This window comes from Desmodus rotundus, chromosome 6, assembly GCF_022682495.2.
Source record: "Desmodus rotundus isolate HL8 chromosome 6, HLdesRot8A.1, whole genome shotgun sequence".
Taxonomy (NCBI): Eukaryota; Metazoa; Chordata; class Mammalia; order Chiroptera; family Phyllostomidae; genus Desmodus; species Desmodus rotundus.
Genome location: NC_071392.1, coordinates 82,400,598 through 83,446,813, shown reverse-complemented (window position 1 = coordinate 83,446,813; position 1,046,216 = coordinate 82,400,598). Strand labels below are relative to the sequence as shown.

At 44.7% G+C, this 1,046,216-nt stretch overlaps 14 protein-coding genes, 2 long non-coding RNA genes and 2 other non-coding genes across 47 annotated transcripts; 8 read left to right on the top strand and 10 right to left on the bottom strand.

Moving 5' to 3' along the window:
- Positions 1–28,610: 28,610 nt before the first annotated feature.
- LOC123479195 (uncharacterized) lies at positions 28,611–46,540 on the bottom strand. The gene is made up of 3 exons (XR_008427093.1): positions 45,988–46,540; positions 38,868–39,110; positions 28,611–28,736 (listed from the first exon to the last, which is right to left on the bottom strand). It is a non-coding gene; the product is annotated as an uncharacterized lncRNA (long non-coding RNA).
- Positions 45,186–214,327, top strand: HIPK2 (homeodomain interacting protein kinase 2). 4 transcript variants are annotated; one of them, XM_053926491.2, is made up of 15 exons: positions 45,186–45,597; positions 100,508–101,591; positions 164,508–164,631; positions 164,925–165,044; positions 167,066–167,152; positions 168,916–169,100; positions 174,004–174,166; positions 177,547–177,673; positions 178,608–178,729; positions 181,494–181,636; positions 184,324–184,503; positions 187,125–187,406; positions 198,032–198,276; positions 201,912–202,072; positions 203,067–214,327. In XM_053926491.2, the coding sequence occupies exons 1-15, from the start codon at positions 45,579–45,581 to the stop codon at positions 203,526–203,528; spliced, it is 3,504 nt and encodes a 1,167-aa protein (XP_053782466.1). In that variant the 5' UTR covers positions 45,186–45,578; the 3' UTR covers positions 203,529–214,327. The 4 variants fall into 4 exon arrangements, with proteins under 4 accessions (XP_053782466.1, XP_053782464.1, XP_053782467.1 ...); XM_053926489.2 differs by having other exon boundaries at positions 177,466–177,673; XM_053926492.2 differs by having other exon boundaries at positions 181,497–181,636; positions 203,067–203,543.
- Positions 214,328–219,742: 5,415 nt separating this feature from the next.
- CLEC2L (C-type lectin domain family 2 member L) lies at positions 219,743–236,880 on the bottom strand. Its single transcript, XM_024555087.4, has 6 exons — positions 236,434–236,880; positions 229,052–229,126; positions 226,540–226,706; positions 225,600–225,700; positions 223,799–223,911; positions 219,743–221,061 (listed from the first exon to the last, which is right to left on the bottom strand). Exons 1-5 carry the CDS (start codon positions 236,630–236,632, stop codon positions 223,800–223,802), a joined length of 654 nt encoding a protein of 217 aa, XP_024410855.2. The 5' UTR covers positions 236,633–236,880; the 3' UTR covers positions 219,743–221,061; position 223,799.
- Positions 236,881–250,019: 13,139 nt separating this feature from the next.
- Positions 250,020–255,392, bottom strand: LOC123479203 (uncharacterized). Its single transcript, XR_006654742.2, has 3 exons — positions 254,760–255,392; positions 254,437–254,625; positions 250,020–252,695 (listed from the first exon to the last, which is right to left on the bottom strand). It is a non-coding gene; the product is annotated as an uncharacterized lncRNA (long non-coding RNA).
- Positions 255,393–256,155: 763 nt separating this feature from the next.
- Positions 256,156–265,902, top strand: KLRG2 (killer cell lectin like receptor G2). The gene is made up of 5 exons (XM_053926720.2): positions 256,156–257,281; positions 259,232–259,333; positions 259,582–259,727; positions 264,912–265,015; positions 265,482–265,902. The coding sequence occupies exons 1-5, from the start codon at positions 256,498–256,500 to the stop codon at positions 265,600–265,602; spliced, it is 1,257 nt and encodes a 418-aa protein (XP_053782695.1). The 5' UTR covers positions 256,156–256,497; the 3' UTR covers positions 265,603–265,902.
- Positions 265,903–272,814: 6,912 nt separating this feature from the next.
- Positions 272,815–338,950, bottom strand: LUC7L2 (LUC7 like 2, pre-mRNA splicing factor). 8 transcript variants are annotated; one of them, XM_024555029.3, is made up of 12 exons: positions 338,487–338,821; positions 335,481–335,564; positions 325,045–325,115; positions 323,108–323,202; positions 304,150–304,248; positions 299,356–299,466; positions 296,294–296,437; positions 285,708–285,884; positions 284,569–284,660; positions 282,367–282,396; positions 278,050–278,241; positions 272,815–274,130 (listed from the first exon to the last, which is right to left on the bottom strand). In XM_024555029.3, the coding sequence occupies exons 2-12, from the start codon at positions 335,516–335,518 to the stop codon at positions 273,953–273,955; spliced, it is 1,227 nt and encodes a 408-aa protein (XP_024410797.1). In that variant the 5' UTR covers positions 335,519–335,564; positions 338,487–338,821; the 3' UTR covers positions 272,815–273,952. The 8 variants fall into 8 exon arrangements, with proteins under 8 accessions (XP_024410797.1, XP_024410801.1, XP_024410798.1 ...); XM_024555033.3 differs by lacking the exons at positions 335,481–335,564; positions 338,487–338,821 and adding an exon at positions 335,288–335,458; XM_024555030.3 differs by lacking the exons at positions 325,045–325,115; positions 335,481–335,564 and having other exon boundaries at positions 338,487–338,950.
- LOC112299956 (U6 spliceosomal RNA) lies at positions 303,325–303,426 on the top strand. The gene has a single exon (XR_002974333.1). It is a non-coding gene; the product is annotated as a U6 spliceosomal RNA (small nuclear RNA).
- A 6,530-nt stretch (positions 338,951–345,480) lies between the features above and the next one.
- FMC1 (formation of mitochondrial complex V assembly factor 1 homolog) lies at positions 345,481–739,702 on the bottom strand. Its single transcript, XM_024555037.4, has 3 exons — positions 739,699–739,702; positions 348,776–348,953; positions 345,481–345,775 (listed from the first exon to the last, which is right to left on the bottom strand). The coding sequence occupies exons 2-3, from the start codon at positions 348,911–348,913 to the stop codon at positions 345,572–345,574; spliced, it is 342 nt and encodes a 113-aa protein (XP_024410805.1). The 5' UTR covers positions 348,914–348,953; positions 739,699–739,702; the 3' UTR covers positions 345,481–345,571.
- TRNAR-CCU (transfer RNA arginine (anticodon CCU)) lies at positions 349,493–349,565 on the bottom strand. The gene has a single exon. It is a non-coding gene; the product is annotated as a tRNA-Arg (tRNA).
- On the bottom strand, positions 354,083–439,498 carry UBN2 (ubinuclein 2). Of its 6 annotated transcripts, XR_008427039.2 has the most exons (19): positions 438,724–439,496; positions 434,195–434,287; positions 421,917–422,018; positions 417,362–417,499; positions 416,587–416,690; positions 414,476–414,965; positions 402,521–402,591; positions 398,687–398,816; positions 395,341–395,459; positions 394,641–394,754; positions 393,913–394,056; positions 393,114–393,164; positions 391,107–391,149; positions 385,871–387,421; positions 379,238–379,469; positions 378,719–378,808; positions 375,700–375,876; positions 370,261–370,315; positions 365,574–368,215 (listed from the first exon to the last, which is right to left on the bottom strand). XR_008427039.2 is itself a non-coding variant. In XM_053925922.2 (17 exons), exons 1-17 carry the CDS (start codon positions 439,198–439,200, stop codon positions 375,827–375,829), a joined length of 3,999 nt encoding a protein of 1,332 aa, XP_053781897.1. In that variant the 5' UTR covers positions 439,201–439,496; the 3' UTR covers positions 371,163–375,826. The 6 variants fall into 6 exon arrangements, 5 of the variants coding, with proteins under 5 accessions (XP_053781900.1, XP_053781898.1, XP_053781899.1 ...); XM_053925922.2 differs by lacking the exons at positions 365,574–368,215; positions 370,261–370,315 and having other exon boundaries at positions 371,163–375,876; XM_053925926.2 differs by lacking the exons at positions 365,574–368,215; positions 370,261–370,315 and having other exon boundaries at positions 371,163–375,876; positions 437,827–438,851.
- IFT56 (intraflagellar transport 56) lies at positions 451,819–492,739 on the bottom strand. Of its 2 annotated transcripts, XM_024555028.3 has the most exons (18): positions 492,626–492,739; positions 492,039–492,176; positions 489,455–489,547; positions 487,541–487,655; positions 486,019–486,068; positions 484,980–485,125; positions 483,911–484,082; positions 473,470–473,544; positions 469,023–469,125; positions 467,236–467,291; positions 466,073–466,126; positions 464,717–464,780; positions 462,981–463,069; positions 462,690–462,773; positions 461,590–461,659; positions 460,152–460,258; positions 455,370–455,503; positions 451,819–454,025 (listed from the first exon to the last, which is right to left on the bottom strand). In XM_024555028.3, the coding sequence occupies exons 1-18, from the start codon at positions 492,626–492,628 to the stop codon at positions 453,914–453,916; spliced, it is 1,665 nt and encodes a 554-aa protein (XP_024410796.1). In that variant the 5' UTR covers positions 492,629–492,739; the 3' UTR covers positions 451,819–453,913. The 2 variants fall into 2 exon arrangements, with proteins under 2 accessions (XP_024410796.1, XP_045047113.1); XM_045191178.3 differs by lacking the exons at positions 492,039–492,176; positions 492,626–492,739 and adding an exon at positions 491,946–492,016.
- ZC3HAV1 (zinc finger CCCH-type containing, antiviral 1) lies at positions 507,494–562,301 on the top strand. Its single transcript, XM_024555027.4, has 13 exons — positions 507,494–508,348; positions 524,644–524,779; positions 529,228–529,477; positions 533,479–534,537; positions 534,978–535,064; positions 539,687–539,810; positions 541,733–541,904; positions 544,743–544,863; positions 547,945–548,047; positions 552,959–553,049; positions 553,785–553,915; positions 554,281–554,414; positions 561,763–562,301. The coding sequence occupies exons 1-13, from the start codon at positions 508,041–508,043 to the stop codon at positions 562,029–562,031; spliced, it is 2,985 nt and encodes a 994-aa protein (XP_024410795.2). The 5' UTR covers positions 507,494–508,040; the 3' UTR covers positions 562,032–562,301.
- Positions 570,417–578,731, top strand: ZC3HAV1L (ZC3HAV1 like). Its single transcript, XM_053927111.1, has 4 exons — positions 570,417–570,813; positions 571,733–571,868; positions 573,020–573,278; positions 574,615–578,731. The coding sequence occupies exons 1-4, from the start codon at positions 570,446–570,448 to the stop codon at positions 574,743–574,745; spliced, it is 894 nt and encodes a 297-aa protein (XP_053783086.1). The 5' UTR covers positions 570,417–570,445; the 3' UTR covers positions 574,746–578,731.
- KIAA1549 (KIAA1549 ortholog) lies at positions 585,649–719,476 on the top strand. The gene is made up of 22 exons (XM_053927387.1): positions 585,649–585,705; positions 592,737–592,897; positions 592,992–593,824; positions 641,340–644,042; positions 646,716–646,804; positions 647,658–647,835; positions 649,162–649,292; positions 651,500–651,683; positions 653,020–653,079; positions 654,534–654,682; positions 662,430–662,607; positions 665,724–665,908; positions 675,677–675,873; positions 677,474–677,562; positions 683,293–683,498; positions 686,232–686,455; positions 687,468–687,621; positions 692,220–692,537; positions 698,450–698,496; positions 703,832–703,989; positions 709,584–709,729; positions 713,727–719,476. Exons 1-22 carry the CDS (start codon positions 585,649–585,651, stop codon positions 713,979–713,981), a joined length of 6,702 nt encoding a protein of 2,233 aa, XP_053783362.1. The 3' UTR covers positions 713,982–719,476.
- TMEM213 (transmembrane protein 213) lies at positions 736,537–741,268 on the bottom strand. 2 transcript variants are annotated; one of them, XM_024555025.4, is made up of 3 exons: positions 741,135–741,268; positions 737,843–737,914; positions 736,537–737,055 (listed from the first exon to the last, which is right to left on the bottom strand). In XM_024555025.4, exons 1-3 carry the CDS (start codon positions 741,244–741,246, stop codon positions 736,886–736,888), a joined length of 354 nt encoding a protein of 117 aa, XP_024410793.1. In that variant the 5' UTR covers positions 741,247–741,268; the 3' UTR covers positions 736,537–736,885. The 2 variants fall into 2 exon arrangements, with proteins under 2 accessions (XP_024410793.1, XP_024410794.1); XM_024555026.4 differs by having other exon boundaries at positions 737,843–737,911; positions 741,135–741,258.
- Positions 741,196–805,606, top strand: ATP6V0A4 (ATPase H+ transporting V0 subunit a4). 4 transcript variants are annotated; one of them, XM_053926184.1, is made up of 25 exons: positions 741,207–741,334; positions 743,832–744,076; positions 754,393–754,458; positions 756,124–756,209; positions 756,408–756,568; positions 757,849–757,982; positions 759,024–759,102; positions 759,374–759,468; positions 766,209–766,334; positions 766,791–766,885; positions 768,092–768,218; positions 770,777–770,859; positions 771,618–771,711; positions 774,315–774,527; positions 777,777–777,927; positions 778,822–778,961; positions 780,934–781,091; positions 784,415–784,508; positions 788,378–788,496; positions 790,991–791,207; positions 794,567–794,668; positions 797,856–797,960; positions 801,857–801,974; positions 802,133–802,304; positions 803,295–805,606. In XM_053926184.1, the coding sequence occupies exons 2-25, from the start codon at positions 743,888–743,890 to the stop codon at positions 803,383–803,385; spliced, it is 3,015 nt and encodes a 1,004-aa protein (XP_053782159.1). In that variant the 5' UTR covers positions 741,207–741,334; positions 743,832–743,887; the 3' UTR covers positions 803,386–805,606. The 4 variants fall into 4 exon arrangements, with proteins under 4 accessions (XP_053782160.1, XP_045047056.1, XP_053782159.1 ...); XM_053926185.1 differs by lacking the exon at positions 743,832–744,076 and having other exon boundaries at positions 741,196–741,334; positions 756,356–756,568; XM_045191121.2 differs by lacking the exon at positions 743,832–744,076 and having other exon boundaries at positions 741,196–741,334; positions 756,335–756,568.
- A 2,120-nt stretch (positions 805,607–807,726) lies between these two features.
- Positions 807,727–860,621, top strand: SVOPL (SVOP like). 9 transcript variants are annotated; one of them, XM_053927022.2, is made up of 18 exons: positions 807,729–807,887; positions 809,009–809,107; positions 809,687–809,763; positions 811,735–811,850; positions 812,533–812,624; positions 817,041–817,139; positions 826,111–826,182; positions 829,302–829,426; positions 832,512–832,575; positions 834,843–834,968; positions 835,990–836,118; positions 838,901–838,974; positions 841,738–841,997; positions 842,661–842,772; positions 843,480–843,561; positions 845,656–845,745; positions 857,315–857,428; positions 859,317–860,621. In XM_053927022.2, the coding sequence occupies exons 4-18, from the start codon at positions 811,769–811,771 to the stop codon at positions 859,326–859,328; spliced, it is 1,533 nt and encodes a 510-aa protein (XP_053782997.1). In that variant the 5' UTR covers positions 807,729–807,887; positions 809,009–809,107; positions 809,687–809,763; positions 811,735–811,768; the 3' UTR covers positions 859,329–860,621. The 9 variants fall into 9 exon arrangements, with proteins under 9 accessions (XP_053783003.1, XP_053782997.1, XP_053782995.1 ...); XM_053927023.2 differs by lacking the exon at positions 807,729–807,887 and adding an exon at positions 807,949–808,241; XM_053927020.2 differs by lacking the exon at positions 809,009–809,107.
- Positions 860,622–874,575: 13,954 nt separating this feature from the next.
- TRIM24 (tripartite motif containing 24) lies at positions 874,576–977,019 on the bottom strand. Of its 2 annotated transcripts, none has more exons than XM_053927019.1 (19): positions 976,309–977,019; positions 936,858–936,976; positions 927,457–927,604; positions 922,335–922,467; positions 917,648–917,764; positions 914,740–914,854; positions 911,433–911,579; positions 902,970–903,087; positions 900,253–900,419; positions 895,543–895,716; positions 889,658–889,831; positions 886,970–887,105; positions 885,426–885,498; positions 884,201–884,369; positions 882,665–882,993; positions 881,799–881,931; positions 880,659–880,733; positions 879,182–879,331; positions 874,576–878,396 (listed from the first exon to the last, which is right to left on the bottom strand). In XM_053927019.1, exons 1-19 carry the CDS (start codon positions 976,670–976,672, stop codon positions 878,187–878,189), a joined length of 3,051 nt encoding a protein of 1,016 aa, XP_053782994.1. In that variant the 5' UTR covers positions 976,673–977,019; the 3' UTR covers positions 874,576–878,186. The 2 variants fall into 2 exon arrangements, with proteins under 2 accessions (XP_053782994.1, XP_053782993.1); XM_053927018.2 differs by having other exon boundaries at positions 900,151–900,419; positions 976,309–976,958.
- Between the last annotated feature and the right edge of the window lie 69,197 nt (positions 977,020–1,046,216).

Sequence of the window (1,046,216 nt, the reverse complement as noted above, 5' to 3'; positions counted from 1 at the left end):
CAAGGGGCATGTGGAACATTATGCTGTGGAGTGTGGAGGAAGCAAGTTCATGGCCATGGGCTTCAGCATTGGAAAGACTTTTGATATTATTGTGAGCAGGGTATGTGTTAGAAAATAAAATTTTTCTTTTAAGATCCAAAGGTGAAATGAAAGTGAGAAATGCTGGTTAAACACCCAGAAGCAAGTTACTTACTACAGAAAGGCCTCTCAGACACTTGAACCTGCTAACATGCCCTGTGAAGCAACAAGCGTGGGATGCCAAAAGCAGCATTTCCCCCGTGCATGTGACCACCCAGTCCCTCTTAAAAACAACAACACCAAAAAAAGCCCTTACCTGAGGATATGTTTATTGATTTTAGAGAGAGAGAAAGGAGGTGGAGGGGTTGGGGGAGAGAGAGAGAAACATTGATGTGAGAGAGAAATATCGTTTGGTTGCCTCCCGCATGCATCCTGACTGGGGATGGAACCTGCAACCTAGGTATGTGCCCTGACCAGGGATCGGACCGGCAACCTTTTAGTGTACTGGATGGCACTCCAGCCAACTGAGCCACCCAGCCAGGGTGACCACAGAGCCCCTCTGAAGGGATATTTATCAACACATCCCAGATGCAGTGTTCTTAGGAATGCGCTTTGACAAATGTTGACCAAGCACATGCCTTATTTACAGAGGAGGAAACAGAAACCCAGAAAGGAAGTGCCTGGTACAAAGTCTCTTAGCTGCCTAGTGAAGAATCCAGTGTCATCTCTCTTTCCAGTTTCTGCATCTAGAATATGCCCCTCACGTCACCCTGTGGACATTCACCCAGACACACACCTGGCACAGCTGCTGCCCCGTCCATGGGGACAGCTCAGAATGTTGGCGGCCAGCTCAGAGGGGTTGCTAGTTCCCCTGCAGACACTGCGCTCGCTCCCTCATTCCTCTGACTGGTAGTTTTGGTGCCCTTCCTGTGTGATTTGTGGCGAGATGATTGCACCCTTTCTATGCTTTCCTCAGAGCATAGATAATCCTCGGAGAACTGTGGGCCGCAAATTAACTGAGATGGAGTGGAAGGATCAGGTATGAGAAATATCAAGGATTTTCATCAGGAAAGTAACATGATTAAGGACGTATTACAATTTTTCCTTGACTGGTGTGGCTCAGTGAATTGAGTCCAGCCTGTGAACTAAAGGGTTGCTGGTTCAATTCCCAGTCAACGCACATGCCTGGGTTGTGGGCCAGGTCCCCAGTAGGGGGCGTGTGACACACATTGATGTTTCTCTCCCTCTGTCTCCCTCCCTTCCCCTCTGTCTAAAAATAAAGAAATAAAATATTTAAAACATCGTTTTAAAAAAGGATGTATTATGATTTTGATACCTGTGATGCAAGGCAGGGACACTCCGGCCAGGGTATTTTCAGGATGAAGGGCAGACCATTACAATGATATTTACCATAATTAAACACTAGGCCTTTATTCTCTGGAATATTTTCTTTTAAATAATATGTCTATTAAAAACAATCAGCCTGACTTGTATGGCTCAGTGGATTGAGAACCGGCCTGAGAACCGAAAGGTCGCTGGTTTGATTCCCAGTCAGAGCACATGCCTGTGTTACAGGCCAGGTCTCTGGTTGGGGGCGTGCAAGAGGCAACCGATCCGTGTATCTCTCACACACTGCTGTTTCTCTCCTCCCCTTCCCCTCTCTCTGAAAATAAATAAATAAAATATTTTTAAAAAGTAAAGTAAAAACGACTGTACAGAATTGTATAAAACATACCTATTTCTATGCATATATAAACATGGGTATATTTTTTGTTTTTATGGAAACAAAATCATATCCATGCCATTCTGCAAATGGCCTTTTCCACTCACTGTGACATGCCTGTCTTTCTGCACTCATATCTAGAGATATAAATACATCTTTGGCTACTTGGGATTCTACCATATGGGTGTATTGTAATTAGCCTGCCCTTTGTTGAATGGCATAGGAGTTGCTTCCAAGTTTTCCCAGCTACCAAGGAGGCTGCCGTGAACATCCTTGTACATATCCCTGTGGCCTTGTGTGAGGATATCCCAAGTGACATTCATAGAAGTGGCATTGCTGGACCCAAAGACATGCACTTCACAGGTGCTGGGAGGTGCCACCCTCTGCACAGGCAGCCTTGCTACTTCCTGCTCGAGCTGGGTGCCATTACCCCACTTGGTTGGACACCCCCACATCGTTCTTCCCCTCTGCTGCAATCTACTTTGAGTTTATCTTTTTTTTCTGCCACCCCCAGGCAAACACCTCCCTGAGAGTTGGGTCAACTGTTTTGACTTCAGTCTTGTGTTTCTCTGGAAAGCTTTCACTCCATAAATTCTGTGGTATTTCCTCCACGTTCCCCGTGTTTCAAATCTGCCCATGCAGCTGTCTAAGCGGTGCCTTCCTCCTCTTCTGAAGGTTCCCAGCTGGCCATGCTAAGCCTCATGTATCCGATGAGGTTGGAGGCGCCGGCAGGACCCCAAATAAAAGGACAACGGGGCACCGTGAAACCCGGAGAACGTTTACATAGAACCTCATCGCAGCCTCCGAGCCAGCCTGGGAGGAGGTGAATGGGACTCAGTTCCAAGGGGAAGAAACTACAGCTCAGTGATGTTACAAGACTGACTGAAATCATACAATTAATACACTCCAGAGGCCAGACTGAGGCCCCTGTATTCTGGCTTTAAACCCTGTGTTTCTGGGTTTATAAAGTCACTTCTTGGCCCTGGCTGGTGTGGCTCAGTGGATTGAGTGCCGGCCAGTAAACCAAAGGGTTGCTGGTTAGATTCCCAGTCAGGGCACCTGCCTGGGTTTTGGGCCAGGTCCCCAGTAGGGAGCGTGTGAGAAGCAACCACACATTGATGTCTCTCTTCCTCTCTTTCTCCCTCCCTTCCTGTCTAAAAATAAATTTAAAAAATCTTTTTAAAAATGTACTATTAAAAAAAATAAAATTCCTTCTTGGTTTAAATATCCATAGTTCACCAAGCTAGCCCCCAGCTGGGATGTGGTATGTTCCTGTGTTTACCCTGGGTGCAGGGTTGCTGATGATTGACAGAGCAGAGGGAGAGAGGGTGTGTGTCTGTGGGTGGCTTCATCTCCTTGCAGAAGATACTAGCGCCCTTTTGGGAAGGCGGAAAACCTCAGCTGACCCCAGTCCCCTCAAAACCATCCAGTGTCTTATGGACTCTGTGTCCCATTTCTGAGAACATGGGGTCAGCTGATGGGGCCTCATCCGTTCCTTCATCCCTTCAGTCAGCAAACATTTGTGGGACAATTACTAAGCATCAGGCATGGAATCCCAATGTGTAAGGTCTGGACCTCACCACCAAAGGGCTCAGCTTCCAGGAGAGGGAAGCAGACGGGTACACAACTAGGTGCCATCAGTGTTGGAGGCACTGCGACAGAAGTACCTACAGGCAGGACACAGAGGGGGCAAAAATAGGAGGAAGGATCCTGGTGAAAGGTTTGAGCCAGCGATATGGAGCCCAGACCGGACAGGTGACTGCACCCAGCAGCTGAGGGTGGACAGATGTGCTGGGCAGAGGGGGCGGCACCTCTAGCATTTGCTCAAAGGCATTGGAAGCTTGGGGCGAGGGGGGAGGGCAGGGAGATGCCCAGGCACCAGGTCACATAAGGCACTGCGGGCCATGCCAAGGAGTTTACACTTTATTCCAAGATCAGTGGGAAGCCAGAGTGGGACCTAAACCTGAGCGACAGCAGACTCGGCTAGCTTTTACAAGTTCCCTCCAGGAGGCAGACTGGATGGGTTCTACCTGAGATGCGGACACTGGTGAAGAGACCACTGGTCATCTAGGTAGGGGAGGCGGTCTGAATACAGCAGTAGACCTAGACGTGGGGAAGGGCGCACTGGGCTCTGAGATTACTGGGCAGGCAGAATCAACAGTAGTTGGTCCCTGATGGGGTGTGGTGGTGGAGGAGAGGAGGTCGTTCAGGATAACTCCTCGATTTCTGGCTCCACTGACTGGGCCCATGTGGTGCCATCCACAACAATGGGGACCTGGGAGGAGGAACAAGGAGGGGAAATTACTGTGGTGTCAGCAGTGAGGCCCACTGAGTGTGAGGCCCCTGGCGGCCACTGAGGTCAAGGTGCTCGTGAGGTGGCCAGATCTGGAGAGGTTGGGAGAGACGTCTGAAGCAGAGCTGGAGTTTTGAGAGCCCTCTGCCTGTGGATGGGCAGAAGCCGTGAGGACAGAGCTGGCCACAGAGAACAGGTGGAGGCTGAGACGTGGGCCCCGGAACAACATCAGCAAGAGCAGCCTTGTGGGGATAAAAAAAAGAAGACCCTGGAAAGATGGAGGAGTGACAACCAGAGAAAGAGGAAAGGGACCCTATTTCGGTCCCTCTATTAAGTGGGGTAGCTTTTTTTTTTTCCAAAAGAGCTGGGTTTGAATCCAGCCGCTTCAGCTCTCAAGCTAGAGGGTCTTGAGGTGCTATTTAACTTCTCCAAGCCTCAGTTTCTCATCTGTGAAGTGGGGCTAAGTGTACCTGCTTCACAGGCCTGTTGGGGGGTGGGCATGAGGTGCCTGTGTGGCATGCTTGGCAGAGCCCTGACCCATAGTGAAGACTTGTGTGTGTGGTCTGTGATTCTTGTCACCAACACCACCAGAGGACACTTGTAAGAAGCAGGAAGTGGCCAAGGGTGGTGGATGTTACAGAAAGGCCAAAGGAGGTGGTCACCAAAGCATTTTAGGGTTTGGCAGGTAGGTCATTACTGCCACCCCCAGAATGGTTTTGGTGAAGTGGGGGGTGTGGAGAGACAGAATGAGAGAAAAGGAGGTTTGGGAAGGACTGATTACCTTCTCCGCCCATCTCTTTGGCCCCGTGTCTCTGCCACGGGGGAGGACGCAGACTGGGCCAGGTAGGGGAGCATCTCCAGGTGCCCCTATCTGTGGGGTCCACATAAAGTGAGAACGTCTCCTGTTAGGAGACCTGTGGGAGACAGCAGCCATCTGTGTGTTCCCCCCTCCCCGGTGATAATGCAGAATTGTCTCTTCAAGGTTGCTATGGAGACGTGGATGGGTTTGTAAACAGTTTTAAGGTCTGTGTCAAATCTTGGTTTTGTATTGGTAGTAAGGGCAGGGACCATATTTTATATATCACCGTGCAGCCGCACCGCCTGTCACGCTGCGGTCGTGTGTGCTCGCTTGGCTTCAATGAACACCCACAGGCTGATCACTCCCAAATCTCTCCTCCTCAGCCCAGTTCTCAGTCCTGAGTTTCCGGCTAACATGTCCAGTTGCCCACTGTAACTCTTCTCACAGAATTTCCACAGGTGCTGCAGACTTGAAATGTCATCACTGCAGCCTCCTTTCTCCAGTAACCTCCTGCCCTCACCCCACGTTCCCCATCTCAGTCAAGGGTACCTCCTTCCACTCAGCTCCCACGTCAGAAACTTGGGCTCATCCTTGACTCCCCCTTCTCTCCCAGCCCTCCGCCTCCACATCCAGTTAATCACCAAGCCCTGTTGGCTCTGCCTACTAAGTCTCTGTCATTCTGGCCACTTCCACCTTTAGCCATTCACTCTGTCATTCATTCCACTTTGTTTCACTGACTGCATGAATGTGTTGGCATTTAGTCGGGGTTAGACACTGTTCTGGGTGATGGGAATACAACGGGGCAGGGCAGCAGACAAGCCAGATTTCTGACCTCATGGAATCTGACCGCATCTAGAGAAGGATCCACCCAAATCGCAGCTCTAGCTCACCAGATTGCAACCGTCTCCCAGCAGCCTCCCTGCCTCTCATTCATGCATCGACACTGATTTGCTGAGTTTGTGCTGGGTGCCTGGCACCGCGCTGTGTGTGCCTGAAGAACGGAGAGAAGGCCAGTGTGGCTGGGAGGCATCGAGCAAGGGGAAATGTAAATCTGGATGATGTAGGAGGATAGGTGGGGTCAGAACGCTGAAGACCTGGTGGGTCATGTGAAAAAGGTACTGTTTCCTCCCAGAATAAAAGGGAAGCCATTGAAGGGAGGGCTTTCAGCAGGGGTGTGACGTGATATACCTAGGCCGACTCTTTTCCACCTGGTTTCATTATTAAAATGAGCATGGAGCTTATTAGATGACGGTCTGACATGTGGACTTCGGCAGCGTCCAGGTGCCCCGATCACACAGTGGGGCTCTGGAGTGGCGCTACCGTTCAGTGCCGTGTTTCGTCGGAAGGCGGGGACAGCTTGTCGAGCATGGACTTCTCCTGACGTTACCATCAGACAGTGGCCTGTCCTATTTCCTTCACATTGCAACCCCTCGATCGATTGATGTCACCCACAATCTCAGCTTGTCAGATGTTAGCACTTCCTAAATTGTCATCGAGTCTCTCCTGGCACTCCTCGTGGCTGAGTGCGGCTGCACGTTGACGATGAGGCGCAGTGCTGCTGTGAACATGGCGAGTCAGCAGATGGCTTGACTGCCTCGAGGCAAATCTTGGAGCTTCCAGGCAGGCTAGTGCCTGGAACAGCATTTCTCACTTCCTAGTCACGGGGTGGGGGGAAGAGATTGTGGAGACCGACTGCCTGCCCAGAAAGCAGAATCCAGAAGCCACAGAGCTTGGCAGCAGACTGCAGTGGTATTCCAGGCAAGTCAGCACCCCGCAGTCCCGACGCAGAGTGAAGAGGGCACTGTGACAAATGCGTGGAGCCCGATATGGGGGATCCCCAAAGCAGAAGCTAGTCAGAAGTTTTCGCAGCAGGTGTCTTCAAGGAGCAGGTAGGAGGATCTCAGCCCCCAAAATAGCAATATAGAAATAAGAATTGAGTCCTGGGGGCAGGGGTTGGGGAGAGCAGATAGAATAAGGCTTGTAGCAAGGAGCCTCCAATCTCAAGGGCTTGATGCTATAGAAGTCTATTTCCCACTCACCTAACAGTCCAAACGTGGGTGTTCTGTGGGCAGCTTACCTGGCAGTGATTTGGGAACACAGGTTCCTTCAGTCTTGTGACCACCCCGCCCTCCGCCATCTACTACCCCTCGGATGCCTCTGCTGGGTCATTGGCAACCAGTTGGCCAATGCGGGGTGGGGGGAGGGTGGGAATGAATACATATGTATATTCATCAGGGAAAAGTCCAGCCATTGTTACTGTAATGAGAACAGTTTATACAACATCCATGTACCCTGGCAGCCAAGGAGAGTGGACTGGAATGCTCATGCATGAACAATGACGACTTCACTGTACTAGTCAGTGGGGGCGGTAGATACCATTGAGTGAGCGTGCGCACCGTGTGGCCATCGCATTCAAAATCACCGAGCGAGTAGAACAATGAACCTGCATCAACTTTTGTGTTAGGCTTGAATGTTCCTCCATGGAAACTATTGCGATGATTCAGAAGGCTTTGGGGGACAATGCAATGAGTGGAGGGCAAATAAAAATGTGGCGTGAATGCTTCAAAGATGGTCGAGCATCTGTTGAAAGTGAGCCACGTTCTGGAAGGCCTGCAACAAGCAGAGCACTTGAGAATGTCGAACGTGTACAGGCTGCAATCAGCGAAGATCAGTGACTGACATCACGAGAAGTAGAAGCTGATCTGGGGATTCCAAATATGACTGTGTCCAACATTTTGACACAGGATCTTGGCAGGAAACATGTGACAAAATTTGTTCCATGGCTTCTGCTACCAGAGCCAAAGGGACATTGTGCTGCAGTCGAGAGAACTGTGTGAGGTCCCAAAGTGCCTACTTTGAAGGGGACTGAGGTGTCATTGTCCTGTGTACAATGTCTCTTGTATGTTCTTCAATTAATGTCTCTTCATAATATATGGCTGGATACTTCCTGGACAGACCTCATCATGTAGTGTGTTTGTGTGTGTGTAAGGTTTTTACAGGTCAGACCTGGAATTGGTGCTAAACATGCCCAACCTCCTTTCCTTGGCCACACCTACCTGCAAGGTCCTAGCTCCCTCCCCATCTGCACTGGCCTGTATGCTGAGGCCCCAGACTGCCTATAACTGGGCCCACCTGAGTTAGGGCAGGCTGTGTGCCAACCTATCCCTCTCCAAGCAGGCCAGGCTCCTGCTTGTGCATTCTCAGCACTCAGACTGGATGTCACCTCCAAGGAAGACTCCCGGACCTCCTGTGATGATGAATCGTACATCTGTGTCCTGCTGTAGAACCCAGGCTTTCTCTATTGAAGTTGCGTGATCGATTGTATGTTTACACTCTGGATGTGAACTCCTTGAGAACAGAAACTGTATCTGATTCAACAGTGTATCCCCAGTGACTAGGAGAAAGCCTACCTGTCACTCAGTAGGTGTTTAGGAAATGTTTGTTGAATGAATAAATGCAGTTCTGCCTGTGTTTCAGGTAGCAGCCACCAGGTGGCAATAGTGCTCTTTGGGTTATGAAGGTAGGTGTTAATGCACTTTCTGGGAGAACACCTGAAATAAACTGAGGTTTGTTCCCACAGTCCAAGCACTTGGTTAATCTTCTATGAAATATGTCAGCTAATTAAAGTAATCACAGAATCATTTCTCAAGTTAGACTGTCTAAGAAAAATATAACAAGTACAATACTGTAAAGAAGGGAGAGGTAGAGAGAAAGCACGCTTGAGTCCTCGAGTCCTTGGTACTGCTCCCCACGGGACCTCAGTATGGTGCTATTTGTCTCAAAGGCCCAAGAATGTCCACTCAGATGCCTGAGCATTCGCTGTTTGTGAAGCTGTCCCAGCCTGACACCCCTGCGGAGGCCTGCACCTGTTCCGGGTTCACTGGCTCCAATTTCACTTGCTTATCTTATCAGGGTTCTGCCAGCACACCAGTGTGGCTGCAGCAGAGGGTTCATAAACAAGGCTGGTGAGAGATAAGGTTGGAGTGGCTGGGAGAGGCCAGCAGGAGGAAGCCCTGGACACCAGGCCTAGGAGTGCGGACTTTACCCCCATGCAGCAGAGCAGCAGGGATAGAGGCTCGAGGCGCACACACGTGTCTGCATGTGTGGGCAGGCGGGTGGGCCTGCGTGTGTGTGCACGAGTGAAAGGCCGTGGGATGGGGAGGGAGGGACATGTGCTACATGGTGCCGGGACGGACGTGTGATGGGGACTGAGGGGGATACTGAGGCAACTGAGGCAAGGGAGACCCGCTGGGGGATCTCTGCAGTAATCCAGGAAGTAGGGCGGAGGCCTGAGACCAGTGGAGGACAGGGATGGTGGACATCTGGTGGCTTCAGCAGATGTTCTGAAGGTAAATCAACTCCTCTGGTTGGAAGCTCCCTCTGATTGGAAGCAGAGGGAGAGGGGAGAGCCTACAAAGCAGCCCCACCTTTTGCTTAATCCTGACTCTGTGCAAATTAGAGAAAGACATGTCTTTCCCAGGGACTTGGCTTCTACAAAGCCCATAGGTGGAGAGTGCCCCGGGAGTTATTCCGTACCCGCCCTGCTCCAAAGCAGCCCAGAGAGGAAGACTCCAGGTCCCAGCCCGGAGGAGGGAGATTGGGGTGGTGCGGGGCGGGGGGGGGGGGGACCCCTGAGAGGAGTGGGGAAGATGCCCTGACGACTGGTTTTAGGAGAAGCGGCATCCTGAGTTTCATGCGTCTCTAACACCGCGGTTCTCAGACTGCAGCGGGCATCAGACACACGTGGGGGATTGCTAGTAAAGCACAGATTGCCAGGCCCCACTGTCAGAGTTTCTGAGCTGGGAGCTCTGACCTGGGGCCGAAGAGTCTTCAGTTCTACCAAACTCCCCATTGCGGCCGAAGCTGCTGGTTTGGGACCCTGCTTGGAGAACAGTGCTTTGTGCCCCCAGCTGTGCATTCGAAGTGTGGTGGGAGATTTTTTTTTTTTTACATGCTGAAGTCAGAGCCCTTCCCAGACTGTCTGGACCAGAATCCAGGGGAAAGAACCCAGAACGACACCTTCTGCAGGGTTTCCCCTCCACCTACGCGTCAGAGTCAGAGCAGCTCAGGCCTCCTCCGGTCTGAAGTCGCTGCTGTGGGTGAGCGGCAGACCATCGGCACATTCTCTGGCTTCCGTTTATGACTTTTCGCCATTCTGCCCCCAACACCCTCCCTTTCCCCCCAAACAGGCCTCAGCTTCCCCTTTTTCTCCGAGAGGTGTACCAAATAGGCCAGAATCGCCCCGTCCTCCCTCGGGATCAGTGTGAATGAACTATGTCCCATTGGGTTCTTTCACCATAAGCACTTGACACTTTTCTTTTTCTGGCTCTTATTCCAGAAGTTTCTATTCTGCATTTCCTGTGGACAGGTCATGCTGCTTACCACAGACCTGCTCACCTGCTGAGAAGGGCTACCCCTCCCCCACCTCCCTTCTCCAAGGTGACCTCCTCTGACCTCAGCCCTGGTCCTGCCCCTGCACTTCACTTTGGCACCCAACTATTTGGGGCCAACGTGTCTCATCTCCCGATAGGGTTATCTGAGCTTCTGCAAGAACTAGAAGTGAGTCCTTTCTCACAATATGGCAGGGAAAACATGAGGTAACAGCAGGTGTGTGTGGGATAGAAGTAAATATGAGTCTGAAATTCCCCATAATTACATAGTGGAGAGGTGTTGCCAAGGTAAATTAATAAGAAGACAGTTGGGTGATGTTTACCAACAAAATCAGCTCAGGGTGTGTTATTCCCCGCTTTTTCTTTCTCAAATGAACCTTGAATTGGAAGACAGTTGCCCCCACCCCCTTACCCGTGGCTTTGCTTACTACACTTTCAGGGACCTGTGGTCAAGCACAGTCCAAAAATAATAAATGGAGAATTCCAGAAGTAAACAATTCATAAGTTTTAAACTGCATACTGTTCTGAGCAGTGTGATGAAATCTCGTGCTGCTCTGTGCCACCTGGGACGTGAATCGTCCCTTTGTCCGGCGTCGCCACGCTTTATACGCTCTCTGCCCATTAGTCACTTTGTGGTCACCTCAGTTATCAGATCAGCTGTTGAAGTATCACTGGGCCTTTGTGCAAGTCACCCTGATTTCGCTTAATAATGGCCCCAAAGTTCAAGTTTTGCGGTGCTGGCAATTTGCACATGCCCAAGAGAAGCCGCCAAGTGCTTCCTGTGAGTGAACAGGTGGGTATACATCAGAAAAAAGCATAGCATATACAGGGTTCAGTACTATGCACGGTTTCAAGCATCCACTGGGAGTCTTGAAATGTATCCCCCATGAGCCGAGTGAGACCACAGTCATACATCTCCAAATGGCAACGTCTTCCTGGAGCTGACCACATTATTCTGTTTGGTTGGGCTATCTAGAAAATGGGAAAATTGCCAATGGAAGGCTTGGGAGCTACATCGGGGCTCCTTTGCCCACTGGCTGCTTTGCTAAACACCTCCCTGTCTGTCTGTCTATCTCTCTCTTCTACGTGTGTCTTGTCTTTCCATCTGTTCTGCTCCCTGGGCTACTCTCACAGCACTGGAACAAGAAGGCCAGGGCGTTGTCTCCAGCTCACAGTCTCAGTGGCTGCCTTACAGCTGCATCCTGACATCAAAACCCCTGGGAGGCAAAACTGAGATCCGAATCACATGCATTGTCTGCACCACATAGGCACCTCCCCTTCTCCCAGTGAGTTTTGTGAACTGGCCAAGCCCACTTGGGTTTGAGATGGGACTGAGGCTCGCAGCTGGGTGAGCATGGATGCAAGATGAGCTCTCGGCCCAGGGAGATCGCCACTCAGCGACGCCAGGCTCCAGTCAAGAGGACAGAATGCAGGGTCTGGTGAGGACTCCGGGTCAGTGCCAAGAATCACTGTCTTTGGAAAATCAAGCAGAGACTCCAAGTACCTAGTCTGGCTGTCTACTTTCCTAGTATCCCTGGCACCTCGTCCAGTGGTCTCTGGTTGAATTCCTCCAGGCCCAGTGAGCTCACTTCCTCGTGAAGCAGCCCTTCTCCTGTTGCCCAGCCCAAAGCCAGCATCAGATTTTCCTAAGGCTATATTTTCCCACTAATACTGGGATTCCCACATCTGTCCTTTCATCTGATAGTGACAGTCACCCTGTGATTTAGGCAGGGCCATAGAGCACCCACTTGACCAAGCAGTTCCACACAGGCTCGGCCAGGTTCAGCGAGCCTTGGCAAAGACAAAACTAGGACTCCAGCCGCTCAAGTCCTGGCCCAATAGCGTTTTTATCACACAGCTTTGCTGTTGTGTTGGGAGCAGTTTAGTGTCCAGCTTTCTGAATCCGAAATGCACCAACCAGCTCACCTTCCCAACACACCTGAATGAGAAGGTGAGGGTTGGAACCGTGTGCTCCAGACTTGAAGAACAAAGCATTGCCCAGCTCGTGGGCCGAATCCAGGGGGACGTAAGGCGAGGGTCAAAGGGAAACCTGCCCTTCACAATGCCAGGTGGAGACATGGAGTCAGAGGCTACTTCTTTCTACTTAGAGGATTCTTCTGTTGTGAAGGGATGATACATCCCCACGTTGTGGTGCTTCATCCAAGATAGCCAGGAAGCCAAGGGGGTGCTGGTGGAGAGCAGGTCGAAGCCACATGAACAGTCCAAAAGAAACACCCATCCTAAGGGGACCAGATAGAGACACGGAAACCAGATCCAGCCAACAGATGGGCACCCAAGACCTCACTTGTGAGGGGTACAGAAGACACAGGAGCTGGACCTTCCCATCTTGCTTCTCCTCATTCATCCTGGCTGGCTGGGAGACTAGGTCCCAAGTGTCCTAAGTCTGATTTATACCTGCTTTTGGCAGAAAAAGGTATGCATTCTATGTCACTGAACCTAGTATTGGTTAGCATTGAACACAGTTTTAAAGAAGATCTAGAAAATCCATAGTCTTAAGTTCTAGGGTTTCTGACACAGGTAAGGTGACTTCAACTACATAATTAGGGAAAAAGAAAATCCCATAATTAGGGATTTGTTTCCTGGGATTCAGGAAACACATCCAGGGTCTGAGGATAGTCCCTAAGTCTTCAATGGGTGTCACTTTTCAAAAGAAGCAGGATTGTGAAGTAACTAAACATTCAGACAAACCTAAGGAACAGTGGACTTATTCTTTCATCTCAAAGACGTTTCAGGAAGCCATAAGCAGTCCAGTGGGCGATAAAGTTTCCTCGGCCCCGTCACCAGAAGCATGTCTCCTTGGCCAGTGGGAGGCCAGCCCTCCTGGGGTGGTAAGGAGTGACTTACACACGAGGGAAATGAGACTTCCCTTCCAAGCGGGGAGTTAAACACATGCCGAAGGACATCACTGGCCCAGCGCTGGAAGGTCTCCGGGACACAGCATGTTGTGGACTGGATGCGAAAGGTCTTGCCCAGGATGTCGTTCTTCATTCGTTGTCTTTGAACAAAATGGCCCATCCTCGGAAGATTAACTGAGTGGCCTGTCAGATTCTTTGCAGACGTTCTAAACACTGTGGGTGTGACAGAGTGACTGTCCATGTCCCATGGGAAGCTGACCCGGTGCCACTGTTCGTCAGGCAGGAACGCTGGAGCTCTCCATCCTTTCCCTGCCAAGTGGGGATGGGATGTGGATATGTGACACATTCCACCTCCACTCCTTGCTTTCACGGCCCCCCTGCCCGCCTGAAACCAGTCTCTAAGGAGAGTGCCATCCACAAAATGAAATAGAAGGCAAACGGCGTGTTTTTACACATATACATGGAGAAAGCAAAGGAAATTTACTTCCATACATTTGCCTGAATGTTCTAAAATTTAGAATGAACATGTATTATTATTATTTTTTAATCCTCAGCTGAAGAGATATTTATTGATTTTAGACATAGTGGAAGTAGGAGTGAGAGAGAGAAATATCAGTGTGAGAGAGAAACATCAGTCGGTTGCCTCCCATACACACCACACACCCCAACTGGGGGTCGAACCCGAGACTTTTTGGTGTACAGGACAATGCTCCAACCAACAGAGCCACCCAGCCAGGGCTGTATTACTTTTGTAAGAGGGAAAAAAGTTCTGGAAAAACTTTAGATTTGAGCTGCAGTCATCTGATATGACAATAAATGTGCATGGTGTTTGTTCCCTCCATCTCAGCCTCTGTGAGAAGCTCAGCTCAGGGATGCGGGGTCCATATCACCTCCCTCCACTTGTGCACATTTACTCGGTAGGATTTCATGCTTGGCCATAAAGTGTAGAACATTTCAACGTAATTATCTTTGCTCTGGAAAGAGCTTCCATCTAGCCTCTTATGGCCAGCTGGAAAAAAGAGAGCTCTTTTAATATTCCTATACACTGCTGCTTTTCAAGGATGGTGATAAGAAATAAACATAAGACATTGAATTTCCCCCTGTGGAAGACTGTTCTATGGCCTGAATTCCAGTTGTGCCAAGGCCAGCACTTGAGAGCCTTGACTTTGGACGCTAGAAGCCATCGAGCCCCAGATTTATGACCGTTCCCATGTCGCAACCACCTGCACCAGGCACGTCCCTGAAATTTATGAAATGCAATTGCTCTAAAGCGTACAGGCCAGGAAGAGCAAGGCTGAAATATTCCACCTGGCCAGAGACGCTGTCGTGTGTAGATTAATTTAAGGCTTTGCTGGTGTTAATCAGGGTATTTCTCATCCACGATAGAGTACTTTCCGTGCTATCCGAAGTATTATAAAGCAGTCATATCCTGTTTGAAATGCTCAGAAAGTAGCCCTCGCCAAAGGTTATTTGCTGTTTCCATCTTTAGGGCTAATTACTCCTGTGGCTCTTGTCTGAGAGAAAAGTTCTCCTTTTTATTTCTTTCCTTTCACAATTAGTTATCAAGTCTGTAGACCATGTCTAGATTTTTCTTCCAGAAGTAAGTTCCACAGTGTCCCATTCCAAGAGCCACAGTCATGCCATCAAGTCATTTCCAGTCCAGAATCATCAAGAACAGACAGATCCAATCTCCTAAGATGTTAATCTTTTCAAAGACAGGCAAAGAGAGCACGCTCTCTCTGGTCTGTCCTCTCCAAGGAGGGTAATTTGGCTTTCAGAGGAAGGGTGAAGCATGGTTCTCTTTTGAAACATCAACCGGGAACAGCTCACCACTCACTCAAAGCACACCTTTGCTCGTGAGTCTTAGGCTCTTGGGAAACACCTGTCCACCACAGATATGACCTGTCATCCCATGTGACAAAGAGCCAGTGTGTGCCCCCACATAGGCAAGAAATAATGTTTCCCTGTAAGAGGGGATTTTAAGAATCCTCAATGCCTTTCTGGCTGAATCTAGTCGAAAAGTAAATTCTTTCAAATTCTACTTACCTTGGTCTTTTGATTTTGCTTTTCAGACTGGTATGTGTACGTAGATAAAACCTTACAGACACCGAACTTTTCTTTAGGGAGGCAGTAAAATCGCATAGTTTTCAGAATTATGTAATTCCCATGAGCAGTGGGCCCAGGCTAACAGGCATAGTTTGGGTATGTGCAATTGTGTTGGTTTTCACTCTGTTGTGATTGGCTTTTGAATATTTATTTGTGAAATATATGTCTTGCTGAGATTGAAATCTGTTCTGGAGAGGTGACTACTGATTTTGCTCTTGCTTAATGGAATTGCTGAATCTTCTTGGAAAACACAAAGATTCAGTGATATGTCCCAGTGAAGATAAACGATGCACTCTAGTGATATATAAAATAACAATTCTAGAGAATTCACCGCTGCCCCGCCTCAGGGAGGGCGGAGCTAAGGTCTGCGTACCTGTGGTAAGGTAGGTGACTCAAGACGGCAGCCTTTGGGGTTAATTGGCCTCAGCACTATGAGTGACTCTAAAAACCCTGAGAAACTAGAGTCTAGGTTATTAAAACAACAAGCATTCAGTTGAAAAACTGGAAAGAATACTATCCGTACTGTCAGTATATTTACAGATTCTTGTCCCTGTGATCCATCCCATGGCTAATGCGGAACCAGTTGTGGAATAGATGGTCAGTCGCTGTTTCGCTCAGGTCAGGTAGCACTTCCTGGTGGGCTGTTCTGGTTCTCTGTCCGTCAAAGTGATGATTTAGAATGTTGTTTTTCATTCAGTAAAAAAAGACTAGGTCTGAGCACAGAGGGCTGAAGGATGTCAAAGGTACAGTTGCTTTAAATGATCGCTTTCCCATCAGTGGTGAATTTGCATCTTACAGACTGTTAGCGTGAGATGTGATGGCCATGGGGATGGGGACCCCATGTCTGGGGACTTGTTGGGAGAGCATACTTCCTCCAATGTATGTGAGTAAAGTATACATACTTAGAAGTGCTCTTGTCTGCTTGGTCAGTTGCTCCAATCAACAAGCACTGTTTTCATCCAGACCTGGCCCTTCCCAGAGTGAATGGGAAGGGAGATGGAGGAGGAAAGGATGAGGCCGACAGGAACGGCATCTTCGATTCTTTAAACAATTCCCCGAGTGTCGACTACATTCCGGGCACTGCGCTGGGATTATGAAGACAAATGAGACACAGCCTCTGCCCTCAAGAAGCTCCTGGAATAGGAGAGAGACAGGAGCGTAAATGGACCGTTGCAATGTGGGGAGAGCAATGATGGAGACAGAGAGAAGCACATTGCCCACGTGAGCAGCTCTGGCTCTTAAAGGAAGAACGAGATGTGACCAGATGCTGCTGGAGAGGAGGGACTTTTGGGAAAGAGCTCAGGGGTGCCCTGGAGCTGGTTGTTAAATTGGGTCATTACTAAAAATTAAATTATTTAAGTTTACTAGTAAATAAATTACATTTAAAAACATAACAAATACTAGAAATGTATCACTCCTGAATTATTTTACTATTATCTATACCCTCAAGGATTTTCCTAGGTCTAATGTATCTGCATGTAGGAAATACCGTCTTAACAGTAGATACCGCCGTCTCCTCCCAGCTCCGTGTTCAATGATAGCACGTTAGTATGAAATCGGCCGTGGTGGGAGTGTGTACACCGGGAAAGTCACAAATGCTATGGCTCAGGGATTACTTCCTCCCCGGAAGGCCATTTGCCAGCAGCCAGGGACAAGGCCACACAAGGTGAAGGCAGGGAACTCCAAGCTGTGCAGCAGGGTGGGAACAGGGCGGCAGGGAGCGAAGACAGATAACCCATCTCACTTGACCGTTCAGACCATATTCAGGAGCCGGAGATAGAGGTTTTGAAAGACTTTGGGAGGGGGTTACTCTTGCAGAACTGGGGAGCACCCCTTAGCTAAAGGGGAGTTGAACTAGAGAGGAGTCAAGGATGACTGGCGGGCTAGACACACTCACCCACCATGCAGGAGGCACATTCCATGAGAAGTGGTAGCTGGTGCCACATTCGACACGCTCAGTTTGTGGTGTCTGGTCTATGAGGCCCAGCTGACCATTTATGGAAGCCTCAGAGGCATCTGAGCTGGGACCCCGGACTGGACACAATCGACAATGTGTGTGCAGATGGAAAAGGAGCCCAGGAAGAGGCTAATTCAGTAAACCTCCGATGAGAATGAAGCATAATGCAAGACAAAGGAGAAGAGGCAGGAGAGAGAGAGAAAAAAAAAAGGGAGGAGAAGAGAGATCTAGAAAGAGAAGCAGCACACAGGGGTTCAACCCCCACTCCCCAGAAACCACTGAACAGACCAAAACAAAATTTAATAAAAATAAGTGGAAATCCTGCTCCTTGGCAGAGAAGTACAAAAACCTGCCACATAATTGTCAAACAACTCTAGGGGTATGTTCTAGACGTTGAGGTAAGAGGGAACCAAAATGAGAAGGGAGGCCGCAGTGAGACTCACCAGCAAATGTGTGAGTCAGAGGATGGAAGTGGCCACACAGACCCTTGGGTTCTGCAGCTGGTGATGGTGGCAAGAGGCCCCTGGAGAAGCAAGCACCCTTCCATTCCCATGCTGGGTAGTATTTGCATCTCAGACCCAGGGAGGAGGCATGGCCACCCCAAAAGCAAGCCCTCAGGCAACTGGGCTCCTCCCAGACATGGCAGGGATACTCCCTAAACTTAGCTGAGATAGCTGATTTGGCAATTTCAACTGACACTGTTGGAAGAGGTCTTCAGGAGGATGTGTCCCATCCTGGTCCCATAGCTCAGTCGGTTAGAACATCGTCCTGATACGCCAAGGTTGTGGATTTAATCCCCAGTCAGGGCACATATAAGAATCAACCAATGAATGCATCAGTGGATGGAACAACAAACTGATGCTTCTCTCTCTCTCTCTCTCTCTCAAAATCAATATTAAAAAAAGAGGATGTGACCACTGGTTGGCACAAGAGCAGAATCAAAGCACCTGGGGGCTCCCCTCATCCCTGCCCTTAGAATGTCTGTTCTGCTGGCCGTTCACACAGTGGAGATGTTTTCAAGGATGCAGCCTTGACATATAAGGTGCTGTTGAGACCATTAGGACTGAATACATGGCTGAACCTCATTAATGCCTCTAGATAAGTTGAAGTTCTGTGGGAGGAGGGCGGGATCAACTTGTCCTGCGGAGCCCAAAACAAGCCTCGTGTGTTACGTTCCTAAACAAACAAGCCTCGTGTGTTACGTTCCTGGCCTCCTACCTATCTGCCTCTGTCTCTCCCTGCCCTCTGTGTGGGGGGGCAGGTTGTGAACCAATGGGCATAGGGAAGAAACAGGCATAAGTGCAGAAAGTCTGCAGAAGCGAGGCAATCTGAAGTAGAAGTTAAGAATGTGGATTCCTGAGCTGACCGTTTGGGTTTGAATCCTGGTCCCACTAATTATTTGCTTGGATAATTGGATAATTTACTTAACTGAGCCTCAGTCTCTTCATCTATAAAATGGGGATAATGCTAAACTATGCCTCATGGAGTTATTGTGAGGACTAAGTAAAGGAATACATGTAACATGTTTAGAACAGGCCTGCTATCTAGGTGGGCCAGTTCTGATTCTGATTCTGATTCTGATTCTCTGGTAGGACATCCCACAGCCCCGGCCTCCTTTCCACACTGATCAGTCAGGCTGTGGGAACATTGGCCTGGCCTTAGTCAACGCACCAATTTAAGATTTTAAAAGATGATGGTAATAGATTTCGGGTAAACCATGAAAAATCTATTCTCATTAATTTTTAGTGACTGCATAGTCAAGGTAGATCTCTTCTGCCTTCCAAAATAAATTAAGAGGAAATAAAAAATAAATGTGACCTATGTCATAATTCTGTAACATGAATGAGGACCCACAAAGCACTCAAGAAATGTTAAAACTGCATACTTTTAAAAAAATTACTATAGGAAACAGAAGTGCATTTTAAACCACATTTAAACTACAGTTGATGGAGGGAAAAATAAAAATCACAATCTGCATGAAATAAAAGGTACAAGCGACATGAGAGAACATTGCGAGATGGGGGTTATCAGAGTTAAGAAAATAATAAAAGAAAACATTTAATGGCTTGGCGGAATTTTAAATTAACTTAGCATAATCAATGGTTAGATATGATACAGAAGAAAATTCGGTCAGTGAAAAGAAAGGCGAGCTTGTGGGTTTTATTCCATAAGACGGAGGAAGAGGACCAACAGATCGAAATGACCGAGGTCTATAGATGTAGATTATGGACAATGGAAATCCAGTTTTGAATGAGAAGGGGGAGAAAAGGACCAGGAGAAATATTCTTCTGCTAATAATAATATAATAAAATAAAGATATTAGAAAAGAAAACCTTAAGTGGAAGCAAGACCTGTATTCATAAATCAAAGCTCATGACATGTCAGGCAAAATTAATTAAAAAAGGACAAAACTTAGACATACTCTGTCGATACCGTTGATGCTTTTTTTTTTTTAATCCTCCCCTGAGGACATTTTTGTTCATTGCTTTCAGAAAGAGAGGAAGGAATACAGGAAAACATTTTTTTTGAGAGAGAAACATCAATTGGTTGCCTCCCCTATGTGCCTGGACCGAGGATTAGACCCACAACCCAGGTATGTGCCCTGACCAGGAATCGAACCTGCAGCCTTTTGGTTACGGGATGATGCTCCAACCAGCTGAGCCACAGGGGCCAGGGTGATACTGTTGACTCTTCAGGGGAAATTCCACAATAATGTAAAAGGACCACTACAAGGAAAACATCATTTTATTTAAAGTTATGGGAAATGTACTGTGGCCTTGATTAGGAGGTATTCCATTGCAGAGATAATGACTTCCCTCAAACTGACTGAACTAACTAAAGTTAATATAATCCCAAGTAGAATCCCAGTGGGATTATTTTAGAAACTTCCTAAAAACCGTTTCTGAAATTAATCTGGAATAATAGAAACATTTGAGAGGACGGAGTTGAATACCCGGAAGGAATAAGTGGGAGTGAGGAAATACCGTCAGGGACAAACTATTCCAGTGGCAGATTGGTGTAGGAAGGGGCAGAGAGGTGGGACTCAGTCCTGTGAGACTTTCTGTAAGTAAAAGAAAAGGTTAAACAGTCGAGAAAAGACTAAAAGTTTCGGGCAGTCAGGGTGCTTTTTGGAGGGCAGTAGATAGAAGGGGGACTATTCCATCTGGAATCATCAAGCAACATAATAATCAATAATAAAATATAATGGAATCATTAATACTAACATAACTAGTAAAATAGTAATTATACTGGCTTTCATACAGTGAACACTTATGCTGAAGCTGGAGAAGTGATGGTCAGCATGTGGGTCCAGGCACTCTTGGAACTTAGAGCCAGGTGGGCAGGCAGACAAAACACAAGTACGTGAGCAGAGTGATTGCAAGTGGTGATTGACAAGGCTGGGAGGAAATAACCACGGTGATAGAATAATGGCCGGAAGTTGCAATGACAGTCCTTAATCAGGGAGGTCCAGAAGGTCTTCCCTAAAGACGTGCTATTGGAGCCAAGACCCCCGAGGTGAGAAGGAGGCTGTTCAAGAGGTACCAAGGAAGGTGGCCAGGCCATGTGGTGGGGAGAGGGCCTGGGGATGGGGGGGAGCAGGGAGGAAGTCAGGCAGGACCTTGGAGGCGACAGCAAGGATTTTGGATATTTATCCTATGAGCAATGAGAAGCCGCTAGAAGGAGGGCATGACCTGATTTGGGTTTTTAAAGATTACGTCTCAGGCCACTGATTGGAGAATGGATGGGGAGTCAAAGAGGACTGCAGTGAAGAGTGAGGAGGTTGTTGCAGGAGTCTCGACAAGAGGTGGCGTTGACCTGAACGCAGGTGGTACCCACAGCGATAAAAAGACAGAGCTGGGCAATGGCTCTGAGTGGGCCCTGCAGGACTTGCTGGTGGACGGTTGAAGAGAGAGGGAGGAGGGTGCACGATCCACAAGTTTCTGGCTTGGAACCTAGTTGTGGGGGCTCCCCACTGGAGAAGGGTATGTGCCTAGAGGGTGACAGGAAATTTGCAGATGACAAGTCAAGCGGGACAGGTATGGCTGGCTGCCAGGGAACCCTCCTAGGCTCTGAGACTTGTCAAATGAAAGTGATGGTAAGGAAGTTGTTGTAGAAGGTGATAGAAGGAATGGAGGCAGAGGCCAGTAAATGAGGACCTGGGCTTCATTCAGGGCCATGAGAATGGCAAGGAGACCGAGGGATTTTGCAGAAAAATCTGGCAGCCCATGGAGATAAAGAAGAGAGAATCAAAGGTGAAATAGGAGATGAATCGTGCCAACGTCTGAGAGCGGGGCAGGTGTGGGGATGAGGCTATTTCTGAAATGTTTTAAAATGACGACAGGGATCCCAGACAATAACCATAGTCACAGAATTGGAACCAGACTGGATGCTGGGTGGGCCCCATCCTAGGTAACAGAGTGACTCCTTCTTTCACATTGGGATTCACAATCTTCCAAAACTTAGAATACAGCAACACACGCTTAACATTCGAACTGCATTCACTAGTCAAACCCCGCTCAATCTAATTAATCTTCCTTTGGAGATTCAGAAGTTTCCTTCAGGCTCTCGGTCACCATTAGGAACAGAAATGATCATTGGTGCAAAACCACCCCATCTGAATCAGAACTACCATGGTTGGGGTCCTTGATACATGCAATGTCCAAAGCCCCGGATCTCCTGGCTACAAAGGTTTCTATTCTCACACTTTTGGAAATTTCCACAGATTTTTTTCAGTGTTAGCACAACTAACATTTCCTCTTCTGCCTTTGCTTTCCCCACAGAACTTAGAAGCCATATGGCAGGCAGCTAATAATGTGCTTTGCAGAACAATATACCTGGCTTCCCCTGGAGCACAGTGAAAACTTGGCTCCGCCCACTGGGTCTCCCTGTTCTCTCCCTCCTCTGCCTCCCCCATCCATTGGCTTCCATTTCTTGTCTTCCTCCCCTTCAATGCCTTCTTCTCTCCCTGCTTCACCGACTTCTTCCTTTCCCTCCTGGCTGTCTCCGTGTGCCTGCTTCATCTGTCTTCTCCCCCGTGGAGCTCATAGATTCAAAACAGCGCTTGCTTGAATCTCACCGTCTCAGCAATGACTGCCCTCCCTGACTTCTGTCTGTCAAAGAAAAAAAATTCTTGTCCTCTAAGCTTGCGACTGCCTGGATTCCAGATAACTGAGATTTATTGTGTGCACGCAACGGCGATCCCCAGGCTCTGCACTTGGAATGCATATCGTGAGTACTCCGAGGAGGAGGATTGAAGCATGCCGTCTCTTTGTTTTATCTGGAAAGCGTTATTTTTATAATGACTGAAGAAGAAAATGAATGGGATCAAATGAATTCATCCCGTGTCCAGATCCGTGGTTGAGGTCCAAGGACTTGCTGCGAGGGTGGCAGGACCCTGTGGAGGAGGCTGGAACACTGGAGGGGCACAGGGGAATTCAGAGCAACCCACGTGCTGTCTGGAAGCCTGGGTTTGCTGAGCCTTTTCTTAACTCTTCTCTGTGCCCTCCTGCCCTCCCGCCCTCAAAGCCAAAGAAGAAGGTGAAGAGTTGATGAGCGTCAGGAGATCTGTTTGAGACGGGGAAGGTTAGAAAAATGGGGAGAGGGGGCCTTCCTTTTCCCCTTCTCATCACGAAGCACTTTCTACCCAACCAGCTGCATCACTACAGCTTAATGGATTTGTTAAAATGGACAAAATGCCAGGACTTTGGAATGGCTCCCTCCATCAGTTCAGCCTTTTTAATAACCAACCAAACAAGATGATATTATGTAAGGGTCAGTGTGGGACAAAGGGCTAATACTATGGCCAAAATCCTTGCCTGACCTGGGAATGATCAACTCAGGCGTAAGCTCTGGGAGAAGCCACCTGGGTCAGTTACCCCCAACTATGCTCTTTCAACGTGGAGAACTGAACACTGAATTGAGGGCCCTGTCACTCACTGAATTGATTTTCTGGGGCCCAAAGTGTTCATTCTGTTCCAGGTAGATATGGCTTTTTGTCAAAGCTTCTGTAAAGAATAAAAAGATAGATCCAGAAGAACGAACTGTTTTAAATGATGACAGTGCCTTTGTGGGCCTCGCTAATGTGTGAGACTCACTAATTATACTCCAGAGGATTTTTTCATGTTCAAACTCTTGTCTTAACTGTTGAGTCTTCATGGACATGAGGACTGGCCTGAGTCTATATCCTGTGGGAATATCTTACGAATTGAGTTATTTCCTTTAAAAATCCTGGATATTGTGTCGATGTGATGTCGGGCAACACGCTGAGTCCCACACCACAGATACGAAACCTTTGAAAGGCTGAGATACACGCGTTGTGTATGGAGTTCACATCCTTTCTCCCAACAGTCTTTACAGGCTACAGTCAAAATCCAAAACCGTTCTCTTTTTTTAATGAGTAGACTTTGCTTTTTTTAGAGGAGTTTTAGATTTACAGAAAAATGAGCAGAAAATACAGAGTCCCCATACACCCCTTCCCACCCCACCCCTCCAGTTTCCTTGGTTAATATCATCTTACCTTGATGTGGTACCTTTGTCCCAAGTGATGGGCCAATATCAATACTTCATTATTAACTGCAGTCCACAGTTGACAGTAGGGTCCACTCTTTGTATTGTACATTCTATGGGTTTTGACAAGTGTGTAATGACGTGTCCACCATTACAGTATCAAACAGAATAGTCTCACCACCTTAAAAATCCCCTGTGCCCCACCAGTTCAGAACTCCCTCCCCTCAGGTCCCCGGAAGTCACTTATGGGTTTAACGTCTCCATCATCTTGCCTATTGCAGAGTCTTATGTTGTTGGGGTCACACAGCCTGCAGCCTTTTCAGACTGGCTCCTTTCATCCAGTAGCGTGCATTTATGATTCCTCCGTGACTTTCTGTGGCTTCATAGCTCATTTGCTTGTACCACCTTCCATTGTGTGGATGTACCACAGTCTGTTTACCCATTAGATTTGTTTTTTAAATAACTAGCCACCTCCCCTCCATGTGCTCGACATTCTACCCAGTTCTGTGAGGGCTACCTGCCCCCAGCAAATTCTAAAATAGCTAATTTTCAGGGCTAGTCTAATAAGGAAAGGAAGACATATATTAAACAAAATAAAATGCAAGTACATCTTAAAGCATTGATGTATACAGTTGGCACAAAGGAAATGTGATCTAGAAAAGTAGTATTTTCAGAGGAACATGAATCTCTTAAACTTAGATGCATATTTGTTGTGCATATGTGTCCAGGGTCCAGGCCATCCATCAGGTTCTCCAAGGGTTGTACTCTCCCTGCTTCCAATGTTACGAACCACTGCAGAGATGAGGCGGGCACAAGTAAGCGTCAGTTGTATTTTTAGCTGGGAAAGAGCTGATAAAGGCTATGGGGCTTGACCTGAAGACTGAGGGGGGCTCGTAGGACCTGGTCAGGTGCAGCAGGGGGCATACAGCTGAGTAGAGATATGAATTCTGGGGGTGGGGGGCTATGAAATAGGGAGGAAGAATAGGCTTACTTTGAATTAGGAAAGGGGTGAAAAATGAGGTTGGCTAAGAAACTGAAGTCCTTCCAAGTCAAGGAGATCTTTCATTTGGGATTACAACCTACAAAGTAGTCTTGTTTCCCCCAGGTAGAAGGCGTCTCATGCCAACTGTTAGTTGGCATGTGCACACACGTGTGTGCACACACACACACAAGATAGGCAGAAATCATACTGTTTCTTGGTTTAAGTAAATACAGCCTCCTGGTTCTCTTTGCCACTTCTGTGCGGAGAAATCCCCCCACAAAGGAGATTCAGATTAGCCAGTCAAAATGAAACGGTGAACCTGATCGGAAGAGAAGAACGGTCAGATGGGAAGGAAGGAGGGATGAGCACCTTCTGCTGAGTCACGTTGGGCTTAGCACGTGGCCCTGACAAGTGTTGCTTGTCTTCCCCTCTGCAGCCTGGTGAGCAAACGCTCACAAACTGTGAAGCACTTGGTAAATGTTCCCATTGTCACGCTGCCCCATCCCATGTGAAATATGTTGCCTTTCTTCTCTGCTTCTCTAAATCAAATCTCTTCCTAAATGTCTGGCTCAACATTTAAGCTTTCCTTGACTATTTCTGCACACTGTGATCTTTCCATTCCCTAAAAGTCAATAGAATTTATAATAAGAATCTGTCATTTGGCCAGTATCACATACTGCCCTTATATTTTTTGTTCTCCCCCGCCCCCCAGATCTCTGTTTTGTCTTTTATTACAAGATCATGAGACAAAGGTGTTCACTGAGGTATGCCATGGACTAAAGCAGTGTCTGGCACATAGTAGGTATTCAATAAATACTTGCAAAATGTACTCATGACTCATAGAATTCCTGCAGGGATGTTTTATGCTATTTTTCTTCTTCAAAACATCTTAGAGTATGTCACTCACATAAAAGATAAACCATTCAGTTACATATCTAGCAACTGGCGATCTGATCTGAACATCATGCCTATTTAGCCATGCACCAGACAGGCTGCAGACAAACAATCCAATGACCCTTCTTCGTGTTGGTCAGATAATGTTGCACCAAGTTGTCGTATCGCTCTTCTTTTCACTTATTATTTTGCCTGTTTCTTATACATGATCTCTTATCTGGGCCTCAAACAATACAAATGATGCTTACAGCTCAAAAAGCTCATCCTCCAAGACATCTGTCTTGGAGGACAGGAGCGAAAGCAATCCTTCTCTCCTCCCCCATTGTTCCCTTGCAGCAGAGTTAACTTAGAAACCAAGGCCCTTGTTAAGAGCAAACTCAGGCTCCTGTGTCTGTCTCGGTAGACAAGGCATCTGATTCCTTTCTCTGCCCTGCATCCCCGGTGACTGAGTGGGACCGGCTGACCACTCCCCCAACGTGGCTTTGGAATTCCTGAAGAATACCTCTATGTCTACCTCTGTTGTGCTTGTTTGTTTGTTCATTTTTATTGCCAATCAGCTACACACAGATGCTGGGCCAAGTTCTAGAGTAAATCTGACCTAAAGGTCAGGGTCTTCCACCTCTGGGTCCTGCAGAGAGAATATAGACAGGAGAGCAGCTGAAGATACAGTCCCGGAACAAGCCAGCAAACACATCATGGGACAGGCTGGTTGACTTTCAGCCTCATACGGACTGTGCCTCTGAAGAACCTTGTGGAGTCGGGGGCGGGGGTTCAGGCCTCAGTCTTGTGATTTGGGTAACTCTGTCTTTTCAGTTTACCCAAGAGCTGCCAGGATCTGGTGTGTTGACCCATCCTAACCAAACCACAGACTGGCTTTGTTTTTTCCCCAAATCAGAATGCCAGTGTGTTCATTTAGAGTGAGAGACATCTGTTCTTCTAAGACCCAAATATTTATGTTTAGGGCACTTACCTTCTGATATATGTGAAACTGATAAATTACATTTCCGATAAAGAGACAGCTTGCTAAACAGGAATCAGAGTCTTGGGGTGCACCACGCAGCGAACAGCAGAGCCTGAGGCACTCACACGCCCTGTCCTGCTTTGGAAAACATCTTCCCAGGGAAAAGAGCGTTACGTCGGAGACACATGGATGCATTCCTCCCCTTCGCTTCTTTTTTTCTAAATTTCATGAGGATTACCGCCCATTTACATGCATCATTATAAATGCTTCTTTGCTTCAATATTTTAAAATCATACTTACAATGCTCTTAATTCCCAAATATACAATCATTGCAAGAAATGAAAAAACACTGTAAAGATGTGTAAAAAGAGTGAATTATCTCACGTTTCTGCCATGGTCTCCATTCCCAGCCCTTGTAGTAACAGATACAGAGAGACAGGGTGGGCAGCCTTCTGCACCGAGGCCCAGTTGAGGGATTTTCGAGTTTCTTTTACAAATACGGGATTACCCAATGCACCTTACTCTGAAACTTACTCTTCTTGCTTAATGCATCAGGGTCACTCCCCGCAGGTCAGGGGATAGCATTCAAATTCATTATCGTTGACAGCTGCCTCATACCCCATGCTGGGGCGCATGTAGCCGACATCCTCCTCAGATCCATTCCAGTCTCTGGCCACTAACAACGATAACGAAGGAAACGTTCCCGTGCCTACTTGTTAGATACTGCCATTTCCCCGAAGTGGGTCAATTCCTTTTTAACAGAAATGGTAGTTCCAGTTCTATACGCTGTGTTTCATGAATTACAGTCAATTTCGTTGACTATTTCTTAATGACACAGAGATAACAACTTCATTTTTATCAGAAAACATGTACCTACTACTCACATAAAGGGACGGTTAAACCCACGGGGTGTGGATTCTCATACAACCTCAGCCACACTGGGATAACGTCCCTGATTTAAGCTTTCTGCCCTTTTCATTGCGTTTGAGAATGTTCGAGCTGGCCTAGCCCAGTGGGCACTTAATAAATGTTCGTCGGGTGTTCAGTACGGGAAGGTCCTCTGGTCCAAGTTGCTCATTTCACAGAGGGGGTAATGGAAGCCCAGAAGCACAGTCAGGATGCGAGAGGGGGAAGAGCCCGGGCGGTCTACTCTGCCAAGAGGTTTGGATGCGTGGAGCAGGGAGGCGGGGACTCGGGGAGGGACGGCGGGAGCTACCACGCGAGGAGGCTGCCCACACAGAAAAGGGAGATGCGAGAAGACTCCCAAAGTTTGCGTGTGCGTTAAGAAGGTAATTCTTCTTTGAAGATTTCTTGAATGGCTGCAGCTGGGCTTCAACTTCAGTTTATTTTCATTCTTGAGGCTGAACCTACATGTCTTTGAATGTGACTCAGTTCAGGAACGGGACCATTGGCGGTCCAGCTTTGCGCAGCCGTGGCAGGAATTGTGTGGCCCTCACTAACGCTTGTCTTCTTCCTCTTGGATGCCCAGAGAGACCCATTTCTCAGCTGCCCTCGGGTTCAGACATAGCCATGTGACTGAGTTGTTCCCGTTGGAGTGTGGACGGGAGACAGGGACACTAATTCCCTCCTCCTGTCTGCCAGCTGGAAGCAAGAGACTCCGAGGTCCCCCACACAGGTGGGGGGAGCCTGGGTCCCTGAATCGCTGCATGGAAGGCCACCTGCTGAACACCCGCTCTGGGCTGTTGCAAGAGTGAGAAATCAACATCCATGGTGTTAGGACACTGGTAGCTTTTACCTGTCACAACAGCGGAGTTACTTCCTGCAGGCAATGGCATCTACCGTATTAGTGCTTTTGTTTTTTTTAAATGAATATTCAGATATAAAATCCAGAACCTGCACCAGTGAATAATATAGTCAACATTACACATTCTCTTAATATCCATGAATTCACACAAATTTATTACAAAGTCCTGAACCACTGACCTTATCCACAAGAACGAGCGCATCAGAGCAAGAAAAAAAAAAACAAAAACGCCTGACATTAAGCTTCTTCCTTACTACCGTGGAATTTCATTCGGTTTGTTCACAGTGCCAACCTGACTTCTTTCCTCCACGAGTTTAAGAAATCATTTTTTTTTTCCGAGCGCTTTTTCTCCACTGTCCTTGCGTAAGCGCTCATGCTACATAACTTTTGTCCTCCTGACAGGAGTGGAGACTTCTGAAATAATTATTTCAGTTCTTCTTGCTTTCAAGTTAGGATGAAGAATAACTAGAGAACAGTCGGGGAAAGAAAGGAGGATTAAAGGAAATTAGCAGGATTCGGATTGTTCTGAGTTTTCAAAGATCATCACAATGCCGTTCGTAGTAGTAGTGATAGTGGAGGAGCTTGAGTGTTTCATTTAAACTGGAAGCCAGAGGATCCTCAGAGTCCACACTTGCATTTAAAACTAAAGCCACATTGACTTTATAGCTAAGGCAAATTATTTTGTAAGCCTAGGACCTTGGCACAGCCATTTGGGATAGAATGACTGCCACTTGGTCACAGGTACGTGAGATAAAAGGAAATTATTGTAGAGCGAAGTGTATGCTTCACGGTGAGGAGGGAACAATGGAACATATAAACATCACTGGCATTTCATCCGCGGCCCTAGCTTACCATGTTGCTCAGACGCAAAGCAGCAGTTAGGGCTCAGTGTGGGTTGATGGGGGAGTTGACCTAGAATTACATGTACAGACCTAAAAATACTCTAGAAAAAATACATACTTCACAATACAGTGAGTTGAAACCATAGTAAAAACGTCATCAACTCCTACGCCCTGGGTCAAACATTTCACTAATAAAGAGATGAAACATACTAAAAGTATAGGTGTTTCTACAATGTCTCAAATTATTATAAGCAGACAAAAAGGCAACTGGTTGTACTCACAGTTTCGAGTACCAGGAACAGGATTTATTCTTATATTATCATGTATTTGTTATTGTATTATTTCCCAGAAGAGAAGCAGTAAGCCTACTTTTGCCCCGCCCTGTACGCGTGTCTGGTTGCACGCTAAACCAGGTTGAAAGGACAGACCAACATATCAAGGTCAGGCATTCAGCAAATGGGTGGGTGTCATACATACCCAACTGGAGAGAGGAGTGATATCTTTTCTTCTTCTTTTGAAAGGGATTATATCTTGCTTTTGAGAACAATTTATAAGGTGGGTGCTTACTCAAAACCTTATACTTTTGTTTTCCCATCCTTCCTTCCACTCTCTACCAACTTGAGCTCCTGCTGAAAAAACATGCAGTGCTTCTCCATCGCTTATAGAAATACCTCTACTTGGCCCAAAAGGCTCTCCCCACCCAGGCCATCTAACTGCCTAAACACATTTTGTATTCACTATTATCAGGACCTAACACTTGTCCCCTCTTGGGGCAGGGAAATTCCATTCAGTGCACCACGATCATCCCTTCATTCTTGGCCCTAAGCCCTTCCTCCTCACCTGCCCTCTTCCCTCCACGTGTCCACCCCTATGCTACTCTGGATTCGAAGGCCTACACGTAGGTCTGGCTCCCAGCACCCAAAGGCAGGACGGCCTCATGGGTACAGGTCACAGGGCTGTGTGCTCGGCCTGATGCTCTGCTGTTACTCACTTGAAACTCTTAATAATTTCAGAGCAAGAGGCCCCACAGTTTCATTCTGCACTGAGCTCCACACATTATGTTACCAGACCCGTGGGTGGGAACCATTTGTGTGGGCAACTCCAATATAGGGCCTTAAGGTTTTCATTTGATTAAAATGGAGACAAAGCTTTCACGTAACTAGAGCACTTTATATGTACAAAGCAATTCTATGCACATCACCTTCTCTAAACCACGCAGCACACCTGTGGAGTGAGTGTGCTGTGTGCTGAATTCCAGCACTCGGTGTAGGTCTTGAGGCATTTCTGAACCCTTTTAAAGCTTTTTCTGGTTTTCCTTCTAATTTTTGGTCCTATTTTCCAGCGCCTCTTGCTCAGTAATGATCATAATAAAAGTTCAGAGTAGCCTAATTATTCACCACAATGACGTGGCTAAAGTCCCCCTGTATCAGTTTCCTTGAGTCACTGTAGCTGAGCACCACCAACTGTGTTGCTTGGACACCAGAAATGTATCACCTCACAGTTCTGGAGGCTGGAAGTCAGAAATCAAGGTGTCTGCAAGGCCACGCTCCCTCCAAAACTTGTAGGGAATCCTTTCTTTCCTCTTTCTAGTTTCTGTGGTTTGCTGGCATTCCTTGGCTTGTAGGTGCATCACTCCAATTCCATCTTCACCTGGCTTTCTCTGGGTCTCTGTCTTCCACAACCATCTTCTTATAAGAATACCAGTAGTATTGAATTAGCCCTGCCCCCACTCCACAGACTTGATCTTAAGTTAACTAATTATATCTGCAATGGCCCAGTTCCCAAATAAGGTCACATGCTGAGTACTGGGGGTTAGGACTTCAACATATAATAATATGCAGGAGGACACAATAATACTTCCCCTGCCCTCCACACTCTGCACCATTAAGTCCTCCAGATTCCAGCTCTGAAATGTCTCGGGAAACCAGTCATTTCTCCTGTGGCCATCGCCAGAGCCCGGATCTCCCTCATCCTTTGCCTCCTAATCTTGGGGCCTTCTGATCCAGTCCCACTCTGCAGCCAATAAGGGCTTTCAAAACCTCCATCCGATCTTGTCACTCCCTAACTCCCCATTATCTCTGAACAATTCTAACTCTTTTTTTTAAAGAGTTTTATTTATTTTTAGACAGAGGGGAAGAGAGGGAGAAAATATCGATGCGAGAGAGAAACTTCAATTGGTTGCCTCCTATATGCACCCCAACTGGGGGGACCAAACCCACAACCCAGGCATGTGCCCTGACTGGGAATCGAACCAGCGACTCTTCACTTCGTGGGATGATGCCCAACCAACTGAGCCACACCACTCAGGGCTTGACATCTTTGATGGGGTTTCTGAGGCCTTGTGTAACTCGGCCCCCTTAGCCCTGTGACCTGTCTCCACCCCACCCTCCTCATCACTCTTTCTCTTGCTAGCCTCCTATCCATCCCTCACGCTCCAGAAGACTGGACACCCCACCCCCACCCCGTTCAGGGCCATGATCTTGTGTTCTCCACACCTCCACGCTGCCTTTCTCCCTGACGTGGTTTGGCTTACACATCACTTCCTTCAGGATGTCCCCCATCCCACATGCTCCTGGTTCTGAGCAAAATTAGCACCAAGAGGGCACCCACAGCACTTTCTTCTCCTCTGTCTCCCCAAGAGAACCCTGAAATCACAGAGTCCTGAAATTTGTGAAGCCCTGCCCCTTCCTTTAGCCCCACGAGGAAGGTGAGAGTTGAAGTCAATCCATACAGTGACATGCTGGGGTGCCTGGGAGAGGGAAATAATGTCTGGGTGGAATAAAGAGAGATTTCATAGTTCCTGCCATGCACTACGAACTCCAATTCCCCTTGGTGGTGTTCCAGAAATGCAAAAAACTCAATGGAATTTATTTGAAATTACTTGGAGCTAATGGGCTGCTCTTGACGGTAGCAGTCAAATTTCATGGGGCTCAGGATTTCGAGTTACCTTCCTATAGCACTTGCCCTTGGTCCCTCAGAACACCTGTCACACCATATTCTTGTGCGTTTACTCGTCTCTCTCTGCAGAGTAGAACAAGGACCAAGCGCAGCACCAGACACACAGCCCTCTAATGAGTGACCAAATGATGTGAAAGAAACTGAGTCACAGAGAGGTAAGACATTTGCCCATAGGCCGAGGACAACTATGACGAAGAGGCAGACATTGAACTTGGGTTGGCTTAAAGACCATGTGCTTAGCCATTGCGCCGTGGTGATGAGCTCTAGGAGCCCCACGTGTGGGTCTGTCTTGCCCCAAGTGTATTGTCTGTACATACAGACTTGTTGAATGAGAGAGAAATGGAAAAGAGGTGATTTTTTTTTTAAAAAGGGAGAGAGGGATTGTAAAGGAAAAGAAAGAGGATGGAAAACAGAGAAGACGGGGGAAATGGAAATAAGGGAAGTCAAGAAGACTTCTCGCCACTCTGCCTGGACTTGGATGCTGGTGGCTTTCGTTCTCATTCATGCGCCCAGTATTTATGGAGCCTCCCATTCTAGACACTAGGGACACGGCAGTGAGCACAAGAAACAAAGACTCCCGACTTTGCAGAGCTTACGTTTTAATAAGGCGAATCAGGCAATAAAAAATCTACTTAAAAGATAAGTTAAAAAAAATGATGTTAGAAGGCAATAAATGCTCCACAAAAATAGCAGAATAGGAGAAGAGAAGGGATTCTTATGCTGGAGTCCCATCCTCACAAGGGATTCGTGGACAGAATCCAGGGGGTCTGGGAACCAGGATGGGGAAAAATGACTTCATTATTTTCGTTAACCTTAAATCTTCAAATCTATAGGCAACCAACCACAGGAATAATGGCAGCGCCTGTGATTTTGCTACCAACAGAAGTCACAGATATTCTTATATCATATTGATAGCTGTTACAGGTATGCTGAACTATCATTTATATTCATCGCTACTTTGTAACTATTAGGCCCATGATTAGATCTTGTTATTCAATGTATCCATAAAGAAATACATAGTTCCTTTTGTAACACTATACACTTTTTAATGCATTTAGAAATATTATTCTGGGAAGGGCTCCCTAGGTTCCACAAGACTGCCAAAGGAGTTCACGGTACAAAAAAGGTTAAGAACACTGGCTAAGGCGAAATGGGGTGCAGTGGGGGACAGTGGGGGTGGGGGCACAAGGTGCAATACAGCCGTGTGCTGCATGATGATGTTTCAGTCTAGGACAGTGGGCCCATAACACTACAATGGAACCGAAAAGTTCCTGTCACTCAGAGTGGCTGTCATAACATCTCAGCGCGAGCATTACTCACAGGTTGGGTTGACGCTGGTGTGAACAAGCCCCTGCACTGCCAGTCGTATAAAAGTGCAGCACACACACTCTTATGCACGGCACCCAGTACTCGGTGGTAATGCACAGCTGCGTTACCGGTTTATGTATTTACTGTACCATAGTTTTCATCACTGTTCCAGAGCGTACTCTTTCCACGTGTAACGAAAACGGTTACTGTATAACCGTGTGCCGTGTTCTACCCGCAGCAGCCTCATGCATCTCACATTTACCAAATCTCTTGATTGCATCATTTTCTCTTGTGCTCAATTTGATCTCATGTTGATTCACACACTAATATGCGGTATAGGCTCGTAGCCAAGGAGCAATCGGCTATACTGTACACAGGGGTGGCCAACCCGTGGCCCGCGGGCCTTATGCAGCCCAGGATGGCTGTGAATGCAGCCCTGCACAGAATTGTAAATTTACCTAAAACGTGATGAGATTTTTTGTGATTACGTGTCACAATGTATTTAATGTGTGGCCCAAGCCAACGCTTCTTCCAGTGTGGCCCAGAGACGCCGAAAGCTTGGACAGCCCTGCGTACAGCTTAGGTGTGTAGTAGGCTATGTCACCTAGGTTTGTGTAGGTGCACTTTCTGATGTTTGCACAACAACGAAATTGCCTAACGATGCATACCTGAATGGAGTGGGCAGCGCTGGTCTTGTGCCAAATGCCCCGTTGAACCCATTTCTGGCACATGCTCCCCTCGGCTACCCCCTGCCATGGCCCTAGCTTTGCCTACAGCTCAGGTGCCCAATAAGACCACCCTGTATTTACCAGCCTACCTCACTGAGGAAAGACCCCTGCCTGCCTCTCACCACCTCCTGCTGCAGTGGCTATTTAACAGAGGATTTAATATCCAGAAGTTCAGGGTTAACTACATCATGTCAAAGAACACAAGGAAATTCAAGAATATTTTTTAAATCTTTAAAATCTTAAAAGTCATTCTGTTGTTGCTCTGTCTTCTCTTTAAATATCTAACTCAACCAGCCAAACTAGCTCAAATCAGCCAGGCAGTGCGCGTCTCCGAAAGAAAGGATAAGCAAACCAGCAGTTTCTGAATGTTGATTAAGTGTACCACCTACGGCAAATGGGATGTGAGCTGGAGATACTGCCACGTTTCAAAAGAAGTTCTTTAAAAATTCAAATTCACCTCACACGTACAGTGAAAATCCTCAGGATTCTATGACAAAAGAGTCTTTGTTTTGTTTTTGTTTTTTTTAAATTACATTTTGAGGCTGTTGAAATATTTTTAAATATTATTTTGTGTTGGTTTCAGGTGTACAGCAGATGCTGTTGAAATATTTGCAAAAGAGCTCCACATGGACTACGATAAAACACTGCCTGGAAATGAGAAGATTCAATTCTTCCTTATATTAGTTAAGATGCGGTTAGCGGTAAGTGATGACATGCCCAGCTAAAACTGGCTGCACGAAGACCCTGCTCTGCTCAGTCAACCAGCAGCCTGCACATCAGTGGCTCCAAGGTCAGTTCATCTTCAAGACCCTTCAGGCCTCTGGGTTGGCCCCTCTCACTCCAGAGGATCTCACCAGCATCTCAGCATGATTGGGTCTCCCCCTTCCCAGCTCCATCCTGTAGCCTCTTAGCTTCTCACACCAGGGGCTGTTTCTGTACCACCGCCTATTGAAATCTTCCGCGATACCTATCCCCTAGAGAGTAGATTTAAAATGCACATCCCCAGGCACTGCCCCCCGGAGATTCCTGAGTCAGTAGTAGGCTTGGGGTTCTGCCTGAGGAATCTGCATCTTTAGAAAGCCCCTATCGGGGTTTGACACAGGTGACCCAAGGACCATACTTTGAGAAACCCTACCAGGGAACCTCCACCTGTGTGATCTCATAGCTGCTATGGATTAACAACCCATTATGTACTGATGACTCAAAAAGTAAAATGCTATCTCCTGTGAAAGACTCTGGGCTGAGCTCCAGCCCCTTTCACCCATCCCTATCTGACTCTCTCATAGGAACCTTAAACCCAACAGGTTTGAAATTGCACTCATTTCTGTGAATATAGAATAAAGTACAAATCCCTTGGCCTGACATACAAGGGCTCCGCCTCTATCCCAGCCTCATCCCTGACCACTGCCTGGGCTTGTTCTTGGTGTGTGGCAATACTGTGACTTCTTACAGTTCTGTGTCACCTGTGCCTTTGTCCTTGCTGTCCCCCCTGCCAGAATTCATGCTTCTGGGCACAGCCGTGCCAACTCCTCCATCTCATAGAACATGCTCCTTGTCATTTGGCCCACTGCGCTAGCTCCTGACCGAGCGAACCCTTTGACCGCTGCACTCCTCAGGTTGTATTGCACTCTTCACCTGCTGGTTTTGAACTTGAGCTCCTTGAAAGCAGGGGCTGTGGCTTCCTCCCTTTTATCCTCCCAGGTCCTGCTGTAGAATCTAACACAGAGTAAGCAGTCACTGAACATTCGATGAATTGAATTTCTGGGTGTAAAGAAGGAAGAGAAGGAATGACCAGGAACATCGAGGGGAAATTTTAGAAGTGCATCGTTATGAAAAGTCAAGGGAGGCCATTGATTCGAGAAGAATTGAAGGTATTAACAGTGTCTAATGTTTGTTTAGAGATCAAGTAGGGGAGGGGCTGAAAAAGGGCACTGGATTTGGCCTCAGAGAGGTTCCTGGCAACATCAGAGCAAACAGTCAGTCCTGACAGCCCTCTGCCATTCCGGTCATCGGTCACTGTCCCTAGGGGTTGCTGCCTAGGGACAAGCTCTTTCATGCGAGTGGGAGGAAGCTATACGATACACACTTTATACAGCACGGAAATGCACAGGCCCCCTGATCAATCACTGAGGTGGGCTTAACTTGCCTTAACAGGACTTGGGCCTTGCAAAGGGTTCTCCTGTGTCCACTCTCCTTTCTGCACCCACACTCAAGCTAAGGGCTTCTCTCTGTGCCATTTTCTGCCTAGTCTGTCCCAGTTCAGCCTGGACTGCATGTCAGGCAAACCAGGCTATGACCCGTCTGCTCTCATCACAGAAATTTCTCTACAGGGCTGGATTGCTTCTCCGAACTGCTCCTCGTGCACAAATCCATCCTACTCTGCCATTCCCGCAACCTCCAACAGAACCCCCCTGTCTTCTGAGCATCTATATACCAGCTGCTTTTACATTCAGAAGCTGGCTGCCTGTCTTTTGCCATTACCCCTTTCTGCTGAATACCATTCTGGCCTCTCTTTGCCGTTCCTGTATCCTTGTTCAGACGTCTGATCATTTTTCTTCTGGGAGTAGAAGCAGAAAGCAGAATGATGTTCCCCGTCCCCCTGACTGGACCAGTGTAATTTCTCCAAGACTGCCACGTCCACATAGGATTCCCTTCCCCTGGCCAAGCTCATGCTGCCCTCTGTCCTTGAAGCCAGAGCTCCAATTGTCACCTCATTCTTTTTTAATCCTCACCCGGGGATGTGCTTGTTGATTTTAGAGAAGGGGGGGGGGAGAGAGAGAGAAAGAGAAACATTGACTGGTTGCCTCCCGAGTGCGCCCACAACCGAGGCTTGTGCCCTGAGTGGGAACTGAACCTGTGACATTTTGATGTACAGGATGAGGCTCCAACCAACTGAGCCACACCGGCCAGGGCCAATTGTTGCCTCACTTGAATGTGATGTTTTCTCGTCCACATATCCGTCAAAGTGACACCCTCTCCCTCAAGCTTTCATTCAAGGGTTCCTGTCGTTACTGAACAGCAGTCTATTCAGAAAATGTATCATTTAAGCCAATCAAAGGTTTAATGAAGAAATAGGAAGTGATTTCTTACAAATAACTAGAACAAATAGGTCTGTATTATGGCTTGTTAAGAGACAGAATCCTTAAAAAAAAAAAAAAAAAAAAGAGGGAAGGAGAGAGAGGAGAAATAACGTGTGGAGGAGAGAGGAAGAAGATACAGAGAAAAAGAGAATGAGGCAGGTGTGTTGTCGAAAAGAGAGGTGTAAACAGACACGTACAAGAAGAGACCAAAAGACAGGTGTGGCCCCCAAAGACACACCCTGAAAAGGGAACCGCCTCCCCCAGGAAATATTCCTCAAAGACAAAACCCCAGGGTCTGCCAGCACCAGCGTAGGGACCAGGCAGGAAAACAGGGCAACGCACACCAAGTCCAAATAAGATACGAGCACAGACACCGTCCTACGGGCACCCTGAGAGTGACAACCACGTACACACCTGAATAGATAAATCCACCCCAAAGAGAAATAGCTCCATCTGGTGGCCTGGGAGATTCTGCGGTGGTGTGCGTTTTCACAACTATAGGCATAAATGCGGAAAAGCCCCTCTGTCACTCGTCCTGCAAGCAAAACGGACTCCAAACGAGGTCAGAACTCCCCCATGTTTACTCTGCTAACCCCCGAGCAAGACGCCACTTTTGCCATTTAATCGGGAGGCGTGGTAAGAAGAGGTAACCGGCATGGGTGGTCACTAAGTCCTTTCCAGTGCTCTAGCCTCTGTGACTGCTCCTCACAGCACACTGCAGCGAATCGGTTTTTGGCAACCTCGAGTTCCATGTTGCGCAAAACACATCGAACTTATTAAATGAGTTAATGTTTGCAAACTCCTCAGAACGCTCAGTGCGAATTTATTAAACAAATAAAATGTACTGTGTGCCATCTCCAGCCTAACGTGACAGCTCCTGGACCCTTGCCAGGGTCTCCCCCCATGACTCTGGTCCCTGCTCTCCCTGCGGGACTCTCTTGTGCCCCCTTCTGGCTCCTCCCTCACCCACCTCACACTCCTCCCGCCTCCCCCTGTCAAACGCTACACATTCTGCTCAGGCTGACTTCGGGAACCCTACACTGCCCTCTCAATGGGTCTCACCAAGGTCACTCACGTAACTCCTGCTGCTCAGTCCATGGGAGGCTTCCCCACCAGGAGGGTCTGATGTCGCCTCCCAGGAGCACCTGGCACTGCAGACCACACCTCCCTTTGCAGTGGTCTTTGCCCTGCTATGTCCAGGTACCACTCTGTCCCGGTTGCCCTCCTCCTTCCCGCCCCATCCTCCGCAGGAATACCTTAAATCCCTTGAACACCAGGGCTCTGTCTCAGACCCTCTCCGCTTCCTGCTCTCACCCCCTCCTGCAGGGGGGGGGGGGGGGTCCCTGTGGGGCTCGTAGCCGACTGCCACGCATCTGTCGTCACTGCAGGCAAGACAGATAGGCGCACTCAATCTGCTCACTCATGACCAAAAAAAAATCTAACTTCATTTAAGTACCACTTTCCATCTACGGGATGCCAAGCATGCTAACACGACATGCTTTTTCCTGAAGTGGTGCACGCTGCAGGTATAGCTTCAGTCAGCGTGGTCTGAGGAGGAGGCGGGAGCTTCTCTGGCCTCATCTTCTTCTTCCAGGGGAGTCACGTCCACGCCTGTGGGAAGGAGGCTGCCCTCAAGGTGTTTTCGATTCACACAAGCAATCTTTCTTCATTTTAACTCACCTTCTGCAGGGTGTATGAGTTTGCTAGGGCTGCCAGATTGTAGCATCACGGACTGTGTGGCTTTAACAACCAAAATGTACTTTCTCGCAATTCTGGGAGCTGGAAGTCTGAGATCAAAGTGTCCGCGGGGTTGGTTACTCCTGAGAGGTGTCTCTCCTTGGCTTGCAGATGCAGATGGCGGCCGCCTGCTCCCCGCATCTTCACGTGGTCTTTCCTCTGTGTCTCTGCATGCTGATTCTCTTCCTGTAAGGACACCAGTTAAATTGGTTAGCACTGCCTCGCCATGCCTCATTTTAACTTAATTACCTCTTTAAAGAAGCTACTTCCAGCCCTGGCCAGGTGGCTAGGTGGTTGGAGTATCATCCCATACACCAAAAGGTTACAGATTTGATCCCCAGTCAAGGTGCATGTAAGAGGCAACTGATCTTTGGCTTCTACATTTCCTACACTATTCTTACCCTCCCCCTGTCTCTTTTCCACCTATCATTTATGCTATTTATTCTCTGTACCTTTCTCTCCTCTCTCCCCGTCCCACTCCCCTATTGAAAGCCCTCCATGTGATCTCCATTTCTGTGGTTCTGTTCCTGTTCTAGTTGTTTGCTTAGTTTGCTTTTGTTTTTGTTTTAGGTGTGGTTGTTAATAACTGTGAGTTTGCTGTCATTTTTACTGTTCATATTTTTTATCTTCTTTTTCTTAGATAAGGACATGAACTATAGGGGGGAATGTGGGAGTGAGGAGGTGGGCAGGATGGAGTTGAGGGAAGGGGGGGAAATGGGACAACTGTAATAGCATAATCAATAAATATATTTAAAAAATAATAAAAAAATAAAAATAAAATAAAAAGCCTAGAATTCTAAAAAAAAAAAAAAGAGGCAACTGATCGATGTTTCTCTCTCTCTTCCTCCCTCATTTCTTCTCTCTCTAAAATCAATAAACATATCCTTAGGTGAGGATTTAAAAAAAAAACCCCTACTTTCAAAAGCAGTCACCTTCTGAGATACTGGGGTTGAGGATTTCAACATACAAATTCTGGGAGAACCGAGGGGGTATTCTAGGGGATGAGACTCACGGCCAGACAGCACATGGGCAAAGTTGGAGGCAGCTACTTAACACTAACCAGTGCAAGCCCTGAGCCCAGGGACATCAACAAGTATGCCATGGGCCTTGTTCCAAGATGCTGCCAACCCAGTTGTGGGGATGGGGCACCTACATAGAGGAAAGTCAGCCATCTAGGGCGAGGTGTGCCATGGGACAGCAGCTTGTGTGTGGCAGGCAGGAACTGCCCTGTAAGCCTAGAGGAAGAAGAGAGAAAAGTGAGTTGGATGATCATATCCATGGGAAGGTCTTAATAATGCTCATAACAACCTTTTATTGAACCTCTACTATCTGCCAGCACTCTATGCAAACTCCATCTCTAATCTTATCCCACCTCAGGGGATCTGGGGAGGACCACACCAAATTACCTCTGTCGAGTTCTTAGTGTAGTGCTTGGCACAAGTGAGCATGCCATAAATGGCGGCTATCATTCATTCAATAAATATTTGTGCAGTACCCACCATGTGCCAGGCAGGGTGCTCGTTGCTGAGGATATGATGTCAGGCAGGATCAGCACGGTTTCTGCAGTGGTTGAGCTGATAGTTTAAAGGTGCGCTGTCCAGTTAGGGTAGCCACTAGCCACACCTGGACATTAAAATTCAGCTCCTCCCTCACACTAGCCACATTTCGTGTGCTCAACAGTCACACATGGATACATGCCCAGCACTGTGGAAAGTTCTATTACGCAGCACTGGAAAGGCAAAGAGAGGTAATAACTTTATGGTAAAGGCTGTGGACAAAAAAGGGGGTTCTATGGAAAGTAACCTCACGGTGACCTGATCATAAATTCCTAACTGGGCAGGTCATGGTGGGTAGTCACGCCCCAGGCCTATAACTTCTTTAGTGAATGTTTTTTAAAAAATGTTTTATTGATATGCTATTATAGTTGTCCCATTTCCCACCCCCCCCTTTATTCCCCTCTGCCCTACATGCCCTTTCCTACACACATTCCCCCCGCTTTAGTTCATGTCCATGGGTCACACATATAAGTTCTTTGGCTTCTGCATTTCCTATACTATTCTTACCCTCCCCCTGTCTATTTTCTACCTACCATTTATGCTACTTATTCTCTGTGCCTTCCCCCTCTCTCCCCCTCTCTCCCCCTCCTACTCCCCCACTGATAACCCTCCATGTGATCTCCATTTCTGTGATTCTGTTCCTGTTCTAGTTGTTTGCTTAGTTTTTGTTTTACATTCAGTTGTTAATAACTGTGAGTTTGTTGTCATTTTACTGTTCATATTTTTTACCTTCTTTTTCTTAGATAAATCCCTTTAACATTTCATATAATAAGGGCTTGGTGATGATGAACTACTTTAACTTGACCTTATCTGGGAAGCACTTTATCTGCCCTTCCATTCTAAATGAGAGCTTTGCTGGGTAGAGTTATCTTGGATGTAGGTCCTTGCCTTTCATGACTTGGAATACTCCTTTCCAGCTTCTTGCCCATAAGGTTTGTTTTGAGAAATCAGCTGACAGTGTTATGGGAACTCCTTTGTAGGTAACTGTGTCCTTTTCTCTTGCTGCTTTTAAGATTCTCTCTTTCTCTTTAATCTTGGCTAATGTAATTATGACATGCCTTGGTGTGTTCCTCCTTGGGTCCAACTTCTTTGGGACTCTCTGAGCTTCCTGGACTTCCTGGAAGTCTATTTCCTTTGCCAGATTGAGGAAGTTCTCCTTGATTATTTGTTCAAATAAGTTTTCAATTTCCTGTTCTTCCTCTTCTCCTTCTGGCACTCCTATGATTCAGATGTTGGAATATTTAAAGTTGTCCTGGAGGTTCCTAAGCCTCTCCTTATTTTTTTGAATTCTTGTTTTTTCATTCTGTTCTGGTTAAATGTTTCTTTCTTCCTTCTGGTCCACACCGTTGATTTGAGTCCTAGTTTGCTTCCTGTCACTGTTGGTTCCCTGTGCATTTTCCTTTATTTCACTTAGCATAGCCTTCATTTTTTCCTCTAATTTGCGACCATATTCAACCAATTCTGTGAGCTTCCTGATTACCAGGGTTTTGAACTGTGCACCTGATAGGTTAGCTATCTCTTCATCGCTTAGTTGTATTTTTTCTTGAGCTTTGATCTGTTCTTTCATCCAGGTTACATTTCTTTTTGTCTCACCGGTAGGTAGTAAGGGGCAGAGCCTTAGGTGTTCACCAGGGTGGGGCAACCCACATTGCTGCGTTGTGATGCGGTATGTGGGGGAGGGTCCAAGAGGGAACAATGCCACTTGCTCCTCTCTCTGCCCATTTTCAGTCACCTCCCCTGATACCCACAAGCAAAGTGTGCCATTCTGTGCTGCTTCCTGGGTGGGTGGGTTTGTGTGCATTCTAGGACCCTGTGGGTCTCTCCAACAAACTCTCCTGTGAGGCTGGGAGCTTCTGCCACTGCCTCAACCCCCACATGTGTTTTCAATCAGGGGTTTGAGGGTTTATTTCCCGGAGCTGGAGCGCTAGGTTGTTCGGTTTGTCTCACTTCCTAGTTGTTCCTCCCGGTTTATCTGCACAAGGATGTGGGACCACCCAGTCCTCCAGCTGCCCTGCCTCGAGTCCTCTCTGCCTGGCTACCGGTCTCCGCCCCTCCTACCGGTCTGGATGAATGTTTCTTCTTTATCTCCATGGTTGTTGGACTTCCATACTATTTGATTTTCTGTCAGTTCTGGTTGTGTTTTGTCTTTAAATTTGTTGTTGTCCTTCTTTTGGTTGTGTGAGGAGGCACAGTGTGTCTACCTACCTGCGCCTCCATCTTGGCAGGAAGTCCAGATCCTAGTGAAAGGTTTTGAAGAACAAGAACAGCCCTGTTCATTGTTCTTGTGCATCTAGGTTAACACACCTTTCAGATGCCAGAAGTAATACCCCTGGAAGGGAGTATTAACCCTCAAGAGAGCACATAATCTTGTTAACTGTTACCTATCCCATCCTGCTTTCCGTCGCCTCCTCCTCTGTGTAATCTTCCTTAGGTTCCCTCCTTAGTTTCAAATGCATAAAAGGAAATAACTACGAAGCTGTTGTTCTCCAGAGAATTTTAGATCTTGCTCCCGAGCACATATTGTCAGTTTGGCTCAAATAAATTCTTATAAAAGGTTTGGACATTTCTTATATTGACAAGACTGTGATAGAGACTTATAGGTACAAGAAAAGAATTTATTATTATCATCGTTGTTATTATTATTCTCATAATTGAGACACGGGAACTGAAGGTCTGAGAGATTGAGCAATTTGGCCAAATTCACACAGCTGCTAAGTGGAGGAGCTGGGATCTGAACCCAAGTCTGTCTTTATCTCATGCTACCTCGGGCTATTCTGTGGAAGAAATGAGTCAGGTACAGGTAGAATCTGGTTAAAGAGAGAAGACAGAGAAGGCACTGTTGGTGGGAAAGCAGCAGCCTGGGCAAAGACACAGAGGCACAGATGGGCAAAGCTGGCAGAGGACCACAAGTAAACCAGTCTGGCTGGAGAGGCAGAGACTTGTTGAACTCATGCGCTTGGAAAGGTAAGTCAGGGCCTGTCTGCCTTGATTACGAGCCAAGGAGCAAGGAGCAAGGAACCTGACTCCTGAGCCCTGCGTGCAAAGGTTGTGTCCTTGTCAGACGTGAGCAGGAGCCTGGCACGGGCAGAACTGTGTGTTCGGAAGGGGGCAGTGCTTATGCAAACTGGGCTGAGACCCGTGGAGGATGGCAGGGGGTTAGGAAGAAAGAGATGAAGGAACGGTGTGAAGTGAAGAATGCCAGACTGGGAGCCAAGAGACACGGCCCTAAGATTTAATATGGTGTAACACTGGGCAATTAACTTCTTTTCTCTGGGCCTCATCTCTTCCATTTGAAAAGGGTAGGGCTGACCCAGATGACCTCTGAGTCCTGTTTTAGCAGTCGTGTCTGTGAATCTGTGAAGGTGAATGACATTAGGGTAAGAAACACACTAGGAGTGCAGCTTTGAATATGTGGGCAAGGAAGATGGCAGAGTCAAAGGTCATCTTGACGTGGAGAAGTAATGTGCCACTAACAAAACTAGAAAAATGTACGAAAGGGCTTGTCTTTTTGTTGTTGTTTTTTGAGGGCTTGGATGGGAGGGTCATGGGCTATGGAGGCTGGGGATGAAAAGTAGTGAGAATATAATGGGTCTGTTTTTAGGGAAGTTGTACAGTGTTAGTGATCTTTGCACCCCCAAACATAGACTTTAAACTTTTTTTCAGTGTTAGGAACTACAGTTTACACCACAGTACCATATGGTTGTCCAATATGTAACTGAAACAAAAGGTTTATGAAACCGTAGTTACCCTTACTCAGGGCAATGGATCCTAATATTTTCTATTCTGTTACATTTCATTTTTTTAAAGCCAATTGCCATCCATTGAATTTATTTCATGATCGATTATTGTATCGCATCCCATGGTTTTCAAATTGTTTAAGATGACACTCCAGTCTTCCTAATTTGCAGGCCATGGCAGGGCGGCCTGTCAAAGAATCCAGGAGGGGGCTGCAGAAGTGAACCTGGAGAGGCTGCCGGCTGAAAGCCTTCATCGGAGCGAGTGTGAAGAGCAGAGGCCTGGGAATGAGTCGGCGGGAACCACCTGTCCACGGGATGGAAGAGCCCCTAAGGATACTGTGGACGCGAGGACGGCGGGAAACCAGGTTCCCGCGGGAATTCAGCCAGCACCGGGTGCTGCATTTCTTAAGCGCGCACGGAGTGCATGGCTTCTGCATCTCTGACCTCATATGGATTTCAGGCTCCTCCACTCACTCATCCTCCCTCTGAGGCCGCCTTGCGCCCACTCCTTCGCTCATTCCTTTCACACCTCTGTCAGGGAGCGCCAACCACCAGGTGCGCCAGAGGGAGGCACTCTGCCCACCGGCGCCCCCTTTCCAGCTTGCTCCCCTTCGCGCCCCAGCACGCGCGCACACAGGCGCAAAGTTCTGGCTGCTCCCTTTGCGGACCGGCTCCCCTTTGCCAGTCAAAACTGAACTGTGTGCGTACCTCGCCCTCCGCAGCCGCCTTCTCCCCGGTAAGCTCTGCTCCCCGCGCCCCGCCCCCGCTCCCACCCCGGCCCCGCCCCCGCCGCCCGGCCCGCCGCGCTGCCCTCGGCTCGGCCTTCCCCGCCTCGCATCCGTGCCATCGGCGCTCGATTGCGCGCGGACTCCGCTCTCCGCTGCTTGCTCGCTCCGCTCAGCCCGCCGCTCCCCGCCCCCCGGCCCCCGCCCCCCGCCCCTCCTCCCGGCTCCTCCCGCCCCTCCTCCGCCTCCCGTGCAACTTTTGCCGAAGCCCCCACGCACAGCCATGCTGAGCTGAGCTCCGGCCGGGGACTGGCCGCGCGCGCTGCCCGCCCCGGCTCCCGCCCCACCGCGGACCCGCTCGGGGGCCGCGGCCGCTCGGCCCCTCGGCCTCCGCCGCTGCGCCTGCCCGGCCGCCCCGGAGCCCCCGCGCAGGGCCCGGGCCGCGGCGGCGGCGGCGCCCGGCCCCCTCCCCTGCGCCGGCCAAGTGAGGCGGTGATGCGGGCGCCGGCGGCCCCGGCTGCGCCGAGAGCGGAGACACAGGCTCAAGATGGCAGATTCCGACTGAGGCTGGGGGGGCCGAGCTCGCGCGCCGCGATCCCTTCTCCGTTGCCATGAATCGCGGACACCCCGGCCCCGATGGCCCCCGTGTACGAAGGTAAGGGGCGCCCGGCCCGCCGACCCCGCTCGCCCGGCGCCGCCGCGGCCCCCGCAGCTTTGTTCTGCCGGCGGCCCTCCGCCGGGCAGCCCCCGGCTCGCAGCCCCCGGCGCCCGGCCCCCGGCGCCCCACCCCCGGCTTTCACCGGCTGCACACCCCTCCCCGCGACGCCCTCCCGCGCCCAGAAAACGGCCGGGATCCGGAATTTAACAGGATCTTATTTCCAGGGCTGGGGGGCGGGGGGCGTGAGGGTGGGCTGCTGCCCGAAGAAAAGAAATTGGGAGGGGGCGCCTGGGCAAGGACCCATCCGTGACTGGGCTTTTTATGTATCGGGAATAAACAGAGGCGGTGCGGTGCAGCCCCCCTCCTCCCCCCGCACCCGGAGATTACCTTTAAGATGATCTCCTTTGCACTCTGTGCTCACGGCTCCCTCGGCATCGCTCTCCGCTCCCACCCCGCGCTCCTTTATTCTTCGCGAGTCTCGGGTTTCGGGGGGCTGTGCAGTCGGAATGCGCAGGGCTAGGTGACGAGAGGGGGTCCAGAGGAAAAGTGCGTGTCAGACCCGGGCAGAACAATGAAATGCACTAAAATCTCCCCGAATGAGCGTCTGTGACGGGAATGTAGTTTAGGGTTTCGAGTCGGGGAGGCGGCCGAGACGTTTTTCTCCATCGCTCTGGGTGAGCCAGTGTGGCGCACCTTCACCTGGCGTTGGGTCATTTTTTTTTTCCTCCTTTCCCTGATTTGACTGCCTTTGGGAAGAAAGAAAAACGCAGGGCAAAAGCGCTTCATTCCCCCCCTGCACGCCCTGTCTGTCCTTTTCCTTCAGTCAGTTCTGCCAGCCTCCAGCCAGAAATCAACCCAGAATCAACTAAGTTTTTTACACTTCGGTGTGTTTTTGTGTGCTTGGAGCAGGAGGAATTTTAAACCCAAGTGGGCCTGGGTTTTCAGTCTTTTCATCGTAAAAAATGTTTTTCTCATGAAATCATTGGAGTAGCAGCCTTTACATACTTTTAGCGTCGGTCCCTCTGGCTTTCTTTCGGTTTTGTTCAGATATTCTGTGGATGAAACAGCAAATGCGAGGGGAAAGGGTTTGTGTGGAGCGGAGAGGAGGGGGAGGAGAGGAGATGTTAATCCCTTCTATAAATCCCGGGAACAGTGGAGGCGAGTGAAACAGGGAACGCATTAATAGTTTTATCTCTGTTGTAAGAGGCAGATTAAAAAAAAAAAAAAAACTTATCTGAAAAGAAAATCTGTTATTAGTTTCAGGGCTCCAAATGAATTAGGTTTCTGGGTGGAATAAAGTTACCAGTCAGGCCCTGGGTAACGAGGCTGTAAATAACCTATGGACTGTAAATATTTTTTTTCAGACTCTCTCGGAAACAAAGGGGCTGTTTAGAAGGCAACAGAGAGATGTTATTCCAGGGGCTTTCCCCTTTGATTCTGAAGAACACAAGGTCCATTTAACCATTCCACAAAACAAAACGAAATTTCTGATCGCTCCGCCACGCAGAGCCCAACGAGCCGGTGGCTCTGTGAACGAGCTAGGAGAACCCATGTTGGGCATTCATTGTTCCTCTGTGTCTCTGGGAGGGGGCTCCCGTCAATGCTCCCACTGTCTATGGAGTGTTAAAATGAAACAATTTTCTCTTTATTAAGTACCTCCTTGAGACTCCCTCTGCTGGACACTCCGGGTGAGCATGAGAGAAGGAACTTGGCATTGAATACAGAACTGTAGTAACCGGCTGCTTTCCCTTTCTCAGGGGCTCGGTACGTGGGCTGGGGTGTGTTTTGTCAACTTTGTAGAAAACCATCTTGGGAGCTGCTTGTTCTGCTCCTGTTCTTTTCATTCTAAGTCCACGTGGAATGTATACCTGACCCCTAAGGCTAAGATCAGTCACTCCTGTTCTTAAGACAGTGTTCTTTTAGTGCTTTATGCCCAATAAAGGGCTGTGGGTGTGCAAGGTGCCGTGGTTTAAGAATAAGCAGGGATCTCAACGGTCTCAGGAGCACACTGGTTTTCTTTGCAAGCCTTCCCTCCCTGTCCCTGGTGATCTCCCTGGTCACCTCGTTCAGCCCTGGGTTGTCCTCTGTCTTGTTTATGTGCTCTCTTAATTACTGCTCTGCTCGCATGCTTTGATTCTACAGAGTTTCTCTGTGCATCCCTATAATTCTTTTCCTTGTCTTCCTCCTCTCCCCTCCTCAGCCAGTTTCAGCATCACTCAGCACAAGTCCAGGCCTGGGTCTTATTGCAAGAGACTGTTTGGTCATGCCCTAAAACAGACAGGTGACCTCTATAATCCAGGATTTGTCTTGCTGGAACCTCCTTTCACTTACCGTGATGAGTGCTTCTGAGACTCCAGTGACCTCCTTTTTTCCCTCCTTGGCGACATCCGCTGGGTTCAGTGAACCTGATTTTTGCCATATCCCCAATCAGAGCACCTGGACTCCCTGTGTGGGTTCTGAAGGAGCAGGGCCTTTCCTGGGGAATTCTCCCAGAAGAGTCATTTCTAATAGTTTGTGAGTGACTAAAAAGTCAAACCTGGGGGTTCTTCTCAGGAGACATATGACAGGTGAGGCATTTCGGCTGTCCCTCCGGAGTGTGCTCGTTCTTGTAGTTGGGGTGCAGTTGCCCCAGGTTGGCCTATGGTGTGCAGTCCTGAATGCGTGAGTGGAGCCTTCTGAACTGCCCGGTGTGCGGAGAGAAGTGCTGTCCTCCACAGGGGGGGCATGTGCGACAGTGTGAGTCACTGGGTGGCAAAGTGTAATCAGTCTTCCACAATTTGCTTCTAAAGATAGGTTTATAAACAGCACATAAGTTTTCAGTGGCTTGGTACTGATTAAGTTGAACTTCTTTAAAAAGGTTTATTTTCTTTAGAAGGTTAAACATTTGCCTGGCAATTGTTGGTTACTCCATCAGCTTGCTTAGCAAGGCTTTTTTCGGTCTGCAGTGCAAAGGCCAACGCTGAAGTTTGTGTCGCCACAGGCTCTGAAGTAGAGGATCCTACATTCCAAGGTAATTAGGTTCCACCAGGCCTGAGGTGAGCCACGTTGATTAGCGCTGGCTTCCCAGCCAGCCTTCCCCAAACTGCCGAAATCTGTCATCAGAGGGGCCTACCAAGATGCCTACCGAGAAATGGCTTCTGAATCATCTTCCATGGAAATAATTTTGATGATACATGTTCTAAAATATCTTTTCCTGTATTTGTGTTTTATATTTTTAAAGCGAGTGAGTATAAATATTGTTTTCATTCTCGTCACATTGGAGGAGTGAGTCAAGGCTCGTTAATTTTACCCTCCGTTCCGGAGAGTGTGGTACAGCCCTTGAATCAGACTTCGGGCGTGTTACGGGGTGTCTCAGTTAGGAACGAGCGCAGGGAAAGTGCCTGGCTGTTGTGGGCATCTTCCCAGCGCAGGTTAAATCCCTCTGTCTTCTGAGCTGCTTACAGGCATGATGACTCCAGGGAAAGAGAACCCCACAAATAGTTTAGAAAACCAATAATAGTAACATTTCAATTATTAATCTCCTGCCATTCCTTTTCCAGTTTGGGCACCAGCAACAATAACCGCCCCACCCATCCACCCCCTGGCTACAGAAGAAAGCCTTTTTTGACCCCCTGAGCAACTGCTGGTTTCAGGTAGAGTTTCATTCTGTCGTGGCACATTCTGTGCCACTTTGAAAATGAGGAAACAAGCAGTCAGCACAGTTCCACAGGCTGCAGCTGCGCCTCTGGGAAAGTATCCCAAAGTCTGAAAGATGTAGCCTTTGCCCTTAATCAGGATCCATTCCTAACCCGGGCAACAGGCGGGGAAGGGGGGCCGGGCTCACCCTGGAGGGGAGGCCCCACCCGCCCACAAGCCAGCAGTGGGCTCACCATGCATTGCCTATTACTTTCCTATAAAAGAAATGGGGCGCTTTATGCAAGTTACAGCTGCTCATAGTCTTCATATTTTATTCTGTATGTTTTTTTCACGTTTTTCTTCCTTCCTCTCATAGCGACCAATCTTGGGAAACCACCTTTGAGGTTTAGGTGGAACAAAGCAGAGATGATCCAGAGGGTGTGATACGTGAACACTTTTTATTGTCCTCTGAACACATAATTTGCTGACGTTTTCTGGTGGTCTTATGACAATTCCAGCACTTCAGGTTGCTGTCAAAGACGGGATTCAGAATAATGCCAGCAGACTTTGCGTAACCGCTGTAGAGTGTGAGCTTAAAAGGCCCAAGCTCCTAATAGTCTATTTCATATGTCAATACCCTATTGGGGAAAAAAAGAAAAAGGAAATTGAAAACCTGGAGTATAGGAAGGTCTTTATTATTCCTCTCAAAGAAACTGATGTGCCTGAAGTTCAAAGTGATAATTATGACTCAGACCCCACTTAGTTTGTGATATACTCTGTACCCACATTAACTCATCCTCCTCACAGATCCACGAGCTGGGCGCTGTTCCCTGCTTTACAGGTGGGCGCTACTTTTATGCCTCCATTTAACAAACATTTACAGAGGGTCTCTGGCCTCAAGGCGTTCAGGGCGTATGGGAAGTGAAAGTCCAAACTAGATATGGAGCCCTGACCAGTGTGGCTCAGTGGGCTGGGCATCGTCCTGCAAAGCAAAAGGTCACCAGTTCGATTCCCTGTCCAGGCACATGCCTGGGCTGCAGGTTTGGTCCCTGGTCCGGACACATACGAGAGGCAACCAATCGGTGTTTCTCTCTCATATTGATGTTTCTCTCCCTCTCTTTCTCCCTCCCTTCTCCTCTGTCTTAAAAAAAAAAAAAAAACAGAAACAAGAACAAAAAACTAAACTCAGGCCCACCAGCCCAGGTCTAACTCAGAAGCCTGATGTGTGCCAGTTCTCATTCTCACCTGCTAATGTTTCCTAAGGTGTAAAGGGAAGACCCCATTTCCCTGTTTTCTCTTGAGATATTTTCTTTATTTGGAATAAAAATAAAAGTATCTCTGAATGTAGAAAATACCTCCTGGACATTTCCTGAGAAATTACCGCCTCTGATTTGCAGAAGAGTTGGTCTTCGTTTTCCATTACCTACATTTTACCTCCCTGTAAATGCAAATCTATGTCTAATGTGCACGCAGGGCTTGGAGACTTTTTATTTTTGGCATTGAGCACCGCCCCAGGCTCCACTGCGAATGGGCCCTCGCATCGCATGTGGCTGTTGGAAGGTCCACTTCCGGCTGTGCCGTCTGGCGGAGATCTTGTGTTCCAGGCAGTTTTGCGGTACTTGTTGGTGGGGATGTCGACGGCGGTCACTCAGCAGATGTCTCAGGGAAGGGAATTCGGGAAGAAGAAAGCCCAGGTCTGCCTCTCAGAAGCATGGGGCTCAGCGCAGGGGAGGACAATGGGAAAGAGAGTCCCTTCCCCCTCCCCACCCCCCGCCTTCAGGAAAGTGCATGTTTGTGACTTGAAATTATCAGTTCATCAGGAAAAAAAAAAAGTTTTCCAGGAAAAGGCCGCACTAGGAACTCCCTCAATGACCAATTCCAGTATTCTGTTAACCCGATTGTCTAGAAATTCCCGGCCTGAAATCTTGCCTGCTGTCATTCAAGCCTGTTTTCTTTTACTCATTTCCTTTCTCTCAAACCTTTCATATACTTGAAAAAAAATGACTCGGTCTCTACAGCTTTTTCCTCACAGGGCCTTTTTTGGGTCCTCTCCCTCCTCTGCACTCTCTCTGGTTTCTCCCCATTAAAAACCAATGGTGCTGATCAACACTGAATACAGTTCTTTAATAATGTTCTCATTAGTACAGTGTACACAAGAAAAATGACTTCAGGGTTCTTGCATCATTGTGAACCCCTGTAGGGGGAGAACCACATCCAATTCATCTTCGTATCCTCCACAGCAGCTGTGCGGTTTCTTAAACCTACTAGGCGCTTCATAAATATTTGTTCACTTGACTCTTCCTTTAATGTAGTAGCTAAGTAATAAGTGACCTTCCCCCAGCCTGGACTGGTGACTTGTGGTTACCTTGCTTTTACCTCCGTCCTGTGTGTTCTTCTTGTGTGTGTGTCTAAGCGTCCCTCCCCCCGACGATGAAGGCCATCTTCTGCTTGGTCTTTGGACCTAGGCGTCATCAGTTTGAATTCCCCCCCCCATCTACTCGCAATTCTTTGAGAACCTGAACTTTCCCCTACAGATCTGACAGACAGAATGCAGAGGACACGAGTCTGAGAAAGTTGAACTACTCTCGAAAGAAGAGGAGCGAGCACGCAGAAGAATCTTGATGATTCGGTGTAATATCGGCTCATCCCGACTTAGGACAGTTTGTCAGATCCTTTGCAGGTTCTGAGTCAGCCAGAGCTGTACCTGTTTTACCAGGTTCTCTGCGGCCAGTAAGCTAGGTGTCATGAGAGTGGCTACACGTCACACTCGGAGTGGGAGTTCCTCCCTCTGGGCTCCAGCCACCAGAAAAGGCAAGGGGCACAGGACAGTCACTCAATCCGTGAGCCTCTGGTGGACGACTTGGCTGTTAGAAAGTCAGCTAGCACAAAGCAGTGGCCAGTTAGGAAAGGGACAAGGCTTTAAAACTGCAAGATCCAATTAAAAAAAAAAAAGCAAGCTTTAAAACTGCAAAATAATTTTGTGGTTTTACGGCCACTTATTTCTAAACAGGGCATTGAACAGATTTGTAGCGTTTTGGAAGAAAGTAGTCTGTTTTAGCAATTCTTGCCTAACGAACTGCTTTTGTTCTGGTAGGTTCTGATGAATTAAATGCCACTGTGATTGATTCAGTCTTGCATGTGCTAATGCTGTGGACTTTGTAAAACCTTCGTTGTCGCCATAAGAATGCAGTCTAAGATAGGAGTGGCCAAGGGCCTTTCCCCCCAGGTTGTACTGTCTGTCAGGGAAGACGTGCTGTGGAACCTGCCGTTCCATTGGGAAGAAAAAGCGCCGTGGGTTCACGCAGTGACAGATTGCATCCCGATGAAACAAGGCTTGTCCCTGTATTTTTACCATTTTCCTCCATATCAATCAATATTACCTCATTGATTCGCCCCATGGAATGGTTACTCACAATGCAAAATGTTTTTTCCCAAGGGCGTTTCATAAGAAGAGGGACCCCGCGCGCTGGCTGCGAACGTCTCATTCCGCAGCATCAGAGAAGCGTGTTTCAGTGGTGTGTGTCCCGGACCCCTTTGAAGGTCCCAGGGTCAGGAAACTTGGAAAGCTCCGGCGCTCATTGCTGGTTGTGGAAGTGTGTTCTTGTTTTTTTTTTGGTTTTTCTCTTCTCTAAGGAAGAATTCATAGACTGACAAAAGCCAGCATGTCAATTGTTGAAATTGTGCAGAAAAGCAGTAAGTTAACCTCCTCCCGAGTTCTGTGTAACTGCACCTACTCTCGAGACTGCAGGCTGATAGCAGGAGCTTCTGTAGGAAAGTACATCAGGGGAACGGTGACAGGTGGGGAGAGGCAGAGACAGAGAGTATGCACGTGTGTGCGTGTGCGGGCCCCCCCCCCCCCCCCGCCCCAACCACTGACATGTCCAGCTCCGGCCCCATGTGATCACCGTTCCTCATTAAGCATGCCCTGCACCATCAGGAAGAGATGAATCAATATTCATTAGGTTCTGTTAACCGAGACTGGGAGGTTCTCTAATGTATTAGAGAAATGTGTCCATTAGAAAATGGCTAAAATAAAGAAACTTTCATTTGATTATACCATGACTTACTCCAGAAAAGATTTAAGGCTGCTGAAAGGGTTACATTTCTGAAAGAAGGGGAATTAACTTGTAAAGATCAATTTTGTGGGGCAGCCGATTTCCAAGGAGGTCGGATAAATGAGGTAGTCCTGTACAAAGAGACAACGGAAGCAGTCAAAGGTCTTGTTCTGGTTTAACAAGGTGAATAAGCAGCGTGTGTAGTGGAATTTATTTGCAAAGTAATTCTTACTTGGCTGGAGTGGTAGGCACAAAATGGACCAGCGCAGGAGAACAGTGAGTGTTTGGGGTCAATTGTTGAAAGGTTTAAAGGGGTTCTAATTCAAGAGACACTTTGTGGTGTAGAGGGAAAGGGGACCGATGTAACCAATGATACTTGCACGAGGTGACTTTTCCTGGCGCGGAGAGAACAGAAGGAACGAGGAGGCCAGAGGGAGAGCCGTGCTGGGAGGCTGTTGCTGGGTCACATGGGAGAACACGTGTGGAGCACTTATCAGCCTGCCTGCCCCGGGGGTTCAACGAATATTTGTGCCTTCTCCCTGTCCTCCCACCCCTTATGGCGGTGATCTGGGGTCGGGAAAGCTCGCTGGTAAGAGCAGTACATGATGTTTGTTCTGCAGAGCCAGCAGCTATTCCCCCAGACCTGTAGGGAGGCTGCTGGGGCCCCTTGCAGCCCACAGTGCCTCACAGAACCCATCCAGGAGGCGGGATGTCCCCCTTTCCCAAGGAAAGCAAGGCCACACGCCCTCAGCTCCAGTGTTTAGAGTCTTCTGTTAGGAAGTTGTTCTTTATGTCTCCCCGGGAAAGTTTGCAGCTCATCGCCACAGACTACTTATTAACAAAAAAAAACCAAAAAAAATCACAAACCAGTACACTCATGATGAGTTTCGCAGAACCTCAGAGCCCTTTCCAGCCATTAAGTGGCTCCCCAAGGTACATTTCAGGGTCATTTTTCCCATTGACGTGACCCAAACTTGAGACCCATCTGCTTTTCAGGCGTGGCGTTCTGACTCTGTGTTAGATCCTGTTGGTGTGCTCCATCCAGAATCGTAACCCAAACAAGTGGCTACTGAGTTACCTTGGTACTTGTGCCAAGTACTCACCTCGGCACTCACTGTTACTTTGTTCCGGGTGCCGAAACCACGAGCACGGAACAAGCGACGGTGACGAAGTGTTTCCTCTTGCCGGGCAGCGTGGTGACTCGTTCAAATTCTAGCACGTGCGACAAGTCCCCAGCAAGTGCCTAGTGCTGAAGATTCTTCTCGTCAAAATGCAACGAGTACAGGGTTTGACGAGTTTTGAAGCCAATGAGGACCGAGGTGTGACGGTGATTGAACACGGAGACTTATGCACTAAGGGAGGGGCTGGCCTTGACTTTGGTGAGTCCTGGGACAACAGTACAAAACAGCTCCCGGCCTGCCACACACCAGTTCCCTCTGCCCCAGGTGTGCATGTCCAGACCCCGACTCCCTCCACCCCGCTGTGGACCCCGGGGTGCTCAGGCCCATGTGCACCCACAGGCCCTGGGGAAGGCCTGGAAGTAGGCCTGAGGCCTCTTGGACAGGGACTCCCGGGGACCCAGAGAACCGTCTGTGAGTGGGCTCGCCTGGTGATTCTGGGGACGAAACAGGTGATGCTTCCCTCGGGAGGGGTGTTGCTGGCTCCCAGAAACTGCGGGGTCCATGGTGGGGGCCCTGTTGCCCTGTTCTAAGGGCAGTGCCGATAAGGGGACTTCTGGCTGTGAAAATTGGGCAACAAAGGCAACTTGAAACGTTTCCTGTTTATACGAGTCACGGTGATTGCTCCACGGCATACTCTGCTGTCCTCTCATTTCACCCCCTCCACCTTCATCTCATACTTAGGGTTGCTCCATAAGGCGCAGTTCATGAAACAGGCCCGCTTCCTGTTGTCTGCTCAGGAGAGCCCGATTTGTGCCGCTCTCCCAATGAAACTGAACTCGAGGCGTGGTCCTGCAGCGGTGGCCGTCCCCAGTCACCTGGAGGGCTTGTTAAAACAGATGCTGGCCCGCCCTCAGAGTTTCTGTTTCGGAGCTCTGGGGTGGGGCTCAAGAATTTGCATTTCTAACTGAGAACCCCTGTTTTAGAGGAATGCACTCAGAATGAAAAACCAGTCAATATTTACAATCAGATGGTAGTTGTTTTGATGAAAACTTCCCCTGGCTGTGTGAGTCAGAGAGACCTAGCATTAGCATTATTTGCAGCTCAAGTGCCTCTTGTGGCCTTGAATTCTCGAAGCCATAGAACGTTGTACAGACCCAGCCTCCAGCCTTCCCATCTCTGACTCCAGCAGAGACGAGGCCCCATCTTCTCCAGGGCCTGCCCAGAAATGCAGAAGCTACTTTCCCTTCTTCCAGAGTCAGTCTATAGTCCATCCAGCTTGGCCCTGGGGTCCCAGAATAGAATGGGCAGGTATCGTGCTCACGGTAATAATACATTATTATTAACTAACACAAAGAGCTCTATGATTTTCTCCACTTACAGAAGAGGAAATTGAGGCTTAGAGACATTAAATTACATGTGTCCAAGGTCTCGTAAGCGATAACGAGTAGAGCCAGGGCTTGAACTCCACCTGACACCCGAGCAGGCTCCTGTCCTGACTGGCAGGCTGTCCCGCTTGTCCCAGGTCCGTCAGAGTGGCCCGTGTGGCCTACAGTGAGGAGACACACAATTGGGATCCTTCTTAGCAAGGGCACAACCACGGCGGGGGCTGATGGGGTGAGAGAGAGCCTTCACCTGACATGCAGCTCCCCAAGGCTCTTCTGTCCCACTTGCGCCCTTGTCATCAAACAGGATCACACGAGAGCGAGCACAACTCATGGACATGGACAACAGTGTGGTGACTGCTGGGGGCAGGGGGGTGGGAGGGGACTAAACAGTGATGGAAAAAATACAGTAAAGGTCAAATAAAAAAGAGAGTACAAAGCATCAGTCCAGTGGCCGGCACGTAGGAGGGGTACAGTCAAGGGCAACCAGCCACGAACCCCCTTTGAGCAGCAAAACATAAAATATCGGAGAATGATCATGCTGAGACCTCTAAGGGAAACAACGTCGTGAAAAGACGGTAACAGCTAGTACCAAGCCCTGGCCGTTGCCCGTTCTGTTCCAAAGCTTCGCACGTGTCGGTTCATTGAGTCTGGGAGTAACACCGGTCAGTCAGGTAGGCTCTGCTGCAGGTGCGTTTCGCAGAGACACAGGCAGGTTCCGCAGCTCAAAAGTGGCGGAGCTGAGCTTGACCCCAGGCAGCCTGGAGCCAAAGCTCGGACCCCCGACCACCAGGCTGTCGCTCCAAGGAGGAAAGTCTTCCCAATCCCTTCCTAGAGGAGGGAGTGAAATTTGTAAACATGTTCTTCAGTTCTTCTCCAAATGTACGTGTTCTTTGTTTCAATCAAAATCCGAATAAATGTTTTAAAATTTGAGAAACTCATTTCTGTTGGCCTTCCTGCAAGGCGAGGAGGTGGGCGTAGAATAGTCGGGTCTGAAAGACAAAGAGCAGTGAAGGGGCTAGGGCTCCACCGTGTGTTGCTGAAACAAACCGTAAGGCTCCCAGGTTGGCACAAAGGGGACAGACAGGCCCATCAGCGGGGCAGCGCAGGGGAGCCAGGCGCAAGACCCTGTTTCTGAGGGCTCAGTGACTGATGGAGGTGCCACGGAGTGGTGGGGAGAGGAAACCTGATTGGACGGATGGGAAGGGGGCCATGTGATAGCAGTCTGGAAAATCTCACTGGGTACTGTCACCTCACATCATCACACCAACACAAATTCTACGTGGTTAAAACGTCACATTTAACCAAAGGCTGTTGAGCACATTCCAGGTGCCAGGGACAGCTCCAGGTGCCAGGTGCACCGCGACGAACAAAGGAGATGAAAGCCCCTGCCCCGAAGCATTGTGCGTTTTAGTAGATGAAAGGGAGTAACACGTTTCTTCTTTTTATTTTTAAAGATTTTATTTATGTATTTTTAGAGAGGGAAGGGAGGGAGAAAGCGAGGGAGAGAAACATTAATCAGTTGCCTCTCGCACACCCATAACTGGGGACCTGGCCCACAACCTGGGCACGTGCCCTGACTGGAAATCAAACCGGCGACCTTTCAGTCCACAAGCCGGCACTCAATCCACGGAGCCACACCGGCCAGGGCTAACCCTTTTTTTTTTTTAAGCCTGAAATAGGTTCACTTGCCCTCCTGGGAGCGTGCCTACACCTTTCCTTTCCCACTCTTCCCCCGCAGGCATGCATCTCCTAAACCCTAAGGGTCCTGGTGAGACTTGCCACCAGGAGCAGTGGGCAGCAGCAGCTTGGCCTGAGCTAACCCCCTGCCCCTGTCTCCAAGGCCCCTTTTCTCTGGCTGCGCAGTGAGCTAAAACAGCCCCGCCTCCGCCCATTTCTTTCCCATAACATTTCCAGAGAGCCAAAGCAGCCCCGCCTAGGCTCTCCTGGTGCTTCTTCTATCTTAAGCCCTTCCTTGTTTCACTGGCCTCAGCTTTAATAAACATGCTCTCAAAATAAAATAAAAAATAAAAAGCTTGAAATAAATGAGAGGTGGATCTTTATTAAACATCTAGAGGGGTTGAAATTTCTAAGCTTAGAATCTGTATAAGTCATAGAGGGAAAAAAAATAGTTTTCAGTGCAACATTTCCCAAATGTTAAGGCTGTTTCTGGTTTTGCTTTCATGAATTATTTCTCATTGTTATTACACGTGGCATTGAGGGTTGCCTGAATTTTAGGGTAGGTTCTCCAAAGTATAATTACTGGGTCAAGGGGTGTGAACATTTATTGGATTTTCTCCCTATATAACCAGATTACATTCCTCCCCAAAGTATTTTTATGTTAAACACATCAAACCATCTAGAAAGATGTAAATCCACGTAGCTGTTTATTCAAGGAGCGGAGTCCCTCGTTGCTCTCAGGCCAGCGCTGTCTTCTGGGAGGACAGGTGATTCCCATGAGCGTTGAACGCCGTTTCTCTAAGCCCTTGGCTCCCCAAGTTTTATGTTTACCTAGGCTTCTTCTTGAGCTCCAGTCATAAAGTCTACTTGACATCTGTATCTGGATAGTTCACAGGTATCTTAAACTTAAAGAAAATCTTTGTCAACCCTCTGAAATATGTGCCTCTTCCATAATCCTTTGTTTCTGTAAAGGGCATCGCCTTAGATCACATCAGAAACCTGAGAGTCATCCCTGATTCATCTTATTTCACACTGACGCCACCCCCAAGTGAATTGACTTGGCCTCTGAGGTGGAGTGATTCTTGTTCTCCACCGTGGTTATTATGCTCTGTGAAGTCGCCACGACACTGGGTGAGCCAATGCCGAGCCGCTGCCCCCGGGTTAGCTTCCTGCCAGCTGGTCAGTTCGTAACCTTGCATCACGTGTGTTTCTGTTTGAAGACACCTTATTCAATATGTAGTTGACTCACTACCATCGAACTCGCAGCCTGCACCGCGGAAGCTCGTGCCTGAGTGAGCTGACGAGGACGCATTTTTCCATAAGGCACATCACAGCTTTTTTCGTGCTTAGAAACCCTGGACGGCCCTTTAGCACTGTACTTGGGGCCGTTTTTCAGTCCTCAACCAAAGCCACAAAAATGTGAAAAACATGGCCCTAACCAGACTGGAAAGTATACTTCGCCTAGGGTGTAAGAGCTGGGAGAGGGCAGAGCAGAACCTTGTGTGACCTCAGCTGGAGCACGTGCACCAGGCAGCCCAAATTTTTCGTCACAGTTTGCATGCGCCCCAGAATGACTGTGAAAGCCCCTCTTTAGTATTGATTTTGAGGTCACAAGTAAGTTTCAGCAAATCTGTGAATTCACAGATACAGAGTCCATGAATGAGGAAGATCGGTATAGGGCTAACCTATCCATTTCTTGACTGCCACCTCCTGATCCAGTGGTCAGCAAACTCGTTATGTAAAGGGACAGATAGTAGTTATTTAAGGCTTTGTGGGCCCTGGCCGGGTGGCTCAGTTGGTTGGAGCATCGTTCCGTACACTGAAAGGTTGTGGGTTTGATTCCTAGTCAGGGCACATGCCTAGGTTGCAGGTTTGATCCCCAGTTGGGGAGCACATGAGAAACAACTGATAGATATTTCTCTCTCTCTCTCTTTCTCCTTCCCACTTCCTTCCTCTAAAAGCAATGAAAAAATGTCCTTGGGTAAGGATGAAAAAAAATTTTTTAATTAAGACTTTTGGGACCAAATGGACTCTCTCGCAATCACTTAGCGCGGCAGTTGTGAAAGCGCGCAGGTAATACATAAATGAGTAGGCGGGCTGTGTAGTAAAACTGGATTTACAAAAACAGGCTTCGGGCTGGATTGTCCCTCAGGCTAGAGTTGGGACCCTCATAGCCCAGCCTCACCCACCATAAGGTTTCACCTGACCGCCCTGACCTGCCACCCACATTCATTCTGGAGCCTTCGGCCTATTCCCATGGTAACATTAAGCGTAGGTTAGATCTAATCACTCCTACTTCAGATGTCCAACTGTTTCCCATCGCACTTTGAATAAAATCCAGAATCCTGAGTATCATGGCCAAAACCCGGCCTCTGCCTACTTCCCTAATGTCACTGCGGGCCAGCCTTCCCCTCTGATCCCCGTCCTGGCCTCTTCCAGGTCTGCGACGGTTTCCAGCAGTCTTCCTGCCTGGCTAGTTGCTGCTCACTCTGCTGTCAAAACTGAATGTCACTTCCAGTAGTATAAATTAGACACCCCTCTTCTCATCTCAGGACACCCTGCTGTTCCCCTTCATAGCACTCAGGGCTTGAAGATAGCACCTACGAGGTGGGGGGGGGGGTTCCACCTGTCTCCCCACTGGACTGCGGACGCCAGAAAGACGGGAACGTGGCTGTGTTCCCGTGCGGACTTCACACACGCTGGGTGGGCAAATGTTTAGACAAGGTAGTTTCGTTTATACAGATTTTCCTGTGGAGCTACAACAGAGAAACCTGCAAGAGCCACCCCTTTAGAGCATCTAGTGCATCTTTGGAAATCGAGAGCGATGACTGAAGAGAAAAAAGTCATTCTGGTGAGAATGCGCGTCTCTGGTCACGGGGCGATTCTGCCAACAGCTCGGTCTAGTTCAGTGTTTTCTCCCTGGGACTCGAATGCTGAGTCAAAGCCAGTTAGTCTCCCTTTTCTCCCGCAGATGTTTTGAACTTCGCTGGCGAGGCCTCCACACAGGCACGTGGGCTCTCGTGTGCTTGAGGAGGCATTTGGGCACCGCTTTTAAAAATCGGCTGTAATTCCATCTCTCAAACTGCACCCCGCCCTGGCCCCCTGAGGCCTTAGCTAGTACTGTGGTAGTTTTTTTCTGCAGCACTGCCGTAGTCTAGGGAGAAATCTTTGATTGTCAGAATTATTTTAGCAATTAAGTTCCAAATTATAGATTGTTCCCAAGTTGAAGAACCCTGCACGCTCTGGACAGACCACGTAGCAAAGTTTAGATCAGCGGTCCCCAGCCTTTCTGGCACCAGGGATCGGGGACCGGGCACTGGTTTCCTGGTAGATGATTTTTCCATGGATGGGGTATGTCCCCCACCCCAGCTTCTCTGCCTCTGTCACCCACTGCTCACCTCCTGCTCTGGAGTGCGGGGATGGGGCAGGTGGAGACAGAGGCAGAGCTCAGGCAAGCTTCCCTAGCGGTCTGGTTTCTATCAGGTTAGGGACCCCTGTTTTAGATAGCATGTTGATTCTGAGGTGGCATTTTAAAGATTAGCAGTAGCGAAATTGAAAGCCTTGCTTAACTTCTTTTTTAAAAATGTAATGTTACAGAGACACCACGTGTGCATTATAAGAAGTTAGAAAATAAAGGCAAGCAAAACACACAGATTCTCTTTTCTTCCCTCCAGAAATTACCACCGTTACATCCCACTGGTCTTTTTCTTTGGATACATATGTACAAATACTTTTTTTTTTTTTTACCCAAATGACATGTTACTGTTTTGCTGTGCTTTTTTTCAGTGAACGGTTTCCAACCCTGTATGTCAGGAAAGTGCATCTCATTCCCTGTCCATATTTCCATAATTGGCCCCCAAATGCCCTTTGAAGCCAGTTTGTTGAAATCAGCACCTAACCGAGGACCCTGCGGTGCATCTGGCTGTGACTTCCTTCAAGTGCCTCAGCCTGGCACAGCCTCTCACTGAAGGAGTGGGCCGGTAGCCTGGAGAAGCGCCCACCTTCCACATGTGTGGGGCTGCTTCCTTGGGGCCGTGCTGAGCTCCGTGCTGCAGCCCCTGTGTTTCCTGCACGTAAAGGCTTGATGATTCCAGTTCATCGTCTTTGGCCACCATATCCCAGAGGTGATTTTGTGCACCTCATGTACCTCCCAGTGACTCACCATTAGTGGAGTTACAACAGAGCCCCAGCAGCCGGAACCCCCATGGATCGGCGAGGTGTTACTCTGGCATATAGGCCGAGGACCGAAGGCCATTAGCACCAAATGTGAATTCCTGCCTGAATGCATGTGCTCATCGGGCTTTGTGAAGTGATGTTTTCCTAATGCTTTCATTTCTTGTCTAAAGCAGAGCTCCCCCTCATCTCTTGGGGCTGTCGGCTTACCCTGAAATAATAGTTCTAGCTGGAAAGGCAGGATCTTTGCTAATATTCTCCCTTTAATCATTAATTTTCAATCTAAGGCATTGTGTAATAGCCATTTTAAATAGTGAGAAATGAGTTTTTTCTTTGTTTCTCATTATACAATCATGGATTTTTTTTTTTTTTTTGATTTGGCATGTTTCAATCATTAGTCTTTTTTGTTACAAGTTCAGGCAGTGAGATCCCTTCAGCTGTCACCTCCCTGTTCTTGAAAAGCTTTCTTACCGAATGGCACAGGTTTCCCCCACAGTTGTCTTGGGCTCTTTGACGGGGTGGGACAAGGGCGTTAGAGACGAGTGTCTAAGTGCGGGTGGTTTTCCCAGCAGTGGTGACTTGTTTCTAGGGAATCTCAGTGCACAGAGCTAGAAAGTGCATATTGTTGCAGATTAGGAGTCCACCTTGGCATGTTCAACTTAGTTTCGATGTCCCTTGTGCTTTCACTTAGTTTTTCCCCATTTTTATCATAGTAGCTCTCTTTTCTACTACAGAAAATCCTTATTTCTTCTTTAACCTAAAATGTAAGGCTGAAGTCTCAAAATACTGATATTTACATTATTATAAATATTGAAACTACAGAGGCAGTTGAACATATCACTGTTATTTTTGTCTTGTCCTTAGAATGCATCCGGCTAAGGGTATGTAATTAAAAACCTTGTTCTACAGTCTTTAAAAATAAATTATCCCTCAGAGTGACCGACTGTGTTACCATTTTGACGTATAGTTAGGTTCATATATTTCAGTTTCTTTTCTGTTTAAGAAAAATTTTAATTGAATTTTTTGGAGCTAGGGAATGCATTTTGATGACCGAAAGGTCAAAACTACATTGAGGTTAAACCTGGAGGACAGGTATACAGGAATTCTCTCTACATTTCTTTTATGTTTGAAAGTTAAAATAATTAAATTTAAACAATATTGAGAGATATCAGCAATTAAGTCTTGCCCTTTTTACTTTGTTCCCTCCTAGATCATTATTTTTACTGATGTCTTGCTTGCCCCTTTGTGTCTTTCATTTTGCAGATTCAAAGTGTGTCTGAGTGTGTGTGTGTGTGTGTGTGTGTGTGTGTGTAGGCTTTCTCTCCTCTAGTTATACACAAGGTGGCACACCATATGTTTTGTTGTACATCTGAACTTCTTTCTCTCAACAGCGCGTTCTGGAGCTCTCTCCATATCGTTCACAGAGATTATCTTCGGTCTTGTTTATGGCCACAGAGTACTCCATTTTGTTGACACGTCATGGTTATAAAACACTAACGTATTTTTTGGATTGTTTCCAGTTCTCTGCTATTTTCAGACCCTTCGTAGTAGATAACCTTATATAACGTCACTTCACACTCATCCTGCTGATGCGTCTCCGTGATCGAATCCTGTAAGTCGGGCTGTAGGGTCAAAGGGTAAGTCCATCTGTCGTTTTTGAAAGACAGCGGCCAACTCTTCCTGTTAGGGCCTGTGCCGTGTTTTCTGACAAGCAGTATCTGGACGTGCCTGTTCCCCAAGAGCACTGCCCGCGGGGCCTGTTGTCAGACTTGTGGATTTCTGTTGGTAGGTGAGAAATGGTCTTTTGATGTAGTTTTAACTTCTATTTCTTTTATTCGAAGTGAGGCTGGACATCTTTTCATTTGTTAAAATGCCATTTTTATTTTTATATGAGCCGTGTTTTGAACTTTATACATTTCCCTACTATGGTGTTGACTCTTTTTTTCCTTTCTTTGTTTTCTTTTTCTTTGTTCTTTCTGGTTTTGAGAGTATGTTTATTAACGCTGGGGATAGTGAAACAAGGAAGGGCCCAGGGCAGAAGAAGCACCAGGAGAGAGGCCAGGCGGGGCTGCTTTGGCTCACTGAAAAGTCAGAGAAAAAGGGGCCTTGGAGACAGGTTCGGGGGCAAGCCCTGACGAGATGCTGCCGCCCGCTGCTCCCCTCATTGCAAGTCTGATGGGGACCCTTAGAACTTAGGGAGAAAAAGCTCTCCTGAGAAAGAAAGGTGGCAGCCTACTCCCTGAAGGGAGAGCGCCTTTTTCTTTTTCATTTCTAAGAGCTCTTTATATATTGTCTGTGACGTGAGTTGCAAATACTTCTATCCCAGTTGGTCGTGTATGTTTTGATTCACTGGTGGTGGTATCTTTTGCCCCTCAAAAGTCTATTTAAATTGATGTAATCCACTTTATGTTTTTGTTTATGGCTTCCTTTTGTTGAGTAAGAGTTAGAAAGACATTTCCTATTTCAAGGTTTTAAAGTTCCTTCTGGTACTTTTGTAATTTTATGTTTTCCATTTATATGTTGAGTCATTTGGTGTTTATACTAGGGTATGTTCTGAGGTTTGCAGCCAAGTTTATGTAATTCCAGTACTCAATTGTTCCAACACCAGTTATGAAACCAGTTTATATTTTCCCACAGGAATTTATATTAAATTCCTGTAGGCATGGGGGGTGTCTATTTCTGGGCTCTCTGTATCTTTCCATTGGTTGGTATGTTGTTAATTTGGGAGGGTTTGTACCTGAAAGGACGGGTTCTCCCTCTTTGCTCTTCCTTTGCAGAGTTTCCCTGACTATTCTCTTTTGTTTGTTTTTCCACATGAACTTTAAAATCAACATACAATTTCAGAGAAAAACCCGTTGGTGTTTCCATTGGGATCGCATTAAACTTACACATTGCTTAGGGGGAAGTAAAATCTTTACAAGGTTGAGTCTTCTTATTTGAGATCATGTTTTCTTTCCACGTGTTCTTTTTTGGTGTGCTTTAGTGTTTAAAGGTTTCTGTATACGGTGTATATATCCCTTAAGTTTATGCCTATCAATATAGTCTTTCATTGTCTTCTGTTGGTTGTTGTTTGCATAAATGAAGACTGTTGCTTTCCATATGTATTTTTAACAACTTAATATTGAGATACAGTTCACATAATTCACCCATTTAAAGTCTACAGTTCAGTGGCTTATAGGATATTCATAGAATTACGCAGGCATTACCACCGTCTAATTTTACAACATTTCATCACCCCCAAAAGAAACCCTATTCATCAGTAGTCATTACCCAGTCCCACCCTCCCCTCTGTCCCTAGAAACTACTCATTTCTTCCTATTCTGGAATTGCATATAAATGGAATCATGTAAAGCATGATCTTTGCCACTTGGCTTCTTTCACTTAACGTAGTGTTTTCAAGGTTTGTCCTTGAGCGTCTGCTTGTGTCCCAGCCATCCTCGTGGGTGTGAAGTGGCGTCTCACTGTGGTTCCGACCGGTCGATTTCTATATTTATTTAATTCCCTTTTGCTACCCACTCTAGTCAGCTTTCATGAGGGCAGGAGTGGGCTTTCGATTCTAGGTCCCCAGTGCCTCCCACAGCATCTGGCAAATATTTGGTGTTCAGCTAATGCTCAGTGAGTGAATGATTGGATCTCTTATAGTTCCGCGTCGCCTCTACTTTCTAAGGTTAAAATGTGGTTTAGCACATATAAATTAATTTTTATTTTACCCTAGGCAAAACATAATTAGAGGGTGGCTCCCCCTCCCCCCCAGGAAAGTTCTGTGTTAATAGACGATTTCATATCACACAGGGTTTGTGGTGATCAGCATTACTTTTTCTTACATTGGAATGAACGACCGAGAGAAGCTGGTCCCTGCGTCTTTTGAGGGTGATTTTAAACCCTAGGTTTTATTGTTATTGAGACTACTTGGTAACATACATAAGAGAAATTAGGTACAGGTGTTCTGCGCCTGGGAATAGGGAGTTTTGAGTGAGATCGATAGCTTGTACATACATGTAGGAAGTCCTAAGTTTACTAAGTGCTGCGTTCCGAAATGTCTTTTGCGAGGTGTCGTGTGAGCTCAGATCACACTGAGCAGTAGAAACTAGTGGCATCAGTTAAGACGAGGGTCTCGAGCCAGCCCTAAAGAATATCTAAGAGAGCGTGGAGGATGCACTTGTGAAGGCGAGGGGTGTATGGGAGAGCTCGGTACTTGCTGCTTAGTTTTGCTGTGGACCTAACGCGGAAGAAGCGTGGCTCGGTGAGAAGTAGGATTTGCTTTGCAAGAAGACGGCTTTGGAGAATCATGGACTCAAAAGCTAAAGAACCCTTAAAAAAAAAAGGTCTAATAAAAAAAATTTTTTTAAGACAGAGCATATCTGAAATACAGATATTTTCTAGGAAGAGGGAAATAATTACATCAGAAAAATCACATTGAGTAAGAAAGGATTATGCCTCTCTAAAGTCAGTATGTGAAGAAAGATATTTTAGCTACAGAACTAGGTGAGGTGTTGTGTGTGGGGGTGGGGGGAGGCTTTGGGCACTGCCCAAGGGTTTAGAGGCTGACGATACTGCATTTTTACATTGCCACAATGTTGTTCAAAATATGTGACTTTGAACATGATCGTCGCCCTTATGAGGCCTGTTGGGGCAGGGAGGTCGATTCCTTCCCTCACTGGTGATGGAGGCAGGTTGATTTCCCCAAAGTGTCTGGGCCTGAGAGGTGGGGAGGGGAGGGGAGAGCGCGGTTCGGAGAATATGCGTTTTCTGTGAGGAACCGTTTGTCGGGAAGGAATTAATTAAGAATTGAACTGTATGAAATAGAAGCAATATCTGAAGGGCAGATGGATTTTTTTTTTAAAAAGGTAGCTGTGGATTCAACTTGAGCCAACGATTTGAAAGCCACTGGGAGCAGATTTCATCAAACTGCAAGAATGTGATGCTGCTGGAACCTGTCCAGAAACGGGCAGCCCTGGGGAACCGGGCTCCCTCTGGTACCGGGGCTGCTCCCGATGAGCACCTCCCGATGGGGCTGCCGGAGAGTGGGGTCCAGCGTAACAGGGATGGTCGGACCGCATGACCTTTACAATTTCTCCCGAGAGAGAATGGGGTGGTCCTGAGATGATGAAGGTGCCTAGAGCACGTGGTCCCAGCTCTGTCCCTTGTCACCTCCACTAAAAGGTCCTGGTGCCCCCAGTTCAATTCGCTGTCGATGCAAAATGAAGCTTCAGCTGGGGGGCTCTGCGACCTAAAGCCAGATGACACCATTCATTGAGCATCTACCCTTTGGGCTTCTATTATGGGAGACTCAGATGAAATCACTACTGTTCCTAAACTGGTCCTGAGATTAGAGGATTCCCTCTTTCCAGCCGGTCAGCTCAGGCCTGTGCTGGCCGCTCCCCACCACCCTGCCCCCTCCCACTTTGTACAGGTATGTCTCAGGGAGAAGTAAACTCAGGCAGCCAGGACTCGGCCCTAAGCTGGAGCAGACAGCAGCCTGGGGCCTCGAGCATCCCCCTGCAGTCCCCACCCTCCATATTTCCACGTTGGCTCCAGCGTGGCGCCTGGCCTTGAAGTCAGGTTGAAGCCTAGCAGGCAAGGCCACCGCCCTCCTGTCCCTCGGCTATTCCGTGCAACCTTTAGTCTTGAAAAAGCGCCGACCTTCGCTTACAAGAATCCTATCTCCCTAAATGGGGCAATCTGCTTTAAATCCCTTCTCAGCTGGCACCTTCCCCACCGCACAACAGGCGTAATTAAAGGAGCAGGTTCACCTTTTTAACTGCTTGTGCTGTACTAGGTCAGCGTGGGTGGCTGGGCGCCGTGTTGGGGTGTGTGTTCGTGCGTGTGCATGCATGAGTGTGTGCCCACATACACAAATATCCCATCCTCCAGCCCCAAAGTGGTGATTTTCAGAAGTGCTAAGGGTCATGTGTATGCGTAAGCTTTACTTTTGCGTTTTCCCTATTGTGCCCGACCTAAAAGGATTTCTTAAAAAGTAGTCTGGTTACCGTGATGTACGAGGCTTTTTGGATCTTGCTGCTAAGAACTGCATGCTGATCTCACTGCGTGAGATCCCCCTCTCTGCGTGGTTCCCAGGTGGAATTGACTCTGCCACGCACACACTGGGTTTCTTTCCCCCGCTACGCTCCGATTTCCCCCTTTCTCCTCTGGCTCTGCCCCCTCTCAGGTGTGGGCCATGGTGTCCACTCCACAGTCGGGGCTGGTGAGCACACTGCGGGTCATGCAGGCAGTCTCCCGTGGTGGCTGTCCTCTCCTACTCCCAGGTCAGCCGACAAGCCAGCTGCCTCAGCGAAGCTCCTGTGGAGCCTGGGTTTTTATCCCTACCTGCCCCTCGGCCTAGAGGCCTCTCCAAGGATGTGCCTGTGGCTGCAGCTGCCCTCCGTTCCGACACGGCAGCCACTGTTTCTGAGCTCCTCACTTGCAGAAGTCAGCCTTTTGGCAACATTTGAGGCCATGGTATATACACCCTGGGCTAGGTGGTTGAGCTGAGAACAGAACAGACCACACACTTACACCTCCTCGAGCACTTTAATGGGGGGGGAGGTGCAGAAGAGCCTTGTGCCCACCTGTGCCCTCCCAAGCATAGACAGGATGTGAACCTGGAGTTGATTTCCCGGTGGTAGGGACAGACTTGTGCTCATGTCTGCCTAGTTTGCCATCCAGGTCCCCTTTGTGACTCCTACCTGACCTGCAGAAGTCCAGCCTACAGCTGTGGCATTGGACTGATGTTGGAAGTCCAGGCATTTTCAGCCTGGAAAGTGTCGGGAAAGCTGCTCACAGTGCAGCCCAGCAGGTGCGGCTGCTTCTCCATGTGCTTGGCAGAGTTTATTGTTTGTTTTTTCCTGCCGTGAGGCAATATGATTCAGTGAGAAATCGGATTAGCTTTGCAGAAGATGACTTTGGAGAATCCGTCCTCAAAAGCAAAAGAAACCTAAAGAAAGGTGTGAGTACTGAGGAAATACGGGGTACAGCAGTCCTAACCCCAATAAGTTAGCTTTGGGTGCTTTCAGGAAGCTTCTTGGATTTTTTAGCCGCGCAGAAACAAGGGGGACGTGATTGGGAGCAGAAGGAGAGAGGTGAAGTGGAAGGGAGAGAGAATCACATGCAGACACCTCGAGAATGAGGAGGCATGAGACAGACATCCCACACCAGGAGAGGCCATGCAGAATCTGGCCATTGGGGGTTATTAGAATATAAAAGAACATAATTTTATTTTGCCACATGCAAGATCAATTGGAGAGTGAAGAGCTCTCTGATGCATTACGTTCCAGGTGTCTCCTGGACACCTAGGCATGTGTCTTCGAGAGGCAAGAGGAGCAGGCTCTGAGCGGGAAATGACTGACATCGGGAGCAGCACAAGCAGGGAGACAGGGAGGAAGGAGATGCAGCCACAGCGTGGACTTCAGGCCCTATTCAGCCAAAGGGAGATGTGTCTGGGCGGGAGGGGGCGGCTGGGTGGTGGGTTGGAGACCGCTTAGAGTTTTTGAGTGTTTGCCTGTGTGCCCCTGGGTGTCTGGTGTTTGTAAGAGAAAAGGCAACATTGTTGGCACCTGAGAACAGTTGCAATTCAAAGTGGAAACAGTTTTAGTGATCCTGAGAATATATAAAGTATACTTTTGAGATAGTGGTAAACATTCCCTCTCTCCCTTTCTTCTGTGTTCTTTTGTGAGAGCAAGAGCTATACAGATAATAGTGGTGGAAAATTCAGTACTATATAGAGTTTCTAATCATGTTTATCAGAATTTAGCCTTCTGGCCCTCCTGTCGTTTAGGGGAGACTCTGGACAGCTGCATTTTTTAGGAGTGTTTGAGTTTTTAGGGCATCTACCTCCGCCAGCCCTTTGTCATTCCTCATTAATCCTGATCTCTCTCAAAGTGTGCAGTTCAGTGCCTAGCACTTAGTGGTGGTAGAAATTAGTATGAGTGGTTGGCCTAGCAGAAATCCACGTCTGTCCGTCCGCCCATCCATCCATCCATCCATCCATCCAGATAATCCAGTCACCACACAAGGAAACTTCACTGAAGACCCCCAGCTATGATCCCCCTTCTTACAGGTAGAACCGGTAACCTGCCCGGCGCAGGTCAATTATTCCCAGGCCCAGGAAGTGATTAGCCTAGACTGTATCGGGAGACACAAGAAGGTGGGGAGTAGTTGGAGGTGGTGTTGGGCTGACATCGGAACCAAATCAGCGTTCTGCCAGGGGAGGCCGGAAGGGCTGTTATAAAGGCAACTTATTCTGTCTTCTCCAACATGTTCATTTTTTTTTACATTTTACTCTGTGTCATTTTTAAAAACTATGACATAGTGACTGTATTTACAATGGTAATTACTTTAATTGAGGTCTATTCAATTAATTATATATATCTCAGCTTGTTCTATAAATTATGAGTGGGTTTACAGTATAAACACATATAACTATAATAACCAATATAGCACAAAAGGATTTAAGGATGAGACCAGGAGAATACAAATAAATACACAAGTTCAAAGCCAGGAGGGAAAGAATCACAAATATGCAGACAGGCCTCTCCGTTACTTTAGCGGAGCTTCACATGGTCCCTGGAGCTTCACAAGATCAAAGAGAAGAGGGAAATGTGGTCGCTTCAGTAATTCTTGCTCCACAGAAGGGAGGCATGCCCAGTCCTCGAGAGAAGCAGACCGTGTGAGTTCTTTTAGACCACATTTCGCACGTGGACTTCTATCTGGGGAGAACTGCGTGGTGTTGCAAACAGGGCGCTCCCCACCCCCAGAGCGAAGGAAACGGGGCTCTTACAGCCCTTTTCACAGCAGCCCTCGCTGGAACCTGACGGCTTAACGTCGGAATGCAGTTCTCCGAAAGGCCGAAGCAACGGGTCTCAGTACTTAGCTTTCTCCTGGAGTGGTTCGCTGCAGTGCCAGCACCGACAGCGCCACAATTGCTGACCTACATGTGCGTCTGTGTTTACAGCCATTATTTCCTGTAACGGGTGCACAAGTGTTTGAGTGTGTATGGCTAGGTGTGTGTGCACACTCCCTCATGTACTCACGTACTGCTGTAGATCTAGGAAGACGCAGTTGGGAGTTCTGTCCCATTGCCCGCCGGGATGTGCTCTGGTACCGTAGCTCACCGACTGGGGCGTCAGGAGTTGACCTGGTAAGGCTGACGTTGTCTGTAGAAATTAAGGGCTCTATCTGAGATGTTCACCGAGGAGAGTTCTATTTTTATAAGTAGGATAATTGGGCGGAAAACTGTGCTAATATCTGTCTTTATTTAACCACTCCCAGGGACAAAGCCTCTGTTAAAACCAAAGGCTGTAACCAAGAAACCACCGTTTCCCCCATGGACATACCATCTACATGCGAGCTAAGCAGTTAGAAAGGGTGGGGGTCAGAGCCAGGCCGTCCAGGTCCCCGTTGCTGTCCCTGTGTGCAGCGTGAGAGTGAGCAGGTGGGCAGAGGCAGGGCGGCGTGGCGAGGGGAGAGTGGTCATCGACGGTGAGTGTTCTGTAGGAGGGGGTCATCGAAGGGGATTTGGGGGCATGTCAGGCGAGACCCTTGTGTCCTGGCAGAAGTGATATTTATTCTGAATGACTTGGATGGCCCTCCATCCTTGTGCAGATCCGAGGCACGCACGGCTGGCGGCAGCACGGCATGGGTTGTTACACGGTGTGTACGATACCAGAGGAGGGAGTAGAGGTGGGCAGCAGAGGGAACAAGCATTTATAGAGCTCCTACTGTACACCAGACATACCATGAAATGGTTGGGAGTGTGCCTTTGCAGTCGGAGTCTTGGCCCTGGGATCTCTGCCCTTGACAAACAGGGATGATGACAGCTCCCTGCCCACGCGCACGGGGAGGTGTCCTGGACATGCAATCGGTGCTCAGTAAACGTTAGTTATTGGGTTGATGGCCGTCAACGGGCCCGTCTTAACATGAGGTGGCTCTCACGCTCCCCATTTTACAGAGAGGTAAACTGGGGCTCAAGGAAGTTAGCTACTTCGTCCAAGACCTTTCGTCTGGTCAGTGTCAAAGCTGGATGCCAACCAGGTGGTCAGGCACGAGAGCCTGTTGGTTTTTCTCTGTCCCGTGCCGCCTGAGTGTGTAGGTAACTCTCTAGCAGGTCATAATTCAGCCGCGTGTGCACTGTGCTGGGGCCCACTTTCCACGTGATAAGCTCGGGCAGGGGTTTGTATGACAACTGTGAGGCCCAGCCCCTACGTTAAGGAGTCTGGGTCGGGGAGACGTGTTCCCTGTGTGTCTGCCACACTGCCTGGAGGCCGTGCCTGTGGGGGGAGGCGGTCTGATGCGGCAGACGTGGAGACCCTTGCCAGCCCTGTATTTGTGTGGCCCTGTCTGTCGTGACAGTTTTCCTTTTGCACTTCCTTCACAGTCCGGGTGTCCGTTTTGGGTTGTGGACCTAGTTAAGCCTAGTAGAGGGGCTTGAATTGGCTGGGTGCATCGTGGAGGTGGCCTCCTGCGGTGTAAGCTTCTGCCTGGGGCCACCACCTGCTCCCACAAAGCCCAGTAGCCCGTGGCCTCTTGCAGACCTTTTCATATTAGTGGAATGATGGGAGGCAGACGGTGGGCAAGGGGAGCTCTTTCTCGGGGAGCTTCCTTAAGTGCTGAATTGTGTGCCCCCCACCAAACTCCTTGTTGACGTCCTAGCCCCCAGGACCTCAGAATGTGACCTGATCTGGATAAAGGGTCATGGCAGATACAATTACATAGTTGAAATGAGTTAATACTGGCATGGGGAACCCTAGTCCTTTATGACTGGTGTCCTTACAGAAGGGGGAAATTTGGACAGAGAGAGAGAGAAGGAGACAGAAAGAGAGGGAGGGAGAGAGAGAGAGAGATCCTCATGTGAACACGAAGGCAGAGATTGGGGTGATGCGCCTACAATCCGAGGAACACCAAAGATTGCCAGGAAAGAGGCCTGAGACAGATTCCCCCTCACAGCCCCAGAAGGAACCAGCCCTGAAGACACCTTGATCTTGAACTTCTAGCCTCCGGCACTATGAGACAATACATTTCTGTCGTTGAAGCCACCCGATCTCTGGCACTGTGTCACAGCAGCCCTAGCAAACTTAGGCAGAGCTCATGGAGAAAGAGGGGCTTATACCACCCGTAAGGTCTGCTTCAGGTTCCCACCGGACGGAGGGATTTGGGTGCGAGGCTGAGGGTTCAGGAAGTAGAGGGAGGCAGCATCAACGGGCAGGCCACCTGCTGAAGAAAGTGAGGGTGTATAGGGGGCGTTGCTCTGAGGTGACCCTCAGGACAGCAGTTTGTCCACGAGGGTCAGAAGCCTGTTTCCTGCAAGACCACAAGGTGACTTCTTAAAAACACTCAGCCGCCTCCAAGGTCAAATTCCACTATCTAGAACAGCTTTGCCTAGTAGAACTTCCTGTGCTGGTTATCACGTTCCGGAGCCACACCCCCCAGAACAGTAGCCACGTGCTGCATGGGGCGGCTCAGCGCTTGAAATGTGGCCAGTGTGGCTTGTCACACATACAGCTGAGGGACTCAACTTCCAATTTTCAATTTTCCCTTCACCTGCTGCCTGCGGCTCACGGCCACCGTGTCGGACACGGGAACTAGCACATAAGCACAGCAGTGGGCTAGGGCCCAAAGACAAAACAGGTGCCCGGGGTTCTGATGAGCGTGGGAGGGTTGGGCAAACTGGCACCCTGGCTCGGCCGGCGCTCGTCTGCGCAGCCTTGCCCTCAGCAAGAGGGGCTCCGGTGGGAGTCACAGTGAGGAGGCTTCACTGAAACGGTGCTTCATACAGGGCCTGTTTGCTGTCACTCCCAGAGTCCGGATTAGCTCGGACTGTGTAGTAGCTCTAGAGAGATAGGGCAGATGAACGAATCTGAGGAGGAAGAGGGGAAGCTGCGTCCATCCGTGGTTCCATGTGGACTAGAAGTTGATACTGAGACGCGTGTGCCTTTAGAATGAAGGCCGGGAAGGGGGGACATCCAGGTTAGATGGCCCTCTGTGAGGGCCGGAGGTCGCCTGGGGGATAATTTGTACCAGATTTTGTTGTATGCAGAAGCCTGGTGCATGCTACTGGAGCTCAGCGCCCCCACCCCAGCCCTCCGCATCAACAGTGTGGCCAGAGGATGCTGTTTGGAGAGAGCGCGCATGGAATGTTTTATAATCTAAAACGGAGCCCCGGCCAGGCATTAGAGCTACGGTTTCACGTTGGAAAAAAGCAAGTCCCCTGACTGTTTTGGCCAGCCTGGGACAAATGGCCCTTGTCACTGTATCACCACTGGCTTTGGCTCAGCGCCCAGGATAATTTAGAATTTGTTTTCTTTTTGCAGCTCTACTTAGTTATCATTTTGATTTCACAGAGAAGTAAATGGTTCATCAAGTCTTAGGATTTTTCTAAACCCTGAGGCAAACGAGGGGTGCTGTGCAGGGAGGCTTCATGTCAGAGTGGTGCCTGCCTCTCCCCTGCCCCCTTCGCTCCGGCAGGCAGATGGGGCTCTCCCAGTGGAGGGGGGTCGTGGCAGGAAGGGGCGGATTTGCAGGACTGAGCCGTGAGCTGGTGGGTGTTCAGCCGGGATTTCTGGGTGAGAAGAGCGGCTGAGGGAAACCTGCCTGCCAGCCTTCAGCACATTTGGGACGTTGGACCGTGAGCACTGGCCGCCCATGCTCGGGACTCGGGGACATCGGGACATCGCTAAGTAGTGATCGCTAAGAGCAGTTATGTCCGTATAGATCGAATTACAGTGTATCAGCCCACCGAAGCATCAGCTTGCTCTCTTCTCCAAGAACTTAGAGACCCGTTGCAGACAAGACTAAACAAAGTGCATGGGTGACAAACGATGCAAGCAAACATGTGATGGCCACCATCCGAGAGACACAGAGAAAACCCGAGGTCCCGAATGACCAGGGCAATGACCAGGGCTGCTCTGTTGGGTCTGGTCTCGGAAGGAAGGGCCTGGGTTGGGATGGGCAGCCAGGGAGCCTGAGGTTGCTGCAGGCGGTGGTTCAAGACCTGTGGCCGGGGAGGGGGCGGGCGGTGGGTGTCTAACTTGGAATGAGGGAAGCAAGTTGCAGGACACAGGGTTTTGCACTGGAGTGTGACTATTTGACTGTAGCAGCCATCAGCAGATGGAGAGTTCGGGGAACGACACTGAAATAATGAGTAATCTGCAGATGCCGCCAGGGGCCCGGTGGCAGCGCGCCTTCTCATTCCGGCAAAATACTCGCACGGAGCAGCTCACAGGCCCGGCTGCGCTGCTCTTCCCGGCTCTGTCTTTTATTTAATAACCTCTCTATGACCTGTTCATATGCCCCTTCCATCCCTCTCCCCTTTCTCCCTTCCCCGTGTGTGACTAGTCTTGGCTGCTGCTTGCTGTGAAGGACTTAACTAGTTGCGGGTGGGTTCGAACTCTCAGTTCAGCACAAGTGTGGAGGCTAGGATGGTGCTGGCTGTGAGCATACAAAGGAGAAGTGGGCTCCAGCTCTCAAGTGGATGAGGAGGTAGACAGGCGGGCCCAGCCAGGCCTGGCAGAGAGGAGAGGGGCAGGGTAAGCAGGGAATTTAGCTCGGATCACCAGGAGAATGATGGTAGGGAAGTCATGGGAAAAGGGGTAAACAGAAGAAGTAAGTTTGCAAGATAGAGACCAGGGTAGTGACTTCAACTGGAGACTTTTTTTAAAAAAAAATATTTGTTTAGAGAGAAGGGAAGGAAGGGAGAAAGAAAGGGAGAGAAACATCAATGTGTGGTTGCCTCTCATGCACCTCATACTGGAGACCTGGCCAGCAACCCAGGCATGTGCCCTGACTGGGAATTGAACTTGTGACCCTTTAGTTTGCAGGCCCCCCCTGCTCAATCCACTGGGCTACACCAACCAGTGTCAACTGGGGACACTTTAAGTTGGAGACAGGACATCCCTGTGGAGACAGTAAGCAAGCATCAAAAAGACCCCCAGCTTAGGAGTACTCAGGACCCCCCAGTTACAGTGGGGGTTCATCTGGTGTCAGATTTCCTTCCTTTCTTTCCCTGCTCAAGTGGCTCCCCATAGAGTCACTTCCCGCGGAGGGGAGGAGAGTTCCTTCAGTCTCCTGGGCCTTTATCCTCACACGCAAGTGCTAAATCCAGAACTCCCTGTTTCTGCTAAGTGCTTCAAAAGCTCTGAGGGGTCCTTGGAACCGTCGCACCCTGGTGGGACTTTTCAGAGCCCTCCTGGGGTCAGGAGAGAAATGTCAGGGTAACTGCGGGACAATGGGAGCTGTAACCAGCTTGAGTGATCTTCTAGCCGGGGTGGATGGGAGGCTGGCACGTTTGAAGGGTGCTGAATACCTGATGACCTGAAGCCCCAGCTGGGTGAACCCTGCCTGCCTTTTGATTCATTACTAATTGTAGCGAATAATACACCAGCTTGTCTTCTGTAACATGGGAGGGGTGACCGTTCCCACCAGCCTTGCTGCCTTGGTTGGACGGGTCAGTTGACCGCCTTGAAACCAGACTTATTCATCTGTACATTGAAGGGACTTGTGAGATGCCCTTTAGCACGACTTCTAACACTGGCATTTCCTGTCAGTGATTCTTTGTCCAGGGAGTGCTGTTTTTTCCATAGAAACCATTCTTAGTTGCTAGTTAATGGGCCATCTTGGTAAGAACAGGGTGGTGAGGGCACAACGTGGCCTCGGGAGGCAGCGACCCGAGTGTAAGCCCTCTCTCCAGGACAGGGCGAGCTGTGTGACCCCTGGCAATCGGCTATTCTTTGCCAGTCCTCCAGTTTCCTCACCTGTAACAGGGGATGGCAGTCTGCATTTCATAGGTTCATTGGGTGATAATTTGTATCGAGCATCTGCTGTTGTGCCTTTTTTTTACTTTTAATCTTTATTGTATTTTTTTTACATTACCTTTTAGTCCCCTTACATCCCCCTCCCCCCCCCCCAGCAATTGCCACACTGTTGTCTGTGTCCTTTTTGCCCAATCCCTCCACCCCCTAACCTCCTCCCCCCTTGGCTGATATCTGCTCTCCATCTGTGAGTCTCTCCCCGTGTGCCTTTTTTTAGACAACTTTGAGATACAATTCATATACCATAAGGTTTGCCCTTTTGAAGTACATAACTCGTTGAGTTTCTGTGTATTCGCAGAGTTGTACACTGATTACTGTCTAATTCCAGAACCTTTTCCTCACCTCCCAAATCCCATGCCCATTAGCAGCCACTCCCCATCCCCCCGAAACACCGCCCCCCCAGTCATTCTCTAATGACAAATGACGGTGCGCATTTTTCTTGTGCTATTGGCCATTTGTAGGTCTCCTTTGGAGAAATGTCTGTTCAAATTTTGTGCTCATTTGAAAAATTGTGTTGTCTTTTCATTGTTGAGTTGTAAGAATTCTTAATACATTCTGGAACCTGTGCCTGGCTTTTACATAGGCACGCGACCTATGTAATGTCAGTTTCTGTCCACGGTTTCTCAGAAGTCTGCATCACCTTTGAGGTGGCCTCTAGAACTAATTGCCCAGACACTGAGTTCCCAGGAGCCTGAGTCATAGACCCTACACCTTGTCCAGAGCTCTTCTCAGCACAGAGCCCTGGGCCATTCTGATCTTGGAGCCCAATTCCGGGACGGACAACAGCCGGGGACAGCTGGGCTCTGGAAATGAGCTGTGGCAGCATCCACGGGGGCAGGAGGCGTGCCTACATCTTGGTTTCTCTAGATGGAGGACTTGGGTCGGGTGGGGGGTAATTGTGCAGCTTGCCTTTTCATTCATTCATTCATTCATTCATTCATTTTTGGCTGCTGCTGTCCCAGGACGTCTTCCATCCTGTTCTGTGGGCACCTGGGAGTGGGGGCTAAGGACATTGGCTTCTTCCCCCAGTGCCACTGCCAAGATGAGTAGCATATTTTCCAAGAGTGATCAGGCAATTTTAAGTCATGTACAAAAATGTCCCGAGGAAAATCATGGGTCTGTTTTAAAAAGAAGGAAGTTTTCTGGGAAACCCTTGAAGCTACTTAGGAGACCTGGACGTTATTCTCTGTTCTCGGAACAGAGAATATTCCGGACGTTATTCTCTGTGCTCAGGGTCCCCGAGACTTTATCTCTGCTCTGCTGCCCCTTTGCCCTGGTAACCCTCTCCGTCCCTCCCACCTGGTGTGTGTAGCCTCCTTCGGGGCTTAGCAGGGTCTCTGTAGTTTGGGGCCTCTTCCTCCCGCACCAGGGCTGGGAGGTGCCTGCAGAGAAGTGAGCCCTGGGCGGTCCAGCCCAGACCCCCTACTGGAGAGCTGCCTCCATGCATTTGTGAAGCAGTCAAGCCACAGACCTGCCCTCAAGACCTCACCTTTCCCTCGATGTGGATTTGAGGGATAGTGGATGCATGTATTGATTCCTCCTCTTAAATCAGTCAAGACGGTTTAAAATCTCTTTGCTGTCCAGGGAAGTTTGCTTTGGAGGACAGCGCCAGCCCTGTTGCGTTTAGGTGGTGCTTCCTTATTTTGAAAGTGTAGGCGGTGCCTCTGCATGATCTTTGTAGGAACGACTGCCCACAGGGAACTCTCTCTGACTCCTTTCCCTCCTCTGAACCTTCGGACCTGCCCCTACCTGGCCTCCGTGGTGATTTCATGGAAAAGCCAGGGGCTCCTTGGCTCTGGGTGGGGCAGAGTTTCCCTGTGCTTTGAAGGGTGCTGAACGCAAGGCCAGTCATTACAGGTTCCTGGCCCCTCTACAGGAAGGAGTCTTCCTCACCTCACCAGCCCGTCACCCATCCTTAAAACATGCTGTGCAGCCTTGGGACTTGTACTCCGGCCTGGGAGTTCAGTCCAGTGCCCTAAGTCGAAGCACAGACATTTGTTCCCCACCCTCTTGGAGGGCCACCTGCCTGACACAGAGTTCCCAGTTGCCTCGGCGGTGGGCCTGGCTGCTGGCCTGGGCTGCAGTCCACGTGCATGCCGGTCTCAGCCCTCCCTCTGGACTGAGTCAGGGCTCACAGGTGACGGGCCCCCAGAACCAGCCTCTTTGGTACCTTCCTCGTCTGACTGCTTCCCAGCTGCTCACTGCCCTCGCCTTTTCCAGGCTCTCTCTCTGCCAGTTCCTCGGCGGGCAGGCAGGCGTGTTCGGGAGCACAGCCTGTGGGCTGCCGTAAATAACTCCACCCGGGCTTTGACCAGCCGCACAGACGGCCTTGCCGTGGTGAGGGGACGGTTGCGGGGTGCCAGCCTGCCCCCTGCTGCAGCTGCGCCGCGCACAGAGAGCCTCTTCATCGGGCCTGGCGCCCGCGGCCAGGCCTTGCCTGCCATGCCAGGTGCTGGCTCGTGCTCCGGGATGATACACGGCTAAGCATGCGGCTGGCACGGAGCGGGTCACAGCTTCTCTCATTTATTTACCTTGAGTCAAACAAGCCCCAGCTCTGCTTTGAATGTAGACTGTGGTATTTCACAGAACAACAGAAGGGCAGCTGCTCCCATAGAATCGCCTCCTGTGGGCTTTCTCTGGGACCACTGAGCGGTGTGACTCTTGGGGACTTCAGGGGGCCATGTTCGAAGACGGAGTGGCAGTTCCTCAAAAGTCTAAACCTCGCGTGGCCACGTGACTCAGCAGTTCCACCCTTAGGTCTTCACCCAAAAGGAGCGTGGACATTTGTCCCCAGAGGCTCTGGTACATGAGTTCACAGCAGCATTGTTCATAACAGCCAGAAAGGAGGAACAACCCCAGTGTCCACCCGCTGACGAACGGGTAAACTAATAGCTCATCCGTTCCGTGGGGGGTTTGGTCGTAAAAGGGAATCAAATGCTGACCCACCCTCCATCGTGGGTGAACTTTGAAAAAACGATGTCAAGTGAAAGCAACCAGGCACAAAGGCCGCATAGTGTGTGATCCCATGTATACGAAATGCCCAGGGCGGCCAGTCCACAGAGACAGAAAGCCGGTGAGTGGGTGCCGGGGCGAGGGGCAGGGGGAGTGGACGGGGAGTGACTGCGAGCAGGTGTGCGATTTCTGTGCAGGGGACAAAAGCGTTCTGGAATTCGGATGTAGCGATGGTGGCTGCACAACTGTGAGTGTGCTCAAACCTCTGACCCTTTCCTGTTTAAAGGGTGGCTTTTGTGGTGTGTGAATTATAGGTCAAGAGAGCTGTTATCGAAAAGCCTGCCCTGAACTGGCTGTTGCAGTCAAGTCAGCTGTGGGCATGTGTCGGCTCCTGGGGTCAAGGGCAAGGAGAGGGGAGGCCTGTGGAGGGGGAGGTGAGGCCGTGGTCCTGCCACTGGGAAGAAGCACCGAGCAGTGGGTCTGGACGAGCAGCGCTTTGGGGACACACTGAGTGATGTGTGGGACCCGTGGTGTTGGTTCCAATCTTTGGAATGCCTTGAACTTCCTAGTTCCAACCCCCTATTTATGAGCAAGTTCCAGGAGGACCCTGATAGATTGATTGCATTGACTAGCAAATAAAAGTTCACCCACACGTGCTTAAAAAATATTTCATTTGGAAATAGTTTTAAGCTTACCAATAATTTGCAAAAATAAAAAGAAGACAAAGAGTAGCCCCGGATCTTTCACCCAGGCTTGCCAGTTAACCTTTGACCCCCTTGCTTTCTTATTTGCCTGTGCTAGCACACGCTTTCTCTCACTTTCACCCTCTTTTCGTTGGCACGGATGCGTGTACATACTCATATAAATGCTCCTTTTTCCGAATGACTTGAGGCTAAGTTATCAATGTCACGGCCCTTTCCTTCTGCACCCTCCTGTGCAGAAGCCACTAGCCACCAGTGGCTATTTAAATGGAAATTACAGAAAATATCGCAGTCAGTTCCTCAGTCACACTACTCCCTTTTCAAGTGCTCAGTAGCCCACCTGGGTGGCTAGTGGCTGCTCTGTCGCACAGGAGGTTACAGAGCGTTTACAACAGCCAGCGTTCGGGGGGGACAGCCCTGCCTGACCCCCGAGTACTTCACTGTGCGTTTCCTGTGAATAGGGTGCTCTTCTCCATCACAGCGCAGTTCCCAGCGTTGGAGAATTCCACACCGATTCAGTACGTTCATCTCACCCGCAGTCCACACGCCGGTGCTGTCAGTGAGTCTGCTAGTGCTCTCATTTCTTCCGGAATGAGGTCTTCAGCCCGTTTGTGGCCCAACTTGGCTCGTGCTCAGGGGAAGCATGTGGACTAAAGATGGCTAAGCCTTGAGGGTGTTCCTTGAGTGTGGCCCTTCTCTCCACAAACCCGAATCTTTTCCCAAACTCATCCACAGAGCCAGCTTGCATTTGCCCAGCTCAGAAGTGTCTGGCGGTCTCTGTCGCTGGGTGAATGAAATCAGCGGGAAAGGTTTGCCATGAGACACAGGAGTGACCTCCCCGGCAAGTGCTCTGTTTTGCCTCTGTTGTGATAACTTTTCCCAGGTTTTAGCCCACAACTGAAAAAAAAGCTTATCTTGCTCTCAGTTGGTTTCTGTTTGTGGTCCCGTAGCTGTGAATCACTTCATGTGGCCCCAGACCAAGGGGCACGGAGGAGCTTCCTGCCCTGAGTGCCGTGCATTTGTGGGGCCAGGTCTGTGGGCCCTGGGCCACCCGCCCCGCATTCCCAAGTGCCAGGACCCTGGCCATGCCAGCTCTCTGTCCTCCTGTCCAGACGCACGGTGGTCTCCAGCCATGCTTCCCTTGAATGAAGAGCAGGGAGAAATGAGGAAATAGTAGTGGTTTCTACTTGTGAACTCACTGGTGTTAGAGCTTATCCCCCAGGGGCTCCTGGTGACTTCACGGGGTTTTATGGAGGGGTTTTATGGAGTAAGCGTGAAAACAGCTTCCTGGGCTGCTGGCTTCACTTCCACTACCCACCCACCCTAAAAAAAATACCTTAGCATTTTATGGAAATAAAAGCTGGGAAACAAGAAACGAACAAGCTTATCCTCTTACCTTCCTTATAGTGCCATCTGCCCCTTTGAATGTATTCGTCTACTTTCTCTCATCTTTTATTTTGATTCACTGTTTCTCAGAGGAGGAAACAATTTAGCAAGGTGAGAGTCACTGAGGATCTAGTGGGAGTCCTACGTGAGCCATAGAGTTGGAGCCAAGAAAGAAAGCGGAAATGGATCCGTGCAGAGAGTGGAAAGGGAGCCAATAGCTTCATTTTCAGCTTCACTAAAAAGGAATGACAGGGGCGTGGCTTTCAGGGTCAAGGCCACCAGGCAAGTGGCCCCAGAGCCGGGTGTGCAGGGCAGGCAGTGGCATCCGGCTCTTCGCCACCTTTTTTCTTTTCTTTTTTAAGATTTTATTTATTTATTTTTAGAAGAGGAGAAGGGAGGGAGAGAAACCTCAATGTGAGAGAGAAACATCAATCACTTGCCTCTCTTACACATCCCGTCCAGGCTGAGCCCACCACCCAGGTAGGTATGTGCCCCCACCAGGAATTGAGCTGGTGGCCTTTCATTTTGCGGGACAATGCCTGACCAACAGAACCACAGCAGCCAGGGCTTTTGACAGCTGCGCTGGGTCCGCTCGGCTCAGCTGAGTGAATCGAGAGTATCGATGCTGGCCAAAGGACCAGAGAGCGTTCGCTGCATCCAGACGTCAGAAGGACACGGTGAATTTGGATGTTCTCTGTGAACATCTTACCTGTAACAGCAGGCACCCCCACTGGCTGAATTGTTTTGCTTGACCCTGTGGCTCTGTAAGGGTCCTTGTCCCTCCTGGGCCCCTCAAAGATCAAGGTTTTTATGTCCCAGCTTTGGCGGGAGGGCATCGTCACAAATCAATGACTCCCAGGACCAGCCCGAGAGCTGATTGAGTTTCAGACCAACTCTGGCCTTGGAAACAGACTCGCTGAGAATCAGGCAGGTCATAGGGGGCTTTGCCAGCATGTGGCCTCGGCAGCCGGCTGTCTGATCCCCTTGGGGAAGCACTGTGGCCACCTGGTCACTGGTGTGTCCGAGCTCTTTCCGGTGGTGAAGTCGCCTGCCCCCATGAGCATCCTTGTTCAGAGGACCCACCACCCAGCGGGCCTAGCCGTGAACTCCAAGGCGTGCCTTCCTCTGCCACTCCAAGTCAGTGAGGCCGCCAGAAAGGACCAGTCTTCTTGCCTCTCCTCTGTCATCGTGAGGTCCACATTATCATGGGATCACGTCCCACCCTCTCTCCTCCCCTATCAGTTGCTCAGGCCTTCAGGGTTCTCCTTCAGACTCTTTTTCTGTGGTCTGGCTTTCCATCCCCACCGTTCACGCAGGGCCTTGTTATCTCACGGATGTTCCCCCAGGGTGAGCTGGCGGCCACCTCGGAAGCCTGACTAATCTTCTGCTCCCCTCCTGAACACTTCCTGGGACACCTGGCTGCCCACCTGAGTATTGATAGATAGAATCGATAAAATGGACACCAGGCACTCAAGGCCCTTCCTTCACCTTCAACTCCAGCCTGTCTTTCCAAATTCCTCCGCTTGGCTGTTCTCAGGTGTCTTTATTCTTCTTGTGTTCCAACCCTCTTTAGACGGGTTCAGTGCGGTTTATCTCCAGCTGTTACCTTTTATATTGTATCTGCAGACTACTTCAGGTCCTGTGAAAAATAGATGTCTCATAAATCTCCAGGCACATGGACCTGTCCCCTAACCCTGGTGTGTGTCCTCTGGCCTCTGTGCCTCAAGCGCACCCCTCCTTCCTCTCGGGGTGCTCTCTCCCGTGCTCACTTCCGGATGCTCACTGTGGCCTCTAGAATCCTCGGTTTGGCAGATCTGGAAATTGGGCTTCATAAATTCCTCAAGGATTATTAGGTTCCCATGGACGGATTCCTAGTAACTTACAGAAGATGAGCTGATCAATCTCGTCTAAAGTGAGACCATCCTAGCATCCCAGAGAGGCTGGACCTGCACGTACAAGGGCATTTCCTCCTCAATCGGGAGGTCCTTTCCAGAATCCCGGCAAGGGATCGGAGCTTGCTTACTGAGCACAGAATTTGGATAACAGGCGTTCTGTGCTTTTAAGGATGCCAATAATGCAAAAACATTCTCTGCTCCGGGGTCGTTCTCTTTAGAGGACCCGATCAGGCATCCGGAGTGAAATACCCTCTTAACGAAAACTCTCGGGCTCTTGTTCGGAGACTTCACTGAGACAGCCATCACTTACTGTGACGTCCTCCCTCTTCATCCTGGCACACTCGGCATTCGATAGCACCCACGTGTACATGCTCGTAATTACATTTCAGACTGATCGTTTTTGAGTCACGAATAAGATGGCATCTAAAGCCCTGGTTGTGGAATGTCTGATGATTCCCTCTCTGAGGATCTGCAGGTTTCTATTTACAGGTTAGCACAACTTAACCTCCTAGGCAGGAAGTGACAAATGCCCTGCCTCGGTTCTAGGAATCTCTATCTAAAGCCCTATGTAAGTTAAGGAGTCCAGAATAGTGTTTGCTCGGCCGTTAGTATCAGTGGTACCCCGGCCGTGTGAGCCAGGCTTTATTTTTAAACCCACTGCTGACTTCAGTGATAAAGAGGGTACAGAATGTGCCTTGCCAGGCTTGTGAGCTTACCATGAGTAATGTCATGGTTAGGATGACGTCAGAACTCGAGTATTCTTTACCAAGCACGCAGCCGTTGCATCACGCACCCGGGGGCAGGGCGTAGACGCTGCGTGTTTCCCAGAGGAAACAGCGATGGAGGCCATAAACTGGCTCTCCCAGCCTGAGGTCAGCAGTCACACGATCGGTTTGCAGGGCAGCTTCCCATTTTAGTCACCAGAAAGCCACTTGTCTCCAAGTTTCCAGACCAAATGGGGGGCCTTCGCCGCGGAGGAGCCGATGTTTTGCACTGGTTCAGGAAAGTTCTCGGGGCGTGATCTGGGTGGGCACCTCTGAAATCACTCACAGCCGTGGGGATCAGAGCCGTGCCATCACTCGACACCTCGATGTGATGAAGCATTTTCACGGGGCACAGAGGCGATGACTGAAGGTGGAAGCCAGGGACTGAACTATTTAGAATTTGTAAAGTCTTCTATGAAAACGTGTGTTCTGGTTTCGAAGGGAGAGCATGCTGAGCACTGTAGTATAATTACGTTCGGCCTCCTTGATTCAGGCTCATTACGGGACAGCGGCACCAAGGAACTTGGCAGTGAGAGTCAGGATGGGCTGTGTTACAGCGCCACAACGAGCAGCCCTCCCTCGCGGCTGGGCCCCCCACCCCACTTCCCGTCTCAGGGACTTGAAACAAGCGACGTTCGTCTCACTTGCATGCTCCCTGTCCACCCGGGGCCACTGAGGTCTCTGCTCCTTCTCATCCTCATTCAGTTCCCAGGCTCAGGAGCCTCCACCCCCAGGGCTGGCACTGGCCCTGAAAAGTTCCTGCCCAGAAATGGCACTCACTTCTCTTTAATTTTTTAAAAGATTTTATGTATTTGTTTAGAGAGAGGGGGGAAGGAAGGGGGAAGGGAGGGAGAGAACCATTGATGGTTTGCCTTTCACACGCCCCCAAGTGGGGACCTGGCCCCCAATGCAGGCATGGGCCCTGACCGGAAACTGAACCTATGACCTTTCTGTTTGCAGGACGATGCCTGAGCTGCTGAGCCCCACCAGCCAGGGCAACAGTGTTTATCAGGTGGCCAGGACTAGCCCTCAGTCACTCAGCTTGGTTTACTCGCGTCATAGAAGGGTTTTCAAAGTGAAGGGCTCAGGACAACTGACTGGGATACAGAAGAAAATAGTAGAATTATGTATATTTTATCTCATCTACTTGTGCATTTTTAGCAAATGTACTATAGTAGTAAAGTAGTACCTGTACAATTTATTAAAAATAAATATCACATGTATTAGGAGCATTCTGGTGTTTTTTTTTTTTTTAACTGATGAAGTGTGCAATAAAAAAGGCTGAGGTCCTAGTTCATACAGTAGATACGAATCTTCGGTGGGCATGCCGTGCATAGAAGCGGGGTCCCGATTATGACCAGGGGCAGTGCGTTGGGCCAGAATGGCACATGGAGACGCAGGGCGTGTGTTTTTGTGGTGAAGCAGGTAAAATGCAGAGTCTGTGAGAGGCCTGCAGCCCTTCCGGGGTCCGGGCGTCCCCTTCAGAATCGCTGGGAGTGGCTACTTCCTGACCACACCGGCCTTTCCCGGAAGGAGTAGCACTGAGGCAGGTGGGGAATGATCGTGTCCTGTTGCACTGTGTTCCTGTCTGCCTTGTCCAATTACTCAGGAATTGCAGGTCACGTCCTTGCACGGGCCAGCTGTACGCAGCGTTGTGCTGCGGTTCCGAGAGCACGAGGTTCTGTCTCCGAGAGCCAGAGCGCCGGCCACGGTCCACAGTCCCCGGTACCTTTACAACAGACCAGAGAACCCACTTTCCCCTGCACGGCTAAGAATGGGCCCCGGCCGCACCGCCGGGTCTGTTCCACGCCGGCTGGCTTTCCCACTGCGGCACCCAGGCACGGGCGCCTGCTCGGACGTCCTGGGGAGACCGCCGGCGCACGGTTACTGCGCTGCATCGTTCGCGAAGCACTCCGCTACGTCGCTTGCTTATTCTGAGTGCAATCCCAGTACCATACAGTTTCACTTGCTTCTGTTTTCTCACTTGTCTCCCATCTTTTTTCTTTTCTTCCCTCCCCTTCTCCCCTGCCAGCACCCCTGTCTGTCTTTCCTGCTTCTTCCCTTCACCCTGGAGGAGGAGGGGGTGCTTCCTGTATCTTTCCCAAGGTGATCTCTAATCGAGTTTCATCAGACGTCAGTTAAAGGCAACTGAGAATAATGAAAAAATTCTCCAGGGAACAAGGAGCGATAATGTACAGTTACTGTGGTAAACAGCAGGTGCCATTTAAATCCAAGAAAGGCTCTCTGACTGCTTTCGGAGGAGGGTGGGAGGCATCGGGGACTTGAAGAGAGCCCAGGGGACAGGCATCACAGGCATCGCTGGGTCTGCGTGACATCTTTTGCAAAGTTTCCTTTGCAGATAGAAGACAGCCTATGAGAGAAATGTTCGAGAAATTCATAAACATAAGTGCAAGGGGCGGTGGGCAGTCGTTGCCGGGAGAGCTGCGTACAGGCCGGCCTCGGGCCTCTGTACAACTTTCTTTGTACCGCACAGGGAGCAGCTGCGGCCTCGACAGAGCAGGTCCGGGGAAGTGCCATCCGGGACTCCTTCACTGTAGCTTGTGAGGACAGACTAAACTTCCATATACTTTCCTTCGAAATTCCGAAGTCACACATCAGTCATGATGAACAAATAAATTTGCAGAAAGAGAGGAGGTGTTGCCCTGGGTGTGGCTCAGTTGTTTGGAATGTTGTCCCATAACCAAAAGGTTGTGGATTCAATTCCCAGTCAGGGCACATACCTAGATTGCAGGTTCAATCCCCGGTCCAGGCATGTGTGAGAGGCAACCAATCGATGCTTCTCTCTCACATGAATGTTTCTCTCTCTTCCTCCCTCTCTCTCTAAAAGCAATGAACAACAAAAAAATGTCCTCGGGTAAGAATTTAAAAAAAGAAAGAAGAGGTATTTAGTGCCCTGGCAGGAATTGGAACTAAGCCACAGGAGTCACATTGAGGACACTTCTATGGCTTTGCAACCTAGAGGCGGCAGAGACGGGCTGTAAAGGCAACCTGCCATTTGGCGGGTGTGACTCTGCAATTGTTACACATACTGTCTCCCAGCTTGAGTACAAACATGTCTTTTCAATGAACTACATCCTAAATTATGTTACAGAGTGTCTTAGTTTCAGAGAGCCACTGCAACAAAGTACCACAAACTGGGTGGCTTAAAACAACAGATTGTATCCTCTCACAGTTCTGGAAGCTAGAACTTCGAAGTCAGAGTGGCCATGTTCCCACCCATACTCTGGGTGGAGGCCTTTCTCACTGCCTAGCTTCTGCTGGCATCCGGCACTCCTTGGCTTACAGCTGCATCACTCAGTGTCTGCCTCTGTTGTTACGCGGGGTTCTCTCTGTGTGTCTGCGTCTTTTCTCTTCTTCTTATAAGGACACCAGTTGTATTGAGTTAAGACTCCCTTAATGCCCTCTCCTTAATTTGCTTACATCTGCAAAGGCCCTATTTCCAAATAAAGTCACATTCACAGGGGGTTGGGGGGTTAGATCTCCAACCCATCTTGAGGGGACACATAGTAATAGAATTTACGCAGTGATCGGATAATACAGAGTAATATAATTTACATATTTTTTGGTATAAAGGAGGGTTGCCAGTGGCATAGTAATAAGAACTCCAAAATAGGAAAGAGTAAAAGAGAGGTTTCCAGCTCTGATTCCGAGCGTGCAAACATTGCTGAAGGAGAACCTTGAATAAGCTCAAGAGACCAGTCAGTTGTGGGCAGGGCAAGGGGTGGGGAAGGGTTATGTGAAATACATCATTTCCCTTTACCAGGATAAGAATAGCTCATTCTTTTCTGAATAAAATAGAAAAAGCCTACCAGATTCTTTGCCTTGATTTGGACTTTATCAACGGATAGGAAATTTCAATCTGAGGCTCACCTGGCATTGCCAGGCACATCTCTCCCCCGTCCCAGCTCCAGGTTACTCCTTTCCGAGGTTGTCAGTAATGATTTTGAAACAGTAGTGAGTGGAGGGCTGTCGGGATGCCATGACAGGGAGTGGCTGACAGGTTTGGGGACAGTTTTAAAGATTTGTGACTCCAGCCCTGGCTGATGTGGCTCAGTGGATTGAGTGCTGGCTGGTGAACCAAAAGGTCTCCCACTCGATTCCCAGTCAGGGCACATGCCTGGGTTGCGGGCCAGGTCCCCAGTAGGGGGTGCGTGAGAGGCGACCACACATTGATGTTTCTCTCCCTCTCTTTCTCCCTCCCTTCCTCTGTCTAAAAGTAAATAAAGAAAATCTTTTTTTTAATTGTTTAAAGATTTGTGACTCGAACACCTGAAAGTTAATACTGATGAAACTTTAACCGCCTCCTTTAGAACATTTTTCAGGGACAGAGTGAGCGGCCTTCTAGATCTTTGAAAAATCTGAATTTCCATGGAATGCTCTGAGCTGAAACGGGAAGTATAGCTGGTTTTGTTTTTGTAGTTTGTGGGTGTTTGCCTTTTTCATCCCTCCTAGTTTGTCTGTAAGGTTATCTTGAGATCCTCATTTAGAAGGAAAATGCCAAGTTGCAAAATGTAACCACCTCTCCAGACTTTGGACTAACAGATGAAAAAGAATTAGGGTGTGCATGAAAAAGAGGGACCTGAGCCTCTATTTAACACCAAGGGGGACCCCCGGGAGGAAGCCGCCCAACCCTCCCCCATCCCGTACCAGCCCACTACGGACCTGTCTCTCCAGTTACTCATGTCCTAGCTGAGCAATGTTTGACACCCTCAGAATCAGAACTAGAAACTTCGTTTACTCCCTCCTATCCCAGCATTATTAACATGTCACCGCCGACTCCCTTTTATACCAATGTGACTATAATTATTCCTTGATATATATTAGATTCAAGCCTGCGTGGCCTTTCCAGAAGTGCTGTCAAATAAACTTCAGCAGAATTTAATTCAAACTCGTCATTTGACTTTCGCTGGTTTCCACATTTGACTAATTGAAATGCCCTCCTGGGCCCTTGGGGCAAGATAAAGGGAAATCACAAAATGAAATGTCTCGTCTCCAAGGAGGGAAAAGGAAGACAGTTCTTTAGGAACATCATGAACTGTATATCCTGAGAAAATTATGCGTCAGTAAAAGGCTTTTCGTTTCCTTAAACCTGTTCTGATGGGTTGAATTGTGTTCCCAACCAAAACTCCTCTGTTGTGTCCCTAACCCCCCTGCCCCAGAGCGTGACCTTATTTGGAGGTAGGGTCTCCACAGAGCTGGTCAAGCCACAGTGGGGTCCTGAGGGCGGACCCTGATTTGCTAAGACAGGGGCACAGACACCCACCCACACAGGGGGAAGACAATGTAAGAGCCGCAGGGAGAGGAGAGCCACCTGCAGACCCTGGAGAGGCCTGGGACAGAACCTTTCTTCACAGCCCTGAGAAGGAACCACCCCTGCCTACACCTTCATTTTGCACTTCCGGCCTCTACAACTTCAAGGCAACAAATTTCTGTTACTGAAGCCACCCAGTCTGTGGTACTTCCTGAGCCTGCTTAGCAAACTAATACACCTACGTCTAGAAGGGTGGGGTTGTTTTTTCTTTCTTTTTTTTTTGAATAATTAAGATTCATAGTTAATGCAGCTTTGTTTTCCAAAGGAGTTCTTGAGTGGTTTTGTTTTCATTGATTCCACCCATTGCCTAGAGAAAAAAAACTGAAAAGAGTGTGTGTGTGTGTGTGTGTGTGTGCGCGCGCGCCCTCGCGTGCATCACTCTCTGCCTCACCAGAGTTATATTGGATTGGTAATTTTCACATGCCTGTCAACACGTGGTAACGTGGCCACTAGATACTCGATTTATGGCCTGCATGTACTCACCCACTACGGTGAAAGGCTGGCCCACCCACGGAGGTTTATGGCTCAGTCCCAGGCAGCGTGGCAGAGTCACGGAGGGGTGAATTGGAGAGAGGTCTGCCCGTGTTGTGGGTGAGGTTAGCAACGTTCAGAGAGAGCAGTGATTCTGAATATAGAGAGGGGCTGATTTCAACAAATAACGAGCCAGTAGGTGGGGAATGTGTGGGGAATTTGCAAATGGGAGAGCATGGACTGTTTTCTCAGTTGGAGAAATACAGCCTATCGTAGCATTTGCAGATTCAAGGAAGATGCTAGAAAAGATTCTGAAAGTCCTTAGGAGAATCCCATTTCTGGGAAGAGCAAAGGGCATGAGGTGATTCATTTGTTTCTTTTCCCTTCTTCCCCTCCTCCAGACCCTGCGGGAGAAGGGGGCTAGTGGCTCATTCCCCAGGCTAGCCCAGCAGCTCCTCCTCGTTTTCGTTCTCCTGAATCAATTCCTTAATTGTGTTTGCCATCATTTTATCCTTGACCTTTCCCTGTGACTCATACTGTCCTCCCCATGCTATTTGACAATGTCAGTGTCCCCAAGGATTACTTCAGTTGCCATCTGCTCTGCTTTCTGCACCATTTCTCCTGGGAAACGGCTCACCCACGTGGATTCCATTTTCAGCTAGGTGGCGATGACCACCCCCAGGCCAGCATCTCCAGCGTGACCTCTCACCCATTCTCCTGTGCTGGTTTTTGCCTCGGTACATACAGAACACTTCCTGTATGTTGTTACTGAGGCCTACAATGAAGTCTGTCCAAAATAGAGCTCTTCCAGCTGGACTCTGCTCTCAGATCGGCAGCACTTCCTCTCTCTGTCTCTTTGGGATGTAAACCTTTGATTTGAGGGCTTTTTTGGCTTGTTTGTGTTTTTGTCTATCTGTCCTGCTCATCTTGGTTTAGCAATAATTGTGGCTCCATCCTTTATCCTTGGCCTCATGCATGAACTGGTCCAGGGTCACCGTGCCCTCTTCCCCCTGTGGTTAATCCTGTGCACGCTTAGCCCATCCTATCGATTTTCATTCTCTTTTCAAAGTGGTTTGTCTGCTTTCAAGAGGCAACGCAGCAAGTGGGAACTAGATGCTGATGGTCAATAACCAGCAGTTCCTGGCGCTTTAACTTTGGTAAATGAAGCAATTCCTCGGTTTCAGTGTAAATGGCTGAGCACTGAATATTTCAACCTGGATATCCTGCCAGTGCTTGTAATTCACTTGTTGAAAGCTATTCCACGATCCCTTCCCCGAGCCACCCCCAAGATAAACACCATTTTAATACCACTTCCCATTGTCTGCAGCGCCCACCGAGGAAGCCGGTCCCTGTCCGTCCCCCAGACGCACTGTGTTTTGCCGTGGATACCGCGCACCCACGTTTTTGGCCCAAACTTTCAGGAAAAAAATCTTTTGTTTTAATTCAATTTTTTATTTAGTTATATTTAGAAACAAAACCATTGATCATATTCCAGGGTATTATCTTGCATACAGATATCATTGTTGCTTTCTAGAGTTACAGTTTTAACGCATAAGCATCAATAAAACAAAAACATTTGCATAGATAGGAAATTAGCACTATGCATGCGTAATGTGCATCCTTATTTTCCCCTCAAATATTTAGGGGAAAAAAGGCACATTATACACGGCAAAATACGGTGCTTGATTCCGCTCTCTCCATTGCCCTTGCAGCCCATCTGTCTGTCAGCATGTCTTGTCTCTTCTCCTCTGCAAAGTCTTCTGTTTCTGCTCCTTCCTTCCGATTTCCTCAGGCAGATCCCTAGTCCAAATCCTCCTCACCTTACCCCCCGACTGCTGTACACCCCAGACCACCCCACTCAGGGCCAGTCCCTGTCCACTCTGCCTCCATGCAGCAGCTAAGTGACGTGTGCCTCTCTAAGGAGGTACATTTATTTCATTTAACAACTTCGGATGGTTCTGTTTCTCAGATGTTATCGCAACCAGAGGACACAGGGATGATCAGTGACTGAGGATACTTGTTGCGGGTGTCTGTGATTTTACCCGATGGCAGACAGTGGCAGATGCCCCACCCTTTAGCCCTGCCTCTTGCGTTTTTCCGTGGCCATCACTGTACCTGTCTCCCTGCTTGGTGCTTCTGGTGTGAGAACCTAAAGAGTGAAGAAGAAGAAAAATGGTGAACAGCACAGATCTGGGAGTCAGGCAGACCTCAGTTCAAATCCCAGTCCTGCTAGGAGTAGCAAAGTGACCTTGGACAAATGACGCACCTCCCCAAACTCCATTTCCTTATCTGTAGAACAGGGGAGATGCACCCCAGCCTACAGTGTGGGATGCAAACCCTGGAGTCTCTCTTACACAGAGAGCTACAACTTCCGACTGTCAGTGAGACCGAGTGAAGGCCAAAGGAGTCAAAGTGGGTGGCTTTAGTGGTAAGGCTTCACAGCAGCCTTTTTGAGGGGGGGCGGTATTTACTAATTACTTCTAGAAGGTTCACGTTATCAGTAGGCAATAACTCTGGACAGATAGGCTGCCAGTGCACAGTATAGATGGGTGGTTAGTTACTGCCTCAGCATTTGTGATTGTGTTGCTGCTGTGGAAATGCTCCTAAGTCATTGTCTCCAAGCCAAGCCTACGCTTCCTGAGGACGGAGGTCATTTGGTGGCTGTCCCCCACCCCAACTCGCTCACACCCACTCAGAAGGATCTGGAATATTCTGCTGCCTTTCAAAAGATACCCCGTCTTCCCAATCGCCGCTCCGACCCCAGTTCCTCTGTAAACCCGGCCTAGCCACAGCCCAGAGTGACTCCTGCCCCTGAAATTCTCCTGTTTACTTTGGCAACACAAGCGCTTATGTTGCTTAGAATTACCGGTTGTCCCTTTTAATTTGCAGTGAACTTGGCAACCCCACGAGATTATGAGCTCTTTCAGAGCGGCGCTGATACCTTTAATGTCTTTGTGTCTCCTTTTGCGCCCAGCGCCAGTCTTGGCTGACAGACAACGCTCGATGCAGGCAGTGGTGTTGTTATTGCCACTGTCGACCAAAGAGTTCCGTGGGGCTTGCGGCTGACCCTCGACCGTGCGCGGGTGGGCACACTCCATGTTTAACACTGACAGCTGCTGGGGAAACAGGCTTTGATGGAAAACGACTTAAAGCCCCTTGGACATTTACTCTACACTGTTTTGGAAATGTACCATTTAGAAATGGGCTAATCTGACATCATCTTTGCACTCCTTATGAAATACAAACTCGATGAGCAGGGTGATTATCATTAAAATTTTGTAAATATTGTTTTGTAGGTCAATGAAAAAATTTCTAGTATCTCTTAACCCCCAGGGGTTTCAAATTACCATGTTATACGTGTTAATCAAGGGTTATACAGACAAACCCTTTTCTAGGTGATTAAAAATACCCATTCAGATGCATATTTCTAATATTTATACATTTTTTACATGTCTTCGTGGATATTCTATGATTGTATTATGTCTTATGTGCATAGTGTTATATATAAAATGACATGGCCTTCCGTTAGGTATGGGAATTAATTCTTCCTTATGAGTTCTTGACTACAAAAAAAAAAAAAGATCTGTAGCTTCTCTCGGATACTCATTATTCATTCAGCAGAAGCATGTGTCCAAAGGGTTGTAGGACGTAGGAAAGTCTGTATCTCTTAAACTAAGGTGTTCGTGGTTGTGTTCCCCTTAACAGCGTAGCTGGGTCTGAGTGGTAATCTGTTTCACCCTGCCAAACCAAAATTAAACCCTATATCCTGGTAAAACTGGTGCCACTATTTTACTTATAATTCCTTCTCTCAAGCTTTGATAGGATTCAGTGAAATTGAGTTCTATTTAATTTGTTTTTTCATTGTGGCTGAGCCCTCACTCATCCCTGGAGCCCCACTGCAGTCTGACCTTCCGGCAGATAACTGCGGCGCGGCGAAATGCGAAGGAAGTGTGCTCAGCTGTGAAGCAACTTTTCAGTTCATTTCGTTGCGCAACATAAAATTATGAGGAAACAAAGCAAGTAAGGGGGCACAAAAAGAACTGAATGAGCCAATCCTTTAATAATGACACTTTTAAAACTGTGAGTTATGACTTCAGCAAAAATATGAAGATTTTTGTAGCTACTTTTTTAAGGGGGAGAAATTACTCTCAGCCCTAGAAAAGAATTTCTCATTAAACCATTAAGACAAAGAGGCACACAGAATGACCCACGTTTGAACTTCTGGGCCAGGCTCTGTTTTTTCCACTTATCGCAGGAGCCTAGGCCCGTCACTTGACTTCCTAGGACCCTCGTGAGCAGGAACGTGGAAAGGGTGCCCCTACTAACTGAACTGGCAGAACTTGGGTGATTCCAGACCATCTCAGACAGTGTCAGACGTGTGCTTACCCCATCCATAACACATCCGGGCCCAGAGCCTGGGACGCAGTAGATGCTCAAGATTTTAAAATCCAGGGAATCCAACCCTGGCTGGTGTGGCTCACTGGATTGAACACCAGCCTGCAAACAAAAGGGTCACTGGTTCAATTCCCAGTCAGGGCACAAGAGTTGCAGGCCAGGTCCCCAGTTGGGAGCACGTGAGAGGCAACCACACATTGATGTTTCTCTCCCTCCCTTTACCTTTCTCTAAAAATAAATAAATAAATAAATAAATAAATAAATAAAATCCTTATACAAAATAAATAAAATGAAATCTGGGGAATCAAGAATCCTGAGGAATTGGGCTTGAACTCAAGTGTGATAGCACTTTATGGGCATAATTGGCATCTGTGATAAAGTCTAGAAGGCAAATGTTTTAAAAATAGTACTTTGAAATGCAGGCTTACATGCATTTTTTTTAAAATGTAAAATGAGCATTTGAATAAAGTAGCCAAAAGAAGGGCAACCACCTTCATTGCCTTTAGCACACAGGCTATTGGAGTGCGCCCTCAGTAGCTGGGGAACCTGGATTTGTTTGGGGCACGGAAGAGACAGTCTGTCATCTTTGTGGTCATAAGAAAGAAATGACTTCTTTTAAATAATGGGCTTTAATTCTGCTACCTAAAGTGTGTATTTCAATGTCAATTTTATAGGAGCTGTTTTTCATTTGCCAAATGCAAGGAGGACTTTATTACATACGGTTGTATAAGTTGTCTTCAATTTTCATAAATTTCTTCTTAAATGCTTTTTGCTGATCATTTTTATAACATCCGTATAAACTTGCATCAGTAACAATACAAAGCATGTAAGGCCCCAGTGTATATCTGATATTCAGGGCTATGATTTTGACCCACTTCAAACAGAGTGGCAAGGTAACACGCAGCCTTTTAGAAGCTTCGGTTCTAGGTTGTGGTGCCTTGCTGAGTGGAAATGGGGGCATCTTGTCAGGCGTTACCTTGGGAGGTTACATAGGTAGGCTTCTGTGGACCTACCTGTCTGGGTCTGGTGGCCCCTGAAAGGAGCAGGTGTGAATTCCGCAGGTTTGTCCCGCAGTGATCCCCTGGGTCCCTCCCACCCCTCGCCCTTGGATTGTAATAGCCTCCCAGTCTTCCAGCAAAGAGGAGCAAAACCCACTGTCTTCCAAGAGCCCAACGGGAAGGGCAGAGATGAGCTACAAAACAATCGAGATTTTGCCATAGGACCAAGCTGAAAATGCGTATTAAGCCCCTGCCTCTTCGGAAGAGAAAATGGGCAGATAAGGAGGGGAGCAGGCCTTGAAGGATACAAAGGTCTATGCAGACAGAAACGCGAGTGGAAAACATAAAAGTCCTCCCCTTCCTCGTCCCCAGTCCCCAGCCCCCAGCCGCAGGGATCAGAATAAAGGAATGTAAGAAGCGAGGGTTTGACTCACCGAGAGCTAAACTGATGGTGAGGGGGTGGGGGATGGATGGTTCCAGAAAAATACTCCCAAAGAGAAATGTTTGCACATAACGTTGGTTGTTGCCGCAAGATTATTTTAAGAATAAGCTATGCAACCACCAGCAGTGTTTTATTCCTTATCAGATATTTTAGAGATTTAAAAGTAGTAATAATAATAATTTGCTTCCCAGACCAAAATGGCCTCTGCTACAGAATCATGATAATAAGGCTGTATTACCAAACTTCCAGTTATTAGATAAGTAAGTTCTGGGATTTAATATACAGCATGGTGACTATAGTTAACAGTATTGTATTAATGCTTGAAAGTTGCTAAGAGTGTGGACCTTAAATGTTCTCACCACCAAAAAAAGAAGAAAAGGCAATTATGTGAGGTAATGGGTGTGTTGACTAACCTTATTGTGGCCATGATTTCACAATATGCATTTACAGATATACATGCAAATCGTCACATTGCAACATCAACCTTGCACGGTGTCACATGCCCATTATATCTCAGTAGAGCGGGAAAGGAAAGAAGGCCCTATCAGAATGGCGTCTAGTCCTTGGAATGGTAGCTGTTGACCTCAGAGAGGAGCAGCGGTGCCGCGCCGGCCGTGGCCGAGGCTGAGGCACCCGGCCTGGTGAAGGGCATTTGTAGTCGTCCTGCAGGTCTCTGCTCCGATCCTGGGCATCTGTCACCAGAGGTAGCCAGTGACGATTTCCACAATTTTATGACCCTTGGCTGTCATCCCAATAAGTCATAAGCCATCTTCTTCCCCTCTGTAAAATTCCACTTCTACACCCTGGCCTTTCCACCCGAATCCTTCTGAAGCAGTGAAAATGGAGCCACACCTCCTGTATGTAACGTCAACATGTTTCTCCTACTGCCACTCTGACTGACGCCCCCCACAAAAGTACTCAAGCACTGGGGACTAAGGGTCAGTCTAGATACCAAGGATAAAGAAAAGGCTTATTTGCTTTTGCCTCTTCAGTGGATAAGGTATAAAAGGCAAGGGACTGGTCATTTGTGTATCATCTACAACGTCTAGAGCCCTATGGATATCGAATTAGATAATGAGGGAAGAGCCGTTTCCTGTGCTGTTGTCGGGTTAGGGGGAGGTTGGCTTGAGTAAAAGGAGCTGTGGGAAGAAACAGGTCAAGCCCAGGTTCCGACTGAGCAAACCGACACCCTTGTCAGCAGAAGGGTGTGTAGAGACTGCAGTCATGTCTCACACATTGGAGTTCAGGGTCCAAACAAGAAAGGAAGGCCCTGCCAGGTCTGGGGGATCAGGCTGAAGATGGGGTTCAGAGCAGGCGCTGGGAAGCCAGAGCATGTCCAGACAGAGCCTGAATGCCGACCCACCCCGGACAGGGGCCGCCTGGCCTCTGCCTTGGGCTTTTATTTTTTTATTTTCAGAAAGAGGAGAAGGAAGAGAGAAGGAGAGAGAGAGAAACATCGACGTGTGAGAAAAACATGGATCAGTTGCCTCTCGCATGCCTCCCACTGGGGACCTGGCCCACAGCCCAAGCATGTGCCCTGACAGGGAATCTAACCGGCGACCTTGCAGTTTGCAGACCAATGCTCAATCCACTGAGCCACACCATTCAGGGCTCTGGCTTGGATTTTTAAAATAGGGTTGGCTAGCATGAAAAGTATTGGCAGGTTTTTCTTGACTTTCCAGCGTAAGGCCAGGTTACTAAGTGCCTGTGACTATAGCCTTGGAGGCCAGGCCAGTTAGAGTACTTTATTCCATCAACTGAGTGCCTACCATGTAAAATGAATAAACTCAGCTTAATATTGGGGAAAGCACAAAGAAGCGTAAGGTATAAACTGTAGTTCTTGCCCCCAGAATATAGCCTGGTTATGATAACATGACCTCGATGTGTAGAAAGTTGAACAGCACAAAAGAGAAGTGATTCAGTTCAACAAGACGAGATTTTGCAAGGCAGGAATGCATTGTGTGACTGAACGGGTGGTACCTGTGGTGAGTGCCGTAGGAACTGAGCTGGGAGTAATCTCTGCGGGTTGGAGAGGTCTGGGAAGGGGAGCGATCTGAACTGTCGTGTCTTTGGATAAGTTGAGAGAAGGCATGCATCAGTAAGGCATGCCAGATGGAGGAGTGGTGTAAGAGTATGGAGGTAGGAAGTTTAGGAGACATTCTAGAAACAGTACAGCAGCTCAATTAGAGTTGAGGGTTGAGGAAGGTTAATAGTTGGAGACGAAGGTAGTTGAAATAAAAATGTGATGGTGTTGAATTAAAGAGCCCTCAGGTGTATCTTCTAGACACTAAGAAGTCACCAAACATTTTGGGACAGAGGAATGACATGCTTAGAAATATTCCGGGAAAGTTAATCTGGTGCTGAATATGGGCAAATTAGAGGAAGAAAGAGTGCTTGGGTAGACCAGATGTCTCTTTGCTTTGGTCTGACTAATAACATGACAAATGCTCTAACTATGGAAGTGGCGGCAAGAACAGAAATAAAGAGATGGATACAAGAGACATTTGAAGGAGACGGTAATGAGACTTAACCCCTTCTTCCTCAAAGGTAAATGCATTGTTTTATAAAAGGTGAAAGACTTACACGACCTGAAGAGTATGAAGTGCATTGTTTTGGAACCAAGTGACTCGAAGAATATTTTATGAACGGAAATGGGGATGTTAGGTTGCAGGGTAAGATGGCTGAGTTCTTAGGTAAAAAAGTAATGAGTTGAGCTTTGGATGATAGTCTTTGATGTAGCAGGAGGCAGAAATGTATTACTAGAAGGTACAAGGGAGAGCCCAGCCGGTGGTAAACATGGGGAAGTCGCCTGCACAGACATGACATTGTAACCTGTTTGAATGGATGATGTCTTCCCGAGGGAGAAGAGTCAAAATGTTGGAAGTGCCTCCATTTTAAAGGAGGAAGAAGAGAAGAAAGCACCACACAGTCTGCAATCAGACACTGGGGAGGAGGTGACAGATTCACGGAGACACAGATAAGAGCGTCAAGAAGGAAGTTGTGGTCAGCAGTATCAGATGTTGCAGAGAGATCAGGGAGGAGAAAGACCCAGGAGAAAGATGAGGGCTGAACAAAGGCCACTGGGTTCTGCAATTAGGAAGTCTGTTCAGCTTTAGGAATAGTTTCACAGTGAGTGTGTAGGTGTGGGAGGAGAGGGATTAAGGAGTGAACCTTGAAGAACAGGGAGCATAAACCATTGATTTCAGGTGAGAAGTAACAGGGGAGAATGTGGCCTTCCAAGTTGGACATTTGTGTGTGACATACCCATGCAGACTGAAGACGAAGATGAAGGCGTTGGTGCATTTGGCCAGACTTAATTAAATACCTACTAAGGGCTTGGACCCAGTTACCAGGGAGAAATTGAAAGCTGTGAGAGGAAGAGAGGACAGTGAGGCGAACAGGGTTCCAGAAAAAATGGAAAGGAGGAATCATGAGAATAGGGGAACTTTTAGTGCTGGAAAGAAGACGCTGCTTCCTCTGAGACCGGGGCGGGGGGAGAGTGGCAGGCGGATGTAGATTCGGGAAATGTTTTGAAATGAAGAGAATAAAGGTGGAAAGCAGCACTGTTGACCTTAGGCTTCTGGACAAAGCGGAAGGTGGGTGGCCTCTGAGAGACAGGGTGGACTAGGGTGATGGGTGAAGGGGTGAAAAGAAAAATGTTAAAAACACCACCCTGGGTCATGAGCGGGGGGCAGGAGGGGTCAGAGAGACACAGACATTAGGATGGTGCTGCACAGAAACCTTGAACTTGTACCCATGTAAGAGATGGTTATGAACTGCAGCTTAGAAGATGGGCAAGTGTTTGTTTCCAGTTTCACTTCTGAGAACTTACTCTTCCTCATTGTCTTATTTTTCCTAATACATTTTCTATGATTTTTTTATTTCTAGTATTACCGTAATTATAAATTGCACAGCCATTCAAGAGATAGGCTCTTATAGATCCCTGAGGTTCTCTCAATTGTGGGTGAGATGTCAGTATGAAATAATACTTTCTAGGTGGATTAATTTATTGATACATACACTTACCAGGAAAAGTGAGTGAATAAAATCCGTGAATTGTACTACACACTTCCTCTAAAAGGCTGGTGTAAAGTTTCAGATGATCTAAATGAAAACACATCAGAGCGACTGCCTGTGTCCTCAAACCTACAGAATTCATTTAGGAGTAATTGCAGAATAAGATCCAAGGGGGTAGTCGTGGGTCACTCGGAAGCTGGCAGATCATGAGTGGCTCCATGATGGGACCTGTGTGGCCAGATGTGTCTTCGCACGACTGGACCAGACGGTCAGGGTCTGTGACAAGGAGTAGCGACCTTGCAGGACAGCAATCACGTAACAGTTCACTGGGCCACCTGATACAGTCTTCAGTTTCAGTAGGAGGCCCAGTGAGAACTCAGGAAGAATTATTTGTTTCCATCACAAATAATATTTATAACAAAAGCAAACAATGCACAAAGCCCTGACATTCTGACTATGTATCTCAGCCTTTAGTATGTTCCTGGCTCTGGTCTCCAAGTCTCCTGCCCCGCTCACGGTGGCAGGTGGAACACCGAACTACTTGGCCCACAAACTGAGTGACCAGAATGTGCTCCCGGGTGGAATAGATTCACTTGCCAACCTTGTTCAAGTGGGAGGAAAACGTTCTGTGGGCCCCCAGCCACTGGCCCGAACGGAGGTGAGCCTGCCGAGTTTATTCACGCGATGGCGACTGAAACATTTTTTCTGCCCTTTCTTTTCCTTGTAGGTATGGCCTCACATGTGCAAGTTTTCTCCCCTCACACCCTTCAATCAAGTGCCTTCTGTAGTGTGAAGAAACTGAAAGTAGAGCCGAGCTCCACCTGGGACATGACTGGGTACGGCTCTCACAGCAAAGTGTACAGCCAGAGCAAGAACGTGCCGCCTTCTCAGCCAGCCACCACAGCCGTCAGCACCTCCTTGCCGATCCCAAACCCGAGCCTACCTTACGAGCAGACCATCATCTTCCCAGGAAGCGCCGGGCACATAGTTGTCACATCAGCAAGCAGCACCTCTGTCACTGGGCAAGTCCTCGGCGGACCACATAACCTAATGCGTCGAAGCACTGTGAGCCTTCTTGATACCTACCAAAAATGCGGACTCAAGCGTAAGAGTGAGGAGATCGAGAACACAAGCAGCGTGCAGATCATCGAAGAGCATCCACCCATGATTCAGAATAATGCAAGCGGGGCCACCGTCGCCACTGCCACCACGTCGACTGCCACGTCCAAAAACAGTGGCTCCAACAGCGAAGGCGATTACCAGCTGGTCCAGCATGAGGTGCTGTGCTCCATGACCAACACGTACGAAGTGTTAGAGTTCCTGGGCCGAGGGACGTTCGGGCAAGTGGTCAAGTGCTGGAAAAGGGGCACCAACGAGATAGTGGCCATCAAGATCCTGAAGAACCACCCGTCCTACGCCCGGCAAGGCCAGATCGAGGTCAGCATCCTGGCCCGCCTCAGCACAGAGAGCGCGGACGACTACAACTTCGTCCGGGCCTACGAGTGCTTCCAGCACAAGAATCACACGTGCTTGGTCTTCGAGATGCTGGAGCAGAACCTCTATGACTTCCTGAAGCAGAACAAGTTTAGCCCCTTGCCCCTCAAGTACATTCGCCCAGTGCTCCAGCAGGTGGCCACGGCCCTGATGAAACTGAAGAGCCTGGGTCTCATCCATGCTGACCTCAAACCAGAGAACATCATGCTGGTGGATCCATCCAGACAGCCCTACAGAGTGAAGGTCATCGACTTTGGCTCAGCCAGTCACGTGTCCAAGGCTGTGTGTTCCACCTACTTGCAGTCCAGATATTACAGGTAAGGCCGTTGGCACCGAGACAGGAGACGCTGACCGGCCAGTGGCACGTACAGAGAATGTGCAGTTGTCTGTCACTGCGGGAGAGAGAAAGTTCTGTACCTGCGGTGGCTGCCTTCAGGTGGTTGGAATTTACTTGGGAAGTTGGGACGTGGGCACATGGAAATGGTGATTAGAAGTCAGAAGGGAGCCAGGTGAGGCCCTTGGCATGCGTGTTCAGAGCTGGAAGGGATTCCTGGGGCTGGGGTGCCGAGCAGAAGCAGAGCAGGGGAGTTCGGTCCTCACGGATGGTCGGATCCAGACATGGGTGGAGGAGAGAGGAGGCGTGCGTTATTGAAGTCACTGTGGCGAGAATGCACAAGACGCGCAGGAGACAAGGACCCCTGCCTGGCCAGAACAGAGGACCTGTGGATGAGGGGAACTGTGACCAAAAGGACAAGTTGGGACAGGGCTGTTGGGGTCTTAAATACCTGGCTAGGAGGCTGCAACTGTATCCTCAAACATGGAGCATGCACTGAGGCGTTAGAACACAGCGGTTAACAGGACAAACGTGATTCTCTGAGACGGTGTTTACATGGCCATGGAGGCGGGTTCCAAGAAGGGATGGACTAGATTAAGGGCCCGTCGGCTTGCTGCTGGTGAGAGAAGGCCAAGTTTGGGGTCAGGGTGGTAAGCAGATGATGGGAGGATTGTAGGAAAGTGCATGGCTTTCATTCCTTCACTCACTCCTCAAGGGTTTACTTCACTTCCCCCTGAGCCGGGCACAGTGCCAAGAATGCAGCAGGCACTGTCCTGGGGGCCCAGCATGCTGGTTCCCACTGCTGCTCCACGTTAAATATCACTGGGGCTTTTAAAGGTAACCTAACTTGGGTCCTGATCTTTACAAACTGAATCAACATCTCTTGTGGGAGGCTCGTTTTTAACAGCATTTCTGGGGGTTTCACTGTGCAGCGATTGTTGAGAACTGGTGCCCTAGGTGGGGTGGGGCGGGGCGGATGAGAGCATTGGCTTTGGAGTGAGAAGCCCGGACTTGACCCTGATCCCTGCACTCACTAAGCTGTGTGACCTGGGCTTGCTGCCTCATTTCTCTGCGCCTCCAGTTCCTCACCCATAAACGGGGGTGGTCAGTCACCGGCCTCGTGGGGTTGTCAGGGTGGTGGCAGGCTGTGACGTGGTGAAGCACTTTGCTCCGGCACGTGGTGGGCGCCCAGGAAGGAGTGGGTACAGTGGGAAGCAGGACGGTCTGTGGAGACGGTGATGGGCTGTGGTGGGAGTGACATCGAACAGTCCGACAAAGATGGAAGGTAGCGAGAAACAAAACCAAACTCCCACGAGAAGTCAGGGCTCGTGACACACGTCAGAGGCTGCCACGTCGGCAGGAACACCAGCGTCCCGACTCGTCTACGTCTGATACTCCAGTCATGGATGTGCTCTCCCCACACTTTCTTCCAGGCCACAGAGAAAAGGCTGGAAGGCAAGCTGGAGCCACCAATCGGCTCCCCTTGTTTAGTGATACACTAACCTCTGGGCCAGTCCTCCACCTCATCCCTCAGCCTGCAGCCTCGGTGGATAACTTCAAGACAGGGTCCCCCGAGCGCCCCTCTCCCCTTCCTCACCTTCTCCCCACTCTCAGGTTTCCAGGCCCCTCCCCCTGTGCTGGCTGTCTCCCGGCCCTGGCCCGCCCTCCCCTTAGGAGGCATTTCCTGGGCTGCAGCAGCTCCTTTCCAGGTCCCTGCATCCTTCCTTCCCCAGCGTTTTCTCTCCTTCTCAGTTCAGGTGTGCACGCATCTTCCCGTCTGGGGAGGCACCTCCACTTGCCGCTGCCTCCCCCTTACCCACTTCCTCTCCCTTGCTTAAGCCTTTAGGGCAGGCTCCATGCGCGCGAGCCAGGCGTGCCTCATCACCGCTACATGGAGAGGCAAGATGTGAGCCGGGGCCCTGGGCTTGGAGGGAGAGGGGGAGGCCTGGGGAGGAGGGGTGAAGGAGGGTGGGCCGGGGCTGGGACAGCACGGGGTTCTCTGAAAGCCAGCCCTGGGTGGCGTTAGCAGGGCTGACCGTTGCTCCCTGCTGCTGCTGTCACTTTACTTTTCCTGAGCCGACTGAGCACGCCGCAGGCTGCTCCTCCCTGAGCCCTGGCCTGAACACTGGTTCAGCTGCAGCAAAGGCGGGCTGCTTGGGCTTTTATCATTTCATCAACCCGAATCGTTGTTTAGTGAACAGATACTTGCTCTATTCAAATTACTAAAAAGTGAGCATGGCCGCCTATAAAAAGACTATTTAAAACTCCATTTGAAAGAGCAAAACTTGATGAGCCAGTAAGTTGACTTGGAGATCCTTGAGCGCTCGCGTCTTCTCACCTTGCACCCACGTGACACTTCCCACCCCTGACCCAAAAGGTAGATGCTCAGTTTTCATCCGCTTTTAAGTCTGGCCCTGGTGCCCGGGTACCTGCGGCCCCCATGCAGGAAATCTGGCGGGGCAGGAGGAACGTCTCCAGTGGGTGGTGAAGGCTTGTTTGCTGCCTCGCCCATGGCTCTCATTAGCAACCCCCTCCCTCCCAAGGCCCGAGCTCTGGGTGCCATATTCCCACTGCTGGTAACCCTTCAGTGGTTGTTGCCTAACATTCTGAGGACAAGAAGTCTTCCTCTTCATGGTTGTTTTAGCCAAAAATGCAAGTGTCCATCCTTCAGGTTTTCATGCCCTGCCCCTCCATGTACTGCTCTGGCTTCAAGGGCATGGTCAGCGTGCACTCCAGCCCGGCCTTTCTGCCTGGAATGATGTTTCGTCCCGCTCCTCCCCCCGGGCCTCATGGGAGCCCCGGAGTAGCTCGCCGCCATCACGAGCCATCTGACTGTTTAAGAACAGTCTCCAGCTGTGTCTGGTCTGTCCTGTCTGTGTGGGACAGCCCACTCAGGCCATATTTATCAAGCTGATTTTCCCAATGCCTTGCCTGTCACAGGGGAGAGGGGTTGGGGTGGGGTGGAGCTCTTCAATCGTCCATGGGTACCCTGGGAAGGAAGGTGTTTCCAGCTACATCTTAAGAGAATGTATGTGCCTGTGTTTGAGCTGCCTGGTACAGAGGGGCCCTTAGGCTATGGATCCAAGTGGAGCCAGGGCGTGGTCTCCCAGGGTCCCCCAGTATCTGAGCTGGGTGCACTTCCCCCGGGACCTCTCACTTTCAAAGGGGAGAAAACTTACATGTCCCTCCCTGTTTTAAGTGGGACAGTTTTAAGAGTCTCATCCCCGCCTAGTGATGTGGGAACAGTGTGATATAAAGAGATGTTCCCCTCCGCAGCCTGGGTTACCTGGACAGGTAGGTGGTGGCCGCGGTGGGGGGAGGATGCAGGCGTGAACTATTACCTTGCGAGTTAGGCATTTGCTTGGCCGAGGGTGGGGGCCCTCTTGCTGTAGGTATTCTATGAGGCTAGGCTGACGGTGTGTGTTTCAGGAAACAAAGGCTGCGCTTTTCGTTTTTTCAGCCTGATGCACGGGCATCCCCTTCCACCTCGAAGGTCAGTTGCGTGGTGCAGTGCCAGACCGCCCTGGTTCTCGAGCTTCATTGCACATGAGAATCACCTGGAGCGCTTGCTAAAAGCAGATTTCTGCCAAGGTCCTGCCCCAGACCCACGGGCCCCAGAATCTGCAGGGGAGTGCCCCCCAGGAAAGTCCCCGCCCCCGCCCCCCACACACAGACAGGCACACGCGCACGGAATTGGAGGTGAGGTGGTCATACTCAAGCCCACTGTTTGAGACACGCTGCTCAGGGGAGAGAGGGGTTGATTGTCACAATGGTGTCACCTTCCAGGTGCTCTCCCCCTAAGCAGCGGAGTGGTAGGTAATCCTGTCGACTGTCCCCTCCCCTTGGAAGTCCTGTCACCTCCCTCTGTGGTCCTGCCTGGATGCCAGGCGTTGCTTTGGAGCAGGCAGTGCGTTGATGCGGGGGTACCTCCACTCCGTGTGCCCAGCAAACTAAAAACACAACCAAATGTTCGGTTCTCCTCTCAAGAAAAACAAACAAAATGACAGCCGTGCAAGCAAGAGATAGTCAGCGATTAAAATGTGCAGATTTTTTGGTTTCCTCTCTGAGCCATTCAGAATACCCTTGTCTGTTAGACTTAACTTGAAATATTCCAGGTCATTGCTAGGACCCCCCAAAAATAGGCATCAAAATTTAAGATTTAAAATATGGCCAGCAATCTACTGTTGCATAATAATCTGACCTTTTTGTCTGATTCTTTGAGTTGCAAAGCCCGTCTTCAGGTTGATTGCATGGCTGTTTTAGGTGGGGGTGGAGATGTATTTGAATTCCGTTCAGGTCAGCAGACAGCCATTGGGAGATGTCAGCTGGGCGCTTACTCAGTGTCCGGCAGCCCATTTACCGAAGGGTGCGGCATCAGGCATGAGCTCTCACCTTGAGGTATGTCCAGTCTGTCCAAGGAAGTTGAAAGACACAGACAGGCCGCCTAGAGAGTAATTCGCTCGCGCGCTTCGGTCCTGCAGATGTTGACCATTCAGCAGATCCTCATCGACGCTCTAGGAAACCAATGATGAGAAAACCCAGTGAAAGAAATTCAAGCTAAGGACCGATTTTGCGGGATGGGCCAACAGGGAAGGTTTATAGCTGCCCTGCGGTCGATCTGAAAGGAAATAGATGGGGCGGAAGTTGGGATGAATAAGGGAAGATGGGGAAACGGCGAGGCCTGGGGGGAGTTGAGGGCCTGGGTTGGAAAACAGGGTGTGGGGGAGTGACATCTTACAGCGGCGGCTTTGATGTCGGCTTTGATGAGGCACTTGGATTTAACAAGGAGTAATTGGATGAAGTTAAGGATATTAATGAGGTTAATCAATTGGAATGGAAAATAAAAAAAAGTTGGGGAGAATCCAGAGGCTAAGAGAGAGTAAATAGTGGTTATTCAGGAACAAAGGGAAGAGGCCCTAGATTATAATGGGGGACCCCCCCACCCCAAGTGCAAATGTGAACACTTAGTGCTTTTAACCTTTCTGGTACTGTGATTACAGAATTGGCTTAGAGGGAATAGCGGTCTGTTTGGTTTGCTGTCTTTGTTTATTGACAAAGGTTCTGAAGCCCTGGTCTCCTCAGGACCTGGCTTCCAATCCCACCACAGCTACTGAGTAATAGGCTGTGGAAGGAGAGTCGAGAGCTTTGCATTGCAAGGCTGCCCTTCTGTCCCCACCACGTAACTGTGTTCCACTGAGTCATCCGTGGTAGAATGTCAACTGTGAGCCATCCTCACTCCTGCGTCTGGATCCCAGTGTGACCGGGGCCCGTGTTCATGAGACAGAGTTCAGTCTGTGGCCAGAGGACAGTTTTCTCTCCTGTAGGTTGACCTTGGCCTCATTAGTCCAGACTGGGAGCCCTCCATGATCTCTTCCCCATCAGCAGAGAACATGGCATATTCGAGAACGCCTTGCAGGCAGACCTCATTTTATTGAGCTTCACTTTATTGTACTGCACGGGTGTCGCAGTTTTTACAAGTTAAAGGCAAGAGCCCCCCCTGCCCACCCAGCAAACAGATTACAATTCTCATTATTGCTGCACGCGCTCTATCAAGGTGGTCTGCAGCCAAACCTGCAGTATCTCCAAGGGGGTGGCTGTGCTCTAAGCCACTTCAAAAGAGGGGCATAGCTTTATAAAGCCATAAACATGAGTAGTTTCAAAAATTGCACAGCTTCTTTATACAGATTATAATCTATATAAATCACATATAAAAGGTGACTGACTAGAAGTTCGGTTTGAAAAGAGCCGAAAGTGAAATAATGCATTGCAGGTGTTAACTTTTTAAATTAATTTGCCTTTTATTACTCATACAAACAATAGAAAAAGTTGCTGGTTTACACCTGAGGATATTAAGCAAAATATTCAACCCGTCTGCAGTCCCGGTCGCCCAGGGAGACAGCTGTAAACGCGTGAAAGTGTTTAGGGCCGCGGCGCTTTCCCGAGGACAAGTAATCAGCAAGTTACCTTGGCCGTCAGGCTATCTTCAGTTCTCCCTTACTGCTCTCTTCATTCGTGAGCTGTACGGTGAAAGATTTAAAGTTAAAATTGTCTTTATTATGGAATAATTGGCGTCGGAAGCCACGTGCATATTTGAGCGCATCTCTGCTCAGGTGCTGCGGTCCCCCTGCACACACACACACTCTCTCTCACATACTCATGCACACACTCTCGAATAACACGGTGTGAACCCACACGCGACTCTGGCCCCAGAAACCTGGCCCAATTTTCTGCCTTTGCTGCCGAGCTGCCAACTACATGTCCCCAAAGCTGAGGACGGTAGGGCTGGAACCACTCCTGGGCTCCAAGGTATAAACCAGTTGCTTTCAAAGTGTGACCCAAGGGCCCCTCCCATCCCAGGGTCTCCCAGGTTCTCCCAGGTTCTTGTCAAAAGTAGAGGTTCCTGGGTTGCCAAACAAATCTAGGAACAGGCCTCCCGGGGCTCAGGCCAGGTGACATCTGTGGACACAAGGTGCGCAGCTAATTCTTTTTTTCTTTTCACGCCATTGAGGTATGATCGGCATACAGAAAGCTGTCCGTACTTAATCCAGACAACTCGATGAGTTTGCACATAGGTGTGTGTCCATGAAACCGTCAGCCCGCCCTGTGTCTTCAGTAGACCCATCACCTCCAGAAGCTTACTTTTACCCTGTTTATCATCATCATCGTCACTGTCATTACCATTATTTTATCCTTTAACAAATGTTGCTCCAAAAGACATGGAGTCCAGGGTCCATTGCCCCTGGGGGGTGAACTAAATGCCTTTTCGAGGTGGGTGAGGTGGGGCCACTGGTGACAGCCCTCTGTGGGGTCAGTTGTTACATTACTTGTGGTCAGACCCCTTATGTCCCATCGGTGGTGACAGTGAAGATCCAAAAATAGTTGGTAAGCGTGATGGGGTCGGCGGACTGGCGAGTGGGTGGTCCAAGGAGGAATGGGGTGGGAGGGCGCAGGGGAGACGTCAGTATCCCCCCTTTCTGCATAATTCACAGCCGATGTGGCACTACCTCGAAGTAGCTACTGAACTCCCCCCGCAGCCACAGCCGGGCTGGGAGCTGCCGCCCTCATTTATGCACCCAGCGGGTAATTTTCTGAATTCCGAAGATATGCCAGACCCTGTGCTTTGTGCTGAGGTTTCAAGAAACTAGTAGGAGCGCACCCTGCCCTGCAGCTCCGCCCCCAAAGCTGCGCTGGAACCCGAGGGTGGGGATTGGTCCTTGGCCCTTGTCCGTCTGGCGTAGACTTGTCCCATTAAGCTGCGAGGGCAGAGCGTGTCACCCTTGAATCGAGTTCCCTGTTCTCCCTGGCCCTCTGAGCCACTCCTACACTCTAAATCCTGAGGGTTCTCCCTCCTGCCCTTGGCCTTCCCATGACAGTGGGTCTCTGCGTCCCAGCTGGCGTTTCTCAGCTGTGTGGCTTGAGGGAACCTCCCAACCCTCTCTGAGGCTCTTTGTTCTCTTCTAAGAGAAATATAACAGCAGTCCCTGGGGTTGCTGGAAGGGCAGAATGAGCTAGCCACATGTGTGCGACGCACCTGTGTGCACCTTGCCTGGCACACAGCCTGCGCCCTGTTAATAGCCATTACTCCGGCCTGGGCTCCTTCCACGGTGTGCGTGCCTCTGGTTTAGCACTGCTGTTATTTGGCCTGCTGTCATCATTAGCTGTCAACACCCCCAGCATCCCCAGGCTTCTTGGAATCATCTTCGTTTCTTTGGCCCAGCACTGTACTTCACATTCATTGGGTGCGTAATTAATGAGGGCCTGTGTGTTTGGAGTGTGTTTAGTGGGTCCCTCCAGCATCAGGAAGGGACAGGATCCAGCCCAATAATGAAGGGGTTAACATTTGAGGAGAAGAGCGGCATCCGCTCCCTGAGCTTGGGGGAGATGTGGGGAGGAAGGCAGGCATACCGTTTTTCACCTGACGACCTGCCCTGGCACGCGTGACTCAAAGCTGTGCCATCTGGGCTGGGCATGGTGTCTCAGGGCGGGGGGCTGTGCCCTGCAGGAAGCCTCCGGGGTCTATATTGCATGTGATACCTGCCCTGATGTCCTGCATCCACTCCCCAACTCTGTGACATCAGAAGGGCCAGGCAGCAAAGACTGGAGTGATGCCGAAGGCTCTCTGCAGACTCCCCTGAAGGCAGTGTATGTCGGGGGGGGGGGGGGGGGGGGTTGTGTATGTGTTGTGTGTGGATGTGTGTTGTCCGAATGATGTTTGCGTCAGTATAGTATAGGTGCCTGTGGGATGCGTGAGTATGTGCTGGGTGTGTGTATGCGGTGTGTGTGTTGGGTATGTGTATATGTGGTATGTATGTTGCTGTGGGTGTGTCTGGTGTGTGATATGTCAGGTGTGTGTGTTGCTGTGGGTGTGTCGGGTGTGTGATGTGTCAGGTGTGGGTGTTGGTGTGGTGTGGGTGGGTGTGTGTTGGGTGTGTGTGTATGTGGTATGTGTGTTGCTGTGGGTGTATCCAGTGTGTGATATGTCAGGTGTGTGTGTTGGTGTGGGTGTGTGTGTTGGTGTGGGTGTGTCGGGTGTGTGTGCTCGGTGGCGGCAGGCAGACTGGTCCATAAGCTCCCCATGTATGGAGCCCCTTCTGGTCCTGACCCGCGGGACTGGGGATCAGGGTCACACCTTAGTTATGTAAATGTTGACCATAGAAAAAAAGGGTCTTGGCCCGAACACGAGGTGTAAACTGTTGGTGCCACTTCTGTGTCACCCAGTGACCTCCAGTGAAGGAGTCCTCTTCCCTGTGTAAATTAGAGCTTATATTGGCGAATAAAAACCCACAAAGTGTGAACCCCCAGAACATAAATAGATGCGGCACCGCGAGTCAGATTCGCACTTGTGAAAGTGGAACGTTCACCCTGAGTGGCAGCCGGGTGGCCTGGGGGCGTGGGGACCGCGCAGTGTCCTGCTTGTGGCCGGGGCACCACAAAATCTGTACATCGCCTGAGACTCACAAAACTTACATCAAAATACAAATAAAGTGAGACATGTTTTTAATTTAAAATCTATTTACCCCTAAAGACCTCTGAGGAAACTGTCGACAGTGTTAAACCCTGAAACCTTATCTTGCCTAGTTTTTCTTCCTGTTTTTGTTTTGTTGTGTTGTGTTCGGGCAGAGAGATGTCCCTGCTCATCCTGTAACAGGATGGTGACGGTCATTTCTGGAAACAGCTGGACGGGGCGCCTGTGCAAACAGCTCGGGGGCAGTTTCTCTGTTGTGCGTGCTGTTCCATGGTGTAGGCCGCGGGCCAGTCCTCTCACAGGTGGGCACGGAGACCACTAGGAGCAGGTGTGACGCACTGTCACCTCTGATACGCCAAGACTCCGGGAGTCCGGAGCGAAGATGCAGCCTTTGTGAAATCTGGTCGTCCAGCCTTCCGGTGCCTACAGGGCCCTGCCCTTGGCTCTGCCATTATTCTGGCCACGGCCAGTACGCTCGTGTGTGAGACAAGATGGTTTCTCCCTAAAATAGTTTTCCAAAACCAGCCTTTCCCTACAGCAAGCCTCCCATCATGGGGGGGGGGGCTCATGGTTTTTATGTAGAAGTAGCTGGTTTTGCAGGAATGGGTTATTTGGATGCAGAGGGTTACCCTGTCTGTGTTCTACGCGACGGGCCTTGGCGGGAGGGGAGGGGGGGGGGAGGGGAGGGGCGCCCATCCTCAGTGGCTGTCCCAGGCTTGCCGAGGCTGGTTCCCAGCAGAACGACCTGGGCCGTGCCCCCCAGTAACTGGGCCGCCGCCCAAGGCTGCATGCTGGGCACGCAGCCACCTCCCTCCCTTCTCCTCCCCAAATGAGTGACAGGAGCTTTTCACTCGTTTCCTTGGAAGAAGCAGGAGGGGCAGCAGCACGTGAATGTCGTTTCACGGTGTCCTCTGTGGCTGAGCGGCCGGTTTAGGACACGGGTGTCCTGTGCCCCTCCCAGCAGTGAGACAGCCGTTTGCAGACCCGAGCTCCTGGCCGCACACGCCCACCCACTCTGCCACTCGGGACTCTCTGCACTCGTTCCACAGAGCCGTATGATGGCCCTTCCTTGTCCTTAAACGTTCCCTCTTGTTTCCCGGGAGGCACTCCCTGAAGCCTCTCCCTTGGTCCTGGGCTCCTGCCCCTGCCCTGCGCTGGCTCCCACATCCTGCTTCCTAACCTGGAGTTCAAAGTCCCAATCTACAGGCCCCGGCGTTCGCCTCGCCCCGCGGGGCTCCGCACCCAGCCAGCTGTGAGCTCACTCTGCTCCTCGGCTTAGGATTCCCTCCTCCCCACCCTTCACCCCACTCTGGCCCCCAGATCCAGCCCTGCCCCACTCAGGTGCCAAAGTTGTTACAACCAGAAGGGATTTCTTTTTCTTCAAAATATTTGGACTTGGTGTGATCCGTCCTGTTAGTCCTTCATTCAGCCACTTGATCTCCGTGGAAACCCTACACTCCCGGGGCCAGGGTCTGGCTTGTAGACCCTGTAAGATGCAGGGCTGATGTCATCAGCCAGCGTTACAGTGAGCTGAAGGGACTGGCCACCACCAGCTTAGTCTAGGGAAGGGACATGGAGACAGAGACCTGGGTCTCGGCATCCCGCCAGCTGGGTGACTTGGGATGAGCCTCTCGACCTCCCAGCAGTGCCATTTCCTCGGCCCGCTGGGTCAGGTGACCTTCCCCACCAGGACCTTGGGAACCGCGGAGGTGTGTAAGTCTGAAGCCTGTGTTCGGCTTCACAGAGCCCCTCTGTGCGTCTTGTACATAGTGGAGACCGTCCGTGTATTGTTATTTCTCACCAGGTCCTACGCCTGGCTTTTCCTTTTCCTTCCCTTCCCCACCCCTGTCTGTACTCCCAGGGTTCCCCCAAGCTAATCCAGGTGGGTACATTGGTAGTAGATGAGGCATCTCCACACAGCAACCTCACTTAGACACTGGGGGACCCAGTTAAGTGAAATCTCAGCTTTCAGAATGTTGCCGGTTAATCGCTTCACTGTCACGTGAAAAGGCTGCCCCTGCAAGACGTGTTCATGTGTGACTGTCGGTTTGGGGCCCTGCAGGTCCAAATGAGGTTCTGCTGGCGCCGGCAGAAACAGGAACAGTGAAGAGAGATTTTTCTCTGAGAAATGTGCTGCTGAAATTCTTTCCAACTTTTTATGTTTATACTCTGTGTCCTGGCTTGTGTGGGAAGGCCACATCTCCATCTCACGGCTTTGTCTTACGTGCTGTGCTGTCACACACCTACGTGTGTGCGTGACGCGGCAGATGCCCCGGGGGCACCACCCCTGGTTTGGGAGAAAGCGCGGCAGCTTCTTCAGGAAGAACAGTTCCCCCGGCACTCCCGTTTGGGAGAAAGCCTTGGGGACGGGAAGGCACCAAAGCAGAGGTGCCAAGTGGGCCACCCCCTCCCATGAGGGGGAATAGTGTGGAGAGAGTGTCACACGAGAAACAAATGGAGAGGTAAAATCATTTGTAGGCCGACATGGGTGGGAGGTTTAACTTCAGAAATGCAGATTTCAGAGGATAAAGCGCATACTAACCCACAGGAAACAGCCATTTAGAAAGCTGGCTGCACAGCTCTGCGTGTGAACTGAACTTGTTTGCTTTGCCCAGGCCTTTAGTTACCACGGTGACACCTGTTGAGTGTCCCGTTGCTGTGTGTGACTCTCATCTTAACTCTGAGGGTAGGTCCTGCAGCATCTCACTGTGTGGTCAGGGCCTGGCCTGGGGTCACCCACGTGCTAGTGACCCAGCCATGAGTGCTGCCTGTGTGTCCCGCTCTGTCCAGCTGACTACTGCCCTGCTGCAGAACGCTGGGGACATCGAGGACCCCGAGCTGGGGGGAAATCCCAAGGATGCGGAGGGACAGCCCCTAGCTTCTCTGGACAGGCCCAGGGGTGTGTCTGAGCTAAGCCGTCACCTGTCTGCCCTCCTGCCCTCCCACCCTCATAGGGAGGGTCCCCTAAAGAGTGCGGGGAGCCATGGTTCCTTTTCCCCTGGCGCTGGGAGTCCTGTGCTCCGTTCTGCAGGGACACTGGATTTGCATATTGCTCTGCTCAGTTTTGCATGTTGCTCCCTCCCTGTCCCGGCGGAAGTGAAACGTGACGTGCTTGACATCTGGACACCACTGTGCCTGCACCACCTGTGAAATGATCAAGGCCATGGCAGAGACCCGGCGGCTGGGGTGCACAGCCTCAGTGCACACTCGTGCAGGCGGGGCGGGCCGCACCTCCCCGCAGAGCCCCGCTGCCTGGGGTCAAGGTGGATTCAGGCACCGGTTAGCCTTGGCCCCAAGATCTTACTCCTAAAAATGTAAACAGGATGGATGTGGGTAACCGAGATGCCAGGTGGAGAGCAATTGGTTCATAAGCTCACTGAAGTTCAAGTGCTGCGGGCTCTCGTGCTGGAAAGGACCACCTGGTAGGTCGCTCAGAGGGACCCGTGCTGGGCACTTCGTCCCCCTGCCCTGCCCTTTGACAGCAGGGTGTGCCCCAGCCGACCAGCTGCTCGGTGAAACCTCCTCCACACGCAGTCTGACTTCTTGCTGAGGAAGGAATGCATGCTCAGCCTAAGCTTGGTCGTGGTCATGTTCTCCAGGTGCTAAAGAGGAAGCGGGGAGGGACCTATGCATATTCATGGAATCCCTCTTTCCAAGAGCGAGACTCACCACACTTAAATACTTTCCATTTTGCCTGCACAGCGTGAGAATTGCTGGATGTGTGTTGCCACAGAAATGGAACACTTCTGAGGAGACAGGACAGCGTTGCCTTTCATAGTGGGAAGGAGGGGAGCTCTTTTGCAGGAAATTTGCCCCCTGCCGCCCTCGGGGAAATGAGACGGGGCCCTGGGCTGGCGAGAGCGAGGGAGGATTCCAACTCTTCGCGCCTCGCTGTCAGGGTGCCTGCTGCCCAAGCTGCCTCCTGTGCAAACAGGGCCGGGCAGCCGCATCCTAAGGCAGGACATGGACCTGATCGAGGCGGGCTGTAGGCTGAGTGGTCTGCGCTGCCGCTAGTTCTTCTTATCACACACATGCTTCAAGGTCTCACTCATTTCTCCATCCATCAGTGTCTGGCCACTCGGCTCTCCGCGTCGCCCCCTCGCCCTTGTCTGCTATAAATCCTGCTGCACTTAAAATCTGTATTCCATGCTCCCTGCACTGGACGGACTTGCAGACTTACATTTGTTTTTGTAATTGTGTCCCGGGTTTTAGTCCTGGGCCACCAGCTGGGTGGTGAGTGCCCTCCCTGTGCTCTGGTGGTTAACACACCCCCCATACTGGACGGTGGGGTTGCCGGGCTGGCGATCTCACCAGCCCTGCAGAAGGAAAGCTAGTCTATAAATCCCCGAAGGACACTTTCTATGAGCCACAAAGGTCAGCATTAATAAAATAAAAATCACTTCAGGAATTTTTTTTTCGTAAATTAGCTACATATAAAAGAACTTTTTCGGGAACTTTCATACATTGCTGGTGGAATGTAAAATGGTTTGACCACCTGCGGAAAGCAGTGCGGTGGTTCCTCCAAGAGGCCAGCATCAAATTGCCACACAACCCCTGCAGTTCCACCCCCAGGAATGTACCCCAAAGCACTGGGAACAGATACTTGTGCATGTATAGCAGCCGCATTCACCATAGTCAGAAGGTGGAAACACCCCAAATGCTCCGCAGCGGAAGAGCGTTTGACGAGTCGTGGCGTGTGCACGTCATGGAATGTTAGTCAGCCGTGAAGAGGAAGGAGCTACCGGCACTCGCTACAGTGTGGCTGCAGGCTCAGAACGTCCTGCTGAGTGGAAGCAGCCAGGCACAGGTCACATGACTCTTCCTATGCAATATCCAGGACGGATGACTCCAGAAAGACAATGCAGATTGGTGGTTGACGGGCAGAGGAGTGGGGAGGAGGGGGCTGAAATTGCCGAGTGGGGCGTGGGTTTCATTCTGAGTGAGGAAAACCTTTTGAAACCAGGTAGAGGTGGCGATTGCACAACAACGTGAATGCACGAAATGCTGTAGAATAGTTCACTTTAAAATGGTTAACTCTGTGTTGTGTGACTTTCACCCGAATAAATTAACTTTTAAGAAGGAAAAGGAAAACCTTTTTCAGGCCGAGAAGCTGGCATGGGATGAGATTTTACCAGGCACTGAGGCTTAGGCCCTTTTTGCTTTATTTGTAACGGGACCTAGAATTGTTTAACGTGCCGGCTACAATAGGAGCAGCTTTGAGAGCTGCGTGAGTGCAGTAGCTATAGGAGCTGATTTTTAGGATTCCTACAAAAGCAAAATTTGCAGGATGGCTTACTGTGTTCTGGTACTTAGGCTAAAACTCAATTTTTTTTTTTCCTGGATTTGGCAAGAAAAGGAACAGCTTTATCCGAGCGTTCTTTGAGAGCCCGGCGTGTAAAAGTGAAGGTTGGCATTGCTCTGACTAACGTGGTTACATCTGGGTTCCCGGAGCCCAGCCACGTGCCTCTGTGGCAGAACGTGCTCTCCCCCTCCCCGGCTGCTCCACCCCTCTCTCTTTGTCTTACAAGGGAGACTAATCTTTGGGGTGAAAGAAAAGACCTCTGTTTATGGTATTTTAGTATTGCTAACAGATATGGTGTGGTCGATTTTAGAGCTGGCAAAGCTGAAATAAAAGTCAGCGACTTCCTGTGTGCCCTTGGGCAAGTTGCTTAACCTTTCTGATCCCCACAGCAGGGCCACTCACACGGTCTTATATAAAAAGGGGAGGAGTAAAGGAAATTCGCCTGCGCAGTTCCTGGCCTGTGGAAATGCACAGAGACATTAATTTCTCTGAAGAGGAAGCCTCTGTGAAAGTGTGTCCCCTGTAGATTGTCACCTCCAGGGAGGCACCAGGTGTTCCCTTCAGTCTGGTGTTTGATGCCCTGCTCACCCATTTCACCCTTCCTTACTTCTGCTCCTCTGCATGACACCCTTCTTTCGCCGTTTAGAGGAAGTGCAAAGTACCCGAGTTTTGTCTGGCTTCTCATTGACCGTCTTCTCAAATCAATGAAGACTCTGCGTTTCCCCTCCCCCACCTCTGGCCTGCCACATGCATAATTACACTGTATTCTCACAGGCCTTCAGATGAGGAAAATTTGCATGTTGCCACATGTGTATTTACATACTGGCTTTCCCCCCCTACCATCAGCAAAACCAGCCAAAGTTCAACAAGCGATCCGTGATCCCTGGCTTTCCACATGCCCTCTCCTTACCTGGGTGTCTGTTTGTCTGCGGTTCACCTTCCCCTTCTGGCCGGTCCTCCCAAGTCTCAAATACTCTCAGTATGTCTGCTCTTCTCTAGGTCTCGATTTGTCCGCGCTTTTCCCTCCCCCTCCATTCAGGAAAGGTTTACTGGACTCCCTTCCCGAGCAAGGCGGCCTGCCGCAGCGACTCCGAAGCAGGCCCTCTCCTTCAGGAGAACCTAGCGAGGAGAGTTAGCAGTGGCCGTGGTCAGAGTTAAGGCTGTGTTGAGTGGGATACGGTTTTGTTTTTGTAGCCATTTTATTCCCCAGGCATGATCTGGGGTGATCTGGCCAAAACATTTCTTGCAGGGTGTAATTCTTGACTACTGGTGGTCTGCCTCGCTCACGTCTTTCTCTCAGGAGTGTGCTCGTTGGCATCCTGGAAGTTGTGGCAAACTGCCCTCTACATCGTTTGGTAGAGGCCCTGTGGTTCTTCGCTTCTTCTGGCCTCTCGGAGAACTTTCTAATGTCCCCAGGCTCAGCTAGATCCCTTTCTTTATCATGCGTACAGAAGTTTTTCTCCCCGCCTCACCACCATCAGGTCATTGGCCTTAGCAGACCTGCTTCTGGTAGGGGTGGCCCGGCAGGAGGTGGCGTGGTGAACCCCCCAAGGCCACCCAGCTAGCCGAGGAGGGAAGGCGGCTCAGAACCTCCTAATGGCCACGTGGGTACCCCTGGGCCTCAGCCTGTACTCGGGAGCTGCTGGCCGTGACGGTCACTTTAATGACGAGGACTGCTGTTCCTGGGGACCGGGCGGTAAGCAGCGCCCGCCCCCCCAACGGTAGAACACGTGTGGCTGCTGCCAGTGGGGGACAGTGTGAATGTTTACACACTGTATGTCTCTCTTACTACTTTTTTATTGGGTTTTCATGGAGGTGGTGCCTGTGAGCGAAGTCCATGCGCTGAGCTGTCAACAGGCGTTTTGTTTTCTTGACAAAATGGTGAACCTCACGGCCAGAGGCGGGGGTGTGCTTAGGGGCAGTGAGCTCGGAGACATGCCAGCCAGCATGGCAGGCCACAGGAAACGGGGTGAACCTGTGAATTGTTAGGTTGTGACTGTCACCCGAGGCAGAGAAATACCATCCTTCTGCAGTTTTGCAGGGAGTTTCTCCTGTGGGGCAGCCACCCCATGAGTGATGCCCAAGCCCACGGTTGACAGGGGGCGTCGCTGCCCTCCTCTCCACTCACTGCGCCTCCAAGCCCCCACCCTCCGCCTTCTCTGTTCATCCAGCATCTTCCCAGCATGCCACAGCAGGCCCTACCTGCCCCTTCTCACTTTTCACCATCTGTCCCTGATCTTGTGTGGCCACGGGCGGCACTGGGACATGCAGGAATGAGGGGTCAGCAGGTAACGGTGGACTGTCCAGACCACCGAACCCTGGCATGCACCCCTTTAGACTCAGGCCACCTAGAACGGAGTTCCCGCATGGCTCCAGAGACGGAGTGACCCTGTCCTGGGGGACACCCTGTGGAGCTCTGAGGCATGTGGTGGCATGTGTCACGGTCAGTGACGTTATCTCTGTGGTGGAGATGGGGGTGTTTCTCACTGGGAGAGGTGGCAGAACCCCCTCTCATCGCATAGCTGGCATCCCGTGTAGCGTGTGAGTACACCTGTGTCTGGGAGAGGGGAACATGCTGTGGGAGAGTGGCAGGGGGTGGATTTAACGGAACGCATTTGTTTCATGAGCCAGGAAGATCAAAGGAATTTCTGCTAAGTGGAAAAAATAGTCTATTTCAGCCAGGTCAAAAGAGAAAGCTGAGAAGCCCAAGGTACTGCGTAATGCAGAACACTTAGGCTTAGCCGTTCTTGATTATTTATTGACGTGGGGGAAAAAAGTGCATTCCTGCTTCCTCAACCCCAGATTTCTTTTCTCAGTTTAGAAATAATTGCTTCAAGGAAGGACCACACTCTTTATACACACAGAAGTTGCTTGTTTTTAGAGTTGGATTATCGCTTTCATGTGTCCAGTTGCAGTAAGCATTTATTAAGTACCTACTGTGTGCTGGATACTGCACCTCTGATGAATGTAAGTGTTCTTATCAATGTATGTATGTGTCACACAGTATTGGAGAATAAAGAATATTCTATTTGCATACGTTTTCCAAGGGATGAAATGTATCCATTTCAACACCGTACTTGAAACGTTTTTATTTTTCTGCACAGGAATCTAGCGAGAACTCACCCTCACACCCAGAGGGAAATGGCCCTGACATGTTTCATAAGCAACAAGCACCTGCTACAGGCTCGGGCCCACATTTAGTCCTCATGACAACCATCATCATCCCCACTTAGTAGATGAGAAAACTGAGTCTCAGAAAACCAGTTGCCACCAACGCAAGGCTAACAGGTGGTGCGGCTGGGACTTGAACCACATGGGTGTGACTCTGAAACACGCACGCCTTCCACCAAAGGGTGCTCTCTACAGCTGAGCCTCTTCTCCACCCCTGAGGGTTATCATCGTGAGTGGGATGGAATGTGCCTGGCTACAGAGATGCACTTCTGTATTCTGTTTAATTCTCTTTTGCTCCAAAGTTAAAAAGCTCCTGTTATCTCTTTTCATTGAGTTCTTAAAACAATAACTACAGCTACCATTTAGTAAGTGCCTATTATGTGCCAGGAACTTTGCATACATTACCTCTATTCTGCAGAGCTCGCTAGATGTCGTCCCGGCGCTATAGCTGAGGAAACGGGCTGGAAGAGGTAAACTGCCGGCGACCCTGTAACCACCACGTGGTACAGCCGGGTCTTTTTACCTCCAGAGCTTTCACCTTTTCTCACACCAGTTGGCCTCCAGTCCTCTTGGGGTTCAGCCCCCTCTGCCTCCTGCTGCCCATGTGCTAGCCCCTCCCCCCTTCCACTGCAGTGTCCTAATCTGTTCGTGACTGCGCAGTCAAGTAACCAGACTTGTTAGAGGTAATGAAAAAATACTGGTGCAGGAGCCAAAGGGCCTGCATTCTAGCCTTGGGCTGAACGTGTGACCTTGAACAAGTCATTAACTCTTGGGATTTTAGAGCCGAGCCCCCCGTCCAGCTGCCCTGCCTGGGCTGGGCCTTCACCACAAACGCAGGAGAACCCGTATGCTCCATCCATGTAGTGTGTGCAGACAGAATCACGTTCAGTACATATGGACATGACTTGTGTTTTTTCTGATGTTTAGAGATGTTCTTGTAATTAATATATTGCAAAACATTACTGGCCTGCTATAGTTTGTTGGCCTTTTGTATTCTCTCAGTTGAAGGGAATTATAAAAGTACAATTACTCTGCCCACCACCACCCTCACCCCTCACCCCGACCCCCAATTTTACAGAGAGGACAGAGTTCCACTCAATGTCCGGGCCATAGTCCCCACCCCGGGGACAGCACCTGCCCCGCACACCTTAGACACCTTAGCAGGATTGCTGTGCGTGTCCAGGGTGTGGGAACACACTGGGCAGGGGGCACAGAGCCAGCCTGATGCTGGTGTCGGTGCGGATCAGACTCTCGGTGAGGGCCTGGTGTGCTCTCCGTAGCCAATGTTCGTGAACTTGGCACATGGACTCCAGGACATCTATTTGTGGTGCACAAAGGATTTTGGAGTTTATTTCCAGGTTCTAAATTACATTCTAGGTAGTTGTTGATGCCAAAGAAATGAACTCCAAATGTTATTAAATTTACGTATCTCTTCTGAAAAGAAAATTCTGTTTCAGATGCTTGGTAATTATAAATTACACCAGGATTAGTCTTTTCAGTGAGTGCTGCTGGCTTGTTTTAAATTTTTAAAAAATTGTCTCTTTGTAGCTATGTATGTTGGTACTTTAAAAACTTCCCACTTTTTTTTTTTAAGATTTTTTAATTAATTTTTAGACAGAGGGAAAGGGAGAGAAAATGAGAAGGAGGGAAACATCAATGTGTGGTTGCCTCTCACATACCCCCAACTCGGGGCCTGGCCCGCAACCCTGTTCAGGCGTGTGCCCTGACTGGGAATCGAACTGGCGACCCTTTGGTTCTCAGGCCCACACTCAATCCACTGAGACACACCAGCCAGGGCTTGCCTTTCTTAAATTTGATTTTTTTAATGCAAGAATTTTTTCAAACTTCTTTTTTTATACAACCTGGTTATGGTAGATTCAGTACCTTCCCTGAAAGAAGGAAAAGTGTGCCACGTAGTACATTTCTAAGACCATCTGGATTTCCTCTCTGGAACGCAGTTCTGAATTCAGTGTTTGTTTTTAATATGTAAATGTAATTGTACCTTCGCGGAGCATGGCCATGTGTACGGTTTCGTTTAATCATCAGAGCAGCTCCGTTTCACCCCCGCTTTCACATGTGGAAACCGAGAACCTGCCTTGCCCAGGACGCAGAGCCAGGAAGGCGTCCAGCCAGCCGGTCCGCAGCCCCAGCCAGCTCTCCTGCCACCCGGGCTTTCATTTAAGTCCTGTTTCTCATACATAAATTGTGTTCCATGCAGTAGTGCCAGGTCAGAGTTTAAACAATTCCAAGCAACGTATTCCTGCTAGGGGAGAGAAACCTCGAAAACCAGAGCAAGCCTCGATTCCATTGGCTCTGTGTCATATCGGCCCTCCCTCCACAGCTGCGGATGCCGAACTTTATCCATTGTGACGCTGAAGGGCTCCTCTGAGGCTAAATTGCCAGCAACTGCCATGTCATCAGGTGCTCCGTTTTATCAGCAACAGAGCCAGACGTTTGCCCCACAGAAACTGTAGAACTGTAGGGGCATATAAACCAGGCCGTACAGCTAGCCACATGTATCGCCAGGACCTCTGATGTCAAGGAGGCCCTTTTGGCCTAAAGGGACCCTTTCCCACAGAATGGCAGCACTGTGGTGCCCAAAGCGATCTTGGTCACGATCTAACCCCACCTCCTTCGGTGCGGAGCGCGCTCAGTGCATTTATGTGCGATGCTCATTAAGTTCAGGCCTTGACCAGCGCTGGGAGGAGCTGTTTGAAGCCCTGCGTGGACAAGATCGGCCAGGTTCAGACACCTGGTTAGGAGGGGCCGGGCACCCCCAGAGGGCCTGCTGTGGGTCCCTGAGCTCACACCTGTCCAGGGAGCAGGACCGGATCAAGGACTGAGGCCAGTTCCCCGACCCTGCGTCCAGCGCTCCTGACACCAACCACAGGCAGACATCCTCCAGCAAGTGGACCTTGGGGTGATGTGGGTTCTTTGCTTCAAACAGGCCAGATCAGCAGGCATTCCCCAGTATCTGCAGGTCCCGAGGCATAGCTCCTTCCCAAGCGCTTGCTCTGCCCGCCCTTTAAAATCTTGTTTCTGCTGCTTCCTGTTATGCTCCTCAGGTACCAGGTACTGGGCCCTGGGTCCCCTCGGTCCCTGCTCCTATCAGGGACATTCTGTGTCTCTCAGGGACACACATACTCACTTCTCCCAACTCTTCCCTCCTCCTCTTTTTCTAATTTCAGAGTTAAAAATCTCCAGATCCCAATTAGTCCTGGCTCTTCTCTAGCAACATTCGAGCCATAACTTTGGAGTCCTGAGCCCCATGATGAAAGCCAGGCCAGACGTTGTTACCCTCAGAGCCACTGGGAGCTGGTGGTGGGCAGGGATGGGTGGGTTTGTACAGGGCTCGTTAGGCCAGAAATGTCTCTGAACCTGTCGTGACGTAGGCACCTTCATCAGTGTCGCTCGTAGGTGTAAATGGTGTTGTGTGGGAATACTTTTGGGCTATTTCACAGGAAATATTTATTTTCATTCCAAAGTGGAGAGCGAGCCATTCCCTCCACAAGAGAATAGGTAACGAAAATAGCGTTAAGACGATTCACTTGCTCTGACTCCACCTTAATCCTGCGATCTTTAAGATTCCGTTTTGTGTGTGAGCTTTGCTGTGGTTGTCGTGGTGCCGGACTTAGGGAGCCCCATCAACACCCACAAAATGGGGCCACTTTTCTCTGATTGCACATACCCGACTGGGTAAGTATTCCCTAGTACCAGAGCAGGCCTCCCCCACTCTTGGGGAGGAGGCCCCCGGGTCCCGGGCAAATGCGGCACTCCACGGGCATCTCCCGGCTGCAGCAAGATTCGTCCTTAGCTATCACCCTGGGCCACCAGCTGGCAATTGGGAGTATTTCCATTTGGGGAGTTTCTCTTCATTGGCCTTGTGAGTATGGGGGTTTGACTCACAATGGTGCCATAAGACGTGAACTCATAATAAAACTAAAAGTAAAATTGCAGTATATTTTAATATACAAAGCTCCTGAAGTACCCCCAGAGTCTCATGAGTTCATGGTCCTCACGAACTTTTTTTTTTCCCCAGGTCTGTGCTGGTAATGTTAAATATACACATAGGCAGAATGCACCTAGTAATGAACATCAGCGTTTTTCAGTTTGCTATCTGGGTGCTGGTCAGGTGGGAGAAGGGAAAGTGATTTTGCATGAGAATTCATCTCTGATGTTCAAAATAGTAGTTGATGGATACATACAATTGATACACAAATACTATCCCATACCATGTTCTTTGGGGAAGCATTTGGTGCTAAAATCATAGGGTGTATTGAAAATAACCCGGCCCTCTGAGATACCGTATTTACCTCTAGCTGGGTCAGACACAAGCCTCATCACAGCCCTTGGAAGAGAACCTGGCAGCAGCCATTAGCTTCCACCTTCTTGCCCTTGACATCTGACCCAGACTCTGGAGGTGAGGGAGTAAGAAGCCAGTCCTGCCAGACCTACTGGTGTCTTCCGATCTGTGGCTGCCTCAACTGCTGCTGACCTTCTGAGGTCAAGTTATCCTCCACTTGGCAATCTCCACCAGGTAGCAGAGCCATAGAGGAGCCGCCTGGACTTGTCCTCCCGGCCCAGTGGGCCATCTGTGTCTGCTGACCTTGGCAGCCCCTCGCAGCGGGCCGGGGTGACAACAACCCCTGTTGCTCTGGGACGAGGGCAGACTGAGGCTGGGATGTGCTCAGACTCCCTGTCGGAGCTTGTCTAAAAAGGAGCCTGCATCTGGTTCTTCCCAGAGAGCAATCTTTGCCCCTTCTGGGGAAATTTTGTTTCATCTCAAAGCTGGATTTTTCTCCCATCCACCCACCAGCCCCCAAACTGCTTCAGAACATTGTTGAGCACAAAGCTGAGCTGTTTCAGCCAGAAATATGTTTAGTTTAGGGGCAGGAGGAGCTAATTATTAGACTGGCCCTGGACTAAGGTTTGCAAGTGCAGGAAACCAGGTGGGGCTAGCATCTCCTCCCAGGTGCTCGCATTCTGGTCCTGATGATGGGTGGCTGGTGGTGGACTTGACACCTGGAGGAGAGGGACTAAGACAAAGATGGGGTGACTTATCACCCACCCCTTTGTTCAAATTCAAACCGAATTCTTAAGCAACATTAAATGTTCTGTGTTCAGCACATTTGTCCATTTTCCCTACCCACGTGCCCTGTGTCCCGAGCACCTCACAATGCCTGGCGTATCATAAATAATAAGCATGCTGTTGAATGTGGCAGATTAATTGTAAAAAGTGGTAGGCATTCAGAGTTTTGAAAAATATATTAAAAATTTCACCACTGGTCATTGACCTTTAATCCTTATCATTGACAGCCTGGCTCAACCAAGGTCAGCAGAATGCTTCTTTCTTTACACACTTCCTCCGTCGTGCACAGAACGGCCCCGGGGCTTCGGATGGTTTGGCCTCAGACGCTCTTTCAGGTAGCGGGGGCTTCACCTCCATTTGCACATTGCCTGGTTCAGCTCCCCGATGGCAACAGTTTCACAGGCTGGCCTTCTTACTGTGCCCTCCTGCTGGAGAGAGGGGAAGAACTTTTATCTTTACGTACTTACTGGGTTTTTTTGCTTTTATTTTACACCTCCTACACCACCCCTGCCAGCTGTTTAGAATTATTACCCGAGTTTTGATAAGAGCCAGTGCTTGATTAGCAGCCTTCCCTTTGCAGCGGCTCTAACTTGGGGTCTGTTGTCCACCTGTCTCTCAATAGAGCTGTTGGTTTGGATGTCGAAAGTGTATGCGGGTTGTACTGTAGCATGTCATTTTTAAAAGAATTAACCAAAGTGTAACGTTTTTGAGTAGAGTTAAACCTGAGTTTCTTGACTGGCATTCTTGGCACTCACCAAGTCGCCACTCCCCGACTGAACCACGAGGGTCTGGGGAAGACCTGCCCTCATTTCTTCAGCCTTCCCAACCCTGGCGTGAATTCAGAAGCAAGACCACTGCCTGCTAAAGTCTTGAAATGCTGCTATATCAGTGACATGCATTGTTGAAGTGTTTGAAATATTTACATACTTAGCATGTTTTCAAATAATATTTGCATACTCACGTTCATAGCAGTATTATTCATGAGAGCCAAAAGGCGGAAGCCACCCAAGTGTCCATGGACAGGTGAGTGGATAAACAAAATGTGCCTCTGGACGATGGAATATTACTCAGCCTTAAAAAGGAAAGAAATTGCTACAACGTGGATGAATCTTCAGTCCATTATACTAAGTGTCGTAAGCCAGTCACAAAAAGACAAATATTGTTTGATCCCTCTTACACGAGGTATTTAGAATAGCCGGGTTCATTAGGACAGAAAAAGAATGGTGGTTGGCAAGGGCCTCGGTGGGGGAGAGTGAGGAGTTGTTATTAATGGGTACCCCACTATGACTGGCCCACCAAAGTGACCCACAGCTGGGGTGATGAGGAAAAGCTTCCCATGGGAGGTGGCGTCCAAACGGGGCCCTGAGGGAGATAGAATGGGCATCTCCCTTCTTGGTGCTCCAGTAGACCCTTCATTCTGATACTTTACTGTCCACGTGTGTTAGTAGGTCTGCTTACCCCTAGCTGAGTATGAGTTTCTTCAGGATGCTCATCTAGAGATGGGTGTAACTCAGTGTCTCTGGTGCCGAGCACAGTGCTTGACTCACTGTAGGTCCTCAGGGGATACTGAATGAATGAACGAATGAATGAGAGCATACTTTATGAATGAATGAATGAATGAATGAATGAATGAACAAATGAACGTACATTGTGACTCATGAGAATGGAGAGGTGACCTGGACAGGCAATAAAGGCCCAGAGTGCCATGAGTATTGAGCTAACTAGCTGTAGAGGGTGATTTCCTTCCAGGGTGGAAGCCTGTGGCCTGCAGTCTGCACCAAGCAAAGGGCGGATGCTGGGGCAGTTGTCACTGCCTTACCACGAGCCTCAGCATTGCGGGCATCGGCACCAAACGCAGCATACGCTATGTGCCATCCCAGAGGTGGCAAATTAAAGGTAGGAACCAGACCTGAAGGATCAGTTGTGTTTCTTGGGATGGAAAGAGCAGAACCGACTTGGGCCAAACCACTGTGGTCTGGGGAAACTCCAAGGTCCAGAGACAGACTGTGCTGGAAGCAAGGCCCTGGGTCACTGGCCGAAAAACACCCGGAGGTTCTGCTCGCTGGGCCTTTTGCTCTGAGCATCAGCGGTTGCTGTTCTCGCAGCCGAGTGGCCTCCTCCCAGCCACTGGCCAGTGCCGGCTGCATGCTGAGACTTTCCTTAAAGAGCACCTTCTCTCCCTGGAGGACCAGGACTTGCCACATGAGGGTCTTTAAACGTGCTCCCTGCTGGTAGCCACAGCATCGTTAATTTTCATGTAAAACAAGCTTAATTTGGAGTCACAGAAAGTGAGACTTTTCTTACATGGTGTCTAGCAATCCCTGGAGATCATTTCTCGCAGTCACCTCCTGACTGTCCACACTGATGGGGAGGTGGGGGAGGGTGGATGGGGCTTGGTGTGTGAACGGCAGGGAATCCAGAAATCTTTTGGCTGCAGAAGTGGATTTGTGCTTCTGTTTATAGGAAGAGGTGCCTGGTGTTCTGAAAATTGACCACAAAATTTCGAAGTCAGCTTTTAATAATGACAGCTCAGAAGGACCTGAAAGGCAAGGTTGCTTGCTCCGCTGCCCCACTCCCCTCCGTCCTGTCATCCCATCCCGATCCTCACCGGGTAGCAGCACCCTCTGTCATCAGAACAAGCCAGGGAGGAGAGGGTTCAAAGCTAAGCCAGGGCAAACTTCGCCAGTTCAGCGTTCCAGTTGGTTATATGATGTGGCAGTTAAGACATTGGCCCAATTGAAACTTCTGGACCCCATCTGAGAGCTGCCTTTACCAGCCTTTCCTGCACATTTATATTAGGAAAGGTGTGTTACCAGCTCCCCCAAAGTGCAAAGTCTGACCAAAATAGAGAATGAGGACAGGCTTTATCATATAGTGACTCAGCGCAGCTTGTCACGGAGTGAGTCAACCACAGCCAAGCGGAAGGGTGAGTGCGGCGTAGTGGCATTCTCCACGGGAAAGTCATGGGCAGGCACCCCTGGGGTGAGGTCCTGGGCCCCGTGACAGACTGGAGACACAGCAAGGAGACAGGCTTAAAAGGATATGCAGGGCCACCTCAGGCTGTTTGCCAGCTTCATCAGGTGGCCCTGTTCCGAAACGGGGGGCTGATCCCTTCTCGTCCTGGTTGGGAAGTTTGGGAAGCACATTTAAACATACACGTGCCCACGAGCATGAAAACGATTCTGCCTTCTGAGGACTCTCGGTCAAACCTACCACGACGTTAAAAACGGTTTGCCACGTTGGAGGCGTTTCTTCCAGCCAGCTTGGATCCCTTCTGTGATCATCCTGGGGATACTCAGTACCCATGTCTGAAACAGTCTGTGCCTTTCAAAACATCCCTTGCCTCCACAAGCTCCCCTAAAACAGTATCCCCTCAAAGCCCAAGGAGCCGGTGAGGCAGGACTTTTTAGCCCCATCCTCGATGCAATGTTAGGTCCCTAAGCCCGAGTTGGCGAGACCTCTTCAGAGTGCCTCTGCCCAGGGGAGGGCCCCCTTTCTGCCAGGGCCAAGCTTGCTGAGCTGTTTGGACACCAGCTAACCCATTCTGTCAATCAGGACTATCCATGGGGCGGAGGGCAGGTGGGAGGGAGCCTGTGGTTTGAAAATGCTGAATGTATGCTAAATTTTGCTTAGAAGCCAGGGGCATTCTTCGGAGCTCCTCTTACCCTGAGGCAAGTCTGTGTGCCCCCTCCGCTCCCCTGCCTGCTCATACCCCATACACACTCTGCCTCACCATCATCTGCAGAAAGCTTCGCTCCCCGGGATTCTGGCTTTGGAGATGCAGAAAAAATAATGCCCGCGTCAAAATGATTCTTGATGAAGGCGTCCTAGGTGTTAAATATTTATTTTAAGCTGAATGTTCTACTTCTGAGAGGTTAAAAAACAAATGTATTTTCATGCCCAGCCTTTTCCTTCTCCGCATGGGGGGTGAGGGCGGGGTGGTTTGGGGGCGTTTTGATTTGGCTCTGCAGCAGCCAACTAACCAAATGCATCCCTGAGATGAGCTGACAGGGTGCAGAAATGAAGAAATGAACAAAAAGCCATGTTAATTTCAAGCTTCAGTAGGAAAACAAAAAGAAACATTAACATGCGCAGAGTGACAAATAATGAAATGGCTAGGAATTGGAGTGCTTCTAACAGGGTTTTGTAAACTCACGTGGAATTTTCACCCAGCAGCCCCGGTGGTTTGATAGGCGGTTTAATTTAAAGATCGGTACCTCTAGGCACATGGTGTTCCTGTGACGATTCCATAGCCTCATTCACATTTCTCTGATCTACTCCGAGTAGCCCCGTCTCCGTAGTGGGATCTTCACACTTGCTTGTGTACTACATCTAAAAGTCACTTCTCCTGGCCAGAGGATGGTCAGAGTTGTCGAGTTGTTGTTGTTTCATATATGTGGGAGGCCTGGTCAGGTGGCCCCGTCGGTGGGAGCACCGTCCCGTATACCAGAAAGGTTTCGGGCTCGATTCCCCGCCAGGGCACACACCTAGGTTGCAGGTTTGATCCCCAGTCAGGGCGCGTGCCGAAGGCAACCAATCAATGTTTCTCTCTCTCTCAAAAAAATTAATATATATGTGAAAAATATACCTGCATGCCAGCCTCTAGCTCATATTTATTTCCTGTTTCTTTTGCCATCACATTCTTTAGAGATCTCTCCCCTCACCTTAACATACGCCGTGTTTTACACATCGAGACGTTTGAGGGTTCTAAAATTTGCATTCATGTGTCAGGCAGACATAAGGTACTATTCACTTAAATTTACTTTAATTCAGTCTGGCGAATGTTCTGGAGTATGCATTGTGCTCCAGGAGCGGCGTGAGTGAGGTACGGAGTGAACACAGAAGCATGCAAGTTCCCTTGTCAAGAAAGGGGCTGCGGTGACTCAGAGGAAGGGGACCGTCCTCCGGCTCCTTCATTCTCTCGAAGCTCTTTTCCACCTGCCTGTCACCCCTGCTGCATTGGCATGCTCACACTCGGGAGCCTGCCTTCCGCTCTGTGTACCCAGCCCTCGGCAGGGGCGGGGACAGAGGCCTGCGGCAGGGGCTGGTTGGGAGAGCAGGAAAGGTGTGGTGGTGGAGAGGCCTTCGAGGTGGGCAGAAGCAAGGCTAGGCCTTTGGCTGTCGACAATGAGAGTGAGGACGCCGGTCTGTGGCTGGAAGGCCTGGCGTGGGGCAGCCGAGGGAGCCTCGGGATTCCAGGGACGGAGTCAGCTCCGTCCTCTCGTTTACCAGGTGTCAGTGGCCTGTTTGGTCGTAGGTCTACAGGGGTGAGTAGTTGCAAGATGTAGCCTGCTAAGCCGGGAATGTTTATTATCTGTTTCTTTGTGAAAAAGAGCTTTCTGGCCTCTGCTCTAGAGGAATAAACGAGGGTGAGTGCCATTACCTTGGGACCTTCGTGGCAGGGTGGAGGTGTGCGCATGGCCCTCTGGCCCGGGAGGATGGCCTGAGCCGAGGTGTGGTGGGGGAAGGGAGCGTGGGGGGATCACTCCTGGGGCTGGGTGTAGGAAAACCAGTGCGGAGCTTACCACCGCCTCCTGTCCAGGCGTCCCTGAAGGCGGTGCATCACACTGGGCCGCACCTGAGGGTTGCCCTGGCACACTTTGTCCACTGGCCTAGACACCCTCGCCCTCTCCTGGTCCCTACTGCCAGCTTGGGGGTCCACCTCAGAGTCCCCTCCAGAAAACCCAAGTCAGCCCCACCCCTGGTCACAGTGTAGACGAGTGTCCTGTCTCGCACCCGGACAGAGCCCTGAGGCCAGGGACGTCAGCCACACCTCTCTCCGTGGTTAGCATAAGGTTTTGAACAGAACGAGCCGTTTCGAAATGTTTGGTGGCGATACCATCTCGTTCCACAATTAGTCAGACTGCGGCAGGCTACTAACTGTGAGAGCAGCATCTCTGTCTGATGCACGACGTCCCTCAGACAAAGCAGTTAAGAACCCCGCGTCAGTCATTTCAGTACAATGAGCCTAAAATTAGACGCAGCACCAACACAGTCAAGGCGAAAGCATTCATCCCGGGGTTAGTTTGAAGACTGACAGAGGCAGATGCTGCAGCATCTGGACCGTGAGGACAGTTCACTTCGATGGCTCTTCCAGAGAGAGTCTGCGCGGGGTGGGGCAGGTCATGGCTGGGGCTGGAGTTTCAAGTTCATGTCTAGCACCTCGTTCTCGTCTTGGAAACACAGATCTGGTTTTACTTAGTAATATCCATTAATGACCTAAATCAAGAGAGAATCTCCTACTTAATGAAGTAATTAATTTGCTCTGGGAATTGACATTGAAAACAGAAGACTAATTGATTAATATGATTACTGTGTTCATTTGTCTTCTTTGAAAGGAGCCACAGTTGGGTCTGTAGCAGGTTTGATGCTTGGGGCTAGACCAGATCATTCTGCTTGGGGTCCATTTTTATTCTTCTTCACACAGCTCATCTGATTCCCATATCTGTGCTTTTTCTTCCTGCTCTGTCCACAAACAAAGCCCCTCTCGTTGGCACTTTCTCTTTAGAACCTTGTTTGTTCAGGCTCAGCTCACACCTCACCCTCCACCAGGGTGTCCAACCTTTTGGCACCTCTGGACCACACTGGAAGAAGAAGAGCTGTCTTGGGCCACACAGTAAATACATTGTGACACGTAATCACAAAAAATCTCTTAATGTTTCAAGTAACTCTATGATTTTGTGTTGGGCCGCGTTCGCAGCCATCCTGGGCTGAGCATGGCCCACGGGCCACGGGCTGGACAGCCCTGCATGGATCGGGGCTGTCTGCCCTCATAGATCTCTCTTTTCTTTAAGTCGTCATTTTACCTAATCAATGCCATATCGTTTACCCTTTAATTTTTCATATTGCTCTATGTGCGGGATAATGGAGAAGGATTAAAAGGTCAAAAATGAAAATCACCCCTCATTTTGCAAGTGAAATCTGACCTCGGTGAGCTGGTTGATAGGCAGACTTCCAGCACAACTCTGAGGACCAGCTGAGACAGCGTAGGGAAGACTCCTTATAAACTGTGATGTGTCACACGACGTCCAGTATCGACATCACTATTATCGTTGGCTCTCTGTAGCTTAGCTTCTCTGTGACAATTATAGTTAATATCTCCAAACCAAAAGTCAACAAGTTTTTGAACATCCTATGCTAATGGGCTTTACCCTGTGCCAGACAACTTGCTGGAAATAAAAGATTTTAAAACAAACTACTTCAGCCCTGGCCAGGTGACTCAGTCATTTGGAACATCGTCCCATACTCCAGAGGGCTGTGGGTTCGGTTCCTGGTGAAGGCACATAGCAAGGTTGCAGGTTCAATCCCGGTTGGGGTACATACAGGAGGCAACCTATTGATGTTCCTCTCTGTGTCTCTTTCTCCCTTCCCCTCTCTCTGAAATCAATAAACATACCCTCAGGTGAGGATTTAAAAAAATAAAATAAAACAGACTCCACCCGGGCTGGTGTGGCTCAGTGAACTGAAAGGTTGCTTGCTGGTTGGATTCCCAGTCAGGGCACATGCCTGGGTTGCGGTCCAGGTCCCCAGTAGGGGCGCGTGAGAGGTAACTGACACTGATGTTTCTCTCCCTGTCTTCTCTGTCCCCTCCACTCCCCTCTCTCTAAATGTAAATAAATAAAATATTTAAAAAAATAAACTCCTCAGATTACCTATTTGCATTGTAGCTGGAAGGATAGAAAAGACCCACTTGAAACACTGTAAGAATTCAGGACCCAGCTCAGCCTGTATCTCTCCCTTCCCTGGAGGCCTAGAGGGGGCCTCCCCAGCCCCTCAAGGCCCCGCATGGATGGCCGGACAGACCCTCTGGCCCCGGAGACTCCCCTATCCCTCATCTTCCAACATTCCTTCATACAAAGAGAAGCAAGAGACGTCAGGGCCGCTGCTCAGAGAGGGGCGATGTGTTCAGAAGCACTTTTCCTCCACATGGGACAGAGAGAACTGACAGAATGTGAAAGAGAACGAGACTACATCACTGTCAAGGTCAGAAGCCTGCCACCACTGTCTTCATTTGTCGCTAGCCAGTGCGCTCCCCCTGTTTGTTTCCACCTCACAGCCTTCGGTCGGTCTCCGGCTTAGCCAGAGCAGGTGGGGTGGCTGCAGGTTTTTAATAAAATTCAGTCACCAGCCTCACCCCTAGCCCCCTCTTTTTTATGACCTTAAAAAGAAAGGCCCCAACCACCGCTTTTCTCATCACCACTGTGCTAACCACTGGCACTTTCTGTTGGAGGCAGATTTACTGCTATTAAAACATTTGTCTTTATTGTTGCATGTGATAAATTTTGCCTTATGGGCCTTGTTCCAACCAGTGTTTTTTTTGCAAGGATACCAACTTATAAAATATAAAATCATACCACGACTGAGAATAGTAAAAGTATAAATTCTTATATAAATATAATAGGAGTTAAAGATGAGGTAGGCATGTAGAAGACAGCCCACAGTGATGAAATAGATTGTGATTCTGACTTAATGAGCTTAATTAGTCCCCAGGATTAATAAAAATGTTACTTTTAGTTATTGTTTTGAAGTCCTCATGTTCTGAAGTCAGGACTTGAATGGATCTTTTTACAGTAAGTTAATGGCTAGTTGATATGACATATTTAGAAACTTCCCAGTTCCTATAAACTTGATGGTCTTCCCTGTTAAAGATAGCTGATGATTTCATGCCGGCTGAAATAATTGCAACGTGTCAGGGCTATGAGGCAGAACATAAATTTCACGAAGGCAGGAATATTTGCAGGGGATCGTTTTGTACATTATGTCATTGTCTAACCACCCTGCTGTCCACCTGAAACTGATATAAAATAATACTGACTGTCACCCGTAATGGGAAGAAAAGACACTGATCCCTAAGACGTCTGAAAGGCACTAGCTTCTTATTGCTGCTGTAACAAATCACCACAAACTCAGTGGCTTAAACAAAAAGAAAATTAAAATAATAAAACAATGCCCAGCATACATTGTGGTCACTAGATAAATATTGAATGAATGAGTGAATGAACTATAGACAAAAACTATAAGAAATCAATAAAAATCTTCCTACAAAAATCCAGAACAAGATGTTGTAATGTTAAAATCCAAATGTGTCGCTGTAAGCTGGTACTGTAAACAGTGAACAAACAGGAGTAATTGAAATTGCTGCATTGCCCATCCGAACTATAGCACTCAGTGCCTAAGGGGTTGGCAGTGCCCATCTCTAATAAATGCACTGAAGTCAGGTGACTTCATTAAAACTTAGTCCTCAGCCAGAAGAACTACGAGAGAGTAAGCCGTTTTGGCACGCAGATATTGTAAAGAGTCCTAAATTGGCTTTCGTTTCTGATCTGCACTGAGCAGTGTTTATAATGGAAACTGGCATAAAGATCGGTACCAAGCAATCACAATATTAGAGAAAAATGTCACGTTAGCAGTTCTTTTCAAGTAAGTCTATAAATACGAAGTTCGCCATTGTTGTTTTCTATAAACCTGTCTTTGGTATAATTACTATTTCTTTTAATTATTCTACCTTTTACTTTTCTAATCTGCTATTATTATTTGACGGGCCAATTTTCGCTTCACTGAATTCCAGTCATAATACTTTGTTTTCAAGTATTATAAAACTACCTTACTGTTATTTCTGTTGCAAATCACTCTTTTGGTTCCCTGCTTCAAATGGTGGTTTTTACGAGTGTTATTTTTCAAGTTGGAATCAAAACTAGAAGATACTTAAACTTGGCTGGGAGAAAAAATCCATTTGAACACGAGGATGCAGAGGTACAGCCAGACCCTCTCTTTCTTTGTTGAAGTCAACAGGAATGACCAATAATTACATGAGGTGGCTCTTGCCCCAGAAAGAGCCAGGCAGAGGGCACCCTGAACCTTAATCGAGGGCACAGACCCAGGGCCGGGGCCGCCCTACCATGCGGTGAAAGGTGCCCACTTGTGGAAGCACAGCCTTCTCGTCTGACTTCTGAACCGTCTCAGACCAGCCTCTCGGCCCAGCTATGAGAGTTGGAAAACTTGAGCTCTCATTGTGTCAGTTCTCACTTGCCAAATGTCTGAAAGCAATTTGAGAGTAATTTAAACCAAACTTTTTAGTAGATCTAGTGAAGAATAAATTTAACCTGTTAATTGCACTACGCGTCACTCTGTCTTGGCCTCTCCCTACACAAAAGGTTAAAGTGACGGGTGCCACCGAAGGAAATAAAGCTTAATTATTGAATATCCCAGTTTAAAATTCAGCCCTGGGTGCGCCTGTGCCTGGCCGCGGTGTTGACCTCACTGCCATATGACCGCCCTCAATAGCTCTTTATATTTACTCCATTGCCTCTAAAAGCCACACTAACATGCTTATTATGTTTGTGGTCTCCTTTTTTTCCCCATCGTAATTAATGCAGCTTAGCGTGATTGAAGGTTTTTTCTGTGAGATATATAATCTGTGTCATTATTCTAGGTTTCACCTCTTAATTGTTGTTGTTGTTGTTGCTCCTGAAACAATTCTGTGAGACCCAGGCATGTCCCACTGTGCTTACGTGGTCTCGTGATTGTCCTTCCATTTGCCAAACTTCTCCTGCACATGAACCATACTCAACAGATAATTTTTGGAGATCCTGTTACAGTCTTGTGTTTTTTCAATGAGTCTTGAAAGGCTGGATTTAAGAAGACAATTTTTAAGATCTTTCTGTCTCTGTGTACAAAAGAAAAACTGGCTTATTGATGTTACCTCTGTCTTTAATTATGTGGAATCACAGCTCAGCTATCTCCCTTCTTGGGTTTAATCTTCCCTGCCAGACCCCAACTTCTCAAAGTGAGAGATCATGGCTTCTGTTTATGCTTCATCCTTTCAAATGTCTTAAAAGTAGGCTGAGTACACACTGGCCCTCTGGTCTAGAGAATGGCTTGTGGCCCCCTGGGTGGGAGGAGGGCTCTGGGATTCTTCTGGAAAGGTCACTCCCTACCCCGAAGATAAGCCCTCCAATTCTTAGTGCCGTGGTTAGCTAAAGGGATTAACTCAAAAGAAAGGATTTTACGGCCTGTCCTTGGGTTTGTGGCTTTTGAGAAGAAAATTGAATTGGCCCTTCTGTAAATTCACTACCTTACAGAGGAAGGCACAGGTTAAAGGGATCCTGCTACTTGAATTCTTCAGGGTTATTTGATTATTTTTAAAATATCCTGACATTTGAAAGGCCTATAGACAGAAACCAATTATTGTAAACAGTTACATTTAGAGGAAGGAAAGACAATCGTCAGCCCTTTTTACTTTGCTGTGTTTAACCACGTGAATTCAAAGCTGGATTTTGTCTCTGCTCAATAGAACAGCTGATGCCCAATCTCATGTGCGATTTTAACGCCAACCTGACTGTCCCAGAAAATCTGAGTAACACTGGTAACTTTTAATCACCAAATGAGTGGCATTAAGCTCTAATTTGTTAATTTCCTCTAGTCAATTGAGAAGAAATAAAGGTGATAAAACACATTTATCAGTGCTTCCAGTGAGAGATGTCTCACCAGACACCTAGATACATAAAAAGTAAATCACATCTGTCTCTCGTGACATGGGACATTAACCAGACTTAGTTGGTTAATACTGAGGTTACCTGGCTATTGTTCCACAAAATACTGTTGATTTTTATGAATGTGTATTACATGCAAATAAATGCTCTCTTCCTTCTGACCTAAAAGGTACCCCAAAGTAAAATAGAATGTTTTTACTATTTATTACATGTGAAACCAGATCATTTTATTATATAGAGGAAATTAACCATTTTGTACTTGTTTTTCCCTGAGACTGGAAATTTTTTTAAAGAACTCATTCTTTGTTGGTTATTATTATTATTATTATTATTATTATTATTATTATTATTATTATAAAAGGCAGTAAGTCAATGCCGTTTCTGAAAGGTAGTCACTAATTTAGGATCGTGCAGCAGGGACTGAGCACAGAGGTCATGGGTCAAAAATTACAAAATTAAAGGTAAGACTATAGATTTGTGCAGTCCTCCTAAAGGTCAATTCAGAAGGACAGCACAAGTCTCACCAGCAGCCATAGATATTCTCACATCCTTTTACTTGACAATGTCATTGCTTAAAATGGCAGGTAATTCATTTTTTAAAAGCTGCCTGTTTATCTATGGTTATCCGACTGTTGCTTCCAAATAGTGAATATTAGACACAACGAAAATCAGCAAACGAGCAATGAAGAGTAAAAGTTTGAAAAACAGAATTTTAATCGTTGGTAGACTCTGGATTATAACTATAGGAATATGGGGGTTTTTTTTAAAGATTTTATTTATTTTTAGAATGAGGGGAAGGGAGAGAGAAAGGGAGGGAGAGAAACACCAATGTGTGCTTGCCTCTTACACTCCCCCAACTGGAAACCTGGCCCATTACCTAGGCATGTGCCCTGACTGGGAATCGATCCGGTGACCCTTTGGTTCACAGGTCAGCACTCAATCCTCTGAGCCACACCACCCAGGACAGGGATATGGATTTTTTTTTATTTAGATTTTTTTATATTGTTGCAAAGCAGTCTGATATATTTCTGTTTTCGTTACACAGCACTGTCAGTAGGAATAGAAGGAATCAGTCAATACTCACATGTCGTATGGCCAAAAATAAGGTGTCTCGTGGTATTTTGGTGCTGCTTAACAAAGAACGACATTCATCTGTAGCATCCTGAAAGAATGACTGCATTTTCAAAAGTCCCTTACCAACCCCCGGAAAGTTATTTACACAGTGGGACAATTCATTCTGTAGTGTCTTATCTGTCTAGTTAAAACCTCAAGGAAGAAGATGACATTTGCCAGGACATAAACTGACATTTGGCCACCTGACCTTTGACTTTTCAGAAGTGCCAGAGGACCTTAATCGTTCCAGGGAGTCCTGGGTTTTCTGCCTTATCACAGGGATAGACACTCCTGCGGGAGCCAGCCCCCCTTCTCCTCAACTCAGGCGCCTGAGCCCATGGTCACGGGGGTGCAGGTGAAGCAATAGCTTGGCCTCCCCCCCACCCCCCGCCATTTACAACTCTGATTTCACTAATAGTCTTCCTGACTCTTTTATTAGAGGAGGGAGGACCCAAACAGGTAAAATATTTGCTCTTCATGCCCTCTCTCTCCTTTTCTGGACATATTTTGGATCAGGTGTTACTACAAGCCCTCGTAGAAATTGCCTTCTGCCTACTAACAGTGCCCATCAGCACGGCCTATTGAGTGATTGCAATATGGAAAGAACCATCTGGGCATCTCCGTGTTTAAAAAAAATGATCTGCTTACTGATTTTAAAGAGCTTACAGTCTAGTTGGAAGCAACCACTGAAGAACGGTCTCAGAGCTAAGGAAGAACAGGCCACATCCTAAGCACGTGCGTGGAACCAAGTGCAGGGAGCTCTTGAACAAATGAGGGGCAGGGGCAGATTAACGAAGCAGATGGCGCCGGGCGTCCCAGGTGGAGTGACTGTGCATGTAAGAGAAAGTTAAGTGCCAGGTGCTAATTTAAAGGGGATGAGCTTGGTAAAGTGAGGAGAATAAAGAGCAGTTGTGGATTTGAGTCAGTGGGTGATAGAATAGAAATTGTGACTAAGCGGTGGGTTGATTGATTCACGTGGCCGGGAGGCTAAAGATGGGAGAACTGGGTCAGCGCCTGCAGAGCTCCGGCGTCTGCTGAGAAAACGGGAAGGCACCGCGAAGTCGGAGCTGCAGAAAAGGAATCTGCTGGGTTTTACAAAGTCCTGGGTGGGAGATAAGGAGGAAGGGCAACTGAGGGAAAGACCCGAGAGGAATTTTAAGCCTCTGGGAACTGTTGTTAAGGTGGTGTTGGTGATAAGCTGGGACAGGGTACCTATAATAAGATCGAAGAAGGGATTCTCAGCCGAAGAAGGGATTCTCAGCCGCTTGGGTTGTCAATATCCCGTATCAGTAGGATGTTCCTGCGGACAATTAAAGGCTAGAATTCAGGAGCAGTTAGGATCAGAGATTAGATTTGTCAGGGTTTTGTGCTTCGGATCAGTTAATATGCAGAAGGAAGGGAACTGAAAGCCAAGGGAAGGATAACTTAATGGTGGAGAGGGGAAGGGGACCGCAGAGAACTCTACGGTGGCAGCGTGGCCGCAGACCCCCTTCCCGACCAGCAGAGGTGACTCTCAGCATCCTCCAAAAGGGACGTTCTAACCCAGCAGTGAGGACAGAGGCCACTTGTAGGAACAAAGGGGAGAGTTCGCAGGAAAAGAGCTTATGGGAGTAGTTGAGAAAGGAGGACAGAAAAAAGCAGATGACAAGGGAAAACAGCAGAGGAAAACGGGGTGGCGGTGAGGGGATTTTTCAGTTCAGGAGAAGCCTGGGTGGTTAGGCTTGAGGGAGAGCGGCACGCAGGCAAGTGACCACATGTGAGAAGAGAGGGTCCTCATGGGAGCAAGGCCTCTTGGGGTCCTGGGCACCGGCACCACTGCAGCCTGCCTGTGACAAACGCTTGACAGGGGAGCGTGAAAGGAAAAGGTTCTGAGCACTCCTGAAATGAAGGCCGTGCAGCTGCTGCTGTGGCCTAGAGAGAAACCAGGAGACTGAATTCAGGCTTCTAGGCTCGTGGCTTCTTATCAATTACATTGTTGCTGGGCTTCCTCAGGTGCAAATGTGGGAAGTGCTAACGACCTCTTACATTTTACCCCCAGTCTCATTAAATGGGACTTTAGGAGGTTGTTTGTTCCTAATGTCTCCGGATCCCGGTTTTACCTGAGGCTACTATTTAAAGTTTGTGTGGTCCCTAATGCATATAAATAGCATTAAGATCCGCCCTGCCGGAGGCCCCTCTTTACCCACTGGTTGGTTTGTGAGGTATGTACCCTTCAGTATATACTAGTAATAATGCCAATACACCACAGCTGTGGAGGTCTTTTCAGTTTCTCAAGAACTTTCAATCTACTCTCCTGTCTGAACCTCAGGAGGTTGAAGAGCCCATGAAGTCATCCGGCTCCTAAGTGACAGAAAAGACCTAGGTCCCGTGGCCCTGCAGCGATGCTGTTGCTACGGCTGTGAGTATAAACTCCCTTCAGAGCTTAGAAAAAAGAAGCTCCGGTTGGTGATCTCCAGTTCAGTCTCCCAGGTCATAAAGATCATTAGTGTTGAATCCACAGCTGGGGAACATCTCAATGAATTCTCTCTAAAAGAGGCAAAGGTCAGTGGGGACGGGAATTGAGAGGAAACGCTTCCTGCTTGAGCCGCACCTGGAAGATCAGGTAGGAATTAGCAAGGCAGAAAGCAGGGAGAGAGTTTATGGGCCAATGGAGGTGTTAGCAGGAATTAGCAAAACCGGTGGGCCACTAGAGGGTGGAAGCTTCCAGAAATAGAGTGGAAGGGGTGTGGTGGCTAGGTGAGAGGCGGGGCCAGATGCCGGAGGGCCCTGGAAATCAGGGGAAAGACTCAGGATATTTTGTGTACCAGGGAGAGCCAGGGAAGGACTTGCAGGAACCCTGGTAGGAACCTGAGTGGGAAACTTGTCCTCAATTTCCAGGGGGATTCTCATCGGGGGTGTTTGTCAAGCAGTTTATAAGACACTACAGAATGGTCACAAGGTGCCCATGTGACCTGACTGAGGAGAAGCATGCCAGCCGGATCCCATTTATCTTCTTCATAACATTCTTAGAAGGGACAGATCTGCAAGGGGAGATAATAGGCACATCCTTGGCTTTATACAGCGCTTTCCTGCTAAAAGTATGTTCTAAATTTCAGACTTTGACACATGCTTGACATTCTAGGAGCACGATGGAAAAGTACAGGCCGGACAGTGGTAGGGATGAGTCGCTGTTTGCTGGTGGGAAGACCGCGCCCCAGGAGCATGGGGTTAAAGACTTGTTCCACCTGGAGGGAAGCCTCTTCCGGCACAGCACAGGGTGCCGTGGATGTTGAGTGAATTCGGTGCAGACCTAAAAGGCTTGTTTCCCAAGCTTGTGGGTGACACGAACTTTGGGAGAAGAACTAAGTTCTCCCAGATGACAGAACCAGCATTGAAAAAGATCACAATAAGGCAGAAGCATGAGCCAAGCTAACCACGTAACAGTTGGTGAGAATAATAGAGTCTCCGCATGGATTTGCTTTTTTAAGTCAGTTCATGGGAGAAACATGAATTCATCGTGGAGCCCATTAAGAGACCTTGGGATGGGTGGAAAGGTTTAGGGGGAGACAATTATGTAACGATGAGTGGTCCGTTTTCAGATGGCAGTGCCATCTGGGAACGAGTGAGGAAAACTGTGTTTGGAACAAGGGAGGTAATAGTCTCATTTTATCATATTCTGGTCATGTTACTCATGGAACATGTTATGTTCACTTTGGGGGGGGGCAGTTTTACTTTTTCTGTGACTGTTGGTGGCTGAAGAACCTGGGAATGTTTGTTCAGCGTGGAGAACAAACGCCTCAAGGTTCAGGATAACTGTCTTCAAATGTGTTGAGGGTTGCCAGGGTGAAGACACCACGGACAGCGAGATTTACCGTGCACCCCCCCAGTGGACACACAGAGGGACTTCGAGGGTGAGTGGATTTGGGGGAGCAACTCATCAGCGGAGGATCAAGCACAGGTTCGGTGCACAGCCATCAGGGATTCTGAAGAAGAGCCTCTTACATTGGGTCTAGGCTTGTACTACGTGGTTTCTGCATGTGTATCATCCAGCTCTCAGCGGCTGCAGGTTAAATAATCCAGAACTTTGAGAGCTAGTCACTCAAATGTGGGTGGCTTGAAATTAGCCACGGGGCAGTATTTACACCACAGAAGTCCCCAAAAGTTCTGGGATCAGCCCAGCCCCCGCCCCACCCCAGCTGGCGTCCACGCAGCAGCGCACCACCCGTCTGGCAGAAGCCGTGGTCCTCCGGAATGTGGAAGAACAGATCCGGGAAGGACACAGCCGTGTTTGTGTCCCTGCGTTGTACACGGGTCCCCTTGGTACTCAAACCACTTTCTGTCGCCTGCCAAGATCTGAGGCCTGTCCTTTTCTCTGTCACCGGATCTGCCAGGGAAACGGCCATCTTCTGTTCCTGGGAATAATTCTTTCCCTGTTATGCATCTAAACTGGCTAGCCCTGTGCAAGAGGTGGCTCCTAGTCCATCCTCAGCACTAGCTGAAAGAACTGTGAATCACAAGTGAAGTCAGCCATTGACATAGGATTTGGAAGCACTTGGGCTGTTGAGAACTCGTGAGTACAGGGGCAAGGTCCCACTCCTGCGTAGGCAAAGCCCTGCAGGCCCGATGGCAATAACAGCCCAAACTAGGGGGCTGTGTCCTCTGACCTCAGATCGGCCTCTGGCCCAGCGCCTGATGGGCATGGAGCAAACAATGATTTTAATTCTATTGTTTATCTCTCATTTCTTTTTTAAAGAGAGGATTTGGCCAAAGTCTGACTCACAATGTGCGAGGGAAAAGCCGATGTCCTATCGCGTAGGCGCGATAGGAAATTCGGCTGGGTCATGCAAATTCTGTTTGCGTTTGTTCTGAGGCGCTAAGTCCAAACACTCATTAATTAAGTGTCTGGTTTATCTGCTGTGACCCATTTGAAAACCCAAAGGCTTTTCGATTTTCCCCAGTGCCGCCTTGTCCCCACTCCCTCCCCTCACTGGTTTCTCAGGAGTCGGAAGTAGCACCCACAAATGGTGAGGCTGCACCCAGATAGGAGCCTCCGGTAAAGTTGGCATTGCCAGCCAGGGAACTCTTTGTATTTGATGAAAAATTTTCGTGTCAAAATAACCCATCCAAAGGTGATTCTTCATATTACAAGCAGGAAGGTTGAAGCCTAGGTGTTGGTTTTTAACATACAGTAACATGTCTTGTGAAGCTGTAAGCAAGTCTGTTTTAGGGGAGACTGAACTAAGTAAAGATGAGCTAGCTATATGCCTGTATGATGATGGAGTGTGAAGGGGGGTCAGAAAGAGTTGAATAAAGGATTACAGGCAACACAGGAAGGAAGGGCAGAGAAGAGACAGAATTCAGCTCTAGCCAACCCGAAGTTCACAGGCTAGAGACACACCCTTTGAAGGAAGGCCACGGTATAGGCCAAGGACAGGGAATAAGAAGACAATGAGATTCCTCCTGCAGAAGCTGTAAGTGAGGTGACACGCTGATCATTTTAACCAGAGGCCAGGCTTGGGTCATCAAGAGCCCAGGGAAGAGTCCACTGTAGACTTACAAGAGCTACAGCTGCAGCCTGGGGGCAGAGCTGCGTTTACCGACCAGAGCTTTGACCCCTGGGCTCAGGGCCTGGAGAAATTCGGCAAATGGAAGGACTTGAAGAAGATTGGTTATGACTTGAAAGAACAGAAAGAACTGACTGCTGTTCACTTGTGCCCGTTAAGTCTTCAGCTGCGCGAGATGTGTTCCTGAGCGTGCTTGTAGAGTGGAGTTCGGTTTTGATGGCCGACTGGTGCACGCGAGGGTGGGTGTTTAGGAAAAGGGCCACTCCCCGGAAAGAAGTAGGGCAGTGAGGGAAATGTGGACTTAAGGGACACAGGAAAGCGACTGAGCTTATTAAGGTAGTGTCCCTCAATAAAGACAGCCCCTCCCGGCCCCCTTGCCCTGGTGGCGGCAGAGAAACGGGGTCCCAATTGTTTTGGTCAGCTGCATGCTCTTGACCTTACTGAGAAATATGTCCATTGGTCAACACCCAGCCTGGGTACCCGGGGAGAATTAGCCCTCCTACCCTCAGCCATCCATGGCGTGTAATGAATCAGCTTCTCCCCTGGCCGCCGTCTAGTGAGATCATTTGCTGTGTCCTGCGGTTCAGCGGGAGAGCCCTCCGTGGGAAAGACTGGCAGTGCCGTGCCTGAGACTAGCTTTCCAATGTAACGTCAGCAAGCATTTTAGCAGCATGCTGGGGTTTGCAGAAAGGAGCGGGGACCGCGCACAATCGGAATTAGGAGTGGACAAAGCAAGGTCTTCTTCCGCCCTCACCTTCGCTCCACGCAATCTCCTGCTTGCTAGCCCCTCGCCCTTGTTGGCCTCTGGTTACCCACTCCCGTCTCTGGTTGTCTCCTTTATTAATAAGCCTCACGCATGCTGCCAAAGCCCCTCCCCTGTCAGATCTCCCAGTTCCGGTGTTATAAAGTAGATATGTTCCAGAAGTGTTAGCATGAAATTAGTTTCTATGAAGGAAAGTTTTGTTTTTGCTTTTCCATTTCTTGTGGAAATCAATCCATGAAAATAATTCAGTGGAATTGAAAACTCCTGGTTCGTCATCATTTAATCTCCTGGTCATTCGTACAGCACACACTGAACGGCTGAGTGAGTGAACGAAATGAACGGTCTTTCACATAGATGGACGCTCGGCCGAATTTTCACCCCCGTGCACAAGGCGACCAGGTGGGAATTGTTCTTACCAGTTTTGCAGTGGAGTAAGCTGGGGCACATAACACTGGAGCGCCCCAGCCAGAAAGTAGGTGAGCGGCCAAGTCAGGTGTGGAACCTGAGGCTCTTGGGTCACTAATGCAGAACTCGTAAAGAGCATCTGTTGGAAGGGTGGCCGTTTGCATGGTGCAAGACAAAATAAGTCGGCCAGCTGTGTCTGGGCCAGCACCTATTATATATACAGTGACACTGTGTTTGGTGATGTAGGTGTCCTTGAAAAGAAGATGCCCTAGTTTTTCATCAAGGAGCTTGCAGCCTAATTGGAGAGATCAAACTGCTACAAGTTTAATGGAAGGTGAGTGAAGGAAAAGAAGAGAGTTCTGGAATGCACCAGAGAAGTTCCATGGGGGATTGGGGGGTGCGGCGAGAATTGAAACTGTATCTTGGGCAGAGACGGGAGTGGGTAACCAGAGGCCAACAAGGGCGAGGGGCTAGCAAGCAGGAGATTGTGTCTGGGGATCGTTCAGTTGGAGGCAGGATGCACAGGTCCAGGCTCCATCTAGAGATGAGGAAGCTGAAGGTGAGGTCTGAAAGCTCAGCATCGCTAAGGCCTGGGGATTTGGACCTGGAAAGTGGAAAATCAAACAGACAAGGTCTGAGGGACACGTGGGTGAACCCGAGCGTGATCACGACCTGCGATGCCGAGGCAAACTTGTCTCACGGAAGACCCTCTCCGTGGAGTGTCAGCCCGCAAGGCAGGCAGAGTGCAGCGTGGGGCTCCTGACTGAGCAGAAGCCTGGGGGAGACACGGAGGCACCGCCACCAGAGCAGTGAGGAGAACTGAACTCCGAGGGTGATGGGGATTTGAATAGAAAAGGTGGAGAAGGCATTTCAGATGGAGGAAGCAACACACACAGAAGCGTGGAGCAGGAAGTGAAGATTCTGGCCCGAAAGAAGAGGAAGTTATGAATTACACTGGGGGGACACAGCGGGGTACAGAGACGAGGATGGCTGCTCAGGGGCCAGGGACGAAATTAGAACTTGGATTTCATGTGATAAGCAAATTGCTTCTGAAGAACGGAAGTGGTGTGATGAGAGCAGTTCTAGAAGCCAAGTCTGGCAGCAGTGTGTGGATGGGCAAGGGGAAAGATTAGAGGCAGAGAACCCAGCCCTGAGACCAAGTCCGTAACCTGGGCGAGGCCACGGGAGGAGTGACGTTGAGACTGAAGAGGACAAGGGAAGGGAAGACATGGTGGGCATAGGGTCCTCTTCGTGGGGATGAAGAAATAAATAGCTCTACTGGGGTAACGGGTTGTTTGGAAGGGAGCCCCATTTTGGAGGGGGAGGGCTCGTTGTCAATTTGAAGCATCCAGATAGAGACACGGTGGTACCTTGGTACCTGTCGTCAATTCATTGGGGAACGCGTGACAAGTGCTGAGGCGGACAGGCACCCGACAATGAAGCGCTTTCTCTCGCAAGGCGGTGTTGTAACTTATACAAGCTCTAGCAAGTGCCCAGTGCTGAAACACTTTTTTCTCATCAAAGTGCAATGAGTTCAGGGTTTGACAAGGTCTGAAGCCAATGAGTACTGGGGTATGACTGTACTTCATCAGCCTTGAGAATAGGGACCTAGAACCCAAGGGAGATAGGGGCCAGAGATGCAGCTGGCTCACTGTTGATACCTGACTGTGAAGGAGTGGCCCAGGATGGTGGCAGGAGGCTGGGGGGGAACTCCTTGTTCAGAGTAAGGAAGTGAGAGAAGAAAGAAGAGCTAGCGAAGGAAAGAGAGTGATGGGGAAAATCAGTAGAAAGCCAGCAAAACACATACTAGACCCAAGGGGATTTTCAAAGTGAGTCAGACATCAACAGAGGGTTTGCTGTCAAAGGCAGAGGCAGCTAAGGATGGAAACTGAGGAATGGGCCAGCGATCCCCAAAGAAGGAAGCCAGTCCGTGGTGGTATGTAACAGCAGTGTCTCCAGTCTCTCTGGGGTGGGCTCCTCATCCAGCACTAAGTCATCGTGCCAGCCTGGTGCCTGTCTCCCTGCTCCCAGCCTTCACAGCTCCTCTCCATTCTCCAGGGGCCCGTCTGGAGAGCGCTCTCGCTTCAAAATTATAATCCATGGGTAGTTATGTTTCTAAAGTACAACTGTAATCATATGTTTTAAATTGGATCTGTGAATTACTTTGGAAATGAAGGAAGGCTGTGTAGACTCTACGTGAGAGCAATCTGTCAATGGAGAGAATGAGAGAGTGCATTAGTGAAGGGAGGGCTAGGACCAGTGGTGGGGGGAAGCAAAAGCAAAGACCTTGCAGTGTGGGATAAGGTGAAGCCACTGCGGAGGAGGACAGGCCTCTGGGCAGGTGCCTCCTTCCCCACCAGAAAGGCCCCCATGAACTCTCCCACTAACCATCTTTGCACTGGAACTTGCAACTTAATTTATGATAAATCTTTCCTTTGTTCCAAAGGGAAGATTAATATTTGCTTATTTATCATAAGTTGCTTCATTTGCTCTTGATTTGTTTGCCTTCTCCAGCACTTCCCTCCACTCTTCCCCTGCTTTGCAATTTATTGCAGACTGTGTGGCTAGTGCCATTAACTCTTCACCTCCTGGGCACCTCGAATTCAGTAACTTGCTCATGGGTTTGTCAGCCCCAGGCTTGGGACTCTCGTCCCCAGACACAGTTCCTCTCCAGGTGAATTCCTCCACCGTGGCCACGCCCCTCATTCTGGCGAGCTCCCTCCCACTGCTTCTCGCCCGTAAATCTGTCCATGCCCGTGATCAGGAGGGAAGCATTAATAGAATCCTAGAATCATGGCGTTGGCAAGAACTCTAGAAATCACCCTACTCAGCCTCCCACTCACAGGGAATCCCTTCAGCAGCTTTTGTTTAACTCATTTTGATAGCTTTTCTCTTGACTCTAACTGCTCCCGAAATAAATACTGGGTGGGTGATGCAGGGAGCGGTTCGAGAGTTGCCATCGGCAGCAATGTCGAGATGAGCAAGCTTTTTAAAAATACCGGAATTTTGGTGGACTCATAAGAAGCCACAACTCCCTGGTCCTCCCTGTTGAGTTTTCGATCTCTCACTAATCGCTGCGCCTGCTCCATGGGTACCTCACGGGGTGCCTTTGAAGCGGGGGGCCGGGGACCATGTGGCAGGTTCTGTAAAGCCTCAGCCGGGACTGAGCCCACTGCAGGGAGTCTACCCTGTCCTAAATGCATTCAGCAGTTCCAGAGGTGCGTTTTTAATTATTCTGTTTTTGACAGACAGCAAAACATCGATTTGTTGTTCTACTTGTTTATGCATTCAGTAGTTGCTTCTTGTATATGCCCTGACCGGGGATCAAACCCACGACCTTGGCATATCGGTGTGGTGCTCTTACCAATTGAGCCACCCAGCCAGGGCTAATGATGTTTAACTTACAGAGTCTCATTCATTCATGGAGCAGCAACCTGGTGTGGATCCCGCGCCGTTAAACCTATGAAGCCACGTGGGCCCATCCGGTCTCTGCCCATTTTGCTTCTTTATCGCTTACACACACATGAAACCGTCGCTGCATTATACAGACACGGTCTTGAGAGGCCAAGGGAGCGCGGTTTGCTTTCCGCCAACCTTTCCGAAGCAACAGACATTGTCCAGGTGGAAACGCTTTGCCAGCGCCACACAAAACTTGCAGACTCCGCCACTCCAGGACAGGTCGTCCCAGGCTGCGCTTCTTCAACCTGTGGTAGCTCATTTCCTTTGCTCACTTCTCACCTCCCCATGGCCGTCTCTCCTAAGTCTGTGTATCACACTCCTGCAGTCCGTGGCGGCGGCGGCGTGAGAGGTTCAAGTTGTCCCATAAAATCTGCAAGTCCACTGCCCATTTCACAGTGTTTAACCATCCTCGGTAACATCTTTTCCAGTTACTCACGTTTAGAGACGGACACCCTCGGTTTCTGGTGAAGGAATCAAAGACTGGCTTATCGTCTCCCCTCGGGGCTGGGGCACAGAAGTGCAGACCCAGTGTTTGCTACCCTGGTCTCATCGCCCCTCACTCTGACCGCCCCAGCCCTTGACGCCCCTCCCTGTTCTCCTGCTGCTTCCTGCGTCTGCCACTGCACCTTCGCTTATTCTGTGCTCTGGCCTGCAGGCCCTCTTCCTCCTCCAGACTCCCTAAAGTTTCCCCACCCCGAATGGTCGTCTTAAGTCCCACCTATTTGAATCCTCCCCCTTTCTTCCCAGCCCGGAGTGAGTCTACTGACGTGCACTAGAGTGTAGTCTCCGTGAGGGCAGGGATTGTCTTGCCTGTTCATTGCCAAGTACTCAGTGCTCGGCACATAGTAGATACTCAGTAAACATTTGCTGACTGGAAGACAGTGATTGCTCTCTCTAAACCTAGCTGGCCTCTCATATATAGGACCTCCACCTGTACTCATCTTTCCATACATGTACACAAGAGGCTAAGCTTCTTTTTTTATTGACTTTTTTTAGAGAGAGAGGTAGTGGGGGGAGAGAGAGACGTTGATTTGTTGTTTCACTTATTGATGCATTCATTGGTTGCTTCTTGTACGTGCCCTGACCGAGGATTGAACCCACAACCCTGGAGTATCAGGAGGATGCTCTAGCCAACTGAGCTACCCAGCCAGGACAACGCTAAGCTTCTTGAGAACAGAAACCAGGACTTGGTGTCGCGGCCCAGCTGAGTCGTGAACACACAACCAGCTCAAGAAGTACTGGTGATGGAGTTTACCACAGTATCACTCAGAAATGCTCCCTGAGGGGGGGTTGGGGGGTGGGGGTGTGGGGAAGGGGTGGGGAGGCAGGAGAGTGTCTTTCTCCTGCTCTCTTAACATAAAACCACGTCAGGCAGCATTTTAAGCATACCAGGCCCCCCTCCTCCCACCCAGCCCTTGACTGTTTAGAAAGAATATTTTTAAGAGCACAATGCTGTTAACATTACATTTCTCTTCTAAAAATTTGCAAAGATTGCATGGAACTGCCCCAGCATCAGTTATCCCGTGGTTGGCTAGTTAATTCCTGAGTAAGCCACTCTGAAAACTGATTACAATCCTGTTGCAAACAGAGAGTTGGGAGAAGGCCAAAAAAGGGCATATTATTGTATCTTGTAGGAGGGAAGGATCCAGCAGATACTCCCTGAGTTATGGCGCCAGAGCCTTCCTTTCCTCTGTTATTGTAAATTATTGTTATGGGAAAAAGCCAGATCAGCAGAGTGGGCCTCCAGCATCGCACTTCCTCCCAGCTGAGGCCTTGTCTAATGAAGACCTTTATACACAAACATTGCGTGAACTTAATGCGGCGGCTCTCCGATGAAAGTTCGTGCTGCTTAATGTAAAGTGGAATTATTGTTTTATCTTCCTCATTAGTTCTAAGGTGTCCCTTGCTTCTCGGGCAGCTGTTGACGAAATCTTTCTTATTTAATAAAAGGAAACGAGTTTTACACCCCTCAGAAGTCCCCCCCACACAGCTGAAAACAGTAATTTTGCTTAGCCACTCCACTTGCCTTTCTGCCTCTGGCCCCTCTCCCAGGGGTCACGAACTCCAGCGCAGGAGGGCCAGGCAGGTAAGGTCGGTGAGGGGAGCAGGTGGTACACAGGTGCAGCATTGAAGGGGGTGGGGGACTCAGCCCAGTTGTTGACAAGAACAAATGCGTAGTTGCCAGAGTTTTACTGTTTCAAGAGAAGCTGGAAATGCAAACTTTGAGGAAATAGTGCCTAATTTTTTAATGTTAATAAATAATTTTAAAAAATGTTATAGCCTCTGTAGGCCACTTTATGTCTCTGCATTGGATGCTTCCTGTGAGATGCAGCTGCAACCTCTGTTCCATCCCTTCAGCCCTTCCTGCCTTTGGGTGCTTGAAAGTCCCCCTCAGGCATCACTGCCCTTGTGACACCTACCTTTTCAAGGGGGAGTGTAACTGACTCCCATCCAGAGCGTCTACCCCGGCAGGGAAGAGACCCGAAGCACAGTGCAGGGCCCCAGGCAGAGGCTGGACTAAGGCTTGTCGACAGAACCGGCTGCTTTTCCATGATCCTTCTCCCGTAGGGGTATGGCCACATGTGAGCATTAGTTCTCTGTCGCTGGGTAACCAGTAGCCTCGAAACCCAGTGGCTTAACACACGACAGGCTTGTATTAGCTCACAGTTCCATGGATTAGAAACTTGGGGGCAGTGTGGCTGGACAGTTCTGCTCACGGTCTCTCCTGAGGTTGCTCGTCCAGCTCTCAGCAGGGTAACAGCCATCCAAGGGCTGGGCGGGGCACGGGGATCTTCCAGGGTGGCTGGCTGTCATGGCTGGCAAGCCCATGTTGGTGCCTAGCAGGAGTCCTCAGCTCCTTGTCATGTGGGCCACACCCCCGGGGCTGCTTGAGCATCCTCACAACATGGCCACTGGCTTCCCCCAGAGTGAAGAGTGGAAGGGGGGGGAGACACAGCTGCCGTGTCTTTTACAACTGAGTCCAGAAGTCCTGTGGTGTCATTTCTGCAGCGTCCCCTTGGTCACACAAGCTTGCCCCACTCATTGGGGGCGGAGACCGTGTGGAGGCTGCTGTCACAGCTGTGCTCCCAACGGGCCCTCCGTCATCCTGTTTAAAAAACACGACCCAACACTGAGAGTAGTTTTCCAGAAAACCCAAGGGAATAACGTTCATGTCACCGCAATTCATACCTAATACTGACACCATTTGCTATTGTGTTCTTGAGCTCAGCTTCAGAAATTAAATATCCTACTTCTATAGCCCATCTCACAACTGTCTTCCCTAAATGGGTCTCAATCATTTTTTAAAAATAAACTTAAAAATTTTGCCTGTGTCACCTCTTAGAGTGTGCCGTCTGGTCTTCCAGGAGCCTCCCTGTCACGGCTTGCCTCTGTCTGCTCCGAGGCATTCCTTCTGCTCAGGCTCCCTCCGTTGCCTGACATGACACCTCTCCACGGAACCTAATGTCTTTTGCAGATTTGAAAGGAAAATCCCCAAGCTGGAGCATCCCGGACACACAGAAGTGTCCCTTTTGATATATTAATAGCACTTGTGTACACTGCCCCCACCCCCACCCCAGCGATTCCCTGGGGCTCTCTGGCCTGCGGAGAGGGGGTGCCGGTTAATCCAGCCTCGGGGAGAGGGGCCACTCCAGTTCCTGCCATGGCATCCATTTCTGGTACCCCCTTTCCCTCCTGCCACCCCAACTCAGGCAGGAAGACGGAGTGGGCGCTTTTCGTGCTCCTGCTTCTAAACACCCTCACACACACGCCCTGCACGATGCCTTTGCCTCCTCCGAGACCACTCTGAATACTCATTTCAACCAGATTTCGCCTGAATAAAAATGTTAAGGGGAAGGAGAGGTGCCCCAGTGTGATTTCCCTTAGGGAAATTTCCACTGGTAGCTAGTTCTTATTTGTTCGATAAACAAAACCTTCGACTGGGAATTGAAGGTCAAACAAGCAGAACCCACGTGGAACATTTGCCTGTGCACCTGGGGGAGGGGGCCAGCCTCAGCCCGGCCCCCGCCCCCACCCCTGCCCACCCCTCCAGGGCGCTGGCCACCGCGTCTGGGTGTCGGCAAATGGAAATGAAATGTATAATTCATAAGGCTGCGGTGGCGTGCGGTCTGTATGTGTGTGTGTGTGGGGGGGGGGGTGATTACAGGATTGAGAAATGCGGCCGCAGTGCGTAAGTAACCTTTCTAGGTTAGAGGCTGCTGTGATAGACGGCCTGCATTGTTCTCTTTCTGACCTTTTTCTGAACTTCCCCTTAGAAGAACAGAGGAAATACAGTTCTGCCTTTTCCCATATTGTTTTTGAGTAATACCTTTAGATGCCAGCTTTTTGCATTTCTGTTCTTCCGTTTGGGGGTTTGCTTCTCCCCTACCCCACCCCCCAACTCCCCTGAGCTTTGCTGCTTCCCCTAGAAAAATCTAGTCGCTAATTACCTTATCCTGGTATTAATGGGAAATACAGAGGCTTCACAAATATGTGTCCATATTGAGCACAGGATGCGCGGGTAAGAAAATACCCCTGCAGCAGCCTCCCCCTCCCCCAGCCCAGCAAGACAGTCTTGAGAACCGTCCTCGACACTGAGGCAGGCGGCCATGAGAAGCAAGGGCCGAGGCTGCTCAGTGGGCGGGATGAGGGAACCAGCCACGGGCCCTGAGCTCTGGCTTGCAGAACAGAGTCGTTTAACCAGATGTTAAGGTGCGTGCAGGATGGTGCTCACTCACGTTTAAGCTGTCGATGAAATTCTAGGGGGGGGAAACAACAAGGCTGGGGGGACGGGGTGCCATCTCTTTCATCAGCCTTTCCTCTCTGCAGCCCAGAACACTCAGCCCTGTACCCTCCGTACCTCCCTCCACCCCGTCGGTTTCCTGGTCTGAACTTGAGTTCCCCGTGCAGGCCCGCAACCTTGGCCTCTGTGACCACGTGAGGCATGTGTCGGCCCCTGGGAAGTCAGGGATCCCGAGAAGAGGGAAGGCTTGTGTTCGGTTTCCACACAAGTAAGCATCACTAAAGAGTCAGCCAGAGTTGTTTGAGGGAGCCTCAAAACTGAACCAGGAGTTGAATCTTTGGGGTTATTTAGGGTGGTTTAGTTTCTTGAAAAACAACCTCTTTTTGAGGCCGAATGAAAAGGAACTAGACAGTTGAGCGTCAGAGCCTTGCAGGCGGGGGTGGGTCTGGGTTAGCTCCATTTAGTTGGCTGGTGCAGGCGGAGCCCCTGCAGAGCGACCCCCCTGGGCTGCACGCAGGCAGCTGAGCACTTCCTTAGGAAGCAGCCATAGGGTGCTGTCTCCCAAAGGACCTTCTGATCTCCTGGGGAGCCCAGGGCAGGCCGAGGTACATCCATGCAGAGACTAAATTACCGAATGACGCCTCCGGCTCTCTGCAGAGGCGAACCCAAGGAGCAGCCACTCTGCTCCATTGTATGATATTTAAATGATATTTCAAAACTTTTATTCTTTGGCAGAAAAGAAACCGAGCTCTTCACACCAGTCATCACCGCCATTCTTTCAAACATCCATTTAATTGCTAGTAGGGGTTTTTTTCATTGATTTTTTGTTTTAATCTCCCTAGCTGCCTCCTCCTGTCTTCCACGTTCCACTTGTTATGTCTTCCTTCATCTCCAGACAGCCTCTTCTCATTCACCCACCACTCCTAGCTGGAATATTTTTTAAAGAGACAAATCATATGCCAAGCTTCTCCCATTAAAAATAAATAGAACTTTATCGGTTTCTATTCAGATGTCTCCATGGAAATTCTCCTTATCAGAGAAGAGCTAGAAAGAGCTTGCTTGCTCCTACCCTTTCTCTTTCCTTAAAAATAAATATGTGCCTACATAAATAAGCAAGCAGTAAGAAATCCCTGTTTTCACCTCTTCCTCAGAAAATCGCGTCAGTTTGGCGAACATCTGGGTGTTGAGCATTTACTAGTGCTGCCGGTGCTTGGTGGTGGGAAAAAGATAATGAACCTGTAGCCTCTTCCACCTCAACCGTGATGACCAGGGTCCCTGGCGGACGCCCCCTGACCCCATGCAAGGTGCACAGAGAAAAGTAGCGCACAGTCCGCCGCCTCGAGATGCTTCCAGTCCCCATGAGAAGCTGATTATAGGTTATTCTCATTTCCTAAAAAATAGTAACTATCCGAGCAAGGGTGAGTGCAAGAGCTGAATCGGCCGCAGGTAAGTTGCAGGAAGAGAGGAAAACAGAGTGTCAGGGAAGAGTTCTGGGAGAGGCGAGATTAGAGTTGAGACCCTCGAAGGCCTCGGACGGTAGCCAGAGAGGTACTTCCCGTGGAGGAAACGGGTAGAGGATGGAGGGGATGCCCTGGGGTGTCTGGGGGCCCCATCCTGACCACACAGTCCCTCACTCTATTCCTTTCTTACTCCCACCAAGTCCCTCCACTCTCCTCTCTCCATCCCACCCTCTCTCCCTTCCTCCTTTCTTCCTTGCTTTTTACTTTATCTCTTAAACTCCAGCTGACATGTGGCAGCTCCCCGCTTCCACACACTGGCTAGCTCCCTTGGCTAGTGTCCTGTTGGGTACACAAGAGAACAAAATGGACCTTTAATCTCTTTTGCTGAAGCCCACTCCGTTCCACAGGCATGTGCGAGCATCCCAGCCACTGGATTATAAAGAAGCCCCATTGTTAGGATGAGAAAAGCAGATTATGGGAAGAAGGGGCAGAGGGATCCTCGTCTGGGGACAGCTGGCTCCCCTGCCACGGACAAACATATCCCCCGGCTCTGCTCCACCGTTGGTGTGGATGTCTCCCTGTGAGGTTCAGCCGCTGTCCCCAGTGGGGGCCACCCCTCTGTCCCGTGGGAGTGAAGGTTCAGCCGCCTCTCAGAGCATGTCTGCTGCACTTCAGCACCCCCTAGTGGAAGCTGTGAAGAGCCAGCTGAACTTTTCCTCCATGACCTGAACACAAGACGGCAAACTTGGGTTTCGTTGTTGTTTTTCAGCTCCTTTAGGAAAACTTGAATAGCGGAAGATTTTCCCCAAATAAGCCGCCCTTGGTGGAAGAGCTAGAAGGTATGCCTGTTTTGTTTGGCAAAACTCTCGTTCCTAGCTCCTGCTGGAATACACAGCCGCCACCGTGGGAGCTCCCTCCTTGTCTGACCGTGGCAGGTCCCCGTGGGCTGTGGTTAAGTCCACTCAGCGATGCTTCCTGCTGTAGGATTGGGCGAAGGGTGTGTGCTCGGGCCCCTCCTGCAGGTCTGGTGTCCTGGGAGAGGCACCGTGTGCACTCCCCCAAGAGCAAGGCCAGCCTCATCTGCCTGACTCCCCGACCCGGCTCACACTGCCCACTGGGAGATGGGGCGTGTCCTACCCTCCTAGGTCAGAACCGACCACATCGGCCAGGGTGGCTCTGGGCTTTATTTGAAAACTTGCTTAGTCTAAGTATTAGTGGGCTTCAGACCTTCTTTCTAAGTAATTCTCCATCAGCAGCACCGTCCAGGGAGGGAGGCCCCTGAGGATCTGGGGACATCCCTGTGGCTGCAGTGGAAATTCACCCTCCAGCGTGTGTTTGGCATCTTCACTCACGGGGTTCTCTTTCATAGCTCAGCTTTCTGTCTTCTGCTCTCTCAATTGTGTGGCTGCAGTCGGTGACACCGAATGCAATCTCCCTCTCGAGGGAGGAGGAGCAGAGTCCCATCTGCAGCCTGGGGCCATCAGCCCTACAGACTGCCTCAGATGTCTGCCCACAGCCACGTGATGAGGCAGGGCTGTCAGGACAGGAAGTTCCCCAAGGATGAGGCTTGTTTGTTACAGTGCACTTGCTGGGAGCTGGCGACTCTGCCCACCCACCCCCACTCGCCCCAGTTCAGGCACAGGGACCTCGGCAGGAAGCCTCAGGATGCTTCAGCCTTGTGTTCATCCCGCAAACACTGTTGAGTACTCGCTGTGAGCCAGTCAAAGCTAAATGTTCACTAATGAGAAGTTTTGCATTTGCATCGATGAATGTAAGTGATGCCTAAAAGTGATGTTACCTTCTTATTATGCTTTTCTCTGGGGTGGAGGGTGAGCCTTGAATTAATTGATTGGCGTGAAAGAGGCCAGCCTCCCCCCGCCTGCACTCTGCATGTGGGTAACACGTCACCACTCCGAATGAAGCGAAGGTGCTGCGTTTCCAGGTAATCCACAGGAACTGAAATGCCCAACTCCCTCCCGGGGCGGGGGAAAGAGGAGTGGGCTCGGGAAGCCGAACGGTGACAGTGGGGGACAGGGCGACTTGGGTCAGGCCTTCCTGGTATCGGCAGGCTTCCCGGGGAAGCTCTCAATGCACAGTTTCAACCCTCAGTTGCAGTCAACAGACTAACAACAAAGCAGAAGGGAAACAATCGACCAGAGGAACTGAAAAGCATATCTGAGGTTTTGTCCTCTGTCTCGCTCAGCCAGCTGGGTCACTTTCCCAGCCCCGGGCCTTGGTGCCGAGCCCCTCCGGGTCAGGTAGAGGGCCCAGCCAGCTCCCGTGTGCAGGTGCCCGCGTCCCAGAGCGGCAGGGCCTGCTGGGGCGCAGGCTGCACATCACCACTGCGTGCTGGTGGGAGAGAGCATCGTGCAGGGCGTGAACATGGGAGCAGTGGGGGTGTAAAAAGAACCGCTGTGCGTAGATACACACAGACACCTGTGATTCCATTTCCCAGGGTGACAGGTGCTCTTGTAGTCATTGACTGAGCACGTACTTTGGCAAAAAGTGTGAGCCTAACACCTAGTGATGCTACCGTCCTGTGGGGCGGCGGCGAGCAGGGGCGGCGGCGAGCAGGGCCAGGCTTTTCTCAGCAACACTGGGCTGTGTGGTAAAGGCACCAGAGACTAGACTGGGAGGTACTGGGCTGGGGACGAGCACAGGCGGTGTAGCACCCACCCTGAGGATAAGGAACTACAGGACAGTGTGAATGTCTTTGAAATGATGCATTGTGGGGTCCAAGCCGGTTCTCCCTCATTAAGGACATTCCTCATTAAGATTTACTAGGAATTTATTGGCTAACATCAGGATATGCTCCAGACATCTTAGAACTGGTTCCCAGGTTACACCAATATCATCAGAAGCCTTTGGAGATTATAGGCAGGTAAGTTCTAGATCCAACCTTTTTTTCTGGTGTGTAAATAAGAAAGCTAGATTTTGACACCTCTCTGTGCAGAGTTGAAGCAATGCTAGAAACCAAGGATCAGCATGGGGTGGCTAAATAAAGATATACGTATATATATTCATAAATAGATACATGTGCGTACCAGGAAGGTCCCTTCAGAGCCAAGATACTCACTGGCAATACAGATCAGAAAGAACCTGCCACTCCATGTTAACATTATTCTGCAGACGGTCAGATGAATCAAGGCAGCCAGCTTCCTTCGGGGGACTGTCCAAGTGAGGCTTGAGCGTGATGTCAACATCTAGGCCAGACTGTGATTCTGTGTAACCCGCGTGGGTGTGATGACTCATTCTAACCTTCTGAGCGTGTCTCTGGGTGATGTCTGGAGATACACAATTACGACAGGATTGTTGGTGGGGGTCTCGCGTGATCCTCAGCACAGTTTTATGACCATCAGCAATGGCCCTGACTCAGAACTTCTAGAGCATCCCTGCAGCAACTTTGCTGCGTGGGTGACATCACGCCGCAAGCACCCACAGGCCCTAGTTGGGTGGCTTTCCTAGCCCCCTTTGAGTTCAGAGCCTTGCTCCTTTGCCGTAGCTCTCTCTCCACCACGAGGCCGTCTCGAGCTCACAGCAAGGCAAGAATACTCTGTGGGAGTGTGTCTAGAGATCTCAGGGCCCACGGTGTTTGGGTAGGCCACTCCGCGGACAGACTCCTTGTCACCTCGGCCCAGTGCAGGCCAACAGTGCGTAGGCTCCTGGGCAGCTTCACCCTGCGTTTCATTCCGGGAGCTCCAGCCCTGGGCCCCTTTGTCCTTCTCATCGACCTAGCACCCCAGTCAGAGTCAAAGCCATTTCTCTTCTACCTCCTGTTCAGTGAGGAAGTTGTGTCTTTCAAAACCAAATCTCAGGCTGGCCTTGGATTCTCCGGGCCTCCGTCAACAGTAGATCCCCACTTGGACCTTCCTGGGTCCCCAGTCATGGAATGACTCCACCTTCTAGGGGTGCTGCTCCCCGTTTTCCCGGCAGCCTGCTGGTGGGCACAGGGTATGTTCCCTGTCCCGTTGGCTGGCTCCCCGAAGTGTTCTCCAGTACTCTCCCTTTAAACTGTCTCTGTCCAGGTCCCCCAGGCGTGGGGCCCACTTTCCCTGAAGTCACCCCCTCCCTGTCCTCAGATCCCTGCTGTTTCTGGGGTCCTGTGTTGCTGTGATGTAATCCCTCGCCCCCCATTCCGGGTCGCCAGCCCCAGTAGTGGCTCAGAGTTCATGTCAGCATTTCCAAATCTGTTTTCGCAGTGGAACCAGGCATAAGATTTAACAACCCGTCTGAAACACAATTTACATTTCGATTGCTTCTGCCCCAGCCACACTGAGGTTACCTTCAATCTACATATATTTGTGGGAACGGGCTTTTCCACTGCAGTTCAATTCGAGTACACCTTCTAACATCAGTGATTATAAAATACCATGGGCTAATAGAGTGTCTTGCTTCCGAGGAGTTCAAACTGCTTTATAATTCCACCGGCCATAATTTATCTTCATAAGCTGCTCTAGAGACAAGGAAAAAAGCAAGATTAATAATCACATTTCATAGATGGCGAAATAAAAACTCGGAGAAATTGAGTAACATTTCTCCAGAAATGCACAATCCTTCCTGTGCTCTCTGATTAGTATTGCAGATTTATTGCCCAAGTTGGGAGTGGCTGTGAACCTTGCACTTGTTTTATTAGCGTGCCATGCAGATGGTCGAGACAGTGGCTCTGCTCTTACGCTTGGCCAGGGAGCTCGAGTGAGCAGGGGAAGGTACCATGAGAGGGGCTGCAGACTGAGGGCCCCACTTCCCCGTGCAAGGAGGGCGTGGGGGGCTGTGGACAGGCAGCTTTCTCTGTGAAGCTGGGTGGTAGGTACTTGGTGCTTGGTTGTAGGTTATTAACCTTTGTACCTTTTTTAGGTACATAAATGAAACAAAAAGTGTTTCATTTGAATGCTTTAATATATTTAAACAGAGATGTCCTAATGTTTCAACATATATGGAAGAAAGTGGGCTTTAAAAATGATGCTCTTTGTGCAGTGTGGTGACAGGGCCTTGGACACAGCATATAGGTGAGTGATTTAAAGTTCGTCGATCGCCTGCTGCATGCCGCCCTGTGCTAGGTGCTCCCTGCAGCACCTGTTTAATGCCGTCCTCACACCAGCCTCAGGAAGCAGGTTTGTGGCCAGAACCTCACAGCGCTGGGGTCTCTCCGGGAGCCCAGGGCTCCCGAGTGTGCGGTCTCCCACCTCGGTTGGGGCACCGTCCCACAGGGTCACGTGACCTGGGAGTGATCCTGGAATGCCCTGTTGGTTATGCGCAGCCTCAGGAGAGCTGGTGGAGTGAAATATCAAAGCTTCAATAATTGATGTGTCAGAAATGGCAACTGTTTATTCTCCTTCTATAAAAAACTAGAATTTTCAGTGTCTTGCGATGGGAAGGTTAGAAAGGAACTGTTCCTCTCTCCCTCAGGTGCAAATTTTGTCTGACACCTTATGTACATCTAAAGTATTTTTGATGTCCCGAAACAGCGATGAGGAAGCTGTAAGACAATGCCGTGCAGTGGCGAGTGCAGGGTGATGAGTCATTCATTACCGCGACGGTGATTCCGAGCCCAACGGGAAAGGCGGTTTCTCAAGCCAGCAGTCCTGCCTGCTGTAGAACCGAACTCAGAACAGAAACAGCCTCCATGGAAGAAACCAGAATGTGATTTTTTTTAAAAAGCAGACAAACTTTGAAACAGAAAGGCCAAGTCGTCTGCCTCTGGCCATCGGAAGTGTTGCCAGGGAGATGGTGCCAGCTTCAGGGCTAAAACAGAAAGGTTCATTCCTTGTACAAAGGTGTGGAGAGTACCTGGAGACTCTCCAGGGTGCGCTGGAGACACAGGGGTGATGTGGGGTTAGGGGCGTCCACTGACCCTGACCTGTGCCTGGAAGCCACCCCCTCCTGTCCATCCACCAAGACTGGCTCAGAACTCCTCCCGGGAAGCCCTCCCTGCTTTGTCTCGCTGCCCCGGGCAGCCCCTCCTTCGTGTACTGGGCACACGCTCGGCATGTTGCATGTGGGCTGTTGGCATGCCGCTGCCTCCGACTAGACAGTGGACTCCTGGAGGTGCCATAGCACCCCCTTCAGCACCCAGCACAGTGCGTGGCCCGTAGTAGGTGCTTAGAGAATGGAGGTTGAGCATTCGAGCACGTGAGTGAATGGAACTTCAACCAAAATCGGGCTTAAGAATAACCATGGGTAAGACTGGTGTCTTAGTCACTGCAGCGTACATAGCCTAAGCCACCGTACACAGCATGTGCTTCAGCTGTGTGCCCAACAAAAGGAAGCAGATTCCAGACTTGACTTTGAACTTCCAGGAGCTCAGAGCCTCCTGGACTAGCAGAGCTGGGGGCCAGGCAGAGAAGTGCCGTCCTCACCTGAGGGCTCCTGCCTGGGCACTGAGCTGACATTTGGGCAGCACCTGCTGGGTGCACTTCAGAAGGGTTAGCACAGGCAGATGTGCGGACAGAACAGCCGTGGGTGCGCGATTCTTCTCTGTCGGACCAGTCTGGCGATTCCGGTGTGTCTTCATCACCGGTTGTACCAGTGCAGAGAAGGCGGGCCGTGCAGGCTTGAGTCAGAAAGGGGGAGGGGGACAAGCTACATTAGTGCATCATGGGTACGGAGAAAAGGACACATCCTTGTGGATGAGGAAGGATCTCAGAGTGGATTGGAAAAGGTTGAAACCAAAGACAAGAGACAAGTAGGGGTTACAAGAGAGGCCTGGATTGACCAGGGCTCGGTCAAGCCCATGGCAGTGGCAGCCAAGCGGCGAACTGGACTCAAGAGAGGCTGTAAGGGACTGACTCTCTGAGACCTCTGCCCCCTGCTGCTCTTTGGCTCTTTCGCTGTAATTCTTTTGGGAGCCGCCTGCAGGTAATGTGCCCCGACCCTCAGAGCTGGCCCTGTCGCAGGCGCCCCGCTCAGGGGAGCGTGGGCTGCAGGCTCACGCCTGTCTCAGGGCCCACACCCCTGGGGCAGCGCCAGCATGGAGGCCCGCCCCTCCTCGGGCTGAACCCTGCCCTCTCGGGCCCAAGCTTCCATTCCTTCACGAAGACTGAGCCCCTCTGCTCTCCTTTGTTTGTGCTCCCTTAGGACTTTCCATCTGAATCACACATTTTAGCGCTTTCTTATATTTCATAGAGGTTTATTCCATCATCAAATCCTTACTGACTGAGTGGCTACTAAACGCCACGAGGCTGTGCTGCCTCGTGGGCTGAGCAGGAGGAGGAGGCGGTCAGCAGGGCATTGGGCAAGTGCTGTCCAGCGTGTGTGTGGCACTGTAGATGGAAACTGACTGGTGTCGAGGAGGCCTGTCTGAGGCGGCGACAATGATGCCGAGTCTGAAGGGAGAGAAGGAGGCAGCTGTCTGAGAGCCAGCGGAGAGAGCAGGTGAGGCAGAAGCAGCGATGGTGCGCAAAGGCTCTATGCCCGGAAGCAGCTGCGGAGTTTGAGAAATTGAAAGGAAGCCAGGTGGACTGGAGCTTCGTGAACTAGGAGAGCGGACTGATCGTGGAGGGCCCTGTGGGCTGTGGGAGAGATTAGGTTTCATTCTGAGTGGGGAGCCTTCGAAGGGCTTAAAGCCAAGGGAGGTGTGACGTGATCACTTCGGCTACTGCGCAGAGCATGGATTGGAGGAAGGAACACCAGGTAGGCAGCTCCAGGTGAGATGGGGTGGCCAGCGCCAGCGTGGTGGCAGCAGAGGTGGAGAATCAGGGCCCTGTCTGAGATATACTTCGGAGCTGGTCTTACTGATGGGTTGGGTGGTGAGGACGAAGGGGGAGAGAGAGGAATCCGAGGTCATTCCCAAGAGTAGCAGGGTGGTGATGGCAGGGATGAGTTGGGGGTGGGGACAGTTCCCTCTTAAACATACGACGTTTGTGCTGATTGTGAAACATTCTGATGGAGAAGTCAGACCATCAGAACGTGAATCTGGAGCTGAGCGAGGTTCCAGGTGGAGACAGACATTTGGAAATATGCATGGAATTTAAACCTGTGGGTGTGGATTTGATGGTACATGACTTCGAACAACAGATACTTATTTTCTGGAGGTGGAAGTCCAAAATCAAGGGGTTGGCTGGACGAGCTCCCTCTGGAGCCTCTAGGGGAAGATCCTCCCTTGCCTTTTCTAGCTTCTGGTGGCCCCAGACCTTCCTTGACTGTGACAGCGTCACTCAGCCTCTGCGTCCACCCTAACATGGCCATCTTCCCTTGGTGCCTGTGCCCAGACTGCAGACTCTCCTCATACGGACACCATCACATGGGACTGAAGGCCCGCCCAACTCCCGCGTGCCCTCATCTTAACTAATCACACCCTCAGTGACCCGTTCCCGAACAAGGTCCCATTCTGAGGTGCCGGGGATTCAAACTTCAACGTGTCTTTTTTGGGGGACACAGTTTAAGCCATGACAAGGACCTGGAACAAGGCTGAAAAGAGAAAAGAAGGGGTCCTGGGGCTTTGCCATCGTGAAGCATTTGGATGGAGGATGGGCCAGCAAAGAAGGTGGGCGAGCCCCACGCAGAGAGACAGGACGCCCGGGTGGGAGTGTTTCAGGACAGGAGGGATGGTTGCGCTGACAGAGAAAGGCTGCTCTCGGGTCACGGGGCTGAGAGGTGGATCAGCGGCTGTGACAGCGTGGTCACTGCCGATCCGGAGCGGACCGGAGGGCAGGTGGGGGATTTGGCTTTGGGGGGAAAAAGAGAGGCAGGGCAGCGGCTGGAGGACAAGAAGGGGTTAAGGAAGGCTTGGTTTTGTTCTGGTGGGTTTTGTTCCTGTGTTTGGCTGTGTAGTTTTGTTAGGGGCTATGTTAGGGCACGTTTATGTGCTTGAACTCACTCTGCTTTCCCATCTGCATGTTTATATATGTGTTTTGTGTTCAGCGTTAGTTGTCTCATGTGTTTCTGCGTGGCCTTCCCAGCACTGGGGCCCCTGGGGACAGGACTGCGCCTCCCATTTCTTCTGTCTCCCCACCATCTAGCCTGACATTTGTTCATTACGGTCACAGCAAGAAAAATATTCTGCCGTACTTACCGCGGCACCACGAACGGCTGTCATTTCATTTTCTAACGGAAAAAGGACACTCAGTGATTTCCGCAGGCCCTGCTCCTGGAGCACCGGCCGGCGAAATCCCTGTCTGGTGTTCTTACCAAAGAACGTCGCCGAGGTGCCCTTTGCATGACCGTCTCATTTGTTAGAGCCTGCCCGGCACGCCGTCAGGGAGCAGAAGCTGAGAAATGGGTTTCTAAGGGTTCTGAACAGCCTGCATTGGGGCCTGAGAACCCTGAAAACAGTGGATTCACCTGGTAGGAAAGGCAGCCCTGTGGCCACATCCAGAGATCTCCCCACGGAACCAGACCAGCCTGTTCCTACGACCAGCCTGGAGACTGGAGTGTCCAGGCTGCCAAGGGAACCAAAGGTACAGGTGACAGGAACAGGGGACAGAGGTGCAGAGACGCGTGATCTGGAGCCAGCGGCCTGCGAAGGAGGCGCTCGCTCCCCAGAACCAACACCAGGAAGAGTCCCACGTCTGTGCCAGAGCAGGCAGGAGGGCACACCTGACCCTGGAACAGCAAGGACGGGAAGAAAAGCAGCTTCTTACACGTGTCATAAAACGTGTTGTCTTCTCTAGAATGTTCTTTTCAGATATTGCTTCTTCCCTAAGGGATGTGGTTTGCTTGTTGGGTTTTTTTTTTTTGTAAATAAACCAATACCATCTCTGAAGAGACTGCATTGCTACAGGCAGCCTGCGGTAATCTCATCAATCACACAATGGTCGGCTGAGTCCGGAAGCCCTGGTGTGTGTGGGTGCACTGGACGCAGTGACCCCATGATGCAGGGCGGTCCAGCAGTGACATGAAACTACCCCAGGCACCCAGTGCGTCAGTGCCAGAGGGCAAGAGAGCTGCCCAGGTTCACGCAAACGGTCAGCAGCCAACCCTGGAGGAGACCAGAGAGCAGGCCGCAGTCCGGCAGTGCACTGGCAGCTGAAGATGCCGGGCAGGGAGGGGCGGGGACAGGACGAGTCCGTTAAGGAGCCAGGAGGCACTCGCATCCCACCCTCCTGGGAGGACGCACGCAGGCTTGGCTTGGAGGAGAATGGCGTCAGGCTGCCCGGGCTTCAGCCCTCTACAAGCACCCAGCACGGCGCTGATCTCCAGCTCGAAGGACGCGCAGGAACTCCTTTTCACATACGAAAAATCAAGACTTTGTAACAAGACCTTTTTGTTTTTGTTTTGTTTGTTCAACACTGTTATGGAGAGGAAAACAAGTGTTAGCAGTGAGAGCGAATTTATGGGAGCAAGGTGGGGAATAATCCAGCCAAGGCAAGTGGAGGTGTTTCTGATCATACCCTTCCTTCCTGCCCTCGAGCGAGATGGGTGAAGATCACCCAGGTAGCAAAGGCCCCCGGCTCCCTGACGCCCGCCCCAGGCTGCCGACAAGGTAGACGGTGGCGCCTTCACTGCGTAATCAAGCGGGGAACATTTAGCGGAAGCAAAAAGTGGGCTAACGCGTGTCATGCCCTGCAGAGCCCCTGGAGCCACATTTTTAAAAACACAAGCTGTGTTCATCTCTCATACTCAGAGCTTGATTTTCTCCAAATGTACCCCTACCTAACGACGACAGAGCCTTAGACGACAAGATGCACTCTGGTCTCTGGGTTTGATTACTGACTAGAGGTGAAATGTTCGGAGTTCAGGTGAGTCCCTTTTGGCAGCTCCAGCAGGGAACCTTACCTGTCGCGAAGGGCCACGCCTCCTGCAGTGGGGAACGGGTTCAGAGTGGAATTCTAACCGACAGCCAGCCTGTGTGTTCGTGAACACGGTTCTCTAATTGCAACATTAGAGAACTTTTCAGGAGATTCATTTTTTAGAAGCTAGTGAAAAAAATTATATTTCCTGGGGAAAATGGGATGCAAACTCTTAAGAAAGGGATCGTTGGCATGGACAGATACTGGATTTCATCCCATTATTCTGGGTGGAGGCAACTGGTTTTATGCAGTATATTATTGAAAATAGAATACCTGTACTTCAGAATTCCGTTGTAAAACCTGGGCATTCTCTAAACATTGGTTTCCCAAGTTTTCAGCTACAGAAGAGAGCTCCCGAGTGCCTCCACAGTGGTTCTTACCTCATCTGGCTGGGGGGTAGTGGTACTGAAGTCAACAGGTGAGGGCCCCTCTAGGTCTGCTCCAGAGCCAGACACCAGCCATCTGGCCCGGTTCCCCGCTGATGGGGAGGACCAAGCCCAAGACTGGAGGGGTCGCTGCAACACAGTGAGAGAACCACAGGTCCTTTGGAGGGGGCGCGTCCGTGATGGCCCCCTGGGTTTGGCAGACAGGCTTTAATGTCGAATTCATAGAGAAATGGCTGCCCGCATTTCTCAGTTAATAATGCTCTCCTCCGTTCTTCTTTTTTAGGGCCCCTGAGATCATCCTTGGTTTACCGTTTTGCGAGGCCATCGATATGTGGTCCCTGGGCTGTGTCATTGCAGAGCTGTTCCTGGGCTGGCCGCTGTATCCCGGCGCTTCAGAGTACGACCAGGTGGGTCCAGGTAGCACAGGTATCCACGACAGTCACTCATGCCTCACCTGGATTAGCAGTTCGTTTGTAACACAACACAGGGGTGAGGTCGTGGGGTGCCACGTAGTCTCGCAAGCCTTGTTTCCCTTCAGCTTGCTCTCCTCTCTTTATCCCCGTTTCTTTTCCCCTTTTCTGTTTTCTACTTCTTCCTTTCCCTATAACATTGTGTTTTTCTCAAAGGCACTAGAGCCATTAATATACCATATGTGCGGTGACAGGGAACACCCTGACCTCCTTCTCATCTTTTCTTGCAGATTCGGTATATTTCACAAACACAGGGTTTGCCAGCTGAATATTTATTGAGCGCAGGGACAAAGACAACTAGGTTTTTCAACCGTGACACGGACTCGCCGTATCCTCTGTGGAGGCTGAAGGTAGGAAGAGCGCGCCCTCCCTCCATCACTCACCAATGCCCAGCGCTCCGGCAACGAGGGCTCAGGCCGCTTAGTGGGAGCTGTGGGCAGCGGCCTGAGTCACGGGGGAGGGGCGCTTTGGGGATACGTGGATGAATTTGAATGCTCAAAAGCACCACCTCTGATTGCTAAACTCCCAGAATTTAATCAGGGAAACCAAAACGGCCTGACTGGTTTGCAGGAAGAGAAAAATCAACCAGCCCCTGTCCTTGAGGGTCTCCCAGTCCAGAGGGGGACCGAACACATGGCCCCCCATAATAAGGACCCCGTTCCTGCTGGGAACGGAGTGTGGGAGCCTTCGCTGCTGCCAGTGGCCGAGGGCTCTGGAGGACCACTCGAGGCAGGCCCTGAAGGATGAAGAGGGTCGTCCAGGCAAAGGAAACGCCCAGACACCACGGCATCCTGGGGCCCCGGGGGAGGCGGGCCAGCTCCTCCAGCCGGCAGGTGGTACAGCGCGCGGTTGCACACCATGAACTCCGGTGGTTTTACTTCAACGGAAACCTATTTTGGTTTCACTTTTATCTACACCTAGAAATTAAAATTAATGTATTTTCCTGGAAAATCACGCTAGTCTTCAGCACGTCTCATGTTCATTTTAGGTGCTTTTTCGCAACAGAGCAGGTGGGTGGTTGTCGTTGGTGTTTTGTTTTTGTTTCTTTTGACAGAAAATACGGCCAAATTCTAATACAATTTAAACATAGTGTGTGGAATCGAATGAACAGAATGAGCAAACAAAATAGGCACAGGCTCATGGATACAGAGAACAGGCTGACAGCTGTCGGAGGGGGTGGAGCTTAGGGCCTGGGTGGGCAAAGCGAAAACATTAAGCAAAAAAAGCACGGTATGGTGATGACCAGAGGGAAAGCAGGGCGGGGGGAGGCAGCAGAGGGCCAGGGGGGAGAAATGACAATGGAAGGAGACTTGACTTTGGATGGTGAACACATAATACAACATACAGATGACATATTATAGAATTGTATGCTTGAAACCTATGTGATTTTATTAACCCAAGGTCACCCCAATAGATTCACTAAAAATTTTTTTGAAAAACAAAAGAAAGATAATGGGAGACCAAGGGTCACAAAAGATTTGGAAGCTAAGCTAAGCGAGCACTCTTGGGCTGTTGGTGGGAGGCTCAAGGTCAGGCCTAGTGAAAAAGAGGAGGAGGAGGGTGAGGCCAGGCAGGGTCCACTTCCATGTGTCAGTTGAGAGCCCAGTCCTACTTGTCCAGCTGTTCGCGGGATCGAAGCCTAGATCTTAGCAGCTCCGCATGGGCTGTTCTTGAGGGAGATCTTGAGGATTAATTACTGCGGTCCATGGATGCATCCTAAAACCCATAGTGATTGGAAACAGCAGCTTCTTAGACCAAGGCCAGTGGGGGAACGGGACGTGGGTGCCCCGGTCCCTGGTGCAAGGGCAGCGCAGAGCACAGACTCCAGAGCCAGCTGCCACGTATTGGCCATTGAGCCTTGGCAAGCTCCTTAAGCGTTCCGTTCCTGTTTCTCCCTCTGGAAATGGGTTGGTAGTCATCCTACCCGAGATGGTTACAAAGAGTCTTAAGTGAATTTATGTGCTTTAAAATAGTGTCTGGCACATAGTGAGAGCTATATGTATAAACATTTGATAAAAAATTAAATTAAAGTTTTAAATCATGTGGAGGAGGGCTTCTGCTTTTCCACATGTGGAATCTTACCCCTTAAGTGAGGGAAGAGCGCGGGGCCATCTCAGGTATCCGGTTCGCCTTGAACCCTCCAGACCTGACACAGACAGGTGTTTGTGGGAAGGAAGGGGGAGGACTGAGTTAGTGTGAAGGATGAAGAGACAAAGTAATTAGTGTGCAGGCCACTTGAAGGGGAATCGAAGTCTCCTTCCCTGAAAGGTGGGAAAAAGAACTTCCGTGAGACACAGAGGCTCTAGGCTTTAAGTTACGGCGACTGAGAAATAATTCAGATTATCAATCGGCTGTCGCCTCTCCTGACCAGACGCCAGATGACCATGAAGCAGAGACGGGGATTAAGTCAAAAGAAGCAAGGAAGTACATCTTCAACTGTTTAGACGACATGGCCCAGGTAAGCCCCGCGGGTGAGTACGCAGTGCCAGCCCTTTAAAAACCAAGCACAGCAAGGCTTCTGCCAGAGCATCGTAGGGTGGCGGGGGGAAATCCACGTCAGCCCAGCTGCCGTGGTTGACCTTGACTCTAAACAATGACGTGCCAGCCTGAGAAAGAATTCCACAGGGTTTGAGGAACATTTTTAAAACCTAACACCAGCTCTTTAGAAATAGCATCAGCTTATTGGTTCCTGTTTGTGGAATAGTGCCGGCCACTCTTACTGATGTTTTCATGAGAAGAACTTAAGCCCATAAGTACGTTTGAGTTTAATGCGCTTGGTTCGGTGTTAGTTCCCAGGACCACCCTAACAGGGCGCCACAAACTGGGCGGCTTGAGATGACAGGCATTTCTCCCCTCACAGTTCTGGAGGCTGGAAGTTCGAAGTCAGAGCACCAGCAGGGCCATGTTCCCCGGAAGACTCTAGCGAGGAAGTGTCCCTTGCCTCCCTCCTAGCTTCTGGTGGCCCCTGGGTATCCTCAGTGTCCCTAAATCCCCCCAATCTCTGCCTCCTTCTTTTCGTGGCTTCACCCAGGGTTTCCTCCCGTCTCTGCATCTGAATCTCCCTCTTCTTTATCTTATGAAGACGCTAGTCATTGGGTATAAGGCCACCCGATTCCAGTCTGGCCTCATTGTAAATTGGGCACATCTGCAAAGACCCTGTCTCCAAGTAAGGGCGCCTTCACAAGTCCCAGAAATTAGGGATCAAACTCATCTGCTGCGGGGACGCAATTCCATGCTTCGCACTCGGTCTGTCTCAGCTCACTGCAGGGACCACGGGCTCTCACCTTTTTGCCCAGAGAAGTCGCTAGAACTGCAGCTCTTTTTAGTGTAAGCACAGGTCCGAACAAAGCTAGAGACCAATAAGCACTCGGCACGCCTCTTACTGAAGGTGGGTGTAACCAGATATCGAGGTGCTGAGTAGAGCGTACCCATCAGTTGACCAGAAGCTTCGATCATCCTAGAAAACTGCAGTTGCTTTCCAGAGCTTTCTATGTCATGGAAAACAGAAAGCACCACAAAACAAGTCTCTTAAAGGCTGTCCTAGTAGGTAGACTTGATCTGGGAAGAAAAACCCTGTGTTCGGACGCCCGGCCCGTCCTGGCCAGAGGGGACTTCAGTGAACTCAGGGACTAGAATGTGCTGGCCGCTGCTCCGGGCGGTGCCAGAGGACCGACACCCTGCAGGTGTAGGGGAGCCCACTGAGCCCCCAGTGTTCCCCTCGCAGGTTAAATAAGTAAACCTTTCACATCTCATTGTGTACTGCTTGGTTGCAGTTACTGTTTTTAATTGTGGTAAAATACACGTAGCCTAGAAGTTACCATTTCACCGTCTTCAACTGTCCTTTCCGGAGTATGAAGTACATTCACATTGTTCTGCAGCCAGTCCGCAGAACCCTTTTCATCTTGTGGCTCTTGTCAATGAGGTGTGATGTGGGTGCCTTTCGATTTGACTGACTAACGCAGGAGGGTGTGCCTCCTGCCACTCACACATCCCAGCAGCGACCTCCCCCTTCCCCGTGCAGGGGCTCCCTCCGCCTTTCCTGCGGAGAGCACCGCCACCTCCTGTGGGCAATAGTGGCGTGTGACTGCGCCTTCAACGGGGCCAACCCTGCCCGCAGCAATCGGGAAGGGGTGACTGAGAGATGGGGGTGGCGTGGCAGGGAAGAAGGGGAGTCGGGGAGGCACAGCAGAGTCTTGGTGACCTGCGCCTGCTTGCTCCCAGGTGAACATGACCACAGACTTGGAGGGGAGCGACATGCTGGTGGAGAAGGCTGACCGGCGGGAGTTCATCGACCTGCTAAAGAAGATGCTGACCATCGATGCCGACAAGAGGGTCACTCCGATCGAGACCCTGAACCACCCCTTCGTCACCATGACACACCTCCTCGACTTTCCCCACAGCACACAGTAGGTGTCCTGCACGACGCCCTGTGCCCGGGCTCGGCTGCTTCCTCTTTAAATCCCAGAGAGTAACTGTTTTAGGCTTTACGGCCCCGCGGCCCCTGTCGCAGTCACTCAGCTCAGCCATTCTAGCTGAAAGCAGCTGCAGACGAGACACACGAACAAGTGAGGCTGCGTCCCAGTAAAGCATTGTTTATAAACACAAGTGGCGGCCAGATGGGGACCCTGAGCCGCAGGTCGCTTCACACCAAAGAGGAAACGGTGGAGCATGGGAAAGTTCAAGGCCGGGTGGCCCGAGCTCTGGGTGTCTGTGCGTGAAGGGGCTGCTCAGAACGGCAGGGTCCATGAGGCAGAGACACTCTCGAAGCCAAAGGTCACCCCCGGAGCCTTTCCAGAGAGGACTCCACCCAGTTGGGGTTTGGGTTCGTTCATTTAGCGGGCTGGGTGCTGGGGGCTGTGGGGGACAAAGCAGACGGGGCCTCTGCCCATGGCAGCTTACAGTCCAGAGGCAAGAAGGGTCCAGACAGCGAGGCTGTTCCCAGGGCAGGTAGAGGGTGTGACGAGAGCAGGTAATGAGGGAGCCGCACTTGGGACAGGGCAGCAGAGACAGTGAAGGGTGGGCGAGAGGTAACCGGCAGGGAGGCTGGGTCACTGCCTGGGCGGAGACGCCTCCCCCACGGGTGGACCCAAGCCGCGAGCTGGGGGACAAGGGGCGGTGGGGCCCTGGGTGGAACCGGGCAGGCCTTCCGTGTGCAGGGTTCAAGTCTGGGTCCTGAGACCAGTGGGGAGTCATGGAAGGACTTAAGAGCAGGGAACACACTGTCTGGAGTGTGTTTAACAAAGGTCCCTCTGCCGCTGCCCGGTCAAGTCCATGAGCCGAGAGCAAATGGCCATCACATTTGGCAGCTTGGAAGGTGCTGGTAACGTAGAGCTGTCCAGTGGGTGATAGAGGCAGGAGCCAGCTTAGCAGGTGGAAAGCCGAGAGAGAGGTGAAAAGTCCCCCTAGGACCCTTTCAAGAAGGGACGCCATGAAAGGGTGGGAAGAAGTGGAGGGGTGACTGGGGAGGGCCCTAGGGGGACTTTCTTTAATGTGGAAGAGACCTGAGCAATTTAAAATGCCGATGGGACATGTCTGGTAGCAAGTGAAAAATTAAAGGATGTGCGAAAGGAAGTTCCCTGAGATAGTGGGAGGGGCTGGGATCCCCAGCCGTTGCACTGAGGATGAGGGAGGGGCACGGAGATCAGCCCGTGCACTGCTGCAGCAGAGGAAAGTTGAAGGAGCCTTTCCAACAGTTCTGTCTTCCCTCGTGGAGAGCAAGTTGTCTCGGAGAAAAGTTTAGGTAGTTGGAGCAGAAGGGGGCAAAGAAAATTGAACGGAGACGTACAGTAGAATTGTTGAGGGTGGAGGTTGGACAGGAACAGCAGGATGTCACTGACCTCCCCCCTTGAAGGCTGGAGAAACAGTGGGGCTCATCCAGCTTGGAGTTTCGCCAGGCTGCTAAGGGGACGAGACTTGTGGTGTTGGCAGTAGAGCACTGCAGTCCGAACTGATGCCTTGCGGGGGCTTAGCTGAAAAGGAAGGAAAGATAGGAGGGGTCCGGAGACACTGGCTGGTCTCAGCAGCTCAGAGCTTGTTACTTTAGTCGTTGTCCATCGAGCCGTATGTGACGGCGTGGCTCCTTTCGGACAGGATGTGTGGATCTGGTCTGCAAAAGTGGAGCCAATTCAGGTCTGACCGTCCAAGGAATCCGTGGCTGGCGCTGACCACGGGCCCCTGGAGGTGCGAAGCGACCGAGAAGCCCGGGTGCTGGCAGCGGATCAGCATGGCCTCTGGCGTCTCCCGCGGTGGGCAGGGCCTGTGTTAAAGCGCCCGGCTGCGCCTGTGGCCCGGGCCTGGGGAGCGAGGGGCAGAGAAAAGGCCATGGTGGCCAGAGAGTGGGAGAGAGTACTGGTTTGCAAGCGCTGCAGTAACCAAGTACCACTGAGGGGCTTCCGCAGCAGAAACGTGTTTCCTCACAGTTCTGAAGTCCGAGATCGAGGGGTTGGGCAGCGCCGCTCTCCTCGGCCTGCAGATGGCCCTCTGCTGCCTGCACCCTCACACGGTCTTCCTTCCGCACGCGTCTGGGTCGAGACTTCCTCCTCACGATGAAGTGGATTAGCGCCCACCCTGACGACCCTATTTCACCCCCCTAGAGATGCCACCTCCAAATTCAGTCACGTTGTGAAGTACGGAGGGTTGGAACTTGAACATATGAATTGGGGGGGGCAGGCAAAGATCAATCCGTAGCAGAGAGTAATGAGGGATATCCCTTCAGCCTTCTCAGCCCCGAGGCCCTCGGGGTGAACGTCACATCCCTGGGTGTCTGCAGGGAGGAGCAGTGTGCTCAGGAGCGCCGAGTGTTAGTTGGGGTCAGGAGGAAAAGGGGACAACGTGAGAAGAGGCCAGGCAAGAGAGACCTTCGCAGATCGCGGTTGACCCTGCCATGACCAGACTCAGATGGGGCCGAGTCTCAAGGCTGGACTTGACCTTAACCAGCCTGCAAGAAATGAGTGGGTGGCACCCGCCACAGCTGGTGCTTCCTCTAATTTCAGTTCTGTTCTTCGTGAGTTGATGTTAAGCAAATCAAATGGCATTGCAGCCAACAGCAAATCTTTAATTTAGAACCGTGTTTGAAACAACCAACTCGACTACAGAGAAGGGACTTGGGCCTGTCCCTTGCAAACTGCCGTTATGGGATCTGTCCCGTTTCTGAGTGTGGTTGGGGCACTTCAAGTGGGGGACAGTCTGTACCACAGAAGGAAGGGAGGCTTGGCGATTACTGGATAGGCCCCCAAAAGATCGGTCTTCTTGTGTTCAGGGGTGGAGTGGGACGACTGAGAAGCAGCTATGGATAGAAGATGGAGGTGGTGCCCCATTAGCCACCTGCACTAAGTCACAGAGCCGCCCACGTGAAGTGGGAGTCGTGGCCACCTGGCCCCAGTCCTGTCCCTCTGGGCTCGCTGAGGAAGCAGCAGTGGAATGCTTCACTGTACGTGGTGAGCACCGAGCATGGAGACTGCGAGCATCAGCTTCACATTCAGAACGTGGTTTGGGTCCCAAGAGGACCACTGACAACTCAGAACTCAGAAAAGGGGCCTCAGAAGGCAAGATGGATCTCTGAGCACACCTAGGCTTACCTGAGAGCAGGTCCAGTCCCTAAGCGTCCCTAGAACTTACTGGGAAGACCGGGAGAGCTCCAGGGCGAGGAGAACCCTCCCTTGGAAAGGAGCTCACCATTTCTCCGTACCGGGGCTCCAGTGCACGCATTCCTTAAACACCATCCTCACGGAAGTAACCCAAAGTGCAGGTGCAGACCATTCCAGGTAGAAAATGCTGAGTCTAAAAGCTTTTGGTTGAATTGTCACACAACCACTAAATGCTTTCGATACATTTCCAAAAGGAATTATTGCTTTATTCCTTCAGCCGCCATGGGAAAGCACTTAGCGGTATGCTTAGTACTTAGTGAAGCTCAACCCACGTTGGCTTTACCAGCCAGTGGGTTTTTCCAGCTGTTGGTTATGGTGAGGTAGGTTTTCCTTTCTCTGCAGGCTCCACAGTCAGGAAATGGTGATTTTGAGTGCATCGTGCAGCCAGTGTAAGCAGTCATTACCTCAGGGAGAAAGGGGAGTCTCTGAGCCCGTCCAAGTCCACTTGGAATATCTCGTGTGGAAAGGAGGTTTGGGGATGGCCCACAAGCACCGGCTTGGCCCAAAATACACCTTACCACAGTATACAGAAATCTTTAAATGGTAGAAAATTATTTTATTTATATGTAGTCATTACATTATAGTTAAAATAAGTCTTTAAAATTCAACTTTATATGCTATCTTATCGTCTTGAATATTAGCATTTGAGGAGAAGTAAGTTTACTTACAAGACACAGAAGTGAGTGAGAAACAACAAATAAATCCTGAACACTTTATGGCAGATTCTCAAGAACTTGGGTGAGGCCCCTGGTGACTTTCCTTTGCCTCGAAGCTGGTGCCAGCAACAGTTTTACATTTCCTCTCATAATCAGGGTTTTGTTTTGATGCATAAATGCAATGAGGAAAGAAAAAGGGAATTTTTTATTTTAGTAATTGGGCAAGAATTAGAAAACAGAAAGGACGGAAGAAGTTATGGTGCGTGTGTGTGTGTGTGTGTGTGTGAAGATGGCCCGTGATTAGCTCTTGACCTTGGCAGACTCCCTGTCCCCTCTAAACTTATCCTTGCTCCTAAAATAGGGGCATCCGTCAACCCTCCCTCTCGTGGTTGCTGTAGGACGGAGTGCAAGAGTCTTGCACACAACTACCGCAGCTCTCAACCACTGTTACTACTATTATTAATTATTAATATTATTACTGTTCTCACTCAGTGCACACTTCCGGTGGGGACAAAGTGGGCAGTAGGGTCATGATACTGGGCTGGCTGGTCCCTCGGCTGGCCCCTAGATGGCGCCAGTGCCCCAGAGTAGCTGGGAAGGTTTAGCGCAGGGAGTTCTCTTTGAGGAAGGTGGAGGCAGGTGGTGAGCTGCTGTTTACTGTTCCCAACCAGAGAATTTACACATTTGTTTATGGGCCAGAAGCCATACTGAAAGTTGAGAAAGAGCAGTGACGTTGGAGACAGATCGGCAGTAGGAGGAGAAGCCAGTGAGAGCCATCGGTTATGTGGAGAAACCCCACCTGTCCAGGGTGGGCGGAGACTTATCTAAGTAACGTTGGCTGTGGCAAACATGGACTTTAAGTGAGAAACCCAGGAGACTCACACCTGAAGTCTCCCCAGTTGTCTTGTTCCCTGCATTAACTGTCTTTCCTTTTCTCTCGCCATTTTCTCCCCTTTGTTCCTCTTCTCCCTCCCTTACACCTCTGTCTCTGCCTTTTGCATGAACAGCGTCAAATCATGTTTCCAGAACATGGAGATTTGCAAGCGTCGGGTGAACATGTATGATACCGTGAACCAGAGCAAAACCCCTTTCATCACGCACGTGGCCCCCAGCACATCCACCAACCTGACCATGACCTTCAACAACCAGCTGAACACTGTCCACAACCAGGTAGGTGGGGGCAGAGACGGCAGCGGGTGGGGCTGACAGTGGGCGTTCAGTGCTGTACTTCCCCAGCAAGGCCCGTCAGAAGACACAATTGCCCTGCTGTGTATCCAACTCGGTGAGAAGGGGTTTGCTTCGAGGTGGTTTCCCGTGAGAGCTGCAGGGATTCGGTGTGAGCGGTGGCCCCTCTGAGCAAGTTGTGTGCCCTCTCCACGGGAGGAGCTGTTTCTGAGATGGCTCCGCTCATCGCTTCTTTCCCTCCCGGATGCACGAATAAGATAAAGGAGATGCTATGATCCTTGTGCTTCAGCACTTGCCTGCTAAAAATCCTAGAACTGGGACACTAGTGATCATCTAGTATGGGCCCCTCTCCCTTGTCCCCAGACTGCTGGGTCCGTGCAACCTCCCTTCAAGACACAAAAACCTGTCCTTCCTCCAGGTCATGGGGAAAGTCAGCTCATCAGTCTGTTGCCAGAATCCCAGTCCCTGGAACTGAGAGGGACCAAAAAACTGAGGTTTTCTTTCCACAGATTTCCAGCCTCTTGCAGAAAATTAGCAGGATCTGGCAGCTAACATGCTGCTTAAATAAGACGACACCCAGGAAATAGTTACTGACTGGCTACTCTGCAGGCCCTGGCTCAGGCGAGCTCTGCTGTCCAAGAGACTTTTCTGTCCGTCTTCCGGTCTTCCCAGTTCCCCCAGACTTTTTCAGTCTTAATATCAGTGTGCAGTGACAGCAGTCCTGTGCATGTACACACTTGCACACATGCCTTCGGAAGGGGGGAGTGTCTGTGTTCTGATCCTGAAGGATGAATGAACACCTCCGTCTGGCCATGCCCTGCCTTTGGACAAGCCCCCTGTCACTGAGTGTCACGGGCCCTGCCTTCCTCGGCCGTTTGTGGAGCACACTGGGTCGCTCAGGCTACTTCCCAGCCTACTCTCACCCTCTGCCTCAATTGCAGGGGAGGCCCCCTGGCATCTGCTGCCCCCTGGGGGCCACTGGCCTTCTGAAAGCTCTCCTGAGGGGGAAGAGCCAGTGCCCTCTGAGGCCTCGCCCGCAGAGACAGACATCCCCTCCCAGCACCTAGCCCAGCCCTCGGGCTAAAGCGTCCACAGCCAGACCACCTCCCACCACGATTTTGTTCCCCATCACCAGAACCCCACCCCAGTGAGCAGGCTGCTCTGGTGCTGCCAAGGGCATGGAGGGAAGAGGGGAGCCATTTAGAAAGGAAGGTTGGCCAAACCGTGGGAAAGGTGGAGTGCCAGGCCCAAGGGCGTAGACAGTGTCCATTAGGCAGTGATCGGAGACTTTTGAGCAGGGGTAGTGACGTGCACAAAGTCATCTTCTGGAAAGAAAGTTCTAGCCTCTGGGCCCAAGAAGAACTGGAAGAGAAAAAGAGAAAAAGAGGCCAGAACCTCTCTGGTCAGGGCCTCCACGGGGGAAGGGGCGACTGACAAGAGCAGATGGGTTTCAGGGCTGTTTCGAAGGGAGGGGCAGCAGGCCCAGTGGCCGACCAGAAGGTGGGACAGTTGAGGACACTGGTGCCCCAAAGAGGGAAGGCCAAGGCTCCAGGCCTGCAGAGGGTCTGGACTTCGGCCTGTGCTGCTAAGCAGACAGTGGGGAATGTGTACACGGAGGAACCCCCAGGGCAGTGGGGACGAGGAGACAACCGAGAGGAAGTACGAGGTGTGGCGTGGCGTGGGGCAGAAACGCGGACGCCGGCCCACACGTGCTGCACACGCGTCCCCTCACACTCACCGCCTGGAGGCCAACCATGTGACACTGCACAGACAGATGCTTAGCCTCACAGCCCTTGTCTTAAATTGCAAACACACACACCACGCCATTTAGTACTTACCCCCAAACAAATTAACGTGCTTTGCAGTGAAATGCAGCGTAAAGTCTAGGTCTAAAAGAACATGTAAAATGAGCCTATCCTTTTTTTATCACATTTGACACAAATATACATACCCTTCCTGTAACTCTGCTTTTGTGTGTCCAAGGTGTCCTTGTGGTTCTTTCCTCTTTATTCTTTAGTCCTCGTAACCCCGAGTGGCCAGCCCTCTTGTAAACCGTGGTGACCCTGAAGCCATTGGTACCCTCCACCTACAATGCCGACGATCGGTGTGAGAAAGGCTAAGATGGACAATTCCCAATGTAGAAGTTATTTTCCCTCTGCCTCCTGGCTTCATGCAGAAGTTCAGCCTCGAGTGGCGTAGCGAAAGAGAAGGGAGAGAGGACAGAACTTCACTATTTGTCTAACCCATCTCCCTTTCGATTCTCTTGACCCGCCAGGATCTTTTCTGTCTGCCTTCCAGGCTTGGTAGCTGGACACCAGTGTAGGAATCCAAACACTCACAGAGGAGACCCTGGGCTCGGCGCGTCCCTCTCCCTCCTGCCCTGATTCTACAGCATAGTTCTTTGCAGTAACTGCTATGCAGCCAGCTAAGTGTATCTATAAACAGTGCTGCCCTTAGACCCCTCCCCCCTGGGGTGTGAGCTTCCACGCCACACTCTGGGTACCTGGGACCCTGGCCCTGCAGGGGCCTCTTCCTGGATTCGGCCTCCCAAGTGTGGACTGCACCCTCAGGTCCATGTATGTGCGCCCACAGCCCCTCGGGTTGTGGGAACAGAGCTGGGACAGGGAGAGAAGGAAGACAGGGGTTCAGCTTGCCCCTGTCACCATGTTCCAGGGCAGAACCCAGGAATCCAGGAGTCCTGGACCCAAACCTGGCTTTCCCCTTTGCAATGAAGGTGTATTTGTCAAATTTGAAGGGCACACATAAATCATTTTTAGCCTAATTTTTAAACTTTTGTTTACTTAGTGATTTTAGAGAGGAAGGGAGAAAGAGAGAAACGTCGAGTCATTATTCCACCCACTCGTGCACTCATTGGTTGATTCTTGTATGTGCCCTGACCGGGATCGAACCCACAGCCTTGGTGCATTGGGACAACATTCTAACCAACTGAGCTGCCCAGCCAAGGCTCTGGCCTAACTTCTAACTTTGTAGCATTGCGACCCCTGGTCAGTGAGCACCCCCTGGCACTCCGGTCTGGGGCCCCCAGATGGTAGGAACATCAGCACCAGAGGTGACTGTCACAGGTGGCTGCAGGCACCTGCTTCTCCTTGAGACTTTTCAACCACACGCCCCCTCCCTTCTGTTTCTGCCTCTTTGCCCTTGGATTTTGTTTGTTTGTTCTTCTTTGAGTTCATTTATTTGATTTAGGTTTGCGTCTCCCAACATGCCACCGCCCTCATCTTTTATTTTTGTTTATTTTTGTTTAATCCCCGTCATTCCTTTAGGCTCCCACCTCCACCAGTGCCACTATTTCCTTAGCCAATCCCGAAGTCTCCATACTAAACTACCAATCTGCACTCTACCAGCCCTCAGCGGCCTCCATGGCTGCGGTGGCCCAGCGGAGCCTGCCCCTGCAGACGGGAACAGCCCAGATTTGTGCCCGGCCCGACCCCTTCCAGCAAGCTCTCATCGTGTGTCCACCCGGCTTCCAAGGTAAGGAGGAGCAGGCCCCACCTCTCACCTGCTGCTGGCCAGACAACCCCCGTGCTGTTCTGTGAGGCCCGCTTCCCTGGGGTAAAGCCCTCTGCACTTCTTTCCCTCAGCTCTGCATCCCTGGACTTGAGGCCCCGTCCTACAGTGGCCAGCCCAGAAACAGCGGGACTTTGTTATTCTCACCACCTGCCAGTGATTTTGGCCCTGGCCGCTGTCTGTGAATAAGCACTTTCTTTGTGCGCCCATTGTTATGCTGTATCAGCTCTTGGGCTTCTCACAGGAAATGTCCTCTGTGTGGCTCATCTGCAGAAAATTGCCCTCCACCCGTAGCCCCCCTCCCCCCAGCACCCCCTGCTGGCATAGCCCCCAGTCTTGTGAAGAATATAAATCAGTCAGAAAAGTACCTCCCAGGCCCCCCCCCCATGATTCTTCAGCCATGCACCGGCATGCTCTCCCCCTGAAACTGCTAAGAAGCTGGAGTCGACCTTGTACTTGGTCACAGTTTACACAGAAAGCTCGAGAATTTGATTTTGCAAACCCCATGGGGGAAGCCTGTGCGTGGCCGCCCGGTTTCAGAGGTAGTGCCACTGCACATGAACACGTGTCCTCTCCCCACACCCCGTGTGACGTGGTGGCACAGCGGTGCGTCTTCCTGACACAGTCCTGGTGCTCCTGGTGCTCCTGGTTCATCGGCATCACTCTTCCACTTTGGCTTTACGAACTCCTTAACTTCACCTCCTAGCCTTTGAACACATTCAGGGTTGTCTTTGTGGGGTTGTCTTACTTTAATTTAAGTTGAAAACGAAAGGGGAGACTACCGCAGGGGCAGGCACTACCGGGAGGGGACCGGTGCGGAGGGAGAGGAGCGCTCTCTCCACCGGGCTGGTTCCCGGCGCTCAGCCCTCTCTCGCCCACCCGTTGTTGTCTCGAGCAGGGCTGCAGGCCTCTCCCTCCAAGCATGCTGGCTATTCCGTGCGAATGGAAAATGCTGTGCCCATCGTCACTCAAGCCCCGGGAGCTCAGCCTCTTCAGATCCAACCAGGTCTGCTTGCCCAGGTAATTCCTTATTATTCCTGGTGTTGCCATCATCCATGTTAATGCTTTTCCCGGAGGAGATGTTTCTCCGCCACATCCCTCCCTGGCAGTGCGTTAGGTGCTTCGAGTCATTGGAATATCTCTCTCATACTCCGGATGACCCTCGAGTGAATTACCCTTCTAAGTGCCTCGCTTACATTTCCAAGAAGAAATTCAGACACAGGGAGAGTCTGGGGAGGAAATGATGATGATAATGATGATGATGATGATGGTGGTGGTATCTTTGTAATGCAATTAATACAGGAGGCCTAGGTTTTAACCCCAACTCTACTAATAACTCTCTGTGACCTAAGGCATGTCCGTTAACATTTCTTTGCCGCCAAAAGAAATATCTTTTTCTTATAAAATAGAAGTTATTTTTTAGAGCCAGAAAAAGCCTTGGAGATGATTTCTTCACTTCGTACTTGAAAAGGCAGGGTCACAGGAGCCATGAGCTGGTGCGTTCCGTGTCTGTCCGCATGGGTACTGACGGCAGAACGAGATCCTGCAGGTGAAAGTGATGAAAAGTTCGCAAAGTGTTGTGGGAGTTTCAGGGAACGCGTGACGCAGGGCTAATAGTAAGGACACGAACTCTAGCAGATGCACCATCACTGTGCCAGGTGCCTTACAGTTCTGCTTGATTTAATCCCCACAACACCGTAAGGTATTTGTCGCCTTTTGACAAAAAGGGACAATGAGACACAGCCACTGGCACAAAGTCACTGCATTTGGAGGCCAGATGTGACAGCAGCGTTTAGGCCGCATCAAACAGCATTGCTAAGGCAGATGGGACGGTGCGATCACACCCTCTCCTTCCGCACTCACCTCCTCAGGGTGCCCCAGAGACACGCCCCCTTTTGAAGGGCCTGTGAAGCTACTGGGGGCGGGGGGCCGGAGGAGAGGGTGAAGCAGACACAGCTAATGTGGAATGGGTTCGGAAGACTCCACCTCTACCCGTCCACACATAAAATCCTTGAAAGGGTTTAAATATTTAGATGAAAAGAATGATGCCAATTTTCTGGATCCATTTAAAGTAACTAATAGTATTTGGAGTGTTTTTGCCTGAAACCTAAAAATTTACCCAGAGAAAAATGAAGGCACCAGTTTAAATATCTAATTATTGCTTTTTCGTACAGTTACCTTACTTGTTTTTTATAAGTTAGCTTATTTTTGTCCTTTGTAGGGACCATTTGAAAATACCTAGGGGAGCGCTCCCTTGTAACAGGCTAACCCTGGCATGGGTTGAGTGACAAACAGAGAGAAAGAGACAGCAACAGACAAACAGAAGGCCCAGCATGACACTGGGCAGGGCAGGGGTTTCTCGCTCAGCAGATCTCAGCAACCTGTGCCTGTGCAGACACACCGGCCTGCCCTGTCCCTTCTAGCGGCTCCATGGAGTGTCATTTTAGCGCACACCAATTTACTTAACAAATCTCCCGTACATGAACACTCCATTCGACTTGCTTCTAGCAGTTCTCTCTTATAAACACTGTGGCAATTAAAATCCTGTTCACAGAGTCTTTGGCTTCACTTTTCCAATTACGGCTTCAGGTTAAATCCCCTCGGAGTTGACGGTACCCTGGGGACACTTTTCCAAGTGAGCAGAAGGCAAAGCTCCTGTCTGCTGTGAATAAAGGACTGATACAAAGTCGGAAATGCCGGGCCCCCAGGTTTCCACCAAACCAAACAATGAAGAATGTCTGTGTTAGCCAGGAAGGGATGCTAGTGATCACTTCTTTCAGCGCTAGTTCCGGGCCTTCTCGGGGCGCACATGCAAACACGAGAAAGGGTTTACAAGCGCCCCTCAAGGTGCACGTGAATCTGTAGACTGGGGCTCACGAGGAGGAGCCCCCAAAATAAATATAACTTTTAGGCAAGTTTAAGAAATCCAAGCCAGCAACTTTTTTGAAACTATAATTCTTACGTTAGAGTAATGTTTAAATTCACATGGGAAAATGAAGGGATAAGAGCAGACAAGGAAACTTTAAAGAATGGTGTCCCTACCACATACCAAGACATTCAAATTATAAAAGTTAGGACAGTTTTGTTAGGCCAGTGGAATGGAATAGAGAGCATAAAACAGAACTGTTACGATTTGGCTACAATTTAATTTACATTAAAATTAAAACCCCGAACTTCTATTCAACAAAGGCCACCATAAATAAAGTGTCTTTGGAACACTGTGAGGAAAGCTGTGGGGAACTTGCCTTGTTAGAAAATGGAGGTGCTTCTGCCCTGACGACATTGCGGCCATGCCATCCTCGGCACCGGCGACAGGCGCGGTTACACGGGAGCAGTCTGGCATGGGGTTCAAGTCCAGGTGCTGGTGTCAGACTGGCCGGGTCTGCCACCCCAAGCCCTGACCCAGAGCCAACATCTTGACCGCCATCAGAATGGTGGACGAGCAGGCCAAGGTGGAGAGGGGGAAGTGGGTCTTGGTTGAGGCGGCACTGAATTGCTCTCACCCTGCAGAAGGCAGGCTCCAAACCCCGCTTTCACGAGCAAGGCTGGCACAGAAACGCAGAGCCCCCGAGACGTGGAGGGGACCGCTGCCCGATCCTTGTAGACTCTGCCCGTCTGCGAGAGGTTTTCTGCAACCCCCTAGCCAATCAAAGGCCAGGTCTCCACACCCCACCCCACCCCACCCCCATCGCAGGGTCTAGCGTAGATAAGTGCGTGGCTCGTGCGCGCTCGCCGTGCGACTAACACATACACAAGGTGATTGCAAACGCACTCTGCTCCACAGCAGGCCTGGCCCAGCGGGACCCAGCAGATCCTGCTTCCCCCTGCGTGGCAGCAGCTGACCGGAGTGGCCACCCACACGTCGGTGCAGCATGCAACCGTGATCCCCGAGACCATGGCGGGCACCCAGCAGTTGGCCGACTGGAGGTAAGCAGCGGAGCTGGCGCGTCGGGGCTGGGAGGCAGGCCCACTGCCCACCCAGAGAGCGGCTGGCCCGGCCCGGCCCGGCCCTAAAGTCCCGCTTAGCAGAAAACTTTCCGAATTAAAAAGATTATGTGGAATATGACTGTGGTGTAAGGAGATGTAACTTCTAAATAAGTGTTCTAGGAAACAAGAAAATCAGCTTCACTACTTTATGGTCAGTTGTCACTTTTAAAAAATTCAGTTACACCATTTACAGCGTAATTCTCAGGACTTGGCTCTAGATGGTTTTTTAATTGTTTCTCAGATTAAATTCTACTCCCAAAAAACAAAGACTTGTCACCAGTGAAAGAATGCAGAAGAGAGTCCCCAAGGTTCCTCAGCAATTCTAGAAAGTGTTCTCAAGGAGTTTTGAGACATGGACACATTGGGGTCACCTCGACTCTCTGGGGGAAGGCTTGACAGAACAGGCTTTATTTCAAACGGTGCCCTCTGCTGCGTGCGGCTCTTCGGTCGTCGTTACATCTCACTGCTCCAAGTCCGCTTTCCACGTACCCCAGACGCATCCACTGACAGCCGCCAGCACTCCATACCCCCTGCATCTGCTTCCAGACCCTACCCCCTCCCACTGCCTGAGCTCCTCTCCCACATGTTCCTCTGTTGTTTTTATGGCCACTTCCCACTCTGTCCCCATGCCACCACAGTGCCCCCTTCACCAATGCAGAGTCACAGGCAGCTCCCCCCCCAGTTTTCCCCAGCATCCCATGCCCCATGAGAGATAGTTTGAGCAACTGTCTCTCATTCAGCCCACACCTCGGGGCAGGTAGTACCCCCCACCCACTGACAAGCTCCATACCAACCACGGCCGCCCCCACAGTTCCTTTCCTGACCTAAAAGACTGTTGTGAATGAAGAGCTCTCAGTAAAACAGAGAGAGGTAGAGGTACAAGCCCCCCAGTCAAGCCTCAACTGCAGCTTCCTCTGTTCCGCCACTTAATTTTCTGACTAGTGAGGGGAGTACACAGGCTCTTTCCCGCACACCAACTCACTTCTCACTGATGACAACCCCCCCCCGAGAACCCTCCACTCCCTGGAAGCACTTTCAGACCCGGTAAAACTGGGTTCCATTCTGGCTCTCCGTGACCTGGGCAAGTAACTTAACCTCTGTGAGTCTCAGTTTCTCCTTCAGTAGAGTGGGGGTAACAGTCCTCGTAGGACTGTTGGGGGGCTAAACTGGAGATAAAATACAAAGCGCTCGGCCTGTGTTTAACACGTACCTGGTACACAACAGGCAGGAAATACACCTGTCTTCCCCATCTTCCCCCACTGGCTTCGGTTCCTGCTCAGCGAGACCACCTGCCCTTTCCAGTTCATGAGGCTCAACAGCCAAATGGAAAGCTCTTTGACCAAGTGTCTTTTCTCCTCACCCCTCTTTCTCCTAAAAGACCACACATAGGTTCTACTCTTTCTTTTCCGGTGTCTATCAGCATTCACAGCTTGTGAGCTTTCGGCAGTACTCACTGATTCATACAGGTTTTGTTATTCATCCCTCCTCTCGCCTAGTTACAGTGGGACACACCTAGAGCCCGCACTTTCTTTTCTCCCTCTCCTGCGTGGACCGAAGGACATCCACAGTCACGGCTAAAAAACAAACAACAAGTGCCAGTGCTAGGCCTGTATCAAAGAAAAAGAGCCAGCCGTGTCTGCAGAAGCAGCAACAACAAAATGAAGAAGCTATAAAGTCAGTTTCTAAAATCCATGTAAATATCCAAAAGACTCAACGCAATTGTCACAATCTCTCCAAAAGTGCCCCCTTTTTTTCCTACTCCTTTCCCCCGAGTTGCAAAGATAAGTTTTATAATATTTTAAAAATTCAAATGAACTCCATATCTTTTCACTTTTTTTATGTATTAAGTGAGCTTTTATGGGCAAGTCTCTGAGTTAATCACCACTTTTAATATTGCTGCGGGAAAGCAAGCCCATGCGCTCCATACAGCCCAGATCGCAGAGCTTTAGAAACATAACCCCCTTTCCGGGTAATGCCGCCTGTATTTTTATCAGCATGTCTGCCTGTTATTAATTTTGATTTAATACCAGACTCTAACCATGTCTAGGCAACCTTCAGTTAATGTAATTATTCATTCGGCAAGCGTGTAATTGATCAGCTGCTACATGCCCGAGCACTGAGTTAGCCACTGAAGGAATTTAAAAGAATGTTAACACTCCTAACGCCGAAAACAAATGGCTCCCAGTCCTCAGCGTTTGTTTTTTCACAGGAACGACAATGTCCTCATTTGTGAAATGGCGTTACTGATGTATAGCCTGCCGATCTCACAGAGTGGGGTAACCTACCCAAGGCACTCTGTAAATGCTCTAAAAGCTGGAGGGAGTGTTTGTCTGCTCTCCCCAGGACTTAAGCCGAGCCTGTGTTCTTGGCCTTCCCGCCACTTGAAATACCCTCTCTCTCACCAACCGGTTGTGTTCCTGCCACTCCTTCAGAACAGTGCTTAAACTTCACTGCGCCTGGGAAGTGTGCCTGATGCGCTTGCCTGGCTAGGCTCATCTCTTCAGTAATCCCACAAGCTAGCAACATAACCAATTCGGGGGTTTGACTGGGAAGGAGCCTTTATCTTAAAAAGGAGCTCTGTGTTTATAAACCCAACAAACATCCTTGTTTTCCCGCCGCCCTTCCAGGAACACGCACGCTCACGGCAGCCACTACAACCCCATCATGCAGCAGCCTGCGCTCTTGACTGGTCATGTGACCCTTCCAGCCGCCCAGCCTTTAAATGTGGGCGTGGCCCACGTGATGCGGCAGCAGCCAACCAGCACCACCTCCTCTCGAAAGAGCAAGCAGCACCAGTCCTCTGCAAGGTGGGTGGTGTCACCTAGAGGTGTGAGACGTCGGGAGATCGGAAGTTAGAGACGCCTCTTAGCAGCGGCGGGTAGCGGCCTGTGCTCTGATCCCCTGGCCTGGGACGCAGAGGGGCCCCGCGGAGCGCCGTGTGCCGTGCAGGCAGCGCTAGGGTTTGAAGGAGGCGCTCGCTCTGGAGTCTGTTCAAGTGCCGGCCCCGCCTCTGGGGTCCGTGTTCAGTGCCAGGGCGGTGAGCAGTTCTGTCCCCTTTCGCTTTCTCTAGAAAACACTCAGTCTCACCTCTGAAGTTGCATGTGGAAACCATAACTTTTCTTAAAAATGTGATTTTTGGTTTTTTAAATCTAAGGTCAGAAATTTAACATCTTTAACTGCTTGTTTAAGTATAAGCCATAACTTGGTTAATCCTAGACATTAACCGGCAGAACAATAACAACCTTGCCCATTCCCTTTAAATCCAGTCTCATCCCAGTGAACTCTTTAAAGTCAAGATCGACAAAAGGCCCATGCTCTGGGAATCCACGGATGTGGCATTTGGAAAAGGCAAAGCTGTGGAGACAGAGGTCAGCTCAGGAGGTGCCAGGGACTAGGGTAGGAGAGGAGGGGATTGACAGATGGGTGTGAAAAGTCCTATGTTTGAGTTATGGGGTAAGGTTATGTGGCCATGCATTTGTCAAAACTTGAGCATTTCAAAAGAGACTTTTACTGGACATATACCTCAAAAAACCTGACTTTTTTAAATAAATAAATTTTCAAACAAAAAAAATTGAAATCAATATTGTGCAGCTGCAGAACTACCCTACATTTCTCTCCAGTGGCAGTAACGTGGAGGTACCCAATTGCTTATTTGGGATAGAATAATTAAGAAAAGTCCAGGATATAAAATGCCTAGCAGTTCGGTTTTCTACCTCCTCATATAGTCAGGCTGCAGAAATAATGCCTGCCTTTTTATACTCTCATTCAGAAATGAATTCAAGAGCTGACTCCCTCAAATCACCATCCTTCCAGATTCCTTATTCGGGTGGTGCCGACAACTCAGGGAAACTCCTCTCAGACCGGTGGCAGCCATCCAAAATGCTTTTGTTTGGCAGCCCTGTGACAGCAAATGGGGGCATGTCACTGTTGGGTCAGGCAGCAGTGACGGCCACCATCTCAGCCCTCACATGCTATCAGGCCCAGCCAGTGGGCAGTCACAGAATTCTGGTCTGACGCAGAGCTGGCCTTGGCATCGTTGACCAAGCACCCTTTGCCTCCCAGAGTTGACAAGTCCCTCCCGGTTTCCTGCTCACGGCCCAGCTGGTGTTACGAGACTCCTTGTTAGTGCGTTTCAAGATCGATAGCGCTGTAGCGAAAGTTACACATTTGCCTATTTTTAAGGCCAGTATTTTGGCAAAACAGCCTGAAAGACCAGTATGCAGCCAGGCATATTTTTCTTTAACATTGCCAAGTGGAGGTATTTTAATTACTGCAGTAGTGAAAACATAATCTCAAAATTGTAACATTACCACTAACAAATACTGTGGTGAGTACAAACAATGAAACAATCTTATGGGTAAAACATATTATGACCAGCCCTGAAAAAGGAACAAACATCATATCTAATAGCAACTAAACAGAAAAGTAAATAGATCCACCCTTACAGAATTTTCATCTGTCTGCCATCCCTTTAGCCAGAAGGTGCTAGAATTTCTGAGGACATATCAGAGTCTTCAGTTTCGTTATAGGCTGGCTTTGGTATTAAGGGTTGATGGGGAAAGGGAAAAGTAAGGTATTTGTTCCCTAAAGTTGCCGGAAATTACATTGGCTAATTTGATAAGGAATTTCAAATAAATCAAAATGAAGGCTACACGGTCCCTTTTTAAACATACCTTTTCCTCTTGCACTTTTCTCAATTTTCCATTACAATTGAAACAGACTGGTAAGCTTCCTATGAGGCTCAGGTGTCTACATCCAGAAGAACTTTTTTAAAAAATGAAAACTATACATACATCCATATTTGCATGGTCATGTCCCTTTCCCAGAGGATGGAGGAAGGAAAGCTAACCACCAATTTGAGTTCCTTTAGATCCGGAAACTCCCAAGAATTGAGTGCCTTCCTTTATTAAATGGTAAACCAGCTATTAGCAAGGAAACCAAAGCTCTATGTGTCGAATACCATTTCCTCCACCTCTCTCCCACACAAGGCCTGTGTATGTTTGGGAGGATGACAAGACAGAGCTCAGGAAGTCAGGCCTTGACCCTGAAGACAGGGCTGTATCGGGGTAGACCCCTTAAATCCTAGGCATTACATGTGACTCTCCACCAGGCTAGCCCAGTCCTTGGGCACAGTCCCTGCCGTCCGTACAGCCCTGGCTGTCCCCCTTGTCCTGCTGGGAGCAGGCGTGTGGAGCCAGACCGAGCCCTGAGAAGGCCAGGCTGCTGTCCCGTCCGTGCAGCGACTACCCGAAAGGAAGCACTCCAGGGGCGGCCACTTCTGCGGCCGGTTACAGATTGAGTCTGAGTGCCCCCGCCTCTGACTTCCCTCTGGAGGTTTGCAAAGCTGGGGCTTCTAGGCAGTTTGCTCCTTGGAAGATGCTGCTGCGCTGACCTTCCTCCATGAGTGTGCGCTGCTTTCTCATTGCAGAAATGTCTCCACCTGTGAGGTGTCCTCCTCTCAGGCCGTCAGCTCCCCTCAGCGGTCCAAGCGCGTCAAGGAGAACACGCCGCCCCGCTGCGCCCTGGTGCACAGCAGCCCGGCCTGCAGCTCGGCTGTCACCTGTGGCTGGGGCGACGGGGCCTCCAGCACCACCAGGGAGAGGCAGCGGCAGACCATCGTCATTCCCGACACCCCCAGCCCCACGGTCAGCGTCATCACCATCAGTAGTGACACGGATGAGGAGGAGGAACAGAAGCACGCTCCCACCAGGTGAGACCTTGTCACCTGCAGACCCCCAGAAGGGACCAGGACAGAGGTGCACTGTGTGTGCGGCCAGCTCACACAGGGAGGCAGCTACCCGTGGGTCTGGGCCACTTTCCGTCATCAAACACGGTGGCACCTATCTCCTGGCCCCCAATTGTGGTTTCACTGTGTCCTAGAGTCCTGAAGTTATTTCAAGGGACTGGCAAACAGATTTCCCGTCACTGTTTAAAGCCAAAATAATTTTGCATAATTTGGGTCTTAAAAAATAGTTATAGGCCCTGCACGTTCGGGAGACTTGAGACCATAAAAATCAGACATGAGATGCCAGTGTATTTCAACCTTCGGAACCTTAAAAAGCTCCGCCTCAGGCTATTGAACTTATTCCCAGTTGATCAGAATACTTCTCTGATATCGCCTTGGCGCTCTCAGAATTTGAAATAATTGTCCAATTAATCAGAAATTTTCCTGTGTCTGATTAACCCAATCTTTCAAGCCACCAGTGGGCTCCTCACCCCGAGAGCCTTGCTGTGTATCCCAAAGCAGTACAAACTCATTTTACTCTCTGTGTGCTTCCCGGGAAGAGGGAAGGAATATCTAATACGGTATTTGCAAGGCCATTAACCCTGGCGCCAGAGCCCCTTTTCCTGCCCTTCCCAGCCAGGCTTGGGCAGAGAGTGGTTTGCGCTTAGGCTGCCTGATGAGCCCCTGCAACCTGGCCCTCCGGAACGGCGGTCCCCTGGCCCTCTGTACCCCCAGTGGCCTCAGAACCCTGTAGATCTAAAGCCCCTTGACCCCAACCTGCGGGCCCCTCCCATTAGGGCTGAGGGCCAGGGGAGGGAGGCTGGCTACCCAGCCCTGCACCGCCAGTCAGCACGCATCCCAGGCTGGATCCCAGGCTGGATGCGAAGCTTCACAATAGCTGTTAGGCCTGAATTATTAATTCCTGGCTGAATACAATGCCAATAATTAGTCCTCACAAATCCTTTTGATTAGATAATAGATTCCCACCCTTGAAATCACTGTGAAGCATACGAGTGATTAAAACAGTCCCAATAGAGCTCTTCCTGCCTGGCATCCCCTCCCCATCTTTGTAATGACCTAACTGCTGTGGTTTTCATGGTGGGCTAGTGTGTGTCTCGTTCGCATGTCCTCTTTTCCCATTTAATGGCTCAGCCTGATCTTGGGTGTCTCGGGGAAGCAACGGAGCACTCTGGTCCTAGCACCGTGCCAGTGGCCAGAGGGCCCATGGGGTCAGGGACACCTGCACAGTGCTTCACTCCCCACCTGCGTCTGCCAGGACTGGCCTGTGTCCTTGGTGGTAAGAGCCCCCAGTTGAATCAATGCTCTGTCCCCACCCCCCACCCCCAGTGCCTCATGGCCTGCAGCCCAGGAGCACCTCAGGCTCAGGCAGTCCCTTCACAAAGAGAAAGGCTCTTCCCAGCCCCCGATTGGCCCCAGACTGGCCCCGGCCTGCAGCGGCCTGTCCACACGTTCGTAGCACCGGGCGTAAGACGGGCCCGCAGCCTCGTGCAGCCCTTTGCCACAACCGGAAACAAAGCAGAAACAATTTCGAAATCTGACAGTTGATGAGATAGGAACGTCATATTTGAAGTAGGAGATTCGAGTTGACACAGACTCGGGACACGTGTGCTTGGGAGAGAATTGAAGCGCGTGTCAGAGAAAGGGAGGATGAGGGCACGGGCTCCCCCAGCCAGGGCTGCAGGGTTGAGATGAGAGCGCCAAGCAAAGCTGAAGCGCAGCCTGGGACGCCCATGATGGAAATGACTTGGGACCTGGGGGGGCGGGGAGGGAAGCAGCTGATGGGCAGGTGCACGAGTGAGGACTGACCGCCAACAGTGACAATGGGCCGGACAGTGAGTCGCAGAGCGTCGGTTTTAAAATGCAGGGGACCACCTGCCCGCCCACCTGCCTGCCTGCCCAGGATAACGAAATGTAGCAGAGACGTAACCGAATGGGGGGAGCCACAGGGTGAGACCAGGGAGTGATCAGGAAGGGTTCAGCCGCCCACGGGTGTGACAGGATGCTCCCAGAATGACAGGCCTGTGGTTTATGGAAATATCAAATGACTGTTCCCTCTAAAAAGCGTCACAGGAAACAAGAAGACGGGAAAGTACATTTGGGTCCGAGTAGGATGAAACGGAAGCCAGTAGCTGTTTTATTTATAGAGACGTGCCTGTGTAATGTGAGCACATTATTATAACTACATTTTGGAATAAGAGAAAAATGGGGGGGTGGGGAATATGATTATTCGCTCTTAGAAATCAGAATATCATAAAATTTAACGCAGTACATATTTATCGGGCCCACCAGCGTTAGACAGTAAGTGAGGGACTGCAGGTGTTCCATAAATAACGTGGGCAGCCCGAGTCCTCCGGAGGTTTGCAGGGTAATAAGACATGTACAAATCATTATAACACGCAACAGAGTATCAGTCCCATAAAAACTAGCAGAGGACGGTGGGGATGCAAAGGGAAAATAGCTCCAGGAAATAGCAGGGGAGAGGGGGCTTTTTAAGGCCGGAGGACTGGGGGATGGGGACAAACAGGAAGTGAGATTGCACGTTCCAGGGAGGTATGTTGGGGGGTGGGGGGGGCAGTAGAGACTCCCAGGTCGGATAGCAGCAAGAGCACGTGGGGCAGCTGATCACAGAGACAGCGGGGGAGGGGGGGGCTGGGAAGGAAGGGACTTCAGAAAGGCAGCTTTGAGGGTCTCCCCTTGGACAGGTGGGGTCAGCTTAGGCAGGAAATTCTCAGGAGCACACAGGGAAGCGTCAGTCCTGTCCCCCCAAGTGCAGCCCAATGGGGAGCAGCTCGGCCACTCCAGAAACTTCTCTAGCCCCTCAGTGTTCAGTTTGAACAGGGGAGACTTCCCTCCTTGCCTCTCGTCACCCTTGATCTCAAACCCGACATCTGGGCCCTGAGCCCCTGGATTCTGATCTGCTGAGTCCCTGACCTCGGTTCCTCTTTGCTACTTACCCAAGTCTAGCCCTTGAACTCCGCCCAAAATGCTGATTCCTACTCCCCTGTGTGTCTCAGCCTCAGCTCAGCTGGACAGTCGGGGGCTGCAGTGCCCACGGGGATAGTGAGCTCAGCATCGACGGCAACACCTCTGCCAACTAAGTGTCTTTTAGAGCCAAAATGAGACAAATAATGGTCAGTGCACATTTTTATCCATTGGTTGCCTCTCACACACCCCCAACCGGGGACCTGACCTGCAACCCAGGCATGTGCCCTGATCTGGAATCGAACTGGCGACCTTTCTGTTCACAGGACAGTGCCCAACCTGCTGAGCCACACCAGTCAGGGCTGGTCAGTGCACCTTTTTAGACCTAATTACCAGTGTCACTAAATCTCCAGGACCACATTGCCCAGAATTTTGAGAGGAATGCCAAGTCACAGTGGTTGTTCCTGACCCCCAGTATGTGGCCCTGTCGGCTGACCACACAGATGACAACGGTCAGCAGCTCCCACTTAGAAGGAGGACCCCAGAGCACGGGGCAGGCGGGGAGCAAGTGAGGTCCGGTCCCTCGATCGTAACACACCTTCACCAGGTGTTCCCACCTGCATCATTGCATGGGGTATGCAGACCCTGTCGTTCTAATCCCATCCCATGGATGAAAACTCTGAGGCCCGGGAGAGGTACATGGCTCACCCAAATTGATAGAAGTTGTAAGTCGCAGAATTGGCGGCAGTCCTAATTACTGGCAAAAATAACTGTTTTCAGTTGTCAGTTCAGCAAATCTAAGGTCTGTCCTGCCCCCGTTCTGACCGCCACCAACTCCCACACACATGTGCACCGCAGTTCAGGGCCCTGGGCCGCCTGCCCCTGAGCCCCGGTGGGTGCAAAACAAACTAAACTAACAGACAGAAAGCAAACTAAACGTGTTTGGGTCCCCTGGGGTTGAGTAGTAGAAGCAGTCATGTTTTCGGTACTTAAAACTGGTTTGGATTAGAGGAGTATTTGACTGTGCTGAATAAGCCATCCCTTCCCCCTTGCAATCTCTTCAAAGTGTACAGGTGATGTCTTATTATCCAGAGCCTTCTGCTAACCTTGCCTTGTGCTGAAACTGTCCTGTGAGGCCATGAGTCCACATCGTAGGACTTTTGGTCACGAGGGTAACTTTTAAAGCGTGTGACCGTAAGGGCTCGTTGCAGCTCAGTCAGCTAGGGACCGTTTTGTCCAGTCTCCGGTACTCATTCCTGCATTCACTCATTCTGTTACCGGTGTTTCTGATGGGCGGGGTTGGCTTCATTTTGGCCACCAGGGCGCTGCTGCATTCCGTATGGCTTTGCATGTATCACAGATCATGCTACCAAAATGTAAACTTCCAGAAAATTGATTCGTGAACATCACTCACTGTTTTAGATTAGAAAACAGTTACTTGGATTGCTCTGAAAAATGGTCGACCCAACATGTTCTTTGTGGGAAATTGCAAAGCTGGAGAAGTCATTATAGAAAAGACACAGGAAACTGATGAACTGCTGCTCGAAAGACTTTGGCCTAAAAAAAATTTAGCATCCACCTCACAGAGAGGAATAAACACACACGCTCGCTTATTATTGCACATGCGAAATGAACCCAAAGGGGACTTCATCCCCATTGCCACCTGCCACTGTACCGCTCACCTCCTTCCTGCTGTTGGCCGACAGGCCACGGACAGCCCAGGTGGTGCGTGCCGTGGAGGCGGCAGAGTCGAGCCTGAGTGAAGGAACAGAGAGCCCGGACGCATGGTACCCTTTGGAGGGGCTTCATTGTTTGGTACCACTGCAGTTTGAACACCGCCCCCCCCAGCTGAACGAGGTTTCAGTCACAGGCCTGGTTTTAGGAGCTAGAAGGATGTGCTGTCTGGCCAGCCTCATCGCACCCTTCATTCAGAGCACCCCGGTGGGTTCAGCAGCGTGGTTGACGGGGTGTATTTCACAAAAGGGCTGCGTTTTGAAGAAGAGACACTGCACCAAACTGTCCCCAGCAGCGCGTCCTAACACCTCAGCAGGTCGCAAAGCCATCACTGACATTCTCGGGGTTTCTCATTGCTGTCCACAGGGCGGAGGCAGGAGGAGGCGAGAGAGGGTCAGGTACCACAGGGCGGAGCCGCACTCGGTGGGGGGCCTCTGCAGAAGGTGGGAGAAAGAGCATACACTTCTGCTGTGTGTGATGGGGGGACTCACAGTTCCTTCCAGGCCCTGTTTCTGATTTCTTGGAAGGGAGTCATGTAGAAAAAATGACCAATGGTGATATGGGTGTGTGTGCATACACACACATATGTATAATGTGTGACTCACATCATCTGAATGGAACATGTTTCAAATTTAAAATGCACATTTTTGGATCTCACTAATGACTTTAAGTTGGAAGCTGAGTGATACACCTGAAGGAGCACATCGGCCTGGAGGCATCAGCGCCTGGCCCCTCCCCTCCCGTGAAGGGCTGGTTAAAAGGGATCAGCGTGCATTTCTAGTTGGAGGGAAGGGACTGGGAAGAGTGCAGGGTGCAGCACCCACCCTGGCGAAGGTGGCAGGGCGGGCAGCTCCATCTCAGTGGTGGGCCAGTGGGCAGGGACAGCTGTCAGCGTGAGCAACCCCATGCTGGAGGAGGAGCTTCTGTTGGTTTCCATCTTCAGTGCTTGTGGGTAGGAGGGGCGGGAGAAGAGATAGTGGGGCAGCCTTTAAGAGTAAAGGCAGACTCCACATGCCTCAGTCGCAAAAAAATCTAATGACCTGATTTAAAAATGGGCTAAGGACTTGAGTAGACATTTCTTCCTTCCTTCCTTCCTTCCTTTTCTTTTTGAATAGACATTTCTTAAAAGAAGATATATAAGTGGCCAACAGCTATGTGAGAAAATGTTCAATATCACTGGTGGTCAGGAAAACGCAAATCAAAACCACGGTGAGCTAGGCTATCCCACCTGTCAGGATAGTGGTTGTCAAAGAAAGAAATGGTACGTGTCCGCAAGGATGTGGAGTCACTGGAACCCCCGCACACTGCTGGTGGAAATGTCAACTGGTGCGGCCACTGTGGGAAATAATGTGGAAGTTCCTCAAAAAATTGAAAACAGAACTACCATAGCTCCAGCAATCCCACTCCTGAGTGTTTACCCAAAAGATTAAACTCAGGGCCTCAAAGAGGTACCCGCACTCGCGTGCACCCTGCGGCGTCATGCACCACAGCCAAGAGTGGAGACGCACTAAGTGTCCATCGGATGAACGGGTACAGGAAATGTGGCACGTGCATGCAATAGAATACTGTTCAGCCAAAAAAGAGAGTGAGTGCTAGCTCTTGGTTCAGCCTGCCTCTGCCCCTAACTAGCTGTGTGACCTTGAACAAGCAAGTGGCCTGAGCTCTCCACATCTGAAGTTCATTGTTCTTAAAAGAATCTGAAAGTCAGAGTTGTAATGTTCTTTCCCGCATTGTCTGGCTGTGAGCACTGAAAGAGATAACATGTGCAAAGCGCTTTGAACGGCCGTTGTGCATCCAGCAAACATTGCCTGGACTTGTAATTGGTATTGTGGTCATGGAGGAGCGGTGTTCTTCAGAGAGAGCGCTGACCACAGAAGCAAAGGAGTGAAGGAAGTCATGGAAAGTTTATGGGTGGAGGTGAGTTTTGAGCCTGGCCTGGAAGGATGGAATTGACTGAGACTAGCAAATAGAAAGCAAAAACACATTCCAGATAGAGCTGGGGTGGGGGAGGGGGTGTCCCGGGTTTGCATCTTATCCTGCAGCAGTGTTTTCTCCACTGGGGCTGATTTCTTTACTTCTTATCTCCTTATTTCTTTTCATCATGTTAAAATGATGAAAATCATCTATTGCCATGACAACACAATGCAATTGTGAGCTCTGGCGGCTTTGTTCTTTACTCAGAAATGATGTTCTGTCTAGGCCATTAAGTAAATATTTCTCATTCTACTCCTTTCTCTCTCTCTCCCTCTCTCCCATTAACCAATTCATGATGGGCTTGATTAGCGCTCAGTAATAATTAGACACTATAGTGGAATGAATCCCAGTAGAATCGATACATATGAGCCTAAAGAATCCATAGTAATAATGTCAAACGTGTGCTCGTTTTTAAAGTGCCTCATTTAGCAACTTTCCATTTGTTTGCTAATCTGCATAGTATATTCGAGTAGAGCAAAGAGGTTCCTGACAATAGAAGAGATCAAAACCAGAGCTATCAAATTAATTCACCGGTTCCAGAGCTGGGGGCTGCACGGTCACCGCCTCCCTCCATCTCCCCTGGTCCTGGGAGCACTGTGTTGCAGTGTGGGGGGTAGGGCTGGGGTTCCCTTTATTCGCATCTTCCTACACCAGAGATTACACACAGACCGGTGGGGGTCCCTTCCCCCAGCCCCACCCACCACAGAACACAGCTGCCAGCCCCCTTGTCTTTGTCTTTTTGAGGCGGCTTGCCTTCCTCCCAGGCTCCCTCCCCCTCTTTCCACAGCTCTCCACAGTGCCTGCTGCTCTTGGGTTCCTCCTCCCAGCTCTCAGCCTCGGGGGTCTTTTCCTGCTGCCCCACTCACTAGTTCTCGGGCCAGGTCTCAGGGCTGCACCCGCCCCTGCCAACCCCGTGTGCTTTTTTGTTTCCCAATAAGCATCTGGCCCTTTTCAAAGTCGAGATGTAATTCACTTGCCATACAAATCACTCATTGAAAATGTAGAATTCATATAACTCAATGGTTTGCGTATTTTACATTAAATTTTAAAATTGTGGTAAAAAATACATAACACAAAATTTGCCATTTAACTGTTTTTAAGCACATACTTCAATGCCATTAAGTACATTCGCTATTTCCAGAACTCTTCCATCACCCCAAGCAGACTCTGTACCCACTGAGCAATAATAACTCCACATTCCTCCCTCCCCCTTCCCCTGGTCACCTCTAACCTACTCTCTGTCTATGACTTTGCTTTTTCTAGGTACCTCATGCCACTGGAATAATACACTCTCTGGCCCTTTATGTCTGGCTTATTTCACTTAGCACAGTATTCAAGGTTAGTCCATCCCGCAGGGTGTATCCGAACTTCCTTCACTTTTATGGCTGAATAGTGTCCCGTCGTACCACATTTTGTTCTTTCACCTGTTGATGAACTCTTCGGTTCTTTCACCTGCAGCCTGGTTTCGCATCTTGGCCATTGGGGATACTGCGGCTGGGACGGTGGCACAAGGTCTGTCTGAGCCCATGCTTTCAGTTCCTTTGGGCATATGCCCAAGAGTGCGGTTGCTGGGTCATGTGGTAACTCTCTAGCTTTTTGAGAAACAAGCATATGGATTTTTTTGCATTTAAACTGTTATAAATGGCCTGGCTGGTGTGGCTCAGTGGATCGAGTGCTGGCCTGCAAACCAAACAGTCGCCTGTTCGATTCCCAGTCAGTGCACATGCCTGGGTTGCGGGCCAGGTCCCCAGTAGAGGGCGCATGAGAAGCAACCACACATTGATGTTGCTCCCCGCTCTTTCTCCCTCCCTTCCCTTCTGTCTAAAAATAAATAAAATCTAAAAAAAGTAAATAAACTGTTATAAATGGGAGGGGTAGGTTTATATCAATTAAAATTGATCTATTTTATCAGAATTCATGTGAAGAGCCATAAAATACATGCTGATTCCTCACCTTCTTTTGAGCTCTGAGCAGTTGTCGTCTGTACAGCCCATTTGGCAGTCTGTCCCAGAGGCTCTGTGGCACCCCTTGTTCTCTCTGACTGGCTATTGTAACGCTTTTACTGTTAACGTGCCGTGTTTTCGCACAGCCCTCCACTGAGACCGCAGTCCCCGTCTGGCACAGACGCGCACTGTAGTCCTTTGTACAGGAATTCCCTGCAGCAACTAGCGGACGCCTTCAGGATATTTAACTGATGAGTTTTAATTTCCTTCATATCAATCTTCTGACTTATGTCTATCCTGGAAACTTTTCCAGCAACTCTGCACCTCGATAGGATTTCCTTTGCCAGGAGACGTTTTTTGCAAACCTGTCTGCACGTGTTCGATGCGGTAACACCACTCAGAGCGATGACAGCAGCTGACTTGGATGGAATGCTGGCGTTATGTCCTGCGCTGTTCAAAGCTCGTTCCACATACTTCCTCACCGAACTCTCGGGCTAAGCCTCCGATGTGCAGCTCCTGTTATTAGCCACGTGTTACTGATAAGGAGATAGACAATCACTCAGGTTGAAGAGCTGCCCAAGGCCACACCACCCACAAGTACTGCTGGGAGACAGCGGGCTGCAGGGCCCTGTTCCTGCCCACAGACAGTTAGGCAGGGACCCCCTCGCACCCTGAACCAGGGAGGACGGAATATGCAGCTGCTGGAGGAATTGTTGGCCCAGGTGTCAGCATCGAGGGCCACACCGGGCCCCAAGGCCAGTCACCGCCCAGCCCCCACCTCCCAGCCTTTTGTAGGTGAACAGCCTTCCACGCACCTTCTGCCCAGCTGCCTGGGGTCCTGAGTTTGCCCACATCTCCGCTGCCCATAGGAGGCAGAGCTTGACCTTAGAAAAGGGCTGGCTTGTGACTGGCCTCATGACCTTGGCCAAGACACCTCGGTGATTGCTGTGTCCCCATTAGGTGTCTATAAATACCAGCTTCTTCTCTTAGCAAATTAGGTGGAAAACTGACCATCTTACTTAGGCAACCAGAATGTCTTAAAATTAGATGATCGATACACAAAAATAGATGAAATTCCATTATTTTCAAAACCTTCACAGTAAACAACAGATTTTATTTCCATCATCCCACCGGCCTCTGTCTGAGCTTGGAGGCAGGCAGAATTGGTTCCCAAAGTAATCTCACCAACGTAAATACCTCAGGGAAAAAAGGTGCTGGCCGAGCCTCCAAAGCCGGTTCCCGCTGTTGGCACTTTAAGTTTCAGGGTGAAGAGCAGGGGTCCAGAGTGACTCCCGAATGTGCCTGCCCCCCACCCCCCAGCAGGAGCCCCTCTGACCTCACCTAGACCCAGTGCTGTGCCCTCCCTGCTCCGAGGGCCGGGCACCCCCACCCCCACCCTGTGCAACATGCTCTCAGCAAAGAGACTGCAGGTGGTGCCCAGTCCGGCTCCGAGCTGGAGCTCTCAGCACAGCGGAGCTGTATTGTGGGGCCTGCCTCCCCAGAACCTCACTTTTCATCCATCTCTCTGTCTCTGCAACCGGGTTCCTCCTGGATGTTCCAGTCCCCGCTGCCCAAGTTTGCCGCAGCTCCAGGCCCTGAGTCTAAGCTCTGCTCTCCCCTCTTCCGGAGTACCCTCCTGTAACAGGGCCTCCGGTGGCCTGGGTGTTTCTGGACTCTGTCTTTGCTGAGAGGTCCCCTTACGGTGGCTCAGGGCGCACTGCCGCACAGGGATAGCCCAGCCCCACTCGAAGCTTCTCCCCAGTTTCGAGAAGCACCTGTAGGCCCACCTGCAGCCCTTTCTCACATTCATGTCCCCATCTGCCAGTTAGGTGGCCCTTGGGCCCCCTGTCTGCCCACTAGGATTATGGAGAGCGGAAGTCACATCTGCCCTCTCTCCCACTCTGCCTCCACCCACTGCCTCCAGGCACGGAGAGGGGCTTTGCCCACAGCCCATTCCGAACTGCTGGTTTGGTGTGTCACTCCTCACACTTCTGACTTGTCCTTGCCCCTCTCCAGCACTGCCTCCAAGCAGAGGAAGAACGTCATCAGCTGTGTCACGGTGCACGACTCCCCGTACTCCGACTCCTCCAGCAACACCAGCCCCTATGCCGTGCAGCACCGCGCCGGGCACAACACCAACGCCTTCGACACCAAGGGGAGTCTGGACAACCATTGCGCGGGGAACCCCCGGACCATCATCGTGCCACCCCTGAAAACCCAGGCCAGCGAAGTGTTGGTGGAATGTGACAGCCTGGTGCCAGGTAATGTGGGGACCGGGCAGGCCAGGGTCTCTGTAGAGACCGGTCTTCTTGTTTTCTGCTCTAGCGGTTTGGTTGTGTGAGCAGACAAGTGCCAGGTTATTGCAGATTTTGTTCCAGTAGCCAAGAGAGGAATCCGCTAAACATCACTTCGGATAAGCAGCGTTTCCATTATTAAGTTCTGTAGCTAATCCCTCGCTGCCTTTCCAGTGGCTCTCCCTCTGATGTGGTTGGTAAATAAAAATAAGAGCCCAGTTCCCCATCCGCCGGTCTCATTGACGCATAGTGTTGGGAGTCCTCAACCAAGTTCTGGCATCGGTCCCTCCAGGGGCCGGGGCCACCTGTGCGGGTAGAACCTTCTCCGAGTCCGCTCAGGTTCTTCCTGAGTCTCCTCAGAAGTCGCCACTGGGAGGAGAGGGCATGGCGAGCGTGTTTGTCCCTCACACATTGCTTGAGTAAAAGGATTCCTCCCATCAGGGAAGGCTAGTGCTGAAAACGGGGCCCTAGAAGAAGGGCTGAGAACTTAGCCCTCTGGGTACACTTAGCGCCTCGCCCCCGATTTGGTAGCATCTCTTCAGAGTCTGCCTGGCTCAGGCTCGCCAGTGGAAGAATTGGGGGAATAAACCGGAAAAAACATTCATGCTCGCTTTTCTGCCGCACACCACCACCAGCCCATCCAAGCCACTTAGAAGGAAAGGGATGTGAACTACCGGAAGATTTTGTTTGGACATTAGCAGCTGTTGTTCATCGGCTGTTATTCATTCATCCGGTGTCACCTGAGGCTTCCCCAGGAGACCTGGGAACCTTCTTGGGGTGGTTGCCACCTGTAAGGCCCACTAGGCCTGGGCGGTTCAGGTACTGCCCCCAGGGCGGCCTCCGGCCGAAGAGTAGCATTCAGGATGGGGTGTTCGGGAGCTCGTCCAGCCCACTGCCCTGGGTCATTCTGCATAGTGTGGGACAGAGGACTTCTCTCTCCCCAAATCCTCTCGCTCTGTGTTGGCGAGTGTTTCCGCGGAGACCTGGGCAGGAGGCAGCACTGGGCGGCAGTGACCCAAGGCGCCAGTGGGCCAGCGGCTCACCCAGGAGACATCTCCCGGAGCAGCGGTGCTCCTACTTCTCCGCCCCCACATTTATCAATGGTGGTTTGTCAGTCTATCCATCGTGCACTTCCCAGTTTAAGTGTCTGCAAAGGGTGTCATTTCTGTCGTGCTGCGTCATTATTCAAGTGCGTTAAATACCTTTGTCACAACCTGAGGCTGCAGATTTGGCTCATCTAACACATGGAAATGCAGCCAGGTTGTCAGCCCAGGTGGCCAAAGCTGACCTCCCCTCTGTCAGGAAGAGTCTTCCCTGTAACAACCAACTCACCACTGAATTTTGTCTCGTGAATGGATGGATGCAGTGGGGAGCTGGCAAAGAGTCAGTAGTAGCCTGAATAAAATAATCCTAGACAGTCACCCACGTTTCCTACTGAAAAGATGGCTTGGGCCCTGGCCGGTGCAGCTCAGTGGGTTGGGCATCGTCCCGCAAGCCAAAAGGTCGCCGCCCGTTCAGTTCCTGCTCAGGGCACGTGCTGAGGTTTTGGGTTCCATCCCCGGTTGGGGTGCATGCAACAGGGTGCATGCAAAAGGCAACCAGTCAATGTTTCTCCCCCTCTCTTTCTCTCTCCCTTACCCTCTCACTCTCTTTAAAAATATATATATAAAAAGATGGCTTGGTTTTGCTCTCAAGGGACTCTCTCCCTCAAGAGCTCTCCATTCCTGAATTACCCTATTTGGAGGTCCCTAAGGGTCCTCACACCGGGGGTCAGTCAGTGCACTGTATTAACACTGAGGAGCGTACGAGGGAAGCCTTTCTCTTATGAAGTGGAGAAGTGTGAATGTGAGCCAGAACTTGGCAAAGGGAACCCAGCTCTGGGACATCAGTCTCGGGAAAGAAGCACTTGAAAGCCGAGAACGTGGATACGGACCTCTTACCTCTTGACTTGCCGCCCCTCGGCCCTGAGGAGCCCTGCACGTTTGAACACTGCAGCCTTACACCTCCCAGCCTGGTGCGAAGGGCTCGCCTGCTCCATTAACGCCAGGCCTTGAGACCGTGGGGTTGAAATCCCTCGGGAAGGCTGGCCCTTTTGTTGCGCCGAAGAGAAGGAAATATTCCTCCCTAGTCTGCAATCCCAAATCCAAAAAAGCTCTGAAAACCGAATTTTAAGTCTGCAGCAAACGCAGTTGGTCGGAGAAACCTGGCCTGGCCCAGCAAGGGGCGGCTCACAGCCTCTCTGTCACGGCCACGTGTGTGCCCTGGTCGAGTGTGTGCAGCGTTTGACGGCAGCGCGGTGTCGCAGTATACTGAACCTGCACCAAATTCCTTTTCTGACATCTGCATTTGAAACATGTCTGGCCCCAGGGACTTCAGATCCGGGGTCGCAGACCTGCGGGATGAGAGCAGGTGTTGAAAATCAAAGTGCGTGTGTTCCCAGACACTCAAGGGGAATCCGCTAACAGCCCTGATTCCGTAAAAATACACGACACTGTGTCTGAGAATTGGCTCAAGATAGACCTTATCCAGATCATGTAGGAACTGATTCTTTTTTTAAGTGGCCGACGCTAAATTTCTCTTGGCCTTTTAAAACAGAAAAGATGGAGGGTGCCTAGGAGGGCGGCCAGAGTCCCCGGGGACAAACGGTGGCGAAAGTGACTGAAGCGTTACCACCTAGTCCCACCCCCAGCAAAGGCCAGTGGGGAAGCCGAGGGCCAGCCCACCCAGCACAACCACAGTTTTCTGTCTACAGAGTGAGGAGCCGGCCCTGCACGCCTGTCACACGAACCATTTCTGTGATCGGCCCGTCTCTGGGTGCCTGTCCCCTGCATTTCCCCAGGAAACAACTACCTGAATAGCTGAGAATCTCTGAGGGACATTTCCAACAAAAAAGAGAAAAATGGAAGGTCCCTCTCAGGGAGGCTACTGGATCAAGAGCAACCAGGGCCCCTGTCTCTGGAAAACCCAGTGGCACCGTTTTCTCTGGAAAGAGACCCATTTTCCCCCGTGAGGACAGCCTTTCTAGTGACGGGAGGGGCCAGAAGGGCTTCATTCTGCTGCCTGTCTGTCCACAGCCCGCGACCTTTCTCAACCCTAACACGCACTCTTAGCTGCAAAAGCCCCCTGGCTCGGAAGAGTCGGGAAAGCCGCCTCCCTCCGCTTCCTGGTGCCGTCTGGCCCGTACAAGCCTCCGGGCTGGGGCTCCAGTGCGCTCCCATCAGGACGAAGGCCGCGCAGGTGGCGGTCCATTCCCCGCAGGGCGTCCTCCCTCTTGTGCTGCGCAGCCCAGGAAGGATTCTGGAGGATTTCTCTTGTAGGGAGATCTCAGGTCTCTTCGGTTAGTGAAGGTTCTTTCGGAAAACAACAGAATGAGCTCTGCGAGAATTTAGTGAGGCTAGGGGGAAATCGAGCAGCTGGGCGCGAGGCGGGCCGGAGCCAGAACTCCGGGGGACCTGGGCCAAGCCCTGCCCGGCGGGGTCTGGGGCACGGAGGCTGGTCTGTGATGGGCCAGTCTCAGAAACGGGCTCCTTCCTGGAACAGCACAGCTGGCCCCGGAGGGGTGGTGGTGACTGACCTGTGCCCTGCTTCTCCTCCCGGCACAGTCAGTACCAGCCACCACTCGTCCTCCTACAAGTCCAAGTCCTCCAGCAACGTGACCTCCACCAGCGGCCATTCTTCAGGGAGCTCGTCCGGAGCCGTCACCTACCGGCAGCACCGGCCGGCACCGCACTTCCAGCAGCAGCAGCCTCTCAACCTCAGCCAGGTAAGCGCCCCCCGGCTGTCTCGGCCACTCCCTCCACCCTTGTGCTGCAGAGAGGGTGGCAGTGGTGGGCCCCGGCCCACCTCACAGAGCTACGGCCCCTCTGGCGGTGGCAGGAAGTGCCCTGCGTGACCTCTGGTGTTTTCTTTCCTCCACGGTCACCCTTGGGGAAGTTGGTGTTGTTGCTTCATGGAGAGCCAGCCCAAAGCAGAGGGACTAGTCTGAGGTTGTGCGGCACTGAGTGGCCTGTGCTGGAGCTTAAATCAGGATGGCCCACAGCTTGCCAGTTCGGCCCAGTCAGGCCAGAGCAGCAGGGACACAGACCTGCGGCTCGATGGAGTCGGCTTCACTGATGCCTTGCTGTGCAGGAAGCCAGCCCCCAAAGCCGCAGACCAAGGGGAGGAGTCGAGATGCTGGGGAAGGGCATGTAGATAAAGCAGGGTCTCTGAGGGCTGAGGGCAGGGCCAGCCTGTGTCAGCAAAGGGTCAGCTCAGGTCCGCAGTTTCCTTGGAAGCCACAGAAGTGGGATAAGTGGGTGGGCTGTGCTCAGAAGCCCCTCGTGCAAAGGGCTGCGCCTCTGTCCCCGGGACTCAGATTGGCCAGGACAGAAGAGAGGCCTGGTCCACACGTACCAATGCAGCTTCAGACAGCAGAGTTTCCGAGGGCCTTGGTTTCAGAGACACGATTTCACTGAGAGAAACCAGTGTCATTCCAAGAGGGGCTCCTCAGCCACTTCGGTGACTTTGTACGTCATCCACTGGGGGCGCTGGGCCCAGCAGTCCCTCCTCAGTCCAGGCTGATTTTACTTCCCAGCGTACCAGGAGACAACTTCTATCACTTCCCCGGCTTTGGGCCGCCTCTGCCTCCCTCCCTCCACCCCCTTCTCCTTTCTCTCCTCTCTCTCCTTCCTCCCTTCTCCCCTGTTCCCCCTCCTCCCCTCCTCCCCTGAGGGCCCAGCCCCCAGTGCAGCCCTCTCCTGGTGCTTCTCCTTGTCCAGGCTCAACAGCACATCACCACGGACCGCGCCGGGAGCCACCGACGGCAGCAGGCCTACATCACTCCCACGATGGCCCAGGCCCCGTACTCCTTCCCGCACAACAGCCCCAGCCACGGCACTGTGCACCCCCACCTGGCCGCCGCCGCCCACCTTCCCACCCAGCCCCACCTCTACACCTACACGGCGCCCGCAGCCCTGGGCTCCACCGGCACCGTGGCCCACCTGGTGGCCTCCCAAGGCTCAGCGCGCCACACGGTGCAGCACACTGCCTACCCGGCCAGCATCGTCCACCAGGTGCCCGTGAGTGTGGGCCCCCGGGTCCTGCCCTCACCCACCATCCACCCGAGTCAGTACCCAGCCCAGTTCGCCCACCAGACCTACATCAGCGCCTCTCCGGCCTCCACCGTCTACACTGGATACCCACTGAGCCCCGCCAAGGTCAACCAGTACCCTTACATATAAACACTGGAGGGGGGGAGGGGGCACAGCCAAGGGAAGAGGGGGAGGAGGCGGGACCTCGTGGGAACTGGGATTTTTATACTGAAGATGCCGCACAGAAACAATGCAAACGGGGCCGGGGAGGGGCCGGGGGCAGGGGCCAGACACCGCTGAAACTTGAACTAGGAAGTGGGAGGACTCAGAGCAGAGAAGAGAACATTTTAAAAATGAAGGGATTCAGGAGGGGGGGGATCTATGCTTTTTATTTTAAAAAAGAAAAAGGAAAAAAAAAAGAAACAAAATGTCAGTAACAGAAATACAGCTCACAAACCCATTCTGCACCAAACTGGAAAGGAGGAGGAGAAGAGAGCGATGGAAGATTCCGGAAGTTGAGGGGCCCCCGTTTCTGAAGAACTTTCTCTATGAACTTCTCAAAGATTATTTTCATATGGCAGCAAGTGACATTTGAGAGTTTGCTGTCCGGGGACGCCTGATACAGAAACCCAATAGATTTTAAATTATTGAACATAAGAATTAGGGATTTTTCCAGAACTCTAAAGGGTCAACAGCCCTCGAAGTTCAGGCCGCGGCCTGAGGAGGCTGGTGTCTGGGGGTCAGTCTGGGGTCGGCAAAACCTAGTTCTGGCTCGTGGGTCAGGACTGGTGGGGGGTTGGGGGGCCACGGAAGGGAGCCGCCTCCCAGAGGGGCACATTTTCTCTTGTGAGCACTCTGGATAAATCCCTAAGCAATGTTACTCCTCGGCCGTCATCAACGATGTGCGTTGTGCACTTCAGTTCTTTTTCTTTTGTGAGGATTTGTTTTCTCTTTGAATCCGCCCTTAGTCGCGTAATTAGGGCTCCGGTCGTCGCCGACCCCCTAGAGCGCTCTGCCCCCCCCCCGCCCCCGTTTTCTGCTTCGTGTTCAGCTCCAGTGATACCAATAGACTGTTCCTCAGTGTGATTGCACAAAAAGAAATGCTATAACACAGGCATGCGAGCAATGTGGTGGTCCAGGCATGTGAGCGTGCGCGAGCGTGCCCTCCCCGTGTGCCCGGGCTTGCTGCGGGCACGGCTCCCGCAGCCTCGACTTGACATCATTCCCTCCTAGTGCCTTACCGACGACGGACGCGTGCGAGGGTTTGCTTCCGTGGCTCTCCAGGAAGCTGACGAGGGCGAGTCAGAGCACCTCAGCTCTTCTTTCGTGCTGTTGAAACATTTTACTCTGGTCTTTCCTTTTTAAAAAAAAAAAATTGTTTTTGTTTTAATTTCATTTTTATACTTATGGTCTTTCTAGGCTGTTTGCTGTCAGAGGGATGTCAGGGAGCTGGCACGGGTGTTGAGAGAGGTGTAGGATGGATGGCGGGGAGGACCTGGTGGTGGTGATAGTTTAGTTGACTTTTATTTGGAGACAGAGCAAGAGAGACTCCCCACCCTGTACCCTCACCTCATGCTGCCCCCAGTTCTACCTGTGTGGCCAGCTGTGGTGTCTGGGGGACCCGAGGTCCCCTCTGTGTTTTAGGAACGCTGGCCTTGCCAGGCGCCTGCCTCCTTCCCAGTGGGGAAGAGCCGGCAGAAAGGGGGCCTGGTCCCGGCCAGGAGTCCTCAGCCCAGCTGCTCTCAGCACCGCCCCCTCCTTGGTTCCCTGGCTGAGCTCGTGTCCTGCCAGATCCTTCCCTCCACAGAGAGCCTTCCACCTGTGTCCGCTGCAGCCTTTCCCTCACGTTACCTGGGCCTCCCCAAGATACAACTTTGTTTTGATTTTTGAGGGTCCAGTGGGCAGAAGGCAGGAAAGACGTTTACGAGGGTGACCAGGGGTTCTCACGCTGCACCGTGGAAAACACTCCCACCACCAGTTAGGTTTCCAAAGACATGTGCCCTTCGCCCTCTTTGCACCTGTGATACGTTCCGAAAGTTTTCTCAGGCTTTGAACCTGCTGCTCATGGGGTGGGGGTCTCTCCGTCCACAGCAGCTCATACACATGAAGGCTGGGAGATGTGACTTTAAAGGGGGTCCTACTTGTTTGGTTCTCTGTGCTGAGTCCTTAAGTAACCCCAAAGCCAAGTTTCCAAGGTGCAGAGAGGTGGCTCCCGATGTCGGCAGTGCGTCCTCGTCTTCCCCTCCCCCCCACCCGACAGCCCCTCTTAACGATCTACTGTGAAAGGTGAGGAAGCCAAACCTTACCTTAGCTCTTAGCTGTGAAATGTGAAATAACTCTGGATGTTTCCCCTCCCCCACCATACATGCTACTTCTCTTACAAAGGACTAGGTCCCCAAACTGGAACCAGTTTAGTCCAGGCCTTAGGCTAAAAGGAAAGATGCCACAACCCTCTCAAGCCAGGACAGCCCCCCCAGGTAGCCAGTGGGACGAGGTGCTTCATCCTCAGCTTCCATCTGGGAACCGGGGGAGTGCCGTCATTCTGAGGCAAGAGGAAGGCGGCCAGTCCGGAGAGGTTGGGGTGGGGGGGCAGAGTCTAGAGGACACGGGAGCCAGTGCCCTCCCAGGGGCGCGCCAGCCTGGAAGACCAGACCTCCACAGCCAGGAGGCAGCGGTGCCTCCACCAGGTCCCAAGCCCAGTGGCACGAGCCTCCCTTTGCCTTACTGGTGGCATCCCGAGGCCCCTCCCACAGTTTACTCCCAACCCTTTCTCCACCCAGCCTTTCACGGGAAAGACAACAGCCTTGCGAGTTCAAGGGAGTGACTTGGCCTACTGAGTTGGAAGTCTCTGACTCTGTCACCTGACATTTCCTTTCCTCTTCTTCCAGACCGGGAATGAAAGTTCCATGCTGCTCATAAAGATAATGTTATTGTACTAATTATCTTGATTATTAGCATTATAATTATTATCATGATTATCATCGTGCTGATATTTTAGTTGGGGTTCGAAATGCACATTTATTCCACGTATCTTTGTGTTTTCTCTTTAATATTTAAACTTATTTTATTATATCTGTGAGTGTGTGAGTACATGGGGGGACAGACAGATGTCCAGTTTTGCCAGACAAAAAGGAAGAGAAAGAACCAGGAATCAGGAAACACGTTTCTGTCGTCTCTGTCCCACAGCGAGCCTGTCAGGAAAGATTGGCCATGGAACGCAAGTTGGGAGAATCAGGTTCCTTTGCTCTGCACAGGCCAGAGGGGGCGCCGTCATGCTGTATCTCCCTGGGCTCTCAGTGGCCTGGGAGAGACATGAGCAGGCGTCTCCTGGGCTGCAGCCCGGGCCATGGCCCTCTGCCCCATTCCCTGTCCTTCTGAAATCCGCTCCCTAGATCTAGACCTGCTTCACGCCTGCTCTGTATCCGCCCAGCCACTGACCCAGCCCCTCTCCCAAATGTCCTCCCGTTTCCCATCAGGGCCCCAGGAGTGTGGCCAGTGTCCTTCAGTGTAGAGACCATTGTTCCCTCCCAGATGCTAAGGGGAGACTGCTAGGCAGGCAGTACCTTCCCCTGGGAAATTTCAGCCTCACTTCCCCTCCTCCCACTAACCACTTCTCCAGTCTCCCCCTGCCCCCCCAGTTCATCTTCGCAGCTCACAATTCTCGGGACAAATTAGTGAGCCCAAAAAAGGCAGAGGGAGGGTATAGGAGCCAGCAGACCCTGGCCAGCTTCGCAGAAGGGGAGCCAGCTGGGAGAGGGCAAGCAGGGCCCAGTCCCACGGACACTCAGCAAACATCAGCGTGCACCCCCTAGCCACCACCTATCTTCCTCGTTCCGTCCCCAGCAGGGTGGGGTCAGAGCCCCCGCCCCAGCCCGAGGCCAGCCCCTGCACGGGCTCATTAGCACTGCCCCACCTCCCATGCCACCCCCCAACTCTGAGTCACCCTGGCAAATAGGGCGAACACAAGGCTGCCCATCCCTAGGACCCAGCTCTCAAGTAGAGGGATGCCAACCTAGTCCTATTTAGACCTCAAGCGACCTAGAGCATCATCTGTTCTGCAATTGGCTTCATCCCTGTCTGCTGAAGAGACGACGTTGGAGGGAGGGGGAAACTCAGTAAGGCAGACCCGGGAGAGCCGTGCAGCTGGAGCCCGAGGAGCCACACGCAGGTCACACGCTTCTCTGCGGGTCCCCACTGGCCCACCTGCGTGCGTGCGCCATGTCTCTGCGCTCGCTTGGAGCCTCTTTCGTGATGATTTGGCTGTTTCCAAGGGAAGGGGTGAGCAGGCCGATGGGTGGGAGAGTCTGAGGCTTGATGCCAATTACTTTTGTGGAAGAGCATGTGGTTGATCGAATTCGGAGGGAAAAGAAGAGTTGGGGCAAAGCGGCAGTCGTCTCCCCGGGCTGGGCTTGCGCTCTGGTGGGGAGGGGCCTGCCGGCTGTGGGAGCCAGCGGCTCGTCCTCTGCACCCCCGGAGGCGCGCCCTGACCGGACACCAGACTGCTGGGTGTGAGGAGGGAAGGCAGGCACGGCCCTGCGGCTCCCAGGCTGCTTTCCCTCGACCAGACCTTCAGATTTGCAAACGCTCATTTTTGAACAAGCTTGTGGTGGAGGATTTGGGGTGTGTGAGCGTGAGTGAGTGAGTGGAGCAGACTTTTCTTGGAAACTGGAGGAAGGAGACAAGGAGGCTTAAGGAGCTATTACGGATGGGCTGCGGTGGAAGAAATGCAGTGTGCCCTCGCTGGCCCCGGCTCTCACCCGGATTCTCTGTCTGGTGCTGGGGGTAAGAGGCATGTGGGGCTCTCGCTGGCTGCCCAGTGGCTTCCAGGACAGAAAACAGAAGAAAACAACCAGGTGTCCTGAGTAGCAGAGAAAATTCAAGAGGGGGGCAAGGTTTCCTTCCTCAGGTCTAACCTGGGACTTCACAGCACGAGTATAAGAGATTTTGCCACGGCACATTCCAGCCCTGGGGACTTAGCATGCTTCTCGCCCGGCCTGTGTCTTTCCTTCCTGGTGCATCTTACAGATTTCAGATGGGGAACCCTCAAAATCAAGCAGGCCAGAGATGTCCTTACCAAATTGGAAAGGAAGGTGAAACCGTTCCTTTCTTTAGCCAAAGAACCCTTCTCGAAGACACCTCTGAATACAGGCAAAATTGCATTTCTGTCTTTCCTTTCTGGGCAATAATGACATCGTTAGTGATGCAACTGCTTTTGTCTTTCTCTTTCCTCTTTACCCTTTTATGTTTTAATTACATTTACTTTGAAACTGTGCTCATCTTTTAAGAGAAGTAGAGATTAGGAACCCTAATGCTGCTGCTGCTATTCGGGGACCGGAGACACCGCACAAATACGTGAGCTGGACCGATGCCACATCACCACGGGCCTGGCGGAGCGGGCCTGCCGGAAGTTCAGCTGTGTCGGAGGTTTTGATGCATGCCGGAGCGGGGCTCGGGGAGTCAGTGCTTTTGCGCTTTGATGCCTTTGGATTCTCACTTCTCATCTCCACAGACCAGTCTGTAAAATCTCAGTGGAGCTACCAGAGAATTGAAGATGGTGGAGTGGCATTTAAACCCAGTAGAAACCTTTCCAAGGCTATTGACGCCACTGCGCATGAGCATAGTCGTAGCCCACCCTTGCAGAGGCTTCTCACAGCTTTCTGGCAGCTTCTAGAGGTTGGAGAGAGCCAGCTCCAAAACATCTCTTCCCTTGAGGCTCAGTGAGAGTTTCCACAGAGGGGTCTTCCTGAGTCCCCCCAGCACCACACCCCCAAGCCTTTGACAGCCCCTAATCTCAGGCCCTGCATTACAACATTATGTTGACTATCTCATTTCTTAAAACTTGCAATATCCCTCGAGTAAATAATAGGCAACATTTGTTGAATGCTTTTCATACGCCAGGTCCCGGGCCACTCCACGAACTCATGGGGCCCTCACAGCCACCCCATGCACAACACCCACCCCTCATTTACTGATGAGAAAGCTGGCGTTCTAAGGTGGGGAGAGCTCCATGTGCTAAAGGAAACAAAATATAATGGTCTGAAATCTCCATATTTCTAGTGAAATTTTCTGTTAAGGAGGGCTTCACTGAGATAGGGCTTTGTTTTGCTTTTTTAATGAACAGCAATGAACAGCCTCCCGTTTCTGACGGGCCATTTCATGGTTCTCCCATGGACGGAGTGCCGAACACTGGGCCAGACATTGCTCGTTGGTGAGCTTGTTTAACTTCGTCTTCATAGTCACCTGTGAAATCAGCAATATTAGTCCCTTCACAGATGAGGCAGCTGGCTTGGAGAGCTGGTAGGCCGCCCAGGGTCACCCATCTCGTAGGGAGCCCAACCTTGAACCTGGGTCTGCCCACCTCCAGAACGGCACTCGCAGCCCCTAACCTCGGTGTTCTCCCGTGTGTACGTGCAAAGAAAGGCCCTGGAGGGATGCCCCCCACACTGTCCCTGCCCGTGCGTGGAGAGGGAGTCCCAAACTGCATGCAAGCAGAGGGGCGAGAATTAGTTTGACGTCTAGAGGAAATTGCAGGGGTGTCTCCTCTGATTCACAGTAGAATTCATTTCAGGTTCCTTTCCAGTGCACCAACTATTTCGGTACTGCTGCTACCAGAAACTCTTTCGGGGGTGGAAGAGAAAAAAAAAGTGTTCTTTCCTTCTTTAAAAAAATAAGTTTTTCTCGCTTATAGTTAATTCTAGAAAGGCAATACTAAAGGTATATATTTTTTTCCAAATGCTATTTTTGACTGCACTGTTTAGCGTCTCCGGAATCGATCCGCTCTTCACTAGAACCAGACACGGATCCACAGCAAGCCTGTAAATACTGTGTGTGGGTCTGACGTCCAGAACATTCTTTCTTTGTGTGAAAAAAAAAAATAGAAGGGGAAAGACAAGATGCTTTTTAGAAAGAAGAGCAACATCCAGTGTTCTTTTGAGATAGCCTTCTCAAAGACCTGGAAAGCAATGGTGTGGAAACCGAGGGGAACCAGCCAGCTTTTTGGACGTGAGGAAGGAGTGTGTCGCCGGAGTCTGAGATGGGTAGAAATACAGAGTGCTTTGATCTTGGTTGAAAGATGACAAGAAGCTCTAGGACTAGATTTTTAATTTCTTTTGGAAAACTCAATCACTCGTTAAATGAAACATCTCAGTTGTTTCGGGTGGGGTTTTCTGGGGTTTTTTCTTTTTTTAATTTTAAGAACGCCTTTCTTGACTGGCTCCAGGCTTGTTTGCCTAAACTCTTAGGTAGTTTACACAAGTTTTAGAGTCATCTAGAACTTGAGCTCCATTGGAAGCAAACCCAGCTCATCAGAATTGGAGATCCTGGGTGGATTCGGTTGGTGGAACGCTGGCAGTGCGCCGGAAGGTTTCTGTAGAGAAGGTTTTAGGTGCATTACCTTACTCAAACTGTGATATAATGGCAATAATTACCTCAAACGTGGGCATTCATCCTGGTTTTAGCCTTTTTTGAAAATCATGTAGCCAGCTTGATCTGGGGATTTAAAAGACCATGAACTCTGTGGGAGCTGGAAATGATTAATGCACACCCTGGCCATTGTTGCTTAAGTGAATCCTGAAAATAGCTCATCTTTACAACAAAAAGTTAAACCAAGGAAGAGGTGATTCTCTGTGCATGGTAATCACACAAAAATGTGACCCTCAAATGCGTGTGACAAGTATGTATGTTTTTAGCTGCTGTAAAATGCTGTCAGGCTCCTAAGGCATCAAGAGAGTCACATTTTAAACGCATACACTAAATAATTGGCTGTGGCCACTTCAGCATATTTCTGGCTACATTTTATAGGTAAAGTGTTTTAGCGTTTACATTTAAACTGGTACTTTTTAAAGAGAATTTCTGTTGATAAGTGACATCTTCAAGCCCCAGCGATCGCCTCTTTAGTTGGGAGCCTTGTCCCCCAAGGCAGGTCTGTTCTGCGTAGTCTGTGGTGTTGTGTGGCCCGGCACAAGCGTTCCCTCCTTGTTACCGGTTTCCACGAGAACGCGAGAGACTGAAAGGGTTTCTGGGTTAAGTCCACAGCCCGTGCCAGGCGCGAAGACATCACGCCAGGCTATGGCGGCCCTTGTCTTCGAGGCCTTCCCTTTGACACCTTGGAAGAGACAGAGCGAACAGACACCTGGTTCGTTGACTTTGTCTTGATTTGAATGTTTAACTTATTAATGATCCACTGACTTCCAGTCACTAGGCAGTAGAAGACACTGGGATTCAGGTGGCCCCGAAGGTACAGCTGCTGTTCCTGGGCCCCCTGGCGACGTTCTGATGGGTGTTTTGCAGGGGCGACTGGTCCATCCCAATGCCCATACTGGTTGGCTAGGTTTTCCGTATCTGCTGTCGTTGGGTCCTTTTCTCCTTTAAAAAGAGATAAATGCAAAGGGATGTGTTTACCTTCCACCCTGTCCACCTTCCATCTTGCATGTGAAGCCTAGTCCAGTGGGAGGCGGGACCTGGATTCCTTCCTGGAGAATGTGAGTGCTGCTGAGCTGGAGGCGGGGGCTGGGGGACCGAGACCCATTGAAAAGGCAAGAGAGGCTGCACAGCCAGGGCCCCGCGTCCCGCGTCCCTCAGGAACCAACTGGGAAATGCAGGCTCCCCTAAGAATGTTGGTTTGGTTGTTTTTTTTTTGGGGGGGGGGTGTTTTATTTTATTTTCTTGTGAGGAGGACCTGCTGTGCACTGAAGGGCATTCCTTTAGCAGATAAGACCGCGAAAACTGCAAACACCTGGGACCAGGGAACTGTTTGTGTGTGGTTTTTTTCCCCAAGAACACACTTGCTTTTTCCCTGTGAACGCTGTTGGCAGTACGTTCGTATTACAGGTTTTTGTTAGAAATGTTATTGTAAAATATTTTTCATCTTGCCCCTCCTGATTACACTCCCGCTTTCCCCTGATTGGTTTTCTCCTGTACTTTAATTAACCAAATGAATTCTATGTCATTGTCTTGGGGGCTTAACCATATTTTTAAAAACTACAGGTATAGAAATTGGCTTTTTTAAAAAAGTAGCTATACTGGATCTGAAAAAGGGCTCTGTTTTTGCTCTCTAGTTTCCACCACTCTCCACACGAGTCTGTCCCCACGCTGCCTCCCCTTCCCTGTGTTGGGCCATTGTCCCTGGCCGTAGCTACAACCCCTCCTCCCCCACAGCCAGGCACCCAGGCCTCCCAGGAAGCTCTCCAGAACCAGAAAGAAGGGCCCACTTCACCTTGTGAGGGGTGGTCTTGCCTCCCTCTTAGATAGTCGTCTGCTTGGTTGAAGGGGCAGTGGACTTATTATTATTGTTGTTATTATTATTATTATTATTTTAATAGTTTGGCTCAGGTTATAAGGGAGAACTTGGGAAGTGAAAAATGACTTGACCATGCCCATTCTTTGTAGCTTTCTGTGACTTCTGAATGGAACCTAAAGTGTCCCCCACCCCACCCCGCCTTCCCAGCAGGCGTTCCTGTTGGCCATGCCTCCACCTCTCTCCTCCCTGGTGTGACCGCTCATTGCAACTTTCTCCGTGGCTTTCCCAGGGCACAGTCGCGTCTGGCCCCCAAAGCAACTCCTCATCCTCTGTGTGTGCATCTTTCTAACCAAATGAAGTAGACCAGGGTGTCGTACTTCGGGGCAGCAGAGTTTCTAGTTTAGTAGAGAATTACTGTACAGATAGAGATGTTGATATATATGTTTGTGTATATATATATCAAGCCAAATTGCGGGTAGGAGAAGTATAGCTTTACGGATGAGGAGGCAGGGGAGCTTTCAGAAGTCTGAGTCGGCGTCGATGTACTAGCCGACACCCCCCGGGGCCTGGCGGGGGACGCCGGGCCCCATCACCCAGCTCACCACCGCGGAGGCCGGTGTCCCTGCAGGGCGCCGCTGCCCTCTCTGGGTCCCCAGCGCCAAGGGCATAGATGAGTGAGGGAGGCAACAAATCCAAATGACTGGAATTTTCCGCCCCAATTCGCTTTGACCACATGTATTGAGCTGCCGACTCTGACACTCTATCACGTTTCCAAAAATGGCATCCATTAGGATGGAAAGAGAGCGGATCTGTAGAAATGTGTACCTTCCAGCGGCCCGCGAGCTCAGGACACCCTGGACGGAAGGACTCACTCCCCACAACAAGAACCGGGAAGAGACCTGGCGACGCTCCGTCACCAGTCCAAGGGACGTGGCTCCCTCCCCAAGGTCATCTGGTCATCTCTTCTCGATCATTCTCTGCCCGGCCACGTCAGCCTGGTGACCCCATGGAAGCCCTGGTCTGTTGCGTCCCTTCACTGTACGGCTCCTGTAATAAAAAGTGTTAACCCACGTTACTCCTTGTGGAAATGGTCGCGTGCAGCAGTATTTTCTCGTGTGCCCTCTTTCCTACGTGAATTGTCCCTCTTTTCTTTTTTTATTTATAAATGTCTACTTTTTTAAAAGACAAACCAATGTGTCGTAGACTTCCATGTAACCTGCTCCTTAGTCTCATATTATAGGTATGTTATAAGGATGGATATTTTACTTGGCTCTAGAATGTTTTACAAGGAAAATAATTCTTGACTGAATCCAGTCCTTGCTCCTAAACTGCTTGTGTTTCTCCACCCTGACGTCGTGTGCTTCTAAATTAATAATCATTTTCGTTGTAGAAAAATGGAGTGAATTTATATTAGTCTTGGAAACTAATAATAGCATTGTAAATTTATGAGATGATTTTAACAGAAAAATTATAGAAGAATATAGTTATTTTAATTGTAATATTACTAACTGTAGGGTGAGAAGGGGGGGTCCCGTGTGGTGAACTATGTTATAGCTTGTTACTCACAGTTTCTTTTCGATCATTTTTTCGGTCTCTGAGGTGAAATGAGTTTAATGAAAATTTGTAAACTCACATATGCATATTGTATATGTGTAGCGATGTGATCACACTCTGTCTTGGAATCACATTAAACTGTTTGGAGTCACTGCGCCCTCGGCCTGGCACGCTCGTTCATTCTAGAGCCAGACGTTCTAAGACAAAAGAGGTTATTGTGAGGGGTCACATCTTTTGGAAGTTACTTAGCGATTCGGAAAGTATTTAATGCATCTGAACATGACCATGACCCACCACTGCATTTAGAATTTGCCAGGGTGACAGCGTGTGGCCGTAGAAGGTGCTGGGGTGGGGTCATCTAGCTGCTGACCGCTGTGCAGCCGGGCAGGCCTGGTCCCCTACCTCCTTGTCCCTCCTCTGATCCAAGCCGTCGCAAGCCCGTCTGTTTCCAGACTCCCCCCCACCCCCAAGCCGTTGTCTAACCTACCAAGAGCTTTCCAATATCCCTGCCAGGTCTGGGTGCTGGGCTGTGGCCTTTCTTGGCACCCGAGTCCCACCCTCTCACCAGACCAGTGTCCAGTGGCCCATTGCTCACTGGTCAGCCTCATCACCGGGGCCCACCTGCACTCTCCTCCCGGGCCAGCCCTGAGCTCCACAGCCCCGTGCTGGCCCTCACTCAGCGGCTGCCCTCTTCAGGAGCCTAAGCCACTCTACAGCCTTGCCCCCCCGGCCCCTTGTGGCTCCCCATCATCCCAGCATTTTTTATGGGAAAACGTACCTAACGTAGCATTTGTCATTTAACCATTTTAAAGTGCGTAATTAGTGGCATGAATACGTCCACAATGGAGTGCGACCAGCACCACCATCTCTTTCTAGAACTTTCATCATCTCGGATACTCTGTGCCTGTTAAACAAGAACTTCCCATTCCAAGCCCGTGGCAAACAGCTCTCGAACTTTCTGGCTCTGATCTTGCCTATTCTGGCTACCTCATGTGAGAGGAACCATACACTGTTCACCCTTTTTTGGCTTATTTCTCCTAAAAATGTCTTCAACGTCCACCTATGGTATAGCCTGTATGGGGATGTCCTTTGTAGGGCTGGAGACCATTCCGTTGCCTGCATGGACCACATGCTGTTTATCCAGGCATCCTTGGTGGGCGAGGGAGCTGTTCCCACCTTCTGGCTTCTGTGACTAGCACCACTAACGTTCAAGTATCCCAGTCCTTGATTTTTATTTTTTGGGATATATACCAAGGAGTGGAACTGCTGCATCCTATGGTGATTCTGAACTTTCTGAGGAACCGCCAAACTTCCTGCAGTGGCTGCAGCGTTTGACATTCCCACCGGCAACCGCTCGGGCTCCTCCCCAACCCCTCGCCCTGGCTTCCATTGCTCTCCTTTCTCTAGGCCTCCTGGTTTCACATGCTGCCCAGCTGGCCTAAAGCCCACTGCCTTCTCACCTGTACCCTCAGCTCCCTGCTGTGCCCATTTGCTGTGGATGGATCATCCCGCACCCAAGCTCCCAGAGCTCTGGAGCGGGCCTCCCCACCCGAACACCTGGGCCCACTGCCGCGCCTCTCTGCCCCCTCTGTCGCTCACCGCAAACCTCAGCTCTCTCTGCAAGCCCCCACGCCCTCGTGTGCACTGGAGTAATCCAGAAGAGTCAGCGGCTGCAGTCCCCTCCCCTCCCACAGGCTGGTTTGCCTCGCACGTCTCTCTCTCCGGCCTCAGGAAGGACCCTGCGCCCACCTGTTCCTTCCTCACTCCCCTCGCTTCCTCCTCAAGCCCCCTTTCCCTGCTTCGGACCCTCAGGCTTTCTCACACTTAAGCTCTTCAAGAATCTGCCCAGTTGTCTCTCCGGGAACTCTACCCTGTGGCTCCTCGTGAGGTAGGTGTCCTTTGTCCAGGTCCCCAACTCCTTGGGCGTAATTGTCATTATGCCACACTGTCGAACTTCTCTCCTAATTTTCCTTCCCCACGAAACCACAAAGTCCTGGCAGGTAAGGATTTCTCTTTCATCTCTGTTTCTAGGGCATCCGTCACAAGGTCAGGCAGAGTGGGTGGTCAATATATTTCTGGATAAGTGAAGAAAGTACTCAGTCCATTTTCATCACCGGATCAGCCCCAGATTCCCCGGGTAACACCAGGAAAATCAAAACACACAGGCCCTCCTTCAACTTGGGTTAAATTCAGCTTAGCCAAAAATCAAGTTATGTCAAAATCTGTGCACAAGATTTGGACAAAACTCTCCTATCATACTCATTTTTAAGTTATAAATGTTCTTCTGGGCATCCTGGGCCCTGGAAACGGAGAGAGAAGCAGACGGTATCTACGCCAGTAAAGTAAGAGCCGGTCCACCAGGGAAGGCGAGGCAGCTGCATGTAAGGATCTCACCACCAGAGTCTTTGGAAACTTCTTTAAATTTAAGTGCAAACACAAACTCACTGCTGTCAACATGCTCCCTCAAGCATATTGGATCTTGGGATAATACCAAATCTTAAGTTGTCTTAGCTGCTCTCTGGAACTGAGGAGCAAGAAGCATAATTCTACATACATCCCTCCCCCCACCCCGCCCTCTGCAACACACACACACACACATACACATACAAGTCCCATTTCCAGCTGATCCAGGGCGCCCCTAGCCAAGGGCCCATCCACAGTGAGATGGTGCTCTCACCCTGCGGCCAGCTCAGGACTCTGCCCGCTGGGGCTTTGGCTTTCCAGGGACACATCCGCGTCGCCATGCCCCCTAGCTGTGGGCATGTGTTTCTGGGGGTGGAGGTCATGCTCAGGAGCCTGTTCCAAACAGCCAGGCGTACATTTGTGTGTGTGTGTGTGTGTGTCTGACTTACATATTTTCTAACTCTTCCCTAGAATAATAGCTAAGCTTAAGCAAATACTAAACACATTCAAAAGCAGAGGCAATGCTGAGAGCAAAGTGTAAATGAAACACAAATGGGCTGGGTGGCCTAGCAACCTCTTCACTTACAGGCCCTTCTCTTCTGCCTGCACGCAGCTTTAAAGAAGGCGCCTTGGGACCTGACCCGTGTGGCTCAGTTGGTTGGAGCACCATCAAGGTTGTGGGTTCCATTCCCAGTCAGGGCACATGCCTAGGTTTTTTAATTCAGTCCCTGGTCTCTAGCATTAATGTCTCTCTCTCCCTCTCTCTTTGTCTCTGTCTCTCTCACTTCCTCTCTCTCTAAAAGCAATAAAAAAAAAATGTCCTCAGTTGAAGATTTTTTTTAAAAAGGTGCCTCGGACCTCCCACCCCAGCCTCGTACATCCGTGCCCCACCTGGACCACACAAACTTCCTTTAGGAGATTTACTTCCTCCTCAGCTCCCCTCACACTGCCTGGCTCTGCTTGAGGGTGGAAAACCCAGTGTCCCCCAACCCTCCTGCTCCTCACTCTCCAGGGAAGAAACAGACCCAGGAGCCAGACATTCCTCCGTTACTGTGAGGCCATCTAATTCCAGCCCTGGCTGGTGTGGCTCAGCAGATTGAGCAGCGACCTGCGGGCCAGGCCCCCGGTAGGGGGCGCGCAAGAGGTAATTTATCGATGTTTCTCCTCTTCCTCCCTTCCCGTCTCTCTAAAAATAAATAAAAATCTTTAAAAACACAAAAAGACTATCTAATTCCCGTTGATAGATGCTGCTCTGCAGGCAGTACACAGTCCCTTCTACTCAGACAATTCAGCACACCGCTGAAACGACTCCGGACTACGGGTGCCTTTGCAAAGAAACCACTGGACAGCTATTCTCGTGTCTGTTTCTGCCCTGTTTCAATGTCTGCGTACATTTTATTGCACCAGCTCTCGCAGAATCTTTATCCATTGCAGACTAAGCCTGCGGATGGGGCTGCTTGGAAGAGAATCAATGCCCAATGGTAGATAAAAGACCAGAACCAGAGGAAAGGATGGATGCCTGGGGGAAGCCCTTCCGAGGGGGAAGAGCGCCCCCCTGCGGCCAGGGGGCCGCCAGGAGAGAAGGCAGTCTCGACGGCAGGGTGATTCAGAGCCGGGCTTTGAAGTCGGCCATATTCCCACTCAATCCCAGAAATTGAATCCAGAAAGCAGGGAAATCCCTTCACCTCTCACGCCTCAGTTTTCTTATCTGTAAAATGGGGATAATGTTACATGTGGCAAAGACTGAACGGATATTTCCCAGTCATTTCCTCTAGCACACGGCTAGATTATATTTCCTAGATTTCTTTGCAGATGGCCAGAGCTGACCTAAAAAAACTCTCAGATATTTATCCACACTCTTGTCCCAGTTTCTAGCCAGGCGGGGAATATCCGATGAAGGACCCCGAGGGCCTGGAGAACGATGAGGCCACCAGCTGGCAGAAACTCGGGTCGCTGAATGAGACTTCCCATCTCCCACTAAACCACACTGGACAAAACCACAAAAAAGTGAGAAATAAATCGTTCTATTATATTTAAGCCGCTGAAATGTTAGGGTTGTTTATTATAGCAATTAGCCTATCCTGTTATTATCTTCTTTAACTTTAACTCCAGTGTAGATTGAGTAGGGCGTTAGAGTATGCGAGCTTCTGGAACAATGCCCAAATTTCAGAGGTTTAACAAAGGGAAGATCTCTTTCTCGCTCACAGCACTGACTAAATGCAGGTCAGCAATGGGAACAGCTTTGCTCGCCCCAGGGCTTTGAATGTAGGGGTTCACACAGCATGTGGTTCAAGGAATGTCGTGGCTAGGACTGCCACGCACCAAGACTTTTTTATTTTCTTTTCCTTCCGTCATGTGGAAGGATCGCATTTCCTGGTCTCTTTGAGGTTAGGTGTTCAGTGACTTGCTTTAACCACGGAAAATGACATGAGTCATTCCTCAGATGAAGCTTTTGAGAAGCAATGCATACTTCTCTGTATTCTCCCCTGACCCCCAGTCATGACTGGTCGATTTGGAGGAAAGCATCCTGCAATACTAAGGAAATATACAGCAGACAAGTTTCCTGGAGCATTGTCTGAATCGTCAGCACCTTGTGTACGTGAGAAATAAATAAGGCCTCTAAGAATATGGTTTTTTATTAAGCACTTACAATGGACCAGGCACTGTGCAAAGTGAGCCCTTCATGGGTAGAACGCACAGCACAGTGCCTGGCCCTAACAAGCCCTTAATTAGTGTTAACTGTTGTTGTTATTCCACTTCGTCTTAAAAGTATATGTATTTGCTCAAATGGGCCCCGTGCTCTAGACTATGAACCTGAATGGATGTCACAAGGAGAGAGGAGTGTCTTGCTTGTTTTTTGTCTCAAAAACATCAAAAAGAGCCATGGCTGGTGGGGCTCAGTGGATTGAGCGCCAGCCTGTGAACCAAAGGGTCGCTGCTTCGATTCCCAGTCAGGGCACATGCCTGGGTTGTGGGCCAGGTCCCCAGTAGGGGTTGTGAGAGGCAACCACACATTGATGTTTCTCTCCCTCTTTCTCCCTCCCTTCCTCTAAAAACAAATAGAATCTTTTTTTTTAAATGTGAAAGTTTTCATAGTTCATGGGCAACTGAACTGGAAATGCAGGTTTCCAGGACCAGAGAGAGAATGATGCAGAGGAAAGAGCGCTTGAACTAAGAGTCGAGATCAGTTTAGTTCAACACACATTTATTGAGCACCTTCTGTATGTACCAGGCGCTAGAGAAACAAAAAAAATGTGCAAGGGGATCCCTGCCCTCAAGGAGCTTAATTCCCACATGGACGGCGGACAAGGAAACATAAACAAAGCATGATATGTGCAGTAATAAGAGATTAAACAGGAAATAGAAGAGCCACAAGACCTGAGTTCTAGTTCTGCCACTAGCTGTGTGACCTTGGACATGTAACTTAACCTCTCTGGGCCTCATGGACAGTGAGAATGGGGTCAATCATTTCTAGCCCCTGAAATTCTAACAGCTACAAGTCTCAAAACCCTGTTAGGTCAGCAGAGCAGGCATGATTTCTACTTTTTAGAGGTGAAGCCAGGTGTCAGAGAGGTTTAGCACAGCAGCCTGAGCTACACCACTGCTTATTGGAAGAGCTAGCCCCTGACTGGACCAGGGCCGGCCTTCAGAGCCAGGCCTAGTGTGTGTCCACCCCAGGCTGTGTTAGGAGCAGAGGGAACCGGGTGGCTGTGGCAGGAGGCCTCCCGGATGTCCCCGTTTCAACCTCACATTGACTCCCAGTTTGGAGCTGACTGCAGACCAGGAAGAGGAAGGAGGCAGCTGCCTGCCTCACCTCCACCCCTGTGCTGTCTTGGCTGTCACAGGACAACACAGCAGGGTTGGCTTGATGTCCCAGGGATCACAGGACCTTCAGCGGCCAGCGCCATTCACTGGTGGAAACCCTCCCTGACCTGGCCCCCATGCACAGCCGTCTCCTCACCAGCTGGGCTATGTGTAGGATACAACAGATGTTTTGGAGACTGAGGCAGAGCTCCCTCATCGCCCCTGTACTTCCGGGCCACTCCCACTCAGGCCACCCAGGGTGTGCATGAGCTTGTGGAATTGAAGCAGAACAAATTAAAGAGTTCGTCTTTGCTGTGCCTCTAAAAATTGGGCCCTACCCATCAAGGCCAAAAAGACAACTCTTCTGAGGACGGCAGCCGCCACTCTCTCCCACCGCGGCAAGCAGTTCAGGGGTACAATCTTGTTGTCACGCACAGTGATCTTTGAGTGCGTGCTGTGTGCACCCAAGAGGCCAACAACGCACAATCCCTGCTCCCCAGGGGTTTATAATCCGATGACGGGAGCGGTCAGATGACAGGAAGAGATGAGCCACAGGGGACAAGACGACAGACCGGCCATGTGAGAGGCCCGGTGTTAAGTGCTGGAGGTGCCGGGGAAGGGGAGTGGTCACCAAGGGCCGCTGGTCTCTCCAGAGGGCGTCCCAGGGAGGCCGCGAGCTGGGCCCTGAAGGGAGAGAAAGACAGAGGTCATTAACAGCGACACCTACTCTACTCCCTGCGGGTCATTCACATGAAACCACATGAAGATGAAAGTGCCCAGAAAAAGGAGCACCAGCAGGCACGCTGATGTCTTCCCCAAGGCAGCCCCTTCTCCATCACCGGCACCCCCACCTTCTTCAGAGCTGCTCAGAGGACACACATGCCACACAAGTGTCTTCCCTAGAGCCCTGTGGGAAGGGTCCTGGGTTCAAACCGTGCCTCCACCACCTCCACGCTGTGTAACATAGAGCAGGTCCCTTAACCTCTCTGAGCCCATTTCCTCCTCTGTAAGAAGGGGCGAATGGTGCCCACCTTGACGTTCACACCCCAATGTGTGCTCCTTAAAAAGTTCTCCTTGTCACCTCCATCTTCACAAAGGAGGCCTGAAGGTGGCCTGGAGTGCGTGCTCCATTCTTCCCTGGGAGGCCCTGCAGGCCCCAAGGGCTACCGGTGGGACAGGACTGGGCTTTGGGCTCAAATGCACCCAGGGAAGGAGCGGCAGCCAGGGCACCGAAATAAGTCTACTCAGTGCTTCCCCCCTGTGGCTGCTGAGAGCATAGCACCGGGCTCCGCAGCCCCGCAAACCCAGTGCGCTCGGCCCACCTGGGAAGGTAGGGGTGCTTGGCTGATTTATAACCTTTGGAAAGATTTTCTATGTTTCTGAAGACTGGCATGCCAGTGTTTTGCTTTGCTTCTGTCTTGTGTTTCCTTCCCCCTGGAGAAACCAGGTAAGAAAACTCTTAAAACACTGGTGGCCCTGAGTCAGGGCTCCTTTACTAAACTGATTAGACCTGTCATGTGGGCCCAGGACAAACCCAAGGAAGGTCAGGAGAGCTTAAGTCACCTGTGGGCCTCAAAAGCTTCCTGCAGCAGGCCTCAGAGAATGGGATACAGAATGGCATGGGTTCATGGGTCCCTGTCACACTGCTTCCTTCCTGGTTGCTGGTTCCTCCTGTCTGAACCCCGAGGGTGGCACTGGAGCACAGTTCACCTGTCCCTCCTGGCCTTGGGACCCTGCCAAGGTCGAGTTTTGTCCTCGGTGGAGCTATACCTGCCTCTGGGCATTTATTTCAGAATGAAATGAGGTGTCACTGCTACAGCAAGGCACTCAGGCTGTCTGTGAGGGGAGATGACTGTGAGAGCCGCCGTCTGTGAGCAACTGAGAACAGGCATCAGTGGGAGGGCACCCCACAAACAGCAAGAGTGGCTGACCACTTCCTGAGTCTGCAGCCCCTCCACAGGCCTCCTGCCGCCCCCCTCCGGCCCGCCACCACCACACTGAATTCCCCTAACTTCTATTGTACACCAGGTCCCCTCCGGCTCCCCAGTAAAGAAACTATGAAACCACAAAGTACACGTATTTTACTAAAAATCTAGAAAGTATGCAAAAAGGCCAAGAAAACCAAGTTGACAGTTTTGTCTGAAACCCAACAATGAAGGACTGAGCAGAGCAGAGCTGGACCTAGTTTCCCTCTGAGCTATTTTCTGAAAATGGGACGGGAACCAAATTCACATAGGTAGCTCCCAGGCAGGCCGCCCATGTGGCACCCAGCCAGGGGCACCGAGAGAAGCCTGGGGAGGCCTGGTCCCCGCTGCCACCTGCTCCAGGTGTGTGAGTGTTGACAGGGTGCACCAGAGCCTCCGCAGGCCCAGGGGAACCGCCACCCCTGTCACATCCTCCCTTCTTCCCCAGGCAGACCAGGGGCCCAAGGAAGGGGCCACAGGACTGTATAAATTCAGACCCAACTTTTCCCATCATCTTTTCCCCATAGCTGATCCTCCCCTAAGGTAGAATGAACCATCCCGGAATGATGTTCCAGAACATTCTGGTACTTTCCAAGCTGTTTCCTCTGCTCCCTGTATGCTCCTTGGGGGATAAAGCTGTGGATCCCCACACCTGGCGTGGTGTCTGGCACATGGCAGGTGCGAATAAACGTTTGCCAGGTTGACTTGAATAGTAATGAAGAAACCAGATGGAGCCCACCACCTAGACATCTAAGAATAACTCAGGGGCCTAGCAAAGTTAAATGGGCACCGAGGCCACAGAATGTGTTTTTGTCCCCGGTTCGCACGCACTGCCACCTGCCGAGCTAGATCAAGTGCGCCTCGTTAGTGCCCCCCACAGGCAGGCACCCAGAGTCGCGCCCCTCTGCCCCTCCCCCAGCCATGGCCCGGGGAACAGACGGCAGCCAATGTCTCTGGGTGCCCATCATCTCTTTATTCCATCAGTGACCCTCACAGCAGCACCTCAGACGCGGCAGGGACTGCCTGGGAACCCAAGGAGGGTGGACGTGGGGGACCCACGGGAGGGGAAGCCTTCCCTCCCGGCCTCCCCAGAAACCAGCAGAGAAATGACTCTGGGGGAGGGGGGTGCTGTGTGTGCCAACAGTGACACGGTTCGAGTCAGTAACTGGCTTCGAGAGAAAGGAATGTTCCAGAATGGGGCAGGGGGAGCGGGTACAGGACTTTCAGGTGGCTAACTGTGGGCCCTGTGGGCCTGCATGTGTGTGTATGTCTTGGGGGGACAGGCGCCTACCCTACTGAGCATGGCATGTGGAATTCAGCTAAGCCCAGGAACCCGAGCTCATGCGCCCAGGAGAGGGGCTGGGGTGGAGGCCACCCTCCTCACTGCTCCGACTTGGCGAGGAGCCTGGGGCCGGCAGGCCTGGCCTGGCTGGAGAGCCGCCTCCCGCTGAACCCACCTCACGTGTAGGCCATCTTGCTGCAGACCCAGGGCCGGGTCATCAGGCACTCCGTCGACACCAGCCTGGTGGGCTCCACGAAGACACACTCCCCCAGGCCTGCGATGTGGAATCTGTGGCCGGGAGAGAAGAGACCAGGCCCTCATGACCCGGAGCACAGCCCACCCCTGGGCGGCCAGAGGCCCTGTGGCATCGGCCGCCCCCTCTGGATCGCCTTCCAGGACACTCAGGCCCAAGACCCTTCTAACAGGGCCTCCCATTGCCTCCCCACTCTGTGCACCCCATGGGTGCCATGTCCGTCTGTCCCCCAGTCCCCAGGCGGTCAGCTCCTGAACACTGGGTACCCACGGTACGGTGTCCGGCATTGAATTCAGCTCAAAGCTCGGAAGATTTGAGCTGAATTCAATGTCGTCATCGGGCAGAGGTAGACCCCAATAACCCCAGTGTTTACCACCCGGGGCTGTGTGGCCCAGGAAATCATGGACGTCGTTCGTGGACCTGTGGGGGAAGGATTTTCCCTGCCTAGAAACAGCCCTTTTGAGTCTCATGGTTTCTTCTATTCACACTGTTCTGAGCCCCCCCACCAAGGCCAGAGCTGGCATCTCACAAGACTCGGCATCAGAATGACCCCGAGAGGGAGTGGGTGGGGGGCAGGGCCACCTCAGTGTCAGGGAAGCACACCCCGAGGCCCTGGGTTGCCAGATGGTCAGTGCGGTGGGGACCCCAGTCTCCAGGGCTCTCCCTGGCTCTGGGAGCAGGAAGCTTCCAGAAGCAGGGATAAGGGGACAGAAAGTGCTTCCTCAGCAGCACTAAGAACTAACCTGAGAAGGGGGCAAGAATGGGAAAGAGAGAGAATGGAAGAGGGACAAAGATGGAGAGGAGACAGGTGAAGGGGAAGGAATTGTCAACAGGGCCACTTGCCCCCTAGAGGCTGCTGGGGACAGAGGGGATGCTAAGTCAGCCTGCTTGGGAAGGTGGCTGGTCACCAGCTTCAGGCCACTGTGGAGGGCGGGGGCTGGGGGCACTGGGAACAGGTGTCTCATCAGGTGCCCCGCCTACCTCCTCCTGGCCGGCTCATGCAGCTGTAGGGTCTGGACTGAAAGCCGAGGTTCTTACTCCCTTATTCCCTACATTTCTCTAACCTGCACTGCCCCCCCCCAATACACACACACATCACCACCCCCACCCCCCCACCTCCTCGTGACCACTGCCACCATCCCCCACACCGCAGACCAGGCCCGGGTGCCACACTCCCGCCACCCCCATCACACACACACTCGCTTCCACACCATGGCCCGCACAGGTACCACGACCAACTGCCCCAAGAGGCACCTCCTCTAATGCTCATGGCGTCCAGGGTTCGGATCCACCCCCACCCCCACAGTCTCCGTGTTTAGGTGGCACTTGGCTGCCCAGAACAGAGGGCTCCTCTCCACGCCCCCTGTGGCCAGGTGTTGCCACATAGCTGTATTCTGGCCAACGCAGAGGGACGTTCACGGCAGGGGCCCCCTCTCCTCTTTCCCCCCATGGCTGAGCCACACTGAGCTGTGCAGACAGGCCGCTCCTCAGACAGGGGTTGCCCAGGATGGAGAGAGCCCGGGACCCAGAAACTTCAATGGCATGGACCAGAGCCACCAAACCAGGCTGGACTTCCTGGGCCAGAGCACGGGCCTGGCAGGCCCGCTGAACCTAGGGGCTGTGGCTCTGGGTGGCATGGCGCCAGGTGGCCCCCTGGGAGGTGTCGGGGGGCCGGGCCTTGCATGGTCTAAGCCCATGGCCAGAGGATGAAGCCTCAGCTCACGTGTCCGGGTCAAACGGCTCCCCGCTGACCCAGTGGAATTCGTCCCCCACTCTGCGCAGGCCAATCCAGGGCTCCCTCCGTGTGAACTTGTACATGAATTCCTGCGCCAAGGAGAGAGGGAAGGCTCAGAGTCAGACGTGGGCTCCCGACTGCCCACACTCCCCACGGCTGACCTCAGCCTGGAAGACTGGCTCCCCAGATAGACAGACGCCAAGAGAGGCACGCCTCGCTGTCCCCCAAAAGTGAGGTGCTGGGGTCAAAGAGTGCCCTGCACTCACACAGAATGCCCAGCAGTTGCCTGCAGCGGTCCCTGAGGGGCCTGGCTCTGGGAGCACGCCATCAGACCAGGACACTGGGCACAAAGTCTGTGCCCCGGGCTCAGGAGCCCAGGAGCCAGCCTCCCCAATTCACAGGACGCCTGGGCTTGCCCACCCCATGGGCTTCGTGGGACAAATTTCGACATGCAGGCTGATTGCCCCTCTACCTGCATACTCCTGCACCTTTCTCTGAAGTAGGGGGCTTTATACTGTGTACCAGAGGCTAACAGAAGTGATTCTGGGGTTATCTGTGAGTTCACCTTGCCTCGCCAAAGTAACCCTCAAACTCTGAAACGGCCGATAGACGGACTGTGTTTCTTTTGTATTTCTGTGGAGAAAACCATTCTGGGTGGTACAGGAACGATCGCATCCTGATTCCAGCCGGGAGAATGTGCCGATGTGATTTTCCGTTTCACAAGTGCATTGGGTCATTGGTAACTCTTAACTTATGGCAGCACCGAGCCGAGCTCAGCAAACCAGCCTGGACCGGCCTAGTTGGCCGACACAGGTCAGGCCCCCAGGGGCCCACCTGCACACGCCAGGCTGTGCAGTGGCTGGGTGTCCCGGGGACACCCAGTCCTAGAGGTGCAGATCTCCCGGGGGTGCCCCGCCCCAGCGCTCACCAGCTCCTTCTGGCTCTGAATCACAGCCAGTGCGGCCTCGTGGGTGTGGCAGAACTGCCTGCCCGTGTTCCAGTCTCGAGGTTCCTCGGAGAAGTAGTAGCATTTCCTCCCGTAGAGCAGCCAGTCTTCCGGGCAGGGCGCTTCACACTTGATGCAACCCTTGGAAGCTGCAGGGGAGAGGAGGTGCTCAGCCTCTGGGGGAGGGAGGGGTGGCACGCCTGGCCCATGAATAACCCCGTCGGCCCCCCACGGCTCCTTCTGCCTGCCCTGACTTTGGTGCCCTTCACTGACATGGTTCATGTGCTGTCTTCTCAGGGGAGCGCCCCTCACAGTGCCTGGCCGGGAGAAGGAAGGTGGATGACTGAAGGCATCGGGGAGAGGAATGGGGGAGGCTTGCCGGGGCACCATGAGGGGGCACGACAGGTTAGCCCCTGGGCTAAGGCCTCCACTCTCTCTCCGAACTCTTCAAGGCATGGAACCCCAGAAAGTCAGATTGGGAAGGGACTTGGAGGTCACGTGACGTGTCCTCTCTCTCCAGCCAGGGTGGGAACCATCCGCAGGCTCAAAGGGCCCCTCTCAACCCCTATGCCCCCCGTCAGCTAACAAGGCAGCCCATTTCGCCGCTGAACTGCTGGAAGTTCCTTTTCAGTTCTGAGTCCCAACCCGCCTTCCTGTGACCTGGTCCTGCTGGACCTCCAGCTGCCTCTGGAGTGGCTCAGGGCAAACCCAGTCTGCCTCCTAGCACCTGCCTGAAGAAGGACCCCAGCCTCCCCTCATCCAGGCCTACAGCCATGGTCTCTTCCACGATCCCCACCAGGGGTTGCCCTCCAGACCCCTCTCCACCCTGTCCGGCCCCCTGCAGGGTGCCAAATTATCACTAAAACGCTGCCACTTTGTCACACTGTAACGGCAGGTGGGGTCCCACCACCAGCCTCAGGGATCAGCACGCTGCCTTCGGTGGCCACGGGCCTGCAGACTGCCTCGGAGAGAAGAGCCGGGAGTGTGTGCCTACGTGCCCTTTTCTGGGAAGGACGCCCAGAGTGCCCATCAGTTTGCACAGGGCCCCCTTGCCAAAAGGAATTAAGCCACACTCTCCCGTCGTTTTCACGTGATCTCTCTCCAAGCCAGGCCTCCCCAGTGGCCAGACCATGGATAAACCATTTTTCAAAGCCAAAGGAAAGATCTGACATCAATTTCTTCCACATGTATCTCATTCGCGTTGGCTCATCTCTAAGATACATTCTCGGCTTGATTTTTTTTTCACCTGTCATATTAAACATCCCTCTGCGGATTGTATCACCTACAAATTCTATAAGCATATTTTTTGTTTGTTTTCATTCAAGTGATTGATTAAATGTAGACCAGGACAGAGCCAAGAACAGACCTGTGGTGTTCCAGCCCCTAGGGATCTCCAGCCACGCTAACACCAATTAATCAGACCTGACACTCGGAGTATCTATTCAGGGAGCTACAGGTCCATGTGGAGGATTGGCCACGGTGTGGCTACACTTTAACTGTTTTTCCAGAAGGATCTCTGAGGAGACTGTTGTCCTTTACTGAACCCCAATCTGCTACCTTTCCACATTGCTCCGACCTCCCCACCTAGCTACAGGCCCAAAGGAAACCGATTTAATTTGTAGTAAATAGGCGCCAGCGGTCACCAGGCTCTTTCTGAACACCCGCAAACTCCCTGCTTGTCACACACACCCTGTAGGTGAGGGTTTGGCGGGAACCGACGTTATTGGTGGATTTTTTGCCCATTTGGACATGCCCACCTCTGGGCTGAGGGGACTTCTCCAAGATGAAAGACAGAGGCACTGGAGCCACTTCGCAAAGCCTTCAGATCCCACAACATACTTGGCCTTGAATCCACTTAAAAACAGCCAAGTTCCCTGGTGACTGTCCTCAGTGACAGCGCACCTCCCCCCCCATCCCCCATAGCACTGCTTGCTGCTCAGGCCCCACCCACAGCCTGTTCCACTCCCAGGAAGCCCCCATTCGTTCTTCAGGGTCTGGCCCCTGCGTTTCCCCTGGGAAGCCGCCCGCCCCCGGGCTGTAACACCGCTATATCTGCAGGAGGGACATGACAGACTCATTTTTTTTAACCCTTAGTACTTAGCCCAGGGCCTAATACGCAGCAGGCTTGATAAATGTTCATTCAATGAGCAGATGTGATCTTTGAAGGCCCTTTTCCCAAACTCTTCTCCCCCCAAAAGCATGGCCTGCCCAAGCCACCCCCAGTTTGTTCTGAGTTCTCAGGGCATCTACAGAAGAGAACTTAAGTCCCACCTCCACTTCCCCTGCGTGGCCTAGTCGAGGGGGCTTGTGGAGTCGGTGTGGGAAAAGATTATTTTCAACTGAAATCCCCTCTAGAACTAACACTCGGTTTTCTATTTACTTTGTGCCCCATAGAACTCGTGGTGCAGCTGGAACTTTTCTTGACCTAATCAGAAACGCTTCTGACAAGGCGGTATACACGGAATCGCGTAAGTGCGCCGACGGCCATGCTCACCCAAGATGCTCATCACCACCAGGATGGCGAACAGAAGCACGGCGATGGCCCCCAGCAGGAGACGGGTGGTGGTGTCTGAAGAGAAGAGAAAGGGTTCAATTCCCAGCCCACCCACCGCCAATCCCCACAGCCATCCCCACCCCCACCCCAATGGTGGGACGCTCTAGTGGCGGGGCCAGCCGTCTGTACTGCACCAGGTGCTCCAGGTGATTCTCACTGAGGCCTGAGAGTCACTGCCCCAGCGCAGGGCTCTGCTTCCCAGATCCCGAGGGTCCCCTGCAGGATTACCCTCCCTCCAGGGCTACGCACTTGAACTCCTTCTGTGGCCTGCAGAGCTTCCAGTCGCTAAACTCCCGCTGCTTCTCCGCCTGGTCCTGCTTCAGCCACACAGACTCGAGAAAGAATCCAGCCCACCCTCCCGACCCTGCGGCTGGGTCTCTGCTCCCAAAGCTCTGCTCCTCCACTGCTACCTCTTGAAATCTGCCCCCCACGCGCCCTCTTAATGGAACCTTTCCTGATCCTCTGGCTGCTCCCTTCTTTAAATTTTTTCTTTTTTGTTATCACTTAAAATTTCTATTTGATATTTAGTGAAAGAACCACTTTAGACTTTAGACATAGGGTCCTTCAAAGTTTCTTAACATAAAAATTGCCGTTTTAACCATTTTAAGTGTATAATTAGTGGCGTTAATTACATACACAAATTGTGGAACCAGGCCCACTGTCCATTTGCAAAACTTTTTCACCGCCCCAGACAGACACTCTGTGCCAATTAAGCATTAACTCCTCGTTCCGCTTCCCCCCAGCGCCTGGTAACTTCTAACCTACTTTCCGCCTCTCTGAATTTGCCTATTATAGAGATTTCATGTAAGTGGAAACATACACAATTTGTCCTTTTGTGTCTGACTTATTTCACTTATAATGTTTTCCAGGTTCACCCACATTGTAGCCCCTATCAGAATTTCGTTTCTTTTTTCTGGCTGCAAATATTCTCTTGTCTGAATGGGTACACTTTGTTTACCTGCTCATCTGTAGGTTGACACCTGGGGTGTTTCCACTTTTTGGTATTATGAATAATGCTGCAGTGAACACTGGCATACAAGCACCTGAGTCCCTGTTTTCAGGGTTTTAAAAGAAGATTTTATTTATTTATCTTTAGAGAGGGGAGGGAAACATCGATGTGTGAGAGTGATCAGTTGCCTCTCACACGCCCCCTACTGGGGACCTGGCCCACAACTTAGGCATGTGCCCGGACTAGGGATCGAACCTGCAACCCTTCAGTTTGCAGGCCGGCACTCAATCCACTGAGCTACACCAGCCAGGGCCTGTCCTTATTTCAATGATGCCATCCTTCCTCTCGTCTGTCTGAGGGTACTACTACTGATAGGGGTTTGCGGAGGGGGGTGCAGGGCAGAAAGTTTATTTCTCCCTGTACAGTCTCTGTATCCTCCAACTTGCTGTTTCTCCATGTTGGACACTTCCCTGGGATGCGTGGGGAGCCTTGGTTATTTGCTCCTGATTAAGGCAGCAGGACTACAGAATTCACTGGTGTCTCTGCGACCACGAGAGGGGCTTACTGTCAGGGGAGGGGGGCACTGAGGGTCATGGCAGACTGATCCAGCTGGGCTGGTCCTCAAGGCTCTCTGGCTGTCGACCTCCTTGGGCCTTTTTCTCTTGGGGTCGGCGGCCAGAGTCCCTGGAGAAGCCTCTTCTGTAAATGTGTCCTCCATGGCATGCTCTCCACTGTGTTGGTGTCTGGAGACCCTGTCTCTGGAGACGTAGCCCAGGCTTCTGCTGGGGCTGGGAAGAAGCTGTACAGAGAGAGGGACGAGGATCTGGGGGTCTAGATCTTCCTAAAGAAATGTTCGACCAGTCCTCCTGTGTCTCCACGGCCCTGATGACCTGGCGCCCGCTCCCGGCGTCACTCAGGTGGGCCCTCTGCTGGTGGAGTCAGTTACCTCTCATTGTTTGCTCCCTAGCTCCCAATTCTGTTGCTGTGTTGCCTCTCCTGTTCTCGCAGTCCTTGTGGCCTTTTAAAAATTCCGTTACTGATGTATTCGTGGGCTTCGGAGGAAAAGAGAATAAACGCATGAGTTCAATCTGCCACCTGTACCTGGAATCATGCCTATGAGCAAGGTTGACGCTGGCAGGTGACCAGGAGTCCAGAGGGAGGTGGCCCCAGGTTCGATGAGAGTGGAGGCTCTGTCCCCACCAGCAGTTTGCTATGGGATGGACCCCCCATGAGCTGAAGGATGGCTGCCTGTAGCCAGCGGACCGTGTGCACCCTGCCGTTCCTTCCTTTCCATGCCTCCCTGTCCCCCTCTGTAACACTGGCTCCGTCACCCTTTGCGCATGGAGGATGAGAGAGCATGGTGCCTTAACCTGCCTCACCCAGGTTCGAATCCCAGCTCTGCCATTTTCTAGGTGACTTACTAATTTGGCAAAGTTACCTAGCTTCTATTTTATTTCATTTTCCTCATTTTTAAAATGAAGTGAAAGTAGTATCTGCCACTTAGGATTTTATGAGAATTCAATGTATGGTACTTAGAACAGTGTCTGATACGGAAACTCTACTTCAATGCTAAGAGATACGAGGATGATGATGATGGTGGTAATAAGCCCTCAGGCCCCTTTAGGGTGAGAGCTGTGTGCTCTACTCCCCTTCGGAATCCCTGGACCAGGGCTAAGCCACCCACTGCCTTGCATGTCAGAGAGCACCCAGAGCACTAAAAACACGGGGGAACCTAGCAACACTGAGTGACAGTGTCCTTGGCCGGCCTTAAACTCTGAGTTTGTAGGAAAGGGCACGTGGGCACACCTGCTCTCCGGGGAACGGGGCATCTGTGTGTATGTGTGTCTCCAATGTCACCAGAACTGAGGAGCCTCTTCCTTCTCTCACGGGCATAACTGCTCTGGACACTGGACTGGGGACACAGAGAGGACATGCCAGGGAGCCCGTTGTTCTCTGCCTGCTCTCACCCAGGACGGCTGTGCGGTGAACAATCCAAACCCGTGCTGTATTCATTCCCTACAGTTGACATGACTTAAAACATTGGAAACGTATTGTCCCCCAGTCCTGGAGGCCAGAAGCCCACGGTCAAGGTGTCAGCGGAGCCATGCTCCCTCCGAAACTTGTAGGGAATCCTTCCGTGCTTCGTCCACGCTTCTGGTGGTTTGCAGGCGATCTTCGGTGCTCCTTGGCTTGCAGGTGGTTCCCTCCAATTTCTGCCTTCATGGTCACATGGCCCTTTCATCTTCACGTGACTGCCTCCTTATAAGGACACCAGTCACACTGGACGAGGAGACCACCCGACTCCAGCATGCCCCCATCTTAACAGATTGCACCTGAAATGCCCCCTTTCCAAACAAAGTCATATGCTGAGGTTTCTGGGGGTTAGGACTCCAGCACATCTCTTTGGGGAGGGGCACGACTCTGCCATAAAAACGAATGTCTAACTCAGCAACCCTTCCTTCTGCGCAACGGCCTTCATTGGGGGCAGCGATTTATGTTTACGAATGTGTACGACTTAGCCTCCTGCTAGAAGGGGCAATGGAGATAGAAGGGGCTCCCCGCCCCCGCCAGACCCACAGCTCCAAGGAGACTCACAGCTGACGTCTCCGGGTTGTCAGGGCTGCCACCCAGCAGGCATGATCTTGGCTGTTCGAGACCATCCAACAAAGGGTTTGGTAACTTTTCAGTTTTTAAGAGACTTTGCTAAATGCATGCATGTGGTTTTGATCAGGAACTTGTGGGTTTATGCCTAATCAAGGACCTTTCAACATTAAAAATTCAGAATCGGTGAGCACAGAAAAATCTATAGTCTGAGATACGCAGATTCATTCTGCCCCCCCCCACGCCCCCATGCCCCCAGACCACCTCCCCATGCCCCCTGCACCCGCTCTGCCAATGCCAGAAACATCCCCTCATCAGATCAGCGCCAGTGGCTCCAGAACCCAGGCGGCAGCTCGGGGCCACCTTTCCCAGCCTGTCCCCCGAGGCTGGGAGGAGGGGGAGAAAGGTTAATACCCACAGCGAGAGAAGACTTGACCAAGGAGCAGCTCTGACTGGCTTCCTACTTACAAAGCTAAGCGTTGGTCTAAGGGAAGCCCTCAGCACCTGGGCTGCACTCCCAGCCATCTGACTGAAGAAGCTCAGCTCTCCGCTTCGCTTAACCTGTCTGTGCAGAAGGCCTCGTCTGAGGAGCGCGAGGAGGAGCATGAGCTGCGTCTGAACAGTTTGATTCCGTCCCATTGGTCTCGCCAGGCCCAGGGTCCCTGGTCTGCGCAGGACAGTGTGGGAGCTTTCACTGTGCCAGAGGCACTGGGGACAAACCCAACAGGGGGTTTCACATGTGTCCTTGGGGAAGACACTCAGCCTCTCTGAGTCTGTTTCCTCCTCTATAAACTAGACAGAACACTCACCAGCTCCCGGCAAGAGGAGATGCAAGGAGTAAATGAGACAGCCATGGTCAAAGCCCCCAGCATAAGGCCCGGCACTCAGTAGGTGCTCAATAAATGCACAGCTTGTGGTAATAAAGGAGCACAGGCCCCTGAGTGTTCGGCTTGGTCAGGTTGAGAAGTCACCTGTTTCCCTCCAGGTGTGCGTGGCTAAGTGGAGGCGGAAAACCCTCGGGCCCCAGCAGTGGCAGACCCCTCATTGGCCATGGGTGTCCTCAGTGTCCACGGGCTGGGCCCGGTACACGGACTCCAGCTTGGGAGTGGGGAGTGGACTCAAGTTAGGCAGACCAGCAGTCAAAGGGTTTCAGCTGAGCTCCCCCACCAGGCTGCAGGGGCCACGCCTAGGGGACAGGGGAGGAGTCACCTGCACACAGCCCACACCCCACACCGGGCTGTGTAGCCCTAAGAGGCAACAATATTGCCCAGCGTGGCAGATGAGGAAACTGAGGCTCAAACAAGTTCAAAAACCAGGTAACCCCTGGCTTGGGTTTACCCAACTCCGGACTCCGTGCTCCTCAACGGGCAGCCTCAGCCCCGATCTGTGATCATTCGAGGGCCGGGACATTCCCAACGCCCAGAGCCATGTCTGCACAGGGAGAGAAAGAACGACAGATGTGGGAAGGCTGGCCCTGGGCCCACACAGCGGCACCCGTCCTGGTCCATGAGCTCCCCTCTTCTGACAGGTGACGGGGGTCCCCAGGGAACACCAAGAAGACCCTCATGCCCTGGCTGGTGTGGCTCAGCAGGCTGGGCATCATTCTGCAAACCAAAAGGTCATAGGTTCGATTCCCGGTCAGGGCATGTGCCTGTGCCGGGGTTGTATGCCAGGCCCCTGGTCAGGGGCGTGTGAGAGGCTACCAATGGAAGTTTCTCACACATCGATGTTTCTCTTCCTTTGTCCCTCCCTTCCTCTCTCTAAAAATAAATAAATAAAATCATAAATGTAAAATAGACCCTCAGGGGACTGGCAGAGGGGACGCCCCTCACAGGGACTCAGACCAAAGACCCTAAAACACCTGTGAGAAAAGCCCACAGGCCCCAGACCCCGAGCCCCCAGGACCTCAGACCCCAAGGATGGGGCTGATGCCAGTGGACCCGCTGGAGGAGGCAGAGCCGGAGGGAGCCTGAGACTCAGACAGGCCGGGAGGGAGCCAGGCCGGGACATTGAGCTGAGGTGGGGCCGCAGGTACAACATTAGGCAGGGAGTGGGCCCCCCAGGGGCTGGAAGACCCAGTGTCCCAGGAGAGGCCCTGGGCCATCTCCTGCCTCACTCGCAGGTGGTGGGCCCAGCCACGGTTGGGAGGAGGAAGCAAAAGTAAGCCAGAGGCACTGAAAGAGACCACACTGCCCTGAAGTGGCCCTAACCATGGGCATTAGAGTTAGCTCAGCGCAGACGCTGCAGGAACCTCACGAATGAATGAATGAAGAACACAGGTGAGAGAGGCAAACAGCTTCCGGATATGACACGGGCAGGAGGGAAGTGGGGCCACAGGCAAATCCAGTGACACACCTGGCAGCCACGGCAGAGAGAGGGGTTTCTCTACCTGCCTTCCACTCAGCAACTCTCAGCCTGAAGCTGCTCTGCTCCAAAATCCCACGTCTTTGCCTCTTTCGTCCCAAATCACCACCCAGGCGTCCGCCTTCCCCTCCAGAGTCCACATAGTCCTCCTCAGGCAGCCTGCATCCCTGGCCCATCAGCCTTCGGGCCAAATCCTGACTTGAGGGTCCCCACCTCTCCCTTCTGGTAAGGCTCCTGCCCTGCCAGGTGCTGGTTACGTCCCTCCCCTGACGGCTGCCCCACCTTCCTCACTGACCTGGCATTGGCCTGACCCCTGTGTGACACCACCACTTTCTCAAGGACAAACCCCCTGTCTCATCCCAGGCTTTAAATCTCTCAGTGGGTCCTTCAGACACAATCCAAAGTCTCTGGCAAGGCTTGGGTGGCCATTCGCCGCCTGGGCCCCCCAGACTCATCTCCTCTGCCCCCTCCCCCATCCTGGTATTCTGCAGTTCAGTTCCGCACAAGGGACAGGCTGGCCACTTGGCCCCTGGATGTGTCACTCCTTGAGTCTGATGCACCCTTCCTTCTCTTCTCCAAGTGTCCTAAGACCTCACCTACTCCAGGAAGCCCTCTTTTTCTGAGACACCCTCCCTAAGGGTTGGGTGACGAAAACTGTGGGCTTCCCTTTGTAACGCTGCCCACATCCTCCGCCCTTGGACTGGGGGTGTCAGGAGTATGGAGAAGCCTCCAGAGGACTGGCCCTCTGCCCTACCAACTCCAGCATCTCCCACACCACCCACCACACACCCCACACCACCGGTGGCCAACACAAGTTTTCTGAAACCACTCTTGGACTTGAAATCCATTTTCCACTTTGTTTGCTGCCCCCTTGGCCAGCCAGGGGTCACTGCTGTGCCTGGAAGGGGCAGGGGAGTCTATGACGTTGCAAAGAGCCTCCTGCTATTCTCCACTATCCCCCATCCCGCAGGGGCCCCTCCCCAGCCGGTGCCCCTCCCCTTCTCACTGGACACTGGCACCATCTCTGGGGTTTCCCGCGTCTGCCACTTTCCCAAAGCATTTCCACTACCACAGACTCCCGCCACCCTCTCAACTGCCCATCAGGTGAGTGGCTGACAGCAACTGTCCCCCTTCACTCGTGGGGAAACTGAGGCTCAGAGTACAGAACCCGCTCCCAAGGTCAGAGAGTGAATTAGCTGCAGAGGTAGGGTCAAGGCTGTAACTAACTATAGCTGGTCCGCAGTTACATCCCTCTCCTCTCCCCAAGGTGTCATCTAATTGCCCTGAAATCAATCCCCGGGTTTCCAGCGTCGCGCTCCCGCCCTCCCCTCCGGGAGACCGGCCAAGGTGACTCTGACCCTCCTCCCCCGTCCAGGCCCCGGGCATGGAGGGCCGCTCCACCTCTTACCCTCCAGGGCCGCCTTCCAGCTGGTGCTGCCCTCGTAGCCGGAGCCCGATCTCCGCAGCAGCCCCTCCGCGCCGCGGGCCTCCGCCTCCGCTGGGGAGCGCGGCCTGGGCGCTGCGGGGGTGGGCGCTGGGCGGGCGGCTGGGGGTGGCGGCCGGACGCGCGCCGGGGGCTCCCGGGCCGGCTCCCGAGCCGGCTCCATGCCCGGCGCTCCGCCGCGCCGCGCCCGCGCTCGTGCCCCCGGGTGCGGGGCCCAGTCCGACACGCACTCGGCGCTCCGCGTGCCCTGCGGACCCCCCAGGCCGGCCTCGGGTGGGCGAGGGCGGTGGGTCTCCCGGGCCCGGGCTGTGCCCGGTTCCCCGCGCCGGACCCGCTGCGCCTGGCCGCCGCCGCCTTGCGCGCCGCGCTTGCCCTGCCGCGCCGCAGCCCAGCCGCACACCGGGGCCGGGAGGCGCGGGGAGGCGCGGGGAGGAGCTGGGAGGCGCGCGGGAGCGGCGAGGGTGGGGCGGGGAGGGAGGAGGCGCGGGGGAGCAGCGACACCCCCACAGTCCCGGCCCCCACCAGAGGCTGCGGAGCGAAGAGCCGGCCCCTGAACCCAGGACACCTGGCTTCTAAGCCAGCTGCACCTCCCAGCCTCCTGTTCGTCTCAGTTAAGAAGGAACAAAAGTTTACGGGCCCGACGCAGTGAGGCTCTGGAAGATGGGGGGGCTTTCCTCTGGGCCGTCCTGGGAGCGGTGACGGGGCCCAGAGTTATGACAAATGAGAGAAGAGACAGAATCGGTGAGCGCGGAGAGCGCAGGGGTCGGAGGGAACCTCGGGCGCAACATTTCAGTTTCAATTAACATTGTGCTTTTACTAACGCCAGGGAGTTGGGGTTTTTTTTTTTGGGGGGGGGGGTCCTGTGTCTTAAGAGTGAGCCCTGGCTGGTGTGGCTCAGTGGATTGAGTGCTGGCCTGTGAACCAAAGGATCACCAGTTCAATTCCCAGTCAGGGCACATGCCTGGTTTGCAGGCCAGGTCCCCAGTGGGGGGAGTGCAAGAGGCAACTACACATTGATGTTTCGCTCCCTCTCTCCCTCCCTTCCCCTCTCTAAAAACATTTTTTTAAAAAAAGTGAGAGGGAAAGGGAGGGGGAAAGAAACATCGATGGGTTGCCTCTTGCACGCCCCAGGACGGCGCAAACCGGCAACCCAGCCACGCGCCCTGACTGGGAATGGAACTGGAGACCTTTCGCTTTGCGGAGGACCTGACTTCGTTAGCTGACTCCTGCCCCAGTTTGGGTTGAGAATCAGAATTAAAGAGGTCAAGGGCATTTCTGAAGGCGGCAGCATCAAGTGTGTGGCTGGCCGCTTTCTGACCCCCAGGCCAGGGCTCCTTCCAGGGCCTCCAAGGGCCTGCCCTCCCCCCCCTCCCAGCTGAGTCCCATCACCCCAGGCTCCCGCCTCCAGCCCAGAACCTCTCTCAGCTGTGGCCCGTCCTCTGCTCCTCCTCCTCTCTCCCTCCACATCCAATCACCCATCAACTCCTAGGGATTCTCCCTTTTCAAGTCTGGGCCTGCCCATTTCTCTCTGTTCCTACAGCCACTGGCTGGTACAAACCAATCTCCTCTCTTGTCTGACCATGGTGGCAGCCTCAAAACGTCCCGTCAACCATTCTTCACTCAAATCCAGCCCCTCTGCCTGGGCACCAGAGGGATCTTCCTGAAGTGAAGACCTCACCATTCAGGGCTCCCTCTGCCAGTGGGTTCAGTCCAGCGTTTTTTCCTGCAGGCCTTGGAATGGTCTCTTTCCTCCCCCTAAAACTTGTTTCCTCCTTGGCCTTTTTAACCCTGCCCTACAGCGCCCCCCCCCCCCCCCCCCCCGCCCCGGGAATACTCATTTGCCTAACTTCTGCTAACGCTTCAGACACTGCATTCATTCAGATTAGGTTCGGCAAATGATAGGAGAAACCCCCAATAACAGTGGCTTAAATCAGAAAAACATTTACTTTTTCTCTCATAAAAGAAGTCTGCAAGCGGTCAGTCCAGGACTGGATTGAGAGCTCCGAGGTCTTCAGAGACCCAGCCTCCTTCTCTCTGCCTGCTCATCATCCCTAGCATGTACATCCACCTTCAAGATTCCCTCATAGTCACAACATGGCCACTATAGTTCCAGCCATCGCACCTGGTACCAGAGTGCTGGGAGTAGAAAGAACGAAAGGGGAAAGGGCGTGTCTCTTGTTGGATCAGCTCTTTTAGAGAGCTTTTCTGGAAACCCACTGACTTCCACTTATCTCTCACTGGTCACGTCTCTCTGCCAGGAAGTCCGGGGAGTGTGGTCGTGTTTCCCTGCAGCCATTGCCACCCCCCAAAATGCAGGAGATCTGTTGGCAAAAGAGGGACAGTGGACCCCATGCTCACCCAACAGTTTCTGCATCAAAAGCTTCCTGTGACTCAAGACTGTGCCTGGCACTTCTCCTTGGGGCTCCTAGGACACCCTGTCCCTTTCTGACCTTTAGCACACCCTATTGTCATTTGTTGTCTCCCCAGGCAGATGGTCAGGTACATGGGGGCGGGCACTGCCATATCCCCTGCTCCTGGTGCAGGACCTGGTTGGAACACAAGCTTCCGACGCGGCCACACGGGCACGAGGAAGCATCGAAGACATTTGAGCTCGGACATACCACGATCGCAGCATCCTTCAGGAACAGCAACTATCAGGGGCCAGGAGGTTTGGGAGCAGTAAGACCAGTGAGGAAGCTCTTGTAATAAATGGCGGAGACCAACAGTAACAATGGCATAATACAAAAGGCATAATACCGGAGGCCCTGACTCAGCAGCATTCCAACGGCCAATCAACATCCCTTAGGACCTGATCAGATGTGGGGACTAAGCCTCCCAGCCTCATGAAGCTGTCTAAATTAGAGTCCTTTGAAGGGGCTCCTGCGTTCACCTGGAGAGGTTCGTGATGATGGACTCTATGCCTGAGATAAAACCCACCCTGGCCCCCTGCCCTGGCTCTGAGAGATCACAGGGCTCTGGAGCTGGCCCTGCTCGGGGCCATGGGTGGCCAAGGCTGGGGCCGCTGCACCCCTAGAAGCAAGCCGGGTGTGTGCTGCCCACCTCAAGGGGTGCTCCGTTTCCTCTGACAAGGGTGGGGCAGCAACTACACCCTCTGCTATCAAATCCTTTTGGTTCTTACACTAGACACCCCAAGTTCCCCAGGGAACCCCCACATCACTGTTGAGAAGGTTTCACAGGTACTTGATTAGAATTGGGATGAGCTCTCCCAGCTTAAGAAGCAGAGGTGTGGGGATATCTGAGACCCTGCCTGGCCAACACCACCCCTCCCGCTGTCCCCTGGGCAAGTGTTCTTACTGCTCTCTGACACACTGCCTGTCCCCTGCCTCTGGATGGCTCCATCCCAGGGAAACCTGCGTGACCCTGGGTCTCAGGACACTGGCTTGGTCTCCTTTTGTTAGTTAGGTAATAGAAATTCATTCATTCAAAGGGGAAAAAAAAACCATTTCTTTTTCTTTTTTTAAATCAACATAGTTTTAACTGTAGCTCACCATTCCCTCTAGGACGATAGAAAATTCCATCTCAGATTTTTTTTAATGTTTTGATGGAGATAAAATTTCTATAACATGAAATTCACCATTTTAACTATTTTAAAGTCTGTAATTCAGTGTCTTTTCATATAGTTCACAATGTTGTGTGACCATCACCACTAATTCCAGAATACGTTCACCACCCTAAAAAGAAACCCAGTAGCCCTGGCTGCTGTGGCTCAGTGCATTGGGCACCGGCCTTTGAACCGAAGGGTCATGGGTTCGATTCCCAGTCAGGGCATGTGCCTGGATTGCAGTCCAGGTCCCTGGTTGGGTGTATGTGAGAGGCAACTGATTGCTGTTTCTCTCCCTCTCTTTCTCCCTCCCTTCCCCTCTCTCTGAAAATACATACATAATATCTTTAAGGAAAAAGGAAAAACACCCGGTACCTATCAAGCAGTCCCTCCCCGACCCCTCTCCTCCCTCCCGCCCCTGGCAACCTTCTGTCTCTGGATTTGCCTAATCTGGACAGTCCATATACCATGTACATGGAAATTGCACAGTATGTGGTCTGGAGTCTTTCACTTGGCATGTTTTCAAGGGCCGTCCATGTTGTGGCGTGTGTCAGTCCTTCCGCGGCACCTCAGCCCATGTGGAGGGCTCCTAACCTTCTGGGTTGTATGAGAGCCCCAAGGCTTAAGAAGGAAGCCACGAATAACACCCATTGTCGAGTCAGCAAGTCCCTCCGGGCCCAGCAGGTCCTGCTTCCTGTCTGTCATGGGATAAGGGGTCGTTGCTGGTGCTGAGGCTCTGGGCCCAGAGTTTTGCCCTCCTGGCCTGGCCACCGGGTGACCCCTGCAGGAGGCGCTCATGGAGAGGTGGGCCCTGCTGCCCTTGAGGAACCCCCAGACCCCTCTACCCTTCCCAGGCTGGGGCTCACCCTCTCACCTCCCCACTCCCCCAAGGCCATCTGCCATCTCCCTCCCCCTCCAGGGCCCCCTGCCACATCCTCGGTGGCCTTACATTTTTAGCACAGGTCCGCTTGCTCTTCAAGGGCCTTTGCTCTCTGCCCGACCACGACCACGGGCCTTTGGGGGAGGAGATAGGAGGCCGGGTGAGCAGCTTCCAGGGAGGAAGTGCGTAGAGGGACAAGCACAGGTTTTACTACAGTACGTTGTCCTGCCGCCGCCAGAGTTTGGTGGGGAGACCCGAGTTCACCTTTTCTCCGTGGGCGCTGAGCAATCCTGGAAGGTCACTGTCTACTGAACCTGCAGGGCTCAGAGGGGCGGACTCAAATCTCCAGGGACCCAGAGGTGACAGGAAGGAGCAAACCCCGCGAGCGGGGCTGTGGAGGACCCCCTCACTGAGGCCAGCGGTCACTGCCAAGGGGAGACGCTGCTCCACTCTCAGCGGCCCTTCCCAGTTTGCCAAAGGAGGTGGAAATCTGCGTCACACGAAACTCGAAAACTTTCAGTACTGGCAGATAATTCACATTTTTACTAGAAAACACCATCGAACACCAAAAGCAGAAAAACAACAATACACGTAAACACCTGCGGGACCCATTCAATCTCTGAGCTACCAGCTGATGACACATTTGATGTCCAAGGGTCAGGGGCCCAGTACACGACCTCCGGGCCTCAGACCAGGACCAGTCCCAGCCTGTTAGGAACCGGGCCACACAGCAGGAGGGGAGCTTGAACGTAATGTGCTTGAGTCATCCCCTCCACACCGGCCGGTGGAAAAATTGTCTTTCATGAAAGCGGTCCCTGGTGTCAAAAAGGTTGGGGACCGCTGCAGTATAGCTCAAGATGTCACAAACCCTTTGGAAAAAAGGTCACGGGATGAGAACCCCCAAAGACAAAACCCTCCTAAAGTGGGCAAGGGCTTCCTTTGCTGGCCTGTTTCTCCTACCTGGAAGGAGACTCCCTACTGCTAGTTAGGTGAGGGTGGGGTGTGGGTTGCTATGGTGATGGGCAGGCGCTTGAGCAGGTGCTTGAGCAGGTGATGAGCTGGGAGGGAATCAGGAAAAGTATTTCCATGTGGATGAGGGCTTAACCTACATACATACGGGTTATAGGTTTCTCAGATCATTCCTCTGGACCCGGCTTAGGAAGTCACAGTGCCTCCTCCCCTCCCCCATACTGGCACCACCCCCGCTCCCCGCCAGAAGTCAATGAAATCACCTGAAGTCTGCAACCAGACTGCTCATGACCCTGGGGCACCAGGAGGTCTTAGCTGTTGGCAGAAGAGGGCTAGGAACAGATCGTGTGTAATAACAACGTTAAATGACTCATCTTCCTGCCCATGAGTGAATAACATGGAAAATTCACGACACCAAGACAAGGAGAAGAAAACCTAAGCACTGGTAGTAGAATACCTTTTACTACACGGTTGTAGTTCAGCGTAGTCCCTTCACAGAACCTATTGTCGGCTGTCCAGTCAGGTTCTCATTGCCAAGTCCACATGAGGATCCCTGAACGACTCACCACTCTGTTTGGAACTCCAGGGACTTCAAGGTCCTTCTTCCTTGGTTTCGAGAAGACACTGTCCTTTCTGTGGAATAGGGAGATGGGACATCCTTCTAGTGATGAAAAGCCTCTCCACCGGGGCAAAGCCGCCCCTCTGCCAAGGTTACCTGTGTTTCTCCCTGCACCGTGGCTCCTTTCGCTGCATAACGTCTCCCCAGCAGGTAAGGGCGCTCCCCTGCTGCATCCTTTCTTTAAGAGTTTGTTTGAGCCAACCCGATGACATATGCCAACGAGAAAATCCCAAATGCTCTTGTCCCATCCTTTTTTGCTACACGGCGCTGGTGATGTGATTCATCCTCTGCCAGTTCCTATCAGCCCCTTCTCAGGCCAGGTGAAGCCTCAGAATCCTCCTCATGCCCAGCCCAGCCCCGACGCACAGCCCGTATCTGCAACCCCAAGAAGTGCACCCAAATAGATTGTTCAAAGCAGAGACAGGGGTACCATCCAACGACTTCGGCTAAGAGCTGTTCCAATCCCAGAGGCAACTGCGAGACACGTTGCCGATGACGCTGTGCCCCAGGAAGGGAGCAGGGGGCTCAGTCAGTTCTGGACCTGTGCCCCGCAAAAGAGGATTGTGATCCCAATAAATTCAATAAAAATTAAAATAAATTAATTAATTAAAAAAGGTTTGTGCTGAGTAAACCTTTGAAGCAGCAGATCATTTTGCACAGCCAGTGGCTTCCCCAAACTGCTCCAGAGAGTGTCCCCAGGAAGGGAGTCCATGGGAGTTAAAAGGCAGGCGAGGCAGCAGCTGTTACATCCCTACGTTTCTGCACCTGGCTCAGACCGCCCCCCCCCCCCCCCCCCCCCCCCCCCCGCCCTTGGCGCAGCAGGGCCTGGAGATAAGTTGCCCTGTGGGTAAGCCAACACCAGCCTTTGTGAGCCAGAGGCCGGTGCCTCTCACGGTGTAATCCCCTTCGGGTTTCAGGGGGCTTCCAGGCAGGTTTTTTGCTTCCCAATGCAGTGGCGTAATAGCCAAGCCACTGACTGCCCCGGCCGCAGTCCTGGCTCTGTCCCTTACTTCATCAGGGTTTACCAGTTAACTTTCCCATGCCCTCCTCTCCCTGCTCTGTAAGTCAGCACCTCCTTCAGAGGGTTGTTAGGAGTGGATACATTCATACAGAAAATATCATTATCCCCTCGCGTTTCCACCTTCTCTCTTGCTGGTTTCCGCCCCTCAGCCTTTGCTCATGGCAACTTTAGCTCATTGAAGATAATTCAGCTTTTCCCATGTAGCTGGACCAGGCTCTCAGCCATGTAGGACTGCAGGCCAGGGCAGAAAGAAAGGACCTCTCCTCATAAAGCTGTATTTTCATCCTGGCTGGGTGGTTCAGTTGGTTGGAGCATCATCCCATACACCAAAAAGCTGTGGGTTCGATTCCTGGCAGGACACATACCTCGGTTACAGGTTCGATCCCCAGTCAGGACACACACGGGAGGCAACTCGATCAATGTCTCTCTCTCTCAAATCAATAAATATATCCTTGGGAGAAGATTTTGAAAAATACAAATCAATAAAGCTGCACTTTCTTCCTTCTGTGCGTGTGCTTTTTAAATTGTGTGAAAATACACATAACATAAAATTTACCACCTAACCATTTTCAAATATACAGCTGAGCGGTACTCAGCACACACATCGTTGCACAGCCATCGCAACCTTCCATCTCCTGAACTGCCATCTAGTAAAACGGAAACTGTCCCCAGTAAACAACCGCTCCCTAGTCCTGTCTCCTGCGGCCCCGGCAACCACTGCCCTCCGCTCTCCCCCTATGAACCTGCCTAGTCTGGGTGCCGCACGTAAGTAGGATGATCCAGTATTTGTCTTCTTGTGACTGACTGACTTCATGCCGCATGATGTCCTCAGGTCTCATCCGTATCCGTATCCGTAGTATGTGGCAGGAGCTCCTGTCGGTTTGTCTGTCTTACTGAAAATGGCAGCAAGAGCTCCTCAGCTTTTAGGTAGCTCCTAACTCCCGGCATTTGGTAAGTGCCTGGTCTGAGGAACCGCAATGCAAGGAGTCGCTTCAATACCGCAGAACAAGAAAGCCAGGAAGAGGTGGGCCTCCACCTTGACTTGACTCAGAGAGTTCTCTAGTCCGTGGTCACTAGCAATCCTCCATTCTTTTTCTTTTTTCAAGAGTTTATTTATTTATTTTTAGAGAGAGGGAGAATTAGGGAAAAAGAGAGGGAGAGAATCATTACTGCAAGAAAGATAGATGGATTGCCTCTCACAAGCCCCCAGCCAGGGACCTGGCCCACAACCCAGGCAGGAGCCCTGACCGGGAATCAAACCCATGACCCTTCGCTTTGTGGGGACGATGGCCAACCAATGGAGCCACACCGGTCAAGGTGCAACCCCCCATTCTTGACGCCTATTTCTGCATCAGGGCTCTTCCCAGGGCGCCAGCAGAAAGCCCTGCTCACGCTGGTTTAGGCAACAAAGAAACCCACTGGTCGCGGTAACTGAGAATGCAGCGGGCAGGGCACGGGCTCCAGGTACAACCTGAACCACACTGTTCAACTCCGTCATCAGACCGGCACCGGCTCTCCCGCCCTTCGTCTCGCTCTTCTCCACCTGGGCTGCGTTCTCAGCCTCCGCTAGGGAACGTGCACCGACCTACCCCTTCCCAGGTGCCAGCCCAACAGGAAAAAGAGGGCTTCTCTTCCCTCAGTAGTTCAGATAAGTCCTGGCCCTTACTAGCACTGTCCGCACCCTGTTCACGTGTCCATCCCTGAACCAATGACTGTGGTACAGGTCTGGGTCAGAAGTCCACGTCTAGAGCTGGGTCAAGGTCACCAAATCACGGGACTGAGAGTGGGGAAGAGACAAAGGAAACGTAGGCTACTGTTTCAGGAAGAGAGGGGACGGGCTGCTGGTCAGGGAAATACAGCGGATGCTTGCCATAGACACAGTGGAATAGTAACCAGCGGGTTAAAAGGAATGGGGTAAATCTGTATCTGCTGATTTGGAACGATCTCCGAGATAAATGAAGTGAGAAGAAAGGAAGGCGCAGAGAGCGTGCAGGGTGGGTGTCTATCTGTGTCTACTAAAAGGTGTGGGTGGTCTCTCTCTCTCTTCAGATGTTCCTGAGTGAGAGTCCGCCAGGCCCCGCTCACCTGGGTGCCAGCTCTGACACTGAAGGGGCAGCCATGGTTAGCATTTCCTGATGGAACCAAAGTCTGCAGCCAAGAAAAGCTGGTCCTGGCCACAAGACAGACTCCTGGGCGAGTGTGATGTCTCAGTAACAACCCTGCCAAAACCGCTGTCTCCTGAAGGAGCCCACTGCCTGATGGGTGACCGGAACCAGCAGGTGACGGAAAAGTCAACTCACACCGACTAAGGAAAAAACCCCAAATGTGACTTTTATTTTTATTTCTTGCTAAATCAACAAAAATATACAGATTTTCTTATTACAAAACTAATAGACTGTTTTCATGTAAACAATATATACATTTTTAAACAACTTTTTTTAAAAAAATATTTTTTAAGATTTCATTTATTTTTGGGGGGAGAGGGAGAGAAACTTCCATGTGAAAGAGAAACATCCATCTGCTGTCTCTCCTCCCCCAGCTGTGGACAGGGATCAGGAATTGAATCTGTGACCTTTGGCTTTTCAGAATGACATCCAACCAACTGAGCCAGACCGGTCAGGGAGAAACACCTTTTCTTTAGAATTCAGTATACTATATGTGCTTCTAAGTGCATTTTAAGTATATTGAAATACTCATTAAACAGAAGTGGAGTTAGTAACACTGACTGGAGTAGGTGTTCAACGTTGTAACAATAAGCACTGTTTCCTGTAGGACTACGACTATTTCCATTTTGATTGGAATAACAATACAGCCTTTTAAACATCCTTCAGTCCCCTTGGTGCGTTTCTCTGAAGCCCCGCCCCATCCCTCATTCTTTCTCTGTTGATGACCTGCAGCGCCCCCACCCTGAAGTCCCGGCCGCGCTGAGCCACCCGAGACCAGTATATTCGCAGGACAGAGTGAATGGACGTCAGCGTGAGTTCTAAAAAGTTCCTAGAAAATTTGCCCGCAATGCCGTCGTCCGCATTTAAAACCTTGGATTTTGAAGTTGTGATGTGCAGGACTGTGAAGTAATTCCACGAGCTTCCAAACACGCTGCAGAGCTGCTGCTGTGGGTTTGTACAAGCTGTGACCTCACAGAGACGCTCTGGTTTTTCTGAGACACTAAACTGCCGCTCTAGCGCACGGCTCTCCGGGCCCCAAGAGATGCACCTCTGATGCTCCAGACCCTGCGGCACATGTTCTCCTCTCCTCCCTTAAGGCTCATGTCCTTGCCCTGGAATAGTGCTTCACCTAAAAACAGCATTTTGGGGACAAAACAGGTTCCCAAACCTATGGTGAAGTACCTCTTAACGTCTGTGCACAGCCTGGGCGCCCCCCACCCCCCGCCCCCCGGGAGGAACTGCCCAGGGGCAGGCTGCCGGGGGCCCCAGAACTGCCCCGCCATGGGCTTGCAGACGGGAAAGCTGCGCCTCCTTTATCCAGCCTCGCCTCCTTTATCCAGCCTCGCCATAGATTCCCTCGAGGGACCTCGCCTGGGGAAAGGTCTGCGGTTGCCTTTCGGCCACAGGCGGCCAGGCCGTGAAAGGCTTCCAGTGGATGTTGCTTTACCTTTGTCGCCATCTAGTGACAGCAAGAATACACTGCTTTCTGACTTAACATCTAATATTGCAACTTTGGATGGTTCTGGTTTGGGGTGTTGAGGGTGGGGAGCTGTAGGGTGGGAGTGGACCCAATTCCAGACCCTGTCTGGGGAGGGAAATTGGTGGTACTCCACTTTCTTGGGTCCATCGCCACAGAAGAAGGGCGTTCTGGTCCAAACATTGAGTCGGGCCTCCCGTTGACAGGAGTCTTGTTCCTTGAAAGGGGGAGGCCTGTGGACCCACTGGGGTTGGTTCTGGGCATAAGACCTGTCTGGAAGGAGTTCTGGCTTAGGAAGCTGCACTGTTTGTTGGGAGTCTAAAGGTATTCTGGAGGGCAAGGATGCCAGACAGAGCTCCACCATGACAGCCGTCCTGGGCGCACCTGTTATATAGACCCCGCAGATAGGGGAGGGGGAGGGCAGAACTCCCAGGTTCCTGGAACGGTCTCCCCAAGAGCTACACCGCCCCCCCCCCCACACACACATTCCCACCTGCTGCAGGCACAGACCCAAGCAGCAGGTATATTCTGCAGCTCGGCAAACATTCAGGTGGGGTGAGACTACACTCTCCTTTTTTTACACACCCCTAATCTTTACTAGGGGTTTTTTGCAACCCCCAGATTGGCTTCATGGCATGAAAGCACCCATCCCTTCTAAGGGGCAGTGTCTCCCTGCAAACGCTATGCTCCCAAAGGCAGATGACCTCTTCTCCTCCTTGTGGTCTGATACTGAAGGTGCGGGGAAGAGAAAGAAAGTTCTGAAGGGGCACCACTCCACCAGCCCTGCAGGTAGGCTTGGCCTGCATGCTCAGCCTCCTTGCGCTGAGAATGTGGGGCACTTAGCACCTCTCGTCCACAGCTTGGGGCCCTCACTGCCAACTGTGGGCACAGGACAAATGTCCCACTCGTGTGGGATAAGAGCATCAATAGAGACGGAAGCAGATGCAATCTTACTCTTGGGAGTAAGGATTTCAACACACGAGTGAGGGGTGTACACAATTCAGCCTATACAAGAAGATCCCCAAATAAGAGGGCACTGAAACCCTCACCTCCTGTCCATTGCCATGGCGACAGCAGGGGACACGGAGGGACAGGGGAGGACCAGCTCACGAACACGCACAGTTAGAAAGCTTTCCCTGCCGTGTCAGGCTTGTCCCAGGGTTGTATCTGACCCCAGACATACAAGAGACAACCAAGCCAGACAATTACTAATTTCTATGTCCCCAGACCATAAAGGACAGGGAGGTTTCAATAGTCCAAACGGACCCTGCAGGTGGGTGGAAGGCCTGGCCCACCTGGTCAGCGTGAGCTGTCCATACGCCTTGCAGGAACTTGCTCCTTCAGTTTTTAAATGATAAGCTTTCTTTTTAAAAAATTTTTTTTCCTTTTATTCTAGAGAGCGGGGAATGGAGGGAGGAAAAGAGGGAGAGAAACATCGATGTGAGAGAGAAGCATCAATTGGTTGCTTCTTGTACGCACTCCGACCGGGGACCAAACCTGCAACCCAGGCCTGTGCCCAACCGGGAATCAAACTCACAGCCTTTTGGTTTGCAGGATGACGCCCAACCCACTGAGCCACACTGGCCAGGGCTCAGCTTTCTTAATCATTACAGTGAAGGTCTCCTTAAAATTAACAATAGCTTAAATGCCTGTTTTAGTCCATATATTTTGCTTGCAGGAATGTCATAGTTCTGGCTGAAAACCAGGGTTTAATTCTCAAGCAGTGTGGCCAGACTGGCTCTCACGCTGTCTGAGCCATGGCGTTCAAGTCTGTTGGATACAAAACTCATCCATAATCTCAGCTGGGGGACCAGATGAGACAGGTGGAAAACCTCCCTTGAATGCTTCGTGGGCAAAATCTCAGTGGAACCAATAAGCCAGCTGGTTAGACCTTCACCCTGTAGACTAGAAGTTCTTACATTGCTGCTCATGGGTGGGTTTCAGGGATTCTGTGGCCCCCCTAAAAAAACTGAAAACTGTGAAATGTATGATCAGCTGGGGAGAGGGTTCCCAGCTTCTCTTGGAGTCACAGAGGGACCTATACACAAACCAGTTCAGCCTGAAAACTCCCATCCAACTCACACATCTTTATAGTAAAACAGTAAACTCGATTTCCTTCCAAAGTGTAGAAGTTCACCATGAAATTTGGAATTGTTAGCAATGGGACCAAGACCCTCCCACTTGACAAGGGCTAGTCGCCCAATCTGGACCTAGAATGGGAAGGCTAGGTTCTTGTGGTCACAAGAGGGTACATGACGTGGTCCCTTGTGGCCTGGGGCCTCTGGTGGGCCCTCAGGAATAGAAGTGTCTACTCCTTAATGCAGAAAGGTAGACCTTGATGGAGTCCATGAAGTTGGTCCAAGACTGTTAGAAATGTAAGACTCTTCCTCCAGAAGTTTGCCTTTATGGAAGGTTTTTGTTTATGGCATCCAGAGCTGAGTGGCAGGCAACTTCTGCTTGCCTAAAGGAAACCCAATGTGTATAATTAGGACAGAAACTAGTTCAACACATTCTCTCTCTCTCATTCTCCCATTTGTCTGACCCTCCTCCACCAGGGTGCAGCCAGGGGATCCTCGACCAGGGTATGCATTCAACAATGTGGGCCGTGAACTGCCGCACCCAAGCAGTGCCACTCACCTGGACTCTGAGGGTTGAGCATCCCTGGAGCAGAGTACCCCACCATCCCTGCTCCTGACAGCAGTACAGTAATAAACCTGATGTGCAGGATTAGTCTGAGTTAAGACTATTGAGTTAAGTTTGAGCCGCCATCAACCTGGCTCACACTGTTCTCCCTGTCCAGTGACTCCCTGAGACCCCACCCCACCCAACTTGCAGGCCCACTCAAGCTGCCTCCAGTGGCTTCTCCATACCAATGACCTCTCTCCCTTCCTGTTTTGGACTTTCCTAAAATCTCTCAAACAAGCAGCATCTGGCTTCTGCATACCCCATACCTCTTGCTAAGTGGTCCCAGGCCCGACACTAGCAGTAGCCAGCCTTGGGTCATGGCTTGGCCTCTCCTGGGCACCCCCAAGCCCAACAACACAAGTAGCAGCCACCTGGAAACTGCTCTGTAGCTCCCAGGTGGCCCCAGGCAGGGCACAGGTGGTGGCTGACTTTGCACCTCCTGGGAGGCCCCAAAGCCAGTGCATCCAGTAGACAGCGTCAGACCACACCAGATCACAACCCTACCACCTCCACGAGCAGCATACTCAAGGGGCGGACTTGGTGAGCACCACAGCCCCACTGAAGCAAGTCCTGCTCTGCAGGGTCGACTCCTGCACAGCAGCTCCTCCGCTGTAGTCGTAGTTGGTCCTCACAGCCCATCAGCCTGGGGGTCAATCCTTCCCAGTGATGCTAACAGCAATCAAGGTTCAACTACATCAGGACAGTGCTCACAGCCCTCGCAGAGGCGCGTCTGGAGCATCCTGCCTGGGTGACTGGGGAGGCTGCACCACTGGGCCCTACAGGACACCTACTACTCAAGGCCACTCTACCAAGTCCGGGAGATGTAGCAGCTCCACCTAATACACAGAAACAAACATAGGGAAGCAGCCAAATGAAAGAACAGGAGAAATCTCCAGAAAAAAAACTAAGTGAAATTGAGGCAAGCAAACTACCAGATACAGAGTTCAAAGCAATGGTTATAAGGATGCTCAAGGAACTTAGTGAGAACTTCCACAGCATGAAACCGGACATAGAAACCATTAAAAGGAATGAGTCACAAATGAAGACTACAGGAACTGAAATGAGGAATAAGTTAGAGGGAATCACCAGTAGAGTAGATGAAGCCAAGAATCAAATCAGCTATTTGGAATATAAGGAAGCAAATAACACCCAATCAAAACAGTAAAAAGGAAAAAAAGCTCCCAAAATGAAGACAGTGTAAGGAGCCTCAGAAATAACTTCAAGTGTACCAACATTTGCCTTATGGGGGTGCCAGAAGGAGAAAAGAGAGAGCAAGAAATTGAAAACCTATTTGAAAAAATGATAACCCGGTGAAGGAAATAGACATGCAAGTCTCAGAAGCACAGAGAGGCCCAAACAAGAGGCTGCCACCAATATACATTATAATTAAAATGCCAAAGGTTAAAGACAAAGAGAGAATCTTAAAAACAAGAGAAAAGCAGTTAGTTTCCTATAAAGGAGTTCCCATAAAACTGTTGCCTGATTTCTCAACAGAAACTTTGCAGGCTAGAAGGGACTGGCAAGAAATATTCAAAGTGATGAAAAGCAAGGACCTGCAACCAAGATTACTCTACCCAGGAAAGCTATCATTTAGAATCAAAGGAAAGATAAAGAACTTCCCAGAGAAGAAGAAGTTAAAGGAGTTCATCATCATCAAACCAGTATTGCATAAAATGTTAAAGGGTCTTCTTGAAAAAGAAGAAAAAGAAGCAGCAGCAGCAAGAATATGAACAGTAAAATGGCAATAAATACATACCTATCAACAACTGGATCTAAAAAAACCCAAAATAAACGAACAAGCAGAACAGAAACAGACTCATACAGAGAACATTTTGATGGTTGACAGATGGGGGTGGGGTTGGCGGTTTAGGTAAAAAAGATGAAGGGATTAAGAAGTACAAATGGGTAGTTACAAATAGTCATGGGGATGTAAAGTACAGTATGGGGAAAATAGTCAATAATATTCCAGTAAGTATGAAAAAATAATAAAATAAAGAAACAAGACAGAAACAGACTCGTAGAGTCAGAGAACACACTGAGGGTTGCCAGAAGGGAAGGAGGCTGGGGGAGCCGAGTGACAAAGGTGAAAGGAATTAAGAAACACAAATTGGGAGTTAGGAAGCAGTCACAGGGATGTAAAGCACAGCACAGGGAACAGAGTCCCTAACATTGTAATAACTTGCTGGGGCCAGGTGGACACCAGACTCTCCAGGGGATCTCTTTGTAAATTATAGAATTGTCTACTACATTGTACAGCTGAAACTCATCTAAAGTACTATTGAATGTCAACTGTAACTGAAAAAGAAAAAAAAAGAAAAACATGTCATTATAGAAACAAGTAAAAAATATAAAGTTAGTCATCTTCCTTTCCTGTAAAGTCAATACCAGAAAAAGAGAGGTATTTTCTGCTTCTTCCTCTTTAGATGACAGCTGGACCTTTTGTCCTGAAAATTGAAGTGTTCCTAGCCCCAGGGGAGAGCTGAGTATTTCATTTTTAAAAGCCCGGACTCACACAGGAGGCTGGGGACGGCCCACGTGATACTGACTCAGGCTGCCTATTCACACGCGTGAGTTACACCCACTGCAAACTACAGGAATGAATTCTAGGGGTGGACTCCCAAGCAAGAGAGGATCTGCCTTTTGACCTGCAGAGAGCAAGCAGCTGATGACTCAGGGAGATGTTTTTCCTGCCCTGGCAGGGCTCTTCCTCAAGTCTCCCTGGGTGAGCGTGCGCATATCCAGCTGGAATGCTTTCTCCTGGTGCAGCCCTGCCTCCACCCCTGGCCAAAAGCCACCTTCTGATCCTCTACTGGAGCCGTTTGTCTCCCCAAGCTGCGAGTGGGTCCTCCTGTAAGTAAGTGAGAGAGAAACAGGGTACCTGGTCACTCCCAGCCACAGCGGGGTCTCAGAAAGCAGCAGAGATGAGGTGGAGGGTAAGGAGGGGGTGTGTGGCTAGAGGAACTTGAAAGTGAAGCCTAGTTGGCCAGGTACCTGGGTTGACACTCCACCTCGGCCCAGCCCATGACTTGCATGGACCAGACTAGCCAGAGTCTGGGAATGAAACCTCCAGGAAACCGAGGTGCAGGGGAGCAGGACGCAGAAAAAGGGGAGAAAAGACATGTTTGGGAGCCAGAGACATAGGACAGCATCTTGACTTCCCCACCTTGGAGTCACGCGATCTGGCAGGTTCCTCCACCTCCTTGACCCTCCCTTTCCTCATCTGCAAAGTAGGCATTTTAGTGCCTTCCTCACAGAGTTATGAGGAAGAAGAAATAAACGTAACACCCACAGGCAACGCCTGAGACTTGACTGGATCCTGGCCTGAAAAAATTGGGTAAATTTAAACATGAACTCTATGTGTCACCTAGTATGGCGTAACTGTCCATTTCTGGGTGTGAGAGTGCCCCTGGACCTAGGGGCAATACACGTATTCATGGGAGACACATGCTGAGTAGTTGGGGCGGCCTCACCAGGTGTGCGGCTCACTCAGCTGTGTCACAGAAGCAACCACAAGGGCACGTTTGCAGGGAGGCGAAAGCAAAGCAAATTTGCTGCAATGCTAACTGTTGAATCTCAGAGGAGGGTATTCAAGTGTTCTCTATTTATTCTTTTTATTTTTCTTTCTAAAGTTTTTTGTATAGTTTTACTTTTATTGTATTTTTTTTCCATTACCATTTAGTCCCCTTATCCCCTTCCCCGCAATCACTACAGTGTTGTCCAGGTCCAGGAGGACTTTTTCCTTTTTGCTCTATCCCTCCACTCCCCCTCCCCACCTCTCCTTAGCTGTCATCCCGCTCTCTCTGTATATAGAGTCTGCTTAAAATCCATCAGTAAAAATTGAGGGAGAAAAATAATGAAGACAAGGTGTGCCCAGCACCCACACGGGGCCTTGCGTGCTCGGCAGTGTGTATTGCATGAGCACTCACTAAGGCACTAGGGTGACATCAGCCAAGAATAGGGGTGGGCTGGCCAGAGAACGTTCTGGGGCGACAGCAATGATCTCTAGAGGACAGAGACAGACATGAAACAAGGCAAGTATGTGAACACGGCAGCCGAAAACAGTGCTGAAGTCTATGAAGACAGTCCACAGGCGAGGGACGGGGAGCTGGGGGGTGGGAATTGCCGCCCTGGCTTGGGTGCCCCTGAGCCTCTGGGCAGGTGGAATGTGAGCTGAGGATGCACCGACTGTGCCAGGGAGCTGGCCATGCAGAAATCCCCCTCCTCCCTCATCTGTCTGTCCAGGGGCCCTAGAAGAGCCCCAGATGCCAGAGCGGGTGACATCAGCCAAGAGCCAGGGTGAGGATGTTTGTTTCCTCTTTGGAGCAACCAGCCATGGGTTAGTTTATGCTCTTGGAACTCTTTGGTCTATTTACACAGGCCAGATACCATCAGCCTCCCTGCGCCAGTGAACTTGGTTCCTACGGAACCACTTCCTGGAACCAGCTGGTGATCTGAGGCCTTAGAGGAAGTGGCAACGGCCCTGAGAATGGCAAAACACTTCTCATTACACAGTTAACAAATGAAAAGATGTTCAACCTCATTTATAACTAAAAAAAAAGTGCAAGTTGAAGTTTTACATTTTCACTTACCAGATTGGCAAAGACTAAGAGATTGGACATTTCAAGTGCTGGTGAGGCTGGGGGAACAACCCTCTCTCATCCACTGTGTGTTCAGCCTCTTGTGAGTACCCTGGGTCACTGGGACGTTGTCTGTCACGGCGCCCTTTGGCTAAGTGCTTCCATTTTCTTTTGTTCTTTTTAAAAGATTTTATTTATTTACTTAGTTTTTAGAGAGAAGGGAAGGGAGGGAGAAAGAGAGAGAAACATTGATGTGAGAGAAAAACATCAGTCGGTTGTTTCTTGCATGCACCCTGACCAGGGACCAAACCCACACCCCAGGCATGTGCCCTGACCTGGAATTGAACCGGTAACCTTTCACTTTGCAGGACGCTGTTCAACTGGTCAGGGCTAAGCAGCTCCATTTTAATGAATTTACTCTGAAAATATCATTGGAGATGTGATTAAAAAAGCAAAAAACAATGTGCAGGGTGGCATTTGCAGCACTGCAGTAATTATGTCACCAAAGGGGAACAACGGGAATGTGCACCAGGAGACAACCTAAATACATTAGGGACAGATATAAGTTCAGCCATGGGTGAAGATTTGGAAGTAAGAAATACACACATATCACAGCACTGTAGGTGAGGGTAGGCATAGAAAAAAAGCCAGAAGAGTGAACGCCTAAACATTAATGACGGATCCCCGGGGCGGGCAATCCTGGGGACTTCCGCAGTGTGCATTTCCTGTGATATTTAAACGTTGGACCACAAGCGTGTATTGCTGTTGTAAAGCAGAAAAAGGATTTTAAAGTGAGAGAAAAGGAGGGAAGAAGGGACTGCAGTAGATACTTGTCCTTTTTAGCTAGCCAGGAACTGAAACCCCTTGAAACATTTGGGTAATTCACCTACCTTAGGGTTTTCCACCACTGGAAGTGGTAAATGACCTTCCCATTCCAGGGCCCCCGAGATTCTGCCGTGGAAGGCACAATGGAGCCTGCTGCGAAGCCTGGTGCTCACTCTGAGAGAGCCCAAGGCAGCCCTTGGTGGGACCTGGTCCCCCCCCCCCCCCCCAGCAATCAGAGTGGTGACTGTTATGCCAACTTAAGGAAGAAAAAACACAAAAAGTGTAGAGAGGGCAGGGTCCCAGAAATCCACAGAACTGAACAAGGAAGCTTTAGGAAGGGTGGAAACCATCTCCTGTTTATCCAAAATTCAGATTTAACTGATTGACCTGCATTTTATCTGCCAATCCTGTCCTGGGGAACTTGATAAAAATAGCACTAGCCTTAGTCCCTTAGGAGATTCAGTAGATCTGGGTGGAGCCCAGCCAGGAATCTGTTTTTTTGTTTGCTTTTTGTTTTGGCATTCAGCTCAAGCCCGGGTTGGGAAACCTGTACTCCGGCGCACCAGGCTGACCCCGGGAACGGGCTCCTGTCACCGGGAAAATAGACAGTTCCATGCTTATTTATTCCTCAGTCTTTAACGAGTTAGGCTAGTAGGAGTCAGGCCTCCAGAGCGGCTGTTCCAGGGACTTCTGCGGGAAGGGGGGCGGGCTCCTCTCAGGTGTGGCGCCCCTTCCCACACCTCACTGTCGCAACAACTAGCTGTTACTTTTCCACAGGCCGCCCCATTCCTTTCGGTCCCACTGGTTTCTCTGAGGTCCCAGCGTCTCCACAAGACTGGCCAACCGCTGTCCACCGAAGCTGTAACTCTCCAAATCAGCACAATAGCAGAGGGCCAGGGCAGGGGGGAGGGGAAGTGGGTGGGACCAAGGACAAAGAAGAGGAAAGAGTCTCGGTGCACAGTGACTCCGGGTTCTCCCTTAAGTGCCTGCTCCTGGCTGTTCTCCGGGAAAACCACAGGTCCAGGCCCTCAGCCCTTCCCGTTGGCCCGAGCCCTGTGAAGGGGCGTGGCCCGAGGGGGCGTGGTCTGAAGGGGCGTAGCCGACAGAACCGGAGGCTCCCAGGAGAGCGGCGTGGTTCCGCAACTTCACCAACCCCGCGGGACCGGGGCCGAACGAGAAGGGAAACCGACTTCCTACCTGGGCACAGGTGAGCTCCACTGTGCATCTCTCGGTTGCTCCGCGCCCGGGATGGACAGGGCGCGGGCTGCATCCGGAGGAGAACAAGCCGGGGCCGAGCTGCCAATGGAGACCTTGGAAAATCAGGTCCCGGCGCTGGAGCAGCCGCAGGCCCCCGCGGAGGAACGACGAGAGAGTCCCGAGAACAGCCCGGCTCCGGCCGTACACGAGGCGACCGGCGCGGGCCAGGACCTCTCGGGCGGGAAGAAGCTGCCCTCGCCGCACCCCGCGCGCCTGCGGGTGCTGCCGCCCAGCCTGGGCTACGGTGCCTTCCGCCGCCAGGTGTCCGCCAGCCCGGAGCCGCCGTCACCGGGCCCCGCTGCGGCCGAGCAGCCCCGGGACCGTGAGGCGGAGCTGGTGCCCTGGGCCGCGCCGGGGGAGCCGGCGCCCGGCACCTGGGCGCCCGTGGAATTGCAGGTGGACGTGCGCGTGAAGCCCGTGGGCGCGGCCGGTGGCAGCCGCGCGCCTTCTCCCGCGCCCTCCACGCGCTTCATCACGGTTCCCGTACCCGAGTCCCCAGGCTTCTCCCGCCACGCTTCGCCTGTGTTCCCGATCCTGCCGCGGACCGCCTCCTCGGGCAGCACGTGGGGCCGGGGCTCGCAGCTGGCCGCAGCCCGGGCTGATTACGGCCTCGACGCCGAGGGCCGGGCCGACTCTGCCGAGGGGGGCGCGGAGTCCCCGAGCTCCCCTAAGTGCCGCTGCCGCTGCAAGGAGCTGGAGGAGGAGGACACCGTGCTGCTGCACCGCGCCCAGGTGGACGGCGACATGAAGCTGCACCGGGCGATAAAGCTCATCGGTAAGCGCGCGCCTCCGCCAGGAGCCCACGTCGCCGGGTCGGGGTCCAGGCAGCCGGAGGTCCCCCAACATCCACTCCTCCCTGGGCCACTGCTGTGGAGGGATTGGGAGACCCAGACAACCCTCCCAATGTCCGGCCCTGCCTGTCCTCTCTCTGGCTTGAAACCACTGACATTCTGAATTACATTAGAATTACATTACGTAATTCTAATTCAGATGGTTTGGGATAAAAGAATAAACCCACTATTCTTTCGCCTTATACTCTTCCGACAACTTTCACACGCCCTCGTAGTGTGCGCAGCCTCTTTGAGAGGTCGAGGTGGAAGGAATTCCAGGCGAGGGAAAGTTTTTCAGGATCACGTGACGAAGGTGGTGGTGGCGGCCCCGGAGGGAAGATGATTGCCTGAAAAAGATATAAACAATTAAGCAATCCTGGCCAGGGAACTGGGAGGGAGTGGCTGGTGAACTTGGGGGCGGGGAAAACTTCTTGGAGCTCAGCCTTGAAAGATAAGTAGCAATTGGGAGGATTTAGCTTTATCTGTATGTGTTTTTCTTTTTACCAGGACAATGAATTTGTTACTTCAGTGATTAAGAATTGCTTTCTAAAGAGTGGGGGAGGGAGGGCCGGACTTTTTTTTTTTTTGCCTGGAAGTTTGGGAGACAGATGGCTGTGGTGGGGGGCGGGGCCATTTCCCGGGTCCGCACTGTAGTCCTAAATTTTCTGAAAGGTCACACTAGTTATAGTTCCTGAGGTGATTGGTAGGTTTACTTTCCTTCTCCAGGCTTTTTAGTTCTGCTTTTGTTATTTTAAGATTTTCAATTTATGTACTTTTTTTAAAAAAAACTTTACTTACTGATTTTGGAGAAACAAACAAACCTGCATTCATTAGCCGATTCTTGTCTGTGCCCGGAAGGGCAACCTTGGTGCATCAGGACCACCCTCTAACCAACAGAGCTACCCAGCCAAGGCATCTTAAGGCATCTTTTATTCCAAGCATTTCAATTCACTTTTTCGGGTAACACTTCCATTGAGCTATAATTTACATACCACACAATTCACCCACTAAAAGCATACAACTCAATGGTCTTTAGTATCGTCACAGAGTTGTGCAACCATCACCAGCCAGGTTTAGAATATTTGCATTCACTCTAAAAAGTAATGCTCTACCTTTTAGCTCTCACCCCCCAGCCCACAGCCCCAGGTAGCCACTCGTCTACTTTCTGTCTCTATGGGTTTGCCTATTCTGGATATTTCATTCAAGTGGACTCATAATACATGTCCTTTGGTGTCTGGCTTTCACTTAGCAGTGTTTCCAAGGTCATCCATGATGTAGCTAGCCTATGTCAGTACTTAATTCCCTGCGTCTCTGGAGTTCTTCTCCCCTCTGCAACCTCATTCCAGCCACCTGGTCCCCCGGGACCTGGAGCTGTGGACAACTCACTCCTGTCCAAGTGCTCTCTGCATGGTGCTTCCTAAGTGGCCTCCAGCGACCTGGAGCGGTAAAGGAGGCAGGTGTGATTCCAGTGTTAAAACCGGGAAACACCAAGAACACTCGAGTCAGAACTTGAACCCAGGTTCGCTGAACTCCAGATCTATCCCTCGTTCCCCTCTCGTCTGCAGTTTTATCTCCTGGTACCTCTGCCCAGTCTGGTAGCTCCTAGAGTGCAGCGGCCTTGCCCCGTCCTTGGCACATTTACACCCCGTGTCTGAGGCACATTAGGCGCACAGTAAGTGCTTGTTAGCCAATTATTTGTTCTTTCTTGAGTACAATCTTAGGTCTTCTAGTTATTGAGGAAGAAAACATGTAGTATTTTTCTCCCACATGGGAAGTTCTAAACCCCGGGGGTCATCCGGGTGTCTGGGCTGAGGCGGTGGGTGCGCACAGGGGTATGATGCTGATGTAAGTCAGTGGCTGTAACCTGCCTCTTCTGGTTGTCCCCCCCACCCCAGGGCTGCCGATGTACATGAAGTCCCTGCGCTGGGCCCTGGTAGTCATGGCCGTGTTCCTGGCGGTGTCCACAGTCGCCATTATAGTCCTGGCCTCTAGAACAGGTATGGCGCCTCCTTCTGGCTGCACTCTGACAAGCAATCGGATGACAGCGCTGCAGGGGGTCTTTGTGCCCGGAACAAACTGGACAGCCTTCCGGGGCCCTGCCCACCCTGCTTGCCACTGAAAGCCAATTTCATGCCTCCAGATTTGCCCCTCAGTCCAGGAGGCGGGCAGGAGTTGATGTGTTAATGTACACGTATTCAGCTCTTTACAGTTTACCCTGCGGCTCACCCGAGGTCTCTGCTTGCAGGGACCAGGTGCCGGCCGTGTCCCCAGGGCTGGCTGTGGTACGGGGAGCACTGTTACTACCTCTCTGCCGAAGTTCAGGCCTGGGAAGCCAGCCAGGCGTACTGCTCTGCCCACAATGCCACCCTCGCCCTGCTGAGCCACACCCAGGTGAGAAGTGGGGCAGGGTGGGCAGTGGAGGAGCGAGCGTATCATCACAGGTTACAGGATGCTAGCCCTGCAAGAAGTCGCAAAGATCTAGTCCACCTCCACATTACAGAAAAAGTCACCGAGGCCTGGAGAAGTAAAGCGGCGTGCAGGGGGCCTAGACTCCAATTCACCAGGGTCTTCGGTTTACTCTGCATTCTAAGACGCGGAGCTGGAGCTGGGCGGCCAACCCGGTGGCCACGCAGTCAACAGGGAGCTCAGGAGCCAGTGTGTGCTGGCGGATCTGTGGGGGGCACATGTGTACTCTTGGGAGGTGGTATGGAAAATTAATCACATTTAAGGGGTATGCTGTCAGGCCTTGCTATAAGATGCGGGCTGACAAATCACTGCTGAAGTCAGTGACTTAAGGCCACAAGTATTTCTTTCTTGATCCGTGGGAGGACTGTTGAGGGGCCGACCTTGGCTGGAGGTGGCAGACAGCTCAACCTCAGGGTGCAGATTGGCTGGGCTGGGCTTGTGCCTGCAGGCTGGGTTCACTCCATGAGTCTCTGGTCTTTCTATGAGCTAGGAGGAAATTTATGAGGATTAGGGGGAAATGCGAGAGGAGTTGTTGACAGGAGATACCTGGTTCTTCTTGCTGATGCATGTAAAGAACTACAGATCAGCAAGTCTATTAGCAGGAAGTCAGGGCTTATTAGTGATCCGTTCCCTTCCCATGGAAGGGAACGGGCCTAGGTGCGGGGGGAGGGGGGGGTGGGGGGAGGGTAGTGGAAGGCAGAGGTTTAGGGCAAAGCAGGGTGGCAAAAGGAAGGGCAGCTGAAGGCTGGGGTGGCAAGCCCCTGGGTGGCCAGAGGCTGGGCGGCCTGAAGCCAGGGAGCCAGAGAGCCAAGAAAGGGAGTCCTTTGTTCTGAGGACTCACATAGTTGGCGGGATGGGAGTAAAAAAGTTAGGTGTTGATGGGTGAAGGTGGGGCCAGCTTTCCTGAGGGATGTGACCACCCATACATAGGTATGTGGGGGAGTCTGTTAGCCCAAATCCTTACCTTGCTCCAGACCACATTTGTTCATCTTGTTGTAAAACAGACACGTGACAGAAGGCAGTTAATTAAAGCTAGGTTAGTTACCCAAAGTTGCTTATGGGCTCTTTCCGTAAGCATCAGGGACTCCCTCGTGACACAGATAGTGACCAGAGGCAGCCAATTAACCAAAGTTGTTCTATGCGCTTCTTCTTTGGGCACCAGGGGCCCTTTCCCACCTTTCAGGCCTTGGGATGAAAACACAGTTTCAAAGGCCTTCTTTCCCAGGCAGCGGAAATGATACATGGAATTTCGAGGACTACCCTTCTCCCGTGGCAGCATGGTGTGTCTTGTGATGTCGGAATACTTGGCAATATTATCAGACCAGGCTCAGGACTGCTGAGTTAGCATGTGAGACATACCTCCCTCTACCTCCCTGCCTTGGTTTACTATCCATCCTACCTAAGTGATAAAAGGTGTCGCCTGGCAACCAGGACACTAGCGCTGACCAGCAACAGCAGCCCAGTCTCAGAGTTCTCCCTGTGCTGTCTCCTGCCTCAGAATGGTAGCCCGTGCAGGTGGGAGGTGGGTGTGTAACAGTCTCCACCTGGGGCCTGGGCTGGGCCCTGAGTTCTTAGTCACTGTGAGGTGAGAACAGGCAGAGACACCTTCCCAGGCTCCCACATCAAAGGAGTCAGCCCGTCACATCTGCAAACGGAAGACCAGTGGGAAGGAACACAGCCAGGTCCCTAAAGAGTGCTTGAAGCTGAGGAGGGGACCTAGTAGGGCAGGACTTATTAGCCCAGCGTAATTTTCCCATCTCCTGAGACCCACTGAGCACAGCAAATGTCACCAGAAACCCAGGGACATAAAGGATCCCTGCCTTCCAGCCCTTCATCAGAGAGGTTCGATCCAGAATGACCTTGGACCTTGGCTGAGCAAATGGCCTGCCGGCTGGTGGGTCCTCAAAAGGGGAACTGGGTTCAACTATCCAAATTGCAAATAGAGCTTGAGATAAAGACTTTTTTTTTTTTTAACTAAGTACATAGGATCAATCAATTAAAACACAAGTAAATGTTCAGAAAATACTATATCGTAGAGCTTCCAAAAAAAGAGCTTTTAAAAAACTCCTTGCAAAAAGACCCAGACTATGATTTGGGTCCCAGACAGTTAAAATCCAGCCTAGGATGACCACGGAGCTCTGGAATCTTCCCCACATCTGGACGAGGGCCGGGGTTGTGGGGGGACAGGCCGGCAAAGGCCATGCTTCACCAGCTGGGGTGCACAGACCCCACAGGTGTGCCACGGTGCCAGAGAGTGCACGCAGCTCCAGGAAACACGGCACATCCTTTCCAGAGCTGGGTTTGCTCACAGTAGCAAAGTGGAGAACATTTAAGGGCCACCTATGCCATCTTAGAGTCACTCACCATTGGTTTAGTGACTGCTTCGTTTTGCAGGGCAGAGGAAGGAGGAAGCCACCTTAAATGGAGTACACACTGACTGTATAATTTACCACTGTTACAAAAAGAAACAGAAAGAAAGAAATGTATGGCCCTGGCTGGTGTGGCTCCATTGGTTGGAATGAACCAAAAGGTCGCAGGTTTGATCCCAAGGCACATACCTAGGTTGCAGGTTCAGTCCCCCATGGGGCACATATGAGAGGCAACTGATTGATGTTTCTTTCCTCTCTCCCCTTCCCTTGCCCTCTCTCTAAATTCAATAAGTATGTCCTTAGGTAAGGATAAAAAAAAGAGAGAGAGAGAGAGACATGTATGAAGCCATAGAAAAGAATTTACCTGAATTTTAGGATGTAAAAGATGAGATTTCAAGTAAATTCTGCTTAGGGTCAGAATTCCCCGACCTCCCGCCCACACTGGTGGACGGTTGGAGACGCACCAGTGGAAGGCGGTAAGGCCCCGTAGCCTCACCATGCCCTCATTACAGAGCAGTCCTTTGAGTTGGAAGTTTCTGGAATTTATTTTTAACTTTTGACACTGCTTTTCCCACTCCAGAGTTTTTGCTAACAATGAGAACAAGTTAATGGAGTCTGAGCTGCGAGGGAGAGAAGAGCCGAGTGGTGGCTGGGGACAGGCCCTGGCCCCTGGCCCCGGGGGGACCCAGAGAGCTAGGGTGGAAAGAAGGGCACTCGGGGCCGGTATTGCCACAAGCCTCTGATGCGGTCGTGTGTGGGGCTGGGGCACAGCTGTGCACACCGCCCCCCAGCGGGGACCCGTAATGGGTGTGTACTGTGCCTTGGCTTTACACATACTATCTCAGGCCTCATTACAGATGTCCCCACGTTCCAGAGGGCCATGCTGAAGCTCTGAAAGGCTGGGTACCCTGCCTTCGGTCACAGACCTTACAAGTCACAGAACCAGAGTTTGAATATGGGGTAGCCGGCCCCCAAAGCTCTACTCTGCGCAGCGACAATCCCCCTCCGAGCCATGGGGCGCCTTCCCCAGCCAGCAGCTCAGGGGGAAGGTGCTGGCCAGCAAGAGTCCCAGATGTATGCAGCCATGCCGCGAGTTGCGTGGACCACCCAGGTTCCTTCCCTTCGTCTCCAAAGCCCCCACCCGGCCCTGCCCACGGGCCCCTTGCCTGTTCCCACCCCCACTCCCCACTTTCCTGTGCAGTGTGACCTTTGGGACCTCAAGTGATTAAGGTCAGCCAGGTTACCTGGAAGTTGCTTCTGCTGGTGCTCCCTTGGGGAGAAGGTAAGTGGGTGCTGACACCTCTGGGCCCATGGCTGGCGTGGCGGCCTGGGTGTTACCTGGGGCCCTTGGTGGTGACTGCCAGGGCCACAGGGAGGCCGTTTTGCTGAGCTGGCTGTGTGCTGGGCTGTCACAGTCCATGGTGAGTAAGACTGGCCCCCACTCCTCCCCAAGTTCATGGTGTCCCTACAGGAAAGGACCTTGAAGCTAAAGGACATGAGGGACGAATGGGAGAGGCACCAAGGGACAGTTGTCACTCCGATGCTTACTTGCTAATTCCCAGGGTTAAATACCGAGGTTTCGTCTTTGTCAACTTAAACCATTTTGGGGGCGAAAAACTAAATATAACATCACATTCATTTTTACCATCCTGCTTCACTAACGTGAGTGAAGGCTTCTCAGCATCATGAGCGAGGTGCCCGTGCTGGTGGGCGCTGCCTCTTCCACGGAGCCTGATTTCATATTTGTATTTTCTTGCATAACTACATTTTCTACGGGCTTGTCATCCTCCCCAGCGCTGCAGTTTCCCGAGTTGCTATCCTGTACCTGGCCGAGTTAGTTCCCGATGGCTGGGTGTTTGGGTGGCTTCCACTGTTTCTTCATAAATGGCACTGTGTTATCTGAGCAAATTCATTTTCTCTCCTTCACGCTCTTGGATTTCTCCCCAAAGCGGAGTGGGCGCCAGGAAGGGAAAGCTGGTGCGGACTGGCCCCCTCGCAGTGCGATCACTTTTTAAATACAGTTGAAGTGCAGGTTCAAAACAAGTTGAAAATTTTTGAATACCGTGTCTTGCTTTATTGTTAAAAAGATGACATCGAGCATGAGTAGTTGAAAGAAAGAATCATTGCTAACAGCTCTCTAACCTCCTTGTCTTCGCTCTGGCTGTTCCTCACGTTTGTGTCCACACATGTACAAACTTTTTCGTTATTACCATCATGCCACAGCTGAGTCAGCTTTGTCACTCACTGTGACCCCACATGGACCACAGCCTTCTGCGCCCCCCCCCCCCCAACAGTGCTCCATGGGCTGCTTGCTTCTATTTAACGGCCTTAATAATACTGCGCTGAGCCGCTACAACGTACCTGATGCGCTTGCTCGCAGCTGTGCTGTTGACCATCTGCTCTCAGGCAGCCACAGCCTAATCCACCCCATCACTGCCTCCCCCCAGCTTTGCTCACCTGGGAGCCTCTTTGGTCCTCTGTTGCTCTGTGGGGATTGGCATTCACATCCTCTCACCTTGAGGGCTGAGATGGGATCACCCCCATTTCTGCTTCCCATCCTGAGCTCAGTGCCACGGAACCCGTCAGCATCCAGTGCAACTTCCCAGCTCCTGGTGTTTGGGCCAGTCAGGTCAGGTGCAGCTGAGTTGCTTCTGGGCCTGGAAAGCTGGGAACTTGCAGAAGCCCCAGGTGAGGCGAGCTCATGTCCAGTAAGAGTGACCAGCTGCTTCTCTTCCCGCAGGACTTCCTGAGCAGATCCCTAGCCATCAAGTATTCCTGGGTGGGGGTCCAGAGAGGCCCCCATGGCTGGCACTGGATTGACGGCACCCCCCTGTCACCCCAGCTGTGAGTGACTGTAGGCCTGGGTGGGGGTCCCCCTCTGTTCCCAGTGCACTAGTGTGACATCACAGCAGGTGCCAAAGAGGATCTGGAAGACTTCCCCTCCTCTCACACTGCTGTTCTGAGTCCGCCATCTCCCCAGATTCAGTCCCCCTGGGCCACCCCTCAGGAGGCTGACCCCACACGCATGCTCAGGGCCTGGTTTTGTTCAGTCCCTGTCACCCCACCCCTTGTTTAGGACCCCAGCACACCCCAAGCAGGACTGTCACCTGTTCTACACATAGAGGTGTGCCACTCAGCTTTGGTGGTTCGCCCAGGGCCACACAGCTGATGAGCTAGGGACATCCTCACGTGCCTACCGCAGGGCCAACTCAAACAATCCCTGGGCCAGTGGGGCCACAGGCTGGAAGGCCTGCGATGCCCGGAAGCCCCATCACCCTGAGCACCCCTCCTTCCTCTCATCCTTCCCCAGAGTCCCGGAGGAAGAGGAGGGCCAGCCGGATCTCAGGTGTGGGGCCGTGGATGGAAGCAAGCTTGTGGCTTTGGACTGCACCTCTCTAAGACCCTGTGTCTGTGCCAAGGGGGCCAAGTGACGTGGGTTTCACCCATCCCGAGCCCACTGGGGCGTGCAGCCTGCTCCCTGGAGCCAGGCTTTCAGGGCTCCCTGCTCCATGTTCACGGGGCCCTGCCTGAGTGAACCTGGGAGCTGGACCTCTGTTGCAGGAAGACCACCTCTGGGCAGAAGGCTTTCTGGGGCCGAGTGCTCATTTCTGTCTTTAGCTGCTGAAGAGGATCTGTTCAGAGACCTTCAGGTGTTTTGGGGGTTTTTTTTGTTTGTTTTTTTAGCATGTTGAGCCTTGGTCTTTCCCTCATTAAAATGGCCATTTCCCATGCTCTCCCTTACCTGCTTCCCCACAATGCACACCCTTTCAGTCCTAGAGGAACAGATCACAGGGGAGCCCAGCCTGGGTTCTCATCCAGCCCCCGAAATACATTTTCTGTTGTTTTGTGGCGAGAAGGGCTGTCAGCAGGGACATTGTTGCTGTCAATGCCAGTTCCGGGCAGCTGGCACACAGCCAACCCAGCTCTGACCAGTGTGTCACAGCCAGTGAGAAGCTGTGGGCCCCTAGGGGGAGAGGGAGCTTGCACACTGATGGCCAAGGCTGGGATGATGCAGGGGAGCCAGGCATCTGGGCAGGAGGAACCCGACCTTGGTAGGCGGAAGTTCCTGCAAACACAGGGTCCCAGTGAGAAAGGAAATAGGAGAAATGTGGGTGGGTTCGAGGCAGCTCTTCCTGCAGCTGAAGGTATCAGGGTGCTGGGGTTCATGAAGGGTCCTCAGGGAGTGGCACCACAGGGGGCTGCCGGGGCTTGTGTAGGCTCCCCAGCCTGTAGACCTCTCCAGTGGCAGGAAACCATACCTGCATCTCATCTTGGTGCTAGCATTCAACACAACTGTCATATACAAACCAACTTTCTAAAGTCAGGTCATGCATCCACATTCCCCTTGGAGACACGTGTATTGTCCATTAAATCAGCAGCTTGTCCAGAATGTGTGGGTGTCTGGGAGAAAGATGGAGAGTCCTAGAGGACAAGCAATAAAAGCCTCGGAAGCACTCTGGTCTTTCTCGTGGCCACCTCGTTCCCATTACAAGTTAACTCCAGAGCAAGAAAACATGTCCCACCTCAACTCACTTCAACGCCCTTCTCAGCAGGAGTCCTGTGCCTGGCATGTCAGGGTGGTTTAACATCCGGAGCCCTGGGACACCTCCCAACTTCAGGGACAAGTACCATATGCCTCGGGGATCCTGTGGCACAGGCGCCACCCAGAACCAGCTGTGGAGGTCCCCTGTGGTGCTGAGGGCTGGAAGTTACTTAGCTTCCCTTGGTGAAGCAGCGGAGAGAGGGAGGGCTTACTAGTTACTGTCAAAAGTTGGCAAACCAAGAAATAAAAGTGTAAGCTTAGTTAGAAATTCAGAGACAAATACTAGAACAGCAAAATTATAAATAGCTGCCTTAACACTAATCGATGACAGAGTAGTGGCCAGAACTGGGAAGGGGTGCCAGGGAACATTCCCGGGGGCTGGAAGGGGGCTGGGGCTATGCATGTAGAGTCATCACGCTGTTCTACTGATTAAGAAGTAAAGTCTGTCTGCAAGAACTCGAATCAAGTTACTAGGGGACTAATTTATTGCTTTTTAAATGAAAATTGAATAGTGGACATATAATAATCCAAGGAGTGAAGTAGTGACACGGGGACTGTATTAGAAATTTAAAATAAATGCTGAGGCACATGTTACATATTATCACCATCTGATTCATCTTCCTTCAAAGCTTCCTTAGCAGCTATTTCTCCAGCCCAGCTGAGCTCCAGTTAAAAGCTTTATCCTGAACTTTATCTAGGACTGATTTTTTTTTAAACAAATCCTTTCGTATACTCACTTAAAACCATATTCACCAAAACACATTCATGCACTACTTTGGTAAAAAGAGAAATTAGACTTTTTAAAAAGGTCCACAAGGTTCTGACATGCAGCACAGCTTGAGAAGTACCAGCGTCAGAAACAATTCCTGCGGCTGCCTTTTCTCGTAGCCTGTCATTTGTCACAGAGCTCCGTCCCCGCTCCACGTGGCCTCACCTTCTGAGCAGGTTGCCCTTTCGGAGAAAGGACACTGGAAAAGACACACAGCAGGTTGGTCTGCAAGGAACTCCTGAGTGATTTTTCTAGTGCCTTCCCACCAGACACTGCCAGCTGCCACTGTTTGCAACTCCCATCCAGCGACGTCGCCAGCACACTGGCTTGTTCCGTGGGGCTCTGGGGACCAGGCTCTGACACAGGCTGGCCCGCGGGTCACAGCAGCCTGTGAGGAGCAGCTCTGGACATCCAGTCTGTTTACGGTCTCATGTCAGACCTGAAACTTGCTGCCCCCCAAGTACTGTTTCTGATTCAGGGGGTTGGGGCCCCCAAGTGAGGTTTCTACCAGCCTTCTCGGGGATTCTAATGCTGAGGGTCCAAGGACCCCACTTTGAGAAACTCTTTAACAGAGCCCATCTTGCTACCAGGGAAAAAATATCAGTATTTTAAATGAACTTTGAGGTATAATTTACACCAAAGAAAATGTATCCATTTGAGGAGCACCTGTTGACAAATGTAGGCCCTTGTGAACCACTGCCAATCAAGATGTGCAGTAGTGCCAACGCTCTAGAAAGTTCCCTCCTGTCCCTTTATGGTCAATCCACTCTCCTCCCAGACCTCCAGCTCCAAGCTCATCTGCATTCTATCTGTAAAGGTAGCTTGTTGAAGGATTTAATGTAAGAGAATTGCACAGTACATAGTGTTTTGCGTCTGCTTTTTTAAGCCGAGTAGGTTTTAAAGACTTATTCATGTCAGTGCATGCTTCGGTAGGTCTCTGCAGGAAAGCATCAGGATCTACCTTCTCTCCAGTGGGTGATATGGTTGACCCCATACTTGGGCTGTTTTGAATACAGCTGCTACGAACATTCGAATAAAAGTCCTCGTGTGGACATAGGGTTTCATTCTCTTAGGTACCTGGGGGTTGTATGGTAAGGATATGTTTTATCTGTAAGAAACTGCCAAACTGTTTTCCAAAGGAGCGTGCATTTTACACTCCCGCCAGAGTACGAGTCCAGTTGCTCCGCGTCCTCATGGACATGCGTATGGCCAGTCTCCCTATTGTCAGCCATCCTAGTGGGCGTGCAGTGGGCTCTCAGTGTGGTTTTCATTTGCATGTTCCTGATGACTGGTAATATGAGCTTCTTTCATGAGCTCAAAGGCCATTTGTATGCATTTTTTGGTACGATTCTGATATACAGACTGTAGTCAGAAAAACCCTGACTAAAACACCTGTGTCCATGGGACAGACTATTTTTTAAGCGATGATTTAAATGGAAAATCTAAGATATCTCCCAACTTTGTGGGAGTGTTTCAAAATACAGAATTTAAAGTCACATAAACATCCACATGCTCACCACCTAGATCTGATAACAGTTAACATGTGAACGTATGAAATCGAACCATCTGAGGATGGCAGATGTCAGGACACTTCACCTGAAAATACGTCAGCATGCATCTCCTCAAAATAAGGATGGTCTTCTGTGTACTTGCGATTCCACCATTACCTAGTAAAATTAGCATTAGCTTCATATTCAATCCATGTTTCCATTTCCCCAGTTCCACTATTTTTAACAGAAATCAGGGTTTAAGCATTGTTATGGGTATTTTTTTAAGTCTCTTTTAACCTGTAACTTTTTTCGGGTAACATTTACTTTTTGAAGAGACTGGGCTAGCTGTCTTGTAGAGTGACAACTGCACTCCCTGGCCGGTGCAGCTCAGTAGACTGAGCGCTGCTGGTGTGAGGATGCACAGGTCACTAGTTCAATTCCTGGTCGGGGCCCATGCCCAGGTTGTGGGCCAGGTCCCCAGTTGGGGGAGTGCGAGAGAAAATTTCTCTTGTACATCGATGTTTCTCTCCCTCCCTTTCTCCCTCATTTTCCACTCTAAAAATAAATAAAATGTTTAACCAACTAAAGTGATAGCTATGCTGCATTTGTCTCATTTCCATAAACTGGAAGTTGGGCTTGATTCACTATGAACATTTTTGATAGAAATAATTCATGATTCTGGGTACTAAATATTTCATCACCTGATAGATTTTAACATTGATTACAAGTGGTACCAAACTTTCTAAAACAAAACCCCCCAAAATCGGGGAACTAAACCATGTAATTCATATATCCCAGTGTGGGTAAATAAAGGCTTTTCAGCTGTCATTCTCTGCTTCAGAGGCAGTGCAGAAGTGAGACTATATATGGCACAGAACCATACAGCTATTATCCAATCTTCACTCATTTGGTCCTTTTTGTTCCCTCTTGGGACATTCCTGTTGGTCCATTCTCGCCTCTCCCAGCCCAGGATGCACCTGCTATGCCAGAAAGAGCCCCAGACTCAGAATCAAGAAGATGTCGGCCAGCCCTGTGGGGTGTTCGATCAGTCCCTTGTCACCACTCGGTTCCCTCCCCTGTACAAGGGGTGTGATGACAGAACACCGCTCCTGCCACCCACGATGTACAAATCAGATGATGCAGACCGAGGCTTGTAGACACAACGAGGTACTTCAACGATCATCTCATACTCATTCAACGCTGGCTATGCCTCCACTCCTGGCTCGTAGGAGGGTGCAGAAAACAAGGCCCATTCACTGCCCCAGTGCTTGGTCAGGCTGCCAACAATCAAGTGTGTGCAGGGAAGGGATTGCTGGTGACACGGGTCTCCCTCACCTGCCCCGCCCTCCAGCGCCCAAGCCGTGAAGCAGCCGTGCAGTCTCGCAGTGACCCATTTGGGGCTGTGGGTAAGCACCTGACTCACCCGAGCCCATCACACCGACCTTGCAATCCCAGCCTGCTGGTCAATGTTTGGTTCAGGGGCCCCAGCCTGAGCCAGTCAGGAGCGTCATTACTCTGCTGCCACTTTGGTTGGTTCCCCAGTGGGAACGAGACCCAGTACAAGTCACAGAAATGTGAAAAAAGGCTGCCCCAGGCTTTTCTCAGGAAGTTGCTTTGCTGCTTAGAGACACAAAGGAACAGTTTCATCTGGATATACCGCTCAGAATGGAGCTGCTATGTGGAACTCAACCACGTGGGCCAAGGCCCCTGCACCGTTCAAGCCCATGTGAGCTGGATCTCCTGTTACAGGCAGCAGGCAGCGCCCAACACAGGAGCGAGCTGCGGCTGGGACCTTGAGAGCCACTCTGCCTTCTCTACGGCCTCATCTCCTTGCTGGGTCCTTGACTGACCCCAGCTCTGAGTCTGAATGCCTTGCTTTCAGCCTCAAATCTACTGTGCTGGCCGTCAGTCTGGTCTGGTCTGATCTCCAAATGTGCTTGTAGTTGTAGACCCAGAACCTCTGACATCCTAGTTTCTGCTGGAACGTGAAAAACAGGCAGACACACCAAACAGGACCAGGCTGCTGATAGATTCGGCCTCTGCCATCAAAGCCCTGTTCTCCCAGCCCTCCCCAGCCTCTCCTAACTCCCCTGGCGCTGGGATTACTTTTGCCCATTAGCACAGGCAATGAAAAGAAAAACAGACACAACTTTGTATTGCCTTATTTATACCCTGGGAAAATCTAATTAAGTCAGGGTATCATAAAAACATGGTGTAAACAGCTTTCTTTTTTTACATAGAAAAAACAGACAAGAACGTTTTTCAAAAATTTCAGTCAGTATACAGCACGTGACGGTGGGCCGAGGGGCTCTGAAGGCTCTCAGCTTGGCGGCCACCAGGCTGGAGAGATGTGCGGATGCTCGCAGGGAAGGCGCTCCAGGTCAGGGCAGGTGCGCACGGCTGACGCAAGGGGCACAGGTCAATGGCTCACTAATTCGAATGGCTGCTATGCTATACCCATACACACCAGCTGAGTGTCCACCTCGGATATGCACACATTTAAAGTTATGTGATATTTATTTGGATTTTTAATGGTGAAAATCCTATAAACATTTCTGATTTTTAAAACTGGTTTATAAAAACCATTTTGAAAGGCACCACAATGAAAGGGGAATCACAACATATGACAAGTGTTTAGATTATAATGCGCCCATGGCTCTGGCTCCAAGGGCCAGGCTTGATTGCTATTATTAGTTATGGAAATGAGCTCTTAAAATGAAATGTGGAGGGAAAAAAACTTGGAAAAGTTAAAACTAAGAAAAGTTAAAACATTAGTGTCAGGACAATTATCAGAGAGGTATGAAAGTCTTTCTTGTTAAAGTCTACTTAGAATGGAGGGATTTCTCCTTCAGTTTCAGTGGCTTTGGGGGGCTGCTCGGTGACAGCAAACAAAGGCCTTACTGAAGGTCACCAAGCGTGACATCACAGAGGATCCAACGGCTTTGCAAATATGGGACTAAACTTACACTTTCTATTAGTCACTAGATATAAAAAAAAGTGCCAAAAATGGGGTATGGGGAACAGAAATACTGAGATTTTAGGGTTATTCTGAGTGGTTGCTCTGGCTCAAGGATAATTATGAAAACGTAGATCATTTACCCCAAGTCTAAATACTAGAAGCATCTAAGCAACAGAATCGTCCTAGGGTTTGTAAGTAGGGATCATGCACCGAAAGGCACACGCAGCCGGAGTGACCCCCGCGGAGCCAGCCCAGCTGATGCTGTCCTCCACTGGCTGCCACTGACCTGCTGGCCTCAGGGGCCCGCGCTGCCTGTAAATCTCAACTGCAGCAACAGCTAACAATACCGGAATCTGTATGATTAGGCGGAAAACATGGGTTAAATTCGGAGTATACAAACATAATGCTAAACCATATTTTTAATCGTGTTTTAGAGTTTGATACCTCAGCCTAGAAGTATCGCCAACCGTCATGGGCCAGGTCCCAGTCTTCCCCGAACCTACCAACCTAACCTTTTCAATCTTACTCCACATCCCAAGGTACTAAACCCAAAGTGCTTGTAAGAATTTAAGAGAGGAGCGCAGACCACTAGGAATAGTGTGGATACAGAACAATCCCTCAGCAACCAGTGATGCAGGCGGGCCTCACACTTACACCCTATAAATCCTATGTGAGGCCCACGTTCCCGTGACCTCAAATTTGCTACTTGGGGAACAAATCAAAACTAGTTCTTAAAAGGTGATCTTAGTTAACTGCACTCACAGACACTCATTTCTTTCCTTAATGGATTTTTGTTACTCAGATTTTCTAGAATCACAAGTGACACTTGTTTAAATAAGAATGGGTATCTACAGCTTTTCAATGCAAAAACTGTTAGTCTCATTACGTTGGTTATACCGTGTTTTTATTTCAGTTTGCTGAGTAAGAAGAAATACAAAACAAAAGCAAATGAAAAACCCAGTTTCTTCTGCAGGTCCAGTCCTTCGCGGCAGCGGATGTACAGACAGCCCTGAAGTACGTCGGCCAGGGACCCAGGTGAACAGCAGGCCGGCTTGAATCTTCGTGCGTGTATGTATCTCCTTTGGTGCCTTGAACAGTAAGGCACTAGTAATGATATAAAAGAATAAAAGAAATGCCCACAGCAAGGAGTTCTAGTGACAATTTACTAGACAGGTTACAGTTTAATAGTAATGGTGGTGGTGACTGTTTCATTTAATTATTACTGTTTTTTTTACAATAAGGGTATAGCCTTTATATTCCACACACACAAAATAAAACATGAAGTGCTTATGAAAAGTCCCTGTCCCCACCCCCTTTTCAAAACACCCTGAATGTAGTAATTCAATACAACAGAAAAATCAAGACTTATCTGATTTCCAATTGTCAATAAAAAAAGCAAAGTATATGTAATGCAAGAGCTGTTCAACTTCCAACCCTAAACAAACTAAAAAAACCTCCCAGTATTTAAATTTCTCCAGCACACATTCCAGTATAAATGCTCTGAACTGTAATCAGCTAGTTATTAACGGGAACAGAACCTTAGAACAGAAGCTGTATTGCTTCCCTGACCCCCTTTCTCTTAAATTTAGAGGGTGGGAGCTTTAGGGGATACAAAAGTCAGAGGAAGAAGAATTAAAAAGGAAAATCCCCAAAGCTGCACTGTTTGGACTAGAAAGGAAGACAGCGTTTTTACAAATGTTCAAAAACCCCATGGCAAGTAACACAATTTGTTTGTTCTCACTTCTACTAGAAAGAACAAAGACATCCGCATCTTCCTCGTATATAACTGTGTTGAACACTTTCAGAACTGTATTACAGGTCCCCCAGAAACTATGGGTGCAGTTTGAGGCTTCATCAAGGAAAACACACTCAGTTCAGATCGAGTTGGAAACTGTACACGTCTAGCCTAGCTGGACCGGTGTGGGGAACTGCTCACTGTGTCACCCCGAACAGCTGTAAACTAAACAATGGTATGTAACTCCAGAGGAAGCTTAAGGATTGAGGACTTGTACACAGCTAATTATATCTCCCCTGCTTCGCGCTCTTCAGAGCTCCTCCTGTCTTCTGATCTGCCATTAGCGCTCTCATAGGACCGCTTCTTATCTTTTCGATCTCTGTCACGAGGTGATCTGTCTCTTGAATTCCTGTCTCTGTCACGTGATGCTAAGTCTTGGTCTCTGAATCTTTCTTTTGAGGATCTGAAAAATATTAATTTGAGGAGCAAAATGTGTTGGGAAACCCAAAATCCAAATGAAAGAATCGGATAAATATTAAGGTACTGCTAGCTGAAGATATACAGAATACATCCAGAAAGACAGGAGTCAGTTTCCTGACAGGAAAGAGCACCACCATATTTGGTAAGGGTCTAAAACAAGGATACAAGCAAAAACAAACAGCTAAAGTCGAGAACCACATGCTAAAATAATGATTTACAGGATATTCTCATCGTCTCAGAGGTAATCAAAAAGATTCTCTGATTCCTAGCAAATGTATTTAGTATAAGAATTACAGAGAATACCTTTCAAAAGCAGAAGGTATTATCCAATTAAAAAACATGTAACCGAATGTAGATCCCAAATCGGATGGAAATCAGTGTCTTACACAAGGGGTCTGCACACCTTTCTTGCTGTCTGGTCAGAGAGTAAGTGTTTTAGGTGTTGTGGTCACATACTGTCTCTGTGGTATATTCTTCTTCCTTTCCCTTTTTTATCAACCCTTTAAACAACGTAAAAACCATCCAAAGCTTGCTGCCTATACAAAAACAAGCTAGAGGGCCAGATGTGACCTGCGGGCAACTTAGGTAAGAGAACTACTCAATTAACGACATGGTAAACATTTATTATTTTTAAAATGTGCTTTACTCCTCCTGAGTTAGCTCATTCGACCAAAGAAAAAAATCAGAATGGAAGACAGAGGAAGATGATCACACTACAATAAATCTTGATTAACCATAACTGTTGCTTAATACCACCTCTGTTACCACACCCAGCTTCAATAAGGTAAATAACAAAACAAGGTTATATCAGATTCAGTCAGAAGAAAAACCAAAGGACATCACAGGATCAGAATTAATATGAAATCTTCTATACTTTCAACATCTAGAATGAATCAGAAACACATATTATGTTTATTTCATTCTTTACAGGTGACATGATACTTCTACATAATCATCTCACTTAAACCCACGTTCGGAATTTAGATCTGAGGTCTGATTAATACTTTCAACTTCTAAGGCAGGAAAAAGCTACTACTATACTCAGTTTTAGAAATATAATTAAGGATTAAACCAAAAAAGGCGGAAAGATAAAATAATGTCAACTAGAAGCATTCTACTTATTAAGGTTTTAATAAGCTTAATTTAAAAATGATGTGTAAAAAAAAAACCACACAGTGCACGTATCTGGTTACACTCATCCTACCCATAATCTTTGTAAGAATGGAATATGAAGACTAAGAGGTCAGTGATAACAACTGGAAATCAGCTATGAGATGATCATCAACTAATGCTTTGTGAGCGATTACAATGGGTACAACAAGCAATTCCCATTCCCTATCTCTCTCACACTACCAACAACCCTAACAGAGCAGGCGCTCTTACCAGCTCTACTTAGGAGATGGGAAAAGAAAGGTGGGATCATTAGATTACGTGGCCAAGGCCACTGAAACCAAGTAGCCTGACTCTGGGGTCTGCACCGTATGTTTGAACAGAGCAGGAAGCAGAAGAATGCAAATGGCCCTCCTCTGCCAAGGTAACTGTTGCCAGGGAAAGGTCACAAACAGACTCTACTTACATCAGAGACCACTATTTCAGCTGGGGCAGGAGAACAGCACATCATAAAAGACTCTTAACTGAGATTTTTACCTTGAAAATTAAAATCATACATGTAGCAATAACTTCATGCTCATGTATGTATAATAACATGTAGGTTTTAATAGCAGGTGTCTGATAATTTTTGGTAAAAAGTGTTGCTTTGAAAGACAGTAATGTGAATATCAAGATTAGAAGTGCTCTAGAGAAAAGCAAAACTTTAAATAGTTCTACAAAAATCGTCCTTTGTAGGAACATGCTAGAAATTTAGCAGAGGTGTCATCTGTTCGGTGGGAAATGTTCCTACACAACTTCATGAATTCAGGAGGCGTCAGAGACCAAACAAAACCTCAGGTGAACATCCCTTCCACCCCCAATGCCAGGAAAGATATGTAGGAGGTGACAGACGCCAGAAACGACGAGAGGTGGGCAGGCTCTCAAAAGAAACTGTCTAGATCCAGGAGTGTCCAACCTGCGGCCCAGGATGGCTATGAATGCGGCCCAACACAAAATCAACAATTTACTTAAAACATTATGACACTTTTTTGTTTCCCTTAAGTGTTTGTGTACTTAATGTGTGTCCCAAGACAACTCTTCTTCTTCCAGTGTGGCCCAGAGATGCCAACAGGCTGGACACCCCTGGGCCTAGACCTTCCATCAACTGGCAGAATGATTACCAAAATCTGCAGTGCAGTGAAGACTCACGGAGAACTGTTTTTTACATGCATTTGGCTGGGCATTGTACTCTGCCCAGTTTTAAGAATATGAGATCAAGTGGCCTACAAATCACACTATCAGGAATTGTCCCTTATAAATTTCCTGCTCATTCTCTGCATTTGCCTGATACTCACTCTCATCTGTAGTCTCTTTCTCCTAACTGGTTTTACCTATTCAAACTATACCCACCTCATTTGAGTTTTATCCATTATCTGAAGCCATTTTTTGTTACTCTGGTATTTCCCTCATCTGAACACCTCTACCATTTACTCTATGATACACAGTCCAGCACTTTATAATACAGTACGTTTTATATCAGTCTGATTGTTGTCAAAGATGTTAGTCCTGTGTTCTCACTCAACTGAATAAAGTGGCTCAGCTACGTTATTTCCTTGTTGTTTGCTAGACCTACGTACAAAGTATACAATTCTTCCTGATTAAAGTCACCTTAAGAACTGCTTGGTTTGCTAAGAATATAGAACTTAAATGTTCTCACCGAAGAGGTGACGGATGTGTTCATTAACTAATGGTGGGAAACCTTCTGCAATGTACACATATATCAAATCACCACAGTGTACACTTTAAATATCTTAGAGTTTTATTTGCCAATTATACCCCAATAAAAGTTGGGGAAAAAGAGCTAGTTGGAACAAGGCAAGAATACAATAAATATTGATTGACAGCCTATTAACTAACTCAGCTTGTGAGTGGATTCAGGGAATGGCTGGTTGGAAGTTAAAAGAACAACACAAAGCTTGGAAAGTTTAAACAGTTTTCTGTGGATTCTGTCAAGGGCTTTATGTGGAGTAATCCATAGAAAATTTATGACTAGTAGATACTAGGCACTCAAAAAAATCCTATCTTTAGGAAGAGTTATCAAGGAAAAAGAAATTTTAAGTGTGGTTTATGTTCAACAGAAATGAACTGGCTCAAGGGCCATCACATGACCTGAGAAGTTTTGAAAGTTTCTTCTATGGAGACTGCGAGTGCTGAGGCTCAGCCACATTCTAACCCTTTGTCCCAATTAGATAATCTAGGTCCTTAAACTCCCCCCTGGCCCTCCTTGTACCTTTTGAACTTTCATGCCTAGAAAGTCTAACTTCCTTAAGATTCCGAATCTACCCTGCCAACCCAACTGTATATAACAATGCATACCCATTGTGCAGATTAAAAACGAATATACTGGATGTGTCTGCTCTGAAAAAGTGCACCAGCTCAAAGAAGTATGGAAAACAATGTCTAACAAAGCTGAACAATCTTAATGAAAGGACTTCTCAGAGCCCGTAATTCATCAACACATACAGAAAAAACTTGAAGACTACTGGTACCTAAAATTATTCGCCCATAAAGTACTTTTTCCCCACCAAGACACACTATGCAGAGAAAAGCAATAACCTCTGCAGATATTTGTTCCAATTTCTTACTCTGGCTCATAAGTATATTCTTTCTGAACTACCCATACAATCAGGGAAAACACTGTTATACACCCACACACAAATGTGTACATATTACGGATGCAAGTTTCAAACCAATAGTACTCCAATTCAAAACCATAAGGTAGTTCCATGTCCTCTTACGGACAACCTCAGTACCTCCTCCTGGATCGCTCTCTGCTCCTGTCTCTAGAACTGTGCCCACTTCTCTGGTGGCTGCGGCTGCGGCTGCGGCTGCTAGAGCGAGATCTGTGGCGATGGCGTTTCTCCCGAGATTTGGATCGAGTTCTCCTCTTCCGTTCCCGCGACATGGAGCGAGACCGATGTCGGCGGTGCTCTCTGGACCTGGATCTACAAAAAAACATTTCACTCAGTTACAATGTTCATTCACTAAAGCCTCTTCTTTAAACAGAAACTATACCTCAGTAGCTTTGCCTAATGCCAATTCTGTTTCAAATCTGCTAAATCTACACTAAAATAAATTGACGGTGTTTTAAATAAATACATCCTAGAATTTCAAGACAAAAACTAATGCTAGCTCTCAGAGATCAATCAATATTGTATAAATTTGCATCAGGAATATAAAAAAGGGAAGGAAACAATTTATACCACTACTACTCATCAGAGATTGTATTATCTAGCTGCTTTATGGAATTAATTTTCTTTAAACTTCTAATACTTTTAGTACAATTTAGACATAGTGTGTACCTGATGGACATGGACAGAAGAAAGGAGAGGCATGAAAAAGAATATTGTTGAGGGGGGCGGGTGGACAGAAAAACTTAAAAAAAGAATATTGTTAAAACTCTCTGATTAGCCCTGACCATTGTGGCTGAGTTGGTCGGAGCGTCATCCCGGTAAAACGAAACGGCATGGGCTCGATTCCCAGGCAGGGCACATGCCAAGGTTGCAGGCTTGGTCTCTGGAGAGGGCTTGTAGGAGAGGCAACTGATCAACGTCTCTCTCTCTTTCCCTCCCTTCCACTCTCTCTAGAGTCACTAGGTATGTCCTCCGGTAAGGATTGAAATTACAAAACAAAGTAATTCTGAATTAGGTTTTGTATGACCTCTAAAGTACATTTGTCCACAATATGCTCAGTTTTAGTATCATCAAGACATGTAGTGCATTATTTAACTGGAAGAATAAAGTAACACACACAAAAGGTTTTAGACAACTTTACTTAAAGCTGCAAAGAAAATGTATTTACAAGTGTATGAATACAGAGAAAAAACAGTTTGAAGAAGCTGGGTAGGAAAAACCAAGCAGCTTTCTGTAGTCTGCACTGGGTCACAGAACTAACTTGTGCAGCAAGCATGGGGACGGCATCTGCAGAGCAAGGACAACTGAGGGAGAGCAAGAGAAAGAAAGACATGCACTTTGTTGAAAGAGTCGCTTCATTTGATAGAGTGAGTTCAAAAGCACATTCAGCTGTTGCAATTACCAAACTGAGTTTTTCTTTCTTTTTTAAAAACAAGCCATACACATTTTTATTCTTTTATGAAACATCTTTTAAAAATAAGATTTTATTTATTTATTTTTAGAGAGAAGTGAAAGGAGGGAGAAAGAGAGGGAGAGACACATGGATGTGTGAGAGAAATATCAATTGGTTGCCTCTCATACGCCCCCAACCAGGGACCAAGCAACCCAGGCACATGCTCTGACTGGGGATAAACCAGATGGACCTTTCAGTCCGCAGGCCAGTGCTCAATCCACTGAGCCACACCAGCAAGGGCCTGAGTTTATTTTCAAATGATTGGTTTGTTAGGTGAAGTTTAAAAGCATTCAGTGTATGTAAACATTACAGTCAGAGAAAGGCACATACTGTACACGTCACACTGACCACAGCTGAACTGAGCATTTCCACAACTGAGCATTTCTTATAAGCAGGAGGACAAGAATGTGAAATTCATTCAGTACAAGTCTTACCAAATGATATGTTGTTTAATTACTCATTTTGAGCTATTACAACAGATCTACTTCTTCCAATGTGTAATTTCATTTGTTTTTAAAGTTATTCATTCAAAAACATTTACTGGATGCCTACTGCACTGTTCTGGGTACTAAGGAGATTGAGCAGCAGTTAAAGTCAACCTAGTGGAGCATCCAGGGGTGAGCAAGAATAGGTTTACAGTTGTGAGTATGCAAAACACAGAGTTTAGTCTTGTCCTATTATTTGTTAATTATTATATTTCCCATACTAACAACCATAATCTACCTGTGCCCACCAGGTATACTCCAGAATGATGTCTACACAGACACGTGGGCATCAGATAGGTAAAAGGCAAATGGAGTACCTTTGTGGGACTTGAACAGAGTTCAAGAGGAATATTTGAACAGGACTGACATGATTTATTTCACTTTTTGAAAAGCTCATTCTGGTTGATGTGTGGAAAACAGACTGTGTTAGAGAAGGGGAGTGGTCAAGTATAGAAATTAGAGACCAGGTAACATGGTGTCAGAATATACAGAGGTAAGAAGTGGCTTGGACTAGAGTGGTTGAAATTAAATTTCTGGTCTGATTATCTAAAGATGTTCTATGTACAGATAGTTTAAATGTATTTTTCAACAAATAACCAGCTTGCATTCATCAACCAGTAAACAGAACAGAATCATCATTTAATGTTTATACTTCTCATTCCGGATTTGAAAAACTCACAGCTATAATATAAATTAGCTAACCCAACTGGTCTTGGTTATTAATATCTTAGTTTTTCTTAGATTTTAGAAAAACAACTGGAAGATTCTACAGAGCACGAAGGGGCCCTGAAAGATTCTAAAAAGCACGGTGTGGCTCGGTCGCGGGGCAAGGAAAACGTCAACAGTGTGACTCTCTGTCAGAACACGTGCCTGAGTTGTGGCCCGGTCCCCAGCTGGGGCACGTGCAAAAGGCAACCAATTCATGTTTCTCTCCCTCTTTTTCTCCCACCCTTCCCCTCTCTCTGAAAGTAAGTAAGTTGATAAATAAATAAATAAATATTTTGTTCATAATGACAAACGCTCTAGTTTACAGAGGAAAGCTCTTGGGAAACAGTTACTCTTTAGAGTTAAGTTTTCAGAACGTTTCAGAAAGATGTGATCCAAACAAGAGGAATAATAGTATCTGAAAAAGAATGAGAAAGGGCATTCTAGGTGGGAACAAATTCATGAGAAAAGTTCAAGGATAAGAATGAGAACGGCAAGTGAAAAATCAAGAATGATGAAGTACACCTCTTGTTTCCCCACCTCTGTCAGATAGAAAAAAAAATAACAGTAACTAGTAAAAATTGTAAAGAAAGGTTTCAAAAGACTTCAAATATTAAACCCAAAAGTCAAAGAGTGTTACCAAGTTGCCTTCCTCTTCAAGGCTCAATTGCCCTTTAAAGATTTTGTGATCAGTCGCAAAGGGGTACGCCATAAGCTCACACACAGTCAAGATGGAGGCATAACCTGAACATTTTAGTTTCTCCTTATGACCCACCACGGACCCCTAGTTCAAAAAGGTATCCGACTATTTAACCTACTTACATTTTCAACAGGTATAACCCCTTGGAATGTGTTTCATAGATGCACTACCCAAATTGATTTTTGGGGAAGGGAAGGAGAAAGAGAGAGAGAAACATCAATGTGTGGCTGCCCCTTGTGCGCCCCCCACTGTGGGTGTGTGCCCTGACTGGGAATTGAAAGGGCCCAAATTGATTTTTTAAAAATAAATCCTGTCACAGAGACACTGAGGGGGGGAACTGTCTAGCAGTGGCCAGGGGGGAGTGAGGTGGGGACAGTGGGAAGAGGGGATTGCAGGAACTATTATAAAGGACACATGGACAAAATCGGGGGGGATGGTGGGGGTGGGGGAGGGAGGTGGGTTCAGCCGGGGTGGGGGGAGGGAAGGGGAGAAAAGGCACACAACTGTAATTGAATAACAATAAAAAATAAGGAAAAATAAAAAAATAAATAAAATAAAAAAATAAATCCTGTCACATATTTTCTCTGAGCTTCTAAAGAAGATTTTAAAGACATGTTCTTCCCTGGGTGGTGTGGCTCAGTGGATTGAGCACTCACTGGTCTGCAAACCAAAAGGTTGTTGGTTAAATTTCTGGTCAGGGCACATGCCTGGGTTGCAGGCCAGGCCCCTGGTTGGGGGCGTGCAAGAGGCAACCAATCAATGTTTCTTTCGCACATTGATGTTTCTCTCCCTCTCTTTCTTCCCTTCCCCTCTCTCTAAAAATAAATAAATAAAATCTGAAATGTTTTTAGCTTTCCCTCTAACTCCAGGGCATTGTATATAATTTTACTCTGATAAAACTAAACTGTAATGCATGAGTATCTTCTGCCCAGTTTCTTCTCAAATAATATTGCTCAAACTTGAACTATAAAAAAATTAAGTGTACTAATCTATTTAAATGTACTCTTGTTCACTTGTAAAAGATATTTAATCTGTATCAACTATCTCTGAAAAACCCAGCTTCACTACTTATACTTAACTTGTATTATACCTACCTTTTGGGATTCTTGCTATGTGATCGAGACCTAAAAAAAAAAAGTCTATTTTTAGAAAAGTAACTATAAATGAGGATAAGGACAATGTGCTCTTAAAATAACATTCTTCCTGATTTTAATTTTTATATTTTATAAATATAAGGCATGTGTATATGCACATAAAATGTTTCAAAATGTACCACAAACTCTACAGACGTCCCCATTTTGGCATATGAGCTCTCTGGACTAAGATACCCGGCTCTCCAAAAGGACCATGCTCCTCAGAGACTGAAACACCATGCATCGCAACCCACTCATTCTCCAGAGACCACCTTCCAACCCTGGAAAAAATTCTCTTGTTTATCTCTCTGTCACTTCTCCTTTCCCCTGGGGAACAAAGTAAAATTTCTATTATCTGAGGTATATACACTTGAGATCTGCAACCTCAGACTATAATCCCTAGACACCCAAATTGATCTTACAACATGTTTCTTAACATGACACTTCATACGCTTACACAACACAATCTTACACTTCCTAGCACACAGCTGACAGTCAATAAATAGTAATCACCGGTATTAGGGTTACTAGGGTTACAGGGATGTTTTTGTGGAGACCGTATAAAGGGTTGAAGCATGGCTTTGGACTCAGCCTGATGGAAGTTTCAACTCTGGCTCCACCACCCACCATCTGTGTGACGCTGGCAGATGACATCTATTCCCCCTCAGCTTAGTCTGTTATTTCTAAAAGGGGGGTAATATAAATCTCACAGCGGGGTTGTAAGGATTAGATGAACTACTAGAAGCAAATTCTTAGCACAGTGCCTGGGAAACACCACTTAGTAAGAGACAGTAATTTTTATCATTACCCTTTACAATATCCATAGCTGGAATTCTATCTTCCGTAATTTTGAACTCACTTGCAGTTTCCTCATCTTCCACACTTAGTTACAATATTTCCTTAAGTTCATAGACAGACTTAAAAACTTTTTAAAGACATTATTGAAATACTTTACATTTTATAATCACTGTTAAAAGAAATTTGCCAGGTGGCAACAAATGAAAAAGCCCAGTCCTGTGAAGAACTTTTCCCATCTGACTCTCCTCAGCTGAATCATTTATGTGAGTGGCACTGCATTCAGTTGAATTTTAACTTAAACTGAGATTTCTAATGCCATTTACATTGTTTTAAATATTACAGCACTGGGCAATGTTACCCTTGGAGTGTACAGAAAGAGAACAGACGAAGCTCTGAGGTAAAACTTAGGGTAAATGGAGAACATGTCCATCAATGGAGGAATGACAGCAAGTCCCTAAAAAGGAAGACCTCCCCAGGCGGCTGTGTCTCGTTCTGTCATTTCAGTGCCGAAGGCCAAATTTCACAGTGCGGCAGGTTCCAGTTTCACGATGTCTGAACTGATAAATGAACACTGAATGGAGGAAGTTGGTGTAACCCCGCACACATTATAGAGGTTTCAATCAACTGAGGCACATCTGCTGAAGAAAAGGTATTTAAACTTCAGAGATGTATAACGTTACACAGTTAAGGGAGCACTATAAATGAGAACCACAGGTAAACCTTCTGTGGCGCACCTGCCCATTCCAAAGTGGTGAAAGAAGTTGTGAGCACCAGGCACAGAGAACGTGGCCAGCACAGTACAACACAATTTGTTGCCAGTTTTGACCCAGAACATTTAGACACTGTAAATATGAAGTTATGTGACTCTATCAACTAATGAATACCAATATAAAAATACATATTTATATTAATAAAAATTTTAATCATTTATAGCTCCTAGAATTGAATATATCATAAAAATACAAAATAAAACAATCAATAAAACAAAGAAACCAAATCTTTTATCAAGTATAAAATATATCTTAAAAATAACAATAGTTCTGTGACAACCTGGTACAAATCTAGCCCATTATGAAAATCAGAGGGCTACAAGGATTTTTTATATGTCTCACAAAACATAAAGATGTAAGGCGCTCTTTATTACCTCTTCCACACATCTGGAAGGAAAACACCTTGCCTTGAATGGCCGTAAGTTAACATCCTTGCATAAACATTGTTTTTGCATGGTAACATTTTAAAGAGTAAACAGACACTTCTCAGGTCCAGATTTATTACTGCCTGAGACCCCTGTACCAATCACATGTCGTTTTAGAGCCCGGTCATTCAATTTCAGACACTCGGACTACTCAGTCCATTATTCCATACCTCCTCAACTTCTCCCTTTCTTCTCTCTCCCTTTCTTCTCTTCGCTTCAGGCGTTCCTGGTTTCTTTTCTCCTGCTTCTCAGCTACAACTCTCTTTAAAAAATGACAGTTTAAATAGTAATAAATGAGGAGCATTATTTATTGGGTCCATTCTTAATGAGCATTATCCTATACTTCACCATATCTGGTTTCCAATGTTGCACAAGTAACATCAAAATCTGCTTAGTAACATCAAATCTGCAAAATTGAACAATTCAATTTTGACAGGTATCATCCATCAGGCTTACAAGTCTGGTTTCCAAAAGCTTTTGTTTTGGGGAACATCTGTAAAATTCTGTAGTTTTCTATGACTTCCTAATGGTATTTTAAAATCAGTTCTATAAAATTTTTCTCCTCTAAATGTTTTCTAGCATTATATTTTTTAAAAGAAATCAAGCATTATAAATCACCATGCTGTATGATTCCCAATATAGAAACGTCTTCTGCCCCTTCCAATTACTATCCTGATGCTGTTGCTTTTAAAAATGCCAGTAAAATGCTAAACAGTTCTGTTGCCAGGTATCTCTACAAAGAATCCCAAGTATGTACCATTCTGGAGTTCTACCTTAAGAGTCCGATAACTATTTGCTATAGTGAAACTCACTTTGTCACTTTAAAAAGGAATAATAAGTACATAAATAAATGGTTTAACCCTAACTCCTTTCTGAAACAGGGGCAGGAATGTAAAAGGAAAGTAGAGGCCCTACAGGCTTTCTATTTAGTGAAGAACTTCACAGTAGTTCAAATGAACATTGGACTCATTTTCTCAATCTGCTTTTAAAACAAGTATTACAATATTAATTTTTTTAAAATAAATTTACAGAACTTTGTAGAAAAGAATTTGTTTAGAACCTGTTTTAAGGTTCCTACTTCCAGGTCATATCCAACCCCTACCTCCATGAATAAGGGGACAGTATTTAAAGGTCTGTTTCTCAAACATCATTCATTAAACCAGCTGGTATCTCAATTTAAAATCTATACTACTTGGTATGAATTGTTAAAAAAAAAAGTCAAGAATACTATACAAAAAGACAATTAATACAGATCAAAAGAATGAGTGGCTAAACTGGATAAAGTGAGAGATATAATTTACCAATATACCTTTAATTCTTCAAGCTTCTCTCTTATTTCAATAAATCCCAGGTGCAGTTTACCCCCGAAATGATCTGCCAGTCGCCTGTCATTATCATGAAGACCTAAGTAGGCAGAGCAGACTTCGCAGACTCGAAGCTTCTGCTGTTGGAAACTGGAAGCTGGCATAGAATTCCGATAAACTTCCTAAACAAAAGAAAAACGATGTTCATGTAAACCTCATTGAAAGTCATACAACTAAGAAATACTTTTCCAATGAACAGTATGTTTTCTAATGAATACACAAAAGCAGGGCTATTTTGTCACTGAATACTACAGATTCCCCATTATCTGCCGTTCTGTCTCAGGACCTCTCCACTGGAGATAAATGAGAGCTTCAAATACTTTTTGCCAAGAACTACCCTGTATCTACCATGATACAGAACACGACTTTCCAAAATGGTTTTTCTCAATATTCTGCAATGTTCTGTTTTCTATCGTTTTTGTTAAAAATGAGCCCTGGCCGGTATGGCTCAATGGGTTGGGCATCAACCTGTAAGGCAAAAGGCTGCCAGTTTGATTCCCGGTCATAGCGCATGCCTGGGTTACGGGTTAGTTCCCCAGTTAGAGGCATGCAAGAGGCAACCAATCGATGTTTCTCTCCTTGCTTTCTACCTCCCTTCCCCTCTCTCTAAAGATTTTATTTATCTTTAGATAAATAAAGATAATAGAATAAAGATAAAGATATTAAAGATTTTAAAATAAAATCTTTTTTTTTCTCTTTTTAAAGAAAAAGAGATGGAGCAATCCCAAAACAATGTGTCAGTCGAGGATCTGCTTGCAGAGAAGGAATGTACATCTTCTATATTGTTACAGGTTCCTTCCAGTGCCTTCATTCCTAGGCATTTCACCCCTTTGGAAATGTGGGTAGGGCGTACAAATAATAAACTTCCTACTAAAAGCAGTAGTTCTATGTTCTATAAAATAAGAGATGAAAGATGCCTTACTGAGATTTAGATGTCTTGTACTCAACCATTTTATTTATGTTCAGTTCATTAATGAAATACAGTAAATAATATTAACAGGTTTGTATATCTACTGTAACCATTTTTCCTTACTGACGGAATTCTGATGTTTGTATGAGGCAGCAGCGTACATAGCTAAAAACATTACATTTCCAAGCTCCCGTGTAGCTTTGGCTAAGGACGTGTAGGTGGACATTGCTGGATAGAATCTACAGGAAAGTTCATTAAAAGGGAGTCAATAAATTCAAACAAAAATCAGTAATAACCTGTGAGTCAAAAAGTGATGGGAAACAGAATATTTACAGTTTCCGAAGTGTCCATACCAAACACTTATTAATACAGTGGAGAAACAGGCAATATCATCAGACCGGGACAGACCACCGACGCGCACCTTCTGACAGGGTATGACATTACTTCAGTGGTACTCCCATCAAAAACCTAACCAAGAAGAAAAACCAGACAAGCCCAAACTGAAGGACATTTTACCAAACAAACGTGAGAACAAGTCATCTCTCTAGTAAACTGCAGATCACTACAGTAAAAAGTGATCTCTCGAGGTTCTTGCATATTTCCATCATATTTAGTGCAATTCCTAAACCTCCATTAACACCATGGGACCCACAGGAAGTGCCACTATGGAGCCCAAGAGGCAGAGAAAAGTCGTGTCTTTACAAAGAAAAGCTGAGGTGCTTGACAGGTGGCATAAATTGAAGTCTGCAGCTGCGCTGCCCACCATTCTGAGATAAACAAATCCAGTGTAAGAACCATTGTTTAAAAAGAAAACAAAACAAAGCAAAAAAAAAAAACCCAAAAGAGGAAATGCATGAAACTGTCACTGCAGCTACACCTGTAGGTGCAAAAACCTTGAGTTTTTTAATGAAATACCCTTTTAGCTTGTATTGAAAATGTAAATTTTATGTGGGTACAGGGCTGCTATAAGGCATACCTACAGACTCTTAATATGATTTGAGAAAAAGCAAAGTCATTATAAGACAACTTAAAGCAAAAGGAAGGTGAAGGATGTAAAGCTGAAGAATTTAATGCCAGCAAAGGACGGTCTGATAATTTTAAAAAGTGGTTTGGCTTTTAAAACAAATGCCAAGATAACAGAAACAGCAGCTTCTGCCAACCAAGAGGCAGCAGACAAGTTCCCAAATGCCATTAAGAAAATCATTGAGGGAGAACCAAGATGGCGGCGTAGGTAGACACACTGCGCCTCCTCGCACAACCAGAACTGACAGAAAATCAAACGACAAGGAAGTCCGACACCAAGGAGATAAAAAATAAACATTCATCCAGACCAGTAGGAGGGGCGGAGACGGGGGCAGCAGGGCAGAGAGGACTCGGATTGCCATGGTGGGACCGAGACTGGCGGAGTGTCGGACCAACGGGGCAGGCAGTCCGACCACTAGCAGACCCTGCGGCCCCACATTCGCGCACAGATAAACCGAGAGGGCTGGACCCAGAGTGGCGGAGAACGGGCCAGGCAGAGCAGCCAGTAGCAGACCCCGACCGCTTAACCCAGGGCTCCAGCGCGACGAAATAAAGCCTCAAACCTCTGAGTGAAAAAACCTGTGGGAGTTGGGGCGGCAGCAGGAGAAACCCCCAGCCACACAGGAGAGGTCGTTGGAGAGACCCACAGGGGCCTAGAGTGTGCACAAGCCCACCCACTCGGGAACCAGCACCAGAGGGGCCCAGTTTGATTGTGGGTAGCACAGCGAGTGACTGAAATCCGGTGGAGAGTGGAGTGGGCGCCATTACTCCCTCTCGGCCCCTCCCCCACGTACAGCGTCACAGCTCAGCGACCAGGTTACCCGGCCCGGGAACACCTAAAGCTCCGCCCCTTTAAGTACCAGAAGCACCACGACAAAAAAAAAAAAAAAAAAGCCCAAATGACAGAACACTTCAAACCTCCAGAAATAATTCAACTAAGCAGCGAACAGATAGCCAACCTATCAGATGCACAGTTCAAAACACTGGTTATCAAGAAGCTCACAGAATTGGATGAAAAAATGAAGGATAGGCTAAGAGAGACAAAGGAAAATGTACAGGGAACCAATAGTGATGCGAAGGAAACTGGGACTCAAATCAACGGTGTGGACCAGAAGGAAGAAAGAAACATCCAACCAGAAAAGAATGAAGAAACAAGAATTCAGAAAAATAAGGAGAGGCTTAGGAACCTCCAGGACATTTTGAAACGTTTCAACATCCGAATTTTAGGAGAAGGAGGAGAGGAAAAACAAAAACCTGAAAACTTATTTGAACAAATAATGAAGGAGAACTTCCCTAATCTGGCAAAGGAAATAGACTTCCAGGAAGTCCAGGAAGCTCAGAGAGTCCCAAAGAAGCTGGACCCAAGGAGGAACACACCAAGGCACATCATAATTACATTACCCAAGATTAAAGACAAGGAGAGAATCTTAGAAGCAGCAAGAGAAAAGAACACAGTTACCTACAAAGGAGTTCCCATAAGACTGTCAGCTGATTTCTCCAAAGAGACCTTACAGGCAAGAAGGGGCTGGCAAGAAGTATTCCAAGTCATGAAAGGCAAGGACCTACATCCAAGATTGCTCTATCCAGCAAAGCTATCATTTAGAATGGAAGGGCAGATAAAGTGCTTCTCAGATAAGGTCAAGTTAAAGGAGTTCATCATCACCAAGCCCTTATTATATGAAATGGTAAAGGGACTTACCTAAGAAAAAGAAGATCAAAAATAGGAACAGTAAAAATGACAGCAAACTCACAGTTATTAACAACCACACCTAAAACAAAAACAAAAGCAAACTAAGCAAACAACTAGAACAGGAACAGAACCACAGAGATGGAGATCACATGGAGGGTTATCAACAGGGGAGTGGGAAGGGGAGAGGGGGGGAAAGGTACAGAGAATAAGTACCATAAATGATAGGTGGAAAATAGACAGGGGGAGGGTAAGAATAGTGTAGGAAATGAAGAAGCCAAAGAACTTCTAAGTATGACCCATGGACATGAACTATAGGGGGGGAATGTGGGAGGGAGGGGGTGGGCAGGATGGAGTGGAGGGGGGGGAATGGGACAACTGTAATAGCATAATCAATAAATATATTAAAAGAAAAGAAACACACCCCCAAAAAAAAGAAAAAAAAAAGAAAATCATTGAGAAAGAGAATCTGTTTAAACAGGTTTTTAATGCACACAAAAATTCCCTGTTCTGGGAAAAAATGCCAGAAAGGACATAAATAAGGCAGAGGAGTGAGCACCAGGATTTAAGGTAGGAAGTGAGAGGCCAACTACCGTATCACACAAATGCAGTCAGATAAAAGCTGCTAAGCCCCAAGCCTTGAAGTGAAAAGATAAACACCTGCTGCCAGTCGTTCAGTTGTACAAGTACAGAGAGAAGGCCTGGGCAATGAGAACCCTTTTTCTGGATTGGTTCCATTGATGCTTTGTCCCCAAAGTGAGGAAGTACCTTGCTAGTGAGGGACTGCCTTGTAAAGTTCTTTTGATACTGGACAATGCCCCTGGCCACTTAGAACCCCATTAGGTCAGCTTGTAGATGTTGAAGTGGTCTACTTTCCCCCAACCACGTATTTTAAACTCAGCCTTTAGACCAGGGGACACAAGGCTCATCACACACGGGGCTCGCTGGAAAGGACACCAACGCTGTGGAAGGGGACCCTGACAGAGAGAACATCACGAGAGTCTGGAAGGGTCACACCACTGAAGATGCACCGCTGTTGTAGAAACAGCTGTGGAAGGCATCAAGCCCAAAACAATCAATTCCTGCTGCAGAAAACCGTCCAGAGGTCATGTATGACTTCACAGGGTTTACAAGAATCAGGAGATCGTGAAAGAGACTGTATGTCAAAAAAGGTGGGGGATCAAAGGTTTTCAAGATAGAGATCTTGGAGAATTTCAAGAGCTAAGAGACATTTTGTCACCATGCCTGTAGGCACCCCCAGCTGTCAAATTTTTGTACTTTCTTTCCTTTTCAGTTCCAGGAAAAACCCAAAAGAAGGAAGAGGGCTAGAATAACAAAAACCAACCAAGATGGCGCTGAATCTGACCTCCAAGCCACCCTGAACCTCATTCGTTACATCCTGGTTATATACTACATGAGCATGCTAGCTGACACACCACTGGGGCCATGTGAAAGAAGAAAAGGGATGGTGCCCCAGTTCTGGGAACAGACTAGCCCATTCCTCGAAAATTAATGCATATGCCTCCACCCCCACAGTCATCTCCCCCAGACGTCTCTAAAACGAATAGTTGACCTATGAGTTTGACTCCGCTTCTCCATTGTCTGGCCACTGAATAAAGCCTGTGCAGTTTCGTTTTTGGCTTGGCAACACCAAACGGAGAAGAAATGCTTGAAAGGACAGAAGGTACTTCCCAGGGAGCAGGTCCCCACAGTGACAGCCTGGACACTCTAAATCAGCAACAACTACACCAGAGGAATTAACAGACGAGTGCTTCCCAACCAGAACCAAAGAATGAGGAAGAAGAGGTAGAAGCTGGCCCAGAAATCTAACTGACGTTAGATAATTTGGCAGAAGTGGTCTGACTGTTCAAGACTACATCTCACTGCTTTTACGACATGGACCCTTCTATGACATGGTCACTGAAATTAAACCCAACAGTCAAAGTAGGACTGGTACGATATAGAAACATTTTTAGAGAAATGGAAGAGCAGAAACGCCAGACAGAAATTAGTATTTATTTCCATATATCCCATACACTGAGTGTGCATGCCTCTCCTGCCTCCCCTTCCACTTCTTCTGCCTCTGCACCCCTGAGAAAGCAAGACCAATCCCCCTTTCCTCCTCCTCCTTAGCCTACTCAGTGTGAAGGTAGTGAGGATGAAGACCTTTGTGAGAATCTACTTCCACTTAATGAAGAATAAGTAATCTTCATGCTCAGAGTTAATGAACTTCTCTGCTGTGTGTGCTTTCACGTGAAAAAATTAATAAGTGTACCACAAACACGGTAGCATGAAACATCGGTCATGGTCATCATCACTGCCTAAGTGGTCATCGTGCAGAACACTGGGCACAAGTTGGTACAGAAGTGGAGAGCCCATCCCTCCATAGGCACAAAGCGAGTGATATTTAACATAAAATATAACAACATGCTAGTTGCCTTCCTCCTTCATAAGTTTGCTTTCAAGGAACTGTATTACCATAAAGTTTGCCTCTTTCATAATTGGAGAAACTGCACATAAGCCTATCACCACAGGTTTAGTAGTTTTTTTAAGGGACTTATCTAAGAAAAAGAAGATAAAAAACATGAACAGTAAAACATGACAACAAACTTACAACTATGAACAACTGAACCTAAAAAAAACAAAAACAAAAATGAAATAAGCAAACAAGAAGACCAGGAACAGAATCACAGAAATGGAGATCACATGGAGGGTTATCAGTGGGGAAGGAGAGAGGGGAGAATGAGGGTAAAGGTACAAAGAATAAGTAGCATAAATGGTAGGTAAAAAATAGACAGGGGGAGGTTAAAAATAGTATAGGAAATGGAGAAGCCAAAGAACTTATATGTACGACCCATGGACATGAACTGGGGTGGTGGGAACATGGGGGGAGAGGTGTGCAGGGCGCAGGGGAATAAAGGGGGTAAAATGGGACAACTGTAATAGCATAATCAATGAAATATATATTTTAAAAATGTAACGAAGTTTTCAATACTATGCTATGAATATGACTGGAACACTGTATGACATAAAAACTTCGTAAGCACTGTGTACAGGCTAGGCTACTGTGAAGCAATCTTGCTGATTACACTAGGCCAGCAATTTTGAAGTGGTATGCCACAAGAATTTTTAAAACATGCAATACCTGACTAGTCAGGGGCACTGACTTCTTTTCCCTTAGACTGTCAAATTTAAAAAAATGCCAACAGCCCTGGCCAGGTGGCTCAGTTGGAGCATCATCCCACGTACCATAAGGCTACGGGTTCAATCTCTGGTCAGAGCACATACCTGGCTTGCAGGTTTGATCCCGGTAGGGGGACATACAAGAGGCAACAGATCGATGTCTCTCTCTGTACCGTCCTCTCTCTCTAAAATCAATACATATATCCTCAGGGGAGGATTTAAAAAGAAAAAGACAACAGCCAACACAACAAGCCATCCAGTGTGAACAGATAAAAATTATGTCTACTTTTTGTCAGATTGACAAAAAATTCTGTGCCACAGAATTTTTGTAACTTATGTGTGCAATGAGATGAAAAAGGTTGAAAACTGTTGCGCTGGGCTATCACAAAACAATCACATTACTACTCCATCATTTTAGCATGACTTGTTATACCGATACATTTTTCATGTTTTCATTTCTGAAGTCTAGTGTTAGTGATGTTAAATATACACAGTGTTTTGTATTATATAGATAGTAGTACTGACATAGGCACTGAAGGTGATTCATCTTATAAACACATGACATAAACTTAGAATATCAATAAATACAGTATAGTACTGTAAATGCATTTTCATTTCTCTAGCTTACTTTACTGTAAGAATACATGATATAATACCTGTAATATATAATACCTGTGTTCATCAATTGTTTTATGTTACCAGTAAGGCTTGTAGTCACAGTAGGCTATTAGTAATTAAGTTTTTGGGAAGTCAGAAGTTATAAGCCAATTTTTTTTTTACTGTGGGAGGCAGGGAGGGTACCCCTGCATTGTTCAGAGGTCAACTATAAATCATCATGTACATACTTGTGAAGTTTTATGAAAAGTACAAAACATGCAGGTACTCCAAGACATTCTGATCAGTGATGGACTGCATATACAATGGTGGTCCCATAAGCTTATAATGGAACTAAAAAATGTCTACAGCATCCTAACACATTACATAAACGCTTACCCCTGTTTACAGTACTCAGTACAGTAACATGCTGTACAGGTTTGTAGTCTAGGAGATGTAGGGGAATAGACTCTGTCACACCAATATATGTGTATTTGGCATAAGGATTATTTTAGGTTGGCTAACTTTGAGAAAGTGCAGACATGGGAGAAGTTCTAAAAACCAATTAGAAGTTATCCTCTGTAAAAGAGCTATTTGTAAGGGAACTCTCCACTTACAAGGGTATGCAGATACCAGGAAGAAGGGAATGACCTTACTGATCTTTTATCTAGAACTCAATGCAAAAGAGGACTTCAATCTGCATGACAGCCTTGCCCTGGTTTTACTGTGCTTTTCCAGGAAACCTCCCATAACTGACCCCGCTAACCCCAACATCTCCTTTTGTTTTCAGCTGAAGATGGTACCTAAGGCAGCAGCATCAGCCATTTTGAGTTACTCAGTTTTCCTGGGTCTCTCCCTCATATACAGGAGGGATACATGTTACTAAACCTTTGATTTTCTCTGGTTGATCTGTCTTTTATTACAGGGATGTCTCAGCCCAGGACCCAGCAGGGTAGAGGAAAAACTATTTTTCCTTCTTTACAGAGCAACAGGCTATACCGTAAAGCTTAGGTGTGTACCCTAGGTTTGTGTCAGTGCCCTCTATGATATTGACACAACAATGAACCGCCTAACAGAAAATTTCTCAGAAAGCATCCCCATTGTTAAGTAACTGTATGTGAAGCAAAGTAATAATGCTCACTGGCTTCATTACCTGGGACTCTTTTGGGGAAATAAACTAGCTATAAAATACTTTGCATTCTAAAACTCATAATGTTTCATGCCTGGATTGATAAATTACATTTTAAAACCCCTAAATATTAAGACATTAAAATTATCAAGAATGGCTACCTGGTGTACCTTTTTCCATCCTATTACCTTTAATCTGTGTCTTTATATTTAAAGTGTATTTCTTGTAGCTAGCATACAACTAAATCCTGCTTTTTAAAAAAATTCAGTCTCACAATCTCTGCCTTTTAAGTGGAATGTTTGGACCATTTACATTTAATGTAGTTATATGTTCACTGGGTTTGAATTTACCATCCTTGTATTTATTTTCTATATCTCTGATCTGTTTGTGCCTTTCTCCTGCCTTCTTTTTGACTAAGTATTTTTTAGGATTCCATTTTATTTCCCCTATGAGTTACACCTCTTTTTTCCCCCTAGGAGTTTCTCTAGGATTTACAGTATACAACTTTAACTGAGAAAGCTAGAGAGGCTTTATTACTATAGGAGAATGAAGATTTCAGAACAAGGGATATTACCAGGGATATGAAAGAACATCTCAACAATATAAACGGTTCAATGACTCAAAAAGATGTAACAGTCCTAAATATATATTAACCTAGCATCAGCTTCAAAATACATGAAACAAAAAAATGACAAAATGGAAAGCATACATGGACAAATCAACAATTACAGCTGGGAGACTTCAACACTCCTCTCAGTAAACAGAACAAGTAGACAGAAAATCAATAGGATATAGTAAACTTGAACAAATCAACTATGTTGACTCAACTGGCATCATACACATTTATAGCAAGGCAGAACATAATTCTTTTGAAGTGCAGATAAAACATTCACCATAGACCTGACTGGGTAGATCAGTTGGTTAGGGCGTGGTTCTGATACCCCAAGGTGTGGGTTCGATCCCTGGTCAGCTTACATATAAGAATCAACCAATGAGTGCATAAATAAGTGGAACAACAAATCAATGTTTCTCTCCCTAAAATAAATTTTTAAAAAATTCATCAGACTGGCCACATACAGGACTACAAAACAAGTTTTGACATAATGAAGATGACATATATTTTAGAGAAAAGAAATCACACTTATGTTCTCTAACCATAACAGAATTAAATTAAAATCAGTAACAAAACAAAAACAAACAAACAAAAAACTGGGAAAATCACCAAGTATTTAAAAATTGAATACATTCCTAGAAAACCCATAGGGTCAAAAAAGAAATCACAAGGGGTACTAGCAAATATGCAGTATTTTGAACTGAATTAAAATGAAAACACAACATGAAAATCTGTGAGATGCAACTATAGTTGTGCTTAGAAGAAAACTTACAGCATTAAATGGTCTAAATTCAATGACCTAAGCTTCTGTCTTGAGGCTATAATAACAAATTAACCCCAGCTGGAAGGCAGCTAGAAGCAATAAAGACTACTGCAAACGTGGAGAATACAATCCCATATGTAGGTATTCAATTTTTTAAACGTCAAAATAGAATTTTGAGCCAAACAAAACAGAGCTTTATCTGCAGGATGTCAGATTTTAACCTGTGCTGTGCAGGAAGATGAGAGGAGGCTCTCAAGGTGCTAGCAGATTGTCCTAAGGTAGGAGGAGAACGGAGGGTGCTATAGTTGCAAGGGAGTAGAATGGGGGACAGGGTATCACGGTGACCAGGTACATGCAGTGGCTGTGTGCATATGCATCAGTTGTATGTGACTAGCTAGTTTAGTTAACCTTATTTACCAGTTATAAATTTCATCATATCAATGGATCTAAATTCCAAAAACCACTAACTTTGATACATAGCCCACTAGTATGACATGAACTAATTAAATATTTTTAAATTGGTTTAATTTCCTCTTACTAGTAATAACTTTTCAACATTCCCCCTCAAATATATGTTCTGTAAGTACAGATACTAAGGCTCTGCATACCAACATTAAGAATTTTGTTACCTCTGCTTCTCTTTTCTTTGCCCGTGCTTTCTCTACTTCGTCCATTACTTTCTGGGATTCTTCCACATTCCCTTCAGCTCCAAGCTGTTCCACCTTGGCCAACAATTTACCAATTTCTTCATTTAACTCATGAACACGTTCTGCCTAGAAAGAAACAGAAAAGAAAATCATGAGTAAAAAGCAGAGAAATTATCAAAGTTCAGAAGATTTCAGAAATGCTCAGAAAAGACATAAGTTTTCTAAGGCAATATGAGTATAAATAATGCTTTCTGAGCATATCATAAATGAATCCATGAGCCATTAGGATGTTTTCAACCTGCTTTCATTTTGGTGAGGTCAGAAATACATCTGATCTCTATATAACTATTACTTTCCAACCTCTGCTTTGGCAATGTATTCCAAGTATAAAATACTTTTTCTTCTATAATCTTCACCTTTCTAAACCATCGCTTGCTGTTTCCCCAGTTAATAACAAAATCTATAGTTTCCCAAACTTGCCATGTTGCTTTTTGTCTCTGTGACTTTGCACATACTGTTCCCCCCTCCTGAGATGTCTCCCCTTACCTCCCTTGCCTGCCTAGTGAATATCTATTCATTCATCAAGATCCAACTTGAGTCTATTCTGTGAAGTGTTCTTGATCAATCACATCTCACCTTCACTTAAAAAAAGAAGCAGGAAGCCATACCCTCTTCCATGTTATCTATGTCTATTATGACAATTTTTATATATATCACACCGCTTTACAGATAGCTATTCATATTTTTTCCATTTTTGTACTTCCAGTGCCAAACAGCATAAGCTCAACTATGAGTTAAAGAAATAAACTGGTGAATATTCTTTCAAGCCAAGGTAAGGCTTTAGAGTCAAAAAGATCTGGCTTATGGCCAATTAGTTCCCAGGTGTGCAATTTGGGCCATATTACTACCTCACCTGAATCTGTTTCCTCATCCGAGCAGTTCACATTAGCATCTGTCTCACAAAGCTGTGAGAAATGAGAAAACGTGCCTTGTGCACACACTGCGCAGCACATTACTGACTTAGCGCATCAGCACGGCACCGCTTCGGCCTTAGACCGTGTCTTTCCACTGAGATTAATTCTTGCCTTAGAATTCGATACGCTTCCTCCTCCTCATCATCATTAGCACCTCCATAATCCTGGGAATCTATTCATTTCTTTTCATGGCTCTTGATACATATATAGAGTCTTTATTTTGGACACAAATGAGTATTTATCCTGTGTGACCAAATATATTAGCCAAGACGGTTCTAATTTGACATGGATATCCAATCCCAACAAACTAGTGTGCTAATAATCTTTACTTCTCAAATTTCCTTCAATCCAAGACATTCTCTCCTCAAAGAAATTCCCAACTCTACTCTCATTACCTACAACAGATGGTTTGAAAAGCACTTATTTCACTGGGCTTGACGCTTTTGCACCTCTGCTCTTTCTGTGAGAACTTGGTTCAGTAGACTCCAGCTGGCTGGAAGATGTGGGAGTAAGCCCATGCAGTAACTGCCCAGTCAAGTTCAGCCTAAATCACTGACTGTAGACTCATGAGCTAAAAAAATACTTACTGTTTTCAGTCACTGAGTTTTCAGTAGTTTGTTAAACAGCATTTTTGTAGTGATGGATAACCAATATCGCTTGGGGTCTAGCCAGCACTTGTGGATCCCTGTCAACCACGAGACAGTAGATACCTTGTACTTTAGGATGCCCATCTTTACAGTCCCCATCTTCAGAGAACGTGTCAGAAAAAGCTGGTTGAAAGTAACCCTCTTCTTGAATAAGGGCATTCATTTTCCTTTGTGCATACATATCTAAGCACAACAGTTAATGCTATTATTTGAACTCTATCTGGGTAACTCGGATTCCATTTTGCATTTTCATAACATGTACCAGACTATGTTAAATAATGAAACCACAGAAAGCTGACAGCTTTGCATTCACTGGGATTCACTGTATTCTTCTCTCTACTTTTGGTGTGTAAGTTCACAACAGAACATTTTTTTAAAGTAGTGAATAAAATAGACAAAACTCAACAGTTAAAAAATGAACATTCCATTTGGAAAATGGGCAAAAGACAGACATTTCCTGAAGAGGATATACAGACGGCATATAAGCACGTGGAAAAAATGTTCAAAGTCATTAGGAAAATGCAAATTGAAACCAAATCGAGACATCACAACACACCTCTCAGAAAGAACAAAAATAAAAGTGACAGCATCACATGCTGCACAACTGTAGGGAAAGGGAATTATTAACACACTGCTGGTAGGAATGCAAAATGGTACAGCCACTTAAGAAAAAAGTTTGGCACTTGCTTTCCAAACTAAAAATGCCCGTACCATATAACCTGTCAATTGCACTCTTTAGCCCAGAGAAATGAAAACTTCTGTCCACACAAAAACCTGTACATGAATGTTTACTGCAGCTTACTGGTATTAGCCAGGGAACTAAAAATTCAAACGCCCCCCCTTCAATATGGGAATGATTAAACTGCAGTATATCCATATCACAGAATACTTCTCAGAAATCAAAAGGAATGAACTACTGATACACCATCTTGTATGAATCCCAAGTTCTGCTGAGCAAAAACAGCCCATCTTAAAAGGGTACAAACTGCATGTTTCCATTTATGTAATATTAGGTGAAATAATTATAAAGATGGAGAATAGACAGGGACTAGGGGGAAGGAGGGTGTGTGGCTATGAAGTCATTACATGAAGGAATCCTGTGATGATGCTACAGTTAATGTAATTATGGTAGTAGTTACCAAAGTCACACATACAATAAAGTTGAATAGAGCTACACAACTCCCTCCCAAGTGCATGCATAGCTTGCGAAATCTGATAAAATGCAAGGATTGGAGCAGTATTAATTTCTTGACTCTGACACTGTACTATAGTTGTGTAAGGTATGTTAACATAAGGGGAAGCAAGAGGAAGGGTACATAGAACTCCTTGCATGTCTCTGCAGCTTCTGTAATGTAATTCTTCAAAATAAAAAATTACCGGTTGAAACTATGTTTTGTATTACTGGAAAGACTGAAATTCTTACCTTTGCTGCCACTTCAGCACTAATCTCTTCTTGAGTTTCTGCTAATCTTTTCTTAGCCACTTCTGTTCTTCGATCACAATCTGCAATGAATGACTGCAGATGATCCATAGCCTACAAAGTTTAATTAAAAGACCATTACTGCCAGAAAAAAATCAAGTTTCTTCAGAAATATCTTTACTCAAAAATTACACTTTTTAAAAATGCTACTGTGGAAGTAAAAATATAACAAAAAGAGGTACAATTATGACTCAAAAATACTATTCATCATCTGTCAAACTGGGAAAGAGTAAATGGCAATAATACTTGCTGAAGGAAGCACAAAACTAGTGCAGCCTTTATAAAAAGGCAATATAGTAATTGGTATCAAATGTCTTTTTTTGTTTTGTTTTAAAAATTTAATCAGTTTTATTATTATTTTTTTAATTTTTATTGTTATTCAATTACAGTTGTATGCCTTTTCTCCCCATCCCTCCACCCCACCCCGGTATCAAATGTCTTAAAAACGTCCCCCATCTTAGCAATTTTACTTTCAGAAATGTCTTAAGAAAGTAATCAGATATATGGAAAAATAAATATTCAAATATATTTTTCATAGTGTTGTTTTTAATGGTGAAAAGTTGTCAATATCTTTAACATGCAGATACGTAAAAATTTTGATCTTAAGCCATTAAAAAAGTTTTGAATAGAACACTTTAGGACATAAGGAAATGTTCATAATTCACTTATAATGTTACAAAATGTTATATGCAGTGAGATCCCAGTTTGTAAACTAAAGCAAAAAAAAGTTAACAATTATTTCTGAATATATGGATATGTAATAGTTTTTCAAATTATCGAAAATGAGAATGTTACAGGAAAACTTGAGAATTTTATCCATGTTGTATTGCAAAAATCTTCAATATTAATATAAACTACATTTGTCAGGCATATACTAATATGTCTATTATTAAATAATAGTTCATTTAAAAGTAAACAAGATTCAACCCCAAGTTAAGCAATTTGGACTTTCACCTTACTGTACAAAAATACAGCTAATTTAAAACATAAGGGTTATAATTAAAAATATGAATTTACTCAGCACATATTGAATTCTAAAAACGGTTAGTTCACCCAAGAATTTCTTGAAAGTAAAAAGCATGCAAGCTCACCTAAAGGTTTTTTCTGGGATGATTAAAAAAAAAAAAGCTACTTAAGGTATTCTAATTTAAAATTTTATTCTTAAATTACAACAGAGATCTATTAAAATTTCCTCACGGGAAGAGAAAAGTGACATCTCAAGTCACTGAGAGAGAAAAGGTGGACTAATTAATATAATTAATAAATAGTACTGGGTCACATAAGCAGCTATCTGGAAAAGAAAGCCAGAATAAATTCAAGTTGGGGCAAAGATTTAAGTGAATAAAATAAAGCCATAAAAATACCAGAAAAGCCGTACCTGGTGTAACTCAGTGGATTGAGCACTGGCTGTGAACCAAAAGGTCATCGGTTCAATTCCCAGTCAGGGTACATGCCTGGGTTGTGGGCCAGGACCCCAGTGGGGGCCACGTGAGAGGCAACCACACATTAATGTTTCTCTCCCACTCTTTTTCCCTCCCTTGCCCTCTCCCTAGAAATAAATAAGTAAAATCTAAAAAAAAAACAAAAACAAAAAACCCCAAACCAGAAAAAACCATGGGAGAGAATTCATCACCTCAGAATAGGGAAGGCCTTTTGAATTACCCAATAAAGATTTTTAAAAGATTAACAAATCAGACAACAATAAAAATATTTTACAAGGCCCATAACCATCAAAAGAAAAAAAGGAAAAAAACTGCAAAACAGTACTTGAGGGAAGGGACTAATTTTCAGTATGTAAAAAGTCAGTACAAATCAACTAGAAAAATGTTAAAACCTAAGATTAACAAATAGCCAAAATATAACTATACAACAAAAAGTTCACTGAAAAGGAAATATATATATGAAATATATTCAAACTCACTCATAAGAGAAACATAAATTAAAACTACAGTTATACTCCACATTTCATCTACCAAAGTTGCAAGGAAACCTTGACAACACACTACATGGCAATACGGTAAATAGATAATCTCATATGAGATCTGTCCTGAAAATGTCCAGCAATTGTTAGTATGAGAGTGGTTTTTGCGACACTGATGTAACCTGGCTGTTGGGCGGGGGTGGAGAGGGGGTACTAGAATGAGCTGGAGCGAACACTGACAACTTCACTGTACTAGTCAGTGGGGGCAGTAGATGCATTAATTAAGCATGTGTAATGTGTGGCCTTCTCATTCAAAATGAGTGAGCAAGCAAGTAGAGAAACGAATCTGCATCAAATTTTGTGTTAAGCCTAGTATTCCTGGATGTAAGTCCTTTGCCTTTCACGATTTTGAATACTTCTTTCCAGCCCCTTCTTGCCTGCAAGGTTTCTTTTGAGAGATCAGCTAACAGTCTTATGGGAACTCCTTTGTAGTTAATTCTCTCCTTTTCTCTTGCTGCTTTTATGATTCTCTCTTATCTTTAATCTGGGGTAATGTAATTATGATGTGCCTTGGTGTGTGCTTCCTTGGGTCCAACTTCTTTTGGACTCTCTGAGCTTCTGGACTTCCTGGAAGTCTATTTCTTTTGCCAGATTGGGGAAGTTCTCCTTTATTACTTGTTCAAGTTAGTTTTCAATTTCTTGCTCTTCCTCTTCTCCTTCTGGCACCCCTATGATTTGGAATGTTGGAATGTTTAAAGTAGTCCCAGAGGTTCCCAAACCTCTCCTTATTTTTACAAATTCTTGTTTCTTCATTCTGTTCTGGTTGAATGTTTATTTCTTCCTTCTGCTCCAAACTGTTGATTTCGAGTCCTGGTTTCCTTCCCATCACTATTGGTTCCCTGTACATTTTCCTTTATTTCACTTTTCATAGCCTTTACTTTTTCCTCTATTTTTGTGACCATACTCAACCATATCTGTGAGCATCCTGATTACCAGTGTTTTGAACTCTGCATCTGATAGGTTGGCTATCTCTTCGTCGCTTAGTTGTATTTTTTCTGAAGCTTTGATGTGTTCTTTCATTTGGGCCATTTTTTGTCTCAGCATGCCTGTTATATAGTGAGGAGCAGAACCTTAAGTGTTTACCAGGGTGGGGCAACCCACTTGGCTGCATTGTGATGCTGTATGTGGGGGAGGGGTCCGAGAGGGAACAGTGCTGGCTTGCTCAGGCCTCAGCTGGCTTTCAGTCAGTTCCCTCACTACCCACAGGCAAACTGGGTCTTTCTGGTGCTGATTCCCAGGTGGGTGGGTTTGTGTACATTCTAGGACACTGTGGGTCTCTCCATGGACTCTCCTGTAAGACTGGGAGTAATTCCCGCCCACCACAACCACTACAGATTTTACAGCCAGAGGTTTTGAGGCTTTATCTCCTATGCTGGAACCCTGGGTTGTGCAGTCTGTCTCACGCCCCAGTTGTTCCTCTTGGTTTATCTGCATGCAAAGTGCGGGACTGCCTGCTCTGCCAGCCACTGCCCTGGCTACCTGTCTCTGCCCCTCCTACCAGTCTGAATGAATGTTGCTTCTTTAACTCCTTGGTTGTTGGGACTTCTATACAGTTCGATTTTCTGGCAGTTCTGGGTGTTCTTTGTTTTTAAATTTCTTTTTGTCCTTCTTTTGGTTGTGTAAGGAGGCAAGGTGTATCTACCTATGCCTCCATCTTGGCCAGAAGTCTATATCAAGTTTTCATAGATGGTTCTCATTTCCATTAACAGAAATTCTTGGAAATTCAGAGAAGTAGATGAGGAGGCTGACTTACTGCTTTATCTCTCAAACCAAATAAAGCACCTATCACCTCACTGATGAAAAGTATCACAAGATTTATGCTCACCAGTATATTTTACGTAATGCTGATTGGTAATATTTTATGTGAATACAAAAAAAGTTTCCCTATTTTTTATACAATTTTCATGTTTGTAGGAAAAAAAAACCCAATAGTGCTCCCTTTGGCAGCACTTATACTGGAACAATACTGAGAAGATTAGCATGGCCCCTGCACAGGAACTACACCCAAAATTTGTGAAACATTCCGTATTTTTAAAAAAAGAAAAAGATTTAAAAAAAAAAACCCAATATATTCAGATTTTGAGCCCCTCAGATACCTAAATGGTATCTCCTCTAATATTTCTTCCGTAAGTTTTACATAAAAAATTGTCCTTAATATCCTCCCTCTCTCTGTACATTTACAGATACAAAAATATAAATGTAAAAATTCAGTAAATTATTAAAAAGCCTTAGATGCACTAGAAATCAGTTGTCTATATTTACTTGAATGGATACTTCCTCAATCACCACTACTTTATTGGGAAGAATATGCTTAATTTTCAAAAGACTACAAATATATAAATTGAATTACTTTTACTATTTTCTTAAAATACCCAGTTTCACCTTATACTTTCTAAAAATTATGTTAGGCCATGGCTGATGTGGCTCAGTGGATTGAGCACCAGCCTGTGAATAAAAAAGTTGACAGTTAAATTCCTAGTCAGAGTGCATGCCTGGGATGCAGACCAGGTCCCCAGCTGGGGCGTGTGAGAGACAACCAATTGATGTGTCTCTCTCCCTCCCTTCCCCTCTCTCTAAAAGTAAATAAATAAACTCTTTAAAAATGTTGTTAGTCAGGAAGTACATGGTGTTTCTTAACTTAGTATTGCCATTCATAAAACCACAAAAATATTTTGCTAAGAGCCTTTTCCTATTAAGAAAAATTAATACACGTTCAAAATGTTTTACTGTTTACCCATTAAAGCAAAATCACATACATCAAGTTCAAAGAAAAAATCTTGTTCTTTGGATGCAATTTCATAATCCGCTCGTAAAGCCAGGTCATGGACTTTCAGACATTCTCCAAGATCCATTCTCTAAGAGGGAAAAAAGAAAGGGCACGTATTATTTAAACAGAAATCACATTTTTCAAAAATTCACTGATATCCACAGTATTCTCCGGAATATATATTAAGTCATACAGATGCTTCTTTGTTTATGGACTTTCAAATTACAAAATTCCATAGGCAAGTATTAAAATTTGGTGCCAGATCAAAAGGTGACAATTCTACCCACCAACAGATGGTAACAGTGACCACTTTTGTACTTAAGAATAGACAGACAAGGAAAAGCCTATCAGAATCTGAACAAAGCTGGGAAAAAAGCTCTTAGCAAGAACATGGATATGTATATAACAAAGGATATGATCCCCAATTCTGTGCACTCGCTCACATTAAAAAGGATAGTGAATTCACTGGATTTAAGATTCACAAAGACTGATAGACCAGATAAAATTTAAATGAAATATGAAGTCCTTTAGTTGTATCTAAGATGACAAATTTATAAGTAAGCATGAGCAAAAAATTAGACAAATTAAAAAATTTACTCATCAAGAGTAAGGCTTACAGTGCACCATGACTGACGTAAATTAACTTTAAGATATGGTATGAGCAAAGTGACAAATCTTACTGAAAGGCTGGTTTTAAAAGCAAACCCTTTCTCCTCCAAAAGACGCATTCTGTGTCCTAATACATTTCAAAAGGGACATAAATAAATTAGACAAACCGTCTCAAAACCAAGCTATACCAAAAAGCCAGAAAACAGAAATAATTAGCTGGAGAAGAACCAAGATGTGAAAAATGTTTCAGTATGCAATAGAGTTGGATTATATGGCTCCAAGGAACTCCACAGAGTCAGACTTTAACTCCCTCAATGTAAGAAAATACTTTCTAATGAATGAGCAGAGCTTTCTGAAGATGGAATAAGCTTCCTCTGGAGTTACTGATTACCAGATAAATAAGAGATTCAAACGCAACTTAGACAACCATTTTTCCAGGATATTGAGGAAAGAATCCAACCATCAAGCAGCTTTTATCCTTCCAACTCTGAGGTTTCATGACTACCTAAAAAAAACTGTCTCTGTAAAACTGTATTATCTCAGTTCTTGATTACATAAAAGAACAAAAGGGAAAACATAAGTAAACAATGTCCTCAAAAATCATCCTTTGGGAAATTATAAGGATATTCACCACTATTAAAGAAGCTCATCACAGCAACGGCTCTGAAGTATCACTGTGTTGCTCAGCATGCGGTGTTTTTCTGGGCCGCATGGCTTACTCCCATTCTTTAGTCTGTGAGTTAACAAATCAAGGAGTTTTCCAGTAACAAGAAACAGCAACTGAAACTTTCTATAGACTTGTGGAAATTCAAAGCTTCTTATTAAGCAACATTTACTGAGAAAAGGCTATAGGAAAAAACGTTAATATTCTTTTAAAAATGCAGGAAAATAACACTGGAAATGAAAAAAGTTAATTGCAAAAGACTGTTGTTATGTCTTTGCTACAATAACCAAGTGGTTTCTTAATTTATATCTTAACATTAATCATTCCAAAAACTCCCTAAGCATTTGTATGTAGCATTTCCAAAGCTGTAGTTGTTCTTGGGAGATGATACTTATTTGATAAAAAGTTAAGATGTCACAGTTGGAAATACCTTTGATCCACTACAGTGATTCTCAACCTGGATCCAGGGATCTTTTAAGTAATACTGATGAAAGCTTTTGAAAGAAGGCCCAAGCCCTACCATCCCCAAAGACTGAATTATAAAAGGTTCCCAGGGCTTTTTAATGTACTGTGTACTTATTAGACAAGCTGGTAGACTGATTTCCAATCTAACAAATACCTCTTCCATTGTATCATGCTAACTCCAATTATTTCACTGCTAACTTATCTTTTAAGATTTTTAGATAACAATCACCCCTCCAACATCTAAAAGAGTTCTGCACACAGATCTCCCTTGCCTTTATTCTCTGATTAACTGTATTTCCAATCTGTTTTCATCAAAAACTTCAAAGTAACATACATATCTTGCTTCAATGGGTATAATCTAAAAATCTGTTGCCTACGCATACTACCCTTTGGCAGGAATTCTAGGTTTCTACCCATGCTCTCTTTAAAGTTACATCACACAACCAACCAAAGGAAGAAAAGCAGCTATGTTGGTCAAGAACAAAATGAACACCAAAAAAGCACAAGATTATACCACTGCAGTATGGGTAAAGTTTCGGTAGGAGGAGTAGAGTTAAAGGGAATGTATGCCTTGGGAGGGTAGAGATTTATATAGAAGGGGGAAAGATTATTAGCTCACTAGAATGTGAGCTCCACAAGAACAAGAATTTTTTTTCTGTTTTATCTACTATATACCTGTGCCTAGTATATAGGAATATTTAAAATTTGTTGAATGAACCAATCTGGGGAAAGAGGGCAGAGATGAACATTTAGCCCTGGGCTTAACATGCAAGGGTAGTCAGAATGCACCCCAGGACAAATGGACTACTTTCCTTCTTACGTGTTTCCAGCTACTCCTCTCTAGTTTCCTAAGTGTTCCTCTCCTCCAGGAAGTAGACTTCTTGGGCTCTTCACTATTCTGGGCCATGAGTACCTGTGACTTTATGGTCTAGCCTGGCTTACCATGGGTTTTGGGGCCAAAGCCCTAGAAGAAAGGGCCTAGCTAATACTTACTTTACCCTGCCCATTCCATGGCAACTAAGCATCTACTGTGGCATTGTGGCATGCACAGGAGTATTTAAAATGAAAAACAAGCAAGCAAGCCCAGATAAAAGCCAACAATTACCTATCATTCACGGTACAGGTGTGTAAAGGGAGAGTATGCCTATGTTAATAGTCTCTGAGACCACAGTCACCGTATTAGAAGCCACCCGACTTCCTGGTGTGTAGCAGCACTGTGAACACTAAGTGCACAGGTGTTTGCCGCTGCAGCTTCTCTTTTGAAATGAGTGAGCTTCTAACTAATCAAACAAAATGGTTAGTTATTTTCACTTAAAATGACTTTGTGATAAAAGCCACATGAAGAGTTTTTTATTTTTAAATTTAACAAATTTATTTTATAATTGTTTTTCTGTAAGTTTTTATTGATATTTTAATTAACAGACATTCAAATGTTTAGACTGTAAATGGGAAAGAGTGCTTACAGTGGAACCTCGGTTCTCAAACTTACTTTATTCCAGAGACTGTTTTTGATAAACCGAATCACTTTCTTCCCTTTAGAAATACAGGTACCAGCATGAAAGGGTTGTCGGGTTGAGAACAGAACTGTTTGCGAACTAAGCTGCCCAAGAAGCAAGGTCTGACTGTTTTTAATTGGATAAATTTAATTCTATACTTCGTCTTCTCCATCCTACATCCATTTCCTTGAGCCTTGACCAAATAGTTACACCTGATATTGATAACTTCCAAATGTAAACCATTTTACAGTGGTTTACTATTTAACAAAGTTGATTGTTGAGTGCTTCTTAATTATTTTTTTGAAATTCCAAAAGTGAATGCTATCTCCCCAAATGACCTCTAAGCTTCCTGAGAAAAATGGTTTATTTGTCTTCTTTTTCTATCCTGCATAAAAGAACAGGCTTTGGACAACCCATGATCACTAAGTGAACTTGAAAATTTGACTAAGAAACTGTACTGTTAAGAATGTGAGGAAAACAACGAAATACAGATAATAGTAAAATTTAACAATGGTGATTTTGATCTAAAAAATTACAAACATTTTAAGAGTCTAGCAACAGGAGTTTGACTAACTGAATTATAAAACAGCCATATGACATTACAGAGCCATTAGAAAGATGTTCTTGATGGTAAGTGGAGAAAAAATGGCAAAGACAGACATAATAAAAATGCCTTAAAAAAATGCTCACCAGAAAGTATGTTCATTGATTTTAGAGAGAGGGAAATGGAGGGAATAATGAAGGGAGAAACACAGGGAGGGAGGGAGGAATAGGGAGGGTGAGAAAGTGGGGATGGAAGGGGTGGGGGGAGAGGGAGAGAGAGATGTGAGAGAGACACATAAATCAGCTGCCTCTAGTACTTGCCCCAAATGGGGACTGAACCCACAACCTAGGTATGTGCCCTGATGGGGAATCAAACCTGCAGGCCTTTGGTGTACAGGACAATGCTCCAACCAACTAAACCACCCAGCCAGGGCAAAATGCCTTTTTTGTAAATTCAGATACAGACATTGCTGTGATGTTGGTTTGTATGAACTTTTTGATATTGGTTAAATTAAATGCACCGAGCATGGATTATTCTTACAATCAGAAAGGTAATAAAGCCACTTGATTTTGGAGGAAAATACCGAAGTAACAGGAACAGAGGCATGTGAAAATCATACATCAAAATCAACAAATAACATTTCAGCAGAGCGAATCAAAAGGTTGACTTGCATGTTTGAGTGTACTGCCAGGTGTAAACTAATGGCAGTAAAGTCAATGAATGTACCAGTGATAGAAACTAGACATAGTAACAGCTCCAACAATTTGCAAATATTCTGGTTTCATGTTAGTACATTTGCTCAGTTTTATAAGCTAAACCCGAAAGGGAATTATAAAACAATATGAGAATATAAGTCCTATATCAAGGAATTTATATTATCAATTAAAAAGACATCACATCTAATTCAGTTACAAATGTACACAGAAGGATTTCACTGCCACACTGTACAACAAACACAAAAAAATGACATATTGATAGTCATTGGATAAATAATTTAGGAAAACAGCCATATTATGAAATATTATGCAGGCATTTTAAAAAATAGACCAACAATACAGAAATTCTCTAAGACAAATGGGAAAGTTCAAACAATGTAATGCCATTTGTTTAAACACACAACGCACACCTGTAATTGCACACAAGAGTGGAACAGACCAAGTTTAAGCCCAGAAAGGGGGCTATGTTAATGGGAAATACTCATGTTTTATGCCTTATCCTCTTATCCTTGAAGACTATACTGACTAATAAACAGACTGTGAGCTGACCAACTCAGAAGACCTCCCTTTACCTCTAGTCTTTTACATATTAAATTAGGGTAACACTGGTTAATAACATTATATAAATAGCAGGTGACAACTTTAGATACATCTGGACACTCTATTGTGTGCTCACCACTCAAAGTCTAGTCTCCTTCGGTCACCTTGTATTAGACCCCCACTTTGTCCTCCCCACCCCCTCCCCTCTGGCAACTGTCATTCTGTTGTCTCTATCTATGAGGGTTTTTTTGTTTGTTCATTTGTTTCTTTTATCCTTTTCCATCTGACTTATTTCACTTCAAAAAAATAAAAAATAAATGCATGGGACTACATCAAACCAAAGAGCTTGTACACAGAAAAAGAAACCATCAGCAAAATAAAAAGGCAACCAACCAAATGGGAGAAGATACTTGGAAATGATATGTCCGATGTGGAGCTAGTATCCAAAATATATAAAGAACTCATACAACTCAACAACAATAAACAAACATTTTGATTAAAAAATGGGCAGAGGTAAAAAATTACCTGAATAGATAATTTTTCCAAAGGCTCAGAAATGCTCAACAGATATAGGAAAAGATACTCAACATAACTAATTATAGGGGAAATGCAAAGCCAAACCACACTGAGACATTACCTAATGCCTGTCAGAATGGCTATTATTAAGTCTAGAAGTAGTGTTGGAGAGGATGTGAAAAATAAGGGAACCCTCGTACACTGCTGGTGGGAATGTAAATTGGTGTAGCCACTATGAAAAACATTATGGAAGTGCCCGAAAAAATTAAGAACAGAACTACTTATGACCCAACAATACCTCTTCTGGGTATCCACCTGACAATTTTCAAAACACTGATTTATAAATATATATGTATTCCTATGTTCACTGCAGCATTATTCACGGTGGCCAAGTCATGGAAACAACCTAAGTGTCCTTCAATGGATGACTGAATAAAAAAGACTGAATAAATATAGGTGGGGGTGGGTAGGGTGGGGGAGAGTAGTGGGGGGAAAATGGGAACTGTAACCGCACAATATAAATAAATAAGTATGTATCTTAAAAAAAGATGTGGTACATAAATACAATGAAATACTGTACTACTCCGTCATAAAACATGAAATACTGCCATTTGCAACACGGAGTATTACGCTAAATGAAGTAAGTCAGAGGGAAATGAAGCTTTACTTCTTATTATCAATTTAACTCCGAAACACAATCTCTCTGAACATCTCTTTTCTCAAGTACTTCAGAGTCTGTATGGATAACATTACGGACTCCGACTAGATTGTGGAAGACTTGGAATTTGAGTCAACATGCGCAGAATGCCTGCCTACTTCAACAAAAATGACATAAATTTTATGACATGATAAAATCTATGTTTTGGAAGCATTAACACCACACTACTGGATGGACTGACAAGAAGAAAGAGAGCAAGGGGAGGAGAGGTTATTATAACAAACCAGAAATAAAGTCACGCGGGTCAAATAGAAAAAGAAAGAGAAGGTGATGGAGGTAAAAGAGAATGCTAAAAGCATTTTACGGATGGGAAGGACCTCTAAAATCATGAATTCCATCAGCACCTTCATACAAACACAGCAATCAAGTCTGGAGAAGTCACAAGGTCCCACATTAGTGTGAGAGCAGAGAACTTGTACCCAGTCTTTCACACAGCTCAACACTCTTTCAACAACACAATGACTCTCACTCAACAGGTTTTAACGAAATGGAAATTAAGTGTGGAAGGAAAGGTCAAGAGTCTTTATCAAGGCTTCAAGTATTTCAAACACAAGCAAACAACGATGCCACTAAGAGAGCTTAGTGATTAAATCAAATGGGAGATTTGGCCTGTGAAGTAAAATGTTTTGTTTTGAACATGTTGAATTTGATTTTACATATTCCTCCTTGGAGTTACAGCTCAAGTATATTTCTAGGAGACCCTCATTAACAAATCACATAGTAGCCCCCAACTCTGATCTCCATGGGTCAATTTATTAATTGATAAAGGAGATACTGAAGATTACTTCTAAAAGACACCATCACCTGCAAGATCATAGGGCACCATCAAAGAAAAATTGACCATATTTCACCGTTTATAATGTGCTCCTGTGCGTAATGCATACCCATGCTTTAGTGCTAATTCCCACGTATAATGTGAGTTAGCACTAACCCATGTATAATGTGCATCCATATTTTTCCCTCAAAAATTTGAGCAAAAAAGTGCGCATTACACATGGCAAGATATGGTAATGAGGGAAAAGGTAAAGAATGAAATTTCTATAAATTTCTATGAAATATCTTAATAATGTAAATAATAACTTTCATCGTTCTTAAGATTTTAGAACAAACCCCATGCTCCCTGGTAATTTTATTTAACATTTTTTTAAACCACCTTCATCAGAGCAATAGTTCTCTTTTCATCTAACCTGGCTTTAATTCTTCCATTTATTTATTTATACTCCTTAGTTGTTTAAAATAACAATTCTTCCCATTTGTCTTTTTATAACATTTTTTTTCATTATTTTAAGAACCTCAAGTAAAAGAAAAAGGTGAAAGACATCAAAATATGACAATTAATAATCTAGGTACAGCATGAAGAGCAAGAAATATAAAAATAGATAGTAATATTGGTAAAGTACTAAAAGGAATACACACCAGCTGGGGGGGAAGTGGAAAAACCACGACAGCATTAACGGGAGGACAGGAAATACAAACACCTGCCCCAGCATCTAAACACATCCATAAACCATTCCAATGCCAATGCTGTTCTCTAAATCACAATTCCTCTCTACACTCTCATCTCCACTTCTTGAACTTTCACTTTCTTCCTTCCTCCTATTTATAAAATCTCTCTTCCATCCAGATTCAATGCCCACTTCAAAACCTAGTACTAGAGAAAGCCTACTACAGTATGAAAAAAGCCTTGAAATAACAAAACCTGGATATAAGTTTTAGTTATGTCACTATTGTCTTAAAATAAAAATTAAATGATGGGTGAAGAGGACTGGGGCAGACTGTGCATGCAGAGAATAGTTCTTGCTTTTCTCCCATTTCCCAAAGTTTTAACTCCCCATTCCCAGGAGTACGTTCCAACCCCATCTTCATTTTTCCCTGGGTGGTTAAAGAAAAATAAAGTTGTTCTACATTTTATCAATACTTTTTAAATATAGCCCTGATTGGTGTGGCTCAGTGGATTGAGTGTCAGCCTGCGAACCAAACAGTAGCTGGTTTAATTCCCGGACGGTGCAGGCCTGGGTAGTGGGCCAGGTCCCCAGTTGGGGCTGTGTAAGAGGCAACCCATTGATATATCTCTCTTAGACTGATGTTTCTTTCCTTCTCTTTCTCCTTCCTTCCCCCCTCTCTAAAAATAAATAAATAAAATCTTAAAAAGAAAAAGAAACCTCCTTTAAAATATATGTACATATATTTTAAATACAGCAGGAACCCTTGTGCACTGGTGAAAGGCAGACTTGTGCAGCTACTGTGGAAAACAGTATGGAGTTTCCTCAAAAAATTAAAAATGGATGTGCCTTTTGATCTAGTGATGCCACTTCTTAGAATATATCTCAAGAAATCAGAAAACACTACTTTGAAAGAATATACACACCCCTATGTTCATTGCAGCATTATTTACAATAGCCAAGATCTGGAAGCAGCCCAAGTGTCCATCAGTAGACATGTGGACAGAAACGCTGTGGTACATTTATATAATGGAATACTACTCGGCCATAAAAAATAAGGAAATCTTACCTTTTGTGACAGCATGGATGTACCTGGAGATTATTATGCTAAGTGAAGTAAGTCAGAGAAAGACAAGTACCGTATGATTTCACTTATATGTGGAATCTAGTGAACAAAATTAACTAACAAAATAGAAAAAAATAATATGGCAGGAACTACTTTGTTATTTATTTCAAACCCTAGACATGCAAAGATATCTACATAATATTAAAATAAAAGGCCTCGCCCCACTAAGATCATACCATCTAACTGAGGGGTGGAGGTAGGGGAGTAAGGGGGGGAGGTGGGGAAACACATAAACAAGATAAAGTAACAAATGCCTATTCACTAGTATGAAGAGCAGGTGCTACACTGGGATTCAGAGGCTAAACTGCTATAGGCTCAGACAATTATGTGTAGTAAGCCAAGCAGAATTTAAATCTGTAGAGGAGAAAGGGGGCAGAGGTAAAATGACAGGCAAAAATGAGAAGCATGCTGGAAAGGGAAGTAGTGAAACAACAAGGAATAAATCAGTCTGGTTGAAAGAGAGGACCACACTCATTTATTCACTCAAGGGAGAGGTAGACTGGTAGATCAAGGATTTTAGATTTTTTGATCATATATACAATAGGAAACCACCATTCTGTGTGGAAGCAACATATGGTAGCTCATTCCCACTCAGGAATGACTGGCTTCTTTTCTTAACATTTAAATCTCTGTAAATATTATTTCATCAAAATGTTCTTCAACCACCGTGCCAAAGCAGCTGCTTGCCCACTGCCCCAGACTATATAAATTACCCAGCTGTGCCTTTTTGTCATAACTAAAATCATATTATTTCCTTTCACACTTGGTCACATATCTCCCACCAATAAAGCAGAAATGTGTGTCCATTTCTGTATCCCCAGCATAGCAGATGGCACACAGGTCCTCAAGAAGTATTTCAGTGAATGAATGAAAGCATGCATGCTGATGGCAGCAATCAGCATCACTCCCAGAGAGATGAAAAAAAAAAAAATTGTAATGATTGATTTGAGAGACAGAGCGAGAGACCTCGATTTGTTGTTCCACTCATTTATGCATTCCTTGGTTGATTTTTGTATTGGCTCTGACTGGGGATTGAATGTGCAACCTTGGCATACCAGAACAACACTCTAACCAACTGAGCTACCTTGCCAGGGCTAAATCATTTCTTGAAGGGCAATTTTTTGTTAATTTTTATTGTGAATTCTCCTTACTTTCTCCATTCAACCCTCATTAAACTAACATATCTCGTTCCCCCTTTTCTATTTCTTCCTCTGCTTACTGTATTTTGCCAATGTATAATAATTACATACTATGGGTATAATAATCCTACATATAATGCACACACGTGGGTGTGCATATGCACAGAAACACATTATGCACGGCAAAATATGAGTGATTCCAGTATACTTAAATATCACTAACTACGAGTATTGTTAAACTAAATACCATAAAGGAGAAAGATAAAAACTAATCTAAATTTGGAAAATTTACAAATTATATTATCCAAATACATATATATATATATATATATATATATATATAGTTTTCATCCTAGAGACCTAGAAAAGTCTATGGGATGATATATATTCAGGATGTATTTTTCTACAGAGGTCAAAGTAAACCACCAAATGCTTTTAAAAGATCCCTTAATGAGTAAGAATCATCAAACTAGAGAGGACTGTATGAGGTCATTTGGTCTTTCCATTTGCACATCAGGGCAGAACTCTTATTTCCAGTTATAGAGAATCTGTGATTTTCCTTGATGTCTGTGGTCAATCACCTGTACAATAAAAAAATTTTTTTCAAGTGTTCATTTATTACCATGTGTTTGCTTTTCTCTGGTCATTGTCATCCTCCATATGATGCATGTTTAACTCCACCCTCCCTTTTTCAATGAATAGCCTCAGAGAACACACTAGTTACCTCAGACTTGTTAAAATGCAGTTTACAAAACGTACATATCTCTGAAAAAACATCTGAAGAGCTCAGGGAATACTAAGAGGATGATTCCTGGTTCTCAGATAATAAGCACTTACTGAGAATCATAAAAACAAATGTGAAAATGCAGTATGTTATTAACTAAGCTTCATCAATGACTTCCAGAGCTCATTCTATTTGCTTGGGAGCAACTGGTCTTTGCTTTGTATTATTTGAAGCATCATCCGAAATAATAGGTCCAAGGTTTAAGATTTGTTTCTAAAACCTAACAAAAGGATGAAAAGGACATTAAATGATTATAAATGAAATGAGGTAGCTATGTGTAAAATATTTACTGAAGTTGGTGTGTTGGTACATGAAGTTCATCATATAATTCTACTTTTATTTATAGATGCTGGCCAACCTCAACTAGAGACATACAAGATTCTAGAATATATGGTCTCTGGGTCACTTTTAAAAAAATAATCACCACCCTGACTGGTATGACTCAGTGAATTGGGTGTTGTCCCACAAACCAAAAGGTCACCAGTTCCATTCCTGCTCTGGGCACATGCCTGGGTTGCCAGCCAGGTCCCCAGTTGGGGGCATGTGAGAGACAACTGATTAAATAAAGCACATCGATGTTTCTCTCCCTCTCTTTCTCCCTCCTTTCCCCTCTAACAACAAATAAATAAAATCTTTTTTTAAAAAATAGACTACTTAGAACAACAGAAAAAGGTTATTTCACAAGTGCACTGTACCCCAAATTGAATAGTTCAGGGCATTAATGTACCAATTTGCCAAGAATGCTGCAAATTACATTCAGGACTTGGTTTTTCAAGTTTAACAGTAGTTTTAATTATTCACTAGGAAACCTTTAATGTGCCTCTGATTTCCTAGGCCCCAAATGTGATTTGGTTTTAGGCAGTCTCCAGAAATACTTGTTAAAGAAATACTTATTTTTGAAATAGACTGAGAAAAATAAAATGTAAATCTGCTTAATTAAAAGAACATAATATACTTCAAAACCCAAATCTTATAAAACCTGTGTTAACTGGCATTTTGCTAGTGGAGAAACCCTACAAATTGGCTGTGATATAAATCTTAAAACTGCCAGCATTCTGGGCTAATGCTAAAAACACTTGTGAAAAGAGAGCCCACAACAACCTGGCTGGTGTGGCTCAGTGGACTGAGTGCCGACCTGCGAACCCAAAGGTCACCAGTTGGATTCCAAGTCCGGGCACATGCCTGGGTTGCAGGCCAGGTCCCCTGTTAGGGACACGCGACAGGCAACTGATGGACGTAGCTCTTGCACATCGATATTTCTCTCCCTCTCTTTCTCTCTCCCTTCCCCTCTGGTAAAAGATAAATAAAATCCTTTTTTAAAAAATAGCTCAAAACCAACCATTTCTGAGGAAGAGATAAAGTTTAAAACATCTACAGCAGGGGTGTCAAACTCATTTTCACCGGGGGCCACATCAGCCTTGCAGTTGTCTTCAAAGGGCCGAATGTAATTTTGGGACTGTATAAATGTAACTACTCCCTCATTAAGGGCAAGGAGCTCTATATCAGGCACTTTGAAGGCAAGCGTGAGGCTGATGAGGCCCCCTGGTGAAAATGAGTCTGACATCCCTGATCTACAGACTAATTTTTTCATATCTGCATGTGAAACCACTGCAGTCATATATTGATAAGCAACTCAATAAAACCAAGGCACTCTCCAGCTCCTTACCTGTTAAAAGGCAGCACATTCCCCACTAACAATTATTATTTTTTTAAACCAACGTTAGTTTTTGAAACAGGTTTTTATTTAGCATTCCACTTTTGGGTAGATCAATTATTCATTCAACACACAGAGGGGACACTGTTCTAGACGCTGGGGATACAGCACTGGGGAGCAAAACAGTGTCCCTGCCCTTATAATGAAACTTACATTCTAGTGGCTGGTTGAGAAAATTTTGTGCAGGTTTACTTCTTATCATTTATTCTGCTTCTCCATACTTTCATGGCTCTTTTACATATGTACTATCAAAGAGGCTTCAGCAGTTTTAAAGTTCAGGTTTGTATGCACCCAAGTAACTGATTTTAGACCAGGCCTTAAAAGAAAGAGTTAGAGAAGCAATAAAGGAGTTTCAATTAGTAAAAATTGCAGTTCGGATAAAACCTAGTACCTACTGGGGCATCATAAAATCAACTCAGTCAGAATTTTTGACAATAACATCTCATCCAATCACTTTGAAAAGGCAAAAAAAATTTTTACTTTCTCCCTGTCCCTAAGTATTTTCAGTATCAGTTCTTTAATTTAAATTCTATTTCTGAGCAGAATCTCTTTATTAAAACAAAATTTCATGGAAATTTTCTACGTTTAAAATGTGCAAAATTCTAGTCAAGATAGAAAAACTGGCCTACCCCATGTCCTTAATATATGCAATGCCTCCAAGACATTCCAGAAACATCTAAAAGTCACTACACTAGGTAACTGTGTTATCTAAAAAAACTAACAACAAAAAACATTTATAAAAGTATTCAGATTTAAATTACTCTGAGATTCCTATGTAGTAGCATAATACCGTGACTCTTTAACTATGAGACATGTGACCAGCACAATTTCTCTAAGCCTTAAATTTTCCCATCTACGAAATGATGATGACCTCACAGGTCAGCAAGAAGACATGCTGACCTGTCAACACTCAAATTATACTCCGATGATGGCTACAATAAAATTAGTGGTGGCCATTTCTAACTTCGGACAGGCACGTTATGAGAGTATACATTTCCATCTCTGCAGATCTTAATTTCAAGATTTTGTTTCTCTCTCTGCTTTAAAGCCTTCTATAAATTACTACTATTACATATCTTTTCCCCAGATCACTAGGAACCAGTTGGAAAGATTTTTAAGCACTTTATTATACCTATCTTTCCTCAGGGATGATATGTGCCAGAAATGACGTGTTAGAGGAGAGGAGAGGACAACTCTGCTTCAGGCAAAACAAAAACAAGAGTTGTCTGGGCTCCTGTTTTTCTCAAAAAACAAAACAAGAGTTATATTTGTTTTGCCTAAATCTGAAAGGGGGTGAATAGAACAGGAAGAAACCAAGTGTGACAAGGGGAAGAAAGTGGAACTAAAGAGAATATTCTAGATAAACAGGGAAACAACTCAAGCCTTTGAAAAACAGTAACTTCCCAAGCTACAAAAAATATTCATGCTTCTTATAAAAATCATAATCCAAAAAAATCATAATCCATATTTATATACACTTATTTTGATCCTTTGCTCTACATTTTTCCTCCTCTGAATAATTTATTAGGTAAAGAATTAGTTATAACAGAGTACCAGATTAATAAAAGGTAAAATGTTGTAAGGGCATTTTCATCAAACTTAATTCCAAAAATATTCCATACTAAATGTCAGTGAGTACATTTTTAGAAATCACACTCTCCACCTCCAAGTGCTTGATATAAAATGTTCAACCACTTATAATGAATAAAGCCAGAGAATACATTTCTATGTATTCTGGTAAGTAATACAGAATATTGACGAATCATATTCTGCTGGAAATGACAGATCTAAGGAACAAAGTCATGAAAACTAAAGGGCAACCTGTAGTTATACAATAAAGAAAACACACTATAAAACCAACAGTTATATTTCAGTTCTTTTCATCCTTTAATATTTAAAAGAAATAAAACTGACATCTTCAAGATAAATAGATACTAACTGTGCCCAAAAAAAGCATTTGTTCTACAGAGACTGGATGTTAAAGAAGGCACAGCTCTAAAGATACAAGCCATTTGTACATAAGATAAATAGCCCCCTTCAGTAATAAGGGTCGTAAGAAAGTCACGCTATGTATGGATGGTTTTAAGTTCTCAAGGACACTACTCTATGACAACCCTGGAATTTCACGAAGTCCTTTATGGCCAGTCATAAAAATGTTTAAATTCTGAAAGAGCTTCACAACTTCTAAACCGCATCCTTATACAACCTCTTCTCTATTAGACTGACAAAAGGAACGTATTTCTCTTCCAAAATTTCCCTGGCAAGTGCCTTTAGAAGGGTTCTCCTTAATCACTGGTTTTCCTGTAATCCACAGTATCGATCTTAAACCTCACCATAAAATTCCTCTGTCATGAGGAAAATGTTGTCAATTAAGATAGAATTTTTCTGTTGACAATGTAAAATGCATATTTCAGAGATGTTAAAATTTTAAAACTGTGAATCTTATAAATCTAACAGCAAGAATTTTACAAGGAAATTCCAAGACCAACCACTCATCATTTGTATTTAACATGATGAAGAATATTCCCTATAAGTCAGGAAACATGTTGAACAATACTACACCTCAGAAAATTTAGGCTTAGTCCCAGTTTTACTTTAAATCATCAGAACTGAACGATTTTGCCTAAGTCACCACCATTAAGGCTAATAATGGAAGGTATACCTTACAGAACTGTTTTAAGAAATACATGAGCCTTACTACATTATGCACACCATGAAAATGTAAAGCACAACTGTGATGTCACATTTTTATTAATGCCATACCTGATTAATATAATATGCCCAAGTCTTCCTAGGGTTGGTTTTAAGTTTTTGGTTTTTTTTAAACAAAAACCTAAATTATGCTGTTAATTTTGTTCTGAAAATTTAGTTCAAGTGATAATTTAGCCAGTAAGTAAAATGACTTTAACTGTTAAACTTAATAGAAAATAGGAAGAACACAGTATATTACAGATAATTATAGATTTTACAGGTTTCAGTTATATAGTAGAAAAATACTTCCATTATGGAAACTACAGAGTAGAGAGGAGGGTTAATTATCTTTCATAGCACCAATTCAAGTGCTCAGAGACTGGATTTCTTTCCTTGTGGTGTGACACTTTAAAAATTACATAGAGCCCTGGCCAGTGGGGCTCAGTTGGTTAGAGTGTCATCCCATAAACTGAAAGGTCACAGGTTCAATTCCTGATCAGGGTACATGCCTAGGTTGCAGGTTCCATCCCTAGTAGGGGTACATAAGAGAGGCAACCAATTGCCCTGCCTGGTGCAGCTCAGTAGACTGAGTGCTGGCCTGAGAACCAAAAGGTCGCTGGTTCATTCCCAGCGAGGGCACATGCCTGGGTTGCCGGCCGGGCTCCCAGTAAGGGGCACACATGAGAGGCAACCACACACTGATGTTTCTCTCCCTCTCTTTCTCCCTTACCTTCCCCTCTCTCTAAAAATAAATAAATAAAATATATATTTTTTTTTTAAAAGAGGCAACCAATTGAGGTCTCTCCCCCCTCTCTAAAAAGAAGGAAAATATTTCCCAAAAAATTTAGTATTTTATATATATGGGCATTTTAATATAGACTCTTTTTTTCCTTTTAATATAATATAGTTTCAACAGTCTTTCCTACTGGAAAAAGGGGTGTTTTCTATTTTATATATCTTGACACCTACCTGTTTGAGGATTTAACTCTTCCTATCAAGAAGAAACCACTCCAAGGGGACTAAATGGTAATGGAAAAAAACACAATGAAGATTAAATTAAAAAAGAAGGAGAAGACCACGACGACAACGTCTGGCCAAGATGGAGGTGTAGGTAGACATACTGTGCCTCCTCGCACAACCAAAAGAAGGACAACAATTTAAAAACAAGAAACAACCAGAACTTGCAGAAAATTGAACTGTATGGAAGTCCGACAACCAAGGAGATAAAGAAAAAACATTCATCCAGACCAGTAGAAGGGGTGGAGATGGGCAGCCAGGGCGGAGAGGACTCGTGGCAAGGGAGCGGCTGGTGGACCCAGAGAGGTGGCGGATTGTGGAGCGGGGTGGGCAAAGCTGTAGCTGGCCGGCAAGGCAGCAGCTGGTGGCCCGGGTGACAGACCACGCAACCCAGGGCTCCAGCACGGGGAAATAAAGCCTCAAAACTCTGATTGAAAACACCTTTGGGGGTTGAGGCAGCAGTGGGAGAAACTCCCAGCCTCACAGGAGTGTTTGTTGGAGAGACCCACGGGGGCCTAGAACATACACAAACCCACCCACTCGGGAATCAGCACCAGAGGGGCCCGATTTGATTGTGGGTTGCAGAGGGAGTGACTGAAATCCGGCAGAGAGTGGAGCAAATGACACTGCTCCCTCTCAGTCCCTCCCCACATACAGCATCACAGAGCAGTAATCAGTGTTACCCCACCCTGGTGAACACCTAAGGCTCCACCCCTTTATGTAACAGGTGCCAAGACAAAAAAAAATGGCCCAAATGAAAGAACAGATCAAAGCTCCAGAAAAAATACAACTAAACAACGAAGAGATAGCCAACCTATCAGATGCACAGTTCAAAACACTGCTAATCAGGAAGCTCACAGAATTGGTTGAATTAGGTCACAAATTAGATGAAAAAGTGAAGGCTATGCTAAGAGAAACAAAGGAAAATGTACAGGGAACCGATAGTGATGGGAAGGAAACTGGGACTCAAATCAATGGGGTGGACCAAAAGGAAGAAAGAAACATCCAACCAGAAAAGAATGAAGAAACAAGAATTCAAAAAAATGAGGAGAAGCTTAGGAACCTCCAAGACATCTTCAAACATTCCAACATCCAGATTATAGGGGTACCAGAAGGAGAAGAGGAAGAGCAAGAAGTTGAAAACTTATTTGAACAAATAATGAAGGAGAACTTCCCCAATCTGGCAAAGGAAATAGACTTCCAGAAAGTCCAGGAAGCTCAGAGAGTCCAAAAGAAGTTGGACCCAAGGAAGCACACACCAAGGCACATCATAATTCCATTAGCCAAGATGAAACAGAAGGAGAGAATCTTAGAAGCAGCAAGAGAAAAGAACACAGTTACCTACAAAGGAGTTCCCATAAGACTGTCAGCTGATTTCTCCAAAGAGACCTTACAGGCAAGAAGGGGCTGGCAAGAAGTATTCCAAGTCATGAAAGGCAAGGACCTACATCCAAGATTGCTCTATCCAGCAAAGCTATCATTTAGAATGGAAGGGCAGATAAAGTGCTTCTCAGATAAGGTCAAGTTAAAGGAGTTCATCATCACCAAGCCCTTATTATATGAAATGGTAAAGGGATTTATCTAAGAAAAAGAAGATCAAAAATAGGAATAGTACAAATGACAGCAAACTCACAGTTATTAACAACCACACCTAAAACAAAAAAAAAGCAAACTAAGCAAACAACTAGAACAGGAACACAACCACAGAAATGGAGATCACATGGAGGGTTATCAACAGGGGAGTGGGAAGGGGAGAGGGGGGGAAAGGTACAGAGAATAAGTAGCATAAATTGTAGGTAGAAAATAGACAGGGGGAGGGTAAGAATAGTATAGGAAATATAGAAGCCAAAGAACTTATATGTATGACCCATGGACATGAACTATAGGGGGGGAACGTGGGAGGGAGGGGGTGTACAGGATGGAGTGGAATGAAGAGGGGAAATGGGACAAATGTAATAGCAAAATCAATAAAATATATTAAAAAAGAAGAAGAAACCACTCACTTAGACATCTCTAAATAAGGGAACTCATTACCTCTGAAAATCAAAGTCAGAAATCAAAGTCAGAAATGTTTAGCCCCTACTAGTCCTCCTCCACCATCAGCTACAGACAGTTAAGGGAACCTCTTGCAGTATGTAATCATTTCAAACAAATCCAAACCAAAGGGAACTGAATCCTTTGTTCCACTTAAATAGGTCCATCATCATGTGGATTATCTTCCAAAGTAAAATGATAACACTCTAAGATTACCCAACATCATTAGACATAGAATCTAAATTGAGTTTTACATAAGGAGTCAGTAATATAAATGAATTTTAAGTGACAGCACTACTTGCAAATTGAGCTGTGTGAATTAGTAAGTATTTACTAATATATTTTCCCCACAATGATTTGGTGTTTTGTATAAAAGTCTGCTCTGCTCAACAGTAAAGAAAACTATTATTTATGTTATTTGTATTATTTCTGAGCTAAAAGTACAACTGCTATTTAATAACTGTCTATATTCCAAGTAAGAAATGCTTTTTTAAAAATTGCTGAGGAATGGAAAAAAATTATAAAGCAAAGGACAGCAATTAATTTTATGAGGAATCCCATTATTGCACATTGAAATCACCAACCTAAATAATAAGGGATGCAAATCCCTCCTCTAACAGCAGTATTCAAAAAAATCATTGCATAATCATTTGACAGGGAATTAAGACTTTACCAAGTAGTCCATTTTTAGAGCATGCCAATAATCAAATAATAGATTTAATAAATACGTACAGTCCCAGAGAGGACATCATGGGGGCAACAGTTGAGAAGGTGACTCTTGCATACTCTGTCATCACTGAATTTGATTCGTTGACGAGTAGTATCTCCTGTAATATAGGAAAATTAGTAACATTCAAGGTTAGACAATGGAAAAATGTTTATTTTCTGAAAGCCCTCCTATCACTAACTTTTAATGTGTGGCTACACACACACATTTATAAATCAGCTCAAGAGGGATTAGTTCTTTATGTGTATCTTACAGAAACACTATTTTAGATAACATGCAGTTGCAGTAGGTGTACTGCACATGTAATTCAAATAGTCAAAGTGGGAAAGCAATGCATTCATTCTGTTAAACAAAGTAATTCAGAAAAGCATAAGACTTAGAGCAGGAATGGACCTTAGTGGTTACTGAGTCCAACTCCTTCACACTGCAGATGAGGAAAACTGTGGCCTGGAGAGGTTAAGCAGCTAGCTGCACACCCAGTAGGAGAGCTCTACTGGTACTTGCTCCCTACTTGACACTAAGCATTTATTTATTTATTTATTTATTTATTTATTTATTTATTTATTTATTTATTTATTTATTTTAATTAAAAAACATAAAAAGTAATCTTGCAAACATTGCATACACACTGCGAATCCCCACTGAACCCCAGACGACATTTCTTCCACTATTTTGTTCCAGCTGAAGTGTCTCCCTTTTGCTGCTGGGAGGAGTTAGAGAGGGTAGAATAAACGTGTTTAAGAGCGTACAAACCTGGAAGAAGGACTTACACACCAGTCAAACAAAGGCACATTGCCTAAATGAAAAGTTAACTGTAATGCCTCCAAAGGTCCCACATCTCCAAGTTTTATGTAGCCTGTGATATATATATATGGCCTAACTGGATACATTTAAATTCATTCTGTCTTCACATAACACAACACAACTCCTAAGCAATAGGAGCATCCAACCTGCTAATAATACCTATCTACTAAAAAATTTACAGATTCCAAGAAAAAAAAATCTAATAATAAAATACAGGTGATAGTAATTTTTTTTTTGCTTAGAATCTCTTAAGGGGGATAAAAAACCTCTTAACAATGTTACATAGAGTGAAAGCCCTAAAAAATGGAGGTGTTTTATTTTAGCCTTAAATTGATACCATCACTGAATGAAAACCTACTGGTGAATCACTGACGCGAGAACTACTGGTACCAAAATAGACTGTTAATACTGCTGTCCTTCACATGATGCCTGGAGCACCAAAAACTTTCCTCTAGGAAGTGATTCAATTACTTGAATTGATTTTGGTTTTTCACATGTGAATTACAAAAAAAGGTTAAAACTTTACCCCCTTTACATGGTCTTATTTTGAAGAGTTTAACTCAAAGTCAACTAAATACTATTATTTTTAGGTGGGGTAAGATTTTGTTCAAATTGTTTTAACTCGGTTTAAAAAACTTAAAAGAACATTCTGATTTGTAACCAGGAAATATATATTTTTAAGAACAGTAATTTCCTGGCTGGTGTAGCTCAGTGGATTGAGTGCGGGCTGCGAACCAAAGGGTCGCCGGTTTGATTCCCAGTCAGGGCACATGCCTGGGTTGCAGGTCAGGTCCACAGTAGGGGGCATGCAAGAAGCAACCACAGGTTGATATTTCTCTTTCTCCTTCCCTTCCCCTCTCTCTAAAAATAAATAAATAAATAACCTTAAAAAAATAAAAAAAAAAAACAGTAATTTATAGCTAAAATGGTAGCTTCAGAGCAGTTCAACAATTGGTTTTCTAGCGGCTATTTTCTAGTTTAAAGTAGGTTATATTTGACACCATAATTTGGAATAATTCATTTAGGTGTTAACGCCTGCTACTCTAATAAAGGTTACTTTGATGATCCTTTTTTCTTTAAACACAACTGCTTTTGTTCCACATTCATTAACACATCTGAAAAGTTAGCAATAACTCACGGCTCGGCGAATGCGGGGCCTTTCTGACACTCCCTTGCAGATTGAAGTAGGCAGGCATAGATACATTGAACCTTTACAAATAAAACAAGGGGCCAGATTGTTCAGTTTGTATAGAACAGACTCTGCCAGCAATTTCAATACAGCATGTAAAAGTACATGTTGATGTAAAGATTCTTGTATATGAAAACAAAAGTGAACAAAATCAGGGTGTTTCATTTTTTTAAACATTGACTTAGTAAGTGTGTAATCCTAAAGAAGAATACAACCAACCATAGGTAAAAGTTCAAGGCTGGAGCTCTGGAAAGTGGTGTTCCTTGGGCCAATTGGGATTTTAAAAAATGATTTTTTTAAAACATATTATTTCCTTCCGACTTCGGTGAGGTAAGCTCATGTCAGAATGATTTGATGATAAGCTGACGCAAGAATGGCAATACTGTACTACAGGCTGTTTGCTTCCTGGCTTATAAGAAAGAAATATTTTATTTAAAATCTGTACCCAAATTATGCTAAGAAATTTAAAGAGGAAATGAATTTTTTAAGTAGAGGGGAAAAAATACCTTCCATACTCCCTACTAGAAGTATCTAAGCTTTTCAGCAACACAGCAGAAGGATCGTTTCAGTGCTCTGGCAAACTAATGGCTCACCATTATAAGCCAGGCCTTAGAATAAAATCAAGAATTACAGAAGTTTTACCAAACATTTCATTAAGTAGTATGGCTGTTTTTGCTTCAAAAATCACATTAAATCTAGTATTAAGACATATGTGCCCTGAAGACACAGCTGTCAGCTAAATATGAACAATTCCAAATATAAATTTAGCAAACACCCCTGATGAGCTTTAAAAGAAATCAGTTTCTATAAATGTCGAAGAGTATTTAAAATGCCTTCTCACTGCAGGTAAGTGGTTGTTCTATATACATTTGATAACTGTAGTAAACAATAAACACAGCTATCAAAAATCAGCCTTACATTATAGAAACTGTTAAAACAGTGAAATAATAAAATAATTTGAGATACAGAAATACTTTGAGAGGAACTAGCAACTAAGTATCTGTTTATTGGTATTTTTTAAGTTTTACTTAAGAGACTAACATTTTAAAATAATTTGGCTTTATTACCATGTCTATGTAGTATTTAATAAATTTGGGCTTATGCCATTAAGTAAAATTTAGCTAAACCACCAAAAAAAATTTTAAATAAAAATATCGGTAATCTTGGTTTCCACGAACATATCTGGTCCAAACCATGTTTTTCTAAACTAGGTAAAACAGTGCCCATTAAAGAAAAAAGAAAAAAAGAAAAAGTGTGGTAGGAAGGGAGGGACTACAATCAACAGGGAACAAATAAGAACCAAATCTTATAATAGAAGGAATTGTTTTATTCATTCAATGTATTTTTTATCTTTGGGTTTTCTGGGCATATGTTCATATAAAAATAACCTAAGTTAAGAAAAAATAATTGCATTGTTACACTGATGTGGGACCAAAATCATAGAATCAAGCCTATTGGTGAACACATCCTTGGTGGTAGATGATGGGTTACAAAGAGGCAGAGAAGACATCTCCATCCTCAAGGAGCCCAAGACTTTGCTAGAGAAATAGGACATTCAGGTGAAGTAGGAAGTAATAATACAATGTAGCATGATCCAAGTGCCAAATGGATGTTTCCAATAGTAGTACTTCGGAATTCTAAGACTATAATGCCCACCAAGGACTGGAGAAGTCAGAAAAGGCTTCAAGGAGAAACCAAAATTTGAAGGAAAGATAGGACTGAGACCATAGCAACAAAAAGAAAAGAGTATTCCAAACTGGAGTAATATCTTTGACAAAGCTTAGAGAGGCAGAAAGATTTGGGGAATAGTAAGTAAATCCTATTTGGCTTTGGCAAATGGTTTCATGTACTGGAATAGCAAAGTTGGAGCAAGAACACTTAGGGGGTAAAACCTGATTTCTTAAGTGGTTTTTCCTTTCATGCAGATTTTTAGTGTGTAAACTAAGTGAAAAAAAAAAAAAGAAAGAAAAAGAAAAAAAAGTTAAAAAATAGCCATGGCCAGGTAGCTCAGCTGGTTAGAGCACTGTCCTGATACATCAAGGTTGCGGGTTCAATCCCTGGTCAGGGCACATACAAGAATCAACCATGAATGCATAAATAAGTGGAACAACAAATTGATGTCAATTTCTTTCTTTCTTTTTCTCTCTCTCCCTCTTCCTTTCTCTCTCTAAAAATCAATTAAAAAATTTTTTAAACAATGAAACTTTAAAAAAAAGTTTTAAAATAACGGGCAGAGATTAGGCCAAGTTATTTGCATTAACAACAATAAAATGTCCTACCCATAAACACGTGGATGTCTCTCTGCCCTGTAACCTCCACAATAATTCACTAGACTTTGTATATACCATAACTATAATGCTAAGTTTTTAGAATTAGAAACTTGATTTAGAACTGTAGCAGGCAAAGTGTTCTTCATTTAAAGCAACTCACTTTAGAGTAACAACTCTCTTAACCTCTTATCCTTTTGTTCAACCCCTTCCTAAGTTTCATGAATTATATAACCTGTGTTTGGGAACACCTGAGTCACAGGTGTACAGTAAAAACTGGAATACATATTTTTCCTCTCAAGGTCTCTCAGCAATGTAACAGAGCCTAAGGTGGTACTGAGGCAGTTCCACTCAGGGAACATGAACACTCTAAAAAGCAGGCTCCTGTCCAAACAGTACTCAAATACTGCTATCCTGCAAATCCCCTTCAATCTATCGGGAGGGAAAAACAAGCACCACTGTAAATCCCAGCACTGCCATTTTATGGCCCTGCCTTTTCTGAAACTGACTTACACTTAAATTGTAGTACTGACACTTAAAACCTTAGCCTAGATGCTATCTGTCATCATTTCACATGGTGCATGCTATTTTCCCCATATCCACCCCCACCCCTCCAGTGCCACCCGCCTTCTCCCTCCCATACAAACAATCATTCAAATCAACTTTCACAGATTTAGGTGCTATTTTAAAAACATCAAAATTTTACTTTACCCATTCTCTCCGATGCTCCCTGTATTTTTTTAAGCTGTGAGTGGATGACCATGCTATGTGATCAACAACTGTGAAGGCTAAGCAAAAGTGAACTGAGTTTAGTATTATAATTTCAAAAGAACCTTAAAGTTTGTATTATTTGACATACATAACGGTATGCAGAACCCTTATTTTACTGCATATTATCAGGCATTAATGGCAAACAATTTATAAAAACAACTAATTAGTATTTTTTTTAACAGGATTAGCTTAGAGATTAGCTTAGGGAAAACAGAGAGAAAACCCAACAGCACACAAAGCAAATAGAAGCAACCCCTAGTTCATAAATGGAGGACAGCCCTGACATAGTCTCCAACGTGACAACCAAAGCTCTCTCCTCAGGTGTACTAGTTAAGGGGCCACATATCACCGCTGGCTTGAGATAGGACAAGTACATTCCCTCTAAAATAAAATCCATACCCCTTCAGCGAAAGGAAAGCCAGAGCTAGAAAGAGAGGTATATAACCGAAAGCTTCGAGCTTCTCATTGCCCTGTGCCCTTGAGTCCTCAAATGCAGAGAAATGTTCTACCTTCTTATTACCATTTCTTACAATATAAGCTACTGAGTCCACATGGTAAGGTAGGAACTATGTAAAGACCCATGACCAATTTCTAGTCTAGTAAAGGGCAGGGTACCAGTAAACCCTTATGTCTCCATGCGGAACCAAGGTAAAAGCCAGTAACTACTGCTGCACAGTGACTATTACACTGAAGAACCAACTCATTATTTTACACCCTCCTCCAATTTTCTCACTAACTCTACTGACTTAGCCCACCTACCTTTGCTGTTCCTTTAGAATTCAGCCTAAAAGTCACCTATAAGAAGCCATTTGTAACTAACTTTAAAAAAAAACCAGCCCATGTTCAGTTTAATTTACTACATGTTTATACAATTCAAAGCATAACAATTCATTTATAAAAGGACTCACTACCATCTCTTCACTTAAAAAGATTATAAATGCTTTGGAAACATTTAATATAACTCAATACATGTCAAACTTTTCAGGAATATATTTATTACATAAGGAAAGGAAAGAAAAAGAGTACTCAGCCAAAGATGGCATTGGGAAAAACCCGTTATGGCATTTTCCTTTCCAAATGTAACAGCAAGTCACTTCTTCTTAACAAAACTTATAAGTATACTGAGTAGTAGTAGCAGCTTTCCTTTCTCCAGAAAATGCAAAAATAAGGGAACTATACAGTTCAGAAAGGCTATCCCTCTTAATACTTTCATGTGGTCCTACAGGTCTAAAATTATAAGCAATACAAATAACACCCCCACCACAATCCCTATGACAAGCCCAACATTTTAAAAATGCAATGCCCACTGAAGAAGAAATTTCCAGAACAAGTTCTAGAAATATGACCAGGGATTAATAATGCTAAAAATAACTCTTTAAATCTACCAGCCTACTTGCCTATGAAAATCCAAACAAAATTATAAGGAATGAGACTGGGAAACAGCCTTGGTAGGAGGAAAAAGAGCTTGTAGGGTCTTTCAGAGCCTGCAGAACGGCAATGGAAGCATGAGGACACTGAAGGAGCTATGTTCCAAAGACTCTGTTCCATTACTTGACACAACCACACCTTTTCTCATTATACAGGCAGAGTCTTGGCCACTGGCAGGGGCTCATGCCACCACGTTGCTGGGAGGGTGCATGCTTTAGGAAATCTATCTACATATTTCTCCTCTGAGATTTAAGAAATATATTAGAAAAGCATGAATAAATAGTTTCCTAAAAGTTAAGTTCCAGAAGTGGATTATACAGAATGTGTTTTATGGACATATGCCATAAAGTGAGTCATTAAAAAGCTGCAGCCTGCCCTGGCCAGTGTGGCTCAGATGGTTGGAGCGTTGTCCCATAACCTAAAGGTTGCGGGTTCGATTTCCAGTCAAGGCACATACCTGGGTTGTGGTCGGATCCCCAGTCTGGGCGCATATAGGAGGCAACCAATCGATGTTTCTCTCTCACATCATTGTTTCTCTCTCCCTTCCATTCTCTCAAAGAGCAATGAAAAAAAAAAATGCCCTCAGGTGAGGATTTAAAAAACCAAAGCTGCAGCCTGACAAATTTATATTTTGATACTTACTTGCAGAGCTGCAATTCTGATTTAGCAACACTCCTACTCTGGGGACTTGGTGCCTTCTATCAGGAAGAACTTTTCTCTACACAAAATTAGAAGTAGTAAAAGCTATCTCTGGCTATGAAGAAATAGCTGAAAAGAACCAAAAAAAAAAGCGATTGGCTGATTTATCTGTTGAAAAGACAACTTCTCATTGGTTGATGATAGCTATAAAGGCTAAGCAGAGCCTCCCCTAATCTAAAACCAATGATGAAAAGAAATAAAAAGGGAAAAGAAATGAAAATATCAAAAGACAGACAACTCAATGATAAAGGAAGTTAAAATGAAAAACGGAGATTACCATGAAGGAGACTGAGCCTTACAACTGCTGAAACAACATAGCAGAAGCAATGTGTTGAATATACACCAAATATGTTCCTCAAATTAAGTATTACAAATGGTCCCTTATGTTCTCCTACACAGTCCCCTACACTGTGTAGGGGAAAATACACGAAATAACATTTGTTCATTTTCATAGGTATCTGATTGTCTTTGTATTTTTTTAAACACTTTTTTTTTCAAAATTGGACACCTACCATCAGTATCACAGAATTCATCACTTCATGAGTAAATTCTTCACTCCCCACTAGACTTTCAGTCCCTCTAGGATTAGAGACCTATGTCACTACTTTATTGTGGAGTTGAAAGACAACAGAAACAAGTATGTCCATAATCTCTCAGGAAAGAAAAGGAAGAAATAACTAAAGCAACTCAGCAAACTGGGAATGTTCCCAAAAGTAAGATTCTATTCCTATGAGCAATTACAATACCCTAAAGCACGTTAGCCAATAAATATACAGAAGACCATGTCTGGGGAAGTATTCCCTCTAATACTAAGAGGCAAAGTAAACTCTAACACAGGAAACTCTCAAAATACATGTTTCCTAGAATCTGAGGTGGACCAGCTGTTGTTCTCCTAGTAAGCATGTATTCCGTAATGTAAAATCACAACCACTCCCCCTACCCCAGTCTCTAGTCCAGAAGTTATTTTTAATAAGCATCTTTTCCCATAGCCAGGCACCTTTTCACAGTCTTACTATGTGAGGTTGGTGAAACCCTCCAGAACTGCTGACCGCCACACCAAAAGACTAATGGAAAGGTGAGAAATCAGTTGAGGAGCAAATTTCTCTGGAGAAGTCTAGATGGACCCCTGGGGACTCCTCAACTTCTCCCTGTCACACACCGATGTGTACTGCTGGCCAGTAACTTTTACTTAGGGGCTTTGGTATACACAGTTCAAGAAACTTTCCTTTCACATGAATGACCAGACGGTATTTTTCAAGTATGAGGTTTGTCCAAAGGATGATCTCAGGTGTTACTTGATTTCACCAACATGACGTTTTAAACACCACTCAGTCACTTAGCAGTGATTATTTATTATGAATAAATCAAGGAAAGAAAGCTTCCATTGGCACTCAGTATGCGTTTAATACAGCAAACAAGTTCTAATTTTTAGCACAGGGTAAGTGACAACAGAGTCTGGTTATCTCTTACAAACAACACATAGTTTTCATTGTATTTATTTTTCTGAGGACTTAAACTTTAAAACTATCTTAAGTTTTTTAGAAAGTGAGGCAGAAAAACCGGGTTAAAAAATAGTAAAGCTATTATGTAAACGTTTGAGAAATATTCTAGAACAAGGTTTCTCAAACTTTCTAAAAGATTTTTTTAAATTTACTTTTAGAGAGAGGGGAAGGGAAGAAGAAAGAGAGGAAGAGAAACATCAGTGTGTGAGAGAAACATTGATCGGGAGCTTCTTGCACACCCCCAACTGGGGACCTGGCCTGCAACCCAGGCGTGAGCTCTGACTGGGAATTGAATCAGTAACCTTTTGGTTCACAGGCAGGCACTCAATCCACTGAGTCACACCAGCTAGGGCTCAAACTTTTAATGTTTATCAGTCATGTGAAAGGTTTCTTAAACAGACTGCTGGCCCCACCCCCAGAATTTCTGTAGGCCTAGGGCAAGTACAAGAATGTATGTTTTTAACAAGTTCCTGGGTGATGCTAAAGTTGCTGGTCTGATGATCACACCTTGATAACCACTGATTAGAACAATAATCAACAAAGTTTTTTCTTAAAGAGCCAGGTAACAGAAATTTTAAGCTTGCCAGTCACTATGTCTGTTGCTACTTCTCAACTCTGCTGCTGCGAGGCAAAGCAGCCGTAGACACTATGTACACAAATAGGCATTGCTGTATTCCAATAAAATTTTATCTACAAAAAGCAGGTGGGCTGTAGTGCCAGCTCTGATCTAAAACATACCCTCAAGTACAAACTAATAATTGGACAGAATACAGAAGCAGCTGAACAGCTAGATATAGTATAGATATCCAACCTGTTATGGAAAGGCAAAGCTTTGGAAAATTTAACTCTGAAAGAGAAAACTGGTCTGTAAAGACCTGGGGTCTCAAGAAGATTACAAACAAAAAACAAAAAACAAACAAACAATTTACCATGTATTCAGGAGTCATGATAAAAGATTCAGCAAGGGCAGCTGCTTAAATTCTTTTCATGTCGAATCACGTAAGTCAAACATCGTTGCAGATGGTTCACAACTAAATTAAAATGTATGGATCAATACTATCTAGAGAGTGGGGGTTTTTTTGGAAACAAATATATAGACCCTCTTCTCTAGCCCATGTTAAACAGCAAAATATAACATTCAGTTGACTGAGCTACATGTTCCATTCTGATGGCTTTGACTTTTCAAAGTTGTAAGTTACTCAGTTAAAATAAAAACACTAAAGCTGGAGCCAATTTCAGAGTTTTTACAAACTACTTTTCTCTACAGCCTCAGTAACCTTACAAACTTGATGAGCTTATCCATTTTGGCCTTGTCTTCCAACTTCTACCCTACTGTTGCTGGTGTCTGAGACTTTAAACCAAAAGAGAACAGAATGACTTTTCTGCAGGGAACAAATCCACTTACCCTCTCCCTCAATCCCTTATTCTTTCTCCAGCAAATTATCCCAATGTATTTCATCTTCTCAGTCCACAGTTTCTTAGTAGACTAAGTTGGGTAGTAGAATTGCTTATGATTCTTCTATACTAACAGCAGTTAGTATATAACAGCCCTGGGCTTTTAGGATTCAGTCCACATCAAGCACCTTTCTGGAATTCCATTCTTGAGGAGCATCTGCCTATCTCTGCAACCCCACTGATTGAATGCGTGAACCCTTAGCCACTTCAAGCTCTAATGCTTGTACGAAACATCTGGTACTGAACACTGTCTGACTCAACCCTGATCCATGATACTTGCCCCTGAACTCCAGTTAGCCATCTTGCACATGCAGTTCACCACCATCCATACTTCTTCGACATTTTACCCAAACCAAACCAAAGCATCTACCTGCTGCTTATAGAGATTATGCAGTGATAAACAAAATGATTTTTTCCTAGTTTTAATTTTTAACTGAAGTAAAAGAATGTCTCAAAAGTATAAGGCTTTTTTGAGGGGAACTCAACAACTGTAAAGAATCCAACAACAATGGAGGGTTATATGAGGAGGTACTATTATTGTTTGCTGGGCTGTTCTGTAATAGAAATATCATCCAGAGTTCAAAAGGCAAAATGAGTTAATAGTTTTTTTAATGGATAAAATATGTGGGTGTCAACAAAGCTTTCAGTATTTTGATATGCCTGGACCTCCAATTAATTCAAATATTTACTGAAACTGTTTAACCTTAACTACCATTCAACCTTATGTTTGCTAAAATTCCTCACACTGTTAAAGAAATACCCATTATTTAAAAAAAAAAAAAAAAGTGTGCTTATATATTAAAGGCTATGCCTCCTTCACTTAAAATGAACAATTCAAGTGGAATAACAGAATGGCTTACAACTGACCAAGAAATAAATATGGTTCGTTATGTTAATGAAAAAAATTAAAAGAAAATGCTGTCAATGTTGATGACAAGTCAAGGAACACAGATTACAGTAAAGATAACTTTATGAAGAAAAACCACTGAAGATACTTCAATCTTTGATTAAATAATTCATTTTGCAGAAAGGCATCGATGTCATACTGTCCTACAGGTTCAACAGTTATGTATTGCTGACTTACATTAGAGACAAGTAAATGATTTTCTGAACTGTATTGTCCTGGTTAGCTCCCAGGATGAGTATTCTTTTAAATTTACATCCCATAAACTACAACTACTGAACAATATAACCAATCAACAAAAAATATTAAATTCTAATTAAGGTATTCTATTATTAACTGAGGAAGTATAGCAGCATGTTTAGGAAGATGACTATCAAAAATAGCTAAAATTATCTGTAAGTTTTATCTTACCCCAAACACTCCCTAACCATAACGGACAACTAATGATGCTATCAAATTCTATTCTACATGCTACATTTTATTAGTCTACTGGTTATTTTTGAGGGCCAATTTTCATTCCTGGGTTATTTTAACCTTTCAGAGATGGTCTCTGAACCATTCAAAGGTTATAGAAACTAATAAGTATAGAATCCTCAAAACTACCTTCTGTAACTTCCCTAGTTTCTAAACAAAGAATGTAATCTAAATTCACACCCTCAATTTTGTTTAATTCCTACCCCTGCATCCTGCTAGGCCTATCTGGGATCAACACCAGATACTTAATCATAACCAACAAATTGCTATTTGTTGGCAAAAGGGCTTTAGCAAAGGGACAGTCTCACAACGAACCCAACTCAGCACAAATGGCCACGGCCTGTGTGAAGGCGCTGGGTCCTCCCAGTGTCACGCAGGCCAGTCCCAACTGCTGCTTGAGTTTTCCTGGGCTGCCTTCCTGCTCCCCGCTTTCAAATGGAATACTTCGGGGAGAACAAATTATCCCTCTCCTTTTAATTCTAACAACTATAACAAAGATATTTATAAAATTTAACATATCTTACACTTCAGATAAAACAATACTGATTTATATCTACTATGGTTCCTCCCTTCTAAAAATTTTAAATACTATTTTTCCAAGATTTTTGGAGTATAACATAGTAACTTGTTTGGTTTTTCCCATTTAACAAATTACAGATTTAACTTGAGGCAAAAAAGGTTAAGTGACTTACCCAAGGTTACAATTAGAGGTACAGCTGGGGCTAGAAACCAGGTCTCCTGAGTCTCAGCCCAGTGTTCTTTTCCTTAGCCCATGACGCCTTATCAGAAAAATCCAAATACAGTCAGACCCCCAGTTACATGGGTATGAGTTACACTGATTCACATATACAAACTTTATATAGTGTGACCAATGTTTCAACTCACGCGGTACCCTGCTTCCATTTATGCAGTATGCCAGGCATCGGCACGATTTTCAGTGGCACACAGGCGGTTGCCACCACCAGGGCCCTAGGCAAAATTGCAAAGAAGGCAAAGTTTGTCTTTGGCCCTCCCACCTCCCTTATACATTCCTCTCCCACCTCATCGTCATCCCCCTGCCCAGCCTCCCAGCGCCATCATGCTGCCCTCTGATTGTCCAAAGCCCCCCCACTGTCACCACTCACCCAGGCCTGTCCTTTCTGGAAGTGCCCAGTGAAAAAAAAATTACCTCTCCAAGAGGGGGCAAAGGGGTAGGGGGAGAATGGGGACAACTGCAATAATCTCAATAAAAAAAAAGTTACCTCTCCATGTGCCTGCCACTAGAATTCCTATTCCTGATAATTTCAGCAGTTTAAATTATCTAAATGGTTAATTGATTTAAGTAATTCAAAATAAGGTACATTTAACAGACTTAAATCTCCAAGGAGTTTAAATGGTAACTAATTAAAAACTGATTTTGGGGAGCAGGAGGTGCCAGGTTTTCCCACTGCCCTGGGCCTCCTATGCCACTTTAGATCCCCTCAAAGACAGGACACTAAGGGTTGAGGGGTTATTCCCACCTTGAGCCCACCACCAGAAGACAGAGGTTGCTTTATAGTCAGTCTCCCAGAATTAATTTTTTTTTTAAAAACTGGACAAAGCTGCCTTAAATACCTCCTACCTACCTTTTCCATCTCCCTCTCACCTCTCGAATCCCCAATTCCACCTTAGTGCTAAACACAACCAATAGCAGTCCCTGTAAGCTGTTCCTGTGTCCAATACAAAGCTTCCCATTATATGGTTTCAAATTACATGGTGTTACTGAGGAAGTATCCATGTTCCCCTATCCCTGAGTAACTTAAGGTTGACTGTATGCTAATAAAGAACAATCCTAATTATGTGAAGGTCCTCAATCTTAAAATGAAATATGTAAACTCATTTAACTATCTGGTATCCCGTAAGAAGGAAAAGAATGTTCTGATTATTATCTTGTACACATAAAAGAAGTTATGTATCTAAAAAAACATTCAATTCTTTTCCTTGAAAGTAGTATGTTTCTTCTAGCCCAACACAGCAGTGAAAATCCAGTCATTTCAACTAAATAATATTGTCAACTCTTAAACATGAATTCACTGGTAAATCCTCTTAGTCTGGAGGCAAAATAAATAAATAAATAAATAATCCAGTAACACACAAAAAATGAATTTATTTGTATACAAAACAGAATGGATTTTAAGAAACCCATGTTTCTGCTGACTACATACACAGGAATATGTATCTATATATTTGGTTTAGCTTTGCAATACTACATTAGTTACCTAGTTCAGAAATTTTTCAGGTGATCGTAGTGTACTTTGATCAAACTACCCTCCCTGTAAAATTAGGAAATTGAATCCACACAGAAGGTACCAAAAATGGTATCTATCTAGGATTTAAACACACAAATTTTATTACAAAGATTAGTTATTCTATCAGCTAAAATCCTAGACTGAGCCCCTTCACAACTGTGTCTTCATAATGAAAAAGGAGCAGTGTTAAGACATGCTGCAGATATATAATGACCATTCTTATCTGAAAGTGAAAAATAGTAACTGTAAGTTTCTCTACTGGCATTTTAAACTGTTACCTTTCAAGGATTTACTACACAAATAAAATTCATTTCCTTTCCAATCTTCCCCTCCTTTCTACACAACCACAAGTAGACTTGCCATCTACACCTATTTGCCTATGAGTTCTACAAGGAAAAGTTCCCAATATTGGTTTTTATTAAAACTGAACTGTGAACACCGAAAAGCCATTCTAAATATGCATTGCCAAAAAAAATAATTGAATAAATTTTTAAAAATCTACTCACATATTTTGCTGCAAAGCATTCAAGAAAATATAAGAGCAACTTAAAATTTTAAGGCTGTGTCTTTTCTCTTATGTCAAGCAATTTAAATAACTTGTTAAGAAAAAAGCGATTTTCCAATGGGTAAGAAACTATTCAAGCCTATACAAGCAACATACAAAAATAAACATGTGTTTTATTTTGGTTTTAAGTAAGTATTGAACTAGACCTTTCCTCCAAAGTAGCATGGACTTGAGCTGAATTTCAAAGAGTACATTACTAATTACCACCAACAAAAAAGCAACAACATTTCATCTTTTATTTAAAAATTCTCTTTATAACAGAAAGATACCCAGCAATTAGTGCTTTTCTATACAAATTCTAATCTAAGTGCCTAAAAGAATCGTTTCCCTCAATTCTACTTCACTGGGCACCACATTTTCAAAATGGCTCTATTTGGGGCACATGCAAGATTTGTCAATATTTACTGAACAAAGCCTCTATTAAATTGTCTAACAAAATGGAGGTCTCGGAAAAAACAGGACATAACATTTTCCCCCCACAAAATGGGGAAAAACACACCCACTCAAGAAACCATGGTTTGGGTCAGACTTTTTCTGAAGAATAGTTGTTTCTGTGGGGGTCGAGTGAGCATTTCTGGGACTACGTTAATAGTAAAAGGTTTCCTCCGGACCCAGGTAAAGGGAATGGGGTGGGGGCAGTTCTCTCTGGATGCTCTGGAGGGCGGCGTCGAGGGATGACCCCAAAGCTCTGGGTTAGGGATCAGATCAGGGGGGCGGAGGCTGTAGCAGTCCGCAGGTACCTAATTAGACCACAAAACGGGCCGACTATGCAAGAGAGACGTGGGCTTCCCCCTTCTCAGCCAACTCAACACTGAATGCTCAAACTCTCCTTTCGGCTTCCAGGCCCCGTCTAACACCATTGGCAGCAGTTCCCGCCAATCCGCTCGGACACCGCCCCCCCAGCCCGCCTGCCCAGCCCTGATTGGATGGGACCGGAGCCGGGACCTCGTGTTACCAATCTGGGAGCCCCTTACTCAGTCACACACGCAAGCCCAGGTGCGCCCGCGGAGCCCCTTCTCCATCCCCTCCCCCACCCCCAGGGCACCGGCAGAGACTTACCGTCCCGGGAGGTGCCCATCAACTGGTCCAACATCGCGCGCATCTGGGCCTGCGCCGACATGGCTGCGGCGTAGCGGGTGGACAGGCGGGGGTGGGGCGCAGACCAGGCCCTTTCGGGCAGTGGGGCAGAAGGGGAAGGGCTGGGGGAAGGTGAGACGCTGTCTCGGTTGCCGCCGCCGCCGCCGCCGCCTGAAGGCGTGCGGAAAAGGAGCCGGAGGGTTTACAGAAGAGTCCGGGCTGCGCTCCTGACGACGACGCGTACCCGGAAGGCAGAAGCCCCCGAAAACGACCCTTGCTCCTTCAATCTCTGTCCGATTCCTGGGACAGAAACGATATTAGCCACCCGCCAGCAGCCGTCAACCCCCCCCTTCACACTCTGACGCCGCTCGCCACCGCCGTCGCTGCGACGTGAGCGCGCACGCTGCTCGCGCTTAGTCGTTTTCTGCGGGGGCTCCACCAACTGCCGTCCAACTGTACATGCTCCGCCCGCTCGGTCCGCCCCGCCCAGGAAGGGTTCCACCCTAACGGCTCTCGTGCGCGTGCACGCGAGTTCCCTGCCCCGTCCTCCAGATATCGCGAGACTTGGGTGCTTCCACGAACCCTAGAGCCGCATCCGCCTTAGGCGCCAAACCTCATGCTCCAGGCTAACAAGTCGGTTAGGGCTGCGCGGCACCCTGGGCTGGTGAACCAGGCCCAAATAAGTAAAGGTACCAGAGGGTTAGCCGGAGTCTAAATTGAGTAGAGACCTTGCGAGTCGTTTCGACTGTCAGCAGTCATAATAGGTATGGGCGTATTCCTAACCAATACTTTCCGACCAGTTGACTCGTTTTCAGTGGCCCACCATGAATTGTGCAGACACCACCTTTTTCTTACTGCTGCCCGACCCTTTACAAAAGGAGCGGTGGAGATCCGACATCTATCTGGTTCGTTTTCCTTCATCTACATAGAGACCTTAAGCTCCCCGAGTGGGGATAAATCAAATTCAGGAAATAACACCTGGAATTGATACACTAGGAAACAGGAGATATAACCCATTTTCGGATCAATATCATTATTACTTGTAAGAACAGCAGGAAGCTGTTGGTCTAAATTAGGAACTGCGGAGGTTAAGCAGTATTCTAAGAAAGGAGAGGTGGTGATCTTGCAGAGAATTTTTTCCTGCTTAAGAAATCTGAAGGATAAGGCCTTTCTTTTCATTGAATCAGCAGCAACGGAAAAAAGCCTGTATTCATAGCTTGCTGTCGCCCTGGATTCAAAACCCATGGTGGGACCTTAAGCAATTTATTTCTTAATCTCATGTTTAATGTAAATAGAAACCTTCTAGCACTGTGGTGAGACCTAAATGGACGAACAGCCTAGCCCAAAGCCATGCCCTAGTGCTTTAACTTTGTATAAACTATTAATTCCTCAAGATGAGACATAGGTACTTATAGATACGTTGAAAGGAAATAATGGTAAAATTTTTTGTTTCATTAAAATTTTATATACATCCCTTTGGAACAGACTTTGTTAGCAAGATCAGCACAAAATTAACATGAAATAGCAATCATTGACCCTGGATCCTTTTAAATGCATATTGGGCCAAGAAAAATTTTGGAATCACATTGCCTTTGGTAACTTGACAAGATACCTTTACATTCAGTTTTTCAGTTAACTTAAAATTCAAACTCCAAATACTAGGAATGTCATCCTTTAAAAATTATGTACAATAAAAGAAAAATGTTCAAACTAATGTGTCCCAAAGGGATATACTACTATATATGTACATAATATCCATAAGAGGGAAAAAACATTAAAGTGTTGAAAAGTTATGTTAGTGAAGGGATTTTAGTCTTAACCTTGTCTTTTACCTTTCTGGTTGCTTACATCTCTTATAAACAGCATTTAGGGTTTTTTTAAATAGTCTGATATTCACTGTCTTAATTGAAATATTTAATCTTTTATATTCACGTCATTCATCATATGTTTGGGTTTAAAGTTTTTATTTTATCTTTTTGTGTCAAATGTTTTATGTTTAATATTTCTCTCTTGCTTGCCTTTTAATCATTCCATTGTTTACCCTTCTGGTAGTTTGGAAGTTTTATTCCATTTTTATTCTTTTAATGGTTAGCCTAGAAGTTATAATGGGCATCTTTAATGTATCAAAGTCTAATTTCATCAATACCTTGACTGGTCCCCCCAAGAAATAACAGAGGGAACCTAGGAAACCAACTCCATTTAACTTCTTGTCATATGCTCATTATGTGTTTTAGTTCTCTGATTTTTTTTAAAACCAATTTCATATAAATAATATTTATTTACCACTTTCTTTGCTCTTCATTCCTTCTGGAATCTCTGCCTTTCCATCTGGGATCCATTCCCTTCTGTCCAAAGTTTAAACTTTAGGACAGGAGTCAGCAATCTGCAGTCCACAGGCCAAATCTAGCCTACTACCTATTTTTGTGAATAGTTTCATTGGAATACTGCCAGGCTCAGTCATTTGCTATTGGCTGTGGTTTCTTTTGCGCTACAACAGCAGAGTGGTTGTGACAGATACCATACCATATGGCCTGCAAGACTAAAATATTTACTATCTGGCTCTTTATAGAAGTTTGCCTACCCTGCTTGTTTGCTTTTGTGCTTGCCTGTTAGTGAGGAACTCTCCCCCATTTTATTTTTATTTATTGATTTGAGAGAAAGAGGAAGAGACAGAGAGAGAGAAACATCCATCTGTTGTTCCACTTATTTATGCATTCATTGGTTGATTCTTTTGCGTGCCCTGACCAGGGATTGAACCTGCAACTTTGGCAGGTTCGATGCTCTTGTTATATGCTCATTAGGTGTTTTAGCTCTTTGAATTTTATAAAAACCAAGTTTCATATAATCAATGTTTATTTACCACTTTCTTTGCTCTTCATTCCTTCTGGAATCTCTGCCTTTTCCATCTGGGATCCATTCCCTTCTGTCCAAAGTTAAAATATTGGGACGATGCTCTAACCAACTGAGCTACCTGACCAAGGCCTCTTACATTTTTGTTTGATCTGAAAAGATCTTTATTTTGCCTTTCTTAATTCCAGATGAATATTTTTATTGGATATAGAATACTCAACTGGAAGTTACTTTCTTTTGGCACGTGGATTGTATCTTTCCTGCTGCCTCCTACCTTCCATTGCCCTTAAGAAGTCAGTTCTCAGTCTGTCATTCCTTTGAAGATTTTGACTGCTTTCCAATTTTGTTCTTTTTGCCTTTGGTTTTCTGCAGTTTACTGTGATCCATCTGGGTGCGGATTCTTTTATTCTTATTTTTTTAAAGACTATTTATTTCTATAGGGAGGGAGAGAGGGAACCTTCCATGTAAGAGAAAAACATCGATCAGTAGCCTCTTGAATGTGCCCCAGCTGGGGACTGAATCCGCAGCCCAGGCTTGTGCCCCCACCAGTAATCCAACCAGCAACCTTTCACTTTGTGGAAAGACGCCTAACCAAGCCACTGGTTAGGGCTGGGTTTATTTTTATTTATTGTGCTTGGAAGAGTCTTGAGTTATGCTAAATATATGCCAAATTCTAATAGAATTCAGTGAGGGAAGCAGCTGAAAGTAAAGGAGAAAAGGTTGGAGACAGCAAAGTCAAAGAATGTGATAAAGCAGGTGCCATATAAAAAAGTAGAGTAGTGAGTTAACACAGTGCCAAAAGGGCAGGATTCCCTAATTCTGGGACCTTCCTAGCATAGAAAGATTATTACTAATACCAGAAACAATGCACCAGAAACATTTCTGTCTCTTTCTAACACTGAGTTCAGCTAATTCTTGATAAAAGGTACAGACTGACCTCAGAAGGACAAATATGGCGTAAGCAGATTTTTTAACCATAAGAAATAACTGGTCTATACTCCAAGGAGACTGGTGGCAATAGGGCTTAGAGGAGGAGTCATGATAAAAGAATGAGAGTATGGTAAAAAGACGAAAATAAGATTTCCTTTGTGTCAGGCATTTATGATGTACTGTGCAAATGTTTTATGTAAACATCATTCTCAGTTATTACAACCGCCTTGTTGGCGTTTCCGTTGTACGGAAGAGGGAACACGCTCACGTCAACTAACCTGCCCAAGGTTACACGGCTGGTGAATTACAAGGTGGGATTAAAACCTAGGCCTATACGAGTTCAAACCCATAATATATTTTTTTCAGGTTTTATTTATTTACTTTTAAGGAGAGGGGAAGGGAGAAAGAAAGACTGGGAGAAAAATATCAACATGGGAGAGATAACATGGATCAGTTGCCTCTCGCTGCCAACTGGGGACGTGACCCACAACCCAGGCATGTGCCCTGACTAGAGATCAAACCGGCAACCTCTTGGTTCACAGGCTGGTGCTCAATCCACAGAACCACACCAGCCAGGGCCATAATAAATATTTCTTAACTTGTTAGGCAGTTCGGCCACCATTTGCTTTCTATAAAATGTTATTTATTGCCTATATAATAACAACAAAAAAATGAAAATACCCACCTATCCTAATCCTTTTGCTTCCTGTTTTTTAGCAAAATATGTTTGGGTAATATATTGGGTGGGCCAAAAAGTCCATCATGTTTTTTTTGCAGTGGTTCTAGTAACGCTTAGTTGTCTTTAACTTCATTCAAAACAATTTTGTTAGATTATATTGTGACAGCTGTCATGTCAATGTGCATTTTTTAAAAACATCAAAATTGGTGAAATTTTGTGTGGCCATTTTAATATTGAAGATGGAAGAAAATATGCAGCATTTTTGACATTATGCTGTATTTCAAGAAAGGTAAAAAGGCAACTGAAACATAAAAAAAGATTTGTGCAGTGTATGGAGAAGGTGCTGTGATGGATCAAACATGTCAAAATGGTTTGCGGAGTTTCTGGGTACTATTGACATTTTAGCCAAATAATTCTTTGCTGTAGGGCTTCTTACGCTTTGGAAGGTATTGAGCAGCACCCCTGGCCTCTACCCACTAGAAGCCAATAGCAGGAGATAGCCAACATACTCAAAATATCCAAATCAATAGTTATTTGTGAAAAAGGAAAATGTGTCTTTTATTTTAAAGAAAAAAGGTAACAGATTTTTTGGCCAACCCAATACCATGTCAATGAAACAAAACGGGGAAGAGAAGTATGTTAAACATTTATAGTTTCGCCTTGTCCCATACACCAAAAAAAGGTTGTGGGTTCAATTCCAGGTCAGGGAACACACCTAGGTTGTTGGTTCAGTCCCCTGTGGGGACACATTTGAAAGGCAACTGATCAGTTTCTGCCTTACAACGATGTTTCTCTCCCTCCCCAACTCCCTCCCTCTCTCTCTCTAAAATCTATAAACATATCCTCAAGTGAGGATTAAAAAGAAAAAAAACATTTCTAGTGTGATCTGTTTAATTGAATAAATGCTGTTTGACCTCTTAATACTATTATTTTGATGGTAATTTAGAAGAGGTGGTGCAGTGCTTTATAAATAGTTCTGTTCGGACTGTACTACTTCTAATGAGCAGACCTATATGAGCCATGCATTTGAAACAATGATTGAATACTATGTTTAAGTCACTGTAGCAGGTGCTTTCGAGACAACAGAAATGAATGACATGTGATCCTTACTCTTAAGAACCATACAGTCCAGGAAAAAAAAGGTTATGTAATACATGTCTACAATTATAATACCAGAAGACTCTGACATACACCACAAAGGACACAGATAAAGAACTGTTGGTAGTTTACAGAAAAATTTTCATTTGAGGAACTCAGGATGTTAGAAGCAAGGGGGCCATTTAGGAGACTAGTTTAATACTCCAAAAGGTTATCACTGTCTGAACTGGGACAGTCAGTGAAGACTGAGGGGGAGGATGTCAGAGCCACTGCAGAAGGGCAATTGCCAGCTGACTGGATGTGGACAGAGAAGAGGGGAATGCGGAATGAAGACCCAGTTTTCTACTTGGTTGGCCACGTTCATGGTAGAGCCCTTCATTCTGATAGAAAATTCAAGAGGAAGAGCAATCTGACGTGAAGATTAGAAGGCAGAAGGGGAGAGAAATCAGTGTGTTCCTCCTCCCCCTCCCTGAGGCCTGCATTTTGGTGGTGTCCATGATCTTACATGTAACAGTCACCTCTGTCAGGCCAAGGGAGGTAATACAGGGGTAAGCAAAAGTGGGTTTACAGTTGGAAGTACATGGAAGTTTTTTTTTTTATTGATTGATTGATTGTTGTTCAAGTAGTTTTCTGCCTTTTCCCCCCACCCATCCCCCCTTGTTGTTGTCCATATGTCCTTTGTAATTGTTTTATTGATTTTATTTATTACTGTATTATTATTAGCCTACTTTTGCCCACCCCACAATAGCACCCCACTGTTGTTAGCCCATCCTGTTGACCTGAATTCAGGCGACATCTTTATGTATCTCATCAACTCTCCTCAGTAACCCCATTTGAGTGTGCTTACCTGTTTCCTACCAGGATATTAGTATACTTCTAATAAAGTACATATGTGTAATTTTATGTTTGTATATGTATAGGAAGTATTTGGAAAGATGCACACCAAACTATTACTAATAGGTACCCCCTGGGAATGGGAATGGGGGGAGGGAGAGACAAAGGGAAAGAAAAGCGGGCTTTGCCCTGACCAGTGGTGGCTCAGTTGGTTGGGCGTCATCCAGCTTTCAATTCCTGGTCAGGGCACTTGCCTGGGTTGTGGGTTAGGCATGTACAAGAGGCAACCAATCGATGTTCCTCTCCCACACTGATGTTTCCCTCCCTCTCTTTCTCCCTCCCTTCTCCTCTCTCTGAAAGTAAATCTTTAAAAAAGAAAAGAGGGCTTTCATGTATGTCTGTACCATTTGAATTCCTTACCAATAGGCTTGTATTACTTTAAAATAAGGACACTAATGAAGAGTTTTAAAAAAGGAAATCCAGAACATCTGTCAGCCTGCTGTAAGAAGTTCAATGAATTCACTGAGAGTAAAGATGAAACCTCCTTAAGAAACACTTGGCCAACAAAATTACGGAGAATATCCCTAAACTTTAAAAAAAATTTAATGATAAATACATAATGATAGAAATAATTAAATTCTTGTATGAGGGCAGCATCCGAGGAATTTCTCCATTTTCATGGCTCCCAGCCCTTCCCTCCGGGCTGCTGGGGCAACTTGAGACCCACCAAGCCAGCTGACTCCTCCACGGAGCGCTCACCCTTGCCATGAAATTCCTGGTGGAGGGCCACGTGTTCACGGGTGCTGCGCAGGAGGCAGAGGTAGGTGGCAGCTTGGAAATGAAGCTCGTGTTGGGCCCTGCACAGCTTCTCACTGGTGACCTAGAGAAGTAGCAAAGTCAGGTCCTCTATCCACAGCCCAGCAAAAGGCTTCAAAGTAAGATTTAATAAACATTCTAGAGAAATAAAATTGAAAAGGAAATACAAACATGTATATGTGTACACTTAATACATATATAGAGGAACTCTGTAATTGGTGATTAGGAAAGCTGACCTCCAGTTAACTGAAGAAGAGTTTTACAAAGTTTCACTGAGGTGTTTCATTGAATGAGCACATGTTTTAATACTGGAAGGAAGTCATCTAGTTTCAACTCTCATTTTACAAATGAGGAAACTAAAGCCCAGAGAGGCTGGGTGGTTATGTAATGACAGAAGTGGGATCATTCATGTCACCTCAGAAATGTAATGTAGAACTTTATCCCCTTCAAATAAAGGGCTGCTTCTTCTACGACTGTGGACTTTGCTTCATGTGGCATATGCCTTTCACGTCAAAGAAAATTTAAAACTTATTTTGTCTAAAACAATAGCTTTGTCCTCGATAACAAAATGAAGTTTTCACGTCTAAAAGTAATATGCATACATTCATGTCACTCTTACTCCCACAGTGTACTTGTCCATCTGGAAAATCTGGGTTCTGATGACCCTCAAAGATGGAAACTTCAGAGCCACTCTGAAGTCCTCAGTGACTTTAAAGTCAGTCGGCTTCCTCATAATGAATTTCCAGATGAAGGAAGCTAGTCCACTGCCCTTCACCTGACCAGTTTTGTGCTCTGTGGCTGTGAGAAAGGGGCGGGCGGGAAGACAGAGATGGAGATGCGTGCACAGCCTCAGGGACTTAAGGGGCCTGTCCAGTGTGGACTAACCTGGCACCACTGCCTACGGAATCCCCTTTCTTTTTCTTTTTTTTTTTTAATTTTTATTGTTATTCAATTACAATGTTTGCCTTTTCTCCCCATCCCTCCACCCCACCCCAGCCGAACCCCCGAATCCCCTTTCTTTATTTAAATATCTAGGGTTAAAATCTGAAAATCAAAGTGTGGTTTAAGTAAGATCTGCAGATCACATATGTGAAAATGCCACTCAAGTGCTGCTCAAAAATAGAATTCATCTGCTTTAATCGATTTAACTTTTTATAATTACACATTTATGAGATCAACACCAATGTCAAAAATCAACAAAGGGTAATATGCACTTGGTATATAAACCTAAACTGATAGGATCTGAAACAGGAATTCTACGTTATTATAGCACAAGAGAATACTGTTCTTGATTTAGCTAGGCCTGAATCACAAGGAGTCTGGAGAGAAGGATCAATCAAGACTATAACATAGAAAAGGAATCAAAAGAGATAAAATGAAATAGAAAATTGTATTTTCCCTAAGGAGAAAGAGGAGGTTTCTCCCCAGTAGAACTCCTTCAGCCTAGGGAACAGGTAGACACAATGGGCATAGATGTCTATTTCGTTAGCTCTGAGCCAGCAGGAAATAGAAACCATTCCCCATATCCTTGTGCGCATTCCACAGAGCGGTGTTTCTGGAATTTATAGCACGAATTTCTGATTTATTGCCAAGGAATTTTACAGCTATTACCAAACCTCTCAAGGATAGTAATAATGCTTCCATAGGGGACAACTATAAACATGTCACCTTCTTAAAAACCTTAGAATGACCTCCAATCTACCTCATCTTCCTCCACTTCACCAATCACACCCTAGGCTTTGGCCATTCTCAGCCGTCAGTTTTCACCTCCAGACTCTCAGTTGTGCAGCTTCTTTCAGCTCGGACCTCATTTTTCCAGTCCCCGTTTGCTTGCTAACTCCAATTTATCCTTAAGTCCCTGCTTAATGAATTACCTTCTGAAAGCCTTCTCCTTCTGTATACCAGGAATCCCTGTTGTCTCCTGCCTAAGCACTTACTTATTCTAAGTGCTTGGTCAGAAGGATGATCCTCAGGTAGACTGTAAACTTGTTATTAGACAGGCCCCTTGTGCATTTAATTCCTTTTTAGCCAAGTTCCTAGAAGTCCCTAACATTGTGGCCTTTTAACGCTCAGCTGAATTTTAGTTCTAATATTTTGTATTCTAACTTCCATGGCTCAGGAATTCAACATTTAGGTTGATGGTTCTCCCTTTTCCTCCACTGTTCAAAGGACCGTGAGTTTCCTTCTGTAGTGCCCAAGCAAGATGACTCTCCAATGTATTATTTCTGAGATAGGTTTCAGCCTCTCTCAAGTTAGACACCTAACTTAAAGGCAGTCATTGATGGAAGACTCATATGGGAACCAGGCAACCTAGATTTGAGCTGCTCTTACACATGTCGCTTAAAGGGTCACTGTCCCTCGGTCTCAGTTGCCCATTTAAAAAATGATACAATCTTCTACTGCTCTTGCCTAAGAGAGATATGGCATGTGGATTTCACAAAGGAATTTCTCAAGGATGGCTTCCCATATGTTTCTATCAGCTACAGAAGGAAAAATGTAACGTCGTATATCACGTTAAGGTCATAACTGACAGTACAACCTCATTTCAAGTTTCTAGTTCTGCTCTACAAGGCACCATTTTTAAAAGTGGTGTAGAAGGTTGAATGTAAGTAAAACAGTTCCTGCTCTTCAGGAAGCTCCCTATATTCCACACATTATTAGTTTTTCTTTCTGCCTCAAAAATTGCTTTTGAGAATAGCTTTACTAGGGAAGGTAGAGTGGATAGATCCTGTGGGAGGTGACCCTACACTAGTCCACCACGTACACACACCTTTCCGCCCTGTATTTCCTCATTTCCCTATCCGACTCCCCCCCCACCCATGGTTTGTGCAAAAGACAGCCAATGAAATCCTCGGAAACGGCTCCACCCCCGGGCGACTGCACTCTCCCGCGCGTCCTGGGTCAGCCCCCTGGCTAAGGCCGTGGACCACGAGGGCCTGGGAGTTTGGCCTGAATCGCTTTGGGTGGGAGGGTCGGCCCAAGACCTGCAGGCGCCGTGGCTTGGCGCTCTCTTCGCCCGCCCATTCCGTACTCGCCCTCCCATCCCGGAGAGAGGCTTCCGTACCCGGTGTGCACGGAAAGCCTTCACAAGATACCGATAGGCCGCGGTGTCGCGATAGGGTCGACCAGTGGCTGCGTTCATGTAGCGCAGCTCCCGTAGAAGTCCTCGCAAAGTGCGCGCCGGGGACCCGAGGGCCGCCATTTCCCTGCGCTCCGAGCCTGGCGCCCTACGGCGCCCTACGGCGCCCTACGCCCTTCTAATTCCCTCACCCCCAAGCCCAGCCGCGTAATGGTACGGTCGGACCCACACTAACGGCTCCCCTCCTGGGTTGCAAAACAGTGGAAAGTCTCACTTCCCTTCTCTGCGGAGCCTTATTAATCAAACGCCGAGCAGAGCCGTAAGGAGTTAAGGGAAAAGCAAAGGGAAGCCGAGGGTTACTGACGAGCTAGAAAAAAAGGCAGTCGAGGGGAAGGTCCTTTCTTGATTGCATTTAAGATGCCATTAGCTGATGACCTCTTGAGCCTCGAGTAATGAAAGGCTGGCGGGAATCGATCTGAAACAACACGCCGAAAACATTATTTTTAGATGGGATAACAAAATTCAACGTATTGACTTCCAAAAATCAGAGAGAGAGAATGGAGTGTGCTTATGCTCGTAAATTATAACCTAACACTAGAAAAGCTACACGTACACTTAACATTTTTTTAAAGTAAAGTTAACTTGGCACGTCTTTCCAATTGTTTTTTGAAAAGAAAAGTAACGGGAAGAAAAAATACTGATCACCCCAGATGGGACTCGAACCCACAATCCCTGGCTTAGGAGGCCAATGCCTTATCCATTAGGCCACTGGGGCTTCTGCGAACAGTATCCTTAGGCAACGTATTCAACTTTTTCTTCTTTGGTACGTCATTTTAACCAAGATTTCTTTTTAACCTATCCTGGGACACCACACCTAGTACCAACATGAGAGACGAAGCATGCTGGGAGTTGTAGTTAAGAGAACAAAAGGCTGCGTTACATCTCCAAACGCTTTATCCTGGAACAGCACCGTGGCGCCGAACGGAAAACGGGCGCGCGCACGGTTTTGCATACGCATTTGCTTGCGTGGTTGTCCCCGCGCCTGCGCAGAAGCAGGCTTGCGACGTCGCGGAGCCGAGCACGCTGGGCATACTGGCCGAATCTCCGAGACTCGCCCTTCTAGGACTGTACTCGGTCGGGTTTTTCACCGGAAACAGCCGGCCCCTTCCGGTGTTGCGGCCTTTCGGACTTACTTTGCTACTAGCCCACCGTTAGGTGGCGTTCGCAGCGGTCATTTTCTGTTTCCGGTTGAAGGGCTGAGGCCATTTCCGCAAAGCCAGTGTTGAGGTAGAAATGCATACCTCGTCTTAAGAATTGGCGGTTCAGTAATAAACTTGAGACAACGGGGAATTTAGTGCATTAGGAATTAGCTAGTTGGAAATAATTAGGAGTTATTTTCTGGTTCTGTCCCTAAATGTATAACTTGGATAAGTCACTTCTTTAAGAGTCAGCCACTTAACCCGGATGACAGTCTCGTAGGTGCTCCCCAGTGCCCGTAATATAAAGTTCAGACTACTGGACCCTGTCTAAACTGACCCTTATTTCAACCTTCAACGCTCAGTGTTGTGTCCTCTCCCCATGTCCTTCAGCTGTCTGAGCTTCTTTCATTGTCTTCCTCCCCACACTCGTTAACTGTTTCTGCCTGAAAACCGTTTGTATTAATATTTCTGTTTACCTTTTGGACTTCAAGTTTCCTTGGGAGGTCTAGGTCAGACACTTCTCCAGGCCGTTGTGGTTAAGTTAAAGTGACTCCTCTGGGCTTCTCTAGATAATTACCTGTATAATTTTACCTTTTACAGCTATGTTACCTACGTCTCAACTGCATCATCTCCCACCTGAGCCAAGAAGCGACTGCTCAGACTCAGGAATTCCCCCTCGAACAGGTCTTTCCTAGGTCCCCAGCCGGAGCCCACCAGCTCCAGCTGTGGCCAGCTTTATGTAACCTTTCATATTTTGGCTGGAATCCTGACACTTCCAGAATCAGCAGAAGAGGAAACTAGTGACTTAATGTGAATGAATCTCTCCCTGTTACACTCGTAAATATTTTGTCAAACTGTTATTTCTAAGTATCTGATTTTAATGTTTTTAGTATTTTTACAAGTATCTGATTTTTAAAGGCAAATATGCATAAGGGGTTAGGGAGAATACTATCGGTTTTTCTTCTTAATAAAAATTGGTTAGAAATAAGATGTAGTGAATTTAAGCCAGCTCTGAGTAAGTAGGAGAATTTATAGGCAGTGGGTCTTCAATAGCTGTTGATCTGTTGTGGTAAGACGCAATAAAAAGTAATTTTGAATTTTGGGAGTGAACCATCTTTTTTTGTTTTTTTAAGATTTTATTTGCTTTAGAGAGAGGGGAAGGGAGTGAGAAAGGGGAGAGAAACATCGATGTGCTAGATATACATGGATAGGTTGCCTCTTGCATGCCCCCCACTGGGGACCTGGCCCTCAACCCATGGAATATGCCCTTGCCTGGGAATGGGAACCAGTGGCCTTTTGGTTCGCAGGCTGGCACTCAGTTCCCTGAGCCACACCAGCCTGGGCTCAGGGAACCGTCTTGAATGTCCCAATCCTCTGTCACCCCCAGATGACTGCAGTCTTAGCCATCATCATGTGGAGCAGAGAACTGCCCAGCTAAATGCAGTCAAAACAAAAAAACATTCAAGATAATAAAAGACTGTTGTTTAGGAATAATTGAACTGTGTTTTGGAATTAATATGCATCAACCAAAACCAAATCAGTTTCTTAGAGACAGTTTAGCCAAACTTAAATTTTGCAGCCTTAGGAAATCTTTGAATTCCTAGTGCAGGGTTACAAACTCAAACCCTACAGTAGAGACCAAGCAGTAACATATGAATCAATCAGGTCAGGTGGGTTCCTACTTCCTCTAAAAGAGCAGACTCTTCAGCACAATCTCATTGTTGCAAAGTAGGAGTGTAGTCCCAGAGCTTTGGATTTTTTTAAAGATTTTATTTATTTTCACAGAGAAGGGAGGTGAGGGAGAGAGGGAGGGAAACACTAATTGGTTGCCTCTCACATGCCCCGAGGGGACCTGGCCTGCAACCCAGCCAAGCACCCTGACAGGGAACTGAACCAGAGACCTTTTATTTTTGCAGGCTGGTGCTCAATCCACTGAGCCACACTAGCCAGGGCAAGCTTTTGATTTTTTGAGAGAAGTTGTAAATCCAGAATGCTTTTTGAAATGCCGTAAGTTTTAAGTGTTAGCAGCCAGGTAGAAATAACACTTTGTCAAAAACACCTCTGTTGGCCTTCTGTAACTCAGGTTGGCAAGTGTGCGAACCACGTCCCAGGGTGTTTTACAGGTTTGACCTGTAAACAGGTCAAAAACAGGGTGTTTTACTCATTTGACCTTCACCACAATCCTGGGAGGTAGCACTCTGATTTTACCCACTTACAAAAGTGGGGGGTGGTGAACACACAGTGCATACAGATGATGTGTTACAGAATTGAGCACCTGAAAACTATAATTTTGTCAACCAGTGTCACCCCAATAAACTGAAAAGTAAAACAAATGTGGGAGCAATCTCTGAGTAGTTTCATGGTTTAGCCAGCTGGACTATGGGAAGCTGCTCTTTAACCCCATGCAGTCTAACTCAAAGCCTTTCCCTCCCCCCACCCAAATTATAAGAGAAAGTTTACTTAGAAAGTCCCAGAGGTACAGAAGGTGAGCCAGCTGGGCTGCATGCGCTCTGGAAATGAGTTACAAAGGCAAAAGAAGGGCCCTTGGAGCTTAGGAAAAAGAAAGGGGGAAAGGCGTGGGTGTATTCCAGGGAGAAATAACGTGCTCAAAGCCTATTTAAAGACAAAAAAAAGTTTTCTAGCAGTAACGGAATTTTTTTAAAGATTTCATTTATTTACTTTTAGAGAAAGGGGAAGGGAGAAAGAGGGAGAGAAACAGATGTGAGAAACATGTATTGATTAGTTGCCTCTCACACGCCCTCAACTGGGGACCTGGCCCGCAACCCAAACTTGTGCCCTGACCGTGAACCAAACCAGCAACCTTTCGGCTCACAGGCTGGCACTCAATCCACTGAGCCACACCAGCCAAGGCCAGAAAAGGAATTTTAATTTAAAAAATGCTGGGTGATGATGCTCAGCATGTCCTAGTAAGGCTAGTAGAAATCAGGCTTAGAAACTATATAGCCAAGAACCTCACCCCAAATCCTGCCCTAGATATGCTCCAGTAAAAGTATCACCAGGCACAGTCACTACAGCTTGCAAGGCTGACACAGTGACACTGGACAAGGCCTGGACACTGACACCAAGGCTGCTGTTCCAGGACACTGCCTAGAGCTGGCTTGTCCTTCCAGCTGTGCCAGAATGGATTAAGTCACTACCTAAGAGTCAAGTTCTGGGGCGAGCACTTCTCATTAGCATGGCCAGGGTCATGTTCCCATGTAATAGTCGAGGGAGGCTGGCAAAGCAAATATTTTATCATTCAGTGAATTTTAACTGATTTTCTGCTGAGTCAGGCACTTTCCATGATGCCGGAACACAAAAATAGTACAACTTCCTACACTCATGAAGCTTCCATTCTAGATAGGTGAACAATCAAACAAGTAAAACAAAATTTGTCAAATGGTGATTAAATGCTACGGAGAACAATAAAGCTGGGGGCAGGGAATTGGGACCTGCTGCTCTCAGTAAGGACCTGTCTGCAGGGAGGTCCTTACTGATGCTGTGACATTTGAGCAGAGACTCAAATGACGTGAGGGCATCTTCAGCGGATGCGCGTTCAAGTGCTGGGCGGGGGCAGTGTCCATCCACACTGTTGGGTAGGGAGGCCCCATCCCCACTCCGCAGCCATTGTGAGGCCACCACTATTCTGTCCTTCAGGCACTCTGAAGGTAAAAGAGTTGTTTGGGGACAAGCTCTCTATACCCCGTGAAACGTGGAAACAGACCCCATGACGTCCAGTCTTAACTCTGCAACTACAGCAGTGACTGGCCACCTGGCCACGCACATGGGATTTCAGGGGAAATTTTGGTGGGAAAGAGCCAGAACTAGTCACAGAGGGTGTACGTGAGAGTACACACATCTGCAGGCACTCCTCACCATCAGCCGCGACGCGTGTCCTAAAGCAGTGATGTGTAACCTTTTCTCATTGTGTCCACAGCATTTGTGTTTATTTTTAAATCACATACATGTACTACTGAATTAATATAGTATGTACATTTAAACCATACACAAAATAGAAATGAAAATGCTTTAAAAATGAAATACACAATATTTTGAAAATATTTTTATTTATTAACAGTAAAAAAAAGTCGTAATTTCTCTCAGTAAAGATTATTACTGTTTATTTTATTGAAAACAATGTAATTCAGTGTTTCATTATTTTGAAAATCTCAGTTTAACACATTATTTTGGGCAACAAAACCACAAAGTAATAAATATTTCTACACATCCATTTTCAAATTTCATCACGAGTCTCTTTTAAAAAGGCAGTTAATGCCTCACTTACAGATTTAAAAAATTACTTTTAACTTAGAGGGACCCATTAAGTACATCCACTTCTTTTAAAATATCAGCTAGGCAGCTGTATCCACCGGGGCTCCGTCAGAAAGAGAAACCCCCGTAGGCCTTTCCAGCAGGAGGGAACCATGGGCGGGCATCGAGGTGCTCGTGGCACTAGTAGAAGGACTGCGGGAATTAGGGGACACTGCCATTAATGTTTGGACGTTCAGAGTATGAGCAGGCTGCTGCTGTCACCCAGATCAGAAAAACGCAGGGAACCTCCATTGCTGATCAGAGCTGCTTCCCCACCTCGGTACCAAAATGGGGGCTGATAGGAGGTCACTGGCTAGGAGGCAAGAGCAGAATTTTGAGTCCACCTTGGCCAACCCATTTTGCTAGGTGCTGCCAGAGAAAAAGTAATGAATGACACTTTTTCTTCCCACCTACGAAATCTCGCATAAATACATTGGCAGAAAGAAATCACCTTGAGGGCAAAGGCATTTGGGAAATGTAGTTTCCATAATTCCAGCTCCTCTAACACAGAGTAGCACAGAAGGATGTGGGAATGAATGCTGGCTGCCAAAAAGCAGACTTTAGATTGCACAGCTGCATACTCCCGATAGCCTCACCATGCAATGAGAAACTTGCCTGCTTTGTGTAAGAAAAACAGGTAATTAATTTTTAAGTTTGACAACTCTTGTAAATACTTTGCAGCAAAATTCCCTCAATCTGTATGGTTTACAGCATTTTCACGGGTACTTCCCATTACATAGTAGTTTCTGCTATTTAAAGGTCTTTTAATCAAATTAACCTTGTTGCTGACATCCTGTAGCATATAAACTGCAGTGCGTTAAAAGACTTGGAGTAAATGTGACCATTAACAAACAGGACTTGCTGGATGCAAGCAGAGAGCAATTGATTCCTCTCACCACGGCTGCTTGCAAACCTCCGGGTTCTTTCTCTCCAGCATGAAAGCGTGGGTGGTTCACGCAGCTTTTCCAGGAAATAACAGGACAATTAGCCTTTTTTCTTTGGTTTTAAACAATTCCAGCCTGTGTAACATTAAACTCCTCCCTGTTGTCGCCGAGGCTGGCCGCCAGGGGATGAAACGTGGGCAGTGAGGGCTGCCAGGCACAGCCAAGCTCTCCACCTCTCTGCTCTGCTCTTCTGCTCGTCGGGTGCAGCCCGCGCGCGGGACTAGCCATGCATCCACAGCAACTTTGTTTTCTCACAGGGCCCCCACAAACCTGCTGCCACGACTTGTTCGTATGTCTGGGTGAAACTGATAGCTTTTCCAGCCTCTCTTAGTTAACAAAGGGCTACCCTCCTCCTCCTCATTTTAAAAAGTCTCTTTTTCTAGGTATTAGCAAGTCTCATCCAGTATCCTATCAAAACTTTGCATGTCAGTTAATTTAAAACTTCTCCCCTCTTCCAGCCTGGGACTGTAAGGGAGAATAGGGTTCATGGTCAGCGTCAGTTCTATGCCACACTACGGCCTCCCCACTTGCTCGCTGCTGCCCTGCTACAGGGAGGGAAGGAACAGGGAAGGCCTCACTCGATCTGGAGCATTGCAAACTGCGTCTGTGTCCTCTGGGAGGAGCAGATTGCCACGCTGCTGCTGTTCTCATCGGCGCTTTGTCGTGAGCTGTCCAGAGTGTCTCCCTCTCTGGGGATGGCTCACCTGTTGCTCCCTTGTAGGCCATGCCTCCTCTAGTTACTTAGGACTGCTGCCCCAGCCCCTTAGTTTCCAGCAGCCTCCCCTCCACTGAGGTCATTTCTTTCCTCTAGGTGTTCCCTCGGCTGGATTCCTTGTTAGACTGGCCAAGGCTGGCTCCCTTTCTCGAAAGCACATCAGGCCCACAGGAACTCAGGAACACTGAGAATGCCAGGTGGTGCAGATGCAGCCTTCTCTCTTCTTGTCTTCTCAAGGAGCTAGCCACCTACAGTCCATCTTTAGACTTTGAGGAATGGGTCAGACACTACCAGTCCCCATGTCCCTGAAACTCAACAGATGTGACAAGCTCTCCAAATGGTCCTCTGGAAGTGCCCTCGCCATTGGGCATGAGGTGAAGAGGAAGCACCCCCACCCTCTCCTGCTGGGGGAGAAGGACAACGTCCAGCATACTCTTGTACAGCCTGCAGGTGGCGGCCGAGCTACTCCTCCCCAGTAGGGAGCTAGAGCTTTCCAGTTTCACAATCTCTTAGGCATGTGGTGCAAAGGTGATCTAGCTCCTCCTCCCTTTAGAATGTGGACAGGCAGGGCACCTATTGTTTTGTTCTCAGCCTTTGGGGTTTCTGGTGAAACTGACACAGAAAGAGTCCGGTTTTAGTAAACGAATTCCTGTTGCCAACCCCTACTCCTTATGGAACTCCTGTTCTTCACCGGGACACCTGATGCACTGGGGGTGACATGGGACAGTGACGTCTGAACTGGACAGTGTAAATATACAGCTAATATAGAACCATTCAATATTTATATGTTAATGATCAATTCTAGTTTTATATTAATCACATTAATACTTACATATTATCTATTTATAGATGTGATTATTTTTGTACAAAATATATGCAGGACTTTTGTTTTTAACATTATGGGAGATTAAATGTACAGAGAAATCTCTCTCAATATATAAAACACCTTAGAGTGCTGGGTGAAATTTTAGCAAACACACAAAAATAGTTTTTCAAAGTATGACTGAGCTGACAGTGAAGTAAAGGGAGCCAGAATAACAGCAGGTCAGAGAGGAGGAGCGATGGGTAAGAGAGCACTAAAAGCATTTGCTTTGAGGGTATCTTCTGATTTCGGGTGGCCTTGAGTCTGGATTTTAATTTGCAGTCATAAGGAAAAAAAGTCTCAGATTAGCATGGTGGGAGGTCAGATCATAAACTCTTGCAAAATGTTGGAACGCCCAATGATTGACCTCGTTGCTGGGAATGGGAAAAAAAAATATATATATATATATATACATATATATATATATATATATATATCTCACTGTTCTCACCAAGAGACTTTTCTGAATCAGCCTCAGTTCAGGATGGGTGGCGGGTGGGGAACCCTCTCCAAGAGTTCTTAGCCACCGGCAGTAACTACGCACATGCATTTGTGGCTGAAATGTTTCCTATCCCTGTGGCCCCGAAATCCTTAAGTTGAACATTTAGTTTGAAGTGGTCCTGGGTTGGAAATGTCCCTGGTTCCTGGAAGACGCAAACTCAAATATTCTTTAGAGGAAAACTCTTTAAATCCAGGTCTCAAAGAAAGTCCACAGCTAAAGTTCCAAAGTGCAGGGATATGTCACAGGAAATCAGCAAACACAGAGAAACAAGCCACTGTGAGAAAGTGGAAAACGATGAAGCACAGGACTGGACACACAGTTTGGTTCAAGGTCAGACTCTGGTGCCTAGGACCTTGCTGTGGGAACTGCCCCGATGCTAGAGACCTCAGCCTCTCCCCTTAGAACATACACATCACCAGCTAAGAAAGCTGATAACCCTAAGAAAAACACAAGCTCACAGGTGAAAATAATCAGATATTTGAGCAGTGCAATCATAGTAAAAGACAATAAATGGAACAAACTGTACCAGACAAACCAGAATGGAAGGAGACAGATCAAGAAGTTGAGCACAACAAAGATCCTCACAGAGATAAGAGGATAATAATAGGGAACAAGCAGTCATACAGAACCAAATGGAAATGCTGGGAATGAAACGTGTACCAGCTGAACAAAACCAGTAATGGACTGAATCAACACAAGAATGGCTACACAGCTGATAAACGAAAAATGACTCAGATCTGTTCAAGGAATTTTCCCAGCAGGTAATGGGAAGAGATGGAATATATGACCATATAACTAATAATAATAATAATATCAATACTAGTAAATATGAGTCCCAGGGAAAGAGAAAATGGGTTTAGATAAGAGAATATTTAAATAAGTTAAGGAACTTTCAAAAATTAAAGATACAAGAACTGCAATTCAAAGGTCTCATGGAGCACCAAACAGAATAAATACAGTAAGTGCAAAAACTTTGACACATTATAGTGAAATTGAAGGGCATTAAAAATAAAACAAAATTCTAAATCCTTCTACAGAGAAGAGGCAGAGAGTCCACAAAAGAATAAGAACTAGATTGACATTAGTTTTCCTAACAGAAACACTGGAGACAAAAAAAAAAAGTTTATTTTCTACTTTTGAAGAAAAATAATTTAGATTATATCCAGATAATTATTATTTATGAGAGGCATCAAAGGTGATACGTTCAGACATTCAAGGCCTTAGAAAGCTTACAGCACAGAGTCTCTTTGAAAACTCTCCTGAAAGAAGTAATTTTATACTTATATAAGTAAATTACACTTAATATACTAAGTATTTAACAAGCACATGGAAACATGGCTCAATACCACCCATTAGCCATTAGGGAAATTCAAATTAAAGGAACAAGATAGCACTTAACAGGTACCAGGACGGCTGGAATTAAAGTAGTAAGGGCCGGTGAGGACGTGCAGAAATTTAAACTCGTACACCCTGGTAGGAACGTAAAATGCTTCAGTTACTGTGGGAAAGAGTTTGATGGTTCCTCAAAACATTAAACAGAGTTAGCACAGAGATCCAGCAATTTCACTCCTAGGTATACACCCAAGAGAACCGAAACACACATTCACACACAAACTTGTACACGAAAGGCAAAAAACTGTACTTGAACAATTAAAAAAAGAAGAAAAAACCTTGCACACAAATGTTCATAGCAGCATTATCCATTATACAGGGAGGGCAAAAGGAGGTTTACAGTTGTAATACAAAGAAATAATACATTAATTAATAAATAACAATGCAAGAAAAAACTGTTCACGTACTCATAACTGTAAACCTACTTTTTCACACCCCTGTATTCAAAAAGTGGAAACAGCCCAGTGCCTATCAGCTGAAAAAGGGGGTAAATAAAAATGTGATATATTCATACAATGGAATCTTACTCAGGATACAGATAGCTGGGATATCAAATTTAATATTAGGGCAAAAATATCATAAATTGTGAGGCATTATGTAATGGTTAAAAATGGATTAAAATAGACAACCACAATGAGCATCTATGGCAAGACTGATGAAGAAAAAGGGAAAAGATGTATGTAAACAAAACAATGTGAAAACAGGAAAACAAATACAGATACCACAGAGATTATAAGAATAAAAATGTATTATGAATACATTTCTAAGAAATTTTCTGCAAGTGTTGATCAAATATAGGTATTATGGGAAAGTACTTGATATAATTTAATTAAGTTCAAATCATACTTATGATTACTATTCCCAGAAAATTAGGAATAGAAAACTATCTTAACTTCATACAAATTATATACCAAAAATCTAGTATAAACACCATACTTAGTGGAGAAAATTTAAATATTTTTGCCATTAAAATAAGGAACCACAACTGTCTGGCATAGTAGGGGCCAGTCTAATGCTCTAGAGCCTAAGATAAAACATAAGAAGTGAAAGAATGGGAGAGGAGAGGACACTAAATTATTTGTAGATAGGATCATCTCCATCGAAAAGTTAGTAAAATAATCAGACTAGTTATTAGAATAAGAGTTTGGCAAAGTTGCTGGACACAAACTCAATTTCTAAAACCAAGAACATTCTTCGATATCAGCAAAAACCAAGAAAAAACAAACCATCCCTAAAAAGGTGTATTAGAAGGCATAAAAGAGGATTTGAATATACCACAAATGAGGTAATTAGTATAGATTATATTCTTCCTAAACTACTCTACAAATAAAATTCGATACCAATAAATTTTTTGGCTTGATTTTTTAAAAAAATTCTCACTCAAGGATACATTTATTGATTTTAGAGACGGCGGGGCGGGGTGGAGAGAGAGAAATGTTGACGTGAGAGAAACATCCATTGGTTGCCTCTTGAACACCTATGACCAGGGATCAAACCTGCAGCCTAGGTATGTGTTCTGAACAGGAATCAAACCTACAACCTTTAGTTGTATGGGATGATGCTCCAACCAAGTAGCTGGCCAGAGCTAGCTTGTTTTTTTAATAAAATTTGAAGGCTTTATTCTATATCAGGAACTACTGTAAAGGACACATGGACAAAACCAAGGGGGAGGGTGGAAGCAGGGGAGGAAGGTGGGTTTGGCTGGGGTGGGGGGGAGTGGTAGGGGGGAAATGCAGACAACTGTAATTGAACAATAACGTAATTTAAAAATTAAAAAAAAGATTTTATTCTGTAATGTACAAAAGGGTAAAAATCCAAAATTAGCAGAGTCTACACAGAAGAGCAGAGGCAGACTCTCCTTACTACAATCTCCCATCATCCAAAGGGGATTGGTTTCAAGACCCCCAACGGATGCCTCAAACTGGGGAGTAGTACTGAACCCAATACATACTGTGTTTTTTCCCTAGACACACACGTGTCTTTTCACTTAAAGGAAGCACTTTTAAGCACTTTGGCAGATCTGAATGGCCAGTTTCACTACTCTTCAGCTTGGGGGCCACTAAGTAAAATAAGTGTGACTTGAACACAAGCAATGTCACACCTCGACAGTCAGTCTGATAACTAAGCAGACTGAGACAGCTAAGTGACTAACGGGCAGGCACTCTGCACAGCACGGGGACACTGGACAAAGGGATGAATCACATCCCTGAGGGGGGACAGAGTGGGACAGTGCGAGATTCCATCATGTAACTCAGAATGGCATGCAATTTAAAACTTACAAATTTTCTTTTTCTGGATTTTTCCGTCTAATAAGTTTGGACAGCAGTTGACCACGAGTAACTAAAAATGCAGAAAGCAAAGCCACAGACGGGGGGGAGCTACTGCATTAAAGCACATTGTAAGTCTACTGTGTTGAAATGTATCATGATACTGGCATGGAAATAAACAGAACGATGGAACAGAATAAAGCTCGAAATAGACCCTTGCATATAGGAAATGTTGACAGATGATGAAAATGGAACTAAAAATTAATGGCAAAAGTACTGACTTACTGGATGGTGCTGGGAAAATTGCCTCACTAACTGCAGAAAAATGAAGCTGGATTCCTACGCTACCCAGCATTACAAAAGTGGACAAGAGCTGGGTTTTAAGTGAAGAAATGAGAGGCAAGACTACAAAGGCAGTAGAAGAAAAAGTAGGGGTATATCTTTGTGACCTAGGGCTAGGGAAACATTTCGTAACAAACCCTTCAAAACATAAATGTAGACAGAAAGTAGATTGACCTGACCATTAAAAAGATAAGGTTTCCTGTTCAATAAGGGATGTCACAGACGAAGTTAAAAGACAGGTAACAGTCTAAAATATCTGGCACATCTAAAACTGATGAGAGACTACTATCTGTAACAAAAAGACGACAATGAAATTGAATAAGGACCAGAGATGAACAGGTAATTCACAAACTAGAGCCCTCCTAGAAGTAATAAGGAATTGGAGGCAACCTAGGCACACACCTCTAGGGAGTGGCTACGTAAAATGCGGTGGATGCAGTGTGAAATACTAGGCAGAGAGAAGCCTGCAACACACAGGATGTACATACAGCATCATGGATGAATTTAAGTGAGAAAAGCAGGAAAGAGCAAAATTTACAGCACAGGACCATGGGTATAAATTTAAATCACACACACATAAAATAACACTACTTATTTCAGAAGGATGCATGCATAACAAGGGGCACATATCAAAAAAGAAAGAGTGGGTGCCTACGGGCCTGAGGGGAATGGGGACTGGGCCTGAGGGGAATGGAGACTGCGGAAGGAGGAACCTAATGTTTAATGAAAAGAGGGGACGTGTTCTTATACTGAGTGACGATGACCACGTCCTACGCATTGAGGCACATCATTCATGCACTGCTTTGCATTTGAGGTGCATAAAAGCACAGATAAACTGGATAGAACACCTACAAACAGTTTGTAACTAGAGAAGCCATCTGGGTATGAGGGAGGAGCCAGAGTTTGTCAGAGGGCTGCCTGTGAAACCTGATGCTTGGAATGCCAGAGCAGAGAAAGGGCAGGATCTTGGTGACATTGAATCACCGGATAAAGCTTCACCAACACTAGGTGGTCCTCTAGACTTCTCAGTTATATGAACCAAAAGATTCCCTTTACTGTTGGATTTACTTTAATAGACTCTTTTTTAGAGCAGTTTCCTTTTACTGGTTAAGCCAGGGGGTTGATACCTGCAATGAATAGATTTTCACTGGTGTTTATTTGTGCCTGTACTGTAATTGTTTTTAAAAACACCGTGGCTTCTCAGATATTTTGGGAAGCCAGGAGAGCAAGAGGAAGCATGAATTTAAGAAGAAAAAAGGCAGAAGAGACAGAATAGTTGCCACCATTTATTAGCTGTGTGCTAGGCACTAGGCTAGGTGCTTTCCATCCTTTGTCTAATTCAACAACAATCCCCGCCATCAGGTATTGTCACTGTAGAAATGAGGGACCAGGCTGAACTCCTGTGTTAAGGGCCAGAGCGCCATATGAGGACTTGGGAACTCAAGTCTGTCTGATGTCAGTCTGTTCTCCTTCACACTATGCCACCCTGCTAGAAAAGCTAGTGGGGAAATGGTGGAGGGACGGACACAGGGACACAGAAGAGGTAAATATACAGACACAGAAAAAGCAAGCCACGTCAAGGCACATACTGATGGGGAAGAGCGATTGTTCTTGAGGTAAGGACACCCACGACATACCAGGGCATACCGGCCTCGGAGGGGGGTCGTCACTGTCCATGGAAAATCTCATGATCTCGCTTGCAATGTAACTCGGCCCCTACTGCACCCGGGACCACCTCTTGTGTTTTCGTGTTTAATTTTCAAGTCTTTCAAATAGAAGATTTACTTTCTCATGTATTTCTCAAAGCTTACGAGGGATATGAAATAATAACAGATTCTAGGCAGGCTTCCAGGTCTATAGCGTTAGGTCATTATATTCAATCGAAATGAACTTTTGACTGTCGATCTGATACGCAGACCCAGACTGTGGACACCTGAAGGCTGCCACAGTTTGACCTGGGATAGTAATCTAGACACACATCAGTAAATGAATACAGTTAAGTCGTCACGATACCTCAACTGTGGAATACTAAAAGGAGTAAAAAGAAAGCTGGAAGAAATGCTAGGTATAGTACAGCAGATATGTATGCTAAACTTATGTCAAAAGTCACATACATATTTATACTGAGAACTGGAGAAACCAGCAACAGCGGTTGCTCTGGAGGAAGAAAATGGGGGCACTGCAGGTAGGAACGAGATGCTCTGCACTCACTGTCTGCCCTTGTACTTCCTATTTTTTAAAACCAAGTGCAAGAATCATCTTTTCCAAAAATCCTTTATTTTAAACCAAGCTGTTCATTGTGTCTTCCCTTCGAGCCAGATCCACTTTTGGGATCTAGTAGGGTCTAGGTGAATGAAATATATATTTTGGTTTTTTTATAAGACTTTATTTATTTACTTTTAGAGAGAGGGGAAGGGAGGGAGAAAGAGAGGGAGAGAAACATCAATGAAGGGGGTTGCCTCTCACACGCCCCCTACTGGGGACCTGGCTCGCAACCCAGGCATGTGCCCTGACTAGGAATCGAACCATCGACCCAGTGGTTCACAAGCTGGTGCTCAATCCACTGAGCCACACCAGCCAAGGCTGAAATAAATTCTTTGCCCTTCTCCCAGTGATAAGAGTCTCCTTCCCATTTCTTTCTCCCTTTCTTCAGCCAAGCTCACCTGTTTAAAAAAAGTCTTAAAAAACAAAAGACCCTTACTCATGTTATCCACATTCACTGAAAATACATTTAAGTGAAAAGATAAAGAAAAAGCACTCCTAATACAACTCTTTATATTTTGGAGCGTATGCCTTAAGTATTTTCCTGTGCCTAGGTACATTTATACTTCTAATTGCTTTTTAATGCATGCACATCGTGGTCATATTTTATTTTTAAAATTTATTTAATATTACTTTTACTTACTTAACCAATCCCCTCTAACATGGCACGAGATTGTTTCAAAGTTTTACTGTTAAGGGCAAGATGGAGATGAATATCCTTGTACAGAAGTCATTGTACAAGGTTATTTCACCCTTAGAATAAATTTGTAAAAGCAAAGCAGCTCCGTCACCAGTTTGTTAATTTTGCTTCCTCTCTATCTGCAGTTGCTACTTCAGTTATCCTCTGTGTAACCAGCCACAGACACTTCTCTGTGCCAAAGCTCAGGTCTGAGATGGCTCCTTGCCTACACGGTCAAGGGTGAAACACACTACCGCTTCATGTATTTTTAAAAAATATTCTATTTATTTTTAGAGAAAGGGAAGGAAAGAGAGGGACAGAAACATCCATGTGTGGTTACGTCTCACATTCCCCCTACTGGGGACCTGGCCTGCAACCCAGGCATGTGCCCTGACTGGGAATCGAACCAGCGGCCCTTTGGTTCACAGGCTGGTGCTCAGTCCACTGAGCTACATCAGCCAGAGTCGTTCCATGTATTTTTCTACACTCTCTTGAACAACCTCATATTTTGGACAACTTGATTTTCCTTCAACTCCCTGGAACTGGTTGCATTTCTCTACCTGCTTCCTAGTTGAACTCTGTAACTCCTTGGGCCGTGGTTTTTCTCTTAAAAATTTCTTTTAAAATAAATATAATAAAACAGAACTAGTATGAGTGATAATACAAAAGCATCCCAGGGTCAAAAAAAAGGGAAATTACAGGTTTTAAAAAAAACTTACTAACAATAGCACCTTTAAAATGTTAATATACAAAAAAAGCAAAAAAAATGTTAATATACATTTATAAGAGGGTAACAACAGGGTTAAGTGTAGTCAAATTATTCAAGCACACAATTCTTAGTGGGCTACTACTCCCAAGAACACATTTTCACAACACTGTCCTTAAAAATTACTCATTTTTCTAATAAAGGCGTTTGCAGCCTACCCTTTGCCCCCACGCGTGAGCACTGTGCCTTTCCCACACTCTTTGCATCGATGACAATGCACTGACGATACACTCAGTGAAAGGAAAAACAAAAAGCACTCATACCACCACTCTGTATTTGGGTGGGTGTCCTTTTTTCTACTTACACTTACAAATGACACATTGTTCAATTTCCAACAAGCTGCCCTCCAGCTCTTCATCCTTTTCCCATTCCCTACTTAGATTTCTAATGTTGAATTCTCTTTTCTACTCTTAATAATACCTTTCCAGAAGAAGTGCTCTACAAATGAGGCTTTTGCAGATAATTCCCATTTCAGGCCTAGCAGCATCCTGGAATACACGCCCACCCCGTAGGTCAAAGGAAGGACGTGGTGACCCCGCTTTCCAGGCCTCCCAGATGCTGGCTCCCACCAATCTTGGTTCGCACTCGGACCAGCCTGGTCTCCTGCCGGCTTCCTGCTGCCCACTCAGGACTGGCCCTTTCCCTTCTTCCTGGCCAAATCCCACCTATCTTCGGAGGCCCAGCTCAACTGCCATCCACTTGGCAAAGTCTTCCCAGATGTATCCATCCACCTTCTCCCTCATTCTGAACTAAATGTCAGGTGGCCACGGACCACACCTTTGTGACAAATTTTGAACCCGTCTTCTAACCCATCATGTGACCGAAAACTGTAGGTCAGCATCCCGCTGGGAGGGGCTGTGCCCCTTACTTTCGTGTCCCACAGCGCCGGGCACAGTGCGATACAAACGACAGACACGCAACCCCTGCGGAGAGAACGAGACAGTAAAATCCAAGGCGGCCCAGTAATGAACACACAGGAGAAGAGTATGTACATTCCTCTTTATTTAATACAACAAACACGTAACACGTACAAAAAGAAAGAACACTCATGTAAAAGGCCCTGTCACGACGGACAGACAGGAAACATCTACACTAAATCATATAAGGCTCCTGCTTTAAAACAGGGGTTTGCTAGCTACAACTGGAATATGAGCAAGGCTGTTGCAAAAATAGGAAAAAAAAAAGAAAAGAAAAAAAATTCCCTGCACCGAAGGAGTACATCCATGGGGTTAATTTACTAAATTCACATATCTGTATTTAGGAATGTTTAAGCCCTCTCACATATCCAAAATTTATCAGGATTTTATGAAATGTGTGACTTTGGTTAAAAAGAATTTCACCTGTCCTCCTTTTTTCTTAGAAAATAGTGACAATAAGTCTCCAAAAACTAGAGACCAGTGAACCACCCAAAGTTTGAAAAGCTTTGCCGTGAATTTTCAAAGGGTGTGCAGAACTCAGAATACAAACGCAAGATGGCAGTGGGAAGAGGGGTTTAAGTTCTTAGCCGTGTCCTGGCGGCACGTTTAATGGATCACTGGGAAAACAAAATGGAAACACCTAGGCTCAGTGCAGGGCACAGTAGCAGCAGTTTGTCCATATTCCCGCTCCGATTAGAGCCGGAAATTCAACAAGCACCAGAGTTCATCTCAAAAGAGCCTTATACAAACACACGCACATACATACCCACACCCATTCACATGTCATCACCACCCCCTTTATTTAAATTTATTATTATTTTTTACTAAAATAATACAAAAAAGGGAGACAGGTATATTTACAAATATCCATGGCTGGTACAGTACATAATTTTTAAGACACACTAATGCTACAATCTTTTAGGTCCTGAGATTATTACAAATATCAACTCAAAGCTGTGTTCAGGTCCAGTTTTAAAGGAAGAAAGAAAATCCCAAAATATTAAGTCACACACTTATTCAGAATACAGTATATCCCTTCAAGTTAGCGTAAACGCACCTCCCTGTAAATAAATGCAATACAGTAACCAGTGCCTTTCACCCAGAGGAGCAGCAATACGGAGGCTCCTCCCTCTCGGGCTGGCTGTGAACGGTGCCGGCATCTATTCCAAGTGTGGAGTGGCTACCGGCGGAGGAGGATGTGCAACTGGAGGGAAGTTCCTCTACAGAGGGAACATTCACTGTATACATGAGTCCTGCTTTTCCTTCTGTTACCAAACGAAAGTCTTTCCCTTATCAAAATTTGTATCGTAAAGGTTGGAAATATGTGCTTAGCCAGACTAAAAATCAGAGTCCTTATTTCCAATCAGTTATAGCAAATAGGTCTGCAGTCCCACAATAGTTTTTACAACTGCAAGGAAACTTTCTTGCCAGTAAAAAAGGGAGAAAAAAACCACTTAGTTACCTCGGTAAACTCTGATTCACACGTTATTTGGGACACACATTTTTGCCGGCCAGAGATTTCTTTTCCTCTTCTTTTAGGCTTGACACTGTTTAGCAAGCAAAACTCAATGGCAAGCCTCAGATTTGCCTACTCTTCTTAAGAACAGTTTATATTTTTGATACTTTCAATTATAATACAATATAATTTTAATGTTATAATAATATTTTTCAGTGACAGCGAAGAACAGTACAAAGCTTGAATCCTTTCTTGGGAGGCTGGCCATGGATCAGAGGAAATTCTTTGTAGGTTGGGAACCTACCTCTACTGATGGAAGGGCCCCTTGTTTATCTAAAGGTCTCAGAAGGTACATCTAATTAATTCTGCAGGCAGAGCCAGGACTTTAAAAGTTGGCCAGCTTTCTGACTAACTATATAAAACAGTAATACCTGTGTTAACTGAGAATAACTTCTTTCTCTATTAATGCCTCTAGCCCACACTGGGGTAACGAACCCCCCATGATTTTGCAGGTATGGAAAAGGAAACCCAAAGTGCTGGAACAGAACACACTCCCCTTGCTAGCAGCAGAGAGGAGCAAAAACTGAAGGCAGGTTACAGCTGCAGTTGGACAGATCAAGGGCAGGTTGTCGCACAGAAAAACACACCAACTGGCTGCTCTTGGTTGCTGCTCGCTGCTAAACGTGCTGAGAGGCTGGATGCAACCGCTGACTTCAAAACCAGAAGTATTTTCAAGTTATCTTGGGTAATAGTCATCTTGTTTGAATTTAATTAGGTTTCCATTAGTGCTCCACTATAAAATGTTTTAAAACTAGATTTAAGATAAAATAGAATTATATTATTATTAGCAAAACGGGAGCAAATAATGTACAGTTTTCTGAGCAACATAAAATTGATACTAAGGATTTATTCACATGGCCTGTTTGACTTCAACCTTTGCGAATTAAGTTTATTCCAGAGAAGTGTAAAATAAGCAAGGCAGAGAACTGCGAGAAATAAGAGCCCCTAACAAAGGCCTGCACGGCTTATGAATAACCTCAAAGAGTACCAAGAGGAAGCCATGAAATGCAGCTACTACATTACACAGTAGAGAAATCTACTTTTTTAATACAAAGGAAAAGAGAAAACAACTCTGGTTCTCAGTGATGACTCTGAGTCCGGGAAACGCGGACCCCTTTAAATTATACTACTGGGCTTTCTGAAAGTCTTCTTGACCTGTTTGGGTAACAGTTCAGAAAAGTGTCAGAAACTTAAGAATCAGCCAGCTATAAACTTAAAATATGTAAGAAAGACTAAGAAAGAGAAGTATTACAGTATAGGGAAAGTAAATAAAGATCACAAATAGCTACTTTCAAGCAAATGGTACTTTGGGAGTATCTGAGAAAAAAAGTACTTTAATATCAAGTTCTTCAGATCCTAGAGCCCCTCCCTGAGCCCGTGTTGGGCTGCAAACAGCCGCGGGAACACAACACGGCTGCAGTCTCCCCTCTAGCCTCGGTGGGACACAGGACGGGGCCACAGCAAGCGAGAAAATGAGGGGAAGGCAGCTGCCCACTCCTCCCCCCGCGAGGGACAACTCTCCGCTCGCATTCCAGTGCAGCAACTGGCTGACAACATGGTTAACTTCAGAGCGCAACAAAAGGAAAGAAGAATGGAACCCAAAGGAAATGAAGAAAACTTCAACATTAATCTTCAAAGCTATTTTTAATTAGAGTCTGATAATCTGACTCTAATCTGACAAACCTGAACACTGCCACAGAATCTAAAACTTTCTCAGAACTGAACACGGGGATGATTTTCAACCACCCAACGGCGTGGCAGAATGCTGGCTAGCTACAGTTCTGCACCAGTGAAAGGGTCTGTACGTAACTTTTCAAATATAAGGTTCACATTTGAAGATAGAAGAACACACAAAATATCTCTATGTTATGCTTCTGTTAATTTCCCTAGAGGAACAAACACATCCAACAAAACCCTTATGCCTTATTTCTTTGGGTAGAAGTCTTAACATCTGTTATTTAAAGAATGGAAAATGTGGAAAATAAGGAGTATATTTATCTGCATAGTTGATACTTAGAGGCTACTAACTAAGGCCTTGGCTGGAAAAAGCATAAAAAAACCAAAAAGTGATTTCTAAGAAAAAATGTCCCTATCACTAGAAAGTAAATGAGCCTCGGCCAATTCTGAGAATTAGCCGCAATGCTTTGTCTGCTTGGGCCTGCTGCGTTCTCCGAGCTCACCTGCGCCCGGTAATTTGTCTTCACCCCCTACGTGTTCTTTCCTGATCCGGAGTATGTGCTACACTATACATCCATACTCAACCCCTAGCAATTGAGGCTCAGCATTGAACCCGAGCTAGAAATGCAGCATCCACTTTTTCCTGTTGTTTTAAATGATAAAAGGAAAACACTATGTATTCCTACCCACTATGCTGGGGCGGGAGGTGGGATAAAACGACCTTCCTCTCCTCCTCCGAGTGGGCGAACCTTGCTTCCTTCCACCCCCCGCCTCCCCACCCCTTCCCCGGCTAGGAAGTGGGTACTGCCTCCCCTCTCCTGTTTTCCTACAACCTGAGCAGTCGATGGCTTCCACTCTTTCGTGGGTAGAAGAAGCATAAATTACAAAGGTAGACTAGCTAGAAGTGCACCCTGCAGAGATGGATAAACCTATAGTTACAGGAATAGTACACAATCTCCAATTTACAAGAATGAGGAGACTCCCAATCATTCTTAGAAACTTAAAAGTTTAGTTATCCATCACCAAACTACTAATATAAGGAAATCAGATGGAAAAGTGATGCAGGTAAAACTTTCGGGATCATTTATTAGCTCCAATGTCCAATCACCCAAACCTTACCTAGCTTCGGCTGCGCAACCTTGGCAAAAATCACACGTAATAACACCATAAAAGGCTAAAAAAAAAAAAAAGATCTATGTGTGATTAAGAAACGTAGTGCTATTTCCCCCTGCCCATGTATTAATCTCAAAGTAACCATTTCACCCCACCACAAATATAATATGCTTAAATAACAAATATGTACCTCAATTAGAATTCCAGTGATTTTTAAACTTAAAAATCACATGGTATTTTTCTACCCATTCTTTAGCTTCTGCAGGACGATGATAATACTTTTTTGATTATATAGGACATTTTAGAAAAACTCAAAGTAGTTTTCAAATAGCAAAGTCTCTGATATCCCCGGGAGGTAGGTGAATACTATTATACCCAATATCCTAGTGGGTAATCTGAGGCACAAAGGTTAAATGACACTCCCCCAGCAGAGGAACCCAAGAGGAACCCAACTGAACAGAGGCTGTGTGCTAGCAGTCTGGCTATCAGGTGACACTGCCCGGAGCCTCTGCCTTCTCCTTTAGCCACCAGTCTCCTCTTCCGATTCAAATGTACTTAAAAGGGGGTACTTATTAGATACTTGTCCTGGGTTTTGAAGATTGGTTCAACTTAGTCCCCCTTAAAATGTCTCACATGTTTTCAACAAATAAAGGATGTATCTTAGATACCAAAGATTATGTTATTTTGCTCAAGGGAGGAATTTAAATAACCATAAAAGTGGATCAAGCCAAGTGTAATTATCTGGCAAGTGAAAAGAAAACTGAAGATCTCTCAATAATGCTCTAGGTTATGTAAGTGTTTTCCCAAGTATCTGAAGTCTTTCTACTTCTAAATTTATGAACCTTTGACAGATATGCACAGAAACGCAATGCGGCTATATGAATTTCTCAAAACTCCTTTCCCAGAAGAAAACATGATGCATTTTTAATGTTGACAAAGTTGCTAACTACCTTGCGAATGCATTCAGATACAACACCATGATTCCCAACCCATCCATTTGCACGGGCTGGAAGCAGTGGAGTGCACAAGGCTGAAGTCTTGCGAACACTGAAAGGGGACTGTTCAGGAACGATGCAATGGTACGGCAGCTACTAGCTGCTCCTATATATTATATGCGTGTCCATATATATGTACACATGTATGTATGTATCTCACACATATCTCCATGTACATGCAAAGAAAAGGAAGAGCATCACAGCATGCCATGATGTTGGCAAGTCTGAGATTCTTCCTCCTGAATCCCCTGACTTGTCAGCCTACACTTTAGGGTATCTGAGAACAGTTTCAAAAGGGGGAGAGGGGGAAGAAAGAAAAAAAGGCACTTAAAAAAGACAAAGGCCAGAATTGAGCATGTTTTAGAGGAGCAATGTAAGCGTTTTACCAGAGCTAAGAAATGATTTACAGAGAGTTAAACTTTTCCCCTCAGATTTTATAAAATAAAATTGCATAACATGTTCATAATCATTTACTCACTACTGCATTTTTCTTCAGTTTCATTATTACAAAAACAAAAGCCCCCAAAGCAAAAACAAAACAAAACAAACACAATTACGCACGCACAACGGAAAGTGAAAGTGACGGCAGGTCAGCAGAAACCACAGTGCTGAAGCACAGGGAAGTTCTCGAGTTTGGCCTGATTACAGGTTTTCCCACAATTCCATTTCTAATTTAAAACAAAACAAAGCCAAACAAATACCAACAAACAAAACAAGCAAACACAAATTCAGAACCTAAATGATGATAAAAAGAATACAGGGACCAGTGTGCTTTTATGGTACACTCCTAAAATAAAGTATCCTATTCTATACATGGGTCAAATTATATGACAAAACCTTTGAGAAATAAAGAACTGTGAACTAGGTTAAAGTCGATCAATACAGGCAGAGTTCATTGTACAAACGTAGCAGCAAATATGATAGGTAACTGGAGTTCTGAGAGATGATCCCAAGGGACAGAGTTCTCATAACCAATGGCAGTTTAAAACCAGTAGAATTTCCATTTCAGAAAACATCTGGAGCCAAGCAGAGGTGAAAAGTGGGGTGGTAGAGAGCAACCAGAGGAGAAAGACTAGCGGTGCCTGCCCTTCCCAACCCTGGGTAGTAAACAATTTAGATCTGCTTTGGGAAAAAAAGAATTCTGGGTTAAAAATCTTTTCTAATCAGTTGTTTTCAAACAGGTGTCAAACCCACAGCCTTCAATCATGCATGTGCCCAGCTCTCCCTCCTGCCGTGGTGACGAAATAACCCTATTCAACCTCCAAGGTATAAAATGTTACCTGGGCTAACAACATCCATCAAAGGGGTGGTAGGCATGAAAGAATGTACCAACACAATCCTCTGATTTCCTCAGAACATCAGACTTTGTGAATTTAGATTTACCTCACTTCTTTTCCCAAAATCTTTTTCTTCGGGCTGTTTTAAAACCATGACTTCTTTTCCTCTCTGATCTGAGCAGCACAGGTGAAAGAATTACCATTGACTTAGAATGGAATTATTGCTTGCATTGATTTTGGAGGCTCTGAATGAGCTTGATTGACACTTTGCTCCCGAACAGTCTCCAACTGGGGCTCAGCACTGCTGTCTGGGAAGGCAGCCCTGCTGACCATTATTGCTTGTGAATACTGAGGATTACCTTGTATGTACAGTAACAGCTTATATATCAGTGAAGGCAATTTAAAATACAAGACAGTTGAAAACAAACAGCTTAATTTTCCTGAATCAAGGATCCCGTTGAATGGGACGTAATTAAATGTGCTGATTATTTTTGCATTGGGATGTTGCTAATGCTCTTCAGAAATACTCATTGCTCTATATCTTTTTCAGTTACTCACCACTTTAAAAAATAAGTGCAAAAAATACAGTATGAGTCACAAGTCTCTATGCTAAAAAATAACCAATTTATGTTTGTTTTTAAGTAAGAAAAACTGTAAAGAGAGGTGACATCATTTTCAATGTTACAGTCTAGAAAAGAAATAGTTTTGTATTTACATGTAGGAAATTGCTGATCATACTTGTCTGTTAAGAAATATAAGATGTCCGTTCCATTTGTACAACCTAAAAAAGGACAGTCTTGGTTGAGATGGTCCTAAGTCAGTGAAAATGTGGGGGTGGGGGTGAGGTAGGGATCTGGCGGCAGGTCCCAAGGTATCAAGACCGAAGAGAACAGAACATAATCTCCATATATATGGACTTCTCAGAGCCAAAGACCTTCAGATTATTTTTAATGGTTAGTTATAAAATGATACTGGGGGAAGAACTGGAAATCCTGTTCTTCTCTAGTGATGACAGAAGCATTAGGGGTCTTCACATGGCATGAGTCAGAACTGATGGATTTATTTAGAAACTGAAATGACTATTTCTTGACCTAAATTAGTAATGAAGTTATATACGAATAACAGTATGTACACACACACGCAAATGAATACATGCACAATTATCAGCAGGAAGAGATTAACATGCACTCTGGCTTCTCTCCTGAAGCGGAAGTAAAACAAAGGCCACCTTCCCGAAGGAAAACGCCTACACAGTATTAGGGGAAACTATTCTTTTTTTCCAAATTAGATAAAAACAAGAGGCATGCTACACATTGAAATAATTCAAGAATTGGGTAAGCTTGCCTAATTAAAAAAACAAACAAATTTTAATCAAACATACTCAATTCAAGTCAAACCTCTCTGCAACGTCCTAATATCCTCCCAAAATATCTACCAGGGTTGACATAATATTCTTGTTTTACTGGTGATGGTAATCTAAATTCTTAGAGGTAAGTAACTGTATCAATAACTCCTTTGCAATCATCTTTTGCCCTTATTGTAACGAGTTCCTGGAACTAAAGTTTTCAGTTATTTATTAACATTTTGCTATGAAGCAAGCCAATATGACTCTGAAGTCAAAATACAGGTACACAGATCCGGACAGACCTGTGGTCACAGCCCTACAGGCGATTTGGGACTACTTCTTATCAAAGGAGAAAAGGGTCTGGTCGATACTCTTACTGGAATCAACCGAACAGTTATTGGGGGAGTTGTAGTGAAAACATCCTGAAGAAATATTGCTACTATCCATCTGATGCTGTTTTTTAGGTTAGTCTGTCATTATGAATGGACCAAGCTTACACCACTCTTGGATGCAGTCTGAAAACATTTAGAACCCTAAGTAAGGGGAAGAAAAGACAGAGAAAGAAGGGAAAGACTAGACTGATGAGGTGTAAAAAAAAATCCAATAAAATGTATCTAAACAAAAACCATAAATTTCTCCCTTAACATCCTTTGCTGAGTATGTTATTTGCATAAGGAAGCCCATAATAACTAGGAGTCTCTTTATCTACAGGTTTACTCACATATCAATATTTGGAGTAAATATTAGTAAATGCTCCCAGTCAACTTCACTACATTGGATAGAGGGAGTAAAAATACACTGTGATTGTTATAAAAAATAATCCCTTGCACACACCATGATTCTAATGCAATTTCTCCCTTTAAAATACTATCTTAAAAATTCCAAAAATATATATATATATGCCATTTGAATGACCAGTGAAGAAGCGTATGTAGTACACTGACACCTGTTAACATCAGTATGTAATAGTCACCTGAAGTACCACTAGCTAAAAGAACAGAAGCTGGGGGAAACTGAGTCCACAGCGGTAGACCTGCAAGGGCTAAGAGCACCAAAGCCGCAGCCCTACATCAAAGATCCCCATTTCTCAAGAGAAAAATGTGAACACGGTCACATTTTAGCATCAAGAATGGAAATAAGAATTAACCAGTCAATACCAGATGCACAAATCACCTGAAGAGAGTTAAGTATCTGCTTCTGAATGGAAGATGAAATCGACCCTTTTACAAAAAGGGGGTATCTAAGTTTTGTCTATGAAGAGCAACAGGCTCCATTTCTTGACTTTTAAAAATCTCGATGATTTAATAATATATATCACTGTGCTAAAATAACTTTCCTGAAGCATCTTAGTCCACGGATTTACATGGCGAGTTGCTACACACTGGAGAAGATTCAAGTTTGTTCAGGATTTTTGAGGGTACAGCATTTTCTCAGCTACGGTCTGCATCAGACACAGAGTCGTTAATTGTTTGTGTGGCAAATCTGCTCCACAGTCCACTCAAATAGACACGATCCTTACTCCTGACAAACTGGCCCGATTCCAGACACACTGCCTCTTATTATCCATTATGTCTACGAGTGTTCAGATTCAACCCCCAGGATGGATGGAGTTTACCCATATCCTCAATTTCTTTCTTCCTCCCCCGGGGAAAAAACCAAATTTGTACTTCTGTGGATTTGACAACTGAGTCTCTTTCAAGACAAGTAACACGGTAACTTTGTCTTTCTTTAGAAGAGACCAAAGGTCACTAACTTTGCAAGAAATCATTTCTTCCTCCTGCACCTGGCTTTAACTCAAGTAATGTTCTCTTTTCTTTTTCCTCCTCACCACAGTGCTCGGGACGAGAGAATGTAAACATCGACAGAACAGCAGCCCTATGACCACATGAGTACTTTCCCATCAGGTAGATTCCATCAGCCAGCTGAGTGTCTCATCTCCTTTGCGTGTTGGGAAGTCACTGAGATTTCCGTGGTAATTTAGAGTCCCCTTTACTTTGGCCTCCATCTAAGAAAAGAGATGTTTAATTGGTATGGGTAGGTATGAGATTAAAAATAGATTAAAAAAGCAAAGCAAAAAGAATAATTAATTTCTAATGTTCATATGGATGACATTGCTAAAAAGATAACCATTCATATCTAACGAGCTGTACAGGGAGCTGTAGAGGCTGAGGAAACATAAAGGAAATAAAAACTTAACAAGAATGACCCTCTTATCTCAAATGACTGTGGTTCGATTGGTCTTCAGTGTTCCACAAATACTACTTCAACAAGTATTTATTTCATCTACCTCACAGCCAATTATGCGAGGGCTATGCAGGAACATAAAAGACACAATCCCCACCTTCAAGAGACGTACCCCATCTTTTGATTCCTTTAGAACACAAGGTCAATTTCATTCTTTTGCTGACCTATATTGAGTAAAATTAAATTTCTTGCCAACACACAGCATATGGTAATTAATTCTCAATTATTTATGTTAATGAAGGGGCAAGGCAAACTGGTAGTGAAAAATCCAGCTGTTTGTTTTGGTCCTCACTGCAAAAGTTTAAGTGACAGGAAAGCCCGCTACAAGAACAAGGGTTTCTAACTATCTACGGCTATTTAACTTCTACTATGAAAATGCTGCTTACTCTATTGAAACTGGGCGAGAGCAGGACCCAGTGACTTTGAAAGCCAAAAATATATACAGAGAGAGGAAGTCTCTAACAGGTCATTGCCTTAACAAGGAACATGAGACCCCACCCCACCCCTGCCATGTCTAACAGAAAAGGACGGGAGGCATGGAAGAAATACAAAGGTGGAAAGAACAAAATACTGGACACTACAATAACAATCTTAAGCCTGAAGGACAGCACAAAAGTCACAGTGCTAGTTCCACTCATGTGGAACAAAAAACTGCCTCTATTAAGGGAAACATATAGCTACAAAATAGGATGATTATTTCAAAAGCTGTATAAACAGAATACTATTAAAATAACTTTGCTGACAGCATCTAAGGATTGGCTTTTCCACTGATAATGAGATATCATGTACTTGCATTTGTAGAGAGAAGTGATTTAAAACTTGAGGCATATTTAAATTTATAAATTGTCAAGGTAAAATTTTGCTCAAAGCAGCTTTGGTTAATTAGCAAAATAAAATACTCCTATTAACTGGACTGTGAGTCTTTAGACCAAGGTTTGCCCCAAGGGCCAAATATGGCCCACCATCCCTTCTTACAAATAAAGTTTTATTGAAACCCAGCCACACCTATATTACATGTCTATGGCTATTTTCACTACACTACAGAGACAGAGTTGAGTAGCTGTGAAAGAGACTAAATGGCCTGCAAAGCCTAAAATATTTACTATTTGGGCCTTTATAAAAAAAGTTTACTGACCTCTGTCTTTAGATAAAGTCAGACAATTAACATTAATTGAACTCCTACTATGTATAAGGTACCATGAGAGAAGCTTTAAATAAATCACTTTCATTAAATTCTCCTAAGAAGCCTATTAAAAACATTCTGTTGTTCCCAGTTTACGAACAAGGGAAAGTGACGGTCAAATAAGTTAAGACACTTGCTCCAAGTGGCAGTCCCGGAATTTGAAAATCCAGGCCTAACTCCCAAATTCAGTGTCTTACACTTTTAAGTGTCTTTGAAATAAAAAGTTGTAAACTTTTCCTTACAATTACATGGAAAACACTGAGAGTCCTATTTCCTTTCTCCCTCTGGAACAGTGGAGCTGCCCAGACAGCAAGAGAATTCACATAAAAGCTGGAACACTGGGTCATGCTGACCTGCAAGATTCCTGTCTGTCTCGTTCCGCACTGGTCCACCCCAGTCCGCCCACAAACACAAAGCCCTAAGCAGGACTCATTACACCAGCAACTGCCTTAGTCACAGGGTGGTTTTCCTTAAGCAGTGACAGCTGGCTCAGGAGACTAGGACTGCCGATACTTGTGCCCACTTTGCGCCCCCATTTGCACAGCGTGGTTTTATGTTCATTCTCACCACTGAGGTCCGTTACAGGACTCACTGCAGCCTGCTGCCTTGAGATGGCCACCTTCTCCCATTTCCCCATGGTGGCCAAAAAGAATAGTGTGGCCCCAGGCAACTCCCAGAGTTAAGAGGGAAGATGAGCAGTTATTTCTACTCAAAGAGGCTGAAGATGGCCTTCAGAACACTCCCAGCCGGCCATTGAGGTCTCCTGCTGGGGAGAGCCCGGCTGTAACCCGGGGGGGCCGCCGTGTTATGTCCAATGTCTAATTTCAGGAAGATCCGCTTGGGCTGCGGGTACGTCACGTACAGAGTTCGGGCCATACTGACTGAATGACTGCAAACTGTGATGGCTAAGAATGCAACCTGTGGGGTCAGACTTCCTGAGTCTGCATCTCAGACTGCACACTGTCCTGCATCCTCTCGGGCAAGCTGCTTAGCTCTGGGTTCAGTCTCCTGATGGAGAAGATGGGGATTGTTCTCCCATCCACGGGCTTCTTGTAAAGACTGAATTGGCTAATACATGTCAGCAGTCACTACACCATCTGGCACTTAGTGAGCTTTCCATAAATGTAAACTACTACAATTCCTGGACGCGACTTTCGCACACTGCCTTATAAATCCACGTCTCTGTCACCACTTCCGTGTAACACCTTCAATACTGTTCTCTTCACGTGTAACACAACATCTCATTTACTTATTTCCTTTCTCTTAAAGGAGTTTGTTGCTAATGAGGATTCATTCACATGAGAATCTGTTTTGTCCAAACTTTGTCATTCCGTTCACATTGTTTTCAGAAAACATTTCCAGCCCAATCTCTACAGCTACATAAACAACAAAGAGAGGAAGAAATAGGTGGCTTTCTTACCATTAAATGTTTGCTGTAAGTGTGTAGGCAGAGGTGAGTGGGAAAGTGTTGCTGCATGCTGAGCTCCTGGCTGTAAACCCTTTAGTAAATCTGAGAGGAAAACAGACTTGTCAGTGATCTTCTTCAATCTGGCTTGAGTCCTCTTAGGTCAAAATGAAAATAGTTTAACTTATCTAATGCAAGCACAGCCTGACTTCACAGGCCTTCTCAAACTAGAGTACACACGTTTAAAATTTTACATATATAAATGCTATGTGTACGCAAATACCAAGCAAATTTGACTTCCTCTTATATTATAAATTTCATTACGATATAAATGTGGTATAGTGGTTCATTTAAAAATTATAAGTAAAATCTCAGAGTCCAGTAATTTGACTTATACATAAGTAAAATAAATTGCGTTTTTTCTTTAAACAATTCTATAATCTTCACTAACTCCAACTGGACTATTTGCAGTAGTATAGAGTTTGTTCCGTTTGTCAAACTCAATAGCCAAGCAAACAAAAGGGCCCCACTTACTCTGAGTTAGGCTATGGTGGAAAGCGGCTGAGGTAGATCCCGAGGTGGTTGTCACTCCAGCTGTGTCCGTTCCAAAGCCAAGTAGCTCCAAGGGCAACTGGAAGGGCATGGTCACTGGAACAAGGCCACCCAGCATCCCAAAAGGAGTCACATTTTGATTTGTTACAGACAAAGGTGATGTCATGAGAGTCAGAGGTGAGGCATTAGCCAATAATGATGCTCCTGCTGTGGACTGCAGAAACCAGGGATCAAAATACATAAGAGATCAAATCTTTAACCTGAATTGATTTACTCAATATCCTCATGGGCATAAGACTGTGTTTTATATTCACTCTAACAGAAACTCTGAGACAGAAATGAAGGCTGAGGTAAACAATATATTTCAAAGAGCTACCAATAATGGTTTTGGAAATAATTCTATACTCAGTCCTTCATCATCTTCAGTTTAGCCTCTTCCTGAACTTATTTTAAGGCCTATATTAACACTCACTCACCCTCTCACCCCTCCCGTTTCAAACCTCGGGCTCCCACTCTGGCTCCCAGCTCCAGCCCTGAACCACTAGAAGGCAACCCTGTACAAGTCAGTGTGGCCTCTGAACCTGCCCGGTCACTTCACTGCCTTGCACTCTTTGCTGGCACAGTCCCTGCAGCTGCTGCTCCAGACTAGCACTCTCCCAGCACCCCTAACTCACATCCTTTACTTTCATCACACCACCTTCAAGAGGTGAGGCCATCCAGCCACGTTCTTCGTCATCACCAGCCTTCCCCTCCTCTTCTCTGAGAGCGATGGCCCATGCCCTGGCCTGCATCACGGACCCCGTGTATGCAGAACTTCCTAGTACAGACAATCTGGTACCGCAGCTTTTCCCTGTTTCCTCTGCCTTCTCCCACACGGAGGACTCTCATCTCCCCTTTTTTGTAACCGGTTGTTCCTGGCTCTTCCTCAACCTCCTGAAAGCACATGGATTACTTTTATTTCTTTTGGTCTCAAATTAACTGAACGACAGCCTCCATTTTCCACACTATCTAGTCTCTCCTTGACCCCTGAAAGCCAGGTTCCATTTCTACTTCTTTCCTGAACTTCGACTCCCTAAGGTAAAGGTGAGTTAGAGGGTGTTTTGACACTCCCCTACCTGGGTTTTAATATTATGTTTATGAATAAAAACACAGAAACCGGAATATGCTAACACTGATGAATTTTCATTGATAAAATATTTAAATATACATTTTTCCAATTTTGACTTATTTCTTCTCCATGTGCGCTGATCAACAAAGATTACAATAGGCTTCCCTCTGCATTAGACACGATCTATTAGACTTTCTGCAAACAGTTGTTTTCTTCTGTAGCCTTATCTTACCAACTCTAAACTCCGCTGGCCAAAACCATTAGATGTTAGCTACGGTCAGGCTTATGTGTGGGTTATTCTACCAGTAAACATTATTAATTAACAAAGGGCTGAGCATTTTACTTAGTTAACATGAAAAAAATGAAGGTGATCTTCCCCGCCACGTATGCCACCTTATATACTGTATGCAGAGCAGGCCATGCTACTGCTGAACAAAACTCGAAGAACATCCTCCAGGGGCTTTCCGCTCTGGTGTTTCCACTCTCTCTCCAATAGCCTCCACTTCTATTATCTCCTTCATTTGCTTTATTTTTAAATTATTTTTTCTTTTATCCTCACCCGAGGACATGTTTTCATTGCTTTTAGAGAGAGAGGAAGGGAAGAGAAAAACATCCCTATCAGAAAAAAACACTGACTGGTCGCCTCCCACGCGTGCTCGGACTGGGGAATCATACACGCCCGGACTGGGGATGGAACCGGTAACTCTGGCATGTGCCCTGACCAGGAATCGAACCCACAACCTTTCAGTACAGGATGGTGCTCCACCCGACTGAGCCGCACTGGCCAGGACTCCTCTATTTTTAATCTCTCAAATACGTAACCACACTCCTGACCTCTCACCTCAATTTCGATCTCATAAATCTAAGTTCAGTGAAGAACTTCACTTGGGTACCTATCCAGTATGTCCACAGCGGAACTCACCATGTCCTGCAACGTTAACTGCCATCATCAACGGTCTCACTCTTACCTGCCACTCAGGCCCCACGCCTTAGTTTTCAGGCATCAAAAAGGGAAGAACAAGGTGAGCTCGTGGGCAACACACCCATTCCTTTTTTTTTAACCACAACTTCCTCCAACATTTAAGTATAAATCTTTATCACTTTATGCTTGGACTTGACTATTTTTCTTATTTTCCAGTCTTTCTCTCTACTGTGCTAATAATAGCATACAAAAAAGGTGCGTTAGGGAAAGAATGACTTAAGTTAAAAATAAAAATACATCGAAGCAATTTGGATAGAAAGGATACTGCGTCAATCTAAGAATTAACAATAGCTTTCTTCTTTTTAGTCATAACTCTGTTGGAGTCTCAGGTTAATGGGAGGCACACACTTGAAGGCGTTGCACCCCACATAGAGCCCCCTTGTGAGAAATAACAAACACTGCTGATAAGGAGAACTCAAGCTTTTCTGGAGGCTAACCGAAGCATTAATAGATGGAAAACATAAAATAAGGCAACTTCCGAAATTAAGTAACTGAGCATGAGCAATAAGAAAATGGTGCCATGCCACAATTAACATTTCTGTACTGTCAAAATTTTGATATCTAATTTTGTTTATAACACTACAATGAAGTATCGGATTACCTATGTGTTACATGGGTATAGACTTCTTTCTGCTAGAAGATGTAGACCTTTCAAAACATCACTCAGGAGCACACAGGTGAGGTTGTCAACAGGGAGTAGGCGAATAGCTCAGAATAATGCCCCATAATCAAAACTACTTTCTAAGACCTCCACACTTCATTCCTAGGGGAAAATAGGAAGGAATCCTTACTCTCTCTTCCTGTGGTTGGCATTACATTTTTTTAAGCACGTGTTTTATTTTGGTGAATGCATCTGCCCCCACCCCACTCCCTACAACACTCAGAGAGATCATATGAAATGTCAATGAGACCACAACACTCCCCTGTATAGTAAGACCTTCCGATAGCTTCCCACTGTGCACAGAATGAATTCCCAAGTCCTCATCGTGGCCCACAAGGTCCTTCATCACAGGGTTCTGGTGGAACTCCCACCTCATCACCTACCCATCTCTCCTGAGTCTCGCCATGCAGGTCTACATGTCAGGCTCTTTCCTACCTTCACACCTACCATCCATTCCACCTGGACTCTTTGTTCCCTCATACTCTCAAATGGCTGGATTCTGCTCATTCCACTCTCAGCTTAGATGCTGCCTCCTCAAAAGAGGCTTTCCCCAGCTCCCTTGTCTGAATTAGCAACAATCACACTTCATCATATTATTCCATTTTACTTTCTCATAGCACTTATTTGTGTTCTCCTTATCCTCCTACCTAGAATATACACTCCATGTGGACACGGAGCTTGAATATGGTGCTCATCCTATTTCCCCAGCACCTAGGACAGTGCCTGGCACACATAAACACTTAATAAACATTTGCTTAATAAATGAATTATTTGGGGAATAATAAAGTGGCAAAGACAAGATTCACAGAAAATCAGTAAGTTGAAGGGCAAGAAAGAAGAGGAATGCCTTGGGTGAAAAATTATTATGCAGAAAGTAGGTAGAGGCAATAATCTGAACCCAGAAAGACTTTAATTTCTGTTAAACTCAAGACCTGTCACTTTCACTCTGTAAATGAGTAGACTGCTGAAAACGTATTTCAGAAAGAAGTTAAATGTTTTACAGGCACAGAGGGGAAATCTGTTTTTAGTACTCAAGAGATAGGATTTAGAGGCCACAAGGTAGCTGGTAAGATTTCAGCGAGATGCTATGTGAAAAAGAAAAACCAAACAAAGAACCTTGGGTTCACCAAAAGTTAGAAACAACCTTATTCAATTATTAACTTTTTCTTCAGTCAAACCAGTAAGACAGAACACACAGAATCAGCTATGAAGGTAGGGACACTGAGGTCTCCAAACCATAAAGTCATTCTGGAGAGAAAGAAAACCAGGAAGGAGCACATTTTAGAGGCACAGATTTTGCATGTAGGCTCACGCTGACAAACTAACAGAGAAACAACTGGCACACCAAGTGTCTGCATTCTTCTGGCGTGCGTAATCAAACCCAGGAAGGTTTTCTGGAAAAAAACAAAACTGCTAGATTCTAGAGATGATGAAGGGTAAATAAAGATGTAATGTTAAATTCAAAGAAAACAAAGAAAGTGAAAAAAATTATGAACTCCAAGAAAAAAGCCAAAATTTAAAAATAAGCAAACGACACCATAGTGTACGGTATTTAGCTCAAGAGAGACAATATTTTACAGTCATGGATTCAACCAAAAGTTGTTATTTTACTCTTTTAGGAGAATGGGAAAAATATAAGGGAGCTAAAAGCCTCATTTATCATAATGAGAAGTCAAAGACAATACTAAAATGAATAATTGAGAGTATTCCATTCATTCTAATTTAAAAGCACAGAGAAAAAGCTAAGAGAGTTAAAAGTAGGAGGCATTAAGAAGGAGAATATGGGGTAGAAAACTGCCATTTCTGTTATAATCCTCTCAAATATTCCTTTAATCAAATTTAAGGTTAATTTGAAAAAAAATAAACATTTTACTTAAAAAAATTTTTTTAAAGATTTTATTTATTTACTTTTAGAGAGAGGAAGGGAGGGAGGAAGAGAGGGAGAGAAAAATCAATGTGTGGTTGCCTCTAATGTACCCCCTATACTGGGGACCTGGCCCACAATCCAGGCACATGCCCTGACTGGGAATTGAACTGGCGACCCTTTGGTTCGCAGGTGAGCACTCTATCCACTGAGCCACACCAGCCAGGACAAAAAAAAAAAATCAACATTTTAATAAAAGTAATACAAACAGGAATGTGGACTAGCTTCCAGACCTTAGTTATAACTTACATTTTAACATACAATTACTAATCAGTTTGTTTGTTGTTATTTTCATATTTCTGGTAAGAGTAAAATTATGCAGATAAAGCATCAATTCAGCCTAGATTCCAATTAATAAAATATCAGTTATTGAATTCTATTCTATGTTAGAAATCTGGAAAAACTTCATTTCGAAGCCTACAGTAGTGGCAGAGTGATAATTTGGGTTTTAAGTGTATATTGAATACCCAATGCTTAGTTTGTTCTAAAGAGAACAGAACCTCTCTGAACACCAGCGGGAAAATTCTTTCATTAAATGTTCACATAACAGGACACAGTAGAACATCACAGAATTTTGTTAGAAAGCAGAATTCCACAAATCAATAAAAGTCATGTTTTCAAATAATATTTAAGAACCTAAGAACACATCATAAAAATGTATTTTTTAAAACCTTGTTATGAAATAGATTATTATGTAAAACTCACTTTCTTGTAAAAAGTATAAAAAAGCACCAGGAAAATATAAATAGTGGTGGAATGAGTGACTTTTACTTTCTTTTTAGGAATCTGCCTACAGTGAACATGTATTTCTTTATGGGGCCAGGAGAGCGACAGGAGGTGGGAAACCTTGAAGAAACCCAATCAGTAATGTGAAAGTCTCAGAATACAAAGAAGTGGGAGAAAGATGCAAACGGAGCAGATGATGTGAAAGGCAGATAGATGAAATACGTGAGTAATAAAGAGTTCTCAAAACTCCCAGGCCAAGTGGATCCGAAATAATTAATAAACAGTCATAAACGAATGATCTCTGTGTTTTGTATACTTACAACGCAAACCTCCTTCTGCCTACCCTTGTCTGTACTCTTGAACTGAAGAAACACGGCCAGGTCTTAGACTGACAGTTACCACCTTCTCGGTACAGAATTACTGAAAACAAAATAAACCAAGCCAAACTCTGGAAACACTTGAACTTAAACAAAAAAGAGAAAACCTTACGAGCATGTAGGCAGAGGAAACATATTATTGATAAGTAAGAGAATGAAAAATCAAAGTGACCTGAGACTCCTCTATAACCCTAGATACAAACAGTCAGTGGAACAGTATGCACAACATCTGGAAGGAAACAATGCGTAACTACCCAACTGCGGCAGCACTAAAATGAAGCTAAGGCAAAAGAGCTCCCACGTCAGCCTTTTTGAAAAGATTCCTCGTGTGAGGTACTCCTGTTAACTGAGAGATAAATTTAAATTAAAATCTCAAACATGGAGAAACTGTGGTATAAAAGGATAATTGCAAAATTCATGCAAAATAAAAATTGTATTTGAAATGACAAATGGTTAAAGGAAAAAATCCCATGAATGTAAAAATTTGAGTAAGTAAGAAGGTTGGGACATGGGTGGGAAAGACAGGACATGAGTGAAGGTATGTTAAATCTATAAGTTATTACTTCGTTCTAAACTTTTTTCAATATGCATTTTAGTTACATCTTTCAAAAGTTTTGAAAGTAAGCACGTGGTACTTTACTAAAAAAAAAAAAATTCTTCATCCCCAAAAGAACCCCGTCCTCAAGTATCCCCCTCACTGTGACGTCAGCATCAGGAATATTCCTCGCCCGTGAGCTCCCAGCTATTGCAAACGATGTGCGACCTCCGTCTTATCAAAAGGAAAGAAAGGTCACACGATCTTACAGTTTACCCCATGAACGTGTGTAACATACATACCTGCACACTGGCCGTCACCACTGAAGACCCTGAGGCAGAGGATGGTCTATGTGGAGTAGACAACGGTTTAGAAGCACCCTGTGTTCCACTTCCTGTTCCCCCAGACAGACTCGTCCTATTGGCTCCGCTTGAGTTAAGGTTGCTACCTCTGCTGGCAGGTACATTCATTGCAATTCCACTCAAGCTATTCTTCCCAACAGTTCCAGTGGATGATGAATTTGGTAGCTTTGAAGAGGCCTGAAGGTTTTTTGTAGATGGAAGGCCTGAAGTGCGATTAGAGGGCAATAAATTCAAGGTAGGAGACTGTCTGCTGATGTTGACTCCACTGGGCTGTTTATGGACTGGGTTGTTACTGCTGGCGTGGCTACTCTGGGCAACTAGTACGCTTGGACCGGAAGAACTTGAGGACACAGTAGGCTTGGGAGTTGGGGTGGATTTAGAAATAAGTTTAGTTGATACTGAAGGCTTAACTGACAGAGGGGGTTTGGGGGAGGCAGAAGGCTTAGATGAGGGCAAGGGTTTAGGGGACGTGGCAGGTTTAGGAGATGCGGCAAGTTTTGGGGAGGTGGCCATTGAGAAGGGAGACTTGAAACCCTGCGTGGACATTTGTGACACCATAGCCTTGGCTAAATAGTTACTGGAGGTAGTGGTGCTAGGTACTGTCCTAGAAACCAGGGAGTGGGACCCTTGAGAACCATTACCAGGTGAGGGAGTAGGTAAGGGAAAGCGGTACATGAGTGGCTTATCTGAAGTCTTAAGAAGTGGGGATGAACAGGAAAGCTGAGGATTATTACTTAATTTCACCACTGGGTTGGTTTGTGATTTACTAATGGTTGCTTGTAATGGAGACACATAATTTTGTTGGACAGCTGAATGCTGGTGCACCTTTGTTACTTGTGTTAACGAAGAAGCATCTTGGGCCTCTGATGCTCCCAGAGCATGAGAGGAGGCAGCGACCTGGGCTTGGGAAGAAGAGGAGACGTGGGTCTGGGAGGAGGAAGAAGCATGAATCTGGCTTGACCTCTGTAGTCCTTGTTGAAGTAGCCTGGCTGGCAAAGGTTCTAGGGAAACTTTAGGGTTCTGAATCGAAGAACCAGCAATAAGGCCTGAAGAGATGCCAGTATGAGCTAAATCCTGGGGTTTCTTTGGTACTGGCCCTGTGTGACCAGCAATAAGACTTGATGAATGTGCAGTCTGAGCAGAATCTAGTTTTTTGGGCGTAGCCAGTGGCAGCTTGCTCATAATACTTGCTAATTTTTCTTCCCTCAGTCCTGGACGAGGTTTTGCAGTTGGCATGCTTATCCTTGAGCCAGCCGGAGGGCCCTTGTTTCCACTGTTGATAACAGCTAGAGCTTCCGAAACCAGATCCAGTGCAGGGGGGTGGAAAGAAAGGTCTTCGTCTAGTGAGTCATCAAGGCAGATGGTCTCCTGGGCTGGAGTAGAGCTAGAGCTGGTGGAGGCCACGGCAGACGTGCTAGAGCTTGTTGAAGGACCACCAACCGAAGCCGCCAAGGATGCAGGAGTTTTCTGGTCCTTCTTCGGGCTACACTCCTAGCATAAACAGCAGTGTATTAGAAGAAATAAAATGCTTAATGAAAAAATTAGAAAGACTAAGAAGTTCTCATGATGACTAACATTGTACTGGAACTCTTCTTCAGAGACTGTAAAAACCAAGTAACTTTTTAGATGGCAGGGCTCCTGACTGAACGGTCCTCATAAGCCGAACAATCTGACATACTGCACACAACCACCACACCTCGGTAAGCCATTCTAAGAAGGCTTAACACCAAGCTGAAGAAACATCGACATACTATAGTCATGCTGCTGAAGAACCCCCCCCACCCCCGACCTGGATCAGATCTTCAGGTGTTATTCCAAATCCGCCTGACTCTCCTTGCACCTAGGAGAAGTTCCGCCTTTACCCTAAGACTCCACCTGTCCTGGGCACTACGTCTCGCTAAGACAAGGCCACTCATATCCTGCTTCCTTGCACACCCTGTCCTGCAGCCACCCATGGCCAATATACAGAGCAACTGACACATCGAAACGAACACACTTGAAGTATGTTTTCTATTCATCATGGAAGAAGTCATTTGTCATTTTTTAACATATATTTACTAAGTGCCCACCATGCTAAGGGTCTACGGTGCTAAGCAAAGAAAGGAATTAGGAATTAAAACTATGAATACCTAATAGAATACAGTTCCTATTTTTTAAAAAATTAACTTTCTTAAAATTAAGATAAGAGAATTAGAGCATGGTTCAAAATATTCAGAGAGCAAAAGAATTAAAAAGTAACTTTCTCTTAAGAGAAAAGTATAAAGTGTTTACTTGTATCATTTTGAAGATTAAGAATAAAACTGTTACATGAAAGTCATTTCAAAGTTTCAATAAGTTTCTTCAAACAAACAAACCTAAATAAACCCAAATCCGCAGTCTGGCATTACACACTGATTTACACAACCACAGCACTTACCTTAACCACAGAGGGAAAGAATGGAGAGGAAGGGTCTTTACCACCACCCTCCGAGGTTCCACAGTAAACAAGTTGTTAGGAATGCTGTCACACTCTGACACCCTCAGCCATTTCTCTAAGCTTCTGTTCTAAAAGCCCTGACTGAACACCGCACTGCCTCTCAGAAGTCTGCAGCGTAACTGCATTAAGGTCAAAATTGTCCGCTAGCGTGAATGGTTAATGCAGATGAGACACATTTGCTTTGAGGTGCCATGATCAGCAAAAATTCCATTCACAAAAAGGACAGACAGTGAGGGTGGGGAGTGCATCAGAACAACATTGCACGTTACCAGTACAAAACTGCTGTTTTAAGTGGCCTTTTTATTACTATTTTTCTCTTTGTAAAAATAACATTAAATCCACAGTACTGTGTAGATTTACTTGGCAGAAAAAAACGCTCAGGATATATATTTGAGTCAAAAAAGCAGGTTACTCCACTTATATAAAATGTTACCTCAATCTGGATAAATGAATGGTTGGACGGATGGATGGAAGGAGAGAGAGGGGCAAAGATCCAGAAGAAGGGAGGGCAAATGTTTACCAGAAAGTTAAGAGCTTTTTTCTTCTGAGCAAGCAGAAATTTCTAGATACTTTTACTTTTCTCCTTCTTACTTTTTTGTTGTGTGCATGTTCTACTGTAAGCATTTCCTTACATTTTCTCTAACTAAAGTAGATATTTGAGGGATGGCAGGATGAGAAGAAAAAAAAAAGTCTGTACATTTTGGGGTGGGGGGCGGAAAGTAGGTTAATCACAAAACCCAAACAAAACGGTGACTTCCCTACAGTAACCTAACACTTCCATTATTAAAATTATGATAAATTAATCACACGTTTGAATAGATGTATCAAAATTTAAACAACCCTCAGAGGAGGGTATTAGGAGTTAAAAATAAGGTGTCAAAACAAAGCATGAACTCAACAGATTTAATAAAATATTGGTTCAATATTATTTAGATTAGAAGACAAAGCAGGTTACTAAGAAAAAGAGGATAGTTTCACTCTGTATTCAAAGAGCCTTTAAAATTAAAGGCGGCCACAGAGCAACATATATTCTGACTTTCTGCCATGATCTCATACGTAAAGAAAGTCATCTGTTCAACGAGATGAAGGCTATGGGAAAGTCTAAAATATAAAGGAGGTGGGCTTTCACTGTAATTTAATTTCAAATGATTACAGTTTTCACTTCTAGGCTTTATACTTGGTTCTTTTTCTACTCTGCTCTCTTCTTTTTTTTTTTTTTTTTAAAGATTTTATTTTTTAGAGAAGGGAAGGGAGGGAGAAAGAGAGGGAAAGAAACATCAATGTGTGGTTGCCTGTCATGAGCCCCCTACTGGGGACCACCCCGGCAACCCAGGCATGTGCCCTAGACTGGGAATCGAACCAGCTACCCTTTGGTTCGCAGGCTGGCACTCAACCACTGAACCACACCAGCCAGGGCTCTTCTCTCTTTTAATCCTCACCAGAGGATATGCATAGTAATTTCAGAGAGAGAGAGAGAGAGAGAGAGAGAGGAAGGCAGTGGGGGGAAGGGGAGGGCGCGGGGAGGAGAGAGAACAACATCGATGTGAGAGAGTAACATCAATCAGTTGCCTCCTGTATGCGCCCCCAACCGGGGAAGGAACTAACAATCTAGGTGTGTGCTTTGATGGGGAATCAAACCCGCAACCTTTTGGTGCACAGTATGATGACCCAACCAACAGAGCCACCCAGCCAGGGCTGCTCTATTTTAGTAGGGTATTTTTAATCTCCTCTTCTACTTCTTTAAATATTTAAAAATTTTAAGTTAAATTACTTTATATTCTAAGCCCCATAAATGCGTCATTTTGTAGGGATCTGATTCTGTTGGTTGTTATCTGCTGACTCACTCACAGTGACTGACTTTCTCACATATTCTCTATTTTTAGAGTGAGCTCGGATCCGACACAGTGTATATGTGGTAGGCCTTTGAGGTCTGAACGAAGGTATACTCTTCAAAACGAACTGGATTCACCAGTTGCCCTGGGTTAATATTAATCTAATAACTTCAGATTATTTTTCAGATTATCCCTAAAATCACACAGGTAGTATAAATTAAACTCTTAAACCAAGGGAAATTCTCAAGAATTATCTTCCTCTAATCCAGAATCCAGACTAAGATATAGAAGATTCTTAACCTTTCTGCTGGTGAGTAGATTTCTTTCTTAGTCCTTCCTTTTGGTAAAGATGTTATCCTTTGAGGGTCTCATGTTTATACAGAGTTTCATTCTAATTCTCAACCTATATTAGTCCAAGAGAATCCAGTCGCTGCTGCACTCGGAGAAGAAATTTAATAATAAATCGTAAGATAATGGATGAAAATCAGCAAATGCCCGTAAAGACAAGCAAAGCTTCAGAAGCGGACTAATGCTATGACAGCTTCCTTGTTTGGGGCCTTAGGGATTTCTCCTATGTATTCACAACCTCAGCTATGCTTTTAAAGGTTATTTGTTATATTCTATCTAGCATTTCTGAATATTAAGCCTTACAAGTTATTAAAACATGCAAATTTCCCACTGCTACACAGTCATCTATCTTCTCAAATACAATGGTTCTAGATTTTTTTTTACAAAGTTTGGAAACACCTGTCTTAAGAGTATGATGGTACCTGTCGATCTATGTTGAACACCAGACAGCCTGCTCATTTCAGGAACGCATTTCAACCTTCACCACCACGACTACTATGAGACTCGGTTTAATGCTTACCTTCACTTTGGGTTTAGGCGCAGGAATCACCTTCTTCTTTGCCCTAAAGACCAAAGATTAAAAAGGAGGGCATTTCAGTAGCAGTCAGGCCACATCTTAGGAAATTATAACATCGTCTTGTAATTGTATTGGTAAATAATTTCTTCTGCTATTTGGAAAACTCTTTGAGGGAAGAAACCACATGTAAGTGCTCAATTTATATGTGAATAGACAGCAACATTTCCTCCAATTTTGATTAATTAGAAGGCTAAACCAAAATATGAAATATAAATAACAAAGTTCTCTTAAAAATTAAATCTAAATATTCAAAATAAAATAAAAATAACTCAAAATAGGCTACCAAAACTGCCTAAGGATTCTTTTTTCGAAGAAGTGGTAAGAATTTACAATTTATTATAAGAAAATAGAGCTTCAAGAAACTTCTACCTCAAATTAAATCATGTCAGGAAGTTATAAATAATATTTTAAAAAACAAAACAAAACACCCTCAAGATTTTAACAAAAAAATTTTTTTGCAGAAAATTTTCCTTTTCAATTACAGTTGACATACAATATTGTTTTAGTTTCAGGTTTTTGTTTCTTTTTCAAAAAATTTTAAAGAAAATTATTTTTAACTTAAATACTTAAAATTTTCAAAATGACAGGAAAAAAAGGCAGAAAAAATACAATGGAACCTTTGGGAACCGCTGTGTAAAAACTGAAAGATTAAAAACCTCTTACAAGTTCCACAGTAGGATAAAGTGCTCAAATGTTTGTTGAACTATTAAAGGGCTGACAAGCTAAAATACCTCACATTGTCTGAATATTTGTATTTCACTTAAATATCATTATTTAAATTAACAAATATCTTTAAAATGTCAATCTACGGCTTCATTAAGGCAATTTTCAAAGTTTTGTTTGTTTGTTTTTTAAAATAAAAAGCACTTGGCAAAAAGACTTCCAGGGCCACCTGCCCCACAGATTTCTACTTTCTGGTAGAAAACACAAAATCAGTCATATATTCCCCCACCACAGGATAACTAATCCACTTGCACAAAGTACACACCTATATAATACATGAAACCAAACTACCCCAAATTTATACTAAAAAAATAAGAGTAAGAATTGGAAACCGCAAGTACTTCAATACATCTCTGATGGTGTACTAACGAAATGTCATTCCTAGCGGCTGTAAGAAAATTCCATCTATTACATCAATAACTTATACAAGGAGAGGGGAAATTTTGTAATGTTGCCCAGAAGATGCTAACCAGACCTCCACGCAGAATACTGAATTAGAGTGCTCAGTAAATTTTCAGTGACTTGTTGATTTTTATACTTTATTAACTCTGTAATATTACACTTTTAGGCTACAGGGAATTAGCCCTAAGTTGTAGGTAAAAATAAAATTCTTGTGGAGTTAACCAGTATTCACTCAAAAATAAAACCACAGAAAAAACTTGCCTTTTTACTACTGCCTGTCAAGAGGATAAGAGACCTTTCTTTAGTAAACACAGCACTAAGGAGAGATCTGGTTTTGAACAGAAAGGACATGAAGAATAGGTTAATTTTGTGAAATAGAACACTTTGCAAGGCAAGGAAGTGCACGTATGCATACAGAACTGTCCTGGAAAGCACAAGGCTATAGGTTACCTACCTGGAAGGCCATTAAAGAGATAGGGCACAAAAGAACTGAAGGACAGAAGGCCCAAGAACAAAGTGAACCCCCAGAGCCTTGCTGTTTACATGGCTCCTGACCACCAGAGCTCAGGCCAACACACGGCACACTACGGATTCAGGTTTTTGGAGACTAGCTTAAGAACTATTTAATAGATAAGTGTGTTCTGAGACCTATGTAGTCAGCAATAAAAATGATTTTTTTAAAAAAGGGCAGTGTTAACATGGAATTGTCTAAATGTACGTTTAAATCAGATTTCAACTAGCATTTAATAAATGATGTTTTTGTTTACTAAAGCACATAATGTGAATAAAATTAAATGAAGAAATGCAGAGTCTGAATTTACTCACGGGGCGGAAGTAAGATGATTATGTACACTCCGGCTTTCCTTAAAAAGCATTCTGAAAAAATTAAAAAGACATAATTAACTTTTCAGAGTAGATAAATAATATGGTAACTGCTTTATCATTTTAATCATATGATTTTCAACAGGCTATTATTTGCTAATTTACCAAGTAAAAGTTATAATAATACAGTAACTTCAATAATCTATCTTACAGGGAGTTTTATATCACCTCTACTAAATCTTGAACAGCTTGACAGGTGTTTTCTGTAGATTTAAATGGAACACTTTAAGATGACAGGTTAGAGATAGCTAAGCCTATTACTTAACTCTTCAAACTTTAAATTGGACTTTTAAACTTTAAATTAGCTTTTTTTTTTTTTGAGATACCAATCTAGAATGACTACTTCCAATAGAACCTAAGGTTGTCTCTCCTTTTCTACACTCCAAATCTTCTATTCAGTCCCTATCTTCAGAATACCCCTATTGAGTTCCCCGCCCCAAAGTTCATTACCATATCTCCCCTCCCTTTTTCTCAACCAGCAAGTTCAGGTACAAAAAGGAAAAAGTGGTCAGTTAGGAAAACACCCTTACATATATTTCTGTGTCTCTATGGCCATGCGACCCACTGTTTAGTCTTTTCAGTGCTTGAAGTTTTCAGAGCAGGGACTGTCCGAGATGACTATACAGAATTTTAAACGCATTAGGCTGTAAGCAGCAGGAGTGTTGTGTGTGTATGTATAGGTATCTTTAAGAAGAGCAGTAGGAAAGTAAATAAAGGAAATCTAGGACGTCGTATTTCTTACCTTGCCTGCATCCAGCCCTTAGGCCACAATGGTTTCACCTCTGTCTCCATAAAGGATTTAAGATAATCCTCAGCAGACTGGCTTTTATTTGGCTCTAACTCATAGCATCCCAATTTGATCTCAACAAGGTTACATAACAAAGTTCTAAACAGATTAAAAATATATATTTATATATAAATCTGACTGCAAAATTGTAGAAAATTAAGCTTGAAACAGATTTTTTAAAAAGCACATAAATCTAACAGCAATAATAAAGAATACTATCTGAAAAATTCAGAAGATGACATGAAGATAAATAATGTCTAACATATATCATTCATTGCACTACAGCCAAATCCCCACACGAAACAATTTCCTGTGATACCTTTAATCTAGGCACCAGAGACTGAAAAGGGTGGCCCTACAACTAAACCCTTACTTGGGGTACCGAGTTACTGCTAAGAAAGATGACTGACTATACAAGTATATTGAGTTCTTCACCTTTGGAAACCAGTACATGACTTACTCAATAATTAAACAATTAGTTTAAAAAATCTTTATATAAAAATAAGTGATAGCACTCTAAAAATATTAAGACCATATTAATCTTCTCTTGAATAAGTTTTTCCTACATACAAATCTTTGGTTACTCCCAATCCAGTCTTCGACTTACTGGAAGCTCTTTTTATGAGCAACTTCACTTCTCCATTACTACTTAGTTAAAGGTGAAGGCTCTCGTTAAGTCTTACCTAATGGTGTCATCCCAGTGGAATTTTTTTCTTGGACCTATGACACGTTTCCCTGGTTTCTCATCATCATCTTCCTCGGATCCATTTTTTTCACGTTCTTCATCTGTTTGTAACCTAAAAATAAAAAACATTTTATAAAGCAGAGTTTTAACTCAACATTGCCTGTAATACATTCCTGAAAAACTTGTTGAATTGCTTAATTGGATATTAACTCAAAAGACGAGGTAAATAGGGAATCTACCTTTCCACACAATACTTTGAATTTCAAGTGTTACAGAGCCATTTGGTAAAGAAGGCCTTCAAATCGTAATGTAAAGGCATGAATACTCATTTTCTACTTCAAAATGCACTTGGGTCCAACCGCAGACAGTCCAACTGGCCAACACGTGAAACGTCGGAGCAGCGTCAGCTCTTGTTTTGACCACACCCATACAGAAATCAGCAGCCTTTCTGCCTTCGACATCAAAGCAATTGAGTGGGAAGCAGTGTCATTTAGGAACCATTTAATAGGTAAGTTTCAAATATTTGGTAAAGACTCACCTACTGGTATAATACCTACATATGGTATAAAGACCCACATATGCCATTTCAGTGGTATATGAGGTTTCTACTTGGTGATGCAGTCCCCTTAAGACTGACCCCTAAGGTCTAAAAATACTTCTCAAAAGCAAAAGCCAGATCAAATATAAGAAGTACATACTTGGCACACTTAGCTTGACTACGAGCCTGGCAGTCCTCCTGGTATTTAAACAGCTGTTCGGGCATGACATTGCTGACAGCCAATTTCAGTTTTTGCAGAGGTTCTCTTAAACGATCATCCTGAGAAAAAAACAAACTACAAGTTTTTTCAAACATGTTTAACAAAACTTATTTTGCAAGCAGATCTTCAAACGATGAAATTCATGATTCGGACACCGATTCTAGACATGAAATGTTAATATATTTAAACACAGACATTTCTTCTGCAACACTGACTTTCCATGGTGCACACTGGATAGAAAATTAGCATGACCATACTTCCCAGATAGCCAAGAGAGTCTCAGTTTTTGCCTGTTACCTCAGCATAATTAGTAGTAGTGCTCCTTCACATTCTCGGAAATGCCCCATGTCTGGTCAATACGTTATATGGACACTTTACCAGTAACGCAAATGATTACACAGAGAACCAAATCTACAGCGAGCAGGCCAATACTAACTAACCCCCGCTGTTATGGGGGACCAGTACCACAAGGAGAAACACTGCTACGGAACACGGCCACATGCGACTTGGTTTGGAAGACTATCAACAGGATGTTGGCTGGCATCCTGTTCTCTCCTTACTGTTGGTAATTGTTACTTATGTTGCAAGCAAAAATGCAAGGTAAGGCCAAAATGAAGAAGGAAACTGGGAGACTTTTCCTCATATGAGTTCAGGACAAGAAGAAAAGCAAATAAATTTGCATGCATCTGATAGCTTTAATTAACCAATGTATTATTTTCATCTTGCAAGTAACAATATATGTAACTATTCAAAACACACTTTTCTTAACGTTATAGGTACAGAAATATTATAAGACTTTGCTTTTCTTCACTGTCACAACTATTTTTAAAATGGGATCTCTGGCCCTGACCAGTGTGTCTCAGTTGGTTGGGCATTGTCCTGCAGAGGGAAAGGTCGCCGCTTCGTTCCCTGGTCAGGGCACATGCTTGGGTTGCAAGTTCGGTCACTAGTCAGGGCGGGTACGAGGCAACCTGATCAATATTTCTCTTTCACATCGATGTTTTTCTCCCTTTTTTTCTCCCTCCCTCCCCCCTCTCTAAAAATAAATAAATAAAATCATTTTTATTAAAAAAAGTGATTTCTGGTAAGAGGACTTTTAGGAATACAATTACCATGCTATGGTAATTGTAAAATTACCATTGTAAAAACATGCTATGTTTTAATTTACAAATTAAAACATTCTATTTTATTAATAACATTCATCTTATTAATAAAAACAAATATTATTACTAATAAATATCTACCTCTTCCAGGCATACCAATTAACAAACATTACTGCAATATGATAATGTCTGCTATAAAATCCCATTTTTCAAAATGTGAACATCTATTTTGGGTGATCGCTTTGAGAATTACATAGCAGAGATTATCGTCCTGGGTGAAACCTAAACACCCATTAACAATAAAATGAATAAATTAATTGGGACATACCCCTACAATGAAGCACTAAGACTGTATGGAGTACCACCACATGTAAAGGCAAATAAATCAGAGGTGCATAATGCTGAATGTAGAAAAGCAAGCTGCAGTAAAAAAGACAGTATGACGCAGTTTTTATGAAGCTAAAAAACATGCAAAACCAATAATACAATGTTTATGTTTATAAATGTGTGATAAAACCATATAAAGAAAAGCAAGGGTAAGATAGGTGCCCTTCTTTCATAGCCAACACAGAGGGTAAATAACTTCAAATACCGAACCTGGCAGGTTCTTAGAAAACATTTTACAATGTGCTAAAAGCTGTTCGACCACTCCCAGGTCGTTTTATACTGGCACCCGTCTGTGTCATCTGACCGCACAGTGGGGAGCGCCCACCACCAACGCCTGAAGGAGTCAGGTACGGGCATAAAATCTGAGACCTTGGATGAATTTCACTTGTTCAGTAACCTGCTTTGAATTGAGAAACAACTAAAGTTTCTCAAGTACTTTATGAACATAAGTATTGTACCTGAAGAGCTCTATGTCAGATTGCACCCAGTACAGTGATTCTGGACATAACACAGACGCCCCCATTCGCACCATGGGAGACCCTGGGGATAGCCGCTCTCACCTCCCTCACCCCCAGCCAGAAAAGTTTAGGTTGGCCCAAGATACTATAATCTGACTTTTTTTGTCCTGGGAATTTGGATTGGGATGAGAGCGCTGAGTCAGTCTCCGTGTGTGGCTTTTCTGTAATGTAAAACCTTGAGAATCAAGTAATCTTTGCAGATGCACATAAAAGGATAGATATGAGATGTGGGGAGAGAGGCGGAAACAAAGTTAATCGAAATGATCAGTTCCCATCCTTCTTGGCTGCGTTCTTGCCCTTTATTCCATGAAACACCTTTATTCACAGAAAATGTCGTTTTTTCTTCTTAAACTTCATTAAAGTTATTTTCTATTACTTGCAGGTTATAAATATTTTTTAACAATACAGGCAAACAAATCATTAAAGGAAAAGTAATCAGAACAACGAAGGTATGGGAAATCATTTTATATGAAGTGAAAAACGGGACATAAGAAACGCTTTATAAAGTGATGAAGTGGACAAATGATTAGGTTTGTGAATGAACTCAAAGGCAGGGTAGAAAACACCTGGATTTGGCTTCAAGTATGGAAGAACTTTCTGATACAATAAAATAAGTTTCTGACGACTGGAAGAATTCAACTCAGACAGTGGGGTTGTAGGAGAGGAGAATCTAGCAAAACATGAATTACACTAAATAATTTTTAAATTCACATGCAACCGTGTGATTCCTTCCATTGGTCTGCATAATGTCTGTATAGACCCACTTCAGGAATAAGAAAATTGATTTATAAATATGTCAGATTAGCCCTGGCTGGTGTGGCTCAATGGACTGAGCACCAGCCTGCAAACCAAAGGGCTGCTGGTTCGATTCCCAGTCAGGGAACATGCCTGGGTTGCAGGCCAGTCCCCAGTTGTGGGCTCCCAGGAGGCAACCACACATTGATGTTTCTCTCCCTCTCTTTCTACCTCGCTTCCTCTCTCTCTTATTAAGAATAAATAAATACAATTTAAAAAAATATGTCAGATTATTTGTTGAAGGCAAAGTTGCGTTAACTGTGAAACAGGCTAATTTACTGCCCCAAAATCTATGCCTTAGAAAACATTATTTCTCAACTAAACCTATCAATCATAGAAAAATAACTTTCATGGGATCCAACATGACTTTAATATACACATAACATAACTATAAATCAATTAATACACAAAAGGCCCCAAAAGAATCCAGCCTCTTTGCAGGTTGTAAGACCACCAGTGTAGCTATTATTGTTCCCCCCTTACCTGGACGTTGAGGTGTAACTTCCTCAGACGTTTCACTAGTGTTCCCTTATTGCATGGCACGAAGGCTTCAAGATGGGCATAGACTTCACTGCGGATGACGGGGCCTAGTTCCTGCAGCTGTAACTCAATGCTGACCAAAAACAACAACAACCAATCAATAGGGCAGTGTCTTTCTATAGACCTACAAGCAAGGAGGCGAAGGGAGTGATTCTTTTTCCACTTTATACTTCCACGATTTCCTAGACAGTGTTTTTCAAGGAAAAAATAATTAATAAATAGTGATGATATAGAAAATTTCAATGAGCACAGTTTAAGAGGAGAATTCATATAACCCCAAACAAGCTGGCAAGTAATTTTCTTCATGACAGCAGCGGAGTCCACATTTTTGGATAAAGCACAGGAACTCCATTACTAACCAAAAGCGCATTTCCTCAAAGAGATAGCATACTCTATTCAAGAATTACAATACTTGCAATTACAATACTAGTAAGTCACATAGTTTCAGCGAGTTCTTAAGAGTACTTTTTCCTTAGAGGTGTTTGAAAATTTCAGAGTCAAAGGAGGCCAAACTTTTCTGGCTGCACATGCAGACTGTTTCATCCACCTTTGTTTCCCTTACTGTAGCTGCACTACAGACCAGACAGTTCTCAGAAGGTATGTATCCCCACTGTTAAGCAGTGCGTGACTGTCTTAAGCACACATCCTTCGCACATCTACTTTAATATTTTTCCCCTAAGAATTCTAATCTCCTAAGGTCTAAGAAGTATCTGGAAACAAATAAAAACACATGGCAACAAAAGTGTGAATTTCAGATATTTTCGCATTTATTTCACAGAGAAACAAAGGTTCTCTTGAAGTGGTGAACATTCTTGAGCCCTGCCTCCTTCTTTCCGCCAGGGCAGGCTCCTTTTCCTCTTACATGAAATCTATCTAAAAGCAGATTTCTATGCATAAAAGTTACTGTGAATGGGCCTCAAACCTCTGACAATAAATTATGAGCATGAGATCACTACAGGTTCTAAATGAATGAAAATACACTGGGACCATCTGCTGTTAATACTAGAGAACAAACACCAGGTTTTGTTCAGTAAATAGGCTGGAAACTCACTTTTACATTCTTCACTTTTCTATCTACACAAGGCTCTCCTTTGCATCTGGAGAGGCATCAAAGAAATGCAACATAGGACACCATAGCGGAAGCAAGAGCCACCTTTGTGAACAAGATTCTCTACTGAGGAATATTTAGTCATAACTACTATGGTATTTTCTTTTCACCAGGATTCTAGAAATATAGTCACTTCCCCATTGGTGATATATATCCTCCTGCCCCATCAACTCCCTCTTTTAAAAAAAATGAAACATTTTTCTTATTCAATTGGTTTAAAACACTAGTAAAAGAAAAGCTCTAAGTCCAAATGAATTCTGGAAACTACTGAATTTCCTAGATTCTTCCTCAAGTATTCCAGATACCCTACCAACAGTGTCCAAAAACACAACCATTGTAAACTACTAAAAGAAGAAAGAATTAGGGAGCAATAACCCAAACTCAAAACCCCAAATAGCTCTTCATCTTATAGCAAGAATTCAGAGCCTGCTGATGTGTTAATTGACTCTAGACAAGAGATGTGTTCGTCCCTCTTGTCCCTAAATAACTACTTTATTCAGATGGGCTGGTTCTAGTGTTACCTGAAGAAGACTTGGTGTGGAACAGGTTAGAAATGTGGTTGACAAACTGTGTGGGATTCCTCTGATTATGAAGTAACCCCTCAAGAGAGTAAGGAAAGCTCTGGCTTACAATCAACCCTTTCACTTTGTTAACCTTTATTTCAAAGAGAGAGAAACTGAAAGAGAGACCAACTAATAACATCATTCACTGAGATTCAAGTCACCACTCACTCACGAGCTCCTTAAAGAAGCATCTAACAGTGCAATGGCAGACAGGTCTCACTGCAAGTGTGTCGATTGGAAGTACCTGCCTGGAGCATTTGTTGACCAGAACTGTCAGGCTGAACTGGAATAACAGGCAAAGTGTCAAGATTTTATTACCAATGGCTGCTTGAGGTAAAGGAGGAAATATGGGGTGAAATCAAGCCAGCATGCTGTATTTATTGATTCAGGTCAAATTCAATTAGGTAAAAAATAAAAGGATACTCTATTCCAACAAACTCATCTTTTCTTCTCCCCAGGATAAGGAAGCAATACATGGGTAACTTCACGGGAATAACTACCCCAAATAATCTACCGCACGCCCTTAGAAGACAAACTCCGTCCAGAGATATAAGGGATGCTGGTTTAGGAAAGTGAAAAAAGAGGCCAGAAGGCATAAGAAAGTGACTAAAAGAGAAAAAAACAACAACTAAACACTAAGGCTTGTATGAAATAAAATGAAGGTGGGCCACAAAAAACTAGAGGATTTGTTTTAGGATAGACATGAGAGGAATTAACGGAGAAGCCTGGTAATGGAATGTTAATATTCTGCTTATTTGAGATGATATTTCCCAAGGGTGGTCTTTTAATTCTCCCAGGGGAAAAATAGTTGTTCCCTCTGACAAAAGAATAAAATAAAAAAAAAAGAACTGTCTCAGTCTCACAAAAAGGATCTGATCTAGTAAACTTAGGACTTTAACATGGAAAGAAAAAGAAGAGCTAGTCCGATCGCAGATTATGGCAGCCGGGGCAGCTCTGAGGAGTGATGGTTATGCTGTTACCTGAATCTAGGGTTCTCAGGGAGCTAGGAAAAAGGAGCTGGTACAGACAGGAATCATTTGCCTAACTTCCAGGCAGACAGAATCAATTTGAAAACCCTGGCTAAAATAAAGAAGAATGGAACCAAGACATTCGCCATACTACTAGTGGCTCACTAGGTTGTATGTTTCATGAAGTCCGTGGGACTTAACATATTTTAGGTAATCCACCATGAGAGATTGTAATTAATTAAAATAGTTTTCAGAATCAACAAATTCATCCCTTCTATCTTAAGACAAACTACATTCTTTATATATTTAAAAGACAGAAATCACAGTATTAGAAACATTGCATTTTTGTTTCTATAAGCTGCTACTGAACCTCCAATACGTTATTTTCATCAGAGGAGTAAATTTTGCTGCTTTCCTTAGAATCACTTCTGTTTTTCCCAGTTCTGCTTGCAGCCAACTACATACTAAATTTCTATAAACAATGGTCAAAATTTATAAGCCAACAGATTTGCAAATACATCTTATGAGACCACAATCTTAGAATCTACAGCTTTATTAGTATCAAACTCTAACAAAGAGTGAAAATTAACCCTACGTTAAGTATAACCTGTATCTCTAAATCAGCCTTCACCCTCTCCTTCTTAACCTCACTTCTGTCATTTCCACACTGGACTCTATCCTACCCCACAATCACAATTTCTTCTTTAAACCCTACTGTCCACTTGGCTTTAAGCGTTCATACGCATTTTTCTCAAGTCTGACAAGGAGATAGAAAATTACACCAAATTTAATATAAACAGAGCTATCCCAGAAAGATATTTTCATATAAGTTCATAAAAAAAATGCACATAAATCTAGAATACTATTCAACCTGTACAGAGGTCACTTGCTCTGGCAGTTATAACACTGGAAGCTTTAACTATCATAAGAGGTCCCGGAGAACCAATAAATGCAGAAGCATCATTTTCCTGAGAAACAAAGCTCATCAAACATGCAGGGAGGCTGAAAGGGAAGAGCTAATGCATGAGACTGGCCAGCCACTCAGTACTTGTATCTCAAAGGTCTACTGTATTTTTAAATAAATTCTTAAGGTTCAAATAATTTTTAAGGTTTTTAATCAAACAAGAAAACTACTTACTCCAGAAGAATATTATTCATATCCTGTGTAAAGAATTTTTTCCTTCCTTCTTCATCAAAAAGTTTGGCAGCCTAGACAAACATAAGATGGACAATGTAATCGTTAATAAGCACATTATTTGTTTCCATATTTATTTATTAAAGAATAAATAAATATTCTTTGTTTTGCCCTGGCTGGTGTGGCTCAGTGGATTGAGTGCCGACCTAAGAACCAAAGCGTGGCTGGTTCGATTCCCAATCAGGGCTCATGCCTGGGTTGCGGGCCAGGGTGGGGGGCACACAAGAGGCAACCACACACTGATGTTTCTCTCCCTTTCTCCCTCCTTTCCCCCTCTCTGAAAAAATTAACTAATTTTTTAAAAAAAGAATCATCTTTTTGAGGGTAGGGTTATAATCTCCTTCACTTTGGATCCTCCGTACTTCATTTAGTACCTGGCATAAGGAGGCAATTAAAGAGCGCTGAAACAAAATTAGCATATCCACCACTCCCATTGTATCTGAACTGAATTTTTCTCAAACTTCTTAAATTCACAAAATTTTAAATACAAGATTTTTCAGTGTCTTGGATATCTTGTGTATTGTTTATTAATTCTTGCTGTGGTCTCCAAGTGAGACAACAGAAAGCTGATGTCTCACTTTCTATATACATCATTATTGTCTACACTGTGCCTCATATTCTATACTTTATACCCATTACCAGGTTAAATACTCATAATAGCTGATGACACTGGTATTATACCCCCACTTTACAAACCAGGAACGTAAATCTTATAGGGGTTATATGATATTCCCAAAATCGCACTGCTCAAGTGGTAGACCCCAGACTCAGACCAAGAAGCTTTCTGACTTCAACTGTGCCAGAGTGGCCGCCTGTGCAAACACCCTAGGCTTGCTGCCGCCAGTCTGGGTTCTACCTCATGACACACCAACAACGAAAACATTAGCCAAGGTTATTTTCAAGGTATAAGCAAAAATTAATTCAATGAACTTAAGGATATTTTCATTATTATGTTTGTCACTTTAACCACCTGACCAGAAACAAATCTTCCTGGGGAAATCACAAAGGATAGTTTATCTTGACTTCCACAAGATATAAAACATCAAGTCTAATCAAATAATCTGAGCACATCACGTGCTGACTCTGTCAATCTACCAAGTTATTTGACAATTTTATGTGCTGTAAATAGAAGAGGAAAATTTCTGAGATGTGCCTCAGAGATTCTTAGAAAGGATAAAGACTGGGTATGTGTAGGAAGCAGAAATATAAGAAGAAAGCCAGAAGGAAAACTAAACCTCAAGGGAGAAAATCAAAACAGTTAAGAGGCTGACCACTGGAAGAATGTTACAAAGTAATAAAAGGGTATGCACAAACCCCTTATCAGACAGACACCAGCATTTTAGCGAAGTAAATTCTCATCTCCTGAAGAAAAAACACCACCTCATATTTCAAAGAGAAAAATATGGAGAATTCATAGACATCAGTAAGTCAAATGAATCTTTTTATTGACAATTTCCTACTAAGGGGTTAGGAAGCAACTGTGTTTATTAATCCTGGCATGACTACTACAGAGACAGATGACAGTGTTTGGTATTTGAAATATGACAGAGCTTTACAAGGTTGAAACACTCATTACTAACCAGTCTAGTTTATTACGTGAGAATGAATGGCATACAACAGAGCAGAGGGAGTGTACACAAACCATGGAGCTCAGTGGTCCTGCCTTTGTGTACCTTTCGTTCTGAGGTGGGTCTCTTGCCAACAGCTTATACACGGGTGTTGTTTTCTTATTGATAGATAAGTATTTACTGCCAGTTTATTTTTTAACTATTTGCCTCTGTTTGGTTTTTTTTCTTCTTCTTAAAGCAAGCCCTTTAACATTTTGTTGTAATACTGGTTTGGTGGTAAGAAACTCCTTTAGCTTTTTCTTGTCTGGGAAGCTCTGTATTTCTCCTTCAAGTTTCAATGATAGCCCTGCTAGGTAGAGAAGCCTTGGTTGTAGGTCCTTGCTTTTCATCCCCTGAAAGATTTCATGCCAATCCCTACTGGCCCAAAATGTTTCTGCTGAGAAATCAGATGACAGTCTAATGGAAGCTCTCTTGTAAGTAACTGACTGCTTTTCTCTTGCGGCTTTTAAGATTCTCTCCTTTTAGCCTTGTCATTTGGTCTTGTCTTTTAGCCTTGTCATTTTAATTATGACGTGTCTTGGTATAGGCCTCTTTGAATCCATCTCGTTTGGGACTCTATGCACTTCCTAGACTTGTGTCTTTTTCCTCCACCAGGTTAGGGAAGTTTTCAATCATTATTTCCTCAGATAGGTTCTTGATTCCTGGCTCACTCTCTTCCCCTTCTGGTATCCCTATGATGTGGATGTTGTTACGCTTCATGTTGTCCTAAAGGTTTCTTAAACTCTCCTTATTTTTAATATTTTTTTTTCTTTTTGCTGCTCTATTTGGGTGTTATTTTCTATGTTGCCTTCCAAATTGCTGATTCAATCCTCAGCTTCATCTAAACTACTGTTTATTCCTTCCAGTATATTATTTATCTCAGATATGTGCATTCTTTATTTCTGACTGGTCCTTTTTGATGGTTTCTATGTCTTTTTTTCATGCTGTTGAGCATCCTTATAATCATTACTCTAAACTCTGTATCTGATAAATGGCTTGCCTCCATTTCATTTCGTTCTTCTGGAGAATTCTCTTGTTCTTTCACATGGGACCTGTTTCTTAGTCTTCCCATTTTGGCTGCCTCTTTGTGTTTCTATGTATTAGGTAGATCTGCAACGACTCTGGTGTAGACCTATTGTCAGACACTGCCTGTGACTGGCCCCAGCCAACCACTTTGGAGATATCAGCCAACACAGCTATGGCTCCCTCTGTTGGGCCTGTGGGTGTGCAGAAAGAACCAAATTTTGAACCAAGGCTGGTTTTCAATTGCAGTGGGCCTGAGGGAGGGTCAGCTAAGTCTCAGAGCTCCCAGAGATCTGCCTTAGCCTGCAGGCTTCTCATTAGGCTTAATCACTTAAAGTGCTTCTAGCTGTACTCCTCAGCAGCCTGGCTTAAGCTCCATGCACAGTAATTCCTGTGGGTGGTGCTATTGCTTCTTCCCATGCTGATGCCACTTTGGAAGGGAGTGCTCTGCCTGAAAGAGATGGCTTCTGCAGTATGGGGAATGACAGCAGAGGGATCATGGTGGCTGACCGTTCAGCTCTCTCCCCAGAGTCACCAACCCCAGACACAGCAGCAGTGCACTGAGTACACACGACAGGCATTTGTGAAATACACAACAGCTATTATTATCACTTACATGGTAAAGGACCTGGATCACATCACTAGCACTTTTTAAACCTAGAAAGATTTGAGGGATGGGACAACTTGGGAATAGCAAAAAGCACATACTTTGGAGTCAGGTGAGCCCTGCTTCTTTTAAGTTCTGCCCCCACCAACTTATTAGCTGGACTTCACCAAGCTAATTAACCTACCACCTGAGTTTCTCAGCCATAAAAAGAAAGCAATACCCATATTTCATAGTTGGAGTAGTTGAGAAAATTAAGCTAAAAAACTTTCTGATTTGCAAAACTGTAGATTATACTCTCTCTTTGCTTACATGGTTAATTCCCCAATGTTAACCAATACGCCACATGATAGGACAAATTCAGTATCCGTGTAGACAATTTAGTGCTATTTTGTGTTAGAACTTCTGCATTGGATTAAGAGTGTAGTCCTGGAACACTTTCTTACAAAGCTCTTTCCTTATACCTCTTGGCCACAGGGTGGGCCAGACTGTATTATTTTTTCATTTAATTCATGTGCCATTTGGTTTATCATCTGAAGATGGTGGCACTGCCCATGGTGCTTCTTTAGCTGTGTATAAAGGACCAATGCCTGGTCTGTACTGCCACCAAAACAGTCATTGTACAAATGTGTATAACCTGTGTATTATATGTAATGCAACAGGTTCCAGGGCAGGTGTATATTTTTATTGAGAGGTGTTTCACTTTTCCAAGTTTTCTTTATAGTGTTGTGCTTATTTCCCGGTTTTTTCCTCCCCTGATTCTGTCTGGCCCTTCGAACTGTAGTGTCTTCATTGTTAAGTGAAGAAAACTCTGATTTAAAAAAAAAAAAACTACAGAAGAATGAAAACAAAGGAGGACGAGGGGGCAATGAAACAGAATAAAAACAAAATGACAGAAATAAAAATCAATTATAACAACTCTAAGAAAACTTATTTGCTGAAAGAAAAAGACTCAAATGAAGTCAATAAACACATTTCCATTTATATGCTATCTGCAAGAGAAAGAACTAAAATAGAGAAACTAAAAAAGATTAAAAGTAAATGATGAGAAATGCCTCACCGTGCAAAAACAAAGAGAAAGAAGTCAACAGCAAAATCAGACAAAACTGAATTCAAGGTGAAATGCACTAACAGGTCATCTTCAAACTGCAAGCATCACCACAGACATCTAGCCATCAGAGTCTTATCAGCCGAACAACTTGGCGTGCACACAAAGCAAAAACGATGGTAAACACAAGTTATAGCCTAAGAAACAATGGGGATGAGATATTTTAATGCACTTCTCTTAAGTCCTAATGAAGCACCTTAAAATAAAATAAGAAAAAGTACAAGGAAACTAATTAATAAGTTGTGACCTCAGTAAAAAACATTTAAGAAGAAAAAATGGAAAAATAAATGGAATTGAGAAATAAAATCCACAGGCCAGTTGTTTGAAAAATTAGATAAAAATTTTGCACTCTCCTAATCAGATATTTAAAACTTAGAAATAGTTAAGAGAAATAAATATGACAGAGATAGTTAATAAATTTTAAAATGTGATTTAAATGGATTACTGTGCTCTGAGGAGAAAGAAGTTGGAGAATAGTTCATACATTACAATTCCATTAACAATTATTTTAAATAATAATAGAACATTTACAAAAGCATGCATGGATTAAAATCCACAAAAATAAATAGTAGTTTAATAGTGGTGTTCTCCATAGGAGATGGGGAGTATCAGTTTATGGGAGAATGTTTTCCTAAGTATGAAATACATTTTGTGCCCTGGCTGCTGTGGCTCACTGGGTTGAGCACCAGACTGTGAAGCAAAAGGTATCCAGTTCGATTCCCAGTCAGGGCATGTGCCTGGGTTGTAGGCCAGGTCCTCAGTAAGGGGGCATGTGGGAGGCAACCACACATTGATGTTTCTCTCCCTTTCCTTCTCTGTCCTTTCCCCTCTCTCTAAAAAAAGAAAAATAAATCTTTAAAAAAAAAAAAAGAAATACATTTTGTATTGTGAGTCATACTTTTCTAATCAGAAAAAAAAAAGACTAAAATTGCATGAATTCAGATAAACATGCTAATTGGCACTATTTTAAGTTAAAAGACTATCTCCCTGACATTACATGGAGAAATATGACAATAAACTGAATTTGCACTAAAAAGAAAATTATGAGAAAAAAAGGAAACCTAGAGAAGGACCAACCATGACATGGCAAAACCTCAACTCTTAAGTCTGTCCTAGTAGGCAGGTAATGCGTGCTTACTAAAGCAGTGATTGGCTGGAAAGGATCAGCTGGTGAAAGCAAGCAGGTACACTTCTGCAATGTTACTAACTGCTCCCACCTTCCCACTCTTTTTTTTTTAAATCCTCACCCAAGGACATGCTTATTAATTTTGGAGAGAAGGGAAGGAAGGGAGAGAGAGAGCGGGAGAGAAACATCAATTGGTTGCACCTTGAACCCATGACCTTTCAGTCTATGGGACAATGCTCCAACCAACTGAGCCTCACCAGCCAGGGCCCACTATTTTCTTTACATGACTATATAGGCCAGTGAGTATTGTATTTATAAAACCTATGCAGAAAAATATTTATAACGTGAAGTGACACAATAAGACAATCAATTGTATCCATGTTGTAAGTCTAATTATATATATTTCTGTTTAAAAGCAAAAGCTATGCTATCAGCTGATTTCTCAGCAGAAAATTTACAGGCCAGAAGACAATGGCAAGAAGTATTTAAGTGCTAAAAGAAAGGAATCTGCAGCCCTGATTGGTGGGTTGGGCATCATCCGCAAACTGAAAGGTCGCCACTCGGGTTCCTGGTCAGGTTGCAGGCCAGGCCCCTAGTTGGGGGCGTGCAAGAGGCAACAGATGGATGTTCCTCTCCCACACCGATGTTTCTCTCCCATCCTTTCTCCCTCACTCTAAAAACAAATTAATTAAATCTTAAAAAAAGAAAAGAAAAGAAAAGAAAGGAAATAGAACATTATATACTCCCTGCATGGTTATCATTCAGAATTGAAGGAAGGATAAAGAGTTTCTGAGAGAAGCAAAGACTAACAGAGTTCGTCACCACTAAACTGGATTTATAAGAAATGTGAAAGGGTCTTCCTCACATATAACAGAAAAGGTCAAAATCAGAAATAATAAAAGGAAAAAATTTTCACAGGTAAAGGCAAATACAGAATTAACATAGCCAGTTAAAAAGCTAACATGGAGGTTAAAAAACAAAAGTAGCAAAATTAACTATAACTTTAATAGTAAGAGATGAACAAAACAAAAAGACATAAAATACGACCTCAAAAACAAAGTAAGGAAGGGGGTGTGAAAATGCAGTGCTTTTAAAATGTGTTTGAACCTAAATGCCAATCAGGTTAAAATAAACTGCTATAGATGTAGATGGGTATGTATGACCTTCACAGTAATTACAAACTGAAACCAAAACCAAAACCAGACCCCCCACAAAAATAATGAGAAAAGAACCCAAACAAAACACTAAAGAAAACCAGTAAAACAAAAGGGAAGAAATCAAGAAAGTAACAAAAAAGAACTACAAAAACAACAACAAACAACAATTAATAATGGCAATAAATACATGCCTATCAATAATTACTTTAAATGTAAATGGACTAAATGGTCCAAATAAAAGACACAGGGTAGCTGAATGAATAAAAAACAAGATCCATCTACATTCTGCTCACCAGACACTCTCTTCAGATCAAAAGACGTACACAGACGGCAAGTGAAGAGCAGAAAAAGACACTGCATGCAAACAGAAACAAAAACAAAGCCGTGCTGCGGTATTTATAAATGACAAAACAGACATTAAAACGAGGACTTTATGTAGAAAGAGCCATAATGATAAATGGATCGATCCAAGAAGATATAACCCCTAAATATACAAAGCGTAAAGGGAGAAATAAACAGCAGTGCAGGAGGATTAGTGGACTCCATACTCCTAACATCACTGGGCAGACCACAGAGACAGAAAATTAATAGAAAATAATGACATTAAATGTTACACGACACCAGATTGACTTAACAGACATTCCTAGAGCATTTCATCTAAAAACTGCAGAGTACACATTGTTTTCAAGTGCACATGGAATATTCTCCAAGACTGATCACATATTAAGCCACAAAACAAATCTCAATAAATTCAAGATGGCTTAAATCATATCAAACATTTTTTCTGACCACAATGGTATGAAACTAGAAGTCAACTACAAGAAGAAAACTGAAGCCCTGGCCAGTGTGCCTCCACTGGTTGGGCGTTGTCCTGCAAACTGAAAGGTGGTGGATTGATTCCCAATCAGGGACATGCCTAGGTTGCAGGTTCGGTCAGCGGGTTCGGTCAGTGGGGTGCATTCGATCAGGGCACATATGAGAGGCAACCAATCGATGCTTTTCTCTTTCTCTCTCACATTGATGTTTCTCTCCCTCTTTCCCAACCCTCCCCCTCCACTCTCTCTAAAAAAATCAAGAAGTATATCCTCAGGTAAGGATTTTAAAAATCTTTTTTTTTAAGAAAAGAAAATTGGAAAAAACACAAACACATGGAGACTAAACAACCAACAGATTAAAGAGAAAATTCAAAAACAGTTTGAGATGAATGAAAATGAAAACACAACTCCCCAAAATTTATGGGATGTAGCAAAAGCAGTTCTAAGATGGAACAGCTATATAGGCCTACTGCAAGAAACAAGAACGATCTCAAATAAACAACTTAACTTTACACCTAAAGTAACTAGAAAAAGAACACACAATACCCAAACTAAGTAGAAAAAAAGAAATAATAAAGATTATAGCCGAAAGAAATGACTTCAGAGACTTAAAAAAAAATAGATAAGATCAATAAAACTAAGAACTGGCTCTTTGAAAGTGTCAACAAACCTATAGCCAGACTGATTCATTGCGGAAAAAAGCACTCAAACAATTAAACTCAGAAATGAAAGATTAGCACTTACAACCAACACCACAAAAATACAAAGGATATTTAAAAATACTATGAACAATTATATGCCAACAAACTGGACAATCTGGAATAGATAGATTCCTAGAAACATACAAACTTTCAAGACTGAACCAAGAGGAAACAGAAAACCTAGACAGACTGATTACTAGTAATAACATTGAATCAGTAATCAAACACCTCCCAACAAACAGAAGTCCAAGACCAGACAGCTTCACAGATGAATTTCAGCAAACATTTAAAGAACAATTAATATCTATCCTCCTCAAACTAATCCAAAAAACTGAGGAGGAAAGGACACTTTCAAACTATTTGTACACAGCCAGCATTCTCTTAATACCAAAATCAGACAGATACTACAAGAATAAAAATTGCAGGCCAGTATCTTTGATGAACATAGATGAAGGCTGTTCAATTTCGAATTGTTTGAGATGGGAAATATTCAAGAACTGAGGTTTTGTTCAACAACCAAGACATTTTCCCTGTGAACAACTTGGTTGAGAACAGAACTGTTCAAGGAGGGATGCATTTGAGAACCGAGGTTTGAATGTACCAGAGATGCAAGGATGGTTCAACATCCACAAATGTATTAACATGATGCACCATATCGACAAAACCAAGGCTAAAAATCACATGACCAACTCAATAGATGCAGGAAAAGCATTTGAAAAATTCAACATCCATTTACGATAAAAATTCACAAAAAGTAAGTATAGAGGGAACTTACCACTTCATAATGTAAGTTATATATGACAAACCCATAGCTAACAACTTACTCAATGGTGAAAAGCTGAAAGCTTTTTCTCTGAAGTCAGGAGCAACACAAGGATGCCCTCTCTCACCACTATTATTCAATATAGTACTGGAAGTCCTAGCCACAGCAATCAGACAAGAGAAAGAAATATGAAGTACCCAAACTATAAAGATAGCACTAAAACTGTCACTATATGCAGATGACATAATACTATATATAGAAAACCCTAAGGATTCCACCAAAAACTTATTAGAATAAATGAATTCAGTAAAGTAGCAGGATACAAAATTAATACACAAAAATCTGTTGCATTCCTATACACTAATAATGAATGACCAGAAGGAGAAATTAAGAAAGCAATCCCATTCACAACTGCATCAAAAAGAATAAAATAGTCAGGAATAAACTTAATGAAGGATGTAAAAGATCCATACTCTGAAAACTATACCACACTTAAGAAATTAAACAGGACCCAAATAAATGAAAGGATATATTATACTCCTGAATTGGAGGGATTAATACCATTAAAATGTCCATACTAGCCCTGACTGGAGTGGCTCAGTGGATTGAGTGCTAGCCTAAGAACCAAAGGGTCACTGGTTCGATTCCCAGTCAGGGCACATGCCTGGGTTGTGGGCCAGGTCCCCAGTGGAGGGCGCATGAGAGGCAACCACATACTGATGTTTCTCTTCCTCTCTTTCTCCCTCCCTTCCTTTCTCTAAAAATAAATAAATAAAATCTTCAAAAAAACAACAACAAAAAAACAGCCCATACTAGTCAAAGCAATCTATAATTCCATGTAATCCCTATTAAAATATCAATGATATTTTTCTCAGAACTAGGAAAAATAATCCTCAAATTTGTATGGAACCACAGAAGACCATGCATAACCAAAGCAATCTTAAGCAGCACAATGCTGGCCCTGGCTGGTGTAGCTCAGTGGATTGAGCATGGGCTACAGACCAAAGGGTCGCCAATTCGATTCCTAGTCAGGGCACATGCCTGGGCTGAGGGCCAGGTCCCCAGTGGGGACCACATGAGAGGCAACCACACATTGATATTTCTCTTTCTCCTTCCCTTCCCCTCTCTCTAAAAATAAACTAAAATGTTAAAAAAAAAAAAAAAAAAAAAAGCAGCAGCAGCAGCACAATACTGGAGGTAACACATTCCAGGATTTCAAACAATGTTATAAAGCTATATGGTAACCAAACAGTATGGTCTTATCATAAAAATCAATGGAACAGACGACAGAACCCAAAAATAAACCCTCCCTTACATGTCAATTAACCTATGACAAAGGAGGTAAGAATACACAACGGAGAAACAACAGTCCTTCAATAAGTGGTGCTGGGAAAACTCAGCTATGTGCAAAAAAAGGAAAAAGAAACTGGACTTCCCTCACATCATATACATAAATAAATCTCAAAATGGATTAAAGATTTAAGTGTAAGAACTGAAACCATAAAATTCCTAGGAAAAAAGATAAACAGTAGACTCACCCAGGAGGTGTTTATTTAGAGAAGAGGAAGGAAGGGAGAGAGAGAAAATCTATGCAAGAAACACAGATTGGTTCCCTCACATATACACTCCAACCGGGTATCGAACCTGCAACCTAAGTACGTGCCCTACCTGGGAATCAAACCAACAACATTTTGGGGTACAGGACAGCTCTCCAACTGAGCCAACCAGCCAGAGCTAACATCTTTTTGACTATGTCCTCTTGAGCAAGGGAAACAAAAGAAAAAATAAACAAATGGGCCTGCATCAAACTACAAGCACAATGAAGGAAACCATCAACAAAATGAAAAGACAATCTATTAATGGCAGAATATATTCACAAATGATATATCCAATATGTATAAAGAATTCATACAAGACAATACCAAAAAAACCAAAAAAAACAAAATAACAAACTGATCAGAAACTAGGCAGAGGACATGAGTAGGCAGTTCTCCAAGGAAGGTATACAGATGGCCAACAGACATATGTAAACATGCTCAGCATGACTAATCATCAGGCAAGTGCAAATCAAAACCACAATGAGACACCACCGCACACCAGTCCGAATGGCTATTGTCAAAATGTTAACAAATCACACGCGTTGGACGTTGAGATAAGGAAACCCTTGTGCGCTGCGGGGGGAGTATAACCTGGTGCAATCCCTATGTGAAAGAGGATGAAGATCCCTCAGAAAACTAAAAACAGAACTACTGATCACCCAGCAATTCCACTTCTGGGTATTTATCTAAAGAAATTGAAAACACTAATTTAAAAATATAAACGCATCCTTATGTTCATCGCAGCATTATTTACAATCACTAAAATACAAATGCAACCTCAGTGTCCATGGAAAAGATAAAAAACATGAGGTGTGTGTGTGTGTACAGAAATATTACTCAGCAATAAAAAAGAATAAAATCTTGCCACTTGAGACAAAATGGATGGACCTAGAGGGAATTATGCTAAGTGAAGAAAGTCAGAGAGAGTCAAATACTGTATGATTTCTCTTATATGGAGAATCTTAAAAAAAAATAAAACAAATGAACAAACAAAACAAAAACAGAGTCAGAAATAGAGAGCAAACTGAGGGTTGACTTCAGGGAGGGAGGCAGGAGGGAAAGGTGAAGGGGAATAGAATCACTTTATATTACAACTTGCACAGGGATGGGTGATTACTAGACTTAGTTTAGTGTGGTAATCATGTTGTAAGGTATATAAATGTTGAATCATTATACTGTAGACCTGAAACTAATATATTCAATAATATTATATAAATATAAATATAATAAATAAATAAAACCAAAGTACTATGAACATACCCAAAGACTAAAAGGAAATTAAAAGTTTGTTGTTTACGTGGGTATTGCGATTGTTGGTTATTATTTTTGTCTTAAAAATACACTTATTGTTATATTTGTGCAGCAAAAAAAAGAAAACAAGAGTAACTCCACTTACAACACGGAGGTCTTCGATACGTTTCTCAAGAAGGACGGGCAAACCCTCTGGGAGTGTAGGTACCACCTTGGGCATAACCTGAGAGGCGTAGGTTGGCTGGGTGGTGTTTCCATTCTCTCCCCCCGACTCAGAAAGGGGGCTACCATCAGAAGTAGCATCCAGTAATCTGTCAAAGTCGATATCATCTAGAATCTTTAGGGCACTTTCCGCTTCCTGAAACAGTTCGTGTTCATTTGTGCTAACAAAAATGGGGAGGTCTGGATCAGCATTGTTCATATTTAAGTCTGAGACATCATTTCCCAGCGCTACAGCAGCGGAGGGGGGCTTATTCAGAGAGGTGGTCAGTAAGTTCCCTGGGACTTTGGGGTTAGATTCCTTCTCTAATGCTTCCTTCTCTTTTTGAAATTTTCGTATCATGGCAGCTAGAGAAAGAGAATCTTTATACCGTTTCTTCTTTTTTTCAGACTTGTGTGAATTTAGAGCTACAACTCTGTAAAGAAAAAAGGAATCAGTCAGTCTATGTTAAATCAGTTAATGATTTAAACATTAACGCCTCGTGTAAATAAAAAGGCAGAGATTATCACTTGACAGGCAGAAGAGGAAGTTTCTTATTAAATTAGACTTTTACAATAGCATCTTCATCATCTTTTGGATTGTTGCTTATGAACAATAGGTAAAAGGACACCTGAGTGAAGAAAATGAATAAAGTCAACAGAGAAACAAACTGAATGTGGCTCAGGTTTACTAAAGTATACTAAGTTTCACTTACTACTCTTGGAAAGTTCACATTCTTTAGCACATCTGTAAAGTACTAATGTGAAGAATTAACCAAGTAAAAAAACATACTTTTACTGAGAACTGAGCTGCCTTACAACCAGAGAAGCCCACCCAGTACACCTTCAAACTTGCAACCCAGGTGGCTGGTGCTATACACTGCCAAAAATAAAAAAACACAACAACAAAACCCTCTTTATCAATCTGCGAGGCTTCATCCGTCACCATGTTGTCCATGTAGACCCTGCTGAATCTGCTACTACCCGCTGATCATTTTTCATTTTCCAGGAACAGCTGTGTGAGGCCATTAGATAGGTAAGAAATCTTTTCTAAATTCTATGGCTTACACGCTCCTCTGTGCACTACAGGACCTTGGGGGCAGGCCCGCGTTTCGGTTAGTCATGTATTACACCCACAGCCAGAACAGTGCTGGCGCACAAATAGGTACCTTAATGAACATCTGCTGAATGAATAGGTTACAAATTCAAGAAAATTTTAAATTTAGTAAAAGGCAGTGTATATAGTTTTTATTTCCAAAGGAGCTTATTTGTAAATAATGAACATTTAAAACAACCATTAGTTATACACATATTTTGTCTTAACAATTTCTTAATGACTCAGGTGTCACTATAATCTCATACTCAGGAGGAGAGAAATACCTCCCTAGAAACTTTTGGACATTCACAGCCCAAAATGCAGATGTATCTCTCCTGCTAAGGAGAGGAAGAACATCCAGCCTCTTACCAGTTTCTGTACCTTAGTTCTTTTAAAAAGCCACAGAGATGTAAGGACAATTGGTATGACTACGTGGTACAAACTTTTTATCCTGATGACATAAGGTTTCTGAGAAGTTCCACTTGGTTTTTAGAGGCAATATCAGTAGCTAAACTCACAAGTGATAAGGATAGCTAAATAAAATAAATGACTTTTTAAATATTAAAACAACCGTGAGTCATTCGACACAGACTAGTGCCAATCCTCAATCCCCAGACATCTAAGTTTAGTTTTAGTACAAAAAGATAAAAATAATTTGTTCAGTGCTTATGCCATCTTTTCAAACTGGGTCTTTTTGGTAAAAAGTTGTAATAAGCAAAATACTTAATGAACCAATTTCTAAACCTGATCTAATACACAATGAGAGTCTCTAAGATGACAAAACCTTCTAATTACTAATTAATACGATATTATCAAAATATAAGTTACTAGGTCATTGATATTTATAAATACTCTACTAAATTAGACCCAGCTAAGCTACATTATTTAATACTAAACATATCTTTCCAAAAAGAGAGCTCGTCACGGTATGACACTGGTTCTCTTATGTTTAATTCACATACCCCAGTTGTTTGGGTACTTTTTTCCTTGGCTTCTTCTCCTTTTCCCCTTCTTCTTTCCGCTTCCGCTTCTTAATCTCAATATCATCTTCTTTTATTTTGGGAATCTGCAAAACGATAAAAAGAATGCATCACTTATCTAAGTCTCAATGCTCTTCTCTGATGCTAGCAAATCCAGCATCTGGGGCAGTGTGTTTCTCGAATTGCAGTCCCCATTAGAATTGCTTGTTAAAAATGCAAATTCTTGGGGGTCCATGAACACTTCCATTTCTGGTCTGGATTCAGTTATATGGGGTACAGCCTTATAATCTGTATTTTTAACAAACATTTTGGTGATTCTGGTAAAAGCATGTCTTTGAACCACACTTCAAAGAATACTGCTCTAAGGACACTCTCTCCATTTCCCAAATACAATGTACATATTCTATAGAATTTGCTTTACAAATTACGTCTTAGGAGAAGTAATGGCTATTAAAAGTCACTTCTATACCCAATCTTAACATGTCCTAGAAATTTAACTGTACGCAAGAAACAGAAGATTGTCAGACCATGTAGGGAGCAAGAAATTTTAAAAATATAAGTCTACTTTGATGTAAATATCACATCCCCTTAACTACATAATTTTACTTTAAAGCATGTAATTAACTACAAATTGAATGGACAATGGTTAACACTCTACTTTTCCTTATATTCACAGTGTAAAGCACAAGTAAAATTCAAAAAGTGTATCCCACTGATGGAGTGCTCTCATTATGGTTGCAATTTTGAATAAACTCACTTTGGGTGGTTTGTGCTTTTGGTTGTCTGTAGTATCTTCTTCTTCAGTGTCTGAAGCTTGGCGAAACTGGAGAGTGCCCGTGTTGATATAAAAACCTCCATACTTTGTTGTTAGAGAAGCAGGAACTAATTCATCATACTAGATTAAAGAAAAAGTTTCAGATACATTTTATTATCTTTAATTCTTTAAATATGTCAAAGAAACTCAATCACCATGTCAGCATCTTCCTCAAATCCTAACTGCAAAACTGACAGCAATGAGGATGTTTGTGAAACAAGTTTAGAAAAAGTTAATTCTGGAATAAAAATGAGTTCTAATCATTCAGTATTTATTAGAAACACACTTTCAGAATAATGCAATAAATTCTCATTCAAATTTTTCTCTGCTGAAAAATTTAAGGATCACTGCTACTATTCTTAATGGCAACGATTCTGATGAGAAATTGAAACAAGTTAAAACAGATGACTAAAAGTCCACACAGATACCATATTTCATTTCCTATCAGTATGTAATTTTATTCATAAGATTATAAGAAATTAACAAAGGTAAAAAGAAATTCCTCTATTACATAACTTGTTTAAGAAAAGAAAAAAAACAAAATTCTTTTGTTTTAGCCCTAACCTTTAAGTGGAGAAAAATTTTTAATCATTTCGAAGAAAAATAGCATGTACATGTTTTAAAGGGAAGCAGAAACTGCCCACTTCAGCAAGCATAGAGTGGGGTATAACGCGCCAGGCACCGTGCTTGGAGCGAGAGGCTCAAATTGCCTAGATCTGACTGAACATCTCAGGGGAACATCCTTAAAGCTGAAGTCCTCTAGGCCTGGATTTTTAAGTGCATCATTATTTCCCTTGATGAAGATGGACAAAATGCAACCATTAAATGAAGGTCAGCCTTAACCAAATGAAGGTTTTTATAGTGGGAGAGCAAAAGGGAATCTCTTATCTAATAGAAACAAGGTATTTGCTACCTGTTTCTTCATTTACTTAAGGGTTCTTCATAGTATATATAACTAGTCTTTAAGAAAGTCAGATGCTTTTCTTTTTTAATCGTCACCCGGGGACAAGCTCATTGATATTAGAGAGAGAGAGAGGAAGAGAAACAGCGATGTGAGAAACACCGACTGGCCACTTCCTGTGTGCGCCCCAGCCGTGAATCCAACCGACAACTTCCCAGCATATGGGATGGTGCTCCAACCAACTGAGCCACCCAGCCAGGGCAGAAAGTCAGATTTTTAAAGAAAATTCTTTGCCATGGGTAAGAAATATACATAACTTACTAGTTACTGTTAGAATATTAAGGCTAAGTATTGCATAGAAGTTGTGATTTTAACTTTTAAATGATATGGAAATAAGAAAAAAATGTCTGTCTAATCATACAGAATCAGTAAGAAATGAAGTGAGAAAAGGAAAGGAAAAAAAGGCATGAACTCCTTTCTTGCTGCTCCACTTCATGGGCTGCTATAAAAATCTAGAGGGGAGGTCTTCAGAAGGGTCCAGTTCTACCTACAAGTAAGTAAAGGACTGATGGGAGAAGTAAAGGATTAAAAGTGAAAAGACTTTTATTTTCTATTATTTTGAAAATGTGTAATTGTGACAGGGTAAGCACACCTGCACTTTTTGCTTACATATACTTGTACACTACTTTATAATGTTCAATGTTTCCTCATAAACATTATTTCATTTGGTCTTCCTGGCACTCTTGTGAGGCAAGAAGGCAAATAGTTTCCCATTTTATAAGTGAAAACCAGATTCACAGAGGCCCAGAATCTTGCCAGAGTACTTTTACTGGTTCACAGCAGCGTCACGGGCTGACTCCCCAGCCATCCACAACACCAAGCAGCTTCTCACACGGGGAGCACCCTCATCACCGGGTTATCGGGAAGTGTGGACGTGCTCAACAAGTGTCTTTTGCAGTATTATGCTGAGCTTTCCCTACCAGAGCACTCTTCAGAAGAACACACTATGCTGATTTAATTATCCTTTCAGGTAGAAATGTGTTAAGAGGCAATAGAACATTGAACTTGAGAATTAGAAGGCGTGGATTTAGACCCTTTGCCAATGGCTAGCTATTGTGACCCAGAGCAAATCACTTAGCATCAATATTCTGGGACTGTTAAAACAGGAGAAAGTTCTAGTGAAATTTAAGAGACAACCTAAATAACAGTGTTACTCATCCCTGGTATATTATTTATTAATAATAAAGAATATTTTCTTTCAATCCTTTAAAAATTTGGCAGCATCTAGGTGTGAGACTAAAAGTAATCTTGAAAATCATTTATTTTCAGGTATTTATATCAGTAAATAGTACAAGATTCTGAAAATTAATTATAACCAGATTATTCTCACTGTCTACCAAATAATATAAGAATAGTAAAAGCTTACTGGCAATATAATCAAGGAAAGAACAGAGAATCATTTGGCTGGATCATAACTGTTTTATGTCTGAATTATCTCATTAAAGTAAGATCCAAATAATCTGTTAAAGACAATAATATACAATTTTTTGCAAGTCAATAGACAATCTGAATTTTAAGTTCAATTTCCTCTCATTAAACAGTGATATATACCTTTGTCCTATAAGGTAACTAACTGTGTAACTTTTGTCCAACTTACACCTACGAAATTTATCCTTATTTATTAAAGCAGTGGCTTTCAAATTTTCTTCACCACAACCCAGGTAGAAAACACATCACACATCAAAACCTGGTGCACACGCACACACACGTGCACATAACCGAAGTCACAGAACCTACCAGTGGTTTAGTATGACAGCCCCTGTTCTATTCTATTTCACTTTCTTTACAAATGCTGGCCACTCTCTACATTGGCATGCAATCCAATTACGGCCTGCAAACGTCACTTCGAAAAATACTGTTTTTGAAAATTCTGAATACTACAAAAGAAGATATTTAAAGTGTTATTTATAAAAAACAAAACTATGGCAACAGTAAAAGGGTTAGTGGCTGCCAGGACACAGGGAGGGACAGACAGGGCAGACGCGTTTCTAGGGCAGTGACACTATTCTGTTGGTAGTACAATGGTGGGTGCATGTCATTGTACGTCTACGAAAACCCATGGGATGCACAACCCCAAGTGTGAGCTCCACAGTAAACTGTGGACCTTGGCTGGTGACGTGTCGGGTAGGCTCCTCGACTGTAACTAATGTACCACTCTGGTGGGGGAATGTTGACAGTGGGGTGGGCTGTGCACGCATAAGGACAGAAAATAAACCTTTTGCTCAATTTTGCTGTGAACCTAAAACTGCTCTTAAGTTTATAAATTTTTTTAAATGCTGTTTATGTAAGCCTCAGTACATGCAATGTCTATTTCTATATGGCTGAGTTCTCTCTTGGGTTATTTAGAATTCAAAACCTACTTTACATATAATGTTAACTTGAATACTAATGCTTTATGCTTGTCGGCATGTCATTATCGTCTTTGAGTCTCAGAGTAATCGTGCCGGGCAAGGCAATCACAGCAGAGAACAGCGGTGACGCCAGAAGACCCGCTCCCGGTCCCCGGTCAGGACGCGCGGGGCCCACACCACTCACCGACAGCCTCTACTCTAAAGGCACCGTCGGTATTTCACTGCTGCAGACCAGGCTGCCTGGGCTGGTGAACCAGTTGACGTCGGGGCACCAAGTCACTTAGAAGCGTGGAAGGCTGTCCAGTATGCCTCATGCTCGAAGTCCTCCCTATCACTCTCCTACCACCATAAGCTTTGTCATCTTCTGTGCAACCCAGCACCGTAGTAACAGGAAGAGACGTACTAATGTGTGGGGAGCATGACAATCACCTCAGCGTCGCTGTCTCTATATCCTACGTGATCACTGCCCACTGAAGAGAAGGAAGTAATCTCAGTGTTTAGACTACACTCGTGCACCGAGAAGAATGTAAGGACCTTACCTACCACAACACAGCATTCCCTCCTTCGTTTGCTATGTGATCAATGGACTGCCCCGGTCCTTAAATTCTACTCTATTTCACTCTCCTTTCCCTTCAATTCCTCTCCCTTTTATAAGAGAAAGAAGAGTTCAGGGGAAAAGCCATATGGCTTGATCAAAACAGGCTAGTGATAAAGGCTGGCATTGAATTACCACCACTGTAGTTAAGTCTTGGCAGCAATAAAAAAATTAAGTTCATTTTAAACATGTCTGCCAGATTAACTTTAACCCAGTAGCGCCAATCTTCGAGATCACATGATTCTTATAAGAAAGTCATTTCAGAATACACCTGACCCAAGTTTGGGAATATCAATAAAAATTCAAAATGTAAATATCCTGTGATCAATAAATTCCACTGCTAAAAATTTATCCTATACATATATTTGCACTCTGCAATTATCTTACATTTACTCAAGTACACAAGATAAGCATACACGGGTGCTCGATTATGCGTAAGCCCATAAAACTGGAAACAATTTAGATTACATGAATAGGAGATTAGTTTGTAAAAACATTCAGTGAACTATTTTACTTACTTTACTCTACCCTTGACTTCTACTATCCCAAACAAACAAAGAATTACTGCTATATTAAAGATACATTACTCACAGCCTCTGAGTTATCAATAAATGGATCTGTCTCATCATAGCCAAAGCCTATATCAATTAAATCTTGTAGCCGATCCTTCCGGTGTTTACGGGGTTTCCCACCCTGCAAAGAACAAATACGTTAGACTGATTCAGTACCCATGCTATTTCCATAAAGTTAAAATATACCTGCTGGAAGAATCCCAAGTAATTTCTGTAGATAATGTCCCCTCCAGGAGGTTGAATTTAAGTCCCTGAAGCCTCGCATGTACGTTGTGCTTAAGGACTTGCTCCCAAAGAGCACAGTAGGAGAAAGAGGAGCCAAAGTAACTGTATAGTAAATAACCTGGCCAACATTACCTCTGCCAGGTGATCAAGGTCAACATCAACAGTGGTAAGTCATGCTAATAGTATATTCCCTCGATATCTTGCGATAAAAATGGCACTTTACCTTTGTGCTCTTCCTCTCAAAAGCCTACAGTCCCAGTTTTAGGTTAACAATGAGAAAAACATCACAACAAACTAAACCATGAGGAAAACATCAGACAAACCAATTTACGGGACATTCTATAAATAACTGACCAGTATTCCTCAAAGCTGTCAACACTGTCGAAACCAAGGAAAATATGGAAAACTGTGTGGATGTGACGACTAAGTGTGATACTGCACCATGGATGGTATGCAGGAACTGAAAAAGAACATTAGGAGAAAACTAGTAAAATCTGAGGAAAGCACGGAGCTCAATGAATATTAATGTACCAATGTCGGTTTATTCGATGTAACAAATGTACTATACAAAGGTAAGGTGTCCTAGGGTGAAGACCATATAGGAACTCTGTTATCTTTGCTACTTTCCTATTAATCCAAACTATTACTATTTTTAAAAATGTTACAGAATTATATACACAGACATACAAGAAAATGAAAAATGAGTGCATGCAAACACTGGTATCTAAATAAGGCCCATAGTCTAGTTAGTTATTTTGTGCCAAGGTCAATTTCCTAGTTTTGATAACTGTACTTACATAAAAGATGTTACCATTGGGAAAAACCGGGTGAGAATCAGAAGTCAGAGAAAGAAAAGAGCTATTTCTAGGATAGGAATTATTTTATTGGAAAAGTCACATACAAGCAGTTAAATACATGAGAAACTGTTTTGCCCCCAAAAGAGAAAAGAAAAAGCTCTAGGAAGAATATAAAAACCCACAGACAAAAACTAATGAAGAGGACTAGCTGTCATATATTAAATATATTTAAAGTTATGAGTTTAAACAGATATGGCAGGAATGTAAGAATAAACAGGTAAATGGACAGCAATGTTCAGAAATTGAACCTAGTATATAAGAATTTAACATGAAAAAGATAGCATTTCAACTCGTTGGAGCACAATTAATAAATCAAATAAATGGAATTAAGGTACCAATTTCACCTATCAAATCACAAACTTTGAAAATTCTGACAAAATGGAGAAGAAATAGGACTGCCCAAACACTGCTGCTGAGACTATACCAGTAAAAACTCTTCTGGAGCCCTGGCTGGTGTGGCTCAGTGGATTGAGTGCCAGCCTGAGAACCAAAAGGTTGCCAGTTCAATTCCCAGTCAGGGCACATGCCTGGTTTGTGGGCCAGGTCCCCAGCTGGGGGCTTGTGAGAGGCAACCATGTATCTCTCACACACTGATGTTTCTCTTCCTCCCTTCCCCTCTTTATAAAAAAGTAAATAAATAAAATCTTAAAAGAAACAAAACAAATGAGACATTAAAAAAAAAACTTTTGGAAAGCAATCTGAAAGCATCTGCCAAGAAATTTTGCTATATTCTCACATTTTCTAAATGTTCTATGAAGTATTAATGTCATAATGGACATACATTAAAATAATTTTTAAAGCCTATTTAACATGACAATTCTACTTTTACAGCTTATTTTGAACCAATGCTTAGATGCAAAAATATGTTGAGAACTTATGCTATAGAAAGCAACGTGTTAAATTTAAGTGCAAAGTCTTATCCTCAAGCAATTTAAAACAACACAATCTACTTAAGAAATTTACTGAGAACCTATCAAGTACCAGCCTTCATGGATTTTACAGTATTGTGGAGAGGAGGAAAATTTTTTACATAGTTACACAGTTGTGATAAATGACAGAAAGAAAAATGTAAGTGGTGCTGAGACTTTTTAAACAGAGGACCTAATCAGGGCTTTCCTGAGATATTTATGTTCTGACAAGGGTGAGTGGGAAGTTACCACCTGCAGGGGCCCTGAAAGGGTTAGAACCGAAAAGCAACCTGACAAGATGAGTGCTTAACAAAATCACTCTGGCGACGGTGGTGGGGAGTGAACACAGCTGGGGAAGAGACCAGTTATGAAGGAAACACATGCAGGTATTTACAAGAAAGTCACAAGTTATGGGGGCATAAACTTATATTTAAGTACCAATCATGATGAGGGTAACAGTTACCATTCACTGAATGCTAACTTTGCATTGGCGCCTATACTACGTACAAAGACCCAATTATTTCACATTTCACCAACGGGGGAAAAACTGAAGCTTGGAATGAACAATTAACTTGTCTAGGCTCACGCAGAAAGTCACAGGGCCAATCTTCAAGCTCAGAACTGTCTGACTCCAAGTGCCGTTCCGTTCAAGTTCTATCAGAGAAGGTGTGGAGACTCCGGGCCATTTTTCCCCGTGAAGACCCCTGCTACTTGATACCTGACTGCAAGCTGTCCCCACTGCCACTTGCCTAGAGATTAACTTCTGCTTCACATTCTCATGTTATTCATTCTATTTATCTGCCTTAAACTGTATTGTTCGCTAAAATTTAAAAAGCTGATGATAAAAATAAATAAAGGCTGGGGACCCCAAGTATTATTAAGAAAGGGAAGGAACTGAAACTATGCTACACGGCTGGTACAAAATGATGAAGCCACTTTGAGTCTGCTTCTGTTTTGTTAGTTCATTTATTCTGTTCATTAGATTCCACACATAAGTGAAATCATATGGTATTTGTCTTTCTCTGTCTGACTTATCTCATTTAGCATAAATACACTCTAGGTCCATACACATTGTCCCAAATGGTAAGATTTCATTCTTTTTCATGGCCGAGTGATATTCCATTGTATGTGTGTACCCAGAGCACCTTTATTCATAGCAGCCTCAAACTGAAGACAACCCGGTGCCCATCGTCAGGTGGATAACTATGCAACAGCAAAGAGGAAAGAACTATTGATACATGCAACAAGTGGATGAATTTCAAAAGCATTATGCTAAGTGAAAGAAGCCAGACACAAAAGACAGTAAGATTCCATTTATAGGAAACTCTAGAAAAGGAAAAAAAAAAAAAAAATCCCACAAAACCTACAGTGACAGGAGGTAGATCAGAAGTTGCCAGAGGTCAGGGCTGGAAGGAGTTTATCTGCAGAGAAACAAAGGGGAATTTTCTAGGGTGATGAAATTGTCCTATGGTTACAGGACTGTGTGCATTTGTCAAAACTCACCAAACTGCACACTTCTTAAAAAAAGGTTTTACTTATTTATTTTTAGAGAGAGGGGAAGGGAAAGAGAGAAACATCAATGTGTGGTTGCCTCTCATGCACCCCTAACTGGGGACCTGGCCCACAACCCAGGCATGTGCCCTGACTGGGAATCTAACCAGCGACCCTTTGGTTCACAGGCCAGCACTCAATCCACTGCGCCACACCACCCAGGGCTCAAACTGCACCCTTAAAATGGATGAATTGTATTTACTTTAATTATATTTCAATAATGCTGATCTTTAAAACCCCTTGTGATAATTTCTACTTCAAAACTCTCCCTCCACAAACTTTTGTTCATATGATTATTCACACCTACAGCTTTCTTTCCACTCTGCCATGGCTGTCATGCTGGCTGTTGTTTTTCACTTAAATGTAATGAATGTCTAATTAGCCTCTCCTCTGTCATATTTATCCTCAATTTATCCTCCATAGTATCATCTAATTAGTATGTCTAAAATACCATTTCCTGTCAATCCTCTGCTCAAAATGCCTTGGAAGCATCCTACCTATTATAAGATAAATTCAAAACCCTTACTATGGCATTAGTAAAATGCTTTCTACGTGTTGACTCAAACTACCTTTCCAACTTTTTCCTTAGTTTTCCATCTTTGGTCCCTTCAATCTATCTATTCACCCTCCCCAAACACATTGCTTATCTTTCTTCATCCTTTCCCCCTTATTTGGAATAATCTCTTAATCCTCTCTCAATTCTTCCACCTTCACAGCTCAGCCAAGTTTTAAATCTTTCCTCCTTGACACTTTCTACTTAAAAATCACAATGGTCTTTTTCTGCTGTCCTAACATATTTCTTTATCTAGGCACACCCAGCTGCCTCTAAGATTTACCTAGGGAAAACTAAAAAAAATGGTACAGGTTCTGTTGTAATGGGTTGAATCAGACATATGCAGAAGTACGAGTGACTTGTATATAATTAGAGATTTAGGAACATTTACCGTATTTTGCCGGGTATAATGTGCACTTTTTGCTCAAATTTTTGAGGGAAAAATAGGATGTGTATTATACATGGGTATAATGATTACATATCATGGGCATAATAATCCCATGTATAATGTACACAAAAACAGTGAGTGCGCATTATACATGGCAAAATATGGTTAAGTCTTCAAGGCCACCAGTAGTTGCCACAGGAAACTATAGCTGCTGTTAATAGTTCTGAGTCCATAATCTAATACACACAGTAAATCGAATACATAAATGTGAATCTTTTCAGGGATAGTAAACAAAGTTAAATTGCTTTACTTAATTATAATTATATTAATCTGACCAAAATGCTTCTCAAAAAGGACTATACAAATTTAAGATCTTTACCACATGTTACATCAATTATAGCACCAGAGCAATGATAAAGGTATAAATTGTATATACTATGATACATCCATTCAATGTTAATAGTCACTTTAAAACAACATGGTCAAGGAATATTTCATATTACAAAAGGCAACATAAGAAGTTTGCCAAATGTCATGCAGAGTTCATGCTATTCACAGAAAAGGTGATATTAAAGTTCTCTAAGCATCAGAAAGTGTTCAACTTAACCATTAATATTGGTGACATTAAAATAACAAGATACTGCTTTTTCAACTGTCATACAAACAGTGGGAACTCGTTTATGAAAAATACAATGCATCAATACATGCCAACACACACATATAAATCGCTCAAAGAATCACAAGCAGATAACAACTCTGGCTGAATTCGTGTACTTGAATTTGCTCCTAGTAACAGGGCTGTATTCCTGTATTACTCAGGCGATTAAGCAATGATTAAGAACTTCCAGTGTGAGAGCATATATGTAAGCACACACGCATTACTAAAGGCTCTGAAAGGACAACAATCCAACTAGGAGCAGTGGTTATGCCTGGCAGGGGGCTTATAGACGATTAGTCTGGAGAGCACTTACTGTCAGGCACAGCCAGTGACTTCCTTCCTCACAGAGGCCACCAGTTTTCTGGCCTTAGTTTACTTTTTCTCACCTGTGGCCTTACCTGGCACTTCCCTGACCCTGCCTTCCCTCCCTCCCCTTTTATATTCTCCAAACTCAGTTCTCTAGTTCCCCAATTATGCAAAAAGTCAGTGACATGCAAATGGTATAAAGCAGAACCAAACTTCTGGCAGTTGCCAAAAGGCACAAACCAGTTAATTCACAAGTATTAAAATTTCACCTAAAGGAACTCAAACTAGATGGGCAAAGGATTAATTTACAGTGTTTCCCTAGTAGGCTTATTTTGAAGTACTCTTTTTCAGCATCCTTAGCAAGAATACTCCTTGCAGCAGAATTAATACTCCTTGCAGCAGAATTAAAGTCTTGATAAATTCTCTGGATCTCTGCGGCTGATATTAACAGTTTACACAATAAGTACACCTTATGAAAACATAAAATGTACTTTCCAAATTAAAAAGAAAATTGAATTTTTGCTACATCTAAAATCAAGAAACCCCTTTAAACCTATTCCCCTAGGACTATGACTCAGAAGAAAATTACTGAGTCATTAGTACCTGCTTAACTTGATATTCAGTGTTTCAAGCCAATGCAGTCTGATCACACTGTGACATTAAGCTGGAAAACATAAAATAAACAAGATATTCTTGGTACAGGACCGCCTCTTGCCTGCAGGGCATGAAGAAATCTAACTAATAACAAACGTTCGTTGATGACCTATGGGAGACAGAGCAAGCAGGACACTAATTGCTAAGACTCCAGTCTTATAATTGAGAAGAAAACAGCCCCTGGTCACAAAGCTTCCCTATCTGTCCCAGTCCTGTCACAACCTAATCTTTCTCTACCTCTGATGATTTTCTTAACCTACCAATAGAAAAGGACAGAGATTTAAGTCAGTGGAAAGACAGCCAAGAGCTGATTTCACAGCACAGAAATAGTGTACCTAGATTTCTATAATCACCACTTATGGATATAGGGCTTTCCCCCCAAATTCCCTAAAAACTGCTGATTCTCATTTGTTCCTAAGGGATTTAATGAAGTTGAAGAGTTATTCCACTCAAAGAGGCCAAGGAACTAAAAGGGCATGTCATGGCAAGTGATTACAATCAGTAGCTGCAATAAAGAAACTATTATTCGAGTTGAGAATTCTTCCTTGCTTTAACACCCCCTTATTAGTTATTTCAAAATGTTATTTTATGTTTTACAGCATATGTAAATCATACTGTTGTTGGTCTATAGAAACTAAATAATGGTTATTTGTGCTCTGAAAGTAGAATTTATTTTGTGGTAGTGGTAACGAATTTGCCCAAACTGCTTTACCCAAAGCCCTACCAAGTTGATCCTTAGTGACCAGACACAACATTACAGCCAAAACAGGAAAACGAGCCAAGGAGTTCCCCAAAAAGCTGCAACCCCTTGGCAAGTGTAGATGATCAACTAACAATATGAATAACTGATAAAATTCCTAAAACTCCCCGGAGGAGTACATAAACACTTTTTACCATCCACTTGTGCTAGTCCCATATTTGAGGACACTTTTTAAGCAATTCATAATTAGCTTAAGTATAAAAATATATAATCGTTTCCACCCATTTAAGTAGTACTTACTATGAAATCACTCATTGGAAATAATATAGTTATTCTAAGATACTGCCATTCTTTAAAACCTATCTGGACAAAATCAGTTTTAAAAGCCACACCAAAATAAAATCAAGACTTTTTATGAATATACTTTGTTTTTGAGTAAAAACAATGTTAATTCCATTTGATCAGCTGTTTTACTTCTAAGACTACTCAGAAATTAGTTTCATACCATCAAATACCCTTATCCTTCCCTTTAAAATAAATACAAAACTACCAGGCTCTGAGAGTCTAAAATCACACTGAATTAAGCATCAAAGGTAGTATTCAAAGTCTACACAGTACAGTAACTAGATTTTAAAATCATAATGTGATCTCATAAATGCTAATAAATGCCTGGAACAATACACGTCTTCCTATTCAGCTGGTCATTCAGATTCAAACAGTCTTAACTGAGCCCCTGCCAGGTACAAAGTACCATGCTAAGTGCTTTCATTTATTACTGAATTTCTATCCAATTCTAGGATAGCATTGTTCAAGATGGCTGGGTTAATAGAGCGAGGGGAAAAAAAACACTAAAATCTTCCAACCATCTGCCCTACAAGGCTTAGAGAACAAATCTACACCCATCAAACCCAACCTCATTCCCTGTTCTAGAATATATTTGACCTCAGAAAAAACATCCTCAACCTAGAAAACATCTAAAAACTAAATTGGAAACTAGGATATTCAGTCCAAATATTTGGAGCCTTAAAACTAGGACTTAGGGCCCTGGCCGGTGTGGAGCAGTGGATTGACTGTTGGCTTTCGAACCACAGGGATGCTGGTTCGATTCCCAATCCAGGGCACATGCCTGGGTTGCAGGCCAGGTCCCCAGTAGTGGGTGCACACAAAGCAACCACACATTTATGTTCCTCTCCCTCTGGTCTCCCTCCCTTCCCCTCTCTAAAAATAAATAAATAAAATCTTAAAAAAAAAAAAAAGCAATTATAAAAAAAATCTAGGAATAAGGAGAGGCAGGGAGTCTACTTAAACTACATCCTGCTTTCCTCCTAATAGAGGAATAGCAATGTCAAAACTTGAACATAGCTATCTAATAGGATTTATATTTAACAACCAATTTAGTAAACGTTATGCCATAATGCCCCTTTCCCCCGAAAAAATATTTAGCAACTGATGTTGAATATGCACTGTCATATCACCGAAAGAGCAAGACAACAGGAAATAGGACATGAGCAACAAAAGTAGGACAGAAGAAGGAAAGAAAACCAGAGACCATTCAATACAGGGTGCTCCTTCTACAAGTTTACACTCCCTGTAATTTCTGTTATTACTGCTTTTCAACTACCAGATCTGTCTCAATCCTTCAACTCAGAGCAACCGCTACAAGAGAAAGGTCACATCCTGTACTCTAGATCATCCTTCCCTTCTCCCTCACGTGGCAGCCTGCTCCACTTCATGTGATTCCTCTCCAGCACAAGCAACAGCAACACATGCAGAAGACCACAAAAAGCCCATCAACTTGCCTCTCGAGCCTTCCATCAACCACAGAATTCATCATTAACATCACCCGTTATCTCTGCCCAAATCTGGAAACCCCCAGTTGAATTTAACCTGCTCGGTTCTTTGAAACCTCTTACAAACACATTGTCCTCCACAATAGAAATGGCATACCCTCCCACGTATACCACCAACCCACTCTGCTCACACCAGGGAAAAGGCAAAATGTGAAAGTAGATGTAATGATGAGTTAAATAGATTAGAAAAAAATAGAAAAGCAAGTACATCAAGGTTTCATACGACGCCTTGAAAATGTGGCCCACACATGCATTTTGTTTGGCCCAGTAAGTGTTCTAATTAAAAACAAACGTTTAAAATAAAGAGCTGCTAAGGAGTCTTGACCTGGGTTGGTGAGTACACAGTACAATAGACAGATTATATACTGTAGAATTGTACAGCTAAAATCTATATAATTAACCAATGTCACCCCAATAAAAATCAAGGAAAAAGTAAAAAACTGAAAGATAACCCAAGCCCAAGTTCCTGCGAAGTCACCAAGGGATGGCGCTGAGTAGCCGCTGGCACTCTACAGACCGGGCACGCGCTCCCTGCTGTCTGGGACAGCCGCCCACACTCCCTGTCTACCTGGCCTGCTTCCCTGACTGAGCAGCACAACTCCTGGGGACATCTGAATGTGCTCCTCCTGAATTACAGGACAGTAAATTACAGGTCAATAAAGACCTTCATTTGTAGTTTCAGAGTGATCTTTTGTGAGAGCCTACACCGGACACTATCTTCTCCCAAGTCGCTTCTGCCCTGATGATTTTCTTAAAAGGTTCCAAATAATTTGTTGTGGTCTTTAAGAAGACCACAATAGTTAAGAAGAATCAGTTAAAAGTGACTGAGGGGCCAAAGATAAAGGCCATTTGGAATAGAATACCTGAACTAAAAAAGATCAAAATCAGTGGGGTATTCACTTAATAGAGGTTAAAATCCCATAGATGTTAAAAGGCACCCTGGCTGGTATGGCTCAGTGGATTGAGCATCAGCCTGGAAACCAAAGGGTCACCGGTTTGATTCTCAGTCAGGGCACATGTCTGGGTTGTGGGCCAGGTCCCCAGTAGGGGGCGCATGAGAGGCAACCACACATAGATGTTTCTCTCCCTTTCTTTCTCCCTCCCTTCCCCTCTAAAAATAAAATCTTTAAAAAAATAACTTATGACATGTACAAAGAGCAGTTCTCCAAAAGAGTGATGTGCTTCAGTGACGAAACAGTACTTCACAGTTAGATAGCCCTTTCAATATTTCAAACACTAATATTCTATTTTTTTCATCTGATGTTGATAAAGCCCTTGTGCTGTAAGACTGGCTAGGCAGATCTTATTGCCTCTCACAGGTACCCATGCATGAAAAAGCCCAGCGTCCTCACTAAGGTCACCCGAGTTGATATGGCAAAGACAGGATCAGAGTGCAGTTGTGTTAGTTCTTAAGTCCTCTGCTCCTTCCACTACAATACACTGCTTCTCATCCACCACTATCCTCCAAAGGGTAGAAAAGCTATTTCAGGAATTAGAGAGAAATGTGGTTCCACAGGGGAATGTAAGTATCCATTCAATGGAGACAGCACCAAAGTCTCCAAAATTCACTCTGATCTGAGGAACAGAAATGGCCCTTCACTCACTTTCAAATCCCCAAAGAAGAGTCCTGCATTTCTACAGGAACTGCTTGGCACTGCACATGTACACTGTACATACATCTCTTGTCTTACCAATTATTGTGAAAGTTCTTCCAGGAGAGTGCAACTGCTATGCCCCTTTGTGTGTCCTATGTAAGTGCTGAAGTACTTTATTATTTATACACAAAACTTAACCAGTAACTGCATCTCTCATTCCAAGAAACAAAGGGCTAGAAGCAACCTGCAGCAATTTCCAGAAATGATGACAAAGACATCTAAAGTATAACATGAAGGAAACAAAAATAATATGAAGGGATATGAGTTTTGCGTTTCATAAGCCTTGAAGAATTAAGTCCTCTTTTTTCTCAACAGAAAAATAAAAATTAGAAAAACAAAATCTAATTTTGGTGGGTTAACATATTGTAAGATTTTACACACAATACTTAAAAGATCTTCTTTTACTTAAAAATAGAAATATATATAAATGTGTATATATAGCATATGTATAAATATACATATAGACATCTGAATTACTACCCCTGAACAATATAAACCTTTGTTGTTTGAGAGTGATCTTTCGGGACAGCCTAGAGCTACATGATGTATCCTCTGCCAGGTCATTTTTAGCCTAACGATTTTCTTAGAAGTTTCCAAATAACTTGTTATATTATATATATTTTATACTCATAATATTCATGGCTTTCAGGTTTATGCACGTAAGCCTTCATGAGGAAAAGCATTTTAAATCTTAAGTGAGAATGGAAATAAGAGAGTGAGTAGTTAAAATAAAAACCTAGAGAAGAAATACAGCCCCCTAACAATAGCCGGGGGGAGTGGGCAGGAAACAGTGGGGAGAGGGGATTACAGGAACTACTATAAAGGACACATGGACAAAATCAAGGGGGAGGGTGGTGGGATTGGCTGGGGTGGGGTGGAGGGATGGGGAGAAAAGGCATACAAATGTAACTGAATAACAATAAAAAAAATTTTTTTTTAAAGAAAAGAAATTAACAAAAAAAAAAAGAAAGAAAGAAATACAGCCCCTTAGTTTAGATTATAACAAGAGTAACATTTTACCCCTGCACATGGCAGTCAGTGCCTGGATATACGTTAATTATTTGGAACTCAATTTCACATATCAACCAATTTCAGAACACTGATTTTTCTATATCAAGTACTATCCAAGGACTTCCCGGTAAAATTTAATGCCATGCTACTAATAACTTCCTATAACACTATTTACAATAGCAAATTTTTGGAAACAATCTAAATTATTTGGGGACTGGTTAATAAATTGCGATATACCCATACAATGGAATACCATGCAACCTTAAAAAAACAAAAGTTCTCTTTGTATGTTCCATTTGTTTTTTATCCTTGATTTTTAGAAAGTATTGATTTTCATTTGGCTTAGCTTCCATTTGAAGTATAACTTTCACTAATAAATACAATAAAACGAAAAGCTGTGTTCCAAAAAAACAAACAAAAAAAGCACCCATCTACTGTGGCACAGAATATTAAAAGTACATAAATTTTTAAGGTAAACAAAATACTTTCAAAGAAATTTCAGGCTGCTTCTGACTAATTCTGATCGCCGGGGCCTTAAAAGTACACACGTCCACTCTCGTAACTGTTAAGGGGCAGGAAGGGTTGAGAACTACTACACCAAGGGCACTAAAGTAGCATTATCAATGGCAGTGGGAAGGGCAAAGGATTAGAGCTGGACAGGCCTGAATATGCAGCCTGGCTCTTGCCACTGTGTGACCTTAGATCAGTTCCTTAACCTTGGTCAACAGGGCTTACCTTGTAGTTATAAAGAGGGAAGATAATATATGTTAAGCAAACTGCCTGACTCTAGAAATAAAATAACGATGGCTGCTACTATAACCATCTCAAACCTATAACCATTTACCGTATTTGGATCCAGTCTGTGAGAATAGATAGTCAGGTCGGCAATGGACGTTGTATTATAAGCCCTCTCAACCAATCACAGAAAGAAAATAGGCCAATAGGATAAAATTACCTAAATGAACGCTTTATTATACTTACATATTTCATTTCAAACTTCTTAGCCAACATTTCCACTTCTTGCCTCTCTTGATGCTCATCATTAAATGGGTCTTCTGTGTGAATGGGCTTCCTCTGATTCAAAGTGAATGGGAAAAGAAATAGAAGTATTAGTATTAACTGAGTTGAGTATATCCTTAAATTTAATAATGAGTCAATTTTTCCAAATATTAATAAGTTAAAAACATTAAAAGTACCTAGAAAGAAATTTTGGTTTGTAGTAAAAAATATTTACAGTTTTAATGGATTCTTACACATTCTATAGTTTTTTTGGTGATTAAGAACTTAACAATTCAAATTGTCTCTACCTGTAAAGTCATTGTATGGTCACCCCATCCAAAATAAGGCAAAAGATCCCCAAGAAAATTAGGTAAAAATAAAAATCCCACTTATCCTCTAGTTTGAGATCCTCCCAACAAAGATTAACTGCTTCGGCCCAGAAATGTTTCTAAAGGGATCACTAGGTTATTAATTTAAGAGTCAGCGTTTAATCATCCGCCCTGAGTTATCACAGATCATCTATAGCTGCTTTGGCTTTCTGCTGAGGCCCAGTATCAACCTCCACATCAGCTACATCCTGTCAATGGATAACCATTCAGGGAATATGTCCCACTTTTACACAAAGCGAGAAGAGTGAAGTCACTGCAAACAGAAAACACTACATGGTTTACTTCCAGCAGGGGAGAGTGAAAGTTTATTGTAATACATGTTTTTCAAAAAAATAAATAAATAAAAAGCAAACAAACAAAAAAAACCCCACACAGCTAGGATCCCACATTTTCCATTTTAACTGAAACAAACAGGATTTGAAAAAAAGATAAATCACATCCTTCACTCCTTCACTCAAGTTTACTATTTTAGCAGACACATTCCATTTACATGATTTTTCAAGATACAAAGAAAAGCCAAAACAAGGATCCACAAGACAACTGACTAGAAAGTTAATTTTTTTTAAAAAAGGGAGGCTAGATGTTTATACTGAAGTAGCATCTTCAAGGAACTAAAAATGAAAGTATGTGACGAGCTGAAATGCTGGATACAGATTTGGCTGTCCCTGAATGCAGAAGAAAATGCAGAAGGGGACAAATATTTGCACACTTTGGAACTGGGGCACTTCATTCTGCATACAAAGGCTGAGATATGATCAGTCTAAAAAACGTGACAGGAAAAAATGGACAGAATAAAGGGATACACCTTAAAGCTTAAAGGAAATAATTTTAGAATCAATTTTTTTAATTACTGTAATAAGTAATACATTTACAGGACCCTTTATCCCAATAGGAGTTACCAATGGAAAATATAAACATGATCTGAGAGGAAATAAACTAGCCGCAATAGACTGATAATGAAATAAGAAATTCGAGGCATGTTCGGGGCATAGCCTTACATGGAGACTAAAGTCAAGGCCAGTGAGCAACGACCATGCCTTGCCTTTACAAACTGTTCCTTCGTGTCCGTGTGCAGTCCCAACACCAGGTCTTGTATCGGCCTGACCTATTTTACATGTGCAAACATAAATACATGCATATATAATTTTTAATAGGAATTACCTTATGTGCCATTCTATTTTATGCAGGCATCAAAAGTAAATCTCGTATTTACTTGACTGCGTACAAATATCAACTTACAAAAACTGGCTCACTTTTCTTTCACAGTTGAGAAATAATTCCCTACCCACAATCAAGGCTGTAAGTAAACCATTTGTTTTTCAGGTAAAAAGATGTGAAAATTATAAATATCAAAATAACCAACTGCCACTAGGCAAAACTGAGGCAATAATTTTGTCCTCTGACCATAGCTTGACATCATCTTCAGAAACTCTTTCACCTATGTGTGTTATCTGAAATACACAATATAAAAAGCAATGGAATACCACAGAGGTCTGTAACAGTATAATCATGTGAACGCTTACTATCATTTCTTTTTCCTTCCATAGTAAACGTTCAATTATCATTCTGGATATACAAAAAAAAAAAACCAAAAAAAGGCCAAACAAATGTATGTTCTGGTTAACCCATTTTTTACTTATTTATTTTCGGTTTACTAAGAGTTAAAAAAAATTTCTTGTGTATCAATTACTGCCAAAATGTACTTCTAAGTTGCACTATTTCCCTTTAGCCAGGAATGGTGAACAAATTAACCTTGCAGGGCAGAGATGACTGTGATGCCTCAGTCATCAACCTGAGCCACCCCAGCAGGACTCGATACACTACAGAGGTGACAAAGGTTAAGGGTTTAGCTAGCCTGTGTCCTGACAACCTGGAAGGAGGTTCTGATTTTTATATTTTGCCAACACAGGCTCATTTAATTGTGTTTTTCCTCATTAATAAAATATAGAGTATAGAAAAGACTCTGATTGCATTCAGTTAATCAGGGTGTTAACAGTTCATTACATATTTATGAAGGATGATTTAAATACACCCCAAAATAGATGGTATTCACAGGTAACACATTTTTTATTCCTACACCTATCAACTTAAGGATGTGAGGCTAAAACCTTATTGAATGATAGGTGGCTATTTCAAAATTTTAGAATCTTAATTTTACAAGATCTCTTTTTCTCCCCTTTCTGCTCTTACCCTGCTATACATACAGTATGTTGTTCAATGACAGTAACTCAAAGTTAAAGCTATTTGGAAAATAATACCACATCCCTGAAAATGATTGGGCTCGCCCCAAGGAGAATAAAAACCATCTTTGGGAATTGTCACTTTCCAGACCAATTCATTAGAACTGCTTTTTGCTTTTTGAAGGCTTCTCTCCCTAGGGTTTCCTTTCATGGGTCTAGGGCAACTTTATTTTAGAAAGGTGTTTTCTGCAGTTATGTAATGAATATGTTCGTTGGGAGCAATCACAGGAAAACCTGACAGACCTTTGTTGCAAAGATGCATCGGCCTCCTCCTTTGTAAAGTGGACAGATAATGGTGCCTACCTCAGGGAGCTCTGCTGCATGAAACTGGATAAACTAGGCACCATACTTAGAACCGCCCAGCATACTGTAAGAACTCAGTAAATATTAGCCATTCTTATGTATATTAACCCAAATACAATGCTTTTCACTTGCAATTTATAAAACAGATTAGGGAGTAAAACTGCAAACAGACTTGGATTACTAGATGAAATATAGTTATTTGGAAAATGTTCTGATCTAGTATTTTAAAAAATTTGGGGATGGGGGAATGATATGATATTTATAAATAACAGGGGCACTAAAATGAGTCAAAAGGGCAAAATGTTATGATGAAGTGACCAAAATGATCTCTTCCCTTAATTTATTTTGGTTGAAAACATTTAGTAATGATTTGACCACACAACAATATTTGTAAATAATAACCAAAACATTAATTGGCCATAGAAAAAATCTAGTAACATGGTTTAAAATATTTTTAAACTAGAAGCCATTCATTTCATCTATAAAGACAGTTGAGGATAAAAACTAAACAGGCGACTTCTGGAATCCATTAGACAGACTTGTGCTAAAGCAGAACCTAATAAAGAACACAATTTCTAAACAGTAGAAAATGTTCTCTAATTACTATTACTGTTATTTCCCTACTTAGTTTACTTCTAAAACCACAAATGCACCACAATAAAAATTACAATTACCAACAAACCTCTCTATCTCCATTGTTCACCGGTTCCATCAAAGGCATAGCTACATATTTTCAATGAAGTTTTTAAAAATTCAAAGCTAAGATCTTTTTCATCATTCTCCAAAAATTACAACAGCCAAGTGCAATATCCTCCAACTCGGACCTATAAACTAATGATATACATTCAAATAAGAAAATGGTAATAGGCGCCGTATAAAACAGGAGAGTCACCTCCTCATTCAATTACAGGATGAACAAACTCCGGAGAAAAATAAAAAGGTTTACCAAAACCAACACGAGAATGAAAAAATAAAGAGCCAGATAACTAATACTTCTTCATTCGTAAAGTGTAATTCTTAGTCTGAAAATGTTTAGATTACTTTTAAACCTCCTTCAATTAAGAAAAATCCTCCACGGTCGCAAGTGCATCTCAGCAGCCACAGCGCCAAGCATAACAAATAAGAGATGAAGATGAGGGTAATACTGGAGGGAGTTACACAATTTCCCTGCTTGATTGGGGGGGGGGCGTGTCCCCCAAGGTTTTCTCCTCCTTTCTACTGGAAAGGACAGCTGGAGCTCCACACGGAAAACCTAACCACGCAACTTGCAGGGACCTCAGATTTTAATCTGAGGTTTCGAAAGATGCAGAAGAAAACCGGCTCCGAGCGGCTTTGGGCGCACGAGGCGGGGGGTGGGGTGAATCGGTGGAGCCGGGTGGGAGCCTCGGCCAAACCTGGGGAGCAGACGAAAAGCAGCACCAACCACTCGTCCACCCGCTCAGCCTCTGCCCCCTCAAGCCCACCCTCCCGGGCGACCCAAGGCGCGCAGGGTGGGCGTCAGAAGGTGCAAACCACTGAGAGAGACGGTCAGGTCCTGAGGCTCCCGGGGTCTGGGGGATGAGGGAGGAACCTTCTGTACCCGTTGTTCTCCGCACAAGAGCAGCTCCGGATAACTGAACTCCACGCAGCTCTCGTCGGTGGGATCCTTGAGCACCAGCTCCAAGCGCACCGTCTCCCTCGGCGGCCTCTGCTGCGGCTCGGCCCGGGAAGCCGACTCGCGCGGCGGGGGCGGCTGCAAGTGCAGCTGCGGGAGCGGCAGCGGCGGCGGCGGCGGCTCGGGCCGCGGGGGCTCGCGCTGCAGCGACATTGGCGGCTCGGCGCGGCTGACCTCGCGCTGGGGGAGCGGCTTCTCCCGCGGCGGGGGCTGCGCGTCCGACCGGGGGGCAGCCTCCCGCGGGACCGGCTGCTCCGCCCGGACCGGTTCCCGATGCGGCTGCGGCTCCAGCCGGGGGGGCTCGCGAGGGTACTCCGGCTCGCGTTCGGCCCCTGGGTATTCGGCCTCGCGCCTTCTCACCGGTGACAGGCTAATAAACGCTACTCTGCGAGGCTCCGCCATCCCTACTGTTCTGGCCCTCTGCCCTCGTTCGCCCCGGCGCTCGGTTCTACGCCGAGTGTTTTGCCTGCCCGCCCTTCCTTTTGCTCTCCGTCGCTTTTCTTCCCTCCACCACCCTCAGCCGTCTCCGCCGACGCCACCGTGAGTGCGGACCGTGGCCCCTTCCCCGCCACTATGTTCCGATGGGCTTCACAGCCAACGCCAGGATCGCCGCAGCCGCCATGTTGGATCCCCCACATAAATAGAAGCAGGCCAGTGAGCGGGCGCATGCGCAGACTGGAGACGCTCGCGTCCACCGTCGTGGCTGTGGCTCAGTTTTCCTCTTTTCCTCCCAACAGTCTGGGAGTCCAGACAGGTCAGCGGAAGTGGCGTCACGGTGGGCCTGTTTCCATGGAAACGGAAGACGCCGTCTGCGCCCTTCCTAAAAAGGAGGGGTCTGGGGGTTCCAGAGAAGCTTCCCGTTCACGTCCGGAAATCAGAGTCACTTGCCCGTGGCGAGCGTCTGGATGTTCCGGGCACCGACCTATTAATGGCGGTGGGACCCACCCGGCATGTGCTTTCTGCTCTGGGCTCTAGAGAGTTGGGGTTGTCAGCTGGTGATTCAGGGCGGATTCGGAGAAAGGTTAGAGGGACGCGAGGACCAGCGGGTGTACCTGCCCTCCCAGCATCCCCGCAGCCCTGTTATCGAGGGGAGAAAGGAAATGGCTAACTCCAGCCGGTCTCGCCCTTTGGCTTCCTTCCGCAAAGCGCCACGCCGACTCCCATAGACCTCCCTTTCCTAGACCGACTCCTGTTTTTCTCTCCTGGCCGAGGAGGGCATTGTGTGTGGCACCGTCGTAAAGTGCTCAACAGCGTTTTGCAATTGGGAAATTGAACAAGCAAGTTAACAGTTCTGGGCCCGTTCATGAAGCCTGAAATGTTGATATTAATCGCAAACTTCTTAAGAGGGTTTGGTGGTATTTTAGGGAACGTACTCTGTGAAAGTGGAAGCTAAATGATCCGTTTCAGGGTGAGGAGAAACCTGGGTTGGGCATGCCTTTTAGGCACACCTTGATAAATGAATTGGAATTAGTATTAAATGAATGACGATTACTATCCGTTTTAATCCATTCAGTAGAAAGTAAATTTCTGGGCTCGTCCTCCCCATCCTAAAAGGAATCCCGTTAAGTCTATTAACGGATAAGAACAATGTCACCTATTGACGACTCTTTGAGTCAGTGTGACGTCACAGACCATTTCTGAGCAGATTGTTTTTTGCTTTCCTATTACTTTCCCTATTTGTGTGAAGATGGTGATGGAATAGATGGTTCCAGAGGTCCCTCCCGGCTCTAAAATGCTGTTGTGGGTTTTGGGGGGGGGGTTGGCATTCTGTATTACCTACAGGATCCTCTTTCCCATTGTTCCTTTTCCGATTCTGCAACTGGGTCTCCTTTCGGGATTGTCTTCCCTACTGTATTCACCTCTCTGTCTTCAGGCACTTTTCCTGCGGGTCTTGTAAAGAGGCTGTATTCATGCTTCTAAAACACTGCCGTTTTATATAGGGGTGGGCAGAAGTAGGTTTATAGTTGTGAGTTGTATTATTAATTTATTAATTATTGTATTATTTGTCTGTAAAATGATACAACTGGAAGTCTTCCTTTGCCCACTCCTGTATTATATCGTTCTCTGTCCTAGCTGCAGCTTACCCACAAAGTCACATGGCTTGCCCTCTGGAATTAAACAATAGGGAAAACGTAATTGACAATAGCAGAGACAAACAGAATCAACACAAATAGGTAGAATGGACCACAGTTCAGGACATCTTGTGTTAGTCTTCTCTGAGGAAGACACATTTAAAACCAGAATGCTTTGAGAAGATCATAAGGAACGGTATGGTGGAGAAAGAAAGCAAGAGTAAAAGTCTGCATAGGGAGTGAGCTTTGAGGATTAGAAGAAAATTCAAAATGGCTGGAGCCCAGGGAGCCAGAAGGGGCGAAATACAGGAGACAAACTCAGCAAGAGGTAGGGGCCAGGTCACAGAATGGGGAAAGGAGTTTGGATTTTATTAATAAAAACCAGAGCCATTGAGACATTTTAAAGAAGTAACATGATTTTTTAAAAAGCATTTCAAAGAAGTGGGAGCAGTCGACTCACTGTGTACAATACTACCAAGTCTGGTAAAATGAGGACAGGGAGATGGTTCCTGCATTTGGCAAAAGAAGATTATTGGTGACTTTGAGAAGCTTTCTCTTTTTTTTAAATGTTCATTTCAGACAAAGAAGGTTGAATTAATCATAGTTTAGTTTCTGGTGCATTACCATCATTGGTCTATGCAAGGCCCTTCTCAATCTCTGTCTCTCTGAAATTTCTCTTATCATCCCGTATCTCCAACAGAAATTCTAAAGTCTAACATTTTGTTTGCATGTGAGCTTTTGTATTATTTTATATGCATATATTATTAATTTGTGAATTTTTGTATTTCTCATTCTGTTTCCGTTTTTACTCAACACCATATTTTTAAGATCCACCCATGCTGCTGTTCATAATAATACATTTGGTTTATAACTTTTGAGTAGTAATCTGCAATAGCACATTTTGCCTATTGACTTAGTGACGGACACTCAAATTGCCTCCTGGGCCCCTCACCACCACAGAACGGCTATGCACACACCCACTCATGTGCCCTTTAGATCTGTGTGGAAATGTGTTTGGGAAGAATACTCAGGTGAGAACTGTTGGGTCGTAGGACACACGTGCACAGTGAGGGGCTGCTCTGCACAAGGGCCACATCTGCGCCGGTGCATTCCTATAGCATGTCCTGCCCTCCACTGCATTGCCACCATCACATCCAGTTTAATTTTCGCAAGTCATTATTTCAATTTGCATTCCTCTGGTGACTAAGGTATTTGAACATCTCTTTCATATACCTGTTAGTCTTTTAAGTTTCCTCTTTGTAAATTTCCCGTTTATAATTATTGTTCATTTTTCTGATTGTCCATCTTGCATTTCTTGTCTTGTTGAATATACAATTAATTTCAAATCAGTGAGGAGAAAATGAATTATTCAATAAACGGTTTAAGATAACTAAATAGGCATCTGGGCAACAATAAAATTATATAACACCTTGTGAAAAGATAAATTTCTGGTGAATCAAAGTTTTAAATGTAAAAAATGAAACCATGAGAACTTTAGAAGAAATCAGCTGAGATATGATTTTATTTTTGCTTTATTTATTTATTTATTTTTAGAAAGGGGATGGGAGGGAGAAAGAAAGGGAGAGAAACATTGATGTGCAAAAGAAACAATCAGTTGCCTCTTGCGTGGCCCCCAACTGGGCACAGGCCCAACCCCAGCAATGTGCCCTGACCGGGGACCAAACCAGTGACCTCTCGGTTCACAGGCCAACACTCACTCCACTGAGCCACACCAGCCATGGCTCTTCTATTTTATTTTCGATTTCATTTATTTATTTTTAGAAAGAGGGGAAGGGAGGGAGAAGGAGGGAGAGAAAAATCAACTGAGATTTTAAATAATCTCACACTAGGGAAGGCATTTACAAGTATTATTGATAACTTCAACTATTTAAAATAAATTTCTGATGCCAGGAAAACAGACTTTTGACTAATAGACATGACAAACTTAAAAAAATTTGCAACACATTTCACAAAGGGTAAAGTTCCCTAATCTATAAAGAATTCATATAGATCAAGCAGAAACAATAACCTTATAGAAAAATGGAATAAGATATGAATGAATAGTTCACAGAAAAGGAAATAAAACTGCTCTTAAGCAAATGAAATATGCTCAATTTGGCTCAATTGCTGTATCAAAAAATTTGTGCATTTCTAACTTTGATAAATTGGCCTCCATAGAAAGTACCGACTTAAATTCCATCTACAGTGTGTGAGGTTCTCTATATCTCTATACCATGGCAACATGTTGTCAAGTGTTTTTATCTGTGCCAAGTTGATATATTTTATTTAAATGATTTCGGTGTACATCTCTCATGATGAATCAATCCATGCAATGGAATTCTATGCAATCTTTTAAAAACCTCATCACAAAGCTCTGTCCTTAAGTGAAAAAAGCAATATGCAGAACAATATTTATAATACTACCATTTATGCAAAAAGAGGAAAAACACTGTTAAAAGGGAGAAATAGTGACTTGTTTATATACACATAAATTATCTGAATGTATATTCACAGAGTCAAAAGCGATCTGGGGAGGGACACTGAGTAGATAGTTTTAGGGACAAGAGAAGTTTAACTGTCAGCTGGAGACAGTCTAGCTGTGCTTGTGTTGATTTAACACCAACTGTCATAGCTAAATATTTGCATCTTTTTTAATTTTTACATTAAGTGATTCTTAACATACAGGAAACTGCATACAACAATGAAATTTTCTTTTTGTATTTATACCCCTTTAACAATTCCTGCTTGAAGATATTGAAGATTTTCTTCACCCCAGAAAGGTCCTTCCTGTCCCTTTCCACTCACTACCCCCCACGGAAGTATTCCCCAGTCTGATTTCTATCACCGTAGATTACTTTTGCCTGTTCTTGAATGCTATGTATACAACCTAGGCATGTGCCCTGACTGGGAATCGAACCCAGGACCTTTTGATTTATAGGAAGATGCTCCAACCAACTGAGCCACACTGGCCTGAATGCTATGTATACAGAATGATAAAGTTCATACAAGTATATATCTTATGTCTGGCTTCTTTCAGTCAACATAATGGTTTTGAAATTCATCCACATTATTACATACTATCAGTGGTTTAGTTTTTCTTGCTGTGTAGCACTCCATTTATGAATATACCACAAATTTGTTTATCCAGTGAACTTATTAATGGGTATTCTACATAGTCTTCAACTTTTAAGCTTCTAAGTGTGATAATTTTATGCTTTCCAATTTTAAGGGATTCGTGTTGAACAGTTCCATTGAACAGAACCCGTTTGTTGTGAATTGCACTCCCATGAAGCACTAAACTAACAGTAGACTTGCTGTTAAAAACACGTTCGTGAGACTGTAAATATGGGGCAAGGCTATGGGATTTTTACACTGCGGAAGCAGGGAGACTCAAAGATTCTGTGTGAAAGGCAGGTGCTTGAGATTTGAGGGTTATTTGGCAGAGTGGACAAACGATTTTCAGCTCTTCCCCCCAGTATACAAATGTTAGGTGGACCTTTAGAAAAGGAAGAAATCAAAGAGGTTTGGAATAGTTAGGAAATGTTAATGGAGGAAACAAGGACTTCAGTTTTAAGGACGATGAGGATATGCATGGATAGAACAAGGAAAGGTGTGACCATAGAGTGAGAGACGGGCTGGAATGGCCTTGGAGGATGGGTGGGCTACCTTGTCCCAACAGGTTTGAAAGAAGGGCAGTAGGAATTAGAACTGAATAATACTGGGACCTCTGGTTTCAAGTACCATAAAAGAAATCATCATAAGCTAGTTGAATACGTAGAAAAGTTTCTAAAGCAGACGTCAAAGTATTTCCCAGAACCCAAGGGAAGGAATTTGATCAGGCCGCAAGAAGATGGAACCAGAATCAGGAACTAGAAACCTACGGTGTTGTCTCTGTCTCATTTCTGCTTCTCTCTCTGATCTGTTTCATTTTGCTCCCTTCTCTCTGTGGACTAGCTTTCTCTGCTCCCCATGTTACATCATTAAAACTATGGCCTTTTAGTGAGTACTTCCTCCTTTTTTTTTTTTAACATTTTTGTTGGAGAGACTATTCTAGACTAAGACAGGAGAGAAACTTTTACACCCAATTCCAAAATCATAGAGAAGCTTTTCTGATCCGTCTAGTTTAGATCAGGTACTCACCCCCAGGGTAAACAACGTGAGGAAGGAATGGCTACCAGGGGCTTGTGATGCGGTGGATGGGTTTGGGGTTGGGGAAGGCACAGTTCCAGGAAAGGGTAAGGGGTGTGCCTGTCAGGCAATCCACCTGATGTCTACTTCGTAGGATGGCAGAACAAAATTGTGGATGACACTTTGTGGTAAAATCACTGAGAATCAAAATGTTGGCTTATCCTAGGGAAAAATATAATGAGCATAATAAAACTGATTTCAGAAAGGACAGAAAAATCCAGACCAATTAGTATAGAAGAAATCAAGAACTTTGCTGACAAAGAGCAAACCCCTACTTTTTTTTAAAAGATTTTATTTATTCATTTTTAGAGAGAGGGGAAGGGAAGGAGAAAGAGAGGGAGAGAAACATCAACATGTGGTTGCCTCTTGCATGACCCCGACTGGGGACCCTGCCACAACCCAGGCATGTGCCCTGGCTGGGAACCTAACCGGCGATCCTTTGGTTTGCAGGCCAGCTCTCAATCCACTGAGCCACACCAGCCAGGGCTGCAAACCCTGACTTAAAAAAAAAAAAAGACTGGGTCCAGACAGTTCCACAGGCAAATTCTACCAAGCATTTATTGAACAATAGGTTTAAAACTATTTAAAGTAACCCATCATAGTAGAGTATATGGTTGTCTAACCACTATGTTGTACCCCTGAAACTAATACAAAATAATGTTAAAGGTAAGTTGTAATTGAAAAATAAAATTTAAATTAAAAAGAAAATCAAGTGGCCCATCATATATAATAAAAGAAAAGCTTCTAATAGAAACAAAGCTTCATGACTCAAGCAAAACACTGATTCCACTTCTAACCCACAAAACAAAATGAAATATAGACATAAAAACCTGTACGGGGACATGATTTTTTCATCTATCAGGCTGACAAATACAAAAAAGAAATTGGTAACACTGCTGCAGAGGAATGGAGAAACAGTTCCATTCATTGCCGGTGGAGGCAGGAGCTAGAACCACCTCTGTAGACAGCAAGTCAGGAATATCTGTCAAAATACAAATGTGCGTGCTCTTTAACCCAGTACTTTCATGCCTATGAATTTCTCCAAGACCTATGATACTTTGTATGTATGTGTTCTCTCTCCTGCCTTGATTCATTAGATAAAAATTTGTTTAAAGAACCAACTCCTTCACTGACTTACTAGTTGTATCGATTTTTCTAGTTTTAAATTTAATTTTAGAGTTTATTGATTTTTCTTTGTGGAGTCTTTATTTCAATGTTCTTTTTATTCTTGATAAGATACTTAAGTCACTCGTTTTTACTTTTGCTGTTTATTTATTTAATTTCCTTTATTGATTTTAGAGAAAGGGGGAGAGAGGGAGAAAGAGGGAAGAATCACTGATGTGAGAGAGAAACATCGATCAATTTGCCTCTTGCACATGCCCGGACTAGGGACTGAACCCACAGCCCAGCTATGTGCCCTGACCAGGAATTGAACCTGCGACCTTCTGGTTTGCAGGAGGAGGCCCAACAAACTGAGCCACACCAACCAGGGCTAGTTTTTCTGTTTATTAATATAAGGATTCAAACCCTCAACTTGTTCTTCGATCTTCATCTCTAATCCAGTTTGGTTACAGCTTGGATTTCCCTTTTACCCAAAACCTAAGAGAAGATTTCGTCTAGGTATTGGTTGACTACTTAGGGTTTTGGATGGTTGGTTAATTGCTTTTCTTTTCTTTTTTTCTTAAATGTTTAGGTGGCAGAGTTCTTAGTTTTCTGGTTTCATTAACTACTACTTTTATGACTTGACATTGATTCTATATTTGAGATTCCTGCTTACTAACTTGACTTTGTTCGGTGCAAGCACCTTCAGCATTCTGTGGCCCAGTTTGAAAAACGGGAATAATGATATAGGTACATTTAAACCTGTTGGGATGAAGTATGTGAAGTGCTTTGATGCGTGGCTGGTGCATGGTTTGACAGTATTTTCTTGGTGACCTAATGTCCCATCATCTTTAGTGAATGAATGTCCAATGGGTCCTTGAAAAGGAAGTCTGTTCTCTGTTTTCAAGGTATAAGCTATATTAACAGTATATTCCTTAGTCATCGTGATATTTAAGTTATCTATTTGCTTTACTTACACTTTTTTTTCATTTCAGCTGCCATGAACTGTAATCTACCACTGTCTTCATAACTCTTATCTTTTTTGTCCTTTGAATACTGATGCTATTTCTCTTGCTGTTATATTCATAACTGTTATATCTTCATTGAGAAATGGGCCCTTTGTCATTCAAAGTGTTTCTTTGACTTGCTTAATGATTTTGACCTGGAGTCAACCTTGTTTGATTGTGACACCTGCTCTCTTTTTATTTGCATTTGCCTGATTTTGCTATTGCACCTCTGTTATTGTCAGCGCTTATGTGTAAGCAGCACAGAGTTAGCTTTTGCTCTGTGATCCCACCTGCCTATCTCTTGTACTTCATAGGTGAGCTGAGCCCATTGACGCTTTTCACGTGAGCTGGTGTCTGAGCATAGATATGCCACGTTATGTGGTGTCACATTTCCTCCTTTCAACCTTGTAAAACAACCCTCCATGAGCTGATGTTTGCTGTTTTATGTATGTTACTTCTGTTAATTTGGAAGGTTTATATTTTTGCTCTAATAGGATGATTTTATATTGTGCTTAATCCTCAATTTCTTTGGACGTTGTCTATAAGTCTATACTATGATCAATGATAACGATTTATGTATTTTCTCTTTCTACACTTTGTATTGTAAAATATACTCATATACTTACTACTTGATTTATCACCTTCAATGATACCTTAAAGATAAAATAGCAATAAACTACCTTTTTTCTACCTTTCTGTCGGAGTTTTACTATTTTATATTGGGATACAGCTTTCATATGCATGCCACCAATTTTCTAGTGATGTTTTTGTCCACCATGTGCCTGCCTGCCTTCCTTGCTTCCTTCTTTTTCTCTTGTATTAATTTTCTATAGACCCTTATCTGTGTCTGCTTTGGTTGCTCATCTTTGAGGAAGAAGAGTTTTCCTGGACCAGTTATGTTGGTGGCTGTGCATGCCAGGGGACCGCAGGGCCATGGGCCCACCTGGCAGGTGTTTGCCGTATGACTCAGGGTTTGCATTACTCTTCCCGCCTCCTTTGGGTAGCAGCTGTGGAGCAGTTCTCCACCACGTCTGCCACAGGACAGAGTGCTCCCGGCAAATACAGCTCGACTCTGTGATCCTTTGGTTTACTCAGCCTCCTCTGGTTCTCAGAACTAAAATGTAGGCTTTTGTTCATTTATCGTAGGGCCATGAAATGTGAAGATTTAGCTTTTCCTCACCTTGCCCCCTCAACAGGAACACTTTCCATCCCCACCCCACCCCTGTCCTCACACTGCTGTTGGATCAACTTTTGGTTGAATCCGTGTTGTCTCCCCAGGCCCAGCCCCTTCCTACCCCACACCCCGGTAACCACCCTCCTGATCTCTTTGTTCATCATTATCCTGCCTCACTGCTGACTGTGTATTTGTGTTGGAACTGTCTTCAACTTACAAAAAGTTATTGTTGTAAGTAATCCATGGCTGAGTTTCATTCAAGCTGTGGCAAGTGTAGGTCATTCATTTTGTGTACTATTCCATTCTGACTTCACCGCAGTTCATTTACCCACTCTCCTGCCAGTGGGTTTGGGGGTGGTACTCAGGTTTTTCCTGGGGGGAGTGCTGTGAGGACCCTTCTTGTACCTCTCCCCTGGTGGACATGTGCAGGGCATCTCTTGGATATATACCGAGGAGTGAAATTTCTGGGTCATAGTTTGAACTACAGGTTTACAAATAAGGCCATACTGGTTTTCAAAGAACAAATTAACTTCTATATGAAAGCAAAGAATAAGAACAATTAAAGTTAATGTTAAATGTTTGTCAATATTCTTTATGGTGTCATTTATGCTGCTCTCATCATCTGCCACCTGCTTGTCCCCTACCTCGTTAAATTCTACATATCCGGTTTCAGTTTTCGATTCACTTCCCCCATTTAGTCTTTTCTTTTAACCCTGGCCATCTTGGTGGCTGCTTTGGGTTGGGGACCGTCCCGTACCTAAGTCAGGAAGACAGTGGCCACAAAGAAGACAAAAAAGTCGCTGGAGTCGATCAACTCCAGGCTCCATCTCGTTATGAAAAGTGGGCAGTACGTGCTGGGGCACACGCAGACCCTGAAGATGGTCAGACGAGGCAAAGCGAAACTGGTCGTCCTCGCCACCACTGCCCCGCCTTGAGGGAATCTGGAGTAGAGTGTTGTGTAACGGTGGCCAGACTGGGGCCCACCGCCATCCATGACTGATATCATTAGAAACACAGACAGGTGAAAAGTAAATCATGCAAAATTGTTCTGTAATGAAACTGCCCGGAGCTTGGTTTAAAAAAAAAATGTATAAGCTATACTAGTCCATCATTTCATTGCTTCTACAGCACTTTGCAACTACTCTTTAGGCCACTATTACCTATGTTTTCATCCTAACAAACACTTGTCATTTTTAAACCTTGAATGATTTGTCTCAGCTCCACAACATTAATAGCTACTCTTCAGCCCTGACTGGTGTGGCTCAGTGGATTGAGCACTGGCCTGCGAACCAAAGGGTCACTGGTTCAATTCCCATTCAGAGCACACACCTGGGTTGTGGGCCAGGTCCCCAGGAGTGGGCTCTCGAGAGGGAACCACACACTGATGTTTCTCTCCCTCTCTTTTTCCTTCTTTTCCCCTCTCTAAAAATAAATAAATAAAATCTTAAAAAAATAACTACTCCTCAGTCAAAAACTGGTGAAGAAGAGTTTAACTGTATGTTTATAGAGGAAATTAGAAGTAGATGGCCATGTTTAATCATTTAACTGGGCATAGTAGGAAAGACCTGTACTTGTTCAGAGGGCAGTAAGACGGCCCTGAAACTTCTGTTAAGCATATAGTTACATCTTCACTGTAGTGCATAAAATCCAACCCGGAAGCCCATGAACAATCAGAGATCACTGAGAATCCAGGTATTTCTTCCCCTAGGGCCCTCATTCACATACACAGACTATGGATTTTCTGTCTGGTTGTGTTTCACACTGTGGTTGGTAAGAAGGTTGAAGGTGAACTTCTGGTCCAACTTTAGTAATTCTGGTGGGAACGTTTATGTGTGAACTTTACTCTTGGTATCCCTTACTCTTAAAAGCCTTTTGACTGTCCATGTTTTAGAAAATTATCTCAAATGCCTTCTGGAACACAGTGGGATGTAAGTAGCTCACCAAAAAAATACATGAGTACAGGAATGAATGCACAAAAAATATGATGAATCAGCTTAGGTGAAATGCATCCACAGTTCATGCTATGCATGCTCAAACCGGGCCCACTGTCCTCTCACCTGAGGTTCTCCCAGCAGGGACTTATTCCCTGTATCTGAGGTTTGTAAACTGTATTGCCCTATGAAGGGCTGCCTGGGTGGCATCTGCTTCCTTCCCTTCCCTTGGCCCTGCCCAGCGGGGCAGTGCATAGTTGAACTTGGCATTTAGATGTTATTTAAAGAAAGGATTTTATTGCACAGGAGTGCAAACTTGTCTATATCCTCTGCACTCATATGCACACAGCAGCTGGTTGATCCATCCAGCGTTTCATTGTGCGCTGTCTTCTTCTCATATTCCCGCAGTCCGGAGTCTGGGCAGCATACACGCCCATCACCAGGTTTCTAGCTCCGCTCTCTGACGGCATCCCTAAATAGGCCAAATATGGTTGGAACATAATCATGAAATATATATAAGCCTTAGAATAGAAGTGTTTTATAGGATGAAGAAGAGAAAGAGGACTATTCATCTAAGTCAGATTGAGACAGTCCTCAGTATAGGAACTAGTAACTAATTCATTTTTGCCATTAGAAAGTAAATAAAACTAATGTGATATACAACCCACCTGCTTGCAACTTTTTCACTGTGTCATAAAAGAGGAAAGCAGTCTTTTGGTTTCTGCGTACTTGGGCGGACAGTGCCTGTGTTGTCCACGTGGCAGAAGCCTGGGCATCTTGCTGGCTGTGGAGTTTCAGGACCCATTCTGACTGCTTCTCCCAAATGAGGCAGGAGGGGCCCCATTTACATAGATACAATCACTCCCACTGCCTTCTTTTACCTTTCCAGACTTTGCTCCTACTGGTGACAACAACCACATCTTATTCTGTTTACTTGTGTAGACTTCTGTTAGACTGAGATGCTTTAAAAAAATGTTATGGGGTGGGATTGGTTAACAATGATATAGGTTTCAAGTGTACAATTCTGTGACACATCATCTGTATCTTGCACTGTGTGCCCGTAGACTGAGCTCCTGAAGGGTCAGGACTGTGCGTCACCTTTGCATCCCAAGCACCTAGTACCGGTGTACGCCCAGCACGTGATCAAACAGAAATTAGATGGGGACCAGAATACACGCGGTCAGGTCTCACAAGTCCCCTGCGTTACCACTTACTATGTGCTTCATTATTCGGTCAACAGGTATCTGGGAGATTTCTCCGTGTGAGGTGTTGGGGTGTTCACTGGTCATAACAGTTTCTGGGGTGAGGCCATGACTCAGCAAAGAGCCGAACCTCATATGCTTTAGCAGGAACTGTGAGCCTTAATGGACAGGGATTCTTAGGGAATATCTACTTTCCTCTCCTACAAAGAGTAATTTGTGGAGCCCCAAACTTTGTTGACTTTTCTCCTTCACTCTGGGGTCAGGAAAGAAAGGGAAGGGGGCACACGGCATTCCCAGGGCTCGCACTCACCACGCCCACGGAATATCATAATAAGAACCAGATGATAAACTTTAATTTGAATACATTACAGTAGAATAATTATTCTGAAGTACAAAAATAACCGTAAGAGTTTTATCTCATTTGCAAGTGGTATTTGCTACAGGCTATAAATAGTACATTGACGCTATGAACTGTACACATTACATACCTTCCCAGGCCTGGACCTTCCTCTCCCCGGACCATCGCGAGGAAAAGCGGCTGTGCAAACTACTCCGCAGTCCTGAGACCCTGCCAAGACGTCTCCGAAGCGGCTGTTCCAAAAGGCAGAACTAGACGGTATCTTTTCTAAACTAGTTTTTAGGGTGCTTTTTTTTGGAGTGGGGGGTTCAATTCTGTAGATTAAAAACTTAAAAAAATAGTCTAAAATTCTGGGAATTGCTATTTTTGGAATATCAGGTTTTTTCCAAAAGACAGGAAAATGTAGGGAGTGCTAAATTCAACAAAAGCTCACTTAAATCACCATCACTGGAAGAGCATTTCAAGTATAGGAAATTTGAAAACAGCAATTAGCCGGAAGACAAATTTCATTGCCAACAGCCACTGAGGAGTTCCATCTGTCTTTTTTGCATTATTATGTTTCCTAATATTTTAAGTGAGGTAAGTAAGAATCACAAGAAGGATTCTAACTGTAGCAGGTTCTGCCCAGATCTGACCCACCTAGTACTTTAGATGCTGAGAACCAATTACTGAAAAAGTAGGAAAACAGAGTGAGGAAACAGAAAAGCTTTGGCATATGAAAAAGGATGTAACTTTGTTTTCTAAAATTCGGTCATTCAGGCCAGTTTATTTTGATTTGTGCCTCAAACTGACTAGATCTGGGCTTAACATAAACGACAAGAAAACTGAACATCTTCCTGAGTAGAGCTGAAAGAGCTTCTTGCAAATGCCTAGAAGGCAAATGCTATCTGAGGTCTGTGGTCCTCTGTCTGCGGCTGCCTTTGACTCCTGCCACGTGCCCATCTCCGTTCTATGCACCTCCTGCATCCAGAGGAATGGCCCTGTACTTTCCACACCTGTGATACAGGGTGCCTTAAACTCATAGGCAAAAAATATGGTGTAGAAACAATGGTAATCTGGCACATAATAACACATAGGTCTATTTTCTGAAAATAGCTCATGAGCCTAAGAATGCTCGGTCCTGTAATAGGTTTATGTTGTGAAAGCCCAGAAATCTGGGGCTAGAATATGACTGACGCTGGAGCCCAGCCATTAGGAAATCCCTCAAAGGGCTCCACACAATCCGTGTGCTGTATCATTACATTAATACGTGGCCATAATGCTTACATAGAGCCTTTGTAGCCCTCCTTCCAAAATTGATGTTCATTCAGCAAGATACACAAAGAAAAACCTAACCTTCTTGTTACCTAAAATATAATGGAGAAATGACAAATGAGATTTGTATACTTTGTTTCCTAAAAAAATCTTAAATGTGCCACACAGATTTTTTTCATAGTTCTCACCTTTTAAAAAACTGCAGTACTCCTGTTACTCCAATGTAATGTGTTGTTGTCATCAAGAATTCAATTACTGAAGGATTAACCCCTAAGCCTGTTATCTATTAGTGACTGGACAGTTTGATAAAGGCTCTTACTGCCATTCTTAGAATCATATAGCTATTCATAACTTCTGTTCTCGCAAGATTCAGAGGTGCACTACAAAACCCTTTATGCAATCCCTCAGTTAGAAGGGACAGTATGCAGAGACGGCTAACAATAAGATGCCAGAATGATGCTGACTCTTGAGCATTAAGGCATTTGTTATTGCAGCTTGGAGAAAATGCCATGGAATGTTAATATAAAAAAAAAGTTATGCTGTTCTCCGTAAAGTCAGTAAATGACGTCACAGTACTGAGTCTTTTTGGAAGAAAGGCACCAGGGAAGTCCCAACTCTCGTGGCTGGTCAGACCCCACAGGGCCGTGGCAGAGACGATGGCACAGTCCCGCCAGGAGGCAGGGTGTCAGCACTCACTGGGCTCGCGGCTGGAAGAGCAAGGAAGGGAAACGTCACTAAAATACAGGCCTGCATCTCCCATTGAACTGGGGGGTGGGGGGTGCCCAGTCTGATGTCGAAGCAGGGCTGGCCCCCGACGTCCGGGCAGTCTCAGACAGGCACCCTGTTTTCCTTGGCCCACTTCTTCATGATGCGGATGATGTACTCCACCTGGGTGTTGCCCGTGCTTCTCAGCAGGTGGAGCACTTCTCGAAGGGTCTCTCTGAGGAAAGGATTTGAAAGGACAAAGTGCTTCAACAGAGAATGAAAATTAACAGGTAAAATAGACTCCTAACTGTGCTCCATACATTTCTGGCAGGGACTTCTGGTAACAGACTCTTTTCCTGTGTGCGCACAAACCAGTTCCAAACTTCCCAGTTTTCAGTCCTACAGTGGCATGCTAAAATGAAAATTCCATGCTATCCTTCCCACAACCCAAGTTTTCCTTGTTTACTTTTACTACCTATACACATGTTATTCATCATTTTGTCTTAGTAGACATAATATTTCACTTTCTGGGTTTATTCTGCCTGACAGAGTATAAAGAGGGTTATGTCAACAAGCTGGGTTCAGACTTGGGTTCAAATTCTAACTCGGAACTAACAACTCACTTAACTTGTCTGAGTCCCAGATTTCTCCTTTGTTTAAGAAGTAAACTGGGTATCACTGCCATATGTGTGAAACTTTACAAAGCTAGAAGGATGGGAGATTTCTTCAAGAAAAATAATATATTAATTATATATTTGCTAGTATTACTACCAAGATTTGGTAGTATTTATGTTTTAAGTAACTTAAATATAATTACAATTAAAATTTATGTTTTAAGTAATGCACACTAAAACTTCCCTATTACCTTATCAAGCCTATAGGTAACTGCGTTTGAATCCTTTTCCACAAGAGTTCTCTCACATTTCCAACATTTTTCCCATGAAGCAACCTCTTTTACTTAACCGAATTCTTTTCAACTCTTATTTAGGACTAGAAGTAGATACAAGGCAGGAGGTAATTTTTGATAGATTATTTGCTTATAAAATAAGCACATCCCCTATCCATACATTAGTAACAAATACATTCCATGAAGTTATTTTTAGCACACTGAATTTAGTTTTAAGCATTTCAATTTTTGTTGCCATGGAGCCACTTAATTTTATGTAATCTAATGTCTCAGTAATGAAAATTATCAACCACATCTACTCCACTCCTAATTCTTTGAGGCCTAAACTAAAAGACAAAAGAAAAAGCCAAAGGCAAAGAAAAGAATAGATGAGATTGAGAAAAAAAAAGCTTTGTTTATGAAGAGGTAATTCATTTGGAGCTCTCATATTTGAGAGCTGTTGTATGCTCTATGCTCCCGGTACAGAGGATTTAGAATGATCTGATTCTATAAAATAAAAAATTTCTGGAGGAAAAAGGTCAAGTAGAAATATATAACATCTTAACAGTTGATTCATCATTCTAAAACATCTTATAATTTTGAGTTTTCAGAAGAGGATGTCATCCAGGAAAATCCTTCTTTTTCCTTCTGAACCAACCAATAAGTAGAGGCGGCATTCCCCACCTCACTTACTTGGGTTCTCTCCCAGCCAAGATCATCTGGAAAATGCCCACACAGGCACCTCTCTTGCCTTCCCAGTACTCAGGGTTCGGATCCAGCCTCTCGAGGACATCGAAGGCTTTGGCTGAGTAGTAGAACTGGCCCATCTGGATACAACAGAGAACCGTGGTAGTGCTTGTGGTCACAAGATTACACAGATGAAACTGAACGTATGGAAACCATGCAACAGAACTGCATAAAGTGAGTACATGGGAATGACAGCATTTTCAGCCAACCAATTAGTTAAATTTCTTATCAAAACAAGAAAAAGGAATATCACAGTTTGGGTACTTGGGTTCAATTTAAATCAGCTTACCTTCATTCAGTTTTCAACAAAATAACATTTTTTCTACACATGGTCAAGTTACTCTATAATCAATACATACAATCATTTCTTCTAATTATAGTCTAATCTTGAGTATCAACTCTGGCGACTGTGATGTGGACTATTTTTCATCTTCTCAATACAGTCTGTAGAGGATTACTATCATTCAATTTATGCTAATGTGATCATATTCAGTCCAAGAAAATGATCTTTCCCTGACCTTGTCTAAATTCTCATATGCCCACGTGTATACTGCATACGACTTTCAAACACCACATCTTTAAAACATTCTATTTATTTTGACAGGTAACACTACAAATTTCCTTGGCCTTTAGAACATGCTGAATACCACCTCATGTTCCTCAGATGAGTTTTCCCGACTGGCAGTCATCAACGTACAGTGTTACCGATTTCACTGAAGCCTTCAGTCCCCCACCCGCTGTGGTTTGTTACTTCTCCATTCCTGTAAACTGTTGTCACACGCATTTAAGAATTTCCTTAAGATCTCTATTGCGTTATCAGCCCAGCTTTTTTCTGTGTTTCATAGGGAAAACACAAATTTCCTCCCTTCAGTTCAAATTATACCTTCATTCACCCTTCCCTCCTTTTGGCCTATCGTACAAGAAGAAGGGTTCGTAATCCTCTCCGAGATTAATCCTTTTTGCTATGTTCTCTGCAGCACTTTTTTTTGGGGGGGGGGGAGGGGAGGTGAAATAACACATATAGAGAACAGTGCATGCAATGTACATGCAAGATTTAATGTCTGATTCTAAGGAGAATACAAGTGCAACCAGCACCCGGGGCAGGACAGGAAACACAGCAGAACAGAAGCTCTGAGGCGCTTCCAGGCCCAACCCTCTACTGCCCTCCAGAAATAACAACTATTCCAACTCATATGGCCATTGGTCCTTTGACCCACTTTATAATCACCTATGTATATAGCATTAGACAATTTGGGCTTTGCCTCTCAGAATTTTATCTATATGAAGTAATACTGTAAACATTCTTTTGTGTCTTACATTTGTTTATAAGATTCATCTATATTGTTGGATATAGCTGTAGTTGGTTTATTTTTTTAAAAAACTTTTAGCTTTGGCCCTGGCTGGTGTGGCTAAGTGGATTGAGTACCAAAAGGTTGCCAGTTCATTCCCAGTCAGGGCACATGCCTGGGTTGTGGGCCAGGTTCCCTAGTCAGGGGCATGTGAGAGGCAACCAACTGATGTATCTCTCACATGTTGATCTTTCCCTGTCTGTCTCCCTCCCTTCCCCTTTCTCTATGAAGTAAATAAATAAAATCTTTTTTTTTAACTTTTAACTTTGAATTATAGATTTACAGGAAGTTACAAAGATAGTACAGGGAGGTCTCATGTACCTTTCACCCAATCCCCCTCCCCCTTACAGCTTACATAACAACAGTACAACCTCACAATCTCAAACCCAGGAAATGTACATTGCTACAATTCTGTCATTTTCACAAAGTGTGTAGATTCATATACACAACTGATCCATCACCACAAAAATCTCCCTTGTGCTACCCCTCTGTAGTCACATGCATTCCCCTCCCTGCTTACCATCCTCACCCCTGGCCATCACTAATTTGTTCTATATTTCTCTAATTTTCAAGAATATCATATATATATATATATATATGTATATATATATATATATGTATATATATATCTCATATGCCCACGTGTATACTGCATACGACTTTCAAACACCACATCTTTAAAACATTCTATTTATTTTGACAGGTAACACTACAAATTTCCTTGGCCTTTAGAACATGCTGAATACCACCCCATGTTCCTCAGATGAGTTTTCCGTCTCATCTGTTTTAGATATATATCTAAAACAAAAAACTGCTGTTTTATATATATATAAAACAGCAGTGTGGGGCCCTTTGAGATTGGCTTTTTTCATCCAGCATAATGTCCTTGCTTTTCCAAGTGACTGCATGTATCACTAGTTTGTTCCTATTATATAACCTTGCAAAAGCAGGAGGGACCTCCACGCAGTCTGGTGTGGATGTCAAGAATAATGATGCCACATCACACCAAAAGCGGATAGAAGGGGTTCTACTCATGCAGTTGCGGCCTCTGAGGAGAGTCTGGCAGGTTTGGCAGTCAGGCCCACGATGCCTGGGAGAGCAAGCGTTTGCCAACAGGCATTTACTGAATGACAGTTTTCATTTCCTGGGGTTAAAAAAACACTGCCTACCTATAGTGTGGTATATTTTTTCCATGCTTTAATTTTCAACCCACCCATATCATAATATTGGAAGTGAGTTTCTTGGAGAGAGTTGGGTCATCTTTTTTATCTACTCCGTAGAATCGGTTGTATTTAGACCATTTACATTTAATGAAATTATTGACATGTTAGGACTCAATTCTGCCCTTTCTTCCCTATTTGTCCTTTGTGTTTCATGGACAAGGACGCCTTGTAATGTCTCTGCACTTTGCAGCAGAGAAAGACATGAGTGTGTGTCTGCACAGAGTGGGGACAAGAAAGCCTGTGCTTGGCCTTCCTAGTCTTCTCCTATGTGTGCCCTTTTCCTGCTGTCCCTGAACTGTAATACATCTTAGCTGGAAGTATAACTTTACGTTGAGTTGTGTGAGTCCTTCCACTGAATCACAGAACTGACAGGTAGTCTTAGGACCACCGAGACACTAGGTAATGCCAAAATGTTAAAAAAAAAAAAAAAAAATTTTAAACAGCGTGGTTGGTTAGAGCATCATCCCTACATACAAAGGTTGTGGGTCTAACCCCTGTTGAGGGCACATGCAAGAATCAACCAATGAATGCGTATATAAGTGGAACAACACATTGGTGCTTCTCTCTCTCTCTCTCCCCCTCTCACTCTCTAAAAAATTTTAAAAAATGCTCCCCCCCTTGAATTCTTCATCTCCCATTCAATGGCTCCTCCACCTAAAATATACTCTTACTCCTCATCTAAAACAAAAAATAACTCTCTATCCACCTGCAAAAATTAATCCCTCCCCCAAAATCCCTAACCCTGTTTCCCTTTCTCAGTCAGCATCACATTTTCCTCCTTATCCTCAGCATCAATTTTTTAAAGACTGTGGTGGACAGTACACTCACTGCATCTGCTGCCTAATCCGATTCTTCTCTACCTACTACTGTTTTCTCAGGCCTCATGCACCTCCACCTACATGCATATTTGACATTCTCCTTCCCTGGCTTTTGATAAAACAGCGTCAGAAAAAATAAGTAATGCAAAGCACTTTCTCCCTCTCCTGGTTTGTTTCTTTCCTTTCTGTTCATCTTCATCCCATCTCTCTCCCTGACTCTTCGTTCTGTGTCTGTCCCGGGAGCACAGGGTGCCTCACCCGGACCATGGTGAACCTTTCTCTGCCACACCCAGCAGCTCCTCCTGCCCACGCTGCAGCTGTTCCCATCACCACCTCCGTGACTGCTGTGAATTTCTGGAACTCAATCTCCAAACTTGACCTCTCACCTGAACTCCAGGCTCATCCTGATAATCTCCCACATGTAATATCCCTGCCTGGGAGACCCCCAAACACTCCACATTTATTATATCTAAAATTGAACTAAATTCCTGTTTTTTAATGGTTTCTTTCCCTCTGCCTCCCGTATCTCACTTAATATCAATACCATCCACCAAGTCACGTTAAAGAATTTCAAGTTTCCTGTTTTAAAAACTTTTCCACTGATGGTAACTCGCTTTATTTTGGTAACGATTCACTTTGCAATGAGATTTTATTGATTGACACTGGACTCTCTTTACCTTTACCTGACATTTTCCTGTCTTTTGGATAGGAAGAAATATTCCCAAAATAGGAATTTCTGGAATTTGAGGCTCATTTTTGAAAAAGCTTTTGCTTTCTAAAAAGCTCGTCCATGCCTTTCCAACTCCCTACACACACCCAGAGTCAGACCTTCACTAGATGACTGCTTTTTCCTTTTTGTTTTCTGGTCCCTCTGTCTTTCCTGTCTGCTGCTTTCATATTAGTGTTGCCCAAGCTTTGATCTGCGGCCGTCTACCATTCTTCCCTGGGCAATCTCACTGTTTCTCAGGGTTTCAATCACTACTGCAGTGTTGGTGATTTCTCCAAGTCTACGTCACTGGATGTCAGAGGACATCTTTCTTGAGCTTCAAAACCAAATTTCCTACTACAGATGAACATCTGCGCTGGATGCTATCTAAGGATTCACAGCCTTTAGCAACCTAAAACCTCCTCTCTAAATCATGATCTCATGTACACACAAAAAACCCTGAAACGTGTCTGTGCGCGGTTCATTGATAATAGAGATGATGTTTCTGATATCACTGGGCGAATCCTCTCACCAACAGCCATTTCGTCTCTAGGACACTTTCCCCCAATATCTGGCCCATGCGGCTGTGTGATACTGATCTTCAACTTCCCTTTACCCCCAGCAAGGCTCACCTTGTAGCAGTCATTAGCGATGAGCTGTAGGAGGCTGAAGGACTCGGCAGAGGTTTCCATCTTGAGATAAAGTTCCCAGGCCAGTCTTGGTTTCTTATTCATTATATCTACAAAGAGGAACAAAGATTTATGCTGGGTTTTTTTTTAAAGATCTTATTTATTTACTTTTAAAGAGAGGGGGAGGAAGAGAGAAAGAGAGAGAGAAACACCTATCAGCTGCCTCCTACACACCCCCAAATAGGGACCTGGCCTGCAACCCAGGCATGTGCCCTGACCAGGAATTGAACTTATAACCTTCCAGTTCACAGGCCAGCGCTCAATCCATTGAGCCACACCAGCCAGGGCAAATATTTATGCTTTTTAAATATGCAAGAAATATACTTCTGCATCTTGCTATTCTATGGACTTGTTTCTAGGTTTCAAATATACAAAGTACTGGTAAATAGCTCCTGCATGGAAAGCTTGCAATGTTGGCATTAAGCTGGTTCCCCATCTGAATCCTACCATACTGAACGTTTTTATTTAAGTTAGGATTCACACAATTATGTCATTTTAGATTGGGCTGATTTCCAGTGGTTCCCACTCAGGTCATCTGCCTTAAAGAGGACACCTGTCCTTCACTCAGTTCTACTCATATACTTTCACCCCATTTAGGATTTCTGATTGCTAAAGTGTTCCTGCAACTTTAAAACTCAGGGCACATTTTAAAACCCAAGGAGCAATAAAAGTTAGTGAAAAGAAAAAGATAGACTATAAGTAGTATAATATTTTTAAAATTATGGTTTTTGACACTTTCCCCTTTCAAGGCCTACATCATAGTGAAGAGGTAAAATTAGCATGACAATACCATCTCTCTCTCTCTCTCTCTCTCTCTCTCTCTCTCTCTCTCACACACACACACACACACACACACACTGTACACTGAGACTCTGGGCACTGTGATGGGAAAGACCTGGCATCTCTCAGTGCCAGGTCAATGCTCTGTGGTAGAACTAATCACAGGGTACACATGTATGTACACGGCCACCCTGACTGACTGACATTAATAACGGGATTTCAGCATTCACTTATTCCATAGAGCAAAACAGAAAACAAAATTAGAAAACGCTCAGTATAATGTCCATCCAGAAGATTATACAGCAGGGAGGAAAAAAGGAGTCCTCTGTAACATTTAAAAGAAGACTCACAAAATAGTCACAGGGATGTCAAGTACAGCCTAGGGAATACAGTCAATAATACTGTAATAACTACGTATGGCCAGGTGGGTACTAGATTTATCACGGTGACTACTCAGTAAGTCACACAATGTCTAATCACTGGGTTGTGCACCTGTGTGCATTAGTATATTAAACTAATATTATATTGTATGTTGACTGTAATTGAAAAATAAAAAAAAGTATTTATAGTAAAAGAAAAAGAGAGAGAGAGAGAGACTCACAGCACCGAGCTAACCAACTGAGGTAAATGTAATCATTTTTCAACTTCTCATTTTGGATTAAAAGGAAAACCTGCAAGAAGAGGAAAGAAAGGGAATAAACATGAAGATGGTTTTGCAGTAAAAACATCCATATCAGCCAATCCTACAATAACAATTAATATAGCCTTACAGACGACCGAATTCTACATGGGCTGCTGAGAAGGTGCAGGAAAAAACTGTGGGGACTTCTGCACGCTTGTCCCAGTTACTGATTTCACAAGCTGACAAGAGGTGGGTAAGGATACAGGAGACTTAAACTGGATGGTTAATATCTGCTCGATACATACTATTTTCAAGAACACATGACCATGTTACTGGGCAATTTTATTTTTTTATTTTATTTTATTTTATTTTATTTTTTTAATTTTTATTGTTATTCAATTACAGTTGTATGCCTTTTCTCCCCTTCCCTCCCCCCTACCCCAACAATTTTAAAGGACTGGTGATATAGACAACACTGTTGGCCACAATACAATTAAGTTAGAAATCGAAATAAAGTAAGCTTAAAGGGATAGTGCATGTTTGAAAATCATGAAACACATTTTAAAAGAGCTCATAGTCGAAAAAGAAACCTTAATGGAAATTAGTTCAATAATTTGTTGAATAACAAAATTCAATTGAATAATTCAACTGAATTCTTTTGAATAATTTAGACAAATCACTCTATGAAGTTAGAAGTCAAGAGCATGGTTAGCCTTGGAGGAAAGAGATGGACTCAAAAAGGGGCTGAGGGGGTTTCTAGGATTATGACAATATTCTGTTTCATGATTTGGATTCTGATTATTTGGGTCTGTTCACCTTAAAAAATCCATCAAGCTATATACTTTTATTTGTATACTTTTCTCCATGTATGTTATACTTTTATAAATTTATCAAAAATAAAGGAAGACATTAACATGGTTATAAAATTTATATGTCTGTTCACATTGTATTTTTTAATGTAACCTAAGAACAAAGAAACTTTTGATCCTCTTTTATCCTTGAACATTTTACTTTAGTGAGAAAAAGCTAACACCATTTTTAGACAGCATCATTCAAACGCATTCCGAACAGGTACCCACCTCTTCACCCTCACTGGTGTTGCCTGTTGCAGCTTTGGCTTGGGCATAATTAAAGTTAAAGGTGTCGTCATTATAGAAGTAACTCTGAAAAACATCCCAGGAACAGGTCACATTGAGCCTTAACATATAAAAACATCAGTGATACCAGGTAAGCACAAAAATAAGCTTAAGGAATTCGCTGATGCCACTAATGCCACCGTAGTAAAAGGGCCATCTCTATGAGTATCTTATCTCCAACACATTATAAAAAGTATTTTGTACACACAGTCATCTAGGAGATTCTATACTGACCTTAAATGAGTTGAGGTAAATCAAGACATCATCAAATTGCTTAAGCAGGAAGAAACAGGAAGCCATGCACTGCCTGCCCGGTATTGTATCTGAAATAGAGTGGGAAAGAGGCCCTGTGTATTCACGAAACTAACAGGTATCTTTAGCTGACATTTCAGTTATTTTATAATTTGGAGACAGGAATGTATTCCGAGACAGCTTTCCAGACTCTGAAATCACAGATTCTGTTCAGCAGACGAACCTTCAGCATAATGGAGATCACAGTACCTGAGAGTGACCAGTAAACCCTCTCGGTGTGAGTCCAGAACAAACACGTGCCCCGCGGGCTCAGTATTTTCCAGATCTTTTCTGGGGCTTCTCCAGCCACGCCACTCACGTGGCTCAGTCTCCAGCATTACCTAAGGCAACCCAGCACTTTCAGGCTCACGTGGAGAAATAATGTGCCGTCTGACCCAGACCCTGACCCACTTTTCACCTGATGTCATGTTCCTCCCTGAGGTGGCAGATGGTTAGTATAAGCCTCATGCCCGCCTCCTGCACTCCCAGTCCTCCTTGTTCCCTTTCTGCTCAATTTTTCCCTATAGCAACTCATCACAGTCATATACACTATATAATCTATTTATTTCTTAGGTTTATAGTCTGTCGCACCACACTGTATGCTCCACAAGAAAAGGGGACTTCTTAGTTTTGTTTACAGCTTATATCTCCAACACCTCGATACATTTTTGTTGTATGAATAAATGAAATGGGAAAAGGAGATATTATTCAATAAATGGTTTTGGTAAAAATCTGAAAAAATATCCAGGGGTGATAAAAACATCTAACAGCCGATTTAGCACGAACATGTCATCAGAATGCATGCTGGCCGTAGACGACTAGTACAGTCATGTGGGTTCATACTATCAGCCCTTTTTACTTATTTTTTTTAAGATTTTTTTTATTTATTTTTCAGAGAGAGGGGAAAGAAGGGAGAAAGAGAGGGAGAGAAACATCAGTGTGAGAGAGAAACATTGATTGGTTACCTCTCTCACTCCCCAACCAGGGACCTAGCCTGCAACTGAGAATCAAACCAGTAACCTTTCGTTTGCGGGATGACCCCCAACCCCCTGAGCCACACCAGTCAGGGCTGTCAGCCCTTTTTATAGCTCTTCCTCAGATCTTACACTGAACCTTGGCTAATGGAATCAATATTTTAATAATAGAAACAGAACCCCAAAACTACTTGTGGGAAATATAGGTAAATATTATATAACATACAATAGCAGGGGTAAGAAACACTGTCAAAGCTTGAAACCCGTGTAAGAAATCATCATGGAAAAGATACACTTAATTAGGTAAGATTTAAATACTTTTATATAAGGAAAAATATGATAGGCAAAGTTAAACGTCAAATGACCCACTGGGAAAAATGTCTACAGCATGACAGAACTTTAATACATAAAGAGCTCTTCAAAAATCAATAAAAGTTAATGTTTCAAATAAAAAAATAGAATCAAAATTTTAAAACTTTCATGAGCTGAAGGATATACTTATTCTCCTCTATGTCTACATCCTCTCATCCCATTTCAGCTGAGAGGTTGAGAAGGGCTAATTCCAATCTTCTTTGCTGTGTCTGACTTCCCACTTTGCAGCGGGAAACCTAACAGATGTACCCCTGGACAGAGTCAAACTTGGCCAGTCAGCATACGACCGACTACAATGATGACTCATGCTGGAAAGACAGGTTTCGGACATACCACATTCACTCGCTGATCCTCCCACCAACTGAAAGAACTGCTGGGCAATTTTCATGTGATCCCTCTGAAAAGCAAAGCAGAGCCGATATAGAGGAATAAGCTGAAAACATTTTATTTGTATTATACTTTATGGGGGTTTTTTCGAGGGTTTTTTTTGTTGTTGTTGTTCAAGTAGTTCTCTGCCTTTTCCTCCCCTCCCTCCCCCCGACCCCGGCCCTCCCCTATACTTTATGGTCTTAACATTTGTCAAGATTGTTAAAACACATACCCTTGCTTTAAATTCCCCCCAAAACAAAACTAATTCTTATTAGCATAAGCAACTAGAAAATGAAAGCATGAAAGTGAATTAAAGCCACTTCAGCATCAGATAGAAAAGAAAAAAAATTCATCCCCAAGTTCCATCCTAAAAGTGACTTCATTAAATGAACTCATTCATTTATTCAACACATATTTATTGCTTTTTTACCATATATCAGAACTTGTAGTAGGACTGTGGTTATAACAAGAAGTATTTATTAAATGAACTCATTCATTTATTCAATAACTACTTACTGCCTATCTGTTAAAGGAGGACTGTGAAGTGAGTTAAAGATAAGATTTATTTATATCCCACTTTGTTCCAAAAACAACTTAGTATTCTTATTTAGAATATTAGAATGCCAAAGAATAAAAGAATTACTATTTTTAGAATACTAGATGAATAACAGATGAATAAGAGCTTAGTTTTAGACAAAGTTTTCATGTCTATAAAAGCTCTCCCATAGAAACAATTATTTCCATTTTACAGCTGCCAAAATTATAGCTCGGAGGTGTGCAGTGTTTTTTTTTTAAGTCACTGAAAATAAGAATGAAGCTGTGCAATGATTTGTTATTAGATATATATATATACTGTTTATAAAAACTAGGCTCTTGCCCTGGCTGGTGTGGCTCAGTGGACTGAGCGCGAGCCTGCAAAGCAAAGGGCTGCCAGTTCGATTCCCAGCCAGGGCACATGCCTGGGTTGCAGGCCTGGTCCCTGGTTGGGGGCATGCAAAAGGCAACCACACATTGATGTTTCTCTCCCTTACCCTCCCTCTAAAAGTAAATAAATAAGGTTTAAAATAATAATAATAATAAATAAAAATTAGGCTCTTTTTAAACACAGCAACAATTCTTAGCATTAAAGCCCCCTCTTTTGTCTTTAATGCAGAATTCTTTTTACAGTGGAATCTGACGGGGGGATACGGACAAAAGGAGGAAGTGCAGAAGAGCCTATTTAAAAGCTTATGGCTGGTTGAACTCCAACATTTGTTTTGACTGTCTTCCATACACTGCATAACTTTGCAAACTATAAATGAGCAGCGATTTTATACTCACGGAGCCCATTTCCTGGCCAAGGGCTGCATTGACCACTCCTTTGAGGATATACTCCTGGAAACATGGAATAATACTGATTGATTGTAAAGGAATGTGGAGCTATGAGATATCTTTCAAGTTAATTATTTGTATCAACTCAATCCTTTAAATGTACTATCAAAAGTTACTCAGAGTCACTTTCTCTGTTCTATTCCTAGCCTTAATGAAAGAATTACAAGCCATTCATTTCGTTTCCAGCAGGTGAATGTCTATGTAACAGAACTCACCATATCTGTAAATTCTCAATCTCCAGCAGAAATAACTCAATGGAAACTTTTGGGAGTTAAGTTTTGTTTCATTTCAATGCAATGGGAACAAATTAATAGTAAAATATTTACATAATAATTTTTATCACTTTGTCAGCCTGCCATTCTCTGTGATCATATCATATTTTCCCCTTTCCAATGACATAATAATCTTTCTTTGCTAGTGATCCTTTCTTTAAAAAAAAAAAAAGTGTCTCTGGTTTTTATTTGTAAGTCAGTCTCCTTTGGAGTCCTGGGGTCTCACATATTTCCTTTTCAAACTCGTTTCTATCTTCAACACTTACCCTTCTTAGCAGTTTTATCAATGTTTATGTAGGTACTCTTTTTATTTAAGAAGTTCCATCAAAAGAATCATAGAGAAGATGCTGAAGCTTTTAATGCATTTGAGAAATGTACCTGTTTAGACTTCATGGGTCTGGAAACATTTCTCACCAGTCCTTTATTCAGTAAGTAGAATGGCTGCTGTGTGCTTAGTGTCACAGCACCAGACATGCAACACAGGCACGTCCCTGACTGCAAGGGGCTGCCGTGATAGCCATGTGGGGGAAGACGGGCAAGTTCCAGACAACTGCCCTGGTGACACAAGTCATTGCTTTCATCAGAATTCTGGGTTTCGGTATTTTCAAACCTCAACCCTTTTGAGGAAACGATCACATATAAGGAGTTTAGATATATCAAAAAACCCAGAACATTCATTCTTATATCAAGAGTCCCACAAAACATTCCTAGATCAATATACATGGACTCTCCTGGGACTTTATAAGCAGGAAGCTTCTTTAATATGCCTTCCAGCTACTGTTCCAAAGTTCCTTTTTAAACAGAACTTGGCTAGTAAAAATACGACACATTCTCAATTACCTGAGGAGTAGTAGGTTCCAGATCCTTAATTAAGTTATAAGCTTCTTGTACATCATCTGAAATACAAAAAACAAAACAAAAAAAAGTAGCTACACTCGTCTCTATTTCAGCAACCTCTTCTGAAACAGTCCCCTCAAAGTAAGTTCCTTTAGTACTCAAACATCCATGAGAAAAATGATCTATTCTACCTGTCCTCTAATTCTCTATCAAGTTCGATGTTGAGTAGTTACCCTAAATACTATCAAATGTCACCCTGACTGGTGTGGCTCAGTTGGTTGAGCAACGTCCAACAAAGCAGAAGGTCACCAGTTCGATTCCCGTTCAGGACACACACTGGCCCCTGGTTGGGATGTGTACAAGAGGCAGCCTATTGCTGTTTCTCTCTCACATCAGTGATTTTTTTCCTCTCTTTCTCCTTCCCTTTCCCTGTCTGTAAAAATAAATAAATAAATAAATAAAAGATAACCAAATATCCTTAGGAAAACCATATTAAGCTATAAAGCACTTGAAAAATATTCAAGCTAAAAATATGGACTGGGTATTACATACCAAAGACGTTATAGTTATTGGAGAAAAGCAACCATTAAACAAATGTTTTTTCAACAACAACAAATAAGAGATAGATACAGGGGTGGGCAAAAGTAGGTAAAATTACCTGCCATCATTACCTAAAAGATAAATAATAAGTAAGGATATAAAATAATAACAATAAGAAGAAGACCAATAATATAAATAAATACAGTAACCAGTAAATACATAAATATTACAAGAATAAACTGGCTTGTGCACTCACACCTGCAAACCTACGTTTGTCCCCCTGTACTGAGCACGCAGAGTGAAATGGCAGGAAGCCTGGGATTTGCTTTCCAACACGCAGCAACAAAAAAGGGGGGGCAGATGGACAAATACCGTCGGTGCCTTGAAAGCTGTTGAGTCTGGGATGACTATTTGGGTGTGCATACTAGTTACATTTGTTTACGTTTGAGAACACGTATAATACAAATTAATTCATAAAATATGTTTCTTTAGTTCTTATCCAAAAGCACATTTCTGTGTGCTTATATACCACAAAGAGAGAAGTGTTTGTGAGTTCATGGTTTATTTTGATGAGCACATTTTCCTCGGGGAGGAAGACGTTGTCGGGCCGGTTTTCGCCAGGCCCCCAGAAGGCCCACTCCGTTAGTCAGCCCGAGGTCCGGGTGCCACGGCCTGGTGTGGCCGCTACCACCCTGTACGCATTGTAAGGACATATTAGGTCAAAGACTGCTTTTTGCATGTGTCTAACAATTTCAACCTTGCTTAGGACAATAAAAAAGTCACATTCTCTTTAAATCATAATATTTCTCATAAGAAACCAGGGGTACAAAGAAAGAGAAAGGCAGACAATTAGAGCAAATAAAAAACAGTTAATAATTTTAAAAGACTCAACAAAGTGTGGATGTATACGATACATAGGGGAACCATAAAAAAAAAGAAAGAACTGCCAGGGAGGGGAACAAAAAACAATGGGAAAACTAAAATAGAACGTGTGGAGAATAAAGGAGAGGAAAATAAGAGGAAAATAGAAAAAGGAATGAGGGAGAAGGTCGGAAGCAACAGCGCAGGACAGAGAGGCTAAGGAGCAAAAGCACAACCAATAAGCACCGCACAATTTGCCCGCCATGTGAACCTTTGCAAATACAGTTTTGGAAGTGTTACGGATTTTAAAAACTAAGCGGTAGTTCAACTAGAGACTAAATGTCCTGAACTATATCTGTATAAGCAAGACCAAGATAAATTTTTCTCACCTTGGCGAAGGTAGTAAATTACTAAGTTTAGCCTAGCTTCAGGAATGACATCGACCAGGGGAGGCAAAACCTGCAAAGCCCCTTCACCTCCTCGGAAAACCACCTAGAGACAGAGAAGCTGTGTTATCGTGGCAATAAGTACAAACATATTTATTGATGGAAATGTTTCAGGAGCTGCCACTTACAACTGGGCCCGTGATAGCCAACCGAAACAGCTCTGGGCATCAGTTAATATCTTCAGGTGTTTTATCACTGAATGTGTTATTGCCTATTACCTGTGCTTCTAACCACCTCTGTTCTTTCCCCTCCCCTCTAATTTTGATTCTTGTATTTAAATATTTCATTTTTTACCCTATCTAAAACCTGTCTCCACTATCAGTCTTTATACCCTTATCGTCCTTTCTAACTTCACTTCACATGTGTTTTCATCTGTTTTTCTGTCACGCCCACCAGCGTAGACGCTCCACATGACAAGGGACTCGCATTCACTGTGTACTTCGGTCCCTAGAACTGTGACTAGTGTAATGCAGTCGGTTATCCTTCAAAAAGATGAACACACGTTTGAAGCTCTCTACATACACATGACCTCAGCCTCACTGGAAAAAAGCCATTATCTGAATTAGACTAAGTCTTAAAAACAGGATAAATGCATTGCATACATTTCCTTTTCATAAAAACTTCAGAAAACTCTTCAAGTACCCAATCATTAATGAAACTTTTTTTCTAGGCAGATATTCTACATCAAAAATCCCATGAAGAAACATCGATGGAAAAAAAAAATCCAAAAAAGGAGTATATATGACCTTTCCCGAGCCTGTGTCCTCATCTCTACACGTGTACCTAAATTAGTGACATGGGCCTTTCAGGGTTGTCACGGAGATTAAAGGAGTTAAAGTGGGCTCTCTGGGTAGCACTGAGCAGGCGATATTTCATTTAATTAATCAGTACATGCCCATCAGCCCCTACTACGTGCCTGGTGCTGTGATAAGCACAAGGGATGCAGCGGGAACACGTCACTCCCCTGTCACAGTGCAGGCTATACTCAAGTGAGGAGTGACCTCCCCAAAGCAAACATGTAAGCGTGCTGTCACCTGATAATACAGGTCACGGAGAACAGCGGAAACAGAAACACCCCCGTGCAAGGACAGCTGTGCTCACTGCCGTGTTCCCAGAGCCCAGCGCAGGGTCTGGCACATAACGAGTTGTCTCCCAAGTAAGTACTCAGCAATCAAGACCGTCTACCTCAAAGTATCTACTTAGACATCTAAAAGTCATCATTTTGGGGTTCCTTCTTATCCGAGATGTTCACTTCTTTTACCACGATCAATTCCTCCACCTGTCTTCTTGATCTCTTGACTTCTAACTCCACCTGGACCTTGTTTCTCCAGTAACTAGTCACTCTGACTTCATTAGCCACGGTCCTACTTCTCAACTTTAAACATACACAATGGTTCTTGTATAAAGTGTCGCACTGGGTGCCACTGTCCCCTCTGGAGAGCACCCTAGTTTTCTCCTTTCCTTCCATGCCACCTTCAAAAGTATGTGGCTTCCTGCCTCAATTTTCTTCTCCTCCCCTCACTTGTTAACCTCCCAGAAAAGTGGCTTCTGCTCCAGCACACTAGTAAATTTACCCTCACACATCACAGATTAACCCTTTTAACCAAATTCAGTGGCCTTTGCAGCCCTCTTGCTCCATGATGCGTCTGCAGTTTTGACCCTGACAGCCCTCTGCTAAATGCTTACAACACGCTAGAGGACCTCTCTCCAGCCGGGGCAACTTCCCCCTCACCTCTTCAGTTCTTCTGGCTGGTCACATAATTCAAATGGCATCCAGCAGATTAAAAGGAGAAAATCAAATTTAATGCGTGTTTATGGGGAATTCACATAAGCATTCTAAAGACAGTGAGGCAAAATGAGGTAGACACATCATTTTGGACAAAGAAAGGGGAGGTAGGCCATTCACAGGTAGTTGAGACAGAGCAAACGTTCTGTTAACAAACATTTGCAGGGCCACCCAGAAACAAAGGGGAAGCCAGGGAGCAGGTTCCTGCTTGGATCCCCCCTATCTGCCTCACTTAATTCATTTTTCCAAAGGTGAATATGCAAAAGCTCTCTTCCTGAAGCAGATTTTTCTCTCTGAATCTCTTTGGGCAGGTAAGGAGGGGGTAAAAACTCTTACAAAGCTAGTACCTGGCTCGATTTTGACCTCAAGTCTGATTGCTAAAGTTGGTGTTCATCACAACCATTTATATTGTTCAGTATTATTCAAGTTTTCTTTTCAACTTTAACAGTAACATGTGTTCATTGGGGAAAAATAAACTTTGTAAAAGGAAAACTTCCATATTGTCACTTGTTTCTTTAATCTCACTCTCCAAGGATAATCCCTATTTACTAGCTGATTGCTCCTTCCATATATACAGTGGGTTTTCTAGATCTATTGTATCTACTGGGAAGCTTCTAAGAAAAATACTGATAGCTGGGCCCCAGCCCAACCGTTAAATAAGAGTCTCTGGGGGGGTGCAGCCAATGCACCATAATTTTTAACAATCTCCCACGTGATTAAAATGTGGGGTTGTAAATGACATTACGTTATCTGGGTGCTCTTTCTTGCCTGCCTTTTCTTATCTTATTTACTTACACTTCTTCCTCCAGTCCCTTAAACACGGACGCTCTCTTGGAACCATATTTTTCTCTGTTTTTAACCAGGTCTCCCACATTTAACTGTCAGGACATCGGCAATCACTCCCCTCATGAAAACTCCAACCCTGTTCTCCAGTCTCAATCTTGCTCCAAACTTAATATCCAGACTAGTATCTCTAACAGATCATTCTCCACAAAAATTAATCTGGCTTTACTTATAAACTAGTTTAGAAGTGAAAAGATCAGAGGCAGAAGCTCATAGTAGAAACCATCCAACAAAGACTGTATTTGTGATGCAGGCCTGACTTATAGAAATAACACAATAAATACAAGACATTGTGAGGGAAGAACTGATACAAATACGGGACTGAGTAGAAATCAGAAATCAAGGGGGAGGTGAGTCTATAACTATGCATGTATGCTGGGAGAATTGGTGCTAAAGAGAGACATAGAGAAATCAGAAGGAAAGGTATAGTTATTATTGCCATTTTTAGATGAGGAATCTGAAACGCAGCAATATTAAGTAATTCGCTCAATGCCCCCAGACGTCTGAGTTGAAGGCAGCCGCTCTGCACCGCAGTATCGCACGGTCAGTAGAATCAGACTCATCGCCGAACTTCATCTAGTCTGCCTGGATGATTTAGCTGGGCCCTCGTAACCCAGCCCTCACGCTACTCACCCCTTTACTTTCCCGCTAAGAACAAATTAACTTTCCACCATGCCCCACGGCAAACCTTCTGCTCCAGCAACCTCAGTCTGCTCACAGCCTTTCAGCCATGTCATCCTAGTTCTGAGTCTCAGCCATCCTTCAAAGAGGAGCTCAACTTCGACTTCCACAGGAAACCTTTCCCATTCATTCTACCCTTCAAAGATAGCCTCCTCTGTCTTTGCCAACAGACCAAACACGTGGATCTACACTGCCTGCCGGGGAGCAGTCTGCCACTCCAAAACATGCCTTTTGAAGGTATTGATTGCTTTACGCTGCTTACCTTTAAGAAACAAAAGACTCAAGAGGAGCTCTGTACCTCCCCCTTACCCGCATAAAGGAATTCAGGTAGAAAAGCCTGCACCAGGAAGGGAGCTATCATAGAACACTGCATTTTCATGCGACCTGAGTGTGGCAGACAGGGAGGAACCCACATTCCCTGTGTGTGAGAGTCCTCCTTGAGTCCCCTGGTTTCTGGGTGGCCCAACAACAATTTGTTTACCAAATGTTTACTCCTTAGCATCTGCCTCTGAATTGCTTACCTTCCCTTTGAAGTCCAAACCACTACCCCCTCTCTCCTTGGCCGAAGAGAGCTTATAAGCCTCAACTGCCTGATTTGTCCCCAGGACCATATTCTTATGAAGCCTTTACAGGTACACACGTAATACATTTGGTTATTTCGCTTGTTAATCTGTCTAGTGTCAGTTTGATTATTAGGCCAGTTACAAGAACTTAGAAGAGTAAAACAAAAATTACTTTTCCTCCCCTATATATAGAGAGAGTGGGCAAAATAATGTTTACAGTTGTGAGTACATGAAACAGAGTTTCTTCTTGTATTATTATTTATTAGTATTGTTATTTGTATTACAACTGCAGATCTACTTTTGTCCACCTTGTATATTACCACCTTCCCAATAAGGATTTCCTTGATGAAAAGGCCTGATGTTTTAAACACATTTTCTCTCCTGGACAGCAAGGAGGAGTTCACGTGGAGTAGAAGAATATTTGCTGAGATATCTCTCTGCCTTCATCTTTCTAACTGCTGAGATGGGCTAAAGGGGGCAGGACTCCAGTCAGTCAAGAGGGGAAACCATTACTCACCAGATTGTGCCTGATGAGTTCTTTAGCAAATTCAAAGGAAGAAGAAGCGTTGTCCATCAAGCTTTTGAGTTCTGTCTGAAATTGAAAAAGGAAAGACTTATGAAAATGACAAGTGTGTAGTTCTAACACCACATATTTCAACAACATTTTATAGTGTCAAAGAATTTAACATGTTGTTTCATTTGTTCCTTGGGACGCTGAGGAATAAGGTAATTATCGTTATTCTCATATTGCAGTTGAGGACATTGAGGCTTGTAACAGTGAAGTGACTTGAACCTCACAGTAAGCAGCATGTTTGAAATCGGTGAAACTGAGTCTGAAGACTCCTAGAATTAGCCTTTTCTTTCAGGGCCAAAGGTAATAAAGGAGATAAACGTTTAGCAACTAAGGTTGATTCTTCAATCTGACCTGTCCACCTATATCCTGAATTCTCACCTCCTTCCTGCCATTCTTCCCTCTATTTTATCATTTATTAGACCTGTCAGATCTCCTCTGTATTCTCTTGCCCCCTTAACACCCCTTTGAAGAAATGGTCGACCATTAACAGTGTCTTCACTAAGAAAAAGAAGATAAAAAAATATGAACAGTAAAAATGACAGCAAACTCACAGTTATTAACAACTGCACCTAAAACAAAAGCAAACAACTAGAACAGGAACAGAACCACAGAAATGGAGATCACATGGAGGGTTATCAACAGGGGAGTGGGAGGGGGAGAGAGGGGGAAAGGTACAGAGAATAAGTACCATAAATGATAGGTGGAAAATAGACAGGGGGAGGGTAAAAATAGTGTAGGAAATGTAGAAGCCAAAGAACTTATAAGTATGACCCATGGACATGAACTATAGGGGGGAATGTGGGAGGGAGGGTGTGTGCAGGATGGAGTGGAGTGAAGGGGGGGAAATGGGACAAATGTAATAGCATAATCAACAAAATATATTTTCTTAAAAATGACACTAGAATCATCCCTTCCTCAGCTTGCTACTATTCCTACCTTGCCAATCTAAAATTTCGAGTAATCCTCCCTTCCTTCTTTTCTTACTTTCATCAATGGGTAGCTAAGCTTTTCTGGATAAAATTATTAAATTCTGCCCTGGCTGGTAGATTGAGTGCCAGCCTGCAAACCCAAAGGGTCTCTGGTTCAATTCCCAGTCAGGGCACATGCCTGGGTTGGGGGCCGGGTTCCCAGTGGGGGGTGCGTGAGAGGCAACCACACGTTGATGTTTTTCTTCCTCTCTTTCTCCCTCCCTTCCCCTCTCTAAAAATAAATAAATGGAATCTTTTTAAAAGTTATTAAATTCTTGATTGCTCTCACTAATCACTGCAAGCTTGGTCTACTTGATCGCTGATGGGAGTGCATGTCTACTCAGCAATCCTTTTATTAATCTCTCGGTCAGAGCAGAAGTTCCCACATGTGGGGTAATATTAGGCCGATCAGCAGTTTTCAAGCTTTCAAATCTCAAGATCCCTCTTGTAATCTTAAATATTATTAAGAATCCCAAAGAGCTTTTGTTTATGTGGTGGATTATATTAATCAATATTTATTGCATTAGAAATTAAGATAAAAAATTTTAACTATAGGGGGGAATGTGGGAGGGAGGAGGTGGGCAGGATGGAGTGAAGTGAGGGGGGGAAATGGGACAACTGTAATAGCATAATCAATAAATATATTTTAAAAAAATTTTAAGGATTCAATTAATGAAAAAATACAAACCTACTATACATTAACCTAAATAATATTTTTATTTTAAAAAACTGTATTTTCCAAGACAAAACTTTTTCAAGCAGAGTGGTACTATTTTACAGTTTTGCAAATCCCTAGCTTAATACAGGACAGCTACACTGGCATTTCTGTAACTGCGTTTCAACTATTTTGAAATCACTGTCACTGGAAAACTTCACTGAGCACTTGAGAGAATGAAAGTGAAAAGACACAGTCTTTTCGTATTCTGAGGATGGTTTTAATCTCATGCACGGCCAGCCCGAACTAAGGCTGAGGCGCGCGAGGCGCCCAGGGCGCAGGCGTAGAGCAGCACCCATCGCATTCGTGCAGCGGGCAATTGCTGGACTTTCCACCTCGCACGCACCCAGGCAGCTTGCCCGTCTCAGGCCCAGGCCCTGCCTCACAGACCCCGTGAAACGGAGTCCCAGATCACAATTTGAAAGCCACTGGGCTAGATTCTACGCGCTTATTGAAAACAACCAGATAAAAACAGATATTTTAAAACATTTTCTTAAGAATACCAAAGAAAGTAAGGAGTTACCAGACCAAAAGAGAAGGGGAAAATGGAACCTGGAGAAGTAGGCAAGCATGGAAACCAGTTTTGCCCTGAAGGCTACACTGATTCTATAAAATTAAAACTTTTGGTTGACAGCCTTGCCAGGCAACAAGAACAAGAAACAAAGCCCTGGACCCGCACAGAGAGTCTAGCAGGAGACCGTTCCCCACCATCAGCCAGGACTCCCCAGAGCTCCGCTGGCAAAAGAAGGGTGAATAGAACTCGACCATCTCTAGCACAGAATGGCAGCCCAGCTCGGGTTCCATGGGCAGGGAAGGTGATCTCAAGCCTTGACTTTGGTTCAAGGGGGTCCAGGCAGTTCCGGGTACTTCGCAGAGTAAATGCATGTCGCTTAGGGAGAAAAGTGCCTTTACTGTAGGTTTAAAGTTACTCCTGTACGTAATTTTTCAAATACTGTGTCAAGAGCACAGTCAAAGATAAGCTGCCATTCAAGGAAACTAGACTCCTCCAGAGAGAACCGGGAGAAATGAGAAAAAACAGAATGAAACCCACAAAAATTTCAGAAATTCAAATAATCAAACTCAGATCACAAAACAAGTATGCTGACAATGTTTAAGAAAATAAAAGATAAACGTGGAAGTGTAAAATTAGAAACAGCAAAAAGTGAACATTTTTAAGAAAGAAAGAACTTCTAGAAATATAAAATATTGTAAACAAAATTAATAACCACATGGCTAGGAATCACAAACACGAGCCAGAAATGTCCACTGTATGCATCGGCCCCTAGCTTGTTTATATTTTCACAGCAGGCTGAGATTCATTCCCTCAAAAGCTTTTTGGCACCAAACTCCAAGTTCACACATCCAATTGTATTATTTATTTTTTTTTTAATTAAACACTTTTTAATGTGTTGATTCGAGAGAGAGAGAGAGAGAGAGAGAGAAACACTGGTTGGTTGTCCCACGAACTGAAGCATTCACGGCTGGTTTCTGGCGAGGCCCTGGCAGGGGAGGGGACGGATGACGCTCTAACCCGCCCAGCTCTCCCGCCCAGCACACCCAGTTGCTTTAAACGCAGCCCAAATAAACACATTAGTGACGCTGCCTGTTTCTCATACCCCCAAAACTTCCTGAACATCTGCTGGCCACAGATAAGACAAGCCCCGGGGCCATAAAGAACCCCAGCTGCTGCTGCCTGTCAGACCTCAAGGAGCCTCTGACTGGACACCCCCTCCCCTCACTCTCCCCTCCCCTGGGAGGAGGGCGTGGAGATCCAAATGGAGGCGAGTGGGGGAGAGGGGTAGGACGAGGCAGTGCTGTGAAAGGGTCTAACTTACGTGTGATTGAAGTTCCTGGGGTAAATATGAGCAACAGTGGGAAGAAGAAACATCCAAAGGAAAATGGCTAAGGATTTTTCAGTTAGATTAGAATCGTTAATCCACCAATTCAATAAGTCCCATGAAGACAATATTTTTTAAAGTTTATATCTAGTTAAATCATAATGAAACTGAAGAAAATAAGAAAACAAAATTTTTTATTAAAAATGATATATTACTTTCAAATAAAGTTAGATTGATGGCTGGATTCTCAACATAAAAAAGGAGCTAGAAGATAATGGAGAATATCTGCCATGTGCCAATAAGGTGTCCTATACTTAATGACGATACCCTATAACATATATAAGGCAAAATAAGGACATTTTCAGACAAACAAAAACAGTTTGCCACTGGAATCTCACCAAAGAGATTCTGAAGCATAAACTTGACTTTAATCAATAGGAAAAGGATCCCAGGTGGAAGGTTTCAGTTACAATTAAGAATAAAGAGGAAAGAATACAATTTTTTTAAATGTTGTAACACTAAATAAATGATTAGATTTAGCAGCAATAATTTTTTAAAATATAATAGTAGAGGACAAGACCACAACAGCACCTGAGCTAGGAAGGCGGCAAATGAAGTGAAACTACCGTCAAGCCTTTGTATTGCTGAGGAGGAGAGTAAAGATTAACGTTAAATTGGTTCGTGCCCGACCCGCTGTGGCTGAGTGGGCTGGGCATCGTCCCGCTCAGGGCACCTGCCTGGGTTGTGGGTTCGGTCCTGGTCCGGGCATGTACGAGAGGCAACCGATCACGTTTCTGTCTCACATTGATGTTTTTCTCCCTCTCTTCCTCCCCCTCTTCCCTTCTCTCTAAAAATAAATAAATAAAATCTTTTAAGAAAATGGATTACATGAAGGATGCCTGTGGTAATTTTTATGGTAACCACTAAAGTATGAAAACTGAGTGTATAACTTCTGAAACTAGCACAGTAAAAAAATAAAGATAAAAAATAGCCAATCAAAAACCATCCAAAAAAAAAACCCAAAAAAGGAGAGAGAAAGAAATAAAAGAGGTGAGACAAACAGAAACACAAAACAAGGTGGTAGATTTATACCTAAATAATTAGTATTACAACATAAACTGTAATTAAATCTAATTGGATTAAATACTCCAATTAAAAGATAAAATTTTAGACAAGATAAACAAAATCCAACTATATTTTTACAAGAGACGTACTTAGAATATAAAGTTGTAAAGAAGTTAAAAGGAGCCTGGGCAGGTGGCTCAGTTGTTGAAGTGTCGTCCCGTACACCAGAAAGATTGTGGGTTCCATCCCGGGTCAGGGTGCACACCTAGGTTTTGGGTTTGATCCCCAGCTGGGGAGCGAACAGGAGGCAACCGATCGCTGTTTTCTCTCTCACACTGATGTTTCTCTCTCTCTTTCTCTGTCTCACCTCCGCCCCTTTCTCTCTCTCTAAAATTAACAAACATATCCTCCAGTGAGGATTGAAAAAAAAAGAAGTTAAAAGGAAAAGGATGGTAAAAATATACCATAGGAATACAAAGCAAAAGAAAAACTACATTAATAATAGCACGCAAAATGGTCTTTAAGGCAAAAAGCGTAATTAGAGGAAAGGGAGTCACTTTATACTGATAAAAGCTTCAATTCACCAGAAAGATGTAACCATTTAAACTTTGTACATTCCTTAAAAAATGATCTCAAAATATATAAAGTGAAAATGGAAAGAATCAGAAGAGACAAATTCACAAAGACAGTGAGAGAGTTTAACACAGCTCTCTCTGTAACCAACAGTAAGCAAATGATAAAATTAGTAAAGTGATAGAAGCTTCGATATACCATAAAAAACTAATTTGACTTAATGGACATATATGGAGTCTTGCACCAAATACCTCCAGAGTGTACACTCTGTTCAACTGCATACGGAGAGCCTAGGAACACTAGCCGTATATTGGAGCCATGAAACAAGTTCCAAGAAATAGATGCCAAGAGATTGAAATCATACAGAATATTTTTTCAGACTACAATGTAATTCTACTAGTAATCTTAGCAAAATTATAACTGGAAAATTTGCCGTGTATTGGGAAATGAAGAATTCTTCTAATTAATCTGAAATAACTCATACTAAAAATCAGAAGTCATATTGATACTCAAACTTGGAATGCAGCTACAGCAATACTTAGAAATTTATCACCTCAACTGAGTATTTTAGAAAAGAAGCCTGAAAACTAGCAAACTAAATATCCATTTCAATAATGTTTTAAAGTACAGCAAACCCATGGAAAGAAAACAATAGCAAGGAAATGATACAATAAAGAAGATGAATAAAACCAAAAGTTAGTTTTTATGAAAAACTAAAAAACAAATTGAAAATGTAAGTAAAATGGTCAAACTTGTAGAAAAGTACGACCTATCAAAAATAACACAAGAAGCCCTGGCTGGTGTAGCTCAGTGGATTGAGTGCCAGCAGGTGAACCAAAGGGTCACCAGTTTGATTCCCAGTCAGGGCACATGGCTGGGCTGCAGGCCAGGTCCCCAGTAGGGGGGCGCATGGGAGGCAACCTCACATTGATGTTTCTCTCTCTCTCTTTCTCCCTCCCTTCCCTTCTCTCTAAAGATAAATAAAATCTTTCAAAAGAAAGAAACCCACAAGCAATAGAAAACATGAGTAGTCCTATAACCATTAAAGAAACTGAGTTAGTGATTTAAAACCTCCCAAGCCTAGAGATGACTTCATCAAGAAGTTCTAGCAAACATTTAAGGGAGAAATCATGACAATCTTTTTTTTTTTTTTAAGATTTCATTTATTTAGTTTTAGAGAGAAGGGAAGGGAGGGAGAGAGGGAGAGAAACATCAGTGTGTGGTTGCCTCTCATGTGTCCCCCACTGGGGACCTGGCCTGCAACCCGGCTATGTGCCCTGACTGGGAATCAACCGGTGACCCTTTGCTTCACAGGCCTATGCTCAATCCACTGAGATACACCAGCCAGGGAGAAATCATGACAATCTTATATAGGCATACCTTGATTGCGCTGTTTTATTGTGCTTTGCAAGTATTCCGCTGTTTCCTTTTTTTTTTTTTTTTAAGATTTTATTTATTTATTTTAGAGAGGGGAAGGGAGGGAGAAAGAGAGGGAGAGAAACATCAATGTGTGGTTGCCTCCTGTGTGCCCCCTACTGGGGACTTGGCCTGCAACCCAGGCATGTGCCCCAGACTGGGAATTGAACCGGTGACCCTTTGGTTTGCAGGCCGGCACTCAATCCACTGAGCTACACCAGCCAGGGCAGGTATTGAACTGTTTTAAAAATTAAAGGTTTGCGGCAACCCTGCATTGAAGAAGTCTATTGGCACCATTTTCCAACAGCGCTTGCTCACTTCCTGTCTCCGTGTCATGTTTTGTAAATTCTAGCAATATTTCACACTTTTTCATTATTATTATATTTGTATGGTGATCTCTGATCAGTGATATTCAATGTCACTCTTTTAATTGTTTTGGGGTGCCATGAACCGTGCCCATGTAAGATAGCAAACTTAATAGATGAATATTATATGTGTTCTAACTAACTAGCCATTCTCCTGCCTCTTTCCCTCTCCTCGGGCCTCCCTATTTCCTGAGACACAAAAACATTGGAATTAGATGAATTAATAACCCTACGAAGGCCTCCAAGTGCTCTAGTGAAAGGAAGAGTTGTATGTGTCTCTCGTTTTAAATCCAAAGCTAGAAATGATTAAGCTCAGTAAGGAAGGCATGTTGAAGTCAAGATAGGAAAGGCTAGGCCCCTTGCATCAGTTAGCCAAGAAATTGCCACAGCCACCCCACCTTCAGCAGCCATCACACTGGCCGGTCACTAGCCATCAGCATCAAGGCAAGACCCTCCCACGGCAGAGATTACGACTTGCTGAGGGCTCAGACGATGGTTAGCGTTTTTTAGGAATAATATTTTTAAGGAAGGTATGTTAAGTTGTTCTTTTAGACACAATGCTATTGTATTCTTAAACTACAGTATACTATAAACATAACTTTTATATCTACTGGGAAACCAAAAATGTGTGACTTACTTTATTGTGATATATGCTTAATGTGGTGGTCTGGAACCAAACCCACAACATCTCCAAGTTATGTCTGTATAAACTTTTCCAGAAAACAGTAGCATATGATACCCTCTCCATTCATTTAATGAAGCAAGTATAATCTCTGGACTAAAACCTGACATGACCTGTTCCGATAGAAAATGAAATTATAGACTAATCGAATTGGCAAGTATTGATGTAAAAATCTTAAATGGAATATCAGCTAACTGAATCCTGTGAAAATTTATTGTAAAGTTGTCATAATGAAGGCAGTATGGTATTGTGAGCAGGAACAGACAACAGATCAACAGAATAGAAGGCGTTAGCACCAGGCAACCAAGGGTTTGAGACCTGAATTTGCCACTTGTAAAACCTCAGGCAAGTTATTCAAGTACATTAAGAGTTCAGTCAATCATTACACGCTATTTCATAATTGCTGTAGAAGAGCAGGATGCATTGGTGTTTGTGCAGGGAATGAGCCACGTCATACAGAACCCATTAAACAAGTTACTAGAGGAATGCTTGACTGTAAATGTTTTACTGAAATTATCTTAAGTAAACACTAAATAGATCCTCTTGCTACCAAACAACAAAGTTTTCTACAGTACTGACAATCCTCCCCTGCGGGGGCACATTAGGAAGTCTCTGTGTGAACTGCACTGACACCATTGCAGGTGCAAGGGCGTGCCTTCTGGGGACGGGAAGTGCAGTTTGCCGACCCGAGTTGGATAGAACTAGACGGACAGAATATCGGTTAACCATGCTCCTCACACCAGACTATAGAAAGAACGTGGGCAGATAAAACGTAAACATTTAATAGATTGGATCTTACACCAAGATTGGCAAAGTGCCCAAGAATGACTCAAGGTAGAGAGGCAAGAATATATATATTTTATTTCTTCTTACCAAAGATGAAAACTCTGAAAGAGATCAAATTGCAAACCCAGGTTGCCATTGAACTGCTGATGCTGGAAACCAGCCAACTTGGTAGACCCAAGAGACTCTTCAGTTGAAATGAGGACACCCAAGAATGAACTTATATAACACATAAATGGACTGCTCGACTGTATGCTAAGCAATTTAACTGATGGGCATTTCTTTTACCACAACGGACCACCGTTACCGACCTGAGGCACAGAGAGTGCGCCTGGGCTCATGCTAAGCACACGAGCTCCGCCCCCTGCCTCCACCCCTGCCAACTCTGCACCCTGCTTCCCGGGGGGTCAGATCTCCTGTCAGCATGGAGCAGGTTAACAGTGCTCCTTGCGATTCCAGTTTCACAAATTTTACTTGGATATAGTTAATTTGCTGGTTCAGTTTCTTTCCTCCCTCCTCCTCCTCTGGATGGCATGATGCCACCTGGAACTGTTTTTAGACAAGGATGGAATTTTTGGAGGAGGATTAAATGTTGACACATGTAGAAATTTTGCATTTAAATCTTGGTGGCTTCCAACATCAACTAAAGTAATGCCCAAGAAAAAACTTTCCAAACGTGGCCCCTCACAGGGTGAACTTAAAGATATCTGTACAGGGTGGGGCAGAAGTAGTTTACAGTTATTGGCATGGAAAATAATACAGCAATTAATAATAATAATACAACTGTAAACCTACTGTTTCCCCGCCCTGTACAAAACCGATCTGTATGTAGATATAGAACATGCTCTCTATCTAGATGCCTATTAATAGCTATACGCACAAGCATGTGTGTACGTGTATGTATAGTATGTTGAGTAAGATAAAAGGGGGGTCATAATGTATGGCCTCCCGTGCCCGCGGCTTCCCATAAAAGGAGAGCTCTAACAGAATTTACCACAGGGTAGCCGGGGAAACTAAACAGTGGGTATAAAGTGTTCTGCACAGTATTTATAAGATAGCTGTGTTCCAAGTCCTTGTAAACATCTACCACGATTGACTCTTGTGGTAATCTTGAAGGAGACACTGACATGCACCGCACAAAAGAAGACAGTCCGGGAAAGAGAATGGTGCATGCAAAGCTACGACAGCCAGAGAGTGTGGTGGAGAGTGTGGCGTAGGCAGCAAACTCAGTGGCTGGCCTGCAGAGGACAAGACGAGAGGCAGGGAAGCACCTGAAGTAAGAGACGAGGACTGGAACAGTGGCAAAGGAGACAGGGGATGGATACAAGAGATATCTAGAACACAGAACTGGTAAGAACTGGTGAACGATTACATAGATGGGGAATGAAGAAGAGAATGATGGACAGCCTAAGATTTGATGTGATTTACGTATTACTGACATCAAATCACAGAGCCTTAAATGTATTTTAGAGGAAAAACTGAAAGTATTTGACTTTCACATATTTGGCTTATTTTTTAAAAATATTTTATTTAGTCATTTTTAGAGAGAGGGGGAGGGAAGGAAAAAGAGAGGGAGAGAAACATCAATGTGTGATTGCTTCTCATGCGCCCCCTACTGGGAACCTGGCCCACAACCCAGGCATGTACCCTGACTGGGAATCGAACCAGTGACCCTTTGGTTCACTGGCTAGCACTCAATCCACTGAGCCACACCAGTCAAGGCACATATCTGAGTTATTGTAAGGCATCTAGGTAAAGATCATCTACAATACACTAGGCACACACAGAGAATTTAGAAGTCACATTCTTTTTAGGATATCTGATAAATATAAACATTGACATAATTAGGTTCTTATACAATCACACTGGCAATAACAAAGGATATTAATCAAGACTTATAGATACTACTTTTGTGAATAACCCAGGAAGTGTAGGGCAACTGAAACTGGAATTGAGTGAAAAACAAACCCCATCACTACCTCAGCTGCTTTGCCATTGTAAAGGCGAAAGTGATTACAGGCCTTAAGGTTGAGTGCGATGGTACTGTCAGGGATTTGCTGAAGGTAAACAGCCAGAACTTCTTGAGACACATCATAGTAATCCAACTTGTAGTAACATAAGGCCACATACACGTTGAGGGCAAGGTACTCCCTATTAGATAAAAGAATTAAAGGTTAACAATTTAGTTCACATCAGAGAAATGTGGTCAACCTACGAAGACTTTTAATAGCTAAAAATACAGCAAGGCAAAGAGGATATGAATTTGCCTTTTGGAGAAAGAAGGAAAGATGTAATCAGTGCACTGTTTTTCCTTTTGTAATATTTGGGTGTTTTGATAAGTAGAATAAAAGATGACAAGTAGAGAAGAAAAGGAAAGTTCAACACCTGCCTGGTCATGTTAAAAAAAACCCTAACATACGCCATAAGTATTAATGCAAATAAGCACACACCATGCAGAGGCTGGATGACTGGAAATGGGAATGGGTGGAGACTGCAAAGGTAAAGCAGGGGAAGGGGGAGGGGAGGTGGATGGAATTATTTGGGGGATGAGGGAGAGAGGCCAAGTAGTCACTGACAAAGTTGCAATGTTAATTTTTTAGAATGGTTTGTTTCTAATTTCTTCAGCAATTTACCTAAAGTGTATTGCAACACTGAAATTGATATGGATGCATTTTCAAAGGGTTACTATCACCCTAAATGGGGCAAAAATCAGTTCGTATAAAGGGGTGGGAAGTTTTATGTATGAAGCATAGACATACACACAGTCCATAAACAGATATACAGTATACGTGTGGCATTAAAATTTCATGGGAGGGCAACTAGGACAAAAGAAAAAAAGCCTAAAAAGACTCCCTGGAAGGGCGGTAATAAAGGAAAGGTGGAGAAACCTTGATGTAGACCAGAAGGAGTTCTTACTCTCACCAGGTTATTAGCTAACAGATCTGAACCACAGTGACACTAGATCCAAAGGACACGCGGTCCTCGTCCAAACCACTTACAGAAGAAACTAACAAAATGAGATTTCAAGTAGAAGTAAATGACACAGACCTGTTATCTAGCAGTATTCGCTTATAAATATCAATAGCTTCTTGGTAGTGAGATCGCATGTAGTGGATCGAGGCCAAACTGAGCTGATCTTCCGTGATATCCTGAAGATTCTGATGGAAGTTCATCAATTTCTTTTCATCGTTAAACTTAAATCATGAGAGAGAAAAGGCATGCAATGCTTTACGTTAGAGTGCAGAGATATCAACACCTACGTTATTGAGATCTTAACCCCCACCCCTCCTCCAGCCACTGTTGTCTCTGTGTTCTCCCTCTTTCCCCCCCAGTTCTAGTCTCTGTCTCTCCTTCAGGAAAAGAAGGGAAAAAACCCTCTGGAGACATAGTCTTGACAATGAAAAGCCTTTAAGTTACAGCTAATATTAATTGCTTGACCCCCTCTTTCTTTTCTATTTTTTCCTTTATATCTTCTCCATTTCCTTATTTTCTTTACTTCTTTACCTTTTGTATATGCTGTTTACAAGAGAGATATTCAGAATGTAAGGACACAGAAAAGTAAAAAGTAGCCCTGGCTGGTATGGCTCAGTAGATTGAGTGCTGGCCTATGAACTGCAAGATCGCTAGTTCCATTCCCAGTCAGGGCACAGGCCTGGGTTGCGGGCCAGGCCCCCAGCTGGGGGTGTGCAAGAGGCAACTGATCTCTCTCTCTCTCTCTCTCTCTCTCACACACACACACACACACACACACACAGAGAGATATTTCTCTCACTCTCTGTCCTTCCTCTCTAAAAATTGATCAATAAAATCTTTTTTAAAAAGTAGAAAATAAGAAGATGTAAAGAGATACAGGCCAACAGTAATCAAAGAGAGCTGGTGTAGACTCTTATCTCTCTTAAATATGACAAGTAGACTTTATATGAAAAAGAATTTCTACAGATAAAGAGAGACATTTTATAATGATCTGCATTTCAAACTACTAGATGGACATAACAAGAATTTCTAGTTATTTTTTACTGTTGTTGGTAACAAGAAAAAAAAAGAAAAGTATTTTAAATCAAAAAGTGTGAAATCAGAATATGAATACCTTGTGAGCCAAATGAAAGAGGAGGCGATTTTGAAGTCGGCTTTTTGGAGCTGAAAAAAAAATCCAAGCTGCTTATTAAAGATCTCAGTGGCCTGAGGCACTTAGTCCCAGGCAGGAATGACATCAGACTCAGGTAAACCTCCCCAAACCCTTCGCTCTCTGCTCCCGAAATATCTCTGCTACATAATAATATGTATTACTTTATGCTGGTCTCCACCTATAACAGCATCAAGAACCAGAAGAAAAATGTCCCAAGATGCTGCTCTTCACCCCACCTTGTTCTCCCTATTACGTGGACCCCCGCACAGCAGTCTGCAGGCACAGCCCACCACTGTGCTGTTCACGGAACCAGATACAGGAGATAAAGCTGTGGTCATTTCAGTGTGTGCAGGAGTCCCCTCTCACTCCACTGCTCTTCCCAGTATTCCTGGTCAATTCCTTCCGAAAGCTCCTCTTTCATGGTTACACTGCCGTATTTTCTTAAATGCTAGTCCAAGCTCCACTCCAGAGACCTTCTAGCATAACAATCTTCCACAAGAAACAGGCAGCCAAGCAAAAAGATTAACATCTTTCAAGTTAAAAATCCCCTTTGCACCCCTGGAGAATTTTCCTAATCTGGACACCCAATCCTATATCTCTTTATGGCAAAAAGTCATACTTCAAAGTATAGAAAAGAAAAAATATGTACAAATGAGATATAGCTACTTGATCACCTTCTGTGTGTCTAACACTGTTCTAGGCACAGACAAAGCAAGTAACTTAAAGGCCCTTACAATTAAATTAGGAAAAACTGTATTAGTACATATTATACAATCTGGGTGCAAATCAACAAAGGCTTCAAGTTCCACATTTTCCATGAATTCCAGCTGAAATTCTTTCTAAATGTCTATGCAGTTAATTCACTAATAATTCTAACCTGGAACACATTCTTCCCTAACAAATTTCTTAAAATACTCCCCTTGCTCACTTTCTGTATATTTCTTTCAGTTTAATTTGATTTGTACTCTAATCATCCCTAATCTCCCTCCCATATTTCCTTCCGCCCTGTTCTTTTTCGCAAGTCTGAGCCCTGCTCTCCTTACATGACTGTCACAACAGATAAAGCAAAAGGAAAGCAGTAGGGAGTCTTCAGATTAAAATTACTTCGCTTTTCATTCAGAAGCATAACAAGCAGCTATCAAATCCACATCCATAAGAGCTTGAACGACGACGCCAGCTCCTACCGAGGGCATGAACAGGCTATCTTCACGGGGTCTAGGAAAGACACCTTGCCCTTTTTCTTCCTCATTCTTTTGCCAGTAGCTGTAGCTTCTGGGCAGCAGGGGAGAGCGCACGAGAGTAAATTTTTCTTTAAATAAATTTGCTCAAATCTAATATTCTTTGAAGAGGAAAGCCATGTTTTAGCTTTCTAATGTCTCTTGATTTTTTTGTCAACAGAAAAGGAATTAAAGAAGTTTTTAAACCTCCAAAATGACTCTTGCTATTAGTGACGAATACTAGACATTAAAGGGGCCCATTTTACCTTTAAATCCAGCAGCTTCAGCTTGTTTATACATTCCAAGAAAAAAGTAAGTACAGGCTAGATTCACCCAGACTTCAGGATTGCAATTTTCCTCTTTTGTTGCATTTTCGTATTCCTGAAATATATGTTAAGCAGTGATCTCATTTCAGCAGTAACGTCATACATGGGCCATCCTAATGGAATAGGATTTCTTACAGAGATCGGACAACTTGACACACAGGGAATCCGACATGCGAAACTATTCTCCACCTGTAAGGTTGAATACTGCAGCTAAAGCTCAGTCCCACCCACTCGGGGCTGCGGTCCATACAATTGGTTTTTTCCCCCTTTAACACTAATATGAGCTAACAAACAGCAGAAATGAAAAGTAACTAAAATACTTTATTTTTACTAAGTTAAAAAACCTACAAAAGATAACTTATAAAAATATCTAGGTCCAGTTAACTTAAAATCTGATAGCCTTACTACAAATTTCATTTCATTCTAATTGTTTCTGGCTTTATTTGGCTTTTCATTTTTAAAAAGCATTATTTTTCCTGCCTAGGCCCCCATTTTTTTAAAAAAAGATTTTATTTATTTTTAGAGAAAAGGGAAGACAGGGAGAGCAACTTCAATGTGGGGGTTGCCTCTCATGCACCCCCTACTGGGGACCTGGCCCACAACCCAGACATGTGTCCTGAGTGGGAATCGAACCAGCAACCCTTGGGCTCACAGGTCGGCAGGCCATCCACTGAGCCACACCAGCCAGGGCTTCCTTTCTGAGATTTACTTTGTCAACTACACTTTCCATATACTTTAACTATTTATCAGTCCATACCAGATGCCTTTCTTTTTCTTAGATTTGCATTACTCTCCTCTCTCTTACATCTTTCACAAATACTGCCAGCCTCTATACTATCCTTGTCACATCTTCCCTTTTCCTTCACCGGCTTTGTTGCTTTTGTTCTTCATCTCACCTCATTGACCTTGGATACTTTCATTTTAGTTATTCAGGTTCTTTAACTATTCTTAGATTACATTTTAGGAGTAGGAATATGTGGAAAATGTTTTAAAAGTTTCATTTGTAAAATGAAAATTGCTTGACATAAGGTCTCTATAACTTTATCTGGATCCACAATCCTATAGATGGTTCATTAGTGACTTTATCTAGATCCACAATCCTATAGATTGTTCATTAGATAGGGAGGGTTTACAAGGACCAAGAAAAACAACTTTCAAAACTATACTTGCAAAAATATAAAGATAATGTGATCTTTCCTATGTCTAAAAATAACCAAGCATGCCCTGGCTGGTATGGCTCAGGTGGTTGGGCATCATCACCCAAACCAAGGTCTAGGGTTCGATCCAGTCAGGGCACATGCCTGGGTTGCAGGCCAGGTCCCTGGTTGGGGGCGTGCGAGAGGCAACCAATTGTTTCTCTCACACGTCGAGGTTTGTCTCCCTCCCTTCCCCTCTCCCTAAAAATACATAAATAAATATTTTAAAAATAAATGAAATGAATACATAAAAATAACCAAACAAAATAAAAATGAACTTCTTTTGAGAAAAGACTCATGAAAACTTTTCTATCAAAATGGTTTCTTTTTCCCCTCCTGAAGACTTACTTAAGAAATACTCATGTTAATATATTGTACAATCTCATTCATTTATATCTAAAAGCAAAAAGTAAATTAGAAATCTATACATACTTAAACATATAAAGAAGATTTCTGAAGCTGTACATCAAAAAAGAGCCAACAGCTGCGTCCTTTAATAAAGTAGAACTGGGGACAGCAGACAGGGTGGTTTTTTCTTTTTACATCGTCCCCTTCTATGTTGCTTGAATTTTATCATGAGCATGTGTTATTATAATACAAAGCTTAATAACATTTTGAAAGTCCTTCCGTTATAAACTGTCTTTCTTTTTTCACTAACCTCCAAGGCTCTCTTGTAGTCGCCCAGGTGAAAAGCACAGTATCCAATCCACAGGTTAGTATCCTCTTCCTGTTCCCCAACATGGCGTTTGAACTTCCGGTTAAAATGTCATTGAAAAAAATCATGAAAAAGTTTTAAAAGTAAACCCTCCGTTTTAAAAAATGCTATATTAAGTTACCGACAAGTAATTTAAAAATCACACACAAGTAATAGGAGCAAGTCGATATCCAGTTTAATTACACTGATGTAGAATTCGGCACAATTCCCTTCTGACTGTCACAGAAATTTGTACTTTCAAGTATTTCATATTTATTTTCTGTATTTACTGACACCTCACCCCACAAAGTATTTAAACATTATCCTTATAATCATTCTGGGTGATACATAAAAACATAAGAACCATGTGAAATATTTTCTAGTCCCAAATACCGGAAGATAGAGAGATGAAGCAATAAATTCCAGGCCACACAGCCAGTACATGCGGTGGCAGGGACTTAATGTGTGGCTCCATGTCCCTCGTTCTCACCCTCTGTGCTCTACTGCACTCAACGGCACACTTCAAACCTGCCCCACTAGTACACATACATACATGCCTCTTTACTCATAGGTTATAACTGTTTACTGAGGACAAGCCACCGGTCACTCTGACCCTTGACCAGGCTTACTGGAACCTGTTAAGGAAGTTCAGAAGACTAGCATCGTATGTCAACTATGATCAACTATTGATGAATGCCTCAATTAACAAAAGAAAACTCCTGTTTTGGAGGAGAAGACTGAACCCTGAAGGAGGAGTCTGAACTACCTTGGTAAGGTGAGTTTTTCCCTCTCCTGGGTGATAAATCAAAAGCATGGGTGAAAAGCTAAATAGTGGAACACATATTCACAGCTCATTACTACAAAACTTGGGGGGCCTTAGTTATAATGAGATGAAGGTATTCTTTCAGACTTTCTTGTCTGGGCTAAGAACTTACACCTGTAGCTAAATCAGAACACTTCCTGTCACCAAATATTGTGAATTTAAGTCCCACATCTTAGGTCTGAAGAAATTCTTATTTGGGGTCTCCCTGCATATGGCCCAGCAAATAAGGAGAGTTTACGACACTTCCTCACCCTGTACATCACGGCACTTCTACTTAAAGGCAGTGTGGGAGTACATGGTAAGGAAAACGTGGCACATGCCTTAAAGAGAAGAAGAGAAACAGAGACTGACAAAAATTAGACATATACCCACCACTCGGCCCACTAATTTACAGAGCTAGATGGTCCTTCTAAGTCAACTCCCCCACTTGGAAGATGAGAGGCCTGATACAAAAAAGTTAAACAATGTGCTCAACACCAGATCACTAGGAAAAAGGTAGGGCTACCCAGGGAAGACTGAGAAAGATATACAAAGCTAATTAAAGCAATTACTGTTTATAGATTTTTGAGCATTAAGTGGGGATCACACTTTGGGGAAATGACTGTGGGGCAACACGACCAGGCTTGCCGTCAGTCATCATCTCTGCAGTCTTTGGTGCACCCTCTTCGTCCTTCCACAGCGCGTGCTTCCCACCGCGCGCTTCCTCAACGTGCGCTGTCCTCCGACGTCTTAGAGACCAGAATCTCTAAGACAGGATCCCAGGAATACATTTTAATAAGCACCCGAGGTGACTCTGATGCATACTAAACTTGAGGACTCCAACAACAGAGATTAAAATATTTTCTGAAGATTTAGTATTTCAGACAATAAGCATGAAGCATAGTAGATTTAAATTGAATTTAAAAAATGTTAACATATAAGAGGTATAAATCATAAAACAGTCAGGGGTTAGGATAAACAATGTGTGAACTGACACTGTATTTATTAAATGACCCTCCATATTTTCTAGGCTGGATTTGCCATCAGTGGGACTAGACATAATTAAAAGTGTCCCTCAAGAAATATATTTAGTCCTGATCCATGTGGCTCAGTTGACTGGGCGTTGTCCTGCCAAGTCACAGGTCAGGGGTTTGATCCCTGGTCAGGACACGCGCCCGGGTTTTGGGTTTGTCCCCAGTCGGAGCCAGCCTGCACAAGAGGCAAAGGATTAATGTTTCTCTCACATTGATGTTTCTCTCCCTCTTTCTCTCTCCCTTCCTCCCTCTCTAAAAATAAACATATAAAACTTTTTTTTTTAAAGAAATATGTCTCTTGGCTGGTGTAGCTCAGTAAATTGAACACGGGCCTGCGAACCAAAGGGTCGCTAGTTTGATTCCCAGTCAGGGCACATGCCTGGATTGCTGGCCAGGTCCCCAGTGAGGGGCGTGTGGGAGAGGCAACCACACATTGATGTTTCTCTCCCTCTCTTTCTTCTCCTCTTCCCCTCTCTCTAAAAATAAATAAATAAAACCTTTAAAAAAAAAAAAGAAGTATGTCTATCTTGTTAGTTCATCTCGAATCAGATTTATAGCAACCTTGGGAACTGGACTCTGTGCCTGACTAGATTGACAAGAAGCCACAGAATGCACCCACCTGCTCCAGCAGCACTGCGACCAGCATTCACTCAAGCACTCATCCATACTTCTGCTATTCACCTCCTAAGGAGCAACCTTCTTTGGACATTACCTCCAATAGGGTAATAGCTCCAGTGAAATCTCTTTGGGAAAGCAGCTCCTCTAGCTTTGGCATCTTCCTGCCTTTCTTCTTTCTTTTGTCAGTGTGCGGTAGGTCCCCGCCTACAGCAGGTTTGGCCCTTGATAGCATCTGTGGAAGAAACAACAAAGACAGCTGTACGATCCAGTTATGATGGTCAGTTTTAAGCAGAGTGACAGCTCCCCAGGGAAGCCTATGAAACTCTTGATAACAAGTATTACTAAAAGAGCTGAATCAAATAGCTACTCCCAACTTCTTTATCTTCTCCAGTGAGAGTGAGGTAAGAATGCTTTCTGCAGCTTCGGTCATCTTAGCCTTCCTCCCCTTGGTCTGCTTTCCTCCCCACGCGCAGCTCGGGTGCGGGGAAATAAAGAAGCAGGAGGGAAGAAATCACTGAGGCATTTATAGTTGCATCCCCGTCCCTCGTGTTCCCAGGGGGAGGGCAAGGAGCTCATCCTCCGTTGACTCTCCTAGACTTTACCCAGCGGTGTGCTGGGGACCTCTAACCTCCAGTCCCGAGACGTACTCATAGTTCTCCCTCACTGTTCGGAACCACTGACCATATTGGCGGCGGTCCTGTGGGCCTGCTCCGCAGACAGACAGCCAAGGCCAGGCCTCCGCGCCTCTCTGCAACTACAGGTCGCTCTGTCTCCACGGCAACCCCGAGGGAGTCGGGGGCGGGGCGGTGGGGGCTGGTCCTTCCGGATAAGCGCTCGCCAGAAAACCAGTGCGTTTGGCGTCTTGGTTCCGCTGCGCTTCCGCCGCTGAAGGTTTGGAATTTACTGGAAGAGAGCGTCGTTTTCTTTTTCTTTCTTTCTTTTTCTTTTTCATTGAATTGATTGGGGTGACACTGATTAACAGGTTTTAGGTGCACAATTCCATAACATATCATGTGTACAGCACCCTAAGTCAAGTCTCCATCCATCACCATTTATCATCCCTACACCCCTCTCCACTCGCCCCCCATCCCCAGCGATCATCACACGGTTGTCCGTGCTCATGAGTTTTTTCTCTCATTTTTCTTTTTCCGCTCAACCTTCCACTCCTCTAGTCCCCTAACACCCGCCCCCAACAGCTGTCAGCCTGCTCTTTATTTATGAGCCTGTCTCTACGTTGCTTGCTAGTCCATTTTGTTCATTAGGGAGCGTTGTTTTCTGTGCTGAGAGCAAGAGTTGGACTGTATCTTTATTTATGAGTTTAGGAAAAGACAAATTAGAATGGTATTGTTTTTCAAGCACACGTTTCCTGGGAAAGTGATTTTCAAGAACCACTTCCTCTTTCGTCCGCGTTTGACTCCATAGCAACCCCTGCCCCGCCCCGGGTGCTGCCTGGCAAGTCCGGGCGGTTGCCGGAAGATTAGAAAAAAAATTTCTGCTGAACCTACAAAGCTGACGTTTGGAGGCGGGAGTTCATCAAAATACAGTTTCTTATTTCCATAGACACACCCTAATATAATAAGGTCCTGTAATAAATGTGTTGATTGGACGACTTACCTTTCTCCTGAACCCAGTTAACACGGCTACGAGGGTAGTCTAAAATCACCGACTTGCGTAATGTTAGAGCTGGAAGGGACGTTTAATGGGCATCTAGTTCAACCCTCAGGGTTAACAGACTGAGGAACTAACATCTGAAAAACCTCCCAAATGTAAAGGTAGTTGTGGCATAGTTGAATTACGTTACATGCCGCTCTGAATAATTAGCCCTATACCCTAAGCTCCTAAACAATAGGTATGATTTCTTAGATTTTTTTTTGCATCCTCCTTGCACTCCAGCTCCTGCCTACCCACGACACCACCCTCTGCCCTGCAATCACTTGGAGAGTAAATAACTACTTTTCTTAATTCAATGATATACCCGTATGTGTACACACAAACATCAGTATACAGACGCATACAGACAGGCAATGCATACGACTTCAGAGATGTACAAATTCACCAGCACTATACTCCTCCCTCTTAACTCCCTCCAGTCTCTGGTAACCACGAATCTATTTTCTCTCTCTATAGATTTACCTATTCTGGACATTCCATATAAATGAAATAATACAAAGAGATGTCCACACCCATATGTGTAAATACTGAAAATCTTTTAGTCTACCAAACTGCTAAGTGTGTTATCGTCCTGCTTTGACAAATAGTACCATCATGAAGATTATTCTCCGATTTAGAATTCTCAGACTTCTCAGAATTCAGTGCTGCTGGTGACTACGCGGGGAGAGCCAACCCCAGCCCTCAGCCCAGGCCCTTCTCTTCTTAGCCCAGGCTCCATCCTGCACGATGGGGGGCTTTGTGAATGTTGTGTGGTTACCCAGGCCACAAACACAAGTTGTAGTCACCCAGTCACCTGTGAGCTGTCACCCCCTGAAAGACCTAAAAGGAGGTCAGACCTAAGTAAGGAAGAGACCCACTCAAGGGTGGACGCAGGCAGGAAATTCAGAGTCCTCGGTACCATAGCATGGTGAGGAAGGTTGCAAGACCCTGGCAATAAAATAAGAGATATTCTAAATTAAAAGTGCAGCAGCCAGAGTGTGAGAAAAGGAAACAAAACAGCCTGTTAATAGCTATGGGCCAGCTCTGATAAAAGACTGCTAACATTCCTGTATATGAATGTCAAATTCCTACTGGAATTTAAGATTAATTTCCAGGTGGCTATTTCTCTGATTATCCTAAAGAGACAACAACCAGGGACCATTGACCCCTAGGAGACTCCACTTATTTTTACATGAACTTTCCAATCTGCTGTCCACAGCTAATCCACAGGAGCAGACACTTCATCCTTGCAATTAGCCCTGCTTCACCTTCTCCCATCCCCTTTGTCTATAGCTAATGTGAATCCTTTTAGACCGTCTTACATCTTACTGCCCCCCACTTGATGTGTAAAAACACTTGCAAAACTCCAGGACGGTGGACATGTTTTCATTCTTACCTAACCGCACTGTTGGTGGTTTAGATTCCTTGCCCCAAGACCAGTCTCTCTCTCTCTTTTTTTTTATTTTGTTTGCTAGCGATTGCCTAATAAATCCTTTCTCTTAAAAGACTTTCAGCCATGGAAGTTAGTTCGTTATTTTTTATTTACCAACCCCTTAGCTCCACAGCTTCTTCACCCTTGGTGTAGGGTGCCGTCAGTGCCCAGGGCCCAGAATCCCCTCACGTCAGGGTCTAAAGGAAGTATTGCTGATAGTGCTATAAACAATCCTGTTGAACTCGCTAAATCTATTGAAATGACATCAGGTTTTCAGCAGTTTGAGATTCAGCTTTAAGCCTCTAGATCCCTGTAGAGGCCGTTTGAAAGGCGGCTGTAATTACGAAGGGCAGAGTATGACCTTCATTGAGTGTACTTGAGAAAAAGCAGTTTCTCACAACTACAGCTCTAAGACTCACCAGGTGTTATTGTAACATGGTGTAGCCAAGAGGGGTCCCCAAATAGGGATTTGTAATCTCCAAGCTCCAGAAGAGCTTGGAGATATTTGGATCCACACCACAGGGCCACACCTGCCTGGAATGCTGGCAGCTGTGACCAATTGTGGGAGGAGCCGGAAATGGGGCTGCAGAGGAAGATTGGCGCTGGGATTTAAACCCAGGCACAGCAGCCATTAGCCGTCTGTTTTGGGGGCAATGTGTCTTTTGAGGCTTTGGCGGAGTCAGGACCATGAGGCTTTGGAAGTGCTCCCTTTTGCCATGTGGATGGTGCCGGGAGCCTGAATTACGGACTTCTACTTCTTTCCTGAGATATGGTATACCCCAGACTGGCTGGAGGGAGAAGGAAGGACTGTGTGCATTTGTGGATATTCTAAAGAACTTTAGTCTGTATAACTTTTAAATAAATAATAATTCCTTTCCTTTTCACCAATCTCTGGCACTGAGAGACGTCTTTCCTCTGGCGGCAGGCAAAGCGAACCTAGTACGGGGGAGGAACCCCCGGAGAAAAAGAGGAGGTCTTTTATATTGTTCAGCACCCCCCCCCACGTCTGTTCTGTAACATTATGATACGCACAATAACACACACACAACAGCAAAGTAAGAGGCAGAGTTGGAGCTAGCCACTTCATTGCAGTTGCAATAGAAGAGCAGTTTCTGAGTGATTGTAAAAAATAATCCAGATTGTGATGGTGGGTCCTTGGACTCACGTCCCTGTTACTCATCAGGGCCATGAGTTGCTGAAGGAATGTGAAGGACAGTAAGAAGTTTGGCATTTCTCGCTAAGGTGGATTCTCCTTAAGGAAAAAGTCTTATGAAAAGGAGAACGCTCAGCATTTCCGTGACAGAACCACAGTAACTTTATTCACCAGCTCTATTGAGTGCTGTTAGTTTTTCCTTCTTTTGTCCACTGGTTTCATGAATATTCTGCCCTGCCATCAAAAAAAATATTTAAAAAACCAAATTTTATTTCACTGCCTCCCAGTGAGTTATATGGGCCCATAGGGAGAGGACCCTGTTTTTGACAGTTCTGAGCAAGAACAAGAATGACTCCAGGATTAAACATTTGAAAATACAGTCCTTCAAGAAATATGTTTTTCCATCATTTCAAAATGACTTATTTTTAAATTAAGAAAGTACTACATGGTCACCCTGAGAATTTTGGAAGATACTGATAATTAAGAAAAATAAAATGTAAATTATTTATACTTTATAAGCAAGAAACACCACCTATTAACATTTTGCTTTTTAAAAAGTGATTGAACCTGTAGTAAAGGATAATATAGTCGTGGCTGAACTATTAATAAGAGGCCTAGCTAAGAGATCTGTAGATTATAACTGTTGAAGCTAGGCGATGAGCACCTGTGTGTTTGACTGGTTTACTTTTGTGTCCAAATTGTCTGTAATCCCAAATAAAAATGAGGCATCTATTTAAAAACCCCTTGAGTTTGCCCTGGCTGGTATGGCTCAGTTGGTTGGGCGTTGTCCCACAGAGCGAAAGGTCTCCGGTTCCTTTCCTGGTGCAGGCACATGCCTAGGTTATGGGTTTGGTCTCCATCTCTCATGAGAAAGAGGCAACCAAACGATGTTGTTCTCCCTCCGCTCCCATTTCTCTAAAAAAAAAAAAAAAAAAAAAAAAACCCACAAAAACAAAAACCTCCCAAATTCTTCTTTATGGCCAAAATTTTCACTGAAATGAGCCAAAGATATAGGGGTGAATATTTATTTAAATATAAAAAGTAACTTTCATATATGCCAGTTAAAATTAAGTGGATTTGTCTATATGAAGATACTGAGAAAAAGAATTTTCAACTTCTGGTTGCTTATGTAACTATTTCTTTGGTGGAAAGATCATTGGAGAATCAGAAAGTAATGTAAACATGATAGAATGTAAACAGGAAAAATACCAAGCATTGCAATCTATGAGCTCCGAGAGGAGGAACTCCCTGTATCAGCCAGCTGCTGAGATGTAGGATCCTAGGGAGGTCTGGTTCAGCCCATCCCCTAGCCTCTAGCAAGAGCTGAAGGTGATGTAGGATTGAGTGCTTTAGAGTGAGTAAGACCTGGATTAGAACCCTGCCTCCCCCACCCAGCCCCTGGACTTCCCCCACCCCGCCAAGCTTCCTACATCTGTGACCTTGAGCAGGCTACCTAACCCCTCTGAGTTTTTGTTTTCTGAGGTAAGAAACCCATCTAACTGATATGCTTATGACTCATCTGAGATCACCGACAAGCAAGAGGCAGTATCAAACAGTGGCTTCGTGTGCAGCCTCTGGAGACAGACCGCCTGGTCTCAGTTTTTGGCTCTACCACTTGCTTCAGCTGTGTGACCTGGGCAAGTCACTTAACCTCTCTGGGTCTCCGTTTTCTCACCTGATAATGATAATAATTGTACCTACCTCCTAGAGTCATTGGTCATGAAAAGGTAGGGGAGGAAAAATTCTTCTACCCAAGTTCTCCTGGCTGCTGTAACAATCAAATTGGCATGAGGCAGATTAACAGGAGGAAATAACAAAATTTATTACATTTGCACACATGGGGGTTCCAGAAGAATCCTGGACCTGAGGACGAATCAGGCGGTCAAGGCGTAGTTGCTGTCTTGAACCATGGGGAAAGGGGGGTTGTGGTTTGGGACCTTAAAGGGGAAGGAAGCAATTCACATGCACAGGGAAAGCCGAATGTTTGGTAGACAAATGTTTGTTGGGCTGTCACAGTGGGGCCGGAGAGAGGACTTTGATCTAACAGGCTTTGCAAGGTTCCTCCCTGTCTGTTAGGCTTAGTTCATACTAAACTGTAGTTATCTGTGATCTGTAGTTATCTCCCTTCCTGGAACAGGTCCTCTATCTCAATTCTTTTAGGCAGTTAGGGAGGAGGTCAAAGCTTCTCCGTCAGTCTTTTCTTAAAAAAATCATTTTATGTATGTATGTATGTATGTATTGATTGGCTGATTTCAGAGACAGAAAAAGAGAAACAGAGAGAGAAACATGAGTTTATCGGACAACACTGTAACCAACAGAGCTACCCAGTCAGGGCCTGCATCTTTTGTTTCTTAAAAATGACCAGCTTAGCCCTGGCCAGTGTGGCTCCGTGGATTGAGAGCTGGCCTGCGAACCAAAGGGTCGCCATTTCAATTCCCAGTCAAGGCACATGTCCGGGTTCCCAATCAGGTCTCCAGTTGGGGGTGAATGAGAGGCAACCACACATTGATGTTTCTCTCCCTTCCTTTCTCTCTCCCTTTCCCCTCTCTCTAAAAATAAATAAATAAAATCTTTAAAATAATAATAATTTAAAAAAGAAGGGAAAAAAGATAACCGGCTTAGCCCTGGCCAGGGTGGCTCAGTTGGTTGGGCTTTGTCCCGCAAAGCGAAAGGTCACTGGTTTGATTTCAGTGCCTTCAGACTTTTTTTGAGTACATTCAACATAGTAAATGCTCAGGGCCTGGTGGTCTTGTCAGCATCTGACCCGGTGTCTTGGCATTCAGGCCACAGTCTTCATCCCATTCCTTCCCCGGTGGCACAGTACTCAAAGAAGAAGACCAAATAGTGAACCACCACCCAGATGCAGCCTGCTGCTAAGCCTCTCTCTGCCTGCCAAGCCCCGTCCTGCCTTAACCTTCCCTACACTGGTCTGGGATATCTCCCGTTTCCTGTGGTCCTTCTCCAGCCACACACAACCTGGTAACCTGTTGTAATTCCCACTCCCCTCTCATCTGCTCTCTTCCCTTAATCCATTCTTTCTGTCCTCCCCTGGGCCTGGCTACATACCCAGTTTTCTTCAAGAGTCCACATTACTTTGTGTGTGGGAACTTTTGTGACTTTGCGAGTTTGGACATACTGTGTTAATTACTCATTGCTGCAACACGATTTACCACAAAACTTAACAGCTTAAAGCAATCAATATTCTTATCTCTCATAGTTTCTGCTGTGCAGCTCGGCTGGGTGGTTCTGGCTCAGTCAAGTCTCTCCTGACATTGAAGTCAAGCTGTCAGCTGAGGCTACAGTTACCTGATGGCCTGGCTAAAGCTCCTTTAGCTCCCACCACTGCAGATGGCTCACCCTGACACACACCAGGCAGGCCAGTGTCTGTTGTTGGCGGTAGGTCTTTGTTACCTGCCACGTGGACCTCTCCATTGGGCTGCTCGAATGTCCACACAACATTACAACTGGCTTCCCCAGAGCACGTGTTGAGAGAGCGAACGAGATGATAGTCACAATGTTTTTTATGACCTAGTCTTGCAGCTCACACTGTTGTTTCTGTGATGTCCTATTGAGCACACAGGTCAGTCCTACTTAGAGTGGGAAGGGCCTGCACGAAGGTGCAAATATCAGGAGGTGAGATGCGCTGGGGGCTAGCTGACTACTGCATTAGACCATCTCATCAACAAGTTGCGACTTGCTTGTTGTCTCTGCTTTCAGACAAGTGTTTCGAGAAGGTTTGCAGCCTGAAGTTCCTCATTTTAACAGCACCAAAGCAAAGCCTAAATGTATTCTCAAAGAGGGGAACTACCCTTCTCTCTCTAAATTTAACCCTTCCTCTACACCTACAGCTCCTTCTCTTCCCAGGTCAGTGCTTCTGAGGGAGCCTAGCTGCCAGGCAGTTTCGATCTAGGGAAAACCCCCCTGAGTCCTCCCTCTGCCCTCCCCTGTCTGGCTATTACTGCCTCCCTGACTCCCTTATCTCCTGGCAAACATCTGTTTACCGTGGACTTCAGACATTACATCTGACTCAACCCTCTGACGTTTATGTACTTCTAATTTCTATGACTTAGCGTAGCTGACTCATCAGCTGTGTATAAGTTTTGCTTAATTTTTTGAAAAAATATTTTTATTTATTAATTTTAGAGAGAGAGGAAGGGGGAGAGAGAGAGAGAAAGAAAAAGAGGAAGAGAAAAACATCAACTTGTTTTTCCACCTGTTTATTCACTCATTGGTTGACTCTTATATGTGCCCTGACCAGGGATTGAACCCATAACCTTGGTGTCAACCAACAGAGCTGCCCAGCCAGGGCTTGCTTCCCTTTTTGATGGGTGGTGGTTCAACAGACTCATGTGGCCTGATAGACTAATGTGCCCTAGAAACTGCAGCTTTGCACTCTCCCCAGACTTAGCTTTTGAAGTTTTCACACATGCCCAGATGTTCCATGAAAACAGTCATGCACAAGCAAACAAACAGATACAAAAATCTCCCTCTCGCTACCTGAATAATTCCTCTCCTTTCCACTTCTCTCCTCTCTTCTGCTCTCCTTGTCAGTCTTCTAAAGTGAGTGGTCCATTTTGAGTTCCAACCTCACCATTCCGAACAAGCTGCTCCGCCAAGGGAACTGGAATACAGGACTTTCCACAGAAGAATTTATTGACATAGAAGCACTCACGCAGGACACAAGCCTTAGCACCCTGGCAAGGATCGGGACATGGTGCAAAATTACTGCCAGTAATTACTGCTCCTGGCAGCCTGGAAAATTGATGACCCATGAAGAGTGAGGCTGAAATGCTTAAATTTCTGGGGAAGACAGTAGAAGAAAGAATTCAAAGACTCGGAAATGTGAACATGGTGGAATAAGTATATGAGGTTAAGGCCAGAAGACCCACCAGAGGATTAGACTCCATAGGATGGCTCAGAAGGGTCCCATTCATCGAGGCTCTCAGGAACACAGTGGTGAGGACAGCAATGTCACTAGGAAGTACAGTGATGCTTTCCCTGTAGGATGTAACTGACCTTAGGAGGGGCTGTTTTGGAACTTGGCTCACTGACAGCCATGGGGGTGATAGGACCCCGAAGCAATAGTCACCAGGTAATGGCGCTTAGTCGCAGAAGCCAGGCATTGTAACATCCAAGTCATAGAGACAGCCAGAAGACCTAAGCAGAAGACAGCTTCAGAAATCAGGAATAGAACTGAGTTTTCCTAGGAGGAAAATAGATGGGTAGCTGACCAAGTACTGCTTCACAGGTATAATCTAAAAAGAATGAGATTTGGTAAGCAGGAGAATGAGGAAGATGGTCTCCTCAATTAAAGGTCACAGTTCCTTGCCTGGTTTCCATTTTTGAATCAGTGTTCAGAAGCAAAACCCAGTGACTGAAAGGTGGCCAGGTTCCCAGGGAGAAGGACCTATGGCACTATGGCAAGAATGAGCTGTAATAAATAGTTCCTCCTCTTCTTCCCCACAGAGATCTATCAGTACAACATTTACTTGGATGACAGAGCACTGGGGCATTTTGATGACTCTTGGGCACAAGGTCAGAGGTCAACTAATACTCTGAGACCTGAAGCCTCTTCATGGACTGGCCCCCCCATTAGAGTGGGAGCAACTGGAACCCTAAGGTCCAGCCTCCAATGGGTCTTTGGATTCATGGACTCACTGGTTGTCATCCTCCTAATCCACAAATGTCCAGCTGGCACTTGGAAGCTAGGCTACCCCTCACACCATGGGATCCTTCCCTACTGCGGTAGCTTTCATCTGCCCGAGAGGAGCCATGGCAGCAGGGAAGGCCACGTGGAAGCATTTTAAACTGCACCCTGCCTCCTCCCCTCTCGGCCAATAGGAAGGGGGACCCAAAAAAACCCTGGAATTTATTTATTAAAAATTGTGTATTTGCCCTGGCTGGTGTGGCTCAGTGGACTGAGTGCTGGCCTGCAAACCAAAGAGTTGCTGGTTTGATACCTGGTTGGGGCACATGCCCGGGTTGTGGGCCAGGTCCCCAGTTGGGGGCATGCAAGAGGCAACCATACATTGATGTCTTTCTACCTCTCTTCCCTCCTCTCTAAAAATAAATAAAGAAAATATTTTTAAAAATAAATTAAAAATTGTGTATTTATTCTTACATGTTTAAACTTCAGTCATCTTCAAAATACTCTCCATGTGATACAGTATACTATTGAGATTTTTTTTTCACTGCTAAAATAGTTTTGAACTCATTGATTTTGATGCCTTTTAGTGCTTTTACTGTTTTTTGTTTCATCTCTTCCACATCAGCAGAATATTTACCTTTGAGGACTTTTTTAATCTGGGAAAACAAAAAAAAAGTCATGTGGGGCAAGATTGGGTGAACAGGGAGGGTAGGGCATGGTGGTCATGCCATTTTGGGTCAAAAACTGCTGAACCCTTAGCGCAGTGTGGGCAGGTGCACTTGTAAATCATCCATCATGAAATGGGCAAATGCATTGAGTCTTCCAAAAAAAATTCACTGAAGCCAAACTCAGACTCTCACAACAACACCAGCTAGTACACTGATACAGATGGGTTCCTAGAACTCTCCCCTAGCAGGGGAAGCCTGTACTACAAGGGCCCTCCTCTCCAGAAGATAATTCCAGTGTTTTTTTGGATTCCCCTCTCATATAGTAACCACAAAATATCATTACATCCCAGGTAAGGGAGGATGGTGGCTCTTAGTGTCACTCATAACCATCAAAAAGATGCAGAAATGTGGTCCCTACCTTATGTCCATTTAACCTTCCAGTGTGGACCCAGCAGCAGTTGGGTGATCCTAGAGAACGACGGCAGACTATTGCAAGGAAGTGGAACCCCGTTACACCAGCTGTGTCTGACAGTGGCTTGGCTCGAGTGGAGTTATGCAGCCTCAGGTACATGATTGTTTGTGGGAAACTTGGTTCTTCTTGCTGATGCAGTAAAGAATTAAAGATCAGCAAGTGCATTGGTATGCAAGGAGAGTTAGTTAGTGATACGTTCTCAGGGAAGAGAATAGGCCTTGCTGAGGTGGATGAAAGGCAGGAGGCAAGGCAGGGCAAGGCAGTGGGTCATTTTTTCTGAGAACTTATATAGTTAGTGGGATGGGGTGAGGGAGTTATGTATTAATTTGGTGGGCAGAGGTTGTGAATGCTTTCCCATGGGAAGACGTGACCACCTAAATGTAGTATCTGGGCCTATTAACCCAGATCCTTATCTTGTTGTAGACCACCTCTTGTCATCCTTTGTAGAAACAGTAAGTGACCAGAGGCAGTTAATCAAAGTTAAGGTAGGTACCCAAAGCTATTTATAGGCTTTTTGTTTAAGCACAGTGGCCTCCCTTCCAGCCCTCCTTCTTCTACATATGTAATTTCTATCTCACAATTGTAGCCATCCATTTGGCAAATGCATTCTTTTCTATCCCAGTCAGGAAAGAGGATCAGAAATAGTTCATATTCACACAGCATGGATACCAACAAGCATTTGCAGTTTTGCCAGTTTTGTGTTCACTCTTCAGTGCTCTGTCCTAATAGAGTCCGAAGACAACCACAACATCACTTCCATCCATTACAACAACGACGCCATGCTGCTCAGGCAGAAGAAGACGGTGGAGCACACACTAGCGGCTTGATATGTGCGCTCCAGAAAGTGGGAGGTAGATCCTATAGTTTTTGTGACCTGCCACTTCACTAAAGGATGTTAGAGGCCTGATGGTGAGCAGCATCCTGGTATATTTATTCCTCAGTAAAAGACAGATTGCTGTATCTTGGATTCCTTGCTAGAAAGAAGGACGCGCAGAGCCTATGAGGAATCTTTGGGTTCTACACCTAAGAATATGACTGCTGCCCACGTACCATGTGACAAGGAAGTTGGCCAGCTTTCAGTGGGGCTCAGAGCAGGAAGGAGCTCTGCAGCAGGTCCAGGCTGCTATTCATACGGCCCTTCTGCTTGGACTATACAATCAGGCAGAGCCTAGTGTGTTGGAGGTGTCAGAAATGGAGCAACGGGAGAAGATGTAGTGTGACAATTACGGCAAGTTCCAGCAGCTGGGCGCTGGTACAGATCACGACTGACCCTGGGTTCAGAACTGGCCATCATGAGCTGGGTCCCAGTGGACACAGAAAGTCATAAGCCAGGCAGACCCAGCATCAAAGCCAAAATAAGAGGAAACTGGTACATCTGGGGCTGAGCACCATCAGGACTCACGAGCTAACTAAGTAGCCCAGATTCCCAGTCACTCATTACAGTTGCACTGGCACCCCGCCTCCAGCTTATACCCTAAGGCTATTTGAGGTGCCCCACAGAAACAGCTAAGCAAGGGAAAGAAAACCGAGCTCAGAGTATCAATGGGTCATCTCACTATGTGGATTCAAGCTAAAAATGGATGGTGACCTGTGTGTGGACTCTGGTGACTATTGGGGTGTCAACTGGTGACTGAATGAGCAAGATAAGAGCAGCAACCGTAGTCTGACAAGGCGCTTAGACCAGTTAGCAATGAGGATTTGGGCTACACACCCAGGGAAGCTACTGAGAGCGCTGAGGTGGTAGCTGAGGGTGAGGGGAATTAGGATGCACAGTGGTGGAGGTATATCAGGAGGCCCAGCTGTGGCCTTGCAACCAATTGCCGTGACGGGGCTATAGTTAATTACATGAACGTTCTTCTGCTGCGTTTCCTTTCAGGAAGAGCAGCCCATCAGATCCCTGAAGATGTTTCCTGAATATAGATGGAGAAATAGATACTGGTGGTGCAATATGTCACTCTTACCCCAAGTCAGCTAGGAAGTGTTGCTCAACTCAGGGAGGGTATAGGTGATAGCCTCCAGCTTAAGCTCCTTCAGGATCCACCCCAGGGTGTGGACTAAAGTCACATACTTCTCCCTCCCTGATGCCCTCCCCCCCATGAGGAAGAAAGGCAGTGGCCCAAGGCTACATGCCTGTTCCCAGCCAGGCTGGCAGACTTCAGAGGTTTGCCTGGCAGTCTGACAGCTCCCACAGACCAATCAGTTTCTTCCCTTAACTTTTTCGGGTGTGACACTGCAGGAAATGTTCTGCACTCCTAACTCCATATCTGTGTTTGCTTCCTGGAGAACCCAGTCCATGATGGCACAAATTTCAAGATTTCCCCAAATAGCTAGCTGCCTTTTCCCTTCCCACAATCCCTTAAATCGTTTTTTCATGGCTTCAAATTGAAGGGGATTGTATGTCTGTATTCCCAGCCTCTCTAGTCAAACTGTACTTTACCTTCTCAAATGTCTTATATACCAATTGCAGCATTTAACCTGTTAATAAATAAAATTCAACCAAGTAGAATTGAAGGTCTAATTGGCTTTATTAAGCAATTCATAAATCTGGCAAGATCCCATCTAGCAACGAGAAGGGCCTCCAAGGGGTTATATAAAATGGAAGGTTTTTATAGGCAGAAGGGTGAATAATTAGCAAAAGAAATGATTATTTTTAGGCCAGGACATCATCTTTTGGGGGAGGAAGAAAAGGGCAGGGTTTTATCATGCAGATTGCCTCTTCTTCCTGGGGGTTGAGGGAGAGATGGAGGGGGCCCCCATAACAAACCCTGGCTGGGTGTCGCAGTTAGTTAGAGCACTGACCCAAAGCACCAAGGTTGTGGGTTCGATCCTCGGTCAAGGCACATACAAGAATCAGCCAGTGAACACATGAGAAGTGGAACAACAAAGCGATGTTTCTCTCTCTCAAATCAATCAATGAATTATTTAAAAATAAACAGTTTTTACCTTACAGAATTTTTACCAAATTCTAGACTGGTCAATCAATTAAGATTCCATTTCTGGGAGAGGGTGAAAGTGCAGTTAAATCAGGTAATAAATCTACATTTGATGTCATGGGTTTTAGCACAAGTGATGCTATTTGGGACCTGATTCCCTTATAATTAAATGTTTTTTCATGTCTTCCGAAACACAAGCTCTTTGAGGGCAGAGACTATGTCTTAAACTTCTGCATGTTCAGAGTGACTGACTATTGTAAGGGTTTATTTACTTTTATTTTTTTATCCTCACCCGAGGATGTGCTCATTGATTTCAGACACAGGGGAAGAGAAGGGAGAGAGAGAAAGAGCTTCTCATACACCCTGAACTGGGGACAGAACCGCAGGCTAGACACATGCCTTGACTGGGAAATCGAAACTTTGACCTTTTGGTTTACAAGATGACATTCCAACCAAGTGAGCCACACTGGCCAGGGCAAGATGTTATGTTGAATTTAATGGATTTGATAACGAAAGTCCTTTCTTGGGAGCCTATCAGACCACAGTTAAGGCCAAGTGGATCAAAGGCAAGTATGGAATAGCTGGAGGGAACATGCCAGATGATCTTGTGTGGGCCTCAAGTTTGGCTGGTTTTTATACCAAAGTATTCTATTCTCGAGAGATGAAGTTCATCTACCACGAATTACTGAACCGAGGAGAATTCACATCGATCATTTTGTAGAATTTCTAATTTGACGACTGAGTTCTACCAATCTAAAAAGGTTTATTTCCCATATGATCAATGACACATTTATTTCACTTGGAGTGTTGGGGGCGGGGAACTTTCTCCTCTTCCAACCTGGGTCCAGTGCTTGAGGGTCTCTGCAAGTTAACTGACAAATGGACAGGTGAATAGGAGAAAAGACAAGATTTATTTACACCTGGGTAAGGGTGGGGAGCTCCCAGTAATGGAAAACTCCTGGAATAGCTAGAAGATTGTATCTCTCAATTGAACAAAGGGGGTTTTTCGGGCTTCAATGGGAGAGTATGGAAGGTGCTACTGGGCTTTTTGATGCTAATAGCAATGGGCAGTGTGTCTCCACCTGGCAACTGAATTAGCGGTGAACTCCCTAGGAAGACAGTCAAAGGTAGTTGTATATTCAGGAGGCTCTGCTTTGTCAGATCAGGAGAATTTCAGATAAAATTTCTTTTGGATCTTTTGTAGCGCAAATGTTTTCACTTAATCTTTATACCAACTCCGGGGCCCCAGTGGGTCCCCACAGGGAAAAAGTTCTTGCCCAGAGATCTGAAGCGAGAAACCTATCTGGAATCTCGGGATTTGTCTAAACATGCTCCTTTGTGGCTGCTTGCTGAGAGAATTAAGGGATGCCTGGGGCACCGCGGTCAGCAATTGCAGGAGGGCCGGCCAGGAAAGGTCAGGAAAAGGTTCTTTCAAAAGTTCCAGAGAAGGCAAAAGAAGGGGAGAGGAATAATCGCTTTTTTTTTTTTTTTTTTTAAGGGCATGGTGGTGTGGGAGAAAGGGCACATCGGTCCTGGCTCTAGGCGGTCCACGATCTGGTGGTGCCTGTAAGCCAGATTTGGGGAACCTCGGGTAGCATCCGGGATCCAGCCTGGTGGCTCTACGTGCCTGCTCAAGTTACTTCCTCCAACATGGAGTGAAGTTAATGATATTCAACTTAAGGCGGCTCCCAAACGCGCGTCATTAGCCACCCTGGCCGCCTTATAAAAACTGCTCCAGCGACCCGAGATCATTTTTAGTTTCTCTTCTTTCCGAAGAAGCCTCGCTCTGCCCAGCCGGGGACCTCACTCTCGCGGAGCCTAGAACCCAGAGGGAGCCGTAGGGCGGCGGCGGCCGTCGCGGTCGTCTGCCGATCCGCCCGCGGTGTTCGCCTTTTTTCCTTTCGGTTGCTGTCGCGGTTGACTTTAGACCAGGTCGGTGGTATCTGCCCTCTTCGACCCACAGCCGAGCGGGAAACCGAAACCGCTGGGCTCCGCGGAGCGCGGCAGGGAGCGCGCGCTCGCGAACCCCGGGCGCGCCCAGCCGGAGCACCGCCCGCGCCCGCCTCCGCCCGCGGGGCTCCCGTAAGTTTCGATTCTGCCCGGAGCCGCGACGCGCGTCGCGGCCAGACCAGCGCAGCACCATGGCGGACCCGTCGGTGTGCTCCTTCATCACCAAAATCCTGTGCGCCCACGGAGGCCGCATGGCCCTGGCCGCGCTGCTCGACGAGATTAAGCTCTCCGAGGCGCAGCTCTGCGAGGTGCTGAAGGCGGCCGGGCCCAACCGCTTCTTGGTGCTGGAGACCGGCGACAAGGCCGGGGTCACCCGGTCCGTGGTGGCCACTACCTTGGCCCGGGTTTGCCGTCGCAAGTACTGCCCGAAAGGCTGCGAAAACCTGCACCTCTGCAAACTCAATCTGCTGGGCCGGTGCCACTACTCGCAGTTGGAGCGGTAAGTGCGCTGCGAGGGAGGGGCGGCTACCCGAGTCCCGGGCTGGGCAGACAGTGCGGGCTGCCGTCCGCGCGGGGCGCGCCCTCGGTGGGGAGGGGGATCTCGTGCACCACGGCCTCTTCCTCCAGCCTCTCATTTGTCTGCGGAGAGCCCTTCCTCCAGCGCCCTTAGCCTTTCCAACGAATACACCTCCTGTGATGTTGCCTCGGGGAAGACTACCCTTAACTCCCTGCCCTCTTAATAAGGTACTTTGGGGCCCTAGCGGGCCCCAAAAGAGAATTTGAGGCAGTTTGGGGAACGAAGGAGAATGCCTCCACTCTCTGGGATCTTGAGTATTTACCTCTTGGCTACCTCCGTTCCTAGGGGCGTTCCCACACCCCCACCGCACCGCGCACCTAGATGCGTCTCCATTTCCCTCATTGTCCCTTTTCTGATACCTGATGCTGGACCGCACCATCCGTTCAGGGTTATCGCCAATGATGTGTCTTCTCCTAGCGTTCTTTCCTGGTGGCTTCTCTGCGGTGGCCCAAGTCACCGCCCTCCCTCTCTTGGGACCACTTTGAAATAGTGTGCGGCTTACCTCTCAGGCAGCTATTTCTGTGTTTCCACTTGTCCTTTATTGCCTCCTCAATATAGATGTGCCCCAAGGTTGGGGTTACACCCTTTGGCCTGTCTACCAAGGCTCTCCCTAAGAGAGCTCACATCTTGGAGTGAAGGGGTCACGTGTACAGAGATGCCTGCCTTGTGTACCTCCGTTGCCCAGGCCTCTGACTGAATCTCGGCTCTCAGTCTTCCCGAGTCTGAGGAGCATCTGTGCCTGAATATGAGTCAAAGTCTTCATCTTTCCGCTGGGGCAGGGTCTCTGACACCGCCGCCAACCCCTTCTCCATCCTTCACAATATCTTAATCCCCAAGTCCTTTCAGTGAAGCCCCCCATCCTCTTCCTGCTTGGGCTCTGCTGCCCATCTCACTTCTGAAGGAATGCTTGCCTTGTCGAGTTAGTATATGACTGTCTCTGACCTTAGTCTTTCTCCCCATCTTTTCTCTCCCTAGGTAGTTCTGCTCAATTATTTTTCTTAATATAGGACTTTTCACACTTTGCCCTCCTCCAAAACTTTAAGTGGCATCCTAGTGTCCAAAATGATGGTCAACAAACTTCTGATCATGCACTTGTTAGTGGAAAACTTTAGATTACTCACCTCCAATGATGTGTAATAAAATGTATAAAAGTCATGTTTTACCTAGATAATGTATTATTTTAAAAATTACTTGTTTAGGGCAAACCTGAAAAATTTTAAAGTGCTTGAATATGCTTCGTTATTGAAAAATATTTCTTGAATATGTTGTGAGGCACCGATTTGGAAGTATTTCTGGCTTTTGGAAGTTATGGGTACAGAGGGAGACAGCTAAGTCAGCCCTGGGTGACATCAGGAAGGAAGACAGGAGGGAAGAGGGGGAGGACAGAAGGAAAAGGAAGGAACATTCTAGCACGGTACGGAGGAAGAGTTGGAAGGCTTTGTTACCTCTTTTTCTGTTCTGTTGTGAAATTGTTTCCAACAACTAGCTTTGGCTTTTAACCTAATTAAGTTTTAAATACAGATGCTGCTTTTAATTTTTTTTTTTTTACTATGGCTACTTTAAAAATACATTAAAGTAGCGAAAAGAGAATGATGGACCTCATGTACACACCACTTTGCTTCAACAGTTTTCAAAATATGGACAATTTTGTTTCATTTTTATTCCCTCCTCTCCATCCCTATCCCATCTCCAATGTTTGTTTGCTTCATAAATACTTTAGTATCTCTAAAGCATAAGGACTCTGTTTTATTAACGTAATCGTGGTACAGTGATCACATTTTTTACAATTACAATTTCAGTTTCACTGAATTTCCAGTTGGTTCGAATTTTGCTGATTATTTTATAATCTTCTTGCCTTTTCAGGAAAAAACCTACACAGACATAATCCATAATTGTTTCAATGTATTACATATCCAATATATTTAGAAACTTTGTTTCGATTTCTTATACACAAATTTCTAATAACCTTAGTTTTCTGTCTCATGAATTTTAGAAACTTTAGTTTTTTTGTTTTGTGAACTTTATTATTATTTTTTGGTCTGGTTTGTAACATCAAAACCATTTTAAATTCATAATTTATGTTGCTAACCTACACTTTTCTATATTTTAAAAGAATGTATATGGCAAAGGGGTAATTTGGTCAATGAAAGTTTGGATGGATCCTTTGGGGAATTCACTCGTCCACTTTTATTTTAGTGAAGTGATAAATTTTTATTTCTTACATTTATTGGTTGCCGTATTTTTTACTAACTTTTATTTACTTTGTATCACTTTTGAATTTAAGAATTATGAATTTTTCATTCACTAATGCACATTGTGTCCTCATAATAATGAAGAATTTTTTTTGGCTCAAAGCCTGGAAAATAATGTGGGTTTTTTTTACCCCAGTATGTTTTAAAAATGTTCTCCCCTTGTTAGAAACTTGTAAAACCTTATCTTCTAAAACTTGACGTGTGGGAGTGTAAGAACTTTCTTTGTGGATTACAGGTTAATGGGATCTGTTGACCACTTGGTACCCACCGTGAGATTACCATTCAGTTTGGTAAACTGTTCTGTTTGAGGACAGTTTGCATGTTGCGGGATTTATAAACGTGCCTTTGTAGTGCTGTTAGGCATAAATGGGGACCACCTCTCCTGTTCTGTAGTTCCCATCTTTTCTCTTGCACTGCTTTCTGCCACACCTTCTAGTGAACACCAGGGCTTCCTTCGTTGTTGGATAATTACTTGCTCCGGTGCACCAGTTTGGTTATGTCTGATCGCCTTGCTGAAATAGATGCCCACTGGTGGAGTTCTAATCCCAGTTCTGACACACCCAGTGCCCATTCACTGAACAAATAACTGTACCAAGCCCTCTGATAAACACTTAGAGAAGGTATCCAAGTGAGGCTTTACCATGATTCTTGAGGTGCAGGTGTTGTAAGCCCCATCTTAATGTAAGGAAACTCAGGCCTAGCGCTGCTGAGAAGTTTACTGAAGGCCACATGGCGGAGAACTGGCAGAGTTGGTGTTGAACCTAGATCTGCGTAACTTCTTAACGAGCTACTTACGTGGTCAAATGGCTGTGTGAAGTGTAATCTTTTCATGAACTCAAGTTAAATTTGCAGGCGTGACCTCCACTTAAAGCAGGTTGTCTGTGTGTCTTCACCCAGCTTTGTGGTTTCTGCTAACGTGGCTGTTTCCTCTGTGCTCTTTCCTGTTTGCGTGCCTGTCCCCTGCGGTTCGCTGAAGCTTTGGGTGGGGGTGGGTACATGGGGAGAGGATTAGTTGACTGTTTCATAAATTGACCCCCCCAACCCCCCCTAAAAGTGCAAAGAATAATATAACAAGCACTGGAGTATATCTATTCCGAGTATATAATACAACAAGTTATATTAATACAATAAGCTCATAACTCACCTTCCAGAAATAAGCAGTGTTTACATTTTTCATTTCTGCTTCTTCTAAAATAAAGTAAAAGCCATAATGGACCTAAGGGTATTATTTTTTTCTCTTCCCTAGTCTTACTCTCCTTTCTTCCCAGAAGCAACCTCAGTCATGATTTGGGTATATATCCTGCCTTTCTGTAATTTTATAATTTCCTCACTTACATGTTTATTATATCCATATACGAAATGCAGTATTGTTTTACGTGTTTTAGAATTTTCACTCAATGTTAGGTTTTGGACATCTTATTCATGTTGTCATCAGAGTCTAATTATTAACTTTTAACAGCTGTGTAGTATTTCATCATATGATTTTTACCATGATTCCTCTGATCGTGCCTGTTCCTCCAAAAGTGAGCATTTGGGACATTTCCAAGTTCTTGCTCCAACCGGCCATGCTGCCAAGAACATACCCATCACTTGGTGCTCCTGGCGAGGACCTCTCGGGGTATGCCATTAGGAAGTGAAATCGCTGGGTCGAATGGTTGTACAGTTTCAACTTTTCCAGATTAGAACAAATTACTGTTAAAGGTGGTTGTGTCAATTTCTACTTTCATGTTTGAGAGTCCCCAGGTCCCCAATTTACGGCCAACAAGCTCTTGGCATTATCAGGCTTCTTTGATTTATGCCAATCTGAAGGGTATAAAATGGTATCTTTTTTGTTTTAATGACTTTATTTATTTATTTTTAGAGAGAGGTAAAAGGAGGGAGAAAGAGAGGGAGAGAAACATCGATGTGCCAGAGAAACATCAGTTGGTTGCCTCTCACGTGCCCTGGGGGCCTGGCCCGCAACCCAGGCATGTGCTCTGACCGGGAATTGAATTGGTGACTTTTCAGTTCTCAGGTCAGCACTCAATCCACTGTGCCACACCAGCCAGGGCAATATCTTTTGTTGCAATTTTAAAAGAATTTTCTGATTAAAATTTTTATTATGTGATATTTAAGTCTTATGAAACTATATAAAGCATACAGTAAATAGCTATATACCTACATATCAACTTCAGAAATAAAATATTATACAATTAAACCCCCCATAATAGAGGTAATCAGTAGAGATAAACACTGTTCTTTTTTTTTCTCCAGTTTTATTGAGAGATTGACTACTAAACATTATATGTATTTACAGTATACAATGTGATATTTTGATACATACATATGCATTGTGAAATTATTCCCTCAACCAAGCTAATTAAACTATCCATCACCTCATCTGTTTACCCCTCCCCCCCTTTTAAAAATATTCTATTTATTTATTTTTGGAGAGAGGAGGGAGGGAGAAAGAGAGGGAGAGAAACATCAATGTGTGGTTGCCTCTTGCATGCATCCAACTAGGGACCTGGCTCGCAACCCAGGCATGTGCCCTGACTGGGAATTGAACCAGCAACCTTTTGGCTCCTAGGCCAACACTCAATCCACTGAGCCACACCAGCCAGGGCCCTCCCCTCTTTTTGATGGTGAGAACACTTAAGATCAATTCTCTCATCCAATTTCAAGTGTACATTATTATTAACTATAGTCACCATCCTGCACTGTAGATCTTCAAAACTCATCCACTTATAACTGAAAGTCTGTACCTTTTTACCAACATCCTTCTCCCTCCATCCCTGACAGTTCTCCTCTCCTGTGGGTTTGGCTTTTTATTAGATTCCATGTTTAAGGGAGATGATGTAGTATTTGTCTTTCTGTAACTGGCTTATTTCACTTAGCCTAATGTCTTGAGGTTCGTACATGTTGTCACTAACGGCAGCATTTTCTTCTTTTTATGGCTGCATAATATTCCACTGTATACGTATGTACCACATTTTCTTTATCCTTTCATCTGTCGATGGACACTTCGGTAGTTTCCATGTGCTGGTTACTGTGGATAATGCTGCAGTGAGAGCTTGGGACTGCAGGTACCTCTTGGAGATAATGATTTCATTTCCTGTAGGTATATACCCAGAAGCAGGATTGCAGATCATGGGATGTTTCATGTTTTAATTTTTTTTTTACTCTCGCCTGAAGACATGCTTACTGATTTTAGAGAAAGGGGAAGGGAGTGAGAGAGAGAAGGAGCGAATCATCGATGTGGGAAAGAAACATTGATCAGTTGCCTCTCGTACAAGCCCTGACCAGGGATTGCAACATAAGCATGTGCCCTGACCAGGAATTGAGCCCGTGACCTTGGAATTCCCAAGGCTACTTGTGGAGGCTGTGTGGACTTCTTCCCCAGGTCTTAGTACATGTGGAAGGAATTTGGCTGGCGTGTCCATTGCCTCTGTATGGTGACGTGAGCAGTGTGTACTGAGCCTGGGCTGGGAAGCGAAGAGGAGGGCTGGAGCTGGGAGCCTGGGCGGAATGTGCCTCATTCTGCTATGTCCTACCATAGAACTCTGAGGAGTCTGAGAATTCTAAATTCCAACGTGGCCTTCCAGGTCCTTATGAAAGTCTGTTTGTCAAGAAGAGAGACCCCTGACCGGTGTGGCTCAGTTGGTTGGGTGTCATCCAGCAAAGCCAAAGGGTGCCAGTTCTATCCCTGGTCAGAGCACATTTGGATTAGGTCCCTGGTTGGGGCGTGTATGAGAGGCAACCAATGGATGTTTCTCTTTCACATTGATATTTCTCTCCCTGTCCTTCTCCCTCCCTTCCGCTCTCTCTAAAAGTAAATGAAATCTTTTAATTAAAAAAAAAAAAAAGGAAGAGAGACCTTATTATTGAACTATTTCTTAGCTTGATAAATTAAAGTATTTAGATACTTGGTGCAAGATCTCTATATTATCTCACCCCAGCCCCGTAAATTTTAGGAGGGACCGCCGTGGTTCATTCCAATGTGCGTCTTTCCTTTGTATGAATACACATAGTTTACATATCAGTTTTCACATTATTAAAATATAGATCGTTTTCAGTTGTTTTACATGTAACCATGATGTGTCGAACATTTAAGTCATAACGCTTGTTTTTAAAGTTTGTCTTGCTTGGTGTCTAATATTTAGTCGTTGCTTATGTACATTTGTCTTTTTTTTTGCCATCTTAGTGCTCTGTTTGTCTTTGTCTGTAACAGCTTTTATTTTTTTTATTTCTTACCATTGTAAAGTGTGTACAGTTCAATGGCACTAAGTACATTCGCGGTGTTGTGCAACCATTGCCTTGTTGCAGAACATTTCCATCTCCGCAGAAAGAAGGCCATCCCCATCAGCAGGCCCTCCTCATTCCCCCTCCCCAGCCCGTGGTAACCTCTGATTACTGTCTGCCTGTGGTTGGACCGTTCTGGATGTTTCCTATAAGTGGAAGCATACAAGGTGTATTGCATTGTGTCTGGCTTCCTTCACTTAGGAGAGTGTTTTCAGGGTTTGCCTTTTGGTTTGCCTTTGACTTTTGCATGTCACGCATCATTTCTGTGGGTGTATATACCCAGAAAGTGTATTCCTGGGAGTTCCTTCTGTTACCAACCGTGCTCTGTCCGTGGGGTCGTGTTGTCAGGCCGGTGGCCTTGGAGACACGCTATTTTCTGTGACATCAAAGCACAAAGAGGTGTGTGCCCCCTAAGAACCATTTGGAACTTTTTGTTCTCTTTTTAGATTTGCTTTCACTTTTACTTTGATTTGATCGAATTTGACTCATTTTCTGCAGTTTTCTGCAGACATTAATCTTAAGAAACCATGACATTAGAAGTGATACTGTGAATCATGATAAAATATTAGTGGCAAATAAGCATCTGATAACAAAATATTTCTTCCTTTTTTACATAAGGTAGAGACAGCAAGATTAAATATTTAAAATAAGGGTAGATTTGGGGGGTTTTTTCCATTAAAACTGTCCCAGTTTGCTTACTGCTTCTGACCACATTTCCATCTGTGACCTTTATACCTACAGGCTACTTTGAAATTGGCAAGGCCCCAGGATGAGGATGGAAAAAGAGTAAAAGAATCCAGAAGGACCTAGGATTTCAGGCCCAGTGAGAAATCAGTTTAACCAAGTTGCAGCAGGGGAGCTGAACTCTGGGAGGAGAGAGTAGAGACCCATTTTATGATCTTTTAACACTTACCCACTGAGGAGAGATACCAATACATTTCAGACCAACTGAGAGGTCATCTAGGCAAGTAGCTTCCAAACATTTTGATTCCTTGCCTGTCAGTAGAGGAAATTTTTTTTAAAAAAGATTTTATTTTTGTTTAGTTTTAGAGAGAGGGGAAGGGAGGGCAAAAGAGAGGGAGAGAAACATCAATGGGAGAGAAAAACAGTGAATGGTTGCCTCTTGTACACGCCCCCACCAGGGATCAAACCCACAACCCAGGCATGTGTCCTGCCCAGGCATCGAACTGGTGGCTTTTCAGTGTACGGGATGGTGCCCAACCAACTGAGCTATACCGGTCAGGACTGATAGAGAACATTTTGATCATGTACTCTTGATTATGTGAATACTTATTTAATAATATAATGTATATAACTTTTAATTTGTATATTAAATACTTGGTAATGTTTCTTACCTTTAAAAATAACTTTGAAATCAACCTTACTGAGGTAGATTTACGTACAATAAAATGCGCCCATGTGCAGTTTGAGAGTCTCGAGGAATGGTGGACACACCCCGAAAGCACCACAATCAAGATAAGGAAAATTTCCACCCATCCTACAGATTCTCTTGGGCCCCTTCTAAATTAACCAGTTAATTCCTTCCACCGCTGTCAATCCAGGCAATGACTTTTTTACTCTTTTAGATAGAAAATAAATATAAAGAGTTGCAACATTTTCTCCCACATGCTGGTGGAGCAGTCTTGGGTGGCCTCCGGCGCTGGAGCAGTACTTCCTGGAACGTGGCTGTATATCGGCATCACCTGGGGGAAATTCAGGAAAATGCGGATTCCCAAGTCACACGTCAGACCTTCTGGTGCAGCAGGACTTGGGTGGGGCCCGGAATCTGCCTTTTAACCATCCACCTAAGGGTTCCTTTGCAGAGGCTCAGGAGCCACGCTCTCAGAATCAGGACGTGAGGAGCACCCCCTGGCAGAGCGCGAAGGCTGGGTTTATGTGGCTTCATGGCTTGGAGGAGTAAGAGAGAAATGGATTCTTTAGTGCAGAGTGAACAGAGATGAAGAAAGTACTGTTTTTCTCCAAGGTTAGGGTGACCTATTCATTACTCACATGTAATAGAATCACAAGACATACAGGAAACTGGACATTGCAGTCACCCCATCAAGAAGTACTTCTTGTGTGGCCCACAGACCCTGGACCCCAGCCTACTGATGAGCCCCAGCTCTGGAAGGTCTTCCTGGACCCAGGAGCAGACCCTGGTGGCCCTGGAGGCTTGTTGGGCATATGATTCTGCATTTTGAGAGAGGGGGCTTCAGGCTGGAGGGGATGAAGATGCTGCAGGTCTGGGAAGGCCTCAGTGTGGTCTGCACCTCAAGGGCCCTGATAGGACACTGTGACTCAGCTGCGACCGCCCCGGCAACATTCGAGGAGACTTCAGCTTCCACATCAGCGGGAACATCATCCCCTCCAGGGCCCCGCGGGAGATCCAGCCGTGGTCCCAGAGCAGTGAGCTGTGGGTTGGGCAGATGCAGGCCACCGCGGTGGCCTCTACCTAGCCTGAGCTTCAAGCTGCCCTTTGCTGCCCCAGCATCCACCTGGGACCAACTACCTCTGTCCACAAGAACTTGAGCCCACCCTGTGGCTGCCCACCTTTCCCAGACCACCTCCCTGCTCACCTTCTGCCCCAGCCCAGAGCAGCTGAGCCAACTTTATGTGCCTTTTGGTGTCCTAAGCCAGCAGGAGATTGGATCAAATCTGCCGTACCGAATGCCAGACTGCCTTTGGGGTATCTTCTAATGTGGGTAATTTAACCTCCCGTACCTCAAAGGGGAGACATTAAAATTCATTGTGCTGTGCATCCCCCCCACAAAAAAAAAGAAAAAAAAAAGAAATATTTCTCGAACACAAACAGTAAACTACTCTAGAGGCTTTTTTGCCCCTTCCTTTCTCAAGGAAGGAATCCTCAAACACCATTATTGAATATTCTTCTTAACTCCAAGGGGTTTATGTTGGGAAGTGTGGCAGGGGGAGAAGGGGCTTGTGCGAGGAGGGGGCCTGCCTGTCCTACTTTCTCTAATCATCCAGACTGTGGCAGTGCTGCCACACCTCCTGCTCTCCACCCTTCTCACTTCCGGCACTCGTTCTCTCACCTGACACGGAGAGCTCCGAAACTTTTGCTGCTCACTGGAACCACTTGCAAAATGTTTAGAAAACACTCATGTCCAGCTCCCGCTCCCTAGACATTCTGATGGAATGGGTAAGAGGTACGACTTGGGCCTTGAGACTTTTCCTTAAGTCCCCAGGTGGTTCCAGTGGGCAGCTAAGTTAGGGAACCACTAATTTAGGGGACTGGAGAAACAAGTGAAGACTGAGGAGGTTGGCCGCAGTGACAGACGATTGTTGGGCGGCATCAGCGCTGCCACCTTGGTACTGCGCGAGAGTGTGCAGTTCCTGGAGAAGGCACCCACCTCTCCAGTCCTCAGCTGGCCTGTCCTCCTCCCCACCCTGCCCCCTTCCCCTAATCCGCCTCTGCTGCCCAGAGCCTTGCAGCCTCCCAGCTGCATTCCGGTCTCCAGGTGGCCTCCAGCTGCCAGCAGCTCAAGCGGGTCCACACCCTGGGCTCTCCATGTTGCAACAGTCAGCTGTGTTCTCTGCACCTGGTGTGATCCTGGTGCTACAGTTGTGGTTACGACAGGCCCCTTTCTTCAACTCCACCCTTTCTCCCCTCAGCCGGTTGTTCCTGCCCTGCTCCTGGGCTCTCTACCGGCCTGCTCTGGTCTCCCCTGGTCTCCCCTGTCTTACTACGGGTTCCAGATTCATTGGATCAACCCTGCTTCTAGTAACGTGGCAATTTAATCTTGAACATTAGAAGTACAAACACGGAGGACAGGAACATCACTGCTTTAAAATAAATACTTCATTAGGATTTTTCACTGATGACGTTGGATTCTTTAGGCCAGCATTCTCTCGATTTCATTTTTCACACATCCTGGTTCCTTTTTCACCTGACTTACGTCATGGTGAGCTATTTCCTGTTTTCTGTAGAAATTAGCTGTCCCTTTGTTTTTCTCAAACACCCCCTCCCTGCCCCCACCCAACATGGTCCTGGGAAGCAGAGTGGGTGAGAGAGAGAAGGGAAGGGGTATTTTGACAAAAACTACTACCAAAAAACAAGGCTCTCCCTTCGGTTATTATCTTTTTCCTGTTTCCTGTTGGTCTGGTTGGGCAGAGAGAGTCGGTGCTGTGTTGACCGCTGTGGTGAAGTGCAGCGTGTCAGAGGTGACGTCTGGTTCAGGGACCCAGCCTAGAGTCTAATCGGACAAATGCAGCCAATGATTCTCAACCCCGACTGCGCAGCAGCCACCTGGGTCCCACTCTGGTCGAGCTAAATCGGTCTCTGCGGGTGCGGCCCAGGCTTAGGCGGTTCCGAAAGCTCCTGTCAGTGGAAGAAGCGTTCAGACCTGTGGATAATTTTTGAATTTATTTGAGCCAAACTGGTGACAGTTGCCGGGAAGCAAAATCTCAAGGGACTGAGAAAAAGGCTCCAGAGAAGGGCAGTTTTGCGACTAACTTCATGCATTACAATCAAAGAAGGAGGCATAAGGGGTCACAGGAAATCCATTGGTGATGGATTAGGGAGGGGACTGAAAGCAAAGCGGGGAAATCTCTGGGATTGGATGAAAAATCAGACACATTTTTACAGAGGTGGGTGCCGTAGAATTAACAGTTAACAATTACCACGGTAATAACAGTGAGAGGATGATGATTTGGGTCTCAGTTCTGATGTGGTGGTTGTGCTTTTGAGGGACCGGGAAAGAGGAAATTGACTGGTATTGCAAAGGTATGTTACCAGGCATTGTAGTGCAAAAAAAAAAGACCACAGACAGGCTCAGTTAAGGTCAAGATTGACCTCTGTTAGGGAGAAAAACCACCCAAAGACATGGGCACACACTGTGCCTCATCTTTTGTTAGGAAGTGTTCACTTCAGACCGTCCACTGTGGTTACTTAGGTCCCTGAGTTTGTGAGGCTGCCACGCAGGCCACCGGGAGCTCCGCAGTTTCAGCACGTGGCCTGATTTTGGTCCACACTTCCCCTGTTGATTACTAGATGTAGCCAGGGATGACAACCACCCCCAGGCTAGGCCCCATCCCAGGTGGGGGAGAATGTATTGCCAGAGTTAAAATAACATTTTGTTCTGTGGCTGGAAGAGCTGAGGGAAAAGGTCATTTGTATTTAAGCTTCTGGCCTGAGATTCCGGAGAGAGACAAGTCTGCTTCTTCCAAGGCCATCTTTGCCGTTTTTAAAAGCTATCTTTATCCCAGGTCCTGTTGTTTGGATGAGTTTCTCTGCTCCCAGTGCAGGAGGCATTCTGCAAACACTTCTTTTCCCTGGGCGGTTAGTTCCTAGAGGCTTGTAGGTGAGCTCCTGACTGTTGCAGAAGGTGGGGAGACCCATGGCCACAACCAACCTTCTCCCTGGCCATTGTCCTTTGTTGGAGAAGGTAACCTTGAACCTAGTACTTAATGGACCAGCAGCTTCAGCATCTCCCAGGAGCTCGTTAGAAATGCAAATTCCCAGCCCCTCCCCCACACTGACTGATCAGAAACTGGAGGGGGGCGCCCAGTAATCTGTGTTCTGACAAAAACCTCTAGAAGATTTTGACATGCACAAAAGTTTGAGACTCACACGCCAGGTCTGGGGTGGGGCCTGGGAATGTGCATTTCCGACAGCCCCCCCCAGGTGATGCCTGTCCAGGGACCTCACTTTGAGAGCCAGTGGCTTGGGGAACCCCAAGTAGCCCTGGGAGAATTTCACGCCGTTTCTTGGCTTAAGCCTGGCAGCCAGAATTAGGGAGCTGGAGCTGGGACAAAGCGATTAGAAGAAAATGGAAAGGAAGCTTCTGCCACCTTAAACCGAAGCCACCTAATGGTGCCGGTGCTGCTGAGCTCGTCTCCTCAGCACCGGTCCCAGGAAGTAGTTTCCGTCCTGTCCTGTATGGTGTCCCTACAACACCGTTTGCGTGGTTTGCACGCATTCTCTCCTTGGACTCTGCTCTCAATTTCCCCTTTAGTGCAGGGGAACAACGGCTTAAATAATCCAGAGTGGCTTTTTTTTTCTCTCTGATTTGGAAAAGTTTCGGATGTCTGTTTTTGTTTTTCCGGATTAGGGTTTTGTTCATGTTTTGAGACCCGGGTCCTGTTATCAGGTCTTCCTTTTATTTGAGCCGCCTTTGAATTCTCGTTTTCTCCAGCCTTGGTTTCCCAGAGTAAAAAGCGAACTGTTACCTCATGGGATTATTGCCACAACTAAATTGAACGACAGATGCAAAGTTCCTGTCCCTTAGTAAATACGTAATAAATGTTAGCTTCTGTAGCTCTGGTCTTCTCCCAAATAGGTGAGCACAAACTGCCCCCCCACCCTCCCCACTGATCAGTATGCTGAAATTAGGGCAAAGATAAAGCTGCTGAGAAGGGAGAAGTCTAAGGGATGTGGGAAAATGGAGCAGGGCCCCACACAGAGGGGGCTGCAGGTCAGAAACCACAGGTAGACACATGTTGCAGACTGAAGCAGGGTTTGAGGTGAGTATGGCGGAATCTAGAGGAGCCAGCAGCTTGGAGAAGGGAAATGAGAAGTGAAACTGGGCCCTCAGCTGGGCAGCATCGAGGCCTCAGCCAGAGCAGCGAGTTTCTCGGGGGTGGGGTGCGGGGAGGGGGAGCCTCCTCCTTTACTTTTAGGCAGAGGGATCCTGGTTAGGCTGACTGGCTGCCTTTGGTTACTTAGAGAAAATGTTGACTTCAGGGACCTTGGAAATGCCCCACTCCTCAGTTAGGACAGGACAGACACAGGTATGACCAGAGCTGCATCTCTCTGGGATCTGGAGAGGGCTGGGTCCTCTTCTGTGACCCTAATTTGGCCACAGGAGAGGTGCCATAGCCTAGGCTCTGTGTTCAGGATGTCTGGATAGGAGCTAAAGGAAAGGCAAAGATTCTTAATTCCCTCTGATTAGCACTTGAGAAGTTATCTCGGAGCCGGAGGGCAGGTCCTGTCTAGCCAGTGGTGGGGTGTTTGGTCCAGGTCATTTTCAGCCCTGGATCCAGCGGCGTGAGATGCCTTACAAGGGGATGAGGCTCACACACACACCTGGTGAGGCTGTGCTGGAGGGGCTTTCTGTTTGGGGCTGGAGGCTGGGCTCTCCTGGCTGTGTAGGTTCTCTTCAGACGCCCGCTCCCATGGGGCTTGGGTGAGTGATAAGGTGGTGTCCTTAGCCCAGCTGCTGAGGGCTCTGGGGGGTGGGGGGCTGCTGGGGGGAGCAGTTATCTGAAAGCGCAGAACCCAAAAGCCAGCAGAGACGGAGGTCAGCCTTATCAGGGTGTGCCAGGAACACGAAAAGCTGGGGCTGCCCGAGAAAACGGCTGGGATAGAGCTGTTGCCTGAGCCTGACCAGTTGGCCTTGAGTCCCACCTGGGGCAAGGTGCGTGGGAGGCTGGTCCGGTTTCCAGGTGGCCGATTCTGTGATTTTTCTCAGGAGGCTCCACCGCTGGATCTGAAGGCGAGTCCGGGGGCGGGGCTTCAGAAATGCCTTCCACACAGCCAGCAGCATGTGACTTTCAAAAGTTAATTCTTGGATGTTTATATTTAAAAACAAATGATCAATTTCAATGAGATAATTTCCCAAAGTCAGTTGCATTTCTGTTTACTAGTAACAATGAGCTAAAAAAATAATACTGGCAACACATAAAGGTTTAATATTTAGGAAATGAAAGAACTATGAAAAGAAAGATTTTAATTCTCAATAACAAAATTGGAACAAGACAAATAAAGGGAGAGATTTACTTATTAAGTGCAAATTAAAAATACAAGGATTTCATACCCACTGAAGAAGCAAAATAATAAAACTCAACGCTGATGTGCTTTTAGGGAAGTAACCAACTCTCACATGGGTGTGTTTTCTGGAGAAACACAGGCTGCCGAGAAAATAACTGTGTCCTTCGGGGAGTACTCCCGGGAAAGCGTGGACAGAGAGAAAGGTTGTTTGTACAAAGGTAGTTGTAGCCACACTGTTTGGATAGTGAAAATCTGGCCATCACCTGACCACCTGACAATTTGATAGCGGTTGTGCAAAGTAGAGAATATGAATATTCCACCATATGGATAACTTAAGATCATAAACCCGAGGACTGTGGTGATACTTTAGAAGGCACGTGTCTGTTAAAATGTGGACTGTGGAATGAGTTTGTTGTGTGGACACTGATAACTATCAAACTCTGTCTGATGAAGACGTCAGTGCTCTCTGCACTTCTCAGTGATCTAAGTCAGTGCCTTTTGGCCCTGGCTGGTGTGGCTCAGTGGACTGAGTGCTGGCCTGTGAACGAAAGGGTTGCCGGTTTGATTCCCAGTCAGGACACATGCCTGGCTTGTGGGCTCAGTTCTTGTTAGGGGGTGTGTGAGACAAAACCACACACGATGTTTTTTTCCCCCTCTCCTTCCCTTCCCTTCTCTCTAAAAATAAATTAAAAAAATAAGTAAAATATTTTAAGTCAGTGCCTCTTGGACTTTAATGTGATTACATCATTTGGGGGTTTTGTTAAAAAGTGGGTTTTGATTCAGCAGGAGTGGGGTAGGGCCGGAGATTCTAAATTTCTTTTCTTTCTTTTTTTTAAAAAAGATTTTGTTTATTTATTTTGAGACTGAAGGGAAGGGAGGGAGAAAGAGAGGGAGAGAAACACCAACATGTGGCTGCCTCTCACTCGCCCCCTACTAGGGACTTGGCCCGCAAGCCAGGCATGTGCCCAGACTGGGAATCGAACCAGCCACCTCTTGGTTTGCAGGCCAGTGCTCAGTCCACTGAGCCACACCAGCCAGGGCAGCAGATTCTAAATTTCTGACAAGTTCTCAGGTAATGATGGTGCTGCTGGTTCTCCCACCTTGGTTTTGGAGAGCCAAGATCTAACCTGTATGGTAGCCACAAGTCATGTGGCTATGCAAATTCAAATTAATTAAAGGAAAAGAGAAAATTCCGTTCTCAAGTCTTACTAGCTCTATTTTAAGTGCTCCGTAGCCATTTGGACTGCTATCGTGGAAAGTTCAGATGAGAGAACAATTCCATCATCACAGAAAGTTCTTTTGGGGACGGTGTGACCTAAGTCATCAAAGCTTCAACGCAAAGGGGGTTTTTATCCCTTTCTGTAGAGCTGTTTGAAGGAAACAGTTAAGAGCTTGTTCTATTCCTTCGTAGTCACAAATCATACAGGTATACATTGGTGTGTAAGACGTGGACGAGATAAAGCAGTGAACAATTTCCAGTAACTAAAAGCGTTGGTAAGTGGAATTCGGGCTTCTCATTGAACTTGATCGTCAGTTGTAGATGTGTTGTTGTCCTAATTATTCTTCGTCAATGGGCAGTGATTCTAATACATCGGTTTCAGTTTCTTTGCTACTTTTTCCTCTTCTCACATTATTAATGTGTACTAGATGAGATACTGTTTAAAGAAGTATTGCAACAATGTATAGATGTGTATAGTTTGTGAAAAAAAAATAGCCCTCCCTCCCCCATCTAGGTGTTTCATCAGTTTATATTTTTTAAGTGTATCTTTTAAGCAGGATCAATCCGTATTGGTAATCAAAGCATGTGCTCTTGATGTTTGGTGACTGAAAGTTTGCTGGATGATTTCTTTTTTCTCTTCTTTTTTCTTCCTTCTTTCCTTCCTTCCTTCCTTCCTTCCTTCCTTCCTTCCTTTTCTTCCTTTCAGTTGGAAATACTGACGATTGCCATTTTCTTTCAGGAATTTATGCAAATATTCTCACGAAGTTCTCTCAGAAGATAACTTTAAAGTTCTGGAACAACATCAGATCTCTGGGCTGAACCAAGAGGAATTAGCAGTGCTTCTCATCCAGAATGACCCTTTCTTTATGCCTGAGGTAAGTTATGATGCCTCGGTTTACGAAGCAGGAAGAACATGTAATTGGCAGTGTTGTGTCATGGATGTGCTGGAGGAGGAGCAGGGAAAACCTCAAAGCTAGCACCAGGGCTCTGCCCCAACAAATGGGTATTGTTGAGTGACCTAAAAGATTCCAGCGATTTCCTTCCTGTGTGAAGTTTTATAAGAATTTGAGTCTGGCATGCCTCCTCTCCTAGGCTGCTAGGGAGCCCTGTCTGAGCAAGTGTGATCTGAAGATGTAGTAGGACTAATTGACACTTTACATCATGGTGGCCTCCTGGAAGAGGTGAGCTTTGAATGAAGGCTTTGGAAAAATGATAGGGTATGTTGGTTGAGGTTGTAGGCTAAGCTGTTGTAATAAAAAGACCCCAAAATGTAGTGATTCAAATAAAATATAATTTTGTTCCTTTGTCACTTGATGGTCTAGATCAGGGGTCATCAAATGATAGCCCATGAACCAAATCGGCCTGCCATCTGTTTTTATAAATAAAGTTTTATTGAAACACAGTCACATTCATTTACATATCACCTATGGTTGCTTTCTTGATACAAGTGTGAGTTGAGTAGTTGTTACAGAGACTGAATGGTCTGTAAAACCTAAAATGTTTATTTGCTATGTGGTCCATTACAGAAAAAGTTTGCCAACTTGTGGTCTTGCCTAGATGTAGGCAGGCAGGTAGCCCGGTGGTCAGTAAGTAGAAGTGAATGGAAGGGAGGTAGTCTCCATTTTAAAAGATGCGACCTGTACATGGTATTCAGCACATCTGCTCCCATCTCACTGGCCAGAGCTTATCACGGGGTCACACGTAGCTGGAAGGGAGGCTGGGAAATGCAGTTTGTCTGACCACCAAAAATGTGTCCAGCCAAAACTTGGGAGCTGCTATTACTGGAAGAAAGATAGGGACAATGGCAGGTAATTATCACTCTCATCCATAGGAAATAGTAACTTGAAACTCAGAGGGTGCTGTTTAGAGAATGGTGTAATTCTCTGAGAAAAACCTTTGAGTAGAGAACTTCGCCTCACGCAGAAAGAGAGGCACAAAAACGTCGTGGAGTGGGTAGAAGGGACGGAGACAGGATAAGCGAGGTCGAAATCCGGTGTGCCATTATATTTGACAAGATACCTATTGGGGACCTCTGGCGGGTTAGATACTTTTTGACTCTAAGCCCAGTGTACGTCCCTGAGGATTTTAAAAACTTACGACATGAGGGGTGTGTTTGAGCTGACCGCTGAGCTCAGGGGAGAGAGAGAGGCATGCAACACACTCTATAAACATGTGTTTGGGGAGGAGAAAGAGGGAAGGAAAATATATCCCATTTCCTCTCCCACCCTGTGCATTCTTTCATCCAGGCACTTGGATTTGCCTCTGTTTCCAGGAGCCCAAGGTTTGGAAGTTTTGTTCTGGGACATCTGTGGCCCTTGGCCTGTGTGCAGCCCCGTCCCCTATGGCTATGAGCATGGGGGAGATGCCTTACACACCAGTCTTGTTCAAGTCCCGTGGGCAAACAGGCTCCTCTCCTTGCCCTTTCCCGTGAAGGAAGGATGCGATGGAGACTGGTTGTGACACCTGAGAAGAACGTTTACTTGTGGTCCACCCTTAGTCTGGTGTTAAACTCGGAGGTTGGGAAAGGTCCCTCATCCAGGTCTGACCTCTGCTTCCGGTCTCCAGAATCAGCAAGGACTTCTTATTTCAAGTCTCTGTAGGGGAAGGGGAGTGGCCGCTCCTCCTTCTCTGGGGAAGAGGTCAGCAATAAGAACCTCTTATAACAACCAGAAGGTTCTGTGGAGGGGTCCCAGAAAAGCCCGTGGACAAAAGACCCTTTCGGGGATGCTGTCGTCATCTTTCCATCACAGGGAGTCTGTGAAGGAGGCAGTGCCATCTGACCTCTCTTTCCCTTTTAAGAATTTAGAACTCCTGATTAGTGGGTGGGGTGAGGAGGTTCATGCCTTAAGTTTATTTTTAGCTAGTAACTAAATTGCCATTTACCACTGGTCAGGGTTCAGATCACAGACTGGAGACTGCACCGTTTCCTGAACTCTAGAAGTCTGAGGAGCCGCTTCCTTTAGTGTTGAATGGACCGGAGCATCGTTAGCATGTGTCTCTTCAAAAATGCTGGGGCAGTAGAGCAAAAAAAATATGTTTTTTAAGATTTTAAAAATGTATTTTAGAGAGAGGGGAAGAGAGAAAGAAAAAGAGGGAGAGAAACATTGATGTGACAGAGAGACATCGAATGGTTGCCTCTTGTATGTGCTGTGACTGGGGACCGAACCCACAACCCAGGCCTGTGCCCTGACTGGGAATCACCAGCGACCCTTCGCTCTGATGCCCAACCAACTGAGCCACGTTGGTCAGAGCGAGTAGGATATTTTTGTGGGGTTTTAGCAGGAGGGAGTCAGCCAGGTTCAGCTCATTTCAGGAATAGTTGGTCAAGGAGGTCCTTCCACGTCTCAAAGTCCTGACTCTGTGTGATCTGGGACAAGGCATTTAACTCGGCTGCATCTCACTCCATTTGTTGTTCATTTTGTGTTTGTTCAACTGCACTTAGGCGTGCCGGCAGGGGGTGGGCACTGAGTTAGACCTTGGAGGTGGCAGTGGACACGACACGCTCCCTGCCCTAAAACACTCAAAATGTTCATACTTTTTTAGAATCTTCAAGTATCAGACGAGCCTGACTTCCTGGCATATGAACTTATGAAATTGAAATGTACTCATGAAAGGAAGTAATGTTTTCCTTTGTTCTGGTCTACCTAAGGCCAGAACATTAAGCATTAGGACTTAAACATCAGCGTGGTAATAGGAATGTTAAAAGTATTGTTTGTGGAGTTGCTAATTGTTCTTTTTTTGCTAGAGCCTCTGGGACACTATTCCTGCAGCTTTAGTGTGAATTCCCTGGAGGGTTTGTTAAAACACAGATTGTTGGGGCCCTGGCTGGTGTGGCTCAGTGGATTGAGTGCTGGCCTGCGATCCAAAGGGTTGCCAGTTCGATTCCCAGCCAGGGCACAGGCTTGGGTTGCAGGCCACGTCACCAGTAGGGGACATGTGAGAGGCAACTACACATTGATGTATTTCTCCCTCTCTCTCTCCTTCCCCCCAAAATAAATCAAATCTTGAAAATGTTGGGCCCCACCACTGGTGGTTCTAACTCCAGATACAGGGTTTGCATTTCTCCTCAGTTTCTGATGGAGCTGATGCTGCCAGTCGAGGAATCTTTGAGAACTACAGATCTGGAATCCGAGTCTGGATAAGTGGGTCCTGTCGCGGTATCGGTTCAAATCCGGCTTTAGAGGTCGTCTGTGTGATGGACTCCTTGTGGCTGGAGTCTGCATCCCTGTCTTTGCCACCTAGCTGGTCTGCTCAGTCTGTTGAAGCAACTTACAAATGTTTTGATGATTCGAACATTTGCATTATATTTTAGATTTTGCACAAGATTCACATGTTTTATTATTGAATCTGCTTAACAATGTGGTTTAAGTACACAGCAGATATTTTTCTCTTTTACAGCAAAGGAGACAGAGGCTGGGAGTAATTCAAGTGAGGAGGTTCTAGGTTTGCAGACTTCAATCTTTTATTTATTTTTATTTTATTTTTTTAATCCTCACCTGAGGATATGTTTATTGATTTTAGAGAGGGGCGGGGAGAGAGAGGGAAAAACAGAGAAACATGGGTCAGTTGCCTCCTGTACATTCCCTGACCGGGACTGAACCCGCATCCTAGGTATATGACCTGACCAGAAATCGAACCCGCAGCCTTTTGGTGTATGGGATGATGCTCCAACCAACTGAGCTGTCTGGCCAGAGCTAAGTTGCAGATTTTTAAACTAATGTCTTCCAGTCCTGCATCACATGGTCTGGCCTCAGACATAACAATGTTTCTTCTGCCCTCCTTTCAGTAAGAATTCCATCTCTGTAGATAAAGAGCTACATCTTTGTCGATATGTAGGTATATATATTTACATAGACATAGAAGAATTATCTTTCTTGACTGATCTTTTGAGACACATTGCCACATTCTGCCTAGCAGAGACCAGGTCCTGGGCTTCCAGCAGCTGCAGCAGGTAAGACCAGCCTGTCTTTTAATGGCTGAATGAGTTGCTATCCAAAGGTGGGCCTTCCTCTTTGGGGTGCCCTTATAATGTAGGGCTCACTTTGGGTCCTGTTTGATCCTGTCTGTAGCTGGCCAACCTCACTTTGATTCTTCCGAAGCATTATCAAAATCACGTTTCTTTTAGAGAGTCCTCAGGCCTCTTCTGCCCCCAAGGAATGATCAGATGAATATAATTCATGAAAGACTGTGGAATATGCATGCATTTTTTTTTCCTTTGGTATATTGCTGCTTGCTTCTGAAATGTTCGTACAGTCGAACTTTCCTTAATGAATGTGTGGCAAGCAAAGTGTTTTGTCTCTGGCTGTTGTTCTCTCTTCTGTAGATATGCAAAAGTTACAAGGGAGAAGGGCGAGGACCGATCTGTGACAAGCACCCACCCTGTGAAAGGCTGCACATCTGTGAACACTTCACTCGAGGGAATTGTAGTTATGCCAACTGCCTCAGGTCTCATAACCTGATGGACAGGAAGGTGCTGGCGATCATGAGGGAGCACGGACTGAGCGGGGACGTGGCGCAAAACATCCAGGACATCTGCAACCACAAGCACAGCCGGAAGAAGCACGGGCTGCGAGGTGAACACTGTCTACATCTTAGTGAACAGGATAGTCAGAAATAAAGAGGCATCGCAAGGAAGGAGGAGCTACCTGCAGCCACTCTGCCTCACCACAGAAAACGCGCTTCATTTTCCCTTTCAGACCTTGTCCGTGTTCTTTACATAATTTTTACATAATTACAGGGTGGGCAAAAGTAGGCTTACCGTTGTTTGTTTGGAAAAATAATACAATAATTAATAAATAATAACACAAGAATAAACTGTTTTGCATTCTCACAACTGTAAACCTACTTTGCCCACCCCTGTATAATCATAGTATATATGTGATTTTGCAATTTGCTTTCATGCTAAGCACTGTTCCCCACCCAAGCAGGTTTTAAAAAATGTGTATCATTTTTCTAAAAGCTACTAGATACAGCTTTTTTTTAATGAAAAAAAAAAATTTTTTAGATTTACCAGTTCACCTTTTGTCACAATTATTTTACCACTTTCTCTGTGTATGTCTGTGTAGATACTCACACATACACCGTCTTTGTGTTTGAAGCATTTGAGACTCAGGAGCCTCCTAAATATATCGGGATGTGCCTCTGCAGAAAACGAGGCCATTCTTTTGCATAAATCGCAATACAGCTACTACAGGAAACTTAGCATTAACATATGCAATTTAATTTATTGTCCTCAGCACTTTTCTTTAAAAATTTGTTTGTTTTTATTTTTAAACTGGGGTAAAATGGAAGGGACGATTGACGGTTTTAACCATTCTTAAGGCAGTTCGATGGCATTAAGTACACTGCGTTGTCGTGTGAGCATCATCATCATCATCATCTATCTATCTCCCAGACCTTTCCCTCTTCCCAAACAAATTCAAATCCTCTCTCCCCCTCCCCCGACTCCCCCTGCTCCCGCCCCTGGCAACCACTCCACTTCCTGTCTCTAAGAATATGATTACTCTGGGAACCTCATAGAAGTGGAATCACAGGGTATTTGTCTTTTTTTGTGTGACTGGCTTATTTCACTTAGCGTAATGTCTGTAAGGTCCATCCAGTCCTGTGATAGCATGTCAGAACTACCTTCCTTTAAAAAAAATTTTATTAAAGAGTTTTTGTATATATTAAATTAAAAAATTATTTATTGATTTTTTTTTTTTTTGAGAGAGAGACAGACATTGATTTGTTGTTCCCCTTACTCATGCACTCATTGGTTGCTTCTCGTGTGTGCCCGGACCAGGGATCAAACCCACAGCCTTGGCATATCGGGATGATGGTTCCAGCCAACTGAGCTCCCCGGCCAGGGCTAACATTTTAAAAATTTGTGTAAAAATACACTTAACATATAATTAAGTACATTCAGGTTGTTGTGCAACCACTCTCCAAACTCTTTTCATCTTGCGAAAGCAAAACCCATTAAACAATCACTCTCCACTTCCTCCTCCCCCCAGTTCCTGTCAACCACAATTCTAGTGTGCTTCTATGAATTTGACTACTCTTTTTTTTTTTAAGATTTATTTATTATTTATTTTTAGACAGAGGGGAAGGGAGGGAGAAAGAGAGGGAGAGAAACGTCAATGTGTGGTTGCCTCCTGTGCGCCCCCTACTGGGGACCTGGCCTGCAACCCAGGCATGTGCCCTGACTGGGAATCGAACCAGCGACCCTTTGGCTCGCAGGTTGGCACTCCATCCACTGAGCCACACCAACCTGGGCTTGACTACTCTAGGTAACTCACATGAGGGGAATCACACAGTATTTGTCTTTTTGTGACTGTGTTATTTCACTTTGCATAATGTCCTCCAACTTCGTTTGCATGGTGGCGTGTCTGAGAATTCCCTTCCTTGTTAAGGCTGAATAACATTCCACTGTAGGTGCACACCACATTTTGTTTATCCACTCATCCACCGATGGATACTTGGGGTGCTTCCACCTTTTGGCTATTGTGCATAGTGCCATTTTGAATACGGGTGTACAAGTATCTCTTTGAGACCCTGCTTCCAATTCTTTTGTGTATATACTCAGTGGAATTGCTGGGTCACATGGAAATTCTATGCTTAATTTTTTTTAGGAACTTGCATAGCGTTTTTCATAGTGTCTGTACTATTGTACATTACACCAGCGATGCTCCCGGGTTCTAGTACCTCTGCCTCCTCGCCAACCCTTGTAGTCTTCTGTTTTGTTTTATTTTTTGAATGACAGCCGTCGCAATGAGTGTAGAGTGAAGAGTACTGTTTCTTAAGCCCTTTTATATTGTTTAACAGCGTGAACACTTGCAGTGTTTACTGTCTTTCTGAGGTGGATGTTGAAGGGATGTATTTTGTGGACCATAGAGAAGACATAATTCTAAGACTCTGTGAGAGGTGATAAACAAACCTCCTCATATTTGAGAAATGCTTCGTAGTTCACACGGCAAGGACGTTCACCTGCAGTATCTCCTCACTGTCCCTCACAGCCGCATCAGGAAGAAAGGCGGGAGGGTCACTGGCCTCATTTAATGGATGGGGAAGCCGAGTCCTGGAAATTTTAAGTGACTTTTATTACAAGCAGCCTTAAATCATTTTTAGAAGCGCGAGGGGTCATTCTGTGAATAAACAAACACAACGTTTTCAAGGCCTCACACCTGCTGGACAGCAGCGGCGCTCCCGTGTTCTCATTCCGCATCTGGTGTTTTCTCGGCAGGGGACCAGCTGGAGGAATGGGTTTTGGTGGAGTTTCCCAATATGAATTTTACTCATCTACTTTTTAAAATACTATTTTGTATTAGTTTCAGGGGTACAGCACGGTAGTTAGACAATCTCATACTTTACGAAGTGATCCCCAGGATTTCCAGTACCCACCTGGGACCGTCCACGGTCATCACAATAGTAGGGACTGTATTTCTTCCCTCTGCCGGACTTCACGTCCCCGTGGCTGTTTGCACTGTCAGTCTGTGCTTCTCAATCCCGTCACCCTTCCCCCCCCCCTTTTTTAAATTTCATCTTTATTGTATTTTTCTCTATTACCATTTAGTTCCCTTATACCCCCTCACCCAGCAACCGCCACACTGTTGCCCGTGTCCACGAGTCCTTTTTCCTTTTTGTTCAGTCCCTCTACCCCATCACCGCCCCCCCCCCCCAACTACCTGTCAGCCTTCACCCTTTCCGCCTGGTTCCCCAACCCCCGCCCCCAGCTCTGGCAACCATCAGTCTGTTCTCTGTGTCTCTGCCAGTATGAATTTATTGTATGTGAGGGATCTTGATTATCACTCTAGTGAATCTACTTAATTAACTGCTTTGTTGACAGGAGGAGGGTGTTTGCTTTTACTACGGTTGTGCCACCCTCTGGGTTTGGAAGAGAAAGGACCTCCCTTCCCCCTTTCCCCCCACACACCAGCACACCTTGCACCCCCCACACAGACATGCTCGGCACACACCACACATGCATGTCTCACACCAACTCTGTAGCACAATTGCACACTGCGTGTGCACACCTCCCACACTCAAGCTCATGCGTGTGTCACAGAGTCCCCCCTGACTCAGGTTGCTGGACAGAGGCCAGTTCTTTTTGCTGCTGCTCATTTAAGTTTCGGTGGGTGGGTGGGGGCGAGGGCTAGTTGAAGAACTTAGGGAAATTTTTTAGTCAAAGTGAAATTTGACCTTGACACTGTCATTTCATTGTTTTTTAGTTTTGTGAATTCTTAACTTGTTAGCTACACCAGCCTCACAATATGGGCACAATGTAGATGATTTTTGGAAAATCCTGCTTCCTTTGCACTGGTCTATCTCTCCATTCACCACAGCAGTGGGGGGCAGCCCCACCGCAGAGTTTGGGGGCTTCAGGGGTTCATCTGAGTCCCAGGAGAGAAGCTGACAAGAGCCAGCCAGGGCCAGCTGTTCCCTGCTGTGCTCACATAATGGCAGGATTCCTTCCTTCTCAGGATTTTCACACATCGTATGTAGCAGGACAGTTGTTTAATAACAAACCTGGAAAAGGACCAGTGGTAAGAACTCAGTCATGTTAACACCCGTTTTCATTGTTCTTGTCTCTCACTAGCTCCTCCCCCCCATCATCGGGACACAGCACGCAGGGGTCGAGGAGGCAACACGGCATATAGAGGTAGAAGCAAGAGTAGAGATCGATTCTTTCAGGGCGGCCATGAATTTCTTCCACCTGTCTCAGCTTCGACGGAGAGATGTGGCACACCCAGTCCGGATCAAATCAGCTGCAGGTCTCCCCTGGACAACGGGCCTGTCGAGGATCTCACCTTCAAGTTCACGCATTTGGGAAGTCAAGATGGCCCTCGGCCTTCCTCTGCCTCTTCTAAGGCCGCCAGCCTTGGAGGAGCCAGGCAAGTGGGAGAAAGCCAGAGGTTTTCGGAGAATGGCAGTCTAGAGGGCCTCTTATACGGCAACCACAGTGGCGCTCAGTCCGCTTCCGATTTCGCATCAGCTCCCAACTGGAAGGGCCCCACATCCTGGCTGAACGACCAAGACATCAATAGTGAGACCGCAGCCGGCAGTAAGAGTGCGGGCATGCATTCCTCGGGCCGCGTGAATATTGAGGGCAGAAATGGGAATCAAGATGTCCAGCATTTCCCGCTTTTTAATAATAATTTTGACGGAATGGCCGCAGATACTTCTTCCACGGGTTCTTTAAGTTACAGAACCACATCCGGCAGACAGAGAGAAAAATTGTTACGTTGGAATCAGGAAAGTGGAACCGCTCACCCTAATCTCAACACCCTCATGCCAGATGACGGTAAACACAGAGAGAAGGTGTTTTGGGCTGGTGAACCAGGCCACGTAGCACCGAATGGCCCCAGTAAAGTTGCCTATGAAACTACCAGTACCACTGGTTTTGGCTTGACATCGGCCGCCAGGGTGGATGAAGATGTGTTGCGCTCCGCAAGTCAGAGTCTGAGAACCCAGGTCCTGCCCACCCTTGGGGAGACCACGGGCCCCACAAAAGTCAGCACTCTGCCCAAGGTACCGCCTTTGACACCATCCTCAAGCAACAGAGCTACAGCCTGTGAGGCCTATGGCCAGAACTCTGCTCAGACCTCTGCCGCCTCTGCCAGTGAGCTTGCAAGGAGGACCCCAGGCTGTGCTCTGAGTAAGTCGCTGAAAGACAGAGGGGGCCCCATGTCCTGTGTGTGCAGCGGGACAGCTGTGGCTGGTGGTTTCTCTCTGGATGTCCCCCAGCGGTTAGTAAAGTGCATCAGGTTTTAGAGGGTTTGGGGCGAGGGGTGGTACTGGTGAGGACGCTGACGAAGAAGATGGAAAGACCGACCGGTACAGGAGTATAGAATAAATGGCTACTTTCACTGAGAACAGGAATCGTTTGACCGTGGTTTAAGAAATCCACATAACTCGCATACACCCTAATGTTTGTGTTTGCTTTTCTGGAAGGCTTGTCGTGAGCAACCCATCCATCAGGGATTTTCCTTGACCATGGCCCGGTTTCAGATGTTCTTTCCCACTGTGAGATCAGGTACCTTGGGTTTTGGTTTAACCATTCAGATCAGCGTACATACATCCCCTTCTGTTTTACAGATTCCCTGTGCGACATCGCACGTCCCGAGGACGATCACAGCTCAAAGGAAATTTGTCCTGACCATGTGAATAAGTGTTGTCAACTTAGTGAGTAACTTAAGGCCTTTCTTGACGCAGAAACTATTAATAGTAATAGGACTAACATTTACTGGGCATTTGCTATATAGGTCAGGCACGATGCTAAGAACCTTACATGCAGCTTCAAACCTTACATCAGCTTGAGAAGTAGGTTCTGTCATTAACCCATCTTACAGATGTGGAAACTGGAGGCATGGAGATACTAAGACCTTACATACACAAGTAGCCAGTTGGGATATTTGACCCTAAACCGTCCAGCCTGCCTGTGTTCTTCACCAGTGCATGATATTATACTGTGTTCTTTTGCAGTTAAGTTTTAGCTGAACTATCACACTTAGTCAGGGACCCATCTTTCATGTACTAAAAGCAAGCAAACCAACAACAAATTCCCAAAACAAAGGAATCCTAGCAGACACATTGCCATGGTCATTTCCTGTCATCCGTTGGGCATCTCCTGGGCCATGTGTACTGAAGAGACTTGTGCTCCACACGACCAGAGAGCTGTTTGTCGTTCTAGTTGAAGAGCTGTACCTGGTCACTGTCCCCTCCCACCGGGCTCCCTGTAGACATGATTCCCAGGGGACTGTGCTTGGGACAAATTCCTGTCTTCTCCCTTCATGTCACGGCCTCACCTTTCTACCTCTGGCCCAGGCTTGGACATTATGCCTGATTTCAATTGTCTGATCACTTGCTTAGTGGTTTTAGACTCATTTGCCTTGTGTCTGAAAAGGAGGATTCTGCCCTGTGTTCTCTCTCTCTCTCTTTTTTTTCTTTTTCTGTTGTTTTTGCAATTACAGTTGTTCCAATTTTCCCCCTTTACCCACCTCCACCCAGCACCCCCCTCTCCCTCTGGCAGTCCCCCCTCCTTTGTTCATATCCATGGGTCATGCACATACGTTCGTTGGCTACTCCATTTCCTATACTTGCACTTAACATCCCCCTGACTATTCTGTACCTACCTGTTTGTACTTCTTAATCCCTTCGCATTTCCCCCATTCCCCCAGACCACCCTCCCCACTGGCCACCATCCCAATGTTCTCCAATATCTATTATTCTGTTTCTGTTCTGCTTGCTTGCTTAGTTTGTTTTTTAGATTCAGTTGTTGATAGTTGCATATTTATTGCCATTTTAATGTCCATAGTTTTGATCTTCTTTTTCTTAAATAAGTCTCTTTAACATTTCATATAATAATGGTTTGGTGGTGGTGAATTCCTTTAGCTTTACATTGTCTGTGAAGCACCTTATCTGCCCTTTGATTCTAAATGAAAGCTTTGCTGGATAGAGAAATCTTGGATGTAGGTCATTGCATTTCATCACTTTGAATATGTCTTTCCAGCCCCTGCTAGCCTGCAAAGTTTCCTTTGAGAAATCAGCTGACAGTCTTATGGGAACTTCTTTGTAGGTAACTGTCTCCTTTTCTCTTGCTGCTTTTAAGATTCTCTCTCTATCTTTAACCTTTGGCATTTTAATTATGATGTGTCTTGGTATAGTCCTGTTTATATCCATCTTGTTTGAGATGCTTTGTGCTGTCTGGATTTGTATGTCTATTTTATTTCCTTCACCAAATTAGGGAAATTTTCCTTTATTATTTTTTTCAAATAGGTTTCCAATTCCTTGCTCTTTCTCTTCTCGTTCTGGCACCCCTATGAGGCGAATGTTGAAAAGTTTGAGGCTCCTTACACTATCCTTGATATTTTGGAATCTTTTTTCTTCTTGCTGTACTGATTGGGTATCTTTCTTCCTTATGTTCCAAACCATTGATTTGATCCTTGGCTTCTTCCACTCCACTGTTGATGTCCTGTAAAGTGTTCTTTATTTCAGTTAGTATATCCTTCTCGTCTGCCTGGGTCTTTTCTAAGCTGTTGAAGTACCCGCTCAGTTCCTTGAAAAAAATGTTTTGAACTTTGCATCCGATAGGTTGCTTATCTCCATTTTGTTTAGCTCTTTTTCTGGAGTTTGGATCTGTTCTTTCATTTGGTCCATGTTTCTTTGTCTTCTCATTTTGGCAGCCTCCCTGTGTTTGTTTCTGTGTGTTAGGTAGAGCTGCTTTGCTCCGTGTCTTGGTAGCATGGCCTAATGTAGTAGGTGTCCTGTGCGGTTCAAAGGCACAGCCTCCCCTATCACCCAAGCTATGTACTCAAGGAGCTCTCTCCTTGTGGGCTGAGTACACCCTCCTCTTGTAGTTGAGCCTTGATGGCTGTAGGCAGGTCAGTGGGTTGGATTTACCCAGGCCAGTCAGCTGGGAGGACTGGCTATGACCCCTGACCAGCAACCACCCCCCTCCGTGGCTTGTGGAGGTGATTGGGTGGTGCTCTGAAGTGGTCTGGTATTGTCCCCTGGGTGCGTAGGCTCTGGGGTTTCCTGGGTGGTGGAGGCCAAGGTCAGCCTCCACCTGTGGTCTATCTGGGCCCCTTGGCATAAGCTGTGAAGTGATCTGCAGATGGCTGCTGGTAGTGCTGGGCCTACTCAACAAGAGGTACAGAGTTGGGCTCAGCTCTTCTTATTTGAGTGGGTTAAGGAAGGTCTGAAGCCTGCACCCAGCCCAGCCCTTCACATGGAAAAGCCACAGTTACCTCTGTGGATGGGAGAGTTGCTTGGGTGGGCCTGCAAGTTGGGTGGGGCACCTCTGCCCCTCCATCCCTCCGCCCCTCCATCCCTCCTACCTGTCTGGATGAATGTGGCTTCTTTCATTCCTTAGTTGTCGGACTTCCATACAGTTTCATTTTTCTAACAGTTCTGAGTGATGGTTGTTCTGTATTTTAGTTGTAATTTTGCTGTGGTTGTGCGAGGAGGCGAGCTGCTTTTATCTACGCCTCCATCTTCCCCCCAGTTCTTTGTAGCTAGGAAATATCTTAATACTAGGCAGCACGGTGGCTTTCGTTTTGTGTTTTACGAGGGGCGCTGCAGTTTGCTCAGCAGCCGCAGGCCCTGCTCAGGCCCCCACTCCACAGGGACTCGGCCGTCACATGCCAGTCCCGTCATCAGAGCAGTGCCCTGTGTTCTCGAAGTCAAAAGCCTGTAGCTTAAAATTTTGTTTTTCTTCTTAATTGTGGTAAAATACCTGCAACATAGCTTTTCCCATCTTACTCGTTGTTCAGTGTACAGTTCAGCGGTGTGAACTGCGTTCATATTGCTGTGTGGCCTCTCTCTGGAAGCCCTCATTGTGAAGAAACTGAAACTCTGCACCCATTAGAGAAGGGCTCCCCACTTCCCCACGTCCCCCTTTCCTGTGCCTGGCAGCTGTCGTCCTAGTTTCTGTCTCTAGTGGGATCACACAATATTTGTCTTTTTGTGACATGGAATTATCTCGCCTAGCATAGTGTTCTCAGGGTCATCCATGTTGTAGCACGGGCCACTGTTTCTCTTTACGCTGAATAATGTTCTGTTGTCTGTACATACCACATTGTGTTTATCCATCCGTTGATGGACACTTGGGGTGCTGCCACCTTGTGGCCATTGTGAATAATGCTGCTGCGAACATGGGTGTGCAAGTATCTGTTTGAGACCTGGTTTTTAATTCTTTTGGACCTGTACCCAGAGGTGGGAATGCTGGGTCACGTGGTGATTCTATGTTTGACTTTTTTTAAGGAGCTACAACGCCATTTTCCACAGCAGCTATACAACATTTTATATTTTTACCAGCAGCCCACAAGGGTTCCAGTTTCTCCATATCCTCAGCAATGCTTGTTTCTTTTTTTCTTCAATAGCAGCCATTCTGGTATGAAATATAATGAGTGAATGGTTATATACTTTTGAATCAGCAAATCTCAGCCATTGCCACTCTGTGGGTTTCCCTTTGATGTCTACTACACCTGCCTCTTCTTGTTTTAAAATAGTCACACACCTTTTGGACCTTTCAAAATGTCCAAACGTAGCATAACATTTAAACATAACATAATGAACACCGTGAAAAATGGAACTCTTCTGTATTCCTGTGTTACGGCCCTATAACATTAGTTCATTATTCAGCAAGCACTGATTGAATGCCCATCTTTTGCCTGCCCAGCCAGGTGCCCGTCACACAAGGGAGATACAAGCTAAGCAGTGACGCAAATACCCTACATGAGTTTGTAACTAGGGTAGGACATCAGAAACATCCCCGCATGAGAAAACTGTATAAAATAAGTAAACACACAGATAAAAATGCACAAACTGGGTGCTGAGTGCTGGCTAAGGGAAGGCAAAATACAAATCAGATCAGAGGAGAGAGAGACATGTGAGGGAATCTTTTTGGATGAGACCAATTGGAGGCCAGGGTTTCGAGGAAGGACCAGCGGTGGCCTGTATTGGGGAGCGTTTTGTCCCCATATGCCCACTCAGGAGGTGCAGGAAGGGTACCTGTAAATTTAATATGACATCAGATTTTCATGTGAATAAAGTGACTTTTGGGGGAATGGGGAGTTTCTGTTTCCTGATGAGTCTCTGTGGGTAATAAAGGCACCTGGAAACGTGGATAGGGGGCAGCGCCGGGGGCAGCCAGCATGAGTGAAGGTGTAGGCAGAATGTGCCCTGCGTGCAGGTCTGGCTGGGTGGGAAAGGCAGGCCTTGACGGGAAAGTCAGCAATGAACTTGGTTGAAGTGGTTAGAACCCCAACTCAGCCCACCCTCAGACCTCCTCTTTGTCTTTGTAGAAGGCTGCAAAAAAGTTCACTTCCACCTGCCCTACCGGTGGCAGATGTCAATTACAAACACCTGGATGGACCTCCAGCCGATGGAGAATATTGAGAAGGCCTATTGTGACCCCAAAATCAGCGTGTAAGTTGGTGGCAGGACTGTGGCTTGTGCAATGCACACCATCATCAAAGGAAAGCATAGCGCTAGGCTTCTGGGAAGAAGAAAAACATTTTCCTTCAGAGTCCCATTCAAGTTGTTGACGTTTTGAGATAAAAACGGCACATGCCTCCTGAGTTAATGAAAAAGAAAGAAAAAAAAGAAAAGCTGGGTCGATTGGAAGTCACGCAGAGCCTGGATAAGACTAGGGATCCTGAGAATATTTGCTGATGTGCGCAAAGTCAGCAGTGACACAATTATTTGTTTCGTTAGTATCTGTGTTTCTCTGCACGACGGAATGACAAATACGCAGAGGTTGGTTTATATTCCTGTCAGCTCTTGATCCGACTATGAAAGGTACAGAATGACCACCTCAAAAGAGCCTTTTGGCTTGATGCCATAGTTTTAGAACGTGATTTGAACAATTTCATATCGTTCTAGTGCAGAGTTTTGTTGTATACTTTAGGGTTTTGTAATTCCCTTTTTGTTCGCTATTTTCTCTCTTGTAGAGGTATCTAGAGGCTACCTGATATTTCTGTTTCTGTCAGGGCTGAAATGGGTGATACCTCATATGACCATAGTTATACGATGTTTCCTAGTTTAATAAGGAAAATTACGTATGTTTCATCCTCTACAAGTTCAGTGAATTTTTGGTGGAGATTCTATTGCTGCATTTTGCCACTAGAGGGTGGCATCGGCTATTTTCTTGTTTGTAGTGATTTTTTTTTCCCCCCCTGGGTAAATCCGAAGCAGACTTCTTAACCTAGGCACTGTGTACTTGGGGGGAGATAATTATTTGGTTTTTTTGGAAGGAGTGGTTTAGCAGAACTCCTGGCCTTTACTTACTAGATGTCAGTTGCAATAACCAAAATGTGTTTAGACATTGCCAGATAAAAATCATTTCTGGTTGAGAACCACTGATCACGGAGTGCTTCATGGAGCAGTAATTCTCAAACTTTTTGATCTCAGGGCCCCTCTACAGCCTGAAAATATATTGATGATCCCAAAGAGCTTCTGTTTATGTGGATTATAGCTATCTATTTATCATCATACAAATTAAAACAGAAAAAAACAAATAACAATTCATTTAAAAATAACACGCTCACTCCTTGTTAATATAAGTAACATTCTATATAACTATATTTGTATAATTATAGTTATATATATATATACATATATATATGTCTGCCTGTCGATATGTATAACTAAAAAATAACTTTTCCAAAACAAAACAAAAAATTCATTGAGAAGAATGGCATTGTTATATATTTTATATTTAATTTATATGTATTTATATAAATATAATTAATAGTATAAACATAAAATAGAAATATAAATATATTTAAATTATAAAGATAGTTATGTTGCATTATAAGTATATATTTATATTTCTTTTATATTGTATATTTAATTTACATTTGTATTTTTGGACATCTGTTGTACAACCCCACATGATGTGACCTCTTGGAAGCTCTACTGTGCACAAGTGGAAAAAGCAAATAATGTCTTAACGTCACGAAAATAACCTTGACCTTATTGGCTCCCCGGAAAGGTCTTTCAATAACTATTTAAATTATTACAATAGAAAAAACTCACCTGCGGTGGGTTTCTAACTCACTTTCTAACACTGAGCCATTTATTTTGTGGGCACAGTTTTATTTGGGATAGTTTTTGAGGAAAGAATACATTTTGTGATGCCATTAAATAACGTGGGGTAGGCAAGTGACGTGCCGTCCGTGTATCTCAGTTTTTTCTTTGACGTGTCAGACCGGCAGCTGTAGCAGGAAAGTCTGAAGAGCTGTTGCAGCTCTAAAATTTTAATTCTGTGCTTTTGTTAGGGAATCGCGGACTGTAGCACACAGAGGTCAGTGAAGCATTTTGGTTCACTTTACACTTTTCCTCCTCAGCGTTTCCATTGGAAGTTTACAACTGAATTTCCAGAAAATGACTTGTAACCATAATCCCATCCGACGGATCTCCACGCCGTCGTCTGTCACGATGCCGAACAATGTCTTCGCCACAAAATGGATTTGGTATTGGAGGTGCGGCTTCGACAGATGGGTTCAGTATGGGGAGAAGGTGCGTTCCATTCCTCCTCTGTCGTTACTGAAATGTTTGACGTCTCCCTGGTTACCATGGAGAGTGGACATGGTCGAAGAAGTGGTGCTTTTTACATTCTACACAATTGTATTTACATTGTTCTCGCAAGCATGTACTCTGATTGCAACCATAAACAAAAACATATTATTATTATTACTTGTAATTTTTTAAAATTGATTTTAGAGAGAGAGAAACATCAGTTTGTGGTTCCACTTAGTTATGCATTCATTGGTTGAGTCTTGTGTGTGCCTTGACCAGGGACTGAACCTTTAACCTTTTGGTGCCAGCTGTTTCTTTTTTAAAGATTTTATTTATTTATTTTTAGAGACAGGAAGGGAGGGAGAAAGAGGGAGAGAAGCATCAGTGTGTGCTTGCCTTTTAAGCGCCCCCTACTAGGGACCCAGGCATGCACCCTAACTGGGCATCGAACCGGCGACCCTATCGTTTGCAGGTCAGTGCTCAATCCACTGAGCTATACCAGCCAGGGCTCAAAGTGCAGCTTCTTAAAAGTGATTCTGTGAGGTGCCTGGAAAAATAGAAGTTACAAAGTCAAGTTAATTAGCTTTGGTTAAAATAAAGACTAAACGATAGGTCTTGATGGTTCTTGTGTCAAATACTAGAAATTTTCAGGAAGATGAGGGAAAGAGGTTGGAAAATATTTGCATTCCAGTGACAGCAAGGTCCCAGAGACTAAAGCGAACTCTCCGTGAAGAGTAGACAAGATTTAAACTTACACAAGTTCTGTCGCTCATGTTCCCTGATAAAACTCAGGAAACTTCCTGACAGAACTTCTTTAATCCAGAGTTCTCCCCGAGATATTCAGTCCATGTTCAATGCAGAGGTTTAGAGTGTAACTTACAACCTGCGAACACGAAGTGTGTATTCATTCAATCTGTGGCACCTGTCTGCTATGAGAAATGTTTTTGAAGATGTGGATAAATTCATACTGTCCCATATTAATTACAACAATCATTATATGAATTAAGTCGGCTCTTCTGTTTTTTTTTTTAAACAAAAAGAAAAACAGGCCCTGGATTTGGTGTTTTCCTGGTTGGCTGTCCAGTGAAAGTAACAATGGTGGTTCCAGCAGGTTTGAACACACACATAGGGGGCAGCCTGGTTTCCCTCACAGGTCGGTGTGTTGCAGTCCCAGTTTGCAGCCCTTTGGCGGCCTGGTTCCATCTGCTGCACAGGCTAGAATGTGTTTTCTTCAGACGGGGCTCTACAGGTTTCGTTTCTTGCAACTGAATATTTAGTAAGAGGTGCGTAGCCGATGTTTCCAGGTTAGCCACTCCCTAGTAGGAACTGGGAGCGTAGAAACTTTTGCTCCTCTCCATCCAGGACATTTTCCTTGGGTGCTTTCATTCCAGTGCCCCTTCCCTAACATCCCGCAAGCATTTCCTTAGGGGAGGGGACGAGGGGTGGGTGTAGCCGAAAGATGCAGACTCTGAAATGCCATTCAAGGGATGGGGAGCCCCTCCCCACCACAGGCTGCCAGCAGGATTTTGCTGTCATTAGCGCCTCCATTCTAGATCATGAGGAACAAGTATTTCCTCACCATTGAATAGGGGAAGTTGCCCTGGCTGTGTGGCTCAGTGGATTGAGCACTGGCCTGAAAACCAAAAGGTCACTGGTTTGATTCCAGTCAGGGCACATGCCTGGGTTGTGGGCCAGGTGCCCGGTTGGGGGTGAGTTGGCGTGTGAGAGGCAACCAACGGATGTTTTTCTCATACATCGATGTTTCCCTCTCCTTCTCCTTCGCCCCCTCTCTGAAAATAAATAAAATAGTTTTGAATAATAATGGGAGTGCCTGCTTATAGGGGCTTCCATCCAGTCTGCCCCTGGGCTACCACCCCTGCCATAGATGGGGGAAGGGGGACCATGGCCTAGCCTTCCCCCTTGCCGGAATCACCATACTTCCTTTCACCTACCCATTCTGATGTTCAGACTCTTCATAAATGTCTTGAGACCAAAGATGATGGCCTTATATTTTGGGGGTGTTCTTGATGCCTTTGGTTATAGACCCAGTTGGTGGCCAGTTCAAGTGCTTTTGTTAGTGTTGCAGACCGAGGGGAGGCTCAGTCGTTTTATTTGCTTCCCCCGGTTCAGTGGGGAGGCGGAGGAGTGGGTCATTTACACCGGGACCGCAGTACACTTGCTGGAACCTCACCCGCCTTCACTGCAGCTCCCACTGCTTCCTCGCCATGGGAGTGGCCGACGGAGCCACCAGGGTCTCCTTCAGGCCAGAGTGTTGGATTCTGGTAGCCAGCGCAGCCTCGATGTCCACCCTGTGGGCCTTCAGTTGCTCAGTAGTACGCTTGGGTCATGTTTTATGGAAGGTGTAAAAAGATCATTGCAAAGAGCTGTGTTATTCAGGCATCCACCAAGCGTGTGGTTTCTACAGGGCAGGCTGTTCTCTCCTAATCCCAGGATGGGGAAAACTACAAAGGGAACCCTTTGCAGTCCGGTTTGGGAGGCAGGGTGCATTCTTCTGTAAATCCCATGGCTAGAAGAAAATTACATGAGGTACAATGGTAGAGCCCCGGCTGGTGTGGATTGAGCACCGGCCTGCAAACCACAGGGTGACTGGTTTGATTCCCAGTGTAGGGCGCACGTGCCTGGGTGGGGGGCTAGGTCCCCAGAGGGGGGCACACAAGAGGCAACCACACATTGATGTTTCTCTCTCTTTCTCCCTCCATTTCTCTCCCTAAAAATAAATAAATAAATAAATAATATTAAAAAAAGATAAAATGGTAGAAATTTCTTAAAAGCCTACCACGAATCTTTGCTTTTTTTTTTTTTTTTTTTTTTAATTAGGGAGGTGGTCAGCAAATTTCGAGCATCGACTCTTCATACCTGGAGTCTCTATTCCTGTGCGCTCCGAGGAGCATTGTGCCGTTTCAGGCAGGCTCACGGAACTATGAGCTGAGTTTCCAAGGTAAGACTTTGTATTTGGCAGGGGTGCCAGTCACCGGAATGCGGCCTGAGGTGGGCTGGCAGGATGGGACGTGCATGCTTATCCCCAAATCAGGGTTCTTGTGAGCAAAACCAGCGGTGTGGGGCATGGGAGCCAGTGGCCGTCAGAAGCCCGTGCTCTAGAGCCGTGACTCTGACACTCAGTAACCACGTAACACTGGGAGCAGCACCTGGGCCTCTGTTTCCTCATCTGTAAAATGGGGGCATTGGGCTAAGTGGTCTCTGCCGGTTACTTCCAGCCTCACTATACTAAGGTTCAGTTTCTGAGTGAGCTGCTTCCCAGCCTGAGGCAGACTTTTCAGGTGCTGATGAATACAGGACACACCCCAGCCCGTGGGTCCCTTCAGGTATGAGAACCTTTCTGATCTTCTAGGCGTCGCAGTCGAGCTCAGTGGTGTGTTTCATCCACCACGCTTTCTAAACACGCTGCCTTCTGCTGTGTTGGTCTGAGTCCCCGTGCAGAGGTCTTCTGGTCAGCTTCTACCAGTCCATCTGTCATGTTGTATAAGAAATTTGGGGAGTGACTACCCTCCCTGGGAATGTGCTTGCTGTCCCTTAGGCTGCGCCCCTGGGGTGTTCCCTGCAGCCGATCACTTGCCTGATCTTTCAGGACTGGCCCTGTAGGTGCTTAGAAAGAGGTAAAGGCGACTTGCCCAAGTCCTTGAAATAATACCTCCTGTGACTGGGGCCCTGTACCAATTACTACAGTGTAGTATACCGACTTTTCTGGAAAGAACCTGGCAGTACATATCAAGAGATATTAAAATATGCTTGTTTTTTTCATCCTCTCAGGAACTCTTTCTTTCTTTCTTCCTTTCCTCCTTTCTTCCTTTCTTCCTTTCCTCCTTTCCTCCTTTCCTCCTTCCTTTCTTTCCTTTCTTTCCTTTCTTTCCTCTCCTTTTTGAGGTGAAGCAGCTTCACAATGTCCGGGTCACCCTGGCCATGCTCATCTTTCCTGTATCGTTCCGACGTTACTCTACGTGCTGCTGAAGGGAGCACTTAGGAACCTTTCTAAGGAAACAATTCCGCAGAAGAAAAAGCAAAAGCTACAGGCATGCAGGCCTTTATTGAAGCCTTATATGAAGGACAGCCGTGCCTAAGCAAATTGGGTTATTAAATTTCAGTGGAGTATTGGGTAGTTGTTAAAATTCTGGTTATGAAAACTATGGAGTAAAAGCTACGTAGCAATATCTAAATCTGATATTGGTAAATGGAAAAGGCAGGACCCCCAATTTCTGTTTCTGCACATTTCTATTTGTATGTTGTAATATTTAAAGTGGAAAAGATTTTTTAAAATATTTAATGCGCGTGTGAAGTGCAGCGACGTATGCATGTGGACCAAGACTAGAAGGTAATAGAGAAAAATAAAAACCCCCTCTTGGATGGGGAAATGAAAAATGGCTGAAGTTAAACATTCTTACTTATTTTTTTAGAGAGAGGGGAAGGAGAGGGAGAGAAACATTGGTGGGGGAGAGGGACATCAGCTGGTTGCCTCTCGTGCGCCCCCAACTAGGGAACCGGGCCTGCAACCTGGGCATGTGCCCTGACTGGGAATCGAAGCGGCGACCTTTTCAGATTCACAGGCTGGTGCTCAATCCAATGAGCCACACCAGCCAGGGCTAAACATTCTTTTTCCTTTGCTGGTAGTCTATCATTTTGACAATGTCGAAGGGCGGTGGAGAGGTGAAAACCAATGTTCCGTGTTCCTGAGTTGGGAGCAGTTTAGCAGTAATTTTGTTCACGTGCTTCAGAAAAAGAGCAGTTCAGTGCAGTTTGCAGGGTTTTACTCTTTTTTTTCCTCTTTATTCTCTAATTCATTTAAACTAGTATTGGAGCGTCCCCGCTGTGTGCCAGACACTGTTCTAGACATAGGCAAACCAGGCAATTCCAGAAAGTGCTCACTGCTACAGAGAGAAGAAGCAATGTAGTGAAGCAGAAAGAGAATGGAGGAGCCTTGGGAGAGCGCCTCTTCTTGGGGGAGCAGGAAACTCTGGAAGGGAGGGCCCCCCTCCAGGAGAGGGAAGACCAGCCCTGAAGCTGTAAATTGCAGACAACCCTGTTTCAGAGAACAGCAAGAAGGTCTGCAAGAGATGAGAGCAGACGTAGAAACTTGGAAAATCAGGAGAAGGTTGTGACGTGATCAGATTTGCTCTTGTTGTTGTGTATGCTTGTTTTCATTTTACATCAGCTCCACTGAGTCGTAATTGCTACAGTGAAATGCGTGCATGCGTTTTAAGCATGCCGTTGGATGAATGTTGCAACTGCCTCAGATGCATGCAACTCTATCCTAAGCAAGATAGATTCAGCTATGCTGCTGCGTGTACAGTAGCCCCTCCCTTTTCATTGCTGAGTACTATTCCATCATCAGGATATGTCACGGTTTGTTTATCCATTCGCCTCTTGATGTGTATTTTGGGTTGCTGTTAGGGACGGTCGCTGCAGGTCTTTGTGTGGATATAGGTTGTCAGTTCTCTTGGGTAAATGCCAAGGAGTGGGATTGCTGGATCACACAGGCAGGGTATGTTTACAAGAGTGGTCCAGGCTGTTTTCCAAAGTGGTCACTAGCAGTATACGATGATTTCCTTTTCCAAGCAATCGCTCTGGCTGTAGCTCGGACCTAGGTGTACAGCAGGCATGAATCGAAAATGATCTTTCACAATGGATGTAGAAAGAAATCTTCGAGACATATAATTATGTCATATAATGATACATCCTATAATCATTAATGCCTGGTTTAGGGCAGCTTCCGTAGATGATGTCTTGTTAGCCTAGCTCTCTGCTTTTCCATCTGACTTTGACTTAAAGATTCGATTACCTGCTACATGCTCATTTACCTCTTTGTTTCCGGGGTCTTTCAAAAGGGGGCAGTGAAGAATCCAAGTTCTTGTCATGAGGAATTTCCATCCAAAAGGCTTTTCCCTGTTCATACATATACAAATCAGACATAGGTAATTGTTGTCTTACTGGCCTCTGAAAAGTAACAGTAACTCATTTCCTAGGGCTAATCCTTAATTCTTGTTTGTTTTCTCTTTTCTGTCTAAAGGGATGATTCAGACAAACGTAGTTTCTAAGACCCAAAAGGATGTCCTCAGAAGGCCAACCTTCGTGACTCCCTGGGACGTGGTGCAGAGGAGAACTGGGCTAGAGTAAGTGTTCTGAGGCACTGCGTGCTGACAGATGTCTGAGAGGGTCGTGTGCTGACCTCACCGAGCCACTCCTGAATCTGGAGCCCCTGTTCTCGAAATGTTCCTGCTTGCGCCACACGGTGCTCTCCTTTTGCCCTGCCAGGGAGGAGGTGCTTGTTAAGCAGCATGGTGTGATGGAAAGAATACTTGAGCAGAAAATCTGTCTTTTCCTCTAACTCACGGGGGACTTCAGGCAAGTCTCAGCTACTCTGGGGCTCAGCTTTTGTAGCTGTGAGTGGTGGATTAATGGGGTGCGTCTAGGCAATGATCAGATGCTCTGGGTTTGTTTTGCCGTGGGTTCTTGTGTGTATCCTTGGTTTTGTTGAGGAAATTTATAGTGGGTGGGAAGCTGAGAAGGAAATGGAAGGAAAAAAGGGTTGGGGTAGCCGCCTGAGCAAGGGGGTTTGGGGAAAGATAAAGCTGACACAGGGGATTTTTAGAGGAAATTGTGCTGTGGGGGATTCATTGTAACTCTCCTTTGTGTGCTCGTGAAACTCAGTAAAATCTACATTATTCATGAACATTTTTGGAGTTGGATTTTTTTTGCTGGGTGGTGTGTGATGATATAAAACAGATTTTAAGGCAGGTGCCAAATCAAGGTGTTTTAATTAGGTCCTTTTGGTCGTAGGAATTAAGGTATTTCATGGAAGAGGGAATTACTAAAAGGATAAACATGGCGTAAGGAGGAAAACATTTCACAAGAATCAAAGGATGGGAAGAACTGAGCTGTGTCAGGGCCTCTGGAGTGGGAGTCCGTTCCAATTCTGCTCTAGAACCTGAGAGGTGGGGGAGTCACAGGTCCTTGCCTCCAGCATGTGCTCCAACTGGGAACGGCACCTACAACCCAGGTGTGAGCCCTGACCGGGAATTGAACTGGTGACCTTTCACTTTGCGGGACAATGCCCAACCAACTGAGCCACACCAGTCAGGGCTATTTTTAATTATTTGAGGACCCTCCATACCATTTTCCATAGTGGCTACACCAGTCTGCATTCCCACCAACAATGCATGAGGGTTCCCTTTTCTCCACATCCTCACCATCACTAGTCATTTGTTGATTTATTGATGGTAGCCATTCTAACAGGTGTGAGGTGATACCTCATTGTGGTTTTAATGGGCATCTCTCTGATAATTAGTGACATTGAGCATCCTTTCATATGTCATTGGCCACCCATGTACATCCTCTTTGGAGAAGTGTCTACACAGGTCCTTTGCCCATTTTTAAATTAGATAGCTTTCCTCTGAATTTCTTTCTTAACCCCAAGAGTTAGAATCAGATTGGCTTAGCCATCTAAGGTCCCGTCCAGTGTTTTAGCTGTTCAAGTTAATAAAGTAAAAATAGTGCAGGGTGGGGAGGAGTAAAGTTGACTCCCTCACGAGGCTCGCGTTCTGGTGGAGAAGACCATTGGGTGGAGTGGTTACATGTTAGCAGAGCAGCAGGACAGGAAGGGGTTGCTCTTTTCCTTCAGGCAACCAATGAGATCCTTGTAGCTATTCCTTGTTCCTTTGATGGTTCTGGCAGGATGTTTTGACAAAATTTCGTTTAAACCGTATTCCTTGGAGCAACCTGTTGTTCTGACTTTTTAATTTTTTTTAAAGATTTTATTTATTTTTAAAGAGAGGGGAAGGGAGGGAGAGAAACATCAGTGTGTGGTTGCCTCTTGTGCGCCTCCTACTGAGGACCTGGCCTGCAACCCAGGCATGTGCCCTGAGTGGTAATCGAACCGGCACCCCTTTGGTCCTCAGGCCAGCACTCAATCCAGTGAGCCACACCAGCCAGGGCTGACTTTTTAATAAGTCTTACACTCCCCTTCAGTCTTGACCAGGGAGACCATACACTGTTCCCTATCTGGATAGCAGAAACTGTCCCGACCGAGTCCCTCTCAACTTCAAGCTGGGTGGTTCTTTCTGTGTACATATATTTCCGAGGGAAGGAATTGGTCTGTGACATTTCCAGATATTTCATGAAGTCAGCCCATTGTCTGTCTCAGTAGTTTACATGTCACATTTGCCTCATGCTTTTCCATTTGCTCTTCCCCTTCTCTGGAAGCATCCGCCCCATTGGTCATATGAATCCAGCATCTTTCACGGCCCAGCTTGAATGCCACTTTTCCCATGTAAACCTTTCTGGGGACTGTCCTCCACTTAGTAAGTCTCTTACAGTACTTACCCGGTCTGCCTTATAATGTAGTTATTTTTAACCACCTTCCCTAGCAGAACTCGCCCTTCCTCTTCCCTCCCCTCCACAGTCTTCAGCTCCTCAATGCTCTTGAGCTGCTTCACACAATGAACGGTATACAGTGATACTACGTGGACAGCTGAGTGAGTGCATGAAAATGAGTTGCCCAAACCTTGTTAGTGGGGGGTCATGTAGAGGACCAGATTTAATCCTGCCACCACCAGCCCGGAGGGGACACATTTCCTTTGGGATAAGATAGGGCTGTGAGCGCCATCCTGAAGAGTCCAAGGAGAAGTGACCTATCTGTAGTACACTTCGTTGTTGATGGGCACTTTGATACAATTTGATCTCTGCACTGTGCAAATTCAGTATGGAAACCTTGAGTTTAAAACACAGATACATTGGGGTTAATCTCTTGTCCCAAAAGAATCTTTCTTTTACAAAAGGGGATCGGTAAAGTTTTTACCCCTTAAAGCATTTTTTAACTTAATGATTTCATTATGGAAAATTTCAAAGTGAAAGCAGAGAGAAATTGTGTAATAAATCCCTGTGTGTTACTGGGGGACTATCTAGGGAAGCCCAACTTCAGTGAGTGGAAATATTCGGCCGTTCTTGTTTTGTCTGTCTCCACCCTCGTCTTGAAGTTTTTTCTTTTGCTTAAATATTTTCATGTATAAATTTCACACATCATATCATTTCACTGCAAATACTTCAGGTGTGTCTAACAGTTTTAAAAAATGATACAATACCATTAACCCACCTAACAAAATTAAGAATGATTCCTTAATATCTAATATTCAGTTCATATTCTATTTTTTCCCATTGTCTCAAAAATAACTTAATAATTGATTTATTCTAATTTATATCAAAATAGGGTGTGAATATTTCATTTGTTACATTTGTCGCTTAAGCTTCTTTTAATCTATTACAGTTTCCCCTCCTCTACTTTTTTTTGTAAGAAATGAGGTGATTTGTCCTACAGAATCTCCCAAATTCAAAATATAGCAAATTGTATCCTCATGGGGTTATTTGAGTGTAATTTCTGTGAATTGATGGTTAGATTTAGAGGACTGATTAGATTCAGGTTCTCTTTTTGATCAAAAATAATATACTGGGTCTGGCACAAATAATACCCCCTTTTTAATTACATAAACATCTTTCATTACAAAATCATAAGCGTGTAATTCGGTAACATACAATTCACGCTCAAGCACACCACATGACATTTTAGGTGACACGTTCAAATTGCTGCCCATCTCATGTGAGACATTCACGTCCCCTACCGACCACACTCAAGCAGGTGTTACTTCTGCCGGACCCTGTACACGGTGTTTTTGACTTCCTGGCACATGTTACGCTGAGAGGTCTATGAAGATGGGAGTGTGGGTTCAAGTCATTTCAGTCCGATCCCTCCATCATCATAGTCTCCATGTGGACTTCTTCTTCTTCTTTTTAAAAGATTATTTATTTTTAGATACAGGCGAAGGGAGAGAGAGGAAGAGAAGCATCAGTGTGTGGTTGCCTCCGTGCTCCCCGCACTGGGGACCTGGCCCGCAACCCAGGCATGTGCCCTGACTGGGAATTGAACCAGCAACCCTTTGGTTTGCAGGCCAGTGCTCAATCCACTGAGCCACACCAGCCAGGGCTCCATGTGGACTTCTACGTAATGGTTTTAATAGCTATTGACGGTCATTGTGCAGACCCATTATTTCACGAGAGGTAACACAGGGTGCTTTTCTAATTCTGTCAGTTCATCTGCAATTAATCGCTGTGAGTTGCCTATAAAGAACTATAGTTTACCTTGAAATAAAATCGTAGGCAGCAGGAATTTTTTCCTCTGTATCTTTAATATAGTTAAATGTTTATTATTTGACAAAGAAGTCAAAGGACACACACTTACTTAATGCTAACATGTTAGGACTTTTGAAGGTTGAGCAGAAATATAAAAAAATCAATGCTTTTCCATTTTAAATGAATGGGAAAATAACATTGAATTAATTCACTAAAGTTTGAATAATTTCTGCATTTTCAAAAAGCGTGGTTTGCCCTGGCTGAGTGGCTCAGTTGGGTGGAGCATCATCCTGTGTACTGAAAGGTGGCGGGTTCGATTCCTGGTCAGGGCACATACTGAGGTTGCAGGTTCAATCCCTGGTCAGGACGTGTACGAGGGGCAACTGATCAATGCTTCTCTCTCACATTGATATTTCTCTCCCTCCGCCCCTCCCACTCTCCCTTCATCTCTCCTTAAAATCAATCAACATATCCTTGGGTGAGGATTAAAAACATAAATAAAAATAAATCAATAAAAGGCATGATTACTGGTATATCTACAGGAGAAATATGCAGGGAGCCCTGACTGGTGTTGCTCAGTGGATTGAGTGCCAGCCGGCGAACCTAAACATCACAGGTTTGATGCACATGCCTGGGTTGTGCGCTAGGTCCCCAGTTGGGGGCATGTGGGAGGCAACCAATCGATATCTCTCTCACACATCGGTGTTTCTCTCCATCTCTTTCTCCCTCCATTCCCTTTTAAATAAGTAAATAAATAAAGGAAATAGGCAGGGATATAACCCAAAGAAAAACACAACGAAAAAATTATCTAAGAAACCTTTACTTAGAAGCAGGAAGTTAAGGGCAAGAAGTACTTGGGCATCTGGAATGGGGGCCAAGTGTATTCTCTCTCTCTTTTGTAGCCATCAGCCGGCGCAGACCCAGCCAGAGACTGTGGCCTCGACCTCTCATTCTCAGTGGACATTATCCTCCACCGCCTTGAATGGATATGAGGTACTTGGTTTTTACCTTTTTACCTTGGTGGGTGAATTGTTGGAAGGTGGGGAAAAGCACTTTGTTACAAACAGGTATTTGTTTGCATGAAAGAACAAGTTGCTGCTTCTGTAAAACTCTTGGATCAAGAGGCAAAGGCAGGCAGCTACATGGTGATTCTGTCACTCTCCCGGGGAGCCTCGTTGTTTCCAGGGTCCCACCACACATGATCTCCCTGGGGCAGGCCCTCGTGAAAACTCCGTGAGATGGATACTAGCAGCTTGCTTTATGGGCGAGAAAACCGGAACTCAGAGAGTAAAACTGACTTGTCCATTCATCCGAGTTAACAAGCTGGTTTCAAGGGGAGTCACACAAACTGTGCCTCACCTGGTCACCTAGCCTGGTTGGGGCAAGACTTCCTAGATGGTTTAGCTGCCACGTGATGCTCCAGCTTGGGGTCCAGGCTGCTTTGCTTGGGCTGCAGGGGCGCCTTCGATGTTTCTTCCCTACACTGGCTTTAGGCAAGGGACTTGCTGGTCGCTGGACTAAATCAGACAACTCGGGGCATAGTGTTTTGTTAGCTGTGGCAGCCTGAACAGACGGGCCCGGTGTCACCTAGGTCGTTACTGGAGTCAACTGCCAGAGCCGGCGTATCCCCCCTGCTGTCGTCGGCAATGGCATAGGTGCCAGCCATGTGGAAGTAGCATGCCTTAAATGTTTCCTGTTCCACGTTTTTATATCTAATTTTTTTTTTAGTTGTTTGAGATCAGTAACCATCTCACAGATTATGTCAGAATAAGTGAGCTTTTTAAAGCGACGATGAAAACGGTCAAGATTGAAAAGATCAGGAAGATCGTGAATGCACAGCTCCTGATTGCTTTTAAAAGGTAGGTGGCCGTGTTTCTCCACACAGTTTAAAAGGATCATTTAAGGTCTACCCTTTCGGATTTATATTCACTGGTTTCTTTTGGTAGTTGGCAGTTTCTTCAGTCTCTGGTTCTCACTGTGTAAACGCGAGCTTCTCTCTTTTAGCCTTGGTTTTACAACGCAGTCATTTCCTGTGTCTGCCATTTAAAAGTTCTCATCAATATATATATATATTTTTTACAGCTCTTGTCTTAGAGTAAGTAGCTCCATTCTGAATGCCAATGAAATGAATTTGTAGGACAATGAGACTATAGTTATCGTTAATGTTATGAACCTGAGAGGAGAGGAATGTTCTTGGTGCTAAGTTTCACTTTTCCTGTATTAGGAAAAAAGAGAAGATGAAGAATGACAATGAAAAAACCCTCTTTTATGCCACAAGCCGCGCCCATGTAGATTCTATCTGTGCGAATAATTTTGACTGGACCAAGCACGGGACTCCTGATACCCGATATGGAAAAGGTTTGTACTGGGATAGAGAGGCCTGGCTTATGTAGGCCATAACGCGAGCTCTGCATCTGCTTCCGCTATGAGGTATATGTGGTTATTTTGTATTAACTGGAATGCCCAGGCGTTCGCCATGATGGAGAGAAAATGAGCTTGCTTTCACCTTGAGTACCCAAATTAGAGGGGTATATTGACATGGGACTTGATTGCTGCCCCTTAGTCCTACTCCTGCCTTCCGTTTTTGGTGGAGAAAGCTTCCCTTTTTCATGAAATACCTTAATTCTCTGAGACTCTTTGCTCTCATACATGCTTGGCAAGAATACACCACCTGTTGGCTACCTTGTCTACCAGTATTACTCAGTGCTGGCTGTGGCTCCTCCTGACCTATGTCTGTCCCATCGAAGCCACTCGAAGTAGCTTTCTACTGTCACAGATGGGTTCTAGTCAGAGATGGGAGAAGAGGCTCCTCTATCGCAGGCCAAGCTGGGTCCCCTGGGGACTGAAGTCACACAGGTCTGCCCACGTGCAAAGTCTTTTCAGCTCTTTCTGTTTGCTCCTCCACTTCATGCAACTCTTAGAAACAAACCAATAAACACCAAAGAATTGATCACCTTAAAGGAGTAAGTAATAGTTTATTAAGTTTCAAAGTGGGCTCAGCTCATACAACTGAGATTAAATTCATGCCCCCACCCCTGCCAAAAAAAAAGGCAAGAAGCCAGTCAGTCAGTTAACAGATATTTTTGAGAGCCTGCTATGTGCCAGTTAGGGGGGGACACAGTGGTGAACAAGTTAGACATCCCCGCCTCCTGATGAGTTAAATGATTTCCCGTGCAGCTGCTGTGAGGAAAGGAATAGGTCCTGTGGACCCCGATGCAGCCCGGAAGGTGTTCCCAAAGAACGGCATGCAGGGGGCCCATCAGCCTCGTAGACTCCGCGCGTAGAGCAAGGGACAAGTGGAGCAAAATATGGCCGCACGGTGGAGTTTACATTTGACCCAAAGGGCGTTGGAAGCTAATGAAAGGTTTTAACCCAGGGGATGGCCTGAAGAGAGTTTCATAAGTTTATTAAGTTTACATGCATCACTGAGACTTACCTAGACAAGTTTGCAGAAAGTGGGTAACCATCTTGAGTGAGGTACAACATGTATGAAGTTTAAACCCATCAGCTTCTCATAGTCTGTGTGTCAGAGCTCAGATATTTATCTTAGAAAGTGGAAATACGGCCTATCACTGACTCTGATAGTGACTGACATGGGTGTGTAGTCTGTTTCTCCTCTTGTCTAGACTGAAGAGTGCTGAAATCCTCTGAAATATGTATTTGATGGTTTGTTTTTAAAGATTTATTTATTTATTTTTAGAGAGAGGGAAAAGGAGGGAGAAAGAAAGGGAGAGAAACATCAATGTGTGGTTGCCTTACATGCACCCCCTACTGGGGACCTGGCCGGCAACCCAGGCATGCATCCTGTCTGGGAATCGAACCAGCAACCTGTGGCCCTTGGGTTCACAGGCCGGCACTCAATCCACTGAGCCACTCTAGCCAGGGCTCTGTTTAATGGTTTGATGGTATTACTCACTTGCTATTGTTTTTCCTTTAACTTGGTAAAAGGGGAGAGTTGTTGACAGCCAGGAGAACGCCCTGTGCAACAAGGATGTGGTCTGCAGTTCTCACAGATAGGCAGGTGTTTCTCAAGGAAATTGGCCTTTTTCCCATGCCTCCCTCTCTTGTGTAGGTCAGGGAGTGAGCCTTCTGCTTGGCTTGTCTCCTGTTACACAGAATTAGGAGATGTTTCTGTTTTGTTTGTGTTTCTTTTTAATGTGAGCTCTCTGTTCTCACTACCCATGACGCTATTAGTCCTGGCTAGACTGGCGTGAATCACTGGATCCATTATCTTAAGAAGGTCGGGCAGTTATCCTGAAAGAAGCCAAGTGGTCAATCACGAAGATACTGCTACTCTCTGAGGGAAAACAGAGGCCCCTGGTGCATGTGTGAAACCACTCCGGTGGGGCTACTGGCTGCATTAATTCGTATGTGACTGTGTTTAAGGGGTATTGAGCAAAAAGATGTGTCTGGAAAAATAGAAGGGCTCTGGGCCATGCCTTTATAATTGGGGGTGGAAAGCAGGTTTCTACTGGGAGATGGAGGGTAACGAGGGAAAACAGGTTAGTAAGAGTGTTCATAAGAGCTAGAAAGTTAGGCTGCAATTGCCGATCAGTCTGGACCAAGGAAAAGAACCTCAGCATTTGGGTAAAAGCCACTCAATTCCATTGTCAGAGGAGGTTTTAACAACTAAGATTTGGATAAAAAGTAGAAGCAAGGTGAAATTAGGAAAAGAAGCACGTTTGGGGGATGGCTCAGCAAAGAAGGGCTCAAGAGGCCTTCTTGACCCAAGAGGCTAGACAGGGGGCATAGAAGGCCAGGGAACATATTTAGCATTCGGAGTGCCACACATTTCAGAGCTAGAAAACCTCCTAAGATTCTGCAGCCCAGGTACTTCAGGATGCTGAATGGTTAGGAAGCAAGAGAAACAAGACTGTTATTTTTATGAGTGTCTATATAGGAAGCTCGAAAGAATCTATGGAGAATTGGAATGCTGGTGTTCTCTACAGGAAATGAGACCCCTGCTTCCCTCTGCCATTGGACCCCTGTGTGATCTTTGACTCCTAGCCCCAGGCCCAGAACATGGAGCCCCAGGCCCCTTGGAGGACTGAGTCAGAGCCAACCTGCCTGTTCGTGACTCTCAACTAGAGAGGGATCTTTTCCCTGGTCTTAGAGTTTTGTCTAGGTAACAAAGCCCATTATCATCATTATTTTTATTATTAATTGATTTGAGAGAGAGAGAGAGAGAGAGAAGCATTGGTTTTCTGTGCTTGATTACACTTTCAGTGGTTGATGCTATATGTGCCCTGACCCGGGATCAAACCCACAACCTCGGCACATTGGGACGACACTCTAACTGACCGAGCTACCCGGCCAGGGCCCAAGCTCTTTATTTGCTCAGTGCTTGTCTAGGACCTGTTTTGATTATCAGAAGCTGACCGTGATTCTTTCTTTCTCCTTATGCATTCCTTCCAAAGATTCTAATCCTGTGTGAGGCAAAGAATGTGTCTGGATAAATAAAAGATGGTTATGTATTTTTAAAAAATGCAAAAAAGAGAAAAAACACAATGTCTTTGACAGTACTATCCCATTACATCAGTTATCCCGAGTAGATGAAAATATAAATAAAGTAGATTTTAGAAAATCAGCATATTACAAAGTCTTAAGTGTGACTTGCAGGACAAACAAAAGCTAGAACTAGGCAAAAATAAAAAGACGGGAGCAGAGTGTTTCTGAAGAGGAGAGGCAGCCGAGGCCTGGGCGGCTGCATGTAGGTAGCACAGGTTTGGTGGGAGTGGCCAAAGATGAGGCTGGCGGCACAGGCGGGGGCTCAGATCCCAAGAAAGATTGCGTGCCACCTTAAAGGGATGGCTTTTTTCCCCGCGGGCGGGCACAGACAGCGGCGGCTTTAGGAAGGACTGATGTGATGACCCTGGCTGTGCTGTGAAGAAAGGCTGGGTGAGACCATGTCTGGGGGTAGAGAGAATGTGAGGAGGTTCTTTCAAGGGACCAGGCCAGATGTAAGGTGGCCTAGGTCCAGGTGGTGGCAGAGAGATGGGCAGGCCCTTGGGTTTCAGGGGATCTGTTCCCGGCAAGTATTTGCAACAAAACAGAGTCCAGGTGTGAGGGGAGTGGGCTTTGAGGTTGGGTCTCAGGGTAGGATCAGTTGAGCAGATACAGAGTCCATATAAGCATGATTTTAGAACAACTGATTGTTGTTCTTTTTTTTTTTTTTTTAAGATTTTATTTATTTATTTAGACAGAGGGGAAGGGAGGGAGAAAGAGAGGGAGAGAAACGTCAATGTGTGGTTACCTCCTGTGCGCCCCCTACTGGGGACCTGGCCTGCAACCCAGGCATGTGCCCTGACTGGGAATTGAACTGGCGACCCTTTGGTTCACAGTCCGCGCTCAATCCACTGAGCTATACCAGCCAAGGCTGATACTTCATTTTAAAAATCAGTCATTTAGGGTAATAGCTACTCTTTTGAATGGAGAATGATAAAAATGTCTTCCAAAGATCTAGAATACCTGTATAAAGAATCCTTTTTCGTTGACTTTCCAAGGCTTTCATCCAGCTATCACGGAGAGAGAAAAATAATCCAAGATTATCAAATCAGCACTCAGGCTTTCTTACAAAATAGAAAAGATATTGATTGAAGTATAAAAGTAGCTCAGTGCCATTAAAACATATACAAGTATCTCTGAATGTTGAAAATAGATTTTATGGCTTTATCAAGCAATTAAAGTGCACACTGAAGAAAAATGTGGATGGGATTCCTGTCTATTGATTTAATTCCATTTTCTTGAAGCCAAATCTGTTTTCACCTGTCACTCCTGCTATTTATTTTACACCTTTTACACGCATAACTGGAATCCCCTCATCTGGAAATGTTAGCTTTCTGGAATGTAACTCAGAACCTGGAAGAGCGAACAATTCTGCTACGGTGGCCTGAGTTGTCATCAAATTCCAAACTGAGGATCCTGTGTGTTTATCCTGGGGAGCACCTCAGAATCCACTTAGTCTTGCTTCAGAAACCGTGGAGAGGGTTTTGTCAGCCCAACAAGAGTGGAGTGTGGGAGAAAAGAGATGCTAGAGGCAGGTAGCAAGAAGAGAGCACACAGCTTTTGAGTGGGGAGTGAGGAGAAGTGATCTGCGAGACACAAACAAAACACGATATTTTTTTCTCATGCTGTGGCCATTTGAGTGGGAATAGAAGGCTCTGTTCACCTTAGTGACAGCATGGGGCAGCCTGTGTGGTAACGCCACTTGTCAGAGTCGACTTCTGATATTATCAGTAAGGAAGGGATCAACTGAGTTAGTTCCACTTTTGAAATCACAGAAATGTATATGCTAGAGACAGATTTCTTTCCAAATAGCTTCAATTGATGAGAAGTTCTGGAAATTGACATAAGAGGAATGGTTCTTTGCAGACACTTAAGAAATGAGGTATGATGATGTAGAGAGATGGGTAGTGTCCTCCAGATAGGTGGTGGGTGCCCGGCACAGTGAGAAGCAACATAAAGAATGCACAGCTGCACCCCGATGGCTCGCAGAGGCTGCAGCAGAGCTGTACAGAATGCAGGCGCAATTGCCCACCTGTTAAAGCGGAGGGGCTGCAACCAGCTGGGATGGGGGGTCGTTGGCAATGACAGAGGTGGGCAGAGTGGGGGGCCCAACAGACATGTGGTAGGATGATGATTTTTTAGTGTGTGTATCCTGGTCATTTTCCACTTATCTACTGGCCCACTTTATAAGGTTGTGAAAAGATCCTGATGGACTTACCATCTCCCCACATAGGCTAGTTTTGTTCCCACATCAATAGGAAAAAAACGTAAAATAAAATGGGGGGGGGAGTGAAAAAGCAGTTCAGAGAAAAAAAGCATATGAAATAATGCCAGTAAGCTTATGAAAAGATGCTCAATGTCACTAGTATTCAAGGAAACATTAAAATCAGATTTTTTTTTGCCCAGTATAATGATAGATAATATCTAGTGTTGGCAAGGAAGTGGGGAGACAGGACTTTCTTCATTGTTGATGGTAAAGTTTTCAGACCAGTTCTGGAGCATGATTCGCAATGTCTGTCAAAATGTAACGTGTTCACGTCCTTTGACTCGGCCATGCTCGGTGTACAGTCTGTTCTACAGAACTCTGTAAAGGTTCTCAACGGTGTATTTGCTAGGAGGTCTCAGAAGCATTGGTTTACAAGTGGTTTTGGTAGTGGCAAAAAAGTGAAATTGACCCATGTTTTCATCGGTATAGGAGTAGTTAAATTGTATATCCCCACAGTGGAATCTTACACAGCTGTGCAAAAGAATGGGGTGGGGTTAGATGTGCTGACTGACAGCAAGATTTCTAGGACTAAAGTGGAAAATAAAAAAACCAGTCGTAAAACAGTTCCTGTTGTTTGCTGTTTATGAACAAATAAAAAGAAAGCCATTTGAGTGTATACGTATTAAATGCCTAGGAATGGGGAGGGGACGGGCAATGGCAGCTCCGTAGAGTTGGACTTGAATTTTTCATGCTACATACTATTGAACATCATTTACCCAGAATGTCAAGTAGCTGACCTATTCAGGATGAAGAGTATTTCAGGAAAATTTGAACATCTGAATTATAAAAATAATAATGAAGAAGAAAAACAAAATAAATGGAAAAAGTGTTAAACATTTGTTACTGTAAATATAACATTCATTTTAATTCGGACTTTTTGCGTAGAAAATCAGAATTTTCCACATAGACTCATTTCCTTTAATGAAGGCAGAAAAGCATCTGGCAAGGCTAAAAATAAAAATAGGAAATTTTAAATTGTCAGGAAATCATCGTTGATCTGCTGAGTGTGGGAATCCCTGCGATTATCAGAGGTCTTAGATTTGAGGGTGATGGATCAATTGTCAGTGAAGAGCTCTGCCAGGGTCACTTGCTTGGCCTACTGTACCTGTTCCTTTCACATTATTTGTGACCTTCCATCGGGGGCAAATGGCCTTTGTCCCCTACACTGGTAAAGGGCCTGAGCTGGAATGTCTTTGGTTCATCAGTTATAATTCGGCTCCCCCTGCACGAACCGCACGAATCAGATCACGGTGACACCACCAACCACTCGGTCTTTGTCCCCAGTGGCTGTCACCGTCTCCGGGACCCCCTCACAGTAGCCACTGTCTCTGTTAGCCCAGTGGGGTTCGTACACTGTACGCGAGTTGACTTGTGTAGTAAGCGTTTTGTAAGGACAAAGGAAAGGTTATGAGTGTCAGGAAGGTATTGTTGACCTCTGCTGAGTCCAGCGATTTCCCACCCTTTTCCTCTCGCGGCACACATAAACCGATCGCTAAAATTCTGCAGCACACCGAAAATATATTCTTCGCAGATCTGACAAAGAAGATAGGTATAATTTTGATTCATTCACACCAGATGGCTCTTTTTGTTGTTGTTGTTCAAGTACGGTTTTCTGCCTTTTCTCCCCACCACCCCAGCCCTCCCCACCTCCCTCCCCTGTTTCCACCCCCCTTGTTATTGTCCATGTGTCCTTTATGATTGTTCCCGTAAACCCTTCACCCTTTCCCCCCATTATCCCCTTCCCTCTCCCCTCCGGTCACTGGCGGTCTGTTCTCAATGTCACGGGTGGCTCTTGTGCTCATTCTTGTGGGGCAACCAGTTGCAAATCACTGGCTTAGTCAGTCGATGCTCCTCATTTCATGGTGTGTAAATGATCTTAAAAACGACATACCTTCTTTTGTACTAATTCCTACCCTTTTTTCTTATTATTTCTAGGAAATTACTTTATGAAAGATGCCATCTCTGCCCATAGGAGTTGCCAGTATGACCCCAAAAACACCGTTATGTTTGTGGCCCGCGTGCTGGTCGGAGACTCCATCGAGGGAAACAGGAGATACACGAGCCCCCCTTCACTGTGTGACAGCTGCGTGGATTCCAGGTTGAACCCTTCCGTCTTTGTCATCTTTCAGAAAGATCAGATTTACCCGGAATACATGATTGAGTATACCGAAGCAGATAAAGATAAGGCCTGCGTGATTAGTTAGAAATGACGAACACCCCGTCTTAAAGGATGCCGTAACCATTCCGTTCACGACAGAAGCAGATGGCCACAGAAAAAATAGTTAAACTTTTTTTTTTTTTACATTTGCTTGCCTCGTTATCAAATGCCTTGGATCAGTGGTTCCCAAACTTTGCTGCACATTTTAAATCATCTGGAAACTTAAAAAACTCCGAACGTCCAGGATGCATCCTGTTCCAACTACATCACTGTCCCCGTGGCTGACAGACAGGCAGCAGTACGGGGTGACAGAGGGTGGGAGTTTTAGTTACCTCTACCGCCTTAGAGGTAACTGGGAAAGACTGATTTCTGCAACTTCTGCGACTGGCAACCTTTCTCTCCCGACCACTCTTAGAGTTTACTGGATGGCCTGGTTTTGTTTGGGTTACATTGAAAAAGAATTAATTTGGGAACTTTGAGAGAAATCTAAAAATGCCTGTTGAAATAAGGACATAAGACAGTACCTCCGTGGATGGAAGATTGAAAAGCTGGGGGTGGGGAATGCCTAGGAATATGCAGGGGAGGAAGTAAAGGTAATTTAAATGCCATTACAGACACAGCTATAGTGCTGTACCTTTGTAGTGAAGCTGATTTGAGGCATACATTTCGTTATCTCTACGTTTATTTAGGGGGTGCTCCATTCAGGTCCACTCTGGAATTCAGTGAAAAGAGTTGCCAAGCGTGGCTCAGAGAGAAGCGCCAACTCGAATTGGTGGCCCAGTGAGGCCTTTATATACTTATAGCCAAGTAGACATTTATATCCTAACCAGTATGGTCCCAGAGAAGACTTCTTTCAGGTCGGCTTTCATGAGGCATGTGTGTCTTTTCGGAGTACTGGGTTGTAGTAACCGGGGTCACGCAATCATGACCGATAAACCCTAGCGCCCCTGTAGTTGTTGTCCGCCACGGCGGGTGAAGCTCCCCTGGGAATGAGGAGCAGGGCCCTCCTGTGGAAGGCTGGGCCCCCTACGGAGGAGGCGAGATTTGTTCCTGGTGAGCACGGAATCAGAACAAAGAGAACAGTGGCTCCCACGGGCCTCGTCCCTGCAAGGGGCTACTTTTTCTCAGTGGAACAGATTGTAACGCGGGAAGTGTAACGCAGTCAGTTTTGAGAGTGGCTGTGGTGTGCGCACCAAGTTCCTTCTTATGAGTCAGGTTTTTCCTTTCAGTTTTCCTTTTCGAACATTCCACCCACCCCCATCTCCAAAGTTGCCTGTTTTAGTTCCTGCCAGCAGGCCTGTTACGGAAATTAATGAGCATTCGAGATTTTATATTAGTCAGATTTTTGATCTGTGCAAAGCACGCCACCCTCCTTGGCTTAAAGGGCTGCACCAGTAACAAAAATGTTTGAAGCGTTTTTAGCGTAGGGCTATTTTCTGGGAGGCTTGCCACAGGTAGATACTCTCAGTCACTTTTTTTTTTATTCACGGTAGCTTCTGTTTTGGAGTTTTCATTTCCTGATCTTCACCCTCATGTTGCAGAGGTGCAATCTAGCCAACTCCATCTGACTGCCCGCTACACATCTCTAGTGGGATATTTCTCAGGCATCTCTACCTTGGCATGTCCAAAACTCCCGTTCCGCCTCCCTCAAACGAGGGCGCCGGCTCCTCCCCATATAGTGGGATTGCCATCCACACCTCTGCTCAGGCAGAGTTGCATCCAGAAGTCATCCCGACCCCTCCCTCTGACTTCCCCAAGGCTCCCAAGCTGTTCCCAAGTTGTTTTCCCTCTGAAATATCTCTTTGCCCCCTTCTAAGTTGTTCTCTACTTAGCAAGAATGCTGTATTTTTAAATTTTTTTACTTAATAATCTTTCAAAACACAAATCTGATCATGCCTTTAGAATAAAGTTCCAAATCATTATCCAAACCCCACGTGATTGCTCCCTTCTCTCCCCCCTCCGCCCATCATTTATCTTCTCCCACGAGAGCTGCTTGGGCTTTCTGTCAGTCCTTTGCTACCCTTTCCACGTAGCTCAGTGGTTCTCAGCTAGCACTCCTGCCTTTTTTTTTTTTTAATGACAAATACTTTGTAACATCCGCTTTATCATCCTCAAAATGCAATTCAGTGGTAACATACTCTACCTACACACAATTTTAGAAATAAGTTTAAGTAATAAGAACATAAAAGGGAAATAAAAAGTACACAACTCGGGCACGACTATAGTAGAAGACCTAACTAAGTAGTCAGATGTTTCCACCTACTTACAGTGAATAATTTGAACTTAAAGGAAGGTAGGAGATCAGAAGCTAATCTGTACAAAGAAGTGTGGGAAAATGCAACAGCAGGGATACAAGTGGACATTAGAATAGAAAGCAGTGATACAGTAACTTTCTAGCTTATGGTAATACGTATTTCTATAAGAACACCTTCATTGAAAGAAAGATACTATGCAAGACAATCTACAGATTGTCAAAACACAGAAAATGAGGACATGTATTTTTTGCAGACGTGCCGTAGATCATACACGAATGTCTAGTGAGACATTCAGAATTCGTATAGGGTGTAGAAGAATTCCTTACCGTGAGGAACTGTCCAACGTATTGCAAAGTGTTCAGCATACGTGGCCCTCACATACTAAGTGGCAGTAAAGCCCTTCCTACCCCCAGTTAAGGTGACAACCACACACCCTATCAGATCTAGTCACCTTTTTCAGAGCATTTTGTAATAACCCTTTCGCTGTCCTGAGATGACTCATAGATAATGCAATCTATTTACACACATGCATTTCTTTAAAAATCAACTGATTGCCTAACTCTGATGAGGGAGAAACAGGAGGAAAGCAATTTGTGATAAAAAAAAATAAACTGAATTTCAATGTGGAAATGCTCAGGCATGACTATGCCGTGCAACATCACGAGGTAGATACTTATTTCTACTTAGAGTGAATAGGGTTGGATTTAAGAGTCGATCAGAGGCTACTTCCTGTACAGAAGTATAGGCAGATGAAGGAAGTATAGGTCACGCTAGATGAAGACCAGTGTTGGGGTTAAGTCATAACAGACCATATACCTTATCTGGAAGGGAAGGGAAGGGAAAGAGCGAGATTACCTTCCTTTAAACAATGATAATAGGACAAGACAAATTACAGGTTGTCTAAGAGGAAAACATTTACTATATTCTCTCGGACAAGCTGTAGGTCCTCCATATATGTCCAGCAGGACATTAGAAAGTCGAATAGGTGCAGAATAATTCTTCGTTGTGTGGGGCTAGCCCATACGCTGCAGGACATCTGTTATCCCTGGCTGCATCCACTGAGTGGCAGTCATAGTTCCCGGTTATTATGACACCAACAACCCATCAATTTCCAAACTACCACTGCTGAGACCCACTGACTCAGTTCATTCGTAGCATCTTCAGATCAGCTTGTTTGCTTCCATCCGGAGTCCTATAGATGAAATCAGATGTTTGTCTCCCCGGTGCCCAGTTTTTAAAATACGGTGTGCCTTGCCCTGTTCATTTTCAGCATCTACCCACCTGGACGCTGTCTGTTTCTGCATTAGAATGTGAGCTCCTTGAGGGCCGAGTCAAGCTGTCTCATTCACTGTGCCATACCTCGTAACTAGCTGAGTGCTTCATATGCTGATACCATGAATTTTGCTGAATAAAGCTCCAACAATCTATATTTCAGTAGTGGCATTGTATTTCTTGTTCTCCAAGCTCATTCTGAGGCTCACACAAAGTACATAGTAATTTTGCTGTGCTGCCTGTTTTTACTTGATTTCTAGGTATCTCCAAAAGACCATCCACTGCAGACACCAATTTATTCACTGAGAGGTAGAGGATGTGCTTTTTTCCCTTCCAGCTTTATCATCCCAGGACTCACCACGACACCTCCAGGGAAAGGAAGGGTGGTGGTGATGGAGATGCCCCCAGCCAGTGGGCACATCTTTTGTTTAGGGGCTTAGAGACAGAGAGGCTGGAAGCTGCTATAAGACACCTTTCTTGGGGTCGGGTGGGGCCAGGGCCAGGCTGAGGCAGAAAAGGTAAACATGTAAATGTAGATGGTCATCAGAATTGTCCTAACGGTCACTCCTTTAAAGGCCCTTCTCATTGTTTAATCAGAATGGGTGGAGAGAGGAGGAAAATCCCTATGCGGCAGTGTAGCTTTGATTAAAGTGAAGGCAGAATTGCCCCTGACTTGGACCTCAGTGTAAGTAAAATAATGGATAGCCAGCCTGTTGCTGCCAGAGTGCCCTCGTTCAGATACACGAAAATGCTGTCAAATCAAGCATGAGCAGACGTGTGCGTCTTCCCAATTAGTTATTTGTCCTATTTGTTTATTTACTTCGTCATAGCAGGCTCTCAAGTGTTCAGACGTGTTTAATGTCGCTGTTCCCCACGGTTTTGTCCTCCTCGGCTTTTCATGCTTCATTTTTGCTGAGTGATCTTAACAACTCACAGCGTGCATTTAAAACTTATTACAATTGGTGAATTTTTGTGTAGCAGTTTTAATATTGAAGATGAAAGAAGATACACAACATTTTTGGCAAATTATGCTTTGTTATTTCAAGAAAGGTAAAAACACGACCAAAACGTAAAAAAAGATTTGTGCATTGAATGGAGAAGGTGCTGTGACTGACCAAATGTGTCAAAAGTGGTTTGTGAAGTTTCTTGGTACTATCGACATTTTGGCCAAATAATTCTTTGCTGAGGGGCTGTCTTATTATGCATTTGAAGATATTTAGCAGCACCCCTGGCCTCTACCCACTAGAAGCCAATAGTGGGAGATAGCTAACATTCTCAAAATACCCAGATCCAGAGAGTTATTGGTGAAAATGAAACATGTATCTTTTATTTTATGGAAAAAAGTAATGAATTTTTTGTCAACCCAAAACAACTCACTGCCTACCGAGCATCTCATCTTGGGTTGTCCATTGCAATCTCAACACGATAAAAACTGAGATTATAACCCCCCAAATCCTGTTTTCTCCTCCATTATTCTGTCTTGTCTTGCTTTCCTAGAAATACATTCTCACTGCTGCCAGGGATATTTCTAAGACACCTATCCTACAGTATGGCCAGGCACTGATTTAAGTTTAGGGATACAGCAATGAACAAGACCAATGAGATTCCTGCTTTCATGGACTTGACTTCTACAAGTGCATAAATAAACGAGAAGAAAAATTATCAGTGGTAAGTTCCATATGGAGACTGGGGAGCTACTTTAGCTTGGGAGGTCAGGAAAGGCCTTGCTGAAGAGAATACTTGAACTTCTAAGCTCGGAGTTGAATGGCAGAAAGGAGATCCCTAGATCAGGGGGAAAGCGGTCTAGGCAGGGGATCATGTCACTTCGCAACAGAAATTCCTGAAGTGGCTTCCCAAGTCTTCATATGAAGTCCAAACCTCTTAGCACGGCAGAGAAGGTCTTCCTTTCTCTAGGTTCTTTACATCATAGTGTTACAGAGCAAGGGGGTGGTGGTGGTTCCTTCACGATAAATTATTACAGAAAGGATTCCCCCTTTCTGTCTCTGGAGGTTCCTTCCCCCCACGCCCACCTGCTAGGTTCCCAATGCCCTCCGCCAGAGGAAAGACGTCTCTCAATGCCAGAGACTAGTGAAAAGGAAAGGAATTGTTTATTTAAAAGTTATACAAACTTAGAATAATGACCTAATGTCTTCAATAAGATACTAAAGTCCTTTAGAATACCCACAGATGCACAGTCCTTCCCTCTCCCTGTGCCCAGTCTGGGGTACCGTGTCTCAGGAAAAGAAGTAGAAGTCCGTGATTCAGGCTCCCAGCACCATCAGCTGTGTGGCTGCTGCAACCTCCAGTTAATCCAAAGCCGTGTGGCACCTTCTCATGGCCCAGCAGCAAGAGTCCTTTCTCCCCTTTCTCTATGGCTGCAAAGTCTCTCCTGCTGCCTAAGCCGCGTGGCAAGAAGAAGCACTCCAAAACCTCGTCCTCTTTACTCTCCTTCAGAACCGCGTGGTCCTTTTCCCCACTTCAGAACCTCGTGGTTCTCCTCTTTTTCTTCAGAACCACATGGACCTTTATCTATCTACTTGCTTCAGAACCTCGTGGTTCCCCCATTTACTTCAGAGCCGTGTGGTCTACTCCCTATTTACTTTGGAGCCGCGTGGTCTCCTCTTTTCTCCCCCCAAACCTTGTGGTCCTCCCCAGTCTTTGGAGCCACGTGGTCTCTTCTTTTCTATGGCTGCCAGGCCTAGGTTTAAATCCCAGCGCCCATCTTCCTTTGCAGCCCCATTTCTGACTCCTCCTACAGTCAGTTACACCTGCCAGCATCCCTGTATTCTTCCAGCTTTACTGGGCTGCCATAGTAAGTCTGGGCAGGTTTGGCCCCATGGCATGGAGCCAATCATCTCCACGCTCTCACGCAGGCCCTGTAACCAGGGGGGAGTTACTTCCCAGTCCCATCCTGGGTGGAATTTGGTCCCATTCCCCTGGCTCAAAGCATGGCCACAGCTACTTAACACATCCATTAAACCAGTTAAAGGTTATAGATATGTTAAATGACTGTGCCAGGGGTTAGCTGCAAAGCTCTTGCTACCCAAAACAGCTCTGAATGGCCCTGTTCCATGTGTCCCATCCCCCTTGGCTCAGGCCTGTGGGGGTGAAGACATCCTACATACATTTTTCTAATATTTCCTGGACACCCCGAGTCCTGGACCCCATTACAAATCCCTTCTTGGGGCCCTCCTCTTCGCTGCACCCTGCTTCAATAGGGCATGAACTCACTGGGCCCTCAGAACAAACATCAATGAGGCTGGTGGAATTCCTGGGTTATGTCTTACTCGTCTTTGTACTAGGTCACTGCATTAGCTCAATAAATGTTCATTAAGTGAGCACAGTGTGGAGCCAAAAAGATAGCTGCTTAATCAATGTACAGGTCTAGACCTGTGCTGTCCACAGAAATAGCGAGTGAGCCGCATGGTTTATTAATGAGATACTTAGCATTTTCTTCATTCTAAATCTTCGAATTCCAGTGTATGCATTTCACACGGCACGGGTCACATTTCAAGTGCTCCAACAGCCACGTGTGTCTGGCTAGTGTCCACCTGCTCAGAGAGCTTTCTCATACTAATTACTTGAGGCCACTCAGCCCCTTCTAACCACATGACCAAGAAAAAAAAATTAGCGATGTTCTAAATTAAGATGGCAGCAGGGGGAGGGTGAGACACAACAGTTAGCCTGTTAGTGACTGAGGACCAGCTCTGACAGGAGACTGCTCACATTCCTGTGTATCTGTTGGGATTTAGGATTAATTGCCAGGTGGCAGTTGGATTATCCCAGAGAGGACAGCCAGGCGCCATCCAACCCTAGGAGCCTTGGCTTTGCATTTGCACGTGAACTTTCCAATCTGCTGCCCACAGCTAATTCACAGGAGGGGGCCCACCTTCCTCTTCTTCTTCTTTTTTTATTTTATTGTTATTATTTTATTTTATTTTATTTTTTTACAAAAGTTCATTCTTAAACATTACAACAGGCTCCAGAACAATGCATTGTAGCTATAGGTGGCAGGAATGGTAGGACAGGGACCCAGATGCTAAAACAGGAATGGAATTTAGGGTCACTACTGCCCCAGGCACCAGGAGCAGCTCAATTTTTGCCAGGTTTCTTAAATCCACCTGTGACCAGGGGGCCCTGCCCACCCCAGGCCTTCGATTTGAGCTTCTTTTTGCTTCTGCTTGAAAGCCTTATCTCGTCCATCTCCTTGGCCTGCTTCTTGGGCTGTTTCAGGGGCTTTTCTTGCCACCTTCCACAGCGGACTTGGCGTGGCGCCTGCCGCCCTTTTCCCAGGACAGGCGCTTCTTCCTCCAGTTAGGCCCGCTTCACCTTCTCCCATCTCCATTGTCTGTAGCTGATGTAAATCCTTTCAGACCCATTTGCAAGCCTCCCCGCCTCCCCCCGCCCCCGCCCCCGCAACCCACTTGAGGTATAAAAGCGCTTGCAAAACCCCAGGACAATGGACCTGCCGTCTTTCTCACCTAACACGCTTCTGGTGGCTTAGCACTCCATGCCCCAAGGCTGGTCTTACTTTGTTGCTACCAAAGGCCTAATAAACCCTCTCTTGTAAAAAGACCGGCCGTGATAGTTAAAATTCTGTGTTTAATTCACACTACCTACTTCATCTTTGTATTCCTTACCAGTATCTCGAGTTCTCTCATTTGTTTGCGAGTTGTGACTCCCCCACCACCCTACACGTCCCTCAGGCAGGGATTCACCTTGACCCGCGCCTGGCACAGAGCAGGCGCTCAGTAAATACCGCCCCTGCCTAGTCCACGTCCAGGGGGCCCCCCCGCTGCGCCCACGGCCGCCGCGCCCCCTGCCAGCCCTTCCCCAGACTGTCTCGGGATCTCGGGTTGAAATCCCGAGACTGGGAGGAGCCTGCCCGCCGCGGATTGCCGTGCTGGGCCGCGCAGGGGGCCGCGCCGGGAGCATGGCGGAGCCCACCGTGTGCTCCTTCCTCACCAAGGTGCTGTGCGCCAACGGCGGCCGCATGTTCCTGCCGGACCTGCGCGCCCACGTGGAGCTCTCGGAGGCCAGGCTGCGGGACGTGCTGCGCCGGGCCGGGCCCGACCGCTTCCTGCTGCAGGAGGTGGAGGTGAAGGAGGGCCTCTGGGACGCCGAGGCCGAAGTGGCGGCCGGCGCGGGCGGCGGCGGCGGCGGCCCCTTGGCCTGCAGGGTGGTGGCGGTGTCCTCGGCGCGCCTGTGCGCCCGCTACCAGCGCGGCGAGTGCCAGGGCTGCGACCAGCTGCACTTCTGCCGCCGTCACATGCTGGGCAAGTGCCCGAACCGCGACTGCTGGTGAGGCGCCCGGCGGCCTCGGGACCCGGGCGGCGGCGCGATCCCCGGGCGCGGGCCGCTGGAAGCGGGACGCAAAGAGTTGAAAAAGGGGGTGGTGTGCCCGGGCCCCGCGACCTCCTTAGAAAGGGCGGTAGGGAAGCCTCTGGAAGGGGCCCTGCAGGGTCCTCCGGGGAAGGCCCGCCCTGCGCTCCCAGCTCCGGTGCAGGACGAGGAGGGAGGCCCCTGAACTTGGATTTCTTAGATGTCCCTGCCCGCGGACCCTCCACAACACGGTTCGGAGAAATCAGGATTGGGACTTTGGAGTTCATTTACTCCGGTGGTCTTTTGCGGGGTATTTGCGGATCCCATCGGATCCTTGGGGCCTTTTATGCAGAGATTGCCTCTGCCCACGTAAACACTAAGCTTTACAGAAGCCAGTCTGAGCTCCCAAGGTTTAGAAAGACCGATCTGGTCTGACCCTCGGGAACTGGAGGGGGTGGATGATTTGGGAGAGGTCGTCTGGGGCTGCCTGGGTTTCCTCAGGCTCCCCAAAGCAGGGTTGGGGGCACGATGGCGGCCTATGGGGGTGGGCAGCTGTTTGGGGTGGAGAAGCCAAGTGCAGTCATCTATAAAACAGGTGGGCACCCTCTGTCGAGGCCAGTGACTGGGGCGGGGCGGGGGGGGGGGCGGCGCTTGGCTTTAAAGCGTCCTCATTGAAATAAAAACAAACAAACAAAACAAAACAAAATACCAAAACAAAACCCAAAAGCCTCAGCCCTGCCCACTTGGTTGGAGTGTCAGCTGGTTGGAGCGTCATCCCGTAAACTTAAAGATCGCGGGTTCCATCTTGGTCAAGGGCCCATTGGGTTGGGGTTTGGTCCCCAGTCCCGGCGCCTTCGAGAGGCAGCCTGGGCCTCTGATCCAGAGCTTTGTGTTCTAGGTCCACCTGTACCCTTTCCCATGATATCCACACACCCGTCAACATCCAAGTCCTGAAAAACCACGGGATTTTTGGCCTCAATGAGGCCCAGCTTCGGATTCTGCTTTTACAGAACGACCCCTGCCTTTTACCGGAGGTGAGTCACCCAAGAGTCACCCTGATGTGGTCTGCGGGAGTGGGGTGAGATGCGGGGGGAGTCCCAGGGGAGAGCCTGACTGCCTGAGGTGCATGGGGGTGGGGTGGGGTTAGGGTACCCTTTCTGCAGTCTCTATGGTTTTACTGGACTTCCACACAGAGAGAATGACAGATCCCAGTGGCATAGAAATAATAATAATGGCTACTGTTCTCTGAGTGCGTGCCAAACACTAAGCGGTTTATATACTTTAGCTCATTAATAACCTGCCCCCATTTTTACAGGTGTGGAAACTGAGTTTCAGCTAGATCATATACTTTACCTAAGGTCACACAGTAATGGCAGATTTGACTAGGTCTGTCTGTGAAGCCTGTGTTTCGTGAATTGCCTGTTTATGCTTTTGCCTATTTTTTTTATGGAGGCGTGTGTCTTTTCCTGTTAATTGGTAAGATGTCTTTAATGATAAAAAACTATTTTCTGGTCATATTTGTTATCAGTATTTCCCGCCATTCACTTACTTGGGGGCCTTAGATACTGATTTTAATTGCTTTCAAACACCATGATTTAGGTTCAAATGCTTTAAAAGTACCCACCGTCACTGCTATAATGGCGAAGTTAGTGTATTTGTGTCTGTTTAGCTAGACACAAGTAATTTTTTAAAAATAAAATAGCCCTGGCCCGTGTGGCTCACTTGGAGCATCGCCCCCTTACCGAAGGGTTGCGTGTTCAACCCCTGGTCTGGGCGTGTACGGAAGGCAACCAATTTGTGCTTCTCTCTCCCTCCCTCTCTCTCTAAAGAGCAATGAAAAAGTGTCCTCAGGTGGGGATAAAAAAAGAAAGAAAAATAAAAGAGTTGGAATCCCAAAGGAAAATTTTACGAGACCACCAATTCAAAGTAGAGTTTTCTAAACATCGATGTTTTTTTCCCTTTCTCTCTCTCTGCCTCTCTCTAAAAATCAATAGACATATCCTCTGATGAGGATTAAAAAAAAAATTGGTCTCGCCTTAAGGCAAGGGGGGCCCGGCCAGCTTTTAACACCTGCGTAGAATTCGCTCATTGGTTACCGGTTTTGGGAAAGGTGGGCAGGTCAGCTGAGTGTCAGAGTCAGAGACAGTGAAAACCAGTTTTCAGTGTTGCCTCATTTCTCTCCCAGGTCTGTTTGTGCTACAACAAAGGCGAAGCCCTGTACGGTTACTGCAACCTCAAGGACAAGTGCAACAAGTTTCACGTGTGCAAGTCATTTGTCAGGGGAGAGTGCAAGCTGCAGAAGTGCAAACGGTCCCATCAGCTCATTCACGCGGCGTCCCTGAAGCTGCTGCAGGACCAAGGACTGAATATCCCCAGTGTGGTTAACTTCCAGATCATCTCTACCTACAGGCACGAGAAGCTGCACAAGATGCTCGAAAATAAAGGTGAGACTGTCAGAGGTAGACAGAGCTCCATCCCTGATGTCGTTTTGACCTGAAAGCACTTCATAGGTTAAGTGCTCTGTCCTAGGGGGAGCTTAGGACAGTCAGCATTTATGAGATGGAACTGTGTATCCAAAGGAGAGAAGGGCTGCCGCTTATTTTCAGGGCTGCCAGCTAATGACACCTGCCCAAGTGCTTGAGCAGTGCGGCTCCTTGGTAAGTTGGGGGTCAGGAAGTAGGTAGATCAGTCTTAACTGCTTCACTTGGAAAAAAGAGGAGGGAGGTGGGCCAGTGACTAGAGAGGTAAGGATGATGTAGGACGGCTTTCTTTTATTAAATTGAATTAAAATTTCTTTTTCTTTTTTTTTTTAAGAGGGAGAGAAACATCAATGTGTAGCTGCTTCTCAAGCACCCCCCACTGGGGACCTAGCCTGTAACCCAGGCATTTGCCCTGACTGGGAATTGAACCGATGACCCCTTTGGTTCGCAGGCCAGCACTCAATCCCCTGAGCCACACCAGCCAGGGCTAAATTTTCTTTTTTAATTGTTAGGAAATTTTAACCACATTATGGGAATATTCGGGTAATAGAATAGAAATAAAAATTGTGCATGGCTCCACTTACTCTAATGCACAGTAATCATCACCATTTACTTGCAAACCCTTCAGTTTTGTTACTGTACAAAGACTGGTCCAGTTGTGGTCAAAGTATGTACTGGTGTAGTGTCTTCAACTGTCACTTAATACAGCATCATGACCATCTTCCCATATCGCTGCCCAGTCTGTTACTTTTTAGGTCTACACAGTGTGATTTGGTGTTCTTTCGTTATAATGCATTCAGGTAACTCATTCTATTGAGTTGCCTGTAGCTGAAAATCAGGTTTACTGGGCGGTAGGCTCAGAGAACGGTTGATGGAAAACCGTATCATCATAGCAGGTGTCTGAGCTTTTACGGTGGAGCTGTCTAATGTTGAGATGGTAGTGGCCGGCCTCATGGGCGGGTGGCGCGAAGGCATGGAGGCCTCTGTGCACACCAACGTTGGAGGAGCTCTAGGGCACTCCAAATGGCAGCAGGGGCCTCCTCTGCATTATGTCTGGCGTCCGGCGTGACCTTCATCTGGTCTTGTGTCGTGGCCCCTCCTGCTATGAAGTAGCCTCTTTCTGCCCGCTCTGTGTGCGTGCGTATGTGTGTTTAATATATTTTAAATCTGGAAGACCCAAACTCCAAATCGGAGCTTTGCCTGCGGTCTGATTCACCAGGCAGATGTTTCCACTATAACGTGAAACTTAGAAAATATAAAAGGAGTATCTTAGGAAGCCTCGTGTCTTTCTTCCTTCTAGATAATTCAGCTGCTTCTGCTGAGCACGCACAGGGCCCCGAGAAACAAGGAGGACCTGTTGCTGGGGCTGCAGTAGCCCGTCCCCCGGTTTCTGTCCCTGCCCAGTCGGCCAAGAAGCCAGGTAAACCGTAAAGGACGTCCGTGAAGTTAGAAGAAGCTTCTCCAATTGGAAGGTCTGAAAACAAAGCTTCTGTTGAACTTCGATTTGTAACCATTCGTTCACTGAATGATCTCTTTAAAATGCCTACCTCACAGGGTGTTGTGAAAGTTAAAGCAGATGGAAAAGGGGACATTGTCCGATTTGGAGGGTAAGGTTGGGGACGAGGTTGGACACGGAGCAGGCAAAGCGAGGGTAAATCCCGAGCTGAGGGGGGCTAGTGCAGGGCGAGCCCTGGACGGGGCAGCTTCTGCCTGCGGTTCCTGAGAGCTCTTCCCAGGCCGGCGGGAAGCTCCTGCACGTGCAGCTTCCCGCTGGCTGCTCTGCGGCCCAGACACGTGTTTTCTGTACACCCTTGTATGCAGTCTCAGTACCTCAACTTCATGTTCTTCCTCTTCCACTTAATGTGCCGTAAGCACCCTCCCGAATATGTTCACGTTTATCACGCACCATCATTTTTATGCACAGAAACACGACTGTGTCGTAGTTTACTTGTTTTCCTTATCCTGGGATATTTTGGTTCCAACAAATTTTGACTATAACTCTTAAAATCCACACAATTTTGAATTTTTAAAGTTAGTCTTTTGCTTAGCTTATTATTGTTGCAAAATGATAGTGTCTTTTGCATTTCTTTAAGTTTAGGTGCGGGTGAATGTTTTTCTGTGTGTGCTTTCTGTAGGTCTTTATTTTGTGCATTTTGTACATGCCCTTTCATTACTGGGGCATGTGATTTACCTCCTCTGTGCCGACGTGGGACGGCCTTTAGTTAGGTTCCTTAATTTTTATGAAAGGGTGTCAACCATACTGTGCTCATACAACATCCCCCTCTTGTGGCTGCACCCTCAGGCAGCACAGAGAGTATGTGACTTTTGGGTGCTGCCCACCAGTTTCTACCTCATTCTGTCTACTCTGCTCTCATTAAACTTTGACCAAAGCCCACTTGCTGTGGTTTGAAGGATGTGTAGTTTGTCCATGCCTCAAATTTGTATCCATTCTTCTATGGAGCAGGATGGACCATCCGAAATCTATATACCTCGCCCATTGCATGTTGACCTTCCCCTTCCTCCTCTCACTGTCCCCCACCCAGATGTCTTCACTGAGTGATACTGAGATATTTGGTTCTTTGTTTTTATCCCCTGACTGGGAATCGAACCAGCAACCTTTTGGCTCACAGGCTGGCACTCAGTCCACACACCCACACCAGCCAGCTTTGTTTTTATCGAAAGGTGCCACAGAGCAGCAGCTTTGTGAAATCCTCCCCTGTGTTCGCTGTAGTAATATCCCCAAATGTCAACGTGTAAAGTGTTTTTAGAAACACTGAACTGTCCTGCAAGAACATGATATTTGAGAACAAGGGGCAAGGTGGTGAGTTTTTTATAAAGCTAAGTTTATTTAATTGAGGAAAATGTTTGCCATGCAGTTCTCTCTTTTCTATTGGGGCAGGTGTCCAAAAAGTGTCCTTTGTAAAGGGAGGAATTGCTGTGTCCTCTCCTAACAGACAGTAAGAGTCACGTGACTTACATCGGTCTTTTTACTTTGGTTGTCGCCCGTGGTGTTTCGGAGAGCCCTGATGTCCGCATACCTCATTTCTTTTTTCCTAGTTCTGATTTCTCCTGGTGCTTTTTTAAAAAAAATGTATATTTTTACACTTTATTATTACCATTATTTACATTTTGTCCTTTTATTACGTGTATTTTTGTCATAAGCCATCTGCAATCCTTAATGGAAATGATGTAGTATATAGTGCATATTCTTTACATTAAGAGACTTGGTAGGCTTTTATACTATTGTGGGTTTTTTTTATATCTTATAATTATGCTTTTATAGATGAAGTTAGTGACCCTATGTAATCCTCGTTGCAGTATTTTATCCAGTTCTATACTATTCCATTTTAATCTTAGTTCTTTGGTATTCATTCTGTCTTATTTTCATCTGATGACCAGCTGTTAGAGCGTTACCACGTGAGACTTAGAGAGAAGTTTCCTTTGGCGATTCACGGGGGGTTGGAGACGAAGCCGCACGTCTCTCGCCTCCACAGATCGAACCTACCCTAAACCGAATGATTACCTTTTCTCCAGACTTGTTCCTCCTCTTGTTTTTTTATTTTGGAGTGTCACCTCCTAATGACTTAAGTCAGAAACCTGCAAATTGTCCTATACTTTCTTTCTCCTGGTTCCCAGTGTCAAATTGGTTACATAGTGTGGAGAGTTTCCCCCCCCAAAAAGCTCTCAAACTTTTATCCTTCTCTGTCTGTTTCTTTCCGCTCCCCACACGCTGCCTTGTCTCAAACCCTCACCACCTCTTACAGAACTCAGTGGTTTTCCGGCCACGTCTTGGAAGTTTTAGTGGGAGTTGGTAGGTGGACTCCCCTTCAATGATGGTAGCCCCATTTTAATTTTAATTTAATATTTTTACCCTCACCCAAGGATATGCCTATTGATTTTAGAGAGAGAAAAGGAAGGAGATAGAAAGGGAGAGAAACATCCATCAGTTGCCTCTTGTACATGTCCCAACCAGGGACTGAACCTGCAACCCAGGCACGTGCCCTAACCAGGAATCGAACTCGTGACTTTTTGGTTTGCGGGAAGATGCCTAACCAAGACACTAGGCAGGGTGCCTTTTTAATTTTTAATTAAGAGAGGATTTTATTGATTTCCTTACCACCCTTCTCTCCCTCTGTCTTCCCTTCTGCTGCCTGCTTGATTTTTTGAAATTCAGACCCAATCATATTGCTTTTTCCTGACGTAAAGTTTATCGGTCCCTATCATGTAGCGTAGGAGCCATAAACTCAGAAGACGGCAGGAAGCACAAAGGAGAGTTAGTGGAGGCAGTGAGCTGGACATAAGAGGGCTGGGGAAGTGCTGTTGCAAATTGTCCCGTCTGCAAGGGGCACCTGCCTCTCGTCTCCATGCGGAAATGTGGTCCAGTTCGTCATATTGTCCAGTTTGATGAAAGAAGCCAGAATCCAAATTTTTATAAGAAATTTTCTGATTTTAAATATCGAGTTTTTAAGATGCAGACCAACGGTGTGGCTACTGACCTACTTGCAATTTTTTGGAACGGGCCCTGTTTTTTGGTCTTGCTCTCTGTGTTTATGAACGACGCTCCTCTCAGGGCACTCTCTCTCCCCACCTGCCCCCGAACCCGGTAAAATTAGATACTTTAAAATGCCCAGCTAACCTCTCCAAACCCCAAGGGAGTTCTCAGATCTCTAGCGCAGCACTTACTTCCTCACATGGCGGTGTCTTCTGTTTTTATTCCCTAGCTGCGAGCAACAACGGTATTTACTCTTCTTGGCAATTCGAACACTTGGTGGTTAGATATTTTTTTGGCCTAATGACAAGTTAAACTCTGCATTTGAATCGTATTGCTCTGCATTTTTTCCTTCCCACATATATATTTTTAATATTCAAAAAACCTTTCCCTCCCCCCCAAAAATGTGTTATATAAAGTAAACATCCTTTTAATGTTTCAGTTTGAATTGTCTAGGTCTAAAATGAACACTTTAAGAAAATATTTGTCTTTCAGTGAATTGCCTTTGTTCCAACAGCGCTGAGAAGGCCTATTTTTTCTAATCTCATAGCTGCAAAAATATTTGGCTCTTCCTATGTATCTCTATTTTGTGTTAAATAAAATTGTGATAAACAGATTTTAAATTTCTTATTAAATATGAAGTTAGCTGTTGGTTTTAAACAAATGTTATCTACTTAAAGGGAATAACGTCTATTGTTAGTTAGAAGCTTTTAGTAGAAATTGGTATCTTTTGTTATCACGTTTTATCATTTAAATCACTCAATATGATTATGTTAATAGTGTTCACTGTATTAAAACATCCTTAAATTCTGAGTAAGCTCTACTTGATTATGGCATTATATTCTTTTAATGTATTTTCCCTCTAATTGGGAACTTTTATTTTAAGCATATACATTTATACATTTATAATAAAATTCATTTACATTTTCTGTGTGTATATAGTAATTTCTTTTTGTTTTTGTCATGATATACTCAAAGTAAACTTTTTCTTGGGTGCTGTTTTGAGTTTTTGTCCATTGATGGGTGATGTCATTGTTGTTGGTTTTCTCTGGCTTTACTGAGACATGGTTGACATTATCGCTGCAGGAATGGAAGGTGTGCAAGGCGATGTGATGCGTGCACACTTGCAGAATGATTACCATAATAAGGTCAGCACACTTGTCACCTCACACTCATTGCCATGTTACAATCAATGATGCCTTGCTGTATCCATGAATCAGTCTCCCTAGTATCACTTAGGAATGCTTTTCCGAAACATTTTTTGGGGGGAAATATAATAATATAGCATTGTAGAAATTTGGGGGAATACAGGAATGTATTAAGAAGTAAGTAATAATTACCCATAATACTAGTGTGTTATGGGCACAAGTGTGTAGAAGCAATCACTGTTAATACTTTAGGATATGTTTTTTAGTCATTTTTTTCATGCACATATTCTTTTTTTTTTTAAGATTTTATTTATTTTTAGAGAGAGGGGAAGGGAAAGAGAAAGAGAGGGAGAGAAACGTCAATGTGTGGTTGCCTCTCGCACGCCCCTTGCTGGGGACCTGGCCCACAACCCAGGCACGTGCCCTGACTGGGAATCAAACTGCAACCCTTTGGTTTGCAGGCTGGCACTCAATCAGCTGAGCTATACCAGCCAGGGCTCATGCATATATTCTTAAATATTGAAGATATATCATGTATCTAATTTCATATTTTGCTGGTTTGGGTTGATGTTATTTTTTAAGCATTTTCCTACATCATTGAAAGCATTCATAATTATATTTGATGGTTGTATTATATTTCCTATATATCACTTATTTAATTACAGTCCTATTGTTGGATATTTATTGTTTACTACATTTGGCACATAAATCTTTGTCTACATTTCTGATTGTTTTATTAGAATAGATTTCTAGATGTGAATACTCTTCCAGAGATACTAATATTTTTAAATTTACTTTTGTTCCATTGCTTTCTGTGTGCCTTTTATTTTATTTTTAATTGATTTTAGAGAGACAGGAATGGAGGGGGAGAAAGAGAGAGATTGATTTGTTTTTCTACTTATTTTTGCATTCATGGTTGATTTCCATATATGCCCTGACTGGAGATCAAACCCACAATCTTGATGCACTCGGAACGATACTCCAACCAATTGAGCTAACCAGCCAGGGTCAGAAATATTAATGTTTTGATAATCAGCCCTGGCTGGTATGGCTCAGTGAATTACTGCCAGCCTGTGAACCAAGGGGTCACTGGTTCGATTCCCAGTCAGGGCACTTGCCTGGGTTGCAGGCCAGGTCCCCAGCAGGGGGCGTGCGAGAGGCAACCACACATTGGTGTTTCTCTCCCTCTCTTTCTCCCCCTCTCTAAAAATAAATAAATAAATAGAATATTTTTTAAAAATACATGAAGCGGTAGTGTGTTTCACACTTGACTGTATAGGTTTTAATGTAAATCCTTTCAGACCGGCTATGTGATGTCCAAAAACTCTTGTAAAATTCCAGCACTGCGGACATGTCTGTGGCTTATGTTACCATTGCTGCAGGTGGTTTAGACTCCATGCCCGAAGACCCACCTTCTTTTTGCCAGCAATGGGCCAAAACCCCTTTCTTTTAAAAAGACTTCACCCTGGCTGGGTAACTTAGTTGGTTGGAGTGTCATCCCGATATACGAAGGTTTTGGGTTCAATCCCGGGTCCCGGCATGGACAAAAATCAACTGATGCATGCATGAATAAGTGGAACAGCAAATGATGGCTCTCTCTCTCTTCCTTCCTCTTGGTCTCTCTAAATCAATAAAAATTTCCAATCTAGCACTAAAAAAATAAGTAAGACTTCAGCTGTAGAAGTTAAAATTGTTGTTTAACAAAAATAGGTAGAACTATAATTTAGGAAGACTTTTTTTTTTAGAATAGGAATTTCTAAGGAAGTACTTGACTAGCAGCTTAATCAGGGTTGTAATAGAAGAGCATTTGCTAGAACTGGAAACAAAAAAAGCAAGTCTGAAATTCAAATGCAAAACTCAGGTGGGCAGGGGTCCGGAAGGCTGACTCTCCCGTCCTGCTGGAGGAAGGCTATAGTAGAAAGACAAGTTGGCAATATTATAAAAGGTCTTAAAAATGCACATGCTCTTTGCTTCAATAATTCCAGTTTCAGAAATTTATCATGTGATAATGAAAGACATGTAGAGGAATTCACCTACGAAGTTGTTCTCATTTGTTAGGGTCCTGGCGAGAAGTGGATGGTACGCTTACACTGGGTAAGTGTGGGAGTTTAACGGAGGACCGTTTATAAAGGCCTGCGCAGGGTCGAGGGAGGCCAAAGGACAGCAGAGTGCTTGGACTAGTGGTGATGCAGACAGCATGTCACCCTAAGCATGAAGGTGCCAGGGGCAGGGAGCTGTTTTGGGAACTGAGGGAGAGTAGCTATAGGAGAGAACCTCCTACCAGATGCGCTCCAGGTCTTATGTTCAAGGACACCGCCAATTAGTAGCACTTCCAGGAGGCAGCGAGGAGAATAAATACTCTTGCTCCCTTCCTTTCCCATGATCAGATTGCTCGCTGCTGCCTCCCCCACTGGCCAGAGGGGTGGAAGCCCAGTGATTCATTCCTGCAGAGGTCAGCTTCCTGGAGCATAAAGGTAACGCATGGACCAAGGGCTGATGAACACATTCCGCCCAGTGTTTGATGTAGCGTTGCTTATACAGTAAGACACTGGGAGCCACCGAGGAGTCCCGCGTTAGGGAATGTGCTGAACAGCTTAGGATAGGTTAGTATCTTGGAATACAATGCCACCATTACAAATTAGAGTGAAAGATGTTTACAATATATGTTGAATGGAACAAAAATTTTATGTACATTCAGATCCCAACTTCTACCAGTATTGTGTGTGTGTGGGGGGGGGGGTGTTTATGCTTTTCAAGTATCTGGAAGAGCATACAGTCTAATGCAGTGATTTTCAACCAGTGTGCCCCACCAATAATAGCCTTGCAGTGGGAATGAATAAAAATTATACCTATTTTTTGTCAGATTGGCAAAAAGTGTATTTTTGGTGTGCTGCAGAATTTTAGTAATTAGTTTATGTGTTCCATGAGATGAAAAAGGTTGAAAATTGCTGGAATGTTAAAAGTGCTTCATTTGGTGTGGCGGGATTACAGGTAATTTTAATACTCATAACGTTGCTTCTCTTTATATTTTGCTTTTCTTTAAAATATGTAATAAAAAATTAAAGTTCTTTTTAGCAAATGAGAAATATGGCTTGATCCCAAATTAATTCCTTGAGTTAAAAAAGTGCTAATTTTAACACTAAGAAGGAAAATTCCTTTAAATATTCTTTGAGAAGCAAATTTCATTTTTGAATATAATTCCAAAATTCTTAAATAAAATCCTTTCCAAGACTTGAGCGGCAGTAATGATCGTTGCATAGAGCTAGTTGCAGGTTACACTGCTAACTTACCTGGTTCAATTATTTTCATACAACCTTATGAAGTAGGTATTCACATTTCCATTTTCAGGTGAGGAAACCCAGGTTCAAAATATCATGCCCCAAATCTCATGGGTATTAAATGATAAAACAATATTCAAAGACAGGTCTGTTTTCCTCTAAACCCAGGGTTCTCAGCCATACCGTGACTAAGGAGAACTCATCTCCAGATGTAAGAGTAGCAGATGACAAAGAGAATTCTGAATAGATTACATCGTGTCAACAAAATCAATAGTGAACTTGGGAAGGTTATAGACACGGCAAAGGCGTTGCTTAATATTTAGAAGATGCTCATAGAAGCATCAACTTGGTGTCTTTAAAAACAAAAGGCAACATCGCATAATAAATTCACTAACTGATTACTATCATAATTTAGAAGACTTCTAGAGGTTATTGCCATTGCTTTAAGATGGTAAAAAGTGGTTGGAAAGAAAAAGATCCGAACATTATTACAGTAGGCTGATGGAAATTCAGCCATTCGTTCAGTATTCACTGAGAACCTCCTGTGTGCCAGGTGCCTCTGTACCAGGCCCTGACCACTGGGTGGCAAAGGAAATAATAGCTAACAGGAATATGGAGCTTGCTGTGAGCTGGGCTCTTCTACATGCTAAGATTAAATGTACCAACTCATTTAATCTTTACAAACTCCACGGGGCAGTTACAATGACTATTGTTCTGTTTTACAGATGAGGACCCTGAGGCTCAGAGGGACTAATGTGTCCTAGCTAATAAGTGGTGGAGCTGTGACAAAAATACAGATAGTCTTGGCCTAAGACTCTGAGCAATTAACCATTGCGTAAATTCAGCTTTTTAAACAAGAAATAATGGTCTCTATCCTCAAGGCAAACAGACATGTGACCAAACCCAAATTTAAATATACAGGAAGTGCTAAGGAAGAAGGGCCTGACAGGAGTGACTGACTTAGATGGGGACCAGGCAGGCAGGGAAGGCTGGGGTGAGGGGGAGCCCCTCAGATGAAGGGAGGGCGAAGCAAGGGGCAGTGGGAGAGCCGCTGAGGAGGCAGCGCCTGGGCGCGTGGTCCCAGTGGCTGACCTTCCCTGCAGGAGGCTTGCTGAGCAATGGATTTTACTTGAAGGATGTTGGGGAGATTTTGAAGTTTTGTTCTTATGTGGTGTTTCACTATAGATGTTTTATCTGCCGATATCGTCTTTTAAAAAGAATAACGTAATAGCCGATGTTACTGCCCATAGGACTTCCGCAGACTTCTGTGGTCACAGGTGACAGTGGCCGGGTTCGATTGTGGCCTGAGTCTCGGGCAGACAACCCCTCAACACCCCCACCTGGAATTTCAGGTTGATTATCTGAAGGGGACGAGGGTGGTGAAGAAACCCAGGTACAAAAAGTTGTTTTTGCCGCAAACATCACTGCGTGCATGGGCCACGCCCAGGACTTACAATTGGATCTGAAGAGCGTGGCACAAGTTGGCAGTTTCTATACTTAGTTGTACCACATAGCAGCCATTACATGTTTTTTCGTGGCCTAGGACTGGACTGTCCAGTAGGGCGGCCGCTAGCCACAGGTGGCTATTTAACTTTAAATTAATTAAAATTAAATATCACTAAAAACTCAGCTCATCAGTCACACCAGCCCAGCCACACTCGGAGTGCTGGCTGCCGTTAGTGGCTCGGGGCTACTTCGCTGGACAAAACGGGTTTGTAGAACAGTTCCATCACTGCAGTAAGTTCTGGCCAGCGTTGGCCCAGAAATGTCTTACTTTGTCCTTTTAAATGGTGGATGAGTCCCACACAGAGCTGTTTGTGGGCAGGTCGTTTTATCACACAGCTTCCCCCAGTTTTCACCCAGAGCCTCTAACATGTGCGTTTTGTAAGCATATTTTATTGTTTGGAGATTGGCATTTCCTAAAGGGCAGAGACTGTGTTCTTCCTCTATTTCTGTAAGGGCCTTCAGTCACTGAATTGAATGAACAACTTGGTGGAGCCAGTTACGGTGGCCTACCAAACGCCGTGCAAGGCCGGATTACCTCAGGTCTGCTGTGACCTTGCGCGTTGTTAAGCCGTCTGCAGCTGGTGTTTCATAGTGGACAGCAGGGGGATCCAGCGTTTCTCGACATGACTATGAAGTCTGAGAAGTTCCTCTGTCAGTAAAAGGATGGGTAGGTAGATGCTACATTCCTTCTGGCTCTGGTGCCAAATATATATGGACAAACTCGTGCTCCCCTAATTAATTAGCTAGGTTAATTATTGCTTGGGGACCAGGGAGGGGATGAAGTGAGGGGAGAGACTGGCTTAGAGCTTTGCTCTTGTACTTCCATTTATTCATTCAACAAGCATGCGTGGAGCCCTACACCCTGCCAAACACTGTGCTAGGCACCAGGGAATAAACTGATGGAAATGAGGTTTCTGCCCTTGAAGAACTTACAGACACCTGGAGGTTTATTCCACGTGGTCAGTGCAGGGACAGAAATATCACAGGGACTTATGGGGGCACAAAGGACAGGCAACACACTCAGCTCGGGGAGATCAAGGAAGGCTTCCTGGAGAGGCAGTCTGCTGCCCACAATGACAGGAGCCTCGAGAGCAGCGGTCTGTCCCAGAAGGGTGTCTGTCTAGGAATGTTAGTGACATGGAGCTTTCTGGAGAAGCAAGGAAATTAGGGCGGCCGTGTAGTTCATGTGGGTTTGGCTGCATTGATTCACGCAACGATTCCAAACTCCTGGCAGTGAGTTAGACAACTGCCATCATTCCCGCTCTGAGTCTGAGCCAGGCCGCTGCGTTTCAGAGCGCTGTCTTCTGTGAGTTGGAGTGAGCCGAATGCCAGAGAACGAGGGAGATTCTAAAAACAGCTTTCGCCAACTGTTGCCGTGATTCTCCCGGGGAGTTTTGGCATGCCTCGGGAGAGCCGCTCGTGGCTATGGGGCTGTAGCTAGAAACGCCCATGGACAGTGTGGGCAGAAGACCGAGCCAGATGATTTGCGGCAGCTTGTCGGTCAGGGGTGGGAGTTTGGGGGGAAGGAGTGAGGAAAAGTACAAAAGACAGAAAGGCGAGGCCTGGGACATGCCTCAGGAACATTCTTACTTGCTGGTTTTGTTACCAAACCATGCAGGAGGGACAGACATTTCCAGCCTGTTCCATTCAAGACAAGGATCCTGGCTTCATTTATTTATTTTTAAAGGTGTTATTTATTTTTTTAGAGAGAGTGGAAGGGAGGAAGAAAGAGACAGAGAAACATCGATGTGCAAGAGAAACATCAATCGCCTCTTGCACACACCCACCTGGGGACCTGGCCTGCTACCCAGGCATGTGCCCCTACCAGAATCGAACCCGGCCACTTTTTGGTTTGCAGGCCGGTGCTCAACTCACTGAGCCACCCCCATCAGGGCAGGATCCTGGTTTTAAACATGGCCTCCATGGTCATGGGCACTTTGAGGATTTCTCCCTTCACTGGCTTCCCTTTGGTAAGCAAGAGGTCTTCCCTAGGATTGAGTTAAACTGAGTTAGTAGTTCACACCATGGCAGGTCTACCCTCTGCTCGCTGCACTCTGACCATAACCTACCCACTTGGTCTTTTATCCCCCAGTTCTTTATAAATAGCGCTTCCTCCAAATGGGCAAGGGGTCTGTCCTGTGCCACGTTCTGCTCCTTTGCTCCTTCTTGCTGTTTCAGTTGCTAACTTGCCTCCCTGCCTTCCATTTCTCTGCACTGCCCTCTCGCCTGCACTTCCTCCCTTTAACAAGTGTGCCCGTTGTTCCCGTTGTTCAAAACCCAGCGAAGGCCCCACGCAGTCTGTGAAACCTTCCTACTGACTGTAGCTCCCTCTGACTTTTTCCTTTTTTTGGACTTTCATATTTATAGTCCACATCCTGCTGGTTAACACCACGCTGAGGGAGAAATCACTTCAGAGGCCGCCCAAGGCCTCCGTCTCGGCCCATCATCATCTGTCCTTTCTGTCTTCTCCTGGAGGAAGACATTGCCGTCTAAACATTTGTTTAATTGAAAAGACAAATAGGACAATGATATTAAAGGACAGAATGCTCTTTTAATCATCTTAATACAAGAACTTTAATTATTGCACAGTGCCTTTCCCGTCATACATATTGTTTTATAGCAGCTCATAAACCGTTTTATGTTCGGTTTTTATTCCCCATTTAACATTATAACCCAAACATGTCTGGTGTTTTTTTCAGTTTTTGTGACAGAAGCCTAACGTTCTGTCTTGTGGCTGTACTGTTGTTTTGTTAAGCCACTCCCCTTCCCCCCCCCCCCCCCGCCATACTGTACTTTGGGTTGCTGGCTCTGCCTGTTCAAAGAATTATGCGTTACTCTCAATTCCATCTCCTCATAGCTCTGAGCATTTATTCTAACAATTATCCCTCCCTTGCGTTTGATTCTTTCATTGTCTTCAGACACCTTCTCTTCAGTCTGCAGAGATTTTCACTGTTGCCTCTCCTAAAATATATCTCAATCCCGCCCTCTGCCATTCTCTGCAGCCTCCATTGCTTCCCCGCCAGCTCCCACATCCATCGGTTGCCTCTCACACACTCCCAGCCGGGGGCCTGGCCGGCAACCCAGGCATGTGCCCTGACTGGGGAACTGACCCGGCGACCTTTTGGTTTGCAGGATGATGCCCAACTCACTGAGCCACACCAGCCAGGGCAGAAAGTCTTTTTTAAATGATTACATATCAAGTCCAAAGAGATTTCTTCAGTCCTTACTCTTTCTGACATTGACCATTCCCTTTGGAAACTTCCCTCCCGGGCCTTTGGGGACCTCACATTTACTTATTCTCTTCAGCTTTCTCTGCCTGTTTCATCGACTCCTCTTCAGCTTTTCTAAGATGAAGGTCTTTCTTCAGGACCTGTCCTTAGCCGCCTTTTCCTTCTCCCCTCCCTTCCCAGGCACAGTCATTTACTCTCACGGCTTAAACTAATAACTGTGCAAATGATTTCCACATCTGTATATTTTGCCCTACCTGCCTCCCCTCCACTGCCCACCACTTGCATTCACTTTGCTCCCTGGTGCTGGCCCCACTCCTTCTCACGGCCAACACATTCAGTACTCGGCGCTGCTTTCCCCCTAATCCAGCCTCTCCAATGGACTCGGTTTTATCTAGGCTTGTGTATGTGGCCTCAAAACCTCCGAATTGCCTTTTATTCTTTTCTCTCTGCATATTTCACCAGTTGATTTAACATCTGCAATGTATTTCATCCATTTTCTAATTTCCATTCAAATCCAGTTTCTATTTAAAAAAAAATTAAAGACAAAGTGTGTATTTGTGTTAAAGTTTTAAATTATATAATTGGTATTAATCAGGTGTAATAATGTCATAATCAGATGTGTTTATAGGGCAAAAAGGGAACATTCCTCTTCATAAAAGTGAACATTTCTCTTAATGTATTTATTCTCCAAACTCTCTCCACATACTATTTTGTTTCCCAGTGGATAAACAGATTGTGGTATGTCCATTCAGTGGAATACTAGTTAGTGATAGAAAGGGACAAGTTACCCATACATGTAACAGCTTGGATGAATCTCAAAGACATTAAGCTAAGTAAAATAAACCAGACATAAAGGGCTACATACTGTATGATTCCATTCATATGAAATTCTAGGAAAGACAAAGCTATAGAAACAGAAATCAGATAAATGGTGGCCAGGGATGGGGCCAGGGATAGACTGCAAGCTAGCACAAGAGAATTTTTTAGGGCAAAAAAAAAAAAAGTTCTGTGTCTTGAATATGGTGATGGTTACAGGACTTTACACATTTATCAAAACTCATTGAACTGTACACTTTTACAAAGGTAAATTTTTTTCTGATTGAATTCCTGACTGAATCTACCTACCTGAATTAAGCCTGACTTAAAAAAAAAAAAGGTGGGGGAGAAAGAAGGGAAGAAAGGAAGGAAGGAAGGAAGGGAGGAAGGAAGGGAGGAAGGGAAGGGAAGGAGGGAGGAAGGAAGGAAGGAAGGAAGGAAGAAGATACATTTCTTTAAAGTGGAATTTTCTGCACCAGATGGTGAGCTGATTTTAAATTTCAATAGATGAGGCCAAATTGTCCTCCAAAATGGCTATAACAATGTACACCTCCACCAGTAGAATCAGAGAATGCCTATTTCTCCACACTCTGGCACAAATGGATATTATCAATTTTTTAAAAGTTCTGCCTGTTTGATGATGAAAAATGTTACAATTCTTGATACTTCAGGCACACAGTGTTAAGATCTTGTCCTAATTGGTCTCTCCATTTGCAGTCTTTTTTCTCTCCAAATCACCATATATATTGTTAATAGAGTAATCCTTCTTGTGCTTAGTTCTAATAATATCTCAAAAAATTGTTAATGATACCCCACTGCCTGCGGAATGAAATCCAGACCTTCAGCTAGATGTTGGAGCCTTCGTTCCATCCCAGCTTACCTCACCGCTCGTGCCTGCTACTGCCTTACCGTTTCTAGTAGAAACATTGGCTCAGACTTCTAGCTTGCTGGCTCTTACTCCTTTTCTAGCTTTATTGAGATGGAATTGACACAGAACATTGTGTAAGCTTAAGGTGTCCAGTGTTATGATTGGATGAGACATGTGTGTGTTGGGAAATGTTTACCACAATAAGGTTAGTTGACACCTCCTTCACCTCATATAATTACCATCTTGATGTCATGGCGAGAACATTAAAGCTCTACTCTCTCAGCAACTTTCGAGTACACAAGACAGTGTCGTTAACTATGGTTGCCGTTGCTGTACATTAGATCCTCGGAACTCATTTATAACTGTAAGTTTGCACCTTTTTACCAACATCTGCCCATGCTCCCCACTCCTTAGCCGCTGATAACCGCCACTCTGCTCTCTGTCCCCATGAGTGCGATGTTTTTAGATTCCACATGGAAGTGAGAACTTACAGTATTTGTTTTTCTCTGATTTATTTCAATTAGCATAGTGTTTTTAAGGTCCATCCATGTTGTCAAAATTGACATGATCTCCCTCTTTATCATAGCTGAGTGATATTCCATTTTATTTATTTATATATATGTGTGTGTATAATATATATATACTGATTAATATATTGATTATATATCAATATCACAATTTCTTTATCCGCTCATCCATTGACGGGCACTTAGGCTGTTTCCACATCTTGGCTACTGGGAATAATGCTGCAGTGAGCATCAGGGATGCAGGTATCTCTTCATAATAGTTATTTCCTTTGGATGTATACCCAGAAATGGGGTTTCACATGGTAGTTCTAGTTTTAATATTTTGAAGATCCTCCATACGGTTTTCCAAGGTTCTTGCTCCTGAGTGCACAACGGAATCCTGGGAAGCTTTAAAAATTAAAAAAAAAATGTTTATTGATTTTAGAGATACAGGAAGGGAGAGAGAGAAACATTGATGTGAGAAATACCTCCCTGACTGGGGATTGAACTCGCAACCTAGGTGTGTGCCCTGACCAGGAATCGTACCCCCAACCTTTTGGTGTATAGGATGATGCTCTCACCAACTGAGACACACAGGCCAGGCCCTGGGGAGCTTTTTAAAGACATGATTGCCAAGCCTTCTCTGCAGAGATTTGGATTTAATTGGTTTGAGGTATGGCCAGGGTGCTTTTTTCGTTGTTGCTTGTTTTGTTTTTTGGAGTCCAGATGATTTTATTATGCAGCCAGAGCTGTGAACCATTGTTCCTATAGCACACTAGCTAGATAAATCCCATGCTTTCCTCCCTCGATGTCCTTGTTCACACCGTCCCCTCCACCTGGCACACCGTCCTGTCCTCCTCCTAAGCTGTCAGATCCTCCTCGTCCTTTAAGAATCCCATAAGGCGCAACTCATCTGCAACTCTCCCACGAAGTCCCCTGATTCCCCGTCAAATATGATTTCTCCCTTCTTCAGATGTTCTGTACTTCCTTCTGGCACTTACCACAGTCCATTTTGCATGACTATTATTTTTTAAATTTATTTTTCCTATAAGATTGTCAGCGCTTTGAAAAAACTGTAGCCAGTTCATCTTGCTCACCACTCAGCGCTACAGTTCCTCAGTATGGGCTCAGTAGATACTTTGTAAATGTTTACTCTGTTCTAACTTCTTCCCCACTTTGCACCATTGCTGCCTCTGCCTGGAACCCGCTGCCCTAGATATCCCCATGGCTCACTGTCGCTTGTTAGAGCGACATTTGTAGTCACTTACCTATGTATTGCCCGTCCTCACTGGAATGTGTGCCCCACAAGGGGAGGCCTTTGTTTTGTTTGCTGTTGTGTCCACAGTGCCTGTCATATAGTAAGTGCCCAGAAATGATTTCTTGAGTTTAGTGTATGAACTTCATGGACAGTCATCCTACTTTGTGTAATCCTCGTAACAACCCCCAGCAGGCAACGCGGGCGTGATCAAGCCCACCATGAGATAATTCTTGGACTCTTGGAGTTCTGAGCAGGAATACGGCAGCTCAGGTGCCACAGGAATGCAGGGCTTGTCCTTGTTCTTTGCTTCACTCCTGTAGGCTTCACGGGCTGAACTCACCCTACCTGCATGTGAGAATTCCACCACTTCGCTGCACGCGGCTACTCCTTGGCCACCCTTTGGGACCGGATACACCAGCCGCTGGCCCACCCTTTGGGAGGCAGTGAGCCTGGGGTGGAGTGGGCAGGGGGTTCTGGGCCCCTGGCGGGATGAACCCTTGGCGTCTTAAGACTTCTTTCACGGTGGGGAGGGTGCAGTTGGAGGAGGCCCGGACGGGGCCCTGGCAAGCTGGGACCTGTTTTGTGTCAGTCTACGGGGGATGGGTCCTCTCTCTCCTCCCCAAACCAGACTGTAAAGCCTTTTGAGGAACTACGCTAGTTCTCCCCCTCTCCTAGCGGCAGAGTGGTTTAACTGGAAAACAGAAGATGGGGGCTGAGCCTAAGGTGAATAAACTAATCCGTTTGGCTTGTTTCTTTATCTGTAAAATGAGAAGTGGATGCAAAAACCTCTAAAATGGCTTCTTTTGCACCCCCTCCGACAAGTAACAGGTTATGGTAGGGGCTCGGAAGTGTTCCCTAGTATGAATGCCCTAAGGCCTTGGCTTCATCCCTCTTCAAGTCAAGCAGATGTGTGTGGGTGTGTGGGCATACATGTGGGGGGGGCGCACGCGCACACACACACACACACACACACCCTCCCTTGTACCACTTGTTGTCTTGGACTTCCAAGTCACCAAACTCACCGGCTGAACTGTTGGAGCCCTGGGAGACATTTTTCTAAACACTGAAGGGGAATGCTCTACATCCTAACAGAAGTAATGCCAGTTTTACGCCTTCGGAGCTTGCAGACCATGGGACCCTAGGGATCTCACTTTCCTGGGAAAGTTGGTGACCTTCAGTCATTTCTATTATCTCGAAATTGTGACTTTTATTCCCAACCGATGTCAATCCCTTCTTAATGTCTGGGTCAACATTTCGTTTCCTTGAATTGCCTGAGAATCGAGAGGGAGCCTCCTTTCTCTGACACCCTGGGCTCTGGTGTAGGTGGGTGCTTACTGGAGGCTGGGGCCGAATCTGAAAGGTTGAACTTCTTCCCTGGGCAGGTGGATGCTCCGCTTGAAATCAGCAAATCTATAAGGAGGGTTTACCGACCCCCCCCACCCCGGTGCTATGGAAAACCCTAAGCAGGATGACACCAACTTCAAACTTCATATTAATTAGGTTGGTGAAGCCCAGGCTAATTTCATAAAAGATAAAATAACAGGATGAGACAATTTAAGAATCACCCCAAGGTGGTCAAATGAAGTTTTCCCACAATGAGTTCAGAGAATGAAGAAAAGTATGAATAAGAGGTTCCAGATCTAGGGCCGTGGTATCCAGGGAGCAGACAAGCTGGTTCAGGCAGTGCCTCCACATACTAACTCACCTGGAGTTCACGAGCCCGCAGGCAAGGTCTGCACAGCTTTCTGTGCATGGGGGAGGGGGGGGAAGGAAGGGTCAGGACTGCTTATGATGTGGAGGCATAACAGAGTGCAAATGAGGAACATCAACAAAAGCTGTCTTTAACCTTCCTTCTCAATTGTCCTCCTTGAAACTAACGGGTAGGTGCTTACAGCAGAACGCCTGAGAAGGGCCTCTTACAGCCTGGAGGGGCTGAGCGGCAGGGATGGGCCCCGTAGGGGAAAGGGCCTGAAGCACAGCACAACCGGGGCCCTTCTCGTGTCAGTGTAAGCTCATTCGCATTTTTTACCGTCCACCATCGTTTCCCAGGCTAGTGCGACAGCGTCTCCAACTCAGACCTTTAGTGCCCCGTGTAGTGCACTGTAGCAGGTTTCAAACATTCAAAATTGCCACCGCCACGCTGCAAGACCTTTAAACCGCAGAGCGGCTTCAGAGTTAAATGCCTGGCACACAGCAGGTCCTCAACAAACATTAACTCCCTTCTTCGCTCTCCTCACTGCCCCCACCCCTCGGGACTCTAACCCCCAAAGGTTAATCCTCTGACATTTTCTCCACCTCCCCAAAGCGCTGCTTTCCCTAAAAGGGCCTGGACAAACGCGGTTCTATCCAGCACTACTTCAGTTCGGTTCATCAGGCGTCTCTGAAGGCCTACTACGTGGGGAGTGTGCGGGCCTGCCCGGTCGGGAGCGTCCAGTCCCAGGGTCCCCGGCAGGAGGCAGAGCCTGTAGACGGGGGAAAGGATGGGTAGGGCAGCACGGGCGCTTTTCTCACCGCCTCTACTGCCAGTCAGGCTCCTGGGAAGCGAGCCGACCTTTCCTCGGCTTTGTCCTCTCTGCAGCCCCGCAGACTGTCCTACAAACGCAGGCGTCCCGCTCACACCTGCTGCCCCGCACACAACCAGGCAGAGCGAAGCCGGGCGCCGGAGGAGGAGGAGGAGGAGCGAGAGGCCGGCCGGGTTTCCGGCTCTGACCCCGCTGGCGGGCCTCCTCCCCTCTCTCCGGGCGCCCCCCGGGACGGGACGCGCGGGGCCACCAGGCGGCGGGACCCGGCGTGGGGTGCGGGCCCACGCAGCGCGGGCTCCCGGCCGGGCCCGGGCCTCCCGCGTCGCCCCGCGCCCCCTCCCGGGAGGCGGGCCCTGGGGGAGGACCCTGCCCGGCCCCGCGCCGCGCAGCCCCGGCGCCCCCGAGCCCCGCGTCGGCCGTCCGGTCGCGGCGCAGGCAGGCACCCGGCCGGCCGGGAGGTGGTGCTCGCTCGCCCGCCCGCGCCCGGGCCCGCGCGTTGCCCGGCAGCGGCTCGGAGGCGGCGAAGGGGGCGGAGCGGCGAGGCCGGCGTGCGGCTGGCGGCCCCTGTCCGCGGTTCCGGCCCCCGGCCCGCCCCCGCCTCGCCGGCCTCCCTGCGCGCCGGTGCGCGGCGCCCCGTCCCCGCCGCAGCCGCCTCGGCCGCCTCTCGCGGGGCTGAGAGCGCCGAGCCGCCAGGCCGGGCGCCGGCCGGGACCGCCGGGGGCGCGGCGCCGACGCCGAGGCGCGGCCATGGACGGGAAGACCCGCGCCGGGGTCGCGCTGGTCCCGGGGCCGAGCGGCCACGGGCCTTCCGCCCGCCGCCGCCGCCCGGGGCTGCTGCTCCCCGGCCTCTGGCTGCTGCTGCTGGCCCGGCCGGCCTCGTGCGCCCCAGGTAAGCACCGCGGAGACCCTCGGGCCGCCACCGCGACCCTGCCTTCCTTTATTGCTGCTGTTTTCAAAATCCGGCTTTCCCCGCCCAGACTCTTTTATTCGCCACTGCTCCCTCGCCCTGCTTTCTTGAGATGCTTTTCCATTCTTCTCGGGCCCAGCAAATAAAGGTACAGAGAAGATAAAGGGAGAAGGCTAGCGGATTGTGGCCAATCTCGCTAATCGTCTGCAAAGCTATCCTGTTATGCTCGGAGCCCGAGGCGAGTCTGGTGGCTTCGTCTCCGAATGTGCCTTTTTATTTTCCCTGCAAAATGCAGGCAGTGGAATTGTACTTGTGCATGGCTGTATCACTGGTATATAAAATGTGGGGGAATAATACTTTATGTCAGGCCGAAGGGGGACATTTGGGGGGTGTGCGTGCTTTAAAGCGGTGTTGCATTACTCTGACTATCCCTGCGTCCCCCAGATGCAGGAAGGCTGGCTGCCTGTGTCCCCCAGTACACCAGGACACAAAGAACATTCAAAGACTATCTCTTGGAAAGCGCTCTGGCCGTGGGTCTTTCCAGGGAACTAGCTATTGCTTTTACTTCTGCAAAGGCATTAGTACAATAGAGTGTGCAAATATTGTGAGTCTTAAGTGTCAAGGCATGGAAGGAGTCGGGGTTGTTTTTCTAATCGATGCAGTTCACTGACTGGTCGTCAGCCTGGAATTAAGAGCATGATTTATGAAGAAGCACGTAGGAGGGTTTTGTTGTTCAGGAAATGATTTAATTCATATTGCTCCTCAGAAATGTTTATTTGTCCACCCTGAGCATACACACAGGATGGTCTGGAAACCATCTCTGAGCTGACAGGCTGTAAGCCAGTGGTGGCCTCCGGTGCACGCACACTTGACCACTTTGGGGGCAGAAAAGGAAAGGTGGAATGGGCAGCTGTGGGTGGACACGGAGCAGAGACAGAAAGCCATGGACGCTACTCCAAATCCTCCCTTCTCTTGGGAGCAGGGCCAGAGGGCTGCCAAGTGGCTTTGGAAGGAAGCGGGGCACATTTGAAGGTGTCCCTGGGACCTCACTGCTGGAATTATAACCAGCGCCAGGGTGGGGGGGGGTGCTGGTCCAGTGGAAGCCCAGGAGGAGATTCCAGGATGGTAGAATGGAACTACTGCTTTAACCAAAGAGGAAACTGACGGAGAGAAGTGACTTGCTCAAGGTCACAGGCTAGTTTGTGCAGAGTCATCACTTTTCAGTTCACCTGGCTGCCCTGACGGTAGACTTGCACCCGTGCCCTCCACAGACCTTTCCTGCAGGCAGCGGAGCCCTGGCTCAGGAAACCACATCAGAGCTGTGGCTGCAAGACGGGTCTCTTCCCAGGAGTCTGTCGAGGCTGCAAACAACTTTGCCATCATGCAGCACCTCAAGGCTCAGTTCTGCTTGCTGCGTGTGGCAACCCCGCATGTCCAGAGAGGAGAGGAGACCCTGGGCTTTCTGTGAGAAGAGATGATCGTGAAGACTGCCCTTGGCTTTAGTCAACAAAGCAAGCCCATCTGATACTGATGGGGTCACCAGCTGCGGGACAGGCAAACCAATCATTTCCATTCACTGAGGGCTGCCTGTATGCTGAGTGCTTCATTTTATATACAAGACCCAGGCTCCTTGTGGGTTGGATATCACTGTCCCCGTTTTACAGATGAGGAAACTAAGGCTGCAGGAGTTTAGGTTAGTTTGACTCCAAACTCCATGCACTTAGCCTCTGTACAGCTTCCCCATGCCAATGTGGCCGTCTTGGATATATTGCAGAGGTGGTGACTATAAGTGATTGTGTTGATAAATCTGATACCAGTAGTGGAGCTGTTTGTTCGGTCCCTCCATAACTCTCTTTTCTTTAGAAGTCCGTTCCCGTTTCCCCTCAACCCACGACACAAATACAGGCAGACCCCTGTTCTATTGCCCGTGGGTTTATTGCACTTCACAGGTGTTGCGTTTTTTTTAAAAAAATTGAAGGCAACACCCTCCACCAGTAAAAAGATCACAACTCGCTTTATTAGGGCGGCCCGGAAGTGATCAAGGCTGCAGCATCCCCGAGGTGTGCCTGTATTCACCCTGGAGACGTGAAACAGGTTATACGTCCGCTCCAGAGCTGACGTCGCAGGAGCAGAGACTTCCTCCTCTCACTGATTTGTGCACTGGGCTCCTCTGGTTCGCGCAGCTGCTGCTAGGCTGGGTATAGACTAGGAGGCAGCTGTCCTCAAGGATCCAATTTGGAAACACAAAGGCGTGTGCAAGCAACCGCAGACCCCTGGGCGGACTGTTCACAGGGGCCCAGAAAGGCAGTGAGGTGAAAGCATTCCAGGGCAGATCTGTCAGAGGTGGCCCCTGATGCACTTCTTGAACTCTCTGAGGAGTGATATCCGTGGAAGGTGGCTTCCTAGTGCACGGTGAGTGGTGGCTGATGCTGGCAGAGAGGTTGCGTTTCAGGTGCTTGGCCCTGGTCTACTACTGTGTGTGCCACCAGGACCCTCTGGCCCCCGGCCCCGAGGGATGATTTTCACCATCCGAGTGGGGGTGGCGGAGGCTTTGCTGGACTCTGGCTCGGCGGTTCTCTCTATAGAGTAAGCGGTATTAGTCAGAACGAGGCATGTCTGAAACCCGTTGTGGATGTCTTGAGTGAGACACCAGTCCCTTTGGTGGCTGACTGAAAATCTCCTGCTCCTTCAGGCGGTTTCTCTTTCCTTGCTAACTTCTGTTAAATGGAGTCCGCTTTCAGGCTTTATTTAAATTTCTATGTTTTATCAATTTCTTGTCTATGTCCATTTCACTCAGCATTTTGCATGTGCCCATTTTTGTTTGTTTCAACGTTTGTAAGTTTGGTCTCCACCGTCCACTGTTGTGGAAACAACTTGGAAGACTTGGGATTTGCTTTTGAAAGTAGTGCTTTTAGGAGATCCTACACCCACAACGTAAAAGGAAAGGATTGCGTCCATTTTTTCATGGTGTTTCTTCAGGGATAAGTATTTCTCAACCTAATAGTCCTTATGAAACTGAGAACTTTGCAAATAACTTGGAAAGTATAGAAAACAGGTACCCATCCTCCCACAACCCATAGAAGACACTGTGAGTCGTTTTGTCTTTTCTTTGTTAACATTAAAAAAAAATGAAAATTGAATTACTTGCATAATTGTGTTTACTTTTTTCCCACTCAATATTTAACTTCAGCATTTCCCTATTGTTTGAAAACACAATTTTTTATCCTAATAATTATTTAACTATTCCTTTATTATTTCCAGTTTTTTGGCTGTTATAAACAACGCTATGATGATAGCTATGTAGGTAAAGGCTTTGTCTAAATTTCTCTGTGTCTGGGCTTTTTTTTTTTTTTTAAGGATACATTTCTAGAAAGGAAATTAGAGTGTAACTTAAATCTAAAGCCCACCAGGCTGGATCTTGGCATGTTTTGGATAGTCTGGTGGTGCCTAATAGTGGTTGTTGATTGAATCAACTTTTTATGTGAAACTGTAATGCTGAAATAAGTCCTAGATGTTTATGTGGTAGCCTGATTCTCATCAATATCAGTAGCATTGAATGTTATTAATATTTTTAAAATCTACGTTAAATAAATTTTTAATACATTGCTTTACTTTTGAGTTGAGTATTTCTTGTTTAGTTTGTATTTATAGTCCATGAATTTTCTCTGTGTTTTTGCTCATGTATCTGTTGTAGTATGTATATTTAAATCTTTCTATTTATATCATGGGTAGCAAACATCTTTTTTCTCCTGTGTGTTACATTTCCCCCTTCCAATGAGGTTGTAAAAAATTTTACATAATTTTGAAATTCAGAAGTTTTTGATTATTTTGATTAGCAAAATTAGCTGTTTTGTTTTTCTTTTTGTATTTTTTTCATTGCATTTATACTTACGGCAGGTTAAATTTTTATCTTGCTTCATGTGCTATTTTATTCTTAGCCATTTCGAGGGGAATATTTGTTAACACTTTTTAAGTGGTTTAGTATCCTATAAACAAAGACTAAGATAAATGTTTCAAAAGTGTGAGCCCCAACCTCCTGCATCATCACCTTGGGAGAGGTGGGGGCGGCGAGGGATGGGGATGTCGCTTGTTAAGACTGTAGATTTCTGGGGCTCCCCCTTGACCCACATTAGAATTTTTGGTGGGGGTGCCTGGGAAATCTTCATTTGTAACAAGTTCCCAGCTGATTTTAAGGCACTTTAAGCTTTGGAACACTGATCCAGACACTATAAATCCAGTAACTTGAGAATTTAATAGCATCTTGGGGGGGGGGGGTATGCCACTGAATATCTTGCAATTCTCTTTCCATTGTTAGAACAGTTGATTTGAAGCAGTGACATTGAAACAGTTATTTTCCGTCCATCTCGTTTGCCTGGCTTTCCTTGGGTTGGAAGTCAAAGGGCCTGCCTGGAGGACTTCATTTGAAATTCTCACTCCCGTTCCCTGGGGAACAGCTGTCGCAGCCTTTGTCAGGAAATGCCTCCCTTAATCCCGAAAACAGCCCAGCCAGGGTGTTGCTAAAAGTCGCCAGAGACCGTGGAGCCACAGGTTTTCTCTCAGTGCCCTGGGTGCTGGAGGCAGCTAATTACTGTAATTATACTCACAGGAGCTTGATTTTCCCAGATAGGAAGGTGCTGTTCTAACTGATCTAATTTGTTGCCAAGTTGTGACCACCCACCTTTCTGCTGCAGCTCCCAGCGACAGGGTTCTTCTTCCACATGCCTCGGCAGCATGATTGGTGAGAAAGCGCGTTGGACCGGGAGCTGGCAGACCTGTGTGGGCTCTTTGCTGCTGCTAGCTGGCTTGGTGACTGTGGACAGGTTACCTTGTCTTGGGTTTCTTTATCCCCGTGAGAAGGGGTCTCTGGGAAGGCTGCTGAGTTCTCTGCCAGCTCTTGCCTTTCAAGCCCTCATGTGAGCTGCCTTGGAATGTGCTTATCATGGATAGTGACTGTCCTGTGTGGACTGAATGTGAGTGTTGTCATCTCACTGTCCTGTGGACAGTGTAGCCCAGGGACCTGCAGAAGGTGGTTCCCGCTCACTGCTACATTCAGTTCTTCTTTTTAACAAACCCTCCTCTACTCTTCTCTCCTGCATTCGCACCCCCAGGACACCTGCTTGGCTCTCTTCCTCCTTCTCTTTGTCTCTCCCTTTCCCCCCATCCTGTGTGGTAATGCTTTAGGTACGCTAGTGCTATCGCCTGCAGCTTCATGCACTGCTTCTCCTCGATAGGAAAACGTCACCTTTGCTGCTGAAAGTCTGGTCCACAGACCTGCAGCGTCATCGCCATCTGGGAGCTTGCTAGACATGCAGAATCCCAGGCCCCACCCCAGGCCTTCTGAATCTGCACCTCACAAGGCCCTGGGGTGATTTCACTTGCACAGTGAAGTTTGAGAAGCGCTGAGCTGAGAGGTAATGACTTCCTCTGCAACCTTCTGGGATGGGTCTCTGGGGCCCAAGCCAGCCCAGGTGACTCTGGAGCCAGTCCAGATATTCAGAGACCTTGAGATACACCCACCTCTGGGATGGACCGATTCTGTGCGAATGGTGTGCAAGAGCCCCATTCCGCCTGATCAGGCAGCTTCAGAACAGAATGGTTTTCTGGACCTGCCGTGATTCATAACTCACGCATTCATTATGGACATGTGGCTGGTTGTTAAAATGCTGACATACTACCGTACAGCTGGTAAATAGCTGCTACACTGAGCATCCCCATCCACCTCAATTCCTGGGGCCTTCACGCCATCCCTCGGGATTCTTCTGCTGGGACCCCTCCGCCCCCAACCTTCCCAAGATCCAGCGACTGAAGCGTTAATGCTCAGCGAGCAGGACTCTGCTTTAGAACAGCAGCCCTTCCTATTGGTCGGTGCGTGTGCCCACCCATCGGTACTGTATGGAGTATCACCAGTACCGTCATCCATGCATCCGTTCATCTCAGATCCAGCACTTTTAAAGAAGTGTGTTGAATGGATACGTTTGATGGTAGCGACAGTCACAGACCTGGGAGACCCGACTGAGGGAGCGCTTGTAGTTGGAAGAGAAGAAGGCCGAGGACAGAGGCCCAGGAAACTAACCTTCAGGACTGGGGAAGAGAAGGAAGAGCCCACAGGGGAAACTGAGGGACTGTCCTAACAGAGTGGTGTCATGAAACCCAGGGGAGGGACAGCTTTTGTGTAGGTGGTTGTCACATCCTGCCCTCTGCTGCTACACGAAGCTATTTCTCAAAGGATGGTGCGAGGGCTGCTCCCGCAGAATCACCAGGGGCTCTTGGTTGAGCTAGACCTTCTGCATCAGGGGCTGCTGGAGGTTTTGTAGTTGGTGAGGTGCTCGGTAAACTGCTCCAGTGATCCTTATGCCTGGTGAGGTTTTGGTTACCCCTGCAACTAAAAGGCAGAATAGGGTTGATGGAGGTTTTAGAAATGTGTTATAGACTTGATCACATTTATAGGCTTCAAGGAAGAATCGGTAAAGATAGAGTGGTTGGAAATTTTTTTTTAAGATTTTATTTATTTATTTTTAGAGAGGGGAAGGGAGGGAGAAACAGAGGGAGAGACGTCAATGTGTGGTTGCCTCTTCAGCGCCCCCCTACTGGGGACCTGGCCCACAACCCAGGCATGTGCCTCGACTGGGAATTGAACTAGTGACCCTTTGGTTTGCAGGCTGGCCCTCAATCCATTGAGCCACACCAGCCAGGGTGAGCGGTTGAAAATTTAAGAGCAGAAATAATTGAAGGATAAGTCACCCAGCGTGAGGACGTTCACGTGGGCAGACAGGCAGACCATAAGCAGGGCTGCGGGGAGATAGTGTCAGGGGAAGGAACTGGAGGGGACTGGTGGAAGGTTGGGAGTGAAGTCTGAGGCTATGGGAGAAGTATGCAGTGCTGCCCGTGCATCTGCATTGTGATTTTTGTCCTACAGCATCTGACATTCTGAGTGTGGCCAGGAAGGCGGGTGATTGGCTGAGTCAGGATTGGGACTCCTAGGGCAGGTGTGGTGAAGAGCTGAGGGCAGCTGAGGACTAGATAGACATGGTCTGGATGCTGCTGTCTGGAATCGAGGCTGGATGAGGAAGGGCCAGAAGCCGTGGGTGAGCAGTGAGGTGGGGCGAGGGCTGCAGGGGCTGGTGGTGCTGGCATGTAAGATTTCAGAATGGATCAACTTTGGGTTTAGTCTGGGTGAATGACTCGGGGCAGGGTGTGGCCTTGGCAGTCTGTTGTTGCGGTGGAACGTGGGTGAAGGATGTTGGGTTTGCCAAGAAGAGGTAGAAAGGCCTGTGCGTGGGACTCCAAAACCTTAGTGAATGAAGGATTTCATTCCTTCATTGACCCAAAGACAACTCAGGCTGGGGAGGGCAATCTCTCTTTATTCTGTCTGCTTTCCTCTCTCATGCCCACATCCCCCATCCTCATGTAGGCCCCTACTGTTGTTCTTGCTGGCTGTGTACACGGCCCCTGTTTCTGCGCTTGCTCCAGCCACTTCCTCCCTCACCTTCAGCTGGAGGCTCCTGGTAGACACAGGTCTGCTCCCCTCGCTTCCTTCTTGCTTAGACGTCTGTGCTGGCCACCCAGGGTTTCCACGAGGCTCCAAGCCTGAGTCTGCAGCCTGTGCCCTCAGCTGCTAGGTTGGTGGGACAGGCTGGGAGTGCAGATCTGGGTGTAGGGGCCTGTGAGAAAATTGCCCACAGGGGATGCAGGCTATTCAAGATGTTGGTGCCGAAAAGGACCAGCGGAAGAAGGGAGGCAACGTAATTAGAAGACAGAGTTGCGCCCTCCTCAGATCCAGGGCCAGCAACAGAGACAGAGGTCATTGCTCAACCCCCGGGTGTGCTTCACGGTGACAGACCAGCAGCTGTCAGAGGGCCACCTGCTGCTGTGTGTTTGTCCCAGCAGTGAACTAAGGCAGTAAGTTAGGGGTTGGAAAATGGGGGCGTGGTAAGCTAGGGCTGCCTGTGCAGGTGATGAAGTTGAGAGGCATAAGGCAATATGGCGTGGGGCTGGAGCAGACAGCTGTTGCTGGAGAGGAAGGCAGCGAGGGTGGGGTGATGTCTCAGGGATCTGGAGGTGACGGGGCCAGAGCAAGAGCGGAGGGGTTCCTTTGAAAGAGGAGCAAGACAGAAGGAGACTTAGAAGGCTAGATCTGGAGATGGGGGCTGTGAGGAGTGGGCGACTTCGTGAAGAGTGGTAGATGACACTGTCTTTTGAGAGGAGGGCAACTGTGAGGAGGACTTGGGAGTCTGAGAAAAATGCAGCTGGTTTCCAGAGGAAATTGAGAAGCGGCGCCTGAATGAATGGCCAGGCTGTGGCCAGGCCCAGCTGAAGTCGGGAGGCCTGACCGCTGCTCTCTGTCCATCTCTCTGGCAGCCCTGGGTGGCCTGAGGCTTGGCGGAAAGTGAGCAGGAGACAGTGGTCCTGGGTCCCCGCTGGGATGAGCTTGTCGAGGCAGGGGGTAAGGGGCTTTGAAGGCTCTTGCTCCCGGTGTTAGGCAGGCTGTTTGCAGCCTTGTGAAGTCACTTGGAAACTCCCCTTGCTTTGCTCTTTGTTCCCTTGTGTCCTGTGTGGGCCTGTGGAAGGAAGCCCCCCCACCTAATGCTGCTGTTTTGGGTGCTAGGATTCAGTGTGGAGCCAGACAGCCTGCAGGGCCCCTTGAAAGCCCTGGGTAAATACTGCTGGGAAGCTTTCAAAGGGGGAAGCCTCAAACATCCAAAACAAGCCATCTTCTGAAGCCAGCTTCTAGGGGAACTTGGGCAGAGCCCAGGAGACAGGTGGGAACTGGTGGGAAGTCTCTAGGCCTTTGCTACTGCAGGTGAGGCCCCAGGACTGGCAGCTCAGCGTCACCTGGGAGCCTGTTACAAAGGTGGACTCTGAGGTTCCGCCCCAGAATCTTCCTTTTAAGAGCATCTCCCGGTGATTTGTATGCACACTGAGGTGTGAGGAGCTCTGGCAGGCCTAGGCAGTCTCTCAATTGAGGTTTGGTGCATTTCAAGGATTTTTGGTTGTTCCCTAATTAGTGGGGAGGAAAAATGAGCCCAGGTTCCCGAGGTGAGTGGGAAAGCAGAGGTGGAGCCGCAGCAGCAGGTTCAGAGCTGAGCTGGCGTCTGGCTGGGTGTGCAGGCTGAGCGTCTCTGGAAGGCCTTGTCCGGTCCTCGGTTTCCCCGCCCTGATCTCGGCAGGGGTCAGGGTGGGGGACTGCCAAGGATTGCAGAAGCATCTGGACATAGCTGAAGCAAACAGGGGTCACAACCGAGGTGGAGGTGGAAGCAGCCCGACGTGTCCATCAACAGATGCACGGATGAACAGAATGTGGTGTGTACACGCAACGAACTTTTTATTCCTTCCTGGGAAAGAGGGAAATTCTGACGCGTGCGGACCTTGGTGTCATGCTAAGTGAAATAAGCCAGTCACGGAAAGACACATACTGCGTGATTCCACTGATGGGCGGTGCCCCAGTCTCAGAATCAAGGAGAAAGTAGAAGAGTGGTTGCCAGGGACTGAGGGGGAGGGGGGGGGGCTGAGGTGTTAATGGGTGCGGGGTTTCAGCTTTGCGAGAGGAGAAGAGTTGATTGCACAACAATGTGTATTAGCTGTAAACGTAGAAATGGTTAATATGGTAAGTTTATGTCATTTTTTTAAAAAACCACAATTACTAAGAAAAAACCAAAGTGAGGCTAAGTAGGAACTAAGCCGGCCCGTTAGCAGGGGTGAACATTGGTCCAGAGCCGGGGCAGGGCGGGAGCACAGGACAGACGTTTGGGGAACAGGCCGGCTGAAACAGGTGACAGGCTGGGAGAGAAGGATGTTGGGCACAGGCCAGATCTGGGTGGGGGCGGTCCTGGTGGGTTGAAGGGAGCAAGTCAGTGGCCGGGGGCGATGACAGAGTCACTTGGCTCTGTGGCACCAACAAGGATCTCCGGGACTCTCTGCCTCAGGACTGCGTCCCCATCACCTGACTTGTCCCATCGCCACCCATGCCTGGTTAGGTGCTTTTCCCTGGACAGTCACTCGATGGCGGGCCGAATGGGGGACAGGACCGGGGAGGGGATGCTTGGAAGGGGTTGGCATTTTCACCCGGGGCCTGAACAGAGTTTCAGGAATGAAGAAACTCAGATTCTTCTTCCTGGCCCTTTGAATTCCGCTCTTAAATATTTTTATGTATTTTTAGGATCACAATAGTTTTATTGTTTTTTTCCCCCCTGAATATAAAAGTGATATATGCTCCTTGTAATACTTTGTACTTACTGTTCCCTCAGCCTAGAACATTCTTATCTCAGACAGCTACATGGCTTACAGTGTCCCTTCCTTCAGGTCTCTGCTCACATCTCACAGAGTCAGAGAGGCCTCCCCTACCCATGTTTTTTTTTTTTTTTTTTTTTAAAACCTCCGTAATTCCTAGCTCCTGAACCTGCTTCCTTTTTCTCCACAGCGTCTACCACTGTCTTATGTATGTCTGTTTGTTCTCTCTCTCCCTCCCCCAGGGCAGAATTTATGTTTTGTTCCATGTTTGTTCCTTTGCCCAGCAGATCTTTTTTTTTTTCTTTCTTTTTCTTTTATTTTAAAGAGAGGGGGAGGGAGAGAGAGAGAGGGAGAGAAACATTGATGTGAGAGAGAGACACCGACTGGTTGCCCTCTTTAAGCGCCTCGACAGGGGACAGAACGTGGAGCCTGCAACCCAGGCATGTGCCCTGACCAGGAATTGAGCCAACGACCTTTCCGTTTGGGGGACGATGCCCAACACACTGAGCCACGCCAGCCGGAGCCCAGCAGATCTTTCTTGAGTGTCCTGCTCTGTGCAGGCACTGTGCTGGGCCCCCGGGACCTGTCAGTGAACAGAGTTAATTACGTGGTGTGTTTCTAGGTATCCAGTTCCGTGAAGCAATGGAGCAGACAAAGGCTTGGGAGTGAGGAGCTGCAGTTTTAATCAGGGTGACTAGGGAGGCTTCATTGACAAGGTGACTGTATTAGTTGCTGGGGCTGCCATAATAAAGTGCCACAAACAAGAGAAGTTTATTGTCGCATAGTCCTGGAGGCTAGCAGTTCCAGATCAAGGCCAACCATTCACGCCCCCTCTAAAGGTGAAAGGGAAGGAAGGCTCTCTTGCAGGCTTGTTTCTGAGCTTCTGGTGGTCCTTGGCTTGCGGCCCCCTCACTGCTCTCTTCCTGTGGCGTTCTCCCTGTGTGCGTGCCTGTGTTCACCTTTCCCCTTTTTCTAAGGAGAGCCCCGTGGAGCAGGCAGGGTCCACCCCGCTCCAGTATGACCTCATCTAAACTACTTCTATCTATAGCAATCCCATTTCCAGACAGGGCCACATTCTGAGGTGCTGGGGGTTAGGACTTCAACTGAGGGATTTTGAGGGGGCATGGTTTAACCCATGTTAGTGACGTTTAATCTGAACTTTGGAGGAGGCCAAGGGGCAAAGCTGTGTAGGGTTTGGAGGAACAGTGTTTCCAGGTGATGAACTAGTCAGTGTAGAGGTGGAAGTGTGCCTGGTGTTGGGGGACAGGTAGGGTGAGGAGGGGAGGGGGCCAGTGCCCAACGAAGACAGGCTGGGGGAGTGGGGGCAACAGGAGCTGAGGTGTGGGCCCCCAGAAGGACTTTGGCATTACTCCAGTGGAGGTGGCAAGCAGTTGGGGGGGGTTTAGAACGGCAGAGGGATGTGGCAAGGCTTGAAATGTAAAATTTATTGCATGTAAAATGAATTCAGATGGTACAAAAGCATGTCAGGTAGAACATGGGCATCCAGCCCTGGCTGGTGTGGCTCAGTGGGTCGAGCATCATCCCACATCTTGAAAGGTTACCAGTTTGATTCCGGGTCAGGGCACATGCCTGGGTTGGGGGGTGTGCAAGAGGCAGCTAGCTGGTTGATGTTTCTCCCCCTCCCTTCCCCTCTCTCTAAAAATAAGTAAAATCTTTAAAAAAAAGTGGACATCCCACCACTCAGAGAGAAACACTGTGCCATTTTGGTGTTTCTCCTTTCAGACCCCGCAGGTAAACACACGCACGCACACGCAAAGGGACGGTCCCCTGCCGCGAGTGTTTGCTGACTTGCTTTTTTTACTTCACACTTCATCATGGAAGCTTTGCATGGCCGGGAAGTTAGGTCCCTGTCATGATTTTCTTCGATGCTGTGGGTGTTCCAGACTTTGTTTAACCCGTTCCCTGCTGATGGAGAACTACATACATTGCGTTCAACTTTTGCTATGGTGCGTCTGTCTTTACACACCTTTCTAATTATTTCCTCAGGATGCCTTCCAAGAAATAGAATCGCTGGACTGGACAGTGTTCATGTATTCAATTTTGATGTATATTGCCAAATTACTCTCTAGAAAGTCTGAAGCAATTGCCATTCTCTCCAGCCATGAATCAGTGCCATTTGCTTCTGCCTTCCATAATACAGGCTGTTACCAACCATTATCTTGGCCAAACTCATTGGTAAAAAAAAAAAATACCCCCTTTAAAGTTGCTTTGCTTTGCTTGGTAATTGGCATTGGGGTCCCCTTCACATTCCTTTCTCTGGTTCTCTCCAGAAATCTCAGGGCTGACCTGGGAATAATTATCCAGTGATTGCAGAGTGCTCGTTAGGTGCCAAACACCGTGCTGGGTGCAGTGTGTCTTGTTTAATCTACACAGCAACTCTGCTAGGTGGGCACTCTCATTGCCCCCATTGTATAGAAGAGGAAGGGAAAGATTAGGGAGGCTCGCTAACTTGCCCAAGGTCACACAACTAGAAGGAGTCCTTGTAATCCTAGGGGTTGGGCAGGTACACCCCTCCAGCCGGGCTTTCCTTTGCTCTGGGTCCATGTTTCAGAATGACTCTGAATGGCCCTGGCCTCAGCAGATTGAGCCCCGGCCTGTGACCCAAAAGGTTGCAAGTTCGATTCCCAGTCAGGTCACCTGCCTGGGTTGCGGGACAGGTTCCTAGTAGGGGGTGTGCAAAAGGCAAACATACATTGAGGTTTCTCTCTTTCTCTTCTTCCCTCCCTTCCACTCTCTAAGAAAGAAAGAAAATCTTTAAAATATTTTAAGAATTGACTCTCTGAGCTCCACCATTGGAGTGCCCACTCACAGGCCTTGCTTGCTTGCTGGAGTGAGCCCTGTGGACAGAGAGCTGCAGGCGATTCATCTGTGCCCCTGGCCCGCCCCCCCCCTACGTCAGAAGTCCTTGCGTGAAGGCACATGCTAGGCCTGGCACATAGTGGGTGCTCACCAAGTAGTTGTTAAAAGAAATGAGCGCAGCAAGCTTTTGAAAGCTAAAGTATTGTGTGGTGGTGCCATTTTCTTTTATTTCAGCTGATAGAAAATAACATTTTAAAAATAAAAAATTTCAGGAAGTTAAAATTCATCTTAGGGACCCCTGTTCCATGTCCTCCAGCGCAGAGGATAATATTTTTCTTTATATCAAATTTTCTTACAGCATTTCCCCTCTTATCACATCCTGGACTGTATCTGTGTGGTTTTGGTAATATTTCTACTTTGTTTTGACTATATTATTTGCATGTGGTTTGTTTCTGACAGCAAAGTGTGTGGTTGTAATACATCCCCTTTATTAATAAATTAGTGTGTCCCACTGGTTTCAAATCAATTTCTTGTTAGCTTTGAAATTTTGGGCGGAGGAAGTTAGTGCCTTAAAATAAATGCTTTGTTCAAAACCCGACTAGTGCCCCAAGCTGTCCTCCTTCCAGTTTTATGCGCCCCCTGAGCCCTTTCCTTCTTCACAAAACACAGTGTATTAACGCCCGGAGCTCTTGCCTGGGTCTGGTGGTAAAGTTTTTAACCTTCTGTCTAATTTCCAGAAATCTTAGACCTGAAATGGCTCTTTTTTTTTTCATCACAGTTAATATTGATTTTACTCACTGACAACCTTCAACTTCTCTTTCTCCCTCTTCCATTTGAGGGTTCAGCTTCCTGGGAGAGGGACTCTACATATCTATAGAATGTGTATTTTATCAGTCACAATAAACTAGTTATATTACAGAAACGACCTCCAGATCTCAGCGGATTTCAACTGTGACGTCTGACTCCACCCTGCGGATCTTTCCCTTTCCCTCCTTCCTGCACCTTTAGAATTTTGTGTGGTTTGGGAACTTTTGCTCACCTGGACCCTACACTTTCTCCTTCCGTCTTTGTGTTGGGTTTCCCAGTGCCAGCATGCCTGCCTGCAGGTAGACCAGTTGCACGGAGGCCCCACTCACCCATGCGTGCATGCACCACTCAGCTAACCTTCTGTGAGCCTTCACTGCCATGTGCTGAGCGCCCTGCTCGGTGTTCAGTTACTGAGATTCATATGACAGTCAGCCGCGGCCCTCAGGGAACTCAGTCTAGCAGGAGAGGTAGTCCTCGACATAAACAGCTACCCAACAGTGTGCTAAGGGCCGTAGAAGAGGACTGCAGGAGTGATACAAAGAAGGCAGTGACTGGTGGTGGATGTAGGATCGAAGAACTGTGCGGGAGATTTTGTTTTAAGATCGGATGCAGCGTGGAGCATTCTTCTGGTGCTGAAGAGGAACGTTGCTTCAGTTATCTCTTGCTGCATAACAAATCAGCCCCAGATTGAGTGGCTTAAAGCAATAGTGATGTATTATTTCTTGTGATTCTTTGGGTGAGGGATTTGGGCAGGGCTCAGGTGGGAGATTCTTCTGCTCAACGTAGCCTCGGCAGAGGTCACTCACTTGGCTGCATGTGGTTGGCATGGGGACTGGGCTGGAAGGTCCAAGAGGGTTTCACTCAAGTGTCCAGTATCTTAGTGCTTTTCCACACACCCTCCCTCTCTCTTTCTCAAAGCACAGTGGCCTCAGGGGAGAAGGATTTCATATTTGGCTGCAGGCTTCCGGAGGGATGAGGCAGAAACTGCCACTTCTTTTAGGAGCCTAGGCTCAAAAGTTCCCCAAAGAAGCAACCAGGATATTGCCTCTGCTGCATTCTGTTGGTCAGAGCAAGTCACTCATCCAGCCCAGATTCAGGGGTGGGAGGGACTAGGAGATCCCCCATCAATCGAGGCACTAGCTTACACTTACCAATTGACTAGGTCATCTTTGGAGATTAGCTACCATAGCACAAAATGATTGAAGATAATGGAAGAGGCGGTACAGTGACCAAAGCCAGGTCTCAGAGGAGCCGGGAATAAATGATACTAACAACAGGCATTATCATAGCTGAGTGCCATTTAATATGCACTCACCCTCTGCCAGGCATTGTTCTAGGCCCTCAGACGTGCTGATCGCATTAGGCTGTTTAATCCTGACACAACGCTGTCAAGTACAGTTAACTCCATTTTACAGGTGGGGCACACCTAGGAAGCGAGGGGTCTTTCAAACGCCAGGGCGTCCTTGCACAGGAAGATGGTGCCTCTTCCACTGAGACAGAGGGAGTGAGGGAGTGGTGGGTGCAGGTGAGGGATGGGAGGCTCATGGCCGTGGAGGAAGTTAATGTCTGATCACCTCCTTTTTCTTCTGGATGGTGGTACAGCCGTCACTGAAGGGCGATGGGGTGGGGCATGCTGGGCCCTGTGAAAAAAACAAGCGGTTTATGACTGTGTTGTCTGTGGACCACAGCAGAAGGGCAGAGCCGGGAGCTAGATGAGGGTTGTTGAGGGGCCCAGGCCAGTGGAGGTGAGGACCACCTGTGTGTGCAGCAGCGCCTCCTGTGGGCCTGCAGGGGTTCTGCTGCAGGTTCGTCAGGAGGAGGAGGTGCATCTTGGGACTGGTCTCAAGGTGGCTCTTTCAGCCCGAGGTCAAGATTTAGTAGATTCTCAAGATCTAGTAGATTTGTGTGCTGTCCCGCTGCTCTGAGCTCCTCAGCCTCACAGGCTTGCTCCCATGGCTCTCGAAAAGCAGCATTTCCACCCTAGATTTGAAAAGAAGAGCGCCAAGCATTCCCCGCCCCGCCTGGACCCTCCAAATGTTTTTTGACCTTTAAATGGGATCCTTTTCAAGGGACCCTTGAATTGCCGAATGTCAGTCCTAGCGGCCACTTAGAATGGGGTTTTGTCCACCCACTGGGCCCCCAGAGGACATTCCACTCTTTCTGGTGGGAGAAAGGATGTGGGCAGTGACTGGCCCCCGGATCAAAGTGAGGGCAGATGCTTCTGCTCCTCAGGCAGTGCTGATGGCCTGGCCTGTCTGTGCACAGAGCCGCACAGGGAGGGGCTCCCAGGGCGCTGAGGGACAGACTGCAGGTTGTGTCTCCTTCACTCCTCTGAGTCACCTGTATTGGGTGGGGTTCGCACTCTTCTCATTTACAGTCTCGGAGACTTTGAGTCATAGGAGGATATTTTCATAATCGTCGATTTCTTTGGAAGCTCCATGTCTTTCTAGTCCCACATGGAGCTCCTGGGGAAGCATTTCCTGAGAAAGCACGTTCACCACTGAAGTCTCTGGATACAGTGCTGGGAGGGCCCACCATGGCAGCTGTGGCTGCAGCCCGGCGTGTGGGACAGGCTCAGCCTTTGTGTCACTTTGTGTCCAAATGTTGGACACGTTTTAGTGACACATTGTGGGCACTATCTCTTAAGCCACAGAACTCCCAGGGCTGAATTCTGTTTCTCCTGGACCCCAGTGGCCCAGTGAGCCTCCGACCAGTTGAAGTTGCGACACTGGTCTAGTTCCTGCTGAGTTGCCCGATCTTGGGTTGACTTTGGTGGTGTCAGCTGCAGCCTCTGACCAGACCTGGTCTCACCCATGTCAAGGAACGACTGTCTCCTGCCTTTGTCCTCTCGTCCTGAGATCTGACCCAGCACCACATGGCCCTGACGGTTGGTGTTGGAAATCGTTAGTCCTTGAGCCTGGGGTTTAAAGAAGGGTCCTCGGACCCATAAGCCGCCGTTCCCTAAACATTTGTTCTGTGATTATCACCAGTGAGGTTGGCCTTACAGCCTTTGACCCATTGGTTCAGCTCTTAGAAATTTACCAAGGTACAATTCTTTAACAGTAAAATTTACATATATTGGGTTGGCCAAAAAGTCTGTTTCATTTTCTCCATAAAAATAAAAGACACATTTTTCATTTTCACCAATATTTGGATATTTTGAGGATGTCGGCTGTCTCCTGCTATTGGCTTCTACTGGGTGGAGGCCAGGGGTGCTGCTCAACATCTTCCAGTGCATGAGACAGCCCCACCGCAAAGAATTATTTGGCCAAAATGTCAACAGTATGAAGAAACTTCGCAAACCACTTCTGACACGTTCGATCAGTCACAGCAGCTTCTCCATACACTGCACAGATCTTTTTGTGTGTTTCAGTTGTGTTTTCACCTTTCTTGAAATAATGAAGCATAATATGCCGAAAATGTTGCGTATTTTCTTCCATCTTTGATGTTAAAATGGCTGCACAAAAATTCACAAGTTTTGGCAATTTTTAAAAGTATGCACGCAGATATGACAGCTGTCACAATACAATCTAACAAAATTGTTTCAAATGAAGTTAAAGATACCTAAACGCTACTAGAGCCATCGTACAGAATAAACTAAACAAACTTTTTGGCCAACCCAGTACTTATAAAAAGATTTATTGGGTGGGGAGAAAATGCAGACAACTGTAATTGAACAACAGTAAAATAATTAAAAAAAAATAGATTTCTTAAGAGATGCTTTAATCAAGAAAAAAATGTCTCTAATTTAACTTTAAATCCTTTTTTAAAATTTTAATTTTGTCCATTGCAATCGGCATTCAATATTATATTAGTTTCAGGTGTACAGCATAGTGGTTAGATGTTTTATAACTTTTTGAAGTGATTGCCCCCGATGAGTCCAGTACCCACCTGACACCATACCTAATTATTACAGTATTATGGACTGTATTCCCCAGGCTGTACTTTTCATCCTGGAATATTCTGTAAATAGCATTTTGCACTTCTTAATCCCCTCACCTCCTTTACCCGGCCCTTCAAGCCCCTCCCATCTTAAATGAATCTTATTTTGCAACCAAACTTTCAAGACATATTTTGTGCTAAAAAAATTGATAATCATTATCAAGGTCAGGAATGATCTAACAGTGATTACACTTTCTCCACTTGTAAAGTCTGGGTTCTAATTTCAGGCTTTTCAGGGGAGATAAATATAAAGACCCTTTGCTGTGTGCAGTTGGGCCTCCCCATGGTAAACCCCCAGCGACTGCTTTTTCCCATGGTGGGCACCCTGTGAGTGTCATCTGTTTATTCCACAATGCCCAACACAGTGTCTTGTACCAGTTCACGAGTGAGTGAGTAAATGGGTAAATGGTACTTTCTCCAGTTGTTTACGGTCATGAATTGTGGTAGTCTTTTAGCTTGGATGGTTGGCAAACTGCCAAGAGGGAAAGCATATACACCAGGTTTTTATAATACTATTAAGATTGTTTGTTTAAACAGTTACGCATTAGAACTTTTGGCCACAGTGCAGAAACAAATCTGCGTTTCTCTAACAGTGTAACGTGTACACCTGCCTGGACAGGAACAGTTCCTGAGCCACACGACATTGGTTAGGTTGTATTGCATTGTTGCGGAGTGACCCCGGAGCATGTGCGGTCCACGTTGGTTGGAAGATGCTAGGCAGTTGGTGGTCCTATCTGGACCAGGAGAGGAAGAGTAGCCGGTGTGGGACAGTGGACAGCAGCAAACTGAATTGGGGGGGGAAGAGAGACAGTTTTAAAGATAATCCCAGGCAAAGCCATTGTTACAGGAAGTATGTGACAGATTATAAAATAGTCCCTGAGCCATAGAACTCTACAGCTGGGAAGTAATATAAATATACATATGTCGGTTTCTACTTCTGAAACCCTGACAAGGTGCCCCAGGCCTGCACCTTCAGGATCCAGTGTAGGAGTCGAAGACTCTTCCTTTGGGGGCGTAGCCAGCGGGATGGATTTCAGCCTTTTTTATTCTGTCAAGATTCACTTTCTGCGGAGAGAGCCTGGGGCTTGGGGTAGGTGCCCACTCCGTGGCCAGGAGAGAATGGGCATCTTGGTACCAAGGTCATGTATGATGGTGGTGGAGCGGGTGTTCCCCAGAGTGAGCCTGGGGTGCTGGTGCAGGCAGGCCGAAACCCCAGATGTCCACCCCCTGGCCTGCGAGTGTGAATTACATGCCCGCATTGCACAACACATCTTTTCGCCTGTAGACACACACATGTGCACACCTAATCATAAATAAACATGCACATACATCTAGGGGGAGACACTCACGCAGAGATGAGGAAAGACAGAAATGGGCATTCACAGACATTTTCACGGACAAATGCAAAATACGCAAAGCCACACAAGTACATCCAGCAGCCTCATGCGCACAGGTGCACAGGTATCAGTCTATACAGAGATGCACACGTTGATCTGTACATGGGAGTACGTGTGCAAACGCAAACTCATGAGCCCGTGCCCATAGCCAAGTGCATGGTGCTTGGAGAGAAAATGAGCAGAGGAGGGAAGTCTGCGTAGTAGATGAAGGAGAGCGAATAGAGGGCCAGGAGAGATAAGGAGCGACAGCACGTGATGTGGGACATGGGTCCAGCGTTACATGCTTTGGCAGAGTAGTTGGCCAAGGTTCACAATTTGACTTTGGGTTCTGCTTGTGTTGTTCTTCATAGACCACTAGGTTCATTTGATCAGAAGGGCAAAGTGATGCCACAGGTACCGCAGATGGCAGCGTCCCTGGTTTGTTCAGCCTTCATTTTCCTTCACCTAACACTAACCTGTGCTATATTAGGGGCCAGCCTCTTCTCCCCTTTCCTGCCTCATTTCCTGCCTCTCCTGCCACCCCACTGCCCTGGCCATATGGTCGTTTCCTACAGAGGGAACCATGTTGAGTTCGTTTCTGCCTGTGCCTTTACAGGTGCTGTTTCTAGACTGTTCCTTCTGCTTGGAATGCCCTTTCTCCTCCTCGTTTGCCTGGTTCCCTCAGAAATCTCAGCCCAGACCTCATCTCCTGCAGGAATCGTTCCAGAAATCCCAGAATGGTCTGGGTGCCATTCGTCCCCATGCATCCCCTTATGGCTCAGACCCCTCTGTGCTGAAATTGTCTCTAATTAGATCCGAAGCTTCTCAAGGGCAGGGATGGTGTGTTATTCCACCACCTGGCACCATGCACGGCCCTCAGTAAACATTTGTTGAATCGTTAAATGGATGACTGAGGGAAGGAAGGAAGGATTCAATAAATGAATAAATCACTGTGTGAGTCACTGAATGCACCAGAATAGATGATGATTCTCTGAGCTCAGCACCCTGGACTTGTACGCTGCTCCGCGAAGCTGGGCTTCCTTTTGTCTCTCAGGGGCCCCTTGCCCGAACCGTAACTCAGAACTCCTTTTCATACCCTCGCTTCTTTCTTGAAGGTCTCAATCCATCACCTCCACGTGGTTGAGCCTCAGATGTGCCTCTTCCTCACTTAACCCCTTAGATGATTAGCTGCCATTTTCAACTCAGTATTCTCCCAGTCCCTTGCATGTCGCTTCTTTCTCTGTTGGGGTAAGAAAGGCTTATTTGTCTCTGATGACAAATAATACTCATTCGTAGAGACTTTGGAAAATACGGAAATACATGTAGAAGAAAACAAATATCTTTATTTCTACCACCTAACAATGACTGTTTTGAAAAGTTTGATAAGCATCTCTCTGGTCTTTTAAAAATGTATATATACGCGTTGACTTTTTCATAAAGTGGGATCATAGTGTCTATATAATTTTGCATCTTGCAATTTTCATTTTCTTGCAGACGTTTTCTATGCTATGATATTCTTTAAAATATACTTTTTGGTGAATACATAGTGTTCCTTTGTAGAGCAGAATTGATCAGGCCATTCTTTAATTGTTGGGCATCTTTATTGGTCTTCATTCCTGCCATTGTATACGATGCTGTGATGGACCTCTTTGCACAGAGACCTTTCAGTGTCTGGATATTTTCTTTAGGATGGGTTTATAGCACGAGAATAGCTGGGTCAAAAAGGATAGACTTTAAAGAAAAAATAACCTGTGTGTGTGAACCAGAATGTGTTCCAGAATAACCACTTCAAAGTATGCCCTCTGTGCTGGGCTTTTAGAAATACATTTACAGTTTGTGTAGTCCAGCAGTTCTGCAGAAAGAGAGCGTCTGGCCGGGAGTGTTGTTTTCCAGGGGGACTTTTGTTGTCTGGTTACATTGTTCCATCTCCTCGCAAACCGGTGTTTACCTACAAAAGGGTCACTATTCAAGGCCCCTTGAAAGGGCCGAGCCCAGCAGTCTGAGAGGGGCTGGCGCCGGGCACCTGGGCCACACTGGGTGTGTGAACAGGCCAGCACTGCTCTTCCCTGGGGGGCTGATGGCAGACCTGAGGTGTCACGTCCACTGTCACCCAGCCCAAGCTGTCTGTCCGCGGTGGAGCACCTCCTCCTTGACTCTCCTTTGTGTCTCAGCCGTATTCTTCGTCTCCATTTTGACTGTTCCGTTGTGTGTTGCAGTGATGGATTGATCGATCGGTTATTGTGATACATACCCATCGCACAGGATCTGCCCTTTAACCTTTTTAAAAAAGATTTATTTATTTATTTTTAGAGAGAGGGGAAGGGAGGGGAGGAGAGGGAGAGAAACATCGATGTGTGGTTGCTGCTCATGTGCCCCTCTCTGGAGACCTGGCCTGAAACCTAGGTGTGTGCCCTGACTGGGAATTGAACCAGAGACGCTTTGCTTCACAGGCGGGTGCACCATCCACTGAGCCACACCAGCCAGGGCACCTTTGACCATTTCTAAGTGCACAGATCAGTGGTGGCCATCGCCACTGTCTGTCTCCAGAACTTCTCATTGTCTCATACTACCACTCTTACAGCGACTTACTTTCCGTCGTTTTTACTACCAGTCTGGGAGCACCTTGGGGTCAGGGGCAGTGTGTCTCCAGATGCCAGAAGTCTGGTGCTGTCTCCGGCATGCGGTAGTAGCTCATCGGTGTTGGAGTGAAGAGATGGCAGGGCCACCTGAGGGTCCTTCAGAGGAGAGCTATGTGTGAGGTGACAGCCTGAGTCCTGGCTGTACTGTGCGGGGGTCTTTCCTGCCACCATTAGCCTCTCGGGCATCGTGGCTCGAACACTCCATGACGGCTATGATTGAATTAAATTGCGTGAATGTTCTCGGCTTCATATCCTTCTAGCAGTTTCTACCACATTCCTTTGCTCTTACTAGGAGCAGATTTTATTATTGTTAATCTTAGTTTTTAGGCACACATCCTGTCTCCCTGTTTGGAGGATTAGCTCCTTGCCAGCAGAAAGCATTGCGCAGTGTGCTATTACTGCTGATTACTAACGTTCTACTATATTGACGCTAAGATGCCACTGGTAGGTGCCAGGCCAGCAACTGTCTGTGCCTCGGAGAAAGAGAAAACACAGAGGAAGAACTCTGCCCCCTGGCCCGTGGCACACCATTGGCTGTAAGTGCATCCTAATTTCACATATCCTAGAATGTGAAGAAGTTCGAATGGATGAGTCACGATAGGTATGAAGTCAATGCTTATTCAGGTATTCTGTTACATCATGTGCGTATTCGTGCTATTTGGAAGGTCGATAAGAAAGTTTATCAACATTACAGGAAATGGCATTAAAATTTTGTATCATGAAAATTCCGAATTAAATTCCCATTGATTTTTGTCCTGGGACTGTGACTCACGTCACTTTTCCTTTTGGATTTAGTGCTATGTTCTTGTCTAAGGTGGCTTTCCTCGTTTCATGTCACTCACTTTTTTTTTTTTCATATTTTTGTTTTTCACTATAGATTTTTCAGCTTGTTTGTTGTGAGTTTTTTGGGGGGGATGAGGACAGTGTTTCATGTAGAAAGAGTGACCCTTATTTTAAAGACCTCACGTCGTGGAATCTTCTAGATCATTTCCTTAGGATCCAAACACTTCAAGATTATCATGAAGCGATAAGAGCAAGAGTTAGTGTCTCTAATGCCAAGTGCACATTTCCATGAGTGAAAAGTACAGTTTTAGACTAGAGTAAAAATATGTTGCACGAGCGGTCCATGAGGAGATTATCGGAGCAGCTGGTTAGAGCTTCAGGTCCTGGAGCTGCACATCCACAACTTACTGTTTTGCTTGCCCAGCTGTGAATGACCTTCGTGAACATCACTTGATATGTAGAGGCCTTCATTTACTCCTGGGAACTACATTTCTCTGATTTTGCCAGCGGAGAAAAGCAGGAACAAGAAAGCATGTTTCTTTTTAGATGCCCTCAAACCGATTTTCCACTTAAGCTTCCTGATTATCAAAATACCCCTTGCCGCCCTGGCTGGTGTGGCTCGGTTGGTTGGAGCAAAGACGAGAGAGCAACCAATCCATGTGTCTCTTCCACACCGCTGTTTTTCTCTGTCTTTCTCTCCGCTCCTACGACCATGCCTTCCTTTCTCTTGGAAAGCAATGAAAAAAAAAGAAAAATAAAATACTCACTTGCCTTAGTCTGATCTTTCTGTGCCTAATCTTGTTTAGACCTAGAACCCTGAATTCTTACCTTTCTAGGCCACATTATTAATCATTATACTCATGGTTGGCATTCTTTGAGAGCTTGCCATGCGTTCGTTCGTGTCTCTTGACCTTGTGTACATTAGAATCAACTGGGAAGTTTTAACATTCCAGCTCTTCCCAGACTCACTGCCTCAGCCTCTCTGGGGGTGGGAGCCAAGCTTCAGCAGCCCGTGCAGCACCCCAGGTGATCCCGATGTGCAGCCCAGATTAGCCCTCTCCACGCAGTCCTCCATTTACTGTATTTTGCCATGTGTAACATGCACTCTCTCGCCCAAATTTTTGAGGGAAATATAAGGATGCACATTATACATGGGCAGTCCTAGACCGTGGGTGCCCATTACACACGGCGAAATACGGTAATCCAGCAACCTGTGAGGCTGGTGCCCTTTTCCTTGTTTTTCAGACAAGCGCTGAGGCAGGATGGACTAACCCAGCTTGTCCGATTCCAGAGACGTTCTTTTCATACATGTTAGTTCTGCTCGGGGCCAGACGGCTTGATGAAAACAAAGCAATTACGTCCTGCAATATTTATAAAGGTAACTCTTTCACCCGCATTCAGGAAGCACTTTCAGAGTCCGGGCTATTGTGCAGACGTCTGTATCGTGTTCTTTCCTCTTGTAATTAGCCCATGAGGATGTGTAGACTTTCCTTTCGTGCAGGAGTATCTGTCAAATTGGCCTTCTGTTAACTCAGATGGTCCCTGAGTGATAATTTGTTAAGTTTTGGGTGCTTTCTTAAAATGTGTAGTTAGGTTAAGGCGGTTATTTTGTGGAGAAAGCAGGTGTTGTCATCGATGCAACAAGTGGGTCTGTGGCTTCAGCCTGTGCAGCTGTCTGTCTGGGAGCTGTTTGCAGGGCTGCAGAGACAACCACAGACAGTCCCCGAGGCCAGCCCGGTGAGTGCAGGCCTACCGAGGTGAAAAGGCGGAGAAGGGATGCCAACTGCATCCCCAGAAAGGCCGCAGGAAGGAAAGGGACAGGAAAAAGAGGGACCGGGCTGGGGCAGCCACAGAGTGGGGAAGAAACGTTACAGGGAGAGACGAAGGTGCGGGAGGAGGGAAGTCCGGGAAGCCAGCGGTGCTGGATGCCAGGTTTGGGATTCAGGATACTCAGGGAGGAAGATGTGTAGGTGGGGGAGGGGAGAGGCACACCTGACCTTGAGGATGAAGGAATGACAGGGTACTATGGTGACAGAGGTGGGCTGAGGTGAGGGTGGTGAGGGACCTCATCCCAGACAGTGCTGAGAATTTCAGCGAAGTGGGAGAGATGGTCTGATGCGAGGGTGAGAGCGCAGCCCCAGGGGAGAGCAGGAGTGGAGGCTGAGCTGGAGGCTGGGTCCCCTCTGCCTTCCACCGAGCAAAAGGGGATGGTTGGGGACCGCACCGGACAGTAAAGTGGAAATGATTATTCCTGTACTATGCGGTCCTTAAATGTCGAGTCCCCGTTAGATGCTAGTTAAACGGAGTTCCGATTCCAGAGGCGGTTTCCATTCAGCGTTTCAAGGATTCATCTCATCACACAAATTGGGGCTCACACAGCATCCTCTCTTTTCTTGAAGACCAGGAAGGCTGGGAGGCAGATTATAGGCAGCCTTTTGCGAACGGTTTAGTTGAGTGGCTCGGCTAAGTGACCGGCTTAGTTTGAGTGTTTGGTGGATCCGTTAGAGAAGAGTTTTAAGGGTTTTGTGAGTTTAATAGAAATTTATTTGTTTTTTTAAAATTTATTTTCTAGAGAGAGGGGAAGGGTGGGAGAAAGAGAGGTAGAGAAACATCAATCAGTTGCCTCTTGTACCCGCAACATAGGCATGTGCCCTGACCAGGGATCGAACCCTCGACCTTTTGCTTTGCGGGACGATGACCAGTCAACCGAGCCGAAATTTAGTTTTCAAAAATCTACATCTCTCTATCTACATACACCTTTTACTTGTAACATAAAGTACGATATATGTACAGAAAAACGCTCTTAAGCGCCTCATCAGATGAGTTTGCACAGGCCGAGTACAGCTGTGTGAACCACCGAGATAAATAGGGCATTGCCTGCCCCTTCAGAAGCCCCCTGGCATCTCCTTCCACGCTCAAGCCCCTGCCCCCAAGGCAATCCTTGTCTTCATTTCAAGCTGAAATACTAAGTTAGGGGATGTGGTCATGTCACCCACAAATTTGAACACAGTGGAGGCCACCAAAGTGTTAGCTCCTGTTGCCGGGTAACTCGTTTTTGTGCAGATCTTGCAATAAGATGGGCTCACCCATTGTCTTGAAAATGTGGCATTCATTAGGAGGGCTGTGGCTTGGCACGGTCTCTGGGCTCCGTTCACTGCTCTTGGGAACTCGAACACGCCGCTCCCCCTCCTGCGGGGGGCGGGCTCGGATGGGTTTGCTCACTCTCCGTGGCACACCCGTGAGTCTCTGGGAGGCCTGGTGTACTACAGGCAGTTCTGGAATCTGTCCCAGGTCCTCGGCGCCCCCGGGTCTCTGCATTCATGCCCGGGAACGCACGTGATCGTTAGGTAGCCCGAGGACCTCTTAATGTGGAGGCACACGTTTCCTGGCACTTGTCTTTCCACCTTGAGCCTGAAGAAGTGCTTTCGTTGGCCTGCAGATTTATTTATTTATTTTTAAACGTTAAATGAATTGCGGGCGTTAAGAAAATCGTGAGGTTCCACATCATAATGAGGATTCCAGTTCTCTCTTAGAATGGCCCACTTTCCTGTGCTGGGTGTTGACTACATTAGTCTCCCCCTTTTCTGGGCCGTGTGCCCCTTATTTTGTGAGGTTCCCTCCTGGGCCTCTTCCCCTCTTGGCTTCAGTGGAGTTTCCTGAGGTTGCTAAAGTGAGGACTTTAAGCAAATCTGCAACTCTTTGTAAGTTCGACTCAGTACCAAGCAACCTACCTATTTTCCAGGAAGTATTTTTGTCTAGATTATGGATCACGAGCTTCCAGCCAGAACCAGCAGGCATGGTGTTGTGTTTGTTAGTTAAACACTTTTTCTCAGTCTCACTTTTGTTGGATAGGTTGTACTGTCACTGGTTCGAAATTCATTGATGGAGTGTGTGACCCGTTCAGTTTGGAGACCCCAGCCTGGACTTCTGACCAGTGGGGCCGAGTGCACAGGGCCTGAGGCCGGCACACCCGTGTGCAAATCCTAGTGTCATGTGTCACTACCAAGTGGCCTTTGCAGGTTCCGTGAGCTCGAGCTTCAACTTCCTCAGTTGCAGAATGGGTTGTTGGAGAAGTTAAGTGCCATAAGGCTCGAACGGTGCTTGGTACCACACTTGGCGTAGAGTGGGCCTTCAATAAATATTAGTGCCCACTGATGATAATAGGAGTTTTGTTGTCTTCCACAGTAGCTTATTTTATTTGATATTTCATCTTGTGAGAATCGGTCACCACAGGGGCCATGAGTTACCCAAGAAATTCAGCGGGGTGAACAATGATTCTGTACTGAAGGACTTAAAAACAGTGAGATGGGTGTGGAGGGGCAAGTTCACTTCTGTTCTGCACTCGGTGCGAACACCTTGATAAATAAAATCCCAGTGCGCCCCCACCGTGCTTTCCCGCACCAGCAGACAGCGGGGCTGTGGCGGGCCGGTGGGGGCAAGGGTCGGCTGGGAGTGGTTACTTGTCCTCATCCGCTGCTCTCCCCAGGCCACCCCGTGGAGATGCAGTGCCTGTCACTGGTTCTCAGCTGGGTGCCACCACCTGCCGGGACATTTAGTGTCATTGTCACAACACGGAAGGTTCTAGACTGTGGGTGGGGTGAGGGATTGCAGAGAATGGGGACCTCTAGATGCCTGCCTGTGGGAAGCTGTGAGGCCTTTATTATGTTTGTAAGTTGAAGTTCTGTGTTAGAATATCTTTGGTCTGGGAGCGACCTCCCTCCCTGCCCCTGAAAGAAGGAGTGATTGTGTCACGACAGAGAGCGGTTTAAGATCCTCACTGAGGGCTCCCTGTGTTCCCCATGTAAAGGGTGTCAGTGATCGGGAGCCTTTTTCTCTGAGAGGCCACTGATGCCGCTGGAGCAATCAGCCAAGGCTTCCATAGAGGCAGAAAAAAAAAGATGTTTTTTAAAGAACAAATTATAACCAGTGTTTAAAAGCAGAGAATAAAAAAACTCACTCGGTAAATGTAACAATGAATACAACGTGTTATTTGGTTTCATGTTCTTATGTGAAACCTGTTGAGGAAAGGGAGAAGACGAGAAAACAGATTTTATGTATTTATTTTTAGAGAGAGGAGGGAGGGAGAAAGAGAGGGAGAGAAACATCAACTAGTTGCCTCTCACACACCCCCTACTGGGGACCTGGCCCACAACCCAGGCATGTGCCCTGACTGGGAATCGAACTAGTGACCCTGTGGTGCTCAGGCCGGTGCTCAGTCCACTGAGTCACACCAGCCAGGGCTCACTTTTTTTTTTTTTTTTTTTGGTGGTAAAAATATACATAACAGAAAATCTACCATTTCAATAATTTTTAAGTATACAGCTCATTGCAACATTTTAAACCTCTCCTGGTTTCTCTTTGGGGAGCTCAGGCTCCCTAATCACTTCCCTCCCCACCCCACCACTTGCCCCAGGCTGTTCCTCAGTGAGCTGCAGGTTCCCTAACCCAGGGGGCCAGGGAGGCCTGGGAGGCGTGGCCATTGCTGGAGGCTTTCCCGGGGTCTGTAAGGGATTCTGCAGAAGGTGTAGTAACTAGTCTCCACTTTTGGAGGCAGTGGGAGGGTTCTTCTGTCTGCACAAGACTCACACTTGCCCGAGTATGGGATGGGGAAGAAAAAGGTTTTTTGGGTTTTTTTTGCTGTTTTGAAGAAACTCACATGAAAGGGTTTGGGAAGAAGTAGACGTGGAAACTGTCTAACCATCCTGTGTTAAGGTTGTGTCAGTACTTCATCGATTTTTGGAAAGGGACCAAAAGGAACACACTGCTCTGGTGCCGATACTCTGACACTTCAGTCTCCTCCGCCCCTCCTTCCTGATTGTTGGGAGGTCCAGGATTTCCTTTGTTTTTATTCCCCAGCTTATCTTTTTGGAACTTTGAATGAGAGAGAGAGGGAGAGGGAGAGGTGGGGGGAGGGAGGGTGGGAGAGTGAGAGAGAGAGAGAGGGGTTGAGGTTTACTCTAATACACGCAGAGTCAGTAATGTATCTGTAAGGTTTTGAAAGGATGGTGCAGAAATCAGTCTTTGTATTGAATACCTAATCAGGTGACTTAAGAAAGGTTCTCAACCCCCCCCCCCCACACACATTGTTGCTTCAGATACCAAATAATTATAATTCTTTCTATAATTATGTCTCTGAGTGGTAAGAATATCTTTAACTCGGGCTTTGACAACCCAGCCTCCCTAATGAAGTAAGGGGTGTAAGCAAGGATCCTCTTGTCTGCTTAGTCTTAGGTGAAGAGCTGATGAGAGGAGTCTTATAATGGATAGAGCAGGGTGTCACCCCCGCAAGCCCCTGATACATGTTAGTGTCACTCAGAGTGGGACAGCAGGTGTTAGGCACCTTCTGATGTGATGTCATAGGAATACAGAGGACCGCCTCGGAAGTATTCTTGCCCAAAATATTGACCCTGAATCTAATGCAGGCTCTCAATCTAACAATCAGTTTATAGATTTGGGGGTTAGAAGAACATGTTAAATGACCCCATGAGAATGTACTCAGCCAAATACAGATTATGGGCTGCCTACAAGGACAGATGACCTTTTTCTTTAATAAGTAAATAGTGAGAACTTAAACACAGAAAGAAAAAAAGAGGGAAAACTGTTGTAGCGTAAAAGAGACTCGGGGGAGGCATCAACCAAAGCAGTGTGTGCCCTGGGTGTGGGTCCTGATTTGAAAACAGCAATTGTGCAAAAACATTTTGAGGCCGTGGAGGCAAAACTAAGTATGGAATGGATAATTAGATGATGTGAGGACTTATTTTTTAATTTTGTTGGCTGGGGTAATGATTGTGGTTAGGATTTTTAGAAGTCCTTATCAGATGCTGCAGTGTTTATTAGTGAAACGAGTGGTCTCTGGGATTTGCTTTCGTTCAGTTAAACAACATAACGTTGTGGGAGATCGACAACGTGAGCATGGCAGGAAGTCCGTGTGGAACCTGGGTGACGGGTTCTGGTCTTTCAGCCTGTGTGTGTGTTTGAAAATTCCGTAATGAAATGTCAACAATGCTGAAATTGGTTTCTTGGCGGCGTTTAAACACTTTAAGCGGGAAAACAAATATAGGACTCTTTACACTGTTAGAGCCTCTGTTTCGGGAAAATTGCCTTTTGGCTTATCTATATATTTTGGTCTGGTGAATTTCTTGGCAAATTAGTGTTTATGTTAACTTCTTGTCATCCCTCATCCCACGGCAGCCCCAAATAAACCAACAGAAGTCATAATTATAGAGACTTAGAGAGTTAACACTATGGGTAATTGCTAATCAGTAGGCTCTTCATACCAATAAGCAGACAGAAGAGGGGGTTTGGGAAAGATTGGCAGTGAATGGAAGTAAATAAAGATGGGAATAATTTGTGTGCTTGACTGAATTGGTTGGTAGAAAAAGTATACGTAAATAAGCACTTTATTTGCTATTGGCCCCTTCTGACTGCCGCAGAATACTGGGCTTTCCTGTCATCCCTTAAATGAGCGCAGCTCCCTGGGGGCTGGGAGTCAAACTTTCCTGTCTCTCTCTTCCTTGATGGGCTCATTTGACTTCAATGATCATCTTTCTGCACATAATCATTCAATCTGTATCCTCAGCCCAAATTGCTCTCTTGAGAACTAGAATCACATCTCCACCCACCTGGAATTGGCCCCCTGCCTCCCACGCCGGCCTCGCCCGAGCCACGCTCCCCTGGCTGGCTCTGCACTGTGCACACCAGCTATTTCCACATCTGCCAAGATCCTTCCCACTGCAGGCCTTGCGCACGCCATCCCCTCTGCGTGGAGCAGTCTCCCACTCTCTTTTTTTTTTTTTGCCTGGCTCCTCATCCTTCAGGTCTCTGGCTCAGACATTATCTCTTCAGAGCCACCTTTCCTGACCTTCTCTGTCCCTCCTTCTTGGTCACAGCACCTTGCTCGTTTCCTTAACGACCTTCTCAGTCCATAATTATTGCCTGTCTCCTCTTCTCCACTGTAAGGTTTCTGAGCGGAGGACCTTTCTGTCTTGGTTGACACTTCATACTCTGCCCTTAGCTTCTGTGATCAGAAGGTGTTTGTTGGATTTATGAATGATGGAATGAATGAATGAACATGTTAGGCATTGAGCTAGACATGGGAGACAGACTCATAAAAGATACAGTCTTTTCCTTCAGGCAGCTCATACATAGTTTACTAGGGAGGCAGATGGACAAGTCAAAAATTACAACTTAGGTTTTATGAGAAAAGCACACACAGAATTCTGGGGAAAGTGCAAAATGGAAGTCTTGGGGGCATGACTGGACTTAGGGAAGGAAGGGACAGGTATTCCCAGGAGAGGGAACAGCCTTTGCAAAGGCGTGGTGGTCAGAGAAAACACTGAATGGCTGAGGGTGGGCTGTTTGTGGGGGAGGTGACAACAGCAAGACAGACAGTGACTGGGAGAGGAGGGCTGTTACATGACAGCCGAGCACTTTGGATTTCTGAAGGCTGTTACAAACCATTGGAGGACCTTAAGATGGGGGTGATACACCTTGGTAATCTTCGGACAGACAGGTATGGATTGATCAGGTCTGCATGTTAGAAAACTCCGGATGGGTGGCAGGGGCTAGAGGCAGCTTTGGGGTCAGGGCTGGCGGGGAGAGACCACGGCCTGGACCGATGTCTGTGTCCGGGGCACACTTCTGATCAGGGCGGGGGCAGCTATAGCAGTTCCCAGAACAGCTTTCCCCGACGCTAGAGCCCAGGGCTGGGGTCCACGGCAGGTGGTGTCACACAGCTCGAGTGTCACTCTGCACCAGTGGAGAATTGTCCCGTTGGAGGTGCTCAGCTCTTGCCGGGCCCCTGCCCTTGGTACTCGGGGTGTCTGGCATCACTCAAGCAGCACGATGGAGGCAATCCCTCCTTTGTCACCTGGAGGAGTGTTCCTGGATGCTCCGGGCTCTCCTGGCACTTGAACCAAAGTCAGGGTGAGTAGGGAAGCAGGTTGGTGTCCAGGGTCTCAGAACGTCTCTGTCTCCTGCACTCTGAAAACTCTCTCTTCATGGAGGCTGGGCCAGGTCAGGTCCTGAGCAAGGAATGGTAACGGCCGGAACTAAGTGGTGGGTGGTGATAAGGGAAGGGACTCCAGAGTTAACTGGAAGAACCTGACTGTGAGTGAGTTATTAACTGGCATGTGAGGGGGGGAATCAGGGTTTTTAAAAAAAAATTCCTCACCCAAGGATATGTTTATTGATTTTAGAGAGAAAGGAAAGGTGAGGCGGGGGCGGGGGGAGGTTGAGAGAGAGAAAGTGAGAGAAGGAAAGAAAGAGGGAGAAACATTGATGTGAGAAAGAAACAGTGATTGGTTTCCTCCTGGACCGACTACTGGATCCGCAACCCAAGCATGTGTCCTGGCGGGAATCAAACCAGCAACCCCTTGGTGTACGGGGATGACGCTCCAACCACTTGAGCCACCTGGCCAGGGCAGGATCAGGGCTTGTTTAAGGGCAGATTGGATACTTAAGTGGAGTTGTCCATAGTGGGCAGTTGAATCTGTGACTCAGAATCACCCTGGACTTTTTCTTCTCTCTTGGCCCCATCCATCCCATCGGCTGCTAGGGTTTACCCTGTGTCTGACCTTTGTGTGGCTGCTTCCACTTCTAACTTCTTCTCCATTCCCGACTGATCTTGTCTCCATACCCTTGGCCCCCTCCACTGTGTACCCGAGCATAAGGCAGGTCCCCGTTTTGTGCTTCACTCTGCCAGGCTGATTCTTCTGTGTTTAACTTTGATAAAAGGGCCACTTTGCCTAGAATATCCGGTGGCTTCTCATTGTCTACAGACATTCTCACACTCCTTGGCCAACTTTCCTGGTATTCTTTGCCACCCATGGGAGCCAGTACTGTCTGTGACACAGGCACATCCCCCATTGTCTAGGCTCGGAGTCTTTGTCCATGCGGCTGCTCCTAGCCAGAGTGGCCCCCTCCTCTCGCGTTCAGTCTCCTGCTCCCTGGATGTAACATAAAAGCTCAAGTTAGAGCTGAATTGAGGGACTGAGACTGTAGCATAAGCCGTGTACTGTTTGTCGGAGTTAGTCCCGCCCATCGAGACAGCGCTGTCTCTCGGTCACTTTGTTCTGGGCTTGGACATTTGTGCGGAGAGTGGGCTGCTGGCTCCCGGGCTTGGGAGGGAAAGTGCCTCTTCATGCTTAGTCAGAGAGTGTCGAGTGCCGCTGTGCGTAATCGGAGACGGCAGATCATCTCGAGGCCGGTGGTGTCCTTTTCCCTGTTAGGGGGCTGTGTTTTGAATTAAATTATTTTAGAAACAGATGGCTGGCTGAGAAGTTTTTTCTCCTTTGTTCTTAGTGAGTCGAGTCTTTCGTTTGTTTTGGTTACTTAAAGTGCTGACAGGCTTGCTCTTCAGGTTGTAAAGAGGATTGCATTTTATTTAGGAGAGAATAAAATAGAACAAAGTGAAACACAGCATCTGCCGGTAAATAGTCTGTATCATGCTTTGAATTGCACTGACAGTTTGATATCCTTATCTCCTAACATGAGAAAATCATGCAAAAAAACCAGGGAGCCCCTGCATTCCACCACGAATCCGATGCTGATGTTTTAATAGTGTGCATTTTTAGAAGGCTTTGTGGTACCCAGTATTGTTGGATTGCAGGGTTTTTTTTTTTCTCTGAAGTTAGCCATTAATTCTCTTTGTGTTTCGGTGAAGTCACTAATTGTCATCTCTGTCTCCATCTCTAGCCAAGGAAAGGGAAGGTGTGACTAATTGTTAGGGATTTCTCCTGGGGAACTGAGCAAGTCTGAGATAGAACAGGACCTAATTCTGGTCTCTGGAATGTTCTGGAGCTTTTGGCCCTGTTGTTGAAGACCTGTGCATTTTCGTAGCTAAACTTGAAGCCCTCCACTGCTGATGCAGTGGCCGTTTGTCATTTGGGGGATTACCCTTCCCCTTCCTGGAGAAGCCTTCCTCGTGGGAGGGTCAGCGGGGTGCAGGGCAATGTGGCCTGTGACCTAGGTGTGACCGGGGGACACTCCCAGAGCTGGACTTTGAAATTTGAGGGTGTGCCACCATGAAGCAGGGCCATTGGAGCCCCACCAGTGGCAGTCCCAGCTGGGTGTCATCGGCGGACAGTCCCTGCAGAACCCCCAGAGGGCTGCTCCTCTGCCTTGGTTCTTGATGGTACTCTGAACCGGAGCTGCCCTGTCCATCCTGTGGAGCCTCTGGTGTCCTTCCATTGAATCCATCTGCTGCTTCTGTAGCCAGGCTGTTTCCATTGCAAACGATGGGGCACCCTGACAGAGAAAGCCATACAGCACTAGCATTGGGTCATAGTTCATACCTATGCTTAGAAAGTCGACACTCCAACACCCATTCTTCTGGGGGTGATTCTTAGGAACCCTGCATCTTATTAGCAGAAGAGGGAACTGAGACCTGGGAATGCGGCGTGAGTTACACAAGGTTGGCAGTTAGGCAGCTTGGGGAAGACCCGGTGAGAACCGAGGCCTGCAGGTCTTGTTTGGGGTAATATCTGCTCCACACTGCTGCTTCTTGGTGTCAGGAAAGACAGATGTCGTCTTAGTCCCTAGGGCTGCCATAACACCGTGCAGCTCCAACACCTGGAATCTATTTTCTCACGGGTCTGGAGGCTGGAAGTCCAAGATCAAGGTGCCAGCAGGGTTGGTTTCTGATGAGACCTCTCTCTGCTTCTCAACAGTGTCTTCTCACTGCAGCTGCATTCTCCCGCGGCGTTTTCTCTGTGGGAGTGGCTGAGGGAGGCTGCTCCACTTTCTGTCTGTCTTCTTACGAGCATGCCAGTTCATGGGAATCAGGGCCCACCCCCTGAGCCTCATTTAGCATTAACTACCTCTGTAAAGATCCCACCCACAAATACAGTCCTGTTGGAGGGTAGGTCTTCAGTGTATGGATTGGGGGGTGAGGGATGCAATTCAGTCCCTACCAGGAGTGAAATACAGGAGTCCAGACATTTTAATATGGTCTGCAACTTAACAAAAATCAAGAAACAAAGGATGTCAAAGGAAGATTTGTAAAAGAAGTTTTTATGTGGAGATGAGATCTTAAAATATTGGGGACTGGCAGCCCGTTACGTATCATTCGCCCTGAGGTTGGTGCTATTCTGTGGACAGAGCTCATTGGCGATTGGCCTTCGGGTGAGTCACCGGAGGCAACTGTAGCCCGAGAAGCTGATTTTGGTCTCGTGCGGGCCCTGCTTTCTGGTTTCAGACTCTAGCTCCCATGGCAGAGCCTGCAGGCAGTCCCTTCTCCCTGTTCTCATGGGTTTTTCACACGCCCTCCACTGTCGCGATGTGCTCTTCCCTGCGCCCCCATCTCTGACCAGAATTCCCTTTTCCACCAGCACATCTGTGCAACTTACTGGTTTCTTTATAATTTTTAAATTTCTTTTTATCCTCACCCAAGGACTGTTCCCCCCCTCCCCATTGCTTTTAGAGAGAGAGGAAGGGAGAGAAAAACATTGATGCGAGACAGAAGCATTGATTGATTGCCTCCCATATGTGCCTGGACTGGGGACTGGGGATCAAGCATCAAACCCGAAACCTAGGTATATGCCCTGACCAGGAATCGAACCTGCAACCTTTCAGTCATGGGATGATGCTTCAACCAACTGAGCCACACTGGCCAGTGTTAACTTTTTTTTTATTGATTGATTTTAGAGAGAGAGAGAAAGGGGTGGGGGAGAGAAATACCGATTTGTTGTTTCACTGATTTATGCATTCATTGGTTGATTCTGTATGTGCCCTGACTAGGGATTGAACCCACAACCTTGGCATGTTGGGATGATGCTCTAACCAACTGAGTTACCCGGCCAGAGCCCCGACCAGTTTCTGCTCTCTCCCTCTCAGTCTGTCCTCCAACGGAGGATCAAAGGCCTGTTCCCCTCTGGATTCATGTCCTTCTTCCTTCTCAGCCACCTTGGCTCCTTGCTTCTTCTTTGCATCTTCTGTTCTATCAGCATTGCTCTCGTCTGGCACTTTTCAAAGAAGGTCCCTATAGCAAAATAGAACCAGAAACTTAGAAATGAAGAACAAACAGACAGTAACCAGAGGGGAGTGGGGGGGATAACAGGGCAAAGAAGGGGAAGGGTCATCAAGAAACGTGTATAAAGGACCCATGGACAAAGACAACAGGGCAGGGAGGATTGAATGTGGGAGGTGGGGTGGGGAGGGTGGGGGAGAGTAATGCAGGGAAAATGGGGACAACTGTAATTGAACAACAATAATAAAAAAAAGAAAGAAAGGTCCCTGTACTTGTATTAGAATTATCATTGGCGTTGGTTCAAAGCATGGGTTCCAAGACAACAAGATCAGCAGCAACACAAACACCCTCAGCCGTTCCTGAGCCCCCGGCCCAGCCAGCTGGATGAGAACCTGTTCTCAGCTTTTGTCTTGAAAGAATTTTAGACATATAGCAGAGTTGTGACGTTAACACAGAGTTCCTTTATACCGTTTGCTCAGCTTTCCCTATTATTAATTACATAATCATAGTCGAGTCAGTTCCTCAGTCTTCCCTTGTCTTTTATGACCTTGGGATCTCTGAAGAGTCAAGACTTTGAGAGGCTGTCTCGGGGTTTGTCTGATGTTTTCCCTTGATTAGAGTGATGTTTTGCATTTTTGGAAGCCTGCATCTTTAATGAGCTCCTTGGAGATTTTTATCTATTGTCCGAGGACCAAACCACCTGACCTGGACCCTTCCAGTTGCCATCTTCTCCTTCCCTGCCCTATACAGCTAAACCTCTCAAAAAAGTGTCTGTGCATAGTTCCCATTGTGCCACCTGTCACTCACTCTTCAACCCATGGCAGCCTGGCTCCTGCCACCGCAAGACCAAAGAAACCATCTAGGAGATGCTTCTCAGTCTTCCTTTTCTTGACCTCCTGGGGTCAATCCCACACAGGTGAGCCCTGCCGAGTCCTAATCGTCTTTGCTGTTTTCCTGTCATCTCACGTTCCTGGTTTTCCCCTGCTGCTCCGACCTTGCCCTCTTACCTCTGCAGGTTGATTTATCCCCAGGCTCAGATACCTGCTTGCAAACTTGATATCTCCATGCAGATCTTTTTGTAAAATAAAAAGTTCTCAGGCTAGTGCTTCTCAAACTGGAACAGGCACACGAGTCTCCTGGAGATCTCGCTGAAAGCAGTTTCTGATGCAGCCAGGCCTCCATGGGCCTAAGAGGCTGCATTTCTGAAAAACTCCCAGGTGGCGTGGATGCTTTGCAGGCCACACTCAGAGTAACAAAGGGCTAAAACTCCCACTCTAATCTACCACCATCATCTCAAGCCTCAACTGCTGCGACCATGTAACTGATCTCTCCACGTCTCCTCTTGCCCCCTGTCAACCTGTCTCCACGCTGCAGCCATGGGGACTTTCAGAGCCACTATTCTGGTCACGCCATGCTCCTGCTGTTATATGCATTATGGTCTAGTTCATTGTCCTCAGCGTTGTGGCTTCCAAGCCTTGCATGTTCTCATCCCCCGCTCCCTTTAGCCCCATCTGGGAGCTCTTTATCTTCCTTATCCTTCCTTCCCAGCCGCACTGGTTGTCTTGTGTTTTCCAGCGGGCTGCGCTTCCAGGACTGCCTCCCACCCCCCACTGGGGCCTCGCACACATCCCACCTCCTCTGCCCAGACAGTGCTGCAGAGTGAGCTGCAGAGTGAGCTGCATAGTGAGCTGCAGACGGTTGTCAGCCCAAGAGGAGATAAGGCGCTGAGACCTGAGCGCGATTCGAGCGCTCGTGGAGCACGCTGCCTGGTTCAGCTGACATATGTATTTTTATAGCACCACCTACTCTCTGCAGGCGCAGCGCATTGAGTTACATGCCGGCTGGAGCGCCTCATCTCACTGCAGAGTGATGATGAAAAGGTGACCCCGCTTTGAGTGGCATTGGTCTAGGACACTCTTGTTGGTGGCCACCCCCCATGCCTGTGTGCATGTGTGTGCACACACACGCACTCTCACACATGCACACACCGTATTCCTCCAGGCACACTTGACTTTCCAGGAGAAAGGCAAAACCTTAACACTCTTAGAAGACAATATAGAAGAATATAATTATGTTCCTTAGTGTTGGGAGGAGTTTCTTAAACACTCACACACGAATCTCAAACAGTGACAGAAAAGCTTGATAAATTTGACCATATTAAAACCAAGAACTTCTGTTCATCAAAAGACCACGTAAAGAGAACCAAACGAGAAGCCACAAACTGAGAGACATTATAGCTGACATAGAATTAGTACCCAAAACTTATCGAGAATGTCTTTCAGTCAGAAAGAAAACGGTGGGCAATCCAATAGCAAAATGGGCAGGAGAACCGAGAAAACAGCAGAAGAGGCAACACAAGTGGCCAGCAGGTAGGAAAAGGTGCTCAGTCTGTTACAGTTGGGAAATGTAAATTAAAACTGTAGGTTTTGTACCTCGCAGATTAGGGAAGATGGGAAAGTTTTTGGAGTATTAAGTATTGGTAAGGCCCTGTCCAGTGTGGCTCAGTTGGTTGGACGTTGTCCTGCAAAGCGAAAGGTTGCTGGTTCAATTCCCAGTTAGGGCACGTGCCCAGGTTGTGGATTTGGTCCTCGGTTGGGGTGTGTGAGAGAGGTAACTGATCGATGTTTCTCCCTCACATTGATGTTTCTCTCCCTCTCTTTCTCCCTCTGCAGTCTCTCTAAAAATAAATAAAATCTTTAAAAAAAGTGTTGGTGAGGATTTGCAGCAATCAAGAGTGGGAGTACAAATTGATTCAACTGCACTGAAAGATCACTTGGTATTATTTAGTCAATAAAGTTGCAGGTGAACATATGCTCTGACCTGGCAGTTCTGTTCCCATGCGTATGTGAATATGGACATATGTGCTTCACACGTTATTACACACCCGTTCACCCCCGTGCACACCAGACACATGTGCCGGCAAATATACACACATACACATACATAACGGACATATATGTGTACCAGGACATAGGTAGGAAAGTTCATATCAGAAATGTTGGTAATAACAAAAATTGGCAGTAGTCCAACTGTCCGTAAACAGTAGCTAGATATACACATTGTGGTATGTTCATACAGTGGCATTTATGTCGAAGTGAAAATAATTGCATTTACATACAAAAAACATACGGATGAATCTGAAAAAATAACGAGTGAAAAAATAAGTCGCGGTAGAATGCATGCAGTATAATGCATTTTGATAAAGTTGGAGAATACACAGAGTTGAAGAGTCTGCTCTTTAGGGATATGTACATGGGGTAAGATTACAAAGGAAGGCAAGGATATGAGGAATACATGGCACCAAATTGTGGTTCCCTCAGTGGGAAGGGAAGGAGATGAGAGGGGGTATGTGGGGGCTATAGAGGGGTTGGGTCATATTCCTTTTTTCTTAAAGTGGGTGATGGGAACTCAGGGATTCTTTATATTATTGTCTATATACCTGGTAAATACAATTTTCTTTTTTGATCCCCCTATACCCTCTTCTGCCTCCTCTATTCCGCCTTCCAGTTACCATGCTGTTGTCTGTGTCTGTGAGGGTTATTTTTTGCTTAGTTACCTCATCTTTTTTACCCAGCCCCGCACCCCCCTCCTCTCTGGCAGATGTCGGTCTGTTCTCTATAATTTTATAGTTTTTCTTATCTATTTGCTATTTGATAATAAACCTGTACCGTTTGGAAGGAAGATTAATATGGTAGAAGGTATTAGCCAGTCTATAGTTGGGGTGGGAGAAAGAAAGAGAAAAAAGACACCGTTTTCGAGACCAGGGAGAAAAATGAAGAACAGGGGGAGGGTGGTTTTAATAACAGCACTGAAATCCTCTCTCAGGACAACCTGAGAACTAGAAGAAGAATAAAAGTTACCAAAGATTTGCCGAAATGGGTAATGGTTTAGCTCCTTGGGTTTCTATAATCGTAGAAATTCTAAGGGCTCTTGTTTACCGTTGGCTCACTATCCACAGACAGTGGAGATGGGTGAGTCATCACGTTTTGAAAACTCCACAATTTCGCAAAGAAGCAAAAATAATGGTTCTATTTGAATGAGAGCTCTTTAGAGGTTTGTGATGCTGCTGTCCCCTGGGTCTCTTGGGCCAGCCCTGGGAGGGTGTTTTGTTTCCCTCGTGCCCGTGGCTGCAGCTGCGAGCTGTTCCCAGGTGGACGGTGGGGCCTCCCGGCTCCAAATGCAGGCCTTTCCCCAGGTGTCAGTAACAGGGACGGAAGTTAGCAGGAGCTCTCAGCTGCATGATCACAGAGCACGTTTTCAGTGTAGGTTCTTCACGAGCAGTTTGAATGAAATGGACTAATCAGACTAAGCATGGGGTGGCGTGCAGCGTGGGCAACCCCTGAGAACCTACGAACCTGCCTTTCTGGCCTGGCTCTGCCCTCGCTGCTATTTTAAGCCAGTCAGCTTAAACTGTTTGAGCCTCATTTGCAGGGTGAGGGCCTGGACCGTGGTTCATTCAGCTTCAGAAGTCCGTGATTCCATGATTGACTATTATATTTAGGGAAGATTTTCAAATGGAAAAGCACCAAATTATCTTGTATGTGTAAGACCAACAAGTTCCTAGAGGTAGTTAGGCATCTCTGTCTTTTTAAAAGCATTTTTAAAAAGTTCTATAATATATATATTATTAAAAAGCTTTATAATATGTAATATATATTATATATATTTGCATATTATAAAGCTTTATAATATATAATATATAATATATATTTTATAAATGTAAATATAAAGCTTACATATAATAAAGCTTTTAAAAATGCTTTATATAGATTTTAAATTAAAATTAATTTAATTTTAATTACAGCTACCATTTAATATTATATATATTTAAAGTATTTTTTCTCTTTTAAATATATTTTATTGATTATGCTATTACAGTTGTCCCATTTTCCCCCCTTTATTCCCCTCTGCCCTGCACACCCCCTCCCACCCACATTCCCCCCCTTTTAGTTCATGTCCAGGGGTCATACATATAAGTTCTTTGGCTTCTACATTTCCTACACTATTCTTACCCTCCCCCTGTCTATTTTCTACCTACCATTTATGCTACTTATTCTCTGTAGCTTTTCCCCCTCTCTGTCCCTCCCACTCACCCGCTGATAACCCTCCATGTGATCTCCATTTCTGTGGTTCTGTTCCTGTTCTAGTTGTTTGTTTTGTTTGTTTTTGGTTTTTTTTTAGGTTCATTCGTTAATAGCTGTGAGTTTGTTGTCATTTTACTGTTCATATTTTTTATCTTTTTCTTAGATAAATCCCTTTAACATTTCATGTAATAAGGGCTTGGTGACAATGATCTCCTTTAACTTGACCTTATTTGGGAAGCACTTGATCTGCCCTTCCATTCTAAATGATAGCTTTGCTGGATACAGTAATCTTGGATGTAGGCTCTTGCCTTTCATGACTTGGAATACTTCTTGCCAGCCCCTTCTTGCCTGTAAGGTCTCTTTGGAGAAATCAGCTGACAGTCTTATGGGAAGTCCTTTGTAGGTAACTGTCTCCTTTTCTCTTGCTGCTTCTAAGATTCTCTCCTTCTGTTTCATCTTGGCTAATGGAATTATGATGTGCCTTGGTGTGTTCCTCCTTTGGTCCAGCTTCTTTGGGACTCTCTGAGCTTCCTGGACTTCCTGGAAGTCTATTTCCTTTGCCAGACTGGGGAAGTTCTCCTTCATTATTTGTTCAAGTAAGTTTTCAATTTTTGTTCTTCCTCTTCTCCTTGTGGCACCCCTATGATTCGGCTGTTGGAACATTTTAAAGATGTCCTGGAGGTTCCTAAGCCTCTCCTCATTTTTTGAATTCTTGTTTCTTCATTCTTTTCTGGTTGAATGTTTCTTCCTTCTGCTCCAAACTGCTGATTTGAGTCCCGCTTTCCTTCCCGTCACTGTTGGTTCCCTGTACATTTTCCTTTATTTCACTTTTCATAGCCTTCATTTTTTCCTCTATTTTGTGACCACACTCAACCAATTCTGTGAGCATCCTGATTACCAGTGCTTTGAACTGTACATCTGATAGGTTGGCTATCTCTTCGTCGCTTAGTTGTATTTTTTCTGGAGTTTTGATCTGTTCTTTCACTTGGGCCATTTTTTTTTTGGTCTGGGCGCACCTGTTATGTAGTAAGGGATGGAGCCTTAGGTGTTCACCAGGGCGGGGCAAATGTGCTGTGACTCTCTATGTGGGGAAGGGGTCCGAGAGGGAACAATGCCACTTGCTCCGCTCTCTGCCAGATTTCAGTCACTTCCCCTGATACCCACAATCAAATTGGGCCCTTGTGGTGCTGATTCCCAGGTGGGTGGGCTTGTGTACATTCTAGAACCCCATGGGTCTCTCCAATGAACTCTCCTGTGAAGCTGGAGGTTTCTCCTGCTGCTGCCTCACCCCCACAGATATTTTCAGTCAGAGGTTTGAGGCTTTATTTCCCCGCGCTGGGGCCCTGGGTTGTGTGGTCTGTCTCGCTCCCCAGTTGTTCCTCCTGGTTTATCTGCACGTGGATGTGGGACCACTCGGTCCACCAGCTGCTGCCTGGCTGCAAGTCCTCTCTGTCCAGCTGCCCAACTCCGCCCCTCCTACCGGTCTGGATGAATGTTTCTTTAACTCCTTGGTTGTCAGACTTCCATACAGTTCGATTTTCTGTCGGATCTGGTTGGTTTTTGTTTTTAAATTTGTTGTTGTCCTTCTTTTGGTTGTGTGAGGAGGCACAGTGTGTCTACCTACGCCTCCATCTTGGCCAGAAGTCATATTTAAAATATTTTTTAAGAGCAGTTTTAGGTTCACAGCAAAATTGAGGGGGGAGGTGCAGAGATTTCCCAGGTACCCCCACCCCCACACATGCTCAGCCCCTCCATTACCAACACCCCCATCTGAGTGGTGTGTGCTACAAACCGTGAACCTGCATTGACGCAGCGTGATCACCCGAAGTCTGTAGTGTACCTAGGGGTCACTCCCGGTGTGCACCTGTGGGTTTGCCTGGTGGATTTTTAATCGCCCTTACTCAGCATGGCAGGAGGGCTCTCTCTGCCCCGTTCCTGTGTTACAGCCTGGCAGGACCCTAGCCCAGGCCAAGGTGTAAGGTGGGCACCCAGTCAGCATGTGTTGTGTGGTGTGCATGGGAGCATCGCTTGCTATTCAGAGTGTGGTGGCAGACCTGGCCCCCACCGGGAGCGGCAGAGAAGCTCAGCACCCACCCCAGCCCTGCTGGGCAGCGCCTGCATTGACACGAGGCTCCCCACCTGACCTGCATGCAGACAAAAGTCTTGGGGAGCAGTGGTATCCCCAGCACTGTTCCTTTCTCTCTGTCCTTGCAGAGGGAACCTTGTGTGAGCGAATGCTTTCAGCTTGAAAATTGATCTCCAGGGCTTGAAATTAGAGTCCCCGAAGCCTTTTCTGCTGGGAGAGAGATTCACCTGGGCTTTCTAACCTCTTCCTGAATTAATTCCAGAAGTAATTCCCCGTGGCATTTCAGCTGCTGTCTCTGCAGCGCTGGTGTTTCTCTCCTGGGGCTTGGCCAAAATTTAAAAAAAAAAAAAAAAAGTGTCACTGCTTGGCACACCTCACATTTCTTAATTGGAAGTTTCGGAATTTTTCACCCTTTCGCCCACTTTGTCTTTCCTGTTCCCTGTCCTTTGAAGACAGAGTCGATTGCATTCTGATTTACATCAGATACTTGGGCTCATAAATTAGTGACTAAATGGTGCTTTTCCTTATTTTACCTTTTGCAGTCTCCCAGTGCACTTATAAAGATGTTTCTGATTCGTGTAAAAAGAAATCTCACTCTGTTCAGATCTTATATATCGTAGCAATGTAAATTTTTTCCTTATTGATTCTTTTAGAGAGAGAGAAAGAGAAACATCAGTTTGTTGTTCCAGTTATTCATGCACTCATTGGCTGATTCCTGTATGTGCCCTGACCAGGGATTGAACCTGCAACCTTGGTGTATCAGGACAATGCTCTAACCCACTGAGCTACCCAGACAAGGCAACCATAGCAGTTTTAAAACAGACACATAAATGGTTTATCCTCAGGAAAACGTTCAAATTTACCTGCTGCATGGTTGGACAGAATGTTAATTTCATGACTCATTAAATGTATGATGTTTAACCTTTCCTATGGAAAGGCTGTTACTTTACCTTGTGTAGTAAGTATCCTGTTTGCTCTTACGGGTGCTTGGAATGTGACAGGTAAATGGTAAAAGCACATAGACAAGAAATCCTAGAGCCAGGTTGTCTAGAAGACAAGAAATGCCAAATAATATTGCCATGAAACAGCTTACAATCTCTTAAGAATGGTTTTCTTCTTTTACTGTTCATTTTTTTAGAGCTATTATGTAGAAAGGAATATGATCCTTCAAAGTAAGCAGCTTTTATCTGGTATAAGTTTGTGATTTTCAGATGCTGATGGAACCAGCTAGAAATATTATGTCTCTATAAATATATGACTAATTGTTATTTACAAACTTTAATATAGGTATCCATACACAAAATCTGTTCACAGAATTTTGTCTTCACTCTTGATTTGCATCTCTGCTAGCGAGTCACAAATACCTCTGAATACTCCCTTTCAGCTTCTGTGGGATTGTAATAAACTATTTTAATTCTATATTATGTTTTTTGTATTCTCACAAATTACATAGCATTATTGTTCACTTATACCATCAGAATTTGTATAGATTTTAACCATACTACATTTATTTATTTATTCTCTATTTTTCTCAGATTTTCCTTGTGGGATAATTACCTTTCCTCTTGAATTATAGTAGGTCTTCCATTATCATTGTTTTGTTTTATATCTCTTTGTTATAATGTCGGTGACATGCTGTAGGAACTTAACTCTTGTTTATATCAATTAGCTTGTGGTAAAATTGGTTCATTGTTTTGCTTAAAGCCACAGAACCTGTTGATGAATTTGGGGACTACCCTTGTTTAGGGAGGCTTCTCTGCTGAGGTCTTCTGTTGGTACAGCTACTTTTTCTTACCTGAAAATGTCCTTCTTTTAAGGGTAGAGAGTATTGCTGGTTATTTGAATTTAAGATGTCAGGGCATATTTTTCTTAGCACTTTGGAGATTTTATTTCACTGTCACTTGGCTCCCAGTTCTGTGAAGTAGGTATCTGATGGTGTGGTTGCTATTCCTGTTCTCGGACTGCATTTGCAGTGTCTCTTTGTCTTCGGTGCTCTGTGGTACCCTCGTGTGTGCAGGCATGGGGATTTAAAGCATTCACCTTGCTTGAGATTTCATGGTCTTCCTACATTGAAGGATTCATGTCTCTTACTAATTTTGGACAATTTTTAGTGCTATCTCTTCGAATATTGTCTCTCCCCAATTCTCTCTATCCCTTCTTTTTAAAACTTTGGTGAGCCCTGGCTGGTGTGGCTCAGTGGATTGAGTGCCAGCCTATGAACTGAAAGATTGCTGGTTCGATTCTCAGTCAGGGCACATGCCTGGGTTGCGGGCCAGGTCCCCAGTATGGGGCGCGCAAGAGGCAACCAATTGATGCATCTCTCACACATCAGTGTTTCTCTCCCTCTTTATCTTCCTCTCTTCTCCTCTCTTTGAAAATAAATAAGTAAAATCTCTAAAAACAACAAACCAAAAAGCTTTGATCAAATGTATGTGGGGCTATCTCATCTATCTTCCATGTGTCTTTTTTATATTTCTCGTCCTTTTGTTTTCTCTATGCTCCATTCTCAGATGTACCCTCCAGTTTGTGAAATCTCTCTTCAGCTCTGTCTAAACTGATGTTTATTGTTTATTATATATTATATATTGAGTTTTAAAGTGTCAATTAATATATTTTTATTTCTAAAAGTTCTTTGTTTTTTTCAAGTCTTTTTAGCCACTTGCTCTTTACTCATGTTTTCTCTCCCTTCTTCTTTTAAATGAATTAACACACTTTAAAAATATATATTCCATAATTTCAATATCTTTACAGATTTGATACTGTTTGTGTGTTTTTTCCTCTTTTGGTTAGTTTCTCGGCTTTTTTTTCCCCCATAGTACCTTATTTCCTTACGTGTTTTGCAATTTTAAATTTTGCAATCATTTGTTGGAATTTTAGCTGCAGAATACCTGATAGCCCGATAGGTTTGCGAGTGCATTTTCCTGGAGATGACTTATGTTAGCCTCTGGTAGGCATTGGAGACCTGGTCCACTTTAAGTTGTGCTTCTCAGCACGTACGTCTTCAGACCATACACACCGTGTAAGTTCCAAACTTGGGGAGACTTTTTGTAAAATAGCAGCATAAAGTCAGACTTGCAACAGATACTTTTTCTTGCTGTCCACTGCGGGGTGGTTTCTTCCTTACTCATGTGTGCTCTGAGACTGGCACTTCCGGGGTCTCCGCTTCCGGGAGATGGTTTTTAATTGGGTTCTTTACTTGTCCCGACCCAGCACTTGTCCCTCATTCCGCCATGTCCTAGCACTAGGCTGCCTGGTCTACTGTCCCTCTTGCCTCTCTGATGACTTCAGTGTTCGACGACCCCCATATCAACTCCTGCTTTGCTGCTACATGTCCTGTATTGTCTGGGAGGCTCAGTCAGTCGTACAGGAGGATGTTTGGGAGATTTATCAAGCATGACTAAGCATTGTGCAGTGGGAAGGCTTTGAAATCTCTAATCTGCCATACTGCCAGGAATAGAATAGAAATAACTTATTTTTGAAAAATAAAAAGATTATCCCTACACTAACCCACACTTGTGTTCTGACAGATTGTCTGGATAAGTGGGAGGGGGATGTTGTTACGAGGCATGATGGCAACTCAGTCCCCAGCCGGGGTCACGTGGACAGCACCCCCTGCCCTGGCCTTCACTGGGGGCTGTGGCCACCACATGTCCTCCTTCTCTGTGCAACAATGTATCTGACTCAGAGCTGGGGACACCCTAAACCACTTAAATGCTGATGAAAGCTGTCACAAGGAGAGAGAATGCACGAGTTTGAGAAGACGATAGGATGCTTTTGGCACGCACCAGAACTTGGTCCTCAGACACCACTCATTCATTCATTCAACAGATGCTTATCGAGCTCTTACTTTATGTAAGGGAACCAGATCAACCGTCCCGGTCCTCACAAAGCTCACAGTTGACCTCAGTGGGGTGTGGTAAGGGATACGGCAGAAGGAGCGAGGGACAGGTACTAACCCAACTTGAGGAGGGAGGGGGTGTCTCTGCTGCATCTGCAGGACCAGTAGGCGTCATCCTGGGGTAGAGCTGGGGAAGGTCATTCCAAGCAGAGGGACAAGAGTGTGCAAAGTACTAAGCCAGAGAGAACTTGGGCCCAGGGAATTGCAGGGAATTGCTCATTTGGGCAGAGCATAGTTGGGAAGCCGTGAGACTGGAGCGTGGCTGATGAGAGCTGACCCTGGAGGCAGCCTGGGGCCCGCTTGCGGAGGGCCATCGGACCAGGAAGCTGTGGGACCCTCTCACCTGGGGAGTGAGTGATGCTGTCAGAGTTGTCATGTTCATTTCTCTCAGGAGCCAGGTCTCACAGAAGAGAAAGAACACGGGCTTGGGAGTAAGGCAGGCTTACAGTCAGTTCCCAGCTCCACTTCTATCCGCGTGATCACGTAATCGGTTACGTTGCGTGATCCTTCTCTGAGCATTTCTGTCGCATGTGCTAAACGAGAGAGAACGGACTAGACAGCTTCCCAAGGCCTCCCCTGTTTCCAGTGTTCTGTGGTGACGTTAGAGAGAAAGCGAAAAAATGCCATTGTGTACACACACCCAAGCTTGAGTAAAGCTGGAGCTCAAATGTGTGACTGTTGGCAGATGTTACCCCGGCAGCGATGCCAGCAATTTCTGGCTTCCAGTTAGCTTTTAACTTCAGTGAATCGTGACTGTTCCCCGGGAGTGGGTCTTTGTTGAAAGAGTAAATTTTTATATCCGAATCCAGAGCTGAGCAGTGTGACTTGCCTGGCCTTGCAACTGACCCAGCTTTTATTGGCTTTGTAGACGAGCGTCCTCCGGAACAGCTCAGCCTGTCTTCGCCCTCCGTGGAGCTCCCGCTGCAGAAGAGCACCGTGCAAAGCCCTGCACACACGGCCTTAACAGAAACCACCCTGGGACCTGGGCCCAGCCATTCCCTCCATGCCACGTCGTCCCCAGCAGCTGCTACTGCTTTTGATACAGCCTTTTCAAACCCGGCACAACTGACCCAAAGTGCAGCAGATCACGGCATATTTGCGGCAAACTCCGTGTCAGTGACGAGCAATGAGGTGGTCCTAGATGATGAAGAGATGGAGAACTTCTTGCCAGAAACTCAGTGGCCCACGTCCCGCCTGGTTTCTCCAATGCAGTACGTCACAGCCAGCCCCCCAGGGCTGCCGGAAGAAATGCTGGACTCCGTGCCAACTCCGTCATTACCCGTGGTTTCCTCACAAGATGGAGAAGTGGCATCAGCCTGGGAAGACACAGCGCAACAACCACCGGCGTCTGCTGCTTCCCCGAGTCGTGTCAGCGCTTTTGGGTCGACATCCCTCCCCGCCGAGGGCGTAATTCCAACTCCCAGTAGGAATTTGGTGCTTTCTCCTTCCGACCCTCACGGGCACGTGTCTAGCAGGACTTTGCTGGAGCCCACGGCCTCAGGAACAGAGGGCGTTGCAACCCTCCTTTTCAGCTCAGCGTCTTCAATGTCTCGGCTGGCGGGTGATGGTGTCACCCGTCCGCCATTCCCGCCCTCGGGGGAGGTCTCAGCGCCTCCAGAGGGTGTTCTGGCTGCAGGAACAGACAGATACCCTGGAGTGACCACTGCTTGGAGCCAGAGTCTCAGAGAAACCATCTCTCCAGGGACATCCTCCGCTGCCATGACACTCCAGACGGCCCTTGCTTTTGGGAGCGGCAGCAGCATGAATTCAGCTTTGTCTTCAGTTCTCCCTGCATCTGTGTCCTTTTCTACTCCATCCGCCGATGTTCCACACAGCCCCGTTCTTCCCGGCAACGCCAAGGATGCGCAGGAATTGCCTGGCAGGTCAGTGGTCTGGAGCCCCGCGTCTCCACTCAGACCGCACACGTGGTGCGCGCCCTGCACCGGGGCGTCCCCGCGGCACCTTCTGTCACCGAGCCTCGTGGAGAAAGACGTGGGATCGGGGGACGGCGCGGAGACCGTGACCGGGTGGGAAGTGAGCAGCGTCTCCCCACTGGGCAGCAGCACTGAAGCGGACTTCTCTGAACTTGAGGAAGAGCCGCAAGACTATAACACGCTTTTCCCCTCCAGACCTACAGTCCCACTGTCCTCTCCATCTGCGGAAGTCTCCGGAGCAAGCGCCGGTCTTGCAGCCGAGGTGGCCAAGAGTAGCGTCATGTCCACCCCGGTGTCTCCTTCCCCCGGCCACCCCTCCCCGCCGGTGTCACTCCACACGGTGCCCTTCGGCTCCTTCTCTGTCGTTGAAACTCAAGGAACGCCGCCCGGTGTGACGGCCGCATCTCCCTCGGTCAGGACCAGTGCTCTCCCTGACGCATCCTCCTCCATCACAGCAGGTGCGCCCACGCCCTCGCTCGCTCCCAGAGACCCAGCGGCTCCCTTTCTTTCTCATGGTTTGGACCCCTCCGGAGAGGCTTCACTTTTCCTGGACCGGGGGCCTGCCAGTCTTGCCCGCCAGGGCACCGGAAGCACGCTGGGGTTGGCACCAGGCTCGTTCTCCACGCTGCCGCCCCCGGAGTGGGGCCGCTGGGCGCCTTCTTCTCCGTCTCTGGGCTCAGGCCACCCATCAGCCTTCACCACTCAGGGCTTTTCTCCCCTGGTTGAGGCTTTTCCATTGTCCGACTCAATCAGCGTGCGGCCACCACAGCTTCCTGGTCCTAATTCCACACACCCGGAGTTTCCTCAGCTCTGGCCAACCTCGGGCCTTCTTTTAAAGGCGTCCACCTTGCCGCCCAGAGACTCTGGAGTGTCACTTCTGTCAGGCTTTGCCTCTGAGTCTCTCACGTTCTCTGGAGCATCGGTGGTTTCGCCGACAGGTGCCAAAGCTCCTTTCGCCTCGGCTGTCACCGCAACTACCTCCGACTTTGCGTTTCCGCTCCCGTCCCGTGAGCCCGCAGCCCCAAGCTTGGTGCCCCCCAGTTCGGAGCCCGTCCTTGACCTCTGGACTCTGGGACCTCACTTAACGCCACTGTGGACTACTTTTCATGCAACACCCCCTCTAACGGAGACAGCTCTCTTTTCGACTCCATCACCTTCTGAAGGTGACCTCCGTGCTGTGGACGACCACGTGTCTGTGTCCTCCTCTTTCTCCGGAGTCATTCCTACCACCACAGTATCGGTCACGGCCATGTCCCCGTCATCTGCGTCCTCACTTGTTTCTGAAGCGACCCCCTCACCCGCACCTACAGAGCCCCGGTTCGTGGGCCCATCCTTCACCCCCACAGAGGCGGCGCCGAACAGCACAGAGAACAGCACAGAGAACAGCACTGCTGTTGTGAGTGCATCCGGTGCCGGTGCGGCCCCCGACAGCGCTGCTGACACCAGCCTCATCGGCAGCCCCGAGAGTCAGGGTCCCCACGAGAGCAGCGCAGCTCTTCCCGCGCCGTCCCTCCACCCCGTGTCCACCCCCACGCCTGCCACTCCCCCAGCCGTGGCCACTCCTCCAGCAGTGCTCACCACCAAGCCGCCATACGTGTGCGACGTCACAGTTCCCGATGCCTACTTGGTCACGACTGGTAAGGCGCTGCTCTGGCATCTGTCGAGGTTGGGGCCATCTCCCTGAGGCGCAGTATGAAATACTTACGTGGTGTGCAGCATCGTGGCAAAGAATGTAGGCTCGAGAGCCAGATCTGCGGGGCTAGCAGTCCTCAGTCTGCTGGTCACCTGTGAGTTCTTCAGACAGGTGTTTAGCCTCGCTGAGCCTCGGTCTCCTCCGTGATGAAACGAGGATGATGGTGGCACCCACTTCGACGGGTTCGTTGTTGTAAAGATTGAAATACATCAATGCTTGGAAAATACTTAGCACAGTGCCTGGCGTGTAAAGAGCACGCACTAGTATTGCGTAGCAGTTACTAGTAGCAATAAGAACAAAGGAAGGATTTATACAAACCGTAGAAGCTTTTGTTAGGATATGTATCTGTGGAAGTGGTAACCCAGTGGATGCTTAGAAGACGTGGTTGAAAGAAACCTGAGTGATTAGCCAACAGGCAGCATCACCCCTTGCCGCTGCCCGTCCCATGAAACCGGAGTACATTTGCTGTTAATGTCTGTGCTAGTTCAGTGACCAGGCCCGCTGGATCAGGCTCCCCAGCCTGTTCTTCATGATCCATGGCAGGCTGCACGGAGTCTCGTGACCTGTTCATGTGTGTGTACTTACATACAACACACTGTGGCTGCACGGCCTGGCTCTGTGTGTTGATTTTGAGGGGGAGAAATGAACAAAGGGGAGAAGATGGCAGGAGAGGCAGAGGAGGAGTGGCGTGGACAAGGAAGGGAGGACAAGGAGAGGTAGAGGTGGGGAAGGAGAAGGAGCGCATGCTTGGTCTTCGTGCTCCGTGCCGAGTGGCGTGGGTTGTGCATCCCCTGCTCGCTACTGGGGTGCTGCCACCCTACCCAGGGCTGGGAGTGGTTGAAGCCTTTGCTCTCTCACCTCCTCCCTCCCCAAATGGAACAACCATTCGTTAACTCGTGGGACCAGTAGTTATGGAGCACTGAGTTTGCGTGAAGTGCTTTAAGAAGCTTTAGGGGATATAGAGAGTTGAACAACATGGAACAGTCCTGCAAAGCACGTGGACTCCACCAGGGCGGATGCTGAGCCGTGTTTTCCAGCAGCTGTGTGGAGAATGGTTGAGGCAGAGTTCTGTCCGAGGGACTGTTTGGGAGGACCAGGGATGGGTTTGGAAGGATGTGCATTGGAGGTCACATCTAATGAGGCTGCCATCTGAGGATGGAGGGAAGTGTCCTCCAGCTTGAGGGTGGAGCGGTGGCACAGCCCAAGGGCATTCAGCTTGGCTGGCAGTTAGATTGTATAATGGGAGGAGGTAATTAGCAAGAAAGCAGGTTGGAACAAAGTGGGGAACTTTCGTCCTCGGGATTAACGGGGTTCAGGCAGAGCTCAGAGTTCTAATAGACATGACACTTCTCTTCCTTGCTACAGAACTGTTACACAGTAGCTACAAAGTGGTCAGTTACAAGAAGCTCATTAAAAAAAAACTATTGAAAGCCTCTTTATCTCTGGGATTCTATGATATTTATGATACTTCTAGGTATAATGTATCTTTTAGAATTTATTCTACAAATAGAAATCATTTAGTAGTATCTCTAAGAATGTCAAATATATGTAGCTTGGATTAACTTTCTATGATATACATTTAATGAACTTGGTGTCCTTTGTTAGAGATCCGTGTATTTTAAGTAATATTCTGGGGTAAAACTGACCCACTCCCACTATCCATGCACACTTCCACAGTGTGAGTGAGTGTGCGGAGTTGGGCAGAAGTAGCCAGACTGTTACATGGTCTCTATGCGGAGAGGAGTGCCACCTTTTGCTCTCAGTGATAACTTTGACCCACGGGAAGTATCATTTTATTTAGAATCTTCATTTAGATTTTGACTCTGGGTGGGTTTTTTTTTTTCTTGTTATACATCGGAGAAAGAGAGGGTTGGGGCGATTCTTTGTCCTCTGAAAGAGTGTTGTGTGGTTTTGTTTTTGTTTTTCGCTCTGTACCAAAAGTGAGAGCACACTCTGTTGCCCCCTGATGCGTTGTTAGGAAGGTTCTGACCGCACGGATCCAGTGTGGGGAGAGGCCGCCCTTCCCACGCTGGGCCGGCCTGCCCCGGACTTCCTCAGGAGCTCTTTCTCACCTCTCTTGGCTCTGGGGAAACCGTAGAAATGTGGAGAAACCACGAGATATTTGTTTGTCGATGATTCTTCTTTCCAAGCACTCTTAGACCCACATCCCAGTGTTGCAGTTTTAGATCTTACTCTGAGTAATTCGAGAAGGTGGAAGTTGTGGTGGTGCCGTAGGAACTATGTAGAGTAATGCAGCAGGTCCTTGAATGATGTCATCTCGTGAGGACGTTCATGAAATGCTGAAGGAACTTGCCTCTTGTGGGAAATGAGAACTCCATGCTCTGTGTCCCCTGGCTGGGCCAGGACAGAGTCTGACTCCCGGTCTCACCCGCGGGGGGCAAAGAGTCGAGGGTTTTCGTAGTGTGTGGAGCTGATGCTGAGCATGGCTGACCTGGTGTCTTCAGAGATCCACTGTGTTCTTTCCTCGTTGGGGCCTTATTTACAACGTGATTTTGGGAGCTGCCCCCACACTGGCACGGCCCAGGCTCTGCCCTGGGGTCCGACAGTGCGATAACCTGTGTGATTCACAGTGACACTAACCTGCGTTGGTTTGCAGTGCTGGCCAGGAGAGCCGTGCAGGAGTACATCATTACGTCCATCAAGGAGGTGCTGAGGGTCCACTTCAGCCGCGCCGTGGAGCTCAAGGTGGGTTCAACTTGACGCGGGCGCCCAGGTGAAGGCCGGTGGCAGTGGTCACAAAACGCTCTATTCCCTTCCCCGGGTGAATGCCTGCTCATCCTTTGGGTCTCTACTCAAATGTCACTGGGTCAGGGAAGCCCTTCCTGACCTCAGGCTGGGCTGGGGTTAGTCCCGCGGAGCGGGGTGTTGTCAGAGTCGGGATGAAGGGGCTGCTGCAAGGCTGGAGTTTGAGGTGACAGCCCAAAGGGTTGTGCTTCTCTCAATTTACACGAAAGGACTTGGATTCGAGTGTAAATTAGATTTTAGAGAGAGTGCGTTTTTCTGTACATTCACTGAGACAGAGCACACACTGGATTTTAAAGACTTAGTAGGAAAAGGGATGTCAAATAATTTGTTTTGAAATGATATGTCACATGTATTGGGTTAAGTAAAATGTCCTTAAAGTAATTTCACCTGTTTATTTTTTATTTTTTCTTAAATATGGCTGCTAGAAATTTTATAATTGCACGTGTGGCTCACGTATTTCTCTTTGCTCCATAGGAGAACTGTTTTTTGTATGTGGGTTAAGTACAGCAAACACACTGAATTCTCCGTAACTCCTCATTTAGTTCATACTGTTGGCTATTCTTTCTCACTGTCCTCGCTCTGGTAATTTTGTGTTATTTTGGGGAAGGATAGCAAATGTGTAAAAGTGATAATTAAAATAAACTTTTGACTGTGAAACCCTTCATTTAAAACTAGCTCTTTATTTTTTTACTTTGTTATTTTTCTACTCAACACAACTTCCTATCATTTGGTTGATGGTCATTTTATTTGATAATTGGATGATAATAATCTCTTGTCTCTTTTATTTTCATAGGTTTATGAACTGTTCGCTGACTTCACTTTCCTGGTAACATCTGGCCCCTTTGTCTACACGGCAATATCCGTCATAAACGTGCTCATAAACAGCAAACTCGTGCGCGACCAGACGCCTTTAATCCTGGCCGTGAGGCCCTTCCTCCTCGCACCGGAGTCCAGGTTCCAAGTTCAGACGGGTGAGAACGCTGACCATCATTGTTTTGACTTGTAAACAGAATCTCACTTTGTTTTTTAAAAAAGTATTTTAAAAAAATTTTGTGAGGATTTTAAAAACCTTATTTAAATTTTCAAAAACATGCTAACTATGAAAAATTGCCAGCATAGACAAAAGTACACGGAACGGTTTAATGAACCCCCTGTACCTGTCATACGGTTTCAGCAACGTTCAACTCCCTGTTACATCCACACCACCATCTACATTCCCTCCTCTCACATTATTTTGGGGCTTCTTATGGTTTGTTTTTTCATTAAATGTATTGGGGTGACATTGGTTAATGAGCTCATGAGGTTTCAAGTGTACATTTCTACGATACATCATCTGTACATTGTATTGTGTGCTCACCTCCGAGAGGCAAACCATCTTCCGTGACCATATATTTGACCCCTTTGCCCGTTACCATTCCACCACCCCCTGCCCTCTGGTAACCGCCATGCGGTGGCCGGTGAGTTTTTGTTTGTTCTTGTTCATTCATTTGTTGCTTTCAGCTTTATATCCATATGAGCGAAATCGTGGTTCTTGAGTTTTTCTGTCTGACTTATTTCTGAAACACTGCCATGTGCCACGAGGATACCTCACGTTATTTTGAGATGACGTCATCTCATTCGTAAATATTTCAGCCTGTGTCTCTGAAAGAGAAGATTATTAAACACACACACACACACACGTACATATACACATATGCATGCATCTATACATACATGTATCATAAATATATACCTACACCCATATGTATACATAAATATGTGTCTATCAATAATATCATTATCACCGCCCTGAAAATCACAGCTGTCCTTTATATCATATTTAACTTTTTAGTACGGACACTTTTCAAACATACAAAAGTAGAGAGAGTAACATATTCAGCCCACATATGCCTGTCACTAAGCTTAAAAAATTATCAACATTTTCTCAATTTTGTTTTGTCTCTCCCTGACACATTTTTTTTGAGGAAGCTAGAGTGTTTTACAGAAATGCCAGATAGCATGTCATTTCACCCATAAATACTTCAGAATTCATCTCTAATTAATTCATATGTATTTGAAATGTTTCAGGCAGTTAAGTATTTACCCATTTAAAAATGATACTGTCGCCTTCACCTTGCATGTCTTCATTTGGTGCAGAGATGGCTCTACATCTTCATGACAGATACATAAAAAATAACACATCCTAGAACTTAATCCTGTTCGTGGACGAACTGGTTGATTCTGGTACTCTGTCTGCCTCTCCTTGGTACGAAAGGAACGCCCAGCTCACGGGCCTGTGATGGCCGTCTCTCTTGCAGTCCTTCAGTTTGTGCCTCAGAGTGTGGACACCGGCTTCTGCAACTTCACGCAGCGCATCGAGAAAGGCCTGCTGATAGCGCTCTCCGAAGTGAGAAACCACCACCAGGGCCCGTACAACTTCACGGTGCAGGTGAGGGGAGCACCGAAGGCAGGACAGGATACTTCAGCCTTCAGGGAGGAACGGGTTTCATAATGTTTTGTTGAAGATGCACTTAGCTCTTGCTAATTCCTTCCAGTGGAGCCTATTCTGTTCAGAGGGGTCAGGGTTACCCTCTTTCCATGGCTTCGGAGCAGGATAAGCAGGGAGCTCAGATATGGTGCCCTGGGGGGAGGTGAGCATATGCAGGAAGCTCAGGAAGGTGCTAAAAAGGAATTGTATCAACTTAGAGTATATCCAATGGGGGAAATGCCTAAATTCACTGGTTTTCATGTTATAGAATACCGTGCAAGGCAGCGCTTCACTCTAAAAACAGGGGAAGTAGCTACTCATCAAAGAACAGGCTTTATATATATACTTTTATATATATATGTGTGTGTGTGTGTGTGTGTGTATTCATGGAAACTGGTGATGTTTTTCTATTTTTTGATATTTTTTCCTCCATATTCTTTGCTTTCTTTTTCTGGAATTTATATTAAATAGGTTTAAGTGCTCTTGGTTTCACTTATATTTCTATTTTTCTTATTTCTTTAATCTCTTTTATAATTCCCCGCTTTTGCAGATTTTCTAAGCTTTGTCTTCCAAGTCACTAACTTACTCTTCAACTGTGTTTATCGTGTGACTCAATCCCTCTATTGAATTTTGTTTGAGCCTTTTTTCACTGTTCCTTGCTCCTTTTTGGTTGTAGCCTTTCCTGCAGCAATGCAGAATTATCTTGCATGAGGATGTAGTAGCACCTTGAAAGTCTCTGAGGACATTGGGTTTTTTAAAAAGTTGTCTGCTGCTCAGTAAGTTATCTCTGTCTTCTCTACAGCCATTGTCCTGTGTTGATCTTGGTCCTTTTATTACCTAAAAAAAAAACATTCAAAGGACATTATTTTTTTAAACCTCACTGAAGGATATGTTTATGATTTTAGGGAAAGGGAAAAGGGAGGGAGCTAGGAAAGGAAAGAAAGGGGGAGAGAGAGAGATCGGTTGCCTCCTGTACATACCTCGACTGGGGGGGTCAGACCCACAACCTAGGTGCGCACCCTGACCCGGAATCGAACCGTCAACCTTTTGCTGTAGTGAATGACGTTCCAACCAGCTGAGTCAGTTGGTGTGAGTTGTCCGCAAGTGCCTGGAGACCAATGGTGGGTTGATGTTAGGAATGAAGGAGCAAGGGGTTAATTTGGGCAGCTCTTTCGGCTTTCTTCTTTAGCTGTCCAGTCTGTTCCATGTCAGCCCTGTGTCCTGATGGGAGACCCACTGGGGCATGGGGCCCGGGGCAGTCTGTATTGGTGGTGAGGCTGTGGCTGGTCAGGGACAGACAGACCGGGACCCCTGCCCCCAGTGCGAGATAAGGAGGTTGTGCCCTGGGATGGAGCATGTTAGTGGGTTTTTCATGGCAGAGCTGCCTTTTGTTTCGTTTTCCCTCCTTTTAGTCTCTTGTGAGCAGTCCCCACCCACTTCCTTGCTGAGGGGCCTACCCTTCAGTGCGTCTCTTGTTCTTAGGCAAGGAGCTCATTGTCCTCAGGGAGCAGTGCCTTGGCTGTTCTGGGTGGAGATGTGGCTGCTGCTGTTGGCGCCTCTGCGTGGGCCTGGGTGTGGCAGTCAGAGAGGAAAGAGGAGGGAGGACATTGACTCTGCTCCTTGGCATGCAGCCTTTAATTAATCACGGCAGTGACTCTTGGTCCCCGCGGATCTCCCTGTGGAGCCTGCCCTGGGCCCCACGGCCCCACAGCCCCACGGCCCCTTGGGAGAACGGCTCTCAGATCCACTGGTGTCTGTGCCTGTGTGTGCTGGGGCCTGTCCCTCCATTCTGGTTAATAGCAACGTGATTCTAGCCTCTCTCCATTTTCCAGAAATTAGACAGCATCTCAGGTTTTCTTCCCTTCTCAGTGCTGTTGTGGACTTACTCCTCTGTGTTCAGGCTTACTGTTATTTCTGCAGGATTTGGGATGAAAGGGGGAGAGACGATAGACACGCATGCTCATCTTGTCACTTAATGTACAAACACATCCATTCACCACGAGGACTGAAAGCATTGCCAAAGGGAACCAGGCCACTGAAGCCCGTTATCCTTCCTTTAAAAGTGTTGCCCCAGTGAGAGAAGCCGTGAGAGAGAACTCAGAGTCAGGCTCTTAGTGGGATGAACTTTTCATGAACTTCAGAAACTGACTGCGACTTCCCCCTTTCAGATCTTGAATGTCACTGTGGGCTCTTCGCGGGCAGCTCCTCGCCGGGGCCCCGTGAACATCGTCTTTGCTGTTAAGAGTGCGCAGGGGTTTTGGAACGGGACCCAAGTGAGTGAGCTGCTCCGGAACCTGAGTGTGGTGGAGTTCAGCTTCTACCTGGGGTACCCGGTGCTCCAGGTCGCCGAGCGTGAGTACCACTGTCCTGGACTACGCCGGGAATGCGGCCCTGGGCGTTTTCGTCGGTGGCCCTCTTTTTCTCAAGTGACGGATTTCGCTGAAATCAGAATACAAGTCACATAAAATTGGAGTTTCTCAGATGTAAGCTAGGGTGGGCCTCCAGAGCCCTCCTCACCCACGGGGCCTCTCTTTATTATCCTCTGTTCCGGAAGGGGTGCTGTGAAAGATGAGACCAGTTCTGGAGAAGGTGAAACCAGAGGGGTGGAGAACAGCCCTGTGGTTGCCGGAGGTGAAGGGCAGGAGGGAAGCTGGACCGCAGAAGGGCAGCAGAGGGCACTTCGGGGAGGTGATGAGGCTCTTCTGTGTCTGTATCGTAGTGGTGGTTTCACGACGCTGTGCATTTGTCAAAACCCACGAAACTAGAAGCCCCAAAAGAGTGAATTGTATTTCATGTACAATTAAAAAAAACAATAAATGAAGACAAACAAAACTTTTCTTCCTGCCAATTAGGCTCATAGTGCAAATGGAATGGGAGAAATGTTTACTTCAAAAACAAAACCAAAACCAGTAGATTCCAGTGTTGAAATCAGGCCACAAAAATAAAAAGAAAGAAAGGAGGGAGGGTGGGAGGGAAATAAAAAAAATTTTTAAAAGTAAAAATGTAACAGTCAGATGATTCTTAATGTAGTCAGTGTACAGTGAATTACATGAAAAAAATAACTTGTCAAATGTAGCAGTTGACAGGGATAAAATCACTATTTACATTGGGCAATGGTCAGTAATGTATGGGAAGATATGGATAAAATAGTAGGCTAGACGACAGGTGTGCGCCAGGACTGTCCCATGCAAGTCAGGACGTGGGGTCACTTGACCCTGAGTCACTGCTGGGAAATCCGGGGACTCTGAGGACACAGTGTGAAAACTCATTGCTCTGGAACAATGACTTTTCCAAAGGAACCTGGGGTGATCCCGTGAAGCAGCATCCCACCAAGTCACTTGAGCAAGCCCGCCTTCCTTCCTCCCTCCCTCCCTCCTTCTCTCTTTCTCTTTCTTTCTTTCTTTCTTTCTCTCTCTCTCTTTCTTTCTTTCCTTCCTTCCTTCCTTCCTACCTTCTTCTTTTCCTCCCTCCCTCCCTCCTGCCCTTGGGACTCATACGCTCAGAGATTGCTCACTGTTCATGCCTTCACACCAATCGACTATTTTCTTCTTCTGTAGTTAGTGCTGAATCCTACAGGAGAGGCAATGTCTTGGGATTTACCCGCTGTCTTCTAGAACTCTTTCCTTCTGAGTGTTGTAAATGTGTTTTTTTACTGACATGTTCTCCCCTAACCCTTTTCTTTTTACAGCCTTCCAGTACCCGCAGCTCAACCTGTCTCAGCTGCTGAAGTCGTCCTGGGTAAGAACAGGTACGTTGAACTTACATCATGTTTCGGGAACCATAAGAATAAGGAGTGTGTGTGGGTGTTACTAAGAACAATACCGCCTTTCCTGTTTCTCAGTCCTAAATTCAGGGCAAAGTGCACCTTAAATTCCTGGTAAAGGATGAATGAGAAAGGGACTCTGACTTGGCTGTAGGGATACGTCCCACTGAGCTATGGCCCAAGAAGTGTTGGCTTTCTCTGCAATTCATACCTCACGTCCGGGGCAGTCTAACGGGAACTGACAGTGTCCCGACCTAGAACGGCGTGAGGCTCTGAAGCCAGACTATCTTTGTCTGTCTGTCTGTCTCTCTCTTTTTCTAAAAGTCTTATTTGTTTGCTTTTATATAAGGACCAAAAAGGTAACTTGGTGAGCAAATAAGAAGCTGTTTTTAAAAGTCTCTTTGGCCTGGGTCAGATACTTACAGCTGTGGCATTCATTGCCAAATCAGACTCTCTCATCTGGCGCACACAAGTGTGAGAGGTAGTAACGTGTTTCCCCGTGCCCAGCGTGGGAGCAGCACAGAGGAGCTGGTCACGGGGAGGAAGAACACGGAGGGGTGACAGTCACCATTTCTGAGATCCCGCACCCTGCGAGGCCCCCTTTGCTTCCCATACAGCATTCCATGTAAAGGCCCCACCTCTTTGCAAGGTACCACAGCCTCATTTTCCAGATGGCTTTCATAGCAGTTAAGTGACTCACCCGTGGTCCGGTCTCAGACAGATTTGAGCCAGAGCCGGCTGAAAAGGAGATCTGGCAGATTGTCTGCTTAGATAATCTTGTTTACAGCAGGTGTAAGAAGACAGGCACCTTATCTGGAGTCAGTTCAGGAATCGAGATAAGATACAAACTTAAACCAGTTCCAGAAATTTTGAAATGACTGCAGACCAAATGTTTGATCCTTTGTAGGCCCTCTCAGCCCGAAAGTGCTTGCCTTGCTGAGTTTCTGGGGCGTCTGGCCACCCGTCTTGGTAATGCGTGGGGCTTTGAACTGCAGATAAGACTCCTGAGAAGCACTTCTGGTCCTCCCTCACATTCCCCCTCTTCAGGTCTCTCTAGGGCATCGATTTTTCAGCCTGTGTCCCGCAAGAATTTGTAGGACATGTAACACCTGACTGGGGCACTAACCCTTTTCCCTTAGACTGTCAAATAAAAAAAAATGGCAAAAGCTAAAACAACAGTAGCTATCCAGTATGAATGAATCAAAATTATACCTTTTTTTTGTGTGTCAGATCAGCAAAAAATAGAATCCATTTCTTGGTGTGCCGTAGAATTTTGGGAATTAGTTTATGTGTGCCAAGAGATGAAAAGGGTTGAAAATCGCTCCTCTGGAGATTGGCATATTATGGTAACCCCGTGTTAATTTCTTTCCTACACACACCCTTTTTTTCTTCACCGCTAACTCATTTTGGGCCCTGTGTGTGTTTCCCTTGAAATGTAGTCCTCCTGGGGGTCGTTGAGAAGCAGCTTCAGAACGAAGTGTTTCCAGCCGAGATGGAGCGCAAACTGGCCCAGCTGCTGAGCGAGGTTTCCACCAGAAAGCGGATGTGGAGAAGGGCCACCATTGCTGCTGGCAACAGCGTGGTGCAGGTAGGTACCCAAGGAGGCCAGAGGGGGAGGGAAGGAGAGAGAGCAGACTGAAGTCCTGCCACATTTTCATGCAAATGGGAAAGGCAACAAGAACCTTCTGATGTAGCTGGGTTGCTCTCTTAGGTGGCGACCGAATGTGGCAGCATTTCAGTTCAACTAGAATCTAGACAAATGTTCCCCAAGTCCTTGGTATGTGGTCAGTGCCGGAATGGATCTTGTGGGGAGCACAGTGAATGGATTGTGTTAGTGGGTCGCCGTGCCATGGGATGACCTTATTTTTCGAAAAGTAATTTTTTAAAACTCACAATGTAGTTGATTACGGAATGGTAATGTTCCTGAGAGTATCATAGGGATGGATCATTCAGCTGGAAGAGACCTTAAGAAATCAGAAAGAGGAACATTTTCTGCCCTCTGTTCTAGTGGCTCATCCTCCACGCCTCCCCCCCACCCCTTGCTTGTCTCACGTTACCCAAAACATCCTTCTCCTCTGTAAATTAGCAGAAAAGTTACAAATGACAGATTAATTTCACTCAGAAAGTGACCCATTTTAAATGCATAGGCTCACAGCGAGCTGGAGGTTGGGCTGTGATTTATTCCCATCTCAGTGTGCATTAATGTGATTTTGGATTTTTCCCTTCACCAACTGCTGGCTTGCAGAGCTAGGAAAATGGGATAGCATTGCTGCGGCGTTCCAGAGACAGGAGACTTCGGGTGAAACTGGAAGTCCAGGGGTGGGGGCGGTTGGTGGTCCAGGGGCGTTGGAGGGAAGAACACAGAACTGACCCTGGGGAGGGGCAGGGTGACAGTTGGCCCAGGGCTGGTGTCATTGTCCCCAACTCTCTGACCAGGTTTCTCCCGTACGTACTGCTCTCCCCCCTCCCTCAGAGGTGTGGTTAGGTTTCTAAAGTAGTTTCTTTGCCAGATGCAATAGCATATAGAGAAATTAAAAAACTTAAGAGAAGGTTGAGAGTAATATGAATAGATATAGAAAACATATATATATTTATATAACTATAAAATAAAGAAGCAGAATGAAAATGAATTATAAAAGCTTGGCTGTATTCAGTAACCCTGGCTTCATTGAGCTTAGGGTCTGGGTGGAGGTTAATAAACACAGATAAAACAGTTGTAAAGTTCCATAAGATGACAGAGGAGGTGCTCGATTAGATGGGAAAGCTCCCTAAGGTGGGAATATTGGATACTGAAAGCTAACCAAGTCACCCCTCGGTAACAGTGCCGTCTCATGGGTTGCTTAGCAACCATGCCCTGCTTCTCACGTGCACTGGAGTGGCCAGATGTGAAGATGGAGACAAGAAATCGTGTACAGGGCACAGGACTCGTTAGCAACATGATTTGTAAAAGTGGAAGTATTCAAACAACCCGAATGTCCAGCAGTGGGGGGGATAGGTACAAAAATGGTCGTGAATCTTTACATGTTGGAATATTGGGCAGCCATTATCATTTTTTGAATTAGTGCATGAGAAAAAAACTGAAGAGAGGCTGTATAAGAAGGTACACAAAATAATCCAACTATTAATATAAAACTCACGAAAAGATTAATGGGAGGAAATATGCCACAATATTTACAATGATTATCTTTGGTTGGTTGAATTTGAGGTGAGTTTCATTTTATTCTTCCTACATACTCCTTTGTGCTTTTCAAAATTTCCCCAGTGAACGTGTAATTTCTTTAGTGAACATGGGATTTTAATCAGAAAATAATGTTTAAAGTGAAATTGAAAATGTTGCCCAAAACGATGGCTCCGTCCCACTGTGGTTGCGTGGATTCCAGACGAGAGTCTGAGAAGAAGTTGCCCAGAAGGGATGTTGGCATTAGGTGTGACTGCTGTTTTCAGGTAGGACAAGCTCATAGAATCTTCGGTTGAGGTGGGTGTCCCTGGAAATTGGAAGTATGGCTTCTGCAAGGGGAGCCCATTTCTACAATTGACCAGAACATTGCAGTGGAATAAATAGGCATGCAGGTAGAGGGACAGGGGGGTGTAATCTACTTGCTTTCTGGGAGCCCTTTGTTAGTATTAATTCTAAAGGCTAATAAAAAATTAGTGCAGCACAGTTCGGGGGGAGGGAGGAGGTGGTTAGAGAGCAGAAGCGGTCAGGGAACTGGCCTAGAAACGTCAGACAAAGGGCAGGCCAGATACGAGCCCACCGCAGGCTGGAGAGGTATAAAGAACAGTTTCTCCAGGGATGAGGGTTTGGGCCTGTGTTGTTAAGGATCTTTATATGTGTTCTGGAAGAAGGCGTTCACAGTGAAGTCTTGAAATTGTTGATTTGCTGGACGTTTCCGCTGGTGAAAGGAGTCCGGCAGCCGTGTCTGGAGTGCAGTCCACTGTTACACCTTTGCGCAGGTGGCTGGAGAAGTGGCAGCTCTTGCTGATGGCAAGTGTAGGGACCAAAGATTCAGACTGTGTGTGTGAAGTAGAGGCCTCAAGAGTGATTGTTGATCATTTACTCAGAACGTCAGCCAACATTCTGCTGGAGTCTGCAGGGGCAGTAAAACTGTTGCATATTAATAAGAGAAATAGCAACATAATAGAGCTATATGTACTTAAAACTGTGATGTATCGAATGTACCAGATTCTGAAGCACTGATGTAAAGGACTACCCTGAACACCAGAGAGAGAGGAATTTTGGAACAAATCAAAGTACTATTTGATCCAGTGGATTATGAATTTATGAGAATTTTTTCCAGCTTCATTGAGATATAATTGACAGATGACAATGTGTAAGTTTAAGGTGTACAGTGTGGCGACTTGATATAAGTGTACAAGGTCTGTCCAGAAAAAGTGCAGCCATTGTTAATATAACGAGAACGGTTTGGGGACATCAGTGTAACCTGGCAGCCAAGGAGAGTGGACTGGAATGCACATGTGTGAACAATGATGACTTCACTGTACTAGTCAGTGGGCGTGGTAGATGCCCTTGAGTGAATGTGTCTGTGTGGCCATCGCATTCAAAATGACTGAGCGAGTATAGCAACAAATCTGTGTCAAATTTTGCGCTAAGCTTGAACATGCCTCCATGGAAACTGTTTGGATGACTCAGAAGGCCACAGCTATGGGCAGCTGGTGATTGGCAACTTCATTACAACACGCCTGCTTGGGCATCACATCTCTTGCAGATTTTTTGTGAACCATCAAATCACCCAGGTGACTCAGCTCCCCTACAGCCCAGAAGGTGCCTTGCAACTTCTAGCTTTTCCCAAAACTAAAATCACCTTTGAAAGGGAAGAGATTTCAGACCATTGATGAGACTCAGGAAACACAACAGGGCAGCTGATAGTGATTGGGAGAACTGTGTGAGGTCCCAAGGTGCCTACTTTGAAGGGGACTGAGGCGTCATTGTCCTACGTACAGTGTTTCCTGTATCTTCAATGAATGTCTCTATTTTTCATATTACATGGCTGGACACCTTCTGGACAGGCCTCGTAGACTGTGACATGATTACCACAATAAGGTTAGTTAACACACCATTGCTCACAGTTAGTGTTGCGTGTGCATGGTGAGAACTTTTTAGATCTGTTCTCTCAGCTTCGTTCCGGTATACAGAATGGTATTACTGACTGTGTCCACCGAGCTGTGTGTTAGATCCCGGATTTACCGCTGGAAGTTTCTGCCCTTTGACAACTTCTACCCGTTTCCCCTTCACCCGGCTCTGGCAACCATCAATCCGCTATCTGTTTCTATGAGTTTTCTTTTTTTTTTTTTTTTTAAGATTCCACATGGAGGTGAGGTCATACACTATGATGTCTGACTTGTTTCTCTTCAGAGATGCCCTCATGGTCCATCCACGCTGTTACAAATGGCAGGACCTTCTTCGTTTTTATTGGTGAATAGCATTCCATTGTGTGTATACAGAAGTACCACATTTTCTTCATCCACTCACCCACAGATGGACACGTAGGTTGGTTCTGTGTCTGGGCTGTTGTACGCAGTGCTGCAGAGGACACGGGAGTGCAGACCTCTCTCTGAGATCATGAGTTCATTTCCTTGGAATACATACCCAGGAGTGTAACTGTTGGATCATATGGTAGTTCTATTTTTAACTTTTGGAGGAAGCTTCCCACTGTTTTCCATAATGGCTGTACCGATTTCTGTTCCCACCAACGGTGCACAAGGATTCCATTTGTTCCACATCCTCTCCAGCACTTGCCTCTTGTTTTTTGATATTAGCTATTGTAACAGGTGTTATCTCATGATATCTCGTTGTGATTTTGATTTGCATTTTCTTGATGATGAAGATGTTGAGCACCTTCCTTTCATATGCCTCTTGGCATTTGTATCTCTTCTTTGGAGAAATGTCTATATATTTTTTTGCTATCGAGATGCATGAGCTCCTTGTGTATTTTGGATATTAAACCCTTATCAGATACATGCTTTGTAAATATTTTCTCACATTCCATAGGTTGCCTTTTCATTTTTGTTGATTCTTTTGCTGTGCAGAAGCTTTTTAGTTTGATGTAGTTCCACTTGTTTATTTTTGCTTTTGTTGCTTGTGATTTGGGTCTCCTTTCTAAAAAATCTTTGCTAAGACCAGTGTCAAGGAGCTTTTTTCCCTGTCTTCTTCTGGGAGTTTTATGGTTTTAGGTCTTACATTTAAGTCTTTCCATTTGGAACTAACTTTGTGAGTGGTCCAGTTTCATTCTTTTGCATGTGACTATCCAGTTTTTCCAACACCATTAACAAAGAGAGTGTCTTTCCACATTGAGTATTCTTGGCTCCTTTATCAACGGGGTCTTTTGTGGTTCCTTATAAATTTTAGGATTGTTTTTTGCTATTTCTGTAAAAAGTCCCATTGGAATTTTGGTAGGGATTGCATTGAATCTATAGGTGGCTTTGGATAACATGGGCATTTTAACAATATTAATTCTTCCAAACTATGAACACGGGATATATTTCCATTTAGTTGTGTCTTCTTCAATCATCAATGTCTTACAATTTTTAGTGTACAGATTTTTCACTTCCTTTGTTAAATTTATTCCTAAGTATTTTATTATTTTTGATGCTATTGTGAGTGGCAATGTTTTACCTCTTTCTTTTCGGATAGTTCATTGTTAGTTTATAGAAACACAACTGTCCCTGGCTGGTGTGGCTCAGTGGATTGAATACCGGCCTGCAAACCAAAGGGTCACCCGTTTGATTCCCAGTTAGGGAACATGCCTGGGTTGTGGGCCAGGTCCCCGGTAGGGGGCATACGAGAGGCAACCACAGATTGATATATCTCTCCCTTTCTCCATCCCTTCACTTCTCTCTAAAAATAAATAAATAAAATCTTAAAAAAAAGAAACACAACTGATTTTATTGTGTTGTTTTTGTGTCCTGCAAATTTACAAATTCACTTATTCTAATAGTTTTTTTGGTGTATTCTATAGGGTTATTTATATATAAGATCATGTCATCTGCAAGCAAAGACTTCCTTTCTGATTTGGTGCCTTTTGTTTCTTTTTCTTGCCTGATTGCTGTGGCTAGGACTTCCAGTACTGTGTTGAATGGGAGTGGTGAGAGCGAATACCTTGTCTTGTTCCTGATCTTAGTGGAAAAGCTTTCAACCTTTCATCATTGAGTATGATGTTAGTTGTGGGTTTGTCATATATGGCCTTTACTATGTTGAGGTATGGTCCTTCTATACTCTGGTGAGGGTTTTTATTATGAATGAATGTTGAATTTTGTCACATGCTTTTTCTGCATCTATTGAATGGTCTTATGATTCTTCTTTTCTTTTATTAATGTGGTGTATTTCACTGATTATGATCCTTTAAATGTGCTGTCAAATTTGGTTTGCTAGTATTCTGTTGAGAAATGTTGCATCTGTGTTCATCAGAGATAAGGATCTATAGTTTACTTTTTTACAGTGTCCTCACCAGGCTTTAGTACAGGATAACGCTGGTCTCATAAAATGAGTTTGGGAGCATTCCTTCCTCTTCAGTTGTTGGGAAAAATTTGAGAACGATTGGCATTAACTCTTCTTGAGATGTTTGGTAGAATTTGTCAGTGAAACCATCTGGGCCTGGGCTTTTCTTTTTGGGGAATTTTTTGATTACTGATTCAATCTCCTTATTCATTACTGGTCTGTTCAGATTTTCTATTTCTTCATGATTCACTGTTGGTGGGGTTCTAGGAATTCCCCGCCGGGGAATGGCGGGGAATGGCGGGGAATGGTGGGGTTCAGTGTTCAGGGTTGTGTGGTTCTAGGAATTAATCCATTTCTTCCAGGCTGTCTAATTTGTTGGTGAATAATTATTTATAGTAGTCTCTTTTGATCCTTTCTGTGGTATCTGTTGTAATGTCTCCTCTGTCATTTACAATTTTTGAGAACTCTCTCTTTTTCTTGGTTAATGTAGCTAAAGGTTTGTTCATTTTGTTTATCTTTTCAAAGAATCAACACTTATTTTGTTAATCTCTTCTGCTGTTTTCCTAGTCTCTATTTCACTTACTTCTGCTCTAATCTTTATTATTTCCTCCTTTCTATTAACTTTGTGCTTAGTTTTTTTCTTTATTTTGTAGTTTCTTGAGGTGTCAATTAGATTGTTTATTTGAGATCTTTTTTCTTGGTGTATGCATTTGTAGCTATGAACTTTCTGCTTATAACTGTTATTACTGTATCTCACAAGTTTTGGTATATTGTGTTTCCATTTTCATTTAAGATTTTAAAATTTTTTCTTTTTATTTCTTGTTTAGTGCATTGGTTGTTTCAGGAGTGCACTGTTTAATTTCCATGTATTTTTTGATTTTCTAGCTTTCCTTCTATTATTGATTCTAGTTTCATACCACTGTGGTTGGAAAAGTTGATAAAATGTCTGTGTTATTGAATATGTCGAGACTGTTTCTGCGGCCTGACATCTGGTCTGTCCTAGAAAAGGTACTGTGTGTGCTTAAGAAGAATGTGTGTTCTGCCATTGGATGGAATGTTCTGCATGTGTAGGTCTATTTGGTCTATAGTGTTGTTCAGATCTGCTATTTCCTTGTTGATTATGTCTCTGAATGATCTATCCATTATTGGGGGGGGGTATTAAAAGAATTTATGAGATTTATTATGCCAAGCGCAGTGGCTCTCAATGAGGGATGATTTTGTACCCCCAGGGTACATTTTGGCACTGTCCAGAGACATTCCGCTTGTCACAGCTGGTCGGGGAGGGCACGGCTGTTGTTACCGGCATCTACCAAGTAGAAGACAGGATGCTTCTAAACATCTTACAATGCTCATTACAGGCCCCCACATCTGAGAATTATCTGGACCAAAGTGGCAATAGCACCACGGTTGAGAAACCCTGCCCCAGACGAACAGGGAGAAAATGCTGGTAGATTTGAGAAGGGATTGGATAGGACCGTTAATAGTTTCCGATGACCAGGGGTGCACCTAACCTTTGTGGTTGATGTTTTGAGGACAGCAGCATCCTCCCGCGACATATTGGAGCTTCTTGGTCGCAAGTCTAGGTTCCTGGATGTGGCAACCCTATGGTCTGTGTATCCTAAGGGCCCTTTGTCTCAGAGAAGACTTCGAGCAAGACGAAGTGCATTTGTTGTTCTGCATGGAGGAACTTTCATTGCGACTGTCCCTCTTCCCATCAAGAGAGCAGCATGGGGATTCAGGGCCCCGGAATCGTGTCAAGAGTTTATTAGGAGGAGGACTGGAATAAATCCCGAATAACATAGTCAAGGTTGAGTGGCCAGAGAAAGGGCATCTGGAAACTGGAGCTTCTAAAATGCTAATGGTTTCTGTTATCTTCCAGGTGGTAAATGTGTCCAGGCTGGAGGGAGATGACGATCCTGTGCAGCTCATCTACTTTGTGGAAGATCAAGATGGAGAAAGACTCAGTGCGGTCAAATCTTCAGATCTGATCAACAAGATAGATATCCAGAGAGCAGCCATCATCTTGGGGTATCGAATTCAAGGCGTGGTGGCCCAACGTAAGTGCCTGAGGCTTGGCCCGGAGGGGTCATCTGTGCTGGGCTGGGGTCAGCCACCAGTCTTTTTCTGGACACTGACCTCTGAATTTAAAGCATTCTTATGTGGGTACAGTAGACATATGTCTTAAGCCCATATTATTAAGTGGCATTTATATAAGATGTCAGTTGTTAAAAGTGATTGGAAAAGACCTTCTTTATTTCAATTGCTTGTGGTTATAGGCTTCACTGCTATTTTTTCCTACCTAGTATTTTGTATTCGTGGCGTTCTAGTGAGTTACAGTAGCTTTAGTTAGCGTTAGTATTTTTTTCCCCTATTCCTGTCCTGTCTTAGGTAAAATACTGTGTTTTCTCTGTATTTCTTCCAAAATCTTATATGTCATATTTTGAACATTGCTGGGGACAGTGAGTCACACAGGAAGCAGGGAGGTGCCCTCTGCATTTATTGGCTTCCTTCTGGGTCTTTTAGCACAAAGAAGTCCTTGATCCTTACCCTTTGCAATCCTGTTTCTCTCCCACCCAAGCCTCAGCCACTCCACAATTCAGAAAGAGGTGTTTGGGTATTTCTTTATTATTTTTGGAAGATACTAGGCCCCTGTCCTCTCTGGCACTGGGTGATCTCAGTGCCTTTTTTTTTTTTCCAACTCACAGATTTTGGGTGTTTAAAATTAAGAAAAGGAGAGGCATGGAAGAGTGTATTTCTCTAAATATACCTTTATGAATCACACTGCTATTTTAATGTGACTGTTATTCCTTTATGATCCTGAGAGCAACCCGTGTAAAAGCCCAGTAATACTTGCTCCCAACGGTAAAGGGTAAGTAAACGTTTAGAAGGAATTCAGCATCAGAGGACGTTGAAAAACTGTAGTGACTATGTAAAGCGATCAAGGCCATTTTACAGAAGGACAGCTCTGCAATTGTCCTCAGCAGTGGAAGAGGCTTTGTGAAACCTGTACTTGTCCCTGGACACTAACCAAAAGGAGGGCTGATGGGCACAGTTTCTCCATTTGGTAGAAAATGATGGGAGACTTGAAGCAGAGAACCACCCGCCGAGGGTTCACGTGATCGCACATTGGTGTGTTCTACGTCAAAGCAGCGAGAACAGAGTGAAGCGCTTACCGGCCTTTTTTCCTATACGACATTCGTGGCTGCTGGAGAGGTGCCCCACTCCAGTGAAGCACTTCACCTTTTAAAAAGGTGAATCGCAGTTGGGTACGGGCACCTTCCAAGCCCACTTCCATCTGCTCTTTGCCCCTCCCATTCCTCCGTTTGGTGCGGAAAACCACAGGGGTAACAATCCCGGGATGGGAGCCCCAGCCAACTCCAGGAGCAGCCCGAGGCAGCTGTGGGTCCCAGTGCCAGGGCCTCGTTTTGACCAATCTGTGCCTCTCCCAGGGTCTCACTGGGTTAGAACTAAGAAGAGCATCCAGTTGTCCCCGCCCTACAGGGTGCTTCTGTCCCTCCCCGTTAGTTGTTTCCATGCAAAACGAACTACATTTAGGCCAGATGGAAAATTACAAATTGTTATCACGGTCCCCTTCCCTGTTTCCCATGTAGTCTCCACTCTGTGATTCATGCGTCTTTCATGGTGCGTGTGCCGTGGAGTGCGGGCCCCCCTCCCGTGCCACTCTCTCCAGTGCCTCAGCCCAGACCTGGAGCAGCACCTAGAATCGTTTTTGATGTTACATCTCGGAGCAGAAGCATTTCGGTCCCACAGCACATGTTAACCTCAGGATGCAAAAAGAGCGTAAAGCGTGGTCCCTGCCCCTGAAGACTGAGATGTGTTTGGAAAGACAAGACTTAGAGTCGTGCCCATAGTCATGAGCAAAGTAGCCTAGCACATCAACGCGATACATTGATGTGATAAAATGCATCTTAACAGAAATAGTAAGGTACTGTCCACAAGACAAAGCCAGAACAGAAGGCAAGGAGAAGCAGTGTCACGGAGAGGTTGTTATGAATCAGCCCTGGGGAGGGTGGGCAGAGAGCAGGGGGCTTGGTGGCTTTTGGAGCCTGGTGGCCGGCCCCTGAGCTTTAAGGGGAGCGAAGTCCTCTGAGAGGATGAGCACAGAGTGAAGGGGGCGAGGGCCCAGTTTTGGGAAGCAGGATTAGGGAAAGGAGCTGGTGAAGGAACTTCAGGATGGAGTAATTGAGCCATAATTGTCCAAGGCCATTGAAGGTGGGGGGCTCGGTGGGGGTGGCAGGAAGGTGGGGAGTGGTGGATGCAAAGTAAGTTTGATTTAATGTGGTTTTATTTTACTTTATTATTATTTTTAAACATGCTCTGGCCAGTTTTACTCCAGAACACTTTTACATGATTTACTTTTCACCCGACTGTTCTTCCACGCTTCTGATGACATCATAGTCACCAGGCCAATGGCAGGCAGCGTGCACACTCTCAGTATGTCCCACACGCTGGGCCCAGTTCACGGTCCTCACCCCTGCTCCCACAGCCCCCTTGTGGCGGTGGGGCCCAGTCTGGCCACTGTTACACAACACTCTACTCCAGATTCCCTCAAGGCGGGGCAGTGGTGGCGAGGACGACCAGTTTCGCTTTGCCTCGTCTGACCATCTTCAGGGTCTGCGTGTGCCCCAGCACGTACTGCCCACTTTTCATAACGAGATGGAGCCTGGAGTTGATCGACTCCAGCGACTTTGGATGACCCCCAACCAAGAGTAGCTGCCAAGCTGGCTGGGGATGGAGAAAGGCAACTTCGATTACCAGCCATGTGTCACGGGTTTAGGGAGATGCACAGCTGAGGAAGTTCAGGCAGCACTCAAACACTACCTTTAGGATTTCCGATTGTCGGTACGGAAGCATTCCTGCAGTGAGAACTGAGGGTGGGCTCGTAACCCGACAGTCAGGAGCCCTGGGTGAACCTAGCTTTGCTGTTGAGTTAGCCATGTTCCTTTAGACACTTCGTCTATGTCACCATGACCCCTGCTGTGTCCTCCATGTGACCTTCTGTGTGGCGTTTGTCCACGTGGCTGCGTTTCCTGTCAGCGCATCAGAGCCGCTCACCAGTTGTCTTGAGCGGACACGACAGGACATTCATTCACTGCCAAGAGGGGCTGTCCTGGGAAGGAGTCACTCAGCCACCTGTCTTCCTCGCCCGCAGCCGTGGACAGGGTGAAGAGGCTGTCGCCGGAGTCCCAGAGCAGCAACCTCTGGGTCATCGTTGGCGTGGTCATTCCCGTGCTGGTGGTGATGGTGATTGTGGTCATCCTCTACTGGAAGCTCTGCCGCACAGACAAGCTGGACTTCCAGCCCGACACCGTGGCCAACATTCAGCAGCGGCAGAAGGTGAGGGGCAAACCCCTGGCGTGTGTAGACCTGACTGGCAGGCAGGGGTGGGGGAGCTCGGGTTCTGGGTACAGACAGGGAGCTAGCACGGAAATCTGGCTTTAACGGCGGTGTCCCTTTGCCAATTCCTCTGTAGTGTTAACTCTGTGCCAAGGAGACGAAGCTGTGTAGAGGCTGAGCCATGCCTTTGAGAGCCTTTGAGTCCACTTTGATTTTGTTTTTGAGACCATCTGTTAGCAGATCACATCTATTCTGGGGACGAATTCTGGTCTCTTTCAACCCCGGATCTCTTCAGAGAACAGAAGCCAAGGGAGATTTTCTCAGATCTGTGTGTCTGTTTCTTTCATGCACAGCTTCACTGGATGGCCCTTTATTTCCCATCCGCCTATCATTTTCCATCCCCTGCAAGCCCAGGTATCCACCTTGATGAAGACCACTTAATCATTAAAGAATGATAATACCTGCCATAAACATTTCAACTCAAATATATGAATAGGTATTTAGTTACCAATTTTTCAGTACACCTGAAGGTTTTTTTTTTTTTTTTTTTTTTTTTTTAGTTAATTTGTTTTTTTTTGAGTGTTTGTTTACTGAGAGGACTTTCCTGGGGTCTTTCTTATAGTAAATACCCATAATGCACCAGTGCAGTTTCCAGTTTGGATTTCTTCAGAGAAGAGCAAAGCAACCTGAACGCAAAGTTCTCTAGATTTTTTAATGCTTCCCCCACCCAACTCTGCAGTCTTTCAGAGTTAACTCACCGACTCCTACTTTGACAGCAGTGTTTTAACAGCTCTTTGTCCATGCCTTTTTGAAGTACTTAGTTTGGTTTTTATAGGGATAGCAATTCTCTTCTCACCTGTTTCCACAGTGTCTGCGATGTTTAAGGGTCAGATACAAGTTTTAGAGCAAGGATGCCGGCTCGTGGTCCATGTCTAGTTCACCTGGTGTGAGCAAAACCGTTCCCAGTACCGGAGAACTCACTCCCTGTCAACATTCCGCACAGCACAACATCAGCCATCACTGAGGGAGTGGAAAGTGGTCACGAGCTGACTACGTTTCCTAACTAACATGTACCCTCTGTGGGTCTCACAGATTCAGAGGACTCATTCAACTCTAAGAGTTGGATAAGAAAAAGCAAATAAGAAATAGAGAATTGCCCGATTCACCTTTGGATTTTATTCTGATTGCATGGGTATAAAAAAAGTTCCGTGCATGGCAAACCTAGACCTGCTGAATGAAAACATAAGTATTGTTTAAAAATTTATTTCACTTCTGTAAAAGTAAATGAAGAATATTCTTTCTGTTATGAATTAAATAAGAAATGCAAAATCTTTTTAAAAAATTTTTTCTTAATATATTTATTGATTATGCTATTACAGTTGTCTCATTTCCCCCCCTCACTCTACTCCATCCTGCCCACCCCCTCCCTCCCACATTCCCCCCCTATAGTTCATGTCCATGGGTCATACTTAGAAGTTCTTTGGCTTCTACATTTCCTACACTATTCTTACCCTCCCCCTGTCTATTTTCCACCTATCATCTATGCTACTTATTCTCTGTACCCTCCTCCCCCTCTCCCCCTCCCACTCCCTTATTGACAACCCTCCATGTGATCTCCATCTCTATGGTTCTGTTCCTGTTCTAGTTGTTTGCCTAGTTTGCTCTTGTTTTTGTTTTAGGTGTGGTCGTTAATAACTGTGAGTTTGCTGTCATTTGTACTGTTCCTATTTTTGATCTTCTTTTTCTTAGGTAACTCCCTTTAACATTTCATATAATAAGGGCTTGGTGATGATGAACTCCTTTAGCTTGACCTTATCTGAGAAGCACTTTATCTGCCCTTCTATTCTAAATGATAGCTTTGCTGGATACAGTAATCTTGGATGTAGGTCCTTGTTTTTCATGACTTGGAATACTTCTTGCCAGTCCCTTCTTGCCTGTAAGGTCTCTTTGGAGAAATCAGCTGACAGTCTTATGGGAAGTCCTTTGTAGGTAACTGTCTCCTTTTCTCTTGCTGCTTCTAAGATTCTCTCCTTCTGTTTCATCTTGGCTAATGGAATTATGATGTGCCTTGGTGTTTTCCTCCTTGGGTCCAGCTTCTTTGGGACTCTCTGAACTTCCTGGACTTCCTGGAAGTCTATTTCCTTTGCCACACTGGGGAAGTTCTCCTTCATTATTTGTTCAAATAAGTTTTCAATTTTTTGTTCTTCCTCTTCTCCTTGTGGCACCCCTATAATTCGGATGTTGGAACGTTTCAAGATGTCCTGGAGGTTCCTAAGCCCTCTCATTTTTCCGAGTTCTTGTTTCTTCATTCTGTTCTGGTTGGATGTTTCTTTCTTCCTTCTGGTCCACACCGTTGATTTGAGTCCCAGTTTCCTTCGCATCCCTATTGGTTCCCTGTACATTTTCCTTTGTTTCTCTTAGCATAGGCTTCATTTTTTCATCTAGTTTTCGAACAAATTCAACCAATTCTGTGAGCGTCTTAATAACCAGTGTTTTGAACTGTGCATCCGATAGGTTGGCTATCTCTTCCTCGCTTAGTTGTATTTTTTCTGGAGCTTTGAAGTGTTCTGTCATTTGGGCCATTTCTTTTTTCTTTTTTGTCTTGGCGCGTCTGTTACTTTAAGGGGCGGAGCCTTAGGTGTTCACCGGGGCGGGGTAACGCTGGTTGCTGTGCTGTGACGCTGTATGTGGGGGAGGGGCCAAGAAGGAGTAATGGCGCCCGCTCCACTCACCACCAGATTTCAGTCACTCGCTGTGCTTCCCACAATCAAATTGGGCCCCTCTGGTGCTGGTTCCCGAGTGGGTGGGCTTGTGCACGCCCTAGGCCCCTGTGGGTCTCTCCAACGACCTCTCCTGTGAGGCTGGGAGTCTCTCCTGCCGCCCCAACCCCCATGGGCATTTTCAATCAGAGGTCTGAGGCTTTATCCAACACCCACCCCCCCCCCCCACCCCCCCCCCGCGCTGGAACCCTGGGTTGCATGGTCTGCTTCGCTCCCCCCGTTTGTCTGGTTTATCTGTGCGCGAGTGTGGGGCCGTGGGGTGCTACTCGCCGCTCTGCCTGCCCCGTTCTCCGCCACTCTGAGTCCGGCCCTCTCGGTTTATCTGCGCGAATGTGGGGCCGCAGGGCCTGCTAGTGGTCAGACTGCCTGTCCTGTTGGTCCCACACTCCGCCATTCTCGGTCCCGCCACGGCCACGCGAGTCCTCTCCGCCCCGGTGCCTGTCTCAGCCCCTCCTACTGGTCTGGATGAATGTTTCTTTTTTTATTTCCTTGGTGTCGGACTTCTTTGCCGTTCGATTTTCTGTCAGTTCTGGTTGTGCGAGGAGGCGCAGTGTGTCTACCTATGCCGCCATCTTGGTTCTCATGTTCAGAAATGCAAAATCTTGATGAAATTGCAAGTATATTGGATTAAATTATCAAGTATAGTGGAAGCATTTCATTTTATTTAATTAATTTATTTACTCCTCACCTAAGGACATGCTTACTGATTTTAAAGGGGGTGAGAGAGAGGGAGAGAGAAAGAGAGAGAGACATCCATGTGAGACAGAAACATTGATTGGTTGCCTCCTGTATGCGCCCTGACTGGGGGTCAAACCCACAGCCTTTGGTGTACGGTGTGATGCTCCAACCAGCTGAGCCACCCGACCAGGGCTATTGGAAGCATTTTATACATTAATATTATATCTGTTCCGTGCCTTCATTTGTTATTTCCATAGTCTGCCAAGGTTGTTTGGTTCTTAGACTAATGAATGACACAGAAAAAACCTGGAAACGAGTGGTACTTGATATATGAAATGGCCCAGAGTGTGAATTTCCTTGGAAGGAGACCAGCACTGGATTTGGAAATGATTTTGTTCTGGGCGAGAGTGCACTTTCAGAGAGACTTAACCAGAGCTCACGGGTATGCACTGAAGTCTCTCACGTTCCCCAGTCTCCAGTATGAACACTCATTGCGGAAGCCCGTCCATGACCTGCTGCTCAGGAAGCCATCCGAGGGCAGCGTCTCTGTGGCAGAAAACAGGACAGTGTCCAACCTTTCTCCTGCTCCCACTTTGACTTCCAAACTGTTGTCGCATCCCAGATGTGGCTCTACATCAAATGGACGGAGTTTCAAATAGGGCCTCCAGCCTTTGGAGCTGCTCCTGCACTTTCTCAGCCTGTTTCTAGGGACGGTCTTCAGCAGGGAGCCTCCCGAGAGATGACGTGTGTTGTTCAGAGGGCAGAACCTCCCAACGTTTCAGAAGCACAGGCTTGGTCTTGGTGGCACCAGAACCCACGGTGTGGGTCTGCCATGTGTTTGTAACAGGAAATCGATGGTCTCCACCTAGCTGAAAAACAAAGTTCTCTACTTTATAGGTGCTGCTTCTAAGATTATCTGGCAATAGCCAAGGGCCTCTCACCTGTTCCTGGGGGCGGTTGGAAGAGGTGCTGTCTTCCCAGTGACTGTAAGAAGTCCTCGTCTTCCTTGGGTGCCCCTTCCCTTCCCTTCCCTTCCCTTCCCTTCCCTTCTCCCTTCCCCTCCCCCCTTCCCTCTTCCCCTCCTCTCCCTCTCCCCACATCTTCCCTGAGTCCCCCCTTTTGTCCACCCCACCCCCAATGCTGCCTCCCTGCTACTCTCTGAAATCTTGTAGCAAATCCCAGACCTCTGAACATCTGGAAACAATGAATCTGCTGACCAAAGCTCCACATCCCTCCCCGTGTAGCAAGAGGGAAACCTTCAGATTGTCGGGGAGTAGATCAGTTTTGAAACACGATAAGAGGGAGAGGCCTTTCTGTCATAATTTGAAGCAGGGTCCTTCTTTATTTCTAGTAACAATGAAAAAAAACCCAAATAAACCCTAACCCCTGTCTTTCTTTTTATCTGCATTCTCTTTAATCTATAGCCCAGAGGCATCACTTGTCACCATTCCCCAAAAACTCCAGCTTGGACCCGCCTCACCCTGTTGAGTTTCTGTTTAACGATGGAAATCGCATTGTTTTCCATTGTTTCCCGTGGAACCTACCTGCTGCTGGTCCCACGGGAGCTCGTTTCTTCTGTTGGGGACAGCCCACACCCTGTCGCTGGAGCAGGACCGCAGCTCCTGGACAGCTGGCACTGTGGGCAGCCAGGTGCGGTGGCCTTGGACACGGCACATGCACTCACCAGACGCGAGCATGAGCTCGGAGCCGAGCAGGGCCAGGCTGGGGGGCAGGCCTAGATGTGCAATCCTGCCCTCGAGGGCTTTGGTTCAGGAGAAGGACAGACCCTCATAGTGTCAGTCTGTATGGGGTGCTGCAGGAGCACAGGGGAGGGGCCGCCAGGCCGCCACCCTGCTCCCAGCGACGGGCTGCCTCTGCCTTCCGAGAGGAGGTGATGCGGGGCAGACACACAGAGGTTGAGACGGAGCCACATGAAGTGGCCCGGGGGAGGGAAGGGCATGGAGCCTGGAAAGGATGGGACAGATTTGAATGGAAGGGCATGGCCAAAGCTGAGGAGACAGGGGTGGGCAAGAGCCAGGCTCTGAGGGGGCATGTAAGGGGCTGGGAGTGAGGCTGTAGGCAGTGGGGACCCACTAAAGAGTCTCAGCAGGGACAGTGGCTGGAGTGTGTGTTCCAGTGGCTGGACGGTCACTTCGGGGGCAGTGTGGACAGTCGGTTGAAGAGACGCTGCACAAGCATTTCTTCCATCTCGGCCAAGTGCAGCCTGCCCCCGGGGTGTGGAGTCTGTGCAGGGAGCCCTGGAGGCCTCCTGTGGGGGGCGGTTCCAGCTCACCTGAGGTCAGGTGACCGTGAGCTGCTGTGGCCTGGGGCAGGAGGATCTCGGAGTACTGCCCTCCCGGACTCAGGACCTCAGGAGAGCTGGGCCTCAGCAGAGACACACGTGGTAGTAGCTCCGCCTTCACCGCTCAAGGGAAGGTCGTGGCAGCTGCGGTGAGTTTCCACGGGGCACATCCAGCGAGCGCACACACTCAAACAGTGGCCTTCTCTTCCGGACTGCACATGTTCACTTAGAAGCTGGGGTTTGCTCTGTGGTTTCTTTGTCGTCTTTGTGCTCCTTCCTGGGGTTCAGGCTGACCGAATACGCCCCTCTGTCTTGTTGCCTGGGGGTCGTATTACATTTATGCCTCACGAGTGTTAAAATTCATTAGGCGTCTCTCCGGTTCCTTGGCTGACCTGGTCCGGCAGGCCCCTCTGACTTGTCAGTGACATGTTCCAGTAGGGCACTGACCCTGGGGCCTGTCCCCTTTGTGACATATTAAAGAAGGAACAAAACAGCCATCCTTCCTCAGAAGTAACCAGGTCCTAAGATGAATGTTAAGGCATGAATTAATCACTTCTTTTATAAAATACTGACTTAAGTTTGTTCTGCATATGGAAGCCGGAGACACAATATAGCCAGACTTAACTCTAGATTAAAACAAAAAAAAAAAAAAAAAAGAAAGAAAGAAAGAAGTGGAAAACTAGGAAAAGTATACCAGAAAGTAGAGATGAAACACAAGTAGCTAATTCTATGAGTGAGTGGTGGGGGCGGGGAGGGGGCAGTGATTCGTCTAATATTTTCCTTCTGTGTATTAATGGCTTTTGTTCGGTGCATAAGCACAGATTCGTTGCCAAATTTCTGTCGTGGTAGAAGGTGGTGAGTCACCCAGCCTGTGGGAAGTGTGAGGATGTAATGTTTAGAGACGTCAGTTGGAGGCGGGACATCACGGCTACCATGCGTGTCTGTTCCATTCATGACGTAGACCCTTTTCGTGGTTCCGCACAAAATCCAGCGAGTTCGATGCTTCAGCCGACCTTTTCAGGATTCATTCCGTCCTCAAACATTCATCGAGGGTCTGCCATGTGTCACATCCTGTTGCTGAATGACAGAATTTTGTATCTGAATTTATATCGATGTCTTTATCGATGCCTGAGAACTCCTAGCTGACTGTCTATTAACGATGCTTATCCACCAAGAGTGATGATAATGCCGTTGGTCTCATTTGTAAGGTACTGGGGCGTTTGTGAAGCATTTTGACATATACCTGTATTTTTTTTGTCCCATGAGCCCTGGCAGTTTGCGGGGAAGGCCTCTAGTTCCCAGACTCTAGGCACCATGGAGACAGTGTGGTGGTTATTTTTACCATATTCCCTTTGGAGACCTTTGCTTTGAAGAGATCTCCAGTCTGTGGCTCCTCCTCCAGTTTCGATAAAGCAAACCATCTACCTTGCAAACGAGAGAGTTTCCCAGTCATGAGAGGCATTTACTGTCTTACTGGGAAATCCACCCGTGAGGATTTCACCAGGGTCGGTACAGGGGTGATGTCGATGGGGTGATGATTTGTTGACTGCCGATTATAACTGCTGTTCTTTCTTTAAGAGGCACCTTGTTTACGGGGCTCAAATGAGGTGTCGCTGGGGTGAAGCAGCCCCACGGGTGAGAGGTGCGTCTCTCTCCTGTAGAGTAGGAAGTCTCTTAGGAAAGGGGGCTGGGGAAGGGGCCAGCATGGCTCCCAGACCACTGCCACGCTCCCCGGAACATCATGTTTAGGGGAGAACATGCGCAGAGGTGGTCCATCTGGAATTGGGTTCTCTTAAGAGGGCTACATGCCCCCAGGAGAGGGCACACCCCCAGCTGAAGGTCGCTGTGCTAATCCAGTCTCAGGGATGCGGAAATAAGTTTATCTTGGGTGGCTGGGGGGGTGGGGGTGAGGCAGGATTGGGCGGAGCCATGGAGCAGCAGGTTTGGGTGTATTGTGTTCAAAACAACATTCCTGACCGTGTGGTAGAGTAGCCTGCTCTGGAAACAACTGTCATTAATTTAGGAAACATAGACAGGCCCCGCCTTGCCTTTTGTTTCCAAGCAACATCTTTGTAAACTATTGTTACAGTAAGTTTTGTCTCCCTCTGCTGGCCTAAGTGATGATTGCAGACTACGCTCCTACCCATGAATCCTAGACGTTCAGTGCCGAAGACAATGGAGGCCACACATCTGAGCCATTGGCGGTGTCACTCATCCATGCAGAAAGTTGGCACAAACACAACAAAGCCTCTCGCTTCTACACAGAGTCCCTTGTCTGAAATAACTCCTCAGACGGGTTTGCCCCGTGTCTTCCCACGGTTCAGACTGCCCATAGGTGTGGGACATGGCCTGGCCCCGGGCGGGGGGGGGGGGGGGGCTCAGGTTTGCCCATGGCATTCCTGCTGAGGGTGAGGAGACCCTTGAGACTTCTGTGGATATGCCATTTATGTCTCTATGCTCTGCAGGCTCGGCTTGAGGAAACTGAATACCCACCCCTGGCACTTGTCACCCATGGAAAGTGGTGTCTCACCTTCATCGTCCACACATCCACATACTTCAAGCCCCTTTCCTGTCTTAGCAAAGGCCCAGAGGGGAGGCCTGGACCCTGTGCCTGCAGGCTCGCGGGGTCTCAGCTGTGGGCTTGCAGTTGGTGCCTCGCAGCCCCACATAGGCCCCCTGCATCTGCCAGTGTGACAGGTGGATGTTCCCAGGACCCCTTTCTCCTTCATCTGTGTGCCCCAATCACTTCTGTTGGCTACCTCTTTCCAGAAATCCTTTATTCCCTTGCCTTCTATTACATTGAATGATCCAAATTCTTCCTTTTTTTTTTTTTGAAGTCGGCTCTTTTTTCCTTGGTTTCCTTTTTTCCCCTCTGAGCCCCAAACTATTAGATGTCCTCCGACATTTTATTCATAGACTATTTTCATCTTTAAAAATGTCAACTCCCCTCCCTGCCACCCTCTATACAGACGCTCTCGAAGTCACGTCTCCAGTCCGAATGTCCCCCACGCCATTGTCCTCTGACTGCAGCTCCACGGAGCTGCTTTCCTTCCGAGTTTTTATGCCCCTTCAACCCCAGCATGGTTAAAGCAATACCTGTCTGTTTCCTCCAGTTGTCATTCCTTCATGATTTACCTCTTTCCCTCATTGTCACTTCCATCATTCTGTTTACTGGTAACTTCTGATAAAATTCTGTGCTGGTAACTCCCACTCACTGCTGGTTCTTCTTCCTCCTTGCCTCTTGCGTCTGGTCGGCGGCCGGGCCCTGCCGTGGGGTGTCTAGCGCCGTTCATTCCTCCCCATTTTCCTTGCTAAGGTTTTGGGCCCCAGCATTTGTCAGTCTGTGCTTGTGGTCTTACAGGGCCCTCTTGCAGGGCCATCTTCCTGCTCCCTTTGTGTCCTGTCTGCTTGGGTTTTAGAAATCCGCCTCTTGAGAAATAGTTAGTAGGTTTCTGCTCTGGAACTGGCATTTGGAGTCATCCGCCCACAGGCCGGCCTTCTCTCACTCCCCACGTTCTGACCCTTCTAGAGCAGCTCAGGAGATCGCTTCCCAGCCTCGTGTCCTGTGGTCCCTGCCAAGCTAGAACACACTCTGTGTCGCCACCCCTCGTTATTTCTTAGTTCTGTCTGTCCTCTGAGTCCTGGCACAAGTCCCCATTTCTCTATGTGGAATACTATGTGTCACTCTGTCTGGAACTGCAGAGCACACGGCTTCGCTACTATGACTGTGGGTCAGGCATTGTCTTGTGGTGTCTTTTGTATTATGATCTAGCTGTTTAATCCGTGTGCTCTTCTTTGATTTTTTGCAAGCACCCATCATTTCTGCAAACTCGAGGTATGAAAGGCACTCGCCACACACTTGACATTTTGGAGATGCTTGTGGAGTTAGGTTGGTGGGATGGCAGGCACAGTTTTGAGTCAGAAGTTGGCGCTCACAGTCTTGCCAGAGCTCACAGTCTCTTCCCCAGTCATCAGGTTTCAGGGGGACTGTCTTGCCTGTTTGTTTAGTTGCAGATCCCCAGTGTGAAGGGCTTCGATTTTGCCAAGCAGCACCTGGGCCAGCACAACAAAGACGACATACTGATTATTCATGAGCCAGCTCCACTGCCGGGACCTGTGAAGGACCACACCACGCCCTCTGAGAATGGAGACGTCCCAAGCCCCAAGGCCAAGGTCCCCTCCAGGAATGTCCGTCACCGAGGAAGGTTCGTGTTGGGCTTTCTGCATTGTATTCTGTTGCAGGCATGTTTCTGGTTTCAGTGTGTCGATTTGTCATATCAGAAGGGCTGACGGCGCGTGTTGCCCAGGAGTCTGCAGCCCGGGAGACTGACCGCAGCTTGCCCAAAGTCAGCGCACCGAGGGCTCTCACGCCACTCCGATGGACTACCGAAGGGGGCCTTTAAGATTATGAATCACTGGCCGTCATGGTCTGGCAGTCCTCTTGTGACTCAATTAGGGATTGGCCAGCGCAAGGGTAATATTCTGGGGCGAGCAAGCTCGGCCCTCTGGAGATGGTAGCAGAAATAATGCCTAAAAGGCGCGTAGCCCATGCTACACACCCAGCATCGGCTTTGTCCTGGCCCATCGTGCCAGCGGTGGCTATGACTTCATTGCTCCGTCTGCAGGTGACCTTCATCACCTTGTTCTGTCTTTGCTTGATTCGTCACCATTGGCGGCATGTTTGCGTGGCCTCGGCACCATCTCCTCCCTGCCCAGCTCCCCATTCCCAGTTCCTTTCCATTCCTCCTATCCGAACACAGCACGCGGAGAACTGCTTGCTAAGCTTCGTTACAGACCAGGTTCGGAATCGGGCTTTTTTACAGCTGCCTTTAGGTAATCGCACAGTCACGCCTTGTCTGTGAAAGCCTCACATTATCGGTCTTCCCCTGAGCCTCGGTATCCTCAGTCCTGATTTTCTACTAAAAGGAAAAACGTGTGTGATCGCACCAATACTTGAAGCAGTGTTATAATTTCTGACATCAGAAAACCTACCCTGGGGTTCTGGCCTAATTTTAAGAATTTAATGGCTGTTAGAACATGATCTTTACAAAAGAAATTGCATTATGGAGAGAGATGTTATTTGCTTAATGATCTTGCAGGCTAAGCATACACCAAATCATTAAGGATTATTTCATGTGCTAGTACAATTTTGCAAAGTCTTTTTTTCTTCCCTGGTTGTGTTATCCTAAACATTTAGTCACGACCTCTCGATGGCCCGCGTGGTTCCTCTGATGTTTTAGCATCCCTCGTGGGCACCAGAGTGCGATGGCCTTTCACACTGCCGAGTGAGCCGGCAGAAAGCACAAAGCGAAGGCGTGCTCACTGATTAGGGATGTTTCCTAGCCCACTGCCCTCTGGCTTCCATGCTCTTTGGGTAGGAATCAAATCTCGGTGGTGATCATTGCCTTTGTGTTGGAACGGTCTTCCGAAGACCTGGATGGAGTTCTGCGGGGTGACTGCAGACCCAGGCAACCCTGAGCCAGGCCTGAACTCCAGACCCAGGTGGCCAGGCCAGGGCCCTGGTAGCTGGGGGACTGTCCCCTATTCTGGCTCCTAGTGTCCTAGCATTGGTTGAAATGCAGCCTGTGGCGCTATTTCCTAAACGGCTACACTGTCTTCCAGAGGTAACTAAGTGCCTATTCATGTCCTTGAAGATGCTGTATCACGAAATCATTTTGGGGATTGTCTAATTTCTACTGGTTATGCCTGGAAGCCTGACTTCCACATCCAGAGGAACGTGACCTTCCCCCCGCCACCCCCTTTTCTTTGTCCTTCCTAATGCTTACATTTGTCTTGTGTCTGCAGAATTTCGCCCTCGGATGCCGACTCTACCGTAAGCGAAGAGTCCAGCGAGAGGGAAGCAGGAGAGAAGGCACCAGGCGCAGCGAATGACGGCAAGTCCCGCAGAGCCCCCACAGCAGTCTGTGACGAGGAAAGCGGGCTCCTCACTCTCCACGTTCAAAGTAGTAGTTATGAGGTTCCAGGAGGCGAGGGTTTTAGATTCTTCATATGCTGAACTTAAAAAGATAACTTGTGCAATGGAATATTCGTTACCCGTATGGTGAATGTCTCAGTGTCCGTGGTCACTGTCTAGCACAGTGCTGGTGTCTGGGTCGAGGCGGGGCGGGGGCGGGTCAGGGGGCTGGTGGGGGGCAGGGTGTGCTGGAGGTTAGGGATTCGTGGAGGTAGGTTTCGAGGCTCATAGCCCCCATGTTCCATTCTCGTTTCGAGTTCTAACAATTTCCTTCCTGAGGGACGAGGAAGAATTGACCTAAAACTAGAGTCACAAAAGCTGCCTCCAGGATTCTGCAACCTTCTTAGCATCCACTTCAAGAATTTCACAGCTGCCGGAAAGCTGTGTGTTTGTCCTAAGTCCCAGTGTATTCTGTTTGGTCCCAGGTCTGTCTTCTAGTTCAGGGCAATCACGTCTTTTAGCACATTTGTATCTGCAGTCAGATGCTGTAGCTTCTCGGGCCAGGTCCGAAGTGAACTTCACTCCCATTCTAAACGGCGTTACTGTGACCCTCCTGCCCAGTAAAAAAAATGGAGCTCACAGGTCTTGCTGGACTTGGGAACATTTTCCGGCATGATGACAGGTAGCTGGGTTTCAGTTTAATTGCTTCTGTTGAACAGAAGTGCTAGGGTAGCTCTTGTGTTTGCTGGCGCATTGCTGATGTTTCAGTAATGCAAAGAAAATTGGGGTGCCTGGGGACATTACTTTTAATAGCAGTGTTTCTGCTTCTATTTTTCGTCACCACTTTCTCTGTATGAACATGCAGTACAGAGGGAGCCGTGTTGTGGAAATGAACAGGTTCTGGACGGAAGCCAGAGGGCCCGTTCTGACACTGTCGTGCTTGTGACCTTCCAAGTAGGTCCCGTGGCCTTTGGGCACCTGTGGGACTAACCTAGCTGAGTTCTGAGATCCCTTCCAGCTCCTTTCAGGTGTTCCGTGTTGATGTTAAAAAAAAAATACCCTCTTAGTATAAAGGGAAGTTTTTTCCCTTTGGATCCCATTTCAGAGAACCTTAAGCATCACTCAGCACCGTGGTTATGGGTGCACTGTTTCAGGTAGAGAGGATTAACATCTAATTTTGATCCTGGGGAAGGAATATTTGAAAAAAAGAATCAGCTCTGGAGTTTCTCGGGTTCTTTGTTTACCTGAGAAAATCTTGCTTTTAGTTCCCGCATTTAACTCCTTACTGATAGGATTACAAGAAGGATATTCTGTGTGGCGAACAAAACCCAAGTATCACTGTCAACACATATTCAAAATCCCAGGAGTAGGCATCTGAGTTTTGGGACCGAGAGGCGGCAGGGAAAGGAGACGGCGGGTTTATTTAGTGTGCTTGTGAAGATCCAAAGCTCACATGTCACTGTTATGATTTGAACACACACCGGAACCCAAACATTATTTTCATGTTTTAGAAACATGGTTTTTCTCACTGTGAATATCAACTCACTTTAAAAAAAAAATTCCTCGCCCGAGGATATGTTTATTGATGTTAGAGGGAGGGAGGGAGGAAGGAAGGGGGAGAGAGAGAGAGAGAACGAGAGAGAACGAGAATGAGAACATTGTATCGATGTGAGAGAGAAATGCTGACTGGTTGCTTCCCAGACCCGCAGCCTTACGATGCGTGAGCCAGTGTCCCGACCAACTGAGCCGCCCGGCCCGCGCTGCACCAATTCACTTTAAAACTTGGTTTACTTCCCTCAAGCTGCAATGCTGCCGTACAGGTGTTTTATGGCTTGCATAGAACTTAGTTAAATACTGTATAAAATGATTCTGAGCTTATAATCATAGCTTTTGAGTTATTTTCTACAATAATTCACATGAAAACCCTCCTTCTCTTGTAAGTCTGATGAGTTACAAATCAGTGGAGGCAGGAGGTTGCTTGAGGCATTCTGGGACCCTCGTCCCTGACGCCCTGGACCAGTGCCCCCCCCTCCCCACGGTGGGTGGCAAGGCTTCCCAACACTGTCACAGTCACCTGGCATTTTCGGGGTCCACCTTGCAGTGGAAGCGCCGCAAGGACTTTTATTTCGGTTTCGGTCAGTTCCAGTTGTGCTTTACTCCCTTCCCAGCTGACTGTTTTGGGAAGCCGGCTGGACCGTGATGCATACGCTCGCGCCGTCCACAGACCCTGTGAGAGGACTCACTCAATTGTCACTGTGACCACAGTCATTGATTGCAGTTTCAGAATGAGTCACATCATTACCACTCGCTGGGAAGAAAGGGAGGAGGGAGGAGGAACACACCCTCCAAGCGTGAGGGCCCTATCCGTCTGCACCGCTGTGGCCCAGCGTAACGATCCCTCCCTCCCCTGTGCCAGGCGTGAGCCCGTAGGTAAAGACCGCGAAGTGTGGAGTGTTTTCTTTTTGATCGCTGTAGGGTGCACGTGAGCAAGGGGGTGATTTTTTTAAGTACTTAGAATTTCATTAATATGAATTCCACAGATTGCCAATTCCAGCCGCCACCTTCCTTGACACGTGCGAAAGAGCTTGCAAAGCAAATTAAATCTTTGACATGATTGCAGGGCGACTATTTTGACTACATGTAACACCAAAGTTTTTCAAATAGTTGGGGAACATCCATTTATAAAATGACTGAGATCATAACGTATAATTCTTATCTTTTTATTTAGTCAGATTCCCAGAGGCCTCTTGGAGGTAAAATTGTATAAACTTAGTTGGGGTGACTAGTCATTTACTTACTCACCCTCTCAGCCCATGTTGACTAAGTGCCTGATGGGTTAGGTGCTGGGCTAGGATGAAGAGGGGACACCTGTGACCCCTGCCCACAGGATATTAATGTGGGTCACAGCCACTAAATAATAAGGCAGTGTGACTATTATTTACCTGTAGATGATGAAATAATATTTCTTTAAAAATGTTCTGTTGCTCGTGCATTTCAGTAACTCAGATTGCCTTTTCCTCTGTCATTCTCCTTTGTTGACAGTGTCTTGTAATTTTTATCATGTTCTTTGTTTTATTATATTTAAAGAGAAAGAGGTTTTAATCCCAACTTGCCGAACTTGCCTTGAGGCAGGATTCACACAGCATTAACCTCTGTGTATCCACTGTATTTTCCATTGGCCAGTGTAGTTTTTTAAAAAAATGTGCAATGCATAGTAAGTAGTAAAAATACATAAATATATATATAAGCTGGGGTATGTGTACACATGTACACATACATCCATATATATGACAAATATATGTGTGCATACATATATACCAAATATATATACCACATATACACATATACACCAAATATATATAGTGTGTATTACATGTATATGACAAATAACAAACCCCCCTTTTCCGCCCTGTAGAAGGGCTGGACCCTGGGCAGTTTTCTGTGCGTTCCCTCCTTCTCCGGTTGCAGTTGGTGAATTATAGAGCCAGGATCTATGACCACAGTTGGCAAGTGGGGTAGGGCGTGCACAGGAGGCAGGCACAGCCCTGCAGCTTCCATTCCCGGGGAGGGCAGGCAGCACAGGGGGAGGGTCCTGCCTTCCTTCCTTTGCCCCCTTTGCGTTCCAGCCAGTTGGAGCCCTCTGCCTCCCTTATCTTTTTTACCATCCTGGAGGGAAGGGACCTCACCTTTAGGTATCAGTTGTTTAGTGGGTTACCCTTTGTGACATTTGCTGGCACTTTATAAGTTTGGGTTAGTGAGGCCAGCGTATCTGGTGAAGCTAATGATCTCCTTTTAGGCCTTATGCCTGCAATTTGAGAAGCTACCAGCAGATGTGTGGTAGGGCCCGGCCACTTGCATCACACAGCCAGGTGGGGGGAAGAAAACCTAATTCAGACAGCTGCACCTCCTTGCTGAGAGAGACCACATTCATTCACAGCTATACACATCATTTCCAGTTGCTTGGGGCAACAAATGAATGTAATTCAGGTGGAGAGGAAATATGAAGACTTACGTAGCATCGATGTGCATTCCTTATATGAAATATCAACTGTTACTTCTTACTGCTTTGCTCAATTCTATTGGGTTTTTTTACATTGAGGAGACACTTTCATAATTTTCAACTATGTTTGAGGTTTCAAACCTCAGGCTTTTGTCTGAAAACAGTCTCTGCATGCTTTCTGTCCTTCTCTTGGCCTGTGATCCGTTTAATTTAAAGCAGCGTCCAGAGTGCCCGGAGGTGACTGTGGCTTCTCAGAGGGACCTCAGTGATCTCAGGCTGTCTAACTAGCTCCGCAGGGGTCTTTCATCTCTTCACCCCCCCTTCCTCTCTCTCTCTCCCCCCATCTCTTTTTTGCCTCCTTAAAATGAAAGTCCATTAGGATTATTTCCACTTTAAAAGTAATACTCATTAGAGCAAATCCTTATTACAGAAAATATAAGAAATTGGAGAAAATCACCCATTATACCAAGATTTAGTCTGTTAACATTTTGTTTATTTTTAAATGTATTGGGTTTGTTTTTTTTTTTCCTAGAGAGAGAGGAAGGAAGGGAGGGGGAGGGGAGAGAGAAGCATCGGTTCGTTGTTCCATTTATCTGTGCATTCACTGGTCGATTCTTGTATGTGCCCTGACCAGAGATGGAACCTGCAACCTCGTCATTAGGGATGATACTCCAGTCAACTGAGCCACTGGCCAGGGCTGTTAACAGTTTCAGTAGTTTCTTCTCTGTCTTTTTCTATGCATTTAATTTTTTCTCTTTTTTTTGCAGTTCTGATTACTTTAAAAATTCATTCTGGTAAAATATACTTGCCATAAAGTTACCCTTTTAATCATTTAAAAAATTTATTTTAAAAAATGTCTCCTTTTAACCACTTTTTAGTATATTCCTCATGTCTTTTTAAAGTGGGAATGAATTCCCGCCAGGCAGCAGCTTTTTCTTCTCATGCCTCTTCGACATCATTTTCTTTCTGTGTCGGATCAGAAAACCCAGGAACGCCCATTGCTAACCAGCACACGCCCACTGTCCACAACCCCCTCATCTCGAGTGCAATTGCCTTGGCGACTGAATTTATCTCATTCCAAATGTGAGTGGAAGCTCAGAGCTGCTCTAAGTTCTATGAATTGCAGTGGACTGAGCGACTTCAGGTTCCTTCTGCCCTTTACCCTTTCTTTCTGAAGACTTTGAAATCCCTTTTAGGAGAAACAGGGCAATTTTTGGCACAAAGTGTCCTCATGATTTTCATTTCTTTTGTAATGATATTTGTAACTTTTAAAGAGGCTGGAGGAGAGGATACTGAACCCAGATAATTTAAGCTCCAGTAGGCACATTTTAAGTCCTCTGCCACAAAATAGGGATCATGTGTTTGGTCAGGGGCCCATCTGTGGGTTCTTTAAGAATCCATATTTTTGATTATTTATTATTTCTTTTTTTTTAAAGATTTTATTTATTTTTAGAGAGAGGGGAAGGGCAGGAGAAGGAGAGGGAGAGAAACATGGATGTGCAAGAGAAACACAGATTGGTTGCTTCTTGCACGCCCCCAACCAGGGACCTGGCCCACAACCCAGGCACGTGCCCTGACCAGGAATCGAACCAGTGACCTTTTGGTTTGCCGGATGACGCCCAACCTACTGAGCCACACCAATCATGGCTCATTTACTCTTTCTTTAGGATGACTTTATGATTTATTTTCTGGCTTTTCCCTCTGTTCCAGGGCCTCCACCACCCAGCTCTGGGAATGAGCAGCACTCTTCTGCCTCCATCTTCGAGCACGTGGACAGGATCTCCCGCTCCTCGGAGGCCAGTCGGCGGGTCCCCAGTAAGATCCAGCTGATCGCCATGCAGCCAATCCCCGCACCTCCAGTTCACCACCCTGTGCTGGCCGACCGAGTGGCAGAGACCAACAAAATTAACAAAGAGGTATTTGTTTTTATTAAAAAGCACATACATACAAAAGTTCACATGCTGGTTTGGTTAGTGCTTAAAAATGAGTGAAAGTTAAAGTGTCAAAAGATTGCAAAAGGTATGAGCTGCTGACAGGTATTTTTAATTTCAAATTTAAAATTATGCCCCCCCTTTTGTTTTTATAGCTCAGATACTGTTCAGGGACACTGTTAGGTGCACTGGCAGATGAGCAGAAAAGAGACCCGAGACTGCTACCCTTAGAAGTCCCACTTTGCCCTGTGGCTGGTTTGGGGAACTTGAATTTCTAAAAGATTCCCATCATTTGCAGAACAGAGTGACTCACTGTGCTGAATCTGTGCAGACAGTATGATTTATGCTGATTATCTGCTTTCCTTCTGAGAGTTTGGAATTTTGGTACAGGCCAGGCAGAGGGTGCCTTCGTGACCAGCCCCCATGAAAACCCTGGGCATTGAGTCTCTGGCCAGCCTCCCTGGTGGACAGCATTTCACACGTGTTGTTGCTGGAGGATTAAGCACATCCTGTGTGATCCCACTGGGAGAGCACTCTGGGAAGCTCATGCCTGGTTTCCCTTCACTGATTTTGCTTTGCATCCTTTTGCTGTGATAACTGGGACTAAAGGCTGAGTCCCGTGAGTTTCCCTAGTGAATCACTGAACCTGGGGTGGGCTTGGAACCATAGTAGACTTTGTGATGCCTCACAGATCTGCCCTGGCTCCAAAGATCTAGATAATTCCCAGCAAAACCCTCTTCCAGTAAATCCTGGAAGAGTGAGTTGGATCTGCTTCCCTCCTAAGACGTTGGGAACCAGAAGGCCAGGCCAGGTCCCTGTTAACTTGAACTTGTGAGATTTGACCTGGGCTGGACAACGAGTGGAGTGACTGCCATTCAGGAATGCACATAAGGCAGCTTCATGCCTGTCAGTGTCCTGCCTCTAAGAAACACCTGCTGCTGTTCGAGTTCCGCCAGGTCGAAGTCATCAGAAATTGGTGCAGTTGAGCCCCAGCCCCACTTTGTAGGGATCTTACCGAAGTCTTAACAAGAGTTGTTAGAGTTTCTCCTAGCCACCCTGGCTCCTTGCCAAGGAAGTGACCACAGTGCCTGTGCCATAGGTTCAGGGAGGTGAGTGCTGTCCCTTCTCGCCAGGACTCAGGAGCCCAGTACTGCATGGCTTGGTCCTAGCCTGGACCTGTCTCCGTCAGTCTCTTGTTGCGTGTGCTCTGTACCTGCCTTGTGTAAACACCCTGGAGTGGGTCCTCCACCTGGTGAAAGAAGGAGGTGAATGTGCTCACCAGGCCTGTGGCCCCAACTCAATAGCATACATGTCCATTTCTTCTTCTGCCTTTTTAAAGGTAGCATTTGATGCATACGTGTGTCTATAGGTAATATAGGTTAGTTATAAAGCATAAATAATGAACTCAAAACCCAACTAAAAACTAGAGCATTATTAATATTGTTGCCCTGACCTATATCCTTTATACATCTAAGTTGAAATTTAAAAATAAAGTAGAATTAACTATTTTCTTTTTAAAAAAAGATTTTATTTATTTATTTTTAGAAAAAGGGGAAGGGAGGGACAAAGAGGGAGAGAGAAACATTGATTGGTTGCATTTTGTATGCATCCCAACTGGGATTGGGACCCAGACCCAGGCGTGTGACCCGACTGGAATTGAACCGATGACCTTTGCTTTGTGGGATGACGCCCAACCAACTGAGCCACACTGGTCAGGACTAAATTGAAATATTTTCTTAGCAGGAGGTTCTGGTGCAAATTCCTAGCATATCCAGGTCCTCCTGTGAGTACTGCATATATTTCAAAGAACAATTAGATCCCGATAGAGTAAGAGGGGTTTTCTTAATTCTCCTGCTGCTAAGTTACCGAGAACCTCATGCAACCGACTCTCCTTTTCAAACAGTCTCCAAACTGTGGCACAGCCAGGAACGTTCCATTTCATCTTGGCCGGCGGTCCTGCTCTCTCCTCCCAGTCAGACTCCCAGTCTGCACTGTACCACAGCACAGCGGACCGGCCACTGCATCCGGTCACCTCGCTGCCCCCAAGCGTTCACCCACTTTCCTGCTCCTGGCCCTCCACTGGGTTGTACCTGCATCGCACAGCCTCTCCCCATCCCCTCCCCATCCCCTCCCCCTCTTTGGATCCTACACGCTCTTCAACACCTGGCTCAGGCCCCACTGAGCCAGGGGTGACATGCTTCTGTACACGTGGGTTGGGTGACGTGTCAGAGGTCTTGTTTGGGTGACAGCAGATGATTATCAGTAAATGTACATTCTGCTGTGTGATGCACGTAACCTCTTTGAACCTGCCTTAATTTAAAAGCCTCTGAAGTAGTGATTATTGGGTGTGGAAAATATGTGTTCTTTTTCTCAGGGCATTTTATATTAGTCATTAGTGACCCTCAGTATCGTCCAAGTTGTCATGGCCTGTCTCCCAGGTTTGAGTTATCTTTGCTGGCTTTGAGAGCGGGTACCACAGCTTCCCCCTCCCATAAACCTGGCGAGTTTGGAGTTACAGCACCTAGGGCAGGTCCCCTACACCCCGTGTGGGTGTGCCTGCCCATGTCATCCCCTTTGGGGCCTCGTGGGAGCTTAGGGCAGCCGTCCAGAGGGCAGGGAACGTAGCAGGCAGGCCTTCCCAAAATGCTCTCTGAGCCTGGGTCTCCGAGACCTTCAGGTGCATCCCTTTGATCTGGGTCCCCCCTCTCACCCCCTCAGATTCAGACGGCGCTGCGACACAAGTCGGAGATTGAGCACCACCGCAACAAGATCCGGCTCCGTGCCAAGCGCCGTGGCCACTACGAGTTCCCGGTGGTGGATGACCTGTCGTCGGGCGACACGCGGGAGCGACACCGGGTGTACCGCAGGGCGCAGATGCAGATCGACAAGATCCTGGACCCCACGGCCAGCGTGCCCTCGGTGTTCATAGAGCCCAGGAAGAGGTGAGGCCCCAGGGCAGAGCAGGGTGGCCTCTGCTGTCAGGGCTGCAGTAGGAGAGCCCGCCCATTTTTAAGGGAAAGGTGTCTGAAAATGAGGCAAAGAGGTCTCTACAGGGAAAGGCGGTGTAAACTAGTGGGGTGACTTTGACCCTGCACGGGCGGCCATCTGTGTGCAGAAGGGCTGCTTTCATCCTCCTGCCTGGACCTCCTGGCCTCAGAGTGTTTTCCTGGGGTAATGTCCCCTGGAAGGCAGCATTCTGAAATGCTGGCCACCCTTCCCTCCCAGCTCTCCTGCCTCTCCCCAGCTTCCTGGGCACCCCCATCTCCTCTCAGCCGGCTCACCCCCAGTATCCTCACTTCCCAGGCTGGTCACTCAGGTCAGTGCAGGTGTATGTCTCATTTCCTGTCCCACAGTCACACTCACAGTTTTGGGTCTCACTGTCCTCTTTGCCTCCCAGGCTCCTGCCCCCTAACACATGCATTTTCTTAAACACTACTCTCGGTTATGTTTTCTCTGCTCAGAACCCGTGCTGGTTCCATGTGTGACCTGTGCCCCTGTAATGGGCAGGGCCCACCTGTCCGCCACGTAGCCTTCACCTGCATTTCCATTTCTGGCCCTTGGTGTGGTCACCTTCTCCCCACATCCCTCCCCGTCTATAGCTGCTATTTGCTCTTCAATACCCAGCTCAGGCCCCGTGTAGCCAGCGATGCATCGGTGGCTCACACTGACCGTGCCTGTGTCTCTGTGTCTGTGTGACTAACATCACGCACGAGCATATACTGCCTCAGCTCCCCTCTGTTGCTCCTTGTGTCTTCCTATAGTCTGCCCAGGTAGACAGCGAGCTTCCTCGGCACTGAGACTGTGCCTTCCACATTGTTTTTATCCTGAGGGCTGTTTACTCCAGCGGCCAGCACATCATGGGTGCTCAGAAAATGCTTAGTGTGGAGTTGATAAACCAGTGGCTGGAAGGGTTATTTCCTATGTAGGGAACCTCTTTTTTTCCCCCCCTGGCAGCTCGCGGATCAAACGTTCTCCTAAACCACGCCGGAAACAACAGGTCAACGGGTGCCCCGGAGATGCTGAGAAGGACAGGCTCATCACCACAGACAGCGACGGCACTTACAAAAGGCCCCCTGGCGTCCACAACTCTGCCTACATTGGTTGCCCAGTGCGTAACGCTGCCCCTTCCCCCTGGAGTCGGAGTGGGGTGGCTCTTTGGGAGGGAAGAATGCTGCTCTGTAGGGCGCTGCCAGGCTGGGTGGGAGGTGTGTGGGGAATGGAGAGGGGACTTAAGTCATATAAGCTAGGGGGCTGCTGGGTGAGCCCTTGGGTAACATACCTCACGTTTTTCCTTTCTGTATGTGAGCCTTCTCCTCCTAGGGTTTAGCATGGGCACTTCTCAAGGTTAATTAGAACACAGAGAAAACCATCGGAAGGTGTTATTTTGTTTTTTTAACCCCCCGGTCAGGGTTTCGTGGTGATTGGAGCGATATTTAGGGTTTTGTCCCCCCCCCCTCCCTTCTGTTTCTGGAGTGCTAAGGAGGTAGTGTATTTGCTAATAATATGTATATTTTATTTTACTGGGAGAAAGAGCTTACTGCAAGTTAAGAAACAGGGAATTAAGCATTCTTTCAAACAGAAAGGGCACAGACCCAGTTGCTTGAAGTGTAAAAGGCAGACGCTGATAGCAGTGAGGCGCACACAGGCCCCATTGAGTAGGGGAGGAAGGGCCAGCCTCCCCCGAGGGGCTGGGGCCGTGGGAAGTACCCACACAAAGGCCCCGAGACAGGGAGCGCCAGATGTGGACCCCTGCAGCCTGGCACTGGGGTGTGGCCCTGTCTCCTTGCATTGGACAGACACCCCTTGCTGCCTGGAGGCCCGCCCCCATGGCAATCCTTGTTTAGACGGCCATAAGCAACGGCACCACCTCAGAGAAGGGGTACGTGGTCCCATTAGGTAGAGCTTATGCAGCCGGCCCTATATTTGCATTTTTTGCTTTGTCTCCTAGATTGTACTAATAACTTACAATACCAGACACTAAATATAATTATAAAACGTGCCAAACATCAACTATGGTGGAAACATGAGCATCTGAAAGAACTAGCCCTTTCCTTGGGAGGTTATGTATTTCTGGAGCCCTCAAGGCTGACCGAGCCGCTCATCTCTGCCCTGAGGACTGGAGCGAGTCCAGGGAGCTGGTGGTCAACAGTCTCCTTTGCTCCTCAGGAGGCTGAATGGAGTTTCTGCGCCCTGGGACTGAATCCCTGAGGTCCAGAGCCATCGCTGGCCGTTCTTACAGTAGGTGGCGCCCTTGTGCCACCGTGTTGGACGGGCGCTTGTCTGGGCATCTGCAGTATTTGGTTTGATCTTGGGGAGGGCAGTCCCCTTGGCTCCCCAGGAGAGTCCGGCTGTGAGACCACCAAACAGAGGAAGGGGGAGTATTCTCCCTGCCTCTGCTTTCCAAACCAGCAGGGCTCATTCTCTCAAAAGAGTTTGCAGGGGAGCATTTTCAGTCCCTGGTTTCTTTTTGTTTGTTTGTTTGTTTTTAGTGCCCTCGCCCAGTGCCATGGAGCGCGTGCAGGGAATGACCTGTCCTCCCTTCTTCTCTCCCTCTTGCCTTCCTCCAGGACTCTAATCAGGCCTCTTTCCTGGTGGCCCAGGCCGTCTTTTTTCTCCTTGCCTTTCTTTTTTTCTTCCAGAAAACACAGAGGTTTCTCCTTTAGCTAATATAAAGAAGCCCTTCCCTAGAGTTCGCCACCTCATCTCCAATGGCTGTTTTTCCCAAAGATTTACTAAAAGGAAAATCTTCCTCAGTGGACTTACTTTCTCTCCCTAAAAATTCTGAAAGCACCTATTTTCAAAGATGATGCCTTTCTCAAAACTCACCTAGACATGTGTGCTTTTTACTTATCTTAATTTTTTTCACTTTCTCCCTCAAAATATCATCTCCTTGAGAGCTCTGTTCTCCTAAAGTGAAAAAGATAATCCTGGATTCCTTATAACTAAGGTTACTGTTACAACTCTGGCCTAGGCAAACAATGGCCCTCAGGCCATGTCCAGTCAGCTGCCTGTTTTTGTAAATAAAGCTTTATTGGAACACAGCCATGCCCATTCATTTGCATGTTATCTGTGGCTGCTCTTGCAACCAGGGCAGAGTTGAGTTAGTTGCAGCAGACACTGTATGATTCAGAAAGCCTAAAATACTTGCTGTCTGACCCTTTCCGGAATAAGTTTGTCAACCCCTGATGCAATTCATCATTCAAGCCGGACTGTTGGGAGAGTGAAAGGAAACAATTATTGTCCTGGGACCACAGGCATAAACCGAGATTGTCCTGGGCCAATGAGGGTGTGTGATCACTCTTATAATGCCCACAAAAGAGGCCCCAGAGTACATCGTCTCTGGTGACCGAAGGTTAAAAAAAAAAAAAAAAAAAAAAGCAGCTCATAGATGTTTCTGAAGAATGATAGATGCACATGTATTTATGCAAAGGAAACAGACTCAGTATAACAGAGTTATCAGACCGCGATTCGGGAGACTGGAATTCAGATTCCACCTGGGCACTCTCGGAGAAGTAGCCACTTTTGTAGCTGGCCGGTATTCATTTTTTGTGAAGTACCACCTGCACGTGGAGTGCTGGGCTAGGTGCTGAGATGCAGAACTTGGAGACAGCCTATCTTGGGCTGCAGGTTCTGAGAGTCTCACATGTAAAATGAGGCAACAAGGAGAAAGGGCAGGAGGCTCCAACATCATGGTTGCGTGGCTCTGGGCCTATTTGGCAAGACTCCTGGGGCCAGTGGGCACCCACAGGAACTTTCCTTCCCACCTTCAGAGCACACGTCGCTTGTTAGTAAAAGTGAAAGCTTCTCTAAAGGTAGGGCCCCAGAGGGTGAGAATGGTGGTGGCTATAGCTCTGCACTCATCCTGGGTGGTGGAAGATTCCTCCCACCCCCCTGTGGAATCCCAGTGTGGGCTTGTGGCCGTGTATGTGGCCACACGACCCGCTTCCTTGTAATGCAGCTACCTTGTCAGCTACGGGAACCACCACCGGGAACATCACTTCTGTCTCGGGAGAGACCCTCTTACTTAGCAGTAGGACGTGCTCCCAGACACGCTTTTCTGTTTTTCCACCAGGAACTGTTGGCTGGTGGCACACTGCTGACCACACATTTCTGAACCAGCTGCACCTCGAGGAAAACCAATAGTGGGGGAAGGGCTCGCCTGTGGACCTTCCGTCCACCTCAAGAGAAAAGGAACACAGAGTTTATTCAATGCTGTGTCACAAACCAGGGTCCCCTCTGGGGCCCAGAATCCTTACTTGGATTTCCTAGATGACACATGTCCCTTAGCAGAACCTTTACTGGGATGTCGCAGTCGTGGCAGAACAGATGTACAGGACCGGGGGAGGGGAAGCACCTGCCGCATCTCAGGTGGGCGATCGGAGCCTCAGATTCTGCCAGAAGAGTCCAGAAATCTGAGTTTTAATATGGCATTTTCAGATTTTTACCGTTAGTGGCTAAGTATGTTTTTAAAAACTCTGTGTGGGCCAAGAAAAACAGGTCCGTGGGCTGTTTGTGGGTTTGCCAGGTTGTAGAACGGTTTTCTCCCTGTTCGGAGGGAAGCAGCTGCTGTCCTGAAGCATTTGGCGCTGGTGCGGATAATACCTGATCATTTCTTGGACAGGCCGTAGTCATTAGGAAGCGTTTTCCAGACCGTTGGCCGAGAGTAAGGATGTGCCTGTGGAATATGTTTTTCTCGGTGAGAGACTCACGGATCTAAACAGATTCAGGAATGTCTCCCTTGGGCCCTTCAGCAGGGTGACCCAGCCAGGTGAGCTCAACCGCAGACCAGCAGGGCGAGCAGAGCATTGTGGATAAAAGACGTCTTCCCTCCCTCACAGAGGGCCGGGGGGCTCCAGCCCGTCCTGCAGAACCTCTTCTTTCTTCAGCGTCCATTGGCGTGACCAGGACGTTTGGGTGTCTGGAGCTGCCAAGAACGGCCTCTTTCTCTGTTGGTCCCTGCTTTGTCTCTGATGGTTTATTGAACTGTGTGTAATGGCAACATTTGCTCATAAGGAAGTATCAGAAGATAAGATTAAAAAAAAAAACCACAACCCTGTTACTTACACCCTTGCCTCTTAGACAGTGGGTACGAGAGATAATTTAAACCTTTTTTGCTTGCTGAGTCATGTTATCCAGAGATGCCTCCATTTTAAAGACAGTTTCCAGATAAATAATTACTATTTATTGTTGTAAACTGGTGCCAGAATAGGCATCAACATTATTTACACACACAGTTGAAATGAGGTGGCGACTTCGAACTCCTTGGGGGTGTGTAGGACTGTTTTTTCCTACCGTTAATGGTCAGTGGACTTCTTTAGTTTTGGGGTTCTGCATCTGTAGAAAGTTGACTAGGCATTGTAGTAAGCAGACTCTGAGATGCTAGTTTTGGTTCCTTAGGGGCCTTCAATAAAAACGTGTGCTTCCAGGTACTGAAGTGCATTTCACATAGTTGCATGAGTTTTGCCAGACAAATGATTGTTGACTGTTTTTCTTTTTTACCTTTATTCCCAATTCAGACTTTTTTTGCACCCTTGAGAGCTAACACACTTTCCTCGGCTGTCATCTTAAAAATTCTTATGGGAAACCTTTCCCTCCATGCTGGTGAAAATCGTTCAATTCCATGCTGGCCCTAGAGAGAGCTTTGTTTTCAGGTTGCCACGACACTCATGTCTGATCCTCCTCTCCCTTGCTGTTTCCTCGCTCTAGTCCGACCCCGACCTCCCAGCAGATGCGCAGACGCCGTCTTCTGCTGAGCTGGGCCGCTACCCAGGCCTGCCCTTCCCGGCCCCCCAGTACGTCCCGCCCCAGCCGTCCATCGAGGAGGCACGCCAGACCATGCACTCCCTCCTGGACGATGCTTTTGCCCTGGTGGCCCCCAGCAGCCAGCCCCCCAGTGCTGCAGCTGCAGGCTCTGGGGTCCCAGCCGGCCTGCCTGTGAACAGCACCCCTTCCCGGGAAGAGAGACGAGCCACCCAGTGGGGGTCCTTCTACAGCCCAGCTCAGACGGCCAACAACCCGTGCAGTGTAAGTATGGGCCTTCCAGCATTCTCTAGTTTGGAGCTTTGTGGATTCTTCCCCTCGAAGTCCTTTCACTGGGTTAAACGCCAGTGGGAGCTGCCACCGTCTCCAATCAGGATTATGGGAAGAACTTCCTATTGTCTCCCTGCCTCTGGTCTTGAATCTAGGATGTCGGGGTGGTGGCTGATGAGTAAAATGCTGTTTATTGGTGTTGATCAGGCCAATGCACTGAGAAGCCAACACAAGATGAGTCCTCTGGGTGATGGGAGGCCTTGTATCGGTGACAGGTGTACAGCATAGTGGTTGGACAGTCACATACTCTACATAGTGATCCCTCTGATATTTTCTTTTTTTTTAAAATATATTTATTGATTATGCTATTACAGTTGTCCCATTTCCCCCCCCACTCCACTCCATCCTGCCCACCCCCCCTCCCTCCCACATTCCCCCCCTATAGTTCATGTCCATAGGTCATATTTATAAGTTCTTTGGCTTCTACATTTCCTACACTATTTTTACCCTCCCCCTGTCTATTTTCCACCTATCATCTATGCTACTTATTCTCTGTACCTTTTCCCCCCTCTCCCCCTATCACTCCCTTAATGACAACCCTCATGTTCTAGTTGTTTGCCTAGTTTGCTCTCATTTTTGTTTTATGTGTGGCCGTTAATAACTGTGAGTTTGCTGTCATTTTTACTGTTCCTATTTTTGATCTTCTTTTTCTTAGGTAACTCCCTTTAACATTTCATATAATAAGGGCTTGGTGATGATGAACTTCTTTAACTTGGCCTTATCTGAGAAGCACTTTATCTTCCCTTCCATTCTAAGTGATAGCTTTGCTGGATACAGTAATCTTGGATGTAGGTCCTTGCGTTTAATCTTGGGTAATGTAATTATGATGTGCCTTGGCGTGTTCCTCCTTGGGTCCAGCTTCTTTGGGACTCTCTGAACTTCCTGGACTTCCCAGAATTCTATTTCCTTTGCCAGATTAGGGAAGTTCTCCTTCATTATTTGTTCAAGTAAGTTTTCAATTTTTTGTTCTTCCTCTTCTCCTTGTGGCACCCCTATAATTCGGGTGTTGGAACGTTTCAAGGCGTCCGGGAGGTTCCTAAGCCTCTCCTCATTTTTCCAAGTTCTTGTTTCTTCATTCTTTTCTGGTTGGATGTTTGTTTCTTCCTTCTGGTCCACACCGTTGATTTGAGTCCCAGTTTCCTTCGCATCACTATTGGTTCCCTGTACATCTTCCTTTGTTTCTCTTAGCATAGGCTTCATTTTTTCATCTGTTTTTCGAATAGATTCAACCAAGTCTGTGAGCATATTGATAACTAGTGCTTTGAACTGTGCATCCGATAGGTTGGCTATCTCTTCGTAGCTTAGTTGTATTTTTTCTGGAGCTTTGAAGTGTTCTGTCATTTGGGCCTTTTTTTTTTTTTTTTTTTTTTTTTTTTTTTTGCCTTGGCCACCACTTTTCTCAGCTTATGACATGATCCTGCTCCGTTTACCTATATGGTTTTTGCTGACGAATTTTAGCAGCAGTCTTTCACAGATTGGTTCATAGGTGTTGGAGATGAACGGTTCCGTGCTAATGCCTTAATGTACCACCTCACCTAAGAATTTCAGCCTGTAGCACGATTTTTATAAATGTTCTTACTAGATGGTTTTCTCATTGTGGATGTTACCCTTATGTATTTTGATGAGAGTGATAGCAGTTTGATGTAGTAGAAAATGAGAATCATTGGTCGTATCTGTGCATATCCAGTACAACTTCAACATGTTTATAAACTGGTCATGAAGATGCTGTTTGTTGCCAGGAGGAGCCTGGTCACCCTTTGTTGGCTGCTTCTGACCACACCCGAAACTACAGGAGTGTGGGTTTCTTTCTTTCTTTTTTTTTAATATATTTATTGATTACGCTATTACAGTTGTCCCATTCCCCACCCCCCACTCCACTCCATCCTACCCACCCCCTCCCTCCCACATTCCCTCCCTATAGTTCATGTCCATGGGTCATTCTTATAAGTTCTTTGGCTTCTACATTTCATACACTATTCTTACCCTCCCCCTGTCTATTTTCCACCTATCATCTATGCTACTTATTCTCTGTACCTTTCCCCGCCTCTCCCCCTCCCCTATTGAAAACCCTCCATGTGATCTCCATCTCTATGATTCTGTTCCTGTTCTAGTTGTTTGCCTAGTTTGCTCTTGTTTTTGTTTTAGGTGTGGTCGTTAATAACTGTGAGTTTGCTGTCATTTTTACTGTTCCTATTTTTGATCTTCTCTTTCTTAGGTAACTCCCTTTACCATTTCATATAATAAGGGCTTGGTGATGATGAACTTCTTTAACTTGGCCTTATCTGAGAAGCACTTTATCTTCCCTTCCATTCTAAATGATAGCTTTGCTGGATACAGTAATCTTGGATGTAGGTCCTTGCGTTTAATCTTGGGTAATGTAATTATGATGTGCCTTGGCGTGTTCCTCCTTGGGTCCAGCTTCTTTGGGACTCTGAGCTTCCTGGACTTCCTGGAAGTCTATTTCCTTTGCCAGATGAGGGAAGTTCTCCTTCATTACTTGTTCAAATAAGTTTTCAATTTTTTGTTCTTCCTCTTCTCCTTCTGGCACCCCTATAATTCGGATGTTGGAACGTTTCAAGATGTCCTGGAGGTTCCTAAGCCTCTCCTCATTTTTCCGAATTCTTGTTTCTTCATTCTTTTCTGGTTGGATGTTTGTTTCTTCCTTCTGGTCCACACCGTTGATTTGAGTCCCAGTTTCCTTCCAGCATCACTATTGGTTCTCTGTACATTTTCCTTTATTTCTCTTAGCATAGGCTTCATTTTTTCATCTAGTTTTCGAACAAATTCAACCAATTCTGTGAGCATCTTGATAACCAGTGTTTTGAACTGTGCATCCGATAGGTTGGCTATCTCTTCGTAGCTTAGTTGTATTTTTTCTGGAGCTTTGAAGTGTTCTGTCATTTGGGCCTTTTTTTTTGTCTTGGCGGGTCTGTTACTTAAAGGGGCGGAGCCTTAGGTGTTCACTAGGGCGGGGTAATGCTGGTGGCTGCGCTGTGACGCTGTAGGTGGGGGAGGGACCGAGAGGGAGCAATGGCGCCCGCCTCACTCTCCACCAGACTCCAATCTTTCACTCCGCTACCCACAATCAAACTGGGCTCCTCTGGTGCTGGTTCCCGAGTGGGTGGGCTTGTGTACGCCCTAGGCCCCTATGGGTCTCTCCAACGACCTCTCCTGTGAGGCTGGGAGTTTCTCCTGCTGCCACCCCAACCCCTCTGGGGCGTTTTCAATCAGAGGTTCGAGGCTTTATTTCCCTGAGCTGGAGCCCTGGGTTGCGTGGTGTGTTTCACTTCCCGCCCTTTGTCCGGTTTATCTGTGCGCGAATGTGGGGCCGCGGGGTGCTACCTGCAGCTCTGCCTGCCCTGTTCTCTGCCACTCTGAGTCTGGCCCTCTCGGTTTACCTGCGCGAATGTGGGGCTGCAGGGTCTGCTAGTGGTCACTGCCTGTCCTGTTGGTCCCACACTCCGCCAGTCTCGGTCCCGCCACGGCCACGCGAGTCCTCTCTGCCCCGGCTGCCCGTCTCCACCCCTCCTACCGGTCTGGATGAATGTTTATTTTTTATTTCCTTGGTGTCGGACTTCCTTGCTGTTCGATTTTCCGTCAGTTCTGGTTGTGCGAGGAGGCGCAGTGTATCTACCTACGCCGCCATCTTGGTTCTCAGGAGTGTGGGTTTCAAGGTGCCTTCAGTTAACCTTGACTTACCATCTGGTGATGTTTTTGCTCCTTTCTGCCCCCATAAGGGTTTAGTTATGCATTAGCGAGTCAGATTGCTCGTTAGGTAGTATCTCTGCCTCTCTGAGAAGAGTTAACCTCCCTGGACTGTTCAGTAGCAGGTGTGGGTACCCAGGTAAGACATTTACAAGCAGGCTCATGCTAGACCCATTAACCGTTTGGCTTACCTCTCTTGCTCTGTTAGATGGTTCTTCAAAAGAAGGGATACGTTAAAATGTGACTTGGGTTGACCTAGCTGATCAAAACTTTCAAATTCTATTTTGTCCCTCAAACTTTTATACAGGTGAGACCTGTTTGAAGTGATGAATGTACACCATTCTGTCTGCGGCATTTTTTAACAAAAACTTTTTCACTGGGGCACACAGTGTCTAGAAAAATAACCTTTTCTGACTACAATAGAGTTGAAATGCCCAGCACTACAATAATAAAACACAGAATGGGCAGCTGTTCTTCACTGTTTTCCTTTTAGTTTATCTCGTATCAGACGCCCTGAAATCCTGACAGGTAATCTGCTAAGCCTTGATCTTTTTTGTTTTGTTTTGCCCATGAATATGTTTTAAAAATTCAAACTCTACTGAATAATCCCTTCCCATTCTCAGATTTCCCTTTAATTATTTAGAAAGACAATTGAAGCTTCTTTTCCTTGTATTCCTCTCTTCTTCCACACCCCCCTTGGCCTATTTTATCTCAGTTGGGGAACTCTACAGCATTGTGGTCTCTCTCTCTCTGCCAAGGGGATGGGAACAGGGAGGGTCAGGAGGTGAAGGAGCGCCATCACAGCTTCATACCTAATAATGCCTTTGGAGCTGTGTGAGGTGTGGAGCTTGTTCTGTCCATGCTGTAAGGAAACAGGCCCACCCAGGGGGGCTGAGTAGCTTGGCCATTCTGTCTGACTCCAGAGCATGTACATTTTCAAGACAATAGAAATGGAACTAAGGATGAAAGTTCGGTGTTGGGAGCCACGGGCAATGCGGTATGGTAGGTAGTTAGAAACGTGGTATTTGGAGTCAGAAAGACAAGTTTGGAGGAAATCACTTCACTTCTTTGTGAGTCGGTTTCATCTGCAAAACAGTGGGAGTGAGCCTTGTTCTGGTGTTCCGGTGGGCCTGAGCTCGTGCTCACACCGCGCCTACTACCAAATACTAATTCGGTGAATGGCAGCTTGAAAAAAGAAAAAAAGGTCTAATATTAGAGCAGGTTCGGAAACAAGGCTGACTTAGTAACTGAACTTGGAGCTCCTGATCCTGGATAAGCAATTGGTTCAAACTGACTGGAGTTGGGGGGACTCTGTCCAGAGTTGCTGTTGTGCTAAATGACTGGATTCTAAAACAATGATTCACAGTTGTTGAAATGTTGAGATAGGAGGATTGTGTGTGTTGGGGTTAGGGTATGTTGATCTCATGAGGAATGCAACACAGATATGTGTAGATGTGCACATGTTTCTTCAAAGCTGAGGCTGTATGGTTTTAGTCAAAGAGCCCTTGGTTAGCTCGCATTAGCTCCAGGAAAGAGCTGATTGAAGGATATGGAGGCATCCTACAGAATTTCAGAGCAAGTTGCAGGGCTGGGCCTCCTGGAAACGAGAAGACGGCCAGAATCCGAAAGTGCTCACTTCATGTTTAAGGGCCTGATTGCTGGTTCTTTATATTCTTTCTCGTTTTATAACATGCTTCAGCATTTGCATCGTTGAGTTTCTTCAGTGTATTTGAATTGCTACTGGGCACCCATTAAATCAGGCAACTATTGTGGCCGAGGTTGATAGAGTCACTTGTCATAAAAGTGGGCCACTCCCATCTGCCTTTTTAGCAGAAGATCCAGGTTTATAGAGAATGAGCCTGTAAGGAAGAGCAGGCACAGAAATCCTGTTATTTATAATTTTACTAGAGACAGAAAGGTCTAGAAATAAGTTGTGTGTTTTTTAAAGTCTGGGAGCCCAGTTCTCCAAACAAACTCCTGGCATTACTTGATGGCAGAGTGCCCCCAAAGCATGCTAACTTTTTATGAGAAAATAATTCTCTTGAAAGTTGATCCCATAAACCTAAATCTGTAAGTTTGCTGTTGTCACCTTCTAATAAGCACTGACTGTTAATCTTCATCTTCCTTTGGATTTCTTCCAGAGATACGAAGACTATGGGATGACGCCCCCAGCAGGCCCATTGCCAAGGTAAAGTTTTCAGGAGAAAATGTATTAGGACTTCCTCATGTAGGCTGTTTTTTAAAACATTCAGTTCTCTAACTCATTTTTGTAGCTAATGTGAGCAGATGCAAAACTCTGAGTTGCATTTTCTCAATCTAACCAGAAGAGGAGAAAAAAGTTAGAATTGAAGTTCTGCAAACAGTGATGCCAGACTAGGTAGTTTGCAGAGGACAACTGGAAAAGTTAGACAAGGTTTTAAAATAAAAATACAAAACCCAGAGAGCTAACAGGACAGGGAAGTGGTATGGGGCCGAGATTTAGCAAATCCAGAGAGGTGGCCCAGCCTTCGGGGCCGATCTCTCCCAGGGGCACCGGCCGACATTGGAGGAGGCGGCTGAGAAGCTGAGCAAAGCTTTTGACAGGCTTAGGGGGCTGGGGGGACTAGGAGGGGAGGTCCCTGTAAACACCCAATGGTTTGGGCTCAGACCCTTAGGGGTCCTTGGAGTCAGGGTTAATGGAAAGTAGATAGGTCCCTACAAGAACTAAAACTCAGCTTCACATGATCTCAGGCCCTGATTGGTTGAGGGGACCAGACATTGTGCGTCCTTCCAGCTGCCTGGCTGAAACGAATGTGATTCTCCTTCACAGGAAGATGGTATCATATTAGGCCTCCCATTACCCTTTATTGTTTTGTATGAGGTCGAACACACAGACAGACGCACACAGCCTGGCATAGGTGTCAAAGTTGGATTTGAAAAACGACACTTGGCTTACAAGAGACAGGAGAATATAGAAAGGATGTAGGAAATGTGACCAACATGATTAATCAATTTGACCTACTTGACACAGATAGAACATGACTCAATAACCACAGAATACGTATACTTTTAAAGTATAAGATTTAAAAAATTTTTACCATTTGCTGGGCCATGACAACTCATAACAAATTTCAAAGAATCAAAATCACTCAGAGTATATTTGCCGAGTACAGTAAAATGGAGTTAGAAATCAATAATAAAAGAGAACTAGAAAGTCCCTATATGTTTGCATATTAATGAGTACCTTTTCTAAGTAACTATGGTACGCTGAAGATATCAGATTGGAAATTAAAATGTATCTTGAAATGAGTAATGAAAATACAACATATCAAAAGTTGTGGGATGCATTGAAAGCCATGTTTAGGAGGAATTTGATCTCTTAAATGCATATATTTGAAAAGAAAAAAATGGCTGAAAATTAATCATTTAAGCCTCCATTTCAAGATGTTAAAGAAAGATCCAGTTAAACCTAAAGGAAGGAGAAGGAAGGAATAATAAAAATAAGAATAGAAATCAGTGAAATGGAAAATCAGTGCCATAATAGGATGAAAGAAACTGAAAGTTCTTTGAAAACGCTAATAAAATTGATAAACCCCTTTGGAGAACTTGATCAAATCTTTAACATTATCAGTATGAGAAATTAAAAAGGACCTATCAGCTCAGTATTACAGAAATGAAGATGACCTTAACAGATTTTAAAAACATTTTCTGAACATATTTTTATTAACAAATTTAAAATGGAAAAATTCCTCAAAAGGGAAAACCTGAATAATCATACGACTATTAAAGAAACTAAAACTATAATTAAAATTCTTCTCACAAAGAGAACTCTGGGCCCAGGTGGCTTCAACAGTGAATCTTACCAAACACTAAGGGAAGAAAAGATGCCTAAGTTACCGTACAGATTCTTGTGAGCAATAGAAAACAAGACCGGCATAACCTTAAAGCCAAGTACAACGTAAGGCCAAGGACATTGCAAGAAAGGAAACACTAAGGGCCAGTTTTGCTCACGAAGACAGATGCAACGAACTCAAAACTAAATATTAGCGAACATATCCAGCAGTATGGACAAAAAGATACCATATCATAACCAAAGTGGATTTATTCCAGCAGTCCAAGGGCAATTTAGTATTTAAAAAAAATCAATCCATGTCATTCACTACGTTGAGTAGAATAAAGGAGGAAACTTTTCATTTCAATAGATGCAGCATTTGATAAAACTTAACATCCATTTATGGTAACAATCTTGGCAAACAAAAACTAAATACAAACTAATGTAATAAAAGTTATTGGGGAAATGTAAAAAGTTCTTCCTCTGAGACCAGGAGCAATACAAAGACGCCTGCTTATGTTACTTTTATTAACTGCCCTGGGGAACCTACCCAGTGTAATGAGGCAAGAAGAAGAAAGATGAAGGAATTCGAAGAGAGAAATAATACAGGACTATTCACAGGTGATAAAACTTTGTAGTAGAAAATCCCAAAATGTCAATACGTAAATTGTTAGAATGAAGAAAATTTTAGCAAGATGGCTAAATAGCAAGCTAGTTAAATTGTGGGGTGGCTGGATACGAGATCAGTTTACAGAAATGTTTTATTCATGTTTATGAGCAGTAGGCAGAAAATAACAAAATGTAAAGATACTATATAAAATGCCATTCGAAAATATAACATACCTCATAATAAATATAACCAAAGTGATTCAAGCCCTCCAAAGAAAGATGTTCATGGATTGGACACCCAATATTTTAAAAATGTTAGTTCTCCTCAAGTGATCAGCAGATTCATTGCAATCCTGTTCAAAATCTCAGTAGCTGTTGCTTTTTTAATTCATGGAAACTGACAAGCTGATTCTAAAATTTATGTGGAAATGCAGAGGACCAAGAATATCCAAGACCTCTAAGAAAGAAGAATAAGATGTTAGGACCATTCTAAATATTACAAATTACTGTCAAGTAATTAAGACAGTGTGGTGTTGCTGTAAAGCTAGACAAATAGACCAGTGGGATAGACTATGAAGTCTGTAAACAGACCTACACATGAGTGGACCATTGATTTATTGAAAAGAAGGAATTGCAGGAAAACCATCTCAGAAATTATACTCAACTGTCCTTCAATGACCAGGAGTCACCCAGAAGTAGGAATGTTCTATCCGCTTCCTCTTTCTTTTTTCTATTAGTTTTCTGTATTCTCCCTCATTTTCAGGGGGGGCTTGTTTTATTTCTCTGTGACTGCTCTCCCCTGTCCAGGCACTGCTTTGTGGTCCCAAACCAACAAAAGCAGAGGGAGCGCATGGTGCTCAGGTGATCCAGGGGAGAAGTGAATGACAGGGGACTGTGTGACCTGGTTCACCCGGTTCAGTTCCAGTTTATACCTGTTGTCCAGCATACTTATTAATAACTACCACTCTCCAGAGTGTTCTGGTTTGGATAATCAGCTTTACGGTCACCCAGGTTAAAGGAATCCAGAGTATGTGGATCACACTGAAGGACCTGAACACACACGTCAGGATAAAAGGGCTGCAGACGTAGGCAGGAGGGGGCTCGCTGACTGCGGCCAGGTGGAAATCATGAAGTAGAGGTGGGAGCTCGTTCACGGGTGGACGGTCCAGAGAATACAGTGAGGTTAGGTGAGCCCCAGGGTGCACACTTACCTGGTACTAAGCTTCAGGTCTGTCAGGACAGGGATGCCAGATAATGAGTCTCTGAGGTGCACCCGAAACGGCAGCAGTTCTTGAAAGCGAGGAGTGTGGAGGGCCTGGGTTTCAGCGGCCGGGATCCTCTGCAGAAGTGACACTGCAGGGAGGGCGAGTCGGCCACTTTGTCACTGAACTGGGGGGGGGGGGGGGCGGGGGGAGCTGTGGATTACTGGTTGACTGCTATTTGCAAAGAATTGTCCTTAGACTATCTTTTTTTAAATTCTTGCCTTTCTTTAGGGGATTGGTTCTTAAGTGGGATTCTGAGAGCCCTGGAGAGTCCTTTTGCGACCCTTTCAGGGGGCATATGAGGTCAAAACTATTTTCCTAATAATACTAAGATGTTATTTGACGTTTTTCGTTGTGTTGACCTTTGCTGTGAGGTGCAAATGCCGGTGCCTTAGTGTCAATCAAGACAGCGGCACCAAATTGTTTGAGTTACTGTATTCTCACCACTGCACAATCACCATTTCCAAAAAACAAAACAAAACAAAACAAAAACCCCACGCCAGTTTAATGGTAGCATGTCCTTGATGGTATGGCATAGTAAAAGTGATTCATTTTATTAAACCCAAACCCTTGAGTCTTTGAGCACCTGTGTGACAAGAGAGGAAGTACATATAAGCACTGTGTCGAATATGGAGTTGCGAAGGAAGAGCCGTGTTCAGGTGCGCGCGTTGAGAACTGACCTGACTGCCGCCACGTTTTTGCTTGAACCAGCAACTGGCAGGCATCGTCGGCCAGACCTGGGTGTCTGGCAGACACTGGCTCGGAAATGACCAAGGCGGGCCTGTCACTTCAAGAAAAACAACTGACAGTGTCTGTTGCCAGTGATAAAATTGAGCCGTCAAGTGAAAAACCAGAGTTGTGGAAACTTTCGTCCACCACCTTGAACTTGACAGTGTCCTAGTACTTCAAGACTCCACGGATGAGCTCGGGGGTGATATTAATGAGTGTGATTTTTTTAATAGCGTAAAATGAAATGTTTTAGTATCTAGAAAGTCTGTAGAACACAGTAAACCAGTATTTTCCAAATAACCGTGCCATAAAATCAGGCGTGGGTCCAAAGTACGAGGTAGACCAGTGGGTTTTAATCTGACAGAATATGAAAAGTTCGATGGTATTGTTTCACATTCCACATTGCCACTAGCCCTTAAAAAAACTTTGTGGAGTTTTGGTGTGGTAATGAAGAAGAATATTTATCTGAAATACATTTAATATCGCTATTTTAAATGTACTTTTAAAATAGTATTTATCAATTTCTCAGTTTTAATTTCAAACACAATAAATATCTATAGATATAACCCACATAAATAAAAGGGCTTGGGAATCCTTGGTATTTTATGTGAATGTAAAGGGATTCTGAGGCCCAAAAGTGGAAGAACCCCTGCTTTCGAGCACTGGTTTTCAGCCTCCATGAACCTCAGGATCATCAGTGGAGCTTTAAAAACGACTGTGTCTGGGTCCCACCTCTGGAGACTCTGAACCGGCCTGGGGTACAGCGTGGGCATCGGGGCTTTTAAAAGCTCCCCAGGCGATTCTAACGCGTCTCCAGGCTTGATAACTGCCCCTTTAGTCAGACACAGGAGGTGAGCCAGCCCTAGAACTTGACTGCACCTTCTTTTGACCTGTGAATGAAAGCATTTCTCCTTCCATCATCCCACAGAGATTTTTCAAGCATCAGCTAATTCTGACCTGAGGCCAGGAGACTCAGCAGTGAGCAGATAGAAAATGGACAATGAGCCAGTAGACCGATAGGTCTTACTTTTCCAGGGGGCTGAGGGTGCACCTAATCAAATACAAGAGCTGGGTACAGTGTGGTCCTGATGCTTGGTGTGCTTTGCCTGCAGACCTGGTTTTGGCCCCGGTTTGCTGCAGTCTTCGGAGCTGGTGCCTCCCGAGCCCCAGCAGCCTCAGGCATCTGCTGAAGCCCCGTTTGCTGCCCGAGGGATCTATTCTGAGGACATGCCATCGGTGGCCCGGCCTCGGCCTGTCGGGGGCACCACAGGTACGTGTGGTATTTAGCTTGCATTTCTGAACTGGAGGACACCTGCTTTTTGGCTAAATTCTGGCAGAGTGTGCTCTAGACTAGCCAGGGTATCAGCATCCCAGGGTTCAGCAGCCTCTTCCACTGGCGGGAGCTGCTTTCCCTGCCATCTTGGTGTGATGCAGGGCAGGGGAGGTGGGAACACAGGGAGGGGCTGAGAGCCCATGGCTGACGCCCACTGATTCTTTCCTGAATCAGCATCTCAACTGCGTCCCTTGGCCTGGAATTCACAGCACACTTCTTCCAGGGAAAACAGTTCTATATTTTTTTTTTGAAAAGGAAAGAAATTATTTATTTAAAAGTTACACAGACTTAGAGTAATGACTTAATGTCTTCAATAAGATACTAAAGTCCTTTAGAATACCCACAGATGCACAGTCCTTCCCTCTCCCTGTGCCCAGTCCGCGGTACCGTATCTCAGGAAAAGAAGTAGAAGTCCATGATTCAGACTCCTGGCACCATCAGCTGTGTGGCTGCCGCAATCTCCAGTTAATCCAAAGCCATGTGGCACCTTCTCATGGCCCACCAGCAAGAGTCCTTTCTTCCCTTTCTTCCTGGCAAAGTCTCTCCTGCTGCCTAAGCTGTATGGCAAAAAGAAGCACTCCAAAACCACATGGTTCTCTCCTCCAAAGCTGCATGAGCCTCTCCCTTCTTCCCCAAAACCTCGTGGTCCTCCCTCTTCTCCTTCAGAACCGTGTGGTCCTCTCTCTCTCTCTATTCTTACAGTTAAACTGAAAGATCTATTTCAGAGCACTTGTTCTGGCACTTAAACAGGTATTTGTTTTAAAGTGAGCACTTTTGCAGCTTTTAAGAAGCAACTCTGAAAGTTGCTGGACAGTGATTAGGGGGAGATTTTTGTTTATTTGTGGGAGGGTGCAACCACTGATTGCTTCTTGAGCCTCACCTCCCCCTTTTTTTCCCCTTCTACCTTTGTTAATGTGATCATCTTCCCTTTTAAAATTTTCTCATCATTTTTTTCATGCCACTGTGCCTGAGTCTAGCTGTCTTCTGCCTGCTGCCAGACACGAGGCCTGGGGGAAGCTGTGGCCACATGGAACTGTTCTAGTTCCTTTCTGTCCCTCTTTCCAGCCCTCATTAAAGAACAATCTTAATATCATTTGTGGGTGACCAGTGCAGCCCTTTACTTACTAATTCAACAGTGAAAACTCACTTTCTCCAAAGTGGTCTTCTAATTCATGCTCAGACTTTTAAGTATTTGCATACAGCTTTTCTTTACTTTTAGTATTTAGGTTTCCTTTAATTACCTGTTGAAATTCAAATAAAAATCAACACTGTAATATCTCCATATAGGAAATATAAGCTCTCAGCATATGTTTTTAAAAGAACATAGTTCAAAGTGTCTAATTTCTGGAAAATTTTTGAAGCCAGAGAGAAAATAAATTGTGTTAAATTTTTTGTTTCAGAAAATTCTAATTGTAGCCCGACTGGTGTGGCTCAGTTGATTGGGTGTCATCCCACAAAGCGAAAGGTCACTGGTTCAATTCCTGTTGGGGCACACGCCTAGGTTGCAGATTCAGTCCTGTTTGGGGAGTGTACGAGAGGCAACTGATCAGTGTTTCTCTCTCATATTGGTGTTTCTCTCCCTCCCTTCCCCTCTCTCTAAAAATATATATACATGTATATGTTTTTTAAAATTCTAAAAATTAGAACTAGTTGATTTGAGAAACATTATGCATAATTTGGTTTACTAATAAAAGTATAATATTTAGTACATTTAATGTAAAGATACAGGATATTTTTTTAAAGATTTTATTTGTTTACTTTTAGAGAGAGGGGAAGGGAGGGAGAAAGAGGTGGAGGGAAGTATCAGTGTGCAGTTGCCTCTCTTGTGCCCCTTGTTGAGGACCTGGCCTGCAACCCAGGCATGTGCCCTGACTGGGAATTGAACCAGCGACTCTTTGGTTCATAGGGTGGCGCTCAATCCATTGAGCCACACCAGCCAGGGCCAGGATGTTTTTTTTAGACCACAATTAAAATTTAGGGATTAAATCTCTTTTCATGTATTCATTTTTGTCTTTTTAGAAAAAGAGCTCAAACCACCTGTATTTTTGAGATGCATGTCACGATTTAAAATAATGAAAAGCCTCAGAATTTTGGTGAAGGGAAAGAGAAATAATGTTTTATGAACTGAATGTCCTCAATAATGACATCTAGATAAGAAGTAAACATATTTTCAGAAAATTAATGGAGAAGAAAAGAAAAAGATACATTTGTCTTAAAGTCTCCTGGGAGTTTTGCATTAACGTTTGAACCCAGAAGAAATTCTCATCAAGTTCAGTAGATGCTTGATGTTTGAGGGATTTCTCCTGACATCTTATAAGCCCCCAAATTTCAAACCTTACACTTGACTTCCCTAATCGGTCCAACAGAAGTATAAGTGGACCAGCTACATGATTCCCTGCAGACCCACAGTGAAGGATGCTGCTGGTGGTTGACAAGCAACACCCAGCATGCTGAGCTGATTCCTGCATGGCAGTTGGCTAGTCCTCCTCACCTGTTTACCTCAGATCCTGTCTTGTACCCCCCCCCCAAGTTACAAATTACTGTTTTATGTGTCACAAAACATGATCTCATGAATTGTTGGTAAGCCGTATTTGTGAATGTTGTTCCGTGTTCCTGAAGCACGTGTGTAGTTTAAGATGCTGAGCTCTTACTGTTTCTTGTAGAGCTCTGCAGGCTCTGAAAAATCCTCAGAGTTCTCTCTCATCTAGCTGTGTTTTCTTACAAGAGCTCAAAGTCACTCTTATTTCCCCTGTTCATTTCTTCACCCTCCTTTTTGAAGACTGAAGCTTTAAGAAGAGGGGCCATTACATGTCAAATGATGTATTTTGCTATTTTCTGACTTTCTGGAGAATATACACCTTTATGATGCCATCAAGAAGCTAGGTTAGGCCAATTCCAAATTTGCAATAATTGGTGGGTATTATCCATGGTCTCCTAGGCAGTCCTTGGATTTTGCATTGTCTGCCTGTCTCCTAAACAAATAGCATAGCCTGATGCCCGACAGGGTTTTCCATACCTTACAGGTGCTGTGCTTTGCAGTAAGTCTTGTTTCTTCTGTTAGTTGTGGCCTAGCACATATTCCAAACAAAATTCAGACCCATTCATTTTTAATCTACAAGAATATAGAAATTATATGTATGAAACATGTAATGAGGAAGTTATTTTCTAATAATTTCTAATGATGGACTAAATTGTGTAAAAATTAGTAGTGGAAAAACATTAAGATATACTAGAAGAGTTCCCTTTCTGACTATGTGAAATTATCGAACATGTATGTCTAAAAAAATTACCAAAAACAAAAGGAAAATAGTACCTGGGGAAGGTTTGCAGCAGATATAACCAAGAGGTATTTTTGTTACAGAGATGGCTCGCGTAAATTGATAAATGGACAAACCTCAAGGGAGAAGAAAGATAAATGTTCAAAGTACAAGAAGAAAACGCACAAAAAAATATGTGCGTACCCTATGAAAGTACACATAATGAAAAACACTCAGTCTTGAAAATGATTTAATTTGACATGCAAATGCCCCATTTCGACCACGGGATGGTTTTCATAATCAGTGAAATGGTGTGGTGAAATTAGCATCTGGTTTCGCTACCTGTATAGTGGGGGGGAGTGTTACTTAGTACTTACTTCCTGTGGTTGTTTTGGTGACTAAAGAAGATAACAGATATCAAGAGCTTCAAGCAGTGCCTGGCACATGAGAAACTTTTAATACGTATGAGCCGCCATTATTATTATTACTATTATATTATTTCTGGTGTGCGTGTAAGTCATTTGACTTTCGGAGAGCAGCTTGGCACACACATAAGGAGCTTTGGATTTGGTACTTCCACTTCCGGGAATCTAGGCTGCCACTCCCCAGACAAATGCACAATATTGGAGGAAAACTACATGTGCAAAGAGATTTCTCAGAGCAGTATTCACCAACAAGTGTGAGCTCCCCAAATACCCAGCAAGAAGGGCCTCAGTGAGGAAATTGCGTAGCTACATAAAATGAAGAGCTCAGAAAGAGCCAGCAAAAGGGAATTTGAATTTTCCGGGTTGCCTCCTTTGTGTTTGCTGCTTGACCTACTTTATCTCTTTTAATCCTTGAAATAACACCATGAGGTAGATTTATTTTTGATCCTACTAGAGAAGTGAGGTATTGAGGCTCAGTGGGAGTGCTAGCCAGTGCCCAAGGTCACAGGGGGGCTGGTCCATGGCAGGGCTGCAATGCAAATCCGGCTTGCTGGGAGTGACTCCCCATGTGGGATCATGGGGGAAGCCTGTGTGTTGTGTCCTTAAGCGAACAAAGCGAGATACAAAATGTGTCTGAAATACGATTTTGGCTACCATCGCGGTGTTAACACAAAGGCCTTCTTTTCTCCCTGTGCCGTCTCCTGAATCTGTAAAGGCTGGAGAACACTGTGCTGCATTGATGTTCTCTGCAAGACTCACTCAAACGATGTCTGTTGGGCAAACAGAACCGATAGCCCCTATCACTGTAATACTGTTATGAATCTTCACTGCCTGGCAAGGTTGCCTGCAGAGTGCCCTGTTCTCACAAGAGCCTGGAAGGGTTTTTTTTTTTTTCCTGACCTTTGGTTTTTAGTTTTTACCGTATATCCAGATAAAACCGTGGAGGGGTTCTTTTTATAAAAATGTATTTGATTAAGGGAGGCTGTTAATTAGACAGCTAGAGGAGGAGGAGACTTGAAGCTGGAGAGAGCCACCCACCCCTGTGAAATCCCGGAACCGTTGTAGGGCCAGTCTGAGCGTCCCCGATGAGTGGGTTGGTCCTAGGGACCTTTGGCAGTAAGTACTTTTTATTTTACGGTGCTTAAAGACCACTTTTCTTGTCTCCTTTAAATCTGCAGAATAGGGATGTTGCCGCACGCCAAAACATGATGGAGAGAAAAGTATGTTGGTTAAAGCCCGGTCTTCCCAGCCACACGAGGCTATGGCACGTGTGAATGTAGGGGAAGGAGCTCAGGGAACTTCCTGGCTTTGCCATCAGCGCACCTCACCCATGAGGTTGGGTGGGCAGCTTTCAAGTTTTAATTGTGTTATAGCCGAGTTACGGAAACACTGTGAATATAATGAAAATATACTTTAACATTCTGAATTCAAATAAATATGCATGCTGCCTTTAAAGCAAAAAAGCAGGTTGTGTTTTGGTCTCTTTGTGAGTCTTGAAGCCACAAGCAAGAAGGGGCCAGGTTTTAGCTTCTTTATGGCTCCAAAACACAACCTTTCCATCCTTTCTTCTTAATGAATAAGAGTGTCCATCTTGGCAACCTCTACAGAAATGAATGGAAGGGCTGCCTATTTATACCCTTTATGTCCGGTTCTTTGGTGTCTAGCCAGGGAAATAAGACTGTCGATATCAGCCACTGTATTAAAAGGAAGTAAAAGCCTGTGAACCAAGAGGCTCATGGTCTGGTATCTCTGTCCCTAAGGGGGTGTGGTGACCACAACCATAGGGCCTTACTGCGCAGCATCATTTTCCAGCCTGTGTTGACCAGGCTGTTCTCTTTTCTTCCTTCAGGCTCCCAGATCCAGCACCTGACGCAGGTGGGCATTGCGAGCAGAATTGGAGCTCAGCCAGTGGAAATTCCACCAAGCAGAGGCAGCCAGTACGGGGGGCCAGGCTGGCCTTCGTACGGGGAGGATGAGGCGGGCCGAAGAGAGGCCGTGAGTATCTGGTGTTGGGGTCACCACTGAGAATTCAGATGTAATCACTTCATTCAGCTGCCTCTGCTTTGGGGACCCCGTTTTAAAAGCTACACGAATTAACATTTTAAGCTTCCTCAGCTTTTTTCCCCTTGAGTGTATTTTTGCTTTCAGTTTTTAGATGGTAGATTTCCTCCGACCCAGGGTGAGAAAGTACTGGCATTGACCTTTTGAAAAGAATATAATTTTCCTTGAGGCAGATTTTAGGCTTGAAGTCATGATTTAAAAAAAATAACCTTTTAAAAAATAATAAAGGCATGTTCATTACAGAAGATCTGGACCGAGGCCCAAAAAACAGTTAAAAAAATTTTTTTTCCAATTACTTTTTATTGTAGGAAAATACACATCACAAAGTTTACCATATTAACAGTTTCTAAGTGCACAGTCCACTGGTTTTCAGTACATTCCTGCTGGTATACATCCGTCCCCACCATCCATCCATCTCCACAGCTTTTTTCATTGTGTAAAACGGAAACTCCATCCTCATTGAACACCGCCTTCCCATTTGTTCACACACCCCCTCACCCCCTGGTTCCAGGCAGCTGGGAGGGGGGGACAAATGTGATTACTTTCTGTCTCTGTGATTTTGACTTTTAAATAGTGAGTCTGCACCTGGGGGTGACTGAAGTCTGGACTTGGTCTTCGGTGTGATCGCCATGTAAATATTCACGTGCTCGCATACCTCCTCGCTCCCTGCTGTGTTTTACTGTGGGTTTTTAGCGTCAGATCCATTATGTGCGCCACGAGTGGATGATTTGCCGCAAGCATGCCGTTTGGGGCATTGCGAGGCAGAGGGTTTGTTTTGAAGGTTTCCCATCATTCTGATCACTCCTTTATAAGAACAGAATCAGTATGGGCACAGGTAATTTCTGCACATGCTTTCCCTTTGCTGTTGTCGTTGTAGTTGTTGCTTTAGAATTTATTTATTTATTTTTTAATATATTTATTGATTATGCTATTACAGTTGTCCCATTCCCCCCCCAACTCCACTCCATCCTTCCCACCCCCCTCCCTCCCATATTCCCCCCCTATAGTTCATGTCCATGGGTCATGTATATAAGTTCTTTGACTTCTACATTTCCTACACTATTCTTACCCTCCTCCTGTCTATTTTCTACCTACCATTTATGCTACTTATTCTCTGTACCTTTCCCCCCTCTCTCCCCCTCCCACTCCCCTATTGATAACCCTTCATGTGATCTCCATTTCTGTGGTTCTGTTTCTGTTCTAGTTGTTTGCTTAGTTTTCTTTTGTTTTGGTTTTAGGTGTTGTCGTTAATAACTGTGAGTTTGCTGTCATTCCCACTGTTCATATTTTTTATCTTCTTTTTCTTAGGTAACTCCCTTTAACATTTCATATAATAAGGGCTTGGTGATGATGAACTTCTTTAACTTGACCTTATCTGAGAAGCACTTTATCTTCCCTTCCATTCTAAATGATAGCTTTGCTGGATACAGTAATCTTGGATGTAGGTCCTTGCGTTTAATCTTGGGTAATGTAATTATGATGTGCCTTGGTGTGTTCCTCCTTGGGTCTAGCTTCTTTGGGACTCTCTGAGCTTCCTGGACTTCCTGGAAGTCTGTTTCCTTTGCCAGATTAGGGAAGTTCTCCTTCATTATTTGTTCAAATAAGTTTTCAATTTTTTGTTCTTCCTCTTCTCCTGGCACCCCTATAATTCGGATGTTGGAACGTTTCAAGATGTCCTGGAGGTTCCTAAGCCTCTCCTCATTTTTCCGAATTCTTGTTTCTTCATTCTTTTCTGGTTGGATGTTCCTTTCTTCCTTCTGGTCCACACCATTGATTTGAGTCCCAGTTTCCTTTGCATCACTATTGGTTCCCTGTACATTTTCCTTTGTTTCTCTTAGCATAGGCTTCATTTTTTCATCTAGTTTTCGAACAAATTCAACCAATTCTGTGAGCATATTGATAACCAGTGCTTTGAACTGTGCATCCGATAGGTTGGCTATCTCTTCGTAGCTTAGTTGTATTTTTTCTGGAGCTTTGAAGTGTTCTGTCATTTGGGCCATTTTTTTTTTCTTTTTTTGTCTTGGCGAGTCTGTTACTTTAAGGGGCAGAGCCTTAGGTGTTCGCCGGGGCGGGGTAACGCTGGTCGCTGAGCTGTGACGCTGTACGTGGGTGAGGGGCCAAGAGGGAGCAATGGCGCCCGCTTCAGTCTCCTCCGGATTTCAATCTTTCACTCCGCTACCCACAATCAAACTGGGCCCCTCTGGTGCTGATTCTGGAGTGGGTGGGCTTGTGCACACTCTAGGCCCCTATGGGTCTCTCCAACGACCTCTCCTGTGAGGCTGGGAGTCTCTCCTGCTGCCGCTGCCGCCCCAATCCCCACGGGCATTTTCAATCAGAGGTTTGAGGCTTTATTTCCCAGAGCTGTAGCCCTGGGTTGCTCGGTCTGCTTCACTCCCCGCCGTTCGTCCGGTTTATCTATGTTCAAATGTGGGGCTGTGGTATGCTACCTGCACTCTGCCTGCCCCGCTCTCCACCACTCCGAGTCTGGCCCTCTCGGTTTATCTGCGCGGATGTGTGGCCTCAGGGTCTGCTAGTGCTCGGACTGCCTGCCCCGTTCCTCCCACACTCTGCCAGTCTCAGTCCTGCCACAGCCACGCAAGTCCTCTCCACCCCGTGCCCGTCTCCACCTCTCCTACCGGTTTAGATGAATGTTTATTTTTTATTTCCTTGGTGTTGTACCCCCTTGCCGTTGGATTCTCTGTCAGTTCTGGTTGTGCGAGGAGGCGCAGTGTGTCTACCTATGCCGCCATCTTGGTTCTCCCCGTTGCTTTAGAATTTATATCCACGGGGAATAAATACATGAATTTGAAAACCCACACCAAAATAACACTTTTTGTTTTATCTTCCTCATTATGCCACAACTGTCATTGCATGTACATACCTTTTTAGCAAGTAATTAATGACTGGATGCTTTTCCTTAATGAGAGGAAATTAACTGGTGAATGTAATTTTTTCCTAAAAGATACATTGTTTCAACTCTCAGGCGTTTGCTTTGGGTTTGCTGACATTTTCCCTTTCCTGCCCTCACTGAGCCCCTGTGGTTTTGTGAGGGGTTTTGGGTGTTCCTGACCCATCCAGGGGTCGCTTCAGTGTGCTGCACGCCCCGTCACTCTTTGGAAAAGTGAGACATAGAAATGTTCTGGGGCCCGGACGCCATGTTTACCAGGCCAACTGCTTACTCTTAGCATGGGTGAGACCCCAGGTTTGGAAACTATGTATACAACCAAAGAGATTTTTCACTGGAAAAATAATGAAGAAAGTCACCGAATGGGTATAATAATAATTATTATTGCCAAATGAATGTCTAATTACATTACGCAAATATAAGCAAAACTGTTGCAGGTTTCAGTGCAGCAACTTTTTAAAGAAAAGGCTCTGCAGAGCACTCCACAGACAGACAGACAAAATGGCAAATGATGTGTGACCTTGTTCCCGTTCTGTGGCCCCTGGGCCCTAGTCCTAGGGCAAAGGCAGCTGTTCTGTTTGTCAGTCCCTCTGCCAGTAGCTGCTTATCTCTTCCAACTCTCAGGTACCCCCATCTGACCTTTCACCTCCATGGGGTACTCCAATATCCCTTCCCTTCCAGCTCTCTGGGCCCCTTCCTGTTTGCCCAGTGGCCACTTACCTCCACACACATAGGCACAGAGGCTTGGCTGACCAGATCATCCTTTCTGTCTGTCATTAAGCAAATGTTTATGAGGCACCCGTTAAGTTCAAGTTCAAGGGTTTCTTTATCACCCTGCTCTCCCTTGACCAACTTCTTCACCGTTATTACCCTCCATTGCAGTCCAGGGAGTCCTAGCGGAGGGTTGACTTGTTGGTAGGAGGTGGCAGGAGGAAGTCACCAGAGTGTGCCCACTGCCAGTTTGAATTTGATGTTTCCCTCCTGTTCTCGCATGGGAAGTACAGCCCCATGTGCCGTGTTTTTCAGGCACACGTGCTCGGACACCAGGAGTATTCTTCTTCACCGCTGTTCCAGGTGCCAAGGACTTCAGGTAGGGAGCCCTCGGCACCCCCGGGGAACGCCCCGCACAGGGGGCTGCAGGGCGCTGGGCTGGCCTACGCCACCAGCTCCACGGAGGACCTGCAGCCCGGCCACTCCTCGGCCTCGCTCATCAAGGCGATCCGTGAGGAGCTCCTGCGGCTCTCCCAAAAACAGACCGCCGTGCACAACTTCCACAGCTGATGGGCCTCGCCTCGTACGTTTGCCAAGTATCCGCTTCCCGTGGAAGCAAGACTCACAGGAAACCAGCCGTGGGCGTGCCTGCAAGAGGCCCAGCGCCTCCACAGCCCGGGCCCGCGGAAGGGAGCAAGTTGCAATTTGAGAAGATGCCATAAGTCACGTGGCAGCTCACGGAGCTTTTAATGAGTTGGCAATGTCGCGACCACTTGGGCTCAGTCGAGATTTCGGTACTTTTTGGCCAGAAGCCAGCAGCACTTCCCGGAAGACAAACCACAAACCTCAGCTATCAGAATTTCTAAGCTCGTCTCCTTTTTCAAGGCAAAAGATGGAAATGTGTGGAATGGGTAGGGCTGACAGGAATCCAGCGTTTCCATGGGAAGACGCACTCGAGGCTGGTTTGTACAATGAACCTGCTGCTTTGTTTTCTGAGAAGAGAGATTGGAAGACATTTTATTAACAGCTTAGTTCCCTCTTTTTCTCCATAGGAACTTATTTTACTAGTAATATTAACAGCAAGGACACTAAGACTGTTCGGGAATTTACAAAGCTACTAGTGAGAAACCAAATGATAGATTGTAGAGCCTGATGATTCCAATCGAAGCCATCACCTGTGTTTTCCCCCCTCCTTCTGGTGCTAATGCTCCGAGGCACTCCACCTTCATGTCTGTGAAACCAACTTTGGCTTTTTCAGTGGGAGAATATGTCGAAGGTTTCGTTTTGTTCTAGAAAGAAAAAAAAAACCAACCCTCCCAAATGAGGGGGGAAGGAAGCTTACTATTTATTTGGTTATTCAAAATACATGTCAAAGTTTAGATTTACACGATTCATTGTATTTGCTGTTTTGTAATTGGGCACACGGAACTGCCGAGAGCATCCCACTTCCGGCACACGTCACCTTCGAGGCCAGCCCTATAGAGTGAGGGTTTCTGGGGGTCCCAAGTGGTCCTTGCTCATTGCTGATGAGTTGCTCACAAATTATGTTTGAATGAGAAATGTCACATAAGCAGAAATTAGCGGTAACCGTTCCTAGGACCACCAAATTGGGATTTGTGAGCATGTTCCCAGTAATCGTGTTCTCTGTGTGTTCAAGACCGAGAAATGAAACTGAGTTTTTGCCTGTCTCTGCTCAGTCAAGAACTGCAAAAGAGAGCTTGGGGAAAGGAGGGGGCCACTCCTAATGGCTGATTTCATCGCACTGGACTCTGCTGAGTGACTCTTGAAACCATCTGTGCAATGTGGGCCTGACGGGGAGGGGGGTATCATCTCCGTTGAGGTTTACTCCTAAAGTCATGATTTCCCCACTTCCCCAGTTAGAGTGAGGAATGGAACAGCGAGGGCCCTGTGTGAAGCTCAGACGAAAAACAGATAACACGTCACTACTCAGAATCCTTTTTTATTAGATCAGCTAATACTTTAAACAGCAGAGAGGCAGGCAGACCTGGGGGGCTCTGATCCAAATCTGATCCAGAACAGCCGATAGGCATTCTGCAGGGGCGTCGCTGGCCCAGACCCCGTTTCAGCACTGTGTCCATTGAGCCTGTCTACAGCCTTACAGTGCAGGGCAAGGGGGTTTGGGGAGGTGAAAATGTGGCCACTCTTCATCTGAATGCCCTGAGAGAGGAGGGCTGCGGGAGAGTAAGTCTCCAAAGGATGTTAAATTAAGGACAGGGGCTCCTTTCCAGGCAGCTCTCACAAGCTCCAAGAGCGTGGGAGAGAAGACCCCCTCCTGGGCTTGATTTCAGACCCTCGGTCCTGGTTTAATACCCAGAGTGGAGAATTCTCTTTGCAGGTCACTCAGAAATACCAGGTTTCCTGAATGTGTTAAGAATTTCAGACATCCAAGCAGAGTTGTGTTCTGGACACCTGACAGTGAATTCAAATCATGCGACAGCAGGTGGGCTACATACATGCAGGGCCCCCCTTTCTCCCATTCTGCCCAGTGTGGTCAGTGTTTGCACCCAAAATCCGTCATCTCCTTTGGACACTGAAGAAACAGGCCTCTGTCTTAAAGGGGCTGCCGTGGCGACTGTGATGCCTTTTAAACTGGCATAAGAAAAGGGCTCGACCTGTGGTGGTGTTCTTGGAATTGATAGACTTGTAAACTGGTGTCGGGACCAAAGAGAACCTGTAGTACCTGGTGGGGTGTGGTGTGGTGTGAGCGGGCTCATGGGTTCACCCGGACTCTTGTGTTGGTTGGAAAGCACACCCAGTTTGCCCTTGTTTTCTCCAAACTCATGCCATGGGAGTTTTGCCCGTCACCAAACTCAGCACAGACGAGCTGTCGTGGGGAGCCCCACACCCACGTGGGTCTGCAGACACGCAGCTAAGGCGGTCTGTTAACAAGGGGGGTTCCTCACGCTTATCACGTGTGCTTTGGAGTTGCGTTCCTTTGAGGCACTATTACATTTTCATGTCTCTCCTTTTTTCTATTTTCGGAGTTCCGGTGGAAATGCCTCCAGCTCTGAATTTGAGTCAGTGTTTTAGAGAGTAAATGAATGGAGTAAATGATTTAGAAAGTAAATGACTGTTTGGAGAAATGATCGTGTGCAGAGTCAGCTTTGTCAGGTCCCTTCTCTGAGCCTCATTCTCCCCATCAGCCAAACAAGGACAGGCCTCCCTTGCCCGCCTCCTAGGATTGCTCATTGTGAGTCAGATGTGATCGTGTGAGCAAACGTGCCTTGAGGAGGGTACGCAAAGCACTGTGAAAATGTAAAATGTGATCTGTACAGTTGTGCTGGGGGGATGATTGACACGCTGTGACCTGCTGGTGACGGAGTTCACGTGCAGGCGCCCAGAGCAGAACAGAAGGCCTCGTGTGACTCCTCTTCCTCTCTCCTGTTTTGCTTTAGCCTCACTTCCTTCTCCATTAACTTGCGAGCAGCATTTTCTAAACATCTTTTATGCTCCTGATTTTCTGCCTTTTCTGGCCCCAAATATGTCAAGCAGGAACCCTGCCTTCTGGGATCGTAGAATCTAAGATAATGCAGATGGGCGTAAAAGATGGAAGATACACATAAATAACATGGTTTAAACATCAGTAACATTTGTTGGAAGTACACAAGTGCATTAGATACTCAGCCGGAAGAAGTGGAAGTTGTGTATTTGGAAACGGGATCTTGGGGGGAAGTCAACTTCAGCAGCTACTTCAGTGTGGACAGGGGAGCTGCCCAGGGAAATGGTGAGGTGGCGTGGGGAAGCTGAGAGTAGGCCCAGGAAGGAGGGAGAACGTGGGCGGAGCTGTCATTGAAAGTGAACTTGATCCCCATCTGCTACAATATGGGGACGGAATTCCTTCCCGCACTGTCTGGGGAGTTTTATAAGAGGAGGAAGCAGTGCTGTGAGTATCCATTTATGGTGACACAGCAGAATGACCGAGCCGGTGAAGAAGGTCTGCGGAGGAAGACATCCATGCTGGAGAGAAGCGGAGCAGGCCGAGGTCTGCCGAAGGAGGCTGTGTAAAGCAGGCGAGTAGTGGTAAGAGCTCCGCCATCGGCTCCGCTGCTTAGAGCAGACCTCAGTGGCCAGCCATCGGGCCACATTCAATCCTTTGTGGAGTGTAGTGGGTTATAAATACATATATGTGACTTCTTAACAGCCACCTTCATTGTTTTCCCCAAATTGTATTTAATTTCAGAGTACATTTCGGTTTTGGTGGCATGTGGCTTTTGAGCAGCAGACTACGTGGGTTTTCTGCCAACCAGGCTTTTCGGGGTGCAAGGCCTATGATGCAAAGCACAGGTGAGGCAGAGCAAAGGTCTGCCTGAAGGCTTTGGGCAGAAACAAGTAATTCTGTGATTTCTGAGCCTCCACTGAACTGTGGACAAAGTCCGTGTTGACCGCACTGCACAGCTTCTCAGTGCTCCAGTGGCCAGACCAGTCCCTCCTTGGACACTGATTGGCATTTGCAGTAACTCATGAGTTAATCACCAAATACACTCCTCAATCCCTTCATGCTAGGCTCTGAGACATGAATAAGTGTGTTGGTTGGAAGGGAAGCTGGTTAAGGTCCTGGGTGGGGGGGTGGGGACCTCCAGTCTGCACGACCACACTGACTTCAGCTCTAGTTAAGTTTTAGCCATTTTCATTCTACCTCCAGAGCAAGTCTCCAAAGCCAGCCTCCAGAGCCTGCTTGTCCTCATTCGTCCCAGACAGGAGCACAACAAAGTCCAATTCTGTACCTGCAAACAGCCCGTTGACCACAAAGCCCGTTTTTATGGGATGGTAACTTGAACTTCGTCTTTACATTTCATCCAACACATTAACAGGTATTCTGGAAACATGTGAGAAGGGTTTCTATGAGCATCTGCTGTACCATACTCATAAAATGTAACAGGCTGACACGTAATACCTAATGGGCAAGGAATGTGTACATTTCAGGTTTCTTTGGGTATTTTTGGCTGTGATTTTCAGTGTTTAAGTGAGGACTCCTTTCTCTAAGACTAAAAAGATTTGAAAACCGAAACCTCATAGTACGATCCTAATTCCAGGCCTGTGTGTGTAATGGCACACTTGAGAATTCATCTTAAGAACACGCAGTAGCATTGAAATTTAGGAAAAGGATATTTAAATGCCTTTGGAAAACAAAAAACAATGTTAGGTGCCAATGAGCTAGTGAGAGGGAATGAATGTCCCAATCTGAGGAACTCGAGTCCATATTAATTTCCCACAGGGTAAATAATTGTGCAGGTGGCTTGCTTTTCCTCCTCCTCCCAGATTTTTCTGTTCTGGGGCCACTTTGGATTTAAAGAAGGGGTGAAGGGACAGAGATAACAGTGATTTGGGCCTTGCAGTCCCTGAATTCCATGGAATCATTCTGGACAAGTTAGAGCATCGTGCCCACCTGATTTCATGCATTTATAACTTGACTCCCTAGGTGTGCAAGTCAGGAATAGTACAGGGCCAAGTTCAAGCCAGACACCCTGTACTGCTCCTTCTGCAGATGTGGGGAAAGGTGCTGGAGGAACGGAAGCTCCACCAATGAACTCAGTTGCTCTAAGCACCAGAGGGCTCATTTCAGAAAAGGGGAGTAGACTCTAGAGCATCATCTAGGGAGTGTGGAGAGTAGGCTAGCCTTCCCCTGACAGGAAAGGTTGCTTAGCAGAGCTGCTCTGGGATGCCCACTTGTCGTCTCCTACTTTGTCAAGGTCCATATTCTTCTGACTCTTCCTGCACTCCCATTCCTAGGTTGTAACTATTAATGTACGAAAATACACAGAGTACATTGAGGCCACTCGTGGCATCGGTACTGCAACTTGAACTTGACAATCATGGTTTGCTGGTCTCACACGGGCACTTAAATTTTGGTATGGGTATACGATTTAGTAATTGAATCTTCCCTTCTATTTGTCGGTTATGTTTCTACCCTTCAATTAGCTGCACTGTTTTCTAATGTGCTGTAGAGTTTTTTGAAATAATTTATGCAAGTGTTTGGTTTCCATGTTTACAATTTATACGGCTTTCCTAGCATTTTAAATGGAAATGTCAATAAATGCTACAAATTGGTGTCAAGTGATATTTTCTGTTTATTTCCTTTGCAACAGGATAGTTTTCTCATTTGTAAAATGTGAAGGTTACATGAAATGGGTTTTTTTTTTTTTTCCATTTTCTAGTTTTTGTGTCCCTGGTGAGAACACTTAGTGCTTTCATTTTCCAAGGAATTAAGCTGAAAGTCCTCTATTGAGTGAGTGTGTGGAATTTGCACAATTGTTTTCAGTCACATTGGCTGGTGCTCCTCCTTTCTACTGGCCACACATCAAATCGATGCTTCCACTAAGAGCAGATTCATTTTGGAATTAAAAGATTAGGGAGTCTACAGTCTAGAAAGATAAATGAGAAGATCAAAGTCTCTACAGTCTGGAAAGGTAATAGCGTAAACCTGGAGTTGATGAAACCCAAGATAATAAGAACCCCTTGAAACTGAGAAAAGCAAAAGGAACTGTGAAACGCAGTGGCACGTGATGAAATGAAAGGTGGAAACTTGGACAGGATCCTGAAACAGCCACCGAAAAGGTAATCAGTGGAAGAATGAGGAAATCCAAATAAAGTCTATAACAGGGGTGTCAAAATCATTTTCACCAGGGGCCACATCAGCCTTATGGCTGCCTTCAAAGGGCCGAATAATTTTAGGACTGTACAAATGTGACTACTCCTTAACTAGGGGCAAGGAGCTCGGCACTGCCACCGGGTAGAAACAAGGTGCTGGGCCAGATAAAACAAGGTGGAGGCCAGATTCGGTCCACGGGCCTTGTGTTTGCCACCTGTGGTTTATAGTGTAGTTCAGTTTATGCAAAGGTTAAGGTATTGATTTTGCTCACTTTGCTGTGGCTATTAAGACTTTAACATTAGAGGCAGCAAAGTAAAAGGTAGAGAGAAACATTGCATTATTTTTGCAGCTTTTCTCTAAATCTAATTAAAAATTGGAAAACAAATCTGGTACAGAAAAAGCCCATGGGACCCCCCTGCAGAGGCTGATAGTGAGTCTGCCCTCGGCATCCACAGCCTAGAACCTGCCATACTTCTCTGGGAAGCCAGCTCCTGCTGACCATGAAACAGGTAACAGGTACTCTGGTAACAAGTACCCTAGTAACACTAGTAACAGGTGTAAGTCTCAGCAGGAAATAAACCCTCATGAAGGAGACTTCAGGGCCTAGGATCAACCAGAAGGGGAATTTGAACCTAAACATTCAAAAAAATAGACAACTATGAAAGGGAACTTAAAGTATGTATCAAGTGTTTAAAGAGGTTTAAAAAGTCTAGAAAACCACAGAAGAAGAGGCTATTAGGAAATTAAGCACATTTGACAAAACCAAAAATTAATCCTTGAAGGGAAAATTAAAGAATTAGAAAGCACCATGTATGCACACATGGCTGAAGAAGTAATCGCAACAGATTTAATATATCTTTACATCTTAATAAGTACACTTTAGATTAAAGACAAAAAAAACAGTGTAGACTAAACTGGCACAGCTCGGTCCTCTAAGTGATCTTATATGCCTTGAATGTAAGTAGGTTCAAATGATAGAAGAACAAGGAGATACTAGACGCAGCTCAGGCTGGGAAGAAAGGTCGGTCAGGCGGGCCCCATGCCCAGAGCCTGAATATGGAATTGACATGAATGTGAGTTTAAACCACAGTTGGCATAATTGGAAATTCTCTTTCACCTCTTCCACATTGCACCTGCCAAGCACAGCTTAAGGTAAGTAGAAAACAAGGAACAATAGCAAATACGAAGAGAAATCTTTTGCTCCAGTGCCAGAATTAAATAATGAAATTGATGACGTTTTAATTGTTGGATCATGCACTATTTAATAACTTTTTTCTTCTAAAGGTCACCTGCACTTCCCCTGCTACACCCTTCTGGGGAATTAACTGTGGGGGGAGTTTGTTTTCTCTGGCATTGGACTTGACAAATTACGGCCCCAAGTCTCAATAACCCATGTTTATGTAATTAAACTACTATTTGTTGTACTGGTGCCAAAGGATAGCATTACAGAAGCGAAAACAACATACCCGGAAAGCTCTATTGTAAGATGGTTTCTAAGTGGCCAGGTCATGGGTGACGGGGCGAGACAAGTACCTTGAAAACATGCATTACTGTTAAGTACTTAAGTTTTCGATTCTCTGAGGTGACGCTATACCTCATATCGGTGGTTTCCTCCAGCATTTTATTTTATTGCAGCATTTTAAAATTCTGAGATTGTCTCAAGGAAACATTCGTACAAAGAATTAATAAAAAAGAAGAATGGCTTAAAAGCCAACACGGGGTTGGTGCGTTTCGGCACAGAAGGTGGTTAATGTTGCTCTTCCAGCTGCAGCTCCTCCTTGCGGCTGCCTTTAAAGAGCAGCAGGGACGTTCTGTTTCTGGCAGAGCTCGGCACTCCCCTCAGTGCCTCCTAAAGCTCAGAGCGAGAGGCGGGAGTCATCTCCTCCTGACTTGGAGTCCACCACCCAGTATGTGTTTTGGTTGCTGGTTTATAGTTCCCTGGTGCTGTCCGTTTGGGTTTCCTTGGGGGACACAAATGAGGGGTCAAGTTTTTTTTTTAAATCTAATTAGCCAAACTTAAGTCAGAACATCATGTTACTATAGGTAGCCCATTAACCCTAACCTCTTTTGCTCTATTTTTCCTGGTCAAAATGCAGATGAGCAGAATAGAAGGAAATGAAAGCCACTCTAACTCCACCATCAGAGAGGCTGCAGTCAAACTGTTAGTAAGTTTTGCAACTTAATCTTGTTTGGTGATTGGGACTGGTCAGGATATTTGCTTTTTAGTTGGTCCCACAGTAAGCTATTGATTTGGATTCGAAGCAGGGAGAGGGCTGGGAAGAGGGCTGAAAACTTGGAATTGGTGCGGGGTATTCCGGGAGGAAGGATCAACAGCATTTTCTGAATGCCGGAGGAAAACGGCACCTTGATCTTTGTGCCTGCCCCTTTGTGCCTAGTAATGCACTTGCCCCATCGATCTGACACTTTTCAGGGACATTTACAGGGGCATCCTAGTGTTTGTAGCTGAGAGAGAGGACTTCATGGTGAGGTGGGCTTGGTACAGAAAGCAATGTTATATTTCTAGCCTTTGGCTCTAACCCTAGGTTATTTAGGAGCTTCGGCTCACCAACCTCCTAGGAGGGACTCTTGTGACAAGCGCCTCCCTCAGTGTCTTTTCCTTGTCCATGGGGCTCTCCTTCACCTGCTTGCTAGGCATACACATCAGTGTCATCACGCATTTCCTGCCCCGGCTGGCCACCTTTCTCCTCCCCCACTGACCACACAGGTGATGAGCCAGGCAGGGGTAGCATCTCAACTATTTCCCAGGGTCAAAGGTGTGCTTTGGCGGATGACAAAGTCCTCCATGCCTCACCCTCTCTCCAGATAATTCAGGTTTGCCTTCTGAGGTCGCTGGCCCCTGGACCTCAGAAATGAGGGTGTGTGTGCTCTTCACAGCGGTGGGTGCGAGGTTACTTCCTGAGTTTTCAGATCCCGCAGAGTTTAGAAGGAGGGTGTTGTGATGTGACTGTCAGGATTTAAAACGCATATCAATGGGCTAAATCCCAGGCCAAAAAACAAAACAAAATTTTATATATTCCTACTAAATTTAAAGCCCTACTTCTAGATTTAAAAAATTGTGATAAACATATAGGATGAAGGGAATATGGTCTGACAGGACTTTATAGAAAGAGATTTGAGGTTGTTCACTGACATGTTAGGGATTATTGGGAGCATTGGAGACACTGGAAAGATCAACACAGCCTTGGACAGTACAAATACGAATACGTCGCCCCAGTGAGGGGATATAAGAATTTCTATGTGCTGGTTACTTGAAGGATACAGGTGCCATATTTTTGAAAGGAATGTTCTGAATTGAACGGAGAGACTGGGAGAAGAAGAACCGGAATGGCAGGATGGAAACCACATTATTTGAGGAAGAAATCAAGCAACTAGGTGTTTGCCTGGAGGAGTGAAGGCTCGTAGGTGAGCAAGTTGTTTTCAGATACCCTGAGTTGTCATGAGTAAGGGGAGTGACTTGCTTTATGGTATTCTGGAAGACAGAACTAATGTAGAAAGCATGTCTTGGCCTCGTTCAAAGAACAGTGATCTCGGGAGGTCAACACAGAAAAGTCATTCTTTGGAAGTCCTTCCCATTGGCCTCTGCTGAGGACCTCCCTCCCACGACACTAACCTTGGACCTCGCATGTCCTCCAGTAGAAGGGATGCATTCTGGGCCCGAGGCCTCCCAGCCCACCTAGTCCTTTTCTGAGACTCTCATGAGCCCGCGAGGTGGAAGGTTAGGACCTAGACACCTGTAGGGACATGGTACTATGGATGTGACTGAGCAAAACCAGCTCAGGCTCTGCCATAAAATGAAGGAGGGGAAAGGATATTGTTTAGTATCTCTCAGAGAAGTAGTGATGAATAAAGCTGAGTGGTTTATATATGTACAGTTAGAACATGGTGTATTGTACATAACTGCCAAGAATCTCAATCCTAGTGCTGAGAATCTCATGCAACAGCAGATAAACTCACTGAGCACTGACTAGATTGTGTGGTAGTACTGCTGATACATGAATGCATTCATTAAACAAGTGTTTATTCAGTACAAGCTATGCAATAGACACTGTTGTAAGCACTGGGAATTTAGAATACATTGGGGAGTAAGACAGAACCCCCCTGCTCCGATGGGAGGCTATAGACAGACAGCAGGGAGGTCATCACAACCTTGACAAAAGCTGTCTCAGTGGAGTGCAGGAGGAAGAAGCTAGTGGGGAGGGGGAGTGAAGGAGGACCAGGAGGTGGGAACAGAGAGAACGGTAATTCAGCCAAATCTTTCCAGACGTTTTGCTGAGAAGGGAGCGGAGAAGTGGAAGCTGGAAGGTGGGGGTGTAGGTTGCCTAATAAGCATAGGGAACCCAATTTGAATGTCAGATAAACCAGGAATATGTTTTTTTAGTTCATCTTAAATAGTACAGGGGACACAAAACCTAAAATATTTGTTGCTTATCTGACATTCACATTTACCTAGGTGTCTATTTTCATTTGCTAACTGGGAGCTGTAAAATGACAGGTACCAGACGTGTTGTGTGCTGATGGGGATGATCCACGAAGTGATGGATTATTATTATTGATAAGGCAGAAGACAGAGAACAAGGAGACGGGCCTGGGGTTGAGAGCTCAATGGGCAGACCGGCCTTTGGAGGGGCGGGATGTTATCCCCTTGTGCAGAGGAGGGCAAGCAGAACACAGCACAGATCCAGGTCAGTCTGCAGATACGCCAAGGCTGACCACCTTTTTGGCTCTGAAAAAATATATATTTAAGGCAAACATGGTACCATTTCTTTCCCTTTATAAGCGCAGGTATTTTTTAAGTAGGCAGCAAAACATTAACTCAGAGTACATTCTTTAATTTTGTGCTTGTTTAAAGATGAACTCTGCTTCATTGTCCATGGCTAGTCAGATACATTCAGATTTAGGTCAGTATATAATTCAGGTTAATAGTGTCTGTTATTGTACTTAAGTAACATAATGACTGAGTAACACGATGGTATTTACTTTCTTAAATTTGTTAAGGTGTGTTTTATGGGCCAGAATGTGGTCTTTCTTTGTGAATGTTCTGTGTGAGCGTGAGAAGAATGTGTAATCTGCTATTGTTGGGTACAGGAGTCTATAAATGTCAATTAGCTCTGGGTGATTGATGGCGCTGTTCAATTCAACTATGTTTTACTGATTTTCTGCCTGCTGGATCTGTCCGTTACTGACAGAGGAGTGCTGAAGTCTCCAGCTGTGATAGTAGCCTCATCTGTCTCTCTTTGCAGGTTCTATCAGTATTTGCCTCACATGTTTTGTTGCTCTGTTGTTAAGAGTATACACAGGGAGGGTTGTTATGTCTTCTTGGAAATTGGGCCCATTTATCATTTTGTAATGCTCCTCTTTATCTGGTAGATCTCCTTGCTTTGAAATCTGCTCTGTCTAAAATTCATAGAGCTACTCCACCTTTCTTTTTATTAGTGTTAGTGTGGCATATCTGTCACCATCCTCCAGTCTTCATATTTCAGGTGGGTTTCTTGGAGACAATAGATAGTTGGGTTCTTGTTTTTTTTAATCCATTCTGATATTCTCTGTCTTTTAATGAATGCATGTAGACCGTTCATATTTAAAGTGATTATTGATATGGTTGGATTAGCGTTTGGCATCTTTGCTACTGTTTTCATTCATGGACCTTTTCTTTGTTTATGGGTTTTTGGGTTTTTTGGTTTTTGGTTTTATTTTGGTCTTCCATTTTTTTTTCTGCCTTCTCTGATTTTGTGAGAATTTTATATCCTTCTGTTTTCTCTCCTCTCTTAGTATTTGAATTTTACTTCAAATTTTATTTTGTAAGTGGTTGCCCTGGAGTTTGCAATACACATTTATGACTAACCCAAGTCCATTTGCAAACAACACCACACCACTTCACAGGTGGTACAAATGCCGTAGAGTTCCAAGCTCTCTACCTGCTGGGCTGGAACCCGGAAGATATGGTGGTGTTTGATTCACAATGAAACACACATCACATGTGCCACCCAGACATACACAGCCCCCGACAGTGCCACCAAGGGTTACTATACCACTTGCTCAGACAGCCCTCCACATGGTAATATTCCTGCCAGGCATTTTCCTCTGTGCGTGTTTTATTTTACCGCATCGGGGGACCTGCGTACAATGTTCTATCCTGACTTCCTTTACTAGCATTATCATAGGTGTGTTTTTCATCTCATTAAAAGCTCGTTTTAATCACAATTTTATATCTATTATAAATTTTCCCCAAATTCTTGTGTAATTTGTTATTGTAGGTTCCATGTATCTGAGCTTATTTCTTTGCTAAAATCTTTTTTTTCCTTTAGCAACTTGATTATATTTGTTTCTCTTAATGTGGTTGGCACTCCCAGTTCCTTTCATATTTCAACAAAGGAGTTGCTGACTCCGTCACCTTTCCTGTCTGAATATGAAGTGTGTGATCAGTTCTGGAGGTGGGAGGCAGAGATCAGGGCGACCGGTTTGTTAGGGTGAGAGCCCTTTTCCGGGTTGCAGATCTCCCGCTGTATCCTCACATGGTGGGAGGGGCTGTATTTTTTTCTGCATAATCTAACTGTTCCCCTAAAGCTAAACATGGGTTGTTTCTAATGTTTTACTGTTATTACTGTTATATAATGGTGTCTAAATATCTTTGTGTATAAATCATCTCATTTTCAGATTATTTCCTTAGAATAAATTTTTGGAATTGAAGTTACTGAGGCAAATAGTCAGAAATCTGGGCTAATTTATATCCCCAGTGTTCATTTTTAGAATACATCTTGTTGTACCCTCCCCAGAACTGAATCATAGAGTCATATTTTAAAATATTTTATAATTTGACCAAGAAAGTTTACACATAGTTTTCATAGTTATCACTTTACACCTTCCTAATTTCCCATAGTAATGTCACCTTACCTTTACCTCGTCCTTTGATACTTAGGGTTCTTTTCCCAATGTGTGGCATTCTCTAGAATAGTAAAGCATTGTAAACAACTATTATTTTTCCAGACTATTTCCTGGCTCTTTTTCCTTTGAATTATTTTTCTATGAGGCAAATTATCAGCAATGGGTCGTAAGATGGGGATATTTTCAGTATTTATGAATTTTAAGGGGCTCTCTCATAGTGCGGTGAACATCATTTACTGGAAGTCACTAAGCAAGGGCAGGTCACCCTCTGCAAGGTGTGGTTGAGTGAGTGAGTGTGTGTGTGTGTGTGTGCCCATATGTGTGAGAGAGAAAGAGAAAGAAAGAAGGGGCTAGAGCCCTTTGGCCTCGAAGGCCCCTTCCAACTCAGATTCTGTGAGTCGGTATTGTCCTATGACCCAGGCAATCTTGCTGATACAGATGTAAAGCAGAGGATTCCAAGCTCGGGGAGAATCGTGTGTGTGTGTGTGTGTGTGTGTGTGTGTGTGTGTGTGTTAATGTGTATGCATACTTTTTTTAAAATCCAAGCTGAGCTGCTTAGACTGACATGACTGGCCAGCTCACATGATCTCCTTGGGTTTCTTTGAAAACCCCACATGCAAGTAAGAACAGATTATGTAAATCACATTAAATGCTAAGCTACATATCTTGGGGTAAAAATCAATTAAATGTTATCACCCTTAGACCATTAGGGAGATCTGATTTGCCTTACATGCCAGTTCCTCCCATCCCACGGGTCTTACCCACCTGGCTCCTTGCCACCCTGCCCCCAACCCGGGCACTTTGAAGGGAGATGCCCCTGGGAAGGTGGGAGGTGAGAGGTTTGTTTGCTCCTATTGGTGCAGAGATGAGGGGAAAGCTGCCAATCTGAAGACCAATTGGAGACGGTGGGAGAGTATGGGAGGTTCCATCTGTCTCCTGGGAAGATGGAGCTCTTACAGTAGTATATGAAGTCTGTAAAAATTATTCTAAAATATTAAAAATAATTCGTGAAGGGAGTAAAGGCCTCTGCTTCCCCGGCACCTGCGTTCCAGTGTGTGATGGAATAGCAGTGGTCTGAGATGTCCTCAGTGCGAATAGTAGGCCACGATGCCTGTGGTTTTCTCAGCATCTCAGTGTGAACACGACCCGCTCAACCGTGTGTCCTCGCCGCTAGGACAGACTTTCAGAACGGACCCCCCGCATTTACACTGCGGTTCATTCCTAGGAAAAGCACACTGTGATCTCACTAAAAAATGTCAGCGGCAGACTTAATCTCTTGGACAAAAATAGTTTCTCCACATTTCTTCAAACCTGGCGTGACCCTGGGCATATCTGAAGGTGAAAAACCTCCCCAGAGCCAGGAATATAGGAACAGGGCAGTAAATTTTATTTTTTAATTCAGCTAAAATGCACACTTGCCAAGAATTTTATTTATAGCCAACCTTTAAAAAAAATCACATTAAAAGAAAAACGCTAACTCTGATACAAATCAATAGCAATGCTGCCTTCAGATCCAAAATGAAATTGAATTCAGTAAATCGAATTCAATCTCTTACAGGGGGGTGCTGGGTACATTGTGCTTGGGTGGGGCACGGAAACAGTCGTCTGTCAGAGAACAGGAAGATAGAAGCAGTGAAAAGTCAATTTCAGTGTCTGGGACAACTGAATGAAATCCCCAGACTCTGATTTAAAAACCAGGTTATTCCGTAACACTTCATTTAATTAAGAACGTGTTTCCTCTGTTCCCCAACATTGCTCCATCTGGCACTTTCCCCCGGGGGAATATGTCCACAGGCTCTCAAAGGGAGCAGGGGAGGGTTTTTGTGGCCGTGTGGCACGGAAGTGGGGCTCGGAGCCAATCCAGGGCTGCGTGTCCTGGACAACGGAGAAGTGAACCATGGAGTGGTTCACACACAGTGGGATTCTGTGCAGCGACTAGACGCTCTGACACACGGATGTAGCAGGATAAACAGATGTTGACACAGTACTATTGAATAGACAAAGGAAGGGGCAGGCCGAGAGCTGGTTGATGTGCATGCAAAACACTTGAACTTGTAATAATTCTTCACTTACAAGAGCATATCCAGGGGCCCGTGTGGTTGCCTTAGGGGATGGGAGCAGGAGAATGGGAGACAGGAATAGGGTCAAAAGTGAATTGAGAGTAAAAGGAGAGGGGCCTTGCCGAGGCCAGTGATGACAGTGATGACAGAGTGATGAGGGCCGTGAGCTGTGGTGAACTACACCCTGTGCAGAAAAGGAGGGGGGATGTGCAGGCTGTGGTTTCTGACTCATGTCCAGTGACATGTGTCCACCATCATTGTACACACAGAGTTTTACTGCCCTGACAGTCCCCTGTGCTCCACCTGTCCGTCCCTCCCTCCCCAGCCACGGATCTTTTCACTGTCTCCATAGCTACCTTTTCCAGAATGTCATACGGTTGGAATCACACAGGATGTTGTCTTAAGACTGGCTTCTTTTACTTAGTAAAATGCATTTAAGGGTCCTTCATGCCTTTTCATGGCTTGATAGCTTGTAAATCAGTTTTCAAAAGAATATCTGATTCAAGCGTCTCCAAAATATATTTTTATAACCCCCTGTACTTCATACATCGCTTATACATATAGTGCTTTTGTGTAACAGCACAAAATTGGGGAGAGGAGGCTCGATCGACGGCGACCAATGTTTGCTTCTCTTTGCAGGGACATTTTAGCTACCGTTCCTCGTTGGTAGAAATGAGCATGTCATAAGAGAAATATGGTCATTGCGTTTGGGTCTTGTTAGTGGGGAAGAGGATTGGCTGCTTTGCACGGGGACCTCACACCCCCCTGCGATTGCCGTCTAGCCGGTGGTCCTGCCGTCACGCTTTGCCCCTTCATCGGTGGCACTTTATCAGTCTTGCCGCGATTGATTATTTTTTGTCATCAAGCTTTTTTTGAACTTTACCCCTTTCTTTCCCATACAATTTATCTTTTTTACATAATGCATTTGCAAAGAAGTTACGTAGTGAGTGTGTTTTGCCCCAGCCAAGCCTGCCATTGAAGCCGTGTCACATGATCTGTGTTGTTTCTTTTTTCTCAGGTTTTAGCAGCCCTTAGGACACCTCTGTGCAGATTTTTACAGCGGCCCTTCCCTCAAGGAGAACTGAGTGAGTTCTGAACAATCAGAACTGCCCTGGGAGGGCTTTCCGGGTCCCAGTGGGTGGAAAGCAGGCCTGGCCCCCATCCCTGGCCCACTCTCACCTGCACCCAGGGCCCCAGGGCACCCTACATTGGCCTCTGTCATCTCTCTGGCCACCAGAGCCAGGCAGGGACAGAATCCTCCTTGGCACTGCCAGGTGGTAGGGAGTGGGTGTGAGGGGAGCGCACTCAGGGACCCCAGAGCATGGTGGGGACAGGGTGGCAATGTGTATGCGTGTTTTCCTGAGTGAGGGTTTTTTTCTTTCTTTCTTTTTCTTTTATTGATTCTGGAGAGAGGGGAAGGGAGAGGGAAAGAGAGGGAGAGAAACATCAGTGTGAGAGAGACATTGATCGGTCGCCTCTCCCACACACCCCGACCAGGGACCAAACCTACATCCCAGGTGTGTGCCCTGACGGGGCATCACACTCGCGATCTCTTGGTTTGCAGGATGACACCCAGCCAACTGTGCCACACCAGGCAGGGCCTGAGCATGGGTTTTTTAGAGGGGTTGGTTAGAAGGGGGCTTCCTGCTGCCCAGGACTTGGCAGGAGAGGCCTGAATTGCCACCTTCCCTGTCCCCGCTGCTGCCTGCTCTCACACAGGTAAGTTTGGGCGGGAACCATACCTTTGCGTGGTGCACAGGGCGTGTATGACCCTGGGGCTGGCACCCATCACCTCTAGTCACATATCCCAAGGCAGGGTCTCACCCTCTGACCTGTCCTCGGGCAACTAGTATGTGGTGTGGGAGAGGAGAGCCATGATGGGCCCTCAGGAGGTGCAGGAAGGCTGCCTGGCATTCCCTGTCACTGAGGTGAGTTACTCCACACGCTCGTGGCTGGAACTTCCGTAGGGAACTGCATTCTGCCTGTTTGCCTCGTTGCTTCCACGTCTGTGGTCCATGCATTGCCAGCTCTGGTGCACAAGGCTACCCTTGGTTTTTTTCAAAACACTCCTTGTATTCATTTGCTAGCGTTGCTGTAACAACGTACCACGAATTGGGTGGCTAAGACCAATAGAAACGTATTGTCTCACACTTGCAGAGATCAGGGTGTCTTCAGGGTTGGTTCTCTGGAAGTGCTGAGAGGGAGAAGCCGTCCCACACCCATCCCTGAGCCGCTGGGGGTTTGCTGGCCGTCTATGGGTATCCTTGGCTTGCAGACACATCACCTGCTCTGCCTTCACGTTCTCATGGTGTTCTCCTTGTGTGCTGTGTCCAAATGTCCCCTTTCTATAAGGACAGGTCAAATCAGGGGCCACCCTCTTCCAGTGTGACCTCATGTTAACTATATCTGCAATGACCCTATTTCCAAATAACGTCACATGCTGAGGTCCTGGGGTTAGGGCTTAAACATAGGGATGTGGGCGGGGCAGGGTCCACATCTCCACAACACTCCCCTTTCAGCTGTTCCCCTCAGTTTGACCGGAAAGCAGGAATCTCCAAGGTTAAAAAAGAAAAACTCTTCATCAAGGTACAAAGAACAGGACACATGTCTTAACAAAGCGTTCAAGAAATCCTCACAGTGGAAATAAACACAGCCCACCCAGATGAGGACGAGCGGAAGCTGAGTTTTCCGAGCTTGCTGTTGGAACGGAGTCAGCAGCACTGTTTCTGTTCGGCAGAGACTCCGAGGTGGGCAGGGGCAGGGGAAAGCTTTCCAGCGGAGAAGGGGTAGGCTTCGGGGCTTCAGGTGGGCCCTGGCTGGAGGCTGTTGGCAAGCAGCCTCTGTAGGCGGCACTAGGGAGTGGTGTAGAGTACATACTTGGCTTTCCCCAGGTGGCCCTAAGTTGGGAGTGGGCACAGAAATTAATTAAGTGAACTGAAGCTGTCAGTTATTCACCAAATCCTGGCTCTTTGGGCTGATTACTTGGAGGTTGTAGTTTGGCTCCTGGCTTGGTCGCTGCAGAGAGCAGTTTGACGCCCTAGACAAGTTGCTGTGGGTGGTAGGTTGGCTTCCTGAACTGGTTGCTACAGATTGTGGGTCAAAGTTCTATTTTCAGATCTGGTCTGGCCCTTGTCCGTTGGTATATTTAGTCTCTCATCATAGAATTAACTTGTTGAGTAGATCTGCCAGTTACTCATTTCCACAAAGGTCTTAAATATGTATAATTATAAACTTACAGAAGCAGTAATTTAAGTTTTTTTTAACCTCGAAACCCCAAGTTTTCCCAGGAGCCTCTGCCCTTGTCTTCAGAGCCCCGCTGCTTCTCTGTGGTTATTTGTGCAGGACCACGTTCCTGGGTCTGCTCTGACCCACTAATTCTTCGGAAGTTTACTGAGTTTTGCCGCATGCTGGGCACTGGTGGAAGGAACCAGCGGATAAAGACATAGTCCCTGCCTTCAGAGAGATCAGTGAGAAAGACAGGCAGGGAGATACAATAGTCCAAAGTGCTCAGTTGTCACAGATAGGACTGGACACGGAATTGGTAAGGACAGATTTAATTGGTAATGTACTATTGCAATGGGAGGAGGGTCCGGTCTGAACTGAACGTGACCATGATTTGTATAGCGAAGACTGGGTGTTTTACAAGAGCAGCGAAGGAGTGGGGTGGGGGCGGGAGGGGCTCAGTAGAGTCAGGGAAGAGAGAGATCACAGAGTTGGTCAGTGTGAGTGCTGAGCAGGCCAGCTGGGCCTGCTCGCTGGCCATCTGTGAAGCTGCGATTTGGTCTTCCTGCGCGGACTGGGAGACAGAGGCCCTATCTTCCTCATGACAGTTTAAAGGAATGGCTTTCAGGTCCTGAGCTGTAGGATGGATGGATGGATGGATGGATGGATGAATAGATAGAGACATCTCAAATGGACAGAGGAAGGATTCACAACTGTGAGCACTTCCGAGTTAATGCTTAAAGAAAGGGTAGTCAGGGGCCTCTAGTCAAATATTGATTAGAACAAATAGTAAATGCTTTTGGCAGCCTTGAGCTGTCTCAAGTGGTTTTGGGGGGGGGGGCTAGGATCATCCTAGAGATATGGTCTCGAGTTGTTAGAAACTATGTCAGTGTTTAAGTCTTTTAGTGTGTGGGGACAGGGTTCTCAAAATCATTTGTGTCGAGAGCCTGTAGTTTTACAGGCCAGAGTTGAAACCTGGTAGAAAAGTGGCTCAGAGGAGCCTGCCTAGAGTTTGCTCGAAGACAGAGTCTTTGTCACAGTGCTGTGCTGGAGGTGAGCACAGACCACTGAGGTGGGCATGTGTGCACATGTGTGTATGATATGCACGCATGTGTGTGTGTGTGTGTCTGTCCATCCAGGGAAGAGGGGACCGCTTGGCTTGGAAGATCAAGCTCAGTAAACCAAATGAGTCCAACTGGGGGAGGTGGGTGGGTAAAACCAAGGGCAAGTCCAGGCTTATGGGATGTAAAATGCATACCATTAGAGGGTCTTCCTTTAAAAAAAAGAATTACAAAATCAGGTAGAAGGCCCAGGTGGGAGTGTTCGGGGCATGCAAGTAAGGGGACTCACAGTTTAAGCTCCCCTTGGTTCGTGGAAAATCTGCTTCACGGGAAGGTATGTTGCAGGCTGTGCGAACAGCGGGAAGGAGCGCACGGAGGATGGAGTCGGCCTCGCTTGTTTAGGGAACCAAAATAACTCAAATCTGGGTTTGCTTGCAGGGTACATGAGACATAAAGCCAGAGAAATGTTGGGGATCCCATTATAGAAGGTCTTATGGTCCATCCTAGTATAAATATTGATAGTATGGATTTTACTCTGTCCGCTGTGAGGAGTTCCTGGGGGATTTTAGGTAGAGGGGTGACTTGACCACTTACACGCATAATAGAGAGGTCACGCTGGAAGGAAGTGTGAAGGATGGGCTGGAGACCGTTGAGGCTGGTTGTAGACATCAGGTAGGACAGGGCACACCTACCTGAATCATAGGTATGAATCCATCCACAAAGACCATGGAATCACACCTGTGACTTCAAAACGGATGCCAGCGTTCAGACACAGAGAGCCGTTCCTCATCAAAAACGTTTCCAAACTGGCATTTCTCTAAGTTCAAAAACATGCTTACATTTATTTTTGTCAAAAAGAGGCCCAAGCTAGCCTCAGACTTACTTTTGATTAATCTTGCATGGTACGTTTCATTCTTAACAGAAAATTCTGCATTTGGGTTATTCGTCCTTTGGGATCGACACAAAAAACGATGATTTTTAAAATCAGGTATTTATGCCACACCTTAATGTCCATAATTGTAGTTCTGCATAGGACATTTGGGTACAGAAATGTCTGGAATAGCGTGAGCTCTGTGTCATATACTATGAGGACACAGTGACTACCACGGGCAAAGTTTGAATGAAAAGTACATCTATCGTTAGGTCCTGCTACTTTATACCAGGGACCTCTTAGATGCTGGGAAGTTGATACTTGGGTGTTTTTGGTTTTTTAAAAAATTTATTGACACATCTTTGCTGTGCTAGAATAGATTCCATGAAGGGGAACAAATCTGAGAAGCATAGCCATTGAATTAACTTTCTTTACTCAAAGAAAAGAGCGATTGTTTAGATTCGGTCTCACTTCCTCTTGGGCAGATGAAAGCAAAGCAATTCACAGAATACCTACATTTCAATGTGATGGTGGCAGCATCAGCCCAAAATTCACTTCTACAATGTCTAAGAATTTAGCCCTGGCTGGGTAGCTCAGTGGGTTAGAGTGTCCTGATATGCCAAGATTGCAGGTTCGATCCTTGGTCAGGGCACATACCAGAATCAACTAATGAATGTATAAATAAGTGGAACAACAAATCAATGTTTCTCTCTCTCTCTAAAAATAAAAGAAGAAGAATCTACACGTTGCCCCAGACTGGGGGAGATCTCAGTCACTAACTGGTGCTCTGATTCTCTGCTTTTTAAAGCAGCAGATTCAGTCTTCCTGTGGGAGCCTGATATATGGGGGAGATCGGAGCTCTGGATGGGCCTCGTGCTCACCCCTCAGCGCAGCACCTCCGACAGCGAGTTTGTGACCACTGCTTTGGTCCGAGTCTTATATTTTTCAGTTAGAGGATTGATGCTCAGCAAGGCAGTGACGTGTTTATTTCTTATTGGCCAGAAATAGACCTTAATTTGCCTTCTTTCTTTTTTTTTTTTTGGAGTTCGTGCTCTTCCCGCTATGTCACACTGTTTTGTTTCAAAAATGCGTGCAGATAGGAAGTCAAGGTGTGCTCATCACCAGATCTTCCTATCGCTAAGGAACTAAGCGATCGCATATTGTGGAAACGCCTTGAATCCCTGAAAAAGTGGGATGCAGACTCACGTGTACGTCCCCAGCACACACCAGACATCGTGCAGACGCTTCTGTTCATGTGATTATTTAACACTCAGGCACAGTACATCCATTCCACTCTACTGATTTAACAACAGAGATTCTGATGCTCGCTGGCTCTTCAGAGCGAGCCAGGAGATCCCCTTCGTTCCCATTGTCAGGGAAATTTATTCCAAATTTGCGCCAGAGCGTTGGGCAGCTTTGACTCATCTGCCCCCTTTGTAACTAACACGTTTCTTCCTAGGCCTCGTGCTTTTTTGTATTTTGATAATTTAGAGTTGATCTGATCTAAATACATGGTTCCCAACCAAGGGCCAACATTGCTTCATAAAGAGTCATGTTGTCCGTCCTTCCTTCTGATGAGCCCCCTCTCCCTGCTCCGGACCCACTGGCACACTTCCTGGTGTGCCACGTCCTGGTGCTGAGTCACTGAGAGAACAGGAATCAAACCAACCGGCTTCTGTGGAAGTTCGGTTATCTTAACCATTTATAGAAAAACGGAGGTTCTGAATGCAGAATGATGGTCCTGAGTTCGTCGGGGGCGAGGACTCATTTGTTCATTTGTTCACTGGACAGACATTGTGAGGAGCTCTCTGTGCCCTAGAAGTGTCCGTTCACTGCGAAAAGAAGTCTGTTCATGACGGCTGCACCTCAGGGCAGAGCAGCTAAGAGCTCCAGCTCCGAGTCCCCCTAGAGGGTCCGGAAGGCTCCAGGCAAAGCAAGCCTTTGCCCTGGACATGGAGCATGGCCTTCATTCTGGAGGTGGGGGTGGGAGGCAGAGCTGGAGAAAATGGAGACAGGGAACACACCCAGCGGTGGAGCAGGCCCTGCGCCCCCTGTGCTGGGAGCTGGTGGTTGGACGATGTGCAGGGCTCGGTGCCAGCCTGTGTGGCAGCTGCCTGTGGGGAGTGGTGAGCTGGGGAGGAAGATCCTGAAGGCAGAATGAAAGGAAGTATCCCAGCAATAACACGGGGACAATGTAGTGAGGGCTGGAACCAGGCTGCCAGCAGGGAGGATGGCCCAGCCACGGAAGGTATAGTTGAGGAAAGAACAGAGCTGGAGAAGTATCAGACATGAGGGTGAGGATAGTGGGGGTGTCACAATATAAGGTGATCCTTATATTTTGAAATGACAGTGATGCCCTTGACTGAAACGAGGGATGGATAGATGACAACAGCCTGTATTCGGTGAGAAAGTTACAAGTTTTATTTCAAATTTGTGACGAAAAGACCAAGTCCCAGGGTTCCTGCGTGTCCCCCTTGGAGCCTGGACTAGAGCAATGGTTAAAACAGAAGCCAGTCCCACAGAGACCATCTTGAGAAAGGAGATGACCAGGGCTCAGACAGGCCCATGTACCTTTGAAATTAGCAGCACTGGCCTTTCCTTGTATGGAATACCCTTTCTTCCCTTGTGAAAGCCACTGACGTATAAAGGTGAAAACGACTTTACCAGAAACCACGTTGGCGCTACTCCATCCCTGCTGTTAGCCACGGTTGGGTGGTGGTTGGCCTTCTTGGGGCTGATTGTCCAGCTCATGCTGGCAAGTCCTTGGGCTCATCTGGAGTTAGCTTCATCAGTTTGTCCACACAGAGCAGGATGAGGGTGAGGAACCACAGACTCCAGCCAACGGCGGCCGCGACCCAGCCGTACTCATCCACGCCGATGTGGCAACAGCGGGAGGCATGCTGGCAAAAGTCCACGTCTGGGGAACGATAATAACAATGTAATAGTTTAGCTTCACTGAAGCATGCCGTGTTATGCTAAGTGCTCTGTACACGCTACCTTATTTATTCCTTGCAAAGCAATAGGTACAGTTATGATTCCCATTTTACATGAAGGATCTGAGGCTATAACTTGCCCAGGATCATGGGATGGCAGAACTAGAATCCAAACCCAAGGGTACAGGACCCCAAAGTCGTGTTCTTAACCTCTACACATTCTTGCCTATTATTCTGCTCTGTAAGTGCCCAGAAGTGAACATATTTGGTCATTCAATGCTGGCAGAATAAAGGAAGCCAGATGTAGAACACGGCAAAACTTTCTACTAACTAGACACGTGCAATAGTGGTTGCTGTATGAAGCACCAACCTCCTTGTGGCTGGAAGTATTCAAGCAGAGGAAGAACAAATATGCAAAAGGAATGAAAATAAAGCTCCGGCTTTGGGCAGAGAGGGGACTAGCTGGGTTTTGTGGTCTTCCTGCTGTCAGACTTCTACAAGCCTTTGAGCTAAGGGTGACTTTGGCCACTGTCGTGGGGATGGGTCATTAAAGCCATCTGCACCAAAGGTTGTGAGCCTCGATGTTGGCCAAGGTCAAGACGGCTTTTTAGACGTACTCTGCGAGCGGTTTTGGAGGCCGGAGCAAACCGCACCAGTGCACGGGAAGGCCAGGCTGGTGCTCAGCCACCCCTTGCAGTGAACAGAAAGCCAGTTCGGTTTCCCTCCCAGCCTGGGCCAGCTCTGGGGGGAGGGCATTCAGCAGGAGCTTACTGTGGCACTGCTCCAGAGTCTCAGCGTCCGGGTGGTGGTCGGTCAGGGTGGAGCTGTTGCCACTGCTTGCTTCTGGAAGAAAAGACAGAAGAGTCTCGGGTAGTAGGAAGAGCCCTTCCCAGGCATGGAGTTTGGAATCTTTTTGTGAATCAGTAGTGAGCATTGTGAAAGTATTTAGAGACATTCTAGTGTAGGCTTCACACAGCAAAGCTCACCCCCCTGTTGTAGACCGAATTGTGTCCCCACCCCCAAATTCAGATGTTGAAGTCCTGACCCCAGTAATGACTGTATGTGGAAAAAGATTTTTAAAGAAGTAACTATAAAGTGAAATGGGCTCATATGTGCGGGCCCTGGCCCAATATGACTGGTGTCCTGAGAAGAGAAAGACACCAGGGGTGTGCTCGCAGAGGAAAAGCCACGTGAGGACGGGGAGAAGGTGGCCGCCTGCAACTCCAGGAGGGAGGCTTCAGGAGAAAGCAGCCCTGCTGACACCTTGGGCCCCCAGAACTGGGAGAAAGTGGGTTCCTGTTGTTCAAGCCACCCGGGATGTGGTGTTTGTTCTGGCAGCCTGAGCAGCCTCTGCACTCCCTTTCCCTAGCGTGGTCTATTCCCATGAAGAGATGCTTTGTCACTGTGTCTCCATTTGGCATTGACCTTTAGTTACCAAGGGCCTGCTGTATACAGCTTCCCAAACACTCTGTTTTAGCCACTTTCCGTGCAGATAGATACATAGAAAATGGATTTTCTTGAATATAGGAACACAGTCATTAAAAATCCGGAATGCCTTTTCAGAACTATCTTCAATTCCCTTCAAAACCTTGTACAAATAGACATTGAAATCTGACCTTGATTCTTCATTTATGACAAAGGTGATGGTATTACTCAGGAAGATGGTTATCAAAAAAAAAAAAAAAAAAGACCGTACAAGGAAGTCTAGAGGTTGATAGAATACGCAGCACTTAGAATGTCCCTTCTAAATGGTTATGGAGAAAACAAAAAATACAGTGAAGATTAAATCTAGAAATAGAAAAAAGAATGTCCCGAGATTAAGAAGCACGGAGCCCAGTGATCAAGGAAATATCAGCAGTAGTTCTGAAGGCTGTGTCAGAGTTTGGGAGGCGAGGTGGGTGATGGAGATGAACCAGGACGAAAAGGAAGAAAAGCCGGGGCTCACGCCCCCCCTCACGACAGAGCGAGAGGAGAGATGACCTGCATCCGCTCTGCTTCATAGGACGGCCACTGGTGGCTAAGTTTATTAAAGTAATTAAATTAAAAACCCGGTTTCTCGGTCAGATTAGGCTACCTTTCTCGTGCTCAATCACCGTATGTGGCTGTTGGTCACCGCACTGGAAGCCCGGCACAGGCTGCAGGGTTTCCTTCAGCAAACAGTAATGTTAGTGCTGATCTAGGTAGAATAGGTGACCTCTGTTTAATAACCCCCTTCCCCCGCCCTCTTACAGTAAGCAGTCTAGGTGGGTGAAGACCAAGAGACCAGTTTTGAAGACTCTTTCTGGAAACTGCGGTTCAATCTGCTTCTTAGCAATGCCAAAGAAGAAATTGGTTTGGAAATTCTCAAGTCTCCACTGACTCAGGGTCAGCATGTCCTTCAAAGGAGCTTGGTGTTACAGAGCAGGACAAGTCAGGAGGAAACTTCTTAACCAGGCAAACCCACAAAATTGCTGCTCAGACTGATTTTATGCCCCCTCCCCCCCGCCCCCCAGGTACTTCAAGTGCTGCCGAAGGTGTGGTCATTACCTTGATGTAATCTGATGTGACTGTAAATTATTTACAGCTAAATGGCTTAGAGCTGGGTCTTTATTTGTTTTGGAGAAATGGATTCCTCAACATTTTAATGGCCCTTCTAACCTAAATAACCTCTTGGCCCTGACTTTCACCTCCCCTCTCCCCTAGAATGGAACTGGTTCCCGCCTAGAGCAAGTGAGTGGAAAAAAACCTGGTCAGTTGGGCGCTAGCATTAGGTGAAACTGTACAAAATTGCCATTTCTGTAGGTCAAAAATTGTTCAGCAGTTTTATATGGTTCAAACTGATTCACCTAGTTAGAAGTTCCTAAGAATTTAAATACATCCTTCTAAGCAGAGCCAGCCAGGGACTGATCCCGTTTGGGGTCACTTCCAAAGTAAACATTGCTAAGAAGACACAACTATTCAGTTACATTTGTAATGTGTTGTTTTTTTTTTAACTTGTCAAGGTTTTTTGAGCCCATATCCTGAGCAAGGCACCGTAAGGGTAAACAGAGAGACAGACACAAAACACTCTTGTTTGGGAAGGAGTTATACTGGACAAATGAATATGTTAACATTTATCAAGTGTTTACTGTGAGCTGGTTTATTCAAAGGTGTTTACCTGCAGTCATCTTATTTCAACAACCTTATATACATAAGCACGAGATTATCCCCATGTTGTAAATAAGGAAACTGGGGCACAGAAATGGTCAGGAATTTGCTCAAGGCCATGCAGCCAAGAGGCCCTGCGAGCCAGTGTTGAGACTCCCTGGCTTTGAGAGCCCGAGATCTCTGAACCTCCTCCGCAGGAGACACCGTGAGGATGAGAGAGGCAGGCAGATACAGGCTGAACGATGGCGGGGTGAGGATTGGTTTGAAGAGGCAGACAGACAGTCAGGGAGCAGGGCAGATGTGTTCTCAGGGGAGTTGAGTAAGATCAAAGCCAAAGTCAGGAGCACAGGAGGCTAAGGGAGGTCTCTCTGCATGAGGTTCAGATCCAGCCTGGGAGAGCCTGGCGGAGGGCCTCAGCGCCTCTGTAAGGTAATAGCCCCACACCTCCCATGTCTGGGGGTGGGGGTGGGCAGGAGAACGCTGGACAGTCTATGGCAGCTTTCATGCATTAAGGTTTGTGAGAGTTGCAAAGAAAGCACAGGGCTCAAGGAGGGTCAGAGGACCCGAGGGGAGGGGAGGGGGTGCAAAGGTAGCATTGTGGAGCTCAGCAGCCCAGAGCACCACTGACAAACAGCACCTGAAACTTGTCATTTTAGGCTGATTTGGTCCCCTGATGGGAGAGGCTCTGCACATTGCTCTTCTTTCTTCGTGACAAAGGACAACAGATGTGGCCACTCCCGTCCTAGCCGAGGACAGGAGTAAAGATAAGACACCCCCCACCCCCCACCCCCCACCCCCTGCTTAATCCTTCAGATGAGAAAGGATTGTTTCCTCTCTGTGCAGACCAACCCTAGCCAAGGAATCCTCCTCCTTCCCTTCCCCCTCTCCCCTCCCTTCCCCTTCCCAGTGTGGCCAAGAGTAAAGCTCACAGTTCCACCTGTCAAGCAAGCCGAGTGGAAGGAGACGAGGACCAGGCTGAGGACCAGGGCAGTGGGGGGCGCAGAGGTGAGGTGCTCCATGCTGGAGAGGGAGGCTTGTGTCTGCACCATCACCCTGGAGGTGTGCTGAGTGCTGGGCCCCACGTGCCTGCGTGTGTCCTGTCTCGCAGGAGCTGGAAAACAACGCTGGCAGACAGAGGTGAATTTCTCCTCTGTTTTGGGGAAAAGGGAAGGGGTGGAGCAAAGGAAGGTCAGCTGTCACACCTTGCTCTTACCTCTTGAGAAGGAAAGCCAAAATCCGTTGGCAGGGGGCGGGAAGGGAGGGGCGATTTATGCAGTTCTTCCCTGAGCTCACCTTTTGCAGAAAGGAGAAAAAGAGGAGAGGAGGTGTGTGCCCTGTGAGTGTGAGTTTGCAGCCTCGCCCATGTGCAGGCGTGGTGCTGGATTCCCTATCCTGTGTAGCCCGTATTTACTGTGCACTTACTATGTGCACTGCACTAAACTCTGGGAGGCACGGCCCTGAAAACACTTCCATTACAAACACGACAAAACCCTGTTCCAGGGATGACTTGGGAAGGACAAAGTACGCTTGATCTCAGCAACAAGAGGCCACGTCACGGGTGGGATGCTTCATGAAGAAATGGCATTTGAGTCGGGTCTTGCAGGATGGGTAGAATTTTGACAAGCAAAGAGGAGAAGAGGGCATTGTAGGCAGAGGGACAAGGGAGTGAGGGCCCCAAGGAAGGAGATGGTCCAGTGAGTGTGGGCATCTGAGCGGGAGGAGGTGGGGAGGTGAATGGAGAGGCTGAGTGTCTGTGGCGCCAGGCTGGGGAGTTTGAAACGGTCAGGAGGCAGACGGGAGGCTCTGCGAAGGTTGGGACTGAGGGGTAACTTGGTTAGAGCTCTGCCTTCCATCTAAAGCGTTTACTGAATATCCACTGGGCATGTGAAAGGCATGATCCTGGGCACCTGAGACGCAGAGATGGCTAAGACATGACCCCTACTTCCCCTACTCACAGTCCAGCAGTGACTGAGCAGTGAGGAGAGAATTGAGATGTAGTGTGGGTGTCATCCACAGTTAGGGGGTAGCAAACAGGGAGGCGCTAAATCTGCCTGAGCCCCCACCACAGGGAAGCATTCATCGCGGAGCAAGTGACATTCGGCCTGGGTACTCTAAGGAAGGCGCTTTTTTCTAATTTGCCCAAAGCCACAAATCACTGGTAGCCCTATAGTCCTGGGTTTGGGGGCTGGGGGCAGAAGTGCTGTAGGGAGGCTCGTTTCCTGGCAGTGTACAAAAGTCCAGTTCGGACCTACCCCTTGGGTGAGCATTCAGTAATTATCGAGAAGCTGCTATGTGCCAGGCCCTTGGGGTGGGGAACGGGGGTCCGAGGTGGGTAAGGCAACACAGTCCCTCTCCTCCAGGGGCTCTGGGTCCAGTAAGGGACATGGACAAATGAATAAGGATGCAAATAATAAATGGCGAGGAGGTCTCAACAAATGGGAGATTCGTGGATGAGGGTTGGAGACTAGGGGACTTGGAGACTATTTGAGAGTGGAGATGGCATTTTGACCTGAGATGTGAGAGATGTGTCATTTACCAGGTGGGGAGTGGGAGACTGTGGCAAGGTCCCTGAGGCATGAACATGTGACCCTGGGTTGAGAAGTAATGACCGTCCTGGGAGCACGGGGTTGACCACCGTGTGTCTAGTTAGACCAGGGCACATTGTCATGGTCCTGCCTGGTGGACAGAGGAGACTGGACTCTGTCTACTACTGGGACACTCTATGCGGACTTGTGGACACCTTTGTATTTCTGGGGCTTGGAGGATAGATTCAGAGAGATCTAAGAAGCTACTGCAAAAATCCCAGCAGATCAAAAGGGCCCCGAAATAAGGGGAGGGACTGAGGATAGAGAAGAGGGGAGCAGAATCAAGATGCATGTAGAAGCCCAAAGCAATGGAAGGGAATCCAGGAAAAGGCTTTCGGGGTGCAGGCAAGGGGTTCCAGCTGCGGGGTGGCGGGGGCCACAGGTCAGCCGGGAGGGATTCCAACCCTGCCTCTGTGGCCCCAGTAATTGACTTTACACATCCAAGCCTCGGGGGCTTTATTTGAAAAGTAACAGGACAGAAGCAGTCTCGGGAGTTGTTACCCACATCATTGTTCTAGTTAGTGTTAAGTTCTCAGTAAAAGTTAACTCCCACTTTCACAGAAGGGCATCACAAATAGAAAATAGGGGAGGAAGGAGCTTTTAGGCAAAAATGACACTATTTATGTATTGATTTGTTCATGTCCTGTCTTGGTCCAAAAAAGAGTTTAAGGAACCATACATATCATGAATGAAGCTAGGTCAAATACATTTAAGTAAAGGAGAAGAGAGGAAGCAAAGGGAAGGTTAGGGTAGGAAATAGGAGGAGGATCCAGGAGCGAGTGTAGGGCACAAAGAGGCAGCTTGTCTTCTGAGCCTTCTGGGAGCTAGTGTGAAGAGGGTCACATGGTCATGTATGTGGTTCGAGAGCTCACAGAACAAAAGCAACCAGAGAAGCACGCTGCTCTTGGTACCAAAACCAGAGAGGAATCTTCCCCGTGGGTCCCCACAGAGATGACATTACTGAACAGGATGAACATGGTTCTTGACATTTTCCTCCCAGCAACCCCCCCACAGGAAGCTTCACCGACAGGGGCTGATTTATCCAACAGGCTCCAGAGATCCCAGCAGCACCCGGGGTCTCCCAGGATGTTCAAGAGCCTCAAAGATGTTCAAGACCTGGAAGAAATGTTCTCAGATCCGCAATAGGAGCAACAACAAAAACTTGCCATCAAAAGGACGAGTCATTTCCAAAGCAAGGCCACCCAGTTCATTTAAACAGAAACAGTGGAATGCAGGCTGCTGGGTGCACTTGAGCGTGTTTGCAGCGAGCAGAGCATGCCCCTCTGCGAGATCGGTGAGACCCCGGGGCACACTCGGGTTTGAAACGGCCCTGCCTCGGGATGTTGTGAACAGCATCCACCTCTCTAACTGACAGCATTGCGTCAGATCATACCGGTGAAGAAAATTCTGGACCCTGTGGATGTGGAGGGCAGAGATAATAATCTGTCTCCTTTTTAATGCGTTGTCATTCGATCTGGGACTGTTTTAGATACAGTCTTTGCAGGTCAGTCCAACACTACGTAAGCATTCTCTCCACAGATCAAAGATTTTGCCGTCCCAAAACAGGGTGAACTTGACCGGTCTCTCATAACTCATGGGTTCCCAGAGAAAGGGCTGTATGGTGACTATTTTTACAAATGTCACCGTTATTCACTATTTTATGTTTGAAAAACAGGACCACACAGCTGGTTACCTCACCAAGGAACGCGCAGTACGTTTTATACCAGGTTTGCTTTGGAAGGTGTAGAAAGAAGTTGCCTTGTTCAAAGCCACACATCCTGCAGGAACTTTCTCAAGGCTTTTTTTTTTTTTTTTTTTAATGGTTGAGACAGGTGTTTGGTTACACATACTTTTTAAAAGTCCAGGCTAAAATGTCTGTGGCCAGGTTCCTTGGAGGTGGCTCGGGTTGGCCAAGAGCATGGGGTCCCAAGGCCCTCACAGCCTCCAGTTTTATCTGTTTTCTGCTACGATTTCATTTGAAAGGAAGAGGAGCAGGCAGAGTATTTCCTGGACTGAAAGATTGAAAACCTTACATAGAAAATGTTTATTGATGGATCTGAGTTTCAATCCCCACCTCACTAAGTGCTCTCTGATTTTCCCACCTCTCTATTATTCCTTTTATTTCTTTCTCATTACTTTCGGATTAAGTTTTTTTATTATTCCTTTTTTTTTTTTTAGAGATTATGTCATGTATTCTTATCAAAGTCTTATATTAACTGATACCCTTACCGCTTTCACAAATAGTGTGAAGGGTTTGGAACTTGAGCTCAACTTACCCACTCCTGATTTTTATACCATTAGAGTCATGTATTTTAACTATATACATACTTTTTGACTCAGTAAGTTATTCTTTTACGCAGTGAATGTTTACATTTATCTACACAAACACCAATTTACTGTTTTTTGTTTCTTTTCTGCATGTATGGTTTTCCATCCGCAATCATTTCCTTCTTTTAGTGTTCGCTCGGTGAATGGTGAGTACTCTCAGATCTTGTCTGGGTGTGTTTTTATTCTTCGTTCTTGAAAGACACTTTCATTGGCTGTGGAATTCTAGGGTGACAGACATCTTCCTCCAGGGCTAACGATACCGTTCTATTTCTTTTGACTTCCACTGTTTCTGTCCATCTGATGGATACTCCGTGCTGGTAATTTGCCTGTTTTTTCCCTTTGGTTGTTTCTGAGGGTTTTGCTTTGTCTTTAGTGTTCAGTACTTTTATTCTGATGAGTTCGGGTATGGATTTCTTTTGATTTGTCTTGCTTGGTGTGTGTAGGCAATTGAATATGGACTTTGATGTCTTTCATCAGTTTTGAAAAGTTCTCAGCCATCATATACTACTTGTGTCCCATTCTTCTCTCTCCTTCTGGGACTCAGTCACCCACTGTATCCTCTGATTACCCTACCCTCTTCTTTATTGTCCATCTTTTTGTTTTTATGTGCTTTATTGTGGGTATTTTCTTCTGCCTTATTTTTTATTAAATCTCTTGACATCTGTGCCTAGTTAAAAACTGTTTAAAGAAGACAATTTATGTGATATAAACACACTTGAACACTTCATGAAGTGGACAGTCTCATTTTGGAGAACTGCAAAAAATAATGAAAAGAAGCTTTTATAGGATAAGAACGAGGAAGAGACAAATTGAAAATATCTGATTGGCGGGGGTGACATAGTCAACCTTGGTTATTGTGAGAAGGCCAGAGTTGGCTTGGCGTTTGGGGATTAGCTGCCTGAACCCACTGCATTTCTGGTCAAGTGGAACATTTATCTACAGGGACACAGAAGTTATCTAAATTACAGTGCGCACCCCGGGCAGGAGCGGCTCCATCTTGGGCCTGAAACTCATTTCAACATGAACTACCCATTGGGTTCATTTCAAACGTATAACTTTAGCTCCAGAATTCTATTCTGTTTTTTTTAATAGCTTTATGTTATTCGGTCTTGTTTTTCAACTTCGTGCATAGAGTGAACATAATTATTTTGAAATCTGTCTGATAACTTTGGTATTTGTCTATCCCCGTGAGTCTGTGTCTGTTGTCATTTCTGCTGGTTTTTGTTCATGTCCTTGTGTTTCTTTGTGTACCTCGTTATTTTTCATTGTGTGCAAAATTATAACTACACACAATTGTTTGTAGAAATAACTGGAGACATAGGATTGCGTTATCTTCCTTTAGACGTGATTTTTTTTGGGGGGGGTTGTTTTAATCAAGAGCTTGGGGGCAAAAACAATCTGTCATCGTGTCAGGGCAGGCTTAGTAATTGAGCTGATTTGTAGCTAAGTTGGAGGCTTTGTAAAGGTCAGTTTATTTTGGTCGCCTTCTCTTCTACGGTGTAACTCTTTTAAAAAAATTTCCTTCCCCAAGGAGATAAGCACAAAAATGTACACCCAGTATTCTCCATCTCAGTGTTCCAGTGTAACAATGAAAGCTTAGAAGCAGCTTCTAATAGAATAAAAGCTATTAAGATGATGTTTTAGAATAACATTCCATTATTTAGAAAAACATTTGCCATATAACACAAACAAAAAAAGCAGGCTATAAAACTACATACTCGGGCCCTGGCTGGGAGGCTTGGTTGGTTGGAGCATCATCCCAAATACAAAAAATAGGTTGTGGGTTCGATTCCCAGTCAGGGCACATATCTAGGTTGTAGGTTCAGTCCCCATGCGGGGCACGTGCAGGAGGCAGCCGATCGATGATTCTCTCACATCGATGTTTCTTTCTTTTCATCTTTCTCTCAAATCAGTTAAAAAAAACAACCATATCCTAGGGTGAGAATAAAAACAGCCCTATATACTCAGTGTGGTTCCAGTTCTGTAACACACACGTATGTGAAGAAAAAAGTGCAAAAGCATCCTATCCAGATGTCAGCAGTGGTCACATCTACACTATCCAATCTGAGCTGATTTTCATTTTTTTCTTCACATTTTTTATGTCTTTCAAATTCTCTACAATGAATGTGTGTTACTCTTATTTCCTAATCAGGAAATAAAATCAAGTTAGTGCAGTTTACAAAAAAGAATATTTCACAGGAAAGCAATCCAGTCACAATGGACCAGGTAGATTACATTTTACAGGATCTGTCGGATGGCTTGGAGAAAATTTTCAATATCAGAGAATCTTCTTTTCCACTTTTAAAACAATCTCCATTCAGTTTAAGTTGCATATAGTGCAGAGAACTGCTTATTAACACCCTTTGCTCTTGAGATGCCCAAGGTGTACAACAGAACGGACAGACGCCCCCAAGAAGGTTCAAGACATAGAGAAGGCTGGAAATAAGACCCAGAGAAAAACATAGAATCTCAGTGTCAGGAAGTGACTGAGCGGCCGTCTGGCCCAATCCTTAACCTTTCCCACGCAGAGTGTTAAAGAGTTCGCTGTGGCTGCACTTGACCTCTCCTGCCTCTCAAGGTTGTTACTTGGACTTCTGCTACAATACCTCAAGTAACAGATGTCTTACTAACTTTTTTTAATCCTCACTCAATATCCTTATTTTTAAAAATTAATTTTAGAGAGAAATGGAGAGAGAGAGAGAGAAACATTGATTGGTTGCCTCCCATATGCACACTGACTGGGAATCGAACCCTCTATCTCTTGATGTACGGGACGGTGCTCCAACCAACCAAGCAAGCCACCCGGCCAGGGCTGAGGTCTTACTAACTTAAGGCAGCCAGTTCTGCTGTGGGTTGGAGAAGTTAGTGAGTTCCTGGCACCGGGCAGGCAAGGGCATTCTAAGGTGAAGTTAATGAACAGTGGAGGGAGGATCTGTTCAGCTCCACAACTCTGCGACTGGCGATTTCTGGCTCCCTTCAATGGCCAGTCTTACCATCTGTGCAAAATATTTCTGTTGGCACAACAGTGCTTGTGGTCAGATTTATTTTTTGTTTAATAAACAGATGCATATTCTCAAGAGAGTAATTTTAAGCTAAGGTTTGTGGAAAGTGAGCTGCATTCTTGTGGTAAACAGCCATTTTTTTTTTTCCAGTTTTGACCACATGACACTAAAAAGGATGAAATAGCTGAATCAGAGATTGTTGGCCGCCTCTTCCCAGCACCCACTGTCCTCCGACTGTGCCTTTCTGGCCTCTTCTCTAACTTCCCCTCCCCCTCTGTCTCTGTCCCTCCTCTCTCTTGTCCAGGCCGATGGCCCCCGGGGGGTCAACACATCCAGGAGTTCAGGATCCCAGTTTTCGTGTTGTGACTTCCTGTGTGACCTTGGGGGAAGTCCCGTAACCTTGGTGATGATGCTACCTGCCAGTACTGCAGGGGGCCTCGGGGAGGGGACACAAGGGGGTAATCCAGGGAGATGCTGCTTTCAGTTCTCTGGGGAAGACCTTTGTCTGGGGTCCTCAGGACTCCCACCGAAAGGGAAGGGATGTTAAGTCCTGTGAGAAACTGTGAAAAGACTGTGAGAGCCAGGAGCCCTGGGTTCAGCAACAACCCTCCCTGGGGGTGTTTCCCCATCTCTCAAGTGAGTGAAGGGATTGGATTAGGTAATCTGGAAGTTTTCTTCTAGTGCTAGAATCCTGCGACTCTGTGCTCACTACATTGTATTAAATGGAGGAAGAAGAGAAACAAACTAATAAACTCTCATATATATATGTATATATATTGCACAGGTGAAATGCTAAAAAGAAATTCCTGAATAGAGTTTCTAGTAAATATGATGATAGAAAAGGCAACTAACAGAGATGCTCCCAAGTGAAAAACTATGCCGAAGTTTGAAGCATTCTGCCCTCTTCTTGAGGACATTTCATTTTCCTCAGTGTCACTCCCAGTCAGCCTGTGACTTGGCCAGTGACAACAAGGGGACAGAGATATCAGGTAGCCCTGCTCTGGGGAGAAGAGAAAGAGAGACAGGACCCAGCCACACGGTGATGGAGAAGAAGGAAGCCGCAGGGCTCTGTGTTGGAAGGTCGCCCCCTAGGGACGGGGCGGGGGCATGTGCTGAAGGGGCCATGTGGCTGTGGGTGAGAGCCATGGGGATGCTCCTCTCGGTGTGTGATCCAGAGGACAGAAGGCCATAGAGCAACAGTGTGGGCCAAAGTGATGTCAGATGGCACCCTTGTGCACGGAGAGTGTCACTGGAGAAGGTTGGTGGTCAGAAGGGAGGGGGACATGGCAGGAGGTGATGCTGGTTCCATGATGCAGGATGTCATGGACCTCAGGGTGCGGATAACGTGGACTCTGGGATGTTACCGTTGACGAATCGCACCTAATTCTGTGTGTGTGTGAAGTTAAATACACAATTCCCTCTATTTCGTAGCAACTTCGAGCCATTTTCTTTCTGCCCCCAGCACTCTATTAGTTGGGAAGGCGTGTGGATGGGGGCCTCGATGCCTGGCCAGTGGTGGCGGGCCGCTAGGTCAGTGGTTGGTAAAATCAATTATTTGAATGAAGGTGATTTGGCCGGAATTCAGTTCAGAAAAACCAGACACTTTTATCAGGTTGTTACTTTTGTGGTTAGGTTATTATGTGTGGATTAAATCTCTTGCAGGCATTTTGGCTTGCTCTCCACTTATCCTTTCATTTTTTTAAGTCATGCTGATCTCTTGTAAATTGATCTGGTGCAGCTGGGCATTGTTTTGCATAGTATCGTCCTAACCCCAGGAACAGGGCTCTGAGGACAGAGGAGGTCTTTTGTTTAAAGGAATGTCCTGTTGGAAGGGCGGTGAGGGGAGTGCTGACCTCTTCAATCCACAAGAGCCATGGCAGGCACGGAAAGCCCTCAGGGCTCGACAGTGCCTCCTGGAGGTGTGCGTGGACCCCTGTGGGGGCTGCAGCTGGCATCGTGCCCCAGGCTTGTCTACAGCATGGGGACAGTGCTATTAAACCATCAGTGTCAAAAACAGTCTTCTTTTGGGTAATATAGGGGACTGATTTTGTTCTGTGCAGGTCGTGTCTCTCAAGACCAAATGCCAAATCCAAGTGCTGTTTCCTTCAACGGGTGGAGTTGTGGATTTTGAGAGTATATATATAAAGTATATATAAATAAAATGATGAGTAGGAGAGTTACTTGCTTTAAAAAAATGTCAGTGACACCATTAAAGAAATGTGAGTGTGCTCTCTGGCTTCGAGTAAGCCAATACTGTAATGTGTCACATACAAAATACTGAGCTCTGTCAGGAAACTTCCAGAAAAATAGAGAAGATATCTTCGTATGGTTCAAAGGTACATCACGGGAAGGAACAGTGGAAGTTGCGTTTTCTAGATGTGCTCTGCAACTGTCTCTTCCTTTGGGAAAATCAGTGAAACCCTCCCGCGATGCCTCATTTTCTCATCAGCTGCTGCCCTGCTCCCTCCTTCCCTATCCCTTGACTTCCCAGTTCCAGTCTTTACTTTGAGTTGTACCCCTTTCATTCCTCTAAAGGAGGCCCTATGGAGTCACCAGTGACCTCCAGATGCTTCCAGGGCTTACTCCATTCATTCATTCATTCATTCATTCATTCATTTATTGAGAAAGAGGAGACGGGAGGGAAAAGGAGAGGGATAAAAACATGGATGTGAGAGAAACATCAATCAGTTGTTTCCACACACACCCCAACCGGAGACCAAACCCACGTCCCAGGCATGTGCCCTGACCAGGAATTGAACCAGTGACCTTTGGTTTGGGTACGATGCCCAACCAACCGAACCACAGCAGCCAGGCCTAAGGCCTCTTCTTGCATAACCGTTCCACCATTCTTGAGGAGACACTTTCTTCTCTCGATTTCTCACTCTTCAGGCTTGCCTTTATTGCTTCCTCTTGTTACGGGCAGAACTGTGTCTCTCCCCTGGTTCCCACATTCACATGTTCAAGTCCTAACCCCAGGACCTCAGAAAAGGAAACCGTATTTGGAAATAGGACTTTTGCAGAGGTAATTAGTTAAGATGAGCTCACATTCATACTGCGTCCCTAAGCCAGTAGGAGTGGTGTCCTTATAGAAAGGGGAGATTCGGACACAGACACACACATGAAACCATGACACTTCTGGAAGCCAAGGGAACCCCCAAGATGTCCAGCATACCACCAGAAGCTCAGGGAGAGGCGTGGGACCGATTCTCTCCTGCAGCCCTTGGAAGGAACCGAGTCTCCTGATACCTTGATCTTAGACTTGTAGCCTCCAGAATTGTTAGACGGTGACTTCCGTTGTTCACACTGCCCACTTTGTGGTGCTCGGTTACGGCAGCCCCAGCAAGGGGTTTTGCGAAAGCCCTGTTTCTTGGGGTTTTGTTTCGATTAGCCCGTAGAAGCATCATCTGTGACTTAGCCGCCGCTGTGAGGATTATCGCAGCTGACGACTCTGCTAGACTCACTCTGTGGGAACAGGAACCGTTTGCTCACGCTTTACCCTAAGCACCGAATGCCTTGCCTGGCACATCATGGTTGCTTAACAAATATTTTTGAGATTATTTTCTTTTATTGTCACTGAAAATTTATTTTCAATTATTAAATGTTTAATTTCTTCAAATTAATAAATGGACACAAATTTTAAAAATCGAGTAGTACGAAGGGTATTTCCCTAATGGTTAGTGGAGTTGAACATCTCTTCATGGGCTAATTTGCCACCCGTGATTCCTCTTCGGTGAAATGTCTGTTTGTGTCTTTGGTGCATTTTCTCTGATTTTTTTTTTCCTGTTGAAGTTTGAGGATTCTATAAATTGTAGGTATCAGTCCTTTATCGGCTATGTGGCTTGCAGATATTCTCTTCCAGCATTTAACTTGTCTTTGTACTCTTATTACAGGGTCTTTTTGCCTAGCAGTTTTTAAAGATAAATTTTATTTTTCTGTGGACTTTAGGTGTTCTGTCTAAGAGCTCCTCACCACACCCTTGATTCTGAAAATGTTCTCCTGTGTTTCTTCCACAAGATTTATAGTTTACATCTTCAATTTGTCTCTGATTCATTTTGACTTCATCTTTGTATAAGGTGTGAGATTCAGATGAAGGTTTCGGTTCAGTTTCTGGCCTATGGCAGCCCGATTCCCTCAGCACCATTTGTTGAAAAGACGATTGTTTCTCCTGTGAATTGCTTCCTCACCTTCACTAAAAATCATTTGATGAGACGTGTGTGGGGCCATTTCCGGCTTCTCTGTTTTCTGATGTCACATGCACGTCTATCTTTCCACCAATGCCCCATCCTGATGACTGTCCCTTGTCTTGAAATCCGGCAGAGTGATTTCTCCCACTTCTTTCTTCTATTCACTAGACCTCTGCTGACTCTGCTGGCTGGGAGGGGCAGGAGGGCCTGCTACTGCTCCCCACAAGACCTTTGCACCCCAATGAGGGGGCAGCCTCATTACCAATAAGCCATCGTGAAAGTTCTGATTCGGTCTCTTCTGCTACCAGCCCAGCACAGGTTACTGCAGCTGCCCAGTTACCCCAGGGCAGGCCGGGAGTTCAGGGTCAGCACTTGGCCTTCTCCGACCCCACACTGGTGGGGGGGTGGTGTCACTCTGGAGCAGGTGGGTGCGGGTAGAAGTCTAGGATCTCTGCTTGGGCGTTGTTGGCATCGGTGGTGTGGGCCCACAGATTTTTCTGTGATGTTTGGCTGTGTGAGAGTGATCACTATCTGGAAGTCATCTTTTTTGCTAGGCTGCCCTTTCCTCATCCTTTGGCTAGAGAGAGAGCAGGCTTTCTTTGGAACGTTTCTTGTCTGCATATCTTGTAGCTTCTGCAGCACCACATTGAGAATATATGAGGCAACAACAAAAACAAACACAAAAAACCCCAGAGAATACACCTCTCTGATGTTTCTCGACCTTGAGGTCCTTGGAAGTTGTCTTCTCTCCACCTTTCAGACTCCTCTAATAATTGTTGTATATACCAGGCCGGGTAGCTCAGTTGGTTAAAACATCATCCCAATATGCCAAGGTTGTGGGTTCGATCCCCAGTCAGGGCACACGTAAGAACAATCAATGAATGCATAAATAAGTAGAAAAACAAATCGATGTTTCTTTCTCTCTCCCCATCCTTCCTCTCTCTCTCTAAAATCAATAAATTAAAACATTATTGTATCTAGAATCTTCATTACTTCTACTCCTCCTTATGTAAAGTCCTTAAATGTATTCTGAAGCCATGAGGACAACATCGTGCACACGGGAAACACTCAGTGGATAATATGAGCTGAAGCAAGGAGGTCCCTCCTCGGCTTTTGCTTTGCTCTTCCCGCAGCTTCTTGTTTGCATGACTGGCCCATTTGAACCCTCGCGCCTCAGTTCAAACACTACCTTTGAGCTGGGCCTTCCCTGACCACTCACCTAAAGTAGCTTCCAGAGCTCTAAAGCCAATCTTTTACAACAGCACTCGTCAAACCTGCAGAGTCTGGCTGACCGATTCCTCGATTCCTCGTTTACTGTTGTCTCCACCCTGTGGGCACAAGCTTCATGAAGGAAGGCCTTGTCGCTGGTGTATGGGCTCTCCCCAGACCCCGGGGCCCAGTGGCCCGTAGATTCTCAATAAATATCGAACAGATGGAAGAGTTCAGGTTGTTTACAACTACACACTTATTACAAATGGTGCTGCAATGGACATTATTGGAGTTAAATTTGGTTTAACATTTTAACATTTTTTCTTTAGGATGAACTTCCTCAAGTGGGATGGTCGGGTCAAAGGGCATGCAAATTGCCCTTCAGAGAGATTGTGCTCATTTGAAGTCCTGCCCGGGTCCCAGGAGCGTGCTGGCCTTTTGCACCTTTGTCTTGGGGTTTCAGGAGAGGAAAAAACAAACTTTAGAATAATCTCTCCCTTATGCTTCCACATCCTAAACAAATATCTAAGATCCTATCATGTTTTGCACTTAAGGACACGGAGGCCCCAGGTTACGCAGCTTCCCCAAGGTCACATGGGGTAAACAGTGGAGCTGGGGTCCTGACTCAGGCAGTTCTGCTCTGGACTCTGCTCTTGACCGTCAAGATGTACTTTTTTCTCTGTATGTTCCTCAGTGAGTCCTGGGCGCCAGGACGTTGAGAACTACAGCTCGGCTCCGCAGCTGAGGAAAGACACAGACACCGCAGCTGGGGTGAAGGGGTGCAGGGCCGGGGGCAGGGGGAGGGGCAAGAAGAAGGCTGCACTATTTGGGGCAGGGGCTCCTTTTGCCTCTGGAGCTCATCTGACACTGCGTGTTTCCTCTGGCAGGCCCCGGTTCTAACCTTCGGGCTCCACTCTGCGAATCCTGAGTTCAGCCTTTGGAACTTTGCCCCGGTGAGTCTGAATTTTCGTGTGGATCTTCCCTTCAGGGATGGGTCAGTGCAGGCAAACTCTGCTTCTTAAGAAACCCAAGCAGCGCCTTTGCTGCCAGGCCTGGTTCTAGGCCACCTGCGCCCTCCAAGGCCCGGTCTCCACTGCCCCAGGTTCCGAACCCTGAGTGTCTTCTGAGCTGATGGTTCCCAAATGCCTGCACCAGGCTCCCTGCTGCCTCCAGGCTCAAGTTCAAGTTTTCACCCTGTTTTCTCAAAGAGATGCTTCTGATTTGATTGCATGAAAGAATCACATCGGGGGCTTATTGAAAAGGCAGATCTGGGAAATCCAAACCCTGAAGGGGTATTCGATGTTAAGGATTTACTGTGGTATGTTAGACACGGCCATGGTATTGTCTGTAGAGTTGCCCCTTAAACAATATGGGTCTGAACTACGTGGATCCACTTGTATGCAGATGTTTTAAAGTAAATACATACAGGACTATAAATGTACTTTCTCTTCTTCATGATTTTCTTTTTCTTAATAATATTTTTTTCATTTAATCAAAAGTACATTTCTTTTCACATTCATTATTACTTTGGATTAGTTTGAGGTGTACAGCATAGGGGTTAGACAAAACACTTTCTTTAGCTTATTTTATTGTAAGAATATAGTGTGTGATACATATAACATGCACAATATGTGTCAATCAACTGTTTATGTTATTGGCAAGGCTTCATTTAACAGCAGGCTGTCGGTAGTAACCTTCTGGGGGAGTCAAAAGTCATATGCAGCCCTGGCCGGGTAGCTCAGTTGGTTAGAGCGTCGTCCCAATACACCAAGGTTTTGGGTTCGATCCCCAGTTGGGGCACGTACAAGAATCAACAACTGAATGCATAAGTAAATGGAACAACAAACTGATGGTTCTCTCTCTCTAGGTGATTAATTAATTTTAAAAAGTTGCATGCAGATTGTCAACTGTAGGGTGGGTGTCAGAAGAGAGATGCGGACTGGGAGAGGGGTCATGGCAAGTTGTTCAAGAGCCAACTGTGTGTGTGTGTGTGTGTGTGTGTGTGTGTAGACACATACATATGGGAAGTAATCCTTGTCTTTTAGAGATACGTTCTAAAATACTTTGAAAGCAATAATATGATGTGAGGGATTTGCTCCAAAATAACCTGGAGCAGCTAGAAGCATATAGATGATATAAAATTGAATAATTATTGATGCTAAGTGGTCTGTACATCTTTATACTCTTCCCTGTCCTTTTGCAGCTGCTTTAATTTTTCCATAATAAAAAGTTAAAAAAAAAAACCCAGAAAGCACCCCTCAGTCTGGGGTACGTTTTACAGGTACCCCAAAGTGTACCTGTCTGCCCCACCTGGAGAAGCTGCTCTGCAAAGCTGGTCAATGTGAACTCAGAGCCCTGCAGAGCACAGCATGGGCCAAGGGAAACGCCTCTAATTGGCTCATTCCCCTACTCTTTACCCCTCCTCCAAATAACTGGGAGAGACACTAATCTTCTGTAAGATAAGAATTTTAGCCATCGGGTATTTATAAAGTTTTATCTGTCTACTCTCCTTTCAAAGAACAGTGTTTTTGAAAATAATTGTTGATAGGGTGATGAGTGTGATTTTTTTTCTTTTCCAAAACTACTTTTTAATATGATTTCATCGTCACCGTGGAAAGGAGTGCTTTGCCGTGCTCAGGATACATTGGAAGGCTGTCTCGAGAAACCTCTTCCCAAGCCCTGCACTGGAGGTTGGGTGGGGAGGGTAAGTCACTTTCCTTAGAAAAGACAGTGCTTCCTGGTCACCAGAGGGCACGGGTGGGGGCAGGGGGTGCGGTTTGAGCAGGTGATGGGCAGGTTACTCACTCAGACCTGTGTTGTTACAACAAGAGCTGCCTCCCGGCTCTCTAGGTGAGCCTGGGAAGGAGGAGCACCAGGAGCGGCTGCCTCATTGTCACCCCAGGGAGGCCACCTGTGGAATCCCCAGCCAGGCTGGCCCCACCCTGCCCAGCCACAGCAGGCAAAGGCTCCTTGCTCAGGGGTCGGTGGAAGGAAGTCACTGGAGAGCTGCAACCCCCTGCCAGCTCCAGCCCTCAGTCCAGGACCTGCTCGGAACAAGCTGGGGTAGGAATCTGCTTTTTCATCTTCGTGAAGCAATGTCTTCTGTCTCTTTCTGTGAAAACATGGCTTCATTCATCACAGAGGGCAATATAAAAAGTTGATTTATTTTGTTGTCAAAAGGCAAAAATAGGGACCAGACTATATATTGCAGAGGGAGAGGAGGCATTTACCTTCTAGTCAATAAATTGGGAAACATTTTTGGAGCACAAGCTTTATGGTTGAGCTAGACTGGTGATGGCATGAAAAACATACAAATTTCTAACCTCATGGCTTTTGTTGGCTAGTGGGCAATACGAACAGTAAACAAGTAACTGTAGACAATTGATATTCTGGGGCAATAGAGGAGGGCTTAGTTCACTGGGGCTGTTGGTGGGAGTCAAGAAAGGCTTATGGGAGAAGAGGTTCCTTGGGAACGACAGGGTTACCTGGCAGGCACGGGACAGGGGGTGGGGAGGAAGGGGTTGAGGTTCTAAATCTAGGGGAAAGCATGGACAAAGGTCCTGAGGTAGTAGGGAGGCCAGGGGGGGAATTCCATGTGTCTGCAGAGCAGTGTGGGGAGCGAAGAAGCCAGAGCGGGGGCAGAGGCCAGATTGTGCTGCCCTTTGTGGGCCTGGTTAAGGGATTTACACTTTTTCCTGTGGGGAAATGGAACAATGGAAGGATTAGTACAGGAGGTGTAAACCCAGTGCCTGGCAAATAGTAGATATTCTATATGTTATAAAATAACATGAGGAGAAGGGGCCCTCTCTGGAAGTGAGCTAGTTCTTCCTGAAGGTCGGACTTTGGGGAAACACTTTGGTTGGCAGGGGTAGTGCTCTCTAGAGGGTGTTTGAGGGAAATGGATTCGAGAGAAGGGTCCGTATTCCATATAGAGGATGTGCAGATTTATTTCTTTTTTCCTGACTGCACAGGGTTCTGCTGTGTCGGTTTAGCCATTTCCCTATTGGGGGACATCTAGGTTATAGATTCACGGGTTATATACAACGTTATTGAAACTTCCTTGTGGAGATACTGGGTCATGAATGTAATATAAAATTTTTTTTGAATTTATTGGGTTGACATTGGTTAATAAAATTATAAAGGTTTCAGGTATACAATTCTATGATACATCATCAGTATATTGTATTGTGTATTCACCACCCAAGTTCTGTTTTTTAAATCGGAAGTGATTCCCGTGGGACTCCCCACCCCACCCCCCGTTTGATTTAATTTAGCTCAACAAAAAGGGTTTCATCCTGAGGTTTTCACACATTGGCTACCTCCAGCATCCTTGTCTCCTGCAGACCAAGGCTGGGGCAAGATGGCATCCGTGTTTCGAAGCGAGGAGATGTGTTTGTCACAACTGTTTCTCCAGGTGGAGGCTGCGTACTGCTGTGTCGCTGAGCTTGGGGAGCTCGGGCTGGTTCAGTTCAAAGATGTAAGTCCTGCATTCTTTAGAGGCCAGAGGAAGGTGGAGTGGGTGTGGACAACCCTTTCATACCACTTCTCGGTGGTAGCGAATAGATTGCAGGAGGAGGAGCCTGAGCTGGAATTGGGGGAATTTCGTGGTTCTAGTCCTCTCACCAGCCGTATCATTGGGCAGGTGACTTGCAAACACGTCCTCCCTTCTCCCACACATATTTACTCTGCAGGAATGTTTGGAAGCTCTACTGTAATCACTGCCCGTTAGATGCATCATATTCTATTTCCTGTCTAGCAACCTCAGAGCATTGGGTATGTCCAGTTGCATGTGGGTTGCTAAACCTTGTTCTGAGGAGAATGCTTCCTGATTTGTCTGTCCGAGGACAAGTATCCTGGAGTCTGCAGTCTCTGCCGTGATGTCCTGGGACTGCTGCCTTGAGTGGGATGCCAGGGTATTATTTCCCTGGGGCACCATAGACCCTCATCAAGCTGTTTTGAATCCAATTTAGAAAACTGGTTTCTACTCTTTACTTCCTCACCAAGGTCAAGGTCCAAACTAAGCTCCTGCCTGGAAGGATCATGTCTTGTTCTTTGTGTCCCTAGTTCCTAGGACAGGACCTGACACGAGGCACTTCCACACTCACATTCATTGGGCTAAGCTGAAGGGTCACCAGCCCAAGGACGCCGAATTTTTGTTAATGACCGTAACACATTGCATGGAGCTGTGCAGTTTTCAAGGTCCCGTTATATTCGTGACTCCATTGAGGATTTTAAGGCTCATGTGCATAATACATGCAGCTAAAGTGAGGGGACCTTGACTGTAGGAGGGCTTTGTTCTATTGTGAGGCTAGCTAGGAAGGCCAGAGCGCAGGCATTTGGGGGATTGTGCATAAGAACGTCAAGGTGTTTTGCCTGGGATACCCGTCTCTGTATGGAAGCAGCAGTCTCTAAAAGGACTTCAGTGACATTCTCCAGTGTTAAAAAATGTAATAAAACAACCGGTATGATGGCATCTGCTGCCACTAACGTGTGCCGTGGGGTGTCTTCCCGCCTCTAGTTAAATGTGAATGTGAACAGCTTCCAAAGGAAATTCGTGAATGAAGTCAGGAGGTGTGAGTCCATGGAGAGGATCCTCCGTAAGCCAGACCTACAGCCTCACTGGGAACTGGCGGGGAGGGAGCTGGCGCGCAGGTCCCGGTTAACAAGCGTGTCCCTCGGGCGACACTTTCCAAGTGATCCTGGAGGCAGGGTGGGGGAGGTTAGAGATTGGATCCTGGGAGCTGCATGGGGCAGGTCCCCGGGGCAATTCAGGCAGCTGAGGCAGCCAAAGCCCCCTGCCTGACGCCCTTTCTTAGACAAGAGAATATATAATCACCTTGGGCTCTCTGGTGGTGTTTCTTCACCCAGGTTTTCTGGAAGATGAGATAAAAAATGAGGTTGAGGTTCAGTTGCTGGAGAAGTCCCCACCGACACCCCTCCCTCGGGAAATGATTACTCTGGAGGTAGGTTCTTCCCCAGGCGGGAGCTCTTTTCTTCTCTCTGGATGCATCCCCAGGGAAGCTCACCCTGCTTTGGGGAATGGATGCCTTTGTGGGCATAAGATTCTTTCTTTCCTTCTTTTTTCTTTTTTAAGATTTTATTTATTTATTTTCAGAGAGAGTGGAGGGAGAAAGAAAGTGAGGGAGAGAAACATCTATTGGTTGCCTCTTGCACATGCCTCACTGGGGACCTGGCCTGCAACCCAGGCATGTGCCCTGACTAGGAATTGAACTAGCGACCTTTTAGTTCGCAGGCCAGCACTCAATCCACTGAGCCACACCAGGGTGATAAGATTCTTACAGGCAGCAAAGTCTTATCTATATGGTGCCAGTGAACAGGCCTCGTGCTGGCACATTGGGTCCTGCCGTCCCTCCCATCGCCATGTGGCACATGATGCCCCCAGGACTTCGTCATCTTGTAACTGGAAGTTTGTACCGTCTGACCAGCTCCACCCATGTTGCCCTCCCTCCTCATCCTTGGCCTCTGACAATCACCAATATGTTCTCTGTTCGGTTTCCTTATTTCAGAGTCCACGGCTGAGTGAGGTCATAGAGGATCTGTCTTTCTCCGCCGGACACATCTCACTCAGCGTGAGGCCTTCGCAGTCCGTCCGTGTTGTTGTCGCAAATAGCAGGGCTTCCTTCTTTTTTTGTGGCTGACTAATACTCCTTTGTACCCAGACACACCACCCTTTCTCTCTCCATTCATCTGTTTCCATATCTTGGCCATTGTAAATAATTCTGCAGTGACCAAGGGGGTACAGATATCCTTTTTTTTTTTCTTTTTGAGATAGTGATTTCATTTCCTTTAGATAAATAACCACAAGTGGAGTTCCCGAATCCAGTGGGATGTTTCCTAGTTACCTGGTGGCAAACAGCTGATGAGCGCAGTCGAGGCTGAGGTCTCGGACTGGCTTCTGAGATCAAGTGTGAGAAGCTAGCAGTTTTCTTCAGCCAAGGACACGAGGGCTGCTGGGGCCCTCCCTCTTTCTTGCCCCTCTCTATCTACTTTCCTTTATAAAACACGGAGCACCTGCCACGCCCAAGGCACCTCAGAGAGAAATGAGACTTGGCGTGTCCTGTGGCAGCTTCCGGTGCAGATGGTGAAGTGAGGGGGAATAGGGGAAGATGTCAAAAGAGATGGCACGGCCAGACTGTGGAAGACCCTGTCGATCCTATCTTGATTTTTTTTTTAAAGGGAGTTGTTTTTTTTTCACCCTCACCCAAGGACATGCTTTCATTGCCTATTTTTAGAAAGAGAGAAAGGGAAAGAGAGAAACATCAATGTAAGAAAGAAATATGGATTGGTTGCCTCCCATATGTGCCTCAACCAGGATCAAACCTGTAACCTGGATATGTGCCCTGACTGGGAACGGAACCCACGACCTTTCGCTGTACGGAACAATGTTCTGACCAATGAACCACCCGGCCAGGGTAAAACTGGAGTTTTTAATCCTCAGAGGAGGAAGGGCTCACTAAGGGAGGCAGGCAGGTAGAGGGAAGCCTCGCTCAGCCTAGCCTCATCTCTGGCTCAGTTTATCTCTATTTTCTTTTAAGATAACTTAAAAGTCTTAGAATTTTGTAATCCTCCGTAGTCTACACCAGGTACTGTAACAGAGACACGAGACTGGCAACTCCTCTAGAAAACATCTTGGATCTCTCTCATCCTATTAAAATCCGGATATTTTGGAAGAAAGCTTTTAACCAAAAAGCAGTGAATAGAATCATCGCCAATTCCAGTCTTATCACTGGTCTCCTAACACCAGTCCTGCTGATTGACAGCTTGCCTGCCACCCTTGACCCTTCACCCCCTGTCCCACCCAGACCTGCATTGGGAACTGGGAGACATCACGCTGGCTTATGATTTCATGCTCACCTTATATCTGAGACTGGGCAGAAGTTTGCTCGGTTTTCCTGTTTTCTTCTAACCGCCCCTGTCTGGTCAGCCTCCTGCCACCGGCCTCTTGTCTGTCACGGTATTGCCACTGCCTTGCTCAAGAATGTAGGACAGTTCCCTCCTCACCTGTCAGGTCCCACTCCACCTCAGAGCCTGCTCTCCCCAGCTCTGTTCTACCACTCAAATCCTGCACGTGGTTTGGGCTGGTTTTTCTTGATTCATTTCTCAGCTCCATGCTGGTGTTCATGCTGGACCTCAGGCCCAGAGGCTAGAGAGCCACCTCCCTCAAATCTGACCACCCTCCAGACTCAGCTTAGCTCCGCACCTGCTCTATGAAGCCTTCTCCGGCTGCGCCAAGGCACGTGAATTCTAACTCTCCCGGAGCTCCTGGGCTCCTGGTCACTATTACATTTTCGTAATTTATCATTTGCTTTAGTGGTTCTCAAGCTTCCTGATCTCAGGCACCTTTGGACTCTTGAACATTAGTGAGGATCCCAAAAGGCTTTATTTATGGGAGGTTATATTTATCAATATTGACTGTATTAACAACCAACACTAAAAAAAAGCAAAGTAGTTATTAATTCATTGAAAAATAGTATCTTATTACATGTTAACATTTTAAACATGAAAAATAATTATTTCTGAGACAAAAACTTTAGAGAGAAGCACTAAACACACGGCTTGATGGAAGACTGGCTTCTCACATCTACTCCGTTTTGAATCTGTTGCGATATGTTGTTCTTAGTGATGTATATAAAGATAATTCAGTCTTACACAGATTGTAGTTGAAACAGGGAGGAACATTTAATAGCCTTTCCAGATCATTGTGGATAGTCTTCTTTGATATTACATTGAAACTTAACAAGCACAGAAACTTTCCTGCTTTTGGCAACCAGGTAACACATGTTTTGGTTTCCAACTTGAGTTTCAGGTAGTACCTTAAAAAGTCAATTCATCCCACTGAGTTTGGAGTTGGCTGCCTGGTAGGATTTGAAGTGGCTGCTCTCCTGTCCATTTGTAGCGATGACCAGTTAGGTAAGGGGGAATCGGGTGTGTGCCAACTGTCGATACTCAGAATTTTCCTGCGGGATATTATTATTGTAAGATGAAATTAAAACAACATTAGCTGAAGAGAGTACGGATTGATCGATCGACCGATTGATTGGTTGATTGATTTGACTGATCTGACCATTCCTCCAACACTCATAGAAAGGAGAAGGCCGGCAAGGTTACACAGAGGCTTTCGGCTTTTATCTTGCAGAATTTCTAAAGAGGCTTCCTGGATCCCAGAGGAAGTACTAATTCAGAAAACAAATCTGTCCACAGATCCATCCTCTCAGCAAAAACTGTTCTCTTTTCAGGCTTTATTCTTATCAGCTACATTTTCAGGTAACTGTGTATCCATAATATGCCTTATAGTTTTCTACTTTTTGCATTTGCTGTCCTACTGCGAACCACTTCTCAGACGGTGCAGAGTTCTCCAGAATGTTTTGAAGGGCAGCATTGTTTCTAATGGGGTCCCTGAGTGGACAGAGCAGGTGGTAAGAAGTGAGGATCTGGTTTTCCCCCAACGTGGTGCCACGGTGGTCAGCGCTCAGAACTCAGGGAGGTGCCAGTCTCTGAGCGGGAGGGAGCAGGGTGCAGCTGAGGCTGCATGATGAGTGTGCGGGTTCGTTATGCGGTTCTCTCCACTTATGTTCGAGATTTTGCAAAATGTCAAATATTCAGATTTGTCTGATATTAATATACTTTGGGGGAAGTGTACTAACATTGCATGGATATATTGTTTATTTTTTTTAAATCTCTTCCGTAAGGTTGTCTTTTAGATAGATTTAAAAAAGTCTAGCATGATAATCTCTGTCTTAATAGGTGACCTCAATCCATTTTCATTTATTGGGATTACCGATTTGCTGGCTTTCTGGTAAACTATTTCTTTTGTTTTACTTTTTTCCTCTCTCCTCTTCTGCCTTTCTGTAATACCTTTCAACACTTCCCCCTCCTCTTGGTTTAAAAGCTATAGATCGCCCTGGCTGGTGTGGCTCAGTCAGTTAAGTGCCAGCCTGTGAACTGAAAGGTCACTGGTTTGATTCCTGGTCAGGGCACATGCCTGGGTTGCAGGCTGGGTCCCTGGTTGGGGGTGTGCGAGAGGCAACCGATCGATGTGTCTCTTGTACACTGATATTTCTCTCCCTCTTTTTCTCCCTCCCTTCCCCTCTCTCAGAAAGTAAATAAATAAAATCTTAGAAAAAAAAAGTGAAAAATGCTATAGATTAGAGTTACATTCTGAATAAATTTTTCCTGTAAAACCTGCTGCTGGTTCAATGATCATTCCTTTGTGGGTAACCTATAAGGTTTTGTCTTTGTTCTATAGTTTTACTCTATGTGTTTAAGTATGTATTTATTTATTTTTGTGATTAAATATTGAATTGATATAGTAGAATTTTTAGAAAAAAGTGTATAAGGGATAGGATAACGATCCAGCAAACTCCACCTGTATAAGGTGAAGGTGAACACAGCAGTGTTCTGAACGGCCTGTGTGCGCGCCCCCCCCTTCCCCTCCCCTCCCCCCTTGCAGATCAGTACCACCCTGAATCTAGTTAGTCTTCTAAGTAGCTTATGGTTTAGCTTTGCACCTTTTTAAATTTTACATAAATGGAGCCCTATGGGTTGTGCAACTTCCTGCTTTCTTTCACCATTTTGCTTTGGAAGACATCCTATTGTTTCATGTTCTGAAATTAATTCATTTCCACTGCTGGGTAGTGTTCCTTTTGTTGAACGTACCACTCTTTATTGATTCTATTGTCGCTGGACATTTGGATAAATGAGAGACGAATTTTCATATTTTAAAATCATTTACTGTATCTCAGTACTGCATTCACCAATCTCATCTGTAGAATTTTGAACTTCAATAGCTATATTTCATATTGCCAAGATTTCTAAATAATTCTTTTTTAAATCTGCCTATTGTATTTTAGAACATATTCGTTAATGATTTCTTATTTTTCCTTTCAGTGGAAATAATACCTTCATTTATCTCTGTCAACATTTCTTTAAAACTTTAAACTCTTGCAAACTATTCTATAAAAATAATTCCATCCAATGTGATTTTGTGTTCTGATTGTTGATTATATTGATAATTTTTCTTGTCATTACTTTTCACTTTTTCCTTTTGTAGTAACCAGATGACACAAAACAACTATCATTCTTTAAATACCCCAGCATGCAGCTGGTCCTCTCACTTTCAAAGTCCCACCCTCCTTGGCCTGCCCCTCACCCTGTTTTCCCACTTCCCTTGTCCTAGTCCAGGGGCAGTCCTGGGAGGAGGCTGGGGCTTACCTGGACTCCGCAGGAAGAGCACTGGGTGTACAGCTAGTTTGGGCTGCGGTAGAGATTAGGAGGGGGAGGTTCTTAGAGACCTTGTTTAGTACCAAACATCCAGCCCTGTTCCCAGCCCCTTTCAAGTCATTCCCCGTAGCCCAGCTCCTCTCTGCCTGCACCCACTGCCAGATGGAGTGGCCCTTGTACCACCCTTACCCCTCCACATCCACCTCTGGCCACACCTGCCCTCTGGGCCACCCTCGGTGGAGATTCCTGGACCCATGAGCTCAGCTCCCAGGGATGAAGTGCAGAGACCCCAGCCAGGGCTGTCAGGAACCTGAATCTCACAGAGGTGACACAGACCTCACACAGGTGACACAGATGCAGGCTGGGGCACAGTGTGGGGGTGGTGAAGAGAGGAGTCTCATTTCCAGGCCCACAGTCTCTGAGGTCCCCTTTCCCCAGCATCACCCTGAGAATCCTGGGGGAAGGTTCTCAGCTGCCCTGCTTTATACCCTTGGCTGCTTCTCCAGTCAGCTCCCAGAAACCCCTGGACTCCAGTTCAGGGTCGTTGCAGCTGCCCCGGCTGGCGATTCCCTCTTCCAGCCCGTAGTTGATCGGCCTGGGTGACACAGCTGCTGGGTCACCAGGTCCCGCAGCTCGGCATGGTCCAGCATCTCCTTCTGGCCCTCCACCGGGTACTGGTGGAGGCTTTTGATGAGGTCTCGGTGGCCCTGTCCACGTCACTGATTCCTGGGCAGCCTCTGCACTGGCTGACCGACACTGTGCCACAGTGCCTGGTGTGCTTGGTCCTTCGGTGAGAGTTTGGGGAGAGTTGTGTTGTTCTGTAACCTGCCCTGGAGGAGCCGATGGTTTGTGGTCTGCCTGCTGACAGCTGCTGAGACAGGACAGGCCCTGGGTTCCTCCATGAGCTTCTGCCTCTGTGTGTGCTCGTTTTGGAAGGGAGATGGTTCTGTTCTTTGTTTTTGTCTTCTTGCCTTCTGTGCCTGCCTATCCTTCTCTGTCTCCTTTTTTCACTCGCTTGTACCTGGCTCTCCAGACCCCAGCCCATAACTGGTGGTGGTTTGTGGAGGGAGGGGGGTGACACATTGAGTTTCTCTGTTTATATTTTATTCATTATTACAATGTGTTTGGGCAGAAGGAATCCTCAGCATAGAAATTCACTTCGGCTTCCCTTTTTAGTGTTTTAAATGGGGAAGAAGCGCGCAGTTTGCCAACACGCCTCGCTGCCTTTCCCATTCGCCCAGGGTGTTTTCTCATCCTCCCCGCGATGACGGACTCGAGAGCGTGACTGGCACTGGCTCCTAGCTGCACAATCACACCGAGCTAATGACCGGACAGGCCACTGGGCGTCAAGCTCTGTTCCGACACACTGTTTCTTTTCTGTTTCCTTCTCTGCTGTGGTTAACCTACAGTACATGTCACAGTACTTTCTGCTGCGTTAACTTTTTTTCCTCCCGCCTTATAGACTGTTCTAGAAAAACTGGAAGGAGAGTTACAGGAAGCCAACCAGAACCACCAGGCATTGAAGAAAAGCTTCCTAGAACTAACTGAACTCAAATATCTCCTGAAGAAAACCCAGGACTTTTTTGAGGTCATTATTTGGGTCGTTGAGGTTATTTAGAAAAGGGCCTTTCCCCCCACACCCAAAGCGTCAGATTTCTATTTTGGAAAGTGGCTGGTTTGGAATATGAACAAATTGCTGTTTCTGCCCCAGGGCTAGGCCACCTGCGAGCGGGAGAGTACTCTGGGCATGCTAACTGTGGTGCTGTTGAATTAAATGCAGACATAATATCGTAACGGCCCAGACGGAAGTGGAAATCAGAACAAAGCAGAACAGTTAGTTTGAGCAGACTCGGGATTTTGGAAGGAAGAGATCAGGGAAGCTTTTTGATCTAGCGAGGAGCACTCTACTTTTTGAATTCTATTAATTATTTGTGGAAAATTAAAGTTTCCTTAAAAACAGAAAAAAAACCCTTGAGGTGTGGGGTGCTTTTAAGGTAGTTGAAATACACTTACTAAATGCAAATATTGATTGTTTAACTTTCAGACGGAGACCAACTTACCGGATGATTTCTTTACTGAAGACACTTCCGGTCTCCTGGAGTTGAGAGCTATGCCGGCGTACATGAGCGGAAAGCTGGGGTAGTGTAACTCTGCTCTGGAAGGGAGGTGGGGATGGGTCCTTGGTTGGTAGCTCAGTACCCTGCATGTAAGTAGATTTCCTGGAGTGTTTGAATGAGTGAATGAATGAATGAATGAATGAACAAATAGCCACCGGAATGAGAACCGTTTCATGTGAATTACTCCACACAGTAGTAAACCCAAGTGTAACCTTATTAGGTTGTGGGGGTCACAGGTCCTGTTACCTGGTTCATGGTGATACTAGCATCCTTGAGCCGGGACAGCACAATGCTTGCATTGTGCCCACGTGAGAAAGATGTGGGGGTAATCATTTTGATGTTTTTTTAAAAACTGTTCTCTGGCGTTGGAGCAAGGCTTATGGGATATGTTTTGTCTTTAACCTTGAGACATGGATTTGATAATAAAATAGATTTGGACCCTGAAGTTGAAGTGCAGTGAGAAATGCGATAGTTATGCCATCAATTCAGTCACAAGTAGTGCTGATACAATGTGATTATATTGTCAAAATGTGTGGCGATTCAAAAAGGTGGGATTTCACACGGCGTGCAAGGGAAATTGAAGTGATCGAGGTGCCGGGTTTTGCAGTTCTAGCATTTTATCCGATAGATGCGGGTTGGCCTGCTATTTGAACTACTAGGCATTGAATTCGAAATGGAAAGAAATAAATATTTATTGAAAATATTTGACCACAAAGTAATATAGGATCAACATACATTTAAAATAATGGACCAGTGAAAGCTACCACCTTTAAGGTTAAGGTGTAGGCTTTGGGTCAGAAATTATCTAGATACCTGGGTGTTGGTATGCAAATCCATGTGTATGTTTCACTCTTAGTACATTAGTTGTAAAAATACACAGAGACCATTGCTGAGCATTTTGAACATCTATTTCCTCTCACTACAAAGCTATCATGGAAAGTCTATCTTTTTGTAATTGCAAACAATTGAATATGTAGAATTGGGACCGTTAAGGAATCCTCACCACGTCAGAGAACACAGGAGGTGGGTCACAAGGGACTTGGGGCAGATTAGGGCTGGCAGGCAGAGGGGCCTTGTGAACCCCACCAGGTGCGCCTGTCTCAGCATCTCCTGCTCAGAAGGAAGTGGTCCTTCCACGGCTTCACCTCTTTGTGTCTCCCAGAGCCTTCTCCTTGCACCCCACCTCCTGTACCTCTGTAACATCTCTTCTTCTGCTTGTTGACCCCAGGTTCACGGCTGGTGTGATAAACAGGGAAAGGATGGCTTCCTTTGAGAGGCTGCTGTGGCGAGTTTGCCGGGGAAACATCTACTTGAAGTTCAGTGAGGTGGACATGGTTCTGGAGGACCCCGTCACAGTGGGTATCCGAGGCTGTGGCTGACTTTCCCCTCCGTTTCCCAGGGCCCTCCCCAGACGAGCTTCGTTCCTGCAGATAGAGTCTTCAGTTCCATGAAATCAATATCTATCGCCTTACTTTCTCTTTTTTTCCTTTTTCTTTTTATCCCTTTCAAAGGGATTTTTATTAACACCTCATTCCTTCAGGAAATTCAGCTGTATTCCTTCCACACTAGGTAGTGGCTGTGTCTTTATCACAAGGAACTTAACTACTTAGGCCAGTGTGCCTCAACCTTCAGCATGCACATGAGCATGAGAATGACCTGGGCACCCTGGCTGGTGTGGCTCAGTGGGTTGGGCATCTTTCCGCAAAGCAAAAGGTCACTGGTTCAATTCCCAGTCAGGACACATGCCTGGGTTGTGGGCCAGGTCCCTGGTCGGGCAACTGATTGATGTTTCTCTCTCTTTCTTCCTCCCTTACCCTCTCTCTAAAAATAAATAAAATCTTAAAAAAAAAATGACCTGGGGATCTAGTTAAAATGCACATTCTGCTTCAGTGGGTCTGTGGTGAGGCTCAAGAGCCCCATTTTTAACACGTACACTTCCGGTGGTAGTCAGCAGACCACATACTTTCAATGCGATGCCGAGGGCCAGCTTCGCTGAGTGACACTCATTCATTGCAATTCTTTGCGTAGGGCCTCTAGCCTTCCAGTTGGTATTTAAATCCACTTATACTTTGATTCTGAGAAGCCAGGCTTATTTCTAAAAGTCATCATCTTTTCCAGAGTAGAGGCTTTTAAGGTTTATTTTACAGAAAATACCTTCACAGTTGAAATAAATAAAATTTAAAATAAGATGCAAACTTATTAGAAAACCCCCACAAACCCTCACCACTTTATTTTATTTGAGAAAGAAAGAGAAAGAGAGAAACATCCATTTACTGTTCTGCTTATTCATGCACTCACAGGTTGACTCTTGTATGCGCCCTGACCAGGGATCAAACCCACAACCTTGGCATATCGGGACAATGCTCTGACCAACTGAGCTACCCAGCCAGGGCCAACCCTCACCACTTTATTTTTATTTTTACTTTAATTTTATTTTTATTTTCCTCTTGTCCACAGCCATAGAGAGGCAGGTATAACTGAATGTGGTCGCAATCATGACAAGGAGTCATTTCCCACCTTCCCCTATTTGTAGGCAGAGCTCGCTCTCCTCTGTATGACTCCTGTCCTTTGCACGTGTTAGAATTTGACATGGAGCCACCACTGTCCGTAATCATGTTTTGACATGTCATGGCCACGGTGGTGGGGAGAGTATTTCTCAGGTGCTCATCTGGAATAAGATGGCTTTAGCCCGTTGCTGTTGAAGGCCCACCGAGCAGATCAGAACAGATCCCCTGTGTTGGTGGATCCAGGGACAAAAGATCCTACGAGATTCAGGGAGGCCCAGGGGTGGACCTCACAGGTGAGGGAACCTTGGAAAATGATGTAAAGCAGGCAGCTCCCCAATTCCTAAAACGCCCTTTCCCGGCTCCAATGAGCAACTGCCAGGGAGATGATTGATTTCAATGTCATTTTGAATTGATGCTTAAAATTTCCATTGAGTTGATATGACCTGAGCTGTCTATTTTTGGACAGTTTCCAGTTTTTCTCCAGAATACAGCCATGAGCAGTGTCCGGCATGCGGATTTTTATCTTATTTTGCGTTATCTCCATGATAGGAATTCTAGGAAACAGGATTGCTGGCCTCAAGGGTGTGGGCATTTTTGTGGCACTTGCTGGGGCCTGGCACGTGGCTTCTCGGGCGTCACACCTGTTCCAGGGCCCCGAGTGGAATGTGATGAGCTCATCGGATTTATCGTAATATTTTCCCTTCCTTGTGAATTGTCAAGCTTGAACTTTAAAGATGCAACTTAATCAGTGTTCGGATGGATGTGAGTAGCTGTGTGAGTCAAACATTAGACACGCTTTACCTTTGTTAAACATCAAACACCCACTCACCCCTGAAGTGCCTGTGTGTGTGAGTTAACCCCTGAGTGGGGAGCTAGGTCAGCTGTCTCCATTTTAAGACTTGCAGTATCCTGGTGAGCCTCTTCTGGATGTCTGCTTGTTTATTCATAAGTATCGGGCTTAGAGCTGAGTACAAGGCCTGGCTGTGATTCAACTTGTGAAGATAGTGGAGTTTCCCCTTTAAGGCTGCATTGGCTTCGCTGCTGGCCCCACACAGCCTGCCTCCGTAGCCTTGGCCTCAGCCACCATGAATTATGAACTTGGATCAACTGGGAGAAGTTGAAGGTTTCCAGTTAAAAAAAAAATATATATATATATATATATTTTTTTTTTTTTTAACTAGCCCTTGCTGGTGTGGCTCAGTGGCCAGGTCCCCAGTAGGGGGCGCGTGAGAGGCGACCACACATTGATGTTTCTCTCCCTCTCTTTCTCCCTCCCTTCCCCTCTCTCTGAAAATAAATAAATAAAATCTTTTAAAAAATGAACCTAAAAACATAATTTCACATTTTGATTATAGTCTAACTAGAAAGAAAAACTGATTTTTTTTTTACTTGTTCTGATTTTCCAGAAAGAAGAAATTAAAAAGAACATGTTCATAATATTTTATCAAGGAGAGCAGCTCAGACAGAAGATCAAGAAGATCTGTGAGGGGTAAGCCAGCCCCAGTGGCCTTGCCCTCAGGGACACGGGTCAGGCCGGGCCAACGGGTGTGCAGAGGTTGGGGCCGCTTCGAGGTCTGTGTAGGGCTTTAGAGTAACTTTCCCACATGTGACAAGAGAGTGAGAAAAATGCCACTGACTTTTTAAAATTTATTTTTTATTGTGTTTTTCCGCATTGCCCCATCCCCCTTATGCCCTCTCCCACCTCCAACCACCTCTCCCCTCCGATGTTCATGTCCATGGTCCTTTTTCTTTACTGCAACTGACTTTTAATAGCTGTAGAAGGAGGAACAGGAAGGACGTAAATAGGCAACACATAAAGGTAACTAAAAATGGACATTTTAACCATTTCAGCTCACAGGCAAGCCACTTGCTAGGTTGTTTCTAATGTTAACAGAATCATCTTATATCCAGCCCCTTAGAGGCAAAGGTTACTCAGTAAAGAAGGACATTAATGCATTGATGAATTTGGGGCAGGGGGGGACAAGTTAAGCTTGTGGACTTATTTACATAACAGCTCGCAGCCTTTACTGTTTGCATGAAGCTTTCCTGTAACAGACCCCCGGCTTTAATTCAAATTGTGCGAACTCTGTGGTGGGAACCCTTTAATGGGCTCGTGTATTGTTGGCCACAGCGAGGGTTTTCCAGGAAAAGGTGGCCACCTCACCAAAGCCAGCAGATAGTGATCTAGCAGAAGAGGCTGTGCAGACCGCTTTTGAGCAATGTCCCTTTGCAATGCATTAAACACAGGTTTCGAGCCACCATATACCCCTGCCCAGAGCCTGCGGCGGAGCGCAGAGAGATGCTGGCTGGTGTCAACGTGAGGCTGGAAGATTTAGTCACCGTGAGTGTGGGGTTTGGGCACATGATCAGCGCGGCGCTGCCACGGGGCTACCTCTGCTTTGCCCAGTAAGTCCCGTCCTCTGGGGCGCTTGCTGGAAACCAGCTGGGATGCTGGTTGGCCCTTCCAGCTCAAGGTGCGGAAGATTTCATAATTAAGAAACTGTCCCAGAGGCTGGAGGCAGTGATTCTTCATGTCAGTGATGCAGTGGCTGGGGTTAGGAATGACCACAGCCTGAGGCCACTGCGGTCTGGTACAAGGAGTCCTTCATTGCCAGCCTGGCCTCGTCTGTGATACAACTAAGTAGCCAATTAAGTGCAACAACCAGCCTGACTGATTCTTTTTCCGCTGAATTGCCCAGTTGCATGAATCGACCAATTAATTGTGTAAAAACAGCCAGTCTGGTTTCGCTGTGCGAACACGCCCCAGACTCAGATCTTCTCGGCAAGTCTGTCCTCACCCAGGGTGGCGCTCTGCACTTACGATGGGAGCACTCTCTTTAATGAGCTTTGAACGGAGTCGCGAAGAGCGGCTGGCCCCTCTCTTCTTGTGAATCCTGCGTTGGTGCTGTGCAGAACTCTCTGTGGTGGTGGGAATGCCCTGTAAGCTGCGCATCCGACGGCACGTGGCCACGCGCCACACGTGACCATTGTGCACTTGGAACGTGGCTTGTGCAACTGAGAAACCAAATGTTAATTTTTATTTCAGTGTTTTAAATCCTCACCTGAGGATATATTTATTGATTCTAGAGCGAGGGAGGGAGGGAGAGAGAGGGAGAACGCGAGCAAAACATTGATTTGTTGCCTCCAGAATGCACCCCAACTAGGGATCAAACCCACAACCTAGGTATGTGCCCTGACCGGGATTCGAACCCTAAAGCTTGTGGTGTATGGGATGATGCTCCAACCAACTGAGCCACCTGGCCAGGGCTATTTTTGTTTCATTTTAATTAAATTAAAATTCTAGTATCTCCACGTGGCTGGTATTGATCGGCACAGTCTAGGTCCTCAATGACTGACTGCCTTTAGAAATTATCTGTGTGTTTCAGAACTCTAAGGCTAAGAGACATCCTAAGCACCCCCAGAAAAATCTGTGTTTGATTTCTTTAATCCTCTTTATTCCCCCTTGGTCACTTGTCAGGGAGACTGTATTTCCCTGAGGCCATTTCCGTGAGGCCCTTTCCCCCAAATGCCTCCTGCGGAGACCATGCTGAACTTTCGCTATGTTTAGTGTGGCTTGGGTAGTCACGTGTAAAGGTTACCTATAATCTTAGGGGGACAAAAACTAACTCCATTAAATAAATTCTCTGTGGGCCAAATTGTCCATTCATTGCTTCATTCATTAATGCCTTGCCTTTTATTGGAGAGATTATGTATGTAAAGCATTTTAACAGGCGGTCAGGTTCCAGGGGCTGCTGTGACAAACCACCATAAACTGGGAGGCTTAAAACAACAGAAGTTTATTCTCACAAGTCTGGAGGCCAGAAGTCTGAGATCAAGGTGACTGTGGACCTGAGCTTCCTCTGGAGGCTCTCCAGAGGAAGGATAAGACCCTCCCTTGACTGTTCTGCTATCATCTAAATCTTTGGGTTCCCCAAAATTCACGTGTTGAAAACCCAGTGCTGTCCTGGCTGGTGCGGCTCAGTGGATTGAGTGCCAGCCTGTGAACTGACAGGTCGCAGGTTCGATTCCCAGTCAGGGCACCTGCCTGGGTTGCAGGCCAGGTCCCCAGTTGGGGCGTGCAAGAGGCAATTGATCAATGTGTCTCTCGCACATCGATGTTTCTCTCCCTCTCTTTCTCCCTCCCTCCCCCCTCTCTAAAACAAAGAAACAAACACAAAAACCAAAGCTGAAGGTGATGGTATGAGGAGGTGGGACCTTTGGGAGGTGAATAGGTCATGAAGGCAAAGCCCTCATGAATGGGATTCATGTCCTTATAAAAGGAGTTGCAGAGGCTTGCTTGCCCACCCCCACCACCCCCACACAAGGATAGAATTTGAGGTGTGCAACCCAGCAGCAGGCCCTCACCCAACCACACTGGCACCCTGATCTCCTTCCACCTCCAGAACTGTGAGAATAAATTTCTGTTGTTGATAAGCCTCCCAGTCTGTGGTATTTTATTAGCAACCCTAATGGACGAGGGCATCTTCAGTTCTTGGCGTGCCTTGGTTTGCAGGTGGGTCACTGCAGTCTCACCTCTGTCACAAAGGTGTTCTTCCCTCTGTGCGCCACTGTCCCAATTTCTTATAAGGACACCATCATAGCGGAGTAAGCCCACGGTGCTCCAGTCTGACCTCATCTCAGCTGGATTCCATCTGCAAAGCCCCTATTTCCAAATAAGATCATCTGCACTGGTACCAGGGATTAGGACTTGAAACTCTTTTAGAGGGGAGACAGTATTCAACACATAACAATAGTACTGGAGGGAATTTAGAAGAAAAGGAAGAATTTTTTCCTACGGGTTTGCAACCCAGGGAGCTACGCTGCTCATAGAAGTTAAAGGCCAGAGTAGGGGGGCCGTGCAAAGGAAGCCGCTGTGGCTGACAAACCCCCGTGTGTGCAGCTTTGCCAGACGTTTCCATGAGCGCTCCTTGTTTTTCTGCCCAGGTTATAACACAGACAGAGTCTCACCGGCAGAGACTCCTGCAAGAGGCAGCTGCCAGCTGGCACTCCTGGGTCGTCAAGGTGCAGAAGATGAAGGCCATTTACCACATCCTGAACATGTGCAACATTGACGTCACCCAGCAGTGCATCATCGCCGAGATCTGGTTCCCCGTGGCGGACACCGGGCGCATCAAGAAGGCGCTGGAGCAAGGCATGGTGAGTGGCGGGCGCAGCAGGGAAGGGGAAAGATGGGTCATGTCCAGCCTCGGCAGCTGCCGCCTAAGTCACGTGAACTTCACAGGTGACTTGCTGGGAGGATTGTCACTTTCGTCTTTGTACCTTCAGTGTGTGACCCGGTCTTAGGGCACAGGTCGGGAACTCCTTTTCTGCTCAGCGTTGGACAGTTACTCTCCTTTCCTCTCTTCTTCAGCAAGTGTATAGTGAGCACTGACATGCCAGTCGCCCTGCTCGTTCTGACTGTGACCCCACCGTTCAGTGTGACTGTAGGTACCAGTCTCTGCATCATAAAGTCACAGTGTACCTGGAAAGAAATGTAACCAGGCACCTGTAATACAGCCACAAGGGGCAGAGGGCTCCCTGTGTGCTGCTTCTCACGGCGCTTGTCATTCACCAATCTAGATGTTTACTGTGCCCCAGGAACGGATTGAGGGCTCTGCTGGCCTTTCTGTGATTTCAGGCTGTACCCTAAATAGCACAAGGTGGCCAAACACACGACACCTGGCCCTGGACTGAGGAGATTGGCAGCAGTTTCCTAGTCACAGATGCCCATGGGAGGAGGATGCTGCATGCCACATGGAGCCATGTGGAGGCTGCACTCGGGACCTGTACCGGGAAGCAGAGTGAACTGGCAGGGGCTGAGGGAGGCCGGCTTTGTAGTGACAGGCATGGGACAGGGTCGACCCCTGGTTTCCATGAGAGGATGTGATTAGCTTGTTTGAATAATCTCCTGGGAGGCAAAACCCATTAGGTTGAAGACTAGGCAGTGTGCAAGTGGTCTGGCTGGTAGGAGAACCAGCCAGGCAGGGAACCTGGCCTGCTCAGTGGGTGGCATATCTGGTGAGACCAGAGGAACTTGTGGCTTGGCCTTTGGGGTCCTGTGAGACTCAACGATGTCAAAGCACCAATTGAACTTGTAGGTCTTATAAGACTGTTACAGAGCTGTTGATGGAGAAGGGGTCCCTCTGAACAGATGGCATTGGAGCTGACTTTCCGAAGTGTCATGGGAAGATTGGGATGGGTGGGCGAAAGACCTTTCGGGCTGAAAGGGTCTGAAAGGCAAAGGCCTTGGGTGGGATGGGGCTAGGAGACAGGAGTGATTTTTATCCCCTCTATATGGATGAAGAAACTGAGGCATGGAGAGTGGAAGTAACTTGGCTATGGTCCCATAGCCAGGAGTCAGGATTTAAATGTCTTCACATTATGGTCCAATAACTACCCAAATGGGGCACTTACAGACAGTGTTTCACTTTGACCTGGAAGGGCAGGGGCCTTCCTGGAGGAGGTGATGCAGGATCTGAACCGAGGAAGGGCTGTCAGAAGAGAGGTGGGGAGGAGCGTGTGGAGCAGGCCCACCTGCAGACCTGAGGCTTGAGAGAGGACGCAGTAGAAGGATGCGGTGGTGGAAGGAATGGGAAGAAGGTCAGGGGGAGGCTGTGGGGAGGGCCCTGAGGGGCTACATGTGGTGTGAGGGAGCTGATTTTATTCCTTCCTTGGGCGACAGGATCCAGTGTGCGGAGAAGAGCGAAGGGCCCTCGGGGAGGAGCTGTCCGAGTGCAAGGATTTCACTGAACAGTGGCGTCTGTAATCACGAAGGGGGCCGACCGCTACAAGGCTGCTTAGGGCTTTTTCTACATTTTTTTCACCCTCTGAAATAATCAAAGTATTGCCCCAGATAGGAGTAGAAGGCCCTATGGGGGTAGGAGATGAGGAGACAAGTGCAGGAGGAGGGCTATTATGATCACTGGTAAGCAAAAAATATTAATAATTAGAGCCATGGCGGGTGGCTCAGTTGGCTAGAGCATCATCCTGATACACCAAGGTTGCAGGTTTGATCCCCAGTCAGGGCACATACAAGAATCAACCAATGAGTGCATAAATAAGTGGAACAGCAAATCTCTCTCTCTCTCTCCTCTCTCTCCCTCTCCCCCTCTCCCCTTTTCTCTCTTTCTCCAAAGTCAGTAAATAAAATTTAAAAAACTACTTGGGTTATGCTAGTATTATGTCTGCTGCTGCTGGAGGGCATGTTAGAAAAAAAGGAGGAAGCCACAGTTCTTGGCCTCAAGGACGTCATAATCACACCCATGGAAGATGCAGAACCAGAGTGAGGAGCTCCTCTCCTTGGGGAGGTTACTTAACCTCTCTGTGCCTTTGTCTCCTCATCTCTAACATGGGGCTTGTGAAGCCTGCCTGATGGCGCAGCAGGGGGCCTGGTGAGCGCTCCAGGAGCTGGTGCTGAGTCCCACTGAGGGTGCAGGTGGTCAGTGCCATTGCAGTTTGGAGTGACCAGAAGGTTCCTGGGGAGTGAACTTGGAGAGTGGTTCACACCTGGACCGGCAAACAGGGGAGGTGGCTCTGTGGGGTTGGCTGATTTCCATGGAGAAGCCTTGGGGTGCAGGTGTGAATGGAGGATTAAGCCAGTGGTGTGAAGAAGTCTTGATCACAAGGCAGAGAGTTCTGGGTTCATTCTTTGAGGATTTGTGCATAGGAGGTTAACAGGACAAGTCCTGCTTTTTGTTTGTTTCATTTTATTAAGAGAAGGATTACACAGTCTGAGTGCCCAGTATATGCAAGGGGAAGAGGTGGAGGAAGATGGGGAGGCTGGGGCTCGGCTGGTGGCTGTGGCCATGGGAGGGAGAGGGATTTGAAAGGGACAATTAGCAAGATTTGGAGACCGGTTGATTGAATCAGTAGGGAAAAGTCTTTGGATTCTGAAGTTGAAGGGATTTGGAGAATGGAAACTGCCTAAGGAGCAGACTGGCTTTAGGGCAAGTCAATGCTGTTTAGTTCTAGTCTCCTGGATTATGTGGGGTTGCTGAGACAGAAGAGTTTGAAAGCCTAGGCAGGCAATTAAAAAAGAATCTCAACATGGGAGGGGGCAGGGCCATTTGGAAGACTGAAACAAAATTCAGAAACTGGATAAGCTCTTGAGAGAGTCAGTGGAGAAGAAGGAGGAGGAGGCATAAATATGCATTTCCAGAGCGGGAGAATGGGAATGGCCACAGGATCGGGAGAAAGTCTCCTTTCTTGACAACTCTCCTGTAAGGCAAGTTAGGTAACTGGTAGGAAGGTATGAACGTTTACCGGAGAGATCACGAGTCTCAGAGAGGTCTGGAAATCATCCCACGTTCCCCCAGTAAGGGATCTCTCTTTGGGCCCGTGATCCCTGTCCGGATACCCAGCCCCAGGCTCTCCTCCTGACGTTCTTGTCATGTGCTCTTTTTGCAGGAACTAAGTGGCTCCTCGATGGCCCCCATCTTGACAGCACTGCAATCGAAAACAGCTCCTCCCACGTTTAACAGGACCAATAAATTCACAGCCGGCTTCCAGAATATTGTAGATGCCTATGGCGTGGGCAACTACCGGGAGATAAACCCAGGTAAAGGGCCCGGCAGATTGCACGCCCGAGCAGCTCGAGAAGTGAAGATGGGGTAAGATTTACCCCTGCAGTGGCAGCCTCGGAGGTGAATTGCTTAAAACAGTGACTTTCCTACAATCTTATTTGGTTTGTGAAGGTTCTGCGTGGTCTTCTGGAAAGGTGGTTAGTGAAAGATTTCTTCCATGTCAAGGGTTCCCCTGTTCTCCCTTGCACTGTAGCCTTATCAGGCAGCCAGATTTGGTTCTTGTTTCCTTAACAATTCCATGAGGGTCATCTCTAGGGATCTTCTCAGTCTCTGAGTTGTGTGGGAGAGAGGGAATACACAGAACTCGGAGGCCGAAGACTGGATTCTTAGTGACATAAACTGTGATATTGGGATATTGGTAGCCTAGTTTGGAAAATAAAGAGGTCGACCAGATGCCTGTGAGCCAAGGGGTTCATGATGCTGTTCTTGTCCAGCCTGAGTCCCAATCTAATTTATAACCCATAATGCAGGGGCCCTATAGGTTGAGGGTCCTGTGAGTAACTGCTGGAGGTATGTGGTACATATGAATGGGAGAGAAACTGAAAAAAGATGGTAGTGGAAAGAAAAGAGAAAGCACTTAGAAAACTGATTTTAAATCCCATTAAACTTCGTGATCTTGGGCAAGTCACTTAACCGCTCCCAAACTCAGCTCCTCTGTAAAGTGGGGAATAATAATAACGTTTATTTGTTGGTGAGCTACTGTATGTGGGAGCTAAGCAAGCATCAGGGGTGCGAATGTTGAGAGATGACAGGATCGGAAAGACACAAGGGAGCCAGCATGTCGCGCGGCGCGAGATAGAGAAATCTTCAATGAGGCACCCGAAGGATTGTTGGGAGAACTCGGGCTGTTGGGCGTCTCACCTCTGCAGCTCCCTATACCATCATCACCTTCCCCTTCCTGTTCGCTGTGATGTTTGGAGACTGTGGGCACGGGACCGTGATGCTGCTGGCAGCTCTCTGGATGGTCCTCAACGAGAGGCGCTTGCTTGCCCAGAAGACAGACAACGAGGTGGGTGTCGGTCAGATGTCGCCCCTTGTTTCCTTGAAATTATAAGTAGAATGTTAAAAATGTGTGTGTGGTTTGCACTACAGAAATAACATATTTTTGTAAAAAGTAAGTGAAAAATGGGAAGTAAAAAGGGGTCAAAATTCAACATTAAAACTCCTGGCCAAAGGTATATCCTTTGATGGTTTGGTGCAGTTCCTTGTAGCATTTTTGGGTGTTTTGGGTGTTTTTTTTTTTTGGTACATTGCTCATCAAGGCGTTGATCTTTCCTCCCCCTAACCCCAACATTGATTTTTTTTCTTTGATTAGAAAAGCCATATATGCTCATTTAAAAATTGGGATAATACAGCAATTTACCTAGAAGAAAAATACAGTCAATGTTTTTGTATCATCTTTCTAGTTTCTTTTCTGTGCTTACACAAAAATATATAATTTTCAAAAATTGGGATCAAATAGTGCATATTAATTTGCAGCTGCCTTTTCTTTACTTAAACTGTCACAAATATTTTTTTATGACACAGCCGTTTTCCCACAAGCCCGTGGTCAGTGCCCTTAGGAAACACTGAGAAATCCCGAATACTGTGTCTTCATTTGTACACTCGAAGTTTCTATACCTTCCGTGAGGTTCCTTCACAGAGCGAAGTGTGTGCGAAGGTTGAGGCAACTCAAGAGTCTGCGTCATTTCCTAGTCAATCAGCTAGCCTCCCTTTATGGCCGCTGTTCACACATTTTACAAAGCAGAAACATGCCTTTAGCTGTGTTCTGAATTTTAAGGCTATCTGCAATCTTTTTTTACAGGTTGACTTAATGAGAGCTAGTTCAATGATGTCATAGTGAGTTAATCATAAGCAAGGTTAGTGATGAATCAACCTATGACCAATGCAGTTTTTCCTGACATGCATTTTAATAGATGTGGTTTCCTGTAATAAATATTTGAATTCCCCAAGCCACATGCAGCAGTTCTGTGGAAGATTGCTGCGTGTCACCCAGTATCAGGGCGAAGCACTTTCTCTTCTTAGGGAGTAGACTTGAAAACTCAACTTTATAATGAAGACCCGAAAGGAATATAGTTCTGACTTGCCGTAGAATTTAGCAGCCACGTGAGGCCAGCTCAGTGCTTACCTCCTGGAAGGACTTGAGATACCAGCCACTCATTTCCAAGTCCTTTGTTTTATAGGTGATGTCTCAGTTTCTGCTTCAGTTACATTTTCTAGCCAAGGCTGAATTGAAGAATGTGAGGCTTACAATGGGTTTTGATCATAAAGACCAAGCTTGGCCCTGGCCACCTAACTCAGTTGGTTAGAGAATCATCCTGATGTGCCAAGGTTATGGGTTTGATCCCCAGTCAGGGCCAAGAATCAACCAATGAATGCATAAATAAGTAGTATACAAAGTGATAGTTCATTCATTCATTCCTTCCTTGCTTCCTTCCTTCCTTGCTTCCTTGCTTCCTTGCTTCCTCTCTAAAATCAATCCAAAAGAGCCTTTGCCAGTATGGTTCAGTTGGTTGGAGCATCGCCCCATATACCAAAAGGTTGGGGGTTCAATTCTTGGTCAGGGCACATGCCTACATTGCAAGTTCCATCCCTGGTCATGGCACATAAGGGAGGCAACTGATGTTTCTCTCTCACATCGATGTTTCTCTCTCTCTCTCTCTCTCTCTCTCAAATCAATAAACATATTTAAAAATCAAATCAAATCAATCCTTCCCCCCCAAAAAAGAATATGATGCTTGTATGTTTTATTTCCACGGTAAGCAACTACCAGCCTAGGACTTCTCTGATTCACCTGTAGAAGCTCGGGAAAATCAGGACGTGAGTGCTCTCTTGCTATTTGGGTCACGCTGATGTCTGCATCACCATGTGGCCTCCCTGGACAGGGCCTGAGTGCCTGGCTGTGGAGACATCCTCTCACACACTGCCCCGGGGTCTGGGTCAGAGCTCACTGACCGTTGTCCCCTCTGTCCCCGCCACAGATCTGGAACACCTTCTTCCACGGGCGCTATCTCATCCTCCTCATGGGCATCTTCTCCATTTACACGGGCTTTATTTACAACGACTGCTTCTCCAAGGCTTTCAACATCTTTGGCTCTTCTTGGAGCGTCCGGCCCATGTTTAGAAACGGCACATGGAAGTAAGTGCACAGACAGAAGTGGGTCATTCCCTGGCCATCCAGGTGGCCTCAGTGACAGCTGTTATGGCTGGGTGAGTCTACACCTGGCTCAGCTCAGAGGTGCGTCTACAAAGTCAACAAATAATTCCGTTTTCTCAACTGAGTATGAGACCTAGTGCCCTGTCCTCAGTAACTGTAATGCATGGAAACAGGTTTTAAAACTTAAGTTCAGCTATGGAGTACATGCCACGCACCAGGCACTTCTGTGAAAACAAGGACGGACAGGTGCAAATGGGGTGTCCTGGTAGCAGCAGCTGGAGAAGCAGGCTTCCTGAAGGAGAAGGTGGCATATAAAATGCTCCATGCCCTGCCAGGGAACTGGAGTGAGTGTGAAGGGATGCACCTGTGAAAAATGCCCTTGGTATCCTGATAGGGATGGCATTGAACTTGAAGATTGCTTTGGGTAGGATGGACATTTTACTGATGCTGATTCTTCCTGTCCACGAGCATGGTATATGCCTGCACTTGTTTGACATTCATGCACATAGGACTCAGGCTTTGCTCTCAGAACGGCCAGTGCAGGTGCTGAACTATAGAACCGATTGGTTTCCCGTATGCAAGGCTCCGTACTCTCCAGAAGGGTGTTTCCTTTAACTGCTCAGGCAGCCTGTTAAAAGCAAAGAAGGTGATGGTCAGTTTTGTGGTCCTGGTTCCCCAATTGCCTTGTGGGCGATGGAGTGAGGCAGGCATAGGTGAGGTGGGAACAGCAGGTGGGTGGCTGCTGAGATGCATTGGCTGCAGAAAACTGAGACATAGGCGCCCTCCACATCCCCACCAACCGCATCTCCAGAGGCATCACACGATTCTTTTGTTCAGCTAATCAGATGAACAGTCCTCAGGATGGAAACCCAGCACTTCAGGAATGGAAACTGTTGTGGGGGATGGGGAAGATTTTTGAGTTTGAGAGGCAGGTCGGTTGGAGGAAGGGCAGTGGAGGAGAGGGGGGCTGTAAAGGACACAAATAGAGATCACGACCACCTGTGATCTTTGCCCACGTCACGCAGCTGTGATACTAACCGCAGTAGTTTCAGGGCGAATTTGCCAGGTCTAGAAGTCTCAGGTGACATTTCCTTGTGCCCAGCTTCTTCAGGTCAGCTTGAGGTTTCTCTGTCTCATTCTGGAACTTCCAGTTGAAAGTAGGACAAGAGAGGACCAGAAGGAAGTGGAGGCAGAGACGCGTAAACTTTTTTGCAACCTCGCTTTCCCTCATTCCTCTCCCAAGCAGGGTAGGACTCTAACATTTCTATTTAGGGTAACTTCAAGGGATTACCTGAGAGAATAATAATAAACAGTCAGTCTCATCCAGGGATTTTTCAGTAGGAAAGATTCAATCCGGGGTTCTTTCTGACTCAGAGCTTTCCCAAGCACGAAGGGCTTGGTGCTGACGAAGGCACGGGCAGGCTCTGAGGGGCTACCGCAGTGTGGGTGGGTCATGGAGTTTCGAATGTGCCTTGTTAGCTTCCCTGCCGGGTCCGAGTTCCCTGCAGTAGAGGACAGGAATGTTAAACAATAAATAGGCCAAAAAAATTAAGAATAATGTATTTTACAGAATTACAGATGGCTCTATTTATGGTATTTTTTGCTTTTGAGGTTTTTTTTAAAATTTGTTTGTTTGTTTGGCTTTGCAGTTAGTATCTTGAAGGGATACCTGAGGAACAAAACTTTTAAAAACTTAAAGACAAATTACTTAGTTCTGCTCTTCAGATTGAAACTTATAAACGCCACAATGGACTTTGAAATGTGTTAAATCAAAGCAGTTTCACCAAACTACCAACACAAAATTTTATTTACCCTGGGCTGTGATGGTGGAAGGACCAAGTCAAGTAGCTTGTTGTCACTCTGCAAATGGCGGTCAAAATGTTGTTCTCTGGGCATGTGCAAATGACCTCTGCCCCGATTCAAGGCTCTTCAAGGCCAAGCTCAGGCTGAGGGGTGCTTAGCTGTGCACCCAGGGATCTGTGGCATGAAGCAGAACCTCGTCAGCAGTGAGGCAAAGGAGACGTACAGGCATCCATCAGAGCGGCAAAGGACACAGCAAGCTGATTTCGGTTGCCAGCCACAAGCTAGGTCTTGGGCTCACTTTCCCTGACAGTTGACTAGGGACAATGTCACAGTGACCTTTAACCAAGGAGCAGCAGACACATGCCTGTCATCACCCAGACCTGGATCCAGTGACTCCATGAGGGGAGGGCACACCCCTGGGGACCATGGGCACCTCGGAAGAGGGCTTTAGAAAGCACTGGCTTAGCGGGTTTGACTGAGAGGACAGAGGTTACGTCTGGTCGTTTTTGTGGTTTGGACCACGTCCTTATGTTGATGTGTCCAAACTCTGATAGATACGGCTGTGGAATGGTCTTGCTTTTGTTCCGATCCGTCGCGGTCACAGGTGGCCTTGTCTGATGTTGTTGTTCTGTGAAAGTGTTTATGCTCAGCAGCACACTTAGAGCAGGCCAGTTCCCTCCGGTCAGGGGTGGCTTTCTGGTTTGTGGGCACACAAACATGTCTCTGCTAATTAAATCTAACCGTTTGCCCTGAGGCATGTTGACGGGACAGGGGCCTGAGTCTAAGGCGGCCAGTTAGGGCCGGGTGTTTTCACTGCACAGTGAGGGCCTGGGTAGCATGGCCAGACTTCCGACCTTGCCTTTCTGTGACCGAACTCCCTCTAGCCCCTCAGCTGCAGCAGGGAGGGAGTGTACTTCCAGACGGCCTGTCGAACTGGCCAGCGCTCTGCTCCTCACCATCTCAGACACTCATTTTCTGGGCCCTCTATAGCTGTGTGCTCTGCTTTGTGCTCCTGGGTAAACCTGGAGCACAGATTTAAAGACCTTCCATGGACCCGAGCCGTGAAGGACTAGGTTCCCCAGAGATCAGGGTCCCTGTGTGACAGCCAGCTCTCTCCTCCAGGATCAGCCCACTGCTCCCGGGACAGATGTCCCAGGCTTGTCCCTGGGCTAGGATTTATTTCCTGCAGGCTCCTTCATCCCTTGCCCTTCCTTTTTCCTGATGTAGTGTGACTTTTTCCTTACTGTACATACCCCATTTGAAAACTCGGACTGTGAGCTTCTTGGGGGTTCGCTGGTCATTCCCGCCGCCTCAGCACCTGGGACGGTCCCTGGCACACAGCAGGGATTCAGTGCCTGCTCCTGGAGTAACTGCATGTGCCGAGCGTATGGGCTGCAGCTGCCCTTGGGCTTTCGTTGATTTGACGGGTGGCCCCGGAGTGTTTTTTTCCTGCCTTGAGCTGACCGCTGGTTTTGTTTTTGTTTTCCTTTCTCTCCCTGTAGTATGGAAACGCTGGAAGCAAACCCACTTCTACAGCTGAACCCTGCCGTTCCAGGAGTGTACTCCGGAAACCCATACCCATTTGGGATCGATCCGGTAACGTTGTCTTCTTGGCTTAAGTAGTCTCTAGTTCAGTGTCTTGCCGAGACCTCTGGGTGGAGGGAAAGAAAGGGCTGGGACCTGTCAACTCAACAATCTTATGTTGGGGTAGAATTTCACAGACTGGAGGTTCTTGTGACCCATGGCGCTGAATTCAAGGAAGTGTCCCACCTGCATCCTTTACCCAGCGCCATTTTCCCTGGGCCATTTTCCCTGCTGTTCCCCAGACACCTGCCTCTTTCTCCATCAGTCACGCCCTGATGGTTAATGACGGCTTCCTTAAAAGGTCCTGGGTTGCCGGGACAGAGTGTGTTAGGTCAAAATTTATCATCCTAACCAAGTTCCCTACTTTGGCATTTCCTTACAGTGGATTAACATCTCCCTTTTTTTTCCTAGCAAAAAAATGAATTTACTTTTGTCTTTGTTTTATTTTACTGCCTAGAATTGACACAAGGGAGAGAAAAGAAAAAGGTTGTCACCTTTGATTTGTTTATTATATCTATCTTAATTGGATTTGAGCCAAGCAAAACAAAGGTGCTTCCTCACACAGCCTTTAGATAGGAAGGGATTTCCAGCCCTGGATGGCCCAGTGCATATCGCCACCAGGTGGCAGCCTTGGGCTCCAAATGAGCATTGACTGATCTAGCCCTGAACTTGGCAGATGCAGTCTCTAAGTGCTTCTCCGTTGCTCTTTTTGTGGGACAGGACCTGAAACCTCAGTTATAGCTGCTGACAGTTGAGGGAGACTGGCCCTAACGTGGGTGCTCTGGTCTCTCCTCTCTTGTGGGTCATCTCCTCTTCTGTTTTCCTCGGTCCTCCCCCCCAACAGAAGCAGAAAGGACTCCCCAGGGTTTGTTGAACTTGCTGCCCAGGGGCACTTGCGTTCCAAGTTTCATCAGAAGAGACAAAGTCCTCGGAAGCTGGTTTGCAAGTGCTGAAAACAAAAGCAAGTTTGTTCTGTTATTTTTGCAGACTGCAAGGCTTCCTCCTTGGTTGGTCCAGGAGTTTCACGATTAGCGCGCAGGTGGAGGAGTAGAGAAGGGGCTGATTTTAGGGTCTGGTGAGCCTTGCTTTGAATCTCTCTGCTCCTGCCGTCATCCCTCGTCCTCACAGGGCCCACATTTCATCCGCAGCCAGTCCTGTCGGCCCCCGCATCTCACATTTCAGGACTGAGCCGGCCAGGGCACCCACTCTGCTGCGCTTTGTCATCTGCCTGCTGGCAGAAAATAAAATGTGGGGCTGAAAGCGGAGGGTGGGATGTTGACAACCATCTTTTTCCAAAGAACATGCCGGTCTTTTTATTATAAAATAATGTATATGATTAAAAATCCATACAATACGAAATATTATGAAAATGAAGAGAAAGAGGTATCTTTCCCACCTCTTCTGTTCCTGCATCCAGTTGCCCAGAGATAATCCTTTAAACAGAACCTCCCTGCGCCTGTGTCAGCACTTACGTATATTACTAAGGGGTTTGATTGCTACATAATTAAGTTTCACAGCTGCACTTACGACTGTGTGCGGCATTTACTTTGACTCGAACCACGCAATGTTTGGCTATCAGAGCTGAGAGGCCTTTCTGAAGGTGTCTGTGTGTATTTTATAATGAATGAACGTAGCAGAGGTTAAAAGCCCACACTTTGGAATCAGTCTGTGTTCCTTGCTGTGTGATTTTGAGCCTGTTCATACTCTGTGTGTCTCTTTCTTCATCTATGAAATGGATGTAGCAGCAGCCCTAAACCATAGGGTTGCTCAGAACATTCAATGATCTTGCTCTCAATAGTCTTGCTCTCAAAATATCTCCTTGTACTGTACTCACCTCTTTACGTAAGTGACGCACTCTATGGATTCTCTGTGGTTTGTCCCCACGGCCAGCAGCTCTACCCGTGCGCTCCGGGGCCACTGTTAAGTGGAGTGAGGGTGACTTGAACGCAAGCACTGCGGTGCTGGACAGTTGGTCTGATGACTGGGACGGCAACTGAGTGACTAACGGACAGGAAGTGTGTACAGTGTGGAGACACTGGGCAAAGGGACGGCTCGCCAGTCAGGTGGGACGGAACGAGACAGTGTGAGATTTCATCCCACTACTCAGAATGGGGCACAGTTTGAAATTTACGAATTTTCCATTTTCAGAGCACAGTTGACCTGGGGCAACTGAATCCAAGAAAAGTGAAACCATAGATTGGAGGGGGGGTGAGGGGACTACTGTCTCTATCTCATAGGGTTTTTGTTAGAATTAAAGGGGATAAATACATTTCAGGAGCGTAGTGCGTGCCCGGGACTTAACCGCGAGCATTTCAGGTGGTCAGATTTGGCTGGGTCTGCGGTGTGCTGCACACCCTGTCCTCACCGTGCTGAGTGACCCTGTGGGGTTGGCCAACCAGGCGGGCAAAGGAAGAGCAGAGCGTGGAGGGCCAAGCCTGGTGCAGCTTAGATGTCAAGGCCAATGGGGAAGGTAGAGGAGGTTCCTCTGCTGTGTGGGCACGGTTACAGGAGGTCCCTTCCCTCAGCTTTCTAGAAGCCTCCTTAGTGTTCCCCTAGCTGGTAGCCACTCTGGACATTGTAAAGAAAGAATCAGCGAGCCCTGGCTGGGTAGCTCAGTTGGTGAGAGTATTGTCCTGATACACCAAGATTGTGGGTTCGATCCCTGGTCAGGGCACATACAAGACTCAACCAGTGAATTCATAAATAAGTGGAGCAACAAATCTATTCCCCCCCCCCACCTCCTCCTCTATCCCTCCTTCCCTCCCTCCCTCCCTCTCTCTAAAAAAAAATCAATTGAAGAAAAGCACTGTGCCCGGTATGCTAAGGTTACCAGTTTGCTCCCTGGTCAGGGCACATACAAGAAGCAACCAATGAATGCATGAATAAGTGTAACAACAAATTGATGTTTCTCTCTCTCTCGCTTGCTCTCTTTTTTTCCCCACCTCTTTCCTCTGTCTTTCCCTCTATAAAATCAATAGGTTAAAAAATATTTTTAAAGAATCAGTGGGATGTGGTCCCTGCCCCTGTGTGTGCACAGGGGAGAGGGGCAGGGGACTGTACAAGGAGACTGAGCCTAGGTGGATGTTGACCCCGAGTTATTTTAGGGGGGAGGGTGAGAGGAACTTTGTGGCTTTGTCACCTTTGAGATGCAGTATGGCGAACCCTTGAGATGTGTCTCGCAGGCAGCGTGGGTGTGCCTGGAGTTGGGGCGTCAGAGGTAGTAGCGAGGACTTGAATCATTTGCGTGAGGGTGGGGACTGGGAAGAACCTGAGGTCATTAACCAGCCTGAGACCCTGGCCAGCCCCCACCCCCCCTGAGTGCTTGCTCTCTCTGTGTGATTTTCCTGTGAGCAGGCAGGTACGTGTGTCCATCACTTTGCAAGTTTGACAAACAGGGACCTCCTAGAAGGCCGTGCCAATAAATATTAGCTACAGGGGTAGCTTCTTGAGAAGGGCCTGGAAAACGCTTTCTAATGTGAAATGCTATAGAAATTCAAAGTAAAACATGCTATTTATTAAAGGAACGGATTGGATAAGTTCACGGGCCAGAGATCTACCCCTTCGGGAGGGAACTGGGGCAAGTTTGGGATCTCCATGATGTTTTAGAATTTCTTTCATTTAGAACAAGGGAAACATCCTGTAGGATTTTCCTCCCCAGTTTCCTTCCCACAACTTGTCAGTTAACTGAGGGCACTCAGTGGTTCAGACACTTGTGTTTCTAAGGCGCTTGGTCCTTTTCTGAAACTAAAATGCAGGAGTCGAAGGGCCCTGAAATTTGAAACCGTGGTTCCCCCAGCAACCTCTCAGGGGAACTCCCGTCTCCACCCCCAACTCCAGCAGAACGTGTAGATGCTCACACCTTTCTTCGCCTTCCCACCCAGATCTGGAACTTGGCCTCCAACAAACTGACGTTCTTGAACTCCTACAAAATGAAGATGTCGGTGGTCCTGGGGATTGTCCAGATGACTTTCGGCGTCATCCTCAGCCTTTTCAACCACATGTGAGTTTACGGTCAGCTTTCTGCCTGTTGGTCTGCCCGTTGACCATGAGCAGTGACAGGGTCAGAGGTTGGGTCCCGTGTCCCTCTGCGTGAGGTTCCTTCCTTTGAGGGTGCTTCCCCGTGTCCCTTGGCTTGAGCCAGAACAAGCTGGTGGCCCGAAATGGCGCCTCTGTTTCTGCTCAGCTGAATTTCTCAAAGCTGAGTGCACCTCAAAAGTATCCGGGGCTGCAGAGCGAGGCTGGCCAGCCCATAGCCTCGGGTCCCCCACCCGAAAGGCTCCCGTTCATGTGTATGTCTAGGCTGAGCTCCCGCCAGTGGGCAGACGGGAACATAGAGCATTTTGGCCAAAGCACCCTAATATTCTGAATTCCCTCTGGTGTAACTTCTTCCTTCCAGCAGTACCCTCTCACTTCTTTGGCTCTTAATGTTGTCCTGACTATTCCTTTCCTCCTATCAAGAGCCACCTCCATGCTCTGACTGGTGTGGCTCAGTTGGTTGGGCATCATCCCACAAAGTGAAAGGTCACCGGTTCGATTCCTGGTCAGGGCACATGCCTAGGTTGGGGGGCATATGAGAGGCAACCAATCGATGTTTCTCTCTCACATTGATGTTCCTCTCCCTCTCTTTCTACCTCCCTCCCTCTCTCTCTAAATAAATAAATAAACATAAAAAAAAAATAAAACAAAACATCTCTGGCCCTGGCACAGTAGCTCAGTTTGGTTAGAGCATCATCCCAATATGCCAAGGTTAGGGGTCCAATCCCCAGTCAGGGCACATACAACAATCAACCAATGAATGCATAAATAAGTGGAACAACAAATCAATTTCACTCTCTCGCTCATTTCCTCTCTCCCTTTCTCTCTTTCTCTCTCTCTCAAATTAATTAAAAAAAATAACCATCTCTGGAAAGCTTCTCCAACTTACTTCTGCTGCAGGTATAATCTTTGGAAACAGCTTCCAGCATGCCTGTTCAGAGGCACCCGTGTGGCCACAGCCGCTGGGTAGGTGCTGCTGCTGTGTAGTCTGGGACAGAGTAAGGGCAGTGTGTGGCCACAGAAATAATACAGGGTTTGGAATCCAACTTTCAAGTACTGTTTCCAACTCTTCATAGCTGCGTGACCATGGACACGTTGCCTACCGTCTCTGAGACAGTTTTCTGTTATCGAATGGGACTAGAGTACTCAGAGTGGGTTAGGTTATGGGGAGGTAACAAACAACCCCCGAATCTCAGTGGCTGAAGGCCGTGCCTCAAGTCCACCGTGGGCCCACCAGGGGCTCTCTTCCTGTCATCCTCACACTGGCACCTGGGCGGACCAGCAGCCACCAGCTGGGATATGCCAGGTGCCATGGAAGAAAAAGAGTGATCAATTATACATTGATTCTTTTTAAATATATATATTGATTGATTTTAGAGAGAGAGGAAAGGAGAAAGAGAGGAGAGAAACATCGATCTGTTGCCTCCTATACATGCCCTGACTGGGAATCAAACCCACAACCCAGGCCTGTGCCCTGACCGCATCGAGCCCCCAACTTTTCGGTGTACGGGACGATGCTCCAACCACCTGAGCCACACTGTTCAGGGCCACATGGACTCTTAAGCTTCCATCCCCAAGTGACACCTGCCATTTGTGTTCCCATTTCATTGGCCAGAGCCGGTCACATGGTGACCTGTGGTGTGAAAGGCCAAGGAAGCACACTGTTGGCGTCGTAGTGTGCCAGGCTGGCCTCAAGTGTCTCTGGTTGCCCTGTGTTTTTATCACGGGATCTCCTTGTAACACTCCTGTAATTAACAATGTTATGGGGGCCCCTTCTGACATTTTAACTCGGGGACCCCCAACTTGGCCTGGTGCAACTCTGTCTGGGAGCTGGAGTGGGTGCGCCTTCCCTGTAAAGGGCCAGGTAGCACACATTTGAGGTTTTTCGGGCCAGACGGTCTGTGGCCACAGCTGCTCCATGCTGGTGTTGTATGTGAAAGCTGCCATCGACCATACGTCGGGGGACAAGTGTGACCGTGCTCAAAACACTGTATGTGTGAGTGCTGACATTTGAGTTTTACATAATTGTCCCGCCAGCCCTTTTAAAATATGAAAGCTGCTTTTAACTTGCAGGCTGTACAGAAACAGGCCATGGGCTTAATGTAGCCCATGGGCCATAGCTGGCCGACCCCGATCTTAGGGGGGAAGCTTCCCTGGCACCCTCATCCATCTGTGTGAGTGGAATGTGGAGACAGGGGCATGCCCCACATTCCCAGCTTTGGTCAAATCACCAGCCGTCTGTGTGGGCCCAACTTGACCTTCGACCTAGGTCCTCTCCAAGTCTTTTGTGCAAAAGCCCTTTCCCTTCCTTCCATGCATGGTTGCTGCTTCCCGGAAGAGTGGATGCAGATAACGTTTTGTGCTTCAGGGGGAATAATCAGTGACTGATATTTTTTCTCAATGTTCTATCGTGTGTGTGTGTGTGTGTGTGTGTGTGTGTGTGTGTTTTCCACCCCCAGATACTTCAGGAAAACGCTCAACATCCTTCTGCAGTTTATTCCGGAGATGATTTTCATGCTGTGTCTGTTTGGCTACCTGGTCTTCATGATCATTTTCAAATGGTGCTACTACGATGTCCACATGTCCCGCGAAGCCCCAAGCATCCTCATCCACTTCATCAACATGTTCATGTTTAACTATAATGACGCCTCAAACGCGCCCCTGTATGAACACCAGGTATCATGGGATTTTTATTCTTTTATGCACTTGATTAGGACAGATCTCTCATGCTCTTGAATTCTGCAGAGAGCAGGTATTTGCAAGACTGAGCCATCTTAGTACCCAGTCTGGAATGCTAAACACCCGGTGTTAGGCTCTTTAAATTTCAGAAGGTGTTTGTTTTTTTTTTAAAGATTATATTCATTTACTTTTAGAGAGAGGGGAAGGGAGGGAGAAGGAGAGGGAGAGAAACATCAATATGTAAGAGATCAGTTGCCTCTTGTGCTCCCCCTACTGGGGACCTGGCCCAAAAACCCAGGCATGTGCTCTGACTAGGAATCGAACCGGTGACCTTTCGATTCACAGACTGGCACTCAATCCACTGAGCCACACCAGCCAGGGCCAGAATGCTTTTGTTAGATGAATGTCTAGGGCTGGGCTATTCCTATTACATGAGAGGGGCTATTGCTATGGGGTTGAAAATGGACTTGGCCATTGTGAAGAAAGAAAAAACAATCCTTCAAATTACTGGCTTGGAACCATAAATGTTCTACAAAGCACCCTAACATTTAATCTATTACTCTACAAGTAAACTCCAGGTAAGGTTCACAAGTAAGGGAATGGAAATTGGATCAAGAAGTAGAGTCCCTCCTGGTAGAGAGTTTCTGGAAAACACGGTAGTGGCTTGTTGGAGGTGCTTTTTTTTTTTTTTTAAATCTTTGGGCTCTTCTTGCATGGACAGCACTGCCCAACTGTTAGACCTTATTGCCATTCTGATTCCTTCTATTTCTTTCTGCTTCATTCTCAACTTAATATTTTATTTTTAAAAAAGTATCAGTGTCCCACGGGAGCTGGAAATAAATAACTTTCAGTGAGTAATTCTTTGGCAACACAATAGTTCTTTTCCTGTGGCCTCTCCCAGTGATGAGCCTGATAACATTGCCTGAATTAGATTTTTCACCATGGGAAGGTGAAAAACCCACGTGTGTAGGTTCTGATTCCTCAGGGTCTGGCTCTCGGGCGCGTTTCCCAATGCCAGGTGATGGCGGTGCACCCGCAGTTGGCAGTGACTGCGCATCCTGGGTGTCCTAGTAAAGGCCTGTCCCTCCCACGGCCATGCACACCCTCATGAGTTTGATTTCCAGGTGTATTCTCCTTCCCCACGGAAGCAGCAAATAAGAAGGAAAAAAGGGCCTTATGATGGGCCATCTTTTTATGGAAAAATAAGGAGCTATTTCAAATAATAACCAGAGAGGACAGAGACCTCAGAAAGCTCTCTTGTGGTCTCCAACTTTCTGTTATGTATCAATGGTAACTTTGACCCCCTCCTCGCTGTCAGCATTAAATGAATGCATTCAGAAGGTTCATTTGCTCACTGGTTGAGTCTACATGAAAGTTTACTTGGATTTTCCAAACAAGTCTTCTCTTTTAAGAAAAACACTGAAGTTCACAAAAATAGTTTATGGGCTAACAACCATTTTCATGAAGACAGAGGTCCTTGCTTAGTCGGGAATACACAGCAAGTACAGCACTGTGAATGGCTTTTGCAGCTTTTTCCATTAAAAACATCATTGGGAGTTGGCCGGTTTCCCCGTGACCTTGTAGGAAGATGAATTATCTTGACTCAGTTTGAAGTTTCCATAACCTCATTTTGGGGTCACACAGCTGGAGGAGACAACATCGTTGAGAAATGCAGCCCCTTCCTAGCACTGCCCTGGCTGTCCCGCTGGCCCATGTGCATCGCGGAGAAGGGCAACAGCTAATACGAATCTCCAGTTGCTCCATGCACTGCCGGGCGGAAGCCCGGTTTGCGGTGGACAAATGGGCCCCCCTTTCTCTTTGGGGCATTTAAGAGTGGAGGAGGGTGGAAGACTGAGCAAATGCGTTGTTCCCACTGTTATCAGGGTAAATCTTGTCACCACTGGGATAATCAGTTGTCTCATTCAGAGCTTGGCCAGAACAGCTAAAGAAATGCGAAGGCTCAAGAAGAGTTTTTTTCCTTTTGCTCCGGGCACCCAGTTTCTACTCCTTTTCAAGGGCTCTGACCAAGCCCTCTGAAGCTTCCTGGTTCTGTTGACAATAGCGGTGACTGGGGGTGGGGGTGGGACACAGGGGGTGGAAAAAGTTTGGGACTTGAGGGCCTGAAAGGAAATACCTACCAGGCTGATAAAAGGGATGGCTCCTGAGTTTCAACACGGCCATGTGGACCACAGTGCCTTGTTCCAAAGTTGATGGTGAGAGAGAGAGAGAGGGAGATAGAGAGAGATACAGTGAAAGAGAGTTCAGCGTAGATTTCCCAGAACCCACTAGAAGCCACTAGGTAACTCACCCATGGTGAGTATGCAAGTCACAGGGAGCTTGGGAGGAATGCCTTTTTTATTTTTTTAAATCTTCAGTATAGCATATATTTATTTAAAAGCTGAAACTGGTTGGGAGGGAGGTTGGGGGCCTGGGTGAGAAAGGTGAAGGGATTAAGAAGTACAGATGGGCAGTTACAGAATAGTCCCGGGGACGTAAAGTACGGAATAGGGAACACAGTCAGTAATACTGTAATAACTGTACGGTGCCGGGTGGGCGCTGGAAATATCAGGGGAACACTCTGTAAAGTACATGATTGTCTAACCACTATGCCGTACACCTGAAATAGTACAAAATAATATTGACTGTGAACTGTAATTGGAAAAAATTTTTTAATTCAAACTAGTTAACATCTTTTATTTAAAAAATTATCATACAAAGGTAGCACATGTTCATTGTAGACATTAAGAAAATAAAAATTAACATATATAATACATATATAACCTTTTCTAAAAGTTAAATTTATGGGCTAACATTGGTTAATAACAGGGAAGATTTTTTTTGAAAGAGAGGGAAAGCGAGAGAGCTGAGGCAGTGATTTCTCGTACTGGAAACGCGAGGTTCCTCTCTCGGATAACGCTTGTGACTGAAAGCGTCCCAGGTGAGTCATGAAGTCGCGGGGGCTGCCACACTGGTTTTTCCAGGGCCAGGGGCTAACTGTGCCCGTGAAACAGAGTTAAAGGACCAGAGATGAATGAAGTCGCCCTTGTGATGTGTTCTTGTTCAAGTGGCCGGTTCCATGTGGCATGGGTGCGTGAGGGACCCCTCAGGAGTGAGGAACAAGGAGAGTGAGTCCCCAGTGCCCACCAGTACTGGGCACTGGGCGCCACTGGGTGACATTTCTCCGTCTGCGGTTGGCGTATTCCAGGGTGTGAAGGTGAATGCATTTGCTGGCATGCTTTAGAGCTCTCAACATAAAACGCAGCGGAAATGACCCCTAATTTTTAGCACTTTTGTGGTAGAAAGTACGCTGTGCAGCCACCCACAAAGGATAAGGTCTGACCGTTTTGGTCTTGCAGCAAGAGGTCCAGTGCTTCTTTGTTGTCATGGCTTTGGTCTCCGTGCCGTGGATGCTTCTGATTAAGCCGTTTATTCTCAGAGCCAATCATCGGAAATCCCAGGTAAGAGCCCTTCGTTCATTCACCCCCTGTGGGTGGGTTCCGTGGGTTCCGTAGAAATAGAAGTCTGGGGGCTGGAGAGCACCCCAGGCTGACCAGGGCCTGAAGGATAGTGGTGAGGTGAGTGGCTGGCCCTCCCCAGACGCACTCTCTTCTGTAGAGTTCGACTTTTCCTAGGAGCCTTCTTGTTCCCAGAGTAACGTTCTGTTGAGCACAAGCAGCATTAAATCGTGTGTCTTGCAAACGTTGCTAGTTGCGTGTGCGTGATTGCTATATAATACTCCCTTGCATACATCTACCACAATTTTAATTAGCATTCCTATGGTGATAGTCATGTGGCTTGTTCCCAATTTTAGTAACTGCAAACAGTGCTTCTGTAAACACCCTGTGCATGTCCTTTGGCACATGTGTTTTTAGAAAATTGCAAATAACTAATTTAAAATGGATTATTTCAGATAGCACCCAGCTCAAACGTCACGCAAAGGGGATACTTAGCAAAGGGGACTGCAAAGGGTATTTTGACTGTGGAGAAGAGTCACTAAGGTTGACAAAGTCCAGGGTCATGTTTCTGCAAAATTATTCATGTTGGTTTTAACCAGTTCCAGCCTAGGACCAGAAAAGGCTAGAGTTAGGGATGGAAGTGGAGAAACTGTCTTCTACAATATTCTTCCTTGGTACTGTCTCCCTTAAGTTGACAGGGAGAGGAAATGGGATTTCAAGGAGACAAAGCAATGTTACATGGAGTCACATCCCTCACCCTGGGGCAGGGAGCCATGCGGCCACGGGGAAAGGTTTTCCCAGAGTCTCCTCTTGGTTCCCAGTGCCCTGGAATTCCTGTCCACAACCACACCACTGGTACCATTCATCCTGGCATGGCCAAGGCGCAGCCGTTTGCGAGGAGGGCAGGCCACGTGGGCGTCATGGGGGGAGTACCCAGGCCTGCACATGCAAGGCTGTGGGATGGAACCGGAGGTGCAAAGGGAAGGGTGGCATGTCACCAATGGTGCAGGGCCGGCTCTCCTGAGACTTTGAATTTGAAACTGACTTTTCATGTTCTTATGAAGACTTACATATCAAGATAGGAGGCTGGACCATATTTTATTTAGGAGTTTGCTGGTTTAATTCATTTTTCTCTATTAGAAATAGAGAACAATTTAATGGTTTTCTGTACAACATACATCACAATACGACAGTTAAATTTCAGCAAGATTAACATCTGGTTCTTGTTAACAGCACACTTTATCCTATCCTTTCATAGGATTTTTCAGAGATTCGATGCTAAAAAAATTTAGTTTTATAAACATGAGGTTTTATGATTAAGTTACTAACCTGGAGAGGCTTTTGAGGAGTTAACGCTGTCTCATCACAGAAGCCCACAGGCACAGAATCCTGTCTAATCTTTAAAAGCCTGGATGGGAAAATCCCCCACAATCCTGGAATCTGTGGGGAAGGGATCAGGAAGGTGGCGTGTTCAGTACTTAACACCCCCACAGCTCTTAATAAAAACAGGCACTTATCCCCGCACGCAACACCACAGGTGCAACATCGGTGTGATGCATGACTTAAATATTTAAACATATGGCATGTGGATTTCCATTTTGACCTTTGCCAGGGGCGGGGCTGCGACTATTCAGTGCAGACTCACTAAAGAAAGGAAGATAAGGATGCTTTCATGCCTGATTTGCAATACCCACCCGTGAAATCACGCTAGGAACAACTTTTGACATGGGACATTAAGTTTCCCAGTGACTCGGAAGAAACACTGTATTGAAACTCCGGGATAAAACCAGGCCAGACTGGATGGTGACTACACCTAGATTTTTTTTCCCCCTTTGGATTGCTTAAAAAGATTTTATTTATTTTTAGAGAGAGGAAGTGAGGGAGAAACAGAAGGAGAGAAACATTGACGTGAGAGAGAAACATCAGTTGGTTGCCTCTCATACACACCCTGGTCAGGAAGCAAACCTGCAATCCAGGCATGTACCCTGACTGGGAATTGAACTGGCGACCCTTTGCTTTGCAGGGCTGACGCCCAGACAACTGAGTCACACTACTCAGGGCATATAGCTATTTTATAAAGTGATGTTTTTACTTAGAAAAGTACATGCATGTTGGAAAAGTCACTGTCTTAGTCCGTTTGGGCGGCTCTGACAAAGCACCACAGACAGGGTGGCTTGTAAACAACAGAAGCTTGTCGCTCACAGTCCTGGAGGCTGGGAAGTCTCAGACCCAAGCTCCAGCATGTTCACCTTCCAGTTGGGGCCCCTCCTGTTCATAGGTGACACCGTCTCACTGTGCCCTCCCGTAGTGGAAGGGGCTGGGGAGCTCTCTAGGGCTCTTTCATAAGGGCACTAGTCTCATTCCTGAGGGTGCCACCCTCATGAACTAATCCCCTCCCAAAGGCCCCACCTTCTAAGGCTATCATCTTTGGGGGTTAGGATTTCAACATGTGAATTTTGGAGGGGCACACACATTCACACCATAGCAGTCCCTGACCTAATCTTGCCCATAGAAATCCGGGCGCTGAAGTCACAGGGCTACATATGTCAATGATACAACAGGTGGTTATATGACCATGTAGATATATTTTTTTAAATAGAAAGGCTCTCTTGTATATGCATTGGTTTACCGGAAAGACTGATTTGTTTGAGCCCCGGCCAGGTAGCTCAGTTGGTTAGAGCATTGTCCTCATACGCCAAGGTTGCAGGTTTGATCCCCAGTTCGGACACATACAAGAATCAACCAATGAGTGCAAAAATAAGTGGAACAGCAAATCAGTCTTTCTCTCTCCACCTTCCTCTCTCCCTCTAATCAATAAATTTAAAAAAAGACTCTTGATTCATTTGGCCCCCTCTGGAGCACCGTGGAGAACAGCAGCACGTGATCTGGAGCCAGACGGCCTGGGTCTGGCCCTGGCTCTGCCGCTAACGAGCCTCACCAGTTGCGTGCTCTTGGGCACGTTCCTGAACCTTCCTGTGCTGCAGTTCAGCTCTCTGTAAACAGGGGCGAAAATTGTGCTTCTGTAGAAAGATTGTCATGAAGGCTAAGTGAGATCCTGTAGAGAGAGCTTAGAACAGTGTCTGGTACGCAGCTAATATGTAAAGAGAGCTTTATTTTGTACGGAATCGCTGTGACTGTCATTCTAGGGATGAATTTAACCCCCCATTTCCTTGCTTGCTGACATCTGCAGGCGTCCATGATCCAAGAACATGCTGCTGAAGACATCGAAGGTGACAACGTGCACCCTCCCCGCAGAGCAGGTGTCCATGGGGCCCAGGAGGACGATGAAGAAGAGGTATTTGGGACTCGACACCCTACAAAGGCTTCCCAGTTTGTCCAGATGCTAGAAGCAGATCTGGTCAGAGGTGACAGTCAAATATTTGAGAGCCACCATGGCATGGGCACCAGCCCATCAGAGTGAACTTAGGCCGTAGAGCTGGTTGGGTCAAGAGGACCCTGCTGGTGGCAGCCCGGTAACTGCTGAGTCACAGGAGCTTGGGGGCATCCTAGGGGAGGGGGATGCCTGCAGGGTCAGAGCAACTTACTAACTAACCAGTGTAGGAGTACTGTAATATTTTAGCTCCGGTGCTGCTATACCTGTGAGCATGAAGTGGGTGCCAGCCTTCAGATCTAGTGACACAGGAGGCCATCGGTGTTCCTGAGGCCCCCTTAGCTCGGCACTGGGCCCCTGGCACTCAGCTCCATTTATCTGAGCTTTCCCGTCCCTCCGACCAGGAGAACAGAGCCACACGCAGCCCTAGGTATTGCAGCAAAAAGCTGCTCATTCATTCCCAGCCCTGCCTCCCGGACACAAGTGTACACAGCACCTCTCGCCTCCTCCTGCCTCAACCTTGCTCGGTCCCCACTTCCTTGATTAATCTTTGTCATGTTATCTGCCTCTCCTGTGAATTCAGGAGTTGTTTTGCTTCTTCCTCCCTCCCTACCCTTCTCTGTCCACAGGCAGCCACTCCCCCCTCAGGAATGTGCCACATTTTCCCAGACTGGTGGCAGCTGGTGGCTCTCAGGCCAGGACTGAGGTTGCCCACAGCCCTGAACTGGGTGTGGGTTCTCAGCAGAGCTCTATTCTGATTCTGGAGCCGGGACAGGGTTGCTGTGAGGACTGAGGGACACTCAGAGCATCTCTGTTTGTGATGTTAATTACTGGAAAACATTCATTTGAATTCATACTTGATCAATCAGATTTAATGAAAACAATATGGATTATGGACCACTGTTCCTATAAGATTCCAGGTATGGGGAGTAACCAGTATTAATGGCTATTGATATTACTAAGCTTGTTAGACCCACTGCAATGTTTGAGAATCCAACCCATGCATCTTCAGAGTCTCCACGTCCCAGCCTGTCCAGTACCACCTCCCTCACGTATTCTTCTCACGCCCCCAGCGTGTCCCCGGCGGGTGCTCACCTGCCACCACTGCCATGAACTGGCCGCCCTTGTGTGGGTGACGTCAGGTCCCACGTGCAGGCTCCTCCCAGGGTGCATGGGTCTCCCATTGCAAGGTGGACACAGGCTTGACTCTGCCTCCCCCTCAAAGTCCTCTCCCACCTTTCTCCTCACCAGGAGTTAACCAAACTCAAGGTTAAGGACCCAGTTCTCCAGACCGCCAAGTCTGTCCAAGACTTCTGACACTAGCCACAGATTTGGGGCCCCCCAGGACCACCCTCCCTTCAGACCAGCCAGTTACAAATTCAGGATCCCTCCGGCTGCCTTGGGTTAATCATTTATAGACTGACTCATAGAACTCAGGAAAGTGTAATACTTACGATTGTAGTTTTATTGCAGCAAAAACATGTGAAGCAGAACCAGCCAAACGGTGGGGCACACAGGCAGAATCCACTGGTGGGGCGGGGGGCGCCCAAATGCGAAGCTTCTGTGTCCGTAGGGAGGCAGCGTTCCCCTAGCACTGACACGTGGTGATGTGTGCACAGCAGGCCAGCCCAGGGAGCCCACTGAGCTTCAGGGTCTGATGTTTCACTGGGGTCCCGTTAGGCAGGCATGCCGGACCTGGTGCGACCCAGCTGGTTGAACTTGGTCTCCAGCTCCCTCCCCTTCCTGGAAACTGGACCGATAACATGAGCCTCCAAGTTTCAACTCTAGCCACCTGGTCAGTCTTTCCGGGTGGCCAGCCCCCACGTGAATGACCAGATGTGGTCCCAGGGATTCACCAAAGATAATAAAGGTGTTTCTTTCACTTGGGACATTTCAAGGATTTAGAGATCGCCTTCCAGAGGCCAGGACAAAACTGGACCTCTCTTTGGGTAGAATTCATTCTTCACTACACATTCTTCCTTTTCCTTGGCTCTCTCTATCCACTCTGTCCATCACTGCCCATCCCTACCCTTCCATTCCTCCTAGCTGTTTTCATCGCCAATCAACATCAGAGGTGTTGATTTCTGTCTTTTCTCCATAGAAACTGACATGGTTGACCACACTGCTACTCCTTCCTGGGTCTCTCTCCACCCTTGACTGCCATCGTGTGGCTCCTCCTGGCTCTTTGACTTTTCTTTCCATCCACAGTTTCCTTCTTTCTTATCTTAGAATGAAGATGTTTTCCAAGGCTGACAGCTCTTTTTCCTATGATCTTTTCCTGTTGACCTTCTCAGTCCTCCTAGCTCCCACTCCCACAAATAAGATACTAGCTGTCCATTGCCAGCTAGGACTTTATTTCTGAGTGTGTTCTGCCTTTACTATTTTTTTTTAAGATTTGACTTATTTATTTTTAGAGAAAGGAGAAGGGAGGGAGAAGGAGAGGGAGAGGAATATAAATGTTCGAGAGAAACATTGATCAGTTGCCTCTCACACACCCCTTACAGTGGGGGGGTCAATCCCACACCCCAGGTATGTACCTTGACTGGGAATTGAACTGGCAGCCTTTCAGTTTGCAGGACGATGCCCAACCCACTGAGCCACGCCAGTCAGGGCACCGTCTCCGCTATGGTGTGCTGAGAGCTTCTACTTGTATGGGCAACCATCACCATAACACATCTGAGAAGCCACTTCTCATCTCCTTCTCCAGTGTGTCCCCTTCTGTCCATGTGATTCTTTTCGCTGCTCACAATGAAGAACCCCAGAGCCCCATGGGCCCCTGGCCCTGCCTGGGAAGAGGCCCTTCTCTGTGTTCCTGCAATGGTGCTGCGATCTCGCTGCTGGTGCTTCCCACGCTGTGTGGAAATGGTCGGCTGCACATCCTACCCATTAGACATGAGCCACTTCAGGGCAAAGGTGGTACCAATCATTCGCCCCCCCCCCCCCGCCCTTCCCCACGCATCAGTGGGCGTAAAGGGAGCAAGGGGCCGTCGCTGCCTTCTCCCTGTTTCTTCTCCCCTCTTACCAGATTGCTAAGTTAATCAACAAACTGGCTTCTTTGCTTATAGGCTGTCCCTTCACTGGTCCATTTGCTCCCAGATTAATGTTCCCCCGAATATTTCTTTATTTCCCTTGCCACTTTCTGTTCAGATCCCTCTTATGGTTACTCATGGACTCCAGGTTATTTTCTCAGCTCTGTTCTTAGCTGGCCTTTCCTGAAACTTCAACAACTCTTCTCGCCTTCACTCATCATCTACACAGGCTCCCGGTTCCAGCCAAATAGTTTTCCCCCGAAACTTGCCTTCATGACATTCCCACCTACCTGTCTCTTCTTTACGAGGAGTCATTTCTTTGCCAGGAATGATCTTGCTTCTCCTTGACTTCTGGGTCCCTCTCCATCCTTCATGGCTCAGCATAGATCCCAGTCCTGTGACAACTCCCTTTACCAACCAATCTCTCTTCTTCCTGGAAACTTTCCAACAATTTCTGGGAAATGGTACTGCACATACACCGTGTCCTACTTTGTGCTGCTAATTCTCTTTCTACAAGTATATTAATATTTACTTTCCCCTAGTTCAACTGGAAATCTCTTAACAGCGGTGCACATGTCTTATTCATCTGTTTATCATTTGTGTTACCCTTTGTGCAGAAAGCACTTAATGAAATGGAATACACAGTTCCCTCTTCCCCGGCCAGGTGGCTCAGTTAGAGCGTCATCCTCATACACCAAGGTCAGGGCACATACAAGACTCAACCAATGAATGCATAAATAAGTGGAACAATGAATTGATGTTTCTTTATCTCCCTTCCTCTCTAACAAAATCAATCAATAAAAAAATATATTTTTTAATTCCCTCTTTCAGTTCAACTTCGGAGACATATTCGTGCACCAGGCCATCCACACGATCGAGTACTGCCTGGGCTGCATCTCAAACACAGCCTCCTACCTCCGGCTCTGGGCGCTCAGCCTGGCGCATGCAGGTGAGTGACCCTCCCATCAGGGTCAGGGTCATGGTCATGCTCAGCAGCACATACTCGGAGGTGGCAGTGCCTTCTCTGGGTTCTTCCTGGCTCTTCTTTCTTAGGAACAGTCTGCATCTGCCAGGTCAACCCTACGGTGTCGCTCTTGCGTCTTGCAGAACTGTCGGAAGTGCTCTGGACCATGGTGATGAACATCGGCCTCCGCCTGCGAGGCTGGGGAGGACTCATCGGGGTCTTTATCATCTTTGCTGTATTCGCTGTGCTGACGGTAGCCATCCTGCTGGTCATGGAGGGGCTCTCTGCTTTCCTGCACGCCCTGCGGCTGCACTGGTGAGGACAGCGGGCTGTCGGGCTGGCCAGCTGGGCTCGAGTCCTGACCTGCTGTGTGACGTTAGCAGCTCACACACCTTTCTGGAACGTTAGTTTAGGCACCTGCTGGTGTGGTAGTCAATGATATCCTATAGGTATACATATATAATGGCTACCCTATGATAAATGTTAGTTCCCGTTTACTCCTTGTTTAAATTTCCATCTGTTATGTTACGATTGGCTTTAAAATAAGGGACACCTGCAGGTATTGGTAAATGACAGATCTGACACAGGCTCACAGGAGGCCTGCTAAGCGAATCTGGGACCTTCGGCCCTTGTTTCTGAGTGCAGGGGTTACAGCAATAGTACAGGCTGCCAAGTGCCCCAGAAAGTGGGGACAGAAGGCGCTCGAGGGAGGCCCTTGACATTCACAGAAGTGCCCAGGACATAGCTGGTCTTCAGCTTTCACCGCCCTCTGTACCTGCTGTTTGGAAACAAAGTTTTTACACATCACGAATTGAGCTGGGCCTCCCAGGGTCCCCTGCCTCAGGTTATGACATCATCTCTGCCCGCGTCATTAGGGAGTGCCTCTGTGATGTCATAAACATACATGGTCACACGTGATGTCTGTTCTCTAAGCTACAAAAATACACGTGAGCCAAGAGATTCTGGTGGTTCTACCATAGTGTGCTCCTGCTGCCTTGCCAGCTCATGGGACAGTGGGGCACAGCGAGGGCTTCTTTGCTCGTGGGCGCTGGGGTAGGGTTGCAATGCTGGCCTACGAGGCCACTAGCAGAGGCGAGGAGGACTGGGGGAGGGGAAAGGAAAGGTGTAAGCAGGAGGTGGGAGGAGGGGTCTAAAAAGCCCCCGAGGATTCCTGGGGCAGCTGCAGCAGCTGGGGCTCCTCCCTGCATGCCTTCCTGAGCCTGCACTTGATTGGACAAATGCTCTTCCCTCCGACTGCCCGCCTCTCACTATGTGTATAACCCTCCCTTCTTGCCCCCCAAACAGGGTGGAGTTCCAGAACAAGTTCTACGTCGGGGCTGGGTACAAGTTTTCTCCATTCTCCTTTAAAAACATCCTGGATGGGACAGAGGAGTAGCTGCGGGTACCGTGGCTGCCGCCCCCTTCTCTGTCTTGTTTTTAACATCAGCCCGTGCAAGATGGTCTGTGGAATGACTGTCCTCAGCTGACCGGAGGCAGGAAGCCATGAATTATTTAGTTACAAGCCTTTGGATTTGATAGGACCTCACCATGTCCTAGAGGAACTGTGCTGGCAAGTCATCTCAACCTCACGCAGAGACCTAATTGTTGAATACTAAAATGATGGAAAAATTGGGAGGCGGGGTTGCTACACTGATTCTTTTTTCTTGCAATATTCTAAGTATTAAGGAAATAAACTCCTGGGGCCATTTACTTTTCTTTAAGATGTCTTTATTCAAAATTATTCCATAGAATATTTGGGGGGGGCAACATTTTTTTTTTTAATTTCCATAGAATTTAGTGTTGATAATTTCAGGGCAAAGTTAAACCATAGAGTTACACAAACTGTTTTCAAAGAAGGATTATGCCTATTTGATTCCTTCATTTCCTGCTTCCTCAAACACCTTTTTTCCTTGTCTGGGGCTCAGCTTTACAAGATCAAGAGCTTCCTCATAGATTTTCTCTCCAGGTGAGGTAGAACAGATAATGTTCCGTGTTCGATGAGAGGCCGGCCCCCACGAAGCTCCCTGTAGTGTTAAATCCTGTGGAATGAAGTGTGACAACATGACATCATCGGCACCTTTAGTTACTCGAAAAGCACGTTATGCTGGTGTAACTGGTGAAGGTGGTTTGTAGGTTTGGACAAGTTCTGGGAAAGAGTGAGCCTGAAAAGAGACTGCCAGACAGCCTGCCGGCACACTCCCTGGGTCAGTCAGCCCAAAGTCACTTCTTAGGGCCCCTGCACTGGCAAACTCCTCAGAGCCAGGTGTAGAATGAGATTGTTCCAAAGAGACACACAGGATAATAGAACAGAGGCGACAAGGAGTCAAACACGTACGGTGGAGAAAGAAAAGCCTTTTCAATAAATGCTGCTGGGAAAATTGGGAAGCCACATGCAAAACAATGAAACCAGACTGCTGTCTGATACCACACACACAAATTAACTCAAAATGGATTCAGGGCTTGAAGATAAGACCGGAAACAATGGAATACACAGAAGAAAACATAGGTACTAAACTTATGGGTGTTGGTCTCAGAGGCGCACTTTTGTGAACTTGACCCCAAAGGCCAGGGAAATAAAAGCAAAACTAAATGAATGGGACTACATTGAATGAAAAAGCTTCTGCACAGCAAAAGAAACCGTGAACAAAACAAAAAGACAAACAACCAAATGGGAGAAGATATTTGTAAACAGTATCTTCTGTACGGGGCTAATATCTGAAATGTATAAAAATCTCATATGACTCAACAGCAACAACAAATAATAATCCAATTAAAAATGGGACTGAGGACCTGAACAGACACTTCACCCAAGAAGACATACAAATGGCCAACAGGTGTATGAAAAGATGCTCAACATCAGTAGTTCTAAGGGAAATGCAAACCAAAGCCACAATGAGATCCAGCTCATACCTGTTACAATGGCTGTTATCAGTAAGACCAGAGATGTGTTGGCGAGGATGTGGAGAAAAGGGAAGCCTCACACACTACTGGTGGGAATGTAAATCGGTGCAGCCAATGTGGGAAACAGCATGGAGGTTCTTCAAACAATTAAGAGTAGAGCTACCATATGACCCAGCAATCCCTCATCTGGGTATCTGCCCCCCAAAATTGAAAACATTTACTCGCAATGTTAAATGCACCCCTATATTCATTGCAGTATTGTTCACAGTGGCCAAGACATGGAAACAACAGAAGGGTCCTTCAACAGATGATTGGATGAAGAAGATGTTCATATATCCAATGAAATACTCCTCAGCATAAAAAAGATGAAACGTTGCCATTACGACAACATGGTTGATTGTGAGAGTGTCATGCTTCGTGAGATAGTCAGATGGAAAGGAACAAGAACCACACGTTTCACTCCTGTGGGGTATAAAATAGAAAGCAACAAGTGCACAAACTCATGGACAAGGACGGCAGTGTGGTGGCGAGCAGAGGGGTAGGGGTGGAGGCAGGGAGGATGAAGGGGCAAAGGGGTCAAGTATATGGTGGTGGAAAGAAACTAGACTTTGGGGCGGGGTGAGCATACAATGCAATATACAGATGATATTATGGAAGTGTGCACCGAACTGTGTTATTTACCGAGGTTACCCCAATAAACTTAATTTAAAAAGGATTGTTCCATTGCCTATTTAGTCTGAATGACCCTTATCCAGGTTAATTACAATCTCTATGGTAACCGGGTAGAATGAAGTCTCGTTAATATTGATACACAGGGTCCGGCACAAATAACGCCCCTTTTTTAAATTATAAACTCTTAAGCATGTAATTCTGCAACATAACAATACCATAGTCAAAGCACACCATATGACATTTTAGGTAAGTGTTTAAATTAAAACTATAAATTATTACACCCATATTATTACTGTACCAACCATGCTCAAGCAAGACTTACTTCTGCTGGACCCTGTGTATATGTCTATGTGTATGTGTGTGTGTGCGTGTACATGGTTGGATTTATGGATTCTGGATACGGAATGTGGATCTGGATGGATTTCTCGTGATCTGAGGTGGTGGCTGGGGTGGACCCTGAGTGCCTGGCTGAAGGCAAGTGGAGTATGATGCTTTCTCTCCTCTTGCTGATGATGTTGCAGAACAAATTACATCATTCACACACAAGTTTGGTTTTAAAGATTCTACATGGCCCGATTATTTCTGGCTAAAAACAAAATGGACTGGAATAGCATGTTTGCCAGTCTCCTAGAATTTATTTTAATGAAACTTGAGCTCCACCTGAGCCTTTGAGTTTCAGAGCAGGTCCCCAGGTATCAGTTCTTTATTAGATGTTTTTGAAGGTAGGTCATGGGTTACTTTCCCAATGTAACTTTTAAGGAACTGATAGGGTTGTAAGGCAGGCTTCCCCATGTTCCCTACTTTTCCTAAATTGGTCCAATCATCCACCCATCCACCCACCCATCCATCCACCCACCCACCCACCCACCCATCCATCCACCCACCCATCCATCCATCCACCCACCCATCCACCCATCCATCCATTCACCCATCCATCCACCACCCTCTTCTAGGTTAGAAGGGATTTAGACAGACTTAGGAAGCCAAAGAATAGAAGATGCCAACTCAGCTTTTCCAACATTTCATTTCAAAGTTGAGATTATAAACTCTGTCTCCTCATTCCCATCTTGATGAAACATTTTGTCCTTTATGAAAACATTTCTTTATGAAACTTCTGGCTGAAACTTTAGAAAATAGTAAGTAAATAGTTCCTATGCCTGTTCCTTTGAGTTGGTGTTCTGAGTGTCCCCTCGGAATGATCTGGAAGGTAAGCCCCTTGACAAGGCACCCACATAAATGCCCACATCCCGACGCTCCATCCGCACCACTGCACCCCCACCAGCACGCCCCACCGAGGGAATCCTGCCGTTGAAGATGCTGTAGAACCTCAGGGCAGGAGCGACAACTTTCTCAATCACAGGTGACTTGCACCTTTGTTTCTTCCATCCCTTGGCAGCCTCCCCTGACACTGGAAACCCACGGGGCCTTGACCATCTGCAGGGGCCGGGCATTAGAAAGATCGTTGGTATGTTTGGTGACGCTGAACACTACGTTGGTGGCTGGGCAGGAGCGAGTATGCTCCTCTGAGTGGAGTTTGAGGGACTCACATCACTGCCTCCCCTGTTCTCCACCCCTCTCACCCCTGCATCAACTAGGCCATTCCAGACTGAGGCGTGGAAGGGTTTTCTTTCTCTAAAATAGGCTAATTATACATGTGAAGCAATATAAAACAGCAGGGGCATTTTTAGTGAAAATTACCCGTTTTGTTGGGCCTTTCCTAAGTAAGAGGAGGTGACCGGTGTGGGTGAATATCAGAGTTACATATCTGGTTGGAGTGGTTTTGAGGTCTCATATTCCAACAGGCATGTAGCACCTGTGAGAGTTTCTTAACACCCCTTAAATTTACCCTTGAAATAAGACCAGTCTGTTTCAGAAAACAAGTAACTGATTTTGGGGTTTTTTGTTTTCCCCATTGGGTGGTTTTTCACTTGAGCCCAAGGTGTTCTCACGTTAGCAGAATGTCAGCAATGAATGCCTTGGAGCAGTGTACATCTGCGAACTCCATAGATCATTTAGAGTGGACCCTGAGTGTGTTTGATTTGTGGCTATGGTGAAATTTTAGAAGCTTAATTGATACCTTCATTCAGAGATGAGAAATGATACGGACTTAACCGTCAGCGCTTCTGTTGCGATGGGCGCTGTGCCGTATTATAAAGACATCGTCTCCTTTAATCCTCACGCCACATTCTGGGCGGTTCATCAGTTAAGAACTGTAAACAACTGGCTAGACTCGGTGCACTGGTGTTTACAACTAATCACAGCCAATTAGTTACATGTGCCTCTGTTCCTGCTCCCCTTGCTGCACTGGATTAGCCTAAAAAAAGGGTAAGTAACTAACCACAAAAAAAGTGTCTTAGACGAGAGAGAGCTTTCGTTTCTTTCCCACAGAGAAGGCGTCTGGAGGGAGGTTGACCCAGGCTGGAGGGAGAGATCTGCAGCACTGGGTCCCAGGCTCTTTCTCGCTCATGCTCTGCCTGACATAGTGAAAAATTTCCTCCTTTCCACTGTCACGTGTGTATCACGGCCCAAGGTGCCTGCGGAGGTGTCAGCCGTGGTGTCTCCATGATCTGGGGAAAGGCAGGAGGACGAGGGGAAGGTGGGTGAAAAGGGCTTTCTCAGAAGTGCGCCCCTACCTCCGACAACCTCCACGTGCATCTCGGTGGCCACCCCATCCACCAGGTACAAGGGGACACTTGTTACCATGAGGGCGGCATGCTGTTTCGTCCACAGGTAGCTGGTATTATTTTCATTTTCAGGTGAAGAAATGGAACCAGTTCTACCTCAGACTCACAGTGGCTTCTGACTTCTTTCCTCTCTCCCTTCCCACCTCCTCCTTGCCTCCTCCAGCCCTTCTCTCCCTCTCTCCCTCTCTCCATCCCCCCTCTTCCCTTCTTCCTTCTTTCCTTCCTGTGTTTGTCAATTTGGCAGTTATAAAATGATACCTACAGGTTTTTGTTACTATAATTTTGTCAGTTGTTACAGAAGGTGAACAGTTTTCCAGTTTTGTTTATAATTTATATATCCTCTTGTGAATTGCCTGTTTACATAATTTGCCCATTAATTTATTAGGATCTTTTTTTCTTGTAATTTGTGGTTTATATCAACTACAAACATTTACTAGTGAAAAGAATAAAAGAAAAACACAAATAAGAATAAAATGACCAAAAGAAATTAAAAAGAAAAATATGAAGTCACAACTGTGAATCTCCCTTTATGGGATCAGCTTTAATTAAGAGAACTGCAATACTATTATCTGGATATAACATCTTTCTATTTTATTTTTAATCCTCTTCCAAGGACATGCTTATTGATTTCAGAGAGAGTGGGGAAAGGAGGGAGAGAGAGGGAGACATTGATGGGTTGCATTTCACATGCTCCCCAACTAGGGACCAAACCTGCAACCTCCGCATGTGCCCTCACTGGGAATCAAACCTGTGACCTTTCAGTTTATAGAATGACGCTCCAACCAACGGAGCCACACCGGCCAGGGCTTGGATGGAACACCTATTACCAGGCCTTCTGAGATTAATCATTTCTCCTTGCTGGTAAGAGAAGTATGTAGGATATGTATGACCCATAGAGCTACCTAATCAGGTTAAAACACATACCAAATTAAAACTTGTTCTCCTCATGAGGAGAACAAAAGTTTTAAGTGACAGATTTCCTGGGTTTCTTTTCTTGCTGCTCAATACAAAGAGCAAGGAGACTTACTGTATAGTGTTTTATTACTCCTCTCAAATGTAAGCCTTTATGAATGTTAAAATTGTCAAACATCTTTACATTGTTATGAGAAGTCATAAAACTTGGTAGAAGAGATTATATGTTGAGTGAAGATTGAACTTACTCTTAAGCATTTAGTTGTAACTAAATTTAAGATGAACTTACTGGGATTAAAAAAAATATTTCCCCACCCAACTAAATTGCTTTATTCTCTAACACTCTAAATGGCGAGAGTCACTTTTGCTTTTTAAGGCTGCTACCATAATTTGCATTATTATTTTTAAGAAAAGAAAATTGATATAAAGTACATACAACAAAATTCACCATTTTGGTGTGTAATTCAATGATTTTTATTTTTATTTTTTTTAATCCTCACCCAAGGATATGTTTTCATTGATTTTTAGGCAGAGAGAGAGAGAGAGAAACATCAGTCAATTGCTTCTCATATGCGTCCTGACTGGGGATCGAACCCGCCACTTAGGTATGTGTCCTGACTGTAAAGCAAGCCTGCAACCTTTTTTTGATGTATGGGATGATGCTCTAACCAACTGAGCCACCTGGCCAGGACCAACTCAGTGGTTTTTAGTGCCATCACAAGGTTGTGCAAACCTCACCACTATTTAATTCTCTAAATGGTCTTGTTTTCATATTTTGATTACAGTTAGTCTGTAGTTAATCTTCCCACCTAGAAACATGCTATTTAGTCAGAGTTGATTTCTAGTGTGTACTGAGGTCCTCTTTTTTTTTTTTTAAAGATTTTATTTATTTATTTTTAGAGAGAGGAGAAGGGAGGGAGAAAGAGAGGTAGAGAAACATCAATGTGTGAAAGAAACATTGATTGGTTGCCTCTCACACATGCCCCTACCGGGGACCGGGCCCGCAACCCAGGCAGATACCCTGACCGGGAATCGAACCAGCAATCTTTCACTTTGAGGGACGATACTGAACCAAATGAGCCATGCTGGTCAGGGCATGTCTTCTTTATAATCAAACAAAGGTGATTTTTCTGCTACCCACTACATTTAAAAAGTTACCAGATAACGAACCCCTCCAAAGGGTGTTTGGACAATGTCTAGAGGGGAACAGTGTTAGTTCTAGAACAGTCTGTCTTCCTGTCTCTCAGGCTTCCAGATGGGTGAGAGATCAATTTTTTCCACTTTTTCCACTCTGTGAAAATAATAACTTTTTATTCTTTTCATGCTCTCTCTCGGGAAAAGGGATTTCATGGACTTATTTCTGAGAATTATTGATCTATCTGTCACAGTGACAGCATTTTAAGAAAACAAATAATATCTACACTGCAGTAGAGTTGTGTTTTATGTGTGTCGTTGGTGTCCCCAACTACATTAAAAAGTCCGTCGGGCAAGGAACCTGTCAGATGATCCTTCACAGTCTCTGTAGGAGCCCTCACAGCACAAAACGCAGGGCTGGCACTCGGCCAATATCAATGACCTTGCCGAGCTTCCTGCCTGAGCGGGGCTGCTCCTCACTGGTGGTCCCACACCAGAAGAGTTATTTAAGAATCTCAGAACCTCATATTTCGAACTACCTATTTTGAGAAACATTACACATCTCCAAAAGAGGAGGATAGTAAAACAAACCTACCCTATATGCTAGTCTCAAAATAATGATACCAATATTATTACTAATAATACAATTACTGAGAACAGAAGAGTGTTTCTGTTTATCACACTAGGGACGTAGAGTTAAATTACTGTGTCTTCAAGTCATTTGGAAAACATTCTAACTTGATCCTCAGCTTTCTTTGGCTTATTTTTCTCTCGATTTTGGGGATTAAGCATTATTTTTAGGGTTAAACACAAGAAGGGGAGAATAGAAAGAAGTGCTCCTCAGGTTTCTGTCACTAGTAAACATGAACCACAAGAACGCACTCTGGAACACATTGTAAATACAGAATCAGTGGAGATGGAGCGGTCTGGCACCACGATTACTTCTCTGGAGCAAAGCCCGTCTTCGCTCCCAGTCGGAGGGCGCTATTGGCCAAATTCTCAAGGGCTCCCCTGGCCCTGACTCAGGGGTGATTACTTGTCAGTGGGGCCCAATGATCTCATTTGGTCACTAAACCTCTCTGTTTCATTAATATGTAAAATGGTGATAAATTATAAACCCTGCCCTGGCTGGTGTGGCTCAGAGGGTTGAGCTCTGGCCTGTAAACTGAAAGGCTGACAGTTTGATTCCCAGTCAGGGCACATGTCTGGGTTGCGGGCCAGGTCCCTGGTTAGGGATATACTAGAGGCAGCCAATCAATGTATCTCTTGCACATTGATGTTTCTCTCCCTCCCTTTCTCTCTCCCTGCCCCTCTCTTTAAAAATAAATAAGCAAAATCTTAAAAAAATTATGAAACCTACTTCACAGATTTTTAGTGAAGATTAAAGAAAAATATGTACTCAGTTATATTTCTTTCCTTCTTCCCTCTCCTGCTTCCACCAGGGAAGCTGTGTGGGAAATTTGAACCCCTTTGAAGATGGCAACCAAGCAGGTGGAGCCGGTCACCATCATTAGCCTCCGCAAATTGAGCCTGGGAGCCCCAGAGTCACAGCCGAAAGGTAAGATGATCTACAAGTCGCTGACCCTTGAGATGCTGCTTAATTCTACCCCCTTTCCCATATCTACTAGTTTTTATAACAATGGATTGGTTTTCCAACATCCTCTGGGGTGAGCAATAGTCCACACACATTTCCCACCCATGGAGGCTGTTCTTTTTGATAGGGGAACTCAAGAGTTCAAAATTTTAGCTTCAGTTATAGTTGATAGGCTTAAGTGACCAATGCACGTGGAAAGCTGTTATTCCAGGGACTGGAATGCATGACCCACTTGACTCCAGGAGGTCAGACGAGCAATTCAACCTTTGTGGCCCAAGGGGGCTGCAAGTGATAGAGATGAAATCTTAGCCTCTGTGTGCCTGGGAGGGAATGTCCTTGCTGCAGATAAAGAATTGTTGATCAACAGATAAAGAAGTGCCAGGAAAATCAACTCCTGACTACGAGACTCTTACCCAATTAAACTCTTTCCAGCCCCCTTATCTACCCTTTCCTTCTCCCTATAATGAGGTCTGCTTGAGATGAGATGTTAAGAGGGTACATAACCCACCATCTTCTCAGATCGCCAGCATCTGAACAAAGTCCCATAAAGATTGAATCCTTGTCTCTTCTTATGGGTTCTGGTAGTGACAGGCAGCACGAACACTGACTTTTCCGGTTTCATTTTCTCTGTGCCTTTCCTTGTCAGAGCCAAAGACGTTCACCGTGGAAGATGCCGTGGAGACCATCGGATTCGGACGTTTCCACATCGCCCTGTTCCTGATCATGGGAAGCACGGGGGTGAGTGCTGTGTAGAGACCATTTGAGTCTCCACAGCTGTTTTATTTTGGGACATGTCCCCCTTCCCCCCAACTCAGGGCTGGTCCTTCAGGGCAGGGTGTGAAAGAAGCAAGAACTTTGTGAGGTGAACAGTCCATAAATAATTTGTATCCATCTTTGGCAGGTGCTAGGTTGTGAGCAAATGAATATCTGTGTTCTGTGTTCCAGGAATTCAATACCCATGTTAAAAAAAAAAAGTTTAACTTGAGGTACTGGGCAGATAGCAGAAAGGTGTGGTATTATTCTAAGTTCAACTGGAAACATGATTCCCAGTCATTTTGGGCATAAGCATCACTTGGGACACCTGTTGTAATTTCAGATTTTGAGATCCTGTAAGGGCACTGATGAAGGAGTGGAGGAGGAACAGAGCCTCTTCTGGCGGGTCCGTTACATAGACATGAGGCAGATTAGCAAGAGAAAATAACCACATTCAATACGTACATATGGATGGGGACCTTGCATACATGAGAGTCAGAGACCCCACACGCAGAAGAGGGTGCCAGATAAAGGGGGATCATGACTTCCTGAGCTGGGGTTGGGATAATGCACCTTGGGGCCTCGAAGGGTCATTGCAGGGTGTCAGGAACAGAAATAGAAGTTTGCCCTGCCCTATAGGTACATCAGAGGAAGTAATCTCTGATCATCTCATTATGGGCAAGGCCCCTCTTTCAAGTTGTTCAAGGTTGTTAAAGGGAAAGGCGGAGGTTTCTCTTGAGCCCGATGCTAAAATTGCCTTTAGTTCAAAGCAGTCTGCATATCACGGAGGCCCATCTTGGGGTGGCTTGTTCTCAACCCCCACAAGGGTTTGCTATTTTGAGGAAAGAAGAGTGATGGTGAGTCCAGCCAGGGAGCCTTCACCAACAGTGGGATGTGCTAGGAAACCTCGGCTGCTTCCTCCTTTTCTAGGTGGAGTGAGAATATGTTATGCACCCCATAGGGAGATGCACAATGATAGGGTTAGTGAAACAGGATGGAAAACCTGGGACAAGTAGTCAGCATAACAATGGTTTCAGGTAGGAGAAAAGGTAACTAAGAGGGAGACTGAGAGTAAACGCTAGAGAGCCCTGCCCCTCCCCATTCAGCTAAATGGTATGGGAAGTGATGTGAGCTGGGGGGAGCCCATGGCACGTTCTGGTGCATCTCTCAAAAGCACTCTTGGGGGGCAGGCTAGTGGAGAAAGAGAAAAAGGCAAGGCCACACCCCAGTCCTACTTTCATAGTAACCAATAGTACAGTGTCCAACATTTCCTCATCTATAAAGTAAGCTCTCACCTGGGCTCTGACTTTTCCTTTTTTAATTTTCAGAATATATTTATTAAAGCTGGGATCAGTGAAACAAGGAAGGGCCTAGGATAGAAGAAGCAACAGGAGAGAGCCGAGGCGGGGATGCGTTGGCCTCTAGAAATGTTATCAGAAAGAAGTGATCCAAAGCAGGACTGCTGTCAGCTCACTGGAAAGTCAGAAAAGGGGGCTTTTGGACACAGGTTCAGGGGATCACCCTGGGATGAGCTGCTGCTGCCCATTGCTCCCCGATTGCCAGTCTTGTGGGGATTCTTAGAGTTTAGGAGAAAGAAAATTCACTCAAAACAGAGATTTGAGTGGGTGTGCCCTAAGGAGGGGGCTCACTGGCTCTGAATTTTTTTAAGACTTTATTTTTAGAGAGAGAAGGGATGGAGAAAGAGAGGGAGAAAAACATCAGTGTGTGAGAGAAACATCAATTGATTTCCTCTTGCACACCTCCAACTGGGGACCTGGTCCTCAACCCAGGCATGTGCCCTGACTGGGAATCGAACTGGTGACCTTTCAGTTCGCAGGCCGGCACTCAATCCACTGAGCCACACCAGCCAGGGCCGGCTCTGAATTTTTAAGATTCTGCGTTTTGAGGGACAAGTAGGTGTGGATGAGTTGGGTCTTCTTATCACCTCACCTCCACTTTCAGCCAGGGTATCTCTCCATCTTTTTTGTGTATTTGCTTTCTAGTACGTTTATTTCTTGGTCCCCTTGTTTAAAGAGTGTTAGACACTCTCTGCATCTTTTACCTTCAAATATGCTAGGAAGCTGTCTTTTCTTCCATGACAGCCCTCTGGCAAGGGAAAAGAAAATGCAGACTGTTTTTACCTCCCCAAATCAACCAAACCACCCATCCAAAGGATGTGTGTCTCTGTTAGCTGTTGTCTACATCGGAAAGGCAATGCCATGTGCTTCCTTTCTAGTGCATCACCTCTCTATAGGTAACCCATGTCCAGTCCGTATCCATGGCAACTGTACATCTAGTGCACCTTCATGCTTGATGTTGCTGTTAAATGGCTTCTGGTCGTCTTCAGTTTTTAGTGTTTCTAGGCTGCTTCAGTTCTTCCCAACCCATCAGCTAGGAAGGACTGTCTACCAGGACTCCCCACGACCCCTGCCCCCCAGCCCCACGGAAGCGAAGAGGAGTGCTTGTTTGGATGTGGCAGCCACATCCCTCGCCTGGGGTTTGGATGGTCTGCTTTGTGGACCAGGATCTTTTCACCAGCTCAGACGTGTGGACAGTGATGGGTGGGCCCCATCCTGGCCACGGCCTGCGCAGGCTCTTGTTCACAGACATTTGGGGCAGGGTTTCAGGCCTCCTGGGACTGGGATGTGGGTAAGACTGTCACAGCCCAAGAGGACCCTCAGCCCGTGACCAGGAGTCCCGGTCTTCTCTAAGGTCTTCCATGAGGTCTTCGAAGATCTCGTACTGTGCTGCTCCTTCTGGCCCCTCCCTAGCTCCTGGCTGGTCCTTCGGCCCACAGGCTATTATACAAGGTGGGACAAAAGTAGGACAGTTTATTCTTGTATTGTTATTTATTAATCATTGTGCGATTTTCCATACAAACAACTGTAAACCCACTTTTGCCCCGCCCTGTGAGAGAGTGGGGTAGAGCCTTATCCCTTGTTGGCTTATTGCCCCCTAAGACTTCACTCCCAATCAACAGTGGGGTCCTGAATACTGTTGGCCCGGCTGCTCTCTATTACTGAGTGAGATAAGCTTCATAAATCTCTCCTGAGAATCAAACATGCTGTCTCTTATTCATACACTTTTTGGGTTAAAGCATACCAGCCGTCTAAACACCTAGCATGACTGCGATACTCTCCATGAGCAGACAAGCTATTGACATAATATACTTCAAATTCCCACACATCAGCTCATACCACTAACCCTTTTCCATCCCAGGCCTTTAAGTGACACAAATACTAATCGTACTATAATAAATACCCATACAAATATGTTATTGTTACCAACAGAACATGTCCCAAACAAATTCATTTCCCCCTTTACTTCCCCTTTATCCCCACCTGATACCCTTTTCCCCTAAAACTTTTTTTTTTTAATTTGATTTTAGAGAGAAAGGAAGGAGGGGAGAGAGGGAAAGAAACATTGATTTGCTGTTTCACCTATTGATGCCTATTCCACCAATAAGGATCCACCTATTCACTGGTTGATTCTTGTATGTGCCCTGACCGGGGATCAAACCCACAACCTTGCTGCATCGGGATGATGCCCTAACCAACTGAGCTACTCAGCCAGGGCCCTTTTCCTGTTTCAGTGATGTCATTTTCATCCCTTCCTCCAGGCACAAAACCTCAGAATTATTTTTGACTTTCTCCTTCATTATTCTGAGCCGAATTTCTATGATCTGTTTCTACTTATTCTATCAATTCTTTTCTAGCATCTACTCCATGTCCCTGGGAGATACACTCACCCTGTTGTGGATAGCAAGCTATGGATGGGGGATGATAATTAAACTTTCTATTGAAAGAAATATTTGGTAGCACATCTGATACTACATTTACTAAGTAGACATTCTTACCTGGGGGAGGCGGTATGGACAGACTCTGCTCCTCTCCCCTCGGCAGTGTCTCTGGCCTCCACTCCCACCTTTCGCTTCCTTGTTTTCTAGCTTTCATGAATCATTTCTCCCCATCACTCTGACTTCTTAGGAAAGGGGCTATTTCAAAAATCCATTTGCAAGAGGCATGTCCTGAGAGCTTCATGGTGACGAGTATAAATAACAGGGCTGGGTGGATGTGGATTGGTGGTAGAGGGCCACGGACGGACTGGCCTCCTAGTGCTACAATGCCAGTGCAGGAACCCCCAACGTCCCAACTGAATATGTGTCATAAGTCTGGGGGCCATTTCGAAATGTTCAGGTCATAAATGTTGCACCAACGAGAGCCACAGTTTTACCCTGCTTCTTTACTCCAAATGCCAGTGCTGGGTGGGCACACAATAGGTGCTCCCCAAATGGGGGAGGGGAAGGAAGAAGTTCATACTAGGAAGGTGATGGGCAGGCAGGCGTGGGAAGCAGTGACGACGAACTAGCATTTAGACACGGTATTTTCCCTCCTTCTTAAGGTTGCCGAGGCCATGGAGATCATGTTAATAGCGGTTGTGTCTCCTGTCATCCGCTGTGAATGGCAGCTGGAGGACTGGCAGGTGGCGTTGGTGACCACGGTGAGTCCCTGCTTCCTGTGCTGCACATGGGCCAACTGAGGACCAGGCTTCCAGTCCCTTTCCCCACCCCACCTGGCAGGGAGCTGGATGCCGCCCTCTGCCCCCCGCCCCCAACTTGGTCTGTTGGCTCTCACAGCTTGTGAGTTTGCAACCCCAACTAGCATTTGAGGCCTTTCTCCCCTTTTCCTTTACCCCTAGAAAGCGTAGCTTTGACTTGCTTATTTTCCAGCTCCTAGCAAAGGCCCCACAGAAATAAATGCAAATCAGAGAGAAGAACCTTAAGCCACGGGTTAGTCATGCTCTAACTATTAACTATTAGCTCAGATCACTAAGAGCCTACTTAGTGTGACAAAAGGGACTTAGCCAACCACCATATCACCCTCAGTGGATTGCTTGCATTACACATTCAGCTTTTCTCAAAGACTATATGAACAGCTTTATGAATTACACACCAAATTTTGCAGCAAAGTGGAATCAAGGATGTTACCTATCCTTTCACAAGGCATTTGTTAAGTACCAATTAACTGCCAGCAGACTCTGTGCATGCGTGCGTGTGTGTGTGTGTATGTGTATGTATGTATGTGTTGAAGGGAAGACAAGCAGTTCCATGTTGCTGAAATAGAAAGTGAGGAGGAGGGAGCGGTGGGAGCCATGGGTGCAGAGTCAGTTGGGGGCCAGAAGCATCTTAGCATCTGTGCCCGGACCCCAGTCTGCAGACCACGGGAAGCCGCTGAGCCCAACTTGGGCCAAAGTGCACAAGGCCTCCAAGCAAAAAATAGTTGACACAAATATGTATGACACTTTAGCAAAATATGGTTTGTAAACAAAAGTCAGGTTTACATAAATGCATTATTGACCTCACAGTCCTTATGTGCTCCTCATTAGATGAATATTACAGTACACTATCATGCAGAGCTCTATTAAATCTTTTTTTTTTAAATTTTATAAGAGGCCCTTTATGCATAAAAATGTTGGCAGCCACACTGTGGATGGTGGGGAGCCATTGAAGGGGTTTAAAGGGGACATGGTCAGCCCTGGCCAGTGTGGTTCAGTTAGTTGGATTGTCATCCCACAGACCGAAAGGTTGTAGGTTCGGTCCCCAGTTGGGGCGCATTCAAGAGGGTGATGTTCCTCTCTCACACTGATGTTTCTCTGCCTCTCTCTTCCCCTCTCTTCCCCTTCCCTTCTCTCTAAGATCAATGAGCATGTCCTCAGGTGAGGATTAAAAAAAATGCATGATGTGGCCAGTTACCCAAGAACCCAAGGAGACATGGCCGGAGGGTGGGTTAGTTAGGACGCTGTGCAGGTAGGTGGTTGGCAGGCTCTGCGGAGGTGAGAAAGTGTCATTCTGAAAGTATTTAGCAGGAAGCGTCGGCCGAGGTGGTCAAAGAAACACAGGTGAGGAGGGGAGCGTTGATTTTCCTGGGTACTGAAGCTGCTTTTTGTGAAGGTGGGACTTCATAGAGAGAACTACTGTGAGGCAGGTGCCAACGTCCTCACTGGAAGTGGGTGTGTCTGGGAGGTGGGTAGTTGGTGATGCAGAGGACCACAGAGTTGGATGGCAGAGGCCTTGAGGGAGGTGGGGCTCTGTAAGAGAGTGAGAGTTATGGTCTGAACCTGGCTGTGGAGAAAAGTTCCTCCCAACGTCGTCTCCTGGGGGTTATGGGCAGAGAGGAGCCCTCGCTGTGGAAGACGGCAGGTGAGGCGTGTCCCTACCCCTCACTCACTGTGTTGCCCACATTTTACCTGGGAAGTCTCATCTGTGCTGGGTACCAGGAACTGAGCTGAGTTCTTCTCTCAGGTAGTGCATATTACATGCCCAGTTTTGGTTCTTTTCGGGTCTTGGAGGTTCGGAAACTTGCAGCCCAGGGTTATGTTCAATCACAGCAGCAATTGTACAAATTTCTAGGGGCAGAACAAACTTTCTTCTATTTTTTTAGGTTTTTTTGGCTAGTGTAATAATCAGATTTACAGGAGAAAAACAAATTTAATTTTGTTCATATAGGAACTCCCCCAAATTTCAGACCCAACGATGAGGTGGGCATTTGAGGCTTGTACACAAACCGTATACTCAGGCTAAGGAGTGGGGTGGGGGCCTGGGGCTTCAGAGGGGAGGAGGGGAGGAAGAGCAGGTATTTGCCTTGCCAAACAGATAGGGTGTTCCAGTAAAAGTTATCTCTGATAATAGCTGTCTTTCTGGGCCAGGCCCTTTATCTAAATTCTTTTAGGAAGAGATCAGAGTTTTTTGTTTTGTCTGCGTGGTCTTGATTGCCTTCAGCTCAAAATAATGCGCATGCCAAAGTGGCACGTTTGGGATCACATAATCTCCCCTTCATTGTCCTTACTCCCCCTTCATTGTCCTTACTCGCTTAGCTCCCTTTCCCTCTTTAAAAGTTCTCTATTATCAATTGTTGCCCAAACTCCTTCAGTGTTTTTTGTGTTTGTTCTAAAGCTCTCTGTAATACTTTTAGGAAAGAGATAGGGTATAAAAGAAAATAACCACAGATCTTACCTGGGCTTGTAATTAAGCGACTCAGCTGTTTCTTTTTGTTTTCTTCTGCCTACCGAGTAACAGTTTAGAAAGCATTCCTTGTCAGTCCTTGTACCTTTAGGGTAGTGGCTGTGATGTGGTGTGTGATTATAAACACTCCACACCTAGTTGGTTTGTAGGTATGCGTGTCTTCATTCCTGACAATACTGGAGAAGGCTGCATCTGTCGCTCCCAGGAAATTATGTTACATGGTGCCGCTTCTGCATTTACTGCTGACATTTCCCTGGTTGCATTTCTGTTGTTCCTAAGGGTTCCTTGATGGCAGCAGTGACGTGGTTCCCCTGTTAGGTGAGCCACGGAGCCCAAGACTTTCCTCTAGCCACCTGACCTCACCCAGACGTGACTGTTTCCTGCTTTGAGTGCCTCACCTCCTCCTGTCCTTGGGTGTCTGTCATTTTCATTTTTGCTGTGAGTCCCATCAACTTTGGCAACCATCCCCTGGGCTCACTGACCACAGCCTTGCTACTGAAACCAGAAAAGCTGGTGTCCGGGCTGCCTGTCACTGCCAGAACAGATAAGCAGAGACAGGGATTGAATCTTATGGGCGCTTTATTCAGATGGCTGGCGATCTGAGAAGAGAGCATGTTATGTACCCTAACATTCCGTCTCATACTTCCTGTCAGTCCAGCCTTTTTTATGAGGAAGAAAAAGTGTAAGGAAGGGATTTGGAATTCAGGGAAGAGGTTAATCAGATAAAAGATGCTGTCTGTCAATTTCCCTAACAGCCTTTCATCCAGTGAGGATGACTGGGTGATTTTCTTTATCTGTGTCCTGGGTGGTAGGATGTCTCTCCCTGGAGCACAGTGGCTCAGATACCATCTTGATTGCTTCTGGTCTCCTCTGCAGCACAAAGGTTGACTTGCTTGTGGTCTCCTGGAGTCAGGGTGGGCTGAACCTTCAGTTCTGAAACACTAGCTTTTTACATGCATTACCTACTAAGCTTATTAACTATCACCTACACCTAAATTTCCCAACTCTTGAGTTCCCCCATCCCCACTAGGGGACACCCAGCCTGATTACCAAGGAGGCCACATCTTTCCAGTTGCCCAGGCTTTTCACCCTCCGACTCCACCTCCACCTCCTGGACAGCCTGGCCTGACAGATGTTAATCGGGCAAACAGCCTTATGGACTGGGGGTGGATTATGTCCCACATATTTTGTGGCTAAAGAGAGTTAATGTTGATGAAACAAAACTTCATATGTGCATAAACCAGAAGGAGAACGGTCATTTTTATTCTGAAAAACAAGCTCCCATGTACCTGCAGCAAAGAGCAGACCCTCCAAAGGGAGTGGGGAGAGGAGGAGTTAGTGGTTACTTTTGTGTCTGTTTGGTCTCCCAAACGGGATTAGAGTTCATAAGCTTCGGGGTTCACACAGGCTTTAAGTCAAGGTTAATGATCAGACAAACTTAACAACCCTTGGAAAGTCATTTCTTTGCACTGAATGAAAAGAAAACAAGAGAGAGAGGGGAAAAAAAAAAGATCTGCCACCAACGGGAGAGCACAGAGTAAAATTTAAACTTAATCCTATTCGACCATATTCTTCACCTTTGTCCATCAGCTGATTTTGTTTAATCCAGTTGCAATTTGGTCTCTTAACATAACACAGCATCTCAACAAACAAAAATATTTTGTCCTAGGAAGTTTGCCTATTGTTTCCATTATTCCAGCAGGTTAAAAGGAAAAATACTAGTTCACCTTTCCCTTCTCGGAGGAAGTTTGGTCATTTTTTGCTTCCACATTAGACTCATGTGCATATAATGATGTTTCGGACCAGCGATGGTAGCCTCGGAAGATTATAACGGAGCTCAACACTTCCATCGCCTAGTGATGCAAGGTCATAATGCAACGCAGTACTCACGTGTAAACACACCCACTGCACGTTCTGTCATACGGAAGTAGAGCACGCACAGTTAGGTACAGTGCTTAATACTTAGCAATGATAATACCTAACTATGTTACTAGTTTACGGACTTACTATACGTTACTTTTTATTATTATCTTAACGTGTATTCTTTCTAAATATGTTTTTTAAAGTTGGCTGTAAAACAGTATGCATGCTACCCTGGCAGGAGCCCTGTCCATGTTGTATGTACTACCTGTCTTGACTGCATCGTTTTCCCTTGTGCTTGACTTAATCTGGCGTTGTTTCGTGCAGCAGCGGGCTGTAGCCTAGGAGCACCAGAGCACGGGTGTGCAGCAGGCCATCCCGTCTGGGGTCACGTAGCTGCACTCCACGATGTGGCATGATGACGAAATCACCTGACAACACATTTTCCACAGCGTATCCTCATTGCTAAGTGGTGCATGATGATAGAAACTTAAATTTCAGGGGAACCTAAACTTCGGGATCCACCAAATGATGCAGTTTTTTTTTTTATACTTGATCTTAACCACAAAGGCAGAGAGCTGATTTTTGATACAACTTTTTAAAAAAGAAATTGAGTAGCTGCCCTGGCCAGGTGCGTGCTTGGTTAGAGCATCATCTAGACGCCAGGGCTGCAGGTTACGTCCCCAGGCAGGGCGCGTACGGGAGGAAACCAATGATGCATAAATAAGTGCAACCATAAATCAAGGTTTTGTGCGCGCTCTCTCTCTCTCTCTCTCAAAAAAAAATCAATTAAAAATTGAGTGGCTGATATTAAAAACCATATATGGCAACTAAGGTCATTAGAAGGAGAAAAGGTAGCAAAAGTTTTGCCATCAATAGCCATCATCTTTCTTTCTTTTAAAATTATATTTAACTGATTATGCTATTATAGTTGTCCTGATTTTTCCCCCTTTACTCCCCTCTACCCAGAATCCCCCACTCCCTCGGGCACTCCCCACACCATTGTTCATGTCCATGGGTCATGCGTATAAGTATAAGTTCTTTGGCTGCTCTGTTTCCTACACTATACTTTACATCCCTGTGGCTATTCTGTAACTACCTATTTGTACTTCTTAATCCCCTCACTCTTCACCCAGTCCCCCACCCCCTCCCCTCTGGCAACCATCAACATGCTCTCTCATCCACCATTCCATCTCTGTTCTCCTTGTTTGCTTAGTTTGTTTTTTAGATTCAATTGTTGATAGGTATGTATTATTGCCATTTTATTATTCACAGTTTTGATCTTTGTCTTTTTCTTAAGTAAGTCCCTTTAACATTTCATTTAATAATGGTTTGGTGATGATGAACTCTTGGTTTTTTCTTGCCTGGGAAGCTCTTTATCCTTCCTTCGATTCTAAATGATAGCTTTGCTGGGTAGAGCAATCTTGGCTGTAGGTCCCTGCTTTCATGACTTTGAGTATTTCTTGGGAATCCCTTCTAGACTACAAAGTTTATTTTGAGAAGTCAGCTGACAGTCTTATGGGAACTCTCTTGTAAGTAACTGATGGCTTTTCTCTTGCTGCTTTTAAGAGTCTGTCTTTATCTTTACCCTTTGGCATTTTAATTATGATGTGACTTGGTGTGGGCCTCATGCATCCATCTTGTTTGGGACTCTCTCTGCATCCTGGACTCATATGTCTGTTTTCTATGCCAAATTAGGGAAGTTTTCTTTCATTATTTTTTCAAGTAGATTTTCAATTCCTTGCTTCTGGCACCCCTGTGATGTGAATGTCGGAACGCTTGAAGTTGTCCCAGAGGCTGTTTACACCATCCTCATTTTTTTTAATATTCTTTTTTCTTCTTGTTCTGGTTGGTTGCTTTCTGTTTCTTTGTGTTCCAAATCATTGATTTGATTCTTGGCTTCATCCACTCTACTGTTGTTTCCCTGAAAATTGTTCTTTATTACAATTAGTGTATCCCTCATTTCTGATTGGATCTTCTTTATGCGGCTGAGGTCCTCACTAAGTTCCCTGAGCATCCTTATAACCAGTGTTTTGAACTCTGCATCTGAGAGATTGCTTTTCTCCATTTTGTTTAGTTCTTTTTCTGGAGTTTTGATCTGTTCTTTCATTTGGTCTGTGTTTCTTTGTCTCCTGATTTTGGCAGCCTTCCCGTGTGTGTTTCTATGTATTAGGCGGAGCAGCTTTGACTCTGTGTCATGGTGGTGTGGCCTAATGTAGTAGGTGTCCTATGGAGCCAGTGGCACAGCCTCCCCTCTCACCCTATCTGGGTACTCAGGGTGTGCCCTTTGTGTGGGTTGAGTACATGCACCCTCCTCTTGTAATTGAGCCTTGGTTGCTATTGGCAGGTCAATGGGAGGGATTTACTCAGGCCAGTCAGTTGCAATGATTGGCTGTGACCACTTACCACCAAGGTCCAGCCTCCATGGAGTATCAGCTGTGCAGGGGCAGGGTGGTGGTGTTTCAGTGTGGTCTGTAGTTGTCCACTGGGTACGCAGTCTCAGGTTTCCCTGGTGGTACAGGCCAAGGTCAGCCCCCACCTGTGTTTTGTCTGGGGCCACCCTGCCTAAGCTATAGAGCAATCTGAGATGGTTGCTACTTGTGCTGGGCTTAGAGATTCCCAGGTGAAGCCAAGCTGTGAATCTAGGCTGGCTGCTGCTAGTGCCGGGCTGGGGCCACTTAGCAAGAGGTATGGAGGCTGGGGACTCCCTGAAGCTGGCTATTGCTTGTTTGAAAGGATATAGGAAGTTATGAAGTATGAGCCAGGACCAGCCATTCATATGGAAAAGCAGCTGTTAACAGCCGTAAGTTGGGTGGGACAGAGCTTCAGGGGATCTCCAGGGCGGGGCAAACAGTGTGAGCCAGGTTGATGGAGTTTCAAGTATGGCACCTGCCTGCTGGCTCTCTGGCTCTGTGAGGGGAGGGCTCAGAAAAGGGACAATGGCCTCTGCCCACCTTTCTATCTGGGAGAAAACCATCCCCCAGCTTTTGCCTTGATGCCAGACCCTTCGGTTCCTCCCTGTGAGCCACTGGTGCCCTTCAAGCTGCTGCCCTGGTCAGGGAGCTCCAGGGGAGTGAGTCTGGGAGGGTGAGTCCGTGTGCGGGTTCTTTAAGAGGAACGGCTTGGGGGTCCAGAAGTTTCTCCGACCGACTCAATCCCCACTGTTTTTTGCAGCCAGAAATTAATTATGGGGTCTTATCTTCCTGGCACTGGAACCCTGGGCTGGAGGGCCCTGGTGTGGAGCTGGGATCCTCGCTGCCGAGATATCCCTCCTGAATTTTTATCCACCAGGCGTGGATGTGGGACCAGCCTGTTCCATGTTGCTGCCCCTCCTACCAGTCTGGATGAATGTCAGTTCTTTAATTCCATCGCTGGCAGACTTCCACTGCACTCGATTTCCGATGGTCCTGAGTGAGGTTGTCCTATAATTTAGTTGTAATCTTGATGTGCTTGTGCGAGGAGGCGAGCCGTGTTTACCCAACATTTTTCAAAAACAGAAGGGCATACCATCAGAGAGAAAATTATCCCAGAATAAAAAAAGCCCTTCGTATTTAATAAGTTTAGATTTATGCAACATGTAACCCATTTTCCTTGTTCTTAGTATTTTGCAGGGGACTCACTTGAGTTCGTTATGGTTAAGTATGTGTCCCAGGACTGGCATTTAGAAAACACTGGCCTTCCCTTTTCATTTCTGTCCTAGAAAAAACAGTGCACAGAGGAAACACAAGGCTTTTGTCATCTAAGAATAGATATGATTTTTTTTTTATAGTTCCCTGTAGAAGAACTGTGTCTGTGTATCTTCCTTATGAAGAGTCAGGAAGAGAGATAAGGGGAAGGCAAAGTAGGCAGCGGAGAGAAACAGATCTTCTTCATCGAAAAAGTGTTAGAAATGCCAGCTACCACCTTCCCTTTGATTAGCCTGGAAGCAATCAGTCAGGGATGCTATTAGAAGGCAAAGCAAGTAAAGCTCGGAGCTGCTACAGGCAGAAAAATAAGTCACTTAAAAGGCATAGACATCACATTACAACTCAGGCTGAGTTAAAATGCTGGCATCACCTCCAGGCCCCTGAGTTTGCTCAGGGTAGAATGCATCATTGTGAGAACAAATAAGGAAGACAGGTAGGTTTATATTAGATTTGAAGAGTATTTCTAAATAAATGATTGGTTTTGGTATTCGTTTAAAGTTCATGTTTATCTGTAATAACATAAAGGAGACTGCTTCTAGAAGTCTCACCTTGTGTGTGGAATCGGAACACAAATGAATAGAGTTTTTTTAGTTATTAAAATGGAAATTCACAATTAGACATGTGAGCTGAGTAGGGCCAGTCATCCTGGATTGCAGGGCAAGCAGTTACCTGTTCTTTCCACCTGTTTCCACCTGGTGGCAGTGTTTCCAGGTGGGAGCTCAGCCTCCGAGGCCCTGAACCCGCTAAACAGGAGTCAGGGCAGGAGTCAAACCAGCTCTTGGCTTCCAGCCCCAGCACAGTTCTAATCCACCTGCAATTAAGACGGATGGATGCTTAATGCAGTCAATTAGCAGGTTATCACAACTCCGTTCAGAGGATAATTTTTTCTCACCCCTGCTTCCAGATGGTGTTTTTCGGCTACATGGTCTTCAGCATCCTCTTTGGCCTCCTGGCTGACAGATATGGCCGCTGGAAGGTAGGTTGGCCTTGGCAGATGATTTGCAATTTTCTTTACTGGACATTTCTCTACCGATACCCAAGATCGAAAGTGTAGACATGTCCTGTTCTGACATCACATGCCTGAATTCCAGGCCCGTCTTCTTGCTTTCTCATCTTTCCTGAGGCACCCGTCCCCGTACTTGGTCCCCATAGCCCAGATACGGAGTTGATGGAGGTGCACAGTGAGAACATATTAGAATGTGGGAATGCACAAAGAAGCACAGCAACTTCCCATTAGTTAACTGTGAAACGGAGTCGCCTGCTCACAGTCACGCACCTACTGAGGTGAAACATCAAACCAGGTCGGTGTCTGCTGCTCATAAACCCAGGTCTTGTCTCTCCTCTCCTGGGGAAGGCCTCACTAAGCATCCACACACGGGGAGAAACCCCAGAGGCAAACATTCATAGAATCGGCTGTATGTTTCGAAGTACACGAAATAAATATCGTCGACTCATAAATTATACGAACACACAAGTATCTTTAAAAAAATGTAAAGAGCACAAAAAGGCATTTGCAAAAGACATACAAACAGTTAAGAAACCTTAAAGAAGCTTTCAACCACAGGAGTTATCAAAAGCAGACTTACGTAGTGTCAGCGAAAAGAAAAGTGAATCTCTTTACATTTAAGAGAGAATATGATTTGGGCCTTACTGAGGGCTGTCGCCCAGGAGCAAGGGTTCCAGAGGCCTGAAGCGGAGGCGCTCCCACTCCGGAGAAATGAGTGGCGCCCCTGCAAACAGGGAAAGCAGCAGAAGCGTGCGGGGCACGTCGGAAGCTCCGATGAGGGCGCACCTATTTCAGCCACTGACAGCTGTACCGAGTGAATGGAACGCGTGAGAAAAGATACATGGGGCCATCGCAGCATCTGTCCCTGGAGAGGACGTACAGGAAAGATCAGGCTGGGTCTGGAGACCATTGAACTGCTTTGGAACTGTTGGAGGTGCGTTTTTAGGTGGATATTGAATGCACAGTCACTGTTTTCTGTAATTGTTGACTTGGTGGATGAAAAGGGGCCGCATACTAAACCTGACGAGCTCAGGGGAGGCTGCACAATCTCGGAGACCTACAGTAACCACAGAGGATGGTCTGAAATTAAAACTTTCTAACTAATAGCAGGTCATGGTGGGCAGTCGCGTCTCGGGCTAGAATCTTCCCTGACAAAAGTCCTGTCTGTTGCCCTTTTGCCTCTGCGATGACATTCCTTTGGAATGCCAACTTTCCTTTTTTCCGGGCCCCTCAAAGCTCAGGTACCGACCGCACCGAAGGGAGACCACAAATCCCCTCCTTGTCACTGTTAGCCTGTTAATTGTTGCTGTTAGCTGTCCTGTAGCCACTTGGCAAAAGAAGTATGTGTCTATCGTTTTACTTTTTCTCCAATCCCAGAGTTCTCCCTCCCACCACTGCACTTTCTCTCGCCTGCCGAATCTACCACCAACAGATTTCACGTAACCCACCTCCGTCTTCTCTTTCGATTGTAATATTTAAGGTCAGGTGCAAAACTGCCATTCCCTGGAGCATTTGCTCAGTTTGTTGAGGTTTTGCTTCCTGGCATTGTCGTCAGTTTGGCTCAGTTAAACTCATAAACGTTCTAACAGCCTTGGACATTTCTTACATTGACAACGTTTCACTGTGAAGTTCTGCAGGAGGTGGGAGGCTAGACTTCGTGGTGCGCGCCTCAGCGAGCAGCTGAGGGGTCTCACTGCTCCCTCTTGCTCCCTCTGCGAGCCAGACTAGCTTAAGCCCCCGCTTATTTCTTCAAATATCATTTTTTTCACGTATCATTTTTTTCTCATCAAATCCATTTCAAACATCAAGTTCACAAGGAATTTTTCGTGAAGAGACCTGCAAATGTATAGGTGGCCTCGCCCACTATTGGCATAGTTTTTCTGACCTCGAGAATGTCCGTCTTCCTCATCTGACAGTTTCATTCCAGAAGTCTAGCCCGTCTGGATCCTCAGAGAACCGCAAAGATGTACGCACATTCATCCCTCGCAGCTTATTTCAATAGAAAATGTGAAATCACCTCAACGTTCAGTAATGGGGGAAGGCTTATGCATTATGTTTTATGTGTTATAGTACACCTTTCCAATGGGATATTGTGCAGCTGTTAAAAACATGTCTTCCCTTACAAACAGGGAAAATAGGATAAAACCACGTTAAGAGTATTATCTCTGGGTTGGAGAATCAAGGGTGATTTAAGTAGGTTGGATTTTTTTTTTTGGTTTTTTCTTCTTTCATATTTTCTACTATACACTTGCATTCTTACAATGAGAGAAAAAGCAAATACCTCGGTTTTCCTCCTTACACACGCTTTTAACACAAGGCCTTTTGTGCTCCCGACCCTTGTGGGCGGGGAAGGCAACGTTCCGCATTCTCAACGCAGCTGGGGGATTTCAAGAAACAGTCTACACTCAGAATTGTGAATGAAACATGGTTCTCATACATCGGACAAATCCAGTGAGAAAAGACCTCACGGGGGTGGAGGGGGGTTGGGGGGGATCTGATCACAAATTCTTAACAGGGCAGGCAAGGTGGGCAGTCCCACCCCAGGCCTAGAACTTCTTCAGTGAAAGGTTTCTCTTTGCCCTCAGCAAGCCCTGTCCATTGCTCTTCTAGGTTAACACACCTGTGAAATACCAGAGTAATCCTCTTTTCTAGATCCTTGGAGTAGAGGTGGAGGCAGAGCCATTCTCAGTGGGCAGAGAACTCTCCTGCAGTCCAGCCTTAGAGATTTCCCCGCCTTGATTTCTCTTCACTCCCTGTAATCTTCCTTCTGGTCCCGCCTTCATTCCAAGTGAATAAAAGGAACCGCAAAGCTGTGCTTCTCCAGGGCATCTGCGATCTGTCACCCGTTTGCGTCGAATAAACTCATAAAAATTCTCTGCCCATTTGGAGGTTCTCCTGTCCACGGAATGTGGGGCTTTCAGACAATAGAGTGTCATGGACCTTATTGTTTGATCAGTGTGAGACATCAGTGAGCTCCCAGAGAAGCAAACACCTGGGTGGAAATGAAAAATCACCTTCATAAGTTAGGTTTTCTCCCCCGTCTGCTATGGAGGCAGGTCTCATTAATAAGTTTCTTTTTGTTGCTTCAGATTTTGCTCATCTCATTCCTGTGGGGAGCCTACTTCTCCTTGCTGACCTCCTTCTCTCCTTCGTACATCTGGTTTGTCTTCCTGCGGATGATGGTGGGCTGTGGCGTGTCCGGCCACGCACAAGGGTAAAGGACCCCCAAGGGAGACATACATACACTCACGCACACTTACATGGACACTGTGGTTACTAGATTAACAGCATCAATAAGTTGCAAATATATGGACTTGTGCTAATTATTTTTGAGCTTTTTTTTTTTTTTTTTTTTTTTTTTAAGTGATGGCCGCTTATTCCTCTAGTTGCTATTGGCCCATCCAGACAATGTTTGATGATCAGGCTAGCTCGCTGCTGGATCGAGCGGGTGGTAACTTGTTTGTTCCAAAGGCTACTCCGTATTTTTTAGAAAAAGACTATTTTGTTAGATGAAATGCTAAACCAAAAATGTCAACCCCAACCCAGCCTAATCATTTCTTGAGAATTTGTTGGAAGAGTAGTTTGACCATAAGCACCTGTAACACTTAGGAGTAACCACTTACAAGGGCCATTGCCCTATGATTTAAGACCGTGTCAAATGAATTTGCAAAGCAGGGTGTGACATATTGAAAGATGGCCTTGGACGAGCGTGCAATACCTTGTGTGTGGGGGTGAAAGGAGCGATGCTAAATTTTCAGCAATTTGGGAGCTTCAGCAATTAACAGGGACCTTCAGGCTCTTCTTCTTGGGCACCTGGGAGCAACTTCTCTTAGAATCTATTAGGAGATGTCAAAACACCTAATAGTTACCTTAATGTGTTAGGGAAAGAATTGTTCTTCCCTGGGGCATAAGTGAAGCACCAGTCTGCACTTTGCAGCCCTGGAGGAGTAGGCCAGGCAGAATTTTAGGGCATCCCTCAGAGGGAAGCCCTGTAAATACATATGTTTAAAACCCCAAGCCCTCGCTAACAACTGCAGCAGAGAAGAACAATGGGAACACGGACGGAACGTGTGTTCATTTATTCTTCTATTCCCAGAATTAATGTGGACGTAATTAGAAACCTGTGCTTTCGCTGCCGTTATTAGTTGAGGAAACTCCCTGCTCTTGGATGTATGTGGGTTTTCCAAGAATATTTTAGAAAAGAGAATCAGATCTGGAAAAGCATTTCCAACATTTCTCTTGGCAAAAGACATTAGCCTAACATCTCTTAAAGAGGAAGAGATAACTGGGAATAAAGAACTTGGACTTCCTCTAATTTGGGGAGTAAGAGTGTTCATGTAACATCAAGAAGAGCAGTTTTAAGTTTGCTTCTCATTTTCTTATGTGGATATTAGCTGTGTTAACCTAAAAGTAAAAAGTCACCGCGAGAGACAACAAACGTTTATTTAATCCAAGAGAACAGGTATTTGGGAGGCACTGATTCAGGCGAAAAAACCCAGCGTTCCGCGTTCCAGTAAGGAGGTAGGAGCAAGAGGCATTTATGAGAAAGGGAAGAGAAACAATTGCAAGACTAGGAGGAGGAATTTCTATGGCTGCAGATAAGCTAAGCAAGGAATGTCTATAGGGACAGATAAGCTAACACAGTGACCAATTCTAAAGAATGACTCTAATTTTCTCCTTTCCCGTTATCTCTGCGAATAGTTGTTTGGAATACAGTGCTGCTTCAGGCACAGTCCAAAGGTCATTTTGCCCAGTTTTAACGTCCCAGAGGTTTGAGGATAAGACAGGCAAGGGGATTCTTCCAGGATGGAGCTCCGACTCCACTGTGAAGTCGCCCTGTTTGTATTATTTTTTATAGCTGTAGCAATTACATTTTGACGTACGATTGTCTAGGGAAAAAGCTCTCTTCTGCTTTCCTTCAAAGCTTGCACTGTTTCTGAAAAGACTTCTCTTCTGACACTGGGTGGATTTTTTCGCACACCAGCCAATTCTCTGGCTCCAGCTGGGTGCCCCATAATTCAGTCCTGACCCAAACCGGAGTGGGGACGGGTCCCACACGTTAAAGGTCCAGTTCCTCAAGGCTGCCCCCACCCCCGCCTGCTTCACGCACCACTTGCAAGTCATAGGTCTTCGCTTACCCACAACTTCTGTCTGACTTGGCTCCAAATCGGAAGTTCCCACAAACCCCTTCTCAGGTTTGAGAATTTGCTCGAGTGGCTGACAGAACCCAGGCAAGCAGTTCACTTACTATTGCAAAAGGATTATTTATGACAAAGCATACGAATGAACAGCCAGATGAAGGTATACATAGGGAATGGTCCGGAAGGGTCCTGACCCAAGGAGCTCCTGGCCCCGTGGAGTTGGGGCCGCCCTCCCCTTACATGGATGGATGTGCTCCCCAACCTGATGGTCTTTGGACACCACACTTTAGGGATTTTCATGGAAGCTTCACCATGGAGGCATGATGGCTATTAACTCATTTTCCAGTCCCTCTTCTCTCTCTGGGGGGTGGGGGTGGGACTGAACGTTCCAAGTTTCTGATCATGGCTTAATCTTCCCAGTGACCAGCACCCACAGAGGAGCCCGCCGAGAGTGACCTCTTTGGAACAAAAGATGGTCCTCTTGAGGCAGGAGAGTTAGAACAGGGAACAAAGGCCTGAGGCTCCACCCCTGCCTTTCTCCATCTTGGCCGGAGCATCACAGACCACCTGTTCCCACCCTCCCCCCCAGTTTCCTGTAATTGGGAGAACCAAAAAGAAATTGGTATCTGGAGAGGAGAGACAAAGACAAGCCACATAGGCAGCTGCCCCATCAGAAGCAGAGGACCACCATATCTACCCCTTCGCCCATGTTTAATAGCAACCGTCCCCCCAGACAACATTGGTGCATCTCCTTCTGGGAGTTGCCCGCTCCCATTTTTTGAGTGCGTACTATTGCTTTAATAAACTCACCATGCTTTGCTGAATCTTTCTGTCCTGCTCTTGAATTCCTTCTTGTTCAGTGACAGGGACCTGGATCAGGCTGAGGTCTAGCTTTGGCCTCTGCAGGCACCTTCCAGCACCACTGTCATCCAGGAAATTCCAGGGGTTTCAGGAGCTGGGTGTCAGGAGGCCAGAGTCAAAGAGCCGATATTAGCAGGAACCAGGGCAGAGACCGAGATGCATGCTTCCCACTATTTCACAGTGGCAAAAGTCCATGTTTTCTAGTTCTTTCTCTGCAACAAGCAAAATTACCATTGTTAAAATAAGTTCTTTGGTTTTATAACAACAAACTTATGTTTTCTCCCCTTCCTGTTTCAGGCTAATCATAAAGACTGAATTTTTGCCTACAAAATACCGAGGCTACATGCTCCCCTTGTCGCAGGTAAGGTAAAACGGGAATTCTCCTCAGCCTTCTGATCCCAGAGAACACGAGGTACCTGATTAGCACACTGCGTACCAGCTGAAGGGCATTAGGAATGCTTGACACCGAAGTCCAGTTCCCGGGGTTTCCGAGTCAGGTCTTCCCTAGTCCACAGCAGCATTTGGAACACAGCGCCCCCTTCCTCAACAACCAGGAAACATTGCACTGGCTGACCTTGCCGGGATGACAGAAGCCCCGGAGGCATCTGGGCTGAACATTCTCTGTGGAGGGACACAGCTACCCCTGCCCCCACCGTCTCACTTCCCTGCCAAGGATACTAGTGTCTGCCAGTGTGTAACTGACCCAGGCCCGTGGGCACATGCCATTCTGCCACCTCCCTGATGAGCCATTTGTCCAGGTGACAAGACCGGGGTGCTCTCAAGCCCTCCGCAGACCCTGCTGGCCACAAAAGAGAGGTTTTGCATCCAGAAGCTACGTCAATCTGGGCAGCCTCGTCCCATCTTTGAGGCCATCATTATCCCCAAGCGCTGACCTTTGAGAGGTCCCAAGGAAAAGCCAGCCCTTCCCACCGAGCATTATATATTTGGCAATAAATAAAGGAGTAGGGTACTGCTTTTCAATTTAATTTTTCTGATACCAAATTTAGGCAACGAAAATAACAACAGAACATTAGAACCTAACACACACTGACTAACCCTTTGCATTCCCCCCAGATTTCTCCCTCTGATTCTCTGCTGACATGGACACGCACGCCTTCAGTTCTTAGGGGCTGGGTTTTACATTCACCCTGACTTCATTGGTACCGCCCTGCTCAAGGTCACCTGTGGATGTTTTCTCTCGCACCCGCCTGAATTCCTTAGCGTGCTTCCTGGCTATGCATTCTCCTTGCTTGTCTTGTTTTTCAGGCCTCCTCAGGTCACCTGATTTACTCCAATATGTTTAGCTATATATGTGCATATTACTCCCCAATCTTTATCCACGACCGAGAGTACCCCCTTGACCTTCAGACCCAGGTGGCCAATCACCTGATAGCAACCTGAATATCCTACAGGTCCCTGAAACGGAACATCCATAGACCTAAGCTTTTTATCTTCCTCTGAGGACTCTTATTTACTTTCAGGTAACAGCAAACGCTGTCCCTCAGTCATCTGAGCCACAAACGGAAGAGCCATCCTGGACCCCTCCCTGTCCCTCACACCCACTCCAGGAATCGCTAAACACTATTGATTCATCCTCCACCCCCCTCAACAGCTGTGTCATCAGTCCCATCCCCTTTACCTCCAAAAGGTGGCCAGGTCCATCCATTAAAAAAAACAATTTTGGGGTCCTTCCATCACTACAGTCCTTTTCAATGCCACATCACCTGTTACCTGGTGGCCTGCAATAGTTTGTCACTGACCTTCAGAAAGGTTGTCCCTGGTCACTCAAGTCTCTCTCCATCGCATTACTCTCTTTCTGTAGCTCTTATCACTTCCTGAAATAATCGTGTTTGTTTATTTGTTTGTTTGTTTTTGGAATAGAATTCCTTGGTAATTAAATAGTCAGCCCTAAGTAGTCCCCCAAAGGATCTTTTATAATATTATCTTTCTGTGGAACGGAGTGAAGTTATTTTTCTCCATCTTGTAGAGGGGAAATAACATCCACTCAAAATTGTCCTAATTTCCAGCCCTCGCTGGTGTGGCTCAGTGGGTTGAGCGCCAGCCTGCAAACTGAGAGGTTGCCAGTTCGATTCCCAGTCAGGGCACATGCCTGGGTTACAGGCCAGGTCCCCGGTTGGGGGCTTGTGAGGAGGCAACCGATTGATGTGTCTCTTGCACATCGATGTTTCATAATATCATATTCTTATTAGCTTAGAGCAGCTCTAGAAGGATGTAAGAAACCGAACACCGGTTCCTTCTGAGAAGAGAAACTGGATGGCAACTAGGAGAAGAAAATCTTTTTATGGGTTCTTTGTACCTTGAGTTACGAACCAATGAATTATTTATCCAGGAAAACAGAAGTTAGTGCCTGGGGCCCCAGATTTTTAAAACTTTGGGACATCACTGACCCTCGGTCTAGCTGAGTCGCCCACTCACACACAAGCAGATGGAGCCCCAGGGAAGTGAAGTGAAGTGACCGTCCCCGTTCATCCAGGTCCCTAGGGGAACCCGAGCCCCGGCTCCTCAGCCAGACCCTCTTCGGGGCAGCTGGATGGGGCAGCTCTGACGGAAGACAGCTGTGTGGAGTGCGTTGGGGACGAGCGCTGTCACCTTCCATTTTCGTCCCAGGTCTTCTGGCTCGCTGGCTCCCTGCTCATCATCGGCCTGGCCTCTGTGGTCATCCCCACCATCGGGTGGCGCTGGCTCATCCGCATCGCCTCCATTCCTGGCATCATCCTCATCCTGGCCTTCAGGGTGAGGAAGCTTGTGGGGCTCTCCCCCCGCCCCATGTCCTTCCTTCCAGCTGGCCCAGCGCCCTTTTGGCCCCATGCCCACCTCCTTATTTAAGTCTCCATCTCTGTCAGTGTGTGTGGAAAGGGCATCTTGGCAGGGCTAACGTTCCAGCCTGTCTGAAGGTGTGAACGTGCAGAATTTGGGGGACAGCAGGAAGGCTGGATGGCTGGGGTGAGGGGTGCTGATGGGGGGCTGGCAAGACAGGCCTGTGTCCAGATTAAGAAAGGCCTCGCAGGCCAGGGGCCCTTGGAGGTGTGAGAGGGGTGATGTAGGAAGCTGGCCCTGGGCGTGGGGGGCCTGGGCAGGAGAGCAGTTAGAAAGTGTCAGGGTAATCCCGGTGGAGACGAGGAGGACCTCAGCTGCCCACTGGTAGGGGGGATGGGGAGTGGGGTGCTGCTGGTGGGAGAACCAACTGGCCTCGACTGGGTGTGAGGCAGGAGGGGCAGGAGCAGGCAGAGGGGATTCTCCAGGTCCCGGCCTCGGTGTAGTTCACAGTAGTCAGCAATCAGTGCGGCAAGGCGCTCGGCCTTCGGGACTGGTTCCTTCGCCTTGTGGGTGCTGGAGGCGCCTGCCGTGGTCACCCTTTAGGTTGTGGCATTGTGGGGAGATCCTGGGACCCCTGCAAAGGGCTGGGGCAACAGAGCAGTGGAAGGGCACTGGGGGCTTTGGGGCAGTGGATATTTTACTAATTGGATGTGAGAAGTTCATTGTATTAATGAGCACTTGAACCAAATTGGTATGAAGCTCAGTATCAGCCTGATATCACCCAAGATGAGACTGGTAAGGAATATGCAACCATTTTGCTCCAAACCAGCCTAGGATGCAAAAGCACGCCTCTTCCATTGTGTGCCTGTGTGCCCACTACACCCTAGTCCCTCGCCGGACACCGGGACGCTGTGGTTAGCATGTGGAGCCATTAAGGCCCGTATCCCTGGGGTCCGCAGCCACTGCAGCTCTGGTGTCCCTTGTCGTCTGTGCCCAGTTTATTCCTGAATCTGCTCGGTTCAACGTCTCCACTGGGAACACCCAGGCTGCCCTGGCCACGCTGCAGCACATCGCCAAGATGAACCGCTCGGTCATGCCGGAGGGGAGGCTGGTGGAACCCGTGCTGGTGAGTGCCCAGAAGGGAGGTCTTCTCCCGCCACATCCCAGCCTCCCTGTGGGGGCCACCCAGAAGTCCTTGTAGTCATGGAAGGCTAAAGGGCAGGGGGCTGCGGCTCTCATCCTGACCCTGGGGGGCGAGAGACAAGAGCAGAGTAGATGGGACTAGATGCAGCTCCACCAGGGAGCCCTGGTCAGGTACCCACCTTCACGTTCCTCAGCAATAACATGGGCAAAACACCACCTCCCCTGCAGAGCTCGGCCCAGGATTAGCACCATTGTTGACAGATGAGAGATGGTTTTATAATATAATTTCCTTGTCCTGGCCTCGTCTTATTGATATCAAAGTTATAAACCCCTTAAATGATTTTTTAAAAGATTTTATTTATTTATTTTTAGAGAGAGGGGAAGGGAAGGAGAGAGGGAGAGAAACATCAATGTGTGGTTGCCTCTCGCACGCCCCCTACTGGGAACCTGGCCTGCAACCCAAGCATGTGCCCTGACTGGGAATCGAACTGGCAACCCTTTGGTTTGCAGGCTGGCACTCAATTCACTGAGCCACCCCAGCCAGGGCAAGTTCTTGTTCTTTTTTGTCTGACCTGTTTAGCATGATATTCCCAAGATCCATCTACCACAGATGGCACTCTTTCCTCCTTTTTTATGGCCAAGTAGTGTCCCATCATGTACATGTGCCACATCTTTATCCAATCAGCTGAGTATTCTTCAGACACCACACACCACCTTTGTTGCTCAGGGTCCTTCCGTGGCCCCCACAGACTACTGGGTGAAGCCCAGAATCCCCCTCCTGGCATTAAGGTCTTCTGTAATCTTCATCAGTCAGCCATTGACCCTTGGGTCCATGGCTAAGTGCAGGTGTTAGTACCCTACAGCCCTCATCTTAACTTAATCACCTCTTTTAAGGCCTTATCTCCAAATACAGTCACACTCTGGGGGTTAGAACCTCAACATATAAATTTGGGGAGTTCACAATTCCCATTAAACCATCCCCCCTCCCCCCACTCTATATTCTCCATACTCTCCATCCTCCAGGCCCCTCCTAATCCTTCTCCCTTGTCCGCCGCCCACCCTTCTTCCCTCTGCGTTCCTTCTCTTGCCTCCACCTGTCGCAGCCCACCTGTCATGCCCATTAAATGACCTCGTCCTCCTCAGGCTATGGTGCAAGGCCCTGTGGCTGCAGAGAGCCGAGCAGGAGGCGCTGCCTTTTACTGTCTGATTAGAGAGACGAGACTTACAGGGGAAAGAATCAATAACCCCAGAGCCCAGGTGCCTAGAGCCAGGTGAGCCGTGCGGGTGGTGGTGTGGGATCAGGGCAGAGAGGGAACCGTGAGCAGGACAGGCCACCTTCAGGTGTAGGTGGGACATACAGTGAGCAATGGAAGGAGAGGAGAGAGCCCACCAAAGGCAGAGGATGGGAGTGAGCCAGACCAGAGGCAGGGATGTGCCGTGGGTTTGGTCCCATGGGCTGCAGTCAGAAGGCCACGCGGAGGAGGCTGGGCAAGACGCTGCGGGCTGTGGAGCCGCTGCAGCTTCACGCCAAAGACTCTGACATGAGAGGCCTTGGGACTGTTTGAGGCAGGGCCTCGCCATGGATGTGACAAATGAGTCCACTGTTTGGATTGTAGCGGAAGGTTCCACACCAAATGACTTATTAGGATAAAATTCATGATTCATTGGGATTCACTATAGATTTCAGTTTCCTTATCTTCAGTGAACTTGGGGACGTGGGGGACCATAGTCACATCTAAACCAGGGTGACAGAGCAGAGATAGATGGCCAATACCCAGGACTGCTGCTCTGGAGACGTGAAGTCTGGCTCTGATTCCAAACAGCTGTGTGATCTTCGGCAAGACACTTAACCTCTCTGGGCCACACATTCTGTCGGACAGTGGGAGGCAGGACTAGATCAGAGGCTCCCCATGGTGAGCAACCGGAGGCTCGGTGTGTAAAACCTACGAAAGTGAAGTGCCAGCTGCTTCGCTCCATCCACCAGAACCTCCAGGAGCTCAGCCTAAAGGTCCCCGGAGCAAAAACCTCTAAATTCCTTCAAGCTCTTCTGTGAGAACAAAACTCTGAACCCCCAGACTGTCCTCCTGGTCTCTCTCAAGGGGTTCCTGTGACCCTGGGTCTGTTTGTGAGAAAAGCGTACTTAGTTTTCATCTGAGAACCGCCAAAGCTTTCCAAACTTTACATAACATCCACTGCTGTCCATCATAGAGAACCCATCCTTATTTATTTTTATCCAAAAGTACTTAATAGGTACTGACTGCAGGTAAGAACTATTGCTAATTACCCTAAAGACACAAAAAGAAATTGGGTACCCTATCCTCTCTTCAAATTTACGACATTTTTTCCTTAAAAAAGCCTCACACTCTTTTTAGATGTTAAGTTTTTAATTTTGATGTTAATATTGAAAGAATCTCCCATCAGCTTTGCAATTGTTTTCATGCATCCTCCTGTTTTCCGCCACACCCCTCCTGTTTTCCGCCACACTGAGGAAAGCAAGAGGAAGGGTTAGAATCGTGAACTCAGCGGGGTTGGGCACTTGCCAATGATGACCCGTGTGCAAAGGCTGGCGAGCTGGGATGGATGTGTTAATGACAATTATGGGTTGGGTGAGGTGTACTCGTGGGTGCTCAGTGGTTATCTCAGCCCCGTGTCCCATGTTGTCCTTGTTTTTAAATATTAATATTTAGTATCTAAAGAATTAGAGACATCTTTGCTTGTCCTTAACCCACTACGCCTATTTTGTGTCCCCCTTTTCACTACCCCAGGAAAAAAGAGGAAGGTTTGCAGACCTATTGGATGCTAAATATTTACGGACCACGTTACAGATCTGGGTGATATGGTAAGAACGTAGTTATTTCAAAATGAGTTTTAAAGACACAAGCATTTGGAGAAAGACTGCTGAATGCTGTTGGGGAGAAAAGCACAAGAAAGACCCCAGCAATCTCTTATCTTTCTACTAATACCACCAGCCAAAGAAATATATAAAGTAACAATTTTTTTAAATGGACAGAAAGAAAAGAATTCTAAGTGTCTAGGAGGGGTGTCCAACCCATGGCCCGCGGGCCACATGTGGCTCAGTTTGACTATAAATGCGGCCCAACACAAAATCGTGTTTACTTAAAACATTCTGAGATTTTTGTTTGTGTTCATTAGTGTTTGTGTATTTAGTGTGTGGCCCAAGACAACTCTTCTTCTTCCAGTGCGGCTCAGAGATGCCTCAAGGTTGGACGCCCCTGGTCTAGTTTTTCATTTGTCATCCGGGCACAGTCTGCCGTTCACCGTTACAAATCCACCTGACGGCCAAAGTTAGAGACTGGCTGTACCGAGTGGCGGGAAGTGCTGGGCGCACAGTCGCTGGAACTTGCATACACTGCTCATGAGAGTTCCACTTAGCGCAAGCACTGCGGAGAACTTTTTGGAGATATGTCTCTTACAGTTGAAAGTATGCCCATCCTGTGGCTCAGCAGTTCCACCCCTGGGTTTGTACCCAACAGACACGCATGCGTACATTTACCAAACCCTTACGTGAATGCCATAGCGTTGCTTCATTTGCAGTAGCCCCGGACTATCAACGACCCACACGTCCATCAACAGTATAATGGACAGACTGTGTTACGTCCATAAAATGGAATAGCATACAATAACGAAGACGAGAAAACTAGCAGTGACCCTCAGCAGAGCTGAATCTCACAAAGGCAATAATCGGCACAGGAAGCCAGACGCACATGATACTCATTATGGGATTCCGTTTGTACGAAGATCGAAAACAGGCAAAGCTGATTGATCGGCAGTGTTTGAATTCAGGAACGCGGTTGTCTGCCTGCCTTCTTCAGAATGTCACCATTATTAATATAGGTTGGTATGTCTCCCCTTGAGACTTTAATTTTTGAAAACCTCAATAGTTGGAAATTAAACACATTAAAGCTACTTTAATAACAAGGGGAGATATTTTGATGGTTTTCCTCTAAAATATTTCATTACAAACATTTCTGAACGCACATGTAAGCGGAGAGGACTCCTTGACGAACTGTGATTGGCTCATCGCCCAGATCAGGCAGTCGCTGATCCGCACCCGGCTCGTTCAGCCAGTACGTGTTCCCTGTGCTGCAGCGTCTTCGAGCCAGCCCCAGGCTTCATGACTCTCCCCAGCCCCAGATGCTTCATTAAGAATCTCAACTACTTGCCCTGGCTGGGGTGGCTCAGCCGGTCGGGCGGCAGCCCCCAAACTGAAGGGTAGCGGATTCGATTCCTGGCCAGGGCACGTGCCTGGCTCGTGGGGATGTGTACAAAAGGCAACTGATTGATGTTTCTCTCCCTCCTTTCCCCTCTCTCTGGAGAATCAATAAGCAAGCTGCTTCTCTGCCTTTTGCCTAAGATCTGTGTAGAATCAATAAGCATGTCCTCAAGAGGATTAACAAAAACAGCATCTCAGCTACTTGAGGACATGTTCTTAGATGAGTCCAATCCTACAATCACACAGACAAGACTAACCATCATCACGTTAGTAACAGCCAATACCCAGAACAAATGTGACTACCCCCGGTTGTCCCCACACGTGTGTTTTACAGATGGCTTTTAGAACCATTTCTGCGAAACTGAGGGACGCAAGACTGGGGGTGTTTCAGGGAGGCAGATATTTTTTTCTTGACTTCAGTATATGAACTTCCCTGTATGTTCCATTTACATTTCAACGAAGATATTTACTAAAGAACAGAAAGAAAATATAAAGCGAAAGCACAAACCTTCCGGGGGCCTGCTGAAGACCCTCTGATAGGGAGCGTTCTGCGGTGACCCCAGGTTGACCCCGCTCCTGGCGGTTCAGTGGGACACTCATTTGGACGCTGATGTGAAGGGACTGTGTAGCTGTAATTGAGATCACCGGGGCTTAAAGCAGGGCGAGGATTCTGGATTCAGCAGGTGGGCCCCATTCAATCACCTGAGTCCTTAAAAGAAGAGAAATTTCTTCAGCTGGAATCAGAGCTGGAGAAGAGACATTGAGAGGAGGCAAAGGAGAGAAGGAGAGCAGGAGAGCCCAGAGATTGAAAATATGAGAAGGACTCAACTGGCTTTGAGGACAAGGAATGGGGGAAGGCCACAGAAGCCGAGGACAACTGGTCAACAGCCAGCCAGGGAACGGAGAGGAGTTCTAGGCGCCGCCCTCGGCCGCACCGCCCGCGCACCCCAGCTCCCGGGTTGCCTTCTGCCGACAGGCTGGGTGAGCTTGGAAAACGGATTCCTCCCCCAGAAAGGCACGCGACCCTGCCTGCCCTCTCGTTCCTGCCTCTGACACTCCGGGCAGAGACGCCGGCCAGACCCACGGAACTTCTGACCTCCAGAACTGCAAGACACTGAACGTGTGTTGTCTTCACTCACACCGTTTGTGCTGACTTGAGTCTGCAGCGACAGATAATGAACCCAGGCTTCAGACTTCTTCACGGGGCCTGTGGGGTCCTCCCGGCCCCTGCCCCTCCAGCTGTTGCAAATTTGTTTCCCAACGTGGGCCTCCAGCCCTCCCCGCGCCAGATCCGTGAGCCCTGCTTTCTTTCCCCTCGCCTCCCCCTGCTCTGCGTTCCACCAGAAACTCTCCCACTTCTCCCTGCAGCTCTTGGTGGCTTTCCTCACAGCCGTCGTTCCTCACTTCCAGGCTGGGCATCTCTTTCGCCTACTACGGGGTCATCCTGGCCAGCGCCGAGCTGCTGGAGCGAGACCTGGTCTGCGGTTCGCGGCCCGAGTCTGAGCCCGGGAGCGCGGTGGTGGTGAGTGCGGGGGTCTCCGAGGAGAGCCAGAGCCCCTGCCACTGCCGCATGTTCGCCCCCTCCGACTACCGGACCATGATCATCAGCACCGTTGGCGAAATTGCTTGTGAGTGTCTCTCGTACTGGCCCCTCTGTTCGGGGTAGGGGACAGGCAACTCAGAGCCTCAGTGGAGAGACAGGTGACCCTTCATACACTCGGCTCCTGCCTGGTGGAACTGAACACCCTCCCCCACCGCCCCTCTGCCCCCAATCAGACCCACAGCCTGCTGGGTGAGCTGGGGTGGGGAGAAGTGTGGATGGAGGAGCATAGCTTTGAAGGGCTAAATTCTACCAATTCTAAGATGCATTTTTTCCTTCACATTTTAATAGCCCTGAAATTGGGACGTCTTACAGTGGCGTTAATTTTAATCTGCAGTACTGTTTCTGTTTTTGTAGACATAAACAATGGTACTTAAAATTTACTGGCACCTTGAATTTGATAGAAAACTGTATAAAACACTTAAAATATAGGTCTAGCAAGTAGGCAATGTACATGATAAGCATCCTGGGCATGAAGCATCCTTCATATACACCAGTGCCTGGTGTTCTTGGGCCACGTGGGAAAAGTGTGCCACGGGGGTCCCGAAGTCGATGACTGGGGTCTTGGCCAGAAGGCGCTCGAGGTTTGGATGAAGTTGCTTCTTTCTGAAAAGACAGGGAGGAATCTAGTGTTGATAAAGGCCACTTGCTTTCAAGGTTCCAGACATTGTCCCTGTCGTTTGCTTTGTAGTGAATCCTCTGAACATCCTGGGCATTAACTTCCTGGGCAGACGGCTGAGCCTGTCTGTCACCATGGGCTGCACAGCTCTGTTCTTCCTCCTCCTCAATATTTGCACCTCAAGGTATTTTCTCTCTGGCTGCTTCAAAACAGCCGAGCTTCGTGTGCAGTGGTTTTAAGATGGGGTCTTCTATCCCACAGTGTACATGGGGGTCAGGGTCGAGTCCCTTTCACCAGGAGAGTAGAGAATGGGCTGCTTGTTCGTCTGGAATGATCTTGCCTAGCGTCTGCCCTGGTACTGCCTCTTCCCACTGACCCGGCCCCTCCTCGGTTGTCAGGACGTGGGTATCCGTATGGGGGTTCTCGCTTTGCCCCCCAAAATGTTTAGGGTCTTTATGCAAAGCTTCCTGGGGAAATGGGACTCTAGTTGTGAGTCCAATTATCCTGACCATTTTTAAGAGTTTACTGATACATTATATCTATATATCTTTCTATACTTTATATATTTATAAAAAACATAATCTGTGGTGTGAAAATTAATTTCACTCTTAATTTGTGACCCTAGAGTGGCCTCAGTTATAATGAATATATATCACTTATTCCGCAAACCGTCTGCACCATTTTGGGGGAGTAGGGGCCAGATTGGAATGGCACACTTGGGGGGAGAAGAGGGAGGGGAGTGGGACTGGACAGTTTGAGTGAGGTGTTTGCTTTAGGACCCTGCACTCAGGCCAGCGGAGAAGCGGCGGGTCCTCTGTGTGCGTGTCAGCCGGGGCTACGGAAGGCCCTCCGCCTTGCCTTTGGTAACGTCTCTTGCGTCCTGTTCCCTAGTGCTGGCCTCATCGGCTTCCTCTTCATGCTGAGGGCTTTGGTGGCAGCCAACTTCAACACCATCTACATATACACCGCTGAGGTTCGTTTTGGGGAAGGGGTCGGTTCCATCAGGGGTGCGAGACTAGCTGCTTAGAGAGGATGTCCGTCTGTAGATAATGCATCCCTGGCATCTGTTGTCTTGGGATGATTTTCTAAAAAACATCCCATTAAAGTGATGCCAGAAGGTTTGTTTGACAGGGAGCTTCCCTGCCCCACTGAGTCTGGTGAAAGCCGGGGTCAAGAAGAAAGACAGGACCTGTCCCTTCCTCCCTAGACAGCATTCAAATAAAAACCAGCTCCCTGTCCCAGCGCCACGCTTCCTTCCGGAATAGGGCCTGCAGCTGTGTGTTGATGTTAAAATGCAAATCTCCTGATTTCTCTCTTTGAAATTAGAATGTATTTTTCACCTTTATTCCTTTGAAAGATCACGCTGCCTTCATCTGTTTGCTGCATGTAGCTTAAATCGAAATATAACAGTAATTTATTCTTCCTTATTTTACTGAATGGATGTCTACTGTGTGCAAGGCACTACCCGAGGGAGCTAGAGGATCTTCTCTAAAGAGCTCCTGTTCCTACAAACAAACCATTTCTGTAGGAAACGGTGTTGTAGCTGGAGAAGGCGGTGCTCTCGGGACTGCTAGAGCTGCGTGCATTTCCATTTCTGGAAATGGAGAAGGCTGTTCAGGTCACAGGCGTGACATGTCGAAAACATTAAAGCCACAGGAAAATATTCCCCTCCCATAAAAATAGGAAATTATGGCATATTTGATGTATACATAACACTTCATTTAGTTCCATTAACATCTTCTACAATTATCTTGTGAATTTATGAACCCAAAAATCAGTGTGTAGCCATGATTGCTTCTAAAGCTATATTTGGAAATCTTCAATTTGACATTTTGGAATGTTTTCATTTAAAGATCATTCCTAAGTATTTTTTTTTTTCCTGATGCTCATTTAAAAAGTCATCCGTTATTCTACCTCCCAGAACTGTGAAAATATGAACAAAAAACTTTATTGATATTACGTACAGAAAAGAACTTCACCATGTGTCTGCATCTGTGTTTTCAGGTATAGCCAGCACCCTCACTTTCTAAGAGACAGCAAGCCCCCCCCCCCCCCCCCCCCGCAAAAGCACTGCACCCCCAGACCTTCCCCTGCAGACACAGCAGGGCTGCTGGGACAGGAAAACATCTTTTGCATTTGGTGGCTCATGACAAGATGTGGTCTCGTAAAGGGACGGTGTGCTTTGTTTTAGTGAAACGATAAAATGGGTTTTTTTTGTTTTTGTTTTTGTTTTTTGGTATTGTATGGCACTGAGAGAAAATTCTCCAGAGTTTTGAAAAACAATTGTTTCATATATTCTCCCTATCATCTCATTTTTTAATAACATTTGCTTATTAAACTTCACTAGTTCCTATAAGAATTCCGAATTAATGGAATTCAGATTAATGAGTTTTCACTATAAATGAGAGAGTCGCGGGAAGAGAGTGGATTCTGCAGTGAGAACACGGGGGAGGGGCCGTGTGCGCGCGGCGCTCTGGCAGAGCTCCACCGTGGCCTTGTGTAAGGGCTCATTGAGTTGTTACTGTGCGGGCTGTATTTTCCTTCAGTAGGACCGCCTTTATGCACTTATTGCTCTAAAGTGGAAATCTTATGTCTGATTCCAGAGCTTGCTTTTCCAAAATTATATTTTGAATATTAAATTAAACACATAGTTTGGAATTTGCTCACTTAAAAGATAATTTCTAAGTGTTGGTTCTTTTTGTGACGGTTACGGTTTAAAAATTCAAAATTGTGTATCTGAGGAAATGAATGTCTTTTATTCTCTATCCTATCAGAATATCTGGTATTTAATATACAGGAGCAGGCAAAAGGAGGCTTTCAGTGTGAGCGCACGAAAGAGTTTATGCTTGCATTATCACATACTAATTATTGTATTTATTTCTTAGTCGTCTTTTTATTACTATTGTTATTATTTTGTATCCCTACTTATGATTCACCTTTTAGGTAATGCTGGCTGGTAACTTCCCTACCTTTGCCCACCCCTGTATTAGTTGCCAAAGCTTGGCCTTGGGAGGCGAGGGCAGACAAGAGGCCTGTCCTAACTGATGCTCTCTGCCCCTCCCTCCAGGTTTACCCCACCGCCATTCGTGCTTTGGGGATGGGGACCAGCGGCTCCCTGTGTCGCATTGGAGCGATGGTGGCACCATTTATATCCCAGGTACACCCAGGAGTCTCTGCAGGGAGGACGGGTCTAAGGGAGGTGGGGGAAAGGGACCCTGGGTCCCTTCCAGTTAAGGGTGTAACCCAGGATGTCTGTTCACCGAGTGAGTTTTCTTGCGGGGCCATTTTCCACTGTTTGGTGAATCCGAATAGAGAAGGAGGCTAAACTGCTGCGCGCGGGCTTGCAGTCAGTCGGTAACAGGTATGGCAATTGCAGGCAGGTTTTGGATTCTGTTGGGTTTTGCTGGGGAGGATGCAGAGGAAATGGATGACACAGGAGGTTGAGTAGTTGAATGAAAATGGGCTCTGACCTTGGCCCTGTCCAGGGGTGCAGGTAAATAAGAGAGCACAGCTGTGCAGGGAGGTGGCCTTGGGCGGGGTATCCCAGGCAGACTCAGGCTGGGATAAAATCCAGGCCTGACTGGGACCCACGGACAGAGAGTTGTCCGGGAGGAAAACAGGCAGATATGGTCACCTGCATGGTCACAGTGCCTCAGAGGGTTAAATGGCTGGTCTCCTTCTGGTCATTCTCTTTTGGGTACTAGAGAGGGAATCCACCTGGGCTGCCTGTGACAAAAGCAGGATCGAGGCTGGGCCCTGGGAGGGCCTGGCCCTGGCAATGGGGGCTGACAGGAAACTAGGGCCTGTCCTCCGCAGGACCGTCTGGGCCCGTGGCCACTCCTCGCCTCTCTGAGCATTCCGAGTGTGCTATGCTTGCCTGCGTGTGTGGCCCCCCCCACAAACCCTAAACACACCAGTATGTCCTAGATCCAGCCACCAGAGGACAGTGATGTGCTCTTGCATTCCTAGAAAGGGACTCTCTAGGCCAGGCCTGGTTAATCGTTCATACTTGAGCTAAATCAGTTATGGCCAAGAGTCGGGGGTATGTACAAATGAGGCTGAAGAGGATTGGTGATGTTGTGCTTTTCTAATAAGAAAGATGTATTTGGTCTTCGCCTGACAGAGGTCCTAAAACCCTGCAGTTTCCTAGGTGGTGAGGGCCACAAAGATGTCTTGTTATGTTAATGAGGTGACCTGTGTACTGCACCTGAGGGTGGGGATTGGTTGCCGGGAGAACCGATCCTGTGATTAGAGGGTTGGAACTTTCAGTCCCACCCCCCTGACATCTTAGGAGGGGAGAGGGGCTAGAGGTGGAGTCCTTCACCAATGGCCAGGGCTGTGGTCAATCAAGCCTGTAATGAAGCCTCTATAAAGGGGGGCTGTGCAGAGCTCCCAGGTTGGGGAACCAGGATGCTTTTGTGCGCCACTGTGCTGGGCCCCAAGCTCCGCGAGGATAGAAGTTCCTTTGTTTGAGACCTCGCCCTGTGTATTTCTTCATCCGGCTTTTGAGTCCTATCCTCGAATATCCTTTATTATAAATAGTCTAGTGAGTGAGCAGATTTCCTGAGTCCTGTGAGCTGCTCTTGTGCATTAATCAAACCCAAAGAGAGGGGCGTGGGCACCCCTCGATTGACAGCTGGTCGGTCAGAAGTGCGGGTAATAAGCAGGACTGTGAGAGCATCTGAAGTGGGCGCAGTCTTGTGGGACCGAGCCCTCAGCTCTGGGACCTGGTGCTTCCTCCAGGTAGATGGTGTCGGAATTGAGTTGCTTGGTGGTGCAGGGAAGTCCTTCCAACTCCTGCCACACGCTGCGTGTTATAATTGGGGGCAGAACCCAAAATAAGGGTGCAGTTTTCAAAGTGTTGTCACGGGCAGAGCAGACTGTAACGTGCATTTCCTAGAACTCATCGGAGGTTGCTACCACTAACTTCTTACCGTCTTGGGAGTGTTTTCCTTGTCCGTCTTAAGGAAAAATGGGGGCAACTTCTGTCTTGTCACTTTGGTTTTGAACGTTCTTTTATACGTCCCCACCATTTTCGGAAAAGGATGTCATGGGGAAAGGCAGCAGTAGGGTACTACTCCTACTTCTGGAGGACCAGATCAGGGAATAGTTCATTCTCCAATATCCAATCAGGACCTGAGTCTGGGGGGACATTTTCTCTGGGAACCTGTGGGTAGTTTTCTGAGGCCTACACTGCATTTGCTGGGTTTGCGGATCAGTAATGGTCCCCACCTGGGCCCGGTCTCCCGGGGCCACACAGCTCTGCTCTGCTCGGCATCCTGGAGCTGAGGCCTTCTCAACGCGTCTTAGCTTACCCAGCTTTCCATGCCGTCCTCATTTTAAAAGTGAAGATAAATAACAGTGCCCGCTACGTAGGTTTGTTCTGATAGTTAACTTACATTAAAAGATGTAAAAGCACTTAGCCCAACATTTGACTCATAGTAAGCTCTCAATAGATGTTAGTTAATAATAACGATGATGCATAACAAGCAAGGCCAAATGCTAAATAGTCAAATTAAAGTATTGCTGTGATTAATAAAAATTTAAGTTTATATATGTGTGTATAAGTGTATATGTATATACTTAAGTTCCATCCGTCACGATGCAATTGGGATGCTTTGCTGTCCTTTGCAGGCTAGCAATGGGAGTGTTAGAATCCAGGGAGCTTTGTTTGTTCCTAGGGCATCTGCTGTAACTACCAACTCGCTCTTTTTAATCCCTTCACCCTTTCACCCATCTCCCCCTCCCCCCCTCAACTGGCAACCGCCCCAGGGTGTTCTCTGTATTGGAGTCTGCTTCTCTTTCTCTCCTACACGTTTTAATGTGGGCTTTTCTCTTTTGCCTGATGTATAGGAGTCAGTCAGCTAGTTTTGGGTTCCTTTCAGAGGAAGTGGTTGCAATGTGTCACTGAAGAGTCAGTGTGTCCGTGGGAGGAGGGGAATTCAGGATCCTCCGATGTCACGCATGGTCTTGATCCAGAACCTTCGCAGACTTTCTACAGTTTGTCTGCCATGTCCTTTTCTGTGCAAAAGGCATTTTTTACGTCAATAAATAGAAAAACAAGGCCTTTTCATGTCTCATTGGATATATTCTCCAAATGTTACTTTTTAATTCCTTTATCAGTGTCATGTTGTTGAATGCGTAGACTGTTTCAGATATTTTTCCATTATAAACAACGGTTTCGAGCATCCTCGTGCTTACATTTTGTCCAGCTCTGCCCCTACCCCACTGGGGAAGTCCCTAGCGGTGGGACTGGTGGGTGGGAGGGACCGCTCATTTTCCCTGTGATACACGATGCTAAAATTCCCTTCGGGACGGTTGTACCAGTGTCCCGGGGCTCCGCGATTGCACGTTTGCCACCTGACTGTGTCTTTTCACCTTTGCCAATCTCACTGTCCTTAAATGGCATCTCTTTGTTATTAGAATTAGTGTTTCTTTGATTAGGAATGAATGGAATTGTTCTTTTCCTATTTTAATTGGTTATTTCATATTCTTTAGCTTGCTCATTCCTAACAGCGCCTTGCCTGTTTTTCAAACATTGATCTATGAGAATCCTTCATATATGGGGTTGGTCAAAAAGTTCATTTAGTTTTTTCTGTACGATGGCTCTAGTCGTGCTTAGTTGTCCTTAACGTCATTCGAAACAATGTTGTTAGACTGTATTATGACTGCTGTCATATCAGCGTGCATTTTTTAAAAAACTTACCAAAATTGGTGAATTTTTGTGCAGCCATTTTAATATTGAAGATGGAAGAAGATACTCAACATTTTTGGTATATCATGTTTTATTTTTTCAAGAAAGGGAAAAGCACAATTGAAACGCAAAAAAAGATTTGTGCAGTGTATGGAGAAGCTGCTGTGACTGATCAATCGTGTCAGAAGTGGTTTGTGAAGTTTCTGGGTACTACTGACATTTTGACCAAATGATTCTTTGCTGTGGGGCTGTCTTTCGCATTGGAAGATGTTTAGCAGCACCCCCGACCCCTACCCACTAGAAGCCAATAGCAGGAGAGAGCCGACATCCTCAAAATATCCCAATCAATGAAGTTATTGGTGAAAATGAAAAATGTCTTTTATGGAAAAAAATAAATGGACTTTTTGGCCAACCCAATACATAAAGGACTTTATTTTTCTGTCATGTTGCAAATATTACCCCTTTCCAGCTTTCCAGTTGGCTTTCATTCTTGTTTATGTTCTCCTTTCTCTGTACAGAAACTTTAAAGTTCTTACAACTTTATCAATATTTTTCTTTATAATTTCTGATTAGGATTATGAAGATCCACATGTCTCTTTTTCAAACCCTTCTGTGGCCTTCTTTTGGGGGATCAGGTATGCACATATCAGAGTGTCCAAATCATTCCCTTCCTCCTAAACTTAACCTATTTTCACAAAGTGAATGCCTCCCAGATTCTGACCCAGAATTCCCCACGTGCCCTCTTCAAGGCCGTCACAGTATTGAAGGGCCAAGTCACTGGTCTCTTCTTCATTGAATAACCTAGTTTTCACTCATAGTCCCAGAATTACTGGGTCTATATTCAGCCTCACTGTTTTAGTCTGTTGCCCTGTCTGGTATTGGCCTTGGCATGTGACAGTGTTAAATGAAATTTATGGTGCAATTTCAAAACTGGCCGTTAAAGCCGCACCGCATTGCTTTTCTCAGACACGTTTTAGAATCATTTAGTTATATTCTGCCTCCTTGTCTGCCCAAATCCTATTACGATTTAATTGTTGATTTGTTAAATGTATCAGTTAATGTAGGAAAGGTTTATTGGGTGTTTTTTTTTTTTTTAGTGGTGTCTTCCTCAGATCAAGGTTTATGTTTCCATCTGCTCAATGTTCGTCTATGCCCCTTGCTGGGATTTTAGTGGTTTCTTCCATTAGACCCTGCCCATCTTGTTTACTCTTAGGCATTGTATGGCTTTTCATTGTTATTACAGATTGTTTTCTTTCATTATAACTTCTCGTTTAACATTCTAACAAGTTATTTGTATTTACAGGGGTTATTGAGTTTTTGTCTATTGATTTTTAAAGAGCTAGTTCATTCTGGATGGTTTTTCATGTGAGTCGCCTGAGTTTTTCAGGTTTATAATCATGTCCTGTGATTTTTGTCTCCATGTTGAATCCTTCCAGCTAGCATTTTAACGTGCTTAAGGTTTCATCGCTTACAAAATGTAAACTCAACCTCATTGGCTAGCTTTTTCCAGCCAAACTATTTAAAAGGGCTCCTTCTCCCCGTTCTCATTTCCTTCCCCCAGCTCACACCTTCACCCTCTCCAACCTGGCCGCCGAGATCCCAATTCTGCCGCAATGATTCCTGACAAGGTCTCTGGTGACCGCCACATCTCTGAACCCAAACGTGGTGTTAGTCCGCATCCCCCGTGACCTCTCCCTCACGTTCAGGACTGATGGCCACACCCTCGCTCTCTGCCCCATTCCTACATGGTTTTCCTCCTCCATCTCCGGCTCTTCCTTGTCCCTGTCTTTGTGGTGTAGTGTCCTCTAGTCTTTATTTCTGAGGATTCGTTTTGCTCAATATTAGACCCTCACCTTTCCACAGTTTGCTCTCCACTTAGGTGATCTCACCTATTTTTGATTTTAATGACCAACTATATGCTCAGGACTCCCACATTTCTCTCTCTAGTCTAGGCCTTTCTTCCAAACTCCAGATCCATACATCCAATCGCCTTGTCAACATCTGCGCTTGAGTGTCCCCAAGTCATCCTAAATCCAGCCTGTCTAAACTCGTGACCCTTCTCCCCAAGCCCACGCCTCTTCCAGTCACCATGTGCATGCCAACACCGTCCAACCTGGAGTGGTCCTTCTCTACTCCCCTCTCTCCTCACCACACTCAACCCTCCAACCGTTGGCTTTAACGGCCTCATAGATGCTGGGTCTTCATCGTCTCTGCCTTTCCACCACGGCGCCGGCGCCGTGCTGGTCCAGACTGCCCCACCTCTCATCGGACTGAGTCCTGGCCTGTTTCCTTCCGTGTGCGCTTGCTGTCATGTAACTCATTTTCTTTACTGCCTTCCTACGGGCCTGGCATGATTCCTGTGCTTATAACCTTTTATTGTCTTGCCCCTTCCCATCCTCATGAAAACCAAAATCCTCAACGTGACTTACAGGGTGCTCACTACCAAGGAGGCCCCATCTTGTACTCTGTCACTGCTGTTTGCTTAGCTATGAAAAGTCTGGTTCTTCTGTTTTTTTCTGGGGCTTTCTCACTTGCTGCCACTGGCAACCATTCTCCCCCCACCCCCACCCCCAGGTAGCTATGACTCATTTCCTGCTTAGGAAAGCCCGCCCTCTTGCCCTAGACTAAGTTTGGTCTCCCTGTTATGAGCTCTCTGGGGACTTGCAGATTTTCCTTCGTATTCCTTATCAGATTTTGTAGTTGCCATTTGCCAGGCTACTTAAAATCTTCCTCTTCCCATAGACTTGAGGCTCCGTGAGGACAGGGATATGAGCACATTTTGCTAATTTTTTATCCCTACCTCCTCCTCCAGGGCCTGGCCTACAGCGGGGACTCGGAACATTTTGTGAGTGATGTTTCTAACTGGCTATTTTTTTTTTTTTTTGCATAAACGAATTTATTTTTCCTACTGAAATACCACAGATCAGTTTGGGTGCTCAGAAAAGCGGCTGCCACCATGGAACCACACATGCAAGGGGCCTGTTGGGAAATACCTGGGAGAGGGCCAGGAGTGGCAGAGACCTCAGATCACGATGCAGGCGTGACAGCAGCGAGGACCTGGTGTAGCCGGCGTTTTCCTCCGTCAGCGGAGCGCGGAGTTTTATGTGCCAGGATTTTATTTATAAATCTTGAATCAATACTCACACACGAGATGGTGGCTGGTTTTTATATTTTATCTTCCCTAGGTTCTCATTATCATCTAGTTTTCATTGAAATGAAACAAACTTTCCTTCTTTCCCTGGAATCTGTTCCTGTCAGAGATCGGAAGGAACCGATCTATGAAGGTGACCCCTGGCACTTGCAGGATGGACCCCTTCAGGCACTCTTTTCTGTTGGTTTCTGTTGGTTTTAAATCTTTGGAGTTAATGTGCCTGGAAACTTTTTTTTATTGAGTATCTACTTGTTCAAATTTTTAAGCAAAGAACTGGGGTAGTATTTCCATGGCTCTTTTCATCCTATTTTAGTGATCATTTTCTTTCACACTCTTAATTCCATGCATTTATGATTTTTCACTTTCATAACTAGCCTTTTTTTCCAACATAGCTCTTGGATCAATTTTTCAAGTCAACTTGTTTGTTTTTATTCATTTAGGCTCTTGTTTTTACCAATTCTTTTGCATTAGTTTTCTTATTAACTTAATTTTACTTCTTGAGTCAGAGTAGTAGTTCAGTGTTTAGTAACAAGACTTACAATCATTTTAGGACCATATTCTGAATAGAAAAATATGCTTGTAGAACTTCAAATACAGAAATGTATAACCACTGTCTGTCTCAATAGTTTGGGGCATATTCTTCCAAATGCCTTCCTACGTATGTTTGTCTCGGTGTGCCTATGTACCAGTAATGTTTGCATATATGTAAACGTGTATATTTTTTTATGTTTACAGTGTATGTATTACATATATACACTGAGACGTATGTCTGTATGTAGATATACTTTTTTCTTAATTATGAATTTCAGGTCTTTGGGAGAGCAGGCCAGGCCTCTCACAGACCTGAAATGGCCTGAGAGCGAGGGAAGACTGGCTGGGGTTTTGCCTGCGGTTGGTTAGAGCTGGGGTTCCCGAGAGAGGGCGCAGGGGCTTGTGTAATTTGAGTCTCCTGCCAGTGCCAATGGAAGTAGCACTCAGGTTTTTATAAGCTGTCCAGAGGTTCGGGACCAAGGGGAGGAGGGCAGGGTGAGGCTTAAAGTCTGGCGGGAGCCATCGACAGAGCCACACTCCTCTGAACACTGTGTGTATGTGTGTAGTGGGCCTGTGTGTGACACACACAGACACACACACACACACTCGCCCATCCACCCACACATCTACATGTACACATTTACATGCTGCAACTGTCTTTCCTCGTTTACCTTTTTATGTCAGCCTCATTCTTTTAAATAGGTACGTAGATCTCTGATGTGTGGGTGTGTCAGCCACTATCTTATAAGTTGCTCCTATGCTGTTTCTCTGTGGTTTTGTGATGGGACGCTGACCCCTATGCACACCACGCCTTTGTACGTGTGCAGCTGTGTCAGTCATTCGACACAGTCACCGAGCTATTTTACGTTCTAGATGCTGCGTAAGTCAAGGTCCCAGGTTCTTTGACGTTACAGCCTAGTGGGGAATGGACATAGGACAGCTCATGTGTCAGATGTGAGCAGCGCTATGCAATCAAGCAGTGCAGGGAAAGGAGAGCGCGCTGAGGGCGGGCCCCCACACTACGTCGGACACGTGAGTGGGATGTTGCGGGAGAAGCGGAATTTGGTAGAAAGACTCTACTGAGTAATTTTTGGGTCAAAGGGCGTACATACTTTAAATTATGATGGATTTTGTCAAGTTGTCTTTATTTTTGAAAAATTCATTCACTCCCTAACATACGTTCTTAAACAAGCATCCCTGTTTCCTTCTGTCATCACCAAAAGGGATAGTGATCTTTTAAACCTCTTTTGATAGGGTGTGAAATAAATGATACCATCTTAATTTGTAATTTGCTCACTTTCGGCAAGGCCAAGCATCTTTTATTATCCATTTGCGTGATTTTTACTTTTTCTACAGGCCATTAGCCATTTATTACTATAATATAGATATTTGTTGGGGTTTGCTTTTGGATTTTTTTTTTTTTTGGCATACAAAACTTAAAGTTTTTGTAGCCAATTTACCAATTATCTTCATTTGAGTTAACGTTCTGTGTCTCACACAGTGACCTTCACCACGTGTTTATCCACAGTTCTGAAACACCGCAAGTTCAAAGGCTTTCAACCTTTCATCTACTTGATGCTTAAGGCCTGAGGTAAGGCTCCAGCTTTAAAAAGCAACAAAACAATGCCTCGCTGGTCCTCCCCAGGCCATCAATCATCTTTTTGTCTGGCTCCCTTCAGTGATCGACCCCCCACTATGATAATGGGGCACGTTTCCAGATACTCAGATCTGTTCTAGCCCCAGTCACACTGCTAGTGACTGAAACTTTGATGGCTTGTCAGCTAATAACCCCCCTCAGGCTCTCCTACCCCCACGTTTTCAGAAGTTTCCTGCTTTAGCTATTTCAAATTAACTTTAAATAGAAGGAAATGTACTCCGAAATGACTTTTAAAAATCTTACTGAGATTTTGAGAATCCATTAAAATTATAATTACTTTGGTGAGTTATACTATAAAATAAAAATACTGCATTTCCCTATCTAAGAACTGAATACTTACTCAATTTTTCATGTCCCATAGGAATAAACTATAAGAAAATTCTATTTTATTTTACTCATTAGCTGTGTCCCACAAATTTAATACTGTTGTATTTTTAATACATTGAATGTATTTTTTGATACTTCCTTGACCCACAGTTTAGGTTTTCTAGAGATTTTGCTGTTATCTTTGTTATTTATAGCTTGATACCATTTTAGTCAGAGGACCCATTCTATAATTTTAAAAGATTCCTTAAAATCTGTTGAGGTTCTACTGCCCAGAATACGTCTATTTTGCTGAGTGTTCTGCAAGCTAGAAAAGACTGTATATTCTGCTGTTGTTGGGTGGACTTAAGTCTCTCTCAATTCTGGTGGCTGACGGTGTGTCGTATAGTTTAACTCCCCCTTAATTTCTATCTAGTGCTAGCAATTGCCAAAAGAGGGCTACTGAAGTCTCCACTGTATATGGATTTATCCATTTTTCCTTTCAGTTTTTACTCAATGCACTTTGAGGCTCTTTTGTTTGGTATATATACCTTTCATATTGTCTTGTTGGATTGAAACTTTTTAGGTAATGTCTTCTTTGTCCCTGCTGTGGGCTGACTTTCAGAAGTAGAGATCAGAGCTTGCTTTATGGCACAGTGAATCTGAGGTGGGGCCCGGAAACCTGCATTTTAACAAACTTCCCAGATTTTTATAATCAGGTATTAGTCAGAAATCTTGCTTACAAATGACAGAAATTGACTTTGGTTAATGTAGGAAGGAATTTATTTAAAGAATATCCAGTAACGCCCCCACTGGACTATTGGAGTCCTGCTAGGAAGCAGAGATCCCCCGTGCCCCCCTCTCCCCCAAGCCAAGGAGATGAAGCACTTGTTCTATTCCTGGCTGGTGAGCTGTTTTTGAGCTGAGCTCAGCCCTATGGGCTCCCCACCTCCCAGGATGTTGAACCTGGTGCAGAGGATGTGAGGTGGGGATAGTTTAAAACTCATTTTGTTGGTGGCAAGAATTTTGATGTCCAATAATGAAAGGGGCAGCAATGGCAGGATTTAGGCACATGCCCAAACATGGTATGATCTGGTTATGATCCAGGCTGCCTGGTCTCTTGGTTTCTACACCTTTTCCCAGCCTTATACAATAGATGGATATATGTGCGCGCACACACGTTTATACAAGCTTGTTTTGGGAAAATTGTGTATACTTCTCTTTAGGAAAAAATCAGAAATGGTACCTATTACTTGCTAGGTCAGTTACAAAACAGTTCATGAGGCTAATCTCATGGGTTCTATTGCACACCAAATGGGATTTACTGTTCCATAAGTCGGCAGCCCTTGCAAAGGATGGGCTGGCTCCCAAATTGTAAAATGTGTGTCTTAGGGGAACACAGTGGTGGTAACAGCACTCTGCTGTGCATTGGGAATCTGTATGTGACTTTGGACCGCTTAGCTCGGGCTCTGCTCATCTGTAAAGTGAGGAGGTTGGACTAGACCGGGTAGTTTCTAGATCTCTCCAAGTTGCAATATTCTGTTGACTCCAGAGCCTCACTGTTCCTTAATTACTTCAGCTCATTTTGTGAGAGTGGTTGACAACTACCAGGTGCTTGGCTTTTTGCTAACTTTGGGCACAGTACTGCAGAAACTGACGTGTGAGATGGAGCGTCTGAACTTGCCACTATTAGGGGGAGAGCATCCAGGCCAAAAACGTGTAGAGTAGCAGAAATCCGGTCTTACTGTGGAAAAATTTGCCACACAGGAAGTGAGGCATAATGAACATATCTTTTCAGAGAGACCTTGAGATTTTTATCTCCTCCAGAAAAACTTTCTCCTGGTTCATCCCGTCAGAATTGAGGAGGGAAAAAGGCCCTGGCTGGGCAGCTCAGTTGATTAGTGTCGCCTGATGTGCTGAGGTTGCGGACTCAACCCCCAGTCAGGGCTCACAAGCAGCAAGCCATGAATGCATAAGTAGTTGGGACTAACGTTTTTCTTTCCCTCTCTCCCTTCCTGTCTAAAAAAAAAAAAAAAAAAAAGTTGGCTGCTTTAAAAAGAATTGAAGGAGGAAAATGGATATTTGGCAGAGGGCATACTGAATGATTGAGGGTTAAGCAGGCTGAGCTGGTGTGCGAGAGGGGGTGGGATCCCGGTTTGCTCTGGAGATGCCTGAGGGGTGGCTGCAGGGACAAATCTAGCTGGCCGGGGTATGATACCACTCCCAGCTCCTGGAGGAATCCCACAAAATGCCCACAACAGCACAACTTAGAGAATGGCTACCATGTATCTTTACTTACATGTTTGGTGAATCCTTACTTCACCTTTGGGGTAAGGATCATTAGAAGTAACTGGGGCACAATAAACTAAGTCATTCTTTGTGACCTGCAGGTTCTTCTGAGCACATCGTTGCTGGGGGCCCTGTGCCTCTTCTCATCTGTCTGTGTTGTATGCGCCATTTCTGCATTTACTCTCCCCATTGAGACCAAAGGTCGGGCCCTACAGGTGAGTGGTGCAGGAACCTCTTAAGTGCTCTCAACCACCATCTTTTGAACAAAGAAAATGAACTTGGAGTACAGAAATCCTTTCAAGCAGCCATGATGATACTACCATGTGCTAACACTGAGGTGGAGTGTGTTCCAATAGAAAAAGTGTGCACCCCTTTAACTGCACACCCCTTTTCCCGTACGTAACTTTGAGCAGCACTAACATTAAAGTAACCAATTACCCACTTTAAACCTCTGCTTCCTGTTAAAGTTATAGCTTGATCCAGGGACCACAGTGAAAGATAGTTGTTGAGGTCTTAGCATTTTACCCTTCCCACCTGGATATGACTATTGCTGCAGAACTATAGGTGGCCTGAGGAGCAGAAAGAGCTCTGTGTTGCCCTTAGGGTGATTACAGAGCGGTGCAGCTACCTTTCCCCTTGCACCAACCACCCCTGGGAAGAGCTGAGTCAAAAGCTTCAGCTGCACCAGTTGCTGCTCAAGACACCTGACAGTTAGTAGGCACTGCCTGTTTACTCTGTTTCCCAAAGTACAAGTCTGCTCCCACAGGCAAGGCTGTAGAAGACAGGGCCTCCCCTATCCCTCCCTGCAGTGTCCTCACCAAAGTATAGGTGGCAGCACTGGTGTTCTCCTGCCTTAAATACAAAGCTTGTTGCTGTAATGCAAGGATAGGTGTGTGCAGCAAACAGGCACGGGGAAAGGGAGAACAGCTGGGCTTAATCTTAAGTCGCCCCTAAATGATGGTGTTGTCACGATGCCTCGCCGCTGCCTGTGACTTGCCCTCCCCCATGTCCGATTCATTGTACATCACAGACGTGTTTTGTCGTCTGTGAGTAGGTATAAGGCAGGCACTACAAAGGAAAAAACACGCCACTCTTGATTATTTTCTTCCTAGGTCCAAAATATGCTACTTTTTAAAAACCCTAGCATATCTTTAGGGTAATATGCATTTTAATCAAAGACTAGATAACCTGCTATATAATTAAGAATTTAGGGCTGTGTTTAGGTTCCATAATTAGAAAGGTAACCCATTCACTGAATGCCTGAAGCTACATATTAAATTTGATGATTCATATTCCCTTTAGTCTTACATAAACTAAGACAAAGGGTAAGTCGAGTAACTTGTATAATGGAACCCACCAGTATGTAGTAGGACTGGAATTTAAAACAAATTGCAAAGTTAAGTGAGGCTAAACCTTAATACAATTTTCCATGCTTATTAAGTAGAAACACTGCAGGCTCGCCTTCCAATGCGCTCTATGGATTCCCAGCTGAAGTCATATCCACGGAAAAAGGACCAGTCCCTCTTCTGTTGACTGGGACCTGACTTTGGCAGTGTGGTGGAATCATGTTACATGTCTGCTCATAAGCCTTTTGAATATAACTGACATGCCTGTTTAATAAATGCGATTGGGCACACAGAGCCATTGAGTGGCTATGTGTCTTTGTTAAAATCTTAAAGGTGTGCATCTCAGTCTTGTGAGCACTTAACATGTGAAACCAGTGGCTGACACAAAACTAGAAATGTTTGAAACACGCCAAAAAAATTTAACTTCCAACAGTAGTTTGGAGAAACCAACCCGGTTAATAATTCTAAAGTACAATTACTACTATTAATTTTGATGAGCCTGGTAAACTAAAAAATAAACTCTTGGAAGAAGATATTTATAACGATTTTTTCCCTGAATGATGCCTGTATTGCACTAGAATAGCCAAATTATAAAGTGACCGTTGCATCGTCAGGTGCACAAAGGTAAGTTTTCCTTGTAAGTTTACTGAAGAGCCTTCCATTACTAGTTTCTAGTGCCAGGCAGCTGAATATGAATGGGGAGAAAGCTTTCTTTTTACTGAACGTATTGATCTATTAAATAACTTCTTTTTTCCAGCAAATGAAATGAAGACCTGCAAACCTATGCCTACCAAAGAAAAACGCATTTTATCTTCACCAAGAGCTGTGGTACATTCTTAAAAACCTGGTTTTATTTCTGTATGCTACTTGGCAACTAAGAAACTGATTATTTTTTAAAAAATAAGGCACACAAGAATAAGGTGGGTTAATGGCATATTGATCTCTTCTCTGAGAGCCAATATACACAGAACTTTATGGAACATACTTTAAGATTGGAAAGGTATGTCTGTGGGAGATGGCTGGGGAAGGTGGCTTTTCTTCCTTGATATATCATGTCTCTTAACCTTCAGTAGGTAATTTTCAGACATAACATGTGAATATAGTTGATATTCTCCCATAAGGTCTACAGCAAAAGTTAGACTGAGGTTTTGTAGCTAAGACAAGATCTTGAGGTGGCGTCATTAAGGTTTTCAAAATAGCCATCACATTTACAATATAAATTAGCATATTTATTAAAATTAAGGCCTCCATAGTTAATAAAAATTGCTTATTCATGAAACAATATGCTAAAATTAGTATGAATCTTGTATATAATTACCAAGAAGCTGGGAAAGAACTAATTTTCCCCATTCACTGTTTCTACTCTAATTTCATTGATTCACAGGGGAATCTTTGATTCCCATGATGTGATAACAAAAAGAATGCAGCAAGCTTGGCCCTGGTTGGGCACCAAGGCTGTGGGTTTGATCCTGGTTCAGGGCACGTACAAGAAACAACCCATGGATGCATACATAAGTGGAACAACAAATTGATGTTTCTCTTTCTAAAATCAACTTTAAAAGAAGTGCAGCATGCTTACTACATCACATGATGTTTGTCTGCTCTTCACTGACTGAGCTGCACAATCTCATACTTATGCACGCCTCACTCTACTAGGCTAGGCACACTGTGAAAGGGAAACACCTAAGGTTTTTACATTTACATTGAGTCTTTCAGTCCTGTTCAGACTTACCTTGGGGACCCCAAGGCTTGGCTGACCTACTCCCCTCACTCCCATTCAGCATTGGAAAATGACTTGCTACGAACACACCAAAGTGTCCCGCACTAGAGAACTGTGTGAGTTCGTACCCCTGCTTCAGTAAGGGTGCAAACCATTCCTATTCGAACCTCTGGTACAAGTGGCTTTAGGCGAGGAAGCCTTTTCTCTAAAGGCCCAGGCGGTAAATACTTTAAAACTATGTATGATCTGTGGCCTTTTCCCCTCCACAAGCCTTTAAAAATGTAAAAAAACATTCTTAGCTGGCCTGGGTTGAATTTTGTTGAAATAAATTTCTTGGCCCAAGACGAAGGCTGCCCCTGCCTGGGGCGCCACATCAGCAAACCAAAACTGCTCTGGGTGACCACATAGTGTAACTAGCCACCCAAATACCCAGCCAACACTGGGCTCCACGTTTACTTTCTTGTTCCTTACTATCCTGTAAAAGCTTCCTGCCTTCTGCCCCATGCTTCGGTCCAGAGGACCCTTAGGACTGTAGACTGTCTGCTTCAGCAAGTGTTAAATAAAGTTTGTCTGAATCACTTCAATTGTCTTCTTTAATCATTTTAAACAGTTTTGGTGACAAGGATGGAAGTTGACTGCTAATGGCCTGGGGGACGAGACACACAGGTGAGGAGCCCGCTGAACCCTTTGAGTTCACTGTTCCTCCTCCCGTCAAAACCAAGGGCTGTGGGTAAGTCACTCTTGGGTTTGAGCTCCACCCCCTGGCGTGTAGCTCTCCAATCTAAACACTTCATTTAAAAAAAAAAAATACTGTGGTTCCAGGACAGTTACACTGGTGGTGAGTCCTCAGTAAGTGGTAGCTGTTAGGGAACTCAAAGCCTTGAGGTAAGTCCATAGCATAAACCAAACCTCGGGGAGGTTTGGGGAAATAAATTAAGAAATTAGATTCTGTTTTGCCTTTGGTTAAGTAGCCATAAACCAGATAATTAAAACCCCTCAGGGCGTTTAGAACTATAAAGAAATCTCAGGAATGAAACAAGGGATCTATTGCTAATAGGAAATCTCAGAAGCCAAAGCTGAAAAACTGGTGGGCACACGTCAAACACCTGTAAGATGTCAGAGCGATCACCATCTGTAAGATGTCAGAGCGATCACCATCCAAATCTCCAAGTTCCACAGTAGGGTGAACTGGTCATGGGATTGATTAGATTGAAGTTAGTTCACCTGTCAACCTCAAGAAACGCTCCGTGCCAATGAAGTGTGCTGCAAAAACACTATGCAATCCCCAATCCAGGAGCACGTCCCACAAGGCTTAGCTAAAGAAATGGGATCCTCAAGTTTTACAGAACTGAGTGTGCCACTTTCTGGCTTAGCTGCTTATTTTATGTCTCAGAATTGTGGTCCTAGAGGCAGTAGACACCTAGAAAAATGGCAAACTCTTATTAAAAACAACCTAAAATTACAAATGGCCACTATGGAGAACGTTCCAGTTAGATACGATTATGTACTTAAGAAGCACATGTGAAACTAAGGGCTCCCAAATCAACAACCAGAACGGAATGCCTATCATAACTGGAATGCAGACAACTCCCCCCCAACCCCCAAAGCTTCAACATTCCAAAATAGCCTCATTGAAAGACTCATTGCAAAAGCCCAAATGAAAAGGACACAAGTACTTAAAACTAGACTGATGTGAATTCTCTAATTCCCTCTGTCCTACTCTACCTGAGTACTCATAGTCTACTCATACTCTATCCAAATCTTTCCACTCTGAAGAGACCACACAAGACCATAAACAAAATTCCACCAAGTTTAGTGGCCTTGCAAAAGCCCCAAAGCCATCATCGGGACACTGGAGAAAAGAACGTCCTTGAAGGTTTTGTCAAATCCTTCAATTCTCCTGTATCGGGCCCCATACAGGAGAGCCCCCAGCTCCCGTATGCGGGCTCTTCCCAAGGTTGATGCGACTCCCTTAAACAGCCAAGGCGAGATTGAAAGGCAAACCTTGCCAAATTCTGGTTGATATCAGAGCTACACCTTCTACTTTAAACCCTACTCACTATGGAGCCTGCAAATGGGATCTGGGTAAAAATTAGCAGTGCCTGGTCAAGAAAGAAAACATAAAACCTGAATGGATATTAAAAGAAGTTGTAGGACATTTGTGGAAAAGGGATTTTCTGTGTGGTCAAGCTGAGTAAGATTAGAATGGATTATAAGTTTTTTAAAAAATGTTTTAATATGAAAAGTATACTCATGCAAATTAAAATTTTCTTAGATTATTGGTCTAATCTTAAGAAATTACAAATAAAGGTTTCCCCTACCTTTTAAGTAATCTGCCTGGAAAGTAAAGAATCTCACCAAAATTAGTTCAGTATGCTTCATGTGGTCTTTATCAGGTCTCCAAACCCCACCTTCTCAATATTACAGGAACTAAAAGGCTTTTTATAACAACTATGTAACTTACTGTATTTACTTCATGTATTTACTTCAAAGTCACATTGGATAAACAGGTATTTCTGACAAAATTCCCCTAAATAAAATGCTAGAATCTTTTTGACCTTGAACTATCTTGAACAGCACGGGGGCTTTAGGTGTGCTGACCCCTTTCTTCCCCTCTAGCACGCAGCTGAAAATCCACATATAACTTCGACTCCCCCAAAACACCCACTACGAGCCTACCCTTCTGGTGAGCAGAAGCCTTCCTTACCAGTAGCAGCTGACTTAACATGCCTTTTGTGGTATATGTACTACACACTGTATTCTCATAAGAAGAAGCTAGAGAAAAACTGTTAAAATCATAAGGAAAACACATTTATAGTACTTATTGAAAAATATCTGTATAAGTGGACTCACGCAGTTCAAACCTATGTTGTTCAAGGGTCAACTGTAAACAGAACTGTTAAACTGAGTAAGCTTATTTGATATGTTAAATTATATAGGAAGCACAGTCAAGAAAGAAGTAATGTTTAACCTTTTTTAGGTTATATTTGGGTACATGTTAAGTGGTTCCAGACACTGTGTAACATTCCTAAAAACCTGGTATATTCTAGTATAATGCTATCAGTCATAATTCCAGTTATCTTAAAATGTTATATGTGATTTCTGACTTAACACTGTGCCTCCTCCCACAACCTAAAGGAGGACAACAAATTTAAAAACAAAATAACCACCAGAACTGACAGAAAACTGAACTGTATGGAAGTCTGACAACCAAGGATTTACAGAAGAAACACTCACCCAGAGTGGTAGGAAGGGTGGAGACGGGCAGCTGGGCAGAGGGGACTCGCTGTGGTGGCTGGAGGACGGGGGCAGGCAAGATGGCAGCGGGCGGAGTGGGTGGTCCCACATCCACGTGCTGATAAACTGGGAGGAACAACTGGGGATCGAGACAGGCCTCGAAACCCAGGGCTCCAGCTCGGGGAAATAAAGCCTCAAACCTGACTGAAAACATCTGTGGAGGTTGAGGCAGCAGCAGGAGAAGCTCCCAGCCTCACAGGAGAGCTCATTGGAGAGACCCACAGGGGCCTAGAATGTACACAAACCCACCGACCCGGCCATCAGCACCAGAAGGGCCCAATTTGCTTGTGGGTAGCAGGGGAAGTGACTGAAAACCAGCAGAGTGGAGCAAGCAGCATTGCTCCCTCTCGGACCCTTCCCCCACATACAGCACAATGCAGCCACGGGGGTTGCCCGGCCCTGGCAAACACCTAAGGCTCTGCCCCTTACTACATAACAGGTGCGCCAAGACAAAAAAAGGCCCAAAATGAAAGAACAGATCAAAGCTCCAGACAAAATACAAGCAAGCGACGAACAGAGAGCCAACCTATCAGATGCAGAGTTCAAATCACTGGTTATCAGGATGCTCCAGGAACTTTCTGGGTACTTCAACGGCATAAAGGACCCAGGCAGCAATGAAGGTCACATTATGTGAAATAAAGAAAAATCTACAGGGAACCAACAGTGATGGGAAGTAAACCAAAACTCAAATCAAGGGTTTGGAGCAGAAGGAAGAAAGAAACATTCAACCAGAACAGAATGAAGAAACAAGAACTAAAAAAAAAAAAATGAGGAGAGGCTTAGGAACCTCCAGGACACCTTGGAACGTTCCAACATCTGAATCATAGGGGTGCCAGAAGGAGAAGGGGAAGAAATTGAAAAGTTATTTGAACAAATAATGAAGAACTTCCCCAATCTGGCAAGGGAAATAGACTTCCAGGAACTCCAGGATGCTCAGAGTCCCAAAGAGGAACACACCAAGGCACATCATAATTACGTTACCCAAGATGACAGAGGACAAAATCTTAAAAGTAGCGAGAGAAAAGGACAGTTACCTACAAAGGAGTTCCAAAAAGACTAGCAGGTGATTTCTCCAAAGAAACCTTACAGGCAAGAAGAGGCTGGAAAGTATTCCAAGTCATGAAAGGCAAGGACCTATATCTAAGATTACTGTATCCAGAAAAGCTATCTTTTAGAATAGAAGGGCAGATAAAGTGCTTCCCAGATAAGGTCAAGTTAAAGGAGTTCATCATCACCAAGCCCTTATTATATGAGATGTTAAAGAGACTTATCTAAGAAAAAGAAGATCAAAGATATGAACAGTAAAATGACAACAAACTCACAGCTATTAACAACCGAACTTAACAAACAAAAACTAAGGAAACCAGAACAGGAATGGAACAGAATCACAGAAATGGAGATCACATGGAGGGTTATCAGTGAGGGAAAGGGAGAGGGAGAGAGGGGGGAAAGGTACAGAGAATAAGTAGCATAAATGGTAGGTAGAAAATAGACAGGGGGAGATTAAGAACAGTATAGGAAATGTAGAAGCCAAAGAACTTATATGTACGACCCATGGACATGAACTAAAGGGGGGGGGGGTGGAGGGGAATAAAGGGGGTAAAATGGGACAACTGAAATAGCATAATCAATAAAATGTTATATGTCAGAAATAACATTTCCTTGTCAATTCCATTAGTCTTTTGTTATTTACACAGTTAATTGTTTTACTCTGATCTTTTGCAAAAGTGAGATTCATGGAAGAGACCCACCAAGTATTCTTGATCACCAACACTACTCTTAAATTTCAAGGTGTCAAACCTTGGGTATTTCATAGTTGAAGAAGGCTCCACCTGACTTCTGGTACTATGTAAAAAATATAGAGACCTCAACTGACTGGGAAGAGAAGTACCCAGCATCAAGGTAGGCTGCTTCCTCCCAAGACACAGGGTCAGGAAAGATATCTCCATTCCCTCTCTGATCATCCTTTAATTTTTATACCACACAGATATTTGATTCGTCTGTCAATCTCCTGCCTTCCCCTGGCCTGACAAGATAATGCCATCGTTGTCATACCTCAGGCCATGACAAAAGAGGGTAATTCAACCACCAACACACTTTTCTGCTTTCCAACGCCTCAGTTTCTCTGGAACAAGTTTATGGAACAAATTCTTCTGCAGAAGTAGACACACAGTTACACAGAATACAAAGAGGACAACTGGCTTAAAGAATTATCTTCCTCTTTGGGATCATTTCTGGACCTGATTCTAGTTTGTCTGGGAACCCTGGTGCAGGGGCACTCTCCAAGCCATGGATAGTAATAACTATTTTCTATGTAATACACTATGTTTTCTCAAAAGTTTGAAGTAGTGTGGGCAGCCACTGACCAGCCAACAGACCTCTGTCCAGCTGGAAGGACAAAAGAGAACTGAAGAACATAACCATCTCCAAGAATACAACAAGCCTGACATTGTCTCTTCTGAATACCACACTGAGACCTGATGAGGCAGTAATAATTGAGGGTCACGCTAAAATATATTTTAAATCAAACCTCTTGAATGGTCAAGAGGGTGGCCAAAAGGGAGGGAGGGGGCTGTTGAAATAAATTTCTAGGCCCAAGATACAGTCCCTCCTGCCTGGGGTGCCACATTAGCAAATTGAAAGGTAACCTGCATGTCCCTGGAAATCCTCTGCTTGTCCAGAAATACATTGTAACCAGCCAGCCAGTCCCAAAATGCCACGTCAACTCTGGGCTCCAAACGTACTTTTCATTGCAAAAGGCAAACAGTAAAATTATTGGATCAACCAACTATAAAGCTAGTACAAATGTTAAAAGACAAAAAAGGAAGACCACATGTAATTAAAACAATAAATTAAGGGATACATATAAATACACACTGAAAAGTAAAAATTTATTACAAAAACAAGAGGCGAATGAGTAAAAACTGTAGTGGTTTTAGGATGTTTCAACTTAAGTGACTATTAACATAAAACAGACTGCTACAAGTACAGGTTGGTGTACATGAAGCACATGGTAGCTACAAATCAAAACTCCACGAGAGATACAAGGAATAAAAAGGATCCAAACAACACTACAGAAAATCATCAACCTACAAGAGTGAAAAGGGAATAGAAAAAAGACTACAAAAACAACCAAAGAACAATTACATTAAATGTAAATGGACTAAATGCCCCAATTAAAAGACGTAGGGCGGCTGAAGGGAAAAGAAAACAAGACCCACACATACGCTGCCTACGAGACCCACTTCAGACTGAAGGAAACACTCACGCTGACAGTCAAGGGATGGGGAAGACATTTCATGCAAATGGAGATTTAAAAAAAGCTGGGGTTGTAACAGACAACATGGACTTGAAAACAAGGGCTGTAACAAAAGACCAAACATTTCATGATAAAGGGATCATCCAACGAGAGGCTACTATTGCTTTCACGAACATCTATGCACCCAATGCAGGAGCAACTACATCTACAAAACACACACTGACATCAAGGGGGAGGTAGTGACACTGATGCCAGTGAACAGATCATTCAGACAGAAAACCCACGAAGAGTGGCCTCACACACGTTAGACCAACTGGGCTTAATATTTTAAGACATTTCATGCAAAAGCAGAATATATATTCTTTTCAGTTGCATATGGAACATTTTCCAGAAAAGACCACATATTAGGCCACAAAACAAGTTCTCAATAAATTTAAGAAGACTGAAATCATCTTCTCCAATCACAACAGTATGAAAGTAGAAATCAATTACAAGAAAGAAACTGAACAAAACAAAACACCTGGAGGCTAATCACCATGCTACTACATAATGAATCGGTTAACAACAAGATTAAACAAGAAATGAAAAGATACCTGGAGGACAATGAAAACACAATGACCCCAAATCTGGGGGAAACAGCTAAAGCAGTTCTAAGAGAAAAATTCATAGGAATACAGGCCTACAAGAAGAAACAAGAAAAATCTCAAAAACAATCTAAGTATATACCTAAAGGAACTAGAAAAACAACAACCAAGTCCAAAGTGGGTAGAAGAAAGGAAATAATAAAGACCAGATCAGAAATAAATGAAATTGGGTCTAAAAAGACAACAGAAAAAAATCAATGAAACAAATTGATAAACCTTTAGCCAGATTTATCAAGGAAAAAAGAGAGCCCAAATAAAACTAGAAGTGAAAGAACTGACAACTCACATCATTGGAATACAAAAGATAAGAAAATACTATGAACAAATTGTAGGCCAGGAAATTGGACAACCTGAAAGAAATAAATTCCTAGAAACATACAAGCTTTCCAGGTGAATTAGGAAGAGCCAGAAAATCTGAACAAAATGATAACTATTGATGAAATCAAATCAGTAATCAAAAAATTTCCAACAAACAAAAGCCCTCGACCAGATGGCTTCACAGGTGAATTTTAGCAAATATTCAAAGAAGAATTAATACTTATCTTTCTTCTCAAGTTATTCTAAAAAACTGAAGGAGGGAATGCTCCCAAACTCATTTTATAAGGTCAGCATTTAGATAATGAAGCCATACAAAGACACTACAAAAAAAGAAAATTATGGGCCAATATCCTTGGTGAACATAGATGCAAAAATCCTCAACAAAATACTAGCAAACAAATTCAGCGACACATTAAAAAGATCATGATCAAATGGGATTTATTCCTGGGATGTAAGGCTGGTTCAATCTGCAAATCAATTAAAGTGATAAACCCCATAAATAAAGAGTAAGGATAAAAAAAATCGTATGATCATATCAAAAGAGGTAGAAAAAGCATTTGACAAAATCCAGTATCCATTGACGATTAAAAATTCTCAGCAAAATGGAAATTGATGGCACATACCTCAACATAATAAAGGCCATATATGACAAACCCACAGCTAACATCAGAGTCAATGGCGAAAAGCTAAAAGGGTTTTAAGATGAGAAGCAAGACAAAGATGTGCACTTTTACCACTTTTATTCAGCACAGTATTGAAAGTTTTAGCCACAGAAGTCAGACAAGAAAAAAGAAAAGGCATCCAAGTCGGAAAGGAAGAAGTTGTACTTATTTGCTGATGACATGATACAGAGAACCCTAAAGATTCCACCAAAAACTATCAGAATAAATGAATTCAGTAAAGTAGAATACAAAATTAATATCCAGAAATCAGTTGTATTACTATACACCATTAATGAACTATCAGAGAAATTAAGAAAACAGCCCTATTTACATGGCATAAAAATACCTAGGAATAAATTTAATCAAGGAGATAAAAGACCTGTAGTCAGAAAATTGTTAAGACACTGAAGATAAAAAGAAATGGAAGGATATACCATAATCATGGATAGGAACAATTACCATCATTAAAATGTCCATATGAACCAAAGTAATCTATATATCCAATGCAATCCCTATCCCCAATGCAATGGCATTTTTCACAGAACTAAAACAAATAATCCTAAAATTTATAAGAGGGCTGGGGGCGGGGGGAGATCCCAAATAGCCAAAACCACCATGATAAAGAGGAACAAAGTTTGCGGCATCACGATACCTGACATCTAACTATACTACAAGGCAATCGTAATAAAAACAGCACAGTACTGATGGCACCACAAGACATGCAGAAGTGGGCTGTAGCTTACGTGCCCTGCCTACCGCATCCCTACAGCCCAAGGGTGGGCGCCCTCCACATACCGTCTACCAACCCCACTCTGCTCTCGGTGCAGAAATTCAGAGAAACATGCATGGATGAGAACAGAAAATGGTACTAGAACAGCGCACTCAGCAATTTGGCAGGAAGCTACGGGAGATGTTGTTTACTGCAGTCTGTATAAAGTTGGGACAAAACTGAACAAACAAGATGAGTTTGGTACTTTGGAAAGTGTGAAAGCTGCTAGTGAACTGTATTTTCTTGTTTCAGGAGAAGTAACTGAAACTGATGAGGTGCTGGCAGAAAATCCAGGACCTGTCAACAAATCTTGTTACGAAGAGCGCTGGGTGACCAAGATGACACTGAGTGACCCTTCATAACTGGATGGACTAATGAGTGAAGAAGCATATGAGAAATGCATAGAATCTACTGAGGAGTGCAAACGGAACCACCCCCCAAATAAATTAGTGTGAAACAACAATCTAGCATAGTTATCTTAAAATCGCGGTGAACAGAAGATTTGAAATAGCAACTATTAGCAAGACCAATGAAAAAAGAAACGACTCGCAACAATGCTTTTGGGGGAAAATACCCCTTTCTAATGATTGCAGATAAACACAGTATGCACCGTTTACACAACACCCTATGATTTTTAAGCTAGGCTACAGTTACAATATTCACAATTCCCGACATTATCTTGGTAAAAAATAGTAACAAAATTTACATAATTAAAAAAAATACTGTTACCTCAAACCTTATGTAATACTGTAACTTGCTTACATCTATCTCTGGGGCTGGGTCAGGATACTTAATGGTCTTTCCATTGTAAATAATTAGCAGTGGAGAAAAGTTTTTGTTACTTGTATGGTGTCAGATGATGAACAGTCTTGATTTTGCAATATACTGGGTTTGCTGGTGCTATTTTTATGTAGTGAAGCAACAGCCTTGCAGGAAAGTAAGAAAACAATATGGTAATAAAATATTCAACTTCATTTTAAAAAAGAAACTTAACATGGCACTAGCATAAAAACAGACACATTGATCAATGGGACAGAATAGAGAGCTCAGAAATAAACCCATACCTATGTGGTCAATTAATCTATGACAGAGAAGGCAATAACATACAGTGGGGTAAACACATTCTCTACGATAAATGGTATTGGGAAAACTGAACAGATACATGCAAAAAAAAAAAAAAAAAGAAGAAATCAGACCATTTTCTAGCACCATATACAAGAATAAATTCAAAATGGATTAGAGGCTTAAATATGAGGATTTATAAAACTCCTAAAAGAAACATAGGCAGTAAAATCTTTGACATTGCTCTTAGTAATATTTTTTTTGAGTAAGACTCTTCAACCAAGGGAAATAAGAGTAAAGAAATGGGACTAAATCAAACTAAAAAGTTTTTGCACAGCAAAATAAGCCAACAAAAGGATAAGACAACCAATTAAATGGAAGAAGACACCTGCCAATGATACATCTAGTAACGGGTTACTACCCAAAATACCAGGTGGGACAAAAGCCAGTTTACAGTTGTGACTACATAAAACACAGTTAGTTTATTATTGTGTTGTTGGGTATTACCGCACTATTTTCCATACAAACTACTGTAAACCTACTTTGCCATACCTTGTACATAAGGAACTCATACCCAAAATAGTAATAATCAGAATAAAAAAATGGGCAGAGGACCTAATAGGCATTTCTACAAAGAGGATGTACAGATGGCCATGAGACATATGAAAAGATGCCCCAGCTCACTAATCATCAGAGAAACTGATTAAAACACAATGAGGTATCACCTTCCATCTGTCGGAGTGGCTATTATCAATAAACAACAAGTGTTGGCGAGGATGTGGAGAAATGGGAACCCTTGTGCACTGTTGGTGGGAATGCAAATTGGCGCAGCCACTATGGAAAACAGTACGAGGGTTTCTCAGAAAGTTAAAAATAGAACTACCACATGACCCAGCAACCCCACTTCTGGGTATTTACTGGAAGAAATCCAAAATACTAATTCAAAAAGATATATGCACCTCTATGTTCATTACAGCATTATTTACAATAGCCAAGATATGCGAGCAACCTAAGTGCCTATGGACAATTAGATAAAGACGTGGTACACGTACACAGTGGAACACTACCCAGCCATAAAAAAGAATGAAGTCTTACTGTTTGCAACAACATGGACGGACCTAGAGGGTGTTATGCTCAGTGAAATGAGTCATACAGAGAAAGACACCATATGACTTCACTTAAATGTGGAATCTAAAACAAAACAAAACAAACTCATAGATACAGAAAACAAACAATCGATAAAGAGGTTGGTGGATGGGATTAAGAAATGCAAACAGCCAGTTATAAGCACTTATGGGGATGTATGGTGTAGGAAATATAATCAATACTATAACAATGTGGTTCCGGATGGGTACTGGACTCACTGGCGTGATTACTTCATAAGGTATATAAATGTCTGATCTTGTGCACTTAAAATTAATATTGTATGTCAAATGTAATGAAAACTAATTTTTTAAAGAATCCCAAAGAAGATGACAGCCATTTATAATTAAAATTAAAGTCTAGTAATGACTGAAAATCAGTCAACCGACGGCAAACTGGATGCTGGAGCACCTTCCCCAGTTTCAGGAACTCTCAGTAGCTGGGCGCATCCAGGATTATCTAACTGTGATGTTGTCCAGCTCTGTCTAGCACCCAGGATTCCAACAAGACACTAAATTACTATATAGTGAACTCTAATCATGTAAATTTAATTGAACACTAAATTTGAGAAATCTCTGATAAATATGTGTCTTTTGCTTACATTTCTACTATTAAACATTAGTAGAAAAAGAAGTAAACAAATTTCATACCACTTACCTGAGAGAGAGAACATTTTCAGATTGGTCTCATAGCCTATGAAAAAACTAAGACAATACTTGTTGAAGTATTGGAAAACAGTAAAATACAACTGGTATCTCTGTACAAGCATATTGTAATTTATGTTAATACAGGTTAATTTCTCAGAATAAAATAATTTTACATGTAGAGGGGAATTTCTACAACTCTCTTTAAAGCACAGTCTATAATAGCAAAAATTCCTTCCATAATATGAGTGCCAGCCTTTATTTTGGACTTTTTGTATGTTGATCTTTCTTAATGTATACATACCATCATGAGTAAATCCCCAATACAGATTAGAGAACCCGCGTCATTGTCAAAGTGTGGCACCTGGTGGCCCACTAAGCTGTGGTTCTTGCCATCTTATTGGTACTCCTCCTGTGTCCATTTTAAGAACATTTTCTTCGGGGACATGCCACTTAGCAGGTCAGTACATTGCCATTCCAAGTGTGAAAAGTGCTTAACTTGGTTGATCCGTACGTTGGGTTGGCTGTTTAGTTTTTTCCATAAAATAAAAGACATTTTTCATTTTCACCAGTAACTTTATTGATTCGGATATTTTGAGTATGTCGGCTCTCTCCTGCCTGGCATAATATTTATCGTTCTCAATTTATGTCCCGATTTGTTTACTATCAACTTCAACTAGTCTACCCGACTGTGGAGCATCATCCAGTGAGGAATCTCCAGCACAAAAATTTGCAAACCACTTTTGACACATTCGATCAGTCACAGCACCTTCTCCATACACTGCAACAAATCTTTTATTGTGTTTCTGTTTTTACCTTTCTTGAAATAACAAAGCATATGCCAAAAATGTTGCATTATTTTCTTCCATCTTCAATACTAAAATGACTACAAAAAAATTCACCAATTTTGTTTTTTAAAAAACGCACGCTGATGTGACAGCTGTCACAATACAATCTAACAAGACTGTTTTGAATAAAGTTAAAGACAACTAAGCGCTACTAGAGCCATCTTACGGAAAAAACCAAATTAACTATTTGGCCAACCCAATATTTTATCCTCTCCCCTAAAAAAGCAATCAAAACTGGGCATCAGTCATTTGCAATGGGAAGATTCCTGACTAGATTTTCTCTTTCACCTGGGGTTAAAGGCATTAGAGAATATGGGCAAAGAATTCATACTCACATGTATCCTGATACATGGCAGAGGGCTTTGTGAACAGAAGGGGCAACACAGCAGGTCCCACAAGCAAAAGGGCTACCTGGCAGGCCGGACAAGCCCAGGGACCGAAAGCAACCACACAGGACGGTCTGATCATAAATTCCTAACGGGGCAGGTTATGGCAGGTAGTCAGTCACATCCCAGGCTTACACCTTCCTAAGCAAAAGGTCTACCTGTACCTTCAGTGAGCCCAGTCCATTGTTCTTATGCATCTAGGATAACATACCTTTGAAATGTCAGAGTAATTTTCTTTTCCTGACCCCTTGAAGGCACAACCACCCAGTCTGGAGACTGCGTAACACTTCATGGTTACCTCCTCCCCGCATACCATCTCTGTGTGCCGTAAATGTTCCCTGCTAACTATCTTGTACCGCCCAATGTAAAAAGGAAGCATGTCTCCATTTTCCTTTTTTATCCAATCCTAGGAATGTCCACATTTTGCTTTCTCCTGCCTCATTAATCTACCACCAATAGATACTATGTAACCTTCCTTAACGTTTTCCCCTTTGACTCTAAATGTATAAAATAAGCCACAGAACTGTCACTCTCCAGAGCGTTTTTTCACTCTGTTGAGATCTTGCTTTAGGGCATATCCTCAAATCTTGGCTGAAAGAAATTTTTATACAGTTTTCCACAGGTTTGGACATTCTTTCACTGGCAACTTTAACACAGCCTTTCTTCTTTACGAAAGACAAAATTCTGCTAAACGTTTAACTTCTAAAGGATTTTTTAAGGACTCAAATTAGGACTTATTCTATTTAAAACCTCATTTAACAATCAAATAGAAGGCTGTTCCCATCCCCATCAAAGTAAGATCTATTAAGTACCCAATACTGAGTTTTTCAAATAGTTACTTCCAAGAATCAAAACTTTCTAACCTTTAAGGTAATTCACAGACAAACTTTCAAAGTGACGTGTAAAAGCCCCCAGATGTTATAATACCCTCCTCCCCCAACAGCTTCCATACAAATTTTTTATGACATCTTTTGTTCTCCTACTTTCAGGAGTTTGGCTTCCTTTTTTTAGGGGGGAAAGGTGGAAACCAGTGTCTGAAGATGTTTATCATTCCTTTTCTCCCTGTATGTAGTGAACTGCATGTGTTAGAATTTTTAAAGTTTCCTGTTATTTATGGAAGAGTAGGTTGTCCCTATGCATCAGTTTTACAGAAGACAACACGCAGTAATGAAGGCAGATACAAGCTAGTTTAAATTCTACTGAATGACACGAGTGACTTTTCCATTAAAAATTCCTCGTTGTGGTAAAATATTCACAGGAAAAATCCATCGAAGCTAATTTTTATTAAAATCAAAGCACCAGTTGGCCCCCTAAATTAAACAAACGAACAAAGACTATTGTCCCAGATATCCTTCACAATAAGCAAAACCTTCATGGAGACAGAAATCTGTGATTGGATTGGCTAGCATTATTCTCACTCAGGAGCATGAGCCACCAACATGTGAACTATGTGACTTAGTAAGTTCACACCCAAAATGAAGGGGCGATATGTCTGTAAAAAGACATCAACTATTAATTTACATGAGGCTATAAAATACTTTAAAAATATGTACATGATTATTTAAAAGGAGGTGCTCTTTTTCAGTAAGAAATTAGATACCCGAACTCATGGCCATGTCCAGAATTTTAATGGCGAACCGAATCACCTGATTTGTCTCATTCAAAACAGATACAGATAAACAGAAAATGAGTGTATCTTCAGTTTAAACCTAAGAATTTTTTGTTCACATGAAGCAACTTATATTTGGAATTCACATTATTTGTGGATCAGGGCTCAGCAAGAGGAGGACCTCCTCCTTTCAACTTCTAACTAGTCCCTCTGTGAAACCCAAATTTAAACATTTAAACACTGCAATCATAGGACTTTGAAATGCAAATTCATAAATGGAGCAATAATCTGTATACTTACCTTTTAACTCTGGACTGAAACTTTCTGAAAGCATTCCTAAGCTATGTTTCAACTACACTACTATGTGCAGTAAAATTTAGTGCTTCTTTAGCTTGGAAAAGAAAGTCAAATTACCATGGCAAGAGGACAATTTCCTTTTAGCACTTTCCAATTTCTTACCCTTCCATTCAGAAGAGATAAGCAAGGCTGGTTAATTCAAAGGACAAAATGATTGCACTGCCAGATGCTGATGCACAAATATATTTTGAATGCAGTATGGTATATCTCAGTCCATATATACTTCTGCCAAAGCCATATAAGCCACTGACTGTGTACTTGGGTTTCCTTATTGCTGGAAAGATCAGATGCTTGGCATCAGGGAAAGCTTTCGATGAGTTGGTATTGAGTAAATCCTGGCTCCCACATACTCTGCTCATCCATAAACCCTGGCTAAAGGTGTGATCATGCCTAGTTATTGGGGGTCTTGCAGCTATGACTCTAGGCTCTTGGTTCTAAATCCAGAGGGAAATCTGAGTTTTTGTTTGGAAATAAACACTGGAGTGTTAGGTCAAGGTTGCTTGAATTGCACTTACTTTTGGGAGGATGCTCTCTAAATGAGCATGGGATATATATATAGTTAGGATCATCTTAGAGCTGTCTATTAGAATTTAAGAACTACTTAGCTGGGATCTGCCTGAGCACATAGGTGCTTGTTAATAAGATCACAGGACTATAATCTTGAAGACTGTTAACTGAAGACTTTGTGGAGAGAAAACCATTTTTAAATACTGTTTTAAAAGATTAATATTGCCCTGGAGGAGTAGCTCAGCTGGTTAGTTTGATCCCCACATACCAAGGTTGTGGGTTCGATCCCTGGTCAGGACACATGCAAGAAGCAACCAATGAATCCATAAATAAGTGGAACAACAAATCGATGTTTCTCTTTCCCTCTCTCTCGCAAATTTAAAAAAAAAATTAATATGGCACTTACTATATCAGTGAACATTTTGGGGACATTAGAAATTCTGGCTCGAATGCTTTTAGAAAATTATGTATTTTTTCTATTTAGTGATACTTCCCTTCGTGATCCTTCTCAAAATTTATCTGTGCTGCCCTGATTTAACTCAGAAGACAAATATGGAAGAACAAACCATCAAAAGAACAGTATTCTAAGATATCAACGAACTTATTACTAAAAGCTCAACAGCTGGTGTGCTATAAATGCTGGAGCAAAATAAGACAATTAAATGGTATATGCACTGTTACCAAAATGTGTTCAGTCTTCAGAGAATAAATGTCAAATGCATATTCAAAATGATACCACCATCACAACAGTCACCTTGAACACAAATGTGGAAAAGTGACTAAAACCCTTTTAACCATTAATGTATACTTTACATTATAACAAGGCCTAAATCTATACAGAACGTGAGATGCTATTGCTAATAAGTTATTTTCTCATATTTTATCTTTAGCAATATCTGAAAACCCAGTGAATCAGCCACAGAGTATTTTCACATTGTCCATTTTAAGAAGTAATGACATGTGGATGAAAGCAAGTCCTCTAGGTTTAATTCACACAAGATGATACCATCCAAAGAGAACATTCTTTCAAGTCAGCCATATTTTTATTCTATCAGCCTAAACAGAAAAATTTCCTTAGTCAATTAGTGTTTTAGAAAGGTTTACTTTGGCAAACCAAATAAATTCATATGTAAGTATTTTGTCAAACATTAGATTAGCAAATGGCATAGCAATTTTCTTAATCTAGTTTCCTTCTTTGAGACTGAACAAGGAATAAACCAATGTCAGTTAAACTAGTGAGGTCTGGCCCATTAAGAATATGTTTGCCCTCAGAAGACACCTTTTGTATCTCTATGAGAATAAAAATGAAATTTAGAATTGAGATCAAAGATTCAATTTGAAGGTCTAATTCTTAAAAATAGGAAATAGATGCTTCAGAAAAAATTAAATTTTTACTAGAATTCCCTCCAACTGCCAGCTCCCAAATTCCATAATACATTTTCATTCCAAATTATAAAGACAGATGAAAACCACAAAAACCAGTCCCTTTCAGGGGAACATACATTTAATACCCAATAGGGTGTATTTTTAAAAAAATCCTCACATCAAATACCGCACAAAGCTGTATTTTGTATGTTGGGTGTTCCACTAAAAGCAATACTGCAAACAATGAGTCTTGTTATGAAAGGATCACCTGCACAGTTAAAACGAACAGCAAAACCACACAGACATCCAGCAAAACCAAATGTGTTCACTTACTTCCACAGAGGAAGAAGTTCAATTAAGAAATGTATGAAAAATGGCCTTGAAAATCTGCTATACCAAACACCTCTATAGACAAGAAGAAAACAAAAATAAAAAAATCAAACTTTTGTCTTCCTGCTTTTTCTTTAATACAGTTGCCATCTTACATGAGGTGCCTTCTCAATAGTATCTAATCTACTTATTCGTTGCACCAGTTGGCATCCTAGGATAGAACTCTCATTACCACCCATGTTCATTAATTACGGCCCAACTGTTCTTCACTATGTACTGTTCTTAAGGACACTATACCTAACCCATGGTTGAGCCATAATTAATGGGTAGTGGTATTTTTCTAAAAATGGATTAATGCACACATCCAAACCACATTAAAATTTCAACTTAAGAGTTCATACAAAATCTATTTCCTTTCTATAGTAGCTATAGTTCCAGATTAGTTTTGGAATCCAGAAATGGAAACAATGTCTTTTTATTTTGTTGTTGATGCTTCTTTCTTCCTTTCTCTTTTCTTTTTTTTTTCTTACTTTCTTAATAACAAGGTTAAAAGAAGTGGGTTATTAAGAAAATTAAAGTCTAGTAAACATCAAAAACTTATAGATCAGAGTGGTCACAAACTCTTCTTTATAGTGATGTTAAATTACTGACAAAATAATTTTTGAAAACAAAAATATCTAAAAACCAGCACACGCCAATGGTGCTGCTTATTTAAGCAACTGGCGTTCCTCTATGCTTTTGAGGCGTTTCTTCCGGGGCTGTACAAAGTCATCATCTGAGTCATCACTAAATTTATTATCTTCTGATTCATTTCTGAATTCAAGTTTAGGAAACCTTTTTTCTGGATAAAGGTTCTTTAGAAGTTCTTCAAAATAGCTTTCAAGTTTTATACCAGCATTGGCTACTTCTGAATCAGGCTGTTGGATAGAAATAAAAAGTATGAATTAAAAAACAAACACCAACATTTCAGTCACTAAAAGTAGTAAATTTCTCACATTTTTGCTCTCTTTCAATTTGAGATTAGGAGTACCGGTGGATCGTTTTGGAAAAATGTTTATGCAACGTTGCTGATATAAAGTGAGTAATAGCCTGGGGCTAAACAAAATATAGAGAAGGCCAGATAAAGGGTAAATAAAAGGCTTTGTCTGGTCTGGATTATTCTAAAAGGATTTGACAGTGGTAGGACTGGATTACCAAGAGAGATAGAAAAGATGCCACACTGTAAGCATTAATAATAGGTATTTTTAGACCAAAGGAAATGTGGAACTCTGGAATGAGCACCCGACACCGAGAACAAACCATGAACAAAAGGCTCTAAATCTGGCAGGTATTTAGATAAATTGATAGATGAAAAAATTTTTAAATTAGAACTGCTTAGGCCACATCCTTAGTAGTGCAAGATCAACATTAAGAAGACTAAAGTATGGAAGTGCTATATTCCAAGAAATAAAGATGGGAATGAGAAAGAATTCTTCTAGGTTAGGTAAAAATATTTTCTAAATTTTTAAGTCGTCAGCTATAATTTGCATTTCCACTCACCATACAATAAACCTTGGAATATAAATGTGGATAAAGTCATTACCTGACATACTTGAACTTTTGGAAGTTTACACTAGCATAACTAATCTCCTTGTGTATTGATAAGGTGTTTGGTTTAATATTGCTTTCAGTACTGCTATTAGTCTCCCCTTTCCCACCTCACCTCATTGAATTCAGCACAGTTTTGAAAGATCAATCTAAAATCAGCTACAAAGTCTTCAGGCTTTGTGTACATGAAATTATCTTCTTGTAGTCTTTTCTTGATAGTTGACAAGTCCATTGGATTTTTAATTATTTTGTAATAATCAGGCACCTTTCAAAATAAATGAGATACTATAATGCAAATAACTAAATTCTACCTGGTCCTAAATGAATTCTACAACTAGCTGCATAAAATTCAGATTGTACTGTTTTGTCATTGCTAAGGAAACTTACGCAGCAACTTTTACACGTGCCTACACTTTTTTCAAAAATTTTCACTAATTATTTTTAATTAAAAAAAAAATCACACTTCTCTTTTCCTCTTCATTATTAAATAAAAAGCAATTATAAAAACACTATCATTTCTAGTAGGATCTGACATGCTTCTGTTGCATGCGGTAGAGTGAACAGGGTTTGAATCTGGGTTTGAACCCCAGCTCTGCTGCTCAGTAGCATGCTCCTGGGAAAGTTACTTACCTCACTGAACTTCACATATCAAATGGGAATAATCCTACCACCTTCATAGTTTTTGTAACCACTGAGATGACATATATTAAGAAAAAGGGGGCTATTTTTTGCTGCTGCTGTTGTTATTAATACCAAATGTAAGTATAAGCCAAGATCATAAAAAGCACCAAGTTCTAGGTTAAATTTTTCAGTGGAGAAAGTTTCTACTGGTTACAACTCTCTTTTCTTTCACTTTTTTTGCCTTGCCTCTTTTAGGCACAAAAGTTCCTTCCCCTGAAAAGTATTTATTTATTTCCGTTTCCTATCTCACCTTCTCAAAACCTGGTCTCAAGAAAGAAGTTCATTGTTTATCAGCTGAATGTATTTACTAAGCTCATTTTCTTTTCTAGCCTTGCATTAACTTTTTAAAATTTGTCAAACTGTAGAGTATTAAATCTTTAAAGAAATTTTAGATATCAGAGAACAGAACATATTTTTAGTAGTACTTTTAGCACTCTAAAATTATGCATTAAAGTCTTATGAAACTGTCAAAATGAACCTTTTTGAAGTTAATGGTGAACACTCACGCACACTCACACACCCAACTTCCTCTGTTAAAAGTCTACTTAATATTTGAAGTCTGGACATATAAAACTAAAATATGTACAGGGAATTCTGGGGGTCTTTATCCCCAACAGTTTAGGAGATACGCCTAAATCTCCAGAGAGAGACAACTGATACAAATCATTACAGAGAATAGTAGGTAAACTACATGAGATGTATGAGAAATGAATAGAAGTTTTGGGCCAATTTGTGAACCGTAAAATGTATTTCAGATCAAAGCTTTCAGTATGTATGAATAAGCTTAAAGACTAAATCAGATACAAGAAACTAACCACTGAAAAATGGTACAGAAACTAGATTCTCATAAATCAAGTTTCAGAAAAATCATTCCATTGTATAAAAATGCTCAAAATGACATTAATACTTACAGTTAGAGGAACTGGGTCTTGAAAAGCCAGGCTCATTTCATGGCAATAAAGAAATAAAAGTAGACGTTCACACTTCTAAGCAAAAAATAAAATAAAATGAAATCATGGCTTATTTTTTATTACAATGTCATGTGTCTCAGAGTACCTGAATAAAAATTAAAACCAGATCAATACAAGAAAACTATTGATACGTGGAGTTTTTATCTCCTTCCCAATCACTTACTCAACTGTGCTGTTTGTCACTCTGGGGTTTCTGTGCTGTGAGAGCAGTCCTTGTAATTACAGGAATAAAAGACAGTGTTACTAGAAACCCATTTGAAGCTCTTTAAAAATTAATTCCCAGTTATCTCTCCAATTTGTGTACTGAATTATTAGTAGTCAAAAAGGAAGAGATCCAAATACAAACCCCTTTCCTGGTTTGCCCAGTCCTAAGGCCCTTTCTCTCTCTGATGGCACTTCGCTACTTCTCTGCTTATGGGTTCACCCCAATAAACACCCTAGTGCTGGTAGTGCATGGTTGGGCCCCCTCTTGCCTGTCAACTTTCCTACTCACTGTTCTACTTAATAATTGAGCTAAGGAGCTACTTTATTAATGCAGAAGTGTTGATTCAGTAGGTTTAAATGTTAATTACAGTTAAATATTTTAGCTAGCTTTGAGGTATAAACCTAGTACCACTGGGTGAAAAAATGGAATTATTTCCAGGAAAAGTAAATAGAAAAATACATCAACAAATTCTGAGGAAGAAAACCTATCTGTAGTATAAATAAAACAAAACGGAATTTACTAAAGACAGACTCTTACTAAATTTAAAGAGTCCAGTCCACATAAAGGATACACATTCTACTTGTTCAAGTAAGGTATTTTAAGCTTCTAGAAAATGTATGTGTGTATATGTGTATGGACACATACACAAGTAGTACTGTGATTTTTTCAAACTAACAAAGTTAGTCTGCTTTTAAATATATTATTTAAGATACCTACATTTTTGTGGAAATAAATACTAAAGAAGAGAAGCTGATATAAATTTGATTGAATATACATTTCTTTGATGAAAAGCACACCTGCATTACAATAATGCATCTAACAACAACAAAACTCCTGCTTAACAGTCTAGCTTGGAAATGCTAAGAAAACCTTACCCTTTTATCTATTGGTGCTAATTTACCAGGGCCTTCAGTCTTCCTTTTTTCTGAGTTGTGACTGGGAGCATCACAATCATATTCAACTTCTGGTTTAGATAAGTCTCGGCAGAAAGTGCAAATCCACTCTCCACTGTTGGGGGATGAAGCATTTGAGTTCTTAATGCATCGTTTTTCTCTATACTATACCTCTTTCCTACCTCCTCCATGCCATCTATGATACACAATTATTTATTTGGCATGAATTTCACTGAGAATTTACCATATAACTACTATGTATATGGCACCATGGTAAGAGAGCTGAACAGTAGAAATGCAATGCAGGGGTCTGAATGGTAAATATTATTCTAGCCAAGGAGGTAAGAAATACATATATAAAATAAACACTTAAATAAACAGATACATTAATTTATGGCTGCTGTGATGCATAACTGGCATTTTGCCCCAAATGATTCCAGAAAATGAAATGCTCTTAGTACTATTATTGCAACTCCATTTGAAATTAAATTTTACACAGTATAGCCTTTGAAGAACAGAGATTAACTCAATGGCCATCATCGTCTCAAAGGCACTGTGAGAATTTGAGATATCTGAAATGTCAGTGCCTGCCAAGTAAGATGCAACTGTGGCAGTGGTGCATAAGGACCACTCATCTCCATGGAAACCCCTTGTAATGATTCAAAGTTTGTTATTTTTCTTTTCCAAACAGACTAGGTTTTGGAGAGAAGCACAAGGAATTGTAGGCAGGGTATGGGAAGAAAACTAAGTTTTTACAAAGGTTTTATGTTATAATAATTGTCAAAAGTTTATTGCTGTTATTGTTGACAGTGAAAGAATGTGGGAAAGGGAAGCAAGTAGTATCTTACCTTGGAAAATTTGCCAATGTGGGCACATGACAAGAAAGATGGAATACTTTGGGACACTTCTCACAGCACAGGAGCTCTCCTCCATTCTGACAAACTGCACACCAGTCCTCATTGGGGTCATCCTCTTTCCTTGCCTCTCCAACGTGAAGGGGTGACTTCTGGGAGGCATCCAGCCACTCAGACTTTCCGTTGGAGGCATTTTCCTGGTGAAGTCCAGGTTGATCTCCTGTGCTGTCAGGGGCATCTGACCTTAGCACAGACTCCTCAGAAGCAGAGCTCTGATTACTATTTAAGAGCAGGGAGGTGAGTATGCTTCTTGGGTAGGTGGTCTGCAATGGAAGGAAGCAAACGCATACGTTTTCTTAAAACTGGCATCCTTTATTAGCACTACTGCAGTTTTAGACCAAAGACTGCTCTCTCATGAGCACTGGCTACGTCAAAGGAGTCTGTGAATATGCATGAGAACAGAATCGTTTTACTGCTACCTGTATCAGTCTCTCTAATGGAACAGAAGACATGGACCTCTACTGAAAAACATCATTAAAACAGAGTATCATTAGTAAGGGGGTGTGGATAATAAAGGGAAAGTCTTTGAATTTGTTGATGGTTACAGAAGTGGGAGAATAGGTGGGTAGTGTAAAAAGTAAACCATATGAACTGTAAGTACATTTTATTGGAATTGTTACTCAAATTATACCTAGATACTAAACAAGCCTAGTGTAGATTTTTAAAAAATCATTCATAGAGCCATTAATGACTTTAAGATGAATCAAAATTTATGTTGGAGCCTAGGATGGTGAAAATTTCAGACAACTAAGTTGCTGTCATGACTAAGTCTCCAACAGTGTTGGAAAATGCTTCTGATCGTTGTCAAAACGTTTTTCTGCCCTTACATACATACTCCTATGCAGTCTTCTGCCCTCCTGCTACAGGGTATACTGGGGGAGCTGCTGTACTGGGCACCACCCTTTTCTTTGCCTCTCTTCTGTGTTAGATCCCATTTCTGGGTCCTCATGTCTTCCTCTTTCTTGGTCTACTCCATTTTTGATGAACCATATTTTCAAATATCTTCCTGAGAATAAGTACATGGATATTAATTTTTTATGATATTGTGTGAATGTCTTTTATTTGTGTGCAAATAAAAGATGTTTATTTGATCTTTACACAATTTTTAATTTTTTCACTTAATGTTCTGGTACTTGTTAGGTCCTTTCAATTCAGATGCTCATGTCTTTCAGTTACATGAAGTTCCTTCTATTATTTCTGCGGCAATTACCTTCCATCTGTTTTACTCTGTTCTCTTTCAAATGCCTCAACCTCCTCATTTGAACCTGTAATTTTTGAAACTCTTCACCCTGTTTTCCATCCATTTTTTGTTTTAATTTACTGAGACTTTCCTCAAATATTTCAACTTGTAAGTCAACTATTTCCCTGCTTTAAAAAAGACTGTTTATTTTACCTCCTATGAGCTATGTAAACGTTTTTCTTATCCTATTGCCTGAAGAGGAATAGTACTGCAATCATTAATATAATTACATTTTGAGGCCTAGATTCTTCATCTGATTCTTGTTTCACTATAACAACAGGAAAATCATAATTTTCAGGTGGTCCACTGTTTTCTTGCTTTATTCGGATTGGCTCCAACATGACCACTGGGACTTTGTGTGTAGAATCAGCTCCTGCTGGTTTGCTGGAAGAGCCAGAGCTTTACGTATAAAAAAGAAAGAAAAAAAATCTGAGAACGCTACCTTAAATATCTCAAAATAAAGTATGACAGCTTTCAGAATAATGCCACACCTTCACAACAATGGGAACTATGTTACATCATTAATAAATGATACATAACTTAAATGCAACTGCTATATACAAGTTTTCTTACATATAATGTTGTATACATCAACCTATCTAAATAGTTACACTATACATTTGAAGATACTTAAACAAATTAAATAATACCTGAATTAAAAGAAAACTGATTTCAATATTCTGAGGCTCTAAAATTGGGCAGCCAGAGTTAGTACCTTAGAACTAGCACCTTTTTTTTAGGCTTTACCATTTGCTTCTCTAGTCAGTGACAAAGAGAACTCTAGGCTCACGTTAACGATTTATTGTCAAGCAGTGAGAAGACAATTGACTAGGCACATAATTTACTGATGTTCCAATATTTAAAAAAACATAGTGGAACAAAAAACTTTTACAGATAGCCACTGTTCTTGTGGGATTGAGTCAAAACTTTCTTCAGAAAACGCTGCTTCCATATGATGAAAAAATAAGAATTGGGTTCACTCTCTAGGAGAAATTTGCAAGCATGGGGAATAACACAAGCAAAGCAGTAAATTAAAATAGACTTTCAACAAATATAAATTTATTTTAAAGCAAAATCAACATTTGGTCGTTAGAAAATTGAGAGAACACAGAAGTTAGTATAAAATTATTGTTTCTCTTCCCTAAGTTTGCCTTTGTGTGTCTTCCCGTTCAATGTGTTTTACCCTACTTCACTTATCCTTGCTATATGATAAAAATAAAACATTTTATTTTCAACACATACACAAATATCTTTATCTTTAAAGATAAAATTATATTTACCTAAACCATTAATTTATTAAATTAATATGTAATAATTATTAAATCATTTTAATTTAAAAGCCAAAAATTAAAAAACATTGCTCGAAGTATACTGACTACCAGAGCATTTGAGCACTGGAGCAAAAGAAATTTAATGAGAGATTTTCTACTAGAGAATAAAATAAAACCAGCTTACCTTCCTCGGCTCCCAACACTGGAGGCACTAGGTGAACGTATTGGCGGGTGTACACTAGTCATAGTAACAGGTCCTCAAGAGAAGGAAATCATACACATTCACAGAATGAATTAATAACTATGTATTTAATTCATATTGAATGTGCTCACTTAGTACTACATTGAAACTGGAACACATAATGAATGTACATAGAACACTAAGGAGATGCTAAACTCCTAGCACAGTCTGAGTCCCCACAGACTAGCAGGGCGGTTCGAAGTCCACACAACTGACATTTGGGCCAGGTAATTCTTTGTTGTGGAGGGCTGTTTGCACACTGTATGATGTTTAGCAGCATCCCAGGCCCCTACCAGTTATTAGCACCTCTCTAAACTTCCCACTCAGGGGTGTAACAATCAAAAATGTTCCCAAACACTGACGAATGTCCCCTGTGTGAGAGTAACCAGAATAGGATCTCAGCGAGGACACCAGTGCCAGTGAGAGCTACAGAATACAGTAAGTGGTAGGGGCTGACATAAAAGCAGTCTAGGAAAGAAAGCCACACTGAAACAAATATTCTGCGAGGCATGTGTACAAGGTGCTTTGTCTAGTGCCTGGCAAAGAGTTAGTACTGAATAAAGGTTATCTTTTAGTCATATTGCCCAAATGGTTTTGGGAAGTATTTTGTCAACGTGTACTCTCCGCAGCTACACATCAGAGTATTTCATTCATCACATTCTCATCAATAAGTTATTTTCACTGTTTAAACCTTTGCTGATTCAATAGTTAGAAATTATATCTTGTTTCGACTTTTTTTAATGACTACCAGTAGTGCGACTAAACACCTCCTGCCCCCACCCAACCAGCCCCGTTTTACTGGCTATGGGTATTTTCTTCTTAGGGAATTATCTGCTTATGTCCTCAGTACTTTCCTTATTTATTTGAATTAATTTGTTATATAATCAAACAGCCTTTGCTCTATTTTGCCTGTAATTTCCTTCCCATTTTTAAGTTTGTGTTTTAAATACCATTTCCTTTTAAATTGTGTAATCTGCCTTATGTTTATGTAACTAGTGAATGACTTAAGAAAGTCCCCTCTTTCCTTATATTGGTCTAAGACACCTACTTTGACACAGTCTCAGTAGTATAGTATTAGAACTGCTTCTCTCTTGAAGGAAAGGAGTAGATATGTTAAAAATCCTTAAAACACAAACACCAAGCAAACCACCAAAAGAGTGACTGGCGCTGACAAATTATGACCCTAGGCAAATTACATCCTGAAAGACACCACATCACAGACAACTCAACTTATCAAAAAGAGAAAAGTATAATACTAATTTCTTCCTGGGAGTATATAATGCCTATAAATAATGTTGAAATTGAAAATGTACAGAGGTTTAACCTTTGATTTCCATTTTGAAAGTACCATACATTAATTTTAAATAGGGCTAAATATTCAGACCCTTTTAAATCATCCAACAAAAAAGAAGAGGGAGAATTTTTTTTTTTAAGTTACAACTTGAGAAAAACTAGAGAAACACAAAATCCAAAGTAGCCCACTTTACCTGCAAGACCTGGAGATGGCACTGATGAATTTGGTGACTGGACGGTTCTGTTTGAGGGTGGTCTTGGCTGGCCATGATCTACACTATTATCTTTCCTCACAATATTGTCCAGCATAATAGTACTTGAACAGTCAATCTTATTTAAAAAAAAAAAAAAAAAAAGAAAGAAATCATTTCATGGTATCCAGACTTTGCCAGTTGAAAGCTACTTTAAATTTATAAGAAAACTTTAATAGTTTCATTATTATCAAATAATAAAACATGCCAATATCATATCTGAGAAGTTTTGATGCATATTGTCTCCATAAACAATTTTAAAAAAATCTTTTCCCTCTTAATGTCCCATGTTAGTAAGCATACTAGGACACACTATTTCAGAAATCATGAGCCCAGAGAAAGGAATATTGTGGGTTATTCACACCCATAAAAATTAAAGCAAAAACATTTTTTAATACTTTATTTAAAAATAAAAAGTAGCCAGTTTTTTAAAAAAGCCTTGGTGAGAAAAAGAGCAGTTTCATATTTTTGTAAATCTCTTTAGAAACTTGCTTAATAACAGCCAGCTGGACTCTTATATCTGCATCTGCACTAAGTATGTTTTTTTTTTTAAAGATTTATTGATTTTCTAGAGAGAGATGAAGGTGGGGAGAGAAGGAGAGAAACATCGATGTGTGGTTGGTTACCTCTTGCACACACCACCAACCAGGGACCTGGCTTGCAACCCAGGCACGTTCACTGACTGAGAATTAAACTGGCAACCTTTCGGTTCCCGGGTTGGTGCTTACCCCACTGTACCACACCAGCCAGAGCACCAAATCTGTTTTGATGTGTGGTTTTGGTTGAAGAATATGAAGAAAATCTGGCCTTACACAGGGAGGAGCTTGTGGAGCCTCTAAAAGGGTTGTAGAGACACCTGTGTCCTTGGCCCACACTTGAGAACTGAGGTTTTGGTATGCCCCAGATAAATGAAGCCAGTCCATACATAACACACTTCCAGAACACCAGCATCACCTAAGTACATTACTACTGTTTGGTAGGAAAAACCGATCCCTCATAGATTCTTGCTTTAAAGTAACACTTGTTTTCTAACTGATTGTCAGGTTAAAATAATAAATTTCTATTGAACAAGACTTTAATGCTTTAGATGCAAATATTTTTCATGCTGATAAAAACCATTTATTTCCCAAGAATATCTTTGTGATTAAAACCCAGTTCAATTCTCTAACACACTTGCAGCCTTTCTCAACCAGGATTCTACAAGAGAATTAAGCCCTACATTCCTAGAGCACAGATTGTATATAACAAATTCACTTCTTGCCTCTGCATCTAGAATGGTGCTAGTTATGAACCATCCTTGGGAGGACTGGGAAAATAGCCACTCAAATCAGTTTCTTGTTCTGTGGTTCAGATGAGGAATCTCGTTGGAAAAGGCTGGTGAACAAAGAGTCACTAGTATCTGAGGACTCTAGAGGAAAAGAGCAGGACAATTTTAATTTTTGGATCCTCCAGTTGGGCAAGCAGGGAAGCACACATGGTCATTTATGTTTAATATTCGTTTAGCAATACCATGACAAATACTTTTCGGAGAATAAAAGAGTACTGAAAGCCCTAGCTTGTGTGGCTCGGTGGACTGAGTGCCAACCTGGGAAACCAAGGGGTCACTGGTTCGATTCCCAGTCAGGGCACTAGGGAGTAGGGGGTGTGCGAGAGGCAACCACATTTTAATGTTTCTCTCCTCCTTTTTCTCCCTCCCTTTCCCTCTCTAAAAATAAGTAAATCTTAAAAAAAATAAAAGAGTACTGAAATGATAGTATTTGATAGATCTTAATGTAAGAAAAGTTATTTATACTGTAGAGTAATCCTAAAAGCTAAAATAAAGAATGGGACAAAAAGTCTTCCTAGGTATTACCTATGTGTGAAAAATACATGTACTCTATCCATTTAAAGTATAAACAATTATTTAAAAAATGAAGTAACTCTGGTAAGGCTAATGATGCCACTATTAGAAAATATTAGTTCATCTCAAAAATTCTTTCAAAATCTTGTAAGATATTTCTTAAAAGTTTTTAATGTTTGTGTGTGTGATTATCTAACCTTGGAGGATAATAAAAAAGTAAAACAAGCATCAACTTATGTATGGAGATCTATCCATAGAATATTATATTTTCTGCCTTTATAAAGATTTCTTAAAAAGTCATACTAACAAATCTGGAATTTAGAGGGTAAATGTATTTCATTTAAATATAAATCAGAGGTAGTTTTGCACCGGTATGACATAACAGAAAATGTTTTCATTTCTATTATTAGACTTGTCTCCATCTCTTCTGATGTCTTTACTTCTAGCCTCCCTCTCTAAACTTATTCTTACATCACATTCCAGCAGTTCAACTTTCCAGCACCTTTTCCCATGTCCTTACTTCCCTGCTCTCCCAACTGAAGATTCCATAATCAACACCATAATCATCCATTTACAAACACCTTCAACTCCAGTGCCCTGAAGACGTTCTGTAGTATAGCCAAGTGTTTATAATCTTTTTATTTTTCCTGCTGTTATAATATTTCTAAAGGATACAAATAACTTTTAAAACACACAAACAACCTATAATCCAACAAACCCATGCTTTTCACAAAATTCAAGTTCACGTAAAATTTTTGAAATAGATCATCATAAATTTTGTGTATACTTACATCTGGAAGAGAAGGAAGATTATAAGAACCTCCCACTGGTGAGCTCAAATCAATCATAGGTGAGCCAAAAGCCTTTCCATCATATCCTGCTGCACTAGTAATGGTGGGACTGGAAGGAGTAGAGGACGTGCTATTGGCAGTTGATGGGGGAGCCTGCCCACTGCTGATCTGCCACTATAGAAGAAAGAAGAAAGGCTGTCTATCAGCAGTCCTATCTATAACATAACAGGCCCACCTAATCCTTGTGCCAGACACAAAACAAAGTAGAAGACACATTCTGCTATTTGAATTCAGTTGTAATTTCAATGGAAAGGGGAGAGGACACGGGTATACATAACTATCATTAATCCTGTCCAAAAATGTAAACACTGATTTTTACCAGAAGACAACAGTTAATATACGAGGTCTGTCCAGAGAGTGTCCAACCTTTAATATAACGAGAATGGTTTGCACAACATTGATGTAACCTGGCAGCCAAGGAGAGTGGACTGGAATGCACGTGTGCGAACAATGAAGACTTCACTGTATTGAGTCAGTGGGGGTGGTAGGCTCCATTGAGTAAGGATGTGTACCATGTGGCCGTCACATTCAAAATGATCGAGTGACTAGGGCAACGAATCTGCATCAAATTTTGCGCTAAGCTTGAACACTCTTCTGTGGAAACTATTCAGATGATTCAGAAGGCCACAGCTATGGGCAACTGGTGACTGGCAGCTCCATCACCACAATGCATCTGCTCACGTATCATGCCTCGTGCAGAGTTTTTTGACCAAAAATCAAATCGCCCAGGTGACTCAGCCCACAACTGCCCAGATTTGGCACCCCGTGACTTCTGGCTTTTCCCAAAACTAAAATCACCTTTAAAAGGGAAGTGATTTCAGCCCGTTGATGAGATTCAGGAAAATATGATGGGGCAGTTGATGGTGATAGGGAGAACTGTGTGAGGTCCCAAAATGCCTACTTTGAAGGGGAGTGAGGTGTCATTGTCCTATGTACAATGTTTCCCATATCTTCTTCAATAAATGCCTCTATTTTTCAAATTGCATGGCTGGATACTTTCTGGACAGACCTCGTACACCAGCAAATCACTGTGTCAACCTTGGAAAACTTATATATACTGGAAAAGAAATATAAACACATGCATAGCAACTTCAAGGTAAAGATGGAGGGATGAAAACATGTATTTTCGTCTGTCCGTACCTGATAAAATAATATAGTGAGAAGGAATTCTAAAAAGGCACTGACTCATAAACATAGAAAATAGGAGCGGACAGAAAACACATTTTGGAAGCTAGAGACCAGATGGACAAATTACTTAATTTGATAAAGCTGAAACCTAAGCTGGCAGTGGGGAAAACAGAGAAGTAGAACACTTAATACCCTGCAAATTAGAAGCATGAGAGGTGAAGCTGGGGCAAAAACATGACATGACATGCCAGAATGACATGTTGAGAGTCTGTTTAAGAAGTATTCAATCTCATGTTCCTTTCCTATTCTACTTGCAGCTACTCCATATAATAAGGACTTCCTCCACCTACACAGAAAAAGACGAAGTCTATTCTCCAAAACAGGTAAAATAATGTCTTTAGACTAAAGGGCCCCAGACTCAGTTGAAAGGAGAAGTCATGCACAGGAAATGAGGATCAGAAACCACACACAAGCTGACTGCTGAGCTTGCCACCCACTCTGCTGATGGCTCTACCTATCCTCTTCCCCTAGATGGCTTCAACTAGGAGCCAGGCCCCACATTTTAGGCAGAAGATGGAAAGATCCTTAGGGGTAAGATCTAAAAATGGTGAGACTAGGAATTCTCCCAATCAACACTGATAGTAGCCTTAATACTAGAGTGAAACCTCAATCTTTAAACATTAGCCCCAGACCCAAGCTTTCAGATTTTTTTCACTCATTTCTCATATGAACAGGTAATTAAGCATCTACAAACATCTGAGGAAACTCTGCCATTTATGTTAGAGACTAAGATAAATATATTGACTAAGCTAACCCTAGGAATGCTTCAGTGTACAGGGATGAGCCATGCTGCTATGATCTATATCAAAACCTATCAAAAAAAAAAAATGAGGCCTGATTGATGGATGGATGGATGGATGGATGGATGGATAGATGGATGGATGGATGGATAGATAGATAGATGGGTGGATGGATGGATGGATGGATGGATGGATGACGGGGTATATACATAGTAACTGAGAAGGCAAATAAAGCCATTTGTCCCCTATACAACTGTTTCAAATTGTTGTGTTGGAAAATTTCCATAATAAAATACTGGAGAAAAGAAAAGCAACTAAGAGTTATTTCAAGACTGTACAGGGGAAAAAGTTCCCAAACACAATACCATTGATATATGGACTATATTACATGGAGTGATAGTGTCTGAAACATCCCAATTTATATGCTCCACTGAAAAAACTATGTAAAGAAATATGAATGTCATCTTTACTAATGTGAATGTCCTATCCACATCCCTGCCCAATGCCCTTCCTTTGGACCCACTTCATCCTTTGCACCCTAGAATAATCAATTACAGTTGATGCATATCCTTCTAGTTTTTTCCTACGTATATGAGATTAAAACAAACAAACACAAAAATGAGAAAATACCTCATAAAAATTTGGTAGCATGTTTTTTCCCATATACCATACTTAGACCACACATAATTACTGCATTTTCTTAATAGCTAAAAAGTACTTCTACTCTACAAGTATAATTAGTTAAAATAACCTACCAATTAAAACCAATTCTTCACTATATTTTCTCCTAGTTTGTTCATTTATTCATTCATGTTTAGCTTTTTGATGTAGGAGACATTCTTAGAGTATATGCCTACCTATTACAAATAATAAATGGGGAAGAGGAAGGGTAAAACTTGAGTGCACGGAATGTGCTAGGTGTTTTAACACACATGAGCACTAAGTGTCGGTGCAATTCCACAAAGCACTTATTTTATAGTTGGGGAAAATGAGATTTAAAATAAACTTGCAAGGGTGAAAAACCTATGAGGAAAATAAATGATGATGAAATAGAGATAGGTATGAACTTTACACACAGGCAGTGTGTAAACTTTTAAAATAAAATTTTCAAGTCATTTTGCTGAAATGAATGTCACACAATTATGGAAACAGTATCATGGTCTTCGCTTCAGTCCTGGCAAAATAAACTGAAATCAATCCACAAGTCTTAAGCTGGAAGGACTGTTGACACAGTCCTTGGAGAAGACAAGGCACTGCGAAAACATTTACTTTTTCAAAAATAATGTAATACTTAGAATATATTTTTACCTGAAGACATTAAGAATATAAATATTAAACCTTATCCGGTTTTAAGATATAACCTTAAGTAATAAACTTTATCAGATATGTATGCACTCCATATTAAAACCATCATACTAAGTTTGTTTCCAAGAAGTGTCCTCAAAACACTTAAAGATTAATGTATTGTTCTTTTTTGCAGAAAGTAATCTGTATTTATTACAATATTCCTGTCTTAGGAAATTTAATGTATTCTCCTAAAAGCTGCATACATCACTATAGCAAAAACTGATACCTTTGACTCACTGATTATTCTGGGCCTTCACTCATATAAAGTGGCTTGATTTCTTTTGTTAATTACAAAGCATCAAGACTCTCTTAGCTTTGTCTCTATAGGTCAGTTGGTAATAAATTTTGTAATTCACATTTATTAAAAAAAATTTTTTTTGCAAGACTTCCGGTCAAGATGGAGACATAGCCAAAAACGCTTCGCCTCCTTGCGCAACCACAGAAAGAATTACAATTAGACCTCTAAACAAATAACACCCAGAACCGTCAGAAAACCAAGCTGTATGGAAGTCTGACAACCAAGGAGTTAAAGAAGTCACATTCATCCAGATGGGTAGGAGGGGCAGAGACATGATGTGGCAGGGAGAGGCAGTGGGGGAGAAACACGCAGTCCTATATTCACATGTGGTGGATAAAAATCAGGAGGGATACCTTGGGAGCAAGTGATCCCAGCCTCAGGCCAGACTGCACAGTCCAGGGTTCCAGCACCAGGAAGATAAATCCCTATAACTTTTGGCTGTAAAAACCAGTGACGGTTGGGGTAGTGGAAGAAAACACCGGATTTTAAGGAGACTTCACTTAAAGGGTCTGCACGGACTTAGACCGTACACAGACCCAGCCCCTCTGGGATTCAGCACCAGGGCAACAGCAGGAAGGGCACCATCACACACAGGGAGTAAGTGAAGTGACTGCAAACAGGGCAAGTTCAGGCAAACCTCCAGAAGCCAGGCACCAGCACTGTCCCCTCTCCAAGCTCTCCCCCCACACAAAGCCACAATGCAGTGAAGCAGGTTGCCCTGCCCTGGCGATTACCTAAGGCTCTGTCCAACACAATTTACAGGTACCTTTTCCACAATAGGCCACACTACTAAGAGAGGGAGTCAAAGCAGCTCTACCTAATACACAAAAACAAACATGGGGAGGCTGCCAAATTGAAGACACAAAGAAATATGACCCAAATGAAAGAACAGAACAAAACACCAGAAAAATAACTAAATGAAACAAAGATAGCCAACATACCAGACGCAGAGTTCGAAACACTGGTGATCAGGAGGCTCAAAGAACTTACTGAATATGGCAACAACATAATAAAGACCCAAGAAGATATGAAGTTTACACTAAGTGAAGTAAAGAAAAATCTACAAGGAACCAACAGTGGAGGGGATGAAGCCAAGATTCAAATTAATGAGTTGGAACATAAGGAAGAAATAAACATTCAACCACAATGGCAAGAAGGAAAAAGAATTTAAAAAAAACAAGGATAGTATAAGGAAGCTCTGGGACATCTCCAAATGTACCAACATCTGAATCATAGGGATGCCAGAAGAAGAAGAGGAAGAGAAATATTGAAAATTTATTTGAGGAAGAGCAAAATTGAGAACTTATTTGAGAAAATAATGAAAAAAAAACTTCCCTAATTTGGTGAAGGAAATAGACACGCAAGTGCAAGAAACACAGAGAGACCCAAACAAGTCAGACCCAAAGTGGACTGCACCAAGATACATCATAATTAAAATGTCAAAGGTTAAAGATAAAGAGAGAATCTTAAAAGCAGCAAGAGAAAAGATGAGTTACCCAAGAGTTCCCATAAGACTGTCAGTTGATTTCTCAAAAGAAACTGTAGGCTAGAAGGGACAGGAAAGAAGTATTCACAGTAATGAAAAACAAGGACCTAAAACCTAGACTATTCCATCCAGCAAAGCTATCATTCAGAATTGAAGGGCAGATAAAGTGCTTCCCAGACAAGGTAAAGCTAAAGGTAAAGGAGCTCATCATCACCAAGCCATTATTACATGAAATGGTAAAGGTACTTATTTAAGAAAAAGAAGATCAAAACTACGAACATTTAAATGACAACAAATTTATAACTATAAACTAAATCTAAAAAAAAAAAACTAAGCACACAACCTGAACAGGAAGATATTCATAGATATGGAGATCATCTGGAGGGTTATCAACTGGGAGGGGGACAGGGGAGAATGAGGGAAAAGGTGCAAGGACTAAGCATAACTGGTAGGTACAAAACAGACAGGGGGATGTTAAGAATAGTATAGGAAATGGAGAAGCCAAAGAATTCATATGTACAACCCATGGTTATGAACTAAGTGGGGGGATTGCTAGAGGGAATAGGGGTACCAGGTGGAAGGGGGCAAAGGGGGAAAAAATTGGGACAACCGAAATAGTATAATAAAATATATTTGTAGAAAATAGGAAAAAGTTTGGAAAAAGCTTACTTTTGTTCTTCATAGCTGTTACTTTAGCTATACATTCAATATAATTTCAAGGTACAGAGAAGCAGAATAAGCGACAGGTAAATAAGAACATGTATACCTGTTTTATGGCTTGTTGAGCCAAGAACGCCATCTGTAGGGGGTTGGGCTTTATTGCTTGTCGTGGCATACTCGGGGTTGGTGGATATCTCAGCTGTTGAGGATGAGGAGGAAGAACTGGTCCATTGGGTTTGGGATTGTGATTTTGAAAGTTTATCAAACGTGGAGGGGGTTGCTGAAAAAAATAAATTAAATCAATTAAATCAATTCAGTGACAATCATCTCCTGAAATATAAATTACAGAAAACTCTTTTTAACTTTTACAAAATGACAGCAACTCTGCCACAAATGAATCATTTATTAACACAACAAATGTATAGGGGAAGGAGGCAGCCTTCCAGAATATGCAGAAACAATTCAAAGAAAAGAAATTTTATTAAGAGCTTTGGTGGAGGGGGTTCCCGTTGTAAGTAGGTTATACCAAAACTGGGCCTAGGCCATGTGGGGAAGCAGGGAGAACTTGCCTGGTCCTTGATGATTATCTTTTGCAAAGAACTGCCTTCTTCAAACCACCTAAATAATGTGGGGGTCGGGGGGTAAAATAATAACTGCTAACATTCAGCTAGCAGTTACTACATGCCGGGCACTGCTTTAAATTCTTTACATGTGTTAACTCCTTTAAACCCTCACAATGATCCGGAGGTGTGGAGAATTTAAGTAGCTTGTCAAAGATTAGCAAAGGCAATAAGGGATAGAGCTAGGACCTGAACTCAAGTACTCTGGCCCCAAGAGATGCACTCTCAACCAATAAGTCATTAATAATAAAAACAGTTGACATTAAATAACATTTAAGAATAAATGAGTTTTAGCTCTCACTGAGATCAAACGCTATGTGAGGCATTGTGATCAGCATTTTATATGTGTTATCTTATTATTACCCTCTCTCATTTTCCAAATTAGGACACTAAACACTGTAAAATTTAGACAACCAGAAAAAAGCCACACCGCTAGTAAAAGGCAGCACTAAGGCTTTTCCCCAAATCCAGTGTGCCGTATCATTACCAACATATGTGCTAGTGTTTAGCTGGGGTTAAGATACTAATTACAGCTTAAAGGATGGGTTTCCAAAAAAGAAAACAGATCAGAAAGGAAACCCTTCAAGGACAACTTTGGTTGGTTACAGGATAAGGGAAAGTGCTGGGAAGGCAAGCTTATTTTGCTCATAAATGCTAGCCCTGTAAATTGAGACCAGTGTTCTAGAAAAAGGTAACCTTATATGCGAGTCTCATCTTGACTATCCAATTCTCTTTATGTCTGGCAACTTATTTTCAGGCTATCCTGTTTATTTTTATGATCAGCACTTCTCAGAGAACTATTAACTCCCACATTCACAAGGGGACAATAAATGTGGAACTCATCAAGTTGTAGTAGCAACACCTTAAACTTCGACACTGTGAAGGCAGACAGCTATAAAGTGCACAACTCTGTCCTCTTTTTCCTCACCCATTTTTGGAATTTACTTTCCTTTATTGGATAACACCGCTTCTTTCTCCCCTCTCTTACAAATTTGCTAGCACTGGGTTCACCCTCAGTTAAGTTTCAAGAGTAGCCAGTAATTACAGAAGCAATAAAAATATACTTAAATATTGTTTCAAGACCAAGGAAAATTTTGTGGGAGAATACAAAAAATATTAGAGAAAATGTCAAAACTTTACTGAAGTAAAATGCCTGAATCAATAATAATTGTTTTTGATTCTTCTACTAAAGTTTTGTGATTTGAAGGGTTTTATATCATAGGAACACAAACAGAAAATAGTTGGGGAATTATAGTGGAAAACTTCTAAATTTACCTACAATTCTTTAAAAAGTGGAAAAGCACCCAAAATAACCATTAAGGGAGAATAGAGGTAGTTGTAGAAGCTTCTACTATTGCACCCGCACCCAGATTCACACTGATTCCGCCAGGAAGAGACACATGACGACGCAGTAATGAACTCATCCAGAATGTGGGAACAGAGGCTGACCCTGAGGTCTGGTGAGATGTGAGGTGATTTTTTTGCCTCTCCTAAACTGTTATCATTGATTAATTTCTAACAACACTGTGACAGAGGAAGCAACTTGAAAGAATAAGATCAGGAACTAGTTATAAGCATAAAAATATATAAAAATCAGTGTTATTTTAACTAAACGGAGTTGATTAATTTGCAAGATACAGCAGGGAAAAAGGGAGGAAGTGACTGACACACCATCATTATACTCATCTGCATCCTAAGTACCTTCGTTATCGCAGGTTTTGATTTCATTCTAGGTCAGTAGCTCCCAACTGTGTGAAACCATGAAGGATAGCAGATGTTCTCTAACAACCATTCACTGTTTAGGGAAATTAGTGTGTGTGTGTGTGTGTGTGTGTGTGTGTGTGTAAAAATATTTCCACAGCAGTAAATCTGGCTTAGGACTGAGAAACACTGCTGTAAGTTATGCACAAATAAATAACATGTGACAGTGCTAACAAACTGAGACCTGTCCACTGGAGTATAATAGAGTACACAGCATACTGCAAAACAAACAGAGATGCACATCTGTCAAGTTTGTACCACTCGGCCATGTAACTACGTATGGAACTTTATCACCCCGCTCTTTAACCACGCAGAGTACAAGGTTAATCTTCAGAGGAAGAAGAAGTAGGCAACTACCATGTTAGTCATCTTTAGAAGCAATCCTTTAAATTTACCTGAACCCTGTGGACAGATGTAGAATACAATTTGAACATACCTACACAAAGCACACATAAACACCTGCTTACCGAGAGTTGATTTCCTGCAAGTATAGGCAAATAAACTGGGCAGTATAAAAATGCACAGAAGAGTGCAAACTGGTTAAGTGGAAAATGTATGAGTGAGTGGCAGAGCAGCTAAAAATGAAAGATAAGAGTGTGAAAGAAGGTTCAGGAGTCACTCAGAGTCAAGAGAAAAAGAACAGTGTATGAGGTAATAACCAAAAAATGCAAAAATTACTTCTGAGAAAAATAGGTTGTATAAAAGAAATTGTACATTATATAGATTATGTAGCAGCAAACCCTAGAGAGGAAAAATAAGATCAAAAGCCAATTTCTGAGATATACACACTAAAGGCTCAGAGGTCACTTCCGTTTTGGCACTGCTTATATGAATAACTATGGGAATGTAACCAAGTCACATAGTAGCTATTAGCTGCCTCAGTTCCTCACTTCTTACTGAAAAGGCAATTTATCCTTTTTCAGGTTAATAAACTATGAAATAAAAATAACTTTACCACCTCTCAGACACTTAAGATAAATATTAATCATGCAAATTCTTAGCACTAACCACTCAGTAAGTAATTATTTTCTCCTCTTCACATTTTTTTCAGAATTTTTGTTTTGGGCATGTTTTGCAGCCTGTCTGCAATACATTACTGCAGTGTGAGAGGCAGTAACAAATTATTCCTCAATTTTCTTAACAAAATTTCAACTTTGCCAGTTTCACTCATGGTATCTAAAGTGTACAATTCTTTACCCATGGGACCCTCATGAAAGACCTCCTAAATTCCTTGTTATTTACTTCCTATAAAAACCTGGATAAAAACAAAGTTTAAGAGGAATAATCAATTGGTTATACTAATATTCCCCTGGATTTGACATGCCTTCCTAATCAAATTACTAGAAAGCCATAACCTCAAATACATCACCTCAGGCCTTCAAAGGAGCAATTTAACAAAATCAGGATTGAAATATGCCCACAACTTTTATTCAGGGTTAAAAAAGTAAGAGTCTTAAGAAGACAACTTTTATGTTTTGTAAAATTGCTACAAAAATACTATTATGCCATTTAATTACTTTTTCATAAAGACCCACATTCTACCTTCCTCTCAGTGCTAATAGAAGGTTTCTCTTCTAATTAACTGGCATGCTTCCTTTTTATCAAATAACGTAGATATTATTTCCACTTCTCTTTGCGTAGGTTGACAAAAAGTTCTGAGATGAGTCTTATTCTCAAACACTCTTATTAAACCCCATTCCATTTGATTTGTGTCATTTACTGGAAGTCAATTCAAATCCTTCTCAGAAATAGGAAGAATATAAATTCCTAAGTAAATATAACTAATAATAACATAATTAGTATGAATTAGGCTTTGTACTCCTTACTAAACCTTAAATCCAAGTAGGCCCACATCTCAACTGAGCAGGATGCTTAAAATATTTATCAAAGTATATAAATATTTTATCTTAAAAACTGGATTAAGAATAAACAATATTTCATAATTAGTGAAAATAAAGATGGTTCATGGAATATTTACTCAGAAATAAAGTCTGAAAATGGTATTTTCTAATGAACCACATCTCTGCCCTTTTTAGTCCATTTTGCCCTAGTTTCTAAGACACAATGTGGTTTTCTAAACACCGCATCCTCACATTGTCTATAATATTACAATAAAGAGTAGATGAAAACAGATGTACCAGCTAAATAAAACACCAATTCTTTTTTTGAGAAGGGCTAAAAATCTAGGAGTTAAATCAGGGATTCTCAGTGCAATACATTTTCATAAAGTCATATGTTTAAATCACGGATGACAGATGTCTTGGTTCTTTTAAGAGCTGAATACAATTGTACTATAATTATCTAAGTTAGGACAGGCCTGCTTCCAAATTTACCTGATGAGAGATGGAAGGTTGCTGGATGGGCCCCTGCATTCTAGGGTTTGGTAAACCCACAGGTGCTGGCCTCCGTTGCACCTGCTGCCTCTGAGCCATTACCTGTTGCTGCATATGCTGAAGTCGTAACTGAGCTAGGCTGATCTGGGTTGGAAACTTGGATAACTGGTTTGAAGATAAACCACCTTGTGGCTGTGAATTTTGTTCCACAACAGGATTCTGCTTAGGCATTTGTGGTTGACTCTCTTTATCTTCGATTACTAAAGAACCTAATTAAAGAGAAAAGGTTAAGTTCTAAAGTTCTTCTGATAGTGAAATACCACATTTTGTAAGGCTGTATTACAAACTGCCAAGGAACTTTTCAATCTCAAGAAACCTTTACACTCTTAAAAACAGAATGCCCCAAAGAGCTTTTATTAATGGAGGTTCTATCAAAATTTACCATACTAGAAACTAAAAATGAGAATTAAAAATTTTGTTAATTCATTTAAAAGTAATAAACCCATTAATAGCATACTTTTATGAAAAATAATTTCCCACAAAAACTTAGTGAAGAGTGACTTTTATATTTTTGAAAATCTCTTTAAATGTCTAGCTTAGTAGCTGAACTCTCATGTCTATTTCTGCATCATCTGTCTTAATATTTAGGTTGAAATATATGAAGAAAATTCAGCCACACAGAGATATGTACTTCGAAAAGGGAGGCCTCTTTGGTTTCCTGAAGGAGTCTTAGACTGTATTTTGAGAACTGCTGTGGTATATTACAACAAAACAAGCAAATCTGACACTGGTTCTAAAAACAATCCCATAAAGTATTTCTCATTTTTTAGTATCAATAATTTGTAATCCCTCAATTTCCTTATACATTCACAGTGCATACTATGTCAGTTCTCTGATAGAAAATACTTTGAGTGGCTTACCACTAGGGTTATAGAGTTTAAAGGTTCTGGTTTAAAGGTTCTAGAGTTTAAAGCCTCTAAATAGGTCTGATCCAAGCATAAGGCAAATCCTAATTTTTTCGATAGTGGAGACTCAATTAAATGTTTTAAATTTACAAAGTACAGGCATCCTAAAAAATATGGTTATTATTCACTAAATACTTACTGTGTGTTAGGCACTGTGACAATAGGTCTATGTATAGTTCTGTTAAGTTCCTTTTACAGATAAGGGATCTAAGATTCAGAGAGACTGAACAACTTACCCAAATCACCAAAGCATTAACTGAATATTCATATTGATATTTTCCCCTTGTACTATGAAGCATACTTCTCAGAAGCCATGGATAAATAAGCTTGGGAAACTTGTCTCCTTGGTAGATTTAAAATGTAAATCTCATTGTAAATGATAATTTACAGAGCTATAAACGACAGGTCTGGGAAGTCCTACAGTAAAGGATATTATTTAACTTTATTATATCAGACTTTCACAAACTCTTCACAAACAGGATCTGTTTTTATTTTTGCTGATGCTGACTTACCTAAAACCATATCCATTTATGTGCGTACAGTGACACATATATTTTTAATTTTACTTATGCCCGCGTCTATACTGTAAGTGATATGCTTATTAGTAGATACATCTCTCCACAGATGACTACCTATATATGGATATATAACTTGTGATAGGTTCTCTGTATAGTTGAATATGGACTGATAGGATGGGAAAGGGTTAAAAGACAGTCACTTAAGACAGGTACCTAGTATTAGTTAAGATGCTTCTTTTTAGTAATATAGGTGACAGTGCATGATTCCAGTTGCCTGCTATGAATCAATAAACATATGGCTGAATGTACTTCTAAACTGAACTGTGGGAGTCACCTTATTTTTTCTTTAAGGGGTCACCCTATCACCATTCTTTTTGTTCTTCCCTTGTATGGATGAGCTTTGTATAAGCCTAGTTCCTCCCTTCCTGGTGTGTTCAGAGAGTAATGGCTCTCTTTCCTGCCCTTCCTTCCTGTCCTATCCAGAATCTAGCTTACAGAATGAGAGATCAACCATCTTTGATAATTTTGAAACAAAGTTAATGAGCCCAAATGCTGTTATCAAAGAGGGTATCTGCAGTTGATGAAATGTTTAGGGAATTCTTAAATTTCTGTTTCTATAATTTCCCTGCATGAAAGAAAGGAAGGAGACAAGAAAGTGAAGACTTTTTCTTCTAGCAAATAATGTAACCAGAAAGTTAAAGTAACAACTTCCTACTGAACTACTCACAAGGATGTCTGAGCTCCTAATGTTCCTCTCTGGTAACTCACTGCACTCTAGCATCTAAAATTTGGGCACTGTTCTGTATGCATTTTCTATTACACTTCCATTAAGAAATTGAAATATATATAGTTACTACATAAAAGGCAAAAGAAAAAAAATAAAAAGTTTCTCCTAGCAAGATAAAGCAAATAAAACAACATTAGATGTTTGATGACTGGGTTTAAAGAGTAAGTAAGCCAGTAATAGTATGAGAAATACTATTTTATTAGAAAATATTCTAAATATCAAAAATCCTGTATCAGTGAGATACGAATCAAGAGTTTTATCAACCCATTCTGATAAAAAAGTTCAAGTAAAGATTCTATGAAAAATAGAACTCCTTAGTCCTGAGTCAACAAGGGTATTCATATCATCTGTATATTTACATGTGTTTATATATATGCATGTGTCACATATATACACATATTATTAAAGTACTAGCGAAAATTCCATGTCTTTAAAACAAAGTAATGAAAATACTTTGGGGGTAGAAGGAAATACATTTTCAATAACATGTCATAATCATTAAGAGTTCCAGAAACCAAAGCACTTGAGAAAATGTACACAATGACCTACCTAAATTGATAATATTTTGAGCCCAGAAACTAGGATCACAGTGAAATTGGATGGTATTGTTGGTCACTGGGGAAGCATCACACCTTGCTCGAAGAAGGTGCCGTAAGCGGCACGTAATCTAGAAAAAAGGAGACAATTAAACATCAAAATCTTTGTCAGGCAAATAATTTATTATACTCCCAGTAAATACACACACAAAAATAGTCTCTTGTATGTCAACGCAAAATCAACAACAAAATATAAATTGTAAAAAGTAGACATAGCCCTGGTTGGTGTGGCTCAGTGGATTGAGTGCCCACCTGCAAACCAAAGAGTTGCTGGTTTGATTCCCAGGCAGGGCACATGCTTGGATTGCGGGCTAGGTCCCCAGTAGGGGGTGCATGAGAGGCAACCACACATTGATATTTCTCTTTTTCCTTCCCTTTCTCTCTCCCTAAAAATAAATAAATAAAATATATTTTAAAAAAAAACTAGACATTACAGTTTTCTTTCCAAAACACAAAAAATTTTGAGGTATAACTCAGTTGGTTATGCTGTTGAATACAAAACTAAATATATCTTAAAGTGATAGGTTAAAGTAGGTTTTTTAATTAAAAAAACTTCACAGAAGCACCAACTATTTGTAAAATAAAGAAATTTAACACATTTTGCTTCTATTTATTTTCCTTACTGTTTTAAAGAAGGATTTAGAATTTAGATTAGGTGGCTAATGAGTTACAGAAAAGACAGATTGATCTCTGCTGAGGAAATAGAAATACAACCTGTAATAGGCCTGCTAGTTAGTGGGATGGTTCTCCTGGCTCCTATGCTTCCAGCTTCTGGTAAACCACCACGCCCCACCCTCGCGCAGTCCTCAGTGAGTACTTGGGTCATTCTCCCTCAGTCCTTGAAGAGTTTAGCTCCTAGTTCACTATCACCATCTTTACCATTACTCCTATCCAACTGGATGATCCTTCTTAACAGCTTGCTTCCTCTTTGCACCTATAGGAATACTCCCACAAACCCTGAAGGTCCCATAAGCCTTTGCTCTCACCTTACCATTATCCCCACCCTCCCCCAGCTCCTTCTTATCCAGCTTGAATCCCAGAGCCAATCATCATAATCATTTCCTTGCAGATACCCTCAACACCTTTCTCTCACACACCCAATCACACATAATCCCTTCCGTCTCCTTAACCTTTTCCCCAAGTAAAACAAAGATTGGTCTCTAAGGTTGACTGGCTCTCCTACAAAACTTCTCTGGTCCTTCACCTTCCCATCTCTCCTAAATGACTATTTCAAACCTCCTTTTCTCTTTCCAACTCTCCAGAATCTGCTCCCCAATTCTCAATCATGGCTGATGATCGTGCTTACTATTTCATTAAGAAAACAGGAACAATCAAGGACCTTCCACAAACATGGACCACCTATCAATATCAGTGTTTCCTTCTATCACAATGAATTAAACAGCCAAGTTTCCAGCTAAAGCCAATTCTTCCATTTGCACAATAGCACCCAACCTCTTGGCTCCTTGTAGACATTGCTCAGCAATTTTCTTCCCTTTCCGGTATCACTAAGGTTTCCATTTTACTGGATCATGCCCATCAACATGTAAACATGCTCTAACTTTTCCCAACTAAAAACGAAACTCTTGGCTCCTTCTCTCCTCCATCAACTGCCCCCTTTCATGTTTATTGCCGCCCATTCCTCTTCCTCAACTCTTTTCTGAAACCCTCCATCCAGGCTTTCAGCAGCTTTTCACACACAGCTAGGTGTTCACCTGGCCCTCATGGAAATGGTTTTCTTCACACGGATTCCAGCACACTATAACCACACGGTTTTCCTCTTATTTCAGGTAATTGCTGCTTTGGGGGTCACTGAGAATAGGTCTGGGTCCCAATGCACCATCTCAGTCTTCATTACTGGTTCTTTCTCCTTTCCATTACTGTATATGCTGGAACGCCCCAGGGCTCAGTCTTTCAGCTGCTCTCTTCTCTTACACCCATATACTTTTAGAGATCGCTTCCAGTTTTAGTTTAAATGACTCCTTAATTTATATCTCAAGCCTTGACCTCTTTTGAACTTGCATTTCCAAATGCTTAACTCAGCATCTCCACCTGACTGTCAAATAGGCATGTCAAATTTAGCAGTCTAAAAGGGAACTCCTGATCTTCCTCCTCCGGTCTTCTCATCCTATAATCATCCCCACCTATATTATACATAACACTATCTTTCCTACTGCTTAGTTAGTCCTTGGTTTCTTTCTTTTTCTCATGCCCTATACGCAACCTGTCAGCAAATCCTGTTGGCTTTATTCTTAAGATGTGGATAATCCTACCAATTCTCCCATCTACTGCTACCACCCTGGAAAAGCCAACTTACTGCTGTAAGGTTCCAACTGGTCTACCTCATTCTTCCCTTGCCCTCAACTACCTACAGGCCATTCTTTGCAGCTACAGTGATTGTGTTAAAATATAAATCATTTCTGTCACCCCTCTCCTCAAGCCCCTTTACTCAGATTAAAAACCAAAGTCCTCATAATGAACTATAAGGCTGCACTGCCTGGCTCTCTATTACTTCTCTGACTTGACTTGCACTGCTTGGCTCACTCATTCCACCCCAGCCCCCAGGCTCCCCGGGTGCCCACATCACAAAAACTGCCACCTGAGTCTTTGCACTTGCTGTGTGCTCTGCCAGAATACTCTTCCCGAATATGTGTATGGCTTGCTTCCTCACTTGTTTCACGTTTTTGTTCAAATATCACCCTCTTTAGATAGACTTCCCTATCTAAAATTACAAACCCTACTGCAATGCTCCAAGACTCCTCCCTTAATTTACTTTTCTGCAGAGTATCTAATACGATGTAAGTTTATATATTTTACTTATTTTGATATTGCCTCTCTCTCCCCACTAAAATGCAACTCATTGAGGGCAGAGATTTTTATTTTGGTTTCTGTTCCCTAAGTACTTCAAATGCTGCCTGATATATAGCAGGTATTCAATAAATAAATACATTTGCTTCAGTTGCTACATTATCTTAAACAGCTAGAACAAATTCTATTCTGAGTAAAAAAGGAACTTATTTTGGGACGACCACCACATCTAGCAAACAGCATACAATACAATGTTCTTTTCTCTGAACTTCTCTCCCTTTCATTTTTTTGCATCCTCTAATAATTCTCATAATAATGCTCATAATACACTAACCAAAAGCATTATTTCAAGAACTTTATTTTGTAAATATCCTATTTCATTTTCTAAAACCATTTATTTTGAAATAGTTTAAAAATTGTAAAATTGAAAGGTACCCTTCACCCAGACTTCCCAACTGTTCCTACATTAGCACATCTGTTCCAGCACCCACCCAACTGCTCCTGTTCATTTAACTATTATTACTAGTCTTTTTCTGAAATTTTTCATAGCAAGCTACAGACATGAGGTTCTGCTTCCCCTAAATACTCCAGTGGGTATATTCTAAAATAAAAGACTCTCTAATGTAAGCAGCAAAATTCCAAATTCAGAAAGTTTGTTACAACACTACCATCCTATCCTCATTCAAATGCCAAATATTGTAACATGTCTCTTTCCTTGATGCTATCAAGGAACATAGGTTGCATTTAGTTGCCATGTCTCCTCAATTCCTTAACATTTCCCTGTCATTCATGTCTCCCGTTGGCTTTAAAGATTTCAGGACTTACGTTCTGCAGGATATGACTTTCCACCTGGGTCTGAGGGTTATTTCCTCCCGATCAGCCTTAGTAAATGGCGGAAATACCATGCACACGATAACATGCGCTTCTCAGTGCATCACAGCAGGAAGCTCAGCGTGCCAACTTGTTCCACCACTGCCGACACCAATCTCAATTATCTGGCAATTTAGCTGCCCAGTTTCTCCAGATTAAGTTCACCATTTTCTCCCTCTGTAACTGGTCAATATTTTGCAAAAACTGACTAGTATTTAGGATTACACTAAAATCCTGTTCCTCACCAATCCTCCACCCACATTAGTATCTACTGATAACTCCTTCTGGAAGAATTACCTCTATGATAGTGACCAACTGTGCTTCTCTAGGTCCACTATTTTTTCTACATTTATTATTTTTTCTTTTAACTTTTTAAAAATTGTTCAAGTACAGTTGTCTTTATCATTTACTTGTTTATATCATCATGGACTCATATGTTCCTACTTAATTCAATGTGTTGTGATCCATTATTACTGTTATTTAGTTTAGGCCTCATATTGGTTGATAACCCTTTTAGGCTCGACCCTGGTCCTTTCCTCATGTGCCCACAATTTCTCTGGTAAAAGATGTTCTTGATACATTCTGTGCTTTTCCTCACTTTGCCTGGAATTTAGAAACAAAAATCTGGAAGGACAGTGGGCTCACTGCTATTGGGGTGTAACACAATATATACCCATATGAACAAAAACATCTCTAAGTATTTCCAGATCTCAGTGTATATGTATAAAAGTCTTCAGTTCATACCCATATCTCTAATTCCAATCCAACACACTTTAGGACTCTTTCTAGCCTTATTTCTATCTTTTTAGATACCATATTTTGCCATGCATAATGCACACTTTTTGCCCAAATTTTTGAGGGAAAAGTAAGGATGTGCGGTATACATAGGTAGTACTAATTCCGTAACAATATAAATGTTTTTAATTCTTTTATTTATGCTTATGTGTTAAAAGTATAACTCTAGAAAGCAATAATGATATCCGTACACAAACTAATACCCTGGAATACAATAATCAGTTTTGTTTCTAAATATAAATAAATAAATAAATAATTGAATTCAAAATTAAAATGAAGATTTTTTTTTCTCTGAAAGTTTGGGCCCAATATGTGCTTGCACATTATACACAGCAAGCACTGGGTAACACAAAATTCCTCACTTTAGAAGTATAATCGAATGAGATTCATAGAAAAATACACATCTGTAACAACAGTAGACAGCAATCAGTAATAGTATGATGCGCATATACGCACGAGAGCTTTGTAAAGAGAGAAAGAGGATCTAACCCAATTTTCGTCATTGAACACTGCTGAGAGGAAAGGAAGATGGATCTAAAGTGAACCTGGGAGTCACAAAAAAATGAGCATTACTTATTCGGAAGAAAGAAAGGGCATTCTACGAATGGGTACCAAGGGCCTGGGCAAGAGATCATGATTATGTTCTGAGTATTAGAAGGAATTAGCACAAGACATTCAGGAAACATTAAGGTCTTTGAAGATCAATTAGATGGGGGATGGGGAAAATGGGATAAAAGGATTGTGGAATTGTGGAATTCCTTTTTACTCCTTAAACCTTAATCGTTTCCTAATCAATAGTATTATAAAAATATTACTGTTAGTAAAAATGATGACTGTGTTTATTCTCCTGGTCTTTCTTCTGTCAGTATTTCTTATCTTTCTTTTAAGTAATATAAGGATAACAAAATCCTAAGGAAATACTGTGAAAATGTTTTAAAATATATTTAAAACTGGACTTCTGAGAGGATTATATACTATTCCAATGGGTTTGGTCTTTTACTAACCACTGTTCCTACAGCAAAAAGATGAACTAAGAATTGCAAACCAAGATAAAAATTTCAGGCAGCAAAGCATTTTTTTAAAATCCTCATCTAAGGATATGTTTATTGATATTAGAGAGAGAGGAAGGGAGACAAAGGGAGTGAGAAAGAGAGGGAGAGAGGAGAAGGAAGAAAGAGACAGAGAGAGAGAAACACCTTCGACTGGTTGCCTCCCATATGCGCGCCAACCAGGATCAACCTGCAACCTTTTGGTGTATTGGACAACGCTCCAATCAACTGAGGCACCCAGCCAGAGAGGCATTTTTTATTATTTCTGATGCATGTAAAAGCCATTGTTCAAAGGGTAACCTGAGAAACACGGCTATATTTATAAAGCATAAGAGCTCTAAAGAACAGAGTTGTGTAATGTATCGATTTTCAAAATTTCTGAGACTGAAATCCTTCTAAATGTGTAAAAATAACATTTAAAGGATAACCTGGATAAACATACCTATATGTACAAAGCATAAGAACTCTGAAGAACAGATTGTATAATACAGCAATTTTCAAATTTTCTGAGATTGAAAATCCTTCAGAATGTTTAAAAATAATCATAAGCATGAACTCTGCATGTATTACAGGCAACTTCCATCCTCTTCTAAAGAGGCATTAAGACCAACTGGAGTTCCATGGGCTTTTGAAAATTAGAAAAAACATGATTTAGTCAATCAGTAATACTGGTTCTTGATGATCTCTGTGCCTATCTTCTATAAATAGCACAGAGGACAATCTATTTCAAAATATCTTTGTACAGATTAATTAATCCTATTTTTATTTTCTCCATATTATAATCACAAATTTATAGAATGAAATTGGAGAAACAAAATTTTATACTGATAAAAAGAATGACTGAATATCTTTACCTATCCTTTGATTCTAAATGACAGCTTTGCTAGGTAATCTTAGTTGTAGGTCCTTGTTTTTCATCACTTTGAGTACTTCTTGTCAATCCCTCCAAGCCTGCAAAGTTTCTTTTGAGAAATCAGCTGACAGTTTTATGGGAACTCCTTTGTAGGTAAGTCTCTGCCTTCCCCTTGCAGCTTTTAAGATTCTCTTTAATCTTTGGCCATTTTAATTATGATGTCTTAGAGTGGGCCTCTTTGGGTTCATCTTGTTTGGGACTCTGTTTCCTGGACTTACATGTCTATTTCCTTCACCAGGTTAGGGAAGTTTATCATTTTTTTTTTTCAAATAGGTTTCCAATTTCTTGCTCTCCCTCTCCCCTTCTGGCACCCTAGGATGTGAATGTTGTAACACTTCAAGTTGTCCCAGACTCTCCTTACACACTATCTTCATTCTTTTGGATTCTTTTTTCTTCTTGCTGTTCTGATTGGTTGTTTTTTGCTTCCTTATGTTCCAAATCACTGATTTGATTCTTGGCTTCATCCACTTTACTATTGATTCCCTGTAAATTGTCCTTTATTTTAATTAATGTATCCTTCATTTCTGACTGGATCATTTTTATGTTTTTGAGGTTCTAAGTTCCTTGAATATCCTTATAGCCAGTGTTTTGAACTTTGCATCTGATAGATTGCTTTTCTCCATTTTGTTTAGTTCTTTTTCTGGAGTTTTGATCTGTTCTTTCATTTGGTCCATGTTTTGTCTCCTCATTTTGGCAGCCTCCCTGTGTTTGAGTGGCCTAATAAAGTACGTGTCTTGTAGGGTCCAGTGGCACAGCCTCCCCTGTTACCCAAACTGGGTACTAGAGGTGCACTCACTGTGTGGGCTGTGTACATCTGCCTGTTGGAGTTGAGGCTTGGTTATTGTTGTCACTTCCAAAGTCAGCCACTGTTTGTGTTCTGTCCAGGGTCATACAGCATAAGCTACAGAGCAACCTGCAGATAGCTGCTACTTGCACCAGGCTTGGTGGTGTCCAGGTGAGGTTAAACTGTGAACTAAGGCTGGCTGCCGCTAGTGCCAGGCCTGAGGCAACTTAGCAAGAGGTACGGGGCTCACTGAAGCCAGATGCTGCTTGTTTGAGAGAATTTAGGAAAACCTGAAGCATGGGCCAAGACAAGCCATTCATATGGAAAAGCCACTAGAATCACCTTGGGTGGGCCCAAAAGTTGGATAGCGTAGGGCCTCAGGGAATCACCAGGGTTGGGCAAACAGTGTGAGCCAGGTTGATAGAGTCTCCATATGGTGCCCACCTGCCAGCTCTCTGGATCTGTGATGGGAAGGGTCAGAAAAGGAACAGTGGCCGCTGCCAGCACTTCTGTCTAGGGGAAGCTGCCTCTGAGCTGTCCCCCTGATGCCTGACAATTCAGTTTCTCCCCGTATGTCTCTGGTGCCTTTCAATCTGCTGCCTCCATGCTGGAGCTCAGAGGAAGTGAGTCTGAGGCTGTTTTGGGGCCCTTTAAGAGGACCTGGCAGGGAGTCCAGTAGTTTCTGTCTTCCGCAGCCTCAATCCATGCTGGTCTTTACCACCAGAAGTTATAGCAATTCTCTTCATGACAGTGGAATCCTGGGCTGAGGGGCCTGGTGTGGGGATGGGATCCTTTGCTCCTAAGATATCCTTCCCGAATTTTATCCAATATATGTCGTGTGGGACCAGCCCATTCCGTGTATCTGCCCTCCTACCAGTCTCAATGTAGTTTCTTCTTTAATTCTGTAGTTGTAGGACTTCCATCCAGCTCAATTTCTGATGGTTCTGAATGATGTTGTTCTATAGTTTAGTTGTAATTTTGATGGGTTGTACAAGGAGGTGAGCAGTGTTTACCTATTCCGCCATCTTGACCGGAAATACCATCTCTGTATTTTTACAGTTATTAGAAATAGGGAATAGGCATTTAAGCACAAAGATACTAATGATCATTTTTGGATTTAAGCATTCTAATAACTCCACTGTTTGTCTTTGTATTTTGATGTTACATTGTATATTAAATGTCACCTTTGGTCTATCTTACCAGTCGCTTGCTATAAAGTAAGGCTGTACTGCTGCCACTGGAAACTGCCCATTTAGAAAAATGCATAACATGTTCCAACTGTTTAGAAAGTCCAGCCACTTCCTGTTGTTGCTGCATAAGTTTCATGCGATGGTCTTTTGCAAGGCTCTGAAAGGCAGAAGAAAATTTCAAAATTAGTTCTGCCTAAAACATATCTTAATGGTCATTTTTCAGATTATCAAATTAGAATAACCACCACCTCTAAAAAATTGAAAATACCTATAATGCTTTTCCCCCTTAGTATAAAGAATCAGTTTTACTGCAACAAAATGCTGTGATCCAAAACACTACCTAGAGCCACAGCCACCGCCATCGCCACCACTACCGCCACAGCCCCCATGTCCTGCCCATGTTCATGCATCTTCCAATGCCCAAAAGGAGCAAAAACTGTAGATTAGCTATAATACAGTACATGCCTGTTAAATTCAATACCCAAAATGAAATAGATGTACCCCCTACCTCCACAATCTAGTCAAGTTACCAGATCACATGGTTTACTCAACGACATGCTTTCACCTTTCAGGCATTCTAGTCCTATTGTAATCAGTTTGTGCCTAGTCATGCCATTATAGCAGACAACATGTTTGATTTATATATGGTAAAAAAGATATTATTTTTGTCTAGTGAGAATTACATGAAAACCCGATGATACAGTGACTGATGGCATCAATGCAGAAAAGCTACATAAAAGCAGATTTACCTTTCTCTAAGGGAAGTACACAAGGAAGAACACAGGTGAGTAAAGAGTGAAGAGCACTGAATTTGGGCTATTTTGAAGGTCTCTATACAAAAATCTCCTTTAACTGGCAAGGAAAGGGGAAGAGAAGAGGGCTTTCCACTGGTTTCAGGGAAAAAAAAGTTTAAAAGTAAAATTGCTACACTCCAATATGGACTTATAGTCTCAATAAAAAAATGAATCTAGATCCTAGCCATAGTCAGTTTCAAATGTGGAAAATAGACATTTAAAGGAATTAAAGCAAAAACTGCAGTAACTGCCAATGGCTTTCCCATGTCTAATTTAAAGTTCAGAGATAACTTACTTACTAAGCTATTTCTGACCTCCTTAAAAACTGTGTGTTTGGACACATTCTAGAAAGAATAAAAATTCTGTCTAGACCCCAACTTTCACAACGTAACTTTTAATTAGGCTGTAAACTGAGAATCAAAAGGTCTAGTTCCTTGGTCTTCCATAGCCACACCTACTTGGGCTGATTTCTCTTGAGTCCTAGATGAAACTGACTGTATTTATTTACCTTAAAGGAGGATTCTGAGAACCAGGAGAATGGGTATGAAGACTAGAGGCATGTTTAAAAATGTTATAAAAACTATAAGCCAATAAAGTTGATTAAAAACAATACTGATGACCAAGTTCATTCCTAGAGATTGGAGCTTTGGTCATTTTTTATTATCTTAGTTAAAAAAAAATCTGCAAATGATTCTGATTTACAGTGAAGTTTGGAAACAACCACAGCCAGTACTAATCTCTGAGAAAGCAATTTGAAGTCCTTATCTGATTTTTAGCAGAGCTCTGAAAACTCTTTAAGATTGTTTAGAGCCTTCTATTTAAAAAAAACCCCACAGAACCTTGAAAAAATAGTTACTGTAAATGGGGTCTGATTCCTCCTAGCCAGACTACTTCTTCACTAAATAACTATTTGTTTATAAAAGAACAGAGAATTATTTTAGTCTTTGTTTTTGGTATGGTTGATAAACCATGGAAGTGGCCATGCTTTTGCAGGACGGACAGAAACTTCTGAGAAAAAACTTGTAAGTTTGTCAACTCTAATGATGTTTAACTAAATCATTTCCAGGAGTCTGTTAAAAATCTTCAAACATTACAGTTCTTTTACTCTTTTCTCATTCTTTTTATTTATTGAGTTTTTAGAGAGAGAGAGAGGGAGAGAGAGAGAAGGAGAGGAAGGAAAGGAGGGAGAGAGAAACATCAATTTGTTTTTCCACTTATTGATGCAATCATTGGTTGATTCTTGTATTTGCCCTGATCGAATACTGAACCTGTGGACTTGGCATATCAGGACGATGCTCTAACCAACTGAGCTAACCTGACCAGGGCTCTTTTCTCATTCTAAATTGCTTCTTTACTGTGAATTCCTTCAGCACCACTATACTAAAAGAATTCTAAAATATTATGCAATTAATATGTTAATATGTCATGTAGAAGTTGTAACCTCAATATTATTTGAAGTCAAACAGTGACTTTGGACCTTGACTTTCAGGTATGTAAAACACCTGATGAAGGTAGTAATATTTTTCTTATCTGCAGTGAGAAACTATCCAAAATGCTCTGAGCATTTCTCCCTAAGTATTGGCTTTAGCAATTAAGACTATAAAATATTGAGGGCAGACGGTAACTATGTCATAAGGTTAAATGTATATAATTGAGAACTTTATAAAGCTAACTTAGTGAAAGAGTATCTTTCTAAAACTTTTTCTCAACTTTGCTCCTCCCCTTTGGTGATGCAAAATTGTCCCTGCAAAGAATCTCTAAAATGATCCATCTCATCAGCATTTACAGAGCTCCTCCTGTAAGCAAGGCAGTATGTTTGACTATGAAGTAAACAGTAAGAACAGAGACATTCCTGGTGGGAAAGTCTCCCTACTTGCTAGATGGGACGCTGCCTGATTCGTGTATTGCATAATAAATAGATCTTTGAATTTACTCAGCTGAGTTTTTGATCTGTAACACTTACACAAAGATTTCTAATAAATCAGTTATCTACATTTACCTCATGGGGTATGTCAAAAGCTCAAAAAAAAAGCTTAAATTCTCTCACTAAGAATTACTGTATTTGGAAATCTACTGAAAAAGAATAAAGAATTACAATCTTTAAACACCATCATAAGATTTGTTTTAAAAAAACTGTTACTGGATATACCAGAACAAATGTCTTTTCCATCCTTTCCATAAATAGTTCAACCTCACGGATGCTATTAAATGTTTGTTCTTTGCTAGACAGCACCCATTCCTATGTGCTCTCAGTTAAACTGTCTTAATGTAGCTTTGCTCTAATTTTGCAGGCTACAGTACTATAAAGATTAATATTCAAGAAAAAGCACTCCTACTGTTTTTATAGTCATAAATCATCAGCTTGACAATGTAGAGCCTGGCAAAGGAAAACATGAGAATGGAGAAGAAATTCTATTAAATCATGAAACAATTATATGAAAGAGGCTGAGATTTCAAATCTACAAATGCATGTGAAATTATATTCAATCACTACAACTGACTGTCCCATTAGCAGTAACTTACCTCAAGCTGATGCAGTAGAGCTTTTCCTTTTTTATTTATTTCTACCATCAGAGTAAATATGGCAACTTTAATATCCTGTTCCACCTGCTTTTGATTTTGATTTACTTCAATTATCCTGAAAATTAAATGAAAGGGGAGAAAGATCTAAGGCAGAAAATTTGTTTTATAATATTTAACATTGATTTTTTTTAAGGTCTACATTAGACTAAATTAAAAGCTCAGCTATTTCTAAGAATCCTTGTGATTAAATTGACTTTCTTGAAGGTAAGACAGCAGAAATACAATTCTTCTGAAAGACATAGCCACTTAATTCAATCTTAAAGTCAAAGTAGATAAAATTATAAGAGAATAAACACATTTTAAGAAAATATGGTTTGGAAAGATGATGACGACACCCAGGAAAATCAATCCTCAGCCTAGAAGGACGGACAAAAAAGACTGATAAACAAGATAAAGAAAACAGTGATTCTGAAGGAGTTCTATGGTGTGCACTTCAAGAAGAAGAGGGCTCATGTGTCACTCTCATTTAGTCATCTGCACTGTTACACTACCCATTGTACCCAAATAGAAGAAGCAAAAAGGCAGTAGTAGTTTGTTATTTTTAACAACACACTTGTCTTTAAGCAGCCAAACGACTACTTTATGTTTGATCAACCACCAAGGATGTTTTTTCCTTTGATTAGAAAAAATGGAAATGCTGTTTTCATAGAGATTGAGATGGACAGAAAGAAAATACACAGCATCACACCAGAATATATTGTAATAGAAGCAGAAAAGAATAGTGGGGCACCCACCAAATATTATGAGATCAATAAAAAACTTCTTTTCTTTCATCCACTTCTCCCATTGTCACTCTCCAAAACTTAAGACCAAAAGGGCAGAGATTTTATTCTCTGTTTAAATTCTTCGAGATAATTATCTGACATCGATACTGGCTATAGGGTTAAAGAAACTAATTTAAACCCTCATGGCGGTAGAATAGAATGAAAAAAGAACAGCCAGTGCCATGTTTGGCGCACATGTGTACAAATGAATTACTTATCAGTCAGTCCAGTAAATTTAATCCTTCTATATTCAGGTAGGCTATAAAGATGTAAGAAATTAACACCTAATCAAAGATTCTTTCATTTTTATCCCCACTTCAAAAACCAAAATCCTTCCACACAATAGTGCACTACTTTGTAAAAACGGCTTAAACCACTTACAAAAAGGTAAAAAGATAAATTTGAAGAATTCTCAGTATCTGATTTTAAGACTTATTATTTAAAAAGCTACAGTCATGAAGAAAGTGGGGTATTGGCAAAAAAGAAACACACAATGGAACAGAATCGAGTCCAGAAATATCCTCACACATACACGGTCAACTGATGTTCTACAAAGGTGCCGCGGCAAGTCAACAGCAACAAATGGCGTGGAAACAAATGGACATCCACATGTTAATTAAAAAAAAAGTGAATTCTGGCCCAGAGCTCATACTATATGCATTGTGAATGAGTAAGAAAAAAGTCAAAAGGGCAAATTTCATCAAAGGGTAAATCTTTCACATAAAATTAGCAATTTTACAATTGCTACCATTTGCCACTAGATGGTAGAAATGACTGCAATTATCTTTCCTTATATAAATACTCATTACAAGTTTTCAATTACTCAGTTACAAAAATTTTTATACCCACCAATTACTCTATTTGGGAAAGTACAGTATTGTGATCAAAACATGGTAAGGGAAATAGTTTTTGGTTAACTATAGTTGTTATGTGAAAGGTAAAATGAAATTAGAGCTGACAAGGAAGAATAACGACTAAAAGATCCACACTAAATCTGTTATTACTACAATATGTAATAGTGAACAGATATACTACTAATAATGGGGCATCCAGAAAAAGTTAAATTATATTTAAGAATTTTTTTTGTTCAGTCAGTCAGGTAAACCAAAGAATTCCTTGGGAAAAATTCCCAAATGCCTAACCCTAGTCATGTTCCAAAAGTATAAGAATAACAGTATATGATTATTCTCATGGAAGATGAACCACAAAAGGCTTACACAAGTTTCCCTGAGAACAACACTCAACCCCCCCGTGAGGCCTCTCTTATTCAGGCGCTTTCTAATAAGCATTTCTTGTTATTTAGTCAGAGGCATGTTATTTCTGTATGCAAAATAAGAAAAGGAAGGGGACATGGAATTTCATAGGTGTTGTACAGGCTGCAAAATGTCAGTGTGCACCCTACATGGGATTAAAAAAAAAAAAGGGAGCCAGACTAACTCCCTCTTCCTCACAGAAGTCAGTGGTTTGCTTGCCCAATCACACTGAATTGTGAGACACGAGCCTTGGATAGCTGACGATATCTTCCTCTGGAGGACAAAATATAATGGGTAATATGTAGAAACTGTGTAAGTATTGTATATGACAAAGAATAAAAGGTGTGTGAAACAGTTTAACAACCCCTGTGTCCCAATCCTAATATCTGCTATTCATTGCAGTTAAAAGATGATAGCCCAGAGGAGGCTCCTCACAGACCAGCAATTCTTAGAGTAACATTTATGTATATAATCAAGAGTTAAAATATTTTACAACACTGGAAAAAGTTAATTTTATTTTTAAATCCTAATATTCCTTTAAAATTAAAAAAACTAATAATGATGGATTATCAATACCATACATGAACTGCTATCAAATGCAATTTATTATCACAATAGTTTTGAAATGTCATGGCTGAAAAGATGTTTTCAAATCTAAATTTTCAAGAAACCTAAAGTTTCTGGAAGTGTGATCAAGTATTTGTTACTGGAGCCATTTACCAGCTTACTTAGATCTACTTCACCATGAGTTAAATAAAATGTTCTAAAAGTGAGTATACTTAACACATTATACAAACATGACTTATTATAATACCATAAATGTATATTTACCTGTTCTGGATCTGATTCCCTGTGAATTTGATGTATTTTGTTTTTTCCATCAATTTGGTGATTAGCGTATCTATAATCACTTTCTGGTTCTGAAAAGCTTCTTCTATAAATTGATATCTGAAGATATAAGTAAATAAATCAATTATTTCACATAAACATATCTATGTAAAATGAGGAAAAGCTCCAAAGCAAAGAAAAAACTAATAGAAAACTACTCAAGATAGTAAGAGTTATAAAGGATATAAACAATTGGTTAAAATACCAAATACATCTCTATAAGGCAGGTTTTACTCTCCTCTCAGAATTATCCCTTAAGAAAGGGGAGTTTTCACAGATATTATTCATAAACACTCTTTATATTATTTTAAAAATCTGGGAAAGGTACATATCCATCATCATAGTTTTAGAGGCTTACAGAGCTCACTTGGCAGACCTGCCAAGAAGTGATCACAGATATTTAAACAGATTTATTAACTATTTTACAATTTCATAACTATGAAAATTTGATGCTATAAACCTCTTTAAGATCACTTTTAAACAATAGGCACTTTAAAATATTTAACTTAGAAGTGAGGATGACAACCTCTGACAAAAAACGTAAGATGACTCAAGAGTATCTATCTCTAGAGAAGTAGACGATGAAGATACACATCGAGTTTCATTTAAGTTTTTCATAAAATGTACAAAATACAGTATTTTACATAATGTAATTTAAAAGTGTAAGTGTAATTTAATTATGTGTTATAAACAGGGCTGCTGCTAGAGTTAGGGGAAAAAAGACACACAGATAATAATTCTATTTGATTTCCTATGGACATAATCATATTTGTGAACAATAACCTTCTGGTTTCCTTCTCAGATAACAAAGTTTTCATCTTAAACTTTTTTTCATTACTACACTGTTTGGGATCTTAGTACACTATAATGTTAAACGAAATGGCCAAAATGGTTACCTTTATCTTCTTCCTAAACTCAAAGTAAAAACTTTCAAGGTTCCAATTATAATGTATACTAGTACTTTTCATGATTTTTATCAAGTTTAGATTTCCTTTCATTCCTAACTAGCTAAGGTTTTTCATCATGAGCGATATTTTAAATTTTTAATTTCATGTTTCTTTTGCTTCTACTGAGATGGCTATATAATTTTCCTTTATTCTTTCGATCTATGAGTTACATGAATCAAAATTCTCCACAAGATCTAGAACTTCACCACCATCCTCCTCTCCAGTAGCACGTGGTGCTTTTCCATCCATGGGTTGTTTGGGCTGAACTTCAGCCAGTCTCCTTCAACTAGTCAGACTGTCTGCACCACGCTGGTTTAAGATGCTGGTAGCATTTCTGTCAGCGGCTTTGTCTCAGCATGGCTTGTACAAGTGAAAGCGTTCGCTGCCAGAGACGCCCGCACCGTAGGGTTGTTCTAGTGATCACTGTTCCTTGGTTTGTGAACATGTTTACCTCTTCAATACCAAAGATACTGTTTATGCCTAACTTCTTTAGGGAGAACTGAAGTTGTTTTTTATCATCTGCTGTAGGTGTTCTGTGTGCCACCTTCTTTCTACAAGCAGTTCCCTTGAAGTGGTCACATAGGTACCTGGCTTCCAGAGAAGCCTCTCTAAACAACATTCTAAGAAACTATTTCCCACCAACATGCACTCTTGCCTGCAGTTTGGCAAGTTTCTCCGGTTCATGATAGTTTCTTTCATCTTGCTAGAGAAGAAATGGGGCCCAGTGGGGCACCAGGGCTGGCACACAAGGGGTCTCCGGCAGACCAGCTAAGAACATGCACACACACAGGGACACAAGATAGCAGCTAGAGGACTTTTCTTTATATATCTTAAGGTTATGGGGCATAAATTTAGAACTGTTATGTCTTTTAGATGAAGAAAACCATTTATCATTATGAAGTTCTCCCTGTATTTCAAACAATGAGCTTTGTCTGCTATGCCAGCTTGCGTTCGGTTACTGTTTGTATGGTACATCTTTTCCCATCATTCTTTTTACATATGTAGGTTTTAGATATTTCTCTTATAAAAAGCAAATAGCAGACTTTCTATTTTCTTTCTTATCCAGCCTGAAATCTTTTAATTTGGGACACTTTATCCATTTACATTTATTATAATTACAAATACATGTATAAATCTATCAACATATATATATATATATATATATATATATATATATATATATATATATATATATATATATATATATATATATATATATATATATAAGGTCCTTATTAAATCCGATCAGTTGTTGCTTTTTCTTTCTTTGACCTGCATTTAAACTGATTATTAATTATTCCATTCTCTCCTTTTATACTTTCACTATTCTTTCAGTGACTACTCTAGATATTACAAAATGCAGATCTCGCCTTACCATCTAATACTGATTTGTACTTTTCACCCTCATCCTAAATGATGCATAAGCCTCCTAACACGCCTGCTGTATGATGTACAACACACATCACGTGCACCGACGAGACATTCGTATTGCTTTGTAAGTCCACATTTAGATTTACTCACACTGTAACTGCTCTCATTCTGCCATGCGTCACCTACCATTTTTCTTCTGCCCAAAGTGTGCATCAGAGTGAGGGTTTACCGGATATATATTCTCCCAGTTCATTTTGTCTGAAAATGTTTTTTCTCATGAACCTTATTTGAATATTTTGCTGGGTACATAGAATTTTAGTTTTGCTGTTACTTTCTTTTTGCTCTTAAAAAAAATTACTTTTTAAATTATCTTGCCTGGTGGTGGGGGGCAGTGACAGAGCTTCTTCAGTACTACAAAGTTCTAGGCCGTTATGTTCTATTCTCAATGTTGCTTCCTTTCCATTCTTCTTTCTTTCTTAGAATCCACTTACACCCTTGTGTTACATCATCTCTACCCCTCTCTTCTGTCCATTCTTCTCTTTATCATGCTTCAGTCTGGAAATTTTCTTAAATTCCTTTGTATTCATTAATTTTCATTTCCTGCCGTGTCAAATCTGCTATTAAACTCTCTATTGAGTTAATTTGTTATTCTAATTTTTCAGTTCTAGACTTTTTCTTTTCATTCTTTTTCAGTTCTCTACCCAAATTTTCCACTTTGTCTCATATCTTCAATACAAGATGCAGCCCTGAAAGCATTTTCATACTGTTTCTTGTTATCTACTAGGTTTTGTTCATATTGTATTACCTCCTAGCATACTTGGTTATCTTTTAATTATGTACTAGCTGGACCATTTTGCAAAATTCCTTATTAAATAAGTTTGAGGACTAGAATAATGTTTTCCTTCTCCAGGGAAGATCTGTATTTGATTCTACCAGGTACCCTGAGGCACCAAAAATATGTTTTCAATTTAATCCAATTTGAGTACAGAGAAGATTTGATGCTGAGCTTTAGACCCTGTGAGGAAACTACTTAACTAGATAGTTCATCTTTACTATGATAATGCAGACTTTCAGGGTCCCAGCTCAAGGCAAGGAGAAGACGTCAACCCCTATGATTCCCTGAACTCCAATACTGTCTTCCCAGCCCTGTAAGCCTATTATAAAGTACTCTTCAATCTCTAGGCAAATGCCTCAAAGGGGAAAAAGCCCTTACCATTCTCTGTCCCCACTCCGACCCAATCCTGGTCCAACAATTCTTTACAACCGAGCTCTAAAATTTCTTATCAATGATTCTGTATTTAGTCCAGGTTTTCTATCCTTACTGGGATGGTTGATCTAAATTACCCAGTCTGCCATTATCAGGAGGCTAGACCATTTTAAGCAATTATGTATGTATAAGTTAATCAGAACTTTACTGTTTAAATAAGTGGTTACTAACTCAAATGCCTTTAAAGGTAAGATTTAAAAGTAAGCTTTAACGCTCTGGTTTTTCTTCAGAGCAAATAAATCTTTGCCTTTTACTTAAAAATAAAAAAAAGTAAGCTTTAGTAGGAAATATGAAGAGCTGGAAAAGGCATGCTTTATTCTAAAGAGCACTAAAGTCAATTCCAGCCAACTGCTCACATGAAAGTACAAGGAGTCCAGGGATACGACAGCTTCCATTTTCTCAATACCAAAGGTCCAGTTTTTTTAAATGTGAAATCTCATTTTACATTGCATATATTTTAAGATTTTACTTATTTATTTTTAGAGAGAGGGCAAGGGAGGGAGAGAGAAAGAGGGAAAGAAACATCCGATGTGTGAGAGAAAAACCGATCTGTTGCCTCTTGCATGCACCTGGACCGGGGACCAGGCCTGCAAGCCAGGCATGTGCCATGACTAGGAATTGAACTGGAAACTTTCCACACTTTGCAGGACGACACTCAACCAACTGAGCCACGCTAGACAGGGCTATGCTCCACATAGTTTAAAACAGTATGTAGGCTAACGGTTCTTAGCTCAGGGTGATTTTGCTCCCAAGGCCATGTCTGAATACATTTTTAGTTGTGACAACTGGGAGGATGCTACCGGAATCTGGTGAATAGAGGTCAAAGATGATGCTAAATACCACACAAAGCACTGGACAGCCCCCACAAAGAATTATCTGGCCTAAAATGTCAATAGGGCCAAAGTTGAAGTATTCCTGAATAGGCCAACATACTGCTGGCTGAATAAAACATCATCTGCAGACTGTCATTTGGCCGGTGCCAACAATCTTCTAGTCTCACAAAGCTGTATTATAAATCCATGTATATGATGAAAGACACTGGTACCTATGCTCTTTATGTTCTAATAACTGGCAGTCCCGACATGTCAGTTTGTCACATGTTTCACAGTAAAGCTTTAGCTGCTCCTTCTTATGAAAAGGACAAAACACTGGTCTCTGACTGGTCACACCAACTGCCTCTGTAGAAACAACAGGAGTCAAAAAGAACAAAATTAACATAATTGAATAATTATGACTGTCCATTTAAATCCACTGAGATATAAAAGAGCTACAAATTGTTTCATCGACAGTATCACTACCTGTACAAGGTTTACAGATATTAAAATGTTACATTTTTTTCAGCATTTCAGAACAAAAATATAAATGAGTTTTCACTTTCCAATGTAAAATTCAAATTAATTCCGGAAAAAAAGAAAACATGTAGTTAAAAATATGCTTTATAAAATTAAAAAGTCTTAATAGCCCAGATAAGTGAGTGTGAAACAATCTGATATTTTTATTCCAAAGATAAGAAGAAATTTTTTAAAATGCAATTCAGAAAATCTACCATATTTTTCAGACTATAAGACTCACTGGACCATAAGACGTACCTAGGTTTTAGAGGAGGAAAATAGGAAAAAAACCCTCTACCACTGCCCCCTTATCCCCACGAGCCAGGTACGCTACACTCAGACTATAAGAGGCACCTCCATTTTCCTCCCAAATTTGGGGGGGGTGCCGCTTATAGTCTGAAAAATACAGTAATAAGGATGTGGTAAAACAAAAAATTATTTCTTCCCTTTTGCAAAAATCCTAACAAAGGATACCCATTAATACAGAAATAACCATAAACTTCTCATTATTATATTATAGTCATCCATGTAACTTCTCAATAGTTAACCAGACCAGGGGATAAAACTAGGCAATGCTTATGTTATAATATTAAACAGAAAATATCAGAATAAAATATAATGATTGATTAAACAGTAAATACCAGTTATCTCACTAAGAATTAAGTATAAAATCCAAACATTTGAGAAATACCACCTCCAGAGATAAGCACTATTAATAATCTGGTATGTATTCCTCTGTATGTTTTTCAATGTATGTAACTACATATACTAGTGGATATTTTATAAAATTAAAAAAATGGCACTACACATGCTGTCTTGTAAATTTTTTTTTACTTAACTATCTTATATGCCTTTTTGTGTTAGTAAATAACATGTGCATATTTATTAATTGTATAGTATTCCATCAAATGGATATACCACCTGTCGGTGGACATTTGAATATTTCTCATTTTTCAATATAGTATAAAAATGCTAAAACAAATACAATGCATAAATCATTGAATGTCTCCATATGACAAATTTGTAGTAACAGAATTGTTGGACCAAATGGTAATTTATATATATAACATAACGAAACAGTCTTCCAAAATATTGGTCCTACAAAATACCGATTTGTACTCCTACCACTGTAAATTGGCTATTAGCTTCCTAATGAGGTTTTCTCAGTATCTTTAATCTTCACCAATTTTATAAGAAAAAGGAGATTTCACAAACTTTAGATACATTTCTTTAATAACTTGAGATGAAACAACTTGATACATTCATCAACTATTTGCATCTTTTAAGACTTGCTTGTTTATAACCTCTATTATTTTTCTGTCCAATTCTCTTTATCAAATTGTAAATACACTGAATATTTTTTCCAAGCACATTCCTTAAAATTTTTAATAGAAAAATTTATTCATTTGTATTTTTTATGGCTTTAGTTTTTGAAAACAGCTTCTAAAAAGTCTTTCCCCTTTCTAGACATAAAAATTTCTAGTTTCCACCTCCCCCCCCCCATAGGGTAAGCTCTTCTGGTTTCTATTCTTTATATAATTTTATTTATCTGAAATTTATTTTACTATATTATCCGCATTTACAAAATCCTTAAATGTATGTCAGCAAGTAGAATGAGTTAACAGAGTCACATTTGCTGATCATAATCAGCAAAGTTAAAACCAGAAACAATCAAAACCCAGGCACTGGGAAAATTTTCCTTTTTCTTTTAATGAATTCTTGGGTTCATAATAATCACACTGTCCAGCAACTTCCTTTTTGCATTTAATATACATCATGAACATCTTTCTGTATCATTTTATATTCTACCAAAGTAGAAAAAAACAAATGCAAAAACTGATAAATCCCCAATTGTTGTATAACCATAAATGTAGACTATCTTAAAAAAAATAGTGAGAAACTGAAGTGGCAAGTTATAAGTCAAGCTTTAAACACTTATAATTCTTTAAAAAAATGAAAGTAAATAAAGTATTTACCTAAAGTAAGTTAATACAACTTTAAAATAAAACTAAGGTAAACTGAAAGGAATTAAATATAAAAGTAATGAGCTAAAAATATATAATGGATAATTAGATAAGTAAATTTAAGAATTATTTCTGTGGTTATTAAAAAAAAAACAAAAAAGATAACCTACTACCTAGTCAGATTAAAAAAAAGATAAAAACACATAAAATTCAGAATGAAAAAAGGAAAATAAACAGGTAGAAAAATTAGCAACATCGTAAAAGTAAACTAAAAGCACAGCACATCAAGACCAAATGGAATTAATCCCAGTGACCAGCGGACACTTGGTCCTGTCCAAAATGCCCACTGAGACATTCCGTCTACTCCAAAGGTCCGTGATATTCGGCCCTTGCCACGTGACATTACCAACCAAGCTACCGAAGCAAGAAGGATTATTATAGGCAATATACCTATTGAATCAATGAAACATGAGTTTTTAATGAATTAATTCTATAAATCAAAAGCATAAATAAATGTTATGGGATATTTGAACTCAGGGACGTTTTCTAAGTGTGGGTGTTTTTGACAGGACCAAATACTCTCACAGACATTTCTGATGGGACCAAATGTCCTAAAAGAATTCCAGCAACCCAAAGATGGCTCCAGATTCCTAATTCGAAAATCTTCCTTGCATCCTTCTTGATGTTATGTGATCTCAGCATCATACTTGATAGCGTGACCAGACATCCTTAATTGGCTTTGACACATCCTGGTTTGTACCTCTGTCCAGAAATAATTATTTATAAAGCTTTTGATTTAGATAATTAGGACATCATATCACCTAATTATAGACTTCCTTTATTTACTTTATAACTTAGATCCTGATTCATAGTCCTCTTCCTAGGACTATGTCTTTTTATCTTTGTGGATAAGTCAGAAATCCACATAATTACCACATAAAGACAAGCCTCTCAGACTTGCTCATCTCCAGAGACCTGTACTTCATTTTAGCTACTTGTTCCATTTAATATACATCATGTTCCCACCCTAGATTTTTGATTATCCAGAACAGTTCCATTTCTAGAATCATAATTCAAACACCCTACTCTAACAACTTCTTTCTAGCCATCCGATTCTTGGTTAACTACTCTCACTGTACTCCATCAATATCTCTAGCCACTAAACATTTTTTACCCTATCAAGTGATACTATCAACCTCACTTCCTTTATAGAGTTAAAATCCCCAGGTTCTTCATTCCGATACATGTATCTATCTACATCTCTCAACCCTGTTGAACTTCTGGAACACGTGTCCACCTAAAAACCCAAACCCTAGATAAGTTCGATTCTTCTCTATATCCACAACCAGACTGCTGTGGTCTGAGGGAGGACATTTTAAGGCCTACACAGCAAATGTAATCTTGATGCTACCAAGCAATCCTACTTCCGAAGCTGGAGCTCTCTTTCAGCTGGAGTTATTTCAAATATATTCCATACTTGTTATTTTTTATTCCCATTTCTTGCTCTTTCAACACATGGTTGGTTTCAAGGATTAAAAAAAAAAAAACAAAAAAACCCACAGAGGTCTTTCTAGCACTAATCTATTAAATATACCTGAATCAATACCTGACTTTTTTTCCTCTTTTGTGTCTTTTTTTTTTTATCAGTGTCTTCAAATTATAGTCCCTTTCCCTGTGTCTTCAGATTCCTAACCTCATCTCTTACTACTCTTCCTTTTGCATCTTACTCTCCAGCTACACTCAACTTTCCTCCTCCGGGCATCTGCATGTGTGCTTCAGTTTTCCCCACCCCTCTCCTTCCTGTGATGAACTATTTACCCTTGAAGCCTCAGACTTGGCCTCCAACCTAAATCCCCAGATCTGAGTTTGGTACTTACTCCTTTCATGTGCTCCCATAGAACTTATGAGGCCAAACTGTATTTGCTAATTTGTTCATAATCTTCATCACACTAAGTAACTCCTTATGGGTAGGAAGTTATCTGTTTCATGTACCTTTTCATCTCTAGCACCTAGCAAAGTTCCAGGAATATAAAATAGGCACACAAACACTGGTTGACTCAATGAATAAAGAATAGTAAAATAACATTTTAAACAAAAATACATTAATGATCCATAAAAATGAAAATCCTGATAAATGCTACAACACGAATGAACCCTGAAAATATTGTGAAAAGTCAAATAAGCCGGACACCAAAGGCCAAATACTGTATGATTCCACTTGTATAAAATATGTAGAACAAGCAAAATTCATACACAGATAGATCAGAGGTTAGCAGGGGCTGAGGCAGAGAATGGGCAGTGGTGATGGCTGCGTAACACTGAGAATGCAACTAATGCCGCTGAATTATATACTTAAAAGTGATTAAAATGGCAAACTTTAAGTGACACATTTTACAATACAAAAAGTATTTGTGAACTTTGCAATATAAGCAACACACTAAAAACCTTGAAAGCATATTTATTATAAAAACAAAGCTCTGGTTATCTACATGTCAAATATCACAAAACAGGTTTAATATAAGCATATCAGAGGGAAAGAGCTATAAAACTTTTTTAAGCTAGACATCTTAGAAATAAAATGAGAGAAATTGAGTTTAAAAAGCAACTTTATTTTTTCATTTGCTATACATTCACACCAAGTTATGGCACTTACAGGAAAGGTGGATTGGAAGTATGACTCTAAAGCAAAGGACTGTATTTCTGTTCACACTTACCAATATTTTAGGTACTCAAATTTCAACAATTCAGACCTCTTTGTTTTACAAAAATAAGAGTTTATTTAATGCTTATAAGTACATGTCAGTGTAGGAAGGAAGAAAAGATGGTGGGAGGGAGAGGGGAAAAAAAGAGAGATTAACAATGAATTAATTACCTGGAGATACTTCCTCTTTCTGCCTCACAGTGTGGTCTTTTGTGAACTTCACCCTCTGATGAGCTCTGATGCATGTCTTGCAGAGCCATTCAACACACTCTACACAAAACCCATTAGCTTCGGCATTATCCTCACAGCTTGTACATACCTAATAAAAGAAAGATATCACATCAATTTTTGAGAAAAATGAAAGGTTGGTCACACCACTAGTCATATGTAAATGATACAACAACCATACTTGACTCTATCATTTATCTTCTTAACAGGGTTTGTAAATTTAAAGTGACATTATATTTTAAATTATAAACATATGAAATGGAAATATAAACACTGTCCTTAGTTCAATATAGCAAATATTCCAGGCACTAGGTTAAGTGTTGAGGATACAACAATAAGGAAAAGCAAACAGTCCCTGCCCTTATGATACCTAGTCCCACAGATGGGATATGGGTTCAAATCCCAGTTCCCCCACTTACCAGCTGGGTAGTCTGAGGCAGGTTACTTAGATTGTTCATGTTTAAAATGAAGGTAGTAATGTGGAATTTCCTGAACAGTTGTGAAGATTAAATGTGAGATGACCATTATTGGAATAATCACACTACTACATGTACATAACTACAAACTGAGAAGTGCCCTAAAGACAAAGTACTAGAAGCTGTTAACACCATATGATGGAATAAACTGATCTCATTTTAGTGGGGTTGGAGGGATGGGCAAAGTGAGAGGAGAGATTACCCAGGCAAGGATTTCTCCAAGGAGATCATATCAACACCAAAATATGAAAAGCTGAGTTGTCAATTACTGATGACAAGCCTTTTGGGCAAAGGGAACAATAGGTACAAAAGTCTCCAGCAAGAAGAGCATATAGCATGTTCAAAGAAAGGACAGAAAGCCAGTATGACTGAAATGGAGAGATCCAGGAGAAGACTGGCAAGAGAAGCAGCTGGTGGCAAGGCAGGCAGGAGCCAGATCAAGCAGGATCACAAGATAATTTGGTCTCTGTCTAAAGTTGTCTCCTAAAAGCTTTTAAGTAAATGAATGACATGGCAAAACTTCCATTTCAAAATTCACTGCCACTGCAATGTAGAGAAGAGATTAGAAAAGGAGCAAGTCTCTCTGCATAGAGACAAGTAGGGTTTCTTCAGGGGTTTAGGTGAGAGTGGGTGGAAGCAGAGATGAATAAGGAGATTTAGGAAGTAAAACAGGCTGGTGTGCAGAATGGACAGCATATGGGAGGTAAAGAAGAGATAGCTCCTGTTTCCGGCCTGTATCACTGTGTACATGGTATTTCCTGAGCTACCCAACACATAAGTAGTCTTCATGACATTATTAGTGATGGGGGGGAAATATTTACACCTCGGTCAGTGGTTTATATTTGCCAAATTCCAAATACTTGGGTAACATTTCTATTAACCCAAACCTGCCTTTTCTCAGCTCTTACCATCAACCTTTCTAATAGCATTTAATGCCACTGACTCCAACTTCCTAGGAAACATTTGAATTCCTTGAAATCTCCAGATCCTCTTATCTCTCTGAATGCCCCTCTGAATCCCTCTACCACTCTTTTTCCTTTAATTCTGCAGATTTTTGTTAGATGTGGAGATTTGTCTCACCCATTCTCTTAGCTTCAACTGTCACCTCTATATGGATGTTCCCTAAAACTGAATCTGCACACTGCACTACAAAAAGGAATAAGGGATCTCTACATATACTGCTAGGGAGGGATGTCTAGTACTACATAAAATAAAATTTAAAAAGCAAAGGGAAAGAGCATAGCATGCCACTGCTTATCTAAGAAAAGATGTGCTTGGGGTGGGATGACTTATTTACTTACATTTTTAAAACATATAAAATTACTTAAAATTTTATATAAATATTAAAAATAGAGGATAAACAAAAGAAATTAAATGGTTACCTATAAGGCAGAGAATAAATAAGGTAGATGGGTGGATGAGACGGAATAGAAGTCTGAGTTCTCTGAATACACCCTGTGATACAGGTTTTACTTTAGAAGTATTTAAATGTTTTATATGTAGTTATACAAATTTAAATTAAAAAATGAAATCCCTAAACATCAAAAGTAAAATGAAACAAATGAACTTGCCTATCAAGTGGGTATCTTAACCATACAGAGAATAATTATTTATGTCAAGTAACTTTAAAAGATGATGATTAAATATCTCCAGTGCATACATGTAGTCTTGCTGTCTTTCTTGCTTTCTGTTTTGACAGAAACAACTCTGTAATTTCTACTTTCAGCACCAACTCTATCCTTCTATATTTATTCTGCAAGCCATATTTATGCCTTATAGGCTGGTTTCACATTAGATTCCAAGAATAGGTGGTGCTGCAATGCCAGGGGAAGAAGGGGCTTGACCGTCTTGGTGGGCTTATTATTTGCTACCTATTTCTGTGTACATCACATCAATCAAAACTGCTTCACCCTAGCAGCAGCAGTTCCTTCCCACAGCAACAGTTAACTCTACCTGGCAGTTTTTCCCATACGTACTTGTAAAACTAGCTTTAAAGATATGAACTTTAGAAATACCAACACCATCAACCTACTCCTACCCCTCTGAGGTCTGAGTTCACAAGGCCATAGGCTCAGAGACCAGCACAAGACAAGGAGCTCCTCCTCTTTGGGTATTGCAAACTCACATTCTATAAGGCCCATCCCAACTTATAATAATTCCAACCTTTTGTCTTTGTTGCAAAGCAATCTTGAAAAGGAACAAAGATCAATGGAACAGAAAAGAGAACCCCAAATAAACCCACACCTATATGGTCAACTAATACATGACAAAGGAGGCAAGAATGGGGTAAAGACAGTCTCTTCAATGAATGTTGTTGGGAAAACTGGACCGATGCATGCAAAGAATGAAACTGCACCACTTTCTCAAACCCCATATAAGAATAAACTCAAAATGGATTAAAGACTTAAAAGTAAGACCTGAAACTATAAAACTCCTAGAAGAAAACATAGGCAATAAACACTGACATTGCTGTTAGCAATATTTTTTGGGATATGTCTTCTTGGGCAAGGGAAACAAAAGAAAAATCAAACAAATGGGACTGCATCAAACTAAAAAGAAATTCCATACTGAAGGAAAGCAACAAAACAAAAAGACAACCTACTGAAAGGGAGTATTCACAAGTGATAATCCAGTAAGAGGTTAATACTTAAAATAAATAAGGAACTCATACAATACCACCAAAACAAACAAGAAAACAATCCCAATTAAAAAAATGGGCAGAGAACCTGAATAAACACTTCTCCAAAGAGGACATATAGATGACCAATAGACATGGGAAAAGATGCTCAACATCACTCAACAACACAGGGAAATGCAAATTAAACCACAATGAGATATCACCTCACACTTGTCAGAATGGCTAGTAACAGTAAATTATTAACAAGTATTGGTGAGGATGTGGAGAAAAAGGAACCCTCTTGCACGGTTGGTGGGATTGTAAACTGGTGCGGCCACTATGAAAAAGAGTATAAAGGCCATTCAAAAAATTAAAATTAGAACTACCATATAACCCAGCAATCCCACTTCTGGGTATTTATCCAAAGAAATCCAAACCATTAATTCAAAAATATATTATATATGCACCTCTATGTTCACTGCTGAATTATTTATTATAGCCAAGATATGGAAGCAAACTAAGTATCCATCCATAGACAAATGGATAAAGATGATAAAAGATGTGGTACATATATACAATAAAATAGTTCTCAGCCATAAAAAAAGAACGAAATCTTGCCATTTGCTATAATATGGATGACCAAAAAGGTACTATGCTAAGTGAAATAAGTCAGCCCAAAAAAGACAAAAACTACAGGACTTCATTTATATGTGGAATCAAAAACAAAATAAACCAACAAATAAAACAGAAACAAATTCATAGATAGAGAACAAATTTATGGTTGCCAATGGGAAGGGGAGTTAAGGGGACTGGGTATAAAAGATGGAGGGATTAAAAATTACAAATTGCCATTTATAAAAATGGTCATGGGGATGTAAAGTATTGTATAAAGGATATAGTCAATAATGTTTAAATAACTATGTATGGTGTCAGACGGGTACCAGACTTAACAGGCTGATCGTAGATTGTATAAATGTCTAATCACTATGGTATACATCTGAAAGTAATATAATATTGTATGTCAAGTAATTTAATTTTTAAAATTTTTTTAAAAATTAAAAATAATTAAAATTACAAAATGAATTAAAATGGTTCCTGATTGGCCCTGACTAGTGTGGTCCAGTTAGTGGGGCATTGTCCTGCAAAGTGAAAGGCTGCCAGTTTGAATTCCGGTCAGAGCACATGCCTAGGCTGTGGGTTCAATCCCAGGTTGGGGTGTTTATGAGAAGCAACTGATGTTTCTCTCTCGCATTAATGTTCCTCTCCTTCCTTTCCCCTCTCTCTCTAAAAAATAAATAAATACATTAAAAAAAAAAAATTGACCCTGGCTGGTGTGGTTCAGTGGATTGAGTGCCAGCCTGCAAACCAAAGGGTCGCCAGCAGTTCGATTCCCAGTCTTGAGCACATGCCTGGGCTGCAGGCCAGGTACCCAGTTGGAGGCGGGCAAGAGGCAACCACACATTGATGTTCCTCTCCCTCTTTCCCCCTCCTTTCCCCTCTCTAAAAAAATAAATAAAATAAAAAAGTTTAAATTAAAAAGATAAAAATTGTTCTTGATTGTACCAAAACTGTCCTAATGTCCCTATAATATATAATATATATACTGTTACAGTAGAATGAGTGGCCAGAGGGGAAATAACAGCAGGGCCCTCACCATTGCAATCTAACAACGAACTTAATACAGGAGGCTAAAAGCAATGGAAGATATGTTTACCCAGTAGTCCTAAGCCTGGTTCAATAAGACTGCCAGGCATTCCAAAAAACACAAGTAAACTATGATAATGTAGGAGGAGAGAAGCCCTTGAAAGTCTGTGTATTATCTCAACTGGCTGGAAAAAGGAAAACCTTGAGACTGTGTATTCATTCAAAGGCCTGGAAGGGGGAAGGGAAGGAGGCCTACAGCACCCAAAAAAAACCCCATAAAACAACTTTGATTAACTGCCTGCCTCCCGCTGCACATACAAAACAAACAAGTAGAGTCTGCAGCAAGATAAGAATTCAGGCTAACAGATCTCCATACCTACGTTTGGGTAGTCACGTCTCCCCAGGAAAGTTGGCACCACCTTTACCCATCAATCAGTATGTAACGTCTACACCCCCATCCCATCAACTGTATAAGTCCTCAGAACAAAGGACTCGCTGACTTGGCCCTCTTGGCTGTTTTTGCCACATGGAAGGCCCTGGCCACCCAGCCTCTAGCCAGGGGGTCTCTGGCCACCAGGCCCCTGGCCACCTCTTTTGGCCACCCTTGCTTTTGCTTTCCCATTAGAACTTAGCACTAATAAGCTTTGCTTGCATGTTAGTAGGCTTACTGATCTGTAATTCTTTATGGTGTTGGTAAGAAGAACCAAGTTTCTGGGTGTTTCTCCTATAACAGGACTATATATTTATACATATTTTAATATTACATTAATATTTATTTTAATAATAGATACAGCACTAAATACATATTCATTTTTAAATATTTGGAAAAATTATGTCAGTGTAATTAAGAGCCAATATTTCAAGTAGTGGAGAAGTGAAGCACATATGAAATAAAAAAGATAACACCCTACAATTATAAATTAGACTTAAAAATACCAATATGTACTTCTAAAGTATTTTCTCTTTCTCTTTTTAAAGAAAAATGTACCTGTAAAATCATTCTCCTGAAAGAAATAGAAAAATGACCAACCCAATGGTGATGAGCATCCCTAGCCCCCAACTGCGGTCTCCAAAAACCATTTCTGATTAAAAGGAACCAAGGATCCTAGGAGACATGGCTAGTTCCAGGTCTAGAATAGAAAACAAACAGTATCTTGTCAAAAAGAGAAAGTAAAGGAGACAACAATGATTTATGATTATTGTATCAGAAGGACTCAGGAATCAATGCGAGGTTCCCATTTTCTAATGGCACAATTTGAATGCCAATAACTACAACACATTTTATATTAATAATCCATGATTTTATAATGATAAACACAAACACCTACCACTCATAAGTCACCTCAGAAAAATACTAAGAAACTAGGTCACTACTCTAAAAATTAGCAACAAAAGAGAAAGAATCAATGTTTAACTTATCTTCTCTGTTTAACCAAAGAGAGAAAGTTCTCTTTCTATTCCAGTGATGAAATAAAGAGGAATGATAGAATGAGAATATCATCATTCCACAAAGTCCTAATGAAACATGGAATTTGGGCAGTGATCATTAATGGACACTAACATCAGAAAAGAGAAAGACAACCAAACATCAATCAAATGCCTCCCGACTGAACTATGTATGGACATATATATGAGAGAAAATATTCTCATGCCACCTCCCCACCCTTCCTTGTACCCATGAGACCTGAATCTATACCAGCCTCTACATTTTTGTTACCAGTTTACACAAAATACAGAAGAGGGAGAAGCACATTGAATGACTCAATGAAAACAGTGAGCAAAATTCAGAATAAGGCTAACTCTATTGAACTAACAACCCAGATTATCCAACAAATATGTTAAAAGCGGAAAAAGAAAGTGAGACAAAGGGGTAATGTGAGACAGAAGATTTTTTTTTTTTAAATATATTTTTAATCCTCACCCAAGGGTATGTTTATTGCTTTTAGAAAGAGAAGAAGGGAGGGAGAGAGAACTAGGGAGAGGGGAGGGAGAAGAGGGAGATCAATGTGAGAGCAACATAGACTGGTTGCCTCCTGTACATGCCCAACAGTGGATCAAACCTGCCACCTAGGTATGTGCCCTGACTGGGAATTGAACCTGTAGCTTTTTGGTGTACTAGATGATGCTACCCCAGACAGGGCAACAAAAGGTATTTCTGAGACAAATCAACCAAATGCATTGTGTAGGCCTTATTAGATCCTGAAAGAAACAAACCACTGTTTAAAAAAAGAAACTACAACAAATAGAGATATTTGATCACTGTCTGGATGTTTGGTGATATTAAAGAATTAATATAAATTTTTACATATAAATTAATGTGGTGGTTATGTTTCTAGAAAAAAAATTTTCATAGAAATAAACACTGAAATATTTGTAAACTAGATGATATAAAGCCTGGGATTAACTTCGACATAATCTAGTGGTAGTGGGCAGTATCAGGTTATCCTACATAAAATAAGATGATTACTGACTTAGGTAGTGGGTGCATGGCAGTCTGTTATGCTAAACTGCCACATTTTGGGGAATGCTTGAAATGATCCGTCACAAAGAAACGTAAAAATTTTATCGTCAGCTACCAATTCTTCAGAGCTCCACTGTGACCAGAGATAACATCTCTACCTTAGTCTTATAGACAAACTCAATCACATTCCAGCCTGATTCTCTCCCTCTACTTCCCTGCTCTCTTTTATCTGTATTGAAAGGAACTACCATCCTGGCAGCAAGGCCTCTTTTGTCTTCCAGTATCACACTCTGAGTGGACTGTAACTTACCCCTTCCTTTCCGTACCACCACCATGCCAGTTCAGCTCTCACTACCTCTCACCAGTGCTTCCTAATTCTAGTTCATCCTATGTTATCACCTCTCTAGTCTTTCCTCCAAAAATATCCCTACAAGAACTTCATTCTTTGAACCAATTTTAATACTCTTACCATCCCCACTTATTTAACATTAGAGATATCTATTGGACTCTATATCTAAATTAATTGATTATAACTTCTTTTATGTTTTTGTGACAGAAGCAGAGTAAATAAACAAGCTTACCGAAAACTAATTGATTATAAAGAGGCATAAACCAATCTCTTAAATCTGTCCTTTAGATTTGAATCCCTTCAATTCTCATCTCTTATTATCATAATTTCATGTTATAGCATTACTCTACCCTGTTGATTATTTATGCTGCTTTGCCTTTGAATTTTCTGGATTGATCATTCACATGTGCTATTAGAGTTCACCTGATAAACTAAAATAGATGTTATGATAAGGCTAACAAAATAGACCTACTGTAAACAATAATATATAAAGCAAAGTGATATGACACTCTAGAATACAGAGCCAAAATCAGTAGTATTCAGCAGTATTCAGAAGGGAACTTTCAGAGGATTTATTTGACACTGCAGCTCACATAAATGATGATTATTCCATTCCTTAAAGCTGGTTTCACAACAATTAGAAAAGTTTATTCCCTGCAGCAAACTTTGTTTTGGCTTTTGATGAAGGTTCTGATTAGGAAGAGTTGTGGATACTTTTGAAACAAAAAAGAGGTATATTAGTTAGTAGTGGTCATAGTCATTTAAGTGAACCCTAAAGTCCTATAGTTCCAAGAGGAAACAAGCTGAAAATGAAAAGTACAGAAACTTAGCTGTGTGACTGAGTACTCAAGAATCCGAAACATTACTTTTTACATTTTACACTTTAGATTAATAATCGTTTTTCCATAATCAGATTTGGTTCTATCATGGATCTGTTCCAAATTAAAGGAACTGCCAAAAGAAACTATCAATGAATCACAATCTAAAAGCAGACTAATACACTACTTAACCTGACATTTAGATTTAAGACTCCAACAGAAATGTTGTACGTGTGTTTATGGAAGTAAGGGAAAAAGAAAAACACCACTGGCCCTGACTGGTGTGGCTCAGTTGGTTGGGTATCCCCCCCCAAAGTGATAGGTCGTCAGCTCTATTCCTGGTCAGGGCACATGCCTGGTTGCAGGCAGGTCCCTGGTTGGAGGTGTGCGAGAGGCAACTGATCAATGTTTTTCTTGCACATTGATGTTTCTCTCTTCCTCCCCCTCTTCTCCTTCCTCTAAAAAAATAAAGAAATATAATCTTTAAAAAAAAAAAGAAAGAAAGAAAAAATACCACTGGATCTCTAGATGCAACACCTTGGACAATGCTACCAAATGAGGCTTTAAAAAAGATACCATGCAGAATAGAAGACTTTCTTAAAATGCAGAAGCTATAGTAGATCAAGACATGAACATTTTCATATGTATCATTATAGAGTTTACCATCAAAATAGAAAAACACTTAAAATGGGGGGGCCTTAAAAATCTAATTGTCAACACAATAAAATCATAAAAAAATGAAATGAAATAATGTCAAATATAGAATAATGGTTTCCTCGGAGTGCACAGGGAAGGTAGGGGTGCCATCAGGGCTTTTATATTGGTACTGTTTTATTCCTTAAGATGAATTATTCATTACTCTTTATAAACATATATATCTTTAAAGAAGTACATCATTTCATAGATATAGTGCTCTAATATTTGACATCCTTTATTTTTTCATCATCGAGGTAAAAGATTCAAGACTTGATACACTTACCTGATTAGACTTTTCTACTGTACTGCTGGGAACCTCAGTAGTGTCTTTCACAAAAAAATTATCTATGATGTGTCGCTCTGCACATTCTTGGCTACAAACTGGACATCGAACAACTCCAACTGCAAAGACAAATTTGCATTTTAAGATTTTTATTAAAACGAGGTACAACTAACCTATTATATTATTTTCAGATGTACAACATGATTCAATATCTGTATATATTGCAAAATAATCATCACGAGAAGTTAAGATCCATCACTATACAGTGACAAATTTTTTTTTTCTTTGGGTAGGCACTTTCAGATCTACTCTCCTAGCTACTTTCAAATACGGTATTATTAACTGTAGTCACCATGCTGTACATTGTACTCCCATGACTTACTCATTTCAGAAAGGGAAATTTGTACCTTATGAATCTGTTCACCCATTTCATTTACCCTAAACCCCTCCTTAGGCAAACACCAACCTGTTCTCTACATCCATGAACTTGCGTTTTAAGTTTTTTATAAATCTACCACGTGCTAAACCAATATATCTCATCCAAACTGTGAATAGGTTCTTTTATAATGTTAACTCTCTTCAAATTCATACCTGCCATTACCAACACAAAGCAACTGAGTTCATGTACAGATATGGATTACATATGTGTGTGTGTATACATATCCCCACACCTATTACTATATTAAATGAATGAGTCCTCATAATTTTAAGTGAGCTATGTTTCCAAATGAACATCCCTGTGGACTACTCAAACATTCTCTATCAGTGGTTTTCTAATAGGGATATCAGAACCACATGGGAGACTTCTTAAAAGGAGAGCTCTGGTTCTCTCTGAACCTACAGAATCAGGATCTAGCAAAGTGGTACACAGACAATCTTGTTTTGTTTAAAATCTCCTTGGGAGATTAAGGAACACTATTATTTCCTTTTAACAAGTTCAAATAATATTCCTTTGGGAAAAAAATGAATCATCTTTTATAGTGCTTGGTAAAATAATAAATAATAATGAATAAGTTACAATCTAAATTTTTAATTAAATTTTAAAAAATCTAATAAAAACTTGATGCTATAATTTGTACCAAGGAGACTGCAATAAAGGTTCTATATAGTTTTATGAAATGAAGTGCATAAAAATAAACATAATAACCCAAAGTTCAATTTTATTTGCATATCCAAGCAATAAGCAAATGTTTTTATTAAAAAATGCATTTTAGGAGCTCCAGTGGCACAATCAGTTAGTGTGCAGTACTTATAAAAAGTCCATTTTACAATAGCAAAAAGTGTATTAAGCACTTAAGAAATAAATTTTTTAAAATCATGTGAGGCCATGTGGGAAAAAATCAAACTATATTTAAGAACCTTAAAATATAGCTAAGTAATTAAAAAAAAAGTCACATTCATGATGGTTAAGATGGCAAATCTCCCCAAACATATCTATAGATTCAATGCAGTTTTAATAATAATCCCAACAAAAATTTCAATGAAATTTTTAAAAGATTTATTTATTTGAGAGACAGGAAGGGAGGGAGAAAGAGAGGAAGAGAAATATAGATGAGGGAGAGAAACATCAATGTATGAGAGAAACATTGATTGGTTGGTTGCCTCTTGCATACCCCCAACTGGGGACCTGGCCCACAACCCAGGCATGTGGCCCTGATGGAATCGAACCTGTGACCTTTCAGTTTGCAGGCCAGCGCTCAACCCAGTGAGCCACACCAGCCAGGGCACAATAGAATTTTTTGTTGAAGTTAACAAAGAACTACAGTTAATCAAAAGATTGCTATGAAGAAAATGAGAAAACAAGCTCCAAACTGGAAGATCTACCCAACACATGGTACTAACACAAAGGATTAATAATTAAAATCTGTAAATGTGACAACGCATTTTACAGAAGATTGTGTAAACACGTTTTTCCTTATTTCTCCAGATAAGTATGGCTAAAACTATAGACATTCTATAGACATTTTATTGCATAAAACAATCATAAGAAGATGGGTAAAGATAGAGACAAGGTGGCAGACCAGCTAGAGATCTCAGAACCCAAGGAATGTAGGTTTTCTTTTACCCTTATAGTCAATATAATAAAGTGTGTTCATGAATCCACCATGAGGTGTAAATAACAACAAAAAACATACGAAAGTATGCCCCCTCTATCCAAAGGACCAGGAAAAGGGCAGCTTAGCAAGACAGAAAACTGTTAGACAGTAACTGCTCTACTCGAAACACCAAGGGGCTGGTGGGATCCCTAGCCTTCCACCCTGGCCAAGCAGAAATCTGGTGCCTTAACTATCTGTTGGCTATTGTCAGAGAAGGCTGGTGAGAGGTGAGGCTTTGATCTCCATTAGGTTGTAATGAGGGTCCCTGCAGTATCATTGGAGACCATGTGAGGAGTGAGGAGTGAATCCAACAATTAACAGGTGTAAACATGTTTAGGTATTAGATCATAGAGTCTAGAGATGGAGATATAAGATTTAATTAAATGTTTCAATTGCTTTGGTTGTCACATAGTTTATAGACAAAGATTAAGAAAGTATGTTAGTCACGTCTTAGAGGCCTGCCTGTAAAGCAAGTTCCAGGAAAAATGTTTAAAAGTATACTTTGCTTGAGATAACAGAAGAATGTAGCTAGTTAAGCATAAAGCAGTAACAAAGGTCACAAAATGTTTAGTTTCTTGTTTTGCTTTTAAGATAACATCACTGACCTGTTTAGATCACCTGACCACAGTTGGAAAGCTCAAGGCTACAGACAAGATGGCGCCAATAACCAAATTAATCACACTTGAGAAAGCCACTGAAACTTGCACAAGAACTAACTAATCAGTTTCACCTGTGATCCCTAAACTCTTCTCAATATTTGCATTTAAAAACCTCTGATTAGAAGCCACCCTAGAGTTGAGGTTTTAAGTGATAGCTGCCCATTTTCCTTGCTTGACACCCTGCAAATAAACAGCACCAATCCCCCCATATCCCCAGCCCTGTGCAAACCTCAATGCTCAGTGTTTGGCTCTGCTGCAGAGAGTTGGCATACGCTCATATGGGCCTTCATTACACCTCCAGCATGATGATTCGATACCCCTCCACTTCTATATTGTGCTGGGATAAGAAGGCCTATTATATGAGGTCTGCCCAGAAGGTATACAGCCATATGGAAACTAGAGACATTTATTAGTCTAGAAAGTTGGAAGATACAAGAAACACTGTATAAAGGACAATGATACCTCAGTCCCCTTCAAAGTAGGCATCTTGGGACCTCACACATTTCTCCCAAATGCCATCAGCTGGCCTATAGTATTTTCCTGAATTTCATCAATGGCCTGAAATCTCTTCCCTTTCAAAGGTCATTTTAGTTTTGGGAAAAGCCAAAAGTCACAGGACACCAAATCTGGGCTGCAGGGGTGCTGAGTCACCTAGGTGATTTGATGTTTTGTCAAAAAACTCTGCATGAGATGTGATGCATCGGTGGGCATGTTGTTGTGATGAAGCTGCCAATCACCAGTTGCCCAAAGCCGTAGCCTTCTGAATCATCCAAATAGTTTCCGCAGAGGAATGGTCAAGCTTACGCAAAATTTGATGCAGATTTGCTGCTCTACTCACTCACTCATTTTGGATATGATGGCCACACACTACACATGCTAAACAAACTCCATGGTGTCTACTGCCCCTACTGATTATGATTAGTACAGTGAAGTCATCATGGTTCACACATGTGCATTCCAGTCCACTCTCCTTGGTTGCCAGGTTACATCCATGTCATACAAACTGTTCTTGTAGTATTAACAATGGCTCGACTTTCTGGACAGATCTCATATAGCCAAGACTTTTATCACTACCTACTGTTAATTTTCCTTCCCTGCCCATGTCCCCAGTCCTTAAATGTGTCAATGAAAAACACGTGGAAAGTAATAGACACTCATGCCCCTACCAGCCCAGGAGTTATCAACAGAGGCCAAGTGGGAGCCTGAACTTCCATGCCATCCAAGTGAGGAGGCGGCTCTCCCCACCTCCAGGCATTAAGGGAGACAGCATAGAGAACTGAAGCTTCAATGTCCAAATCACAGGAGGCAGAAAATAATATATATAAGAGCAGAAATCAGTGGAATTGAAAATTGAAAGTGAATGAAACAAAAAGCTAGTTATTTGAAAAAGTCAATAAACTTAACAAGCTCTAGCAAGATCAAACAAAGACAAAGGAGAAGACACAACTGACCAAACAGAAGGAATGAAAAAGGGATTATCACTAGAGATTGGGTGGACATAAAAAGAATATGGGAATACTAAGAACATGACATATAAATGTGACAATTTTAGTGAACGAACCAATTCCTCAAAAAGCACAAACTACCACAACCCCAATATAAAATAACTTGAATGCCCCTATAAATAAATAAAGTTGGTAGGGCCAACTTCCATATAAGTGTAAATGTAACAAAACATGTATAGGATTTGTATGCTGAAAACTACGAAATACTGATAAAAGAAATCAACAGTGTTCATGAATTGGGATAATCAATGTAGTAAAAATGTCAATTCTCCCTAATGCAATCTACAGGTTTAACATAATTTCTAATACAATCCCTGCAACTTTTTTTTTTTGTAAACTTAAGACATTATCTTGAGTCTTATATAGAAAGGCAAATGCATAATAGTTAAATCAAGTGAAAAGAATAACGTAGAAAAATCACTCTATCCAATTTCAAAATTTATATAGCTACCATAATCAAGAATGTCTGATATTGACCAAGGGAAGGGATAACACGCAGACCAATAAAACAAAACAGACCTGAAATAGACACACCCAAGCTGGGCCGCCTAATTTTTTTTAAATCCTCCCCCAATGACATGTTTATTGATTTTAGAGAGGAAGGGGGAGAGAGAGAGAGAGAGAGAGAGAGGTGGGGAGAGACAGACAAGAGGAAGGGACAGAGAAGAAGATGGAGAGAGAAAGATACACTGACCAGTTGCCTCCTATATGCACCTGGACTGAGGTTCAAACCAATGACCTAGATACGTTTCCTGACTGGGGATCAAACCACAAACCTTTGGGTGCATGGGACAACGCTCCAACCACTGGAAACATCTAGCCAGGGCAGATTTTTCACAGAGATGTAAAGCATCTTTATGCTGACAAGCAGAAAATGCTGATAATATGCTATGTTCGTGGGCTAGAAGACTCAGTAAAGCAAAGATGTTAATTCTCCCAATACTGATCTATAGCCTGAACAAGATTTTATTATAGATACAGACAAGATCATTCCAAGATTTTGGGAAAAGTAAAGAAATTCAAAGAGCTAAAGTGATTTTGAAAAAGAAAAAGTGAGAAGAATCATTATGAAATTTTAAGACATAAATGAGTAAGTGAGACAGTATTGGCAGAAGAATACAAATATAGAAAAAAAGGAACAGAATGGAGCAACCAGAAATACTGTATTTTGCCACGTATAACACACACCCATGTTTTTGGCCCAAACTTTCGGGGGAAAAAATCTTGCATTTTATTTTTTTTTATTCAATTTTTTATTTACTTATATTTAGGTACTTATGTATTATAAAGGAATTTTAGCATTTATTTTTTACCATATTATGGTACAAGACATTTCATGTAATAATTACAAAACACAAGAACAGATAGAAGGTACAAGGATTTTATGTACCGAAAACAAATTTACATTTATACATCATGGAAGGCCACAAACTCATTGACACTGTCAGAATTTCTACATTACCGGTGACTTCTATAGAGTCACTTTCCTCATGCTGGTAAATCTCATCATCCTCAGTTCCATCCACAGCACTGCTGATGCTGCATTTTTTAAACGATTTCACAACCACCTCTTTCTTGACACCGTTCCACGATCTTAGGGTCCAGTCACAAACCTGGGCAATGGATGCTTTCTTGATCCTGCCTGTAGATGTCAAATCATTACCAGCTGATTGCATCCACAACGTCCACTCCTTCTCCATTAGGTCCTTGAAGGGCTTGTTTACTGACACATCAAGAGGTTGCAGTTGGACATGTGGACTTCCAGCCAAGATGGAGGCACAGGTAGACACCCTGTGCCTCCTCGCACAGCCAAAACAACAACAATTTAAAAACAAAAAACAACCACAACTGAGAGAAAATCAAACTGTATGGAAGTCCGACAACCAAGGAGTTAAAGAAGAAACATTCTTCCAGACCAGTAGGAGGAGCGGAGATGGGCAGCCAGGCAGAGAGGACTCACAACAAGGTGGCGACTGGAAGACCTGGCTAAGTGGCTAGGTGGTGGATTGCAGACCAAGCAGTCCCACACTTTGCGTGTAGATAAACCAGAAGGAACAACTGGGGAGCAAGACAGACCACACAACCCAGGGTTCCAGCCCAGGGAAATAAAGCCTCAAACCTCTGATTGAAACCACATGTGTGGGTTGAGGCAGCAGTGGGAGAAACTCCCAGCCTCACAGGAGACTTCGCTGGAGAGACCCACAGGGTCCTAGAGCGTACACAAACCCACCCACCCAGGGATCAGAATCAGAAAGGCCCAATTTGATTGTGGGTAGCGGGAAGTGACTGAAAACCTGCAGAGAGAGGAGCAAGCGCCATTGTTCCCTCTTGGAACCCTCACCCACAGACAGCATCACAAAGCAGTGATGTGGTTGCCCCCAGCCCTGGTGAAAACCAAAGGCTCCACCCCTTACTACATAATGGGTGCACAGAGACAAAAAAAAAAAGAAAAGAAATGGCCCAAATGAAAGAACAGATCAAGGCTCCAGAAAAAATACAACTAAGAGACAAAGAGATAGCCAACCTATCAGATGCACAGTTCAAAATACTGCTAATCAGGAAGCTCACAGAATTGGTTGAATATGGTTGCAAATTAAATGAAAAAATGAAGGCCATGCTAAGTGAAATAAAGGAAAATGTACCGGGAACCAACAGTGACAGGAAGGAAAGCGGGACTCAAATCAACAATTTGGACCAGAAGGAAGAAAGAAACATTCAACCAGGACAGAATGAAAAAAACAAGAATTCAAAAAAATGAGGAGAGGCTTAGGAACCTCCAGGACATCTTCAAACGTTCAAACATCCGAATCACAGGGGTACCAGAAGGAGAAGAGGAACAGCGAGAAATTGAAAACTTATTTGAAAACATAATGAAGGAGAACTTCCCCAGTCTGTCAAAGGAAATAGACTTCCATGTAGACCAGGAAGCTCAGAGAGTCCCAAAGATGTTGAACCCAAGGAGGAACACACCAAGGCACATCATAATTACATTAGTCAAGATTAAAGATAAGGAGTGAATCTTAAAAGCAGCAAGAGAAAAGGAGACAGTTACCTACAAAGGAGTTCCCATAAGATTGTCAGCTGATTTCTCAGAAGAGACCTTACAGGCGAGAAGGGGCTGGACAGAAGTATTCCAAGTCATGAAAGGCAAGGACCTACCTCCGAGATTGCTCTATACAGCAAAGCTTTCATTTAGAATGGAAGGGCAGATAAAGCACTCGCTTCTCAGATAAGGTCAAGTTAAAGGAATTCATCATCCACCAAGCCCTTATTACATGAAATGTTAAAGGGATTTATCAAAAAAAAAAAAAAGAAGATAAAAAAATAAACAGTAAAATGACAACAAACTCACAGTTTTTAACTGCCACACCTAAAACAAAAACAAAAGCAAACTAAGGAAACAACCAGAACAGGAACAGAACCACAGAAATGGAGATCACATGGAGGGTTATCAGTAGAGGAGTGGGTGGAGGAAAGAGGGGGAAAAGGTACAAAGAGTAAGTAGAACAAATGGTAGGTAGAAAATAGACAGGGGAGGTTAAGAATAGTATAGGAAAAGTAGAAGCCAAAGAACTTATATGTATGACCCAGGGACATGAACTAAACGGGGGGTGGGGTGGGGGGGTGGATGGGAAGGGAATGTGAGTGGGAGGGGGTGTGCAGGGCAGAGGGGAATAAAGGGGGAAAAATGGGACAGCTGTTAATAGCATAATCAATAAAATATATATATTTTTTAAAAAGAGGTTGCAGTTGGCTGGTTATCCCACCAGGTACCACAGCAAGTTGGGTTTTCAAGTCCACTGCAATTGCTTTTGAACTTTGTGTAACATGGGCTTTGAAGTCATTGAAAACAAGAAAGCTGGTTTTTTAAGTAATTCTCCAGGCCTTCGTGACCAGACTTTGTTAAACCAGATTTTCATGCCTTATTTCGGAAATGTTTCCTTTTAGAGATGATCATAGGTGATAGAGCTTTGTCCCATCTGCACAGCAGGCTAGAACAACAGTGAAATGTGTTTCCTCATGACCACTAAGAGTTTTAACAGCCATGGTCTTTGCTCCTTTGATGTCCACAGTTCTGTTGGATGGCACATGAAATGTGAGTGGGACCTCATCCATATTGGCAATTTGGGATAGGTCAAAGTAAGTCTTTCAAAGATTGGTAACATATGAACAAAATACCAAAACTTGATTCTCATAGGCTGCTGGAAGTTTTTCAGCAAGTTTCCTTCATGTACACATGCTCAAAACCTTCTCTTCTCATAAAGTTAAAGCACCATTTAGATATTCCTGAGAAATCACCAATGTTTTTTTCTCGTGCAATCCTTTTATCTTCTTATATCATCTTGGTCAAAACAGAGATCCCAGTTTGATTCCGCTCTGGAATCTAGGTCTTCACCTCCTGCTCCACCTCTGGCCACTTTGGAGATTGCCCTCGCATTGCCTTCCGTGTTGGCATCTGGAAAAGCTTTTCTTCCTGTTGCCTTCAAATATTCCGTGGGAGGAGGTCCAAAGTGTCTCTGCAGCCCTGTTGCCATGATTTTTAGCATATTTAATAACTTTTAGCTTAAAGCTTGCAGTAAACAAAAATCGTTTTGACATTTTCCAAGGGATTTTCCAATAATTTCTCCTGCCTGATGTGTATGAAGAGATACGTCGCACTGTTCACCCGATAGTAATAAAGTTTGCATCATCTATCTTATCAAGTGGAAACTGCTTTCTTACAAGTTCCTTGTAAGTTCAATAAAGTGGATTATCATATTCCAGGGTATTATTTTGCATATTATTGTTTTCTAGAGTTAAACTTTTAATGCATAAGCATAAATAAAAGAATTACAAAACATCTTATATAGATACAGAATTAGTAGTACCCAGGTATAATGTGCATCCTTATATTTCCCTCAAAAATTTGGGCCAAAAAAAGTGCGCATTATACATGGTAATGGTACATCCACATAAGTAAGCCCAAATGATTTCTAACAAACGTATGAAAACAATTCAGTGGAAGAAGGAAAGTCTTTTCAACAAGTTGTGTTAGAATAATAGGCAAAAAATTAAACCTCAACCTAAACTTCATATTTTATGTAAAAATTAATTCAAACTAGATCACATTTAAATATAAACATAAAATTATAAAAATCTTTAGAAGAGAACAGGAGAAAAATCTTAAGGACCTAGGAGTTGTTGAAGAGTTCTTAGGCATATCAAAAACACGATCCACAACAGAACATATAGATGAATTTGATTTTGTCAAAATTAAAAACTTGTGCTCTGCAAAAGACCTGTAAAGAGGATGAAAAAACAAGTTACATACTGGGAGAAAATATTTGCAAAACACAACTCTCACAAAGGATTCATATCTACAATATAGAGAGAACTCTCAAACTCAACATTAAAAAACAAACCCAAGTAGAAAGTGGGCAAAAGACATAAAAGACATTTCACTGATTATATACTCAATGCAAATAAGCACATGGTAATATATTCCACATCACTAGCTATCAAGTAAATGACAAGATCATGATGAGATACCAGTACATAGCTATTAAAACAACTAAAATAAAAAGTAGTGACAATACCAAAAGCTGGTGAAAATGTGGAGAAATTGGATAGCCCACACATTCCTGGGGGAAATACAAAATGGTAGACCCACACTGGAAAACAAATGGGCAATTTCTTAAAAAAAACTAAACATATTCATTATATGAATCAGCAATGTCACTCCTGGACATCCCAGAGAATAAATGTAGGTCCACAAACCTGAACACAAGCATCTTAATTCATTGTCCTCATTTACTATGCACAGGTTCACTTTAGGTGGTTACCTTTTACAGAAAATAAAGGAGAGGATGTTGCTAATTACATCAAAAAAGAAGGATATTTGCAAATGTAAAGAAGAAAGTGGTTGAACTGGTTACACTCATCCTTGGAAGGTTTAGCATAGATTTTAGGAAGTTACTTTAAAGATATGCAGAAACGTTTGCTGCCTCAATTCAGGGTGACGGAGTTTTAGCAAAAAGCAAGTCTCAAAGCAGCCTAGTACAATGCAGGCCTGATTCCCCACGGGAGAACCTATCCATGGGTGTGGGTCCTGTTTACCGGACCTCACTTTCCAATGGCCTTTCCGAGCGGAAGCTGGGCCCACGCCACAGAGAATGGTCTCCTATAGGAAATCACTGATTTATTTCTCAAACCGAAATAACTAGCACTTCAGTATTATATTTTTCTACATTTTAAAGGAAAAGAAATGTTCAAATTATATGTTCATTACTCATCTAGATATGTTTCCATATTCACTAAATGAACTCATAAAACATGTTTAGATAATTAAGGTCACAAAATATGACTGATATACAAATTAATGATAGAACATAAATATACACATAAGTAACTGGACTTACTAAGATCTGATTTTATTCTTTTTTACACAAAATGTTTAATGATTTTGGGTTTTGAGATGTGAATATGATTTGTTGTTACTGTGAAGTTTTAGTTTCCAACATAAGCATCATGTGGGGCTTATGCTTTGACATTAAGTATCAAAAATGACCAACAACTCTGACTACACATCTCCACACATACACATACACACACACACACACACAAAAGTATATGGATTGAAAGCTTCTTATTAGACTCCATGGATCACAGACACAAGTGAGTTAAATGACAGGACCATGAGATGGACCACTGCCAGTCAGGCAAGTATATTTCAACATCTGTGGGAGAAAAAGAAAAGGCTCTACATAATGCCAGAGTGCTCTGTCCATGGTCCTGTCAATACCACTGATTCCAGCTACTCAAACACAAGTGTATGTAACAAAAGACTCATTTAAACGCTCTAAGAAACCCAATTTAAATACATAGGTTAAAAAATAAATAAATAAAAGGTGGCAAATGGATACATATTCAAACAATAAGCATATGAAATGATGGACTTTATAATATTAGACAGAGTAGACTACAGAACAAGAAGTATTACCAGATGTAACGTCAGGACAGCATAAATGACAAAGGGGTCAATTCCTTGTGAAAACATGTTAATCCTAAACGCACATGCATCAAAGTAACAGATCTTCAGAACACAAAGTGAAACTGATACAACTATAAAGAGAAACAATATTTTGTGATAGGTGGAGAGATTTCAACTCTTCTCTCAGTAATCAAGAGCAACAGAAAACAGTAAGGATATTAAAAAGAAAAAACCAACTAAAGTAATAACTTGATCCAAATGATGTTTAAATAATGACCAGCGTTAAACAGAATGCCTATTCTTTAAGTGTGAATGGAATGTTCACGAAGATATATAACATGCTGGGCAATAAAACAAGTATAAATAAAAACTAAAAACACAAATATGTTTCATGACCACAGTGAGATAAACTCAAAAATCTGTAACAGACAACTGGAAAATACCCAATATTTGGAAACTGAACAACTTACTTTCAAATAACCCATATGTAATGAAAAAAGGCCTAAAATTCAATATTCTAAGCCTGCACCTCAAGAAGCTACAGAGGGAAAAAGAACAAATTAATCCTAAAGAAAATAGAAGAAGGGGAATGATAAGGAACAGAAGGCAGTGGTAGGGGGCGGGTGGAGAAAGAAAATGGGAATAAAGAAAAATAAATGAAACCAAAGCGAGTTCTGAGAGGTGGTCGGTGGGTAAAAACTAATAAAACTCTAGATAGAATCAATTTAAAAAATGACCAAAATCAGAAATAAAAAGAGGTCGCTTGTATAGATTCCATGGACCTTAAAAAAAAATAGTAGTATTGGAAATATTATGATCAATTTGTTGATTCTTTGAAAAACACTATCAAAATTTTCTTAAGAAGAAAGAGAAAACCTGTCTTTGGGGCATCTGTGCTCTGTGGTGCTGACCTCCTGTTGCGTGTTGGCCTGTGCAAACATGGGCTGACATGGCCTCAAACGACTATACCCAATAACAATGCAGCAGAGCAATCAACCCTACTGACAGCAGTTATGATACCTACAGCCAGTCACAGGACACTTCACACTATATCGCCAGAGCATCTACGGTTCTTACTGGGGACCCAGGGACATAGCTTCCCAGGGACATAGCTCAACTTGTAGCTATGGCGGTGGCCAGAGTTCTAAATCGTCTCATGAACAGCAGTCCTACTGTGGCTATGGCCGACAGCCAGCACCTAGCAGCACCGATCAGGAGTTGAAAGGTTACCAAATAATGAGGGTAACACTGCGTATGGAAGGAAAGCTGTTCCAGGATCTCAGGAGGCAGGCTAATATGGCCTGTCCCTGTGATCCTGTCTGTGGTCACTCTAGAGTCCATCTTACTAGCCTGGCCCCTTCGGAAGCCCCCACAGTCCTCAGCTCAGCAGCCAGCGGTCTGATCACAGCCTCCTGTGACATCTGCTTTAGGGGCCTTACACTTGTTGCATTCATTCCTTCAAGAGAAGTTCATGTTCCCACATTAGATTAGGACACATTCAGTCTCCCAGCTCGCTGCTGTCCTCCACTGCCACCACCTCCCCTGGGGAATCCTCCCTGGCCAATGTTACCTCTCGAGCGCCCCCTAACCAGGGACCTGGACTGCAACCAAGGCATGTGCTCAGACTGGGAATCAAACCAGCAACCCTTTGGTTCGCAGGCAGGAACTCAGTCCACTGAACCACACCAGCCGGGGCAGATTTTATTATTACGGTAACTCTAGAACTCAAATTTTCCCACTCCTGGGGGATTGCTGTTTTTGCTTGCTGATGGTTAGATCAGCTCATTTGTTACTTTGCCAAATTATTTTGCAAAGTGTGTATGTATTCCTTGTTGAGTATGGTTACTTAAGCTTCAGTTCCATGCTATCTGGTGGCCAGCCAGTAACCTGACAAAGATTTTCTTAAATGTCTGGCTTCAGAAGGAAGGTAGGTAGTCTCTTTAAATATTGCCAAGGTCACCAGTCAGTCCTCAGGCATCCCCCAGAACAACCAAAACATGCAATGCCATTTCTGGAGGCCTCTTACCAAAAATGCAGGAGCCTCTCCTTTAATCAAGCATCCTCGGTTCTTCTAAGTGTTTGATCAAAGTATAGAGTCTGAAATAGTCAGTTCTGGTCATTTTTTCTAGTTTATTGGTTGTTTCAGTAAAGGGACTCTGCCATTTTCAATGATATCATCCTAACTTCATCAAAATTTAAAACTACTGTACATCAAAGGGTACTGAGAGGAAGAAAAGACAACCCACAGAAAATATCTGCAAATATGTCTGATAAAGATTTAATATCTAGAATACATAAAGAACCCCTATAACTCAACAACGTCAAAAATGGGCAAAGGACTTGAACAGATTTCTCCAAAAAAGATATACAGACAATAAGCATATAAAATGAGCCTCACCATTAGGAAAATCAATCAAAACTTCAATAAAATACCACTTTACACCCAGAAGGATGGAGATTATCAATTTTTTTTAATGAAAACAAGTGTTGCTGATGTAGAGAAATCAGATCTCTGTACATTGATGAAAGGATGAATAATGGTGTAGCCAGTGTGAAAACAGTTTCATAGTTTCTCAAAGAGTTTTAAACACAGAATAACCATATGATCTTGCAATTCTACTCCTAAGTGTATTCCCCAAACAACTGAAAAAAAGGGACTAAAACAGATACATATATGCCAATGTTCATAGTGGCATTGTTCACAATAGCCAGCAGGCGGAAACAACCCAAGTGCCCATCAAAAGATGAATGGATAAATATAATGGGCTATATACATAAAATGGAATATTACTCAGACACAAAAAATGAAATTCCTTTTACATACTACAGTATGGGTAAACCTTGAAAATGTTATACTAACTAAAATAAGCCAGACAAAAATAAAGAATAAATACTGCATAATTACACTTATGTGAGGTATCCAAAATAGGCAAATTCATAACGACAGAAAGTTACCAGGGGGTCGGGAAGGAGAAATGATGAGTTGTTTATTGCTTAATGAGTATAGAATTTCTGTTAAGCATGATGAAAAAGTTCTGAATACAGTGGTAATGATTACCTAGCATTGTGAATGTACTTAATGCCATGGAACTATTAACTTAAAAATGGCTTAAGTGGTTAATTTCTTGTTACACATTCATTACAATAAAAAAAGTATTAGTTGGTAAGGCATAATAAAATAAAGAAATTTTTTTAAAAATCCTACCCTGAGGATGTTTTTTTATTGATTTTAGAGGGGAAGAGACAGAGAGAGAGGGTGGGGGGGAGAGGCATTGCTGTTAGAAACATTGATCGGCTGCCTCCAATGTACACACCCCGACCAAGGATCAAACCCTCAACCTTTTGGTGTACACAACATTGCTCCAACCAACTGAATCCCCCAGCCAGGGCAACCCAAAGAAATTTTTAAAAAATCAATTAAATAGAACAGAAGCTATGTAGTTCTTCAAACAAACTAATAAAATTGAAAACCTCTGGTGGAGGAAAGGGAGGCGGGGAGGGGGACGGGGAGGGGGAGGGGGAGGGAGACTGTGCAGCGGAGTGCGAGAGCGCACAACTCTAAAACCAGTACCAGGAATGAAAGAGGATATCATAACCTTAGATGACACAGAAAGAATGAATTAGTAAGTAATTATTATGTACTTGTATCAATAAAACTGAAAATTTATAGAAATGTACAAATGAAAGAATGAAACTACCACGGTGTCTCAAGTGAAACTGAACACCTAAAGAATCTTATAAACCTTTAAGAAAATTGAATCAGGAATCAAAATCTTCCCACAAAGAAAAGCCCAAGCCCTGATTGGTACCATATATCAAGAAATGACCTAATTCCAATCTTTCACAAATTATTTCAGAGAACTGAAAAAGGTAGCACTCTACAAATCATTTTATGAGGTTTGCACAACTATAGAAAAACTCAAGAGTAGTATAAAAGTGGGAAAATCACAGGCCATGTAACTCCTAAACATAGAAGCAAACATCATAAAATATTAGCAAACCAAATTCGGCAGCATGTAAAAACGGGACTATACCATCACTAAGTAGAATTCTGCTTAGGAATGCAGATCATTTTATTCTTAGTAAATCAATTCTTAGTATTAACCACATAACAGATTAAAAGAAAACATTATCCTGTCTCACTAGATACAAAAAGATTTGGTATTTAAAATAAAAATCTATTCCTGATGTTAAAACACCAAAAACGTTTTATGGCTTTTAGGAATAAAACAGGTGGTGTAAGGCCTAAAATTAAGGCTTAATATAATCTGCTGCCTCAATTTTAATAAACCTGCGAGGGCCAAAAGAGCCTAACCAAAAGTTCCCGACTTCACTCTACTCCCACAGATAAAGTCCCTTAACTAAGCACGACTCTTAAGTTTCTGTTTATCCTTGAATAGTGGGTTTCAGTTCCCTGACAGCTTACAGAATTAATCAAATAAACCAGTCACATCTTGTAGGAATCAGGGGGCAGCCCACTTTCATAAAAGTATTGGTTTGACCAAAAAGTTTGCTTAGTTTTTTCTGTAGAATAACAGACATTTTCATTTTCACCAATACTTTAATTGACTGAAATATTTTGAGTATGTTGGCTATCTCTCGAGTGGTAGAATGTTGATCATTCTCAATTAATGTCTTGATTTGATCGCTGTCAACTTCAACTGGTCTACCCAACCCTGCAGCATGGTCCAGGGAGAAATCTCCAACATGTAACTTGGCAAACCAGTTTTGACACATTTGATCATTCACAGCAGTTTCTCCAAACATAGCATAAATCTGTTTTTGCATTTCAGTTGTGTTTTTACTTTTCTTGAAATAAAGTATAATATGGTGAAAATGTTACATATTTTCTCCCATTTTCAATATTAAAATGGCTATACAGAAATTTAGAAATTTTGATGTTTTTTAAATGTGAGCTGATATGACAGCTGTCACAATACAATCTAACAAAATTGTTTCGAATGAAGTTAAAGACAACTAAGCACTACTATAGCCATCTTACAGGAAAAAAACAAATCAATAAAGTTATTGATGAAAATGAAAAATGTGTCTTTTATGGAAAAAACTAAAGGAACTTTTTGACCAACCCAACAGGTGACATGAGTCTATATGTAGAAAAGCCAAACAAAGCTATAGAGGCAGTACCAGAATTAGTAAAATTAAACAAAGTTACTAAAAAGAAGTATTTAAAACATATCTGTTTTTACCAGGATCAAAAAGGTAAAAATGAAATTAAAACAGGACATTTGTAACAACAAAACTATGTCCTAGGAAAAATCCTAAGAGAAAAATGTTCAAAATCCCTGTGGAAATAATTATAAATTCATGAGTCGCTAAAGAAAAAAAAAGAGAAATAGCATGCCTGTGAATTACAAAACTCAACATTACAGCCATATAAATTCCCCCCATATTAACCTAACAATTTCTCAAGAATCTGTCAGGTGTTTTTGTGGAACTTGAAAATAGATTCCAAAATTTATATACCTCAAACAGCTAAAAATAGGCAAGAGTAACTGTAGAATAATAAGCGAAGGGACAGAATTCCCACAAGGACCTGTTTTACCAGCTATCAAACCCAGTTGTAAAGACACAGTGATTAAGAGAGGATGGCAATGATTCAGGGAGTGACAAATAGATCAATAAATTAGAACTGGCTGAGAAACAGATTAAGTGTTGAGTAATAGACTCATGCATATAAAAACACCTAATAACTAATAGGGATAGCAGTGCATTGAAAAAAGAATGGCATTTTGAGTAACAGGCTGGGACAGCTGGTAAAAAATGAAACTAGACACCAGCCTACTGCTATCTATCTGTGTATCTATGTATATCTATATCTAACTAAAATAGATAGATAATTGATAAATAGATAGATAGATAGATAGATAGATAGATAGGTAGATATACTGCACTTGGAAAAAAAACCTAAATGTGGCCCTGACCAGTATGGCTCAGTTGGTTGGGCATAAGCCCACAAAGCATTAAGGTCGCTGGTTCACACGCCTCGAGTTGTGGCTTTGGTCCTTGAAGGTGAATGAGAGTTAACTAAGTGATAGAAGTTTCTCTCACATCAGTTTCTCTCCCTCTTTTTCTCCCTCTGGGCCCCTCTCTCTAAAAATACATAAAATCTTAGAAAAATAAACGGAAATGTAGAGGGCAAAACTATAGAGCTTTTAAAAGAAAATAGAGGGAAATAATTGTTACTTTGGGGTATGGAAAAATTCTTAAGTTAAAGCACTAACTGCAAGGGAAGATTCACAAAACTTAAGTTTAGTTCAAAGAACCTATTAAAAAAAAAAAAGACAAAGTGGAAGAATATTAAAGAAGTCCTATTAAAATTAACAGACCTAACAGAAAGATAGAGAAGAGATCTGAACAAGTACTTCACAATTGCGGTCAATATGCATATGAAAATTGCTCAACTTAACTGGTACTTGGGAAAAGCATATAAGATCCAAATAAAGTAACAAGAAACACCCACCAGAGCGCCAAAAACTAAAAAAATTGGTAACACCAAGTGCTGGTGAGTGTCCTCATCTTAGCCAGCAGTAACACACATTACCTACTTCACATACTCTCCTGACCAAGAATTCTACTTTTCAGTTAAAATAAAACTCAGGGTTCAGATATTAGTTTATACTTAATAAGCTGAGCTTTACTAAATGCTGCTGTAGAAGGGGCATCATTTCCTTAAACTTGGGAAGCGCAGAGGACTGCACATGAGCAGACACTCCGTAAGTCTACAGGAACGAGCGCGTGCGTTGCACCGGCAACCAGAGCAACATGGCAGGAAGCATGTAGGGCGCCTGCCTCGTACTAGTGAGGTGATTTGACGGAGAAGGACTCTCGTATCTACTTCCACTGTGCAGGGGATTCCGGTGACTACCTTCCCGTGGAGGCTCAGGTTGCTTATTTATTTACTTATTTACTTTTTATTCTCACCCAGGACATGCTCATTGATTTCAGAGAGGGAGGGGAAGAGAAGGAGAAAGAGGGAGAGAAACATCAATGTGAGAGAGAAGCATTGATCAGCTGCCTTTCACAATCCACCGAGTACCAAACCCACAACCCAGGGACATGGAACCCGCAACCTTCCAGTTTGCAGGATGATTCCAAACAGGCCAGGGCTAAATAACATACTTACATTGCTCCGAAATCAATACTGTAATACAAAGTGACATTACCCGGGTCAGTGTACAGCCCTAATTCCTTCCCTATTCTCCTTTGCCTCCATTGGTAGCCATTTTTAGGGTTTTTTTAATTGTTTCTTCTTAAAATATAAACTTGTTTTGTCTCTCTTATCCCTCACTGTTACTGAGATATTTCTTTTAGGCCCTTTCAGTAGACAGAGCTAAGAAACACATATACACACACACACAATTTCATCCCATTTCCCACAAAAGTTAGCATATAATACGATACACATTCTTCTGCACCCTGCCATTTTTTTTGCTCAACAATACATCTTGGAATGCACTCCACAGCAGTCTATAGAGCTCTCCCTCATTCCTTTTACATCCGCCCAGTGATATACCATGATTTATTCCACTAGTAGTGTATTGCTGTTCACTCCGATCTTTCATTATTGCAAACAATGCTGCAACAACTTTGCACATACCTCATTTTATACTTTTGCAAATCTATCTTTAGGAATACAGTGAAGATTGCGGGGTGAATGAGGAAATGCAATTGCAATTTTGTTAGATGTTGCCAAATTCTGTTCCATAGGAATCGTACCATTTGGCATCCCACTGGCAATATGCTGTCTTACTTCCCCCCCCCCCCCGTTTTACCCAAAAATATAATGCCAAATTTTCAGTTTTTTGCCAATCTGGTAGGTGAAAACATGGTATTTAACTATAGTTTTAATTTGTATTTCTCCTGTTACGAGCATATTGTCACATTTCATGTTTAAGGACCATTCTCACTTCTATTTGTGGACCTTCTACGTAGAGTTTACCCTATTCTATCAGATTGTAGTTCTTTTTCTTAATTATCTTTGAAACGTTTTAACATAAGTTGCAATATTTCTCTTTGTTTTTTGCCTTTTGTTTGCTTATAGTGTTTATTATAACTTTTCCATTTTGTCAATTTTTGCCCTTTTTGTTCTTAGATTTGCTGGGAAACTTTCCCCTACTTCCAGGTTATAAAGACATTCATTATTTATTTTTAGTACTTCATTTTCTACATTTTAGACCTCTGATCAGTTTGGAATTTATACTGGTACATGGTAGGAGAATTGGATCCAATGTTATTTTTCCCGATGACTAAGCAGTTGTCCTAATAATAGGACTATTATTAAAAGTACTCCTGTCCCATTAGAGATGGCACATCACATACTAAATTTTCATACACTTTAAGTCTATTTCTGGATTTTCTCTCTTGCTCTTTGGGTCCATCTACTCATTCACCAGTACTATGCAACTTCAATTACAGAGCTTTAATACTTTACTATCCAATCCTTCCTATTAAAAACAAGGAATACCTTTTCATTTGGCTCAAGTCTGCTTCTAAATGTTTTGTAAGTATCTGCCAGTTTTTACCATGTAGATTATATATGTTAGATTCCTAGATTTTTTAAAATTTGAATTCTTAAAATTACAATGAAATCTTCTCTTCCATTTCATCTTCCAAATGGTTACTGTTATATACGTGAAGGCTACTGACTTCTGTATAATTTTATATCTTGCCAACTTAAATTTTCATATTATTTGTAGTAGTTTCATATACGCTCATATCCCTGAAAATGGAGATGATGGGCATCCTTTCCCCCATCCCTAATTTTATGGGGCAAGCCTCTAGAGCTTCCCCCATAAAGATGCTGGCTTTTGAAATAAATTTTTTTTTTTAAAGGAGCTATCAATTCCTGTTTTACTGATTAACATGGAGAGTTCAAATGTGCCAAATGACTTTTTTACAATCGTATGATTGTCTCCTTAGCTCTGAAATCCAGATATTGACCCTTACATTCCTAGAAAAAAGACTTTTGACATGATTTTTCAATATACTTTAATACTACATATTAATATTTTACTTATATTCATATTCACTAGTGAAACTGATCTGTAGTTTTGTATATTTGTGAAATACTTTCCAGGCTTTAATACTGATGTTATAAATGCTTCAGAAAAAAAGAATTTGAAAGTTTAGAAGTTTTTCTGTATCTTGAAACAAGTGAAGTAGCACTGAGGTTATCAGATTTACTGAACCTCCACTATGAAAGCATCTGGGCTTGGAACTCTGGTGCAGGAGGGCCAGTGTGTAGTATTCTCTATCTCTCCTATGGAAATTGATCTGCTTAAATCAACTCTACTGGGGTCAACCGTGACAAACTGTTTTCCTATAAAATGATCCTTCTCATCATCAATTTTCAAATCTATTTGCATACATTTTCATAAAGTTTTATTTGTGAATGTTTGAATTTCCTGTTTTGGTTACATTCCCATTGTATTTAAGGTTTCTTTTTAAAAATTTAGTTAATGGGTTGGCTGACCAAAAAACAAGCAAACAAAAAAGCAACTTCAAAGGACCAAAATATTGACCTATTTGTTCTATTATTTTTCTGTTATCTAAAACCCATTATTACCTTTCCTTCTGCATTCTTTGGTTACTTTGTTGTTTTTCTACCTTTTTGAGTATTCATTTATTTTCATTTTCACTGATGGAAGCATTTGATGCTAAGAATTTTATCATGATTTCTTTGGCTATAACACAGAGGTTGGCAAACTATATATAGTCATGTACCATATCCAACATGCCACCTGTTTCTGTAAATCAAGATTTATTGGAACACAGCCATCCCTCCCCACTTATTTATATATTGTCTATGACTGCTTTCACACTACAAGAGTTCAAAATGGCATCTGAGATCATATATAGTCCACAAACTTTAAAAACATTCACTATCTACCCTCCTATAAAAAAGTTTTTTGACCCCTGCTATATAACCAATTGATTCTGATGTATCATGTCAAGAAACCTAGCAATTTTGTTTGTATTTTCACTTTAGTCAAAGTTGTTTGGCAGTGTGTTAGGGTGTTTTTGAATTTTTGAAACTGATTTTTAGTCCAAAAAAAGTTTATCTATTTTGGGGGGTAATTTTCGGAGTTTCTTTTTTTAATCCCCAACAGAGGATGTATTTATTGATTTTTTTAGAGAGAAAGGAAGGGAGAGAGGTGAGAGAGAAACATCAATCAGTTGCCTCCCACAAGCACCCTGGCAGGGGACTGACCCAGCAACCTTTTTGGTGCACCTACGATGCCCCAACCATCTGAGAAACCTGGCCAGATCAGAGGAGTTTTCTTATATGTCAACAAATAGTCATTTTTCTTCAGTGTTCCATGTACATTTGCTAAGAAGATGTATTCTTTCATATGCAATACACAACCATGAGATCACCTGTTGGTTGTATCATTTAGGTGTTCCATAGCCTTAAAAAATTTATATCCACTTGATCTATCTGCAACAGAGAAAGATTTTAAGTCTTATATTATTGATGTTTCTAAGTCTTACTGCCTCTCCTGAAACATTTGTAAAAAAAAAATCAAAGTTGTCATTAAGATCCACGTATCCAAAAGTACATCTTCATTGAGACTTGCAGCTGGCAGCCTCATAATGTGTTGGCCTCTTAATGATTTCTGGCCTGAGTTGTACCTTATGCATCATCAAAAGAGTACTTTCTGTTTTCTTTTTTATATATTTGTCTGGCATTATCTTTGCCTAACCTCTTATTCTTAACCTTTCTGAGTCTTTCAGTTTTGTAGTTAATTAAATCTTTTGCATGGAACACAAAGTTGGATTTTGCTATGTTCACCTGAAAATATTTTTTTTTCCTCTTATAGGCCAGTCAAACCCATTTATTGATATAATCTCAATTCTGTTATAAAGAAAATATATAAATTATTTCACTGTGTTTCTTTTCTTTATTTCCTCCCTTCACCCCCAATATTTCTTTTGGTATCCAGAAAGGTTCAGGTTTTGTTCCTAATGATTATCTTTATACTAATACCTTTACATAACCTTAGTCCTCTTTTTATTAGATACTGTCTAATAATTCCCTAGTATGAACACAGAAATTAGCTCCTTATTTCCTCTCATACTATTCCTGCACTGCATCCTACAGAATCTATTTAAAGTAATAATATCTTGCCCTGGCTGGTGTTCTCAGTGGATTGAGTGCCAGCCAGTGGACCAAAGGGTCACCAGTTGGATTCCCAGTCAGGGCACATGCCTGGGTTGCAGGCCAGGTCCCTAGTAGAGGTGCATGAGAGGCAACCACACACTGAAGTTTCTCTTCTTCTCCTCCTTCCCCTTACTCTCTCTCTAAAAATAAATAAAATCTTTAAAAAATAAAATAATATATTTTGATTTCCTGGTGAATTTCTGTAAGGCAATCAATAATTCTATGAAGCCATTTCTTGGTTGTCTGAAATTTATTCTCTAACAGCTTCCTCAGGGAAGATTCATGTGAACTATATTCCTTAAGTTCCTGAATAACCACACTATACCTACACTGTCAGAGCATATAGCACGTACATACTACTTTGTCACCTCTCATCCCCATCATCAAATTCAGTCCTGCAGTTAAACATAAGAATTCCCTGCAGAACATGTTTCCTGTTGTTTTCCTGGCATAAGATCTTTTTTTTTTAAAATTTTTTATTGTTATTCAATTACAGTTGTCTGCATTTTCTCCCCACCCCTCCACCCCACCCCAGCTGAACCCACCTCCCTTCCCTGCTTCCACCCTCCCCCTTGATTTTGTCCATGTGTCCTTTATAGTAGTTCCTGTCTGGCATAAGATCTTTTAGCATATACAGACTCAACAGTGTGGTGTTGGCATAAAGACAAACAGATCAATGGAATTGGGCAGAGAACCGAGAAACAAACCCAGACATACATGGATAACTCGTATTTGACAAAGGCAATGCAGTAGAGCAAAGATAGCCTTTTCAAAAGCACTGGTGGAAAAATTAAATACCTATATGTAAAATGAACTTGAATCCATACCACAAAAAATTAACTAAGCTCTGGCCAGGTAGCTCAGTTGGTTAGTGTCATCCTGATACACCAAAGTTGTAGGTTTGATCCCCTGTTAGCGCACAAACAAGAATCAACCAGTGAATGCATAGATAGGTGGAACAACAAATCTATGTTTCTTTCTCTCTCTCTCTCTCAAATCAATATATTTTAAAAAAATTTTTAATTAACCCAAAATGGGTCATAGACCTAAATGTAAAACTTACAACTGTGAAACTTCAAGCAGAAAATACCTGTGTTGAGTAAAGATTTCCTAGATACAGCACAAAAGAAAAATTCATAGTAGATACATTGGATTTTGTTAAAATAAGGGGATTCCTTGGAGAAATGACCAAGGCTGATGCAGAACAAGTACAAATATGAAACTAGAAACTGTTTTGCCAGAAAATAAGAAGTGCCCAAAACAGCAATGGCATGTCAAAGAACAAGATGTTAACTTGAAAGGGTTCCTACTGCCCAAATGGAACAATTTGATTATCAAGATAAAGAAGTGAATTATAACATATTAAAAAAACTTCACAGACCATAATGACAAATAGAAAAGAAAAATGTCAGCCATATGGCAGACTAACAACTAATAAGCATAGAAAAATCACCATTTTGCAACATCACAGCAATAACCAACAAAGGCAAGAATCATCAGTGGATGCCAATTTAAGGATTTTGGGAACAGAATATTAACAAGGACTCCCAAAGTATCTCCTAGGAGGTTACTTATTAATTACAAAGGTGGTGGTGGGGAAATCCTTACGAGTGGAGAAATATGGTGATTCACCCCCTCAAACAAGTGATCAAAACCAACACTAACAATAACATGACAGAATGAGATCCTTTTTCTCTAATCCTCACCTGAGGACATTTTCTCATGCTTTGAGAGAAAGATTGTTTGCCTCCCATACACACCCCTAGCAGGGATCAAACTCACCACCTAGGTATGTGCCCTGACCAGGAATCAAACCCGCAACCTTCTGGTGTACAGAACCATGCTCCAACCAACCGAGCCACACAGGCCAGGGCGAGATCGTGTTTCTTAATGTAAAGCACTGAAAAGGACACATCACTTTTGCCAAAAATGACACACTGTCTGGATATAGTAAGGAGAGAGAAACCATACAATGAGTTTGAAAAATGGAAGTTTAACACAAGTAATTATTACTACATCAAGAAATTGGGTTAACAAGAACTGGCTAGTAAGTAGAAAACTCTAAAGAATATAAGTATATAGCAGACCTGAAACAATGTATGATTATAATACCTCTAAGGCTGAGACAGAATGCACAAGGAAGAATTTTCCCTCCACGTCTGTTATCAGACCTTGGTAGAAAAGGCACAGCCATAGCTCACACTTTGGTGTTTTGACAGCACTGCTGCCTTTGTTAATACTTTCGTTGGCTTTCATGATACTACTTTTTCCTGGTTTTCTCCTACCACTTCTCAGTCTCCTTTGTAGGTTCATCCTTATCTAGTAGTCAATGTATATCCGAATTCCTGAGGGTTTATCCTGGGTGAGCTCCTCACTTTACCCTTCACAGTGGAAGGGAATAGGGAAAAGACAACAAGGAAACCAAAATAGAAGGGTCACATAAGTGGGAGGAGAACTTTATAGCAAAAGATGGGTGGGAAAGCTGAGTTGAGAAGATTAGTAAAAGCAAAACACATGACAAACAAGTTTAAGTTTAGAAGATTAGGAGGACAGGAAGAAACATAAATCAAACATGCGCCAGTACAAAGAGACAGACACTAAGAGTTGCATGTATTATAGCCTCCCTTCCTGGTTATGCTTAGTGTTGAATGTAGACAATCAAGAGATCCCAGGAAGACTATTCATCCATAAGCAAAGTAAAATAAAAATGAACTTCTGGTAGTTATGACTCCTAATTACCATTTAAGACATTTTGTTATTGTACAATGATATGAGTACCTATGGACTATTTATATAGTTGACCCCTGAACAATGTGGGAGTTAGGGGCACCAGCCCCACACACAGTTGGAAATTCTCATATAATTGACTCCCCCAGAACTTAAGATGTCCCTCTATATCCATGGGAAATTGGTTACAGGACCCTTGCAGATACCCAGCTCCGTAGGTGCTCAAGTTACCTATATAAGATGGCATACAACAAAGCAAACAAGTTGGCCCTCTGCATCCACGGACTCCCAACGAGACTGAGGAAAAAAAAGAGGATCTGAAAAACATTTTGAGGCTACATGAACATACAAAAACATTTAAGCAAGTCAGCTGATAGTTATTTGTTTACGTGTTGTTTTAAACACAAATATTTGAACATGTACCCTATATATCATGTACATATACAATACTAGTGTATCTAAATCACATAAACGTAAGACATTCTTAAGGAATGAAACTGAGATAAAATACTTTTAAATGTCTTGTTTATATGATAGCTTCGACAACTACCAGCTAATGGCCCAGGATGTAATATACATTTAAAGCATAGTTCATCATTAACATAGACGATGCCAATCAATTACAAAAAGTCTTCTTGTTAATTTGAAACTTTTTGATCTAGTTCTTGTTAGATAATCATTGCTGTTAACCTCACAGTAAGAATGATAAAGAGCCTGCAAATACAAAGTATAGATTCTGCCACTCTGCTGTCATGCTTGTAAATTATGTAGTATTATCTTTATCATAGCTAAAAATGAGTCTTGAAAGATTCTAATTATTACTAAGACTGATGGAAAATCACAACTCCATCAACTCCATACACATGATAAAACACGGCAACAATGGTTACAGCTTTTTATAGAACATGGGATCTCCTTGCCAGCTAATCCATCACTGGTCGCATAGTTAGGCACCAGGAATGACAAGTATCTGTTCCTCCACCCAAAACTGAAGAAGTCATCAAATATGAGCAGCTCTGACCTGTCTGGGCTAAGCCCTGTATTTTCCTAAATTAGGGAAAAGCCAAGTCATCAGTTCCTAACCTTGATTATATACTTAAATGGAACTATCTCTACGCTATTAACTGGAATTGGGTACACTTTTTACATCTGTTGCACATGTGCCCTACAACTTAGGGACTTTCCAGACTACTGATACTGAGGGGCTTTTCTGAGTGGCCTCCATATGGGACTTCCCTAGGAACTGAGAGCAGAAGAGTTTTATGCCTGGGTGCTGGTAATAGCCTATCATGATCTTTAATTTTTTGATAGTCATTAGATAAAAACATGTTAAAATCCATAAACCTACTTATCCAAGCACATGGAAACTGTTACAATATTGGGGATGGGGGAGGCACACAACACAATGGGGTCTGCAGTCCTGCAGTACAGAAATCCCATTATCTCCAGGGCAACTATGCACAGTATCATAGGTTGTAGAGTACAAGGGACTGCCTAACTTAAGAGGGCAAATGCAGCTTAATGTGCATTCCACTTCCTAAAGCATGTATCCCTTGGTGCCGCATATGCCGAGAGGGAGCTTATTCCTAACTCACCCAAAGGTACCTGGACTACTCCCTCAGGATACTTTGTACACCATATGTGAAATGTAGCCATCTGACATGCTTATTCATGTGACCACGATAATCTACACATCAAGTACTTTAAAGTTTAATTTATGCTCTGGGCAGTGTGTCTCTGTTGGTTGAAGTGTCATCCCATAACCAATGGGTTGCCAGGTTCGATTACTGGTCAGGGCAGATACCTAGGTTGTAGGTTCAGTCCCTGGTCTGGGTGCATACGGGAGGCAACCAATCCATACTTCTTTCTCAGATGGATGTTCCTCTCTCTCCCTCCCTCCTTCTCTAAGAAGCAATGAAAAAATGTCCTCGGATAGGATTTTTTAAAAAAAGCTTAATTTATGCAAAAAAGTTCTAATGTTTTCGTTCAGATCAATGGAGCATATTTTACCTCAGAATGTGCCACACATCCTATTTTGAAGACCCTTGTATATTGTATACTTGAAAATGCAGGAGTAAAATTTGAGAAAAGGGTCAAGGTTACAAGGAAAAAATTAGAGACGAATGCATTTAGGTGATAGTTTAACTCGGTGAGATCTCTAACAAACATCTGAGTATCTAAAAAAGGTGCAATGCAATTTAACAGTGGTCTTCTAACATCTACCAGGACAGAGCAACAACTAACCAGAAAAGCTGGTCTGCCACTAAACTAACAACTGTATGTAACTGGGAAGAATATATGAAGCAACTGTTTTCAGGCATTAGCCAATAGGCAATGCAATTTCCCTTAATCCCCGAAAAATGGGAAACCCCAGAGGTGAGCCCCTAAAACGTCTTCTTGATTTCTCTGCGTCTGGACTATTTCCTGACTGCAGAACAGGGAGCTAGAGCCTAAGCAGAACACAGCTAATAAGCCAGAGAATTTGGAACTATGAAACAATATAAGCACTGGAGAGACCAAGCTGCACAGAGGAAAGGCACCGGTAGTATATGTAGGGTTTCCCCACATCCTTGGCTGAAGGCTACCAGGCATATTCAGGGAAAGACTTCAGAAAGCTTACCAGAGAGCAGCTGCTAAGGAATTGAGAGAAAAGCAAAGATAACAGAAGCCCAACAAGAACAAAGAGAAAAAGATGGTAGTCTTAAACTCGAACATACTAGTAATTACTTAAAATGTAAATGGTTTAAACAATTAAAAGCAAAAATTTACAGCTTGGATAAAAAAGCTAGACACAACTATATACTATCTACAACAGACACCTAAATATAAAGGTTAAAAATAAAAAGATGGAAAAATATATCATTCAAACACAAAGAAAACTGGTATAGCTATATGAATAATTATAGGACTATGCAGACTTCAGGAAAAAGTAGTATGAGAGATTCATGAAAAAGTAGTATGAGAGATAAAGGACATTTCAGTGTTAAAAAGAGAAGGTAATTCAGCAGTAAGACAAAACTTCAAAATATCTTCAGCAAAAACTAACGATTAAATAGGGATGAATCAATAATCATGACTGAAGATTTTAACATTCCTCTTCATAACTTATAGGGGGAAAAAACCCCAGTAAGAATGTAGATTTTTACAACACTATCAACCAACTTGACTTAGTTGACATTTACAGAATACTACACCCAACAAAGGTAGAATTTAAATTCTTTTCGAATGCACATGTAACATTCAGCAAGACAGATGATATGCTAGGACATAAAATGTCAATAAACTTCCAAAGATTTAAATCTTACACACTATTTTTTTACTACAACAAAACAAGCTACCTAGAAAATACACATATAAATTAACACACTTCTTCGAAAGATTTAAATCTTACACACTGTTTTTTTTACTACAAAACAAGCTATCTAGAAAATATACATATAACTTAACACAATTCTAAGTAACCCACGGGTCACAGAAAAAAAATCATCACAAAAAAATGTTAAAATATTTTTCATGGAATGTTAATAAAAACAACACAAAACTTGAGGTGGCTTAGAGAAAAAAAACTATATACCTTTAAAGCAGAGACAAATAGAACAAAGCCAGTAGTTAGTTGATAAGTCCTTAGGAGTAATAACCAAGAAAAAGAGTAAATATGAATTACAAATAATAGAAACAATATAGGGGACATCATTCAGCTCCTGAAAACCTGATAAGGGATGACTGTGAACAAATTTATGCCAGCAAATGCACCAATTAGATGAAACTAATAATTTTCTTCAAACAATTTACCAAAATAGAATCCAAGCAGAAACAGAAGATCTGAATAGTCTTTTATCTATTAAAGACATTGAATTCCTAATCAAAAACCTTCCCATAAAGAAAACTTCAAACCCAGACATGGAATTCCTTGGTGCATTCTGTCAAATGTTAAGGAAAAATTAACACTAATTTTACAAAACTCTTTCATAAAATAGAGATGAAGGGAACATCTCACATCACATTTTGAGGCTGGTATTACCTCGACATCAAAATCAGATAAAGATAAAAGAAAACTATCATCAGTATTCCTCATGAACATTAAAAAGTCTTAAAATATTTGCAAATCAAATTCAAACATATACAAAAAGGATAACACATCATGACCAAGTAGGGGTATATCCCAAGACTGTAATATTGGTTTAACATCTGGATATCGATGTAATTCATCACATTATCAGAAAAAGAAAAAATCAAATGATCATTTTAAAAGATACTGTACAGAAAATGCATTTGACTAAACTCATCATTCATGATAAAAACCCTCAGCACACTAGAAAGAGAAGGAACTTAATTTTGATAATGGGCATCTACAAAAAACTAAAAGCTAACATATTAATTATGAAAAACTGGGTGTTCTCCTCCTAAGATCAAGAATACACAAGGTCTCATTTAATGTAGAAATTAAACTTCTATTCAATATTGTACTGGAGTTTCTAGTTAGTGCAATAACGGAAGAAAAATCACAAAATTATAATGAATGGCAACTTCCAGTCAAGATGGGAGCATAGGTGAACACAGCTTGCCTTCTCGAACAACCACATCAAAATTACAACTAAAATATAGAACTACCATTACTCAGAACCATCAGAAATCAAGTTAAAAGGAAGTCTGGCAACTACAAAATTAAAGAAACTACATCCATCCAGACTGGTAGGAAGGATGGAGATGCGGAATGGGCTGGTTCCACATACATGTGTGGTGGATAAAAATTCAGGAGGCACAGGCTGGGAACCAAAAGGGTCGCCGGTTTGATTCCCAGTCAGGGCGCATGCCTGGGTTGTGGGCCAGGTCCCAAGTAGGGGCCACGTGATAGCCAACCACACACTGATGTTTCTCTTCCTCTCTTTCTCCCTGCCTTCCCCTCTCTCTACAAATAAATAAATAAAATCTTAAAAAAAAAAATTCAGGAGGGATATCTCCAAGCAAGGAGTCCCAGCCCTACACCAGGTCCCCAGTCTGGGTTCCAGTGCCAGAAAGATAAGTACCCATAACTTCTGGCTGTAAAAACCAGTGGGGATTGAGTCAGTAGAAGAAACTGTTGGAATCCCAAGAAGTTTCCCTTAAATAACCCATACACAGACTTACTCAGATTCACTTCCTCTGAGCTCCAGTGCCTGGGTAGCATCTTGAAAGGTACCAGTGGCACACAGGGAAGAAATGAAGTGTCTGGCATCAAGGCAGGAGCTGGGGGACAGTTTCTTCCCCAGACAAAGGCAGACACTGAGGCAGACAGAAGTCACTGTCCCTTTACTGAACCCTCTCACAGGGCCACAGAGCCAGCAGGTGGGTGCCAAATCTGAGACTTCATCAACCTGGCAAACACTGTTTGCCCCACCCTGCAGATCCTGTGACTGCATCCCACCCAACATACTAGCCCACCCAAACTGTTAACTGTGACTTTTCCAAATGAACAGCTGGTCTTGGCTCATACTTCACAACTTCCTAAATCCTATCATACAAGCAACAGCTGACCTCAGTGAGCCCCCAGTGCCCATACCTCTTGCTAAGGGGCCCCAGGCCCCGGCACTAGCAGCAGCCAGCCTAGATTCACAGCTTGACTTTGCCTGGGAATCTCCAAGCCCTGCACAAGCAGCAGTCATAGCAGATTGCTTTACAGCTCAGGCAGGATGGCGGTGGGCAGAACACAGATGGGGGCTGACCTTGGCCTGCACCATCCAGGAAACCCCAGAGCCTGTGCACCCAGTGCGCAGCTACAGACCACACTGGAGTGCCACCACTCTGCCCCTGCACAGCTGATCTTCCACAGAGAGTGGTTGTTGGTGGTCAGTGGTCACAGTCAGTCTTTGCAGTTGACTGGCCTGGGTAAATCCCTCCTATTGACCTGCCTACAGCAATCAAGGCTCAACTATAAGAGGAGGGAGTACTCAGCCCACATGAAAGGCACATCGCAAGTACTCAACTTGGGTGATAGGGGAGGCTGTGCCACTGGACCCTACAGGACACCTACTACATTAGGCCATGGTACCAAGACAAGGAGTCATAGCAGCTCTACCTAATACACAGAAACAAACACAGGGAGACTGCCAAAATGAGGAGACAAAGAAACATGCCTCAAATGAAAGAACAAACCAAAACTCCAGAAAAAGAACTAAACACAATGGAGAAAAGCAATCTATCAGATGCAGAGTTCAAAACACTGGTTATAAGGATGCTCAGGGAACTTAGTGAGGACCTCAGCAGCATAAAGAAGGTCCAATCAGAAATGAGGGATACACTAATTGAAATAAAGAATAATTTTCAGGGAAAACAACATTATAGTGAACAAAGCCAAGAATCAAATCAACAATTTGGAACATAAGAAAGCAAAAAACAACGCAAAACAAGAAGTAAAAATAATCCCAAAAAGTGAGGATGGTGGAAACAGCCGCTGGGACAATTTCAAGCATTACAACACTTACATCATAGGGGTGCCATAAGGAGAAGAGAAAAAACAAGAAATTGAAAATCTATCTGAAAAAATAGTGAAAGAAAACTTCCCTAATTTGGTGAAGGAAATAGACAAGCAATTCCAGGAAGCACAGAGTCCCAATCATGATGGATGCAAAGAGGCCCACTCCAAGACATATCACAATTAAAAGGCCAAAGGTTAAAGGTAAAGAGAGACTCATAAAAGCAAGAGAAAAGAAGTTAGTCACAAGATGGTTGCCAGATGGAAGGGGGGAAGGAAAGGGGAGAATTGGTAAAGAGGTGAGGGGATTAAGAAGTACATATAGCACCCTGGCTGGTGTGGCTCAGTGGCTTGAGCACTGGACTGCAAAGCAAAGGGTCACCAGTTTGATTCCCAGTCAGGGCCCATGCCTGGGTTGTAGGCCAGGTCCCCAGTAGGGGGTGCATGAGAGTCAGCCACATATTGATTGATGTTTCTCTCCCTCCCTTCCTCTCTAAAAAATATGATAAAAACACCCAGCAAAGTAGAGTGAACATTCCTCAACATAATAAAGGCCATATATGACAGCCAACATCATATTCAATGGGGGAAAAAACTAAAAGCTTTCGCAAGAAGGATGTCCGCTTTTACCACTTCTACTCACTGGAAGTCCTAGCCACAGCTATCAGACTAGGAAAAGAAATGAAAGGCATCCAAATTGGAAAGGAAGAAGCAAAACTGTCATTGTTTGCAGATGACACGATAGTGTGCATAGAAAATCCTACAGACTCCACCAAAAAACTATTCAACCTAATAAGTGAATTTGGAAAAACAGAATACAAAGTCAATACTCAGAAATCAAAGGCATTTTGTATACCAACAATGAAGTATCAGAAACAGAGATCAAGAAAAAAATTCCATTTGATATAGCAACAAGAAAAATAAAGTACCTAGGAATAAATGTAACCAAGGAGGTAAAAAACCTGTACTCAGAAAACTACACAACACTTAAGAAAGAAATTAGGAAGACACAAATAAATGGAAGTACATACCATGTTCATGGATTGGAAGAATTAACATTATCAAAATATCCATACTACCCAAAGCAATTTTTAGATTCAACACAATCCCTATTAAAATACCAATGACATATTTCACAGACATAGAGCAAACATTTCAAAAATTTATGTGGAACCATAAATGACCCCAAATAGCTGCAGCAATTTTGAGAAAGAAGAACAGAATAGGAGGGATTATAGTATCTGACATCAAACTGTATATCAAGGCCACGATAATCAAAACAGTCTGGTACTGGCTTCAAGACAGACACAAAGATCAATGGAACAGAATAGAGAGCCCAGAAATAAACCCAAGTCTCTATGGTCAATTCATATTTGACAAAGGGGGGAGAAGCATAAAGTGGAGTAAAAATAGCCTCTGCAACAAATGATATTGGGAGATCTGGACAGTTACGTGCAAAAAAAAAAGAAAGAAAGAAACTCAACCACCAACTTACACCATACACAAAAATAAACAAGATGGATAAAAGACTTAATTAAATATAAGTCACCACACCATAAAAGTCCTAGAGGAGAACATAGGCAGGAAAATCTCAGATATTCCACGCAGCAATATTTTCACCAATATGTCCCCTAGAACAAGGGACATAAAGGAAAGAATAAACAAATGGGACTTCATCAAAATAAAAGGCTTCTGCATGGCTAAACAAAACATCAGCAAAATGAAAAGGGAACTAACTGTATGGGAAAACATACTTGCCAATGATACCTCGGACAAGGGTTTGATCACCAAAATATATAAAGAACTCACACGATTCCACTCCAGGAGACAACCAACCAATTAAAAAATAGGCAAAGGACCTGAACAGACACTTCTCCAAGGACACACAGAGGGTCCACAGACATATGAAAGGATGCTCAGCATCACTAGCCATCAGAGAGATGCAAATGCAATACCACTTCACACAGGTCAGAATGGCCATCATAAACAAATCAACAAACAAGTGCTGGTGAGGTTGTGGGGAAAAGGGAACCCAAGGCCACTGTTGGGAATGCAGACTGGTGCAGCCACTGTGGAAAACACTATGAAATTTCCTCACAAAACTGAAAATGGAACTGCATTTTGACCTGGCAAATCCACTGCTGGGATTATACCCTAAGAATGCTGAAAACACCAATTCAAAAGAACCTATGCACCCCAATGTTCATAGCATCACAATTTACAATAGCCAAGTACTGGAAGCAACCTAAGTGCTCATCAGTAAGTGAGTGGATCAAAAAACTATGGTACATTTACACAATGGAATACTGCACAGCAGAAAGAAAGAAGGAGCTCCTTCGCAACAGCATGGGTGGATCTTGAGAGCATTATGCTAAGTTAAATAAGCCAGGCGGTGAAAGATAACTACCCCATGAGTTCACCTACAAGTGGAACCTAATCAACAAAACAAACAAGCAAGCAAAATACAACCAGAGACATTGAAATAGAGAACAAACTGACAGTAACCAGAGAAGGGGAAGTGATAATGGGGGAAAGTGGGGAAGGGTCATCAAGGAACATGTATAAGTATAAAAGACACATGGACAAAGCCAAAGGAGGGTAGGATCAAGGGTGGGAGGTGGGGATGGGTCGGGGGGAAAATGCAGACAACCGAATAACAATAAAAAAATAAAAATAATGAACAGTCACAAAACCTTATAATAATAAATAGATATGTATTATCAAAAACAAAAAATAAAATACAAATAGGTAGTTAAAGAATAGCCATAGGGATATAAAGTACAGTATAGGAAATGGAGTAGCCAAAGAACTTACACACATAACCCATGGACATGAACATTGGTGAAGGGATTGCCTGAGGGAGTGGGGATGCTGGGTGGAGGAGGGTAAAGGGGGAAAAAAAATCAGTACAACTGTAATAGCATAATCAATAAAATATAATTTTTTTAAATGTTCATGCATAGAAATAGTCAATATTGTTAAGATCATCCTCCCCAAATTGGAATCCAAAATCAATGCAATTCCAATCAAAATCACAGCAGGCTTTTGTGTGTAACTGAGGCACTTATTCTAAAATTTACAGAAGAAATGCAAATGACTTCCAAGAGCCAAAACAATTTTGAAAAAGAACAAAACTGTCCAATTTCAAATTTTGCTTAAAACGCTAGAGCAGCAATTTTCAACAAGTGTGCACTGGTGTGCCACCAAGAATGTTTAAAACATGCACCATCTGACTATCTAGTCAGGGGCACTGATCTCTTTTCCTTTAGATTTCAAATTTTAAAAAATGACAATAAGCAAACACAACAATAACTGTCCAATATGAATGAACTAAAATTATACCTATTTTTGTCAGATCAGCAAAAAAATATACATTTGAGTGTGCCACAGAATTTTAGTAATTAGTTTGTGTGTGCCATGATATGAAAAAGTTTGAAAATCAGTGCATTAATGTGCAGATAGTACTGAACAGACAGATCAATAGAAAAGAAGCAAGTACAGAAATAGAACCATACATATATGTTCAATGGACTTTTCACAAAATCCCAAAGCAATATTATGGCAAAGATTTTTTTCAATAAAATTACTCAAAATGGACTGCAGATACAAGTATAAAAGCTAACTATTAAAATACTGAAAAAAATGAGAGAAAATCTTACGGAACTTGAGATAGGCAGAGTATTGTTAGAACACAAAATCAGTTAACCTTTAAAAAATAAACTGATAAACCTATAATCAAAAATTAAAACTTCAGCTATTCAAAAGACACCATTTAAGAAAAATGAACAGGAACGCTAAAGGAATGGGAGAAATATACTTGCAATACTCATAACTACCAGGACCAAGACAGATGCAAAATACAAAGAATTTTTTTTACTTTTCAGTGAGACAAACTAATTTTTTTAAAATCTGCAAAAGACAAACTTTACCAAAAGAGATGTATGAATGGCCAAAAAACACAGGAAAAGATGTTCATCATTATTCACTAGGGAACTAAAAATTAAAACCATGACATACTCCTTTACACACACTAGAAGGCTAAAATTAGAGAATAGTGACACCCAAGTGGCGAGGACGTGAACCAAGAACTCTCATACATTGCTGGAGGGAATGCAAAATGGTACAACCAGAGTAAATATGCATTTATAATGCACACAAGAAATTTCAATTCTAAGAATTTACCCAAAGAAATAAAAACACCCACATAAAGACCTGTCTACAAATATTTATAAAATTATTTATACTAGTCCAAAACAAAATAGTAATTTCCATCTACGGGTGAATATTGTATATAGAGTTTGCATAAAAAAATATAGACAGTATGAGTCAACCTTAAAAACTTAATCCTTTGTCACTTATTTTGTACTCAAAATGATTTATACTTTTTGCCAAGAACAAAAAGAAATCAGAACTGAGCTACATGTCTTACAGACTGCCAACCAGTAAAGTAGTCTAAGAAAACTGATGAATCCTTATATTTCACACTCCCTGGACAAATAATGTGGCACCTTTCAAACATTTCTGAAAATTTATAAATTATAATATTTTTTCTTATAAGTTAGCGTTATTTTTTTTAAAGTTAAAGTATTATGCTGACTTTGATTTTCTTAATTGAATTTATTGGGGTGACACTGGTTAATAAAATTATATAGGTTTCAGGGGTACAATTCATAATACATTACCTGTATACCATATTGTGTTTACAACCCTCAGTCATGTCTACTTCCATCATCATTTATCCCCCCATATGATGATTTTTTAAAATGTGTTAGGAAGAAATTATGTTTTTAAAAAAAGATTTTATTTATTTTTAGAGGGAGGGGAATAGAGGAAAAAAGAGGGAAAGAAACATCGATCGGTGCCCGCCCCCCCATACCCTGCAACCCAGGCACATGCCCAGATGGAGATTTGAACCTACAACCCCAACGCCCCCACCCCGGTCTGCAGGATGACACCCTATCCACTGAGGCACACCACTCAGGGCAGAATTTATTTTGTATAAATTTCATTTAGGATAACAAAGGAAGCACTAAAAGTTGAACAGAAAGGGAAACTAGGTCTGAGAGTGATAAGAATTCCTATTCTAAACTTGACTTTTGGTCTTAATTTTCTAAAGAATTCCCTTATAATATACTGTATTTTGAGCTAAGGTAATGGTAGGCTTTCATTTTATACTCTAGAATTCTAAAACTATGCCAAATTGAGCTCTCTGAGGAGAGGAACTTTGATATCTAAAGTTTAACAAGTATACCAGGTGATTCTAGAACAGCTAAAACCCCTATCTAACCCTAAAAGTTAGGAGTGTAACTTGGAACATGTTATGTGGCCTCAACCAAACTCTTTTTGTTGAGCCTATAGAATGGGCCTGTGTGTGTGTGTTTATTTTTTTTCTTAATTACCTACCAATATCTAGAGAAATTTTACACAAAACCCAGACTCCGAATACTCGTTAGGGAAAAAACTAAAAAATAAAGCATCCTTCAACACTGGCCCTGCACCCTCACATGACAATCTGCTGGAGCTAAGCAGAATTTGCCAACCACCCTTCCCAGCATCCCCTATTATTTTAACCCCAGACTCAATAGTTTTCCATCTTAATTACTTGCTTAGCTCCTATACGTATTGTACCATAGTTTGATCCATGATGTCTGTACCCACGAGTTAATTAAGCAAATGAAAAACAGATTATCAAATGAACCCTATTTATTTAGTTCTAAAATATACTGTCTATAAACTTTTGCTTTAGGGAGTATTAAAATAAGTTTGTAAGGAGAGAGGAAGGGAGAAAACATTCAATAAGTTGTCCTGAGTCAATAAGACTCAGGATAACATTTTTAATTTATTGAAGACAGCCCGAGCTTTTTTTTTTTTTTAGAGATATGCACCTCTAAAATATGATTTGTTAAAGCCCTTTCTTAGTAGAAAACAAAAACATTTATCTTCCAATTTAAATGCTTTCCTTGAACTCTTGCTTATAATTCAAACACAAAGATTAACAAAAATACTTGGGAGACTGGAATTACAAAGAACATTTTGAAAAACCTGAAATTACAAACTTGCCTCGGAATTGAGAATCAGAGCTTTTATTTCCCATTTTCTCATTCATTCCAGTCTGAATGTCATGGCCATACACACATCTTAATTCTAAAATTATGCAAAAGTCAGGTCCTAATTGGCTCCTGGCCTGTTTAACCATTTAAAGTATAAATAAAAGAAACCTTAAAGTATGTCTTAAAAATTAACAAGTAAGATTTAAGTTTCCCCTGTACCAACTTTTTAACAGGTGGGCCACATCTGAGCAAAACTAGTGTGAACCATCTGAGATGTAACCCTACTTCCAAGCTAACAAAGTAGCTTACCATGGATTCTGGTAGAAGACACGAGACTCAGGACTCACAGACAAAGGGCAGTTTATTACTTACAACAGTAACATAAGCCAAAGCACCAACATTTTTGCACTGGCTTCCAGAGTCCCAGTTCCCATTAAGCAAGGAAAAGAAGGTCAGTTGACACCAGCACAGGCAATGGGCTGTGTAACATGCAAAGAAACCTACACTTAGGGAACCCTAATCTTTTCGGATAAGCAGTAAGCATGCCTGCTTTTTACTCCAGAAGGAAACATTTATCTTTATTATACTGGACCATACAAACGCCTGCTCTTTGCTCTGATGGAAGACACTATCTGCTAAGGCTGTTCCTTATACATATATCCTTTAAAAATAGAAACAAAGGGCAGTCAGTCTGCGGGCAGGACCTGCAAAACTGAGAGACCCATGGAAAATTCTCCCTCAACCAGATACTGTTTCTAACATAATTAAGTGATGAGTCTAACACTACAATTTATTTAAAACATTAATTTCACAGACCCCTTGACCTGGATCAATTACTTAATTAGCATTTCATCTCAAATTATATCAACTAGTTCCTCTATAAAAGAAGTAAACATTAAAAATGAATCCCACTTTTGCAGTTACTCTGTATTCTAAAAGGAGGTGCTAAAATACTTGCAATATTAAAATTTAAAAACTTGAAGTAGTCTACTAGAAACCAGTAATTACTGTGGTTGCTTTAACTAACTTTAAATGTTTTAAACCTGTTAACGTTAGCAATGGAAACTGTCAAAAGTCTCAGAGTTAAAAAAAAAAAAGGCACAAAGAGAATAATAGTAACTTCAACATTTCCAGCTGTTGTCTACAACATACAACAAAATCCTGCACCCCCCAAATCACTTTGTTCGATTTCTCTTTACCGTCTCAAAATAAAATCTTCGAAAGATAAAGACAACAGAACACCGTCTCTTAATTCCTTTGTCCACAGCGGAGAAGAGAGCTGGGTTCTCATTAGGATAAAGAACCCGAATCATGAAAGACAGAAAACAGACAGCACCTGATCTGTAATCAATCACCAAAGTCCCCATCACTTCATCTTCCTCCCTCCCGCCCCTCCTCCAGCGTGCGCGCACACACAAAGTGGGTGCAGATGGGATGATTGGGATCAGATGCACCTGGACAAAGCTCCGGGCCGGCGGAGGGTAGCCGTTAACTCGGCGCAGCTGGTAAAGAACCCGAGATGCACACCACAGCAGACTCCGCCAGCGATTTTTCAAAAGTGCGGGTCGCACGGGCAACCCAGCCCCGGAGGAGACTGCTGCCGGGGGGGAGCAGCGGCAGCAGGGCGGCCAAGTCCACAGCGCCCGTGGAAGTTCCTCCCGGGCCTCCGTGTCACCGCCGCCAACACAGACCCTCTTCTTCGCCCCTCCCCCGCCGTGCACCCCTGGCGGCGACATGACAGCGGGTCGCGCAGCACACGGGCGCCCGACTCCCCGACGCCCTCCCCCGGCTCCCCAACGCCCGCCTCTCACCTTGGGTGGCGAACGGCGAGGAGCCGCTGACCGGCGAGCCGGGGCCCGGGAGCGGCGGCGGGGTCTCGGCCGAGCCCAGCACGGGCGCGGGCAGCATGAGGTAGCGCTGCGGCGCGGGCAGGCAGCGCTGGCAGAAGGAGTGCAGGCAGGGCAGCAGCTTGGGCGCCCGGCTCTGAATGTTCTGGTGGCACACCGCGCAAGTGTCCAACAGGTTGAGCCGGGCCGCCTCGCCTCCGCGCTCCGAGTCAGGGCCCTGCCGACTCTCGGCCTCGTTCTCCCCGCTCGGCGCCGCCGAGGGTCCCCCGGGGGCTGCCGCCGAAACCGCCGCGGCCGCCGTCGCCGCCTTCTCCACAGCCACCTCCATTGTCCTGCCCCCGCCGCCGCCGCCGCCGAAGGGGGAGCGCTGTCTCCGCCCGCCGCCGCCGCCGCCGCCGCCGCCCCCGACGACCTCCTCCTCCTCCTCCTCCTCCTCACAGGCGGCTGGGGTGACCCGCGGGAGAGGGAGGGAGGGCGGGCGGAGGAAGCCTCCTCAGGCACCGGGGATCCGCCTCCCGGGTAGCGCGGCCGGAAAAAGGGGATCTGTCAGCGGGGACCGTTCCGCGCACCAGGGAGGCTGCGCTCCGACCGTTTCGCCAATCGCCGCGACGCTCGTCGAATCCGCCCAACCCACCCGAGCCTCCCCGCTTTTTCTCTGGGGCCCCGGCCCATCTCGATCCCCCGCCCCCGCTCCCGCCCCCGCTCTCTATCCCGGCAACTGAGACAACGGCTGGGAGCGCAGCGACCAATAGCTGCCGCGCCTGGCCAGGGGGCGGGGCCTGCTGAAGCCCGCGAGGTCCCCGAAGGCCGCGGCGGGAGGCTGGGAGGTGGGAGGGCGCTTGCCTAGCCCCACCCCTCAGAACTACTGGAACCGCGACCTCTGATTGGGCCATTGTGTGCGGGTAGCTCCTCTGAAAAGATTAAGGGTTCACGTGTTAACCACCGACTACCTAATTCGATCTGCCTGTGTTGGCTCCTCCTATAGGGCGGAGATTACGCTTCTATACGTTAATTAAGTAACTGCTTCCAAAACTCTGGTTTTATTACCGGAGACGGAGTCCTGTAGGAGTGAGTATGTCATCAAGGGATGGTAAAGTGGAGATAGCGAAGAGCGAACAAGGAAAGGATATAAAAAATGGAAAATGTGGGGAAAAAGATGTGGAAACAGCATGGATATTGCCACCTGAACGTACTCATCTCTATGACTAACGATGGAGCATGAAGAATAAAGGGAAGTTTCTCTTGTAAGTCGGAAAATGTTTAAGAATTTCGCCAATGAAAAAGAAATTAACTTTTCAAGTCAATGATTTACTTTTTGAGTAAAAATGATTCATTTTCCAAGAATTAATATATAGACTGTTTGCAACTGTTGTTATTGCATAAATATGGCATCATTATAAGAAATAAAAAAATCTGAATACTTACGTCTAAATAATTCATAAGTTCAATATTTTTTATTTTCCACCCCCTCCCCCTATACACACACTTATATCAGAAGTTACACACATTTTCACTCAAAAAATGGACAAACTTTTAAGGAGCTTGAAGAATAGAGCCGGGGTGGAGAAAACAAAGCTTTGATATACACACGAGATGGTATTTTGTACGGAGAAGGTATTTTGAAGTAAAAATGAAGTGGTGCTGAACCTTTGAGGAGAGTGGGGGGGATCACAAAAGGCTTTGTTGAACTTGAAATGATTTTGGAAGAAGGGATGGCTATAGCGAAGGGCAAACTCTAGGCACGTAGCACTCCCCCAAGACATTACTTCTTCAAATGATTCCTCTCCTACCAGCCTCTTTTCCAAACAGGTCATTAAATCCAGTCTCCATAAGCCTCCAGAGCAAGTTCTTAATGACATCCAAGGGCTATTTATTTTATATATAGTAATTTCTTAAATGTTAGTTTGCATAAGACTCACTTGGCAAACTTGCTTAAAAATTCTTCAGGCCCACCCTCCTATTTTCACCAGGGATCACATCAGCCTCGCGGTTGCCTTCAAAGGGCCAAAATAATTTTAGGACTATATAAATGTAACTACTCCTTAACTGTTAAGGAGTTGAAATTACATTCGGCCCTTTGAAGGCAACCTCGAGGCTGATGTGATCCCTGGTGAAAATGAGTTTGACACCCCTGCTATAGAGAAGCAGAGGCCTGTCCCAAATTTCTTAACTGTCCCCCCTAGGATCTCATCCCTATATACCTCTCAAGCTGAAACTCCTATTCCCGTACTTTAATTGTAATGCCTCCTGCTGTGCACATACGTTTCCCTTTGTTTTGGAATGCCCTTACTTCAAAATTTAGACTTCACCTGTTGTCCCTTGAAACCATCCCAGACTAAGTTCATCACTTCTTTTCCAGTACTCATTCTGTACCCTGTCTTTGTGTAGCTTCACCTTGAAAATCTTCATATACTATAAAATAAAAACCTGTATTACAAGTTAATGATTTTAATATAATAATTTCTAAAGACGGGTGCCCCTTATTCCCTCTAATGATGATGGAAAAGGGAAGAATAGGTAAATCGGGGAAGCTTGTACTGAGGGAATTCCATGCAATTTGACATAACCCACTAGTTTAGTTTCTCAATCATCATGGATAATGAGTTTTAGAGAAAATTCTTCTATATTCTTAAACTTCCTAGTCTTGTGTAATTAAAACAATCATACATTCAAATAGAGATGGCTTTTCAGTTTTTAAGTGCAGAAAATGAATGAATTGTTCTACGTTTTCTACTCACGTGATTTTTAAAAAAATCTAGCTATCATTGTCCTACCAAGAGTGTTGCAAAAATATTTTAGAGATCTGCACTACCAATAGATTATTCTTCCTTAATTACAGCTCTCAGTCTATCCCTCTTTCTTGTTCTGTAATTTCTATGGCTTCCTATTACATCCAAGGCTTTCCACGATTTCATTTCTATCTGATCTTCCTGCCTGATCATCACTGCTTTTCCATACCCATTCTAAGTTTCAGCCTAATTGGATGGCTTGCCATTTTCTAAACTGTACCCCCATTGCCTCTACCATCACCTCTGAGGGTGGAGATAAGAGTTGTCTGTGCTGGAATAGAAGGGACTCTACAAGGAGAGCAACAGCATTAGATGCTAGTGAGAATTTCTCTTGCCCACCTCTTAAACGGTAGTGATGGGTAGAAATTCTAGAGGTTTTAGGGAAGTTTAACCAAATCGTCTTTGAGCAGACCTCTCAAAGGATGATACTTATCTAGTCAAGGATGATACTTATCTGGTCAAGAATGGTTTGAGATAACCTCTTTACCCTGAGACAAGTAAAAAACTAGGAAAATTCCCTGGCAGGTCAAATGAGGAAACACAATTGGTTGAACAAATAGCCAGAAGCCAGCCAGTAAATCACAAGACACTATCCTCCCCAAATGAAGATGCCTAAGAGCAGATTGTTTAAATCACAATAGTCAAGGAGATAGGTAACAAAAACCAGTTAGATCCAGACTAATCCAAGATGGAGGAAAAACTGACCAAAGAACAACCCCAAAGCTCATTATATCATCATATAATTAAAATTAACACCACAAGTAGAATGGGATCCACATTCTACTTCCTTAAATTAGAGCTCTCAGTTGGCAGAGGGGGTCCAACACCACCATGGCACTTCCAGAATGGACCATATTAGGAATAAGACACCCCCCCCATCAGACAGTGGAGTCACAATTTGGCACCACAAAGTTTGGATATAGCCCCCAGAACCCCCTTGGAAACACATCAAATCCCAAGAACCAATTGACCACATGCTGTGCTACTCAAGTTGGTCAACATCTACTCAGACATGTACTTTTTGCTTCTTTCACAGGGGTACCTGTAACCTGGCCTCTTTTTCTTTCTTTACCTGAATAAAACTTGTTTCATTCTCACTCTGACTCATCCTTACAATTTTTCCTGGGACCATCAAGCACCTGGAGGTCACCTGACACACAAAAGGTCCTGGACCATGCCAGGGCAGGGCCACAACCCAATCACCAACAGTTTTAGAGGAACAAGGAAAATCACTGTATCTTCGGTAGTGGCTGAGAGGCCTGGTTGACTTGAAGCCTCATTGTTAGGATAACAAGGATGCATGTTCAGGAACCAAAGACTGTCTCAGATTATTTCAAGTGTTTCCACAGAGATGCCAGCAGTTGAGAACCAGTGACAACAAGGCACATTCCGTGTGGGCCAGCATGAACTGAGGATGCTCCAGGGCCCAGCGGCTCTCCCACTGTAGAGAGCAGGACTAAAGCCATGGTTAGTGCATGCGCAGTAGAGCAATGACTGGATGATGCAATCCCTCAAGCATGTGCAGTACAGCGTGGTAAACAACATGTGCTTATCTGAAGGGTAACACCACCCGCTCAGAGCATGCGCAGTAGACCAATGTAAACAACATGTGCCTACTGGGACTGAGTAAAATAGCGTCTGCTTTTTGAGACTGAGAAGAACATATTTATAAGAGACTGTGCAAAACAATACAACCTTGCAACCAAGAGGAGCATAAAAGCAGGAGCTTTGGCCTGGACTGCTGGGACAGCTGAGAGGGAGAGAGTAATGCCACCCTGCTCCGTTCAACTCTGCTCTGGCTGACCCCGAAGCATCACAGACTCTGTCTTGCAAGATGCTAACCAGCTGCCTCACGGACCTGGAGTCTGATCCGGACTCTTGGGATTTGGGTTCGTTATCCCCCAATTCCCTTGTGGGATATTATTGCTGACTGTTTCTGAGTGATTATTATTGTTATCAGGTTATTATAGATTTGGGTTGAATCTGCATTAAGAAAAGCTGAGTGAATAGCATAGTCACCTGTGTTGACTCACTGTCATTCCTTGGTGCCTGCACTACCTGTAGCGTGAGTAGCAATACAGGTGGGCCAATGCTTTCAGTTCCTAGGGCCCAGGTCAAAAGACCTGAACAGGGGTTGAGGGAGGACTTGTAGAAAAGATTATATCACAGCACATTTGCTCTTGACACCCACTTATGCCACGGTGGGATCTGGTGGGATCTTTGGGGAGAGGGGAGGAACCTGAGGCGGTGCAGGAGAGCCCAGACCCCAGCTTGAGGGAGGGGTCACAGGAAACAAAGACACAGTGCAGAGCATGATAGATTTCCCTACCCCTGAGAAGAACAAACAAACTAGCATGGCTCATGACACAGCAGGAAAAAGGTTGCACAGAGTTTGCACAGGCTGGGGAGGTCACAGCGACGTGTGTACCATGGAGGTTAACATGGCGGCCCAGGAGGGGCTGACCTGCCAGTGTAGCCCATGGGATTGGCTAGAAAGTGGGACGCTTCCTGAGCACACGGCATTGGGGAGCCGGAGATTTAAACTGAAAGCATAGTCTCACCTCTTCTTCTTCTTCCCTTTGCTTGCCCACTTAGGGCGCTAGCTCACACCAAAGCCGAGTCCAATGCGCTGGGCTGCGCCACAGGGATGAGTTCCTTGGAGGTGGCCTGCGGATGCTGTGGCTCTGCACATCACGGAAGGTCCCAGACTGTGCCCTTGTCCTCCGAGATCAGTGCACAGACGTGGGGACCAGAGTGCTCGCCAGCTGCAAGGGTGTGAGCAGCCTCTGGCCCCAGGCCCCGTGGGTGGAGCCCCTGAATGACTGGTTGCAGTGGTTGGCAGCAGCCCCGGACCGGGGAAGCTGCGGCAAGGCAATAGCATCGTTGGCCCCACAAGTGCTACTCCAGGGAGGGAGCCTGAGCTCAGAGGGCTGTCCACATAGCAGCCTTGGGCTCCAGAAGGACAAATGTGGATGGAGTGGGGTTTCTGGACATTGTCTCTGGTTCTGGGAGTGGCTGGGTTCTTTGTTTAGTGGGAGAAATTGGCCCAAAGTTGGGGAGTTCTCCACCCCTTAAATCGGGCAACATTTTGATAAAGACCTTTTTCCTTGCCCACCAATCTGTGTTTGGCTGCAGGTGCCTGAATACTGCTCTGCTCAGTGACAATGGCACTATTAAACCTTGGACCTGCACATCATTCCTATGTAGAAGGGAGAATAAATATTGTATTGGCTGATGAAGACCTGAAATGATGACTAAAACCAAAATGGTAGCAAAACCTAAAGTAACTTTTTCAATCCTCACCTAAGGATCTGCTTATTGATTGTAGAGAAAGGAGAAGAGAGGGAGGGAGAGACAGGGAGAGAAACATCAGTGTGAGAGAGAAACATTGGTTGGTTGCACTGACCCAGAACTGAACCCGCAACCTAAGGGTGTGCCCTTTGGGTTTGCAGGGCGACGCCCAACCAACTGAGCCACACTGGCCAGGACTAAACCTAAAGTAATTGAGAATATGACTAGATCAAGTTTTCTGCCATCAGGAAGATAAAAAGTTCAATTATTTTTTATTTTATTTATTTATTTATATTTTTAAGGTTCTTTTTACTTTTATGATACCTTTTATTGACAAATGTTTTACCTTTAAAATTCTTTTCAATTACATTTTACATTTAATATTATTTTATATTAGTTTCAGGTACACAGCATAGCAGTGAAACAATAATATACTTTACAAAGTGTTCCCCCTGATATTTTCAGTGCCCAACTGGCTCCATACAGTTATTCTAAAAAAAAAAAAAGTGTTTATAGCCTACTTGGGGGTGCATAAAGGGTTAACTCAGTGAGCTTGGATTACTCAAACCCTGCACAGTCCAAAGAAAGAGCTGGCTCTTAACTAACTCCTGAGAGATGACCTCTGAGCCTTTATCCTACCCGATAAGAGTGTTTTTGTATGTGTGGGTCTTTGGGCCACACTCCATCAGTTTGACCAGATAGTTTATGCTAACAACAGCATGACCTATGACTAATACAAATTTTTTCTATACTAGAGACCCTGGGCCATGCTGTGTCAGCTTTAACTTTGCAGGGGGGGAGGGGGAGGAGCTAGGGTCGATCACATGGGTGCTGCATGCCTATATGACTGAACATCATTTAAAATCCTGGATACCAGGGCTGGGGTGAATTTCCTTGGTTGGGAACACTTTGCACACATTGTTACACATTGTGGCTGGGCGAGTTGTGTTGTCTGTGGGACTCCAGTGGGAGAGGAACTTTGCTCCTGGTTTCTCTATGCACATTTTCCCTCTGTTGATTCTACTCCCGTATCCTTTTGCTACAGTAAACTGTAACTGGAAGTGGAGAAAATTTCTGAAAATCTCTTGTGAGTCCTTCTAGCAAATGACTGAAAGGGATGTTGGTCTTAGGAACACCCAATACAGAAGGCATGTCACTTCCCCTACTAGATATTAATTCCTTTAGGGGAATAACCATCTCATCTACTTTGTATTACCTTAATACCCCCCAAATTTTATGGAAGTCATAAATCTAGAGCTTGCTTTCTGCTCCTTTTGTCTTCTCACCCTCTGCTCCATTCCAAGTATTTGCTTCAATTATAGCTTCTCCCCACCCCCCAAAATGTGGTTCTTCTGAGTCGTCTTTAAAATAGGAAGGTCCAGGATAGATACTTGCAGGTCACTTTTCTTTTCCCTCACCACCTTCCCTCCCCAGTCATTTTTTCTTTTAGGTAAATAGTGTTTTCAGAACATTACATGAAGAAGCAAATAAGTCACATAAGGACTGAGAAGTAAGGGGAGAAAAGGCATATTTTCCCCTTGTTTGAAGGACAGGAATAATGAAGTGGGCTATAAACTAAATATTGACCCATGTGGCTCAGTTCAACTTCACCACCTTTATGGACAGTTAGAGTGAGTTAACTTAAGGACTGGGAGCAATGCTGTGCAGACAGTTCTGGGAATATCTAGGGGCAGAGAAAAGCCCCACATTTCAATATTCTGCTTGCTCTGTGGAGGTACTTTTTTGGGTTTTCTTATGACATTAAGGATTTCAGAAGGGAAAAAGAAGTAAAACCATGAAAAACCCAATAGATCAAAGGTAAGTCAACAAGAGGACCTAGAAAAAGAAAAGAGGGCGAGGACAGGACAAGGAAGATAACAAAGGAAGAGAACAAAAGAAGGAAAACAGAATAAAAGGAAAAAGCAACAGTAACTTACATAGACATATAACATGTAACTTAACAAGAGGAGGAAAAAAAGTGTGGTTACTAAGAGCTAAAAGAAGAATGAGGAGATCCATAACTCTCTGAGAAAAGGGCAAGTGAGAGCTGAATGAGCAAACCGAAGTAGAAATTTGAAAGGACTCTGAAAATGATAACATAGTTTATTCCTGAGACATAACCTCTAAAATATTCATTCTAGCACAACCCAACATATAGCACAGAAATAGCAAGAAGCAATTTCTACTTTTCAAGAAATATTTCACTTGATAGTAGAATTCATTGTACACATTTGTACTTGTGAAAAGTGTCACTCTTTGGGGTTGTTATTATTATATTTTTACATTGAAGCTTATATGAAACAAATCTTCATTTCTTATATAGCTTTTGGTTGCTCTTATGGTGGTGATGTATGTCAACCACTATTTTTAGTTATACCTGCTTTTCTGTACTATAATTTGTTCTTAATATAGCCCAAGGATGCCTGTCTTTGCCTACTTAAATCCCTCCTACACAGAGTTCATTGCTACTGGGGAGCATCTTTTCAGATTCTATCTATGTAAACATTCTCTCTCTCTCTCTCTTTATTTTATATATATATATATATATATAATTTGAAATAATTGGAATCACAATATACATGACTTTAGTAATTTGTTTTTCAACTCAATGCTATGGACTGAATTGTGTCCCCCTTCAAAATAACACTTGACTGTATTTGCAGATAGGGTCTTTAGAAGTTAAGGTTAAATAAGATCACAAGGGTAGAGCCCTAATTGGATAGGATTGGTGTCCTTATAAAAATATGGAGACCTGAGCACATTCTCAATTGTTCTCTCTCAATCCCACTCATCCCCCTCCTTAAATATATGCACCAAGGAAAGGCCATGTGAACACCCACCAAGGTGGCCATCTCCAAGACTGGAACAGAGAGCTCTCACCAGAAACTGAATTGGCTGGACCCTTGATCTTAGACTTCCCAGCCTCTTGAATATTGCGAAATAAACTTCTGTTGTTCAAGCCATATAGTCTGTAAAATTTTATTACAGCAATTCAAGTGCACTATGAAACCCAACAATACATTTAGACAGGTATAGATTTATAAAATCACTTTTAATAATTGCCTATGATGCCCTGGCTGGTGTGGCTCGGTGGATTGAGCACCAGCCTGTGAAACAAAGGGTTGTCAGTTCAATTCCCAGTCAGGGCACGTGCCTGGGTTTCAGGCCAGGTCCCCAGAAGGGGGCATGTGAGAGGCAACCACACATTGATGGTTCTCTTCCTCTCTTTCTCCTTCCCTTCCCTTTTCTCTAAAAATAAAAAATAATTAAAAAAAAATAACTGCCTATGATTCCATTATAACAACATTTATTTTTAGAAACTACATTGACAAACATTTAAACTTGTAGTTGTTAAGCTGTGGGCTAACCTAATATGACCATTTCCATAGTTCAAACAGTATCAAAATTATCTTTCTTTTCTAGAAATGAACATGGTCTGCAGCTCTGCTTCTCAAGCATTCAAGGTAACAGGTTCCTTGCAGCTTGTTATTCTGCCATACCTTAAAATGTTGGTTTTTTTCCTGCATGGTCAGATCTGGCCCACAAATGCCCTGTTTTCACTTAGGAGAAGAGAGGAACTGGCAGTTTTCACCAAGTAACACAAAAGTTGAACACTCACCTCCCCTGACATTATGTTGTTACAGGGCCACACCTACCTCCCAGCTAAGCCGGGAAAGGTTCTCTTCAGTGAAGCAGTCATGTATCCTTCTAAAACTCTGCAGGCCAGCAGATTCCATTACCAAAAGGATAAGGGGAGATTGTATGGGGCAGTGGGGGCATAAATCAGTAATCTGATTTATGATTGTTTCTAGAATTTATCTTTGTGACCCTAGATTAAATTCCTAGAATTGGAATTCTTAGAGCAAGAAGCCATTCGTATCTTCATATTATGACTACACTGCCCTTTATTATTAAATAAAGCAATATTTATACTCCCACCTCTGTTGTATGTGAATGCCAATTTCCCTTCGTCTTTGCCATCATTCTAGTTAATCTTTGCTAATCCGAATGTCCTAAAACGGGTAACTCATTATTTACTTGATTTCTATTGTTTTGATTTATGTTTCAACAGAACATATCTTCATATTTTTAGGGGCAATTGTATCTTTTTCCTTTTTGACGGCCTCATCATGGCCGTGGTCTATTTTTCTATTGGGTACTCATCTTTTTTCTTACTGATTTGAAAGGGGCCGTTGTTTATCACACACCACATGTTGCACAATTGTTCTCCTACATGTGATTTGTCTTTTAATTCTGGGGATTGTTTCCCTGCTATGCAAAATTAATAACTTTTTGTGTAGTCAAATGTATCATTTTTATCTTACGGCTTTTGATTTGTGGCATTTTCAGAAATATCTTCCATCCACAGATGATACAAGTATTCAAGCATATTATCTTTTAATAGGTAATATATTATATTTTAATAGGTATCACACTCATATTGTTTAAAAATAAAAATAAAATAAGAAAACTACACAGTGAAAAATCTTGCTACTGCTACTCTTGTCCTCTTCCATCTCATTAACCTCAGGACCATCCTATTCCTCTGGAAAATCCACTGTAAACTCATGTGAGAATGAGAGCAAAAGAGGGAAAATAACCTATCAGTGTGTGTGAGTGTGTGTATACACTCACTAGAGAGGGGAAGGGAGGGAGGAAGGAAGAGAAACATCAATGTGTGGTTGCTTCTCACATGCTCCCAACTGGGCACCTGGCCCTCAACTCAGGCATGTGCCCTGACTGGGAATTGAAACAGGAATTGAACGTTTTGGTTTGCAGGATGACACCCAATCCACTGAGCCACACCAGTCAGGGCCATATTAGTATATTTTAAAAGTAACTTTCAGCTCATGGATCCCCTGAAAGGGCATCAGAGACCTCTAGGAGTTCCCAGAGCACATTTCGGAAACCACTGTGCCAGCCTACTCGCAGGTACAAGACTTCTCATAAAAACTAAGCGAACAGATCAGTTTATTAACTAATTACGTACTTATTTAGTGATTTATAATTTTTATACCCCTTTCCATGTAACTGTTTCATAGTATTATTTATTTTTAAATTAAGCATATATAGAGGTTTGGAATAAAGAATATTGGCTCTCACATCTACTCTACCCAGGTCTATTTTCCTCCTCATGGAAACCATGGTAGCTCTTTATTGTATATACTTCTATGCATATATATGTGTATATATGTATACACATATATACATATATAGAGAGAGAATATATATATACGTATGTATGTATGTATAGATATAACTTCATATAAATGTGTATTTGGGGGGTTAGGTTTGGCTCCCTCTCACAAATAGCACACAAACACACACAAATGGGATTGTGGTATATGGATTTTTTTTTACTCTTTTTACTATACTTTATCTAAAGATCTCCTCATGCCCCATAGGCCAAGGTTGTAGGTTTGATCTCCAGTCAGGGCACATACAAGAATCAGCCGATGATGCATAAATAAGTGGAACACCAAACTGATATTTCTCTCTCTTTGTTTCTCTCTATCTCTCCCTCCCCCCTTCCTCTCCCTCTAAAATAAATAAATTTTTTAAAAAAGATCTGCTTATATTTTTACACATACATGCACTTCATTCTTTTTTAACAACCACATAATATAGTAACAACTCTGCGATGTGGACGTTTTCTTATTTTGAGGGAGGAGAGGAAGGAAAACCACATTCATTCTTGTTTCCATGTTGATGACCAATAGTACCAATTTCATTCATTGAATGGTTCGTCCATTTCCTCCTAATTTAAAATACCACCTGTAGCTTACATCAGATTTCCATATATGCATGAATCTGCTTCAGATACTATTTCATTGATTGATTAGCTATTCTTGGATACAATTTTAATTGCCATATCTTTATAACATGTATTGTTATCCTTTTATTTCTCTTTTCAAATTATTTCCAGTATTCTTATATGTTGACTATGACATATGCATTATTTCCACAAGAACATAAAGTATTTTTATTATCTTCTGTTGATGCAGACTCTGTCCAGCAGGGTCCGTATGTTGTGGATGCAATGAATAAATTCACACAGACTACTGAAGTCCTGTGGAGAAAAAGGGACAGTGCGGCCACTCTCTCAAGGGGAGAGTGCCTTGGCCACGCTCTTAAGGGGACAGCACCTTGACCCTTGCCTTGACAGGCTTTTATTGGCTTTCTACATCAAAGAAGGTTCTCATTCATTAGGCTCAGGTTTGCTTTAGGTAATTACTTTTTACAGATAACAAAGGAAAGGATGTTACTGATTACTTCCTACAGATTAACAAGGAAAAAATGTTGCAAATGCAAGGGAAAGATAAGAGTAATTGGTCTGGTTAGCCTTCAGTCCTTGGGAGAAATAGTACAGACTTCAGGAAGTTACTTTAAAGATATGCAGTAAGCATTTGCTGCTTCAGCTCAGGGTGAGCGAGTTTTAGCAAGAGCAAGCCTCAAAGCAGCCTAGGTATAATGCAGGCCTGATTTCCCACGGGAAAGCCGATCCGTGGGATTGGCCTCCTGTGTGCCTATGAGCTCTCCAATAGGGCTGGGCTACATTTGCCATTCCACGTGGATAGGTTCCCTATATTCTGTAATGTATTTTTTTAAAGAGTTTTTCATATCAGAAGTAGTTCGAATAAGAATACCAATACCCTTCTTTTGCATAGTCATATAAATTCTAGTCAAATCTATAATGAAGTTATACAATCAGAAAGCAGCATTAAAAAGGTATCACATTACTCTGCGTCTACATTTTATAATCGGATTGTCAAGTTTTATAATAAGTTTTATTTTTAAAAAATGAAATTATATATTTTTGAACAGGAAACACATGGGCCTGATACAAAACTCAAAAGTGTCTCTGCGCATCCTGGAAAGCAGTCACAGCAGATGGCATGAAGTGCTAATCACAAGCAGACAATTAACTTATGACCCTTACGTCCTGCGTCTGTCATGACCATTAATTCTGCCTTTGGTGTATACCTCTGTTTTCTCAGTCTTACTTTTATTATAGTTAACTGTATGATAATTGTATTTCTTTCCCCAATAGAAGTGTGGGTTTACCCAGGACAACATTTGTGTTCTCTTCTCTTTGTTGTCTAGTGCCCGGAATACAGCCCAGAGCCTTGGAAAACATTAAGGAGAAAGAAAAAATTGCTTTTGATGTGTGAGAAGGTAAGCTGCATTCCGACTGGGTTCCCCTTTTTGGCCAAAACCACTCTCTTCAGGTAATTCCCCAAAATGACTAACGCAAAGGGAAAGAAGAGAGGCACCTGCTATACTTGTATGTCCTCCAGGCCTTTTTAGGAAACGTGAAGTTGTTCCTTTGGCCACATACCTGCAAATGTACAAGAAAGGTGATATGGTAGACATCAAGGGAATGGGCACTGTTCAAAAAGGAATGCCCCACAATGTCACCTTGGCAAGACTGGAAGAGTCTACAATGTCACCCAGCATGCAGTGGGCATTGTTGTAAACACAGAAGTGACGGGCAAGCTTCCTGCTAAGAGAATCAGTGCATGCACTGAGCGCATTGAGCACTCTTAAGAGCCGAGATCGCTTCCTGAAATGTGTGAAGGAAAATGACCAAAGAAGGGAACCAAAGAAAAAGCTACTTGGGTTCAACTGAAGCATCAGCCTGCTCCACCCAGAGACTCATGCTGTGTGAGAACCAATGCAAAGGAGCCTCAGCTGCTGGAACCCCTTCCCTATGAATTCATGGCACGAGAGTATAAAAAAATAAAAGACCTCTATTACTGTTAAAAAAAAAAAAATGACAGGGCTCTGTGGAGAGTAGGACCAATGAAATGGCATTGGTCCAATCAAGGGAGCATGAAGTATATAACACAAAGTGGAGTCACTCGTGTCAACGCAGATGGCTGTCAGTCAGCCATGACACATTGGTTCAAGGGGGAAACTGCCTAAGTCATAGCAGACCCATCTGGCAAGCAGACACACCTAAGATATCTGCACATGGGATCATAGCAGACTCGTCTGGCAAGCAGACACACCTAAGATATCTGCACATGGGATCACAGCAGACAAGTCTGGCAAGCAGACACACCTAAGATATCAGCACATGGGATCAGAACAGCCGTGTCTGCAGAGCAGGACCACCATAGGTAGGCTCCTGCGTGAGTTCCTCCCTTGGCATCAGAGGTGCCAAGACACTTATCAAGAGACCCAGGAGGGTGGATCCCACCACTTTCAGGGTATAACTGAGGTAGGCTCCAGACCACTGCTGAGACAGCCGAGCTCCACACACCAGAGTGCTGCCCCACGCCACACTGATCTCCCTTGGCATTGGCCACCAGAGGCTCTGCCCTGCTGGACTGAGGACTTTGCCTTCCCTGCTGCCCATCTGGCCCCGGAGACCCTTTCTTGCAAGATGCTTATAACTCCTTTGCCCACCATGCTGCCTCCCGCACCTGCAGACAGCCTCTGGGACTTGGGTTCCTTATTCCCCGTTGATTGCTGTATATATATGTCTCTCAGACTGTTAGAGTGTGAGTAGGATATTAATGTAGGCTGATGTTCCACTCTGCGTAGAACCAGCATTCAATAAAAGCTGAGCGAATGGCATAGTCACTGTGTGACTGTGTGTGTCCTGTCAATGTCCTGTCCATTCCTGGGGGCCGGGCTGCTCAGCAGGCAGGTAGCCGAGCAGTTGCCTGGCTGACTTACAGGAAAGACTACATCATGAACATACTCTGTGGCAGGCTCCAGCAGAAGTACACGCTGAAAACAGAAAACAATTGTCACTTATAACATGTAAACAATCATTTGCCTCCTAGAAAGAAAGAACTGATCTATATTGAGGCCAATCAGTCCTGAGTTCTAGGAAAACTGTTGTAATTTTGCTTCAGTTGTGCAAATGCAAAGCAGAGAGCTTCTGGGAATGGAACTGAGATCCAGGAGCTAAACTACTCTTTGTGATTCTGAAACATTTGTCTTAGTGCTGGGCAGTATTGTGTATCGGAATATTATGTTACCTTTAGACTCATTTAGAGAAAGGTTTGTTTCATAGATTTTAGAGCTCATACTACTCTGCACTCGATATGCTCTTCAAAATAAAGTTATAAAACATACAGAAAGAAACCTTTTAGGACAAAATGAAAGCTAAACAGAAAAGCACTTCAAAAAAGGTAGAAGAATCCCTCTCTCTCAATGCACACGAAAACACAATACAATACAATGTCAAACAGCACGAAATTCAGATTTGCTCCACATGATTCTTAACTAGAAGTGAATTCAAGTGAATTGGTAGGTGGGTCTTTGCCTAAAACCATCATGTCAAAATATTGCTGCTTATAGAATATTTATTTAGTATGTTTTCGAGTGGAAAAAAATATGCTGAAAAAATGAATTGTCAGAAAAGTGGCATTATGGCTATTGTGGTTAAAAGTTGTAAATTAATTATAGGTTACAAATGATAAACGCAAAAAGATTTAGCCTGATGTGTCGATATTTCATTCTGATGTCTTCAACCATTTAATAAAGTCCGTTAAGTGCTCCAAGTAAGTCTTAGCTATCACCATTTGGAACAGAACAAAGGGCGTGAGCCCAAGCCTGGGAATCAAGCAACAAAAGAAAATGTGATACTTGTAACCTCTTAGAAGTTAATGCAAGGGCGCATACAAGAATCAACCAATGAATGCATAAATAAGTGGAAAAACAAACGGATGTTTCTCTCTCCTTTCCTCTCTTCCTGAAAAATCAATAAATAAAAAAATTTTTAAAGAAGGTAATGAGACACCCTAAAAGCTTTGAAAGAGAAAACAAACAAGTAGGTTATATATATATATAATATATAACATATAATATAATATTAATATTATATATTACATAATATATAATATATTATAACAACATATGTTTCACTGTATATTATATCATAACACATTACATTATATATTATAATATAACATGTAATGTATATTATATTAATATATACAATTTATATATTAGTTTATACATTATATATATAATACGTATATTATATATATAGAGAGTAAGAGTCAGAACAGAGTCACATTTCCCCACAGCCACACAAGAAGCTAGAAAACAGTGGCAAAAAGCCTTTAGAACTATGAGGAAAAATTATTACCCATCTTGAAAATGTTTCCCTATTATTCATTTGAATCTTTAAAAGATAACATTGCCACTATGCTGAACACCCAAAACTAATACAAAATAATATTGAATGTAAATTATAATTGGAAAAAAAATGTTTAAAGATTAAAGCTGCTCTAGATCTCAAAAAAAAAAAAAAAAAAGATAACATCGGCTCATGGCTTTGGGATAAGTAGACCTGACTCCTCCCCAGTCTAAAAAGCAATCTCTTGGGAACAATGTTTCTTCCGTATTTTCCTGTTATAATCATAGTGAAGTGTGCAGACTTTAATGCCTGGATGCCTAGAAAGTTGTGAGGTCTCTCTTGAATAGCCCCATCCCTCTCATACCTGCCTCCCAAGAAGAACTTACTCTTCTTTGCAGAACTCCAGTGTCCCTTACTTTTTGTTATGGTTGCCTCCTCAGTAGATTGTGAGGGTCAGAAGCTCAGTTTAATCATCTTACTACACCCACTTGCCAGCACAGGACCTTGAACCTGATAGGTGCTTAATAGCTATATGTCTAATGTCTCTATACCTTGAGTAATCTTACACCTTTGCAAACCTTTGTAAAATCGTTCCCATTATTTCAGACTGCCTCCCCAATACCAATCTTACTTCAAAGTGAAAAAAGGAAAAATTCTTTCAAAACCAGGATTTCCTACAATTTGTTGCATTGGAAAAAAATTGAAGTCATGACGTGTAAGCACACTTCAATCCTGAGAATATTCCCTTCTTTCCTGTAAGTATCAATCATTAAGAAAAATAACCTTTTATTACACTCAATTCATTATTCATTGCTCATAAATATTTGAATTGAATCACTCCAGATGAGACTTGGTAATAAAATATGCAATTTGAAGTTTTGCTTCCTATTGGAGTAATTCAGAACTTTTTTAAAGCTTCAAGTATAATATTTCCCCCCTAAATTGTATAATGAATGAATTCAGGTTTTCCCTTACACTAGTGAACATCCATTCTTTGGAAATGGAAAGCAATATCCATTTAGCTCCTCTAAATCCAGTAGTGCTGTCTCCCCCCCGCCCCCACATACAACCATAACTTTATTTAGAAAGTCACAGAGGTAGAAGAAGTGAGCCCTGAAAGAAGTGAGCCAGCTGGGCTGCATGGGCTCAGGAAACAAGTTACAGAGGCAAAACAAGAAGAGCCGTTGGAGCTTAGGATACAGGCAAAGAAAACACACCTGGGGGGAGGAGGGGAGGGAAGGCAAGGCCTGCTCCAGAGGGACAGGGTGCCTGTGAGTGAGCACTGTGGAAGGAAGGGGGTGGGGAAAATCACCAGCCTGTTCAAGAAGGATAAAAAGTGCTCTCCTACTTTTTAAAATAGACACAGTATTATAAAAGTATGAGTGCATTTGGCAGGAGTATAAATCAGTTCAATTTGAAATATGTAGCAAAACCTTAATTACGTTTGTACGTTTGACACAAAAATTCTACTTTTAGGACTTTATTTAATTAAGACTAGCATGCATGAATTAAAATAATTGCCTAAGTACAGTTTTTTTTCTTAATCATACCAGTAGTTACAATAGTAAAAAAAAGTAGAAATAAGCCACAAGCCAGTAGTATGGAGTTTGCTTAAATAGTATTACAGCTATGCAATGTAATGCCATGTAGCCATTAAAAATTCTCTTGTCCAAAAAATAAACAAGGAAAATGTTTCATATAAATAGGTGAAAAACTAAGTTACAAAAGACAGGAAGAGAAAGGAAGGACCTAGAAGTCTATGTACCAAAATATCTCAGTGGTCTTTTCCTGAGTGGTAGTGCAGGTGATTTTTGTATTTCCTATGTGTTTCTCTGCATTTCCAAGATTTTAGACAGTAACAAGCTTTATTTTTTCCCTTAAATTCAGGCAACAGATTTTAAAAAAAGATTTACTTATGTATTTATGTTTAGAGAGAGGAGAAGAGAAGGAGAAAGAAAGGGAGAGAAACATCAATGTGAGGTTGCCTCTCTCGTGCGCCCCCTGCTGGGGACCTGGCCTGCAACCCAGGCATATTCCCTGACTGGGAATCGAACCAGCGACCCTTTGGTTCGCAGGCCAGCACTCAATCCACTGATCCACACAAGCCAGGGCAGGCAACAGAGTTTAATAGATAAAAAATCAAAGCCACAGCCAACTTCAATATAAATTATGAACTTTAGGTGATGAGTGGATACATTAGGTAAATAATGATATATCACTGTATTGTAGGTTCATCAGTTGTAACAAATGTACCCTTTTAGTGGGGATATTGATAATAGGGGAAGCTGCCCTGGCTATATCTATATCTGTATCTGTGTCTGTATCTATAGCTATTCTGGCTTATAAACCTTTGCCTGTCATATACAGTGCGAATATTTTCTACCAGTCTATCCATTCCTTTAACTTTGTTTATGGTGTTTTCTTAATCTCACCAAAATTAAAAAATTTTAATATAGTCAAATTTATTGATCTATCACCCTTTTGTCCTTTGCTTTTGGTATCTTATTTAAGATATTTTCTACTTTTAGACTATTAACAAATTATTTTGTATTTTTCCTCCATTATTTTTATCATCTTGCTTTCCACTTGACTTTTCAATTATGTGCGTGCATTAATGCAAGTTTTAGGCCTGACCAGTGTGCCTCAGTTGGTTGGGTGTCGCCCCGAAAAGTGAAAGGTGGCCGTTTGATTCCTGGTCAGGGCACATGTTTGGGATGTGGGTCAGTTTCCCTGATGGGGCGCATACAAGAGGCAACTGATCGAGGTTTCTCTCTCGAATGGAGGTTTCTCTCTCTTTCTTTCTCCCTCTCCCCATCTAAAAATAAATAAATAAAATCGTTAATATAAGTTTTAAACTTAGACACATACAAAATTTTAAAATAAAAGAATACAAGGTTTTGCATCCGTCAGAAAGATGTGGGTTGGAACCCAGTTCTGCTATTTTCTGGTCATATGACCTTGGGCAGATGACCAATTATCACCTCATAGGACTTTGGGAGAAGGAATGAAACAAATACAGCATGGATAGAGTTCAATAAATAGTATCAATATTATTTTTTAAAAAGTTAATCAGTGACGATTGCACATCATTGTGAAGGTTCTGATTGTTACTGAATTGTACATTTAAAAATGAATAAAATAGTAAACTTATGTTATGTGGATTTTACCACAATTTTCTGGGTAATTGACCAAGATTAACTCAAAAGTTTTATCAAAGACTCTATGAATTTGGGTTTGATTTAAAGAAAACTGCATAATTTAAAAAGGAAAAAAGTAACACAACCTTAGAATTTGGAAGACTGTGTTAAAAAAGACATATTTGGAAATAGAAAAGGAGGAAAATGTGTAAACATTTAGTGTGAATCATTTGACACAAAATTTTAACTAGTGTAAAAAACTCATGTTTAAATGGATTTGGAGAAAAACATAGTTTATAAATAGCATAAATATAAAATATAATTATAAAATCCCATAACCTTCCTCAGGGCCATTATAGCAAGAGGTTTTAGTCTAAGGAGCACAGATAATATGCTAGTGGAAAACAGTTGGACCCTTTTATTACATCATGTACAAAAATCAACTCAAAATGGATTTAAGATATAAATATAGGACCTGAAACCATAAAACTCCTAGAAGAAAACATAGGTAAAATGCTCCTTGACATTGGCTTTTGCAATAATTTCTGGATATGACAGAACAAGCACAGGCAACAAAAGCAAAAATAGATAAGGGGGATTTCATCAAACTAAAAAGAGTCTGCACACCACAGAAACAAATCACCACAATAAAAATGTAACATACAGACTGGGAGAAAAATATCTGCAAACCATATGTCTGAAAAATATTAATATCCAAAACATATAAGGAAGCTCTACAATTCAATAGCAAAAAAACAATAACCTGAATAAAAAAACAGACATAGGAAATGAACAGACATTTTTCCAAGGAAAACATACAAATGTCCAACAGGTATATGAAAAGGGGCTCAACATCACTAATCATCAGGGAAATGCAAATCAAAACCATAATGATGTGTCACCTCATAGCTCTTGGGATGGCTATTATCCAAACAACACAGAATAACCAGTATTGCGGAGGATGTGTTGAACAGAGAATTCTTTTACACTGTTGGTAGGGATCGATGCAGCCATTACGTAAAACAGCATGGTGATTCCTCAAAAATTAAAAAAAAAAAATGCTAGTAGAAGTACAGACAAAGTTTCACCTTATAATGGCAAGATGAGCACATGGTAGCATGTGAAGGTACATATACCAGAACCCATCGGGAAAGGCCTACACTTTGAAAGTGGCAGTGAAGCCTGGTAGCCACCAAGACTGAAGAGCAGAGACTTTCCACTATAAGAGTCCTTTCTACTTAAGGAAAACTTTTATTTGCAAAAGATATTACAAAGGACCTGTGACCCCCCCAAAGATTAAAGTATCTAGGGCACTTTAACAAGAATAATAGAAAAAGGAAAATATGATAAAAGGCATCCAGATGGACATTTCTAAGTATTCCAGGCTCACGACCAGTCTGGAAACACCCTTAGTAGAGACACTATAATCATAAGTAATAAAATCTGTTCACTGCAAAGTTATTTTATCACCAAACTCTATGAAGACTTTGAAAAACCAAAATCTGTATTGTTTTGTGAACCAGTATCATCCCAATAAATTTAACTTAAAAAAAAAGAAAAAGGAAAACCATCAGGGGTTCATTGGCCCCATAACTTGGTAAAACTTAAGTTTTAACTTATGCTCAGTTTGGAGTTTTAGTTTCCCATATTTTGACTTAAAAAAAAAATAGATGTGCTCCCAAGGAAAAAGTCTGTCTTTTATTATAACAATGATTGAAGGATTTGAAATATTCATCTGGAATAGTAATACAAGATAAAATCCTACAATAACAGCCATAAAAAGAAGGAAATCTTGCCATTTGTTATGGATTGACCTTGAGGACATTATGCTAAGTGAAACAAGAAAGGCAGAGAAAGACACATACGATATGATCTCACTTTTATGTGAAATCTCCCCCACCCTCAGCCAAAAGAACAACCAAAACAGGGGTCATAGGTACAGAGAAGAGATTGGTGGTAGCCAGTAAAGGGGGAAGGGGGAAGGGTGGGCAAAGTGGGTGAAAGAAGCCAAAAGGTATGAGCTTCCAGTTATAAAATAAATAAGTCACAGGGCTATAATGTACATCATGAAGATACAGTTAATAATATTGTATTGCATATTTTAAAAATGCTAGGAGAGTAGATCTTGAAAGTTCTCCTCGCAAGAAAAAAATTTTGTAACTTATCTCGTCACAATCACAATCTCTTGAAATCTCTTGTGATTGTGACGAGACTTACTATGTTTATTTTGCAGTATGTGCAAGTGTCCAACAAGAATGGATTAAAAATGAAATGTCCACTGGTCAGGTGACAACGGATATACATAAATCTGTCTAGGCACTACTTAAATTGAATAAATTTAGAATCAACTCTCTACGAGAATCACAAATAGAAAATTTTGCATGTTATGGAAAGAGCATGGACCGTGAGTGTCTGAAAAAGTGTTTTAATGCACTTCTAGCTGGGCATGCCCTTTGAGAATGTGATTCTTGGGCAATGACTGAGTCTCAGTTTTCTTATTTACCTTGAGAAAACTAAATATTTTTCAACTCTAAATGTCAATGATTCTCATTGTTTTAAAAAGAATTCATTTGGTGCTTAATTTAGGGTATGGAAGAAAGAGGTATTCTATCTTTATCAAAGCAGATAAATAAACCACTAAAATTAGAGGTAGTTTATGCACCCAAATGCCTCAAAATATTGAACAGTTATAAAGTATTTATAGCTTATGAGTAATTATTGAGGGCTTTGCTTCAGTAAGAAATTAAAAAACTGCTAACTCTTTTCCTTTGTAGCTCCAGTGGAATGCAGAGTAGAGAGTATATAATTTAATATACATACTAATCTCACAGACAGCTGGGAAACACAAAACTCATCTAAAAGAGATTGCATTTTTATTCATGTACATGTAATTTACTCAAGAGTGGATTATTTTTTAATCGTGTGTGTTTGAAGGAATTTAGTTGTATCATAAAAGATGAAACAATAACATATGCCTCCCTCTGCAAGCTTTTGAAAAAGGCAGCAGACAATAAGACACTTCATTGTAGGCGTAACAGTTCTCTTGTTTAATGTCCCACAACCATCTGTCCCGTATTTTCTAGGACAGACCTGGTTTTAATATACTCTCCAGTCATCTCCATAAACTTGTACAATTCTTTAGGAATTAAACTATTCTGACAAGTGGGAAATGAATAAACCAAGGGAGTATCGATGAAAATAAACACATACATACATATAAAAATGCAGGAAGTCAGAAGTGACATAGAGCTACAGGTTTAGGAAGCATCTTGATAGCTGACAGGAGCTCGTGCCTGCCTGCTAAATATCCATGTATAATATCGTTATAGGTCCAGGAGCTACGGAGAATGAGCCCCCAAATATCCGGACACATTTTCTCGAACATGGCTCCACCTCCGTTAGTAGCTCCGTTTCCGTCCATCTGTTCTGGTAATTGCTTTTCCTTCCTCATAATTGCTGGTGTCTGGACAGGCTTATCCTGCTTCCTCCGGATGGTGTTTTTGTTTAGAGTCAGTTCCTGATTCCTCTTCCTGTTCCCTTTTACTCACTCTAATTTGGCCTCTCACTTGCACAACATACTTTTTGTACCATTACACACATACACAACGCACAACTCGAGGAAATTGAGAAGAACCTGGGGGCCAGGGGAGGGGCTAAGTGCTTTAAACCTGTCTTTGGACCTACATTGTTTGGCAATATACAGACCACCACAACTGATAAAATTCTACTCGAAAACTCACAAAACAGGAGAGAGCTTTTAGCTCTGTGTTGGTGTTCAGGCAATAGTGTAGGCAGGGTGTAGTTTTCTGAACTGTCAGTTATTAAGCTGCGAACTACAGGCAAAGGAATCAAACATGGGAAAAGTCATTAGCAAAATTTCAACTTGCTCTCAGGAAAAAGGCAACTCATCCATAGATACAGGGGTCGGAGGGAGGGGTCACGGTAAAAGATCACGTCCAAACGGGCAGCGAAAAACCAGTCTCCAGGAGTTTCTTGCATTTTTTGCACAACTTACAACCAGGGCACTGATTGTCCTTTGTTCTGAAGTGTGTGTTCAAGGATGTTTGTGTAGCAATCTGCCTTGGAAGATAGAGATAGTGTCTTCCTTCAGAGCAAAGGACAAATTTGCTTGCTGTTGGGTTAAGTAAAAACAATGTTTCCTTCTGGAGCACAGGGCACGTGTGCTATACAGTCGTCCCCCTTTATCCACGGTTTTGTGTTTTGTGATTTCAACTACTCGCAATCAGCTGTGGCCCAAAAATATTAAATGGAGAATTCCCAAAATAAACAATTCTTAAGTTTTATACTGATGCCATTCCTAGGAGCCTGGTAAAATCTCACGCCATTTTGCTTCATCTCACTTGGGACATGAATCATCCCTTTGTCCAGAATGATCACGCTGCATGAGCTTCCCACCCATTAGTCACTTAGTAGCCATCTTGGTTCTCGGACCCACTGAACACAAGCCGTAGTGATGCTGGCGATATAGTATGCCAAGGGGAGTCCAAAAAGTGCTTCCTTTACGTGAAAATGAGAATGTTCTTGGCTTAACAAGGAGAGAGAAAAAAATCGTATGCTAAGGTTGCTAAGATACATGGTAAGAATGAATCTTCTATCCATGAAATTGTGGAGGAAAAAGGAATTCGTGTTAGTTGTGTTGTCATATCTCAAACTGCAAAAGTTAAGGCCACAGTGTGTGACTAGTGCTTGGTGAAGCTGGAAAAGGCATTACCCTTTATCACAGGTTTGTATGTATAGGAAAAAACATGGTATGTATAGGGTTTCGTACTATTCACGGTTTGAGGCATCCACGGGGGCTCTTAGAAGGTATCCCTGTGGATCAGTAGGGAATACTGTAGTGTGATAGTGCATTGTTCAAAGACTCCTTGTTCCCTAAGCTAAAAATGCCTTTCTTGTAAAGCAAACATTGCCAAGTACAGGTGTAAATTGGCCCGGGCGTCCCCCTGTGGGAACTGGGGCTTGGGAAAGTGGTGCAGAAGTGCGGTTCCTCTGGCTGCTGCTCTTGCGGTGAGTAAGAAGTTGTTCTTCATTCCTTACACAGCATCCACATCTCTTGCCAGCATCATGCCTTGTACAGCATCCGAGACACTGTGGCATGCTAACTAGAGGAGTAGCATGCAGAGGAAAATCTCAGACCCTCCTCAGTTCTTGATAGGGGCTCAAGTCCAGATAGTAAGATTATTTGGGCACCTGATTCAGGGGAATCGTGGTTGTGTGTGGAACTGCCAGATACATAGCCAGAGGATTTCAAAATTTTTATTTCAGGCCAAAGAACAGTTCTTGAGCCCAATCTCTCATGAAATGGGTGCACAAGCCTCCAGGCAAGTGCCAGTCCTCTGGCTAGGAGTTGGCGTGGTATGTGTTCTGGTGGAGTGGTGGTTAGAATTCCTGGGTGCCCAAGAAATCTGGGTAGCAGAGATTAGCCAGCTTTGTAGGCTTCCCCGTGGACAATTCACGGGTGTTGCTGTTCTACAGGGCCATAGAGATTTTTGACATTCTGGTCTGTGCACTCTGAGTGGGTCAACAATCTCCAGATTCTTCGATTTATAGCTGCAGGCCCCGACTGGGCCCTTCTTGGCTTCTTAGGTGGACAGTGCATCAGGCTGCAGATTGCTGGGTGCCCATTTTGAATAGCAAGTATGAGGCAAGCAGTCACAGATCAGACCCTAGAGCAGAAGTCAGCAAACCTTTGCTGAAAGGGCCAGATAGTACGTACTTCAGTCTTGTGAGCTACCCAATCTCTGTAGCAGGTATAGAACTCAGCTATCATAGAGCAAAGCAGGGATAGACAAGACCGATGGGCGTGGCTACATTCCAATACAATTTCGCTTACAAAAACAGGGAGCAGTTGGATAGATGATGGGCAGTTGTTTGCTGAATCTTGCACTGCAAGATTATTATATGTAGGCTGATTTCATTAGAGTGTGACCTGAGCAATGGCTCAGGGCCCTGAACTCAGAAGGGCCCTGTACTTGGTTTGATGCTCTGCTGCCATGGTCTTGAAATTCTTAATCATTTTAAAACAAGGGTTTCCACATTTTCATTTTGCCCTGGGCCCCACATTAATATGCAGCTGGTCCAGGCTATATTCTGTATGCAATCTTTTTGCTATTATATCGCGGTAGGCCTGAACAAAAGCAAATCAATCTGAGATTCAGAGAATAAAATCATGAGATAAGGTCAGATGTATGAGATCAAATATAAGGCAGAAGTGCCCTAGAGATAAAATGTTTCCTGATACAGAATCAAGAAATGAAAGAACCTGGCTTTTATCTTATCGATAATATTGGCATGTATAAAGAAAAGACAGGCCTGTCAGAGGAATGGCTATTTAATGATGCATGAGGCAATATTCTGGACTGCAGTTAGGAACTGTGGTGAAGGATTCAGCATGCAGCATGAATCTGTTGCTGAAATATCAAGTCAAATGCCAACAGGTACCTAAAGCACACCACTTCTAGCCCTGAGACTAAGTAGTGCAATTGCAATTATAACAGCTTTTTACATATTTCTAAGAATGCAACAATGAACTGCTCAGAATAGCCAGTCTTGTTGCCAGCTAAATTTCTCATTGCAGTCAATTCTAATGGTATTGTTGTTTACATATTAATCTTCTGTTACTTCAGTGAGCCCGGGCTCTGGGCAAGTTGACAAAATTAATTCAAATGAAGACCTGCCACAAAAATGATGACTTCAGCAAGGCAATGTCGTAAATCAGCCACTAGTCGATATTCCCTGCTTTACCACATGCCTTCTTTTAGTTTTCACATTAGGCTTTATCCAAGCAATGATAACTCCTTAAAAACTTTCTCAAAAAGATTTTGTATATTTAATTTAGAGTGAAGGAAAGGGAGGGAGAAAGAAAGGGAGAGAAACATTGATGTGTGAGAGAAACATGGAGCCATTGCCTGTCACTGGCAGACAGGTACCCGGACCCACAACCCAGGTGTGTGTCCTGACCGGGAATTGAACCCGCGTCCTTTCACTTTGCGGGACAATGTTCTACCAACTAACTGAGCCATGGGGCCTGCTTAGGGCCCCATTAAAAACTTTTACACAAGGAAGTTACATAGTTGACTTTGATCTGCTAATAGTTTGAAAGAAGGAATGGATGTCGATAGACCAGTAGGGCAGAGCCAGAAGGAAATAAGGAGGAAAGAGAGGCAGTGATGAGAACCTTTCCATCGTATCTGGGCCTGACAGTTTCCAGGAAACCCGTAAGGGTTAGTCTTCCTGTTCAGCCTAGTGATAGAGAGTGTAGGATTGCTTCACATGTTCCCCTCATCTCACCAAATCATCAGAAAGTGTGAAGACAGGAGGGATGAAAGGTAATCTGTTTCATATGTGGTGAGTTTTACCCAGGACAGTTAAGATTTAGAACAGCATGCTTTAATTATGAGGAATGTTTGCTTGAAGACATTTGATTACTATTAAATACATACCATGAGAACAATGTGTAATTTAAAAAGAAAGTTTGCTTTTGACTTTAATAGCTGTAAATTCCTGCTAAAGAAAGAAATCAGAAGAATCTACTAAAATTCAAGCTTGGGTAAATAAGATACGGAAAGATGAGATACAAGACAGACTTTTCATAAATGAAAACACATTTGTAATTCAAGTATGTCATTTTTTAAAAGAATATAGAGTGACTTTTATAAAAGATCAACATTTTAAAGACAATTTAAAAATAACTTATAAAAACCAAAGGGTAATTTATAAACAGCAATATGGCATAGGATAAAAGGAGCTATAAATACTGAATTAATATCTAAGAACAAAACAGTTGTTGAAGACATTTATGTAAAGCAACCTACAAGGCATGCTTTCTATTGTTAATGAAAAAAAGTTTTATAATAGAAAGGTTGAAAAACTGCTTCATGACTACCTACATTGTGTAAAAAATGACTTTAATGGAATTAGAGTATCAGTATTATGTTATGACATAGTCTTTCCCTCAAACTGGGAATCTAGTTGATGGAGAAAAGGCGCACACCAAAACCAAATGAATTTTACATAATACTGGACAAAGACAAGCCGTAAAGAGCAACAGCAAAAGCAATATTTAAAAAAATATTGTTAAAATTTTAGTTCTTAAACATTTTAATGAAAATACAACTAAATATTTAAAAATTGAAAAAACAGAAGGGACTGTCAGGAAGGAAAAACTTCACCCTCTTACGTTCATCCCTGGGGTCATGCAAATTAACCTAACAAAAGACAGATTAATAGGAGAAATGGCAAAAAAAAATTATTATTATTTACATGCATGGGAGTTTGCAGAAAAGAAGTAAAACTCAAAGAAGTGGTTAGACTCAGGGGCTTATATACCCTTTTAACAAAAGAAAGGGGCTTGGGGGCTTCAAAGGATGATAGATTGAGGGGAAGTGATGACGGAATATGCAGAGGAAGTGATAGAAGATAAGGGCTATTTTAGTTAGGTCTATTTAGAAAAACTCCTCTTGGGGTTAACTGACTTGAATAAGAGTTGTACTTGTCTCCCTGGTAATGGTGCGGGGTGTTGGGGGTGGGGGGTGCTTTCTCAAAGGAAAATGTACGCCTTGCTTTGAGGCAGTTAAGGGGTGGGCCGAGAACTCTTCCTGTTTCTGTTGATTCTCAATTGCCTTCAGCTCAAAATAAGCCTCCTGTCAAAGTGGCTTATTTTGAGGTGACTCCTGCAGGTCAAGGCAGGCTGCTCTGGTGACCAGGTTTAATATTCGCCATAGGAACCTATGGGAGGAGGATTGCTCTGTCGGCTCCACAGATACGGGCAACTTTTCCCCAATAAGCAATGACAAATTCTTCCATTATGAAAATCTGAAATAACTTTATAACAGTTTTTACTGATTATAAAACACTACGTGCTGCTCAAAATGGAAAATTAGGAAAGCCTAGGGGGAAAGAAACTTCATCATCCAGAGATACCATCGCTGTGAACATTTTTTCCATATTATGCCTGTTTTTGTTTATTTGTTTAGTATATTTAAGAACATGCAGCTGGGCGGGCAAAGAATTCCTCTTGAATGTCAAGTCCAATTAGTAGGTATTGGAGCCTGGAATGAACAAGGCTACTAAAGCTCAGTCCAGTCTGTGCTTTTTCACAGTCAAAAAAAGTTACATAAAATTCGTTAATTTGTCAACTTCCTGTTTTGGATGATTGCTGAGAGCAGAGTGGAAATTGACTCTTTGTTAGAAAGTCCTTAATTACATTTTAGGCAGCTTCATTCAAATATGATTCACATATGATACAACTGACCCACTTAAAATATACAATTCAGTGGTTTTCACTCTATTTATGGAGTTGTGCAACCATCACCACAATCTAAGTATAGACCATTTTTATCAACCCAAAAAGAAACGCAGTGGTTTTTGTTATTGGGACCTCGACGGGTTTTTGTTGTATTTTATTTTATTTTTTTGCCTGTCTGCCTCAGTGCACTGGCCCAAAGAAATGCACAAACAAGAGTTTGCTATATAGAAAAAAAAAACTTTATTATGAATTGGCCAAAACGGAGTTGGGAGCTTATGCCCTAAAGTCCCAACTCCCCTATGGCATATAGGTTACAGATTATATAAGGCAAATCACAAGACACTGTGAGTTAGGGGGTTCAAGGCTGTTCTGGGAGCTGATTGGCCAGAGATGAGATGAGGGTAGTGTGGATTATTGCTTCAGGTCTCGAAGACACAGGTAGGTCTCTTCTGTCTGGTTTCATTGAAGAGTAGCTACGGCATCATTCCAACTTGGGGGTCAGAAGCTAAAACGCAAGTTAGGTTAAGATCTTATCATTAGCCGTGGCTGGGTAGTGCAGTTGGTTGGAGCATGGTCCTGATACACCAAGGTTACAGGCTGCATCTCTCTGGTCAGGGCACATACAAGAATCAACCAACGAACGCATAAATAAATGGAACAACAAATTGATGTCTCCCTCGCTCTCTCCCTCTCTCTCTCTCTCTCTCTCTCTTTCTCTGTTCCTTCCTCTCTTTCTCTAAAATCAACCAATTAAAAAAAAGATATTATCTTTAGCCTGCCAGAGGTCTGGACATTGTGGCCATTAGTCAGATCCAGGCTACTGTTTTCCGTTGCCTCAGTAGTTGCTGATTATCCCGGGGAAAGGCTAGGTTTCTGAGGGGTATATATAAAGAGAGGGAAGAATATGATTTCTAGAGCTAGCATTTAAAATTAAATGTATGCCCTGGCCGGGTGGCTCAGCTGGTTGGAGTGTCATTCTGTGGGTTGTGGGTTAGATCCCCAGTCGGGCACTTACGGGAGGCAACCAATAGATGTTTTTCTTTCTCTCTTCCTCTCTCTCTAAAATCAATAAATGTATCCTTCGGTGAGGATTAAAAAATAATAATAATAATTAAAAAATAAAATTATTTAAAAAAGATTTCAGTCTAGAAAGATATCTGAAAGAAAGTATGATTTCAGGTAAGAACAGACTGAATACAAACTTATTCCCCAAATTGGGCAGATTTGGAGGTTAGCCCTATAAGCTCAAAAGGCAAATTGGGAAGAAAAATAAATACAGGAAATGAATTACAGGAAATGAATGCATGATTCTGTCCTCTACTCTCCAAACAACACAGGTTTCAAAAGCTTTAGATGGAGGTACTAACGATATTCATAATTCATAATGAGATTGTGTGAAAGAAAATCTCAGACAGTAAAGGAGTTGCCTTCTATCCCGACACCACCATCAGATGCAAAAATATGAGGCTGGAGATAGACCATTATTCTACCCCCAAATGCATTTATTTCATTTGATTGATTAATCACTTTTTAAAGACCATTCTATTGAATCCAAGTGTCCTAATTAGGTATATGCGGACAGCATCAGTACATTCTGTTTGGTGGACTAAGCCGTGGAACATCTCATCGAGATACTAATCCCAGAATCTAAGACAGAGACTTACAATAGGCTTAGGTATTAAAAAGGAACTGGGATATTTATCTTTGTATCCAAATCACAATAAATAAAAATGTATTGAAAAAAACAAAAAAATTAAATGTAATCAAAATCATGGGGACCCTAAGTTTTACTTTTAACAGTCACTCCCTGCTTGCCCCCAGTCCCACCAGGCCTAGGCACCTACTAATACATTTTCTGTCTTTATGGGTTTGCCTATTATGGACATTTTATATAAATGGAATTATACATGATATGGCTTTGGCGAGTGGCTTCTTTTAGCATGATGTTTTCATGGTTTATCCACACTGTAGCATGTACCAGCATGTTTCATCCTTTTGACAAATAATATTCCATTGTATGGATATACTGTATTTTATTTATGGTCACTAAGTGATATGCGTTTGGGTGGTTTCCCTTTTGGCAAGAATGATGCTGCTATAAATATCTGTACATAGGTTTTTTGTGTGTACATATGTTTTCATTTATCTTGATAGATACCTAAGAATGAAATTGCAGGGTCGTGTGGCAACTCTGTGTTTAACAGTTTGAGGAACTACTGCCAAGATCGTTTCCAAAGGAATAGGGTCATTTTACATTCTTACCAACAATGGGTGAGGGATCCAGTTTCTTCACATCTTTGCCAAAACTCGTTATTATCTTTCTTTTTGATTATAGTCATTCTAGTGGGTCTGCATGGTTTTGATTTGCACTTTCCTGGTAGATAATGATGTTGAACATCTTTTCATGTGCTTATCAGTCATTGGTATATGTTCTTTTTATAAAACTTTTAAAAAAATTTATTTATTTATTTTTAGAGAGAGGGGAAGGAAGGGAGAAAGACAGAGAGAGAAACATCAATGTGTGTTTGCCGCTCGCACGCACCCAACTGGGTACTGGCCCGCAACCCGGGCATGTGTCCTATACTAAGAATTGAACTGGCAACCCTTTGGTTTGCAGGCCGGCATTCAATCCACTGAGCCACACCAGCCAGGGCTGGATATGTTCTTAACCACGGCAAATTTGTGTGTGAATGGAGATTTTACTTTTATTGTCAAAATGACTTTACCAAAGAGTAAGTTTTGCATGTAAGTGCTGTGTTGTCTTGTAATTTTAGGGTGAGTTCATCAAGAACTGTCATTGAATGATCACAGGTAAGGTTGTTCTAAAGTCATCCAGTCAATATTCCATAGTAGTGGTTAAAGGCGGTTCTTCTCATTTAAAAAAATTTCAATCTTGGCCCTGAGCTAAATATCAAAACTCACAATAAAACATCACCACTGGTAAGTCATCCAATGTCGTGTGGTAAGGCAAGTCAGGACATTTAGCTGCCAATTCTGACAAAAATATGTAGAGTGACAATAGTTAAGTCTATGAGTGTATATATTCTTTGGAAAAATATCTTTCACGTCTTTTGCTTATTTCTTAAATTGAACTGTCTTTTTATTATTGAGTCATAAAAGTTCTTTATATATTCTGAAAACAAAGCCCTTCTGTGATGTATAATTTATAAATATTTTTTCCCACTCTATGCGTTACATTTTCTCTTTCTTGATGTGTCCATGGTAGCACAAATGTTTTTCGTTTTGCTGAAAATATCTAATTTTTTGTTGTTGCTGATCATTTTGATGTCACATCTGTCAAGGCTTTGCCTAATCCAAAGGTCACAAAAATTTATCTCTATATTTTCTTCTATCAGTTTCATAGTTTTAGGCCTTGTATCGAGGCCTACAGTGAAAACAGTGTGCTGCTGGCATCAGGATAGACACACGGGTCACTGGAGTAGCACTGAGAGTCCAGAAATAATTCACTGTGAGGGTCCCTTTTTCACAGGGGTGCCCAAACAATCCAATTGAGAAAACAGACACTTCAACGAATGGTGCTGGGACATCTGGACAGTCACATACAAAAGAATAAATTTGAATAACTTCTTGACACCATGTAAAACAATGCCAAACGAATTATATGCCATTAAATTTTTTCTATTTTTATTATATGGAGGTATCATATGATCCCTTATCGTTGACACATTTTTACTATAATAAGTAAAAGTATAAGTTTTTACTATTACAAGTAAAGGCCTTTTTATATAAACTTTTGTATTCATCTCTGATTGGTCTTTAAGGTGATGAAATTTATTTATTTTTAATATATTCCATATACCAACACATTTGTAAGTCCATTTGAATGACTGAGTAAGTCATATGGATTTACCATAATATATTTATTTGATCATCTCTATGCCTAGAATTCTCCCATACACAATAACTACTAAAAAAATATCAATTTGGTAACTAAATTAGTTCTACACCTGTGGAACATTAAGTTGCCTCTAAATTTTCACTATGTTTTATAAATAGTATTTTTTTTCTTTTTATTGAATTGTTGGGATGACATTGGTTAACATTATATAGATGTTAAGGGTACAGTTCTATAACCTATCATCTGTATATTGTATTGCGTGTTTGGTACCATAGATAGTCATTTGGAGTGTGGGGAGTCTCCCCAGCTGGCCAAGATGGCGGTAGGGGGAGGTTCTTACACTGAACGCACTGAAAGCTAGAAAGACAAATGGATAAGAAGGGAGGGAGGAAGAGAGGTAGAGAAGCACCAGCGTGTGGTAGCCTCTTGCACGCCCCCTACTGGGGACCTGGCCTGCAGCCCAGGCATGTGTGCTTGACTGGGAACAAACCAGCGACCCTTTGGTTCACAGGCCAGCACTCAATCCAATGAGCCACACCAGCCAAGGCAATTATCTTAATACTTAAAAAAAAAAATTAAGTTAAAATTTGTTTTACCTTTATTTCTCCTTCCTTTTGGCTTTCTTTGATCTTTGCTTTTGGTAATTTTTTTTTTTGTAATTTAGTTATGAGTACTTAGGACACTTTTATTTAAATTTGTCACAAATGATGTGACCTTAATATACCAAAGGTAGTGACCTTGGTAGTGAGAGTCCATCTGACAAAGAGAAATGTTATGTTACGGTAGAATGAATGGCCAGAGGGGAAATAATGGCAGGGCCGTCACCATTGCAATCTAATAAAGAACTTCATACAGGAGGCTAAAAGCAAAGGCACCAGTTGACTTGGTAATCCTGAGCCTGGTCTGATAAGGCTGCCAACCATCCCAAACAAGAGTAAACTATGATAGTGCAGGGGGGAAGGCCCTTTAAAGTGTGTGTGTATCACCTCCACTATCTAGGAAAAGGAAAACCTTGGGACTGTGTATTCATTCCAAGGCCTGAATGGGGGTGCACCCAAAAGAAAGGGCCCAAAGAAAGGGCCCATAAACAACTTTGATTAACTGCCTGCCTCCCGCTGCACATACAAAATAAACAAGTAGAGTCTGCAGCAAGATAAGAATTCGGGCTAACAGACCTCCATACCTACGTTTGGGTAGTCACGTCTCCCCAGGAAAGCTGGCACCACCTTTACCCATCAATCAATATGTAACTTCTACACCCCCATCCCATCAACTGTATACGTCCTCAGAACAGAGGACTCACTCTCTTGTCTCTTTATGACACATGGGGGGCCCCTGGCCACCCCTTTTTGGCCACCCAGGTGCTGGCTACCCTGCTTTTGCCACCCTTGCTCTAGCCACCCTTGCTTTTACTCTCCCATTTGAACTTAGCACTAAACTCACCACTAAACTTTGCTTGCATGCTAGTAAGCTTGCTGATCTGTAATTCTTTACTGTGTCAGCAAGAAGAACTGAGTTTGTCCCATGACAGTTAAACAATCATTTAATCATTCTTAGATCAGATAGAAGGAAAAAACAAATGCCTAGATAAAGATCATCAGAATATTCATTGATAATCTACAGATTGAATTATGGACCAAAAAAAAAAAGGGGGGGTCCCAAACTGGACAAGCTCAGGGAAGGACCACATGGCAGGCCTTACAAACTCAGAGACCAGAAGTAACCACACAGGATGGTAAGAATGTAATAATTGCTAGCTAAAAGAGGGCATGTGGGTAGTCCATCCTAGGCTTAGACAAAGGTCAGTGTGTACCTTTCAAATTGTCTATTGTCTCTGTGCATCTAAGATAACATACCTTTGAAAGGTCAGAGAAATGTTCTTTTTTAGACCTCGTGAAGGTACAACTGCCAGCACCAGGGCATGGGACCACATCTCCTTGTTGGCCACACACCATCTCTGTGTGCTGTAAATGTTAATTATTAACTGTTCTGCACTCAGCATTGTGAAAGGAGTATGTGTCTCTCCATTTTGCTTTTTATCTAAGCTCAGAGCTCTCCCTGCTGTGCTTTGTAAACAAAAAATCTGAAGATATACCTTTAAAAAGAAATTTTGACGAGAGTTTATTTGGGTAATGATGTGCAAATCAGGAAACACAGTTCTGGGTATGAATCGAGAATATGTTCCAAAATGGAGGGGATAGTGAAGGGTTTATTCAGGCAAAAGTTGGGAGGAACTGTGGATCAAAGAGATGGGTTGCTAGGGAAAACAAGACCATAAACTTACATCATTTGTTTTCTGATTGGTGGGGGCAACTGGGCTTTCAATGGTTGGCTGATTCAGTCATCAAGCAAGCAGCATTGTGAGGTGAGAATCATGGGTAGTATACAATTAAGCATTTATCAAGTTCTGGTTTCAGCCCAGGCCTGTGAACAAAAAGCTGTCTTTCGTCACACAGTTATAGGATAGGGAGTATTATTTAAAGACGATGCAAAGAGCACAATTTATCAAACAGTATAATTAACCCTGGGGGTGGGGTTGTGACTGGCTCTGAAAGCAGTTCCAGAGCCCCAAAGGGCAAAGTTACCCTCTGCAAACAGCCACAGAGCTCAAGATGCAAAAAATCCCAATTTGGGGTCACAAATTATGATATTAAAGTCCTCAGCTTTCTCCCACCTTCTTAACCACCAATGAATTTTGTGTAACGCTCTCATTGTCTTTTTTTATTGTAACGTGTCAAATAAGCTGCAAAACTGTCATTCTGTGGAGCATTTTCTGAATCCATTGAGATGTTCCTTCCTGACAATTGTCCTCACTTTGACTCACAAACTTTTATAAGACTTTTTCTTAGGCTGGAAGTTCCTCTGTGGACAGGATTGATAGGGGACTTAAGAGTTGGAAAATTTTAGTTTAAGTAATAGCTAATAAGCTTAGTACTCAATGCATGTAAAAGCTTTTGTTCCCGGAACTGAAGGTATGACCCACCCTGACTCCAGGAGACCAGAAGCACTTCCACCTTGTTCCTCAGGAGGACTGCAAGCAACTCAAGATGATACCTGAGCCATCATACTCCAGGGTGAGGTGACCACCGCCCAGGACACAGCTAAAGACCACCCACCGCCCAGGGTGAGAATGCTGAAGTTGTTTTTTTAATCCAATTACCTTTTCCCTGAATTCCAAACCCCTTACCTACATTTTGGTCTCCTTATAAGAAGGGCCATTTTAAAATGGAATTTAAGATGGTCTGTGAAGGTATGAACCTGCCATCTTCTCAGATCACTGGCCATCCGAATAAAGCGCCCACAAAGATTCAACCCCTGCCTCTGCTTATTGGGTTGGGCAGTGACAGGCAGCCCGAACTCCGGTGTCCTTTCCGGTTTCAGGAGGACTATCATGGTTTTTCACAAGAACTCTCTGATTCTGTTAAAGTGTATTAGAATTACTTCCAGGGGTGTCCAACTTTTTGGTGTCTCTGGGCCACACTGGAGGAATTGTCTTGGGCCACACGTTAAATACATTGTGACACATAATCACACACAAAAAATCTCAATGTGTTAAATAAACTTACGATTTTGTGTTGGGTCATGTTCACAGCCATCCTGAGCCACACATGGCCCTCTGCGGCAGGTTGGACACGCCGGAGTCTAAACCTTTTATCAGGAATGCTAATTTATTCCTAAAAGGTGATTATAGAGGAGTAGAAATTCTGGCCTGTACCCTCTTTTGGAAATTTTATCTCTTTATTGTTATGTTTCTCTATATTCTCAACTAAACCTACTCAAAGGAAAAAATATTCTACCTACAGCCAGGCAGAAGTCGCCCACCTAAAAGGGAAATCCATCAGACTGGGCCAAGGTTTCTCAAGTAACGTTTGAAGGCAAAAAATGTCAAAAAGGGTCCTCTCTCCTATTTAGTAATTATTGATTTGTAGAAGCAACAGGAAGACATTCTCTTAGATGCAAATCATCTAGAAAGGTCTCCCAGAACCTAAAGAAACAAACAACAAAAACCCAACCACACTGTAGGGAAATAAATTTAAATACGTTATTTATATAGTTTATGTAATCAATTATTTAAAATAAATTTCCTTCTGCTCTTCTGAGTTCTTGGCTGAGAACCCCTATGATAAAAGACAGATTAAAAGAGAAAAAAATTAGAAGTGTATTAACATGTACACCTCAAGTACACATGATTGATGTCCAGTGAACTGAGTTGCCTAGGATGGCCCCAAGCTACCACCGTAAACACATCCTGAGCTAAAGACAAAAGAAAGATATTGGGAGGAGGGGGAGGTGTTAGTTGTGGGGGGTTAGGAGGAAAAGCACAGGGAAGAAGGGCCAGATTTGTTATGCAAATTTCCTTCTCTATTGACAAGATTCTCTTGCAATTTAGAGTCAGCCTTTCTCTTCCCTGGTAAGAGAGGGAAACACTTATAAATGGAGATTTCCTTTATGAAAGTACATTTCTTTTACAAAAGGGTAACTTTTACTTTCTTTTCAGAGCTTCTCATGTGCCTGCAATTTCTCAAAATAATCATCTCGAAATAACTCTTAGGCCAAAGAGGCGCATATTGGGGTGGCATATTCTGATACTCTTCATCACACACCAACTAAATTACATAATCCAACAACGGGAGAAAGAATCAAATGTAGAAAACACATGAATTGGAAAACAATGATAAGAAATGAGGGGCTGTGTGTAATTAATGCATTTATCCATTGAACTTTATCTAAAAAACTATAAAACAGAAAATATGTGTTTGATATTTGAAAGAAATGTAACATGGGCCTGGTTGGTGTGGCTCAGTGGACTGAGTGCCAGCCTGTGAACCAAAGGGTCACCGGTTTGATTCCCAGTCTGCGCACATGCCTGGGGGCGGGCCAGGTCCCCAGTACTGGGTGCGTGAGAAGCAACCACACATTGATATTTCTCTCCCTCTCTTTCTCTCTCCCTCCCCCTCTCTCTAAAAATAAATAAATAAAATCTTAAAAAAATGAAGTGTAATATGGATGAAAGCAGGGATTATCATAGACCTTGTTTACTATCATATCCTAAAAACATGGTATAACCCAATAAATAATTGAGGAATCAGTGGAATAATGCTCCTTCCTGGCTTCCTACACAACATAAAATAATGTATATAGTTACAATAAACTGAAACAAAAATTTTAGAGCACACTAGCCAAGAAAATGGGAGTGGTAAGAATATGTGTATTATATTTATTATGAGGAATTGATAAATATAGTATTTCTCTGTAATTGGTATATTAGAAGTAACATTGAAAAGCTTTTATGCAGAGATGAGATTTTCCATTTAAAAGTAGGAATTGTCTCCCCTGATAAGAAAGGCTTAGAAGAATTCTAATATTCAAAATTCTTCAGCCCCATCCAGATCTGCGCGAATGTCCCCATCTCCGGTCTCAGGACTTCACTCCTTCCCCATCCGTTCCCTCGTGTCTGTGGAAAGAAAGGTCTAACCCGGCAACTCTGCTAGTCTTATAGTCAAGTCCTGGCTATGGTCCTTGACAGTGACCTGTGAAGGAAGTGGGGACCCCTCAAAGCTGTCATGTCCACTGCTTTACTTGTCTCTTGGGTCTGTCTGGCTGTAATTATTTTGGGTTTGTTTGTTTTTTGTTATGTTTGCCTGACTTGATCCATCCTTGAGTTTAGCTGGCACAAATGACACTAATTGAATCCCTGTTCTCTACCTCCCTGACCAAAGTGAGGTAAACTAATTAATTATTCTCTGGTTAGGGAGGAGAGGTATAAACCATTGGTTCTCAAGTGACCTTGGTTTGGAACGTTAAGGTCTTGTGATCACTAGCTGTCTATAAGTTCAAATTTTGGGGTCTTGTTAATTATTTTGTCTCCGTTTCCCCATTCTGTTTGCCCGGGAATTTTCCTAGCTTCTCATTATCCTGCCTCAAAACCAGAGATAACATCTAGGCCTCTGTTGTTTTAACTCCGGAACTACCCCAATGACCACATCCTTGCAAACCAGATGAGGTGATACCAATTGTACCTGATGCTGGGACCGGTGCAAAGATCAACTACTCCCTAGCACTGACGAGGCAGCACAGACCATGACCCTGACTCTCTCCTATATAACCCATTCCGTGGAAGCCATGGGGAAGCCAGGTCTTTGAGTAATGGCTCACCTCTGATTCCAGGCGTGGAGCGACTTCCTCAGCTAATAAACCCTTACTTTGTTGGCGGCAAACTCCTGTTTGCATTTGATTGGACTTTGATGAACACAGGCAAATGGACCTCTTTAGTCTGGTAACACAGGGACACAGTAGAACCTCAGTATTTGTAGAAGAAATGTTGCTTTCTTTTTTTTTTAAAGGTGTGCAGACAGGAAGGTCAAAATGAGAAGGTCCGAGTTGTGTCTTCACGTTTTATTTTCAGTTCAACTCATCAAATTGGAAAACCAGGGGTTTAAGACTGCCCAAGACCCAGCTACATTTGTTTCGTATCTTGTTAAAGTGCCTGCCCCTTGAGTAGTAACATCAGATACTGTATGTGAGAGTTATTGTGCCGTGGGATGCCCAGCAAAAGTTCAAGTGTTTTGTTTTGTTTTCTCTTTGTTGGAATGGTTCCAGAAACCACTTTGGGCTCCTGGGGGAGAACCTCTCTTAACTGTCAGTTACCCTCCCCCATCACATGTCTAAACAATGATTTTATTTGGAGTAGGAATAACTCTTGGCTCATGGTTTGTTCTTAAAGTTACAGGCGCATAAGGATCACCTAGAAAAGGTGTTGACAATTCTCATTCCTGAAGCCTGTTGACCTAAGAAATCCCCAAACCTCTAGAGAACTCCAATAAGGGTTTATTTGAATCCAAGTAACAACAATGCCAGAAGCAAGATCTCAACTGCTTCTGAGAATAACAGTCTTGTAGTTTCTTTTATACACTTGGAATTAAGTAGAGAACTAAGAAAGAGTACCTGAAGGTAGGAGAAAATGAGGTGTGGATTGAATTGCTGGAGAGTTAACAAGATTATGTGCTTTCCTGAGGGTGATTAAGCTTCTGAGGTATCTGAGAAGACCGCTTCTCAAAGGGTTGTTAACCTATTTAGACAAGGACAATGGGCAGGGCTTGCTTAACCTTTTAAGCAAAGATAAACCTTTTACTAAGAAGTTGCAGGCCTGGGGCAGGACTACTCACCAAGACCCGCCCAGTTAGGAATTTATAGTCAGATTATCCTGTCGGGTCACTGTTGGTCACTGGACTTGTCGGATTTATAGAGCTCCCCTCTTTTTTTTGCCCACAACCCCACTTCCCACACTATGTGATTCAGTAGATATGGGGTGGGACCTAGAATCTATAGTTAAATAAGTCTGTCAGATAATTTTGATGCGTATGTTTAGAGTAGCACCCCTATCCAACAGAAATGTATTATGAGCCATATGTAATTTTAAATTTTCTAGTAGTCATTTAAAAAATGTGAAAAGAGTCCTGGCTGATGTGGCTCAGTGGATTGAGTGCTGGACTGTAAAGCACAAGCGTCACCAGTTCGATTCCCAGGGAGAGCACATGCCTGGGTTTTGGGCCAGGTCCCCAGTATGCATGAGAGGCAACCACACATTGATGTTTCTGTCTTTCTCCCTTCCCCTCTCTCTAAGAATAAATAAATAAAATCTTAAAGTAAATAAATAAATAAAATTTAGCAAGGGAAAAGAAATTGGTAAAATTAAGTTCCATAATTTAATTTATCTAACCCAATATATGCAAAATATTATGATTTCAACATGTAGCCAACATAAATACTTATTAATGAGATATTTTACATTTTTCTGGTACCAAGTCCTCAAAATTGGGCATGCGTTTTTACCCTCATGGCGCACCTCAGTTTGGACCAGCCACGTTTCAAATGCTCAACTGCCGTGTACAGCCATGGCTCTGGATGGGATAAGGCAGGTTTAGAAGATTAGCCAGCACTGGATTGTAACTATGGAGGTGAGAGGCCACATTTCATTCTTATATTTGCAAAGTCCAGCAAAATGCCCAGAACATAAAAAATGTTCAGGAAATATTAGTTGGTGGGTTAGTTATTCACGCTAGCAGGTTGGGCCGTAATCACGTGAAGTCATGTGCCTATGGTTATGGCTGAAACTGGGAAAGAGCCCCAGGTTTTTCTCGGGTATTCAGAAATCTCCTCGGGCAGTTAATAGATAATCTTTAGTATTCTATTCAGAATAACTTCAAAGGCTGGGGTGGAGGAGGGACTTCACTTCAAAGGCTTTAAGAGGGAGAAATACAGCAAGTTGGGAAAGCCTGGTTGCTAGGACAACCCTCTCAAGATTGAATGTGGACCCAGGCTTGGTGTGGCTGTGATCTCTCCCTTTGTAATATGCTCGCCTTTTGCTAGGCTCTAAGGAAGAACCGTTTTGAAATGGCCATTTGAGAGTGTAATTTGGAGCCAGTAGGCCACGTGGCCCTAAAAAGTGTTTAAATGCAAAAAGAAAGAAAATGGGCCTAACCTGGATTGAAAGGGGGCTGCCCGAAGTGAAGCACAATTGCTTTTAAGATTGCGAAGTTCAAGAACTTTTGTCTCCCAGTTCCAGATAGACCTCACTTATGGGAATCGAGAATGGTGATCAAAGTAGGTCTATTTCCTTGGATCCAGAATATCCTTAGATTTAGCAGTTTAAGGTGAAGAAAGTAACTATTTCCTACTTAGGTGATTTTCTTAAGTATTATTCTCAATTTGTGGTTTACATATTTATGCAGATATTAATATTTAAGTTTTTTAAAATACATTCTAAATAGTGAACTTTTGTTGGGCAATTACTGTACGCCTGGCACTCTGCTGAAGCCTTTCCGTGTATTGAATTTCCAGGAAAATAAAACCTCCTTTTTTATTTGCATTTTATAGAGTTTTTGAAAAAAATCAAAATTTAGAGAGAGCATTTCAGATCATGCTTCCTGGCAATATCATAAACAAACCAACAAACAGACAAAAACTTAGAGAGATTAAGTGACTTCTTCAAGAATTGTTTCTCTAGGAACAGTATAATTAGAGATAACTTTTATATTGTGCTTTCCACTTTTAGAAAGTACTTGTGTAACAGAGAATAAAGAATATGTGATCCTGTACTAACCAAAATAAATGTACTAAGTAATAAGCCTACAAGCCTGTTGAAACAGAAGCAAGAAAAAGAATTTTTTTTCTACAACCTCTATTTTAGCCTTTATTTCAGTACATTGCAGAGACCAGCAGTACCAGCTCCAGATGGGAGCTGACCTACCACAGGAATTCGGTTGATGCAGATTGATTCCACACACTGACGCCAAGATCCTTATCACAACCAGCTAGAATGCTGCCCGCACACACGTGCCTACTTTCCCTACCCTTTCTTATAAGTCACCAGCGTGGCCAGAGATGTTGAGATGGTTTTCAGCGCAGGAGTCCACCATCCTCTCAGGTCGCTAGCCCCTGAATAAACCTCTTTCCTTCTCATCAACACCTTCCTCACTGCTTTCTCTGCGGCAGGCAGCCGCATCTGCATTTGGTAATGTTTGTTAGTAGTATTCCTCAAAATCACATACACCAATCTGTAAAATTCAAATTTATAACATAATGGTATGGGGGAAGAATTTTTTTTCCCTCTACCCTTCTAGTTCTTTGGCTAGTCTAATAATCAAATTGACTTAAGACAAATGGAAAGGAGAAAAGCTAGCTTAATGACTTCCATATATGGGCCCCATGAAGACAGGGAGACCCAAGAACAAGTCATGTGGTTGAACATCAGAGGTGTGCCATTGGGAACTAAGGAACGAGACAGGGGCCTGGGCCTTCAATGGGGAGGAGAGCGATTCAGAGGCTCATAAGAAGAGCAGATGTTTAGTAATTAGATGCTTGTCCTGCCATACCGTTAGGGCATTCAGATAGAAAGTTACCTTGCTTTCTGAGCCAGGGCCCCTATCTAAATTCTTTTAAGTAGTTAAAGGAGAGTAGTTGTTTTCCTTGAATCTGCGGGGTGTTGGTTGCCTTCAGCTTAGGATAATCCACATGCCAAAATGACACATTTTGGAGAAGCTCATCCTGAACCCCTTCAGGGATACATGATTAGGGCATTTAAAAAGCAGATATTAACACTACATTAATATATTTGTGTAATGAGAATGTCACTTGAGAAACATATTGTCCTAATACCATTAGGCAAAATTGAAATAAGCAGAGATTGAAGGCAAATGCAGTGGTTAGAAATAGCTCCATACTCCCAGAAGGCGGTGAAGGGATTCTAGAGTGGAAAGGTATTTGTGCGTGTGCACACGCTAATGACACTGTGGCCGATCCTTGGTAACTACTGTCATTCATCTATCCTTAGCTCTCTTTCATTCCCTACAGGGTCTTGTATACGAACTAGACCAGTATGTCGTATTTATACTGCGTGTATTGCCATATTAACATTGTTGATGTAAGAAACGATCAAATCAGTAGAGAATTTTTATAAGAGTTTATTTGAGCCAAAACTAATGACACTTGTAGGGAAGCCAGATCTCAAATCGGCCCAAGAATGACAGTTTTGTGGTATCTCTTACGCACTTGAGATTAAAGAGGGAACTAAGGAAGGTTACAGGAAGGTGGGAGAAAGGAAGGTGGGCCTTGACTTATAGGATAGTTAATAACATTCTGTGCTGTCTTGAGTGTGTTTACTTATTTCAAGTGTGTTAACCTAGATGAGCAGAAACAATGGGCAGTCCTTGCTTAAGGCAAAGTTAACCTTTCACTAAAGAAGTGACCTGCCCTTTCAGGATCAGATTGCCCTGCGAGATTGCTCACTGGAGATCCACTTTTTGGTTCACAGCCTATTATAAATTCTCTTTTGCCCCTTGTTTCTTTAACTTCATGGTATATCTAGGATCTTTCTGGATTTGAATGTGTATTTGTAGCTTGTTTTTGTTTTTTTAGATTTTATTTATTTATTTTCAGAGAGAGGTGGAAGGGACTGAGGAAGAAAGAGAGAAACATTGATGTGTGAGAGTAACATCAATCGGTTGCCTCTCGCACACCCCCAACTGGGGACCTAGCCTGCAGCCCAGGCACGTTCCCTGACTGGGAATTGAACCAGCAATCTGTAGGTTTGCAGGCCAGCACTCAATCCACTGAGCCACGCTGGCCACACTGTAGCTTGTTTTTAAAAATGGCTGCACAGGTTTCCACTGAACGTCTCAGAATGAACTACTATGCCTCTAGTTTCCTGGGTTACATACAAAGCTGCGATGAACAGTCTTGTAAACATATATTTGTATACATGTGCAAGAATATCAGTGGTTACATTTTCAAAACTGGAATTGCTGGGTCAAAGCAACTGTTTTTTTTCCTCTACTTCTATTGTCACATGACCTTTCAGCAACTGTTTTTAAAGAACCCTGTTTATATTAAGAAAATCAGTACTTGGACAAATGTGCTATAATTATTTCTTCTTGGTTTGTCATTGAAGTTTATTAATTAAACTTAAATTATACAGAAAAATTTAAAGTTTATTTATAGACCTTTTCCTTTGTAGTTTTTGGGAGATGTGTTTTGCGTAGACATACACTGAGATTGATCTTTGTTTATTTGTACTACAACTTTTAATATTACATTTTTACATTTAAATTTTTGATTCATGTGAAGTTTGTTGTGACAAAAAGAATGAGCTAGGAAGCCACATTAATTTTTTTCCAGATGGCTTCCCAGAGTTCCAACACTATTTATTACAAATCAACTTTTTCCTACTATTTTGATACGTTGTTTTTATCCTATACCAAATTCCCATATACATTTAGATCTATTTCTATAGGTTTTTTTTGCTTCATTGATCTGTTTGTTTATTCATGCAAGACAGAACTTTTTAAATCACTGTTGTTTATATGACATTCTACACATTACTTTTTATTCCATCTGGAATTGATTTTGGTATGATGTCATGTGATAATCTAAATGCCAAATGAAGCCACATCATAGACAGAAAGAAGCTAAAGAAAAAGAAGGTGGTATGTGAAGGAGGTTAGGATGAGACTCTCCAAAATTTATCGGTTTGGTATGCGGATTATTTTGAGCTAAAAGCAATCATGACCCAGCAGACTCAAGAAAAATTTTTACCTCTCCCTTAATTACCTAAAAGAATTTGGGTAGGGGGGCTGGCCCAGAAAGAGAGATAACTTTTTATCTGAATGACTTACCTGCAAGGCAAGACGAACATCTAATCACTAAACATCTGCTCTTATCATCCCGTAAATGAACCTCCTTCCCTTTGAAGCCCTAGGCCCCATCCCATTTCTTAGCTTATCTTCAATTGCCTGCCTTGTCTTTGGGTCTTCCTGGGGCCCTTATATATACATAATCAAACTACTTTTTCTCTTTTTAATCTGTCTAATGTGAATCTGATTATTAGATCAGCCAAAGAACCTAGAAGGGTAGAGAAAAATGTTTTCCTCTCTTCATAGGTATAGGTCTCTTCTGGCGTGTTTGTATAAGCAGTAAATGAAAGGTGAAAAGAATCGGTTGAGAAAGGACAGCTTTTGACATTGGTTTCTTAATTTAATTTAATTTTTATTTTTTATTTAAAGAGGAAAGGAACCTACCAGTGAAGTAACACAGGAATAGGGGAACTTTTATTTATTTTATTTATTTATTTTTAGAGAGAGGGAAAGAAAGGGAGAAAGGGAGGGAGAGAAATATCTATGTGTGGAAGATACATAAATCGGTTGCCTCTCACACACCCCCAACCGGGGACCTTGCCCGCAACCCAGGCATGTGCCCTGACTGGGAACCAAACTGGCGACCTTTTGGTTTGCAGGCCAGTGCTCAATCCACTGAGCCACACCAGCCAGGGCAGTATTTTTATTTTATTACTAAAAATATACTGTGGTATTTATTGTTATTAACAATATAGTAAATGAATAATGTTGTCAACATAGGACCATTTTGATCAGTTTTCTGTCCCTATAGTTCTTTGAAATTATTAACACTAAATTTTGCTATCAGAATAAATTATAGAGGATTCTATCTTGTAATTACCCTTCCCTACCCTTATGAAACCGGAAAAGCAGGTGTTTGGGCTGCCTGTTACTACCAGAACCAATAAACAGAGACAGGGATCGAACCATTATGGGTGCTTTATTCAGATGGCCAGTGATCTGAGAAAAGGGTTATGTACTCTCAAAAACTGTTTTAACATCTCGTTTTTAACCTGACCTTTTAATAAGGAGATGAAAGGGTGGGTAAGGGGTTTGGAAAAAGGTTAATTGGATAGAAGGGTAGGTAAGGGGTTTGGAAAAAAGATTAATTAGACAAGAGTGGCAGTCCAGCCTGGTGATTTTCCTTGTACTTGTTCTTCTGTGGATCAACAATTCTTCATCTTCATGGGGGCTGTTCCCTCCCTGGGACACAGAGGCTCAGATTCCATCTCCAGGGCTTGCAGGGCCCCTGGGGCACAAAGGCTGAACTGCCAGTCCACCACCTGGAGTCACGTAGGTCGTGCATGCAGTTCTTGGAGTAACTGCTTTCCACCTGCATTAGTCACTACCAGCTAAGGCTAAAATCTTTAACTCTTGAGTCCCCCTATCACTTGCTTATCCCTTTATACTTTTGTTTTTCCTATCTTTATGATTTTTCTACAAAACCAACATGTTTTAATTTTGCCACAGGACCCCCCCAAAATAGTACCATGATGTGACAGAAATATGTGGAACTGAGCCAGAATCTTCGTCAAACAGATTCAACTTGCCTATAATTATAAGTATTAGCTTTCTGTTGGTGAAATACACAAAGAACTGCATCTATAAAGACAACAGAAGGTTTAAGCCCTGGTAGAGTTTAAATGTAAGACTGCAAAAAAACACACCAACAAAAAAAATAAATAAAAGGACAACTGGCAAAGAAATGACACTAAGTTGCCTCTTCCTGTATGTGTGTTCTAGAAATAGAGCTTAACTTCCCAAGGAACACAATAGTTTAGGGTTCACTTAGCTGCAATTCTGTGGCTGGCACAGTTCAGGGCAGCCTTCACCTCAGAGACCTGGAAAGTCAAATGCTGACTTTCTGAATCTTGCTTGTAGCCATTTGTGGCCTATGTGACACAAACAGGAGGCTGTCGTTAAATAAGGGGGAAACTTTCCCTTTCTGATGAAAGGCACTGCTATAGATTGAATGTTTGTGTCTCCCCAAAATTCATATAATGAAACTTTACTCCCAATATGACATACTAGAAGGTGGGGCCTGTGTGAGGTGATTCAGTCATGAAGATGGAGCTCCCAGGAATGGGGTTAGTGCCCTTTTTTAAAAAAAGGACCGAGCCCTGGCTGGTGTGGCTCAGTGCATAGAGCCCCGGCCTGCAAACCAAAGGGTCCCTGCTTTGATTCCCAGTCAGGGTGCATGCCTGGGTTGTGGGCCAGGTCCCCAGTAGGGGGAGCAGGAGAGGCAACCACACATGTTTCTCTCCCTCTTTCTTCCTCCTTTCACCTCTTGCTAAAAATAAATAAATAGAATCTTTAAAAAATTAAAAATAAAATAAAGGACCCAGAGAGCTTCCTTGTTTCTTCTGTCATGTGAGGACATAGTGAAAAGACCAAAAAAATCTATGAAACAGGAAGTGAGCTCTCGCCAGACATAAATTCTGCCAGCACAATGACCTTGGACTTCCCACCCTCCAGAACAGTGAGAAAGAAATGTTTATTTTTAAAGATTCTAAGAGATAGGGGAAAGGAGGGAGAAATCCAGGGATGATTGATGTGAGAGGGAAACATTTATCGGTTGCCTGTCACATGCCCCCAACCAAAGACCTGGCCCACAAGCCAGGCTTGTGCTCTGACCAGGAATGGAGCCAGTGGCCTTTCAGTTCCCAGTTCGGCACCCAACCCACTGAGCCACACCCGACAGGGCTAAAGATTTATTGTTAAAGGCACTCAGTCTACGGTATTTTTGTTATAGCAGCCTGAGCAAACTAAGACAGAGAGATGGATGTGGCTGATACTACCTCTTCTCCCTTTTTTCTCTCTTGAAAGCAGAACTGATGTCTGGAGATCTGGTGACTATTTTTGAACCATGAGGGATACACAAAGAGTATCTCAGGCCATTGGCCTGCACTTTAATGCCAATACTGCTTATTTCCAATCTTTTTGTGTTAAAAAAATTTAGAAATCCTTATTTGAGTCACTGTTAGTTAAGTGTTCTATAACGTGCAGCCAAAAATGCTAGATAACTATTAGAGGTAGTTAATGACTATATAGCAATAATAAAAAATACAAATCATGCAATAAGCTGGTTTCCTGCCTACATAATTTCAATAAATTTTTTTTTTCAACAGATGTTTGCAGGAGTTGATGTCCTATAAGAACAAAGATAAAGTGTTACTAGATTTCATTTGAAGACTTAACTATGAAGACCCTACTTACATGATCGAGGTGATAATATTCTCATTGAGCTATCTGAGGAAAAGCATTAAAGGGGATTCACAGCATTAAAAAGTCTCAGGAGTCTGTGTCTGTGTTCTTGCCACTCTTTCTGTCAGATGGAGAATGAAACAAAATTTCTGAGTGTTTTTTTGAACTGTTTTCAAGTTTAAAAAGCTCTTCCTCCCAAGATTATACTAAACATTTGCCTGGATTTTTTCATTTTATAGTTTTATTGTGGATGTTTACGCTCACCATTTAAATCTGGACAGAATTACTTTTTGATTGTAGTGTTATGGTGGAGAGAGAGATCAAGCTTTGTTATTCCAACTGGAAGACATCGTCCTCAGCTGCATACTGGGTAATTTATCCTCTCTCCATTGATTTGAGCTGCCACCACTTATTACTCGATTGTCATATACATGAGTATATGTATACGGAGGGGGCAAAAGCAGGTTTACAGTTGTTTGTATGGGAAATAATGCAATAATTAATAAGTAATAACTCGAGAATAAATGATATGCCTTGTGTACTCATAACTGCAAACCTATTTTTGCTCCACCCTATACTTGTTTATATGCATATATACAGGGTCTGTCCAGAAAGTATCCAGCCATGTAATATGAAACATAGAGACCTTTATGGTATGTACTGAAGAAGATACAAGATACAGGAAACATTGTACATAGGACAATGATGCCTCAGTCCCCTTCAAAGTAGGCACTTTGGGACCTCACACAGTTCTAATCACCATCAGCTACCCTGTTGTATTTACCTGAATCTCATTGACAGTCGGAAATCTCTTCTCTTTCAAAGGTCATTTTAGTTTTGGGAAAAGCCAGAAGTCACAGGGCACCAAATCTGGGCTGTAGGAGGGCTGAGTCACCTGGGTGATCTTATGTTTCACCAAAAAACTCTGCATGAGACGTGATGCATGAACGGGTGTATAGTCATGATGAAGCTGCCAATCACCAGTTGCCCATAGCTGCGGTCTTCTGAGTCATCCGAATAGTTTCCACAGGGGGATGTTCAAGCTTAATGCAAAATTCAATGCAGATTCATTGCTCTACTCGCTCAGTCATTTTGATGTGATGGACACACAGACCACATATTCACTCAACGGTGTCTACCGCCCCCACTGACTAGTACAGTGAAGTCATCATTGTTCATGCATGTGCATTCCAGTCTGCTCTCCTTGGCTGCCAGGTTATATCAATACCATGCAAACTGTTCTCTGGGTATATTGAAAATAGCTGGACTTTTTCCAGACAGACCTCATACATATAAATTACATATACATGTATTCATATATACATGTATATATATTCAAGTATTTATATACATATGTATATGAATGTATTCATTTGTATTCTCAATTATCATATACATGAGGCTGTTCCTGGACTTTCACAGTTGCCACAAGGTATTGTAGTTACATATTTCCATGCCTCAGTGATACCATGTTAGCCAGCATAACTTAGTCTTTAGTTTTTAGAATTTAATGTGATTTGTCTTGCTGTGGACTTTTTTTCCCCTCAGCTTCTCTAATCTGTAGCTTTATGTCTTTTGCCAAATTGGGGGAAATTTCAGCCATTACTTTTTTGAATATTTTTCTCATCCCCTCATTCTTTCTCTTCTCCAGGGATACAATGGTATTTGTGATTGTCCCACAAGTCCATGAGGCTCTGTTTTCTTTTTTCCTCCTAAATCTTTTGTCTCTCTCTTGTTTAGATTAAGTAACATCTATTGGTCAGTACTCAAGTTGCTGATTCCCCCCTCAGTCATTTCCACTCTCCTATCGAGCCCGTCCAGCCAGCTTTTATTTCAGTTATTACATTTTTCAGTTTTATAGTTTCCATTTTTTAATACATTTTCTTTGCTGATATTTTCCATTTTTTGTTGATTCTAAGAAAATTTGTAATTACTTTGTAAGAGCATTTTGGACAGCTGCTTTAAAGTCTTCATCAGATAACTCCAGTGTCTGATTCATCTTAATATTGGCAGTTGATTGTCTTTTCTCATCCAATTTACAATTTTCCTGGTTCTCGATATGACGAGTAATTTGCTATTGTATCCCGGCATTTTAATATTGCTAGGAGACTCTGAATCCTATTTAAAGCTTGTATTTTCACAGGCAATTAAGATGTAGGTTTGGGCTGATTTTTGTGGCCTATGGTTCCAATGGCAATTTAGTTGTGCTGTGTTATTCTGGTCTCCTTAGTCCACCTGGGGCTGCTGGGGCTCTTGTGGTTCCCACTGGTGCTCCTTGCTGGGGCCAGATACCCTTCTCTGGTCCTGGTGTTGCCAGAGGGAGGTGCCCCCAGATCCCCAAGGGGAAGAGCGGTCCCTGGGCTGCCTGTTGCTGGTGGGGGCTCTGTTCAATCCCTGCTGGTGCCATGCATGGGTGAAAGGCACGTCCTGGGCCCACCATTGCCTCTAGGCAGGAGGTAGTGGATGCCAGGGCCCTTGGGATGCGGGACAGAGTGTTTCCCACTCCCACTCTCTGTTCTCCCAGGTGTTGGTGGGGTTCCCACCTGATCACTATTGTTGCTTCCAGGCAGAGGAGAGTCACCAGGAGCAATGGGGATGTGGAAGAGACAATACATTACATCTGTTCATCCTAGGTTTTCAGCTGAGACTTTAACAGAATACCGAGAGAAAAACATTTTTTTAAAACTCACTTAAGATCAATTATGCTAGAGAACAGGTCAACTTATTTTCCCCTTTCTGTTGATAAAAGCTGTATTACAAAGATATTATCGTAGGAAGAGGCAATCAAAGCATGAACAGCCACATATTTTGAGGCTCTCGTGCTGTGGAAAATGTGGGAACAGGAAATAACTTTATTTTTGAATGTAGCCAGCCCTGGATCCTTTCTATTTCCTCTCAGCTTCCTTTAAAACTGAACAGATCCCTTTTAAGCTGACCTCTTTCTGCTTGTATGTTACAGACAGAAGGAAAGCGCCATTTTCAATATTCTGCCCAGAAATCTCCTTAGCTCGATCACACAGTGTGGTAGATTCATTTTCTATTTTCCACTTTGTTGTAGGCAAGATTGAGTTCAACTTTCTGCTGCTTCTCCAGCTTTCAACAGTGTTTTCCTCCCAGCATGGGCAAGCCCTCTCCCTCCAGGCTCCTTCATCACCCACCAACAGCCTTCCAGCCTCCTCCTGCTCCCAGTCCTAAAGCCAGATGCCACCTCCTGTGTTAGGGCTCTGTTACAGCCTCACTTCCCCATGATGGAGGAACACTTGTTCTGGTGATCCATCGCTGTAACAAGTGTGAACTGCCAAAACTTCAGCGTGGCACAAATGACTCTGTGACCCTCCCCTCTCCAACTAAGAGACTTGACAGAGTTCTTGCAACGCTTCCAGCAGCCTAAGGCCTTGTCCTTGGGAGAACCCAGCCCCCTTAAGTTCCAGCCTGGAAAAGCTCAAGGCTGCCAAAAACATTGACCCTTTTTTCCAGCCCAAACCTGGTGATGGGCGCCTGTCCTCCCTCGCCTTAGAGCATTTGCTTTAGAAAAGTTATCATTGCAAATCCTTTCCCTGTTCGTTTGAGTCATATCTGTCCCTTCTACAACCAAGGACAAGAGAGACATTCTTTTGAAATGCAATCATCAGTAAAGACAGGGCCAGCGAGTGGACAGGGATGGCCTAATCACATCTCTTAGCACCCTTCTGTACGGACTTTGGCTTTAACATGCACATGGTTTTTGTGGGTGAGGAAGACAGGAGGGCTCCACTGGGTGAGTCTGGCTTGGGGTTCCTCATGAGGGAGCAGCAGAGGGTGGAGCAGGTGGGAGCTGGCAGAGCAAATCTCCCACTTCCTGCTGTCTTGGGATCTTGCTATGCCATCTGTCTGCATGAGCTGGTCTGGGCCTCAGGGCAGTCAGGCTGTTCACAGGGCAGCAGCAGGCTTCAAGGGCAAGTATTCCCATGAGCAGAGCAAAAGCCACAATGCCTTTTCTAATCTAGCCTTGAAAGTAAGGCCGCATCCCTTCCACTGACTTCTATGTAGAATATTAGAAATGTTCCAAATAAGTCACAACTCAGCCCAGAGTAAGGGGAAGGGAAAGCAGAAAAGCAGATGCAAGTTCACGATGGGAAGAGTGTCAAGGTCACGTTGTAGATGGGCCCCATGAATGGGAGAGAATGTAGTGACCATGTGGGGGAAATATATTTTGCCACAATTATCTACTTTTCAAGCATTTAAATTTAATATGGTATAGTCTTTTATATCCATAAATAGAAATATTTCCTTGTTTCTTCATTTTCTATAGGAACTTTAGATTCTCTCCCTTATTTGTGGAAGCTTAGAAAATTGTAGGCATTTGTCCCAGGCCTATAAAGCTGAGAGAAATAGGCCTTACGAAACTGTTAGAAATCTGTGCTTTAGAGAGTTTTCTTACCCACTTCATGGTATGGGCAACTGTGTCTGCCTGAACCACCTTTGGTGTTAGTTCTAGTATTCAAACCTAGGGACTCCAGCCTCCTGAGACTGTTTTTGCATTTAATTAATTAATTGATTGATTGATTTTAAAGAGAGAGAGAGAGAGAGGAAGGAGGAAGGAGAGAGAGAGAGAATAATCTATTTGTTGTTCACTTATTTATGCATTTATTAGCTGCTGCTTGTATATGCCATAACCAGGAATTGAACTTGCAATGTTGGTGTATTCGGACAATGCTCTGAGATACATGGCCAGAACGACATAATGATATATTGTTACGTATATACACATAAAATATACGATAGTGGTAGATGATCAGTATGTGATATCAATATATTATTGATATCACCAGCCTGTTCGCTGGGCTCCAGCAGTGACATACCCCAAGGGACCAACCTCTTTCTTGCTTTAGGGCTCTCTCACACCTGTGCTCCCTCTGCTTTGATTACTAAGCTAATCACCTTCTGTTATAGGAAATGAATACCATCATTAAAAATAAATCCAGAAATTTGACTCCTCTCTGCTCTATGTGGATTCCATTTTCCAAAAGTCTCCTCCAGGCTTTTTCACATGGTAAACTCAGGATTCCAAAGAACTGAAAGGAAGGCAAGCCCCAACGCACAAGCACTTTTTACGTCTCTGTATATCACACTCATCACAACCTATTGACTAAAACAAACAGCGTTGCCAAGCCTGGGTCCAAGAGCTAGAGATACAGGCTCTAACCCTTAATGGGGGGAGCCCCAAAGCCATATTGCAAAGAAGAGCAAAAGCAGGGGTCTGAGTTACTTTGTAAATACTGCCATTTTGTAATAATCTGCCACATGTTTTTCTTCCCTCTGTTTTTCTTCCTTCTTTTCTTCCTCCTTCTTGTCTTTTTCTTTTTTTCCTGCACCTTCTTCTTTCATTTGCTTCTGAGTATTTCTAATTAAATTAAAATCTATAAGGTTGACATCATATTTGCCCTAATTTGAAAGAGTCTGTCTGGAGTGGCCTCTCAATAACTTACTGGTTGGAGTTGTTAAGAAAACTTCCCTTTAGAGTTATTTGAAACAAAGCATCAGAAACCAGTTCTTACTGATTAAACGTGAAAAAAAAAGTCCTCTGAATTAAGAAAGATAAACATGTCTGGCTCTTGCTTTCTTCTAACTATTTTTTCTCCATGCAGTGGGAGAATAAAAGGACTAAAGATTTAGAAAAAGTGAATTGCTATTCTAAAAATGTAGGTGCCTTCTTGACTGAAAATATTTTCAACTTATGAGTTTATTGGATGTAAGTTGAGGAACATCTGTATATGTATATACATATATAAATGTGTTTTCAAAAATTTCTGACAACTTGGCTCTTACTGTTCAAAAATTTCTTTTTTTAAAAAAGATTTTACTTACTTATTTTTAGAGAGAGGGGAAGGGAGAGAAAAAGAAGGAGAGAAACATCAATGTGTGGTTGCCTCTCGTGCGCCCCCAACTGGATACCTGGCCCATAATCCAGGCACATTCCCTGACTGGGAATCAAACTGACGACCCTTTGATTCACAGGCCAGTGCTCAATTCACTGAGCCACACCAGCCAGGGCCCGTTAAGAAATTTCTTTATTGGGTTATCAGTACAACAACTATATTCACAATTAATCAAAGTAACATAAATATTTTACATTTTGATAAATACTTATCAAATATAAAAAGTTAAAAATTGATAGGAAGGCATCTCTCAACAAGATGAATGATGCTTCTTCCCCAAGTACTTCATTTATCTCTCTGAGCCACTACTTGTTGCTGGAATGAGTGAAAGTTCAGCATCAATACTAGTCCTATTTTTTATTTTTATAGAAATAAGCATTAAGAAAAGTGTGATTACATAAATATAGAGATGTAAATGGGAGGAGTGTCTTTCCATTTCTTCTTCTTTTTTTTCTTTCTTGATTTTGTTGGAAGGAGTTTTGCTATAGCAATGCCAACCAATTATTTTGGATGTTTGCTGAGTTATTTTTGATAGTTATCTTTGTTGAAAATTATTTTTGATGAGTTAGCTGGCAACTCAATTAAATCCCCTAATTTTGTTAAGCAAATAATTGGAAATCATCTGACTTGCAAGAAGATTTATTATCTACTTACTAAAGGCATTATTTTCCTCAGTTATTAGTTGAGGGTATCAAAAAAGTCTTATTGAGTTATCAGTGGCTATTAACTTACCCACCTATTATTAACTTAGAGAAGCCTTGCTTTATTGAGCTAAAAGGAAAAGAAAGTAGGAATAAAATAAGTCTATAATATTTTAAAATGTGCATTTGGGGATTTTTTTCCTCATAAGCTGTTAATAAATTTAGGCCAACTTAAAGATGTTTTGGTTTTCTAAGATGGTTTAGTTCTGCAAAATGTGAGTGATAGGCACTTGAAAATTCTATTATCATCTATAACAAGCATTCATATGTCTATAACAGATTTAATGATTGTTAATTTCTTGCCATATTTTCTTAATTTTTAAAAGTATTTTATAGTGGGAGAACCAAGATGGCGGCGTAGGTAGACACACTGCACCTCCTTGCACAACCAGAACTGATAGAGAATCGAATGGCAAGGAAGTCCGACACCAAGTAGATAAAAAATAAACATTCATCCAGACCGGTAGGAGGGGCGGAGATGGGCACCGGGGCGGAGAGGACTTGCGTGGCCATGGCGGGACCCAGACTGGTGGAGTGTGGGACGAGCGGGGCAGGCAGTCCAACCACTAGCAGACCCTGTGACCCCGCATTCTCGCACAGATAAATCGAGAGGGCCTGACTCAGAGTGGTGGAGAAAGGGGCAGGCAGAGCGGCGGGTAACACCCTGCAGCCCCACACTCACGCACAGATAAACCGGGACGAACGGCAGGGAGCAGGGCAGACCGCGCAACCCAGGGCTCCAGCTCGGGGAAATAAAGCCTCAAACCTCTGATTGAAAACACCCGTGGGGGTTGGGGTGGCAGCAGGAGAGACTCCCAGCCTCACAGGAGAGGTCGTTGGAGAGACCCACAGGGGCCTAGAGTGTGCACAAGCCCACCCACTCGGGAACCAGCACCAGAGGGGCCCAGTTTGATTGTGGGTAGCGGAGGGAGTGGCTGAAATCCGGTGGAGAGTGGAGCAGGAGCCATTGCTCCCTCTCGGCCCCTCCCCCATGTACAGTGTCACAGCACAGCCACCAGCGTTACCCTGCCCCAGTGAACACCTAAGGCTCTGCCCCTTTAAGTAACAGACCCGCCAAGACAAAAAAAAAAAAATGGCCCAAATGACAGAACACTTCAAAGCTCCAGAAAAAATACAACTAAGCGAGGAAGAGATAGCCAACCTATCGGATGCACAGTTCAAAACACTGGTTATTAAGACGCTCACAGAATTGGTTGAATTTGTTCGAAAAGTAGATCAAAAAATGAAGCCTATGCCAAGAGAAACAAAGGAAAATGTACAGGGAACCAATAGGGATGCGAAGGAAACTGGGACTCAAATCAATGGTGTGGACCAGAAGGAAGAAAGAAACATTCAACCAGAAAAGAATGAAGCAACAAGAATTCGGAAGAATGAGGAGAGGCTTAGGAACCTCCAGGACATCTTGAAACGTTCCAACATCCGAATTATAGGGGTGCCAGAAGGAGAAGAGGAAGAACAAAAAATTGAAAACTTATTTGAACAAATAATGAAGGAGAACTCCCCTAGTCTGGCAAAGGAAATAGACTTCCAGGAAGTCCAGGAAGCTCAGAGAGTCTCAAAGAAGCTGGACCCAAGGAGGAACACACCAGGGCACATCATAATTACATTACCCAAGATTAAAGAGAAGGAGAGAATCTTAGAAGCAGCAAGAGAAAAGAACACAGTTACCTACAAAGGGGTTCCCATAAGACTGTCAGCTGATTTCTCCAAAGAGACTTTACAGGCAAGAAGGGACTGGCAAGAAGTATTCCAAGTCATGAAAGGCAAGGGCCTACATCCAAGATTACTGTATCCAGCAAAGCTATCATTTAGAATGGATGGGAAGATAAAGTGCTTCTCAGATAAGGTCAAGTTAAAGGAGTTCATCATCACCAAGCCCTTATTATAAGAGATGTTAAAGGGACTTATCTAAGAAAAAGAAGATAAAAAATATGAACAGTAAAATGACAGCAAACTCAGTTATTAACAACCACACCTAAAACCAAAACAAAAGAAAACTAAGTAAACAACTAGAACAGAAACAGAACCACAGAAATGGAGATCACATGGAGGGTTATCAATAGGGGATTGGGAGGAGGAGAGAGGGGGGAAAGGTACAGAGAATAAATAGCATAAATGATAGGTGGAAAATAGGGGGAGGGTAAGAATAGTGTAGGAAATGTAGAAGCCAAAGAACTTATAAGTATGACCCATGGACATGAACTATAGGGGGGAATGTGGGAGGGAGGGGGGGGGCAGGATGGAGTTGAGTGAAGGGGCGGAAAAGGGACAACTGTAATAGCATAATCAATAAATATACCAAAAAACCCCCCAATGAACAACAACAAAAAAGTATTTTATAGTGAAATAGAGACATCAAATCCTTTCACCCTCATATTTCATTAGGTATCTCAAAAAGAGGGCATTTGCCTGGCTGGTGTGGCTCAGTCGATTGAATGCCGGCTTGTGAACTGAAAGATCACTGGTTCGGTTCCCAGTCGGTGCACAAGCTTGGGTTGTGGGCCGGGGCTGGGTCCCCAGTTGGGGGCATGTGAGAGGCCACCAAGAGAAACACTCAATGTTTCTCTCCCTCTCTTTCTCCCTCTTTCTAAAAATAAATAAATAAAATCTAAAAATATTTTTTAAAAAGACAGCATTTGCTATTTAACCACAATAAATTTACATCTAAAATTTAATAAGTTCTTAATATAACTTAGCATCTAGTCCATAGTTAATTTTCCTTAATTATCTTATCTCATGTTTCCATTAAATGTCTAGTTGATATATAATCTCAGCCAGCTATAATGGTAATACCAAGTGTATCTCCTTTGCGCATACCCCATGAAAATTTAGAATTATCTACAGTGAGGATGAAGTACATTGAACTGATGCAATTAATAATTAAGTTTGGAAGTTATCTGAGCGTATGTAGAACCGCATGGGAACTTCATTTGTTTGCTATAATTTTCTCCTTAGTCCAAGCTAGTTTTGTGGAGTCTAGCAACACCATGACTCACTTGCCTTCTCTCAACCGTACCCCTCCACCTCTGCACACACTGCACGTCCGCTCCCGTAATGGTTGGGCCCTTAGGCCTTCAGGTCCTGGACAGGCGTCAGGCCTGTTGATCAAGGGAACAGAGCTTTGGTCAAACTAAAGATAACATCTTGACCTCAGCTGCATTTCAGCCCTAGGCCCATGACGGCAGACCTACCCTACTGACCACACACTCATGAAGTCCGACAGAATGGCGCCACGCTTGACATTAGGACCTTGACTATGATCAGCTACTCCCTACCTTAGCTCCGCACAACCGGTAGAGCCCATGACCCCAACTCCCTTCGTCACCGGGACAGATGGCTTTTCCCCTACATAACCTAGTCCCCAGAGGCCATGGGGGAGCCAGTCTTAGACCACTGACACCTGTGTCTCCAGGCTTGCTGCCAATACCTTCAATAAACCTTTATGTTCTTTGTTGCAAACTCCTGTTCATGTTTTATTGGGCTTTGATGCATGCAGGCATACGAACCACTTTAGTTCGGTAACATATGCTGTGTTTTAATAACTTACTTGGCATTTTAGAGAGCAATTTGGCATAACAGCCTTGGGAACACAATTTAAAATGTGTGATTGAGCAATTTCTTAGTATATTTAATATAACTTAGGATTTACATTCCAAATATATAACAATTTACAATGTTGGGTTTATAAATGATAGAAGTATCTAGGGAAGCTTGTTTAATTGAAATACTTAAAAAGAAAATGGAATATTTTGAATGTACAGTTAAAATGATTACAATATTAAGTGCCTAAAAATCTAAAAGTAATTGTTGAAATTTGTGCATTTATAATCAGTATAGTGAAATTTATAAATTTAACTTGTCTAAGAAAAAACTACATTTAACTTTGTAATATTGATAAAATAAATACTGGATTTGAATCAGAAGTGATCCCTGAAATAATCTTTTCACAAAAGCTACCTTCAAGGACACCAAAAATCTCACATTGACTTTTTAGGGGAAATCTCAATCTGATCTTTCCATAGAACACGTTGTTAGGTTCCCCAACATGTTGTCAGAAAGATGACGCTTAAGATTCTTTTTTTCTCCCTCCCTCATTTTGAAACCTTACCTTCAGTTTTCTCCAAAATATATTTCTGAGCTTTTCAGTGTGAACATGGCTTGCCCTTTTACACCTGAAAATAATACAAAAGTAATAGGAGAACAAAAGAAACCATGAATATTCCATTTTTAATGAAACTATGAGACACATTTTGTCTACATATTCCAAAATACATGGAAAGCCTTAAGAATCGACTGAATTTGGCAGAAGCCTCTGGGTAGAAAGTCAAGTGGAGAAGCAGAATGAATTTCAAAAGAACCCCAGTGGTGACAGACCTCAGAATGTTCCAGCAATAATACCATCCCAGTGGTGAGAAGCTCAATCTGAAGTGCAAATAACCACATCCCTCATTTTCAGCCATGAGTCAGGGAATTGGAATGAATAGAGCTGGTGGCAGAAGCCTTCTTGAAACCAGGTCGATGAGAGAGCAGCAAAGGTGGAACTACAGGAATCCGCATATCTGTGGGGAGCAGTGCATCTCTGAGGGACCAGGGCAAAGTGATTTGTGGTTGTCAGTATTCAACACAAGAAGTTATTGGGTGGTATTTTCAAGATAACGCAGAGAAAAGCATGTACATCAAAGATTTTAAATCCAAGCATGTTGTCTTTCAAGCATAAAAGCAGAAGATGCTTTAACATTCATGATTCAAGAAATATTATACCTGTTAAACTTTCTTAAGAAAACTTTCAGCTCTGGCCAGGTAGTTCAGTTGGTCAGAGTGCCGTAGTCCAAATACACCAGCATTGCAGGTTCAATCCCTGGTCAGGGCACATACAAGAATCAACCAATGGCCCTGACTGGTGTGGCTCATAGGGTTGGGCATCGCCCCACAAACTGAAAGATCACCAGTTTGATTCCTGGTCAGGATGCATGCCTGGGTTGCCAACCAGGTTCCTGGCTGGGGCACGTGAGAAGGCAACCCATCGATGTTTCTCTCACACATCAATGTTTCTCTCCCTCTCTTTCTCCCTTCCCCTCTCCCTAAAAATAGATAAGTAAAATCTTCAAAAAAAAAAAAAAAAAAGAATCAACCAAAGAATGCATAAATTAGTGGAATAACAAATTGATGTCTTCCTCTCTCTCTCTCTGAAAACAATAAATAAAAATTTAAAAAGAAAAAAATTCCAGAGGATGAATTATAGCCATCCAAAATACAGCTGAGGAAACTATTACAAATGGTTTGGCAAGAAACATTAAACTGAACTCAGCTCCAGAACTGAAATGGAAAGAATATGAGCACTACAGTCATAGATAAGAATGTAAATAATACATACTCTGAAAACAATATAACTACCAAAAATTGGGAGGAAAAAAGAAGATACAAATTCTGAGGCAGAATAAGTTTGGTGATTAACTTACCTATATTACCTGGGAGTCAATGCATATAATTTAAGGCTGACAAATAAAAAATTTAAATGATCAACATTTAAAATATCAGATATGCCAAGAAAGATAAAATTGACCAATATCAGAAGTAGAGAATGGATGGGAGAAGAAAAAGAAAAAAGAAAAATTCAATTTGTTATTTCTCATTTTAGGTTTATTAATCTAACAAGAAAAAGGAACTATAATATGTACTTAAAACTGAAATGAGATAAGCATTTGAAATGAGATACTATAAATAGGTGGTCAACCTCATTATTTATGAGAGAAACGCAAGTTTAAATCGTAATGCAATGGTACTCCATACCCACGAGAATGGTTACAGTGAAAAGTGGAGTCAATATCAAGTATCGGTGAGGATGGGGAGCAGCTGGAACTCTCGTTACTTTCGATGGGATTGTAAATTGTTGCAACCACTTTGGTAAAACTGGCAGTACATACTGAACCGCATGTAAGCACATCTGTGATTCAGCATTTGCACTCCTGTCTCTCTATCTCTATCTCTTTCTACATCTAGGCAAGAGACATGAATACTATGTTCACCAAATGCAACATACAAGAATGTTCATAGCAGCACTATTCCAGCCCAAATCTGAAAACTGCTCAAGATTCATGAGTGATAGAATGGATAAATGGTATATCCACACAATGCTACACTATACAGCAACTAGAATGCATGAACTACAAATAGACACGACAATGATAAATGTTACAGGTATAATGTTGGGCCAAGAAGAAAGACATAAAAAGTTTTTTTCTGGTTGTATGAAAATACAAACTATGCAAAGCTCATTTGTGACCTCAGAAGGATAACCTTGGCAGGGTTTTGACTGCAAGAAGACGAGCAAGGGGTTTCTGGGATGTTGCCCAGGTTGTAATTCTTGATCTGGGTGATGACTTCATTAGGTGTGTTTTCACTTTGTGAAAATTCATCAAATTTAAGATTTATATGCACTTAGGATTTTGTGCTTTTCTGTATGGATGTTATACTTCATTAATAAGAACAACAAGAGCAACAAAGTAGAAGGAACTTAAAGCAGGAAATTTATGAAATCGATTACACAAGCGATAACAATATTGAGAAACCAAACAAAAGCTGATGAGGCAACTCAGCTTAGCAGCAGCATGAAGCAAACATGCTTCCCAGACTTGAAGGAGTAAAGGCCATATTGTTGACGCCCAATTAAAAACATTAGTCAAGTTCCTTGAGCCATCTGCTCAACTGGGCCTCAACCTTGGTATGCTGAGCCCCTTTTTAGCAAGAATCTTGCTTAGTCACTTCAGTGAAAATCCCTGTACCCTGGATATCTGATCAAATTCCTCACTCAAATCTAAGTTTTTGACCTGCCTTTAGCAAGAATCCTGTTAGGCCAGTTTAGCAAGAATTCCCCCTATCCTTGATGTCTAATCAAGTTCCTCTTTGTATTTTTCCATTTACTGGCCCCTTCAATCTGGTTATTGGCTACAAAACCCCATCTGTCTTTGCTTTACTGTGAGTTGAGGTCAGTTTTACACCAAAGTCTCTTTCCCTTTCTACAGTAGCTTGAATAAAATCTGTCTTGCTGGGTGGCAGAGTGGGGATTTACCCTGTGCCTGGCAAAATGATGCTCGGGGTAATGAGCCGATGAACCAGCCGGGTGAACCTGGCTGTCTGCCCCCATCTTATTGTGGCAGTGTTGGCCATTGGCATGTTCTTTGCTGCCTGCTTCTTCATTTGTGAGGTCACATCCACCAAGTACATGTGGGACACCTACAAAGAACTCCTCATCTCCTTGGTGGCCTCACTTGTCATGGGCTTTGGGGTCCTTTTCTTGCTGGAAGTGTCCCACCTGCTGCTCAAAATAACGACAGATGTGTGAACAAAATCTGTCTTGCTGTTTTTAACAACAATCTGGTGTATAATTTTTCTTTTACTCTATGTGTAATAGGGTAAAATAATCAGTCTTTTGGACTCCATCTTGGTTACCAACTTCTGCTGTTATACATAGACATTTTAATTATTAAAGGAATCTAACCTGTAGTCTAAGAATTACTGAAACAACCTCTCTGCTCAAAACTACCTCCCCAAGGAGATAATAAAAATATGTACAAAAATACTGATCATTTATCAAAAGATTTATAGGAACATTGTGACTGAGGCCATAGCAACTGGAGTTTATTAACCAAAAGCAAAGAAGTATCACCATTCTTCTCGGACCCTTGCTCGTGTCCAGGTGTTGGCAGTCATCGTTCACATCCTGACCTCAAACCCCTCCTGTTCTCCCCTTCCTCAGACATAAAAGAAGCCTGAATTCTGTACTTCTTCAAGATAGTCATTTGGTCCACCATTTCTTGGTTTGCTGGCTTTCCAAAAAAAGTCACTTTCCTTGCCCCAACCCCTTGTCACTCAACTTATTGGCTATCGTGCAGTGAGCGGTACCAGCTTTCCCTCAGTCACGTGTGAACTGGGGTCATCCTGCAGAAGTTGAAACCCTAGCGGCCATGTGTGGATGCAGAGGAAGTGAAGTCACTGGCAAAGCCACTGCAGTACGCAGAGACTGCAGTCCTGGAGGGAAAAAGTTGTGGTCATTTATATGCTGTTGCCTTTACCAAACTAGAACTTTTTTATTCTGAAAAAGAAATATATGTATAAAAAACCTACAAAAAACATATTTAGTAATTAAATATTGAAAGTTTTCCTGACTTCTGGCCAAGATGGAGGCGTAGGTAGATATGCTTCACTTCTTGCACAATGAAAAGAAGGATAGCAACCAATTTAAAAACAAAAAACAACCAGAACTGCCAAAAAATCAAACTATATGGAAGTCAGACAACCAACGAGTTAAATAAGAAGCATTCATCCAAACTGGTAGGAGGGGCAGAGACAGGCAGCCAGGGTGGAGAAGACATGCAGCAAGGTGGCAGCTGGAGGACCTAGCAGTCCCATGTTTGCGTGTGGATAACCAGGAGAAACAACTGGGGAGCAAGGCAGACCGTGCAACCCAATGCTGGGAAAGAAACCTTCAAAACCTCTGGCTATAAAAAACTGTGGAGATTGTGGCAGTGGGATAAACTGCCAGTCTCACAGGAGAGTTCATTGGAAGGGCTCATGGGATCCTAGAACATCCACAAGCCCACCCACCCAGCAGTCAGTACCAGAAGGATGCAACTCACTTGTGGGTAGTGGAGGAAGTGACTGAAAGCAGGGTGAGAGCTGAGCAAGCAGCATTGTTACCTCTGGGGCCCCTCCCCCACATACAGCACCACAACACAGTGATGTGGGTTGCCCTGCCCTGGTGAATACCTAAGGTTCCACCCCTTACAACATAACAGGTGCACCTAGACAAACAAATATGGCCCAAATGAAAGAACATATCAAAACTCCATAAAAATAACTAAGCAAGAGAAGATAGCCAACCTATTGGGTGCAGATTTCAAAACACTGGTAATCAGGATGCTTACAGAAATGATTGAGTATGGCCACAAAATAAAGGGAGAAGTGAAGCCTATGTAAAGTGAAATAAAGCCCTGGCTAGCATGGCTCAGTGGACTAAGCTCTGGCCTACAAACCAGAGGGTCACTGGTTCAATTCCCAGTTAGGGCACATGCCTGAGTTGCTGGCCAGGTCCTCACTAGGGGCACATGAGAGGCAATGACACATTGATGTTTCTGTCCCTCTCTTTCTTCTTCTCTACCCCTCTCTCTAAAAATAAATAAATAAAATCTGGAAAAAAGTGAAATAAAGCAAAATATATAGGGAACCAACAGTGAAGGGAAGGAAACTGGGACTCAAATCAATGATTTGGAACAGAAGGAAGAAATAAACATTCAACCAGAACAGAATGAAGAAACAAGAATTCAAAAAAATGAGGAGAGGCTTAGGAACCTCTGGGACAACTTTAAATGTTCCAACATCCACATCATAGGGGTGCAAGAAGGAGAAAAGGAACAGCAAGAAATTGAAAATTTATTTGAAAAAATAATGAAGGAAACCTTCCCCAATCTTGCAAAGGATATAGACTTCCAGGAAGCCCAGAGAATCCTGAAGAAGTTGGATCCAAGGAGGAACATGGCAAGACACATCACAATTAACTAATCCAAGATTAAAGATAAGGAAAGAATCTTAAAAGCAGCAAGAGGAAAGGAGACACTTACCTACAAAGGGATTCTCATAAGACTATCAGATGACTTCTCAAAAGAAACCTTGCAGGCAAGAAGGGGCTGGAAAGAAGTATTCAAAGTCATGAAAGGCAAGGACCTACATCCAAGATTACTCTACCAGCAAAGCTATCACTTAGAATGGAAGGGCAGATAAAGTGCTTTCCAGATAAGGTAAAGCTAAGGGAGTTCATCATCACCAAGCCCTTATTATAAGAGATGTTAAAGGGACTTATCTAAGAAAAAGAAGATCAAAACTATGAACAGTAAAATGATAACAAACTCACAACTATCAACAACTGAACCTAAAAAAAAAAAAAACAAACCCAAAACAAACTAAGCAAACCACTAGAACAGGAACAGAATCACAGAAATGGAGATCACATGGAGGGTTATCAGCAGGGAGGGGGAGGGAGGGAAATGTGGGAAAAGGTACAGGGAATAAGAAGCATAATTGGTAGGTACAGAATAGACAGGGTAAGAATAGTATAGGAAATGGATAAGCCAAATAACATATGCATGACCCATGGACATGAACTAAGGAAGGGAATGCTGGAGGGAGGGAGGTACAGGGTGGAGGGGGATAAAGCAGAGGAAAAAAATGGGACAATTGTAATAGCAAAATCAATAAAATATACTTAAAAAAGAGAAAGTTTCCCTTTGAAATCATGACAAAACAAAGAAACACACTATCAGTACTTTTATTAAACAGTAACCATTCTAGCCAGTGAAATGGGGGAAAAAAAGAAGCCAAATTGTCCTAAAATAGGAGAAGACAGAATATTATCATCATTTTGAGATAATCTAATTGTATACATGGACAGTTTTAAAATCTACAGAAAAAATATTAGGACTGATAACAGGTTTTATCAATATTGCTGTATACAAAATCAATAATCAAAAATTAGTAAGCCCTTGATGTGGACTCAGGCCAGCAGTGTCTGTGGTGTTGTGGATGAGACGAAACAAATTCACACAGGCTACCGAAGTCCTGTGGAGAAAAAGGGACTGCGCGGCCACTCTCTCAAGGGGAGAGTGTGCTGACCCTTGCCGCGACAGGCTTTTATTGGCTTTCTAATAGCATACATCAAAGAAGGTTCTCATTCATTATGCTTAGGTCTGCTTTAGGTAATTACTTTTTACAGATAACAAAGGAAAGGATGTTACTGATTACTTCCTACAGATTAACAAGGAAAAAATGTTGCAAATGCAAAAGAAAGATAAGAGTAATTGGTCTGGTTACAGTTCAGTCCTTGGGAGAAATAGTACAGACTTCAGGAAGTTACTTTAAAGCTATGCAGTAAGCATTTGCTGCTTCAGCTCAGGGTGAGCGAGTTTTAGCAAGAGCAAGCCTCAAAGCAGCCGAGGTATAATGCAGGCCTGATTTCCCACAGGAGAGCCAATCCGTGGGATTGGCTCTCCTGTGTGCCTATGAGCTCTCCAATAGGGCTGGGCTACATTTGCCATTCCACACGGATAGGTTCCCTATTAGCCCTGGCAGGTGTGGCTCAGTGAATTGAAGGGTCGCAGGTTCAATTCCCAGCCAGGGCACATGCCTAGGCTGTGGGCCAGGTCCTCAATAGTGGGCAAACAAGAGGCAACCACACATCGACATTTCTCCCTGTCACTTTCTCCCTCTCGTCCCCTCTGTATAAAAATAAATAAAATTTTCAAAATTAGCAAAAATCAGAAAACAAAATTTGAAAGAAGATACCTTTAATATTAAAGCATTAAAAAATATCGTGAGCCTCAGAATAGATCTGATGAGAGATGTGCAGGAACTCCATTGGGGTGATTATAAAACTTTATTGAGAATCATTACCAACACCTATCTGAATGATGAGATGTGTCATATTTATGACATAAAATACTTAATATTATACAAATGTCTATTTTTCCTAATTGGTCTGTAGGGTCAGTGCTATGTTTGCTTATGTTGACAATTGATTCTAAATATGGAAGAGCCAAGAACAGCTAAATCTATTTGGAAGACGAATAAAATAGAGTCTTATTCTGTTACTAGGTATCATATTACTTGCTATAAAACCAGGGTCATTATGGCCCTGACCAGTTGGCTCGGTTAGTTGGGCATCATTCTACAAAGTGAAAGGTCACTGGTTCAATTCCCAGTCAGAGCACATGCCTAAGTTGTGGCTTCAGCCTCCAGTCGGGGCATGTACAATATTTCTCTCTCACATCAATGTTTCCTATTTCTTCTTCCCCTTCCCTCTCTCTAAAAATATATATTTTTAAAAACTATGGTCATGATGATAGTGTGGTACTGTTGCAAAGGCAGAGACCTTAAACGCTAAGATGATGTCACCCTCCAGGAACTTCATTGGTTTAATAAAATTTTCTCCTTAATTCAGGCCGGCCTTGTCTAGTCTAATAACACTGTGTGTGAGACACCTGCATCCTTTCCACCAGACGCTTCTGCACTCGCACAGACTGCGTGTCCACTCCTTTGTCATTAAGCCCTTAGCACAGATATTAGGTCCTGGTCAGCATCAAACTGTCTTAAAAATAAAGCTGCAGGTCTGTCAACAATGAGAACATAGTTTGGGCCAAACTAGAGATAACATTTTGACCTCAGTTATGTTTTAGCCCCAGCCCCATAAAGGTGGAACAGCCCTACCTACCACATCATCACCCTGAAACCAGACAGGATGACTCCATGGCTCACATCAGGACCTGATGCAGTGACCAGCTGCTCCCTGCCACGACCCCATCTCCCTCAGCTACCACGACCAATGATCCCCCCTGTGTAATCTATCATCCAGAGGCCATCAGGGAGCCAGGTTATAGAGCGCTAGCTCGCCTGTGCCTTTGGGCTCGGCACCAGTTCCCTAAACAAACCCTAACTTTCTTTGCTGCAAACTCCTGTTCACATCTCATTGGGCTTTGATGCACACAGATAAACGAACCGCTTCAGCTCGGTACCACTGGACTCGAAAGCCCACAACAGCCTTCTGCATCCATGAACACCGGGCTTATGAGAAAGTTGGCACTGCCGCATTGGTCTGTTTAATAAATAGAACTGGATCAATTGAATAGCCATCAAAAATAAAATAAAATTGAACTCCTACGTGGCACTGTACCAAAATTTAATTGTAGATGGATTATTGACCCAAATATGGCAAGCAAAACTAGAAAACTTTTAGAAGTTAATACAAAAGCTAATCTTTATGAGCTCAGTGCTTGGGAAGTTTTCTTAAACAAGAAACAATAACTGTAGATGTCAAAATTGATAAACTAAGCTACATTAAAATAAAGATCTTCTGTTCATAAAAACACTATAAAAACAGTAAAAAGTAGACATAGGACTAGAAAAAATATTTGAAGATATAACTAACAAAAAAATTGTGTAGAAGATAACAATGGCCTCCTGTCAATTAATAAGGAAACAACAACCCTTTTAAAAAAATGGGTTAAATATTTGGACAGGTTTTTTTTTTAATGAAAAATATAAATGATCAATGAACACATGAAAATACACTATCTCACTATTAATCAGAAATAACAGAAATTAATATCACAAGGTGATACTACTGTGTACCCACTAGATTGATAAAAATTGAAGATCTTCCAATAACATGTTGAACAAGACCTTGGAGTGATCAAACTTTCATACATTATTGATGGGAGTGTAAATTTAAATAACCGCTTTGGAAAACAATTTCGCATTGCCTAGTCAAGTCGAAGATGCACGTAACTTTTGACTCAGCCCTTTCACTCTTGTGTATACACCCTGGAGAAACGTGTGCATATGTGTACGAGTATACACGGGTAGCAATGTTCATAATCCTACAGTTCGTAATAGCCGCCAAACTGGAAACAGCCCCAAAGTCTATCAATTGTGTATTCATGCATTGAAAATAAATTTCAGCTATAGGGAATGTGGGGGAATCTTATACACATCATGCTGAGCAAAAGAAGCAAGACCCAGTGGAATACAAAGAGACTATTTCCATTTACGTAGTGTAGAGAAACAGTTAACAGCAAGCCATGGATTGTTGGTATGGTTACTGTGGCCGACATAATAATGGTCCCCCAAAGATGTGCACATTCTAATCCCAGATCATGTGAATGTGTTACTTTACAGGGCAAAGGAATCTGCAGATGTTATTGAGGTTAAAGACCTTGAGATGGGGGAGTTTATCCTGGATTATGGAGATGGACTCAATGTAACCACGAGCGTTCTTTGAAGCAAGCATTAGGAGTCAGAAGGGACATGAGACAATAGAAGGAGAGTCGGAGAACCGCTACACTGCTCTTTTTGAAGACAGAGGTGGGGAGCCACAGCCAAGGAATGTGGGCTGCCTCTAGGAGCTGGAAAAAGCAAGGAAGTGGATTTTTCCTGAGAGCCTCTAGAAATAAACACAGCCCTGTGAGAGGATGCCTTTTTAGCCCAGGAAGATTGGTGTTGAACTTGTAAATTACAAGTAATTACAATTATAATTTACAGGTTCAACAAGAGAACAAATTTGTATTGTTTCAAGTCCCCAAATTTGTGGTAATGTGTTACAGCAGCCCTAGGAAACTAATACAGGTACATAGGTGGTAAAATGATAAATAAAGTAAGGAAATGATTGTCATTAGTCAAGATAGAAACCACCTTTGAGGAGGGGTTGAGAGGCTGGTATGAACGGAAAAGGGCCCTTGGAAGGTGGGGGATGTGGGCAATGTTGTCTTTCTTGACTTGGGTGCAGTTACATAGGACTTTGCTTTCTAACTATTCTTTATAAACATATACATTTATATTTTGTGCCCATTTATGCCACCTGTTTTTTTCAAAGTGGGAAAAATATTCTCTACCTTCACAGGTAAAAAAACGTTCTTTTAAAAAAAGAAGATGACTTCTAATGCTGGAAATTTGGACAAGGCTTCCTAGGGGACCCTGGGGGGCCAGGCATTACCATTCCATATGCTCCCAGGGGAAAGGAAAAGTGAAGGCTGTCACTCAATTTACCCAAGTGGGCTTCTCGGTTATGTAGCAACTGCTCAGTGTTTCTTTTTGTAACCCATCTGGCCAGCATTTCAGCAGATCTAGGTTGATGCCACCGCTAGGCTGAATATAGCTCAGAATGGCCCTACTCCCAACTCTTTGAATAGTGTTTTGCCTGGTCTTGTGATTGCAGCCTGTTTTCTGTCTAAACATACTCCAGTTTGCTAGCTGCTTAGATTACATAATGGTTTGCATCCATAGTTAAGATACATTAACTAGACCAGTAATCTTTCCTTTAGTATCCTCTCTGTGCCAGATACCACACTTGGCTCTGGGATCCAGAGACAAATAGCCCATAGTCCTTTCCTCAAGGGAACTATTGAGTCAGAGGGGAAGGTGTAAGAGTAGATAAGTAACCCTGTGAAAATATCCCCGTGAGCAATACCTTATGGGAACACAGAGGAAGGAGTGCCTAATGTTACCAGGGAGATTAAAAAAGACTTCCTGTAGGAGATACATGGAATTAAAAAGTCAGCGTGGGTTGACTTAGTAAGAAAGAAGGTATTTCAGGCGAAAGGAGAGCTTGTGGCAAGTTAGTGGGGTAAGGAAGGGCATGGCCCGTTTTGGGACCTGCTTTAGTTCTGTTGGCTAGATGCAATTGAAGAGGCCTGGAGGAGACTGCAGAAGGCAGACACAAGATATAGGTGTCAGGTTAGAAATCTAGGTGTCAGCCCTGGCTGGTGTGGCTCAGTGGATTGAGTGCCGACTTGCAAACCAAAGAAAAGGATCACCCGTTCAATTCCCAGTCAGGGCACATGCCTGGGTTGCAGGCCAGGTCCCCAGTAGGGGG

Bases quoted from the DNA above. Each gene is read 5' to 3' on its own strand.
- HIPK2 (XM_053926489.2), top strand. The intron at 181,637-184,323 runs GTAAGCAGCGGA...CCGCCCTTCCAG, and splicing joins CAGCAGTTGGCCGACTGGAG to GAACACGCACGCTCACGGCA. The intron at 198,277-201,911 runs GTAATGTGGGGA...CTCCCGGCACAG, and splicing joins ATGTGACAGCCTGGTGCCAG to TCAGTACCAGCCACCACTCG.
- CLEC2L (XM_024555087.4), bottom strand. From the start codon at position 236,632: ATGGAGCCGGCTCGGGAGCCGGCCCGGGAGCCCCCGGCGCGCGTCCGG. The intron at 226,707-229,051 runs GTGAGCATGGCC...TCTCCCCTGCAG, and splicing joins GGTGGTGATGAGCATCTTGG to CTTCCAAGGGTTGCATCAAG. The intron at 225,701-226,539 runs GTGAGCGCTGGG...TCCTTGGCGCAG, and splicing joins TTCAGAGCCAGAAGGAGCTG to GAATTCATGTACAAGTTCAC.
- KLRG2 (XM_053926720.2), top strand. From the start codon at position 256,498: ATGGACAGGGCGCGGGCTGCATCCGGAGGAGAACAAGCCGGGGCCGAG. The intron at 257,282-259,231 runs GTAAGCGCGCGC...CCCCCACCCCAG, and splicing joins CCGGGCGATAAAGCTCATCG to GGCTGCCGATGTACATGAAG. The intron at 259,728-264,911 runs GTGAGAAGTGGG...CTCTTCCCGCAG, and splicing joins CCCTGCTGAGCCACACCCAG to GACTTCCTGAGCAGATCCCT.
- LUC7L2 (XM_024555029.3), bottom strand. From the start codon at position 335,518: ATGCCTGGCATACTGCATAAATGGAAGCAGGGTACCGC. The intron at 325,116-335,480 runs GTGAGTTGAAAC...TTATTTGTAAAG, and splicing joins AAATGGAAGCAGGGTACCGC to GTTCAATGTATCTATGCCTG. The intron at 282,397-284,568 runs GTATGGAATAAT...TTTTTTTTTTAG, and splicing joins GAAAGGGAGAAGTTGAGGAG to GTCTCGATCACATAGCAAGA.
- FMC1 (XM_024555037.4), bottom strand. From the start codon at position 348,913: ATGGCGGCCCTCGGGTCCCCGGCGCGCACTTTGCGAGGACTTCTACGG. The intron at 345,776-348,775 runs GTACGGAAGCCT...CTACTTCTCTAG, and splicing joins AGGCTTTCCGTGCACACCGG to GTCACCAGTGAGAAGCTGTG.
- UBN2 (XM_053925922.2), bottom strand. From the start codon at position 439,200: ATGGCGGAGCCTCGCAGAGTAGCGTTTATTAGCCTGTCACCGGTGAGA. The intron at 394,057-394,640 runs GTAAGACTTAAC...TAATCTGTTTAG, and splicing joins CACTGGGATGACACCATTAG to AACTTTGTTATGTAACCTTG. The intron at 393,165-393,912 runs GTAAGAAATACG...TAATTTTTTCAG, and splicing joins AAGGGCTGGATGCAGGCAAG to AATGCTTTTTAAGGAAAGCC.
- IFT56 (XM_024555028.3), bottom strand. The intron at 469,126-473,469 runs GTGAGTAATGGT...CTCTGTCTCTAG, and splicing joins AACTCATCAGGCACAATCTG to GTGGTTTTCCGAGGAGGTGA. The intron at 463,070-464,716 runs GTATGTCCGAAA...ACTCTATTTCAG, and splicing joins AGGATCAGCGAGTGAATGTG to ATACAATACCGGGCAGGCAG.
- ZC3HAV1 (XM_024555027.4), top strand. From the start codon at position 508,041: ATGGCGGACCCGTCGGTGTGCTCCTTCATCACCAAAATCCTGTGCGCC. The intron at 529,478-533,478 runs GTGAACACTGTC...GTCTCTCACTAG, and splicing joins GAAGAAGCACGGGCTGCGAG to CTCCTCCCCCCCATCATCGG. The intron at 535,065-539,686 runs GTGAGTAACTTA...TTGTCTTTGTAG, and splicing joins GAATAAGTGTTGTCAACTTA to AAGGCTGCAAAAAAGTTCAC.
- ZC3HAV1L (XM_053927111.1), top strand. From the start codon at position 570,446: ATGGCGGAGCCCACCGTGTGCTCCTTCCTCACCAAGGTGCTGTGCGCC. The intron at 571,869-573,019 runs GTGAGTCACCCA...TTTCTCTCCCAG, and splicing joins ACCCCTGCCTTTTACCGGAG to GTCTGTTTGTGCTACAACAA. The intron at 573,279-574,614 runs GTGAGACTGTCA...TCTTCCTTCTAG, and splicing joins CAAGATGCTCGAAAATAAAG to ATAATTCAGCTGCTTCTGCT.
- KIAA1549 (XM_053927387.1), top strand. From the start codon at position 585,649: ATGGCCTCCATGGTCATGGGCACTTTGAGGATTTCTCCCTTCACTGGC. The intron at 649,293-651,499 runs GTGAGGGGAGCA...TCCCCCTTTCAG, and splicing joins CGTACAACTTCACGGTGCAG to ATCTTGAATGTCACTGTGGG. The intron at 703,990-709,583 runs GTACGTGTGGTA...TTCTTCCTTCAG, and splicing joins GCCTGTCGGGGGCACCACAG to GCTCCCAGATCCAGCACCTG.
- TMEM213 (XM_024555025.4), bottom strand. From the start codon at position 741,246: ATGGTGCAGACACAAGCCTCCCTCTCCAGCATGGAGCACCTCACCTCT. The intron at 737,915-741,134 runs GTGGAACTGTGA...CTTTTCTTCCAG, and splicing joins CCACTCGGCTTGCTTGACAG to AAGCAAGCAGTGGCAACAGC. The intron at 737,056-737,842 runs GTAAGCTCCTGC...ATCGTTCCCCAG, and splicing joins GACTCTGGAGCAGTGCCACA to ACGTGGACTTTTGCCAGCAT.
- ATP6V0A4 (XM_053926184.1), top strand. From the start codon at position 743,888: ATGTTCAAGACCTGGAAGAAATGTTCTCAGATCCGCAATAGGAGCAAC. The intron at 754,459-756,123 runs GTGAGTCTGAAT...CACCGTGGAAAG, and splicing joins GCCTTTGGAACTTTGCCCCG to GAGTGCTTTGCCGTGCTCAG. The intron at 801,975-802,132 runs GTGAGTGACCCT...TGCGTCTTGCAG, and splicing joins GCTCAGCCTGGCGCATGCAG to AACTGTCGGAAGTGCTCTGG.
- SVOPL (XM_053927024.2), top strand. From the start codon at position 811,769: ATGGCAACCAAGCAGGTGGAGCCGGTCACCATCATTAGCCTCCGCAAA. The intron at 838,975-841,737 runs GTAAGAACGTAG...TTCTCCCTGCAG, and splicing joins TTACAGATCTGGGTGATATG to CTCTTGGTGGCTTTCCTCAC. The intron at 841,998-842,660 runs GTGAGTGTCTCT...TTTGCTTTGTAG, and splicing joins CACCGTTGGCGAAATTGCTT to TGAATCCTCTGAACATCCTG.
- TRIM24 (XM_053927018.2), bottom strand. From the start codon at position 976,672: ATGGAGGTGGCTGTGGAGAAGGCGGCGACGGCGGCCGCGGCGGTTTCG. The intron at 887,106-889,657 runs GTAAGTATACAC...TTTTTAAATAAG, and splicing joins ATCTTCCTTCTCTTCCAGAT to ATTGACTGTTCAAGTACTAT. The intron at 880,734-881,798 runs GTAAGGTTTTCT...TTTTTTGCTTAG, and splicing joins TAGCACCAATAGATAAAAGG to AAGTGTGAACGTCTACTTTT.